Source organism: Rhinoraja longicauda, chromosome 2 (genome assembly GCF_053455715.1).
Source record: "Rhinoraja longicauda isolate Sanriku21f chromosome 2, sRhiLon1.1, whole genome shotgun sequence".
Classification (NCBI taxonomy): Eukaryota; Metazoa; Chordata; class Chondrichthyes; order Rajiformes; family Arhynchobatidae; genus Rhinoraja; species Rhinoraja longicauda.
In genome coordinates this window covers 17,340,017-18,370,016 of record NC_135954.1, presented here as the reverse complement: position 1 = coordinate 18,370,016, position 1,030,000 = coordinate 17,340,017, and the positions used below count along the sequence as shown (strand labels likewise).

The window sequence follows — 1,030,000 nt, the reverse complement described above, 5'->3', positions numbered from 1 at the left end:
GAAGGGAAAACCTGTCAAATGTTCCTATTCCTCATTCTTTTCAAGGGGCTCTGTCATAGCTCAAACAAAACATTGTATAGGTCAGCTACATGGACAGATAGCATTCATTAGACTATAATACAAGTCAGTGCACTCAGGGACTGACTAATGGATTGTACCCTAAAGTCAGTAGTAACATAGTCACATTTCAATTATTTAATTGGTCAGGAGTTAAGATATCAATTGACCAAAGTTTAATCAAATCATGGAACCAGCAGGAGTGAAATGGCCTATTCTTCCTCCTCCTGATTAAATGATGATGCAATAACTACATACTTAAAAATGCTTTGAAAGAATTAGGATTTCACCAAAATGCTTTGGACTTGACTCCACTCCAGTTGAAACTTCAACTCACCAACAGAATCTCAATTGTCCCCAGGATGTACATGGCTCCAGCAAATGTTGTTCCCAGATAAAAGCACAGGCCCACAGCCCCTCCAAACTCCGGACCCAAGGACCTTGAAATCATGTAGTAGGACCCTCCAGCTATGAACAAAGGAACGTAAGTGAGAGGACTGCTGATGAGAAAAATGATTCGATTTTACCACAGATAATATGGTTCAGAGTAAACAAAACACAGCAGCAGGAGCAAAAATCCAAAAGTACTGTCATAAACTTTGAAGCTGCTGCTGATGATTACTAATGGATTGTGACACTGTAACTGTCCTCAATAAAGATCAGCACAGGAGCACTTCAAGTCTGTGTGCTCAGCCCCCTGCTCTGCTCACTGATGACTGCGTAGCCAGTATCACAGTTCTGACTCTATCTTTAAATATGCTGATGACATTATCATTACTAGGATGAATTACAGATAATGATGAGTCCGAATATAGCAGGGGAATCAATCTTCTGATTGAATGGTGCCAGACAACATCATTGCTCTCAATGTCAGTAAAACCAATGAATTAATTGTTAACTTTAGAAGAGGAAGGCCAAGGGTCCACAGACCTGTCTTCATCAATGGATTGGAGGTGGAGAGTCAACAACAAGTTCTTGGGACTGCCTATCTCTGAATATCTATCCTGGACCCAGCACATTTTGGTGCAATCATAAAGAAAGCCTATTAACGTCTCTACTTCCTTAGAAGGTTGAGGAGATTAGGTATGTCGATGAAGACTCTGCTGAACGTCTTCAGGTGTATGGTAGAGAGCATCTTGACTGGTTGCACCACGGCCTGGTTTTGCAACTTGAACGCCCAGGAATGAAGGAGACTACAAAAAGTGGTGAATGCTGCCTGGTCCACCATGGATACTGACCTCCCCACCATTGAAGGGATCTATAATAGGTGCTGTCTCAAAAAAGGCAAACAGCATAATCAAGGACCCATTGGCCACACTCTCATTTTACTCCTGCCATCGGAAAGGTGGTATTGGAGTCTGAAAATGGTAGCATCCAGGATCAGGAACAGCTTCTTCCCAATGACCATCAGGCTATTAAACACTACGAACTGCAAATGAACTCTAAACCAGCTGTCATAGATGGACCCTTCACCCGTGTCTCCTCTTTGTCATCACATAAGATATCCTCATTCTTTAATGAACGCGCTTTCCCCCCTGGCTGTTATAGATGGATCCCTCGCTTACGTCCTCGTTGTCCCACAGTTCTGCTCTTGCTCTCCCTCCCCACAGATGCAACAAGATTAGAGTTCCCCAGGTCGTCACTGTTCACTCCACCAGCCTTTGCATGAAACACATCATCCTCCTGCATTTCTGTCACTTTCACCGCTAGTCACATCATCCAATGTCCATCCTTTTCCACATTCCTCTGAGATTACTCCCTCTGCAACTCCTTGGTTCAATCACCCCTTCCCACTCAAACCACCCCCTCCCCAGATACTTTCCTCCTGTAAACACAGGAATTGAAACATCCCTCTCACCCCCTCCAAGGACCCCATCAGTCCTTCAAGGCGAGACAGAGGTTCATGTGCACCTCCTCTAATCTCATCTACTCCATCTGATGTTGCCATCTGATGTACATCGGTGAGACCAAGCATAGATTTGGCGACTGCTTTGCCAAACACTTGCGCTCGGTCCACCAAGACCTTGTGGATCTCTTGTTTACTAACCATTTTAACTACTTCTCTTCCCATGCCTTACTGATCTTTCTGTCTTGGGCCTCCTCCATTGTAAGAGGGGGGGGGGGGGGGTATACGCAACTGGAGGAACAATTACCCCATATTCCACTTGGGCAGCTTTCAGTCCAATGGTATGAAAACTGAAATCTCTCATTTTAGGTAACCAACACACAAAAAATCCCCTTCCTCCTCTCATTCCACTGGCTTCATAATTGGCACAATTCACTTTTCTATCCCCGAGCCGTACAGTTTGCAGCTCAATGTTTTGGGCTCATCCCTATCTTTTCATCTTTGGCCTTTGTCCAACAATCTGTCTATCAAAAAGAGGCTTCGCCTGTTACCAGCCATGCTCTGCCTTACCCATCCTATTTACCAGGTTTCCTGCTCACATCCACCAGCAAACAGTCTGAACAAAGGGCCCAACCCAAAACGTCACCTATCCAATTCCTCCAGAGATGCTGCCTGACCCACTTAGTCCAGTAGTTTGCATCTTTCTTTGGTAAATCTGCAGTTCCTTGTTATTACATTATACTTTAACTACCAAATTTGAGATGCTTATGAAATATTCTATACCAACTGCATTTTACTCTTCTTCATCCCCTCAATTCCACTTTTGGAAAATTGGCTTTCATCAGTCAGGGTAATGAAGTTGGGATGTTATGTTACAGACGTGCAAGATGTTGGTGTGGCTGCATTTGGAGCATTGCACTCAGTTTTGGTCACACTTCTATAGGAAAGATGTTAAGCTGGAAACAGTGCCGAGAAGATTTATGAGGATGTTGCCAGGGCATAAGGGCCTGAACTACAAGGAGAGGTTGGGCAGGCTCGGACTTTATTCCTTGGAGCGCAGGAGGTTATGGGGTGATTTTATAGGGTGAATGCACAGAGTCTTTTACCCAGCGCAGAGGAAACAAGAGTTAGAGGACATAGGTTTAAGATGAGATTTGATGGGAACATGAGGGTCAACTTCTTCACACAGAGGGTGGTAAATAAATGGAATAAACTGCTGGAGAAGGTAGTTGAGGCAGGTACTATAACAATATTTGGCAGACCTTTGGACAGGTACATGGTTAGGAAAGGTTTAGATGGATATGGGCCAAAGCCAGGCAGATCGGACTAGTGTAGATGAGGTATTTTGATCAGTATGGGCGTTGGGCCGAAGGGCCTGTTTGAATAATCTATGAACATCGTGCAGCTCGCAGTTCCTGGTTAGAGACCGACTTTGGGAGCTCTAACCACAGGAGCTTTGACCGCCCCGACACGGGAGCTTCGATTGCCCTGACACAGGGGCTTCGACCACCGTCTGCGGGAGGTTTGATCGGCCCGAATGCAGATGGTTCAACTGCCCCGATCGCGGGAGAAAAATGAGGGAAGATTAGACTTTATTGCCTTCCATCGTAGTGAGGAATGTGGGGAATCTGCTGTGGTGGGTATTTATGTTAACTTTTATGCAGTTGTGTCTTATTGCTTTTTTTTAGTATGGCTGTATGGTAATACGAATATCACTGTACCTTAAGTATTTATTCACAAAATGCTGGAGTAAACTCAGCAGGTCAGGCAGCATCTCAGGAGAGAAGGAATGGGTGACGTTTCGGGTCGAGACCCTTCTTCAGACTGACTTTAAGTGGTACGCCTGACAATAAAAGACCTTTGAAACTTTTGACTCTATGGAGTAGTCTCTTTCTCCTGCACCAGGCACATTACTGCATCAATGTATCTCTTTGAAATATATTCCTGTCCATGTTTAAACAACTTCATTTATGCTTTACATAACAGCACAACATTTAAAATGCAAGTTCAATTATATTAAAGGATCTTCAGAAAATCTAATTGTTATTATACCCAAATTGAAGGGTCTAAGTCTGGCCACTGAAGTGTCTGAACAATGCTAATGACTGTTTATACACAGGTTAAAAAAAAAATCACTTAGCCAACAGGTGCCATAACAGGAGATACCAGAAATTTGTATTGTGTTAAAATCCTTTCTTGCAAGATATCACTTTATAAACAGCATTTATTTACCTGGCACCACACCATTGGTTGCTATGGCACTCATCGATATTGCAGTTAGCGAAGTCTGTGGATAAAAATCAGGTGAAAATTAACTTGATGACACAGAAAATGCAAGCAATCTTCAAGATTACCAGTAATGCTTTGTTAATGCTTCATCTAATGGTTTGCTCTCCCTTATCTTGGAAAAAAAATAAAATTTCATGGTGCAAACGTGACGGGCAAGAGCAACTTATAATTAGCTTTAACTTGGTTATTTTTTTAAACGCTTGCAGCAATCCTTCTCAAAAATATTGGGATTCTTAATAGCAAATAAAGTATCCCTAAATGGTGTTAAGCGGATGATCCAGAATTTTGTCACAACAAACAATGTCAGAGACGGTGGGAGATTTGCAAGGAATTTACATATATGGTTATTTTCTTACATCTATTTTTGATCATAAAAATTTAAAGAAGTCAGTCATTCAGTCCATTGTGGCTGTTCTGTCATTCAACGAGGCCATGGTTGAAGCCTTTGGGCAGTACCACATCCCTGCTTTAACCACACAGCCTTTGAATCTCCTAACACACAAAAATCTATCCACTATTTTGAATCTACTCGACAACTAACCCTCCACATCCCTCAAGATCAAGAATTACATACAGAAAATACTGCAATAATATTCAGCAGGTCTCCCCAATCTATGGGAAGGGAAACATAGTCAATGTTTCAGGTCAGAGATCCATAATAGAGAACGTTGTTAGTTACTGTTCTGATGAACAATCTCCAATGTGAACTGTTGATGCCGTTTCTCTTCCCACAGATGGGGACCAAATGACAAGTATTTCTAACATATTCTGATTTTCTCAGCTATCCCCTTATTTTGAGACTGCAATCCTGGTTTTTCCCGCCAGGAAAAATGTAATCTCATCGACTCTGGAAATTCTAATTGGAAATATACTTGTATGGTTGAATGTTCTGTCACTTTCTGACACACACTGGTTATTATTTCTATTTGCTACCATTCCCTGTCGCTTTGTTCTTTCTTCCCTCTACTCTGCTATTTACAGGTCCCCCGGGTTACAGCAGGATTACGTTCCTGAGAAGTCTTCATAACCTGAACTGCTCGCAAGTCGAAAATGCAGCCTTGAACCAAGTTCACTCATGGCAGAAAATGGCTACAAAGGTGGATTGTCCCAGAGGAATATATAATTTGGAGATGCATTTCAAATCTTGTTTTGCCATTCTTAACAGTAAAGCTGATACTAACAGAATGCTGCCTGGATTAGAAGATATTAGGTTTAACAAACTTAGATTGTGTGCGCGCGCAGTGGTGGGCGCCTGGATTGCACTGTCAGGAGAGGTGTGGTGGAAGCAGATACAATAAGTGACATTTAAGAGACTTCTAAATAGGCACAGATAAGCAGGTAATGGAGTTACGTGGATCATATGCAGGCAGAGGAGATTAGTTTAACATGGCATCATGCTTGGCATGGACATTGTGTACTGAAGGGCCTGTCCTATGCTGTACTGTTCGATATTACATATTTAACTCAAGCCGATTGCTGGCGAATAATTATATTATTTTAAAAGATTTTACTGAAGATGAAGCTTTAATATTATTGACGATTTTAAAGAGAATTCTGCTGTTGGCCCCGGTCAGAGTGTTTTTAGACAGAATTCATAAAATGGACATCAACATGGATAACTCGAATGCATTCTTCCTTGGTGTAACTTGGCAAAGTTCCAGCAAGTGTTAAAACTAATCGTCTGCAATCCCCTCGCAGCTGGCAAATTCATTCCACTAGTCTCCTAAATGCTCGTTCATTATATGGGCTGTATATAGGTCGGATGTTTATAAACTGAGGATAATCTGTATTTTCAAGCGTTATCCACAACCCTAATTTGCTAGGCATTGATCGCAGCCTTATGCAAGTGAAGCCCATAACAAAATAATGCTCGCGTTTTCCAATACTTATACCAAAATTGAAACCTACTTTCATTGCACTAATCTTTGATCAACACAGTCAGCTCACTAACCTCAATGATCCCATACCAATTGGCATGTGGCTCAGGCAATAGAGTATTACCTCTATGATTTGGGCCTTTGATGCTCAATCCCCATTATGTCAATGGTTCTCACATGGACCACGACAGTTGGATTTATTCCACTCCTGTCCAATTCCTCTCTAATCCTGGCGCTAGCCAGGCATCCAGCCTTTGGACTCACATTTGCAGCTGCAGAGAACAGTATATATTCCCTTTAAAATACTGTTTCTCTCATTTTGACATTCCTTTTTATATACCCAACCAGAAGAGTCCCCTGTGCAACAGTGCTGTGATTCGGTCTTCTTATCCACCCTGTAATCTCTGGTGCAAGAGTATTGTGTCTGTTCGACAAATGCATGGTCTGACGCTCCTGTAATTACATCCTTTGGATTCCCATTATAGTCTCCATCTAATCACACCCTCCTGTCCCTCAACTCAACTGACCATCCATTAATTTTATTATTATAATCTCAAAGCTGAAACCGCTGAATCAAATGTCTTTAAATTGAATTAAATTCTAAAAAATTCTGGACCTAATTTAACGGGGACAACAGTGTGTTTTATTGAGTTATTGCCTGCAGGAAGTTAGGGGTGAGGGTTCTCGGTGCACGTTAAATGGCCTTGAAGTCAATAGCACGTAATGCAACATAATCCATTTGTGATGCTATGTACACTTAACAGCTACAGGGACTTTTGAACAAATTGAGTGCAATGGTGAAAACAGAACAAGAACAAGGCAACAGCACCTGACCACTTTGGATAACGTTGTAGCAGATACCACCAGGACAGCTTTGTGATGTGAATTTGGGGTGTGAAACTTTGCTCAAAGGCAAATTCTGCCCGTTACCCACTTTAAATTATAATGAATTCATGTATATTTTCAGAGAACCCAATAAATAAACTAACGTTGACTGAATCCAGGATGTGTATCAATAAAATTCACAGTGCGAGGACCACATTGCCTCTTGCAAATCACGCCACAGCGTCACTACACTGACAAAATTTAACCAGTTACTATAACTTTACAGTTCATACCAAGTTCTGATCAATAGGCCTCTAATTTCAATAGAGTCAGCACCCAGTCCTGGATGCTGTCATTGAAATTAGAGGCCTATTAAAGCCCGTGTTTGTTTGTTTTTTGTACACAAGTTTTTTTTTGTATCCAGGTATATTCACTGGGACATTTTCTTTATGGAGAACATCTTCTACTCAGAACTATTCAGCCAGAAAATCTATTAGCCACAAACATTCTGTAACTTCATTTTTAATTTGTTTAGATTAGTGATACAGCATGGAAACAGGCCCTTAGACCCACCGAGTCCACGTCGACCAGTGATTCCCGCACACTAACACTATCCCACACACTATGACAATTTATAATTTTACAGAGCCAATCAGCCTGCAAACCCGTACATCTTTGGGGTGTGGGAGGAAACCGGAGCTCCCAGAGAAAAACCTCACAGGTTAAGAGGAGAACTCTGTGGAGACAACACCTGCAGTCAGGATTGAACCCAGGCCACTGGTGCTGTAAGGCAGCAACTCTACCACTGTGCCACCAGTTTCATCAATGCCACATTAATAATGTGCTTATTAAATAGAGAAATATATTTTCATAATTCAGGATTGCCCCTTCACTTATCAAAGTAAATATTCCCTTCAATTCTGATTCCATAAAGCTCGAAATATCTTAGAAGCTGAATTTCAGCAGCTGTCAACTTACACAAGCACAGCACATGAAGACGATCCAGAACGATCCAAAGATTCCTGCAGCACCCACAATCCACGTCAAACGTAGGAACAAGATCACTCCCAGAATGTTCTGTAGACATGGCAGGTAGACCCCTATAAAAGTGCCCATTTGAGGAGCCTGCAAGAGAGCATTAACAGAATTAGGTCTCTTGGGAGAAAAATAAAAAGCGACTAACATCAGCTGCTGAGATGAGGCAGGACTCAATTTCGTAGGTGAAACAAAGCTATGATTGTCACTAAATAGTGTGACTTTCAAATAAAAATTCCCATGTCACAGCAGTACAATTTATTGCACAGGCAAGTGAAACCTATTTGTGAAATTTGCATGCTTTATACATATGCTCACAGTATTGTTGGGATAACTAAGTGGGAGATAAAACAGAGAAATATACACTGCATCTTTCAGGTCAGCTAAGGCACTTTACAGCAATATCGGATTTTTGAACTGCAATCACGGATCATGCTTTAAACACAAAAGCCAATGAGTACTCAAAAAAATAAAATAATAAATACACAAACATCAGCGAACTCAAATGACTAGATCATTCATTTTAGGTGTTGGGTTGGATTAAATCCTGCCCGAGGATCCACAAACCTGTCTCAATCTATGGGTTGTTAAATTGCAGGAGCAGAATTAGGCCCATCAAGTCTACTCCACCCTACCTATGCCTTTCACAATTTTATATACTTCTATTAGGTCTTCCCCCAAACCTCCAGCGTTCCACAGAAAATACTACCTACTTGTTTATCTACTTGTATTGCCTCTTTCAGGGAGTTATAGACTTGGATCCCAAGATCATTCTGTACATAATGCTTTTAAGATTCATTAATTGGATATTTTTCTCTTACATTCAACCTCACCCAGATTAAACGCATCTGCTATTTCTCCACCCATTTCTAAAGCTGATCAACATCTCTCTGTATTCTTTGCCAGCCTTCATCACAGCCCGCAACCTTAACAACCTTGGTGCTATCTTCAAACTAACATACTCCAGAATACTTCACGCAAAGTGCTTGCTATTGAAATTAAACATTACTATACCCTGAGATCTATCAGACGGTCAGCCAGCTCCGAGCATGGAGACATTTTACTGTGCTAAGTGGCACAATGTGTAAACAAGATAACAGTAAACCATTCTGAAACTTGTGGCTTTCATTATGTCCTTTGGCAAGTATTTCTGCCCTTGGACCCTTAACACTCTGTAGATAGCAGAGTTCATCCAAACAGCTCTGCTGTGTGATTCTGATGATTCCAATACAAATAACTTCAACTTCAGCCATTTAACTGGGTCCAGATGAAGGAGCCAGTGGCATTCTGCCCAAATATCTTTCAATATAATCCAATATACATGGTATCATTTTTAGTCTCTTTTGTGTCTAATTCTGCTCTTGCTCCTCTCCCCAGATAGAACAAGTTAGAGTTTCCCTCGTCCTTGCGTTCCACCCCACCACCCTCTGCATCCAACACTTCATTCTCCTAAATTTCAGCCACCTTCATTGAGATCCTGCTACTAGTCACATCTTTCCATCCCCACCACTTTTTGCTTTTTGTGAGGATCATTCCCTACGCAACTCCTTGGTTCACTCATTCCTTCCCACCCAAACATCCCCTCTCCTGCAACACCTCCTCCACATCCAGGGATACCAGAAGCCCTTCCATGTGAGACAGAAGTTCACATGCACCTCCTTCAAGCTCATCTACTACATTAAGTGCTTCCGATGTATGCTCCTTTACTTTGTATGCAAAGCCAAGTGTAGACCAGGTGGCCGCTTCATTAGATACTTGCACTCAGTCTGTTCAAGCTTGTTGGATCGCCCTGTGGCAAATCATTTTAACTCCCCTTCCCATACCGACCTTTTTGTCTTGAGCCTCCTCCAGTGCCACAATAAAACTGGAGGAACCACACCTCATATTTTGCTTGGGAGGTTTACAACTCAAATGGTATGAACATTGAATTCTTCAAATTTGGGTAACAACTCAAACCACTCCCTCCCAACCCTTCCCTGCATCCCACCCAGATGTGCGCCCATTTCTAACCCACACCACATCCCTTTCCACCTATATCCCTTCTTTTGGCTTCACATTTAACTCCTCACCTTTCCAGTCTTTCACCTTCTTTTCACCACTGGCATTTGTCCACCTATTTGATAATTTAACTTCACCTGCATTCACCTATCATTTGCCAGGATTTGTCCTCGCCCTCCATCCCCCCCCCCACCCCCACCCCCACCCAAACTATTTTTAAGTTTTCTCCTCCCCCTACGATAATTGGTCTGAAGAAGGGTCCTGACTTGCAATATCACCAATTCATGTCCTCCAGAGATGCTGCCTTGCCCACTGAGTTACTTCAGTACTTTGTGGACTTTCTTTTGTCACTTTTAGTTACACAAATATCAATTAAATAGAAATAAGTCATGTGATGTTTCCAGTGGCAGTAAACATTTCTCATTGCCGGTATAGCGGTAGAACACATATCTCTGAGTCAGAACCTAAGGTTCGAAATCATTGACACTCCAATCCATTATTGAGTACCTTGTCGGCAAGATGTTATAACTGAGATCATCCATCCTTACAGAAGAATACAAAAATGAAACAACCCAATGCACTATTTAAAGAACAGGGAAGATTGACGATGGATCCAGGACAATATTTATCCCATAAGCAGACATCCAAAAGTTTTTCATCAGTAGCAAAACACTAAAAATTCCTGAGGTGGGAAAGCAGCTAGTTAATCCAATACTTTTCTTCCGCACCACAGTGGTAATAGTTAGGATGCAGAGCAAATAAATGAGAAAACATAGCCCATCATATATTTAGTGCAATCTATTTTTGATAGTTTATTTTGATTACTGCACAATTTGGTCTATTTATGGATCCGAACGAATTTCCTGGCAGCAGTGAACTGAATGAAGTGTTTTGTTATGGACAAACCAAACATAGATCATTTTTCATTCCATTGAGCCAGGACAGTACGTTATGCTCACTGCAACGTTGGTACAGAACAAGATACCAGAGGGTGGAGACATAATTGTCAATGCAGTTATGCAATTCATCAGGCTATTCAGAAATTAACAATATCAGGCATTCACCATTGGCCATGCGGAATGGAAGATAAACAGCAGAACTAATTTAATTTCACAATAAAACACAATATTGTACAACATGGCGGCATGTAACCTTTGAGAGAGGAATGCTGCACCTGCTTTACTCACTCACACTGCTGATGCCACCATAGACAATGTGTGTTCACATGTAATATTACCACAGGAGCTCCTATTTGTTCTGAACAGATTTTAGGTTTAATATCAAATCTGGCACATGGCTATAAAACAAGCATGGCCGAAGAAATTCTAATATAAAAACCCTGAAAATACCCAGCTTTGTGTCTATCTTAGGTTTGTTTTCCAATTCCTCCATGACAAAGTGAAATATAAATTCATTACATTTAGTAATTTGTAGTTAGTTCTAGATAAAGTGATCATAAAAACTGTTAATGTGTTTTGAAAATCAATTGAGAAAGGGAACCTGCGCTGTCTGGCCTGCAGGCAACCATTCCCACTTAACAATGTTGACCCTTATTTCCTTCAAGCAACAGGCCACTCAAGGGATCCCCACTGATCAAAAATACTCTTATCGAAAACACATTATGGGAGTGATATGTGTTTGACTACCTAAGCTGAAGGGGATTCTGTTCTGAAAATTTATGGTGATATGCATAAATTACATGCATAATAATATGCACTTGAATATCTAAGCAATATGGAGGGTTAAATGTGTACTATGGACAATATCAAAAGACAGTCAAAGTAAAATTCAATCACCTAATGTTGCTTCTTGTGAAATCATTCACAACATGCAGCTAAATTAGAACAAAAGTGCACAAATTATTAAATGGAGAATGAAAATATGGTAGTAGCTAATGTAATCAACAATTTAGTCAGAACTACTCTTCAGATGAAATCGAGTCTTTTGGCCTTTATAGTAAGATCAGCCCTTGAGATTCTTAGAAACTGAATAAATCACAAACCATAAAGAAGTGTTTGTGTATTTTATGGGAAAATGCATTCCCCTGAAGGGACAACTGTACAACTTAATTAAGATCCCATTTCAGCACTAGTTGAATGGAGGCTTTTCTCTCTTCTGAGCTCATTTATCTCCTTCTATTTAACATCCTCTCTAGACCGATCAGCTGTGATTAACAAGCCTTCACCACCCTCTCTCACCTAGCACCACTGCGGCTTTGATGTCATTCGGTCTTTCTTGACCTCTGCCTTATTGCAAGCATTCTCTTTATTTTTCCACCCCTCCTGTTTACAATTTAAAAGCATGTTTAATGCTCCATTTTAATAATTCTGATGCAAAGTCATCGACCTGAAATATTAATTCAATTTCTCTTGCCCCAAGATGCTGCCTGACCTGTTGAGTATTTCAAACATTTCCTGTTTTTATTGCCAAATGCATTTTTACCTGACATGATGAATTTGAATCCACCTCTATTTGATCTATCACATAATCTCATGCTCCTCAGACTTGGAATATCTGATTGTGAAATGCCGTCCCTACTATCTAGAGGGAATTCACCTCAGCCATCCCGGCAGCAGTCTCCTTCCCTCCCCACGCAGATGTTGAGCCTGCTCTGAATGAACTGTACTCCGCTATCAACTGCCTTGAAACAAACATCGAAGCCCTGGTCAATCAAGCCGACCTCAGGAGCGAACTACCAAAGTATTACCAGCATGTCGCCTGTCCCACCAGAGGCCAGAACACCCTTGGCCACTGCTCCACAGCAATAAAAAAAACACCTACCACTCTGTCTCTCAGCCCCATTTCGGGAAATCTGATCACCTGGCTGTGCTTCTACTCCCTGCCTACAAATCAAAACTGAAGCAGGAGGATCCAGTACAGAGTTGTTCAATGCTGGTGATGCCGGTGGACACGGATGATATCCTACACGACTGCTTTGAGCCAGCATTCAATATTCAGGGTCCATATTCAGGGATTTTGCAGCAAATTTGAATGAGTATGCCACTACCATGACAGCAAGTGTGTAGAGTGGTGCGCACTGACAAAGACAATCTGAGTGTTACCCAATCGGAAGCCATGGATGAACCGTGAGGTACATTCACAAGTGATGAACAAATCTGCTACACACAATTCAAACAATTCTAAGCAGTACAAGAGAGCTTGCTATGATCTTTGCAAAGGGAAAATATTGGGACAAATTTGGGTCCCAGTATAATAATTCAGACAGACGCAGTATGTGGCAAGGTCGGAATACTATAACTGGCCGCAAAGTGAAGACAGGCAACATGACTGGTGATAGTATGGCCCTACCTGCTTTCTATGCTCGCTTTGAGCAGAAGGCCAACCTTCTATCTCACCAGATTTGAGTGTGCTTCTTCCCAGGGTCACTGTTGCAGAGGTTAGATCGGTATTCCTGAGGATGAACCCATGGAAAGCAACTGGCCCGAATGGAATCCCTGGCCGTGTCCTTAGAAGTTGCGCGGACAAACCAGTGGGAATATTCATGGACATTTTTAATCTCTCCCTACTCCTTTCTGAGGTACCCACCTGCTTCAAGAAGACCACTATCATCCCGGTGCTGAAGAAAAGCAGGATCTCATGCCTTAGCGACTACCGTCCAGTGCCATTGACATCAAACCATCATGAAGTGCTTTGAGAGACTAGTTATGGAACACATTAAATCCAGTCTACCAAGCGGCCTTGACCCACTGCTGTTCGCCTACCGTCACAACAGGTCCACGGCTGATGCCATCTCCCAGGACCTACACATCCCTGGAACACATGGATAAGAGAGACACCTACGTCAGACTCCTATTCATAGACTATAGCTCTGCTTTTAACACCATTATCCCATCCAAGCTCATCAGCAAACTCGTGGAACTTAGAGGCAGCACTCATGTCTGCAACTGGATTCTTGTCTTCCTGACAAATAGACCATAATCAGTGAGCACAGGGGACAATCATCCTCCACAATAATCCTCAACAATGGCACTCCACAAGGATGTATTCTTAGGCTTCTTCTCTAAACCCTATACACCCACGATCTTGCAGCCAGGTAAAAATCCAATTCAATGTCCAAGATCACTTGATGACACCACCGTTGTGGTCTGGATATCAAATAATGATGAGACAAAGGAGATTGAGAATCTCATGACTTGGTGTCAATTCAACTGCTTTTCTCTCAATGTCAACAAGACAGACGAGATAGTGGTAGACTTCAGGAAGCAAAGCATTAACGCTGCCAAAGTAGAGATGGTTGAAAGCATCAAGGTCCGAGGAGTAAATATCACCAGCAATTCATCCTGGAGTACCCATATCAAAGCAATGGCGTGGAAAGCATAACACTGCCTCCATTTCCTTTGAAGGCTTAGGAAGTTCGGCATATCCCAAACACCTCCCACCAACCTCTAGAGATTCTACAGGTGTCAGAGGTTATGGGGAGAAGGCAGGAGAATTGGGTTAGGAGGGAGAGATAGATCAGCCATGATTAAATAGTGGAGGAGACTTGATGGGCTGAATGACCTAATTCTACTCCTATCTGTTATAATCTTGTGCGCATAAAAAGCATTTTGTCAGGATGCATCACAGCATCGTTTGGGAACAGCTCCACCCAAGACCACGAGAAATTGCAGAAAATTGTGGACACAATCCAGACCATTATACAAACCAACCTCCCTTCCATTGACTCCATCTGCATTTCACACCTCCTCTGGTGAGAGCAATACTATGCCTTGGCAAGATCACCATCATAATCAAGGACAAATCTCATTCCAGGTTTTCCCTCTTAAGGGGTACTGATTGTGGATGATCAGCCATGATCACATTGAATGGCGGTGCTGGCTCGAAGGGCAGAATGGCCTACTGCTGCACCTATTATCTTCTCCCCTCTCCCATCAGGCAAGGAGTACAGAAGTGTGAAAACACACACTTCCAGATTCAGGAACAGTTTCTTTCCAGCTGTTGTCAGGTAACTGAACCATCCTATCACCAACTAGAGAGCGATCCTGACCTACCATCTACCTCATTGGAGACCCTCTTTAATCGGACTTTATCTTGCACTAAACACTATTCCCTTTATCATGGATGGCTCGACTGTAATCATTTTTGTGTTTCTGCTGACAGGTTAGCACGCAACAAGTGCTTTTCACCCTACCTCGCTCGGTACATGTGACAATAAACTGAACTAATTTTAAAAACTGTTTGATGGCGGGTAATAAGTGTCCAAACAGGTGAAATGATGAGAAGCACATCTTAAAATCTTCTATCCTCTTCATAGAGTCATAGTCATAGGGTGATACATTGTGGAAACAGGCCCTTCGGCCCAACTTGCCCACACCGGTCAACATGTCCCAGCTACATCAGTCCCATCTGCCTGCATTTGGTCCATATCCTGCCAAACCTGCGCCATCCATGTACATGTCTAACTGTTTCTTAAATGTTGGGATACTCCCAGCGTCAACTACCTCCTCTGGTAACTTGCTCCATATAACCACCACTCTTGATCATGAGCATCATAATACAAGAAACGGTGCTTCAACCCTTCCAGCCAAAAGACCCACAGTACCACCAACAATTGAGAAAATGTCTCTGCAACTGTCAAATAAATATTTTCCTTCTTGGGTCGTTATAATTCTGCATCTGGAAGGAGAAATGCATGGTTCTCAAGAACATTTAACCATCACTGTCACTGATCCATCACTGCTGAAGATGTCAACAGGAAATGGGTAATCATGAATTTATTCATTCAAGATGACTGATCATTAAGTCATGTACACATGTGGCTAAGTAGCTGGCTTATTGTACCACAACTCTTCACCATGAGCACACAAGTAAAATTACTTATTTATTCAACAGAGACTGTAAATGCAGGAAGTCCGAAAATGGTTTTTGGCCCAAAACCTCATCTAACCATTCCCTTCTTCAGATGCTGACAGACTTGCTGAGTTCCTCCAGCAGTTTTTTTTCCCGTTCATTCACTGAAGATAGTGTTCTTGTTCAAGTAATATGCAGAAAATAACAACAAAAAGCCTTAAGATATTTTCAGTTACATATATATATATATATATATATATATATATATTGTGTAGTTCAGGGAAGCCAAGCAAATTTGGAAAGCTAAATTATATGAATAGACCAACTGCTCCTTCTTGTGGACAATGTTGGTCCTTAAATCATCTGTGCCTTTTGCTGGAATGCAGGGAATTTTCAGGATCTGGTGCCATAGCTAATGCAGTCAGTTGATTAAATCAACTGGCGGATAAATGCCAACTCACAGGACTAGATTTTCCGGTTCCACCAACAAATAGAGCAATGTTTTTCACTGTTTGAACTGTATCTAACATTGTCGTTTTGTGATATCTAACCCGCAAGCTTGTGCTTACCCAGGTGATATTGATTTTTGTTAGATTTCCCAAATATAAAGATTCTGTCTAGTCCCTAACTTAAATCTCAGGTATTTGATGTATACAACTCCTAATTATTATCTCTTAATCATATAATTTTATGTTATTCCTAACAAAAGCAAATTATTCCTTAACCAAAAATAGTCTTGAAACTGTCCATCGCGTCCCCTGTCTCTATTCACAACCGGGTTGGTACAGATTGGTCTTCACCTGTCACCGTGCCCAATTCCCTCTTTCTCACATCACTCTCCTATTGAATCTTTATCCTATTCCTTTATCTCTCCCCCTCTCCTTCACAAAATGTTCAACCTCCAGCATTTCTGAAATAATCCAATCTTATCCAACCTCTCATTGTAATTAATACAACCTAATCCTGGCTGCATTCAGGGAAAGCACATAATCCTCCAAAATTTGGCCACCTCCAACAGGATCCCACCACTAGCCACATTTTCCCATCTCTACCCCTTTCCGCCTTCCGCAAAGACCATTCCCTCCGCAACTCCCTGGTTAACTCATTCCTTCCCACCCAAACCACCCTCTCCCCAGGCACCTTCCCCTGCAACTGCAGAAGATGCAACACCTGTCGCTATACCTCCTCCCTCGACTCTGTCCAGGGACCCAGACAGTCCTTTCAGGTTAGGCAGAGGTTCACTTGCACCTCCTCCAACCTCATCTACTGTATCCGCTGTTCAAGATGTGGATTCTTACACAGCAGCGAGACCGAACACAGACTGGGCGATCGTTTCGCAGAACACCTTCCCTCAGGCCACATGTACCAACCTGATCTCCCAGTTGCTGGATACTTTAATTCTCCTTCCCATTCCTACACAGACTTTTTTGTCCTCGGTCTCCTCCATTGTCGGAGTGAGGCTAAACGCAAATTGGAGGAACAGCATCTCATATTTCGCTTGGGCAGCTTACAGCCCAGCCCACCGAACTTATCTCTACCTACCTCGACTCCATCCTATCCCCCCTGGTCAAATCCCTCCCCACCTACGTCCAAGACACCTCACACGCACTCCATCTCCTGGATAACTTCCGGTTCCCAGGCCCCCACTCCCTCATTTTCACCATGGATGTCCAGTCACTCTACACTTCCATCCCCCACAAGGATGGTCTCGAAGCCCTCCGTTTCTTCCTCGACCGTAGAACCAGCCAATCCCCATCGACCAACACTCTCCTCCGCCTAGCAGAGCTGGTTCTTACCCTCAACAACTTCTCCTTTGACTCCTCCCACTTCCTCCAAACCAGAGGCGTAGCTATGGGCACTCGCATGGGCCCTAGCTACGCCTGCCTCTTTGTTGGGTACGTCGAACAATCCCTGTTCCAGACGTACACTGGCCCCATCCCCGAACTCTACCTCCGCTACATCGACGACTGCATTGGTGCTACCTCTTGCACCCATGCAGAACTCACTGACTTTATACACTTCACCTCCAATTTCCATCCTGCCCTTAAATATACCTGGACTATCTCTGACATCTCCCTCCCGTTTCTGGACCTCACCATCTCCATCACAGGAGAAAAACTAGTGACGGACATTTATTACAAGCCCACCGACTCGCACAGCTATCTGGACTACACTTCTTCCCACCCGGTCCCCTGCAAAAAGTCTATCCCCTACTCCCAATTCCTCCGTCTACGCCGCATCTGCGCCCGGGATGAGGTGTTTCACACTAGGGCTTCCGAGATGTCCTCTTTTTTCAGAAAACGGGGCTTCCCCTCCTCCATTATAGATGAGGCTCTCACTAGGGTCTCTTCTACATCCCGCAGCTCCGCTCTTGCTCCCCATCCCCACACTCGCAACAAGGACAGGATCCCCCTCGTTCTCACCTTCCACCCCACCAGCCAGCGGATCCAACATATCATCCACCAACATTTCCGTCACCTATAACAGGACCCCACCACTGGCCATATCTTCCCATCCCCTCCCCTCTCTGCGTTCCGCAGAGACCGTTCCCTCCGCAACTCCCGGTCCACTCGTCCCTTCCTACCCAAACCACCCTAACCCCGGGCACTTTCCCTTGCAACCGCACGAGATGCAACACCTGTCCCTTCACCTCCCCCCTCAACTCCATCAAAGGACCCAAACATTCTTTCCAGGTGAGACAGAGGTTCACCTGCACCTCCTCCAACCTCATCTATTGCATCCGCTGCTCTAGATGTCAACTTATCTATATCGGCGAAACCAAGCGCAGGCTCGGCGATCGCTTCGCTGAACACCTGCGCTCGGTCCGCATTAACGCAACTGATCTCCCGGTGGCCCAGCACTTTAACTCCCCCTCCCATTTCCAGTCTGACCTCTCTGTCATGGGCCTCCTCCAGTGCCATAGTGAGGCCCGCCGGAAATTGGAGGAGCAGCACCTCATATTTCGCCTGGGCAGTTTGCGGCCCGGTGGTATGAACGTCGACTTCTCCAACTTCAGATAGCTCCTCTGTCCCTCCCTTCCCCTCCTCCTTCCCAGATCTCCCTCTATCTTCCTGTCTCCACCTATATCCTTCCTTTGTCCCACCCCCGACATCAGTCTGAAGAAGGGTCTCGACCCGAAACGTCACCCATTCCTTCTCTCCCGAGATGCTGCCTGACCTGCTGAGTTACTCCAGCATTTTGTGAATAAATCGATTTGTACCAGCATCTGCAGTTATTTTCTTATACCAGTGGTATGAATGTTGATTTCTTTCGCTTTGGATAGCCCCGGCATTCTCTCTCTCTAACCCTCCCCCACCCAAGTCGCACTAGCTTCTCATTTTCACCCTGCAAACAGCTTACAATGGCCTGTTTCCTTTATCTTTGTTACTTTTTTGCATATCTTTAATTCATTGTTCTTTATCTCTCCACATTACCGTCTGTATCTTTCGTTTCCCTTATCCCTAACCAGTTTGAAGAAGGGTCTCGACCCGAAATGTCACCCATTCCATCTCTCCAGAGATGCTGCCTGTCAGGTTGAGTTACTCCAGCTTTTTGTGTCCATCTGCATTCAGGTAAAGTTCTTTTACACTCTCTCCAAACACTTCACGTCCTTTCTGTAATGGGGCGCCCAGAATTGTAGCCTAACCAAAGTTGTGACTTCCTTACTCTTGCACCCAATGCCCAACCAATGAAGACAAGAATACCATACACCATTGTTACCACTCTATCTACTTGTGTTGCCATTTGAGGAGCTATGAACCTAACCCCAAAAATCTCTCTGCACATCAATTCAGTTATATTGCCCTCCATAATGTTTGGGACAAAGACCCATCATTTATTTATTTGCCTCTGTACTCCACAATTTGAGATTTGTAATAGAAAAAAAATCAATATCTACTATCTATGTATCACCTTGTCTCTTTCTACCTTTCCACTTGGCATGTGAATGCGAGAAACAAGAAGAGTTTCCACTTGGTATTGAACCACCAATGAACCTTCTATTGTGGAATGCTCAAAAATGAATGCAATTCTAGCCCATATTCTCAATTTACTATTCACAGTACTCACAGAAGATCAAAGGTTTAGCTGACACCCATTTTCTTTCAAATTTTGCTTTAGAGTCCATGATGCATTCCAAACCTTTGACAGGAAATTGCAAACTTATGATGCACTCCCATTTTTATTTAATCAAATTCAGCTTCCCAACCGCTGCTTCAATGTTTTAAAATATAAACATCTTCTTTGTGCCTGAATAAGCACAATGGCAACCTGGATTATTTTCACCTTACCGAGAATGTTCATCCATGTACTCAGATTGAGTCATTTCTGGGCAATGTGCCACACAGCAGCAGTTCTCAAACCCAAGGTTATCAATAGGTGGCATCCCTCACTTGTACAATGCATATTTACCTTAATTTCCTTCTTTTTCTGCTCCTCGTTGTTTTCTGCCTCCTCGTGTTCCCTGACTCCCTGAGTGAGATTGGTATAGTTCGCCAATCTGTTAAGCAGGGAGGAGACCATTGGATTCCTATCCATTTCCTCCTGTTGAGTAAAATCAGGAAAATGTTCATGTTATATTTGTCCTAAATAAACAATATATGAGAAGACGCACATGAGCACTATTACAACGATGTGATTGATTTTTAACTGTTTTCTTGAATGGCTGATAAAACCTCATGCTAGTTTTCAAAAGATCAAGGCTAAAACCTCATGGCCAACATATTAGCATTACAAACGCTAGCCTTGCAATCTGAGAATGAATAATAAAAGGCTTGAATCGCATTATAAAACTACTGTGCACCTGGTTGCCTATTAAGGAAAAGAACAAGGTCAAGCACTTCTGCTTCTCTGCGGCAGGTCAAAGTTCTTTTGCAAACTGCACAATTTAAACAAAGAACAAGGAACCCACTCTCTGTTCTGCGCAGGCTTCTAGTTAAATAATCTCAGGCCTTTTAAAGTCCTTAGTCTCACTTTCAAATCGGTCATCTCCATAACTTTATAACCCTTCAAATTCACTGCAGTCCTCTGAATCTGGCCTCTTATGGACCATTGGTAGCATTTTGGGTCAGACCCTGAAGAAGGGTCCGACCCAAAATGTCACCTATCCATGTTCTTCAGAGATGCTGCTTGACCCCGCTGAGTTACGCCAGCATTTAATGTCTTTCATTAGCACCTCCGGCTGCCTCTGCCACCAACTCTAAATTTCCCCTTTGTTAGCTTTCTGTTGTTCTTCCCTCCTATTCGTGCTGCTTAAACCAACATCTTTCGGTCCTAGTTTGTCCTGACATGGATTGTTTTCACAAACCTATCTGTTCATGCTCCTGCAAAGCGTCTTAAAATGCTCCATTACGCAAAATTTGCAAGTAAAATTCTTGTACATTAAAGATCCATGCAACAAATGAAAGGTTACCTCAAAAAGTGCCAAGTTTTTCCCTTCAAGCAGGATTCCTTTGTCAATGTCTGTGCTGTTGATAAAAGGACTGCTTTCCTTCGGAACTCCATCTCCTATTTAAATAACATAGATTCCATCAGCGTTTGAAGTAATATTATGGTGAACAGAACATTGTCAGTTACTTTTACTGTGATGCACTCATATCCAATTTTTTACTTGATAGGGTATGTGTGGTTAAATGTTACCATCCCACTCTGTGGGTAAAGAGAGAGTAGGTGAGGCATTGATTAGAGGGGGTAGCAAGGGGCAAGCAATGAGAGGGGTGGATGAGAGGAAGAGCATTAAAACATTATTTAACCATCCTGAAAGCTGTCCTTACTATATATTTATCGTTCACACAGCATTCTTTTAGACATTTATCTCATTGCATCTTTTTTGAAATTTGATGCTATGTTTCTCCACTTTAAAACTGTTACTAAAATTCAACAATTCACTGTTGATTCAGAAGTATCCTGACACATCCAGAGGGACATGAAAATGGCTGCATAAATGAATCCAAAACAGGTTCCATAATTGTCAGTCCATGTGACTACAATTTAAAAAGTAATTAACTGATTTACAAATTGGAATGCTGAAGGAAGTAAAACATACTATTATTGCTATCTCTTTTCCTGAACTACAGAATCTGCTTAATAATTTTCTTTAACAGAAGGTCGAAAGTTAAATGTGGTGCCAAAAATCCTTTCCCAACTCCTCTCCCTGGTAATTGGTTGGCCCTTTAAATTGGTATATTATATTACTAAACATTCAAATTTATTCTCATTCTGCAACCAATGAGCCTTCTTTGTCAATTAAGGAAAATGAGATCCCTGAGAAAAAGTCAATGGTTTGTTTCTAAAACTGTACAAGCCATAGCAACAACGCAGAAATTAAAAATCTAAAGCATATAATTTGAGCTAGTTAAAAATAACTCTCAACAGAAGTTACACAGTGAAGTATGCATTAAATAAAAATGCAGTGAAAGGAATTCAATTTAATGCAATGGTTGGTGCTTTGTATTTTCAACTTAAAGCCTTGGTTTATATCGAGGCAGAATTGTTAAAACACAAAAACCACTGTGTAATTTTGATCCAGCCTCTAATGGCCAAGTCGACTATAAATTTGCTGCATTAAATCACTAGGTCCCAGAAACTGCACTCCAATGCCAAAGTATTAATTCCAAGAGAAGTCACTAATTATAATTAAAACAGAAATGTGTGCTGCTGATGTTCAGAGTTTGGGCTTCTATTATGTAAAAAAATGAAAGAAAACCTTATATTTATAATGATGACGTCAAAATCTGTTTGAACTGGAAAAGACATAATAAATCAACGGTCTGATCTGCGAACGGGTCACCAATTCAAAGGTATGTAGGTTAATTGGCCCCAGTGTGTGCAGAATAGTGTTAATGTGTGGGGATCGCTGGTCGATGCGGACTCGGTGGGCCGAAGGGCCGGTTTCCGTGCTGTATATCTAAACTAAACTAAATAATAAATTAGATTAAGACAAAACCTCCCAATCAAGCACCAAGATAAATTCTGGTCATTTATTTTTGCTTATTGGACCTAAATGTTGGAACTAAAATGTTGAGCGTTTGATGGCACTGCGCCTGTACCCACTGGAGTTTAGAGGGATGAGGGGGGACCTCATTGAAATGTACCAAATAGTGAAAGGCTTGGATAATGGATGTGGAGAGGATGTTTCCACTAGTGGGAGAGTCTAGGACTAGAGGTCTTAGCCTCAGAATTAAAGGACGTTCCTTTCGGAAAGAGATGAAGAGGAATTTCTTTAGTCAGAGGATGGTGAATCTGTGGAAATCTTTGCCACAGAAGGATGTGGAGGCCAAGTCAATGGATATGTTTACGGCAGAGGTAGATAAGATTCTTGATTAGTACGGGTGTCAACGGTTATGGAGGAAGGCAGGAGAATGGGGTTAGGCGGGCGAGACAGATCAGCCATGATTGAATGGTGGAGAACTGATGGGCCGAATGGCCTAATTCTGCTCTTCTCACTTATGACGTTCTGTTAAATGTTGTCCACATTTTTTGTTTTGCTACTGTAAATAAACTTCAAAAATATGCAAAAGGACACAAAGTGCTGGAGTAATTCAGCAGGTCAGGCAGCATCTCTGTAGAACATGGATAGGTGATGTTTTGAGTCAAGACCTTTCTTCAGACGTTGGTTGTGAAATAACATGCTGAAATTATCACAGTAACTATACAAATTCAAGCTCTTTTTGTTTTTTGTTTAAACAAATGTATTGAAATTCATTACAAATAAAAATTATTTCTATTTATCAAATAACCCCTCCACATATTATGCACAAAGACATTCCTGGAGCTCAGGAAAGATTTGATGGTTTTGTTGACTCTGCTTATGGGAGATTTCTAGGTCATTAGTCTGCAGTATCAGTCAGAGGCAAGGAATGTTCTCAGTGACCTACAGTTGATTTTGATTCAACAATACCCTGCCTTTAATATTCTTATTTTCAATAGGCTTCAATGGCCCCAGTCTTCGATCTCAAAGTTCTTCCTGTCCTTAAAACCCTCTGACTTTATGACTTTGACACTCTTCCAATTATATGCTATTTTACGTACCCATTAATCACTGCATCATTCGGATCCAAGACACACAGCAGTAAAACAAAAATGGATTAGTATAGATTAAACCACTTCCCTGCTCCGGGTCTGTAGCCTGGTACATTACAGCTTCTCAAGTACCTTTCCAAATATGTTTTAAATTGTGGCGGGTTACCTCCAATACCCTTTCAGGCAGAGTTCCAGACACTCGCTACTCTTTGGATGAATTATTGTTTTGAACCCTAATATAATTTAATGTCCCCTAGTGTTGACTTCTCAACTAAGGGAAATAACCCCAAAGGCCTTTGTAATTTTTTGCACCTCGATTAAGTATCCTTTCAGCACTTTCTTGGTTCCAAAGTACACAATCCTACAATTGCCAACATATCTAAATATTTCCAGGTCTTGTCATCATCGTCTTTGAATCACTTTTGTTGGTGGGGAAAGAATGTCATAATGGTGCAAGGCTTGTTCTGTGGCATTATCAAGAAAGTACAAAAAAGTATCAGCTAAAAAAGAGTTAATAGAATATCAGGTTATTCATATTAGAAAGCCATTGTTACACGAGGAGCAGGCACAAGACGGCATTCAACCTCTCAACCCTGCTCTGCCTTTATTTGCTTAAGATTGATAAGCACCTCAACTCTGTTTAGCAGCCTTTCTTCCATTGTTCCTTGATGCCCTTAAACAACATAATATTTCAGTTTTGAAGATCACAATTTTTGCAACTATAGCCACAAATATTTATGTAGTGCTTCTAATTTGGCTTCAAATAACCTTGCTCTAATTATACTTTGTATTGTTCACGATTCCTCTACCAGATGAAATAAGCAGTTTCTCTACAACTGTCCACAGATCCCTTGATTTTAATGAACATAGTCATTGCCAACATCCTAAATTCAAGCAAATGCTAATCAAGTTGGCTGAATCAAGTTGCTCTGCCTGCAATGTCAATGGCCTGCGCTGCCCTAGCAGCTGCGGCTTGCCTGCCGTCCGTTTGTCTTTTTTGTTGTTTTTTGTCTTAATTGTAGTGTTTAGATATGATGTAGTGTTTTTTGTTGTTGTGTTATGTGGGGGGGGGGGGGGGACTGTAAAATTGTCTCTTCCGAACAGAGACGCGACCTTTGTTTTCAGGGTCGTGTCTCCGTTCCTGCCACAACCTGGAGCTGGCGGCCTCCACCTGGGCCCACCTGGGCTCTGGTTCGCAGAGCCCGCGGACCAGACTCACCCTCTGCGGAGCTGGCTGCCTTCGGAGGCTGTGGTGGCGCTGCGGGAGCAGCTGCGACTCGTCTCTGGAGGCTACTTCGGCCGCGGGCCGCGTGGACGTCGGAAGCTCGCTGGCCCCTGAGTGGGGGCCGACATCGGGAGCTCCGGCAGCGGCAGCGTCTTCGCCCGCCCCGAATCGCGGGGCTTGGGTCGGCCGCTGCGGACCTTTCACCGTCCGGCACGGCCTGGAATAGGCCGCGGGATTTTCTCTGCCCGGCGGGGCTTCAATGTCGGGATCCACGACCGCCCCGACGTGGCAACTTCAACAGCCTGACCGCGGGAGAAGACGGCAGGGGAAGAGAAAAGACATTCTGGCCTTCCATCACAGTGAGGAGGTGACTGGAGGAGACTCACTGTGATGGATGTTTCTTTTTGTTTATGATTGTGTGTGTTATTGCTATTTTTATTGTTTATTTTTATTGGTCTTATTGTTGGACTGTGGGTAATCTTTCATTTCACTGCACATTTATGTGTATGTGACAAATAAATTGACTATTGACTATTGTTTCCTAAAACTTAATCAAACTAACACATGACTTCAATTTGAATCTGAACAAATGGTCTCTCTTTTACATTTTAAACATTCATTAACCATTGTCAAACACATTTTCTTTCAGAGCATTAGCTTTAGTGATTTATTTCACATTAGCCATTTCTCAAGGCGTGCAAGAATAGGACACCTCTGGAAATTATATTACTTTCCCAGGAAAGTTCCTACTCCCACCAGGTATCCCAGTGGTAAATTTGTCAAGATTGAAATGATTCCCTGGATTCAAAATATTTGCAAGCATCCTACAGCTGCAAAACATCATCAGCCAAACACATTGCCTCGTATCTACTAAATTTACAGATTCTAGATTTTGCAGGACATCAACTACAACAATTGTTTCTCAGGCTCCAGCCTTCTGCAGTAAAATAGATTTAACAACACAGAGTCTGCTCATTCAAATCTCTGACATTTGCACAAGTCTCCTTCCATCTTTCTTCATCCAACCCCATTCGCAGAAAAAGGACACAAAGTGCTGGAGTAACTCAAAGGGCAGGTAGCTTCTCTGAAGAGATGTTTCAGGTCAGGACCCTTCTTTGCAAAATCTCCTCTCCTTTCCCTCTTGTATTTACTTGATAACTTTTCTCTTACATCCATTTATGCTGTTTACCTTTACTACTCCAATTACATAAACCTATCACATAAACCTCAATAGCCTAATTGGATTTATTACTGTCCATCTTATACTTATGACTATCAAGTTCAGATGTCTTGGAAAGCAGGAAAATTGACACATATTCATCTGCAGCCTCATGTATAAATTACACATCTGCAGTAATGGCTGCACATTGTGCACTACTACCGAATTAACGTATAAAATTTGATTTTATAAATCTTTAACGAAACCACATTTTGGAAGCACAGATCAAAGTACAATTGTTACCATACATACCAACCTGGACAAAATTTTCCACATCCAACCTATTAAACTAAAGTCAGAACTGCAACTGAACTAGAGCGACTCACATAGCCTGTTGGATCTGCTCTGATATTCAATGAGATCATAACTAATTAAGTCTTAAGTCAACTTTTTCATCTGGCCTCCATGTGCCTCTTTACTATTCCCACGTCTGTCAAGGTCAGCCTAAAAGATGCTTGATGACTGAACATCCACAACCATTTAAATTCAGAGAATTTCCAAGATTAACAAAGCTCTGATTACGGAATTTTTCATTTCTGTGCTAGGACCTTAACAGTAATAGAAATAGAAATAGGAGAAGGCCATTTGGACTTTGCCATTCAATAAGATTGTGGTTAATCTTTTACCTCTGCAACACTTTCCGGAACTAATCTCAAATTCTTTAATTCTCTTAACAACGACAAATCTATCAATCTCAGCCCTGAATACTCAGTGACTGAGCGTCCACTGTCCTCGTTCAAAGGAAATCCCAAAGTTTTACTATTATATGGGTCAAGAAATTTTGTCTCATTTCAGTCCAGAATGGGTAACAATTTATTTAATAATTGTAACCCATGAGTATAGTCAAAGAAAATACCAACTCTATACCTACTCCATCAAGCTCTGTAAGATTTTGACAGATCACTGCTCAGTTTTATGGAAGGGTGACCCATCAGATTCAGTTTTCTTTATTGAATGGTAAGAAATCATTTTGCACCATGTTTGCTCATAAATCAGATTTTCTTTCTGCCTATTTAAGTTATACTCTTAAGTTATTGCAACGGCCACTGTGCATCAGGCCACAAAGGTCACAAAGTTCATCAGGCTGTCATGATTTGGTGGCAAAGTGGTATTAACAAAACAAACACCATTAAATTGGGCTTGGAGAAAGGATGCAATATGGCTGAGCAGAGACTTTTGTTTTAAAAATCAATGGGAAACGCTAGGATATGAATAATTCCTATTTTGAATGTAATCACTATTGGAATGAAAATTAAGATTGGAAACACACTGACATTTGAAAGTAAAATTATTAATTCAAGCCAGCTTATTACCATAACAAATGTAAAATCTAAACAAGTGAAATGGAAAGCAGTCAGTTACTTACAAAATAAATGGATGCACTTAGAGACCAAAGATTTAGTTTAGTTTATTATCATATATACTGAGATACAGTGAGAAGTGTGATCTGTATGCTATCCTGTCAAATTATAATATACATGAGTACAATGAGACGAAGGGATTAAAAGTACCATTAGCAAATTTGCAGATGATACTAAGTTGGGGGGTAGTGTGAATTGTGAGGAAGATGCAATAAGGCTGCAGGGTGACTTGGACAGGTTGTGTGAGTGGGCGGATACATGGCAGATGCAGTTTAATGTAGATAAGTGTGAGGTTATTCACTTTGGAAGTAAGAATAGAAAGGCAGATTATTATCTGAATGGTGTCAAGTTAGGAGGAGGGGGAGTTCAACGAGATCTGGGTGTCCTAGTGCATCAGTCAATGAAAGGAAGCATGCAGGTTCAGCAGGCAGCGAAGAAAGCCAATGGAATGTTGGCCTTCGTAACAAGAGGAGTTGAGTATAGGAGCAAAGAGGTCCTTCTACAGTTGTACCGGGCCCTAGTGAGACCGCACCTGGAGTACTGTGTGCAGTTTTGGTCTCCAAATTTGAGGAAGGATATTCTTGCTATGGAGGGCGTGCAGCGTAGGTTCACTAGGTTAATTCCCAGAATGGCGGGACTGTCGTATGTTGAAAGGCTGGAGCGATTGGGCTTGTATACACTGGAATTTAGAAGGATGAGGGGGGATCTTATTGAAACATACAAGATAATTAGGGGATTGGACACATTAGAGGCAGATAACATGTTCCCAATGTTGGGGGAGTCCAGAACTAGGGGCCACAGTTTGAGAATAAGGGGTAGGCCATTTAGAACGGAGATGAGGAAGAACTTTTTCAGTCAGAGGGTGGTGAAGGTGTGGAATTCTCTGCCTCAGAAGGCAGTGGAGGCCAGTTCGTTGGATGCTTTCAAGAGAGAGCTGGATAGAGCTCTTAAGGATAGCGGAGTGAGGGGGTATGGGGAGAAGGCAGGAACGGGGTACTGATTGAGAGTGATCAGCCATGATCGCATTGAATGGCGGTGCTGGCTCGAAGGGCTGAATGGCCTACTCCTGCACCTATTGTCTATTGTCTAATGTTCTTTTAGAACTGCACCCAGAAAGTCACCGTGTTCTGGCACTGTCCTGCAACTTCCAAATCCCAAATCTCTGAAAAGTCCCATCGCGGCCACAGGAGATGTGCAATTTATTATCTCCTCACATTAAAGCCTGGAGTCCTGGCGGCACTGGATCAATGAGGATGGGGATTGCTTGGCCCAGTGTGGTGCTGACGCTTCCTTCCACTGCGTGCAGCTGCCACAAGTTATGCTTGATTTCCTTGCTCACCCTGCTGCTGTCTGCCCTCCCAAGCTGCCATCACCACTGCAACCATGCCATCTGTTGCCTCCAGCAGCTGCCCGCCCACTTCCGTGCGCTGAAGCCACCATCTCCCACTTCCCAAGCTGATCACTGACGTTTTGGGCACTTACTGAGGGAGGCAATTTGGTGGACCATTCTCTATCACCAACTTTCTCCATCACCTTCCACCGCTGCCATCGTGTTCTAGTGCACTGCATTTATTCAAGACTTGCATTTATGTACCCAGCTTACAATGTCTCAAAGCACTTTACAGCCAGTCAAGAGGCTTAGAAATGTTCTCACTGTTGCAATGCAGAAAATGCACTGGGTATCTTGATCATATAAGCTCTCACAATGTGATAACAAATGGATAATCCATTTAAAGGTGCTGGAGGGATAAATGTCAGCCAGGACAAAAAGGCTGACTCCCCCTGCTCTTCAAAATAATTGTGCATATCCTCTTAAAAAGAGCAGAGATGACCTCTGTTTAAAGACTCATCAGAAAGACAATGGCGTAGTGGTAGAGTTTCTGCCTTGCAACACCAGAGATCCGGGCTCGATCCTCATTACAGGTGCAGACTGTAAGGAGTTTGTACATTCTCCATGTGACTACGCGGGTTTCCGGCAGCTGGTCCCGTTTCATTCCACATTCCAAAGACATACAGGTTTGTAGGTTAATTGGCTTCTGTAAATTGTAAATTGTCCCTAGCGTGTAGGATAGTGCTAGTGTACAGGGTGATCACTGGTCGGCGTTGGCTCGATGGGCCAAAGGGCCTGTTTCCACGCTGTATCTCTAAAGTCAAAAGATAGCACCGCCCAAAAGAACAGCACACCCTTAGGGGTGCACTAATGTGTCAGTGTAATCTTCTGTGCCAAGAATGGTAGTAGCCTTTCGTAACAAGGACAGAGTCCCCCTTGTCCTCACCTTCCACCCCATCAGCCGTCGCATACAGCATATAATCCTCCAGCATTTTCGCCACCTCCAACGGGATCCCACTACTGGCCACATCATCCCATCTCCACCGCTTTCTGCTTTCCGCAGAGACCGTTCCCTCCGAAACTCCCTGGTCAACTTGTCCCTTCCCACCTAAACCAGCCCCTCTCCAGGTACTTTCCCCTGCAACCGTAGGAGATGCAACACCTGTCCCTTTACCTCTCCCCCTCGACTCCATCCAAGGACCCAAACAGTCTTTCCAGGTGAGGCAGAGGTTCACTTGCACCTCCTTCAACTTCATCCACTGTATCCACTGTTCCAGGTGTTAACTTCTCTACATCGGTGAGACCAAGCGCAGGCTCAGCGATCCTTTCGCTGAACACCTCCACTCAGTCCTTCTTAACCTACCTGATCTCCCGATGGCTCAGCACTTCAACTTCCCCTCCCATTCCCAAACTGAGCTTGCTGTCCTGGGCCTCCTCCATTGTCAGAGTGAGGCCAAGCACAAATTGGAGGAACAGCAACTCATATATTGCTTGGGTAGTTTACACCCCAGCGGTATGAACATTAACTTCTCTAACTTCAGATAGCCCTTGCTTTCTCTCTCCATCCCCTCCCCCTTCCCAGTTCTCCCACTAGTCTTACTGTCTCCGACTACATTCTATCTTTGTCCTGCCCCCTCCCCTGACATCAGTCTGAAGAAGGGTCTCGACCCAAAACGTCACCTATTCTTTCTCTCCAGAGATGCTGCCTGTCCCGCTGAGTTACTCCAGCATTTTGTGCCTACCTTCGATTTAAACCAGCATCTGCAGTTTTCTTTCTTACAATTCATTTGAAGAGCCACTTTGAACAAATTTATACAGTCGGAACTGGCAGAAATGCCAGACCAATGTCCTTTAATTGAAAGAAAGTAGTAAAAGGTGGCATTTTATAATAAATGGAAACACTTTTACATTAAAAACGACATGCATTTTGCATAGTTGGCTTATTATACCAAAGGGAAAGATGCTGCTAAAGTGTGACAAATAATGTAACACCCAATTCCTTTGAAACCTAAGAGCAAATGACTCATGACAATAGGTGCAGGAGTAGGGCATTCGGCCCTTCGAGCCAGCACCGCCATTCATCGTGATCATGGTCGATCATCCACAATCAGTACCCCAATCCTGCCTTCTCGCCATAATCCTTGACTCCGCTATCATTAAGAGCTCTATCTAACTTCCTCTTGAAAGCATCCAAGGAATTCGCCTCCACTGCCTTCTGAGGCAGAGTGTTCCACAGCTTCACAACTCTCTGATTGAAATGGTTTTGCCTCATCTCCGTTCTAAATGGCCTACCCTTTATTCTTAAACTGTGGCCCCAGGTTTGGGACACCCCCAACATCGGGAACATGTTTCCTGCCTCTAACGTGTCCAATCCCTTAATAATCTTATATGTTTCAATAAGATCCCCTCTCATCCTAAATTCCAGAGTATACAAGCCCAGTCGCTCCGGTCTTTCAACATACGACAGTCCCGCCATTCTGGGAATTAATCTCGTAAACCTACGCTGCACTCCCTCAATAGTAAGAATGTCCTTCCTCAAATTTGGAGACAAAAACTGCATACAATACTCCAGGTGTGGTCTCACCAGGGACCTGTACAACTGCAGAAGGACCTCTTTGCTCCGATACTCAACTCCTATTGTTATGAAGGCCAACATTCCATTAGCTTTCTTCATTGCCTGCTGTACCTGCATGCTTACTTTCAGTGACTGATGAACTAGGACACCCAGATCTCGTTGTACTTCCCCTTTTCCTAACTTAACACCATTCAGATAATAATCTGCCTTCCTATTCTTACCACCACTGGATAACCTCACACTTATCCACATTAAACTGCATCTGCCATGCATCTGCCCACTCACACAACCTGTCCAAGTCACCCTGCAACCTCATAGCATCTTCCTCACAGTTCACACTGCCACCCAGCTTTGTGTCATCTGCAAATTTGCTAATATTACTTTTAATCCCTTCATCTAAGTCATGAATGTATATTGTAAACAGCTGCAGTCCCAGCACCGAGCCTTGCGGTACCCCACTAGTCACTAACTGCCATTCTGAAAGGGACCCATTTATCCCTACTCTTTGTTTCCTGTCTGCCAAACAATTTTCAATCCATGTCAGTACCCTAACCCCAATACCATGTGCTCTAATTTTGCCCACTAATCTCCTATGTGGGACCTTATCGACGGCTTTCTGAAAGTCCAGGTGCACGACATCCACTCGGCTCTCCCTTGTCCATTTTCCTAGTTACATCCTCAAAATATTCCAGAAGATTAGCCAAGCATGATTTCCCCTTCGTTGCTGACTCAGAATGATCCTGTTACTGCAAGTGGGAGTGGAGGAGCAAGATTTCAGGGGCAGATAAGCAAGGAATGTGGAATGCTTTTGACCTTTTTCATACTGAAGGTGTAAACATACCAAATTTTACATACCAAATTTGTGAATTCCTACCACACCTCATCTAGATTATTCTGGTTGACAGTAATATCTGTTTTACAAAATAGTGGAGACTCCTGACATCTGCAGTGACTCATTTATGTGCAGAGCTCCTCCCAAAATAAAAGATGTTTGAATGTAATCATTGAAGTTTCACAGTCTGGTTTGGGAACAGCTCTGCCCAGGACAGGATGGCCCTGCAGAGAGTAGTGCGTTCGGCAGAACGCACCATGGGAACTACACTCGTCCCCCTGCAGGACCTATACATCAGGAGGTGCAGATCCAGAGCAAGCAAGATCATGAGGGACCCCTGCCACCCCAGTAACGGACTGTTCCAGATGCTACGGTCAGGCAAACGCCTCCGCTGTCACGCTGTGAAAACGGAGAGGATGAGACGGAGCTTCTTCCCACAGGCCATCAGGACTGTCAACTTTGATAACCCCAGAGACTAAATTTTTGTCGACACTTTTTGTGCTATGTTTAGTAACTTATTAACTTTATTTATATGCTGTAACTGTAATTATTTTTGTGCACAACCCGCAGGCATTGCCACTTTCATTTCACTGCACATCGAGTATGTGTATGTGACAAATAAATTTGACTTGACTTGACTTGACTTGAAGCCTGTCCCGCTGAGTTACTCCAGCTTTTTGTGTCTATCTCCACAAGTCTATTTGCAGTCTCAGAAAACCTACAGGCCCTTTGCATACTGGGACATCCCGCCTGTGCATGTGCATCCTTCACTTCAAGCCTTCGCGCTTGCTCTGTTGCAGTTTGTGTTCAGATTGGTTCCAGAACAAGAGATAGCACTAAATCCTAGAAGCTCCCACGATTTATCAATCCATGCTCTCCACAATCCAGACTCAGATTAATGTTCCAAGAGTATACAGCCTGGCATCCATTGTCAGCCATGGCTCGGTCAAAAACACTCTCACTCGAGGAAAATGGTTGAGGTCCTCAAGTCTTCCCTCCTGAGCTTTGAGGAGAAAAAATAACCCAGGCATAAACTTCAAAACAGTTTGTAGCAGATCCTACAGTTACAGATCCCATATCTAATATCCTATATCCTCACACGCTGAGTTACTCCAGCACTTTGTGTCATTTTTTAAAAAACTACAGTTCCTGGTGTCTTCAATGTGTTTAGTTTTACCAGTCGATATCAACATTCCCTGATCAAATTTCTGGAATTTTATATCTACCAGTACTGAGAGCACCTTTAATATAAAAGTCAAGAAAATCTTGAATAATAATTCAAAACGAAGACTCAATATTACCTTAAAGGTAATAAAGATGAGCAACATATGACAGCTTTGCCTGTCACACCAGCATTCTATGAATAAATCTTTTTTTTTTTAAAGACAAATGAGTTGGAACAATCAGAATACACAAGGGGCCTACAATGCATGATAAATCAAAACAACACAGGACTTACAAAAGCATCTTACCCTTTGGGAGTTTGGCCATCCACCTGGTTGCAAATGGCATGCAGTTTGGTGAGGTCTCAGTTTGAAAAGAAAACTAATGCTGATGCCCTTACTAAAACAAAATGAAACACATCTATATATTCGTTCACAAGCATGGAATCCATCCACAAGGACGTTTAAAACAAACAACAGAAAAAAGTATAGAAAACTATAAGGAAAGCCAAGGTTAAGAACCATAGTCCGTGAAAGCACAACTTTGCAACTGCGGGATCATTCTCAAAGTTTCACTCTCTCACCGGTCGTATAAATATTGAAATGTAATTCATAAGCAGTAAAACACTGAATTTCAACATCCAATGTTTGTATAAAATTCTACAAGATTGGAATCAAATAAAAATGTTGACACTGAATCAGTTAGTGATATATTTCAAACTACGAAAAGATTGGTCGAGGAGATAGTGTTAAGAAAATGTCATAGAGAAAGAAATAACGAATGGTGAGCAGACAAGTTTAAGGAAGTAATTCTTGAGCTTATGATCTTTGCAGCCGTGATGAGCCAATGATGAGTAACTAAATTCAAGGAAGATCTGCAGGAGATTACAAAGGGAGGAAGGAATGAGACAATAATAAGATACGAAAACAAGACAGAATTTTGCAATTAAAACATTACTTATTTCAAAGTGGTGATAAGGTAAAACGGTTTATTATCAGTATACTCAACTGAATAATAAAGAAATAGAACTTGAGCCAAAAAGTCTCAGGAGAACTGAGACTGAGATTTGGGATTAAGTATTTTATCTTCCTAGTAAACATTAGTCCTTCTTTTGCAGCAATCTCAGCCTCCACCTCTAATGATAAAAATATCCCACAGGATATCTAGGGTGAGGCAGCTGCTACAGCGTGCACAGGGACAAGCCGATTGCTGATGTCGACACATGAAGCAGGCACAATGCGAAATGCTTTAAGCATCCCCATGATAAAATGGTTCCCGTGGTCTTAATTTTTACACAGCATTACTGACACAGAAACAGGCCACTTGCCCCAATGGATCTACACCAGTGAATATGATGCACAAAACCCTTAACCCAGTGCTCTTTATGAAGTGTGCTTATCAATATTTCCAAAATAAATTCCTCTAATTATATTTGCAAGGAAGCGTTTAGTTACTCCATGACCTTCACTTTTGCTTTTCAAAGAGTATGCCATTAAGAAATGTTCAGAAAGTCAAATGCCCTTTGAGATAGGGATTCAAACCACTTGTATAGATTTAATCCAACATGCAGAATTTCACAGAATGTACTGGGCCATTCTAGTCACGTGTGTGACCAAAAATGTGAAAAATTGTGGAATACATCATCATATCATCATCATATATATACAGCCGGAAACAGGCCTTTTCGGCCCTCCAAGTCCGTGCCGCCCAGTGATCCCCGTACATTAACACTATCCTACACCCACTAGGGACAAATTTTACATTTACATTTACCCAGCCAATTAACCTACATACCTGTACGTCTTTGGAGTGTGGGAGGAAACCGAAGATCTCGGAGAAAACCCACGCAGGTCACGGGGAGAACGTACAAACTCCTTACAGTGCAGCACCCGTAGTCAGGATCGAACCTGAGTCTCCGGCGCTGCATTCGCTGTAAAGCAGCAACTCTACCGCTGCGCTACCGTGCCGCCCTTCTCTTCTAATTCTGAAAGCACTAGTCAAGTCAAGTCAATTTTATTTGTATAGCACATTTAAAAACAACCCACGTTGACCAAAGTGCTGTACATCTGATTAGGTACTAAGGAAAAAAATGAAACATACAGTAGCACGCAAACAGTTCACAGCGCCTCCTCAATGAGCCTCAAACGCTAGGGAGTAGAAATAGGTTTTGAGCCTGGACTTAAAGGATTCGATGGAGGAGGCAGTTCTGATGGGGAGAGGGATGCTGTTCCACAGTCTAGGAGCTGCAACCGCAAAAGCGCGGTCACCCCTGAGCTTAAGCCTAGACCGCGGGATAGTGGGTAGCCCCAAGTCGGCCGACCTGAGGGACCTGGAGTTAGAGAGGGGGGTTAGAAGATTTTTGATGTAGGGGGGGGAATGTCCATTTAGGGCTTTATACGTGAATAAGAGGAGCTTGAAGTTGATTCTGTACCGTACAGGGAGCCAGTGGAGAGAGGCCAGAATCGGGGTGATGTGGTCCCTTTTACGGGTACCCGTCAGGAGTCTCGCTGCGGCGTTTTGGACCAGTTGCAGGCGGGACAGGGAAGATTGGCTGATCCCAGTGTATAGGGAGTTGCAGTAGTCTAGGCGGGAGGAAATGAAAGCATGAATGATTTTTTCTGTGTCGTCGAATTGGAGGAAAGGTTTGATTTTAGCTATGGTTCGAAGTTGGAAGAAGCTGGCTTTTACCACAGCGTTGACTTGCTTATCAAATTTTAATGCAGAGTCAAATATCATGCCGAGGTTTTTGACATGCGGTTTGACTAGGCAGGATAGACTTCCAAGATTGCCTGTTATCGATTTGATGGAGTTGGGGGGGCCGAATAGGATGACCTCAGTCTTGCTCTCATTTAATTGGAGGAAGTTCTGTGCCATCCAACATTTTATGTCCTCAAGGCAGTGTAAGAGGCTGTTTAAATTTGACTGGATGTTGGGTTTCAGGGGGGAGGTAAAGCTGAGTGTCATCGGCATAGCAGTGGAAAGAAATGCCGTGCCTTTGAATGATTTGGCCAAGGGGGAGCATGTATAGAGAGAAGAGAATGGGGCCTAGGATGGAGCCTTGTGGAACTCCGCAGGAGAGGTTAGCTGGAGCAGAGAAATAACTGCCTATGTTGATGGCGAAACTCCTATCTTTGAGGTACGAAGCGAACCAGCTCAGGGCAGTGCCATCAATGCCAACCGCGTACCGGAGACGGTCAATAAGGATGGTGTGGTCCACTGTATCGAACGCTGCGCTGACGTCGAGAAGGAGCAGGATTGCACAGTCGCCGGTGTCGATGGCGAGAAGCAGGTCGTTGTGTACCTTCAACAAGGCAGACTCTGTGCTGTGGTGGGCTCTGAAACCTGACTGGAAACTTTCCAGGATGGTGTATTGGTGCAGGTAGGGCACTAATTGGTTTAGAATTGCCTTTTCAAGGACTTTTGACAGGAATGGCAGTTTGGAAATGGGTCTGTAGTTGCTAGGCAAGGTGGGGTCTAGGTTAGGTTTTTTCAGTAGGGGCTGGACCACCGCGTGCTTGAAACTGGTTGGAACAGTGCCAGTGGCCAGAGAACTGTTGATAATAGAGAGGATGCTGGGACCGGCTATTGCAATTACATCCTTCAGAAGGGCAGTGGGGACAGGATCAAGGGGGCAGGTTGCAGGTTTCATAGCGGAGACAAGCTTTGCAAGGGAGGATAGAGTGACGGGTTGGAAGCAGTCCAATTTAGATGAACAGACTAGTGAGACAGCTAGGTCACGGGTGGGAGGGGAAATGTTCATTCTAATGTTCTCAACTTTGTTGGTGAAAAATTTAGCGAATTCTTCGCACTTAGCAGGGGACCCAACTAAGCTGGTACTGGGGGCGGGACATATGACAGAGGTAATTGTTCTAAATAGGACCTTGGAGTTATGAGAGTTTTTGGAAATAAGGTCGGAGAAGTATTGTGCTCTAGCAGACTTTACTGCTTCCTGGTATTTGAGAAGATTGTTTCTCAGAATTTCGAAGGAAATTTAAAGCTTGTCACATTTCCACCTCCTTTCTGATTTTCTGCACTCCCTTCTTAGGGCTTTGGTGGTGTCATTGAGCCAAGGCCGACCTTTGGGCTTAGGCTTTTTCATTTTAAGGGGAGCGATAGAATCCAGGATGGAAGAGCAAGTGATATTAAATAAAGAGGCGAGATCTTCAGTGCTGAGATGGGGGGGAGAGGCCTCAATAGTGCAGATGTTGGGGGTAGCTGTGAGAGCCTCGGAGAATTTACTGGCAGTCAATGAATTTATGTCGCGGGAGTAGCGAACAGGGAGATGAGATTTTGCGGGAGATAAAGGCAGAGATGCGTCAAAAATGATAGCGCTGTGGTCCGATAGACAGGCTTCAGTAGTTTCAATGTTGTTGATTGGGAATTCGGACGATAACACTAGGTCGAGAGTATGGCCTAACTTGTGAGTGGGTCCCGTGTTGTGAAGAGTCAGATTGAAGGACTCAACCAGGTGCATAAATTCACTGACAAGAGGCTTAGTGGGACAGCAAACATGAATATTAAAGTGACCAAGAATCATGATCCGGTCAAATTTGGGCAAAATGCTAGAAATCAGATCAGCAAATTGGGTGATGAAGTCCTTATGCATTTTTGGTGGGCGATACACAAGAACAATTAAGAGGGGATAGGCTAGGCCTACTTTAATTAGTTGCACCTCGAAACTGGAGAAATGATCAGAGTTCAGGAGGCGGCAGTTGAAATGTTTCTTAAACACAGTGGCCAAGCCCCCACCGCGTCCGGAGAGCCTAGGCGAGGTGAAGAAGTTACAGTCATCAGGACAGAGTTCCACGAGTGGAGCAAGCTCACCAGGGTTAAGCCAGGATTCTGTGAGCAGTAAGAAGTCCAATCCACGGGTGGTGAAGAAGTCATTGAGGATGAAGGTCTTGCTCTGTAGGGATCTTGCGTTGATCAGGGCCACTTTAGCAGGGACAGCAGGTGAGCTTCGGTCTGGTAGCGGCTCCCACGCCAGCGGGCGGAGGTTCAGGGAGACCACGCCGCTGCGCTTCACAGATGGCCTTGCTGGGAGCCCACGGGCCGGCAGTCCAGGGACCAGGATGATCGGTCGAAGAGCGGCATACCCGAGCTCGAGGGAGCGCCGGTGGATGGAGCGGTAAGATCGACCAGGTCCGACTTCGCAGCGCTGGGCGAGGTAGGCCGCTGTTGGATGAGCGCGGGCGAGGTTTTTAAAATTTTTGAATGTTCCCGCGCGTTTACCCCGCCTCCTAGCGCGGTGCGTGCGGCGGTGGATGTAAGGCTGGGCCCGCACATCTACCGGGAGTTGATCGAGGAGCGATCGCTGGAAGAAACTTTGTCCGGGACCTGGACTGAAGAAGTCGACGACGGAGGGTCGGATCAACAGGAGGGTTCGGCGGTCGTAAACCAAAGTGGCTCGAAGAAGACTACGATCTCCAGGTGAGCGACGACAGGCAGCCAAACACACAACGGCGCGGCCATCTTGGAGTGTCTACACTACAGGTATATTGTTTTGTACTTTATATATAGGACTTATATATGTCAAAGTTTATCAAGTTAAATTTTTATATGTTATGCTGACAATGTTTGTTTAGGGTCAGAAGTCAAATATGACTGGTCAGGTGTGTGACCTCACATGGTGACACACCTGACCAGTCATATTTGACCTCTGACCCTAAACAAACATTGTCAGCATAACATATAAAAATTTCACTTGATAAACTTCAACATGTATAAGTCATATGTACATTACAACATAATATACCTGTAATGCTTTCAGAATTATAAGAGATGTATCCCATAATTTTTCACATTTTTAGTCACATACGTGACTAAGAATGGCCTGACTGCTGATCCAGCCAGTGATGTTTTGGACATGTAATATGGACTGTCCTTAAGACATTTCCATGAACTGCCCCAAATTTCCTCGTCTTTGTGTCTTTCTCCGGAGTAAAAAGAAATATTCACTGAGGACTTTCCCCATTTTCTGTCTCTGAACACAAAGATCACTTACCCTCTTTCCCCTAATATGTAAAATCTCTGGAATCTCCTTAATCTTATCTGCCAGAGCCATCTCATGTCTGTTTTTTTGCCCTCCTGATTTCCTTCTCAATCCCCCATACTCTTTCAGGGGTACACTTGATTCCAGTCGCATATGCCTGACCCATGCTGCCTTTTTCCTGACCAGAGCCTCATTTCCTCTCATTATCCAGGGCTCGTTACTCTCACCTGCCTTGCCGTCCACTTTGACAGGAACGTACGCCTTAACTTAAACTCTCATCATCACACTTAAAAGCATCATACTTTCTGTACGTCCTTTTGCCCGCAAACAACCTACTCTAGTCAACTTTAGCAAGTTTCAAAATCGAAACTTTAGAATTGGTTTTGAAGTTTTGATTTTGGAACACTTTTACCCAGACAGCCAAAAGCTACACTGGAACGATAAAAGCAAAAACGCATTTCAACATCAATATTTATCATCTCTCAGAGATGGCACCCAGGAAGTGAATCATCATTCTTGTTTACCAGAATCTCAATGTGGATTGTGTTTGTTGGGGGTTGGATATGTGCTCTGGTGCAGTAGGATAAATTGGTTACAGCCTATGTAAGCAGATATTCAATTAATCATCTATTAGGTGATTGCACGTAAGGTCGTCAGGTCAAAGTGCGTGACGCACGGTCGCTCAAGCCATCTGGAGGACATGGCAGCTTACAGCATACACTACCAATACATGCAACAGGTACATTCTTACCTTTTAAAAAGCTGCCAAAAGGCCAATTTTGGTGCTGTAAAAAATGAGGAAGAAGCTGGAGGATCTGGTGGAGGAAGAGGACCCAGGAGACGGGCTGCCAAGCCCGCAGACGTAAGAAGCAGCTGGGAAGACGTCTGGCCAGCCGGCGGGAGAAAGGGAAACTCGGCCGAGAAGGGAGCCAGGAGAGCAAGGTCGAGAAGCAGAGGGCCGCCTACCGGGGTGAGAAGAAGAGGAGGAGGAGGAGGAGGAGGAGGAGGAGGAGGAGGAGGAGGAGGAGGAGGAGGAGGAGGAGGAGGAAGAGGAGGAGGAGGAGGAGGAGGAGGAGGAGGAGGAGGAGGAGGAGGAGGAGGAGGAGGAGGAGGAGGAGGAGGAGGAGGAGGAGGAGGAGGAGGAGGAGGAGAAGGAGGAGGAGGAGGAGGAGGAGGAGGAGAAGGAGGAGGAAAGGAGGGGGTTGAGCGAGCTGGGAGAGGAGCAGCAGGAAGAACCCGAGCCGAGGGGCCTGGAGGGTCTGCAGGGGCAGAAGCAGTGAGCGCTGGAGGTCAGTGACCAGCCGGGGCCTGAGGGCAAAGGGCCCATGGAGCCGTGCTCGACGGCCTTGGAAGAGAGGGCGGTGGAAGACGAGGAGCAGAGTGTCGAGCCCACAGAGGAGGAGGAAGAGGACCGGGGAGAGGCTGATCAGCAGTGGAGGCCGAGCAGCGGCGAGAGCTGGGCTGGGAGCTGGGAGCCGGGGTGGAGGACCAGGCCACGGCTCTGCTCGGCGGCCCCAGCCTCGAGGTGTTGAGCGCCGACCAAGTAGAAGACCCTGGCTTACGGAGATGGCGAGCGGGGAGAAGGGCTGGAGGGCCAGCAGGAGCAGCGAGGGGCCAAAAAACCGCAGGAAGCGAGGCGCGGAGCAGGGGCGCCGAGCCTGGAGGAATGAGAAGCGTGGGAACGGGGAGAGGTGTCGGGACGCTCGGAGCACCGGGAGGGGGCCGGAGACGTGCTGATGGGAGACGACCACCAGGCGGGTCCATGGAAAGCCGAGCTGCAGCAAAGTGTGGCCGCAACATTGAACTGCAGTGCACGGCGTGCCCTCCAGTAGGCGTTGCTTGGCAACAGTACGGATCAGGGGCCGTGACCTCGCCTGCCATGCAATCACTCAATAATCATTCAATTCAATCATCTATACTGAACTTAAGAAAGCACTGTCCCATAAGGGGAAAAAAGTTCCGTTGTAAATATAATTTTTGACACGGAGCTCAAGCGAATAAGTCGTTCTTGAGGCCTGGATCAATACCTTGCCTTTGCTGCCTTTACGCAAGTCCTTTGATGCATTGTAAACATAGCAAGGCCGTGACGGCATTGGTAAGGGAAAAGTGAAAATATACAAAGCACCAGTTAACAGAAAAAGTACCTACTCACTGGATGTTTAACAAGGGTGCATGTTTAATTAGAGGATTTATAAAAGATTGCGTGTCTGTGTAACCACAGGCATTAGACAAGAGGATGGGTCCTACACTCAATATCCATAAAACAAAAGGGTCTCAATCAACCTGCCTCGCCAAACGACACTGGCAATAAATGTCATTAAAATTCAGGAAAAATCAATTTCCTACATCTACTGCATTCGGTGTTTCCAATGTGGCTACCTTTACATTGGTGAGACCAAGCGTAGACTAAGCGACGGTTTCACCGAACACACGCTCAGACCATCAAGGCCTAATGGATTGTTTGGATGTTGACCATATTAACTCCCTTTCCTATACTGACACCTGTGTCCTGTGCCTACGTCATTGCCAGAGTGAGGCCACACAGAGGAACCGCACCTCACATTCTGCTGGATATATTATAACCCAACGGAATGAACAACTGAATTCTCTAATTTTAGAAAACAAACCTACAAACATCCCCCTCCCCCCCCCCCCCACCTCTTCCCTGTGCCCCACCTGAGGAACACCCATTTTTTTTCCTTTCCCCCATTCCCCCCTTGCTCTGGCTTCACATTTTACTCCTCTTTTATTCCGAGTTCTGTCACAGAGATAACACAAGGTCAGACAGGGGAAAAGATTCAGGGATATTCTCAAAAGCAAAAATACAACATAATCGCTGATTTCTGGGAAATCTGGCTAATGACAAATCAAAGTGGAGGAGCAGCATTCACGATGGCACTTGGAACTCGGATTTCTTGCATCGGTGGCATGCAGGAACCCAGTGTAATTGACAGAAGGAGCACACCTCCCAATTACCTACCCACTGGCCCTGCCAAGCACCTCCTGCTTCACCAATAGTCAAATCTGCTGTTTCCTCAGGATCTAATTAACTGGAGAGAAATCAATCTGTGGGACAGCCTTAGAGAAGGGATTAACACTACACATACACACACGATCTTTTATAATCCTCAGAATACAAGATCAAATCCTACCTGTCATACATAAAGTTTATGTATCAAATCCCAATCCAGTCTGACACACAAGTAGAGTCTTGAGCGTACAAAGTATATTACTGGACAGGGAGTCAATTGGTCCAATTTCTGCTTTCTACTCTTCCTTTAGAATCAGAGTCAAAGAGTTGTATGTCACAAAATTAGGCCCTTCGGTCCAACGTGTCCTTGCCAACCAAGTTGGTACATTGGGCTAGTCCCACATGCCTGCATTTGGCCATAGCCCTCCAAGTCCTTCCGATCCATATATCTGTCCAAATGCCTTTTACAATTTGCAATTGTAGTTTAGTTTAGAGATACAGCACAGAAACATGCCCTTTCGGCCCACCGGGTCCGCGCTGACCAGCGATCCCCGCACATTAACACTATCCTAAACCCACTAGGGACAATTTTTACATTTACCAAGCCAATTAACTTACAAACCTGTACGTCGTTGGAGTGTGGGAGGAAACCGAAGATCTCGGAGAAAACCCATGCAGGTCATGGGGAGAACGTACAAACTGACAGCACACGTAGTCAGAATCGAACCCGGGTCTCCGGCGCTGCATTCGCTGTAAGGCAGCAACTCTACTGCTGCGTTCATTCCAATTCATTTTATTCTTGCTTCAAAGTAAGTAAATAGTCTAAAATTATTTACATCTGCATTTGTTTCAATAGACAATAGACATTAGACAATAGACAACAGGTGCAGGAGTGGGCCATTCGGCCCTTCGAGCCAGCACCGCCATTCACCGTGATCATGGCTGATCATTCAAATCAGTACCTGTCCCTGCCTTCTCCCCATATCCATTGACTCCGCTATCATTAAGAGCTCTATCTAACTCTCTCATGAAAGCATCCAGAGAATTGGCCACCACTGCCTTCTGAGGCAGAGTGTTCCACAGCTTCACAACTATCTGAGTGAAAATGTTTTTCCTCATCTCCGTTCTAAATGGCCTACCCTTTATTCTTAAACTGTGGCCCCTGGTTCGGGACACCCCCAACATCGGGAACATGTTTCTTGCCTCTAGCGTGTCCAATCCCTTTATAGTCTTATATGTTTCAATAAGATCCCCTCTCATACTTCCAAATTCCAGAGTATATAAACCCAGTCGCTCCAGTCTTTCAACATACGACAGTTCCCACCATTCCGGGAATTAATCTCGTGAACCTACGCTGCATTTCCTCAATATGAGGGAATTGAGGAATATCCTTCCTCAAATTTGGAGACCAAAGCTGCACACAATATTCCAGGTGTGGTCTCACTAGGGCCCTGTTCAACTGCAGAAGGACCTCTCTGCTCCTATACTCAACTCCTCTTGTTATGAAGGCCAATATTCCATTAGCTTTCTTCACTGCCTGCTGTACCTGCATGCTTACTTTCAGTGACTGATGAACTAGGACCCCCAGATCTCGTTGTACTTCCCCTTTTCCTAACTTGACACCATTCAGATAATAATCTGCCTTCCTGTTCTTACCACCAAACTGGATAACCTCTCATTTATCCACATTAAACTGCATCTGCCACACATCTGCCCACTCACACAACCTGTCCAAGTCACCCTGCATCCTCATAGCATCCTGCTCACACTTCACACTGCCACCCAGCTTTGTGTCATCTGCAAATTTGCTAATGTTACTTTTAATCCCTTCATCTAAGTCATTAATATATATTGTAAATAGCTGCGGTCCCAGCACCGAGCCTTGTGGTACCCCACTAATCACTGCCTGCCATTCTGAAAGGGACCCATTTATCCCAACTCTTTGTTTCCTGTCTGCCAACCAATTTTCTATCCAGCACCCTACCTCCAATACCATGTGCTCTAATTTTGCCCACTAATCTCCTATGTGGGAGCTTGTCGAAGGCTTTCTGAAAGTCCAGGTACACTACGTTCACTGGCTCTCCCTTGTCAATTTTCCTAGTTACATCCTCAAAAAATTCCAGAAGATTAGTCAAGCATGATTTCCCATTTGTAAATCCATGCTGACTCGGAACGATCCTGTTACTGCTATCCAAATGCTCCGCAATTTTGCTTTTATAATTGACTCCAGCATCTTCCCCACCACTGATGTCAGACTAACTGGTCTATAATTTCCTGTTTTCTCTCTCGCTCCTTTCTTAAAAAGTGGGATAACATTAGCTACCCTCCAATCCACAGGAACTGATCCTGAATCTATAGAAAATGATCACCAATGCGTCCACGATTTCTAGAACCACTTCCTTAAGTACCATGGGATGCAGACCATCAGGCCCTGGGAATTTATCAACCTTCATTGCCATCAGTCTACCCAACACCATTTCCAGCCTAATGTGAATTTCCTTCAGTTCCTCCGTTACCCTAGGATCTTTGTTCACTAGTACATCTGGGAGATTGTTGGTGTCTTCCTTAGTGAAGACAGATCCAAAGTACCTGTTCAACTCGTCTGCCATTTCCTTGTTCCCCCATAATAAATTCACCTGCTTCTGTCTTCAAGGGACCCACATTTGTCTTGACTATTTTTTTTCTCTTCACGTACCTAAAGAAGCTTTTACTATCCTCCTTTATATTCTTGGCTAGCTTACCTTACCTTGAATAGCTTACCTTCGTACCTCATTTTTTCTCCCCATATTGCCTTTTTATTTATCTTCTGATGCTCTTTAAAAGAGTTCCAATCCTCGCTTTCCGCTCATCTTTGCTATGTTATACTTTTATAGTGTCCTTGACTTCCCTTGTCAGCCACGGTTGCCTCTTACTCCCCTTAGAATCTTTCTTCCTCTGGAATGAACTGATCCTGCACCTTTTGTATTATTCGCAGAAATACCTGCCATTGTTGTTCCACCATCTTCCCTGCCAGGGCTCTTTCCAGTCAACTCTGGCCAGCTCCTCCCTCATGCCTCCATAGTCCCCTTTGTTCAACTGTAGTGCTGACATTTCTGATTTTCCTTTCTCTCTCTCAAATTGTAGATTAAAATTTATCATATTATGATCACTACCTCCTAAGGGAACTCAAGGTAAAAGAGCCTTTCATTATCAAATCCGGTTAATTACACAACACTAAATCCAGAATTGCCTTCTCCTTGGTAGACTCCAGTACAAACTGTTCTAAGAATCCATCTCGGAGGCACTCCACAAACTCCCTTTCTTGGAGTCCAGTACCAACCTGATTTACCCAGTCTACCTGCATGTTGAAATCTACCATAACCACCGTAGCATTACCTTTGCGACATGCCAATTTAAACTCTTGATTCAATTTGCACCCTATGTCCAGGCTGTTTGGGGGCCTGTAGATGTCTCCCATTAGGGTCTTTTTACCCTTACAATTCCTCAGTTCTGTCCATACTGACTCTACATCTCCTGATTCTATGTCACCCCTTGCAAGGGACTGAATATCATTCCTTACCAACAGAGCGACCCCACCCCCTCTGCACACCTTTTTTATACTTTGCGCATTCAAATACAACACTTTAACTTTGGTATTCACCTCCCCTCTCATTGGCCATGACCTTACTCTCTTATCTCTTCTCGAACTTTACTTCCCATTAATTCGGGAATCTTTTGCAACTTTTCCTGTATTCACTTCCCCTTTAACTCCATCTTTATATTCCCAATTTGTCAACCCCTCCCCCCCCCCCCCCCACTTTTTAGTTTAAAGCCACACGTGTAGCACTAGCAAACCTGCCTGCCAGAACATTGGTCCCCCTCCAGTTAAGGTGTAACCCATCCTTTTTGTACAGGTCATCCCTACCCCAGAAGAGATCTCAATGGTCTATAAATCCCTACTCCCTGCACCAGCCCCTCAGCCATGCATTCATATCCCCTATCTCTCTGTTCCTGCCCTCACCAGCATGAGGTACAGGAAGCAATCCAGAGATAACCACCCTAGAAGTCCTGCTTTTCAGTCTTCTTCCCAACTCTTTAAACTCACGTTGCAGAACCTCCTTCCGCTTCCTCCCGACATCGTTTGTGCCCACGTGCACAACTACTTCTAGCTGTTCACCTTCCCTCTCGGGGATGTTCTGAAGTCGGTCCGTGACATCTTGAACCCTGGCACCAGGGAGGCAACAGACCATCTTCGAGTCTCGCCTGCCGCCACAGAATCTCCTGTCCGCACCTCGGGCAATGGAGTCACCCACCACTATGCCTCGGCCCGACATCGGTCTCCCCGGTCGAGTCTCAATGCCAGGATTGGAGCCACCGACCTGTCTGCCGCTCGGACTGGAGGCGCCTTCTGCCCCTACAGCTCCCAAGAGGGTGTACCTGTTACCATTAGGTACAGCTACCGAAGTCTCCTGCACTCCATGTTTACTCCCTTTTCTCACGGTCACCCACATTCGCTCTTCCTGAATCCTTGGCGTGACAACCTCACTGTAGGTTCTGTCCAGGAAATCATGTTTTCCCGGATGGCTCTGAGGTCATCCAGTTGCTTCTCCAGTTCCCCAACATGTTTATTCAGGAGCTGCACCTGGACACAATTCCTGCAGGTGTAGTTTCCAGAAGCTCCATCGGTGTCCCTGTCTTCCCACATCCTGCAGGAAACACACTGCACCAACTTGCCTGCCATTTCTTCAGTGACAAAAATCAAAAATCAAAGTTCAAACAAGTGTAGCCTCCTTGCCTCAGCCTCCCAAGGTACCACCTCCAAGGCTGCTCCCAACAAGGCCGCTCCTAATCCTCCTCAGAAAAAGTTTCCGCCTTGTTCACAAGTAAGGCATTAAACAACATTCAGACGAAGATTATAAATACATTTGCAGACAGAGAATCCTTTTATAATGCTACCACATTCTCTTCTTCAAAGCTATGCCTATTTGACATCTATTGATTTGTAATTCAGCCAGTTCAGATGTTCTCAGTATTAGACTGGAATATCAACCCAGATTACATGCTGAAGTATCTAGAAATGGGACTTTAACGCATGACCTTCAAATCTGAAACAAATCTGAGTAATGTTATTATATCTTAAAGTTCACAACAGAGAGGTTTTTATGGATTCATACCTACAGGAAAACATTTTAAAAAATTGAAAAGCCAAAGTTGCAGATGCCCTTTAAATATCAAACCATTGTCAGGAAAGATTGAACAGGCCAAGATACTTCATGCTTAAAAAGGATGAAAGAATCACTTGACAGAGTTTGTAAAAAGGTTCATGGGTTTCATCTTATGATGATCTTCAAAACCACAAGCTGCTCATCATAGTCAGAGTTTTTCAGCACAGAAACAATTCCTTTGGCCCAACTTCTCCATGCTGACCAAGTTGCCTAACCAAGCTAGTCCCAATTAGGTTCAGAATTATATACCATTGAAACAGACTCTTCGGCCCAACTAGTCCATGCCGACCAAGATGGTTCAATTTACCCACGCCTGGCCCACATCCCTCCAACCCTTTCCTATCCATGTACCTGTGCAGGTATCTTTTAAATGTTGTTATTCAACAGGCCTCAAATATATCGGCTGGCAACTCGTTCCATAAACCCATCACCCTCTGGAAAAAATTGGCCCTCAGGTTCCCATAAAATCTTTCCCGTCAACTTAAGCCTAAGGCCCTGAATTCTTGACTCTCCTACCATGGGAAAATGACTCCATCTCTGTGCATTCACCTTATCTATTCCCCTCATGATTTTATATACTTCTATAAGATCACCCCTTATCCTCCTGTGCTCCAAAGAATAAAGAATAAAGTCCTGGCTTGACCAACCTCTCCCAATAGCTCAGGCCCTCAAGACCCGACAACATCTTTGCACTCTTTCCGATTGTATGGTATGCCCGACACATCTCTCCAAACCTTTCTTATCCACATACCTATCTAAGTATTTTTAAATGTCGTAATTGCCAGGCACTTGTTCCATGTATGCACCACCCTCAGTGTGAGAAAATTGCTGGGTGCATTTGCATGATTCACTGAAAATGGCGGTTCAGGTGGACAGGCTGTGAAGAAGTCATTTGGTACACTTGCCTCATTGGGAATGGTACTGACTACAAACCTTGGGACACCATGATGCCCCTATAACAGTCTTTGGTGAAACTTCACTTGGAGTACTATGTGCAGTTCTGGTATCCAGCCCCAGCCTTCACATGCTCGCCACTTCCTTCCATCCAGTCCATTTTCATTGCGTATTGCATTAGCAAGGCTTGAAGGATCATCAATGATGCCTGCCACTTTGCTCATTCTCTATTCTCTCTTTTCCTTCTGGAAGATACCAGGAGCTTGAAAGCTCAAATGTCAATCACCTTTTTTCACACCCTCTTTCCAGAGGTGCAGTCATGTACTCACACACTTAACTCTACATTATTTGGTTATTCTGTTATTGTACTTTAGCTCTTTTTTACTACTTCAGATTACATTACAATCTTTAGACCACTCTGTTGCTTTGCATTCATTGTTGCATTTATTGCTCCATCTATCATTGTCGTGTACACTGTCTGCTCTATATGCTTCTTGCGAACCAGTAATTTCACTGAACTCTGGTGTACATGACAAAAATCGAGTCGAAATCTCAACTACAAGCTTATTATTTAAAAAGCTAACTCAGTATTGCAAACGTCATATCTCACTATCTCAAATCAACGTGCTGTCTAAATTACACATTTTGACAATACAGTTATCATCAAAATACAATGCACATTAATGACAAAGCATCTTGAGAATGCTGGGGCCGCGTGTCCGACTTCTTTTCAATTAGCAAGATGCTGCATCATCACTTTCTTGCTCGACTGTCTATAAACATTGACAAGACACAGCAGATTACTAGCATGCACGTTACAGTAAGCCCCACCTCAAGGTCAACTTGTTCGAGATTTAACGTATCACAATTATAAACACCATAATTCGATTACTCATGGTCAAGAACACAATACGACAACAGGGGATGTAACAAATTGCCGACTGCTATCACCCACCACAAAAGCAGCTAGAGCTTGAAAGCAGCAGCACCTCTAAGTCACGCAGCATCCACATTGCTTCGATAATAACATTCATGGCCCAAAATTCTGGAACTCCCTATCAAGTTGCACTGGAAGGGTTTCATCACTACTACCACCATGGTGGTTCAAGATGGAACTTCCTTAAAAGCAACCACGGTGGCACAGCGATAGAGTTGATGCCTTTCAGCGCCAAAGACCCGGGTTCAAACCTGACTGTGGGTGCTGTCTGTGCAGAGTTTGTACGTTTCTCCCCGAGACCTGCGTGGGTTATCTACGGGATCTCTGGTTTCCTCCCACACTCCAAAGACGTACAGGTCTGTAGGTTAATTGGCTTGCTATGTTTGTAATTTGTCCGTAGTGTTTGTAGGATGGCATTAGTGCGCGGTCGGCACAGACTCGGTGGGCCGAGGGGCCTGTTTTTCGTGCTGTATCTCTAAACTAAACCAAGTAAGCGAAACAGGCATGGTCCTCCAAATGATGCCCATATTACAAGAGGTTTTTCTTTAAAAACTATGCAGCAGCATTGGCAAGAGGAGAGAAGTGCAGTGCCTGTATGCTGGGTAGCAGAAACAAATGTCTCTCTGTCAATAACAGCTCTCAGCCGTATAAGATTTCCCTATAAGACTTTCCAAATAAATGCAGTAAATGTTCATAATGAATTTCTGATGGAGGTTACATTTGCACTGGACATTACACCAGATTGCAATGGTTTCTATGACGAGATCACTGCAATGTTGGATACACATACAAAATATATATTTTTAAACATTTTATAAAATAATAATTAGTAAGAGTTAACAATTCAAAAAAATATATAGTATTTTTGCTGCTATTATGAATATCCCTTTTTTCCTCAAATCAAAAATGTTAAAACTGCCTTGCAAACATTTTTTGCCAAAGTCCTCGTAAAATGTGGATATGCTCCTAAACTCATTTCCCAGCCTTTCCTTATGAATAGGTCAAAAGGAAATATGTACCATCAAGACTGCAAACAATTTTATTGGTCCAGAGAAGCAGAACATACAGGAAAGGTAGCACAGCAAATCTAGCAATTATTGAACTGGTACTGCTAATCCACAGGCCTGGACCAACTACTCCTCATTGGATGCTGAAGATTTCGTTGGACATACAACATGGATACAGGCCCTTCAGCCCACCTTCAGATCATGCCGACCAGCGATCAACCCGTACACTTAACACCATCCAACACACTAGAGACAATTTTACAATTTACCGAAGCTAATTAATCTACAAACCCGCACATCTTTGGAGTGTGGGAGGAAAGTGGAGCACCGGAGAAAACCCACATTGAGTCATAGAGTCATAGGGTGATACAGTGTGGAAATAGGCCCTTCTGCCCAACTTGCTCACACCGGCCAACAATGTCCCAGGTACACTAGTCCCACTTGCCTGCGCTTGGTCCATATTCCTCTAAACCGGTCCTATCCATGTACCTGTCTTATTGTTTCTTAAACGAAGGGACAGTCCCAGCCTCAACTACCTCCTCTGGCAGCTTGCTCCATACATCCACCACCCTTTGTGTGAAAAAGTTACTCCTCAGATTCCTATTAAATCTTTTCCCCTTCACCTTGAACCTATGTCCTCTGGTCCTCGATTCTCCTACTTTGGGCAAACGACTGTGCATCTACCCGATCTATTCCTCTCATGATTTTGTATACTTCTATAAGATCTCCCCTCATCCTCCTGCACTCCATGGAATAGAGGCCCAGCCTACTCAACCTCTCCCTATAGCTCACACCCTCTAGTCCTGGCAACATCCTCGTACATCTTTTCTGAACCCTTTCAAGCTTGACAATATCTTTCCTATAACATGGTGCCCAGACCTGAACACAATATTCTAAATGCAGTCTCACCAACATCTTATACAACTGCAACATAACCTCCCAGCTTCTATACTCAATACAGACTGATGAAGGCCAAAGTGCCAAAAGCCTTTTTGACCACCTTACCTACCTGCGACCCGACCTTCAAGGAACCATGCACCTGTACTCCTAGATCCCTCGGCTCTACAACACTACCAAGAGGCCTACCATTTAGTGTGTAGGTCCTGCCCTTGATCAATGTCCCAAAATGCAACACCTCACACTTCTCTGTATTAAATTCCATCAACCATTGCTCCGCCCACCTGGCCAATCGATCCAGACTCTGTTGCAATCTTTCACAACCATCTTCCCTATCTGCAAAAACCACTAACTTTCGTATCATCAAGCCGAGCACTTCAACTCCCCCTCCCATTCCCAGTCTGACCTTTCTGTCATGGGCCTCCTCCAGTGCCATAGTGAGGCCCACCGGAAATTGGAGGAACAGCACCTCATATTTCGCCTGGGCAGCTTGCAGCCCAGTGGTATGAACATCGACTTCTCCAACTTTAGATAGTTCCTCTGTCCCCCTCTCCCCCTCCCCCTTCCCAGATCTCCCTCTATCTTCCTGTCTCCACCTATATCCTTCCTTTGTCCCGCCCCCCTGACATCAGTCTGAAGAAGGGTCTCGACCCGAAACGTCACCCATTCCTTCCCTCCTGAGATGCTGCATGACCTGCTGAGTTACTCCAGCATTTTGTGAAAAAATCTTGCCCTGTATGTTCTTATCCAAATCATTGATGTAGATGACAAACAGTAACGGGCCCAGCACCGAACCCTGAGGCACACCACTAGTCACAGGCCTCCAGCCTGAGAAGCAACCTTCCACCATCACCCTCTGCTTCCTTCCATGGAGCCAATTTGCTATCCATTCAGCTATCTCTCCTTGGATCCCATGTGGTCAAACCTTCCAGAGCAGCCTACGATGCTGAATCTTGTCGAACGCCTTTCTGAAGTTCATGTACACAACATCTACAGCTCTGCCCTCATCAACCTTTTTGGTCACGTCTTCAGAAAAATCAATCAGATTTGTGAGACACGACCTCCCACGTACAAAACCATGCCGACTCTCCCTAATCAGCCCTTGCCCATCCAAATGCCTGTATAACCTATCCCTCAGAATTCACTATGAACAAAGCCGTGACATCCTCCTTAACCAACAATGCAAACCCCCCCCCCCCCCCTCCTCTTTATCCCTCACCCGTCTCTCCTGAAGTTCCTGCACCCTGCAACATTGAGCTGCCAGTCCTGCCCCTCCCTTAACCAGGTTTCAGTCATGGCTACAATGTTCCAGTCGCTCGTGCCAATCCATGCCCCATGCTCATCTGCCTTACCCGTCAGGCCCCTTGCAATAAGATACATGCAGTTTAAACCCACCCTCCTTCCTCGCTCTCCACCTTTCACCTGCCTATTCTGTCCACTAACCTTTCCCACACCACCCTCCATACTAACTTCTAATCTCGCACGTGCCTCTGTCCTGCATGAGATCCCACCCCCCTGCCAATCTAGTTTAAACCCTCCCGTGTAGCATTAGCAAATCTTCCTGCTCGGATGTTGGTCCCCCTCCAGTTTAGATGCAACCTGTCCCTTTTATACAGGTCACCCCTGCCCCGGAAGAGATCCCAATGATCCAGAAATCTGAATCTCTGCCCCCTGCACCAACTCCTCAGCCACACATTCGTTTCCCCTATTTTCCTATTCTTACCTTCACTAGCACGAGATACTGGAAGCAATCCTGAGATCACTACCCTGCAGGTCCTGCTTTTCAGTCTTCTACCCAATTCTTGTTGCAGAACCTCCTTCCTCTTCCTACCTATATCATTTGTGTCAGAATGCACAACAACCTCCGGCTGCTCCCCTTCACTCTTGAGGATGCCATGTAGCCGCTCCGAGAAGTCCTGGACCTTGGCACCAGGGAGGCAACACACCAATCTGGAGTCTCGCCTGCTGCCGCAGAATCTCCTGTCCACACCTCTGACGTCATTCTTCCCCGTTGAGCCTCGGCACTAGGTTTGGAAGCCGTGGCTACCACTCAATCTTGTCGTGTCATCCACTCCCAAGACGGTGTACCTGTTTTCAATAGGTACAGCCACCAGGGTCTCCTGCACTCTTCGTTTACTCCTCTTTCTCATAGACACCACCTTCGCTCTTGTCGTATCCTTGGTGTGACAACCTCACTGAAGGTCTTATCCAGGAAATTCTCGTTTTCCCGGATGGTCCTGAGGTCATCCACCTGCTGCTCCAGTTTCCCAACACGTTCATTCAGGAGCTGCACCTGGACACAATTTCTGCAGGTCTAGTTGTCAAGTGCACATGGTCACAGGGTGAACATACAAACCTTGTACAGATGGCACCCGTAGTCAGGATTGAACTCAGTCTCTGGCGCTGTAAGGCACCGACTCTATCGCTGCGTCACTGTCCTGCCCCAAATACAAATTCAGTTAGTTAAATAAACGGGATGTTAAGAAAATATAGGATTGTCATAAATAGCCACCAAGTTCATAAGAGCCCGCTGGAGAAATAAATCTGTTACCCCTACACTTAACAGCCCTCTGAACAGCCTCATAAACCAGTCAGCTCATGCCCACTTCTCCAAGTGCCTTTTTAAGCTTCTGTGAAATTGATAGACATGTTTGTTACATATTTCCCAAGGCCCGCTCACTGGTCTCCATGTGCCAAGTACCGTGGTCCAAAAGACTTTGCCAGAGAACAGAACAGAGTCGGTTTCTCAAATTCACAAAAGCTACATCAAGTGTGTAAATAATGAATAAATAAAATTCTGATAAGACTTGAGGGAAATTCCAAATTAAATGCCATCAACTTAAATTCAACCAGTGAATCTTGTATTCAGAGCATCTTGTATTATTTACTTTACTCTGAACAATATCATCAGCTTGAAAGTTCTGCAAGAGATTAATGGGGAGACATATTGACCAAAAACAAAATCTTGCTGATTCACTGCAAGGTTGCATTTCTTAAAGCAGCATCAATATCTATGTTCTATGATCAATAACTATGATCAAAATCTATGTTCATTTCTTCCTCTGAATTTATTTCATCCATTGCCATTTCACAACCCCAGCAAAAGTGTTAAGTGGGATATTGGATTTATTTGGCGAGTTTTTCCCTCAACAAAGTCCTACGAATTTTGTTTTGGATGATTTTATATCAAAAGGTATAAAACCATTTTTTCCCATTCAATGATCAGAAGTGGAAAATTTCATTTTGCACTCATTCAAAAGGAATAGGAAAATTTTCAAACTCAAAATTGTGTTTCATGGGAGTTGATCCCAGATGTTTACAACTCTTCTGTGGAAAATTTCTACAAACCTGTCTCATTAATTAAAGCTTATTAATTTTATGCTTCTGCCCTTCAGATCTCTCATCACCTTGAGCACACCATCACAACACATTTTCGGGATAAGGAAGAAAAAATAAGCATAATCTACAATGATATTTCCTCCTAGTCAGAAAGAACTTGACTAGACCGATGAAGTAGCATAAATGATTTGAGAGAACACAACCTGTACAATAATGAAAACAATCAAAGCTAAAATCACATGTGCTGCTCCATTTACAAGCCAGGAGAATGGAACTTTGCACAGCAGCTTAAAATGGACACGGAAAATCTTAGATAAAAAGTAATTTTTATTTAAAGGTCCAAATAAAGGAGAATCCAAAGAGAGTTAATGACTCTAAATGTAAATAAATGTAACTGGAGAGAATAGGACCCTTCAGAAACCAAAGCAGTCATCCCTGAGTGGGACTGCATGAGATGGGCAAGCTCCTCGATGAATATTCTCCCTCACTGTGGAGAAAAACATGATGGCTAGGGAGCTTGGGGCAGTCAATGGAGATATCTTGAAGACTGTCCATATTGCAGTTAGAGGTACTGGATGTCGTAGGGCATACGAAGGTAAGTAAATCTTCTGGGCCTGATCAGATATATCCAAGAACTCCATGGGTAGCTAGAGAAGAAATTGTGGAAGCCCTTGCTCCGATACATGAATCATCATTAGACATGGGTGAGGTGACAGATGACTGAAGGGTGGCTAATGTTGTGTCTCTATTTAAAAAGGGCTGCAAGAAAACAACTTGGAAACTACTTATCTACCACAGAACCTGACATCTGTGGTAGATAGGATACCAGAGAGGATTCTGAGGGATAAGATATATATGCATTTAGGTAGGCAGGGGGCTCATTACGGATAGTCAGCATGGTTTTGTACATGGGAGATTGTGTCTTACAAATTTGATGGGTTGTTCTTGAAAAAGTAACCAAAAAGCTTGACGAGGACAAGGCCAGAGATGTTGTCTATATCGATTTCAGCAAAGACTTTGATAAGGTTCCGTATGGACGGATGCTCTAGAAGGCTAGATCGCATGGGATCCAGGGAGAGCAAGCTAATCAGATACAAAATTGGCTTCATGGAAGGAAGCAGAGCATGGGGGTTGAAGGACAAATTTCAGACTGGAGGCTTGTGACTGGTGGTGTGCTTCAGGGACCAGTGCTGGGCCCAAGACTGTTTTGTGGTTTATATCAATGATTTGGATGAGAATGTAGAAGGCATAATTGGTAACTTGCAGATGATGGTAAAGTGGATGGCATCATAGACAACGAAGATGGTGATTAGAAATTATAGCAGAATCTTAACCAGATGGGCAAGTGGACTGAGGAATAGCTAAAGTAGTTTAATGCAGTTAAGTGTGAGGCATTGCATTTTGGTAAGTCAAACCAGATTCAACCTTAACAGTGAATGATAGGGCCGCAGGGAGTGTTGTAGAGCAGAAGGATTTAGGATTACAGGTACATAGTTCTCTGAAAGTGACATCACAGGTGTTCAATTTCAGTCACCCTGCTACAGGAAGGATGACACTTAGCTGAAAGAGTGCAGAGAAGACTTAAGGGGATATTACCAAGACTTGAGGGGCTGAACTACAGCTATGAGCTTATTCCTTGGAGCATAGGCGGCTGAGAGGTGATCTTACAGAGGTCTATAAAATCAGGAGGGGAAATGATAGAGTGAATGTGTAGTCTTTTACCGAGGGTTGGGGAATCAAAAATAAGAGGTCGTATGTTTAAGGTGAGAGGAGAAAGATTAAATACAAACCGAGGACCAAGTTTTTGATACAGAAGGTGGTGCGTATATATATATATACATATATATATGTAATAAGCTGCCAGAGGAAGTACTTGAGGAAAGTACTATAACAGCATTTAAAAGACATTTGGAAAGGTACATGGATAGGAAAGGTTCAGAGGGATATTGGCTAAATGCAAGTAAATGGGACTAGCTTAGATGGGGCATCTTGATTGGGTTGATGAGGCTAGAATAGATGGGGCATCTTCAAAGGGCCTGTTTCCATACTGTATGTCTGACTAAGTAGTAAAACAAAAGTTTAATGATTCTGTCAATCAAAACACTTTGCAATTTACTACTTAGTCAGCCTTACAGTATGGAAACAGGCCCTTTGAAGATGCCCCACAAAAACGTTGCCGACACCCTCAGCTTGTTAGGCAGCATCTCTAATTTTTCTGTTTGACCTGCTAAGTTTCAGTATTTTTTGTTTTTGTTCCATGACATTGTCTTGACATTGTCTTATAAAGTGAACAATTCCTTTCTCTTCTTTACACAAGGAAACGTTGTATTTTACACAGTTTAATCTAAATAACTGCCCACGTCCCCAATGTGCTTCTAAGTGCTTCAAAATGCCCCCTAGTTCTAATCAGGGCTGTTATGAACTGCGAATAAATACCAGCCTCCATGCTGATGCCCAAATCCTTTAAATGAACTAAAATAAATTAGCAAAGTGCTGTTCAACATTTTGGACTGTAATTGTGCAAGAATTAAGTAAAACATTTTGAGTGACAAATTAACTTTCAAGCAATATTGGCTTCTTGAACAGAAAAGCCAGTTACTGTAAAACTCCAATAAAATATTTTCCATTTGTTTGAAAATCTTAATGGTTCTGCACCCAGCTCACTTGGTTCTGTTTCCTTTACTCCATTAAACTTGGGTGTTTTTATTTTCTGCAATTCTTTTCATTCAGTAAATTATGTCTCCCACACACCATATAAACAGGTCAGTGAAAAATGTATCATACAAACATGTAAAACACAATGCGGAATAACATTTGGGATATTTCATAGGAGTAACATCCAATAGTCTGACATGTGTGTTCATCGGACAAAGTTCTGAGGGTACTGGATTACTAGTTTTACTGCCAGTAGTACCAACGGCACATTCCTATGCTGTGACGTGATTGTGCATGCATGACCCTCCTCTGATTTGAAGCAGTGGGATCAACCCTGAAGATCACTCCAGGACACAACAATGAAATGCTTTTATTAATTCCAGGCCGTGGCACAACCAAGATTTTTCATTAGGCAGAACATACCCATTCTGAATATAATAGCATCAATTAGAAACGTTACCATTGGTGGGGGAGAATTATCAGTATTATCAGGGCCTCCATGGTCTTGCACAGAAAACCCCGTCTCTTTGCATTGCAGGATTTAACCTTAATTCACCTGCAATGTAACTGGACACAAGGTCCTGCTCAGGGGTACCCCATCTCTTAATTTCCCAATTCTGTGACAGAATAGGCCCACAGCAAAATGGCAACTTGATAGCATGACTTTGATCAACCAACAGAGCATTGGAGATGCTTGAATTTGTATTTGTTCCCCAATGTGTGGTTCAAACTACACAAGGTACAATTTAGCAAACCTGGAAATGGGGGAAAGGGAGCATGAATGGTGAAGAGCAAAAAGCAAATTGGCACTTCTGAAACCCATTAAGTACTTGCCCTATCACCAACAAACTCGTCTGCATTGCCCCCCACCCGCCCTAAAAAAAGAGAATATTTATTCTAATGGTTATTGAATAGGAAGCAGACCTTTTATCATCTTCATCCAAATTTCTGGGAGCAAATGTTTTTAAAATTGTATCAACAAAAAGAAACATCGCTTCAAGTGACGTAATAGAGGTTACATTGGGTACCGATTCCACATTATTTACCTAACAATTTCCTACCTTTAATTGGAGTTACCTAGGAAATACATCTGGCCTAATTAACAATAAATTAATGCAGGTCTCTTTAGCAACTATACATGAAGTCACTTATTGGCTGCTGCAACAGAAGGAGAAAACACAAGTTTTGTTTTCTTTGTTTTTCATTGCCTTTGTTTTTCATTACTCGTTATCAAACGTTATTCACCAATCCATTTTAGATCATGGAGCCGAGAAGGAGTTCAATCAGCCCATCATAAGCATGCCTACTCTTTGACAGAGCTATCTAGTTGAAATCCACCATTCAGCATGCCACAAAGCTAGTGTTTTTAAAAGTTTGTAGTTTTAAAGAAAACCAGACTTTAAACAAAATACTTAGTCTATGTATAGGAAAGAACTGCAGATGCTGGTTTAAATCGAAGGTAGACACAAAATGCTGGAGTATCTCAGCATCTCTGGAGAGAAAGAATGGTTGACATTTCGGTTGAGACCCTTCTTCAGACTGATGTCAGGAGAGTGGGTGGGACAGAGATAAAATTATATCTCTGTGGCTCCATACAGAGGTGACCGCTTTTATTTCTGAGAGGTCCCACTCTCTCTCTAGTTACCCTTTTCCCCCTTATGTATTTATAAAATCTTTTGAGATTGTCTTTTATGCTACCCGCCAGAGCTATCTCCTGGCCCCTTTTTGCCCTTCTGATTTCCTTTTTTAGTTTGCTCCTTAGTTCCCGAAACTTCTCCAGGGATACACGATCTCAGCTGCCTATGCCTGCCTCATGCATCCTTCTTGTATTTGACTAACGCCTCAACTTCCCTCGTCAGCCAAGCTTCCTTATGTTTGCCTGCTCTGCCTTTCACTCTAACGGGGATGTACACAACCTGAGCTCTCTTCAGTACACTTTTAAAAACATCCCACTTGGCCGATGTTCCTTTCCCCTCAAATAACCTGCTCCAATCCACTTGAGTGAGACCTTCTCTCATACCCTCAAAGTTGGCCTTACCCCAGTTGAGCTTTTTAACACATGGACACTCTCCGTCCCTATCCATAACTATCTTAAACCTAATCGACTGTGATCACTTGTCCCGAAAGGCTCCTCCACACACACTTCATTAACTTTCCCGTTCCAATTTCTCAATACTGGATCCAGCGTTGCCCTCTCACGTATGAGGGCCTCCACAGGAAAAAAGAGGGGGAGTTGCATTGTTTGTTAAGGAGGATGTCACGGCTGTGTTCAGAGATGTCATTGCAGAAGGTTCGTCTAGTGAGGCTATATGGGTGGAGCTGGGGAACAAGAAAGGGATGATTACCTTGTTGGGGGTGTACTACCAACCCCTAAGTAGTCAACGGAAATTAGAAGAGCAAATGTGCCGGGAGATTGCAGACAGCTGCAGGTCAAATAAGGTTGTTGTAGTCGGGGATTTCAACTTTCCCAATATCGACTGGGAAAATCATAGTGTGAAGGGTTTAGATGGGGTGCAATTCCTCAAAAGCCCCTTGCATTAAAATACGTGCAGTTTAAACCAACCCTCCTTCCTTGCTCTCTGGTTTTTGCCTATTTTGTCCATTAACCTTTCCCACACCAACCTCCATTACCAACTTCTAGCCTCTCCTGTGCCTGTCCTGCATGAGATCCCACCCTCCTGCCAATATAGATTAAACCCTCCCGTGTAGCATCAGCAGACTGACTCAGTCTGAAGAAGGGTTCTGATGTTACCTAACCAGTGATGGTGCCTGCCCCACTGAGTTACTTCAGCATTTTGTGTCCTTTTGTGTATTAACCATCATCGGCAGCAGATAAACGACTATTGACTTTGTTTCAACTACATACCATGATAATACTGTACTTGGTTATATCAGACAAATCAGCAAAAACGAAACACCATTCCTCCCCCTATGGTCTGTTATAATGAGGTTTACAGCATCTGGTTCTGCACAGAGCATATATGAAAAAGGTCCTGGTTTGCACAGCAAAGCACAGAGACTGGTTTGCAAAGCAAAACGTGCCGTTGAGCCAAAACCAAAGAGGCCGACGTCAGGCAACGCCGTTTTAGTAGGAGACTCCATTGGGAGAGGTACGGACAGGGGTTTCTGCGGCATCAGGCGAGATTCGAGGATGGTGTGGTGCCTCTCTGGTGCCAGGATCCAGGATGTCACGGGAAGAGTGCAGAAAATCCTCAAGGACAAAGGTGAACAGCCGGAAATGGTAGTACATGTTGGCACAAACGACGTCGGAAAGAAGGGGATGAATATTCTGCAGCGTGACTTTAGAGTGCTCGGAAAAATGCTGAAAAACAGGACCTCCAGGGTGGTTATCTCCGGTTTGCTTCCAGTTCTTCGTGCTGGTGAGAGCAGGAACAGGAAGATACGGGACCTGAATGTGTGGCTGAGGAGCTGGTGCAGGGGACAGGGATTTCGATTCTTAGACCACTGGGATCTGTTTTGGGGTAAGGGGGAATTGTGCAAAAGGGACGGGTTGCACCTCAACAGGTGGGGACAAGCATTCTGGCAGGCAGGTTTGCCACTGCTACACAGGTGGTTTTAAACTAAATAGGGAGGGGGTGGTGTGTCAAATGGGATAGTCAAGGATGGAGTTAAAGGGAAAGAGACTATAGGAAAAGTTAAGAAAGACCCCAGCATTAACGGGACAGAAAGCTCACGAAGCAATAAGAGTGAATGGCCAAGTGTAATAGGAATCGATGTGAAAGGTGAGATGAATAAGGAATTAAAAGTATTGTATATGAATGCGCGAAGTATAAGAAGTAAAGTAGATGAGCTTGAGACTCAGTTAGAGATTGGTAGATATGACATTGTGGGGATTACAGAGACGTGGTTGCAGGAGGATCGGGACTGGGAACTTAATATTCAGGGTTATACATCCTATAGAAAGGACAGGCAGGTGGGCAGAGGAGGTGGGGTAGCTCTGTTGGTGAGGGACGAAATTCAGTCCCTTGCGAGGGGTGACATAGGAACTGACGAGGTAGAGTCACTGTGGATAGAGTTGAGGAATTGTAAAGATAAGAAAACACTAATTGGAGTTATCTACAGACCCCCAAATAGTAGCCCGGATGTAGGGTGTAAGTTGCAGCAGGAGTTAAAGCTGGCATGTAACAAAGGTAGTGCCACTGTGGTGATGGGGGATTTCAATATGTAGGTAGACTGGGAAAATCAGGTTGGTTCTGGACCCCAAGAAAGAGAGTTTGTAGAGTGCCTCCGAGATGGATTCTTAGAGCAGCTTGTGCTGGAGCACACCAGAGAAAAGGCAATTCTGGAGTTAGTGTTGTCCAATGAACCAGATTTGATAAAGAGAACTCGAGGTAAAGGAACCACTTGGAGATAGTGATCATAATATGATTAGTTTTAATCTGCAATTTGAGAGGGAGAAGGTTAAATCGGAAGTGTCAGTGTTGCAGTTGAACAAAGGGGGCTATGAAGGCATGAGAGAGGAGCTGGCCAAGGTCAACTGGAAAGGGATCCTAGCAGGAATGATGGTGAAACAGCAATGGCAGGAATTTCTGGGCATAATCCGGAAGATGCAGGATCATTTCATTCCAAAGAGGAAGAAAGATTCTAAGGGGAGTAAGAGGCAACCATGGCTAACAAGGGAAGTTAGGGATGGAATGAAACTAAAACTTCGGATCTGTCTTCACTAAGGAAGACACAATCTACCGGATGTACTAGAGGATCTAGGGGGGTAGAGGAACTGAAAGAAATTTGCATTAGGCGAGAAATAGTATTGGGTAGACTGATGGGACTGAAGGATGATAAATCTGATGGTCTGCATCCCAGGGTACTCGGGCAGGTGGCTCTGGAAATAATGGAAGCATTGGTGATCACTTTCCAATGTTCAATAGATTTAGGAGCAGTTACTGTGGATTGGAGGATAGCTAATGTTATCCCACTTTTCAAGAAAGGAGCGAGAGAGAAAACGGGGAATTAAGGGCCTGTCCCACTTAGGCGATTTTTTAGGCGACTGCCGGCGACTGTCAAAGTCGTAGCAGATCGCCAAAATTTTACCCTGCAACAATGACCACGACAATGCCGAGTCAGGTCGAGATTACACCGTCTTCTGAAACATCGCGAAATTCCCATGCTGTCAATGCTCGGTGTTGGGGCCACAACTGTTTACCATATATATTAATGATTTGGAAGAAGGAATTAAAAGTAACACTAGCAAGTTTGTGGATGACACAAAGCTGGGTGGCAGTGTAAACTGTGAAGAGGATGTTAGGAGGTTGCAGGGCGACCTGGACAGGTTGAGTGAGTGGGCAGATGCGTGGCAGATGCAGTATAATATAGATAAATGTGAGGTTATCCACTTTGGCGGCAAAAACAAGCAGGCAGATTATTATCTCAATGGTGTCAGGTTAGATAAGGGGAAAGTGCAGCGAGACCTGGGTGTCCTTGTACACCAGTCACTGAAAGTTGGCGTGCAGGTACAGCAGGCAGTGAAGAAAGCTAATGCCATGTTGGCATTCATAACGAGAGGATTTCAGTATAGGAGTAAAGAGGTTCTTCTGCAGCTGTAGTGGGCCCTGGTAAGACCACATCTGGAGTTTTGGTCTCCTAATTTGAGGAAGGACATCCTTGTAATTAAGGCAGTGCAGCGTAGGTTCACGAGATTGATCCCTGGGATGGCGGTACTGCAATATGAGGAAAGATTGAAAAGACTAGGCTTGTATTCACTGGAGTTTAGAAGGATGAGAGAGGATCTTATAGAAACATATAAAATTATAAAAGGACTGGACAAGCTAGATCAGGAAAAATGTTCCCAATGTTGGGCGAGTTCAGAACCAGGGGCCACAGTCTTAGAATAAAGGGGAGGCCATTTAAAACTGAGGTGAGAAGGAACTTTTTCACTCAGAGTTGTGAATTTGTGGAACTCTCTGCCACAGGGGGCAGTGGAGGCCATATCACTGGATGGATTTAAGAGAGAGTTAGATAGAGCTCTGGGGGCTAGTGGAACCAAGGGATATGGGGAGACGTTTGGCACAGGTTACTGATTGTGGATGATCAGCCATGATCACAATGAATGGCAGTGCTAGCCCAAAGGGCTGAATGGTCTCCTCCTGCACCTATTTTCTATGTTTCTATGTCCTCCCCCCACCCCCCCCCCCCCCCCCCCATCAGAAACAGTGGGAAGAATATGTCAAGGCCAGCTTGTTTGTAAATAATAGGTAAAGCTCTTTATCCATTTCAAACCGTTGAATTTATTTTTCCGTCGGATTTGTCCCTTCTCCCCTCCAGAAGACACCTATTCTTTCTTACTAGTATAAAAACAGAAAATACTCAGGTCAGGCCATTTCAATTAAACTACTGGCATAATTCTGGTAAACCTCCTCTGGTCCCTCTCCAAAGCTTCCACATCTTTCCTGTAATGGGGTGACCAGAACTGCATGGAATCTTCCAAACTTGGCTGAACCAAAGTCCTATAAGGCTGCATCATGATATCCTGATTCTTATATCAAATGCCCTGACTTATGAAAGGAAGATGCAGTAAATATACAGTATATATACAGTATACCTTCTTTATCACTCAATTGACTTGTATTCCAACTTTCTGGGATTGATGGACTTAGATCCCAAGATCCCTCTTTACATTAATGCTGTTAAGAGTCATGCCATTAATTGTATATTTGCCCTTTACATTTAACCTCCCAAAGTGCAACACCTCTCACTTGCTCGGATTAAACTCCATCTGCCAACCCTTACTAAAATCCTTGTAGATACCATCCACCACCTCACCCTGATTGATCGTCATTACCTCATCTCCGTTCTAAATGGCCGACCCCTTATTCTTAAACTGTGGCCCCTGGTTCTGGACTGCCCCAACATTGGGAACATGTTTCCTGCCTCTCATGTGTCCAATCCCTTAATAATCTTATATGTTTCAAAAAGCTCCCCTCTCATCCTTCTAAATTCCAACTTATACAAGCCTAGTTGCTCCTGTCTTTCAACATACGACAGTCCCGCCATTCCGGGAATCGACCTAGGGAACCTACGCTGCACGCCCTCAATAGCAAGAATATCCTTCCTCAAATTTGGAGACCAAAACTTCACACAGTACTCCAGGTGCGGTCTCACTAGGGCCCTGTACAACTGCCGAAGGACCTCTTTGCTCCTATACTCAACTCCTCTTGTCATAAAGGCCAACATGCCATTAGCTTACTTCACTGCCTGCTGTACCTGCATGCTAACTTTGTGACTGATGAACAAGGCCACCCAGATCTCTTTGTATTTCCGCATTTCCTAACTTGACACCCTTCAGATAATAATCTGCCTTCCTGTTCTTTCCACCAAAGTGGATAACCTCACATTTATCCACATTAAACTGCATCTGCCATGCATCTGCCCACTCACACAACCTGTCCAAGTCACCCTGCATCTTCATAGCATCCTCCTCACAGCTCACACTGCCACCCAGCTTTGTGTCATCTGCAAATTTGCTAATGTTACTTTTAATCCCTTCATCTAAGTCATTAATGTGTACTGTAAATAGCTGCTGTCCGAGCACCGAGCCTTGCAATACCCTACTAGTCACTGCCTGCAAGGCTCGGTGCTGGGAGCCACATTTGTCTTAACTATTTTTTTCCTCTTCACGTACCTAAAGAAGCTTTTACTATCCTCCTTTATATTCTTGGCTAGCTTACCTTCGTACCAATGGAACTTTGAGCATCTGGTCTTTAAACAACTTCCACATGTTAGATGTAAACTTACCAATGAAAATTGATTTGCCTGGATTGCAAGCAGAACAAACATTTTCACTATATTCCAAGACACATGACAATAATAAACTAATAATGTTATGACAGCTATTATGCTTCAAATGGCACTTCATTGGCTGCAAAGCATTTGGTCCCAAACTTGTAAAATGCATCATATATTGCAAAAGGCCTACCACAATGTACAACTTACAAGGAATGTGTTAAAAGGAAGAGTTTAATTAAAAACCCAGGCACCTAGCCTTGTGTGTTACAGAATATTTCAGGAAGATGGCTGCGCACACAAAATATGGATTAACTTCCCACTTATCAGCTTAATGCTTTTCCTGACAGCAAATTCTTATCAACAGTGATGTGAAATAGGTCATTACTTCAGACTTCTATAATGTGTTACTTGTACAGCACTTTATAAACACTGGTGACCTGCAAGGATGCTTTCACAACTTCCTTCTTTACTCCTTACACACCCATGACTATGCAGCCAAATACCAATTCAACGCAATTCGCAGGTGACACCACTGTAGTGGGCCGGATATCAAAGAGACAGAGTACAGGAAGGAGATTGAGAACCTCATAACCTGGTGCCAAGACAAACCTTCCTTAATGTCAGCAAGACAAAGGAGATTGTGATCAACTTCAGGAAGCAAAGCAATACACATACCCCAATACACATACATTGACTGCGCCGAAGTAGAGATGGTTGATAGTTTCAAGTTCATAGGATAAATATCACAAGCAATTTGTCTTGGATCAACCATATCCAAGTTATGTCCTAGAAAGCACACCAACACCTCTACTTCCTTAAAAGTTCAGCACGTCCCTAACAACCCTCACCAACTTCTAGAGATGCGCCATAGAAAGCATTTTATCAGGATGCATCACAGTACTATTTGGAAAGGGCTTCATCCAAAACTGCAAGAAATTGCAGAGAGTTGTGGACGTAGCCCAGACCATCAAACAAACCAACCACCCTTTCATTGATTCCATCTGCACTTCATGCTGCCTCGGCAAGACCACCAGCATAATAAAGGACCTGTCTCATCCCAGTCACTCCCTCTTCTCCCCTCTCCCATCAGGCAAGAGGTACAGAAGTGTGAAAACACATACCTACAGTTTCAGGAACAGTTTCTTCCCAGCAGTTATCAGGCAACGGAACCATCTGATCGCCAACTAAAGAACGGCCCTGACTTACCACCTATCTCATTGGAGACCTTCAAACTATCTTTAATTGCACTTTACATTGCACTAAATGTTATTCCATTTATCCTGTTTCTATAGACTGTGGATGACTAGATTGGAATCATGTATAGACTGATTTCAAGGATTTCACTGACTGGACAGCACACAACAGAAAAGCTTTTCACCGTACCTCTCTACACATGACAATAATAAACTAAACTACATTAATGTCTTGATTCATGTAGCAGCGCAGCTTTTCTGAATATTAAATTTCAAAACCATAGAAATGAAACTCCAGAAAACTCAAATTGAGTGATGTGTTTTGGTTCTTGGTTCTTGGTCCTCCAAAATATTCCAAATGGAATTTAAACTGGAGGTGGCAGAGTAATGACTTAAGCAAGAAGGGCTTCTTGGAGAAGAAGAGCTACCTTAAATTTAGTTGCGTCTGGTTGAGTAACTATAGTAGGGTGAAGACTATTCCATGCTTTAATTGTGCAAGGCAAAAATGAATTGCTATACACATCTGCTTTGGTAGCTGGTATCTCGAATCGAATCGAAAACCCTCGTCTGCTCCTGATAGGTTTGGGTTTGGTGTAGATGTGGTAATCTATGTCGAGCTGACCATTTAACATTTTGTAAAAACAGGTCAAACGGTGGGCTTTACGTCTGTCTTGGAGAGTGTTCCACCCCAATGAATTTAGAAGTTTGGTAACACTCGCTTCTCTCATAGGTATTGTAACAAATCGCCTGTCTTTGGACACGTTCGATGGAAGAAATGTTTCTATTTGTGTATGGATCCCATGCTGCATCTACGTAGTCCACATGCGGTCTAACAAGGATGAAGTATAAATTCTTGATAGAAGTTGAACAATGATAAAAAGTTGCATCTCAGAAAATTTAGGACACCTGTTGCTTTCACTGTTGCATGATGAGTCTGACCATTCCAACGTAGATCGTTCTGTAATTTGATGCCAAGATACTTGGTCTGTTTGGAATCGTCAAGGGTGGCACCAAGGATATTATATGATGTTTCGCCTGGTTTCCTCCTCCTGGTGACACGCATGGTTTCACATTTAGAAGGATTGAACTGCATCCCCCATTTTTGTGACCACGCAACCATAGTATTGAGATATTTTTGAAGAGCATCTTTATCATTAGCTGACTTAATTGGATGGTACAGCAATCATCAGCGAATAGTTTGGTCGTGCTTGTGACTTTTTTCATGGATGTAATTAATGTAAAGCAAAAACAGATGTGGGGCCAATACTGTCCCTGCAGTGTACCACTTAACACTGGACGCCAATCAGAGCTTTTTTCATTCACACACACCCGCTGAAGACGTTTTATCAGAAAACTGGAAATCCATCGTTTCATGTTGGAACAAGCACTGTAGAAGTCAAGCTTAGAGATAACATGAATATAACAATGCCGAACCTTGAACATCCCCAAATCTTTTTGATGAGAAAATTACTTTCCAGATTCTTCAGAAACTATTTCCAATGTCTCTTACCAGTCAAACCAATAGGTGCCATCTCCGAGCTTCAATAGCCTCATTTGTAATCAATTTTTGCTGCGCCCAGTTCGAGAACTTCTTCTTTCCAGAGCTTGATCAAATTTCCCAATCCCTTCCTTTGCTTAAGCCATCTCCAAGAGGATTAATTTCCTATCAAAGTTTGCTTAAATGCTTCCAGTAAAATTGAATTCCACCAAAACCTTGAACGTTGACACCACATATGTGAGGCGTTTATTAAGCAACTCTGAGGAGAAGACAAATACTTAAACCTGATGGTTTAAATTTTGTCCTGTTGGAATTTCACTGGTCTGACATGTTTAAAATAAGTAACCAGTTATGGTCTAGAAATTTATTTCACAGGGCTGAGAGGTGGTAACCAGATGATACATTTTTATAACAATTGGGGAAAATTCCAAATGGGAACTAAAACTTTTTTTTGCTCAATGAATTATTCAGATCTAGAACACTGTATGAAAAAGTGGTATTAGGCAACAAAATGGTAACTTTCAAAAGGGACCTGAATACTGGAAAAAAGAGAAATTCACAGGGTTATTTGGAAATGGCAGTTTAGATGGCCCTTTCAAATAGATGTCACAGGCACAACATGTTCTCTTTTTCAGCATGCTCTCAGGGAGAGGGAGAGGGAGAGGGAGAGGGGGAGAGAGAGGGGGAAAGAGAGGGAGAGGGAGGGAGAGAGAGGGAGAGGGAGGGAGAGGGAGGGAGAGAGAGGGAGAGAGAGGGAGAGAGAGGGAGAGAGGGAGAGAGAGGGAGAGAGAGGGAGAGAGAGGGAGCGAGAGGGAGGGAGAGGGAGGGAGAGGGAGAGAGAGGGAGAGAGAGGGAGAGAGAGGGAGAGAGGGAGAGAGAGGGAGGGAGAGGGAGGGAGAGGGAGAGAGAGGGAGAGAGAGGGAGAGCATGAAAAGAGATTGAAAGGAAATGAAAAAGGAAACGAGAGAGCACAGGCAGTCATAGACTTGCCTTACTGCTACTGAAAAGCTCAAAGGCTTTAATCTGAAATTGATTATTACTAGACAAGTTGATTTTATGCTTGTGGCTTCAAAAATATAATATTGAGTTAACAAATCGGAATAAAAGAGCCATAAAGATCAAGAATAAAGAAAATGCAGTTAGATTCTGCATCGTTCCGTAGTCTCGGACTCACCCAGGGTGGAACAACCTTCCCCATCATTCTGTTCATTCATGTCGGGTGTCTATTGTTCCTCCTCAATGTGCCGTGGAAAAGCGGCGAGAGGTGACAAGTGCCTGCCTGTCTCCAGAGATTGGGGGGGGGGAGCAAAACCTCGTGTCTAATCCAGTGGGTGAGGAGCAGCGAGGCGAGTCATCCAGGGAGTACGCAGTTTAAACCCACAGCATGAGGCAGAGCTGGAGTGCAGCAACGGCTACATTTTCCGATAGAAATAAGATTCAGAATATCAGTGTGTGAAAAGAAGATAACTTACAACCAAGGTAACTTGGGACAAGGGGTGCAGAGAGAATAATTAAGGGATGAAGTATTTTAAAGCAAGAGGATACAATTGTACCTTAACACACGTTTGCCCTGCTGCTCTATAATTACTTTCCATATCCCTTTGGCCTTAGACAACTGACGTATTATAGAATTGCAATACTAGGTTAGAAGATTATACTACATTTAAAGGCTATAAGAGGGTGAAGTGATTTGATTGACTGGTTATACAGTGCCCTCCATAATGTTTGGAACAAAGACCCATTATTTATTTATTTGCCTCTGTACTCCACAATTTGAGATTTGTAATAGAACAAATCACATGTGGACATTGTCAGATTTTAATAAAGGCCATTTTTATACATTTTGGTTTCACCATGTAGAAATTACAGCATATTTATACATAGTCCCCCATTTCAGGGCACCATAATGTTTGGGACACATCAATGTCATGTAAATGAAAGTAGTCATGTTTAGTATTTTGTTGCATATCCTTTGCATGCAATGACTGCTTGAAGTCTGCGATTCATGGACATCACCAGTTGTTGGGAGTCTTCTCTGGTGATGCTCTGCCAGGCCTGTATTGCAGCCATCTTTAGCTTATGCTTGTTTTGTGGGCTAGTCCCCTTCAGTTTTCTCTTCAGCAAATAAAAGGCATGCTTAATTGGGTTTGGATCGGGTGATTGACTTGGCCACTTAGGAATTGACCATATTTTAGCTTTGAAAAATTCCTTTGTTGCTTTAGCAGTATGTTTGGGATCATTGTCTTGCTGTAGAATGAACTGCTGGCCAATGAGTTTTGAGGCATTTATTTGAACTTGAGCAGATAGGATGTGTCTATACACTTCAGAATTCATTATACTACTACCATCAGCAGTTGTATCATCAATTAAGATAAGTGAGCCAGTACCTTCAGCAGCCATACATGCCCAGGCTATGGTAACACCCACATCACCGTGTTTCACAGATGAGGTGGTATGCTTTGGATCTTGGGCAGTTCCTTCTCTCCTCTATACTTTGCTCTTGCCATCACTCTGATATAAGTTAATCTTCGTCTCATCTGTCCACAAGACCTTTTTCCAGAACTGTGGTTGCTTTTTTAAGTACTTCTTGGCAAACTGTAACCTGACCCTTTTTTTGCGGCTAACCAGTGGTTTGCATCTTGCAGTGTAACCTCTGTATTTCTGTTCATGAAGTCTTCTGCGGACAGTGGTCATTGACAAATCCACACCTGACTATAGAGAGAATTCTGTCATCAGCTGTGGAGGTCTTCCTTGGCCTGCCAGTCCCTTTGCGATTAGTAAGCTCACCAATGCTCTCTTTCTTCTTAATGATGTTCCAAGTAGTTGATTTTGGTAAGCCTAAGGTTTGGCTGATGTCTCTAACAGTTTTTTTTTTGGTTCTCAGTCGAATAATGGTTTATTCGACTTTCATTGGCACAACTTTGGTCCTCATGTTGATAAACAGCAATAAAAGTTTCCAAAGGTGATGGAAAGACTGGAGGAAAGACTAGATGCTGAGAGCTCTCCTATACCTGCATTAAGGAGGCAATTAAACATACCTGAGCAATTATAAATGCCTGTGAAGCCATGTATCCCAAACATTATGGTGCCCTGAAATGGTGGGAACTATGTATAAACAAACACAGCTGTAATTTCTACATGGTGGAACCAAAATGTATAAAAATGGTCTTTAATAAAATCTGACAATGTGCACTTTAACCAAGTGATTTTTTTCTACTACAAATCTCAAAGTGTGGAATACAGAGGCAAATAAATAAATGATGGGTCTTTGTCCCAAACATTATGGAGGGTAGTGTATTTTAAGAGCGCCAATGAGGATTTTCCATTTAAAAAAATTGATGTTTATTTTTAAGAAATAAAAGAGAAAAGTACATTAAAACCATGAGCATTCATAACAACTATTATGAAGTATTTTAAAATATACCAACGATTCCTGACTACCATGGCAAAGCAAATGAGCCAAATGAACCATTGCCCTCAAAAATGGACACCTGTTAAAAAAGGATTGTCTTGATAAACAAGGATGACCTTGTCTATCAGTTCTAGTCCCAGAAACTCTCCACTACGTGTACCTGAAGTAAGGTTACTACCTCTCAGTAAGATTGTGATGCATGATTAAATGGTTTAAAAAAAGAATGTATTCCAAAATTAATTTCAGGTTTAAGAATTTGCACCAGTAACTTTCAACAAGTCCTCCTGAAACATTAAAAAATGGCCTTTTCCCTGTTTAACAAAAAGGAATCACCACTAAATAAACAATTATAATTGGATTTTCTGAGCTAAATTGTATCAGACATAAAGTTCAAAATAGCGTACATCTGGAGCCAAGGAACTTTTCAAGAGCAAAAGGTGGATTTGCGCTTTTCACCTGTGGCGAGAATTCTCTTTTCTGAACGATAAATTTTCTTTGTTCAGTCAGGTTATTGTGTACAGAAGTTGGAATGTTACGTTACAATTGCACAAGACATTGGTGAGGCCGCGTTTGGAATATTCTGTCCGTTTTGGTCACTCTGCTGAAGGAGGGATGTTGTTAAACTGGAAAGATTACAAAGAAGATTTACGAGGATGCGGCAGGGCTTTTGGGCCTGATTTATATGGAGAGGTTGGGCAGCCGAGGACTTCATCCCTTGCAGCGCAGGAGGCAGAGGGGTGATCTTATAGAGGTGTATAAAATGTTGACAGGAATAGATAGGATGAATGCATAAAGTCCTTTTTCCCAGAATCAAGAACCAGAGGACATAGGTTTACGGTAAAACAGGCAAGTTTTATTAGGATCCTGAGGGGCATCTTTTTTCACATAGAGGGTGGTGGAATGAGCTGACAGAGGTGGTAGTTGGGGCAGATACTATAACAGCAATTGAACGTCATTTGGCTAGATAGATGGACAGAAATGTTTTAGAGGGATATGGGCCAAACACAGTCATACAAGACTAGCTTAGATGTGGCATCTTAGTCGGCATGGGCGAGTTGAGCTAAGGGGCCTGTTTCTGGGCTGCACGGATCAATGACGATGACTTTAAAATCACGTGCAATTGACTGTATACTTAAAAAATGTAAGCAGAAAATGAAAATAAAACAAAGTGAACTATGCCCTTGGAAAGACCTACTAATAGAATAAAGGAACCAAATTTGGCAGGTAAACCTCAGTCAGATCTATGGCACTAAGAGGTTCTACGTTTTCAAAGCTACCAATCATTATAATGAAATATTAAACCAAAGCTCTGTCTTGTGGATTTAAGTGTGCCTACGTTGCAATGTACGTCAAGATCATTTAGAGCCATGAGACAAGAGTAAGGGAGTTCTAACGGTCTGGTCAAGGTTGAATCCATTACTTTACAGCACCAAAACAAAGTAGCCTGATTAACCAGTTCTTGGTGTTTGTAGAATCCAAATTCAATGCTGCATTTACCACATAACCAATGCAGCAAAACAGATGTGAAAGGCATTGTATTAATGTCAAATCTTAATCGTACCTTGGTGAAACCAAAACGAATGCTAAATCTTAATCAGCTGGTTCACAGAAGGGAAAATCTTGTTTAAAAACTCAACATTATAACTCAACAAACTTAATACAAGATGACAGCACATGCAGTTCCTTCCGCCTTTATCATTTCCACAGTTCCACAGCAATTTGTAAGTTTCAATAATAATCCATATTGCAAAGATGGAAAGTTAATTACATTAGGCTTTTCAGCCAGTGAAATAAGAAAAAAATATCAAGGACATACCCGGCATTCTGTTGTGTCAGGTTAAATATTGTACCAGCTGTCTCAGGAGTTGTACCAAAGGTGCTGTGCCACTGCTGGATTTGAAAGTAGGCAACCAACGCCTTGTTAATAAAATATCAAGTACACAATTTAACTCATGTACTTAAGAGGCTCAGTCGTTACAGCTACGATTTAAATGCCGGATGAAGTGCTTGAACAGGAAAAAGGCATTTCATCTTTCGGAAGCAAATGAAGAAATACACAAGAGAAATTACCAGACACACACCACAATAATGACAACCGAATTGCATCATTTACATGCAAAAACTTTGATTAGTATGGCAAAATAACTTTTTGTTAAAGAGTTTGCTGAATACTTCTGCACAAAAGCTAATCCTTTGACAATTCTTCCCTAACTGTACTATCATTATCTCTATCAAATTTTCTGTTTCCTGTGCATGGTTACTCAATTACATTTTATCCACCCTTGATTTTTAACATATTTCTTAATGCCGTGAAATATTTTAAGTATTCACACAGCTGTAATAGCTTCCCACTGTTCAACTCTTAATAGTGGTCAGTTGGTTTCCTATGCTTCTGAATCACAAGAACAGCCCGGGTGTTAGCATGCAGAAGCAGATGTATTTAATTACCCTTTCTGTTTTACATAACAAGAGAGTTAAGAGTTTTTACAGGAAACAGGGTGGGAAGAAGTGTAGTCAAGATACCCATAGCTATCGTGACTACACTTCTTCCCACCCTGTTTCCTGTAAAAACTCTACCCCTATTCCCAATTCCTCCGTCTATGCCGCATGTGCTTCCAGGATGAGGTGTTCCATACTAGGGCATCGGAGATGTCCTCATTCTTTAGGAAACGGGGGTTCCCCTCTTCCACTATAGATGAGGCTCTCACTAGGGTCTCCTCAATATCCCGCAGCTCCGCTCTTCCCCCCCTCCCCCATTCGTAACATGGATGGAGTCCCCCCCTGTCCTCATCTTCCACCCCATCAGCCGTCGCATACAACAAATTATCCTCCAACATTTCCGCCACCTCCATCGGGATCCCACTACTGTCCACATCTTTCCATCTCCACCCCTTTCTGCTTTCTGCAGAGACCGTTCCCTCCGTAACTCCCTGGTCCACTCGTCCCTTCCCACCCAAGTACTTTCCCTCCCCAGGTACTTTCTCCTGCAACCGTAGGAGATGCAACACCTGTCCCTTTACCTCTCCATCCAAGGACCCAAACAGTCTTTCCAGGTGAGGCAGAGATTCACCTGCACCTCCTCCAATCTCATCCATTGTATCCGCTGTTCCAGATGTCAACCTCTATACATCGGCGAGACCAAGCGCAGGGTCAGTGATCGTTTCGCTCAACACCTCCGTTCAGTCCGCCTTAACCAACCTGATCTCCCGGTGGCTCAGCACTTCAACTCCCCCTCCCGTTCCCAATCTGACCTTTCTGTCCTGGGACTCCTCCATTGTCAGAGTGAGGCCCAGCGCAAATTGGAGGAACAGCCTACCTCATGTTTTGCTTGGGTAGTTTACACCCCAGCGGTATGAACATTGACCTCTCTAACTTCAGATAGTCCCTGCTATAGTGGACCCTAGTGAGAGCCTCATCTCTATCCCTCTCCCTTCCCAGTTCTCCCACTAGTCTTCCTGTCTCCGACTACATCCTAACTTTGTCCCACCCCCCCCCCCCCCCCCCGACATCAGTCTGAAGAAGGGTCTCGACCCGAAACGTCACCCATTCCTTCTCTCCAGAGATGCTGCCTGACCCACTGAGTTACTCCAGCTTTTTGTGTCTACATCAGAGGTGTTAAAGTTATTGGAGTGAATTCTTAGAAACAGGATCTACCAGCATTTGGATAGGCACAGACTGATTAGGGATAGTCAGCATGGTGTTGTGCGTGGAAAATCATGTCTCGCAAATTTGATAGAGTATTTTGAAAAGGTAACCCGAGGAGTGATGAGGGCAGGGCAGGGCAGGGCAGTACGTGTTGTTTATATGGCCTTTAGCAACGCCTTTGACATGGTCAAGCTAGGCTGGAAGATGAGAGCGCATGGAATCCTAGGCAAGCTAGAAAGTTGGATTCAAAATTGGCTAGGAGGAAGGAATCAAAAGATAGTTGTGGAGGTGCAAGGGACTGCAGCTGCTGAAATCTTGAACAAAACAAAGTGCTGGAGTAACTCACTGGGTCAGGCAGCATCTATGGAGGGAATGAATAAGTTGTTGTGGAGGGTTGTTTTTTTATGGGAGCCCTGTGACTAGTGGAGTGTTGCAGGGATCAGTGCTGTTTGTTACTTATATTAACAATTTGCAGATGACATCAGAATTGGTAGTACAATAAGGAAAGATACTTAAATTTACTACAGGATTTATATCAGTTGGATTGGTTGGCCAAGGAATTGCAAATGGAATTTAATTCTGACAAGCATGAGATGTACAAACAGGTATGTAGATTAATTGGCTGGGTAAATGTAAAAATTGTCCCTAGTGGGTGTAGGATAGTGTTAATGTGCGGGGATCGCTGGGCGGCACGGACTTGGAGGGCCGAAAAGGCCTGTTTCCGGCTGTATATATATGATGATATGATATGATATGATATGATATGATGCCACACTTTGGTATGCCAAACCAGGGTAGAACAAACACAGTAAATGGTAGAGCCCTGGAAACTTTAGAACAGGGAGATCTGGGAGTATAAGTACATGGTTCCCTGAAAGTGGCAAGCCAGATCGACAGTATGCTGAAGGCAGCATTGGGCACGTTTGATGTCATCAACAACAATGAGATGAATAGTCAGCCACACTATTCTCAGTAGCATTAATTGAGGAAGGAGAAAATGGACATGGTTACATATCTGTAATGTTGTCGTTTTCAGCTCATTTTAAAATTCAACTAAACAGAGATAATATATTGATGTAACATTTTGCTAGTGCTGTTCTGCAGATTCAAGACCTGCATCATGGCAACATAACAACAATACTTCAGTACTAGCATCACTGGTTCAATGTGAAAGCCTCATCTCACACCGGCTGCCAAAACAATACCGTAGAAATGTCTGAAAATGAAGTATCCCCGAGCATCATCAACAGCAGGAAAAGTGCTAAAGATGCTGAAACAAGTTTGGCGGCATATGGCAGCACGGTGGCACAGCAGTAGAGTTTCTGCCATACAGCGCCAAGAGACCCGGGTTCGATCCGGACTATGGATACTGTCTGTACAGAGTTTGTACATTCTCCCCATGACCTGCATGGGTTTTCTCCCGGATCTCCGGTTTCCTCCCAGCCTCCAGATATGTACTGGTTTATGTTAATTGGCTTGGTATAATTGTAAATTGCCCCTCGTGTGTGTAGGATAGTGCAAGTGTGCGGGGATGACTGGTCAGCACAAACTCGGTGGGCCGAAGTGCCTGTGTCCGCACTGTATCTCTAAACTAAACTATGTTTCACCAAACCCCAAAATGGCAAAAAAAAAGACCATGGTGATCTTCAAAATAGCTTTTGTATTTGTTGCAGCCAAATACTGTGGAAGGCAAATTTATTGTGGTGATTACAAGATTAGTGAAAGGCTCTGTACATGAAACATGTCTGCACTTGTCCACCTCAACTGCTGCAGAATCAGAAAATTCCACAAAGCATCAGTGGCAACCCGGGAGACAAACTGCAGGATACATCAACAACTCTTATCAAAAGCCCTTAGGAGCTAATCGGCTGGAAGTTTATCACTGTTGCATAATTATAGTCAGACTGTACATTGCCTTCATCCTCAGCTTTACTGGTATGCTTCTTTACTTCTTCCACCTTCACCTATTGGGACTAAAAAATAAAAACAAATATTGCTGAACTGTACTTTTCTAAAATCTTTCATTCCAAGAAATTATTCATTATAATTACATCTGTCCGTTTGTTTATGGTTCTGAAAGACCCCTTCATTTGGTTAAATAGCAACATGATGATATTGGTATTGATATTAGTTTATTATTGTTTATGTACTGAGATGGCTGTGGGAAGAAGCTCCTTTCCAATTCCCAAACGGCCAAAACAATGTCCAAGGTCACAAAAATAACCACCGCCAAGTGTGTAATGCATTGCATCACTACTGAATGGGTATCAGTGAATACATGAAAACAAAAGCAATTACAAAATTAAACCTACAGCTTCTTCATATTCTGAAAATTGTTCCTGATATGGATGATGCTTAATGCTGAGACAGCTAAGTATAGGGCGTGTACCAAAAATGCACAAAAATACCTACAGTGAGGCTGTAATTTAAGCCGCAGGGTCAGATTATTATTATGAGTGCCATTTTCGCCTAGAGTGTCATCAAAGGTAATTGGTCCATAATTACTCTGTTATCCATTACGGAGAAAACAGCTATAAAATAGTCACAAATTCCTATAAAATAGATTAGTAGCTTGGTGAAATATACTTTCTTTAAAAACTGTGTAAACTTCAGCAGAAAATAATCTAAAGCATCAGTACAACGTACTGTTTTGCTGCAATTGTTAAGTAAAAGCTTAAATCAAAGAACGACACAAACTCCTGGAGTAACTCAGCGGGTCAGGCAGCATCTCTGGATGGGTGACGTTTCGGGTCGGGACCCTTTTTCAGGCTGAATGTAGGGGTTGCGGTGGATGAAAAGCTGGAGGCAAAAAAAGACGAGGACCAATCAGGGCCGGCCACAAATGACCTGAGGCTGGGCGGTGCCTGGTAAACCCATTGTTGTCTAAAGAAGGTGTGATCCTGAGGAAAACAATATAGAGAACTATGGAACTGAAAAAGTGACGAGGGTGGAGGCCGGGGGGAGGGGAGGGTAGTAAATTGAAGTTACTTAAAATTAGATGAATTCAATGTTCATACCGCAGGGTTGTAAGCTACACAAGCAATCCCTTAGACTGAGGCAGACCTAGCGCAAGTGTTCAGCAAAACGGTCGGCAAGTCTACATTTCAACTCGCCGATGTACAGGAGCCCACATCCGGAACATTGAATACAGTAGACGAAGTAAGAGGAGGTACATGTGAATCTCTAAACTGAAAGAATCTTTGATGTCCAAATATGGAACATAGCATCTTGGAAGCAGACGTAGTGGAGACGGAGGAATTGAGAGCAGGGAATAGCATCTTTGCAAGAGACAGGGTGGGGGAAAGTGTAGTCCAGATAGCTGTGAGAGTCGGTAGGATTGCAATAGATGTCCGTTAATAGTATGTCTTATGTGATGGAGACAGAGAGATCAAGAATGGGGAGGGAGGTGTCTGACATTGTCCAAGTGAATTTGAGGGCAGGGTGAAAGTTAGTGGCGAAGTTAATAAAGTCCATAAGTCCTACATGGGTGGAGGAGGTAGTCCCAATGCAGTCATCGGTGAAGCAGAGAAAGAATTGGGGGATAGGGCGAGTGTACACCAGGAATAAGGACTGTTCAATGTACCCAACATAAAGAGAGCTGGGGCCCATGCAATTGCCCACGGCTAATCCCTTGAGGAGTCAAAGAAGAAATTGTTGAGGGCGAGGATGAGTTCCATTAAGTGGAGGAAAGTGTAAGTAGAGAGAAATTGGTTGGGTCTTTATTCAAAGAGGAAGCAAAGACCTTAAGGCCCTCCTAGTGGCGGGGGTGAACGTGGAGTGGGACTGAACATTCATGCTAAAGATGAGTGAATGGGGACCTGGAAACTAAACGTTGTTAAAGAGTTGAAGGTCATGCAAAGAGTCCAGGATGTAGGTGGGAAGGGATAGGGATAATGGGTAGGTGGGAAAGTTTCTACATATTGTACAGCTTAAATATTGGATGTACCGATGCAAAGGGACCAAAGAGATTATAAACAACAGAAAAGGCTCTGACTAGTGAGCTTAAATTCTCTGGTAGAAGAGTCTGAGGGATAAGATATATAAGCATTTGGATAGACTGGGACTGATTAGGGATAGTTAGCAAGATTATGTACATGGGAGATCATGTCTTACAAATTGGATTGACTTATATGAAGTAACCAAAAAGGTTGATGAGGGCAAAGCCGTAGACATAGTCTCTATGGTCTTCAGCAAAGTATTTGTCAAGGTTTGCATGGTAGCCTGCTCTGGAAGGTTAGATCGTGTCGGATCTCGGGAGAGAGACCTGACAGGATAGAGAATTGGCTTCATGAAAGCCATGAATTGGCTTCATGGAAGGGTGATGGTGGAATATTTTTTTTCAGACTGGAGACCTATGACTCATGGCGTGTTGGGTTACTAAAATGAAAACTAAAAAACCTGACCTTTTCAATCAGCTCCTCCCCTCCTTTCAAACCATTCTCTGCATCTTAAAGCTGGTTTTATCTATAACTGATCTTACAGAGGTGTATAAAATCATGTGAGGAATAGATCAGGTAGATTCACAGAGTCTCTTGCCCAGAGTAGGTGAATCGAGGACCAGAGGACATAGGTTTAAGGTGAAGACAAAATGATTTAATAGGAATCTGAGTCGTCGATTTTTCACACAAAGGGTGAATGGTATATGGAAAAAGATGCCAGAGCCGGTAGTTGAAGCAGCAACTATACCAACGTTTAATAAACAATTAGACAGGTACATAGATAGGTCAGGTTTGGAGGGATATGGGCCAAACGGAGGCAGGTGGGACTCTTGTAGTAGCTAGGACATGTTGGCCGATGTGGACAAGTTAGGCCAAAGGATCTGTTTCCACGCTGTATGAATCCATGACTCTAAGTTGCAATAAAAGCTCATTGGCCCAAATGTTAACTCTGTTTCCAGTATTTTCTATTTTATTTCTGATTACCAGCATCTGGAGTTCTTTTGTTTTGAGCAAATCAGAGGGAAATTACTTTGAGAATGATCTTTTCTAACTCAATTCACTATTGACATGACAGTTCAGATTAGAACTTTACAAGAATAACAATAGCAAGTTAAGCAATTTCCCATCTTTTCTCACAAAAGTGAAAGAGCAGACAAATGCACAAATGTTGCTCTATGCTGGGCTAAATTATGCGTGGAATACTCTCTGGCAAATGGTTCAGTAAACTACTCTCTGGATATTAGCAACAATCCTTTCGCCGATTTCCATTCACTGGGAAACATTTGACCTCTGCAAAACAACGCATTCTCACAACTTAATGGGCAGCATTAATATACTATAATGGACTCTCTCAAAGATAATAGGATTAGTCCTTGTCAGAAACTTTCACAAAACTACATTGTTTTTTGCATATCTTTCATTCATTTGTTCTAGATATCTCTATATCACCGTCTGTATCTCTCATTTTCCTTTCCCTTGACTCTCAGTCTGTAGAAGGGTCTTGACCCAAAACGCCACCTATTCCTTTTCCTCAGAGATGCTGTCTGACCTTTTGAGTTACACCCAGCTTTTTGGGTCCATCTTCGGTTTAAACCAACATCAGCAGTTCCTTCCTATACATTGTTTTGTTATTGTTAGTCATAAATGAAACAATTATGTTAATGTCACCTACAACACTTGACAGCTTTTCCTTTGTAGAAAAAAGGGAGATTTATTGTATTCAAAGTTCTAAATCTTGTTCCACCAGCATTGCCTTTTAAATTGGTGTCTTGTTATTTTAATACTTTCAAAAGTCCACAGACTGACATGGTTAACAGATTATTTATTTCACCCTGCCATGCAAAGGGATAGCCTGCTAACGTGTTGAATGAAATAGACCAGCAGGAGGGCAAATGCCTCACATGAACAAGCAGAGCCGTGATTAATTGTAGACTGCGTACATAACTTTTGGGTTCAAAGTCTTCAGGAAATATGTTCCTGGTTTCAAGTCCAAGTCTTTAAATACAATACAGAAAGCCCTGCATCAGCAGTATTAATGGCATTCAGTACAAACAAACATACACTCTCATATTCTGGTAGGAAATTAAGAGATTTAAGTTCTTTATAGAAGAATAAATACCCAGTTCAAACTAATTAAGCAATTCATTCCAGCTACTTGTCAAAGATCGAATGGGCAGAAAGATTGGCCACCAGATTCAGTTACACATTATATATGTACATAGCTTAAGTAAACTTCTCTGAAATAACTCAGTAGGCAGAATGATCGTCATTTGTTGGATGTTAGTTCACAATGAGCAGAGGATTACCTTGTATAACCTTCACTGCACTACTGAGTTCAGGAGGAACTGTCCCTATAATCGAAGAGTTTAATTGCTGGAAAGAAAGGATTAGATGATTCAATGGTTTTGTACAAGGCAAGATTGCAAATTAGCACATGTATGCGGAATTGCCAGCGATTACAAATAGAAGGTTAAAATCATCTCGAACTGCAAAGATTACTTTTGCTCTAAATATGCAGATGTAACTTTTCAAAGAACAGTATCCATAATTAGATGTGAATAAACTGGGAAAGAGTTGTGTATAGTGGTGATAGAAAGGACCAATGGATACATACATTTGGAAAAGTTAATGCAAAATTCAAGAATAAAAATAGAAAATGCTGGAAGTATTTTATGTCAGGCTATATCTGTTGAAAGATAACCTAAATCGGGCGGCACGGTAGCGCAGTGGTAGAGTTGCTGCTTTACAGCGAATGCAGCGCCGGAGACTCAGGTTCGATCCTGACTACGGGTGCTGCACTGTAAGGAGTTTGTACGTTCTCCCCGTGACCTGCGTGGGTTTTCTCCGAGATCTTCGGTTTCCTCCCACACTCCAAAGACGTACAGGTATGTAGGTTAATTGGCTGGGTAAATGTAAAAATTGTTCCTAGTGGGTGTAGGATAGTGTTAATGTACGGGGATCGCTGGGCGGCACGGACTTGGTGGGCCGAAAAGGCCTGTTTCCGGCTGTATATATATGATATGATATGATATGATAAATCAAATGGTTTCAGGTCAAAGAACATTCATCAGAACTGAAAAGGAGTGAAAAGATACTTGTTAAGCGACGGGCAGGGTGGGGATGTCTGTGATGGGGTAAAACTGGGGTGACAATGGGGATAAACTGTAAATAAGGTTATCTGGTCAATGAGTGAGTTATAGGATGAGAACACAGACAAAACAACAGAATGGAGACAGAAGGAACTGCAGATACTGGAATCTTGAGGGAAAACACAGCACAGAGCAAGACATGCCCAGTTTTACCTTCTCAGAGATATCTATTTCCCCCCACTCGCTCTACAGCTCTTTGTCACTTCCTAGTTTTAGCCTACCCTGCTGTGTAATGCTATTTCCATTTAGATTTCCAGCATTTGCAGATTTTTTTAAATTTTCACTAACTTAAACACAGTTAGATAGAAAGAATCAAATACTTTTTAAAAAGCCCAACGGTCTCCTCTCCGCACCACAAATTGAGGCCGATGGCTAAAGTTCTCAATAAAAGACTCCATTATGGGAGCAGGATTATAAAATATGCCAGTTCAAGGCAACAGTGAATCACCATTTTCACACAGCAATTTAAGTTGGGCAATAAATCCTGACAATGCCATATGCAAGATAGCGATTTTTTTTAAAAAACATGTATGAGACCATTATCGCTGAATTACAAATATTAGGGTTTAAAGCAGGATCATGGTGCAGGGCACGGAAGATCCCTTCGTTCCACAGCAATAATCTCATCTTTTTCACGTTGACAAAATTTTCAATATATATTTTAGATTCTTTACAGCCATTTTTCATTAGGAATAGTGCCCTCAATAAGACCCTGTAGATAGCTCACTTTCCTGAGGTTCTGCAAAATTATAACAAAAGAAATAGACAATAGACAATAGGTGCAGGAGAAGGCCATTCGGCCCTTCGAGCCAGCATCGCCATTCAATGTGATCATGGCTGATCATTCTCAATCAGTACCCCGTTCCTGCCTTCTCCCCAAACCCCCTGACTAGCTCTCTCTTGAATGTATTCAGAGAATTGGCCTCCACTGCCCTCTGAGGCAGAGAATTCCACAGATTCACAACTCTGACTAAAAAAGTTTTTCCTCATCTCTGTTCTAAATGGCCTACCCCTTATTCTTAAACTGTGGCCCCTGGCTCTGGACTCCCCCAACATTGGGAACATGTTTCCTGCCTCTAACGTGTCCAACCCCTTAATAATTTTATACGTTTCGATAAGATCCCCTCTCATCCTTCTAAATTCCAGTGTATACAAACCTAGTCGCTCCAGTCTTTCAACATATGACAGTCCCGCCATTCCGGGAATTAACCTAGTAAACCTACGCTGCACGCCCTCAATAGCAAGAATATCCTTCCTCAAATTTGGAGACCAAAACTGCACACAGTAGTCCAGGTGCGGTCGCACTCGGGCCCTGTACAACTGCAGAAGGACCTATTTGCTCCTATACTCAACAGGCTAGAGGATTTTTGACATTTTCATATGAGCCAGATTCATTCATTCAGATTTAGACACAGATGAGGCTAACAAACCTCCACAATTGCCCTGGACAGTGCAAATCGAAAAACATGTCTTCTGCTGTGAGCAATTTCATAGAGGTGGGAGAAGGAGAAATAAGTTTGGGAATTGGAGGATAATTGACATGTTTTCTTTTTAACTGTACCTCAAAAAATGTCCAAGTTCCAAAAGTCTTTCAAATGTCAGGGTCTTTTTGCAACCTGCTTGGGAAGGAATGTGGAGTGAGAATGGATGCATCTGGAGACCAATCAGGGGAATATTGGGCGGGTTAATCAAGAATACCATCGGAAATGTGGCAATAAGCACTGGGAATCCATGCACAAACTGCAAACAATAAGTCCAGCCACCACCAGTTTGAATCCTCCCTTCTGCAGCTGCTTCGGCTGAGGAGATAGTTTGTGTACTCTGCTCCCCTGCTACCCCTCTGTGTCACAATCTTCTCCTACCCACTTCCTTGAAATCTCAGTCCAGAATAATTGACTATTGAAACTGGTATAGGTTATTATTGTCACATATACCAAGAAACAGTGAAAAACTTTGTGCCCTATACAATCAAATCAAACGTTACACGAGTACAACCAAGCCATAGACAAGGGCACCAAATAGTGTAAAGAGGAAAATGCCCGGGTGTAGAATATTGTGTTACAGTGTTGTAACATTACAGCTACAAAAAAAGTGCAGATAAAAAAATGTAAGGGACGTAATGAGGTAGGTTGGGAGATCGGGACTACATCCGAAGCTTATGAGAGGACCATTCTGTAATCTGCAACAGTGGGGAAGATGCAGTTCCTGAATCGTGTGGTGCGTGCTTTCAAGCTTTTGTATCTTCAGTCTGATCTGAGAGTGGAGAAGAGGGAAATGACGGGTGTAAATGGCCCTTACAACGGCTGCTTTCCCGAGGATGCATGAAGGGTAGATGGGAGGGGTGGTTTGAGTAATGGATTGGGCTACATTCACTATTTTCTGCAGTGCTGAGAAACAGTGAAAAAATGTTTACATGATAGTCAGATCAAACTGTACAGGTCATTAAGCCATACACAAGTACAACAGGTAGAGCAAAGAGAAAAGGAACAAAAGTGCAGAATATAGTGTGACAGTGCAAGAGCATTTCAAATACAAAGAAAGTGCTGATTAATAAAAAGTGCATGGGCTGTAATGAGGTAGGTTGGAAGACTGGGACTCAGTTTATGAGAGTAGCCTGTTAACAGCAGTGAAGCTGTTCCTGAATCTGGCAGTTTTGGCACTGGAGCATGGTTGCTTTTGCGTAAAGGTCCCAATAGTGTATATACTATCAGTATCTGTAATTGTTATAGAACTGATGCACAAAAATGTAGAGAACCATACTCTGCACTCTATATCTTCCACTTTGCTGTATTTATTGGACGAGTTTCACCTGATTGGATTTAGTATCTATTATTTATTGCATTGAATATTTTTATTCAATCATTTATACATAGTATTTGATTTGATTGGATTGCATGCAAAACAAAGCTTCTCACTGTACCTCACTATGCGTGACAAGAAAAAACGTAAACCATACCAACTAAATAGGCGTACTGGGCCAATCTCATTTGCCTGCATTTTGGCTCATCTCCCACTAAATCCTTCCCATCCAGATATCTGTCCAAATGTCTTTAGTAGCTTCCTCTGGCAAAGCACATTTTAAATCAAATTTATTAAGAAGTCACATCAAGGGACTCATGCTAAGCCAAACTCAAGAGCTGAAAATCTGATCTTATGAGGTACACTTTTACATAGAAGAGTCTAAAATGCCTTTGAAAAAAAAAACATACATTAGAGGAGGGGGAAGGGGAACAAAGAGCCTGATTCTATCCTCAAAAGGACCAAAGGTGTAGGAGCAACTCAGCAGGTCAGGCAGCATCTCGGGAGAACATGAATAAGTGATGTTTTGGGTCGAAACCCTTCTGCCGACTGATTGTTGGGGAGGGGGTTGGGGGTGGGGTGGAGAACAAAGCTGGAAGAGAGAATCAGGACAAAGTGTGGCAGGTAATAGGTGAACATAAGCGAGGCAGGGTTTTGATAAGCAGATGATTGGACCAAAGGCTAGAGATAAAAGGAGAAGGCGTGAGACAGGATTGAAGAGCGACATTTTGTGCACTTCGTGTCCTTTAGTTTATTACTCAGCATCTGCAGTTCCTGGTTTCTACATTCTGATTCTATGCTCGTCAGGTTTCCATGATCAATATTCCATCACGTGTCATTGATTCAATGGGAAAAGTAAAAAATGTGATTTCGACTGGTTTCCCTTACTACCAAATGAGCACCAAGTGCTGCAGTGGTGTCTCAAGCATCCAGCTTATATTCCCCAGTGCTGTGTTGGTGACCCTGTAAACTGACTAATTGCCCACTCTCATAATGGTTTGCAGATCCGTCCCAAGAATGGGCAATTAGCAGGCAGTTGCCACCAGACTCAGGAAACATCTATTTGCCTCCAATTAATAGATCTTAAACCAGCCCATTGAATCCTACCTCAACAACAGAACACTTTGAACCACCTCTTGTTTTACCATGGATGCATTGTGTACTAATTCCTTCATTTTTCATACAGTCAGGAAGTCATAAAGCAGTTTCACAGGACTTTGGTTATATTGCATTTGGAGTATTGCGTGCAGTTCCGGTCACCCCGTAACAGGAAGGATGTGAAGGCTTTGAAAAGAGTGCAGAGGTAGTTTACCAGAATAATACCTGGATTAGTGCGTATTAGCTACAGGGAGAAATTGGACAGACTTGGATTGTTTTCTCTGAAATGTCAAGAGTTTGTGGGGAGACCCAAGAGAGGTATATAAAATTATGAGAGGCAGTCAGGACCATTTTCGCAAAGATGGAAAAATCAAATTCACGAGGATGGCGTGTGCCTGGAACATGCAGCCAGGGATAGTGTTTACAGTAGATACAATAGTTTAACAGACTTTTGAATAGGCATATGGATATGGAGGGTATGGAGGAATATGGATTATGTGCAGGATGTTAAGAGTTGGTCTTGGCTTTATGCTGCGCGCAGAGATTGTGGGCTGAAGGCCTGGTCTTATGTTGAACAATTTTACGTCAGATTTCTCTTTTTACTGAACTGCAGAATTTGTGTGCGATTTATGTATAATTTATGTTTTTGTGTGCTTCTCTGAGTCAATGTGCATGTGATGCTGCTGCAAGCAAAACTTTCATTGTACCTGTAACATCACCGTACTCGTGTATCTGATAAAAAACGTGATTCGTCTTAACTTGATGTAGTATTTGCATTTGGGGCAAGGTTGAAAAGAAAACAAAAACCTATTTGGCCAGGGATAAGCGTGCTGAATTTAAGACCTCCCAGGATGACAGTGGTATTTTAGAGTCATAGAGCTGTATTTTTAAAAAAACAACAGATCCTTCTGCTCACCTTGTCCATGCTGAATAAGTTGGCTTATTGGATTAGTCTGATTTGCCTGAATTTGATCCATAGCTCTTAAAACTCTTCTAATGCATCTATCTGCCTTTTAAAAGTTGTAATTGCAGGTCATTCATGCTCAATTTAAGCAAACAGTGAGAAATTATTCACATGCGTCTTTGTTTCAATACAACTAATCCTCCTCATCTTTCGCCTTGGTTTAGTTAGACATTAAGCCATATTTTTTAGATCAAGGTCATTATGGATACATTTGTTTTTCTTTTAGATCTTGTTGCTGAAATTCTATCATTGGCATTTCTTTTCTGGAAAATTCATCAGCAACTAAGCAAAGTCTTTCCAAAATGTGTAAATTTTTGCTCCTTTTTATAATTTCTTATACCACAAATGCTTTGCGTTTTTGTACGTATAAAAGGTTGAAAATATGCAAGCATGATACATTGAATTGAATAAATGTTATTAGCCAAATATGTATGCATACAAGGAATTTGCCTTGGTGTTCTGCTCGCAAGTAACAACACGATATACAGTAGACAATTAAAAATAAAACATTATAATTTAAACATGTGAAGAATGAAATAAAATACCAGAGTACAAAGAGGCTACAGACTTTTGGCCGTTGAGTAGAGCTACTGCTCGTGAAAAAAAGCTGTTTTTATGTCTGGCTGTGGTGGCTTTGACAGTCCGGAGTCGCCTTCCAGGGGGAAGTACTTCAAAGAGTTTGTGGCCAGGCTGAGAGGAATCAAAGATGATCTAACCAGCTCTCTACCTGGCCCTTGCAGTGTACAGTTCGTTGATGGGGGGGGGGAAGGTTGCAGCCAACAACCTTCTCGGCTGATCGAATGATGCGCTGCAGCCTCAGGATGTCATGCTTGGTGGCTGAGCCAAACCAGACCATGATGGAGAAGGCGAGACAGACTCTATGATGGCAGTATAAAACTGGACCATCATTGCATGTGGCAGATTGTGTTTTTTCATCCTCTGTTGGGCCTTTTTGACTGTGGAGTCGATGATGGCCTCCCATTTAAGGTCCCTGGAGATGACGGTTCCAAGGAATTTAAATGACACCACAGATGTGACTGTGGTGTTGTTGATGGTGAGTGGGGGGAGGGGAGGGGGAACTCTCCTAAAGTCTATAATCAATTCCACTGTCTTAAGAGCATTGAGCTCCAGGTTGTTGCGATGGCACCAGGACGCCAACTGTGTCACTTCCTGTCTGTAGGCAGAGTCCTCCCCATCCTGGATCAGTCCAATCAGGGTTGTGTTGTCTGCAAACTTGAGAAGCTTGACAGAGGAGTCTGTGGAGGTGCAGTCGTTGGTGTAGAGAGAGTAAAGGAGAGGGGAGAATATGTAGCCTTGCGTTGCTCCTATGCTGAGGGTCTGCGGGTCTGAGATGCGTTTTCCCAGCCTCACATGCTGCTTCCTGTCTGTCAGGAAGTTGATGATCCACTGATAGAAGGGTTCAGGCACAGTCAACTGGGAGAGTTGAGTGTAGTAGCTCTGGCACAATAGTGTTGATTGCAGAGCTAAAATCCACAGACAAAATCCTTGCATAGGTTCCCTGGCGATCCAGGTGCTGGAAGATGAAGTGCAGGCCTAGGTTGACTGCGTCATCCACTGATCTATGTGCCCAGTATGCAAACTGCAGGGGGTCCAGCAGGGTGTTTGTGATATTTTTCAGGTGGGCCAGCACAAGTTTTTCAAAGGTCTTCATGATTACAGAGGTCAGTCATTAAGATCAGTAATCCTTGGCTTTTTGGGTACGGGAACAATAGTGGAGACTTTGAAGACAGGCAGGAACAGTGCAGGTTTGCAGGGACCGATGGAAAATGTCTGTGTGGACTGGTGCCAGTTGTTCGGCACAGAGCTTGAGGGTAGAGGGGGAAACATTGCCAGTCCTGGAGATTTCCAGCTTTTCTGTCTCCTGAATAGCTTTTCCATCTCCTCAATTGGTATTGTTAGTGATGGAGAAGTGGCCGGACTGATGTTGGGCAGCAAGGAGGGAGTGGGTAGTGGACGAGGGCCAAGCCTTTGCAGACTGGAGTCAGGCTGTAAGTGGATGTGAAGTGGTGATTGGGGAGTAGTGGGTGGGGAAGGGTCCAGTCCTGACAGACTTGAGTCAGGCTGTAAGTGGGTGTGAAGTGGTGATTGGGGAGGAGTGGGTGGGGGAGGGAGGGAGAGGGTACCGACCGGGGTTATGTTTCTGTTTATCGAATCTGCAGTAGAACTCCTTCAGGTGATTCCGTGCAAGCCCTTCCACACCGAGGAAGAGTCATTAGCTGAGAACTTGCTCCTCAAACCATCTCTTCAAACCATCTTACTGCAAAAACTCAATCAGGAACATGAACTACTCTCCTGTCCCTCAGGACCTCTCCTGTGGCTAGATACGTCATGAAGATCTTCTCACAATCTCCTTTCTTGCTTTTCTCAATAACCTTGGTTTAGTTTGTGTACGGAGGTACACAGAAAAGTTTTGTTTTGCATGATATCCAATCAGATCAGATAATATACTATACATAAATACAATCAAGTCAAACAAGTATAATTGACAGAGCAAAGTACAAGAAACAGAGTGAAGAATATATGTAGAAAGGAACTGCAGAAGCTGGTTTAAACCAAAGACAGACACAAAATCTCTGATGTTGTCTGACCCGCTGAATTACTCTAGCTTTTTGTGTATCCTCGAGTGAAGCTAATAGTTCTCAGCATTGTAGCGCATTAGTTTCACAAAGTTCATATCTGCAGTAGGGTTGAGGTGAATCGGATAGTTCCCTAGTTTAAGAAAGGACCATTCAGGAGCCTCATACCGGAGGGGAAGAAGCTGTGATATGCACATTCAAGCTTCTGTACCTTTTGCAGAGTGGAGGAGGAAGGAACAAGGCGATACAAGTCTTTGATTATGCTTACTGCTTTTCTGAGCCAGTTTGTAGTGGTGGGAAGTCTGATCCAAGTGATGAACTGGGCGACATCTGCAACTCAAATTTCTTGCAGTCTTGGGCAAAGCTGTTTCCAACAAAGCTGTGATGCAACCCAACAGTATTCTTTCTACGGTGCACGTATAGAAGCTTATGAGTCATTTGAGACATCCAAATTTCCTCAGTCTCCTAGGGAAGTTGGTGTGCCTTCTTGGCAGTCACATCAATGTGGTTAAACCACGACAGATCATTGGTATAGATCCCATCAGGCCCTGGTGATTTATCCGCATTAATGCTCTTCCAAAGACCCAACACCTCTCCCTTAAACTGAAATTGCATATCAGTATTCTCCACACTGGTCTTACTGTCCTCCATGTCCTCCTCCTTGGTGAAAACAGAGGCAAAGTACATGTTTAGTTCTTGTCTACATTCCCCAATTCCAAGCACAAATTCCCTCCTCTTATTTTCAGTGAGGTATAAAAAGTATTGGGATTTTCTTTAATCTGACTCACCAAAGCCATTTTGTAGCACTTTTTGGCCCTGCTATTCACCCACTCAAGTTCTTTCCAACTTTATATTCCTCAAAGGCCTTGTCTGATTTAATCTTCTTAAATGTTACATATGCTTTTTCATTTTGACCAATTTACAACCTCTTTGGTCATCCAAGGTTCCCTTACTTTGCCAACCTTATCTCTCCTCCTTGCTACAACATGCAGATCCTGAACTTTGATCAACTGGCCATTAAACAGTTTCTACGTCTGATGTAGACTTAACAAAGAACAACTGTTCCCAATGTATCCTCCCGAATATCTGCTTAACAACATTGTGATTTGTCAAATTTAGTACCTTCCCGCAAGGTCTGGACTTATCCCTATTCAAAACTACCTTAAAACCTTTGGAGTTGTGGATACTATCCTCAAAATGGTCTTCCACTAAAACACCAGTCACCTGGCCAGGCTCACTGTCCGACACAAGATCCAGCATGTTTCCTTCTCGGGTTGGACTACTCACATACTGTTTCAAGAAGCCCTCTTAGATACACCTAACAAATTCTGCTCCATTTCCCCTGCAACTGCAGGAGATGCAACACCTGTCCCTTTACCTCCCCCCTCGACTCCATCCAAGGACCCAAGCAGTCTTTCCAGGTGAGGCAGAGGTTCACTTGCACCTCCTCCAAACTCAGCTACTGTATCCTTTGTTCCAGGTGTCAACTTCTTTACATCTGTGAGACCAAGCGCAGGCTCGGCGATCGTTTGGCTGAACACCTAAACTCAATCCGTCTTAACCTACCTGATCTCCCAGTTGCTCAGCACTTCAACTCCCCCTCCCAATCCCAATCTGACCTTTCGGGCCTGGGCCTCCATTGTCAGAATGAGGCCCAGCGCAAATTGGAGGAACAGCACCTCATAATTCGCTTGAGTAGCTTTCACCCCAGCAGTACGAACATTGACTTGTCCTTGCTTTCCCTCTCTATCCCCTCCCCCTTCTCCAAACCAGTCTTACTATCTCCGACTACATTCTATCTTTGTCCCGCCCACTCCTCTGACATCCGTCTGAAGAAGGGTCTTGAACCGAAACATCACCCATTCCTTCTCTCCAGAGATGCTGCCTGTCCTGCTGAGTTACTCCAGTATGTGGCTGTCAAAGCAGCCACAGCCAGACATAAAAACAGCTTTTTTTCCACAAGCAGCAGATCTACTCAATAACCAAAGTCTTTCGTCTCTTTTTTGCTCTGGTTTGTTTTCACCCACATGTTTAGACCGTAATGTTGTATCCTTATTGTTTTGATGTGGTTATGCTTAATTCTTAATTGTTAACTGTATGTTTGTGATGTCATTTATGAGCGGAGCACCAATGCACATTCCTTGTATATGCACAAACTTGGCCAATAAAACTTATTCGTTCATTCATTTTGTGTGCAATTTCGATTTAAACCAGCATCTGCAGTTCTTTCCTACACCAAAGTTCCATACACAAGTAAATGCCCAAAGTGCAGGTATTTACACACTACACTCACAGCTTAGAGATCTTCCTGGGCAGTTGTAAAAAAACTCCTTAAACTGGAGGACCAGAAGGGCTGGACAGACCAAAGGGTGTGGGCTAATCAATGTTCTACAAGCTTAAGTGTAACTTCTTCCCTTTTCAATTCTATTTCTCCAGGAATGACATCCAATGCTTTTTTCTTTGTGCTTGTTAGTTGATGGGATGTTGTAGAACAATGGCAATCATACCAAGATTACCAGTGCATTCTGAAACATATGCATCAGCTATTGATTCTCCAAAAAAATACATAGCAAAATAAATTAATAACACAATTTGAGAAATAATTGCAGGCCAGGCAATTTGCCTGCTCCTCAAAATCACATCATGAGATATTACACATCCATTAAACAGAACAGATAGGTCATGATCTAATGTCTCCTCAGTCCAAAACTGTACAGCATGTGAATCAGTAGACTAAAAGCTTCAATTCTTGGAAGAAAGCTTGATATCACAACTTGAGTCAGACACTTTAAAAGCTTAAATATTTCAATGTGTAAATGTTCTGACTTTGCTCGTCACACCTGAAGCAAACTGGGATTTTATTGTCACCCACCCAATCTGCTCGTCATTTGTCCCTTAATTTCTCAAACTGAAGATCAAAATCAGTTAAGTTTCATCAGTTAACGAATCTCTTTAAAACTAAATACGAGGACCTTAGTTTTGAACTGTTAGCAACATTGTCATTAAGGGTCTTCAGGAACGCAATAAAAATGAATTTACTGCAGCTTCAATAGGAAGAGGAATGCTCTAATAGATTGCAATGACATCACTATATATTGTGAAACTAGAATTAATTTTCTTCAATTTCTCCAACAATACCACTTCCTTTCCATCATCCATTCCTCTGCTGGTACCATCCAAAGCAGAACCCAAGTAAATACAATCTTGCTGTGTATGGGTTATTTTTTGTTTAATAATGCTATGGAAAAGGCTTTGGGGGCTTCTTGTTTTTATTTTAAAGAGTCTATATACATGTATACAATTACAGTACTGATGGTTATTAATTATGGTACATTGGCTGGAAACAAAAGTAGGCGTAGTCAAAAAAATTCAATGGAGGGCAAAAAAAATTGCACACAATTACAAAATGCCACATGTCACTGACAAGGTTATAGTAGCACAAGTTCTGGTAAGCTTATGTCCTGCTGCACTCAGTCTAATTCTCATTGCAGGTCCTGGGTATTTTTGAGCAACATCTTTTATTTTTTTAGTAAATTTGGTCAACTTCTATTATAATATATTATATATTCAATAACCATTATCCCATTCCCTGAGAATGTTAACCCAATAACCACCAACTGTTACCGAAGGTCTTGAAGCCCATTCATTATCTGATGCAACCTTGTTTGATCTACTATGTAACATGTTCATATGCCAGCATAAAATATTAACTTATTCATTACTTTAATAATTACTTTATTATGTAAGCAAATGTAGCCGCTAATTTGCAATGAGCAAGTTCCAAAACCAACAGTGAGAAAAAATGGCTGGTTCATGCACTTTTAAAAAAAAGAACAGTTGGTGGAGGGATCATAGAAACATAGAAAATAGGTGCAGGAGGAGGCCATTCGGCCATTCGAGCCAGCAACGCCATTCATTGTGATCATAGCTGATCGTCCCCAATCAATAACCCGTACCTGCCTTCTCCCCATATCCCTTGATCCCACTAGCCCCTGGAGCCTGGATCAGTGATGAATCAGGATGCTAGAAGCACTTCTCAGCTCAGAATAGATCTGTCTGATCACTTATCAACTGAGGTACCGCAGGGAACTCAATTTAACATCTCATCCGAGAATCAGGACCTGTAACATTAGAGTTTTTCCACGATAGCCTAAGAAACCCAAGATAAAAATGGAAGTCGTTTTGACAGCAAATGTTCGCAATTATAAAAGACACAATATAAACAATTAAAAAGAAAGATTTACTTCCGTTATGCTCTTGCTTATTAGAAAGAAACCAATATATGTTTTCTTCAGAGATAATGTTTAGGCTATTTATTCACAAAATGCTGGAGTAACTCAGCAGGTCAGGCAGCATCTCGGGAGAGAAGGAATGGGTGACGTTTCGGGTCGAGACCCTTCTTCAGACTGATGTCAGGGGGGCGGGACAAAGGAAGGATATAGGTGGAGACAGGAAGATAGAGGGAGAGCTGGGAAGGAGGAGGGGAAGGGAGGGACAGAGGAACTATCTAAAGTTGGAGAAGTCGATGTTCATGCCACTGGGCTGCATACTGCCCAGGCGAAATATGAGGTGCTGTTCCTCCAATTTCCGGTGGGCCTCACTATGGCACTGGAGGAGACCCATGACAGAAAGGTCAGACTGGGAATGGGAGGGGGAGTTGAAGTGCTCGGCCACCGGGCGATCAGTTTGGTTAATGCGGACCGAGTGCAGGTGTTCAGCGAAGCGATCGCCGAGCCTGCGCTTGGTTTCGCCGATGTAAATAAGTTGACATCTAGAGCAGCGGATGCAATAGATGAGGTTGGAGGAGGTGCAGGTGAACCTTTGTTTCACCTGGAAAGACTGTTTGGGTCCTTGGATGGAGTTGAGGGGGGAGGTAAAGGGACAGGTGTTGCATCTCGTTCGGTTGCAGGGGAAAGTGCCCGGGGTTGGGGTGGTTTGGGTAGGAAGAGACGAGTGGACCAGGGAGTTACGGAGGGAACGGTCTCTGCAGAACGCAGAGAGGGGAGGGGATGGGAAGATATGGCCAGTGGTGGGGTCCCATTGTAGGTGACGGAAATGTTGGTGGATGATATGTTGGATCCGCTGGCTGGTGGGGTGGAAGGTGAGAACGAGGGGGATTCTGTCCTTGTTGCGAGTGGGGGGAGGGGGAGCAAGAGCGGAGCTGCGGGATGTAGAAGAGACCCTAGTGAGAGCCTCATCTATAATGGAGGAGGGGAAGCCCCGTTTTCTGAAGAACGAGGACATCTCGGAAGCCCTAGTGTGAAACACCTCATCCCGGGCGCAGACGCGGCGTAGACGGAGGAATTGGGAGTAGGGGATAGCCTTTTGGAGGGGACCGGGTGGGAAGAAGTGTAGTCCAGATAGCTGTGCGAGTCAGTGGGTTTATAATGTTTAGGCTAGTTTAGTAGTTTATTGTCAGGTATATTGAGGTACAGTGAAAACCTTCTTTGCTGCTTGCTATCCAGTCAGCAAAAAGACTATTAGTGATCACAATCGAGCCACCCACACTGTACAGATACAGAATAAAGGGAATAACATTTGGTGCAAGATAAAGTTCAGTATAGTCCGATTAAAGATAGTCCCAGGGTTTAGCACAGGACCAATCTCCAGATGGTGTTAGGATGGTTCAGTTGCCTCATAATAGCCTGACAATGAAATATTTATGTTTGGTCAGGCCATCCTTCAAGCCCACCAAAAACAAAACCATTGCGTGCCCAAAATCTCCACATAGTTTTGCTGCAAATTGAGCCTTAAAGCTATCTTTGTAGCTAAATTGAATACGTAGAGTGTAAGTAGCATTCATTTTTGACAGGGGCTATGTAAAAAATTACAATCATAATCATAATAGTACTTTATTAGCCAAGTATGTTTTGCAACATACGAGGAATTTGATTTGCCATGTGTGTTCTAATTTCCAGTGCAGCAGCAGATTTGGAGAAGATCACACACAGACATTTGTTCAAACTGCAATTTGAGATGGAAAAAACAAAAACAAAATTCCACATCCCTCTGCTGTGTACTGGCAATTCTTGTAACAAAATTGTAATATCACAATATGTTAATACTTCGGATACATTTCTGCATTGAATTTCCACTCATTTTAAAGTTGCAGCCAAAACTTTGGTGCGATTCAGATGGATAGATATTAATTCAAGTTTATTACTAAATGCTACTTATTATAAAAAGATCACACCATTATTTTTTTTTCATTTTTAAGGGAAGTAAGTCATTCAGTTCCTCGAGTCTACTTCATTTAATTCAATTGTGGCTCAATTGCCATCTGTGGAATTCTTTTGAACATTTTCCCCAAAATATCTCAGTCTTAAAAATTTCATTTTTGTAATCTTGTGTACTGAGAATTTTCAGATCTCTAACAGCCTCTGTGAAAATTGGTTATTATTTAACTCCATGGCACAATGACTTTAGGTTTAAAATCAAGTTGTATTCTAGACTACCCACTATAGGAAACAGCTTGTGTAAATTTGAACTTCCATCACATCATTTCGTAATATGCATTTAAATTTCCAAGTTTAAGTTATTGTCAAAAATTTCACTATTTATATTCTATATAATGGCACGACACACAGGAGCCATACTACTGCATGCATGCAATTTCTTCCTTTCATAGGTACCAATTCTTTAAATCCCATTTCATCCTTTGTTCCGTCCGGCAATTTCGAAACATTTTTATTCATTTTATTGTCAAAGACTACAAGCTTCAACCAACCTACAGATGCTATAATTTCTCCGAATCCTCCTTCTCCACTTTCCACTCACCCCATCTTTTCTTCTACAGGAATCCTTAGGAAAAGCATGCACTGATTAAGACTCTGTTCAATGCTCTGAAGCTAGGCCCTCTGTCCATTCATTTGAATTAAGTTTGTAACCTTATACACTCTCAACTAACAAAAGACACAAGAGTGGTGTCTGTTTTTTGAAAACAGAACTGGAATCAAGAAAAAATTCTGCAGATAAACACACAATTGTTATAATGTATAGCTATGTGGTTTCAAACATTAACTTGCAGCTCCATTTTATGACTTTGTTTCTCTCAATCAGACACTATCTTCAAGCTACGAAATGTAGCTCTGGCACTTTCTAGGTATTAGGATACGATTAATTGGACCTCATTTTAAGGGAACAAACTACTTTCAAGCACAGAATAAAGAAGAGTACTCAATAAGCACAGCATCAATAAGTATATTAATCACTGAAGTTATTACTTTACCAACTTACAGCTTCCTCAATACAATGAACAGTAAAACTAAAGCAGATAGCGTAGAAATTTAAGTGATTGTAGATTTAGTTCCAGTAAAACTCACTTCAAAAGGGTAATAAGATTGTAGTTTTTACTGCTCAAAGACTTTTGAAGAATCAGCATTACCAGTGTTAAAAACATTTGCAAAATCAATTATTCTTGCCTACTCTCTGGGAAGAGATAAAATACCTGCTGTTCAAGTTAGCTGAGTGGGAGGATCTCTCCACCTGCTTGTTGCAACCTGCTTCTCCATTGTTTAGTGAGCATTTAGCCACATACTTTTCTCTACAACTTGTTCACACTCACCAGTAGACAATTCTCCAGGGTCGTTCTCCACAGCAACACTTGTTCCCTGTTCTGGGGCTCCTTCATCATCCACTGGTAAAACAGTGAAGTTAGTCGGCATTTTAGACCATGTGTGTACTGCTGTGACTCAGCTCAACTAACCTGTAGTTTTAGTTTTATTGCTTAGGTCTCTGACCATGTGACCAGCTTCCTTATATGGCAATGCTGCACTCCACCCATCCTTGGCTCAACACCATTTTAATTCATGTCTCCAGTTCAAGTGCGTGGTCCATATGTCTAAACTGAAGCTAGAGAAAATAGTTTCTACAAACAGCCCAGCCCTAGTGCAGCTGTTGAAACAAAGAGCCCTGACCCACCAAACAGATAACACAGGAACGTTTGTTATCGTGAATAGCATTGTTACAAAACAGACACACGCTAAGGCTGTCTCATTAAACAGAATCGTACAACGTCTTCACATATAGATATTGTGCATATTTTAATCAAGCAATTGATAAGGAGTGTAAGCTCAATCAAAGGGTCCGAACAGAAGAATCAAAATGGCCCATTTCCACTTAGGTCTCAACAGAGAAGAGTGTGAAATATGAGGAGAAAAGTAAAACTACAGATCCTTAAAGGCAGATTTGATAAATTAGATGAAATACTCTGCAGACCAGCTGAACATGAATTACTAACAGGAAGCTGAAATCAGAACCTCCTATGATTTTGTGCACTAAGCACTATTTGGGAATGCAAACCCACTCAAGTATGAAAAAGGTTATTGCGCTAATCAGCACTCAAGTGTAGTATTTTTTTTAAAAAACTACTGGACACTTCCTTGGACAAAATTGTTCTTTGTTTTACATGTCATAATCTGGATTAAAGCGAGAAAAGATGAGCAAAAATAAAACAGAAATCAAAGGGCGAGATCATAACGAAATACTAAGAAGGAATAAAGGAAAATTGCAACATTTACAAATATTTTTGGATTCTCCAAAAATGAAAAAATTAAATTGCCTAGATTATTGCTGCAAGGAAACCAGGAGAAATTTCATAGTGGCATGGGAAAGTCAAGGAGAAATTAATTGGCGAGAGATTGTTTACTTTCCAGCTGACACAAGAAGTAGGTTTAGCAACAGATCGGAGATCAAGGGACCAATAACCAGTGGCAGATCAGGCACTTAAAATATTGGTCAATTTTCGTCCATTACCCAGGAACACTGAAGCCAAGCTCCTCTCTCTGTCGCAAATAAAACTAATCCAAATACAGAGTACCTATCTACTCCAAAAACATGGTTAAGAGCGCATGTTTAAACAAACAATCCTGATGAGAAAGCTGATCCAGACTATCCAAATCCATTCATCCATCTGAAATGACAAAGATTTGACCATCTTGAACATAACTTCCTAATATATTTGACCATTGTGACTCTGTAAATCAATATTTTTTTGGCTCAGTATCCTCCCTCCAAGAGAAATACTTACATGCGGATCAAACAAAAAATATATAAAGTTGAAGCACTTCTCAAATGTAACCAAGCAACACATATTATTAGGGAGTTGTGAATAATGATGAGTTTTAGTAGCGGGCCTGTCAATGCCTGTTAGAGGGTGGGAGAGCGTTAAATTTTGCGTAGGATCCTCCATGACATACCAAAGCACTTCAACATTATCTTTTTTCTGTCCTCAGATGCTGCCTGACCAACATCATATAGCATTTGTCATGTTTTGATTTTACATTATTCTTTGAGGGCCAATCAATATGATATTAGTGTAATTATGGCCCCTAGTTCCCAAAACATGGCAGCTGGTTAGCAAAGCACCAAGATTACACAAATGTGGCAAAGAACCATTGAGTCATTGCAATGACCAGATAATCTAGTTAAAATTAGCAATAGTGGTCGAGGCAAACACATTAGTCAGTACACAGGAAAGAAACCTCAAAAGATTAATCTTTCATGTTTCCTCTGAAAGACACTCCACTTAACCTTGCTGCCCTGTCAGAATGCAATCCGGAGAATCAGTTTTAACTTTTATGATCATGTGCCATTAATCTCAGCCTTAACAAATGAGTCTTTTTCAATTTAACTGAACTTTCCTGAAAGAAATGAAGTTTAGTTTAGCTTAGTTTAGAGATACAGCGTGGAAACAGGCCCTTCGGCCCACCGAGTCCACGCAGACCAGCGATTCCCACACACTAACACTATCCTACACATACTAGGGACAATTTACAATTTTACCAAATCCAATTAACCAACAAACCTGTGAGTCTTTGGAGTGTGGGAGAAAACCGGAGATTCCAGAGAAAACCCATGCGGGTCGTGGAGAGAACGTACAAACTCCATACGGACAGCACCCATAATCAGGATCAAACCCGGGTCTCTGGCCACCGTGCCAACCAAGTGAGGTGGAATTTTTATAAAGACTTTCATAATGATTCTCTTTTCCTTCCTTGTATGCTCAGTGAACCCAATTGTGTTGACGGAGTACACTTTTCCTTTAAAAACTCAAACCAGTTTTCTTCACAGCTGCTTGCAAGCCTGCTGTGCTTTCTCGGTTTTACTTCATTTTATTTCAAGTGTTTATTCCTAGAAAGATGTCATTAGAAGGAAAAAGTATCCTTACATACTTTGTGTGAACCATTATACTTTACACAGATTCCCTTGTGGATGCCATAATTTAAATGAAAAGCAACAAAGTCATACAAAGACACAGTATTGTACTATTCAATTCTTGCTGAGTAGTTCAGTGAACAGGATTGCATCATTCCCTGAGGAAATGGAAGTAGGCCCTAGGCAAGTCCCATCCCGTTAATAGTTGCAAAGCAGTATCAAGATAGCCAAAAAAGGACATAAAGTGCTAGCGGAACTCAGTGGGTCAAGCAGCGTGTTGAAGAACATGAATTGGTGACATTTTGGGTCGGGATCCATCTTCACGTTGCCATTACTGTTGAAAGTTAGATTACTAAATCAAAAGAGGTATAACAAATCCATTGGTTCGTTAAGATCTTTGTTCTCCACCATTATTTCAAAACTTTTCTGTAAAGGCTCTATGAAACTCCAAATGCTGGTCATTGTGCAACTGTTAAAGTTTGATTCTATAGATAGACAACAATACCATAAAGTGGTAAAACATTAGAGTCTTTATTATGCCAGTGGGAGTGGGAGAGCTACAACTAGTATGCTTGCATACTACAGTCACTCGAGGACCCCACTCACTCAGAGTGTTTCAGCAGCACATTTATACACCAAATACAATAGGTTTTACAAGTGATCACAGAACCAGATACCCTACACGGGTCGTCTTGCAAGAGGATAGGAGTTCAATTAATCATCACCCACTACGGCTGACCATGTCCGAGGTCATTAGTTCAGTCTACTAACATAAACACATCTTCCTGGTGCTCAACGTTATGGTGGTTGTAAAGGGGTTCATTCTACTCTGTGCTCTTCCTTAGTATGCGGTCCCTATCCTTTGTAATTTTACAACACCCCCTTTTTAAATCACAAGCTGGCAGCTACACAGAGATAGCCTTGCAGGCGTCTGAGGTATGCAATCTAATTTAGTGACAGTTCATCGTCATGTAACATTTGGTCACGTACACCTTAACCCTTAAATCCCCTTTCTCCTTTACACAACACCAATTAAAGAGCAGCACTTTAAAGAAATCGAACAGAGAGGATAAACTTGGACCAATTATTGTGCAAACCCCGGCCAAATCTGATAAAAAAGTAATCTACACAGTTTCAGCTGTCTCAGGGGTGAGGTGAGAGAGATGGGCAGAGAGGCATGATAGAGCCACGCGTGTACAAGTGTAACAGGCCAATGAACTAACTTCGTTGCAGTGAGCCATAGAACAGAATACATCTGAAGTCCAATTTTACCAACTGAAAACCAATTACTGAACAATACTTTGTTTGAATGGCTTCAATACATCGTTTTCTGCATCCTGCCCTTAGAAGAAATGTACATTCCAGAGCTTACCTAAATAATGGAATTCCGTGACTTGTGCTCCTTTACTGTTACAGACAAGTTTTAAAGAACTAGGCGAAACATGTTAAGGTTTGCACAATAATTGTCTGGATTTCAAAATAATAGGAAAATTATCAACATGCTCAAGGAAGTTGACAAGCTTATGTTACTGCATGTCACAATGTAAAAATTACAAGGTTAGTTCATTGTTTAGAACTAATAAATGAATAGAGATTAAAAATTGTTCTTTTCCCCTCCTTCACCCAACCCTGTGCACCACCCCACTAGCCCCTTACCAACCCCAAATACTACACACTCCTGGCAAAATCAATTGGATGCTGGCCAGTTGCTATTTGAAACCAAAGAAACAGGATATGTAAGATAGATATGCACTAAGGGAGTGCTGCACCATTTAGCTATTAAATTTCAGACAAGGTGTTACACCAATGTGCCATCTGGTCCTTTAAGTGAGCCTAAACAAAAAGATGCTATGGCACCATTTCAAACGAGAGCAAGGAAAACATTCCTGGAGAAACAAGGAACTACAGATGCTGGTTTACAAAAAAAAGTGTGCTGGAGTAACTCAACAGGTCAGGCAGCATCTCTGGAGAACATGGATAAGTGATGTTTAAGGCCAGGACCCTTCTTCAGATTCAGAAACATTCCCGATGTGCTCTGCCAATAAGTTATTTTACTCAACCAACATTATTTGAACTGTAGTCACTGCTGTAAAGCAGAAAATGCAGCAGTCAATTTGCTAACTAAAAAACTTCGACAATGTAGTACAAGGTAAATCTATTTTCTAAGTAAGGCAGACCCACTTGCTTATAATACCATTATCCCTTTATGGCTGAGCACTTCAACTCCCCCTCCCACTCCCAGTCTGACCTTTCTGTCATGGGCCTCCTCCAGTGCCATAGTGAGTCCCTCCGGAAATTGGAGGAACAGCACCTCATATTTCGCCTGGGCAGCTTGCAGCCCAGTGGTATGAACATTGACTTCTCCAACTTTAGATAGTTCCTCTGTCCCTCTTTCCCTCCCCTTCCCAGATCTCCCACTGTCTTCCTGTCTCCACCTATATCCTTCCTTTGTCCCGCCCCCCTGACATCAGTCTGAAGAAGGGTCTCGACCCGAAACGTCGCCCATTCCTTCTCTCCTGAGATGCTGCCTGACCTGCTGAGTTACTCAAGCATTTTGTGAATAAATACCTTCGATTTGTACCAGCATCTGCAGTTATTTTCTTATATTATCCCATCCGAGCTCATCTACAAACTCATGGAACTTGGAGTCAGCACTCATCTGTGCAACTGAATCCTCTTCTTCCTGACCAACAGACCACAGTTAGTGAGGATAGGTGAGAAATCATCATCTATTATAATCCTGAAAACTGGTGTTTTGAACATCCTTCTTTACTCTTCATACACTCATGATTGTACAAACACCAATCCAACTTAATTCACAGACGACACCACCATATCAAATAATGATGAGACGGGAGTACAGGAAGGAGACTGTGAACGTTGTAACCTGGTGCTAAGACAAAAACTTTTTATTCAATGCCAGCAACATAAAGGAGACTGTGATCGACTTCAGGAAGTGAAGAGGTACACATACCCCGGTATATATAGTGTAGGAAGGAACTGCTGATGCTGGTTTAAACCGAAGGTAGATACAAAATGCTAGAGTAACTCAGCGGGACAGGCAACATCTCTGGAGAGAAGGAATGGGTGATGTTTCAGGTTGACCCGAAACGTCATCGATTCCTTCTCTCCAGTAATGCTGCCTGTCCCGCTGAGTTACTCCAGCATTTTGTGTCTATCCCCAGTATATATTGACAGCACCAAAGTTGAGATGTTTGAAAGCTTCAAGTTCTTAAGAATTATATAACTAGAAATTTCTCCTGGACCAGCCACATCGAAGCAATAGTCAAGAAAGCACTGCAATAACTCTACTTCCTTAGAAGGCTTAGGAAGTTCAGCATGTCCCCAACAACCCTCACCAACTTCTATGGATGTGCCGTACAAAGCATTTTATCAGGATGCATCACAATATGGTTTGGAACAGCTCCATCCAAGACCGCAATGAATTGCAGAGTTGTGGGGGGTAGCCCACACCATCACTCAAACTAGCCTCAATTCCATTGACTCCATCTACACTTCACACTGCCTCGGGAAGGCCACCAGCATAATCAGTCTCAACACAGTCACTCCCGCTTCTCCCTTCGCCCATCAGGCAAGAGGAGCAGACATTTGAAACCACATACCTCCAGATTCGGGGACAGTTTCTTCCAAGACTCAAGGTTCGGTGCTGGGCCCATTGCTGTTTGTCATCTATATCACTGATTTGGATGAGAACATATATGGCACTATCAGCAAGTTTGTAAATGAAAATAAAGTGGCCGGTATTGCAAATAGTGAAGATGGTTGTCAAAAATTGCAGCAGGATCTTGATCAGTTGGGCACATGGGCTGAGGAATGGCTAATGGAATTTAATAGAGAGAAATGTGAGGTGTTGCATTTTGAGACGACTAACATGGGCAGGACCTACTCGGTGAATGGTAGGGCTCTGGGGAGTGTTGTAGAGCAGAGGGATCTAGGAGTGCAGATATATAGTTTGTTGAAAGTGGCACCACAGGTAAATAGGGTGGTCAAAAAGGCTTTTGACACATTGGCCTTCATCAGTCAGAGTATTGGGTATAGAAGGTATACACAAAATGCTGGCGTAACTCAGCAGGACAAGCAGCATCTCTGGAAAGAAGGAATGGGTGATGTTTCCGGTCGAGACCTTCAGTCTGACCCTTCCGAGTTAGACAATAGACAATAGACAATAGGTGCAGGAGTAGGCCATTCAGCCCTTCGAGCCAGCACCGCCATTCAATGCGATCATGGCTGATCACTATCAATCAGTACCCCGTTCCTGCCTTCTCCCCATACCCCCTCACTCCGCTATCCTTAAGAGCTCTATCCAGCTCTCTCTTGAAAGCATCCAACGAACTGGCCTCCACTGCCTTCTGAGGCAGATAATTCCACACCTTCACCACCCTCTGACTGAAAAAGTTCTTCCTCATCTCCGTTCTAAATGGCCTACCCCTTATTCTCAAACTGTGGCCCCTTGTTCTGGACTCCCCCAACATTGGGAACATGTTATCTGCCTCTAATGTGTCCAATCCCCTAATTATCTTATATGTTTCAATAAGATCCCCCCTCATCCTTCTAAATTCCAGTGTATACAAGCCCAATCGCTCCAGCCTTTCAACATACGACAGTCCCGCCATTCCGGGAATTAATCTAGTGAACCTACGCTGCACGCCCTCCATAGCAAGAATATCCTTCCTCAAATTTGGAGACCAAAACTGCACACAGTACTCCAGGTGCGGTCTCACCAGGGCCCGGTACAACTGTAGAAGGACCTCTTTGCTCCTATACTCAACTCCTCTTGTTACGAAGGCCAACATTCCATTGGCTTTCTTCACTGCCTGCTGAACCTGCATGCTTCCTTTCATTGACTGATGCACTAGGACACCCAGATCTCGTTGAACTCCCCCTCCTCCTAACTTGACACCATTCAGATAATAATCTGCCTTTCTATTCTTACTTCCAAAGTGAATAACCTCACACTTATCTACATTAAACTGCATCTGCCATGTATCCGCCCACTCACACAACCTGTCCAGGTCACCCTGCAGCCTTATTGCATCTTCCTCACAATTCACACTACCCCCCAACTTAGTATCATCTGCAAATTTGCTAATGGTACTTTTAATCCCTCCGTCTACTCCAGCATTTTGTGTGTACCTTCGATTTAAACCGGCACCTGCAGTTTTTTCCTCAGACTCTCTTGCCCAGAGTAGGGAAATCGAGAATCAAAGGTCAATAGGTTTAAGGTGAGCAGAGAAAGATTTAATAGGAACCTGAGGGGTAACTTTTTCCACACAAAGGGTGGTGGGTGTATGGAACAAGCTGCCGGAGGATGTTGTTAAGACAGGTACTATCGCAAGGTTAAAGAAAGATTTGGACAGGTACATGGATAGGACAGGTTTAGAGGGATATGGGCCAACGCAGGCAGATGGCACTAGTGTAAATGGGATATGCTGGTCGATGTGGGCAAGTTAGGCCAAGGGGCCTGTTTGGACACTATGATTCTATAATTTACATTATATTTTGCAATTTAGCTCATCCATAAGACAGCATGGCCAACAGTGCAGACACAAGGAACTTGTGTAAAATAAAGTGCCGGAGTACCTTATTAAAAGCTATCCTTATTGTCAGCAGTTAGATATTCCTTTCCTTCCAGTTTAATTACAAAGAATGTATTACAAGACGAAGAACCATGTGGCCTAACGAATGCATGCTGGTGTTCACATACCATTCAAAAGAACATGCTGCCCTATTCCTTGCCCTGCCAATGTAACCTTTTGTTTTGCTGTGTTACTAGGGCTTCTCCTTAAATGTAACCCTATTTACCTGTGGTGCCACTTTCAACAAACTGTATACCTGCACTCCTAGATCTCTCTGCTCTACAACACTCCCCAGAGCCCGACCATTCACTGGGCAGGTCCTGCCCATGTTTAATACGTTTCCAAAAGCTGCGATGGGAGCACATTTCAAAGCCATTATGCAAGCAAGTTACAAAAGATAAACATTTGGCACTTGGATGAGAGGCTTCTATTAGAATATACAGAAACAGTCAGCAAAGATGGAAGTACAACTGAAACATATTTAACAAAAAGGTGCAGCATAATGATGAAGCAATGGGGCTGGATATTTCTAGTGGCATAATACAGTGTATTCAATGTTAGTCTATGGCATAAAGTCACAAGCAGTGGAAAACTACCAGTCGCAGCTGAATGACTTGCTTCCAAAATCAATGTTATCTTTTCTTGATTTGACCCTCCTACTACACACCATGTGAAACCTTAAAAGGAAGTCAAATCTATTTTCCGTATAGCTCCAAAAGGGAAATAGATATATCCATTTAAGGTTCCAGATGGTACAGCGAGATATCATAGATACATGTAGGAAAATAACTGCAGGTGCTGGTACAAATCGAAGGTATCACAAAATGCTGGAGTAACTCAGCAGGTCAGGCAGCATCTTGGAGAGAAGGAATGGATGACGTTTTGGGTCGAGACCCTTCTTCAGACATGTCAGGGGGTGTGGGACAAAGAAAGGATATAGGTGGAGACAGGAAGACAGTGGGAGAACTGGGAAGAGGGAGGGGAAGAGAGGGACAGAGGAAGTATCTAAAGTTAGAGAAGTCAATGTTCTTACCTCTGGGCTGTAAGCTGCCCAAGTGAAATATGAGGTGCTGTTCCTCCAATTTCCGGTGGGCCTCACTATGACACTGGAGGAGGCCCATGACAGAAAGGTCAGACTGGGAGGGGGAATTGAAGTGCTCAGACACCGGAAGGTCAGGTTGGTTAAGGCGGACTGAGCGAAGGTGTTGAGCGAAATGATCAAGATATCATAGATACAAGTCAATTTTGTCTTGTACAAACACTGCATGCAGCAATTAAAAGTTAAACAGATTATGTTGTGGAGTCTAATTCTTAAATGCCACTATCATGCCACCATCACCTCCCTTGACATCACATTCCAGGCACCTACCACACTCAGTATAAAATAATTGTCCCATACTCTCCTTTAAAATTTCCCCTTTTCACCTTAAACCTATTCCTCTCAGTCGCTGTCATTTCCACCTTGGATAAAGATTCTGACTATTTACCCTATCTATGCGTCTCATAATTTTATAAACTTCTGTCAGGTCTTCCCTCAGCCTCTGGCATTCCACAGAAAACAATCAAAATCTCACCAACCTCTCCTTATAGTCAATACCCTCAAATCCAAACAGCATTCTGGTAAACCTGCACCCTCACCAAAGCCTACACATCCTTCCTGCAATGGGATGTCCAGAACAACACAATATTCCAAATGTAATTCAAATCATGACTGCCTGAATCTTGTACTCAATGCCCTGGCCAATTAAGGCATCTACTTGTGTTGTCACTTTCAGGGTGCAATGGACTTGGACCACAAGGTCCTTCTGTACATTAATGGTGTTAAATGTCTTGCTATTAACTGTACACTTTTCCCTTACATTCAACCTCCCAAAGGCCTTCACTGCCTTCTGTGACAACGAATTCCACAGATTCACCACCCTCTGACTAAAGAAATGTCTCCTCATCTCCTTCACAAAAGAACATCCTTTAATTCTGAGGCTATGACCTCTCTTCATAGATTGTTGTGAAAAAATCTGGCCGACTGACATCCTGTAGGGAATAAATCTGCCAGCCTTATCTCATTAGATAGTCAGTCATTTTTCTGATAGAATCCTTTTATCACCCCCCCCTACCCCCTACCCCTCACCCCCTCACCCCTCCCCCTACCCCCCCCCAATTAAAATGTCAAATACCAGAGTGCATAGGTTTAAGGTGAGAAGAGAAAAGTTTAATGAAGATTTTTGCCATACCTCGATACACATGGCAATAATAAACAGACTAGAAATTTGGGAGGCAAACTGCTGCTTTTACAGACATAGAGAAGGTGGGAAATGCCTGTCAGGGAAGGTGGCAGAAGCAGATCCAACAGCAATGTTTGAAAAGAGTTCAGACCAGCAGGCATTGGAAGGATACTGAACATGTGCAGGCAAGTGGGATTAGTTAGATGGGTATCGTGGTAGGTGCAAACTACAATGGGCTGTGGGGCCTGTTCCTGTGCAGTGCTATGTTCTTGGTTTTAATTCATATGCAACTCAAGATCCAATGTAATAAGGATGCGGACATTGTGGACCACCAACGTCCACAATCAAGGAAAAAATGAAAGAGAAAATTGCCCCCATTTACTATTTTTTTAATGAACCATTCAATATTAGCTTATCATCTATTTTCAGTTAGAAATCAACCATTCCCACTCACACCGTATAATCAATATATCTCCCCACTTCTCAATGGGTTACTAGAAATAAATATGGTTCTGACAGTAGTAACTGGGGCTGCTAAATATGCATAGAGTTGAGCTGGAATACAGTTGGTTCCTAAACCGAATTTTTGTGCAGTGAAGCACAAAGGAAAAACCGTGATCACTCAAGGAGTAGAGTGACAGCCCTGGTGACCACTGGTGTCATTATCAGCTGATAAATGATATATCAGCTGGCACTGAGAGAAGGCTGTTCTGCTGGTATTTCACCTGCAGAAGAACTCACAATTAGATGAAGAAGCAGATATCAAATGAAAGTATCACATTCAATGAACTCGTTAAAAAATGGTTAACTTGCAAAACAAAGATTACAGCGAATAGCACATTTGGATATGGAATCAGTGTCAGTCGAAGTTGACTTTTAGGGAAGATAGACACAAAAAGCTGGAGTAACTCAGCGGGACAGGCAGCATCTCTGGAGAGAAGGAATGGGTGACGTTTCAGGTCAAAACCCTTTTTCAGAGTCTTGACCCGAAACCTCACCCATTCCTTCTCTCCAGAGATGCTGCCTGTCCCGCTGAGTTACTCCAGCTTTTTGTGACGATCTTCGGTTTAAGCCAGCATTTGCAGTTCCTTCTTACCCATAACTTTTAGGGAACTGTATTTGTAATATTCAGTCAAAAAAAAATCCATCTTTTCCTTCTATGGAGAAAGCAGTAAGTCAATAAGCTTACTTTGAGGTTTTTTGCAGATTCCAAAAAAGGAACATCCCAGAAATTGATCTGCAGTAGATTACAGTTTACTCAAGTTCCTGCTTCCATTACCCTTCTATGAAATGGATTCCAAACATTCACTAAAACACAACAAATTTCACCAATTTCCCTCTAATCTTTCAAACAATGAACTCAAAATCTATTTTCTTAATTATTGATTTGTCTGCTTAGAAAAAGTAAACATTGGGAATCCATCTCGTGTGCTTCAATTATATTGCCCTTTCGATGTTGCCAAGATCTTCCTACAGTTTGCTTCAGATTCCAGCACCTGCAGTCTCGTGTCTCCAATAATCAGTCCGTCTGACACAAGTGCGCCATGGTTTGCATGTCCTGTCAACAGAATGACAAGGTATACGACAGTCCCTACCAAATGCACATTCTTCACCACCAAGGATGTCAAAATTAGTGGACACATTTTCATGACATCAAACCCTTCAAGGAGACACAATATACATCTCAAATTGGGCAAATGTTATAGTTCTTTCACTGATAGCTATTCAAAAATCAAGTGGAGCCTCAAGAAACTGCAGATACAGGAATCGTGAGCAAAACACAAAATGCTGGAGGAACACGTTGTGTCAGCCAGCACCTGTGGAGGGAATAAGCAAAGAAGGTTTGGGTTGGGACCCTTCTTCAGACAGATGGAGTGGGGGGAGAATGTTGGGTAAAGAGGTGTGGTGGCGTAAATCCTGGCAAGTAATAGGTAGACACAGTTGAGGCAGGGGGAGGGGAATGATTGGTAGATGGGTAGAGATAGTGTTAAAGAGTAGATGTGTGGAAGAGACAAATGGGTGTTAGATAGGGATAGAAGAATGAAATATAAAGCTGGAGGGATAGATATGAGTGGAAAGGGACAGAGAGGTGAAAGGAACAGGGTGGTGGGAGAATTAGGTGCATGCTGAGGTGGGAGAGCACAATGAGGTGGGAAAGCTGTGGGAGTCAGTGGGTTTGCAGTAGATGTCAGTTGATAGGCTGTCACATGATGGAGACAAAGAGAAAGAGTTATCAGAGATAGTCCAAGTAAATTTGAAAGCAGGGTGGAAGTTTTCAGTAAAATTGATGAAATCATCTGTGGAAGGAATGGACAGACATTTTGGTTAATCTGAAGTCCCGACCCAAAATATCATCTGCATATTCCCTCTGCAGTTGCTGCCTGGCCATTGCATTCCTCTCGCACTTTGTTTTTGCTCAAATCCAGCATCTACAGTTTCTTGTGGCCCCATCACACTGTGTGTGGGAACGTTATCACAACATTTGGGACATTGATTTATGAAGACCCACCACACACAGCAAGGAATAAGTGGTGATTCATAGCCATGCTGTTGCTAATAAATGAACAATGAAGAAAAAATCCATACCAATTGCTATAGGGCTCATGTCACCAGAGAGAGTACAGTATTTCAAGGAGAAAATCCACTGCTCCTCTGTAAGGGAAACAAGTTTTGCCAGCATCGCCCATACCCCGAGAGCAAGTCGAGAGCCTTCATTTATGTGAAATGATGAGCATAGCAAGATAACATCTATTGCTGAATCTGTTAGTGATCAATGTAAACCATCAACAAACAAGAAAAAAAATGTCAATTTGTATTTGTCCAGATAAGGTCAATAAGTTCAAAGAACAACTAAAAGGTTTTCTATTGCCTAACATTTATTATGTCCTAAAATAGCCGTTAAACTTTGACAAAGATACCAGTTCACTGCATTATAAAATAAAAGTCTTGCGTCTGATGTTTATGCAAGCCATAAACATCAACAACTACAATTTAGCTTCCCCTTGAATCAACATGCGTATTCATCAGCCCTCCCTCTTTGATAAATGTAGTCACATTTAGGATCTTTTGACATTGCTGCTGGAATATCGCACATATCACCATATGATCAATGTCACTTGGCAGAGATATCACAAAATGCTGGAGTAACTCAGCGGGTCAGGCAGCATCTCTGGAGAGAAGGAATGGGTGACGTTTCGGGTCGAGACCCTTCTTCAGACTGATCAGAGATGCTGCCTGACCCGCTGAGCTACTCCAACATTTTGTGATACCTTCGATTTGTACTACCATCTGCAGTTATTTTCCTACTGTCACTTATCAGGTAACAATCACCTAGGTTAAACAATCAGATGCAAAAGGCAAAGGAACAGTATTCAAGAGACATAATTTTGACATCTAATTAAAAAACATTTACCATTGACTTCAGAAATGTCTAATTCTTGTGGATGTCACCTTCTTCGACTTTCAAAATAAACCATCAGAAGCAAAGTGCAAAAAAAGTAAACTATTATTATAGCTAATGCAACCATAGTAGCGTTCCCCGAAATATTAGGTTCAATACACATGTTCAGAGCAAATAATCTAAATTCAGCTCAGCTATGGGTAAGCTTATAATGTTTTAGCCTGCTCCGTTATCAAAATTAATGAAGTTTTGGAGAGAGCAGGATATAGATCAGCTACAGAAATGGGTGGACCAATGGCAGATGCAGTTTAATCCAAGCAGGTTTGAAGTGCTGCACTTTGGAAGGTTGAATATAAGAGGAAAGTAAACAGTTAATTGCAAGATCCTTCACAGCAATAATGTTCAAAGGGACCTTGTGGTCCAAGTCCGTAGCTCCCTGAAAGTGGTTAGAAACATAGAAAATAGATACAGGAAGAGGCTATTCGGCCCTTCGAGCCAGAACCGCCATTCATTATGATCATGGCTGATCAACCACAATCAATAACCCATGCCTGCCTTCTCCCCATACCCCTTGATTCTGCTAATTCTATCTAACTCTCTTTTAAATCCATCCAGTGAATTGGCCTCCACTGCCTTCTACAGCAGATAATTCCACAAATTCACAACTCTCTGGCTGAAAAAGTTTTTTCTCATCTCAGTTTTCAATGGCCTCCCTTTTATTCTTAGTCCCTGATTCTGGACTCCCCCGACATTGGGAACAATTTTCCTGCATCCAGCTTGCCCAGTCCTTTTATAATGTTATATGTTTCTATAAGATCCCCTCTCATCCATCTAAATTCCAGAGAATACAAGCCCAGTCTTTCCAATCTTTCCTCATATGACAGTCCCGCAATCCTGGGGATTAACCTCATGAACCTACGTTCCACTCTCTCAATAGCAAGGATGTCCTTCCTCAAATTCGGAGAGAAATGGTATATTTGCATATTTGCCCTCATTGTTGGGGACATTGAGTACAAGAGTCAGGAAAGCATGTTACACAGGCTTATAGGATTTTGGTTAGGAGTATTTACTGCAGTTTAGGTCACCCCATTACAAGAAGGATGTGGAGGCTTTGGAGAGGGTGCAGAAGAGTTTTGTCAGAATGCTATTTGGAGTAGGAGGTATCAGCTATAAGGAGAGTTCGGACAAACTTGGATTGTTTTCACTGAAATATCAGAGGCCAAAAGGGAGAGATTAGTTTCACCTGGCATCATGTTCGGTACTTCCATGGCAGGCCGAATACTGCTATACTGTAGTTAAGAGAGTGTCTTATTCAATAGACTTCCTGTGAACCAGTATAGTGCTGAAGTCCTATGGAAATTATTGGTTAAAGATCAGTTGAAGGGAGCGCCCGGCGGGTGTTGTGCAGCCACGCTGGACCAGGCTAGCCGCCGGCACGGAGCCGACTAGGACTGGGCCCGGCCGCCGGCAGAGCAAGGAGAGACATGCCGAGTATCCTGGGAGCGCCATAGTCTTAGACAGAGGACTCACCCAGAAGGTTTGGCTCGCCCACCGACTTGCCTGGTAGGCACGACTCGCCTGCCGCAGCGATGGACCTGCGTCGCAGACCGGAACCTGCCCGGTAGGCCCAGCCTGCCCACTGTAGACAGGGGACTCCCCACAATGGACAGAGGACCGGGTCTGGAACCCGCACAGAAGGTCCAGCTAGCATGCTGCGGATCAAGGACCCCGGGAACCCACCTGGAGGGCCGGTAAATAGACGGGCTATGGGAGGGAGTGCAGTTTCTTGACAGGGGAGTGGCCGCTGGAGGCCCTGCAACATCCTGGGGCTTGGCTGGACCAGGAGCCGCTCCAAGAGGCTGAGCACGTGGACCAGACGCGGCCTGCAGTGGTGGAACAGTGGCGGAGGTCACCAACGGCTACGCTCGGCCAGGCCAACCCTGCAACGCCACCAGGACAACAGACCTTCATGGTCAGATCAAGATCCCTGCACTTGCAACAACTGGGACTTGAAAATGGCGACTCTGTATATTGCCTCAGTGTATTACTGCCATACACTTGTACTGTATCCGAGATGCTTATCTAATGTGTATCTAAGTGCTTATGTGTACTGAACTGTATACAAAAAATAATTTCACTGCACCTCGGTAAATGTGACAAAGTAGCACACCATAAAGTACCATACCATGTTTCAGGTACGTGGGGGTAGAAGTTTGTTCACACAATTAAAAAAGGTCATACCGCATACACTTCAATTGACTCAGAGCCGAGACATTTTATGCATATTTCTATGCGCTATTACACCAATCAGCAGTTCTCTCATTTTGGCAGGATTTTTGTTTCGCAACTTTCTTTCTGACATTACTAATTGGAAATGCAACAAAAAACATTCTGTAATTCTAGTCTCTAACACTGGTGGCACTACAGTAGGTACCTATTACGTAACTTTCATTTTCTCTGTGAAAGGAAGAGCTGAAGGTTTTAACATATTTTGTTTCGCTGAACATCACCTGGAGTGGCTGGCCTAACTGCACCCCTTTTTCTGGAAGGCATCTTTTAGATTGTTGTAGCTACTACATGGAGTCATCACATGGAAATATATCCCTCAGAAGTGAAACTATAACAGAAAATGCTTCAAGGGTTTATCCCATAAACAAGTGTAACACGACTGCAAAGTCTGTGTGTGTCTGACTGCAAAGTCTGCGTGGGTCTAACAATTGCAATGAAGCCAGAATTCTAAAATTCACAGTCATTAATGAAATTCTGCCATGATTCTGGCAATCTAATCTAGGGAGTTTGCTTATAAAATCCAGTAGCCTTGCTCCCCCTTCCTATATAATTTTCATATTCCTCTGTTCTCTAATACCCCAAAATCTTTGATTTGTGAAATGAACCTTTAGATGGAAACTTAGATCATGGCTTAATGCTCCTTTAAAGTTTGTTTATTTTTTAGTTGAGGTTATGCATTCAAATCTCAAAGACCTGACCTGCAACATTCCCTGTTCCCAATGAAATAATGCTACCAGAAAAAGCGCTTCAAGAAAGCACTCATATTTAGGGGGGGGCAATCTCAATAGTACCTTTGCGAATATTATCTATATACTCAAACTCTCGTTTGTTTGTTTGGTTGTGATCGAACTACAGCCAAAACAGTACACGATAGTGTGACAATTTTAGGCCCACCTTACTCACCGTCATCGCTTTAATGGTAATGCAAGTAGCTTTATTGAAATTGGTGTTATATTTTTTAAGTTATTCACATTTTAACGTTTAAATCTATCTCCCAGGGAGGGAAGGGAAGAGGGAGGAGGACGGAGGGAGGGGGGGAGGAGGAGGGAGGGGGGAGGAGGGAGGGGGTAGGAGGGGGAGGGGGGAGGGGGGAGGAGGGAGAGGGGAGGGGGGAGGAGGGAGGGGGAGGAGGGAGGGGGGAGGAGGGAGGGGGAGGGAGGGGGAGGGAGGGGGAGGGGAGGGAGGGGAGGGAGGGGGAGGGGAGGAAGGGGAGGGGGAGGAAGGGGAGGGGGGGAAGGGGAGGGGGAGGAAGGGGAAGGGGAGGGGGAGGAAGGGGAGGGGGAGGAGGAGGGTGGAAGGGGGAGGAAGGGGGGTGGAAGGGGAGGGGGAGGGAGGGAGAGGGGAGTGGGGGAGGAGAGGGTGCTGCACCAATGCAGGAGAGGTTTGGGCCCAACGGGTCCACTTGGTCTAGTTTAGACTAAAGTTCTTCCAAAAAAAAGTGAATGCTACTGAGCCAGTTGAAATAGAAAGAGGGAATAAATAATCTCATGGTAGGTTTCTCATCAGAGCTTTCTTGGACCTAAAGAACATAGAAAAATATAGAACAGGAACAGGTCCTTCGGCCCACAATGTCTATGCCAACATGATGTCAAGACCAACTTATCGGCCATCACATAATCCATTTTCCTCCATTCCCTCAATATCCATTTGCTTATCCCTTACATGCGACAGTTGTACCTGCCCCCACCACCACCCCTGCAGCACATTCCAGGCACTCAGCACCCTCCTTGTAAAAAGCTTGCCCCACACTTCTTTAAATGTTGCCCCTTTCACCTTAAAGCTATGCCTTCTGATATTTGATATTTCCATCCTGAGAAATAGGTTCTGAATTTCTACTTGATCTATGCCTCTCATAACTTTATATACTTCTATCAGGTCTCCTTGCAACTTCCAGCGTTCCAGAGAAAACAATCCCATCTATCCGACCTCTCGCTGTAGTTAATGCCTAATCCAGGCATCATCTGGTAAACCTTTTCTGCACCATTTCTCAAGCCTCCGCATCCTTCCTGTGATGGGGTGATCACAACTGCACGCAATACTCCAAATGCAGCATAACTAAAGTCCTCTTAAGCTAAATGATGACTTTGACTCTTATAACTCAATTCCCCGACCAATGAAGGAAACATACCTTATGCCTACTTTTCCACTCTATTTACTTGTATTGCCACTTTCAGGGAGTTATGGACCTGGACCCCAAGATCCCCCTTGTACATCAGTGGGTTAAGTGTCATGCCATCAATTGTATATTTTCCCCATGCATTCGACTTTGCAAAGTGCAATACCTCACACTTGCTCAGATTAAACTCCGTCTGCCATTTCTCTGCCAATTTCTGTACCTGATCTGTATCCTGCTCTATATGACAACCTTCCCCACAGTCTGTGACCCTGCCAACCTCAGTGACATCTTACTAACCATCTTGCAAACTTCCTAACCAACCAGTCTGCATTTATGACCAAATCATTTATATAAATATCACAAACCGCAGAGGTCCCAGCACAGATCCCTCACAAACTCTAACTTGAATATTGTGCTTCCACCACACTATGCCACTTAATATTTTTAAGTGGAAGCCCATATCAAAGAGGCTGGTTTCAAGAACTGTTTTATAAAAGGGAAGAAAAGTAAATTGGTAGAGAAGTAGATATTTATGAAGGGAGTTTCAAAGCTTAAGTTGTAAGCAGATTAAAACATGGCCACCAGTGGCGAAGTTAAAAATGGAGAGGGCCAAGAGATAGATTTGGAAACATGGTGTAACTTTATTGAGCTGAAAGTGGTTACAGAGATTGGGTAACACCGGCAGGGAATGGATGAGTAGAATACTGTCAATTGAAGGAAGATCAAAGGTTTAATTTATATATCTATATTAATATTAGTAGTCGTGACTATTACATAAAGAGTTTAAAGAGATGAAGCAAAACCTTTAAAGTAAGGGTGCTCTCCACTTTGTTGTGTGACATTTTACAACAGAAGCAAATTAAATAATTTTAAACAAATCTAGCAGATTAATGCTATCCAAGTATGAAATATAATTATTTTTCCAGTAACCTATTATATTTTACCAGGGACTATAACAGATAACCCTCTACGCTGTCATACCATCAAGCTAGGCAATCAAGAGTTTGGTTAAGCAGAAGATCATGCCAAGAAAGATGCCAGATGAACTGCAGCCTTAGGTCAACAACATGATCAAACATGCTCAGCGTTAATGAAGGATGTCACAGGCAGAACCAAGTGATTTCACAACCAACGGGTCCTTCAAATCCAATCATAAATAGCATTCTTCTTGCGTACTTCTTGCGTATGTTGTGCACAGCCTAAAGTTGTAGGTCAATGGTAGACATCCAGGCCAGGGCAGCATCAGTTGCTGGGTGGATGGCCTTGATGCCACCAGGGAAAAGCCTCAGTGAGCAGTCAGTCATTCACGATGTGTGGGATGGTCTGGTCTGGATATCCGCAGTCGCAAGCAGGGCTGTCTGTCATCCCTCACTTGTGCTGTTCTTGCATGTAGGGTGCGGATCCTGTTCAGGGTCAGCCTTTGCTTGCGATGGAGGTCAAGTCCCGGTGGTTTCACTGTGGGGTCTGTATTGACCTCTCCGTTGTGGGTGTTGGCATCTTTCCAGGCTCTGCGCCACTCAGTCTTGGGGTCAATGTCTTCTAAGGATTTGGCTGAAGACCAGAAGGCGTTTGTGGGACTTCAGGCGCATGTTGGGCAGATTGTTCAAATCAGCATGGATGGGAATGTCAGGGTTAGTCTCGATGGTGCACCAATCTTTCAACATCCTCTCCCTTCTGCTTATGCTGGGAGGGGCGATGTGAGAGAGGACAGGGAGCCACTGCAAAGGGGTTGACTTAAGTGTCCCTGTGATGACCCGCATTGCAGAGTTAAGGACTGTGTCAACTTGTTTGGTGTGGCAGCTATTAGCCCAAGCTCTTGAGCAAAACTCGGCTGTTGAGTAGACTAGGGCTAAGCTTGTGGAACGGAGGGTGTGTGCATTGGATCCCCAGCTGTTGCCTGCAAGTTTCCTGATGATGTTGACCCTTACTTTCAGTTTATCAGCCACCCTCTTCAGGTGCTCACGATAGGCGAGTGTGCGGTCCAGGGTGACTCCGAGGAACTTGGGGAATTACTCATTCTTCACCGGCTTACCACAAATGGACACTCGGAGCTTTGCATTGGCGAGCCGATTGCGGAGGTGAAAGGCAGTGACAGTTGGCTTAGATGGGTTGGGGTGAAGTCACCAGAAGGTGAAGTACTCCTCCATTCCAAGTCTTGGGTTAGCACTCTGCTGATATCCTCAAGGGCAGCTCCCAGGTAGGCACGGGCAAGGTCATCTGCATATGCAAACTTCCTGGACAAGGTAGTTGGCATGTCACTCAGATAGATGTTGAAGAGTAGGGGAGGTAGGGCAGAGCCCTGGGGGAGGCTATCATTCAGGGTCCTGACGGAGCTGGTCTTGTCCCCAAGCGAGACCCTTAATCTACGGTTGCTGAGGATGGATGAGAGGGCATGCATGGTGGTTTGGCACTTCAAGATTCTGGAAGTTTTCAGCATATCTCCACATGGTGTCGTAAGCTGATGACAGATCGATGAGAGCAACACCAGTTTTCAGGGCACATTGGAAGCCAGCCTCTATATTGGTAGTGAGGGCCAAGGACTTGATCTGCGCAGCTTCTACCAGGTCTAAAGCCAGCTTGCTCTCTGGGCAGAACAGGTTCTACCAATGGAGAAATCCTGGCAAGCAGAAGATGCTCAAACAGCTTGTAGGATGTTCACAAGAGGGAGATGGGTCAGTAACTAGCTGGATCATCAGCAGATTTCCCAGGCTTGAGGATGGCGATGACCTTAGATTCTCTCCAGGCCTTAGGGATAATTCCTCTACAATGGACGTGGATGAAAAAAGCAGCCAGCCAGTTGCATCCATGGGGGCCAAGGTTCTTCAGAAATTCCAGGTAAATCCCATCAACTCCTGCTGCTTTCCTAGCTTTAGTAGAGGACAGGCCTTTGTCTACATCAACTGGAGCGTATGGATTAGAAAGGCGGCTTGAGGATGGTGAAGAAGAGATGGACTTTGTCAAGCTCAGTCTCACTTCTTGTCGGGCTTCTTTGAAAGTGGCGATCTTCGAGTTTGACAGCAGGCGAGAAGCTACAGTATTTGCTGACAACTTGGGGGGGGGGTTGTACAACTCAGGGGTAGCTGAAATAAAAGATGGCAAAGGAGAGCCCATGCCTTCCTGCTGAACTTCGTGAAGTTCAAATCATCTACAGTCTCTTGCCAGCGCTGTCGTCTTGCTGCATCCAGGGAATTGTGCAGTTCTGTGGCAGTATCTGGGTCACCTGGGGCCTCATACTGCTTCAAGAGGTCTTCTGATAAATAGCATTGGTAAATTTAGAGAAAAAGAATTGTGTGGAAACAGGCCCTTCGGTCTACTAAGTTCACACCGACTATTGATCGCCCATACTCGCTATGCTATCTCACTTTTACATCCTACACACTAGGGGCAATTTACAGATGCCAATTAACCTACAAACCTGCACATCTTTGAAAAGTAAATACCACCATCAACTTGGCCTGGACTAACCATAATCGAAGCATTGGCCACAAAAGTATCAACGCCTCTACTTCCTTAGAAGGCTAATCTGGCATGTCCCCAAAAACTCGCACTAACTCTGCAGCAGAATCTTGATTGGTTGGGCAGGTGGGCTGAGGAATGGTGGATGGTATCTAATATTTAAAAAGTGTGAGATATCACATTTTGGGAAGTCTAACATGGGCAGGACCTACACAGCAACTGGTAGGGTTCTGGGGAGTATTGTAGAGCAGAGGGATCTAGGAGTGCCAGCACATAGGTCCTTGAAAGTGGTGTCACAGGTAGATAGGGTGGTCAAGAAGGCTTTTGGCACATTGTCCTTTATCAGTTAGAGCATTGAGTTGGGAGGTCACCTTGCAGTTATAAGGCATTGGTGAGGCCGCATTTAGAGTATTATGTTTCAATTTTGGTCACCATGGTGTAGGAAAGATGATGTCAAGCTGGAAAGGGTACAGACTATTTCTGACACTCACTGTTTTTGTTATTAAACTATTTACACAAGATAATATGCTGGAAATAAACATGTGGTAGTTGAGGGAAATTATGCAAAAAATTATCATTTGCCTCATTTCAGTACAAAACTGTAAACATGTGGACACAGTTTTGTACGGAAATTAGACAAATTATCAATGTTTGCATAATTGATCATTTGCTTTAATTGCTGCTCTTATAAATGAACAGAAAATGCAACATAGATTGAAATTTTCAGTTTCTGCACTTCCAAAAGAGTTTGTTGTTAGGTATAAGAGTGACGTCATAAGTCATAAGTTTTTGAGGAAAGATTGTGTTTTAACTGCCTCTCTCAGTAGATGCAAGATACTGAAGGGGAATAAGTAACATTTTCAAGCACTGTGGTACAGTCTTGCTGGTATGCAATCAGGTCAAAGTACACAGCAATGAACAACTGTTAGCTTGCTGGTGTATTGTAGTTGGAGTACCCAATTCACTGCAGAGGATTCCCCAAAGCCAAATGCAATAAATTCCTGCACACAAACTCATTGACAGTTCAATTAACAGTAGATTGAAGAACCTCTGAAGCATCTGATTCAAGTGGCAGAATGTCAATCCCACTTGATGCAAACTGAAATGAGAGAGCCTTCATTTATTCTCTTTTAAAAACATGCATGAGATGTCATGACATTTCACCTTTGTTTTTCAGGTCAATGTTTAGGCCAATGTTTCATTCTTTCACAGTGAGTACAGTAAAGTAGTTTATTTTGTCTCCTGCCTGTCAGTTTTAAGTAAATGACAGTGTATGACCAGTCATTTCAGTGACAGCAGGTCTCATCAAGTGAACACTCATGTATTCAGGTGCAGCCTGGGAATGAATTTCAGTATGAATGCAGTAGGAATGAATTTCCCTTCTTTCTCTTACTAGTGGATCCCAAAATTGAGATTTCACCACAACCAACTACCTATTTCACAACAATATTTTGATTTTGTATAGATTGATCAACATTAATATTTATGATGAAAAGCAATAATGATATTTGAGTGGAGATGAGGAGAGCCTATTGACTACAAACTCCTGCGAGTAGCAAGAACAGGTTATATTTTTTTAAAAAGGGTCCTTTCGAGATAGTACTGATTATACTCATCAAAAAATATATGTTGGGATGAGTTTAATTTGTATTGTTTGATGCAGTTCTTAAAATCAGTTTGTTTTACCCCTATTTAGTTATCTTTTACGAATTATTATTCTGTGGGTACTGCCCCCTTGTTTTCCTCTTATCCTGAGATGTTGATATTGGCAAGATTAAATGTTTTGCAAGTGGAGTCTTGGAAACTAAGTTAGAATTACTTATTGTGCTGATTCCCTTCTTACTTTAATCCCTTGCATTGCAAAGTTTTTAGTTATGAACATCATGGTGAGATTTATATACAAATATAGATCGAATTATAACTTTGCGACAGCATTTTGGTTAAATGTGATCTTTCTCCATTTCAGTATTACTTTTATTTTTTTCCAAAACATTTAACAATAGGCGTGAACATTTCCTAGTGACTTAGCCTATTGCCTATTTAGAGTTTTTCCAAAAGGAGCAAAAATATGCACCAACACCACCTAGTGGCAAGTATTAACTCTGCTCTTGAAATGGTTTATAAATACATCTTTGTGCAGATTCATTAAATCACAGGGTGATTTTGCTATTTTTCCATACGAAGAGTTTCTATGGCTACCATTTGTTGTTGTAGTTCAAACCAATATCATTCAAAATAAATTAAATACAAAATAACAACCAGCATTGCGTCAGTACACCAAGTACTCATTTTAACGGACCCCTTTATAACGGATTTAATAGACAATAGACAATAGTTTCAGGAGTAGGCCATTCGACCCTTCGAGCCAGCACCGCCATTCAATAGACAATAGGTGCAGGAGTAGGCCATTCGGCCCTTCAAGCCAGCACCGCCATTCAATATGATCATGGCTGATCATTTACAATCAGTACCCCGTTCCTGCCTTCTCCCCATACCCCCTGACTCCGCTATCTTTAAGAGCTCTATCTAGCAAACACTGCCTTCTGAGGCACAGAATTCCAGATTTACAACTCTCTGACTAAAAAAGTTTTTCCTCATCTCCGTTCTAAGTGGCCTACCCCTTATTCTTAAACTGTGACTCCTGGTTCTGGACTACCCCAACATTGGGAACATGTTTCCTGCCTCTAACGTGCCCAATCCCTTAATAATCTTATGTTTCAATAACAACCCCTCTCATCCTTCTAAATTCCAGTGTATACAAGCCTAGTTGCTCCAGTCTTTCCACATACGACAGTCCCGCCATTCCGGGAATTAACCTAGTGAACCTGCGCTGCACGCCCTCAATAGCAAGAATGTCCTTCCTCAAATTTGGAGACCAAAATTGCACATAGTACTCCAGGTGCGGTCTCACAAGAGCCCTGCATAACTGCAGAAGGACCTCTTTGCTCCTATACTCAACTCCTCTTGTCATAAAGGCCAACATGCCATTAGCTTTCTTCACTGCCTGCTGCACCTGCATGCTAACTTTAAGTGACTGATGAACAAGGACACCCAGATTTCTTTGTACTTCCCCATTTCCTAACTTGACACCATTCAGGATCTGCCTTCCACCAAAGTGGATAACCTCACATTTATCCACATTAAACTGCACCTGCCATGCATCTGCCCACTCACACAACCTGTCCAAGTCACCCTGCATCTTCATAGCATCCTCCTCACATTTCACACTGTCACCCAGCTTTGTGTCATCCGCAAATTTGCTAATGTTACTTTTAATCCCTTCATCCAAGTCATTAATGTATATTGTAAATAGCTGCGGTCCCAGCACCGAGCCTTGCGGTGCCCCACTAGTCACTGCCTGCCATTCTGAAAGAGACCCGTTAAACCCTACTCTTTTTGTTTCCTGTCTGCCAACCAATTTTCTATCCATGTCAGCACCCTACCCCCAATACCATGTGCTGTAATCTTGCCCACTAATCTCCCATGAAATCTCCTATTTCAGTTATAGCAGACGGACCTTTTGAGGCCACCCCAGCACACAAGGTGCACCAGTGAGTCCCTCTTCACTGACTGTATGGTCCTTCTGATGCAGCCCACGCTGCCCCTGGAGACATCGGTTTCTTCAGACTGCTGCCACCGACAGGATACCCTCTGTCACCGTGAGGCTCCCTCCCTCTCCACAGCTGCCACTTTCTCTTTGCAGTCGCTTTGTTGACACGGCCTTTCCCACCGCCAACCCCACATCCACACTGCCACTGGCGACTCATCCTTTCATCGCTCTGGCCATTCGGCCCCTTCACCACCACCTTCTCCTCCCTTGGCCTTGGCCACAAACTCCATCGTGGAGGATGTCGGCAATTACGGGGAGGAGGAGGCGGTGGCAGAGGAGCAGACAAAGCGACAGATGAAAGGGGAGGAAGCCCCACAGTGACCAAGCGCATCCTGTCAGTGGCAGCAGCCTGAAAAAAAGCGCTGTCTCCAGGCAGCACATCCTGTCGTGGGGCTACAATGTGAGACGCAACAACAGCCATGTCAGCCGGTGAAAAAGGACTCGCTGGTACAAATCATCAGCGCCTAGTCTGAAGGTGAAAAGACAAACTTCTGGAGTAACTCAGCAGAATGAATCAGTCTGAAGCAGGGTCCCAGCGTCACACATCCACGTTCTCCAGAGATGCTGCCTGACCCACTGAGTTACTCATTTTGTGTATTAACCATTATCTGCAGTTCTTTGTTTCAACTACATACAATGACAATACTTTACTTGATTATTGTGGACAATCGGCAAAAACAGACAACATTCTTCCCCCCCCCTCCCCCCATTATAGCAAGGGTTTGATGTATTGTGTCATCTGCCCACTGCTTTATCATCACTTGAGAACAACTCTTCAAACAATTCACAAAATGGATATCAATCAGGACCTTTTCATTCCAAAGAGGAAGAAAGATTCTAGAGGGAGAAAGAGGCGACCATGGCTGACAAGAAAAGTCAAGGACAGTATAAAACTAAAAGAGAAATATGTAACATTGCAAAGCTTAGTGAGAAACCAAAGAATTGGGAAACTTATGAAGAACAACAGAAGGTAACTAAAAAGGCAACGCGGGGAGAAAAGATGAAATACAAAGGTAAGCTAGCTGATAATATGAAAGAGGATAGCAAGAGTTTCTTCAGTTATATAAGAGTAAGAAAGAGGCAAGAGTGGAAGATGGACCACTGGGAAATAATGCAGGAGAAGTGGTGGTAATGGAATAAAGAAATGGCAGAGGACTGAATAACTTTTTTGCATCAGTCTTCAGTGGAAGACACCAGCAACGTGCCTGAAATTCAAGAAAGCCAGGGGGCAGAGGTTAGTGGAGTGGCTATTACTAGGGAGAAGGTGCTTGGGAAGCTAAGGGCTAAAGGTGGATAAGTCACATGGACCAGGTGGACTGCACCCTTGTGTTCTGAAAGAGGTGGCTTAGGCCGGTTAATCCGACTTCGGTGGTTGGTAAGATTTTAGAGTCCATTATAAAAGATGAGGTTACGGAATACTTAAAGGTTCACGATAAAATAGGCCAAAGTCAGCATGGCTTTATGAAGAGGTCTTGCCTGACAAATTTGCTGGAATTTGAAGATGTAAATTGCAGGACAGACAAAGGAGCGTAAGTAGATGCTGTATACCTAGATTCTCAGAAAGCCTTTGACAAGGTGCTCCATGGGAGGCTGCTAAGGAAGATGAGAGTCCATGGTATCAAAGGGCAGATACTGGCATGGATATCAGGTTGGCTGGATGGCAGAAGGCAAAGACTGGCAACAAAGGGCGCTTTTTCTAGTTGTCTGCCACTGACTCGAAGTTCCGCAGGGCTCGGTGCTGGGGCTGCTGCTCTTTAGGTTGTATATTAATGATTTGGATGAGGGGATTGAAGGCTTTGTGGACGTTTGCGGATGATACGAAAATAGGTGGAGGGGCAGATGGTGTAGAGAAAACAGGGATACTGCAGAATTGCTTGGATGAGTTGGGAGAGTGGGTAGAGAAGTGGCAGATGGAATATAGTGTAACAAAGTGTGGAGTCATGCATTTTGGTAGTAGGAATAAAGGCGTAAATTATTTTATAAATGGGGAGAAAATCCAGGTGCAAAGGGACTTGTGAGTGCTGGTGCAGGATTCCCAAAAAGTTAATCTGCAAGTCAAATCAGTAGTAAAGAAAGCAAACACAATGCGAGCATTTATTTTGAGACGGCTTGTACATCGGCTTGTACGGATGTTTCGACTGCCGATAGTTCGACTTTGCGATGGTGCAAACGGCAGCGACCCGTAGCGAGCTGCTGGTTGCTTCCGGACACTTGATTGCGCGTTTTCAATGCATTTCGACTTACAATACTTTCGGTTTCCGATGGGTTTCTCGGAACAGAACCACATCAGAAGCTGAGGAGTTCCTGTATACAAAAACAGGGTTGTAATGCTGAGGCACTACGGCACTGGTAAGGCCGTATTTGGAATATTGTGAGCAATTTTGGACACTATATCCAAGGAATGGTGTGCTGGCTCTGGAGAGGGTCCAGAAGAGGTTTACAAGAATTATCCCAGGAATGAGTAGGTTAACATATTATGAGCGTTTGACGGCACTGGGCCTATATTCGCTAGAGTTTGGAAGAATGAGGGGGGATCTCATTGAAACGTACAGAATAGTGAAAGGCTTGAATAGAGTGGATGTAGACAGGAATGTGAACACTAGTGAGAGAGTCTAGGGCTAGAGGTCATAGCCTCAGAATTAAAGGACATTCTTTTAGGAAGATGAGGAGGAATTTCTTTTGTCAGAGGGCGGTAAATCTTTGAAATTCTTTGCCACAGAAGGCTGTGGAGGCAGTCAATGATATATTTAAGGCAGAGAGATAGATGCTTGATTAGTGCGGGTGTCAGAGGTTATGAGGAGAAGGCAGGAGAATGGGGTTAAGAGGGAGAGATAGATCAGCAATGATTAAATGGGGAATGTAGACTGCTGGGCCGAATGGCCCAATTCTGCTTCTCTCACTTATGATCTTATGACCTTATGAATACAAGGGGGCAAACAAAGATCATAACCTTGCATCAACATTGTTCGAAGTCACAGCAAGAAATCGCAAAGTTGGTAAGGGTGAGCCAAGCTTCTGTATCCAGGATTGTGAAGTAAGAGTCCGAAACCAGATCACTATTGCTCGAGAGGCCGGGCAGGTGTGGCCGCAAAAGGAAGACCTCTCCAAGAAGATGTGCCTTGCTGATAGCCAAAAGACTATAGAGAAAATAACCATTCACTGCTTCAATGAAAAAACAGTACCAGTAGGCCCTAAAATATATAGCTTGGACATGTGGGGACTGGAGTGATGAAAGTCATTTCCTGGAACAGGGCCAAGTAGCCAACGTGTTCGGAGATCAGTCAGAGAGCCAGTTAGAAAATGCCACATTGACCAGTTCATTAAACATTCTGAAAAAATAATGTTCTAATACTGTTTTCAGCTACTACCGTTTTGGCCCACTGCACACAATTGATGGAATGATGAGATTGACGGTATATATCGATGTATTGCAGAGAAGAACAGAAGCAAAGACATTTCCAGATGGATCTGGGATGTTCCATCAAGACCTTGCACCACACAGCACAAAGGTGGTGAATCAGTTTTCCCAACAGATGCGATGTGTGTCTTGGCCCAACCTGAATCCTATTGAGAATTTGTGGTCAATTATCAAGAAGAAACTGAAAGGAAAGGACTGGACCACGAGACAAAAGCTCATTGAAGTCATAATTCAGCATAATTCATTTTGTCGATTCCATGCTAAATCTTGTCAATGACGATAAAGAATGGTGCAGGACATATAATGTGCTAAAGACAGGATGATGCGATGACAATGAATAGCTATATTGACTTACTATATCCAAGTGTACGCTTGATACAATTAACACAAGGATGTATATATTCCATTATACAGAATTAAATAATAAAGCTCCTATACATCCCCATAAGTTAGTCAGAGAGGGAAACAAATTATACGTCTACAAAGTCCACACCAACCATCAAGCATCCATTTATCCTACCCTACCCCATTTAATTTGACCGACATTTCATTTACAACAACCAATTGACTTACAATTTTGGGGCATGGGTAAAAAACTGGAGCACTAAGAGGAATCCCGTACATGACAGTGAGAATATACAAACTCCATACAGAGAGTACCTGAGGTCAGGTCAGGATTGAACCCAAAATGCTAGGTCCAAGAGGCAGCAAATTTACTAGTGCACCACTGCGCTGTCCCCAAACTTGTAATAACAGAATAACAAATCAAACTGCAACATTTCTTAACCAAAATATTAAGGATTTAGTTCAGTCTAGAGATACAGCTTTGAAACAGGCTCTTCAGCCCATCAAGTCCACGTCAACTAATGATCACCCATACAACTAGTTTTATCCTACACACTAGGGACAATTTACAGAAGCCAATTAACCTACAAACCTGCACATCTTTGGAACGTGGGAGGAAACCAAAGCACTGAGCAAACTCAGGCGAGAAATCAATTTCTATTGGCAAAACATAAAAAAGGTTGAATCTGCAATACCATATGTCCCACACCATTTTGATCATACTCCCTATAACTAGCATGTCACATAGTTTTATCATGCATACATTTAGTTTCATCCCTCACTTCAACAAATGGAAGTGGCAATTTCGAAATTGACACCATCTGCATATCCTTTACTAGTGGTGAAACAAAAAGGCAGTCCACAAGTCATCAGCATTAGCATGTCCTATAGATAAAGCAAAATATTTTTATAGATCATGTGTACATCAGGGTCGCAGGCAATCAGTTCTCTTTTGGAACTGTGGATTGCCACATAAAACAAGTATGTTTCCTCTTTTGTATTTGTTCATCATTGCAAAATCACAGAAAATGACAATTTTTAATATAGTATTTAATGGAAAGAAAAAGTCATATCATCGATAAAGTTTTCAAGAGTAATTTCAAGTACATCTTCCAAAAAAGCTCACCTTGATATTTAACAATTGAGCTGGCCACAGAACATCTATTATATTTTAACACACCAAATGTGCTCCTTTTATTGACTATCTTTAAGGGAACTAAATTACTTATAGTTATAATAATGCAAGATGAAAAACACAAATTACTTAGGTTTTTTTTCCACACTTATCATTTACCAAAATAATAGGCGAGGATTAAAAAGGGAGGCACAACGAGACCTGGGTGTCATTTGTACATGTGTAGGAAGCAACTGCAGATGCTGGTTTAAACCGAAGATAGCCACAAAAAGCTGGAGTAACTCGGCGGGACAGGCAGCATCTCTGGAGAGAAGGAATGGGTGACGTTTCTGGTCAAGACCCTTCTTCAGACTGATGTCAGGAGGGGGGCGGGACAAAGAAAGGATTTGGTTGGAGACAGGAAGACAGTGGGAGAACTGGGAAGGGGGAGGGGAAGAGAAGGACAGAGGAACTATCTAAAGTTAGAGAAATCAATGTTAATACCGCTGGGGTGTAAGCTGCCCAAGCGAAATACGAGGTGCTGTTCCACCAATTTGCAGTGGGTCTCACTATGACACTGGAGGAGGCCCATGACAGAAAGGTCAGACTGGGAATGGGAGTTCAAGTGCTGAGCCACCGGGAGATCAGGTTGGTTAAGGCGGACTAAGTGAAGCTGTTGAGCGAAACGATCACCGAGCCTGCATTTGATCTCGCCGATGTTGAGAAGTTGCCATCTGGAACAGCGGATACAATAGATGAGGTTGGAGGAGGTGCAGGAGAACCTCTGCCTCACCTGGAAAGACTAGAAAGACTCGCATGCCCTCCATCTCCTCAATACTTCCGGTTTCCAGGCCCCCACTCCCTCATCTTTACCATGGATGTCCAGTCACTCTTCACCTCCATCCCCCACAAAGATGGTCTTGAAGCCCTCCGTTTCTTCCTCGACCGTAGAACCAGCCAATCTCCATCCGCTAACACTCTCCTCCGCCTAGCAGAACTGGTTCTTAATCTCAACAACTTCTCCTTGGACTCCTCCCACTTCCTCCAAACCCAAGGCTCGCAGGGGCCCTAGCTACGCCTGCCTCTTTGTCAGGTACGCTGAACAATCCCTGTTCCAGACGTACACTGGCCCCATCCCCGAACTCTACCTCCGCTAGATTGACGACTGCATTGGTGCTACCTCTTGTACCCATGCAGAACTCACTGACTTCAGACATTTCACCACAAATTTCCATCCTGCTCTTAAATGTACTTGGACCATCTCCGACATCTCCCTACCGTTTCTGGATCTCACCACCTCCATCACAGGAGACAGACTAGTGACCGACATCTACTACAACCCACTGACTCCCACAGCTATCTTGACTACACTTCTTCCCACCCTGCCTCCTGCAAAAACTCTATCCCTTACTCCCAATTCATCCTCTATATCCCGCAGCTCCTCTCTTGCTCCCCTGACATCTGGAACAGCGGATACAATAGGTGATTACAAACCCACCGACTCGCACAGCTATCTGGACTACACTTCTTCCCACCCGGTCCCCTGCAAAAAGTCTATCCCCTACTCCCAATTCCTCCGTCTACGCCGCATCTGCGCCCGGGATGAGGTGTTTCACACTAGGGCTTCCGAGATGTCCTCGTTCTTCAGAAAACGGGGCTTCCCCTCCTCCATTATAGATGAGGCTCTCACTAGGGTCCCTTCTACATCCCGCAGCTCCGCTCTTGCTCCCCCTCCCCCCACTCGCAGCAAGGACAGGATCCCCCTCGTTCTCACCTTCCACCCCACCAGCCAGCCGATCCAACATATCATCCGCCAACATTTCCGTCACCTACAACGGGACCCCACCACTGGCCATATCTTCCCATCCCCTCCCTTCTCTGCGTTCCGCAGAGACCGTTCCCTCCGTAACTCCCTGGTCCACTCGTCCTTCCTACCCAAACCACCCCAAACCCGGGTACTTTCCCCTGCAACCGCACGAGATGCAACACCTGTCCCTTTACCTCCCCCCTCAACTCCATCAAAGGACCCAAACAGTCTTTCCAGGTGAGACAGAGGTTCACCTGCACCTCCTCCAACCTCATCTATTGCATCCGCTGCTCTAGATGTCAACTTATTTATATCGGCGAAACCAAGCGCAGGCTCGGCGATCGCTTCGCTGAACACCTGCGCTCGGTCCGCATTAACAAAACTGATCTCCTGGTGGCCCAGCACTTTAACTCCCCCTCCCATTCCCAGTCTGACCTCTCTGTCATGGGCCTCCTCCAGTGGCATAGTGAGGCCCGCCGGAAATTGGAGGAGCAACACCTCATATTTCGCCTGGGCAGTTTGGAGCCCGGTGGTATGAACGTCGACTTCTCCAACTTCAGATAGTTCCTCTGTCCCTCCCTTCCCCTCCTCCTTCCCATATCTCCCTCTATCTTCCTGTCTCCACCCTTATCCTTCCTTTGTCCCGCCCCCCTGACATCAGTCTGAAGAAGGGTCTCGACCCGAAACGTCACCCATTCCTTCTCTCCCGAGATGCTGCCTGACCTGCTGAGTTACTCCAGCATTTTGTGAATGATACAATAGGTGAGGTTGGAAGAGGTGCAGGTGAACCTCTGCCACACCTGGAAAGAATGTTTGGGTCCTTGGATGGAGTTGATGGGGGAGTTAAAGGGACAGGTGTTGGATCTCCTGCAGTTGCAGGGGAAAGTACCTGGGGAGGGGGTGGTTGGGGTAGGAAGGGACGAGTGGACCAGGGAGTTATAGAGGGAACGGTCTCTGCGGAAAGCAGAAAGGGTAGGAGATGGGAAGATGTGGCCAGTAGTGGGATCCCGTCGGAGGTGACGGAAATGTTGGAGGATAATTTGTTGTATACGCTGGCTGATGGGGTGGAAGGTGAGGACACGGGGGACTCTGTCCTTGTTGCGAATGGGGGGAGGGGGAGCAAGAGCGGAGCTGCGGGATATTGAGGAGGCCCTAGTGAGAGCCTCATCCATTATGGAAGAGGGGAAGCCCCGTTTCCTAAAGAATGAGGACATCTCTGATGCCCTAGTGTGAAACACCTCATCCTGGGCGCAGATGCAGCGTAGACGGAGGAATTGGAGGACGTGGGAGGAGACAAAGGAATTGTTGAGATTAAGAACCAGCTCTGCTAGGCGGAGGAGAGTGTTAGTAGATGGAGATTGGCTGGTTCTACGGTCGAGGAAGAAACGGAGGGCTTCAAGACCATCCTTGTGGGGGATGAAGGTGTAGAGTGACTGGACATCCATGGCAAAGATGAGGGAGTGGGGGTCTGGAAACCGGAAGTTATTGAGGAGACGGAGAGCATGTGAAGTCTTCCCAGGTGAGGCAAAGGTTCACCTGCACCTCCTCCAACCTCATCTATTGTCTACGCTGATCCAGATGTCAACTTCGCTACATCGGCGAGGCCAAACACAGGCTCGGTGATCGTTTTGCTCAACAGCTTCACTCAGTCCGCCTTAACCAACCTGATCTCCCAGTGGCTCAGCACTTCAATTCCCCCTCCCAGTCTGACCTTTCTGTCATGGGCCTCCTCCAGTGTCATAGTCAGGCCCACCGCAAATAGGAGGAACAGCGCCTCATATTTCGCTTGGGCAGCTTACACCCCAGCGGTATGAACATTGACTTCTCTAACTTTAGATAGCTCCTCTGTCCTTCTCTTCCCCTCCCCCGTACCAGTTCTCCCACTTCTTCCTGTCTCCAACTATATTCTTTCTTTGCCCCCCCCCCCCTCCCCTGATATCAGTCTGAAGGGTCTCGACCTGAAACGTCTCTCCTGAGATGCTGCCTGACCCACTGTTACTCCAGCTTTATGTGATACCTATGATGAAAGAATGGATCAATTGGGCTAGTATTCACTGGAATTTAGACGGATGAGAGGAGATATTACAGAAACATAAAATTCTTAAGGGATTGGACAGGCTAGATGCAGGAAACATTTTCCCGATGTTGGGGGGAGTCCAGAACCAGGGGTCACAGTTTAAGAATAAGGGGTAGGCCGTTTAGGACTGAGATGAGGAAAAACATTTTTAGCCAGAGAATTGTGAATCTGTGGAAAAGACAGTGGATGTTTTTAAGAGAGAGTTAGATTTAGCTCTTAGGGCTAAAGGAATGAAAGGATATGGGGAAAAAAGCTGGAACGGGGTACTGATTTTAGGCGATCAGTCATGTCAGTCATCTAAAGTTAGAGAAGTCAATGTTCATACCGCTGGCTCAAAGGGCCGAATGGCCGACTCCTGCACCTATTTTTCTATGTTTCTAAATACAGCAGCTGATTTGCAGTCAGCAAAGTTACACAATGACAATCCATTACGTATCTAAATAAAATTCATGAATGTTGATTGGGGTTAGTGGCCAGGTCAACAAGGAGAAATCCCATGTTCTACTTTTACATCAATTTTAGAAGATACACGATGCTGGAGCAGCCCAACGGGTCAGGCAGCATCTCAGGTGCTGGTTTGCAAAACAAGACACAGAGTGCTGGAGCAGCTCGTCTAAATAATGGATAGGTGACATTTCAGGCTGCCTGACCTGCTGAGCTACTCCAGCACTTGGTGTCTTGTTTTGTAAACCAGCACCTACAGTTTCTTGTTTCTACATCCATTTTAAGGTTGACTGTAAAACATTTTAGAATAGCAAGGCCATGGAAGTCACTTATAAATTCAAAGTTAAGTCTTTCTCTTGGTAATTATTTTTCTTTCAGTGAAGTAATGTGATCAAAAGACAAGAGCGTGACTGGTTTTAATCATGCTGCCCTCTACAGTTAGGAATGTTGCTGTTGCCCTGCTGAAATAATGACGACTCCCAGGGCAAGATGGAATTAAATAATCACCATCATGGAACTGTACCTCACTCAGTCAGGAATCAAAGCTTACAAAAGATGTAATCTGTACAGAAAATGGTTAAAGACATTACAAAAAATTCTACATACAATTTAGATTCTTGTATTAATTCACCGTCCTGTACAATTAAAGAATCCTAAGTAAATTTTCCACCCGCGAGTCATTACAGTCAAATAACTATTCATCCCATACTCCCATATCCTACCGAATTAATTACAGCATTCGAACCAAAAAAATCTTGTCATATCTCAGTTAAAATAGGCTGGGTTCGACTTTGACATGATCCAGCAAGTTGCCACGCAGTTAATCAAGGAACTGCGCCTCTTGTGCCTTTAGAGGATAGGACTTCTGAATAATACATCAAAGAGAGCAAGAGGGAAAAAAAGGTAGACACAAAAGCTGGAGTAACTCAGCATGTTGTGTCTATCTTAAACAAGCATCTGCACTTCCTTCCTACACAAAAAAAAAGGTTTTTATTTATAGTCTATGACTTGGATTTTCAGTTTTTTTCTTTTGCCTTAATTAGGGGGAGTGTTATTTCTTAACTAGGCAAAACTAGCACACAGCAAACAGGGTGAAAAAATTAACTTAGATTGATTAGTAGGACTGGATGTTACAATCCCTAGGGTTTGCACTACAATTGACTGGTGTTGTTCTTGGGGATGACCACTAGGTGCTACCATTCAGACACATCTTCAGTTGTGTACCTCAACGTCACTGGGTGTTTCAGCCGTTTATCACAAGACACCCTCAGTCGAGGCAGGCCCACCGCAGGGTGATCAGACCTGGGTGTGTGTCTTATGGTTAGCCTCTTGATGGTCATGTGGCAGCCCAGACAGCATCTCCTCTTTTGAGCCACAGCCAGTGACTGCTCCGTTCGGCGGCATACAATACAATACAATATATCTTTATTGTCATTGTACAGGGGTACAATGAGATTGGGAATGCACCTCCCATACGATGCAATAAATTAATTAGCTAGTCAGTATTAATTTAAACAACCCAATGAAACAAATTAGAACAGTTTTAACTCAGAATAAAGTGCAAGTAGATCTGTGCCGGTTCACTGTGCGATGTGACCATCCGGCTCAGCAGGACCGGTTCATAGCAGCTATGGCCCTGGGGATGAAGCTGTTCCTGAGTCTGGAGATGCGGGCGTAGAAGGCCATGTATCGTCTGCCCGATGGTAGAAGTTCGAACAAACTGTTGCAAGGATGTGAAGAGTCTTTGTGAATGCTGGTGGCTTTTCTGAGGCATCGTGTGTTGTAGATGCCCTCCAAGGCTGGTAGTTGTGCTCCGATAGTCAAGTCAAGTCAAGTCAAGTCAATTTTATTTGTATAGCACATTCAAAAACAACCCACGTTGACCAAAGTGCTGTACATCTGATTAGGTACTAAGGAAAAAATGAAACATACAGTAGCACGCAAACATAACAGCACATACAAAACAGTTCACAGCGCCTCCTCAATTAGCTTCAAACGCTAGGGAGTAGAAATAGGTTTTGACCCTGGACTTAAAGGAGTCGATGGAGGGGGCAGTTCTGATGGGGAGAGGGATGCTGTTCCACAGTCTAGGAGCTGCAACCGCAAAAGCGCGGTCACCCCTGAGCTTAAGCCTAGATCGCGGGATAGTGAGTAGCCCCAAGTCGGCCGACCTGAGGGACCTGGAGTTAGAGAGGTGGGTTAGAAGATTTTTGATGTAGGGGGGGGGAAATGTCCATTTAGGGCTTTATATGTGAATAGGAGGAGCTTGAAGTTGATTCTGTACCGTACAGGGAGCCAGTGGAGAGAGGCCAGAATCGGCGTGATGTGGTCCCTTTTGCGGGTACCCGTCAGGAGTCTCGCTGCGGCGTTTTGGACCAGTTGCAGGCGGGACAGGGAAGATTGGCTGATCCCAGTGTATAGGGAGTTGCAGTAGTCTAGGCAGGAGGAAATGAAAGCGTGAATGATTTTTTCAGTGTCGTCGAATTGGAGGAAAGGTTTGATTTTAGCTATGGTACGAAGTTGGAAGAAGCTGGCTTTTACCACAGCATTGACTTGCTTGTCAAATTTTAATGCAGAGTCAAATATCACGCTGAGGTTTTTGACATGCGGTTTGACTAGGCAGGATAGACTTCCAAGACTGCCCGTTATCGATTTGATGGAGTCGGGGGGGGCCGAATAGGATGACCTCAGACTTGCTCTCGTTTAATTGGAGGAAGTTCTGTGCCATCCAACGTTTTATGTCCTCAAGGCAGTGTAAGAGGCTGTTTAAATTTGACTGGTTGTTGGGTTTCAGGGGGAGGTAAAGCTGAGTGTCATCGGCATAGCAGTGGAAAGAAATGCCGTGCCTTTGAATGATTTGGCCAAGGGGGAGCATGTATAGAGAGAAGAGAATGGGGCCTAGGATGGAGCCTTGTGGAACTCCGCAGGAGAGGCTAGCTGGAGCAGAGGAATAACTGCCTATGTTGATGGCGAAACTCCTATCTTTGAGGTAGGAAACGAACCAGCTCAGGGCAGTGCCATCAATGCCAACCGCGTACCGGAGACGGTCAATAAGGATGGTGTGGTCCACTGTATCGAACGCTGCGCTGAGGTTGAGAAGGAGCAGGATTGCACAGTCGCCGGTGTCGATGGCGAGAAGCAGGTCGTTGTGTACCTTCAACAAGGCAGACTCTGTGCTGTGGTGGGCTCTGAAACCTGACTGGAAACTTTCCAGGATGGTGTTTTGGTGTAGGTAGGGCACTAATTGGTTTAGAATTGCCTTTTCAAGGACTTTTGACAGGAATGGCAGTTTGGAAATGGGTCTGCAGTTGCTAGGCAAGGTGGGGTCTAGGTTAGGTTTTTTCAGTAGGGGCTGGACCACCGCGTGCTTGAAACAGGTTGGAACAGTGCCAGTGGCCAGAGAACTGTTGATAATAGAGAGGATGCTGGGACCGGCTATTGCAATTACATCCTTCAGAAGGGCAGTGGGGGCAAGATCAAGGGGGCAGGTTGCAGGTTTCATAGCGGAGACTAGCTTTGCAAGGGAGGATAGAGTGACGGGTTGGAAACAGTCCAATTTAGATGAACAGACTAGTGAGACAGCTAGGTCACGGGTGGGAGGGGAAATGTTCATTCTAATGTTCTCAACTTTGCTGGTGAAAAATTTAGCGAATTCTTCGCACTTAGCAGGGGACCCAACTAAGCTGGTACTGGGGGCGGGACATATGACAGAGGTAATTGTGCTAAATAGGACCTTGGAGTTATGAGAGTTTTTGGAGATAAGGTCGGAGAAGTATTGTGCTCTAGCAGACTTTACTGCTTCCTGGTATTTGAGAAGATTGTTTCTCAGAATTTCGAAGGAAATTTGAAGCTTGTCACATTTCCACCTCCATTCTGATTTTCTGCACTCCCTTCTTAGGGTTTTGGTGGTGTCATTGAGCCAAGGCCGACCTTTGGGCTTAGGCTTTTTCATTTTAAGGGGAGCGATAGAATCCAGGATGGAAGAGCAAGTGATATTAAATAAAGAGGTGAGATCCTCAGTGCTGAGATGGGGGGGAGAAGCCTCAATAGTACAGATGTTGGGGGCAGCTGTGAGAGCCTCGGAGAATTTACTGGCAGTCAATGAATTTATGTCACAGGAGTAACGAACAGGGAGATTAGATTTTGCGGGAGATAAAGGCAGAGATGCGTCAAAAATGATAGCACTGTGGTCCGATAGACAGGCTTCACTTCAGTAGTTTCAATGTTGTAGATTGGGAATCCGGATGATAACACTAGGTCGAGAGTATGGCCTAACTTGTGAGTGGGTCCCGTGTTGTGAAGAGTCAGATTGAAGGACTCAACCAGGTGCATAAATTCACTCACAAGAGGCTTAGTGGGACAGCAAACATGAATATTAAAGTCACCAAGAATCATGATCCGGTCAAATTTGGGCAAAATGCTAGAAATCAGATCAGCAAATTGGGTGATGAAGTCCTTATGCATTTTTGGTGGGCGATACACAAGAACAATTAAGAGGGGATAGGCTAGGCCTACTTTAATTAGTTGCACCTCGAAACTGGAGAAATGATCAGCGTTCAGGAGGCGGCAGTTGAAATGTTTCTTAAACACAGTGGCTAAGCCCCCACCGTGTCCGGAGAGCCTAGGCGAGGTGAAAAAGTGACAGTCATCAGGACAGAGTTCCACGAGTGGAGCAAGCTCACCAGGGTTAAGCCAGGATTCTATGAGCAGTAAGAAGTCCAATCCACGGGTGGTGAAGAAGTCGTTGAGGATGAAGGTCTTGTTCTGTAGGGATCTTGCGTTGATCAGGGCCACTTTAGCAGGGACAGCAGGTAAGCTTCGGTCTGGTAGCAGCTCCCACGCCAGCGGGCGGAGGCTCAGGGAGACCACGCCGCTGCGCTTCACAGATGGCCTTGCTGGGAGCCCGCGGGCCGGCAGTCCGGGGACCGGGATGATCGGTCGAAGAGCGGCATACCCGAGCTTGAGGGAGCGCCGGTGGATGGAGCTGTAAGGTCGACCAGGTCCGACTTCGCAGCGCTGGGCGAGGTAGGCCGCTGTTGGATGAGCGCGGGCGAGGTTTTTTAACTTTTCAAATGTTCCCGCGCGTTTACCCCGCCTCCTAGCGCAGTTCGTACGGCGGTGGATGCAAGGCTGGGCCCGCACATCTACCGGGAGTTGATCGAGGAGCGATCGCTGGAAGAAACTTTGTCCGGGACCTGGACTGAAGAAGTCGACGACGGAGGGTCGGATCAACAGGATGGTTCGGCGTTCGTAGACCAAAGTGGCTCGAAGAACACTAGGATCTCTAGGTGAGCGACGACAGGCAGCCAAACACAACGGCGCGGCCATCTTGTACCATCTGAGCTCTATGGACTACCCGCTGAAGAGCTTTCCTCTCTGCCTCCGTGCAGCTGAGATACCACACAGGGATGCCATGTGTTAGGATGCTCTCTATGATGCAGCGGTAGAAGGTCGTCAGAGCTGTTGGGGCAGACCAGACCTTTTCAGTGTTCTTAGGTAGATCAGTCGTTGCTGTGCCTTCTTGACCAGCGCAGCAGTGTTATTGGACCATGTTAGGTCCTCCGAAATGCGAGTGCCCAGAAACATGAAGCTGTACACTCTCTCCACAATGTCCCCGTTGATAAAGATCGAGGCGTATTCCCCGTTGTGTGACCTGCGGAAGTTGATGATCAGCTCCTTGGTCTTGGTGGTATTTAGGGACAGGTTGTTATCAGAGCACTAGTCTGCCAGGTTCTGCACCTCCGCTCTGTAGTTTGTTTCATACCCGTTGGTGATCAGCCCGATCACCGTTGTGTCGTCTGCAAACTTGACAATGGTATTGGTGTCGAATGCAGGAACACAGTTGTGTGAATAGGGAGTAGAGCATGGGGCTCAGAACATAGCCCTGTGGTGTGCCATAGTGGAGGAAAGGTGTGGGCCCATTCTCACTGCCTGCGGTCGCTTCTTTGACAAGTTCTTTGATTGCCCTCCTTTGGGCCTGCCCTCTGACTCCTACTTCCCTCAGGAGCCTTGCGGTGGAACTGGCTACAAAGCCCCTGCACCCCACCTCCACTGGATTGCAACAAGACAAAATAATTTCAGAAATCTGAAGTTCAACAATTACACACACACTCCACAAACTCAAAACAAACACACATAGAATTACTGAAAAACAAAATATTGCAAATGTTGGAAATTTGAAATGAAAGCAGAAAATGCTGGAAATACTCAGGCTGTATGATCCCATTTGATACCTACCCAGCACTCCCCAATAAGGTTACCTCCTTCTCCCAACAAGGATAACAAACTCCCCAATGGGTTTGGCAGGATATTACTCAGTGGACTCTGCACCAGTCATTGATCACCAACACCTGAGGGAGGAAGTCAAATGATCCTTGCATGCACTTCAATTGTTTCACTATTCATTGATGTGGAACCTTGGTTATTTTCTCAGCTTTGCTCTTTTTCTGGGCCAGGGTGCGGCTACATATTCATTCCCCTCCCCCATCTTAAACAAAGACACACTTGAGAAATGACCCCAAAAGGTTTCAATGTCAATCATTAGGAATCACACGGGAAGTAGAAAAAAATATACAAACAATATATAGGGCAGGCTGAGTTTTACTTAACTATTTGCCCAAAATACTTTCAGCTTGTTAGTAGATATTTTGGAAAAGCAATTAATTAGCTTCAAATGTTTTCAAAGATTCGCTGCCATTCCATCAACCTTCCAACTCCAAAATGTGCAAACTGAGCCAGAGACCACAGGATGGCTGCCCCACTGAACTAGAGGCCTTTGGTCACCCAGGCACACAGTTGTGTTAAAGAATCTCTACAAAATCGCATCAATGAATCACGGGGCCTGCCCAGCAATGTAAAAGTCAGGAGTCTTGACCAATAATAAATAATTCCAATAATTGTAATTAGATTTCCAACATTTGTACATTTTTTAATGTATACATGCAAATCCAAACACTCTGCTCATCCGCTTGGCACCCCTGCCTCGCCTCATCTCCCCCCTAGCCTTCCCACCATACCCTCCCATCTCTGCCCTCTCCTTGGCCTTCCAGCATTTGCACAGCACAGGTCACGAGGGTAATGGAATATGTTCTGCTTGCCTAGACGAGTACAGCACCAGGAATGCATGCAAGAAGCTCAAATATAATGCAGATTGACAATTCAAGAAAGGAGAATAGTAGTAAGCAAGAAACCAGAGGCCCCTTACCCTACATGTGTCATTGAGAAATTGTTGAAATCTGGGCGTATCGCATATCTCTGTCATTGCCCTTGATATCTGTGCTATGGGGTGGCCTTCTTGGAGTAGCACTCCTCCCAGAGCATAGCTACTAGCGTCACTCTGTATTACCATGCTCTTTGTCACATCGTAGTACGCTAGTACAGGAGAAGCGGTGCACAGGTCTTTGAGCTTGTCGAAGCTTCGCTGCTGGGCATGATCCCACTGGAAATGTGCATCCCTCAAGGTCAGGGCTCTAAGTGGTTCATCAACCTTGCTGAGGTGTGGAATGAACTTAGACAGGTACTGTACGAAGCCAAGGAATTGTTGCACTTCTTTCTTGTTCGTAGGTGCAGGCATCCGCTTAACAGCTTCAATCTTTGCCGGATCAGGCCCGAGTCCTGCTGCTGTGACAAGATATCCGACATACCGCACCTCAGACTTCCTGATCTGACACTTCTCCATGTTTAGCTTCAGGTTGTACAGCTTTGCCTGTTGCGCCACTTGCCGGAGCACTCCGTCATATGCTGTCTTTTCCCGATACCAGGATGTCGTCCATGATCGCTCTTGCCCCATGGATCCTTTCCAACATTCCATCCATGATCCTCTGGAGCGCTCTTGATCCCAAATGGGAGGCGGAGCCAGCGGTAGCGTCCACGAGGCGTATTGACAACCCGCAGGCATTGCCACTTTCATTTCACTGCACATCGAGTATGTGTATGTGACAAATAAATTTGACTTGACTTGACTTGACTTGACTTGACTTGAAGGTCATCAGCAAAATCGACTCATAATCAAGTTTGAGCTGGAGAAATCCTGATTTTGCATCTGTGACGGAGAAGACTTTGGCATCTGGCGTCGATGCCACTACCTCCTCTGCGGTTGGTATGGGGTAGTGTTTTCGTCTGATCGCTTTGTTGAGGTCTTTCGGGTCTATGCAGATGCGTACCTTTCCGTTCTTCACTACCGTCACCATTGAGTTGACCCAGTCTGTTGGCTCTTGCACTCTGACAATCTGCCCATTTCTCTCCATCTCATGTAGCTTCTCTGAGATTTTCTTGGCCAGGGCTTGCGGTTGTCGCCTTGGTGCATGCACAACCGGTTGGTGAGTTGGGTCGATTTTTAATGTGTACGTCCCAGGGAGTGTGCCAGTAGCGTGCATCAATTCTGGATACTCCTCGATGTTGTGGAGCCTTTGTATCAGGTTCAATCTGGCACTGTCTGCCCCTGACAGCAGCACTGACTTGCCATCAGCCTCGACCACATGATACTCAACGTCAAGGGTGTAGTCTTTATATGTTGTGGTCAATTTCACACACCCAATGTGTTAGAGTGTGTGGTTGGAGTAGGACACAAACCGCCTCTTTGCTTTGTGCAGTTTTGGTTTGTTTTGGTAAGATATGCGCTGGCATTATTGAGTACGAGCATCCTGTGTCTATCTGTACTCTCATAGAGTCATAGAGTCCTACAGCACAGAAAGAGGCCCTTCGGCCCATCGTGTCCATGCCGCCCGTTACCAAACAGTCTAATTTTAATCCCATTTTCCCGCATTTGGACCGTAGCCCTGAATGTTGTAGCATTTCAAGTGCCCATCCAAATGCCTCTTAAACGTTGTGAGTGTTCCCGCCTCCACCACCACCCCAAGCAGTGAGTTCCAGACTCCAACCACCCTCTGGGTGAAAAAGTTCTTTCTCACATCCCCCCGTTGTTGCTCTCATCTCCTGTCCATTGACGTGCAGAGTTTCATACCAGTCATCCCCTGACTGAGTGAGTAACTTGTCATGTACAGCATACATGTGTGCATATTCATAGCCGTCCTCACTATCTTCGTCTGCGGAAGTATCTGGTGGATAGGAAGCTGCTGCTTTCTCCTCAATCATATTTGCTTGCTGCTTTCTCTGTCTGCAGACTGCTGCACAATGGTTGAGTTTTTTGCAGACTGAACACTTCCAACCTTTGGCAGGGCAACTCTCATATTGTGCAGCGTATCCGCATCTCTTACACTTCGAGTCGGACTCCTTGCTTACTCTTTGCCTTTATCTGGGCTCCTGTAGTGACTATTATCCAGTCTAGGTTTGGGCCTTTCCTTTCTGGATCCCATGAAATTGCCTCTGCCAGCACCTGTGTACATAGCATGCACTTTATCCTCTTCTTTGTCGATGGCTTCCATACTCTCTTGGGCTGTTTCATAGTTCTGGCCAATACTGATTGCCGCATCCAGTGTTAGTTCATCTCCTTTCTCAAGGCATTTCTCATGTACTATCGGGTGGTGGGAACGGAGCACAATTGCATCTCTGAGCATTCTCTCCTCCTCCTTATAGTGACAATCCTTGACCAGCAAATTTAGGTCAGTCACAAAGTTGTCAAACTTCTCGGTGTCCCGCTGCCGTCGTCTGTGAAAGTCAACAGTGGCCCTTATCTGATTTTCCTTGGGCTTGACATACATCTCATTGTGCTTGTACACTCCTTGCAGAGTCTCGTTCTCAAGGATTTCATCCCCGTTTTGGAGAGTAATTGTGTTCCATCGGAAGGTTAGGTAAATCTCCCTCCCTTTATCGCCTATGTAGTGTCATCAGATAGTTCACCTTTTCTTTCTCAGACTTACTGGCTAGTGGACTCTCAAACATAAAATGGCAGTGCTGTTTGAAACGTTTCCATTCTAGGTGCAGATCTTTTGCCTACCAGTTCATCGACGGCCTATCACTTGCCGACATCATGCACTTCCACCACAATGTATACACGGGACTGTGGTCTAGCGTACTCAATGTGCCTTGAAAGGCTCGACGTTCCGCGCTCGATTTGTCCCTTTTCAGCTTCAGGATTGCTAATTCCTGTCAGGATCCTCCCTTCACGGACTTTCCTTTTCCCAAATCATATGTGAATTAAGGACACCGGGACTATTTCAGTGTTTAAGGTTCAAAACTTCTGACACCATGTCACATATTCTAGTCGCACACGCTGTGTTCTGCGTTGTACTCCATTAATTCCCGAGGCCTAGCCCGTGACGTCATATCCTCTTACAAGCAGGTACGATGTCATTTCCTCTTACAAGCAGATACAATATCTTACAAGATTTATAAGAGATGCTATCTCAAAAAGACAACCAACATCATCAAGGACACACACCACCCTGGCCACTCCCCCATTTTACTCTTGCCATCGGGAAGAAAGTATAAGAGTCTGAAAACAATAACATCGAGGTTCAGGAACAGCTTCTTTTCAATAACCATCAGGCAATTGAACACTATGAACTCCAACTAAATTTGAATTACGAAATGTCTGGGATGCACTAGAGATTTGGGGTTCTGCTTTGCTTTTGCACCGTTGAGTTTTTTTATGTATTGAACTATTTTTTGTTTATTATATTGTCTGTTGAGTATTGCATTTACAAACCTGTTGCACTGCAGCTGCAAGGAAGAATTTCATTGTTCCGTTTTGGGACATGATGATAAAACACTCTTGACGCCTAAGAAAGTAAATATGCTGCACTTTCTTGATCACTATCTTACATGAAGAGGCCAGTTAAGTTTTTGGTGATATGAATTCCTAGAAACTTGAAGCTGTCAACCATCTCTACAACACCACTGTTGATAATGACAGGGTTGTGTTCACCCCCCTCACTTCATTAGGTCCACAAACAAATCAACTGTCTTGTTGACAGTAAGGTTTACGTTGTTGGCCAGACACCACGACAACAAGCGGTACCCTCTGTTGACCTATTTTCCCTGTACACAAATTGCAAGGACTCTTGATTGTCCAGAAGACTGGCACAGATGTGGGCCTTTACCAGTCTTCCAAATCACTTTATTCTGGTTGCTGCCGGAGCTATTGGATGCAAGTCATTGAGATTTCAGGTTACTTCACCTTTCTTGGTGCCTGGAATGGTGTAGCAGATGGGAAAAGTAAACTAATGAAGTGAGAGGTTGACGAGGTCAGCGAAGACTGTATCCTGTTGCTTCAGAACCTATCTAGGAACCCCATCGAGATCGGCCACTCTCCAAGAGTTTACTCTTGTGAAAGCATACCAGATAACTGCCACCAAGGTGTATGGAAAAATGATGGAGGGACACACCTGGGTGGAATATTGTTTGCCTGTTCAAATCAGGCATAAAAAGGCATTGAACTCATCCAGTAGTGTTAAGGCTCAGCCACAGTTGCCTCGTCGCTACTGGATTGAACTGAGCCCCTAGCTCGTTGGAACACCTAGAATGCAAAAAATGTAGTTGACAGTATGTTTAATGAAATGTTTATTCTGCAGGTACATAAAGGGAGGAGATGGGTGACCACTAAGGAGTGCAGGAATTCCCCATGATTATAACCTTTTCTAATAAGTATATCGAGCTGTATATTGTTGGTGGATGGGGGCATGGCCTCCCACGGGAGAGCAACAGTGGCCAAATTTGTAGCAGCATGTAGGGCATTTCCGTACAGAAGGGGGAAAGAGGGTGTTTCTGTGTCTAGGCCTAGCCAAGCTGGCCATCTGCGAGTCACAGCGCCAGGCGGAAGAGGTCTCTGCCCGAGCCGGCTACCTGCCGCTTTTCCGGGGTTACATCCACGTCCTGGAGAGTGTGAGCTTTCGGGGGAGGTTGAGTAGGCTGGGTCTCTATTCCATGGAACACAGGAGCATGAAGGGAGATCTTATAGAGATGTACAAAATCATGAGAGGAATAAATCAGGTAGATGCACAGTCTTTTGCCCAGAGTAGGGGAATCGAGGACCAGAGGACATAGGTTCAAGGTGAAGGAAAAATGATTTAATGGGAATCCAAGGGGTAACTTTTTCACAAAAAAGGGGGGTGGGTGTATGGAATAAGCTGCTAGAGGAAGTAGTTGAGGCTGGGACCATCCCATCATTTAAGAAACAGGTACATCGATAGGACAGGTTTGGAGGGATGTGGACCAAGCGCAAGCAAGTGGGACTAGTGCAGCTGGGACATTGTTGGCCGGTGTGGGTGAGTTGGGCCGAAGAGCCTGTTTCCACACTGTATCACTCTATGACTCTATAAGTAGTAGAAGGGATGAGGTTAGGAAGCTATGTAGCTATTTAAAGAGCAGGGCATCATAAGGTTATAATCTCTGAGTGCTTGCAATGTCACAAGCTAGTCAGTATAATAATAGGATAGATCAGATGAATGAGTGCCTGAAGGGATGGGACAGGAGGATGAGCTTTAGAATCCTGGGTCACTCAAACCATTTCTGAGTGAGATGAGATTTGTATAAACCAGACAGTTTACTCCTGAACCAGAGTTGGACCAATATCCTTGCTTGGTGATTTACTATCACAGAATGGCAGAGCTAGCTAGCTCTTCCCTATGTTCTTATGTGGGACCAATTAACCTTCTTGATGGCACTATCTATCCTAAACATTCACTCCTCCCTTCGCCTCTGGTGTAATTTGTCTGCAATGTGCCTCCATCATTCTACACGTTAAGTCACACACCATTCTGACTTGAAAAGTTCACCATTCTTTCACTATCATCAAGTCTAAATCTTGGAACTCCCATGCATTTTGGAGAACCTCCAAATTGGTTTAAGATCGCTCATCACCACCTTCTCAGGGCAATTGTAGATGAGCGATAAAATGTTGGCTTTGCCTTCAACACTCAGATCATGAAAAATAAACTTTAAATGCTGGTTTAAATAATGGTACCAACAGGGAATAAATTGAGCCAGGCTCAATCTTGGTGTCCTGCCACACAACACTGGAGGTTTGGTGGGGCAGTTGTTCAGACAGAAAGTTTACGCAGAAGTACTTGACAAAGTGCATGGTGGGATTCCTATTTTGCAGCATCTAGCTTTCCCCGTTGTATTAAGCTTGCCAGTTAATCTGCTCAATGGTCAGAAGTTTTAGGAATTTAAGATTTCTAGTGACCTTGTCTATCCCAAAGAATGCAATATACACCTGTGGAAATGGTGTAATTTCCACTCCATAGTGAAAGCCTAGAAAATGCAGGCATTTAGAAATTCTAGTCAAAATAAGCAAACTAAAGGATCTATAATGTTTATACATCTTACAATATTTATAAAGTGACTAGACCAAGTTGGGCCCAAATCTCGTGCATTGGTGCAGCACCCTCTCCCCCCCTCCTCCCCTCCCCACTACACATCCCCCTCCACCCTTCCCCCTCCTCCCCTACACGTCCCCCTCCACCCTTCTCCCCTCCCCGCCCTCCACCCCACCTCCCCCTCTTCTTCCCCTCCCCCCAATCCATCCCCCTTAACCCCCCTTATCCTCCCTCCTCCCTCCCTCCCCAGGAGATAGATTTAGCCTATTAAAAATATAACATCGATTTCAATGAAACTTCTTCCATTAGCACCAAAAGGACGGCGGTGAGTAAGGTGGGCCTACAATTGTCGTGCTATCGTGTACCGTTTTGGCTGTAGTTCAGGAACAAACAAACAAACGAGAGTTTTAGTATATAGATAGATGTATAATTTACAAGTTTCAGTTCAAGACACAATCTTCCAGTTTACAATATTACTGCTTATAATAGAATCTGAGCATTCTAAATTGCATGTACAACATATCACCGATAGTAATAGTAAGAGGGGCTTCATCATTAGATGTATTCCTTTATAACTGGGTTTGAGTTTACTTTGTGAAATAATTCTGAAGAAAAATTACATGTGAAATCACTGAGTAGTTTTTACCTCATGCACTCCTATACTTTCTCAAGCACCCAAAAATCTATCTAACCAAGGAACAGATGTCAAACCTTCCATGCCTGGACCACTTACACAATTAATAAATGTGACAACCAAATTAAAAATCTTTTGTACAATTTACAATTTAGTTATATTAATGGAAGTCACCATAAACTAATATTCCAAACAAGAAAACAGATGACTTTTTCCTTTCACAGGGACTTGTCCATCACAAAGGACTTTATCACCAAGACATTTCTTCATGGAACAAAGAAGAAACCACAGCAACTGGTTTCTACACTCCAAGATCCCACCTTGAGCAATTTGGCACTTCTCAAATAAATTGAATTTGCTGATGTTAGTCGCGAGATAAATATTAGCTGTGACGGATAACTATCCTGCGATTCTTTGAAATAATATCATGGGACTTTTCTTTATGCAGATGGAGCCTTGATTTAATAACTCATCTGAAAGATAACCCTTGTGAACATGAATAAAGAAAATATTTGCCTTTACGTTGCTAGCTTTGGTACTGGTAATTTTAGAAACTGATGCATATGCAAACAGCAGTGCACTTTGGCACTGAAATTCTAAAATGTTCTATGGTTATTTATTGTATTGATTGGGAATGCAACCAGAGGTCCTTTTCCCTTGTCATACTGCACGAATCTCGCTGTATTTCTATTTTTGCTGCATGCATTTAAATAACTAATATTAAACAAATGAAGTCATGTTTGCAGGTCAGGTTTAATTAAAATTAGAAATAAGATGTGGGGGTTGAAGGGGATGTGGGTGGCTTAAACTATGATAAGAGACTAAAAGAACCAAAGCCAGACTGGAATTTATCCATGATTATAGATTTGTGTTGCGAACCATTGACAAATACAGAACCAGGCACTTGCCCAGTGCATCCGGTACATTTACAGACTGCTCCAACATCAGGAAGTGGGGAGGGATTGCAACTTTGTGAACTAACTTAGCTTCTCTTAGTCACAAATTAAAATTAATTTTACCCTATGAATTATATTCAAATGTAGTTAAGCACACAATTTTAGAATGTACAATGTGGAGTTTAATTGACATCATAAGACAACGTGGGTGTTGCACTGATTGAAACAGCCACACCTACTAATTACAAAAATAGTTTCACAATAAAGACAGATCATTAAAATATATGGTCTGAAATGTAAACCCCAGTGAATCACTGATATAAAAAAACAAATGTTTTAAAATTGAAGATAGTATTTGCTCGCTGAATGTTTTCTTTTCCTTGTTACTTTCATCCTATTATGCAATTACACATTTTGGGATTTAGACAGGAACTACATTTAGTGCCATTACCATACTGAAACTCCCCACAGAATAGCAAATGCAGCATGTTTTAACCAAACAAACATACTTGGGACATTTCTCAAAACAATGCAATGAGCACACTTCAATAATATACTACAAACTCAAAACTGCGACACAAGAAAATGCAGATGCTGGAATCTAGACACTCCCCCAATCACTCGAACCCCTATCCCCACCCTTGCAGGCACATATTTCTCTCATCACCTCACACCAGCCTAGTTACCCTGCACTTTCCCCCTCATCCGTATACTCATCTCCCACCCCCAACTCCCACATTTCCTTTTATTGCACTTCTTTTGCATCTCAGCTGTTCTATTCAACCCAAATACCTCTCTCTGACTTTAAGAGTCATGGAGCCATATAGCAGAGACAAGCACCTTGGCCCAAATTGCCCATGTCAAGCAAGATGCCCCATCTACAGTAGTCCCACCTGCCAGTGTTTGGCCCATAACCATCAAAACCTGTCTAAAAAAAAATGGTGTTGTGGTACCTATTTAGACAGGTACATGCATAGGAAAGGTTTTAATGGATATGGGCCAAACACTGGCAGGTGGGACTACTGTAGATGGGGCATCTTGCTTGACATGGGCAATTTGGGCCAAGGTGCTTGTCTCTGTGCTATATGGCTCCATGACTCCAAAGTCAGAGAGAAGTATTTGGGTTGAATGGTACAGCTTCAATGTCGGGAGCCCCGACGTGGCAATTTCGACTACCTGACCGCAGGAGAAGATGGCAGGGAAGAGAGAAGACATTCCGGCCTTTCATCACAGTGAGGATGTGACTGGAGGAGACTCACTGTGATGGATGTTTTTTGTTTTATGTTGGTTTTTGTGATTGTGTGCTTAATTGCTTTCTTTCTTATTGCCTCTCATTGTTGACTGTGGGTAACATAATTTCGGCCAAAAACATGTTTTTGGATGACAATAAAGGCTATTCTATTCTATCTGAACTACCTCTTAAAGTCAGTCATACAGCGTTGAAACAGGCCCTTTGGCCCAACTTGTCCATGCTTACCGACATGCCCCATCAATACTCGTCCCACCTTTTGGCGTTTAGCCCATATCCCGCCAAACCTACCCTATCCATGTACCTGGTCAAATGTTTTTTAAACATCGTGATAATACCTGCCACAACTACTTCGTCTGGTAGCTACCACCCTTTGTGCAAAAAAGTTGCCCCTCAGGTGGCTATTAAATCTTTCCCCCCTCATCTTAAACTTATGACCACTGGTCTTGATTCCCCTAAACTGGGTAAAGGACTCTGTGCATTTACCCTATTTATTCCCCTCATGACCTATACCTATATCAGATCACTGCTCATCCTCCTGAGCTCATGTGATAGGAGTAGAATTAGGCCATTTGGCCCATCATGTCTACTCCACCATTCAATCATGGCTGATGTATCTCTCCCTCCTAACCCCATTCTCTTGCCGACTCCCCATAACCTCTGACACCTGTACTAATCAAGAATCTATCTATCTCTGCCTTCTCCCAATCTCTTTACTGAAAGAACGTCCTTTAATTCTGAGACTATGACCTCTTGGCCTAGACGCTCCCACGAGAGGAAACATCCTTTCCACATCCACTCTATGCAAGCCTTTCACTATTCTGTATGTTTCAATGAGGTCCCTCTTCTAAAGGGATCTTCTGAAGTTGTTCTTCTAAACTCCAGCGAGTACAGGCCCAGTGCCGACAAACATTCATCATAGGTTAACATACTCATTCCTGGAATCATTCTTATAAACCTCCTCTGGACCCTCTCCAGAGCCAGCACATCATTCCTCAGGTATGCTTTCCAAAATCACTCACAATGTTAGCCTCAGTATTACATCCCTGTTTTTGTATACAAGCACTCTTGAAATAAATGCTAGCATTGTTTGCTTTCTTTACTAGCAATTCGACTTGCAGATTAACTTTGAGAATCCTGCACCAGCACTCCCAAGTCCCTTTGCACCTCCCATTTCTCAATTCTCTCCCCATTTAGAAAATAGTCTATGCCTTTATTCCTGCTACCAAAGTGCATGACACCACACTTTGCTACACTATATTCCATTTGCCACTTCCCTGCCCACTCTCCCAATCTGTCCTTCCACAGAATCCCTGCTTTCTCTACACTACCTGCCCTTCCACCTATGTTCATAGCATCACCCTCTGCTTCCTTCCATGAAGTTAATTTTCTATTCAGTTTGCTAGCTCTCCTCGGATCCCATGAGAACTAACCTTCCAGGGCAGCCTACCATTCAGAACCTTGTCAAATGCCTTGGTGAAATCCATATATGTGTACAGCTCTGCCCTTAACCTTTTACATTCAACACAATCTCTTCTCTCCTTATCTGATGCCATTGTCTCCTTTTCACCTCCAGCTTTCGTCACTGAACCCATCTGCCAATCACCCTCTTCCCACCTGGATCCAACAAGCACTCACCTCTCTCCCTCTCCAATCTGTAGAACCATTCCGGCCTGTAACGTCGCGTTTGCATTTTCTCTATAGATGCTACATGATCCGCTGAGTGCCTCCAGCACTTTATTTCTTTAACTCCAGAAAACATTGCCACATTTGGTGCGAGTTTTAAAAGAACGTACACAACTATTGTAATAACATATCAACTCGTATTAAAAAAAAGTGTGCAAACGAATTAGCAAACCCTTAAAGTACAACCCTGACAATTCAAAATGATGCACTTTCCTTTCTCACTTTTTGCCCAAATTCACAACAAACTCTCGCTAAAACCAGAACATTGATGAAAACACCAAGAATATAAAATTAGGACCAATGCAGTCAGCCAAGGAAGTGGGGAAGGGTTTGGAACAGAGTAGCAGGGAGACAAAAGAGCTCTAATCTATTGGAAAATATCCTCTGGCGACCTAGTGCCCATGTCAATGCACAGACAAACAGAAAATGAACAATGGATTGTAAGTTTATCAGAAAGCGGAAGCGAGATCACAGGGGCGTCAGATAAATGGAATTGCCAATGAATCACAATAAAACACACGAAAAACTAAATATTCTAAGTTTCGCAACGTTAACCAATGTTTTATTGGCGGATTGATCTCCACTCATTACCACGGCTTCCAGTATTTGTTTGCAAGTAGGGTGTATTCAAACAGACTTTCGCAAGCCTAACGTTATCGTACAACCCAGAGTTTAAGCTGCTTTAAAAAAAAAAAACAGCACCCCAAACTTCCCGCTTTCACAATAGCTTTTAGAAGAAAGCACTCCAGAACCGGAATCAGCCTCGCTGCTTGCACAATGGAAAGTGCAGCAGGGTTTTCTTTCCGTTCAGCGGTTCACGTGTTGCCTTCTTACCGTATCTGTTTGGCTCCCTGAGATACTCCAGTATGGGCACTGAGCTCTCCTCCTGTGCAGCATTGGTGCCGTTACTGTCCTTATTTTGCATCTCATCAATTACATGCCCGTCTATCTGGTTGCGAACAGTGGTGACCAAAAACCTCTGTGACTGAGACATGACGGGCCCTTCCTTGTTCCTCCTTGTCCGTAGCCCGTCTGCCTGTGTGCGCGAGTGTTCCTGTTCATCAGCGGACTCTCAGCCCTTGAAGGAGAGCAAAACCAACGACTGACTGACTGACTGACGACTGACCTCCTCTCGGTATAGTCCCCCGACTCCAGCGCTAACTTCAAACCCCGGGTTCGCCAATAAAAACACGTGCAGCGCCTCTCACGCTGGAGCACATGCACTCACTCACTCGCTCGCTGCATCTGACTGTGTAAGCTCATGAGACTCCTTTTATTATTTGTGGCACGCATCAAGCGGTCCCCAAATCGCGAGTCCCAGTGTCACTCCCAGCGTCTGACACTCAGCGAATCTGTTGGCCCCAGATAAAATGTGACCTTTAGGCAGCAGTTCACGCTGCTGACTCTGAAAGCGGCACACAGCCAGCGCAGCCAAGTGGTGCAACCCAGATGGCCAACCTTTTCTATTCGGCTTGGAGTCCACCGTAGTTGAGAACAACTTTTGTCGAAAGAAGAACAAAGATACGTTTTTTTTAAAAAATGTTAGAGTTTTCATTTTCTGTTAATTGATTGCACAAATACTGGAGGCCGTGGAAAACGGCATTTAATTGGCAGTGGAAAAAAAAATCAAAGATTGTCAGGTTATTTGTAAATACACATTAAATGCTGGAGTAACTCAGCGGGACAGGACAGTCTGAAGAAGGGTCTCGACCCGAAACGTCACCCATTCCTTCTCTCCAGAGTCGCTGCCTGTTTCTCCGAGTTACTCCAGCATTTTGTGTCATCTTCGGTGTAAACCAGCATCTGCAGTTCCTTCCTACACATTAATGTACACCAGGGTACAATGGATTTCCATGTTCACATGAAGCCCACAGAATAAACAGTATACACACTGTAATAATAAATACAATAAATACAATGACAAATGCAAGACAGCAGAATGCTGCAAGATTGTTATGCAAAACTGTGTAATGCAAAAAATACTAAAGTACAATAATGGAATGAGGTAGAATAAAGAGTAAGAGTACAAGGGGGCGTGAAAGAGATGATTAGTTCGTGAGTTGGTTAGCAGAGGGGAGAAAGCTATTCTTAAGTCTGGATGTACAAACCTTGAAGCTCCTGTATCTTCTCCCAGAAGGTAGAAGAGAGAAAAAGGAAATAGCCAGAGTGACAGGCATCCTTGACAAATCGTCAAGTCTTCCTCATGCAACCCACCATCAAGATGGATTGGTTGGAATAGAGTCATAGAGTGATAATATGGAAACAGGCCTTTTGGCCCAACTTGCCCACACCGGCTAACATGTCCCAGCTACACTAGTCCCACCTGCCTGCACTTGGTCCATATCCCTCAAAACGTGTCCTATCCATGTACCTGTCTAACAGTTTCTTAAACATTGGGATAGCCCCAGCCTCAACTACCTCCTCTGGCAGTTTGTTCCATACACCCACTACCCTTTGTGTGAAAATGTTTCCCCTCAAATTCCTATTAAATCGTTTCCCCTTCACCTTGAACCTATGTCCTCTGGTCCTCAATACCCCTACTCTGGGCAAGAGATTCTGTGCATCTACCCAATCTATTTCTCTCATGATTTTATACACCTGAATAAGATCACCACTCATCGCCCTGTGCTCTGAGGAATAGAGACCCCGCCTACTCAACCTCTCCCTATAGCTCAGACCCCCTTGTCCTGGCAACATCCTCGTAAATCTTCTTTGAACCCTTTCAAGCTTGACAATATCTTTCCTATAACATGGTGCCCAGAACTGAACACAATACTCTAAATGCGGTCTCACCAATGTCTTATGCAACTGCAACATGACCTCCCAAGTGTATGATGGACTGGGCTATGTTCACCATTTTCTGCAGGTTTAGACAGCGAACAAAGGAGTTCCTATGCCAGGCTGCAATACATGACAGCCGCATCAACAGCCTGTCTTGTCTTTTTCTTCTTTTGCTGTTTTGATCTGTGTTTATTTGTATGGTTTTATACTTTTAGTTTTTATATTATGGGGGGGATTGGGGGGAACCTTTGTATCTCTTTCCTCGACGGAGATGCGACTTTTTCAACGTATCTCTGTCTGCACTGCAGCTTCAACATCGTGGAGCTGGTGGTCTCTTTGTTAGGGATCGACTGCAGGAGCTTCGATTGCCCCGATGCGGGAGCTTCGATCGCCGACTGTGGAAGCTTCGATTGCCCCGACTGCGGAAGTTTCAATTGCCCCGACCACGGACGAAAAGGAGGAAAGAAGGTTCCAGTTATTTGCCTTCCATCACAGTGGGGAATGCGAGGTCGCCGAAAAAACAAGTGACGTGCTGCCTGCACTGGTGAGGACTCGGAGGGAGTGCTGTGAGTGCAATGATCTCAGTGTTTTGCGGGGACATGGCTCCATGAGGACATTGTCTAGTGCGAGTGTACAGTTGTGTATTGTGTATTGTGTACAGTTTTGGTCTCCGAATCTGAGGAAAGACATTCTAGCCTTAGAGGGAGTACAGAGAAGGTTCACCAGATTGATCCCTGGGATGGCAGGACTTTCATATGAAGAAAGACTGGATAGACGAGGCTTATACTCGCTGGAATTTAGAAGACTGAGGGGGGATCTTATTGAAACATATAAAATTCTTAAGGGGTTGGAGAGGCTAGATGTGGGAAGATTGTTCCCGATGTTGGGGAAGTCCTGAACCAGTGGTCACAGCTTAAGGATAAGGAGGAAGTCTTTTAAGACCGAGATGAGAAAACATTTCTTCACACAGAGAGTGGTGAGTCTGTGGAATTCTCTGCCACAGAAGGTAGTTGAGGCCAGTTCATTGGCTATATTTAAGAGGGAGTTAGATGTGGCCCTTGTGGCTAAAGGGATCAGGGGGTATGGAGAGAAGGCAGGTACAGGTTACTGAGCTGGATGATCAGCCATGATCATATTGAATGGCGGTGCAGGCTCGAAGGGCCGAATGGCCTACTCCTGCACCTATTTTTTATGTTTCTATGAGTGTGGACGGCTTTCTGACTGTTCGGGCGGACAGGGACTATAGTGAGAGTGACAGCAATCGTTACAACTCTGGTCACATCATGGTGAAGGAACATGTGTGTGGCACGGACATTGAACTGATGCTGTGTGCCGTTGTGGTGGCTGTTTAAATCTATGTTTAATTTTTATGTTATGTAACTTTTTGCTTTTTTGTATGACTGTTGGCAAATCAAATTCCTTGTATGTTTACATACTTAGCTAATAAATAAATTACAATCCTATCAGAACATTATCTATAACAGATCTGTAAATGTTTGAGAGAATCCTCGTTATCAAAAATCCTCGTCATTGAACTGGACAGTGAAGAATTTTAGCTACAGAAAAAAGTTTCTGTGGGTTAATCATGGAAGAGTTACGGCAGGGCAAGTAATTGAACCGTGAATATGTTCAACCCCTTTTGGCTGTGTCTCCAGTTCACTTTTGTTTTGACTACCTTTTACAATATACATAATTTGCATTTCTAAGCATTTAATGTCAAAATTTTCCATAATAAATTACTTAACCCATAATTCAGATCACGGCTTGACACATCGCCCTTCCTTGAGAGTTACTGCAGTGTCACCATAAGCAGAAAGATATAATTCCAGTCTGATAAACAGATGGAGAAGGACAGGTGAATGGTCTGCCTCCAAAAATAAAAATCTAACCACCAAAGGTGATGAACCAAAGACATAGGAACATAGAAAAATAGGTGTAGGAGCCATTTGGCCTTTCTAGCCAGCACCGCCATTCAATATGATCATGGCTGATCATCTAAAATCAGTACCCTGCTCCTGCTTTATCCCCATATCCCTTGCTTCCTTTAGCCATAAGAGCTAAATCTAACCCCCTCTTGAAAACATCCAGTGAATTGCCTCCACTGCCTTCTGTGGCAGAGAATTCCACAGATTCACAACTCGCTGGGTGAAGACATTTTTCCTCATCTCAGTCCAAAATGGCCTAACCCTTATTCTTAAACTGTGACCCCATTCTGGACTCCCCCAACATCGGGAACATTTTTCCTGCATCCAGCCTATCCAATCCTTTAAGAATTTTATATGTTTCTATAAGATTCCCTCTCATCCTTCTAAATTCCAGCAAATACAAGCCCAGTCGACCCATTCTTTCATCGTATGTCGTCCCGCCATCCTGGGAATTAACCTGGTGAACCTACACTGCACTCCCTCAATAGCAATAATGTCCTTCCTCAAATTAGGAGACCAAAATTGCAACAATACTCAAGGTGCGGTCTCACCAGTGCCCTGTACAACTGCAGTAGGACCTCCTTGTCCCTAAACTCAAATCCGCTAGCAATAAAGACCAACATGCCATTAGCTTTCTTCACTGCCTGCTCTACCTGCATGCTTACTTTTAATGACTGATGTACAAGCACATCCAGGTCTCGTTGCACCTCCCCTTTTCCTAATCTGATACAATTCAGATTATCAATAATCTGCCTTCCTGTTCTTGCCACCAAAGTGGATAACCTCACATTTATCCACATTATACTGCATCTGCCATGCATCTGCCCACTCACCCAACCTATCCAAGTCACCCTGCATCCTCATAGCATCCTCATCGCAGCTCACACTGCCACCCAGCTTTGTGTCATCCGCAAACTTGGAGATGTCACATTTAATTCCCTCATCTAAATCATTGATATATATTGTAAATAACTAGGGTCCCAGCACCGAGCCTTGCAGCATCCCACTAGTCACTGCCTGCCATTCTGAAAAGGACCCGTTAATTCCTACTCTTGGCTTCCTGTCTGCCAACCAGTTTTCTATCCATGTTAATACCCTACCCCCAATATCATGTGCTCTAATTTTGCACACTAATGTCTTGTGTGGGACCTTGTCAAAGGCTTTTTGAAAGTCCAGATACACCACATCCACTGGCTCTCCCTTATCCATTCTACTTGTTACATCCTCAAAAAACTCCAGAAGATTAGTCAAGCATGATAAAGACCAACATGCCATTAACTTGACTTGATTAACATTGATTTCAGCTGCATTATAAAAATGTTGGTATAGGATATACTAGACCAAGTGGACCCGCTGGGCCCAAACCTTTCCAGCATTGGTGCAGCACCCCCTCCTCACTCCCCCTTCTCACTCCCCCTCCTACCTCTCCCTCCTACCTCTCCCTCCTACCTCTCCCTCCTACCTCTCCCTCCTACCTCTCCCTCCTACCTCTCCCTCCTACCTCTCCCTCCTACCTCTCCCTCCCCCTCCCTCCACCCACCTCCACCCCCCTCTCTCCCTCCCCTCACTCCATCCCCCTCAACCCCCCTTATCCTCCCCTCCCTCCCTCCCTAGGAGATAGATTTAAACTTTAAAATGTGAATAAATTAAAAAAGATAACACCGATTTCAATGAAACTTCTTCCATTAGCACCAAAGCGACGACGGTGAGTAAGGTGGGCCTAAAATTGTTGCGCTATCATTACCGTTTTGGCTGTAGTTCAGGAACAAGCAAACAAACAAACGAGAGTTGTAGTATATAGATATAAAACTTTTCTTTAGAAGCTGGACCCTTTACAATGCACAGAATTTGCACTTGTGTGTATTTTATGTCCATTTTTTTCTATCATAAATTATTTTACCCACCACCAAGATGGGAGTTTAACATGAATCCATTGAGATTTGTTGGAATGTCACCATTAGCAGAAAGATATAATTCTATTGTGAAATAGGGGATAGTGGGGAGAGATTGTCCAGCTTCAAGTTTCTGGGCACTCACATTTCAGAACACCTCACATGGTCCACTAACACCGCTGCGCTGGTCAAGAAGGCGCAGCAACGACTGTTCTACCTGAGAACACTGAAACAGTCTGGTCTGCCCCAACAGCTACTGACGACCTTCTACCGCTGCACTATAGAGAGCATCCTAACGCATGGCATCCCCGTGTGGTATCTCAGCTGCACGGAGGCAGAGAGGAGAGCTCTTCAGCGGGTAGTCCAGAGAGCTCAGAAGACTATCGGAACACAGCTACCAGCCTTGGAGGGCATCTACAACACACGATGCCTCAGAAAAGCCACCAGCATCCACAAAGACTCCTCACACCCCTGCAATAGTCTGTTCGAACTTCTACCATCGGGCAGATGCTACAAGGCCTTCTACGCCCACACCTCCAGACTCAGGAACAGCTTCATCCCCAGGGCCATAGCTGCTATGAACCGGTCCTGCTGAGCCGGATGGTCACATCGCACAGCGAACCGGTACAAACCTACTTGCACTTTATTCTGTTTTAAAACTGTTTCTAATTTTGTTTCATTGGGTTGTCTAAATTTATACTGATTAGCTAATTAATTTATTGCATCGTATGGGAGGCGCATTCCCAATCTCGTTGTACCCCTGTACAATGACAATAAAGATATATTGTATTGTATTGTAATTCCCATTGTCAATGTGGGCATAAGAATTTCTAAATGTGCAAAATAAGGAACATTTGAACTTTATATTTATTTAGTTGTGCAAACTATTGCAATTACTCCTACTTTCCCACCCTGCTTTGAATGAAGACTGCAATCATAGAAACAACGGTACATGGGGAAAAGAATATTGAACCATTGAGTTTTGAGTCTCCAAGGTTCTGGAATTATTGGGCACATGAAAGTAATGGACAGTTCAGGACACAAGTTGCTGGAGTAACTCAGAATGAAAGGGCACTCTCTTAGGAAAGAGGTGAGGAATAACTTCTTTAGTCAGAGGGTAGTGGAACTGTCGAACTCTGCCACAGATGGCTGTGGAGGCCAAGTCAGTGGATATTTTTAAGGCACAGATAATCAAATTCTTGATTAGAAAGGGTGTCAATGAGTATGGGGAGAAGGCAGGAAAATGGAATTAGGAGGCAGAGATCAGCCATGATTGACTAGCAGAGAAGACACGATGGGCCGAATGGCCTAATTCTACTCCTATGACTTGTGAACTCAGCGGGTCAGGTAGCATCTCTGCAGAGCATGGATAGGTGATGTTTCGGTTCAAGACCCTTCTTCAGACTTATCGTAGAGTGGGGAGAAGAAAGATGAAAAAGGGGAGAGGCAGGACAAAACGTGGCATCACAGACAAGGGCGGGCAGGGGTTTGATAGGCAGATAGTTGGAACAAAGGTTTTTTTCTCACCCCACCCCTTCCCTCCCCTCCCCTATGCCCCACTTAGACTCCCACCTATTTCTCTGCTCTACACCCCCCCCCCCCCCCCGCCCGACCTGTTACTTTCATCCCTCCGAATTTACATACTGCAATTCTTCAAACTAGTCTCATACCTTCCTTTCTTATCTCTGGCCCTTGTTCCAGCCATCTGCCAATTAAACCCCCCGCTCCCAGCAAGTGTCAAACCTAATACCTGTCAAGCTTTGTCTTGTCTTTCCCCTTTTCCAGCTTTCTTCTCCCCCCTACAATCAGTCTGAAGAAGGGTCGCAACCCCAAACATCACCTATCCATGTTCTCCAGAGATGCTGCCTGACCTGCTGAGTTACTCCAGCAATTTGGGCCCTTTTGTGTATTAACTAGCATCTACAGTCCCTTATTTCTACATCATTGACATTAAGTCTGTTTAAAAAAATAGACTGCAGATGCCAATTATTAACAACAAAAAGAAAATTAGCAATACACCTGGAGTTTGAATGACTTCAGCCAGAATGATGTATGATTTTGTGCTTCTGGACAAAAGCCATGGGACTGGCGGGACTGACATATGATGAGCGAAAGGTCGACTGGGCTTGTATTCACTGGAATTTAGAAGGATGCGAGGAGATCTTATTGAAACATATAACATTCTTAAAAGATTGAACAGGCTAGATGCAGGAAAGATGTTCCCGATGTTGGGGGAGTCCAGAACCAGGGGTCACAGTTTAAGAATAAGATGTTGGCCATTTAGGACTAAGACGAGGAAAAACATTTTCACCCAGTTGTGAATCTGTGGAATGCTCTGCCACAGAAGGCAGTGGAGGCCAATTTACTGGATGTTTTCAAGAGATTTAGCTCTCTGGGCTAAAGGAATCAAGGGATATGGGGAAAAAGCAGGAATGGGGTATTGATTTTAGATAATTAGCCATGATCATATTGAATGGCGATGCTGGCTCGAAGGGCCGAATGGCATACTCCTGTACCTATTTTTCTATGTTTCTATGTTTTCTATGTTTCTCTGTTTCTATGTTTAAGTAATAATATTACCGCTGCAGCTGACAGAATATCAAAATCTATGCAGGTTGTTGGTTTTCTTGTGCATGTAATTACAATAACATCAAAGTAACATTTGTAGTTCTATTTTTCAGAACATGTTGACTATCTTTAGATTGAAATGTCAAAATTATTTAATTGAAAATAGGCACAAAAAAGCTGGAGTAACTCAGTGAGTCAGACAGCATCTCTGGAGAAAAGGAATAGATGATGTTTTGGGTTGAGACCCTTCTTCAGACCCGAAACATCACCTATTACTTTTCTCCAGAGATGCTGACTGACCTGAGTTCCTCCAGCTTTTTGTGTCTATCTTTGGTTAAAACCAGCTTCTGCAGTTCTTTCCTACACAAAATTATTTCATTTATGTAAACATGCCCTTTGGACTATTTCATTAATGTCGACTAAGATGCCCCATCTAAGTTATTCCCATTTGCTTGAGTTTGACCTATATCCCTCTAAGCAGTTCCTATCCATATGCCTGTCCAAATGTCTTTTAAATATTGTTATTTTAGCAACTTCAACTGCTTCCTCTAGCAACTCATTCCATGCACCCACCACACTATATGAACAAGTTGCCCCTCAGGTTCCTATTAAATTTTCCCCTTCTCACCTTAAACCTATGCCGTCTAGTGCTTGATTTTCCTATGCTGGGAAAAAACTGTGCATTCACCCAATTTACCCCCTCATGATTTTATATACCTCTATAAAATGATCCCTCAACCTCCTGTGCATCAAGGAGCAATGTTCTCGTGTGCCCAACCACTTCTTGGAGTTCAGGCCCTAGAGTCATGGTAGACTTTGAATCACTATGTTATAGGAAAGATGTTGTCAAGCTGAAAAGGGAGCAGAAATTTACGAGGATGTTGCCAGGACTCAAGGGTCTGAGCTATAGGGAGAGATGGGGCAGGCTAAGACTTTATTTCTTGGAGCGCAGGAGGAAGAGAGGAAATCTTACAGCGAAGTACAATGATCTCCCACGCACAAAACCAATCAGACTAATACAAGCAAATAGAACTGTGGTTGCTGGGTCAAACAATGTTCTATCAAAATAAAAATTCACAGTTTACAACTAGTTCAAGATTATGTTTAGAAATACAGAATAAAATCAAATTCATGTATAACAAAATATTTTATTCAAGAAATCAGTTTTGTTATATAGTTTGCTATTTTTGAATTTATGGCACAGAAACATCCATTATGCCACTGTTTATGCTCCACCTGCACCTCCTCCTGTCTATCCACTGTCTATCAGCATAACTCTTTATCTTTGTCTCCCTCATATGCTTGCTTGTCCAGCCTCCTTTTAAATTCATCTATACTATTCCCAATTAGTTTTCTTTGTGATTATCTTACAATTTTATTACATGTTCTTCTGACTGTCTCAAATGATGCTCTTCTCCACATATTCCCACTGGAATATTCCCTCTGTTGGAGTTGAAGTCATGACTTGCGCTTGACTTGGATTTAAGTGAGGGGGAGGTGAGCAGATCGTCAGCCTCACTCTCTCGTCCTGGCCTATCGGGTTCCAACAGCAACACATAGTCGGGACGGCTGGGGACAGGTCAGGATGCAGTGGATGGTCAGAAGTGTCCTACGTATCTCACTCTGCCCTGTTTGCGCTCCACGACGCTTTGCTGGGATCATCTTTCTGCCCGTTGAATCTTCTGGTGGTTTCCTCCGCGCAATCAGCCGAACCCAGGCTCCACATGCTAGGTAGACAAGCCCTAAAGCCGCTGGAACCAACGACTTGCCGACTGTACATGTGGCATGCACACAAGGCAGTGATGCTGGCAAGATATTCCCTCTACATCCACTACATCAAAGTCACTTTGCATTGTGCAAAGCCTCATAAAAATGGGATCTGTTAAGTTACCAGGATTGATTCTTAAAGTTCAAAGTGTCATTCCCCATGATGGTCAATATAAGGGGGCATGGCTGCGTTCTGCAGCTGCGGCTCACCGGCAATCTCTGTCTTTTTTTTGTTTTTTGTCTTTGTTATCGTTTAAATGTTTCTTTTGATTTATTTTTAACTCTGTTTATGTGGGGGGTGGTGGGGGGGTGGGAGAAACCTTTTTTTTCCAATCTCCTCCACAATGGAGATGTGACCTTTACTGTGTTGTGTCTCCGTTCGTGCTATGGCCTAACACCGTGGAGTCGGCGGCCTCCAGCTGGGATCGACCTTGAAGACTCCGGTCACAGGTCCTGGACTTACCATCTCGGAGGCTTCGGCCGTGGGCCCTGCAGACCGCAACATCGGGAGCTCGCAGGTCCCTGGCTGGCGACCGGCTTTCGGGAGCTCCAGCCGTAGCAGCTTCGACCACCCCGGAGCGCGAGGTTTGATCGACCCGCTCGCAGGCCCTTCATCGCCCTGCGTGGCCTGGCCGCGGCACTTTCCATCGCCCGGTGGGGGCTCAGGACCTTCATCGGCCTGCTCGGCTCGGCCCTGGGACTTTCCATCGCCCGGTGGGGGCTTCAAAAGTCAGGAGCCTCGATCGCCTCGTGGCACCACGGGAGAAGAATGAGGAGGAGATAAGACTTTTCTTTGCCTTCCATCACAGTGAGGGCGTGCCTGGAGCAATCACTGTGATGGTTGTTTGTGTTAAAAATTGTAATTGTGTGTCTTGTGTTCTTTATTGTCTACTGCCGGACCCTGACGTGAGAGGACGCTGGCGCTATTTGTTCGCCGCTTCTCCGTCAGGATAGTTTGTCTGTTTGTTTTTATGTCTTGACTGTTTTTGTAAAGCGTCTTTGAGCATTTGGAAAAGCGCTATAAAAAATAAATGTTTATTATTATTATTATTATAACAGGTTTTACCCAAATCAATTTCTCTGAATGTTACTTAAATGGCAGTTAAATGTTATCAGAGAATGAAATCAAGACAAGACATACCTAGATAATAACCTAAAGCACATCAATAATGATGACACATGGCAGCTTTTGGCTTATGCATATGCATGAGCTATTGTTACTCCAATTTTGTTGGTTAAGGCCACAGACTGTTTCATCAAAAGGTAGTTGTCCCTTCACAAGAAACAGCAGTTCTGGAGGCCACAAATGTATGGAATTAGAAGTGAAAAAATGTAATTATTTCAAACTACATTATATTTGCAGAATAGGAATTATAGAAACATAGAAAAATAGGTGCAAGAGTAGGCCATTCGAGCAGTAGGCCATTCGGCCCTTCGAGCTAGCACCGCCATTCAATATGATCATGGCTGATCATCTAAAATCAGTACCCTGTTCCTGCTTTTTCCCCATATCCCTTAATTCCTTTAGCCCTAAGAGCTAATTCTAACTCTTTCTTAATAACTAAATGTTTAACAAAGCTTATGACAGATGCAAAGAAAAAAAATAGGGAAATAAAGAGTCCCATTCAGGATATTAGGTTGAACCTTAGTCAATGATGTACTTTCAAACTGTAATTTTTATTGTAATGCAGGAAATGCCGCTACCACAGAGCAATGTCACACAAGCAGCACAAGATCGGGGGGCCCTTTGGCCCACAATATTTGTGCCGAACATAGTCACAGCAGTCAACATAGTCTATTGAACCGTCTATTTGGCCTTGGTGTTGACTGGAACAAGCTAGATTAGTTAGGCAAATGCCTTTTCCGCAGAGTCCCACACATATTTCATCCAAGAATTTATCTAATTTATTAAAAAAATTAATTGTATGTCCTTCCTTTAGTTTCTCAGGTTGGCCATTCCAGTTAATAGCATTTTACTAAATATTTGATTTTTTTTAAACTTAAATTCTTTCTCCTAAAACACCCATTTTCTAAGGTTAATCACAAGAATGCTCCATGCTTTTTAAATGTAAAAATGTATAAAGATACTTACATAATGCCTTTGCATCCTTGTGGCATTCAAAGCATTTCACATATTCTGAATTACTTTATTAAGTGCAGTCTTGTTTAAAAGTAGGAGCATTAGCACCAAAAATACATCAGTGAATGAACAGCCTTCTGAATTTGCTTTGTCACTTTCAGAGTTTTTTGTACTTGTAACCAGGAGTCTTCCTGTTCATGCACTGCCTTTAATGTTAGAAATAGAAATGATACAATATTAATCAATTTGCTTCAAAGATTTCTGCTGTAAATTTTATTTGCTATGTGACTATCCATTTCAATGATTGCATCTGCACCTTAATTTTGTTAATTATGTTTATAAAGGGTAAAAATATAATAATTTTCTTCTGATAAGGTTGCATAAAATAGGTGGGAGGAGGTTTATGTGGAACAGAACCATTGGCATGAATGGGTTGGGCTGCAATGCTTTGAATCCTACCTAAGGTAAGAAATCCTCTCAAAGCAGCAGAACAAAATTTTATACATTTGTTGTCATGACGACAGGGAGCATTTTAATCTGTTTGTCAGGACTCCTGTTCATTTACGGTGGCAGTTTAGTTGCTAGGTGATGTGTGATTTTCTCGAGGATCTGCTTTTAGAAAAAAACAGCTGTTATAAACTGTGTTATAAATGTATGCAATCTCCCTTGTTGCATTGTTCATTAAATACATTATTTTGTGAAAATTGTAATTAATAGGCATTAATATATTGAAACTGTTCTATAACTGATTGAATATCAAAAATGAATTAAACCTCAAAATATTACCACTGATACTTAAAATATTGTCAGTAGGATGTTACATGCAATGGAGGACTGTAATGAGCAATTAGTTATGATGGAGATACTAGGAACTGTTAGAGCCATAGTGTTATACAGTGTGGAAACAGGCCCTTTGGCCCAACATGTCCACACCAGCCAACCTGTCACGGTTACACTGTCACGGTTACACTAGTCCCACCTGCCGACGTTTGGCCCATATCCCTCCAAACCTGTCCGATCCATGTACCTGTCTAACTGTTTCTTAAAAGTTGGGATAGTCCCTGCCTCGACTACCTCCTTTGGCAGCTCGTTCCATACGCCCAACACCCTTTGGGTGAAAAAGTCACCCCTCAGATTCCTATTAAATTTTTTCCCCTTCACCTTAAACCTATATCCTCTGGTCCTCGATTCCCCCACTTTAGCCAAGAGACTCTACGTATTTACCCAATCTATTCCTCCATGATTTTCTACACATTTTCCTCCTGTGCTCCAAGGAATAGAGTCCCAGCCGACTCAACCTCTCCCTATTGATCAGACCCTCGAGTCCTGTCAACATCCTCGTAAATCTTCTCTGTACCCTTTCCAGCTTGACTATATCTTTCCTATAACATGGTGCTCGAGAACTGAACACAATACTCTAAATGCGGCCTCACCAACATCTTATATAACTGCAACATGAGCTCCCAATTTCTAATCTCAATGCTCTGACTGACGAAGAACAACGTGCCAAAAGCCTTTTTGACTCCCCGATCTACCTGCGACTCCACCTTCAAAGAACCATGCACCTGCACTCCTAGATCCCTCTGATCTATAAAGGTCCCCAGAGTACTACCATTCACTGTGTAAGTCCTGCCCATGTTAGACTTCCCAAAATGCAACACCTCAAATATCTCTGTGTTAAATTCCATCAACCAATCCTCAGCCCACCTGACCAACCGATCAAGATCCTGCTGCAATTTTTTACAACCATCTTCACTGTCAGCAAAACCACCAACTATTGTATCATCTGCAAACTTGATTGTTGATGCCAGTTTACGAAAAAAAGACACAAGTGCTGTAGCAACATCTCTGGAGAACAGTTGAGGGGAGGGGGGGAGGGGGCGGCTGCAAGAGAAAATCTGGTAAGTTGCAGGTGGATTCTGGTGAGGGGGAGTTTTGATTGGCAGAATGGTTGGGCAAAGGCCAGAGTTGAAAAGACGAGAAGTGCAAGATAAAGAGACAAGGATAGAAGTGCACATTGTGAAGCCAGAGGAAGGAATATAGGTGGAAGGAAACAGGGAGAGGGGAAAGGGAAAAAGTGGGTATGAATCCATGTGGGGCACAGGGTTAGTTAAAACCTGTAGAGGTTGGTGAGAGTTGTTGAGGCAATGCTGAACTTCCTAAGCCTTCTAAGAAAGTAGAGGCATTGCTGTGCTTTCTTGGCCATTGCTTCGATATGGCTGGTCTAGGACAAGTTGCTGATGATATTAATTCTCCTTCCCATTCCCACATAGATCTTTCTTTCCTAAGTCTCCTCCATTGTCAGAGTGAGGCTAAACACAAATTGGAGGAACAGCATTTCATATTTAACTTGGGCAGCTTACAGCCCAGTGGTATGAATATTGAGTAGGAAAGAACTGCAGATGTTGGTTTAAATCAAAGGTAGATACAAAATGCTGGATTAACTCAGCGGAACAGGCAGCATCTCTGGAGAGAAGGAATGGGTGACGTTTTGGGTCAAGACCCCATAGCCCCTGATGGTATTACATTCTCAGTCGCAGAGGCTGACATCAGAAGATCCTTCAGGAGGTTGAACCCTCCGAAAGCGTCTGGACCAGATGGTATACCTGGCCATGTTCTTAAAAACTGTGCAGACCAACTAGCTGGAGTTTTTGTGGACATCTTCAGCCTCTCACTACCGATATCTGAGGTTTCCATCTGGTTAAACAGGTCATCAATAATACAGGTAAGAAAAGTAAAGTGACATGCCTCAGTGACTACTGAAAATGGCACCAACGTCCATGGTGATGAAGTGCTTTGAGAGGTTGGTTATGGCGCCACACCTACCTCAATAAGAATCTGGACCCACTACAAGTTGCTTACTGCCACAACAGGTCAACGGAGGATATGATCTCACTGGCTCTCCATTCTGCACTGGAACACTTCGACAATAAAAACACATATGTCAGGCTGTTGTTCAGACTGCAGCTCAGTGTTCAACGCAATCATCCCCTCCAAACTGGATACCCAGTTCACAGAGCTGCATCTCTGCGCATTCCTCTGCACTGGATCCTCGACTTCCTCATTTACAGACCACAATCTGTACGAATTGGCAGCAACACTTGCTCCTCAAAAACCATCAGCAAAGGAGCAGCTCAAGGCTGTGTGCTCAGACCCCTGCTCCACTCACTCGATATTCATGACTGTGTAGCTGGACACAATTCCAACTCTATCTTCAAATTCGCCAATGACACCACCATTGGTGAATTACATATGATAATGAATCAAAGTGTAGGAGGAAGATCGATTAACTGACCAAATGGTGCCAGAACAATAACTTTGCTCTTAACGTCTGTAAAACCAAGGAACTGATTGTTGTCTTTGGAAGAAGAAGGTCAAGGATCCACAAACCTGGCTTCATGAACAGGACAGTGGTGGAGAAGGTCAAAAACTACAAATTCCTTGGTGTGCACATCTCTGAAGATCTGTCCTAGACCCAGCACATTGTTGCAATCATAAAGAAAGCTCATTGTGCCCCTACTTCTTCAGAAGATTGAGTTGATGTGGCATGTCAATGAATACTTTCGTGAACTTCGACAGGTGTACATTGGAGAGCATATTGACTGGTTGCATCACGGCGTGGTTTGGCAACTCAAACGCCAAGGAATGAAGACTGCAAAACGTTGTGAACATTTCATCATGGGTACTGACCACCACCATTGAAGGGATCTGCAGCAGTCACTGCCTCAAAAAGGCAGCCAGCTTCATCACAGACACACACCACCCTGGTTGCACTCTCACTTCACTCTTCCCATCAGGAAGAAGGTATAGGAGCCAGAAAACTGTAACGTATAGGTTCAGGAGCAAGTTGTTTCCGACAACCATCAGGCTATTATACACCCTTCTTCCCACCCTGCTTCCTGTAAAGACTATTCCCAATTCCTCCGTCTACGCTGCATCTGCGCCCAGGATGAGGTTTTCCATACCAGGTCATTGGAGATGTCCTCATTCTTTTGGGAACGGGGGTTCCCCTCTTCCATTTTAGATGAAGCTCTTCTCGACACTCCACTCTTGCTCCCCCTCCCCCATTAGCAACAAGGACAGAGTCCCCTTGTCCTCACCTTCCACCCCATCAGCTGTCGCATACAACATATAATCCTCCGACATTTTCGCCACCTCTAACGGGATCCCACTACTGGCCACATTTTCCCATCTCCATCCGTTTCTGCTTTCCATAGAGACCGTTCCCTCCGCAACCCCCTGGTCAACTTGTCCCTTCCCACCCAAACCAACCCCTTCCCAGGTACTTTTCCCAGCAACTATAGCAGATGCAACACCTGTCCCTTTACCTCCCCCCTCGACTCCATCCAAGGACCGCGATGGTCTTTTCAGGTGAGGCAGAGGTTCACTTGCACCTCCTCCAACCACAGCTACTATTCCAGGTGTCAATCCTGTATATCAGCGAGATCAAGTGCAGGCTTGGCGATCGTTTCGCTGAACACCTTCGCCCAGTCTGCCTAAACTTACCTGATCTCCCGGTTACTCAGCACTTCAACTCCCCCTCCCATTCTGACCTTTCTGTGCTGGGCATCCTCCATTGTCAGAGTGAGGCCCAGCGCAAATTAAAGGAACAGCACCTCATATTTCACTTGGGTAGCTTACACCCCATTGGTATGAACATTGACTTCTATAACTTCAAGTAGCCCTTGCTTTCCCTCTCTCTCCATCCCCTCCCCTTCCCAGTTCTCCCACCAGTCTTACTGTCTCAGACTACATTTTATCGCTGTACCATCCACTCCCGACATCAGTCTGAAGAAGGGTCTCGACCCAAAACGTCACCCATTCCTTCTCTCCAGAGATTTTGCTTGTCCCGCTGAGTTACTCCAGCATTTTGTGTCTACCCAGGCTATTAAACATCACAACCTCCAAATAAGCTCAGACTACATAGACTTGGGGGCATTGATTTTGGCTTTGCACCAATATTGTTTTTTTTATATATCACATTTCACAAATATATAGCTGCAAAGAAATATCACCAATAAGAACATAATTTCAAAACCATATGTCCTCTGGGAAGCCTGAACTACAGGCTGAAATACAGTACTTGTTGAACCAAGGGACTGATTTACAAGAAGAAAATGGATGCAACATTTCATAATTTCATAATGTTTCAAGGCAATTTAAGTACCAAATAGTGCCAAAGATGGAAACATGGCTGCCATTTGCACACTAGGTCCAGCAAACATTAATAAATAACCAAATCATTTTCAGATGTAGCAAGGGTGTAAAGAACCTTTATGGAAAAAATTATAATTTTAGCCTGAAATTTCCAATCTGCCTGGTTTTCTGTTTTATAAAGATAGTGTGCATGGAAATAAATCTATGTAATTTGCAGTTCAAATTATTAGCGTAAAAGGGAAATCACTAATTTTCTTGTAATTTCCATTCAGGACATACACAGAAAGGCAGAATCATCGGTGAAGAAAGAATACCATTAGAACTACATCTTGCTGTGAACATGTACAAAGGAGATCAGGTTAAGGTCAAAATTGTAATAGTTCTTAATTTAGAAAGTGACCTACAGTTTGTTTCCCATGATCCTGAACTGGCACAAAAAAGATCCAAGTGACCTGGTATGATTGGAGCATTAGCCATGGCATTTTCCATATCAAAATTAAAATAACTAACATACTGTTCTTTTGATAATGCCTCCTCGAACTGAGGTCATGAAGGGCTCAACGGAGTTATTTATCCAAGGTGAGATACTCACAGCTAGTGAACATACCATGAATCCTGAGAAATCATCTGTATCACTGCTGTATGAGAATATAAAAGTTTAGGATTATGGAAAGTCAATTTAATATTAGTCATTGTGTCATGGAGTCATGCAGTGTGCAAACATGCCCCTCAGTCCAACTTGCTCACACTGACCGACATGTCCCATCTACACCCATCCCGCCTGCCTGCATTTGGGCCCATATCCTTCTAAACCTGTCCTATCCATGTACCTGCAGAAACCTAAATGAAAATTCTTGAAGAATTTCTGAGCTGACGTTAATTCCAACCTGTATACCAGTTCTTAGAAATGTGGTTTTATTATGTGTTGGCTGACAGTGGAAAATTATCCCTGGATGACCAACACTCAAATGATTAAAAAAACAGATGCATAGAAGTGCAATTTGAGCAGCAAAAGCCTACAATCTAAAAAATGATTAATCCTTAAAGATAAGGACCTCAATGGTGACAGGATCTTTCATATCAAAAAGCCATCATAGTTGACCAGAAACAGATGAAAAGGACATTCACAGCCAGCTAAGCCACATCACTTGATTAGCCAGCTCTCTGCACATTATGAATATTTTCAAAAGTTATTTATATTATTCAAAACAAATATAAAAAATATTAAAAATATTGAAGCACTTAAAATTGAACTATTTAAAAAAAATCAAGTAACAAAGACCTTAAAATGTATTTATTGTTCAAGATCTGGGTACATTGGCAAGGCCAACATTTATTGCCCATACCCAATTGCACTTGAACTAAGCAGCCTGCTAAACAATTTCAGAAACCACTTAAGAATAATCACATTGGTGTATCGAGAAGTCACATATTGGCCAAACGGTGGAAGTATGCTAGATTTCTTCTCCTTAAAGACATTTGTAGACTGTTCCAACAATTACCACTAATGTTTTTTAAAAATCCAGATTATTAATTGAATTTAAATTCCACAGCTGCTGGGTGAGATTTTAAGTGGGATCTCTGGACTATTTGTCTAGAACGGCAGACACTAATCTGGTAATTTAATGACTGCCCCTTTGCACCTTATCCCTTGTACTGAAATCAATGAAGGACTTTGTCCCTGTTCTAAGTATTCAGATTGAGAGCTCAGCACAATTTATGAGGAAGTGCTGTGACTTTGTGGTCCCTTGCTTGGTTTCACTTCTTAAGTGCAGTCATGGAAAAGTACCGAGAACAGTAAGTGTTCTACATTCACAGCTACCTCAAGTTATCTGTTATCTCGGAGAAATGTGAGCAGACGTCACATTCCAGCTTTCTGGGGCCATTAGAATTTCATCCCGCTTTTGTAGTTGTTGTCTGTTTAGAAGGTTCAATGTGAAAATGATTCAAGACTCCTTATACTGACAAGGATTATTTATTTTTATTTTACCAGCAGGAATTGTATGTTCTTGTAACATAATCACCAATAATGTTCTACACATCCTAAGACTCTGCACTGACATGTTATTAGTGACAATAAATACTGATTCAAAAAAGGAGGCAGAAGAATCAATGATCAAAAGCTCGGTCAAAGAGGTAAGTTTTGAGCAGCATCTTAAAGAAGCAAGAATAAACAATATAAGGAATATACATCTCGCATCACCTCAATAACTTTCAATTCCGAGGATCCCATCACCTCATTATTGACGTCCAGTCCCGTGACACCTCCATTCGCCACAAGGAAGGCTTTAGGGCCACCTGGTTCTTCTTAAACAAAGACACAATCATTCCCCTTAACAAGGATTTTCCTCTGCCTGACAGAACTTGTTCTCACCCTTAACAACTTCTCCTTTGACTCCTCTCACTTTCTTCAAGGTGTCGTCATGAACATTTGCATAGGCTCCAGCTATGCCTGTCTTTTTGTTGCTTATGTTGAACACGCCATCTCCCAACTCTATCTCCATTACATTGACAACTGCATCGGAGATGTCCCCTGCACCCATGCAGAATTTGTCGATTTCATCAACTTTACTATTAACTTCCACAATGCCCTCACATTCACTTGGACTGTCTCTAACACTTCTCCCCCCTTTCTCGATCTCTTTGGCTCCATCACAGGGGATAGACTACTGTCTGATGTCTACTACAAACCCACTGACCCCCCACAAGTATTTTCACTACATCTCCTCCAACCCTGCCTCTTGCAAGGGTGCCATCTATTATTCTCAATCTCTCTGCTGCACGCCCAAGATGGGGCTTTCACTCTCGGACACCTTGGTTCACTCATCCCTTCCCACTCCCTCCTCAGACACATTCCCCTACCACCAAAGGAGATGTAATACCTGACCTTGCACCTCCTCTTTCACTTGATTCAGGACCACAGCAGCCATTCCAGGTGAGTCGGAGGCTCATGTACACCTCATCCAACCTTGTCTGCTGTATTCAGTGGTCCTGATGTGGCCTTCTTTACTTCAGCAAGACCAAATATAGATTAGACAACCATTTTTCTGAACACTTGAGCTCTATCATCCAAGACCTGCTGGATCTCCTGGTTGGCAATTATTTTACTTCCCCTTACCATTTCTATACCAATCTTTCAGTCCTTGGCCTCCTTCAATGTCAGAGGGCGGCCACATGTAAATGGGAAGAACAGCACCTCATTCTGCTTGGGTAGCTCCAACTGAATGGTGTGAACTTTGAAGTATCCATTTTCAAGTAATATCACTCTACCCTGGTACACACGTATTTCCCTTTCCATCTCTCACCATCACAGTCACATTGCTCATTTTCCCTCCTCTATACATTCATCTCCCATTCCTTTTTATAACCCCTTCTTTCTCCCTCTTCCACCAATATCCCTTCCTTCAGCTTTACATTACAGTCCTCCTATTCTTTCCTTTTCTGACCTCCTTTTGTCTGCTTTCCCCTCTTGTCTTTGTCACTTACTCCACCCATCTGCCAACCATTCCCCCCTCCTGTATCCACCAATTAATTACCAGACTTTGTCGCTCCACCACCTCACTTTTCCAACTTTCCCTCCCCAACTCAATCATTCTGAAGAAAGGTCCCAACCCAAAACATCGTCTGTCCATTCCCTCCCAACATTGCTGCCTGGCCCACTGAGCCTCTCCACCATTTTGTTTTTTTCCTAAGGAATATCATATTATTCTGTTTGATCAGCAGATATATGCATCACAAACTATGAACAAGGTTTACATCACTTTATCATATGGACCAGCACTGACTCCTTCCTATAACGTTGCTATAAAAATCAATTGAAACATATTCCACAAAATATTAATATTTTTAGGTGAAAAGGGTTGCCTATATATCTTTTTTGTACTGAACTTGAATGACATAGAAACATAGAAAATAGGTGCAGGAGGAGGCCATTCGGCCCTTCAAGCCAACACCGCCATTCATTGTGATCATTGGCTGATCATCCACAATCAGTAACCTGTGCCCAACTTCTCCCCATATCCCTTGATTCCACCAGTCCCCAGAGCTCTATCTAACACTCTCTTAAATTCATCCAGTGATTTGGCCTCCACTGCCCTCAGTGGCAGAGAATTCCTCAAATTCACAACTCTCTGGGTGAAAAAGTTCCTTCTCACCTCAGTTTTAAATGGCCTCCCCTTTATTCTAAAACTGTGGCCCGTGGATCTGGACTCCCCAATATTGGGAACATTTTTCCTGCATCTAGCATGTCCAGTTCTTTTATAATTTTATATGTCTCGATAAGATCCCCTCTCATCCTTCTAAACTATAGTGAATACAAGCCTAGTCTTTTCAATCTTTCCTCATGTGACAGTCCCGCCATCCCAGGGAACAATCTCGTGAACCTACGCTGCACTGCCTCAATTACAAGGATGTCCTTCCTCAAATTAGGAGACCAAAACTGTACACAATACTCCAGATGTGGTCTTACCAGGGTCCTATACAACTGCAGAAGAACCTCTTTACTCCTATACTGAAATCCTCTCGTTTTGAAGGCCAACATGCCATTAGCTTTCTTCACTGCCTGCTGTACCTGCACGCCAACTTTCAGTGATTGGTGTACAAGGACACCCAGGTCTCGCTGCACTTCCCCCATACCTAACCTGACACAATTGAGATAATAATCTGCCTCCTTGTTTTTGCCGCCAAAGTGGATAACCTGACATTTATCTACATTATACTGCATCTGCCATGCATCTGCCATGCATCTGCCCACTCACTCAATCTGTCCAGGTCACCATGCAACCTCCTAACATCTTCTTCGCAGTTCACACTGCCACCCAGCTTTGTGTCATCTGCAAACTTGCTAGTGTTACTTCTAATTCCTACATCCAAATCATTAATGTATATGGTAAATAGTTGCTGCCCCAACACCGAGCCTTGCGGCACACCACTCGCCATTGCCTGCTGTTCTGAAAAGGGCCCGTTTACTCCTACTCTTTGCTTGCTGTCTGCCAACCAATTCTCTACCCATGTCAACACTCGACCCCCAATACCATGTGCTCCAATTTTGCTCACCAATCTCCCATGTGGGACCTAATCAAAGGCTTTCTGAAAGTCTAGATACACTACATCCACTGGCTCCCCTTCATCCATTTTACTTGTCACATCCTCAAAAAACTCCAGAAGATTAGTCAAGCATGATTTCCCTTTCATAAATCCATGCTGATTTGGACTTATCGTTTTACTGCTATCCAAATGCACTGTTATTACCTCTTTAATAATTGACTCCAGCATCTTCCCCACCACCGATGTCGGGCTAACTGGTCTGTAATTCCTCGTTTTCTCCCTCGCTCCTTTCTTGAAAAGTGGGATATTAGCTATCCAGAACTGATCCTGAATCTATCGAACATTGGAAAATAATCGCCAATGCGTCCACTATTTCTAGAGCCACCGTCCTGAGTACCCTGGGATGCAGACCATCAGGCCCTGGGGATTTATCAACCTTCAGTCCCATCAGTCTACCCAATACCATTTCTCGCCTAATACAAATTTCTTTCAGTTCCTCTATCCCCCTAGATTTTCTGTACTCTAGTACATCTGCGAGATTGTTTGTGTCTTCCTTAGTGAAGACAGATCCAAAGTACCTGTTCAACTCTTCTGCCATTTCTTTGTTACCTATAATAATTTCACCCCGTATCTGCCTTCAAGGAATCCACATTTGTCTTTGCTAATCTTTTTCTCTTAACGTATCTAAAGAAGCTTTTACTGTCCTTTATATTCTTGGCCAGCTTCCCCTCATACTTATAAGAAGATAACTGCAGATGCTGGTACAAATCAAAGGTTTTTATTCACAAAATGCTGGAGTAAATCAGCAGGTCAGGCAGCATCTCGGGAGAGAAGGAATGGGTGATGTTTCGGGTCGAGACCCTTCTTCAGACTGATCCAATATTCCCCTCATACTTCATCTTTTCAGCCCGTATTGTTACCTTCTCTTGTCCTTTGAAAGTTTCCCAATCTCTGGCTTCCTGCTACTCTTTGCTGTGTTATACATCTTTTCTTTTAGTTTTATTCCATCTCTAACTTCCCTTGTCAGCCACGGTTGCCTCATACTCCCCTTAGAATCTTTTTTCCGCTTTGGAATGAAATGATCCTGTATCTCCCGGATTATGCCCAGAAATTCCTGGCATCGCTGTTCTACCGTCATTCCTACTAGGATCCCTTTCCAGTTGACCTTGACCAGCTCCTCTCTCATGCTTTCATAGTCCCCTTTGTTGTGTAATGAACCTGATCTGATAAGGGAACTCAAGGTAAAAGAGCCATTAGGTGGCAGTGATCATAATATGATAAGTTTTACTCTACAAATTGAGAGGGAGAAGGGAAAATCGGAAGTGTCAGTATTATAGTATAGCAAAAGGGATTACAGAAGCATGAGGCAGGAGCTGGCTAGATTTGATTGGAAGGAGGCCCTAGCAGGGAAGACGGTGGAACAGAAATGGCAGGTATTCCTCGGAATAATGCAGAAGTTGCAGGATCAATTTATCCCAAAGAGGAGGAAAGATTCTAAGGGGAGTAACAGGCACCCGTGGCTGACAAGGGAAGTCAAGGACAGCATAAAAATAAAAGAGAGAAGTATAAAATAGCAAAGAAGAGTGGGAAGCCAGAGGAATGGGACTCTTTTAAAGAGCAACAGAAGATAACTACAAAGGCAATACGGGGAGAAAAGATGAGGTATGAGGGTAACATAGAAAATAGAAACATAGAAAATAGGTGCAGGAGTAGGCCATTCGGCCCTTCGAGCCTGCACCGCCATTCAATATGATCATGGCTGATCATCCAGCTCAGTAACCTGTACCTGCCTTCTCTCCAAACCCCCTGATCCCTTTAGCCATAAGGGCCACATCTAACTCCCTCTTAAATATAGCCAATGAACTGGCCTCAACTACTTCTGCGGCAGAGAATTCCACAGACTCACCACTCTCTGTGTGAAGAAATGTTTTCTCATCTCGGTCCTAAAAGACTTCCCCCATATCCTTAAGCTGTGCCCCCTGGTTCTGGACTTCTCCAACATCGGGAACAATCTTCCCGCATCTAGCCTCTCCAACCCCTTAAGAATTTTATATGTTTCAATAAGATCCCCCCTCAGTCTTCTAAATTCCAGCGAGTATAAGCCCAGTCTATCCAGTCTTTCTTCATATGAAAGTCCTGCCATCCCAGGGATCAATCTGGTGAACCTTCTCTGTACTCCCTCTAAGGCTAGAATGTCTTTCCTCAGATTAGGAGACCAAAACTGTACACAATACTCCAGGTGCGGTCTCACCAAGGCCCTGTACAACTGCAGCAGAACCTCCCTGCTCCTATGCTCAAATCCTTTTGCTATGAATGCTAACATACCATTCGCTTTCTTCACTGCCTGCTGCACCTGCACGCTTGCTTTCAATGACTGGTGCACCATGACACCCAGGTCACGTTGCATCTCCCCTTTTCCTAATTGGCCACCATTCAGGTAATACTCTGCTTTCCTGTTCTTGCCGCCAAAGTGGATAACCTCACATTTATCCACATTATATTGCATCTGCCATGCATTTGCCCACTCTCCTAATCTATCCAAGTCACTCTGCAGCCTCCTAGCATCCTCCTCGCAGCTAACACTGCCACCCAGCTTCGTGTCATCCGCAATCTTAGAGATGTTGCATTCAATTCCCTCGTCCAAATCATTAATATATATTGTAAATAACTGGGGTTCCAGCACTGAGCCTTGCGATACCCCACTAGTCACTTTCATAAATCCATGCTGACTTTGTCCGATGATTTCACCACTTTCCAAATGTGATGCTATCACATCTTTAATAACTGACTCTAGCATTTTCCCCACTACCGATGTTAGGCTAACTGGTCTATAATTCCCCGTTTTCTCTCTCCCTCCCTTTTTAAAAAGTGGGGTTACATTAGCTACCCTCCAAGCCTCAGGAACTACTCCAGAATCTAAAGAGTTTTGAAAAATTATCACTAATGCATCCACTATTTCTGAGGCTACTTCCTTAAGCACTCTGGGATGCAGCCTATCTGGCCCTGGGGATTTATCGGCCTTTAATCCATTTAATTTACCTAACACCACTTCCCGACTAACCTGGATTACCCTCAGTTCCTCCATCTCGTTAGACCCCCGGTCCCCTGCTATTTCCGGCAGATTGTTTATGTCTTCCCTAGTGAAGACAGAACCAAAGTAGTTGTACAATTGGTCTGCCATCTCTTTGTTCCCTCTGATCAATTCACCTGTTTCCGATTGCAACTAGTCTTTTTCTTAACTAGTCTTTTTCTCTTCACATATCTATAAAAGCTTTTGCAGTCAGTTTTTATGTTGTCTGCCAGTTTTCTCTCATAATCTATTTTCCCTTTCCTAATTAAGCCCTTTATCCTCCTCTGCTGGACTCTGAATTTCTCCCAGTCCTCTGGTATGATACTTTTTCTGGCTAATTTATATGCTTCATCTTTTGTTTTAATACTATCCTTGATTTCCCTTGTTAGCCACAGATGCACTACCTTTCCTGGTTTGTTCTTTTGCCAAACTGGGATGAACAATTGTTGTAATTCATCCATGCAATCTTTAAATGCCTTCCATTGCATGTCCACCGTCAACCCTTTAAGTATAAATTGCCAGTCTATCTTGGACAATTCACGTCTCATACCCTCAAAGTTACCTTTCTTTAAGTTCAGAACACTTGTTTCTGAATTGACTTTGTCACTCTCCATCCTAATGAAGAACTCCACCATATTATGGTCACTTTTGCCCAAGGGGCCTCGCACAACAAGACTGCTAACTAACCCTTCCTCATTACTCAATACCCAGTCTAGAATGGCCTGCTCTCTCGTTGGTTCCTCGACATGTTGGTTTAGAAAACCATCTCTCAAACATTCCAAGAAATCCTCTTCCTCAGCACCCCTGCCAATTTGGTTCACCCAATCTATATGTAGATTGAAGTCACCCATTATAACTGCTGCACCTTTAGTGCACGCATTTCTAATTTCCTGTTTGATGCCATCCCCAACCTCACTACTGCTGTTAGGTGGCCTGTACACAACTCCCACTAGCGTTTTCTGCCCCTTAGTGTTTCGCAGCTCTACCCATATCGATTCCACATCCTCCGAGCTAATGTCCTTCCTTTCCACTGCATTAATCTCCTCTCTAACCAGCAACGCTACCCCACCTCCTTTTCCTTTCTGTCTATCCCGCCTGAATATAGAATATCCCTGGATGTTGAGCTCCCAGCCTTGCTCACCCTGGAGCCACGTCTCCGTAATCCCAACTACATCATAATCATTAACAACTATCTCCACATTTAATTCATCCACCTTATTACATATACTCCTTGCATTGAGACACAAAGCCTTCAGGCTTGTTTTTTATAACACTCTTATATAATTATGTTGCCCCTTATATAATTATGTTGCAAAGTGGTCCTTTTTGATTTTTGCCCTGGATTTGTCTGCCTGACACTTTTACTTTTCACCTTGTTACCTATTGTTTCTACCCTCATTTTATACCCCTCTGTCTCTCTGCTCTTGTTCCCATCCCCCTGCCATATTAGTTTAAATCCTCCCCGACAGCGCTAGCAAACACTCCCCCAAGGACATTGGTTCCATTCCAGCTCGGGTGCAGACCGTCCTGCTTGTAACGGTCCCACCTCCCCCAGAACTGGTTCCAATGTCCCAGAAATTCGAATCCCTCCCCCTTGCACCATTTTTCAAGCCACGTATTCATCTGAAATATCCTCCTATTTCTACTCTGACTAGCACGTGGCACTGGTAGTAATCCAGAGATTATTACCTTTGAGGTCCTACTTTTTAGTTTATCTCCTAGCTCCCTAAATTCACCTTGAAGGACCTCATCCCGTTTTTTACCTATATCGTTGGTGCCAATATGCACCACAACAACTGGCTGCTCACCCTCCCCCTCCAGAATGTTCTGCAGCCGCTCTGAGACATCCCTGACCCTTGCACCAAGGAGACCACATATCATCCTGGAGTCTCGTTTGCGACTGCAGAAACGCCTATCTATTCCCCTTACAATCGAATCCCCTATCACTATAGCCCTTCCACTCTTTTTCCTCCCCTCCTGTGCTGCAGAGCCACCCACAGTGCCATGAACTTGGCTGCTGCTGCCTTCCCCTGATGAGCCATCTCCCCCAACAGTATTCAACATGGTATATCTGTTTAGGAGGGAGATGACCGCAGGGGACTCCTGCACTACCTTCTTAATGCTACGCTGGCTAGTGGCCACCCGTTCCCTTTTTGTCTGCTTAACCTTTACCTGTGGTGTGGCCAACTCACTAAACGTGCTATTCACGACATTCTCAGCATCGTGGATGCTCCAGAATGAATCCAACCGCAGCTCCAACCGTTCAATGCGGTCAACCAGGAGCTGCAGCTGGACACATTTCCTGCACACGAAGTCATCAGGGACACCGTCAGTATCCCTGATTTCCCACATGCTACAGGATGAGCAAACCACGGGGCCGATCTCAGCTGACATGGCTTACCCTTTATATTAAATCAATCCCTTAAATTAAATCAAATCAAATCAGCACACTCCCTATTTAAAAATCCTTTTAAGCTGTACCTTTAACTAAAAAACTAAAAAACCCAGAACCCTTAACTCAAAGTGCTATCAGAAAGCAGAAATACAAACCTGGGGTTACTCACCAATCAGCTGCTCCCTTTTTCAAGTTACTTTTTCAAGTGTGACGCGCTAATGGAACGTTGCAGAGTGGTACGCTCCCACCTCTCCAACGGCTCCTGGGCCTCTGTGGAACAAAGCCTCGCGCTCGATTTTAAACTCACCGCACGGACGCTGTCCCAGTCGCTCCCACCTCTCCAACCGCTCCTGGGCCTCTAGCCCAGGTAAGCTAGCCAATAATATAAAGGAGGATATTAAAAGCTTTTTTAGGTATGTGAAGAGGAAAAAAATAGTCAAGGCAAATGTGGGTCCCTTGAAGACAGAAGCAGGGGAATTTATTATGGGGAACAAGGAAATGGCAGACGAGTTGAACCGGTACTTTGGATCTGTCTTCACTAAGGAAGATACAAACAATCTCCCAGATGTTCTAGTGGCCAGAGATCCTAGGGTGACGGAGGAACTGAAGGAAATTCACATTAGGCAGGAAATGGTGTTGGGTAGACTGATGGGACTGAAGGCTGATAAATCCCCAGGGCCTGATGGTCTGCATCCCAGGGTACTTAAGGAGGTTGCTCTAGAAATCGTGGACGCATTAGTGATCATTTTCCAATGTTCTTTAGATTCAGGATCAGTTCATGCGGATTGGAGGGTAGTTAATGTTATCCCACTTTTTAAGAAAGGAAGGAGGGAGAAAACAGGAAATTATAGGCCAGTTAGTCCGACATCAGTGGTGGGGAAGATGCTGGAGTCAATTATAAAAGACGAAATTGCGGAGCATTTGGATAGCAGTAACAGGATCGTTCCGAGTCAGCATGGATTTACGAAGGGGAAATCATGCTTGACTAATCTTCTGGAATTTTTTGAGGATGTAACTAGGAAAATTGACAGGGGAGAACCAGTGAATGTAGTGTACCTTGACTTTCAGAAAGCCTTCGACAAGGTCCCACATAGGAGATTAGTGGGCAAAATTAGAGCACATGATATTGGGGGTAGGGTACGGACATGGATAGAAAATTGGTTGGCAGATAGAAAGCAAAGAGTGGGGATAAATGGGTCCCTTTCAGAATGGCAGGCAGTAACTAGTGGGGTACCGCAAGGCTCGGTGCTGGGACCGCAGCTATTTATAATATACATTAATGACTTGGATGAAAGGATTAAAAGTACCATTAGCAAATTTGCAGATGATACAAAACTGGGTGGCAGTGTGAACTGTGAGGAAGATGCTGAGATTGCAGGGTGACTTGGACAGGTTGTGTGAGTGGGCAGATGCATGGCAGATGCAGTTTAATGTGGATAAGTGTGAGGTTATCCACTTTGGTGGTAAGAATAGGAAGGCAGATTATTATCTGAATGGTGTCATTAGGAAAAGGGGATGTACAACGAGATCTGGGTGTCCTAGTGCATCAGTCACTGAAAGGAAGCATGCAGGTACAGCAGGCAGTGAAGAAAGCCAATGGAATGTTGGCCTTCATAACAAGAGGAGTTGCGTATAGGAGCAAAGAGGTCCTTCTGCAGTTGTATAGGGCCCTAGTGAGACCGCACCTGGAGTACTGTGTGCAGTTTTGGTCTCCAAATTTGAGGAAGGATATTCTTGCTATTGAGGGCATGCAGCGTAGGTTTACTTGGTTATTTCCCGGAATGGCAGGACTGTTATATGTTGAAAGACTGGATCGACAAGGCTTGTATACACTGGAATTTAGAAGGATGAGAGGGGATCTTATCGAAACATATAAGATTATTATGGGGTTGGCCACATTAGAGGCAGGAAACATGTTCCCAATGTTGGGGGAGTCCAGAACCATTTGCCACAGTTTAAGAATAAGGGGTAGGCCATTTAGAACAGAGATGACAAAAAACTCTTTCAGTCTGAGAGTTGTAAATCTGTGTAATTCTCTGCCTCAGAAGGCAGTGGCCAATTCTCTGAATGCATTCAAGAGAGAGCTAGATAGAGCTCTTAAGGATAGCGGAGTCAGGGGGTATGTGGAGAAGGCAGGAACGGGGTACTGATTGAGAATGATCAGCCATGATCATATTGAATGGTGGTGCTGGCTTGAAGGGCCGAATGGCCTACTCCTGCACCTATTGTCTATTGTTCAACTGCAACACTGACACTTCCGATATAACCTTCTCCCTCTTAAATTGCAGATTAAAACTAATCATATTATGATCACTACCTCCAAGCAGCTCCTTTACCTTGAGCTCTCTTATCAAATCTGGTTCATTGGACAACACTGAATCCAGAATTGCCCTTTCTCTGGTAGGCTCCAGCACAAGCTGCTCTAAGAATCTATCTCGGAGGCACTCTACAAACTCTCTTTCTTGGGGTCCAGAACCAACATGATTTTCCAAGTCTACCTGCATATTGAAATCTCCCATCACTACAATGGCATTGCCTTTGTTTCATGCCTGCTTTAACTCCTGCTGCAACTTACACCCTACATCCGGGCTACTATTTGGGGGTCTGTAGACAACTCCAATTAGTGCCTTCTTACCTTTACAATTCCTCAACTCTATCCAGTGACTCTACCTCATCAGTCCCTATGTCACCCCTCGCAAGGGACTGAATTTCATCCCTCACCAACAGAGCTACCCCACCTCCTCTGCCCACCTGCCTGTCCTTTCTATAGGATGTATAACCCTGAATATTAAGTTCCCAGGCCCGATCCTCCTGCAGCCACGTCCCTGTAATCCCCACAATGTCATATCTACCAATCTCTAACTGAGCCTCAAGCTCACTTACTTTACTTCTTATACTTTGCGCATTCATATACAATACTCTTAATTTGTTACTCATCTCACCTTTCACTTCGATTCCTATTACACTTGGCCATACTCTCCTATCCCTTTGTGAGCTTTCTTTCCTGTTAATTCTGGGGTCATTAACTATCCCTTTACTCTCTTTCCCTTTAACTCCATCCTTGACCATCCCATTTGACACCCCCCCCCATGTCAACCTGGTCTCAAATGTATTTCATTGGCATTATTGAATCTGGAGTAAGTTTTTTTTGGATCAAAGTTCTTTTCAGAGATTTAAGTCTACAATGTGTAAGAATGGTATAATGTGCAGATGCTGGTTTAAACCGAAGATAGACACAAAAAGTTGGAGTAACTCAGCAGGACAGGCAGCATCTCTGGAGAGAAGGAATGGGTGATGTTTCGCGTCAAGACGTCTACAATGACATTCGAATTTAAGTCTACAATGATATTCTAATATAGTACTGATGATATACCATACTTTTAGAGGTTCTATTAGTAAATTAAATTTTAAACATTCCAATTGAATGCAAAATGTCTTAAGGAAAAAGGACAAAGTTCTCTAGTATGCTATCAACCAACATCCTTTGTTGGATCCATAGGAACCAAAATCACCTTCTTATTTATAGGGGGTTGCTATTGGCAAAGTGGTTACTTAATTTGCAAAATATAACTACAGACTAGATTTAAAGATTAAATCAACAGTTGTAAAGTTCTTTGAAATGACTTATGGTCATAAAGATTGCCAAATAAATATAGGTTATATTGGAGCATAATAAATAGAAGGATTAGGCCATTTGGTCCCTTGAGCTTGCTCCGCCATTCAGGAACCCATGGCGGATCTTGTAGCTCAACATAATTTTCCGTCCTGTGCCCATATCCCTTGATTATTTTAATATTCAAAAATCTATTATTATCAGTTTTAAATGAAATTATTAACTGTTTATCTACAGCCCTTGGGTCCAGATCATTCCAAATATTCAGCACAGTAAATGCCCTATCCCTCACCGTGAGACTTTCTCTCCTAGTTCTAGACTCCATAACTTGGAGAAACAAACTCCCTGTATCTCCTCTGTTGACTGCTCTTAGGATTTTATACATTTTAATGATGTCAGCATATGTTCTTCCAAGCTCTGAAGAATAGAGGCCTAACCTACTAATTCATTTCTCGATGATGGATGCGCCGACTCACTAAGTTTGATGATTATTTACTGCACTCTCCTGAGAGCAAATATATCCTTTTACAAGTAAAGAGTTTAAATTTGCACACATTACTAATAGGTATGATCATATTAAGGTCCACATAAATTATTTATTTCCCTTTGACAGAAAGATGTATAATTAATTTGATGAATGTCAGAAATTAATATCCACTTACAAATCCTCCCAGTGGCTCAGCACTTCAACTCCCCCTCCCACTCCCAGTCTGACCTTTCTGTCATGGGCCTCCTCTATTGTCATAGTGAGACGCACCGCAAATTGGAGGAACAGCATCTCATATTTCGCTTGGGCAGCTTACACCCCAGCGATGAACATTGATTTCTCTAACTTCAGATAGTTCCTCTGTCCTTCTCTTTCCCCTTCCCCTTCCTCCCACTGTCTTCCTGTCTCCAACTACATCCTATCTTTATCCTGCCCCTCCCACAACATCAGTCTGAAGAAGGGTCTCGACCCGAAACGTCACCCATTCCTTTTCTCCTGACATGCAGCCTGTCCTGCTGAGTTACTCCAGCATTTTGTGATTTGTACTAGCATCTGCAATTATTTTCCTATACAAATCCTATAAAATGTTGTATTTCTCCAGAACAAGAAAATAGTTGTATTGCGCACACTGGAAAGGTTGTTTGTGGTTCGGGTCCACTGTTTCAAAGTAACTTCCTAAAGATCTGAAATACTTAGCATATCTGAAGCACTTACTGTGTGACACCCCACCTGGAGGACATTGCCTTATGGAACAGCTGCTTCGTGTTATTTATACAGTATCTAATGCAAAGGCCAATTTTGGTTTGTTTAAATACCCTAAACAAATAACCACATTAAGGTTTACAGTGTTAATATTAGACAAAAATATTCAACTTCTCTTTTATTTGAATAGTAGCAGACCTAAATATTTGCCTGTATCATTTTCTTGTTTATCGGTTTTGTCTCAATGGTGTAAGGGTGCGAGGGTGGAACCTATCATGGCTATGGCGGAGAATGGAGTGCACCTTCCCGTGGAGTGTAATCTCACTTCAATTCACTCATTTTTAATTTTTATCTTGATTGAAACATTTACCAAACTTGTGAATCCACAATAATTCAGTATTAAATTAATAAATCAGTGAGATTAGTTCATAAATTCTTAAATTATAGGAGAATTAGTCCATTTAGGCGATCAAGTCTGCTCCACCGTTCAATCATGGCTGATCTTCTATTTTTCCCTCTCAATCCTGTTCTCCTGCCTTCTCCCCATAAATCCTGAAACCTGTATTAATGAGATTATTAGTTATCAACCTCTTGTAAAGTTCTGATTACCAATTATTTTGCATGTAATATGCAGCTTGGCAGTTTGATGAAAGATATCTAAATTATTCACATTTACAGTTGAAAAAACTAGGGTATATTTTGTGAAACCAAATACTATCTATTTAGTACAATGCAAATTTTGTGTATGGTTTGCATACTTCAAAACTGCACTCATTTTACTCAAGTCTAAGACACTGACACAGAGCAAGAAAAACAATGAATGAATATTGAGGTGTGAGGGTTGCTTATTTTTCCTCCAGTAGATTAAAATATCCATTCACCTTCACTCTCTGCCTGCTATCATCAATCAATTTTGTACCTAAGTTACAAATATCATTCCAGTAATGTTTTTTCTAACTGAAGAATAAATTAGTTATGACATATTTTGTTACATGCTGTTATAATATGATTTACCACAGTACCTTTTCCAATTGTCTCTTGATAATAAGTCTATTGGGATAGTTAAAAACAATAATTTCTACCTAGCAGCCTACTAATTCATAGTTCCCATTGTGAAAATTTATTTTGTCTTGGACTATCTTTGCCGATAATATAAAGGAGGATAGTAAAAGCTTCTTTAGGTACGTGAAGAGGAAAAAATAGCTAAGGCAAATGTGGGTCCCTTGAAGAACGAAGCAGATGAATTTATTATGGGGAACAAGGAAATGGCAGATGAGTTGAACCGGTACTTTGGATCTGTCTTCACTAAGGAAGATACAAACAATCTCCCAGATGTTCTAGTGGCCAGAGATCCTAGGGTGACGGAGAAACTGAAGGAAATTCACATTAGGCAGGAAATGGTGTTGGGTAGACTGATGAGACTGAAGGCTGATAAATCCCCGGGGCCTGATGGTCTGCATCCCAGGGTACTCAAGGAGGTGGCTCTAGAAATCGGACGTATTGGTGATCAATTTCCAATGTTCTATAGATTCAGGATCAGTTCCTTTGGATTGGAGGGTAGCTAATGTTATCCCACTTTTTAAGAGAGGGAAGAGAGAAAACAGGAAATTATAGACCAGTTAGTCTGACATCAGTGGTGGGGAAGATGCTGGGGTCAATTATATAAAAGACGAAATTGCGGAGCATTTGGATAGCAGTAACAGGATAGTTCCGAGTCAGCATGGATTTACGAATGACTAATCGTCTGGAATTCTTTGAGGATGTAACTAGGAAAATTGACAGGGGAGAGCCGGTGGATGTGGTGTACCTTGACTTTCAGAAAGCCTTTGACGAGGTCCCACATAGGAGATTAGTGGGCAAAGTTAGAGCACATGGTATTGGGGGTAGGGTACTGACATGGATAGAAAATTGGTTGGCAGACAGAAAGCAAAGAGTGGGGATACATGGGTCCCTTTCACAATGGCATTCTGTGACTAATGGGGTACCGCAAGGCTCGGTGCTGGGACAGCAGCTATTTACAATATACATTAATGACTTGGATGAAGGGATTAAAAGTAACATTAGCAAATTTGCAGATGACACAAAGCTGGGTGGCAGTGTGAACTGTCAGGAAGGTGCTATGGGGTTGCAGGGTGACTTGGACAGGTTGTGTGAGTGGGCAGATACATGGCAGATGCAGTTTAATGTGGATAAATGTGAGGTTATCCACTTTAGTGGTAAGAATAGGAAGGTAGATAATTATCTGAATGGTGTCAAGTTAGGAAAAGGGGACATACAACGAGATCTGGGTGGCCTATTGCATTAGTCACTGAAAGGAAGCATGCAGGTACAGCAGGCATTGAAGAAAGCCAATGGAATGTTGGCCTTCATAACAAGAGGAGTTGAGTATAGGAGCAAAGAGGTCCTTCTGCAATTGTACAGGGCCCTAGTAAGACCGCACCTGGAGCACTGTGTGCAGTTTTGGTCTAAAAAATTTGAGGAAGGTTATTCTTGGGATTGAGGGTGTGCAGCATAGGTTCACTAGGTTAATTCCCGGAATGGTGGGACTGTCGTATGTTGAAAGACTGGAGCAACTAGGCTTGTATACACTGGAATTTAGAAGGACGAGAGGGGATCTTATTGAAACATATAAGATTATTAAGGGATTGGAAATAAGGGGTAGGCCATTTAGAACGGAGATGAGGAAAAACTTTTTCAGTCAAGAGTTGTAAATCTGTGGAATTCTCTGCCTCAGAAGGCAGTGGAGGCCAATTCTCTGGATGCTTTCAAGAGAGAGCTAGATAGATCTCTTAAAGATAGTGGAGTCAGGGGGTATGGGGAGAAGGCAGGAACGGGGTACTGATTGAGAATGATCAGCCATGATCACATTGAATAGTGGTGCTGGCTCGAAGGGCCGAATGGCCTACTCCTGCACCTATTGTCTATTGATAGTAAAGCCACCATTGATATTACTTACTGTTTTATGTGATTTGTATTTTTCCCTTTTTTCTCCTTAGAGCAATCAACACCTTCAATTCAGTAGCCCAAGTTCAATATTTAAGGATTGAAAAATTGTGATCAGAGCTTCTGCTATCTTCATCTCTTCTATGTTGATACCAGAGAAAACATTTCATCTGGACTAAGTTCCATACCCATGACTGTGTAGCCAGACACAATTCCAGCACCATCTTTAATTCGCCAACATCACTACTATTGGATGAATAATGGGTTATGATGAATCAAAGTATAGGTGGGTGCTTGAAATCTGATTAAATAGTACCAGAACAAAACCTTGCTCTCAATGTCATCAAGACCAAGGAAGTGATTGTTGACTTTAAAGTGGGAAAGCCGAGGACCCACAAACCTATCTTTATTGGTGCGTTGGCAGTGTGCGAGAGTTAACTACTTTATGTCCTGGGCATACATATCTCTAAAGATCTGTGTTGGGCCCAGCACATTAATGCAATCATAAAGAAAGCTCATTAATGTCTCTACCTCCTTAGAAAATTGAGATTCAGTATGTTGATGAATACTCTCTTGAACTTCTATAGAGAGCATATAGACTGGTTGTATATTGACTGTTTACAAACCTGTTGTTCTGCTGCAAGTAAAAAAAATTGTTCTGGTTTGGTACATATGACAATAAAACACTTTTGGCTGTCCCATCATGGCCTGGTTCGGCAACTTGAAAGCTCCTGAACAAAGGAAATTACAAAAAGTATGGACACCATCCAGTCTATAACAGAAGGGATCCGTAGGAGGTGCTGCCTTATAAAGACTGCCACCATCATCGAAGACCTACCCTGGCCACGCTCTGACTTCACTCCCATTGGGAAGAACATCTGATAACCATGATCACCGGTTTCAAGAATAGCTTCTTCCCAACAACCATCAGGCTCTTGAACACAACACAAACCAATGAACTAGGAACTGTCTTTGGTTACACTAAGACTTTGGGCTTTTTTTGCACATATTGAGGTTATTCATTTATTATTTTTTTGTTTATTATATATTCTCTGTGTATTGAGACCTGTTATGATGCTGCAAATAAGAATTTCATTGTTCCATTGTCAGTACATATGACTCTTAACTGATGACAACCCAATTGTGGTGGCACAGTTAGTAGAATTGTTGCCTCCATTGACTTGACTTCAATCCAGAACTCGAGTACTGTCTGTATGGAATTTGCATGCTCTCCCTTCGACTGCCTGTGTTTCTTCATCTGTACGTTCTATTTTCCTTGCAATCACATTGACATGCAAGCTTGTAATTTAATAGGTCACTGTAAATTTCCCTTAGTATGTAAGTGAGTGGTTGGAATCTGGGAGGAATTACTGATGGGGTGGAGTGCAAAAAATTGTAGTAGTGTAGAATTAATGTAAATGTGTGCATGGTTGTCAGCATGTGTTCAGTCGACCGAAGTGCCCGTTTCCCTGCTTCTGACGCTATGATTATAATTAGTATAACTATTCAACCTAATTTTCCCGTTGAATCCTCAATCTATATCTCACCGTCTAAATTAACGTTGTATTATTGTAAAAAAATATTCAAACTGCTCTTCTTGCTTGACTTTTTCTGGCCCTATTTAGTTCCATCTTCCCTTTCGCAAGATTTTTGTTAATTGAAAAGAATGTATTTTAACTTTAATTTCCTTTTGCATTTAACCTTTTTCCTTTGTCAAACAATTCCTTGTGGGTAATATGATTGGGTTGAGTCTGAACTGTAATCGTACACTGTGGACGACTTGATTTTAATCATGTATAGTCTTTCCGCGGACTAGATAGCAAAAAGCTTTTCACAATAAACTAAACAAAATCCAGATTTTAAGCATTCCACTGCACATAATTTCAGGTTCCTTGTAAATACAAATAAATCCAGTATGCATGGTAATTATCTTCATGAACATTAAATTTATGTTGTTTTGAACGAGTTACAGTGACGAACTTTCATTTCAAAAATGAACACTGCTATGCATTTGAGACATTAACTCATTTTCCTCTCCCCACAAATACCGTCTGACCTGTAAAGTGTTTCTGGTATTTGTTCTATTTTTATCCATATTATCTTGAACTGTTGTGCCGAGCTTGTAACTATTCTGAACTATTGTGCAGTTGAACCTTTGGAAGGTCAAGTCTGCTTTGTCAAGGTCAAGACCCGCTGGGGTTGAGCATTTGGTCGGAGGCCGAGATTCTACATTTCCTTGATAAACATCTGCTTTGATCTGTCGTTTTCACATCTCACCCTTCCACATAGCTCTAGTCTCCTACTCCCGACTCTCAGCCTGAACAAGTGTCTCGACCCCGAAACGTCACACATTCCTTCTCTCCAGAGTTGCTGCCTGTCCCCGCTGAGTTATTCCAGCATTTTGTGTCTATCTTCTGTTGAAAACAGTTGCCGGGCAGCAAAAAGCCCGCTTCCATTGCGTTGCAGTCAATGACGGGATGATCGGGTTGAAGGAGGCTGACCAACATCCTCTCTCGCTACACCCCCTGTGTGCATTCATTTGTTCTGTATCCCTCTGTATCACCGTCTATATCTCTCGTTTCCTTCTCCCCGGACTCTTGTCTGAAGAAGGGTCTCGGCCTGAAACATTCCTTTGCTCCCTGACCTACTGAGTTACTCCAGCTTTTTGTGTCTTCGGTTTAAACCAGCATCTGCAGTTCCTTCCAACACAGACTGAGGGAGGCGGTGAGTTAGGGTACAGACTGATCACGTTGTTTGGTAAAAATCATCACAGTTTCGTGCAGTTTGCCCTCCCCTCCATCGTTGTTGGTGACGCGTTACGGCCCTGGCCTGGGACCCAACAAAACTTCATTAAGTCATACGATCGGTGTGGCAGCCGAAGCAAAGTTTCGGCTGTGAGTATAAGTTCCCTGCAGACGGCGCAAACACAGAGAGAGAAGAAAAGGCCTCTCGACCACCAAGTGATGTCAATGTTTCCCGGCTCGGTAGTGACGGGCGGCCGGGCTGCGGGGAGGAGTTCACTCCTGCTGCCGCCTCGCCGTTAGGAATGGAGAGCGGCATCGCGCCGACCTCCCAGCTGCTGTTCCGCGCTTGCGAAGATGGAAACTTCGAGAACGCCAGGCGGTTGCTGGAGCCCCCCGAGGAGGAGAAGAGAGCGGAGGCGGGCGAGGAGCCGGGTGTCGGGGTGCCGCAGGTGCCGGTCGACTGCACGGACGACGACGGCAACTCGGCCCTGCAGTTCGCGGCCGGCAACGGCCACGAGCAGCTGGTGCGGTTCCTGCTCATGAAGGGGGCCTCGGTGGACAGCCGCAACCACTACGGCTGGACGCCGCTCATGCAGGCGGGCCGCTTCGGCCACCTGAACGTGGCCCAGGTGCTGCTGGAGAACGGCGCGGACGCCAACGCGGCCAACAAGTTGGGCGCCGGAGTGTTAACGGCCGCGGCGCGAGGCGGCCACGCCGGGCTGGCACGCGCCCTGCTCGAGAGCGGCGCCCGCACGGACCTCGGCGGCGACACAGGCCCGCCCGGCTGCGGCGAGGAGGACGAGGAGGGGGACCGGGATCGGTCGGTCGCCGGCCGGACGACGGGTGACCTGACGCCGCTGATGGTGGCGGCGCAGCACGGCCGCGAAGCCGCCGTCAGGGTGCTCTTGGAATGGGGCTCGGTGGCCAGCCAGGCGGGCCACACCAGCGGCTGGAGCGCTCTCATGCTGGCGGCCCTGGGCGGGGAGCTGGGCGTGGCACAGCAGCTGATCGAGAGGGGGGCGGACCCCAATATGACCAACGCGGCGGGCATGACTGCCTTTCAAATCGCCTGCACCGCCAAACAGAGGGAGATGCGGCATTACCTGGACGCCAAGACCAGCAACAGACCCAAGTCGGGTAGGGTGTCGCTGTTTAGAATCGTTGATTAGAAAGAACTCGACCCGAAACGTCACCTATTCCTTTTTTCCAGAGGTGCTGCCTGACCCGCTGAGTTACCCCAGCTTTTTTTTCCCCCCTATCTTGGGTGTTACAATGCTGAGAACTATAATTTCCACTCTGTGTCTTCCCAATTTGCAGTGCCTAATGTACTCCAGTATGCCTTGATTGTATTTATGCACAGTGTTATCTGATTTGATTGGATAGCATGCAAAGCAAAGCTTTTCACTGTACCCTCAGTACGTGACAATAATGCACCTAAAAAGCATGGAAACAAACCTACCCACTGAAGGCAGCATCTCCCTGACCCGCTGTGCTACTCCAGTTTTTTGTGTCTTGTCTTTGGTTTAAACCAGCATCTGCAGTTTCTCCCAACACACCTTCTGTCCACTGAATCCACACTGACCATAGATCATGCTTTCACACTAGTTCTATGTTATTCCACTTTCTCATCCTCCCCCTACACACCAAGGGCAAGATTTACAGTGGTCAATTAACCTACGATCCTGCACCTCTTTAGAAAGTGGGAGGAAATCTGAGCAGCCAAGGGAAACCCACACTGTCATACAGAGAACATGCAAACTCCACACAGACAGAACTGGGGTCTCTAGCATTGCAAGGGAGTAGTTGTGCTGCCCCAGTGGGAGTGCACTAATCATAACTCCAGCCAATGGTCCTCTGTCCTTGACCTTTCTCCAGGGACCTCATGCGAAATAGGGGGTGCGCCTGTCGGAGTCAGCCAGCTGAGCACAGAGGTTCCCATCCCATGAGATGTCATGTAGTTGCAATGGGTCCTCCTATACCAATTTAAAGATAAAGACAATGCTTCCGAAACTTAAGCATTGTTTGTCCAGGAATCACTTAAAATATACAGCTGGTGTTTAATGGATTTATTTTTTGTGAAATTTCAGTTGACTGTATGTGAGGGACTTGCCTTTTTAAATAACAATTAGGAGCAGATATGGGGAAATTGGTTCTTCAAGTCTGTTTTGCAGTTTAATAGTGACCATGGCTTGTTTCCCAGCTTACCTGCAATGTCCTCACATTACATGATTTTAATTAATATCCAGAAATATGTCAATCTTGGTCTGGAATGAACCCTAACAAATACCTGGGGTAGCAAGTAAGTATATAATAATCTGCCAAATGAAGAAATTTTGTAGCTGCAAAAGACTGTGAGAATAGTCAATTCTCAGCAAGTCAGGTAGCAATTCTGGTAGATGTGGATAGGTGACATTTTAGGTCGGGTCCCTCCTTTTGATTCGAGTTGCATACTGTCCTGACTTAGAAATGTATCGTGCAATAGGACTAAATCTTCAAATTTCCTCCTCGGAAGCATTGAGAGTATCCTCATGATGAGGATTGAGGGAAAGCAAGATGGAGGCATGTAACTACCTTCTTATGGGCAATTAGGCATAGTCAATGAATGTTGTGAAATAATGAAGAATTAAAGAAAAATATTTGTTTATTAAACTAGCGTTAAGAGTCTTGAATAGGAGAGGGTGTCAGGTCTGTCTAATGAAGTTGCAAGCTACAGCAGATGCTAGAACTCAGCGGATTAGGCAGCATATATAGATGGAAATCAACAGACCATGCTTCAGGACGGGACCCTTCTTCAGGAAGGGAGTGGAGGAGAGATGACTAGCGATCAAGGCTGGAGGTATGGAAAAGATGAAAGGGTGCAGATGTGATAAGAAAGGGAAGGGGTGGTGATGAGCAGAAGGAGTTGATGGATTTGTCATAGATTTCTGTGGCTAGTCTATTTCCTGAGATGGAGAAATCAAGAAAGGGAAGAGAAGTGTCAGAGATAATCCAAGTGAAGTTGAGTTCAGGTGGAAGATGATAAAGTTGATGAAATTCCCTTTTGCATGGGTGCAGGAGACGGCCCCAATGCAATCATCGATGCAGCAGAGAAAACCTTGGGAAATGGTGCCAGGGTACGTTTGGAGCAAAGAATGTTCTTCATTGCCAAGGATAGCTGGGTAACATGTATGTACCCTTGGCTACATACCTTAGATTTGAAGAAAGTGAGAGGAATCAAAAGAAAAGTTGTTGAGAGTGCGAAAGTGTCCCATCATGAGGAGGAGGGTGTTGGTTGAGGTGAACTGGTTGGCTCACTGTTCAACAAAGAAATGGAGGGCCCTGAGAACTTACTGATGGGCAATGGAGGTATAAATAGACTGGATGTCCATGGTAAAGATGAGGTAGTTGGGGTCCAGAAATCATGAGTCACGAATGTTTTATTGTTATATCTCCCGAAACAGAACAATGAAATTCTTTCTTGCAGCAGCACAACAGATATATAAACATAGTACTATGTAAACATAATAATACATCATGGCCTGATGCGGCATCTTGAATGCCAAATATCTATATTACTCTGACTATATCCAGTAGTAAACATAAGTGTGTTGTATTACTATGACTGCATCCAGTAGTTCAGTAAACCTGCTAGTCCAGCATTGCCACAATTCTGAGGGTGCTAAATCATCTAGGATTTGCTGTACAGTTGTGTACATAAAGGAATAATAATTGATATCTGATGAAGGAAAACTGCATTATTTAACAATAAATTAGTAAAATATTTAAATAATGTTCTTTGCTTTGCTTTCAGATGAAGAGAAAAGGAGACCAGACATATTTTGTGCCTTAAAACTGGGTAAACATCACACTACAATTTATTATATATTGGTTGTGAGGAAACAATGAATTCCACAAGAGGGCACTTATTGATCAGAAAACTACCGCGGCACGGTAGCGCAGCGGTAGAGTTGCTGCTTTACAGCGAATGCAGCGCCGGAGACTCAGGTTCGATCCTGACTACGGGTGCTGCACTGCAAGGAGTTTGTACGTTCTCCCCGTGACCTGCGTGGGTTTTCTCCGAGATCTTCGGTTTCCTCCCACACACCAAAGACGCACAGGTATGTAGGTTAATTGGCTGGGTAAATGTAAAAATTGTCCCTAGTGGGTGTAGGATAGTGTTAATGTACGGGGATCACTGGGCGGCACGGACATGGAGGGCCGAAAAGGCCTGTTTCCGGCTGTATATATATGATATGATATGATATTACCATTAAGTCTTCTGGTTAATTTTGAATTGATATGATATCCTTTCCAGGCTCAATTATTCCAATTGCCTCCTCACTTGGCATTCATTTTTCACCTTGCCATAAACTGAAGCATATTCAAAATTATTCAATTTATACCATTTCATTCTCCCATTAGTCCTATGCTCATGAAAATGTACTGGCTCCTGTGGCACTTTTAGTTTATTTTTTGTTCTTTTTATTATGTCAGATCTCCACAACCTGATATCTCCCCCTTTAATTTTTTGCATTCCTCGCACTAGGTTCTTGAGACCCCCCCCTCTACTTTATTCTTATACCTAACATTGATGTCCTTTTAGTGCCTGATTGAAAAAAGGCATTGAAAGGGGGAGCAGGAGCAAAGATGCGGTGAATAATGATTTTTTGACTGTATCTTGTAAAGTTTGTGAAGTGGATTCAACAGTAATTCCTGAATAGAATTGCACAATGTGGAAGAATATAGCTCTTGATTAACTTTTTCAAATAAGAGGCAAATGGGTTAAATGCTGCTTATTCTTTTCTGGCAGCTGCAGAATTCTAACATAAATCTTTATACTTGTTTGCTTTTTGAGCGTGATATTATTACCGCACCAATATTATTTCTTTATCAGATTTAAAAACTCAAGCTTTTAGCATTTTTGTGAAGTATCTAGGGATGCTTTGCAATGTACATACAATTTATGGAGTTCCGCAGAGGTCGGTGCTGGGGCAGCTACTCTTCACGCTGTATATCAATGATTTGAATGAGGGAATTGAAGGCTTTTTGGCCAAGAGAAAGCAGGGACTCTGCAGAAGGACTTGGACAGATTGGGAGAGTGGGCAGAGAAGTGGCAGATGGAATATAGTGCAGCAAAGTGTGGAGCCATGCATTTTGATAGTAGGTGTAGACTATTTTCTAAATTGGGAGAGAATCCAGAAATTGGAGATGCAAAGGGACTTGGGAGTGCTGGTGCAGGAGTCCCCAAAAGTTAATCTGCAAGTTGAATCGGCGGTAAGGAAAACAAACTCAATGCCAGCATTTATTTCAAGTGGGCTTGTATGCAAAAACACGGATGTAATGCTGAGGCTCAATAAGGCGCTGGTAAGGCTGCATTTGGAATATTGTGAGCAATTTTGGGCACCATATCTGAGGAAGGATGTGCTGGCTCTGGAGAGGATCCAGAGGAAGTTTACAAGAATGATCCCAGAATGTTAACCTAAGATGGGCGTTTGTCCACACTGGGTCTGTACTCGCTGGAATTTAGAAGAATGAGGGGGGGACCTCATTGAAATATACAGAATAGTGAAAGGCTTGGATAGAGTGGATGTGGAGAGGATGTTACCACGAGTGGGAGAGTCTAAGACTAGAGATCATAGCCTCAGAATTAAAGAATGTTCTTTTAGGAAGGAGATGGGGAGAAATTGTTTTTGTCAGAGGGTGGTGAATCTGGAATTTATTGCCACTGAAGGCTGTGGAAGCCAAGTCAATAGACAATAGACAATAGACAATAGGTGCAGGAGTAGGCCATTCAGCCCTTCGAGCCAGCACCGCCATTCAATGCGATCATGGCTGATCACTCTCAATCAGTACCCCGTTCCTGCCTTCTCCCCATACCCACTATAAGGTCATCCCTCAGCTTCCTGCACTCCAAAGAATAAAGTCCGAGACTGCCCAACTTCTTCCGATTGCTCAGTCCCTTGAGTCCATGCAGCATCCTTGTAAATCTTCTCTGCACCTTTCCAGATAAATGCCATCTATGCTGGAGCAGGGTGATTAAAACGGAACACAATACTCCAAATACAGCCTTGCAATGCCTCCTGTAACTGTAACATAATGTCCCCACTTCTATTCTCAATTCCCTGACTGATGAAGACCAATGTGCTGAAATCCCCCTTCGCCACCCTATTTACCTGCGACACTACTTTTAGGGAACTGTGTACTGCTAGATCCCTCTGCTCTACAACATTTCCCAGGGCACTACTGTTAACTGTAAAAGTCCTGTTCTGGTTCGACTTCTGAAAATGCAACAGCTCGCACTTATCTGAGTTAAACTCCATTAGCTATTCCTCGGCCCACTTGCCCATCTGATCAAGATCCCACTGTAATTGTTGATATCCATCTTCACTTTCTCTGATATTACCTTGGCATCAGGTTTGACACAAACATTATGGGCCTAGGGGGGCGTTCCAACAGCTCTCTTATGTTCTCTTAGCGTCATGTGCAAACTTACTACTCATGCTTTGTACATTCTGAGCCAAATCATTAATATAGATGACAAATGGCAATACTGCCAGCACCGAACCCTGTGGCACACCGATCCACAAGGCAACACCACTTGTCACAGGTCTCCAGTCTGAAAAAACAATCTGTCAGCACCACCCTCTGCTTCCTACCATGAAGCAAATCTGTACCCAGTTGACTATCTCTCCTTGGAACCCATTCCATCTAACCTTCCTATTATGTGGAATTTATAAAATGTATTTTTGAAGTTTATGTGGATTATATCCTACCCTCATTAACCTTGGTTAATTTTTCGAAAACAATTAAATTTGTGAGACATGATCTGCCACCCACAAAATCTCATTGACTATCCATAGTCAACCCCTGTCTTTCCAAATATACACCGATGAGCCAAAACGTTATGACCACTGACAGATGAAGTGAATAACATTGATTATCTTGTTACAGTGGCACCTGTCAAGGGGTGGGATATATAAGGCAGCAAGTGAACAATCAGTTCTTGAAGTTGATGTGTTGGATGCAGGGGAAATTGGCAGGAGTAAAGACCAGAGCAACTTTGACAAGGACCAAATTGTTATGGTCAGATGACTGGGTCAGAGCATCTCTGAAACGGCAATGCTTGTGAGGTGCTCCTGGTCAGCAGTGGTGAGTACCTACTGACAGTGGTCCGAGGAGGGACAAACCGGCGACAGGGTGTTGGGCGCCCAAGGCTCATCAATGTATGACGGCAACGAAGGCTATCCCATCTGGTCTGAACCGACAGTAGGTCTACTGTGGCACAAGTCACAGAAAACTTTAATGGTGGTCACGGGAAGAATGTGTCACAATACTCAGTGCATTGTACCCTGCTGCGTATTGGGCTGTGTAGCCGCAGACCGGTCAAAGTGCCCATGATGATCCCGTTCACCGTCGAAAGCACTTAGATTGGGCACGCGAGCATCGGAACTGGACTTTGGAGCAGTGGAAGAAGGTCGCCTGGTCTGATGAGTCCTACTGAGGGGGGATCTTATAGAAACATATAAAATTCTTAAGGGGTTGGAGAGGCTAGATGCGGGAAGATTGTTCCCGATGTTGGGGAAGTCCAGAACCAAGGGTCACAGCTTAAGGATAAGGGGGAAGTCTTTTAGGACCGAGATGAGAAAACATTTCTTCACACAGAGAGTGGTGAATCTGTGGAATTCTCTGCCACAGAAGGTAGTTGAGGCCAGTTCATTGGCTATATTTAAGAGGGAGTTAGATGTGGCCCTTGTGGCTAAAGGGATCAGTGGGTATGGAGAGAAGGCAGGTACAGGTTACTGAGCTGGATGATCAGCCATGATCATATTGAATGGCGGTGCAGGCTCGAAGGGCCGAATGGCCTACTGCTGCACCTATTTTCTATGTTTCTATTTTCTTTTAGATCACGTGGATGGCCATGTACTTGTGCGCCATTTACCTGGGAAAGTGATGGCACCAGGATGCACTGTGGGAAGACGACAAGCCGGTGGAGGGAGGGTGATGGTCTGGGCTGGGAATCCCTGGGTCCGCCCATTCATGTGAATGTCAATTTGACACGTGTTACCTGCCTAAACATCATTGCAAACCAGGTCATGGCAATGGTATTCCCTGATGGCTGTGGTCTTTTTCAGCAGGATAATGTGCCCTGCCACATTGCACACATTGTTCGGGAATGGTTTGAGGAACACGATGAAATGTTCATAGTGTTGCCCTGGCCTCCAAATTCTCCAGATCTCAATCCAATTGAGCATCTGTGGGATGTGCTGGATCGACCAATCCAATCCACAGTGGCTCCACCAGGCAACTTACAGGACTTGAAGGATCTGCTGCTAATGTGTTGGTGCCAGATACCACAGGACACCCTCAGGGGTCTTGTCCAGTCCATGCCTCGGCGGGTCAGCGCTGTTTTAGCGGCACACAGAGAACCAACAGCATATTAGGCAGGTGGTCATAATGTTTTGACTCATCAGTGTATGTGTACCTTTTCCCTCAGAGTGCTCTCCAGTAACTTTTCTACCACAAACGTTAGGCTTATCTGCCTTTGGATCCCAGATTTTTCTTTGCAACCCTTCTTAAATTATGGCACAGCAGTAGCCTCCCTTCAATCTTCTGGAACTCGCCCATGTCTAAAAATGATTCATGGATTCTAGAGTCGAGGTGAGATTTTAGACCTTCATAAAGGACGAGACCAAGTGGACCCGTTGGGCCCAAACCTCTCCTATATTGGTGCAGCACCCTCTCCTCTTCCTCCCCCCCCCCCCCCCCCCCCCATCCTCCCCTAGGAGATAGATTTAAACTTTAAAATGTGAATAACCTTAAAAAAATAACATCGATTTCAATGAAACTTCTTCCATTAGCACCAAAGGGATGACGGTGAGTAAGGTGGGCCTAAAATTGTTGTGCTATCGTGTACCGGTTTGGCTGTAGTTCAGAAACAAACAATAGTTTTAATATATACATGAGGTTACGGAGTGCTTAGAATTTCATGATAAAATAGGCTAAAGTCAGTGTGGTTTTATGAAGGGAAGATCCTGCATGACAAATGTGCTGGCATTCTTTGAAGAAGGAAATAGCAGGACAGACAAAGACAGTCAGTGGATGTTGTTTACCTAGATTTTCAGAAAGCCTTTGATAAACTGCCACATGTGAGGCTCCTAAGGAAGATGAGAGCCCATGGTATCAAATGTTAAGCCTCGAGTGCTGTCTGTGTGGAATTTGCACATTATCCTTGTGACCGTGTGGGTTTCCTCCGAGTGCTCCGGTTTACTGTCACATCCCAAGATGTGCGGGTTTTAGGTTATTGGTCTCTATAAAGTGTCCCTAGTGTGTAAGGAGTGAGAAAGTGGGATAACATTGAACGAATGTGAGCAGGTCATCGGCGTGGACTCAGTGGGCCAAATGGGCTGTTTCCATGCTATATCTCTTGTTAAAGTAAAGGTTCTATAAATATGTTTTTGCCATGAAATATCTGCGATGAGATTTTTGTTTTGATGACTGCATATTTTCAACGTTTTTTGTATCCCTACTAATCTGTATTCTGCATTTGTTTTGTTTGTAAATAGGAAGCTATCCGTTGGTGAAGGAGATTCTTGATGAAGATGCAAATCAGGCCAATATTGTTAATGCAGATGGTGCCTCTCCATTAATGATTGCTGCCATGACAGGTCAGCTAGAGCTTGTACAACTTCTTAGTGAGAGGAACTCTGATATTGACAAGCAAGATGGTGTACATGGGTGGACAGCCTTAATGCAAGCTACTTACCATGGGTACATAAAACAAACTTATTAAATTTAACCTATTATACTAATTTTTATGTTTTTTTTAGGAAGTTATTGGAAATTTTAATTTGAGTTTTGCTTTAATAACACTTCAATACGACGGGAACAAATTTTATATTTAAACTTTGGACAGCGAAGCAAGTATCTTCCTTTTGGGTTAGCATTAATTTATTGAATTAGCATTGCCAATTTTCAAAGAAAAAAAAAGCTTTTCTGTCCTCCAATCCAAAGTTATTAGTATCAATTTTTCAACTCAACACATTATTCAACATTTTAAAATTATACTTTGAGGCAGTGGTTTGTGTTTTAATGCATGGATAAATTGGACATAGAAAATTTGAGCTTGGATATTCGATGGAAAATGTATTATTTTCAAATGTTAAAGCACAAGTTGATAATTTTAAATACTGAGAGACGGAAACAATACTTTATTTCAAAATAACTTTTGAATAACTTGTGGCATCTATAAATGTGGATTATTTGTATTTTCTTTCTTAAGGAGCAAGGATGTTGTGAAGTATTTGTTGAATCAAGGAGCAGATGTCAATCTCTGTGCCAAGGATGGAGTAACCGCATTTGATCTTGTAATGCTACTAAATGATCCAGGTAAATTCAAGAAATACCTGGTTGTTTAGTTTAAATATTGCATCATATTGTGATTATGAACTCCCACAAAGTAAGAAATGTGTGGTGAAGAATTCTAAACATTCACTTTTCTTTTTTATGTTAAAATTCAGAAGCATAGAAAAGTTATTCAGTATTTGTCATCTTGCTGGCAAATATATACATTGTTGTCTTGTAGGTTTTCCTGATTCGGGTATCAGAACACAAAATAATGCAAAGTTTGAAACTGATCTTCCATTGTCATTTTTGCCATTTTGACTTTTAAAAAAAACCTCCCCAATAATTCTTTGTTCCCCAAACCTGGTTGTTCAAGGAGGATAGATGTTAGTTGTGTCTTTAACGACATAAACTGTATCTATTCTCATCCTCTTATTCATCAGGAACTTGAATATCTGGGTTTAAGAAAATAAACAATGCTATAGATGCGGCTTTGCATTCTCCTGATCGCCTCAACTCCATGGAACCTCTTTTAAGGTTTTAATAATATAATAATAATAAACATTTATTTTTTATAGCGCTTTTCCAAATGCTCAAAGACGCTTTACAAAAACAGTCAAGACATAAAAACAAACAGACAAACTATCCTGACGGAGAAGCGGCGAACAAATAGCGCCAGCGTCCTCTCACGTCAGGGTCCGGCAGTAGACAATAAAGAACACAAGACACACAATTACAATTTTAACACAAACGGCCATCACAGTGATTGCTCCAGGCACACCCTCACTGTGATGGAAGGCAAAGAAAAGTCTTATCTCCTCCTCATTCTTCCCCCGTGGTGCCACGAGGCGATCGAGGCTCCCGACTTTTGAAGCCCCCACTGGGCGATGGAAAGTCCCAGGGCCGAGCCAAGCAGGCCGATGAAGGTCCTGAGCCCCCACCGGGCGATGGAAAGTGCCGCGGCCGAGCCACGCAGGGCGATGAGGGGCCTGCGAGCGGGTCGATCAAACCTCGTGCTCCGGGGCGGTCGAAGCTGCTACGGCTGGAGCTCCCGAAAGCCGGTCGCCAGCCAGGGACCTGCGAACTCCAGATGTTGCGGTCTGCAGATGTATCTCTGTTCAACACATAAGTCATAAATGATAGGAGCAAAATTAGGCCTTTCGGCCCATTAAGTACACTCCACCATTCAATCATGGCTGATCTATCTCTCCCTCCTAACCCATTCTCCTGCCTTCTCCCCATAGCCCCTGACACCTGCTGACATTCACATGCTGCTCTTTAAATTCAACTGCACATAGAAAAATAAATGTTGAAATTCTTTGAGAAATGCCCCTTTTTGCCATACGATTTAAATTGGTGGATTATTAATGTCATAAATGGCTGTCGACAATATTAAGCTGATGGGCTGACTTGCATGCTTTGGTGTGCATATTCCAGGTGAAATCTAGATTTGTGTTGTGCATTCATGACGCATGCGGGACTGTCTGAAGCACATGCCAAAAATATTTTAAAGCATCACAAATATAGTGTTCAAGTCCCAAGTGAATATAGTGTCAATTAAAACTTGATAAGACTAATGCAATAAAAGTTTAGGGGAGAATGAGATGTATGCTGTAATTTGTTATTTTTGGTTGTTAAAAATCTGCACAGAAGAATCGACCAAATGTCCAGGCTTGTGCGAAGCCTTAATACATTGATTTGTCATTGGCCCTTCTTTCTTGTATCCAGTCAGCCACTAAAACAGTTTTAATCTTCTCGACACAATATCGCCCATTGCACTTCTGTTTCCAGCTTGATTACATAGCTTGAACATCTTAATTTTATCATTTTTTGGCATGCTTCCATGCCAAAGGTAAAGTTTAACTTTTAACAGTTTCTATTTTCATTGCGGAAAGTAACCGGAAGCTATTCTATTTATTAGATACAGAACTTGTACGACTTCTTGCATCTGTCTGCATGCAAGTTGATAAAGAGAGAAGTAAACCCAAATCCAAGACTGTACCTCGTTCAAGAAGTAAACTGTCCTTAAATATCCCTGCACCTCCGGAGGACAAGGGGGGATTAAAGGTATAAAAATAGTTGATCAGTGCAATTTTATTTACCCTTTTGGAGCAATGTTTTGCCTGCATTCACACTTTCCAGATAGAAATTGCCCTTTTTTATTTGTTTCTGCATGGTCATTATCTTTAACCAGGAATTTATTACTTGTGTATACTAAATTTAACAATGTACTTACCAATGATGCATTGTAACTTTCTGCACACTCTTTTACAAAGTTGAAGCTCTGTTTTTCATTAAATTCCTGGTTTTATTAATCAGACATTAATGATTAATTAACATTTCTAGTTTATAGATTGGTATCTGAGTTTTAAAATTTCCTATTGCTGAAAGGTCAAGTTAGCAAATTTTAAGGAAACAAGTGAGAAATAATTGGCTTTATGGTTAAGATTATTAATTTCCTTGTTTGTCCTTGTTTGTCCACTTAAGCTGTTACGAAAATGGCAAGTCTACTTGGTAAAACGTTATCTTAGAATCATAGCATCATACAGCATGAAACAGGCCCTTCGACCCATCTTGCCCACGCCAACAAAGATGTCCCATCTACACCCATCTTGCTTTTGGCCTATGCTCCTCTAAACCTTTACTATCCATGTATCTGTCCAAATGCCTTTTAAATGGTGTTACAGTACCTGCCTCAACTACCTGCTCGGGCAACTCATTCTATATATCAAAGTGGAAAAAGTTGCCCCTTGGATTCCTATTGAATCTTTCCTCTCTCACCTTAATTGTATATCCTCAGGTTCTTGGTTCCTCTATTCTGGTACAAGACTCTGTACTTTCACCCTATCCTCCTCAAGAACTTAGACACATCTATAAATTCACCCATCAGCCTTCTTCACTCCAAGGAATAAAATCCTGGCCTGCCCAACTTCTCCGTACAGCTCAGGCCCTCGATTCCTGGCAACATCCTTGTAAATCTTGAGCAACTTTGAAAGACAGTTATTAAGTGCCAATTAGAGGCTTATTTCCACAGTTTAAGTTAAAAATAATTTTGTTTACAATTAACTCCTCACACTTTGTTACTTTCGTCATTGTCAAAAGGCTTCTGGATTTTGCATCAAATACATTTGTGAAAAATACCTAAAGTTATTGTGAGAATTTCACTAGGAGAGCCATTGTGAATATTCATCAGATGACTAACCAATAATTCTAGAAACTCATTAGCATATGCAATTTCATATTAGCATAACTATAAGCTATTTTAGAATTTAGAAATACCACTCTTTAGCATCTTAAAGTGTGACATTCCCAGAATTAATGTATTTTTAACTAATTGGTTTGGAGCAGGATGGATCAATTGATATATTTAATGATTTTGACCCCTTTTTAGTTGACTGTTGACCAATTTAAATATTCTTTTTCTTTATTGTGTCTAGTCTTGGTGGAATAGAATGTCCAACAGATTCCGTAAATTGAAATTGACTAGGACACTTAGACAAGGCTTTTCCTCAAATCGGCTTGCCCCTTTCTTAGATGACCCTAAAATTGGATTGGATTCAACAATGAAAGCCACCCCAAAGGATGGGTTCAATGATTCAGCCTTGACATCTGCAGGCAATATAGATTTCTCTATGGCTTGGACATCACAAAGCAAGAATGGTGGTGAGTTAATCTATTTTTAAAATACCTTTTTAACCATTTAAAAAATGTCAATAAAGTCTGCAATTGGTAATTAAGCTTATCTTTCGTCATGCTCCTTTAAGTGTATGTACTGCAGTTAATTTAAACCTAAAAACTTGGTGTTAAAATTGTTAATGGTGTTCCATGAAATGTATAGGTTTCAGGTTCCTGTACTTCCAAATGGTAGTCGCGAGATGAGAGTGTGACCAGGGTGGTGATAGGTCTTTGATATTAGCTCCTTTTTGAGGCAGCACCTCCTATAGATCCCTTTGATGGTGAAAAGATGGGTTGGTGCGATGAATGTAAAATTGGGAATGCGTTGAACTAATGCCTCCTTTCTGTTTGGATGTCTTCCAAGTTACCCTTTCCTATTTGTCTTGGATTTTCTTCGGAATATATTCACCTCTAGACATATTCACCTCTGACTTGGGTCTGAATCTTGGCCATCTGCAGACGTTGTATGCATGCATGTACAGGGACAGATGTATGCCCAAAAACATACTTGTATGCAGGAATAATAAGCAGGCACATTTATGCATATGTACATCATACCAGATTTAAATCATGGATCCTTGGTTTTGTTGAAATTGTGTATCATTTTCATCTATAATAATGATGCAACTAATTTTGAGGATAGTGCTTGAAAAAGATTAGAGATTGAATGCTTTATCTTAATGTAATTTAAATTAAACGAAAATCCCAATTTTACCTGAAGCACAACGTACACAGGTTACATTACAAGAAGGGTTTCAACCCGAAACGTCATCCATTCCTTCCCTCCAGAGATGCTGCCTGACCTGCTGAGTTACTCCACCATTTTGTGTCTACCTTCGATTTAAACCAGCATCTGCAGTTTTCTTTCTTACTTATTTGTTTTGTATCTTTTGGAGTGCTTATTGCAATTGTTCTTCCAGTGTTCTGGCTGATGCTTAGCCCGTTACTATCGTCATCAGAACAAATTAACATGAATTATCTTTGTACAGTTTGTGGAAACTGTGCACAAATTAAATGTTTCATTTCCCAAGTTCAGTGACGATATTTCTAATTTCAGGTCTGGAATAACCTGAGGTTGTGAAAGACATTATCTTAATATAACCAATTCCTTCCTTATCCTTAAAAACAAAATGTGGTGATTTGTTGAAAGACTATACTGCAGCATTTTCATGATTCTGCTTGAAACAATTGTTTGTCAGTGTACTGTAATCTAACCTGCAAAATAACATGCAGAGATAAACCAAAACTTAATGCAATAAACTTTAGGCATTTGTTAACCAAGAGTTGGAGTCTACATCTTTTCAAACACCTTCAACTTTCTCAACCTCCGTATTGTTGATGAAGAACAAACAAACATTACCTGGCCTGTTAAATGCTTTTATTTTCTAATGTGGATTATTTAATTGAGACTATAACACCATTTAAAAAATACTTGGACAGATACATGAGTAAGGAAGGTTTAAAAGGATATGGGCCAAATGCAGGCAAATGGATCTAGCTTAGACGGGGCATCTTGGTTGGCATGGACGAGTTGGGCCAAAGGGCCTATTTCGGTGCTATGTGACTCTATGACTAAAACAGCTTTATGAAGGACTAAGCAATGTAGTTGCATGTAACTGCCCCCCTATGATACTAGGTAAAGACATTCATTGTCAGTACTGGGCATAATTAACTTTCCTGTTTGTTGAATACTGTTATGCTACTTTGAGCTAGAGTTGCACAACATTTAATATCAATACTTATTGTATTAGATTGTGAAGATTACTATTAGCAATTGCATTTTAATATGTTTGCTTTGATTTGCACTAAACTTTGCAGAACAGAATAAGTACTAAAATATTTGGTGTCAAATATGATATTGTTCTTTTTTGTTTAAATTTAATTTAAAGGACATCCCCATACTTGTACAGAAAAAGATGATGTTCTTCTTACAACTATGGTAGGTTATGAATTTATCTTTCAGGGAGTCTTATTTTCCATATATTGGCAAATTAAAATTTGAGATTTTACAATGTTAGAATTGTTGTTAATCTTAGTCCTACAAGTACATTACAAAAGCTAGTGACCACAAATTGTTGACCGCTTTGGTCAATACAGTATTATAGCCAGAAAATAAATGATAATTCAATAACTTCACTTGCATCCTGTTATTTTTGAGGTGAAATGTACTGATCCAGTGAATAAAATAATTTGGCATATTCTCATCAATTGATTTCAATTAACTCCTCGTTAATTGACCATTAAAATGCTTCATAGTGAAAAAATCAAAACATTTTCCACTGGTCATTGTTGTGACTTTGGCAATTTCTGTTTCCCATCTTGGTCATCCTTGTGGGTTTCCTGAGTGATTATAAATTGAATGTAAACTGGATTTTTGACACAGAAACCTTGTTTGAGTCGATCAAGATTCTTACTTTAATTTTGTCAATTGAATTTATACTGTGATATTTTGTTTAATTGAGACAGTAATCTGAAATGTTCAGAAATGTAGTTTATGGCAACGTTACGGTGAAAGAGTGGGAGAGTACAGTTCATGATCTGCGATCCAGTGATCGATGTATTTTGCGCCTGAAATGTTTTAAAAGGATAAAGGAAAGGAATAATGTTCCGCAGTTGTAACTTACAGGAATGGTTCATAACCTAAATCTTTCAGAAGTTAGAAATGAACAAAAACAGTGTGTGGGAGAGGATCACAATAACAACTACGATGGGAGAACAAGCAGAAAGTGTGGCTGCCACCTGGCCTCACTGACTCAGTGAGTGAGTCTTATAAGTTCATGTCATGGGAGCTGAATTAGGCCAGTCAGCCCATGAAGTCCACTCTACTATTCGATCATGACTGATCTATCTTTCCTATCAACTCCATTCTCCTGCCTTCTCCCTATAAACCTTGACACCCCTACTAATGAAGAATCTGTCAATCTCCGCCTTAAAAATGCTCAATGACTTTGCCTCCACAGCTGTCTGTGGCAATGAATTCCACAGATTCACCACCCTCTGACTAAAAACAAATTCCTCCTCATCTTTTTTCTAAAGATACGTCATTTTATTCTGAGGCTATGTCCTCTGGTCCTCGACTCTCCCACTAGTGGAAACATTCTCTCCACAACCACTCTATCCAGTCTGCTTTGCTTGACCCTACCCTTGATTGTTGCAGCTTATTCGTATCCCTAATTCTATGGTTCAGATATTCACTAGAATGTGATGTGAAACTTGAATTTTGGTTTTAATATGCAAGGTTATAAGAAAGTACAAGGATGTGGAGTGGACTAATGAACTGAAAATAAATCTAACATATGAAAGCATGTCTTTCTAAGTTGCTATCATGTTCAAAAGAAATGATGGAGAATATTCTTGCTATACAGCTGTTCTGCATATAATTTTATTTTAATGCAGTATGATTAAAATTAGCCATTCCCGGGTTTCCAGGGCTTCTACTTGGTAGTTTTACTTTTTAGATCGGGTGCAAAGAATTGTAAACCAAGAATGTTGCCTGTTTTGAATGTCTCTAAATGTCACATGATAATTTAAAGTTGCAAAGTATCAGCTCTGCTTGTCGTTATGACATCCCTCTGTTTCAGTTAAGAAATGGTGCACCTTTTACTCGCCTTCCCAGTGACAAGCTGAAAGCAGTTATTCCTCCATTTCTGCCTCCATCAAATTTTGAAGTGTGGAGTTCGGATAGGATACGAATGAGCAAAGATGGCAAAATGGAACATACAGCATTATCTATGCCTCGCAGGTTTGCAAAGGCCAACTTCAACAGCAGTGGAAATTCTGACATAGTAAGTTCCTTTCCATGTTTTACTCCCCTCTAGCACATCTGTTTTCAGGGATGGATTTTGCTGGAATTTTGGGTAGAAACTTTTCAAAATGATTTTTGTGCCATAAGAGTATTTATTGTCAAAGAACCATTTTCGCTGAAAATGCAAGTGAATAAGCTGGTGACCAAACAGAAACATAGAAAATAGGTGCAATAGGAAGCCATTTGGCCCTTCGAGCCACCACCACCATTCATTGTGATCATGGTTGATCATTCATAATCAGTAACCTGTGCCTCCCTTGATTCCACTAGCTCCTAGAGCTCTATCTAACTCTTTTAAATTCATCCAGTGAATTGGCCTCCACTGCCATCTGTGGCAGAGAATTCCACAAATTCACAAAATGCTGGAGTAACTCAGCGGGTCAGGCAGCATCTCAGGAGAGAAGAAATGGGTGACGTTTCGGGTCGAGACCCTTCTTCAGACCCGAAACGTCACCCATTTCTTCTCTCCTGAGATGCTGCCTGACCTGCTGAGTTACTCCAGCATTTTGTGAATAAATACCTTTGATTTGTACCAGCACCTGCTGTTATTTTCCTACACTCCACAAATTCACAACTCTCTGGGTGAAAAAGAACCCCAAGAGAGGGAGTTTGTAGAGTGCCTCCGAGATAAATTCTTCGAGCAGATGGTACTAGAGCCTGCCAGAGAGAAGGCAATTCTGGATTTAGTGTTGTCCATGAACCAGATTTAAAAAGGGAACTCAAGGTAAAGGAACCACTTGGAGGTAGTGACCATAATATGATTAGTTTTAATCTGCAATTTGAGAGGGAGAAGGTTAAACTAGGAATGTCAGTGTTGCAGTTGAACAAAGGGCACTATGAAGGCATGAGAGGAGCCGGCCAAGGTCGAATGGAAAAGGATCCTAGCAGGAATGACGGTGGAACAGCAATGGCAGGAATTTTGGGGCATAATCCAGAAGATGCAGGATCATTTCATTCCAAAGAGGAAGAAAGATTTTAAGGGGAGTCAGAGGCAACTGACTTTTGTGAATCAAGGGAAGTTAGAGATGGAATAAAACTAAAAGAAAAGATGTATAAGATAGCAAAGAGTAGCGTGAAGCCAGAGGAGTAGGCAACTTTCAAAGGACAACAGAAGATAGCAAAAAGGGCAATACGGGCTGAAAATATAAGGTACGAAGCGAAGCTGGCTAAGAATATAGCTTCTTTAGGTATGTTAAGAGAAAAAAAATAGTAAAGACAAATGTGGGTCCTTTGAAGGCAGACACGGGTGAAATTATTATAGGTAACAAGGAAATGGCGGAAGAGTTGACCAGGTACTTCGGATCACTATGGAAGACACAATCTCACCGATGTACTAGTGGACAGAGGATCAAGAGAGACAGAGGAACTGAAAGAAATTTGCATTAGGCGAGAAATGGTATTGGTTAGAGTGATGGGACTGAAGGCTGATAAATCCTGAGGGCCTGATGGTCTGCATCCCAGGGTCCTCAAGGAGGTGGTTCAAGAAATTGTGGACACATTGGTGATCATTTTTCAATGTTCAATACATCAGGATCAGTTCCTGTGGATTGGAGGGTAGCTAATGTTATCCCACTTTTCAAGAAAGGGGCAAGAGAGAAAACGGGAAATTATAGACCAGTTAGCCTGACATCGGTGATGGGGAAGATGCTGGAGTCAATTATTAAAGAGGTAATAACGGCGCATTTGGATAGTGGTAAAAGGATTCGTCCAAGTCAGCATGGATTTATGAAGGGGAAATCCTGCTTGACAAATCTTCTGGAATTTTTTGAGGATGTGACAAGTAAAATGGATGAAGGAGAGCCAGTGGATGTAGTGTATCTGGACTTTCAGAAAGCCTTTGATAAAGTACCACGCGGGAGGTTGGTGAGCAAAATTAGAGCACATGGTATTGGGGGTAGGGTATTGACATGGATAGAGAATTGGTTGGCAGACAGGAAGCAAAGAGTAGGAATAAACGGGTCCTTTTCAGAATGGCAGGCAGTGGATAGTGGAGTGCCACAAGGCTTGGTGCTGGGGCCGCACCTATTTATAGTATATATTAGTGATTTGGATGATGGAATTAGAAGTAACACTAGCAAGTTTTCAGATACACAAAGCTGGGTGGCAGTGTGAACTGCGACGATGATGTTAGGAGGTTGTAGGGTGACTTGGACTGGTTGAGTGAGTGGGCAAATGCATGGCAGATGCAGTCGTGTAGATAAATGTGAGGTTATCCACTTTGGTGGGAGTGATAAGGAGGCAGATTATTATCTCAATGGTGTCAGATTAGGTAAAGGGCAAATCCAATGAGACCTTAGTGTACACCAGCCACTGAAAGTAAACGTGCAGGTACAGCAGGCAGTGAAGAAAGCTAATGGCATGTTGGCCTTCATAACGAGAGGATTTGAGTACAAGAGCAAAGAAGTCCTTCTGCAGTTGTATAGGGCCCTGGTGAGACCACATCTGGAGTATTGTGTGCAGTTTTGGTCTCCTAATTTGAGGAAGGATATCCCTGCTATTGAGGAAGTGCAGCGTAGGCTCACGAGGTTAATCCCTGGGATGGAGGGACTGTCATATGAGGAAAGATTGGTAACATAGTCACCAGTTGCCCCAAATACCGGCCACCGAATGGTGAACGAGGTCTGATTGACCTGGACGATGCACATTGGCCTGGCTCACCTCAACGGAGCTGCAGGTCTAAAAGACATACGACAGAAGAAGAGGTAAGACTAGGCTTGTATTCACTGGAGTTTAGAAGGATGAGAAGGAATCTTATAGAGACGTATAAAATCATAAAAACGACTAGACAAGCTAGATGCAGGAAAAGTGTTTCCAATGTTGGGGGAGTCCAGAACCAGGGGATACAGTCTAAGAATAAAGGGGCAGGCATTTGAAACTGAGGCGAGAAGAAACTTTTCCGCCAGAAAGTTGTGAATTTGTGGAATTCTCTGCCCCAGAAGGCAGTGGAGGCCAATTCACTGGATGAATTTAAAATAGAGTTAGATAGAGCTCTAGGGGCTAGCGGAATCAAAGGATATGGGAGAAGGCAGGCTGATTGGAGATAATCAGCCATGATCACAATGAATGTGTTTGACGATGTATAGTATCATCTGATCTAATTTGATAGCATGCAAAACAAAGTTTTTCACTAAACCTCAGTATACATGACAATCCTAAACCTAAACCTAAATATGTATCAATCTTGGAGATGTTTGTCAATTTGCTTTTTAGAACTTCAGTAATGGTATTGGTAAGACTTAATTATTGAAAAAAATACCGAGATATATTGAAAGAAAACGTACAACAGGTAAAGCAAAAAGAGAGAGGAAATAGTGTAGAATATTGTGTAACAGCACCAGAGAAAGTGCTGATAAGCAAAAGGTGTAAGGCCACAACAAGTAAAATTGGACAATCTGGAATATCACAATTAGATTTAGTTTCTGTTTCCTTATTTATTTCAGACATCTGTGAGCAGAATGGGGAAATCTGTTAAACTCCCTCCTATTCCAAATCTTGCCAGAAGCCCAACATCTCCTCAGAACTCAGGACATTTCAATTATTCTCCACATTCCTCTGGTGGATCAAATGGAGTAGCTGGTGTCAGTAGACATTGCATCGGTGAATCACATAACCGCTCAGGTCAGAAGCCATTCTTGGTCTCGTGTGGTCAGTTCAACCAGTCAATCCACCAAGATAAGATTAATTTAACAATTTGAAATCTGTACTCTTTTATAGAGATATAGGTCATTTCAGTTCTTAGTATCAGACAGGCTATCCAAATTTTAATATCGACCTATAAATTTGAACACTGAGTAAATTACAGGAGGGGGGTGAGGGAAAGATAGATCAGACATGATTGAATGGCGGAGTAGACTTGATGGGCCAAATGGCCTAATTCTGCTCCTGGGGCATGAATTTATGACTATTGGGGGCATCTAATACAGTCTCACCAAAGTGATCATTGCCTTCTTATTTCCAAGTTCTACCCACATAACCTTGCTGGACAATCCCCCCCAAATATCTTCTCTAAGCACTGTAGTTCCGTCCTCTCTCAACAGAAAAGGTAATGCCGCATCCCCTACCCCATTCCCCTTGCAATATTGCAATTATGCCTGTAGCATCTGTACCCTGAAACATTTAGCTGCCTTCCTGTCCTTTCTCAGCCATGTTTCTGTTATGATTATAATATCTCCGTTCCCTGAACTAATCCATGTCTTGAGATTGTCTGAAGAAAGGTCCTGAACTGAAACATCAGCTATTTGTGTTCTCCAGGGATTCTCCCTGACCTGCTGAGTTACTCCAGCTCTTTGTGTCTTTTTGTTCCCTGAGATTGTCTGTTCAGCCTCTATCATTGAAATGAATCAATTTAAACCATTTCTCTTTCCTCACTTTTCTGGTCCTATCTGCTAATTGTGTTCTCTTGGAATACATTAACCTCAACTTCGCATCTGTCTCCTTTCCACTCTGGAACCCTCCTGAATAGTACTTGCACACTTCCTTCCCAGGAAACTGATCCCATCTAGTTTGGGTGCAACCTGTCCCATTTTGTACAAGTCGCCTCTGCCCCAGAAATGATCCCAATAATCCAAAAACCTGAATCCCTGCCCCCTGCACAAGCTCTTCAGCCATGCGTTCAGTTAAATACTAAAATCATACCTTTCAGGCTAACTGTTAAACAATGGTGAAAGATTGCTTTAGAGCAGAACTAATTTAATAGGAATGGCAGTGAAATTCTAACTTTTTTAAACAACATTTCAATAACTACTGAGATGCGCAAACACATTCTGCTCTAATTTGCACATGATATTGAGAATAATCAAGGGATTGCCACCCTCGATCCTGCTTTTTATCATCATTCCATCTCCTATATTCACTCTGCAGGCGCTCTGCAACATCTTGGATTCTGGCACGAGGGAGGCAACACACCATTCTGGAGTCATGTTAGTGGCCACAGAGTCTCCTGTCTGTCTCCCTAACGATTGAGTCGCCCAGCACTCTAACTCTGCCACACTTTATCCTACCCTGTTGTGCCTCGAAGCCAGACTCGGTGCTACAGACCTGGAAGCTGCTACTTTCTCCTGAATAGACATTTACCCCCCTTCCAAAAGGGTATCATGTTTTTGAGGAGAATGGCCACAGGGGATTTCTGTATTCTCTGCTTACACCCTGTCATAGTTAGAGGATTGCGAGATATTTAGAGACCTGCAAAGTTAAATTAAAAATTGGCAAAGGGAGCTTTTTACATAGTCTGAATTTGGGATCTAGAGTAACAAACATCATTTTGGTTACCTAATTCTTGTTAATAATTCAGCATTTAATAATTAAAAGTACATGCAAATGTTTTTCTTTTTAAAAAAAAATTCAGGGGGAAGTTCGGATAGTGTCTTGTCCCAAATTGCTGCCCAAAGACGGAAAGCAGCAGGTTTGCCTGATTTGAAAACAACTAGGTCTGAGATTTTGCCTCAACTTATCTTTGTTGAAACTAACCTCCCTGAACTTCCAGCCTCGCCAACTGCAGAAAACTGCATTGTACAGGTAACATTTTCTAGCCTTTGCTAAAACAAAATCATTTGCTGTCTTGTCATTGGATTAGTTTAGAGTGAACAGATCGTGCAGCTAGCAACTATAACTTGCTGGAAGTGAAGATTGTATGACAACATATTACATTTAATTATTTGCACAATATGCAGTCTTGCCATCTTCACAATATAGACGTACCGATAAAAGGGTACTCAGTTTTGTTGTCAAATCTTATGGATTACTATCATTTGCATTGGAAACCATCAAACATTGATATATATTTATTTTTCGCCACAAAAGATAAGTAATGCAAATTAAGAGGTTAATTATTTCTGTTACAGCAGATTGTTCTTGTCGTTATGTTTATGCCTGTTGCAACAAGGTAGAAAGAATTTCACGAGTGCACTCTTCCCCCCAGCTTTACAGATGTATGTTTGTCCCTTATTTTTTTCTACTTTTCCTCAGGAGTTTGCAGTTGGGGACCAAAAAAAACATTTGTTAATTCATGGTGTACCGGTCTTGATGGATCAGCTGCTTTTACTGTCTTTTGTTTTCCTTCATCTGTATTACAGCATACTCGCAAGAAGAAAATTAGGTTACTTGATCCTGAGAAAAAAATTAAAATATTTGTGTATATATATGTTAAAAATAATAAACTATTGTTACAACAAACTTGCACACTAACAATTATTTACCTTGCTAATACAGAAATGTAGCCAACAACGTCCATCATCTGGTGCCTCATCTAATTCCAAGAGCACCTCTCCTACTCTGACTCCATCACCATCTCCCACACCCAAAAGTCCCCAAGGAGAATCCTCCCTGTCATCATCTTCACATCAACAATCTAAGAACAGTGGTGGATCCAGTAGTGGTACTCTCACTGATGAAGGTAATGTAAGGTCTAAATAGGCTTTATCACACCCCTATTCCTGAGAGGGATTTGGTAGAAATATGGTATTTTGATGTTAAAATTTTATTGCACCGTGTGCCCATTCACTTGAATGACATGCCACTTTGTTTTGTTTAACCTTTCTTCCCTATGCACTGAAAACCACAAGATTTATAATTTGTTAAAATTTTTAGCAAATCACTGTACCTTAATTGGGACATGTGACAATAAAAGACCTTTGAAACCATTGAAACCCAGTTAAGCTCTTAAGCAATTGAATACAGAACCTAGTCACAGTCAATTCAGGTGATTAGACTATTTCTTTCCTGCAGTGTACTTGCATTTTAATGCTAAATTCAAAACTTACAGGCTAGCCATTTAACAATTGTGGAAGATTACTTTCAAAAAGAACTATAGTAGGAAATAGTAGGAATGGTAGTGAAATTTTAACTTAAAAAAAAAATCTGCTGTCGCATAAATAGCATTTTTATAAGTACTGATCTACTCAAACACATTTTACCATAACTCCATAGTTTAGTTTTGTTGAAAGAGGAACATGAGATGGAGTTTAAGGGAATGAATTGCAAAGCCTACAGCTGTCATTTGAAAGGACAATAGCTTAATGAGATTTCATCCGAGTTAGGTTAAGGAAAGCAGAATTTTGGTTGACCCCGAGTCAATAAAGAGTAATTAGTGACGTTTTGGAATCGGAAAGTTTACAAAGGCTGCACCAATTGATCCTGAATTAAATGCATTGCAAACTGAATAAAAGGTTTAGAATTTTATTAAATGGCAATTCTTGGGAAAGTAGCAGGTGAGTAATCTCAAAACTGAAACTTTGTCCAACAGATAGTTTAACTTAAGATAAGTTAGTCAATAATGAACAGAAAATAGCTGTTTTTAGAAGTTAGCAACTAACAGTTCATTTGCTGTAAGTCATAGTCACACAGCCTAGAAACGGGCCATAGAATCCATTGCATCTGCACAGGCCATCAAGCACCCTTTTACATTAAAGCTACTCTAAACCCATATGAACATTCTCATTCCCATCAACTCCGAGAAATTCTACTACTGTAGGGACATAGGGATTGGCCAGGTAATAGAACCCTCGGATTGGGTTACGGTCACGGGGTGAGGAAGCGCGGGGTATTTAAATGCTTGGCGCCAAACGTTAGATTAGAGATCAGATTAGTGAGTGAAGTTAGTGTTTGTCCAGAAAGAAGTCTGTTGCGTTTGTTACGGGTTTTATACGAATAAAGGATTTGGATAATACCACTCGTCTGGACTCACTACATTGGTGACCTCGAACGTAGGAAGAAAGCAGCAGCATGTCGCAGGCGGGAGCGAGCACGTGCGAAATCCATCTACCGCCGTTCTGGGCCCATCAGCCGCATCTGTGGTTTGTGCAGGCAGAATCACAGTTCCATCTTAAAAAGGTGGAGGAAGACCAGGAGAAGTACCACCACGTGGTGAGCTGTCTGCAGGCGGAGGTGGCTGCGCGGGTCAGCCGATACCTGACCAGTCCACCCCAAACGAACCAGTACGTGGGGCTCAAGAAGCTCCCGCTGCGGACCTTCGGCTGGGCCCAGAACCAGCGGGCTCTGAAGCTCCTCCATTTGCCAGACCTGGGGCAGCGGCTGCCGTCGGAGCTGATGTCCGAGATGCTGGCTTTGGCGGGCGACCATCAGCCGTGCATGATATTCGAAGCGGCCTTCCGGGAGAAGCTACCTGGGGACGTCAGGTTGGTGTTGGCAGACGTCCCTTTTGAAGATCCGGTAGCGTTCGCCGAGAAGGCCGACACGCTCGTGAGGGAACGCAACGCCCGAGACGGCTCCGTTAACCGGGTCTCGAGGCCCAGCGGCAGTCGGGGGTGCGGCCGGGAGAGCGACGCATCGGCCGCTATTGCGCAGCCGACCCGCCAAGAGAGGGCGGCGGCGCCTGTTCATTGGCAGCGGGCTCGACCAACAGAGCCGGATAGGCGTGGCTGGTGCTCTTTCCATCGGCGGTGGGGCAGCGAGGCACGAAGCTGTAGATCCCCGTGTTCGTTTCCGGGAAACGCCTGGGCCGATCGACTGTAGAGGCAGTCTCGGTTGGCCGTAACCACCGCCTCTACGCTACGGATCAGAGTACCGGGATCGTTTTCCTAGTGGATACGGGAGCGGTCGTAAGTATTGTGCCCCCCTATGACTGTGAAGTTCGAGTGGGGGAAAAGGGCCCGCCCCTAATTGCAGTGAATGGTAGCACCATCCGTACATACGGTAAAAGGACCATGTCCCTGTCCTTCGAGTCCAGGACTTACCGTTGGGAATTCATCGTTGCGGATGTGGGCCAGGCCATATTGGGGGCAGATTTCCTATGGGCGTTTTCCTTGGTCGCAGACGTCCGAGGGAGGGGCCTACAACCCTCGGCTGATGTACGGCCTCGGGATACTGGGCCAGAGGCTTCTACAAGCGCCGCCCCACCCAGCCTAGTCATCCAGTCCATTACCACGGCTCCCGGTCAGTTCGATGCGGTCCTGGCCGACTTCCCGCAGCTCCTCGTCCAGCGTTTTGATTCACCTTCGGAGAAGCACGGGGTCGTCCATTTCATTCCAACCGAAGGGCCGCCGGTTTTTGCCCGGGCGAGAGGAGTTCCTAAACTTGGAGAGGTTGGGAATTATTCGGCCTTCGAGTAGTCCGTGGGCCTCCCCCTTGCACATGGTTTCCAAAGCATCTGGGGGGTGGAGACCATGTGGTGACTTCCGTCGACTCAACGCGGCAACACGGCCGGACCGCTATCCGATTCCACACATTCAGGACTTTTCAGCTAGCCTGGAGGGGGCGACAATATTTTCAAAAATTGATTTGGTGCGGGGATACCATCAGATCCCGGTCCACCCGCCGGACATTTCGAAAACAGCGACCATCACCCCGTTCGGACTGTTTGAGTGGTTGCGTATGCCTTTCGGCCTTAAAAATGCAGCTCAGGCATTCCAGCGTCTGATGGACCGGGTGGGTCGAGGGTTGCCGTTTGTCTTTATTTATCTAGACGATATTTTGATTGCCAGCCGTTCGGTCCAGGAGCACTTGGTCCACCTCCGCACGGTGTTCCAGAGGCTGCAAGACCATGGCCTGATTCTCCATCCGGACAAGTGCCAATTCGGCCTGTCCGCGGTGGATTTTTTGGGTCACCGGGTTACTCCGGCCGGTGCCACTCCTTTACCAGCTAAGGTGGACGCGGTCCGCTCTTTCCCCCGCCCGACTACCATCAAGGGCTTGCAGGAATTTGTGGGCATGGTCAATTTTTATCATCGGTTCGTGCCTGCAGCAGCTCGGGTTATGCGTCCCCTTTTTCAATGTCTCGCAGGTAACCCCGCGGAGTTGGTATGGTCCGTAGCTGCGGAGACGGCTTTTGTTGCGGTCAAACAGGCCCTCGCCAATGCCACCATGCTGGTGCACCCGCGCTCCTCCGCCCCCACAGCTCTGACGGTGGACGCCTCAGACGTGGCGGTGGGTGGGGTTTTGGAGCAGACAGGTTGACGGTGAATGGCAGCCTCTTGCGTTTTTCAGCAGGCAGCTCTCTCGAGCGGAGCTCAAGTACAGTGCGTTCGATAGGGAGCTCCTGGCCCTTTATTTAGCAGTCCGGCACTTCCGTTACTTTTTAGAAGGCCGTTCTTTCGTGGCCTACACGGATCACAAACCTTTGACATTCGCTTTTGCTAAGGTTTCTGATCCGTGGTCGGCTCGCCAGCAGCGGCACCTAACCCTCATTTCGGAGTTTACGACCGATGTCCGTCATATTGCGGGTAGGCTGAATGCCGTTGCTGATGCCCTGTCCCGGCCGGCCATTCCCTCCGTAGCCGTGGTTGGTAAACATGTGGATTTCCAGGAGCTAGCGGAGGCTCAGCGCCTGGAAGGAACTGCCGCGGTGTACACCTCCACAACCTCGGGACTGCGTTTAGAGCAGGTGGCGTGTGGCCCCACAGGTACCAAGTTGTGGTGCGACGTTACTCTCCCACGCCCTCGCCCGGTGGTGCCTGCCGCTCTGCGGCGTAAGGTTTTTGAGGCCATTCATGGCCTGGCACATCCGTCCATCAGGGCGACTTCAGCCATGGTGGCCGACCGGTTTGTCTGGCATGGCCTGCGAAAGCAGGTGGCAGCCTGGGCACGCGCCTGCATTCCGTGCCAGACCTCCAAAGTCCATCGTCATGTCCAGCCCCCACACCAGAGATTCGAGGTTCCCCCCGGCCCGTTTTTTCCACATCCATGTGGATTTGGTGGGTCCATTGCCCTATTCTAGGGGTTACACTCATCTACTGACGGTGGTTGATCGGTTCACTCGTTGGCCGGAGGCGCTCCCGTTGTCGGACACCTCGGCGGCCTCCTGTGCACGGGCCCTGGCGTTGCATTGGGTGGCTCGTTTCGGGGTCCCGGCTATCATCACTACAGATCGGGGAGCCCAGTTCACCTCGTCTCTCTGGGCCGCGCTGGCGCAGCTGTATGGTGCTCGATTACAGCAGACCACCGCCTATCATCCCCAAGCCAACGGGATGGTTGAGCGTTTCCATTGGCAGCTGAAGGCGTCCCTCTGTGCTCGCCTGACTGGCTACGATTGGGCTGACCAGCTGCCTTGGGTCCTCCTCGGCATCCGTACGGCCCCGCGGGCTGAGCTGGGCACATCTTCGGCCGAGCTCGTCTACGGTTCGCCCCTGCGGGTGCCGGGCGACATTCTCCCTTCCACTCCCGCCTTGCCGCCATCCGTCACGTCAGTCTTGGGCTCCCTCCGGGAACGGGTGGGTTCTCTGGCTCCAGTCCCCACCTCTAGTCACGGAAGCACAGCAGTTCACGTTCCTTCGGAATTGCGGAGCTGTGATTTCGTGTTTCTTCGGAAAGATTGCCACCGTCCCCCTCTTCAGCCGGTTTACCAAGGCCCGTTCCAGGTGCTCAAAAGAGGGACTGTAACCTTCACCTTGCAGGTAGGAAATCGTCAGGAGCTGGTTTCAGTGTCCCGTCTCAAGCCGGCCCATTTAGACCAGGACCTCCCCGTGTCGGTGGCTCAGCCGCCGCGCCGGGGCCGGCCTGTGGCTGCTCGACTGGTCCCGTCAGCGGCGCCCAGTTTACCACCTCTTGGGCCTCCGCCGCCTATGGTTGGTCCCGGGCTGTCGTTGTTCATCAAGTGCCCCACGTCACCTGCACCCTCCGCTCCAGTGGACCCCCCATCGCCTCCAGCGGCGGAGTCCCCCCCGCCTCTTGTCACGCTGGGGGTATCGGTTTCCCCCATCCGTACACGTTCTGGGCGGGAAGTTCGGCCGCCCGTGAGGTATGGTTTCGAGGGTTCTGGGGGGGGTCATGTAGGGACATAGGGATTGGCCAGGTAATAGAACCCTCGGGGGTTCCACAGCTCCGGGACAAGTTAAAGTCGGGGAGAGTTGAGGGGAACTCGCTGCATAAAGCAAAAAAGCCTACAAAATCATCGTAGTTTTTACTAATTAACCATATATACACCAAATTAACAGTTTTGAAAATAGTTTTTTCTTACCTATACGGAAGAAAAATTGAAAAATCAGATGAAACTAAAGTTTTTTTTTGCACGCAGTAGATCAGCTGGTGACAATTCTATGCCCCCGCGTCCTATGACCTGCGCATGCTCAGTCGGAATACCGAACTCGCTTATTCTGTCATCAGAGATTCCACTACTAGCCAATTACCTGATATGTGCTTCTTGAGCAAAACACAAAGTATTGGAGGAACTCAGCAGGTCAGGCAGCATCTGTGGAGGGAATGTATAGATGATGATTTGGACACTTCGGTCTAATATTTACTCTTGTCAAATTTGGGTTATTGCTCCTTTGGACTTGGGATGCTTCGCAGCATTGTGGCTGCTCTTTAAGTTCTAATTATTGCTCTTACAGTAGGGATTTGAAAATTAGACAAGTAGACGTGTGTGAACCATTTGACAGGAAAGAGCTTATTTTGGATGTGCATTTGCCACCACTTTGCAGGTTTCCTATTTTGCACTTGCCTGCTGTACCTCTGTGCCAGAGTGTATTAAAATTGCAATGCATCATGCTTAGCAGGTGCACTCCCTGGGGGGATTATAAATGTGAATTGATTATGTGATGTTTTTGAAGGCTGGAAGCTCTGTAAGGGAGGTTATATTCAGGTACTGTCTTTTATGTGAGTCTAGATAGTACTTCTGATGTAGTTTTCCAATGTTTTACTATGTCACAATTAAACACCATGGTCTAAATAAATATAATTAATTAAATATCATTAAACAGCCAACAGTATTCATCAATGATGGTTGAAGTAATGTAGGTTAACTAATTTCTGTACCATTTATTTTCCCTAGATGAATTATCCAGTATTTTAAAAAAGCTGTCGCTTGAAAAATATCAACCTATATTTGAAGAACAAGAGGTAATACCAATATTGTAGAGCACTCCAAGTGGAGTGTAATCTTTTTATTTCGATAAATCTTCAATTGCAGGTGACTGTTGGTTATTGGGGACGTTGTGTTCCTGGAAAATAATCCGTGGACTAAAGCTGTATTCTCAGTGCATGTTTCTTTTCCCCACATAAATTGAATGAGAGTGTATTTTGTATATTACACTTTTGGGTAATGATTTGTGAATTCTGCAAGGGTGTTTTTTTGTAACCCAATTGTCCAAAACATGGAGTTGCCTGCCTTTTTTATCTTTCCATTCTTCAAAAAAGGAATAAGAAGAATGTATACCCCAACTCAATAACTTTATTTGATACAATCAACGTGGGTGTTTGCTATATAAGTTCCTTATACAAGTTTGCTATATAAGTTTGCTATATTACCAAAATTTGTATATAGCTTGCTTTTCAGGACGCAACGTTTACAGTACGAAAAGGTAAAGTGCTGGATTGATTGAAATGTTGAGGCCATTGTTTTAGTCAGGGTGTTTTTAATTTACCATTTTGTTTATTATATTTCAATTTATTTCTGTTTTTATCATCTTCAGCAGAAATTGTTGTCTTTTATTTCACATATCTCCTTCCTAGCTTAGATGAAACAAGAATGGAGCCAGCTCTCAACTTCTGCTGATTTCGGAGCAAAATGAGGTCTACTGGCTTATACACATGTATCTCTTCAGATCATTCCAAAACCCTTTTCTGGTTGCTTAATTATTGATTTTTTTTCATGATACAGAAACAAACTAGTAAAATGTTAGTAAATAGTAGGAAAGAAAACTGCAGATGCTAGTTTAAATCTAAGGTAGACACAAAATGCTGCAGTAACTCAGCAGTTCAGGTAGCATCTCCGGAGAGAAGGAATGGGTGACGTTTCGGGTCGAGACCCTTCAGTTAGTAAATGTCGGCTTTCAGTTGTTTTACAGTATTTTATGCTGTTTAATTGTTTTTAAGTTTCACTTCCTAATGGAATCTTTTTAGAAAGTATACTAATGTCTGTGTTTGGCTGACTTTTCTGATTCTTGTAGCAGTTTATTTTGTCTATTTCAATGCAAGATGCAATAGATTATACTATTCCATTTCTATATTTTCTTTGTCTTCTCTTCCTGCAGTCTTCCGCTTTAATTCTTTCTAGATGTGAAATTAAGCAGATGGTATATACTCATCTAATACAGAATATCTGCAATCTGATATTGTGATGAATCTGATGGTATGTATTTACAGAATGGGTTTGTTTAAAAAAATAAATCTTTCTGCAGTCTAAAATTAACAGTAGCATTGTAGCTATTTGGTTTAGATGAGGAATAGATATGAGTAATTAGTAAATGAGAAATAGCCATGATTTCACAATATAAATGACCCTAATTTGATTTTTAAGACATCAATTGGGTTCCCATGGCTAATGAAAATGCTATACTCGTACTCCTGTGGCTGTTGTGAAGTTGTGGAATTTTCTGCCTCAGAAGGCAGTGGAGGCCTATTCCCTGGATGCTTTCAAGAGATAGATAGAGCTCTTAATGATAGCGGAGTCAGGGGATATGGGTAGAAGGCAGGAACGGGGTACTGATGGTGCATGATCAGCCATGATCACGGTGAATGGCGGTGCTGGCTCGAAGGGCCAAATGGCCTACTCCTGCACCTATTGTCTATTGTAATTTTGTTGGGACAAATTATTTATTCTACATCTAGGACCAGCTTTGAGAGATCTGTAGAAACCGTAGTACAATTGTATAGAATAAATTTCCTGTTGTTTGCTCATCCAATAACAGGACACTAATAAAGTCTATTCAGAGTTTAAAATTGCTTTTTGGTTTTTGGAAAAGGATCCGAGCAGGAATGAGAGTGGAACAGCAATGGCAGGAATTTCTGGGCATAATCCAGAAGATGCAGGATCATTTCATTCCAAGGAGGAAGAAAGAGTCTAAAGGGAGTAAGGGGCAATCGTGGCTGACAGGGGAAGTTAGGGATGGAATAAAACGAAAAGAAAAGGTGCATAACATAGCAAAGAGTAGTGGGAAGCCAGAGGATTGGGGGACTTTCAAAGGACAACAGAAGGTAACAAAAAGGGCACTACAGGCTGAAAAGATGAAGTACGAGGGTAAGCTGGCCAAGAATATAAAGAAGGATAGTAAAAGCTTCTTTAGATATGTTAAGAGAAAAAGATTAGTAAAGACAAATGTGGGTCTCTTGAAGGCAGAAACAGGTGAAATTATTATGGGGACAAGGAAATGGCAGAAGAGTTGAATGGGTACTTTGGTTCTGACTTCACTATGGAAGGCACAAACAATCTCCCAGATGTACTGGAAGACAAAGGATCTAGGGAGGCAGAGGAACTGAAAGAAATTTGTATTAGGCGAGAAATAGTATTGGGTAGACTGATGGGACTGAAGCCTGATAAATCCCCAGGGCCTCATGGTCTGCATCCCAGGGTACTCAAGGAAGTGGCTCTAGAAATCGTGGACTCATTGGTGATCATTTTCCATTATTCTATGGATCCAGAATCAGTTCCTGTGGATTGGGGGGTAGCTAATGTTATACCACTTTTCAAGAAAGGAGCGAGAGAGGTATTACAGACCAGTTAGCCTGACATCAGTGGTGGGGAAGATGCTGGAGTCAATTATTAAAGAGGTAATAATGGCGCATTTGAATAGCAGTAAAAGGATTGGTAAAAAGTCAGCATGGATTTATGAAGGGGATATCCTGCTTGACTAATCTTCTGGAATTTTTTGAGGATGTGACAAGTAAAATGGATGAAGGAGAGCCAGTATATGTAGTGTATCTGGACTTTCAGAAAGCCTTTGATAAGGTCCCAGACAGGAGATTAATGGGCAATATTAGAGCACATGGTATTGGGGGTAGGGTGTTGACATGGATAGACAGAAGCTAACAAAAAGGGCATTACAGGTTGGCAGACAGGAAACAAAGAGTAGGAATAAATGGTCCCTGTCAGAATGGCAGGCAGTGGCAAGTGGAGTGTCTCAAGGCTCGGTGCTGGGGCCACTACTATTTTCAATATATATTAATGATTTCGTTGATGGAATTAAAAGCAACACTAGCAAACTTGCAGATGACACAAAGCTGGGTGGCAATTTGAACTGCAAAGAGGATGCTAGGAGGTTGCAGGGTGACTTGGACAGGTTGAATGAGTGGGCAGATGCAGTATAATGTAGATATATGTGAGGTTATCCACTTTGGCGGCAAGAACAAGGAGGCAGATTATTATCTCAATAGTGTCAGATTAGGAAAAAGGGAAGTGCAACGAGAACTGGGTGTCCTTGTCCTGAAAGTAAACATGCAGGTATAACAGGCAGTGAAGAAAGCTAATGGCATGTTGGCCTTCATAATGAGAGGATTTGAGTATAGGAGTAAAGAGATCCTTATGCAGTTGTACAAGGCCCTGGTGAGATCACATCTGGAGTATTGTGTGCAGTTTTGGTCTTATTTGAGGAAGGACATCCTTGCTATTCAGGCAGAGCAGCGTAGGTTCACGAGGTTAATCCCCGGGATGGCGGGACTGTCATACGAGGAAAGCTAGGAAAGACTGGGCTTGTATTCACTGGAATTTAGAAGGATGAGAGGGGATCTTATAGAAACGTATAAAAGGACTGGACAAGCTAGATGCAGGAAAAATGTTCCCAATGTTGGGGGAGTCCAGAACCAGGGGCCACAGTCTAAGAATAAAGGGGAGGCCATTTAAAACAGATGTGAAAAAATATTTTCACCCAGAGAGTTGTGAATTTGTGGAATTCTCTGCCACAGAAGGCAGTAGAGGCCAATTCATTGGATGAATTTAAAAGCGAGTTAGATAGAGCTCTAGGGGCTAGCGGAATTACGGGATATGGGGAGAAGGCAGGCACAGTTACTGATTGTCGATGATCAGCCATGGTCACAATGAATGGTGGTGCTGGCTCAAAGGGCCAAATGGCCTCCTCCTATTTTCTATTTTCAATGTTTCTCCGATACATTAAATATGTCACTGTACTTTCAATGCTCAAATGTAATGAATGCACCACAAAAGCATGTAATATGCAAGTATATTTAGTACTCTATACTTGTAAGGGATATACAGGTTCCCTGGTGGTTGACACAAAAAAGCAGAAACTTCTATACTGCAGAAAATTTCACCAAATAGCATGACTTTAATTTTATAACCTACTAAAACACAGGCGATTATAGACACAGACAGGCACACACTTTATTAATATTACCAAGTTATACATCCATTGAAAATCAGGCCTTCTGATCTTATTTCCTGCAGTATTTTACTGCCTTTCTGTAAGATTTGCTCAAAGATTGTTCTTCCATTCTTTTAGTTTTTTAATACAATTTGGCATCAGATTTGGCACGGTGTAGCATTTACTTCAGTAGTGGCTTGTAACCTGTACCTCCTGCAGTAGGTTGCTGATTCACAGATGTGGATTCGATTTCATTCTCCTTTGCTCATTGGGGTTTCTTTTTTGCTAGATTTACTGTCCTGGTATCATTGTGCTTTAACTAACTGCAAGCTACCCCAGCCAACATTGGGTTGCTATGCAGATGGTGACAGCAATGGTCCAATAGCCCCTGTTGCAAAGGGGCTGAGCTGTTCCCAAACCAAGATGTGATGTAATCCGACAGTATATTTCCTATGGTGCAACTGTAGAAATTTGTAAGAGTCACTGGGACATGCCAAATTTCCTCAGAAAGGCATTGGTGTGCCTTCTTGGTTGTTGCATTAATGTAGTCGATTCACGACAGATTGTTGGTGGTAATAATACCAAGGAACTTGGATCATAAGTGATAGAAGCAGAATTAGGCCATTCGGCCCATCAAGTTTACTCTGCTATTCAATCATGGCTGATCTATCTCTCCTTCCCAATCCCATTCTCTTGCCTTCTCTCCATAACCTCTGATACCCGTACTAATCAAGAATCTACCGATCTCTGCCTTAAATATATCCACTGACTTTGCCTCCACACCCTTCTGTGGCAAAGAATTCCATTGATTCACCACCCATTCCAATCTGTCACCATTGATGTTGATTGGGGCATGTACTCCATCATGCTTCCTGAAAACTATAATTTGATCCGTATGGCGGCACGGTGGCACAGCGGTAGAGTTGCTGCCTTACAGCCGCCTTACAGCGAATGCAGCGCCGGAGACTCGGGTTCGATCCTGACTACGGGCGCCGTCTGTACGGAGTTTGTACGTTCTCCCCGTGACCTGCGTGGGTTTTCTCCGAGATCTTCAGTTTCCTCCCCCACTCCAAAGACGTACAGGTATGTAGGTTAATTGGCTGGGCAAATGTAAACATTCCCCCTAGGGTGTGTAGGATAGTGTTAATGTGCGGGGATCGCTGGGCGGCGCGGACCCGGTGGGCCGAAGGGCCTGTTTCCGCGCTGTATCTCTAAATCTAAAAAAAAAAATCTAAATCCTTTGACTTGCTGACAACGAGAGATAGGTTATTGCCCTGACAAGTTACTAACTTCTCAATCTCCTTCCTGTACAGAAGTACAGGATGATTTTTCTGAACGGATAAAGGTAATGATCTCTTCAAATCTTGCCAGATTTGGAGAGAAATTTGCGTTTAGATGCTGGACATCTAGTTACTGAACTAATAAGAAGAGTGTAAAACAAGAAAAAATTTAGAATGAAGTGTTGGATAAGGAGTAAGTTGTGCAATTTACTTATGGTAAGGTTTAAACTTGGGTTTAAGGATCTTTCCCGTTCTCCATCCAGTGTTGTTCAAATAAATGTGCGATTTATTTTTTGAACCTTGTATTATTTTCATTTTGAAATACTGAGTGTACAACAATGTGCTGTTGGTCGATCTTTGAGCAAGTTGGTTTATTGAGCTTCAGCCACTGGATGTTGGTCTGTCTTATCCTATTTGCTAAAATGATCATGCAGTAGTTAGACTTCATAGGGATAACTTGCCAAAGTTTATAACCCTTTGTTTTAATCAAGTAGTCAAGATTCTTTGTTTCTCTTCCTTTCCCTGCCTTCTTAGATCTTAGTTTCTAATGGAAGTAATTAATTTTATGCTGCTGTATGGTTCCGATGTTATTGAAACATAGAAGAAGAAGATAGGTGCAGGAGGAGGCCATTCGGCCCTTCGAGCCAGCACCGTCATTTATTGTGATCATGGCTGATGGTCCCCAATCAATAACCCATGCCTGCCTTCTCCCCATATCCCTTGATACCACTAGCCCCTAGAGCTCTATTAGTTGATGACATTAAATCCTGAATTCAATTGCCTTTTTTTTGCTATGCCTACCACTTATTCTATCATGTAGTTTGAAAGATGTCTGTGTCATCATGCCACATATCTTCCTATAAATATCCTTGAAGGACGGATTTTGACAGCACCCCCAATCCAGTGGTTAATTGCTTAACATAGGGCAATACTTCCTTTTCTTATATATGACATGGCACTATGTGTTTGGTTTATTATCTAGATGTTAAATTTTAGATTTCATGTAAATGATGTGTATCATTTATGAGACCAAGGAAGTTCAGTTATTTATTTATACTTGGATTTGAATCCTTAAAACAAAATATCTTCTCACTTAAAACATGACTATTTGTGGATTTTTAAATATTAAAATAAGCAAAAATGTTTAGCTTTTAAATAAGTACTATTTCAAAATTTAATTTATGGCGAGATAGATATTTGAGAGTATCTGAAGAGGTTAATTGGTAGCAGGAGCAGGTATGTAAAATAAACACAGAATAACAGACCTTTTAGCCCTCCATTAATGTTGGACAAACTTTCTGTATGGATCTGTGACAAATATGTCTGCCTAAATATGTTCTACATCTGGCTTTTGTTTCTCTGCCAGCACTTTGTCTCCTTCTGAATATCCACCTTAGTTTTACACTTTGAAATGTTATGTAAATGCAGAAAACTTTATCTCCATTCTTCCAGTAAGAACTTAAAACATAGAACAGTACAGCACCGAAACAGACTTGTCAGCCCTCAGTGTCTGTGCCAATCATGATGCCAAGACCAGCTCTTATCTGCCTATGCATAATCTATATCTGTCCATTCCCTGCATATCCATCTTGTTATCCAAAAGTCTCTTAAATGCCACTATCATATCTGCCTCCATCACCACTCCCAGCAGTGTATTTTAAGCACACACTAACATCTGTTCACCTAAATCTATGCCATCTAGTATTTGATATTCCCATAGTGGGGAAAAAGGATCTGACTGTTTACCCTATCTATGCCTCTCATAATTTTATAGACCTGTTGGGTCACTCTTCAACCTCTGTTCCAGAGAAAACCATCCAATTCAGGCAGCATTTTGGCAAACTACTTCTGCAGCCTCTGCAAAACCCTCACATGCTTGCTGAAAAGGGTGACCAGAACTTCACCCGATACTTTAAATGCAGCCTAACCCAAGTCTGATAAAGCTACATGACTTCCTCCCTCTTTTATTCAATGCCCTGACCAATGAAGGCAAACATGCCATATGTCTTCTTGATCACTCTATCTACTTGTGATCGCATTTTCAAGGAGTTATGGACTTGGTCCCGAAGATCCCGCTGTACTTATTAAGGGACTTACCATTAATTGCTATTCCCCTTGCATTTGACTTCCCAAAGTGCAACAACTCACACTTTAATTAAACTGCCATTTCTCTTTGTGTAGCTGGTCTATATCCTGCTGTATACTTTGATTATCAGACAATTTGTTTATCTTGTATTAATTTAATTATCAAATTAATTTGAATGACTATCTCATCTTCCTTTCCCTCCCTAAACCCCCATTCATCCTCCTCCACCATTCTCCGCTTTTGCCCAAAACCTTGTTTAAGGCAAACTTGTTATGAACTGTAAATGTATTTGCAATTAATATATAGTTTGTGTTCAAAAATGAACTTGTTTCAAGGTGCAGTAGGTCTTTATAATACTGCTATATAGCAGAGGCCCTGAAGTGAATTTTGGACTAAATTATGTTTCTGAAAAGTTGGTGTCCATTTGGCAACTGGAAAGATGGTGCCCATTTCTCAATAGAACCATGTATGGAAAATGCTCATTAGAAGAATATATATGATCATGTTTCCTAAAGGCACGATCTCTGTTTTATTTCTCTAGGTGGATATGGAAGCATTTCTTACATTAACTGATGGTGATTTGAAAGAGCTGGGTGTAAAGACAGATGGTTCAAGGCGACAAATTTTGGCAGCAATCACAGAGTTAAATGTTGGAAAGGTATCAATTGAAATAACTTCACTATTCACTACAGCAAGTGGGGGAGATAAGAGTCCTCTTTTCTTTTCTAATGGACAAATTGACTTTTTTTTGCACACTAATCTCAACTGAGGTTCATATTGCATTGATTATATTGCAGAGAGGTATGAAGAATGAACATTTTTAAAATCAATGCAACATTATAATAATTCCAGGCACTTTAATTCTCATGCTGCTGTCTACCTATGAATGATGAATGCCTTTTCACTCTCTTGTCAATTCTGTGAAACCAGCCATTTTAGGATATGTACCCTGACATCCTTTGATGAATTCCTCTCAGGGTTCTAGGCCCTTCCAATGCTGAAAATTGACCAAACTCTCCTATTTCGCAAGTGGCTGCACTGAGGACCAACTTTCGGTTAAGAGTGCCATCTAGATTTTGTAGTAGTGATGGTAGTGTTGTACGCCAAGGCCACAAGCTATCACCTGCCGCATCTGCAGAAGAGACTGCATTTCTCTCATCGGCTTCATTAGCTATCTCAGAACCCACAAAACCAGAGTGGAAGTGTCATCCTTGATCCTGAGAGAATGATTGAGAAGGGGGAAGCTTGCAGCCACATGTATGTAATTGCTGAACTTGTTTCCATTTAAAATATCCAGAATTTGAAAGCATAATTTCATTTGAATCTTGTTGTTTGTTGTCGATGACTCAGTTCATGCTCAAGCTTTATGGTGTTGAAATGTGGGCTAATAATAGTTTTGTGATTGGGTAAAAATTAGGTATTTGGTTGAGCAGGGGGAATAACTCCTTTTACTGCGTTCTCCACTCCACGACCTCTGAGCCACTCTAAAATATAGAATGAATGACCTGCAATTATACCATAAATCATAAGAGCAGATTTAGGCTATTCAGCCCATTTAGTGTACTGTGCCTTTCAATCATGGCTGATTTATTTTTCCTTCACTACCTCCTGCCTTCTCCCTGTAATCTTTGATGCCCTTCCTAATCAAGAACTTATCAATCTCGGCCTAAAAATACTATTATTTGCCCCCTTGGCTACCTGCATGTAATCAATGTTGTAATGGATATATTGATGCAGGGATAATATAAATATCAAGATTTCTTTCAAATATAGGGACGGGAGAGGCAGATGCTACAGGAAACTATCCATAATTTTCATTCTTTTGGGAGCAGTGCCAGCAATTCTCGTCAACTTAATTTTCAGCAATGTAAGTTTTGTTTTCTTGAATGGAGGCTAAATCACACTCGACCATAGAAGTAGCTTCTACAAATGTCAGATATGGATTTTTAATATAAAGCTTTTTTAATAAGCCTGCTAATTTTCTGATGAAGATGTTATTCAATTTTCAGCTAATTGGCTAATTCTTAATTGCCTTGGAAACCTACATATTTGCAATAAGATAACCTTCGACATGTACATAATGATCTCCGATTATAAACAGGAATACAATCTACTGTAGGTTTAGTTCAACTTTTAGTCGTAGGAAGAAGGACATGTAAGCTGAGTTAATGGTTTGTGAAGCCACTAAAATGTATTGCCTCCATTTTCATTAGTCTAGTTCCTATTTGAAATTGCAGCATTAATAACAGTGAAACTATAATTGAGTATCAATGCCATAGACATTTCATTATTGTACTGTATTTGGTTTTAATAATGAGATTTTTTATATTCCATAATACATGACTAGAACTGATTTTATAGATGGGCTGAACAGTTGAAAAGCGCCACATGATCTGAACAGAAACATCTTGTGCATAGAATATTTTCCAAGTATAAAACGCGAGTTTAGCTATGCAGAACAGAGACAAATGCAATAGTTATAAAAATGTAGATACAAATGTTCAGATCTGAAACATTAAGTTTCCCTTTCCACAGATGTTGTTTGACCTGTTAAATGTTTTCCAGCATGATCTTTATTTCATATTGTACCATTGGAATCACCTCATTATACTTAGTGTTCAATGATAAAAGGCGCTACGTAGCCAGATTGTAGATCTCCAGATGGGTGTTGAATACTAAATGGTGGACTTGCTTTTCAGTAGCCAAACCTTTTTTGAAGAAGTTTCCCATTTCTACTGTAATTATTTGTTTTGTTATGCCCTATTACCTATGCAAAACACAACTTGCCTTTTTAATTCCAACAGCTCCCATTGCCTGGATTGGTAGACCAACTACAACAGTGGATAAGAGATGACCTTGAATTGGGCAGGTGATTCACTTTCAACAAATCTGACATAACCTGACCTTCAAGATTAGTGTTTTTTGTATGCATCCTCAATCATAACTTCTGGCATTGCAGGTGACTCAGGTCTCAAACAGAAATTGTGCAAGTATCATGAGGAATCATTGAATGTCCAATGCTGTTAAAGAATGGAGATTTGTCATTTGTGCAATAGATGAAATCCTGCCTCATTTTAATAATTCATTTTTTTGATAAACCCAAGCACAGAAGATGCCTTTCAAAATTTCCAGACAATATTTTACAGTGCAATCAGTATCAAGTGGCATAAATGACTGCTAAGTGATAATGGCTCAGATGAAGTTGTATATTTATGCTCATGATTTATCTATACTTGCTCCAAGGTTTATGACTATAAAGGCAAGAAATGCAGTATCATTTAATATTCTTCAGCAACAAAGAATTTAGAACCTGGCTTGGAGACCAGGGATAGGGTGAAGACTATCTTTTGCTTCAGCCGGTGCCAGTATTTTTTTCCTGGACAGCTGGTAGCATCCAGTATTCTGGGAGCTGCTGGGTATCATTGTCCCTATAATAAATCTGCATTTGTAGCCATTTTCAGGAGTTTCTCCTTTGCAGTAATGCAGAAAAACAGGAAACTAAAAGGCAGCTGGTTGGATTATGCCAATGAATTTCTCATTTCCCTCATTATACAAGCTCATCCATGACAAGCCAACTGTAGAATTAATGTAGAGCAAGCATCACTCTTTATTTTGTAAAATTTAAAGCTATTACAAATAAAATTAAATAAATTCTTTGTTTAAGTCTTGTTCTTTTCAGATGGCCAACAAATCAATTTCTACTAATACCAAGAATACAATTGGAAGCCTTGTGTACAGCTGCATCAGAGCATAAATTGAGGAACTATAAAAAAGGGACTAGTTGTGTACACACACAGATGCACCCCTGAAGTTACTTAATCAGGTTAAGAGCAATCTGCCACTGTCAGCAAAATTGATTTTAACACAAGTTATTACATTTTTTTCTTCTCTATGACAGCAGGTAACCCTGAAGGTGGCATGCTGTAGAGGTGTAAACTTAAATTTGTTTTGGAAAGTATCTAAGTTTCTGTTCCTGATTTTTTTTTTAAAGTCACCATCTACAGGCAAATCGACTGGAGATTCAATTATCTTCCATCTTGACTAAGTATTCCATCTGACCATTTTTAGATGATAGGAATTCTCACTTTACATTTTTAAAGCAAGCAGCTTTCTCAAGTGTTATCATGCCATTCCAATGCACTACTTGTAGTAAAAGATGCCTGGGTGAGGAAGGACATCAGCGAGGAGACAGGCTACAGATGCTGGAATCCAGAACTGCTGGAAGAACTATCCCAATGCAGGATCTTGACCAGAAATGTCAACCATTCCCTTTTCAGATTCTGTTTGAGTCAATGGTGGTAGTTTTGTTTTACTCAAGGAATTTGGTTGCTTTAGAAATTTACAAATGCAACACTTCCACACAAATTGAAAATAGAATACCAAGGTAGGATAAAAGGAGTGTTCAAAAGGTTTTATTTCGTGTTGCCCAAAAATGTTCCAAAAGTTTTATTTGATGTATTGCCCAACTCAGCAGGCAAGAGTTTGGGAACCTAAGGTAGTGAAACAACTGGACACAATTTCCCCTATTATCCATTACTTCGAGTCATACAACGTGGAAACTGCCCCTACAACTCGACTTAAGACTCAAGAGTGTGGAACTAGGCCCTTTGGCCCAACTTGCCCACACTGGTCAACATGCCTACGTTGACCAACTACACAGTCCCTCCTGCCTACATTTGGCCCATATTCTTTCAAACCTATTGTATCCAATGTTTTTTTAAACATTGTGATAGTACCTGCCTGTTACCTCCTGCTCATTCCATATACCCACCACCCTTTGTAAAAAAATGTTGATCCTCTGGTTCCTATTAAATCTTTCCCCCTCACCTTAAACCTAAGTCTTCTGATTGTTGAGGATTACTACAATTACCCTATCTATTCCCATGATCCCTCATGCCTCTTGTGTTCCAAGGAATAAAGTCCCAGCCTGCTCAACCTCCATATTTATTGCTCAGGCCACCTAGTCCAGGCAACATCCACAAATCGTCTCTGCACCCTTTCCAGCTTAACAGGGTCACCAAGTTAGGAGGAGGGGGAGTTCAACGAGATCTGGGTGTCTTAGTGCATCAGTCAATGAAAGGAAGCATGCAGGTACAGCAGGCAGTGAAGAAAGCCAATGGAATGTTGGCCTTCGTAACAAGAGGAGTTGAGTATAGGAGCAAAGAGGTCCTTCTACAGTTGTACCGGGCCCTGGTGAGACCGCACCTGGAGCACTGTGTGCAGTTTTGGTCTCCAAATTTGAGGAAGGATATTCTTGCTATGGAGGGCGTGCAGCGTAGGTTCACTAGGTTAATTCGCGGAATGGCAGGACTCGTATGTTGAAAGGCTGGAGCGATTGGGCTTGTATACACTGGAATTTAGAAGGATGAGGGGGGATCTTATTGAAACATATAAGATAATTAGGGGATTGGACACATTAGAGGCAGGAAACATGTTCCCAATGTTGGGGGAGTCCAGAACAAGGGGCTACAGTTTAAGAATAAGGGGTAGGCCATTTAGAACGGAGATGAGGAAGAACTTTTTCAGTCAGAGAGTGGTGAAGGTGTGGAATTCTCTGCCTCAGAAGGCAGTGGAGGCCAGTTCGTTGGATGCTTTCAAGAGAGAGCTGGATAGAGCTCTTAAGGATAGCGGAGTGAGGGGGTATGGGGAGAAGGCAGGAACGGGGTACTGATTGAGAGTGATCAGCCATGATCGCATTGAATGGCGGTGCTGGCTCGAAGGGCTGAATGGCCTACTCCTGCACCTATTGTCTATTGTCTATAGAACACAATACTCCAAATGTGGCCAGACTAATGTTTTGTACAAATGTAACATAACTTCCCAACTTCTACACTCAATACTCTGACTAATGGCCAATGTGCAGAAAGCCTTCTTAACCCCCCCCCTCTATCTGTGACACCACTTAAAGAACTATGTATCTGCACTCCTAGATCCCTCTGCTCTACAACATACCCCAGTGCCCTACCATTCACTGTGCAGGTCTTGCCCTGGTTAGATTTCCCCAAATGCAACACCTCACATTTATCTGTATTAACTTTTCTTCAGCTCACCCAATCAAGGTCCTGCAGCAATTTTGACAACCATCTTCACTATATACAATACCACCCACTTTAGTGTCATCTACAAACTTATTAATTGTGCCTTGTACATTCTCACCCAAATCATTGATATAGATGACAAACAGCAAAGGGGCCCAGCACTAAACCCTGAGACAAACCACTGGTCACAGAACTCTGCACCAAAAAACCATCACCTTCTGCTTCCTTCCATCGATTTTCTATCCACTCAGCTAGCTCTACTTGGATCCCATGCGATCTGACCTTTCAGAGCAGCTTACCGCGTTGAATCTTGTTGAATGCCTTGCCGAAATCCACATACATTTACAGCTCTGCACTCAACCTTTTGTTACAACCCTAAAAAACTCCGATTTGTTAGACAGTATCTCCCACATACAAAACCCTGGTGATTATCCCTGACAATCCTTTCTAGGCCCGAGTAGGCCATTGTTCTGTGGGAGAATTTTATAAGGCTGACAAATTAATCCATAAGTAAAAAAGTGATTTCAACAAAAATGCATTAAGCATGTACTGAAAAGTTTGATTTATTCCCAAATTTGAATTACAATAGGCATACATTGTTATAGTATGAATGTCTGACACATTCTACCTGCTATACATAACATACACAGCGCTTAATGGAATTTGCTCTAAGTGTAGCTTATTGGCTTACATTTGTTACATGATTAAATTGATTTTCATTTAATAAAACATAACATGTTCAAGAACAATGATTCTAAAATTACTATTAAGCAGTTAAAATTAATAAGACAAACTTACCAAGGTTGGTTTGCACCACAAATTTTACTCGGTTTTAATCCGAGAGATTTATAGAATTTTACGTCATTGTACCTGAGAAATAAGGCACCATGCACAATTTAAAAAAAAGCTATTTTATGCTTACAGGTAGCCTCCATTAACAAAACATTATTCTGTTGTAATATAAGACAATATGGCACAGATGCATGCTAATGACATTAAAATCATGAACAGTAATCAATTTATATTCATTTTACAAAGTGCAATTTAGGTTTATGCAGATATGTATGTTTTAAAACTTGCGTGTTTATCAACCAGGTTTAAATTGTCTGATAATTTGTCTATTAGTTTGCTTTAATAGTTGCTACAGACATTATAAAGGGGAAGGATTATAAAGTAGCAAGAACTTATATTACACTTAATATCATTGTGAGATACTGCTCATATGAAACTTGTATCCAGCCATCCTGGTCGGTATCAAATCGTCTGAATACATCGGTTAGCCTCTGGAGAACAGAAAAACAAAACTTTAGCAGAAGTTCAATATTCAAATCAAATATTTGACATCCATTGTTAAAATCCTTTCATACCACTGTTTAGACTTCAGCTACTTTGAATAATTCAGACCCTACCGCAAAATACCTATCCAACTATTTAGGTAATCCCAATATTTGGCACCTCTCCCTCCCCACTCAGCAGGGTTCCCAGTTCTGATAACTTCTCATTCACTGAAAAATGAATCCTATCGTGCAACATTCTTAAATGGTGTTAAGTACGTATCACATCAGAAAGTCCCAAGCATGTCAGATAGCAGTTTTACTCGTAACGATTTACTGAGAAAATATAAAATACTTGGTCATAATTAAGAATAACAAGTTAGATGCCATTTAAGCCAATTATATTGAAAATTCTAATTTCATTTTCTGAAGATGTTTACAATAGGTTTTAATTGATTTCTGACCCTTCATCCCTTATTGCACCAATATATTTCTGCTTAGTCCAACATCTGTGCCTCAATTAGTAACCCAGAAATACACCCTTGGAGCTAGAGTCAGCACCAACTCTCAGGTATCTATCTTAATCTCCTCCTTCCCATCCAAATTCTACCACATTTACATATGAACAAGGGAAAAAACAATAGTAGGATATACCTTTAGGATTAAGAATAAGCGAGTTCGGTATCTCGCTCGCGCATGCGCAGGTCATAGGTCACAAGAACTAAACATTCTCGCCGGCTGATAACAGCGGGGAAGAAACGGCTCTTGAATCTGGTGATAAGTAATTGCAAGCTTTTATATCTTGTGCCCAAATAGGAAAAAAGATGATGAGGAAGGAGTGTGATTGTTGCCCTTGTTTTCCAGGCGTCGCGGCGAGGAAGACGGAGTCCGCTGGAGTTTTAGCCTGGCCTGCCAGCTGTCCCGGGCAATGGGGAAAAAGCCATACAGTTGTGGGCTGTGCAGTTGGACTCGCCCAGCTGCCGGCCCACCTGCACATGCATACGGTCGAGCTGTTGTTCAGATGCGAGGTGTGCGGAAAGGGCTATGGGCACTCCTCGAATTTGGCATGGCATCGACACAGGCACTCCAGCGACCGACCCTTCCAATGAAAGGCATGCAGCCTCGGCGCTGCTGCAACACTGGCAAGCAAAAATTCAGCTGCAGGCTCGGTGGCGAGTTCTTCCCCGTGCGGCCGCTGTTGGCGCAACACCGTCGCATCCACCAGCGGCCGGGTATTTGCAACCCACTCAGGGCTGTTGCGGCACAGGTGCACGACCCGGAGCAGGCGGCTCCCGTTCCGCTCTGACGCCTGCGGGAAGGATTTCTGCAGCGCCGGCTACCTGGCTCTTGCACAGCGGCGAGACCCAGTTCGTCTGCGAGGTCTCACAGCGAGCCTGTTGTAGCTGAGAGCCCACCGCTGGCGCAGCCACGGGCGGGAGCGGCTGTGAGGTTTGCAGCAAAGCTTTCTGCAACCCGTCTTACCTGCGGACGCACCGGCCAATCGGTTGCGAAACGTGCGATAGGGATTGCTGCAGCATCTCGTAACTGCTGATCCTTCAGCGCTTCCACAGTGGCGAGTGGCCCTTCAAGTGCGAGACCTGCAACAAGAGGTTCCTCAGCTCTTCCTCCGATCTGCCGCAGCACTAGCCAACCGACAGGTGCTTTTGGTGTGAGTGGCGCGCACCTGGAGTATTGTGTGTACACAATACTACAGGTGCGGCCTCACTAAGGCCCTGTACCGCTGCAGTAGGACCACCTTGCCTTCTCCCCCTGTGGATCTCCAGAAAGGAGTAGATGAAATGGCGGTGGCAGAAGTCACACCAAAAGCGTCTGTCGGTCGGCTAGTGCTGCGGTAGATCGGAGGAAGATCAAGGAAGAAGAGCCGAGGAAGCTCTTGTTACAGGTCTTGCAACTGAAGGGCCACTTGCTGCTGTGGAAGTGCTGATGCATCAGCAGTTATGAGGCACTGCAGTAATCCCTACTGCACGCTTCGCACCTGAAGGGCCTCTGGGCCAGTGGTTCTGCGGGCCAGTGGTTCCGCAGGCAAGTCGGGTTGCAGAACGCTTTGCCGCAAACCTCACAGCCGAACGGCTGCTCCTGCCCGTGGCTACGCTGGCGGTGGGCTCTCAGCTGCAACGGGCTGCCGAAAGCTCGGCCGTGAGACCTCGCAGGCGAACAGGTCACGCCGCTGTGCAAGAGCCAGGTAGCCGGCGCTGCGGAAATCCTTCCCACAGGCGTCGGAGCAGAACGGGAGCCGCTCGCTCTGGGTCATGCACCTGTGCCGCGACAGCCCTGAGCGGGTTGCAAATACCCGGCCGCCGGTGGATGCGACGGTGTTGCGCCAACAAGGGGAAGAACTTGCTGCAGAGCCTGCAGCAGAATTCGTGCTCGTTGGAGTGCAAGCGCCAGTGTTGCAGCAGCGCCGAGGCTGCACGCCTTAAATTGGAAGGGCCGGTCACCTGTGCCTGGCCAAATTCGAGGAGTGCCTGAAGCTCTTTCCGCACACCTCACATCGGAACAACAGCTTGATTGTGCGCAGGTGGGCCGGCTGCTGGGTGAAAGTCCAACCGCACAGCCCACAACCATGTGGCTTTTCCCCCCATTGCTGACAGACTAGGCTAAAACTCCAGTGGACTCCCTCTTCCCCGCCGCGACGCCTGGAAAACAAGAGCAACAATCACACTCCTTCCTCATCGTCTTTTTTCCTATTTGGGCACAAGATATAAAAGCTTGCAATCACTTATCACCAGATTCAAGAGCTGTTTCTTCCCCAGTTATCAGCCAGCGGGAATGTTTAGCTCTTGTGACCTATGACCTGCACATGCACGGTCGAGATACTGAACTTGCTTATTATATGTGGACCATAAATGTCATCAGCATTAGTCCTTTTCTGTGTTGTTATGTTTCCAACTATTCAAGATATCACTACATCATGAATGTCAGAATTGATTTATTCATACAATCGGTATACATGGAAGCTTCATAGCAGGTCAAAATACTCAAATGAGAACAATCCACCTTGTAATTTACTCAAGATTGTTACTGCTAGTACTTATTTTCTGAGAGCACTTTAATTCCTGCAAACCAGACAGCCAATTTCTCCACATCATGTTTAGTCCACGTGGTATCTACAAACCAGGTGGTTAATCTGTCACTATGTATTCTTCAATTGCCTGCAATCAAAGAATTTAGGCTTGCAACATGGGAAATTTGTAAAAGATCTCTAACTTACCTGTAAGACAATGCAGCACTGAATAAAATCATCGAAGGCTATCTGCCCTCTTCCTTGTCGATCAAATTTAGTAAGAAGAACGTTATAGAATTGTTCTGACAGACGGTACCCTAAAAAAAAAAAAGTCTGTTGGTGATTGAGACAACTTAAAAAAGATTTCATGCAAAGTATTAAGAAGTTGAGGTTTACATTGATACAAAATGAAGTAATTCAAAACACAATCTCAAGTCCCTGAACTCACCATATGATGGAGAGACTGAAGAGCTTAACTCACAAATGAACACCTTAGGTCAATCAATCTATCATACTACTTCAAAGGATTGTTGGTAAGAATCTGTAGCTTACATTTTAAAGGAATAGGGCAGAAATTTATCCTCAGTCTTTTGCGAGAATATGTAACTGATTTGAGTTTGGACATCTCCATCTCTGAAATTTGTTTGCATTTCTACCCTGGTAGAAATGACTAATACTTGAGTACACACAAACCAAAGCAAGAAATTAGACTTTATGCCAATTTTACTTCAGTTTTGCAATCACATAAATATTAGAGCAGTTTTACCTTGTATTGAGTTAAAAGGAAAAAGTTATTGAGTTAAAAGAAACATATTTGGAAAGAAAATACTATTAACTCTAAGAACCAACTATTGATTGCACATTGACTTTTATGTGAATTAGAACAAAACCATCAGGTGAGGTGCTGGACACAGAAAATTCCAGTGTAAGGCTGAAATTGTAGAAAAAACTAGCTCAATGTAGTTTCGGTCAACTTATAACAATAGCCACCACATGTAAGCTTTAAATATGATGCATGGAACTTCCACGTAAATGGAGCAGAAATGTAACTTTCAGCTCATGGACATACCAATTTTTTGTATTTCTGTGTGTATGTATTAAAGTAATTGACATAACATTCAATCTCAGCAACAGTGCAGAATCTCACTAGATGTCAAATCTATTCCAGACTACACCTAGCCTTTTTGATTAGGACATTTGAGGGAGGGCAAGCAACCAACACACGCTTGGTAATTTAGTCAGTCAGCAGAAAATCCAGTCCCTCCATCGAGATTTAGAAAGGACCAAAAACTAATTACAACATTTTGTTATGTTGAAATGTTCTATTTCTCCAACTTGGCCAACAAAACTTGCAGTATAGTTTTAAAAGGCTATCAGTTCTGGCTCTAGTTAGCTACGTAGACTGTTTTATTACCACAATGGAAGAAATAACCATCTACCAGGCTCGTTGCAATTTCCAAAAACATGAATTGATCATTATTATCATCGATGATCGTTCGAACTGCATACATGTACACAACTATTAATACAATATGGCATACCTGGAACAAAATTATTATATAGCTGAAAAATATCAATATTATATGTCAGAAAAAAATCAGACCCATAGGTTTTTGTATAAAAATGCACAGTTCAATTTCTCAGTTCTGTGTAATTTAAAACTTCATTGACTGACAACTTTTGCAAATCATCAAGATCACTAGGCTAGATGTAGGTCTTAATTAACATATGTTCTGCCATTTCAAAAGGCGTGTTGCTGTTCAAGTTATCTTTGAGTAGATTACTTACCAAAATTTGATAAAGCATGCTTCAATTCATTCTTATCAATGTAATTGGACTTATCTCTGTCGTATGTTCGAAAAATGTTTTGCCAGTCATTTATGTACTTCCAAAGACCCATAAATTCATTGAAATCCACTCCTCCTCTATTATTTCGGTCAAACATTCCTGTTTACAATAAAAAGTAGATGTGGTCATTTTGTAATAACATTTAACGGAGCCACAAAAACATATGGAAAAGGTGATGCTGGGTTACGCCAGCATTTTGTGTCTACCTTCGATTTAAACCAGCATCTGCAGTTCTTTCCTGCACATATGGAAAAGGATTATGCCACTCAGCTCCTCTGTCATTTATGGCCAATCGCATCTTGCCCTCAACATTGCTTTCCCGCTCCCTTCAAGTACTCAACTACCCTGCAGTTCAAATGTTTAATTTTTCAGCTTGAAACTATTTAATGATTCTAAACCTGTCCAATCCCCGTATCTGTCTAAATGTTTCTTAAACATTGCGATAGTACCTGGCTCAACTACCTGCTCCAAAAGCTCATTCCATATACCCACCACCCTTTGTGTGAAAATGATACCGCTCCTATTAAATCATTCCCCCCCCATTCACCTGAAACCTATGACAAGTTCTCGATTCCCCTACTCTGGGCAAGAGACCAAGTGTCTACCAGATCTATTCCTCTCATTATTTTGTACACCTTTAAAAGATCACCGCTCATCTTCCAGCCCTTCAAGGAATAGAGTCATAGCTTGCTCCCCCTCTCTATAGCTTAGGCCATCGAGACCTGGCAACGTCCTCGTAAATCATCTCTGCACTCTTTCCAACTTGACATCTTTTCTATAGTATGGTGCCCAAAACTAAACACAATACTCTAAAGGCGGCCTCACCAACGTTTTATACAACTGCAACATGATTTCCCAACTTTAATACTCAATGTTGTATGAAGGAACTGCAGATGCTGGTTTAAACCAAAGATAGACACAAAATGAAGAAACTCAGCGGGACAGGCAGCATCTCTGGATAGAAGGAATGGGTGACGTGTCAGGTCGAGACCCTTCTTCAATACTCTGCTCTGACCGATGATGGCCAATGTGCCAAAAGTCTTTTTGACCAGAGATGCCACGTTTAACTAACTATGTACCTGTACTATACAGCATCTCTGGAGAAAAGGAATAGGTGCTGTTTCGGGCTGAGACCCTTTTTCAGTCCTTTTCTCCAGAGATGCTGTCTGACGGGGATCGCTGGGCGGCACGGACTTGGTGGGCCAAAAGGGCCTGTTTCCGGCTGTATATATATGATATGATATGATATGACCTGCTGAGTTACTCCAGCTTTGTGTCCACACTTTAAACCAGCAACCTGTACATAGAGCCCTATTGTTCACTGCGTAGGTTCTGCCCATGTTATTGCTCCCAAAAAGCAACACCTCACATTTCTCTCAGCCCACCTGCCCAATCGATCAAGATTATTCTGCAATTTTTGACAACCATCTTCACAATCTCCAATACCACCCATTTTTGTGTCCTCTACAAACTTGCTAACCATGCCATGTACGTTCTCATGGAAATCATTGATATAGATGACAAACAGCAATGGGCCCAGCACCGAATCCTGAGGAACACCACTCGTCACAGGCCACCTGTCCGAAAAGCAACTTTCCACCATCACCCTCTGCTTCCTTCCATGAAGCCAATTTTCTATCTATGCAGCTATCTTGCCTTGAATCCCATGAGATCTAGCCTTCCAGAGTAGCCTACAAAGCGGAACCTTGTCAAATGCCTTACTAAAATCCATGTATGCAATGTCCACAGCTCTACCTTCCTCGGCCTTTTTGGTCACATCCTCAAAAAAACATATGATTAGTTCTAAAGAGGACGTTCAAGTTGCAACTTTAATCATTGGTAAACCACAAGTCCTCATAACTATTGACCTCTACGTTTATTGCCCTTCTTTTGCTCATGTAGATCTCTGGATTTTCTTTGCGTAGCAATGAACTGCCGCTGCTGATTTACACCGAAGATAGACAAAATGCTGGAGTAACTCAGCGGGTGAGCCAGCAACTCTGGAGAAAAGGAATAGGTGATGTTTCGGGTTGAGAGCCTGTATTTTCCTTCTTGCATTTAAAACCATCCAGGATAAATCTCAAGTACTTTCATTTAAAAATAATTCTCATTATTGGCAATAAATCAATTGCAATGAACAGACACTTACCTATGATTGACCTAACTGTCTTTGGATTGAAAGGTGTCCATGTCCCTATAAAATACAAATATTGATTTGTTTTGGACAGATATAAATATCTATATTTTTCCTTGGTTATGTAGCAACTGCAACTGAGAAAACAGGCAATACATTGCCACGATGGGCTGGGAAGATGCCTTTGAAATTATGTTTCTCTTCACTCCATTTTGAATTCCTCATGCCGATGCAATAGAGAATGCACATGCTGTGTTTTGCATTGTTCAATCTCATAAAATAGTCAGAGCTGACCATTTTTGTCTGAATGGGCTGAATTAACATGATTACTAGGTAATTAGAGCTAAAGAAATTCTAGTTGAAACCAAATGTCTCTCCATCATTTGTACAGAGGTGAAAAAATTCCTCTGTATACCACATTTTGGAAAATATTATTGTTTTTTTAATTTAAAATTGCATTTTTCACTTAACCCACATACCTCTCGTGTATAACTTTGCGTCAATATCGTCTAATCACTTTCAATTTTTTTCCTCCAGAGAACAATACAAAATGCTATCTGTTTATGAACTGACTTACCATTTGATAAAGCTTGCTGGAGCTCACTTTCAGATATAACCCCGCTTCGATCCCTATCAACTCTGAAAGACACACAAGCAAGGCAAGAATAAAACTCATTGTTCTAAATAACAAACTGCACCCCAATACTACTTATTTTTAAAAAAGGACTTCACATCCCCTCTTTGGCAGGATATTACTATTCCAGACGATATGATCCAAGTGAGATGCAGGCTGAAGACACTGGAATCTGCTGGTGGAACCTGGTGCTTCGAGCAGCATCTGTGGATGTGAAGGAATGGTCGACGTTTCGGGTTAAAAGCCTTGCATCAGTCTATGATAACCATCTTCCCTTTATGATAATCTTCCCTTGCTCAATGTTCCCCTGCCAGCAGGAGAAGACTATCCAAAGCAGACCAAGATCCATTCTGTGGGAAAGCTAGCCCTTGCTTTTCTGTCTATACTGCCAACTCCCACCTGATTGGCACTGTTGGGAAGGGAATGTCAGAGTTCAGGTTCACTGACTGTCACTCTGAGTTAATTATTTTAGCCTTTAAAGCAAAGGTTCTTCACCAGCCATGTTAAAATGTTCCAGATAGAAATGCCAACATTAAAATACTTACCGTGACAATTTGCACTGGTTAATTTCTTGTTCCAGTTGAAATTTTTAAAAGTATCCGATTCTCAGTACGGTATCAGGAACCCAAGTACTGACGACCTCTAGTAACATTATTAAGTAATCGATGGCTCACAATGATGTCTCTATATACCTGCTTTTCAGCATCTCGCTGACGGAACTAAAGTCTCTGTTCCCAGGGCCATTTCCTCCAATCCTACAATTTGAATCTTGATAACTAATGACATTACAGCCTCCACCTGCTCCTTGTTACTGAAGCAGAACTCTTCCATTATTCTGGGTTCGTCGATTCAAATCAGCCCAATGGTAGGTAGTAGATACTAACCACTGTCACAAAAAAGCTGCAAGGTACCACTGGGACATCGTGCTCTCTAGAACAAACGGCAAATGGTGGGCCACACTATGCATTGATAGGGGGTGGATTTGAAAATAGGCCAGGTTGCCCTTCCTCCAATGGGAAAAACATGCACATGCACATACTGGCAGTTGAACCGAGGGAAAATATGCTCCAATGATTGCCCGGTGAGCGAGAGGGAGGATGGTGAGAACAGAGGGACCTGGCTTGGGGGGCTGCGGAGAGACCATAGGGATCCAACGTGAGGAGGCGACGGAACAAAAGGGGGGTGGAAGAGGAACTAAATTGAATACTTATGTAATACTCACAAATATGCTGTATGGCTTTGCTCACAATAGATTAAGAGAAATGGAGATGGTGATCTTTATAAAGTTGCAGAGCTGGTTTGGGATTCCCAAAATTTTCTAATTATAATACCATAACTTTTTTAAAAAAAAATCACACCTCAATAAGTTTCAGTAATTTAATGTTTAGATTTATTCACAAAATGCTGGAGTAACTCAGCAGGTCAGGCAGCATCTCGGGAGAGAAGGAATGGGTGACGTTTCGGGTCGAGACCCTTCTTCAGACTGATGTCGGGGGTGGGCCAGTCTGTGGCAATGAATTCCACAGATTCACCACCCTCTGACTAAAGAAATTCCTCCTCATCTCCTTTCTAAAGGTGCGTCCATTTATTCTGGGACTATGCCCTCTGGTCCTAGAGTCTCCCACTAGTGGAAGCATCCTCTCCACATCCACTCTACTCAGGTCTTTCACTATTCGGTAAGTTTCAATGAGGTTTCCCCTCATCCTTCTAAACTCCAGCAAATACAGGCCCAGTGCCGTCAAATGCTCATCATATGACAATTCAATCATCCCTGAGATCATTCTCTCCAACGTCAGCATATCCTTCCTCAGATATGGGGCCCAAAACTGCTCCCAATACTCCAACTGGGGTTTGACCAGTGCTTTACAAAGCCTCATATTATATCCCTGTTTTTATATTCTAATCCTCTCAAAATAAATGCTAACATTGTATTTGGCTCTCTTACTACCCATTTCAACTCGCGAATTAACCTTTTGGGAATCCTGCACCAGCACTCCCAAGTCCCTTTGCATCTCCGATTTCTGAATCCTCTCCCAATTAGAAAATAGTCTATGCCTTTATTCCCACTACCAAGGTTGGGAGAGTGGTCAAAGAAGTGGCAGATGGAATACAGTGTAGCAAAGCACCAAGGCAAATTCCTTGTATGCATACGTACTTGGCCAATATATTTATTCAATTCAAAATGCATGACTGCACACTTTGCTACACTGTATTCCATCTGCCACTTCTTTGGCCACTCTCCCAACCTGTCCATGGCATTCTGCAGTGTTCCTGCTTCCTCCACACTACATGCCCCTCCACTTACCTTCGCATCATCTGCAGATTTGGCCACAAAACCTTCAATTCTCTCATCCAAATCAGGGTATTGAGTATGGAGGTAGAAACAATGAACTGCAGATGCAGGTTTACCAAGAAAAGACACAAAAGATACTTCATGTCTGAAGAATGGTCCCAAAGTGTCACCTGTCCATGTTCTCCAGGGGTGTTGCCTGAACTGTTGAGTTACTCCAGCATTTAGTGTCTCTTCATATTGAGTATAGAAGTTGGGATGTTACGTTACGGTTGTAGAAGACATTGGTGAAGCCACATTTGGATTATTGTATTCAGTTGTGGTCACCCTGCTGGAGGACAGATGTTGTTAATCTGGAGAATGCAGAGAAAATCTACAAGGGCTTGAGCTACAGGGGAGGTTGGGCAGGCCAGGACGATATTCTTTGGAGTGTAGGAGGATGAGGTGTGATCTTATAGAGGTGCATAAAAACATGAGGGGAATAGATAGTGTAGACGCACAGTCTTTTATCCAGAGTAGGGAAATCAAGAACCAGAGGACATAAGTTTAAGAGGGGAAAGATTTAATAGGAACTGAGGGTATATGGAATGAGCTACCAAAGGAGGTCGTTGAGGCAGGTACTACAACAACATTTAAAAGACATTTGGACAGGTTAATGGATAGGAAAGGTTTAGAGGGATACGGGCAAAATGGGGGCAGGTATATCATGTCATATATATACAGCCGGAAACAGGCCTTTTCGGCCCTCCAAGTCCGTGCCGCCCAGCGATCCCCGTACATTAACACTATCCTACACCCACTAGGGACAATTTTTTTTAAACATTTACCCAGCCAATTAACCTACATACCTGTACGTCTTTGGAGTGTGGGAGGAAACCGAAGATCTCGGAGAAAACCCACGCAGGTCACGGGGAGAACGTACAAACTCCTTACAGTACAGCACCCGTAGTCAGGATCGAACCTGAGTCTCCGGCGCTGCATTCGCTGTAAAGCAGCAACTCTACCGCTGTGCTACCGTGCCGCCCTATTAGAATTAGTGTAGATGGGACATATTGGAAGGCATTGGTATGTTGGTACAAAGAGTGTGTTCCATGCCTTATGACTCTATAACTCTAAGTATTAGTTGAAATAAATAGTCTGGTAAAGCTTGGAGCTTAAGAAAGTTAGGTTGTCTAACTGAAAAACATTTACAGCCTTTATTGATCTCCAAATATTGTGATGTTCTTATCTAAGTGTCTGACAAAGGAAGGATATAGGTGGAGACAGGAAGATAGAGGGAGATCTGGGAAGGAGGAGGGGAAGGGAGGGACAGAGGAGCTATCTGAAGTTGGAGAAGTCGACGTTCATACCGACTCTATGACTTCATGAAGCATTGGATAAATGCAGCAGTTCTTTGTGCTTCCAATCAGACATTGAAAATTTACAACTTCAGATACTAACCGGTAAGGGTTAGTATCTTTCCTAATCAAAAACCCTGGGTGGACAGGTCTATTCGCGCTGCTTTGAATGCTCGCACCGCTGCTGACAACTCCGGCCTGGAATCCGGCAATATGGACGACTACAAGGTAGAGTCCTACCGACTGCGAAGGGTGGTGAAGGACGCAAAAAGGAGGTACAGGGACAGGCTGGAGTCGCAGATGGAGCAGCAGGACACCAGGCGCCTTTGGCAGGGGCCACGGACTATAACTAACTACCGGTGCAGCCCCCCCTCAACCAGAAGTGCTGCCACCTCCATAGCTGATGACCTGAACTCTTTTTATGCACGGTTCGAGACGGGCAACATCACCCCTAGCTCGCCGTCTAAAAACAACACCAACAGTGCACTGGCTAGCGAGGCTGGCGGGGGATCCATCGCCAGGGATGTGCACACATTCTCGGTGTCCGAGCACGACGTGAGGAGTGCTCTGACGCGTGTGAACACGAGGAAAGCTGGAGGCCCAGATGGTATAGCAGGGCGAGTACTAAAGTCTTGTGCTACTCAGCTTGCTCCAGTGCTCACCACAATATTTAACCTCTCCTTGGCCAAGTCCGTGGTCCCTGCATGCTTCAAAAAATCCATTATTGTACCGGTGCCAAAGAATGCCTCACAATAGACAATAGGTGCAGGAGTAGGCCATTCAGCCCTTCGAGCCAGCACCGCCATTCAATGCGATCATGGCTGATCACTCTCAATCAGTACCCCGTTCCTGCCTTCTCCCCATACCCCCTCACTCCGCTATCCTTAAGAGCTCTATCCAGCCCTCTCTTGAAAGCATCCAACGAACTGGCCTCCACTGCCTTCTGAGGCAGAGAATTCCACACCTTCACCACCCTCTGACTGAAAAAGTTCTTCCTCATCTCCGTTCTAAATGGCCTACCCCTTATTCTTAAACTGTGGCCCCTTGTTCTGGACTCCCCCAACATTGGGAACATGTTATCTGCCTCTAATGTGTCCAGTCCCCTAATTATCTTATATGTTTCAATAAGATCCCCCCTCATCCTTCTAAATTCCAGTGTATACAAGCCCAATCGCTCCAGCCTTTCAACATACGACAGTCCCGCCATTCCGGGAATTAACCTAGTGAACCTACGCTGCACGCCCTCCATAGCAAGAATATCCTTCCTCAAATTTGGAGACCAAAACTGCACACAGTACTCCAGGTGCGGTCTCACCAGGGCCCGGTACAACTGTAGAAGGACCTCTTTGCTCCTATACTCAACTCCTCTTGTTACGAAGGCCAACATTCCATTGGCTTTCTTCACTGCCTGCTGTACCTGCATGCTTCCTTTCATTGACTGATGCACTAGGACACCCAGATCTCGTTGAACTCCCCCTCCTCCTAACTTGACACCATTCAGATAATAATCTGCCTTTCTATTCTTACTTCCAAAAATTCTTACCTCACACTTATCTACATTAAACTGCATCTGCCATGTATCCGCCCACTCACACAACCTGTCCAAGTCACCCTGCAGCCTTATTGCATCTTCCTCACAATTCACACTACCCCCCAACTTAGTATCATCTGCAAATTTGCTAATGGTACTTTTAATCCCTTCGTCCAAGTCTCCAGCTTATTTGAATGACTCACCTCGGTTGTCATGAGACTAATCAAGAACCACATCTGTGCCCTCTTTCCTCACAACATGGACCCACTGCAGTTCGCATACCGTCCGAACAGGTCCACGGATGATGCGGTCTCCCAGGTTCTGCACACCGCTCTCTCTCATCTGAACAGCCAGAACGGGGGCTATGTGGGGATGCTGTTCATTGACTTTAATTCAGCTTTCGATACCATAGCCACCACCAGACTTGCTGAGAAGCTGCTGGAACCGGGGCTTAACACTCCTCTGTGTGCCTGTGTCCTGGACTTTCTCACCGCCAGGCCCGAAGTGGTCAGGAGGGGGGAACACACATCTAGCCCCCTCACCCTGAACATAGGATACCCCCAGGGTTGCGTCCTTAGCCCCCTACTGTACTCCCTGTACAAACATGACTGTGGCCAGGTTCAGCTCAAACTCCATCATCAAGTTTGCTGATGACATTGTGGTGGTGGGCCGGATCTCTGACAACGATGAGAAGACCTACCGGGAGGAGGTGGCTGATCTGGCACTCTGGTGTCGGGACAATAGCCTCCTCTTGAATGTCAAAAAGACTAAGGAGCTGATCGTGGACTTTAGAAGGGCTCAACATCCAAGGACGTACACGCCACTGGAAATAAATGGGTCTACTGTGGATAGGGTAAGCAGCTTTAAATACCTGGGAGTCCACATCAAAGAGGATCTGACATGGACAACACATATTGCCGCACTGGTGGGTAAGTCAAGGCAGTGCCTTTACCACCTCAGACACTGAGGAAATTGAGTGTCTCTGAGGATCCTTCACTGCTTCTACTCTGGGGCTGTAGAGAGCATCCTGTCCGGCAACATCACAGTCTGGTTTAGGAACAGCTCTGCCCAGGACAGGAAGGCCCTGCAGTGAGTAGTTCGGCAGAACGCACCATGGGAACTACACTCACCCCCCTGCAGGACCTATACATCAGGAGGTGCAGATCAAGAGCAAGCAAGATTATGGGGGACCCCTACCACCCCAGCAACAGACTGTTCCAGCTGCTACGGTCAGGCAAACGTCTCCGCTGTCATGCTGTGAAAACGGAGAGGATCAGACAGAGTTTCTTCCCACAGGCCATCAGGACTGTTAACTATTATAACTCCAGGGATCCATTTTTTTTTCTGTATTAATTTTAATTTATATACTGTAATCATAATTTTTTTTGCACAATCCGCAGGCGTTGCCACTTTCATTTCACTGCACTGTATGTGCATGTGACAAATAAACTTGACTTGACTTGTTTGGTTGAATCAGATCGCTGCATTCCTGCTTGTAAATAAAAAAATTCCCCAGCACTTCATCCTCAATTGTAAGTAACTTCCTTCAATGCAGCCAAGCAAATCCATCTATGCACCTCTCACAGGCAATGCTCTATCCTAGCAAATAATGACTGCTACATTGAAAATGTGACCGCAAAGAAGTATAAAGGAAATTTATTCCAGTTATCTTCTCTGCTACTTCTGAAATCCTCATCCAAGTCTGCTATTTTAGACTTGACTATTCTCCCTGCGCCCGTCTAGCGAAAGGTGCAGAAGCTTGAAAGTGTGCACCACTAGACGGAGAAACAGGTTCTTCCCCACTGTTCCGCTGGACATTTCCTCCATAAATTAGGGTACTGTCCGATTCACCTCTACCCCATTGCGGACATTGGACTTTGGCTGTGGAACTGAGTCACTACATTGCTGATAACTATATTCTGCACTCTGTATCTTCCCCTTTGCTTTCTTTATTGTACTTGAGTTTGACTTGATTGTATTTATGTATAACATTATCTGATTGAATTGCATGCAAAACAAAGCTTTTCCCTTTACCAAGGTGCACGTGACAATAAAAAAAATTAACATGTTGGAAATGCAACACTAACACAACCGTACATCATGCATGCATCACCTTGCTTTCAAATTCTTCCATATCCTCATTGCCCTAATATAAATGCCCTCTTGCCCTTTAAACCCCATGCATTCAAACAGCATGATAACCTCAGTCTAACGCCACAATTTGCAGGTAGGCGTTCAATACTTTGGCTAACTATACATTTCTCTTGCTAAACATCTTTATATCTTTAAGATGTTCTTTAACATCCGTGGCACGGAAAATGCTGGAATCTATTAAGAAAAGTGGTGGGGGGGGGGGGGGGGGGGGATTTAAGTAATAATACAATTGGGTGGAGTGATCATAGATTTATGAACTGAAATTAGCGTTTGAGAGATGTTTTTTCTTGAGATTGTAAACAGAAGAGATAAGATCAGTCAGAGAGTTGTAAATCTGTGGAATTCTCTGCCTCAGAAGGCAGCGGAGGCCAATTCTCTGAATGCATTCAAGAGAGAGCTAGATAGAGCTCTTAAGGGTAGCGGAGTCAGGGGGTATGGGGAGAAGGCAGGAACAGGGTACTGATTGAGAATGATCAGCCATGATCACATTGAATGGAGGTGCTGGTTCGAAGGGCCGAATGGCCTACAGCTGCACCTGACCCTCTGAAGGGCCTTCCTGTCCTGCCAGCTGCTCAGAAAAGGACAGGAAGGCCCTTCAGAGGGTCCTCACGACGGCCCAGAAAATCATCGGCTGCTCACTGCCCTCCCTGGAGCACCTGTTCAGCCTGCGCTGCCTCAGTAGAGCAGGCAAAATAATAAAAGATCCATCCCACCCCGGCCACCGTCTGTTTGTTCATCTGCCCTCTGGTCGACGTTTCAGGTCAATCAAATCCCGAACAAACAGACTTAAGAACAGTTTTTACCCCAGGGCCATACGAGAACTGAACACTACCTGTGCACTAGGCAACACCGTTAAAAAATCTTGTACTTAATTTAATTGTATTTATGTATTTATTTGTTTTTGCATTTATTGCATATATGTTTGTACGCACCGTCAGGATTGGCTGTTTTTTAATTTCGTTGTACTCGTTGCAATGACAATAAATGAATATTATTATTATTATTATTAAGTGGCAGTGTCCATTGAGAAGAGGATGCAAAAAGCTTTAAAGGGATAAAGGCAAGGCTAAGTGAATGGGGAAGCACATGGCAGAGGGAACCTGCGCACAATATTTAAATGTTGCACACTTTGATGGGAAAAGGTAAAGATTAGGTTATTTGCCAGAAGACTATGCAGTAAAATCCGATAGGTTACAAGGTTTTCCAGAGAGCCGCTGAAGAGATGGTCTCTTGAATAGTTATTTATTTTCATATATCATTGGCTTTTGTGCCAGCTATTCTACCAGTCTCCAGTAAAAGTAAACTTCACTGGGCTGGAGTTAAGATAAATACAGATTTATGCAGATAAATGTGAGCTGTTGCATTTTGGGCAGTCTAACCAGGCAGGATCTTCACAGTAAATGACAGGGTAATGCGGAGTGTTGTAGAGTAGAGGGATGAGGAGTGCAGGTACATAGTTCCTTGAAAGTTACGCCACAGGTATATAAGGTGGTCAAGAAGGCTTCGGCACATTGGCCTTCGTCAGTAAGGGTTTTGAGTACAGAAGTTGGGATGTTCTGTTTCAGGTGTTCAAGACGCTGATGAGACCACAGTTGGAGTACGGTGTTCAGTGTGGTAATCCTGTTATACGAAAGATGTTGGAAGAACTGGAAAGAGTGCAGAGATTTACGAGAATGTTGCCAGGACTTGAGGATCTGTCCCTAAATACCACCAAGACCAAGGAGCTGATCATCAACTTCCGTAGGTCACATAACAGGGAATATGCCCCGATCTCTATCAACGGGGACAGTGTGGAGAGAGTGTCCAGCTTCAAGTTTCTGGGCACCCACATTTCAGAGGACCTAACATGGTCCAATAACACTGCTGCGCTGGTCAAGAAGGCACAACAAAGATTGTTCTACCTAAGAACACTGAAAAAGTCTGGTCTACCCCAACAGCTGCTGACGACCTTCTACCGCTGCACCATAGAGAGCATCCTAACGCATGGCACCTCTGTGTGGTACCTCAGCTGCACGGAGGCAGAAAGGAAAGCTCTACAGCGGGTAGTCCATGGAGCTCAGAGGGCCATCGGAACACAGCTACCAGACTTGGAGGGCATCTACAACACACGATGCCTCAGAAAAGCCACCAGCATCCACAAAGACTCTTCACACCCCTGCAACAGTCTGTTCGAACTCCTTCCATCGGGCAGACGATACAAGGCCTTCTACGCCTGCACCTCCAGACTCAGGAACAGCTTCATCCCCAGGGCCATAGCTGCTAGGAACCGGTCCTGCTGAGCCGGATGGTCACAACGCATAGATCAACTTACACTTTACCCTGTCTAAAACTGTTACCATTGTTTCGTTGGGTTGCTGTTGTCTAAATTACTTAAATTATTGCATCGTATGGGAGGCGCATTCCCAATCTCGTTGTACCCCTGGGTACAATGACAATAAAGATATATTGTATTGTATTGTATTGACCTATTGGGAGAGGTTGGACAGGCTATGACTGTATTCCTTGGAGTGTGGGAGGATGAAAGGTAATCTTATAGAGGTGTATCAGATCATGAGGAGAATAGATAGGGCAGATGCACAAAATCTTTTACCCAGAGTAAGGGAATCAAGAATCAGAGGGCATAAGATTAAGGTGAGAAGGAAAAGATTTAGTAGGAATCTGAGGGACAACTTTTTCCACAGAGAGGGTGGTGGGCATATAGAATGAGCTGGTGGAGCAGAAACTATAACAACATTTAAAAGGCATTTGGACAAGAAGAAGGATAGGAAAGGTTTAAAGGAATACAGGCCAAATGTGGGCAGGTGGGACTAATGTAGATGGGGCATCTTTGTCAGCATGGGCAAGCTGGGCCGAAGGGCCGGTTTCCATGCTGTATGTCACCGAGTTCAAGTCAGGATTTCACAATGAAATGAAATAAAATGACTCTCAGTTCATTTGTCTCCAAGTGAAACTGTTTTAAACATTCACAAATTTAACAACCCATATTATTTCACAAAGTACAACTCCTAATATATTAGTGAAGTGAAAATGTGAAAACTAAAGGTTAATTCTTACAAGGAACATTGCTTAGCAACTGTAAACAATACAGATCATGTATCAAACAAATATCCCACACTCAAATGCTACAAATGCCGACAAAGTCAAGAAAAGCTGAAACTATGGCATTTAATATCAAACATTTCATACATGGGAATTATGCAATTGTCAACGAATCCAATGCTGTTTTTTGGGTCCTACTTAAAGCAAAATGATCAAGCATTCACAAAATTTTATAAAAAAGGTAAAAATGGCAACAAAAAATCTTCAAAGTCAGAAAAGCTCAATTGGCTTCTACACTATACTGAGTAAATGCTAAAAATATTTTTCCAAAGTATTCTCACCCCCCCTCCCCCAAGCTCATACTTTCCATGATATTTGCAACTTTGAATGTAACTACTTGCTGAACTATGTTTTGCAGCCAGTAGTCTACCCAGTGACTCCAACTGTTAACACCTATATCCTGAATCACATACAATGAAACCATTGATAATACTTTCCATTTCTCATTTGAGCCATTAGCACAATTCTGAAAGGGATTGATCCAAAATCCAGCCAGGGCTGCAACTAACCAACTTCTCAGGCTTTACTTCAGTTACAATTTCTGCATCACCACAGGAGGAAGCGCACTTCTCCCTACATCCTCAGAATCTTCTCAGGACATTTCTACTCCACTGCCAAATTTCCCCTGTAGCCACACCATTTCTTGGCACCATCTTCGCTACACTCTTGAAATAAAGAACTGAAGATAGTGATTAATACAGAAAAGGACAAAGTGCTGGAGTAACTCAGCAGACTGACATCTGAGGAAGGGTCTTGACTCAGAAACTTATCTACCATGATCACAATGAATGGCGGTGCGAACTCGAAGGGCCGAATGGCCTCCTCCTGCACTTATTTTCTATGTTTCTACATTCTCCAGGGATGCTGCCTGACACCCTGAGTACTCCAGCACTTTGTGTCATCTTGTTTGAACTTACTGAAGTGCAGGAATAATAAATCTTTAAACTAATTTGCCAAAACACAATGCAATACAATTACCTCAAACACTTCAATATTTTCCTAACAGCTTCTGTAGAGAAATTTTAATTTATAAATACTGCGTGGAAGTAGGCTCTTCAGCCCACCAGCTCCACACCAACCAGTGATCAGTCACACCGTAGTTCTATACTACACATTCAGGACACTTTGCAGAAGCCAATTAACCTACAAACCTGCACATCTTTGCAATGTAGAAGGAAATCAAAGCACCTGGAGGTAACTAGCACTGTAAGGCAGCAATTCTAATGCTATGCCATTGCTCTGCCTTTTTAATATTTTACCCATGTCGCCTGTTTGTGTAATGAATCGCAGTATGTCAGTGAAAATAATCAGTCATCACTTGGGAAGGTAGGGATTGAGCTTTGATGTAGAATTTTAGTTTGAGGGCCAACTTAATACCTGCAAACTAATTTAAACCATGAACGTGGTAACAACTAGGCTAAAGACCATAGTGCAGGCTAAAGGCATAGGAAGCTATGTTTCCTATATAAGAAAAAGTAATATCAAATGTAAGCTAGGAGTGTCCCCTACCCACTCCCTCCCCTCTAGGAGTGTCCCCTACCCACCCCCTCCCCTCTAGGAGTGTCCCCTACTCACCCTTCCCCTCTTGGAGTGTCCCCTACCCACCCCTCCCCTCTAGAAGTGTCCCCTACCCACCCCATCCCCTCTAGAAGTGTCTCCTACCCACCCCCTCCCCGATAGGAGTGTCCCCTACCCATCCCCTCCCCTCTAGGAGTGTCCCCTACCCAACCCTCAACTAGGAGTGTCGCCTACTCACCCCCTCCCCTCTAGGAGTGTCCCCTACTCACCCCCTCCCCTCTCGGAGTGTCCCCCTACCTCTCCCCCACAACTCCCTCCCTTCTAGGAATGTTCCCTACCACCCCTCCCCTCTAGGTGTCCCCTACACCTACCCCCCTCCCCTCTAATTGTGTCCCCCTTCCCCCAAGTGTCCCCACCGTTTCCCCTCTTCCCCATGTGGCCCCTCCATTCCCCACTTCCTCCTTGTAGTCCCTCTCCAGTGGTCTCCACCACCCACTTCCACCCCCGTGTCTCCGCCACACACACCCCCCTTCCTCCTCCTCCTCCTCCCGTGTCTCCGCCACACCCCCCTCCTCCTCCCGTGAGGTCTCCGCCACCTCCCCTATCCGTCTCCACTGCTCAACTTCTCACGGCGCTCAACATCCTCCTCCTCCTCCCTGGCGTTCCCCTTCCCCGGGGTGTAGGTACCTCTGGAAGATAGTCCAGAGGAGGCTCTGGTCGCAGGCGCCGTTGTTCTGCTGCTGTTGCTGTTGCTGCGGCTGCTGCGGCCGGTACTGATAAGCCATCGCTCGGAGCCACCAGCTCTCGCTGCCAACTGCTCACTCGGCTCGCGCTGCTCCACACCAGAACTTCCGCCAGCCGCGTCGCCCCGGCCCGGCCCACGCGCCGTCACGTGGTGCGTCAACCCACCGGCCCGGCCCACGCACCGTCACGTGGTGCGTCAACCCCCCGGCCCGGCCCACGCACCGTCACGTGGTGCGTCAACCCACCGGCCCGGCCCACGCACCGTCACGTGATGCGTCAACCCACCGGCGCGGCCCGGCCCACGCGCCGTCACGTGGTGCGTTAACCCACCGGCCGTTTGTGCGCCTCCCGCCGCCGCGCAGGCTCGAAGGAGAAGGGGAACCGCCAGATCCAGTCGCCCAGCAAATAACGACCGTCACTCGGGCTGACACCGGAGCGTGAGCGTCTCTAACGCGGGAACGTGTTCTTGTATGTGGGCTGCAGGAGATCAACTGATCGATCGGGCGGGCGGCTGCCAGCGCTTCTACTTTCGGGCGAGGGTAATCGTCCTGTCACCTGCAGAGCTCTAAATGGGCCGGATTGCTGCCTGTCCCGTTGAGTTACTCCAACATTTTGTGTTTATCTTCGGTGCCAGCATCTGCAGTTCCTTCCTGCACAGGTTCTCATCCCCCCACCCCCCCGGCCCAGGGACACTCCAAATGATTGTGAATAAACCCCATTGACAACCGACAGTACGCCTTTCAACTCAATCCCTTTGCTGTCAACGTTGCTCAGGGCGATCGTTTTTTATTTGCTGAAATAAAATCGGCCCGTTCAATTTTTTCATGGTTATCGAGGGGCGGTGGTGCCGAACTATCTCTTAAATGGCCATGGGTGGATCCCATGGGGTCACTGGCTCATTCATAGTTGCTCTCTGCATTCGCGTTGCCCTCGTCTTTTATGGGCTGTACCAAGACCGTTCCATGCAGGTTAAGTACACAGATGTGGATTACCAAGTCTTCACAGACGCCGCCAGATTTGTCACTCAGGTAATTCAATTTGGTGCACAACGTTAGTTAGTAGATGCATCCTACTGAGGTTCATTTACCTTAGTTTGTCAGTGTAGATATCCTCTTTTCCTGAAGTGGTTGACAAATTTGACTTGTAGTGTTATATAGTGTCACTTCTTCATTGGAGCTGAATCGAAATCCTAGAACGCTCTAATAGTATCTTCAGAAGGACTGCAATGAATTACCCCCACTTTTTGCAGGAAATTAAGAAATAAATGGTGATCTTGACAATTACAGTCACGGGTCATCTGCCTCCATAAATAGTCGCTCACCGCAAATACAATATGGCTATGAATGCATCATTCAAAAGCTGCATACGACAACACACTAAGGGTTCTTCAGCAAGTCCCAAATATTTGCTCTCCACTGCTAAGACAGCACATGAGATAAAAGAGGCATTGAAACACCATTGCCTCTTAGTTCACCTACAAGGCTCGCATGACCCTAACATGGACTCCTTCATAAATGGAGAGTCAAAAAATCTTGGAACACAATTATCAATATTTCAAAGTAGTGCACACTTCCTTTTTCAGTTGAGTTTTGAATGGACAATAAAAGTGGGTATTGTGAAAGAGATCTTCATAACATGGCAAAGATGAGCGGGAAGCCAGAGGATTGGGATACTTTTAAGGAACAACAGAAGGTAAAAAAAGGCAATAAAGGGAGAAAAGATGAAGTATAAAGGTAAGCTAGCCAAGAATATAAAGGAGGATAGTAAAAGCTTATTTAGGTATATGAGGAGGAAAAGATTAATTAATACAAATATGGGTCCCTTGAAGACAGAAACAGGTAAATTTATTATGAGGACAAGGAAATGGCAGGAACAGGTACTTTGGTTCTATCTTCACTAAGGAAGACACAAACAGTCTCCCAGAAGTACTAGGGGACAGAGGATCTAGGGAGACAGAGGAACTGAAGGAAATTCACATTAGTCAGGAAATGGTGTTGGGTAGACTGATGGGACTAAAGGCTGATTAATCCCCAGGGCCTAATGGTCTGCATCCTAGGGTACTCAAGGAGGTGGCTCTGGAAATCGTGAACGCATTGGTGATCATTTTCCACTGTTCAATAGATTCAGGATCAGTTCCTGTGGATTGGAGGGCAGCGAATGTTATCCCACTTTTCAAGAAAGGAGGGAAAGAGAAAACAGGGAATTATAGACCAGTTAGCCTGACATCGGTGGTGGGGAAGATGATGGAATTAATTATTAAAGAGGTAATAACGGTGCATTTGAATAGCAGTGAAAGGATTGGTCCAAGTCAGCATGGATTTATGACTAATCTGGGATTTTTTGAGGATGTGACAAGTAAAATGGATGAAGGAGAGTTAGTGGATGTAGTGTATCTAGACTTTCAGAAAGCTTTTGATAAGGTCCCACACGGGAGGTTGGTGAGCAAAATTAGAGCACATGGTATTGGGGATAGGGTATTGACGTGGATAGAGAATTGGTTGGCAGACAGGAAGCAAAGAGTAGGAATAAATGGGTCCTTTTCAGAATGGCTGGCAGTGGTGAGTGGAGTGCCGCAAGGCCCGTAACTATTTACAATATATATTCATGATTTGGATGGTGGAATTAGAAGTAACACTAGTAAGTTTGCAGATGACACAAAGCTGGGTGGCAGTGTGAACTGCGAAGAGGATGTTAGGAAGTTACAGGGTGACTTGGACAGGTTGAGTGAGTGGGCAGAAGCAATATATAATATAGATAAATGTGAGGTTATCCACTTTGGCGGCAAAAACAAGGAGGCAGATTATTATCACAATGGTGTCAGATTAGGTAAAGGGGAAGTGCAACAAGACCTTGGTGTCCTTGTACACCAGTCACTGAAAGTAAGCTTGCAGGCAGTAAAGAAAGCTAATGGCATGTTGGCCTTCATAACGAGAGGATTTGAGTATTGGAGCAAAGAGGTCCTTCTGCAGTTGTATACGGCCCTGGTGAGACCACATCTGGAGAGTTGTGTGCAGTTTTGGTCTCCTAATTTGTGGAAGGACATCCTTGCTATTGAGGCAGTGCAGCTTAGGTTCACGAGGTTAATCCCTGGGATGGAGGCTCTGTCATATGAGGAAAGATTGGAAAGACTGGGGTTGTATTCACTGGAGTTTAGAAGGATGAGAGGAGATCTTATAGAGACGTATAAAATTATAAAAGGACTGGACAAGCTAGTTGCAGGAAAAATGTTCCCAATGTTGGTGGAGTCCAGAACCAGGGGCCACAGGATAAAGGGGAGGCCATTTAAAATCTGAGGTGTAAAAAAACTTTCACCCAGAGAGTTGTGAAATTGTGGAATTCTCTGCCACAGAAGGCAGTGGAGGCCACTTCACTGGATGAATTTAAAAGAGAGTTAGATAGAGCTCTAGGGGCTAGTGGAATCAAGGGATATGGCGAGAAGGCAGGCACAGGTTACTGATTGTGGATGATCAGCCATGATCACAATTAATGGCGGTGCTGGCTCGAAGGTCCAAATGGCCTTCCCCTGCACCTATTTTCTATGTTTCTAAAGAAAACTGGTAAAGCAGAAATGTTTTTAACTAACCTTGTGATGTGACTAAAAGTTGTGCAGTAGTAATTTTATAGAAATCCAATACCTCAAGCTGTCGAAATGTTACGGCTACAATACATCTTTATTGTCATTGTACAGGGGCACAACGAGATTGGGAATGCGACTTCCATTCGATGCAATAAATTAATTAGCTAATCAACAGGAATTTAGATAACCCAGAGAAACAAAATTAGAAACAGTTAAAACAGTATAAAGTGCAAATAGGTATGTGCCAGGTCGATGTGCGACGTGACCATCCGAGGGGGGCACTCAGCAGGACCGGTTCAGAGCAGCTATGGCTCTGGGGATGAAGTCTGGAGGTGCGGGCGTAGAAGGCCTTGTAACGTATGCTGGATGGTAGAAGTTCAAACAGACTATTGCAAGGGTGTGTGGTCTTTATGAATGCTGGTGGCTTTCCTGAGGCATCGTGTATTGTAGATGCCCTCCAAGGCTGGAAGCTGCGTCCTGATAATCTGAGCTCTGTAGACTACCCGCTGAAGAGCTCTCCTCTCCGCCTGAGATACCACATAGAGATGCCATGCGTTAGGATGTTCTCTGTGGTGTAGCGGGTGGAGGTCGTCAGCAGCTGTTAGGGCAGACCAGTCTTTTTCAGTGTTCTTAGGAAAAACAGTCGTTGCTGTGCCTTCTTGACCAGCGCAGCGGTGTTAGTGGATCATGTGAGGTCCTCCGAAATGTGTGTGCCCAGAAACCTGAAGCTGGACACTCTCTCCCCACTATCCCCGTTGATAAAGATCGGAACGTATTTCCCATTATGTGACCTTCTGAAGTTGATGATCAGCTCCTTGGTCTTAGAGGTGTTTAGGTCGTCAAGTCAAGTTTATTTGTCACATACACATACACGATGTGCAGTGAAATGAAAGTTGCAATGCCTGCGGATTGTGCACAAAAAAGAATTACGGTTACAGCATATAAATAAAGTTAATATAGAGAAGACAAAATTTAGTCCCTGGAGTTATAAAAGTTGACAGTCCTGATGGCCTGTGGGAAGAAACTCCGTCTCATCCTCTCCGTTTTCACAGCGTGACAGCGGAGGCGCTTGCCTGACCGTAGCATCTGGAACAGTCCGTTGCTGGGGTGGCAGGGGTCCCTCATAATCTTGCTTGCTCTGGATCTGCACCTCCTGATGTATAGGTCCTGCAGGGGGACGAGTGTAGTTCCCATGGGACAGGTTATCTGAGCACCAGTCCGCCAGGTTCTGCACCTCTGCTCTGTAGTGTGTTTCATCACCGTTGGTGATCAGCCCGATCACCGTTGTGTCATCTGCAAACTTAACAATGGTGTTGGTGGCGAATGCAGGAACACAGTCGTGTGCGAAGAGGGAGTCTCTCAACTTCTCAACAAAGCTTTTAGTGGAGGATTATGTCAATTTAATTTTTGACATTTAGGAAGGCAATTTTAAATTGGATTTATATATAAGATAGACAATAGACAATAGGTGCAGGAGTAGGCCATTCAGCCCTTCGAGCCAGCACCGCCATTCAATGCGATCATGGCTGATCACTCTCAATCAGTACCCCGTTCCTGCCTTCTCCCCATACCCCCTTACTCCGCTATCCTTAAGAGCTCTATCCAGCTCTCTCTTGAAAGCATCCAACGAACTGGCCTCCACTGCCTTCTGAGGTAGAGAATTCCACACCTTCACCACCCTATAAAATGTTGGTAATCCTTAACCTGTGCTGGTTATGGGTGAAATGGGAACAAATTGAGTTTCATTCAGGAAAAATGTTAATAATGACGATGCATTAAAAAACCTAGTACAATTAGGCTAAAGACATCTACTCACCAACAATAATCATAACATTAACAATTGGTTTTCTTACTGTAATTTGCTTTTAGGGGAGCTCTCCATACAGAAGAGCAACCTATCGCTACACACCGTTGCTAGCATGGATGCTGATGCCCAACATTTACCTCATGGAAATATATGGGAAACTTGTATTCATTATATGTGATGTCCTTGCAGCTCATCTGATGCATAAGATCTTATGCCTCCAAGGACTGGACAGTCGAAGTGCATGCTGGTACTGCAGCTTATGGCTCTTCAACCCCCTGCCGATGACTGTTTCAAGTAGAGGGAACGCAGAAGCTGTTCTGGCAGTGTTGGTCCTAAGTACTTTGTTCTACCTAAAGCGCAGGCAGATTGTGAAGGCTGCATTGTTTTATGGGCTTTCTGTACATTTGAAGATTTACCCAGTGACCTATGCATTCCCCATAATTCTATCACTTCAGACTGGCCAACAAGCAACAGAGAATGATACCCCAACTATAAGAAATAAACAGCATTTAAAAAAAGGCTTAAGTCTTCTCAATCCTATGTTTATTGTCAGACTGCTAAATAAGGATGTGCTTCTTTTCATCAGTGTTGCTGGCCTCGAATTTCTTATCCTCGGAGCACTCTTCTATTGCAGGTAAAGTGATTAAAACTACTTATTCCTGATAGCTTAATGGGCAAGTGCACTGAGATCTACTGACAAGGAAGATCCAGATTTGACTGCATTTCTGTTGAATTAATTAATATCTTCAAAGAAACAGAAGGGTATTAAAATCTTTGCTTTAATTAAAATTTGTGAATGGGCAGCCAAAAGGCAAATGAAATATACTAATAGATCTGTGAAATTATCTTTTTTTTAAAAAAGTGAGATACAACATAAACTATGTGGAATCATTTTAAAGGAATTGTAGGGATATAGGCACAGATAGGAATGTGCACACTAATCTTTAGCTACAAACTCTTGATACTGTGTAGTTTCTGGATTCCTCTGCAACACTACAGAGCAGATGGCAGGACACGTTTTTTGGGGCTTTTAGTAAAGCATATGATATCCTTAATTTTATAAGTTATAACAATATGAAAGTCATGTTAACTCTTGGTTAAATCCCTGGTGAAGAATCATCTGGAGCATGATGGCCAATTTGAGGCTTCCTACGTTACAATGAATATCAAACCCTTGGATGGCGCAGAGGAGAATTATAGGAATGATTTCAATTTTATAGAGATATTAAAGAAGCTGATATTGATTTTCTTAGTATAAAGAAGCCTAAAGAGCAATTTAGAACGTTCAGAATTCTGAATAGTTTGATAAAGTTAATAAGGGGAAATTGTTTCCACTGGCAGGAGGGTCAATGAATAGATTCAGGATAATTGACAAAATGGCCAGAGTGTGGATGAGAATTGCCTTTGCACTGTAAATTGTAATAATATGGAATGGGTAATGAATACAAAAATAAGAGTGCAGAATAATATTGGAACCAATTTTGGAAAAAAATGGAAAAGCAGAATCTGTGTGGCAGGAATGAAAATGTTAATAACACTGGTCAGGAGGCATCAGAGCTGCTTGTATTCATCGGTGATGCATAGGTTGTACCTGTAGAAAAATATATAAACAGTCACTGTTCAAGCAGAGTTTTTAGTGTGTAAAATTATAAAGGAACATTTTTGTTTGTGTGCAGTAAGAAGGGTACAATGTTTCTCACTCTGCAGATCTTAGAGTCATACAGCACAGAAACAGGCTCTCAATCCAAATTACCCATGCTGATCAAGATGCCCCATCTGCACGTCCCACCTGCCTGTATTTGGTCCATATCCCTCTTAAACTTTTCCTATCTGTCCAAATGCCGATTAAATGTTGTTATTGTACCTTTCTCAGTCAAGAAATGTGTGTGGAGTTTTGTGACCGTGACCTCATTCAACAGGAAGAGTGCAGACTTCTGAGGACTGATTCTTCAATATTTGAAAGTGTACAGCCATTGGATATCAATGGAACTCATTCCCAAGGCTCAGAATTGAATAAAAAAAGGTTACTCTGTGAACAATCACAGTTGTAATTCAAAATATAGCAGAAAATATTGTGGTTCTCAGCAAACATTTCTACAATTCCACGTAATGAATTACATTCAAACATTTTAGCTCAAGATAATGTCTGCTTTTAAAAAAAAATGCTCGTACCTAATTTGCATATATGCACAGTAAAATAAATGAAAAATGCTCCTTTGTTATAACTTATGATATTTAGACATTCTGAAGAAGGGTTTCGACCTGAAACATCACCCATTCCTTCTCTTCAGAGATGCTGCCTGTCCCGCTGAGTTACTCCAGCATCTTGTGTCTATCTATGATATTTAGACTCTTTGGTTAGCCTTGTGCTTTTTTGTTTTCCAGGTATGGTTGGGAATTTCTGGATCACACATATCTCTACCACTTAACACGAAGAGACATTCGCCACAACTTCTCCCCATACTTCTACATGTTATATTTGACTGCAGAGAGTGAGTGGAGCTCAGTTCTGGGACTAGTTGCTTTCTTCCCACAGTTACTGCTACTCGTCATCACATCTTTTGCTTATTACAAGGACCTTACATTTTGCTGCTTCCTTCACACCGCCATTTTTGTCACTTTTAATAAAGTGTGCACTTCACAGGTAAGTCTGAGGAAATTCTCATTTGACACTCTCTGATTCCTATGTCTCTCTTTGCTCCCTGGGAAAATTGGTGAAGTACATTTTTTTTAAATATTGAAAGGCTTAGTGTGTAGGAAAGAACTGCAGATGCTGGTTTAAATCAAAGGTAGAAGGTAGAAGAAGGGTCACGATCTGCAACGTCACCCATTTCTTCTCTCCAGAGATGCTGCCTGTCCCGCTGAGTTACTCCAGCATTTTGTGTCTAGGCTGCTTAATGTAATGTAAATTTTTGAATTGATAGATGATTTCACATTATAATTTCACTTGTCTAAAACAATAAATCCAAAAATAATTCAAAGTGAATGCAGAATAAATTGCCCTAGTATGGGCAATGCTGGCTGCATAGGCAGGAAGGGTGTAGAAAAGAACTGCAGATACAAGATGCTGGTAACTCAGTGGGTTGTCTGAAGAAGGGTCTCGAGCCGAAATGTCACCCATTCCTTCTCTCCAGAGATGCTATCTGTCCCGCTGAATTACTCCAGCATTTTGTGTCTCCCTTAGGTAGGAAGGGCGTTGGGTTTGAATGTAACCGTGGAAGCCTGGTTTTCCCTCATACCTTGGGTTTTTGGCACCATTTCTCTCTCTAATTGTCTTCTCTATATTTCTGAATTTTTTCCTTGTCTTTGTTTCTCTGTTTCACTTTCACTTCTCTGTTTACTGCTTCCCTATAATAGGCAAGTATATAAAATCAAGGAAATAAAAAACATTAAGCAAGTTTTACAAAGACTGCAGGATAAGTGGTATTCCATAAATGCAGCATGTGGATTTTGAAGACCAGTGAATGAATTCCATATACTACATCTGCATTAACTGCCTCCTCGTTGTGGATTTATAGATTCAAGTTGTAGGCGTCAAGATATATTTGTGACAATGAGGATTTCTTTAGATATTAGTTTTGTTTTTAACTGATGGGTAAAGACAGGAGGATTCTGTCTGTGTCCGACTGGGTTTTTAGACCAAAATGCAGTGATGCAGGGCCCTCTGCCCTGTCTAACATAAATGAGGTGCTTAGTGCTCGTATGAATATAAGCAATGCAGGGAGGATGGATGATCTAACCATGTCACCTGATACAGGAGATCTTTTAAGTGGCGGGAATTATAAACAACACAGAGTAAAAGTGTAGTACACAATTATTGCTGTCTGCAGTTGTATCCAGGAATCTAGAAGGCTATGTTGTGGCAACAATCCTGAACTCCAGGATAAGCTGTACCTCGCAATAAGTTGTTCCAGTCCAATTACATTACTAGCTTCTATACAGCGGTAAGGAAAATTGTCCAAGTAAGCTTGTTCACAAAAACAGGTCAAATTCTATCTGGCGAATAACCAACCACTCAATCAATCTACTCAGTATCATCAGCAAAGTGATCAAACCTGTCTGTGACAGCGTTATAAAGCGGCACCACCCACTATCTCACTGATGCTGTTTGGATCTTGCGGAATGATGCCGAACCAGACAGACTTGACCTAAAGATAGGAAAACCAAACTGCAGATGCTGGTTTAAATCGAAGGTAGACACAAAATCCTGGAGTAACTCAGCGGGTCAGGCAGCATCTTGGGAGAGAAGGAATAGGTGACTTTTCGGGTCGAGACCCTTCTTCGGACTGATGTTAGGGGCGGGGGCCAAACAAAGATAGGATGTAGTCGGAGACAGGAAGACTAGTGGGAGAACTGGGAACGGGGAGGGGATACAGAGGGGAAGCAAGGACTACCTGAAGTTAGAGGTCAATGTTCATACCGCTGGGGTGTAAACTGCCCAAGCGAAATATGAGGTGCTGTTCCTCCAATTTGCAATGTGCCTCACTCTGACAATGGAGGCGGCCAGGACAAAGGTCAGATTGGGAATGGGAGGGGGAGTTGAAGTGCTGAGCCACCGGGTGGTCAGGTATGTTAAGACGGACTGAGCGGAGGTGTTCAGCAAAATGATGTAGAGAAGTTGTAGAGAAGTTGACATCTGGAACAGCGGATATAATAGATGAGGTTGGAGGAGGTACAGGTGAACCTGTGCCTCACCTGGAAAGACTGTTTGGGTCCTTGGATGGAGTCGAGGGGGGAGGTAAAGGGACAGGTGTTGCATCTCCTGCGGTTGCAGGGGAAAGTACCTGGGGAGGGGGTAGTTTGGGTGGGAAGGGACGAGTGGACCAGGGAGTTTCGGAGGGAACGGTCTCTACGGAAAGCAGAAAGTGGTGGAGCTGGGAAGATGTGGCCAGTAGTGGGATCCCATTGGAGGTGGCGGAAATGTTGGAAGATCATTTGTTGTATGCGACGGCTGATGGGGTGGAAGGTGAGGACAAGGAGGACTCTATCCTTGTTACGAATGGGGGGGAGGGGGAGCAAGAGTGGAGCTGCGGGATATTGAGGAGATCCTAGTGAGAGCCTCATCTATAATGGAAGAGGGGAACCCCCGTTTCCTAAAGAATGAGGACATCTCCGATGCCCTAGTATGGAACACCTCATCCTGGGCACAGATGTGGCGTAGATGGAAGAATTGGGATAGGGGATAGAGTTTTAAAAAGAAATAGGATGGGAAGAAATGTAGCCAAGATAGCTATGGGAGTCAGTGGGTTTGTAGTAGATGTCGGTCAATAGTCTGTCTCCTGTGACGGAGATGGTGAGATCCAGAAACGGTAGGGAAATGTCGGAGATGGTCCAAGTATATTTAAGATCAGGATGGAAATTAGTGGCGAAATTGATGGTCAGTGAGTTCTGCATGGGTACAAGAGGTAGCACCAATGCAGTCGTCAATGTTAATCAAACTTGATCTAAACGTGGATCAAAGAACTGAATCCCAGAAGTTGAGAATAATAATGGCCTTAACATTAAGACAACATTTTATTGAGTGTGACAAGGTGACTCACCATCACTTTCCCAAAGGCAACTCGGACGGGCATTATTGCTCACCTTGCCAGAAGGTGAAAATTTAATTTACAGAAGGATTGGATTTTGTGGCTGAAGAAAAATATCCCTTGATAGGAAGAGCATCTGGTTATCATGGTCCATATACAAACTAATGACTTAAATAGAACCCAAGTAGATAGGGAGCTTGAGGAGCTAAAGTCAAAACTATAATGCAGGACTTGGCGTTATATTCTGCAGATTGGTGTCTAAGACATATGCAAGTTTGGTATGGTCAAAAGTATTGAATCCAGGTGTTGTATGAGAGGCAGGTTTTAGTTTGTTGGACAGGCGCTGTTACTAGGGAATGGTGGAGCTGTTTGTGGTAGATAGGATCCATTTAAACTGGATTGATGCAATTGTCCAGTTGAATCACATTATAGAATTTATAGATAGGGTTCTTCAAACTCATAAAAAAGAAATCATGTAAGGGACATGTTCTATTTTTTTTTTTAAACAAAGGCTTGAAATGGATAGCTATGTCGGAAATGGTTACCTTTTTAGACAGTCCCTTAGGATTGAGAATGACTTGCTTCAAATCTCGTTCTATGGGCTCTAAGATGGGCGGCACAGTGGTGCAGCAGTAGAGTTGCTCCTTTCAGTGCCTGAGACCCGGGGTCGATCCTGACTATTGTTGCTGTCTGTACGGAGTTTATACGTTCTCCCTGTGACTGCATTTGGTTTTCTCCGGGTGCTCCGGTTAACTCTCATATTCCAAAGACATGCAGGTTTGTAGGTTATTGGGCCTCTGTAAATTGCCCCTAGTGGGTAGCTTAGAACTAAAGTATGGGTAATCGCTGGTTGGTGCGGTCAGGGTGGGTTGAAGGGCCTGTTTCCACGCTGTATCTCTAAAACTAGAGCTAAAGATGGCTGATGAGACTATTGTGGAAACTGCAGACCCTTCAATAATTGGTCATGAGATGTCTGATGAGGCGCTGGGTGATGCACTCATACAAACTATGCAGGGCTTCTAGGTATTCTTGATGCATGGACAGGAGATGCTTAATACTGCCTGGGTAAAGGATTCCTAGGAGTCTGCGTGACAGTTTCATTTTATCAGGAAGGTTTTGAGTACATCCTTGAATCTCATTTACAACTGAGCTTGGATTAGTGTTGGGACCCTGGTATCAGCAAAAAATGATTATAAATGACAGGCAGGAACATTTGAATGTAACAACAATAGTATATCAGTGAACAAGGTCAAATCAAAGAAAGAAAATGTTATAATCATGTAGAATAGATGGCATGACCGCTTGCGTCCCATTAGCTTCCATGTAATGACAGAACTATTAAACATATTCCACATTTCACTGAAATCCTGTGCAGACTTCCATTTGTTTTGTGGAGAAGGGGGAAATAAATCAATTAAAATATTCTGAACGGTAAAAGAACTTACATAATCTTTCTTTATGATTTTAGTACTTCCTGTGGTACTTGTGTCTTTTACCAATGGTACTTCCACATCTGACATTTTCCTGGAGAAGAGGCATTATGCTCCTAGCATTATGGTTCACTGGTCAGGTTGGTACTTTTCCTGTACAGTAAAACTAACTTAATGTTGTAGCACTGAGGGCTGGATAGAATAGCCGGGTAATTGTTACTGGGCTACTTCTCATGCATCTCCTGATTCCCCATGCTGCAACGCAGGCAGTGATTTAGAAGTCCACTGTTATTTGCATTATTATGGATTGCCAACCTTCCCTTTCTATTGCCAAAACCCCACTCCATTGCCTTTACGACCTCAGGATTGCTTTGTCCAACCCCAGAAAAGCGTCCTTCATTCATCAGCATTCTAGAAGCCTCAAACTCTCTTCCCGCCTGCTTTTGCATTCTTCCTCTTTGCATGTATCTTTGTTCCCACATCTTACTTTTGTGTAAACATCATGCTCAGGATTTATGGCTTATCTTTTCACGAAAGTTCTTGTGCATGGGGAGTTGTCTGCATAAAAGGCTTTTTGGCTGGGTGGAGGCAGATAGAACATCTCGACGGACATCACAAGTAGTGATGTCGAACAATGGACAACCCGGTCCTGCCGCCCTCGCGCAACCCGGTCCTGCCGCCCTCGGCCCTGCCGACCTCGAGGCCGTCTCCCTCAAACTCCCGACCCTGTGGACCGAAGAGCCTGAGGTCTGGTTCCAGCAGGCAGAGGCACAGTTTGCTGTGCGAGGGGTAACCGTCGACTTGACGAAGTACTATCACGTCGGGGTCACCAATGTAGTGGCCTGGCGGAGGCCAGAGAAAAGGCAAGACTGTTTTGTTAGATTGCTTTATTAGGCTGTGAGCTGGTGCCCACAGCGTAGTTCTCCAAGGGATGATCCACGCCTTCCCTTGGTCTGGCTTTTAACTCCTTTCACCTGTCCGTCACGTAACGAGGGGGCTGACCCGAGGAGTGGCCTGATCCGCCACAAGTGAAACAAAGATTAATCAATCCTATACACTGGGATCAGCCAATCATCCCTGTCCCGCCTACAATTGGTCCAAAACACCGCAGTGAGACTCCTGATGGGTACCCGTAAAAGGGATCACATCACCCCGATTCTGGCCTCTCTCCACTGGCTCCCAGTATGGTACAGAATCGATTTCAAGCTCCTCCTATTCGCATACAAAGTCCTAAACGGCATAATTTAGTATAGGGGTTTAGTAAAAATAGTTTTAGAAAATCAAGTTACCTTTATCAAATGCTAAATGTTTATTATTTGTATAAAATCATATTTGTTTGGTTCTACAGACTGAATTCTTTGATTATTGTTTTAAATCGATCTAGGGATTATGGCTCGCCCCAGCGTATTACCTGGAGTTTGAAGGACAGAACACTTATCTACTTATTTGGTTAGCTGGGTTGCTATTCCTTGCCATCAACTGCTTCATTCTCTTGGTATTAATCTCAAACTACAAGAAAAGGAATTTGCAATCAAAGACAAACACAGAATAACAGCAAGAAACCTTCTTTGCTCAGAATATTGCTATTTATTTTAATGGATTGCACATAAAATGTATTTAGTTTAGTTTAGAGATGCAGCATTAAAACAGACCCTTCGGCCCACCAAGTGCACGCAAACCATCCATCACCCATTCACACTGGTTCTGTTATCCCACTTTCCCACCACCTACGCAGTGGGACCAATTTAGTGAGGCCAATTAACCCACATGTCTTTGGGATGTGGGAAGAAATCTGAGCACCTGGAGGAAACCCACAGGACAAAAACATTCAAACTCTGCAAAGAGAGCACCTGAGGTCAGGATCAAACCCGGGTCTCTGGCATTGTAAGGCAGCAGCTCTGCCAGTTGTGCCTCCCACTAATTCTAAGTATAAATATGATGAATTACCATTTTATTTCTTTGTGATGACTCTTTTAGAAATAAGTAGTTTGTACAATGCAAGGTATTTTTATGGTACTTCTACTCACAAGATAACCATATCCTTGGTTAGAAATATCACCTTGCCCAGGAGGGTGGTTTTTCACTCAATCTTGATTGGCTTCTTTGATTTCAGAGTGGAAATTGTCACGAGCTGATGAGTTATCACAACCCTCAATATATTCCCTGGGGTTAATATAAAAGCTCTTTTTTTTTCTTTTGTTTACATGGTATGGATATACATGGCAAGACTGGCATTCATTGTCCATCCCTTAAAAGAGATAATTGAATGTTAACCACGTTGGTAAGTCTGATGATACATACAAGCTAGACCAATGAAGAATATTAGTGAAATAGATGTTTTGTTTTCAAAATGTGAAAATTGCAGGTTGGCGCAGGTGGCAGAGTTCCTGCTTCACTGTACAGAACACGGTTCGACTGACCTGGATGCTATGTGTATGGAGTTTGCATGTTTTCCCTGTGACCACATGGGTTTTCTCCCACCTCCCAAAAACTTGCTGTTGGTTGATTGGCCTCTGTAAATTGCCCCTAGTGTGTAGGAAGTGGATGAGAGAATAGAATCATATAGAACTAGTATGAACAGGTTATCGATGGTCGGCATGGACTCAGTGGTTCAAAGGGTCCATTTCCATGTTAAATCTCTAAACTAAATTGGTAGTTTCATCATTACCAGTATTTGAGTTTATTCAATTACTTGAATTTAAATTCACCATTTGCAATCATATGATTCAGATTCTTGACTCTGAATTGGCAGTCTGGGACTGGAGAATCCAACATTGGCAAACCCTTTGTAGATGTCACTAAGTCAAAAAACTACAGTGAAAGTTGCAGCTTATTTCACTGGCCATTAGTTGTATTTTAAGGCACATTCTCGGCCTCCAAAAAAACTTGTAGGCCCCAAATTGGTACTGAAATACTAGTGTGGCAAGCAGAGAAATTTAGACATTGAGGTTGTTAACTGATTGGGATAGAGGAAGGATGGTACAATAAATCCTCTGCTTAATGAAGTACATTTTTCCACACTGATCATGCTGCAGCTTCATTCAAGATCCCCAAAATAAAAACATGATGTATTTTTCCATTATCACGTTGGCTTACAACATTTTAAACAAGTCAAGATAGCAGATTTTTATTCTGGAGCAAACAAATCTTAATGTCAAGGTGATTGTATATTGTAATGATAGTGTAATAAATCAGAGACACATGCTGCAGCTGTTAATTGCTTTCAATGCATATTTTCAAGAATTGCCACAGTGCAACTTCAAATGTTTTTTTTGTTCAATCAAGGATTTTCTTCAGGGATTAAAGTTAATGTAATATTTAAATTATTCTTCGTGAAAATATCTATCTCAAAGCATTACTAAAGACTTCTAGCTTCTGCAGTACGAAAGAACTGCAGATGCTGGTTTAAATCGATGGTAGGCACAAAATGCCGGAGTAACTCAGCAGGACAGGCAGCATCTCTGGAGAGAAGGAATGGGCGACATTTCAGGTCGAGACCCTTCTTCAGACTGATGTCAGGGGAGTGGGCGGGTCATGTCGCCCATTCCTTCTCTCCAGAGATGCTGCCTGCCCCGCAGAGTTACTCCAGCTTTTTGTATCTACCTAGCTTCTGCTGCATTGTTTATGCTCAGTGAAAATGAAGTAAATTGTATATGTCTTTGTACAAGACCTTGCAACAGAGATTTATTATTGCAACTTCAACACAATATAAAATGTCTTCATTGCCTGTTATTAGATGTAAAATCTTCTTACCACACTGCTAATCTTTTAATTGAAACTCTTTCCTTGGGCAAATAACAAAATATTTACGGCAAAGGAAAGCTCTATCTCCTCAATACCACTGCCTGAAATTTTCTCCCTTCCCTTTCAGATATCACAGTATTTCAATCATTTCATTGATTACCACAATACTATCAATATTGTTTAAACTAATGTTTTATTCTAGTGTTTCACCATGTTTTGGGGAATTTTTTGAATGCCGACTTCAAAAATTAAACCAATTTATTTATACAATATTTAAAATGAAGTATAGTTTAGGCATTTCCATGCATAATAAAATTCTATTTGTACTGTTGGATGTCCAGAACAATTCTAAAAGCACATTTTATATTTAATGTTTTTGACAGTTTGTGACCACTTATCAGATGCAATTACGTAGTAGATGCAGAAGAGGTTCTGTCAAAGACAATACTGTCAGCCCTGATTCATTATTTTCGATTAGAAATAAAATGGTTATTTTGCATTGTGATATAATGCACTCAGGTGAAAGGTGTACTGTGTTGATTGACTGTGTTGATTGCCAATAAGGACTTAATCTGTTTATGGTTATATATCACAACAAAGCAAAGGAAAACCATTCAGATGCTGTACATAGACACAAATGGGGAGATTGGTTATCATAAGTCAGGGTATAAAAGAAAAGTCTGCTCATTTGATTATTTTGGCATACAACGGTGGAATGGATGAGTAAGTTGCTCTGTAGTAGACAACCAATCAAGACTTTGTGCATGAATGGATAATGAATGGCAAGTAATCAGAAGTAAATGCATATTTTTACAAATGGAAACTAGACGATGCACAGATCAGAGCACAGAAAGCCAAAACGGTATGTGGGCCTTAAGACAGGATAAGACAGGATGAGAGATGCTGGATGGTAGGACTGCATTAACCTACAACACGAGGGCAAACTGCTGGCTATCGCATCGAATTTGAATACACGCGATTTTTGAGTGTCTGATAGTATTGCTATATATTTGTTTTAAGCAAAAAACGAATGATTTTTTTCCAGTGAGAGGTGTGTACACAGACATAATCTTTAATTTGAAATTTCAATTTGGAATAAAACAAATAATGGAATTTTTAAAAATGTTTGTTTTTCAACTCTGTTCAAATAACAAATCAAAATACAATCCCTTTATATTCGAGAAAAGAAAAGGGAGATGATATAAAAGATGTCTTGTTCTCCCAAATCCACAAATAGTCACAACTAACTTTTCACAGAATAGGATCTCTCTAGCATCTACCCATATATTTTAACACCCATCAGTGTTACAGTTACTTTGTTAAAATTATTAAATTACCCAAAAGATGCACAAAAACAAAAAACGTGGCATATTATGGCAGTGCTTGTGACAGTACCCTTTATACTCGTGCATTGTTCTATACAGATTTGAATTAACTTTTTTAAAGAGCAAGCACCATAAACACTGTTTGAAATGTCCACCATTAAACTATTGTTGAGTTTATTTTGGATGTACACTTGCAAACTCATTTTACTAAAGACCGTTTCAATCAGAATGAAAAACCCTCTGCAAAATTATCCATTTTGCTTGTGGATATGCATCTTAAGTCCAGTACAAACATGCATACATAAAAATACATTCCTCATTCTATCTTCCAAAATGTGGCATTAATTATGTTTTCAAAAATGCTGACAAAGGCAAAAATATGTATAAAGTTGCATGTCAGTTAAACACTTATATTTCTTACTGCATCATTAACAAGTTCACTAAAAGCAGTGGGGCTCAAAGTAGTTTCCAGATGCCTTTAGTTGCCAAAGTAGTAAAGCTACATCTATACTCAATTGAGGTCTACATTGCAGGGTTAAACAATGCTCAGCTGACAAAGCATGGAACTGAATCTCTCTGTTGAACACGCATCGTTTTGGCAAGTAGAGTTCATTTGTTCTACAATTTATAGTCTCAGAAACTTGCACTGATTATTTTAAATAAAAATTATTCCAAGTATATTCATGCCTACAGTACAACTTTCCATAACTTTCCAGATGCTTCCCAAATGCTCTTCTAGCAAGGTCTACTGTACACATTAACTTCCAAAAAAGAATATTTCACTTTACTAGTTTTGACAATGTTAAATTTTGTGCTGAAATATCTTTGAAGATTGGTTTCAAATTGGGACCAGGATGAGCTTGGTTTTGGCACAAAGTTTCGATGACCGTCTGTTTCATTTCCCTGCTGGCATCTCCCCTCATTGCCAGGAGGGCCGTGATGTGTTCTTCCCTGTGGAGTAACAGAAAATGTTCAAAATTATAAAAAGTTCATTAGAAAATATGGTTGTTCTATGTTACATTATTTGAATGGGCATTGCCCAAAATTAGCAAGACGAAAAACAGCCACATTACAAGTATTTAATAAATAATATAATATACTGCATAATCTCCCAGGAAGCCAAGGGGGATCCTCAGGTGAAGTGCAAATAAACCTGTACTCACAGCTATGGCAGTCTCCATTCTATGCCATCAGTCCACTTTGGCACATAAATCCCTATGCTCAAGTTTAATGGAAGTTGCCTGGCTCTCTCTCATTTCACAAGCTGGATAATCCAACTGCAGCATCAAACATACCTGACCTCCTTAAAAAATTGGGGACATGAGAATGTACATGAAAACTATTCATTGAAATTTAGATTAGAAAATGTCAGTATGCCAATTTTATTTTAGTATTATTGCATAAATAGTTTGAATGATGGACATTTTGCTTTTATGCAATCACTCAAGAGCAAGCTTGAAGAGATTACAGCAAGGTAGCTGTTTGAAAGGAAAACTAGGGACTGCTGTGTTTTTTGTTACATTGAAACATGGCTCATCCCCGACTTACCTGACCACACTATGCAACCTAAGGGTTTCTCCATTTGTCGTAACAAGGGTAAAGGAGGCAGCGTCAGCTATTTTGTTCAATGCTTTGTGGTGCACTGACAGTCCCAGCTCAATTCTGCTCTATTGATCTGGAAGGTAGACACTTAGTTGGATGAAGTGCAGTTGGGATCTACCTTTGATTTTAAGCAGCATCTGCAGTTTTTTTTCCTACTGATCTGGAATACCAGTTTATAAAATACTGCCCCTTTTATCTTTGGAGAGAATTCACTTCTACCATCTTGTCGGTGGTCCACATACCACACTAAGCCAATGCCAAGGTGGCAGTGGATAAATTATACACTGTCATCAACTGTCAAGAGAGCAAACCATGATACCCTGTTCATCATTGCCAGTCACTTCAAACAAGACAACTTCAGAAATGTACACCTCAAATACCATCAGCATGGTGTTAACACTCTTGACCACTGCTACATCATCAAATACACCCACATATCTTGGTGGCAGAAGTCAAATCTGCTTTCACAAGGCTAAACTCTTGGACAGTAGCCAGCCTGGATGGAGTCCATAGACTAGTTCGGAAATCATGTGGTAATCCACTGGCCACACTCTTCACCGATATTTTCAATCCCTCACATCAACAGTCTACTGTCCCTATCTGCTTCAAGGAAACCTCCATCATTCTAGTCACCAAGGAAAAAGTGACTGGCTTAATCTAATCAAATGAGTATTCTGGAGTTTCAGCAGGTCACACTCACTGACTTTAACTACTGCTGCACCAATGGACAGTAGGTGGTTCAATTTTAAGTGGAATTTGAAAAAAAAAAAGATTTCTGCCTTTCTACAAAATGAAATTTCACATTACTTTTCAGGCAATCCTACTGATGATTTTATTTAATCGTTCATATAGTTTGACTATGTGATTCTGGAAGTCAAACTGTGGCTCCAAAAGTAAAACATCTTACAAGATTCATCTACACGAGAGCAATAGCCTCCAAGTGTAATACACGGTAGCCCCAAGCTGCTGTTCCCCATGATATGCTTCAGAACTTAGTCCGCAGGACAATTTGACATTTGGAAAAAAGACTCACCTGAAGTCAGGAAATTTATTAACTAATGTAGAGACCTCAAGGCATAATAAAGATGGATCAGTGAGCTTCAAGACTTCAGCTAGAGCAGGTATGGCGTCACACAGCAAATCAGTGTCTTCTGCAAAACCCTGCATGGAAAAGTAAGGGACTATTGAATATCTTCTTACAAACTTAAAATATTGTTAAGTGATTACCTGTAATCATATTTTATGACAATTCTCTTCAAGTCTCCACAGGGACAATGTCAAGTCATAGAGTGATACAGTGTGGAAACAGGCTCTTTGGCCCAACTTGCCCACACCGGCCAACATGTCCCAGCTACACTAGTCCCACATGCCTGCCTTTGGTCCATTTCCCTGCAAACCTGTCCTATCCATGTACCTGTCTAACTGTTTCTGAAACATTGGGATAGTCTCAGCTTCAACTACCTCCTCTGGCAGCTTGTTCCATACACCGACCACCCTTTGTGTGAAAAAGTTACCCCTCAGATTTCTGTTAAATCCTTTCCCCTTCACCTTAAACGTATGTCCTCTGGTCCTCAATTCACCTACTCTGGGCAAGAGACTCTGTGCATCTAAAAGGACTAGATATTTTTTCCATCTGCTATCTTCCATAGGTTTGGCCTATTTAATGCATTCTTCCAAATTAAGAACTACCTTCCCAACCAGTGGTACAACAGTGCTTCATCACCCACTATGCAGCATCAACATGTTGCACAGGATGGTGAGACAACAGAACTCCCTTTTGATATTCAAGAAAGATTTCCAAAAAGTCCTAGAAATCATCGTCGTCTGAACCTCTCCTTTTCCAATGCTGCCTTTGCTACACGTCATTATTTTATGGAAACCTCTGGTGCCTCCTGGCTCTCATGTTATCCAGGTGGTCAGAGAACCAGACATAAAGAATTATCAGACTTCAAATCAGAAAGAAAAAGTATAATTTACAATTTAACTTATACTTCATTACATATGTTAAATAAAGGCTGGAACATATACATTCCAAACCATGCAAAATTTTAATATAAGATTAAGAATATAAAAGTTTAATATTTTAAAATCCTCAGGATTTTGAAACATTTGTGGGAATTACAAAACTAGTAAAGTAACAGAATATGTTGGTGGGATTGAGACAAGGCAAGAGGAGGTTAACATAGAATATTAATACCTGCAAAGACAAATTGGTAAACAAGGCCAGTTAACAGATAACTGTTCAGGAAATCCTGCTATTGAGCAGAGAATATGCAGGTAATTATATTGGCCAATTCTCACAAATATAAAACCAGAAAGAAAAACAAGTTATAAACATTTTACAAAGTACAAAATGAAAACTGAATTATTTCTTGTTTTTCTTTTAAATACAAAAGGACTTAATTTTAAAATTATTAACTGAAGGAGCGATTCTGAGGGGACTTGACCAAAATGAGGTCGCCATATTGCATTTGTGAAGGTCTTTGGTGAAACCACATCCGTCAAGAGTCAAGTTAAGAGTGTTTTATTCTCTTAAGAAAAGACTCTCCAAGGGAATCAGCAATAACATCTTATGAATTTCTATATTTCACTGAATGTGACCATTCCAAAAGTTCCTGTCAGATTTTCTTTATTATGATTATGACTAGTGATCGCTAGACTCTACCAATCTTTTCACCAGGAACAGGGACGGTCCTCTCCATATGATGTATGGCGGGTTAAATCAATAAAAATAATTCATGTGGATATCATCTTAATTCTCAATATGTAGCCCCAATAGGATTGTGAAATAGTCCTTCAACAGTTCATTCTCATTTAATTGGAAACAGGAAAAATACAAGTAATTAAAATTATTAAACTACCATCTGAATAATTAACTCATGGAGCTTATAACATTTAGAAACATCACTGAAATTGTGGGGAAAACAAAACACTTACTGACGAAAGTTTCTTAAACAAGAACCGAAACTGCTCTGCATCTTTTAAGACTCTCTCAGCCCCTTCTCTCCGTTCATCCAAACCTCTGAACGTGATCCTTCTTTGCATCATAGTTCTGATATACTCCACCACAACTCTTCTATGAGCTTCAATTGTTATGTCCTGTTCAAAAAATGTTATTGATGTTATGAATACCTCAAAAGAAAATTTATCAAAAGTGAAATAAAAGTAATTCAATCTACAAATGAAAGTTTTTTTTTCTGTACTTTACCTGCAACATATGGTTAAGATTTAGAAACATTCCCCATTAAAACACATCTTCCAAATACTCTGCCAATAAACAAATTGAATTTTACTTAAGCTAAAATCTATCCCATTAAAATTCTGTCAGAAATTTGTTCCACTTCTAAAACTTATTTTTTGTTTGAAAAACTACTTTTACTGTTCCTCTGACCTGACCTGAGCGACTTTGACAAGGGCCAAATTGTTATGGCCAGATGACTAGGAAACGGCAAGGCTTGTGGGGTGCTCCCGGTCAGCAGTGGTGAGTACCTACCGACAGTGGTCCTAGGAGGGACAAACCACAAACCGGTGACAGAGTGTAGACTCATCGATGCACGAGGGCAACGAAGGCTATCCCGTCAGGTCCAAACCGACAGAAGGTCTGCTGTGGCACAAGTCACAGAAAATTTTAATGGTGGTCACGGGAGAAATGTGTCACAATACACAGTGCATTGCACCTTGCTGCATATGCGGCTGCACACGGAGGACCAACAGCATATTAGGCAGGTGATCATAATGTTTTGGCTGGACACAAAATGTTGGAGTAACTCTGGGTCAGGCAGCATCTCTGGAGAGAAGGAATGGGTGACGTTTTGGGTCGAGACCCCTCAGATCATAATGTTTTGGCTGATCGGTGTAAGTTATCTGGAAAAGTTACATTTTCAGCACAGATGTGAAAAGAAAAGCTATTCTAAGCTATAAAATAACTTTTTACCTTGCTGAGTGGTCTTTTAATTTTAGCAAAGTCATTGAAATAATCCTCTACGGTAACACAAATGATATCCACAGCATTAGATCCGGCCAGCCATTTTCTGGTCATTAGCTCTTGAAGATGAGGCTAAAATAGAAAATTTGCATTTTAACAGTACACGATTTCAGAATGCAATCAATCTCATCCTATTTTGGTAGTTTACTTTTAGTTTAGTTTTGTTTATTGTCAAAATTCACATTACACTTTGTTTCCAACTGAAAAGATACTTTGTGTACACCAACCTCCAAATCAAGAAATACTTCATCTAGCAGATAAGCACATCCATCTTTGGCGATAATATCCAGTGTTCCCTCTATTATTGGCTGATTAGCATAATGATCTTCCTCCATCTCTACCTCAAACTTTGTATATTTCCTCTTCAAACTGTTGAGAGATTGTCTGCAATATACAAAATGAACTTAAGTGATTGCATTAACTAAAGTAGATCTCAAAAATGTTTACGTTCCTTGACAACAGACATTTACATTGTCATTTATTTAGACTCTTTTCCCCTTCCCATCTCCAAACACAGCATCATAAACAATGCTTCATAATCATTCAATTCAAAAGTTGGTCTGGTTCATTCATTCTTGTTAGTAAGATATGATTAATTGTTAAAATGTAAATAAATTCTTTGAAGATCAATAAACCCATCATTAATAGCACTGCAAAAAAAATCCATATTCCATAATACTTTTGTACAGATTCCCAGAAGCATCACATTCTGAGGAAAGGCAGTATTGTTAGTTAAACAACTGAAGACCTCTTTGGTATGGTTTGACTATAAATATTACAGCACCATTGTATTATTCACCAGGTAATACTGAATAAATAATGTTGAACAACAGCTGAACAATTAACAGAAAATATTTATTACCAAATACTGTTAAGCAAAGTAATAAAACTGGATTTACTTGAAAGTTTGGCAGTTGTTAACAACTGCGACCATGTATTGAATGTAGAACTGAGGATGCTGACGATCCTTTAGATGGTCATCTTTATATAGCATAACTTCTTCCTTGTACCTGACAATAAAGGATGTCTATTATTTCAGTATTCAGGCAAATTTGCATTTACATAATTCAGACACATCTCAACTATTGTTTCTATAAAAGATAACAGTCCCCAGAACTGTCACCTCATTTCAAAAGCACTTGTCTTTAGAAGCTACCATAGGAAAATTATCTTAAAATTATTCTTTAAAAGTAATTTTGATCAAATTAAAATGTTCATTTTCCCCCTATCTCCAGTTTGAAAGATGGGTGATTGTCCAGGCAATATTTAAACAATCTGCAATGTATCTCAAAATATCACTCCAAACAGCAGCTACAAAGCTACAACAGAAATCACTTTAAAAAAAAACCCATTATTTTCACATTGCATTAAACTGGAGGGAAGAAGAAAAATGTAAACTGATGGCATGCTACTTGGATGAAAGCCTGAATAGTAATTTTTTTTAACATTTCTGGAAGTGTTTGGAAGCATTAGCCCTCTAATTCTGGTCAGAATTAAGTGCAGGAGGCTATTGGTTATAGACAATAGACAATAGAAAATAGGTGCAGGAGAAGGCCATTCGGCCCTTCGAGCCAGCACCGCCATTCAATGTGATCATGGCTGATCATTCTCAATCAGTACCCCGTTCCTGCCTTCTCCCCATACCCCCTGACTCCGCTATCCTTAAGAGCTCTATCTAGCTCTCTCTTGAATATATTCAGAGAATTGGCCTCCACTGCCCTCTGAGGCAGAGAATTCCACAGATTCACAACTCTCTGACTAAAAAAGTTTTTCCTCGTCTCTGTTCTAAATGGCCTACCCCTTATTCTTAAACTGTGGCCCCTGGTTCTGGACTCCCCCAACATTGGGAACATGTTTCCTGCCTCTAACGTGTCCAACCCCTTAATAATTTTATACGTTTTGATAAGATCCCCTCTCATCCTTCTAAATTCCAGTGTATACAAACCTAGTCGCTCCAGTCTTTCAACATATGACAGTCCCGCCATTCCGGGAATTAACCTATGCTGCACGCCCTCAATAGCAAGAATATCCTTCCTCAAATTTGGAGACCAAAACTGCACACAGTACTCCAGGTGCGGTCTCACTAGGGCCCTGTACAACTGCAGAAGGACCTCTTTGGTTACATTCATTGAGATGCGCATTATGCTATTCTCAAATATATTCTAACTGACACCAGCAATACTGGCACAATTAGGTAACCTTGAAAGTGAGATGGTCAAAAAGAATTGGCTATGCACACAAATTCATGCGCTTTAATAAAATTAAAACGTGATAAAATACTTCGATCAAACTTTGGAAGCACACTGACTTGAGTGACTGAGAACAGAGCTATCAGGCGTCTTTGAAAGATCTTACATCGTAGCAAAATCTGGTAAATCTACATTGTACCGGGCATTAGAAAAGGATTATTTTAACTAGATACCTCTGGGAATTCAAAACATAATAATTGCAGATATATTGGGATCGACCCAAACTGCAAGAAACATTGATAGAACTCCCCAGGACATTGCTTGCCATTCTTTTTCCTGGCTTGAGCAGAGAAATATTTGGGAGCCAAGATTGACAGACACAAACTGATAATCACAGTATATTCTGAATACCAGAAGCAAAACTATAATCTGCTCAGTCATTCTTAAATGGTCTTTATTAGTCCATTTGTGCTCTCCGATTGCAACATACGCACCTACTCAAGAAAGAGTTCATTTGCTGAAGGCACAACGTCAGCACCTTAAGTTTCAGATCATCACTGATCTGAACAGCTACCTGTAGATTTTGTTCAAACATCTGAAACAAAAGATATTAAACATATCAATGCCTATCACATACATTCCCAAAACTCCAGCCAAACAGCCATTTACCAATATGTAGAAATTGCTGGCCAGTGTAACCAGGAGTCTGCCTAACAAGACTATATACATCTATTCATTTATGCTTTGTTGTCCTGGGTATTTTTTTTTTTAAATTGGAAAAGCTGGACCACATGCAGAATTAGATTAGACTGGACAAGCTGCAGATCTCATCCTCCAGAATGTTGCCTGGGATGGAATATTTCAGGAACAAGGAGAGACGAGGCTTGTTTCCTTGGAGCAGAGGATGCTGATTGGAGACCCGATACAGGTGTACAAAATTACGAGGACCATGGATATGAGCCAAACGTGTGCAAAGGGGGTTTAACTTAGATGGGGCATCTTGGATGATTTGGGCCTTTTTCTGTGCTGTATCATTGTGTCTATGACTCTGGTGCATTTGTGAACTGCACAATAGGAAAATGGCAACAATGAAGAATGATATGGTTCAGGCTCATTCTATAAAATGAATTGCAGATATGGAGATGTGCTATTCTGTTTCCAAATGCGAGTGCAGGCTTTGAAAAATAGCCTGAAAAGAATTAGGAACAGCCTAACCCGGATAATAAATGTTACCAGTTAAGTAGACAGCATTAGGAACTAACTACACAAGAAATCGAAGCGGGGGTAGGCCACATGTCCCCTCGTGCACCATTTACTATTCAACAAGATCAGGCTAATTTCATAACCACTTCCTGGCTTCCCATATTCCTCGATTCCAAAATGCAATGATTCCAGCCTTCTATAAATTCAATTAATGAGGATACAAAGCCCCCTGGAGTGGATATACAAGTCTCCAAGCAAATAAATTCATATTTTCCTCAGTTCTAATTATCCGATCCCAATCTTCAGCCATTATTATTTGTTGCAGTTTAAACACTTAAAGTTGTTAAAATTTAAAAAAGGAGCTCCGTATATTTGAAAAAAGCATAAATGAAGAATTCGAATGTACCTGAAAAACAATAGCAGGCAGTGTTGTTTGATAGTATCCGTCCTGATCAGCTTCTGGCTCTTGTTCCTTTTTCCAATCCTTCTTATCAGTTTCAAGTGCTTTGCGTAGCCATCCAATAATATTGGACTATAAAATAATGTCCATTCAAAATGAGAATTTACATTACATTGCTGCATCTCTTGACAAGCCAATAAAACCCTATAGCAAAAGCTTATTAAGAATTAAGATCCAGAGTGGGAGATGACCCTGACCAACAAAAAGTACTCTGCATCTTTCAAGGCTTTAAAATTAAAACAACATTCCTAACTGGGATTGCAAAACCTCAAATGAAGTTACAATCTAAATATTTTTACTGAGCTAAAAATGGATCAATAAAAACAAAAGACTCAACGGCCTGTTTGTTTTTTAGTTCCTAATTTTTGCAAATGGCCGTAATGGCTAATTTTTGTAAATGGCTCATTATCTCAAATTTAGCAAAAACAAAAGAGGAGAAAAAATTCAGTCGGAGAACTTCAGAAAAATTCAGCATGATAATGTGTGCATGTACTTGACAAATTAAACTTGCACCAAAGGCAAATGCTCCTTGTGAAGCATTGCAGAAGAATGTGATCTAAATTGCCCCTGGAACTTTGTCACAACTATATCTTCTCTGATTTGGAATCACTGTAAAATTAAATGTTCTCCTTGCCTTTCATCCCTCTGACACCATCACCACCCTATGCCATTCCTGACTTCCACCCTATCTTGAGCCGCAGCCTCCAATCTGGCTGCAAACCTTGGCACCCCCTCCCCTATCTTTAGCACAATCCTGGTGCTTCCCCCATCCCACTCCCCATCTTTGTCTAATTTTCTTTTATATAACAGTGTTGATTCTGCCTAATTTAATCATGGTGCGATTTTCTAAGTGCCCTATTGATTTTAATCCAAAATTATCTGGGAATTCTCTTGACTATCTTGGCATCAATGTATTATTACATAAAGGATAAAGGAAAATTTAGTGATGACCAGCCTGTTCAAGTAAAAAAAAATGCAGTTCATCAAAACCAAAATCTACCTCAACTGAATTTTATACATGCATCTTCTAGATGCCCAGGCCATAACGCTTTCAATCAATATATCAAAATTAAATTTGTCTCTTATCACAGATATTTAATAACCAATAACAAAACCTTGGGGCACCATATGACACGGTTTTCACCGGTGCTCTGTTTTTCTTCCACATTCCAAAGGCGTACAGGTTTGCAGGTTAATTGGCTTTGGTAAAAGATTGTAAATTGTCCCTAGTGTGTAGGATGCATATGGGGATCACTGGTCGGCGCAGACTCGGTGGGCTGAAGGGCCTGTTTCCAGGGCCGGATTAAGCTAATGCGGGGCCTATAGCTAGGGTTGCCAACTTCCTAACTCCAAAATACAGGACAAGGTAACATCACGGCCCCGCATCCCACGTGACCTCACCCAGCCAGTGGCCACGTGACCCATCCCATCTCACCCAGCAACCGGGCGACAGACCCTCACCACCCCCCCGCAACCCCTTCACACCCTGGCAACACTGACCCTCACCCCCTCACACACACCCAGCAACACTGACCCTCACACCACACACCCAGCAACGCTGACCCTCACCCACAACACACACACCCCCAACACCGACCCTCACCCTCCCCCCCAAGCCCGGCAACACTGACCCTCACTCTCCCCAACCCTGGCAACACTGATCCTCACCCCCCCCACACCCGGCGACATTGACCCTCACCCCCCCCCCACCAAGCCCGGCAACACTGACCCTCACCCCCCACACTGACCCTCACACCCGGCGACACTGACCCCAACACCAGTTTCTGCCCAAAACCAGCCCCAACCCACACTTTGTCAAAGCACCAATTAACCGTGCTCCCCCCACCCCACAGTCTACCCTGATCTCTCACCTCTGTGCCGCTGCCTGTCTGCCTCGCTGCCTGTCTCGGTGCCGGTCTCTGTCCCTCTGTGTCTCGGGGATGGCGTTTGGGCGGTGACGCGCCGGCTGCCTATTGGTCCGTGCCGCCCCGCCAACACGTTCAAACCGCCCCGCCAACACGTTCAAAACTGCCTGTTTACGCACCGTATCTCTAAATTAAACTAAAAACTCATTTGCAATGCTAAAGATGAAGATTTATTTAAAAAATAAAAAGTTCTATGTCATTGGGCTTGATTGGACATTGGTTGTCAGTTAAATTTGGTCCAAACATTTCTCTTTAGTGCCTTTGTTAAATTTACAAAAAGGTTAAATTGTGCATTTGTTCCTGCATCCAGACATTTGATTACACAGCAAAGTACAGAAACTGTTCATTAATATTTTTAGAACAAGCAAAAGTAGATGCTTCATTCTATTTCACTTCTCTCTTCACAAGCCGTATACTTACAGTGAGGGTTGTCATGTATTTGCTGAGAAGCATGTTGGCAACATCATTTGAAAGCAAGGGTACCAGGGTCTTCACGTCCACGTCTGGAGCAAGATCCGGGTGTCCCATCATATCCTCACTAAACAGAAAATTCATCAAAATCTACAACTGGATACTACAGCAACCAAAACCAAGGGTAAAAAAATATCAGTAAAATTCAACGAGCTATGGCCACTAAAATTCAACAGCTTATTAAAGTGATTGTACAAATTTAGATTGAATCTGCAATACTACAATGAGCATCCCACAAATTATTGCAGTACGATTTCAGGAAGGATAAACTGGTCTTTGAAAATAAGTTTAGTGAATGATGCCGAGGACACAGGGTAAATTATGAAGACAAGATGCTTGGACTAAGTATGTAATTGATCAAACATTATGATCTAATTGCAATATCCACATAATTAAAGCATTTACTAGTTTACTGCTATCCCACAGAAGAATCCAGAAACAGAACATATATTTGTACTAGGCTGGTCAGGGAGTACTTTCTCACATGCTACCTGCTAATGGAACCTCTCTCCCCCCCCCTCCACCCCCCAAAGATTTTAAAGCCAAGCCAAATGAAAACTATCAGCACTTTTTCAGCCAGTGATTAGAGAACATGGAACTAAGACAATAAATTAGAATTGAAGTGCATAGAATCAATGATCCAAAGGCTTACGACTTCTCTAGCACCCACAAAAGCCTATATCTACTTGTTCTAGCAGAACAGATTTAAAGGGTTAAATATACTGCACTGGTTCTTCCATCACGATTGTGACTGACCTTTTTATCTAAAAGTTCCAACAAAGAGAAAAGTTTTCTTCCCCCATTGTGTCCATGACAACACTGGGAGAGCTGAAAAAAATTAGCCGAATTTAATAGGAATTAATCAGAATTTGGGAATCCTAATGTGACCCAGCAATCTTTTTTAAACCATGAATTATACCTATGCATATCTGCCATTTATAAGTTTCCACTAATAGATTTCGCCAATTCTTTTGAAAATCTGCTTTATTTAACAAGCACCCCTTCCCTATTAAAGCATTTTATATTTATTCCAATTACTGTTTTATTGGTCTTTATATGTGGTCTTTCCCCCATCTTTGATTTGTTCCATAAACTTTAACATATATATTCTCTACTCAGAAACAATGTGTTTGCATTTTCTGGTTTTATGTCAATATATACCTCATTCAGCAGCTTTAATCAGTGAACAACATTTTTGATACATTATATATTGCTGGTCCAATAAGGATATCTCTAGTTTTTCTCTTTTGCACCTATCCCTTAGCTACCCATTTCTACAACTTGCTGACTCCCTGACAAAGTGAGCCAGAATGGAAACATGCCATATTATCATAAATTATAAGGGAAAAGCTATTCTTATGCAATGTTCAAGAGATTCAGTCGACATGTATAATACTGCAAGGCCTACAGCGAGAGAACTCAATCCCTTTAGTAGAGATCAATAACAGGGAACACAGATTTAAAAGGTAATTGGTAGATCAATAGATGGAAATTGAGGAAGATATCTTATTTAAAAATGCAAAGACTAGTTGTGAGGTGGGCAGGAGAATGAAGTCTGGAATTAATTGCCTGAAGTGTGATGGGGTTGAAACCTACAAGCCATTTAAATGATACCAGAATATGCTTCTGAGGCAGTGTAACCTACAAGACCATGGATTAAGAGATGGTAAAAAGATTAGTCCAAATGGACCATCTCCTTTGGCCAGCATAGACATGATGAGCTGAACGACCTCTTACTGCATTGTAAACATTTATGATTTGGATGTCTCGCACTGATATATCAATTTCTCACCTCTGATAAGTATTTAGAACCCATGTTAGAAGTGAAACAATTTCATTGGCCTCCAGATCCTCAGTGGCAAGTTCTTCCACACGTGCCACTAGTGCCTGATGATACAAATTCTGAAACTTATTGAAGATGTTGTATTGAGGGGGGAAACACTGCGCCATCAAGTTCTTCATGACCAGCAAGTCCTCAAGAACATATTTGCGTGTGAGCTCCAGGTGACGCACAAGCCACATTTTATCGAGCTCCCGTGTATCAGACTGACTGGCTTCAATCCGATTAGCAACAGTCTGTTCTAAAACTGCAAACAATTTGTTTTTCCACTTTTTTGGTCTGCCAGGGGGAATGAACCCAGTCTGCTTCTGGCGATCAAGCATTCGCTTATCAATCTTTTCTTCTCTCTCAATGATTCGAATCATTGAGACAAGCTGAGCTGGATCACTGCGGACTGTTACTGAGGATCTTTGCACCAGCATCCAAATCTGTTTACCCATTTGCTCAGAGAGATTCTGTACCTCCGTAAAATAGGCCTGAATTAGTTTCATATCATGAGTGTTCTTGCTATCCATACGATATTGCTCATACATTAAATCATCACGAGAGCATTCTAGGTCCATTAGCTTTCGGTGGGCTAAGAGTAGTTCTCCTCGTTCAATTAGTTCATAGGCCTCCTGTACAATCTCTGGAACTAAAAACCAGACAAGTAACGTTAGCTGGTTTGTAATCACTAGATTAGCAACAAATTTGTGACCACAAGAGTTAAGAGAGTTCAAAATACATTTTCTCATGCTGAGAATTGAAGTAGAGACATTTAAAACAAAATTCTTAAACTGGCAAGGATGTAAAGGACAAAAATGGACTCCTTATACAGTGAGATTTTGTACGATATTGAAAACAAAAAGATTATTGCAGATAAATGTAGGTTCCTTTAGTCAGAAATAGTTGAATTTATAATGTGAAATGGCAGAAATATTAAACAAGTACTTTGGCTCTGTTTTTTTCAGAAGAAGGCACAAATAACTTCCCAGAAATGCTAGGGAACCAAAGCCTAAAAGAAAGTAGGAAGAAAGTTAGTATTAGTGAAAAATTAGTCATGGAGAAATCAAACACATTGAAGCCACTGACTCCTCAGATCCTAATAATCTGAATATCAGAGGATATGGGCATCATGTCATATTCCAAAATTTTATGGACTAATTAACAATTACTGCAAATTGCAGGGTGACAAAATGTAATGCCATTATTTAAAGAAGAAAGGGGAGAGAAAACAAGGAACTAGAGCTGTTAGCCTCTATCTATAGAGGAAAAGACTAATTTATTATAAATGTTGTGAAACAGTAGAATTAGAAAAAAAAATTCTGGGATTAGATAATCAAGATGGATTTTATGGAAGAAAAATCATATACCCAAGAACTACAGAAGCTGGTTTACAAAAAGTCACAAAGTGCTGGAGTAGCTCAGTAGGTCAGACAATACATCTGGAGAACATGCATAGGTGACGTTTCAGGTCAGGACTCTTCTTCAGACCAGAGAAAGAACTCAACTTGAAACATCACATATCCATTTTTTCCGGAGATGCTGCCTGACCACTTAGTTTCTCCAGCATTGCAATTTTTTGAAAGGAAAATTATCCTTGTCAAATCTACAGGAGTTTTTTTGGACGATGTAACTGATTAAGTAAGAGAGAATAGTGAATGCAGTATATTTAAATTGGGTAAAATCCCTCATTAGAAGTTAGTATTAGAGGTAGTGCAGTAAAGGTTCATCGCTAAATCCTGGGATGGAAGCAATGTTGTATGAGAAGAGAATGACCTGACTCGGCCTATATTCACAACTTTAGAAGAATGAGTAGAGATCTAAATAAAATTTAAAATTTCTTCACATTTCTTGGGTGGTTTTCTACTTTCTACCATAGTGGAGTCCAAGTCACAAAATAGATTAAAGAATTAGATAGTTTCAAGAAGCAAAAGTCATGAGATAGGTAAATGTATAAAAACAGAAAATCAGCCATGATCATATTGAATGGAGGAGCTTTCTTGAAGAACCAAAAGGCCCACTATTTTTTAATGTTTTGATAAGATAGGCAAAGCTCCCACACTCAAGGTGCAGTCACAATGGAAAGGAGAGGATGTGGTATATGTTTATGTACGAAATCAATACAATTCGGAATTAGTTGATTCAATTAAACCAAATGGAAGCAAATTCAATAATAATTGATAGAACGGAACCAAGGATTTACATTGGAGAATATTAAGACCAAGTATTTGGACAGCTCTTTCAAAAAGATGGAACGAATAGCTTTATTTTATGCTAAATAATTATGTAATGTATTACTGCATGCAGAACCAAACCAGTACATATATTATTTTCTTTCCAGTTGGAAGGCATGCTCTAAATTTCAACTCGACCACAAAGGCTTGATGGACTTTAGATATTCGTTCAGTGCAGAATTTATATTGCAAGATTAATACACTTTAAAGCACATCTTTGATTTATCTCAAACACCACAAAACAATACAAAAAAAAACTGTGCGAAAATAATTGCTGCACCTTTAGTTACCAGAGTGTCAAAAAGCTTTTCTTTAAATGATTCAATGATTGCCCGTGTCTTTGCTAACATTTAATCCTTAGCAAATGTCACAAAAATTGATTTTCATTATATTGATTTGTATTGGTGTTTGCAAATTGGCTGCGGGGACTAAATGTGTAGGTACACCCTTCAGCCACCGGCCCCCTACAATGTTATTCTAAACATTTTAACAGCAGAATGTCATAAAATGCAGCCCATGTCAAAATTACAAGCTTAGGTGACTTCTTCTCAAAACTATTTCACACGCACCGCCACCTCAATGACCCATCCCTCAACCCTATCTGCCCTTTTACTTTAAACTGTTATTTAAGAACCAGCATTTAGTAATGATCCAAAAGTCTGAAATTACCTGAAAAAATGTTTTTCAGGTTTTCAACCGCAGCTGCCAACTGGCTATGCTGAACCACAGCATCTTTCACATCCTTAAGGTTCTCTATTGTATTAATGCTCTGTCTCCAGTCCTTACTGACATCTGCCAAGGAATGTTGGATATCCTTAACATCATTCAAAGCATTGTGAAGCTGACTGAGCCCAGTCCGTACTCCATCCAACTGGGATTGAATAGCTGCCTGAAACACAGTTAAATAGATAAATGTACATGAATGCATGGTAGAAACAAAGTAATTCAAGAACCTCTTGGGGAAAAAAAAATCATATCTCGAAATGCAGCAGAGGTGCCGGAAGACTGGAGGGTGGCAAATGTTGTTCCTCTATTCAAGAAGGGAAAATGCTGGGAATTATAGGCTGGTGAGCCTAATATCTGTAGTTGGAAAGTTTCTAGAGTATTCTGAGGGATAGGTTACACAGGCATTTGGATGGACAAAGGCTGATTAGGGATAGTCAGCATGGTTTTGTACATGGGAGGTTGTGTCTCATAAATCTGATTGAGTTTTTTGAAGACGTGACCAAAAAGGTCGATGAGGGCAGAGCTGCAGATGTTGTATGCATGGATTTCAGTGCGGCATTCAACAAGGTTCCGTATGGTAGGCTGTCCCTGGTTGGCGACCGAGTTTCGGGGCTCCAGCGGCAGCATCTTCGTCCGCCCAGAATCGTGGGCCTTGGGTCGGCCTGTTCGCGGGACTTTTCGTCGTCCGGCGCGGCTTGGAATCGGCCGCAGGATCTTCCATCGCCCGGCGGGGACTTCAGGGTCGGGAGCCTCGGTCGCCTCGACGCACCGATCGCAGGACTTTTCATCGTCCGGCGAGGCTTAAAATCGGCCGCCGGATATTCCATCACCCGGCGGGGGCGTCACAGTCGGGAGCCTCGATCGCCTCGACGCTGCAGTTTTGACTGCCCGATCACGGGTGAAGAAGCAAGGATATAAGACTTTCTTTTTTACCTTCCATCACAGTGTGGAGGTGCCTAGAGGATGGTCACTGAGATGGATGTTTGTGTTGAATTATGTAGTTGTGTGTTTTTGGTGCTTTTTTAGTGTTGTGACTGCTTGATAACTAAATTTCGTTCAAACTTGTTTTGAATGGCAAATAAAGAAATTCAATTCAAGGTTAGATCGCATGGGATACGATACGATAAAACTTTATTCATCCCCGGAGGGAAATTCGTGTAGCTGGGACATGTTGGCCGCTGTGAGCAAGTTGGGCAAAAGGGCCTGTTTCCACACTGTATCACTCTATGACTCTAGACCAGTAATTAGTCCAGTTTGTGACAAATGGGATGATTCCACAAATGATGTGGTGGGTACACTAACATATTTTGGAAACTGTAGGTAAACGTATTTCTGTGCAAATTTATTGTTAAAATTTTGAACATATATACTCTGCAGATAAGCAGGTTAGATTTGTCTATGGTTTTAATCTTCAAAGTCAAATTTGATATGTATTAGCAAAAATGATCTGTTACCATGAAAAAAAACTTCTAAATACTACATGCAATTTAGGGATAAGGAGGTTCAGGACCTTGGGTGCATTAAGGCTCAATGAAGCAGCCTAAAGATATAGTTCTCAAATTGAAAAATCATCCTGGTATATTGAAAATTTAAATACATTCAGGATAATGAATCTAGTTTGTATTGGTGATTAGATGGATAAAAATGGCTACTTTCACAACACAATTTTCATTGGAAAGGTTTTTGTGTAAATCTTACAACTCAGTCGTTACTTTGAAGTCTTTGAACTATGTTTTATCCATTGAAGGTAGTTTTTAAATGGAAAAAGGAGCTTGACATAATTTATAATTAAAATTAAGAAATACATTTTGTTCAATTTATAAATGTAAAAGAAAAAACAAACTCAGCTGGAGAAACATAATTTGTAACATTATTGGGATAACTTAAAGAAATATCTGTACTGAAGTCCTAGACTTATTGCATCCCGTCTCAGTGCTTCAGGGATGGAAGATAGAGCCAAAACAACACAGCACAGAATCATGCCGTTAGGTTTGGGTATGCCTGAGCAAGTTAGCATATAGGGCTGGTCCCATTTGCCTGAATTTGGCCAACAGTGCTCTAACCTTTCCTGTCCGTATATCTAGCCAAATGTCTATCCAAATGTATTTTAAATGTCATATCTGTATCTACTGTCTGCTGGCAGCTCATTCCAGATACTGACTATACTTTGAGTGAAAAGGTTGTCCCAGAAGTCTTTCTTAAATATCTCCCTTCCCAGATCTGTTCTGTTCTGCAATATCCTCCAGGGCTCTACTATTTACTGTGCAAGTCTGCCCTGGTTTAACATGCCAAAGTGCAACATTTCATACTTGTCAGAGTTAAATTCCATTGGCCAATCTTCACAATTGATCTTGATCCTGTTGTAGACTTGAATATCATTCCTCACTGTGCACTCTACCACCAATTTTTGTGTCATCTGCAAATTTAAAACAATTTTAACTACATTGGCTTCCAAATCATTTTCACTCCACTAGTCACAGGCCTCCAATTTTAAAGAAACAACCTTCCACAACTACCCTTTGACTCCTTCCTCCAAGCCGATTTTAATTTGATTGGCTAGCTCACTGCAAATGGACAGTGAGAAAGAATATTCAAGTTCAAGAGGGGCAGGACTGGCAGCTCAATGCTCCAGCGTAAAGATGCTTCAGGAGAGACAGGGATGAGGGTAAAAGAGACGGGGATGTTGCGTTATTGGTTAAGGAGGATGTCACGGCAGTGGTGAGAGGTGACACCACGAATCAGTCGTCTAGTGAGGCTGTATGGGTGAAGCTGAGGAACAAGAAAGGGATGATCACCTTGTTGGGGTGTACTACAGACCTCCAAATAGTCAAAGGGAATTAGAAGAACAAATATGCCAGGAGATTGCAGACAGCTGCAAGTCAAATAAGGTTGTTATGGTGGGGAATTTTAACTTTCCCAATATTGACTGGGAAAATCATAGCGTGAAAGGTTTAGATGGGGTGCAATTTCTCAAAGGTGTTCAGGAGAGTTTTCTACGGCAATATGTAGATGGCCCCACACGTGAGAGGGCAACACTTGATCTAGTCTTTGAAATTGGGAAGGGCAAGTGAATGAAGTGTTCATGGAGGAGCCTTTTGGAACTAGTGATCACTATTCGATTAGGTTTAAGATAGTTATGGCTGGGGACAGAGAGGGCCCACATGTTAAAATGCTCAACTGGGGTAATGCCAACTTTGAGGGTATGAAAGAAAATCTTGCTCAAGTTGATTGGAGCAGGTTGGTTGAGGGGAAAGGAACATCAGCCAAGTGGGATGTGTTTTTAAAGTTTGCTGACAAAAGCTCAGGATACGCATGTCCCTATTAGAGTGAAGGGCAAGGCAGGCAAACGTAAGAAGGCTTGGCTGACGAGAGAAATTGAGGCACTGATCAAGAATAAGGATGCGAGGGACAGATAGGCAGTTGGGATCAAGTATATCCCTGGAGAAGTTTCAGGAACTAAAGGGCAAAGTATAAAAGGAAATCAGAAGGGCAAAAAGGAGCCAGGAGATAGCTCTGGCAGATAGCATTAAGGACAATCCCAAGATATTTTACAAACATAAGGGGGGAAAGGGTAACTAGAGTGGGATCCCCAAAGGCACAAAGCAGTCAACCGGTCACCACAGCAGATGAGTAAGGTGCTCAATGAGTAGTTTTTCCTCTCTATTTACTGAGGAGAAAGACAGGAGGACAGAGGAACTTGGGGCAGTCAATGGAAGTGTCTTGAGAGCAGTCAATGTTACGGTCAAAGAGGTGCTGAAGGTACGATCGTGTATGAAGGTAGACCAATCTCCAGGGCCTGATCAGATATATCTGAAGACATTGTGGGAAACCAGAAAGGAAATTGCGGGAGCCCTCGATAAAATTTACGAGTCATCTTTAAATACAGGAGAGGTGTTGGAAGATTGGAGGGTGGCAAAGATTTAAAAATCACATGAATGAATTACAATTGTTCATCCTGTCTGGCATAAAAATAATACAGGAAAGGTGGCTCAACCGTTGCTAACAAGGAAAATTAGGGATAGTGTTAAATCCAAGGAAGAAGCATATAAATTGGCCAGACGAAGCAGCAAATGGGAGGACTGGGAGAGGACAACCATGGAGGACAAACAGGTTAATTAAGAGCGGGATAATAGAGCATGAAAGAAAGCTTGTAGGGAATATAAAAACTGACTGGAAAAGCCTCTTTAGAGATGTGAAGGGGAAAAGATTAGTGAAGACAAATGTAGGTTCCTTACAGTCAGAAACAAGTGAATTTATAATGGGAAACAAGGAAATGGCAGACCAATTAAACAAGTACTTTGGTTCCGTCTTCACTAAGGAAGACACAAACAATCTCCCAGAAATACTCAGGGACCGAGGATCAAGCGTCACGGAGGAACTGAAGGAAATTCGCATTAGTCATGAAACGGTGGTGGGTAAACTGTTGGGACTGAAGGCAGATAAATCCCCAGGGCCTGATGGTCTGCATCCCAGAGTACTCAAGGAGGTGGTCCTAGAAATCGTGGACGCATTGGTGATCATTTTCCAATGTTCTATAGACTCTGGATCAGTTCTTGTGGACTGGAGGGTAGCTAATGTAACCTCACTTTTTAAGAAAGGAGGGAGAGAAAACAGGGAATTATAGACCAGTTAGCCTGACATTGGTAGTAAGGAAGATGCTTGCGTCGATTATTAAAGATGTAATAGCAGTGCATTTGGAAAGCAGCGATAGGATCGGCCAAAGTCAGCATGGATTTATGAAAGGGAAATCATGCTTGACTAATCTTCTGGAATTTTTTGAAGATTTAACAAGTAGAATGGATAAGGCAATGGATGGCTACAATACAGGCCCGGCAGAGCATCACCAGAGAAGACACCCAGCAACTGGTGATGTCCATGAATCGCAGACTTCAAGCAGTCATTGCATGCAAAGGATATGCAAAAAAATACTAAACATGGCTACTTTCATTTACATGACATTGCTGTGTCCCAAACATTATGGTGCCCTGAAATGGGGGGACAATGTATAAACACTGCTGTAATTTCTACATGGTGAAACCAAAATGTATAAAAATGGCCTTTATTAAAATCTGACAATGTGCACTTTAACCACATGTGATTTTTTCTATTATAAATATCAAATAGTGGAGTACAGAGGCAAATAAATAAATGATGGGTCTTTGTCACAAACATTATGGAGGGCCCTGTAGCTCTTCGGGCTAACGGAATCAAGAGACATGAAGAGAAAGCAGGAACAGGATACTGATTCTGGATGATCAGCCATGATCATATGGAATGGTGGTACTGGCTCGAAGGGTCGAATGGCCTACTCCTGCACCTATTTTCTATGATTCTATGAATGCTTCCCCCTCATTTGGTGCACGTACCTTTAGCCTGGCTTCCACAGAGGCCTTCTTCCGAGCTTCTCTTCTGCGATACTGCTCCACTTTGTCCAGTTGATCTGGCCGTTGAAGCATTCCAGCCACACGCTGTGCGGCTGTCGATACAGCTTCCCTATCAGTTTCTTCCATGTTCACGATGTCTACTGCAAAATTGTTTAAGCCCTTTGGAATAACATGCAGGATATTTGTTTATGTCAAATTATATATATATTTTTTATTTTTTTGTATTATTTTTTTTTAAATTTTACACATTTACACAGGACGCCAGTAAACAGTACAGGACAGTACAAGACATATATAACCCCCCCCCCCTCCCCATCCCCAAGGCTATGAAAAAAAAAAGAAAAAGAAAAAACCCACAAAAAAAAACGAGTCTTTGTGTTTAAATGTTACATGTTAGCAACAGCAGCATATAAATATAATAAATGATTATGACTGTGTAGACAATATTTTCAGTTAAAGGAAAAATCTTTAATAAAATCTATAAAAGGGTTCCAGGTCAGAACGAAGTTTCTGCGGGCCTTGCACCGTTTATACCTGATCTTTTCCAGGGGTAAAAAGGAGAGCACCTCCTTTAACCACTGCAAAAAGGATGGAGCTTTTTTTGACTTCCAGTTAAAAAGAATAAGCCTGCGAGCAAGCAATGATGCAATGCTAAAGCTGAAAAAAAAATTGTAATACCGCCCTATTTAAATGCTAACTTATTTTTTTAATTTTCCTTCCCAAACCCAAAGTGTTTAGATAACACAATATATTCCATCAGTCAACTTCCTAACTTTTCCACATCCTTTTGCAAGCTCTGTGCTTTCCTTGTTAATCTATCTATGTTTCTTTCATCAGCCAACATGACCACAGTATATTTAGTCAACGCAGCCCTTTGATTTTGACACTGTACTCAACTTCTTTAATTAGACACCAATGATGGTGCACAAGACTAATCTTCTGGAATTTTTTTAAGATTTAACAAGTAGAATGGATAAGGCAATGGATGGCTACAATACAGGCCCGGCAGAGCATCACCAGAGAAGACACCCAGCAACTGGTGATGTTCATGAATCGCATTGGACAAAATGAATACTTCACACTCACTTCAGATTTCTGCTAAATTCTGGAGACTTCTGATGCTGGGGGTTCAACCTACATTAAAAAACAAAATCTTCAATTACTTAAAGCAAAAGTTAAGCGGCTCTATTACTAGTTTGAAATGCTTGTCGCTGATCCTCTATTTTGCTACGTTCTTGAATGTGCCATGATGTACATGCTTTCTTCTCGCATGCTTATTGGGCCCAAATTAAGAAACCTCACTCCACCTTCTCTTACATTCATTCTTTAATACTTTCGTACAATGTTCTGGCTTTTAAAGCTCAAGTCCAAAAATCAAGAACCAACTTTTATAAATAATATAAAAAATATGAAACTACAATTTTCCTTCCTAATCTGTTAATCTCGATGTGCTGTGCCCATTACTTAGGTTTCTCATCAAGCAATTTTAAAAAACAGTGTATGCTTGATGGATGCATGTTCTACTTATTGTTTAGTGGCTGGAGTGTTTTTATACTTTGTTTCTTTCTTCCCAGTCTGTTCAGAGTTGCAGATGCATATTACAGGTGAACCTTATGTTATTGTGAGGGGAGGGATGGGGGGGGGGGGGCTGGTGGTTGTGTTCCTGTAATATGCACAGTATGGCAATGTTTCACAACATGAAGTCACATCATTTGCAAATACATTAAGAAAATGTGAGATCTATTTATTTTTTCATCCTACATAAATTACACGATAGTGAACTTTATTCCATAAACTCAAACTTTTGAGCTGTTGGGTCAGACAACACCTTTGGAGGAAATTGGGCATTTGACATTTTCAGTCGAGCCCTTTCCACGAGACTGAGGGTTGCTGAATAAAACTAAATATTCTAAGTGAACAATTGATTTTTAAAATAATAGTCAAACAAAAGGCAGAAAGATATAAATTAGTTGAAGTGCAGAAGCAGAGCGAGAAATTGTAACAGCACAGACGCTCAGAGGCTGTGAGGAATGCTCCACTTTTTTAAAAAAATGTACTTCTTTCAGAGAAAGCAGAAATGTACTTCTTTCAGAGAAAGCAGAAATGTTACCAGCTGCAGGAAATCAATATCAAACTGCAAGGTGTGAAATTGTTCCAGTTCCAAATATCAAATACTGTCACTGTTGGACAGATAATTTAAAAATTGCAGATGTATTCATCAACACAACAAAAATGCAGCTGCAATTTTATCACATGAACATAACTAGCACCAAAATTCCACAGAATTTGTCTGAGAAAAGGAAGGCAAAAAGGGAGGCCATAAGGTAGCTCTGACAGATGATGTTAAGAATCAAGAGAGATTTTATCAGTATATAAAGAGGTAAGGAGCAACTAGAGAGAGAATTGGTCCCTCAGAATCCAAAGTGGTCATCTGTCTGTGGAGCAGCAGGTGATGGGCAAGTTCCTCAATGAATATGTTTCCTAGATAAGAAGTTGTTGCAAAACGCATATGGGCCAAGCACAGGCAAATGCAATTAGCTTAGATGGGACATCTTGGTCGGCATGGACGAATTGGGCTGAAGGGCCTCTTTCCTTGCTGTATGACTCTACGAGTCCTGGCTGAGATATATGAATCATCATTAGACACGAGTGAAATGACAGAAGAATGGAAGGTGACTAATGTTATGCCTCTATTTCAGAAGGACTCCAAATAAATAAACAGGGAACTATAGGCCAGTAAGCCTAACATCTAGGTAGGAGAGGTACTGGAAGGGATTCATGCATTGGAAAGATGGATTAATTAGGGATAGTTTTGTGTGAATGAGATCATGTCTCATGATTTGATTTTAGTTTTTTGAAGAAATAACAAGGAAGGTTGACGAGGTAAGGGCCGTAAACATAGTGTATGTGAGCTTCATAAGTGATAGGAGCAGAATTAGGCCAGTCGGCCCATCAAGTCTACTCTGCCATTCAATCATGGCTGATCTATCTTTCCCTCGTAACCCCATTCGCCTGCCTTCTCCCCATAACCCAACACCTGTACTAATCAAGAATCTATCTATTTCTGCCTTAAAAATATCCATAGACTTGGCCTCCACAGCCTTCTGTGGCATTGAATTCCACAGATTCACCACCCTCTGACTAAAGAAAATTCACTTCATCTTTCTAAAGGAACATCTTTTAATGCTGAGGCTATTATCTCTGGTGCTAGACTCTCCCACTAGTGGGATCATCACATCCACTCTACTCAGGCAAGACCTTTAATAGTAGGCTGCTCTGGAAGCTTAGAACACATGGAATCCAGGGGGAGCTACCTCACAGGATGTAGAAGTGGCTTAATGGTAGGATGCAGTGGATGGCAGGTTGTTTATTGGACGGGAGGCTTATAACTACTGGTGTGCCTCAGCAATCAGTGCTGGGCCCATTGATGTTTGCCATCTATTTCAATCATTTGGCTGAGTATGTACAATGCATGATTAGTAAGTTTGTAGCTGACACTAAAGCAGATGGTATCGTTGATAATGAAGGTGGTTATCAAGAATTACAGCAAGATCTTGATCAGCTGGGCAAGTAGGCCAAGGAATAGCTAATGGAGTTTAATTCAGATAAATGTAAGGTATTGCATTTTGGGATGTCAAACCAAAATAGGACCTTTACAGTTAATGGATGGGCCCTGGGGAAGAGTTGAAGAACAGAGGGATCTAGGGGTACAAGTACATAGTTCTCTGAAAGTGGTGTCAGATGTGGATTGGTGGTGAAGAAGGCTTTTGGAATTTAGCCGTCATCAGTCAAGGAATTGCTTATGGACAGTGGGACGTTATGTTACAGTTGTACAAGATGTTGGTGAGGCCACACTTGAAGTATTGTGATCAGTTTTGGCCAGACAGTTATAGGAAAGATGCCATTAAGAGGGTGCAGATGGTGCATCTTGGTCAGCATGGACAAGTTGGGATGAGGGGCCCGTTTCCCTGCTGCATCATTCTAATCAATATGTACAAGTTAAAAACAAAATTTGCTGCCTCCAATTAGTAACTGTAATAATGCAGTGGTTATTCACACAATTAGATCATAGAAATTTATAACAACGAAGCTCAGCTCTGCCAACCAAATACAGACTTTAAAGTTAACCCAGTTCTTAGTCCACAGCCTTACAGATTAAAACAATAACACAGAAAAAAGAAACACGAGTAGGTCACCCGGCCCTTCAAGACTGACGGGCCAATCAATACAATCATGGCTGATTCAGTGCCCTTCTGTGCCAGTTCCTCAAAACCCTTTATTTAACTTCTGCTCCAACTAACTTTTCAGGCAGTGAAATCCATACCTCTATCAAATGAAGACTAGAATTCTCAACCCACTCTGATCCTTCTACCAACATAAAGTTATACTCCTTTTCTGTTCTCTCAATGAAAGAAAAATTTTCACAATTTTCACCATACAGACCTCAAATTATCCAGGTTTCTATTTGATCCAAAGAAAACAAAGTTAACCTTGCCAGTGCCTTCTGCTCACTATAATTATTCAAACTGGCACCATCCCCAAATTTCGATTGCAATCACATATCAACTAGCCGATTTAATAATTCTAACATGACCTCTATGCTCCAATGTTTGATACCTCAGCTATTAAAGAGAACTTGTCCAATACCCTCGGGAAACAGTGGACGTGCATTCTAGGAGCCATCCATTGCTCTATATTTTTTAATGGCTAACCATTGTCAGGCAATTAAAATATTAAAATGTAAATTGAATTCTGTAGTGAAGCATGCAGGTACAGCAGGCAGTGAAGAAAGCCAATGGAATGTTGGCCTTCATAACAAGAGGAGTTGAGTATAGGAGCAAAGAGGTCCTTCTGCAGTTGTACAGGGCTCTAGTGAGACCGCACCTGGAGTACTGTGTGGAGTTTTGGTCTCCAAATTTGAGGAAGGATATTCTTGCTATTGAGGGCGTGCAGCGTAGGTTTACTAGGTTAATTCCCGGAATGGCGGGACTGTCATATGTTGAAAGACTGGAGCGATTAGGTTTGTATACACTGGAATTTAGAAGGATGAGAGGGGATCTTATCGAAACGTATAAGATTATTAAGGGGTTGGACATGTTAGAGGCAGGAAACATGTTCCCAATGTTGGGGGAGTCCAGAACCAGGGGCCACAGTTTACGAATAAGGGGTAGGCCATTTAGAACAGAGATGAGGAAAAACTTTTTTAGTCAGAGAGTTGTGAATCTGTGGAATTCTCTGCCTCAGAGGGCAGTGGAGGCCAATTCTGAATACATTCAAGAGAGAGCTAGATAGAGCTCTTAAGGATAGCAGAGTCAGGGGGTATGGGGAGAAAGCAGGAACGGGGTACTGATTGAGAATGATCAGCCATGATCACATTGAATGGCAGTGCTGGCTCGAAGGGCCGAATGGCCTACTCCTGCACCTATTGTCTATTGTCTATTGTCTATTGAATGCTAAGGGTAGCATAGTTCAGAACATTATCACCAAGGACCAGGTTGGCTCACTGATAATATTCTTATTTCTGAAGATCAGCAAGTTCAATCTCCAATATAGCTTGAATAGATTAACATGAATCTGCCCCTTAGGGAGTGCATTCCTGGTCACGACATTCCTAGGAAGATATTATGCCAAGGCCATGTCTATCTGTTTATGTTGCATTAAAGCTTCCAAATTATCCTTCAAGAATGCCATGTCCATTCTGATGGTACAATATCGCCCACAAAACAGCAATGCACTCATTCCTTGTTATTTGCTGATCCATGCACATATCTACATGTGAGGTTGGGTGTCTGTTGTTAGGAGTGTCAGTAAATTGAGGGCAGGAACCTCTCCTGTGCATACATGTTTAGTGAGACTTTTGCCTGAGGTTTAGTCGGAGAAGGACAATGAACCCATCTCTCACATTTGGACAGAATACAATTTTTATGGAGCTACAGTAAGTATGAGCTCTGAATGATGCCTGGAAATTGTCCCAGTCTCAATAACTTCAGGCAAAGCAAATGGTACACCTCAAATGCTAAAAGAGCAGCAACAAATTGTCACCACTATGATGAGTTGGGTCTATGGAATTTCAGAAGCCTTCAATTTACAGATATTATTAGAATTAAGATTATTTAGAGACAGAAGAATTTTAGCAAGATCCTTTCTGCCCATTGCCATCACACTGTACTGAAAGTTTACAGAGCTATGATTTAGGGATGATAACACCTTATGCTAATGGTTAGACATCGGAGAGATCATTAATGATATCCACGTGTTTTTGTTATCCACTGAAGGTCCGCCTTTACATCCCATGCGAATGACAAAGCAAGAGTACAAAAATACAACACACCACAATAGGGAACTGAACATTCCCAGGCCCAAACAACATGCACGACTGGACTCCGATTCTATCACAATTTTGGACACCATGAAAACATCACAACCAGCCCTGGATTGTAATAACTGGCAAGACGAGCAAACTTCTGACAGCGTGGAGAAGTAATGATAAAACAGTGTCAGACACTAAAACTGTAATGGGAAACGGTTATTATTAGGTCTGTAATAGACCCAGCAGTGCATGTTACTGAATTGCAGCAATACCCAGTTACAAAACAGAAGCCGCAACAACACAGGCTCTCTCAGAGCCTCAAGCCAGAGGAGGCGACATTGAAGCTGATGCCAGAGATCCTCGCACCGTGAACAAACCGTCAAAGCACCGGGCTGCCCCAACACAAACTGCCAGAGCCCGGGATGGCACCTAATTGACACCGAATGACCGTCCCTGGGTCACTCCCTCCGACCTTGTTGTCTTCCTCGCAAGGCGCCGTTAGGCCGCGGGCTGCAGTCTGCGGGTTGCGGTTGACCTGGCTCGAGCTGCGCTGCACGCACCGGGCGCTGCGCGGGAGGGCGGGGCGCGGCGCGAGGCAATAACGGAATGGAGTGGAACTCACAGGGCAGCGCGCCGACCCCCCGCTCCGCCGGACAAACAGCCAGCCAACCAACACCTGCCCGACGGGAAGCCGCGGAGCTCGCTGGGAGATGTAGTTTCTCAAACCAAACTGCATATCCCGCAATGCTCAGTAAGGAGCTGTCGTTTCCCCACCTGACTCTCAGTCTGAAGAAGTCTCGACCCGAAACGTCACCTGCGTCACCTGTCTCTTTTGTTTAAATTTAGAGATACAGCGCAGAAACAGGCCCTTCGGCCCACCGGGTCCGCGCCGCCCAGCGATCCCCGCACAATAGACAATAGGTGCAGGAGGAGGCCATTCAGCCCTTCGAGCCAGCACCGCCATTCAATGTGATCATGGCTGATCATTCTCAATCAGTACCCTGTTCCTGCCTTCTCCCCATACCCCCTGACTCCGCTATCCTTAAGAGCTCTATCCAGCTCTCTCTTGAAAAAAATGCATTCAGAGAATTGGCCTCCACTGCCTTCTGAGGCAGAGAATTCCACAGATTCACAACTCTCTGACTGAAAAAGTTTTTCCTCACTAACACTATCCTACACCCACTTGGGACAATTTTTACATTTGCCCAGCCAATTAACCTACATACCTGTACGTCTTTGGAGTGTGGGAGGAAACCGAAGATCTCGGAGAAAACCCACGCAGCTCACGGGGAGAACGTACAGACGGCGCCCGTAGTCAGGATCGAACCTGAGTCTCCGGCACTGCATTCGCTGTAAGGCAGCAACTCTACTGCTGCGCCACCGTGCCGCCCTCTTTTCTCCAGAGATGCTGTCTGTCCCGCTGAGGTACCCCAGCTTTTTTGTGTCTATGCTCAGCGAGAACACCAACCTCTCGCTGCTATTTCCGACCGTATGGAACAAAATAATTTTGTCTTCTCTGTCTGAGCCGTTTTGAAGAAGGGTATCGACCCAGAATCGCCCCTGTTCCTTTTTTCCAGAGATGCTGCCCGACCCGCTGAGTTACTCCAGCCTTTTGTGTCTTATCTTCATGCACCAATAGTTCACCTTATATGATCTCTTACGTTGTTCATCTTGGCAGACATCGCAGGTGTGGAACCCGTTGAATCTCTGTGGAATTCACAATTTCTTAGGTCATAGAGTCATACAGCATGGAAACAGGTCCCTCGGCCCAACTTGTCAACACCGACCAACATGTCCCATCTACACTAGTCCTATCTTCCTGCATTTGACCCATATCCCTCTAAACCTGTCCTGTCCATGTACCTGTCAAAACGTTTCTTAAACGTTGCGATAGTCCCTGCCTCAACAACCTCCTCCGGCAGCTCGTTCCATATAACCACCACCCTTTGTGTAAAAAAGTTACCCCTCAGATTCCTATTAAATCTTTTCCCCTTCATCTTAAACCTATGTCCTCTGGTCCTTGATTCACTACTCTGGGCAAGAGACTGTGCCTCTACCTGATCTATTCCTCTCATGATTTTATACACCTCTATAAGATCACCCCTCATCCTGTGCTCCAAGGAATAGAGTCCCAGCCTACTCAACCTCTCTCTATAGCTCAGACCCTCGAGGCCTGGCAGGATCCTTGTGAATCTTCGCAAGCCGTCTGAAGAAGGGTCTTGTCACGAAATGTCACCTATTCTTTTTCTCCAGAGATACTGCCTGACCTACTGAGTTACTCCAGCTTTTTGTGTCTATCTTCATTGCACCAATAGTTCATCTTATATGATCTCTGATAGTTGCTCATCTTTGCAGACAATGTAAGATGAGGAACCCAGTGAATCTCTGTGAAATTCATATGTTATGGGAGCAGAATTATGCCTTTCGGCCCATCAAGTCTACTCCCGCCATTCAATCATGGCTGATTTATCTTTCCTTCAAAACTCCATTCTGCTACCTTCTCCCCATAAACCCTGATATCTTTTCTAATCAAGAATCTGCCAATCTCCACCATTAAAATATCCATATTCTGGAGTAGTTCCTGAGGACTGGAGGGTAGCTAATGTAATCCCACTTTTTAAAAAGGGAGGGAGAGAGAAAACGGGGAATTATAGACCAGTTAGCCTAACATCGGTAGTGGGGAAAATGCTAGTCAGTTATTAAAGATGTGATAGCATTACATTTGGAAAGTGGTGAAATCATCGGACAAAGTCAGCATGGATTTACCAAAGGCAAATCATGTCTGACGAATCTTATAGAATTTTTCGAGGGTGTAACTAGTAGAGTGGATAAGGGAGAACCAGTCGATGTGTTATATCTGGACTTTCAGAAGGCCTTCGACAAGGTCCCACATAGGAGATTGGTGTACAAACTTAAAGCACACGGTATTGAGGGTTCAGTGTTGAGGTGGATAGAAAATTGGTTGGCGGACAGGAAGCAAAGAGTAGGAATAAACGGGTCCTTTTCGGAATGGCAGGCAGTGACTAGTGGGGTACCGCAAGGCTCAGTGCTGGGACCCCAGTTATTTACAGTGTATATTAATGATTTGGACGAGGGAATTGAATGCAACATCTCTAAGTTTGCGGATGACACGAAGCTGGGTGGCAGTGTTAGCTGCGAGGAGGATGCTAGGAGGCTGCAGAGTGACTTGGATAGATTAGGCGAGTGGGCAAATGCATGGCAGATGCAATATAATGTGGATAAATGTGAGGTTATCCACTTTGGCAGCAAGAACAGGAAAGCAGAGTATTACCTGAATGGTGACCGATTGGGAGAAGGGGAGATGCAACGTGACCTGGGTGTCATGGTGCACCAGTCATTGAAAGCAAGCATGCAGGTGCAGCAGGCAGTGAAGAAAGCGAATGGTATGTTGGCATTCATAGCAAGAGGATTTGAGTTTAGGAGCAGGGAGGTTCTGCTGCAGTTGTGCAGGGCCTTGGTGAGACCGCACCTGGAGTATTGTGTGCAGTTTTGGTCTCCTAACCTGAGGAAAGACGTTCTTGCCTTAGAGGGAGTACAGAGAAGGTTCACCAGATTAATCCCTGGGATGGCGGGACTTACATATGAGGAAAGACTAGATAGACTGGGCTTGTACTCGCTGGAATTTAGAAGACTGAGGGGGGATCTTATAGAAACATATAAAATTCTTAAGGGGTTGGAGAGGCTAGATGCGGGAAGATTGTTCCCGATGTTGGGGGAGTCCAGAACCAGGGGTCACAGCTTAAGGATAAGGGGGAAGTCTTTTAGGACCGAGATGAGAAAACATTTCTTCACACAGAGAGTGGTGAGTCTGTGGAATTCTCTGCCACAGAAGGTAGTTGAGGCCAGTTCATTGGCTATATTTAAGAGGGAGTTAGATGTGGCCCTTTTTGCTAAAGGGATCAGGGGGTATGGAGAGAAGGCAGGTACAGGCTACTGACCTGAATGATCAGCCATGATCATATTGAATGGCGGTGCAGGCTCGAAGGGCCGAATGGCCTACTCCTGCACCTATTTTCTATGTTTCTATGTTTCATATCACATCCAGTGAATTATTCACTGTAAAGAAGAGGAAATCAATGTCTGCGCCTTCTCCCACGTCCATACTCCCAGCAATCAGCAAGAAGAATGGTCCTGACCTGAAATGTCGTCTATCCATTCCCTCTTCAGATGCTGCCTGACTCACTGAGTTCCTCCAATACTTTGTGTTTAGCTCACATTGAGACTCGTTGGATTCCTGGGCAAGAAATGTTGTTTGCATGTCTAATAACAGATTATAAAAATAACTCTCTGTTTCAAGCTCTATCATGAGAAGTGATCATCAGGAGCACAAATGAAAATATTCAAGGTTTTATCTCAAAGGTTCCTTGAAAAATGTGCATGTATGTTCAGCACGGAGAAGATGCATTTGAGATACAATTGAGCATTGGGAGCACATGAAAGCATTGTGAAAATGGTAGAAGGGGCACACTACCTCATAAACTACTCACCCAACTGTCCCGATAGGTAAATTCAGTTCTTGCATTATCCTCATCAGCCACCTAATTCTTCATCACAAACTGTCTCTCAAGTACCCAAATGAACGTGAATTTGTAGAGGAAAATGTATATGTCAAAGGGGTAAGCACAGTTGGTATATTTCTAGGGAAATGTGAAGCTACTGCACTAGAAATAAGTATATTTTTATTAAGATTTTTGTATTCAAATTTATTTTAAGCATTTCTACACTTACAAGGAATAAAAGCCCAGAACCAAATTGTTGGTCAAACTGGACTATGCCAATGTTTGTTCATCAAATAAAACTCTTCAACTTACCCTCTTCCAACCTTGTCTATTGCATTCGGTACTCCCAATGTGGCCTCCTGCACGTCGGCGAGACCAACTGTACACTAGGCTATCATTTTGCTGAACACTAGCATTCTATCGGTCAAGACCTGCTGGAGCTCCCCTTCCAATTCCAATACTGACCTTTCTGTCCTTGGCCTCCTCCATTTCCACATTGAAGCCACATGCAAACTGGAAGAACAGCACCTCATATTCTGCTTGGGTAGCCTTTAACCCAATGATATGTAAATTATTGTGTCTACCTCCTCTCACCTCTCTATCGTTCATCATTCAAATTTTTATCCAACCTCTTTTCCAAAGCTTTTAACAGTGCTATTTGCTTGAATTACATTCCGTGGAACAGGTTACACATCCTAAATACAAACTGTATAGGGACTGTGTACAATTAATGATTTTTTTAAAAGAATTTCACAGTTATAATATGTGGTTTTTAACAGACATGTCCTAAAAGCACTCAGTGCTTTAGTTCACAAAATATTCAACTCCCATAACTGCCATTTACAAAGATTCAACACTTTATCTAACAACGCACTGTTATTTGCCTGGAAATTTGACTACAAAGTGACTGTTTTGCAGGTGCTGATTGCCCCGATAGATAGGAAGTGTTCAATGTCATCATGATCTTGAGAATATGTTGCTCAGCAGAATAGCACAAATAAGAAAACGGGTTAGATCTTTATGAGGTTTAATATACCAACAGCTTCAACACTGAGTTTCTCTCAAAGGCTGTATGGAGGAAAATGTGATTTATATTCAGCATTATCACTAATGCTAAAAGTAGACCTACAAAGATTTGAATATGGCAGATCAGGATTTCTTTAAATGTCTTCATGGGATGTTAGCATCATTGATAGAGATTACATTTATTAGCCAAGCCTATTTGTCCTTCAACTGAGAGGTTTTATGAGCATTTAATCATAGTTAAGTTCTTCCTGCTTCTATGGGTGAGAGTGGGGCTGCAGGGTGGATGAGCCAACTGATAAAACACAGTGAAAACAGGAAGCCACTCCTAAGGGAGAGGAGCAAACAAGAATATAGTGGTGCTCAGAAACGGTATTGCACGGAGCATTGAATGAGATCTGTAGCAAAGACCAAGTGGCCAGAAAACGATGCTGCCTTCTCATTGCTAAGATTTGGGACTTCTGCCTAAGGCTGGAGAGGAACCCTACTCCAGTGCAAGGTCTAGGACACATCATACTGTGTAATGTGTAGGTACGAACAACATAGGCAGGACATACACAGTTTTTGCATGGTCAGTGTAAAGTGAGTTAGCATTAGTTAGTAATAAGTGAGTTAAAAATAACATTAGGATCAGATCATTTATGCTACGTTATAATGAGCACATAGGGCCAGTTCCACGTTCCATATTTTAGAAACGTATCTAGAGCACTAGTCTAAGTATTACTGTACTTTGTAAGATGCAAGTGGATAGACACACTCCACCATCTGCCAAACAATAGGCAGAAAAGGATGAATTAACTGAATTTAAATTCCTCCACTGATATGGTGGAAATTGCACACATACAGTATCTCAGAATCATCAGCATAGCCTGTGGATCACAATGCCAGTGTCACCGCTCTTAACTCTATACTGAGACCAAGCAGATCATTGCCAGCCACTTCCCACTATCATGACTGCACCCTTCCTGGTCCCTTTCCTGATTTAAGCTAATGTTGGAGAAAACAGTGGGATCCTGCTCCACTACTCATTAAGATCACAACCAATCCAGTCGCCAGCTTCCACATTTTTCGGCCCAATATAATGCTTAACTCATTGCAATCCAATAATTTATCTCACTTGGCCTTGAATGTCCTTCATGATTCACCATTGTCAGCTCTCTTTAGTACAGAATCCTGAAGATTAAACATCTCTGAGCAAGGAATTTTCATAATGCTGCTTATTTCCAGACTCCTCCAGAAGGGGGAGACATTCTCACAGTATTATCTCTCATTTACCAAATGAAAAGTAAAGGCTACTCTGCGGAATCATGGACAATTGCTTCATCCCAATAATTATTCAATTGAATCGTCACTGCACAGCCTCTGTGGAAGAATCTCCTTTGTGAAACTCTGGAGATTCAAGAGTTAGCATCATTGATAGAGATTACATTTATTAGCCTGCAGACTCTGCAGACTAACCTAGGTATAGTCTCATAGTTATGGTTATTACAAAACATTTATATTCTAATACCATCCCCATTTCCATGAAGACCAACATTCCCTTTGCCTTCAAAATACCCACTGTACTTAAGCACTAACATTTGGTATTTTCTTTATGAGGACTTCATCTTTGACCAATATCAGTTTGTCTCATTCCATAAGACTACTTTTTTTATTGTTGGAGATATCTTTTGCCCAAAGACAAATTCATCTATAATCCAGCATCAAACTTCAAGCAATGTCAAGGTTTGCTGACCATTGAGCGGTGGGGATTAAAAACTTTGACAACTGTCTTACCTATTCTTGACTGATGGAGGCAACAATTTTTTAAAGTAATGTAGGTGAGGTTGTGAGCTTGGGAGAAATTATGGGTATCAGCCCCTCCCGATCCTCAGTTATCTGCTAGCTACCCACTGGAGCAATCTAGCAAGGCATTCATTTTGTAGCACCCTCTTTACAGTGAACTGTCAGTAGGAAGTATATATGCCATCTGCGCTAGGAATGTCTTGTAACCCAAGAATGCTGTTAGGAATGTACAGCTAAGTTTGTGGTTTATTCTGTGCATTCCACACATGGTAAGGTTCTAATCTCAGTCTCGCTGTTGAGTTCATGTGCTTGATGGAACCCAGGCCTCGACCTCATTGCTTTGGAAAATGGGCGACCAATACCTTGTTACCAACATATGCCAGCAATCAAACCAAGAACAACATTCATTGAAGCTTGCCAACAATTTGTCAACATTTCATCGTAACTGAGTACCATCGCGTAAGGAGGAGACACATCAGGAAAAAAGTGAAATTAAAAGTCCTATTCTAGAAGCAACCTGGAAAATAGGCTCAGTGAAGCAATGCTAGATATTGAGAAAATGACCACTAAAATCTAATTGGCAGACTGAACTGATCCAGCAGCCAACTGGAAATTTGTGAAACTGTCTGGCCCGTTTCACCAGATGTAAGTTAGATGACAATGGAAGGAGATTCTTCCTATTCCGCACACCCTTGGGGAGAGGTAAATCCCAAGCTATCTTGGAAAGCTTGCCAAGATTTTGTTATGTCTTAGTAGAAGTTTTGGCAGGTGATAAGCCTGAAGTCATGAAAGTAGCTGTAAAAATCAAATTATTTAACTATTTGGCATCAGGTTTGAAACTTTCTCCTTATTTGGCTCCTTTTGCTTCTCTCAGTTGTGTATAATGATTTTGTCACTTTTACAGCTGCCTTTCATCCTCAGGTATTTTTGCACAGGTGACAACCGTTCATGTCTAGGGTTTAGCAAGTGAATAGAGCTCCACGTGGCTTCATGGATTTTGAAGCTATCTATTTAAAAGAACAAACCTTTACAATGAAGCTTTACATTTATCTCATGAAAAGGACTAAATGTCTGCCCCGAGAGAGCTCTATTTTATTTTGCCCTTAAATGAGATGATTCCAATGTTGTAACCAAAATTACACCAAAATAAACAATGTGATCTAATACCATTAATTGGAAGGTAACATACATTAGATCAATGCTATTTTGTGAGTTTATTTTGAACATCTTATGTATTTTAAGACACTTCATCAGTCATAAAGATGCGCACAAATGTTTCTTGGAAACTGGACCGTATGTTACCATTGAAATGTTTCTTTTGATGTGAATTGACAGCGCAGTGGTTTGAATTATGACATATTGTCAAGGATGCAGACTGAGTCAGAAGTGGCAAAACAGGTCAAGTAAAGTCAAGTTCTTTATTAAACCTAGAATAAAAAATTAAAACAGAATAAATCGTTTCACCATCAATGAGTTTACTTAATAAAGTATATCTCTATTATGGGTGAGTCGTAATCATAGAGTCATACAGCAAGACAGGCTCTTCAGCCCAACTTGTCCATGCCGATCAAGATGCCCATCCATGCTAGTCCCACCTACTCGCATTTAGCCAATTGAATATAAAAACAGGGATCTAATGCTGAGGCTTTAGAAGGCACTGGTCAAATCGCATTGGAAATCTTGTGAGCAGGTTTGGGCCCCATATCTGAGGATGGATGTGCTGGCATTGGAGATGATCCAGAGGAGGTTTATGAGAACGATCCCAGGAATGGGTGGGTTAACATATGATGAGCGTTTGACGGCACTGGGCCTGTACTCACTGTAGTTTGCGTAGAAACATAGAAAATAGATGCAGGAGGAGGCTATTGGGCCCTTCAAGCCATTCATTGCGATCATGGCTGATTGTCCACAATCAGTAACCTGTGCCTGCCTTCTCCCCATATCCCTTGATTCCACTAGCCCCAAAAGCTCTATCTAACTCTCTTTTAAATTCATCCAGTGAATGCCCTCCTCTGTGGCAGAGAATTCCGCAAATTCACAACTCTGGGTGAAAAAGTTTCTTCTCACCTCAGTTTTAAATGGCCTCCCCTTTATTCTTAGACTGTGGCCCATGGTTCTAGACTCTCCCAACATTAGGAACATTTTTCCTGCATCTAGCTTGTTCAGTCCTTTTATAATTTTATACGTCTCTACAAGATCCCCTCTTATCCTTCTAAACTCCAGTGAAGACAAGCCCAGTCTTTCCAATCTTTCCTCATATGACAGTCCCATCATCCCAGGGATTAACCTCGTGAACCTATGCTGCCCTGCGTCAATAGTAAGGACGTCCATCCTCAAATTAGGACACCAAAATTGCACACCAAACTCCAGATGTGGTCTCACCAGGGCCCTACACAACTGCAGAAGGACCTCTTTGCTCCTATACTCAAATCCTCTCATTATGAAGGCCATTAGCTTTAGAAGGATGAAGGGGAACCTCATTGAAACTTACTGAATAGTGAAAGGCCCGGATGGAGTGAATGTGGAGAGGATGTTTCCACTCTTGGGAGAGACTAGAACCAGAGGTCATAGCCTCAGAATAAATGGACGTACCTTCAGAAAGGAGACGAGGAGGAATTTCTTTAGTCAGAGGATGGTGAATCTGTGGAATTTATTACCACCGACGGTTGTGGAGGCCAAGTCAATGGATATTTTTTTAAGGCAGAGATTGACAGATTCTTGATTGGTAAGGGTGTCAAGGGTTATGGGAGAAGGCAGGAGAATGGAGTTGAGAATGAAAGATAAATCAGCCATGAATGAATGGTGGAGGAGACTTGATACTCTATCAGTAGACAGTACATTTGCAAACCTGTGATGGTCAATACAACAGCACTGTTTTGAAGAATGGGGGCACATGTTTCATTCTTATGATTTTGTTTTGTTGTATGCGGGCATGTGTTAATTGCATTGACAGTAAGAAGAAATTACAAAGGTTTTGATAAAATATGTACATTATTTTTATTGCAGGTAGTTTTTTAAACTACAATTTTCAATGTTTTATAATTATAAAATAATAATTAATACACTCCAAAATGGCAAAACACGTAGGATCCTTCACTCTAGATTGGAAAGAAATTTGTGGATTGAAAAACTAAAAGTTTAATGCGTTTTTCTTGTTAAGTCCACATTATCAGAAAACAAATTAAGGCAAATGTTCTTTTCTTAATTCTATGTAAGGAAATACTGAAAATAACATTGTAAACTATTTTACATTAATGTTCCAAAATATTATTTTCAGAGGAAATTATCTTCAGGACCTTCTGAAAAAGAATGCTTGTATCATTCTTTAATTTTCATATGTAAAAGTATAAATTTGCAAGTGTTTTGTCATTTTTAATTCTTTAAATCCACATTTATAATGGGAACTGTAGAGTCATGATGGACGGGAGAGTATAAACATGATAAGTTAACATAGGAAATGGAAAAATATATATTTGCACTTCCTTCACTGTCTTTGGGAGTTTCAAAGTGCCAAACAGCAGATAGAATATTTTTGAGCTGTTGTCACTGTTCTATTGTAAGATGTGCAAGCATCTTGACATAGCTCACAGCCCACAACGAAAAAATAATTAGATCAGCCATTTTATCCATAATGTCTGAAGAATATTATTGACCAGGAACAACTTTCCTTGATGTATTTTGAAATAACTTCAAAGGACCTTTTTTTCCATCTGAGTGCACGGAGAAGGGTTTTATTTAATTCAGACCATTTCATTTAAAGATGTAGGTCTCCTATTTCACTATAAAATGTCATATCAACAGAAAGTATGACAATACTTCTTATATTGCCCCTGACACACCCAGAAACTGCCATTCAACTCAACTCATCTCTACTTCAAACTGAGTGGAACTGAACATAAAATATTCTTCGGAAAAACCTGCAAAGGACCTGGTATATCCACTATAATAATCTGTGAAGTAATAACAGCTGGTGCATTTTAGTGCAAAAATACAGCACATTAAAAAAGGGAAGAGGGGAGGTGACATGCCACAGAAGTTGAAATGACGTCTATGATCTAGCAAGCATCTCTTTCCAAACACTAGGTATTTTAATGAAGTGTTCTTTAAGGCACATAATTGAATCAGTGACCATGTAACAGTCTGTACTTGACCTGCAAGTGCTCCTTTCAATGAATTCTCCCCAACACCATTTTCTCTATAGTAAGCAAATAATAGAATAGTACAAGGATATTATATATGTGTTGAAACTAAATGCTGTTACATAAACGTTTTCTATACATTATTGTGTTAACACATAGTTACAAGAAAAGAACAGCAACATTGACAGCATACTCGTCAGTCAGTAAACATTCACAAATCAAAAGTCATTCTTAACATTTAATTTATTTAATACCAGAAGTTGCAGATGTGATAAAAGTGAATCTTTTTTTAAAATTGTAATGAAAATTGGTGAAAGAAGCAATGCCCTTAGAAACGGAGGAAATGTATTGAGAAAATAAATCAGGAAAATTATGGCCCAAATTCTGCAGTTAACAATGAAGTAATAGAATATGCCCCAGACCTCAAAAATACCTCATGATCTCTAGGGCATGGAAATACCATTTACAAACATCAGTTTCTACCAGTAGTCATGATGTCTTAAAACTGGCAGATTCAGAATTCTCGAAATTAACACACCAGGAAGAAAAAAAACAACTAATGTTTTAAATATTCAGCAGAGTGCAAAATAAAGATTGGAATGTACACGTATGTTAAAGTAAAACCTGCAATATAATAAATATTAAAAATTAAAAAGCTCACCACCTCGTCTTTGTTTACATACACCTTGGTTTTCCTAGTGAAACTAGTTTATAAGAATCGGAAGTTCTTGCCAATTCATTTAATTTTCTTTGATTCCAGTCGAGAAAGCTGCTCAAAGCTCCAGCTTTGAAAGGCTAAATTGTGGACATCAACCTCCAGATTTCTATGTGTGAAATCCCATATCTTTAATTTCAAAGTGCAATTACAAATAACACCAGTGGCTTTACAATTATTACAGATGAAAAACCTGGGCCTACATTAATTATTGTGGGGAAGTCGTATTGTAATACCATGGTGGGATCTCCATCATTAATTTTTTTAAATGTACCATTTTACTGTGTGAAATCCAATTGAATTTGCTGTGAATTTGTTGTGATTCAACGGGGAAAATGTTACCTAAAAATAAAATCCCAACCTTAATATTGCCTCGATATTTATTGTTAAAAATAATACTGACATTCTTATATGTGTGTTCTCATTGTTATATATTTAGAAAATGGTACCAGCATACTAATCAGTTGATAGAATGTGGTCTTTATATCTTATGCTGGTGTTCAATGGGCTTATTTTCTCTTGTGAAGTTTTACTTTTGTTGATACAGTATATGTTGCTTAGAAAAAACCCATCATCTTCCTGGGAGAATACAAAGTGCCATTAACATGCAAGTTGTTGCTGCAATTGTTACATAGGAAAAGACTGATGTTGTACATATACATGGGACTTAGATCCCACTGATAAGGGTGCCATTCATAGAAACATAGAAAATATGTGCAGGAGTAGGCCATTCGACCCTTCGAGCCAGTACCGCCATTCAATATGATCGTGGCTGATCATCCAAACTCAGTACCCCGTTCTGGCTTTTTCCCCCATATCCCTTGATTTTCTTAGCCCGAATAGCTAAATCTAACTCTAATTCTCTCTTGAAAATTCATGAACCATCTTAGATGCTTTCAGATGTGATGAACAACCTAATAGTTTGCATTGCGATTCTCAGAATGGTATTAAGAGTAACTGTGAGACCAGAACCACATATGGACCAGAATAGGGAATGACAGTAAGTCTTTTCTCTTAAATTTCATTAAAGAACCAGATTAATTTTTATGACAATGATGACCATTTCCTGATCACAACTGCTAATTTGAATTCGGGCACTCAGATTACTATTTAAATAATAAAGTTACTGTACCTTTGCTCCATGACTATGACAGTTGGACACTGTGGTGCTGAGCACAAGCCCAAAGGCAAAGTAAATCCAATACATGTCTGTACCATATCTGCAAACTGTTGTTCTACGCAATTGGCATGGCAAGAACTATTTGATTAGTAACTTTACTGGAGAAAATTATCCTAAGGCAACATAACTAATTTCTTTCATTCCATTGGAAAGAATGTAAAGCTTTCTGCACACTGTGTAGTCTGAGCCACTTGTAAATTATAACAACGGTAACAATCAAATGTAAATCAGAGGACTAAACAAAACACCGGGTGCGATGCTGAGTCAAGTAGATTCCAGGTACAATTCCTGATCTGTGCAGGACTGGCTGGGTATAGAAAGAGGCCATTCGGCCCAACTTGCTCATGCCGACCAACATGCCCCATCCACACCAGTCCCACCTGCCTGTGTATGGCCCATATCCTTCTAAACCTGTCCTATCCATGTATCTGTCCAAATGTTTTATTAAACGTTGTGATAGTACCAAGCATCATACAAGAATGAAATGTAGCCACCCTCTCCTGTCTGGAAATCTATGTTCTTGGGTAGATTAGATTACGCATGACTGTAAAAACATAACAGTGGTTCAGTTTGTTAACAGCACTGACCACGAAGCGTGGATTTTGGAGCAAGATATCAGCAAGAGAGCGCTGAGCTTCTGCCTCAAGGACAAAAGCAGGAACTCAGTGGAAGAGAATAAAAACAAATTAAATCTCCTCAGTTGCAGGACCACTTGAACATAATGCATCTTTTAACTTGACCAGGTTATATTCTATTTTCATTGGCGGCTGTATCTTCAAAAGTTCTGTTCCACAGCTCTGGAATTTCCTCCCTATTTTTTGTTCTGCCCCACCATCTCTTTCTTAAAACCTTTCTCTTAGCCCATGCATTGATCACCTGCTCAAACATGTGGTTCCATGTCAATTGTTCCTCCAAACATTCCTGTGATTTCTATCAATGTCAAGTGAGTTCTTGTTCTGACAGCATCTTTCTCAAACAAAGCTGACTATAAAAAGTTGAATGTTTTTCATGTGCCCAAGATTGAACTTTCATATGCAATATTGTCTTAAGCAATTTGTAATAAAATTCTCTCATAAAATTTGCAAACTAAACAACGAGGCGACATATCAGAACGTTAGGATTTTGAGCCAAGCATTTTTGAAAAAATGCACGACAGTTTCTTCAGTTTTCAATAAAAAAATCACAAATATGCATTTTGTGTAATCTTGTGAGTCAATTGATTGATCAAACAGTGGGGCATATTTTTCTGCAGGCCTGCCTGTACGTTGTGCAGATTGCCACAAGACCAAGGAGGAGAGGGTGAGGGCTCTCGTTTAATGACAGTATGGATGAGATCATGGTCTTTGAACTGCAGTGGTACTTTGTATTCCTCCTGGCCTGGGCCCTTATCCTGGATACTATGGCGTGGAAAGGCATGTGTTTGCAAATAGTCTGTTTGCTGATCACTGTGAGAACAGTGGGAATGGGTGTTTCTCTGTGAACTGAAGTGAACCATGTCCATTCCTTGCTTGGAAGGTCTGTTGTGATTGCAACCACTGCCCCCCATCCACAGGCCGCTGCCACTGGCTGTGCTGGCTCCACTGAGTGGAGTTGGCAGGTGAGCTTTCAGTTTCTCACAGGGTGATATTTGCTCCAGCATGTTGGGATCGCAATTTAACTGTGGCTGTCCTGGGAAGCTCGCCACCATCCTTTTTCCCATTTCGTTGTCAACCCAGAGGTGACTTGAGGATTCCACAGTCCCACATAGTCCATTGTGCAACTCCACATTATACTCGCTTTTGACTTGCACTCCTTGGAACATTTCCGCATTGTTACAATACTCCGTGGGAAGCTCCTTCAACCTATGACTAATGGGATTGCCCAGTGCTGTGACATCTTCTGATTTGCAGCTTTCGATTGGGTAACTCTCTAGATCAGTGGAGTGCAAGTCAAACAGTTGGCTCTGCTGCACCTTCTCTCCGACAGCCCGGATGTTCTGCATTACGTTTTGAAAGTTGGTTAGTGTGTTATCCCTGAGCTGAGGCTCGGTTAGCGATCTATTTCTACCACAGAAGCGTTTAGCCACTCGAGCAGGATCATTATTTATTCTCCCCACGGGTCTCAGGAGACCGTGCAGGTTTGATGGGCCTCTACTGTATTCTGATACCCATAAATCATCTGCAATGGGAACCTTTGCAGGTCTAGTAAATGATGTGCAAAAATTGAGTGGCTCATTCTGGCTGACACCACCTTCATTTCTAGCATATTTCTCCTCTTTTCCTTCTTTTGCTGGGGGCTGCTCGTAGAGTTGTTTTAGTTGCAAAGATGTATCACTACAGTTGCTGTACACATATCCATTGGTGCTGTCTGTTTGTTCAGTTCCCAAGTGGTTCCTGAGATGCTCTTCCTTAGATCTTTCTGTCTCCCTGTAGGAAATCAAAACCATTAATATAACATGCACACAACATGCTGCTGCACTGTTAACAGCATTTCAAATACAGTCCCCCAACACTTTAAATATTTGCTTTTAGATTTTTTTTTTAGATTTTTAGATTTAGAGATACAGCTCGGAAACAGGCCCTTCAGCCCACCGAGTCCGCGCCACCCAGCGATCCCCGCACATTAACACTATCCTACACACACTAGGGACAATTTTTACATTTACCCAGTCAATTAACCTACATACCTGTACGTCTTTGGAGTGTGGGAGGAAACCGAAGATCTCGGAGAAAACCCACGCAGGTCACGGGGAGAACGTACAAACTCCTTACAGTGCAGCGCCCGTAGTCAAGATCGAACCTGAGTCTCCGGCACTGACATTCGCTGTAAGGCAGCAACTCTACCGCTGCGCCACCGTGCCACCATGCTGGTAACCTGTGCATGTTTTAAAACATGCATTCATCAACACTGGCTAAAAGTGAGATGGTCACACCCAAGAGAGGCAGAAAATAATTGGTTGATAACCAGGAAAGGAAAAGGCAGTAACGAGAAAGACATTTCCCTTGAAGACAAGTATACTCATTTGGATACTGTTAGAGGATGGGGGGTATGACTGTTTAGAAGCAGCTGCAACAGTCAGCTCTGTGACTGGCTCTGCGGCACTAAATGAAGTCAAACAGATCGATTGTGATAAAAGACTCGTATGTTAGAGGGACAGAGAAAAAGTTGTGGTTTCAAACAGGACTCCAGGATGGTGTGTTGCCTAGGAGTCTCCAGGATGTCTTGGAGTGGCTGTAAAACATTCTCGGAGGGGGGGGGGGGGGGGAGGTGAGCAAAAAGGTTAAATAACTGGACCTCAATTGTTGTCATCCCTGGAATACTCCCAGTGCTATGTGCTAGTGAGAGTAGGAATAGGAGGAGAGGACAGATGAATACATGACTAAGTAGATGGTGACAGGACAAAGATTCAGATTTTTGGACCACTGGGATCTCTTCTAGGGCAGAGGTAACCTGCATAAGAACAATGGGTTGCACCTAAACTGGAGTGGAGTCTCTGAAAGAAAGCTTTTTGCATGTTGGCCTTCAGCAGTCAGGGTTTAAGTATAGACATTGGAACATTAATTTACAGCTGTTCAAGACGTTGGTGAAACCGTACTTGGAGTATTGTGTTCAGTTTTGGTCACCTTGCTATAGGAAAGATGTCAGTAGGCTGGAAAAAGTGCAGAGAATATTTAAGATGTTGCCAGGACTTGTGGTCCTGAGCTATAGGGAGAGGTTGTGTAAGCTAGATATTTATAGCTTGGAGCGCAAGAAACTGAGGGGGATCTTATAGAGGTGTATAAAATTATGAGTGGTATAGATAGGGTGAATGCATATAGTCTTTTTCCTATGGCAGCAGAATCAAGAACTAGAGGACATGGGTTTATGGTGAGGGGAAAGATTTAATAGGAGCCTGAGGAGCAACTTTTTCATACAGAGAATGGTGAGTATATGAAATGAGCTGCTAGAGGAAGTAGTTGAGGCAGGTACAATACCAACATTTAAAAGGCATTTGGTTAAGTACATGGATAGGAAAGGTTTGGATGGATGTGGGCCAAACACGGACAAATGGGAGGGTCTCGACCCGAAACGTCACCCATTCCTTCTCTCCTTCTCTTCCTCCTGTCCCACTGAATTACTCCAGCATTTTGTGTATATCTACGGACAAATGGGACTAGCTTAGATGGAACATCTTGGCTGGCATGGATAGGTTGAGCTATATGACACTATGACACAATGACTTTAAATTATCCACATCAATTAACCATTTTTTATTAACAGCAGTTTCAGAGATGCTTGTCAGTGTTAGGATTGGTAATTGTTGGGATTACTATTTCACACATTGTCAATGCAAAAACACACAAGTATAAATAAATCAGTAGAATCTCATTAATGTTGAATTACATGAATACTTAAACACAGCTAAACCCATTATAGGTAGTGTAAGGTTACAACAATAATGACAACACCTTTAATAGAACGAACATGTGTTCCAGGGTAATCGAAGAAGCATTATGAAAATAAAACTGTTACTGAACTGCACAAGGAGATTTAAAGCACATGGCTTGATCAGAAGGGTAGGCTTAAAGGAGAATAAAGACTCAAGTCATACAGCTGAGAAACACCCTTCAGCTCATCAGGCCCAAGACAATCATCAAACACCCATTTACTCTTAATCCTGAATGAATATGATTTTATTCTCCCCACTTTCCCATCCACAAATTCCAACACACAACTGCTCAATGAAGGCAATTTACAGAGGTCAATTAACCTGCCAATCTATGTCTTTGGCATGTGGGAGGAAACTGAAACACCTGGAGGAGAAACACATGGTTATAAAGAGAATGTGCAAACTGCAAACTGGCAGCACCCACAGGTTACGATTGAACCCAGGTCACTGTAAGAGTGAGGTTGTAGTTCTGCTACTGTGCTCGTGTAATTGTGCCAGAAGAGGCCTAACTACAAAGAAAAAGGAAGAGACTATTCAGCCTCTTAGCTATTAGCTGCCTTTTGGGAAACTGACACTGTTCTTCGGATGCGGTTGTTGAAGGCCGGCACAATGAAGAGAAATGGAAGGGAACCAAGAATTGACCCATGGGATAAACATAGAAAATAGGTGCAGGGGGAGGCCATTGGGACCTTCGAGCCAGCACCGCCATTCATTGTGATCATGGCTGATCATCCACAATCAGTAACCTGTGCCTGCCTTCTCCCCATATCCCCCTGATTCCACTAGCCCCTAGAGCCCTATCTAACTCTCTTTTAAATTCATCCAGTGAATTGGCCTCCACTGCCTTCTGTGGCAGAGAATCCCACAAATTCACAACTCTCTGGGTGAAAAAGTTTCTTCTCACCTCAGTTTTAAATGGCCTCCCCTTTATTCTTAGACTGTGGCCCCTTGTTCTGGACCCCCCCAACATTGGGAACATTTTTCCTGCATCTAGCTTGTCCAGTCCTTTTATAATTTTATACGTCTCTATAAGATCCCCTCTTATCCTTCTAAACTCCAGTGAATACAAGCCCAGTCTTTCCAATCTTTCCTCATAACAGTTCCACCATCCCAAGGATTAACCTCGTGAACCTACGCTGCACTGCCTCAATAGCAAGGACGCCCTTCCACAAATTAGGAGACCAAAACTGCACACTATACTCCAGATGTGATCTCGCCAGGGCCCTCTACAACTGCAGAAGGACCTGTTTGCTCCTATACTCACAATGTTCTCATGAAATATCTTTAATTCTTTAATTTATCAGCGTGGTTGTGGGAAGAAAAGCCATTGCTGGTGATTCATTGCCATTGGCTGGATAGATAAGAATGTAGTCCTATCTACAGTACATGTAAAATGGAGCTGAGGTATTAGACGAAGAAGGTGTGGTCAATCACATCAAAGATCTCAAACTGGTTCTCAAGGCTACCTTCCCCACATTGATAACTGCCCTTGATTAGACAATATTGTGACAATGGTTAAAATTTGATTGGAAGGTTCCAAAAATACCCAGGTAAAATACAGGCAAGTTTGAGAAACTGTCACTAGTTGCAGATTGCAGCACATAAGTGCACAATTGTGCAAACACCCAAGAATTAAAGATATATCCTGAGAACATTGTTCCCAGCAATCTAGCCAACAAATCATCAAATTTCTGTTCTTTTACAAATTATTTTAACTGTTTTACTTATTTGTTCAAAGACAACATGCAGTAGAGTTAGTGAGATGTTATAAATGAAGAACAATTCGAATAGAAATACTATTAAAAATAGATAACTTACTTGAGGTTCTCTTGAGGCACTGTGGCATATTCTGTAGACTTGTTTCTATGGGGCAGATGTCCGTTAGCTTGGAACCAAACCCACTGACCTTCTTTAGTGAGCACCCTGAAGACGGTGAGACCATTTTCTCCAGTATTCATCACTGTGGGAATATGAACATTTTTTAAACAAACATGATCTGTTTCATTCCATTCAGCATTCCTGCATTTAATCGCTACGGATCGTCATAAAAATATTTTAATAAGGTGCTTGAAGAGATATTGCTCAAAAACCTGGTCAATGAGGGTTTTAGGAAAGAGAGTCAGGAAGGTTTAGGAACAAACTTACTTCGGATTTGATTCTCTGCACGGTATAGGACATCCGTAAAGTGGAGGTAATTGCCACCCGATCTTGTTCGGTGCTCTGCATCTGACCAACCCGCAATTGCTTTGCTCCTGAGAATATCACAAGGGACAGAATCTAACTTAGACTAATGTAATTTTCTGCATTGTTCAATGTTCAGTTCTCTGCATTGCACTTCAGCACCTTTAGTATGGCTTGACATTTTAAACTTGGTTTTAACAGATAAAAGCCGAGAAAAATATCACTGACAGTACATCTCAAAAGTCAGCTCCATTTTCACCGATTAAACTCTGTGCTAAGAATATCAAACAGAATTCACACTGCCTTTCATTTTGCTTTCAAAATACTGTATGTCTCTTTCAAATTACTCATATAACACTCTGACCAGTCCCAATTGTTTATGGCATGCTATAATTAGAGGCAGGATTATGGGGTTAGAGACAAGAAAAGAATAATAATAATAATAATAATAATACATTTTATTTATATAGCGCTTTTCATATACTCAAAGACGCTTTACAGAGATTTTGAGAGCATAGGGGAAATGAATAAATAGATAAATAAGTAAATAAATAAATGAACAGAGAAAGGAGACAGAAGGTGAGGTGAGGTGAGGTGACCTTCAGTGGTTGAAGGCAGTACTGAACAGGTGAATAGACTGAATGTTGGATCAAATCAGAAAACTATATGTAATTAGATTCAAGATTCAAGATTCAAGATTCAAGATAGCTTTATTTGTCATCCAACACTGGAAGAAAATGAAGATTTAATCTTATTTAGATAAAGCCTGGACTGGCGTCCAATTTAAATTTAGTTGTTCTTTATTAAACTTGTAAGTTGAAGTATTTTAATATCTGCATTTGTTCAATACATGAAAATACTTAATTTTACCATGATAACACTGAAAAACAAAAACCATGTCAGAACCAAAAACAGAACATTGAAATGAAAATAAGAATGGATTATATGCGGTGAAGTAATTGAGACAATGAAGATAATTTGATTGAGTTGACAGAAGGTTCCCATTTTTGATGGGACGCTCGGAATAAGCCAACCTTGAAATCTGTGCTCAGCTGTTCATGACACACTTTTTTGACACACAATAATGAAAATCTGGAGCTTTCTCCCAAAGAAAATGTGGAGCGATGCTATTAAAAGTTGGAAAGGTAAGGTTTAACTAAAGAAGACCATTAAAGCCCACAGTACCACGGCAGGTAGAGAGAGTTAAAGAGTAGCCCAACTGTGATTTAAATGAAAGGTAGAGAAGGCTGGAGGCAGAGGAAATTTGCACTCTGCGGCCTGGGTTCTGGGACCCTTGCTCTATTATATGAAAAATGGGGAATTTGAAGTCCAGACTTCATGGGTGCAGACTTTCCAAGATAAGTGGGGTTTTTTGCATGTGAGGTATTGTGGCTGTTTGGTTTGGCTGATAAAAAGGGTGAATGGGCCCAGCAGTTCCACTGACCAAAAACACCTGCTGTCCTTACCACACCAACAATCACTGTCTCCAAATGATCTTCAGCTCTAGGGGATCCTAGAGCTCCATGTGACAAGTAGTCAATTCCTCCAGTCTTACACCATCTGTGAGATTCAGCCATTTCCATTTCATTTCAGCCATTACATCTTTCCTTGTGCAGTTTCTTCAAACCTGATATGCTAAGCTAGCCCCTAACTTCTTGTGTAAGATACTCTGGGAGGTCAGGCTCACAAAATAAAGAACTAAAAACCATGCCACATTAAACTCCCGCAGACTTACACATCCTGCATTCACAGAGCACACTTAAAATACATGGACCCGAAACGTCACCTATCCATGTTCTCCAGAGATGTTGCCTGAAATGCTGCGTTACTCCAACACTGTGTACAAAATTAAAGTGGTTGCTCCACAGATCGGCAGCCAAACGATGAATCAGGTTTAAGAGGAAATAAAATATGCACAAAAAGGGACAAATTGAGGTGATAGCATTTTACTTAACTTTATGCTGTCTGTAAAAATAAGTGTAAAAATCATCTCGAAAGAGAATAATTGCTGGGTTTTATTGTTTTTCACTTTTGCTACATTCGTGTTATACTGATGTTGTCCCAGCTGTCAACAGCAGATGGTGATGTTGATCCTTGCACATTCACTTGGTGAAAATACTCCTTTGAAATGTTTTGAAATGGGCAAGGGGTGAGAAACTAGGGGAATGAAAAAAAAGTGGAGCAGGCTGGAAACACTGATTTCATCATCATCGGTGAACAGACAAGATGACATTTTGTATTTGGAAAGTATGGCAAAAGATTGAAGATCTTGCTCTTGCCTGCCTACAATTTTAACAGACACAATTTGTGTTATGTTTGGGTTCAGTTTAGAGAAATAGTGTAGAAACAGGCCCTTCAGCCCACTGTCCGCGCCGACCAGCGATCCCCGTACACTAGCATTATCCTACACACTAGGGACAATTTACAATTCTCACTGAAACCAATTAACCTACAAACCTGTACTTTTTTAGAATGTGGGAGGAAACCAGAGTTCCCAGAGAAACCCACTGAGAGAAGGTACAAAGTCTGTACTGGCAGCTCCCATAGTCAGGATCGAACCTGGGTCTCTGGCGCTGTAAGGCAGCGACTCTACCGCTGCGCCACCATGCTGCCCTGTGTCTCTTTAATGAATATTCAAATCACTGGCCAATAAATCATATTTGAGCAGGTAAAACCAGGAAGAAGCAGGAATTCTTCAGAAAATAGGGAATTAATTGTTGAACAGGCAGCCAAATGTCTTGATGCCTTTATACAACATCATTGTGTCTGCTCTTCCCTCCACCCACTCCCCACAACTCAGGTATATAGACTGCCATAACCCATGAGATACAGCACGTTTTGAACCAGGTCATGATTCAGTCCCAATTGTTTTAAGAAAGAGTGAGGTGAATGTGGCATCTCGATCGCTTTGGGAGCCAGCTAGCTGCCCAACACTTGCTAAATCCTTGATGGATGACTTCCAATGATAACTCCTCTGTCTGAGGTTGGATGTCAGGAAGAGGTGGGGGAGATGGATCTCAAGAGGCAGAAAAAATCAATGGCCCAGAAATTGGGCCAATTTGTGCAAGTTTTTTTAATGCACAAATTGTATGCACAAGTGCCCTTTTATTCTTATTAGTTTCCACTACCAATCATTTCCAGCTCAATTAGCTCTCATTGGGAAATTGGCTCTGGCACTGCCATTCATGATTCCCTTGAGGTGTTTACATCTCCCCAGCAGCTGTCATGCAGCTTAAAGATATAGTTTTGAACATCAGCCATTTCTGTATTTACTGAACTAAGATGATGCACAAGCAAGCAACTTACAGCTTTGTTTTTCCGTTACATTAAAGGACCATACTTTGTAGCAGACCATTAAAGAGATGAGAATGAAATGGTTCCTCACTTGATCTTGATGGTTAACTTGCGGTTTTCACACATTCCCTTTCCATTGTGTAGAAGGATCACCATGTCCCTGTGATGACCACAGTGAAGTGTGCTGTGATGTCTGTGTGACTGGTAAGTAACCTCACAGTGATGTGGGGCTACTTGTGGCACAAGACCAAATCAACCGATTGGATTGCGTGATTGCTGTTTCCATCTGCCTGTGCTGTCCTTCATCTCTAAGGCAGCCTATTCCTCAGTTGTAAGGTCTGGCAACCTTCCCACAGTTCACTACTGCCGGGATGTGGTGGCTGTGTGCCGATGAATCAATGTGCACCATTTAAAGTAACTGTGTCCAATGCTTTCAATAGACACTTAAGTGGGCAGTAGCACTATACACAATGTGTGTTAAGCATGTCAAGAGCAAACTACAATCTCTAGGCGCATATATTGGCACCATTTTCACATCAACATTGTTTGCCGAAGGGCCTGTTCATGTACTGTTCTATGTTCTATTTTCACAGTTCTGAAGCAAAGCCTTTGTGACCACGTTGTTTATTCTATTTCTGATGCCTGCATCCAAAGAGACTTTACCAATGTAGAGATAGGGTTGTGTTTATGTTACTGAGTTAGTGGTTCTGTGGTTTGGTTTAATAATCCAAACAGCTGTAGTTCAAACCCAACAAAATAAATTAAAAACACGAGAAGTAAATGCCAGCCTTGCTAGTGATATTTATAAATAATGAATGATTAATAGATGCCATGGTTATGTTTTTAAATAAGGTTTTGTTTTCTATTTGGCTCAAGGGTTGCTGGTCAGGCCAGTATTCATTGTTCAACCTTTTGCTCTTTGAGCTGTAGTTTGATATAATTGAATATAACACAAAACGCTGGAGTAACTCAGCGGGACAGGCAACATCTCTGGAGAGAAGGAATGGGTGACGTTTCGGGTCGAGACCCGTCTTCAGACTGAACGTCAGGGGAGGGGAAGGAGGGGATACAGAGATAAGGAAGTGCAAAGTATGAGAATGAGACATCAAAGGGGGTGGAGATCAAGAAAAATGTGGAATAGATCCTTGTTAGCTGGGAGAACGTAATAACAAAGCAAACAGATAAAATGTAATCAGGGACAGTCAGACTGGTCGGAGAACTGGGAAGGGGGAGCGATGGAGAGAGAGGGAAAGCAAGGGTTACTTGAAGTTAGAGAAGTCAATATTCATACCGCTGGGGTGTAAGCTGCCCAAGCAAAATATGAAGTGTTGTTCCGCCAATTTGCGCTGTGCCTCACTCTGACAATGGAGGAGATCCAGGACAGAAAGGTCCATGTGGGAAAGGGAGGGGAGTTAAAGTTGTTAGCAACTGGGAGATCAGGTAGGTTTAGGCGGACTGAGCAGAGATATTCAACAAAACGATCGGCGAGCCTGCGCTTGGTCTATGATTGAATGATTGGTTTGATCACTTCAGAGGGCAGTTAAAGTAAACCATGACGGTTTGTGACCGGAGTCACGTGTACCTCAGAATTGATGTGGCTGACAGGTACATTCTGTAAAGGACATTAGCAATCTGATTTTTATTGGACAATGAGGATCTGGATTAAAGGCCCCAAGGCAATATCAGGCAAGAAGGAAGCTAAGACTTTTGTACACAAGGCCCAATCTCTCAGATCATCCATCATTGTGGAAAAGTTGCTGCAGCAGAGGTTGGAGAAAGGACTATTTGGGGATTGGGACAGAGGTGTCCATAATGTTCTGCTAGATGACGGTGGGCCGGGGTGTGGGGTGGGGAGGTAGGAAGGGTGTGGGAATGTTAAATAAAAAGAGAAGTTTAAAGACACATCAGAGTCTCTAGCAGCAGGGAGAAAGGGGTAGATCTTTATCTAATACGGAGACAACCTCAACCCTCAGTTTAGGTTCTACCTCATTGTTTAGATGGTCCTAACATGTAGGGACAAGCCTTTTTGATGACCTTGACCCATCAGTATCTCACAGGCAACCATCCAATCATGGTCTTTTGCTCCAATCTGAAATTGGCCTCCAAACCCCAATATCTGGAAAATGCTGAGAAACCGTCCCTCAGCAATCTTTGTAGAATTCCTATGGTCATCTAGATTTCGACACAAAGCATTTTATTTCAAAAGCCCTTTATTTCAAATTTCATCACACTAAATTCAAATTCTCAAATGGTTTTGGTGCAATGTGAATCCATGCACTCTAGATTATAGAAAACATAGAAAATAGGTGCAGGAGAAGCTTTGTGTCATCCGCAAACTTGCTAGTGTTACTTCTAATTCCATCACCCAAATCATTAATATATATTGTAAATAGTTGCGGCACTCCACTCTCCACTGACTGCCATTCTGAAAAGGACCCGTTTATTCCTACTCTTTGCTTCGTGTCTGCCAACCAATTCTCTATCCATGTCAATACCGTACCCCAATACCATGTGCTCTAATTTTGCTCACCAACCTCCCGTGTGGTACCTTATCAAAGGCTTTCTGAAAGTCTAGATACACTACATCCACTGGCTCTCCTTCATCCATTTTACTTGTCACATCCTCAAAAAATTCCAGAACATTAGTCAACCAGGATTTCCCCTTCATAAATCCATGCTGACTTGGACCAATCCTTTTACCGCTATCCAAATGCGCCGTTATTACCTCTTTAATAATTGACTCCAGCATCTTCCCCACCACCGGTGTCAGGCTAACTGGTCTATAATTCCCTTATGTTACTTATATGGTCTCTACAAAGCCGTAAGGACACAAGAAACGGCAGGTGCTAGAATCTTGAGCAAAGCACAAAAGCTCAAAAGAATCCAACGGGCCAGGCAACATCTGTGGAGAGAATGGACAGACGATGTTTCTGCTTGGGTTCCTTGTTCAGACGAATGGAGTATGGAGGAGAAACTTGACAAAAAGAGGTGGGGGTGGGGCAAAGCTGGCAAGCAATAGGTGGATATAGGTGAGAGGGTGATTGGCTAGTGGGTGCAAGTGCCCAAGGCAAGAAGTCAAAAGGAGACAAAAGGGTGTTAGATAAAGAAAAAAGAGGAGGATTGAAATGTAAAACTGGAGGGAGGGATGGGATGGGGGAAGAGGAAAGAGGGAAGATAAATGCGAAATATGAGACCCGGTGATGGGAGATGAGTGTACGGAGGAGGGAAAAGGAGTGAGGTGATTAAGGTGACTAAGGTGGTGGGAGAAATGTATGCGCACTGAAGCGAGGGGGTGGGGGAAAGAGAGTGGAGTAGGGGGCTATTACTTGAAATTGTTCATACCTTTGGGCTGTAAGCTACCCAAGCAGAATAAGAGATGCTGTTCTTCCAGTTTGTGTGTGGCCTCACTCTGGCAATGGAGGAGGTCAGAAGAATCAGTAGGGGAATGGGAAGGGGAGTTAAAAAAGTTGGCAACCGAGAGCTCCAGCAAGCCTTGGCAGGCAGAGCGCAAGTGGTCGTTCTACTCTTGGTCTTGCTGATGTGAAGGAGGCCACATCTGGAGCACCGAATGCAATAGTGGAGATTGGAGGAAGTCCACATGAACCTGGCTCACCTGTATTGTGTGTTTGCCTTCAAGCCAACAATTTCTATGCAACTCACCCAAATGATCTCAAACATTAAACGCAGTTTCTGCTCTGATACTTGCCTCATTAATTAAAACCCACTTCATAGAACCAGTGATTTATAAAGCACTGAACCTGGTTTAGGATAAGGGGGAAGTCTTTTAGGACCGAGATGAGAAAACATTTCTTCACACAGAGAGTGGTGAGTCTGTGGAATTCTTTGCCACAGAAGGTAGTTGAGGCCAGTTCATTGGCTATATTTAAGAGGGAGTTAGATGTGGCCCTTTTTGCTAAAGGGGTCAGGGGGTATGGAGAGAAGGCAGGTACGGGTTACTGAGCTGGATGATCAGCCATGATCATATTGAATGGCGGTGCAGGCTCGAAGGGCCGAATGGCCTACTCCTGCACCTATTTTCTATGTTTCTATGTTTCAATGTTTGTACTAATTATTTGAACAAACTAACCAATTAGTTTCATTTCTGTGGATTTCTCTCAAAAGCCTGAAACTTTTTTCTTTGCCGGTGTATGCCAAATACCCTTTAAAAATTTACTCAGGAATCTCGTTGCATCAACCGTTCACGCAGGCACTTCCAGACGACTGGGACCTTGTCACTTACTTTGCTCCAAGTGTCACTGGGCTGAGATCCAGCCTGTGCTTTGTCTTGAGGAGCAAGCTCTTCAACTTCATTTCACCGATGGAAGGGAGCAGCAGAGGTACAGCGATGCAAAACAACCCCAGCTGTGGCGGAAGGGAGACACCAGACCGGTCTTTCTTTCTCTGTCCCTGGAGATACTTCAGTCTGCCTTGGAACTTCATCGTCTGTCGTGGGAAAGGTGGGTGGGTGTAAAATGAGGGATGGAGTAGGGAGGGAATAAAATCATGGAAAAAGTTAATGAACATGAAATCTAAAAACAGGAATTAGTTTAGAGGAAACTAGGTAACGCGGTCCCTAGAATAAAGAAAATTAAGGGTGATTGAAAAGATATGTTTAAAGAATTCGATAGGGTCGATAGAAAGAAACTACCTCTGGTAATGGTGATCAGAGCATGAAGGTGTACTCTTAAAATTAGAATTGGGCTGGTGAGGAATGATGTCAAGAAGTGCTTCTTCATGGGAAAGTTAATGAGTTTTCTTGAATAAAAAGGTGCTGGGACAAAGGTGCTGGGCGGCACGGTAGCGCAGCGGTAGAGTTGCTGCTTTACAGCGAATGCAGCGCCGGAGACTCAGGTTCGATCCTGACTACGGGTGCTGCACTGTAAGGAGTTTGTACGTTCTCCCCGTGACCTGCGTGGGTTTTCTCCGAGATCTTCGGTTTCCTCCCACACTCCAAAGACGTACAGGTATGTAGGTTAATTGGCTGGGTAAATGTAAAAATTGTCCCTAGTGGGTGTAGGATAGTGTTAATGTGCGGGGATCACTGGGCGGCACGGACTTGGAGGGCCGAAAAGGCCTGTTTCCGGCTGTATATATATGATATGATATGATATGATATGATATGATATGATATGATAAATGTATATCTCTAAACTCTGTTCAATAGATTATTTTTAAGGGAAAGCATTAAGGATAGTGGAATTATGGAAGGAAGAGAGAACTAAGATACAGATCACCCTGATCTAATCAAACAATAGATGACCTACAAGGAGTGAACTGGAGAGAGATTGAAGCGAGAATTCCTGTTGAGGCAGCAAGAAGGACCAGACAGAGTTAGAAGGGCAAGATCCAAAGGGCAAGAAGTACAGAATCACAGAATCGTACAGCACAGAAACAGGTCCTTCTCTCATTGAGAGAGAAAAATGCTGCTCTTTTAAACTAAAGCATATTTCACATAGGTAGACACAAAATGCTGGAGTAACTCAACGGGTCAGACAGCATCCCGGGAGAGAAGGAATGGGTGACGTTTCGGGTCGAGACCCTTCTTCAGACTGAAATGCCAATGAAAATACTATCCTTCCAATATTAATTCTGCTGAGAGATATGGTGGCAGTGGCCAGGCACTGTTTTATTAAGGTGATGAAATCTGATTGCTGTTAAATAATCGCAGGATAATCTGTGGTTGGACTAATTTGGACTAATTTGTTCAAATTTTCAAGTAATAGCTGAATGTAGTTAGAAGGTCCCTTTGTGCAATCATATCTGGTGTGTACAGCTTCAGATGGATCTGAAACACACAAATCAAAAGTTCCCACCACAGCACTAATTGCGGGCTCGCGATTCTAATTCTACTCATTTTTATCTGAAATCAATTGGCGGGCAGACTTTCTTTCTCGTGCGCTTCTCCCTCAACTGTTTACCTACCAGAAATCCCGAAGTGCTGTCCAAGAGGCAACGCACTCGGATGATGAAACAACGGTTCAGAAATGGAGAAAATTCCGGCGGTAAAACGTTGGGGTTGTAAACTTTGAAAGAACTCAGAAACTCCTCACCTGAAATTGGACAATAACACTGTTACACGTCGTGCAGCAAATGATCATCAGTCAGTACAGCATAGAAACGGCCCCTGAAGCCCACCACATCTACATCAACCTTTCAGCCGATTTACACTAATCCTGTTTGCGCACAAGCCTTCAGTGCCTTGCCTAGTTTAGTTTTGTTTATTGTTACGTATACCGAGGTACAGTGAAAAGCATTTTTATTACGTGCTACCCAGTCAGCAGAAAGACTACACATGATTACAATCAAGCTGTACACAGTGTACTGATGCAGGATAAAGTAAATAATGTTTGTTTAGTGCAAGATACAGTTCAGTGAAGTCTGATTAAAGATAGTCCGTGGGGCCTATCTTAGTGTGTGTAAATGCCTCTTAAATGTAGTAATTGTATTTGATTCCACCACCTTCTCTGGTAGTTCATTCCAGATATGAACCATTCTCTGTGTAAAAAATGTATCCTTCAGGTCATCTTTAAAACTCCTATCTCCCACCTTACAACCATGTCTTCATGCTTTTGATACTTTCAGGAGATCAAACAATAAGTAGGAGCCATCAGCTCACTCGGTGTATTTTTATGTTATGTAATGCATTCTCATACATTTCAGAACATCCAAAGTGATTTTTGTCAAGTGAGTTATAATCAGGGCTGATTGGTAACTGAGCAGAATAGCCATTTTCCATGCAATTAATCCAGCCCACCTTAGTGGCATAGTTCGAAAGAGGAACAATTCTCTCTGTTCTGTTTCAAATAGATCTGCAAGATCTTTAACACCCAACTTTATAGACAAGATACAATGCCAATTAATACTCATAAAACACTGCAACGTAGTATCTGTTTAGATTTTGGACTCAAATCCTGAAATGGTGCCTGAATCCATCATCTTCTGATTGAGAAATGTGATTAATTGAGCCAAGCTGACACATATTGATTGTCCCACTAGACCAAGTGGACCCGTTGGGCCCAAACCTCTCCTGCATTGGTGCAGCACCCTGTCCTCCCCCCCTCCCCTCCACCCCCCCCCTCCACTCCACCCCCCCCCCCCACCCCTCCACCCCCCCCACCCCCCCAATCTTCCCCTCCCTCCCACCTTCCCCTCCCTCCCGCTCCATTCCCCTCAACCTCCCTTATCCTCCCTCTTCCCCCTCCCTCCACCTCTCTCCCTCCCCCCCCTCTCTCCCTAGGAGATAGATTTACATTTAAAAATGTGAATAACTTTAAAAATATAACACCAATTTCAATGAAACTTCTTCCATTAGCACCAAAGGGACGACGGTGAGTAAGGTGGGCCTAAAATTGGTGCGCTATCATGTACCATTTTGGCTGTAGTTCAGGAACAAACAAACAAACAAACAAGAGTTTTACTATATAGATTTGGGATTTTCAAAGAAATTGTGAGTTTATACTTCTGTGAATCACCACACCCTATACTTCCCAAAAACAAATCATGGAAATCAATGTTTAAATCTGTTTGTAATTTGTAGGCTAGTTTCTTGTACCTACCTTGATAATCATCAGAATATGATTTAATCCCACCACAGGATGTCATTTTGAATGTGTGAAGGTGCAAAATGGGCATGAGAGAATTGTCAGCTCAGTAGACATCTTTCCATTCAAAGTCAATGCAGACGAATGAGGGGGATAAAAGTCAAAATGACCTTTCACCTTGTGATGTGATGTATACATGCAACAATATGGTAAAGCTGCTATATGATGTATACATGCAACACACCTCATGGGTTCTTTATTGAGGAGCTTCTAGCCTGATCTGAAGTACACTTGACTCCATCCCATTCTTTGTGTGGCCGTTTAATTTCAGGTGAAGGAATCTAGATGTTTATATGTTTGCTAAAAGATGAGTGTCACCATCACCCTTTCATCCAATTACAAACTAGACTTTTACTGTGAATGTAAAATGGAACGGGTTGCTCCTTGTATTTGATTGTACCCTAGGTGGGGAAGAGGGGTCGACATGGTTATGAGAAAGGAGATAGTTTGAATTTACTCACCGTTAGTTTCCTGCCCCAGAGGATCCTGCCCAGACAACTGCTGTGTTGGATTCATAGCCCAGTGTAGCTGCCTCTGGAACTCCTGTCGATCGTCGACATGGATGAAGTCGTACACGCTCTGGTGCAGCATGTCAGTCTACATGTACAAAAATAGACAAGTTACCTTGAAGCTGGCACCAATCAATGGGATTAAGTATTGGGTTTATGGGTATTGCAGATCAAATGATTCATGGGAGTTTAGTTTTTAGTGTAGAGATACAGTGCGGAAACAGGCCCTTCAGCCCACCGACCAGCGATCCCCGCACATTAACACTACCTACACATACTAGGGCCAATTTATACGTAAACCAAGCCAATTAACCTACAAACCTGTACGTCTTTGGAGTGTGGGAGGAAACCGAAGATCTCAGAGAAAACACACGCAGTCACTAGGAGAACGTACAAACTCCGTAAAGACAGCACCTGTAGTCGGGATCGAACTCGGGTCTCCGGCGCTGCAAGCGTTGTAAGTCAGCAACTTTACCGCTGCGCCACTGTGCCACCCCTTTATCCGGGAGGATAAATATATTTCAATTTGAAGAAGATACACCTGGTATAGCGTGGAATATAAAGGATCAGAACGTCGATATTGCTGCTGTTTTTTTTCTGGGATGGTCTTTGCTAATTCAGGCAACATAAAATAAATGTTCTTTCCTTTAGCCAAAAAATAATTTTCCTTTAACGTAAAATAAATTTTCCTTCATTTAGCCGAAGCATCAGTAAATGAGGGGCATAGACTTAAAATAACCGGTAGAAGGATTAAAGGAGTAACGAAGAAAAACACGTTCAACCAGAGACTGATGGGGTTTGAAAATCACTGCATGATGCAGCACGGGCATGTACAGCAAAATGGTCTTCTTTTTGGTCATACATTTTCTATGATTCTATAATTCTATTTCTCTTTGGTCTCATTGGGAAATGATCTCAGTAACAGTGAAGAGACAATGAGGCAGAGGACAATTGTACCAAAACATAATTCTCCCAAAACTACCCAAGATTCCTGGGATCACTCGATTTTTTTGTGGCACAGGGATGGGCTTTGATGGGAATACCAACATTTATCAATGGTGCCTAGTGGCCTTGAGAAGATGGTGAAAAACCTCATTCATGAAGCTCTGCGGAACATGTCGTGATAATGCCTTCACTGTTTCACAATGTTAACAGCTAGACACTACCTTGGTCTTGATCCAGTAACAATGACATGTTTACAAATGAGGAATGCGTGTGACTGAGATGGTATTGACAGGGTGGATGTGTAAAGGATGTTTCCTCTTATGAATGAACCTAGAACTTGACATCACTGCTAAAAAAATACGAGGCTAGGATTTGACAAAATCTTTTCACTGAGGGCCCATATCTTTGGACCTCACTTCCTCAAAGGGCAGTCAAAGCCGAGTCTTTGAATATTTTTAAGGCAGAGGTAGAAAGATTCTTGAGTTAAATGGAAATGTAGAATTAATGTTACATGGTCTCAGAAAAGATGCAGGTCTGATGACCTACTTCTTTTCCTAACTTGTTTGTTCACATGCAGACTGTAGGTGGCAGCATTTCTATGTCTCTGCTTCCCATTTTGTTCTTAAACGCGAATATTGAAGATTTGGAAGGATATTATTAAAGAACTCTTGGAAATGTGCTACAGTACATTTTGTAGATAGTACCCATTGTCATTAACATGCAATGACGGTAAAGAGAGTGAATGTTAGGATTTGGCTTGGCTTGCTTCAAGGCTAATATACCAGCATTGTGATGTGTTCACTCAATGGTGTATTTCTGGTGCTGGCGATTCATATTCTGGTGTGCACTTTGTGATGTTCTCTGTGTGCTTTATATTTTAGTTCTTGCTGTACAGTATACACTGGGTGCTAGTGATTTATATCTGGTGTGTATTGTACGACATATGCTTTATAAAAGTGAATGTATACTTAATTAGTGGTGATGACACTTAATAACTTATAAAATATAAACAGTCCACTTATATACTGATGGCAACTAAATGGTGCAAGCTGGATGGTGGTGAGAAAGATTCTGGTGTATACTGGATGATGGTGATATTGTACTGATGTGCATTGACTTGTACGGACTTGGTGTTGTGATTTATATACTGGTTTATCTGGTATAACTAGATGATGGGAATTCATGAGCTGATATCCCAAAGCACAGTTTTACACTTGGGTCATGCCCATCTTCCGTCCATAGCTGTTGTGACTCCATTAGGTTAACTTCAGCAAGAGAAGGAATAACCATAAGTTAACTCCACCTGTGCCAGAAACACTTGATAACTGGCTACTGATTCCATGACATAAATCTGAGTTGAGTATTAGCATTAAGCATTAGTTATCATTCCCCCTATGATTAAAGAACTTTGTATATTTGGTGAAGCAAAACCCAAGTAATTGTTGCCATTACCATAAGATTCAGAGTATTCAGTAGCCATATGACTGAGAAGGCTAATCTGATTCCAGCTGCAGAGGAATGGAATCCTACACTAGATTGGTTTTGACTGACTTCCCTCACTGTTCATCACATTCATTAAACGTGACTTCTATTAGGTGAAATAAAAAAGCTTGCAGTTAGTTATATAGCGTTTCACAACTTCAGTCCATCTCAACATGCCTTTCAATTAGATCGACTGTTACTTGAAGGATTCTCATTGTGGTAACGTGAGTAAAACTGTGCTCAGTTTAATCTTGATATTAGTTGGTATTTGTTTATCATTGTCATATGCAGCAAGGTACAGTGAAAAGCTTTTGTTCAGAATAATAAAGTAATAAATAGATTGAGCAAATTGATTGAGTGACTATGACACTCGTGAAAACTTCACAAATTTCGATCTCCAAAACGTGGCGCAATCATGGACCTGCTGCCTCACAGCACCAAAGACCCGGGTTCGATCCTGACTATGGGTGTCATCTCTGAGGAGTTTGTACGCTCTTCCTGTGACTGCGTGCGTTTTCTCTGGGTGCTCCAGTATACTCATGCGTTTGTAGGTTAATTGGCTTAGAAACATAGAAACGTAGAAAATAGGTGCAGGAGGCCATTCGGCCCTTTGAGCCAGGACTGCCATTCATAGTGATCATGGCTGATCATCCACAATCAGTAACCCGTGACTGCCTTCTCCCCATACTCCTTGATTCCGCTAGCCCCAAGAGCTCTATCTAACTCTCTTTTAAATTCATCCAGTGAATTGGCCTCCACTTCCTTCTGTGGCAGAGAATTCCACAAATTCCAAACTCTCTGGGTGAAAAAGTTTTTTCTCATCTCAGTTTTAAATGGCCCCCCTTTATTCTTAGACTGTGGCCCCTGGTTCTGGACTCCCCCAGCATTGGGAACATTTTTCCTGCATCTAGCTTGTCTAGTCCTTTTATAATTTTATATGTTTCTATAAGATCACCTCTTATCCTTCTAAATTCCAGTGAATCCAAGCCTAGTCTTTCCAATCTTTCCTCATATGACAGTCCCGCCATCCCGGGGATTAATCTCGTGAACCTACGCTGCACTCCCTCAATAGCAAGGATGTCCTTCCTCAAATTAGGAGACCAAAACTGCACACAAAACTCCCGATATTGTCTCACCAGGGCCCTGTACAACAGCAGAAGGACCTCTTTACTGCTATACTCAAACCCTCGCGTTAAGAAGGCCAACATGCCATTAACTTTCTTCACTGCCTGATGTACCTGCATGTTTACTTTCAGTAAAATTCTGTAAAATTTTGTGTGTAGGATGCGAAAGTGAAATAACATAAAACTAGTGTGCGGGTGATCGATAGTCACCATTGGACTCCGTGGGCCAAAGGACCTGTTTCCATGCTGCATCTCTTAAAAACTAAAGATCCATGAAGAACATTGTGAAGTCTTTTATGTCCACCCAAGGCACCAAAGTTCATTCAAGAATGAATTGAAGAAAATCACAGTTCCAAAAATGCAGTGCCAGCCACATTTATATTCTCAAGTGTCACCTTGACCATATTGAGGCATAATGTATAACCAACTGAACTCAAAACCTTCAAACTATGAGGAAAAAAGTACCATAGAATCACACCTAGCAATACAGCAGCATTATCAATCTCCTGGCTGTGTTCAGACTTTATGCAAACACTGTCTGTAGCTCCCTTTTCTGATTAACTGTACTTTGTAATGAACTCAAAACTTTAAATAATACTTGTTTTCATTTCCCTCCCCCTCCCCATTGGCACGAATGCTTTGGGTGACATGGCTTTCCGAAATATTTATCCTTTCCATATTTTCCAGAGCTGAGGCACGCTATGGGCTGAATAGCAGAAAACAATGACTGAACGCTCGTACACAATTGTCACAAGTAGCCAAGCCTTAAAGCGCATTACAAAACACTGCAGCTGGCGTATCAAATGTCCATTGCATGAGACCAGCCTGTTGAAAAGGAGTCTGCAGTGTTTCTCCTGGCACACGCTCGATCTTATGCAAAAATTGTAATTATAAATAACCTACTACGATTACCTAATGTAACCTTGCCTTCGTCCCTCTCCGTCTTTCACTGAGGTGAACAGAACATTTAACATTATATGCGAGAGTTTTAGTTACTGCACTGAGTACTAATTCGTGCTGGAGTATTCAAATTCCAGTCTTTTGTCCGAAGAAAATGAACACATCCTTTCAGATTCTGCTATGGGATGCCTCTTGTTACACTGTTTCAAGATACACGCAGTTGCAAGTGTAGACTCAAGAAAATGCTCGAAACTTTAGAAAAAAATACAAAATGCTGGATTAATTCAACGGGTCAGGCAGCATCTCTGGAGAACATGTGTTGGCAGCATTTCGGGTTGAGACCCTTCTTCAGACCCTCCTTGTCTTTAATACATTAACCCTCCCTGACTTTTCCAACACACATCTGGGCTGCCTTCATCAATCCTTTCTCAGCAAACTGGAAGTCATCCAAAGATCTGCTGCCTGCACCCCAACTCCTGCCGATTCCCATTCACCCATCACTTACTAACCTACATTGACCACGTGTTCAGTGATATCTTTAAAAAAAATTCTCACTTAAGTTTTCAAATCCTGCTATGACCTTGTCCACCCTCATCACTGTAAATTCCTTTGGATCTACATCCCCCTAAGATTTCAAGTTCCCAAACTCTGGAATTTGGTCCATGCAACCTGGGAATGGCACGGTCGCGCAGCAGTAGAGTTGCTGCCTTAAAGTGCCAGTTTAAGCAGCAATTAAACACATCCTTTCAGATTCTGCTATGGGATGCCTCTTGTTACACTGTCTCAAGGTGCGATCCTGACTACGGTCGCTGTCTGTCAGGAGTTTGTATGTTCTCCCTGTGACCATGTGTCTTTCTCTGGGACCACCGGTTTCCTTCCACACTCCAAACACGTACAGGTTTGTAGATTAATTGGCTTGGTATAATTGTAAATTGTCCCTAGCATATGTAGGTTAGTGTTAGTGAGCGGGGATCGCTGGTCCCCGCAGACTTGGTGGGCCGAAGGACCTGCTTTCGTGCTGTATCTCTAAACTAAACTAATTTGCACCTCCATTTCCGTCTTTAAGATGCTTTTTAAATGGTAGTAGTCATAGGTAATGCTTACCAAGGTTTCGGCTCTCTAGCATGATAGACTCTTTCTGGTTTGCTGTCAAATTTTACATAAGGACACAAATTGCTGGCAAAACTCAGCAGGTCAGGTAGGATCTGTGGAAAACTAAACAGAGTTAACATTTGAGTTCAGACCAAGGGTTTATAACCTGAAACATTATCCCTATTTCCCTCTGCCTGCCCTGATGAGTTTTTCTAGCATTTTCTGTTTTAATTTCAGATTTTAAGCATTTTCGACCTTTTTGATTTTAATTTACTGATGTCAAGTTTTTGGTTGATAAAACCCTTGTGAAGAAGCCCTTGGGATGTTTTGATATGTTAAATATGCTAAAGACAGGGGTGTTCAATCTTCAGAAGGACACCAGATTCTTGTAATTGCTGCATTCCACCAGTACTTAAATGGTTCCAGGCTCTTGCCAGCAGGACTTCAAGGGGAAACCCGTTCCACACACTGATCTTCTTTTAACCCCAACTTTAAAAATGAATGTGTGGGGAATAATCTGACTGGGCCATCCATTATCCCTTTCCTCACTCTCACCCTTGATTATTTATGATAACCCTTCATGAAGGTTTGAGCCATTTTACACACCCTGTCCTAATAGCAGGATGATTATACATGTCCTTTCTCAATGAGATGGCTATAGATTACGCCCTTAGTGTTAAAGACAGACACAAAACGCTGGAGTAACTCAGTGGGTCAGGTAGCATCTCTGGAGAAAATGGATTGGTGATGTTTCGGGGTTGTGACCCGTTCTTCATACGTAGTGCCCATGGTGTTGCTGGGTAATTTTAGGTATCTTCTCTCTGCAGAGCTCAGGTGATTTAAAAATACCTCATTAACAGGATCTGACTGACCAGCTCACTGAGGTCCTGGTGATTTAAAATAAATCTGGATGTTGGTGTTTTTAAAATGCACCTGCAGTATATATATAAATGTGCGTGGTGCCACTTGTGATGTATTTAATTGTATGTGCATTATTGTGCACATCTGTGCCGTCAACAAGCCTGATGCAGCTTTTAGAGCTCTCTGTATTCCCTGTGCCTCACCCAGAACATTACTACATTAAGAACTCAGCACAATATGTATCTTACAATGGTTACAAGGTTAGGGGTCAGTAAAGATAATGATGCTGCACAGTTGTGAAGAGGGTCGCTCGACTCATTACTTGTGAGAGTAAAATCAATCACAGTAACGCCAAAATGTAGATCAAAAGCAAAGGGAGACAAGACTGGACTTCAGTATTGAAGAATTAAAGGCTGGTGCATGGGTTCATTAGAAGAGGGAACAATGCAAGATGGCAGCACATTCCCAATCCAGTTACATCAAGAACTTTGGGGTTCATGATAAAGTGGTAAAGTCTATGATAAAATAAGATATGACACCGATGTGCTACACAGAAAGGGCCAGAGCAGACTTTATCTGCTAAGGAGACTCAGGTCCTTTGGAGCGCAGGGGGCACTCCTAAGGACCTTCTACAACACAGTGGTTTCATCGGCCATTTTCTATGGAGTGGTCTGCTGGAGCAGCAGCATCTCAGCGGCGGAAGGGAAGAGACTCCACAAGCTGGTCAGGAAGGCCAGCTCTGTCCTGGGGTGCCCCCTCGACTCAGTGCAGGTGGTGGGAGAGAGGCAAAGTTAACATCGCTGCTGGACAACGACTCGCACCCCATGCAGGACACTGTCACTGCACTGAGTAGCTCCTTCAGTGACAGACTCCTTCACCCCACGTGTGTGAAGGAGAGACATAGGAGGTCCTTCCTTCCCGCTGCTGTGAGACTGCACAACCAGCACTGTTCCCAGCAGACTAGTCAACAATAACAGCTAAGAACACATGGAAACTGATGACAATTTATGTATCTTTTATTTATAATGAATGATCTCTTGCTCTCTTGCTATCCACTTTGCTGCTGTAACACTGTAAATTTCCCCGGTGTGGGACGAATAAAGGAATATATTATTATTATTATTATAAAAGCTCCTTCATTTCATAAGCAGAAGAAAAGGAAATTTTTCGCAAGGCAACCAATATAGTTGAAGTCAAGGGCATAATTCTGTCCCAAACAAAATGAAGCCATTGAGAGACATAAAAACACAACTTTACAGATAGAAATTGTTGTAGTAAGTGACTTAAATCTGATACCACATTAAAAAAAGATATTTTATTTGGTGAGTTGACGGAGATTACTGGATCACTTTAATGACCCATCACCCTTGGATATTATACACTTGTATACATATTCGGTAGTCGGGAGCCTCGATCGCCTCGAAGCAGCAGTTTGACTGCCTGACCACGGGAGAGGAACGGAAGAGGAGATAAGACTTTTCTTTGCCTTCCATCACAGTGACGGTGTGCCTGGAGGAATCACTGTGATGGTTGTCTGTGTTAAACTTGTGTGGTTGTGTGTCTTGTGCTCTTTATTGTTTGTGACTGCATGGTAACGACAATTTCGTTCAAATTCACTTTGAATGACAATAAAAGCAATTTGATTTGATATGATATTCAGAAGTTAAAAGTTAGGCAAGCTTCTTTGCAATGAAAGGGATTAGACAGGCTAGATGCAGGAAAAATGTTCCCGATGTTGGGGGAGTCCAGAACCAGGCGTCACAGTTTAAGAATAAGGTGGGTAGGCCATTTAGGCCTGAGATGAGGAAAAACTTTGTCACCCAGAGAGTTGTGAATCCGTGGAATTCTCTGCCACAGAAGGCAGTGGAGGCCAATTCACTGGATGTTTTCAAGAGAGACTTAGATATAGCTCTTAGGGCTAACAGAATCAAAGGATATGGGGAGAAACCCGGAACGGGGTACTGATTTTGGATGATCAGCCATGATCATATTGAATGACAGTGCTGGCTCGAAGTGCCGAATGGCCGACTCCTGCACCTATTTTCTCTGTTTCTATGAAACAGTGGCCATGAAGAACTTGTCACAACATTGTAACCTTGTGAACCGAATTTAATGGAACAAAGTTAGGTGAAGAGATGAGCAGATTTGAATGCATGTATAACATAGCACATCAATGGAGATGCCTTCTGAAAGACCAGGGTTATTGTCTAATGCATAAAAACGGGCAGATGGTTGTAGCAGAGGTAAGAGCTCCTATGTTAAACCCAAGTCACAAAAAGCATGACGATGCTGCTGATGGTACACTGGAGATCTACCAACAACACACTTTAATTGTAAAAAAAAGGTACATAGCCTCAATGTACTAGGAAAGACACAGAAGGCAAGGGAAAATAATGCCAGGGGGTTAGAAACATAGAAACATCGAAAATAGGTGCAGGAGGCCATTTGGCCCTTTGTGATCATGGCTGATCATCTACAATCAGTAACCTGTGCCTGCCTTCTCCCCATATCCCTTGATTCCACTAGACCCTAGAATCCTATCTAATTCTCTTTTAAATTCATCCAGTGAATTGGCCTCCATTGCCTTCTGTGACAGAGAATTCCACAAATTCACAACTCTCTGGGTGAAAAAGTTTCTTCTCACCTCAGTTTTAAATGGCCTCCCCTTTGTTCTTAGACTGTGGCCCCTGGTTCTGGACTCGCCCAACATTGAGAACATTTTTCCTGAATCCAGCTTGTCTAATCCTTTTCCTTTCCCTAAGGAAAAGTACTATCGACAATAGGAAGCTACAAAAAAACAGCTCAATAACACTAAGGTTGTTAAAGCAGTCTGAAGAGTGCTAATTTTTTTTTTTTTTTAATCTTAAACAGTATAAATGCCACTATGGTATCAATAAAAAAGGTAGCAATTGCAAAGAAAAATTAAAAATTAATACCTATCTATCACAGTCACAGTTTATCCTTTTTGAACAGTGGATTGGATGGTTTTAAAACTGTGGCAGGCCCAGCAGAATTCCTAATTATTTAATTCAATATTCCTATATTTATTTGATCTCCTCCTGCTAACAACTTAGCAATCAGCCTTCCAGAAACTTAGAGAATTAAGATCAGGGGGGAAAAAAGAGCAGGATTGTAAAAGGGTCTGCACAGCTACCATTTGAACCCCCACCTTCTCCTCCTGTTCCCACTGGGTATTGTTCCTGCTGGGTATTGTAGGCTGGATTTAATCAGTGCTTTTATGTGAAGGAGAATGTTCTACAAACATACCTTTCACTCATTATAATTTGTTTTACTAATACAGTAAACGCTCATTATAACGAACCGTAGGGGATGGGAGGGAATGTTGTCCGTTATTGCCGATTGTCGTTATAAAGAAGTAAAGGATTATCATTCAATAAGTAGTAGAAACAAACAACTACAGGTGCTGGTTAATACACAAACTGACACAAAGTGCTAGAGTTACTCAGCAGATCAGGTAGCATCGCAGAACATGGATAAGTGACGTTTCGGGTTAAGACCCTTCTTCAGACTCGGTCTGGAACAGGACCTGGAATCCAGGTGAGTTGATGTCCCCGGCCTGCTGGTGGCCAGGGGAGAGGTGATGTGGTCACGGTCATTGGTCACGGCATGTGGGTGGCTGAAATGTAGTGGCGGTGGCGATGGCAGGCATGGCCTGGAAGTGGCCGGGGATGCGTTGCGGACCAGGGCTGGTGTTGGCAGCCCGGTCTTGAAGCGGCTGGGGGTGGCCTCGGCAGCCCAGCCTGGAAGTGGCTGGGGAGGTGGTGTGAGCCAGGGGTGGGGTCGGCAGCCCGGCCTGGCAGTGAAGGTCAGCAGAGCTGTCCGCTATAACCCAAATCCGTTATAAAGTGGTCCATATAAACGAGGGATTACTGTATCATAATTCTTTTTCATTCTGATGAACAACGTAAACTTTAAAATCTGTATGAGGCACCATTGACTTCACAGCCACAAAGGAGAAGAAATGTCATTTATGTACAACCTTTCACAACTCTCAGGATGTCCCAATGCATATTACACGCTTGGAAATACTTCTTGAAGTGTCAGAACCACAGTAATGTTTGAAATATTCCAGTCAATTTTCACAGAGAAAGTCTCCTTGAAAACAGTGAAATAATAATCAATCAATTGACTTTTTAGTAAAGACATAAGGAACTACAACTACGGTCTTTTACAAAACAAAACACACAGTGCTGGAGTAACTCAGCGGGTCAGGCAACAGCTCTGGAGAACATGGATAGGTGACGTTTCAGGTCAGGACCCTTCTTCAGACTCATTCTACAAAGTCAAAAATGAGCCGGGGTGCTAATTATTTAATTGAACTTCAATATTCCTATATTTATTAGATCTCCTCCAGCTGTGAAATTACCTATTAGCCTTTCAGAAACTTCTAGAATTCAGTCTGACGAAGGCTCCTGAACCAAATTGTCACTAATCCATGTTCTCCAGAGATGCTGTCTGATCTGCTGAGTTACTCCAACACTTTGTGGTCTTTTCCTGCTTTTTTACTGAAATAGGTTGTACATATTTCAATCTTTCAATAGGTTGGGCATAATATGTGGGGAAGGTCCTCACATTTCTCCAGAGAGTGCTGTAAGGCCCTTTAATCTACCTGAGAGGACAGACAAAGTATTGTTTGCAGCTGTGTGAAATTTCCTTATTGTTCCACAACTCCAATTAACACCAATACAAAGGAGAATCAGCAGACTGGGTCAGCCAAAGTTTGTGGTTTTATATTTAAACCTCCCTTTAAAAAAGGCTGCATCAGCTTTTATTGACAAATAAATAAATACTAAGGTCATATACTGGTGTAATTTTACATTTATGTGAAAGACTTTCAATTATGGAATGGCCCTTACTGATACATAAGGGATTAATGCAATGCGGAATCGATTTAATACTTATGCGACTTGCCAAACATGTTTCTTTCAGTTGGCATTGGATCAGGCAAATGTTTGGACCTGCCTTCTTTGAAACACTAATTTTGTTATAAATTTGTAAGGACGTGATAGCTTTTGTTGTTGGAGGGAATGGGGAGTTGGGTGGATGGTGGTGTGACAAAACTGGAAGAAAGCATTTCAGAGGGAACATACACTCAAACAATGTGTAGGAAAGAACTGCAGATGCTGGTTTAAATCAAAGATAGATACAAAATGCTGGAATAACAGCAGGACAGGCAGCATCTCTGGAGAGAAGGAATGGGTGACATTTCAGGTCTCGACTCGAAATGTCACTAACTCCTTCTCTCCAGAGATGCTGCCTGTCCCACTGAGTTACTCCAACATTTTGTGTCTATATACACTCAAACAAGTTTGCTTCTAAGGCCATTTAGGTCAGGAAGAAACTTTTATCCAATCTTGAGGAGACAAAAATATTGGAGGTGGCCACTGTAGAGTGAAGGGATAACTTGCATTTATAAAGGATCTTTCACAGCTCCACTATGTTCTGAAGCATTTCAAGGCCAATTATGCGCTTTTGAATGCATTCGTTGTGGTTAAAGACAGATTGTGTGTTTTGTGGTGGAAATAATATGCTAGCTCAGTGGTTATAATAGCAGTCTGACATCAGAGGTTGGAAGTTCTTAAACCCAGTTTTGAAAAGTAGTTCATAAATTCTGGTAGTTAGTGAGTAACTGTCTCCAAAAAACTGATGAGGGCCAGAAAAATCCAGATGGTTCCCTTGTGAGTTTTAAATGGTTACCATCACTCCATGCCTCATCTTACATCGATTAATTGAAGCCCATATCATATCATATCATATCATATATACACAGCCGGAAACAGGCCTTTTCGGCCCTCCAAGTCCGTGCCGCCCAGTGATCCCCGTACATTAACACTATCCTACACCCACTAGGGACAATTTTTACATTTACCCGGCCAATTAACCTACATACCTGTACGTCTTTGGAGTGTGGGAGGAAACCGAAGATCTCGGAGAAAACCCACGCAGGTCACGGGGAAAACGTACAAACTCCTTACAGTGCAGCACCCGTAGTCAGGATCGAACCTGAGTCTCCGGCGCTGCATTCGCTGTAAAGCAGCAACTCTACCGCTGCGCTACCGTGCCGCCCATCTTACTCCATTTTCGCAGTACCTGGCTGATCTATATTCTCACATTCTAGGAACAATTAAAATATATATATTTTTTAAATGATATTTAGAAATGATGTTGGAAAATATCGGTCATATCTAATTTAATCTGAATTCCCAGAGGCATTTGTCCTCAGTATTAACCACCTTGCATTGGGTGAGAGACGATGTGGAGGATCAGGCCATGAACTGTAAATGCAACATGGACTCCAATCTGAAACATGATATTATATTATGTGTTGGAGGCATTTCATTAATACATTGAAAATGACAGCCTGGTTTTAAATTTAAATTAAATAACAATCATTTCCAGCCTCTCTGGTGTCATTCTGGAAAATTGGACCAGTCACTTCCTGTGATAGGAGCAGAAATTGGCCATTCGGCCCATCAAATCTTACATCATGGCTGATCTATCTCTCCCTCCTAACCCCATTCTCCTGCCTATTCCCCATAACCCCTGACACCCATGCTAATCAATTGGAGTTCATGGAATAATATCATTCATTTGGCAATGCTTGGTCGAATCATAGAGTGATACAGCGTGGAAACAGGCCCTTCAGCACAACTTGCCCACACTGGCCAACGTGTCCCAGCTACACTAGTTTGGCCTTGTTTTGCCCATATCCCTCCAAACCTGTCCTATCCATGTATCTGTCTAACTGTTTCTTAAATGTTGGGATAGTCCCTGCCTCAACTACTTCCTTTGGCAGCTCATTCCATACACCCACCACCCTTTGTATGAAAACGTTATCCCTCAGATTCGTATTAAATCTTTTCCTTTTCACCTTAACCTATGTCCTCTAGTCCTCGATTCACCTACTCTGGGCAAGAGACTCTGTGCATCTACCCGATCTATTCCTCTCATGATTTTATACACCTCTATAAGATCACCCCTCTTACTCCTGCACTCCAAGGAATAGAGTCCCAGCCTACTCAACTTCTCCCTATAGCTCAGACCCTTGAGTCCTGGCAACATCTCGTAAATCTTCTCTGTACCCTTTCCAGCATGACAACATCTTTCCTATAACATCGTGCCCAGAACTGAATACAATACTCTAAATGCAGCTTCACCAACGTCTTATACAACTGCAACATGACTTCCCAACTTCTATACTCAATACTCTGACTGATGAAGGCCAATGTGCCAAAAGTCTTTTTGACCATCCTATCTACCTGTGACTCCACCTTCAAAGAACCATGCACCTGCACTCCTAGATCCCTCTGACCTACACCACTCCCCAGAGCCCTACCATTCTACCATTTGTTCTGGGGTATTGTGAGGAAACCTGGACCACTTTGCTTGAGAAGGTGTGATCTTTTGTACCAAACCTGCAAATGGGATACCTGTCACGTAAGTCAATTATTCCAACTTGCAATGATCACTGACCAAAATTCTGAGTCCAATTCTATCCCACAACCCCAAACATTCAATCTTTGGTTCCTCCAAATACTTCCTCACACCCCATCACATATCCCTCAGATCTAGGCTCCCTCTGATTGCAAGAACATCCCCACCTCACCCACAAACATGTGTCAGTGCCAGGCTCCCTCAGCCTCTTATCAGTCATCAATCAGTTCTGCACTGAGTGGCCACATTCTCTTTCTCCTTCAGTAACCTCAGCACAGCCCCATGGCTGCAGTCACGGTATCATAAACCTGCTCTCAGAGTACCAAGGAGCACTTATTTTATACTCAAAGATATGCAGCGTGTGAGGAGTTGAACTAAAACATTTCAGTAGGTGGGTCAATTCTTTTGGTCATTGGCATCCGAGGTGCAAACCCAAATGAAATATCAGTTGCATCTCATGTCCACTGATTTCTTAGCATCATTTGACCCTGATATTAATCACTCCTTGACAGGTCATGGTGGCCAAGGACCAAGTTAAGATGATCATTGTGACAAGCCGTCACAATGAAGCAGGCCTCAGCCTGCTATCACTGGTAGCAGATAGGAGCAGGCCTCAGCCTGTGAAGAGCTACTTTGACGTGAGCGACGTGTGGAATTGGTACTCTAGGCATGAGCAAATCAACTGTGTGCAAGTGATCAGCTTGAAACTCAAAGCAAGGAGAATTCTTCCACCTGTGTAAAAGTCACAGGCTGAGATATTCTTTAGCTTGAAAGACACAGTTTATGTTGAACCCTAATTTTTTCCCCTCCTTGTGTAGAGCATGCATGAAGTCATTCCAATATGGACCAGTGAAAGAGCATGCAACACACCGCTTAATGCCACCTTCACAAGAAGAGGACCACTCTGACCAGGCTGTGTGGTCCACTGCATGGAGCAGCCTGCTGTTCCATCCCCCATAAGCATAATACTCACCCCTCTCCTACACTATACTCCCCTCAATGCCACTATGGGCATGCTGCTGATCCTCCACAAATAGACCCTAGTCTGATCCATATTGTGTCCCAATGTTTCAACCTGACTTTTGTAACTCACAGATGAAGCTCTAAAACCTCCTCTGCCATCCATCTCCCCATCAATCACTTTCAAAAGCCACTTTGCCCAATCATCGACAACAACCTACCTGACTCCTCCATCAAGTCCGTAATGATGCACCAGTGGAGGTAAGGCCTCCATGCTTTTGTGCAGGTTTTCTGTGCAGGTCCTGTCCTACTGTGCAACAGTAACCTCACTGACAATTGTATATCAATGCAGCCAGGCTGTTCCACACGCAAAACACGCATGAGTCTTGCAAATGTCATTAATTTAATATAATTTTTAAGCGGCAGAACAATTTCTTGGCTCCTTACCTGATGAAATCCCAGGTAGTCGATGATTGTGGGAGAGACGTAAAATACCATTCCTTCGGCACTCACCATCAGCACAAATCCATTCATAGCCTGAGGAATAGGAAAATGAAGCCAGTTCAGTAGAACGTTGAAATCATTTGCAATGGATGTGCTTTAAGCTGCAGAAATCCTCAGCTCTGGAATATCCAGGCCATGGTGCACTGATGTTTCAACAAGAGTTCTGATGTTCAATAAACTCTCAAGTCAAGTTCCACAATCTATTTCCATTCCTCTGTTCTTTGTATCTTGCAGCACTCTTCCTGTTAAAGTGCAGTTGCCAGTTCGTGAATTAGAGTGTGGATTAGGCTTGTAAGGCTTCCACTTATTGCTCATTTCTAGTTACCCTCAAGGCAACCACAGTGGGTCTTCGGCTTGATGCATCAATACATAATGTATGGTGAAGATGCTCCCACAGTACTTTTCAGTTTGGGATTTTAGGATTTTAACCAAATCACTGGCATATGGTGAAAGATAAGTTTACTAGTGCAAAATGTCAGGACTCTTCTCCTGCCTTAAGTAGTGGCATCAAGACCAGGCCAATGAAGAAGCATCTTATTGGGTGCTGAGGAAATCATGTTAACTTCAGCACAAGGGATGTTTATTCTTTAACACAAATTAAATATTTCCACTGATTACAGTTCACATTAGCAAGGGCTCAAAGAAAGAAGGCTTGTCCCTGAGAGTGAAGCTTGTGAGAACTTTGTGTTTATTCATCTTAGTGAGAATATCAAATAAGTAGGGATAAGTCTAGGATATAACATACACTGCAAATGAATATAAGACATTGTTCAGTGGTAGCACAAATTTTGGAATCATGAAATTGTGTGTTCAAATCCTACTCTGAGGAATTGAGCATAAAAGACACTCACAGACAGAATTTTTGTTTAGTTTAGTGTAGAGATACAGCGCGTAAACAGACCCTTCGGCCCACCGAGTCCGCACCGACCAGCACACAGTGGGGACAATTTACAATTTTACCAAGCCAATTCGCATTCAAATCTGTACATCTTTGGAGTGTGGGAGAAAACCGGAGCTCCCAGGGAAAACCCATCCAGGACAGGGGGTGAATGTACAATCTCCATACAGACAAGCACCCATAGTCAGGATTGAACCCAGCCATGTCTCTCGACCTGTAAGGCAGCAAGTCTACCGTTGCATCACCTTGCCACCATCAAATATTGTATTGTGGCATGATAAACTAGTCTTTAGAACAAGAGCAAAATCAGATTAGTTCAGAGCAGAATCAGATCAGATTAGTTTATTATCATGTAGACCAGTTGCAATGAAATTCCCAGTTCACATGATGCTTGCACAATAAAAAATAAGTGACAGCACCTCCGGGAAGGTGGTAGGAAAGAGGTGGTAGGTTCAGGAATCTGATACCAGTTCTAAGGAAGTTTTCTTAAGTCTGGACATCTGCACTTTCAAGCTCCTGTATCTTCTCCCAGAAGGCAGAAGAGAATGACCAGGGTGGCAGGCATCCTTGACAATACTTTTTGCCTTCCCAATGTAACACAGTGTGAAGGTGGATGAGATGCTGGTCAGGAGGTCCAGAAGGCGGTTGCAAATGGAAGCTCCAAAGGCAAGATCCAGAAGTCTAGGGATCAGCATGTTGGGTGTTATTATGGAGTTGAAACCAGTAGGTCATGAGTACAAGTCAGGAAGACTGCAACTTGGGTGTTTAAAAATGTGAGGCCTCGTCAAATATGTTATGGAAGAGAGTTGGCTTCAGAGTGCCCATTCAAGATGGCCCAATGCTTTAATTGTTGTGGAATTGTCACAGAGGTGTAAGGTCTTGATAAAAGGTCCAACTGAGGAAAAGGTGTATCCAATCCAATTGGAGTTTCATCAATGTGCTGGAATCTAAAAGTGGAGAGTTAAAAATGGATATGTAGAATGGAATTGACTGCACTCCCTGAGATGTAGAAAGCGAGAGGGGAGGGGTGCGAGGGAAAATGGATAATAATGATAGTACATTGATACAATCAGCCCTTCAGTATTGAATGCCATGATCGGTATGCATGTCAACACTACTGCCAGACATGGGTGTTTTAGGCATGGGTGTTTATTGGGAGCAAATCAAGCGCATTCCCTTGGGGCAAATGAAAATGGTGATGAGCATCCTGCAGGAGAAACTTTCCAAGTTATGGAAGGAGTAGAACTGTTGGGTTTCCACTTGACATAGTTGGGTTCAATTACCTATTGTGGTTATGGGCCAGAAGCATTTGGCAGCAAATGATGAGCATTAATTGGATTCAAGCACTCAGACTGATTGACCGTACACTTCAGTGAAAGGCAGCAGTAGGCAGTGAGGAGATCTAAGAGGCACTTAAACTGTGGGGTGAACTGGCTTCCACCCAAACAGACCATGGGGTCATGAAGTCCAAAACACAAAGTTGTGGCCAGATCAAGTTCCCACTTGTGGCTTGAAAAGGGTGATGGTGGAGAGTGACATCCTGCTATCCACAAAGGTAAGCACTGTGATTTAAGATACCTCTCTTCACAGAGTTTGGTATGATGATCAAGATATGGGGAAAATTCCCCAGCACTATCAAATTGATGAATGAGAACCTGGATTGAAAGCCAAAGCTACATGTGAGAGCTTCATGGGAGGAAGTAAGTCGGAGGATGAGTTAATGAATGGCATAGCCGTTTACTGAAAAGTTTGCAAAAAAGATTGACTGATATAGAGCTGAGAATTGTGCTGAAAAGACATAATGGTAAATGGAATGGTGTTATCCTAGAAATGGAATTAGAGTGTTGGTTTGCATTATTTACAAATAATTCATTTTTCAGGATATTAAAACATCGAACATGCTGAAATGGGGATATACTGAAGATGCGGCAAACTGCGAGTGCGGACGGGGCCTCCAGACCATGGAACATCTGAGCTGTGACATGCTGTATGACATGCACTGTGGTGAGCCCTGTCAACTGATCTCAGTCAGGCGAACGACCACAAACAGAGACAGCAGAAGCAGAAGCAGCTTCATAACTTCTGCTGCCTCAAACGCAAGAAGAAGACATGCATTGTAAAGGATCTTGCTGAGGACAACGACATGGCACTAACATTTGCTCGCTATTGGCAAACAGCTGTGTGATGACACGAATAAATAAATAAGGATATTAAAAGTGTTCTTCAGAGACCTGGGATTTGCTGCATTGACTGCTTGGATGTCAGCCAGCAAGAGCTGTGGACACGTTTATTCCACTCGGGACAGCGAGTGAAACAAGTACTGCATACAATGCAACTAATGTTCCTGGACAGCCCCATGAGTTTGAAATGCAAAGTTATGGACCTCAGCATCAAGAAATACTGATCAGGAAAGAGAGCTTCTGAAGTGGCAAACAATCCTGTTCAGCTGTTTGATTTTAGACCATGGTGGAGCCAATAATGATTCCAGGAATGAGTGGGTTAGCATATGATGAGCGCTTGACAGCACTGGGCCTCTACCTGCTGGAGTTTAGAAGGTTGAGGGGGGACCTCATTGAAACTTACAGAATAATGAAAGGCATAGATAAAGTGGATGTGGAAAGGACGTTTCCACTGGTGGGAGAGTCCAGGACCAGAGGTTATAGCCTCAGAATTAAAGGGCACTATTTTAGAAAGGAGGTGAGGAGGAACTTCTTTAGTCAGAGGGTAGTTAATCTGTGGATCTCTGCCACAGAGGGCTGTGGAGGTTAAATCAGATATTTTTAAGGCAGAGATAGACAAATTCTTGATTAGAACGGGTGTCAAGGGTTATGGGGAGAAGGCAGGAAAATGGGATTAGGAGGCAGAAATCAGCCATGATTGAATGGTGGAGTATACTCAATGGGCCAAATGGTCTAATTTTACTCCTATAACTTGTGAACTTGTAATCTTGCTTTTTTTGGGGGGGGGGGGGTATATTCACAGTCCTCTGTAGAAAGCTGCTCAGGAGCCTTGGATTTGTTTGGCCAATATGAGACAGCCAATTCACCATCTGAGCTAACCAGCCAGATGGGAAACCCAGTTTCTTTGGTAAAACTGAAGCAGAGGTGGGCTGGAGAAGTGGTGGGGGGAAAGTGGTGATACCAAAAATTCACTACTTTGGAATCAATCAATCAATCTGACATCAGTGGTGGGGAAGATGCTGGAGTCAATGATAAAAGACGAAATTGCTGAGCATTTGGATAGCAGTAACGGGATCATTCCGAGTCAGCATGGATTTACGAAGGGGAAATCATGCTTGACAAATCTACTGGAATTTTTTGAGGATGTAACTAGGAAAATTGACAGGGGAGAGTCAGTGGATGTGGTGTACCTCGACTTTCAGAAAGCCTTCGACAAGGTCCCACACAGGAGATTAGTGGGCAAAATTAGGGCACATGGTATTGGGGGTAGGGTACTGACATGGATAGAAAATTGGTTGACAGACAGAAAGCAAAGAGTGGGGATAAATGGGTCCCTTTCGGAATGGGAGGCAGTGACCAGTGGGGTACCGCAAGGTTCGGTGCTGGGACCCCAGCTATTTACGATATACATTAATGACTTAGACGAAGGGATTAAAAGTACCATTAGCAAATTTGCAGATGATACTAAGCTGGGGGGTAGTGTGAATTGTGAGGAAGATGCAATAAGGCTGCAGGGTGACTTGGACAGGTTGTGTGAGTGGGCGGATACATGGTAGATGCAGTTTAATGTAGATAAGTGTGAGGTTATTCACTTTGGAAGTAAGAATAGAAAGGCAGATTATTATCTGAATGGTGTCAAGTTAGGAGGAGGGGGAGTTCAACGAGATCTGGGTGTCCTAGTGCATCAGTCAATGAAAGGAAGCATGCAGGTACAGCAGGCAGTGAAGAAAGCCAATGGAATGTTGGCCTTCGTAACAAGAGGAGTTGAGTATAGGAGCAAAGAGGTCCTTCTACAGTTGTACCGGGCCCTGGTGAGACCGCACCTGGAGTACTGTGTGCAGTTTTGGTCTCCAAATTTGAGGAAGGATATTCTTGCTATGGAGGGCGTGCAGCGTAGGTTCCCTAGGTTAATTCCCGGAATGGCGGGACTGTCGTATGTTGAAAGGCTGGAGCGATTGGGCTTGTATACACTGGAATTTAGAAGGATGAGGGGGGGATCTTATTGAAACATATAAGATAATTAGGGGATTGGACACATTAGAGGCAGGAAACATGTTCCCAATGTTGGAGTCCAGAACAAGGGGCCACAGTTTAAGAATAAGGGGTAGGCCATTTAGAACGGAGATGAGGAAGAACTTTTTCAGTCAGAGAGTGGTGAAGGTGTGGAATTCTCTGCCTCAGAAGGCAGTGGAGGCCAGTTCGTTGGATGCTTTCAAGAGAGAGCTGGATAGAGCTCTTAAGGATAGCGGAGTGAGGGGGTATGGGGAGAAGGCAGGAACGGGGTACTGATTGAGAGTGATCAGCCATGATCGCATTGAATGGCGGTGCTGGCTCGAAGGGCTGAATGGCCTACTCCTGCACCTATTGTCTATTGTCTATTGAAACTTGGGGTATTCTCCTTTCGGCTTAATTTTTCTTTGAACCCTGCCCTCCTTTGTGTAAAACCTCTTCACTTACCCACCCTGCTATCCCACGCCCTCACTTGAACTGTGCTGACCGCATCTTTCAATAACAAAGAATCTGTTCCTCAAAGATCTCCTCTTCTCCAATGAGGCAAATGTGGATAGCGTGACTACTTTGACAAATGCTGGACTTCTGCCCACAAATGTTAATCCAAAATTCAATTGGGCCTTAATGTCTCATTTCCTATCTCAAAGCTATTTTAGATGAATAGATTTTAAAGTTTTGGGTTCTTTTGATACTTAATTCATAGAATGTGGGTGTTACTGGCAAGGCTGGACATTGCCTTTGAACTGAGTGGTATGCAGGGCCATTTCAAAGAGTGTTTAAAAGTTAGTCACAATGATATGGGACATGCATCATAAATAGGTCAAAGTGACATTCCACCAGAGAGCTCAATCAAACAACTTCTCATTTCTAATATTTTTATAATTGTTAATCGAATATGTCCAAAGAAACTGATCTTTTAAAAATCTTTTAATTGATCTTATTTGAGTGGCACACTGGTACAACAGTAGAGTTTCTGCCTTACAGCGCAAGAGACCCGGGTTCAATCCTCAGTATAGGTGCTGTCTGTACAGAGTTTATATGTACTCCCTGTGACCACATGGTTTCCTCCGGGTACTCTGGTTTCCTCCCATACTCCAAAGACGTACACGTTTGTACGCTAATCGGCTTTGGTAAGTGGTAAAATTGTCTCTCGTGTGAGTCGATTAGTGTACAGGGTGAACGCTGGTCGGTGTGGACTCGGTGGACCAAAGGGCTTGTTTCCGCAGTGTATCTCTAAAGTCTAAAGTCTAAATTTCTTAAATAAGAACTGACAATGCTGCAAATGTTTAGCTGGTTAAGTGGTGTCCACAGATAAATGGAGTTGGTGTTTCAGATCGATTACCTTTTTGATGAAGCATTTATATTCTTACTCCACAGGTGCTAACTCACCTGCCGAGTATTACTCCCATTTTCTGGGTTTGTTTGACATTCTATGGCTTCATGGGAGGGAGTGGAGAGACATTTGCACATTGAATGGCAGGGCCCCAGGGAATAATCAGGAACAGAGGGACCTTGGATAAGAGATGTTTCGGGACGGACCTTTCTTCAGACGCTTTCAAAAAGGTAATTGATCTGAAGAGGCTTAAGGGGACTGGACAAATAATTTATTTCACTCAGAAGGGGGTTGCAGCCTGCATTACACTGTTAAATGGGTGCTGGAGGCAGGTCATCTCATAACATTTAAGAAGTATCTAGCCAACCACTAGAATAGGCTCGGCATAGAAGACTATTGACCAAGTGCTGGTAAATGGGATGTGGAGATGGGTAATTGATGGTTGGCATAAGCATGGTGGTGTGAAGGGCCTGATTCTCTGCTCTACGGCACCATCACTCTGTTACACCAGGATGCAATGTTTCTTCCAATCTCACTGAATTGTTACCTTTGACTATTTAGAGATCTACTTTCTACTACACATATCTGCCATTTTGTCAGTATCGTCTACCTGAATTTCAACCAGGCTTTTTGTTTTCCATCCCACTCTTTCCTCCAGTCTTAGTAAATTACACGTCCTTTATCTCTTTTCAGAGTTAGTTGTGGATCAGTGCTGACAGCCTCACCTTAAAGTAAACGTTCAAGTCACAGTACAAAATGTGAACGCATACATAGGGTTGACATTTCGGATACTGAGAGGATATTACATTGTTCAAGGTGTCAGTTCGCAGCTGAGTTGTTGAACCAAGGACCCAACTGTCCGCTCTGGTTTATTTTCACCCACATGTTTAGACCGTAATGGTGTATCCTTATTGTTTTGATGTGTTTATGCTTTATTCTTAATTATCATATCATATCATATCATATATATACAGCGCGGAAACAGGCCCTTTCGGCCCACCAAGTCCGCGCCGCCCAGCGATCCCCGCACATTAACACTATCCTACACGCACTAGGGACAATTTTTTACATTTACCCAGTCAAATTAATCAAATTGTTAACTGTATGTTTGTGTTGTCATTTGTGAGCGGAACACCAAGGCACATTCCTTGTATATGCATACTTGGCCAATAAACCTATTCATTCATTCATTCGTTCATTTAAATGATTCCATGTTAATATTAGTTTTGTTTAGTTTAGTTTATTGTCACATATACCGAGATACAGTGAAAAGCTGTTGTTGCGTGCTAACCAGTCAGCGGAAAGACAATACATGATAACAATTGATTACTGGTGTGCAGATACATGATAAGAGAATAACGTCTATAGACAATAGACAATCGACAATAGGTGCAGGAGTAGGCCATTCGGCCCTTCGAGCCAGCACCACCATTCAATGTGATCATGGCTGTTCATTCTCAATCAGTACCCCGTTCCTGCTTTCTCCCCATACCCCCTGACTCCGCTATCCTTAAGAGCTCTATCTAGCTCTCTCTTGAATGTATTCAGAGAATTGGCCTCCACTGCCCTCTGAGGCAGAGAATTCCACAGATTCACAACTCTCTGACTAAAAAAGTTTTTCCTCATCTCTGTTCTAAATGGCCTACCCCTTATTCTTAAACTGTGGCCCCTGGTTCTGGACTCCCCCAACATTGGGAACATGTTTCCTGCCTCTAACGTGTCCAACCCCTTAATAATCCTATACGTTTCGATAAGATCCCCTCTCATCCTTCTAAATTCCAGCGTATACAAACCTAGTCGCTCCAGTCTTTCAACATATGACAGTCCCGCCATTCCGGGAATTAACCTAGTAAACCTACGCTGCACGATAAAGCCAGTAAAGTCTGATCAAAGATAGTTTGTGGGTCACCAATGAAGTAGATAGTAGTTTAGGACTGCTCTCTCATTGTGCTAGGATGATTCAGTTGTCTGATACCACCTGGGAAGAAACAGTCCCTGAATCTGGAAGTGTGTACTACAGACCCCCGATAGTCAACGGGGATTAGAAGAATATGCCAGGAGATTGTAGACAGCTGCAGGTCAAATAAGGAGAGATAGCTGAATGGATAGCAAATTGACTCCATGGAAGGAAGCAGAGGGTGATGGTGGAAGGTTGCTTATTGGACTGGAGGCCTGTGACTACTGGTGTGCCTCAGGGTTCGGTGCTGGGCCTGTTACTGTTTGTCATCTACTGTACAACAATCATTTGGATGAGAACATACAGGGCCAGATTAGCAAGTTTGCTAATGTTACAAAAGTGAGTGGTTTTACAGATAGTGAAGATGGTTGTGAAAGATTGCAGCAGGATCTGGATCGATTGGGCAGGTGGGCTGAGGAATGGTTGATGGAATTTAAGACAGAGAAGTGTGAGGTGTTACATTTTGGGACGTCTAACGAGGGCACGACCGACACAGTGAATGGTAGGCCTCTGGGGAGTGTTGTACAGCAGAGGGATACACGAATGCAGGTGCATGGTTCCTTGAAGGTCCGGTTGCAGGTCAATAAGGTGGTCAAAAAGGTTAATGACACATTGGCCTTCAGCAGTCAGTATTGAGTATAGAAGTTGGGAGGTCATATTGCAGTTGTAAAGAGATGTTGGTGAGACCGCATTTAGAATATTGTGTTCCGTTCTGGCACCATGTAATGGGAACGATTTTTTCAAGCTTGAAAGGGTTCAGAAAAGATTCACGAGGATGTTGCTAGGACTAGAGGGTGTGACCTAAAGGGAGAGTTTGAGTAGGCTGGAACTCTATTCCATGGAGTGCAGGAGGATGAGGGGTGATCTTATAGAGGTGTACAAAATCATGCGAAGAATAGATTGGGTCAATGCACAGTCTCTTGCCCAGAGTAGGGGAATCAAGGACCAGAGGACATAGGTTCAAGGTGAAGCGGAAAAGATTTAATAGGAATCCGAGGGGTAACCTTTTCACACAGAGGGTGGTGGGTGTATGGAACAAGCTGCCAGAGGATGTAATTGAGGTTGGGACTAACCCATCGTTTAAGAAACAGACAGGTACATGGATAGGACAGGTTTGGAGGGATATGGACCAATCGCAGGCAAGTCAGACCAGTGTAGCTGGGACATTGTTGGCCAGTGTGGGCAAGTTGGGCTGAATGCCTGTTTCCACACTGTATCACACTGAATGCCTGTTTTCACACTGACTCTCTCTATGACAATGAGGTATAAAAGGTATAAATGGAGTCAATGGAAGGGAGGTTAGATTGTGTGGTAGTCTGTGCTGCATCCACGATACACTGCAATTGTTGTGGTCTTAGATGGAGCTGTTCCCAAACCAAGCTGTGATGCATCCTGATAAAATGCTTTCTACAGTGCATTGAGAGAAATTGATGAGAGTTGTTGGGAAAAGCCAAACTTCCTCAGCCTTCTGAGGAAGTAGAGCCATTGGTTTGCTTTCTTAGACAATAGACAATAGGTGCAGGAGGAGGCCATTCGGCCCTTCGAGCCAGCACTGCCATTCAATGTGATCATGGCTGATCATTCTCAATCAGTACCCCGTTCCTGCCTTCTCCCCATACCCCCTGACTCTACTATCCTTAAGAGCTCTATCTAGCTCTCTCGAATGCATTCAGAGAATTGGCCTCCACTGCCTTCTGAGGCAGAGAATTCCACAGATTCACAACTCTCTGACTGAAAAGGTTTTTCCTCATCTCAGTTCTAAATGGCCTACCCCTTATTCTTAAACTGTGGCCTCTTGTTCTGGACTCCCCCAACATTGGGAACATGTTTCCTGCCTCTAACTTGTCCAACCCCTTAATAACCTTATACGTTTCGATAAGATCTTAGTCGATGCTTCAATATGGATGGTCCAGGAGAAGTTGTTGGTGATATCGACTCCTAGGAATATGAAGTTTTCAACAATCTCTACTTTGGCACCATCAATGCAAACAGGGGTATGTATTGACGATGGGACCGTCCCAGCCTCAACCACCTCCTCTGGCAGCTTGTTCCATACACCCACCACTCTCTGTGTGAAAAAGATAGTGATCGACATCGCTTCCTGAAGTCAATCCCTATCTCCTTTGTCTTAAAAGGGTACATTTTCTCCAATATAGAGGCCTGAAATTATCTCTTATTCACGTTGCTATTTCTCACAATGTAATATGAGATCTTACCATGCCTATATTTTGACATTGCAACAATTGTAATTCAAGAATGCTTCATTGGCGAAAGAACAATTCTGATCTTGCTAAGATGGTATAAGCTACTATATAAATTTCCTCTTGCAGGGAAATACTAGCTTGCCAACAGAAAATATTTTGTGTATGAAGGAACTGCAGATGCTGTTAGACACAAAACACTGGAGTAACAACGGGACAGGCAGCATTCCTGGAGAGAAGGAATGGGTGACATTTCGATTCTGGACCCTTCTTCACACTGCGAGTCGGGGGAGACAATAGACAATAGGTGCAGGAGGAGGCCATTCGGCCCTTCGAGCCAGCACTGCTATTCAATGTGATCATGGCTGATCATTCTCAATCAGTACCCCGTTCCTGCCTTCTCCCCATACCCCCCTGACTCTGCTATCCTTAAGAGCTCTATCCAGCTCTCTCTTGAATGCATTCGGAGAATTGGCCTCCACTGCCTTCTGAGGCAGAGAATTCCACAGATTCACAACTCTCTGACTGAAAAAGGTGTTCCTCATCTCAGTTCTAAATGGCCTACCCCTTATTCTTAAACTGTGGCCCCTTGTTCTGGACTCCCCCAACATTGGGAACATGTTCCCTGCCTCTAACGTGTCCAACCCCTTAATAATCTTATACGTTTCGATAAGATCTCCCCTCATCCTTCTAAATTCCAGTGCAGACAAGCCCAGTCGTTCCAGTCTTTCATCATACGACAGTCCCGCCAACCCGGGAATTAACCTCGTGAACCTATGCTGCACTCCCTCAATAGCAAGAATATCCTTCCTCAAATTAGGAGACCAAAACTGTACACAATACTCAAGGTGTGGTCTCACCGGGGCCCTGTACAACTGCAGAAGGACCTCTTTGCATCTATACTCAACTCCTCTCTTTATGAAGGCCAACATGCCATTAGCTTTCTTCACTGCCTTTGTATCTGTATGCTTACATTCAGTGACTGATGTACTAGGACACCCAGGTCTAGTTGTACTTCCCCTTTTCGTAACCGGACACCATTCAGATAATAATCTGTCTTCCCGTTCTTGCCTCCAAAGTGGATAACCTCACATTTATCCACATTATACTGCATCTGCCATGCATCTGCCCACTCACCCAACCTGTCCAAGTCACTCTGCATCCTCATAGCATCCTCTTCATAGTTCACACTGCCACCCAGCTTTGTGTTATCTGCAAATTTGCTAATGTTACTTTTAATTCCTTCGTCTGAATCATTAATGCATATTGTAAATAGCTACGGTCCCAGCACCGAGCCTTGCGGTACCCCACTAGTCACTGCCTGCCATTCTGAAAGGGACCCGTTAATCCCTACTCTTTGTTTCCTGCTTGCCAACCAATTTTCTATCCATGTCAGTACCCTACCCCCAATACCACATGTTCTAATTTTGCCAACTAATCTCCTGTGTGGGATCTTATCAAAGGCTTTCTGAAAGTCCAGGTACACTACATCCACTGGCTCTCCCTTGTCCATTTTACTTGTTACATCCTCAAAAAATTCCAGAAAATTTGTCAAGCATGATTTCCCCTTCATAATTCAATGCTGACTTGGAACGATCCTGTTACTGCTATCCAAATGCGCTGCTGTTACATCTTTGATAATCGACTCCAGCATCTTCCTCACCACCGATGTCAGGCTAACTGGCCCATAATTCCCTGCTTTCTCTCTCCCTCCTTTCTTGAAAAGGGGGATAACATTAGCTACCCTCCAATCCACAGGAACTGATCCAGAATCTATAGAACATTGGAAAATGATCACCAATGCGTCCACGATTTGTAGAGCCACCTCCTTGAGTACCCTGGGATGCAGACCATAAGGCCCTGGGGATTTATCAGCCTTCAGTCCCATCAGTCTACCCAACACCATTTCCTGCCTGATGTGAAGAGAGATATGGAAGGGTAAGGTGTGAAAACCACAGATCAAAGCTGACAATGCTCTAAGAATGCTCTTATAGAATGACTCATTATTAGCTATGGGCAAGGTGAAAACGAGGCATACAATCAGTAAAATTAATCAGGAGGACAGCGAAACTAGTCGGAGAACTAGGGTGAGGGAGGGATGGCGAGAGAAGGAAAAGCAAGGGTTACTTGAAGTTTGAGAAATCAATATTCATACCGCTGGGTTGTAAGCTGCACAAGCTTAAAATCATTTATTTACTGCATCTTTAAGATTAAAGGAGCTAGTATCTGCCTGAGTTCAATGGTGTCAAAAAATAATACAAGCATCTGATATATAAAGGAAATAATATCCGTTTGACAGGGATGTAGATGGGATTTCCTGTAACAGCTTGCTTATAATATTTTTCTCTCTCTGTTTAAGCAGGACTTGAGCCAGCTAGCCAGGACTTCAAAGTTATTCTGCTGGGGTCAGGACATATTAAATAAGAACCATTCCAAAGAACATTTCTCATATTAGGCTTCCCTTTGAATAAAAGGAGAGGAAAAAAATCACTGGCTTAGCAGCCTCTGAAGTAATAATTTCCATGGTAACTCCAGCCCAATTATAAAAGCTTCCAGTCATTCCCTGCTGTGAACTGCTTTTAAGTCACGCAATTTGGGTATTACATTCCCAGGGTCAATTGACTTCTGATTTGCTTGGAACTCTTTCACTTAAAAGATACTGAACTGTCGTTCCAGCTTACTCATCGATTGAATAACTCATTCAGTGGAGTTGCACAGATAGTTTCAGATTTTTTAGATTTTTTTTTAGATTTAGAGATACAGCGCAGAAACAGGCCCTTCGGCCCACCGGGTCCGCGCCGCCCAGCGATCCCCGCACGCTAACACTATCCTACACCCACTAGGGACAATTTTTACATTTGCCCAGCCAATTAACCTACAAACCTGTACGTCTTTGGAGTGTGGGAGGAAACCGAAGATCTCGGAGAAAACCCACGCAGGTCACGGGGCGAACGTACAAACTCCGTACAGTACAGCACCCGTAGTCAGGATCGAACCTGAGTCTCCGGCGCTGCATTCGCTGTAAAGCAGCAACTCTACCGCTGCGCCACCGTGCCGCCCAGTAACTTGGTTACTGACAAGTTCTGCCTAACTAAGACTCAGAGAAGATGCAATCAGTCACATGCGTGATTATCCATGAAACGAGTCTTTCAGTAACTGAACTGGGAGCAAGGAGCTGAAATAAACGCAAGATCAATTTTTCTCTTAGCCACCAGATATCAGCTGACAGTAACCAAGATTTTATTGCTGTATCCACCAGAAACCCAAACTTCCTCTATCCTTCCCTCCCAAAGATGTCACTTCACACAGTACGGTTAGCACGCATCAAAAGCTTTGCACTGTACCTCGGTACATGTGACAATAAACTCAACTAAGCTAAAAACTAAAATATATAGATACAAGGAATTGCAGATACTGATTTACAAAACAAAAACACAATATTGCTGGAGTAACCCAACAAGTCAGGCAGCGACTCTGGGGAACATGGATACGTGACGTTTCAGGTTGGGACTGACCCAAAATGTCACTTGTCCATGTTCTCCTGAGATGCTGCTTGAAACGCTGAGTTACTCCAGCACTTTGTGTCACTTCACACAGTGTTTAGTTTCTGGGCGAATGCCCAGGTTCCTAAACTATGGGGTGATTTTCATGCTTACATCTTGAGCTGGTTAGTGAATGCTAGTAGCTTACTTATGTACATACTCTTTCCAGCAAACACCACTGGATCAGTACAGGGGAATCAAAGAAACTGCAGGTGCTGCAAATGAAATAAAAACAAAAAATGCTGCAAGTCTCCAGTTCTTATGAAGGTTCACAGACCTGTTTCCCTTTCCACAGATGTTGCAAAAGATACTGAGTTTGTTTTCCAGCATTTTAGTTCAGTTTAGTTTAGATATACAGCGTGGAAACAAGCTGTTCTGCCCACCAAATCCGTGCCGCCCAGCGATCCCCGCACACTAACACCATCCTACACACACTGGGGACAATTTACAATTATACCAAGCCAATTAACCTATAAACCTGTAGGTCTTTGAAGTGTGGGAAGAAACCAGAGCTCCCGGAGAAAACCCATGCACGTCACGGGGAGAACTTACAAACTCCGCACAGACAGTACGTGTAGTCAGAACCGAACCTGGGTCTCTGGCGCTGTAAGGCAGCAACTCTACCGCTGCGCCACCGTTATATTTATCCAGTCTCTCATTTTCTGTTTAATCAGTTATGTTGCTAATTCTCTTGGAATCTTCAGTCCAACCCAAATTGTTATTCCAAGCTATGTTTACACATCAACTCAAGACTAAAACACAAAATTATTCACAAGCAATCCTTGTGTATTCCATTAATGTCAACCTTAGCAGTATTCGTATTTGTCAATAGTTCTTGAGTTGTTGGAGGTGGCCTGAACCAATACAGTGGGTGTGAGGTGAAGTGTGGGGAAGGTCTGTCGTTGGCACTCAATAGTAGGTGACAAGGATCAAGTTTGCAGGATGTGCGTAATCAATTTCAATTAAAAATGACATAATTCTAGTTACTACTAACTTCCTCATTGCACCATTGTTCACGGTAGGCAGATCATCATATCAATGCGTGTTCAATACTGATTTAATACCAGCATTACCATACTGAAGATCAATGTTCAAACCAATGCTCTCTCATAAGCTGCCATAGTTAGATTTGTCAGAGAGTTGTGAATCTGTGGAATTCTCTGCCTCAGAGGGCAGTGGAGGCCAATTCTTTGAATACATTCAAGAGAGAGCTAGATAGAGCTCTTAAGGATAGCGGAGTCAGAGGGTATGGGGAGAAGGCAGGAACGGGGTACTGATTGAGAATGATCAGCCATGATCACATTGAATGGCGGTGCTGGCTCGAAGGGCCGAATGGCCTTCTCCTGCACCTATTTCCTATTGTCTATTGTCTATTAGATACACCTAAAGCAGGGTAACAACAAATAATGCTTTCACTAAACGATATTGTGAGATATTTGGCCAGTGTTAAGGTGAAGCTTAAAGGAAGATCGGGTGGTGGAGAAGTAGAGACTTAAGAAGACAATTTCAGCTGCAGGCAGTTTAAGAACTGGCTGTAAATGGTGCAGCAGTTAAAATCAGAAATATTTGGCATAACAGAATTGGAAGAGAACAGCTATTATGGAGAATGCTGAGGTTGGAGAAGGTTATAAGAAATTCAGAGAAATCAATAACTGAAAAATTGAGACCTGATTCAACTGGGACATGATGTACAGCTGATACATAACTGGAACTTGTATCACTTCGTAACTGGATAACAGTTTTCAATAGCCTCAAAGTCAAAGGTAGAAAAGGCATAGATCAGGGTTCGAGCAGCAAATGTTGTGAATCAGGCAATATGACATTGGTGGATGTGAGTAAAGTTAGAAATAGCAACTTGATGCCAAGTAGTGTGTTTCAGTTTAGCATGTTTGCCAGGCAGAACAAGGTTACGAAGGAGATTTTGTGAAGAGATCTGAAGGCAATGTGTTTTGGTTTTCCCAATATTTAATGGAGGAAATTTTTGCTCAACCAGTTATTAAACAAAATTGAGATTATTGGAGTGTAAATTTATGTAAATTTATCAGCAATACAAAACTATTTAAATGGTATGTTCCTGAGCAGGAATTTCATTATATGGGTCAAACAAAAATATTATTTTAAGAGTCAAGAGGTGTTTTGCCTCTAAACGGAACAATGAAATTCTTACTTGCGGCAGCACAACAGATATGTTAATATAGAACTCTATAAAACCCTTAATAAACAACAAAAAAGTTCTGTATGTATAAAACAAACAAATAAATAAATAGACAATAATAGTGCATAGTCAAAAATAAACTCCCCTGATAGTTCAGAGTCTATTTGGAGTTTGTTGTTTGAAACATATTTATTCCATTAATCACTGAAATAATTCAAAATAATAATTTAGCTGAACATTAGAAATGAAGCACATAATCTCAACACAGTTGTGTTTAACTGACAACTTTTCTCCAATGTCCGACCATACCCCAATACTTAATAATGAGGGTTGATTGGCAAAGATATGGAAGTGTTTGGCTCTGTATTTTGAGCACGTGATCTGAGGTATTTTCTTACTTTCTCTCAATGGAAGAAATTGGTCAATTAAAAAAGATATGGAAATATCAACTATTTATAAAAACCTTTTCCCCCCTTCATTTATCACAATATATTTTTCACAATCAAGGTTTTCAGTAGGTGCAGAACTCAAGCTGCAAAGACGGGTAATACATAGAAACATAGAAAATAGGTGCAGGAGTAGGCCATTCGGCCCTTCGAGACTGCACCGCCATTCAATATGATCATGGCTGATTATCCAGCTCAGTAACCTGTACCTGCCTTCTCTCCATACCCCCTGATCCCTTTAGCCACAAGGGCCACATCTAACTCCCTCTTAAATATAGCCAATGAACTGGCTTCTGTGGCAGAGAATTCCACAGACTCACCACTCTCTGTGTGAAGAAATGTTTCCTCATCTCGGTCCTAAAAGACTTCCCCCTTATCCTTAAGCACTGTGGCACTGTGGTAGAGTTGCTGCCTCACAGTGCCAGAGATTTCGGGGTCGATCCTGATTGTCTGTGCAGAGTTTGTATGTTCTCCCTGTGACTGCGTGGGTTTTCTCCAAGTGCTTCGGTTTCCTCCCACAACCCAAATATTTACAGGTCTGTAGATGAATTGGCTTTTGTAAATTGTCCCTAATGCGTGGGATAGAACTAGTGTATAGGTGATACCATCTTCAGTCTGAAGAAGGGTCTCAACATGAAACGTCACCCATTCCTTCCCTCCAGAGATGCTGTCTGTCCCGCTGAGTTACTCTAGCATTTTGTGTCTACCTTCGATTTAAACCAGCATCTGCAATTTTTTCCTACACATTGTGCATGGGTGATTGTTGGTCGGCATGGACTTGGTGAGCTGAAGGGCCTGTTTCCACACTGTATCTCTAAACTAAGCTAAACTTAAACCCATTAATAATCGGCACTTTCAATGGAAGCTTGGTGCTCAGGTACTGCTTTTGATCTGTATGCTGAACCCATTTTTCATCTACATTAATAAGGTGTAATAAGTAAAATAAACTAGTTTTGTTTTCCTTTGCCAATGTTAACTAATTGTTATTTGGTAGATCCTCAGCTCAGCAATAACCAGATTTAATTCCCATCTTTGGCACACCTTACTATAACAATAGACTTTGGCCTGTGACATCTCTTAGTCACAATGTGTGGATTCAGGACTTGAGAGCATAACCTCAGCTGACACCTTTTACAACATTGTAAACCTCAAGTAGACTATTTTGAAGGAGAGTACATTTGTTTGTTCATGTATTTTGGGCAATAATTAATCCTCAATAAGCAACACTAAAAAAAAGATTATCTGGCATTTCGCATAGAGTATATAAAAGCAAATGGAGTTTATCAATTCTTTCTTGTCATATAATGACAACGCTTTGGACACCCGGATGGAAAATGCTTTCGCACATTCTTAAGTCTTGAAATGTCCTTTATAAATGCGAATCTTTATTAAATTCTTTCTTTCCATTCACGAATCTACTTTTATTTAAAAATATCACTGATCCACAATGATTCACTTTCCGAAGAGGATAGGAAATACTGGGCTTGATGCATGCTGCCAATCTTGACACTCTTTTTTAAGGGTATATTGAGGAAACTTCCCATCAAAATTGAGATAAGAAATGAATATTAATAAATGTTTTGAACCTTCCATCTCTTTGAAATGAACTGTGTGGTGTAAGTAAAGGAAGAATGCTTTATTTTTATTGTTCTGGGGAAAGTGGAGTCCAACATCAGACAGATGTTTCCTCACTTTGTTGGTCACAGGTTGGTATCGGGCATTGGTGTTTCACAGGAAGCGACTCAGCTCAGCACATTTTGTTCTAGCTTTGTTCTCTGAATTCTGGTTGGGTGCAAAAAGATCTTCAAAGACGAATGTTATTCCCTGCTGGTTCAGAACAAGGATAAATCTGATTTCCTTGATGGTCCAACAAGCCCAAGTTAGAAATGTTGACATTTGTTTTGGATGTGCAGGCTAATCTAAAATAACACGAATGATCAACACATTCATCAGAAATAAAAGTTTAAATGGATTTGATAGGACAGATACACAAACATTAGTTAATCTGTTGGTAGAATTCATCGACGTTAAAAAATAGGATCAGGAGCAAGCTAGTCAGCCCCTCAAGTCTGCATTGCCATTCAGTGTCATTATGGATGATCCTCCAGCTCCACACTATATTCTTGCTCTCTCCCCATATTTCTCGATGCATTTTGTAAATAGAAATCGATTCACCACCCTATTAAATACATTCAGTGACTTGGCCTTGGGGCCTGTACTGGAAAACTCCATAGGTTCAGAGTGGAGTTAATAAACTGAATGAAAAAAATGTTCACAAATTGTCTGAAGAAGGGTCTCGACCCGAAACGTCACCCATTCCTTCTCTCCTGCGATGCTGCCTGACCTGCTGAGTTACTCCAGCATTTTGTGAATAAATACCTTCACAAATTGTTACTCCTAAATGTTTTGCCCCATATCCTAAAGTTGTGACCCCCTTGTTCTAGGTCTTCCCCCTGATCCAAGCCAAGGGAAATATTGTCCCTGCCACCTGACCCGCTGAGTTATGCCAGCACTTTGTGTCCTTTTTTGCAGCAAATAAACATGCAGGCATAGTGTGCAGTTTGGAAGACAAATGGAATGTTGGCCTTTATTACAAAGGGAGTGGAGGACAAGGGGGAGGAGGTCATGCTGAGATTGTTCAAGGCTTTGGTGAAATCTAAAGTACTGCATGTAATTTTGTAGTTCAGGCACTATTTCTTTGTCTTGGAACTGTTGCCGCATAGATTCAAGAGACTGAACTATGCAGAGATATTGAGGAAGATTGGCGTACACTTACTGAAGATCTAATGAATAAGGGGCAATTTCAATAAAACAGTCGTGATTCTGAGTGGGACCGACAGGGGTAAATACCAAAAGGTTGTTTCGTCTGCAAAGAAAGTCGAGAACTAAGGGATATTGATTTAGGGTAAGGTATCAGCCGTTAAGGACAATAATGAGCAGAAATTTCTTCACACAATGAGTTGTGAGTCTTTTGATTTGCCTACTCCAAAGGCAGGAGTAGATAATCAACTACTAGGTAGATTTTCTTGAACAGTGCGATATAGGAATAATCAGAAACGTGAACACGGCCTACGAACAACATGAACAGTTAATGGTGGTGTAGATTTTCGGGCATGTGATCTATTCCTAACTCCTGCTTCTGTTTCTTATACTCCTATGGTCCACTTTTAATAAATATATACCCTTTTTTTGTTCTCTACAACAGGTAGAATCCGAGCTGAATGAGATGACGCAAGAGCATAATTCTAGCAGCTCAGCAGAGGTCAATGTTTGGGATACTGGAGTAATACCTTATGCAAGGTAAAAGAAGACATGTATTTGCCCTTTTCCGCCATTTACAATGTCCTACAAAGCATCTTGCGGTGCAATACTTTATAACATTGGAGAAAGCCTAAATTAGTGATTGAATGGTGCCAAGCAACTTGATTAGTACGGGTGTCAGGGGTTATGGGGAGAAGGCAGGAGAATGGGGTTAGGTGGGAGAGATAAATCAGCCATGTTTGAATAGTGGAGTAAATGGGCCGAATGGCCTAATTCTGCTCCTATAATTTATGAATTTATAAGCAACAATCTTGCTCTCAATGTTAGCAAGGCCATGGAGCTGATTGTTTACTTCGGGAAGAGAAAGCGCGTTAACGTGCCTTCATCAATGGCATGGCCGTGAAGAGAGTCAAAGACTTAAAGTTGTTCGATGTGCATATTTCTGAAGATCTGTCCTGGGCCCAGCACGAAGATGTAACCACAAAGAAAGCTCACTCACGCCTCTACTTCCAGAGAAGACTGAGGAGGTTAGGTATTTCACCAAATCCATGTTCCTGACTAGATAAATAAAGGTGACTAAAATTGATGTTTTGGGCAAACAATTTATTCAGCAACTTGCAACCACCATCTTAATTCCTTGAACAAATGGAGCTTTGTGACACGCCAGTATTTAGTCAAATACAGTGGCTGGGTCGTGGCAGAATGATCAGAGACAGACACGGTTTATGGTAGCTTGAGCAGATCCATCTCTGGGGCCAGAGGTGTCTGCACCACAGAACAAAGTCAAATAATCTGTACCAATGTTTTGCAAAAGTGAAGCAAGAACTAATACTCTCCACTGCACCCTTTTTCAACAGACCTATATCTATAACCAGACCTATAACAGACCACCAAGTCAATCTCCCCCACCACACACTCTACACTGACAAACTGCATCACTGAAATAAAATCTTGGCTTCAATCAAACTTCCTCAAACTCAATTGCAACAAATCTGAAATCATCATCATTGGTCCAAAAACGCTCACCAAATCCACCCAAAACTTCATCCTCAACATTGGTGGTTTCCCAGTATCCACCTCACCTCACATCCGGAATCTTGGAATCATCCTTGATCAAACCCTCTCCTTCGACAAACACATCAAACACATCACAAAGACAGCCTTCTTCCACCTCAAAAACATTGCCCGTCTCCATCCATCCCTCTCCTCCACAGCTGCAGAAACCCTCATCCACGCCTTCATCACCTCCCGTCTGGACTACTGCAACAGCCTCCTCTATGGCGCACCCTCAAAAATCATCAATAAACTTCAATACATTCAAAACTCTGCTGCCCGTCTACTCACACACACCTCGATCCGTGACCATATCACCCCCGTCCTTTATAAACTCCACTGGCTCCCCATCCCCCAGAGAATCCAGTACAAAATCCTCCTCATAACATACAAAGCCCTCCATAACCTGGCCCCATTCTACCTGACCGACCTCCTCCACAGGCACACTCCCACCTGCACCCTCCGCTCTGCCGCTGCCAATCTCCTATCCCCCCACATCCGGACCAAACTCAGATCCTGGGGGGACAGGGCTTTCTCCATCGCTGCTCCCACCCTATGGAACTCACTACCCCAAACCGTTAGAGACTCCTCCACACTCACCACATTCAAAACATCACTGAAGTCTCACCTGTTCAGTACTGCCTTCAACCACTGAAGGTCACCTCACCTTCTGTCTCCTTTCTCTGTTCATTTATTTATTTACTTATTTATCTATTTATTCATTTCCCTATGTTCTCAAAATCTCTGTAAAGCGTCTTTGAGTATATGAAAAGCGCTATATAAATAAAATGCATTATTATTATTATTATTATTCTCCTTCAAACATGAACTCAAATCTTGCTTAAATTATGCAATGATCTCTGGCACGACCACTCTGTGGGAAAACATTCCAATCAGTAACTCACTGCAGAAGTTTTTCCAAACCTTACTTCTCACATTCTTGGTTAACTCTTGTCACTGGTTCCCTAACCACAGGAAGAAGTCTTTCCCCAACTACAGGGCAAATCTCTTCCTAATTTCAAAGAGCTTTATGAAGCAGAGATTTTTTGAAAAGCATTAGAATCTTAATCACTCCTTCACTGTAGTCTTCATCCAGGCATCAACACCACTCAATACAGTGAATCTCTTCTTTTTTTTGTCCATTCAAGTATCAAGCAACTTTCTACTTCAAATTGATCTGCTTGACCTAGTTTCAAAACTTCATTCATAATTCTTTGTGGTTTTGACTAATTTGTCAAAAGAAAAATGTCCAATTAACAACCAGTGGATTTTGAATAACTAAATGTTCCCCTTCATTGAATTTATGGCTTTCAACTTCATTAAGACATTAAAGCATCTTTACACATACTGAGTATCATGGGAACGTCTGATTATTGGACACTTGTTCTTTCTAAGCCATACAAAGGACTGCTGATAATTAAGCTAAAAAATGACCGTTTTTCTCCCTATGCAACTTATCTTTCTATGGTCATGTTATAACATTTTCATACGCTGTGCCCAAGTAACATAAAAGTGCCAGTAATGCAATTGTGAAGAAGCGTGTGTTCATGATTACTGGTTTTAGAGTATTTCTTATGTTATGTGTCTCAATGCAAGTATTTCATGCCAACAGAAATTTAATAAATCCATCACTTTTATTGTTCTGACGTCCTTTATTCAAGCTCCCCTGACACATTCAACTTCTTTTTCACAGATTTCAGCTTTACTTCCATTTTCCTTAACTTCCCTCTTCATTTTCCCATTCCCTCTGGATATGCAAGCTGGGCAAAACAAGATGTTGAAAAAATGTTTCCCGATGTCCCCTGCAGCTTCCCGAGTTCTGGTTCCCCTGACATTGCCTACAATTGTCTCTCAGATGATTCTATGCCAGTAATGACAAACTGCATCCAATCTCAAACTGGTAGATGTGGCTCTACGTGTAAACCCTGGATTACAACTGAACTGCTGGATCCTATTACAGACTTCTCTTTCAAAAAGGCAAACAAATCAAAGAGCTTCTTAGATCCGGATAAATATACAATGATTAATCAAAAAGTCATTAATCTTCATAAATGCACCAGAAGAAACCTTTACAAGAAAATCCTCACTGAAAACACATGTTACAAAAAAGATTTAAGTAACACATTCCATTTTGAAAAATCTTCCGACTGAGTTTGCAACCTGGAATATGGCAGCGAATCTTTCACATGCTGAAGGAATGCTGCATTGCCAACAGTGATGTCTTTGGATGAGATACTAAACCTTGGTACCAACTATTCCCTCCGGTGAGGATAACGATCCCATGGTAGACACAAAAAGCTGCATCTGCAGCTCTTCCGAATCCAACTCCTATGGTAAATCGAGTTTCACTGTACCTTAATTGGTACATGTGACAATAAAATACCTTTCAACCTTTGAACCTTACTACACACAAAGATCCCATGGTAGACACAAAAAGCTGCATCTGCAGCTCCTTCCTACACATAATGATCCCATGGTATGCTTTAACTGGCTCCATACGGTTTTTATTGGACATTGGACACTGTGGCGCAGCGGTACAGTTGCTGCCTTGCAGCGAATGCAGCGCCGGAGACTCAGGTTCGATCCTGACTACGGGCGCCATCTGTACGGAGTTTGTACGTTCTTCCCGTGACCTGCGTGGGTTTTCTCCGAGATCTTCGGTTTCCTCCCACACTCCAAAGACGTACTGGTATGTAGGTTAATTGGCTGGGCAAATGTAATAATTGTCCCTAGTGGGTGTAGGATAGTGTTAGTGTGCGGGGATCGCTGGGCGGCACGGACCCGGTGGGCCGAAGGGCCTGTTTCTGCGCTGTATCTCTAAATCTAAATCTAAATCCAAGGCAGCATTGTGGATCACTCTGTTTGTGAAAGTTGCACAAACAGTGAGAACCTCGGCTGAAGAATTAGTGAACAGTAGAGTTGGGATTCCCTTTGTAATACCATGCCGAAAAAGACATTGTTAGTTTCAGCATGACATTTCCTATTAACATGCAGCAGGTTCTTGCAGAATCCATCATGGGGAGCACCAGGTGTGATCTTTGCAGCAGGGTCATGCCACAACATGAATAATGATTTTCTCGCTGCAGGTGAATGTTGCCACAAAATAAATGGGTGCAGTAATGATGGAAGTTGATCGGTGGAAGTGTGCTCCCAAGGGGTTAGAACTACATGAAATGTCTGGAGAAGGGCAATGTATACAGGAAATATGTTCATAAGTTCATGTGATAGGAGCAGAATTAGGCCATTCGGCCCATCAAGTCTACCCTGTCATTCAATCATGGCTGATCTATCTCTCCCTCACAACCCCATTCTACTGCCTTCTCCCCATGATTCCTGACACACTACTAATCATGAATCTTTCAATCTCTGCCTTAAAAATATCCATTGACGGCCTCCACAGCCTTCTGTGGCATTGAATTCCACTGATTCACCACCCCCTGACTAAAGAAATTCCTCCTCATCTCCTTCCTAAAGGTATATCCTTTTAGTCTAAGGCTATGGCCTCAGGTCCAAGACTCTTCCACTAGTGGAAACATCCTCTCCACATCCACTCTATCTGGGCCTTCCACTTCGTATGTTCTTCATACAAGTGAGCCATGGAGAAACTCCAAGCAACAACCAGGCACTTCTCATAGGAGGAGGGAGGGAGATGTCTCTGCGTAGCAGGAGTGCAACCATTCAATGCATAAAATTAGGGGAATCCTGCAATGCACGCACATGGCCATGACTGCTCTATGGGCTGAAGAAAAGGTGCACAAACTCTCTACGCACTGTTAATTTGTCCTGCCGAACGCAGCCATCAGCACAAACTGTGATGTGGCAGAGATCGACAGCAGAATTCTGGAATAACTGAGGCAAGGACTATTTGGAGAACTGTGCTCAGTTCTGGTCGCTCTGCTCAAGGAGAGATGCCATTAAACTGGAAAGAGTACGGAGGAGAGGGCCGATAAGCAGAGATTGGACAGGACTTTATTCCTTGATGTGCTGGAGGCTGAGGTACGATCTTACAGTGGTTTTAAATCATGAGGGGACCAGATTGGGTGAAAGCATCTAATCTTTTTTCCTAGTATAAGGGGATTAAGAACAAGAAAGCATAGGTTTAAGATAAGAGGAGAAAGATTTAATGGTAACCCGAGGCGCAAATATTTCACACAAAGGGTGGTAGGCATATTGAGCTGCCAGAGGAAGTAGTAGTCAAGGCGGGTGCAATAACAACATTTAAAATACACTTGGAATGGTACATGGGTAGAAAAGGTTTAGAGGGATATGAGTCTCATGTGGACCATATCCCTCGTAACCTTTCCCATCCATGTACTTGTTTAGTGTCATCTGTAAGTTTACTAATCATGCCTTGTACATTTTTCCCCAAATCATTGATGTAGATGATAAACAGCAATGGGCCCAGCACCAATCTCTGAAGCACACCATTAGGCACAGTCCTCCAGTCCGAAAAACCAACCTACCACCCCACCACCTTCGACTTCCTACCATGAAGCCAATTCCATATCCAGTTAGCTATCTCAGTTTCAGTTTAAGTTAATTGTCACAGGTACCGAGGTACAGTGAAAAACTTTTGTTGCGTGCTAACCAGCCAGCGAAAAAACAATACATGATTACAATCAAGCCATTCACAGTGTACAAATACATGATAAGGGAATAACGTTTAGTGCAAGATAATGCCAGTAAAGTCTGATCAAAGATAGTCCCAGGGTTCCTGATGATGTAGATAGTAGTTCAGGATTGCCCTCTAGTTGCGGTAAGATGGTTCAGTTGCCTTATAACATCTCTCCCTGGATTCCATGCGATCCAACATTGCAGAGCGGCCTGCCATGTGGAACCATATCAAAGGTCTTGCTGAGGTCCATACAGACTATGTCTACAACCCCTCCTTCAACAACTTTCTTGGTTACCTTAAAAACATGATCAAATTTGTGAGACCATATCTCCCATGCACAAAATCAAGCTGGCTAAACCTAATCAACTCCTCTCTTTCCAAATGCATGTATACTATATGTTATCCCTCAGAATCCTCTCCAGTAATTTTCCTACCACAGATGTTAGGCTTACTAGGCTATAGTTCTCAAGTTTTTGTTAGCAGTCCTTGGTAAATAGAGGCACAACTTAGGCCACCGTCCAGTCTTCTGACACCTCACCCGTATCTAATGAAGATGCATGTATCTCAGCCAGGGCACCTACAATTTCTCTTTAGCTTCCCATAGAGTCCTTGGATATATCTGACCAGGTTCAGGAAATTTATTGGCCTTGATATGTCATAGGACATCCAGCACCTCCTCAAATATAATACGACTGCCCTCAAATCATCTCAATTAACTTTCCCAAGTCCCCTAGTCTTCCTATCTTTCTATGCGGTAAAAACACAGGAGATATTTTCATCGAGGACCTTGCTCATCTCCTGTGGCTCCATCCGCAGTTGACCACTGAGGTTTCTTAGCGGCTCACATCCCCTATTTAATTAATCTTTTCCCTTAACATACTTATAAAATTATAGACAATAGACAATAGGTGCAGGAGGAGGCCATTCGGCCCCTCGAGCCAGCATCGCCATTCAATGTGATCATAGCTGATCATTCTCAATCAGTACCCCGTTCCTGCCTTCTCCCCATACCCCCTAACTCCGCTATCATTAAGAGCTCTATCTAGCTCTCTCTTGAATGCATTCAGAGAATTGGCCTCCACTGCCTTCTGAGGCAGAGAATTCCACAGATTCACAACTCTCTGACTGAAAAAGCTTTTCCTCATAGAAACATAGAAAATAGGTGCAGGAGTAGGCCATTCGGCCCTTCGAGCCCGCACCGCCATTCAATATGATCATGGCTGATCATCCAGCTCAGTAACCTGTACCTGCCTTCTCTCCATACCCCCTGATCCCTTTAGCAAAAAGGGCCACATCTAACTCCCTCTTAAATATAGCCAATGAACTGGCCTCAACTACCTTCTGTGGCAGAGAATTCCACAGACTCACCACTCTCTGTGTGAAGAAATGTTTTCTCATCTCGGTCCTAAAAGACTTCCCCCTTATCCTTAAGCTGTGACCCCTGGTTCTGGACTCCCCCAACATCGGGAACAATCTTCCCGCATCTAGCCTCTCCAACCCCTTAAGAATTTTATATGTTTCTATAAGATCCTCCCTCAGTCTTCTAAATTCCAGCGAGTACAAGCCTAGTCTATCCAGTCTTTCTTCATATGAAAGTCCCGCCATCCCAGGGATCAATCTAGTGAACCTTCTCTGTACTCCCTCTAAGGCAAGAACGTCTTTCCTCAGATTAGGAGACCAAAACTGCACACAATACTCCAGGTGCGGTCTCACCAAGGCCCTGTACAACTGCAGTAGAACCTCCCTACTCCTAAACTCAAATCCTCTTGCTATGAATGCCAACATACCATTCGCTTTCTTCACTGCCTGCTGCACCTGCACGCTTGCTTTCAATGACTGGTGCACAATGACACCCAGGTCACGTTGCATCTCCCCTTCTCCTAATCGTTCACCATTCAGGTAATACTCTGCTTTCCTGTTCTTGCCGCCAAAGTGGATAACCTCACATTTATCCACATTATATTGCATCTGCCATGCATTTGCCCACTCGCCTAATCTATCCAAGTTATTCTGTAGCCTCCTAGCATCCTCCTCGCAGCTAACACTGCCACCCAGCTTCGTGTCATCCGCAAACTTAGAGATGTTGCATTCAATTCATCTCAGTTCTAAATGGCCTACCCCTTATTCTGATTAAGTAATTAATTTGGAGCCTGCCTAATCTTATCTAATAGAGTAATTTCATTACCTCTTTTGTTCCCACAATTTCCTTCTTAAGCAAGCTCCACAATCACTTATACTCCTCCCTGGAAACACTTGATTCGAGCTACGTATACCTGACGCATGCCTTTATTTTTCCTGACAAGAGCCTTGATTTCTCTCATCATGCATGTGTGTGCATGCACATGTATCTATATGTATCTGTGCATGCATATGTGTGTGTTAGCACATGATTGTAAAGTTTCAACAGATGAAGAACAGGCAGATTATGTAGTTGGGTCTATCTGCAGCTTCAGGACAGAAAATCAGCAGCAGGAAGTTGAGAGGAAGATGAATGTTTTATTTTCACTCTATTGCAACTCCATGGTATTCAGAGGCAGCATGGTGAATGTGTTCACAAATGTTCACACAGCCTAAGGACCACAGCATTTAACCCTTAACTTTCTCAACACTGCTATTTTGAAACAGAATTCTTGATTAGTACGGGTGTCAGAGGTTATGGGGAGAAGGCAGGAGAATGGGGTTAGGAGGGAGAGATAAATCAGCCATTATTGAATGGCGGCATAGACTTGATGGGCCGAATGGGCTAACTCTACTCCTGTCACTTACGATCTTATGAAGTTCCAATGCAAAACATAAGAGTATCATGGGAGCACAGAACATTCGTAACTTAAATCTGCCACTGATTCTTCCCACAGAAATGCCAAGGATCTGCTTATTATTTCCATTTCATGATCATATTCTAAGCATTGCCAAATTACTTTACATCATGTTTTATGATTTGCAAACCATCAATCCATCATTTGTTTGTGTCTGCAGAGTTTGTTCCTCAACTTTCTGCAAGAATGTTTAAGATTGACAACATTGTCCTTGAACAAAGTTTATTGTGTAGCTTCTTAAATCCAAAAATTCATCAGGTTCATCTTGTTGCTGAAGGACTCAAAGCAAAAATGACTTCTTAATAAGAACAGGCATTGAGAGAGAGGCCCAGTATTTGCTTTTGTTAAAAAAAAAGGCTTTGAGCAATTTACAATAATTATACACAAAAGACTGAAAGACCACACACGCGCGCATACAAAAACGCAAAGGAAGAAAAGGTTCCAATTTCCCTGAGAATTACATCATTTCAAAAATGTTTCATAACTCCACTGCCAATGCATCTGTATGGCAATAGAAATAAAATCCAAAATATATATGCATTAAACGAATCAACTAAAGTATAATATCTTTTTGTGCTTAATTTTTTTACACACTTTTTAAAATGTTAAATTCCTAGTAATGTTCTTAATATTAGGAATCTTGCCTTTCTTATCCGAGCTATATGTGACTACTTCAACCTGATTTCGTCTCAACTGCTCTCTGAAAACCATTTTTGTATGTGACTGCTGCACAACAATAATAAGATTGTTACTGGGCAGCAGCTAACCACCATCTCAAGAGAACAAAGGTGACCAGCAAATTCCATTGTTTCCCATATCTCAAGAACTATTTTTTAGATGTTGAGCATTTTCACAATAAGCATCTACTATGCAGATAATATTTTACAAAATGCAACAGCATCAATCCAATATCAAGAACAAAGCAGTGAAAACATCCGCTTGGAAAAGTCTATGATCCTTGCATCATTCATGAGCAGGTCAAAACTACAGGGAGGTCAGATAATACTGAATATCAGGATCAATTCTTGATTAATGTTCAATGCTCTTTAGACAATAGACAATAGACAATAGGTGCAGGAGGAGGCCATTCGCCATTCAATGTGATCATGGCTGATCATTCTCAATCAGTACCCCGTTCCTGCCTTCTCCCCATACCCCCTGACTCCGCTATCCTTAAGAGCTCTATCCAGCTCTCTCTTGAATGTATTCAGAGAATTGGCCTCCACTGCCTTCTGAGGCAGAGAATTCCACAGATTCACAACTCTCTGACTGAAAATGTTTTTCCTCATCTCCGTTCTAAATGGCCTACCCCTTATTCTTAAACTGTGGCCCCTTGTTCTGGGCTCCCAGAACATTGGGAACAGGTTTCCTGCCTCTCACATTCAGTCAATAGTCTGGCGATGACCATCTTTTTAATTAATTTATTGTATTGCTACTGTCTATGGCAGAGTCATGCCACTTTATATTATGTAACCCTCATGAATGCAAAATAAGTCATTTTTGCATTCACTGCAACTTCTTATGAGCTAATACCTATCACTGAAGGACTCTGATGTTCTTGTTCTCAAGTTCAGAAAGATTTTATTTTTTCTTTGAAGTGCCTATGTTTTAGCATCGTCAAAAGTGGTAGTGAGCAGAAAAACATATTGAGTTGGTAAAGGTGGGAATAGAATCATTATTATTCAGCAAGAAGAATTATTTTGTTCATAGTGAGAGCCTTTCCGTTTAGCTTATGAACTTTTGCAATGTCATTGTTGCAGACACATGAACTACATAGAAACGATGGAAACAAGGAATTGCAGATGCTGGTTCAAGACAGAGTTCTGGACTTGGCTCTTCGGGTCAAGCAGCAACTCAGAAAACATTGGTGGGTGACGTTTCAGGTCGGTGTGAAGAAGGGAAATGTCACCTATCCATGTTCTCCTGAGATGCTGCCTGACCTGCTGAACTGCTCCAGCACTCTGTGTCCTCTTTCATAAATAAAACTATCTTTGAGGGTGGTGAATCTATGGAATTATTTGCCACAGAAGGCTGTGGAGGCCAAGTCAATGGATATTTTTAAGGCAGAGATAGATTCTTGATTAGTACAGGTGTCAGAGGTTATGGGGAGAAGGCAGAAGAATGGGTTTAGGAGGGAGAGATAGATCAGCCATGATTGAATGGCAGAGTAGACTTGATGGGCTGAATGGCCTAATTCTACATCTATCGCTTATGACCTTATGATACCAATGGTTGTTAAAGGATCTAAGCCTAAAATAAACATGGCATGGCTTAGTCGCACTGTCTGTCTTTATTGGGTGCAACCCGTCAACAGTTGCTAATAAACAAAGATCCCCAAACCAAACAATAAGCCAGATTTTGTTCTGGAGAAGCAGTCCCTAACATGCTATCTTAGAATAATTCTCCTACCCTTTAACTCAAAAGACTTTTTCTCTGTAGGGTGAAGGGTCTCGCACTGAAACGGAGTCTGAAGAAGGGTTAGCTTCCCCCTTATTAATGAGATTCAAAGATCGAGACAAGAAAGACGAAGAGGAGGAAATAGGGTGAATTTGATCTGAATTAGATGCAGAAGGAAAAAACAAAGAAGGAAAGAAAGATTAAGAGCTAGAAGGGAAAAGTAAGAAAGAAATGACTTGAAAACCCCTTTTAAGGTTGAAAGTTTAAGAACGAGTGTAGGGACGTAAAGCTCCTCATTAAACATGTCATTTTAAATACCAAGCTGGTGTTTTCTGAAGTGTAATTGGCAAATAATGTTTAAACTTATGGATGATTGAGGACGTTTTTATTTTCTCTGAGGCTAGTGGCAGGGGAGTGCAAAATGTATTCTATTGCTAACCTAAAATGTTGACTGGCTCCTCTTTCCACAGATGCTTCTTGACTGGATGTATTTTTCCATTATTTTAGGTTTTTGTTTCAAATTCCAACAACTACACTTTTATTGGTTTTCCAGTGCAAAGTGTATGATGCACAAGTCACCTGTAATCTATTTCACTGCATTAATTGCTGAATAATTTTCTCCTTAACAGCAGCTTGTGGTATTAAACAAGATCGTTAGAACAAAAGATTAAGGCCAATAGTTTTTGGGGCATGTAAACTGGACCTGCAGAACTGTTCTATTGATGAAAAGGGGTGTTTCTGAAATATGAGCTCAGCTTTTAAGAATCTGGACATAAAGAATCTATCATCAGCGAAAGGGATCTAGAAGTTGTTTTGTATAAAATCCCAAAAGGCTCACTCTTGTCCTATGGTGAAAAAAAACTGCCATATTTACCCAGTTTGGTACATATACAACTCCACTCCTACTCCAAAGGTCTGACACTAGCCTTCCTTAGTAGTGTAACAAGCAACCAAAATATTATCAAAAAGAAACAATCCTACTGCCAACATTACTGGGCATCAAGAGATGGGAAAACCTCAGAAGGAACTTTACACTTAATGCCAGATTTTACTTGTTACAGGTACTACTCACATCAAGCAGAAGCTCTCCTTCCAGTGATGAATTCCTGTTTAAAGACGTGAGCTGATTATCCCGAGTGTTGTGGCTGAGAAGATGCTGAGACTCCTTTCTCAACTCTGTGTCTTCCAAGGCTGCATTACAATCAAAAAACAATTATTAAAGTCAGTTAAGTCTGATATAGTGTGAGTTCTAAAATATCAATTAGATAAAAACATCAAACCATTGCAACCCTTTACAGTTGATATAGTTTGATATAGTGTGAGTTCTAAAATATCAATCGAAAGAGGCCTTCTTTGCCACCTGTTGTGTTGGTTTGCTGCACCAGAGGAGAAATTGGGATATTTCACAAGGGAGAAGTCAGTTCTGAAGATGGAAGAATGCTCTCCTTCGCCCCCCTCCCCCTGCCCCACTACAAAGTGGTCAACTAGAAGAAACAGAATGATAAAAGGCGATCTGTCCCATTTTATGCTCCCACACGGGAAATCCTCAGGAATTCTGATCGGATTTGATGCAAAAAATATGAGAGGGACTAAAGGGTTGCAATGGTTTGATGTTTTTATCTGAGCATGAGTTTGCAGACTGAGAATCTCTGCTTCAAGATTGCCTAGTTTGTCGAGGTCAAGGGTGTATGGCAGAGAAGAGAAAGGAGGTGTAGAGGTATTCCTCATTTCGATGTTAAGGGTCCAATGGCACTGGACGTAGACTTCTGTTAGGGCACTTTATACCATGGACATTCAGAAGGCAATGCGACTTCATCTAATGCACAGTAGCGAAATGATCATGAAACCAGAGAAGTTTTCCAACCACAGCTCCTCATCTCACGCTAATGCATGTGAAATTTATGTCATTTTCATTCAACACAGATGTGAAATTAAAGATCCTACTTAGAAATCTGGTCAACTGCTTGTGTTTTTTTGCCAATTTAAATAGGCAATCTAACAACGCAGTGCAATGCAAAGGCAGGAAGGAGGTTCTGTAAATCCCAGTTCAGTTCAGTTTCAGTTCAGTTTTCAGTTCAGTTTTCCTTTCATGTCACAGATACTGAGGTTCAGTGAAAAGCTTTTGTTGCGTGCTAACCATTCAGCAGAAAGACAATACATGATTACAATCAAACAATTCACAGTGTACAGAGATACATGGCATATCTCATTCATGTGTTTCTAGTGCAACAATACCTCAATTAAAAAATTGTTGTAAAAAACTTGATGCAAAAAATATGAGAGGGAGAAAGGGTTTGGAATGGTTTGATGTCACTCCTTTTAAACTCCATTTATGGCTGTGTGACTCCCATTTTCTGTAACCTGGGCGTACACCATTCCTCTATTCAAGCTTCTTTAGTTTAGTTTAGTTTAGTTTAGAGATTCAGCTTGGAAACAGACCCTTCAATCCACCGAGTCCACGTCGACCCGCGATCCCTGCGCACTAACACTAACTACACACTCTAGGGACAATTTACAATTTTACCAAGCCAATTAATTGACCCAACCTTTTGTCTTTGGAGTGTGGGAGGAAACTGGAGATCCCAGTGAAAACCCACACAGGTCTCTGGGAAAAACATACAAGCTCTGTACAGACATGCACCTGTAGTCAGGATCGAACCCGGAGCTCTGGCGCTGTAAGGCAGCAACTCTACAGCTGCGCCACCGTGCCACCATTTCATGTACGTCCCTCATTTTCCTTGCTCTGCAATAGGTGAGTTTGTTTTCAGCAATCTCTGCCCTCAGCCTTTGTAATTTTCTCCTTAAACTCCTATATTTATCTTTCCTTAAGAATGAAAAATGATCCTTAAAATCAAACTATTGGTCTTATGTTCAAACATGTCTTTATGTTACAGTATCAGATGATGCTTATGTGCACAGAAGTTCAGGTACTGGAAATTCACAAATCACAACCAAAATATCGGAGAAGCAGAATAAATATTCACTCTCACGGAATTTTTGTTGAGGTTTTTTTTAAAACTTGCATTTCTTGAAGCATGCGCAGAATGTGTGCCTTCACATTACAGAAAATCATAACACAGATAGTTTATTAGGAAGGCAACAACCCCTCCCCTCCACCCCCCACTAACGAGGGAGTCACCCGTCACCTTTTCAGATATTTTACTAAGCTGACGATTATGTATTCTGGTGTTCTTATCATTATAGTATATTAGCTTATAACTGCTGAGTTTTAATTTGGAGAGTGTTGTCAGAGCAGACCCATTGAAAAGGATGTGTAAAATAAATCGGCTGGCATCAGAGGGTGTGTTACTGTCCACCGGACTTTGCATGGTGCCATACACTATGTTCATCGAAGAATTGCAAGATTATGGGCAGAGGAGACTGATGCACACGCAGTAGCTTCACTGGTAGTGCTAAATGTCGGAAACGGTCTTCAAAGATAGAGAGAGATTTTTCCTAAATCTTGCAACTAAATATGGCTTGCACTGCTGAAACAAAACGGATCTCCAAAGTGCCTTTGAATCAAACATATGCAACAGGAGCAGGCCATGCCACTTCTTGAGGCTGTTTTATCATTCTACAACTCTACCCTGCAACCGCAGGAGATGCAACACCTGTCCCTTTACCTCCCCCCTCAACTCCATCCAAGGACCCAAACAGTCTTTCCAGGTGAGACAGAGGTTCACCTGCACCTCCTCCAACCTCATCTATTGTATCCGCTGCTCTGGATGTCAACTTCTCTACATCGGCGAGACCAAACGCAGGCTCGGCGAACGTTTCGCTCAACACCTTCGCTCAGTCCGCCTTAACCAACCTGATCTCCCGGTGGCTGAGCACTTCAACTCCCCCTCCCACTCCCAGTCTGACCTTTCTGTCATGGGCCTCCTCCAGTGCCATAGTGAGGCCCACCGGAAATTGGAGGAACAGCACCTCATATTTCGCTTGGGCAGCTTGCAGCCCAACGGTATAAATATTGACTTCTCCAACTTTAGATAGTTCCTCTGTCTCTCTCCTTCCCCCCCCCCCCCCCCCCCTCCCCCCCTTCCCTTCCCAGTTCTCCCACTGTCTTCCTGTCTCCACCTATATCCTTTCTTTGTCCCGCCCCCTGACATCAGTCTGAAGAAGGGTCCCGACCCGAAACGTAGCCCATTCCCTCTCTCCTAGATGCTGCCTGACCTGCTGAGTTACTCCAGCATTTTGTGATACCACATCACTCTACAAGATCATAGTTGAGCTTCAACCTCAAACAACATAGAAACATAGAAAATATGTGCAGGATTTGGCCACTCGGCCCTTCGAGCCAGCACCATCATTCAATAAGATCATGGCTAATCATCCAAAATCAGTACCCCGTTCCTGCTTTCTCCCTATATCCTTTGATTCCGTTGGCCCCAAGAGTGATATCTAACTCTCTCTTGAATACAACATTTTCTGCTCTTTCACCATATGCCTAGATTCTTTTAAAATCCAAAAGCCAATTAACCTGCCATCATTGACTAACCCTCCACGGAGATTCCCAAAGATTCTCTTTAAGTTAACTTGTTTTTTTCTCATTTCAGTCCAAGTAGCTTCCCCTTTATTTTAAGGTTGTGAGCCCTGCTTCTAGGCTCCTCTGCCATCAAAACATCCTTTCCACTACATTGTGAAGCCCACAAATAATTGTATGCATTTCAATGTTTTCACCATTCATTCTTCTAAACTCAAGAAGGTGTTGGCCTCACCTCCCCATCCCCCCCAAACCCACCTCAATTACTCCTCATACAACAGACCAGATTGCCATTCCAGGATTAATCTGCCAAATCATCGCTGCACTCCTTCTATGATAAGTATATTTTTCCATGTAAGAAGATCAAAAATTCCTCCTAGGTTCTGCCATTCACCTCGAGACGGAGGGTATTTTTATGGTGGCCTATTAACCTAAGACCATGCACCATCTTTGAGATGTGGAAGGAAACCAGAGGATCCGGAGCAAACCCATGCAACCACATAGAGAATGTGCAAGCTCCATATAGAAAGACCAAACCCGTCACTGGTGGTGTGACGCAATGCATCTTCCAAATCTTTGCTGCACACTTTCTACGGCAAGTATATTTTTCATGTAGGAAAAATAAAAATCCTGTACAACATCCCAGATGTGTTCTCACAAAGACCATATGTCAATGTAGTGAGATTTTTTTACTCTCGTATTCAAATCCTCATACAATAAAGACCACACATATGAGATGCACCAGGATGTTACCTGGATTGGAGAATGGGACGAGATTGAATCAGTTGGGTGTGTTTTCCCTGGAGCAAAGAAGGCTGAGGTGATGACAGGATTCCAGGAATGAGTGGGTTAGCATATGATGAGCGTTTGACAGCACTGGGCCTTTACTCGCTGGAGTTTAGAAGGTTGAGGGGGGACCTCATTGAAACTTACAGAATAATGAAAGGCATAGATAGGGTGGATGTGGAAAGGATGTTCCCACTGGCGGGAGTGTCTAGGACCAGAGGTCAACCTCAGAATTAAAGGGCTATCTTTTAGAAAGGAGGTGATGAGGAACTTTTTTAGTGAGACAGTGGTTAAAATGTGGATATTGCCACAGAGGGCTGTGGAGGTCGGCCGTGGATATTCTTAAGGCAGAGATAGACGAATTCTTGATTAGAACGGGTGTCAAGGGTTATGGGGAGAAAGCAGGAAAATGGGATTAGGAGGCAGAGATCAGCCATGATTGAATAGCCGAGTAGGCTCGATGGGCCGAATGGCTTAATTTTACTCCTATAACTTATGAACTTGTGATGACCTTGAGAGAGTATATATGTGAATATGAGAGGCAAAGATATAAGTAAATAATCAAAATATTTTGTCCATCGTCAGGTTAGGTAAAAAAGGATCATAAGTTTCAGGTGAGAGGAACATTTTTTGAAAGGGAATTTGAAGGGATAAGTTTTTTTAAACAGTGGGTGGTTAGCATCTGGAAAGCGCTGTAAAAAGGAAGTGGTGGAATCAGATACAATTATTATTTGGACAGATTATTGGCATTTGGACAGATATTTTAAAAGGCAAGACAGATAAGTATGTGGTCGTAATGCAAAAATGTGCAAAAAAGATCAGCATGGATGTGATGGGCCAAAGGACCTGTTTCAGTGCTCTACAACTCGATGGATCTATGATGGCTCTCTTCAAAATCCACGCTGCAAGATCTCTGTAGCTAGCACAATTAGCAATTATTAATGTTTATTAATGAATAATTAACGTTTTAATTTATTTTCACTTCAGCGGCAATGGACTTCAGGAATGTAGGGATACCAGAGGCTGAGATTGTCACAAAATACTGGAGTAACTCAGCTGAACAGGCAGCGTCTCTGGATAGAAAGAATGGGTGACATTTCGGGTCGAGCCTTCTTCAGATTGTTCTCCTCAGAGTAGAGAAGTTTAAGGAGAAGTTCAAATGATCAGTCTTGAACTTTGGTTTGATAGAATAGATATGAAGAAATTGTTTCACTGGTAGGAGGCTCAGTAAGAGAGGCCATGAATTTAACATAGTTGGCCAAAGAACTGAGAGTTGGGAGCAAAGAAAGGGTGGAAGCAAGTTCAATAATGCATTTCAAAAGGGAATTGTTTAAATGCTTCAAAAGCAAAGAATTTACAAGCTGTGGAAATGAATGGGGATGTGGGACTACTTTTATAGCTCTTTCACTGAAATGAAACAAGCTGGATAGACCAGTTGACCTCCTCCTCGGCTGCAAGATTCTATGATTTTAAACATCTTCTCCATCTGGTATTTATTTTGGGAGATGATTTTTCCCTGGATTCCATTAAATTCTATTCAGTGTAAAATAAATTAGTGTGAACTGGACTTGCAGTTTGATGAGATTTGTTGCATGTTTGGGATTAACAGTATGATAGAGTTTGACAAAGTAACCAGAACTACCTAAACAAGAGAGTTTAGCAAATTGACTAGAACTAGTGGTGTAGATGGGTTTATCATTGTCAGTACAGTTAAATGTGTGGATGGGGTTAATGTGTGACTAAAAGTAACAGTGTGAATGACCTTAACAGTGTGATTAGAACTAGCAGTGTGAATGTGTTTATCAGTGTGACTACAGCTAGTGGCACAGATGGGTTTATCACTATGACTGGACTGTAAATGGTTTTATAAGCGTGACTACAGTTCACGGAGTAGATGGGTTTAGCAGTGGGATTAAAACTAGCAGTGTGAATGTGTTTGATTGTGTGACTGCAACAGGGTGAATGGATTTAACAATTTAGCTAAGACTAACAGTGAGTAGATTTAAGAATGTGATCACCGTTAACAGGGATAATTGTTTTTACGAGAATTTATTTGACAATAGACAATAGGTGCAGGAGTAGGCCATTCGGCCTTCGAGCCAGCACCGCCATTCATTGTGATCATGGCTGCTCATTCACCATCAGTACCACGTTCCCGCCTTCTCCCCATACCCCCTGACACCGCTGTCTTTAAGAGCTCTCTCTTGAAAGCATCCGGAGAATTGGCCTCCACTGCCTTCTGAGGCAGAGAATTCCACAGATTTACAACTCTCTAACTGAAAAAAGTTGTATTGACATTTGCATATGAAGTAATAAATGTTAGTGATACTGTATTCAGCAAAATCAGACAGCATCTGTAGAGACAGAACAGAGTTAATGTTTCAGGTCCATGACCATTCATCAGAATTTTTATGATGGGTTATTGATCTGAAACATTAACTCCATATCTCTGTCCACATATGCTGCTTGCCTGTTGAGTAATTTGAGCATTTTCTGTTAAATTTGGGGGGGGGGGGGTGCATGTGAATAAACATCTAGTTGATTTGTGTTCAATAATTTTATTTTCCTAAATTTACACTGACAATTTGCTGTTTGGAATAATTATTTCCTTTGCTGAAGTTTTACTGGGTTAAAACATAAGAAATTAAGATTAAGAATTAGGGGGTGATGGAAACGTTTGAGTTTTTAGTTTCAATTTACTGGATGGATTTAAAAGAGAGTTAAATAGAGCACTGGGGGCTAGTGGAATCAGGGGATATGGGGAGAAGGCAGGCACGGGTTGCTGATTGTGAATGATCAGCCATGATCACAGTGAATGGCGGTGCTGGCTCGAAGGGCCGAATGGCCTCCTCCTGCACCTACTGTCTATGTTTCTATGTTTCTATGTTTCTAATTCTATTATTGAAAATTGACTGTCCACTTAACTGTGAAAAACATCACAGTGAAGCTCACTGTAGCTCTCAGCCCCGTAACTGGGAATTCTTTGAGATTTGTTCCTCTCTTTCCCCAACCTTGGTGGAACTGAGGAAATTACACAACAACCAGAGAAATATGGATAACTGTGGCTTACCCAGAGGTCCTGAGCTTTAGGATGTCTAGTTTTACTCTCATTCGTGCTGAACACTGACATCTAGTGATGGATAAGTAAGGACTGCAGCTCACAACCCAACTGGCAACGCACAATTGTAGAACCCATGAAATACTGTCGCTTCTATTCCCAGCTCTAACTTTCTCGGGTAAGAGATGCATGGCCCCCAAACTCTATAATATTTTCTACCACTAGAGTCCTAGGAACTTCAAATGCTTTGAATGGAAATTTGTCTTGTCTGCCTAATTAGCAAGAGGTCTATTCGTTGTAATGTTAGAATTTCTATAAAGGGATATTTGCGGAGAGTTGGTGGAGAAATTAAAAACCGCCTCAGTAGCTCGGTTTCCAAAATGATTCAGTGGATTTCAAAATCACTTGGAGGTCTTTATAAGGCAGAATCTTGGGGCTAAACCTGTGCTGCATTAGTAGATCCAAGACAGGTAGACAGGAAGAAAAAAAGAACAACTTACATTTATACAGCATCTTTAGCACAATAAGTCATTTCAAGTCATCGTACAGTGCTAGTAGGGGAAATCTAACAATTAAGTACAAGGAGATGTTAGGACTGATGACCAAATGCTTGGTCAAATAAATAAGATTTTCAGAGCATCTTTAAGGAAGAAGCAGGAAGACTGAAATATAGAAAGAAATGAAAAATTTACGACCTGGTGAGAACCCAGTTGCCAGTGGTGAAGTGAAGGGAGGGAGCACAGAGCTCAGAAATTGAGGATTGCAGAGATGGTGCAAAGTTATGAGGCTTGGTGAATGTCTGCAGAGATAGTGAGATCCCAGGGAAATTTGATATGGTGGGTACTTCAAAATCACAGAATTGGGTGCCTATTTAAATCAGTAATGGTTGAATGGGACCTCATGCAATTCAAGCCATGGGGGGTTTGGAAGATCTGTTCTAAAGAGAGGGCAAAGAGAAGGACTGGCAAAGGATACATTTTGAATCTCACCGCTGGCAAAATAATGGATGAGGGCCTCAGCAGCAGATGAAATGGGGTGGAAAATGGCAATATTGTTGAGTGCAGAGACAGCGATGGATCAAGCAATGTCCAGTAGTGAGGAGGGCAGGGTTAAGCATAGGCACTTCCACCTCAAGGCTATCTACAGCCCACAGGCACCAGCTGTTATCAGGCAACTGAACCATCATCTCTCACCAACTAGAGAGTGGTCCTGACCTAAAATCTACCGCATTGGAGACCTTCAAACTATCTTTAGTCAGATTTTACTGGACTTTAACTTGCGCTAAACCATATCCCCTTTATCATGTGTCTTTTACACTGTGGACGGCTTGATCTTCATCAACAAAAAGCTTTTCACTGTACCTCGGTACACAAGACAATAATAAACTAAATTAAACTGTGAGAGCACACGTGCAATCCTGGCTTTTTGGATAAAAGTGTTCCTGAGCAAAAGGTACTTGCAGGGGTGCTCAAACTTCCCCACATTTGAGCTAGCACACGCGTGCTGCGGTTTATTCAAGTAGCGTGCCAATATGCTGGTGACAACCATTTGTCCTCAGATGGCCTCCTGCTACCCAGCCAACAACTCTCCCGCTCATTGGAAAGGACGAGGTGCCGGGTGATTAACAGTGGGAGGGTACAAAGCTTGCTTAAAGATCTTGCAGTTCATTAAGGCTAGAATTAGTGGATTTCCTAGAATGCCATTCTTTTTGTTTACACAATCCCACTCTTGGCATTGCCTCATGCCACCTGAACACACGTGTATTTTTGCCGAGTACGTTCCCCCCGCATCCAAGCATGCAGTTTTAAAATAAAATGCTGTTATTTTTATCTGTATTGTTGCACTAGATTCTAAAGAGGCAGATTATGTTTTCCCCTTCTGTCTGTAATCTGGATCACTGTTGCCCAGTCTCAGGTTTAGTAACCGCTCATGCGTGTCTGAATACATTCATCTCTGACAGCTTTGCGTGCAGTCGACAGAAGAAGCTCTCTGCACTGCAGACACATGGGGCGGGGGGTTTGGCACGGAGCCATCTCATCAGTTTAGCTCCACCCTCTCCTCCTCTCACTTCAACTAGCACCCCTCCCCCCACCCCCCCCCCCCCTCCCCCTCCCTCCTTCCCCTCTCGCCACCCAACCCCAACCCATCCTCTTAAAACAAAACAGTGGAATTCCATGCAACTGAAACACTGAACACACTGCCAGCTGAGCAAAGCCCGCTGTCACGCAACATAGCAGACTGTCAATCTTCTCCCTGTGTCTGACATGCTGCTGGCTCGTGTTCAAAGCCATTGCGTGCAAGCGGGCAAGCCACATAACTCTATAAAGAATTTCATAATAACAACAGCTGTTAAATATTGATGACCGCTGCCAAACATTCATTGCTGTTCTTAAAGGTTAAACCGGAATGTAATGGAACCTAATTCATTACTGTTTGTTGTATCAGATACCCTGAAAGTTCTCTTTATTTATGGCACCTAAATTTTTTAGCCATTTTAAAGAAACAAGTATGCTAATTATATACACACTCATATATATATTTATCTATATATCTGCACGTACACACACATAAGTATTCACGCGCACACACACACACACACACACACACACACACACACATATATATATATAATATGTGTCTGAAGAAGGGTCTCGACCCAAAACGTCACCATACCTTCTCTCCAGACATGCTGCCTGTCCCGCTAAGTTACTCCAGCAGTTTGTCTACCTTCGATTTAAACCAGGATCTGCAGTTCTTTCCCCCCCCCCTCCCCCCCCCACACACACAGACATATATATATATATTCACACACATGCATGCATGCATATAATGTATAAAGTAAGGAGAGCAATAGACACAGTTAAAAAGTATTAATAAGGCACAGAAGGGTATGGAAAGTGGAATGAAAAGAAAGCTAAAGAGAGAAATGTAAAGAAGAAAAAGAGTAAAAAGGAAAAGACAAGGAAAGAGAGAATGAATGAGGGAAATAAAATGAGAGGGAAGAAAATGATTGAAAGAATCAAAGAGAACCATAAAGGATGCAAGTGAGTGAAGGAAAGAGGAGATGAGGGTGGGTGATTGCAGATCTACTTCAGTCCAGGAGCTTTGCCGATCCAGATTTCATATCGGAGATTCTGGGTCAACTGCCACATACAGCTGACACGACATTTCTAATCTGTGGATTTATCGAGGAATGAGAAGAAAATATGAAAATTATCCCTTAAGAATTAAAAGGGAATAGAATGGACTCACTGTCTAATCCTTTTAAGGCAAATGGTTCATTTTCCAAGGCTATTTTACATGACCATTGACCCGATGTGTCCACACATGACATAGAATCACCACAGGTGATTTCCCTGATAAATGTTTAAACTTCTATGATAAGTAACCCATTTCCACTTCCTGAATCCCTCTTCTTTTCCCTCCCATTCGGAATTATGTATGGAAAAAATGCACTGCATGCATCTGCCCTTGTAATGTTGTTCACCAATTTTCCACTTTCTGGGACATTACTTTGACACGACTTCCTTCCATGTGGATAGGAAGTCTATTATCCCTCTTGGAATAATTGTCATGTAACATAAAAAAGCACGCTTGACGGTACAATGTGTGATCTATTGAAGTTAAGAGCGGGCTGCTTAATCCCTTGAGTCTACTCCATTGAATAATGGCTAATTTGTAATTTTATTTAATTTATCTGCTTTTGTTTCATACAACTTGATATATTTACTCCACACAAATAGATCTGAGTCCTGAAGCCTCCGATTATTTCAAGATTCAGCGATTTTTAAGGAATGGACTTCCTGACTACAAAGGTCGCTTATAAAATAAGGTGCTGTCTTATTTCACCCTTGAATGGGCCAGCCCCAGATTTAAGATTATATCTCCTTGTTTTTGATTCTACCATCAGTGGAAATAGTTACAGGTTTGTTTCCAAACTACTGAATCTCTACCATTTTAAATGCTTCACGAGGTGACTCCTCAGTCCCCATACACAATGAAATGCATGGCATGTTCGTGCAAGCTTTGCACTGCAAATATGTTAAATATGTGCGTGTTTAACATCCCCCTCAATACAATCAAATTTTCCTTTAAATTCCTATGTAAACTCCTGCTGATCCAAACTGTTCAATGTGCACATGGCTCAGCAGAAAGGACAACCATAGGGAACACTCTCTCCTGAGTGTGTGTCACTTTTAAAACATCTTCTTTTTATTAGTCCATGCAACTTGCTCACGATAAGTCCTCCAGTTCAAGAAATTAAATTTAAAAAGGGGCAGGGGGAGGGGGTTGGTGGAGAATCAACTGGTAACACCGTGAGATGCGAAAGTTCCGTATGGTGCAAAATTCTCCTTAATTATTTGTGTGCCATGAACTATTTCAACTCAACTCAATTTTTTTCCTCCTGCTTTCCATGAAGATCATTGACATATTCTGAATGTGTAATGATGTGAGAGAAATGTCATGAGTTTAAAGTATTCTTGGAGCAGAAAATTGGCCTAATGTCAATCAGTGGCTGACCATAGTTGTGGAGGCAAATTTCTTCTGAATCACCTAACATTCTCGGAAGTATTTCTAGAGACTAAGGGGAGAATGAATATCTAGCTCAATGCCATGAGTCATGATGTGGGCTGACAATGCGCAGCAAGGCAAATTTAACTTTGAACAAAATACTCTGTTCTCACAAAATTAATGAGAGATGTTACTTGGGAATTTTAAAGCTTTTCAGAATGTTCTTCATAAGGGATAGGAGTAGAATTGGACCATTCAGCCCATCAAGTCCAGTCCGCCATTCAATCATGGCTGATCTATCTCTCCTTCCTTACCCCATTCTCCTGCCTTCTCCTCATAACCTCTGACACCTGAACTAATCAAGAATCTATCTATCTCTGCCTTAAAAATATCCACTAACATGACCCCACAGCCTTCTGTGCCAAAGAATTCCACAGATTCACCACCTTTTGACTAAATAAATTTCTCCTCATCTCTTTCCTAAGTCCTTTAACTCTGAGGCTTTGACCTCTAGTCCTAGACTCTCCCACGAGTGGAAACATCCACTCTATCCAAGCCTTTCACTATTCTCTATTCACTATTGTTTTTCCACCATGTCTGGTAATCTGGATCCTAAATTCTCAAATGTTCTGCTTTCTGATTGAAAAGATCCTATGGGAAAGGAAGACATTGGGAAAGGGAAACTATCACAGGTTTGTGAGAAGTAACAAAGAATCTAAAATTAATTTCCTGAATGACTGGCGGCTGGCTGTCTATGCATTGTTAACAATGACTTGCTTATGTCAGTACTTTGATTTAATGAATAATATAGAGGGAATCATGCAAAACAAAACACCAGAATATTGTCTGGCCAAACATTGCAAGCCATTGAATCAGTTGGGCAATAGTGAATGAGCACTATTTTGGATTCTGAAATCATGGAAGAGAATATTGGGCTGAGTCTAAAATTGGGTTGTTGATATGTTATTGTTAATATGTTAATATTGGCCAGGATTAAATTATTTTAATAAAAGGTTAAATCAAGTCCATGCCAGGAACTAACAGGGATCTGAAAAGCATTTCCTCACTTTACCAATTTAGTTGAATAAAAGACCCCCTCAATGACTAACTGTTTTGAGGGTAAAAAGTCAACCTATTGAAGAGGGGTCTCGGGCATTGGCCTAGGTTGTAAGATGTCATTTGGAGAGATTCTACAGGGATACTTTATTGCCTCTTCAGAGGTCTAGCAACATGCGCACATTATTTGAAATAATTGAGAAGGTGAGATAGACAATAGACAATAGACAATAGGTGCAGGAGTAGGCCATTCAGCCCTTCGAGCCAGCACCGCCATTCAATGCGATCATGGCTGATCACTCTCAATCAGTACCCCGTTCCTGCCTTCTCCCCATACCCCCTCACTCCGCTATCCTTAAGAGCTCTATCCAGCTCTCTCTTGAAAGCATCCAACGAACTGGCCTCCACTGCCTTCTGAGGCAGAGAATTCCACACCTTCACCACTCTCTGACTGAAAAAGTTCTTCCTCATCTCCGTTCTAAATGGCCTACCCCTTATTCTTAAACTGTGGCCCCTTGTTCTGGACTCCCCCAACATTGGGAACATGTTTCCTGCCTCTAATGTGTCCAATCCCCTAATTATCTTATATGTTTCAATAAGATCCCCCCTCATCCTTCTAAATTCCAGTGTATACAAGCCTAATTGCTCCAGCCTTTCAACATACGACAGTCCCGCCATTCCGGGAATTAACCTAGTGAACCTACGCTGCACGCCCTCAATAGCAAGAATATCCGTCCTCAAATTTGGAGACCAAAACTGCACACAGTACTCCAGGTGCGGTCTCACCAGGGCCCTGTACAACTGTAGAAGGACCTCTTTGCTCCTATACTCAACTCCTCTTGTTATGAAGGCCAACATTCCATTGGCTTTCTTCACTGCCTGCTGTACCTGCATGCTTCCTTTCAGTGACTGATGCACTAGGACACCCAGATCTCGTTGAACATCCCCTCTTCCTAACTTGACACCATTCAGATAATAATCTGCCTTTCTATTCTTACTTCCAAAGTGAATAACCTCACACTTATCTACATTAAATGACACATATGTCCACGGAGGGAAATCAAACCAAATTTTCACGCATACATTATCTGAATTTATCAATCAAATGGTTTAAATAATGAAGGGAGAACCCTGCTCTCACTGGACAAATAGGACCTAGGGAGATCTTTGAAACACTGCAAGACACTGATCATGGCAATAAAGTAAGTTAATGTTGAACATAACTATTGAACACCAGACCATTTGAGATCAGCTTGAAATGAACAAACCTAAATCTAGAAATGAGAAGAAATATACCCTGTTTTACCAGACAGTATTCATGACTGTAACAATTATCTCCCTTAAATAGGATGGGTGTCACAGTGGTGAAGCCGGGTTTGATCCTGACCTTGGGTGCTGTCTGTGTGGAGTTTGCATGTTTGCCATGTGACTGCATGGATTTCCTGTGGGTGCTCTGGTTTCCTCTTACATCCCAAAGACGTACGAGTCAGTAGATTAGTTGGCCTCTGTAAGTTACCCTGAGTGTGTAAAGACTGGATGAGAAAGTGTGATGACATTGAACTAATAGGAAAGAGTGATTAATGGTTGGTGTGGAATCAGTGGGCCAAAGGACATGTTTCCATGCTGTGTGTTTAAAATTAAAACTCTAAAAATTAGACGGAAAATTACAGACACATATGAAGCACATTAAATGCTGTAAGTTGACCCCTATTGTATCTATTTGAAATCATTTTCAATACATATCTAGTGAGCACTGTTAGCCTGTTTTTAATTCACAAAGTGTAACTGCCAACAAACTCGGTGTTATGTTTAATACTCAGTATTGTTGTAGGATGCACTGGGGGCTTATATAATGCACTTGCACAGAGAGAAGTAACCACTGGATAGTCATTGTAATTTCCTCTTTTACGATTCCAATTGTATAATTCAGTTTATTACGGACAACACCTGTAAATTCTAAATCCAGTCACCACTTACACGCATTTTTTTGTGGTTTAAGTAGACCTTTCACATAAAATAACCATTGCACTACTCAAATCAGATGCTTCTACACTGACGTTGGGTTCTATGGAATGTTGCATAGCTATCTCAGAGCGCAAATCATATATGGTATGAAATTGCCACGCTTCATAAGTGATAGGAGCAGAATTAGGCCATTCAGCCCATCAAGTCTACTCCGCCAATCAATCATGGCTGATCTATCTCTCCCTCCTAGCCCCATTTTCCTGCCTTCTCCCCATAACCCCTTGACACCCGTGCTAATCAAGAATCTCTATTTCTACCTTAAAAATATCCATTGACTTGGCCTCCACAGCCTTCTGTGACAAAGAATTCCAAAGATTCACCACCCTCTTGGGCCTGCAGTAGCTGCATGAACATGAACATAGGCACAATTAAATAAATGTTGATTAATCTTGTGGAATAAACTAAAACAACAACTTTGGCATACTTTCAAAGGGAATTTGAGAATAGATTTAACAAAAATGTAACAGCACTTTCAACAGTCTACAGCGACATGGGGAATAAATTTTGACGGCAGGAGGGGCGGGACAAAGCCTAGCGAGTAATAGGTGGATACAGGTGAGGATTATTTTTGATAAGCCCATGGTTGGACTAAAGCTAGAGATAAAAAGATAGAAGGTGTGAGACAAAAGGAGTGAAGAGTTGCATATTGTGAAGGTAGAAGAAGGTATGTCGGTGGCAGGGGAGGGAGGGAAGTCCAGTTGGGGCACAGGGGAGGGTGGGTGGGAAGAAAAAGGGGGGGGGGAAGGGGGGTTGTAGTTACCTAAAATTGGAGAATTCAATGCTCATACTGTTGGGTTGGAAGCTACCCAAGTGGAAATGAGGTGCTGTTCCTCCAGTTAGTGTGTGGCCTCACTCTAGCAATGGAGGAAGCCCAGGACTGAAGGGTCAGTACAGAAATGGGAAGAGGAATTAATATGGTCAGCAACCGGGAGATCCAGTAGGCTTGGTGGACCAAGCACAAGTGGTTGGCAAAAATGGTTCCCGAGTCTACGCTGGGTCTTGCCGACATACAGGAAGCCACATCGGGTACACCGGATTCAGTAGAAGAGGTGAGAGAAAGGTGCATGTGAACTTGGAACGTGTTGTAGTCCCTGGATAGAGTTGAGGAAGGAGGTATATGGAAAGTGTCACATCTCCTGCTGTGGCAGAGGAAAGTACGTGGTGGATTCGGTGGGAAGGGATGAGTGAACCAAGTGGACGGAATGGTTTCTGTGAAAGGAAGAAAGGAGTAGGGATGGGAAGATGTGACTGGTAGTGGGATCACATTGGAGGTGACGGAAATGTCGGAAAACAATGTGTTTGATACGGAGACTGGTGAGGTGAAAGTTGAGGACCAGGGGAACTCTATCCTTGTTGCGCCTGGGGAGAGGGGGAGCGAGAGCAGAATTACAGGACGCAAAGAAGACGTCCTTGACCCACACGAACCTATGTTTCATCACTTCCAACAGCATGTTTTCCCTTGGCTATGAAGAGCAGTATGGAGCACCTAGACTTATTTATATTTGAATCTAGACTTATTTATATTGAATCTAGACTTATTTGCTCCCAGTAGTATAAGAAAATAACTGCAGATGCTGGTACAAATCGATTTATTCACAAAATGCTGGAGTAACTCAGCAGGTCAGGCAGCATCTCGGGAGAGAAGGAATGGGTGACGTTTCGGGTCGAGACCCTTCTTCAGACTGATGTCGGGGGTGGGACAAAGGAAGGATATAGGTGGAGACAGGAAGATAGAGGGAGATCTGGGAAGGAGGAGGGGAAGGGAGGGACAGAGGAGCTATCTGAAGTTGGAGAAGTCGACGTTCATACCACCGGGCCGCAAACTGCCCAGGCGAAATATGAGGTGCTGCTCCTCCAATTTCCGGCGGGCCTCACTATGGCACTGGAGGAGGCCCATGACAGAGAGGTCAGACTGGGAATGGGAGGGGGAGTTGAAGTGCTGGGCCACCGGGAGATCAGTGGCGTTAATGCGGACCGAGCGCAGGTGTTCAGCGAAGCGATCGCCGAGCCTGCGCTTGGTTTCGCCGATATAGATGAGTTGACATCTAGAGCAGCGGATGCAATAGATGAGGTTGGAGGAGGTGCAGGTGAACCTCTGTCTCACCTGGAAAGAATGTTTGGGTCCTTTGATGGAGTTGAGGGGGGAGGTAAAGGGACAGGTGTTGCATCTCGTGCGGTTGCAAGGGAAAGTGCCCGGGGTTAGGGTGGTTTGGGTAGGAAGGGACGAGTGGACCAGGGAGTTGCGGAGGGAACGGTCTCTGCTGAGTTCATCCAGCAGATTGTTTGTTGCTGCAGATTCCAGCATCAGCAATCTCTTTGTGTCTCAAAAAATATAGCAGCTGGGTGTGTATTTCACGGAAAGACACTTGAACAGATGAAATAACCTGTGTAGGAAAGAAGTGCAGATGCTGGTTTAAATCGAAGATAGACACAAAATGCTGCAGTAACTCAGGCAGCATCTCTGGAGAGAAGGAATGGGTCTTCGTAGGGTCTTGACCCGAAACATCACCCATTCCTTCTCTCCAATGATGCTCCTGCCCCCTGAGTTACTCAAGCATTTCGTGTCTATCTTAGATTAAATAACCTCCCCAGTCTGCAATAGTGGTTGTCAGGAATAGACAATGTGACACATAATTGAGTCATAGAGTGATACAGTGTGGAAACAGGCCCTTCGGCCCAACTTGCCCACACCGGCCAACATGTCCCAGCTACACTAGTCCCACCTGCCTGCACCTGGTCCATATCTCTCCAAACTTGTCCTATTCATGTACCTGTCTACTGTTTCTTAAACGATGGGATAATCCCAGTCTCAACTACCTCCTCTAGCAGCTTGTTCCATACACCCACCACCCTTTGTGTAAAATGATGAAATAATGAATGATTCTCCAAGCAACAAACATGAAAGAAGCACCATGATGATACACTCTGCTGACCCTGGCTCAGTTATCAGGCTCATACATCTAACTGCAAGATTAAAGTTTGGTTTTATTTCTCTGCCCGCCCCCAGCGCACAATCGCTCCTCCTATTCCATTTTAGTCTTCACAGCAAATGGAATTGATTTGTGCTGCCTTCTCAGAAACCTCACTTACAATGTCCACGGTATTACTGGTTTTCATGCACATGATTTCCTCAAAAAAAATGAATGAATTGCTGCCCTAAATATCTTCTTACAGATAAAAATCTGCCATTAATTTCATTTGCTGAAGTGTTTTATGTGTAAACTTCATCCCAAATTGAGAATCTTAAAACCTAATAAATAAGGTAAGTTGGGTCTTTTGACTTGCAATTTCCTGGTTTCTTCTGAAGATACATGTAGCATGTTTCATTCTGTAATCCCACTCACACATTTAGAATCATAGAGTTGTACAGCACACAATATCCATGCCGACCTCTTTACCTATATGCACTATTCCATTTGTCCACGTTAGATCCAAGTCCTTGTGTGCTTTGCCTATTCAAGTGCCTTCTAAAGTCTCCTTAAACATAGTGTTTGTTTTTAATTCCAACACCTCCTCTGGCAATGCATTCCAGATAAGGCAAGGACTGATACAGCTCAATCGACCATATGCTTTGTATTGGCTGTGGATACTCGTTCCTCATATTCTCTTTCCCTCAGGCAGCTGAAAGCTGCGCTGGTGCATTGGAAGCACTGGTGGACTTTACCCATATCTGTTCTTGCTGACAGATGGTTCCCATGATATGCAAAATGATCTTGGTTGACTAGCATCTCATTGGAGATTAGGAGCACAGTGGTGCAGCGGTAGAGGTGATGCCTTACAGCGCCAGAGATCTGGTTTGATCCTGACTACGGGTGCTGTCTGTATGGGGTTTGGACATTCTCCCCTTGGTTTGGACATTCTCCCCCAGTGTTGGTTTTCTCCGGGTGCTCCGATTTCCTCCCACTCTCCAAAGACATACAGGTTTGTAAGTTAATTGGCTTAAGTAAAATAGTAAATTATCCCTAGTGTATGTAGGATAGTGTTAGTGTGCGGGGATCGCTGGTCGGCGCGGACTCGGTGGGGCAAAGGGCCTGTTTTTGTGCTGTATCTCTAAATTAAAATAAAATAATCTTGATTCCCAGAGTTGGAGCTGTGCAGGAGGGGGGGATTGGTTGGAGTTCTGCCTTTGAGCTCATGCATACATTAATAAAGAGTGTGTACTGTAACTTGATAATTGAGGTTAGAAAATCTTGGTTCTCTACTTCATCAGCGAACTCATTGAAAGTGATAGAAATGGAGTAATGCAGCATAGAGAAATGGATAGATAACACAAGATTCATGATACTGATTCCTGGGACAGTACGTCTACTTACAACCCAATGGTGTCAACATTGATACCCATACTAATCAAGAATCTATCTCTGCCTTAAAAATATCCACTGACTTGGCCTCCACAACCTTCTGCGGCAAAGAATTCCACAGATTCACAACCCTCTGACTAAACAAATTCCACCTCATCTCCTTCCTAAAGGAATGCCCTTTTATTCTGAGGCTATGACTTCTAGTCCTCGACTCTCCCACTAGTGGAAACATCCTCTCCACATCCACTCTATCCAAGCAGGAATAAGGCAGGCAAATAATGAGAAAGAAGATCACCCATAATCTTGTTGAATGGGGGAGTAAGATAGAATGCCTTCCTCTTGCCCCCGCGTCTTCAGTTCTTGGCTTGCTATTTTACAATATGTGGCATAGAACAACTTGTAATCATTTTTTACTATTAACAGACAAAACATTCAGTGTAAGATGTGCATTGCCAAAAGGAAGGATTTTGCCAGCATTATAATATCCACATGAAAATATAATTAGTTTGCCAAGAATGGTTCTGGTTCAGATCAGATTTGCTATAAATGTAGACAATTAAGTAAAAGCTTCTAGTTGTGGACAAGTTCATTATTTATTGTGACAAACCATGCATTAAAGTTAAGGTGCCTGAGAAAAACAAACGTTTCAGGGCAAGCCAAGTGCTAAATTGGTGGGACTACAGTTTGACAGGGCTTGATTTGACTGAGGACCATGACATTAACAGTCTGAGCCTTATCCATCCCACCCAATGTTTCTACAGCCAAAACCTCGGGCATGACCAGTTCTCAACCCAACTTTTATCATGCAGTGCGGTAGCATTGGGCTCAGTTCAGGAGATCCTCTTGAGAAAAGAGTGGCATATATTCTTCTTGAATCCATGCCATCTGTACGATGGTGTGATGCTAGATATGATGATCCAGAAGTTTAGTTTAGCTTATAAAATAAACTAGGCCCTTCGTCCCACCGAGTCCGCACCGACCTGTACTCCCTGCACATTAACACTATCCCACACACACTAGGGACAATTTCCATTTACACCAGGCCAATTAACCTACAAACCTGCATGACTTTGGAGTGTGGGAGGAAATCAAAGATCTTGGAGAAAACACACGCAGGTCATAGCGAGAATGCAAAAACTTTGTTTTCGGTACCAAGACAAGCACCCGTAGTCAGGATCGAACCCCGGTATCTGGCAGTGTAAGGCAGCAACTCTACCGCTGCCCCACCGTTCCACCCTTAACTAAGTGACGATGGATGAACTGATGATATAAGCCCAACTGAGGTTGGAGTATGAAGTGCAAGGTTTTACCGGCACATGGTTTACGATAAAAAAGTTTCAAGGCAAACTTTTTTAAAAAGCATATTCAAAAATTGCTGAAACTCCCAGGTTAAGTACATAACAAAGTTCCAAAAAACACTCCCTTTAGTTGATGCAACTGAATGGAACTTATTGGGTCTGAGATTTTCTTAATTCCTTTCAGATGATCCTAACTTTAATAGAGAAAGTATTTTTTTGACTCTTGCCAGTTCCTATTTGTATTTATTCGTGTCAAGGATACTTTGGGATTTTAATGCCATAAAGCTGTGGGAAAAGAAAAACTACAATAAATGCATGTTACCAAAGACGAAGGGGCTGAATAAATCAAACTTAATGCTTGGACTTTCAAGTTATCCAAGGACTAACCTAAAAGGCAGATAACACAACATTCTGTACGTTTGCTGGCTATGCCCTGTTTTGTTCCGTTACATTAAGCGGGAAGATGACAAACTTAAACATTTATAGTGACAGATAAAATTGAAACAGAATTCTGACTGTTTATACGATACTTTTAAAAGAACAAAGATGAAAATTTTCAGCTACAATGTCAGTTTTATGATGTTAGAATCAGTTATTTGGTCTTTGCATTTTTAGAGCCTATTAGTTCATTCATCCACTGCAGATACCGAGAACCAACATTTTCAGATTCGCCCATTTTCCACTTGCTGCTACCTCCTCTCTCTGCAAATCACACCCCCAAAAGAAACCTCTAATATATTTGTGGCTACTGGCTAATTGATTGATGCTTGGCCAGTTTGTGTTAAATATCAGAAAAGACAGCATGCCATTATTTGAAGAGCAAGAGGGGGTCGGGTCTCCTTTTGTCCTTTCCCCTCAATCAGGAAAGAGTGGATGTGGAGAGGATGTTTCCACTAGTGGGAGAGTCTAGGACTAGAGGTCATAGCCTCAGAATTAAAGGGCGTTCTTTTAGGAAGGAGATTAGGAGAAATTTATTTAGCCAACGGTTGGTGATTCTGTGGAATTCCTTGCCAAAGAAGGCTGTAGAGGCCAAGTCAGTGGATATTTTTCAAGCAGAGATAGATAGATTTTTAATTAGTACATGTGTCAGAGGTTATGGGGAGAAGGCAGGAGAATGGGGTTAGGAGGGACAGATAGATCAGCCATGATTGAATGGCGGAGTAGACTTGATGGGCTGAATGGCCTAATTCTACTCCTATCACATGACCATATGACCTTATGAGCACCAACAAGAATCAGGTGATCTGGTCATTTCATTTAGTTGATTGAGGGTCCACATTGTGAACCGATTCCTGCTGTGCATCCTATATAAGTGATTATATTCCAGTAATAATTTGCTCCCTGTAAGCTCTTTAAAACATCCTAAGGATATTGATGGTGCGAAACGGGAATTCCTTTATTCATTTTGTTTCTCACTTAATTTATCTCATGAACATTTTAAACAGTATTTATAGTGCACCGTCAGATCAAATTTCATGGCTTGCACCCACGAAGGATATTTCATGCCTAAGTGCCAGAGTACATTTAGCAATTTAAGATCATCGTGTCATGTGAATCAGGCCACTCATTTTCCTGTGAAGTAATCCAATCCCCCCTCCGCCATCACTTTCCCCTTAACTTCATTAGCTGATGTGTATTTTTGCGATCAAGGGGAAAGAGGCGTTAAGAAAACAGTGGTCAAAAGATGCCAGGGTTGATCTTGATTCTACGCATCTCTTTGGAGAATGGGATAATTCAGTGGCCTATTAACAGTGGAGGTTTCTGACCATTTTTATCTCAGCAAATAGAATGATTAGTCTCACCGCCTACACAATAGAGATGGGGTTGGGATAGATCCACGGTTTGGCCATCTCTTGGTAAAATGATGCCGGAGAAATCCCAGGTCATTTTGGCCCATTTTTATGGACTGTCTTTTGCAGACGCAGAATATTAGGCATGACTTAAACCACAGTTATCTCTCTAAGATAATTGTAGGCATGTCTCTAAATGAGTTTGTTTTAACAGGGAACCCATTTGGACACAAACCTACAATTACTTTTCCTTTCAGAACAGACCATGTCGGAGTTGGGGTAAGGTCAGAATCTAATTTTTCATTTAGGATCTGCTACAACTCTAAGGAGAGATTGTATGTTCTGACGGTGCAGCGTAGGTTCACTAGGTTAATTCCCGGAACGGCGGGACTGTCGTATTTTGAAAGACTGGCGCGACTAGGCTTTTATACGCTGGAATTTAGAAGGATGAGAGGGGATCTTATTGGAACATATAAGATTATTAAGGGATTGGACACATTAGAGGCAGGAAACATGTTCCCGACGTTGGGGGAGTCCAGAACCAGGGGCCACAGTTTAAGAATAAGAATTGTAGCTTAGGCTACAACTAGAGAGTTGTAAATCTGTGGAATTCTCTGCCTCAGAAGGCAGTGGAGGCAAATTCTCTGGATGCTTTCAAGAGAGAGCTAGATAGAGCTCTTAAAGATAGTGGAGTCAGGGTGTATGGGGAGAAGGCAGGAACGGGGTACTGATTGAGAATGATCAGCCATGATCACATTGAATGGCGGTGCTGGCTCGAAGGGCTGAATGGCCTACGCCTGCATCTATTGTCTATTGACACCTGGACATGGGCATTAAAGTCCCACAGTGTAGGATGTCCATGGCAGATTTGTGCAAGTCCACCCCTATCTTCAATCCTCGTCCCACCCCACATAGCCCAAGATATTGTACACAACAAAATCACCCCTTTTCACCATGTTTGGCAATGAGGACTGCAAAATCTTGTCACAGAAGAAATCATTTGGTGAGGGTTGGATGGAGACAGAAAAAAGGGGTGTAGATTAACGAGGTTAAAGATCTTCATTGGAGGTGAGTCGAGGGTGGCAAAGAATTGGGCGGCACAGTGGCATTGCGGTAGATTTGCTGCCTTCCAGCGCTAGCAACGACAGAGACCCGGGTTCGATCCCGACTACGGGTGCTGTCTGTACAGAGTTTGTACGTTCTCCCTGTGACCGTGTGGGTTTTCTCCGAGATCTTCGGTTTCCTCCCACACTTCAAAGACGTACCGGTTTGTAGGTTAATTGGCTTGGTATAAAATGTAAAATTGTCCCGAGTGTGTGTAAGATAGTGTTAATGTGCATTGATCGCTGATTGGTGCGGACTCGATGAGCCGAAGGGCGTGTTTCCACGCTGTATCTCTGAACTAAACTAAACTAATTGGACTAGGTTTGGCATTGGCTGGGAGAATAATGGGCCAGAGTCAGAGTTATGGGATGGCCTGGGATGGCCGTGGGGAGATGGTGGTTGGTTGGGGCCAGGATACTGATACTGGGGTTCAGGACTCTGTGCATTGGAGAGGTGATCAGGGCAGGGGATAGTGAGGGGAAAATGAGAAAGGGTCCTGAGAATATTATTGGGGGAGGGGCGAATGGAGGAGAGGGAAAGAGATCGCACAGATAGCCACTTGAAGCAGAGCAGGTGATACCTTTAAGCATCTGACAGTATTGGGCCCCCTTTAACTGATGACAAAACAAGCTTCAACTTGCACTTAAGTGTTCTTCACTCAATGAGGCCTCTGCTGTTTCTGAGCCTCCAGTGTGCAGAAATCTTTAATTACATACTTTGACGCAGAAGGATACCATTTGCATTAGGGGTTTCATACCGATTCCCAACAGAGCAATCCCAACAGTCCCAAAATCCTTCTTCTGAATTGCCTGTAGCCTGCAATTTATTTTATTTCAAATGCTCCATATTGATTCCCTTGATACTTACCAGTCTAAAGGTTAATTTACAGTAGCACTACTTTGAGACTGGCAGGAAAAAAGAGTTGGGCAGGATTTCCCTCTCCCATGTTGTCAAAACCACTGCTAGCATCCTTCTTATCTATCATAGACAAATTTCAGTGAAGTTAGGGTAGTGTGGAGTGCTGGATTTTTTTTCCTTTCTTCTTTCCTTATAGTGTATGTAAATGAACTATTGATTCAGAAATTATTTTGGAGTTGATGAGATAGATATGAAAAAGGAGCTAAAGTCCTGTACTCCAGAACGTCTATCCCAAAGAGGAGATTTCTCCTCCAAGTCTCTGTACCTCAAGCACTGTACAGGAGTATTGCCTTCGACAATTACAGTCCACCTCTGAGGAATGGAACCAAACGTACCACGTTTACCACATGATTGTTATACACTTCAGCCTAGTAGGCAGACTATATGATATTGCTGAGTCACTTGGTTGAGTTTAGTTTAGTTTAGAGATACAGCGAGGAAACAGGCATTTCGGACCACTGCGTTCGCACTGACCAGCGATCCCTGCTCATTAACCCTATCTATCCTACACTAGGGACAATTTTTACATTTCTACCAAGCCAAGCCAATAAGGCTTTGGAGTATGGGAGGAAACTGAAGTTCTCGGAGAAAACCCACGCAGTAAATGGGGGAGAACGGACAAACTCCGTACAGACATTCACCCAAAGTCAGGATCGAACCTAGGTCTCAAGCGCTGTAAGCGCTGTAAGGCAGCAATTCTATTGCTGCGCCATCGTGCCGCCCTGATAAACTTTAATATCGATAGAATTGTAAACCTTGGGATTCTGTAAGATTTTTTTACAAACGTGAGATGATAATTTTTTGAAGATGGTACTATTCACTCACATGTATTATACAGACCATCCCAGTGTTATGAACCTTGCTAATACTGAGCCGCTTGTATGCAGAAATCTTTACATATTTTAGCACAGAAGGATGCCATTTGTGCTACGGGGTTCATGCCAATGCCCAATACAATAACCCCAACCCTCTCCTGATTTGCCTCAAGCCACAATATTTTCTTTCAAATGCTCTCCTTTGATTCTCTTGATACTTACCAATCTAAAGGGGTAATTTACAGTTGGACTATTTTAGGACTAGCAGGAAAAAAGAGCTCCCAGGGGAAACTCACAGAACACGTAAACTTGACACAGATAGGACCTGAGGTCAGGATTTAACCAGGGTCACTGGAGTTCACTATCTGGAGGAGCCATTTTGCAGTTATTAGTTATTTTTGCTTATTAATATTATTACCTTGTATTCTGCTGTAGTCTGGACACTATAGAGTTAATGCAATGCTTACGTAGGGGCTGGGCGGAGCCAGAGTACGGGCAGTAGGGTACGTGTGGGCAGAGTGTGTGAGCTGGGAGGTGCTGATAGAAGGTCAGCTAGAAGCTCCACCAAAAGATTTATCAGCCATGATGTAATCGCCTGTAAGTTTTATTAACAAGAAGATTAATACAAACTGTGTCGAAGTAATATCTGGCAACCAGTATCGATCGCATAGACTGTGGTAAGATATGGAATTTTACCTAGCAATTTATAACCAGTCGGTGACAAGAGATATGCCAACATGTTTATTGCACCTTCAAATAAAGAAGAATAACTATTAAACGTCAAGGAGGATCTCTGTTATTATTTGTTTGAGTCATTACGCTTATCGCTGACCCAGTCTATGCAAGTAGCAGCTTGGGAGTGAATTGATATAGACGAGAAGCTGGCCGCTACACTATCAATATCACTAACTGGTGTAACACCCTTATATTTTGAGGCTGATAAGCTTAGCCCAAGTTGATGATCCACCATAGTAAATAGGCATGACGTGTCACAGTAAGCACTTAACATAATTGCGGATGTGTCCCAAGCACGCTCCAAATAAAATTCCACTGAGTAGCACATTGATAATATTGTGTTATGCAATAGAATTTCCAGGCCATTATGATTCACTCAACAAATAAATATGTTGAAAGGAGGATAGATTAATTGGTCACGTCCTGTCATTTTTGTTTGCTTTCGCTACAAAGTGAGCATTTATGATGCAGCCGCAAGAATTTCCATCCTAAATGATTTCAGTGCGTGAGTTAATGGACTTTCCAATTCCTGGTTAATGCAGTCATGGACATTTGCTCATGGCGAAGGCAAAGCCAACTAGGTTTCCACAAAATGACCCCTACCTCATCAAGCGTGTGTCCAGTGAACAGATCCAAACTCCAAAGAGTGTAAATCCATTAAATAGATCTCCATCCCACCCAGTGTGTGTCCATAAAACATTCTCAACCAGTGCGTGCCTATTAAACAGATCCCCACTCTCACCCAGTGTGTGTCCATTAAATCGATCCCCACCCCAAACAGCATGGATCCAGTCAACAGATCCCCACCCCAAAGAGTGTGAATCCATTAAATAGATCTCCATCCCACGCAGTGTGTGTTTATTAAACACCCCCATTCTCACCGCCTCCATTAAATCGATCCCCACCCTAAATAGCATAGAACCAGTAAACAGTTCCCCATCCCACACAGTTCAATGGTTCAATTGTGCTTTTATTGACACATATGCTAAATGCACAGTGAAATTATTTTCTTACAAACAGTCCAGTAGAGTATTGTGTTACCTAAGCACATCCCATTTAGCAGATTGTCCAGAAATAGTCCGCCGATCCAGTATTCAAATTGTGTTCGACCGAGCGAGGGCCACAGTCCTTCAGGTCTTGCATTCAGTTGACTAAAAGCCACGGCCCTCTTGGAGCTTCAGCCCCACAGCATAGGTGCACTAAACAGATCCCCACCTTACAAAGTGTGGGTCCAATAATCAGATCCCCACCCCACAGTTTAGATCCAGCAAACAGATACCAGGGTCATGGAGTGTGCATTCTGTGAGTCAACTCTATTATTCCGATTCTGCCCAGATTGGACTCAAATAGACTGTTGGTGGATGCTTTAGGTTTAGGTTTATTATTGCCATGTGTACCAAGGTACAGTGAAAAGCAATGTTTTGCATGCTATCCAATCAGATCAGATCAGATAATAGACAATAGACAATAGGTGCAGGAGTAGGCCATTCGGCCCTTCGAGCCAGCACCGCCATTCAATGTGATCATGGCTGATCATTCTCAATCAGTACCCCGTTCCTGCCTTCTCCCCATACCCCATGACTCCGCTATCCTTAAGAGCTCTCTCTTGAATGCATTTAGAGAATTGGCCTCCACTGCCTTCTGAGGCAGAGAATTCCACAGATTCACAACTCTCTGATTGAAAATGTTTTTCCTCATCTCCGTTCTAAATGGCCTACCCCTTATTCTTAAACTGTGGCCCCTTGTTCTGGACTCCCCCAACATTGGGAACATGTTTCCTGTCTCTAACGTGTCCAACCCCTTAATAATCTTAACAATTTAGATAAGATCCCCTCTCATCCTTCTAAATTCCAGTGTATACAAGCCTAGTCGCTCCAGTCTTTCAACATATGACAGTCCCGCCATTCCGGGAATTAACCTAGTAAACCTATGCTGCACGCCCTCAATAGCAAGAATATCCTTCCTCAAATTTGGAGACCAAAACTGCACACAGTACTCCAGGTACGGTCTCACTAGGGGTCTGTACAACTGCAGAAGGACCTCTTTGCTCTTATACTCAACTCCTCTTGTTATGAAGGCCAACATTCCATTGGCTTTCTTCACTGCCTGCTGTACCTGCATGCTTCCTTTCAGTGACTGATGCACTAGGACACCCAGATCTCATTGTACGTCCCCTTTTCCTAACTTGACACCATTCAGATAATACTCTGCCTTCCTATTCTTACCACCAAAGTGGATAACCTCACACTTATCCACATTAATCTTCACCTGCCATGCATCCGCCCACTCACACAACCTGTCCAAGTCACCCTGCAACCTCATAGCATCTTCCTCACAGTTCACACTACCACCCAGCTTTGTATCATCTGCAAATTTGCTAATGGTACTTTTAATCCCTTCATCCAAGTCATTAATGTATATTGTAAATAGCTGCAGTCCCAGCACCGAGCCTTACGGTACCACACTAGTTACTGCCTGCCATTCTGAAAGGGACCCATTTATCCCCACTCTTTGCTTTCTGTCTGTCAACCAATTTTCTATCCATGTCAGCACCCTACCTCCAATACCATGTGCTCTAATTTTGCCCACTAATCTCCTATGTGGAACCTTTTCGAAGGCGTTCTGAAAATCGAGTTACACCACATCCACCGGCTCTCCCCTGTCAATTTTCCTAGTTACATCCTCAAAGAATTCCAGAAGATTAGTCAAGCATGATTTCCCCTTCGTAAATCCATGCTGACTCGGAACGATCCTGTTACTACTATCCAAATGCTCCGCAATTTTGTCTTTTATAATTGACTCCAGCATCTTCCCCACCACTGATGTAAGTCTAACTGGTCTATAATTTTCCGTTTTCTCTCTCCCTCCCTTCTTAAAAAGTGGGACAACATTAGCTACCCTCCAATCCATATTAACTGATCCTGAATCTATAGAACATTGGAAAATGATCACCAATGCGTCCACAATTTCGAGCGCCACCTCCTTTAGTACCCTGGGATGCATACCATCAGGCCCTGGGGATTTATCAACCTTCAGTCCCATCAGTCTACCCAACACCATTTCCTGCCTAATGTGGATTTCCTTCAGTTCCTCCGTCACCCTAGGATGTCTTGCCACTAGAACATCTGGGAGATTGCTTGTATCTTGCTTAGTGAAGACAGATCCAAAGTACTGGTTCAACTCGTCTGCCATTTCCTTGTTCCCCATAATAAATTCCCCCGCTTCTGTCTTCAAGGGACATACCTAAAAAAGCTTTTACTATCCTCCTTTATATTATTGGCTAGTTTACCCTCGTACCTCATCTTTTCTCCCCATATTGCCTTCTTAGTCATCTTCTGTTGCTCTTTAAAAGAGTCCCAATCCTCTGGCTTCCCCCTCTTCTTTGTTATGTTATACTTCTTCTCTTTTATTTTTATGCTGTTCTTGACTTCCCTTGTCAGCCACAGGTGCCTCTTACTCCCCTTAGAATCTTTCCTCCTCTTTGGGATAAATTGATCCTGCAACTTCTGCATTATTCCCAGGAATACCTGCCATTGCTGTTCCACCATCTTCCCTGCTAGGGCCTCCTTCCAGTCAATTCTGGCCAGCTCCTGCCTCATGCCTCAGTAATCCCCTTTGCTATACTGTAATACTGACACCTCCGATTTTCCCTTCTCCCTCTCAATTTGTAGAGTAAAACTTATCATATTGTGATCACTGCCTCCTAATGGCTCTTTTACCTCGAGTCCCCTTATCAGATCAGGTTCATTACACAACACTAAATCCAGAATTGTCTTCTCCCTTGTAGGCTCCAGTACAAGCTGTTCTAAGAATCCATCTCTGAGACACTCCACAAACTCTCTTTCCTGGGGTCCATTACCAACCTGATTTTCCCAGTCTACCTGCATGTTGAAATCTCCCATAACCACCGTAGCATTACATTTGCGACATGCCAATTTTAGCTCCTGATTCAACTTGCACCCTATGTCGAGGCTACCATTTGGGGGCCTGTAGATAACTCCCATTACGATAATACGAAATAAAAATACAATCAAGTCAAACTCAAGTATAATAGGTAGAGGAAAGGGGAAGATACAGAGTGCAGAATATGGTTTTCAGCTTTGTAACGCAACAATTCCATGGACAAAACTCAATATCTGCATAGGGATAGCGATGAATCGGACTGTAACTAACTTATGGAAGGACCAGCCAGAAACCTAACAGCAGAGGGAAAGAAGCTGTTCTTGAGTCTGGTGGTCACACTTTTGAACGTCTGTATTTTTTACCTGACGGGAGGAGCGAGAAGGAATGATCAAGACTAAATCCTTGTGGGGCTCTGATAGAAACATAGAAACTAGGTGCAGGAGTAGGCCATTCGACCCTTCGAGCCTGCTCCGCCATTCAATATGATCATGGCTGATCATCCAGCTCAGTAACCTGTACCTGCCTTCTCTCCATACCCCCTGGTCCCTTTAGCCACAAGGGCCACATCTAACTCCCTCTTAAATATAGCCAATGAACTGGCCTCAACTACCTTCTGTGGCAGAGAATTCTACAGACTCACCACTCTCTGTGTGAAGAAATGTTTTCTCACCTCGGTCCTAAAAGACTTCCCCCTTATCCTTAAGCTGTGACCCCTGGTTCTGGACTTCCCCAACATCGGGAACAATCTTCCCGCATCTAGCCTCTCCAACCCCTTATGGATTTTATATGTTTCAATAAGATCCCCCCTCGGTCTTCTAAATTCCAGCGAGTACAAGCCTAGTCTATCCAGTCTTTCTTCATATGAAAGTCCTGCCGTCCCAGGGATGTTGAGAACTATTGCGGAGAAGGTGTCACCTATCTACACTCTGTGTGGTCTGTGGGTCAGAAAGTCAATGTAAGATCCAGTGACATAGGGACGAGCAGATTCCAAGGTCCAGGAGTTTGGAGATGTGTTTGCATACGTTTATGTTGTTGAAGGCTGGCCTGTAGTCGATAAATAATTAGGCGCCTGAGATCTGCACAGAAGTCAATAGACAATAGACAATAGGTGCAGGAGTAGGCCATTCAGCCCTTCGAGCCAGCACCGCCATTCAATGCGATCATGGCTGATCACTCTCAATCAGTACCCCGTTCCTGCCTTCTCCCCATACCCCTTCACTCCGCTATCCTTAAGAGCTCTATCCAGCTCTCTCTTGAAAGCATCCAACGAACTGGCCTCCACTGCCTTCTGAGGCAGAGAATTCCACACCTTCACCACTCTCTGACTGAAAAGGTTCTTCCTCATCTCCGTTCTAAATGGCCTACCCCTTATTCTTAAACTGTGGCCCCTTGTTCTGGACTCCCCCAACATTGGGAACATGTTTCCTGCCTCTAATGTGTCCAATCCCCTAATTATCTTATATGTTTCAATAAGATCCCCCCTCATCCTTCTATATTCCAGTGTATACAAGCCTAATTGCTCCAGCCTTTCAACATCAGCTGGCAAATTGCCAGTACCACAGTTAGCCCCCTTAGAAACATAGAAAATCGGTGCACGAGGAGGCCATTTGGCCCTTCGAGCCAGCACCGCCATTCATTGTGATCATGGCTGAACTGGGATATTTTTGAGGATCAGGACTTGGAGGAGTACACATCAACTGTACTTTGCTACATCCAAAACTGTGTTGACAATGTCACCGTCGACAAACGCATCCGGTTGTATCCCAATCAAAAACCCTGGATGACAAAGGATGTCAGGTCTCTCCTCAAGGACCGTAACACCGCCTTCAGGTCTAGTGATAGAGCTCTATACAGTGCTGCTAGAACCAACCTGAAGAGAGGCATCAAGGATGCCAAAGCGTCCTACAAGAGGAAGATTGAGGACCACTTTTCCAACAATGACCCACGGCGGGTATGGCAAGGCATCCAGCACATCACCAACTACAAGACCAGCAACCGCACGACTGCCGACGGCGACGCCTCGCTGGCAGAGGAACTTAACTGTTTCTTTGCTCGTTTCGAGGTGAAAGCTACAGTGGCAGACATAACACCCTCTCCAGCACCTGACAGCAACACCTTCACTGTGCAGGAGTATGATGTTAAGCGCGTGCTCAGAGCAGTGAATCCCAGGAAAGCTGCAGGCCCCGATGGTGTGACGGGCAGAGTGCTGAGGGAATGTGCAGACCAATTATCTGAGGTCTTCACAAAAATCTTCAACCTGTCCCTTTTAAAATCCACCATCCCTCCCTGCCTGAAGTCCGCCACAATCATCCCACTGCCGAAAAAGTCTGTCATCAGCGGTCTTAACGACTACCGTCCGGTAGCACTCACACCGGTCATCACAAAGTGCTTCGAGAGACTGGTCCTGCAGCACATCAAAGCCAGCCTCCCACCCACCTTCGACCCACACCAGTTTGCCTACAGAGCAAATAGGTCTACAGGGGATGCCATCGACACTGCTCTTCACACTGCACTGACCCACCTTGAACACCAGGGGAGTTATGTGAGGATGCTCTTCCTCGACTTCAGCTCTGCCTTTAACACGGTCATCCCGAGCAGACTGGTCACCAAACTTTCCGACCTTGGATTTTCACAAACCATCTGCCAATGGATCAAGGACTTCCTGACCAACCGCCCCCAGACCGTCAAAATAGGCCCTCACCTCTCCTCCACCATTACACTGAGCACCGGCTCACCACAGGGCTGTGTGTTGAGCCCCATCCTTTACTCCCTCTACACTCACGACTGCGCCCCCACCCATCCCACCAACACCATCATCAAGTTCGCGGATGACACGACTGTGGTTGGACTCATCTCAGAAGGAGATGAGACAGCCTATAGGGATGAAATCCAAAGGCTGGCAGCATGGTGTTCAGTGAACAATCTGGTCCTGAACTCCTCCAAAACAAAGGAACTTATAATTGACTTTAGAAAAACCAGTGTAGACTACGACCCACTCTACATCAATGGGGTCTGTGTGGAAAGGGTACCAGCTTTCAGGTTCCTGGGTACGCACATCGCAGAGGATCTTACCTGGTCTACCAACACCATCACCACAGTAAAGAAGGCACAGCAGAGACTCCACTTCCTGAGGATCCTCAGGAAAACCAACCTGCAGGAGAAGCTCATGTTGTCCTTCTATCGCTGCTCCATCGAGAGTGTGCTGGCATACTGTATAACCACATGGTATGCCAGCTGCTCAGAAAAGGACAGGAAGGCCCTTCAGAGGGTCATCACGACGGCCCAGAAGATCATCGGCTGCTCACTGCCCTCCCTGGATCACCTGTTCAGCCTACGCTGCCTCAGTAGAGCAGGCAAAATAATAAAAGATCCATCCCACCCCGGCCACCGTCTGTTTGTTCATCTGCCCTCTGGTCGACGTTTCAGGTCGATCAAATCCCGAACAAACAGACTTAAGAACAGTTTTTACCCCAGGGCCATACGAGAACTGAACACTACCTTTGCACTAGGCAACACCGTTAAAAAATCTTGTACTTAATATAATTGTATTTAATTGTATTTATGTATTTATTTGTTTTTGCATTTATTGCATATATGTTTGTACGCACCGTCAGGATTGGCTATTTTTTAATTTCGTTGTACTCGTTGCAATGACAATAAATGAATATTATTATTATTATTATTATTATTATCCACAATCAGTAACCGGTGCCTTCTCCCCATATCCCTTGATTCCACTAGCCCCTAATCATGGTCTATCAATGTTCATGGCCTCCTATACAAATATTAACTTTACATTTTCACATGTTAATAAACCGTATTTAAATTTCATATTCTCCACATTACTAGTCCAATAAAAGAGTAATTGCTTTGCTGGATCCATGATTTAATACATTGTTTTATTTCCAAAAGCCAACTTAAGCCTGGAAAAAAACAATGATACAATCATAGCCTGTGTCTTCCAATGATAAGATTTTAGTTTAGATTGATTTTCACTGCCACTTATTCTGCTCATTTTAGCATGAAAACTTTAAACTTAAGGAATGCTACTGGTGGACACAGTGCTAATATTTCAGTATTGATGGCATGGATACTATTGGTGGATGAAAGGAACAGGAGTGATGGATGACTTAGTGAGATTTGGGTAATGAACAATACAATTTCAGATTCATTTAAGTTTATACCAAAACAGAAGCCTTTGCAGAAAGTTAAATTGGTGCAAGAGCTGCACAACAAAAATATTTTACAATTCGCGCTGTGAAATAGATCAGCAACATTCTTGTACTAGCAGCTGGAAAAAAAAAACCCAAATATCAGTAAAACTGGGGTGACTGAAAAACACTGGAAAACTCAAGCCTTTCATACCATCAGGAGAAGACAAAAGAAAAATGGTGAGTTAGCGGGAATTGTTCACGAATGGCATCAAAAGTCTGCAAAAGGATCTAATGTAATAAATTGCACGAATCTTGCTTCAAATAAGAACCGCTGCTCAGGAAATTAGCTTTGCAAGTGTAGTGTAAAAAATATTGGACTACATCCCAAAGGCAGAAAGGAGATTAGAGAGTAAATTTAGAGCCAAGATGGGGCTGCTGAAGAGACTTCATGCCAAAGAAACGTATCGTTTATGTTTCTGGACATACCCCATTTGATGTGTGATAGCTTTATGCCTTCATTTCTTCTTGAATGCATATGGGTGTTGCCAGCAAGGGCTGTATTTATTAACCATGCGTAATAGCCTTTGATACATTGTCATTTTGATGTTTTTGGAAAACATTTCAATATGTTCGCAAGTGCACAGTGGTTAACATAACAACCTACTGATTTATAGGAATCTTATTGGTTGAATGATCACGTTGGACTCCAGCAGAAAACAGCATAATGGAGGAAATGATTCTAATTAGGCTTCCAGAGCATGATAGTCCTAAAGGTATCAATGGGTCACCATGCTTTGTGTTAAGTTCAGTTCAGTCTGAAGAAGGGTCACATCCTGAAACATCACCCATTCCTTCCCTCCAGAGATGCTACCTGTCCCACTCCAGCATTTTGTGTCTATCTTCGATTTAAACCAGCATCTGCAGTTCTTTCCTACACATGCTTTGTGTTATATATTTTATGTTGGAGACATTAAAATAGGATGGAATATGTAAGGATTGAAATTTGTCTTCTGAATCCAGGATATTCTGCAGAAAATGATACCACTAATATAAGAAAAATGACTATCTGCTAATGGATGAATGGGATTACAGAGAGTTATAGGGCTGGATTACTCTGATTAAAGTTATTGTTTCTGGAGAACCGCCAGCTAACTGGTATCATCACCTTCTGTGCCTGTGTAACGCAGTTTGGATGCTCTGAATATGCTGGAGATCAAATGCCAGTATGCCCAATCTCCCACTGCACCACTGAACTGGTAACGAGTCCAGGGCAATTTTTAATCTTACTGACAGTGGGGCTGAATGTATCTCAGATAAGGTGTCGCATCTTTACACCATCCATTGTTGGCACGTCGAACTGCCCAGTTCATTTGAATGGGGATACTGTCCATCATCACAAAAGGCCACAGTTTAAGAATAAGGGGTAGACCATTTAGAACGGAGATGAGGAAAACCTTTTTCAGTCAGAGAGTTGTGAACCTGTGGAATTCTCTGCCTCAGAAGGCAGTGGAGGCCAATTCTCTGAACGCATTCAAGAGAGAGCTAGATAGAGCTCTTAAGGATAGCGGAGTCATGGGATATGGGGAGAAGGCAGGAACGGGGTACTGATTGAGAATGATCAGCCATGATCACATTGAATGGCGGTGCTGGCTCGAAGGGCCGAATGGCCTACTCCTGCACCTATTGTCTATTGAGTCCAGGGCAATTTTTAACCTTACTGACAGTGGGGCTGAATGTATATCAGATAAGGTGTCTCATCTTTACACCATCCATTGTTGGCACGTTGAACTGCCCAGTTCATTTGAATGGGGATACTGTCCATCATCACAAAAGGTAAGTGAGGTTAATTCAGGTGTTCAGATAAAATCAGGTGTTTTAGCTTCACCTAACTTTAGTTCAGTATTAGTATTCCTGAATAGTTTACAAAAGTTGAGTCTATTAGTGTTAATATTAAGAAACGTTATTAATATTTTTTAATATGTTTTAAAGATATAAAAGTATTTCAACTGTTACCAAGTATCCATTTGGAAACCGTAGAAAAGGCTTTCTGACACCACAAGCTTTAATCAGAGTGATCCAGGCCTATACTTCTCTGCAATCCCATCAATCCAGGAACATACTACCTTGATTTTCTGTGGCTCCAGGGTGAGTGTTCTTCTTAAAGCATGTGCGAAACTCAGAATGGACTAGGAAAGGTTAAAGACGCTGGCTAATACTCCTGCCAGCTGGTTCACACAGGTACTGAGGACACGGCCAGGAGCTCGATCTGAGCCAGTTGCTTTCCATGGGTTTACTCTCAGGAATGCCGACCTGACGTCTGTGATGGTGACCATGGGTGTAGGTGCTACCAAAGCTGTTGGGGTGGGTGACATTATTCCACTGCCCTTCTGTTCAAAATGTGCATAGAATGCATTGAGCTTGTCGGGACAGACGATTTGTGGCCTCTGACATTCCCCGACTTCACTTTGTGGCCCATTATAGCTTGCAAGCCTTGCCAGAAACAATGAGTGCCAAGCAGTTATTCCGGAACTCTGGTTTGGTCTGTAATTTTCTACTGGCACCTTTAATCGCTTTGTAGATGTCATATCTAGATTTCTTGTACAGGTTGGGATCACCCTATGTGAATGCCATAGACATAGACTTCACCAGGGCGTGGATCTCATGGTTCATCCATGGTTTCCGGTTGGGGAACACTTGTATTGTCTTCTTTGGCATGCACTCCTTTACACACTTAATGATGAAGTCTGTGTTGGCAGTGGTGTACTCATTTAGCTTTGCCACAGTGTCCTGGAATATGGATCAGTCTACCGACTCAGAGCAGTCATGTCCAACTCTACTAACCTTGCCCGACGACTGAAAGTCCAGGTTCCAGTTGCATTGGTGCTAAGCTCTTGAATTCCTTCCCTCCACATTCTTCTCACATCAACATTCTCTATCTTCCTATTAAAAATAAAAAACCTACCTCTTTGGCCAAGCTTCTACCCACGGTCCTGGCATGTTCTTAAGCAGCTCAAAGCCAATTTTTATCTCATTACATTCCTGTGAAACACTACTAGGGCAGTAGAGAATTCAGTAAGCATACTATCAGTAGAAAGACTGATGCATGTACTTTTAATAGGGGTCCAACTTAAGACTACAAGCAGAAAGAAAGGTACGGCTAGGAAATGGCAGGAGTACTTCAGACTTTACTTTAGACTTTAGAGGTACAGCGCGGAAACAGGCCCTTCGGCCCACTGAGTCCACACTGACCAGCGATCACCTCGTAAATTAGCACTATAGTACACTCTAGGGACAATTTACAATTTTTAATGAAGCCAAATTAACATACAAACCTTTACGTCTTTGGATTGTGGAAGGAAACTGGAGCACCCGGAGAAAACCCACGCAGTTACAGGGATAACATACAACCTCCATACAGATAAGCACCCACAGTCAGGATCAAACCCGGGTCTCTGGCGCTGTAAGGGCAGCAACTTTACCGCTGTGATACTGTACCGCTCCTAAAGGTTTTACCAAAGGTAGGGAGGGACTTTGCCATCGTTGAAGTTGTTGTAATGCTATGTTACATATCAATAGTAAGAAGCACAAAGAAGACAACCAGCAGATGAAGTAGATGAGTCACCTGGTCTGGATGGAATGCATCCCTTGAGTGCAGTGGAAATTAAGGGTAACAATTGCTGATGTACAGGCTGCAGGCTTCTCATGTTCCTTTCAGAAAGGAGTGGGCTGAAAGAACTGAAGGCTTGCAAAAGTTACATCTTTGTTAAAAAAAAGGGAGGAAAATGGCAAACTTGGCAAGTGAAGTCAGTCAGTTTTTTCATTATCAGGGTTCAGAATCTGCTCTAGAAATAATAATCGCAGAGAAAAATAAGAAACAGATGAACAATCAGAACTGAAGGATATCAGGTTTGACTAACCTGATTGCATTTTCTGATGAGATAATGAAAAGATCAATAAAGGTCAATAGACAATAGGTGCAGGAGGAGGCCATTCGGCACTTCGAGCCAGCATCGCCATTCAATGTGATCATGGCTGATCATTCTCAATCAGTACCCCGTTCCTGCCTTCTCCCCATACCCCCTGACTCCGCTATCCTTAAGAGCTCTATCTAGCTCTCTCTTGAATGCATTCAGAGAATTGGCCTCCACTGCCTTCTGAGGCAGAGAATTCCACAGATTCACAACTCTCTGACTGAAAAAGTTTTTCCTCATCTCAGTTCTAAATGGCCTACCCCTTATTCTTAAACTGTGGCCCCTTGTTCTGGACTCCCCCAACATTGGGAACATGTTTCCTGCCTCTAATGTGCCCAACCCCTTAATAATCATATACGTTTCGATAAGATCTCCTCTCATCCTTCTAAATTCCAGTGTATACAAGCCTAGTCGCTCCAGTCTTTCAACATATGACAGTCCCGCCATTCCGGGAATTAACCTAGTAAACCTACGCTGCACGCCCTCAAAAGCACTCCAGGTGCAGTCTCGCTAGGGCCCTGTACAACTGCCGAAGGACATCTTTGCTCCTATACTCAACTCCTCTTGTTATGAAGGCCGACATTTCCATCAGCATGATTGTTGGTGTATATTTGGACATTCAAAAGATGGATGATAAAATGCCACATTACACTCATTAGGAATGTGGCAGGAAATTTCACGACGGCATGTGGTTCAAGGCCCTGGAGCACAGGCGCCAACGCCGCAATGTGGTCAAAGGCAGCAGCCACGGACTCTCCTGAACAACTACCAGAGACGACCTCACCTGTGGAAACTGTGGAAGGATCTGCCTGTCATGGACTAGTGTGACTAGTCAGTCACACAAGGAAATGTAACCACAGTTGAAAAAATCCCCCTCTCCAAGCAGGACAACGCCGAGCCGCACCATCATCTCCCGCAGATGGACGGATGCCAGAGAGAGAGAGACACTCATTAGCAAAATTGAGAACCCATGGAATAAATTGGCAGTGGCTGCATGGGTACAAAACTTCACTCAATGATAGAAAATAGCAATGCACTGTATAAGAAAGGCCAGAATATACCTGCTGAGGAGACTCAGGTCCTTTGGAGTGCAGGGGGCACTCCTGAAGACCTTCTTCGACACTGTGGTGGCATCAGCCATTTTCTATGGGGCGGTCTGCTGGAGCAGCAGCATCTCAACTGCTGACAGGATGAGACTGGATAAACTGCCCCCTCGACAGTGCAGGTGGTGGGAGAGAGGAGGATGATGACAAAGCTATTATCACTGCTGGACAACGACTCCCACCCCATGCAGGACACTGTCACTCCACTGAGCAGCTCCTTCAATGACAGACTTCTTCACCCCAAGTGTGTGAAGGAGAGATATCGAAGGTCCTTCCTTCCTGCTGCCGTCAGACTGCACAACCAGCACTGCTCCCAGCAGACCAGTAAATAAAGATAATTACCGCTATTTTATTTTTAAATTAATGCTTATTTATTTTTGCTATCCACTATGCTGCTATAACCCTGCAAATTTCCCCGTTGTGGGCCGAATAAAGGATTATTATTATTATTATAAAATGTGCTCTAGAGAATGGCTATTTCATCACATTGGCTGAGGGCATCTGATGGAGCTCCATAAGATCATTATTTGGACCACTGATATTTTTTATAGACATTACTGACAGTGTGAGTATCCAAGGTATTTATTCACAAAATGCTGGAGTAACTCAGCAAGTCAGGCAGCATCTCAGGAGAGAAAGAATGGGTGACGTTCCGGGTCGAGACCCTTCTTCACACTGAGTGTGAGTATCCAAAGCTGACTTGGGCAGCACAGCGGCACAGTTGATAGAGCTGCTGCCTCACTGCGCCAGAGACCCTGGTTCGATCCTGACCTCAAGTGCTGTCTGGAGTTTGGACGTTCTTCCTGCGACTGCGTGGGTTTCCTCTGGGTGCTCCGGTTCCCTCCCACATCCCAAAGATGTGCATGTTTGTAGGTTAATTGGCCTCTGTAAATTGTCCCTGGTGTGTAGGGAGTGGATCTATACGTGGGATAACGTAGAATTACTGTGAACAGATGAACAATGGTCAGCGTGGACGTGGTAGGCCAATGGACTTGTTTCCATGCGGTATCCTTCAATCAATAGAATTTCGAAACTAAGAAGTGAGGAAGGAGTGAAGAGATTTATAGGACTTGGCTGCAAAGAATGTGGACCCAAATTTTCTATAGGTCTATTAATTTTACATATATGTTCAGCAAGATGCAAAGTTAAAAATGGATGAAGCAATAACTAATTGTTGAGGAAAGCTTAATCTAATCAAACCTATTGGCAAATGTTTTATGCAGAAGAAGATGATACGGTGTGATGGAAAATGAAGAAAAGTCAACATAGATAAGAAAACTAAGTAAAGTCAACTAAGTATAAGACGTTGGTGAGACCGCATTTAGAATATTGTGTTCAGTTCTGGGCACCATATTTTCGGAAAGATATTGTCAAGCTGGAAAGGGTTCAGAAAAGATTAACGAGGATGTTGCCAGGACTAGAGGGTGTGACCTATCGGGAGAGGTTGAGTAGGCTAGGTCTCTATTCCACGGAGCGCAGGAGGATGCGAGGGGATCTTATAGAGGTGTACAAAATCATGAGAGGAATAGATCGGGTAGATGCACAGAGTGTCTTGCCCAGAGTAGGGGAATCGAGGACCAGAGGACATAGGTTCAAGGTGAAGGGGAAAAGATTTAATAGGAATCCGAGGGTTTTTCACACAAACAGTGGTGGGTGTATGGAACAAGCTACTAGAGGAGGTAGTTGCGGCTGGGACTATACCATCGTTTAAGAAACAGTTAGACAGGTACATGGATAGGACAGGTTTGGAGGGATTTGGACCAAGTGCATGCAAGTGGAACTAGTGTAGCTGGGACATTGTTGGCCAGTGTTGGCAAGGTGGGCGAAGGGCCTGTTTCCACTGTATCACTCTATGACTCTTTCAGAAGTTGTGAGAAGAGAGGCCTAAAGCTACCTATGTATAAATCTGCAGAGGTGACAGCCCAGGTTTACAACAATAATTATGTCCAGAAACATCAAGAAAAGAAACTTCTAGTCTGAAAACCAATAAATCAAGATAATTGTATATATGAACTTCTAATTAAGACCCAACAGGAGCACCATGTCCAATTATGGGCATCATGCTTTTAAAAAGATGGAGATGGTACAAAAGAGATTTATAGAATTGAACAATTAGCAATTGCAGTTCTACTGTTGCAGTTGTTCCTGGAATAAAGAAGACAAAAAGCAATCTGAAGGAGCTATTTAAAATCATGAAAGCTTCAGATAAGGTAAATAAAAGGAATCTGCTTCCAATAGCTTTAGGCCACTAACCAGACAACTTACATCTAGTGTTCCGTAATGAAATGCAGCAGCTTTGGGGACAAAGTCTATTGTCAAATAAAATGTTGCAACAAATGTGGTCAAAGTCTAGGTGTGTATAAATACAGCAAACCCTCGCTATAACACTGAATTGGATTGAAGGCTTTGTGGCCAAGTTTGCGGAAGATATGAAAATAGGTGGAGGAGCAGGTAGTGCAGACAAAGCAGGGGCTCTGCAGAAGGACGTGGACAGGTTGGGAGAGTGGGCAGAGAAGTGGCAGATGGAATATAGTGCAGCAAAGTGTGGAGCCATGCATTTTGGTAGCTGGAATAAAGGCGTAGACTTGGGTGCAGGATTCCCAAAAAGTTAATCTGCAAGTCGAATCGGTAGTAAGGAGGGCAAATGCAATGCTAGCATATATTTCAAAATGTATAAATAGGGATTTAATTCTGTGACTCTATAAGGTGCTGGTCAGGCCGCATTTGGAATAGTGTGAACAATTTTGGGCACCATATCTGAGGAAGGATATCTGAGGAAGCCCTGGAGAGGGTCCAGAGAAGGTTTACAAGAATGATCTCAGGATTAAGTGAGTTAACCTATGATAAGCGTTTGTCAGCACTGTGCTTGTTCTCGCTGGAGTTTAGAGGAATGAGTGGGAACCTCATTGAAATGTACCGAATAGTGAAAGGTTTGGATAGAGTGGATGTGGAGAGGCTGTTTCCATTCGTGGGAGAGTCTAGGACTAGAGGTCATAGCCTCAGAATTAAAAGATGTTCTTTTAGGAAGATGAAGAGGAATTTCTTTATTCAGAGGGTGGTGAATCTGTGGAATTCTTTGCCACAGAAAGCTCGGGAATAATGTTTAGTGCAAGATAAAGTCCAATAAACTCTGATTAAAGGTAATCCGAAGGTCTCCCATGAGGTAGATGGTAGGTCAGGTCCGCTCTCTAGTTGGTGACAGGATGGTTCAGTTGCCTGATAACAGCTGTGAAGTAACGGTCCCTGAACCTGGAGATGTCCTTTTTCAAACTTCTGTACCTCGGCTCATGGAAGAGGGGAGAAGAGGGAGTGACCAGGGTGAGGCTCGTCCTTGATTATGCCGGTGGCCTTGCCGAGGCAACATGAAGCCACGCTTTGCCAAGCCACAGCCATCTGTGACAATGAATACCACAGATTCTCATCACCCCCTGGATAGAGAAATTCCTCCTCGTCTCCATTCTGATGTTATGTTCTATTCTGAGGCTGTGCCCTCTGGTTCTGCACTCTCCCATTACTGGAAACAATTTCTTTCTCTGAAACCTCATGCTCTGGCTGTTGACTGGACTTAAACTCCACAGAGAAGAAACACCAGTAGCCCCACCAGATCTGGATTCATCAACTAAAGTCTTTGGGAGATGCTAATGCTTATATTGCTGCTGGACTGAAATTCATTCATCAGCTTTTCAAAATCCTGATAAACCCGAGACACCTTGGCATGACAAAGGCCAAAATATCAAACCTTTCCCCGAGATGAAGATAGACTAATTAATTGTCCTGCAGCACAAAAAAAACAGGGTTGGTTGCCTGGGGAGGTGGTGGCATTTAAGAGGCTTTTAGATAGGCGCATGGATATGCAAGGAATGGAGGGATATGGATCACGTGCATGCTGAGGCGATTAGTTTAATTTGGCAATTTGTTTGGCACAGATAATGTGGCTCAAAGGCCTGTTCCTGTGCAAGAACCAATTCCTATATGACTCACTCACAAACCTTTCCAGAGCTACCAATACTCACTTTCATTATCACCTTCCCATTAACCTCAAGAGAGGTAACTCCTGATCTGCTAACTATTCACCCCACCCTCTACCTTCGCTTCAGGCCAAACAACTAAAGATTTTCTCCATGTTGAAGCAAAGATTCACTTGCACTTTTTACCAATCTAGCATACCACACCTGGTGCTCACGACGTGCTGTCATCGACTCATAGAGTGATACAGTGTGGCCACACCGGCCAACACGTCCCAGCTACACTAGTCCCACCTGCCTGCGTTTGGTCCATATCCCTCCAAACCCGTCCCATCCATGTATCTGTCTAACTGCTTCTTAAACGTTTGGATAGTCCCAGCCTCAATTATTTAAAAAAAACAAATGTAGATTGGATGGCTGCCTTGCAGAATACCTCCATTCAGTCCACAAGGATGACTGTGAGATTCCAGTTCCTGTCACTTTAATTCTCTGTCCCAGTCCCACTTAAACTGTTCCAGTGATGCCCGATATCACGAGAGAGCTTGATAGAGCTCTTAAAGATAGCGGAGTCAGGGGGTATGGGGAGAAGGCAGGAACGGGGTACTGATTGTGAATGATCAGCCATTGATTGGCGGTGCTGGCTCGAAGGGCTGAATGGCCTACTCCTGCACCTATTGTTTATTGTCTATATGCTTTAGGAATAGCATATCTTCTGACTTGACACATTACGGCGTTTAGGAATCTACAGTTTCAGGGAACCAGTCTTTTCTATTTGTGTCACAACTGGCCAAATCTGACAAAAGGTTATCAAGCTGTGATCTTACTTCAGTTTTTCACTCTCTAGCATTTACTTTCATTTCATTTTCCCAGCAACTCACTAATCCGTAATTCGCAGTTCCAGCACTGTTGTTTTCCTCACTCTCTTCTCTGTTCTCGTTCATCTCATTCGGTACCTTCTCCTGATAGATCTCCGAGAGTTAAAACAATCAGATATCCCCTTTCTTCTGACCATTCCTCCCCCTTCTCTGCATTCCAAATCAAGCCTGGTTTTCTAACTTTGCCTCTCTCTCTCCACAGATACGTGACCAGCGATATATTTCGAGCATTTTCTCTTTTTATTACATAACAATACTAATCAGAGTCATTCCTCCCACTAATCACAACAAAAGTAATTGGTGAAGGAAAGACATGCTGGAGTAACTCAGCGAGCCAGGCAAAATCCCTGGAGAACGTGGACAGGTGATGTTTTGTGTTCAGGTCCACCAGTCAATATTCTCCAGGAATGCTACCTGGCCCGCTGAATAACTTCAGCATTTTGTCTTTCCTTGGTAAACCAACATCTGCAGTTCCTTTTTTCTACAAATAATAATTGGTGCTTCCTACCAGATTTTCAGCCCTGTGTGCATGTATGAGTACCATCATACAGTTGACAGTAGTCTTTGAGGACACAATATTAAATGGAGGTTCATGTTACATTCAGGGTAGCTCTGATGTATTTAAGGTTAATATCCCATCACAAGGATGTGATAATGCTTTTGAGCCTGAGTCTGAATCAATCTGAGGCAGGTCTTGCTTTCACCCATAGGCCAGGTGTCACCCATGTGGTTAGACACAAAATGCTCTAGGACCTCAGCGGGTTAGGCAGCATCTCTGGAGAAAAGGAATAGGTGACATTTGGGGTTGAGACCCTTCTTCAGACTGAGAGTCAGCAGAGAGGGAAATTGGAGGTTCAAAACAAATCAGAGCTGGCACCGAAGGCCAAGGAAAGGTAGAGCCCACAATAGCTCACCATTGTCTTTAGTCCGGTGGCAGCTCAGACTTGTTACTCCAGGAACTGCAGATGCTGGTTTACGCCGAAGATAGACACAAATTGCTGGAGTAACAAATCAGAGCTGGCACCGATGACCAAAAGAAAGTAGCTCTATAAAGACAATATAGAGCATTGTTAATGTAAATGCATTCAAAACTGAATCAAATTTAAATATCAAATACATTTCTGAATAAATGAATAATAGATAGTGTTTATTATCTTAAACCATTCAATAACCTCATTTCACAGCAACTGTGCAATGGATTACCTCTGACATCGTCTCACTGATTAAAATTTTATTGCAATTTATACGATATTACTTGCAAATTCCAACAATTTTGTTACTGATCAGAATTGAGCAAAGGACATTTTCAGTTCAAATGGGAACGAAGGAAGGAAAACAGTTTCAACATTAGTTTAAAATGGGATTGACTTCCTAGATTGATTGTTGAGTTGCATTCCAACCCACTGAAAGGTAATCCCATATCTTTTGTGAAAACACACAAAAGTCATAATTACAGCACTGTTATAATGAGGGCTTAACGTGTAAATCCAATGAAGTCTGGCACCAGTATTATAAACACCTATGTAATTTTTTCTGAGGTTTTAAAATTTTGTTTTAGAGATACAATGTGGAAACAGACCCCTTGGCCCACTGAGTATTCCACAGACCATCGATCAGTCATTCATCCACTCCCTACATATTAGGAGCAATTTATAGGGGCCAATTAACCTACAAACCCACACATTTATAAAATGTGGGAGAAAAACGGGTGTTAGAGGTTATGGGGAGAAGGCAGATGAGGTTGGGACGGAGAGATAGATCAGCCATGATTGAATGACGGAGTAGACTTGATGGGCCGAATGGCCTAATTCTACTCTTATCGCTTATGATCTTATGATCTTATGAAAAGCAAGCATCCAGAGGAAATCCACATGGTCAATGGGAGAATATACAAACTCCATACTGATAGCACCCAAAGTGAGGATCAAACCAGGTCCTCTAGTACTCTGAGGTAGCAGCTCTATGAACTCTGCTACTGTGCCGCCCTAATAATAAGATCTATTTAATAACAAGCATTGATCACCCTTTTAATTTCCTTTGGTCAGCATCCATCTTTGTCCAATGGTGCTTCCATGAAGCTAGTAAGGATGTTTTGCCATGTTACAGGCCCCATAGCAGAACCGTCCACGTTGCGGGGCTGGAGACTGGAAGTGTCCTGAGCTAATTCTGCTACTACCATCGTCTACTGTACAAGTGATGGCTCCCACTGATTGTCGCCGGAAACTTGCGCCCTTTTCAGGACGGATGATGATAGTGATGTAACATTTGAACGACGGACACCAAAGAAGAAGAAGCCATGTTACAGTGGTGGAATCAATACAAGAGTTTGTTGATATGGTCTTCAAGCACAAATTATTATCACAACCAGGCAATCAATTAAGATAATGTCAGGATCTTGAGAAAATGTTGCAATTGTTCCATTATTAACAGGTGGCAATTTTAGTCCATAACTTCTCATGTTGTCCCTTGATGGACCATTCAGGAAAACAGCCAGAACAGGGAAGCAATTTCCTAACAGTTTGAGAATGGGTCACATATATCCTACTGGCAGTAGATGAATCATTCTCAGGCTCATCGCTTCACTCTCGAGTGCAAGACTGTCTGAGCTTCCTGTCTTTGTGCTATAATTTAATGTTTCCACAGATTTGCATATATCTCAGACTGCACTGAGCAATAGTGAGATATATCTAATTTGGAAGATATTGACAACTGTAGCTGGAGATAATAATGAAACAAAGATTTACGTTTATGCAGCACCCTTCACGACAAATGACTGAATGTACTTTATAATAAAGTGTTTTTGAACTATAGTCAGAGTTGGGGGTAGGAAGCACAATAATGTGCACACATCATTCTATGAGGGTGGCACAATGGCACAGCTGATAGAGCAAGAGAACCGGGTTCGATCCTGACCTCAGTTGCTGTCAGTGTGGAATTTACACGTTCTCCCTGTGACGATGTGGGTTTCCTCTGGGAGCTCCGGTTTCCTCCCACATCCCAAAGATGTGCAAGGTTTGTAGGTTAATTGCCCCTAATGTGTAGGGAGAGGATGAGGAAATAGGATAACATACAACTATTGTGATCGGGTGATCGATGGCCGATAGCCAGCGAGGGCTTGGTGGGCCGAAGGGCCTGTTTCCATGCTGAATCTCTAAATTAAAAACTCAATGATAATCAAGAAACATTTAGATCATGATGCCATGAGGAAACCCCCTGTCCTTTTTTTAATTACCATATAATATTTACATCCTTCGAGAGGGCAGCTGGGACTTTATGTCTCACCATAAAACTAACATCGCTAATAATACCATATTTCCTTGTATTGCACTGAACTCTTGGTCTGGATTCTCTGCTCAAATGACATTAGAATTTATGATCATTCGGCTGGGAGGGAAGAGTGCTATGTTTGGAGCCACAGCTGGCAATAACATTTCTGTTCGAGACAAGTTTCAAAGGGAATTCCTACTCAGATATGACAATTGGGTGAAAATGTTGTACTCAGAAATTAATCACCGCTTCATAACTTCAATAATTAAGACATCATCTTATTAAAAATTATTTATATGCAAGTCACAGCGTCATAGAATCATACAGCATGAGAACAGACCCTTCACTTTCTACAATACCACCCATTTTAGTGTCATCTACAAACTTACTAATCATGCCATGTATGTTCTCATCCAAATCATTGATATAGATGGCAAACAGCAATGGGCCCAGCACCGAATCCTGAGGCACAGGCCTCCAGCCATAGGCCTCCAATCTGAAAAACAACCTTCCACCATCGCTCTTTGCTTCCTTCCATAAAGCCAATTTTCTATCGAGTCAGCTAGCTCTCCCTGGTTCCCATGCGATGGGGTAGGAGGGAGAGATAGATCAGCCATGATTGAATGGTGGAGTAGACTTGATGGGCCAAATGGCCTAATTCTGCTCCTATCACTTATGAACTTATGATCTAGGTAAATACAACAAAACCATTTTTTTGACATTACAAATTCTAGCGGTTTATTTTATTCTTACCAGGGGTCCTGTCCTCAGCCTTTTGCTGAGATACCAGTGTGGTGTTACATTTAGCGGCGTAGAGCATATCAGGCAGGAACTTGGAGGTTAGCAGTCAACTGTGCAGATGCACAGTCTAAAATCTGCTGTGCAATTTATTCCATCATAATAGCTTTGCTGCTATTTGTAGTGCAAAATTCCACTATTAGTCCTTTCCCTTCCATTTTACACATGTAATACATTGCTGCAGCAGCAGTTGTGGCCCTGGGGAGACAGTGAAGGTCGGCAACGGCGGGAACTTCGATGGTCCGGGCCTGAGATCGGCCAGGGAGGCGGTGAGTCTGGTCGCTGCTCCTCGTGGCAGCAATGGCGTTGCGTGACTCGGCCTCGTGGTGTTCGGGCAGGCGGCGCGGACCAGCGGTGGAGCCCCGGGCCTGCCGGCGGTCGAGCCGCTGTCGAGGAGTGTCTCTCCTAATACATTGCTGTCAGTGTGTGTTAAATTAATGATGAATCTAAAATATTAGCAGAAAATGAAGTGCCGGAATCAATGATTTATGAACTGAACAGAAGAGTCACAGGTACTTTCATGAGGAAGATGCCAGGTTCATAGCCCCCCCCCCAACTGGGTACAAAAATAGAATAATAGCATTAAATACAACCCAGCATGGTTGAAAACGGAGCCCTGGCTCACAGCAGGAGATGAAACTGTCATAAATTCTGCACAATTCTGCTGAAAGGCAGTGTTTCCCCGACTGGTGGAGAAGAGACTCATTTCTGCATTGCTGGTCACTTCTGCGGTGCAGACCTGTTCCTCTGATCGACATATCTTTTTCATAACCACTTTTCTGAGGTCACAGCTGAGCCTGCTCTAGTCACGCAATCTCCAGCCTATTGGGGTTTACTATTACATTACAGAGGATGTTGTTGCAGCAGTTTGCCAGAGCTCCATTCAAAAAGTGTTCGTTTTCAGTGCAGCTCTGTTAACCCTTCCCTCTCAGCATAAACTTCCTTTCCCTTTATATACAGAAGCGAAGTTTTATTTCCATATTGCGGAAGTTAGTTACTCGACAAAATAGAAGTTTTTGCATTATTTTCCAGCCAGCGGGTTCATGCTCGTTACTCTCTGTTTACAGGAAGCAGAAGTAATTGAGTTTGTGTAAAATTGAGAACTAAACAAAAATTCAGCAAGAAATAATATTTCAGGGTAAAGATTCTTGCACTTATGACATGCCTTTCACAAAATGTCCCAGTGCGTTTCATAGCTAATTGAGTACCATTGAAGTGTTATAATGGAGGAAGCATATAGCCAATTTGTTCATGCCAAAATCTCAAATGAGCAATGTGAGCCAATCAGTTCATCTGTTTCACCCATACTGGTTGAAGGATAAATGCTGATCCTTAATAATGGGGAGAAGACATCAACTTTTTTCTGCTTTCACATACCTTGAACCCCAGTTTCTTCATCACTGTATTCGACTTAATCTGGAATGTTGTTTTTCAATCATTTGCTCTGGAAGTATATTTCAGACCCTTTCTCTGAAGAGCTTTCTCCTGCAATCCGTGCTAAATCTTTTGTTTCATCGTCTGCCAACAGTCCCTCATTCTTGAGCTCTCTACCACTAGAATCAGCCTGCTTCTTTCTCCCCTTCCATAATTTTAGCCTATCATTCACAATAGAAGGTTGGGCAAACTAGGACTTTATTCGTGGAGCACAGGAGGCTGAGGGGTTATTTTATAGTGGTAAATAAAATCATGAAGGGAATATACAGGCTGAATGCACAGAGTCTTCTACATGGAGTAGGGGAATCAATGATCAGAGTACACAGGTGCAAGGTGGAAAAGAAAAGACAGGAACCTGAGGAGCAACTTTTTTTCACACAGAGGGTGGTGGGAAAATGGAATGAGTTGCCAGAGGAAGTAGTTAAGTAGGGTACTATCACAATATTTAAAAGACATTTGTATAGTAGCGTGGATAGGAAAGGTTTAGAGGGATATGGGCTGAACATGGGCAGGTGGGACTAGCGTAGATGGGGCATCTTGGTTAGTTGGTAGCGACTAACCAAGATGCTCCATTTACGCTAGTCCCGCCTGCCCATGTTTGGTCCATATCCCTCTAAACCTTTCCTATCCATGCAACTATCCAAATGTCTTTTAAATATTGTGGTAGTACCTGACTTAACTATTAACCTGACTTAAAATTTGCTCGCTATTGGCACACAGCTGTGTGATGACACGAATAAATAAATAAAATCTTGGTTAGTATAGGCAAGTTGGGTCGAAGGGCCGCATGTGTGTTCATGAATAGACAATAGACAATAGACAATAGGTGCAGGAGTAGGCCATTTGGCCCTTCGAGCCAGCACCGCCATTCAATGTGATCATGGCTGATCATTCTCAATCAGTACCCCGTTCCTGCTTTCTCCCCATACCCCCTGACTCCGCTATCCTTAAGTTAGGATAGGTTGAGATGGATGTGGGCCAAACGCAGGCAGGCGGGACTGGTGTAGATGGGGCAGATAGTGTAGGTAGTGTAGTTGGTCGGAATGGTCAAGGTGAGCCGAAGGCCCTATTTCCATGCTGCATGAGTAAATGACTCTATGACATGGGTAGACCACAACAGGCCCTGCCTGCAAAATGCCCAAAGACTGTATGACTCAAAGCCTCTATCAATATCTCCTCAATCTCCAATGATTAAAAATGTTATTGCTCTTCTTACATGCATTTTCACACAGAAGCCAGAAACCCAATGTGTTGAACTGCTGGCATTTACTTGCTGTAAGTAAACGTCATGCTCAAGACACAAATGCTGGAGTAACTCAGCGGGACAGGCTGGCCTCTGCAGTTCTTTCCTGCACATCATGCTCAAGACTTCCGTGCGAACACTTAAGTGCTGAATATACAGGCCATGCCCCACTGGCCTTTTCCTGACTTTTCCCCAATACTTCACTGCACTTGGAGTCCAAAAACAGAATCCAAACCTGTGGATCGTACACTGTGGAATTTGAACCACTGAACCTGTGGCAGCTTAGACTGGTAGAGCAATAGTGAGCCCATTCATTTTTTTTAATGAAAAAGAGTAATGATGAGGAAGATGGGTCATTTACACACTTTTGTGTTTGCAATAATGTTTTTAATTCATTATGAACTTTAGGTTTTTAAGAGATTTAACTATCCTTTTTAAAAAGTTAACAAAAGATTCCTACTTGCTTTAGTCATAGACATTCAGAAACTTTCTTGTTCTTGACAGCTTTGCTGAGAACAAACCATGGGACATAAGGGGTGTAAGAAAATAACTGCAGATGCTGGTACAAATCGAAGGTATTTATTTCACAAAATGCTGGAGTAACCATGGGACATAGCTGTACTCTGTCCAAGCTTTCTTTGGGCATTTTGCAGGCAGGGCCTGTTGTGGTCTACCCATGTCATAGAGTCATGAAGTCATGCAGCATGGAAGTAGGCCCTTCGGCTCACCTTGACCATGCCAACCAACTACACTATCTACACTATCTGCCCCATCTACACTAGTCCTGTCTGCCTGCATTTGGCCCACATCCATCTAAACCTATCCTATTCATGTACCTGTGCAATTGTTTTTAAACGTTGTGATAGTACCTGCCTCAACTACCTCCTCCGGCCGCTCGTTCCATATATTTGTGTAAAACAAGTTGCCCCTCGGGTTCCAAATAAATCTTTTCCCTGTCACTTTAAACCTACATCCTCTGGTTCTTGATTCCCCTACTCTGGGTTCAAGGCTTTGTGCATTTACCTCATCTATTCCTCTTGTGATCTTATACACCTCTATAAGATCACCTCTCATCCTCTTGTGCTCCAAGGAATAAAGCCCCAGCCTGCCCAACCTCTCCCTGTAGCTCAGGCTCTCGAGTCCTGGCAACATCCTGGTAAATCTTCTCTGCACCCTTCCGGCAAAATGCGATGGCATTACGCTGCTGAACGCCTGCGGGTGGGAGAAAGTAGTCAGTAGTTTAGATCTGAAACATACTCTGAACCAGGTTGATATTTTGATATCTGCACAAAGTAAATATGAACATGTTCCCCTTGTCTCTGGTGGGAAGAGCAATTCACTAGTTCTTGCCCAGTAAGTCAGTGTTGTGCCCTCATTAATATCTGTCACCTCCACTGATGCCAGTAACATAGCATGTCGCCTGTTTGTGGCCAAAGGCTTTTGGAAGAGCTTTACTAAAATGGAAACCGCCCCCACTAAGGTAACCAGAATAGTTTACTCATCCTACAAATTACCAGAATCATACTTCTTCATGGTATCAGCCCTGAAATGTTTATTGGAAATGAGATTCTGGGAGGAGAGGAAACGTGCAGTTCCTAGAAGACAAAAACAAGTGGCTGCTCAAACAACAATGAGGCAACGCTCTTGGATCAGCTAAATGCGTTCTACGCACGCTTCGCAGGGAGAACACTGATGTGCCTTCTCAGGCCCTCATAACCCATGATGGTCCAGCAATCTCAGTTACTAAGTCTGATGTCAGAAGATCCTTCGGGGGGGGAAGCAACCTCGGAAAGCGTCTGGACCTGATGGTGGACCTGGTCGCCTTCTCAAAACCTGCGCGGACCAATTGGCTGGAGTTTTTGCGGACATCTTCGACCTCTCATTACTGAAGTCTGAAGTTCCCACCTGCTTTAAAAAGGCATCAATAATACTAATGCCCGATAAGGGTAAGATAAAATGCCTCAATGATTACTGATCATGGCACTAATGTCCATAATGATGAAGGGCTTTGGTTATCTGGCACATATTAGCTCCTACCTCAGCAAGAACCTGGACCCCCTACAATTTACCGATTGCCACAATAGATCAACACGGGATGCAATCTCACTGGCTCTCCACTCTACACCGGATCACTTGGACAATAAATACACATAGGTCAGGCTATTGTTCTTCGACTGCAGCTCAGTGTTTAACACCATTTTCCCCCTCCAAACTTGTTATCAAGCTCAGGGAACTGCTTCTCTGCACAGCCCTTTGCAACTGGATCCTTGACTTCCTCATTAACAGACCACAATAAGTATGAATAGGCAACAACACTTCCTCCATAATCATCAGCACAGGAGCACTTCTATGCCGTGTGCTCAGCCCCCTGCTCCACATACTCTCTCCATGCTGTGTGCTCAGTCCCCTGCTCCACTCACTCTATGCACATGACTGTGTGGCCAGACAAACTTCCAACCCCATCTTTAACTTTGCCGACAAAACCACGGTTGTTGGATAAATTGCAGGTAATGATGCGTCAGAGTATAGGAGGGAGATCGATCGTCTGATTGAATGGTGCCAGAACACCAACCTTACTCTCAACTTCAGTAAATGCAAAGAGCTGATTGTTGACTTTGTTACTAGCATCAATGGAAGAGACAAATATCAGTGACGGCACAACACCAACTCATTGGGCCGGAACTAGCTGCCAGAAGTTGTCTTCATCAACGGGTCGGTGGTGGAGAGAATCAACAACTTCAAGTTCCTCGACGTGCATATCTCTGAAGATTTGTACTGGATCCAGCACATTGAAGCAATCATAAAGAAAGCCCATCAACACCTCAGATGATTGAGGAGATTCGGTCTGTCGATGAATATTCTCTTGACCTAATGGTGTATGGTAGAAAGCAAATTGACTGGTTGCATCATGGCTTGGTTTGGCAACTCGAACACCCAGGAACAAAGGAGATTACAAAAAGTGGGTCCATCACAGATACTGACCTCCCCACCATCGAAGGGATTTACAGGAGTCGTTGCCTCAAAAAGGCAGCTAGCATCATCAAAGACCCACATCTCCCTGGCCATGTTTTCATTTCACTCGTGCCATCAGTAAGAAGGTACAGGAGTCCGAAAACTGTGATGTAAAGGTTCAAGAAGAGCTTCTTCACAGCAGCCATCAGGCTACTGAACGCAACAAACACCAACTAAACTTTGAACTACGAACTGTCTTGGTTGCACTAGGGACTTTGGGCTTTTGTTTTGTTTTGCACTAATAATATATTTTTATTATTATTGAACTTTTTAAATTTATTACGTTATCTAGTGAGTACTATGTTTACAAATATATTGTGCTGCTCCACGAAAGAATTTCATTGTTCCACTTGGTACACATGACAATTAAACACTCTTGACTCTCGACCATAAAATCACATTCTCATTATTCATCAAATGCAACCCTGAGCCTGAATATTTTCAGTTATATAATTTCTTCAAACTAAGATAGAATTTAATTCATGGTCAGAATACCTGCAAGTTGTGGACAGAACTTGATAGTATGTCTTTTTTCATTTCCCTGCAAATGCATTGGATTACTTCGATGCTCCTTATCTCTTTAAACTAGTAGCCTGCCAGCCATTGTGAAGGATTGAAGTGAGCATGGGGTAGGATGATGATGGTGAAACTTACAGTGCCCTCCATAATGTTTGGGGCAAAGACCCATCATTTATTTATTTGCCTCTCCACTCCACAATTTGACATTAGTAATAGAAAAAATCACACGTGGTTAAAGTGCACATTGTCAGTCTTCAATAAAGGCCATTTTTATACATTTTGGTTTCAACATGTAGAAATTACAGCTGTGTTTATACATAGTCCCCCCCATTTCAGGGCACCATAATGTTTGAGACACATGGCTTCACAGGTGTTTGTAATTGCTCAGGTGTGTTTAAATGCCTCCTAAATGCAGGTATAAGAGAGCTCTCAGCACCCAGTCCTTCCTCCAGTCTTTCCATCAACTTTGGAAATGTTTATTGCTGTTTATCAACATGAGGTCCAAAGTTGTACCAATGAAAGTCAAACAAGCGATTATGAGACTGAGAAACAAGAATAAAACTGTTAGGGAAATCAGCCAAACCTTAGGCTTACCAAAATTAACTGTTTGGAACATCATTAAGAAAAAAGAGAGCGCTGGTGAGCTTACTAATCGCAAAGGGACTGGCAGGCCAAGGAAGACCTCCACAGTTAATGGCAGAAGATTTCTCTCTATAATAAAAATCCCCAAACACCTGTCGACAGATCAAAAACACTCTTCAGGAGTCAGATGGATTTGTCAATGACCACTGTCCACAGAAAACTTCATGAACAGAAATACAGAGGCTACACTCCAAGATGCAAACCACTGGTTAGCTACCAAAATAGGATGGCCAGGTTACAGTTTGACAACAAGTACTTAAAAGAGCAACCACAGTTGCCCAAGATCCAAAGCATACCAACTCATCTGTGAAATACAGTGGTGGAGGTGTTATGGCCTGGGCATGCTTAGCTGCTGAAGGCACTGGCTCACTTATCTTCTTTGATGATCCAACTGCAGATGGTAGTAACATAATGAATTCTGAAGTGTATAGACACATCCTATCTGCTCAAGTTCTAACAAATGCCTCAAAACTCATTGGCCGGCGGTTCATTCTGCAGCAAGACAATGATCCCTAACATACTGCTAATGCAACAAAGGAGTTTTTCCAAAGCCAAAAAATGGTCAATTCCTGAATGGCCAAGTCAATCACCTGATCTGAGCCCAATTGAGCATGCCTTTTATATGCTGAAGAGAAAACTGAAGGGGACTAGCCCCCAAAAGAAGCATAAGCTAAAGATGACTGCAATACAGGTCTGGCAGAGCATCACCAGAGAAGACACCCAGCAACTGGTGATGTCCATGAATCGCAGACTTCAAGCAGTCATTGCATGCAAAGGATATGCAACAAAATACTAAACATGACTACTTTCATTTACATGACAATGCTGTGTCCCAAACATTATGGTGCCCTGAAATGGGGGGACTATGTATAAATACTGCTGTAATTTCTACATGGTGAAACCAAAATGTATAAAAATGGCCTTTATTAAAATCTGACAATGTGCACTTTAATCACATGTAATTTTTTCTATTACAAGTGGAGTGCCACAAGGCTCAGTGTTGGGGCCGCAACTATTTACAATATATATTAATGATTTGGATGATGAAATTAGAAGTAACACTAGCAAGTTTGCGGGTGACACAAAGCTGAGTGGCAGTGTGAACTGTGAAGACGATGTTATGAGGTTGCAGGGTGACTTGCACAGTTTCAGTGAGTGGGCAGATGCGTGGCAGATGCAGTATAATGTAGATAAATGTGAGGTTATCCACCTTGGCGGCAAAAATAAGGAGACAGATTATTATCTCAATGGAAGGTATTTATTCACAAAATGCTGGAGTAACTCAGCAGGTCAGGCAGCATCTCGGGAGAGAAGGAATGGGTGACGTTTCGGGTCGAGACCCTTCTTCAGACTGATGTCAGGGGGGTGGGACAAAGGAAGGATATAGGTGGAGACAGGAAGATAGAGGGAGATCTGGGAAGGAGGAGGGGAATAGAGGGACAGAGGAACTATCTAAAGTTGGAGAAGTTGATGTTCATACCACTGGGCTGCAAGCTGCCCAGGCGAAATATGAGGTGCTGTTCCTCCAATTTCCGGTGGGCCTCACTATAGCACTGGTGGAGGCCCATGACAGAAAGGTCAGACTGGGAGTGGGAGGGGGAGTTGAAGTGCTCGGCCACAGGGAGATCAGTTTGGTCAATGCAGACCGAGCACAGGTGTTGAGCGAAGCGATCGCCGATGTAAATAAGTTGACATCTAGAGCAGCGGATGCAATAGATGAGGTTGGAGGAGGTGCAGGTGAACCTTTGTCTCACCTGGAAAGACTGTTTGGGTCCTTGGATGGAGTTGAGGGGGGAGGTAAAGGGACAGGTGTTGCATCTCGTGCGGTTGCAGGGGAAAGTGCCCGGGGATGGGGTGGTTTGGGTAGGAAGGGACGAGTGGACCAGGGAGTTACGGAGGGAACGGTCTCTGCGGAACGCAGAGAGGGGAGGGGATGGGAAGATATGGCCAGTGGTGGGGTCCCGTTGTAGGTGACGGAAATGTTGGCGGATGATATGTTGGATCCGCTGGCTGGTGGGGTGGAAGGTGAGAACGAGGGGTATTCTGTCCTTGTTGCGAGTGGGGGGAGGGGGAACAAGAGCGGAGCTGCGGGATGTAGAAGAGACATGAGTGGGAGCCTCATCTATAATGGAGGAGGGGAAGCCCCGTTTCCTGAAGAATGAGGACATCTCTGACGCCCTAGTGTGAAACACCTCATCCCAGGCGCAGATGCAGCGTAGACGGAGGAATTGGGAGTAGGAGATAGACTTTTTGCAGGGGACCGGGTGGGAAGAAGTGTAGTCCAGATAGCTGTGCGAGTCAGTGGGTTTATAGTAAATGTCCGTCACTAGTCTGTCTAACAGAAAACGCTAGTGGGAGTTGTGTACAGGCCACCTAACAGCAGTAGGGAGGTTGGGGATGGCATCAAGCAGGAAATTAGAAATGCATGCACTAAAGGTGCAGCAGTTATAATGGGTGACTTCAATCTACATATAGATTGGGTGAACCAAACTGGCAGGGGTGCTGAGGAAGAGGATTTCTTGGAATGTTTGAGAGATGGTTTTCTAAACCAACATGTCGAGGAACCAACGAGAGAACAGGCCATTCTAGACTGGGTATTGAGTAATGAGGAAGGTTTAGTTAGCAGTCTTGTTGTGCGAGGCCCCTTGGGCAAGAGTGATCATAATATGGTAGAGTTCTTCATTAGGATGGAGAGTGACAAAGTCGATACAGAAACAAGTGTTCTGAACTTAAAGAAAGGTAACTTTGAGGGTATGAGGCGTGAATTGTCCAAGATAGACTGGCGATTGATGCTGAAAGGGTTGACGGTGGACATGCAATGGAAGGCATTTAAAGGTCGCATGGATGAACTACAACAAGTGTTCATCCCAGTTTGGCAAAAGAACAAACCAGGAAAGGTAGTGCATCCGTGGCTAACAAGGGAAATCAAGGATAGTATTAAAACAAAAGATGAAGCATACAGATTAGCCCGAAAAAGTAGCATACCAGAGGACTGGGAGAAATTCAGAGTCCAGCAGAGGAGGACAAAGGGCTTAATTAGGAAAGGGAAAATAGATTATGAGGGGAAAACTGGCAAGGAACATAAAGACAGACTGCAAAAGCTTTTATAGATATGTCAAGAAAAAAAGATTAGTTAAGGCAAATGTAGGTCCCTTGCAGTCGGAAACAGGTGAATTGATCATAGGGAACAAGGAGATGGCAGACCAATTGAACAAATACTTTGGTTCTGTCTTCACTAAGGAAGACATAAACCGTCTGCCGGAAATAGCGGGGGACCGGGGGTCTAATGAGATGGAGGAACTGAGGGTAATCCAGGTTAGTCGGGAAGTGGTGTCAGGTAAATTAAATGGATTAAAGGCAGATAAATCCCCAGGGCCAGATAGGCTGCATCCCAGAGTGCTTAAGGAAGTAGCCTCAGAAATAGTGGATGCATTAGTGATAATTTTTCAAAACTCTTTAGATTCTGGAGTAGTTCCTGAGGACTGGAGGGTAGCTAATGTAACCCCACTTTTTAAAAAGGGAGGGAGAGAGAAAACGGGGAATTATAGACCAGTTAGCCTAACATCGGTAGTGGGGAAAATGCTAGAGTCAGTTATTAAAGATGTGATAGCATCACATTTGGAAAGTGGTGAAATCATCGGACAAAGTCAGCATGGATTTACCAAAGGCAAATCATGTCTGACGAATCTTATAGAATTTTTCGAGGATGTAACTAGTAGAGTGGATAAGGGAGAACCAGTCGATGTGTTATATCTGGACTTTCAGAAGGCCTTCGACAAGGTCCCACATAGGAGATTGGTGTACAAACTTAAAGCACACGGTATTGAGGGTTCAGTGTTGAGGTGGATAGAAAATTGGTTGGCGGACAGGAAGCAAAGAGTAGGAATAAACGGGTCCTTTTCGGAATGGTGGGCAGTGACTAGTGGGGTACCGCAAGGCTCAGTGCTGGGACCCCAGTTATTTACAGTGTATATTAATGATTTGGACGAGGGAATTGAATGCAACATCTCTAAGTTTGCGGATGACACGAAGCTGGGTGGCAGTGTTAGCTGCGAGGAGGATGCTAGGAGGCTGCAGAGTGACTTGGATAGATTAGGCGAGTGGGCAAATGCATGGCAGATGCAATATAATGTGGATAAATGTGAGGTTATCCACTTTGGCGGCAAGAACAGGAAAGCAGAGTATTACCTGAATGGTGACCGATTGGGAGAAGGGGAGATGCAACGTGACCTGGGTGTCATGGTGCACCAGTCATTGAAAGCAAGCATGCAGGTGCAGCAGGCAGTGAAGAAAGCGAATGGTATGTTGGCATTCATAGCAAGAGGATTTGAGTTTAGGAGCAGGGAGGTTCTGTTGCAGTTGTACAGGGCCTTGGTGAGACCGCACCTGGAGTATTGTGTGCAGTTTTGGTCTCCTAACCTGAGGAAAGACGTTCTTGCCTTAGAGGGAGTACAGAGGTTCACCAGATTGATCCCTGGGATGGCAGGACATACATATGAGGAAAGACTGGATAGACTGGGCTTGTACTCGCTGGAATTTAGAAGACTGAGGGGGGATCTTATAGAAACATATAAAATTCTTAAGGGGTTGGAGAGGCTAGATGCGGGAAGATTGTTCCCGATGTTGGGGGAGTCCAGAACCAGGGGTCACAGCTTAAGGATAAAGGGGAAGTCTTTTAGGACCGAGATGAGAAAACATTTCTTCACACAGAGAGTGGTGAGTCTGTGGAATTCTCTGCCACAGAAGGTAGTTGAGGCCAGTTCATTGGCTATATTTAAGAGGGAGTTAGATGTGGCCCTTTTTACTAAAGGGATCAGGTGGTATGGAGAGAAGGCAGGTACAGGCTACTGAGCTGGATGATCAGCCATGATCATATTGAATGGCGGTGCAGGCTCGAAGGGCCGAATGGCCTACTCCTGCACCTATTTTCTATGTTTCTATGTTTCTATGTCTCCTGTGATGGAGATGGTGAGGTCCAGAAACGGGAGGGAGATGTCAGAGATAGTCCAGGTATATTTAAGGGCAGGATGGAAATTGGAAGTGAAGTGTATGAAGTCAGTGAGTTCTGCATGGGTACAAGAGGGAGCACCAATGCAGTCGTCGATGTAGCGGAGGTAGAGGGGGGAGGTGGGGCCAGTGTACGCCCGGAACAGGGATTGTTTGACGTACCCGACAAAGAGGCAGGCGTAGCTACGGCCCATGCGAGTGCCCATAGCTACGCCTCTGGTTTAGAGGAAGTGGGAGGAGTCAAATGAGAAGTTGTTGAGGGTAAGAACCAGCTCTGCTAGGCGGAGGAGAGTGTTGGTAGATGGGGATTGGCTGGTTCTACGGTCGAGGAAGAAACGGAGGGCTTCGAGACCATCCTTGTGGGGGATGGAAGTGTAGAGTGACTGGACATAACGGTCTCAATGGTGTCAGATTAGGTAATGGGGAAGTGCAATGAGACCTTGGTGTCCTTGTACACCAGTCACAGAAAGTAACCCAGCAGGCAGTGAAGAAAGCTAATGGCATGTTGGCCTTCATAACAAGAGGATTTAAGTACCGGAGCAAAGAAGTCCTTCTGCAACTGTATAGGGCCCTGGTCAGACCACATCTGGAGTATTGTGTGCAGTTTTGGTCTCCTAATTTGAGGAAGGACGTCCTTGCTATTGAGGCAGTGCAACGTAGGTTCACGAGGTTAATCCCTGGGATGGAGGGACTGTCATACGAGGAAAGATTGGAAAGACTAGACTTGTAATCACTGGAGTTTAGCAGGATGAGAGGGGATCTTATAGAGACGTATAAAATCAGAAAAGGACTAGACAAGCTAGATGCAGGAAAAATGTTCTCAATGTTGGGAGAGTCCAGAACCAGGGGACACAGTCTAAGAATAAAGGGGAGGCGATTTAAAACTGAGGTGAGAAGAAACTTTTTCACCCAGAGTTGTGAATTTGTGGAATCCTCTGCCACAGAAGGCAGTGGAGGACAATTCACTGGATGAATTTAAAAGAGAGTGAGATAGAGCTCTAGGGGCTAGTGGAACAAAGGGATATGGGGAGAAGGCAGGCACAGGTTACTGATTGTAGATGATCAGTCATGAACACAATGAATGGTGGTGCTGGCTCTAAGGGCCAAATGGCCTCCTCCTGCACCTATTTTCTATGTTATGTAAATCTCAAATTGTGGAGTACAGAGGCAAATAAATAAATGATGGTTCTTTGTCCCAAACAATATTGAAGGCCCTGTATGTTGGCCTTGCGTTTCGATAGCTTTTCCACCAGCAGTTGCAGCTACTTCTATCAGAATAAGAAATAGAAAAGGCAACGGTCCAATTGGCTGAAAAAGAACCTTATGACTTCCTTCTTCTGAATATTTTAACAAGGGGTGTGTGAAACATTCTATGAAGTCATGAGATATTAAGCTGTGCCGGTAATTTCCCACACTAAATATTTTGCATTTATTTTATGTGCAATTGATCACAACCGTACGAACTACCAAAGCATCCTGAAGCCAACATGGTAATTTTAAGGTGTATTCACTCTTATATCATGTGAGATTTGACACAGCCAATAACAAGAAATCATCTATTTTAATGTGTCCTTTGTGAAAATAATATTGGTATACAAGAGAAGCCCTTTATTCTTCTTTTAAATAATCTGTAGAATTGCTTATGCCCATCTGAGACTTGACAGGATGATTTGTTGATTTTAGGTTGATTTGAATGACTGTGCCTTTGAACTTGTGGCAATCTAGTTATGCTGAATGGGATTGCAATTCCTGGTCATGAGCTCAGATCTTTGGAGTGCAAGGAAGTGCCAGGGAAGGCAGCTGAACAAAAAAAGGGCCGCACATTTTATTACAGAGAGTGCAGTAACAAAACAAGGACATGCAAATTATTGCCATAGAGACGGAAAACTGGAATAAAAGTCAACCTGAGACAATTGCAGTAAAAGACTGCACAGGAAGAGTCATAAGGTCATAAGTGATAGGAGCAGAAATAGGCCATTCGGCCCATCAAATCTACTCCGCCATTCAATCATGGCTGATCTAACCACATTCTCCTGCTTTCTCCCCATAACTCATTCAGTCTATCTTTCTTTTGTAGTCTCCTTGAAAAAGGGGAGCAGCTAGTCTCATTGCCTTATTTTTTTCAACTTAATTTACTGCCACGTTTATTTTTAGAAGGATGAGAGGGGATCTTATTGAAACGTATACGATTATTAAGGGGTTGGACACGTTAGAGACAGGAAACCTGTTCCCAATGTTGGGGGAGTCCAGAACAAGGGGCCACAGTTTAAGAATAAGGGGTAGGCCATTTAGAACGGAGATGAGGAAAAACTTTTTCAGTCAGAGAGTTGGGAATCTGTGGAATTCTCTGCCTCAGAAGGCAGTGGAGGCCAATTCTCTGAATGCATTCAAGAGAGAGCTAGATAGAGCTCTTAAGGATAGCGGAGTCAGGGGGTATGGGGAGAAGGCAGGAACGGGGTACTGATTGAGAATGATCAGCCATGATCACATTGAATGGCGGTGCTGGCTCGAAGGGCCGAATGGCCTACTCCTGCACCTATTGTCTATTGTCTAATATTAAAGTATCTTTGGTGAAGAACACCAGACAGGTCAGCTGCTTGTCTTCTTTGCCATTGTTGATGTAATTGAACCAAGAAATAAGATCATCTCCGGAAAATTCGGAAAGATGTAAGGCTACTGAAAGAGCGAAGAAATTCTGAGAGGTGAAAAAATACAATTTTGATTTCTTAGAAAAACTAGTACAATGTGCAAAGCCAGTGTTTATTTATTAAAATGACTTTATCATTATTGGGCGGCACGGTGGCACAGCATTAGAGTTGCTGCCTTATAGCGTCAGAGACCCAGGTTTGATCCTGACTATGGGTGCTGTCTGTACGGAGTTTGTACGTTCTCCCTGTGACAAGCTTTGCTACCACAAAGAGTGGCCAATACTATTGGAAGTAGAGTGTTACACACCCGGAGAAACACTTAACAATTATCATCCTCAGGGAACACACCACATTCTAGTGAAAGAGGGCAAAGAAAAGGAAATTTAGTTTTCTATTGACTAACTGGGGTGTAAAACAATTTCATGTACTTATAGCCTTAGCAAAACTATTGCGCAATTAGCGTCCTTGATTTTCCAGTTGGAAGTGGAGTGGAGGAGCAGGATGCAAATACCAACGCAAGACCCATCAAAAGATTCATTTACAAATTTTGAGATTGCTGCTGTGATAAAGTGATATCTTTGACTACGTTCAAGCAAAGTGAGTCATAACTGTGTGAACACGGTTTTTCGTTTTCTCACTGGTTTGAAAGACTCCACTGTAGATGTTAGTTGAATGTTACTCTCATTTTTTTGTTGGTAGTACTTCTTCCTTCCAATGTTCCTACTCGCTGGAATTTAGAAGTTTGAGGGGGGATCTTATAGAAACTTACAAAATTCTTAAGGGGTTGGACAGGCTAGATGCAGGAAGATTGTTCCCGATGTTGGGGAAGTCCAGAACAAGGGGTCACAGTTTAAGGATAAGGGGGAAGTCTTTTAGGACTGAGATGAGAAAGTTTTTTTTCACACAGCGAGTGGTGAATCTGTGGAATTCTCTGCCACAGAAGGTAGTTGAGGCCAGTTCATTGGCTATATTTAAGAGGGAGTTAGATGTGGCCCTTGTGGCTAAAGGGATCCGGGGGTATGGAGAGAAGGCAGGTACGGGATACTGAGTTGGATGATCAGCCATGATCATATTGAATGGCGGTGCAGGCTCGAAGGGCCGAATGGCCTACTCCTGCACCTATTTTCTATGTTTCTATGTTACCAAACCTGGTGTTCACCTGCAAAGGGCCCCCATAGACCTTTGCAAATCGATACTTATCCCCATAAAGGATGAATGCAGTATTGGCTCTACTGCCACAGGTGGTTCACTCACAGCCTACTTTTGGTATACACGTATTTAATTTATTTGCATGAGTCTCCTCCAATACTTAAGTATTGATTAGCTAACCTGCTTTTTGCATTTGGATCAATAAGGACAAGTCTAACACCAATTCTGTTGAGGATGGGTCAACTATGCAGCTGAATAAACAGGCGACTGTACTGGAATGTGGCAGCAAACTTGTTTACAGCAAGGTGCCACGAGCAGCAATGTTATGCCGGCCACAATCTTTTCGTGATGTTGACGACTGAGGGAAAACACTCCTGCTGTATTCCAAATAACTTCACGTGATTTTCTAATAATTGCAGAGCTTACATACAGTCTCAGTTTAATATTTCGTCCACAGGCTGGCACCTTTGACAGTATGGGACTCGCTGAGTACTGAAGACAAGTTCACCGGGCCGGAATATGTGCACGTCCCCAGAAAGGGGCTTGAATCCACGACCTTCAGACTCAAAGGTGAAAGCCCCAAAACTGAGACAAGGCTGCAACTCATCTATGGAATGAATGAACTGCAACATCTTGATTCCTTCCACTATCATCGTATCTAAAGAAGAGCACCGACCCAAAACATCAATCCATGTTCTCCAGAGATGCTGTCTGAGCCGCTAAGTAATGGGTTGAATCCAGATGCTGCAGCTGTAACCCAAACCAATTACCTGCCTACGTGAATTTAACAAATGTACTTCAGGCCCGTAATTAAAATCAGCCAGGCTTCTAGAACATGGGCCATCCTGAGATCCTGAGATGTTCCATATGAATATAAGCCTTTGTTCAATGAGCTTGAAGTAGATGTTCCTGTGTTTCCTATGGAAACAAGACTTCATTTATCTTCCCCAAATGCATGGACATGGACCTTCATTCCAGAAGTAATGATAGTCACGTTATTTCCTGGAAAATGCATGTGTTTTGCAAACCTCTCTGTTTACACATTATTGGTGCAAATCATCCACCTGACATTGTCATCAAATACTTATTTTCAGTTTCTTCGTAATGTGCACATCTCCATTACTAACATAGTAAATATATCTAATCTATGATTAATGTAATGGTCGGTTTGTCATAATGCGTTACAGTGCTTCCTTTTAACAATGTTGCTCAATCTACTAAATTGCTGGTTTACTGTTACTTGCCCTGTAATTTTTTATACCTTTTTTTACAATACAATACAATACAATATATCTTTATTGTCATTGTACAGGGGTACAACGAGATTGGAAATGCGCCTCCCATACGATGCAATAATTTAGTTAGTTTAAACAACAGCAACCCAACTAAACAAATTGTAACAGTTTTAAGACAGAATAAAGTGCAAGTAGATCTGTGCCGGATCACTGTGCGATGTGACCATCCGGCTCAGCAGGACCGGTTCATAGCAGCTATGGCCCTGGGGATGAAGCTGTTCCTGAGTCTGGAGGTGCGGGCGTAGAAGGCCTTGTATCGTCTGCCCGATGGAAGGAGTTCGAACAGACTGTTGCAGGGGTGTGAAGAGTCTTTGTGGATGCTGGTGGCTTTTCTGAGGCATCGTGTGTTGTAGATGCCCTCCAAGTCTGGTAGCTGTGTTCCGATGGTCCTCTGAGCTCTATGGACTACCCGCTGAAGAGCTTTCCTTTCTTTTATTACCAGATCTCCTGCCATTAAAACATATTGGCAGCAGCTCTCATATGATATCCAGGCGTGAACTGCTAAATGGCAGCCTGCGAATACATAGACATCTTCCCACTCTAGATGGTCCCCAAATTAATCTCCTGGATCTTACAATTAACTTTAACAGTTTTGTTAACCAATATTCTATTCGTAAGATTGAAATAGATTTAGATGTCCTCCTGCTCCCATAGCAACACCAATAGCAGTTTGAGCTTGCAGATTAGTTAGATGCATTTGACATATAGCTAACTGTTTTCTGGATGGGTCTCTACATGCACTGTCTCTACATGCACTTGGGAGATTGCCAATATCAACTGTTCTGCACTTCATTCCTGCCAAAGAATTTGTCAGCAGGGGGATTCCCTGTGACAATAACAGATTACTATCCAGTTCACCTGCTTTATAGGCAGAGGAATTTGTTTGATTTTCCCACTCTTGCTGCACCCAGATGACCCACTGCAGCTGGAGCACATTAGGAAAAGTTTTGTTTAGTTTAGTTTAGAGATACAGCGCGGAAACAGGCCTTTCAGCCCACCGAGTCCGCACCGACCAGCGATCCCCGCACATTAACACTATCCTACACTAGGGACAAATTTTACATTTATACCAACCCAATTAATCTTACAAACCTGTACGTCTTTCGAGAGTGGGAGGAAACCAAAGTTCTCGGGGAAAACCCACGCAGGTCACGGGGAGAACGTACAAACTCCGTACAGGGAATACCTGTAGTCAGGATCGAACCCGGGTCTCTGGCGCTGTAAGGCAGCACGCCTATCTCTGCACCACCGTGCCACCCGTGTTAGTTTCATGCTTTCTGTAAATCCATTTCTCACAATGACATCGAGAAAATATATATTTCTGCAAAAGAAGGTCTTGTTTTCTTCGATTGGGACAGTGTGTCCTGAACAGTTAGCGAATGACATGATCCTTTCCTTAATGGTATCCATTCTTGCTTCAGTTTCCCTCCCTCCACCTCCTCCGAATACCTGCACATCCAAATCTCTGCTGCATTTAGCTTAATTCAAACTAGGTTCCCCTCATCTTTCACTCACCATCCTAACTTGACTACCGGTACAACTCAACAATGCCTCAAACTTAAATTCTCGCCCTTACACAATATATTTTTTACCATGGCTTTCTCCATCTCCATATTTCCCTCCAGTCTGTAGACCTTTGCATTCCTTCAATTCAAAATTATTCTCATTTTATTTATGCTCTGGAATTTCCCCTTTTAACACATCTAACTCTCAATCTTCACTCCTTCAAAACACTACTTTAAAACCACTTCTATGAATAAGATTTTGGTAATATCTCTTTCCGTGACTTGGTGTGAAGTCTTTATTCTGATATTTCTCCTGGAAAGCACTTTGGGTTATTTTGCTATCTTGAAGATGCTAGTTAATTGGAATCTGTTATTTTTTGTTCCACCCGGGATCAGAACCCTTGCATTCTGATGTCTAACTCTGTGCTATCTCCTTATGATATTTATTCATTGAACTTTTCAGGAGTAGCGCACACCTCCAGATTCAGGGACAGCTTCTTCCCAGCTTTTAACAGGCAACTGAATCATCCTACCACAACTAGAGAGCAGTGCTGAACTACTATCTACCTCATTGATCGGATTTTGTTGGCTTAACCTTGCGCTAAACATTATTCCCTTATTGTCTATCTATACACTGTATTGGCTTGATTGTAATCATGTATTGTCTTTCTGCTGACTGGATAGCTCACAACAAAAGCTGTTCACTGTACCTCGGTACACGTGAAAATAATTAAACTGAAACTGAGTATATTGAGAGGGAAGCTGGTCAAAGGGCCTAGTCCTGTTGCTTTGAGCTATCATTTGTTTTGACCCATGAGATATGCTATTATTGAATTTTAAGAGTCACAAGATAAAAAAGATGACCTGCTGATATCACGCAAGGTCAACATTTCTTTTTCAGGGATAGCCATGCCTGGAGAAACTGTGCATCTCAGCAAATAGTCAGTGATGTTGGCTGAACATTTGTTATCGAAACAATTTGGCAACCTCTAGGTGCAGCAAACACGTTGAGCTCCTGAATCCACTGGGATTCTCCTGCCTAGGTCACTCTACTGCTAAAGGAGCTTTGGCATAAATATAGGCCATAAGATGGGACCAATGTGCCAGCGGCACGGTGGCGCAGCGGTAGAGTTGCTGCCTTACAGCGCTTACAGCGCCAGAGACCTGGGTTCGATCCTGGCTATAGCTGCTTGTCTGTACGGTGTTTGTACGCTCTCCCCGTGACCTACGTGGGTTTTCTCCGAGAACTTTGTTTCCTTCCACACTGGAAAGATGTGCAAGTTTGTAGGTTAATTGGCTTAGTATAAATGTAAAAATTGGTCCTAGTGTGTGTAGGTTAGTGTTAATGTGCGGGGATCGCTGGTCGCTGCAGACTTGGTAGGCCGAAGGGCCTGTTTCCATGCTGTATCTCTAAAGTAAACTAAAGCTAATCTAAACAATCCAAGATTGGTTGACCACAATCTGCTGGCCTCTGTTACTCATGAAATTACATTATTTCCACAGGATTCTGCTCCAAATCTCTACTTGGGGTTGGAAATGCATAGAACAGTTAATCATGCTGCCCTGAACACTATTAATATTATTATGGTATTGATTTTCCTTCACATTGCTGTACTTTCAGCCTTTGTATGATACATTGCGAACTTTAAGTCAGTTAAGTCGTGTTCACTTGAAGCAATGAACAACAAATAACCTGAAACCAATGGGCAATTTAATCACTTCAAAACTTTTGTTAAAGATACTCTATTGCATACTTGTTCATGAGTTTAAATAAAAACATTAATCAGTCCACAACGCAGGAGAAACTGTTAATTATAAAAACATCTGGGCATACATTGTGCTTTCTAATTGGGGTTCTGTAGAAACTGGAGACTGGTTGGCATGGAACGGTTCTCAATCAAAGACAGATTTATAATTTAAGGCTTTGCTTGCTGGAATAATAAAAGAATGGAACATGAATAAAAGTGCCAAAGAAAGGGGTCTTGTTTACAACGAAAGAATAATATGCAAGAAAAATTAAAATTACTGGTCAGGGTCAAGTCAATTAATATCCAGCTTCGTTATGGGTAGAGGTTAATTATCGAATAATTGTACAATAATACAGATGATTACATGCGGGAGGATGAAAAAATTGTGAAAGGTTGGTGCACCTATTTATACCGACCATTCAATATAATACAATCAACCTGCACACCCAAGCAGCCAAGAGTACCTTACCAACAATTGCATTTATTTGGCACCTCTTGTATCCCTTTCAGATTGTCCTGATGTGGTTCACAGTTAATAAAGTGTAGTCATTGTAAGGCAGGGGCCCTGTAGCGACCATGTTGTCAGAGTTTACGTTTCCAGATAAACATACTTGCCATTTTTAAATACTTAATACCAAATACTTGACACCAATCCTCAAGAATCTAATTGACTTAGATTTTCAATACTCCTGAAGACTCCTAATATTCAGAACCATGCATAGGTTAAATAAACAAATAACACACAAAGATATTTAAATAAATTACCTGAAAACATGGTTAAAAGTTATCATTATTGCTGCAACACAGTGCGAGAGCTTTTATCCTTCCCTTTCTTCTTTATAGCCTAAGTTAGCTGTTGACATCATTTTCTTAAAAGTTACCCCTCAGATTCCTATTAAATCTTTTCCCTTCACCTTAAACCTATGTCCTCTGGTTCTTGATTAGACAATAGACAATAGGTGCAGGAGGAGGCCATTCGGCCCTTCGAGCCAGCACCACCATTCAATGTGATCATGGCTGATCATTCTCAATCTGTACCCCGTTCCTGCCTTCTCCCCATACCCCCTGACTCCGCTATCCATAAGAGCTCTATCTACCTACTCTGCAAGAGACTGTGCATCTACCCAATCTATTCCTCTCATGATTTTATACACCTCAATAAGATCACCCCTCATCCTCCTGCACTCCAAGGATTAGAGTCCCAGCCTACTCAACCTCTCCCTATAGCTCAGTCCCTCTCGCCCTGGCAACATCCTTGTAAATCTTTTCTGTACCCTTTCCAGCTTGACAACATCTTTCCTATAACATGGTGCCCAGAACTGAACACAATACTCTAAATGCGGCCTCACCAACGTCTTATACAACTGCAACATGACCTCCCAGTAGAGCCAGGAAATTGAGCAAAACACAAAGCAATTCAATGAGTCAGGCAGCAACAGTGGAGGAAATGAATAAACAATGTTTTAGGTTGGGACCATTCATCAGACTGATTGCTAGCACCTCCGACAGCCAGGAAATTGATGGCCTGAGTATTGGCAGCAATTTAGAGATGTCTGCATTCATGTTTAAACAAAACCACTGACATTATTAAACAGGTAAATAAAAACCCCTCCTCTAAAAAAGCAATTGGTTGTTTCTTACTGAATCCACTGCACTCAGCCATTACATAACGGGAAGGAAAACTAGAGGGTTCAGTATAATTAAGGCCATTTTGTCAGATGCAAGCATCTCTGTAAAGGATCAAAAGACCTGGGGTGCCCGAGACATCCAAAGATGTCTTGTCCTTGGTAAAAAGGTTTGTCTTAAGACTAGAAAATTTGGAATAAGGCTGAATGTTCACTATTTCAAATGGATATCATGACCAAAACATGGTCTGCCCTGCCTTTATAATGACTTGATGGGGCGGTGGGAAGTCATCAATCGTATTTCTGATTGTATGCAATATTCATGCTTCAAGAGAGAGAACAACGGTTATAACTTTTTTTTAAATTGTATGCTCAACTGAGAATAAAAACTAAGAGACACAAGGAACTGCACATGCAGCAATCTTGAGCAAAACACAAAATACTGGAGGAATAAGGGTCCAACACAAAACGTCATCTGTACATTAACTCCACAGATGCTGTCTGACCTACTGAGTTACTCCAGCACTTTGTGTTTTGTTTGAGAATAAAAATACCTAATTGTTCCCCTTGCCATTATAAATGCAATACTTTTTTTTGTAGCGGGTACATTATTTGATTGAAAATTTGCATACACAAAATCTTGGAAATTATTCCATGGTCTCAGTGGGTCCAGATGCAGGTATCCAGTCACAGTTCACTGCCTTTCTAAAATTACACAAAGGGACATCATTTTTGGTGGTGATTTTAGTTCAAAGCCAATATTTAGGAAGTTTAATGTCCTCATCGTTCTGAGTTACAATTAATGTTTAAATTTGCAATGAAAATAAACACCTGGACTAAGTAAGCATGAGGTTATTTCATGATTCAAAATATATCCAAAAGACCCAAGAACATCAGTCAAACAAGAATAGCCTGGCGATATTTACATGACCAGTATGATTTGCAATAATGTTTGAATATTAAAAAATTTTGCCCCACTATTCCCCTGCTTACTTCTTTCCCACTGCTAATTAGCGTACACTTTGAAGATAGGAGTCAAAGTGAGTCACAGCTAATTTCACAGGAGGCGAGTCTCACCACTCAACCAGCCTCTGACCTGCTATTGAAGTCACAATAATTATGTGGCTACTACAGTTAAACTCCTGATCAAAGGTGAGCCCCAAGATATCAATGGTGTGTTACTCAGAGATGGGAACGCCATTGAGTGTCAAGCAAGAGTTGTTTGAAGAAAGGTTCTCTCAGGATGCCAGGCAACATTTACTAGCCACCATCACAGACCAAACATATAATTATTATCAAAAGGACACAAAGTAACTCAGCAGGACAGGCAACATCTCTGGAGAAAGGTGACATTTCGGGTTGGGTTCTTTCTTCAGACATCTTCATCTAGTTACTATTGCAATGTTAGAATTAAAAATATTGATGCGTGTAAATTTACTACTGTGCTTTCTGCACTTTAAAAGTTTTTCATTGACTGTGAAGTTTATGGAATGTCTTGAACACCATAAAAATGCAAGTTCTTTTTTTACAACCAAGTTTGCTGCTGCCTTTAACTCCGTCTAGTAAGTAGCAGGGCATTCCTTGCATCCTGCAGTTCCTCGTTGTTTATCTTCAATATCCACAATACCGGTTGCTGTTTAATACCTGCCACAGACTATCTCTAATTATAACTGCAGAGAGTTTTGTCAACTTTATTGGCTTTTGCTGTAATTCGTTGGGAAACAAACTAAAAAGATAAAATGGAAGTTTGTTATTTTCAGGTACTGACTTTAAACAAATGGCAATAGTAATCTCCCGACAAACACCAAGATTATAAACAAGCTCTAATGTGTTCCCTCAGGCAAGAAAACTTGGCAGATAACTGTAAATATCAGGGCTATAAATACTGATCACACAACTGGCACTGGCTTTGTTGGACTTTGCCTTCCTCTACTCCAACAGTCATTTGAGATAATGAATTGTTGGCTAATCATATTAATCTTTCTCCATCCATCTCTGCAAGACTCATGGAAACCCCACATGATGGAACACTTTGGGAACCACAGGCCAATGTCACCTATTCTTCCTGAGGAAGAAACATGGCAGGTCTCCAATTATCCATATATAATAGAATTCTATTTCTGGAGGGAATCTAATATTGCTTTCCCTAGGAGCTTTAGACTTTGGACTTTAAAGATACTGATTAACTGATTGTATAAGTTGACGTTCATTGGAATCCCAAGACTCCCTCTCTTCAACGCCAAGATGACATGCGGTATTGGTTTTCCCTGACTCAATCATGGTCAAGGCTGCATTAATTATGCAGCCCAAGCAGTGTTCAGACAATGTAGACAGGCTTTTTTAAAAATGTGAACCATTGAGTGATTGCCGCGGTTGAATATTATTATATTAGCATGCACTTGCAGGAATTTATGACTGCTTCAGTTTGTGATTGGATATATCATTCCCTTCTGAGTTAATAGAAATGAAGCACATAATTTAGGGTGCTAGTTTAGTGCTGACGGAGTTGGATGTGGCATTAAACCATGATGATGTTTACTCCTTCCTGAGGAAGTTGTAATGCCCTCACAAATGTTCTGAGATACAGCATCTATCTATCTATCTATCTATCTATCTATCTATCTATCTATCTATCTATCTATCTATCTATCTATCTATCTATCTATCTATCTATCTATCTATCTATCTATCTATCTATCTATCTATCTATCTATCTATCTATCTATATACTAAAACTCTCGTTTGTTTGTTTGTTTGTTCCTGAACTACAGCCAAAACGGTACACGATAGCGTGACAATTTTAGGCCCACCTTACTCACCGTCGTCCCTTTGGTGCTAATGGAAGAAGTTTCATTGAAATCAGTGTTATATTTTTTAAGTTATTCACATTTTAAAGTTTAAATCTGTCTCCGAGGGAGGGAGGGAGGGGGGGAGGGAGGGGGGATGAGGGAGGATAAGAGGGGTTGAGGGGGATGGAGTGGGGGAGTGAGGGGAAGGGGAGGGGGGTGGAGGGGAGTGTGTGGGAGGTGTGGAGGGAGTGGGGGGGGGAGTGGGTGGAGGGATGGGGAAAGGGAGGGGGAGGGGCATAGGGGGGAGAGGCGGGTGTGGGGGGAGTGGGAATGGGGGGAATGTTACGGAGAGTAGCCCGGACCGCAGGAGAGGCCCTCAGGAGAAACAGTGCCGAGGTCAGTGGCTTTTCCCTGTCCCCCCTCACCCGCCCAAGGCCCTGGGGCACACTCCCCGCCCGGCAACGGGTCCACGGTTCGGTAGGGTTGCTGAGCCCGCAGGAGAGGTTTCCACCCAATGGGGGTCGCCTCGCCCACAGGACCGTCCGCAGCAGATTTGCACCCAACGGATGCACACCCATCTAGTAATATATAAACTGGAAGTGATTTATTTTGCTCGCTGAACTACGCTGCAATTTCTTTCTGTGTTGAGACTTTAAGATGGCAGAAAGAATATTTCAGACTGTGTGAGACTCTTTTGTCCATATACACAGACAGAATGGCATGTCCCAGCTTAAAAATATGCTACACTTCTTTTTTTTAAGCAACAATGAGATAGAGATCAATATGCATATTTACTGACAAACAACTATAAATCTGGTGTAGTTGAGTCTTCCTGATTTTGATATTGATTTCACATTTGAACTGGTAGTCCTGGATTTGAACAAGATTTTAGATCTTAACGACCAGGAAAGCACACCAACAGCTCCACTTCCTTGGAAGGCTTAGGACATGCAGCATACAACTCTCACCAACTTCTACAGATGCACCAGAGAAAGCATTTTATCAGGTTGCATCACAGCTTGGATTGGGAACAGCTCCGTCAAAGACCGCAAGAAATTGCAGCGAATTGTGGACGCAGCCCAGACCATCACACAAACCAACCTCCCTTCTATTGACTCTATTTAAACCTCACGCTGCCTCGGCAAAGCCAGCAGTATAATCAAGGACGAGTCGCACCCTGGCCACTCCCTCTTCTCCCCTCTCCCATCAACCAAAAGGTATAGAAGTGTGAAAACGCACACCTCCAGATTCAGGGACAGTTTCCTCCCAGCTGTTATCAGGCAAATAAATCATCCTACCACAACCAGAGAGCAGTGCTGAACTACTGTCTACCTCTGGTGACCCTCAGACTATCGTGGATTGGACTTTACTGGTTTAACTTTGTACTAAACCTTATTCCCTTATCATGTACCTATACACCGTAATAGCTCAATTGTACTCATTTATTGTCTTTCTACTGACTGGATAGCACGCAACAAAAGCTTGTCACTGTACGTCGGTACACTTGACAATAAACTAAACTGAACTGAAACACTGCCAGCCAGGTGAGGCCTTGGTGCTTGTTGGTGAATTCTGTTGCTGCTTAAGTGGTTATTGTAGTAACAGCATATTATAGCCTTCCCTTCAATAGTCAATAGTCAATAGTCGTTTATTTGTCACATACACATAAATGTGTAGTGAAATGAAACATTACCCGCAGTTGAAACACTAAGACCAATAAGAATAATTCAATAAAAATGCAATAACACATACAATCATACACTAACACCAAACAAAAGAAACATCCATCCCAGTGAGTCCCCTCCAGTCCCTTCTCACTGTGATGGAAGGCCAAAATGTCTTTTCTCTTCCCCTGCCGTCTTCTCCCGCGGTCAGGCTGTTGAACTTGCCACGTCGGGGCTCCCGACATTGGAGCGCTCGCTGGGCGGTGAAAGGTCCACGGCGGGCCGACCCAAGCCCCGCGATTCAGGGCGGGCGAACACGCTGCCTCTGCCGCTGCCGGAGCTCCCGATGTCGGCCCCCACCCAGGGGCCTGCGGGCTTCCCACGTCCACGCGGCCCGCGACGGAGCCTCCGGAGACGAGTCGCAGCCGCACCCGCAGCATCGGCAGGCGGCCAGCGCCGCAGGTGGTGAGTCTGGGCCGCGGGCTCTGTGAACCAGAGCCCCAGGTGGTCCCAGGTGCATGGCCGGTGGTAGGCCGCAGCGGGAACGGAGACACGACACAGAAACAAAGTTCGTGTCTCCGTTCGGGAGAGAGAATTTTTTACAGTTCCCCCCCCCCCCTCAACATACAAACACTACACCATATTAAAACTACAATTCATACAAATTCATACAAAAACAACAAAAAACACAAAAGACAGACGGACTGCAGGCAAGCCGCAGCTAGTGTTTCCATTAGCGTTACTTACATTTTTATTTCTGTACATGTGACAATAAACTATACTAAATTAAATTTTGGAACTTCATAATCATGTTGTTCAACATCTGGATTTGATTCATTTCCAACAGAGATTACTTGATCTACATGGGTACTTCTGAATGTCACCAGATACTGTAAACCTCCAATCTGTGCGCTTGACTTGCTACAGAGCGGGCGGTAAGAACACACACCTTTGTTTCAGCTGAAACTATGTTCTTCGGATTTTGTGTTCGAGATTTTTAATTTTCCGTTCAACTCTAAATCCCAATTTAGTTGAACAGGGCATAAACATGTTCTCAATTTTCTCTCCATCAGAATCCTTGTGGTGTTGGGCAGAGATGCTGTGTATTTCAGCAAGGAATTGGCCAAGAAATGTTTCGTGCTGGGTTGGAAATGTCCCTGTAACAATCCCGCTTCCGAATTTCTTTCACTACTTTGATTGATCTCTCAGCGGCGCCGTTAGATGAGAGGGAAGGAGGAGATTCCCCATTCCCTCTTTCACAAAAGTCTACATGTACACAGTCATACTGAAACAGGAGGATTACTCACCTTTTCATCTATGATGCAACTGTTATAATTATCACTGATTTGAGATTTAATATAACTAACTGGAATAATGATCCGTTTCCATGGTAAAGAAGCTGCCTCAAATCTATCTATTCTAAACACTATTCTCCGTGCTTCCTTCTTGATTTGTACACGTTCGGACAGAGCCGGCTGTACTTTTTGAGAAGGCTCCGCTCCTTCAACGTCTGCAGAAAGATGCTGCAGATGTTCTACCAATCGGTGGTAGCCAGTGCCATCTTCTTTGCTGCCATGTGCTGGGGCAGCAGGGCGAAGGCCGCGGATGCCAATAGAATTGACAAACTCATCAGGAAAGCTGGCTCCGTCTTGGGGGCGGAGTTGGATTCATGGGGGGGTAGTCGTGGAGGGGAGGATGCTCCTCAAACTGTGGAGCATCCTGGACAATACAGCTCACCCCTGCGATGACACACTGGTCAACCTGAGGAGTACCTTCAGCAACAAACCGGTTCCACTAAGATGGACAGAATACCACAGGAGATCCTTCTTCCCTGTGCCGATCAAACTGTACAACCCCTTCCCCTTCTGCCATGGGGTAGACTGAGACTGGGACTGACTCCCTCCCTCCCCCCCCCCCCCCAATCTTTGCACATCCCCAATCCTTTCCACTCGTCATTTTAATTTCATGTTTCATTTATTTTGTGGGTTTTGGGTTTTTATGAATGTTGGCAAATCAATTTCCCTCCTGGGATAAATAAAGTTCTATCACATCGTACCTAATTGTGTTCACTGTTTTGAAGGATGTGAAAAGTGAACTTACTGACTTGTTGCAACACACATTGAGACTATTCAGCCCACTGGAGTGGATAGAGTGAATGTGGAGAGGATGTTTCAATTAGTGGAAGAGTCTAGGACCAAAGGTCATAGGCTCAGAATAAAAGGACATTCCTTTGGAAAGGAGATGAGAAGGAATTTCTTTAGTCAGATAGTGGTGAATCTGTGAAATTCATTGCCACAGACGGCTGTGGAGGCCATGTCAATGGATATTTTTAAAGTGGAGATTTGTGATTAGTAAAGGTGGCAGGGGTAATGGGCAAAGGCAGCAGAATGGGGTTAAGAGGGAAAAATAGATCAGCCATGATTGAATGGCAGAGTAGACTTGATGAGCTGAATAGCCTAATTCTGCTCTTAGAACCCATGAACTTTCTCTCACATGACCATCAGCACCACTTTGCTTATTTTTCCCCACTTAACTACGCTTAAGGATAATTTACAGCCATCAATTAATCTACCAACACCTCTCTTGGATGTTGGAGGGAAATTGAGTACTTGTGGAAACCCGTGCAGTAAAAGGGAGATTGTACATCTTCAACACAAGCAGCATCTGAGTTCGGGATTGAATATGATTCCTGGAGCTGTGAGGCAGCGGTGCCAACTGCTGCACCACAGTGCAACCCATGATACCTTTCTCTTTCCCCATATCCATTAAGCGACTTGCCACTGCACCTATGCTTAACTTTAAGAAGTGCGTGCCAACTTCAATTCGCATGTGAAATCACAATGAGCAAGCAGAGTTTCACTTGCCTATTTTTCTAGTATTACTCATCTGCACCATGTTCCTCCTGGCTCCACACTCATTTCATATCCTTTACCAAAAAGTGATACAATAGCACAGCAAGGAAAAGACATCAAATAATAATGCAGCAAAAGCTATATTTTCAAGCTTAGGTGGTGCACTGCTTATGGCCTCTACTTTCTTCTTCACTGTTTGTAGGCATTGGCATCAAACCAAGATATACTAGCATGCATTTATGTTGTTTCTGTTTCACATGTGAACTTCCTTCAAAATCATGTATTTTCTCCTTTGTGCTCTTAATTAACAGGTCATCTTGCTTGCACAAACAATGATGTTCTCCTTGCAAGATTCAATCCATCATAGCCTGGAACATTTTACAAAAAGAACTACAGTCCCCAGGGTAACCCTGGTACTCCATTGGTATTTGTGCTCTTTGATGATCAGGTTTTGCTGACCTATTGTATGCAGGTATGGAAGAGATCCAATTTTATGAATACTTTTGATGCTGCTAAATCTGTTCTTTCAAAGGAAGCAGCAGATATTCTCCACTGTTTTCAGCTTGATTTGGTTTGACTTTGTAGTTTCCACACAGTCTGATATTTTTTTCAGCTTTGGGTAAAACTACCACTGCTCCGTGTTTCTGGATGGTTTTCACAAACTCACTAATTTATTCTACCCTGACTTGCTCCTTTTCGAATAGTCACCATATATCATTCTGCTCTGAATTGGCAAAAAAACAGCTTTATATCTCATCTGGTTTAATCGACAAGTGAAGTTATCTGCAAGTCTGAGTATCAGTTTTGTGTGCTTAACAGTTCAACTGAATTTATTCATCCATGGGTGCATATGTAAACCAGGCAAGTAACGTACAATCTTAAAAAAGCAAAAGCAAAAGCCTGTAAAGAAACAATGCACACCAAATTGTCTCACCCTGCTTCTGCCATTTCCTGAACTCCTGGGAACTGGTACCGGCACGGTAGCGCAGCGGTAGAGTTGCTGCTTTACAGCGAATGCAGCGCCGGAGACTCAGGTTCGATCCTGACTACGGGTGCTGCACTGTAAGGAGTTTGTACGTTCTCCCCGTGACCTGTGTGGGTTTTCTCCGAGATCTTCGGTTTCCTCCCACACTCCAAAGACGTACAGGTATGTAGGTTAATTGGCTGGGTAAATGTAAAAATTGTCCCTAGTGGGTGTAGGATAGTGTTAATGTACGGGGATCGCTGGGCGGCACAGACTTGGAGGGCCGAAAAGGCCTGTTTCCGGCTGTATATATATGATATGATATGATATGATAAACTATTAATTATAAAGTATCCTTGCAACTGCATTCAGAAATTTGATATGAAATATATATATGATATATATATATTTATATGATTTAAATATGTGATCTACCTCTCCTGGGGGGTTATCCAGAAGCCCAAAAATCGATGTGTGCACACAAAGTTTGTTTACATCACATTTTGCAAATCTATCTTCAAGCCTGACTGTCTTCAGCCAATTGTGTGGTTTGAACATTGATTCCCAAACCTTCACATGGCCCGCTACAGCAAGGCTAACCTTAGTTTGTGTTAACCTTACTCTGCCAGAAGAATTAATCAGGTCAATTACGCTCCAGATGAATGGTCCCAATTGAAAATGTTGACCATCCATTTCAATTCACCAATGTTGCTTGTCCCACTAAGTTACTTCGGCAGATTGTTTGTTGCTCCAGTCTCTTGTGACTCAGCTAGTATCGTTCACCTTGTGGTGAAGAGGCTTGCGTGCCCCCATGATTCCGAGAGCTATGCCGTCGGAAGCACCAGCTTCTGGTAGGGCCACCCATAACGGTAAGGTTGAGGATGAGGGTCCAGACTAAGAACGATCCGACCTACAAGACCTCAACGGCAAACCAGGCGGACAAAGTTATCTTGAACTCAATGGCTGTGAAGGCGGATGAAGGCTGCAACAGTTCTATCAGCTCCAATCGTCTTGGTTCCCTTGCCATTAGAATTAGTTGATTGATTTGTGAAAGACCTTGTGCTTCTTGGAGTGCAACATCAAGTACACGTTAAACAAACACACGCACGCACAGGTGTCTTCGTTCTGTTAGTAGCACAAACCTTCACTCAAAACTTTCAGCGATCAGGGAAGGGTGACAGGAACAGGCTACGTGATGGCTGGAAGCTCCTAGTCAAGAACCGGCATGGAAGCGGTGAATACTTGATGCAATCGATTCCAACGTCAGCATGCTGAATGAAGCAAAAACATCAAGCATCGAAGCCATCGTCATCCAGAACCAACTAAGATGGAGCAGTCATGTTGTTTGGATGGAAGACGAGCCTCTACCAAAACAAGACTTCTACTCCCAGCTTAGAGAAGGCAAACGTAAAAGAGGCGGACAAAAGAAGAGATTCAAAGACGCCTTAAAAGCCAGCATGAAGAAATGTGAAATCGACATCGAAAATTGGGAAACCAATGCCAAGGACAGGAAACTCTGGCGAACCATCATCCAAAAAGGAACAGCAACCTTCAAAGCCAACAGATGTGCAGAACTAGAAGAAAAGAAAAGTAAACGGAAAGAGAGGCAGCAACAACCAAAGCCCGATCTGACATCTGGAATTACCTGCCCTGAATGCCGAAGAACTTTCAAAGCCAGGATAGGACTCATAAGCCACTTGACAGTTCATAAAAACAAGGGAACATAGGCCACCATCCTCGACCTCGAGGGATAGCCACGAAGATTCATGTATATGGAAGAACTTGTGTTTGCAAACCTTTGTCTTATCATGCATAGAACCTCTTTAGTCTGTTTTTGGTATCATTTCAATCCATGCTCAAAGTTCACCGCATGTTACCACATCAAGGCAAGATTGAGTGACAATAAAACACTGTTGGAAATCCCAAACTGTTAGATGTTTTGTCCAGTCACATTATTTTTTCATTGCCTATTCAACTTGATCTGTTGCATTCTCCAACTATAAATCCATCCTTTCTGCATTTGCTTATCGCTTTATATTTCTCCTTTTTCGCTTATTCAGATCCTGTTTATTCGTCTCTTATTTTGCACTCCATGAGACGGTCCAGACTAAAGTTACACCATCTGCCTCCTCCAGAGACTCGTGTTGGCATGCTCTTTGCTCTCAACTTGCTTTGCGATTCACTTCAAATAGAAAAGCTAGCATATTTTATGCAAAATCTAGGTTTGATGCAGAAACCATATTAATGAAATATGCTGGCTGTAGCCGGCTGTGCCTATGTCATTGAACCCCAGACTAATATGAACCTATAAGTCGGGGACATACTTCTTTAGTCTGAAGAAGGGTCCCCACCCACAATGAGATACAAGGAAATGCAGATGCTGGTTTAGAAAAAAAGGGCACAAAGTGCAGGAGTAACTCAGCATTCAGGCAGCAAAAGGTGAAGATAGACGCAAAATGCCGGAGTCACTCAGCCGGACAGGCAGTATCCCTGGAGGGAAGGAATGGTGGTGTTTTGGATCGAGACCCTTCTTCAGACTGCTTGAAGTCTGAAGAGGGGTCTTGACCTGAAACGTCACCCATTCCTTCTCTCCAGAGATGCTGCCTGTCCCGGTGAGTTACTCCAGCATTTTGTGTCTATCTTTGGTGTAAACCAGCATCTGCAATTCCTCCCTACACATTTAGTCAGCAAATGCTGCTTGTCCATTTCCTTCCACAGATATTACCTGACCCGCTGAATTCCTCTAGCAGTTTCTGTTTTGCTCTCCCAACTGAAGGACAGATGTTATCACCTCCCTCTCATTTCAAGAGGGATTCCAGGGTTGGAGAAGTGGAAAGATGTTTAGTTTAATGTTTAGTTTAATTGATTTATTACATGTTTTAATTTGTTTTAGTTTCATTAAAAAAATATTCACATCTATTTTAATAATTTTAAATGAATGCAAATATCAGAGACTTTATCTTAACTGTAATAAATAAGGAACCTGATGGAGTTTGCAGGGAGACAAAGCTTAATCCCAACTTGGCCTCCAGTCAAAGGCTCTCAGCAGGTACTGGAGCAGAGCCTCAGTGGTGCACCAGCTGAAGCTCGCTTTCAACTGAGTCTCACTCCATCTCCCAGAGTGGAGTCTGCTCAATCGTGAGTCCAGGTTAAATCTGGGCATACAGCCAGATCTAAATTGATTCAACCTAGGAAGTTTCCACTCACTAAAGCTCCACAAGTAATTGTGAATAGTTGCACCTGCATCATTATCAATTTCAGGTAATCAGTCAGATAATTAAATAATTGTTGAGATAATTGCTAGGTAATCATACTTCTGTGAGGTGCATGGAACCGTGAAAATGCAAGGCTTTACCTGAACCGGCAATGTTCAAAAAAACAAAAAAATATGGGGGTTAACAAAGTACAAAGAATTTACTGAACTTTTTAAATTAGTGCACAACAACATTGTAAGCAGTACTTTCACTAGTAATTCCCACACGAACCACCATTTGTCCAATATGTGTCCAGTACTACCTGGGATAATTAGTTTACAGACACAGGGCGGAAACAGACCCATTGGCCCACCGAGTCCTTGCACGTTAACACTATCCTGCACACACTAGGGACAATTTACAATTATACCAAGCCAATTAACCTACAAATCTGTATGTCTTTGAAGTGTGGGAAGAAACCGGAGCTCCTGGGGAAAACCCACAGAGGTCACAAACTCCACACAGTACAGCGCCTGTAGTCAGGATTGAACCCGGGTCTCTGGCACTGTAAGGCTGCAACTATACTGTTGTGCCACTATGCCACCCATCATGGTGAACTGTGTTTACAAAATAAGATTAAAAACATTAGCAGGGTTCAATAAGGCAGGGTGAGAGAAGCTTTATATAGAACATAGTACACTGGCCCAATCAGTTGTTCCATGCTTTAAAATTTAGGTCAGGCAGTTCGATGAGGGGTGGAAAATGGTGTTTGGGTTGGGTTGGAAGCAGATGAGCAAGGAAAGAGGGAGAGGTAGAGAAAGCCAGAAAGACTGCAGCTACGGGGAAGCGTAAATAGCGGATAGTTTTGCAAGACTTCCAGTTTGCAGCAGCAAACATTCCTCACCTGTTAGATCAGGCTTCTTCTGGCTTCCAACAAGCTGGATGTTTCTCAGCCAGAGTTCAAAGCCAGAATCTCAAACACGACAGGTCAGCAAATTATTGTCATTTTTGTAAAAGTAAATACTGTTTCATTACCTCAAATGTCATTTAAATATGTGGGTGCACTACCACCTGGTTGTGCACAGGTAAAAAATGTTGGCAAACGGTGATTTTCTCAAATCTCAGCTTGGTTGCTCATGTAGTCAGTAACCGTAGATCCAATCACGCACGGTATATATTAGATCAGTAACGACATATGTTATATGCTAAATGGTTTTTATTATGTTTGATTGGCAGATCAAGTGGAACTTCACCATTCCTAAAATTCCACCAGGTACTCCCAATTAAGAATTATGTTTATTTTGATGACATAATTTTTGCATCCATGCGCAACCTAATGATGTTATTCCTCAAGTAACATAGCTGTAGAAATTAGATTTTTATTGTTCCAAAGTGCATCTATCATTTGGTAGTCACAAACCTTTATGTTTTCAGAATGCCATTTGCTCTGTAGTCTTGCTACTCACGTTGAATGTTCTGACTCTGGGTGTCAGAGGTTATGGGGAGTCAGGAGAGTCAAGAGTGTTTTAATGTCCTATGTCCCAAATAGAACAATGAAATTCTTACTTGCTGCAGCACAACAGAATATGTAAACATAGTACACTGTAAGCAATATGATAAACGAGAGAAAAAAGTTCAGTGTGTATATATACACATACCCACAAGCACACATATATATATATATATACACACACACACACACATATATATATATACATACACATACATTCAAAAAACAAACAATAGTAGTGTAATAATAATAGTAATAATAATAGTCTATTGAAGTTCAGAGTTCATTTGAGGTTGTAGTGTTTAATAGCCAGGTGGCTATAGGGAACAAAACTGTTCCTGAACCTGGACGTTACAGTTTTCAGGCTCCTGTACCTTCTTCCCGATGGCAGGGGTGAAATGAGTGTGTGGTCAGGATGGTGTAGGTCTCTGATGATGCTGGCTGCCTTTTTGAGGCAGCGACTCCGATAAATCCCTTCGATGGTGGGGAGGTCAGAGCCGATGGACTGGGCAGTGTTCACAACTTGAAGGCAGGAGAATTAGGTTAGAAGGGAGAGATAGATTAGCCATGATTGAATGGCGGAGTAGACTTAGAAACATAGAAAATAGGTGCAGGAGGAAGCCATTCGAGCCAGCACTACCATTCATTGTGATCATGGCTAATCATCCACAATCAGTAACCCGTGCCTGCCTTCCCCCCATATCCCTTGATTCCCCTAGCCCCTAGAGCTCTATCTAACTCTCTCTTAAATTCATCCAGTGATTTGGCCTCCACTGTCCTCTGTGGCAGAAGATTCCACAATTCACAACTCTCTGGGTGAAAAAGTTCCTTCTCGCCTCAGTTTTAAATGGCCTCCCCTTTATTCTAAGACTGTGGCCCCTGGTTCTGGACTTCCCCCAACATTGGGAACATTTTTCCTGCATCTAGCTTGTCCAGTCCTTTTATAATTTTGTATGTCTCTATAAGATGATAGGCTGTTTGGCCTAATTCTGCTCCTATCATTTATGACCTTATGACTTCTGCGGTATGTTGCAAAACATTCTGGAAACCACGCTTATTGACCACAGTGACTTCCACTTCTATTTTAGAATCATTGCATGGAAACAGGCCCTTTGACTGTCTGAAGAAGGGTCTTGACCCAAAATGTCACGGCCATTCCTTCTCTCCAGAGATGCTGCCTGTCCTGCTGAGTTACTCCAGCTTTTTGTGTCTACCTTTGACTTAACTCATCCATGCCGGCCAAGATTCCCATCTAAGCCGGTCCCATTTACCCATATATCTCTAAGCCTTTTCCATCCATGTACCTGCCTTTTAAATGTTGTTATTGTACCTGCCACAACTGCCTCCCCTGACAGCTCATTCCATATACCCACCACCCTGTGTGAAAAAAATTGCCCTCAAGTTCCTATTAAATCTTTCCCCATTCACTTTAACTTTATGTCCTCTCATTCTTGATTCCCTTACCCTGGGTAAAAGATTATGTGTCTTCATCCTATCTATTCCTCTCAGGTTTTTATTTATCTCTATAAAATAACCCTTCGACCTCCTGTGCTTCAAGGAATAAAGTCCTAGCCTGCTCAACCTTTCCCTATTGCTCAAGCCATCGACTCCTGGCCACATCTTTGTGAATTTTCTTTACACTCTTTCCAACTTAATATCCTTCATATATCAGGGTGACTAACACTAAAGACAATACTCCAAATGCCACCTCACCAACATCTTGAAAAACTGTGGCATAACGTCCAATACTCTGACTGATGAAAGCACCAAAAGTCTTACCACCCTATCTATCTGTGATGCCACTTTCAGGGAACTATGTATCTGTACTCTTAGTTCCACTTCAGACAGAAATTAAGAATCAATGTGTATGAAGTCAGAAACAGACTACATAGGGATTGGATGACGGATTTCCTTCCCTAAAACACATTATTGAACTAGGTGAGTTCTTATAAAGCAGTTACTTTGCACTATTCAAATAAACAGATATTGGTAGCAGAAAATACATAAGAAAATCTGTTTCTTAAATCCATGAAGAAACCATGGTCCTCTTCTTCTTTAAAGGAAGTTCTCTTACATCAGCATCTTTTAACACCACAAATGCGATGAGTAAGCATTTGTTTCTTCTTCAATTTCAAAATAAACCGGAATGACTAATGGAATTTAATGCAGATAAGTGTGAGATGTTATGCTCAGGAAGTCAAATCAGGGCAGGACCTATATGGTGAAAACAAGCCCCTGGGAGAGTTGTAGAGCAGAGGGATCTAGGAGTACAGTGACATAGTTCCCTGAAAGTGGCGTCATACGTAGATAGGATAGTCATAAAGGCTTTTGTTACATTTGCCTTCATCAGTTAGGGTATTGGGTATAGATGTCGGGATATTATGTTACAGTTGTACAACGCACAAAATGTTGGCAAGGTCGCCTTTAGAGTATTGTGTTCAGTTCTGGTCACCCTATTTTAGAAAGGATGTCACTAAGCCAAGAAGAGTGCAGAGTAGATTTACAAGGATGTTGCCAGGACTCAGGGGCCTGAGCTGTAGGGAGCATATGGGCACTCTCATTTTATTCCTTGGAGTGCAGGAGGCTCAGGGATGATCTTATAAAGGTGTATAAAGTAATGAGGAGAATAGATAGGGTGAATGTGCAGAATCTTTCAATCAGATTTAATAACTCAAATCAAGAACCATAGGACATTGGATTAAGGTGAGTGAGGAAAGATTTAATAGAAACCTGAGGGGATTTTCACTGAGAGGATGATGGGTATATGGAATGAGCTGCCAGAGGAAGTAGTTGAGGCAGGTACTGTAACAACACTTAAAAGACATTTAGACAGTCACGTGGATAGGAAAGATTTCGAGCGATATGGGCCAAACACAGACAAATGGGATGAGCATAGATAGGGCATCTTGATCGGCAAGGACAAGTCGGGTCGAAGGGCTTGTTTCTGTACTGTACGACTCTATGAATCTATGATATGGTAAGTAGCACTCACTTTCCATACAGAGTTACACAGAAGCAGCATACAGAGGAGAAAGGAGTTTGTGGAAGCAAGGTTAGATCCTTGGGGAAATGCCAAGGTGTAACTCCAAAGATTAGTGAAGGCTATAAGTTAAAAAATAAAGCATACACCCCCTGCTTCAATTGAGGCTTTATCCTGCTTGCCCTAATCTCTGGCCTCAAACTCCATGATTATTTTATCTATTGACATGGGCAATAATTTTCCCTTTGCTTCTGAAATCAAGAGTTAATCTTACTTCATCAATTGTTCAATATTACAGATATATTATAACCAGAACCAAGAAAACCATATTCTGGTAATGCTCCTGATATAGTCCTATACCTCAAAACTGAAAATGAATTGTTCTAAACATGAATTCAAAAATGCTGGTTAAATTCAGCTAGTGAGGAGTTCAATTTGAATGTCACAAAGTATTTGCAATGTTTCATGCAATTAAGGAAAATCAATTATTTCCCCCCAAAATTATGCATTCAATATCAACCTAAAATAATAATAAAATCAGTGAACTTATATCTTTATTGAAACTAGAGTGTATGTAGTGTAGCCTGTAGTGACTCCTCAGTTTGAGGGATAAATGCTGTTGCCTCTCTGTTAGGGGACATTAAGGCAGCCCAATGCCGTCCCTGTTAGTTTTAATTACTCAAGCTTAACAATGATTGTTGTACCACTATTTTAATCAGTCTATGACCACAGAAACCTTCTTGTCACTGTGAAATTGATTTATTAACACTGTTTCAATTGTCTCTGTATGAACATTTAGTTCAGCAAGAACTGGATATATTTCCCTTTGAGACTTGAAGTTTTATCTGCATATCTGAGAAATAATTTTCATTTAGTTGCATTCATTGTACAACTACTAAAATGACCTGAGAAGACAACTCAATTCACCAACCTAGGTTTTCAGAACAGAACAAAGTCTCTTTCACTTCACCACAAGGATGTGTTTCGGCAAGGTGTTTTAGGCCCATTGAGTACGTTCAACAGTATAGGTACATTCAATTTGCAGAATGATTCAGTAAATACTGCTAGTCTTTGGTATTTCTCATTAACTGTTAATTGCAATAGCAAGTAAAATTATATCTGTTATATATCAATCTCCACTATGAAGGACTGATTCTATAACCTGAAGAATAGAGCGTAAAGATGATGGTCTTCAGAAAAGGAAAAGCAGTAACCTTCCCCTGTCTGGCCTGCATATGACTGATATCCCACATTACAGAGTCTTGAGATGGCATATCTTGAATAAACAATCAAGAGGGTAGCACACCACCAACTTTTTTTAAAAATTCAGGGTGCGGGTGTTTGATAAAATATAAGTTGAATGACTGTTATTCCTTGAGGCATGCAATTTTTTTGACAGAGCTCTTTAATTAGATCCAAATACCATCTGCTTCCCCTGGCTTGTGCAGATCTTTCCTTTTCAATGAAAATCCAATTCTCTTTTGAAAAATATTGAATCTATCTCCACCACTTTCACATGGTGCATTCCAGATTAAAAAATGTTATGCAAGAAAATTTCTCCACCTCTTTCCCGGTTCTTTTGCAATTTTCTTCGATTTGTAACCTCTGTTTGATGGCTCTTCTGTCCATATCCCATTAACTTCCTCTCCTCTGAGGGGAACAACGCCAGCTTCTCGGGACTCACCACAAGTCACACATCCAAGGTATATTTCGGGGTATCCCTGCACCTGTTGAATTCACCCACTGACTACTATTTGAAGCATGTGATGGAGCAGGAAATTCAATCTAGAATCACAGGAGCTAAATATTCCAATGTGTGATCTACATTAACATTTGACTGTGGTGCCAGAGTGGAAAAAAAAGAACTATAAGTAAAAGGCATATAAAAATGGTGAAAGGTAAAAAAATGGAATATGTGTAGGAACGAATTGCAGATGCTGGTTTACACCAAAGGCAGACACAAAATGCTGGAATAACTCAGCGGGACAGGCAGCTTCTCTGGATGGAAGGAATGGGTGACGTTTTGAGTCAAGACCCTTCTTCAGACTGAGGGTCAGGGGAGAGGGAGATGAGAGAAATAAGTTAATTAAGGACTGACAGGGAGTAAAAGTAATATAAAGTTAAAATTTAGATTACTAAAGAGCAGTAGGAAAAAAATAATTTTAGTTATTATCACAGATTGTGACCTCCAACCTTTCTTTGTGGACATGAGTGTATTGACCAAGCTAAAACTCCTTTGCTCAACATCGGAAGAACCCTGTTCTTAGAGTTGCTGTCTTTCAGATGGACATGAAAGCAAGACCTCATTGCCCTCCTAACCAGATGTAATGGATCACAATGCATAAATGGAAAACACTTGGAGGGTTCGACCCTCATTCAGGCCAATATCTCTTAACCAACATATGAAACAGCTAATCTGGTCATTCATTCAGGGGCTGCTTGTGGGAGACTGCTCTGTATAACCTGCTTGCCACATTAAAAACAGAAACCACATTTCAGAAAATATTAATTTTGTTGTAAAGTACTTCAGCAAATTCTACAGTTGTAAAATATATCAATAATTTCAACCTTTTTATTATATTGCCATTTATTTTCAAGATACAGCATTATGTATCATCTAACATAGGAGGCATATAAAATGTGGCACTGATCACCATTAACAAATAGAACTATATAATGGATCGCTGGATAATCAGGGAGATAAATGTGCAGATGGATTTGGTGAAAAGCATTGGAAAGAGTTTCATATGGAACTTAAACTACTTTAAGTGCTAGCAGTGCTGAACTACTATCTACCTCTTTGATGTCCCTCACATTACCCTTGAACGGACTTTTGCTGGCTTTAGCTTGCACTAAATGTTATTCCCTTGTCATGTATCTATACACTGTAAATGGATTGATTGTAAAAATGTGTTGGCTTTTTGCTGACTGGTTGGCACGCGACAAAACGCTTTTTGCTGTACCTCGGTACACGTGACAATAAACTAAACTGAACTTAACATGTTAGAGATCTATTGGAGTAAATGCCCACCTTCGGAGTTAAAACATTCGAATGTAAGAATTAAACATTAATCGAGATCTGAGTTATTTCCTTCCTTAACTGCAATGTGAAATCAACTCAAGGGGTAAACAGGACAAAATGTGTAGGAAAGAACTGCAGATGTTGGTTTAAATCGAAGGTAGACATAAAATGCTGGAGTAACTCAGCGGGACAGGCAGCATCTCTGGAGAGAAGGAATGGGTGAAGTTTTGGGTCGAGACCCTTCTTCAGACTGATGTCAGTGGAGGGGGCGGGACAAAGATAGAATGTAGTGGGAGAACTGGGAAGGGGGAGAGGATAGAGAGGGAAAGCAAGGCTATCTGAAGTTAGAGAAGTCAATATTCATACCGCTGGCGTGTGTCAACTACCCAAGCGAAATATGAGGTGCTGTTCCTCTAATTTGCGCTGGGCCTCACTCTGACAATGGAGGAGGCCCAGGACAGAATGGTCAGATTGGCAATGGGAGGGGGAGTTGAAGTGCTGAGCCACTGGGAGATCAGGTAGGCTAAGACGGACTGAGCGGAGGTGTTCAGCGAAATGATCACCGATCAAGGGGATAAAGTTGTTTGGCAAAAACATAAAGCAGGCATGGGCAACTGGAACAATCAACAGAAACAAGTGGCAGGTATAGTGGAAAACCAAATTTGACCAGCTTGTGGTGCTTTTTCAGCGAAGGCCAATTTCTTCCCCGTCCTAGCAGCAATTACCCTTGGCTACCAAATCTCATTATTGATGCAGCAGTTCGATAAAAAAGGGTAATGGTGGGCTACTTAACTCTCTCTGCCAAGTTTGCCTTTATCTACATCATTATATCATGACCTTGGAAAATATGAACATTAAATCATTCCCTAGATTATTTTATAAATCTTTTATGATACCTCTGTTGCAAGTCAGTCAACAACTGAATAACATTAACATCCCTTTAGGAAGAATGACCTGGCAAACACGCTGCCATGTGTAATTGGGTTCAGAACCCTGATTATCTTTGTTTTATTGACATTGACTTAGACACTCAAAACTGACCCAATTTGGACTCAGGATTTTGAACAAGCTATGTGGTGTCTCAATGCACCATATTCCTTCTTCAGCCTTTGAATCACAGCAACTAATGATTTGTGGTTTGCCTTGTATATTTAAAACTTGTTCAGTTTTCTTATTTCATTCCCGATGGATTAAGAAAATGAAACATCCCAAACTTCTGCGTGGATCCGGTTTCTTTTCCAAAACATGTTTCTGAGTTATAATCACAAACTGCTATTTCAAAAATGTGTTGTTGGATTATGAAAAGTTGGAAGAATTTTGATGACAAAATTTGTTAAAATTAGAAACTGCAACAGACACAGAAGTCGGCTGAGATCATTGCCGTTTTTGGCTGGGTTTCTTGTGGTCGGTAAGTTGGAGAATACTAGTACTGATTAGATGGACGTATTTTGGGAATACAAAAATAAAAACATGGTAAGTAAGTGCAGATTAAAATGACTCCAGTGATTATTGTTAACTTGCAGAAGGTTTTGTCAGTGTATGCATATGCCATTCCAATAAAGATGTTTAATGCTATTTTAGGATGAAACTCACAGTGGCTTTATGTGCTTGCAAACCTCACTAAATGTAGTAGAACATCCCAGGGTGCAAGGACTGCTTAGACAAGGGAATAACTGATTGGTAAGAGAGAGGGGTTTAGGGATGTGTAAAGAGAGAAGTAGGTGAATACAGAAGCAATTGCAGTGAGAGTCCAGGCACACAAAGGGTGGTAGGTGTATGGAACAAGCTGCCAGAGGAGGTAGTTGAGGCAGGGATTATCCCATCGTTTAAGAAGCAGTTAGACAGGTGCATGGATAGGACAGGTTTGGAGGGATACAGACCAAATGCTGGCAGATGGGACTAATGTAGCTGGGACATGTTGGCCGGTGTGGGCAAGTTGGGCCGAAGGGCCTGGTTCCACAAATGTATCACTCTATGACTCTATAACTGTGGAATTAATGAAAATTGGTGATGCACAAGAAGCCAGAACTAAATGGATTTCAGAAACTGAAAGGATAGAATGGAGTGTCAAAGTTAGGGACAGGTGAACCCATTGTACAAGAGAAAACAACGGTGGGAATTTTAAATCAGAGCTGTTGCTGAGGCTGAGGCTGTCAGTAGCTGTTAATGAGCACGTGGGTGTTGGGTAGATGTGAGCTCGGTGAAGTGCAGGCAGAATTTGAGATACACCCGCAAATAGGCCTGTTGCACAAATGTGCTCCAATCGCAACATCCAGTAGGACAAGACTGGCTCCTAAATCAAACAAGAACCCCTGATCTACAACAAAATTTTCCAGTGATATACATTAACCGTAAGATGCTGGGACATTAAATATGTTGTATTCCTCATTCCTGACAAACAAGGATACCCATTAATTACATTCACTTTGGAATGCTGAGAGCCATTCTAACGACTGGAAACGAGGTCATGAAAAAGGAGAAGATTGGAGACAGATGGAATTGTGCACAGCAGGGAGTTGAGTTTGATTTGCTGAATGATTTACCAAGGCTTTAAAAGTACTTAACTGAAATGGCATTCATAGGTGTAATTCATTACATACAAAATGAATGCATTTTAAAAAGAAATCAAGTTGCCTTGATTTAGAGAACACTTTTCTGAATGAAAACCCTTATCATGATATTCAGTAATATTTGTAATAAATGATTGCCCAGCTCAACAAAAAAACATCCATGCAGCTGAATTTCCATCAGCTGTTTGATAAAATTCTATGCAACGGCTGGCATTTATTTTAACTTGCAATTAATTTCATCAATTGGCTTTCAACTGACCATGGTTCACTATGCACGATATACAATGAAGATTGTCTCGTAATAAACTGAAACATATATTCTCCTTAAATTTAAAAACGAGAATGATTGGGAAATATTTATGGCTGGATCTCTGTTCGAAACATAGAAAATAGGTGCAGGAGAAGGCCATTCAGCCCCTCAAGCCAGCTCCGCCATTCAATATGATCATGGCTGATCACCCAAAATCAGTACCCCGTTCCTGCTTTTTCCCCATATCCCTTATTCCGTTAGCCCTAAGAATTAAATTTAATTCTCTCTTGAAAACATCCAGTGAAGGCCTCCACTGCCTTCTGTGGCAGAGAATTCCACAGATTCACAACTCTGAGTGAAAAAGTTAGTTTCAACATAGCTTCACTTGGGCCTTTCTTTACAGTCCTTCTTAAATAGTGGCACAACCTTAGCTACCCTCCAGTCTTCCGGCACCTCAACCGTATCTAAATGAGGCAATTATAAAGGTTGAGGTCGGTAAAGGTATGGAGGGGATCAAAAGCAAAGATGATCATTTTAACCTTGGAAATTCAAGCCAAATTCCAATGTGAAAATATAAGAAGCGTGCAAAGGAATTGGGATGAAAGCTTAGCCTAAAATATAAAGGTAAGAAAAATGAACATTGTATTAATATAAAACAAGGATGCACTTTGCAGGATTAGATTAAAATGTGTGAACATCAGAGATCAAAATCAGATGAAAGCCTAAATTAAAGTAAGAAAAACAAACACAAGCAGAAACTAGGAATACCGCGTATGGTACAATTGTGCATGATTTGAGTGTCTTATTCTGTGTGTGTTAAACATGCCTACCTTGGAAGAAGCTTTTTACTCGAAAGTAGCTGACACTCAGGCGAAGAACTGAAAGTTTATCCAATTTGGAAATAATATCCGGTGAAAACGGCAGGAGACTGGCCAGGTGGTCTAACTCAGCATTCAGGCGATCTCGATGTCTCTTAGATGGATTGGACTTCACACTGGTCGTTGTTGAATTGCTGTTTGAAACATTCCAGAAAGAGCAATGATTATTTGGAGTATGTAACTGCAGAATATCATCTTGATGGTCATAAACAAATTATTACTTTGCTGAAATTAGGAATTGTCAGTGTTGTCTATACAGTATGATTATGGAGATATTGTATTTGGGGAAAGTATGGCTCAATTTTAGAATGGGAGATAAATCACAAATCTCCACCATGCTTCCATATCTTTCAAAATCCTCTTCTGTTACCCATCCCCTCCTTTTTCTCCTGAGATGCTGCCTGACCCACTGAGTTACTCCAGGACTTTGTGTCCCTCTTCTGTTAAATTTGCTGGAATCACATACACTCATAAGGTCATACAGTCATAAGAGAGAGGAGCAGAATTTAATTTAATTTAATTAATTTAATTTATTTGACAAGACAACGGGTCATCTCAGCAGTAATATTCCAAGGATAAATAAGATAAAAAAAGACATTAGTAAGATAAAAAGACAATATTAAAAGAATCAACATATATGATGTGAAATGTGTTTATGAGTTCAGAAGCCTGATGGCCTGATGGTAGAAACTGTTCTTAAGTCTGGTGGTACATGCTGTTGTGGTCGCCATTCAATAAATGAAGAAAAATTGTAATTTTACCGCAAGGTACTTAGCTATATTGTCATAAAAAGGAACTGCAGATGCTGGTTTATACCAAAGATAAACACAAAATGCTGCGGGTCAGGCAGCATCTCTGGAGGAAATGGATAGGCGATATTTCTGGTTGGGACCTTGTTTCAGACTGATAGTAATAGGGGGGAGAAAGCATGAAAAGAGCTGAGAGCCTCACAAATGGTAGGTGGATACTGATGTGGTGATTTGATTGCCAGATGTGTAGACAAAGACGAGAAAATTGTCTGATAAGGAGAGAAGAAATGTGAAATGCAAGGAGATGTGAAATGGAAAACATGTAAAATGAGGAGGGGTGAGGTAGTGGGCAAAATGGTGCTCTTGACAACTGAGAGGGGGGGAAAGGGGGGAAAATCATGGTGGGACAGTGGGATAAATGGGTGCTCTCTGGGGTGTGGCAACATAGTAAAGAGAGGGGGAGGTGGTGTTACTTAAAATTGGAGAATTCAATGTTCATTCAGATTTCAAGAGGTAGATACCGTGTAATTAAGATGTCTCCCTGTTATAGAAGTCTGGAAGTTGAAGGTAAGGGGTTTAGTGTAAACTAAATGATGCATATTGTGAGCAGTTTTGGGCCCCATATCTGAGGAAGGATGTACTGGCGCTGGAAAGGTTTTCGAGAATGATCCCAGAAATGATTGGGTTAACATATGGTGAGCATTTGATGGCACTGGGCCTGTACTCCCTGGAGTTTAGAAGGATGAGTGGGGACCTCATTGAAATTTACCGAATAGTGAAAGGCCTGGATAGAGTAGGTGTGGAAAGGATGTTCCCACTGGTGAGAGAGTCTAGGACCAGAGGGCATAGCCTCGGAATAAAAGGATGTACCTTCAAAATGGTGATGAGGAGGAATTTCCTTTGCCAGAGGGTAGTGAATCTGTGGAATTCATTGCACAGAATTCATGGCTGTGGAGGCCAAGTCAATGGATATTTTTAAAGCAGAGATTAACAAATTCTTGATTAGTAGCTGTGTCAGGGATTATGGGGAGAAGGCAGGAGAATGGTGTTGAGAGGGAAAGATAGATCAACCATGATTGGATGGCGGAGTAGACTTGATGGGCCAAATGGCCTAATTCTCCTCCTACAACTTATCAACTTATGAACTAATTCCCACACAGCACAATCCCAATTATTTACAAGATTGCTGAACTAGGAGTTAAGAGTCATGGAGTCGTGGAGTTATGCACATAAATAGGCCTTCCAGCCCACCACATACATGCCAACCTTTATGCCCATCTACACTAATCCCATTTGCCAGCATTAGGTCCGTGTCTGATGCCTTGCCTATTCAAGTGCCTGTATAAATGTCTCTACAGAAGGAACGTAGAAAATGCTTTTTCTCCCTGTCACGATAAGATAGAATATCCACAAGATAGCGATGATAAAAATCAATTTTATTGGCTGCATCACAATAAACAAACTCATTAAGTACTCACAAAGGTAGGACAGTAGAAGTTTCAAGAAATAATGCTTCCTCAGGTGAGGGGAAAGAACACTGGTTAATCAAACCAGAGACATGATATTTCACTACACTGTATAGTGTCTAAAAGATTTAAATAGTATCTATATTCTGCAGATTCCATTTCTGGATGATAGCAAACAGACAAGGGAGACTTCAACATCACGAGGCAGATGCTAGCCTTTAGCTACTTCCACAGTTGCTACATCAGGAGTACTTCACAATGTACCCAAGTCACTATGTGGTCTGCATCAGACAATTTGCATATGGTCAAATAGCTGAGCTTGAAATAGATGGTAGAGGAAGTTGGCTTACCATAGTGGCATAGAAGGACAAACTTCTATATAAAAGAACTTGCATTAACTTAGCAGCCTCCACAGCTGCAGGACCTGCCAAAAGGTTGCTACAATCCTGGAACTACTTTTGAAGTGCAGTCACTTTTACGACATTTGTTTAAGGGTTAGCTGCACAGCTCAATGGCTCCTCTGGAGGTTGATGTGCAGAAGATTGGAGGCCAGCAACCAGCTCTCCTGAATGTGCACCCGAGGATCATCCTTTGTCGGGTCTTGTTTGAAAGAAGATCACAAAGGCATAAACGGGAAAATGAGACTGTTGTGCATATCACATTTTTTGAGCATGCACTGTTATAAAAATAAAAGAACAAGCAAGCAATAGCTCACTCTTGTGGGTCGACTTAACTCAGCATAAAAATTCTCTTTGCAGTCCTGCCACACAGAAGAGTGGTAACCCCTTGGACAGCTTATGTGTTCCTCTTGGTGTATGTGATCAGATTTTTAAGAGCCTCTTTAATTCTCATCCCACGTAGCTCAAAGTAATTTTTTTAATGTTTTCCAAAAGACATTAAACATCTTCCTGATCAACATTGTAACAGTCTGCTCGCCCATAGTGTAGGTGATGAGGGAAAGAAAGCGTGTGTCTTGTATTGAGGTATTGGTCCAAACACACTGGTAGCACAGCCCTATTGGAATAAAGGTCCAGTGTGTGAGCCTCAATACAGAAACATGAGCGTATATTCCTGCTGAAACTCAGTGTAGTTTTAGTTTAGTTTAGTTTAGTAATCCAGCGCGGAAACAGGCCCTTCGGCACACCGAGTCTGTGCTGACCAGCGATCCCTGCACATAAACACTATCCTACACACCAGGGACAATTTACTATTACACCAAGCTAATTAACCTACAAACCTGTACGTCTTTGGAGTGTGGGAGGAAATCAGAGCACCCGGAGAAAACCCACGCAAGTCATGGGGAGAACGTAAAAACTCCGTACAGATAGCACCCATAGTCAGGATCGAACCCGGGTTTCTGGCGCTGTAAGACAGCAACTCCACTGCAGCTATTAATTCTAAAGTGCTGGGTGCTGTAGGCATATGTAAAACATCCCCAATGAACAAGGTTTACATATATATCTCAACCAAAATCACTAAAAAAGATTTGTCGAGAAATTGGATTGCAGAATGCAATTCAGATTTAATGAAAATAAAATAGCAAAATATGGGGATTTACTAAAGTTGCACAAAGCGTATGATTTTCCTCTCAGCTCCTTTGCCCATTGGATGTGGCCAATACTATCTTAAGGCTTGCAAAGTAGACTGGGTGATGTTTATAGGATTTTCCTTCATGTCGGCCTGGCCTGTGGATGTGTAGGCTGTTCTTTCATGTCGGCCTGGCTTGTGGTGCTTGCCTTCACAATACTGGTGAAGCCTCAGCCACTGCAAGTGAGCTGATCCTAGGCTATAGAGTCCAGCGCAGAAAACCCATCTCATTAGAAACCCTCTTTAAGTAATATGCTCAATCCGCCTACCCCACGCCTGACAGTGACACTCCTCCCAGCTATTGATCTGTTGATCCCATCCACCCCTCTCCCCACTGATCAAAATCTAACTCTTCTCCCCTCTCACATCGGGCAAAGGGTATAGAAGTATGAAAACGCACACTTTCAGATTCAGGGACAGATTCTTTCCAGCTGTTATCAGGCAATTGAACCATCCTACCAACAACTAGAGTAAGAAAATAACTGCAGATGCTGGTACAAATCGAAGGTATTTATTCACAAAATGCTGGAGTAACTCAGCAGGTCAGGCAGCATCTCAGGAGAGAAGGAATGGGCAACGTTTCGGGTCTGAAGAAGGGTCTCGACCCGAAACGTCACCCATTCCTTCTCTCCTGAGATGCTGCCTGACCTGCTGAGTTACTCCAGCATTTTGTGAATAAATACCAACAACTAGAGATCAGTCCTGAACTAGTATCTACCTCTTTGTAGACCCTCGAACTACCTTTAGTCGGACTTTGCTTGACTTTATCTTTATTCCGTTTATCATGTATCTGTACACTGTGGATGGCTCCACTGTAATCACGTATTGTCTATCTGCTGACTGGTTAGCACGCAACAAAATCTTTTCACTGTACCTCGGTACACGTGACAATAAACAAAACAAACTCAAACTCGCCTCTACCATAAAGCCCTAGCAGCCACCCTTCACCATGACTACGCAACATCCCTCTGGCCCTCCCAGCCCAGCCCTCAGCTGACTCAGCCACCTAAAAACCTTGCAACCCAAACCCATTTCTGATCCCATCTGTAAAATACAAGGTGGAGAATGGTCTTTCTGCAAGTTACTGGGTGATATTCCTCTCGGGTCCTTGTGCAACCGCTGTGCTAACACACGGAGGAGACTGATCGTGTACAGTGATATCTAACAGTATTTGACTGTCAGACCCTGGGTGCTATGTCCACACATGTGGTCAGTGTAAGCCACCCATGTGAAATACAGCATACACAGCTCATACACAAGACCACAAAAATAAGATCAGGAGTAGGTTACCTTTACCCTCAAGACTATCGTACAATTCACCATGATCATGGCCTTTCTATCTGGCCTCAACTCCTCCTCTGTGCCAGATCAAAATGGCCCGGAATTCTTCAACCATTCAAAAATGTATTGTACTTTTAGTTTCATTTTTTTAGTTTAGAGATACAGCACAGAAATAGGCCCTTCAGCCCACCGAGTACATGCCGACCTGTGATCCCAAATATTAACACTATCCTAGCCACACACTAAGGACAATTTTACAATTATACCAAGCCAATTAACCTTCAGAGTGGATGGAAACCGGAGATCCCAGAGAAAACGCATGTAGGTCACGGGGAGAATGTACAAACTCTGTACAGACAGCATCCGTAGTCAGGAATGAACCAGTCTGTAGCACTGCAAGGCAGCAACTCTACCACTGCGCCACCGTGCCACCCAACTTACTTTAAATACTTGTAATGATATAAACTGCTCAACTCTCTGGGGTGTTGAATGACAGAGATTCACTACCCTCTCTGAGAAGAAATTTCCACATACATCCATTTTATGAGACTGATCCTGTAACTTGAAGCTATTGATTCCTCATTCGAGACTCTCCCATTCGTGAAGACATCTCAACAATCTGCCCTGTCAAGCCCCTTTGGGCTTTTATATGTTTCAGGAGTATCCAAAGTACTCGAAAGGATACAAACACATCCTGTTTACCCCTCTTGATAGGACAGTCCTCTTATCTCAGAACTTAGCCTGATGAATCTCCTTTGGACTGACTCCAATGTCAGCGTATCCTTCCTTAGGTAAACTGCAAATTATATATACCTCCACCAAAAGCTCTCAACACATCAAAACCAAAAGATCACTTGATATTTCTTATGTAGGATGTAACTGCAGATGCTGGTTTGCACTGAAGATAGACACAAAATGCTGGAGTACTCAATTGGTCAGGCAGCATCCCTGGGGCAAAGGAATAGATGACATTTCGGGTCGACACCCTTCTTCAGACTCAATTTCATGTTATTTCATGTTGTTAATGATAAAGCACGTGGCCATTAGGAATACTGATGTGCACAAATTGGTAGGTTATGTTATCCCGGAATGGCGGGACTGTCATATGTTGAAAGACTGGAGCGACTAGGCTTGTATACACTGGAATTTAGAAGGGTGAGAGGGGATCTTATCGAAACGTATAAGATTATTAAGGGGCTGGACACGTTAGAGGCAGGAAACATGTTCCCAATGTTGGGGGAGTCCAGAACAAGGGGCCACAGTTTAAGAATAAGGGGTAGGCCATTTAGAACGGAGATGAGGAAAAACCTTTTCAGTCAGAGAGTTGTGAATCTGTGGAATTCTCTGCCTCAGAAGGCAGTGGAGGCCAATTCTCTGAATGCATTCAAGAGAGAGCTAGATAGAGCTCTTAAGGATAGCGGAGTCAGGGGGTATGGGGAGAAGGCAGGAATAGGGTACTGATTGAGAATGATCAGCCATGATCACATTGAATGGCGGTGCTGGCTCGAAGGGCCGAATGGCCTACTCCTGCACCTATTGTCTATTGTCTATTGTTTCCTACAGAACAAGCATGAAAACACTTGGAAATTACTTGATTATCTCTAAAGTACTTCAGAATATCTTAAAACTGTGAAAAACAATATATAAATTCAAGTTCTTTCTTTTGACTAAGCTTGCAAGTCCAATAGAGCATTAATTGCCAATGCAGAGCTGACAAAGTGAGACAAAGAAGAACAAGAGAATAATAAATAGAAAATTCAAGCTAGCTAAAGGACAAATGAAAAAATGCAAAGGAAATGGTGGAAGGCAGTGAAAATAATGTCAGGACACAAAGAAATAAGAATTGCAAACCACAAAAGAATAGCAGTAAAATGTAGAGCATTTTACACTTGACATATTCCTACGAACACTATACGTAAATTATAACCATATGTCAATATTTAATGAATTACAAATTAATCCAATGACCTACTTCAGAGTTTTTTTGGCCAGTTAAAATTCTGATTTGTACACATTAAATGAGATAGTAGAAAGGATCAGAAAGTAAAATATTTTGTTTGTGCTTTAATAAGAAATAAATAGTAAAGGATAAATAGAATATAAATAAATACAGAAAAAAGGGCACTTAACTCTTGATCATGAAACCCTATTCAGTTAGGTTCCAGTTGATCTATCTTATAGCCTTATCTACCCATCCTAGTTCACTTACTCTCAATATCCATATCCAACAAAAATCTATTAATCTTTGGTTAGGAGGCAAGAAAAAGTCCCCATCATTTTAAATTGAAAGCACATTGGAAAAGAATGATTCAAAAGAGATGACATGGACTACATGGAAGAGAAGTAAAGTGGGCATTTGGTATGCTTGCCTTCATATCACCCATTAACTTGCAGAAGGACCATACTTTCCAAAGCTGAGGCACTGACTATAAGAGTCAGGAAATCATGAAGCAGCTTTATAGGACTTTGGTTAGACCGCATCTGGAGTATTGCGTGCAGTTCTGGTCACCCCAACACAGGAAGGATATGGAGGTTTTGGAAAAGGTGACGCGGAGGTTTACCAGAATGATGAAACAAGGAACTGATCCCTTGTAATCAGACGGTGGGAACTCATCCCATCCCACCCAAACCACCCCCTCCCCAGTTACCATCCCCTGCAACTGCAGGAGATGCAACACTTATCCCTATACCTCCTCCCTCGACACTGTCCAGGAACCCCGACAGTCCTTTCAGGTTAGGCAGATATTCACTTGCACCTCCTCCAACCTCATCTAATGTATCCATTGTTCAAGTTGTGGCCTCTTATACATCGACGAGACCAAACGTAGACTGGGCAATCGTTTTGCTGAACGTCTTTGCTCAGTCCACCTAGACCTACCTGATCTCCCAGTTGCCAAACACTTTAATTTCCCTTCCCATTCCCACACTGACCTTTTTGTCCAAGGCTTCCTCCATTGTCAGAGTGAGGCTAAACACAAATTGCAGGAACAGCATCTCATATTTTGCTTGGGCAACTTACAACCCAATGGTATGAATATTGAAGAGACACAAAATGCTGGGGTAACTCAGCGGGACAGGCAGCATCACTGGAGAGAAGGAATGGGTGACGTTTTGGGTTGAGACCCTTCTTCAGACCAAATCAATGAATGTAGATTTCACTAACTTCAAATAACCCCTGCATTCCCTCTCTCTCCAACCCTCCCCCACCCTAATCGTACCAGCTTCTCGTTTACACCCAACAAACAGCTAATGGCCTTTGTGTTTCCTTTATCATCGTTAATTTTATACATATCTTTCATTTATTGTACTACTGTCTACCTCTCTACATCATTGTCTTTGTCTCCCATTTCTCTTTCCTGGGACTTTCAGTCTGAAGAAGGGTCTCGACCCGAAACGTCATCCATTCCTTCTCTCCAGAGACGCTGCCTGTCCTGCTGAGTTACTCCAGTATTTTGTGTCTATCTTCGGTTTAAACCAGCACCTGCAGTTCCTTCCTACACAGTTAGAATGTGGAACTTGTTACCTCATAGTGTGATTGAGATGAATAGCACAGATGACAATAGACAATTGGTGCAGGAGTAGGCCATTCGGCCCTTCGAGCCAGCACCGCCATTCAATGTGATCATGGCTGATGCATTTAAAGGGAAGCAATTTACTGAGAAGAATGTAGTCAAAAGATATTGTGTGATAGCTAAACAGGTGCTCCCCGGCTTACGATCTTTCGACTTGCGATTGTTCGACTTTGCGATGGTGCAAACGGTAGCGACCCGTAGCGAGCCGCTGCTCACTTCCGGCCACGTGATTGCGCGTATTACAATGCATTTTGACTTACAATACTTTTGGTTTCCGATGGGTTTCTCGGAACAGAACCCCTTCAGAAGCTGAGGCGCCCCTAATATGTATAGCTAAAGGAGTACCTATATCAGAATTTAATTCCATTTGCCATTCCTTGGCCCACCTTCCCAAATGATCCAGATCCTGCTGTAATTTTAGATATCTTTCCTCACTGTCCACTATACCACCAATTTTGGTGTTATCTGCAAACATTTACTCACAAGGTTAACTAGATTGTCATTCAAGTCATAAATGTAGATATCAAACAGCAATGGACACAGCTGTGGCCTCTGTGGCACTTCACTGCTCACAGGTCTGCAAGCAGAAAAACGAACCCTCCACAACTACTCTTTGATCACCATTGTCTTAAATGATTACTCGGCCTCTAATTAAAAATTCTCAAAACTGCAGGCAATGTTGTGAGTTTATTCATTCGAACAGTATTTTGCACTTGGAACCTTTGGGCTCAATATGCTTTACTGAGAGTGGTTTGTTTTAAAAGCAATACATGTCATGGGCAAGGAGAAAATAACACACAGATGGACATCTTACTAGATCAAAACAGTTGGGTTTGTGGTCACCATATTAGGGATGGGTACACTGTAATTTTACAAATATTTAGCCCAGAAGGAGCTTGTCTTCATAAGTTAACTCAGATGGAAAAGTCAGTTTAACAAATCAGGAAAACTTAACAGTTAAAACCCACATTTAATGGGAAAACTGCCTCCCGCCTCCCCCTCCGCATTTTTAACTTTTATCTCCGGAGACACGATAAACTGCAGACGCTGGAATCTGGAGTAAAAATGCAAACTGCTAGAAGAACTCAGCGGGTCAATCAGCATATGTGAAGGCAAAGGAATCGTCAATGTTTCATGATAACATTCTGCCTCTTATTGATTGATTGGCAGAGCTGATTAGTTGAACTGAATGAAGATCATCTTCAAAGAGCTCACCCAATTTGAATTTGGTTTCGCCGAACAAGAGGAGACTACATTGCGGTCACTGAATACAATACACCAGATTGCAATGCAGTCAATCAAGTGAACGGCTGCTTCACTTGGCCCCTAGATAGTGGAAAGGGAAAAGGTGAAAAGACACTTGTTGCATCTCCTCCAGTTGCATGAAGAATTGCTGTAAGACATTACGCGTTGTGACGCTCATAGCTCAAGATCATAGAAGTGGCTATGGAAAGATAGGCCTGTCTTTTTGTAGGATGCATGGAAGAGTTTTTGTTTATTCTTTAATGGATCAACACCCTGAACTCTTTTTCTGGTTTATTAATGATTTCATTGGTTCTGCTTTCTACACTCATATAGAACTTAAAAATGTCATTATTGTAGCTGCCAATTTTCACCCTGCGCTCACCTTCAAGTGATCAGAGACCCTTCCTTTTTTCTCTCTGAATATCTCCATCACCATCCCAGGAGATAGGCCAACAACAAAAATGGATACCAACCCACAAACTCCCTTGGCTACCAAGATTCTACTTCCTCCCAACCTGCCTCATGTGAAGGACTATTCCAATATTCCAATTGTCCCGCCTCTGCCATGTTAGCTTTGATTATGAGACTTTCTACACGGGTGCTTCTGTATAGTCTTCGATCTTTCTGAAGCAGCAGTTCCACTCTACCATAGTGGTCAGAGCACTTGATCATATCTCATCTATTTCCTGCACTTCAGCTCTCACCCCCCTCTCCTCCCGAACAAGGATAGAGTTCCCCTAATCCTCACCTTCTATCCCAGGTGACTACATTCATTGATCATCCTTCTCAATTTCTGCAATGTACAACAAGGTTCCCACCTCAACTTCAATAGACAATAGACAATAGGTGCAGGAGGAGGCCATTTGGCCCTTCGAGCCAGCACCACCATTCAATGTGATCATGGCTGATCATTCTCAATCAGTACCCCGTTCCTGCCTTCTCCCCATATCCCCTGACTCCGCTATCCTTAAGAGCTCTATCTAGCTCTCTCTTGAATGCATTCAGAGAATTGGCCCCCACTGCCTTCTGAGGCAGAGAATTCCACAGATTCACAACTCTCTGACTGAAAAAGTTTTTCCTCATCTCAGTTCTAAATGGCCTACCCCTTATTCTTAAACTGTGGCCCCTTGTTCTGGACTCCCCCAACATTGGGAATATGTTTCCTGCCTCTAACGTGTCCAACCCCTTAATAATCTTATACGTTTCGATAAGATCTCCCCTCATCCTTCCAAACTTAAAAACTGTTTCGGATTTATTCCAGAACTACTTTTCCTTTTTAGCATTAATAATAATAATAATAATAATACATTTAATTTATATAGCACTTTTCAGGAAACTCAAAGACGCTTTACAGAGCAAACAAGACATAAAAACAAACAAACAAAAGATTTGTCCTGACGGAGAAGCAGCGAACAAACAGCGCCAGCGTCCTCTCACGTCAGGGTCCGGCAGTAGACAATAAAGAACACAAGACACACAATTACAATTTTACACAAACAACCATCACAGTGATTGCTCCAGGCACACCCTCACTGTGATGGAAGGCAAAGAAAAGTCTTATCTCCTCCTCATACTTCTCCCGTGGTCAGGCAGTCAAACGGCTGCCTCGAGGCGATCGAGGCTCTCGACTTTTGAAGCCCCCGCCGGGCGATGGAAGGCCCCAGGGCCGAGCCGAGCAGGCCGATGAAGGTCCTAAGCCCCCACCGGGCGATGGAAAGTGCCGCGGCCGAGCCACGCAGGGTGATGAAGGTCCTGCGAGCGGGTCGATCGAGCCTCGCGATTCGGGGCGATCGAAGCTGCTACGGCTGGAGCTCCCGAAAACCGGTCGCCAGCCAGCGACCTGCGAGCTCCCGATGTTGCGGTCTACAGGGCCCGCGGCCGAAGCCTCCGAGATGGTAAGTCCAGGCCCTGCGAACGGAGTCTTCAAGGTCGATCCCAGCTGGAGGCCGCCAACTCCACGGTGTTAGACAATAGACAATAGACAATAGGTGCAGGAGTAGGCCATTCAGCCCTTCGAGCCAGCACCGCCATTCAATGCGATCATGGCTGATCACTCTCAATCAGTACCCCGTTCCTGCCTTCTCCCCATACCCCCTCACTCCGCTATCCTTAAGAGCTCTATCCAGCTCTCTCTCTTGAAAGCATCCAACGAACTGGCCTCCACTGCCTTCTGAGGCAGAGAATTCCACACCTGCACCACTCTCTGACTGAAAAAGTTCTTCCTCATCTCCGTTCTAAATGGCCTACCCCTTATCCTTAAACTGTGGCCCCTGTAGACCGTAGCGCGAACGGACATACGACATGGAAAAAGGTCGCATCTCCGTTGAGGAGGAGATTAGAAAAAAAGTTTTCCCCCACCACCCCCCACATATACAGAGCTAAAAATAAATCAACACATACATTTAAACGGTAACAATAGACAAAGACAGAAAAAAGACAGAGAGACTGCCGGTGAGCCGCAGCCACAAGGCGCAGCCACGCCCCTCGAACATATTTCCCCTGTGATAAATTGATTATTTTTAAAGTGATGGTTAGGAGAAAGCATTTTATTAAGCCCCTTTTCATAACTTTCAAAATTCCTTCAATGCGTGCAAAGGGCTGAAAACCCTGATTTCGACCCAAAATTGATCATTCCTTTCCACCCACTAACGCTGCTCGATCCACTGAGTTCCTCCAGAAGTTGGATTTTTGCTATTAAAATGTGGTTGCTCTGAGAGTGTCTGGCAACATAATTTTGACATAATTTCCCAGCACAAGCCCAAAGAGCCCATTACTTGCACATGTACAACAGGCAAGCCGCAGGGACTTGTTGAACTTGTGATGTGGTGCAATTTGACCAGGAGATCGCCACAATTGCATTCCCCTCCAAAAGTGGCCAATTTCCACATGCTTTATATTGGAGCAAAAGGGCTGTTCATAAACATTTCTACCCTACCAATGCCTGGATTGATTTTAAAATGCCTTAATTAGATCAACCTCAATATTTAAAATGCAAGGGAATACTAGCCTAATAAATGCAATCCTTAAAGTCTGTTCACTAAAAGTAATGAAAAGTGTGACTGTGCTCAGGACTGGAGGCTCCTTGAGGTCTAGAGCTCAAATCATGTCACACGTATGAATACTGAGCAAAACTAGGAGAGTTGAATCTGGATTTTATCCTGCCAACTTCCCTAGTGAAATAATCATATAAGCAGCCACTTCCCCATGGAACAGTCAATTTCCCCAGTGATATGAGACTGTGCCTGTGGCACGCATTGAAGACATTTCGAAAGTTGTGACAAGGTGCTTAATAAACTGCTTTCTCACTGTCTAAACAGTCAGTGTTAGAAGGGAAAAGAAGTACTCGGATACTGCATTTAAAAGACACTTGGACAGGTATGTGGTTAGCAACGGTTTAGAGAGACCGTGATAATAAACTAAACTAAATTAAACTAAGATACGAGTCAAATGCAAGCAAACGGGACTAGCTCAGATTGGGCGTCTTGGTCAATAGACAATAGGTGCAGGAGGAGGGCATTCGGCCCTTCGAGCCAGCACCGCCATTCAATGTGATCATGGCTGATCATTCTCAATCAGTACCCCGTTCCTGCCTTCTCCCCATAACTCTGCTATCCTTAAGAGCTCTATCTAGCTCTCGAATGCATTCAGAGAATTGGCCCCACTGCCTTCTGAGGCAGAGAATTCCACAGATTCACAACTCTCTGACTGAAAAAGTTTTTCCTCATCTCAGTTCTAAATGGCCTACCCCTTATTCTTAAATTGTGGCCCCTGGTTCTGGACTCCCCCAACATTGGGAACATGTTTCCTGCCTCTAACGTGTCCAACCCCTTAATAATCTTATACGTTTCGATAAGATCTCCTCTCATCCTTCTAAATTCCAGTGTATACAAGCCTAGTCGCTCCAGTCTTTCAACATATGACAGTCCCGCCATTCCGGGAATTAACCTAGTAAACCTACGCTGCAGGCTGAAGAAAGGTCTCGACCCGAAACGTCACCCATTCCTTCTCTCCAGAGATGCTGCCGGACCTGCTGAGTTACTCCAGCATGTTGTGAATAAGTGCCCAGGTCAAGGGCAGCAAGAGCATGGTCACTGAAAGGAAGCATGCAGGTACAGCAGGCAGTGAAGAAAGCCAATGCAATGTTGGCCTTCATAACAAGAGGAGTTGAGTATAGGAGCAAAGAGGTCCTTCTGCAGTTGTACAGGGCCCTAGTGAGACCGCACCTGGAGTACTGTGTGCAGTTTTGGTCTCCAAATTTGAGGAAGGATATTCTTGCTATTGAGGGCGTGCAGCGTGGGTTTATTAAGTTAATTCCCGGAATGGCGGGACTGTCATATGTTGAAAGACTGGAGCGACTAGGCTTGTATACACTGGAATTTAGAAGAATGAGAGGAGATCTTATCGAAACGTATAAGATTATTAAGGGGTTGGACAAGTTAGAGGCAGGAAACATGTTCCCAATGTTGGGGGAGTCCAGAACACAGTTTAAGAGTAAGGGGTAGGCCATTTAGAACTGAGATGAGGAAAAACTTTTTCAGTCAGAGAGTTGTGAATCTGTGGAATTCTCTGCCTCAGAAGGCAGTGGAGGCCAATTCTCTGAATGCATTCAAGAGAGAGCTAGATAGAGCTCTTAAGGATAGCGGAGTCAGGGGGTATGGGGAGAAGGCAGGAACGGGGTACTGATTGAGAATGATCAGCCATGATCACATTGAATGGCGGTGCTGGCTCGAAGGGCCGAATGGCCTCCTCCTGCACCTATTGCCTATTATCTATTGTCTAACACCACCACATTCATACTCCATCCGGATTTGAGAATATATCACTGGTTCTTTGTTGCCACTGGGTCTAAATCCTGGAACATTCTGCTCAACAGCATTATGGAAGTGTTTTCAACTAAATGACTGTAGCAGGTCAGGAAAGGAGCCAACCAGCATTTACTGAAGGGCAAGCAGAGATGCGCAATAATGGCAGGTCTTCCTTTCAACAACTTTATACTGAAAATTTAATAAATTAAAGTACAAAGAACTAAAGGTAAGTTTATTACTGCCTTGTAACTAGTGTTGCTTCTGCAGTATTCATGACTCCGTGCTAGAAACCTGAACATAAGGTGCTGCTGATAAAAGCAACTCTTTTTCAAAGGGAGAAACTCTGTTTCTCTTCAAAATCAAAGAACAACTGATGAAATTGGGGAAAGTGTGACTTTCATTTGAGCAATGTTGTTAGCTGGTTACTTATAGAGCAAAATTGGTTCTGACACATAAGTTATTAAAAAAAGACTTGCACACATGAAGCGCTCTGTAAAATTCAGGATTACCAAAGCACTTCACTACCATTGCAGTATTATTGAAGTATAGTCACTGCCCAAATAGAGGAAATAGAAAAGAAAATTTGCACACAGCAAGGATCCACAAAGAATAATGACATAATGGCCAAATCATCTGGTTATTGGTGATGTCTGAGAGGTAAATAATATTGAGGATGCCTGAAGGAATATTCCCCATCATCTTTGATGGACAAGCACAACATCTTTTCCATCCAACTGCATGAGCAGACACGGCCTCACTTGATCCTTACCCAGCCTCCAACGATACAACAAGGTAATGCACTTCGACACAAAATGCTGAAGTAAGCGGGTCAGGCAGCATTCCCAGAGAACATGGATAGGTGACATTTCAGATCAGGACCCTTCTTCAAACTGAAATGTCACCTAACCATGGTCGCCAGGAATGCCGCCTGATCTGCTGAGCTACTCTAGCACTTTGTGTCTTGTTTTGTAAACCGACATCTGCATTTCGTTGTTCCTGCAGCTGGGAATTTGCTTTCAAGTGAATCGGTTGGGAATTGAACGCCCACAATCAAACTCAAAAAGAGTGAGTGCTATCAGGAACTTCTCTATTTTTACCGTGGAGAAAGACATGAAAAACTAGGAAACTTGAGACAGGTAATGGAGTTGTCTTGAGGACAATCCATATTATGGTTGAGGATGTGCTGGACGTCAAAAGGCATAGGTCTGAAGAAGGGTCTCTACCCGAAACGTCACCTGTTCCTTTTGTCCAGAGAAGCTGTCTGACCTGCTGAGTTACTCCAGCATTTTTGTGTCCATCTTTGAAGGTAGATAACTCTCCTGATCAGATATATCCAAGGACATTGTGAGAAGCTGGGGAAGAAATTGTAGGAGTCCTGGCTGAGATATATGATTCACCATTAGACACAGATGATGTGCCGGATGGCTGGGGGGAGGCTAAAGTTGTATTTCTATTCTGGATGGGCTGCAGGAAAAGCCTCATAACCACAGGCCAGCGAGCCCAACCTCTGTGGTTGGAAAGTTATTAGAGAATTGGTACAAGGTACAACAATGGAACACGGTGATGCACTTCAAGACAACAAAATGCCCGCCCAGTACAATCAGACTGAAGAAGAGTCCCGATCTAAAACGTCACCTATCCATGTCCTACAGAGACGCTGTGTGAGCTACCGAATTACTCGAGCACTTTGTATCTTCTTTTCGATTTCTTTTCCACTGAAGGTTCTTGACCTGCTGAGTATTTCCAGCATTTCTTGTTTTTAATCATAACTATGTCCGTCGGTGAATGTATTATCTTCAAAAGTGCTGTATTATTGGGTGACTTCTTCCGGTGAATCTCAGCTGGGAGTTGTCGAACGGACAGGACTTTGTGATCAAATTACTGAGGTAGAACTTGAATCCATTTATTCACTCGCAGGATTTAGGGATTGACGTTTATTGCCCTTCACAAGCTGGATATTTCACAGGGCAATTGGGTCAACCACATTGCTGCGAGTCTGGAATCACATTCGGAGAAAGAGAGGCAGGAATGACAGATTTCTATCTGAAAAGAATGTTTGTGAACCAGTCTGTTCTTTAATGATAATCTCGTGGTTTCACGAACAACGTTACAGACATGAGCCATTTTATGTCCAGATTTTTTTAATTAACTAAATTTAAATCATACAGCTGCTAAAGTAAGACTTGGATTCTGGATCATTAGTCCAGACTCCTAACTTAACCACCAAGCAACAGTACCCAAATCCAGAACCTGTTGACTTTGAGGACAGAGCACAGAGGACTGAGCAATTTTGGGTAAGTAATGAAAGTATCCAGACAATTTGGATATTGCTGGTGCAACAGACAGATGATACAAAGGCAATCATATTTTGCAAGTCTGTCCGTAGGATACCCAACAGACACTGAAGTGCGTACCTCCCAGGCCGATGAGTCCCATTCTAGTAATGGATCTTCCGATACACATGCACAGATGAAGATTTTCAGTTCATTTCAGTGAATCTAAGGTTCTTTTTTCCTTGTGATAAAAACTCCACACTTGGCACACCCAACTGGAAAATGTAGGCATCATAAATCATTTTCTGATAAATTGATGAGTTGCCAAAATAAAGATTATAATTTTGTTTTAAAATAAACTGAAGAAAATATAAGGACAAAGAAACCAAAACCAGGTGTAGGCCATACAGTCCCTTGAGTGTACTGCACCATTCAATGAGGTCATTGTTGATCCAATTCTTAGTGCATTTTCCCTCGGATTTAGTTTAGACTTGAGATTTCAGAGATTAAGCGCGGAAACAGGACCTTTGGCCCACCTATTCCGTGCCGACAAGCGACCACCTCGAACGCCATCCTACACACTAGGAACGTTTTTTTAAAAACATTTTTTACCAAAGACAATTAGCCTACAAACGTGTATGCCTTTGAACTGTGGGAGGAAACCAGAGCACCCAGTGAAAACCCACGCGGTCACAGGGAGAATGTGCAAACTCCGTACGGTGTCAGAATCTAACCCAAGTCTCTGGCGCTGCAAGGCAGCAACTCTACCACTGCCAACCTCACAGTCTTCAATGTAAATATTAGTTGAGTTATATTTTGTTATAACTAATAATTACCAAATATAAAATGCTGCTGTTGACTTAGTGGCCTGTGCTCTGTCCTCTAAGTCAACAGGTCCTGGATTTGGGTACAATTGCTTAGTGGTTAAGTTAGGAATCTGGACTAATGATCCGGAATTCAAGTCTTACTTTAGGCTTGCACAAAATTTTGATTTTGATTTTCTGTACAAAAATAAAATGGTGTGTTGGCAATATATTTTACAAAGTTGATGGTAGATTTTACTTTAAGGATGTGCCTTCATAGTGCAGATAATGTACAGAGACTAATATCCAATCATGCTTGTAAGGGGCTTTTCAGTGATATGACCAGGCCACACATAGGGGAGAATCGCCAGAATAGTAAGAATTCAATGGGACCACTGAAGTGACTTTCAGTGCACAATATCATTGGTTTTACAAATATAGTTGCAATATATTGCCGAAAATAAAAGTTGAACATTTGCTTAACTCTGTTTTAATATTCAGAAGTGACCTTTTTTCCCAAACAATTAAAGCCTAAAAACACCCCTGAACTTAATCATGACTAACAACTGTAAATTTCAAAATACACTCATCAACTGACCATTAACAGCCTTCTTTAGTAGTTTTTATTTCAAATATTTGCAATTTCATGCATAAATGTTCACCTGATCAACCCCAAATAGTTAACCATATTTGTTGAGATTGTGCCCTCTGCTCTAGTCGTTTCCGCCTGCCATCTATCTTCTCAATCGTTTATAATCTTGTATATCTCAATGGGATCTCTCTCATCTAAACTCCACCAGGCATAGGCCTCAATCTTTATCACAGAGCAAACCCCTTATCCCAAGATTCAGTCTCATGAATTTCAGTTCAGTTTTGTAATTCTCTCTGCTTGGCTTCTGCAGTAGGCAATGTAACTGTATACAATTCAAAATGCACAGTAAGTCAATTAACAATCTCTTTATCATTGAAAAAATTTAAATGGAAGTGATTAATACTTTAAATTACAACAGACATCTTTAGAAGTTGCACAACTTAGACCCAGACACATTGAACAAAACACCAAAGATAGACACAAAATGCTGGAGTAACTCAGCAGGATCTCTGGAGAGAAGGAATGGGGATGTTTCTGGTCAAGAACCTTCTTCAGACTGATGAAAACAAAACAAAACACCAAGTTGTGGAGGAACTCAGCGGGTAGATTGAACATTGAAAATTAACCACCTCCCCTCCCCTTCCCTTCAATTCATTTCTATTTATAAATTTAATTCTTCTCAGTATTTTAAACAGATTTAGATCAAATGGTTTACCTGATAAAAGCACACAAATCATATATTTATGTCAAGCTTCTGAGTGCATAACAGAATAGGAACTATGGAGTGGCTCGCTAAGTGAAATGGCCTCATTTTAACCTGCCCAGAATATATAGAGAGAGAGAGGCAGAATGAGGTGATGCTGAAAGCTACTTATTCTGTAGGTTTCAAGCATTTTGAAGATGAGATAAAGGAGACCTAGAAAATGTGCGGACCTTGAACATGTCAAGATAAAGGGGGTTTGAGCACACACAGACCCTGAGCAGTTCTGATAAGGGGGTCAAGGAATCTGAATACCAAATTCAAAAAAGAGGGTTTTCATGAGAAGCAACAAATAAAGTAAACCAGTTTTGCACTTGAATTTAGGGACAGGCTGCAGGGCTAAAGGAAAAAACAGAAGACCCATTCCAAGAGTTACAACCTCCAACTAAAACAAGGAACACATAATATTCTGAAAACATCGTTTGAGGATTATAGCCCAGTCATTGAAAAGGTTGAAATTTGGTTGAGTTGAATAAAGGATTATTGGCAACCGATTGGTGCTAGTTTAAACTGATCTCAACACTCCTTTCCTTCCACTCTCTCACTGCCTTGTTTACTCAAGGGCACGCATGAAAAACATTGGGACCTTTCCACTCCAGAGATGTGGGACAGGAGAATGATGAAAATTGCAGACAGTGTCTTAAAGCAATTTCACCCTCAGCTGCTCCAGAGGGGAATAATGGGGAAAGCAGGAGATGGAGTCGGGCAGCCATTAAACATCTCACCGTGTTTAAACCTACTTGAGGTGAAATGATTCTATGAAAATCCCAATGCTAAATTTACACCCAGGCTTAAAAGAATTAAGGTGGAAATTTGTTGGAAAATGGAAGCGAGCTCATTTCACACAGACGCACCTCACCAATTTATTCCACAGGGAATTGTAACCTAAACTTGTGCAAAGAACAGGATGTGAGACCACCATCGGTGTGTAACCTTACCCAACATCATGCTCCATGGTTGATTCTGAGTTTTGATTAATTGTATGTACTTCATTTACATAGAGCTTATAAATTTGGTGTTAAATAATTGTTTCATACAGCTCACAGCACAGAGGTCTCCTAACATCAACAATAGCATATATTTATATATGCTTTTAAGGTCTGACCCCAATCTCAAAATGAGTAATTTGGACAAGTGAATAGTGTTGGAGTATTGAGAGCTGGGGGGAAATAGAAACTTTAAAAGGTTGCACTAATATTGTTTGGTGTTTGTTTTATATAATCTGAACATTTTTGTTGTTGTTTATTATGGTTTTTACAGAGTACTATGCTTACATATCTGTTGTGCTGCTACAAGTGAGAATTTCATTGTTCCGTTTTGGAACGTGTGACAATAAAGCACTCTTAACTCTTCTCTTGAGGTTGCAAGGGGTGAGACCATGAGGAGTTCCTGAAACAACTTTGTGAATGTATAAGAAATGTCTGAAGAAGGGTCTCGACCCGAAACGTCACCCATTCCTTCTCTCCGGAGATGCTGCCTGACCCGCTGAGTTACTCCAACATTTTGTGTCTACTCGTGAATGTATAAAATCAACAGGGTGTCAATACTTGTCAATGAGGAGGAGGGTGCTGGATGTACGGGCTTCAGGGATCAGCTGATGTATAAAGTATGTGTGGACTTGTAGGAGAGGGTACTATCAAAGTGACACAAGGTGTTGTCCTGTGGAGTGGATCAGAGTGAGCATGGCACAGGCTATTGAATAACTATCCCACGGTAGGAATCAGCAGGCAGGAGACCTACTTTGCATGTTAAAGTGGCCACTTCTTAGCAGAGGTATTCTGGGAAAACATCCCCAGATCTCTTTCAAAATATTCCCAACTTCTACCGATGTTATAGGCAGTATGTCAGTGGCGATCCTCCTAGTTTGCGGGTGTTAACTGTCTTGCCACTGTGAGGCTCTTGTCTTGTGCTCAGCAGAGAGCACGATCAGGCAAGGTATGAAATGGGCAGAAGACATGAGTTAGCTGTGTTCTGGATTGGGTTCAATGGGGTCTCATTGATCAATAAAATGAACTTCTCCTGCAGCAGTGAGGTCCAATTGACGCTAGTCTTTCCAAAGCTTATATCTGAACTGCAGCTGGGTCAATTTGTCTTATTGGTTTGATTTTATTTTTGACTCAAGTTCAAATCAGCAGATCCTGGCACTAGTTTGACAAGTTGCTCATATTGTGAAAGAAAACAGACAGCTGGTCAATCAAAATTTAACTAAAAACCTCTCAGCACCCTGAGAATGTAAGTGTAACTGGAAAAAGTTTGAGTAAAATCAAGTAAGGTAACTTCAGCTAAGAAATTAATGCAATGTCCATGTCTACAAGCAGGCAAGAAGTCGATAAGATATTGAAGAGATGTTTCTGAACGACTTTGTTAGAATTATGCTTGTGAAGATATATTTTATGATTTAATTGCATGATCTCCTGACATTGCATGACTCTAATTACTGCAAAGAGAAAGGAAAATTATAATTCCATGATAATGGAATCACAAGAGTGTTCGTATCACATAATATGAAACATTGACATTTCATTAACTGTTTATGAATGTTTAAAATCTTTTAATCTTAAAAATTTACCTTAAAGATTTTATCCTGAAACTTCATGAATTTATTTTTACAAGCAATTATCTCAGTGAATAGAAATCAATAAGTGAATTCATAAATTGTGAATACCCACATAGAGTAGAATTAATAGTGAAATATACATCTATCTGCACAGTGGTGAAACATAAATTAAAATATTTTAGAATTTGAATTAGCATATACATATTTAAAGTTTGGTAGATGGATATATTCCTAAATTGATATTAGAAACTCTTACAATTGATGCCGTTTATCCACATATTGGTCAATTTGACAAGTTAAAATCGCTTTAAGTTTCGTTTCTCTTTACAAGTCAATGATCTCAAATCTACTTTGAAAAGTCTCGGGTCTTTCAACGCTCATCGTCCTTGTTTGACATGGTTCAATTCTCAGCCAGGTTTGCCAGTGTCTTTTTATAGATATTTTACAGTGAAAAACAAAACAAAAAACAGCGAATTTGAGCGATCGCTACCCGGGTCCCTGACATCAACCGTTTGACTTCGGACATTAAAAAAAAAGGATAGTTTCACGGACTCTGCGTTTTGTCCGACCGGCGACTTTTGCAATACTCACTGTTTCTGGATCGGCTTCCTCCGTTTTCTGCCCGCGTACATACACTCTCCGAGGGGGATCATGGCTTCGGCCCCTGCCAAACAGTTACAGGTGCTCCATTAGTCAACTGTAGCCCGGTCCACTCCACTCATTGCCCGTCCTGCCCTCCGCTTCCCTGTCCCCTGCCACGGTGCAGTCACAACCCATTACTTGAATCTCTCCCAAACAGGTTAGTTACTACCCACACGTCAAAATAGCTGCTGCCGCTTCAAACTTTCATAGTTGTGTCTACCCCGAGCCAGCTCTCATTTCACTAAACGTTTATGTGTATGTGACAAATAAATGACTATTGACTATTGATTGATATTGAGCTTGTCCGAGGAAGCAACCCAGCCTCTGTTAAATCGGGAAATAGATAATGGACTGACTATATAAAACGTAAATAAATGTTGCGGAGGTCACATTGCATCTGGAATAACGCGTTGAGCTCCCAATAGACTGACTACCTGCTTGCTCCTGCATGGAGTCCACTGTCCTAACCTCTGCAATGAACCATCTCCAGGGTGCAATCGACTTACCTGACCCCAGGCAAGTTTTGGCGGAGCTTCGAGTGGCCGATATTCAGCACAGTTCGCGTAGCTGTCACAACTAGTTCACACTAAACACACACACACGCGTATCTGCACATCTACTCGATGTTGATGCTAATCATCGTGAGGTTTACATGTGTTAGTGGTGGTTTTGCCGCACTAAATAGCCCAACGATGCGAGCCTCACTTCCTTATATTTCAGGTACCGGATCCTATTCAATGTCATCAGAAGCTTTGCACGCAATGTCATCCACAACTCTAGCCAGAGTGGTGAGTGGTGAGTAGAGAGAGAAAGAGAGAGAGAGAGAGTCGGAGAGAGAGAGAGATCAGCGCGCACACGGCACTGAAACTAAAACTCACCAGACATTGAGAGAACTAGCAACAGCAGCCCGGTTTATCTTTTTTTTTTTAAAGACTTTCTTGATTTGCAAATTGTATTAGAACAAATAATATGTTCAATGTTACTGGATGACTCCGAGTTTGGATCGATGCCAACTTCCCACACATCTTTCCAACAACGGCATTTTAAATTGTTTTATCCGATGGATTGGTGGAGCAAGTTTTGGACATGTAACAAAAAAAACTTAATGCTCACCATACTGTATAAATCTACTTGGAGTGCATTCGCCAAAATAATCCCCCACCCGGTATATAGGAGGACTGGGGAGACATGATAGAAGTAAATGTAGGGAGAGATAGATCTGCCATGATTGAATGGGGAGTAGACTTGATGGGCCGAATGGCCTAATTCTGCTCCTAACACTTCTGAACTGATAACGTGTGAGAAGCACAGATAAGGCAGGCAGTCAGAATCTTTTTGCCAGTGTGGAAATATCAAGGATTAGAGGGCATTGCTTCGTGAGTGGGGCAAAGTTTAAAGATTATAAGATTATTATAATAATATAGGATCATTAAGGGGTTGGACACGTTAGAGGCAGGAAACATGTTCCCAATGTTGGGAGACTCCAGAACAAGGGGCCGAAGTTTAAGAATAAGGGGTAGGCCATTTAGAACGGAGATGAGGAAAAAGTTTTTCAGTCAGAGAGTTGTAAATCTGTGGAATTCACTGCCTCAGAAGGCAGTGGAGGCCAAGTCTCTGAATGCATTCAAGAGAGAACTAAATAGAGCTCTTAAGGATAGCGGAGTCAGGGGGTATGGGGAGAAGGCAGGAACGGGGTACTGATTGAGAATGATCAGCCATGATCACATTGAATGGTGGTGCTGGCTCAAGGGGCCGAATGGCCTACTCCTGCACCTATTGTCTAATGTCTAAAGGAAATGTGCAGGGCAAGTTATTTTACCCAGAGAGTGGTGGGTGCCTGGAACGCACTCCCAGGGGTATTGGTGGAGGCAGAAACGATGGTGGCATTTAAGAGGATTTTGGATAAGCTTATGGATATGCAGTGAATAGCAGGATTTGAATCACGTGCAAACAGAGGATTTTTTTAGATTTAGATTTAGAGATACAGCGCGGAAATAGGCCCTTCGACCCACCGTGACAGCGCCGCCCAGCGATCCCCGCACACTAACACTATCCTACACCCACTAGGGACAATTTTTACTTTTACCCAGTCAATTAACCTACAAACCTGTACATCTTTGGAGTGTGGGAGGAAACCGAAGATCTCGGAGAAAACCCACGCAGGTCATGGGGAGAACGTACAAACTCCGTACAGACGGCGCCCGTAGTCAGGATCGAACCTGAGTCTCCGGCGCTGCATTCGCTGTAAGGCGGCAACTCTACCGCTGCGCCACCGGTATCTTGGAATCATGTTGTTCAGGGGCATTGGGGGCCGAAAGGCCTGTTCCTGTGCTGTATTATTCTACGGTCTATGTTCGAAAATCCTTTAAAATTCTACAATCACAAATCACCCTAAAGGACAATGATTGCCAGTATGTGCATGATTTTATTTTATTCTTGCATTAACAATTGTACCAAAGTTGAATTGTAAAGTTTGTAATTACCTTTGGAAGGAGATTTTGGATTTTATTTTCTGGAGCAAGGTTTTTTTTGTATGCATGCTACCATCTCCCTTAATATCTCCTTTTGATTTGTAATACAGTTTGACTCCAGCATTGGATGTGAGAAATGTGAGCCATGTTCCCCACTTAAATACATACAGTACTGTGTATTCGGAGTTCTGTTCTGGTCACCCAGTTATATGATCAATGTCATTAAGTTGGAAAGGGTGCAGAAGAGATTCACTGGGCTTGCAGGTTTGAGTTATAGGGAGAGGTTGGATAGGCTGGGACCTTTTATTTGGAGCGTAGGAGGCTAAGGGGTCACCTTATTGAGGTGTAGAAGATCATGAGGGGTGGGGATAAAGTGAACACTCACAGTCTTTTCCGATGGGTGGATGGTTCTAAAACCAGAGGGCTTAGGGTTATGGTGAGAGGGGAGAGATTCAAGAGGGACTGTAGGGGGCAACATTTACACTCAGAAGACAGTCCATTTCTTGAGCAAACTGCCAAAAGAAACCATAGAAGCGGAGACAATTATGACTTTTAAAAGATATTTGGACAGATATGTAGATTGGAAGGGTTTAGAGAGCTGTGGACTAAATATAGGCAAATAGAACTAGCCCAATGGAACTAGTCCAGTAGGCCAACTTAGTCGGCATGGACAAGGTGTGCCAAGGGGTTTGTTTCCGTGCTGTCTAGGTCTAGAGTCATAGAGTCATGCAGCACAGAAACAGGCCCTTCAGCCCAATTCTTCGATGCCAACCAAAATGCTCCATCTCAGCTAGTCCCATTTGCCTGCATTTGGCCCATAGCCCTCTAATCATTTCCTAACCATGTGCCTATCTAAGTGTATTTTAAATGTTGTTATCGTATCTGCCTCAACCACCTCCTCTGGCATTCCATATAACTCCATCTTCTGAGTGAAAAATGTCTATATGACTCTAAAAATCAGTTGTATTTAAGCCCCGTCATAAGGTCCATTCTGATTTGCTGCTGGTCAATGACTCCATCCATTTCCCCTCTCAATTTCTGAGACTGAATTAGGCTGATCCACGAGTTAACCTGAACTAGGTCTCCAACTACAAACGTTGTCCGATCATTCTTTGTTTTGCAGACCATTCACAAGGTATGCAAAGATTTGCCTCTTATAGGGGTTGACAAAGTTACAAAGTATTCATTGCAGGCCACAATGGTCCCTCTTTGTTCTCGGCAGCCCCCACGCTAGGTCCCCCTTCGTTCTTGGCGCCCCCCTCCATGCTGGGTCCATCTTTGTTCTCAACGCCCTCCCACTCTCACCTCCACGTCAGGTCCCTCTTTGCTCTCAGCAGTCCTTCCCCCCCATGCCAGGGGAAATATATGAAGAACATTTTACACTTGTCAAATTAAAACCACTTTGGAAATACATAAGCAGTATTAAAACATCTTTTCATGGCTTCTTAACCTATGTTTGCAGAGCGACATTCTTCTTTGATATATCTAATTTGTAAACCTCATTTTTATACAAGTTTCTGGACAACAGTGCCCTCTGCTGGATAGATATCTTCCTGCAATTGGATGAATTCAAATTCGAGTTAATTAGAGTTATTAAATGTTGTTTGATTATAATGCCTTGGCAAACATGTCTTTCCTCTCCTCTCAAATAGTTGATGAGGTAATTGTAGCATACATCTATCTAATTTGTGGTTGAACAGGTTATCCTTTTGCTTTGTAACTATCATGTAAATATCGGTGAGGAGGCGTCTTTTACTGGTTCCAAAAGAAAATATCTCACCGTTACAACAGTAGACTGTTTTTTAATTACTTCAGAGTGTTTGGCACCACCTCTTTAACTGAAAGTTACTTCAGGTATCAATTACTGTTTGTGTTTGTGGTTAGCACGCAACAAAAGCTTCTCACTGTACCTCGGTACACGTGACAATAAACTAAATAAATAAATAAAAAGCTAACTTGCTTTTATCTTTTCATAAAATAAATTGTGACCAAATCTTGAGCGAAACAAAAATTGCCGGTGGAACTTGGGGAGTTCTGGAGGAAGTGGACAAATGATGTTTCAGTTTGGGACGTTTCTTCTGAATGTTGAAGAAGGAGCCAGACCTGAATCATTGTCTGTAGATTCCTCCACAGATGCTGCCAGACATGATGAGTTCCTCCAGAACTTTGTGTTTTGCTCAAGATTCAAGCATCTACGCAGTTTCGGGCGTCTCCATTGCAAACAAATATCATTGTTCTGCAATTGCAGTTTAATTTTACATTGATGCGAAAACAATATTGATATTTGAAGTAAAGGTGAATATTAGCCATGCAAATATTGATTTTGATGAAACAGGTTTGGGGGGACTTGAACAGTGAGCTTTATTATATGGCAATGGAACAAGTTTGCATTTCTCTGGTCCATTTATGTTTGATTATAAAATTAAGAATTTAGGTTTAAATTATGTAATAGCTCCGTATCCTGGGGTTAAACACTGCAAAATAGAGATACAGCGCGGAAACAGGCCTTACGGCCCACTGAGTCCGCACCGACCAGCGATGCTCCCACATTAACACTACCCTACACACAGTAGGGACAATTTACACATTCACCAAGCCACTTAACCTACATACGTCTTCGGAGTGTGGGAGGAAACCAAGGATCTCGGAGAAAACCCAATGGGTCGTAGGGAGAACGAACAAACCCCGTACAGACAGCACCCTTGGTCGTGATCGAACCCGGGTCTCCAGCGCTGCAAGCACTGTAAAGCAGCAACTCTACCGCTGAGCCACCGTGCCTCCCCCTCCAGGGGCCTATACTACAGGGACTATACTCCACCTATACTCCAGGGACTACAAGCCTGGTTTACATATCGAGATCCTGACAATAACCTAGTGACTTGTGCTGCACTCCTTCCAGTTCCAATGCATCCTACACAAGGTGCGATATCTATAACAGTACACAGTGCTCCACATGCGGTCTGTCCAGGATTTCCTGCAGCTGTTGGAAGAATTTAGAATTTGTATTATAAAACCAATCATTCTTTCAAAATGTTGCCTTAATTTTTGTTGAATCCAGGCTGCACATTGTAGCGATGTCTGCACATTAATCCTTAAACCTATTTAGGTCTTCATTAATCTAGTTTGTTCACCGTCTGTTTTACACTTGGATCTGATATTCTTTTTGCTAAGATAGATGACTTCACATTTATGGATGCTGAAAGGTTTCTGGCTCAGTTTTGCCCATTTATATAATCGTTCAACAACTCTTTGTCCTGAATATATGTCTTATCATTTTTTTCTGCCATGGTAAATGTGAATATTTTGATGTCTGATGTATAACTTAAGACATTAATGAACACACTGAATAATTGATGAACTGCCCATCAAGACAGATCCTGATCACTTCCTTCCAATTAGAACACATCACCATTTTCCTTAGTCTCAGTATCTCCTGAACCAGATCCACAACTTATAGGACTGCCAAGTAGTTAGTTACTGAAAAGAACATGATCTTTGATGAGAGACTGCAACAGTCAAGGAAGGCAGTTGAATGCCATCACTTGCACAACTGAGAATAACCTTGGTACATGCCAGTGAAATATATTAATATCTGTGAAAAATGGATTGGGAGAAATTAATGGAACTGAGAAGCAATAAGTTCCCAAGACTTCATGATCTGCATGCCCAGGTCCTGGATGAGGTGGCTATGGAGTTAGTTGATGGACAACCTGTCATATTGCAAAATTTCATCAGGTTTAGTTTAATTCCCATAGTCTGGAAGGTAAATGTAACCACCGCATGTAGCTCATAAAGGCAATAATGTACTGTGCCAGTGACCCAGGTTCAATCCTGACCTAATTTGCCATCTCATAGGTTTCCACTGAGTGCTCTGGTGTTCCTCCACATCCCAAGCCTATAAATATTGGCCGGTTAATTATTTTTAAGAGGTTGGTTATAACGCACATCAACTCCTACCTCAGCCAGAACCTGGACCCACTACAATTTGCCATAATGGGAGTTACGATCTCGCTGGCTCTCCACTGCACCACTTGGTCAATAAAAGCACATACGTCCGTCCAGCTGGTGTTCATAGACCACAGCTCAGCATTGAACACCATCATCCCCATCCAAATTTGTTACCAAGCTCAGAATACTGGATCTCTGTGCATCTCTTGGCAACTGTATCATCGACTTCCTCATCAACAGAACATAATGAGTACGAATTAGCAACAATATTTCCTCCTTGATAACTATCAGCACAGGCGCACCTCAAGGCTGTGTGCTCCATCCCCTGCTCTACTCACTATATACCCATAACCATGCAACTAGACACATTTCCAACCCCATCTTTAAATTCGCTGACAACACCAGTTGTTCAACAAATTACAGATAATGATGAGTCATGGTATAGAAGGGAGATCGATCGTCTGATTGAATAGTGCCAGAACAACAGCCTTGCTCTCAATATCAGTAAAACCAAGGAACTGATTGTTGACTTTAGGCCAAAGATCCATAAACATGTCTTTATCAAAATGTCAATAGCGGAGAGAGTCAACGCTTCAAGTACATATCGTCAAAGATCTGTCCTGGACCAAGCAATCATAAAGAAAGCCCATCAATGCATCTACTTCCTTAGAAGATTGAGGAGATTTTGTATGTTGTCTGTTGAACGTCTAGAGGTGTACAGTAGAAAGCATATTGCCCGGTTGCATTATTGACAGGGGCACCCCGAATGCACAAAAACAAAAGGGATTACTCAATCCATCATGGGTTTTGACCTCCCCACCATCGAAGGGATCTATAAGTGGCACTGTCTCAAAAAGGCAGCTAGCATGAACAAGGACCCATGCCACCCTGGCAACGCTCTCATTTCACTCATGCAATTGGGAATGAAACTCCATAGATGTCTGAAATCTGAAATGTTCAGGTTCAGGAACAGCTTCTTTCCAACAACGATCAGGCTATATTGAACAAGACAAACTCCAACTAAACTCTGAACTATGAACTGCCTGGATTGCACTAGGGACTGCGTTGTTTTTGCACTCTTTTGGGCTTTTTATTTATTGAACATTTTTTGTTTAGTTATCCATTGAGCACTGCTTTTACAAACCTGTTAGGTTGCCGCTGCAAGTAAATATTTTGTTTGTTCCTTTTCAGGACATGTGACAATAAAACACTCTTGACTCTCTTCAGTGGCCATTGTAAATTGCTCTTGGTGTGTAAGCCAGTGGTACAATCTGGGGTGAGTTAATAGGAATACTGGAAGAATAAAATGGGTTTAACAGAGGATTCAGCCAGAACAGAGGATTCAGCAAGAAAAGAGGCCCAACAATTCCAGCCACTCATTTACTTTAATCCTTAATTACACATATGTTTTGTCATTACAGCCTGTCAGTTGGGCCACAGCTTACATCATCCATAAAGATTACAAAACCATAAAGAAATGTAGAAGTTGGTAAGCAAATCTTTTTGCAGGGCAGGGAATGCAAAAATTGCTTACAGGAGGCAAATGCCAATGATGATGTTAATCAGAATCTCTAAATTTTAAAAAAATTAAAAAATTAAGAACTGGAAAAGCTCCATGTTGAACGATGACTTCTAGCTTGAAGGTCCCAGAACAATAAGACTTCCCATTTACTGCTGGGATGTTTCCCCCCCCCGAATTTACTGCTGGTTGTGGGATTTTTTTAAACACAATTTAGTACTTTGTTTGAATGTTTCTTTTTTTTTTTTTTAAACTTGTGACATGCATGACCCCAGTCAAAATGTGCCAGCTGATGGTTCACTTAAAATTGGCGTTACCTGGACTAGAGGACCATCCCCGGCTGCACCTGGAGGTGCTGGTCGCTGTGATTAACTCGTATCTGGCCCCACCCCACCTGTCCGGGTCCCACCTCGGCGGCTGTCCGTGCACAGGGCGGGGGGAAGAGTCGCAGCGGCTGTTCCACGATGGTGAGTGGAGGGGTCCCGCGGTTCACACCCACGTGTGGACGCATTTCGCGGGCAGTGAGAGAGAGCGCAGCCCCGGAAAAATGCTTGTGGTGGGCGGACTGAGAGTGGGCGGTTGACAAGATGTTGGAGTATCTAGTTGGCACGGTGGATATTGCTGATTTAGGGCCATTCTCTAGTTGGGATAACGCATGGGACTCCCATTCATCTCCTGTTCCAAACTCATTGCCAACCGGTAGCTCGACACTTTGAGATTTAGTTTAGAGATACAGTGAGGTGGAAACAGGCCCTTCGGCCCATAGTGTCCACACTGTCCAACGATTACCCGTACTCACCAGTTCTATGTTATTCCGCTTTCGCATCCACTCCCCACACACTGGGGAGGGAGGAGAGAGGAGGGAGGGGTGAGTGAGGGGGGCACTAAGAGCATGTAATTTATTAAATGAGCTTGGTATTGAATGCTGCAGTACCTCACTGTTGACCCACAAAGAACTATCCAGTTAGTACTTTTTAAATTTATTTTAAGAACACTGCGATATGTAACACAAAAAGAGGTGCCTTGGGTTAAATCTATTATGAAATCTACGGGTCTTTCCTATGGAATGATACTATTCTGCACAAATGCAATGGAACATTTTTAAGGATTTGGAATGAGGGTTAGTCCACAAGGATTTGGAGCACACTTAATAATGAATGGCTTAGAGGGATGGTTAGAGGGAACCATCCTTGTTTGGATGATTCCTTGGAGGGGAGGGAATCCTAAAGAGGGGATGGTTTGGCTAGGATTTTTGTTTTGAAGCATCGAAGACTGAGATGTATAAAACTGGCAGAGGCATAGGCAGGTGAGTAGCCACTTTATTTTACCCATGATAGGGGAGGCAATAGACAATAGACAATAGGTGCAGGAGTAGGCCATTCAGCCCTTCGAGCCAGCACCGCCATTCAATGCGATCATGGCTGATCACTCTCAATCAGTACCCCGTTCCTGCCTTATATCATATATATACAGCCGGAACCCCCTCACTCCGCTATCCTTAAGAGCTCTATCCAGCTCTCTCTTGAAAACATCCAACGAACTGGCCTCCACTGCCTTCTGAGGCAGAGAATTCCACACCTTCACCACTCTCTGACTGAAAAAGTTCTTCCTCATCTCCGTTCTAAATGGCCTACCCCTTATTCTTAAACTGTGGCCCCTTGTTCTGGACTCCCCCAACATTGGGAACATGTCTCCTGCCTCTAATGTGTCCAATCCCCTAATTATCTTGTATGTTTCAATAAGATCCCCCCTCATCCTTCTAAATTCCAGTGTATACAAGCCCAATCGCTCCAGCCTTTCAACATACGACAGTCCCGCCATTCCGGGAATTAACCTAGTGAACCTACGCTGCATGCCCTCCATAGCAAGAATATCCTTCCTCAAATTTGGAGACCAAAACTGCACACAGTACTCCAGGTGCGGTCTCACCAGGGCCCGGTACAACTGTAGAAGGACCTCTTTGCTCCTATACTCAACTCCTCTTGTTATGAAGGCCAACATTCCATTGGCTTTCTTCACTGCCTGCTGTACCTGCATGCTTCCTTTCATTGACTGATGCACTAGGACACCCAGATCTCGTTGAACTCCCCCTCCTCCTAACTTGACACCATTCAGATAATAATCTGCCTTTCTATTCTTACTTCCAAAGTGAATAACCTCACACTTATCTACATTAAACTGCATCTGCCATGTATCCGCCCACTCACACAACCTGTCCAAGTCACCCTGCAGCCTTATTGCATCTTCCTCACAATTCACACTACCCCCCAGCTTAGTATCATCTGCAAATTTGCTAATGGTACTTTTAATCCCTTCGTCTAAGTCATTAATGTATATTGTAAATAGCTGGGGTCCCAGCACCGAACCTTGCGGTACCCCACTGGTCACTGCCTGCCATTCCGAAAGGGCCCCATTTATCCCCACTCTTTGCTTTCTGTCTGTCAACCAATTTTCTATCCATGTCAGTACCCTACCCCCAATACCATGTGCCCTAATTTTGCCCACTAATCTCCTATGTGGGACCTTGTCGAAGGCTTTCTGAAAGTCGAGGTACACCACATCCACTGACTCTCCCCTGTCAATTTTCCTAGTTACATCCTCAAACAATTCCAGTAGATTTGTCATGCATGATTTCCCCTTCGTAAATCCATGCTGACTCGGAATGATCCCGTTACTGCTATACTAGTGGGCAATATATTTTAGGTGAGAGGGAAAAGATTTGAAAGGTATCTGTGGGTACCTTCTTCACACAGAGGGTGGTTGCATTATTTATTTTCACCCACATTTATTTTCACCCACATGTTTAGACTGTAATGTTGTATCCTTATTGTTTTCATGTGTTTATGCTTTATTCTTAATTGTTCACTGTATGTTTGTGATGTCATTTGTGAGTGGAGCACCAAGGCACATTCCTTGTATATGCACATACTTGGCGAATGAACGTTCATTCATTCACATATGGAAAGAGCTGTCAGAGGAAATGGTAGCAGTGGGAACAACTACAATATTTAAAGTACTCTTGGAAAATACATGGATAGTAAAGATTTGGAGGGATAAGGGCCCAACATAGGCAAATGGGAACAGTTTGATTAAGCAGCTTGGTCAGCATGGATAGGTTAGGCCGAAGGGTTTGTTACTGTGCTGTATCACTATAGTTAGCACGGTGGCGCAGTGGTAGAGTTGCTGCCTTACAGCGAATGCAGCGCCGGAAACTCGGGTTCGATCCCGACTATGGGCGCCGTCTGTACGGAGTTTGTACGTTCTCCCCGTGACCTGCGTGGGTTTTTCCGAGATCTTCGGTTTCCTCCCACACTCCCAAGACGTACAGGTATGTAGGTTAATTGGCTGGGTAATATGTTAAAAATGTCCCTAGTGGGTGTAGAACAGCGTTAGTGTGCGGGGATCGCTGGGCGGCGCGGACTCGGTGGGCCGAAGGGCCTGTTTCCACGCTGTATCTCTAAATCTAAAAATAATAGTTTCCTCTTCTTTTCAGCCTATTGGGAGAAGTGCTAAGATGGTGCGATTTGTGGACTACAGGATGCGCTGTGTTCTTCAGGACAGCCGTGTTTTCATTGGAACTTTAAAAGCTTATGACCGGCATATGAACTTAATTCTTTGTGACTGTGATGAATTCAGAACATTGAAGTATGTATGCTTACAATTTTTAAAAAAAGATTTATGTTTTATGTAAGGACAATCATTCCATTGTCCTTACCTCACACTTCCAGTGACTGCTCCAATTTCCTCCCATCCTACTGTCTTTCTCCTCGGTAAATACAGAGGAAAAATACTCATTTAGGACATTGCCCATCTCCTGAGGCTCCACACGGAGTTGACCGCTTTGATTCCTGAGAGGTCCCACTCTCTAGCTACCCTTTTCCCACATGTACTTATAAAATCTTTTGGAATTGTTCCTTAATGCTACCCGCCAGAATTATCTCCTGGCCCCTTTTTGCCCTTCTGATTTCCTTTTTTAGTTTACTCCTTAGTTCCCGAAACTCCTGCAGGGATGTACTTGATCCCAGCTGCTTATACCTATCCCATGCATTCTTCTTGTTTTTGACTAATGTCTCAATTTCACTCGTCAGCCTGCGTTTGCCTTTCACTCTAATGGGGATGTACACATCCTGAACTTTCTTCAGTACTTTTTAAAACATCTCACTTGGCTGATGTTTATCTCTTCTCTAACCTGCTCCGGTCAACTTGAGCAATATCTTCTCTCACACCCTCAAAGTTGGCCTTGCCCCAGTTGAGCATTTTAACACGTGGACCCTCTCCATCCCTATCCATAACTATCTTAAACCTAATCAAACTGTGGTCACTGGTCCCAAAAGGCTCCTCCACACCACACTTCATTAACTTGCCCTTCCCAATTTCCCAATACTAGATCCAGCATTGCCCTCTCACGTGTGGGGGCCGCCACATACTGCTTAAGAAAACTCTCCTGAACACTTTTGAGGAATTGCACCCCATCTGAACTCTTCACGCTATGATTTTCCTAGTCTATATTGGGATAGTTAAAATCTACTCCAACAACCACATTTGACCTGCAGCTGTCTGCAATCTCCCGGCACATTTGTTCTTCTAATTCCTGTTGATTATTCGGGGGTCTGTAGTTCACCCCCAAAAAAGGTGATCATCCCTTTCTTGTTCCTCAGCTCCACACATCCTCACTAGACGAACTATCCGTAATGTTACCTCTGAACACAGCTGTGGCATCCTCCTTAACCAACAATGCAACCCCTCCCCCTCTGCTTTTTCCCTCACCCCTATCTCTCCTGAAGCTCCTGTACCCCGGAACATTGAGCTTCCAGTCCTGCCCCTCCCTTAACAAGGTTTCAGTCATGGCTATTCACACATTTATTTCCTTATCTATGTACCCTGTTAAGCCAAGACCCAAAAAGTCGCGATCCAGTGTCAAATTATTAACATACTAAGCATGCTTACCTTTGTTAGACACAAAAAGCTGAGTAACTCAGCGGAACAGGCAGCATCTCTGGAGAGAAAGAATGGGTGACATTTTGGGTCGAGACCCTTCTTCAATCTGAATCTGAGTTACTCCAGCTTTTTATGTCTATCTTCGGTTTAAACCAGCATCTGCAGTTCCTTCTTACACATGCTTACCTTTGTACCTTGTTGCAAGTGGAACCAAAAAGTCGTGACTTTTGTACAATGTAAAAGTAAAGCACAATTCCTATAACATATCAATCTACCTCACTTAGGAAAATAACTGCAGATGCTGGTACAAATCGAAGGTATCACAAAAAGCTGGAGTAACTCAGCGGGTCAGGCAGCATCTCAGAGAAGGAATGGGTGACATTTCGGGTCGAGACCCTTCAGACTGATGTCAGGGGAGGGGTGGGACAAAGAAAGGATGTATGACCATTGACTTCTCTAACTTTAGATAACTCTTCTGTCCCTCCCTTCCCCTCCCCATCCCAGTTCTCCCACTGTCTTCCTGTCTCCAACTATGTCCTTTCTTTGTCCTGCCCCCCCTCCCCTGAAATCAGTCTGAAGAAGGGTCTCGACCCGAAACGTCACCCATTCCTCTCCTGAGATTCTGCCTGACCCACTGAGTCACTCCAGCTTTTTGTGATCACATCTGTACTTCCTCAGTTGTTATCTTTGTTGGTGTATAAATGGTGTATAAATACCGACTTAACTTTAGAGTTGTGATCACAGCCTTTGACTGTGACACTCTCTCCTTGTGCAAGTAAAGTAAACCCAGTGCTGATGGTTAATCAAGTCACCCACGAAGAAGGGTCTTGACCCGAAACATCACCCATTCCTTCTCTTCAGAGATGCTGCCTGTCCCACTGAGTTACTCCAGCTTTTTTGTGTCTACCTTCAGTCTTTTTGAAGGGTTTTACTTCGACAGATTAAAAGTAAAGGAGTGTGAGAAGAATATATTCTCCGTGTAATTCCTTTTCAGCTACTTGGTATCAAAGATTTGATATTTTGGGTGCGTGTACAATTAAATGCTACTTAATTTAAAAGCTGGTGTGAATTAAATTTTGGTATTGTCTTTTTCTGCCTGTCTGATGACTGGATTGGTGTAGATCAAAGAATTCCAAGCAGGGAGAAAGGGAAGAGAGAAGGGCGCTTGGATTTGTGCTGCTTCGGGGAGAGACACTTGTAACAATGACTGTGGAAGGGCCCCCTGTGAGAGAGGTAAGTGTAGGTTATAGTTTTTTTTCAATCCCTTTAATTAGATCTTTCGCAAGAAAAAACCTGGCAGCTCCATGATGTTTTTTCTTTAAATGGCCTGAATGATATAATTTGCAAAGAAATAGATGTCAGTGAGTTTCCGTGTGAAGCAAGACCTTGGTTGACACCTTGATAGCGTAATAGATGTTTTGGACGATGCAAGCCTTTGGTCCTCAGCATGAAGTTCAATCCTTATCCACTTGCAACATTCCAATCTTTTGCATCCAACTGAAATTATACTGGTCTTTTCATATTAATGATGTCATATTTAATCCAGTGACAACCATCAATCAGGCCTAATTTCTGCTGGGGAAGTGCTGGAGTAACTCAGTGGGTCAGGCAGCATCTCTGCAGAACATGAACAAGTGATGTTTTGAGTTGGGACTCTCTCATTCATTCACTTACTTGTTACGTCTTTCAATTCCCATGATTCTAATCTCTCCAAATTCCTTTCCAAACGTTATCTGTAATTCTACCTCTTTCTTTCTTAATTTATCTCTTTGGCCATATTCTTGATAATTTCCCTTGATAACTCATAGAAACAAATAACTGCAGATGCTGGTTTATACCAAAGATAGACAAAATGCCCTCAAGAGGGCAGCATCTCTTGAGAAAAAGGATAGCTTTCCGTTTTCTCCAGAGATGCTGCCTGACCTGATGATAGGAAAAGGGGACATACAATGAGATCTGGGTGTCCTCGTGCATCAGTCACTGAAAGGAAGCATGCAGGTACAGCAGGCAGTGAAGAAAGCCAATGGAATGTTGGCCTTCATAACAAGAGGAGTTGAGTATAGGAGCAAAGAGGTCCTTCTGCAGTTGTACAGGACCCTAGTGAGACAGCACTTGGAGTACTGTGTGCAGTTTTGGTCTCCAAATTTGAGAAAGGATATTCTTGCTATTGAGGGCATGCAGCGTAAGTTTACTAGGTTAATTCCCGGAATGGCGGGACTGTCATATGTTGAAAGACTGGAGCGACTAGGCTTAATACACTGGAATTTGGAAGGATGAGAGGGGATCTTATCAAAACATAGAAGATTATTAAGGGGTTGAACATGTTAGAGGCAGGAAACATGTTCCCAATGTTGGGGGAGTTCAGAACCAGGGGCCACAGTTTAAGAATAAGAGGTAGGCCATTTAGAACGGAGATGAGGAAAAATCTTTTCAGTCAGAGTTGTAAATCTGTGGAATTCTCTGCCTCAGAAGGCAGTGGAGGCCAATTCTCTGAATGGATTCAAGATAGAGCTCTTAAGGATAGCGGAGTCAGGGAGTATGGGAGAAGGCAGGAACGGGGTACTGATTGAGAATGATCAGCCATGATCACATTGAATGGCGGTGCTGGCTTGAAGGGCCGAATGGCCTACTCCTGCATCTATTTTCTATTATGAGTTACTCCAGCACTTTGTGTCTATTCCCATTATGTGGCTCACTGTGAAATTTTGGTTCGTATTACTCTGCTGAAATGCTTGGAAATTTTGCTAATTCACAAGTCTGTATTCGTATGTGATCTTTCTTTTCAATGCTTACTCGCAGGTTGGCATTTCCAGAGTTGCAGTTCATGGTCCTGGTGTTGGCACAGCAGCAGGGAGAGGAATACCAGCCAGTATATCAATAATTCAGATACCCACAGGTCTAGCTGGACCAGTCAGGGGGGTCGGCGGTCCTTCACAAGAGGTAAGGGTAAATCGTAACAATAACCGTATTACATATTCGTCCGAAGATCGACACACAAAGCAGGAGTAACTCAGCGGGACAGGCAGCATCCCTGGACAGAAGGAATGGGTGATGTTTTGGGTCAAGACCCTTCTTCAGACTGGTTAGGGTTAAGGGAAACGAGAGAGATATAGACAGTGATGTGGAGAAATAAAGAACAATGAGTGAAAGATATGCACAAAAGTAACGATGATAAAGGAAACAGGCCATTGTAAGCTGTTTATAGGGTGAAAATGAGAAGCTAGTGCAACTTGGGTGGGGGAGGGATAGAGAGAAAGGGAATGGCGGGGCTACCTGAAGTGAGTGAAATCAATATTCATACCACTGGGCTGTAAGCTGCCCAAGATTCGATGCTGTTCCTCCAATTTGCTCAGCTAGTTAAGATGGCGACTAAGTTCATGGATCTGTTGCAAGTTCTAACCTGCCACTGAGTTCACAAACAAAAAGTTTCTGGAATTATATCCTCCACTACAGGATTGCATGGAGAACAGAGTGACCGATTCATTGCCAATCTGTCAGCAAGTTGGAGACTTCTCTGCATGTGTCCAAGTCCTGAACTTGCTGGTGTTCACGTAGATAGGTGCAGGTTGCTTAGAGAGTCATAGGGTGTGGAAACAAATCCCTCAGCCCAGCTTGCCCACACCGACCAACATGTTCCAGCCACACTAGTCCAACCTGTCTGTTTGGCCCATATCCCTCTAAACCAGTCTCACCCATGTATCTGTCTAAGTGTTCCTTAATAGTCCCTGCCTCAATTACATCCTCTGGCAGCTCATTCCATACACCCACTGCCTTTTGTGTGAAACAGAGGATTGCACCATGAGAATTTGTAACCGACAAGTTCTGGAGCCAATGTTTCAGTTCGGTAATCAATCTAATCTGAAGAAGGGTCCCGACCCGAAACGTCATTCATTCCTTCTCTCCTGAGATGCTGCCTGACCTGCTGAGTTACTCCAGCATTTTGTGAATAAATACCTTCGATTTGTACCAGCATCTGCAGTTATTTTCTTACACTAATCAAAGCAAAAGTATCTTATCAGTTGCAGTATTTTGCATTGGCATGTGATATATTGTTCTTTTGAATATAATGTTACCAATTTTGCTCTACATATTACATGTCAGATGGGGTGTTTCCAAAAATCCCATTCCAAAAATTTAGTTTTGTCAGATCCCCAAAAGAAGCAGTCATAAAATCATTTGCAATTGTAAACATACACGCCTTTCTGTCTACTGCAATCATACCTCTTTTGCATGCACTGAAACTGAATTACACTTCATCTTAATTAATCCTATACTCGACATATAATTCACACCTTGGCAATACACTCCAATATCATTCATAAATATCCAGCATTCACACTATTGATTTGCTAAAGATAGATACAAAAAACTGGAGTAACTCAGCAGGTCAGGCAGCATCTCTGGAGAGAAGGAATGGGTGACGTTTTGGGTCGAGACCCTTCTTCAGATTTGCTAATCTGTTTTTAAATGAAAATTCGGTTTGTGAGCAGGAAGGTACACAAAACGCTGGAGTAGCTCAGCGGGTCAGGCAGCATCTCTGGAGAAAATGAATAGGTAATGTTTTGGGTCAGAATCCTTGTTGAGACTGAAGAAGTGAGCAGCAAGTTGTATTTATATATTTGTAGAAGGAATGAGCTAGAAATGCTTTGTAATATTAGGCACAATTTTCAAAATAAGAAGAAATGTATAATACAGCTGTGGCTTCCAAAACCAAATTACGAGGATAAATCAGACAATGAACTTGTGTAAGAAGGAACTGCAGATGCTGGTTTAAACGGAAGATAGACACAAAAAGCTGGAGTAACTCAGTGGGGCAGGCAGCACTTCTCTCTCTGGAGAGAAGGAATGGGTGATGTTTCAGGTCAAGACCGTTCTTCAATGCCTGGTCTGCACCAACTGTGTCAAATGGTCAAGGGTTTGAGCCTTGCTCCAGCAGAGCCTAGGACAATTGTGTACACTGCAGCAAATATCAGGATGAATTATGCCATATGTAAAATGATAATACAGGTGATATGATTCAGTGATTTGTTAATTTGAAGCACACATCGTGATCAAATGGCAGATGTGTACAGATTTGGATTTCATCTCTGGTGACTATTTGGAAAATGTTTAGTTTAGTATATTTATGGTCAAGTGTCCTGAGGTACAGTGAAAAGCCTTTGTCATGTGTTAACCAGCCAGCGGAAAGACAATACATGATTACATCGAGCCATTTGCTGTGTATGGACGCATGATAAGGTAATAACATTTGGTGCAAGATAAAGCCAGTAAGGTCCAATCAAAGATAGTCCAAGGATCCCCAAAGGTAGATTGTAGTTCAGGACTGATCTCTGTTTATGTTAGGATGGTTCAGTTGCCTGATAACCTCTGGGCTAATTCCCAGGATTCACCAGGTTAATTCCCAGGATGGCGGGACTGACATAAGATGAAAGAATGGGTCGACTGGGCTTATATTCACTGGAATTTAGAAGGTTGAGAAGGGATCTTATAGAAACATATAAAATTCTTAAAGTGTGTTAGAAGGAACTGCAGATGCTGCTTTAAACTGAAGATAGTCACAAAAGACAGACATAAAAGGCTGGAGTAACTCAGCGGGACACGCAGCATCACTGGAGAGAAGGAATGGGTGACATTTCGGGTCAAGACCCTCAGACTAGTTAGGGATACGGGGAAACGAGAGATATAGACGGTGATGTGGAAAGATAAAGAACAATGAATGAAAGATGTGCAAAAAAGTAACGATGTTAAAGAAACTGGCAATTGTGAGCTGTTTATTGGGTGAAAATGAGAAGCTAGTGCGACTTGGGTGGGGGAGGGAGGGAGAGAGGGAATGCCAGGGCTTCCTGAAGTGAGTAAAATCAATATTCATATCATACCACTGGGCTGTAAGCTGCCCAAGCAAAATATGAGATATGTTCAAGGATTGGACAGGCTAAATGCAGGAAAAATGTTCCCAATGTTGGGGGAGTTCAGAACCAGGGCTCACAGTTTAAGAATAAGGGGTAGGCCATTTAGGACTAAAATGAGGAAAATCTTTTTCACCCAGAGAGTTGTGAATCTGTGGAAATCTCTGCCACAGAGGGCAGTGGAGGACAATTCACTGGAAGTTTTCAAGAGAGAGATTTAGCTCTTGGGGCTAAAGGAATCAAGGGATATGGGGAAAAAGCAGGAACGGGGTACTGATTTTAGATGATCAGCCATGATCATATTGAATGGCGGTGCTGGCTCAAAGGGCCGAATGGCCTACACCTGCACCTATTTTTCTATGTTTCAAAGGAAGAAACTGTCCCTGGGAGTGGGGAGAAGAGGGAATGGCCAGGGTGTGACTTATCCTCGATTATGCTGCTGGCCTTGCCGAGGCAGTGTGGGGTGTAAATGGAAGAGAGGTTGGTTTGTGTGATGGTCTGGGCTGCATCCACAATTCTCCACAATTTCTTGCGGTCTTGGATGGAGCATTTTCCCCAAACAAAGCTGTGATGTATCCTGATGTATCCAGATATGTACGGCATCTGTAGAAGTTGGTGAGGGTTGTTGTGGACATGCCGAACTTCCTTAGCCTTCTTAGGAAGTAGAGGTTTTGGTGTGCTATGTAACCTGTGGTTCAAGTCCTTGTCTCGAAGTCAGAAGTCTATTGGATTGTGTTACCGAAAACTAAGGGTGGATTTGGTAATTGCTTGAGGACATAATGTTTTCGGGTTAAATGCTAAATTAAGGCCCCAATCTGGCAACTATTTCAGACCTCCCAACCCTTCCGAATTTGGCAGAAAGTTTCCGCTTTCTTATTTCATTTCCGCCATTCTGATTTTGCCTCACATTTTTCCGCAAAACACATGCCTCGCCATTGGCCCGGCCTCGCCGCTGTACTCGCCTCGCCGCTAGCCCGGCCTTGCGCCCGGCCCCTGGCCAGGCCTCGCGCCCCCGCCGCTGGCCCGGCCTCGCCCTCCCGCCGCTGCCCCGGCCTCGCGCCCCCCCCCGCCGCTGGCCCGGCCTTGCCCCCCCCCCTGCCGCTGGCCCGGCCTCGCCCCCCACCCCCCGATGCTGGCCCAGCCTCGCCCCCCCCCCCACCGCTGGCCCAGCCTCGCCCCCCCCCCCCCGCCACTGGCCCGGCCTCGCCCCCCCCCCGCCGCTGGCCCGGCCTCGCCCCCCCCGCTGCTGGCCTCGCCCCCCCACCCGCCGGTGGCCCGGCCTCGTCCCCCCCCGCCGCTGGCCCGGCCTCGCCCTCCCCCGCCGCTGGCCCGGCCTCGCACCCCCCCCCCCCCCGCTGGCCCGGCCTCGCCCCCCCCCGCTGGCCCGGCCTCGCCCCCCCCCCGCTGGCCCGGCCTCGCCCCCCGCCGCTGGCCCGGCCTCGCCCCCCCCCCCTGCTGGCCCGGCCTCGCCCCCCCCGCCGCTGGCCTCGCCCCCCCACCCGCCGGTGGCCCGGCTTCGCCCTCCCCCGCCGCTGGCCCGGCCTCGCACCCCCCCCCCCGGCTGGCCCGGCCACGCCCCCCCCCCGCCGGTGACCCGGCCTCGCCCCCCCGCCGCTGGCCCGGCCTCGCCCTCACCCGCCGCTGGCCCGGCCTCGCCCCCCCCGCCGCTGGCCCGGCCTCGCCCCCCCCGCCGCTGGCCCGGCCTCGCCCCCCCCCCCCGTCGCTGGCCCGGCCTCGCCCCCCCCCCCCGCCACTGGCCCGGCCTCGCCCCCCCCCGCCGCTGGCCCGGCCTCGCCCCCCCCGCTGCTGGCCTCGCCCCCCCACCCGCCGGTGGCCCGGCCTCGTCCCCCCCCCGCCGCTGGCCCGGCCTCGCCCTCCCCCGCCGCTGGCCCGGCCTCGCACCCCCCCCCCCCCCGCTGGCCCGGCCTCGCCCCCCCCCGCTGGCCCGGCCTCGCCCCCCCCCGCTGGCCCGGCCTCGCCCCCCGCCGCTGGCCCGGCCTCGCCCCCCCCCCTGCTGGCCCGGCCTCGCCCCCCCCGCCGCTGGCCTCGCCCCCCCACCCGCCGGTGGCCCGGCTTCGCCCTCCCCCGCCGCTGGCCCGGCCTCGCACCCCCCCCCCCGGCTGGCCCGGCCTCGCCCCCCCCCGCCGGTGACCCGGCCTCGCCCCCCCGCCGCTGGCCCGGCCTCGCCCTCACCCGCCGCTGGCCCGGCCTCGCCCCCCCCCGCCGCTGGCCCGGCCTCGCCCCCCCCCGCCGCTGGCCCGGCCTCGCCCCCCCCGCCGCTGGCCCGGCCTCGCCCCCCCCCCGCCGCTGGCCCGGCCTCGCCCCCCCCCGCCGCTGGCCCGGCCTCGCCCCCCCCGCCGCTGGCCCGGCCTCGCCCCCCCCGCCGGTGGCCCGGCCTCGCCCCCCCCGCCGCTGGCCCGGCCTCGCCCCCCCCCCCCGCCGCTGGCCCGGCCTCGCCCCCCCCCGCCGCTGGCCCGGCCTCGCCCCCCCCCGCCGCTGGCCCGGCCTCGCCCCCCCCCCGCCGCTGGCCCGGCCTCGCCCCCCCCCGCTGCTGGCCCGGCCTCGCCCCCCCCCCGCTGCTGGCCTCGCCCCCCCACCCGCCGGTGGCCCGGCCTCGCCCTCCCCCGCCGCTGGCCCGGCCTCGCCCTCCCCCGCCGCTGGCCCGGCCTCGCACCCCCCCCCCCCCGCTGGCCCGGCCTCGCCCCCCCCCCCCGCCCCCCCCGGTGGCCCGGCCTCCCCCCCTGCCCCCGCCGCTGGCCCGGCCTCGCCCCCCCCCCCCCCCCACCCGCCGCTGGCCCGGCCTCGCCCCCCCCCCCTGCTGGCCCGGCCTCGTCCCCCCCGCTGCTGGCCTCGCCCCCCCACCCGCCGGTGGCCCGGCCTCGCCCTCCCCCGCCGCTGGCCCGGCCTCGCACCCCCCCCCGCTGGCCCGGCCTCGCCCCCCCCCCCCCGCCGGTGGCCCGGCCTCGCCCCCCCCCGCCAGTGGCCCGGCCTCGCCCCCCCCGCCGCTGGCCCGGCCTCGCCCCCCCCCGCCGCTGGCCCGGCCTCGCCCCCCCCGCTGCTGGCCCGGCCTCGCCCCCCCCGCCGCTGGCCCGGCCTCGCCCCCCCCCGCCGCTGGCCCGGCCTCGCACCCCCCCGCCGCTGGCCCGGCCTCGCCCCCCCCCGCCGCTGGCCCGGCCTCGCCCCCCCCCCCCCGGCGCTGGCCCGGCCTCGCCCCCCCCCCCGGCGCTGGCCCGGCCTCGCCCCCCCCCCGGCGCTGGCCCGGCCTCGCCCCCCCCCCCCGCCGCTGGCCGGGCCTCGCCCCGCCGCTGGCCCGGCCCGGCCTTGCCCCCCCCCCCGCCGCTGGCCCGGCCTCGCCCCCCCCCGCCGCTGGCCCGGCCTCGCCCCTCTGGCCGCTGGCCCGGCCTCGCCCCCCCCCCGCTGCTGGCCCGGCCTCGCCCCCCCCCCCCCCCGCCGCTGGCCCGGCCTCGCGGGGGAAGGAGTGGATTAGGGCGGGAGGGAGGGGTGGGGGGGGGAGAAGGGGGAGGGGTGAGGAGGGGGGGGTGGAGTTGGGTTGGGGGGGGACACGGACCATTGTGATTTGCTGTTGAAGACCACTGGAGCAAATATGTATGTAATTAAGTTAGGTATGTGTTGTTTTTTAACTGAAACTCTTTATTCATAACTTAGTCATACATTTTATGACCATTGTTCTTTTATTCAATACCAAGGGAATTGGGATGTGTAAGGAAAAAGCAAAATAGAAAAAACAAAAGAAAACAATTTTTTCTTTGTTGTAAAAAGTATTTCTGTTCAATAACCTTTCTATAAAAGTAGAATATACTCATGATAGGCCTGACATTGTACATGTCGTCCAAGAATTACAGACTGTTGGAAATAATGGTCATTTTGCACAACGTGTGTGCGCATTTGGCGTGCATACTTTTTTTGCTGAAAAGTTGCATTACGTGCCATATTATGCATTTTTATGTAAAATTCTGAATTTTGGACATCAAAATTCTGAATTTGTAAAATTGAATGTTGGGAGGTCTGCTATTTAGATGGTAAGGTTTCATGCTATTATTTTGAAGAGTGGGGAAGTTCTCACTAGTATCACTGTTGCTCATCCAACAATGCCTTTATCTTATTGCTGTTTGTGTATCAATCCTATGTATAAATCGCACACATTGTAACAATGACTTTGAAAGGAACCCATTGATGAAGTTCTTTAATTATTTAAGATTGTGAATGGCGGTGCACTGTCTCTGTCAAAAAGCCTGTCTTCTTGGAATAATTTAATATTTGTGCCGACATTGATACGTTGTTCTCTGTGTTTGGTCATTCCTCTTGAAGTAAGTTCTTGGTTGATTCTGTAGCTTTATTTCCTTGTGTTTGTTTTATTGTTTTAGGTAATGACACCTCGGGCTCGAGAATCTGGAGGTTTATCTGCTCCTAGTTTTTCTGCTGCCCCTCAGCCCCACATACCAATGAGAGGGATCCCACCTCTTGTGAATCTTGGGGAAGCAAGACCAGGTAGGCACATGAGTATTTACCTGTCACATATAAGATGCACGAGACACCAATATCAGTTTCTGGGCTTGATTGCAGGTGCATTGTGAATAGCTATTTTTTTCAACTCATCATATTTACAGATTCAAAGGTGGAACACATCATTTCCTTATTGCAGAACCTGCCTGATCTCCATGTTGACACAAGGAAATGTTGATGCTGGAGTCTTGCACAGAACACAAAGTGATGGCATAACCCTGTGGTTCAGGCAATATCTCTGGGTATTATCAGGAAATATCTATGGGTACATGACCCTTTTCCAGACTGAAGAAGGATCCTGACCTGAACGGTCACCGATCCAAGTCCTCCTGAGAGTCATCAACAAGTTCAGAACAGTGTTACCAAATTTATTTGATCACCTATAACTTGTTTAAAAATGCCCAGTTTGAGTTTCACCAGGACTATTTGATTTCAGACCCTCGTCCAAACATGGATCAAACAGATGTATTCCAGCGATGAATTGGGAATGATTACCCTTCAGGTCAAATTAGTATTTGACCCAGTGTGACATCCAGCTGCCCTGGTAAAGCTGAACTTAATGAGAAATGAGGCAAAATCACTCCAGTGATTAAAATTGTATCTTGAAGAACTACAACATGGTTGGGGCAGGATTGAATGTAGAAAAGGGAATATCTCTGATGGGATGCTGGGGATAAGCTGTTGAAATAATTGGTTGATGGGTTAAAGAGTGGTTTAAATAGAGAGAGAACATTAATAAAGTCATGTAAAATCTGTAATGAGGATGGTTAGAGAGAGTAGGAAAATAACTGCAGATGCTGGTTCAAATCGAAGGTAGACACAATGGTGGAGTAATTCAATGGGTCAGGCAGCATCTTCACAGAGTTGTGAAGCTGTGGAATTCTCTGCCTCAGAAGGCAGTGGAGGCCAATTCTCCGGATGCTTTCAAGAGACAGTTAGATAGAGCTCTTAATGATAGCGGAGTCAAGGGATATGGGGAGAAGGCAGGAACGGGGTACTGATTGTGCATGATCAACCACGATCACAGTGAATGGCGGTGCTGGCTCGAAGGGCTGAATGGCCTATTGTCTATCTCGGGAGAGAAGGAATGGGTGACTTTTCAGGTCTGAAGAAGGGTCTCGACACGAAATGTCACCCATTCCTTTTTTCCTGAAATGCTGCCTGTCCCGCTGAGTTACTCCAGCATGGTTAGAGAGAGGGTGGAATCTGCATGGGATGAATTGGAGCTGGGGACATCTGCCATGGAATGAGATTTATAAATTCATAAGTGATAGGAGCACAATTGGGCCATTCAGCCCATCGTCTACTAAGTCATTCAATCATGGCTGATCTATCCCTCCTAACCCCATTCTCCTGTCTTCTCCCCAACCCCTGACACCCATACTAATTAAGAATCTATCTACCTATCTCTGCCTTAAAAATATCCATTGAATTGGTTTCCACAGCCTTTCGTGGCAATGAATACATAGAAACATAGAAAATAGGTGCAGGAGGAGGCCATTCGGCCCAGCACCGCCATTCATTGTGATCATGGCTGATCCCACCTTTTCTATAGCTTTACAATATGTTTCTCTTTCTCATTTCTGGCGAAGGGTCTTCAATCCAGAACGTTAACTGTTTCTCATAATGCTGCCTGACATGCTGAGTATTTTCAACATTTTCCATTTTTATTTTGATCATCAGCTTTATTTTTTAATTACTAACCATCCTCAACCACTTTTCCAACCATCCACAACAGTTTCATCAATGATCTTCCTTTCCTCAAAAGCTCTGGTGAAACATTTACTGATGTGTGTACAATATTCAACTCCATTCACAAATGAATCAGTCCATTCAGTTTAGTTTATTGTCCCGTGTACTGAGGTACAGTGAAAAGCTTTTGTTACGTGCTATCCAGTCAGCAGAAAGAGAATACATGATTACAATCAAGCCATTTACAGTGTGTAGATACATGATAAGGGAATAATATTTAGTGCAAGGTTAAGCCAGCAAAGACCGATCAAGAATAGTCCAAGGGTCACCAATGAGGTAGATAGTAGTTCAGCACTGGTCTCTGGTTGTGGTCGGATGATTCACTTGCCTGATAACAGCTGGGATGAAACTGTCCCTGAATCTGGAGGTGTGCGCATTCACACTTCTATTCCCATGCAGCAAGACTAAGACAGTATTCAAGATTCAAGATTCAAGATAGCTTTATTTGTCATCCAATATTGGACGAAATTCCCACAGTCCAACAATAAAAGCATTAAATAGGCATTAAAATTACACAACCCCAAAAACACACAAAAAAAGAAACATCCATCAAAGAAACATCCATCACAGTGAGTCTCCTCCAGTCCTCTCCTCACTGTGATGGAAGGCCACAATGTCTTTCCCTTCTCCTGTCGTCTTCTCCCACGGTCAGGTTGTTGTGGTTGCAGGCCGCGCCGGACGGTCCGCAGCGGTCCGGCCCAAGGCGAGTCCCAGCCGCTCCCGCAGCCTCCGAAGACGGCCGGCTCCGCCGATGATAAGTCCGATCCGGGGCGGGCGAACATGCTGCTGGTGTTGCTGTTGCTGCACGTCGGGGCGGTCGTGGCTCCCGACATTGAAGCCCCCGCCCAGCAGAGAAAAATCCCGCGGCATATTTTAGGCCGCGCCGGACGGTGAAATGTCCGCGACCCAAGCCCCAGCGGGCGAACACGCTGCCGCTGCCGGAGCTCCCGATATCGGCATCCACGCGGCCCGAGCCTAAGGCGAGTCGCAGCCGCTCCCGCAGCCTCCGAGGACGGCCGGCTCCGGTGATGGTAAGTCCGGTCCGCGGGCTCAGCGAACGAGAGCCCTGGAGGCCGCCAGCTCCAGGAGTTGGGCCGATGGTAGGCCGCAGCAGGAACGGAGACAACACCCAGAAAACAAAGGTCGGGTCTCCGTTCGGAAGGGACACCTATTTACAATTTTACAGTTCCCCCTCCCCCCCACATACACACATAGTACACAAACACAAAAACACGACATCACAACTACAATTAAGACAAAAAAACAACAAAAACACAAAGACAAATGGACCGCAGGTAAGCTGCAGCTGCTATGGCAGCGCCGCCATTTTGGATCAGGCATGGGTTAATGTGGTCAATACATTTGTGCCATTGTGAAAGAGGAGTAGCATTAGGCCAACTGGACCCTCGCCTTCTCTTCAATAAACTCGTGGCTGATCCATTCTTGGCCTCGTACAGTACCAAGCAATGACCATCTCCAATTTTGACTTCTGCATTGGAACATCAACTACTTTCTCCATAGAGGCAATGGTTCTATAAAAGGTAAACAAACCTATAAATAAAAGGTTTGAGAGTAACATAGATCATGCTGTTTGCCTGGCAGCACATGTACCTACTTGTCAGTTTGGGAACTTTTTGTGACATTGTGTAAAACCAAAACATAAAATATATACTATTAATGATCAATGTCCAATCCTTCATGCTGCAGGCTTTCTGGGTCCAACACCTTTTGGCTTGAGACTGCCATTTGGAGTCTCAATGAGGATGCCTTCAGCCAGAGGAATTCCTGTAGGAATTCTGCCAGGAATTAGACCACCAATGTTGCCAAGGATGAGAGGTAAGTATAGAAATAGCATTGCACCTTGGGATGTGTGGCTCTCTCCTGAATATCTTGTTTGTTCTGAAGAGTTTGAAGGAGCTTTTTGATCCACTGGTATGGCGTGCTGTGTGTTAACATCCCTTTCTTCAGTAAATTGTGCCCATTTTCTCTACTCGTTTCACTATTTGTCCCAGACTTAGTTTAGTTTAGAGATACAGTGAGGAAACAGGCTCTTCGGACCACCAAAGCCGTGCCAACCAGCGATCCCCATACACTAGCACTATTCTACATGCAATCTTTATCGGCCAATTAACCTACAAACCTAGATGCCTTTGGAGTGTGGGAGGAAACCAGAACACTTAGGGAAAACCCATGCGGCCACAGGGGGAATGTACAAACTGTACAGACAGTACCCGTAGTCAGGATTGACTTGGGTCTCTGGCGCTTGAAGGCAGCAACTCTACCACTGGGCCTTCTTGTTGGTGAGCAAGGAAAGCACATTCAATGTAAGTAATTACCCTTCCTTGTGTGTGACCCCTTTCCTATCAAAACTAACTTTGCCAGGTGAAAGAAGAGACATAATTCTTTGGTTTGATATTCTACTGTTCCAGTTCCTTTCTCCAGTCTTTGAATGTGTTTTTATCTTTGAAATTAGCACCCCCTTGCCTGCATTTCTCCAAATATAACCCTTCAGGATTGCATTTCTGAAATGATTCCAAGTAAAGTTACAAATGTTTTTCTGAATAATTCTCTGGATATTCTTTCTGGCTTTCTTGCGTTTTCTTTCACATTAAGTTCAGCTATTTTTTGGCTTTGGGCTTGGTTTTCTTGGTTGAGCGCTTATCCTGGTGTTATAGCACAAGTACTTTGTGTTTTAATTGTAATTTAACTTCCATGTTCCAGATCAATTGTGGTTCTTGTTTTGTTTCACTCTTGATGAACTATTTATGCCACATCACTTAATAGGGTAGATGAAATGCATGAAATATTTTCTTTAGCTGTTCTACTTATCCAAACTTCTAAATTGTTCTGTAGAAAGCAGAAAATATATAGATGCTGCTACTCGTATTGTTACTGTGTTTTATATTGCATGGTTGTATTCACATAGGTCTATTGGTTTCTCCCCCAAGGTCTTCCTGGATCACAAACAAATCCTCCAAGGCCTTAGAAGGGTCGAGGGACTTTTTGAACATTTACTCTACTGTGAGCGGAACAGTTTATGGAATTAAGTTATTTTCATTTACCCTTTACTTGTGTGAGCTAGAGCTTTTCCAAGTCACCTGTCGACAAAGATGTTTCCCATCAAGGAGAGACTGATGACCTTCCCTTTTTGTCCTCTGGTTCAATCAGACGTTAATTTTAAATCACAGTCTAGTTTTTCATTGCTCAACAGCAGATTTCTGACAATTATGGGCAAAACGTAATTGTTATATTTTTGTTTCATGGACTATGAACTCATAACATTCTCTGCTTTACATGAGTGATCATTCTTGCTAATATAAAAATTATCCAATTTAGATTTTTTTTTAAAACATGGCGTAGATTGATGGTAAAAGAAACAAGAGTAATAGTGTTAATTTTTAGCATTAAATACATAAGTTTAGTTTTGACTCAGCAGGGTTGGGATAGTGCTCAACTCTGAAGGAAATTAGCCTGAGTTACTGAAAAGCCAGGGTATAATCACCTAATTTTTTGTTGTTGTAAAATATCAAGTATTTGGATGAATGGGCCCCGGAGTTTCCTTAGTTTGGTTGGACCATTTTCCCTGCGTGAGCCCAAATATTTGCCTTACAAAGCCTCAAAGACAAAAGGGGCCATTAAAAAGCCAAAATGAAGAGGTTGTTGCTAAAGTTATAAGGCTGTGTCAAAAAATAAAATGCCTTTGTTTTTGCTTATTGAGTCCAAATCCTTTCCAAGTACATTATCATGACTTATTCATAAGAACTCTGGTTGCAACATTCTTGAATAAACGCATCTTGGTTCCTTAAGAATCTGAAATATTCACCTATCCTTGTACCTTTACAATTTCCGCTAAATGTTATTTTTAGTTTAGGGTTGCAGCGCGGAAACAGGCCCTTTCGGCCCACCGGGTCCGCGCCGACCAGCGATCCCCGAATATTAACACTATTCTATACCCACTAGGGATAATTTTTACATTTACCAAGCCGATTAACCTTCAAACCTGTACGTCTTTGGAGGAAACCGACGTTCTCGAAGAAAACCTATGCAGTCACGGGGAGAACGTACAAACTCTGTACAGACAGCACCCCTAGTCGGGATCGAACCCAGGTCTCTAACGCTGCATTCGCTGTAAGGCAGCAACTCTACTGCTGTGCCACCGTGCCGCCCTATCTTGCATTGACTGAGTATATAATTGCTGCACAATGACCGATACTTCAAATGGTTAATATTGCCATGTAACTTCCAAGCAGTAGTCCAAATTACCTATCTCCAATCTTTTTCATTCCTTTTTTCCCACTCCAGTATCAAATATTGATATAGTTTCTGCCTTTACTATTGGAAGTAAATTCAACTGCATAAATTTCTAAAAAACAATTGGCCTCTTCTAGCCTCTTGTTGCTGTAGTTATATAGCAGTTATATACTGGTCCCTCTCCCGAATCCCGCACAAGTTCAATAAACATTCACACCGACCTTGTATATTATACCTCAGAATGAGGTGAAGGTCCTATCCTCGTGGGAGGGTAATTGGAGGTGTTTGTGTAAAAAACAAAGTGCTGGAGGAACTCGATGCGTCAAGCAACATCTGTAGAGGAAAATGAACAGATGACATTTGGGCACAAAAAGCTGGAGTAAGTCAGTGGGTCAGATAGTGTCTCTGGAGAAAAGGAATAGGTGACATTTCAGGTTGAGACCCTTCTTCAGACTCGGTCTTCTTAAGACTGACATCATGAAGAAGGCTCCTGACCTGAAATGTTGTCTACACACGTTCTTCCAGGAATGCTGATCCACTGAGTTTCTCCAGCACATTGTATTTTGCTCAAGATTTCAACCTCTGCAGTCCCTTTTGGCACTGGGAGATGTTTATTGTTGGGTGTTTCTTAAGGTATTTGAGGTGGCCCATTTCTGCTTTAATGTCGGTGATTGAAATTGAATGTCTTGGTGGAGGATTGTTGTGAATGGTGGTTCAATCATTCATGGATTCTCAACTGTAAACTCTTTCAGTGCATTGAGCTGATAGCTGGCCATGAGGCTGTAGTGAAATTCACGAAGCCCAATTATCAGATTAGTTTATAGTGGCAACAGCTAAATGGGGATCATTTGGGGCTCAAAATATTTGGTTATGCTATGGCTGAATGAAACTACCGACCACCAAGCTTGTCACTGCGGTTCAGTTACAGGGCTTATAATCCAAGTTTTTGAGTTTGAACTTGTGCAGCATGTAGTCAGATGTGTGCTGGCAGCACTTGTCTCTGACTTTGATGAAAGTTGCCATGGTGATTATTGATGTCTGTGTTGTTGGCCTTCCCACTTCTAAAAATAGATAGACGTTGGTCAACTCACCCAGTATAGGAAGCAGTGTGGCCTTTGAGATAACTGATCAGCCAATTGCAATGAAGAGTTCTCAGCAAACCAAGAAGGAAATGTGCAATTTTCGACAACTTATTATCATTTTATAGAGGATAAAATTAACAGTGGAGTGTACATGTGGTCAAGGTAGAAACTGAAAACTAGCTGTAGATCGATCTGGTCAGTCTTTTAACGCAATTATAATTTCCATGCATAAAATTATGTGATGATGCATTTTAGGGCCACAGTCAAGCATTGATTAATACATAAAAGAGATTCACTTTTATGCTACAGGGCATATTCTGGTTCGGATATTTCACAAGATTGGTTCATTGAGTTCTCTTTGTAGCAGTGCAAAAACCTGTGCAAGAGCACTGAATCAATGTCAGTATTTTATGCCTTCTGATCAAACTCTGGAGAAATTCCGTAGCCATGGTCAGTTTCATGATACAATGATGACCGCTTGTTCTATTACAACCTTCCGATTTGGGGCATTAACATCATTCACATTTGGGAAACCCTCCAAAGTGGCTCGCAACTAATTTCTTTTCGAGATACAGCGTGGAAACAGGCCCTGTGGTCCACTGAGTCTGCAGCGACCAACGATCCCTGAACATTAACACTATCCTGCACACAAGGCCCAAATTACACTTATACCAAGCCAATTTACCTACAAAATTAGACGTCTTTGGAATGTGGGAGGAAAACAAAGATATTGGAGAAAACCCACATGGTCATGGAGAACGTACAAACTCTGTACAAACAGCACCCGTAGTCAGGATCGAACTCTGGTCTCCGGTGCTGCATGCACTGTAAGGCAGCAACTCTACCACCGTGCCACTCAAATGAATTATGTTTTTTTTTGTTTTTTTTAATAAATTTTCTTTTTTTAATTTTACACAAATTTACACAGGACACGAACAAACAGTACAGGATATATATACTCCCCATCCCCAAGGCTAAAAAAAAAACACCCCCCCAAAAAAGTTTTTGTGTTCAAATGTTACATGGGCAGCATACAAATATAAATAAATGATCATGATTGTGTGGACAATATTTTCAGTTAAAGGAAAAATCTTTAATAAAATCTATAAAAGGGTTCCAGGTCAGAACAAAGTTTCCGCGGGCCTTGCACCGTTTATACCTGATCTTTTCCAGGGGTAAAAAGTAGAGCACCTCCTTTAACCACTGCAAAAAGGATGGAGCTTTTTTTGACTTGCAGTTAAAAAGAATAAGCCTGCGAGCAATCAATGATGCAATGCTAAAGCATTTGCTTGTAAATTTGTAAACTTACAGTCTGGGGGTGGTATTCCAAAGATAGCTGTTTGCAAATCAGGATTGAGTCTGTCTGCAGATATGGGAGAATACCTCAAATATATTTCCCCAGTAGCTGTTGAGAGAGGGACATGTCCAGATATTAAGAAGGGGTTCAGGTCAGCACCACTACCACACCTGGGGCAGTCAGATCACCTGTCCATATTCCTAACCCCAGCATACACCCCACTCAGGAGGAAAGCTCCAGTCACCATAAAGACTGTGAAGACATGGCCTGAAGGAGCTTCCTCGCAGCTGCAGGATTGCTTCGAAAGGACCAACTGGGATATTTTTGAGGATCAGGACTTGGAGGAGTACACATCAACTGTACTTTGCTACATCAAAAACTGCGTTGACAATGTCACCGTCGACAAACGCATCCGGTTGTACCCCAATCAAAAACCCTGGATGACAAAGGATGTCAGGTCTCTCCTCAAGGACCGTAACACCGCCTTCAGGTCTAGTGACAGAGCTCTATACAGTGCTGCTAGAACCAACCTGAAGAGAGGCATCAAGGATGCCAAAGCGTCCTACAAGAGGAAGATTGAGGACCACTTTTCCAACAATGACCCACGGCGGGTATGGCAAGGCATCCAGCACATCACCAATTACAAGACCAGCAACCGCACGACTGCCGACGGCGACGCCTCGTTGGCTGAGGAACTTAACTGTTTCTTTGCTCGTTTCGAGGTGAAAGCTACAGTGGCAGACATTACACCCTCTCCAGCACCTGAGAGCAACACCTTCACTGTGCAGGAGTATGACGTTAAGCGAGTGCTCAGAGCAGTGAATCCCAGGAAAGCTGCAGGCCCCGATGGTGTGACGGGCAGAGTGCTGAGGGAATGTGCAGACCAATTATCTGAGGTCTTCACAAAAATCTTCAACCTGTCCCTTTTAAAATCCACCATCCCTCCCTGCCTGAAGTCCGCCATAATCATCCCACTGCCGAAAAAGCCTGTCATCAGCGGTCTTAACGACTACCGTCCGGTAGCACTCACACCGGTCATCACAAAGTGCTTCGAGAGACTGGTCCTGCAGCACATCAAAGCCAGCCTCCCACCCACCTTCGACCCATACCAGTTTGCCTACAGAGCAAATAGGTCTACAGGGGATGCCATCGACACTGCTCTTCACACTGCACTGACCCACCTTGAACACCAGGGGAGCTATGTGAGGATGCTCTTTCTCGACTTCAGCTCTGCCTTTAACACGGTCATCCCGAGCAGACTGGTCACCAAACTTTCCGACCTTGGATTTTCCCTAACCATCTGCAAATGGATCAAGGACTTCCTGACCAACCGCCCCCAGACAGTCAAAATAGGCCCTCACCTCTCCTCCACCATTACACTGAGCACCGGCTCACCACAGGGCTGTGTGTTGAGCCCCATCCTTTACTCCCTCTACACTCACGACTGCGCCCCCACCCATCCCACCAACACCATCATCAAGTTCGCGGATGACACGACTGTGGTTGGACTTATCTCAGAAGGAGATGAGACAGCCTATAGGGATGAAATCCAAAGGCTGGCAGCATGGTGTTCAGTGAACAATCTGGTCCTGAACTCCTCCAAAACAAAGGAACTTATAATTGACTTTAGAAAAACCAGTGGAGATTACGACCCACTCTACATCAATGGGGTCTGCGTGGAAAGGGTACCAGCTTTCAGGTTCCTGGGTACGCACATCGCAGAGGATCTCACCTGGTCTACCAACACCATCACCACAGTAAAGAAGGCACAGCAGAGACTCCACTTCCTGAGGATCCTCAGGAAAACCAACCTGCAGGAGAAGCTCATGTTGTCCTTCTATCGCTGCTCCATCGAGAGTGTGCTGGCATACTGTATAACCACATGGTATGCCAGCTGCTCAGAAAAGGACAGGAAGGCCCTTCAGAGGGTCATCACGACGGCCCAGAAAATCATCGGCTGCTCACTGCCCTCCCTGGAGCACCTGTTCAGCCTGCGCTGCCTCAGTAGAGCAGGCAAAATAATAAAAGATCCATCCCACCCCAGCCACCGTCTGTTTGTTCATCTGCCCTCTGGTCGACGTTTCAGGTCAATCAAATCCCGAACAAACAGACTTAAGAACAGTTTTTACCCCAGGGCCATACGAGAACTGAACACTACCTGTGCACTAGGCAACACCGTTAAAAAATCTTGTACTTAATTTAATTGTATTTATGTATTTATTTGTTTTTGCATTTATTGCATATATGTTTGTACGCACCGTCAGGATTGGCTGTTTTTTAATTTCGTTGTACTCGTTGCAATGACAATAAATGAATATTATTATATTATTATATATGTGTCCTACAGAGGCTGGGCTATGGCCACATCTAGGGCAGCCAGGATCTGTGATAGAAAAGATTCTGGCAAGTTTGTCTCTTGAATAATGAAGACAGTGAAGTACTTTAAATTGGATCAACCCATGGCGTATACACAGCGACGAAGTGTGTGTACGAATTAAGCTCTCTCGCCACGCCTCAGCAGAAAGCTCTACACCCAGGTCCCTCTCCCATGCCGTTTTTGTTTTATCCCAGGTTATCTGTTTTAATTCCTGTATTAATGTGTAAATTGTTGAAACACGTTTCCTGTCAAAGGGGTCCAGCTCCAGAATAATGTCTAATTGGCTCTTGGTGGACAGATGAGGAAATGAGGGAAACACTGTTTTAGCAAAGCTACGTATTTGAAGATACCTAAAGAAATGAGATCTGGGTATATTATAGTTTTCAGCAAGCGTTTCAAAGGAAATGAACGTTCCGTCAGTAAACAAGTTACAAAAATATACCAGTCCATTCCTATGCCAATATGAAAATGCAGTGTCTAGCATGGAGGGTGTAAAACATTGATTATTTGCCACTGGAAAAAGCCTGCTGATACCTTTTAATCCAAAATATTTCCTGAACTGTAGCCATATTTTAAGCAAGGTTTTAACCGCCGGGTTTGTCATTTGTATTTTACGATTATAAGGTAGCGAGCAGGTAATTGTCGGTAGAGGATCAGATAAGAGTTCCATCTGTGCCCTGTTTACTCTTATATAAATATGTCCAATGTCAAGTCGTCAAGTTTATTTGTCACATACACATACACGATGTGCAATGAAATGAAAGTGGCAATGCCTGCGGATTGTGCACAAAAAAGTTTTACAATATTTGCAGCCCAGTAGTAATAAATAAAGTTAGGCAACCCTCGACCACCCGCCTTCTTAGGAACTTCAAAGTATATTTTCTTCATCCTGGGATTTGAATTGTTCCAAATAAATGATGAGATTAGTCTATCTAATTGCTGAAAAGTTGTCCTAGGTGTAAATATGGGGATCATTTGAAAAAGATAAAGAAATCTAGGTAAAACCGTCATTTTAACGATATTGATGCGGCCTACTAATGAGAGTGGTAGTGTTGACCACTTTTTGAAGTCCTGTGTTGTTCGTTCTAATAATGATTTAAAGTTATGGCTGTATAAACCTCCCATAGTATGGGTAACTTTAATTCCCAGATAAGTAAATACATTTTTCTCAAGTTTAAATGGGAAGCTGGAGTAGTCACCGTCAGTGTGGTTGATTGGGAACAGCGAGCTCTTTGAGAAATTTATCTTATAACCTGACAGGCGGCCAAAAATCTCTAATATATGCAATAGCTTTGGTATGGAGTCAGTTGGATTGGATATATATACCAGTAGATCGTCCGCGTACAGCGATACTTTATGAGATTTACCACTTCGAAAGACACCTGATACCATCTTCTGTCCTAAAAGCTATAGCAAATGGTTCTATTGCCAAATCAAATAAGTAGGGAGAGAGGCTTCAGCCTTGTCTGCAGCCCCTGTGGAGCTGGACGTAGTCAGAGATTATATTGTTGGTCCGCACAGCTGCCATTGGCGCAAAATATCATATTTTAATCCGTAACAAGAATGATGGGTCGAAGCCAAATCTTTTGAGAACAGCAAACAAATGTTGCCATTCGACACGGTCAAATGCCTTCTCGGCGTCTAAAGAAATAATTACTTCCGATTGTTCTATGGTGTGAGGTGTATACATTACATAACATAACATAACAACACTTTATTGTCATTCGGTATAAATACCGAACAAAATTTCAGCAGTCACAAGACACAGCAAAAAAGAAAAGAACACAGGACACCCGACCCCAACACAAACATCGATCACAGTGACTCCAAACACCCCCTCACTGTGATGGAGGCAACAAAACTTCCCCTCTCTTCCCCCCGCACCCACGGACAGGCAGCTCGACCCCTACCGAGGCAACCGACACACACAGCCCCCGCAAGAGGATGGAAGACCCCGCGGCCGAGCCGCCCCGGGCACCGAAACGTCCCGCGGCCGCACCGGGCGATGTTAAGTCCAGCGGCCGAGCCGCACCGGGCACTGAAACGTCCTGCGGCCGAGCCGCCCCGGGCACTGAAACGTCCCGCGGCCGCACCGGGCGATGTTAAGTCCAGCGGCCGAGCCGCACCGGGCACTGAAACGTCCCGCGTCCGAGCCGCGCTGGCGATGTTAAGTCCAGCGGCCAAGCCGCGCCGGGCACTGAAACGTCCCGCGGCCGAGCCGCACCGGGCACTGAAACGTCCCGCGGCCGAGCTGCGCTGGCGATGTTAAGTCCAGCGGCCAAGCCGCGCCGGGCACTGAAACGTCCCGCGGCCACACCGGGCGATGTTAATTCCAGCGGCCGAGCCGCACCGGGCACTGAAACGTCCCGCGGCTTTAAGTAGGAGCCGCATGTTGTAGAACGACTGCCTGCCCGGTATAAATCCAGTTTGGTCAGGTTTAATAACTTTGAAAACTACTGTTTGAAGACGGGTGGCTAAAATTTTTGTGAGGATTTTATAATCACAATTCAACAAGCTTATACGGCAGTATGAACCACACAATAGTGGGTCTTTATCTTTTTTAAGTAGGACTGATATGGTTGCCTACGACATTGTTTGAGGTAGTTTCTGTTGGCTAAAAATTTCCTGATACAACAATTTAAGTGTTGGAGCCAGTTTGATTGCAAATTCTTTGTATATTTCAATTGGGAAACCGTCTGGTCCTGGGGCTTTGTTGCTTTGCATCGATTTAATTGCTTGTAATTTCTTTGATTTAATTTCTTCAGTTGATATTTCCCTGTCAATTTGTGTCTGGTCCTCTAGTAATTTCTGGGATGTGTAAGCTGTCTAAGAAGGCAGGAATGCCTGGTAGATCACTGGGTGCTTCTGAAGCATAAAAGGAAAAATAAAATCACAATCACAATCACAGTTTATTAGCCAAGTATGTTTTGCAACATACGAGGAACTTCATTTGCCATACAGTCATGACAGTAAAAAGCAACAGGACACACTAAATACATTTTAACATGAACATCCACCACAGTGACTCCTCCACATTCCTCACTGTGATAGAAGGTTAAAAAACACTTCAATCTCTCCCTTCTTTGTCCTCCAGCGGTCGGGGGCTCTAACTGGTCACTGATGGCGTCTGGATCAGTAGTCTTTAACCCCGGCGATGATAACATTTCAGGAATAGTACTGGCGGCTGTGGATGGTCTGACCTGGTAAGCTAAAAGTTTTCCTGCCTTTTCTCCATGTTCATAGAAAATCTGCTTTGATTTGAAGATTAGTTGCTCTGTTTGTCTGGTGGGTAAGTTGTCAAATTCCGTCTTAAGTAATAATTTCTCGTCGTAGAGTTCAGGTGTTGGCAAATTGGCATACCAACGGTCTATTTCCGCTATACTGTGGGACAATTCTGTCAGACGTTGTTTATATTTCTTCCTCTCATATGCTGTATATGAGATTATCTGACCTCGAAGGTAGGCTTTAAGACCCTCCCAGATCGTCGCTAAGTACATGTCTGGAGTATTATTAATTTCCATAAATTTCCATAAAGATGTCTATCTTTTGAAAGACTCCCTAGATAGCAACGGGGGATCAAACCGCCAAGTGCATCGAGGTCTAGGGCAGTCTAGGAAGCCTATATTTAGTTGCACAGGGCTGTGGTCAAAAATAGCAATACTGTTATACTGACCATTGAAAGGGTCCTACTATCAACAAGAAAAAAATCAATTCATGAATAAGAATGGTGTACTGGAGAAAAAAAAGAATATTATTTTGTTTTTGGGTTATTTTTTCTCCAGGGGTCAAAAAGAGTATAGGATTCTATAAATGAATTGATAACAGCGCCAGAATTTGAGATTTTACTATTAGGTCTCGGGTTGGATAGGAATGTCCAGATAGGAATGTAATCTATATACTAAAACTCTCGTTTGTTATCTTGTTTGTGACTGAACTTCAGCCAAAACGGTACACGATAGCGTGACAATTTTAGGCCCACCTTACTCGCCATTCTCACTTTAGAGATAATGCAAGTAGTTTTATTGAAATCGGTGTTATATTTTTAAAGTTATTCACATTTTAAAGTTTAAAAGGAGGGGAGGTGGGAGGGGGGAGAAGGGAGGGGTTGAAGAGAGAGGGGAGGGGGGGGAGGACAGGGTGCTGCACCAATGCAGGAGAAGTTTGGGCCCAACGGGTCCACTTTGTCTAGAACACAGTTAAATCCCCTCCTAATATCAGTTGGTGGTCATTGACATTTGGGAGGGATGTTATGAAGCTAGAGAAGAATGATGGGTCATCCCAATTTGGTCCATATACATTGGCTAATGCCACCTGTGTGCCATAAAGATTGCCTGTTACAACTACATACCTTCCTCTGGGGTCAGTGATGGTCGACAAATAGAAGGGTGAATGGAATCCCCTTCCTGATTAAAATAGCTGTACCTCGTGATCTAAACTCATTTTTGGAGCAGAATATTTGACCTATCCAGGCTTTTTTCAGTTTCACATGTTCATTTGATCGGAGGTGAGTTTCCTGAAGGAAAATAATATCAGATTTCAGAGATTTTAAGTGTGCAAAGACCCTGCTCCGCTTTACTGGATTATTAATTCCCTTTATATTCCAACTCAAGAAACGAATAGTCCTTATTTATTAAATGAATTATGTCTGACATGCAGTGATAGTTATCTGTGCATAATACAAAGAAAGAGATTCCATTAATGACAATGAAATGAATTGCAGGTTAACCTGAGTGAAAATATTGGCAGCTACGGGAGAGTTTGCATGCTTTTCAAGTGATGCTGTAGGATCTTTTATATAGACTTGATAATAAAAATAAAGAGTACCCCTTTGAGATCATCCATAAGTCAGCACAAAAGAAAACAAAACCCATTTGTGAATGAATTCACTACATCTCCACAAGCCTCGATGAATGTAGACGCAGTGATGTCACAGCCTCCTTTTGCTCTGGTATTTTATTTCATTCTTCACATGTTTATAATGTTTTATTCTTAATTGTTTACTGTATATTGTGTTGTTACTTGCGAGAAAAGCACCAAGTCAAATTCCTTGTATGTATACATACTTGGCTAATAAAATTTATTCAATTTCAATTCAATTCAATATGTCAGCTTTTGTGAGGCCAGTTGCATTTCCACTGGGACCCAGAACTGGTTCAATAACGACAAGCCTTGGTTTACAGTAAAAAAAGTATCACAAACCCCCTGCAATTTGCATACCGGGCCAATAGATCAGTGGATGATGCAGTCAACCTAGGCCTGCACTTCATCCTTTAGCATCTAGACCAGGGGCCCCCAACCTTTTCAGCATGAGGGCCACATTATATATTTGGCACATTTTTGCAGGCCGTAGGAAGAAATAAAGAAATGTCAGTTTTATAAATTTAATGAGGTTTATATGGCAAAAAAATAAATAATATTTTTAAAAGAGCTTGAAATATTGGAATGTATATATACCATAGGTATACAATTACTTATAAAAACAGATAAAAATACAGTGGCCACCAGTGAGCATGCAGACAGTATAGAAAGATCATATATAATCAGCGGAGTGACTGCATGTGTGTCACCATCGCAGTTACACGCGGGTGGGCACTCTGCTAAGAAATCATTAAAATTTAAAATTATTAAGTCAGCAGCTGTATACAAGCCCTCAACTTGTTAACCTACCTGACGTGTAAGTTCGTAAACTGCCGACATCGGCCCTGAAGACCGGGGAACTGAGGAACTGAGACCGGGGAGCCGCTGGCGATGACGGACACGATGAGTGGGCCAGTAGGAGAGGGGTAACGCCTCCAGCGCCTGCAAGGTCGGCTGCAGAAGGGTTTTTCCCCGGGGCACACAGGCAGTCGGTCGGGCGAGGAGGGGGGCGTCGATTGACGGGCCGAGCCAGTCGAGGGCGACGGAGGAGGCCCTGCAGCAGCCTGGGGCTGGCCTGGATCGGGAGCCGCTCCAGTACATCCAGCGACCCGACTTCGGACTTTTGTAAACGCCGCGAAAATATGGTGGTGACTCGTGCACGTGTGATCTACGCTAAAATAATTCAACTGTGCAGTGCACACGTGACACTAAACCACCACTCATATAAGCCGCTAAAAAAAAAAGTTACCACAGAACTTGCAGCACGGAACGTGCTTGCTGCGGGCCAGATAAAATCTCGTGGCATGTTGGATGTGGCCCGCGGGCACAGTTTGGAGACCGCTGATCCACACCACCAGGGGACCTTTGCTAAGATTCTGTTTGTGGATTTTAGCTCTGCATTCAGCCCCATTGTGCCAGAGATACTACACTCCAAACTCTCCCAGTTGACTGTGCCTGAACCCCTCTGTCAGTGGATCACCAACTTTCTGTCAGACAGGAAGCAGCATGTGAGGCTGGGAAAGCACATCTCGGACCCGCAGTCCCTCAGCATAAGAGCACCGCAAGGCTGCGTACTCTCCCCTCTCCTTTACTCTCTCTACACCAACACTGCACCTCCACAGACTCCTCTGTCAAACTTCTCAAGTTTGTAGATGACACAACCCTGATTGGACTGATCCAGGATGGGGAGGAATCTGCCTACAGACAGGAAGTGACACAGTTGGCGTCCTGGTGCCATCGCAACAACCTGGAGCTCAATGCTCTTAAAACAGTGGAATTGATTGTAGACTTTAGGAGAGCTCCCCTTCCCTTCTCCCACTCACCATCAACAACACCACAGTCACATCTGTGGAGTCATTTAAGTTCCTTGGAACCATCATTTCCAGGGACATTAAATGGGAGGCCACCATCGACTCCACAGTCAAAAAGGCCCAACAGAGGATGTACTTCCTGCAGCAGCTGACGAAACACAACCTACCATGGGCAATGATGGCCCAGTTTTACACCACCATCATAGAGTCTGTCCTCACCTTCTCCATCATGGTCTGGTTTGGCTCAGCCACCAAGCACGACATCCAGAGGCTGCAGCGCATCGTTCGATCAGCCGAGAAAGTTATTGCCTGCAACCTTCCTCCCATCGATGAACTGTACACTGCAAGGGCCAGGATGTGAGCGGTTAAGGTAATCTCTGACCCCTCTCAGCCTGGCCGCAAACTCTTTGAAGTACTTCCTTCTGGGAGGCGACTCCGGACTGTCAAAGCCGCCACAGCCAGACATAAAAACAGCTTTTTTCCACGAGCAGTAGCTCTACTCAACAGCCAAAAGTCTGTAGCCTCTTTTTACTCTGGTACTTTATTTTTCCATGTTTAAATTATAATGTTTTATTTTTATTTGTTTGTCTGCTGTATATTGTGTTTTTAACCATGTGTGAGCAAAGCACCTGTTCAATCACCGGATTCAGACAACAGAGTTTGATTCAATAGGTAATTTATTACACTGCTAAATAAGGCACATACACTCACCAATCCCCCAAATATCCTCGAACGCACTCGCAAACCTCGAGTACACAGCTGAGCATGTCACAGGATGTTTCTACACATACTGACGTTTCCCCATACACACTCACCAGCACATCAGAGAAGATGTGCCACAGGATGTTTCTACACGTACTCACGTTTCCCCAGACACACTCTCCAACACATCAGAGCATGCCACAGGATGTTTCTGTTCTCGATCACCCGGCACCCTTTGTGACATGGTCCAAGGCTGGGGCTCTGTCCCCGAAAGGGCGCCCAACTCCATCCTTTATGGCATTGCTTATCAGAGAAGATCGCGCCACTGCCTCGTCCCCGAGCCAATCATTAGCCCCCCTCCCCCACGTCTGCAACGTTTCTGCGCTACTAGCGGCAGGGGGCGTGGGTGGTTTACAGTGTGTTTGAATCTTGTTTTCAAAGGGCTGTGATAACACCATTTCACATTTTGGCTGAAATGATCTGTTTAACCCTTACGCTACACTCCAGCCCTTGGAGTCATCAGCCTACATTAGCAGCACTCCATCTAACTACATGTTACTGAGCAAACAAACAATAATAATCAAAAGTTCAATATAATAGGTCTACCTCTATGAATGTGAGGTGAATATGTGTCAAACTAACTATCCATGCCATAATGGCGTGAGTTACGTGTTCGATCAGACACCGAGCTAGTCTCGGATGTTTCTGTGAAGGCAAAGCTTATCTCAATGGCCTTGTAAGTATCCCCGTGATTTACTGGCCCCTTTCAATCAGACCAAGCACGCAAAGTGGTGTTTTAAACACCATTTCACCTCACATTAACCCCAGACACCCTAAATCCTGTTACATTCATCCCTCAGGCTGACTACCACCCCTCCACCCTCTTGGCACTCCTCAGACGGCAGTAGGGAAGCACACAATTGCAGAATATTATGCCAACTACTACTAAAACAAGCCCATTAACTAGCCATTGCATAATAATATGCCCCCAAGACCCAAACCCCCAAGACCACCTATTCTACCATGCGCTGTCCATGGCCTCATTGTGCAACTATTTACCAACTTTATTCAAGGTCCCAACCGGTTGTCGCATGTGGGCCACCAAGTTTGTAATTTTTTCACTGGCATCCGGTATGTAAGTGCAGCATTCTCTCCCTATGATGGCACAAGTCCACCCCATTAGTCACTGTCTGCCATTCTGAAAAGGACCTGTTCATTCCTACTCTTTGCTTCCTGTCTGCCAACCAGTTTTCTATCCATGTCAATACCCTACCCCCAATACCATGTGCTCTGATTTTGCACACTAATCTCTTGTGTGGGACCTTGTCAAAGGCTTTTTGAAAGTCCAGATACACCACATCCACTTATCCATTCTACTTGTTACATCCTCAAAAAATTCCAGAAGATTAGTCAAGCATGATTTTCCCTTCATAAATTCATGCTGACTTTGACCGATCCTGTCACTGCTTTCCAAATGTGCTGCTATAACATCTTTAATAATCGACTCGCATCTTCCCCACTAGCGATGTAAGGCTAACTGGTCTATAATTCCCTCTTTTCGCTCTCCCTCCTTTCTTAAGAACTGGAGTTACATTGGCAACCCTCCAGTCCACAGGAACTGATCCAGAGTCGAAAGATCATTGGAAAATGATCACCAATGCATCCACAATTTCTAGGGCAAAGAGTAGCGGGAAGCCAGAGGATTGGGCAACTTTCAAAGGACTACAGAAGATAGCAAAATGGGCAATACGGGCTGAAAAGATGAAGTACGAAGCAAAGCTGGCCAAGAATATAAAGAAGGACAGCAAAAGCTTCTTTAGGTATGTTAAGAGAAAAAGATTAGTAAAGACAAATGTGGGTCCCTTGAAGGCAGAAACGGGTGAAATTATTATGGGAAATGGCGGAAGAGTTGAACAGGTACTTCGGATCTGTCTTCACTAAAGAAGACACAAACAATCTCCCGGATGTGCTCGTAGACAGGGATCAAGGGAGACAGGAACTGAAAGAAATTTGCATTAGGCGAGAAATAGTATTGGGTAGACTGATGGGACAAGGCTGATAAATCCACAGGGCCGATGGTCTGCATCCCACGGTACTCAAGGAGGTGGCTCAAGAAACCGTGGACGCATTGGTGATTATTTTCCAATGTTCAATAGATTCAAGATCAGTTCCTGTGGAGGGTAGCCAATGATATCCCACTTTTCAAGAAAGGGGCGAGAGAGAAAATGGGGAATTGTAGACCAGTTAGCCTGACATCGGTGGTGGGGAAGATGCTGGAGTCAATTATTAAAGCGGTAATAATGGCACATTTGGATAGCGGTAACACGAATGGTCCAAGTCAGCATGGATTTATGAAGGGGAAATCCTGCTTGACTTATCTTCTGGAATTTTTTGAGGATGTGACAGGGAAAATGGATGAAGGAGAGGCAGTGGATGTAGTGTATCTAGACTTTCAGAAAGCCTTTGATAAGGTACCACACGGGAGGTTGATGAGCAAAATTAGAGTACATGGTATTGGGGGTACGGTATTGACATGGATAGAGAATTGGTTGGCAGACAGGAAGCAAAGAGTAGGAATAAATGGGTCCTTTTCAGAATGGCAGGCAGTGGAGAGTGGAATGCCGCAAGGCTCGGTGCTGGGGCCGCAACTATTTACAATATATATTAATGATTTGGATGATGGAATTAGAAGTAACTAGCAAGTTTGGGGATGACACAAAGCTGGGTGGCAGTGTGAACTGCAAAGAGGATGTTAGGAGGTTGCAGGGTGACTTGGACAGGTTGAGTGAGTGGGCAGATGCATTTCTGTAGGGGTTTCGTTCCCTTTGCTCCACTTCGGGCCCAACTGCCCGAGTGATTCTCTCCCTTGTCAGTGGGTCAAACGGCCACCCCGGCCACCACTCCACTCGAGCGGTTCCCAAGAGAGAATACAAAAGGGAGAGTGGGCGTTTCGAGGTGCCCAGATTCCCCTCGGAATTATGGTGGGATATGATAAAAGGTTGACTTGACCAGAGCGTGCTGATGAGAGAAAACAGAAACCCAGATGGACTCAAAGCGAGTCTAAAATTTACAGGCTTTATTAAACAAATGGAAAATCAAATCTCACCAATACTACATAACACGTGACAAAACTTATGCTTTAAACTAAGACTATGGAAAGAAAATTATCGGGCATGTTGCAAAAAAAAACTTACTTTACACAATTTAATTACAAATACACCCTCCCCCCTCCCCTCTCCTTCTTCTCTCAACCTCTATCCTATTTCGGGAACTTCACCAGGTCGTCTGGGGTACTTACAGCTAGATCGATGCAGGGTCAGGAGACGTCCAACAGAGCAGCCAAAAACCAAGAAGGGGCCTCTTCTCTTGCTTGCCTGCACCCTTTTTCTACCCGAGAGCTTCTCCCTTGAAAACTCCCAGGTGATCCTCTGGACAAAAGGGTCTTTCGATGATTGCCAGTTTCGATCTGGCATGAACAATAGGCTTCCGATTATAATGGGTTTGCTGATGTCATGATGCATCGGCCTAATCGTTATCCCATCACCTGGATGGGCTCCCATTGTCCCGATGGATGGGCCATTTACGATGGTGATTGTCTTGCTGCTGGGCTATTCACCCCCGTCTGCTGGGCTCCGTTCCTTCCTTTGTCTTTCCAAGGTAATCTCGTTATCTCTGTCCCAGCCTTTCCTGTTCTCACCACTTGCATAGTCATGTGGCTGCCCAGGCCCACAGACAGGCTTTGAACTTGTTCTTCCTTTGTGATCCCTTGGGGGGGGGGAGGGGGTTTGTGTTTTTGCAGCCAGCATGTCTGTTTTAAAAAATGCCCAGGTCCTTATCCCCGAGTTCTTCCATAATTTTGGAGGATTTGCCACAACAACAAAAAAACTTGCAGGCGGATGCAGTATAATATAGATAAATATGATGTTATCCACTTTGGTGGTAAAAATAAGGAGGCAGGTTATTATCTCAATTGTGTCAGATTAGGTAAAGGGGAAGTGCAACGAGACCTTGGTGTCCTTGTACACCAGTCACTGAAAGTAAGCGTGCAGGTTTAGCAGGCAGTGAAGAAAGCTAATGGCATGTTGGCCTTCATAATGAGAGGATTTGAGTACAAGATCAAAGAGGTCCTTCCGCAGTTGTATAGGGCCCTGGTGAGACCACATTTGGAGTATTGTGTGCAGTTTTGGTCTCCTAATTTGAGGACGGACGTCCTTGCTATTGAGGCAGTGCAGCGTAGGTTCACGAGATTAATCCCTGGGATGGAGGGACTGTCATATGATGAAAGATTGGAAAGACTGGGCTTGTATTCACTGGAATTTAGAAGGATGAGAGGGGATCTTACAGAGATGTGTAAAATTATAAAAGGACTAGACTAGCTAGATGCAGGAAAAATGTTCCCAATGTTGGGGGAGTCCAGAACCAGGAGACACAGTCAAAGAATAAAGGGGAGGCCATTTAAAACTGAGGTGAAAATAAACTTTTTCACCCAGAGTTGTGAATTTGTGGGATTCTCTGCCACAGAAGGCAGTGGGAGCCAATTGATAGAGCTCTAGGGGTAGTGGAATCAAGGGATATGGGGAGAAGGCAGGCACAGGTTACAATGTAGATGATCACAATGAATGGCGGTGCTAGCTCGAAGGACCAAATGGCCTCCTCCTGCACCTATTGTCTATGTTTCACAGCACCAATTTTCTAGACGGTTCTAGCTGAATGCCTTAACTACCAAAGTGTGAGATAAGGTTTCAGGCCAATGAAATTGATGCGCAAAACAAAAGACACGAAGTGCTGGAGTCATTCAGCGGGTCTCTGTAAAACATTGATCAGTCTGAAGAAGGGTCTCGACCCGAAACGTCACCCATTCCTTCTCTCCCGAGAAGCTGGCTGACCTGCTGAGTTTGTGAATAAATACCTTCGATTTGTACCAGCATCTGCAGTTATTTTCTTATACATATTGATAGGAGACGTTTCGGGTCGGGACTCTTCAGAATGTCTTACGTTATTTTAAGTTTTTAAAGATTGCACACGTTCTCCTTAATGTTCATCTGGTCGTTAGTTAATTTCAACGTATCATCAGTTACGCCCCGCAGTCGCGATTACGGGAAAAGTTAGGTTTCGTTTCCTAAATTGGTAAACACGCCTCGTCTCCATGTGTATTATTGGCCGCTGGTATAAAGGACGTCAGCACAGTTTGCCGGGGCATACGGTAGAATCGAAACTGTTCAGAGGAGGATAAAAGGCGAGTGAGCAGATGGTAGCTCAGTTTGTTGGTGCTGTTGCTACTACTACCGTCTACAGGAACGGCTGCTTGACCAGGTGAGGATTAACCGCTCGGCCTGCGTTTGCCCCAGTTCTGTTATAGAAAATAGGTGCAGGAGTAGGTCATTCTGCCCTTCGAGCCAGCACCGCCATTCGATATGATCATGGCTGATCATTCAAAGTCAGTACCCCGTCCCAGCTTTCCCCCCCCCCCCCCCCCCCTATCCCTCGAACGCCCTGATGCTACTCCTATAATTTATCATCTAAAACCGTTTCATTGCCTCCCTGCATTGTATGCGTCGCGGAGTGCTCTCCTTGCACCTAGATATTGCTTCTAAATGAAGGAGCTTCGGCCGGGGGGATTGTGTGTGTGTGTGTGTGTGTGTGTGTGGTGGGGGGGGGGGGGGGTGCTGCTTGTCTTTGAAGTTGAATATACAGAAGCAAAACAACAGAATCAACGCGACGACGGTAAAAGTCTGCTTAGAGAGTCGAATAACCGTGGTTTGTTAATCTGAACTGAATATGTGAATTATATATGATGGCCATAAAAAAAAATGCTGGCTTGGATTTGGTGGCTAGCGGCGTAGATAGAGATAGATGCATGTTCACTGCCGATGGCATCCAAGTTGGACACTCACAAAAAAATACAATCTGTGGCATCAACCTGTACCGTCCAATACCCGCACATCAGCGAGCAAACTCCACAGCCCCGATTGCTTATTGCGAGAGTATAACCCAGGAAGGGTATAAGGCCGCAAATTGTCTACTCTTTGAAAGCGAAATAAAAATATTTTTTCAAAATATATTAATCATAAAAATTATAAAGAATTTATATAATTAAAAGCTATATTTAAAAAGGATGTAGCTTTAAAAAAATAAAAAAATAAAAAAAATATATATATATATATAACTGACCTGGGGAGTGTCACTTCGCACTTTAATTAAAAGCAATTTTAAAGACTGAGGAAGATGAGAAATTATTCCATGAAAATAAACCCAGTTGCACCTTCTGCCGAGATCCCCTTGGGGTTGTGTCAGGAGCTGGGGGCGAATTGAACCTCGCATCAAAACACTGGCTTGCACTAGACGCAACAACACGTCCCTGTGCTGATTTGATGCAATGTGGTATAGCTGACAAGAAAGAGGTCGGTCGACACATGAATTGCTCGTTAGCGGATGCGTGTGCACCATCAAAATCGACAGGAGCACCAACTTTCAGGCCAGCGACCCACTTGATCCACTCAACTGCTTCTTTTTGTGCCATTTAAATCTCAAACTTTACGCCAGGTGAAAGAGCATTTTTTTTAAAAAATGGTGATGATATTTTATTGTCACTTGTACAGTGAAATTCTTTGGGGTGTTTTTTTTTTGCATACGAAGTGAAGTGCACAAAAGAGTCGCCACAAATGCCCTGACAAAGTTGCAAAAAGTACTCATCCCCCACCACCCTTGACCATCATCCCCACTCGGTCCCCCTTGGTTCTCAGTGCCCCCCACACCGGGTCCTCTTCAGTTCTCAGTGCCCCACGCCTGGTCCCCCTTTGTTCTCGTCCAATACAGCCCGTCCACCTCGGCCTGACCTCATCAAGACCCTATCCTCGGCCTGTCTCCGCCCTCGAGTTCATCACAATTCAACAGCAAGTCTGAAAAGAGAATGCCAACCACTCCATGCTGACTGGGGTGAAAATCAACTCGTTATTTTGATTGCTTAATAGTGTTTACTGTTCTGTGGACCTGTGAAATTCTCCACGGCTTACTGCTGGAAACATGACTAATAAAGTAGCATTAGTCACAATGTTATATAAATAGGAACAACCAACACAACAAATAATTTTGATTGGTGCAGAGGCAAGAACTGAGGAGGTTCTAGGCTTGATCTCCATTTTGAAACATCACAACAGAAAGAGGCCGTTCAGCTCCTGATTTAATTCCTTTTTTAGTTTGGGTTTCCAGCAGGAAAAGGGCCCCTTTGGGCCACGAAGCCCATGCAGGCCATCAATCACCCATTCACACGAGTTATCTATGTCTTTTCATTTTTTTCATCCATTCCCTACACATTAAGAGCAATTTCACAGAGGCCAATTAACATACAAATGTACATGTATTTGGCATGTGGAAGGAAACCCATGCAATCACAGGCAGTATGTTCAATTTAGTTTATGGCCAGTATGTAGTATCTGTCATGATGATGATATGCAAATATCGTGACCTGTGTATCAGGTGACTGGAGAGTGGGGAGGTGTGTGTGCTGTGCACGGTGGCGCAGCGGTAGAGTTGCTGCCTTACAGTGAATGCAGCACCGAAGACTCAGGTTCGATCCTGATTACGGGTGCTGTCTGTACGGAGTTTGTACGTTCTTCCCCGTGACCTGCGTGGGTTTTCTCCGAGATCTTCGGTTTCCAAAGACGTACAAGTTTGTAGGTTAATTAACTGGGTAAAATGTAAAAATTGTCCCTAGTGTGTGTAGGATAGTGTTAATGTGTGGGGTTTGCTGGTCGGCGCGGACTCGGTGAGCCGAAGGGCCTGTTTCCGCGCTGTATCTCTAAATCTAAATCTAAAAAAAAGGCCGGAGATTGCAGTCAGGAGAGATAATAAACATAGAAACTAAGTAATGTAACTTATACAGATTGTGTCTGCATCATTATTCCACATCTGAGGCGGAGATGTGATATTGGCGACGAGGATATTTTGGATTTGGATATTTTGGATTCTGAATCTGTGACTACCTGCTGGAAAAAGGTTAGAAAAAGGTCATAATCACTGTCGCTGGAGCTGATTTCTTAGCACTTCACAGCGTTCCACACTTCGATCTGACGGGTGATGCGAGTACTGTCAGCGTGAAGTGGAAAGCGTGGCTGGAGGAATTTGAGGCCTACGCCGACAGTCGCAGGTTTCTTTGTTGATGAGAGTACGCCGGCGCAGAAGGTGCAGTGGAGAGCGTTGCTTCTCTTCACCGCGGGGCCAGCAGTTCGAGAAATGTTTAAAACAGGAATGAAGGATAATAATAATAATAATAATATTCATTTATTGTCATTGCAACGAGTACAACGAAATTAAAAAATAGCCAATCCTGACGGTGCGTACAAACATATATGCAATAAATGCAAAAACAAATAAATACATAAATACAATTAAATACAATTATATTAAGTACAAGATTTTTTAACGGTGTTGCCTAGTGCAAAGGTAATGTTCAGTTCTCGTATGGCCCTGGGGTAAAAACTGTTCTTAAGTCTGTTTGTTCGGGATTTGATCGACCTGAAACGTCGACCAGAGGGCAGATGAACAAACAGACGGTGGCCGGGGTGCGATGGATCTTTTATTATTTTGCCTGCTCTACTGAGGCAGCGTAGGCTGAACAGGTGCTCCAGGGAGGGCAGTGAGCAGCCGATGATCTTCTGGGCCGTCGTGATGACCCTCTGAAGGGCCTTCCTGTCCTTTTCTGAGCAGCTGGCATACCATGTGGTTATACAGTATGCCAGCACACTCTCGATGGAGCAGCGATAGAATGACAACATGAGCTTCTCCTGCAGGTTGGTTTTCCTGAGGATCCTCAGGAAGTGGAGTCTCTGCTGTGCCTTCTTTACTGTGGTGATGGTGTTGGTAGACCAGGTAAGATCCTCTGCGATGTGCGTACCCAGGAACCTGAAAGCTGGTACCCTTTCCACACAGACCCCATTGATGTAGAGTGGGTCGTAATCTCCACTGGTTTTTCTAAAGTCAATTATAAGTTCCTTTGTTTTGGAGGAGTTCAGGACCAGATTGTTCACTGAACACCATGCTGCCAGCCTTTGGATTTCATCCCTATAGGCTGTCTCATCTCCTTCTGAGATGAGTCCAACCACAGTCGTGTCATCCGCGAACTTGATGATGGTGTTGGTGGGATGGGTGGGGGCGCAGTCGTGAGTGTAGAGGGAGTAAAGGATGGGGCTCAACACACAGCCCTGTGGTGAGCCGGTGCTCAGTGTAATGGTGGAGGAGAGGTGAGGGCCTATTTTGACGGTCTGGGGGCGGTTGGTCAGGAAGTCCTTGATCCATTGGCAGATGGTTTGGGAAAATCCAAGGTCGGAAAGTTTGGTGACCAGTCTGCTCGGGATGACCGTGTTAAAGGCAGAGCTGAAGTCGAGGAAGAGCATCCTCACATAGCTCCCCTGGTGTTCAAGGTGGGTCAGTGCAGTGTGAAGAGCAGTGTCGATGGCATCCCCTGTAGACCTATTTGCTCTGTAGGCAAACTGGTGTGGGTCGAAGGTGGGTGGGAGGCTGGCTTTGATGTGCTGCAGGACCAGTCTCTCGAAGCACTTTGTGATGACCGGTGTGAGTGCTACCGGACGGTAGTCATTAAGACCGCTGATGACAGACTTTTTCGGCAGTGGGATGATTATGGCGGACTTCAGGCAGGGAGGGATGGTGGATTTTAAAAGGGACAGGTTGAAGATTTTTGTGAAGACCTCAGATAATTGGTCTGCACATTCCCTCAGCACTCTGCCCGTCACACCATCGGGGCCTGCAGCTTTCCTGGGATTCACTGCTCTGAGCACGCGCTTAACATCATACTCCTGCACAGTGAAGGTGTTGCTGTCAGGTGCTGGAGAGGGTGTTATGTCTGCCACTGTAGCTTTCACCTCGAAACGAGCAAAGAAACAGTTAAGTTCCTCTGCCAGCGAGGCGTCGCCGTCGGCAGTCGTGCGGTTGCTGGTCTTGTAGTTGGTGATGTGCTGGATGCCTTGCCATACCCGCCGTGGGTCATTGTTGAAAAAGTGGTCCTCAATCTTCCTCTTGTAGGACGCTTTGGCATCCTTGATGCCTCTCTTCAGGTTGGTTCTAGCAGCACTGTATAGAGCTCTATCACTAGACCTGAAGGCGGTGTTACGGTCCTTGAGGAGAGACCTGACATCCTTTGTCATCCAGGGTTTTTGATTGGGATACAACCGGATGCGTTTGTCGACGGTGACATTGTCAACACAGTTTTTGATGTAGCAAAGTACAGTTGATGTGTACTCCTCCAAGTCCTGATCCTCAAAAATATCCCAGTTGGTCCTTTCGAAGCAATCCTGCAGCTGCGAGGAAGCTCCTTCAGGCCATGTCTTAACAGTCTTTATGGTGACTGGAGCTTTCCTCCTGAGTGGGGTGTATGCTGGAGTTAGGAATATGGACAGGTGATCTGACTGCCCCAGGTGTGGTAGTGGTGCTGACCTGAAACCCTTCTTAATATTTGAGTAAACCTTGTCTAGTGTGTTTTTCCCCCTGGTAGCACATCTTATGTGTTGTTCAAGTTTCGGGAGAACTGACTTTAGGTCTGCATGGTTGAAGTCCCCGGCTATGATGTGGGCTGCTTCTGGATATGTGCTCTGTTGTGAGTTTATTGCACCGAGCAGGTAGCCTAAAGCTGTGCTAGCGTTAGCATTCGGTGGGATGTAGACTGCTGTTACTATAACCCCTGTAAATTCGCGAGGAAGGTAAAAAGGCCTGCATTTAACTGTTAGGGACTCCAGATCAGGAGAACAGTGGCTATCTATGATTTGGATGTTAGTGCACCAGCTGTTGTGCACGTAAATGCATAACCCCCCCCCCCTTGCTCTTACCGGAGTCGATGTTTCTGTCCCAACGAAACGCTGTACGCCCGGCTAGCTCAATGGCTCCGTCTGGGATACGTGGATGAAGCCATGTCTCTGTTACTAAGAGAATGCAACAGTCCTCCACGAGTTTGTTTGCTGATATCTGTAGTTTTAGTTCGTCCATTTTGTTGATGATGGATCTGGCGTTGGTGAGGAACATGCTGGGTAGCGGTGGTTTGTGTGGCTGTCTCTTTAGCTTGGCACGTATACCGGACCGGCATCCTCGCTTTTGCTTCCTGTTTCTCCTCCGCCTGCGACGCCTGTTCGCGCCGACAACTATCCACGGAGCGCCCGGTGTCCTGGCTATCTCTTCCGGTATATTTCGCGGGTGTGGAAATTCGCGCACAAGGTCCCGATTGCACTGGAATCCTATGATCAGAAGATCCTTTCGGTTGTAGGTAGGATTTGCCTGATTTTCATGACTAAAATTGACTAACAGACATAACACAGATAACACACATAAAACGCACCGAAAGGGAGAGCTGTGAGCCGCTGCGTCCGTGCGCGCCGCCATTTTCTTCCTATAAGAAAGCCATTGATCCATTAAACAGTCATTATGTGGTGGTACCAAATGCTACATTTCAACGCCATTTATTCCGCAAAACAAAACAGGAAGAGGGCGAAACTGTTGCGCAATTTGTGACGAGACTCAGACAGGTGTCTGTAGGATGCAAATATGTGGCTGCTGATGTGGAATACTAGATATTGGATCAGGTTGTACAGCATTGCAGGTCAGACAAGCTCAGGAGAAGGCTGCTAGAAAAAGGCGGTGAGTTAAACCTTAATGATGCTTTGTCGATTGCAGCAGCACTGGAAGCTGTTGAGGGACAATTTCACAGCATGAAATTGAAAGATTACAAGTCTGGGCAAGCTAATTAGCTGTCTCACGGTAGACCAAGAAGTAAGCCTGAACGTGAGATTGAATGTTACAGGTGTGGCAACAAGGGTCACGTAGGGAAAGATGCATGTTGTCCGGCAAAAGGTAGAACATGTAGGAAGTGTGGAGACAAAGATCATTTTGCAAAGAAATGTAAAAGTAAATCCAGGGAAAATACAAGTGATTACAACAAGAGTGAATCTTCCAAGGCAAGGGAGAAAGGGAAGTCCAGTGACAAGATAGACAGACCGTGGCAGAAAAGGAAGGGTCATGTCCGTCTCGTGGAAGATGATTTCGGATGTGATGAGGACAGTGATGAACCTGGTGAGCATGCTGTTAAAAGGAATTATAAGTTTGCATTGAATAATAGCCATCTGGAGAAAGTTGCAGTGACCATTGGAGGTGTTCCAGTGCCTGTGAGTGTAGACTCTGATAGCGACTGCAGCGTAATTGACAGATCAATGCTTGAAACAGCAGAAAATCAAGTGCACGTCAAGGAGGTGTAATAGGAAGTTATATCCATACACCGGAACTGAACCGTTGCAGACCATTGGATGTTTCACGGCTAAAGTAGAAGTCGTAGATAGGAAAACTAATGCAGAATTTGTGGTGAGAAAGGAGAACCCCTGCTCAGTAGAAGTACAGCTCGAGAGCTGGGAGTGCTTCACATCGGAGTGCATGTCAATTCAGTGCAGTCATATGATGACATGGGGCAGGAATTTTAATCAGTATTCCAAGGGGTTGGAAAATTGAAAGGCTGGTAAGTGAAGTTGTTAAGCTGAGAGCACAACCGGTGCGGAGAACGCCATTTGGACTTTGTGGGAAAGTAGAAGCTAAAATCAAGGAGTTGATTGATCAGGACATTATTGAGCCAGTTGAACATTCGACACCATGGGTGAGTCCAGTAGTGATAGTGCCGAAACCCAATGATGACATCAGACTGTGCGTGGACATGAAGAGAGCCAATGAAGCAATAATCAGAGAAAGACAATCAATGAGGTTCTACAAGAGGTATCAACCAGTAAAGTGTTCTCCAAAATTGATCTCGAGTGGGGATATCACCAATTGGAATTACATCCAGAGTCAAGAGAGGTGACAACATTTGTCACTCACTGCGGATTGTACCAGTGCAAAAGACTGATGTTTGGAATCAATGCTGCCCCTGCGATCTATCAGTATGAAATCCACAGAGTGATTCAGGGTGTACAAGGAGCAGCAAACATATCAGATGATATCATTGTCCATGCATCAATTTGTGAAGAGCATGACAGGAAATTGAAGCTAGTGTTGACTGAACTTCGGCACGGTAGCGCAGCGGTAGAGTTGCTGCTTTACAACGAATGCAGCGCCGGAGACTCAGGTTCGATCCTGACTACGGGTGCTGCACTGTAAGGAGTTTGTACGTTCTCCCCGTGACCTGCGTGGGTTTTCTCCGAGATCTTCGGTTTCCTCCCACACTACAAAGACGTACAGGTATGTAGGTTAATTGGCTGGGTAAATGTAAAAATTGTCCCTAGTGGGTGTAGGATAGTGTTAATGTACGGGGATCGCTGGGCGGCACGGACTTGGAGGGCCGAAAAAGGCCTGTTTCCGGCTGTATATATATATGATATGATAAGCAGGTCTCACTGTGAATGAAATGAGTTTGGAGTCTCTGAGATGGATTTCATGGGACACAGACTCACAAGTGAAGGGCTGAACCCGGCAACGGCTAAAGTGAAAGCTGTTACAGATGCACGTGAACCTCGGAATGCAACCGAGATGAAGAGCAACCCACCAGAACCAATTAGAAGTACAAAGTTACCAACAGGACCATGGGTTGACGTAGCTGTTGACTTTCTTGGACCACTTTCAACAGGTGAATCAATTATGGTAGTGGTAGACTACTACTGCAGGTACTATGAGTATGCGGTATGAAGTCAACTACGGCAGAAAAGACAGTACAGGCATTCGCAGAGATTTTTGGTAGACACGGGTTGCCTGTTACATTGTACTCCGCAATGGGCCACAGTTTGTTTCCGAGACGTTTGCTGAGTACATGAGAACCACAGGTATTCATCATCACAAGGTGACTCCTAAATGGCCACAAGCTAATGGAGAAGTAGAGAGACAAAACCAGTCCATAGAGAAGAGGATACGAATCGTCCATGCCGAAGGGAAAAACTGGAAGGCGGTGCTCCCTCCAACAAGCACTCGTCTTTGATAAATGCAGCAGAAAAAAGGAGCAATTGGCTTTGGATTAAAAAGAAGGCAACAACTGAGCTGCAAGATGAAGACAGGAGGGTATGGAACTGAGGAGGGGGGGGGTGTACCTGGGACACCAAGTATCACAGTTGAGTCCTCTGGAGACGTCGTGGACTTATCAATGAAATGTCAAAGGAGGAGGGTGCCCACCTGATGACCCGGACGACGTACCTACCCTCCCTTTCACCATCCCAATCCCGCTGCCAACATCAAGAGTGCTGACTTACCACAGGGATTGAAACATCAAGTCCTATTAGCTCTACTGAGGCTTTATAAGACACTAGTCAGACTGCATTTAGAGTATTGTGAGCATTTTTAAAGAATAGTGAATGGCCTGAATAGTGAATGTGGAGAGGATGTTTCCTCAGTGGGGAGTTTAGGACCAGAGGCCACAGCTTCAGAATAAAAGGATGTACCTTTAGAAGGAGGTGCAAAGGATTTTCTTTAGTCAGAGTGGTGAATCTGTGGAATTCATTGCCACAAACGGCTGTGGAGGCTAAATCAATGGATATTTTGAAGGACAAAATAGGACAAAATTAATCAACAATAATAAATGGACAATATTCTAGATTGCTATTTTTTCTAAAATATATCCAGGGATTAAATTTGGCCTCTTATTTCTCTAAAGATATTTGCAACAAACAAAAAAAAAATAGTGGATGGGATAATGTGTGCAATAATCCCACTGCCTCAAGCTCACTTTATGATCTTTTCATCACCCCTCTAAGATCATATTAATTCTGAGCTAAACGGTCCATTTGGCTTTACTATACTATGCTATTGGTGGCCAAGTGTAACAAAGTCTAGAGGACATCGCTTTAAAGTAAGAGGGGCAGAATTTAAAGGAGATGTGCTGGGTAAGTATTTTATACAAAGGGTGTGCATGCATGGAACACACTACCAGGATTGTTGGTGGTGGAGGCAGATACAATAGGGGCGTTTAATAGTCCCTTAGATAGGCACGTCGAAATGAAGGGACTGGAGGATTATGAATCATGTAGATGAGATTAGATTATCATGAGACCTGCTCATGTTATCATGGTCATTATAGATCTGTACTTGTGGACTGTACTTTTTCATGCTATATGTTCAGACAGGTTCGTAGACTTTCCCTCCTGAAGTCAACAATCAGCTCCTTGGACTTGCTGACGTTGGAAGGAAGATTGTTGTTCTGGCACCATTCAATCTGATTACCAATCTCCCTCCTGTACTCCGACTCATCGTTACCTGCAACTCGTCCAAAAATAGTGGTATCATTTAAAAATGGTGTTGGAGCTATACAGTCATAGGTTTGGAGAGAGTAGAGTAGGGGAGTGAATACACAACCTTGAAGTGCTCCTGATTTGACGGTGATCGAGGAGGAAAGGCTGTTACCAATTTGTCTGAGGTCTGCTGATGAGGAAGCTGAAGATCCAGTTCTACAAAGGCGAGCGGAAACCCAGTTCTCTGAGTTTTATAAGTTTAAAGGGGATGTTGAACTCTGAGCTACATTCGACGAACAGCAGCAATTTTTGTCCAAATGGTCAGTGTAGAATGGAGAGTTAGCGAGATTACATCCCCTATTCATCTGTTGTGGTGGTAAGTGAATTGTAATGGGTCCAGGTCCTTTCTCGTGGCTCTGGCCGAAGCAAAATTGTGATGTGACTAAATTTATAACTAATAAGTTCTTGCTAAGCATAAGATGAAAGGAAAAACAATAATAAAAAATGTCACGTGTTCTCAACAGGTCAGGCAGAATCGGTGGAGACGGAAAGTGACTCAACATTTCCGATCTAGAGAAGTGTGAATGTAAGTATATTCTTAGTTGTGAATGAAGAGAATGTTTGTGATAAGGCAGAGACCAAGGTTGTCAAGGTAACAATTACCAGCAGTTAGAGACTGGAAAAAAAAATCAAAGGAACAAAATGATATCCAGCAACATTATGATGCGAGGAGAAACAAAGACGTTGGTTACTTGAAATTGGTAATGAACCACCAGAGCTACATTGTGCCTAGATGAAGATGGTGACATTGTTGGAGCAGTGTAAGAGGCCAAACATACAGTGGTCAAAGTGGGAATAGAATGGAAAACTAATGTGACAAGCAACTGGACTCTCAGTTACCCCTCAGTCACCTGAGGTTCAGTTACACCATTTAATTCCACCATTCCGCATTTACGAGTCTAATATGCTTACCCTTGTTACTATTTACATTTAGGCAATAATAAGTCAATGGAAATGAACATTTGTTTATTAAACAGACAGCTTTGTATTGGCCCAAAGACCAAAAAGAATATCGATTATGTTTTAAATCATTGATTCTGAGTCCAGGCAGCACAGGAATTGGACCTTTGGCTCACCATATCTAGGCCAATCATCAAATATTCATTTTGCTTCTGTTTATTAGGATGTGGTCTATCGCCTTCTATGTCATGGCGATTCAAGTGGTCATCCAGATACTTTTTAAATGCCGTGATGGTACCTGCCTTCGCCACCTTTCAGATAGTGCATTTCAGATTGCAACCATACTCTGCATGAAAAGACTTTTTTGCAGATCTCCTCTAACCCTGTTACTCCTCATTTCAACCTGCCCCCTCTGATTTTAGACATCTCTGTTTTGAGGGATTGATTCTCACAATCTGCCCTACGTCTGACTCTCAGAATTTAGTTCACAAGTATTAGATCTTTTCCCAACTTCCTCCACTCTGAAGAAAGCAAACAGTGTATCCAGTCTCTCCTCATAACTAATTTGCATTGTCTCAGAGGACTTTCTCAGTTTCTGCTTTGTTGAGCATGACACAGATCAGCTGCTTGTTTTCCTGACTCTTTCGTTTTTGCAATCGGTATCATATCATATCATATCATATATATACAGCCGGAAACAGGCCTTTTCGGCCCACCAAGTCCGTGCCGCCCAGCGATCCCCGTACATTAACACTATCCTACACCCACTAGGGACAATTTTTACATTTTACCCAGCCAATTAACCTACATACCTGTACGTCTTTGGAGTGTGGGAGGAAACCGAAGATCTCGGAGAAAACCCACGCAGGTCACGGGGAGAACGTACAAACTCCTTACAGTGCAGCACCCGTAGTCAGGATCGAACCCGAGTCTCCGGCGCTGCATTCGCTGTAAAGCAGCAACTCTACCGCTGCGATTCTCAGAAAATAACATTGCAAGATGGAAAGTTTATATTGCAGAATTGCATCTATTTCTGTAATATAAAACAACAGCAAAATCGAATAAATTATGAAAAATCGTGGAAGAGTCCAGCAGGTCAGCAACATTTGTGGGAACACAAAGTTAATATCTCTAGACAATAATCTTTAATTTGAACTGAAAGAAGTTTAAAAAACGCCTGTATGCAAGCAAGTAAAAGACTTGGGGTGCCTTACAGTGTTAAAAGCATTAGATGAATTGTGATTTTTAAGCTATTGTTGAAAAATTGTCTTTATCCTTTACAGAATCAGGCAATGGACCGTGACAAACACCTACCATCTTTGATGTCCAAGCTGCAACTGCAGGAGGCATGCAAAAGCCCAAGGAGGACAGGTAAAATGTTCTGTCAGAATACTCATGTCAACTTCAGACCATGTTTTGCAATGAGGTGGAGATATTTTCAATCGATAGTGAAGGTAGACTATAGAATATTTTAGGAAAGCTTAAAATATCTCCAAGTATGTTTTGAGTTTCTCAAAGGCACCCACAGAATGCAAGTTAAACCTCTTGTTACAATGGTGGAGAAGGTGACTCAAGGCTGCAAGATGATGGTTAGTAAGGTGTGGTCAGGGATTGTGAGGTATCAATAGTCAATAGTCGTTTATTTGTTACATACACATAAATGTGTAGTAAAATGAAACATTACCCGCAGTTGAACAATAAGACCAATAAGATTAATCAATAAAAATGCAATAACACATACAATCACAACTAACACCAAACAAAAAGAAACATCCATCACAGTGAGTCTCCTCCAGTCCCTCCTCACTGTGATGTAAGGCCAAAATGTCTTTTTCTCTTCCCTGCCGTCTTGTCCCGCGGTCAGGCTGTTGGAGTTGCCACGTCGGGGCGGTCGGGGCTCCCGATATTGAAGCCCCCGCTGGGCGGTGAAAGGTCAACGGCCTATTTCAGGCCGCGCCGGACGGTGAAAGGTCCGCGCCGGGCCGACCCAAGCCCCGCGATTCTGGGCGGGCGAACACGCTCCCGATGTCGGCCCCCACCCAGGGGTCTGCGGGCTTCCGACGTCCACGCGGCCCGCGCCGGAGCCTCCGGAGACGAGTCGCAGCCGCGCCCGCAGCATCCGCAGGCAGCCAGCGCCGCAGGTGGTGAGTCCGCGCCGCGGGCTCTGCGAACCAGAGCCCCAGGTGTTCCCAGGTGAATGGCCGGTGGTAGGCCGCAACGGGAACGGAGACACGACACAGAACAAAGGTCACGTCTCCGTTCTGGAGAGAGAATGTTACAGTTCCCGTTCCCTCCCACCCCCCCCCCCCCCCAAAACATAACATACAACACTACATCATATTAAACTACAATTCAGACAAAAACAACAAAAAACACAAAAGACAGACGGACTGCAGGCAAGCCGCAGCTGCGACGGCAGCGCTGGCTCCTCCCCTTAATTACTGGTATATGGGTGTTCCCGTAAATAAAGCTACCAACCTGTGACATGCTTGGCTAAATTTCAAAGTTATTAGATCATAATGATACATTTGTTTTTTAGAAGCTTAATATGTATATTTCGTGAAATCAATAAGGAATTTTAAGTTTCAATTCATGCTTTTCATTTTTTGAGTATCTTGTGCAATGTGGGCAACCATGGTTATCGTGTAGGTGGAGAACCAAACTGAATCACTGTTGATAGGATAACTTTTCAACAGAAGAGTTATGACTTAATGCAAGGACTTTTCACAATGCTACAAGATGTCAATCAGAATCTAAATCAAATCAAAATCTAAAAAAAAAACCTGCTTTAGACTCTTGTGGATATTTAATTCCTTGCGTGAGTCATTTTGTGGTCGTTTAGTGCAAAATCACACGAATCATAATCATACTTTATTAGCCAAGTATGTTTTGCAACATACGAGGGATTTGATTTGCCACACAGTCATACCAATAAAAAGCAACAAGATACACAAAATACATTTGCTGCTCTTTTACACTTTTTATGTTTTGGAAGCAATCACAAATGAAGGAGGCAGAAATCTCTGCTAGAAGCAACAACAGAAGTCATGTTTATTATGCATGACGGTTAAATTGATTCCATCCATGAAAATGCACACAATGTGATGAATCTCTGACAGAGTCCTCTTTGACAGACTTTTCTTTGAACGAGCATTGTTTGAAGAAGGCATTTGAGCTGATTAATGTACAATAACAGAAATCAAATAAACTTTAAAAAATAAGTAGGGTCCCTGAGCGGTTTTGTTATAATTATATATTTTTTAAATATTATGAATGCTGGTCATTTTGGAAAAATAAAAGGAAAGGAATTAAATGTGCAACTTCTTCCTTTTTCGGGGAAAAATTAAAAAAATCATCTTTTTAAAAATTTGGCCTTGATGGTTTGCAATATTAAAACCAAAAGGAACAATTAAAATGAAAAGTACAGAATTGTAGCAAAAAATACCACAGCATTAAAAATGGGCCTGCCTATGATCCTTTTGAGCTAAATTGGGACCAAAACCAATCAAAATTTGACCAGAATTTTATACAAATTTTGCTTTTAAAATATGGGAAAAAAAGAAAATTTTAAAAAAAATCTTTTTTTATACATAAGAGAAAAATATAGAAACCTTTCATGTTTTGATGTTAATTTACTAGAAATTTGCTTGGAACCAAAAGCATCCGTGTAGACAGGAGCATACTTTCATCAATATCTAGAACCCGATCTAGAATATCTAGAACCCGTTATCTAGAACCCGATCCCTTTCAATACCCTTCCCTACAGTGGAATTTAAACATTTCTATAGTAAACTAGAAGCAACATTTACGAGAAAAGAATGAAAAAGTGCAAAATGATTTTTACTAACCAATGATTCCATGCAAAAAAAAGTGAACACAATGTTCTTCAGAGCTCAGAGTGCACACAACGTGAACACTTGGATACTGTCTCTTATACTGATTTCTAAGCTCCCTTGTAAAATGTCGGCATGTAACCCACCACGAGGCCCGTGGTTCAGGTCAGGGTCATTACCATCGCATTGTTTGAATTTTTTTTTAAATTCGCGACGAGTGCAAATAAAACATTATAGCATTGATGAGGTCAGAAAACGGGAAGGACAACAGAATTAGACATCAATAAAATAGGTAAGCAAACTAGATTTTTATTTCATGATTTTAAGTTCTATTCATTATTAAGTATTTCAATGGAAAGCTTAAACACAAAATTTCAACAATTAAAAAGAAGCAATAAAGATAAAAACGGTTAGACTGCTTTTAAATCACACATTTCACACGTGACCAAAGGGGCACTGCTACTCACGTTTTGCTGCAAACACTTTAAGCATCAGAAAACCATCAAATCAGGTGATAAATGATAAAAATCATAAACATCAGAATTTGGCTTATATAGAGTTATTTAATTGCAAAATTAATGTGATCTTTCTGGTACAAATTAGCCGAAGGATTTGATGAAATCCTGCGTGAAAAATGTCAAAAAAAGGCAAGTAAAAAACACAGGGACGTATCTAATATTTTTCTTTGTAAAAACAGATTTATTTATTTTTGCTTCATCTCATTATTTTGGCTATACACCATGATCTATACTAAAAATATAGGATATGAAACAATGGGATTATTAAATAAAAAACAGGAAAATAGCCTGGAAGTGTGGAGACCTTTAGTTTCACTACTGAGTGCTGTATTTACGGAAACACCCATATCTAAAGAAGATTTTTTGTGTGTGTTGTGCACTGCAGGTGTTCTGTGTTATTGAATCCAGATTAAGTTGAACAATACTCTTTGTATCACGACTGTGCACACGTGTGTTTAACCACATATGTGTATGTTACTCTCCATCTGGAGGATCAGTGGATTTGATCTTCATCACGTGACAATACCAAGAGAAATATTGGGAACAGCACCAAATGTTGTACTCTACAGCCTTTTCCGATCACACTGGATCCTTATGATCCAGGTGTTCTCTGCATAATCAAGAACGAGTCGCACCCTGGCCACTTCCTCTTCTCCCCTCTCCCATCGGGCAAAAGGTATAGATGTGTGAAAACGCACACCTCCAGGTTCAGGGACAGTTTCTTCCCAGCTGTTATCAGGCAACTGAACGGTCCTACCACAACTCGAGAGCAGTCCTGAACTGCTATCTACCATATTGGAGACCCTCGGACTACCTTTGATTGGACTTTGCTGGCTTTATTTTGCACTAAACATTATTCATGTTATTCCCTTCATCATGCATCTGTCCAACGTGAATGGCTCGATTGTAATCATGTATTGTTTTCCCGCTGACTGCTTAGCACGCAACAAAAGCTTTTCACTGTACCTTGGTACACGTGACACTAAACTTAACTAAATGTGGACCAGTAGCTGCCAGTCCCCTACAATGATACACACTCACTGTACCACCCTGGTTGCACTTCTGAGCGCCACATCACAGTGCCCCACTGCCCAACCCTCAATACCTGCCTTCACAGGCAGCCTATCTGCACTGAGCCATGAGCAATACGTTGTTGAGGCAGTGTCGGTTGAGGGAAGGGGATTTGTGTCAGATTTCACAGCACAGCAGGGCTGCACACTAGTGAGGAGAGTCGGAATTTGAGCCGGGATGCTGGTGCAGCAGCATTAAGGCTGCAGCCCGAGTAGATGTACTTTTTGTTGTACCAGTAAGTCTTCAGGCGAAAGAGCACTGTTGCAAATAAGCACCTTGCAGGGTAGACCGAAGGTAGACCTTAAGCACCAGGGTACCAAATGAATTAGTTCAGTTGACCCTCAAATAACTGATAAAAACCATGTCATTCTTCTTTAGCTGTAACTAAGATTCTGATAATGAATGAATTATTTAATGAAAAGAGTTCATGTATCATGTTGAAGACCCTTTGTCAGAATCATGAAAGTGAGAAAACAAGTTTGTTTTAATTTGTAGTGAAAATAGCGGGAGGGATGGAGAGGACAAAGAGAATATTTCTGATAAGTGAGGACAGAGTTGTCATGGGGAAGTGCAGTTTATGAACCTGATAACTCCAAAATCACACATTACAGTAATCCTGCCCCTGTGGCGGCTCCGATATACTGTTTGTCCAATCTATCCATTTTACAACTTGCAACTGACAACTGACTAATTTCTCTTTTCATTTTTCTAATGTGGATGAAAGGGATTTAACCTGAAACGATATTTCAGCTTCTCTTTCCACAGATACTGCATGAAATGCTGTGGTTTCCAGCGTTTTCTGTTTAATTTCCAATTAATTTAATAATTTGTTTCTTCGTGGTCAAAATGTAGCATGCTTCAGCCCATTAACATGTGTAGATATTATTTTCAGCTTGATAGGTCTCATCTTTTGTTTAATGTCACTTTGAAGAAGTTCTCATCTTTTGTTTACATGTAAATCGATAAAAGTATTTCAGATGGCAATTAAAAAACAAAGTCACATTGTCAATCTTTTAAACTGTTTTTTTTCCCTCTAATGTCAGGGTCTTCTTCCCAGGGCACTGAAGAGCACTAGTTTAAGGAATGAGAAGTAAGATAATGTTTGCCACAGAGAGGATAGTGAATGTATAGAAAGAGTTGCCAGGGAAGGTGATAGAGTTGGGAACAAAGAGCATTTGGACAGGTACTTGGATAGGGAGTTATGGGCTGATTGGTGGCGATTAACATGAATTGGCATATGGTTGACATGGATGAAGTGAGCCAAAATAGCCCGTTCTGTGCTATGATTGTATTTCAAATTGCACCTCCTCAAGAGACATAGAAGCGGAAACCTCTCATTGCATCAGCAGAGAGGAAAGATATGTTTAAAATCAAGAACAATTTAATTAATTTTCTAATTTAAAAAAATCGATTTGGAAAAGTAACTTTGCACCTTTGATACAATCTACTTGCATACACAGCAATACTTTTTTGTTTATCAGATTTTTAACAATCAAACTTAAGCATTTGATGAGCAAAGATTGATCTTGAGTTTGTATGATTGTGTAAAGTGAGTTGGCAACCCATTTTCCATCTCTCCTGATTTTGTGTTTCAATTGATTTCAATGTGAAGAATGTACTTCTAATAATTCTAATAAGAAGCTACTTCTAATAATTGCATTCCACTATCACACAAAAGCAAGATCTACGTCTTATCCCGGTCCTTTTCAAACACAGGAAAGTTTGAATTAGGAAATAAATAGTCGTTGCTTACCATGCCACTGTCGGACAGAACAAGTCAAACCTCGTATTGTTCTAGGTTCCCAAGTCCAAAAGGTGCAGCAGCCTGGAAGCCAAATGAGAAGACATAATGATTCAACCAGCAAACAGGCAAGTCAGCAGCTTTCAAAAGACCAGAAGTCTGGGAATAAACAGGCTCCTTCGGCATTTAAAGCAGCTGAAAGCCACTCCAAACCCGCAAACAAGTCTCATGGTCATCCTACAGTCCAGCATGCGTATCAAGCTCCTGGAGGTGCCAGGAACCGAAGAAAAAGCCCCCATTCAAAAAGTGGTTTAAAAGAAGCACAGGAAGCAAGCGTTCGGCCAAAATCAACAGGTAAGACTCAAGCCTGTTGTTGCCTGTGGGAAAAATTAATGATTCAGAGTGACAAATCTGTAATTTATTGCATGAAAGATGAGATCACAATTCCCTTCATCCCGATAATGCATCAGTCAACAACATTTAAGGACGGCACTGTGGTGCAGTGATCGAGTTGCTGCCTTACAGTTCGATCTTGACCACGGGTGCTATCTGTACGGAGTTTGTCCCTTCTCCCCGTGACCTGCGTGGATTTTCTCCGGGATCTCCGGTTTCCTCCCACACTCCAAAAACGTACAGGTTTGTAGGCTAATTGGCTTAGTATAGTTGTAAATTGTCCCTAGTGTATATAGATTGCTGGTGTACGGGGATTGCTGGAGAACGCAGAATCACTCAGTGGACCAATGAGCCTATTTCCGTGCCATGTCTCTTAACTAAACTAAACCAAAAAATACACATTGTATGCCAAGATCACAATGTAAACATTGGACAAAAGGGTTCAGCACACTTCAGATCCTGTGGATCTCTTCAGCAAGTTGACCTCACTCTAAACCCTTCTATGCCTGAAGACTGGAAATGTTTTGGCTATTTTCCTGAATGCTTTGCCTTTCTGCACATTCAGGAACATTCCCCACTTCCTTTAATTTGTTATCAATCCTTGTTTTCCCACCGCTCCTGCTGCTGACTTGCTTTATTTTGATTTATTTATTTGGCACTTTTTATCCATGACACCCTGAGTTGTGGCTGAGCTCCACAAACATCCAAAGATGTGGGAGAGGAACAAATGTCAATATGGTAGTATCAGCTGGACAGTTGTTCCATCTCTACTTTGGAGGTTTTATCTTCAATTCAATTCCTTGTTTTAACTCTTTCCTTTGGCATATGTTAAGTCTTACAAATGTATTTACATGTTTTGATTAAGTATTCCATTTAATAGAGTCAATGTGAATTACTGAAAAAATTGAACGAGAGTTTGATAGAGAGGTTGGTGTTTATGCTCATAAACCATTTATGTACACCTGTCATCACCAACATCCTTAAACAAATATTATTTGTTTCATTGGGCATTGACCATATCATATCATATATATACAGCTGGAAACAGGCCTTTTCGGCCCACCCAGTCCGCGCCGCCCAGCGATCCCCGTACATTAACACTATCCTACACCCACTAGGGACAATTTTTACATTTACCCAGCCAATTAACCTACATACCTGTACGTCTTTGGAGTGTGGGAGGAAACCGAAGATCTCGGAGAAAACCCACGCAGGTCACGGGGAGAACGTACAAACTCCTTACAGTGCAGCACCTGTAGTCAGGATCGAACCTGAGTCTCCGGCGCTGCATTTGCTGTAAAGCAGCAACTCTACCGCTGCGCTACCGTGCCGCCCTAATCTGTGGCATGTTATAACAGGAGAAAATGGAGAGAAAGATCAAAATGTTCAAACAACCAATCTGGAAACTCAGAAGTAATGAGATGATCTAAAGCCTAAAATGCAAAATGTCTTCAAACTAGGGCGGCACAGTGGTGCAGCCTTCTAGCGCCAGAGACCTGGGTTCGATCCTGACTACGGGTGCTGTCTGTATGGAGTTCATATATTCTCTCTGTGACGGCGTGGGTTTCCTCCCACACTCCAAATACATACTGGTTTTTAGGTTAATTGGCTCTGCTTAAAAAGAAATTGTAAATTACCACTAGCATATCTGTAGTTGGAAAGTTACTAGAGAGGGATAGATTATACAGGCATTTGGACGGGCAAGGGGTGATTAAGAATAGTCAGCATTGTTTTGTACGTGGGAGGTCGTATCTCACAAAATTTGAGTTTTTTGAAGACGTGACCAAAATGGTCAATGAGGGCAGAGCTGTAGATGTTGTATAAATGGAGTTCAGTAAGGCATTTGACAAAGTTCTGCATGGTAGGCTGCTCTGGAAGGTTAGATCGCGTGGGATCAAAGGAGAGATAGCTGAATGGATAGCAAATTGGCTCCATGGAAGGAAGCAGAGGGTGATGGTGGAAGTTTGCTTCTCGGACTGGAGGCCTGTGACCAGTGGTGTGCCTCTGGGTTCGGTGCTGAGCCCATTGCAGTTTGTCATTTACATCAATGATTTGGATGAGAACATACAGGGCAAGATTAGCAAGTTTGCTGATGATACAAAAGTGGGTAGTTTTGCAGATAGTGAAGATGGTTGTGAAAGATTGCAGCAGGATCTGGATCAATTGGCCAGATGGGCTGAGGAATGGTTGATGGAATTTAACATAGAGAAATGTGAGGTGTTGCATTTTGGGACATCTAACAAGGGCAGGACCTACACATTAAATATGCTTGCATTAGGACCTACACTCTGGGGAGTGTTGTGGAGCAGGGGGATCTAGGAGTGCAGGTGCATGGTTCCTTGAAGGTTGAGTCACAGGCAGATAAGGTGGTCAAAAAGGCTTTTGGCACATTGGCCTTCATCAATCAGAGTATAGAAGTTGGGAGGTCATGTTGCAGTTGTATAAGATGCTGCAAACGCTGTTCTAAATGCATTTAGAATATTGTGTTCAGTTCTGGGCACCATATTATAGGAAAGATATTGTCAAGTTTGAAAAGGTTCAGAGAAGATTTACGAGGATGTTGCCAGGACTAGAGGGTGTGAGCTATAGGGAGATGTTGAGTAGGCTGGGTCTCTATTCTTTGGAGCGCAAGAGGATGAGGGGTGATCTTAGAGAGGTATACAAAATCATGAGAGGAATAGATCGGGTAGATGCACAGAATCCTTTGGCCAGAGAAGGGGAATCGAGGACATAGGTTCAAGGTGAAGAGGAAAAGATTTAATAGGAATCTGAGGGATAACTTTTACACACAAGGTTGGTGGATGTATGGAACAAGCTGCCAGAGGAGGAAGTTGAGGCAGGGACTATCCCAACATTTAAGAAACAGTTGGACAGGTACATGGATAGACAATAGACAATAGGTGCAGGAGTAGGCCATTCAGCCCTTCGAGCCAGCACCGCCATTCAATGCGATCATGGCTGATCACTCTCAATCAGTACCCCGTTCCTGCCTAGGACAGGTTTGGAGGGATATGTATGGGCCAAACACGGGCAGGTGGGACAAATGTTATTATTATTATTTCATATTTTCATATTTCAGATACAGCACGGAAACAGGCCTTTTCGGCCCACCAAGTCCACGCCGCCCAGCGATCCCCGCACATTAACACTATCCTACACACACTAGGGACAATTTTTACATTTACCCAGTCAATTAACCTACATACCTGTACGTCTTTGGAGACGTCTGGGACATTGGCCTGTGTGGGCAAGTTGGGCTGAAGGGCCTGTTTCCATGCTGAATCACTCTATGACTATGATAGTGCTAGTGTACGGGGTGATTGCTGGTTGGCAGGGCCTGAGTATACGGTGGGCTGAAGGGCCTGTTTCTGCATTGTATCTCTGAAGTCTAAACAATTATGTCTGTTTCCCATATTGCTTATCTAAGTAATACAGAGAATATGAGAACACAAGAGTATTAACATGATTTTAGAACCAGCAGGTTATTGCGATCTTGCAGAAGATCTCCCTACATGCAGTAATGTGCTTTAGAGAACCCCTTCTCTCTGTATTGTTGCCAGTGTCTTACTGAAGGGAACAGCCTGACATTTTCTTTGCAAAATGTGGGGCTTTTCTTTCCTGTCTTTTTATTCCGGCCAATATGGGAGAAGATGAATAAGCCATTCAAGCCCTCAAGCCTTTATTTGCCATATAGAATTTGGTTGATCTGTGCTTTAACTCTGTTTACCCCTTTCCCCCATTCCAGTTGGTGTAAAACCTAAAATAAGTCTTAACAATCATGTGCCTGAAATTTTCATTTACTAACAATATTCAGGGTTGAGTGGGAGGGTTCTCCAGATTCCAATGCTCTTTTGTCACCACCAATGTCTTCTTTTTCGGATAGTGTTTCTAAAGGGAGGAGAAAGTGAAATAATCCTCCTGTTGGCCCTTCTTTCCCATGTAATAAACCTGCGAGACTTAAATTCCATCTGTTATTTTTCTGTTCCTCTGAACTAAACCATCTCTTTCTCTTATTTTGAAACTTCAGGACCAAAAGGCAGGCAGCCACACTGGCAGTCCGAACATGTGCAAAAAAGGTCTGAGAGTGTCTGTGTGAAGGACAGAATCAAGCACCGTGATCAGTCTGAACCTCGCAGGAGAAATCCCATGTTCCATGGAAGTCAACCTAACCTGTTGGATATTGCCAGAGAAAATAATACCATGAATGGAACACAAAAGCCGCAGAGACCTCGAGGTTAGAGAAGCCATGCAATATATCTTGGAAGTCTGAGCATGGGGAATATCTGTGGAATAATTTTAAATGATGATCATTTTTGACATAAATTATAAAGTACTAATTCGTCATGGGAGGATATAATTGGGAATGCTAGAAGTTATTGAGCATCAACAATTGGTCCTGAAGTGAGAAGCAATTAAGAGTAATTATGTGTGGATCTTGGGCTTGCAAATAGGCCAGACTGGGTAAGGATGGCAGATAACGTTTACAACAATCTAATAGTTTCATGGTTACCATTCATGTGACTGTCTTCTTTTTATTACAACTCCTGTACCTGGATCAATGGCATATAACTCTGGATGCCAACCAGTTTAAAACTAGGAACTGGCATAGCACCTTATGACCTTGGGACATGGTTACGATGGTACACCTCAAAATCTCACAAAATTATAGGTAGTTCTTCTATAAGGCGTGGTTCCATCGTGCTAATTGAATGTAGAATGATTGATAAATACTACTTGCATTAAGCAGACCAAATTGGTTATAACTTGATTTCTATCAGATTCCTGAGAACCACTTAAAAGTTACTTCGCAAATTGGCAGAGAACCACTTAAAAGTTACTTCGCAAATTGGCAGAGAACCACTTAAAAGTTACTTCGCAAAATACAGTGCAGAGGTTTCACTGTTGATGGCTGTCAAAAATGACAATTGACACTTGTGCAATGATACTCCATTAAACAATATAACAATATATTAAATATACCTGGACTATCTCTGACATCTCCCTCCCATTTCTGGACCTCACCATCTCCATCACAGGAGAAAAATTAGTGACGGACATTTATTACAAGCCCACCGACTCGCACAGCTATCTGGACTACACTTCTTCCCACCCGGTCCCCTGCAAAAAGTCTATCCCCTACTCCCAATTCCTCCGTCTACGCCGCATCTGTGCCCGGGATGAGGTGTTTCACACTAGGGCTTCCGAGACAATAGACAATAGACAATAGGTGCAGGAGTAGGCCATTCAGCCCTTCGAGCCAGCACCGCCATTCAATGCGATCATGGCTGATCACTATCAATCAGTACCCCGTTCCTGCCTTCTCCCCATACCCCCTCACTCCGCTATCCTTAAGAGCTCTATCCAGCTCTCTCTTGAAAGCATCCAACGAACTGGCCTCCACTGCCTTCTGAGGCAGAGAATTCCACACCTTCACCACCCTCGGACTGAAAAAGTTCTTCCTCATCTCCGTTCTAAATGGCCTACCCCTTATTCTCAAACTGTGGCCCCTTGTTCTGGACTCTTGGGAACATGTTATCTGCCTCTAATGTGTCCAATCCCCTAATTATCTTATATGTTTCAATAAGATCCCCCCTCATCCTTCTAAATTCCAGTGTATACAAGCCCAATCGCTCCAGCCTTTCAACATACGACAGTCCCGCCATTCCGGGAATTAATCTAGTGAACCTACGCTGCACGCCCTCCATAGCAAGAATATCCTTCCTCAAATTTGGAGACCAAAACTGCACACAGTACTCCAGGTGCGGTCTCACCAGGGCCCGGTACAACTGTAGAAGGACCTCTTTGCTCCTATACTCAACTCCTCTTGTTACGAAGGCCAACATTCCATTGGCTTTCTTCACTGCCTGCTGAACCTGCATGCTTCCTTTCATTGACTGATGCACTAGGACACCCAGATCTCGTTGAACTCCCCCTCCTCCTAACTTGACACCATTCAGATAATAATCTGCCTTTCTATTCTTACTTCCAAAGTGAATAACCTCACACTTATCTACATTAAACTGCATCTGCCATGTATCCGCCCACTCACACAACCTGTCCAGGTCACCCTGCAGCCTTATTGCATCTTCCTCACAATTCACACTACCCCCCAACTTAGTATCATCTGCAAATTTGCTAATGGTACTTTTAATCCCTTCGTCTAAGTCATTAATGTATATCGTAAATAGCTGGGGTCCCAGCACCGAACCTTGCGGTACCCCACTGGTCACTGCCTGCCATTCCGAAAGGGACCCATTTATCCCCACTCTTTGCTTTCTGTCTGTTAACCAATTTTCTATCCATGTCAGTACCCTACCCCCAATACCATGTGCCCTAATTTTGCCCACTAATCTCCTATGTGGGACCTTGTCGAAGGCTTTCTGAAAGTCGAGGTACACCACATCCACTGACTCTCCCTTGTCAATTTTCCTAGTTACATCCTCAAAAAATTCCAGTAGATTTGTCAAGCATGATTTCCCCTTCGTAAATCCATGCTGACTCGGAACGATCCCGTTACTGCTATCCAAATGCTCAGCAATTTCGTCTTTTATAATTGACTCCAGCATTTTCCCCACCACTGATGTCAGACTAACTGGTCTATAATTACCCGTTTTCTCTCTCCCTCCTTTCTTAAAAAGTGGGATAACATTTGCTATTCTCCAATCCACAGGAACTGATCCTGAATCTATAGAACATTGAAAAATGATCTCCAATGCTTCCACTATTTCTAGAGCCACCTCCTTAAGTACTCTGGGATGCAGACCATCAGGCCCTGGGGATTTATCAGCCTTCAGTCCCATCAGTCTACCCAAAACCATTTCCTGCCTAATGTGGATTTCCTTCAGTTCCTCCATCACCCTAGGTTCTCCAGCCCCAAGAACATTTGGGAGATTGTGTGTCCTCGTTTTTCAGAAAACGGGGCTTCCCCTCCTCCATTATAGATGAGGCTCTCACTAGGGTCTCTTCTACATCCCGCAGCTCCGCTCTTGCTCCCCATCCCCCCACTCGCAACAAGGACAGGATCCCCCTCGTTCTCACCTTCCACCCCACCAGCCAGCGGATCCAACATATCATCCACCAACATTTCCGTCACCTACAACAGGACCCCACCACCGGCCATATCTTCCCATCCCCTCCCCTCTCTGCATTCCGCAGAGACCGTTCCCTCCGCAACTCCCTGGTCCACTCGTCCCGTCCTACCCAAACCACCCTAACCCCGGGCACTTTCCCTTGCAACCGCACGAGATGCAACACCTGTCCCTTTACCTCCCCCCTCAACTCCATCAAAGGACCCAAACATTCTTTCCAGGTGAGACAGAGGTTCACCTGCACCTCCTCCAACCTCATCTATTGCATCCGCTGCTCTAGATGTCAACTCATCTATATCGGCGAAACCAAGCGCAGGCTCGGCGATCGCTTCGCTGAACACCTGCGCTCGGTCCGCATTAACGCAACTGATCTCCCGGTGGCCCAGCACTTTAACTCCCCCTCCCATTCCCAGTCTGACCTCTCTGTCATGGGCCTCCTCCAGTGCCATAGTGAGGCCCGCCGGAAATTGGAGGAGCAGCACCTCATATTTCGCCTGGGCAGTTTGCGGCCCGGTGGTATGAACGTCGACTTCTCCAACTTCAGATAGCTCCTCTGTCCCTCCCTTCCCCTCCTCCTTCCCAGATCTCCCTCTATCTTCCTGTCTTCACCTATATCCTTCCTTTGTCCCACCCCCGACATCAGTCTGAAGAAGGGTCTCGACCCGAAACGTCACCCATTCCTTCTCTCCCGAGATGCTGCCTGACCTGCTGAGTTACTCCAGCATTTTGTGAATAAATCGATTTGTACCAGCATCTGCAGTTATTTTCTTATATAACAATATATAATAATGCAGCAACAAAAATAAACTGAAAACTAATAAAAATACCTTTTTAGTCAATAATTCATTAACTATTTATGTTTTTAAGTAGAAAAATGTCTAATTATCAAGCAAAGACTACCCCATGCTTTGTTTTTTTACTTAAGTGGCTATGTCATGAATTTTAAGTTCCATTTATGCTCTGACCTGAACAGACAATCAGTGTAAAAGATGGATTTGGTCACATCATCTTTTATTTCTGCTGTTTCACTGAAATGTGATGGCCTTATGGTACAGATAGTGCTATTACTTGGGAAAGTCAACATTAAATTGGGAGAGTCGCCATTAAGTCGAAAGTCAACATTAAATTGATTTGGACGAGGGGATTGAAGGCTTTGTGGACATGTTTGCGGTTAATACGAAAATAGGTGGAGGGGCAGGCAGTGCAGAGAGAGCAAGGACTCTGCAGAAGGACTTAGGGAGGTTGGGAGAGTGGGCAGAGAAGTGGCAGATGGAATATAGTGGAGCAAGGTGTGGAGTCATGCATTTTGGTAGTAGGAATAAAGGCGTAGACTATTTTCTAAATGGGGAGAGAATCTAGAAATCGGAGGTGCAAAGGGACTTGGGAGTGCTGGTACAGGATTTCCAAAAAGTTAATCTGCAAGTCGAATCAGTAGTAAAGAAAGCAAATTCAATTGTAGCATTTATTTCAAGAGGGTTTGTATACAAAAAAAGGGATGTCACGTTGAGGCTCTGTAAGGCGCTGGTAAGGCCACATTAGAATATTGTGAACAATTTTGGGCACCATATCTGAGGATGGATGTGCTGGCTCTAGAGAGGGTCCAGAGGAGGTTTACAAGAATGATCGTAGGAATAAGTAGGTTAACCCTATGATGAGCGTTTGTCACCGCTGGACCTGGACTTGCTGGAGTTTAGAAGAATGAGGGGGGACATCATTGAAACATACAAAAGGCTTGGATAGAGTGGATGTGGAGAGGAATATAAGACAATAACTGCAGATGCTGGTACAAATCGAAGGTATTTATTCGCAAAATGCTGGAGTAACTCACCAGGTCAGGCAGCATCTCAGGAGAGAAGGAATGGGTGACGTTTCGGGTCGAGACCCTTCTTCAGACTGATGTCAGGGGGGGCGGGACAAAGGAAGGATATAGGTGGAGACAGGAAGATGAGGGAGATCTGGGAAAGGGGGAGGGGAAGAGAGGGACAGAGGAACTATCTAAAGTGGGAGAAGTCGATGTTCATACCACTGGGCTGCAAGCTGCCCAGGCGAAATATGAGTGCTGTTCCTCCAATTTCCGGTGGGCCTCACTATGGCACTGGAGGAGGCCCATGACAGAAAGGTCAGACTGGGAATGGGAGGGGGAGTTGAAGTGCTCGGCCACCGGGAGACCAGTTTGGCCAACGCGGACCGAGCGCAGGTGTTTCCACTAGTGGGAGAATTAAAGGACGTTCTTTTAGGAAGGAGATGAGGAGAAATTTCTTTAGTCAGAGGGTGGTGAATCTGTGGAATTCTTTGCCGCAGAAGGCTGTGCAAGCCGTCAGTGGATATTTTTAAGGCAGGGATAGATAGATTCTTGATTAGTACAGGTGTCAAAAGGTTATGGAGAGTAGGCAGGAGAATGGGGTTAGGAGGGAGAGATAGATCAGCCATAATTGGATGGCGGAGTAGACTTGATGGTCTGAATTGCCTAATTCTACTATCACTTATGACCTTATGAGAGATACATTCTGTTGCAATAGACAATAGGTGCAGGAGTAGGCCATTCAGCCCTTCGAGCCAGCACCGCCATTCAATGCGATCATGGCTGATCACTCTCAATCAGTACCCCGTTCCTGCCTTCTCCCCATACCCCCTCACTCCGCTATCCTTAAGAGCTCTATCCAGCTCTCTCTTGAAAGCATCCAACGAACTGGCCTCCACTGCCTTCTGAGGCAGAGAATTCCACACCTTCACCACTCTCTGACTGAAAAAGGTCTTCCTCATCTCCGTTCTAAATGGCCTACCCCTTATTCTTAAACTGTGGCCCCTTGTTCTGGACTCCCCCAACATTGGGAACATATTTCCTGCCTCTAATGTGTCCAATCCCCTAATTATCTTATATGTTTCAATAAGATCCCCCCTCATCCTTCTAAATTCCAGTGTATACAAGCCCAATTGCTCCAGCCTTTCAACATACGACAGTCCCGCCATTCCGGGAATTAACCTAGTGAACCTACGCTGCACGCCCTCAATAGCAAGAATATCCTTCCTCAAATTTGGAGACCAAAACTGCACACAGTACTCCAGGTGTGGTCTCACCAGGGCCCGGTACAACTGTAGAAGGACCTCTTTGCTCCTATACTCAACTCCTCTTGTTATGAAGGCCAACATTCCATTGGCTTTCTTCACTGCCTGCTGTACCTGCATGCTTCCTTTCAGTGACTGATGCACTAGGACACCCAGATCTCGTTGAACATCCCCAACTCCTAACTTGACACCATTCAGATAATAATCTGACTTTCTATTCTTACTTCCAAAGTGAATAACCTCACACTTATCTACATTAAACTGCATCTGCCATGTATCCGCCCACTCACACAACCTGTCCAAGTCACCCTGCAGCCTTATTGCATCTTCCTCACAATTCACACCACCCCCCAGCTTAGTATCATCTGCAAATTTGCTAATGGTACTTTTAATCCCTTCATCTAAGTCATTAATGTATATCGTAAATAGCTGGGGTCCCAGCACCGAACCTTGCGGTACCCCACTGGTCACTGCCTGCCATTCCGAAAGGGACCCATTTATCCCCACTCTTTGCTTTCTGTCTGTCAACCAATTTTCTATCCATGTCAGTACCCTACCACCAATACCATGTGCTCTAATTTTGCCCACTAATCTCCTATGTGGGACCTTGTCGAAGGCTTTCTGAAAGAAGTAACGCATTGACGTAAATCTTATGGTGACATCCATATGTTGCATGCTAACCAATCAACGGAAAGTCAATACATAATTACAAGCGAGCCATTTACAGTGTACAAATGCATGATATGGTAACAACGTTTAGTGCAAGATAATGCCAGTAAAGTCCGATCAAATATGGTCGAGAGTCTCCAATGAGGTAGATAATAGTTCAGGACTGTCCTCTAGTTGTGGGAGGATGGTTCAGTCCTGTTTCCCTGAATGATAGAATTCACAGATTTAACCTAATAATCCTCGGTGAATTGCTGCATTGCATCATGTAGATTTTACACTTGCTTCACCAATAGGAGAGAAAGTGAATTTTTTAAATGGTGAATGTGCTGTCACTTGAGCGGATTGCTTCTCTCCAAATAGACATGTTGAGCATTGTGGCTTACTAAAGACTACAAATGTTGGTAAATGCAAAATATTTTGATTTTCTCTTTAATTATAGGGAGACAGCCTTTCTCTCAGAGAAAGGGGATGAATTACGTTCAGATTACCTCTGAAAATAATTCACAGCAACATTACCAACGCTCACGAACCCCATGGAAATGTGGAAACACACGCCAGCGTCAAGACACTAAACCTGCTGCTGAGGAATCCAGTAAACCTAATCATCTTGAGCCGGGAACTCTGGACAATGAAGAACTCATGCAGCTGGAAGCAATGCCTCCAGTGGACATTGTAATAAAGTTGACCTCTCCAATAAGTGGACTCAAAGAATTCTTAAGCCAGGAAAATACTGGAAAAAACTTGATCGCATCCTTTCTGAAAATTCTTAGTGTGACATTCAATTGCAAATCCAACCGGCACAGTTTGCATTATCTGTTGGAGCTGATCAAGAAGTCCATATTTCTGACAAACACCCTGCCAACATTCATCATGAGTGCTCAGACGGAAGTCTTGCCAGAGGCACACTTGGAGAATTCTAGATATCTTGGTTATACATTGAAGTTGCTCTGTCAGTTGATCACTGTCTATCCTGCAAGCGCTTTTTTGGATGTGTCTCTTCTAGCTACGTTGGTGCAATCCACGTCTAACTACCTGCAATCTATTGGCTTCCCTGTCTCAGAGGAAACTGGGAAGAGCTTGGAGAACCTGCACCAGATGCTTGCTTTTTTGCAGAAGAGACAGCAAGAGGGGAACTTGAAGTCGGATACCTATACCTACTTTGTGAAACCTGAGGGGAATGAATTTAGACACATTTCAATATATCCGACCTATGATGACATCCATTTAATCGACAAGCCTTTTGTGAGACCAAATATAATCAATGAAGAATACCCAGACACTGCCACATACCTGGACATACAATTTCGTCTGCTCCGTGAAGACTTTGTTCGGCCTCTTAGGGAGGGTATTTCCAAGTTGTTGAGCTGTAACAAAAAGGATTTGCAGAAACAAAAAATAGATGACATCAGAATTTATTTCAATGCCCGAGTCCTGGATCCACTGTGTACACGTACCGGTGTCTTCTATCGGATTAAATTCGATAAGAAATTGTTGAAGCATGTTCAGTGGGAGAGCTCCAAGCGGCTGTTGTATGGGTCTTTTCTTTGCCTCTCCAAAGATAACTTTGAAACAATGCTGTTTGCAACAGTGGCACATAGAAATGTTCGGGAACTGACGGGTGGTATTGTCACACTCTGCTTCACGGAAGGCAGTCGGCTGGACTTGATGGACGTAAAATCGACTGATTCTTTTCTAATGGTTGAAACGACTGCATACTTTGAAGCCTATCGCCATGTTCTAGAAGGTTTTAAACAGATCAGAGACGATGAGATACCCTTTCAGAAGTACATAGTTCAGTGCCAGACTAATATTGCAGAACCAAAATATCTAAAACACAGTTATCAAAACTACACCCTGGAACCATTGTTGATAGGCAAAAGGCAGGGTATGAAATCGAGGTCTCAATCTCACAAAGACTTGTCCCAGAGTAGTAATTTCAATGTATTTGACTTTGCAACATGGCCTTCTAAGGAGAGATTAAAATTTGATGAATCTCAAATCCTCGCCGTGCAGACAGCTTTAACCAAAGAGCTTGCTATCATCCAGGGTCCCCAGGAACAGGTAAAGTAGATTTGAACTCTTCGATTTGAATGTAGTCAAAGAATTTTCATTTTTTAAAAAGCTCCTCACTTTCTCTGGAGGTATTAAAGTGTTTCATTATTGTGTCATTATTGCTGCGTGAGCAACAGCAAGCTCCAATTAGTGAGCACTGAGGTAAAACAGTTTCCATTAGTTTATTCCCTCACATTTGTGCGCCCTTGTATTATTTACTCCCTGCTTGACAATAGACAATAGACAATAGGTGCAGGAGTAGGCCATTCAGCCCTTCGAGCCAGCACCGCCATTCAATGCGATCATGGCTGATCACTCTCAATCAGTACCCCGTTCCTGCCTTCTCCCCATAACCCCTCACTCCGCTATCCTTGAGCTCTATCCAGCTCTCTCTTGAAAGCATCCAACGAACTGGCCTCCACTGCCTTCTGAGGCAGAGAATTCCACACCTTCACCACTCTCTGACTGAAAAAGTTCTTCCTCATCTCCGTTCTAAATGGCCTACCCCTTATTCTTAAACTGTGGCCCCTTGTTCTGGACTCCCCCAACATTGGGAACATATTTCCTGCCTCTAATGTGTCCAATCCCCTAATTATCTTATGTTTCAATAAGATCCCCCCTCATCCTTCTAAATTCCAGTGTATACAAGCCTAATTGCTCCAGCCTTTCAACATACGACAGTCCCGCCATTCCGGGAATTAACCTAGTGAACCTACGCTGCACGCCCTCAATAGCAAGAATATCCTTCCTCAAATTTGGAGACCAAAACTGCACACAGTACTCCAGGTGCGGTCTCACCAGGGCCCGGTACAACTGTAGAAGGACCTCTTTGCTCCTATACTCAACTCCTCTTGTTACGAAGGCCAACATTCCATTGGCTTTCTTCACTGCCTGCTGTACCTGCATGCTTCCTTTCAGTGACTGATGCACTAGGACACCCAGATCTCGTTGAACATCCCCTCTTCCTAACTTGACACCATTCAGATAATAATCTGCCTTTCTATTCTTACTTCCAAAGTGAATAACCTCACACTTATCTACATTAAACTGCATCTGCCATGTATCCGCCCACTCACACAACCTGTCCAAGTCACCCTGCAGCCTTATTGCATCTTCCTCACAATTCACACTACCCCCCAGCTTAGTATCATCTGCAAATTTGCTAATGGTACTTTTAATCCCTTCATCTAAGTCATTAATGTATATCGTACATTGCGGTACCCCACTGGTCACTGCCTGCCATTCCGAAAGGGACCCATTTATCCCCACTCTTTGCTTTCTGTCTGTCAACCAATTTTCTATCCATGTCAGTACCCTACCCCCAATACCATGTGCTCTAATTTTGCCCACTAATCTCCTATGTGGGACCTTGTCGAAGGCTTTCTGAAAGTCGAGGTACACCACATCCACCGACTCTCCCCTGTCAATTTTCCTAGTTACATCCTCAAAAAATTCCAGTAGATTTGTCAAGCATGATTCCCCCTTCGTAAATCCATGCTGACTCGGAATGATCCTGTTACTGCTATCCAAATGCTCAGCAATTTCGTCTTTTATAATTGACTCCAGCATCTTTCCCACCACTGATGTCAGACTAACTTGTCTATAATTACCCGTTTTCTCTCTCCCTCCTTTCTTAAAAAGTGGGATAACATTTGCTATCCTCCAATCCACAGGAACTGATCCTGAATCTATAGAACATTGAAAAATGATCTCCAATGCTTCCACTATTTCTAGAGCCACCTCCTTAAGTACCCTGGGATGCAGACCATCAGGCCCTGGGGATTTATCAGCCTTCAGTCCCATCAGTCTACCCAAAACCATTTCCTGCCTAATGTGGATTTCCTTCAGTTCCTCCATCACCCTAGGTTCTCCGGCCCCTAGAACATTTGGGAGATTGTGTGTATCTTCCTCAGTGAAGACAGATCCAAAGTAACGGTTTAACTCGTCTGCCATTTCTTTGTTCCCCATAATAAATTCCCCTGCTTCTGTCTTCAAGGGACCCACATTTGCCTTGACTATTTTTTTCCTCTTCACGTACCTAAAAAAACTTTTGCTATCCTCCTTTATATTATTGGCTAGTTTACCCTCGTACCTCATCTTTTCTCCCCGTATTGCCTTTTTAGTTAACTTTTGTTGCTCTTTAAAAGAGTCCCAATCCTCTGTCTTCCCACTCTTCTTTGCTATGTTATACTTCCTCTCCTTAATTTTTATGTTGTCCTTGACTTCCCTTGTCAGCCACAGGTGTCTCTTACTCCCCTTAGAGTCTTTCCGCCTCTTTGGGATAAATTGATCCTGCAACCTCTGCATTATTCCCAGGAATACCTGCCATTGCTGGTCTACCGTCTTCCCTGCTAGGGCCTTCTTCCAGTCAATTTTGGCCAGCTCCTGCCTCATGCCTCTGTAATCCCCTTTGCTATACTGTAATACTGACACTTCCGATTTTCCCTTCTCCCTCTCAATTTGTAGAGTAAAACTTATCATGTTGTGATCACTGCCTCCTAATGGCTCTTTTACCTCTAGTCCCCTTATCAGATCAGGATCATTACACAACACTAAATCCAGAATTGCCTTCTCCCTGGTAGGCTCCAGTACAAGCTGTTCTAAGAATCCATCTCGAAGGCACTCTACAAAGTCTCTTTCCTGGGGTCCATTTCCAACCTGATTTTCCCAGTCTACCTGCATGTTGAAATCTCCCATAACCACCGTAGCATTACATTTGTGACACGCCAATTTTATCTCCTGATTCAACTTGCACCCTATGTCGAGGCTACTGTTTGGGGGCCTATAGATAACTCCCATTAGGGTCTTTTTACCCTTACAATTCCTAATTTCTATCCATACTGATTCAACATCTCCTGATTCTATGTCACCCCTTGCAAGGGAATGAATATCATTCCTTACCAGCAGAGCAACCCCACCCCCTCTGCCCACCTGTCTGTCTTTTCTATACGTTGTGTACCCCTGAATATTCAGTTCCCAGCTCTGGTCCTCTTGTAGCCATGTCTCAGTGATCCCTACAACATCATACTTGCCCATGACTAATTGAGCCAAGCTCATCCACTTTATTTTTTATACTACGCGCATTTAAGTACAACACTTTAACTTCTGTATTTACCTCCCCTCTCACATCGGTCACAAATGGCCCTGCCCTTAATCTCTTTTCCCCTCTAGAACTTCTGTTCCCATTCTTCCGAGAGTCTTCTGCAATATCTCCTGTATTCCCTTTAACCTCATCTTCATATTCACAATTTGTTAACCCCTCCCCCCTACTACTTAGTTTAAAGCCACAGGTGTCGCACTAGCAAACCTGCGTGCCAGAATGTTTGTCCCCCTGCTGTTAAGATGTAACCCGTCCCTTTTGTACAAGTCACCCCTAGCCCAGAAGAGATCCCAGTGGTCCAGAAATCTAAATCCCTGCTCTCTGCACCAGCCCCTCAGCCATAAATTCATACCCTCTATCTCTCTGTTCCTGGCCTCACCAGCACGAGGTACCGGTAGCAGTCCAGAGATAACCACCTTCGACGTCCTACTTCTCAGTCTTTTTCCTAACTCTCTAAACTCCCGCTGTAGCACCTCCTTCCTCTTCCGCCCGACGTCATTCGTGCCCACGTGCACAACGACTTCAGGTTGATCGCCTTCCCTCACTAGGATGTTCTGAAGCCGATCCGTGATGTGCTGAACCCTGGCACCAGGGAGGCAACAGACCATCCTCAAGTCCCTCCTGCTGCCACAGAATCTTCTGTCCGTCCCTCGGACGATGGAGTCACCCACCACTACGGCTCTTCCTGACTTCGGTCTCCCCTGTCGAGTAACCTTGCCAACAGGTCCTCCACTCGGACTGGAAACGTCTTCTGCCCCGACAGTTCCCAAGAGGGTATACCTATTTGCAATAGGCACAGCCACTGGGGTCTCCTGTAGTCCACGTCCACTCCCCCCTGAAACAGTCTCCCACTTTCGCTCGACCTGGACCCTTGGCGTGACAGCCTCACAATAGGTCCTGTCGAGGAAACTCTCGCATTCCCGGATGGCCCTGAGGTCATCCAACTGCCTCTCCAACTCCACCACACGTCCATTCAGCCATTAGCATATCCTAATGCAAGCATATGCTAAACAAAGAGCAAGATTAACAACTAGACATACAGCGTGGAAACAGATGCTTTGTCCCAACTTGTCCACACCGACCAACATGCCCCATCTACACTTGGTCCGAAAGCCTACTCGACCATTATACCTGTACAAATGTCTCTTAAATGTTATGATAGCACCTGTTCCCATCAGATAGCCACCCTTCACATTTTTTATACCCGACCCTCCTGCTGATAACATCAGGCTTGAGGCAGGAAAACTACTGTAGCCTTTGTTTTAACTACCTAATCATTTTTTTTAAATTCATTTATTGTTGACATGACTCTCACCTTGCAGGAAAGACATTTTTGGGACTGAAAGTTGTCAGCGTTCTCCTGTCCAACAGAGATATTTGGCAGTCCCATACTGGTTCTCCTATACTGGTGGTCTGCTACACAAATCATGCATTGGACCAGTTTTTGGAAGGTTAGTGGTTTCAATATATTCCATCATCACCTTTTCGATGTTGTATGGATGCAACAATTTAATTAAGCGTGTATTTATCATCGTCATAGTGCTGCAAAATGTGTAGATGATCAATTCCACAAACCTGCCATCGACCAGCTCAAAAGAAAGTGCTAATGAAACGATATTGTTATTTTAGGAATCCACGCCTTTCTGGAAACTGGGCTGGTCAGAGTTGGAGGAAGGAGCAGCAGTACAATTCTGGCCAAATTTTGTATGCATGAGCTAAGAAAGCAGGAGGCCTTCAGGAGAAATCTGCCCAATTACATAAAAAACATGTATACTACGGTAGGTTTGATAAGGACATGTTTACACTTGTACTTAGTGAAGAAATTAAATAGTTAAAATGGAACTGAATTTCAGAAGAGGAATAGTGTGTGGAGAGATTTTGACCTTGTAGAATCTTGCAGCACAGGTTGAAACCATTCAGCCATTGTGCTTGTGGTGGCTTTTGGAAAGTGATATTCAATTAGTCCTAATCTTTTACTTCCTACTCCTCCAAGTTTGTTTCATTATTTGAGTGTTTATCCAATGTTCTTGCCATTGTTGCTTTCAAATCTTTTTACAGCTTTTTAAAAAGTATCCAGTTGTGAGTTAAAGCTTTTCACTGTACCTCGGTACGCTTGACAATAAACGATATTATCCTCGATTCTTTGGTCAGTTATAAATTAATATCTCCTGGTTTCAGACTTGCATTATTTCTGCTTGTATATGCTTGTATATGCTTTTACGGTGGACAAATTATTGGGCAGGATTAATGTCCATTTAGAAAAGCACAGATTAATCGGGGATTGTAAGAAAATAACTGCAGATGCTGGTACAAATCGAAGGTATTTATTCACAAAATGCTCGAGTAACTCAGCAGGTCAGGCAGCATCTCGGGAGAGAAGGAATGGGTGACGTTTCGGGTCGAGACCCTTCTTCAGACTCATGGGTGATGTTTCGGGTCGAGAAGGGTCTTTAGAAGGGTCCTTCTCGACCCGAAACGTCACCCATTCCTACTCTCCTGAGATGCTGCCTGACCTGCTGAGTTACTCCAGCATTTTGTGAATACCTTCGATTAATCGGGGATGGTCAGCTATTTGTTGAGGGAACACATGAACCTGACTAACTTGTTTGAAATTTTTTCTTTAGAGCAGAGTAAGCTATGGAGTGATGTAACTGAGGTGCATAAAATGATAAAGAGTCTTGAAAGGATAACTGGGAAGAACAAATTCCCTCAGCAGTAGAAACAAAAACCAGAAGGCATAGATTTAACATCATTGTTAGAAATACAAGAAAACAATGCTTTCAAATGTGGGCGAACAGTTAAGGGCATTTTAAATATGGAAAGGATTTCTGCCTCTTTATTACTCTTCCAAACAGTCAATTCTTCACCATCATCACTGCTTGAAAGAGTAATAGAAGCAGAAATACTTCCCATATTTAAAGTGCACTTAAATTGTATTTGACTTTAAAGATGGGATTAAGGTTGAGTTAATTTGTTTACATTTGGCATAGGCATGATGGGCCAAATGGCCTCTCAAACATTCCATGCTTCTGTTATTTACCTCCTTTCTTGATGGCTGGTGGAACTGCATGGGTATTAAAGTCATTGGCATTTAGGAAAGAGTGGGAATAGCACATTGCACATTGTGATCCAAATGTCTTCACTTCAGAAATCCTTATTCTTGCAGCTGATTAACGAAAGAGAAGCGATCCAGCAGAATATTGAATCATTAGCTGTGGCTTTGGAAGCAAGTGCAAAGGGAGTTCTTAAATTATGTGTTTTATCGAAATACATTCAACCGTATCACTTGAACAGTCTACAGGTAAGAATGCTCTTTCCTGATTTAGATCTACATATATGAGCAGGAATATCATTTGAGTTCCCAGGAGACAATTATTACTGCCTATCCCCTACTACATATTTTCCATTATCATTCCCCTTCCCCCTTCATACTTTGCACCATCTTTCTTCACTGTCACTCTGCAGTCATGTCAGATTTCACTCCGCCCTTCTTGTTAATCCACACCAAATTCCATTCTCTGCTTTTCCAGATTCTCCACTATCTGTTTTTCCAACAGACCAGCCAAGATAACTCAAAATAGCTCAAAACTATGAGTCCAGCTATTCATTGATCAAGTTATTGACTGCTTGTAAAGTCACAGAGTTAGAAATTCAAACCTCAAGAAATGTTACCTAAATCACAATTGGGGATTGTTTAGCTTCTAAACTCAGAAGCTGCTGGACATCTCGGAAGTGTATGTCCAAAGTGTACAATTCACATCCTGATGTTGCTTGGGTAAAGTTCATTTATACATCCAAGATCAGCAGATGTAACAAGGTATTTAACGAAAGCATGCTGAAGCAGGAATGTTGAGGTTTGGTTCTGTCTAATTTAAAAGGGACACAATTTCACTTTAGTTTAATTTAGAGATATAGCACGGAAACAGGCCCTTCTGCCCACCGAGTCCACGCCGACCAGCGATCACCCCATATACTAACACTATCCAACACACTAGGGACAATTTACAATTCTTACCAAAGCCAATTAACCGACAAACCTATTTGTCTTTGGCGTGTGGGAGGAAACTGGAGCACCCGGAAAAACCCCATGTGGTCAGGGGGGGATCGTACAAACTCCGTACAGGCAGCAACCATGGTCTGGATCGAACCAAGGTCTCTGGTGCTGCGCCACCGTGCCTTCGCTTGTTCTATGGCTGAGGATCCAAGGTTCTGATCATCTGTCAAACGAGTCATCTTTCAAGCCTCTGTCTTAGTTTGCTTCCATAGCTTGCGCTAAGAATATTCTTCAATCCTGATTGAACCTATGACTATTACTGTCTTCTTGTATCCTAGCTCAGACTTCCACCACCACATAATCATGTGTTCTACTCCTCTAATATGTCCTTTCTCCTGACGGTGCCCATTTCCTTAATCTCCTCCTAGTCTAATCCTCCATTATCATGCTGCTCTCAACCTCTCTCAACCCAACATCACTGCTTCTGGGATTGAGGCCACCCCTTGGCCTACCTGATATCTTCTGCTAGCCCTGCAATGCTAAAGAAAGATCTTTTGCAACTTTTATTATGGGCAATTCCTGTCCATTGCAGGTAATGCCATGATAGAACATTGTGACCAGGATGCCTGACACAATAAAGTGGGTGTAGCACCCCCACCGGAGTGGCATAAGAAAATTCTGGGACACTCACTCTCTTTGGAAGTTGTGTTAATTTTCATTTGTATCTTCTTGCAAACAGACTTTTATGTGTATTTTTCCTCCTGTTCAAATCTTTGGCCATTCAGAGCCAACGAAGGCCATTGAGCACTGAGATTTGAATTTGACTCTTCCCAAGTTGTCATTTTTATTCAAAATATACATTACTAAAAACATCTCAGACACGTTATTGTTCATCCGTAGTGTAAACTGATGTTGCTCACTTGTTTGATGGGGATTAGCTCTCTCAGGGCCATCTATCTAGCTCTGTTGCTATTTGGATGTTAATCTAAGGCTATGTGATTACGTAAGATGCTTCTAAGATGGCATCCAACCCAGGTGACTATTTGTGTGCTGGTCACAGAAGTGGATCTACAATCACACATTACAATCGCTTCACTCTTTTTAAATCTCTACTCCTACAACAACATTTCTTACTTTAACTCTGATCTTCTCAATCTCCTCTTGGATACCTCAGACTATCTTTGATCGGACTTTACCGGATTTATCTTGCACTAAATGTTATTCCCTTACGATGCATCTGTACACTGTGGATGGATCAATTGTAATCATGTATTGTCATTCTGCTGATTGAGTAGCATGCACCAAAAGCTTTTCACTGTACCTCGGTACACGTGACAATAAACTGAACTGAACCCTTTGGAGAAATAAAAGATCAAAAGCCAATTTCACTAAATGACATTTTTAGTGAAAATGTTTGCTAATGAATTGCCCACTGGCTCAGCAGGTAGTGCTGTGGCTTACAGCTCCAGCCACCAGAGTTTGATCCTCAGGAGCTGCTTGTGTGGAGTTTGTATGTTTTCTCTGTGACCGTGTGGGGCTCAGGGGCTCGTGATTTGTTCCATATATCAAAGCTGTGGTGATTGGTAGAATAACTATTCATTATTAATCATGAATTAATAATCAATTAACCATTATTCTATTGGCAGGAAAGTTGTGTTGTGTTACACATAATGCGACAACGTAATGGTGTTGGATACTATTTCTGATGTTTGAGTTCTGTGTTAATCAGCCCCAATTACAAAGAGCTACCGTGCGGCACAACTGGTAGTGTTGCTGCCTCAGTGCCAGAGACCCGGGTTCGATCCTAACCTCGGGTGCTGTCTGTGTGGAGTATGCACATTCTCCTGGTGACCGCGTAGGTTTCCTCCCATATCCCAAAGATGTGCGGGTTTGAAGGTTAATTGGCCCAATGCAGAAAGGAAAATGGAATAACATGGAAATAGTGTGAACGTGTGGTCGGCAGGGACTCAGTGGGCTGAAGGGCGTATTTCACACTGTATTTTTAAACTAAACTAAAACTAATTGACTGCAGTAAATTGTACCTGGTGTACGAGTGTGGTAGGAAAGTCAAAGTGGAGTTGATGGGCATGTGAGAGAGAATAGGTTAGAGGATAATAAGTGTGGAGTGGGATGATCTGAGAGCCAGCATGGACCCAATGGCCTCCCGAATCAGGGGGGGGAATGAAAGGAAAATCAAGTGAAGATATGCGTTAATAAAAGGAGATGATTTATGTTTTAAGGTGGGCTCTCAATACAATCCATCGAAGCGATATGATATTCTGGAATGGTTAAAGTTGACTTCAGCACCCGAATTTTATTTCGCAACCAAAGAAGAGGACTGTGATGAGACTGCCTCAAGTGTTACTGAGGGAGACGTGGGTAAATAGAACATCCAAATTTTAACAAGATTATAATTCTGATCAAAATACAACTAAAAACAATACAGTGTTTCTAGAATTTTAAGTAGAAAAATGTTAATCATAGAAGTTATTGAAACTCTTCAAAATGCATTTAATATAAACATGTCTCTGAGTACATTTTTATCTCTGTTCACCTTCTCCCAGCTAACAATGATCTGTTCTATATTTTCCTTGATCTCATCCCCTTTGTCCTGTTTTCACGCCTTACGCATCCTTTTCTATGTACCTCTCTCTCCCCTGACATCAGTCTGAAGGGTGTTGACCCGAAACGTCGCCCATTCCTTCTCTCCAGAGATGAGTTACTCCAGCATTTTGTGTCTATCTTTGGTTTAAACCAGCATTTGCAGTTCCTGCTGTTAAAGTTCGATTCTAATAGACAGACAACAATACCATAAAGTGGTAAAACATTAGAGTCTTTATTACGCCAGCGGGAGTGGGAGAGCTGCAACTAGTATGCTCGCATACTAGCAGTCACTCGAAGACCCCACTCACCTACAGAGTGTTTCAGCAACCTTTTTATGCACCAAGTACAATGGGTTTTTAGAAGTGATAACAGAACCAGACACCCCACACAGGTGGTCTTGCAAAAGGATGGGAGTTCAATGAATCATCACCCACTATCACTGGCCATTGTCCGAGGTTAACAAATTGAGTATATTAACATAAACACATCTTCCTGGTGCTCAACTTTAGAGTGATTGTTAAGAGGTTCAAGTCAACTCGGTGCTCTTCCTTTGTATCCGTATCCTGTCCTTTGTAAGATTACAACACCCCTTCTGCAATCTCAAGCCAGCATCTACACAGAGGTAGACTTGCCGGCATCTGAGGTATGCATATTAATTTAGTGACAGTTCATCTTCATGTAGTATTTGGTCACATGCACCTTAACCCTTAAATCCCCTTTTCTCCTTTACACTGCCTGCACATAAACATCTTTCAATGTTGTTTTCTCCTCAGTTAGTGAACCTTTTTTCAGTTTTATCAAATAATTTGTTTTCCCAATTAAAAGTTTAATCCTGCAAATCTTTGCTAATTGCAGGAAATCTCGGTGATCTGATTGAAGAGGATGATGATGATGATGAGCTGATTAAGGTGCACATAGAGGCAGAAATGATACAAGCGGAGAGAATGATTGATGAGGATGACCTGCAGAAACAACTTCAAAAAGCACGTGCACGCCGGGCTGCGATGGAAAACGAATTTCTAGCAGTCAATCCCAAAGAGGATGCACCCCCTTTTAAATCCCAGTCTGAGGAACAAGATGGTGGTGAATGGCAGGTATGATTTGTGGGTTCATTTGTAGGTCGTGGGCATTGCCAAACAGCTGACACTTCTTGGCCATACAATATTGCACTTTAAGGAAAGTCATGTGGAAGGAGTGGGGAGGAGAGGGTGCTGCATCAATGCAGGAGAGGTTTGGGCCCACTTGGTCTAGTAGAATATAATTATATAGTTATAATCAACTATAGTTTGCTACATTAGCGACTATAGTTGTTAATTAGCAGCCAATTAGTATAATTACTAATTATAGTTAGCGATTATACAATGTTGTTAGTGTTATACTCTGGTAAAAGAGGCAGGCCAGTTCAGCATAGCGAGTTCAAACACAAGGACAAAAAATGCTGGAGTAACTCAACAGGTCAGGCAGTATCTCTGGGGAACATGGATAGGTGACGTTTCGGATCGAGGTCCTTCTTCAAACACGCATTGCTGTGAGAATAATATGAGAATCAGTTTTAGTACTGCAGGGCAGGCAAATAAATATTTCCCAGGATAATGAAATGGCTGAGGGAGCTGTATGAGCCAGCTTTTGTGGCCATAGTCTGGCCTCGTAGGAGGCGGTGAAGGCCGGCATCAGCAGCCCAGCCTGGCGGTGAAGGTCGGTAGGTCTGGCTGAGAAGCGACTGGAAAGGCGGTGCGGGCTGAGAGCGGCATTGGCAGCCTGGCCTGGAAGGGATCAGGGAGGTAGTCTTGCCTGGCAGTGAAGCTTTGCAGATCCATCCTCTATTATTAAAATCTGCTATAAAGGGGTCCGTAATAACAAAGGTTTAATGCACAGTCTTTTGTTTGACTGGATAGCATACAAGCATAAGCTTTTCATCATATCTCCGTACACGTGATAATATTAAGACAAACTAAACATATGGCCATTGTTTGACAAAATGATCACCTCACAAGACACTTTTTTTCTCTTTTGTAAAGGTCAAAGAAAGCAAGGCGAAAATGAAAAGAATGGTAAAGCACCAGTTGCAACTCACCGACATCATGTTAGAATATGAAGCCATAAGAAAAGTCAATATCTGGGATCTTAACTTGCTTGATCGCTGGCGACTGTACAGGTTTGATCATTTCGTTTAATTTAGAGATACAGCGCAGAAACGGCCCCTTTGTTCCACAAAGTTTGCACTGAACAGCGATCCCCATACACTATAGACCATAGACAATAGGTGCAGGAGTAGGCCATTCGGCCCTTCAAGCCAGCACCGCCATTCAATGTGATCATGGCTGATCATTCTCAATAAGTACCCCGTTCCTGCCTTCTCCCCATACCCCCTGACTCCGCTATCCTTAAGAGCTCTATCTAGCTCTCTCTTGAATGCATTCAGAGAATTGGCCTCCACTGCCTTCTGAGGCAGTGAATTCCACAGATTCACAACTCTCTGACTGAAAAGGTTTTCCTCATCTCCGTTCTAAATGGCCTACCCCTTATTCTTAAACTGTGGCCCCTGGTTCTGGACTCCCCCAACATTGGGAACATGTTTCCTGCCTCTAACGTGTCCAACCCCTTAATCTTTTACGTTTCGATAAGATCCCCTCTCATCCTAAATTCCAGTGTATACAAGCCTAGTCGCTCCAACCTTTCAACATATGACAGTCCCGCCATTCCGGGAATTAACCAAGTAAACCTACGCTGCACGCCCTCAATAGCAAGAATCCAACGCACTAGGGACTGTTTACAATCTTTACCGAAGCCAATTAACCTACAAACCTGAAAGTCTGTGGAGTGTGGAAGGATACTGGAACATCCCAGGGAAAATCCACGTGGTCATGGGGAGAACGTACAAATTCTGTACAGACAGTATCCGTAGTCAGGATTGAACCCATGTTTCTGGTGCTAAAAGGTAGCAACTCTACCACTCTGTCAGTAGGGTAGAGGTAAGGTAGCAACTCTACCACTGTGGCTCTAAACTAAAAAATTATGTTTCTGCCAGAGATGATTAGTAAATATTTTGAGGCAAAATATTTTTAAGAGTTTAATTTGTTCTCTTTGACCAAAGAATGAATGTTCCATGAAGACTTGATCAAAAACTTTTTTAAATGCATATAATTATAAATCTGAAATAAAAACAGGGAATACTGGAAATAGTATTAGTATCAAAGATTCTGTGCATCAACCCTATCTATTCCCCTCATGAACTTATACTCCTCTATATTGATTGCCCATCAGCCTCTTGTGCACCAAGGAATAAAGTCCTACCCTATTTCTGTACTGGTGATTAAGTTTGACGGTTGTTACCTAAATGGCTTTCCTCTGCGTGTTACTTGTTTTTTAAATTTAAACGCCAAGCAAAGATGAGAGGGAAGCAGAGTTGATGTTTCACATCAATGTTTTGATAGCAACAAAGATATAACGGCTTGGAATAAGAGTTTTTATTCATTCATGGAATGCAGATGCAGCTGGCAATGTCAGCATTTCTGACTCGTCCCCCAGTGTCCCTGAGCAGATGGTTGTGATAGACAGAGTGTGATACAGTGTGGAAACAGGCCCTTCAGCCCAACTTGCCCACACTGGCCAGAATGTCCCAGCTACACTTGTCCCAGCTGCCTGTGTTTGGCCCATACCCCTCCAAACCTGTCCTATCCATGTACCAGTCTAACTGTTTCTTAAATGTTGGGACAGTCCCTGCCTCAGCTCCTCCTCTGGCAGCTTGTTCCATACACCCACCACCCTTTGTGAGGAAAGTTACCCATCCCATTAAATCTCTTCCCCTTCACCTTGAACACAAGTCCTCTGATCCTCGAGGTGTGATGGCACATATTTCAAATTAATGCCTGTGAACTAGGGCAGTGCTCATCAATTATATCAGTCTGGATATTGGTGTGATGGAGTGATCTTGTTGTAGGTTGTGGTTGTCAGAGTACCAAGTTGAAACCAAATGTGAAATATTGAAGTATGAGCAGGAATACCAGGAAATCGTCCATCGTCTTGCAGAGCTGAGAAACCAAGAAGAAATAATAATACTCCGACGGTCAAAAGTTGTTGGAATGACCACCACAGGTACACAAAGCTAGTTTTGAGAATTGGCCTATACTGGATTACTTGTACTTGGATATTAGAAAATGGAATTCTAAAAATTTGTTTCCTTTATTATTGCATTGCAATGCAGAAAGATGCATCTGTCATATAAGGTTATTTTGATGTGATATTTTGTTTTCTCTCTCAAAGGACATCATAGGCTATGCTATAGACAATAGGTGCAGGAGTAGGCCATTCAGCCCATCGAGCCAGCACCGCCATTCAATGTGATCATGGCTAATCATTCTCAATCAGTACCCCGTTCCTGCCTTCTCCCCATAACTCCCGACTCCTCTATCCTGAAGAGCTCTATCTAGCTCTCTCTTGAATGCATTCAGAGACTTGGCCTCCACTGCCTTCTGAGGCAGTGTATTCCACAGATTTACAACTCTCTGACTGAAAAGGTTTTTCCTCATCTCCGTTCTAAATGGCCTACCCCTTATTTTTAAACTGTGGCCCCTGGTTCTGGACTCCCCCAACATTGGGAACATGTTTCCTGCCTCTAACGTGTCCAACCCCTTAATAATCTTATATGTTTCGATAAGATCCCCTCTCATCCTTCTAATTTCCAGTGTATACAGCCTAGCAGCTCCAGTCTTTCAACTTACGACTGTCCCGCCATTCTGGGAATTAACCTAGTAAACCTACGCTGCACGCCTTCAATAGCAAGAATATCCTTCCTCAAATTTGGAGACATAAACTGCACACAGTACTCCAGGTGCGGTCTCGCTAGGGCCCTATACAACTGCAGAAGGACCTCTTTGCTCCTATACTCAACTCCTCTTGTTATGAAGGCCAACATTTCATTGGCTTTCTTCACAATGCCTGCTGTAGCTGCATGCTTCTTCAGTGACTGATGCACTAGGACACCAAGATCTCGTTGTACATCCCCTTTTCCTAACTTGACACCTTTCAGATAATAATCTGCCTTCTTATTCTTGCCACCAAAGTGGATAACCTCACACTTATCCACATTAAACTGCATCTGCTATGCATCCGCCCACTCACACAACCTGTCCAAGTCACCCTACAACCTCATAGCATCTTCCTCACAGCTCACACTACCACCCAGCTTTGTGTCATCTGCAAATTTACAAATGTTACTTTTCATCCCTTCATCCAAGTCATTAATGTATATTGTAAATAGCTGGGGTCCCAGCACCGAGCCTTGCGGTACCCCACTAGTCACTGCCTGCCATTCTGAAAGGGACCCATTTATCCCCACTCTTTGCTTTCTGTCTGTCAACCAATTTTCTATCCATGTCAGTACCCGACCCCCAATACCATGTGCTCTAATTTTGCCCACTAATCTCCTATGTGGGACCTTGTCGAAGGCTTTCTGAAAGTCGAGGTACACCACATCCACCGGCTCTCCCCTATCAATTTTTCTAGTTACATCCTCAACAAATTCCAGAATATTAGTCAAGCACGATTTCCCCTTTGTAAATCCATGCTGGCTCGGAACGATCCTGTTACTGCTATCCAAATGCTCCGCGATTTTGTCTTTTATAATTGACTCCAGCATCTTCCCCACCATTGATGTCAGACTAACTGGTCTATAATTTCCTGTTTTCTCTCTTCCTCCTTTCTTAAAAAGTGGGATAACATTAGCTACCCTCCAATCCACAGGAACTGATCCTGAATCTACAGAACATTGGAAAATGATCACCAATGCGTCCACAATTTCTAGAGCCACCTCCTTAAGTACCATGGGATGCAGACCATCAAGCCCTGGGGATTCATCAGCCTTCAGTCCCATCAGTCTACCCAACACTATTTCCTGCCTAATGTGAATTTCCTTCAGTTCCTCCGTCACCCTAGGATCTCTGGCCACTTGAACATCTTTGAGATTGTTTGTATCTTCCTTAGTGAAGTCAGATCCAAAGTACCGGTTCAACTCGTCTGCCATTTCCTTGTTCCCCATAATAAATTCCCCTGCTTCTGACTTCAATGGACCCACATTTGTCTTGACTATTTTTTTCCTCTTTACATACCTAAAAAAGCTTTTATTATCCTCCAAAAACAACTGCAACCTCCTCGCCAAAGGCTCGCAACCAAAGCCTCACTCTTTTCTCACAGGGCACAAGACTTGCACTTTTCTCACAGGGCACAAGACTCGGAGCCAAAGACTCGCACTTTTCTCACAGGGCTGCACCCCTTGTGCAAGCCTTGTTAATATCGGTCTCTAAATTGCCTAATTGGCCAATTTACCAAACTTCTAATTTAATTGATCAGCCGATCCATGTACCTACTTCTATCTTGCCTTCTTGACAAGCTTGGAGGTATGCGCTTTACTGACTAACTGCTAGCGTCCCTTTGGCGCTCTTTTTAAACTGCCTTTTTACCTGCAATTAACACTCACTTACCTGCTTGCTTTCAGCCAACGGTCATCCTTGCTCCTTCTCTCCCGACCTTTCCTGACTGACTTTTAACAGCCTTCACTTTCCATTATTTAAATGTAATGAGGAGTAGGTCAGAGTTTTTTTCAATTGAGTTGATCTTTGGCTGCCATTTGTGTGCTGGAAATATTTCTGGCTAATTGTCTCTTCAAGTGTTACTGAAGGTTTTTTTTACTACTTTATTAGGCGCATTCCCAATCTCGTTGTACCCCTGGGTACAATGACAATAAAGATATATTGTATTGTACTGTATTATCTGTAGATTTGTAAATGGAACTTAACACTCTGCAGTCATTCATAGAGTTATAGTGTCATACAGCATGGAAACAGGCCCTTCAGACCAACTTGTCCATCCCATCCAAGTTGCCCCATCTCAGCCAGTCGCACTTGCCTGTGTTTGCCACACATTCCTCTAAACATTTCCAATCCATCTACCTGTCCAGGTGTCTTTTACATACTGTTATGATACTTGTCTCAACTACCTCATCTGGCAGCTTCTTCCATCTACCCACCACCATACGAGTTAAAAATGATGTCCTTCAGGTTCCTGTTAAATCTTGCCTCTCTCGCCTTAAACCTATGTCCTCTCATTCTTGGTTTCCCCTACCCTGGGTAAAAGATTCTGTGCATCAACCTTATCTATTCCCCTCATGATCTTATACACCTCTATATCGATTCCCATCAGCCCCCTGTGCACCAAGGAATAAAGTCCTAACCTATTTCTGTACTGGTGATTAAGTTTGACGTTTGTTGCCTTAAAGGCTTTCCTCGACGTATTACTTTTTTAAAGTTTTAGGTGACTTTGGGCAGAACTCTCCCTGATGATCAGTTTCATAATCCCTTATTTGACAATTGAAAATCGCACCTGTGATAATTTGATATAACTATTGAACTATCCTCAACTTGCTCATCCTGCTGTATGCCCATGATTAGTCAGCCTATGCTTAGTATGGTACAAGATCTATTTTCAATATGCAGCAATTTTAAAGTTCATCATGTGATTGAGTGCCCCACAGCATCTTGGGATATGAGATTTGGTCACGTTTTAATAATTTCAGCTTATTCGTTCTGAAGAACTATACCCACACAAAGGAATTTATTTCCACCACTCCTCTGAATGGACAGAGATTATAGGTGAAGGTGCTGGAGTAAATGCTGGAGTAACTCAACGGGACAGGCATCATCTCTGGAGAGAAGGAATGGGTGATGTTTCGGGTCGAGACCCTTCTTCAGACTGTTGTATTAAAGGAATGTCCACTGCTTTCTTTTGAAGGGGCTGCAAAGTACCGAAATCTGCTGCAAGATATTCAACCAAAGATTATTATTGTAGAGGAGGCAGCTGAAGTCCTGGAAGCCCACATAATCACCACTCTCAGCTCTGCCTGTGAACATCTCATTTTAATTGGTGACCATCAGCAGGTAGGAATTATTGTGGTTAAGGCCCACCTGTCCAACCGATCAATATCCTGCTGCAATTGTTCACAACCATCTTCACTATCGACCATATCTATACTGTCACTATAGATTGAGACTTACAGCATGGAAACAGGCGCTTCGGCCCAACTTGCCCACACCGGCCAACATGTCCCATCTACACTTGTCCTACCTGCCTGCATTTGGCCCATATCCCTCTAAACCTGTCCTATCCCTGTACCTGTCTATAACTGTTTCTCTCCGACAGCTCGTTCCATACACCTACCACCCTTTGTGTGGAAAAAGTTAACCCTCAGATTCCTATTAAATCTTTCCCCCCTCACCTTAAACCCATGTCCTCAGGTTCTCAATTCCCCAACTCAGGCCCTCGAGTTCTGGCAACATCCTCATAAATCTTCTCTGCGCCCTTTCTAGCTTGACAACATCTTCCCTCTAACATGGTACCCAAAGCTACTACAAGTCCTTTACCCAGAGTTGGGGAATCAAGAACCAGAGGACATAGGTGTAAGGTGAGGGGTGGAAGATGTAATAGGAACTCGAGGGGCAATTTTTTTAAACAAAGGGTGCTAGGTATATAGAACAAACCGCCAAAGGAGATGGTTGAGCAAGTACCATCACAGTATTGGTGACTTTTGACGATGCTGGTGTTCACTTTAGAATTGTACTGAAGATTATCCCTAGATTTGTGCTCAAGGTTCTGGAGTGCATCCAGAATAACCACCGGGTGGCACCTCAGTGGGTGCCTCGCTAACAGTCTGTCTCGTCCTTTTCTTCTTTGTTTTTTAGTATGTGTTAAATGTATGTTTTAGTGTTCTTTAGCTTAATTTTATATGGGGGGGGGGGGTTGGGGGAAACTTTTCTTAATCTCTCACGTCGACGGAGATGCAATCTTTTTCCGTATCATATCTTTGCGGCTAACATCACGGAGCTGGCGTTCTCTTGCTGGGGATCGACTTTGGGAGCTCCAACCGCGGGAGCCTGCAGGACCTAATATCGTGGAGCTGGCAGTCCCTGGTTAGGGGCCGACTTCGGGAGTTCCAACCGCAGGAGCTTCGACTGCAGATGGTTTGACTCCCCCATCCGCGGGAGAATAAAGAGTAAAAAAGATTAGACTTGATTGCCTTCCATCACAGTGAGGAACGTAGGGAATCCGCTGTGGTGGATGTTTATGTTAACTTTTATGTAGTTGTGTGTCTTGTTGCTTTTTTTGGTATGACTGTATGGTAAATCGAGTTTCACTGTACTTTGATTGGTACACATGACAATAAAATACCTTTGAACATGCAACCTGCTGACTCGGGGACTACAGCACTATGACAGCTGGCACTCTGCTGGTGTTCAGTTTAGTTTATTGTTACATGTACTGAGGGTACAGTGAAAAGCTTTTGCTGCGTGCTAGCCAGCCAGCGGAAAAATAATACATGATTACAATCAAGCCATACACAGTAAAGGGAATATCGTTTAGTGCAAGGTAAAGTGAATAAGGTCCGATCAAGGATATTCCGAGGATCCACGATGAGGTAGATAGTCAGAAATGTTGCTGTAGGAGTAGACATTTAAAAGTGTGGAGCGATTGTCCGGGGGTTATGGGGAGAAGATAGGAGAATGGGTTTCGGAGGGAGAGATAGGTCAGCCATGATTGAATGGCGTTATAGACTGAATGGCCTAGTTCTGCTCCTATCACAAGACCTAATGATTGTAATATGTGATTATAGATCTGCTTCTGTGGCCAGCACACAACCAGTCGCCTTTTTGCAAGCACACACCCTTCCTTCCTTGGAGTTCATGCCACTTCACTCATCCTTCAATTCTCCCCTGACCTGCCCTGCAAATTGAAACTCTACTACATATTGAACATTGGGTGACTCACTGCTTTGCCATTTGTTTGTTTTAGCTTCGTCCAAGCGCAACAGTGTATGAACTGGCAAGAAGGTTCAATTTGGAAATCTCCTTATTTGAGCGGCTGATACGAATGGATGTGCCTTTTGTCCGACTTGATTACCAAGTGAGTTTCCCCATGATGGCAGTTTCTGATGTATGGCAATTAAGCCAATATATTTGAATTCAGCCTTGTGCTAAATGTTTGCTTCCCCCTCAGCTATTAAACTATTCTGTTGATAGATGTCTTTCTTCCTTTAACTATCCTTGCCGTGTTTTCTATTTAAAAGGGGGTCTGGGAGGGATTGTAGCAGGGAATTGATATAGTGCTATGTGTCCAATCAAAATGTCAAATCAAAGTTGTGCTGGCCTGTTATAAAACATCAGGGTTATTTCTTACTCGAGTCAAAGGATGCTTTTGGTATACAATTAAAGCAGAAAATGCAGGTCAAGAAATGTCTGTGGAAGAGAAACTGGTTTAATGTGTCGGGTCAATTGTTCTTTATCTGAGCTGAAAAAGTGATAAAACAAGTTAGTTTTAAGTTGTTTTCTCACTTCTCCAGAGTTTCTTCCTACACAAGTTAGTTTAAGTTGCAGAGTAGAGAGGGGTGGATAGAGCTGACGGAATATTTCTGAAATGTTCAATAAACAAGCTTTTGATCTTTAAATATCAACAGCTTTGTGTTTTAGTTTCCCCTTATCCTTCTTTATTGATTTATGCATGTCAGCATTTAAAAAAAATATTCTTGCTATATCTTCTTGTTTAGCATCGAATGCGCCCTGAAATCGCAACACTGATAACACCACACATCTATGCCAAACTGGAAAACACTGAGTCTGTGAAGAAGTATGAAAATATTAAGGTATTTTAATTTTATTCTAATATGGTAAAAGTTAGGATTTGAGTTAACCTCCTCGAGCATATTTTAAAAATGAATTTGCTTCATTTTCTACATCATAATGCAAGTCCCCGCCATGCTCCCCTCATCTGCATCTACCTATCACTTGCCAGGTTTGTCCTGACCCTACTTATTTTTCATTTTTCTCCCTCCCCCCCCCCCCCCCAACTACAATAAGTCCGAAAAAGGGTCCTGAAATGTCACTTAGCCATAATCTCCAGAGATGCTGCATGGCCTGCTGAGTTACTCCAACAATTAGCATCTTTTTTTTGTTAAACCAGCATCTGCAGTTCCTTGTGCCCCAACTTTATTTTGTGTATTCTGATTCTGAGAGGTCGGGTCCAGAGAATTGAGCATCAAATAAATCCCCATTAAGACTGCAGACAGGGTTCTGTAATGACATCTTCCGGATGAGAAGTTATAGTCCTATTACACGAGTTGAAAACGTTTTTTCTTGCCTCTGATCAGTATGTAACTATTGCCAATCCCTATTTATTACATTTGTTTAGAGATGCAGCATAGAAGCAGACCCATGCAGTCACAGGGAGAACATGCAAACTCCACACAGACAGCATCAGAGGTCAGGATCGTGTCTGGGTCTCTGGTGCTGAGACAGCAGCTCTGCCTGCTATGCCACTGTGTCAACTGGTAGATACAGAATTTGTAATATGCTTAAAGACTAAGCTCTACCTGGGATGGTTTCATTAAACTGAATAGGAAATGAAAGGATTTACTTGTCTGGGTAATGAGCTCCTTACGGTGAGCTTCGCCTGAGAACTTGCATCAGGGTTTATGGCACACTGATTACATAATGTTGTGTTGAAGGCTAACGTTGAATTTTGCAGCTAAGGTAGATAATATGGCCTATTTTACCTAAGCCATCTCTTTGAAAGAGCTTTCCCAAAGTCCTCAGTTCTTTGAATTTTCCTGGAACCCTGAACATGTTCCCTTTAAGTCTGCATTTGATACTTTTGTAAATGTTATTATTGCATCTACTTTTGTCATTTCAATAGACAATAGGTGCAGGAGGAGGCCATTCGGCCCTTCGAGTCAGCACCGCCATTCAATATGATCATGGCTGATCATTCTCAATCAGTACCCCGTTCCTGCCTTCTCCCCATACCTGGTTACATCTTCAAAGAATTCCAGAAGATTAGTCAAGCATGATTTCCCCTTCGTAAATCCATGCTGACTCGGAACAATCCTGTTACTACTAACCAAATGCTCCGCAATTTCGTCTTTTATAATTGACTCCAGCATCTTCCCCACCACTGATGTCAGACTAACTGGTCTATAATTTCCCGTTTTCTCTCTCCCTCCTTTCTTAAAAAGTGGGACAACATTAGCTACCCTCCAATCCACAGGAACTGATCCTGAATCTATAGAACATTGGAAAATGATCACCAATGCGTCCACAATTTCTAGCGCCACCTCCTTAAGTACTCTGGCATGCAGACCATCAGGCCCTGGGGATTTATCAGCCTTCAGTCCCATCAGTCTACCCAACACCATTTCCTGCCTAATGTGGATTTCCTTCAGTTCCTCCGTCACCCTAGGATCTCTGCCCACTAGAACATCTGGGAGATTGCTTGTATCTTCCTTACTGAAGACAGATCCAAAGTACCAGTTTAACTCGTCTGCCATTTCCTTGTTTCCCATAATAAATTCCCCCGCTTCTGTCTTCAAGGGACATACCTAAAAAAGCTTTTACTATCCTCCTTTATATTATTGGCTAGTTTACCCTCGTACCTCATCTTTTCTCCCCGTATTGCCTTCTTAGTCATCTTCTGTTGCTCTTTAAAAGAGTCCCAATCCTCTGGCTTCCCCCTCTTCTTTGCTATGTTATACTTCTTCTCTTTTATTTTAATGCTGTCCTTGACTTCCCTTGTCAGCCACAGGTGTCTCTTACTCCCCTTGGAATCTTTCCTCCTCTTTGGGATAAATTGATCCTGCAACTTCTGCATTATTCCCAGGAATATCTGCCATTGCTGTTCCACCATCTTCCCTGCGAGGGCCTCCTTCCAGTCAATTCTGGCCAGCTCCTGCCTCAGTAATCCCCTTTGCTATACTGTAATACTGACACTTCCGATTTTCCCTTCTCCCTCTCAATTTGTAGAGTAAAACTTATCATATTGTGATCACTGCATCCTCATGGCTCTTTTACCTCGAGTCCCCTTATTAGGTCAGGTTTATTACACAACACTAAATCCAGAATTGCCTTCTCCATAGTAGGCTCCAGTACAAGCTGTTTTAAGAATCCATCTCGGAGACACTCCACAAACTCTCTTTCCTGGGGTCCATTACCAACCTGATTTTCCCAGTCTACCTGCATGTTGAAATCTCCCATAACCACCGTAGCATTACATTTGCGACATGCCAATTTTAGCTCCTCATTCAACTTGCACCCTATGTCGAGGCTACTGTTTGGGGGCCTGTAGATAACTCCCATTAGGGTCTTTTTACCGTTACAATTCCTCATTTCTACCCATACTGATTCTACATCTCCTGATTCTATGTCACCCCTTGCAAGGGATAGAATATCATTCCTCACCAACAGAGTGACCCCACCCCCTCTGCCCACCTGTGTCTTTTCTATATGTTGTGTACCCCTGAATATTCAGTTCCCAGCCCTGGTCCTCTTGTAGCCATGTCTCAGTGATTCCCACAACATCATACTTGCCAATGTCTAACTGAGCCTCAAGCTCATCCACTTTATTTCTTATACTTCGCGCATTTAAATACAACACTTTAATTTCCGTATTCACCTCCCCTCTCGCACCAGTCACAATTGGCCCTGACCTTACTCTCTTATCCCTTCTAGAACTTCTCTCCCCATTCATTCGAGAGTCCTTTGCAATTTCTCCTGTATTTGCTTCCCCTTTAACTCCATATTCCCAGTTTGTCAACCCCTCCCCCCCACTACTTAGTTTAAAGCCACACTTGTAGCACTAGCAAACCTGCCTGCCAGAATGTTGGTTCCCCCCTGCTGTTAAGGTGTAACCCGTCCCTTTTGTACAGGTCACCCCTACCCCAGAAGAGATCCCAGTTGTCTAGAAATCTAAATCCCTGCTCCCTGCACCAGCCCCTCAGCCATACATTCATATCCCCGATCTCTCTATTCCTGCCCTCACCAGCACGAGGTACAGGTAGCAGTCCAGAGACAACCACCTTCGACGTCCTACTTCTCAGTCTTCTTCCTAACTCTCTAAACTCACATTGCAGTATCTCCTTCCTCTTCCTCCCGACAGTGTTCGTGCCCACGTGCACAACTACTTCCGGTTGATCGCCTTCCCTCGCTAGGATGTTCTGAAGCCGCCCCGTGATGTCTTGAACCCTGGCACCAGGGAGGCAACAGACCATCCTCGAGTCCCGCCTGTCGCCACAGAATCTACTGTCCGTACCTCGGACAATGGAGTCACCCACTACTATGGCTCTTCCAGACTTCGGTCTCCCCGGTCGAGTTTCCTTGCATGGGTTAGATCTGCCAACACGTCCGCCGCTCGGACTGGAAGCATCTTCTGCCCCAACAGCTCCCAAGAGGGTGTACCTGTTTGCAATAGGCACTGCCACCGGGGACTCCTGTTGTCCACATTCGCTCCCCCCTGAAACGGTCTCCCACCTTCTCTCGACCTGGACCCTTGGCGTGACAGCCTCACAGTAGGTCCTGTCCAGGAAACTCTCGCATTCCCGGATGGCCCTGATGTCTTCCAGCTGCCTTTCCAACTCCGCCACAAGTCCATTCAGGAGCCGCACCTGGACACAGTTCTTGCTGGTATAGCTCCCAGAAGCTCCAGCGGTGTCCCTACCTTCCCACATCCTGCAGGAAACACACTGCACCAACTTGTCCGCCATTACTTCAGTGAAGTCAAAAACAATTCAGGCGCAGAAAAACAAGCATAACCTCCTCACCTCAGCCTCCTCGCTGAAGACTCGCAGCCAAAGACTCGCACTTTTCTCACTCGCAATTTTCCCCACAGGGCGCTTCCCTCGACTGGGCTGCACCCCTTGTGCAAGTCTGGCTTATATCAGTCACTAAATTACTTAATTGGCCAATTTACCAAACCTCTACTTTAATTGATCAACCAATCCAGGTACTCACTTCTATACTGCCTTCCTGACAAACTTGGAGTTATGCACTTTTCTGACTGACTACAAACAGACTCTTGGCGCTCTTTTTAAACTGCCTTTACACACAGCAATTAACACTTACTTTTCTCTCACCCACGGTCTTCCTTGCTCTGTTCCCGACCTTTTCAAACAATGTCCCGAATCCTAACATCGTGTACCATAAAATATTTAAGAAAATTATCTGCACTTGTTCATGCGATAGGAGCAGAATAAGGCCATTCTAGCCCAACAAGTCTACACCGCCATTCAGTCATGGCTGATCTATCTCTCCCTCCTAACCCCATTCCCCTGCCTTCTCCCTCCTAACTCCATTCTCCTGCCTTCTGTGGTTTTAGTGAAAACAGTTCCTGCATGATTATTGTATCATCACTTCAAATTTTTAACCCCTCCATTAAATTTTCCCTTATCATTCTCATTTCAAAGAACAACCCAAACTTATTTTGTGGCTCTTCCTGTTGAGTGACGAACTATTTTACTAACATAGAAAATAGGTGCAGGAGGAGGCCATTTGGCCCTTCGAACTACCCATTCCCATTTGACCTGAGATGTTTCATCATTTGTTCATTGTAGGCCATAATCCCGGAAATCCCTGACTAATAGCACCTTTGGATTATCTTCAATACCTGGCCAGCAAGTGTCCAGTAAAATTGATGGATTAAAAATCTTTTTAATCCATCATCCATGTTACCATTCTTGTAAATCTCCTTTGGATCCTCCCCGCAGTCTTTGTGTTATTAATGGGTTCTAGCTAAAAATGCAGACTGATGAATCTATCCACATAACCAAATCCAAAATGGTAATCAGTCTGAAGAAGGGTACTGACCCAAGCTGTCATCTGCCCATCCCCTCTCCAGATGCTACTTGACTCCCTGAGTTCCTCCAGCACATTGTGCTTTGCACAAAATTTTAATCCCTCATTATTATCAAGATTCCTTAACTCTCTGTGTATTGTTTTAAATCAGGGAATCTCCACAAACCTCTACTTCATTGAACACCAGGAGCCAGAGGATAAAATCACAGAAGGAAAAAGCTTCCAAAATTCACATGAAGCGCACTTTGTCAAGTTTCTTTGCGAATATTTCATCCAACAGGAGTATAAGCCATCACAGATAACCATCCTTACCACCTACTCTGGTCAGCTGTTCTGCTTGAGGAAGATAATGCCCAAGAGGATATTTGATGGTGTCCAGGTTTGCGTGGTAGACAAGTATCAAGGGGAAGAAAATGACATTGTGATTCTGTCTCTCGTTCGAAGCAACAAGCAGGGCATGGTAGGGTTCCTGCGGATACCGAATCGAGTCTGCGTGGCTCTGTCGCGGGCAAAGAAGGGCTTCTACTGCATAGGCAACATGGGCATGCTGGCGAAGCAGGTTCCTCTGTGGGCAAACATTGTGGGGACGCTGCGTGAAAACAACAAAATCGGCACCTCGCTGCGGCTGTGCTGCCAGAACCACCCAGGAACCGACGCGCTGGTGTCCTCCGCTGAGGATTTTAGCCAGGTTCCCAAAGGCGGGTGCATGGTGCCCTGTGAATTCCTCTTGAAGTGCGGCCATAAATGCACTTTTCCCTGCCACCCTTTTGACCCCAAGCATGAGGAGTACCGGTGCCAGGCGGCTTGCCAGACCAAGTGCACGGTGGGTCACCCCTGCCCCAAACCTTGCTGGCAGCACTGTGACGATTGCAAGGTGATGGTGGAGAAGGTCATCCCTCGGTGTGATCACCAACAGCAGGTCCCCTGCTTCGTGGATCCAGAGAAGTTCTGCTGTCAGGAGCCCTGCGAGCAGACCCTGGACTGCAGTCACCCATGCCTGCGCCACTGCGGGGAGGTCTGCACCAAGAAGTGCCCCAGCAGGGTGGAGCTTGCACAGCCGTGCGGCCACAAGAGAATGGTGCAGTGTTACCAGCAGGAGGAGGCTGAGCCCGAGCCCTGCCACGTGATCTGTGGCGTGCCACTGTCCTGCAATCACCCCTGCGCAGCCTACTGCTTCGAATGCAGCGGCCGGCCGTTCCACGTCTGCCACATTTCCTGCACCCGCCCACTGCCCTGCTCCCACCCGTGCACCGGAATCTGCAGCGACCCTTGCCCGCCCTGCGCCCAGCCCTGCGGCAACCGCTGCCCGCACGGCAGGTGTCCGGGCAGCTGCGGCGCGCCTTGCCAACCCTGCCGGGAGCCCTGCATCTGGGCCTGCCCCCATGCCCAGTGCACCCGGCTGTGCCACGAGCCCTGTGACCGGGCGCCTTGCGACCTGCCCTGCGACCTGACGCTTGACTGCGGCCACCCATGCATCGGCCTGTGCGGCGAGCCCTGTCCCGATAAATGTCGCGTGTGCCACGTGGAGGAGGTGACCGAGATATTCTTTGGTGGGGAAGACGACCCCGAAACCAGGTTCCTGCAGCTGCAAGACTGCCAGCACATTTTTGCAGTGAAAGAGTTTGACACGTTGATGCAACAGTCAGAAGCCGACCACTCCCCAGCATCGAAGCTCCATCTTTGCCCCAAATGCTTGACCCCAATCCATAACAATGTCCGCTATGGGACCATCATTAAGAAAGTTCTGGCTGAGATTGAGCGTCGCAAAGTCAAGATCATGGGAGATGAGGAGGAGCTCAGAAGCCGCAGGGCATGCTTTAAACAGTTTCTGGAAGAAAAGAAAGAATTAAATGAATATTATATTCAGGAAACCCTGGATCTACATTTTCAGCTACAAGAACCCAATATAAGTCTGCACAAGTTATCCACCCTTGGGCATAAGATTAGCCTCCTGTCCAAAGTTGCCAATCTGAAATCCAAAGGGAAAGAGCTGGATGGTTATCATAGAATTACGATGCAACGCAAAAGTGAGCTGGTAGTAGAGAAGATTACCAAAACCAGGTCTCATTTCACCAGTCAAGAGCTTAAAGACATCGAAAATGAGATCTCCAAACTGCTTAATTCAAAATTCAATTCCAAAGCAATGGACGCCAATGGTTCACCACCGCAGTTGCTCTCCCCCTACCCCGCCCCCCCCCAAATCATTCTTGTGTTTACAAAAAAAACGTGCACAGCACATCTCCATTAAACCTCCGGCCATTTAAAGGAGATGCAAAGTACAATAAAGCATGGGGGCCAGCAATTTGAAGAGTAAATCTGATGTTGCAGCAGGATACATGTGATACCTCCCACCTTGAGTCCGACTCAGTCACTTGGACGAATTAAACATTTTATAACATATGGAGACTGCTGGTTCAGCAAATGGTCAATTGTAATTCTGGGATTCATGGGGAGAAGTTGCAGCTTTGTAGATGGAAACTTCCAGAACAGTCTCGGAGAATAATGTTTCAGGCAGGCAATGGAGGTGGAGGGAGCAAAGATCTGTTGACTCTGCTTAACCTCTCAAGTGGGTTGAGCAAATCTTTGTGCTTGTCTGCGATGTTGCAAAATAATTAAAGGGCAGCCAATCGAGGGTTAATTGGCACCCATTTTGCATTAAACATAGAATAGTACAACACAGGAACCGACAATGATTTCATCTGCCTGTACATGTTCCACATCCCTCTATTCCTTGCACTTCCATGTGCATATCTCAAAGCCTCTTATCTACTTCCACCACCATCCCTGGCAATACATTGCACTTCCCCTCCCCCCCCCCCCCCCCACCATTCTGTGTTTACAAAAAAAACGTGCACAACGCATCTCCATTAAACTTCCCCCTTCTCACCTTATAGCTATATTCTTTACTCTTTGATCACTCTGGAACAAAGGTTATGACCTGTCTACCCTATCTCATAATTTTATATTCTTCTATCAAGTTCCCCTTCAAACTCGGACGTTCCAGAGAAATTCATCCAAGTTTCTCCCTGTAGCTGAAACCCTCTAATCCAGGCAGCAACTGGTAAAAATAGTGCAAGGTTGAAGGAATAACATACTACTTATTATTTATTAATGTTCAGTGCAAAATGTTAACAGAATTAGAGCACTTTGCTGACATGATATAAAAATTGTTCTTTAGTTTAATTGGTGGATTGGCTGCCTGTTTTTCTTTCTTTTCTAAAATTCAGCATCACTGACTTTGAGAATGTAATGAAATAAAATGTCTCCTAATTTTCAGAAGATATTTTGAGCTTTGTGCAGATATAACAAATATTTCTTAATGTTCCAATTTTGTAATCTTGCAAAAATTTTAGTTTTCTGTTTGAAAGATCCATGTGTCGTGCCTCAGTTTGAAGTTAAAATATAATTGATGTATAATTCAGGTTTTTCAGGCGCTGTAATAAAGCATTAATATAATACTCGAGTGAAACTTTGCATTTTCAATGTAGAATAGGCTTCTTCAGCCTGGGCCAACATAGCACGGCGGCACAGTGGTAGAGTTGCTGCCTTATAGTGCCAGATATTCGGGTTCAATCCTGACTACCGGCGCTTGTCTATATGGAGTTTGTAAATTCTCCCCATGACCTGTGTGGCTTTTCTCTGGGATCTCCGGTTTCCTCCCATACTCCAAAGACATACAGGTTTGTAGGTTCATTGGCTTGTTATAATTGTAAATTGTCCCTCGTGTGTCGTCCCTCGATAGCAATAGTGTGCAGGGGTCACTGGTCGGCGCGGACATGGTGGGTTGAAGGGCCTGTTTCTGCGCTGTATCTCTAAACTATACTAAATATTTTATTCAATCCAAAAGAAATAAATGGGTGGTGCTGCTGATAGATCTGCTGCTTTACCGTGCCTTACCTCGGGTTCCATCCAGATTTGGGGTGCTGTCAGTGTGGAACTTGTGCATTCTTCCTGCGACCACGTGGGTTTCCTCTGAGTGCTCAGGTTTCGTTTCACATCCAAAAGAATTGGAGGTTTGAAAGGTTAATTGGCCTTTGTTTAAAACAGAAATCCCCCAGTATGTTAGGTGTGGATACAAAGGTGAGATAATGTAGTAATAGGGAAAGAATGCTGGAGTAAGCCAGCGGGTCAGGCAGCATCCCGGGAGATCATAGATCCCCAGCTAGTCCCTAGCTATTTCTCGCCGGCAGACACCGCCAACCTCTGCACAAGAATGCAGATTGCTGCGGGCACCCCTTTTCTGCAACTCCCGAATCGCCCTGTTGTTTGGGAGCACCTAGCACCTGTGTTCACCTTTCCTGGCTTCATTCATTCAGTAAAGTATCATTCATTCGTACAACCCAATGCTGAATCCTGCAGTAATTCAGCACTTTCAGTATTACTGTGGGCTTCACCATCCTGTCACCAGGATAGATGTCCTTATGGATCCTCACTGCAGCCAGCACAGCACGTCAGACAAGAAGACATCAGTGAGTATTGAGGTGGGGATGGAGTGGTGAACCGTCTTTGGCCCATCTCATATCTCCCAATGAAAATGCTAGTTAGAAACATAGAAAATAGGTGCAGGAGTAGGCCATTCGGCCCTTCGAGCCTGCACCGCCAGCTGCAAGGACGGTCATAAAATCTCCTAGTACATTGAAGCCCTTCTAGTCAAGTCAAGTTTATTTGTCACCTACACATACAAGATTGTCACATCTCCGTCTCAGATGTGTAATAATGAAGCAGACACAATCCGTGGTAATTACATTACTTCGTTTGACTGTTTATTGTTTCCAGGCCTTGCAGCCTTCAGCACACACAGCAAGCACACTCTCCCGCTCTCCGGTCACCTGATACACACATCACGATATTTGCATATCATCATCATGATTCGTCATCATGACATCCCTCCTTTACCAGAATTAAACTTTAAATTACTGTGTTCTTTTCCCCCAATTAAACAATTCTTTACTTATTATGTTATTTTTCCTAATACAAATAATAACTTGTAAGTTTCTTTTGCCTCTAAACAAATATCATATAATTACTAAACAAAACTATATTGTCTATAACACAAAATCGTCGTATCTTTTGGGAACTCTCTTTTCATGTTGTGGTCTACCAGCTGGCACAAGAACATCAAAGTCTGTTGAATCTGCTAAGGTGTTGTCATCCAGATACTGTCTCTGCTCAACACCTGCATCGCAGTCTGCTGCCTCTGGAACTCTGGTCACCACCTCAGGAATGTCTTCTGGTCCCTCTGAATCGGTAACTCTCGGTGGACTTTGGCCCTTGATTCGACTGTCTCTCGACATGTACTTTTTTACATTCGATACATTCCTCTTGTACATAACACCTTCTGGAGACTTGACTGTCACCCTGCTACCGCTCCTCGATACAACATTGTATGGCTCGCAATGGTAAGGAGTGTCCATCTTACCACCATCATCTCGCCTCACAAGTACGTCATCACCAGGCATTATTTCTGAGTGCCTGGCTCCTCGTTTCAAGTCGGCATACCATTTCGCCACACCTTTCTTTTCGGCATCACGGTCTCTCAGCTCCTGGTCTTCCGTGATCTCTCGTACTTCTGGCATTTTAGTGCGAATTTTCCTTCCAAACAAGGCTTCTGCCGGGCTTTTCCCTGTTGTTGAGTGAGTGATCGCCCGATATACAGCTACGTATGCTAGCAGCGCCTCCTTCCAATTTTTCCCTTCAGCATGGGCGATTCGTATCCTCTTTATGGACTGATTTTGTCTCTCGACTTCTCCATTAGCCTGTGGCCATTTAGGAGTCACTCTATGATGATGAATACCGGTGGTTCTCATGTACTCAGCAAACGTCTCTGACACAAACTGGTCCATTGTCGGAGTACAATGTAACAGGCAACCCATGTCTGGCGAAAATCTCTGCCAATGCCTGTACAGTCTTTTCTGCCGTAGTTGACTTCATCACCGCATATTCATAGTATCTGCTGTAGTAGTCTACCACTACCATAATTGATTCACCTGTTGGAAGTGGTCCTAGAAAGTCAACAGCTACGTCGACCCATGGTCCTGTTGGCAACTTCGTACTTCTAATTGGTTCTGGTGGGTTGCTCCTGCTTGTGGTTTGGCATCCGTGGCAAGTCCTGACAAATTTTTCGGCATCTCTGTCATAACCTGGCCACCACACTTTGCTCCGCAAATTTTGTTTGGTACCAACGATGCCTAAATGTCCCTCATGAGCTAATGACACGATCCTTGCTCGTAGTGCCTGCGGGATCACCAATCTGTTACCTCTAAGCACACACTGACCAATCACACAAAATTCATCTTTTATGGGAACATATGCTTTGTAAGGGCATTGGTCCCATTGCCCACTATAAATATGCTTTCTGATATCATTAAGTTCAGGATCATTTTTCTGATTCCCTTTCGACTTCCCTTGTTGCCACGGCTCTTGGCGTTGACTGAATTGCAACAAAGCGCACAAAGTTTTCTGCTTCCATCCCTAGAGTGGATGTTACTCTCAGCTGTTCACCCTTCAACAGTCTCGACAGCGGGTCCGCAATATTTGCTTTTCCAGCAATGTGGACTACTTTGTACTTGTACTGTTGGAGTCTCAGCACCCAGCGTTCTATTCTGGCACAGGGCTTGGACCTTGTTGAATAGATCACTTCCAGCGGCTTGTGATCAGTAACAAGTTCAAATTCAATACCGTACAAGTAAGCATGGAACCTTTCACAGGCCCACAATAGTCCCAGTGCTTCTTTCTCCGTTTGAGAATACCTTCTTTCCACGCTGGTTAAAGATCGACTGGCATATGCTATGATTCTGGGTCCATCAGCATGTGTCTGTACCAGCACTGCTCCCAAATCAACTGGACTAGCATCTGCTATGACTTTTGTTGGTGCAGCCAGATCATAATATCCAAGGGTTTCTGCACTCATCGGGCACTGTTTCAAGGTATTGAATGCCTGTCTCTGTTCATTTCCAAAATGGAACGGTATGTCTTTCCTGGTCAACTTTCTCAGCGGATCTGCCAGTGTAGCAAAATTTGGGATAAACTTTGCACAGTAATTGACCAGTCCTAGAAAGCTCCTCATCTCGGTTGCATTCTGAGGTTCACGTGTATCTGCAACATCTTTCACTTTAGCCGTTGCCGGGTTCAGCCCTTCACTTGTGAGTCTGTGTCCCATGAAATCCATCTCAGAGACACCAAACTTGCACTTGTCCTCATTCACAGTGAGACCTGCTTTTTGAAGTCTAGTCAACACTAGCTTCAATCTCCTGTCATGCTCTTCACGAATTGATGCATGGACGATGATGTCATCTGATATGTTTGCTGCTCCAGGTACCCCTTGAATCACTCTGTGGATTTCATACTGATAGATCTCAGGGGCAGCATTGATTCCAAACATCAGTCTTTTGTACCGGTACAATCCGCAGTGAGTGACAAATGTTGTCATCTCTCTTGACTCTGGATGTAATTCCAATTGATGATATCCCCACTTGAGATTAATTTTGGAGAACACTTTACTAGTTGATAACTCTTGTAGGACTTCCTCGATCGTCGGAATTGGGTGTCTTTCTCTGATTATTGCTTCATTGGCTCTCCTCATGTCCACGCACAGTCTGATGTCATCATTGGGTTTTGGCACTATCACTACTGGACTCACCCATGGTGTTGAATGTTCAACTGGCTCGATAATGCCCTGATCAATCAACTCCTTGATTTTAGCTTCTACTTTTCCACAAAGTCCAAATGGCGTTCTCCGCACTGGTTGTGCTATTGGCTTAACAGTTCCATCAACAGCTAACTTCACTTGCCGGCCTTTCAATTTTCCAACTCCTTGGAATACTGAGTGAAATTCCTGCTTCATGTCCTCATATGACTGCACTGAATTGACATGCATTCCGATGTGAAGCACTCCCAGCTCTCGAGCTGTATTTCTGCTGAGCAGGGGTTCTCCTTTCTCCTCTATCACCACGAATTCTGCAACAGCTTTTCTATCTCCGACTTCTACGTCAGCCGTGAAACATCCAATTGTCTGCAACGGTTCAGTTGCGGTGTATGGATATAACTTCCTACTACACCTCCTTGACATGCACTTGATTTTCTGCTGTTTCAAGCATTCCCACAGTGATCTGTCAATTACGTTGCAGTCGCTACCAGAATCTACAATCACTGGCACTGTAATACCTCCGATGGTCACTGCCACTTTTTCCAGATGGCTATCATTCAATGCAAACTGATAATCCCTTTTAATAGCATGCTCATCGTCCTCATCACTTCCGAACTCATCTTCTACGTGACGGACGTGACTCTTCTTTTTCTGCCACGGTCTGTCTAATTTGTCACTGGACTTCACTTTCTCCCTTGCCTTGGAAGATTCACTTTTGTAATCCCTTGTATTGTCCCTGGCCTTACTTTTACATTTCTTTGCAAAATGATCTTTGCCTCCACATTTCCTACACGTTCTACCTTTTGCTGGACAACATGCATCTTTCCCTACGTGACCCATGTTGCCACACCTGCAACACCCAATCTCACGTTCAGGCTTACTTCTTTGTCTCCCGTGGGACAACCAATTAACTAGCCCAGTCTTGGAATCTTTTAATTTCATGCTGTGAAATTGTCCCTCAACAGCTTCCAGTGCTGCCGCAATCGACAAAGCATCATTTAAGTTTAACTCACCGCCTTTTTCTAGCAGCCTTCTCCTGAGCTTGTCTGACCTGCAATGCTGGACAACCTGATCCAATATCTAGTATTCCACATCAGCAGCCACATATTTGCATCCTACAGACACCTGTCTGAGTCTCGTCACAAATTGAGCAACAGTTTCGCCCTCTTCCTGGGTTGTTTTGCGGAATAAATGGCGTTGAAATGTAGCATTCAGTACCACCACATAATGACTGTTTAATGCATCAACAGCTTTCTTATAGTCATCCTTCATACCGGTGTCAGGGAGTGTTTTAAACATTTCTCGAACTGCAGGCCCCGCGGTGAAGAGAAGCAACGCTCTCCGCTGCACCTTCTGCGCCGGCGTACTCTCATCAAGAAAGAGCCCACGACTGTCGGCGTAGGCCTCGAATTCCTCCAGCCAAGCTTTCCATTTCAAGCTGACAGTACTCGCATCACCCGTCGGATCAAAGTGTGGAACTCCGCGAAGTGCTAAGAAATCAGCTCCAGCGACTGCCATAACAACCTTTTTCTAACCTTTTTTTTTTCCAGCAGGTAGTCTCGGATTCAGAATCCAAAATATCCAGAATATCCAGAATATCCTCGTCGCCAATGTCACATCTGTGTCTCAGATGTGTAATAATGAAGCTGACACAATCCGTGGTGATTACATTGCTTCGTTTGACTGTTTATTGTTTCCAGGCCTTGCAGCCTTTAGCACACACAGCAAGCACACTCTCCCGCTCTCCGGTCACCTGATACACACATCACAATATTTGCATATCATCATCATGATTCGTCATCATGACAAAGATGTGCAGTGAAATGAAAGGTCACCCACAGTCTAGCAATAGGGCAATAAAAATAAACAATCTCACACACAATCACAACCAACACAAACAAAAAAAAGGAAACATCCATCACAGTCAGTCACCTCCTCACTGTGATGGAAGGCCAGAATGTCTGTTCTCTGCCCCTGCCGTCTTCTCCCGCGGTCAGGCTGTTGTTGTTGCCACGGTCCAGGCCACGCCGGACGGTGAAAGGTCCGCTGCGGGCCGACCCAAGCCCCGCGGTTCGGGGCGGGCGAAGACGCTGCCGCTGCCGGAGCTCCCGATGTCGGCCCCCACCCAGGGGGGGGTGCGCGAGCTTCCGACGTCCACGCGGCCCGCGCCGAAGCCTCCAGAACTTCCAAAGGCGAGTCGCAGCGCCACCACGGCCTCCGAAGGCAGCCAGCTCCGCAGATGGTAAGTCCGGTCCGCGTGCTCTGCGAACCAGAGCCCCAGGTGGTCCCAGGTGGAGGCCGCCAGCTCCAGGTGTTTGGCCCGTTGGTAGGCCGCCAGCTCCAGGTGTTTGGCCCGCTGGTAGGCCGCAGCGTAAACGGAGACACCACCCCAGAAAAAGGTCGCGTCTCCCTTTGGAAGAGACAATTTTACAGCCACCACCACATAGTACACAACCACAATAAACACTACATCGCATCTAAACACTGCAATCAAGACAAAAAAAACCCCATAAAACACAAAGACAGACGGACACATTCTGGCCTTCCATCACAGTGAGGAGGAGAGGAGGACTGACTGTGATGGATGTTTTATTTTTTTTGTGTTGGTTGGGGTTGTGTAATTTGCTTATTTTACTGCTTTTATTGTTGGACTGTGGGTGACTAAATTTCGTCCAAAAAACTTGTTTTTTAGGATGACAAATAAAGATATCCTGAATCCTGACTGCAGGTGAGCCGCAGCTGCTAGGGCAGCGCAGGCACACAAAACACGAGGAACTGCAGATGCTGATTTACCCAACAAAACACACACAATGCAGGAGTAACTCCATGGGTTAGGCAGCATCAATGGAGGACATAGATTGGCGAAGTTTCCCGGTCGGGAAACCTAGACAAGCTGTAATTAACACATATGAAGAAGGGTCTGAAGAAGGGTCTCGACCCGAAACGTCGCCCATTCCTTCTCTCCTGAGATGCTGCCTGACCTGCTGAGTTACTCCAGCATTTTGTGAATAAATACCTTCGATTTGTACCAGCATCTGCAGTTATTTTCTTATAACACATACATTTATGTCACTCCCGCTCTTAATTGGTCGAGAACTCAAAACATATAGGGCTTAACGAAGCAGATGAGTTAAAACGGCTTAACCAGGCCTCCCTGCAGAAGATGTTTCACCTGTAGGTGAGCGCCAACACCAAGAAGGTAAACATAGAAAATAGGTGCAGGAGTAGGCCATTCGGCCCTTCGAGCCTGCACCGCCATTCAATATGATCATGGCTGATCATCCAACTCAGTATCCCGTACCTGCCATCTCTCCATACCCCCTGATCCCTTTAGCCACAAGGGCCACATCTAACTCCCTCTAAAATATAGCCAATGAACTGGCCTCAACTACCTTCTGTGGCAGAGAATTCCACAGATTCACCACTCTGTGTGAAAAAAAAAAATTCTCATCTCGGTCCTAAAAGACTTCCCCCTTATCCTTAAACTGTGACCCCTTGTTCTGGACTTCCCCAACATCGGGAACAATCTTCCTGCATCTAGCCTGTCCAACCCCTTAAGAATTTTGTAAGTTTCTGTAAGATCCCCCCTCAATCTTCTAAATTCCAGCGAGTACAAACCGAGTCTATCCAGTCTTTCTTCATATGAAAGTCCTGCCATCCCAGGAATCAATCTGGTGAACCTTCTCTGTATTCCCTCTATGGCAAGAATGTCTTTCCTCAGATTAGGAGACCAAAACTGTACGCAATACTCCAGGTGTGGTCTCACCAATGCCCTGTACAACTGTAAGAAGTTTTTTAAAAAACCCACAAAAGTGCTGCAGTAACTCAGTGGTTCAGGCAGCATCTCTGGAGAACATGGATAGGCACCGTTTGGGGTCTTGATGCCTTCTTCAGACTGTTCTGAAGAACGGTTTGTTCTACTGCTTTAATGTTCAAACGCGAGACCCTTCATTACCTTCTGCTGTGTGAATGTATCAACAATACTGTAACTTCCCAACACTAGGTTTCCCTTAAAAGGAACTTTTAAGCGTTCATATAATTTTCTGAACAAATCCATCGAAAGAATACAGTAATATTTAAAGAGTTTCCGGAGAGAGATGCTTCAGAGGCTACAAAAAAATGTTGTGGTAACGTATCGCTCCACAAGGAGTCACGATTTTACTTAAAGTAAACTCTGTATTCGCAATGAGCTATTTCCCCATAGCAGCAGCAGTTAAATGGAATGCGAATAAGAGAAAAGGAAAAATCTTCAGTTAAATTCAGTCAGTATCCTTTGCGTGCCCAGAGCAACACTCGAGTAAGAAAGGTAAGCAGCAGGAATTGTCAGAGCAACTGATTGTGATTAAGGGCTCCTTGTGAGAATCTATGCTATCAGCTGATATAGTAAATTAGAGATATTGTATTTTGTTGTAGTAGAGATGGTTTCTTTTGTTGTTTTAGCTAATATAAAATGAATGCTTATTTTCAGTGGAAAGCAGTAAGATGGATGCTTGTGGCAGAAATGTTCTCCTTTGGAACAGAATGTGTTTGTCCCTTTACGAATGATAAGGAGTGTACAGAAGTGATGGGGCTATTGTCCTTAAATTACTCTCCCACTACTCTGTCTGACTGTGTGAGTGCTGTGTATTGAAACGGCAAAGCAAGGTCATGCAGCTGCGAGATTGCTCGTGTATAGAGATAAAGAAAGTTTATTTCTTAATAACAACTCCTTATATGGGTGCGTGTGAAAGTAGGAAAAGTTTTGAATCCACTCTAGGTAAATTGATGCGTTTCTCTAAAAGCATGTGACTTATATTAATGGTTTGGTTTCTGAGCATGTGACCTGTATCAATGATTTTGTTTTCTCTGTAACCATGGGAATTGTATTAGATTTGTAATTGGTCCTTGATTTCTTTTTGTCACACCTCTCTTTTTCTGTATAAAAAAAGTAAACAATCGCGGAGAAGTTGTTCTTCCCCTCCCCTGAGTTGAGATCTCTTCAGACACTAGTATTGTGTCTGGAGATCCTCACGGGAAGAACCCCATGGTGGAATAAATCTGATGTGCTCATCCAGTATTACGTGTGATTATTCAGAATGAAGGTAAAGAACTTGATTTAACACTTGGACCATAGGTTCTCGTGTCTCTTGTCTCTTCCTCAGTCGTGTTTCAAAGAACATCGAGGGGTGGACAAAAATTATTTCCAAAGGGTAGAGAAGTAAAACATGTAACAAGGAAGAACCTGAGTTAAGTGTGTCTGTATTTTTTATCAAGTTCAGTGGCGACAGAAGGATACTTGCTGAATCAAATATAGGTTTCGCTATTTTCAGCATGTTGGGGAATGCCAGCTGTCACATCTTGACGAGAATTTCTCAAACCAATGAGAAGAATATTAAGATACGTGGGCTTCCAAATTATGCAAAAACATCCAAATAAACAGTGTTTGTCTTGCTAGGCTTCAGAGTGAAACAGAATGTACAGATTAGTTTGTTGGGTGTAATTAAATTACCTGAAGCTCACAGTGTAAGGAGTATGAATAGAGTCAGTCATACAGTGTGGAAATAGGCCCTTCAGCCCAACTTGCCCATGTTGACCAGCATGCCCCATCTACACTAGTCCTGCCCACCTGTGTTAGGCCAATTCATTCTAAACCCATCATATCCATACTGTAATAATAAAAACAACACGAAGTCCAAAAAAGCAGAATTGTGAAAGGTTGTAATGCAAACATCAAGAAGTGCAAAAGAATATTAAAATACAATAACAGAATAAACAATAAGGTAGCGTAAAGAGGAAGAATATATGGTAACAATTCTGGGAATGGATGGAAGTCAGACAGGACTTCAAGATCCAGTATCTTTTCTCAGAAGGTAGATAAGATAAAAGGGGTGACAGGCTTCCTTTATGAAACTTCCAGCTTCTCTAATAGAAACATACCTTGAAGATGGACTAGATGGAAGGAATTTATGAACTTGTGAAGGACTGTATCATGTTCACCGTTCCCTGCAGGTTGAGATGTTCAAGAGATGAGCTAGCTGAGATGCATCCCATTAGAATACTTCCTATAATGCATTTGTAGATGTTTGAGAGAATCCTCGCAGGCATGCTGAATCTTAACAGATAGCTAAGAAGGTAAATGCACTGTGCTTTTCTGATCACTGCAACAGTGTGAAGAGACCAAGTTGGTTTGCTGGTGATATAGATGCCTGGGAACCAGGAGCTGTTGACCATCTGCACAGCAGCTCTAATGATGAGAAAAGAGTTGTTTTCACCACTTAGCAGGCCACTGGGAGAACGTACAAACTCCGTACCGACAGCATCCATAGTCAGGATCAAACCCGGGTCTCTGGCACTGTAAGACACCAACTCTACCGCTGCGCCACTCTACCACCCACTATTTAATCTTGCTGATGTTAAAATCCTGTTTGTTATCCTGAAACCATGAAAACATCTCTGTCCAGTGGTATAATCAGCAAACTATATCCAGCCAGTCAGTCATGGCTGTACTGGGAGTAGATCAAGAAATTGAGCTAAGAAACTGATGGTCAGGATGAAGGAAGTGTTGTGCCCAATTTTAACTGACTGAGGTCTGCCAGTCGAGAAATCCAGAAGCAATTGCAGAGGGTGACCCCTGGGTCAAGGCGTAGAGGTTTGGGGATGAGTTTATTTGTTATGATGGTGTTGAAGACTGAGCTATAGTCAGATGAATGGCACCTTCACTTGCCTCAGTCTGATGAAGGGTCTCGACCAGAGGCATCATCTATTCCTTTTCTCCAGAGATGCTGCCTGACCCGCTGAGTTACTCCAGCGTTTTGTGTCTATCTTCAGCCAAGGTGATCCAGGGCTGAATGTGGCGCAAGAGAAATGGTGCCCTCTGTAGATTGAATTTCCCTATATGCAAATTGCAGGAGATGTAGATTGTTAAGAAAACAGGAGCAAATGAGAGCCATTAATGATCTTTTAAAACACTGCACTTTGGTCAACATTTTGGTCAACTGAGAGGTAGTAATTGAGACAGTTCTCATTATATTTCCTGGGACAATACAATATACATTAATGACTTGGATGAAGGGGTTAAAAGTACCATTAGCAAATTTGCAGATGATACAAAGCTGGGTGGTAGTGTGAACTGTGAGGAAGATGCTATGAGGTTGCAGGGTGACTTGGACAGGTTGTGTGAGTGGGCGGATGCATGGCAGATGCAGTTTAATGTGGATAAGTGTGAGGTTATCCACTTTGGTGGTAAGAATAGGAAGGCAGAGTATTATCTGAATGGTGTCAAGTTAGGAACAGGGGACGTACAACGAGATCTGGGTGTCCTAGTGCATCAGTCACTGAAAGGAAGCATGCAGGTACAGCAGGCAGTGAAGAAAGCCAATGAAACGTTGGCCTTCATAACAAGAGGAGTTGAGTATAGGAGCAAAGAGGTCCTTCTGCAGTTGTACAGGGCCCTAGTGAGACCGCACCTGGAGTACTGTGTGCAGTTTTGGTCTCCAAATTTGAGGAAGGATATTCTTGCTATTGAGGGCGTGCAGCGTAGGTTTACTAGGTTAATTCCCGGAATGGCGGGACTATCATATGTTGAAAGAATGGAGCGACTAGGCTTGTATACACAGGAATTTAGAAGGATGAGAGGGGATCTTATTGAAACGTATAAGATTATTAAGGGGATTGGACACATTAGAGGCAGGAAACATGTTCCCAATGTTGGGGGAGTCCAGAACAAGGGGCCACAGTTTAAGAATAAGGGGTAGGCCATTTAGAACTGAGATGAGGAAGAACTTTTTCAGTCAGAGAGTTGTGAATCTGTGGAATTCTCTGCCTCAGAAGGCAGTGGAGGCCAATTCTCTGAATGCATTCAAGAGAGAGCTGGATAGAGCTCTTAAGGATAGCGGAGTCAGGGGGTATGGGGAGAAGGCAGGAACGGGGTACTGATTGAGAATGATCAGCCATGATCGCATTGAATGGCGGTGCTGGCTCGAAGGGCTGAATGGCCTACTCCTGCACCTATTGTCTAGTGTCAATTGCCATGATCACATTGAATGGCGGTGCTGGCTCGAATGGCGGAATGGCCTCCTCCTGCACCTATTGTCTATTGACTAGAATGATGGAGGTTTCCTTGGAGCAAATGGGGACAGAAGACTGCTGAAGTGAGAGGATGAAGATGTCAGCGACGACTGTGGCCAATTGATTGGAGCACTATTTCAGAACCCATCCAGGGACTGCATCTAGGCCTACAACATTCTAAAAAAATTCCCCTTGTGAAAGCAGGTTTGACTCACATATTTTGCCAACTTGCACTGGATTCCATGGGCATCATGAATACAGTACCATAAGACATAGGAGAATTTGGCCATTCAGCCCATCGAGTCTACTCTGCCATTCAATCATGGCCGATCTATTTTTCTCTCTCGGGCCCATTCTCCTGCATTCTCCCTGTAACTTTTGTCACCCTTGCTAATCAAGAATCTAGTAAGGGCCTTAGCCTTTTGAACCAGTATCTTGTGTGCAACCTTATCGACGGTCTTGCTTGAATGTGCAGTTTTTTTGTTCACAGTTCCTCATAAACCAGATTTGCATCTTTTCCCACATCTCTCAAGCCAAAATATTATTGATGAGATTTCATTTCATATTTTGGATCCAGTCCACTTTTCCTACATTCAGGCACACACACTAGTAAACATAAAATGTATGGAAGATATACACAAAATGCTGGAGTAACTCAATGGGTCAGGCAACATCTCTGGAGAAAAGAAAAAGGTGACGTTTCAAGTCTGAAACCTTCAGACTCAAAACACCACCTGTTTCTTTTCTTCAGAGCCCTGGTTATTCAAGCATTTTGTCTCCTTCTTCAGTATAAACCAGCATCTGCAGTTCCTTCATTGGCATTATATGTATTCTAAAGTCTCTGCAAACAAATACAAAGTTCATAAGTCTCAATGAAAAACTGTAGATGCACAAAATCCAAAAAAAACAGAAAATCCAGGAAATGCCCAAAGGGTCGGGCAGCATCTGTGAAAAGGGAAACTGAATTAAAATCAGAATAGTGAAAGAGAGAAGAACAAGTTAGTTTTATGTTGCAGACAAGGTGGGGAATGGGTGGAAAGGAGAAAGGGAGCATTTGTGACAGGTGAAACCAGCGTTGCCTTGGGGATACATTGCAGAGGCATTTTGTTCAAGGGGATATAAGGGTAGTTAGTATGGTTAGAAGTGATATTATAGAAAAAACAATAAAATGTTCCAACATGCAGTCGCCTGTAACATGTTCAGCAGGACAGGCCAGAGAGAGGAACACTGAGCCGATATCACAGATGGACGACTTGTAGCAGAAGTGATCAGTTCCCTTTAAAGATTAAGATAATGAGTTACCTGATCTTAGAGAATTTAATATTGAGTGCAAATGGCTACAGCATGCCCGGGTGGAAAACAATGCGTTGTTCTTCGAGCTACCATTAGCGTCACTAGAACATTATAGGAGGCAAGATATATTTAAGTAAAAGTGGAAGTGGGAGTGAGTTGGGGAATGAAAGTTAAAGGCAACAGGAAGCTGTATGCCACTCTTGCAAACTGAATGCCCAGGTTTTGCAGAGCACTCACCCAATCTGTGTTTCATTTCTCCAGCATAGAGGAGACCTCATTGTGAATACTGAAATGGGAAACATTTTCTTTTGCTAATTTGCCAGCTCTTCTGGCCATTGGTCTGCCAATATCAAACTTTTCCTGATCGTTAAGCCAGGGAATGTGGCAACGTATTATTTACTACTACCATTTGCCTGAGCCTCCTGAATCTCTGAGTGTCCTTCACAGATAACCGACGTGAGTGTCCACGAATAAGGCTGACCTTAAATGCAAATCCAGTTATTTTTGATCGGGGAAAGCCTGCTCAAATTCGAGTTGAATGCAAAGTTTGCTCCCTGGGATTATGGTATTTTTTCCTTCCATCCACATCTCGAAAATAACAATCCCAAAAGATTTTATAAATACATAAGGGGGAAAAAGGTAACTAGAGAGAGAGTGGGACCTCTCAGGAATAAAAGCGGTCTCCTCTGTGTGGAGCCACAGGAGATGGGCAAGGTCCTCAAAGAGTATTTCTCCTCTGTATTTACCGAGGAGAAAGACAGTAGGACGGAGGAAATTGGAGCAGTCACTGGAAGTGTCATGTGAGCAGTCAGTGTTACCGTCGAGGAAGTACTGAAGGTACTGTCATGTAGACAAATCTCCGGGACCTGATCAGATATATCCGAGGACATTGTGGGAAACTAGAAAGGAAATTGCGGGAGTCCTGGTTGAAATTTATGAGTCGTCCTTGAATACAGGAGAGGTGCCAGAGGATTGGAGGGTGGCAAATGTTGTGCCTCTTTTCAAGAAGGGCTGCAGGGAAAATGCTGGGAATTATAGGCCGGTGAGCTTAACATCTGTAGTTGGTAAGTTACTGGAGAGTATTCTGAGGGATAGGATATACAGGCATTTGGATGGGCAAGGGCTGATTAGGGACAGTCAGCATGGTTTTGTACGTGGGAGGTCGTGTCTCACAAATCTGATTTTTTTAAAATTGTGAGCAAAAAGGTTGATGAGGGCAGAGCTGAGGATGTTGCGTGCATTGACTTTAGTAAGGCATTCGACAAGGTGCTGCATGGTAGGCTGCTCTGGAAGGTTTGATCTCATGGGATCCAAGGAGAGATAGCTGAATGGATAGCAAATTGGCTCCATGGAAGGAAGCAGTGGGTGATGGTGGAAGGTTGCTTCTCATAATGGAGGCCTGTGACGAGTGGTGTGCCATAGAGTTACTGTTTGTCATCCACATCAATGATTTGGATGAGAACATACAGGGCACGATTAGCAAGTTTGCAGATGATACAAACGTTTGTGGTTTTGCAGATAGTGAAGATGGTTGTGAACGATTGCAGCAGGATCTGGATTGATTGGCCAGGTGGGCGGAGGAATGGTTGATGGAATTTAATACAGAGAAGTGTGAGGTGTTGCATTTTGGGACATCGAACAAGGGCAGTAAATGGTAGGCCTCTGGGTTGTAGAGCAGGTGCATGGTTCCTTGAAGTTCCGGTTGCAAGTAGATAAGGTAGTCAAAAAGGCTTTTGGCACTTTGGCCTTCATCAGCCAGAGTATTGAGTATAGAAGTTGGGAGGTCATGTTGCAGTCGTATAAGACGTTGGTGAGACCGCATTTAGAATATTGTGTTCAGTTCTGGGCACCATGTTATAGGAAAGATATTGTCAAGCTTGAAAGGGTTCAGAAAAGATTTACGAGATGTTGCCAGGACTAGAGGGTGTGAGCGATAGGGAGAGGTTAAGTAGGCTGGGTCTCTATTCCATGGAGCGTAGGAGGATGAGGGGAGATCTTATAGAGGTATACAAAATCATGAGAGGAATAGATCAGGTAGATGCACAGTCTTTTACCCAGAGTAGGGGAATCAAGGACCTGAGGACATAGGTTCAAGGTGAAGGGGAAAAGATTTAATAGGAATCTGAGGGGTAACTTTTTCACATGGACGATGTTGGGTGTATGGAACAAGCTGCCAAAGAAGGTAGTTGAGGCTGGAACTATCCCATTGTTTAAGAAACAGTTGGACAGGTACATGGATAGGACAGGGTTGGAGGGTTATGGACCAAGCGCAAGCAAGTGGGACTAGGGTAGCTGGGACATTGTTGGCCGGTATGGGTGAGTTGGGCCGAAGGGCCTGTTTCCACACTGTATCAATTTATGACTCTAATACAATATCTAGCTATTATTGTCGAGACATAAGAGACTGCATATGCTGCGTAATGTTGAGCAAGACTCAAGTGCAAAAGTTATTCAGCGGCAGCATCCGTAGAGGGAATGGACAGAGAATGGACCAACAGTCTGAAGAAGGGTCTTGACCTGAAACATCACCCATTCCTTCTCTCCAGAGATGCTGCCTGTCCCGCTGAGTTACTCCAGCATTTTGTGTGTACTGACAGAGAATGGATGCAGACTGGGCGATTGTTTCGCTGAATATCTATGCTCAGTCAGCCTTGGCCTACTTGATCTACTAGTTGCCAAATATTTTAACTCCCCTTCTCATTCCCATACTGATCTTTCTGTCCTGGGAGTCCTCCATTGTCAGAGTGAGGTCATACACAAAATTGGAGGGACAGCACCTCGTATTTCGCTTGGGAGTTTACAACTCAGCGGTATGAATATTGATTTCTCCAATTTGAAATAACCCTTACATTCCCTCCCTCTCTGCCCCTCCCCCACCCTAGTCCTGCCTGTACCACTGTTTGAATGCATATATCTCCTTCATCATCTCTTCCACAGCCAACAATGGACCATTGTGGGCTCCACCTTTCCTTGGTCATCGGTGCTGACTCTGGTTTGTTCTTATCCTTTTCTTACATCTAGTATCCCTCTCCCCTGACTCTCAGTCTGAAGAAGGGTTTCGACCGGAAACATCACCTATTCCTATTCTCCAGAGATGATGCCTAACCCGCTGAGTTACTATTGGTTTGGGTCTTCTTCTGACTGATGGAAAAAGGTCCTGAGACGATTTGCCACCTGTCCATTCCCTCTACAGTCGCTGCCTTGATTAGTGCGGGTGTGGGGGTTATGGGAGAAGGCAGGAGAATGGGGTTAGGAGAGATAGATCAGCCATAATTGAATGTCGAGTACACTTAATGGGCCGAATGGCCTCATTCTGCTCCTATCACTTATGAACTATGAATTTGACCCGCTGAGCCATCCAGCTCTCCATTATTGCCAAAGTTTGTTGGGTACAAGAATGAACTGCAGATGCTGGTTTAAACCGAAGAGGTTTCTTCAGTCTGAAGAAGGGTCTCGACCCGAAACGTCACCCATTCCCAGAGATGCTGCCTGACCCGCTGAGTTACTCCAGTATTCTGTGTCTATTTGTTGGATACAAATCGGCTTCCCCTCTTCTTCCATTATAACCACAAATGCCTCATTATATGCGGTATCCTAAGAATCTTTTTTTTTAATGTGCCAGTTAGTCTTTAGTTTTGGTGCTGTTTACTGTTAATGTAATTCAGTTGCAGCAAGGATGAATCTTTTGTTTCATTCAAGTTATCCTGGGTGTTGTTGTGTCAGTAAGAACAGTGGATTTAATTAAGGGGTTGGACACGTTAGAGGCAGGAAACATGTTCCCAATGTTGGGGGAGTCCAGAACAAGGGGCCACAGTTTAAGAATAAGGGGTAGGCCATTTAGAACTGAGATGAGGAAAACCCTTTTCAGTCAGAGAGTTGTGAATCTGTGGAATTCTCTGCCTCAGAAGGCAGTGGAGGCCAAGTCTCTGAATGCATTCAAGAGAGAGCTAGATAGAGCTCTTAAGGATAGCGGAGTCAGGGGGTATGGGGAGAAGGCAGGAACGGGGTACTGATTGAGAATGATCAGCCATGATCACATTGAATGGCGGTGCTGGCTCGAAGGGCCGAATGGCCTCCTCCTGCACCTATTGTCTATTGATTTTACACTCGAGAGGTGCACGCGGAGTGATAAACACAAGACCATGATATCCAAGAGGGAGGGAAGGGAGGGAGGGAAGGGAGGGGAGGGAGGGAGGGAGGGAGGGAAAGAAAGAAAGAAAGAGGGAGGGAGGGAAAGAAAGAGGGAGGGAAAGAAAGAGGGAGGGAGGGAAAGAAAGAGGGAGGGAAAGAAAGAGGGAGGGAAAGAAAGAAAGGAAAGGAAAGGAATTCTCCACGAAAGACAGAGTGGATAAAACACCGTGGGGCGCTGTTGGTTGCATTTTCTGTTGGCGTCTCTCGCCGCAGTTACCAGAGGCAGCCTCAGTCGCTCCGGACCCGAGTTTGACCGCGGCCCGGTGTAGCTGCAAGACCCAGACTCCGGCCTCCGTCACCCACCCACCCACGGCCCCGGGACCATTGCAGTGAGGGGGACCTCGCCTCGCCTCGCCTTGCCAGCTGAGAAAGCTACTTGAGGTGCGAGAGCAGCCCGCTGTGGGCTGCACAAAGTCAACGCCACGGTAAGGGACAGAGCGAGCGAGCGAGCGAAGCGCGTATGGTTGAGTTGCCTTTATTGACACATCACAGCATGGAAACAAGTCACTCCGGCCCACCCCAGTCCACCCCAGCTCCATGTCATCCCACTTTCCCATCCACTCCCTACACACTAGGTAGGGGCTATTTTACAGGAGGGAGGGAGGGGGGCAATTAAACCGAAAAGCCTGCAGGTCTTTGGGAATGTGGAAGAAAACCCACACAGCAGCAAGGAGAGCGTACAAACTTCACACGGACAGCACCCGTGGTCAGGATCGAACCTGGATCTCGGGCGCTGTGAAGTTGCACCACTGTGCTGCCCTTCCTGAGAGATATGGGGGGGGGGGGGGGGGGGAGAGAAGAGAGAGAGAGAGTGAATGAATGATTGAATGAATGCTGGCTGTGTGTGTGTGTGCCCAGAGACGGGGATGTGGGTGACCCTGCCGGGGTGAGTGACAATGGAGGAGGCCATTCGGCCCTTCGAGCCAGCACCGCCATTCAATGTGATCATGGCTGATCATTCTCAATCAGTACCCCGTTCCTGCCTTCTCCCCATACCCCCTGACTCCGCTATCCTTAAGAGCTCTATCCAGCTCTCTCTTGAATACATTCAGAGAATTGGCCTCCACTGCCTTCTGAGGCAGAGAATTCCACAGATTCACAACTCTCTGACTGAAAAAGTTTTTCCTCATCTCCGTTCTAAATGGCCTATCCCTTATTCTTAAACTGTGGCCTCTGGTTCTGGACTCCCCTAACATTGGGAACATGTTTCCTGCCTCTAACGTGTCCATCCCCTTAATAATCTTACACGTTTCGATAAGATCCCCTGTCATCCTTCTAAATTCCAGTGTATACAAGCCTAGTCGCTCCAGTCTTTCAACATATGACAGTCCCGCCATTCCAGGAATTAACCTAGTAAACCTACGATGCACACCCTCAATAGCAAGAATATCCTTCCTCAAATTTGGAGACCAAAACTGCACACAGTACTCCAGGTGCGGTCTCACCAGGGCCCTGTACAACTACAGAAGGACCTCTTTGCTCCTATATTCAACTCCTCTTGTTATGAAGGCCAACATAGTTCATCCATTTGATACAATTTTTTTGCTGAACAGTTTGATTAAGCCAATTTGTTAACAGAGATTCATTGAAAATTACTGTCACTGAACATTATCAATGTGATTACTGTAAAATAATGGCACACACACAACTGAAAACCATACATATCTATATCTTGTAGATGAGGCTTGCTTACATGTGTCTATTGCATGAACAAATTATAGAGGAAATACACTCGCTGTAAAGGAAGTATTGTATTGCCTTATCGTGTGGGTGGAACAGGCTTTGCTGATTCAAATAGTTTGCCAATAGAGTCACAGAGAGATACATAGACATGGAAATAGTTAATTATTTTGCAAGCATACCTTCAAGGTCGGTAGAGGAGTGGCAGGTAAAGGAGTGAGTGGGGATTGGCTGAGAAGGTAATCTTTTGGAGTTTTATCAGCTAATATAAGCAAGGTTTGCTCGAGGGGAGCGGCCTGTCGGGGAGCGGCCTTGTCGAGGGAAGTGCCTTGTGAGAAAAGTTTAGTGCCTTGTGAGAAAAGTGCGAGTCTTTGACTCGAGAGTCTTCGGCAAGGAGGCTGAGGGAGGAGACTACGCCAAAAGTTGGAGAGGGTGAGACGCAGAGAAGAAATGACAGGTAAGCTGATTCCGTGTGATGCTTGCAGGATGTGGGAGTTCGAGGACACTGCTGGTTCCTCTGGCTGCTACAAATGTGGAAAGTGTGTCCAGGTTCAGCTCCTGAAGGATACTGGAGAGGCAACTGGATGACCTCAGGATCATCCGGGAAAATTAGAGTTTCCTGGACAGGACCTACAGCGAGATCCTTACACCAAAGATACCGGAAGAGAGAAGGTGGGTGACGATGAGGCAGGGAAGGAAGCTTGGAGTACAGGAGATGTACCCCTTGAAAACAGGTTCACCCTCTTCGAAGCTGTCAGTACAGGAGACACTGCCAGTGTGAGAGGCGGACAGGTCTGCAAGTCAAAACGTGGCACTGAAGCAAAGCCGAAGAGACCGATGTCAGGCAGAGCTGTGGTAGTAGGGGACTCCATCGTGAGAGGTACAGACGGGTTTCTGCGGCAACAGGCGGGATTCAATGATGGTGTGTTGCCTCCCAGGTGCCAAGATCCAGGACGTCACGGACTGATTGCAGGGCATCCTCAAGGGTGAAGGTGAGCAGCCAGAAGTGGTAGTGCATGTCGACACAAACGACATCGGGAAGAAGAAAGAGATTCTGCAGCGTGACTTTAGAGAGCTCGGAAGAAGGCTGAAAAGCAGGACCTCCAGGGTGGTTATCTCCGGTCTGCTTACAGTTCCTCGTGCTGGTGAGGGCAGGAACAGGGAGATAATGGATCTTAATGTGTAGCTGAGGAGCTGGTGCAGGGGGCAGGGATTTAGATTCTTAGACCACTGGGATCTGTTTTGGGGTAAGGGTGAATTGTACAAAAGGGATGGGTTGCACCTTAACAGGAGGGGACCAGCATTCTGGCAGGCAGGTTTGCCACTGCTACAAGGGGGGGGGTTGAACTAAAAAGTGGGTGGTGGGAGACAAATTGGAAAGACAAGGATGGAGTTAAAGAGAAAGAGGGTATAGGAAAAGCTAGGAAAGACACCAGAATTAACGGGACAGAAGCTCATGAAAGGATAGGAGACTATGGCCAAGTGAAATAGGAATCAATGTGAAAGGTGGGCGAAGTATGAGAAGTAAAGTGGATGAGCTTGAGGCTCAGTTAGAGATTGGATGCTGGAGCCAATTATTAAAGAGGTAATAACGGTGCATTTGGATAGCAGTAAAAGGATAAGTCCGGGTTCAATCCTGACCTCGGGTGCTATCTGTACGGAGTTTGTACGTTCTCCCTGTGACCGTGTGGGTTTTCTCTGGGTGCTCCGGTTTCCTCCCACACTCCAAAGACGTAGAGGTTTGTAGGCTAATTGGCTTGGTATAATTGTAAATTATCCCTCATGTGTGTAGGTATAGTGCTAGTGCACAGGGATCACTGGACAGCGTGGAATCAGTTGGCCAAAGGGCATGTTTCCGCGCTGTATCTCTAAATTAAACTAAACTATTTTAGTTTAGCACGGCTATCACTCTGTTCCTCAGCCACATTTCGGAAAATCTGATCACCTAGCTATGGTTCTACTCCCTGCCTACAAACAAAAACTGAAGCAGGAGAATCCGGTACAGAGAGTTGATCAATGCTGGTCAGAGGACACAGATGACATCCTATGCGACTGCTTTGAGTCAGTGGACTGGTCCATCCATTGGGAGAGTCTTGGACTAGAGGTCATAGCCTCAGAATTAAGAAAGAGATGAGGAGGAATTTCTTTGGAGGGTGGTGAATCTGTGGAATTCTTTGCCACAGGAGGCTGTGGAAGGAATGGTTATTTTTAAGGCAGAGATAGATAGATTCGTGATTAGTATGGGTGTCAAGGGCTATGGGGAGAAGGCAGGACCATGGGGTTAGGAGGGAGAGATAGATCAGCCATGATTGAATGGTGGAGTAGACTTGATGGGCCGAATGATCCTCAGGGATTCTGCAGTCAACTTGAATGAGTGACTGACTTCATCCCTTATCCTGTATCTGCACATTGTGGGTGCCTCAATTGTAATCATTTAGAGTCTTTCCACTGTCATCAAGGGCTCATCGCATGTCAATGTTATGACTACGATTGGTTGTCAGGAAGATACTTTCTCTTTGCCCTGCCTATTGTACTTGTGTATGGCTTGATTGTACTCGTACATAATCCCCTGGGCCTGATGGTCTGCATCCCAGGGTCCTCAGGGATGTGACACTAGAAATAGTGGGCGCATTGGTGATCATTTTCCAATGGTTTATAGATTCAGCATCAGTTCCTGTGGATTGGAGGGTGGCTAATGTTATCCCACTTTTCAAGAAAGGAGCGAGAGAAAACGGGGAATTAATTATAGACCAGTTAGCTTGACATCGGTGGTGGGGAAGATGCTGGAGTCAATGACTACAGAAGTAATAATGGTGCATTTGGATAGCAGTAAAAGGATTGGTCCGAGTAAAGAATAAGGGGTAGGCCATTTAGAACGGAGATGAAGAAAAACTTTTTCAGTCAGAGAGTTGTAAATCTGTGGAATTCACTGCCTCAGAAGGCAGTGGAGGCCAAGTCTCTGAATGCATTCACGAGAGAGCTAGATAGATCTCTTAAGGATAACGGAGTCAGGGGGTATGGGGAAAAGGCAGGAACGGGGTACTGATTGAGAATGATCAGCCATGATCACATTGAATGACGGTGCTGGCTCGAAGGGCCGAATGGCCTACTCCTGCACCTATTGTCTATTGTCTATTGATAGGTATATGGAACGAGTTTCCGGAGGAGGTGGTTGAGGCAGGTTCTATCACAACGTTTAAAAAACATTTGGATAGGTACATGATTTAGAGAGATGAGGGGAAACACAGAGTGGTGGGACTAGTGTAGATGAGGCATATTTGTCAGTGAGGGCAACTTGGGCTGAAGGGCCTGTTTCCACACTGTATGACACTATGACTCTAAGTCATGAAGATTAATTGTTATCTAAATTAGTTGTGTATTTTTTTTAATACTTTTTTTGTTAAAAAATTAAAAAAAGTTAAACTTTATGCATAATTGCACATTTGATATCAGAGTTCTATTTTTATAAGGTATTATGCTGTATGTTTAATTTGAAATTATAAAGGATTGTGTTGTAGTATTAGTTTGTGAGTGGGTGAAGAGCGGAGAAAGTTTACAATGAGGCTGGCTTGTTGCCAGATAGGCAGATATATTTTCACTTGGTAACAACATTGTCAGAGCTGCAGAGTAATGTACAGTAAGCTTTGCCAGCAGTTTTTTTGGATGGCATCCATGTTTTTCTGGGCACTGTTACAAGTCAGTCATCATTTCCCGTAAATGGCTGCAACAGAAGCATGGTGTTGTCGGTAAGGAAAAAAACAAGGCAAGTAAGTGTATGCTGCTGGAAACTTTGTGTGCGTGTGTGTGTGTGTTGAAACTGCAGTGTAAGTAGAGGATTATTATAAACAATGCCAATTTATAAATTTAATATCTTGGAGTCAGAGAATTGGCTGCTCGAAGTAAGAACGTTTCAGTATTTAGTGCTGACCCCGGGAGAAAGTTTTAGACACGGAGCTCTGAAGGCCTACTTGCTAGGCTTAATGTCTTCAGTGGGACAGATTCAGAACACAACGAGATGTAATGTCCTGTGTAATCAAGAGAGAGGTTGTGAGGGAAATCAGATAGTGAGTTAATGAACAACTGTGTCGGTCGCAAGAGGTAGTACGCCTATATCCATACCAGCCTATGGCCCTCCTAACCTCTGCATTCCTCCAATTCTGTTTTTGCCTGTATTTCTCCCTAATGGTCACTTTTACTGAAACCCAGTTTTAACCCAGCGTTGATCACTGTCTTCTGCTACATAGACCATAAAGCTCTGCAATTATCATGAACCTAGCTTTCATTCTTTTTCTCCTTTGCAATAATCTTTATAAACTAGAAACAAGGAATTGCAGATGGTGATTTACACAAAAGGACACAAAGTGCTGGAGTAACTCAGCGGGTCAGGCAGCATCTCTGGTGAACATGGACAGGTGAAGTTTCGGGTCCGGACTGTTCGGGTTCACAACTGACCCATCGTTTCTGCATGCTCTTACCCCACTGAACTCATCTCCACAAACCTTGATTCCATCCTATCCAGTCCCTTTCTACCTACATTCTCTCCTCTCTTCCAGATTTCTTCCCCCCCCCCTTCCCCTCCCCCACCATAATCAGTCTGAAGAAAGGTCCCAACCCAAAACGTCAACTCTCCATATTCTCCACAGATGCTGCCTGACCTACTGAGTTCCTCCAGGACTTTGTATAATTATAAACTACTTTTGATTATGCGGCACGATGGTGCAGTGGTAGAGTTGCTGCTTTACAGCGCCGGAGACCCGGATTCGATCCCGATTTACGGGTGCTGTCTGTACGGAGTTTGTATGTTCTCCCCGTGACCTGTGTGGGCTTTCTCTGAGATCTTCGGTTTCCTCCCACATTCCAAAGACGTACAGGTTTGTCGGTTAATTGGCTTGGTAAATGTTAAAATTGGGTCGAGACCCTTCAGACTGATAGTTTCGGTTTAGTTTATTGTCACATGTACCGAAGTAACAGTGAAAAGCTTTTGTTGCGGGCTAACCAGTCAAATAATATGAGTACGCGTAATGTAGTATGAGTATCATCAAAGAACTCTAGATAAAAGTAATTAGTTGTGAAAACCATTGGACAGAGTTGCATAGACTGTCATCCACAACTGAGTATAACTGAATGGAAAAGATCTGGCGGTAAGAACAACTGTTTCGACAGTCACAACTTCTCCATGTTTTGGTCTGTTCACATCAGTCAAAGTGATGACTGTGTGTATCTGTGGGTCTGTGGGTGGCTTCATTCTTTAAAAAGCTTTGAAATTAAAAAACATCAGAAGCTAAGATCGGTGCATTTCCGATAACGCATGTAGTTTCACCACAGGAACAGCAGTGGATTCCTTTGTGGGTTTCAATACTGAAATAAATGGTTACAATTTTGTGTATGCTCTTCAGTGTCATGAGGTAATAGGATATTCTTAGCATTTATTCAGGATCTAATATTGGTTTGGTGTGAGTTCTAAATATAGAGAGTACAAGCTATGTTTTATAGTTAGCGTGCTTTTGCATTTAATATTAACCAACAGAGTACACTATTGAAAGATTACTGCTGTAGTTTCCCTACCAAATACAACACTGGCTCAAGATTATGTTCTTGTTAAATATTACTGGTTGTATGCCTCATTGTCATCTTCCCCACAGCTAACATTGAACCATTCTATATTTCCTTAGCAGCATCTGCCTTGATCTGTCATTTTCACACCTTACCCTTTCCTATCTCTAGACTCCCTCTCCCCTGACTTTCAGTCTGACGAAGGGTCTCAACCCATTCCTTCTCTCCAGAGATGTGCCTGTCCCGCAGAACTACTCCAGCATTTTGCGTCTATCTTCTGTGTAAACCAGCATCTGCAGTTCCTTCCTACACTACTTATGGTCGTCTTGGTTCTTATTTGATACAGGCTCAGTTGGACAGATACTGTAGAACGTGCGCCCCAGCCATTAGGGCCTGAGGCACTCGTTAACATTATTTAGAAGAGTTACTGGTGCATAATGCATCTTGATTGATTGTCCAGGCTATCTTACATAGTGGAATTTTGCACACAATGAACAACTGATTCTCCAGACATTATAAGCAAGTTCGGTATTCCGACTGAGCACGCACAGGTCATAGGTCGCGGGGGCATAGAATTGTCGCCAGCTGATCTACTGCGTGTAAACAAACCTTCGTTTCATCCGTTTTTTCCAGTTTTTCTCCGTATAGGTAAGAAAATACTGTTTTCAAAACTGTTAATTTGGTGTATATATGGTTAATTAGTAAAAACTACGATGATTGTCGGGTTTTTTTTTGCTTTATGCGGTGAGTTCCCCTCAACTCTCCCCGACTCTTTAACTTGTCCCGGAGCCGTGGAACCCCCGCGGCGGTGGCGGTGGCGGCGGGGACTGGAGGCAGAAGCTGCCGGCAAAGGTTCACCGGAGAGCGGATCGCCACCGACCCAGAGCCGGGACAAGGGGGCGAGAGATCACAGCGCTCCCTCGCAAACAACAAACTCAAGGACACTTCCTTCCTCACCGCTGCCGCCGCCGCTCACCCCGGAGATGCGGGGCTTCTGACCAACAACTACAACACTTGTGTTTGTTCTTATTTTGCTGCGTAAGAGGGTGATGGGGCCGGGGAAGAGAGTGGAGGAGTGGCGCAGATCTCGCTGACGCTGGGAGAGAGAGAGAGAGAGGGGGGAGAGAGAGAGGGTAGAGAGGGAGGAGAGAGAGAGAGAGGGGGGGGAAGATAGTCGGGGTAGAGGGAGCAGCGGGTGAGAGTGGAAGCGCAGGGAGGGGGAGGGTATCAGAGGGTCCGGTGAAGGAGCGCCGCCACTTGCGGGAGCTGCTCCCTCTCCCTCTCCCTCTCTCTCTCTGCGCCAGCGGGATCTGCTCCGCTCCTCCACTCTCTTCCCCGGCCCCGTCTCCCTCTAACACTGCGAAATAAGAACAAACACAAGTGTTGTAGTTGTTGGTCAGAAGCCCCGCATCTCCGGGGTGAGCGGCAGCGGCAGCGGTGAGGAAGGAAGTGTCCTTGAGTTTGTTGTTTGCGAGGGGGTGCTGCGATCTCTCGCCTTGTCCCGGCTCTGGGTCGGTGGCGATCCGCTCTCCGGTGAACCTTTGCCGGCAGCTTCTGCCGCCACAGCCGCAGGGGTTCCACGGCTCCGGGACAAGTTAAAGAGTCGGGGAGAGTTGAGGGGAACTCGCCGCATAAAGCAAAAAAAAAAACGACAAATTCATCGTAGTTTTTACTAATTAACCATATATACACCAAATTAACAGTTTTGAAAACAGTATTTTTTAACCTATACGGAGAAAAACTGGGAAAAACGGATGAAATGACGGTTTGTTTACACGCAGTAGATCAGCTGGCGACAATTCTATGCCCCCGCGACCTATGACCTGTGCATGCTCAGTCGGAATACCGAACTCACTTATAGTGTTAGCATTATTATATTAAGACATTAGGTGTGGCTCAGGTGACAACCTTTGCAGTTTTGAATTAGAAATGTATTGGTTTAGTCTATTCCAGAGACTTTATCATGGACATTTAAGTAAATGTGTGGTGTTTGTTGGTTAGTCATCTAAAATTGGTGAATTCAATGTTCACACTCTGTGGTTGTAAGCTACCCAAGTGGAGTATGAGGTGCTGTTCCGCCCAGTTTGCATGTGGCCTCACTCTGGCAACGGAAGAGGCCCGGGCCATAAAGATCAGTATGGGAAGGGGAGTTAAAATGGCTCACAACCAGAAGATCCAGCAGGCCTTGGTGGACCAAATGCCAACATTTGATCCTCTGCCTCACCTGGAAGGGATGGATGTGAGGGAGGAGGTATAGGGACAAGTGTTACATCTGCTGCAGCTGTAGGAGAAAGTACCTGTCGAGGGGGTGATTTGCGTTGGAAGGGATGAGTGAACCAAGGAGTTGCGGAGGGAGCAGAATGAGCAGAAACCAGTGGGAAGTTGTTGGTAAAGTTGATTAAATCAATGAGTTCTGCACTGGTACTGGAGGCAGAACTGATACAGTTGTCGATGTAAAGGAACAGTGGTGTGATGAGGAAAATAAGTTTCATCCAGAGGATGGAAAAGCTTTGAAACTCGTGGTGAAGGCATGCCCTTTTAGATGTGAACAGCAAGAGATAGCAAATGCTGGAAGCAGTATTTGGAAGGGTACTTGAAGACTTATCTGTTGCTGGAAGGTGGGATAAAAAGATAGGACCTTTGTCCCTCCCCTGACATCAGTCTGAAGAAGGGTCTCTACCCGAAAGGTCACCCATTCCTTCTCTTCAGAGATGCTGCCTGACCCACTGAGTTACTCCAGCATTTTGTGTCTACCTTAGAGGTTGAAGTTCATCATAGAAACTGGAAATGTGACATTTGTAGAAAGCGAATGTTCGTTTAAGTTACCAGCCTGGCTGTGGTCTGCCTGTGGGGGATTGCCCTGGTTTGAATTGTGAACGGTTCAAAACAGGATATTGGATAATGCAGAAGTTCCGTTGCCAGTGAGCCTTTGAAAGGCAATTAAGAGCTGTGTATTTGTCCTGGCAGGGGCAGAAGTAAATTTAAAAGTCGTTCCAGTATAATATGTAAATATGATGGTGCATTCCCTCAAATGATCAGTTTGCTTGAGGCCACAGACAGTACTCTAAGGAATTGGTTTATTCAATGTAATCAATGTGGGTGGCACGGTGGCGCAGTGGCAGAGTTGCTGCCTTACAGCGAATGCAGCGCCGGAGACTCAGGTTTGATCCTGACTACGGGCGCCGTCTGTATGGAGTTTGTACGTTCTCCCCGTGACCTGCGTGGGTTTTCTCCGAGATCTTCGGTTTCCTCCCACACTCCAAAGACGTACAGGTATGTAGGTTAATTGGCTGGGCAAATATAAAAATTGTCCCTAGTGGGGTGTAGGATAGTATTAATGTGCGGGGATCGCTGGGCGGCGCGAACCTGCTGTTCCTCATTCCTCAGCTACAACTGCTCTGCAGCAAGTAAAGGAGAGATAATTCTGCCAGCGCACTTTGCTTCCTGTGCTGTCAAACCCACTTCTGCGTTTTAATTAACTGTTGCGGTCGGCAATCTACCACATTTGAGGAAGGGAGTGAAGGGGGGTTGGCGATTGATGACCATCAGTTGAAGGTGGGCGATGGGAGGTTTTGGCTGTGGAATTAAATGGCCTCTAGTGCACTCTTGCAGGGGGTCCTTTATTGGGCAGAGGAAAAGTATTGTATAATTTCATGAAGTTTAACTTATTTTAAGTCCAAGAATCTTTTTGCTTCCCAGTCCCCAATGGAAAGGGTTTTGGAAATTGGCATAATTGAAGGTTCTAAGGACACATATAAATGACTTGCCGTAAATATAGACGGAATGATTGGTAAGTTTGCAGAAGGCACCATGATTCTTGGGGTTGCGGACTGTGAGGAAGGCTGTCAAATTACACAGCGGGACTTGATCAGCTATAGAGATGGGCGGGCAAATGCCAGGTGGATGTTAAGTAGAGCAAGTGCGCGGTGTTGCATTTTGGGAGGTCGAATGTATCCAATTAATGGCATGACACTTAGCATGGCAGAAGTAAAATGAAATGATGAGAGGCATAGACAGGATAGACAGTCTGAACTTTTTTCCCATGATGGAAATATCAAAGAAGGTGAGAGAGGCAAAGTTTAAAGGAGATGGGCGGGACAAGTTTATTTTAAACAGAGCGTGGTGAGTGCTGGAACACACTGCCAGGGGTGGTGGGGGAGGCAGACATGATAATGGCTTTTAGAAACATAGAAAATAGGTGCAGGAGTAGGCCATTCGGCCCTTCGAGCCTGCACCGTCATTCAATATGATCATGGCTGATCATCCAACTCAGTATCCCATACCTGCCTTCTCTCCATACCCCCTGATCCCTTTAGCCACAAGGGCCACATCTAACTCCCTCTTAAATATAGCCAATGAACTGGCCTCAACTACCTTCTGTGGCAAAGAATTCCACAGATTCACCACTGATAAGAGACTTTTGGATAAGCACATGAATATGCAGCGAATATACGCAGGCAGATAATGTTTCGTCTTGGAATCATGTTTGGTGCAGACATTGTGGGCCGAAGGGCCTGTTCCTGTGCTGTATTGTTCTATGTAATTGTGCATAACTGACCAGCCTAGATTTGGATTATCTAACCTTTTGATTTCACTTACAGCTGTCGTGTGAACTGTGAAAATGGACTTGAACTCTTTCTTTGCTTTATGCACACTAAACTAACGTGGTTTTGTGTGTCTTTGTGTGATGCCACAAAGGAATGATCTTTGCAGTGCAAAACATCATGGGTGACGTTTTGGGTCGAGACCCTTCTGCAGACTGAGAGTCAGGGGAGAGGGAAATATGGAGATATGGATGAGGTGTGAAAATGAGTGATCAAAGGGGACAAAGGTCAAGGAAAATGTGGAATGGACCATTGTTAGCTGAGGGGAAGGTGACAACAAGGAATGGACCATTGTTAGCTGAGGGGAAGGTGACAACAAGGCATACAATCGATAAAATTTAATCAGGAGGACAGTGAGAAAAGGCACAGTAGAGAAGCTTAGTAACGTGGTGTCAAGAAAACAACCTCTTCCTCAATATCAGTAGGAGCTTGTCATCGACCCAAGGAAGCCGGATGGAATACACGTTCTATGTACCAACAGCCACGAGCTTCAAATTCCTAGGTGTAAATATCACCAAGAATTCAGCATTTTATATCCTCTGACTTTTATCATGACTGCATTCCAGTTAATTTCAGGGTCATTGATATTCCCCACCATAAAGGTCTTAGTTTGTCCAAACAGTTGTTCTTCTATCGCCTTCAGCTGGGGGTCTGTAGTCCCAACAGTGGTCAAACATTGTGCCTGCCCCTTTTTCTCTGTTGTTTAGCTTATCTGTGCAACTTTACTAGATAATTTTACAGTTAAACCCTCCTTACTACGGACCACCTAACTGATTTTTGTTGTTGTGGAAGCAGAGTCCCCACAGTAATCAGACACCACTGTCTCTCTAAGAACACGGGCTGCTAGTCACACTGCGGGGGTCATTGAATTTGACAGGTCATTGAAATTGACCAGCAATTGCTTCGATCGACACTTAACTCGATTAAACAATGCAACAGATAGCCTTTAGTATTTTTAGCTTGAAGTAACAAAAATATATTTTTAGCTGTTAATAAGAATCGGCAAGTTAGTGTATTTGGAAGGAGAAACAGAGAGTTAGCGTTTGACATTGATGTCCTTTCACCCTGAACTCCGGGCGGGCAGTAGGTTATGGGAGTCTCACTTGGAGCAGGACAGGGTGCCCCAGACCACCCATTTTGCTCTCGATCTCTGAATGGGGGAATCAGCAGTTATTGCCGTTCCCCAGCTGTGCTGGAAAAGGTGGTGCGATCTGTGTGGTGAGGGCGGTCCCACTGGGCTTTCAGTGAGGGGGCTCCAGGGTTCTGACATGGCGGCCCGTGTAGTGACACAGAAGGGGAGGGGAGGGGGGGGGGAGGGGGGGAACCGTTACTCTTTTATGGCGGATAATCGACAATAACGGACACCATCCCCCCACCCCCCTGGTCTGTTATAACAAGGGTTTATTATACAGCATATCTGACCATTCTTAATTTATTTCTTTAATCAATGTTGCCACCCTGGTCCCCTCTTCAGCAATTCATTTCTTCCTTACCTGCATAGCCTAGCCATCGCTGGGTCAATAGCCTTGGCTAGGTTGTGCTGCTCTGGGAAACCCTCTCCACTATCAGTATTTACAACCAAATATTGAGTTTAGAGCAATGTGCTTCCAGGGGGCTTTCCCTCTAATTTTGTCTGTCTGGTAATCATCCACTCACTTTCTATCTGCGTTTGAGCTGCTCACTAATTCCTGAAACATGTAAAAATGCACTCTGCCTCTGTGGTCACCTGTGCCTCAAGCTCCAAACCCTCACGTTTCAGGCTCCACTGATTAATGTTATGTTCTGAGTTCCTAAATGAGACAGGTAAGGTGTGCCATCATACCTCTCTTTAAAATCTCATTGCTAGCTTTTTACAAGCAGCAACAAGTGCCAGAAAAGCACTTTCTCTCCCCGCATCACCGAATTGTCCTACTCACCAAAATCCTGAGCTCTGTCCTCTGTGCTGGATTATCTAAACCTGTCTTTATCTATAACAGACCCAATTCCAAAGGCACATGTCCATGCTGCTGGGAGTAATTTCCATATTAGCAAGAACGAGCCAGCTACATAATTAACCTAATGTAATAAAAAGGAACTGCAGATGCTGGTTTATACTAAAGATAGGCACAACATGCTGAAGTATCACAAAATGCTGGAGTAACTCAGCAGGTCAGGCAGCATCTCGGGAGAGAAGGAATGGGTGACGTTTCGGGTCGAGACCCTTCTTCAGACACTCTGGGGGTCAGGCAGCAAATGGATAGGTGACGTTTCGGTTTGGGTCCTTTCTTTGGACTGATTGGAGACCCTCATTGGGGATCCTCGGACTATCGTTGATTGGACTTTACTGGCTTTATCTTGCACTAAAAGTTATTCACTTTATTTCCTTTATCATGTATCTGTACACTGGATGGCTCGATTGTAATCATGTATTGTTTTTCCACTGACTGGTTAGCATTCAACAAAAGCTTTTCACTGTACCTCGACACGTGTGACAATAAACTAAACTCAACTCAACTTAATAATGTAGTAGGGAGAGCGGGGTAAAAAACTGGAAGTGAAAAAAGGCAGGACAAATCAGGGCCGGCATCAGATGAGCTCAGTGAGGAGGTTCCCTGATAGGCAGATTGCTAGATAGAGACAGGTGTGTACCCAAGAGGGATATATAGTTGTGAACTGGAGAATTCATACAGTCTGGTTGTAAGCTACCCAAGGGAAATATGTGGTGCTGTTCCTCACATTTGTTAGTGGCCTCACTAACCTGTTTTGTGCAAATTTCTGGGGTTCTATTACTCTCTGAACTTCTATTGTCATATATTATAGAATTGGTAGTTGTAAACAGTATTGGCTACTTGACATTTACACTTTGGTATATTATGTTTTAGGTAGATGTGCGATCTGGAATCTGATAATGAACCCCTGTATTTCAGTGAAGAGCATGGCCAAGGAAGATGGTAGAAGCCTATGATTCCAGTTTCCAGGATGTTTATGCAAGAATGGCTGGAGCATGTCAACTTGGGTCCAAGCAGCAAATGCCATCCATTTCCGTTCACTCATTTATGAAGTTGTTGAAGTTTCACCGAGAAGTCTTGGTGGATCGTATCACAAACACTGATTGCCTGCTGAGCAACCTGCTGAAACACAAGTACATTTCCCGCGAGGAAGCCGAGCTATCACAGCAGCAGCCAACACAAGCAGCTAAGGTAATGATTCGATCTTCCCCTTGGATTTGCTCTGTGGATTAGAAACTTGTTTAATGTGAATGGATTTATTTTAATCACTCGTGCCTTTGGAAGAGTTATGTCAGGATGTATTATCAAGGGGGCATTGCTTCGCATTGGGATTCTCCTGTGATTTACAAACCCCTAGGAAAGAACTGGGGTCTGGCAGTCCTGAGATGAGTTGTGTGAAAGCCTTGCAAAGCTTTGAGAGGCTCGGCAAGGCCAGCAGCATAATCGAGGACGAGTCGCACCCCGGCCACTCCCTCTTCTCCCCTCTTTCTTCGGGCAAAAGGTAGAGAAGTGTGAAAATGCACACTTCCAGATTCAGGGACAGTTGCTTCCCAGTTGTTATCAGGCAACTGAACCATCCTACCACAACCAGAGAGCAGTCCTGAACTACTATCTCTCTCATTGGAGACCTTGGACTATCTTTGATCGGACTTTACTGGCTTTATCTTACACTAAACATTATTCCCGTTATCCTGTATCTGTACACGGTGGATGGCTCGATTGTAATCATGGAAAGTCTTTCCGCTGACTGGTTAGCACGCAACAAAAGTTCTTCACTGTATCTCGGACAATAAATTAAACTAAACTAAACTAAATGTTGGCGTTTGGGAGAGAACTCTATCCAAGCCAAGCTGCGATGGTAAAGGAGATTCTTGACCCAGTTTCTCAGAGAAGGATAATGGGTATTTACGATCACAAGATGCAGTGGTCAGGATAGAGATATTTATTAGCATTGGATATTATGGCAAATATCTGGGCTATTGGACATCGTGCAGAGATCATTTACAGGACAATGAATTTGTAAGGTCTCAAGTGGGTGGATAATCTAATAGTACTTAAAACTGGCATGCAAAACCAACCTCCATTTTCTCTGGGTAGTAATGTGGGACATAAACCAAAAATGAAAGTTGAAGTTTCATTCAGCAGGTTCCTGCAGAACAAAGGACCTCTTGCACAAGTAGTTAGATAACATTTTGCAAAGAATTCACTCCAAAAATTAAAGGTAGAAACACCCCTAATTGCACATGCATAATGAGATTGGTAGTCATTCAAAATTGTCAAACATCTTGACATATTCTTTTTAATGGAATCATAACATAGTAAAGTTAAGGTTAGTAGAGAAACTTTGTCATGAAAAATATAACTTAATATCTCTTTCAACAAATTTTCAAAACTCTACTCGATTTTGAAATTTAAAATTTTGGTAATTAGGAAGTTCAAAGAAAAATTATTATTATTTTTTGTTTAGAGTTAAATTTACATTCAATCCCGAATTTCTTGCATTCCAAAGCAGTGATATCCAACCTTTCCAAACTGTCTGAATGAACACCATCTGTAGAGTAAGTGTCCTCTCACGAACCCCTGGTGTTCTCACTGGATCCTGTTTGCAAGGAGTCAATGATGTCTTGCAACATCCCAAACATGGTCAGCAGACCGGTTGCTGGAACAGGTAGTATAGGATCTTAGAGTCATACAGAATGGAAACAGGCCCTTCGGCCCAACTTGCCCACGCCGATCAATAGGTCCCATCTACACTAGTCCACCTGCCTGCATTTGGCCCATATCCCTCTAAACCTGTCCTATCCATGTACCTGTCTAATTGTTTCTTAAACATTGCAATTGTCCCTGCCTGAAATCCCTCCTCGGGCAGCTTGTTCCATATACCCACCACCCTTTGTGTGTAAAAGTTACCCGTCAGATTTATATTAAATCTTTCCCCCTTCACCTTAAACTTATGTCCTCTGGTTCTCGATTCCCATACTCTGGGCAAGAGATTCTGCGTGTCTTGAGTAGAGTTATTTATTTTTCTTTGTGGACTTTCTAACTAAATGACCTCCATATTACTAAACCATCGCAGACTCTATGGAATGTTTGTTCTGCACTGGCCATCCATCCTCTCCTCTCCTCTCCCCTCTCCCCATGTTTAGAGCTAATGTTCTGGATACCTTTGTTCTACTGTTGCTTGCTTGTAAGTATTCGCACGAGGGTGTGAACTAAGCGTCAATATAACATGAGAAATTGGTAGGAAGGAACTGCAGATGCTGGTTTATACCGCAGATAGACACAAAGTGCTGGAGTAACTCAGCGGGACAGGCAGCATCTCTGGAGTGAAGGATTGGGTGACGTTTCAGGTCGAAGAAGGATCTTGATAAGAAATTGGAGCAGGGGTAGATTATGTGGCCCTTTGATTTTGCTCTGCCATTGAAAATAAGACCATTGCTATTCGGTTTTGGGCCTTGTCCCCACTTTCCTGCCTTTTCCTGATAACCCATCTCTACCATGCAGATCAAATATTGGTCTCTCTTCAGCTTTAGTTAATTCAGTAATCAGCTCTGAGTTGGAGAATTCCAAAGACCTGTAATACTCCGAGAGAAGGAATCTACCTCATCTCAATCATAAATGGGAATGACCAATTTTTCTTTCCTTTTAACGTACAGCTCACAGATGTCTCCCGGATAAAGGGAATAAGGCACTAAATGATATTCCATGTTGGGTTGAATTGGATAGAATACAACTCCAACTAAGGTCCAACACGCAGCAATGGTTTTCATTCCCCAACTTGAGAAGAACACACCTCCTGTGATTCGTGTGACATCTTCCATTTCCCAAACCAACCAAGGTGCCTAATTCAGGGTTTTTTGAACCGTCAGTGCCTTTTTAGGATTTGTTTGGATTCTGTCCATTTTCACCACATAGGAGTTGGATTCCTGGCAAACTGCAGTCTGAAGAAGGGTCTCGACCCGAAACATCACCCATTCCTTCTCTCCAGAGATGCTGCCTGTCCCGTTGAATTACTCTAGCTTTTTGTGTCCATCTTTGGTTTAAGCTAGCATCTGAAGTTCCTTCCTACACAAAATGTAACCTGCATTTTGTTTATTTATAGGTTCGACAAATATTGGATCTAGTTCAGAGCAAAGGAGAAGAAACGGCAGAATATTTCTTACACATTTTGTACCAAGCCAATGAGATTTACACAGACCTAGGCCCATGGCTAAAAGAAATACAGTATCAGCCATCAGAACACATACAGGCTAAATCAGTCATTATTACAGACAATGGTAAGTTTTTTTTCCACCACATATCTGATAAATTAAAAAAATTGTGCGCTGTTACATTTAGCCTTTTTCATTGTACACCCCATGTCTATGTTATGATGTAAACAGGTCATGTTATTTTTGGTTTATTGTTGTCATACAGTAAAAAGATGTGTTTGCTTGATATCCTGTCAAATCATATTATATATGAGTACAAAGCCGTACACAAGTACAATAGGCAGGGCAAAGAGAAAATATCTTCCTGCCCACCAATCGTAGTCATAACATTGACATGCGATGAGCCCTTGGTGACAGTGGAAAGACCATAAATGATTACAATTGAGGCACCCACAGTGTACTGATACAGGATAAGGGATGAAGTCAGTCACTCATTCAAGTTGACTGCAGAATCCCTGAGGATCATTCGGCCCATCAAGTCTACTCCGCCATTCAATCATGGCTGATCTATCTCTCCCTCCTAACCCCATTGTCCTGCCTTCTCCCCATAGCCCTTGACACCCATGCTAATCACGAATCTATCTATCTCTGCCTTAAAAATATCCATTCCTTCCACAACCTCCTGTGGCAAATAATTCCACAGATTCACCACCCTCCAAAGAAATTCCTCCTCATCTCTTTCTTAATTCTGAGGCTATGACCTCTAGTCCAAGACTCTCCCAATGGATGGACCAGTCCACTGACTCAAAACAGTCGCATAGGATGTCATCTGTGTCCTCTGACCAGCATTAATCAACTCTCTGTACCGGATTCTCCTGCTTCAGTTTTTGTTTGTAGGCAGGGAGTAGAACCATAGCTAGGTGATCAGATTTTCCGAAATGTGGCTGAGGAACAGAGTGATAGTCGTGGTAAACTAAAATAGTTTAGTTTAATTTAGAGATACAGCGCGGAAACATGCCCTTTGGCCAACTGATTCCACGCTGACCAGTGATCCCTGTGCACTAGCACTATACCTACACACATGAGGGATAATTTACAATTATACCAAGCCAATTAGCCTACAAACCTCGACGTCTTTGGAGTGTGGGAGGAAACCGGAGCACCCAGAGAAAACCCACAGGGTCACAGGGAGAACGCACAAACTCCGTACAGATAGCACCCGACGTCAGGATTGAACCCTTGTCTCCAGCTTGTACGGCAGCAGTTCTACTGTTGCGTCACCGTGGCACCCAATGGCAACCAATGGTCTGTATTGATCTGTAGCAGTGGTCACAGGGGCCCCTGTTGCGACAAGAGACATGCTGATAGTACTTTGGTAGTGCACCTCTGAGGTTGGCTTGTTTGAAGTCTTCGGCTGCAATGAGCAGGGCTTCAAGGTGTTTTGCCTCAAGGCTATTGATAGTGGAGTACAGTTCATTCAGAGCAAGTTTGACGTCAACATGGGGAAGGATGTAGACTGCTGGCTGTATAGCTGAGGTGAATTCCATCGGCAAGTAGTAGGGATTTCACATCACTATCAGATATTCCATGTCCAGAATAGTCATGTCTGTGTTACAAGCAAACTATTCATTTCATCCTATTGTACTGCTATTAATTTCCACATAAGCCATTTGCATCCCTTCTTTTAATCTTCACAGATATATCCTTCACTAGTGCAAGAGTGTTATTCACTCCAACCTCAACATATAGTTGAGTTTTACCATTCCCAGCTCTATCAGTAACATTCTTGTCTGTACGGAGTTTGTACGTTCTCCCCGTGACCTGCGTGGGCTTTCTCAGAGGTCTTCGGTTTCCTCCAGCACTCCAAAGACATACAGGTTTGTAGGTTAATTGGCTTGGTATAAATGTAAGATTGTTCCTAATGTGTGTAGGATAGTGTCAATGTGCGGGGATCGCAGTTTGGTGTGGACTCGGTGGGCCGATGGGCCTGTTTCCACGCTATATCTCTAAAACTAAAACTAAAAAAATGAAATTCTTGTATCAATGATCTCCATCTTTGCTCTTGCCCACAAATTGAAATATTCTCTGCATTTAGACTATTGTCATTTATATCTCATGTTCCAATGGTGGATTTAAAATCTGTTATATTAACTATGCATTTTTCTTTCTAGTCTTGCAGTACATTCAGAAAATCAGACAGGATCTACGGCAGGACACAAGGTTTGTCACCTCGTATGTCAGAAAGGAAGATATCTTATTGGAGGATACGTACACTGAGACTGTTATGGAGGTAATCAACGCAGTCAATGAAATCAAGGGGACCATCACCAACTTGGAGGATTTGTTCAGTAACACTGAAATCATTAATGAAGATGCCGAAACTGTGTTTGTAACGGGTGACGCTGGAGTGGGAAAGACCATTCTCCTCCAGAGACTTCAGAACCTGTGGTCAAAGGGAGAGCTCTGTGCTGATATCAAGTTCTTCTTCAAGTTTAGATGCAGATTATTCAGCAGCTTCAAGGAGGACAAAATCTCTCTGCGAGATCTTGTGTTCAAGTACAACTGTTACCCTGATAAAGACGCTGATGAGATATTCAGTTACATCCGACAACATCCAGCCACCGTTCTCTTCACACTGGACGGGTTTGATGAACTTCACATGGATGGTGACCTTAACGATATTCCTGACATCTCATCGCCCTTTGAGCCCACACACCCGGTAGCCCTGTTGTTGAACCTTCTCCGTGGAAAATTGTTAAAAGGCTCCATAAAATTATTGACAGCAAGAACAGGCACAGACTTACCATTGAGGATGGTGAGAAAGAGAGTGGCACTGAAGGGCTTTTCCAAGGAACATTTGCGGGGCTATTTGAAGAAATGTTTCAAAAACAAGGCTGATCAAAGTCTAGTCCTGACCCAGCTGGAGGCCAACCCTCACCTGCACAGTCTATGTTCAGTGCCTTTATTTTGTTGGATTATATTTAAATGCTACGAACATTTTCAGTCCACAAGTAGCCCTCAGCGACTCTTGGATCACGTTACGTTAACTGACATTTACCTGTTGATGTTGGAGGTATTTTTGAATCATTCTATCAAGGTGGGATTAAACAAGCAAAGCCATAGTCAAAAGGAGACCTTCAAAGCAAAGAAATGTGTGCTGATGCGTTTAGGAAAATTAGCAAGGAGAGGAATTGAAAATAACAACTTCATCTTCAGTCAGGAGCAAATGACCGAGGCCAACATCTCTGAAGAAGATTTAAAATTGGGTTTCATCAAAACTGCGTGCCATTACGACGGATGTGGGAACCAGTCAACATACGAGTTTCTTCATTTAACCCTCCAGTCATTTTTCACCGCTTTTGCCTTGGTTGTAGATGAGGAAACCAGTGCCAGAGAAACCATTAATTTTTTTGCCAAATGTGACCGCCATGTGAAAGTCAATACTCTTTTGTTACGTTGCATGGGATATAATATGAATCACAGAAAGGAACTATGTGAAACGAATGAGCACTTGCAGTTCACCACTCTTTTTCTGTGTGGCCTCTTGTCGAAAGCTAAAAGGGAGTTGTTCAAACATTTGTCCTCCACGGGCGGTGTCCGAAGGAAGCGCTCGGCACTTAAGACCTACCTTGCCGATCGCGTAAAGACGCACTTGAAAAATCTCCCTACATCGCCATACCAAGGCTTTTCCAAAGTGCAAGTTTTGCCCTATTTCATCTGGCTGTTGCGCTACATTTTTGAAACCCAGAGCGAAGAGGTAGCCAACCTTGCAGCAAGAGGGATTTGTGCTAATTATATCAAACTCACTTTCTGCAACGCCTTCTCTGCTGACTGCAGTGCAATCGCAAACATCTTGCGCCATCGTAAAACCTCGATTGCACTTGAACTGGACAACAACAATATCAATGACTACGGAGTGAAAGAACTGATCCCTTGCTTCGATAAACTCACAGTGGTCAGGTACGTTTTCATTTATTCCATCGATTTTTCATGAATTTCCCTCTTTTAAAGTATTTGTTGCGTGATTAAGATGGAAATTAGGGCCATTCAAAGACCTCGGGATGTTCCAAAGCATTTCAGTTCCAATGCAGTGCTTCATGTGAGGTGACAAAGGAGATTGAGGAGATTGATGATGGTAGGGCGGTGGATGTTGCATGCATGGATTTTTGTACGGCTTTTGCTAAGGTCCCTCATGGCTGGCTGATCCAGAAGATTCAGATGTATGAGATTCATGATAACTTGGTTGTCTGGCGTCATCAGGGAAGACAGAGGGTTGTAGTGGAAGAAAGACATTCAGCTTACCATGAGGGACCTTATCAAAAGCCTTACTAAAATCCATATATACAGCTTCCACCACCCTACCTTCACCAGTCTCTTTTGTCACTGGCTGCACAGTGGCATAGTGGTAGAGCTACTGCCTTGCAGCGCCAGAGACCCGGTTTCGATCCTGACCACGGGTGCTTGTCTGTACGGAGTTCGTACGTTCTCCCCGTGACCTGTGAAGGTTTTCTCTGAGATTTTCGGTTTCCTCCCAAAATATACATCCTCCAAAGGTGTACAGATTTGTAGGTTAATTGGCTTGAATTGTAAATTTTCCCAAGTGTGTTGTGGATAGTGTTATTGTGCGGGGTTCGCTGGTCAGTGCGGACTTTGCGGATCAAAGGGCCTGTTTCTGCGCTGTATCTCTAAACTAAACTAAACCTCCTCAAAAATTTCAATTGTTAGTGAGACATGATCTGCCACTTACAAATCTATGCTGCCTATACATATTAAGCCCATTCTGTTCCACATGGGAGTAAATCTTTGATACTTTGGGATATTTTGCTATTATTTACAAAAGTCTGTTTACATTCAGATCTGATACGCCATCAGACTTTCTTTGCAACGTGGACTGATTGCGCACAATGTAATTACCTTAAAGTTTAATAATTGATTCTTAGGTCTATAATCTAACTATTCCAGTAGTATAAGTAAGCTAATGGAAAGCATTTCAACCTGAAATAAACATATGTAGGTTAATTGGCTGGGTAAATGTAAAAATTGTCCCTAGTGGGTGTAGGATAGTGTTAATGTGCGGGGATCGCTGGGCGGCACGGACTTGGAGGGCCGAAAAGGCCTGTTTCCGGCTGTATATATATGATATGATGATATGATGATATGTTAACGTTCACCATATTATGTAGACTTATTTTAAGCTGGAAAAAGTGCAGTGAACATTTACTGGGATGTTGCCAGGACTTGAGAACCTGAGCTACAGAAAAAAGTTGAGCAGGCTAGGAATTTATTCCTACGAGTGCAGGAGACTGAGGGGTGATCTTATAGAGGTGTATAGGGGAATAGATAGGATGAATGCAGAGAGTCTTTTACCCAGGGTAGGAGCATCAACAACCAGAGGACATAGGTTTAAAGTCAGAAGAGGGAGATTTACTAGGAACTTTTTCGCTCGTGATGGAAGGTATATGGAACGAGCTGCCAGAGGAGGTTGTTGAGGCAAGTTAAACCAGCATTTAAAAGACACTAGGACATGTACATGGATAGGTACGTTTCAGAGGGATATGGGTTAAATGCGGGCAAATGGGACTATCTTGAATGGGGCATCTTCATTGGCATGTACGAGTTGGGCTGAAGAGCCTATTTCCATTCTGTATGACTCTATGGGACTATCTTGAATGGGGCATCTTCATTGGCATGTACGAGTTGGGCTGAAGAGCCTATTTCCATTCTGTATGACTCTATGACTCCATCACATATGCTTTTGCTTTGGTTCAGTTATGCCCTTATTCTCCTAACCCACTTCGAAACCTCGTGTAAGGACACAGGTAATTGATTAGGTATTGATTAATAATACTTTGTGTGTGATATGCATTTGTAGTATGTCTAATATATCCTTTGTCGTTAAATGCAGGTTGAGTGTAAACCAAGTCACGGACGATGGAGTTAAAGTGCTGGCTGATGAACTCACAAAATACAAAATTATAAAATTTCTTGGGTAAGTCACTAATAAAAGTATTGTGCACAATGAATGCACTGTGCAATGTATGATTATGTGAATCATAGGAAATTCATGCAAAGTTGGTTAGATGACCTGATACAAGGCTGAAGTTAACTTACTGTAGAAAACTGTGGTTGCCATTGTGGTTGTCTAGATAGTCGCACATTCCCTCCCCCTTCTGCCCACTGATTCTGACAATCAGTGATGCACAGTGTTAGATCCTCTATCTTATCCAAGCTGTTCTATACAACAGTGATAACTCATGATTTGTAATTTTTCACATTTAAACATCATCTCACTACCCAAACCCATTTGATCTCCGAGTAGATTCAAGATTCAAGATATCTTTATTTGTCATCCAAAAAACAAGTTTTTTTGGACGAAATTCAGTCACCCACAGTCCAACAATAAAAGCATTAAAATAGGCAAATTACACAATAAAAGCATTAAAATAGGCAAATTACACAACCCCAACCAACACACAAAAAAAGAAACATCCATCACAGTGAGTCTCCTCCAGTCCTCTCCTCACTGTGATGGAAGGCCACAATGTCTTTTCCTTTCCCCTGCCGTCTTCGCCCGCGGTCAGGCTGTTGTGGTTGCAGGCCGCACCGGACGGTGGAAGGTCTGCAGCGGGCCGACCCAAGCCCCGCGATCCGGGGCGGGCGAACATGCTGTAGTGACAAATGCAATTTAAAAGTTCGGGGCAATTTAAAGGAGATGGCAGGGAGGGAGAAACTCCTCGGAGCAATCCTTTTCACCCTGAGGTGACTGAAACTAGATCATTCTGGCCCTACTAATTATTTCAGAATATACATCCTTCAGTCCATCGTGATCACTGCCCCAGGCATAAACAAGTCCAAGTTTTGTTTGAAGGAATGTGGTGAAGCAGCATTCACCTTTATCAGTGTAAGAAACTAACTGCAGATGCTGGTGCATATTTGAGACATAGTCATACAGCACAAAAACAGGCTCTTTGGCACAATCGTCCATGCTGACCCAATCTAAGCTAGTCCCATTTGCTTGCATTTGGCCCTTATCCCTCTAAACCTTCCCTATCCATGTATCTGTTCAAGTGTCTTTTAAATGCTGTTATAGTACCTGCCTCAACTACGTCCTCTGACACCTCGTTCCATATACCCACCGCCCTTTGAGTGAAAAGGTTGCCCCTTGGGTTCCATTTATATCTTTCTCCTCTTACCTTAAAACTATATCCTCTGGTTCCTAATTCCTGTAGCCTGGGTATAAGACTCTGTGCATTCACCCCATGTATCCAGCATCTACAGTTCCTTCCTACACACTATCTATTCCCCTCATGATTTTATGCATTAATAGAGATCCCATTCCATGAGTTTTATACATTCACGCTTTCCCTGCATTATTTATTCTCTTTGATTGCTGGACATGAATCGTCTGTGATTGTTTAGATCTTTCAACTTGAATGCTCTGTCTGTGCAATAGTTTGCAGACACGCAGCAGTCAGATGAATCAATAGTCAATAGTCAATAGTCGTTTATTTGTTACATACACATAAATGTGTAGTAAAATGAAACATTACCCGCAGTTGAACAATAAGACCAATAAGATTAATCAATAAAAATGCAATAACACATACAATCACAACTAACACCAAACAAAAAGAAACATCCATCACAGTGAGTCTCCTCCAGTCCCTCCTCACTGTGATGGAAGGCCAGAATGTCTTTTTCTCTTCCCTGCCGTCTTGTCCCGCGGTCAGGCTGTTGGATTTGCCACGTCGGGGCGGTCGGGGCTCCCGATATTGAAGCCCCCGCTGGGCGGTGAAAAAAAATCCCGCGGCCTATTTCAGGCCGCGCCGGATGGTGAAAGGTCCGTGGCGGGCCGACCCAAGCCCCGTGATTCGGGGCGGGCGGACACGTTGCCTCTGCCGCTGCCGGAGCTCCCGATGTCGGCCCCCATCCAGGGGCCTGCGGGCTTCCGACGTCCACGCGGCCCGCGCCGGAGCCTCCGGAGACGAGTCGCAGCCGTTCCCGCAGCATTCGCAGGCAGCCAGCGCCGCAGGTGGTGAGTCCGGACCGCGGGCTCTGCGAACCAGAGACCCAGGTAGTCCCAGGTGCATGGCCGGTGGTAGGCCGCAACGGGAACGGAGACACGATACAGAACAAAGGTCGCGTCTCCGTTCTGGAGAGAGAATGTTACAGTTACAGTTCCCGTTCCCTCCCACCCCCCCCCCCCCCCCAAAACATAACATACAACACTACATCATATTAACACTACAATTGAGACAAAAACAACAAAAAACACAAAAGACAGACGGACTGCAGGCATTTAATGCTATTGCTGCTTTGGCTACTTTGGCTGTAATGTCATCTAGAGTTTCCTGAAAGGCGGCATATAAATAAACGAGAGGCACAAGAAGCAGTAGATGCTGGAATCTGGAGCAGTAGACAACCAGCTGGAGGGTCTCAGTGAGTCGAACAACATCTGTTGTGGGGGTGGAGAGTGAGGAATTGTTGGCGTCGACAATTTATTTTCCTTCCCACAGATGCCACACAATCCACTGAGTCCCTCCTGCAGACTGTTGGAAGGCACAAGTAAATGGAATACTTTGTGTTAAAATTGAATACTTTGTAACTTTGTCGGCGCCCTTTATGTGGTGACGCTTTGCATACCTTGGGTGTGCAAAACAAAGAATCTCACTGTGTCCTGTCATATGTTTAATATAAAGTATTCATTCATTCATACCCAGCTGATGTGGGCAAGTTTTAAGATCATGTACATTGGATTCAGGAAATAATACCAGAATATATATTTTTTAAATTTTGGGGGACTAGAATTGTGGAGTTACAGAAATTTTTGCGACTTTGCACAAATCATTAAAAATTTGTAGCTAGCAATGAAAATGACTAATAGAACACTGGCGCGAAGGGCTGAATGGCCTACTGCTGCACCTATTTTTTCTATGTTTCTACCACTGACCTTTATTTCAATGGGAGACGCAAGGAACGGAGATGCTGGGATCCTGAGCAAAAAAACACTAGGTGCTGGCATAACTCAGCGAGTCAGAAGGTTCCTGACCCCCAGAGATGTCTCCTGACCCGCTGAGTTACTCAAGCACTTTTGTGTTTTTATTGCAAGGGGGTTGGAATAGAATAGATATAAGTTGTGCTTCAATTGTTTACGAACCCTTTTGGGTAATTGGGTAATGCATGTCAGGCAGGACATATTGGTCTTGGAGAAGGTACAGCTCAGATCCACCATAGTGATACATGGGTTGAAAAGAGTAAAGTTACTGAGCTGATGATGTAGATTTGATTTGTACTCCCTTCAGTGCTGAATGCTGATGGATAATCCTATCAAGATGTTTAATCCAAGTGATAGATGCAGTGGCCTTATAAATCTGTGTACATGAAATGCCAGAGGACTCGGGATCATTATCCATGATTTCTTTACTGCTTGCCCTTCAAAGTTTGCCTCTGGCCAGACATGATTATACACTGTGGGTTGCTCCTGCTGCTGTCAAAGACTGATGAATGTGCTAATCAATTCAAAATACACCTTTCAGAAATGTGGCCTGAATAAAGAGATTGGTAAGTTACGCAGATGGACACAAAAAGCTGGAGTAACTCAGTGGGTCAGACAGCATCTCGGGAGAAAAGGATTAGGTGGCGTTTGGGGTTGAGACCCTTCTTCAGACTGAGTCCTCTCTGAGTTACTCCAGGTTTTTGTGTCTATGTTCGGTTCAAACCAGCATCTGCAGTTCTTTCCTACGCAGTAAGTTACGTGGTACACTTAACTGAGTGAAAAGTATCTCGCATAAAACAGCATCGTTTTCATTTAAACTACAAGTATTATCACTGAATACTTTTTACTAAATTTTATTGAATGGCACAAGGAAATATAAAGTTGTGCAGAACTGTAAAGAACTCCCAAGATATCCAAAGAACTGAAGACTAAAGTAGCAAAGGAAAGGAAATATCTAGTTAGACAATAGACAATAGACAATAGGTGCAGGAGGAGGCCATTCGGCCCTTCGAGCCAGCACCGCCATTCAATGTGATCATGGCTGATCATTCTCAATCAGTACCCCGTTCCTGCCTTCTCCCCATACCCCCTGACTCCACTATCCTTAAGAGCTCTATCCAGTTCTCTCTTGAATGCATTCAGAGAATTGGCCTCCACTGCCTTCTGAGGCAGAGAATTCCACAGATTCACAACTCTCTGACTGAAAATGTTTTTCCTCATCTCAGTTCTAAATGGCCTACCCCTTATTCTTAAACTGTGGCCCCTTGTTCTGGACTCCCCCAACATTGGGAACATGTTTCCTGCCTCTATTGTGTCCAACCCCTTAATAATCTTATTATTTATTTATTCACAAAATGCTGGAGTAACTCAGCAGGTCAGGCAGCATCTCGGGAGAGAAGGAATGGGTGACGTTTCGGGTCGAGACCCTTCTTCAGACTGGGGTCTCGACCCGAAACGTCACCCATTCCTTCTCTCCCGAGATGCTGCCTGACCTGCTGAGTTACTCCAGCATTTTGTGAATAAATCGATTTGTACCAGCATCTGCAGTTATTTTCTTATACCCTTAATAATCTTATACGTTTCGATAAGATCTCCTCTCATTCTTCTAAATTCCAGTGTATACAAGCCTATATGATTATCTGTCAAAGTAAACATTCTAAGTGTGACACATTCACCCATGTCTACCAAATTAACTGTAAAATATGTAAATAAATATCCACTCAGTTGCGTGTACGAGATGTTGCAGGACTTGATTTGAAAATTTCTCTTCTGGGAGACCATTTATAAGATCAGTGATTTGGGGAGAGGTTGGGTGTGTCGTCAGTGTGTGTAAGCGACAGATATTGAAACTAATATGACATGGGATTTGACATTGGTGGCTTTGCTGAAAGATCAACGAGATCAAATACGTACAGGTATGTAGGTTAATTGGCTGGGCACATGTAAAAATTGTCCCTAGTGTGTGTTGGATGGTGTTAGTGTGCGGGGATCGCTGGGCGGCGCGGACTTGGTGGGCCGAAGGGCCTGTTTCCGCACTGTATCTCTAAATCTAAAAAAAAAAAATCTAAAATCCACCAGACATTGCCGAGCAGTGCAGACTGCAGCCATTACACTGGGGCAGAAGGCCAGTCAACATTCCAGTAAACAACTGCTGGTATTTCAGGATGGGTCCCTGAGAAGTGGCAGATTTCTGAGTGAGTGAGGGACTCTGTGGGAAGGAACAGAGTCTCCACATCAGACTGGGTCTTGGTGAGGTGGGGGTATCAAAAGCTTTTGATAGAAGAAGTTAATGTTCCAGCTTAATTTAGTGCAAAACGGGAATTGTGTGAACTAAGCAATACGCAATGAAAATCAGAAAATCTGCAAATGTTGAAATAAGAGAAACAAAATGCTGGAAATATTTCGGAGGTCAGACGTTGCTTTGAAAAGAGAAAACATGTTCCATTTCGTAAATTATTGCCGTAGCATTTTGGGTTACTTGCAAATTTAAAAAAAATGTTATAGAAACAAACAGAAGATTATATAAAACACTAACTGAAGATTTCATTTCATAATCATAATCATACTTTATTAGCCAAGTATGTTTTGCAACGTACGATGAATTTGAGCCTTTGAGCAGCAGTAGAAAATCACTTCCTGAGATGCTGCTGATTAAATGTCTGACAGATTGAAATGCTAGAATCTGGAACACTGACACAATGACTAGTGTTTGTGTAGATGAAAGGGCATGAAGCAATGAGGATTCTTGAACTATGCAGTTCCACTTTGGCGGCAAAAATAAGGAGGAAGTTTATTATCCCAATGGTGTTAGGTTAGGTAAGGGGGAGGTGCAGCGAGACCTGGATGTCCTTGTACACCAGTCACTGAAAGTTGGCGTGCAGGTACAGCAGGCCGTGAAGAAAGCTAATGGCATGTTGGCCTTCATAACGAGAGTATTTCAGTATAGGAGTAAAGAGGTTCTTCTGCAGTTGTATGGGGCCCTGGTAAGACCACATCTGGAGTATTGTGTACAGTTTTGGCCTCCTAATTTGAGGAAGGACATCCTTGTAATTGAGGCAGTGCAGCGTAGGTTCACGAGATTGATCCCTGGGATGGCGGGACTGTCATATGAGGAAAGATTGAAAAGACTAGGCTTGTATTCACTGGAGTTTAGAAGGATGAGAGGGGATCTTATCAAAACATATAAAATTATAAAAGGACTGGACAAGCTAGATGCAGGAAAAATGTTCCCAATGTTGGGCGAGTCCAGAACCAGGGGCCACAGTCTTAGAATACTCCAAAGACGTACAGGTATGTAGGTTAATTGGCTGGGTAAATGTAAAAATTGTCCCTAGTGGGTGTAGGATAGTGTTAATGTACGGGGATCGTTGGGCGGCACGGACTTGGTGGGCCGAAGAGGCCTGTTTCCGGCTGTATATATATGATATGATATGATAATACAGGGGAGGCCATTTAAAACTGAGGTGAGAAGGAACTTTTTCACCCAGAGAGTTGTGAATTTGTGAATTTGTGGAATTGAGCTCTAGGGGCTCTAGGGGCTAGTGGAATCAAGGGATATGGGGAGAAGGCAGGCACGGGTTATTGATTGTGGACGATCAGCCATGATCACAATGAATGGAAGTGCTGGTTCGAAGGGCCGAAAGGCCTCCCCCTGCACCTATTTTCTATGTTTCTATGCAGGATATTAATAGATTGAGTGAGCTGGACATTCAGTGAATTGGGTGAAGACTTGGCAAATAAATCGAATGTCACAAAGTGTGAAGTCATGCAGTTCAGTTGGAGGAATCGAAAGGCAGCTTATTACATAAATGACAGAAAAACTGCAGATGAATGAATCTAGATGTTCTTGTGCATGAGTTGCAAAATGTTAGTCGGCAGGTGCAATGAGTCGCTAGGAAGACAAATGGCCTATTGACTTTCATGCAAGGGTGATGGAGTTTAGACATTTGAATGGGTTGTTATGAATGTGCAAGGCAATGGTGCGGCCATCATGCCTGGTGTAATGTGCCCTGTTTTGGTCCCTTAAAAAAGGATATACAGTCAAACGTCTGATATTCTGGCAGACTTCAGATGTTGGTGATGGACAGCAGATTTTCCAAGCGATTGGATGTTCTTAATATTAACACACATACATTTCTTTCATTTGTTTTTTTTAAAATGTTACACTATGTTATAATAAATTTCTCAAGGAACCCAGCAGTTTTAAAAGGAGACACAAGAGACTGCAGATGCTGGAATCTTGAGCAAAAATTAAACTGCTGGAGGAATTTAGTGGGTCAGGCAGCATCTGTGGAGGGAGATGAACAAGTGGCATTTCGAGTCAGGACCCATCTTCAGATTAATAAGTTTGTATGTCACAGGAAAAGATTTAGGCCATTCGGCCATCGAGTCTACTCCGCCATTCCATCGTGGCTGATCTATCTTTCTCTCTCAACACGATTCCTCTGCCTTCTCCTCATAACCCCTGACATCTTTACTAATCAAGAACCCGATGCTTTAAAAATGGAAGATAGACACAAAAACCTGGAGTAACTCAGTGGGTCAGATAGCATCTCTGGTGAAAAGGATTAGAGGATGTTTCAGGTCGAGACCCTTTTGCAGACTGAGAGTCGGGGAGAGGGAAACGAGGGAAATAGACGGTGATATAGAACATATTAATGAAAGACATGCAAAAAAGTAACACTGATAAAGGAAACGGACCATTGTTAGCCGTGGGCTAGGTGAAAACGAGTTAGACAATGAGACTTAAAAATACCGAATAGCTTGGCGTCCACAGCCATCTGTGGCAATGAATTTCACAGAATCGCCACCCTCAGGCTAAAGAAATTCCTCTTTGTCCCCTTATTAAGGCACGTCCTTTTATTCTGAGGCTGAGTCCTGTGGTCCTGGACTCTCCCATTAGTGGAAACATCCTCTCCACATCCACTCTATCCAGCCCATTCATTATTTATGGAGCCTGCAATTTTAAAAGGAGCCCTTAATAATCTTATACGTTTCGATAAGATCCCCTCTCATCCGTCTAAATTTCAGTGTATACAAGCCTAGTCGCTCCAGTCTTTCAACATATGACAGTCCCGCCATTCTGGGAATTAACCTAGTAAACATACGCTGCATGCCCTCAATAGCAAGAATATTACAGAGAAATGTGAGGTGAGGCATTTGGGGTGCACGAACATGGGCAGAACATAGATAGTGAATGGTTGGGCTCTGGGGAGTGTTGTAGAGCAGAGGGATCTTGGAGTACAGGTATATTGTTTGTTGAAAGTGGCATCACAGATAGATAGGGTGGTCAAAAAGGCTTTTTGTACATTGGCTTTCATAAGTCAGAGCAATGAGTATAAAAGTGGGGAGATCATGTTGCAGTTGTATAAGACGTTGGCGAGGCTGGATTTAGAGCATTGTGTTCAGTGTTGAGCACCATGTTATTGGAAAGAATATTGTCAAGCTGAAAAAGGTGCAGAGAAGATTTACGAGGATGTTGCCAGCACAAGTGCCTGAGCTATAGGGAGAGGTTGAGCAGGCTAGGACCCTATTCTTTGGGAGCGCAGGAGGATGGGGGGTGATCTTATAGAGGTGTATAAAATCATGAGAGGAATGGATAGGATAGACACACAGAGTCTCTTGCCCTGAGTAGTGGAATTGAGAACCAGAGGACATAGGTTTAAGGTGAGTGGGAAAGATGTAATAGGTACCTGAGGGGTAACGTTTCACACAAAGGGTGTATATGGATGGAACGAGCTGCCAGAGGAGCTAGTTGTGGCAGGGACTTTCGCAATCTCTAAGAAATATTCAGACAGGTACATGGAAAAGACAGGTTTAGGGTCGGGAGCCTCGATCGCCTTGACGCACCGTTCGCGAGACTTTTCATCGTCTGGCGTGGCTTAAAAAAATCGGCTGCGGGATCTTCCATCGCCCGGCGGGGGCTTCAGAGTCGGGAGCCTTGATCGCCTCGACGCAGCGGTTTTGACTGCCCGACCGCGGGTGAAGAAGCAGGAAGGAGATAAGACTTTCTTTTACCTTCCGTCACAGTGTGGTCGTGCCTGGAGGAGAGTCACTGTGATGGATGTTTGTGTTGAATTATGTGGTTATGTGGTTTGTGCTTTTTTAGTGTTGTGACTGCATGGTAACTAAATTTCGTTCAAACTTGTTTTGAATGACAAATAAAGTTATTCTATTCTAGAGGGATATGGGCCAAACGCAGGCAGGTGTGACTAGTAAAGTCTATTGTAAAGATGAGACGTGTTGGCCGGTGTTGGCAGGTGGGGCCGAAGGGGCTGTTTACATGCTGTAAGACGCTATGACTCGATGTGAAGGGTAGTTGCTGGTCAGCATGGTCTCTGTGTGCTGATGGGCTTGGTTCTGCACTTCCTCAGTCTATGTCTCCAGATGATATTGGAAGCAGATCTCAGCTCCTACGCTATCGGCATTTCATTCCCAGACATGTCTCTGCAGCTCCCTATTCAGTTTACGATTGTGAGCCTCATGAATCGCACAGGAAAATGACATTGCTCGGCGTACTTGGCTAAAGTATTGGCTAGATTAGATTGTTCCCTTTGCCGGTGGAAATCATTTGAGATTTAGAGCAGTCAAGTCAACCAATTATGAAGGCATTTGGCAAACCACAACAGCACAATTACACCTATTCAGCGGAAAAATTGGTCGTTTTTCTATGAACAGCCTATCATGTTTATCATGTTTCAGGTGTTGCCCTTGATGAAGTTGAAGTAACAGGTTATGGAAGCGGAGTAACAGGTTTTTCTCCATCGCACACTCACTTGACTGGCCTCCTGCGTCACGCTAATTGGGCTGTCTTTCACTTGGGCAACTGGAACAATTTCCCAATTTCAGATAACTGGCTTTTTCTATTTCTATTTCTATCTGAACTGGCAGTGCTGCTCCAAGGTTTTCCATCTTCAATACCAGCTCGTTTTATTCTCTCTCCACCGACACTCTTTGCTTGGGCAGCTTACACCCCAGCGGTATGAACATTGACTTCTCTAACTTTAGATAGTTCCTCTGCCATTCTCTTCCCCTCCCCCTTTCCAGTTCTCCCACTGCCTTCCTGTCTCCAACTACATCCTTTCTTTGCCCTGCCTCCTCCCCTGACATCAGTCTGAAGAAGGGTCTCGGCCTGAAACGTCACCCATTCCTTCTCTCCTGAGATGCTGCCTGACCTGCTGAGTTACTCCAGCTTTTTGTGATACCTGCTGATCTGTTAGGTATTTCCAGCATTCTGAAGAAGGCATTGAGTGGTGGAGTAGCTCAGCGGGTCAGGCAACATCTCAGGAGGACGTGGTTAGGCAACATTTCAGATCGGGACCCTTCTTCTGAATAATTGTACGAGTGGGGAGGGGGAAGAAAGCTGGAAGAGAGGAGGGCAGGACAAAGCCTGGCAGATAATAGGCTGACGCAGGTGAGGTGTGGAGGGTGGGGTATATTTGGTAGGCAGATGGTTGGATAGAGGCCGGAGATGGAAAGATTGAAGGAATGTATGTAGAAGGGGAAGAGTAGGGGAGAAATAGGTGTGAGTCCAGGTGGGGCATGGGAAGGGAGGGAAGAAAGGGAGTGGGGTTACATGGGTGAAGAAGGGAAAGGGAAAGGTCATGAAATTACCTAAAATTGGCAAATTTTCAGGAATCATTTCTGGAGTATATGGACAGGTGATGTTTCGGTGAAGAGCCTGGACCTAAAATGTCAGCTATCCATGTTCTCCAGAGATGCTGGAGTTACTCCAGTTCTTTGTGTCCTTTTATGCATTAACCAGCGTCTGCGGTTCATTGTTTTTACATTTTCAGCATTCTTTTGATTTCTGGCTTCAGCAGTGATTCCAACTTGTGTTTCACAGTTCTAATGTCCCTTTGTTTTCTCTCTCTCCAAATGCCCCATTATCAACTAGATAGCTCCTTAAACAGCAGAATCACCTCAACAACCCAGCCAATTTTCTTTCTGGAAGTTGCAACAATTTTACCTGAGAGTTTAGACACTATTTTCTCCATTATATTACATGCAACAGGGTGTCATTGATCAATCTACAATTTGTCCCTGAAAGTGATCATTTCAAGAGCAATATTTAGTTTTTTTCAATTTGCTCTATTATAAACAATGTATATATCTTCTATCTATCTATATCTATCTATCTATATAATACTAAAACTCTGCGGTCCAACATTCCGTATGTATGTATGTATATGTGTATGTACGGAAGATTACTTACAAACCCTACTCCTCCTAGACGGTACACCAAAGCGCTACGATTTTTGTACCGCCGTATTCACCATTAACCTGGGCAACTATTGTAAGTACTTTCGTTCAAATTGAAGCTACCTTTTTAAAGCTAGAGAGATATTAAAGTTTAAATTTTTCATTTCTAACCCTTTTCTTCAAGGGGCTACATTTGTTTCCAAAAGTTTCCAGAAAAGGATTTAGTTTTCAGCAAGGATTTAGTTTTCAGCTTGTGACGGCTACATTGTTTCGAAAAGCTTCCAAGAAGTCTTTTTTGTTATTGCAAGTCAAGTCAAGTCAAGTCAGTTTTATTTGTATAGCACATTTAAAAACAACCCACGTTGACCAAAGTACTGCACATCTGATTAGGAAAAAACAAACAAACATCTGATTAGGGAAAAAAAAAAAGAATGAAGGCTATAGTGGTCACTTGACATACACAGATCAGGAGGACGGGCCCAACGGGCACACTTGGAGAGTAAGAGTGGGGCTGGGGGAGGAGAGAATGGGGGGTGTGGGGACGGGCCCAACGGGCCCTCTTTTCCGGGCCCAACGGGCACACTTGGAGAGTAAGAGTGGGGCTGGGGGAGTGAGAATGGGGGGTGTGGGGACGGGCCCAACGGGCCCTCTTTTCTAGTATAATACTAAAACTCTGCGGTCCAACATTCCGTATGTATGTATGTATATGTGTATGTACGGAAGATTACTTACAAACCCTACTCCTCCTAGACGGTACACCAAAGCGCTACGATTTTTGTACCGCCGTATTCACCATTAACCTGGGCAACTATTGTAAGTACTTTCGTTCAAATTGAAGCTACCTTTTTAAAGCTAGAGAGATATTAAAGTTTAAATTTTTCATTTCTAACCCTTTTCTTCAAGGGGCTACATTTGTTTCCAAAAGTTTCCAGAAAAGGATTTAGTTTTCAGCAAGGATTTAGTTTTCAGCTTGTGACGGCTACATTGTTTCGAAAAGCTTCCAAGAAGTCTTTTTTGTTATTGCAAGTCAAGTCAAGTCAAGTCAGTTTTATTTGTATAGCACATTTAAAAACAACCCACGTTGACCAAAGTACTGCACATCTGATTAGGAAAAAACAAACAAACATCTGATTAGGGAAAAAAAAAAAGAATGAAGGCTATAGTGGTCACTTGACATACACAGATCAGGAGGACGGGCCCAACGGGCACACTTGGAGAGTAAGAGTGGGGCTGGGGGAGGAGAGAATGGGGGGTGTGGGGACGGGCCCAACGGGCCCTCTTTTCCGGGCCCAACGGGCACACTTGGAGAGTAAGAGTGGGGCTGGGGGAGTGAGAATGGGGGGTGTGGGGACGGGCCCAACGGGCCCTCTTTTCTAGTATATATTAAAACGCATTGAGACTGGTCCTTCCTTAATCTCAGGAGTTTGCAAAGCACTTTAAACACTACCTAAAGTGTAGTCAAACAATTAATAATAAATAAGCACCTTAAAATAATGGTATAATAATATCTTCAAAGTAAATGCATGCAACCTTGACAACAATGATGAGTGAGGGATATGGGTGGAAGGGAACAAGAAAGGGGAAAGAGGGGTGGGGGAATTTTTAAAAAGTGGGATTTGGGGATGGGAGGTGAGCGTATAAAGGTGGAGAAGGGAGACTGGGGAGCTGGGAAGATCTTGGGAAAATGTGTGCACACCGGGAGGAAGGGGAAAGAGAGGTTATCTAGTGGAATATTACTTATAATTGGAGAATTCAATGTTCATATTGTAGGGTTAAAAACTTTCCTCATCAGACTGAGGAAGGGTCTGAACCCCAAACGTCACCTATTCCTTTTCCTCCAGAGATGCTGCCTAACCCGTTGAGTTACCCCAGCATTTTGTGTCTCTCTTCGGTGAAAACCAGCATCAGCAGTTCCTTGTTACACAATGGTATTATAGTGTTTGTCCCACTGCTGAGTTGCTGTCATTAAACGTGGTTGTTATTTTTCCAGCCTGTATTGGAATCAGATCACTGATGTTGGTGCCCAGGATGTTGCCCGTATCATTGAAGAATGTCCAAGTCTTCATACACTGAAGTAAGAAATATGTTAACAATTTCTGTAAATTATTGCCACTGTACGCAATGTTAATAGTATCAGTGATATCAATTAATAGCAAAAAAAGATTGAAACGTGGGTATTTTTTCTTCTGTGAGAACATAAAACAACATAGAAGAAAGATTAAAAATATCAGTTATCCAAGTTCTCTGGAAAGTTGAAGACCAATAAATTGAGAACTTAAGTGGCAGAATTTGAAAGAGGAACGACTAAACTGAAAGAAAATATCACTTGAACTGGTTAAAGTAGCAGAACCCAACAATTGTGAATGCCCAAAAGAGAAATAGTCAGGGTGGGGGCAAGGATAAATGGAATTAATGTCAGTAACATACTGCCTAACCTGTTGAATGCTTAAGCCATTTTTTGTTGGTTTTTTTCAGACATTTTTAATATTTTGCTTCCATTTTATTATTAGAATGAATCATGGGGACATAAAAATATGTGCTACATTTTGCCCTTGGGTATTCTGTCAATCAGTGAGATTGCTATTGGTCCATGATTACACTCCAAATGCCTGCCTTGGCCTTTAATTTAATTTTTAGTTTAATTTAGAGATACAGTGCGGAAACAGGCCCTTCGGCCCACTGAGTCCGCACCGACCAGAGATCCCCGCACACTTATACACAGGACAATTTATAATGATACCAAGCCAATTAACTTACAAACCTGTAGGCCTTTGGAGTGTGGGAGAAAACCGGGGATCCCGGAGAAAACCCACACAGTCACGGGAGAATGTACAAACTCCATACAGACAGCATCCGTAGTCAGGATCGAACTCGGGTCTCTGGCGCTGTAAGGCAGCAACTCTACCCTCGTGCCATCGTGCCATCCGAGCCTTTAATACTTTCCATTAACAGGTTTATTAGCCTTGCATTTGAAATTAAAAATTTATCTCAAATCATTTGTAAAGAGACTTGCAAATTTTCATCAGACTAAACATAGGCTCACTTCTAATTCACTGGTGTTGGGATCCTCACTGTGTGCATTGCAGAGGGGAGGTTAATGTGGAAGTCTAATGTTTGTTCCTGAGGTACAGTATATAATGTGAAATATATAATGTGAGAATTTCTATCAATGTTCCTTGTAGAATTGGGCTCAACAAACTAACAAGTGAAGGAGGGAAATTATTAGCACAAGCAATTAAGAAAAACAAGGGATTCAGAGACATTGGGTGAGTATAGAATATAATCTTAATCCTGACTCTAATGTTCACAAAATAGTTATGCATGAGGAAAACCACTTGACTTGTTTCCACGCAGAACAAACCTAAATTCTCCCCATTGCAGTAACAGAGTGATTATTTTTCTCTCCTCTCTAATTTTGTTTGGAAATATAATCCACATCTTCATATGTTCTACAAATGTATTCCACTAGTTGTGCAAAGAAGATTTCTTAAAGTAGAACAGAAGTGCAAATCTTTGGACTAATCTTACACAATGGTTGACAACAATTTTCCAGATCTATCTTTTCTATTTTGTTAATAGCTTAATCAGGCTACTCCTTACTCAGCTTCTTCTGAGACAGAACCATCACATTTTTGCAAACCTTTCGCCCCATATCACACATGTTTATCTTCACAAATGACCCTTGTACCTTTTTTCTCTGACTTCACCATTATGAAGCCTTCTTTAGAACTGGAAACGGTAAGTTTACATGACCATAACTTTACATAGGTTACATAGAAACATAGAAACATAGAAAATAGGTGCAGGAGTAGGCCATTCGGCCCTTCGAGCCTGCACCGCCATTCAATATGATCATGGCTGATCATCCAGCTCAGTAACCTGTACCTGCCTTCTCTCCATACCCCCTGATCCCTTTAGCCACAAGGGCCACATCTAACTCCCTCTTAAATATAGCCAATGAACTGGCCTCAACTACCTTCTGTGGCAGAGAATTCCACAGACTCACCACTCCCTGTGTGAAGAGATGTTTTCTCATCTCGGTCCTAAAAGACTTCCCCCTAATCCTTAAACTGTGACCCCTGGTTCTGGACTTCCCCAACATCGGGAACAATCTTCCCGCATCTAGCCTCTCCAACCCCTTAAGAATTTTATATGTTTCAATAAGATCCCCCCTCAGTCTTCTAAATTCCAGCGAGTATAAGCCTAGTCGATCCAGTCTTTCTTCATATGAAAGTCCTGCCATCCTAGGGATCAATCTTGTTGACTGTGATTGCCTAGAAATTGACCCACAGTTCCTCTTCTTTTTATGTGATAATTACACATAAAGCTGCTTTTAGATCACATTAGATCACACCAGTCATCACTTTTGAGTCAAGTAGCAATGGTCAGAAAATTGGTCTACTTGGCCGATTGTAGGTTCTGTTACTTTCAGGATTTGCAATTTGATTTGGCTGAAAGGACTCGACCAACCACTAATTACAGGTATATTGGTTATTGCACAACAGATTTATTAAGTAATTTATATCCAGTACAAATAAGTAAAGTATAGGAAGGAACTGCAGATGCTGGTTTATGAAGATTGACACAAAATACTGGAGTAACTCAGCAGGGCAGGCAGGATCTCTGGAGAGAAGGAAACGGTCATGTTTGTTAAGATGATTGTCATATTCTGTTTTTTTTAAACATCAGAGGATATCAATAAAACATTGAATATGATTTGTAACCAATCCTATTACACCTTTTGTAGATTGACCTATTTCTATTCATCCCTGTTTGCTTTCCACAGACCAAGCTACTCTTTGAATGGGAGCCTCACTAATTGTGAAATATTTTCTTGCAAATATTGTTTACCTCAGTGACATGGTGTTTTAGTTAATTCAACCCTTCCTTTAATCTCTGCCCTTTAATCAATATTCTTTATCTAATTGATTGTTTCAAGTATTCATTTGTATGTTCCTTGTACAGGTTCCGTGCATGGTTATCGCTCTGCTTACATAATGCCATCTAAATTCGTGCAAAGGTCTTCACTGTCTGCAAATATTCAACATATTTCTGTTTCAACACATTCCTTATAGTTAGTGTGGGAAGGAACTACTGATAGATGCTGGTTTAAACTGAAGATAGACACAAAAAGCTGGAGTAAGTCAGAGGGTCAGGCAGCATCTCTGGAGGGAAGGAATGGGTGACGTTTCGGGACGAGGCATTTCTTCCTTAGAGTTAGCATTTTGAACCAAACTAATCACCATGCTATTCCTCTGCCTTGTATTTGATTAAACAATCTTTATAACACTGTTGAAGCACTGACATGAGTACACGAAGCATGTCAGCAGCGCTTAAATATTTTAAAAGATCTTGCTCTTTGTTTCTTCTTGCATATGCACAATCCTCTTAGCATGTCTCTACCTGTGCTCTGTCACGTCAGCATCCTGTACAACGCAGCCGCTCCAATTTACTAGGAGCAAAACTGACTTACAATGCTTGCGTGTCTAAACCTAGCACTCCTCACCATGGATGACATAGACTTGCAAAAACGCCTTCCACACACCACAGGAGCCAAACCAGGGCCATCGTCAAGGCTAATTTCTAATCCGGGTTTACTGGGAGTCACACTGTTAACTGGATTTCTAAGTGGAGAAGCTGCTGGAGGAGGTAGTTGAGGCAGGGACTATCGCAACATTTAAGAAGCATTTGGACAGGTACATGGATATGAAATTTCGAGGGGTACGAGACCAAGTGGACTCGTTGGGCCCAAACCTCTCCTGCATTGGTGTAGCATTCTTTCCTCCCCCCCCTCCTCCCACCCATCCCCTCTCTCCCTCCTCCTCCTCCTCCCCCCTCCTCCTCCTCCTCCCCCCTTCCCCCCCCCCTCCCCCTCCCCCTCCCTCTCCTCCCTAGGAGGTAGATTTAAACTGTGTACTTGCATCAGTATTATAGACAACCACGCAGTGGATCCCTCTGCACTGATCACACCCCTTTTCCTTTCTCAAATGAAGCAGAATGCAAAAATTACAATCTCGTAGAACAGTTTGCAAAGCATTGGGGCCACTAAAAACGTGGGAGTCAATCAAACCAGTTCATTGCAAAGGATTGGGTAAGGCCTAGACACAAAGGCAAGTGCTGTTCTCCCTCATCTCCATTGTAACCTTTCCTACAACTGTAGAAGGGCTGCCCTGGTTTACAGTTTAGTTTATTGTCACGTGTACAGAGCGAGCGAGGTACAGTGAAAAGCTTTAGGTGCGTGCTATCCAGTCAGCGGAAAGACATTAAATGATTACATGGTGAAGGGTTCTTCACGTGCTAACCTTATCGACACTAGTCCCACCTGCCAGCATTTTGTCCATCTATATACTAAAACTCTTGTTTGTTTGTTCCTGAACTACAATAGCGCGACAATTTTAGGCCCACCTTACTCACCTCTGTCCCTTTGGTGCTATTGGAAGAAGTTTCATTGAAATCGGTGTTATATTTTTAAAGTTATTCACATTTAAAAGTTTAAATCTACCTCCTAGGGAGGGAGGGGGGAGGGGGGAGGAGGGAGGGGGAGAGGGGGGATGGGGAGAGGGGGGATGGGGAGAGGGGGGAGAGAGGGGAGGGGGGAAGGAGGGGGGAAGGAGAGAGTGCTACACCAATGCAGGAGAAGTTTGGGCCCAATGGGTCCGCTTGGTCTAGTATCCCTCGAAATCTGTCATATCCATGTACCTGTCCAAATGCTTCTTAAATGTTGCGATAGTCCCTGCCTCAACTACCTCCTCCGGCAGCTTCTCCACTTAGAAATCCAGTTAACAGTGTGGCTCCCAGTAAACCCGGATTAGAAATTAGCCTTGACGATGGCCCTGGTTTGGCTCCTGTGGTGCGTGGAAGGCGTTTTTGCAAGTCTATGTCATCCATGGTGAGGAGTGCTAGGTTTAGACACGCAAGCATTGTAAGTCAGTTTTGCTCCTAGTAAATTGGTTCAAAATACATGGGAAGCTCAGTTTTCAGTGTGAGCAATGTACAGAATGAGCTCCCAGCCTGCAGGGTACTGTACAGTTTGTCAGTGTTTGTTCACCATTGGTAAAAGTTGATTTTGTGAGTCAGCAGCAAGTGAGGTTTTTCAGATCACTTTTTTTGAAAATCTCACATACATTTTGGGCATTATAATATTGTTGACATTGTTTGGGTGAATTTGATGCTGGATACACAGTGCTAACCAACTTAAATCTTTCTAAAAATTAACCACAACTTGCACAACTGGTGAAACAATATCCAGAAACATGATTTTTGTGTTTACCACGTCTAATGAGATTGAACAGGCAAATTACCAGGCCTGAGTATTTTAATTATACAAATGTAGCTCAATTAACCACCTTGAAACCATCCATTTTTAAAAAGAAATGTGGAAGTATTTTCTGCTTATTTTCCATTATTCAATGTGGTTTTTGTTGTACCAGCTTGCAACTTGTGACTGACTTTAACACTTCCCTATTAAACCACCTCTCTTTGTGGAGTACCAAGCCTTGAACATGTAATCTCACTATGTTTTTAAATTCAAGTTATTGAAGGCAATTTTATACTTAATAAATCTTTCAATGATTGGGATAGGGACTTTCTTGTACTTGCCCATTATCAGAAATTCCTGAGGTAGATATAGAAAAGCCTGGTGTAAATGAATTTGCCGTTGGTCATTTATTGAAACAGAGGGCAAACTCGCATTTATTTAGAGCCTTCCAAGATTATCCAACATGTTTCCAGATACAAAATAAAAGCATTTAGAGTATAGTCTCTGAGAAAGCATTACAGCCATTTTGTGTATTGTAAGATGCCGAAAATCCTAATGAAATGAATCTATTTTTGCTGTTTTTGACCGTGTTTTATTGGGTTGTGCAGTAAAATAGTGCTGTGGGATTTTTCATTCCCATCTGGAATTCCCATTTCATTCCTTCATTATTGCAGCATTCCTTTATTGCGTGCTCAAATCTATAAATAGACGTTTTGCCTTAAAACCACCCAAATTGGTTGGGAGAGTGAATCATATGAGCTATAAGACATGACCACAAGACATAGAAGCAGAATTAGGCCCTTCAGCCCATCAAGTCTGCTTTGCCATTTGATCTATTTTTCCAACTCAACCCCATTCTCCTGCATTCTACCTGTAACCTTTGATAACATAACATAACAAAACTTTATTGTCACTCGGCACAACACCGAACGAAATTTCAGCAGTCACAGCAAAAAAAGAAAAGAACACAGGACACACGACCCCAACACAAACATCTATCACAGTGACTCCAAACACCCCCTCACTGTGATGGAGGCAACAAAACTTCCCCTCTCCTCCCCCCGCACCCACGGACAGACAACTCGACCCCTACCGAGGCAACCGACACGCACAGCCCCCGCAAGGGGATGGAAGGCCCCCCGGCCTAGCCGCCCCGGGCACCGAAACGTCCCGCGGCTGCACCGGGCGATGTTAAGTCCAGCGGCCGAGCCGCACCGGGCACCGAAACGTCCCGCGGCCGAGCCACACCGGGCACTGAAACGTGCCGCAGCCGAGCCGCGCTGGCGATGTTAAGTCCAGCGGCCGAGCCGCACCGGGCACCGAAACGTCCCGCAGCCGAGCCGCGCCGGCGATGTTAAGTCCCGCGGCCGAGCCGCACCGGACACTGAAACGTCCTGCGGCCGAGCCGCGCCGGCGATGTTGAGTCCCGCAGCCGAGCCGCGCCGGGCACTGAAACGTCCTGCGGCCGAGCTGCGCCGGCGATGTTAAGTCCCGCAGCCGAGCCGCGCCGGGCACTGAAACGTCCCGCAGCCGAGCCGCACCGGGCACTGAAACGTCCCGCAGCCGAGCCGCGCCGGCGATGTTAAGTCCCGCAGCCGAGCCGAGCCTGGCACTGAAACGTCCCGCGGCCGAGCCGCACCGGGCACTGAAACGTCCCGCGGCCGAGCCGCGCCGGCGATGTTAAGTCCAGCGGCCGAGCCGCGCCGGGCGATGGAAGGCCCCGCGGGCGAGCTGCGCCCCGGGGAAGAGACCTAATAAAAGAAAGGTTTCCCCCGCCCCACCCCCCCCCCCCCCACACATACACAGCCAAAAACAGAAACAAAAACCATCCCAACACCGACACAAAAAAAAAAAAAAAAAAGACAAACAGACTGCCAGAGAGCCGCAGCCGTTAGGCGCAGCCAACTCCTCCCAAGCGCTTTCTAATCAAGAACCTATCAATCTCCACTTTAAAACTACCCAATGATTTGGCCTCCACAGCTATCTGCGGCAATGAATTCCACAGATTTATCACCCGCTGGCTAAAGAAATCCTCCATTTGCATTCTAAAGGCACGTCCTTTTATTTAAGGATATGCCCTCTGGTCCTACATTTTCCCATTACAGGAAACATCCTCTCCACATTCTCTCTACCGAGGCCTTTCATTATTCAGTAGGTTTCAATGAGCAACTCCATTGATAATTTTGACAGCTATCTTGAATCTTTCTTTTCTAAGCTTCTTGTCACTGGAAACACTTTCTCCTGTTTATTCCAGCAGAACATTTTGTAACTTTGAATATTAACCTGCTTTAGCATCTCTGTTCCATGGAAAACAAGCCCAGCTTTCCGACAGTCTTCACATAACATCTGCACCTCACCCCTCGCACCACTGCAGCAAATCACCTCTGCATCCTTACCAGATGTGGTGGGTGATTTGGACAGAATTTTCCATCTGAAGCCTAAGCAGCAATTTGCAATGAAATACAATCCTCTAGCATAAAAAAGCCAGTTTAAGACGTTGTACGTGTAGGTAAAGCACCTTTGTGACCACAGTTTCTGGCTTCTTCTTGTATCTCCAAGTGGTTTGTACTCACAATGATTTTCTGATTCTGTGTTCCCAGTCGAACAAGGCATAAAGTAGAAGCCAGATACTTGAGTAAAAGTGCTGGAGTAACTCAGCAAGTCAGGCAGCACTCTGGGGAAGGGTCCCAGCCTGAAACATCACCTATCCACATTCTCAAGATGTTGCCTGACCTGCAGCAATTGTCATTTGAAATTAACAAGCAAGTACTCCTCTTCATTAGACGGCATTCAACACTTTATATCAATAGAAGTGATAGCTTGTCAATTTCGATGGCCACTGACAGTTAAAGTAGCAACTGTGTTCTTTAAGAGACAATGGGGTTACATGGAAATAGTATCCCCTCCCCCTCCCACACACACCTTATCTTATGTTTAAGATAAGATTATAGGCAAATCATTTGTTTTAATGTGAGGATTGAGTAAACATTGGCCAAAATAACGGGGAGAGTTCATTTAATTCGTTCTCTGGATCCTAATCAAAACTACATTATAACAAATTTGTCCACTTAATGTTGTTAGTGTTCTCTTACTCAACACTTGCGTTAGATCCAATTCGTGTTATGGAAATACGTGTTATGACAGAACTACCTGCATGTCACGAGAAATATTTGAAACCTGCTTGGAAGGTGATTTTTTCAATTACCTAAAAGTATGTTCACAAGATTGATCCCTGGGATGGCAGGACTGTCATATGAGGAAAGATTGAAAAGACTCGGCTTGTATTCACTGGAGTTTAGAAGGATGAGAGGGGCTCTTATAGAAACATGTAAAATTATAAAAGGACTGGACTTGCTAGATGCAGGGAAAAAATGTTCCCAATGTTGGGCGAGTCCAGACCAGAGGCCACAGTCTTAGAATAAAGGGGAGGCCATTTAAAACTGAGGTGAGAAGGAACTTTTTCACCCAGAGAGTTGTGAATTTGTGGAATTCTCTGCCACAGAGGGCAGTGGAGGCCGAATCACTGGATGGATTTAAGAGAGAGTTGGATAGAGTTCTAGGGGGTAGTGAAATCAAGGGATACGGGGAGAAGGCAGGCACGGGTTATTGATTGTGGACGATCAGCCATGATCACAATGAATGGTGGTGCTGGCTCGAAGGGCCAAATGGTCTCCTCCTGCACCTATTTTCTATGTTTCTATGTATACTATTGTTTAGAAATGAAATGGTTTGTTTGCACACCTTGTTTACCTGTGTTGGTTTGAACCTGCAATGATTGTCATTTATGAATTGATTTACAGAATGTGGGGAAACCAGATTGGAGATTTGGGTGCTGTAGCTTTTGCTGAAGCTTTAAGGAATCATCCTTCAATACAGGAAATCAGGTAATTACATTCCTTGTGACGTTTTCCTGACTTCAACCGGTTACATAGATTGCAAGCCAATACCTTATTGTAAAGATGATCAGATGTCACTGAGTCGCCCGTTCCATCCAGATTTATTGCTCAAAAATGTGTGCTGAGAATCCAAACCTTCTTTCAGGCTCACTGAGATTGAGAGGTGATGAAACAGCACACCACTAGTCATCCTTGGAAGCTTAAGCATCATTTAGTTGAGAAAGGGTCTCCCCTGCTTTTCTATGGTACACTTGTCATTTATAAACACTAATGGAACTAATCAAAGCATCCATCATCGTTCCTGTTCCAAAAAAACCAGTAACCTCCTGTTTAAATGACTACCGTCCTGTCACACTGACATCAGTCATCATGAAGTGCTTCGAGCGACTAGTCAAAACTCACATCTGCTCCTCTCTCCCTGACACCTTGGACCCTCTTCAGTTTGCATATAGACCAAACAGGGCCACGGATGATGCCATTGCCATGGTAATATGCTCACCCACCTGGACAAAGGAAATACATATGTGAGAATGCTCTTTATTGACTACAGCTCGGCATTCAACACTATTATTCCCTCAAAACTCGTCCCCAACCTCCTTGATCTTGGACTGGAGACCTCCATCTGCGGATGGATATTCGATTTCCTGACGGGCAGGCCCCAGGTGGTGAGAATCGGCAGCCACTCCTTGCCAGAACACAGGCAAGATGGCGGCGCGCACGGACGCAGCGGCTCACAGCTCTCCCTTTCGGTGCGTTTGATGTGTGTTATCTGTGTTATGTCTGTTAGTCAATTTTAGTCATGCAAACCAGGCAAATCAGGCAAATCCTACTTACAACCGAAAGGATCTTCTGATCATAGGATTCCAGTGCAATCGGGACCTTATGCGCGAATTTCCACACCCGCAAAATATACCGGAAGAGATAGCCAGGACACCGGGCGCTCCGTGGATAGTTGTCGGCGCGAACAGGCGTCGCAGGCGGAGGAGAAACAGGAAGCAAAAGCGAGGATGCCGGTCCGGTATACTTGCCAAGCTAAAGAGACAGCCACACAAACCACCGCTACCCAGCATGTTTCTCACCAACGCCAGATCCATCATCAACAAAATGGACGAACTAAAACTACAGATATCAGCAAACAAACTCGTGGAGGACTGTTGCATTCTCTTAGTAACAGAGACATGGCTTCATCCACTTATCCCAGACGGAGCCATTGAGCTAGCCGGGCGTACAGCGTTTCGTTGGGACAGAAACATCGACTCCGGCAAGAGCAAGGGGGGGGGGGGGGGGTTATGAATTTACGTGCACAACAACTGGTGCACTAACATCCAAATCATAGATAGCCATTGTTCTCCTGATCTGGAGTTCCTAACAGTTAAATGCAGGCCTTTTTACCTTCCTCGTGAATTTACAGGGGTTATAGTAACAGCAGTCTACATCCCACCGAATGCTAATGCTAGCACAGCTTTAGGCTACCTGCTCGGTGCAATAAACTCACAACAGAGCACATATCCAGAAGCAGCCCACATCATAGCCGGGGACTTCAATCATGCAGACCTAAAGTCAGTTCTCCCGAAACTTGAACAACACATAAGATGTGCTACCAGGGGGAAAAACACACTAGACAAGGTTTATTCAAATATTAAGAAGGGTTTCAGGTCAGCACCACTACCACACCTGGGGCAGTCAGATCGCCTGTCCATATTCTTAACTCCAGCATACACCCCACTCAGGAGGAAAGCTCCAGTCACCATAAAGACTGTTAAGACATGGCCTGAAGGAGCTTCCTCGCAGCTGCAGGATTGCTTCGAAAGGACCAACTGGGATATTTTTGAGGATCAGGACTTGGAGGAGTACACATCAACTGTACTTTGCTACATCCAAAACTGTGTTGACAATGTCACCGTCGACAAACGCATCCGGTTGTATCCCAATCAGAAACCCTGGATGTCAAAGGATGTCAGGTCTCTCCTCAAGGACCGTAACACCGCCTTCAGGTCTAGTGATAGAGCTCTATACAGTGCTGCTAGAACCAACCTGAAGAGAGGCATCAAGGATGCCAAAGCGTCCTACAAGAGGAAGATTGAGGACCACTTTACCAACAATGACCCACGGCGGGTATGGCAAGGCATCCAGCACATCACCAACTACAAGACCAGCAACCGCACGACTGCCGACGGCGACGCCTCGCTGGCAGAGGAACTTAACTGTTTCTTTGCTCGTTTCGAGGTGAAAGCTACAGTGGCAGACATAACACCCTCTCCAGCACCTGACAGCAACACCTTCACTGTGCAGGAGTATGATGTTAAGCGCGTGCTCAGAGCAGTGAATCACAGGAAAGCTGCAGGCCCCGATGGTGTGACGGGCAGAGTGCTGAGGGAATGTGCAGACCAATTATCTGAGGTCTTCACAAAAATCTTCAACCTGTCCCTTTTAAAATCCACCATCCCTCCCTGCCTGAAGTCCGCCACAATCATCCCACTGCCGAAAAAGTCTGTCATCAGCGGCCTTAACGACTACCGTCCGGTAGCACTCACACCGGTCATCACAAAGTGCTTCGAGAGACTGGTCCTGCAGCACATCAAAGCCAGCCTCCCACCCACCTTCGACCCATACCAGTTTGCCTACAGAGCAAATAGGTCTACAGGGGATGCCATCGACACTGCTCTTCACACTGCACTGACCCACCTTGAACACCAGGGGAGCTATGTGAGGATGCTCTTCCTCGACTTCAGCTCTGCCTTTAACACGGTCATCCTGAGCAGACTGGTCACCAAACTTTCTGACCTTGGATTTTCCCAAACCATCTGCCAATGGATCAAGGACTTCCTGACCAACCGCCCCCAGACCGTCAAAATAGGCCCTCACCTCTCCTCCACCATTACACTGAGCACCGGCTCACCACAGGGCTGTGTGTTGAGCCCCATCCTTTACTCCCTCTACACTCACGACTGCGCCCCCACCCATCCCACCAACACCATCATCAAGTTCGCGGATGACACGACTGTGGTTGGACTCATCTCAGGAGGAGATGAGACAGCCTATAGGGATGAAATCCAAAGGCTGGGGGCAGCATGGTGTTCAGTGAACAATCTTGTCCTGAACTCCTCCAAAACAAAGGAACTTATAATTGACTTCAGGAAAACCAGTGTAGAATACGACCCACTCTACATCAATGGGGTCTGTGTGGAAAGGGTACCCGCTTTCAGGTTCCTGGGTACGCACATCGCAGAGGATCTTACCTGGTCTACCAACACCATCACCACAGTAAAGAAGGCACAGCAGAGACTCCACTTCCTGAGGATCCTCAGGAAAACCAACCTGCAGGAGAAGCTCATGATGTCCTTCTATCGCTGCTCCATCGAGAGTGTGCTGGCATACTGTATAACCACATGGTATGCCAGCTGCTCAGAAAAGGACAGGAAGGCCCTTCAGAGGGTCATCACAACGGCCCAGAAGATCATCGGCTGCTCACTGCCCTCCCTGGAGCACCTGTTCAGCCTACGCTGCCTCAGTAGAGCAGGCAAAATAATAAAAGATCCATCCCACCCCGGCCACCGTCTGTTTGTTCATCTGCCCTCTGGTCGACGTTTCAGGTCGATCAAATCCCGAACAAACAGACTTAAGAACAGTTTTTACCCCAGGGCCATACGAGAACTGAACACTACCTTCTGCACTAGGCAACACCGTTAAAAAATCTTGTACTTAATATAATTGTATTTATTTGTTTTTGCATTTATTGCATATATGTTTGTACGCACCGTCAGGATTGGCTATTTTTTAATTTTGTTGTACTCGTTGCAATGACAATAAATGAATATTATTATTATTATTATTCCTCACTGATCCTCAACACAGGCACACCACAGGGCTGTGTGCTCAGTCCTCTCCTGTACTCCCTGTTCACAAATGACTACTGCTAAGCACAGCTCAAACATCATCCTAAAGTTTGCTGACGACACGACCATCTTGGGCCTCATCACAGACAACAATGAGACGGCCTACAGAGAGGAGGTAAAGGCACTAAACAGCTGGTGCCAGGAAAATAACCTCTCTCTCAATGTCAGCAAAACTAAAGAGATGATCGTGTACTACAGGAGACAGCGGGGGAGTGGACACCTCCCCATCCACATCGGTGATGCTGAGGTTGAAAGGGTCAGCAGCTTTAAGTTCCTCGGTGTGCACATCACTGAGAACCTTTCCTGGACACTGCACACGGACACAATAACAAAGAAGGCCCGCCAGCGGTTCTCTTTCTTGAGAAGACTGAGGAAGTTTGGCATGAACGCCAGCATCCTCACAAACTTCTACAGATGCACCATCGAGAGCCTGCTGATGGGCTGCATTACAGTCTGGTACGGGAACTGTTCTGCCCACAGCCACAAATCACTACAGAGAGTGGTGAAGACGGCACAGCACATCACTGGCAACTGTCTCCCGGCCATTCTGGACATTTTCTACCGGCGGTGTCTGTGGAAGGCACGCAGCATCATCAAGGACCACAGCCATCCAGCACGCAGGCTGTTCTCCTTGTTACCGTCAGGCAGACGATACAGGAGTATGGCTGTGCGTACCACCAGGCTTAAGAACAGTTTCTACCATCAGGCTATCAGGCTTCTGAACTCATAAACACATTTCACATCATATATGTTGATTATTTTAATATTGTCTTTTTACCTTACTAATGTCATTTCTATCTTATTTATCCTTGGAATATTACTGCTGAGGTGACCCGTTGTCTTGTTAAATACATTTCATTGTACCGTTGACCCTGTGCCAACCTACATATGACAAATAAATCTTTAATTTAATTTAATTTAGGTCTCAATGGTTGTGCATCCTGTGAGTCAGAAGGCATGAATACAAGGCTTTCTCTACGGACTTGAGCACAGTGCATGGTGACACGGAGTCCAAGGCCCTTTCTCTACACAAGCATGAGTGTAAATGATCCAATTAAGCTATTTTAAGCACTCTCCCTGTTATTTTGACCAATGTTTACTCAATCCTCACCTTAAAACAAATGATTTGCCTATAATCTTATTTCTGTTAAGAGGCATTGAGGTAAAATCATGAGAGAATAGTTTGGGTAGATGAACAGAGTCTCGCCCAGAATTGGTGAATCGAGGACCAGAGGACATAGGTTTAAGATGAAGGGAAAAAAGATTTCATAGGATTCTGAGGGGTAATTTTTTCACACAAAGGGTGGTGGGTGTCTGGAACAAGCTGCCAGAGGAGGTAGTTGCGGCTGGGACTATCCCAACGTTTAAGAAAAAGTTAGGCAGGTACATGGATAGGACAAGTTTGGAGGGATATGTATGGGCCAAATGCGGGCAGGTGGGGTTAGTGTAGCTGGGACATGTTAGCCACTGTGGCAAGTCAGACCGAAGGGCCTGTTTATCCACACTGGATCACTCGATGACTCCCTAAAGAGCATGTAAGTATAGGTGAGGAAATTAATGAACGTTTTAACGTAAGTTTGTGATGGGGAGGTTTATGAAAATATTTCCAGAACCCGGTGCTTGGCAACTGAAAGCATGGTCAATATTGAGGATTCAGGGGAGCACGGGTTTATTGCGTATGTATAGCACTGAAGGAGGTTAGAGAGATAGTAAGGATAGACATTTAGAATAGAATTTTGAAATTGGCTATTAGTTCTCAAATGTCTCAATGTAGCCCAACAAACATAAATTTGATCGGTGAATAACAGCTTTTTTTCCCCCTCGAAACAGATTTTAAGAAGCATTCTGAGTGGGGAGTGTAGAAGAAAGATTTAGGAAGAGAATTATGGGCCAAAGTGCCGGTTCGTGCTATTTTTGTCTAGGATCTCATTTCAGAGCTTCTGTTCTAAGCAGCTGAAGGCAAGGTTTGGAAGTCTATGATGAGGCAAATTGGAATGTTTCTTCATTACTCCATGCAAGTTAAGATTCTCAACCTGTCACATTCTTTGGTATGTCCTAACAATGTCTATTGTCCTTTTATCTAGTTTGGCAGCCAATGGCATTTCCACAGTGGGTGGTAAAAGCTTGGCAGCAGCGCTGAAAGACAACAGTTCTCTGGAGATATTTTGGTAAGAATGGTCTTTGCATCAGAACATTCAGGTTCATCTGTTGAAGAGCAACATTTAGAGTCCTAGAGTCATACTCTACGTCCTTTGGCCCAATCCGATCATGCCTACCAATATGCCCCATCTAAGCTAGTCCCATTTGACCGTGCTTAGCCCATATACCACTAAACCTATCCTATCCGTGAACCTATCCACATGTCTTTTAAATGCTGTTACAATATTTGTCTCAACTATCTCCTCTGGCAGCTCATTCCGTATACCCACTCCCTCTCGTTGCCCCGCAGATTCTTATTAAATCTTGGCTCTCTCACCGTAAACGTATGTCTTTTGTTTTTAATTCCCATGGGTAAAAGACAGTACATTCACCCTATCTATTCCTCTCATGATTTTATACACCTCTATAAGATCATGCCTCGGCCTCCTGCGCTCCAAGCAATAAAATCCTAGCCTGCCCTATCTTTACTTGTAGCTTAGTCCCACAAATCCTGGCAACATTCTTGTAAATCTACTCTGCGCTCTTTCAAGCTTCTCCTTCACTCTTTCCTTCCTATAGCAATTTCAACAATGCTTCATTGCAGTATCACAATACTACGTTGGGCTTCTTAGCAGCACATCAATATAGATTTGTAATTATGAAGCACATATTAACCTCCAGAATGTCCCAAAACACTTCAAAGCTAGCTAAGTACTTTCATAAAGTGCAGCCTCTAATATAAAGTGGGAAATGCAGTAGCTAATTTGCAGACAATAACAATGATGAATATATGACTGGATGATCAGATAAGAACGTGGACTATAAATAGTTGCAGTTGCCCATTCGGCACCTTGAACCATCTTTGCCGTTTATTATTTTTCTTGGTAAGATTATTAAGATTGTCGCAAATCTTATGCCTCAAGTCAACTTTCCGACCCAATCCTCACAGCCATAGATTATTATACATAGATTATACATTAAAATCCATATAATCTATGTCTTAGCATTGAGTATGCTCAACACCTTCTGACATAGATATTTTCAACCCACTTTGTGGAAAGTTCAACTCTTATCAGTCCTAGGTGCATGACTCATGTCCTAAGAAAATATGTCCAATTTGAACACTTGCCAGCGGAAATGTCTCTCGTTTTACCTTGTCAGTTCCTCTCAGAATCTTAAGCAATTCAATGAGATTACTTGTTTGGTTAAGTTTAGAGATACAGCATGGAAACAGGCCCTTTGGCCCACCAAGTCTGTGTCGCCCAATGATCACCCGTACACTAGTTCTATCCTACAAACTAGGAACAATTAACCTGCACGTCTTTGGAATGTAGGAGGAGACCGGAGCTCCAGGGAGAATGTACAAACTCTGTACTGACAGCACTCGTAGTCAGTATTGAACTCTGGTCTCTGGCACTGTAAGGTGGTAGCTCTACTGCTCCACTGTCACCCTATTATTCTTCAAAACTTTGATGAGTGTACGACAATCTCTCTCTCCTCACAGGGCAGCACTTTCCATTCCAGAATTGTGCAAGAAATAGGCTCCCCGGGAGAGCTCCTCTGCTCTGCTTTTGAATATTGCCATGAGCTATTTTGTATTTATCTGAGAGGCAGATAGTGCCTGGTATATCGTCTGATCTGAACTCTACCTCAAGTCAAGTTGCATTTATTTGTCACATCCATAGGTGCAAGGGGGCGGGGGGGGGGGGGGAGAAAGTAAGGGGGATTTTGGAAGAAAGGGGGTGAATGGATTTTAATTACTTAATTATTTAATTACTTAAATAAATCACTCTTCATGTCATTTGGCTATAAGCTGCCCAAGCAGAATATGAAGTGCTATTCCTCCAGTCTGTGTGTGGCCTCACACTGGCAATGGAGGAGGCCCAGGACAGAGGGATCCAAATGGGAATGGGAGTTAAAATGGTTAGCGACCGGATGATCCGGCATTGGAATGTAAGGAGAGGCAGAAATGTCAGTATAGGAATGGGAAGGAGAGACAGAAAGATCAGTATGGAACTCACGTGCACCATCTCTAATCTTATGCACAAACTGGAGGAACAGAGCCTCGTATTAGGCATGGGTATCTTACAAGCAGAAAACTCGAAGATTTGTCAAAGAAAAAACCTCACCTCTATACGCCTATTACTCGCCAGGCTTTGTCCTGCCCCTCCTCTTTTCCAGCTGCCTGACCCCCTGAGTTAGTACAGTACTTAGTCTTTTTTCGTAAACCAGCATCTGCACTTCCTCGTTTCTCCATAATCTATAGTAGCCAATTACAGGTACATGGGTAGAACGGGTTTGGAAGGATATGGACTAACGCAGGCAGGTTGGACTAGTGTAGCTGGAACATGTTGGCTGGTGTGGGCAAGTTGGGACGAAAGGCCTGTTTCCACGCTGTATCACTCTATGACTCTAATTACCCGATCAACCCTCATTTCTGGAAAATGGGAGGAAACCAGAGCATCTGGAGGAAACCCATGCAGTCATGGGGAGAATGTGCAAAGTCTACACATAAGAGAACAAGTAGTAAGCATGGGAAGATATATAGAGCAATCGTAGACAGTTCCCCCTACTGGTTCTGGCTAACCATTACTATATATAGTCTTTTTTTCTATAGTATTTCTAGAATTTATCTTCCAACTCTCGTTTACTGTGCAAGAATAACACTCAACTTCAGAAACATTTTGATCTTTTCTTTTGTAAATTAGGCTGACAGAAAATCAGTTGACAGATGAAGCAGCATTGTTGTTTGCCGAAGCAGTCAGGGTAAACAAAAAACTGCTTCACTTATGGTAAGTGTCAGGATGGATTACATGTGTTGGTGTCTGTGTGGGAGTCAGGGGTCATGGCTGGCCTTTGCACCCATGGTAGAGCTGCCAACATACCTGTGCTTTCTCTGCAGTTTACTTCACATGACCGCCAGCTGTTCATACTGTATGTTCATACGTTATAGGAGCAGAATTAGGCCATTCGCCCCATCAAGTCTATTCTGCCATTGAATCATGTTTGATCTATCTTTCCCCCTCAACGCCATTTTCCTGCCTTCTCCCCATAACCCTTGACACCCCTGACTAATCAAGAATCTTGATTAGGCCTTTCACTATTCGGTAAGTTTCAATGAGGTCTCCCCTCATCCTTTTAAGCTCCAGTGAGTACAGGCCCAATGTCAAATGCTCACCATATGTTTACACAATCATTCCTGGGATCATTCTCGTAAACCTCCAGTCAAATGGCCTTTTTGAAGTTTCCAAAATTTTACATATAATTTTTTTTTAAAGGAAATTTTTTAAATGACACATTCTTCCATATTCCTCATTGCTTGACTTTGGCAGATTATGTTTTGATTCCAGAGTCTCCGGGACTATCTGAGTTCAGGCTGCCATTGGTGGTGAAGATAGAAACATAGAAAATCGGTGCAGGAGGAGGCCATTCGGCCCTTCAAGCCACCACCCCCATTCATTGTGATCATCCACAATCAGTGACCTGTGCCCAACCTCTCCCCATAACCCTTGATTCCACTAGCCCCCAGAGCTCGATCTAACTCTCTCTTAAATTCATCCAGTGATTTTGCCTCCACTGCCCTCTGTGGCAGAGAATTCCACAAATTCTGTCCAGTGAGTTGCAGGGCTGGGTAGGTTACAGTGATGGAGAGGGGAGGGAGTGCTTGGGTGAAAGTGAGCAACGGGTCGGAGGTTCTAAGATGAACGTCAATGGACTTTTCTTGGCCACAGATTCAGTGGCTAAGCCTTAGGCTAATTTTCTAGCATTCCTGATGCCTTATCCTACTAGGTCAATGCCAGCTTCCAGAACACTCCTACTCTCCCACTTACCTCCCCAAGACCTGTTCTCTCAAATGCCCATTGGCACTCCCTGCATCTCCTATCACCCACCTCCACTGGGGACAATTTACAGCGGCTAGTTAAACATAAAAATATAGAAAATAGGTGCAGGAGTAGGCTATTCGGTCCTTCGAGGCAGCACCGTCATTCATAGAAACATAGAAAATAGGTGCAGGAGGAGGCCATTCGGCCCTTCGACGTTCATTGTGATCATGGCTGATCGTCCCCAATCAATAACCCGTGCCTGCCTTCTCCCCATATCCCTCGATTCCGCTAGCCCCGAGAGCTCTACCTAACTCTCTTAAATCCATCCAGCGATTTGGCTTCCACAACTCTCTGGGTGAAAAAGTTTTTTCTCACCTCAGTTTTAAATATGATCATGGCTGATCATCCAAAATCAGTACCCCTTTCCTGTTTTCTCCCCATATCCCTTGATTCTGTTAGCCCTAAGAGCTCTATCTAGCTCTCTGTTATTGTTATTTTAACTTTATTGTTAAAGTAAAATTCAGCATTTCCATCAGATTTAGGTTTGACCTTTTAGGTGTGAACCTTCTCTCTTGAATCTCTCCACCAGCACATCTTTGGGGCATGGGAGGAAACATAGGACATGGGAGGAAAAAAACATAGGGATAAATGAGCAAAAGCTACAACGCAGCAGAGATCAGGAATGAGCCGGGTGACTGGTGCTGAGAGGAGGCAGCACAATCTGCTGCACCACTCTGCTGCCCTGCAGATGACGTTATGAGCCTTATCGATGCAACTGCAAGATCAGCCAATCTGCCACGTACACTGCCTGTCATAACTAGCACTCAAATGTGAAGTGCACAGTTCATTGAGAAAATGAAATATATTGTATTTCAACAGGCTGATAAACAACAAAATCACAGCTGTTGGAGCAAACTATTTCCTGGAGGCACTCAATGAAAATACAACAATTCAAGAGATCTGGTAAGCAAAATCTCACTGTCTGGAAACAGGCACAAAGACGTGTGGGTTTGCAGGTTAATTGGTCTCTGTCAATTGCACCTAGTGTGTAGGGAGATGGAAAGTGGGATGTCATGGAGTTGGGAGGGAAGGGTGATCAAAAGTCAGCGTGGACTCTGAGCCAAAAGGCCCATTTCCATGCTGTATCTCTAAACTCAACTACAAAGCTGCACAATTACACCCACACCTCCTGCCTTTCACTTTAACCTTACAACATATTTCTAATTCAAGCATAAATCTAATTCCCAGATTATCCATATTGTCATCCCTTTGAAGCTGTGATGACTGAGAATGAAGTGCCTTTGCTCCTGTGTAAAGCTGTTTTCGAAACATATTGTCAGAAACATATTTGAAAACCAGCACATTAATTGACAAGAATCAAGCACTAAAGCACATGACTAGATCCATGGTAGACATGCTTCACTGTGGCATTGACCTTAAGCAATCTTCCTTGCAACACTAAAATGATCTTTTGGAAATAATAATCTATAATAAACGGTTTTGCAACTGGAATCTCATAATATCTTACATGAAACATTTGTCCGTCTGAGTTAGAAGGTGCTGGGATCTAAAGGTTGATTCAGAGTATCTTTGTAATTGGAAATGAGTGCTCTGGTTTGACCACCGGGTGGCGCAATAGCTGCCTTCCCAACAGTCTGTCCCTTCTTTTGTTGTTTGTTTGTATGTGCTAAATGTATGTTCTAGTGGTCTTCAGCTCGTTTTATGTGGGGGGGTTGGGTTGGGGGAAACTTTTTCTAATCTCTTACCTCGACGGAGATGCAATTTTTTTCCGTATCGTATCTCTGTCTGCACTGTGGCCTAACATTGAGGAATTGGCGGCCTTTGCTGGAGGCCGACTTCGGGAGCTCCACCGCAGGTGCCTGCGGACTTACCATCGTGGAGTCCGCAATCCCTTTGCCAGCGATTGACCACTTAGCTCTACCGCGGGAGCCTGCGGACTTTAACATCGCGGAGCTTGTGGTCTCTGGTCAGAGACCGACTTCAGGAACTCCAAGCTGCAGGAGCTTTGACTGCCCTGACACGGGGGCTTCAATTGCCGGCAGCGGAAGCTTCGATCGCCCCGACTGCGGATGGTTCGACTGCCCCGACTGCGGGAGAATAAATTATTGCCTTCCATCACAGTGAGGAATGTGGTGGATGTTTATGTTAACTTTTATGAAGTTGTGTGTCTTGTTGCTTTTTTCAGTATGGCTGGATGGTGATTTGAATTTCACTGTACCTTAATTGGTACATGTGACAATAAACTGACCTTGAGACCTTGAAACCTTGAACTGTGATGTAATGCTGAGGCTCTATAAGACGCTGGAAAGGCCGTATTTGGAATATTGTGAGCAATTTTGGGCACCATATCTGAGGAAGGATGTGCTAGCTCTGGAGAAGGTCCAGAGGAGGTTTACAAGAATGATCTCAGGAATTAGTAGGTTAAACTATGATGAGCGTTTGTCGGCACTGGGACTGTATTCGGTAGAGTTTAGAAGAATGAGGGGGGACCTCATTGAAGCATACAGAATAGTGAAAGGCATAGATAGAGTGGAAGTGGAGAGGGGATGTTTCCATTCGTGGGAGAATCTAGGACTAGAGGTCATAACAGAATTAAATAACTTTTTTTAGGAAGGAGGTGAGGAGAAATTTCTTAAGTCAGAGGCTGGTGAATCTGTGGAATTCTTTGCCACAGAAGGCTGTGGAGGCTGTCAGTGGATATTTTTAAGGCAGGGATAGATAGATTCTTGTTTAGAGGTTAAGGGAAGAAGGCAGGAGAATGGGGTTAGGAGGGAGAGATAGATCAGCAATGATTGAATGGCGGAGTAAACTTGATGGGCCGAATGGCCTAATTCTACTTCTAACACTTATGACCTTATGAACTTTGCATTGCCTTGCCTGGTCTTCCCTATGAAGCCCATAAAAATTGGCTTTTTGAAGGACTAACCAGCCTTTCAACTGTGGTAGAGATGGATATTTCTAGCAGACTGTTTGTAAAATCACATGTCCTTCACATTCACCTCTGGAGAAAAGGCATGAAGATATAATTGATTCAATTCCTCAATCCTCTCATCTATGTTGAAGTTTGAGCATCCTTTAGAACTTAATACAGAGAAGTTTGAAGTGTTGCATTTTGGGACGTCTAACAAGGGCAGGACCTACACAGTAAATGGTAGGCCTCTGGGAAGTGTTGTAGAGCAGAGGGATCTAGGAGTGTAGGTGCATGGTTCCTTGAAGGTCGAGTCGCAGGTAGATAAGGTGGTCAAAAAGGCTTTTGGCACATTGGCCTTCATCAGTCAGAGTATTGAGTATATAAATTGGGAGGTCATGTTGCAGTCGTATAAGGCATCGGTGAGACTGCGTTTAGAATATTGTGTTCAGTTCTGGGCACCATATTATAGGAAAGATATTTTCAAGCTTGAAAGGGTTCAGAAAAGATTTACGAGGATGTTGCCAGGACTAGAGGGTGTGAGCTATCGGGAGAGGTTGAGTAGACTGGGTCTCGATTCCTTGGAGCGCAGGAGGATGAGGGGTGATCTTATAGAGGTGTACAAAATCATGAGAGGAATAGATCAGGTAGATGCACAGAGTCTCTTGCCCAGAGTAGGGAAATCGAGGACCAGAGGACAGGTTCAAGGTGAAGGGGAAAAGATTTAATTGGAATCCGAGGGGTAACTTTTTCACACAAAGTGTAGTGCATGTATGGAACAAGCTGCCAGAGGAGGTAGTTGAGGCTGGGACTATCCCATCGTTTAAGAAACAGTTAGACAGGTGCATGGATAGGATAGGTTTGGAGGGATATGGACCAAGCACAGGCAGGTGGGACTAGTGTAGCTGGGACATGTTGGCCGGTGTGGGCAAGTTGGGTCGAAGGGCCTGTTTCCACACTGCGTCACTCTGTGATTTTATGACTCCATAACTGTGTACAAAAATGAATTTCACTGTAATCGGTACATGTGACAAATAAAGTACCATACCATACTATAAGCAATGTAAATCTTTGTCCTTTTATAAAGAAATGGGACTCTAAGCATGTCTGGAGTAGGCTAGAACTTGTCCTAATTTTTTCCTAACCATTTTGCCTGTCTGTCCCTTTCTTCTTCGTCGTTTTTTTTAGTGTGTGTTAAATGTATGCTTTTAGTGTTCTTTAGCTTGTTTTATGTGGGGGGTGGGGGAGGGGGTTGGGGAAACTTTTTCTAATCCCTTACCTCGACGGAGATGCGATTTTTTTTCCGTATCGTATCTCCGTCCGCACTGTGGCCTAACATCGAGGAGTTGGCGGCCTTTGCTGGAGACCGAATTCGAGAGCTCCACCGCGCGGAGCCTACGGGACTTTAACATCGCGGAGCCCGCGATCCCTTTGCCAGGGATCGACCTCTGAGCTCTACTGTGGGAGCCTGCGGACTTTAACATTGTGGAGCATGCGGTCTCTGGTCAGAGACCGACTTCGGGAACTCCAAGCCGCAGGAGCTTCGACCGCCTCCACGCGGGAGTCTCAACCGCCCTGATGCGGGAGCTTTGATCGCCCTGACGTGGGTGCTTTGATCGCTCCGACACGGGAGCTTTGATCGCCGGCTGCGGGAGCTTCGATCGCCCCAACGGATGGTTCAACTGCCCCGACTGCGGGAGAAAAATGAGGGAAAAAGATTAGACTTTATTGCCTTCCATCACAGTGAGGAATGTGGGTAATCCACTGTGGTGGATGTTTATGTTAAGTTTAATATAGTTGTGTGTCTTGTTGCTTTTTTAGTATGGCTCTAAGGTATTTGGCATACCACTGCACCTTAATTGGTACACGTGACAATAAAAGACCTTTGAAACCTTTTTGAAACCTCTGAATGACTTAGTTCCTCAATCCCTCATCTATGTTGAAATTTGAGCATCATTTTAGTAATATAAGCAGTGTAAATCCTTTTATCAAGGAATGTTACTTAGTCCATATCTCTGGAGTAGGTTTTAACTTGTCCTAATTGTTTTCCTAAACAGCTTGAATGGCAATACCATATCTGCTGAAGAAGCCAAAACATTTGGAAATGAAAAACGGTTGATAATGGGAATGCCTTTTCACATGTGATCAATGTGCTGGTTTCAAGCAAAATGATACAGGAAAATCTTCAAGTCTTTGGCAATTTTTTTTGGAACTTTTGAAGTTTGTGGATGTGTTAATAACTCTAAGGAGACAGACTGTGCTGCAAAATGGCAGTATTTTCTACTTTTCCCATGGCTTCATTGCAGAGGCATGAACAGACATATGAAGCTGCCTATGGGTGTTATTCTTCCATCACTGATTCATATGATGTACACGCACCTCTCATTTTATACATGCTGGAAAAGCAATGTGTAATTCAAAAATGCACAAATTCAACATATATGCGACTCTGCTGTCAGCAGTAAATTTGAGTGCGTTATTACAAAAATAAGCTAGTGTAAATCAAACTCTGGTATTAAAGGAACAAGCGCGTTATTTCAAAAACACATAAATCAAACGGAAGTAAAACTCAAGGTGCCTGTATTCTGAAGTAGCATGGATTGAAATTTCCATTACTGAGACACATGCAGTCAACCAAACGATTGTAGTAATTTATGTTGGTTTATGTTACAATATTATGGTATTTTATAAAATAAATTTCAAGGAACGTATTTAAGCTTGTAGTTTTTTTCAAATAACTGCACTTTATTCTTGATCTCCCTTATTAATTCCAGCCTTAAAAGATTAATTTACAAGAAAAGTGTTCTGATCCAAAGCTTGAGTCAATTGTGAACACAATCCACTAGTCATCAGTAATCAGTTGATTCCACTTTCCAAATCATCCTTTCTTGCTTAGATATTTTGAAGTTGAAGCAATTTTTTGGACAGTGGTTTTGCCAAATATTCCAAGATTTTGTCTGTCTATGACATTTCTAAAGGAACATATCAGCTTCCAGAGAGGATCAGATAATGGAGCTTTGGTGACTGAGAAGAGGAAATATCAGTGTATGTTTCACTTTCACCACCAGCCTAGGCACTCACACTCCATGTCTTGGAACTCACACCACACGTCTAAGGCACTCAAATGAAAATAAAAATTATGTTGTTTTAATCTAAAACATTATCTGGCCTGAATCCAAATGACCCGTACTTGCATGCCACATAATCCAGCCCGTTATTGTTTGGAAGTTATAATATAAAAGCTTGAGGCAAGGATGTACTGTATGTTTCTTGCGAGATGTATAGTCAAACAATTTGCACCCAAGTGTTTCATATCTTGAAGTGCTTTAACTAGACACCCTTCCAATTTTCCTCTTTTGGTAATGATCTGATAATCTTATGAGCCAGGAAAGAAGGCAGACGAACAGTGTAGGAGAAAGATCCATAAAATTGAATGAAAAACCTCAGTTTGGGATCCATGCTACAGAATATTACAGTTATCCTGCAATACAGGTTTATGGAAATGTAGCTGGATGAGGAAGAGATTTAGAGGGATCCCGAGGAGGAACCGATTTTCTATTTTTCTATGACTCCGTTTTGAAGTGCCGAATGATAGGACACTTCACAAAACAGCTTCAGAACACAGGAGATTTCTTAATTGGAATATCGTTTTGGTTGAAACTGCACATCTGATATCTTCTGCTGGAACATCACTCCAACTGCAGATCAAAACTAATGAGCGCACAGTGGTATGTTTCATTCACAACACAGTCCATCAGTGCATGCCGACAAGGAAGGAGGCCTGGACAATATGTGCGATACAGCTGAAAACTGACAAGTAACATTCAAGCCACATGTTTAGTTTAGAGACACAGCGTGGTATCTGGCCATTCGGACCACCAAGCCTGCACCGCCGAGCAATCCCTGTACACTAGTACTATCCTACACATGAAGAACAATTTATAATCTTTACCAAAGCCAATTAACCTACAACCCTGTGTGCCTTCGGAGTGTGGGAGGAAACCGGAGCACCCGGGGAAAACCCACATGGTCACGGGGAGAACGTACAAGTTCCATTGAGACTGCACCTGCAGTCAGGATCGAACCTGGGTCTCTGGTGCTGTGAGGCAGCAACTCTACTGCTACGCCACCGTGCCACCCCAAAGTGTCAACACAGACCACCTCCACCAAGGAACTATTGCTGCTCAGGGTCAAGCCTGGCTTTGGTGAAATGGAAGAGACAGAGGCATAATGGCCATCTGATCAGTGTCCGCATGGTGGTCAATGAGAAATGGAAGTAGCTGGTTGAATTGGAGATTGAAGTAGCTGAGCAGAGCAGATAGAAGGATCTGATAGAAAGGTCATGGCATGTAGGGGAATGCAGGAAGGAGGTCCATAGAAACATAGAATCTTAGAAAATAGGTGCAGGAGGAGGGCATTTGGCCCTTCGAGCCAGCACCGCCATTCATTGTGATCATGGCTGATCATCTACAATCAGTAACCTGTGCCTGCCTTCTCCCCATATCCCTTGATTCTGCTATCCCCTAGAGCTTTATCTAACTCGCTTTTAAATTCATCCTGTGAATTGGCCTCCACTGCCTTCTGTGGCAGAAAATTCCACAAATTCACAACCCTCTGGGTGAAAAATGTTTTTTCTCATCTCAGTTTTAAATGGCCTCCCCTTTATTCTTAGACCGTGGCCCCTAGTTCTGGACTCCCACAACATTGGGACCATTTTTCCTGCATCTAGCTTGTCCAGTCCTTTTATAATTTTATGTGTTTTCTATAAGATTCCCTCTGATACTTCTAAATTCCAGTGAATACAAGCCCAGTCTTTCCACTCCTTCCTCATATGACAGTCCCGCCATCCCGGGGATTAACCTCATGAACCCACACTGCACTGCCTCACTAGCAAGGACCCTCACTGAAATACTTGTGCCAGGAGTGATGAGACATTGAGAGATCAGGTAAGTGGCCGAGGACTGGGGCCTATGGTCTGAGGGGAAGATAAGGTGAATGATGGAGAATCCAGGCCCCTGTCGGGGTGGAAGGAGGTTGAACATAGGGATCAATGAGTGAAGCTGGACATGGGGGTTGGGAAGAGAAGTCACCTGTGGAGATCAGGAATGGAACTGGTCAGTAAAGGACTGTTGAGGGAAATGACTGCTCAGGTGCCAATCCCTAGTGACCATTCATATTGTGATATTGCATCAACAAGGTCTTCTCCCCTTGTCAACAATTGTAAGAATGAATAAAAATTCACAAATTATAGAAATATAGAAAATAGGTGCAGGAGGAGGCCATTCGGCCTTTCGAGCCAGCACCGCCATTCATTGTGATCATGGCTGATCGTCCACAATCAATAACCCGTGCCTGCCTTCTCCCCATATCCCTTGATTCCTCCAGCCCCTAGAGCTCTATCTAACTCTCTCTTAAATCCATCCAGTGATTTGGCTTCCACTGCCCTCTGTGGCAGAGAATTCCACAAATTCACAATTCTCTGGGTGAAAAATTGTCTTTCTATGGTTCTTTATTTCTTGTCATTGTCCCAAATTAGTAATGAGAGCTTCAAAATATTATTGAAGGTGCAGGTCGTTAAAGCTGAGCAACATGCTGTGTTTCAGACAGCATCTGTGCCACTGATAAACTTCACTAACTATCAGCCTCATCTGCAATACTATTTCGCGTGTTCGGATAACATGACTCTGGTATGATCAGGTAGAAGCCTAAATCTTTTCGGTGTATGCAAAGCTCACACAAGAAATGAAATGAATACTAAACAGTTTGTAAATAACATAAAGCGATATTTCATATAGTTTTATATATCATCATATGATATTTTATCTACAGTACTTGCATGCTTCCTGCCAACAGATCTTTACTGTCTGTTGTTACTGTTTTATGTTTTTGTAGCAGTGCCTTCTATTATAAAGTCTGTTATAATTCCTGAGTCCATGTTTACAGTGGAAATTTCCAGTATAAAGTCATCAATCTGCATATCACAGCCCAGCCAGTAGGAGTCAGTGCTACTTAATTCAACAATCACTCTCAGTAATGGGAAAAAAAGGAATTCAAAATCACAACCATAAAGAGGATGAAGGGTTGTTGGATTTTTGATGAACTGGTTGTTCTTGGTTAGAACATCACGTGCAAAAGCAATAGCAAAAATTTGTAAAAAGTTACATTTACACCGTCAGTAATCTCATGTAGCTCTCCTGGTGTTTTCTGTAATGGAAATACGAATTTATGCCTAGGTTCACCATTGTCTTTTGAAGGATTTTATTATTACTTTTTTATCACACATTTACTGGAACCAGAGTTGCCCTTTTCTTGCGTTGGAGTCTTACAATGGTGATTATTTATTATCATAGATTATAGAGTTGTACAGCAAAGAAACAGGCCCTTTGGCCCATCATGTTCAACAATCAGGTACCGATCTAGACTAAACCCATATACCAGTACTTGGTCAGCAGTTTACTATGCCTTCACAATTTAAGGGCTTATACAAATATTTTTTATATGTGAGAGAACCTATCTCCACCACCAATTCAAGTAAATTCCAACCATACTCTGGATGAGAAAGTTCCTCCTCGGGATCCCTCTAAATCTCTTCCTCATCCTAAATCTTTGTACTCTAATTTTAGATTCCACTGCCATGGGAAAAGGTATCCTTCTACCTATCTTGTGCCCCTCCTAATTTTATGTACCTCTGTTAGTTCCCCTGGACAGATAAATCCCCAGGGCCTGATGGTCTGCATCCCAGAGTACTCAAGGAGGTGGCTCAAGAAATCGTGGATGCATTGGTGATCATTTTCCAATGTTCTCTCGACTCTGGATCAGTTCCTGTGAACTGGAGGGTAGCCAATGTAACCCTTCTTTTTAAGAAAGGAGGGAGAGAGAAAACAGTGAATTATAGACCAGTTAGCCTGACATCAGTAGTGGGGAAGATGCTTGAGTCAATTATTAAAGATGTTACAGCAGCACATTTGGAAAGCAGTGACAGGATCAGTCAAAGTCAGTATAGATTTATGAAGGGGAAATCATGCTTGACTAATCTTCTGGAATTCTTTGAGGATGTAACAAGTAGAATAGATAAGGGAGAGCCAGTGGATGTGGTGTATCTGGACTTTCAAAAAGCCTTTGACAAGGTGATTAGTGCAAAATTAGAGCACTTGGTATTGGGGGTAGGGTATTGACATGGATAGAGAACTGGTTGGCAGACTGGAAGCAAAGAGTAGGAATTAACGGGTCCTTTTCAGAATGGCAGGCAGTGACCAGTGGAGTGCCGCAAGGCTCTGTGCTGGGACCCCAGTTATTTACAATATATATTAACGATTTAGACGAGGGAATTAAATGTGACTTCTCCATGTTTGCGGATGACACAAAGCTGGGTCACAGTGTGAGCTGCGAGGAGGATGCTATGAAGCTGCAGGGTGACTTGTATAGGTTGGGTGAGTGGGCAGTCTAATGTGGATAAATGTGAGGTTATCCACTTTGGTGGCAAGAACAGGAAGACAGATTATTATCTGAATGGTGTCAGATTAGGAAAAGGGGAGGTGCAACGAGACCTGGGTGTGCTGGTCATCAGTCGCATTCTATCTCTGTCCCGCCCACTCCCCTGACATCAGTCTGAAAAAGGGTCTCGACCCGAAACGCCATCCATTCCTTCTCTCCAGAGATGCTGCCTGTCCCGCTGAGTTACTCCAGCATTTTGTGTCTACCTTCGATTTAAACCAGCATCTGCAGTTCTTCCATACACTGAAAGTAAGCATGCAGGTACAGCAGGCAGTGAAGAAAGCTAATGGCATGTTGGCCTTCATTGCGAGAGGATTTGAGTTTAGGAGCAAGGTGGTCCTACTGCAGTTGTACAGGGCCCTGAGACCACACCTGGAGTATTGTGTGTAATTTTGGTCTCCTAATTTGAGGAAGGACATTATTGCTATGGCGGAAGTTCAGCGTAGGTTCACCAGGTTAATTCCCGGGATGGTGGGACTGACATATGATGAAAGAATGGGTTGACTGGGCTTGGATTCACTGGAATTTAGAAGGATGAGAGGGGATCTTATACAAACATAAAAAAACTCTTAGAGAATTGGACAGGGTAGATGCAGGAAAAATGAGGGGTAGTTAGGACTTATTTAAGAATAAGGGGTTGTTAGGACTGAGACGAGGAAAAACGTTTTCACCCAGAGAGTTGTGAATCTGTGGAATTCTCTGCCACAGAAGGCAGTGGAGTCCAATTCACTGAATGTTTTCAAGAGAGAGTTAGATTTAGCTCTTAGGGCTAAAGAAATCAAGGGACATGGGGAAAAAGCAGGAACGGGGTACTGATTTTAGAAGATCAGCCATGATCATATTGAATGACAGTGCTGGCTCGAAGGGCTGAATGGCCTATTCCTGCACCTATATTTCTATGTTTCTATGTTTCAGCCTCCTCTGCACCTAGGAAAGGTGTCGTAGCAGTAGAGTTGCTGACTTACAGTGCCAGAGACCCGGGTTTGATCCTGACTATGGGGTTTGTACATTCTCCCTGCGACCGCCTTGGTTTTCTCCGGGTGCACCACATTCCTCCCACATTCGAAAGACGTACAGGTTTGAAGGTTATCTTTTTCAGTTGAAAAAAAAATGAACATTGCTCCCAGTGTGTAGGATAGTGCTATTGTATGGGCTGATCGCTGGTTGGCGTGAACTCAGTGGGCTGAAGGGCCTGTTTCCTCGCTGTCTTTCTAAAAAAAACTAAAGCAAAACCTGCCTATTCAGTCACTCCTAGTAAATGTCCAGGCCATGCACCGTCCTGGTGATTCTCCTGTGCACATTCTCCAATGCAGTCACATTCTTCCTGTCGCGAGGCAACCAAAACTGTACACAGTATTCCAGCAGCGATTTATACAGTTGTACAATAAGAAAATAACTGCAGATGCTGGTACAAATCGAAGGTATTTATTCACAAAATGCTGGAGTAACTCAGCAGGTCAGGCAGCATCTCGGGAGAGAAGGAATGGGTGACGTTTCGGGTCGAGACCCTTCTTCAGACTGATGTCAGGGGGGCGGGACAAAGGAAGGATATAGGTGGAGACAGGAAGATAGAGGGAGATCTGGGAAGGAGGAGGGGAAGAGAGGGACAGAGGAACTATCTAAAGTTGGAGAAGTCGATATTCCATCACCTTCCTGTATTTATATTCATTCGTAGCTCCAGCTAATAAACACAAGTCTCCCATTTACCTTCTGTACTACTTTTTCCACCTGTCCTGCCAGCTTCTGGGATCTTTCGATTTGCACAGCAAGTCCCATCTCTTCCTTAATATTCCTTTTGGTCTTACCATTCATCATGTATAACTCCTATTGGTTCATCACCTTGCACTTAACTGGATTAATTCCCGTCTGCCATTGATCTCCCATTTTTTACCAATTGTTCAATATAATCCTGTGGCCCATGACAAATCTCCACTTTGTTCTTTGTGCATTCTCAAGAGACCCTTTAAATCAATTGCAGAAAGATTAAGGATCCTAACCACTTAGTCAATATTTGTCAGTTTGTGAAAATGCAAAGCTTTTAATCAAATAGGCTCATCAAATTTAAAGTATTTACATGAGTTAGACACAAAGTGCTGGAGTAACTCAGGGGGTCAGGCAGCATCTCTGGAGAAAAAGGATAGGTGAAGTCGGGAGACTTCTTCAGACTGCTAAGGAGTCAGGACCCGAAAAGTCACCCATCCTTTTTCTTCTGAGATGCTGCCTGTCCCCTGAGTTACTCCAACACTTTGTGTCTATCTTTGGTATAAACCAGCATGTGCAGTTCTTTATTTCTATTTAAAGTATTGCATTCTCTGTTCATGCTCTGTACAGTCATGGGAATTGGAGGATAAAACACACTATTCCTCAGGCTGTTGTATTCAGCTGCTATTTGTTTATATTTGACTATATCACCTCCTTACTTCTCTGGTTTGTTCAGTGTTTGATCATCATTTTCTTCTCCTTTCATGCTGGTTTTGCTGTGTTCTCTGTATTCCTTTCTTCACGTTCTCTGTGGATGGGGATGTGATCAGCTTGACCTCTGAGTGGTGCAGCGGTAGAGCTGTGGCTTTACAGCGCCAGAGACCCGGGTTCCATCCTGAATTAGGCCATTCAGCCCATCAAGCCTGCTTCACCATTTGATCATGGCTGATCTATTTTTTCCCTCTCAACTCCATTCTCTCCCCTTTGACGCCATTACTAATCAAGAACCACCTAGTAAATATGCATGGGAAAGGAGGGAGGGACCATGGGCAGAGATGCAATGCTGAGGCTCTATAAGGCACTGGACAGGCCGCATTTGGAGTAATGTGAGCAAATTTGGGCCCCATATCTGAGGAAGGATGTGGTAGCTCTGGAGAGGGTCCGGAGGAGGTTTACAAGAATGATTCCAGGAAAGAGTGGGTTCGCATACAATAAGCACTTTCGAAGAGCTCCCCCTCCCCTCTCCCCACTCACCATCAACAACACCACAGTCACATCTGTGGAGTCATTTAAGTCAGCCATGATCACATTGAATGGCCGTGCTGGCTCGAAGGGCCGAATGGCCTCCTCCTGCACCTAACGTAAAAAATAAAATAAATAAAAAAAGTTTTTAAAAGCATTTGACATCATTGGACCTCAACTTGCTGGAGTTTAGAAGGTTGAGGGGGGACCTCATTGAAACCTACAGAATAATGAATGAATGAATGAATGAATGAATAAATGAATGAATAAGTTTATTGGCCAAGTATATGCATATACAAGGAATGTGCCTTGGTACTCCGCTCACAAATGACAACACAAACATACAGTTAACAATTAAGAATAAAGCATAACCACATCAAAACAATTAGGATACAACATTATGGTCTAAACATGTGGGTGAAAATAAACCAGAGCAAAAAAGAGACTACAGATTGTGATTATTGAGTAGAACTACTACTCGTGGATAAAGGCTGTTTTTATGTCTGGCTGTGGCTGCTTTGACAGTCCAGAGTCGCCTTCCAGAGGGAAGTGCTTCGAAGAGTTTGTGGCCAGGGTGAGAGGGGTCAGAGATGATCTTGCCCGCTCGCTTCCTGGTCCTTGCAGTGTACAGTTCGTCAATGGGGAGAAGGTTGCAGCCAACAACCTTCTCAGTTGCAGCCTCCGGATGTCGTGCTTGGTGGCTGAGCCAAACCAGACCATGATGGGAAGGTGAGGACGGACTCAATGATAGCAGTATAGAATTGGACAATCATTGCCTGTGGCAGATTGTGTTTCCTCAGTTGCCACAGGAAGCACATCCTCTGATGGACCTTTTTTATTGTGGAGTCGATGGTGGCCCCCCATTTAAGGTCCCTGGAGACGATGGTTCCAAGGAACTTAAATGACTCCACAGATGTGACTGTGGTGTTGTTGATGGTGAGTGGGAGGAGGGGAGGGGGTTCTCTTCGAAAGTCTACAATTAGTTCCACTGTCTTGAGCATTGAGCTCCAGGTTGTTGCGATGGCGCCAGGATGCCAGCTGTGTCACTTCCCGTCTGTAGGCAGATTCCTCCCCATCCTGGATCAGTCCAATCAGGGTTGTGTCATCCGCAAACTCGAGGAGCTTGACAGAGGAGTCTGTGGAGGTGCCCGCCATTGCTGCAGAGAGAGTGAAAGGCATAGATACAGTGGATGTGGAAACGATGTTTCCACTGATAGGAGAGTCTCGGACCAGAGGTCATAGCCTCATAATTAAAGGAGAATTGAAATTTTAGAAATGAGATGAGGAGGAACTTCTTTCGTCAGAGGGCGGTGAATCTGAGGAACTCATTACCACAGAAGGCTGTGGAGGCCAGGTCAGTGGTTATTTATAAGGCAGCAATAGACAAATTCTGATTAGAACGGGTGTCAAGGGTTATGGGGAGAAGGCAGAAAAATAGGATTAGGTGGCAGCGATCAGCCATGATTGAATGGTGGAGTATACTCGATGGGCCGAATGGCCTAATTCTACTCCTATAACTTGTGAACTTGTGTGAACTTGTGTAGGTTTGCTTTAAGTAGATTAAGTGGGGTTGGACATCTCTTGGTTTAGAATCAGTCACGGGTTACAGCCTAGCTTTTGGCCAGAATTGCAGAGGTATGCAGGGTCACCGAAGAGAACAATGCAGGTTTTCTTATTATATTTTTTTATCACTTTGTATCCCAAGCTATAACTGATAACCTAAGCAAAAAAGTCAACAGTCAGAAACTGAGCTTTGTTCTTCGAAGAAAATGGTTGTTAGGAAATGTAAAATGTAAATAAACTTTTGTTAACTTACAACCTGCTTTTCAAAGAGGCAAAACTGTTTCAAGTTGCACAACCTCGTGCAGTTGCAGTTAATGATTTGGTGTTAATTTAGTTTGTATAACTATAGCATCTGAACTTGATTGGTTAGTGACCCTGGTGCAGATTCACACATCCTGTCTAACTGCAGTCAGTGACGTTAATTTAAGGAACAGGATCCCCTCTTGGCGAGCTCAGTGTTTTTCCCTTTAGAAATTGTTCTGCTTTATTCAATGTTGGATTTAAAGTATGAAGAACCTTGGGATTTATCGAATGCCACATAACTGACAAAAGGCTAAAGTCAACGGTAAGACATTTCTGATGCTTTGCTAGATCTACAACTTTTACTAGAACTTGAGCTAGAGCCATTAGTTTTAAGATAGTATTGGATAAGATGGGGCAGGTCCAAGAGTTAAAATTGTGAATCTGAGCAAGGCCAACTTTGATGGTATTAAACACAAACTTGCTCGAGTTAATTGGAATAGATTGCAGGGAAAAGAGCACCCAGAAAGTGGGGTGCTTTTAAAAGTGCTCAGGGAATGCATGTTCCTGTTAGAGTGAAGGGCAATGCAGATGGGATGTAAGGAAACATGGATGACGAGAGAGGTTCTGGTCAGGAAATAGAAGGAGGCATGGGACGGGGACAGGCAACTGGAATGAAGTGGACCCTCGGCGGAGGAGATTTAGGAACTGAGGAGCATATTTAAGAAGGAAATCAGAAGGGCAAAATGAGGGAGGAGAAAGCTCTGGCAGATAATATTAAGGGGAATCCAAAGAGAATTTATGTACAATAAGGGAAAGAGGGTGACTAGAGAGAGAATAGGGTCCCTGAGAAACCAAAGTGGTATTCTCTGCGTGGAACTGCAGGAGATGGTCAAGAGTCCTCAGTGTGTATTTTTCTTCTGTTTTTACTGTGGAGAAAGAGGTCCAAACTGGGGAATTTGGCACAGTTAATGAAAGTGTCTTGAGGACAGTCAGTATTGCTGTCTGTCGAAGAGGTGCTAAATGTGTATTATGGCATATGTAAGTAGACAAATCTCCCTTTCCTGGTTCAGATATATCCAAGGACACCCCATTCTCCTGTCTTCTCCTCATAATATTTACACCCTTACTAATCAAGAATCTGTCAATTTCCACTTTAGAAATACTCAATGACTTGGCCTCCACAGCAGTCTGTGGCAATGAATTCCACAGATTCACCACCCTCTGACTAAAGAAATTCCTCCTCATCTCCTTTCTAAAGGTGCGTCCATTTATTCTGGGACTATGCCCTCTGGTCCTAGAGTCTCCCACTAGTGGAAGCATCCTCTCCACATCCACTCTACTCAGGTCTTTCACTATTCGGTAAGTTTCAATGAGGTTTCCCCTCATCCTTCTAAACTCCAGCGAACACAGGCCCAGTGCCGTCAAATGCTCATCATATGACAATTCAATCATCCCTGAGATCATTCTCTCCAATGTCGGCATATCCTTCCTCAGATATGGGGCCCAAAACTGCTCACAATACTCCAACTGCGGTTTGACCAGTGCTTTACAAAGCCTCATATTATATCCCTGCTTTTATATTCTAATCCTCTCAAAATAAATGCTAACATTGTATTTGGCTCTCTTACTACCCGTTTCAACTCGCGAATGAACCTTTTGGGAATCCTGCACCAGCACTCTCAAGTCCCTTTGCATCTCCGATTTCTGAATCCTCTCCCAATTAGAAAATAGTCTATGCCTTTATTCCCACTACCAAGGTTGGGAGAGTGGTCAAAGAAGTGGCAGATGGAATACAGTGTAGCAAAGCACCAAGGCAAATTCCTTGTATGCATACGTACTTGGTCAATATATTTATTCAATTCAAAATGCATGACTGCACACTTTGCTACACTGTATTCCATCTGCCACTCTCCCAACCTGTCCATGGCATTCTGCAGTGTTCCTGCTTCCTCCACACTACATGCCCCTCCACTTACCTTCGCATCATCTGCAGATTTGGCCACAAAACCTTCAATTCTCTCATCCAAATCAGGGTATTGAGTATGGAGGTAGAAACAATGAACTGCAGATGCAGGTTTACCAAGAAAAGACACAAAAGATACTTCATGTCTGAAGAATGGTCCCAAAGTGTCACCTGTCCATGTTCTCCAGGGGTGTTGCCTGAACTGTTGAGTTACTCCAGCATTTAGTGTCTCTTCATATTGAGCATAGAAGTTGGGATGTTACGTTACGGTTGTAGAAGACATTGGTGAAGCCACATTTGGATTATTGTATTCAGTTTTGGTCACCCTGCTGGAGGACAGATGTTGTTAATCTGGAGAATGCAGAGAAAATCTACAAGGGCTTGAGCTACAGAGGAGGTTGGGCAGGCCAGGACGATATTCTTTGGAGTGTAGGAGGATGAGGTGTGATCTTATAGAGGTGCATAAAAACATGAGGGGAATAGATAGTGTAGACGCACAGAGTCTTTTATCCAGAGTAGGGAAATCAAGAACCAGAGGACATAAGTTTAAGAGGGGAAAGATTTAATAGGAACTGAGGGTATATGGAATGAGCTACCAAAGGAGGTAGTTGAGGCAGGTACTATAACAACATTTAAAAGACATTTGGACAGGTTAATGGATAGGAAAGGTTTAGAGGGATATGGGCAAAATGGGGGCAGGTAGAATTAGTGTAGATGGGACATATTGGACGGCATTGGTATGTTGGTACAAAGAGTGTGTTTCCATGCCTTATGACTCTATAACTCTAAGTATTAGTTGAAATAAATAGTCTGGTAAAGCTTGGAGCTTAAGAAAGTTAGGTTGTGTAACTGAAAAACATCTACAGCCTTTTTTGAACTCCAAATATTGTGATGTTCTTATCTAAGTGTCTGTAAATTTTCAATGTCTGATTGGAAGCACAAAGAACTGCTGCATTTATCCAATGCTACATGGAGTCATGAAGTCATGGAGTCTTACACGGCGGAAAAAGGCCGTTCGGCCCAACTTGCCCACATCGGCCAACATGTCCCATCTAAACTAGTCCCACCTACCTGCATTTTGCCCATTATCCCACCAAACCTGTCCTATCCATGTACCTGTCTAAATGTTTCTTAAACGTTGCAATAGTACCCACCTCAACTACCTCCTCTGGCAGCTCGTTCCATACATCTACCACCCTTTGCATGAACAAGTTACGCCTCAGATGCTTATTAAATCTTTCCCCCCTCACCTTAAACCTATGTCCTCTTGTTCTCGATTTCCCCTACTCTGGGCAAGACACTCTGTGCACCTACCCAAGTATGATGTTGCAGGGATCACTGAGACATGGCTACAAGAGGACCAGGGCTGGGAACTGAATATTCAGGGGTACACAACGTATAGAAAAGACAGACAGGTGGGAAGAGGAGGTGGGGTTGCTCTGCTGGTAAGGAATGATATTCATTCCCTTGCAAGGGGTGACATAGAATCAGGAGATGTTGAATCAGTATGGATAGAAATGAGGAATTGTAAGGGTAAAAAGACCCTAATGGGAGTTATCTATAGGCCCCCAAACAGTAGCCTCGACATAGGGTGCAAGTTGAATCAGGAGATAAAATTGGCGTGTCACAAATGTAATGCTACGGTGGTTATGGGAGATTTCAACATGCAGGTAGACTGGGAAAATCAGGTTGGAAATGAACCCCAGGAAAGAGAGTTTGTAGAGTGCCTTCGAGATGGATTCTTAGAACAGCTTGTACTGGAGCCTACCAGGGAGAAGGCAATTCTGGATTTAGTGTTGTGTAATGATCCTGATCTGATAAGGGGACTAGAGGTAAAAGAGCCATTAGGAGGCAGTGATCACAACATGATAAGTTTTACTCTGCAAATGGAAAGGCAGAAGGGAAAATCAGAAGTGTCGGTATTACAGTATAGCAAAGGGGATTACAGAGGCATGAGGCAGGAGCTGGCCAAAATTGACTGGAAGGAGGCCCTAGCAGGGAAGACGGTAGAACAGCAATGGCAGGTATTCCTGGGAATAATGCAGAGGTTGCAGGATCAATTTATCCCAAAGAGGCGGAAAGACTCTAAGGGGAGTAAGAGACACCTGTGGCTGACGAGGGAAGTCAAGGACAGCATAAAAATTAAGGAGACAGAGGATTGGGACTCTTTTAAAGAGCAACAAAAGTTAACTAAAAAGGCAATACGGTGAGAAAAGATGAGGTACGAGGGTAAACTAACCAATAATATAAAGGAGGATAGCAAAATTTTTTTTAGGTACGTGAAGAGGAAAAAAATAGTCAAGGCAAATGTGGGTCCCTTGAAGACAGAAGCAGGGGAATTTATTATGGGGAACAAAGAAATGGCAGACGAGTTAAACCGTTACTTTGGATCTGTCTTCACTGAGGAAGATACACACAATCTCCCAAATGTTCTAGGGGCCGGAGAACCTAGGGTGATGGAGGAACTGAAGGAAATCCACATTAGGCAGGAAATGGTTTTGGGTAGACTGATGGGACTGAAGGCTGATAAATCCCCAGGACCTGATGGTCTGCATCCCAGGGTACTTAAGGAGGTGGCTCTAGAAATAGTGGAAGCATTGGAGATCATTTTTCAATGTTCTATAGATTCAGGATCAGTTCCTGTGGATTGGAGGATAGCAAATGTTATCCCACCTTTTAAGAAAGGAGGGAGAGAGAAAACGGGTAATTATGGACCAGTTAGTCTGACATCAGTGGTGGGGAAGATGCTGGAGTCAATTATAAAAGACGAAATTGCTGAGCATTTGGATAGCAGTAACAGGATCATTCCGAGTCAGCATGGATTTACGAAGGGGAAATCATGCTTGACAAATCTACTGGAATTTTTTGAGGATGTAACTAGGAAAATTGACAGGGGAGAGTCAGTGGATGTGGTGTACCTCGACTTTCAGAAAGCCTTCAACAAGGTCCCACATAGGAGATTAGTGGGCAAAATTAGAGCACATGGTATTGGGGGTAGGGTACTGACATGGATAGAAAATTGGTTGACAGACAGAAAGCAAAGAGTGGGGATAAATGGGTCTCTTTCGGAATGGCAGGCAGTGACCAGTGGGGTACCGCAAGGTTCGGTGCTGGGACCCCAGCTATTTACGATATACATTAATGACTTAGATGAAGGGATTAAAAGTACCATTAGCAAATTTGCAGATGATACTAAGCTGGGGGGTAGTGTGAATTGTGAGGAAGATGCAATAAAGCTGCAGGGTGACTTGGACAGGTTGTGTGGGTGGGCGGATACATGGCAGATGCAGTTTAATGTAGATAAGTGTGAGGTTATTCACTTTGGAAGTAAGAATAGAAAGGCAGATTATTATCTGAATGGTGTCAAGTTATGAAGAGGGGATGTTCAACGAGATCTGGGTGTCCTAGTGCATCAGTCACTGAAAGGAAGCATGCAGGTACAGCAGGCAGTGAAGAAAGCCAATGGAATGTTGGCCTTCGTAACAAGAGGAGTTGAGTATAGGAGCAAAGAGGTCCTTCTACAGTTGTACCGGGCCCTGGTGAGACCGCACCTGGAGTACTGTGTGCAGTTTTGGTCTCCAAATTTGAGGAAGGATATTCTTGCTATTGAGGGCGTGCAGCGTAGGTTCACTAGGTTGATTCCCGGAATGGCGGGACTGTCGTATGTTGAAAGGCTGGAGCAATTAGGCTTGTATACACTGGAATTTAGAAGGATGAGGGGGGATCTTATTGAAACATATAAGATAATTAGGGGATTGGACACATTAGAGGCAGGAAACATGTTCCCAATGTTGGGGGAGTCCAGAACAAGGGGCCACAGTTTAAGAATAAGGGGTAGGCCATTTAGAACGGAGATGAGGAAGAACTTTTTCAGTCAGAGAGTGGTGAAGGTGTGGAATTCTCTGCCTCAGAAGGCAGTGGAGGCCAGTTCGTTGGATGCTTTCAAGAGAGAGCTGGATAGAGCTCTTAAGGATAGCGGAGTGAGGGGGTATGGGGAGAAGGCAGGAACGGGGTACTGATTGAGAGTGATCAGCCATGATCGCATTGAATGGCGGTGCTGGCTCGAACGGCTGAATGGCCTACTCCTGCACCTATTGTCTATTGTCTATTGTCTATTACCCGAGCTATTCCTCATAATTTTATACACCTCTATAAGATCACCCCTCATCCTCCTGTGCGCCAAGGAATAGAGCTCTAGCTTGCTCAACCTCTCCCCATCGCTCAGGCCCTCGAGTCCTGACAACATCCTTGTAAATCTTTTCTGCACCTTAATTGACATAAGGCCAAAATTCAAATTTCGAGAGATTTCTAACGAAAGCCATTGTGTTCAATATTGAAAAACTGTGTAGAATTTGTGCAGCATTGCTGGAGAAATTGAGCAATCTCTGACGGTAAGACTTTTTCAGAGTTTTACTGGAACTGCAACTCATTAAGCATTCGTTGAAGTGTGGAGCTTAGGAAGGTTAAGTCGTGGAACTGTATAAAAAACCCACAGCTTTTTTGTTCCCCAAATATTGTGATTCTGTTATCCGAAAGTCTACAGCCAAAACATTATGACCTGATGAGCCAAAACATTATGACCACCTGCCTAATATGCTGTTGGGGGAGTCCAGAACAAGGGGCCACAGTTTAAGAATAAGGGGTAGGCCATTTGGAACGGAGATGAGGAAGAACTTTTTCAGTCAGAGAGTGGTGAAGGTGTGGAATTCTCTGCCTCAGAAGGCAGTGGAGGCCAGTTCGTTGGTTGCTTTCAAGAGAGAGCTGGATAGAGCTCTTAAGGATAGCGGAGTGAGGGGGTATGGGGAGAAGGCAGGAACGGGGTACTGATTGAGAGTGATCAGCCATGATCGCATTGAATGGCGGTGCTGGCTCGAAGGGCTGAATGGCCTACTCCTGCACCTATTGTCTATTGTCTATTGTCTATTGTCTATTACCCGAGCTATTCCTCATAATTTTATACACCTCTATAAGATCACCCCTCATCCTCCTGTGCTCCAAGGAATAGAGCCCCTAGCTTGCTCAACCTCTCCCCATAGCTCAGGCCCTCGAGTCCTGACAACATCCTTGTAAATCTTCTCTGCACCTTAACTGACATAAGGCCAAAATTCAAATTTCGAGAGATTTCTAACGAAAACCATTGTGTTCAATATTGAAAAACTGTATAGAATTTGTGCAGCATTGCTGGAGAAATTGAGCAATCTCTGACGGTAAGACTTTTTCAGAGTTTTACTGGAACTGCAACTCATTAAGCATTCGTTGAAGTGTGGAGCTTAGGAAGGTTAAGTCGTGGAACTGTATAAAAAACCCACAGCTTTTTTGTTCCCCAAATATTGTGATTCTGTTATCCGAAAGTCTACAGCCAAAACATTATGACCTGATGAGCCAAAACATTATGACCACCTGCCTAATATGCTGTTGGTCCTCCGTGTGCAGCCCCATATGCAGCAGGGTGCGATGCACTGTGTATTGTGACACATTCCACCCATAACCACCATTAAAATCTCCTGTGATTTGTGCCACAGTAGACCTTCTGTCGGTTCGGACCAGACGGGATAGCCTTCATTGCCCTCGCGCATCGATGAGCCTTGGGCACCCAACACCCTGTCGCCGGTTTGTGGTTTGTCCCTCCTCGGACCACTGGTCAGTAGGTACTCACCACTGCCTACCGGAAGCACCCCACAAGCCTTGCCATTTCAGAGTTGCTCGGTTCAGCGCTCGGTGCGGCTCGGCCGCGGGGCCTTCCATCGCCCGGTGCGGATCAGAGCCCGGCGCGGCTCGGCTGCGGGACTTAACATCGCCGGCGCGGCTCGGCCGCGGGACGTTTCAGTGCCCGGTGCGGCTCGGCCGCGGGACGTTTCAGTGCCCGGTGCGGCTCGGCCGCGGGACGTTTCAGTGCCCGGTGCGGCTCGGCCGCGGGACGTTTCAGTGCCTGGTGCGGCTCGGCCGCGGGACGTTTCAGTGCCCGGCGCGGCTTGGCCGCTGGACTTAACATCGCCAGCGCGGCTCGGCCGTGGGACGTTTCGGTGCCCGGTGCGGCTCGGCCGCTGGACTTAACATCGCCCGGTGCGGCCGCGGGACGTTTTGGTGCCCGGGGCGGCTCGGCCGGGGGGCCTTCCATCCTCTTGCGGGGGCTGTGCGTGTCGGTTGCCTCGGTAGGGGTCGAGCTGCCTGTCCGTGGGTGCGGGGGGAAGAGAGGGGAAGTTTTGTTGCCTCCATCACAGTGAGGGGGTGTTTGGCGTCACTGTGATGGATGTTTGTGTTGGGGTCGTGTGTCCTGTGTTCTTTTCTTTTTTGCTGTGTTTTGTGACTGCTGAAATTTCGTTCGGTATTTATACCGAATGACAATAAAGTTTTGTTATACTGTTATATGTTATAACAGCGATTGTTATTCTGTGGACTCGTGAAGTGATACCACTGACCATTCTAACTTTTGCTTCCGATAGAAAAGCTTAGGTTTGAACCCAAGTACGTTACTATGGAGCCGTGTGCGGCTCTTACAAACCGAGCCTCCTCATACCTTGATCTTCTAATAGTGCGTCGGGTGGAGCTGGTCAATGGAATTAAAAACACTGATTGCATCTTGGATAACTTGCTGCATGCTGGATACTTCACGTCTGAAGATATGGAGTTTGTGCAGCAGAGTGTTACTCAGCATGAGAAGGTAGGACCAGCCGAAAATCTTACTTTTTACTAAACGTCCTTATTTTGGAAAGTTATTGGGCCACCATGCGCATTGTAGGAAAAGCAATGCTGAAGCCAACAATTGTGTGGTGCATTTCTTGAGCAATATCATCTCAGAAGTGACACCCCAGCATCCAAAACCACTAGCAATCCAACCTGTATGCTGTACAGTACAATCATAGAGTTAAAATTGTAGACCATTGCTGACCAAAATGCCTATCGACACTAATCCCATTTTTCTGAATTTAGCCATATCCCTTGATTATTTTGTTTCTTCTATACCTACCCAAATGTTTTTTTTAAATAATTTAGTGAATAAACCTGCCTCCTCTGGTAGGTTGTTCCAGATAACCATAACCTTACCACCGAGATCTTTAAGTATTTCCCCTCACGTTAAACCACATATTCTAATTTTAGATGACCCTACCCTTTGAACAAGCCCATGACGAGCAATCATCTCGATGGCTCTCATAATTTCATAACAACTCTTGGTACATCGATGCTGAAGGTCCCAGTCATTAACTGCAGATGTCTCACCACTATTAGTCGAACCAAAATGCATAATCTCACACTTGACTGCATTAAATTCCATGTGCCACTGCTCTGCCCAATTTTCCTGCTAATCCGTGTCTTTCTGTATCCTTAGGCCCCAGCATCAATATCTACAACTCCATCAATGTTCACATCACCAATAAAATTAAACCATAGACATTACAACCAAGCCATTGGTTACAGACTTCCAATCGGAAAAATACCCCTTCACCACTACATTCTACCTCTGACCACTGTCAATTTTGGATTCAGTTTGCCAAAATACCTTGGATCCCTTGTTCCCTAAATTTATGGATCAGCCTGATGTGTGGGACCTTGTCAAAAACATTGCTAAAGTCCACATCTGCCATCTGCCTTCATCAATTTTCCCAGTAATTTCCTCAAAAAACTCAGATTTGTGAGGCAGAGTTTTTCATGCACAAAACCATGCTAACTTCCCTAATCAGTCCCTGCCTTTCCAAGTGATTGTAAATCCTATCCCTGGGAATATTTATTTCAGTATTTGCGCTACTTCTGCTGTAAGGCTTACCGGCCTGCACTTATTCATATACATTAATGATTTAGATGAAGGGATTAAAAGTAACATTAGCAAATTTGCGGATGACACAAAGCTGGGTGGCAGTGTAAACTGTGAGGAGGATGCTATGTGGGTGACTTGGACAGGTTGTGTGAGTGGGCAGATGCATGGCAGATGCAGTTTAATGTGGATAAATGTGAGGTTATTCACTTTGGTGGAAAGAACAGGAAGGCAGATTATTATCTGAATGGTGTCAAGTTAGGAAATGGGGAAGTACAAAGAGATCTGGGTGTTCGTGTTCATCAGTCACTTAAAGTTAGCATGCAGGTACAGCAGGCAGTGAAGAAAGCTAATGGCATGTTGACCTTTATGACAAGAGGAGTTGAGTATAGGAGCAGAGGTCTTTCTGCAGTTGTACAGGGCCCTAGTGAGCCGCACCTGGAGTACTGTGTGCAGTTTTGGTCTCCAAATTTGAGGAAGGATATTCTTGCTATTGAGGGCATACAGCATAGGTTCACTAGGTTAATTCCTAGAATGGTGGGACTGTCGTATGTTGAAAGACTGGAGCGACTAGACTTGTATACGCTGGAATTTAGAAAGATGAGAGGGGATCTTATTGAAACATATAAGATTATTAAGGGATTGGACACATTAGAGGCAGGAAACATGTTCCCAATGTTGGGGGAGTCCAGAACCAGGGGCCACAGTTTAAGAATAAGGGGTAGGCCATTTAGAACGGAGATGAGGATAATTTTTTTCAGTCAGAGAATTGTAAATCTGTGGAATTCTCTGCCTCACAAGGCAGTGGAGGCCAATTCTCTGGATGCTTTCAAGAGAGAGCTAGATACTCTTAAAGATAGCGGAGTCAGGGGGTATGGGGAGAAGGCAGGAACGGGGTACTGATTGTGAATGATCAGCCATGATCACATTGAATGGTGGTGCTGCCTCGAAGGGCCGAATGGCCTACTCCTGCACCTATTGTCTATTTCTACTGCCCTTCTTGAATATGGGAACAGCATTAGCTCCCCTCCAGTCTTCTAGTAACTCTGCTGAGGTAAAAGCTGATGTAAAAATCTCCATCAGAGCCCCAGCAATCTTATCCTTTGCTTCCTATGATATCCCAAGATAGATCGTTGTCAGATTCTGGAGCTATGTCTACCTTAACGCGCATCAATAACTCTACGTTTCCTCTTTCCTAATAAACAATGTTCCAACTATCGAGTGCATGTTCTCCAACTTTCCATCCTCCCCATAGTGAAAGCTGATGCAAAGTATTCATTCAGGACACCACATGTATTCCCTAGGCTGCGCAAGAAGACATCCCTATTTCATCTCTGAAGGGACCTACTATTTCCCTACCATATCTTGCTTCTAACATATTTATAAAATGTTATAGATTTCCCCTTGCCAGGGCCATTTCATGTCCTCTCAAGGGACAATATGTGTGGGGAAGCACAAAATCTATAATGTTCAGTTCAGGCAGATTTCACCCCCTGTAATGAACTGACTTATACCCTCAAGCAAACCGTTCTTGTTGGGGCTAAAATTTCCATTTGCTGGATGCTGCTTAGACATGGAAAAGAAATTAAATGTGGGTGCGTTTGTTTTTTGTTTCATGTGTACTTTAGGTGCGTAAAATATTGGATATCACAATGGCGAAAGGAGAAGATTGTGCAGAGTACTTTGTATTTATTCTTTACTCTGCCAAAGGAATTTACTCAGATGTTCACCCTTGGTTGGAAGAAATTGATTACAGCCCACCAGAACACTTGCTGAGAGAACCAGTACTGATTACAGATACAGGTAAGTGAGTTCTTAACGCATTTGGCTGCGATGTTAATCAAATGTTCCTGGGCTGCTAATTAATGCAGCAGTTACTGCATACCTTAGTTGCCTTAAGCCATTCCAATATGTGAATGTTCAGATTGTTACCAGAGCTGAAATGTCATTAGTCCATCATGTTATAGCATGAGGTGGATATCAACACTGCATTGTGAAAACCCTAAAATCCTCACGGTAAACAGTAAAATTAAAGGGGTAATTGTCTTCTGTACAGAAGCATTTCCTTCCAGGCCATTCCAGTGTTACGCTATAGCTACACATTTCATTTTTGTTACAAGTTAAAATTAATTATAATTAAAGACAGCTATTTTGGAAAGATCTGTACATTTAGTTTAGTTTCAGGATACAGCACGGAAACAGGCCCTTCAGCCCATTGACTCTGCGCCAACCAGCAATCCTCGCACATTAACACTATCCTACACACACTAGGGACAATTTACATATATACCAAGCCAATTAACCTACAAACCTGTGCTACTTTGGAGTGTGGGAAGAAAGCGAAGATCTTGGAGAAAACCTACACAGGTCAGGGGGAGAACGTACAAACTCCGTACAGACAGCACCCATGGTCAGGATCGAACCCGGGTCTCTGACGCTGTCAGGCAGCAACTCTACTGCTGCACAGCCGTGCCATGATTGGTGTCTTTACATATTGAGTTGGTAGTAAGGAAGTAGTAAGGAAGGCAAGAGCAATGTTAACATTAATTTCGAGAGGACTGAAATGTAAAAGTCAAGATGAAAAGCTAAGGCTTTATAAGGCACTGGTCAGGCCACGTTTGGAATATTGTGAAGATAGACACCCTAAAATGCTGGAGTAACTCAGCGGGTCAGGCAGCATCTCTGAAGAACAGGAATAGGTGCCGTTTCGGGTTGAGACCTGTCTTCAGACTGAGTATCAGGGGAGAGGGAAACTAGAGGTAGAGATACTTCTAGTCTCCCTTTCCCTCTCATCGTTGCCTTGTTTCAAATTTCTCCACTGGATGAATCCAGTGCTGTCAAATACTTTGATTATCTTGGGCACTTAAGTTAAATTGCCTTTTGTTCAATCTGGTGCATTCATAAGATTATAGATCAAGTCTAGGCTATGTGGTGCCGTTATTTATACTCTGTTTAATCCAGTGAAATAGAATAGCATTTCCACCAATATTGTCCCGGGGGGCATTGTGAGAGGCGGCACAGTGGCACATTGCCTCAGAGCACCAGAAACTCAAGTTCGATCCTGACTACGGGTGCAGTCTGTACGGAGTTTGTGCGTTCTTCCAGTGACCGTGTGGGCTTCCTCCAGGTGCTCCGTTTTCCTCCCACACTCAAGTCAAGTCAAGTCAAGTCAAATTTATTTGTCACATACACATACTCGATGTGCAGTGAAATGAAAGTGGCAATGCCTGCGGGTTGTGCACAAAAATAATTACAGTTACAGCATATAAATAAAGTTAATAAGTTACTAAACATAGCACAAAAAGTGTCGACAAAAATTTAGTCTCTGGGGTTATCAAAGTTGACAGTCCTGATGGCCTGTGGGAAGAAGCTCCGTCTCATCCTCTCCGTTTTCACAGCGTGACAGCGGAGGCGTTTGCCTGACCGTAGCATCTGGAACAGTCCGTTACTGGGGTGGCAGGGGTCCCTCATGATCTTGCTTGCTCTGGATCTGCACCTCCTGATGTATAGGTCCTGCAGGGGGACGAGTGTAGTTCCCATGGTGCGTTCTGCCGAACGCACTACTCTCTGCAGGGCCATCCTGTCCTGGGCAGAGCTGATCCCAAACCAGACTGTAATGTTGCCGGACAGGATGCTCTCTACAGCCCCAGAGTAGAAGCAATGAAGGATCCTCAGCGACACTCTGAATTTCCTCAGTTGTCTAAGGTGGTAAAGGCGCTGCTTAGCCTTACCCACCAGTGCGGCAATGTGCGTTGCCCACGTCAGATCCTCTGCGATGCGGACTCCCAAGTATTTGAAACTGCTCCAAAGGTGTACAGATTTGTAGGTTAATTGGCTTTGGTAAAATTGTCCCTAGTGTGCTAGTGTACGAGGGGGATCGCTGGTCGGCGAAGACTCAGTGAGCCCAAGGGCCTGTTTCCAACTTGTATCTCTAAAGTCTAAATTCTAAAGTCTCTAGAGGTGCAGTGGCCAAGTACCAATTAATTGGTACTTGAAAAGTTTATTTCATTACACCATATTTATCCTTTAATTATTAGAAAACAGAACATATTGATAATTATTTGCCAATCATCTTTCCCAACAATGAATGTATATGTATGGTTGCTTATATCACTGTTTGATGTTCAGTATTTCATTATAGACTCGTGGAACAGCACGGAAACAGGACCTTTGGCCGAAATTGACCTAGCCGACAAAGTCGTCATACTGGGCTCACATTTAGCTCATTGCCCTCTAAATCCTCCCGATCCATACATTTGTCCAAACATCTTTTAAAAGTTGTAATTATATCCACTTTTGTAACTTCTTCGGGTAGCTTATTTCAGACAGGGACCACCCTTTATGTATCCATTTATCTATTTATTTATTTATTTATTTATCTATCTATTTATTTATCTATTTATTTATTTATCTATTTATTTATTTATTATTTAGTTATTTATTTATCTATCTATTTATTTATTTATCTATCTATTTATTTATTTATTTATCTGTCCATCTATCTGTTTATTTATTTATTTATTTATCTATTTGTTTATTTATTTATCTATCTATCTATCTATCTATCTATCTATCTATCTATCTATCTATCTATCTATCTATCTATCTATCTATCTATCTATCTATCTATCTATCTATCTATCTATCTATCTATCTATCTATCTATCTGTCTATCTGTCTGTCTGTCTGTCTGTCTGTCTGTCTGTCTGTCTGTCTGTCTGTCTGTCTGTCTGTCTGTCTGTCTGTCTGTCTGTGTTTGTTTATTCATTTATTAATTTATTTATGTATTCAATTTATTTATTTATTTATTTATTTCATAATTAAATCACCATTACATTTGCATCTAAGTGCAACGGGATTCAAGAGGCTCCAGGCACCTGAGTTATTGGATAACCCTATAACCTGCTCTACTTTAGATGGTCATATTACCATTAGTAGCCAGATGATACTTGGAACAATTAACGTTTGAAATCTATGCCAAAACATTATTTTACTGCACTAAAATAATGATTATACAGTACTTTGGATTACAATGAGTATACAGATATGTAAGCTCAAGACAATTGAAATTAATGACAAAAATAAACCTTTCTGCATGTGCATGTCATTCAATGTATGTCTTTCAGTCTGTCAGTACATTGAGAAGCTCCGAAGTGCAGTGCAACAAGATACCAGGTTCACTTCATCCTACACCCGGAAGGAGGATATTCTGTTTGATGACATTTACACTGAGACTATTATGGAGTTAATCAACGCGGTCAATGAAACCAAAGGGACCATCACCCACTTGGAGGATTTGTTCAGTGACATTGAAATCATAAACAAAGATGTTGAAACTGTGTTTGTAACGGGTGATGCTGGAATGGGAAAGACCATTCTCCTCCAGAGACTTCAGAACCTGTGGGCAAAGGGAGAGCTCTGTGCTGATATCAAGTTCTTCTTCAAGTTTAGATGCAGATTATTCAGCAGCTTCAAGGAAGACAAAATCTCTCTGCGAGATCTTCTGTTCAAGTACAACTGTCACCCTGATAAAGACGCTGATGAGATATTCAGTTACATCCGACAACATCCAGCCACCGTTCTCTTCACACTGGACGGGTTTGATGAAATGAACGTGGACCTTAATGATATCCCCGACATCTCATCGCCCTTCGAGCCCACACACCCTGTAGCCCTGTTGTTGAACCTTCTCAGAGGAAAGTTGTTAAAGGGATCCATCAAACTATTGACAGCGAGAACAGGCACAGACTTACCATTAAGGATGGTGAGAAAGAGAGTGATATTGAAGGGTTTTTCGAAGGAACATTGGCAGGGTTATTTGAAAAAGTCTTTCAAAAACAAGGCTGATCAAACTTTAATTCTGACCCATCTGGAGGCCAACCCTCACCTGTGCAGTCTATGTTCAGTGCCATTGTTGTGCTGGATTATATTTAAATGCTACGAGCACCTTCAGTTCACAAGCAGCTCCCACTCTTTGTCAAATTCAATTACACTGACTGATATCTACCTGGTTATGGTTGAGGTTTTCCTTAACCATAATTCCCAGGACAATCTGCACAGGAGCAATGACAGAAGCCAGCTAAACGTGTTCAGGAGAAGGAAAGAAGCTCTCTTGCGGATCGGTAAATTAGCCTTAAAGGGCACTGAAAATAATGACTTGGTGCTCAGCCAGGAGAAAATTGAAGCAGCTAACATATGTGAAGAGGACTTACAGTTCGGTTTCATTAAAACCATAGGTCAATATAATGGACGTGGGAACCAAACAACGTATGAATATATTCACGTAACTATTCAATGTTTTTTTGCCGCATTTTCACTACTCCTGGATGACGAAATCAGTCCGCAGGAGTTCCTGGAGTCATTTAACGATGGTAATGCACCAAGATCCTCATCTAGTATAATTAATAAATTGGTTGTGGTCTTCTTGAGCCTGAAGAGGGGATCCTCCACAAATGTCATCAAGTCATTCCGCGAATCTCTGCAGTTTATCTTGCTCTTCCTTTGTGGCTTGTTGTCCGACAGTAATATCAATCTGATGCAAAGCCTTGCATCCCCGTTAGTCATTAAGAAAAAGCAGGCAGTGCTAACATCCTACCTGTTCAGCAGCATGAAAACGCATTTGAAAGGTCTTCCTCGACTGAAGCTGGAAGATGGTTGGCAGCGAGTGCACGTGCTACCACGTTTCATATGGTTGATTCGTTACATATTCGAAATGCAGAATCAAGCGGCAGCCAAAGTGGCAGCCAAATATATCAGTGCTGACTACATAAAGCTCAATTTTTGCAATGTTTCTTCTGTGGACTGTAGTGCTCTTGTATTCATCTTGAGGCACATCCTGAAACCACTGGCCCTGGAGCTGGACAATAACAACATCAATGATTATGGTGTGGAGCAACTGACCTCCTGTTTCAGTCAGCTGACAGTCCTCAGGTAAGTACTGCTGCCAGATATTGCCCTTATCTGCCCTTATAAAATCGAATCACGGTTCTCCTAATTGGACTGAGAAGGCAGAAACGGAGTACTGATTGAGAATGATCAGCCATGATCACATTGAATGGCGGTGCCGGCTTGAAGGGCTTGAAGGGCCGAATGGCCTCCTCCTGCACCTATTGTCTATTGTCTATTGACTGCAGTATTAGAAACATAGAAAATAAGTGCAGAAGTAGGCCATTCAGCCCTTCGAGTCAGCACCGCCATTCAATGTGATCATGGCCGATCATCTAAAATCAGTACCCTGTTCCTGCTTTCACCCCATATCCCTTGATTCTGTTAGCCCTAAGAGCTATTCAGTGTGAAGAAGGGTCTCGACCCGAAACGTCACCCATTCCTTCTCTCCCGAGATGCTGCCTGAGCTGCTGAGTTACTCCAGCATTTTGTGAATAAATCGATTTGTACCAGCATCTGCAGTTATTTTCTTATAGCCCTAAGAGCTATATCTAACTCTGTTATTGTTACACAGGAAAGTAAAATTCAGCATTTCCATCAGATTTAGGTTTGACCTTTTAGGTGTGAACCTTGATGTACTTGTTAGAACTCTGGTCCATGAATACAAAGTCCATTGATCCAATCCCACGGGACAACTTTGATCAGTAAAATTATCCCACTGTATTGACTGTGTAAGAAAATAACTGCAGATGCTGGTACAAATCGAAGGTATTTATTCACAAAATGCTGGAGTAACTCAGCAGGTCAGGCAGCACCTCAGGAGAGAAGGAATGGGTGACGTTTCGGGTCGAGACCCTTCTTCAGACTGATGTCAGGGGGGCGGGACAAAGGAAGGATATAGGTGGAGACAGGAAGATAGAGGGAGAACTGGGAAGGGGGAGGGGAAGAGAGGGACAGAGGAACTATCTAAAGTTAGAGAAGTCAATGTTCATACCGCTGGGGTGTAAGGGGTTATGGGGGGAAGGCAGGACAATGGGGTTTAGAGGGAAAGATAGATCAGCCATGATTGAATGGCAGAGTAGACTTTTGGGCTGAATGGCCTAATTTTGCTCCTATAACTTATGAACCAATTATTTACTCATGAATGACACCACTCAGAGGTAAGCTATTCAGTGCAACATGTCAGTGCCAGCTCTGTGGTAGAATTATCCCTAAACACTCGAACAAGGACAGAATCCCCCTCGTTCTCACCTTCCACCCCACCAGCCAGCGGATCCAACAAATCATCCGCCAACATTTCCGTCACCTACAACGGGACCCCACCTCTGGCCATATTTTCCCAGAGAAGTTTGATTTTTCCATATGCTTTATATTTTTATTATTGTACCTTTTTAAAAATTATACCATTAGATTCTTATCTCCCCTTTTCCTTCCAACAACACATTGTTTCACACTTTTCCGCATGAAATGTTATTTGGAATGTTATCTGCCTGCTTCCCCAACCTGGTCTAACCTCCTGAAGTGGTTTTCTGTCAAATTAGATTGGATGGAGTCTTCTATTGACTCCATTTAAACCTCACGCTGCCTTGCTAAGGCCGGCAGCATAATCAAGGGCGAGTTGCACCCTGATCACTCCCTCTTCTCCGCTCTCCCATCAGACAAAACGTATAGAAGTGTGAAAACACACACCTCCAGATTCAGGGACAGTTTATGCCCAGCTGTTATCAGGCAACTGAATCATCCTACCATAATCAGAGAGCAGTGCTGAACTACTGTCTATCTCTTTGGTGACCTTCGGAATATCCTTGATCTGACTTTGCTGGCTTTACCTTGCACCAAACGTTATTGCATTATCATGTATCTGTTCACTGTAAATGGCTTGACTGTAATCTTGTATGTCTTGATAAAAGGTTTTCACTGTACCTCCATAAGCGTGACAATAAACTAAACTGAACTGAGAATTATCTCAGATCGTTTGCAGCCATATTGCCCCAAATGACCTTAAGGTTTTCTCACTTCAACCATTCCATAAAATAACTAGGTCTTAGGCATGCAATTGAAAGCCTTGCTCCTGTGTGGCTGACAGCCTTGTGAAAGCTCGTGCAGTCTGACAGTTTTTCCATTGCGCTGGAGTAACTCAACGGGTTAGGCAACATCTCTGGAGAACTTGGGTTGGGACTCTTCCCAAGACTGGAGATCTGACGAAGGATCCCAACCCAAAACATCATCAATCCTTGTTCTCCAGAGATTCGATCTGATCCGCTGTTACTCCAGCACTTTGTCTTTTTTGTTGTTGTAAACCAGCATCTGCAATTCTTTGTTTCTAGCTTTCCCAGAGTGTTCATATCTCTCTGGTGGTCCTTTGGAAAGAGTTAAAAAGAATTAGTAATGATTAAACAGAATGTCAAAGCAATTAAAAAATGCATTAGACTACCGTTAACTAAGAAACACATAAGAATTCAGTTTTTTAAATGCATATTAGTGGCCTCTTCCAAGTGAATGGGAATATATTGGACGCATCACCATTGACTGGTATAAAGCTGAGGGGCCAGATTTGGAGTAAGCCAGGACCCTCTGCTCAGTTTATGGAACCTTCCAGAACCCTACAGTGAAACCTATGAAAGAGTGAGAATGTACATCTGACTTCCAACATGTTCCCACCTTATCCAAGGTCAGGATATATGAAACCAAATGGGTACTACCCAGCATGACCCTGCCCAATGCATCAAAATGCTCTTCTTTAATCTATTGACCAAATCTATATTTCTATATCTGAAATAAAATTTCACCATTTAATGTTTCTTACATCTTTTTTTAAAACAATATAGGTTGAGTGTGAACCAAATCACAGATCATGGTGTACATATCTTGGTGGAAGAACTCAAAAAGTATCAGAAAATCAGAACACTTGGGTGAGTGTACCTGTTTCTATTTGGTCTAATGCGGTACTTTTCATACTTTTTTAAAGCTTGATTGCATTTCTTCTGTGTTTTGATTTTACCGATTATGGGTAGTCAATGCGACTTTGTGCTTGGAAAATAATGTCTTAGAATTTGATTGAGTTTTATTGTTAAGTTAAGTTATTGGTGATTTGATTGTTTATTGTAGAGTTAAGAAACAGTTAGACAGGTACATAGATAGGACAGGTTTGGAGGGATGTGGACCAAACGCAGGCAGTTGGGACTAGTGTAGCTGGGACATGTTGGCCGGTGTGGGCAAGTTGGGCCGAAGGATCTGTTTCCACACTGTATCGCTCTATCACTCTGACAATGACTATTGAAGAAATTACCAAGAAGATTGACATCAGGGCAGTAGACTTTGCCTGTGTGGACTTTAGTAAAGGCTTTTGACAAGGTCCTGCTCAGTAAGTTGGTCCCGAAGGTCAGAACACATGGGATCTAGGGTGAACTGGTCAATTGGATACAAAACTGACTGTGTGGTAGTGAAAGGATGCTTTTCACAATGGAGGCTTATGGCCAATAATTGGTGCTGCATCCCCTGTTGTTTGTCATATATATGAATAACATCGATAAGAATGAAGGTGGCATGATTCGTATGTTTGCGGATAACACAAGAATTGGTGGTGGAGTAGACAATGAAGAAGGTTGTCAAAGGTACAACAGATTACTGCTCAACTGGATTAGTCAAGGAAATAGCAGCTAGAATTTAACTCAGACTAGGGCAAATTGATATACTTTGGGATGTTATATCTGGACCAGGGCAAACATAATGAATGGCAGAGGAGTGTTGTTGAGCAGAGAGACCTAGGATACAAGAACATAGGAGTCTGAAAAGTGGTGATCTAAGCAGTCAGGGTGGTGAAAGAGTCAAATGACATGCTTGTCTTCAACGGCTGCGGCTTTCAGTATAAATCATGTTACAATTGTCCAAGATATTGGTTTGACCACATGGAGTTCGGTTCATCACACAATAGGAAGGATGTGATTAAATTATAGGCATAGGCACAGAAGGGGTAGATAGTCATAGTGTTTATTTGTAGGGTAGAGGATTCTAAAACTAGAGGGCATAGGTTTAAGGTAAGATGGGTACAATTTAAGAGGGGTCTGAGCAGTAATTTTTTCACACTGAGGGTGGTGGAATAAGCTGCCAGTGGAACTGATAGATGTAGGTACAATTACATTCAAAATGCATTTAGACAAGTGCAAAATTGTATGGCTTTAGGGTTTTATGGGACAAGCTCAGATTGTTTTTGTCTTTGACAGGGAGAGGTTGGGCTGCAGGGCATGTTTATGTCCTGCATGATTCTATGACTATCTCCTGTGCTGATGTTGTGAAGTTATATAATTGCAAGCTCTTTCTTACAGGAGACGCAAGAGATGCTGGAATCTTGAGCAAAAGAGTTGGAGGAGCTCAGTGTGTTAGGCAGCATGACCTGCTGGGTTCCTCCAGCACTATTTTTTGCTGCTTCTTGTAGGGCCAGGATGATTCATTGTCAGGATATAAATCTCACATTTGCCCATTTTATGGAGAAATGCAAATCAAATGGAAAGATAATGTTAACAGTACTTTTGGTATTTGATTAATAGTTATTAACTTTGATCAGTGCTGGAATGTGTTAGTTAGTTAAGCCCCCCCTCGGTCATGGCTGACCATGGATGATGCATCCTGGTTGTTGGTTGCTTGCTCCAAACCACGGCTAGAACAGCGTCGATGTGTGGTCGGATGCAAGCTTGGGCGATGTGATATGAAGGGCAGGCTGTTGCCCATGCAGCACATCCCCCCACTCCACGTCGCTGATCGATCCAAAGGAACAGCAGAGCCGTTACAGTTTGACACCAGTGCCATCGCAGGAGATGCCAGAACGTGGTTGGAGACAACGACGAACTCCCTTAGGGACTCCGACTCCGGATTTTTCTTGTGGTTTACTCCTGGAGCCTTTTCCAAGACTGGATATGGCCACAAGGCAGTGGAGGTTTTACATCAGAGCTTTCACTCTCCTAAATGGACTGCTTTCCCAGGCTGATGAGCCTCATATGCCAAAGACTCGTGGGGGCGGGAGCGTTTACCTTCCCATCTATAGCACCTGCCCACTGCAGCCTTCATCCACCTTCCCAGCCATTGTGACGCTCCACTAAAGTCAGCCATCATCCTCTGCCTGTTTCACCGTTGAGGTCTTGATTGGATTGCTCTTTGTCAGGGACCTCCCCCTCGACCTTACTGCCATGGGTAATCCTACCATGAGCATAGCTCCGGACAGCATCGCTCTCAGGATCTCAGGGCCACACAGGCTTCTCCACCACGACAAGGTGACAAAACACGGAATGTGTACGTACTAATGCACAGTATTCAGGAGAAGGAACTTTTTCACCCAGAGAGTTGTGAATTTGTGGAATTCTCTGCCACAGAGGGCAGTGGAGGCCAAATCACTGGGTGAATTTAAAAGAGAGTTAGATAGAGCTCTGGGGGCTTGTGGAATCGGCATATGGGGAGAATTGGGCACAGGTTACTGATTGTGGACGATCAGCCATGATCACAATGAATGACGGTGCTGGCTCGAAGGGCCGAATGGCCTCCTCCTGCACCTATTTTCTATGTTCTACGTTTCTAAATGAATGGAAGATATGCAAGAAACAATGATAATCAAGGAAATGTAGAGCACACAATGGGCCATTGTTGCCTGTGAGATGACAATGAGTAGTCAGACAGAGGAACTCAACAGGACGACAGTAAAACTAGTACGACGACTAGGGTAGGGGAGGGACAGAGACGGGGGATGCAAGGATTACTTGAAGTTAGAGAAATCAATATTCATAACGCTGGGTTGTACGTTGTCCAAGCGAAATAGTAACAGACAATCGACAATAGGTGCAGGAGTAGGCCATTCGGCCCTTTGAGCCAGCACCGCCATTCAATGTGATCATGGCTGATCATTCTCAATCAGTACCCTGTTCCTGCCTTCTCCCCATACCCCCTGACTCCGCTATCCTTAACTGCTCTAGCTAGCTTTCTCTTGAATGCATTCAGAGAATTGGCCTCCACTGCCTTCTGAGGCAGAGAATTCCACAGATTCACAACTCTCTGACTGAAAAGGTTTTTCCTCATCTCCGTTCTAAATGGCCTGGACTCCCCCAACATTGGGAACATGTTTCCTGCCTCTAACGTGTCCAACCCCTTAATAATCTTATACGTTTCGATAAGATCCCCACTCATCCTTCTAAATTCCAGTGTATACAAGCCTAGTCGCTCCAGTCTTTCAACATATGACAGTCCCGCCATTCCGGGAATTAACCCGGTAAACCTACGCTGCACGCCCTCAATAGCAAGAATATCCTTCCTCAAATTTGGAGACCAAAACTGCACACAGTATTCCAGGTGCGGTCTCACCAGGGCCCTGTACAACTGCCGAAGGACCTCTTTGCTCCTATACTCAACTCCTCTTGTTATGAAGGCCAATATTCCATTATAGAATAATTGGGTGTAGTATTTGGAGGAAAGTATTCACCTGTCAAGTTGTTCAATAATTGTCTTAACACAAACCAAATCCTATTTGTCCTTCACCCCAGTGCTTGCTGACCAAGGTTCGTAATCAGAGAATCAATTCCATGATTTAAAACATCTCACACTTATTCTCAAATCATGCTGTGGTCCGATGCTTCTCTGGCTGTGTTCTCCTTCGATCCTACAGCTTTCTGAGATACCTGTGTCTCCTTATGTTCTGGACTTTTGTGTGCCCCCACTGATGGCCATGACTTCAAAAGCACGGCCCCTAACTTCTTGAATAACCTCCTTAAATCTTTCCACCTTTCTTTTGCCCTTCATAATGCTCCTTAACCCCAATTTCTCAAACCAAGAATTTGAACATCCACCCTGATTTCTCCTCATATGGTTCAAAAGGAATGTATTTGATAATGCTTGTTTGAAGCAACCGGGGACAATTTACTATATTAAAGTATGGCAGTGCAGCGTAGGTTCACAAGATTGATCCCTGGGATGGCGGGACTGTCATATGAGGAAAGATTGAAAAGACTAGGCTTGTATTCACTGGAGTTTAGAAGGATGAGAGGGGATCTTATAGAAACATATAAAATTATAAAAGGACTGGACAAGGTAGATGCAGGAAAAATGTCCCCAATTTTGGGCGAGTCCAGAACCAGGGGCCACAGTCTTAGAATAAAGGGGAGGCCATTTAAAACTGAGGTGAGAAGGAACTTTTTCACCCAGAGAGTTGTGAATTTGTGGAATTCTCTGACACAGAGGGCAGTGGAAGCCAAATCACCGGATGGATTTAAGAGAGAGTTAGATAGAGCTCTAGGGGCTAGTGGAGTCAAGGGATATGGGGGGAAGGCAGGCACGGGTTATTGATTGTGGACGATCAGCCATGATCACAATGAATGGCGGTGCTGGCTCGGGGCCGAATGGCCTCCTCCCGCACCTATTTTTCTATGTTTCTATGTTAAAGGCACTACATAAATAGAGGTTGCTTTTGTTGTTATATCTTGAGTTGTTATGATCTCAAACACACTACATGATAAGGTGATAGAACAAATTGAATTATAAATTTCAAGAGGGTATTCTGGTTAGGATCACTATTGAATTCCCTTTTAAAAACACATTATGTAATTGGAGGGTATGTGCAGTGTTTTAAAACAATATGCTAGACTGTGTTTTGCTGTGCTGCATTGTGCGTATTTACACACTAATGTGAACAGAAGAGTTGGAATTTGCGGTGAACTACTTAAACAATTGCACTATAGGGGGTAAGATGAATCAGATGGTTCTTTGAAAGCACTGGTTCATAAGTTCATAAGCTCATATGATAGGAGCAGAATTAGGCCATTCAGCCCATCTAGTCTACTCCACCTTTCAGTCATGGCTGATCCATCTTTCCCTCTTAACCCCATTCTCCTGCCTTCTCCCCATAACCCCTGACATCCGTACTAAGATGTCCAATCAAAGAAGTCCACTAATTCACTGGTACAAGAATACTGAAACTAGTGGTAGACTCTAGGGCCACCAGATTCTGAAAGCCTTTGAATCAGTTAAGAAACAATGGATGTTGCAAAAACTGGAGGTAAGAATAGAACTATAGAGGCTTCTAGACGGCTTCAACTTGGATTGGCTAAATGGTTTACCTCACCTAAAACTGCCTCTTAGTGTTAATATGACACAGATTTCCATGGTCAAGTTTAATTATGCCAAATCCATTTCAGACTTTACCAAAATTACATCAGTGACATTGGTGCGAGGGATGTTGCCAATCTGGTCGAAGTTTGTCCGAGTCTCGTTAATTTGAGGTGAGTCGGAGCTGAATGTTCTCCTTCAGAAAACACTTTCAAACAACTATAAAACTAATCAAACCTATTTCGTTTAAACAGAATCGGAAAAAATATGATTACCCATAAAGGAGGAACATATCTGGCTAAAGCGATTAAAAAAAGCGAAACTATGCAGGAAGTTGGGTGAGTTGAACGTAGGAATGCGGGAGGTGTAATTTACGCTAACTAAAGGCTCCTCGAACAATACCAAGGCACTTCAAACCTATTGAATCCTACAGGTTGGAGGAGCTTTATATTTTGTTCTGAGGTGGTTGCTATTATGGCAGTGAATGTCTAACATCATTTTCCTGTGGTTTTAAGCTATTGACATTATCATGTTTTACCCATCAGAAGTCTGTGAAAGGCAAACAATTAAAGCTTTGAATATAAAAGATCTCAGTTGGTCACTGTCCAGGCTTATTAAACTTAAGAGCAGGAGCTTGAATGTTTACGATTTATAAACAAATCAACTGGTGTTTCTTTTTGGTATGCCTTGACACTCCCCATTCAGTTGTGGAGTACACAAAAGGAACATTTTCTTCTCCTTTTCCTGGTGATGGTACTGGTTCCTTCAGGGTTGGCACTGAGAGATAATCAGGTTAATGTTACGTGACGGTAGATATTGACATGATATAGGGAGAAGTGACTTACCCAAGAGGACTATGGAGATCTAACTGCTGGGCTTGCAAGCAACATCAAGGATTTTCAACATCCCTCTCAAAGGGAACATAGAAGTTGTCCAGTAAGTGCTTTTTCTATCTGAGCAAAAGCACCCGTGATTGTGCTGTATTTGTCAGTCTGCAATGGAATATCAGCCGAGATTGCCAGAGGTGTATTGTTTCTATGTGGTGTAGTAAACTTCGGAGGCTGTTAATAACTACTCCCGAAAGGAGATGGGGGTTCCCACTAGGAAGGCGAGTGTTAAACTTTCAACCTGCAGCTCATAATTGTACTCTGGGCAAAGGAAGATACCAGTCCAGAGCATTTTTATTTACTTACTAGAAGTGAACATTAATGACAGAACCAGTACGATATTAAACTTGAGACACTTTCGGGACCTCTGGATCTACATGATCTCTTAACACTATTGGAAAAATGTACAAATTAAGAGCAGGAGTAGGTGCCTTGACAACTAGAGCCTGTACTGCCATTCAATGAGGTTATTCCTGTTTTAGAAATACTTATAAACTCTTCCATTGCACTTTGAGAACGAAATTTCCAAATGCTCATGATCCTCAGAGAAAAGAATATTGTCTGATCAACGTCTTAAATAGCCAATGGCATATTTTCTAGATTGACCCACGAGAGGAATCATCCTCTCCGCATCCATTCAGTCAAGATCCTTGACATGTTTGAATCAAATCAATGGGCGGCACGGTGGCGCAGCGTTAGAGCTACTGCCTTACAGCGCCTGAGACCCAGTTTCAATCCTGACTACGGCTGCTAGGCTGTATGGAGTTTGCACGTTCTCCCCGTGACCTGCTTGGGTTTTCTCCGAGATCTTGAGTTTCCTCCCACACTCCGAAGACGTGCATGTTTGTACGTTAAATGGCTTGGTATAAATGTAGAAATGTCCCTAGTGGGTTTAGGGTAGTGTTAATGTGCGAGGATCCTGGAGGTGCGGACTCGGTGAACCGAAGGGCCTGTTTCTGCGCTGTATTTCTAAAGTGAAATAAATCCCCTCTCACTCAACTATATCCCTGAGAAACTCCAGCCTGCCCAACCTCCCTCATAAACCAATCTTCCCATTTTTGGTATTAATCTCATCCAATTTGCTTCCAAAATATTAATATCTCTTAAATACGGAGCAATAAGAGCAATGTGAATGTCCACGGAAACCTTTATCCTCAGCACCACGAGTTTGATTGTTTTGATCATTGCCGGTAGGTGTATTTGACTGCTCTTTATTCAGTTTAGTTTATTCTTGTCACGTATACCGAGGTACAGTGAAAACCTTTTGTTTGTGCGCTATCAGGTCAAAGAAACGATGATACATGAATACAATCAAGCCGTCCATAGTACACAGATAAGGGTCATTCTTAATAGACAATAGACAATAGGTGCAGGAGTAGGCCATTCGGCTCTTCGAGCCAGCACCGCCATTCAATGTGATCATGGATGATCATTCTCAATCGGTACCCCGTTCCTGCCTTCTCCCCATACCCCCTGACTCCGCTATCCTTAAGAGCTCTATCTAGCTCTCTCTTGAATGCATTCAGAGAATTGGCCTCCACTGCCTTCTGAGGCAGAGAATTCCACAGATTCACAACTGTCTGACTGAAAAGGCTTTTCATCATCTCTGTTCCAAATGGCCTACCCCTTATTCTTAAACTGTGGCCCCTGGTTCTGGACCCCCCCCCCCCAACATTGGGAACATGTTTCCTGCCTCTAACGTATCCAACCCCTTAATAATCTTATACGTTTCGATAAGATCTCCTCTCATCCTTCTAAATTCCAATGTATACAAGCCTAGTCGCTCCAGTCTTTCAACATATGACAGTCCCGCCATTCTGTGAATTAACCTAGTAAACCTACGCTGCACGCCCTCAATAGCAAGAATATCCAGGTGAACTGGGACCCCCGGTCGGTGGTAATGACGGACGGAACACCAAAACGGGCCACCCAATGGAGGGCCAGGGCCTGGGCACAAGAGGCGGCGGAGGTGTTGGACAACGGGAAGGCCTCCGGCCAACGGGTAAATCGGTCATTTGAGGAAATTTAAGATATGAAAGATGTTTTAGAAATATAACCATGAATACCAATGGTATTGCAAAGCTTAATTACATTATTCAAAAGAAAATCACTTACTTTCAATTTTACTTGCTGTTTCTAAATCTCAAGCAATTGACCAAAATAACTTGTGTTTAATGATCAACAGGTTCTGGGGAAATCAAATAGGAGACAAAGGGGCTGAAGAATTTGCAGAAGCGTTAATAGATCACCACAGTCTGAAGGAGATGAGGTGATTAAATTTATTATTATACTGGACCAAATGGACCCGTGGGGCCCAAACCTCTCCTGCATTGGTGCAGCACCCTCTCCTACCCCCCTCCTTCCCCACCCCTCCCCCTCCCCTCTCCCCCCACCCTTCCCCCCACTTCCCTTTCCTCCTCAACCCCCCCTTGTCCACCCACCTCTCTCCTTCTCCACCCCACCTCCCTCCCTCCTCCCTCCCTCCCTAGGAGATAGATTTAAATCTTAAAATGTGAATCGTTTAAAAAATATAACACCGATTTCAATAAAACGACTTGCTTTATCATTAAAATGACAACGGTGAGTAAGGTGGGCCTAAAATTGTCAAGCTATCGTGTACCGTTTTGGCTGTAGTTCAATCACAAATAAACAAACAAACGAATGTTTTAGTATATAGATGGCATTTGATAGGAGAGGGCCTATAATGAAGGGTTAACCAGTCTATGCTGGCGCTCTCTGAAGTTCAGAAGAGTGAGAAATCTCATGAAGCGTCCGAACTGCAGGAATTGATTCATTCAATCGATCGATGAGTTGATTCTTTTCTTACCAGGGGTGTGGGGGTGGAGGGGGGGGGGGGGGTCAGGGGTCATGTTCTCAAAATAAGGCTCTTCAGGACTGAGTCGAGATGAAATCTCTTTAGCCAGAAGGTGGGGACCAAAGATACTAGAGGAACGAGACGGACAACTATGTTGAAATCGCCTATACTGAAGTGTAGTACGCAAAGGAGCCATTTTTCGTAGTCAAAACTGCCATCCGTTATGCCTCTCGCAGTGTAATCAGTGTTTTGGGGGAACAGTATGTGTGATGATACCATTAAAATGCAGAATATATCTTATCTATCCATTCACAGATTTTTGTCATTTTTCTTTTTAAATGTTTCTGCAACTTTCTGCCTACTAAAATGGCGTCATGACGTACTATGGTTTTTAGGGTTGAGTGGTCTATCTTGTTCTTCTAGTATCTTTGGTGGGAACCCTTTGGAATTTTCTGCCCTGGATGACAATGAAGATACAGCTGCTGCACATGTCCAAGCTAAGATCAATCAATCGATTTTGTGATATTAAGTAGCTATTAGCCATGATCTTAATTAAATGGGGAAATGGTCTTGAGGGGTCAAATGGGTTATTCGTGCTTCTATTTCTTGTGTGCGGTAAAGTTGCATAGAGGTTACATTGGGAAGGCATCATGGGTTTCCTTTCTCAATGCTATTTTAAATAATGTTTAGATTTCACAATCCACAGGTTCCTCATTTTGCATGTGATGTCTTATGTTGGTTTAAAGCTGAATTTAAATTCTCCTTTAAAAGAGAACATTTAAAATCTTATCTCCTGGATAATGCTTTGATAATGAGTACACTACCATACTACATCTAAATTAATATCTTCATAGGTTAAAATGGTAGGAGTTTGTCGCAAAAAGATTAATTTATCCATGAAAGGATGGCCTCTTATTCACCCTAATTCCACTGAATTCTCAGCAGCTATATTACGTAATATCCTTAAGTACGCAACACCGAAAGAGTGCAGAGAAGATTTATGAGGAAGTTGCCATGAATCAAGGGCCTGACCTTGGGCAAGGAGAGGTTGGGCAAGCTAGAACTTTATTCCTTGGTGTGCATGAGATCAAGGAGTGATCTTATTGAGATGTATAAAATCACAAGGAGAATAGATAAGGTGAATGGAATCTTTTACACAGAGTAGGGGAATCATGAACATAGGGTTAAGGTGAGAGGGGAAAGATTTAATAGGAACTTGGGAAACCTTTTAACTCATGATGGTGGGTATTTAGAACGAGCTGCCAGAGTTGAGCTTATCGGACTTGATATTGCAATCCCTACTATAATTGGCACCTTCGAGATAATTGAAGTAGGTATAATAATAATATTTACTAGACGGGCGTGGACCCATTGGGTCCAAATCTCTCCTGCGGGCCCATCAACCCTCCGTGCAAACCTCTCCTGCGGGCTCGGCAACCCTCCCCCAACTGACGACACTCACCCACTCCATCCCCCCTCCAACCCCCCTTAAAACTTCCGGGGCCGGGCAAGGTGGGAGAGGAAAGGGGAGAGAGAGCCACTCACCCTGGCCACTGTGCTGCCATCATGGCAGCCAGCAGCAGGAGAGCTCTCCTCACCCCCCCCCCCCCCCCACATTGGCCACCACTCCCATCACCTCGGCGGGTCCCGCCACCCTCCGAGCGGTTCCCATTGTGACGTCGAACACAGAGGTAGCCAATCAGGATGCGCTAGGCCCCACGTGGGGGGAGGTAGTAGAGCCAATCAAATGTATTTAAGTTTAAAAAGTGATTTTTTAATGTTAAAGAAATTAATAACTTTTAAAATATAACAACCATTTTAACCGCAGGCCAATGGTGAGTAAGGTGGGCCAAAAATTATTGCGCTATCTTGTACCGTTTTGGCTGTATATCGGGTACTCGTAAACATACAAGATGAGAGTTTTAGTAATATACTAGACAAAGGGCCCATTCCTCGTAGGGGGGGGGGGCAGGGAAGGGGAGAGGGTGTGACTGAGGAGCCCACGCTCTCCTTCCCCACCCCCACTCTCACTCTCCCCCACCTCCCCTTTCCCCACGACCCCCCCTTTTCCCCACTCTCTCCTCCCCCCACCCCCCCATTCTCTCCTCCCCCACCGCCACTCACTCTCCCCCACCCACCTTTCCCCACCACCCCCTTTACCCCCACTCTCTCCTCCCCCCACCCCCCATTCTCTCCCCTCCAGACCCACTCTTACTCTCCCCCACCCCCCCTTTCCCCACCACCCCCCTTTCCCCCACTCTCTCTTCCCCCACCACCAACCCCTCTCCCTCCCACCCCCACCCCCACTCTCTCCTCCTCCCACCCTCCTCCTCCCCCACACTCTTACTCTCCCCCAACCCCCCCTCCACACCAGCCCCCCTCTCTCCTCCCCCACCCGCCGCCTCCCCACTCTCTCCTCCCCCCACCCTCACCCCTCTCGTACCCCTATCCTCCCCTCCACCCCCTCGCCCCCCACGCCCACTCTCCGTGGAGCCGTTGGCGGCGAAAGGTACTTACCGAGCGTACAGGGAGGAGGAGGGCGCGCTGGACTACTGGAGACGGGCAGCGTGGTGGCGGCTGTGGCCTAGCCAAGCTGGGATTACTCGCGGCGGTTGTGGGGGAGAGGGGAGAGAGGAGAGGGGAGAGAGGAGAGAGGAGAGAGGAGAGGGTAGAGGGGAGAGAAGAGAGAAGCGAGGGGAGAGAAGAGAGAAGCGAGGGGAGAGAGGAGCGGGGAGCCCCTGATTGCGGGCGGGCGGCTCCGCTAACAGCGTCCATCTTGTTTGTGCGAGTGAAGAGAGAGTCCGTGTGTGCCCTATGGTGACGTCATATGCACAGTAGCCCTTGGAAAAATGTGTTTAGAAATGAGATTTTTGAACTTTAAAATGTCTGTAACTTAAAAAATATGAGACCAATTTAAATGAAACTTGTTATAAACAGTCGCCGCGAGGGTGGTGATTAAAGGAAAGGCTTAAAGGGATATGGATCAAATGTAGACAAATTGGACTATCTTTGATGGGGCATCTTGGTCGTCATGGACGAATTGGGCTGAAGGAAACATTTCCGTGCTGAATGTCATTCCATGATGCCATTCCAATGCTCTGCTTCCCGACTTCCCATCTTCACCTTCCAGAAACTTGAATGCTTTAAAAATTCTACCATCTAGAATTCTGACCATCTGGACTGTTCACACATTCGGAATCTGCTCACTGAGTGCATTCACTCTGGTTCAAGCAAAGCTTGTGTCTTAATCTCCATCTGCTTTCAAGTCCTCTGAGGCTGAATCCCTCAAGTCCCTCCCCATCCATTTAACCCAATTTTGGTTCCTTGCACATCACCATCTTTGATTCCTCCAACAATCTAGGTTGTGCCTTCATCTACATTGATCCTTTTTCTGGAATCCCCTTCCTAAACCTCTCCACTTAATTTTCCTTCCTTAAAACCTATCCCATTGATTAACTATTTAGTCACCTGTAATAATAATCTTTTTTTTTTAAATGGTGTCAAATCGTACTTGTTCATGCTCTTTTAAAACACATTGGGATATTTTACTGTGATGAAGGTGCTATGTGGATGCAGTTTATTGTTTATCTTGGCTATTTTCACTGAATTCTAAGATCTGTTTACATCGTAGTTATGCCTTGAGAACAGTGCAAATGAAAATCTGCCATTTGTTTCCATATTTTCCTAGCCTTGCTGCAAATCTGATCTCATCAAAGGGTGGCCAACTCTTGGCCAAGGCACTCTGCAAGAACAACTCACTGAAGATACTCTGGTAAAAACTGGAATTCACAGGGACGGTTGAAAACCGAGAACATTTTTAGACGCTACTAAAGGAAAAAATTAGCTATCCAGTCATTCACTCTGAAATTAATCAAATCAAATGCTCATAAAGTAAATGACCAGAATTTATCATTTATATGAATTTAGTTTTGGGGAGTTTATTTGACTTTTTTTCCCCAAAAATTTAGAAGAGTTAAATTAAGGTATATATACATTTACAGTATTCTTTTTACTAAATACTCACGCTCACTTTGTCAAAGGTGATGCATAATGAAGTTGAATCAATTTAATGGCATATTTGACTTGATGAAAACTCTGAATTGCCTCAGAGATGGTAATACCAATACAGGGCATTCCTGGGATTGGTGGCTGTCCTGTGCAGAAAGTTCAAAATTAAAGGGATTATATTCTCTAGAGGATAAAACTTGAAATGCAAAGACGGCTTCGCAGGGTGGATATTGGAAAGTTGTTTCCCATGGCTGGAGTGTCGATCAAAAGATCATAAGTGATAGAAGTAGAATTAGGCCATTCAGCCCATCAAGTCGACTCCGCCATTCAATTATGGCTGATCTATCTCATCCTCCTAACCCCATTCTCCCGCCTTCTCCCCATAACCCCTGACACCCGTACTAATCAAGAATCAATCTATGTCTGCCTTAAATATAACTTTGGGGCATAGTCTCAGGGTCTCATAGTCTCAGTCTTGGGCGCATAGTCTCAGGATAAGAGTTGAGACTCGTAGGACTGAGTTTACAAGGAGGTCATTCATTTGGAAAACCATGTATCATTTGAGCCCTTTATAATAGAGGGTTTTGGATGCTCAGTCACGTAGTATTTTCAATGTCAAGATTAATAGATTTTTGGAATGCAGAAGAATCACCTTGGAATGCGGAGATAAGGAAGAGAGTCAGACATTAATTGGAAAGCAGGCTTAAAGGCATGAAAGGACTGCCACTCTGTTTAATGTTATGTATATTATAACCAGACATGATTAATTTTACAAAATCCCTTGTATGTAAAATACATCTGCAGTTCCTCCCTGCACATCCCTTGTATTAATTTTGCATCTACATCATGCAATATATAATATATCATTGTATATAATAAATCTTCATTGTATATCACTTCCAAAGCAGTTTAGCTATGGGCGTCTTTAAACCCAACAAAGCGGCACGGTGGCGCACCGGTAGAGTTGCTGCCTTTCAGCGAATGCAGCAGGTTGAATGACTCAGCAGATCGAATGATTCAGGTTCGATCCTGACCATGGGTGCTGTCTGTATGGAGTTTGTTCGTTCTCCCCGTGACCTGCGTGGGTCTTCTCCGAGATTTTCGGTTTCCTCCCACACTCCAAAGACGTACAGGTTTGTAGGTTAATTGGCTGGGAAAATGTAAAAATTGTCCCTAGTGGGTGTAGGATAGTGTTAATGTGCGGGGATCGCTGGGCGGCGCGGAACCGGTGGGCCGAAGGGACTGTTTCTGCGCTGTATCTCTAAATCTAAAAAAAAAAAAATTTAAACCCAGACATCAGGAAGTGATGTTTTGGATTTTACAGTCTTGTGACTTTCTTCTTGCAGGTTGACAATTAATGATTTGGATGATGAAGCAGCCGAATCCTTTGGCGAAATGCTGAAAGTGAACTGCTCTTTGGAAAAGTTATGGTAATATTTTATTCGCGCCCCCACTGTGAATGGCCACTTGCAATCTTTCCATGTCACTGCAATGATACCAAAAAGTGATATTCTAACATAAATCAATTTATGTGGACCACCATAAAGAAACATAGGAAGAATTTGGTTTTTTTTTCGCTAGGCTATAGACAATAGACAATAGACAATAGGTGCAGGAGGAGGCCATTTGGCCCTTCGAGCCAGCACCGCCATTCAATGTGATCATGGCTGATCATTCTCAATCAGTACCCCTTTCCTGCCTTCTCCCCGTACCCCCTGACTCCGCTATCCTTAAGAGCTCTATCTAGCTCTCTCTTGAATGCATTCAGAGAATTGGCCTCCACAGCCTTCTGAGGCAGAGAATTCCACAGATTCACAACTCTCTGACTGAAAAAGTTTTTCCTCATCTCAGTTCTAAATGGCCTACCACTTATTCTTAAACTGTGGTCCCTTGATCTGGAGTCCCCCAACATTGGGAACATGTTTCCTGCCTCTAACGTGTCCAACCCCTTAATAATCTTATACGTTTCGATAAGATCCCCTCTCCTCCTTCTAAATTCCAGTGTATACAAGCCTAGTCGCTCCAGTCTTTCAACATATGACAGTCCCGCCATTCCGGGAATTAACCTAGTAAACCTACGCTGCACGCCCTCAATAGCAAGAATATCCTTCCTCAAATTTGGAGACCAAAACTGCACACAGTACTCCAGGTGCGGTCTCACTAGGGCCCTGTACAACTGCAGAAGGACCTTTTTGCTCCTATACTCAACTCCTCTTGTTATGAAGGCCAACATTCCATTGGCTTTCTTCACTGCCTGCTGTACCTGCATGCTTCCTTTCAGTGACTGATGCACTAGGACACCCAGATCTCGTTGCACGTACCCTGTTCCTAACTTGACACCATTCACATAATACTCTGCCTTCCTATTCTTACCACCAAAGTGGATAACCTCACACTTATCCACATTAAACTGCATTTCCATGCATCCGCCCACTCACACAACCTGTCCAAGTCACCCTGCAACCTCATAGCATCTTCCTCACAGGCTAATGAGTTATCGGGTTCATTTGTTCCTAACCTGTCTTCAAGTGCAAATGTAACTCAAATAGAACAGTAAAGGTGTTTTCTTGTTTGATGGTCTCAGACCCGACACAAAATAGTGCTTCCAAGATGGTGCCCATCCAGGGCGCCCATCCAGGACGCCATCTTGGAAGCACTATGTTGTGTAGGGTCTGAGACCATCAAACAAGAAAACACCTTTACTGTTCTATTTGCGTGCTAGCCACAGAAGCAGATCTACAAACTCATATGACAATCATGCCACACTCTTATACTGTGAATGGATCCATTGTAATCATGTATTGCCTTTCTGCTGATTGGTAAGCACGCAACAAAAGTTTTTCACTGTACCAGCTATAGAAAGGGTACAGGTAAGCTAGAACTTTATTCCTTGGAGGGCAGGAGAGTGATCTATAGAGGTGTATAAGATTGTCAGGGGAATAGATAGGATGAATGCACAAAGTTATTTACCCAGAGTTGGGGAACCTACCAGAAGATGTAGGTTTAAAGTGTGAGGGAAAAGACTTAATATGAACCGAATGGCAACTTTTTCCACTCAGAGGGTGGTGGGTATATGGAATGAGTTGCCAGAGAGGTAGTTGAGAGGTAAATTACTAATTAATTGGTGAATTCTTCATAGGTTGAATAAAAACAAGATAACGTCCAAGGGAACTGCATATCTCCTCCAGGCACTCAAGGGAAATACAACAATTGATGAGATTTGGTAAGGCAAAAATCACAGTCAAATGAACATTTGAATGATGTAAATGTTAATGAATATTGTGCGAACTAAGACAATTCTCTGTTATTTGACCAATTTTCACACAGTTGTTTGTGAGACAACATTCAACCCAACATTCAGCAAGGTTTTTGTATGTTTATTTAGGAGATGTTGATAGGCAAAGGCTATGGTAACCCTAATATCCTGGATTCATTCATAGCCCAGGTTATTGAATCATAATTTGGATAGGAATACCTTCACCCAGTTTAGTGTCCTGAGGCCAATTGTGCTATCCTTTCTGCATTCAGAATATTGAACGCAGACTGTTTAAGACAGTCTGACAGATCCTACCGAGTTACATGCAGGAGTCATATATCTACTTCACACTGTTCTCCCAGGGAAGTACGAAGTGTAATTGGTTTTCTTTCAGATACACTGATCCACATTGTCTGTTTGCAACCAACAGGCAACTTTTTAACCTGCATTGCTCAAAACAACAAACTCACTGATTTTAATCTTTCTTAGATCTATTGCGTATGCTTATGACATTCAAAATTCTATCAACAGCTCTATTATTAGCTGATCATATGACTAAATGTTAAGAGATAAAGGTTATGGACCATAATCATTTTTTATTAAACTATTCTTGTGTTGCTGTGAAAGTAAAAGCATAGTCAAGGAATTGAATCTGATATCTTACAATCATGGATCACGATGGACACCTTAACAACTGATCCACTAGATAAGTTTCTATATACAGCCTATTTCCTCCTTCTCCATTGTCACGTTTCACAAGTAAATGAAGAGACAGCTTTTAAAAAGAAAGAATAAAATCACTTTGAAATTTGAAATTGAGTGGAACCAATGCAATTATTTTGCTTCAGAAAACAAAACTCTGTTCCAAGGTCTGCTCCATCAATAAGCATTTGGGGAACTGTTAAGGGCCGGTCCCACTTAGGCGATTTTGTAGGGGACTGCCAGCGACTGTCATAGTCGTAGCAGGTCGCCGCAAAACCGGCGAATGGACCCCCCTACGACAATGTCTACGACAAGCTACAACAACCTACCACCTAGTCGATGTCAAGCTACGGCAAGCTACCGACAACCGGCGATCCAATCGTCGCGAGTAGGACTTCCACCTACGACCGCGCCTACGACAACTTACGACCACACAGGCGACAACCTTCGACAACCAAAGTCAACCTGCGTCCACCCGCGACAAGCTGAGACAAGCTACGACCCTGTCGGCGACAACTGAGGACAACTGAAGACAATTCACGTCATTTTGGCCTCCGGTTTTGACGGCGGTACCTGTCGCCGGTTGACATAGGTTGACGTAGGTAGTCGCCAATGGAATACACTGAAGTCAGCACCGGCGACAACCTACATCACCCGGCGACAACCTACGACCTCACCTACGTCAGGAGACGTCAAGCTCCGCTCATTGGCTTAAATATGTGGTGCTGGCTCGAAGGGCCGAATGGCCTACTCCTGCACCTATTGTCTATTGTCTAACCCCACTGTCGCTGAAAATGTTTCAACATTCTGAAAATCCAACGGCAACCAGCAAGACGCTAGGACTCTTTGGAGACTACTCACGACCATACAGGTGACACCCCGGTAACCATTTGGTGACAGCCTAGTCGCCTGTAGCCGCCTAAAAAATCGCCTAAGTGGGACAGGGGTTTTACACTTCCGGAGAGGACCTAAAGAGATGGGATATCTATTGCCCTTCTAATAACATTACAAAGTCCTTGCTAAAGTTCATAGAGGCAACATCTACTGCCCTGCTTTTCTCAGTTCTCTTGGTCATCTCTTTAAACAACACAATTTACTCTGCACAAAGCCTTTTATTCACAAAATGCTGGAGTAACTCAGCAGGTCAGGCAGCATCCCGGGAGAGAAGGAATGGGTGACGTTTCGGGTCGAGATCCTTCTTCAGACTGATGTCAGGTGGGCGGGACAAAGGAAGGATATCGGTGGAGCCAGGAAGATAGAGGGAGAACTGGGAAGGGGGACCCCAGTTGAAGAAGGGTCTCGACCCGAAACGTCACCCATTCCTTCTCTCCCGAGATGCTGCCTGACCTGCTGAGTTACTCCAGCATTTTGTGAATAAATACCTTCAATTTGTACCAGCATCTGCAGTTATTTTCTTACACTACACAAAACCATGCTCACTATCCCTTTCAGTCCTTACCTTTCCAAATTAAGACAGATTTTATCTCACAGAGACCCCCTCCAGTAACTTTCCTACCACTAATGTAAGGCTCACAAGCTTGGCATTCCCTGGTTTATCCTTTCAGCCTTTCTTAAATGAAAGCACCCTCCAATCTTCAGGTATCTCATCATCCATGGCTAATGAAGATACAAAAGGTTCTGTCAGGGCCCCAGCGATTTCCTCCATGGTATTCCCACAGAATACATTTGGTCAGGACGGGGCGATTTATTCACCTTGAATATAGACACAAAAAGCTGGAGGAACTCAGCGGGACAGGCAGCGTCTCTGGAGGGAAGGAATGGGTGACCTTTCAGGTCGAGACCCTTCTTCAGACCCTTATTCACCTTCATGTTTCAAGACTGCCAGGATCTCTTTCGTAATGTCAGTAATGTTTCAGAACATCACTGTTGTTTTTCCTGAATGCACTAGTTTCCATGTCCTTTCATTGCTGAAGCTAGCACAGGATGATCAAGATGACTAAAACTGTACCCCTCAAGATCAGCAAAGATGAAACTTGATGCTTACAGGAAGGTTTGTAAATAATCAGTGCAAGACTGTCATTGCCAATGCATGCTGCCAGTGAACTGGATTCAATTAGACACGACAGTCAACAATGATCTCCTGAATGAGCTGTCATTGGACCTGGGGGAGATGAAAACTTGAGAGGACGTAAATAGACCATCAATCACTAAATTGTATTGCACATTGGATATTATAGGTATATGATTTCATTTTCGCCACTCAAAAAGATGAAAAAATGTTCCAAATTCTCATAACATGCACCTAAATGGGGAGGTGTGAGGACAGATTGAAAGATAGAGTCCATTTGGGTGTAATAATGCTTGGCATTTTCATGTGACTAATGTTGGGATCCTCGGAGTGGCTGTCTCGGAATTGTGCACCCACAGTTGAATAGGTTTATTGAATGAATAAGTTTATTGGCCAAGTATGTGCATATACAAGGAATGTGCCTTGGTGCTCCGCTCACAAATGACAACACAAACATACAGTTAACAATTAAGAATAAAGCATAACACATCAAAATAATAAGGATACACCATTACGGTCTGAACATGTGGGTGAAAATAAACCAGAGCAAAAAAGAGACTGAAGACTTTGGTTATTGAATAGAACTATCACTCGTGGAAAAAAAGCTGTTTTTGTGTCTGGCTGTGGCTGCTTTGACAGTCTGGAGTCGCCTTCCAGAGGGAAGTGCTTCAAAGAGTTTGTGGCCTGGGTGAGAGGGGTTAGAGATGATCATGCCCGCTCGCTTCCTGGCCCTTGCAGTCTACATTATATTATGTAGAAATAGTTTTATGACGCAAGTAGTAATATTTGAGATAACCAAATCAAATGGAGTTATACAATAGCACAGTGGCGCAGCTGGTAGAACTGCTGCCTCACAGCTCACGGGTTCTATCCTAACCTTGGGTGCTGTCTGCCTGGAGTTTATATGTTCTCCCTGTGACTGTGTGGGTTTCCTCTACCTCCTCCGATTCCCTCCCACATCCCAAAGACTTGAGGGTTTGCGGGTTAATTGGCTGCGGTAAATTGCCCTTGTGCGCAAGGAATGGATGAGAAAGTGGGATAATATAGAACGAGGGTGATCATTGGCTGGCATGGACTCTGTGGGCCGAAGGGCCAGTTTCCATGCTGTGTGTCTAAACAATAGACAAATTTCATATTTTTAAAATCTACTTCTTTCTAGTCTAACAGATAATCAAATTCTGCCAGATGATATCCAGCACTTTGTGAAAGATAAACGCATCATCATCTAGACCATATTCAAAACACCATGGAGACTAATTGACTCAGTTGGCAATATTCTCACCTCTGCATCAGAAACTCAATGATTCAAACCCGATTCCAGAAATCTCAGCATATAATTGAAATGGTCAGGAAGGAAGGCATATTATCCTTTATTTGACTGTGTAACGAATGCCCCCTTCTGCCTTCTCAGTTATTTCGGAGATGAGGTGGAAAATATTTAACAGTAACATGATTTTGTCATCCTCACTGTGCAAATTGACTGCTGCATTTTGTCCATTGCGGCAGGCAGTATACAATGCTTATGAAATGTAAAATGTTCTTATTGTAGTAACGCAAGTTGGACTTTCTTCAGTGTTTTCAAGCATTATCCGATGTCAGCTGTATTCTGGTTTTACATCCATGCCCCATTTTGAGATGAGCACCTGTTTGTGATCAAAGATGTACCACAGCAAAAATGCCAGAGAGAGCTCTGTGGTTGAGTCATTACATTGGAAAGGTACTAACAACATTTCTCCAGCCAGCAGGATGTTGACAGAAGAAATACTTCCTTATTTAGGAAGGCTAAGGGCCCAACATTTTATAAAATTTCTCATCGTACTTTGGAGTAGCTGATAACTGCCATTTTCATATTTACTCGGCTACTGATATCCTGAAGCTTTTTGTTAGGTCGGCACAGAGGCACTGCGGTGGAATTGCTTGTCTTACAGCACCAGAGACCCGGGTTTGATCCTGACTATATAGGTTTGGTACATTCTCCGTGTCCATGTGGGTTTTCTCTGGGAGCTATGGTTTCCTCCCACAGTGCGAAGACATGCAGGTTTGTAGGTTAGACATAGAAACCTAGAAAATAGGTGCAGGAGTAGGCCATTCGGCCCTTCGAACCGGCACTGCAATTCAATATGATCATGGCTGATCATCCAAAATCAGTACCCCCATTCAGGCTTTTTCCTCATATTCCTTGATTCCCTTAGCCCAAAGAGCTAAATCTAACACTGTCTTGAAAACATCCAGTGAATTGGCCTCCACTGTCTTCTGTGGCAGAGAAAATCCACAGATTCACAACTCCCTGGGTGAAAAAGTTTTTCCTCACCTCTGTCCTAAATGGCCTCCCCCTTATTCATAAACTGTGACCCCCTGGTTCTGGATTCCCCCAATATCGGGAACATTTTTCCTGCATCTACCCTGTCCAATCCTCTAAGAACTTTATATGTTTCTATAAGATTCCCTCTCATCCTTCTAAATTCCAGCAAATACAAGCCCAGTCGACCCATTCTTTCATCGTATGTCAGTCCCGCCATCCTGGGAATTAACCTGGTGAACCTACGCTGCATTCCCTCAATAGTAAGAATGTCCTTCCTCAATTTAGGAGACCAAAATTGCACACAATACTCCAGGTGTGGTCTCACCAGGGCCCTGTACAACTGCAGTAGGACTTCCTTTCTCCTAAACTCAAATCCTCTTGCAATGAAGGCCAATATGCCATTGGCTTTCTTCACTGCCTGCAGTACCTGTACGCTTACTTTCAGCGACTGATGTACAAGCACTCCCAGGTTTTGTTGCACCACCCCTTCTCCTAATCTGACACCATTCAGAAAATAAACTGCCTTCCTGTTCTTGCCACCATTTATCCACATTTTACTGCTTCTGCGCCCACTCACACAACCTATCCAAGTCACCCTGCAGCCTCACAGCATCCGCCTCGCAGCTCACACTGCCACCCAGCTTTGTGTCATCCGCAAACTTGGAGATGTCACATTTAATTCTCTCGTCTATTGTTAATATATATTGTAAATAACTGGGTCCCAGCACCGAGCCTTGCGGCACCCCACTAGTCACTGCCTGCCATTCTGAAAAGGACCCGTTATTCCTACTCTTTGCCCCGTTTGCCAATCAGTTCTCGATCCATGTCAATACCCTACCCCCAATCCCACGTGATCTAATTTTGCACACTGATCTCTTGTGTGGGACCCTGTCAAAGGCTTGTTGGAAGTCCAGATACACCACATCCACTGGCTCTCCCTTATCCATTCTACTTGTTATATCCTCAAAAAAACATAAAAAGTTAATTGACTTCTGTAAATTGTCCCTAGTGTATAGGATAGAACTTCTGTATGGGAGATCGCTGGTCAGCGTGGACTCAGTGGGTCGAAGGGCCTGTTTATAAGTTGTCTCTCTCAAGCTAAAACCTCCTCCCCCTCCTCCCTCCTCCCTTGGCTCCTCTAAGGAGCATAGGCCATTGACAAATGTCCTCCACCTCACTCGGTTGTTGGCGGTTCTTTCGAGATCTCCCCAGTTGAGCCCACTCCCAGACATTTCTACCTGGACTCCTCTTCTCCAGCTGTTCCTCAAGCTAAAACTAACACAAGTAACTTCAATTCAATGTAACTCCAGAGTTACAGTTCCTTTCCATCAAATACCAGGACATTATTGTACTCTACAATATTGCCAGATGTAATCTTTGGCTTTTTACTCTGTAACTATGTGTTGGTTTTATGTCAATTATTTTATAAAATAATAATTAAAAAATCAATTTCATTACCATTGTACATATTTTGAACATTTAAAATATTTCAATTATTTTAGATCAAGGGTGCTAAATAGTGAATACCGTGATAATACTTTACTATGCTAATCTCTAGAATATGTACATACTTGTAAGTTCTCAGTACAGGATTTAAGTAGATGTAAAAGCAACGATTAAGTCCAAGAAATCATAGTGAATATCTATTCAGGCTGGTCACCTACAGCAATTTAACTGACTATAATTTCATTACCAATTCATCATGTAATAAAACTTTTGAATGAGACGGCATAATAAGAGGCCATTTCATTCATCATGCCAAAAGATAATTCTTTGAAAGTTCAGGTCATCTACTGTATCCACTGTATTACAGTAACTCAGCAGCTCAGGCAGCAGCTCAGGAGAGAAGGAATGGGTGACATTTCTTGTCGAGACCCTTCTTCAGACTGATGTCAGGGGGGCAGGACAAAGGAAGGATATAGGTGGAGACAGGAAGATAGAGGGAGAACTGGGAAGGGGGAGGGGAAGAGAGGGACAGAGGAACTATCTAAAGTTGGAGAAGTCAATGTTCATACCGCTGGGCTACAAGCTGCCCAGGCGAAATATGAGGTGCTGTTCCTCCAATTTCCGATGGGTCTTACTATGGCACTGGAGGAGGCCCATGACAGAAAGGTCAGACTGGGAGTGGGAGGGGGAGTTGAAGTGCTCAGCCACCGGGAGAGTTAAGTTAAGGCGGACTGAGCGAAGGTGTTGAGCAAAACGATCGCCGAGCCTGCGTTTGGTTTCGCCGATGTAAAGAAGTTGACATCTAGAGCAGCAGATACAATAGATGAGGTAAATACCTTCGATTTGTACCAGCATCTGCAGTTATTTTCCTACACTCAGCCTGATCAGGTCATAGCAGGATATTTCTTTCCCTATAAGACTTTGGTGAACCAAATGGGTTATTATGACAATCCAATATTTCACAGTTACCATTCGTGAGGCCAGATTATCTTTCTTGATGCCATGGTGAGATTCAAACTTATGTTCCCAGATCCTAACTGTACGATATTGGTCCGTAAACTTAACCATTCTCCAATACTCAGTAATCATCTCATTTAACAAAGCCTACTAGCCTGATCATTATCACATTGCTGTGCTAACTGTGCATCACTACATTTTCCTTCATTACAACAATAAGATTAGTACCACAATGAAGAAATACCACATTGCCTGTAAAGCGAAGTCGGTGAAATGCACCATATAAATACAAACTCCTTGTCTAATTACACAATTCATTTAGAAACCCTCTGCTTGGAATTTAAGTTCATTTTATGGGCCAGTTGGCTTTTAGATTTCAAACTTTTTTTCTATAAACACACTGCTGAGCACTAAAAAAAACACAAAAAAACTTCAGAACATTCTGTATTTTGTATTAACCATCTTTGGAAAACAGGCACAGAGTAAATAGATTTTGTTTTTACATATTGACAATTTATTGATTTTTTAAAAATGTTGATTTATTTGTAATTTTGTAATAACATCTCGTCTTCCTCCCAGAGGTGAGCTATGGTCACTCCTAACAGTGGAGCAAAGTTTACAAGGTTTCTGTAACATTAGCTGCTACCAATTAAAACACAGTTCAATTTTTTTTCGTTACTACAAGACTTGATGGTAACGAGGAGAGTTGCTGGTACACATGTTAGCATCCATTTTTTCTTTTGTGACAAGTAGACAGAAAGCATTGGAACGCCTTCCTACTTTCTGCACTCAAAAGTTTCTATTGAGCGTGAAACAGCCTCCCCAACAGTCTGCCTTAACCCCGGCCATGGGAGCACAGTCTTTTGCTATCCTGTCGTAACATCAGCGTTTTCTCTTAGATCCATCTCCAAGAAAGAGTGCCCAAAAAAGCAGTCAATGTTCCGTCGTGAGCCCTCGTTCATCAGGTGCCAAGTCGAGTATTCCTCACGCTGATGCATTGGCATTACAATACCAGTAGAGAGAAGATCTGATCTGTTCATTCTAAGTTGCATCAGAAACCTAGGGTCCAGTGGATATAGGTTATCCCGTCACACAACTCTATATTCGGAAGGCCATCCATTATGAAAGAGGTCCAGAGCTCCTCCAGGAATATATTGGCATTTTCATTGGGTTATGGTAAACCATCACTTCTGGTCGGGAAAACACGATTCATTCTGACACTATTCCCATTTCTGAGCGCAAGGACAAAGTGCCATTAAACTGTACCCTCACATTTTCAGCTTAAAACATCCTGGATATTTTTAGCTTTTTCAAGTGCCTTCTAATAACTGGATAGGAACACCATTGCTCGTTGGCACCTTCAGTGAAGTTGCTTTGCGTGTACATGTGTGATGGGTGGGAAGTCCAGGTGCATCCTATGGCTCACCCTACTCAGTGTTCTTATTTAAAAGATCCTTCACACATCGCTTACAAATGACAATGGCAGCACAGTTAGTGCAAAAAACGTCCGTTAAACAATTAATGATAAACAAATTAATTGATTTTAAAAATGTCAAAGGCACAAACTATTTACCAAACAATTAAACATCGACTGCGCACGAAAAGAAAATTTGTTTAACTGTTGTGTGTCCTTTACATAATTATGGCACACGTTGTCCAAATGGCAAGAGAGCCCACCAACTGAGTTTGTCGAAACGTATTCCAAAAAAAGAGATGAGAGACGTGGCATCACTGAATCTGTAGCCGCCGTGTTTAAAGGACAGAAGGTAAGTTTTTCTCGTTCAGCCATCCAGGGAAGCAGCAATGATCATCGTACTCTGAAGCATTTCCTCACCATTTAGGAATTCAGTTGCAGCCTCTGTGTATTGGAGCAGTTTGTTCCATTTACAGAGGTGGCCGAAGAAACCTGGTGACAGAGCAACAGCAGTGAATTGAACAGCCATTGAACGCTTCAAACATTCAACATAGAGAAAGGAGGGGCAGCGGTAGAGCTACAGAGCCAGAGACCCGTGTTCGATACTGACTATAGGTGCTTGTCTGAGTTTGTACTCCCCGTGACCTGCGTGGGTTACCTCCCGGATTTTCAATTTTCTCCCACACTCCAATGACATACAGGTTTGTAGGTCAATTGGCTTGGTATCAATATAAAATCGTCCTTAGTGTGTTTAGGATAGTATTAATGCGCGGGGAACATTACGCAGCAGCAAATTTGCTCTGAACTTGTAGATATATTTCGGATTTCCACAAGGCATTTGACAAGGTGTCTCTTTGGAGGCTGTTCCATTAATTAAATGTCTATGGCTGAAATGGGCTGAAAACTGGCTTTCTTACAGAAAACAGAGTTGGAATAAATCGCGTCCTTTATAAGACATAGGAGTAGAATTGGGCCATTCAGCCAGGAAAAATGTTCCCAATGTTGGGCGAATCCAGAACCAAGGGCCACAGTCTTAGAATAAAGGGGAGGCCATTTAAAACTGAGGTGAAAAAAAACTTTTTCATCCAGAGAGTTGTGAATTTGTGGAATTCTCTGCCACAGAGGGCAGTGGAAGCCAAATCACTGGATGGATTTAAGAGAGAGTTAGATAGAGCTCTAGTGGCTAGTGGAATCAAGGGATATGGGGAGAAGGCAGGGACGGGGTATTGATTGGCGACGATCAGCCATGATCACAATGAATGGAGGTGCTGGCTCGAAGGGCCGAATGGCCTCCTCCTGCACCTATTTTCTATGTTTCTATGTTCTATGTTTCTGTTTCAAATGCTTCATCCAAAAAATGTGGGAATCAAGTAATCTCTTCCTTGATAACTGGCAACTGCTAAAGCAATTGTACTCAAGCAATCATATTGAAAACATTTAATAACCCTTGACAGCAATTATAGATGGACTATAAATGCTGGTATTGTTTGCAATGTGCAGATCCTGAAAAATAAATGAAAAGGTACATTGTCTGCATACCCTCTCCGAAAGGATTTGCACTAACCATATGTTAATTACACCATATGTAAACCCATTTCCAGTGTGAAACATTTACATTTATAGATAAATTCACTTAGTAAATTGAGTGAATGAGAGCTATTAGTTAAAGCAGCATCCTATTGAACCCACGGACAAAATAGACAGATGAATGTATAATTAAAAATGTTCATGATTCCCTTAAAAAAGCCCTCTAATAACTCCAAGTGAAATGTCCCAATAGAGCATTAATCAGGCATTCAAAAGTCAATGTAGACACTAGAGGCCATCTGGAGATATGGAACATCTTGTATGGAGAGCAGATAGACAAATGCTTTACCTTAAAGCAACAGCTCATTTGGTTCAGTTCAGTTTTTAATCTGATGGATGCTCAGGGCATGACCTATGGATTTCAAACCAAGCGTCTATACATCTGGTGAGAGAAAAACAGCAGACACAACATTTTATCAAGTTTACATGCACAATATTATATTAATGAGAAAGAAAGCAGAAATAAGAAAGGGGACTTCCAGAATCCACGCATTTACAGAATGGTAGGTAACCCAGTAGAATCATCGCACAACAGGGGCCAGCAGTGAACATTAATTCAGCAAAGAAACGCATGCATCTTATTCTTATTATACACATTTTTGCACTGTATTAACAGACTTATCATCTTTTGTTGAGGTGTATAAAATCATGAGAGGATTAGATCGGGTAGATGCACAGAGTCTCTTGCCCAGAGTAGGTGAATTGAGGACCAGAGGACATAGGTTTAAGGTGAAGGGGAAAAGATTTAATAGGAATCTAAGGGGTAACTTTTTCACACATGGGATGGTGGGTGTATGGGACAAGCTGCCAGAGGAGGTAGTTGAGGCAGGGACTATCCCAACATTTAAGAAACAGTTAGACAGGTACATGGATAGGGCAGGTTTGGAGGGTTAAGAACCAAATGCCGGTAGGTGGGACTACTGTAGCTGGGACATGCTGGCCAGTGTCAGCAAGTTGGGCCGAAGAGCCTGTTTCCACACTGTATCGCCCTATGACTTTATGTGAGGGAACTTATGAATAATTTTGCCACATTGCATCGATTGCACATGGTCTTTGAAAAGACCAGGGAGTTGCGGTCGGTGTAGAAAGGGTAGATACATCCATTATTGGCAAGATGCTACAGGCAATAATCAAAGAGGAGATGGCTGGTGAAAGCTATAATTAAACCTAGTCAACATGCTTTTATGAAAGGTAAATCACGTTTGAAAACTTTGCTTGAATTCAGTGAAAATATATCAGGGAAAGTAAGGAGAAGGGAACTTGTAGATATATTTCTGATTTCCACAAGGCATTTGACAAGGTGTCTCATTGGAGGCTGTTCCATTAATTAAATGTCTATGGCTGAAATTAATTAATTAAATGTCTATGGCTGAAATGGATTGAAAACTGGCTTTCTTACAGAAAACAGAGTTGGAATAAATCGAGTCCTTTATAAGACATAGGAGCAGAATTAGGCCATTCAGCCCATCAAGTCATCTCTGGCATTCGATCATGGCTGATCTATTTTGCCCTCTCAACGCCATTGTCTTGCCTCCCCCCCCCCCCCCCCCCCCCCAATAACCTTTGATGCCCTTACTAAACAAGAAAAGACCAATCTCCCCTTTAAAAACACACAATGACTTGGTGTCTACAGCCAACTGTCGCAATGAATTCCATAGATTCACCATCCTCTGGCCAAAGAAATTCCTCCTCATCTCCATTCTAAAGGCATGTCCTTTTATTCTGAGGCTGTGCCCTCTGATTACAGGGAAAAGGCAGGAGAATGGGTTTGAGATGGAACGATAGTTCAGCCATGATTGAATGGTGGAGTTCACACGATGGGCCTAATGGCTCAATTCTTCTCCTTTGACTTGTGAACTTATGATCTTAGACTCTCCCACCACTGGAAATTTCCTCTCCACATACACTCTATTAAGGCCTTCATTATCCGGTAGGTTTCATTGAGATCCCCCCTCATCCTTGAAGGGGCGGTGGGGGAAGGCACGCAATGAAGCCCAAAGAATTACATGCAACAAGGGGTAATAATCCTTGTTCAACATGATTTATCTGCGAAACTGCCCTCAATAAGCGCCGATGCTCTTTTACTGCACTGTGAGGTAGAAATAGCCTTCGAGTTACAGTTCTTCAAAATGAGCATCAAAAAGTCTATAAACAGTTTAACAAATGTAATCACTTTATAGACAATAGACAATAGGTGCAGGAGGAGGCCATTCGGCCCTTCGAGCCAGCACCGCCACTCAATGTGATCATGGCTGATCATTCTCAATCAGTACCCTGTTCTTGCCTTCTCCCCATACCCCCTGACTCTGCTATCCTTAAGAGCTCTATCCAGCTCTCTCTTGAATGCATTCAGAGAATTGGCCTCCACTGCCTTCTGAGGCAGAGAATTCCGCAGATTCACAACTCTCTGACTGAAAAAGTTTTTCCTCATCTCAGTTCTAAATGGCCTACCCCTTATTCTTAATTGGTGATCACATGAAACAAGGTTCAAAGTGTCCCCAAGTTCACTGATGATAACAATCACTACTGCAGATCATGGCTTTGAAACAGTATTGAAAGGGTTCCCTGGATTCCTTTAAAACATGTACTTCTTGGGTGCAAGGACTCTTAATATTCAAAGGAAGGATTTTGGAAAAGATTTCCGATCTTTGATTTGCTTACCCTTTGTGGTAGATACATAGACAGGGGAGGCGTGCAATGGTGTCTCCCTGCTGTAGGTCTTCAAGGCATATTGCACATTCTCCAGTATCCTTACTCAGGACATCCTCTGCAGAGAGTAAAAAGACATCAAAGACATCAACTGCCTATTGTCTCAATATTATTCTGTCCCAGCATGACCAAAGGCCTCATCCTCTGTTTGAATAGCAAGCACTGAAAGGAAGGATTTGCTCAACACCACGAGGAGAATGTATTCATAGACTAGATATCCTGAGTCAAATCCTCAATACTTACCAAGTGCAAGTAACAGGTTCTGGTAATACACACTGCACTCATAAGGTTTAAGGTAGTTGATGCAAGAAATGCCATCATTGGGAACTGTAGCTTCCAAGCTAATGAGCAGGAACCAGGAAGTTTAGCTCCTGGATACTTGGAGCCTCCTGATGTAAATGGCTGCAGTGTATGCCAGCACTTTGTTAGGTCAGGTAGGTTGTTCATATAATTCTGTGTTCATATGAATGCACAGCTGCATGTCGCCATTTATGGAGGTCTGTATGAATGAGAGAGAATACAGGCAAAGAGTGAGAGTGAGAGTGAGAGCGAGAGTGAGAGCGAGAGTGAGAAAAAAGAGGGAGAAAGAAAGAAATAAGAGATAGATTTAGATGTCATGCTTTACCATATGCACTTTGTGAAATAGTAATTTTATTTGTGAGCAGACTCAATTGTGTCATGTTTCCATGGGCTGAATAAATGTCAAACTCACTCTTAAGCAGTGGTGCACAAAAGACAGCATGGAGACCAACAGAACTCTCTGAACAACACCCCACCAAGAGTCCCGACCCAAAATTCTGTCCGGACCTCTCTCCCCTGGGGTGCTGCTTGACCTGCCAAGTTCCCCCAGCACTTTGTGTTTCTCCCCAACAAGATGTTGTGAAAAAAGCCAATAATTCAAGTATAATTGTCACTTTTCTGGCTGGTGTCACTGACACGGCAAAGTGTCAAACGTGCAAGAAACCGAGAAGGGAGATCAGACGCACACCTCCAGATTCAGTGACCGTTTCTTCCCAGCTGTTATCAGGCAACTGAACCATCCTCTCACCAGCTAGAGTGCGGTCCTGACCTCCCAACTACCTCATTGGAGACCTTTGAACTATCTTTAATCGGATTTTATCTACACTAAATGTTGTACCCTTGATCCTTTATCTGTACATTGTGGATAGCTGAATGCTGACGATCTTCTACCGCTGCACCATAGAGAGCATCCTCACGCATGGCATCCCTGTGTGGTATCTCAGCTGCACGGAGGCAGAGAGGAAAGCTCTTCAGCGGGTAGTCCATAGAGCTCAGAAGACTATCGGAACACAGCTACCAGCCTTGGAGGGCATCTACAACACACGATGCCTCAGAAAAGCCACCAGCATCCACAAAGACTCCTCACACCCCTGCAACAGTCTGTTCGAAATTCTAACATCGGGCAGGCGCTACAAGGCCTTCTATGCCCGCACCTCCAGACTCAGGAACAGCTTCATCCCCAGGGTCATAGCTGCCATGAACCGGTCCTGCTGGGCCAGATGGTCACATCGCACAGTGAACCGGCACAGATCTACTTGCACTTTATTCTGTTTTAAAACTGTTTCTAATTTGTTTCATTTGGTTGTTTAAATGAATACTGATTAGCTAATTAATTTATTGCATCGTATGGGAGGTGCATTCCCAATCTCGTTGTACCCCTGTACAATGACAATAGAGATTGTATTGTATTGTATTGTATTGTATTGTTTGGATTGTATTGTAAGTATAGTCTATCAGTCTTGTCTTTTCTTTGACTGGATAGCATGCAACAAAAGCTTTTCAATGTACCTCGGGACACATGACAATAATAATAAACTAAATTAAAGGAAATGCCCACTGTGGCAATTAAATAGGTTTGGAGCAAAGCTCAAGTATTTACCAAATGACCTCCTGGAAAAGGACCAGTAGAGGGGGCTACTGCTCTGTTTTTTTCACTCCTAAGCTATGATCACATTCAACACGCTTCAGAGCCACAAGGGAGACCAAAGGAAACAAGACCAATACATTCAGAGAGTCACTGGTGACTCATAAACCTATTAGCTACCTGCAACAGGACGTGACCACTGAGTCACTACAAAATCAAGCCATCAGGCTTAGAACCAATGAACATAATGGAAGATAACAGCACGGTTGAGGCATTTTTAAAATTAATTTTCCACTGAATGGAATACCGTCATAAGGCTTGAATCGCTTGCTTTAATGTGGGATGTTGTGGCAATAGACAATAGACAATAGGTGCAGGAGGAGGCCATTCGGCCCTTCGAGTCAGCACCGCCATTCAATGTGATCATGGCTGATCATTCTCAATCAGTACCCCGTTCCTGCCTTCTCCCCATACCCCCTGACTCCGCTATCCTTAAGAGCTCTATCCAGCTCTCTCTTGAATGCATTCAGAGAATTGGCCTCCACTGCCTTCTGAGGCAGAGAATTCCACAGATTCACAACTCTCTGACTGAAAAGGTTTTTCCTCATCTCCGTTCTAAATGGCTTACCCCTTATTCTTAAACTGTGGCCTCTTGTTCTGGACTCCCCCAACATTGGGAACATGTTTCCTGCCTCTAACGTGTCCAACCCCTTAATAATCTTATACGTTTCGATAAGATCTCCTCTCATCCTTCTGGCAACTCTGTCAGTCTGGTGCCCGGTTTAAGAATATCGCAGCCCAAGCAGGATTGAGCTGGGTTTCATCTGTTTTGTTGGTTAAACTGCTGGGCCGATTCAGAAGATGTTCAATGCTATGCAGTGATTAAGGGCATCATAAACTAAAACAACTGCTTCAGTCTTTGCACATCACAGTCGATCACTCATCTCTCCATCTCTCTCACTGCACACACATAACCATACCCTCAGTCACAAAGTAACACTGAACTCTAACACTAAACACTAACGCGATGACTCTATGACTCTAGATCAGAAATCTTGTAAAAAATCCTGTCACCAAAGGATTGTAGATCAAGCAGTGACTACAGACAATGGTTGCACACTTTTCAGCTGGATCATCCCCACTGGCAGCTTAGTGACCCAAGGTCTAGGAGGCTTTTGTTTGCCATCATTTTTTATTTCTTTTTTTTTCCAAATCTACTTACTCTGATTTAAGTGGGTTTGAACGAATGAATAGATTCAAGGTTAGAGTTTGAATAACGGTCACATTTATATCTTGAAGATCAAGACGACGGAATCGGCCCTCAGCTTCCCAGTTACAGCTCATCTCTGTGAGAAGTGGAGAGTTATTCCGTCAGCTCCTTTATAGCCTGCTTCTCTTATTTTACGTGCCAGTCAGTATGTGTGGGCGTGTGCCCACTCTCTCTTGAATACATCTGGTGAATTGGACTCCACTGCCTTCTGTGGCAGGGAATTCCACAGAATCACAACTCTCTGGTTGAAAACGTTTTTCCTCATCTCAGTCCTAAATGGCCTACCCCTTATTCTTAAACTTTGACTCCCCCAACATGGGGACCATTTTTCCTGCACACCCTTGACATCCGTTCTAATCAAGAATTTGTCAGTCACTGCCTTAAAAATATCCACTGACTTGGCTTCTCTGAGGCAATGAGATCCACAGATTAACTATCCTCCTCCTCCTCCTCCTCACCTCCTTTCTAAAAGGGTGCCCTTTAATTCTGAGGCAATGACCTCTGGTCCTAGAGTGGAAATGTCCTTTCCACATCCACTTTATCTATGCCTTTCATTATTCCGTAAGTTTCAATGAGGTCTCCCCTCAACCTTCTAAACTCCAGCGAGTAGAGGCCCAGTGCTGTCAAATGCTCATCGTATGCTAACCCACTCATTCCTGGAATCATTCTTGTAAACCACCTCTGGACCCTCTCCAGAGCCAGCACATCCTTCCTCAAATACGGGCCCCAAATTTGCTCACAGTACCCCCAAATGCAGCCTGACTAGCGCCTCAGCATTACATCTCTGTTTGTGTATTCCAGTCCTCCTATTTGAGTATAGGAGCAGGGAGGTTCTGCTGCAGTTGTACAGGGCCTTGGTGAGACCGCACATGGAGTATTGCGTACAGTTTTGGTCTCCTAATCTGAGGAAAGACATTCTAGCCTTAGAGGGAGTACAGAGAAGGTTCACCAGATTGATCCCTGGGATGGCAGGACTTTCATATGAAGAAAGACTGGATAGACTAGGCTTATACTCGCTGGAATTTAGAAGACTGAGGGGGGATCTTATAGAAACATATAAAATTCTTAAGGGGTTGGAGAGGCTAGATGCGGGAAGATTGTTCCCGATGTTGGGGAAGTCCAGAACCAGAGGTCACAGCTTAAGGATAAGGGGGAAGTCTTTTAGGACCGAGATGAGAAAACATTTCTTCACACAGAGAGTGGTGAGTCTGTGGAATTCTCTGCCACAGAAAGTAGTTGAGGCCAGTTCATTGGCTATATTTAAGAGGGAGTTAGATGTGGCCCTTGTGGCTAAAGGGATCAGGGGGTATGGAGAGAAGGCAGGTATGGGATACTGAGCTGGATGATTAGCCGTGATCATATTGAATGGCGGTGCAGGCTCGAAGGGCCGAATGGCCTACTCCTGCACCTATTTTCTATGTTTCTATGTTTCTAAATGCTAGCATTGAATTTGCCTTTCTTAATACCAATTCGACTTGCAAATTAACTTTTAGGGAGTTCTGCACCACCACTCCCAAGTCCCTTTGCACCTCCGATTTCTGGATTCTCTCTCCATTTAGAAAATAATCTACGTCTTTATTCTTATTACCAAAATGCATGACTCTGCACTTTGTTACACTGAATTTCATCTGCCACTTCTCTGCCCACTCTCCTAAGCTGTGCAAGTCCTTCTGCAGAGTCTTTGCTTCCTCTACACTGCCTGCCCCTCCACCTATCTTAGCATCATCTACACACTTTTCAACAAAGCCTTCAATCCCCTCGTCCAAATCATTAATATACAACGTGAAGAAAAGCGGCCCCAGCATCGACCCTTGCGGAACTCCACTAGTCACTGGCAGCCAACCTGAAAAGCACCTTTTAGTGCCACTCTTTGCCTTCTGCCTTCCAGCCAACCCGCTATCCATGCCAGTATCTTCCCTTTAATACCATGGGCTCTCATCTTCCCTAGCAGCCTGACGTGCAGCAACTTATCGAAGGCCTTCTGAAAATCTAGGTAAACAACATCTGCAGCCTCCCCTCTGCCTATCCTGTTAATAACTTCCTCAAAGAACTCCAGCAGATTCGTCAGGCATGAGCTTCCCTTCACAAAACCATGCTGACTTTGGCCTATTTTATCGTCAACATCCAAGTATTGCGTAACCTCATCCTTTATCATTGACTCTAAAATCCAACCAACCACCGAAGTCAGGCTAACCGGCTTATCGCTTCCACTCTTCTGCTTTGCTCACTTCTTGTACAGCGGGGTGTTATTCGCAATTTTCCAATCTTCAGGAACCACTCCTAACTTTAGTGATTCTTGAAATATCACAACTAATCCCTCCACAATCTCTGAGGCCACCTCCTTCAAAACCCTGGGGTGCAGTCCATCCGATCCGGTCCAGGTGTCTTATCCTCCCTCAGGCCTTTCAGTTTTCTTAGCACCTTCTCCTTAGCAATCGCCACTCCACTGACTTCCACCCTCTGACTCTCTGGGATTGCAGGCACACTGCTGGTGCCTTCCACTGTGAAGGCTGATGCAAAAAGTAATTCAATTCCTCTGCCATTTCTTGATTTCCCGGTATCACTTCTCCTGCATCAGTCTCCAGTGGCCCAACGTCCACTCTTGCCTCTTTTTTACTCTTTATATATCCCTAGAAACTCTTGCTATCCTCTTTTATATTATTGGCTAGCAAACATTCGGTACTTCATCTTTTCTCTCCGCATTGTCCTCTTAGTTACCTTTTGTTGTTCTTTAAAAACATTGCAATCCTCTGGCTTCCCACTAATCTTTGCAATGTTATGTGCTTTCTCTTTTGCTTTTATGTTGTCCTTGACCTGCCTTGTCAGCCATGGTCGTCTTATTCTCCCCCTGGAATCTTTCTTCCTCCTTGGAATGAAATGATCCTGCACCTTCTGAATTATCCGCAGAAATTCCTGCCACTGCTGTTCTACCGTCATTCCTACTAAAGCCCCTTTCCAGTCAATCGTTGCCAGCTCCTCCCTTGTGCCTCGGTAGTCCCCTTTGCTCAGCTAATAATACCGACACATCCGATTTCACCCTCTCCCTTTCAAATTGTAGGCTAAATCTACGTTCTGTGAACTCCGCAAGAAAAAACAGGAACAACAGCCTGATGGAAACCCTCACCAACATTGAAAATAGTCAAATGAGACTTCAAAACAGGAAGCCCAGAGATCAGGATTCAAACAAAAAATGAGCAGTTAAAATACATTGGCATTAAAAACTAAAATGAGAAATGGTCAATAGAACAGCAAGCCTACTCCTCCCACAATCGAAGTATGAACTTTAACAGTCCTAGATCATTCCATCGCATCTAACTTTAATCTCTATATCACTAACCATTTATATAAGGCAAATCAATTTTCTCATGGCGCCATTACCTTCAATATCCTGCTTTTTTATGTTAGAATACTTCTTTAGAATTTATTTTGCACTTCTTCAGATGGCACTACAATATTTGCACCATTCTGTTATTTTACATTTGTCATTGTATTTAATGGTGCATCTTTCATTATCATATATGCTGTTTATTCCGTGAGCTTCATGCAAGAAAATAATTTTTATTGCACCCTAACGTATATGAATCCCCAGTGAATCTGACCAGAGAGTTTCTTTTTAGATTTTCAGCATCTGCATTTTCTTAAATTTCATTTTGCATTAACCTGGTTCCTGACATATAAACAATTTGCATCAAGCTTGGCACCTTCTTCCACATCAGAAGGTTGTGGATTCAAACTCTCTTTCAGAGGTGTGAACACTTGATCGAGAATTGCGTCCTTCAGCTTAAATCAATGCACCTCCGATTAAAAAAGTAAAGATCTAATGATGCTATTTTAAAAAGCAATGAGATTTTCCCCATTGCCTTCCCCAACATGTTCAAGAAAATCTGCTGAATATAACTGTTGATCAGGCAGCATTTCATTGCTGTTTGTGGGACCATGCAACTCCCCAATTAGCTGCCTCATATCTAGTCAAGTCAAGTCAAGTCAAGTTTATTTGTCACATACACATAAATGTGCAGTGAAATGAAAGATTACCCACAGTCCAACAACAAGAGCAATAAAAAATAAGCAATAACACACACAATCAAACATAAAGAAACATCCATCACAGTGAGTCTCCTCCAGTCACCTCCTCACTGTGATGGAAGGCCAGAATGTCTTTTCTCTTCCCTGCCGTCTTCTCCCGTGGTCAGGCTGTTGTAGTTGCCATGTTTCAGGCCGCGCCGGACGGTGAAAGGTCCGCTGCGGGCCGACCCAACCCGTGGGTGAAGACGCTACCGCTGCCGCTGCCCCGTCGGGGCGGTCGGGGCTCCCGACATTGAAGCCCCCACCAGGCAGAGAATATCCCGCGGCCTATTTCACATGTTTAGTTTAGTTTGGTTTAGTTTAGTTTAGTTAAGAGATCAATTTAGTTTATTGTCACGTGTACCGAGGTACAGTGAAAAACTTTTGTTGCGTGCTAACCAGTCAGCACAATACATGAATACAATAGAACCATTACAGTATATAGATACATGATAAGGGAATAACGTTTAGTGCAAGGTAAAGCCAGCAAAGTCTGATCAAAGATCGTCCGAGGGTCACCAAAGAGGTCGATAGTAGTTCATCACTGCTTTCTGGCTTAGGATACAGCAAGGAAACAGGCCCATCTTACCATGCCGACCAGCGATCCCAGTACACTCGCACTACCCTACACACTTGAAATAAGGTGCAATGTTTTTTTACCAAAAACAATTAACCTACAAATCTGTATGTCTCTGGAATGTGGGAAGAAACCAGAGCTCCCGGAGAAAACCCATATGGTTACGGGGAGAACGTACAAACTCCACAGGTAGCACCCGTAGTCAGGATTGAACCATGTCTCTTGCTCTGTAACTATACACCAACTATACACCATTTCAACAATATAACAACATTTCAAAAGTTTTTCAATGGTTACGGAGGATTTCAGGCTATCTTGAGTTTGTTAAAGGTACTTTATGAATAAATAAATGAAATTGATTTAATTCCCCAGTAGTTCTCCAGACTAACACCAGCACCAGCCGACCCCTTTTCATCAACTTAACTTCAGGCCTACAAAAAATATCAGGAAAATTTCAAAAGCAACGAGTATCCTTATCCACATGGAGCAAACACGGACAACTTTCATTCTGATCCTCTTTTCTTTCTCGAAAGCACATCAGAGTTACGAGATGAAATTTTCTTTCAAAGAAAGTGAACTTGTCAGAAACAATACAATGCATTTCTCCAGATCACAAATGGGAATAGCATGTGTAGGAAAATAACTGCAGATGCTGGTACAAATCGAAGGTATTTATTTCACAAAATGCTGGAGTAACTCAGCAGGTCAGGCAGCATCTCAGGAGAGAAGGAATGGGTGACGTTTCGGTTCGAGACCCTTCCAGTCTGAAGAAGGGACTCTACCCGAAACGTCACCCATTCCTTCTCTCCTGAGATGCTGCCTGACCTGCTGAGTTACTCCAGCGTTTTGTGAAATAAATGGGAATAGCATGACTGAAGGGGGAATTATATTGCATATTGATTTCAGAAATTCCATTACGTTAATGGTGCGGGACTGTTGCCTAGCTGATTCAAGTCTAAGCAATTACATCATTGATTTCAATACGTTGATTCCTGTTTGGGTTACAACCACTTGAAAAGTCATTTGATTCCCCCAGCATGTGGCCTAGATAGAGGTAGATGCAAGATGGCACCAAAGCGTGGCGACTCTTAGTGCACCGGTCCCAGAAGAGGATCTACCACCACCGACTACAATCATTCCACTCTTTTAGTCTCTACTCCAATTTTACCTGTTGTACTTGTGTATGGCTTAATTCTGTTCATGCATCGGATTATTTGATTTGACTGGATAGCACGCAGACAAAAGCTGTATCTTGGTACATGTAACCGTAATAAACCAATACAAATACAGCATGGCTTGGGAACAGCTCCATCCAAGGCCGCTAGAAATCGCAGAGAATTGTGGACGCAGTCAGACCATCACATTGACTCCATTGACACTTCACGCTGCCTTGGCAAGGACACCAGCATCATCAAGGACAGGTTGCACCTTGGCCACTCCCCTCTTCTCCCCTCTTGCAAAAGGTATACATGTGTGCCAATGCACACCTCCAGGATCAGGGACAGTTTCTTCCCAGCTGTTATCAGGCAACTTAACCATCCTACCAACAACTAGATAGCAGTCCTGAACTACCAACTACCTCATTGGAGACCTTCGGACTAGTTTTGATCGAACTTTACTGGACTTTATCTTGCACTGAACGTTATTCACATTATTTCCTTTATCATGTATCTGTACACTGTGGATGGCTTGATTGTAATCATGTACTGTCTTTCCGCTGACTGGATAGCACACAACAAAAGCTTTCCACTGTACCTCGTTGCGCGTGACAATAAACTAAAGTCAAATTCAAACTCAGGTGAAATCTTCACAAATGTTTGGTTTTCTATCAGAATTGTTTCGTTTATGCTAATTTTGGAAAATTCTTGCACTGCAATGACCCTCAAAATGTTTTACAGTGGTATGGATCAAAAGCATAGAGATGGAATTAGAGGACAGAGTGAAATTTTTAATATCATTTTAATATCATGGATTAAGAAGCTGTGACAGATTAATCTGCTTGACCGGCATCCTTCCAATCTTAGATTTCCAATTATTCCCCACTGTGACTGCAGCAACGTCTAGAGGATGCATTGCAGCAATTTCCCCAGTACTCAACATCTTGTTTATAACCTGTGACCTCTCCCACCTAAAAGGACAAGGATAACTAAAAGGCTATAACCACCATCATCTGTGGTTCTACACCAAGTCTCACACCATCCAAACTTGGAAATAATGAAGGGTCCCAATCCAAACTGCTGCCTACGCATGTTCTCAACAGTTGCTACATGACTGCCTGAGTTCCTCCAGCACTTTGTGTCCATATTTGCCGCACTTTCACCGATCCTGAGACAATATTCTTTGGCTTCCTACCTGAAGCACTGTGGGAATACTTTCAAAATACACCGGCAGCAGTTCACAAACAAGACACCTTACCAAGGGAAACTCAGAATGAAAAAATAAGTTGCATTGACTTTTGCTGTAGTCTCTCATCCAGAAAACAACAGAAAGCTTAATTGTAGCATCAGTGAGTTAATGGCCACTTAATTGATGGGAAGCATTTACAATGTCTCTGCAATATGCAATGTTTCAGCCATGTCAATAAGCTTCAAAATCCTCTGGGAATCACCATTAAATTCCTGCAAAACTTCATTCAAAATCATTCTACCATATCCAAGCACCATATAAAAGCTAGCAGCTATTCAAATATAATAGAAAAGAAATGAGACTTTCAATCCCTCTTTTACATGTTAACCTATCAATGGCATGCTCACCACTTTCAGTGTAAATGGAAAATGCCCTTCATATTTCATAGTGCCCTGTGGCTGTACATGCGATCCAGCAGAATGGTTGGAGCGGCACAGTGGCGCAGCGATAAAGTTGCTGCCTTACAGCGCTTTCAGCGCCAGAGACCCGGGTTCAATCCCGACTACGGGTGCTGTCTGTACGGAGTTTGTACGTTCTCCCCGTGACTGCGTGGGTTTTCTCCGAGGTCTTCAGTTTCCTCCCACACTCCAAAGATGTACAGGTTTGTCGGTTAATTGACTTGGTACAAAAATATAAATGTAAATGATCCCTAATGCGTGTGGGATAAGGTTAATATGCGGGTTTCGTTGGTCGGTGGGCCGAAGGGCCTGTTTCCATGATGTATTTCTAGACTAAACTAAAAATGATCTGGGTGGACCAGTGGTCCAAGGGTGGAGCGACGGTGTTTGCGTGGGGATTTCCACAGAGGTCCTGCAGGCTCCTGGGCCATTGATCCTCCTGCTGCGTGCAGAGGTTTTACATTTCTCTTCCCTAATTGTCAAATCTGCTTTAACTTCTCACGAGAGTTTCACGTTCATACCGATTCTCTTACTGTTTTCAATTGTCTCATCGTGTGCAACTCTTTAAAAAGTGCCATTGTTAAAAGTCTATACATTGCTGATTTCCAGTGGACTGGTGAGTTGATAGGGCGCATGGTTTTGCTATATCACATGCAGAGGACATAATGCTGTGTCAGTAGAAAGGGAAAGTTCCTGTTGTGAAAAAAGGGAATAGAATGCTGCGCGGAATGGTTAGAGGTTGAAACATGACATCAATCTTATGTCTGTTCCCATCAGTCTTGCCTTTTTCTTTTCATTCAAAGAACATTTGAAGAGAAATGGTAGCAAAGATTAAAACTAGAGATATTTTGATTTGGTAACCGGATTAGGATTGCATGGGCAACAAATGATCAATCTTAGATTTTAGATTTTTTTTAGATTTAGAGATACAGCGCGGAAACAGGCCCTTCGGCCCACCGAGTCCGCGCCGCCCAGCGATCCCCGCACATTAACACTATCCTACACCCACTAGGGACAATTTTTTTTTACATTTACCCAGTCAATTAACCTACATACCCGTACGTCTTTGGAGTGTGGGAGGAAACCGAAGATCTCGGAGAAAACCCACACAGGTCACGGGGTGAACGTACAAACTCCGTACAGACAGCACCCCAAGTCAGGATCGAACCTGAGTCTCCGGCGCTGCATTCGCTGTAAGGCAGCAACTCTACCACTGTGCCACCATCTTCAAGGTGTAGGGAGGAACGGCAGATGCTGGTTTCAACCAAAGACATACACTGAAAGCTAAAATAACTCAACGGGTCATGCAGTATCTCCGAAGAAAAGGAACAGGTGACGTTTCAAGTCGAGACACTTCTTCAGAGACAACTTCAGGCTGAAGAAGGGGACTCGACACAAAACACCACATATTTGGATTTTCTCCAGATGCTGCATGACCCGCTGAGTTACTCCAGCTTTCTGGATCGATCTTCAATGATCATTTTGCTCTCTGGATTTCAATCGCAGAATATATGTCAAATGGGTGCAATCTCCTCACAGTAATTTATTGATGTCCAACTCCCTTGGCTAGTCAGACGGTGATGAATCTGTAGAATTATTTGCCACAGAAGGCTGTGGGGACAATGTCTGGATATTTTTAACGCAGATATTGATAGATTCTTGATAAGTACAGGAGAATGGGGTTAGGAGGGAGAGATAGATTAGCTATGATTGAATGGCGGAGTAGACTTGACCGGCCGAATGGCCTCATTCTACTCATAGAGTCATAGAGTGTAAAAACAGACACCAGCCCAACTTGCCCACACCGGCCAACATGTCCTAGCTACACTAGTCCCAGCTGCCTGCGTTTGGTCCATATCTCTCCAAACTTGTCCTATCCTTGTACCTGTCTAACTGTTTCTTAAACGTTGGGATAGTCCCAGCCTCAACTACCTCCTCTGGCAGCTTGTTCCATACACCCACCACACTGTGTGAAAAAGTTACCCCTCAGATTCCAATTAAATCTTTTCCTCTTCACCTTGAACCTCTGTCCTCGGTTCACTTATTCTGGGCAAGAGATTCTGTGCATCCACCCGATTTATTCAGCTTGTGATTTTATACACCTCTATAAGATCACCCCACATCTTCCTGCGCTCCAAGGAATACAGACCCAGCCGACTTAACCTCTCCCTATAGCTCACACCCTCTAGTCCTGGAAACACCCAGAGAGTTGGGAATCTGTGGAATTCTCTGAAACAGAAGGCAGTGGAGGCCAATTCACTGGATGATTTCAAGAGAGAGTTATATTTAGCTCTTAGGGCTAAAGAAATCAAGGGATATGGGGGAAAAAGCTGGAATGGGGTACTGATTTTAGATGATCAGCCATGATCACATTGAATGGTGGTGCTGGCTCGAAGGGCCGAATGGCCTACTCCTGCACCTATTTTTCTATGTTTCTATAGTTAGAAGGTGAGAAGGGAAAGATTTAATAGGAGCCTGAGGGGCAACCTTTTCATACAGGGTTGTGGTTACATGCAAGGAGCTGCCAGAGGAAGTAGTTGAGGCAAGTATAATTACAACTTTTAAATGGTATTTGGACAGGTATGTGGCTAGGAAAGATTTAGCGGAATATGTGTCAAATGTAAGCAAATGAATGAATGAATAAGTTTATTGGCCAAGTATGCTTATACAAGGAATGTGCCTTGGTGCTCCACTCACAAATGATAACACAAACATACAGTTAACAATTAAGAATAAAGCATAAACACATCAAAACAATAATGATACACCATTACGATCTAAACATGTGGGGGAAAATAAACCAGAGCAAAAAAGAGACTACAGACTTTGGTTATTGAGTAGAACTACTACTCGTGGAAAAAAGCTGTTTTTATATCTGACTGTGGCTGCTTTGACGGTCCAGAGTCGCCTTCCAGAGGGAAGTGCTTCGAAGAGTTTGTGGCCAGGGTGAGAGGGGTCAGAGATGATCTTGCCCGCTCGCTTCTTGGCCCTTGCAGTGTACAGTTCCTCAATGGGGTGAAGGTTGCAGCCAATAACCTTCTCAGCTGTGCGAACGATCCGTTGCAGCCTCCGGATGTCGTGCTTGGTGGCTGAGCCAAACCAGACCATGATGGAGAAGGTGAGGACGGACTCAATGATAGCAGTATAGAATTGGACCATCATTACCTGTGGTAGATTGTGTTTCCACAGTTGCCGCAGGAAGTACATCCTCTGTTGGGCCCTTTTGACTGTGGAGTCGATGGTGGCCCCCCATTTAAGGGGCCTAACTTAGACAAGGCATCTTTGACGGCATGAACGAGTTGGGCCGAACGGCCTGTTTACATGCTCTATGTCTCAGCCTCACCAACTGGGACAGCCTCACCAACGTTTTGTGCAACCCCAACTTCCATACTCAGATTTAGGGTAGGAAGGAACTGCAGATAAACACAAAATGCTGGAGTAACTCAGTGGTACAGGCAGCATCTCTGGAGAGAAGGAATGGGTGACATTTCGGGTCAAGACCCTTCTTCAGACTGAGAGTCGGGGGAGAGGGAGACTAGAAGGTGTGAAAACAACAGATCAAAGCAGATGCTGGTAGGAAATGTAGAATGATTCATTGTTAGCTATGGGGAAGGTGACAACGAGGCATACAATCATTAACATTTAATCAGGAGGACAGCGAAACTAGTCAGAGAACTAGGGTGGGGGAGAGACGGAGAGAGAGAGAAAGCAAGGGTTATCTGAACTTAAGACAAATCAATATTCATACACAATGCTCTTACTGAAGTGTAGCGTGCAAAAGGCACCTAGAGTACTGTGTGCAGTTTTGGTCTCCAAATTTGAGGAAGGATATTCTTGCTATTGAGGGCATGCAGCGTAGTTTTACTAGGTTAATTCCCGGAATGGCGGGACTGTCATATGTTGAAAGACTGGAGCGACTAGGCTTGTATACACTGGAATTTAGAAGGATGAGAGGAGATCTTACTGAAACATATAAGATTATTAAGGGGTTGGACACGTTAGAGGCAGGAAACACGTTCCCAATGTTGGGGAGTCCAGAACCAGAGGCCACAGTTTGAGAATAAGGGGTAGGCCATTTAGAACAGAGATGAGGAAAAACTTTTTCAGTCAGAGAGTTGTGAATCTGTGGAATTCTCTGCCTCAGAAGGTAATGGAGGCCAATTCTCTGAATGCATTCAAGAGCGAGCTAGATAGAGCTCTTAAGGATAGCGGAGTCAGGGGGTATGGGGAGAAGGCAGGAACGGGGTACTGATTGAGAATGATCAGCCATGATCACATTGAATGGTGGTGCTGGCTCAAAGGGCCAAATGGCCTACTCCTGCACCTATTGTCTGTTGTCTAAAAGCCTTCTTCACCACCCTGTCTACATATGACACCGCTCAAGGAATTAAGTTCTTGGCTCCTCACATTCGTTTCAGGGAAGAGTACCATCCAATTGCTCAGAAATGATTTGAATACGATCAGCACAAAAGTGCCTCCTCCCTGAAAGGGCTCTATCTGGGCTGATTCTGTGAACTTGGAATTTAGCCCAGCAGACTTGGTTGTGGATTTAAACCTGGCACTGCAGCAATTTGTTTTTTTTACAAACACACCTGCCTCAAGGTCAATTTAAATAAAAATAAGCCTGTAAGTGCGATAATCACGGCTGTGACTCTCTCTCTGTCTGTGTGTGGTTGTGAAAAGTACACAATCTTCCGCATGATCCCAACCTTCTCCTTTGAGGGCATGGTCCACAAGGGCTGTAAATCTTACTGTACAATTCTTTCAGAACTGCATAACAAAGTAATCCTTTAACATAGCCTATCTTCGATCTAAAGGTTCTGTTCAAAACCGCGGTGACTCACAATATTACAGCAAAATAAATCTACATAGAATTTATCGCGCTGGACTGGGTCATTAACAGGCTAATGTTCCGCATGAACCCTTTCCTTTCATCCCACTCCCTATAACCTGATTTTTTTTAACTAGAAACAAAGAACTGCTGGTTGACACACAAAAGGACACAAAGTGCTGGGGTTTAGTTCAGTTTAGTTTATTGCCATGTGCACCGAGGTACAGTGAAAAGCTTTTGCAATGTGCTAACTAGTCAGCGGAAAGACAATGCATGATTACAATCGAGCCATTCACAGTGTACGGATACACGTGGGTAACTCAGCAGGTCAGACAGCATCTCTGGAGAATGTGGATAGGTGAAATTTTAGGTCGAGACTCTGTCTGGAGGAGGGTGACATCTGAAATGTCTCTTGTCCACGTTCTCCAGAGATGCTGCCTGACCTGCTGCGTTACTCCAGCACTTTGTGCCCTTTTACACATCGTCTGTTAAATGCTTCATATTGTAAACTGAGTCCCCAAAATACTTTACTGGTTTTCTAGTGATTTTCATGTTATTCCCTTCCCCCAGTAGTTGTTTCAGGACTAGTAACATCATAGACACATCTTCTCAATCAAACTATTCATAACCCATTCTAAAAGAGAAGAAAAACAGCCCAGTCAGGTTTCCCTAATAGCCCTGATATTATCCACTTGCTTTGTATTGTTTCCCCACCCTTCACTTGAAAGATGTGATCGTTGCGGCCCCATCTCTCCCTTGAGCGAAACTGTCTGTCACAAAATTACTTCTCTGAACATATTTAGACTGCACAGAATCAAAACAGAAAGGGGTGTTGACAGCCTGACTGAGACTAGAGGCAAGATAATCCCACCAACATTTACAAACATTTCTGTGGCCTCGACATATAGCAGCATAGGCCATGCATCATAACCTGAATACAAACCCGTGCCATAACAAACACTAGGAATACCCTTGGGATTATGAATGCGCGGTGCACTCGTGCACTATCACATGGGTTTTCCTTCTTCGGTTGGACCTTTACATCAGCAAGGAACCTGAGAGACAGCCACACTTAGTGTACGGGGCCAAGTCAGATTGCTAGGATTACATATGCACTCCATTACATGATGCGGTATATGTAAACAAATGTAATCGAATAACATTCTCACTACACACAGCCACACAGTCTCTGAAATGGTCCCAAAAAAATGTTCATTTGTTAAATCGAACTACATTATCGGCATCACACACACTATGAAATGCATAAATCAATATTCTCCATATGCTGAGATGGGGTTTTAGCCCAAGGGCCTTTTCACCATTCAATCCAATCAACAACACATTAGGAAGTACCATTAAGCCGCCAACTGTTATAAAATACAACATCGATTCAATAATGTCCTTCAAGCAGAGAATTTTGGAATCACTACCAGGTCGGTCCTGCACGTGACACCCTGATAGATTCTGGGCAACTATTCTGAGATTCCAAGATCCTGATGACCAGTACACAGAAATTAAAGCCTGCCGTTTAGAGTGGCGTGCCGTTTAGTTTACTCCTTTGACGACTTCTTTGGCCATCGATGCATGGTAGATACACACAAAATGCTGGAGAGAAACTCAGCAAGACAGGCAGCATCTCTGGAGGGAAGGAATGTTTCAGGTCACAACCCTTCATTGGACAGTCTACCTGAATCACCTCACTACCCAGTTCCTAAACACCTTTCCCGCAAAAGTATTTGGTAATATTTGCATTAATTGGAACATCTTTCTGTATAGAGATTCCCAGTTGCTTAGTGATTACGTTCTGACAGCCTGAACAAGAAGATTAATTTAGGCCTCTTGTCATGGGGTGCATGAGGAAAGCCACACTTAAGAATACGGGGTAGGCCATTTAGAACTGAGATGAGGAAAAAAAAACTCTGTCAGAGAGTTGTGAATCTGTGGAATTCTCTGCCTCAGAAGGCAGTGGAGGCCAATTCTCTGAATGCATTCAAGAGAGAGCTAGATAGAGCTCTTAAGGATAGCGGAGTCAGGGGGTATGGGGAGAAGGCAGGAACGGGGTACTGATTGAGAATGATCAGCCATGATCACATTGAATGGTGGTGCTGGCTCGGAGGGCCGAATGGCCTACTCCTGCACCTATTGTCTATTGTCTATTGTCTATTGACCGTGCACTGGGGAGGGGCATTGAACTGACCATTTCATCCTTGGCAGTGTTCAAACAAACCACCAGGAATGACAGTGACCTCCAGTAATGTCAAAGTTTTGGCTGCGTTCTCCCAGTTCATCATCAGGTAATTGATGGCAGCAAGGAGAATGACATTGGTTTGTACTCTGTGGCGAGCTGGAACTGATTAATGAACGAAGAGTTCTTTATTCACCAGCTGTCCCCGGTACCCTAGCAGTTCTAACATAAGGTTATTCGAGGACTTTGTTCAATCTACAAAGCATTCAGATGCACTACCTTTTTTCCAAAAATATCCTTTCATTTACATTGTGCAGTCCTTGAACAGCACAAAGCATTGTGCTAATTTCGGACCCCAAGCCTCCCCAGTGGCATTAGTATTTAGAATCAGGTAGTTTATAGCACAGAATTGTAAGCTGTTCAGTAAATAAAATGAATAAGTCGCCTTTTTCTCTTCAGTCAGTGCACACTAAAGGCCCTGTCCCAGTTAGGCGTTTTTTAAGGCGACTGCTGGCAACTGTCAATGTCGTAGCAGGTCGCCGAAAAACTGGCGACTGGACCCCCCTACGACAATGTCTACGACAAGTTACAACAACCTACCACCTAGTCGACGTCAAGCTGCGGCAAACTACCGACAACCGGCAACCGGCAACCCAATCGTCGCAAGTAGAACGTCCACCTACGACCGCACCTACGACAACCTACGACGACACCTACGACAACCTCCAGGGAGGAGCCAGCGCTGCCGTCGCAGCTGCGGCTTGCCTGCAGTCCGTCTGTCTTTTGTGTTTTTTGTTGTTTTTGTCTCAATTGTAGTGTTAATATGATGTAGTGTTGTATGTTATGTTTTGGGGGGGGGGGGTGGGAGGGAACGGGAACTGTAACTGTAACTGTAACATTCTCTCTCCAGAACGGAGACGCGACCTTTGTTCTGTGCCGTGTCTCCGTTCCCGCTGCGGCCTACCACCGGCCATGCACCTGGGACCACCTGGGTCTCTGGTTCGCAGAGCCCGCGGTCCGGACTCACCACCTGCGGCGCTGGCTGCCTGCGAATGCTGCGGGAACGGCTGCGACTCGTCTCCGGAGGCTCCGGCGCGGGCCGCGTGGACGTCGGAAGCCCGCAGGCCCCTGGATGGGGGCCGACATCGGGAGCTCTGGCAGCGGCAGAGGCAACGTGTCCGCCCACCCCGAATCGCGGGGCTTGGGTCGGCCCGCTGCGGACCTTTCACCATCCGGCGCGGCCTGGAATAGGCCGCGGGATTTTTTTTCACCGCCCAGCGGGGGCTTCAATATCGGGAGCCCCGACCGCCCCGACGTGGCAACTCCAACAGCCTGACCGCGGGACAAGACGGCAGGGAAGAGAAAAAGACATTCTGGCCTTCCATCACAGTGAGGAGGGACTGGAGGAGACTCACTGTGATGGATGTTTCTTTTTGTTTGGTGTTAGTTGTGATTGTATGTGTTATTGCATTTTTATTGATTAATCTTATTGGTCTTATTGTTCAACTGCGGGTAATGTTTCATTTTACTACACATTTATGTGTATGTAACAAATAAACGACTATTGACTATTGATTGATATTGACAGAGGTGATAACCTACGACAACCGAAGTCAACCTACGTCCACCCGCGACAAGCTACGACCCTGAAGACAACTGAAGACAATTCACGTTTCACCCACTTTCCTTATAAAAGGGGGTGTATGGTAGGGTTTCCAATCATTCTGCATCACTATTTGAAAGTGATGCCTTGAGAAACTACTCTGAAATACAATAACTTTATATATCAATTTTCCGTCAAAATGTCAAGAATTTCCTTTATTGATATTGAAACAAAAAGGTTGATAATAACATACAACAGTGCATGCAAAAATATTGTAAAAAACTTCAATAAATTTCAATAAACTTCAAACTTCAAAATTCAAACTTTAAACAGAATCCAGAAGTCCAAAAACATACAAAACCTAACATCATTTATGGACACATTACACTGATGGATGATCAGATCAAGTCCACACTTGGAATTCGCCGAGGTCAGCACCGACGACTTACTTCACCTGGCGACAACCGGGCGACAACCTACGACACCTGGCGACAACGTACGACAGCGCCTACGTCAGGAGACGTCATTGGCGTCAAAATAAGAGTCGCCAATTTTTAAAAAACATTTTCAAAATCCAGTGGCAACCAGAAAAACGCTACGACTCTTTGGAGACTACTCACGACCATACACGCGACACCCCGGCGACAGCCTAGTCGCCGATAGTCGGCTACAAAATCGCCGAAGTGGGACAGGGGCTTAAATCACTCTACATTTTAGTTTAGTTTAGTTTAGAGGTACGGTGTGGAAATAGGTCCTTCGGCTCACCGACCAGCGATCCCCGCAACTTAACACTATCCAACACATAATGGGGACAACTTGCACCTATACCAAGCCAATTAACCGACAAACCTCTACATCTTTGCAATGTGGGAAGAAACCCAAGATCTCGGAGAAAACCCACGCAGGTCACGGGGATAACGTACAAACTCCGTACAGATAGCACCCATAGTCAGGATCGAACCCGGGTCTTGAGAATGATCAGCCATGATCATATTGAATGGTGGTGCTGGCTCAAAGGGCTGAATGGCCTACTCCTGCACCTATTGTCTATTGTACTGGCGCTATAAGGCAGCAACTGTACCGCTGTGCCACTCTACATGTCTCACCTACTTCTTTCAATTTAGGTTACAAAACCATCATTCTTCAACTAACTGAGATTTGAATGGATTTGTTGGGGGAGGAGGGGAGGAGGGGGGGGGGGGGGAGGGGGGGAGGGGGGGGAGGGGGGGAGGGAGAGATTCAAAACAGATTGTAAAAACAGCGATGCAGGTGCAACAAAAGGTGACAAAAAGACAACACAAATAGGAGGCCATCATGCCCTTCAATCCTGTCCCATCAATTAATATCATAATGGCTAATCGACGCTAGCCTCAACTTCTCTTCTGTGCCATTTCTCTATATTCCATTATTCCTTGACCAATCAAATGTTTATCCATCTTAAATTTAAATACTTCCAACAATCCAGCTTTCACCACCCACAGGCAGCAGAGAATTCCAGAGGTGGATCACCCTTTGCGAGAAGAAATCTTGACCTACGTCAGGTTTAAGTGTAATTAAGTCTCCTTGTCCAAAACTCTCCTTCTGGTGAAACCATCTCAAAATCTACCTTGTCAAGTCCCCTTATGATTTTGTGTGCTTGAATAAGTACTTCTGGAAACAGACTGGAGGTAGAAGTTGTATTGTAAAATGGCATTGTCTAAGTCGCAGAGTTCAGCAAATTATCTCAATGATGCAGAGATAGTTGGCTGGAGCAAATCCATGATGAGGCAAATTTTGCTGGCTTCAGTGAGATGGCTCAGCATGGTATAACCTTCAGACTAAGAACAGAAGGCATGCAGAATGCTGCATTGCTGCCTAAGATTGAGTAGGCTGGGACTTTATTCCTTGGAGCACAAGATGAGGGGTGATCTGATAGAGGTGTACAAAATCATGAGAGTAATCGATCGAATAGACGCATCGAGTCTCTTGCCCAGAGTAGGAGAATCGAGAACCAGAGGACATAGGTTTAAGGTGAGGGGGGAAAGATTTAATAGGAACCTGAGGGGTAACTTTTTCACACAAAGGGGGTGGATGTATGGAATGAGCTACCAGAGGAGATTGTTGAGGCAGGTTCTATCACAACGTTTAAGAAACATTTAGATAGGTACATGGATAGGACAGGTTTAGAGGGATATAGCCAAACACAGGCCGGTGGGATTATTGCAGATGGGACGGTGTGGGCAAGTTGGGCCAAAGGGCCTGTTTCCACACTGTAAGACTCTATAAGATTATCACAGTTTAGGACCCTGTTCCTCATGCTTTCCACTTTTCATATCATTCCCAATTCTTCTTTTTGTTTAAATTGCCAGTGTATTGTATTTGCAGATGTTAAATTATTGCAACTCACTTTGGCATGAAGCCGATTGGTTAACAAAGCACTAGTTGTTGCAATTTTTGTGCTACAATCTGGAAATTTTGAGTTCTTTACCTAACCACTCCTTTATTTTGAGGCAATTAAATAAAGAATGGAATATAGGCAAGGCCTTGTTTTAATAAATTGAGACAACCTAAAGTAATGAAAACCAAAGCTTTTTATAATCACTAAAGCACTTCTGAAGAAGGCATAAATATGGTAGACAATCAGAACCTTTTTTCCCAGGGTGAAAATGTCTAACACGAGGGGGCATAGCTATAAGGCAAGAGGGGGAATGTTTAATGGAGATGTGCGGGACACATTTTTTTAGACAGAGTGGTGGGGGTATTGGTGGAACGCATTGCCAGGGTGGTGGTGAAGGCAGTTAAAGGGCCTGTCCCACTTAGGCGATTTTTTAGGCGACTGTCAAAGTCGTAGCAGATCGCCGAAATTTTCTTTTACCCGACGACAATGTCCACGACAATGCCGAGTCAGGTCGAGATTACACCGTCTTCGGAAACATCGCAAAATTCCCACGCTGTCAATGCTTCTCCGGCATCCTAATTCACAAAAATCACTGACAAGTCAGTAAGTACTTGAGAGTTTTGAAATATAACATCTTGCCCGGGTTATTTGAAAACCAAGCTTCATAGTAACAAGGCATAAACTGGATTGACTTCCAGTTTACTAATAGCAGTATGAAGAAATTTAATTTTAAAAGTGGTTAAATGGATTTTTGTGCGGAGTGTGGCCATTCTTTGAAAATGTACGGGAGATGCATATCTGGTTTCTGGGTTGCGTATCTGGGTTGGGAGCCTACTTTAAATGTAATCGCTGATGGCCATAAACATCGTGAAAATTCCCACGCTTACCTGACGTTCAAACTGTCGCCTCCAATCTACCTGTCAAATGTCCTGACGGTAAATAAATTGGTTAAACACAAGTATTTTATGGTATCTTCAAATGACTTTACTTAATTTAATATTATGTGCTTCTAAATGCATCTAAGAGAACCTAGCAAACCTGGGGACAGCAGGCGACAGCGCCCGCAATAAGCAACAATACCTGGCGACAAGCCAGCTGTCACCGAGAAATTTCATACCGGTTGATTTCTCAACGACGCGCCGAGATCCACTACGATTCTTTGAAGACTCCTCACGATCATGCCCGCGACACACCGGCGAACTGTTGGCGACAGCCTAGTCGCCGGCAGTCGCCTTAAAATCGCCTAAGTGGGACAGGCGCTTAAGATAGTGGCATTTAAGAGGCTTTTAGATGGGCACATGGAAGTGCAGGGAAGGGAGGGATATGGATCATGTACAGGTAGATGAGATCAATTTGACTTGGCATCATGTTGGGCATGAACATTCAGGTGCTGCACTGTTCTATGTTCTATGGCAGCCAACTTGCACAGACACAGTGACATGATGACGACTAAATATGCTGTTTGAGATGCCAGTTGAGGTATTAATGTTCATCACAACACTGGTGAGAATTCCCAGGCCCTTTTTTTGGAATGGTGTAATGGGATCTTTGTCATCTGCTCCAAGAATGGGCTCAGGATTTAGCATGTCATCCAAAAGAGGGCATGGCTGACTGTGCAGTAGTTTAGTTTAATTTAATTTAGATTAGTTTAGTTTAGAGATACAGCGTGGAAACAGGCCTTTCGGCCCACCGAGTCCACACTGACCAGCGATCCCCGCACATTAACACTATCCTACACACAAAAAAAAATTAAGCCAATTAACCTGCAAAGCTGTACGTCTTTGGAGTGTGGAAGGAAACCGAAGATCTCAGAGAAAACCCACGTGGTCACGGGGAGAACATACAAACTCCGCACAGACAGCACCCGTAGTCAGTACTTCTGTGGAGTTTAAGTATTCAAGGCAGTTTCACGCAGAAATTCCTCTCTTCTGTCCATCCCCTGGACTGCAGTGCATCGTCCAGAAGGCTCAAACTCTGGGAAGAGAGACTAGAAAAATCTCCGGAAGACATTCACAGGGCAATCGATCCCTCTGAGAAACTCCCACCAGGTTCCGACCAACGGTGGATAACCTGGCGCAGTCTCAACAGACTGCGGACAGGCATGGGGAGGAGCAAATCGAACATGCTGAAGTGGGGATGTACTGAAGATGCGGCAGACTGCGAACGGGGCCTCCAGACGATGGAACATCCCCTGAGCTGTGACATGCTGCATGACACGTGCACTGTAAAGGATCTCGCAGAGGGCAACGACGTGGCACTAAACTTTGCTCGCTATTGGCAAACAGTTGCGTGATGACACGAATAAATAAGTTTCATCTTACATTCTGGTCCAGAGCTCGGTTAAGTCTTGACATAACAACTCTCTGAATGCACAGACAGTATTGAATTATGCCCACTTCCTGAAACACACCGAGGCTGTAATGTAAAACACTATTGCACCAGTTGCACTGGCAGTAAAGCTAATGCTGCAGCTCTTGCTTGAACATTGTGATTTATGGAGCAGGTGAACAAATCACAGCTCCAAGGTGACGGAAAACTGCAGGAGAGCAATTTACGAAACAGGTTATTTCAAGCTGTTGTGGATTTTATATGTCTGAAAATAGTTAAAGGAGCAGATTGTAAATGGTGGAAAAATGACTCCAAATCAAATTGCAAAAAAATACATTTAAAAAACACCCCAAAACAAAACATGATGTGAATACTTCGTGGTTATTAAAGTAGAGAGTATGCAAAGATTTACATAGATGTTGCTATGATTGGAAATCCTGAGAGATGGCATCAGAGGCGTACAGCACGGAAACAGGCCTTTCGGCCCAACCTGCTCATGCTGACCAAGATGACCCATCTACACCACCCCACCTGCCCGCGTTTGGCCTATATCTCGCTCACCTTTCTTATTCATGTATCTGTCCAAATGTCTTTTAAAACTTGTTATATTACATGCCTCAACTACCTCTTCGGTCAGCTCGTTCCATATATCCACCACCCTGCATGGAAAACGTTGCCCCTCAGGTTCCTATTAAATCTTTTCCCTCTCTCCTTAAACCTTTGTTCTTGGTTTCTTGATTCTCCTACTCTTGGTAAAAGAATCTGTGCATTCACACTATCTATTCCTCTCATGATCTTGATTCTTTAAGATCACCCTTCAGTAGGGTTGCCAACTATCTCACTCCCAAATAAGGGACAAGGTGACATCATCGTGCCGCGCCCCACGTGACCTCAACCAGCCAGCTCCACCAATGGCGGCCGCCCGGGCTAGAAGGCGGATTGCTAAGCAATCTCCATTAGGCAAACACATTCAGCTCCGCTCCCCAAACACACTCTGTTAACCTACACTGTCCCAGCCTACAGCGGCCCGCGGGCCTAATACGGGACAAGGGCGGTCCGGTACGGGACAAACCAATTTAGCCCAAAATACGGGAGGTCCCGGCTAATACGGGACAGTTAACAACCCTACCCTTCAGCCTCCTGTGCTCCAAGGAACACAGTGCTAGCCTGCTCAACCTCTTCCTGTAGCTCAGGCCCTCAGGTCCTAGCAACATCTTCGTAAATCTTCTCTGCACTCTTTCCAACTTAATGAGATTCTTCTTATAGCAGAATAACCAAAACTGAACACAATGCTCACCAACATCTTGTACAACTGAGATAGAGCATCCCAACTTCTTTATTCAGTACCCTGATTGTTGAAAGCCAATGTGCCAAAAGCCTTCTTGACTACCCTACCTACCTGTGACCCCACTTTCAAGGAACTATGCACCTGCACTTCTCGATCCCTCTGTTGTAAAACACTTCCCAGAACTCTGCCATTCACTGTGAAGGTCCAGCCTCGGTTTGACTTTCCAGTGCAACACGATGCACTTATCTGCATTGGACTCCATTAACCTTTCCTCAGCCTACTTGCGCAACTGATCAAGTTACTGCTGTCATTTACTGCTGTAATGTACTGATAAACATCTTTACTATCTGCAATACCACCCACTTTAATGTGATTTGCAAACTTACTAATCATGCCTTCACCATTCTCATGCAAATTGTTGATGTAAACCACAAACAGCAATGGGCCTAGCACCAATCCCTGAGGCACACCTCTTGTCAGAGGCCTCCAGTCCATGAAACATCCATCCACAATCGCCCTCTGCTACCTTCCATTAAGCCAATTCTCTCTTCGGACGGCTAGCATTCATTTATTTAGTTTAGAGAAACAGCGTGGAAACAGGCTCCAGCCCACTGAATCTGCCACCAACAGTGATCCGCACACATTAACACCATCCTACACACACTAGGGACAATTTACACATACACCAAGCCAATTAACCTACATGCCTGTACGTCTTTGGAGTGTGGGAGGAAACCGAAGATCTCGGAGCAAACCCACACGGTCACGGGGAGAACGTACAAACTTCGTACCTACAGCGCCTGTAGTCGGGATTGAACCCGGGTCTCTGGCACTGCAAGTGCTGTAAGGCAGCAATTCTACCGCTGCATCACTGTGCAGCCCTGCATCTCCCTAACTCTCCCTAGATCCCATGCAACCAAACCTTCCAGAACAGCCTACCATGCAGAACCTTTTCAAATGCCTTGCTGAAGTCTATGTCGATATTTTGCCCTCAATTACTATTTTGGTTACTTCAAAAAATTCAATCAGATTTGTATGACACCATCTCCTACATAGAAAACCATGCTGATTATCCGTAATCAGCCCGTCTATTCAAATATATAATAATAATAATAATGCATTACATTTATATAGCGCTCAAAGACGCTTTGCATGTATCTTTTCTCTCAGAATCCTCTGCAATAACTTGCCTACCAAAGATATTAGGCTCACTGGTCTATTGTTCCTAGGCTTTTACTTGCAGCCCTTTTTAAATAAAGGCACAGCATTAACCACGCTCCTGTCTTCGGGCATCTCACCCATTCTAACGATGATTTATACAGTGTAGCTCAGCCAGGGAGCCTGTAATGCCTTCCTGAGCTTCCCACAGTGTCATCTGATATATCTGTTCAGGCCCTGGTAGTTTATCTACCTTCATACCCCATGGGATGTTCAGCATCTCCTCGGTCGTGACCTAGACTATCTCCAAGACATCTTCATTAACTGTCCCAAGTTCCCCAGTCTTCATGCCTTTCTCCACCGTACAAAAAAAGAAATACTCACTGAAGACCTTGCCCGTCTCCTGCAGCTCCACATAGAGATGGCCGCTTTGATTTCTGAGGGCCCCAATTCTCTCTCTAGTTGCTCTCTTTCCCTGACTGTACTTTAAATTTTCTTTGATATTGATGATTAAGTGTAATTCATGTGTACATTTTGCTGAATTGGATTTATCCAGCTTTTTGCAAGCAGATCATATGTTGGTAATCATCCACATTGTCAGATGGATGCCAGTGCTGAAAATGTGCGTCAACAGCTTGGCTGTAAGTGCCTACCAACGTCCTCAGTCTTAGTGCACATGATCTATTGCTTGTGATTAATATCAAAGTACATCATCTGAGTTGACTTGGCCCTGCTTCCAAGTCGTGGTTATCAAGGAGAAATATGAATTCATCAGCTGAGGGAGGGTGTAGATGGTCATCAGAGGGAGATATTTTGCCCACTGTGCCGCCTGGTACCCCTGAAACTTCAGAGGGCATGGGGTCCATGCAGAAGACCATCGGGTTGGTCTCTCCTGACTGTTCACAGCTGTACTGCCACTTAGTTATAGTCATACAGCGTGGAAATAGGCCCATCGGCGCAACCTGCCCGCACCGAACAACATGTCCCATCCACAGTAGTCGTACCTGCCTGGGTTTGGCCCATATCCCTCTAAACCTGTCCTATCCATGTTCGAGGATCACCACTTCTTGGTGGTCCACCACATCAAAGCTGCAGCACAACTGAGAGAAGGTGATGGAGGCGTCTGGTACTTTGGTAGAAGATTGTGTTTTTGTAAGTATAACTACATCAGGCTGTTAACTGACACAAGGTCACAAATGTTAATTAGAAGAGGACTGCAAGGTTGATTTGACTTGTCAATATGTCAGTGTCATGTGGAGAATCAAGTGTCATGCATTGATGCCAGATGATCTGTCAAATCGTATACTGGTTTGACATTTTGTATTTCAGCAATTAGTTAAGAGACTATGTTACTGTGAGAATTTGAGGCCAGGTAAAGGCCAGATCAAATGAGGATGATATATTCAAATAGCCGAAGCATATTTCCGTATACGATGGATTTCTTTTCACAGCAATCCTACAGTTTCATAGACAGCACTGTTGGCATTAACTTCTCATTCCAGAATGATTCAACTCACTGAATTTCAATTCCCTGGCCATCATCGCGGGATTTGAATATCAGACCATTCATTCAAACCTCGGGATGACTATGTGGACGCACTGAACTGCAGATGCTGGTTTACAAAAAACCCCACAAGGTGCTAGAGTAACTCAGCAGGTCAAGCAGCATCTCTGGAGGATGTTTCTATTCTAGCAGCAGAATCATCAACTGGTAATCCAAGGCTCACTTCCCTACTCTTTGAAGTTCATTCCAAAGAGGAAGAAAGATTCCAAGGGGAGTACGAGGCAACCGTGGCTGACAAGGGAAGTCAAGGACAGTATAAAAATAAAGAAGTATAACATAGCAAAGATGAGCGGGAAGCCAGAGGATTGGGTAACTTTTAAAGAGCAACAGAAGATAACTAAAAAGGCAATACGGGGAGAAAAGATGAGGTATGAAGGTAAGCTAGCCAAGAATATAAAGGAGAATAGTAAAAGCTTCTTTAGGTATGGGAAGAGGAAAAAGATAGTTAAGACAAATGTGGGTCCCTTGAAAACAGAAACAGGTGAAATTATTATGGGGAACAAGGAAATGGCAAACGGGTTGAACAGGTACTTTGGATCTGGCTTCACTAAGGAAGATACAAACAATCTCCCAGATGTACTAGGGGACAGAGGACCTAGGGTAACAGAGGAACTGAAGGAAATTCACATTAGGCAGGAAATGGTGTTGGGTAGACTGATGGGACTGAAGGCTGATAAATCCCCAGGGCCTAATGGTCTGCATCCCAGGGTACTTAAGGAAGTGGCTCTAGAAATCATGGACCCATTCATTGGTGATCATTTTCCAATGTTCTATAGATTCAGGATCAGTTCCTGTGGATTGGAGGATAGCTAATGTTATTCCACTTTTTAAGAAAGGAGGGAGAGAGAAAACAGGGAATTATAGACCAGTTAGTCTGACATCAGTGGTGGGGAAGATGCTGGAGTCAATTATAAAAGATGAAATAGCGGCACATTTGGATAGCAGTAACAGGATTGTTCCGAGTCAGCATAGATTTACGAAGGGGAAAACATGCTTGACTAATCTTCTGGAATTTTTTGAGGATGTAACTAGGAAAATGGACAAGGGAGAGCCAGTGGATGTAGTGTACCTGGACTTTCAGAAAGCCTTTGATAAGGTCCCACTTGGGAGATTAGTGGGCAAAATTAGAACACATGGTATTGGGGGTAGGGTACTGACATGGATAGAAAATTGATTCGCAGACAGGAAACAAAGAGTAGGGATTAACGGGTCCCTTTCAGAATGGCAGGTAGTGACTAGTGGGGTACCGCAAGGCTCAGTGTTGGCATCGCAGCTATTTACAATATACATTAATGGCTTAGATGAAGATATTAAAAGTAACATTAGCAAATTTGCAGATGACACAAGGCTGGGTGGCAATGTGAACTGTGAGGAGGATGCTATGTGGATGCAGGGTGACTTGGACAAGTTGGGTGAGTGGGCAGATGCCTGGCAGATGCAGTTTAATGTGGATAAAATGTAAGGTTATCCACTTTGGTCGCAAGAACAGGAAGGCAGATTATTATCTGACTGGTGTCAAGTTAGAAAAATGGGAAGTACAACGAGGTCTGGGTGTCCTTATTCATCAGTCACTGAAAGTAAGCTTGCAGGTACAGCAAGCAGTGAAGAAAGCTAAAGGCATGTTGGCCTTCATAACAAGAGGAGTTGAGTATAGGAGCAAAGAGGTCCTTCTGCAGTTGTACAGGGCCCTAGTGAGACCACACCTAGAGTATTGTGTGCAGTTTTGTTCTCCAAATTTGAGGAAGGACATTCTTGCTATTGAGGGAGTGCAGCGTAGTTTCACGAGGTTAATTTACGGGATGGCGGGACTGTCGTATGTTGAAAGAATGGAGCGACTGGGCTTGTAAACTGGAATTTAGAAGGATGAGAGGGGATCTTATTGAAACATATAAGATTATTAATGGATTGGACACACTAGAGGCAGGAAACATGTTCCCGATGTTGGGGGAGTCTAGAACCAGGGGCCACAGTTTAAGAATAAGGGGTAGGCCATTTAGATCAGAGATGAGGAAAAACTTTTTCACCTAGACAGTTGTGAATCTGTGGAATTCCCTGCCTCAGAAGGCAGAGGAGGCCAATTCTCTGGATGCTTTCAAGAGAGAGTTAGATAGAGCTCTTAAAGATAGCAGAGTCAAGGGATATGGGGAGAAGGCAGGAACAGGGTACTGATTGTAGATGATCAGCCATGATCACAGTGAATGGCGGTGCTGGCACGAAGGGCCGAATGGCCTACTCCTGCACCTATTGTCTATTGCCTATTGTAAGTTTTAATTTAATTTAGTTTAGAGATGCAGCGCAGAAACAGGCCCTTCGGCCCACCGAGTCCACGCCGACCAGCAAATCCCTCACACTAACACAATCCTACACACACACTTGGGACAATTTACACTTACACCAAGCCAATTAACCTACAAACTGCATGTCTTTGGAGTGTGGGAGGAAACTGGAGCACCCGGAGAAAACCTACGCAGGTCATGGGGAGAACGTACAAACTCCGTGCAGACAGCACCCATAGCAGGATTGAACCTGGGTCTCTTGTGCTGTAAGGCAGCAACACTGCGCAACATATCTACCGGATTAATTGATTTCTGCCATTTATTGCCATGTTTTATTGAGTCATTTTGGGACTGAGTGCCTGCTCCGGGCTTCACCTTCACACTGGCAGCTGAAAATGAGCACATCATCATTTACAGTGTTGTTTGGGGACACATTTCAGAACATTGCACCATACATTGCACTCATACTTGGTGCGATTGATGTTAAAATTGGCTTGCACCTCCGCAAAGCAGTTTGACAAAATACCAGCTAGCAAACTTAATAGAAAAATTGGAACTGGTAAATCATACGGACACATTACTGATACTAATGAGTTATTCCAGGTTTGTTTAATAACAGAATTCAAATTCTCCATTTGCTTTGGTGAGATTGCATCTCGTGCCTTTGAGTAGAGCTAGAGTTATGGAGTTATACAGCGTGGAAATAAACCTTTCGGACCAACTCATCCATGTCAACTAAGATGTCCCATCTAACCTAGTTCCATTGCCCATGTTTGTCCCATGTTCCCCTAAACCTTTCCTATCCATGTACCTGTCCTTGAGTCTTTTAAATGTTGTTATTTTACCTGCCTCAACTACCTCATCTTGTCCAGCACTCTGGATCACTGTTTCTAGAACCTCAATGGTGTCAGGCTAGGTAAGGGGGAGGTGCAGCGAGATCTGGGTGTCCTTGTACACCAGTCACTGAAAGTTGGAGTGCAGGTACAGCAGGCAGTGAAGAAAGCTAATGGAATGTTGGCCTTCATAACAAAAGGATATCAGTATAGGAGTAAAGAGGTTCTTCGGCAGTTGTATAGGGCCCTGGTAAGACCACATCTGGAATATTGTGTACAGTTTTGGTCTCCTAATTTGAGGAAGGACATCCTTTTAATTGAGGCAGTGCAGCGTAGGTTCACGAGATTGATCCCTGGGATGGCAGGACTGTCATATGAGGAAAGATTGAAAAGACTAGGCTTGTATTCACTGGAGTTTAGAAGGATGAGAGGGGATCTTATAGAAACATATAAAATTATAAAAGGACTGGACAAGCTAGATGCAGGAAAAATGTTCCCAATGTTGGGCGAGTCCAGAACCAGGGTCCACAGTCTCAGAATAAAGGGGAGGCCATTTAACATAACATAACATAACAACACTTTATTGTCACTCGGCTTTTTACACCGAACGAAATTTCAGCAGTCACACAAAACACAGCAAAAAAGAAAAGAACACAGGACACCCGACCCCAACACAAACATCCATCACAGTGACTCCAAACACCCCCTCACTGTGATGGAGGCAACAAAACTTCACCTCTCTTCCCCCCGCACCCACGGACAGGCAGCTCGACCCCTACTGAGGCAAACGACACGCACAGCCCCCGCAAGGGGATGGAAGGCCCCGCGGCCGAGCCGCCCTGGGCACCGAAACGTCCCGCGGCCGCACCGGGCGATGTTAAGTCCAGCGGCCGAGCCGCACCGGGCACCGAAACGTCCCGCGGCCGAGCCGCACCGGGCAATGAAACGTCCCGCGGCCGAGCCGCACCGGGCACTGAAACGTCCCGCGGCCGAGCCGCACCGGGCGATGTTAAGTCCAGCGGCCGAGCCGCACCGGGCACTGAAACGTCCCTCACTAAAACTGAGGTGAGAAAAAACTTTTTCATCCAGAGAGTTGTGAATTTGTGGAATTCTCTGCCACAGAGGGCAGTGGAAGCCAAATCACTGGATGGATTTAAGAGAGAGATAGATAGATAGAGCTCTAGGGGGCTAGTGGAATCAAGGGATATGGGAAGAAGACAGGCACGGGTTATTGATTGGGGACGATCACCCATGATCACAATGAATGGTGGTGCTGGCTCGAAGGGCCAAATGGCCTCCTCCTGCACCTATTTTTTATGTTTCTATGTATATTTATGTATAGTACAATTTGATCTATTTGGATAGCATGCAAAACAAAGTTTTTCACTGTACGTCGGTACATGCAACATCAGAATGTACCCAAACATAAAACTAAAGTGGTCATAGGAAATAAAATTTAGTTCTTTTCTTTCAAATTCCCAGTATTTCTCTGATGATTTGAGAAAGTAACTAATCTTCAATGTCTGAAGACTCTTCAAAGGCCAGTGACTCATGGTCTGAGGCAGTACGGATGGCAAAGAGAGAAATGGTGTGTATAAAAGAATGTGAATCAAAAGTATGAAACTTTGTTAACAAGATTCAAGTATGGGGAAGCATAGGACCTTTGGGTAGTCCGATTTTAGGGTCAGGCAATCTCTAGTCCAGGATGTCTAGGACCACTGATGAGATATCTCTAACCAACCAATTTAGTTTAGAGATACAGCCCACGCGGTCAAGGGGAGAACGTACAAACTCCGTACAGACAGCACCCGTAGTCGGTATCGAACCCGGGTCTCCGGTGCTGCAAGCGTTGTAAGGCAGCAACTTTACCACTGCGCCACTGTGCCAAATCTTATCTTGAGATCTGTAGCAACACAGGTTCATGGTGCCATCAACTCATTCGAGTGGCATTCTGCATATGATTAAGAGTTGGATGGGATGGGTGACCATTGACTTACTTCACAGTGTTAGGTCAGATGGACAACCTCCAAGAATGGAGACCTCCTTGTTTGGATGTTGCGTCGATGCAACCAGTGGAACTGCCCTGACAGGTTGAGACATACAAAAACTGTGAAAGTAGATAAACAAATGCATTAAATTAAGTAAATTAGAAACGTGTAAAACACTAGGGATAACATTAAAGTTAAGTAGTTGGGAAAATAACATTCCACCTTGGTTTCAAATCCAAATTCCTAGAGTCCCTATTGAAATCAATAGCAACTCCGACCCAGCATTCAATTACACATGATGTAGGATTCAAAGGCACATGTGCAGAAATCTGAGTCTTGCCGAGGAATAAATGAGCAAATATTGCCATTTCCAGACCAAGCAATCAACTCCAGCTGACAAGAATTGCCCCATCACAAAGCACGTTTGGAACAATGCTCTTCCCCAATGTGCAGATACTACATTTAAGACAGATATACATATATATTTTGGAACAAATGCAAAGAACATTGAGGAAGAACATTGGGTTGTTCCTTCTTGCTACAATCTGCTTCTGTCTAATGGACAATATTGCATGTTCCGCCATGTGATAGTATCGAGTAACAACCTGAAATGTGCAACACAATAAATAACAATCCACATTCATTTTCAGTTTACAAGGCTCAGTTGAATCCTGCAGCAGACACACTCAACGAATGACTAAATAAAACAGATGGCAATAAATGGCACAAATAAATTAAGTTGATAGACAACAAATGAAACGTGGATTTTTTTTGCAGAGCTGCGATGAAGAACTAAATTAAATAAAGCCAGAAGAAAAGCTGAGTATTAGTAATGGCACCATATGGATCGCTGCTGTCCTTGGCAGAAGGAAAATCTGCTGCTTTAACCAAGTCTGTCTTATTTGTTGCCAAATGTACAAAAGGAGATGGAACCTCAAAATCCAGCACACCATTTCTTGGAGTCATAGAATCATCGAGTCATACAGCATGGAAACAGGCCATCAACTCAACCTGTCCTTGCTGTGGAATTCTCTGCCTCAGAGGGCAGTGGAGGCCAATTCTCTGAATACATTCAAGAGAGAGCTAGATGGAGCTCTTAAGGATAGCGGAGTCAGGGGGTATGGGGAGAAGGCAGGAATGGGGTACTGATTGAGAATGATCAGCCATGATCATATTGAATGGTGGTGCTGGCTCGAAGGGCCGAATGGCCTACTCCTGCACCTATTGTCTATTGTCTATCTACACTCATTGTATTTGCCTGTGTTTGGCCCATATCCCTCTAAACCGTTCCTATTCATGTACCTATTCAAATGTCTTTTAAATGTTGTTATATTACCCACCTCAACTACCTCCTCATTCCCATATACCCACCACCATCTGTGTGAAAAAGTTGCCCTCCAGGTTCATTTTAAATCTCTCCCCGCTCACTAAAGTTAACTAAAAAGGCAATACGGGGAGAAAAGATGAGGTACGAGGGTAAACTAGCGAATAATATAAAGGAGGATAGCAAAAGTTTTTTTAGGTACGTGAAGAGGAAAAAAATAGTCAAGGCAAATGTGGGTCCCTTGAAGACAGAAGCAGGGGAATTTATTATGGGGAACAAAGAAATGGCAGACGAGTTAAACCGTTACTTTGGATCTGTCTTCACTGAGGAAGATACACACAATCTCCCAAATGTTCTAGGGGCCGGAGAACCTAGGGTGATGGAGGAACTGAAGGAAATCCACATTAGGCAGGAAATGGTGTTGGGTAGACTGATGGGACTGAAGGCTGATAAATCCCCAGGGCCTGATGGTCTGCATCCCAGGGTACTTAAGGAGGTGGCTCTAGAAATAGTGGAAGCATTGGAGATCATTTTTCAATGTTCTATAGATTCAGGATCAGTTCCTGTGGATTGGAGGATAGCAAATGTTATCCCACTTTTTAAGAAAGGAGGGAGAGAGAAAACGGGTAATTATAGACCAGTTAGTCTGACATCAGTGGTGGGGAAGATGCTGGAGTCAATTATAAAAGACGAAATTGCTGAGCATTTGGATAGCAGTAACGGGATCATTCCGAGTCAGCATGGATTTACGAAGGGGAAATCATGCTTGACAAATCTACTGGAATTTTTTGAGGATGTAACTAGGAAAATTGACAAGGGAGAGTCAGTGGATGTGGTGTACCTCGACTTTCAGAAAGCCTTCGACAAGGTCCCACATAGGAGATTAGTGGGCAAAATTAGGGCACATGGTATTGGGGGTAGGGTACTGACATGGATAGAAAATTGGTTGACAGACAGAAAGCAAAGAGTGGGGATAAATGGGTCCCTTTCGGAATGGCAGGCAGTGACCAGTGGGGTACCGCAAGGTTCGGTGCTGGGACCCCAGCTATTCACGATATACATTAATGACTTAGACGAAGGGATTAAAAGTACCATTAGCAAATTTGCAGATGATACTAAGTTGGGGGGTAGTGTGAATTGTGAGGAAGATGCAATAAGGCTGCAGGGTGACTTGGACAGGTTGTGTGAGTGGGCGGATACATGGCAGATGCAGTTTAATGTAGATAAGTGTGAGGTTATTCACTTTGGAAGTAAGAATAGAAAGGCAGATTATTATCTGAATGGTGTCAAGTTAGGAGGAGGGGGAGTTCAACGAGATCTGGGTGTCCTAGTGCATCAGTCAATGAAAGGAAGCATGCAGGTTCAGCAGGCAGTGAAGAAAGCCAATGGAATGTTGGCCTTCGTAACAAGAGGAGTTGAGTATAGGAGCAAAGAGGTCCTTCTACAGTTGTACCGGGCCCTGGTGAGACCGCACCTGGAGTACTGTGTGCAGTTTTGGTCTCCAAATTTGAGGAAGGATATTCTTGCTATGGAGGGCGTGCAGCGTAGGTTCACTAGGTTAATTCCCGGAATGGCGGGACTGTCGTATGTTGAAAGGCTGGAGCGATTGGGCTTGTATACACTGGAATTTAGAAGGATGAGGGGGGATCTTATTGAAACATATAAGATAATTAGGGGATTGGACACATTAGAGGCAGATAACATGTTCCCAATGTTGGGGGAGTCCAGAACAAGGGGCCACAGTTTGAGAATAAGGGGTAGGCCATTTAGAACGGAGATGAGGAAGAACTTTTTCAGTCAGAGGGTGGTGAAGGTGTGGAATTCTCTGCCTCAGAAGGCAGTGGAGGCCAGTTCGTTGGATGCTTTCAAGAGAGAGCTGGATAGAGCTCTTAAGGATAGCGGAGTGAGGGGGTATGGGGAGAAGGCAGGAACGGGGTACTGATTGAGAGTGATCAGCCATGATCGCATTGAATGGCGGTGCTGGCTCGAAGGGCTGAATGGCCTACTCCTGCACCTATTGTCTATTGTCTATTGTCTATTGTCACCGTAAACCTATGTCCTCTGGTTCTTGACTCCCCTACTCTGGGTAAAATACTCTGTGCATTTAACTATCCATTCCCTTCATGACCTCGGACACCTCTATTCAATCACCTCTCAGCCTCCTGCACTCCAAGGAATAAAGTCCTAGCCGGCCCAACCTCTCCCTATAGCTCAGGCCGTCGACTGCAGTCCTGCTTTGACTGCACTGATTGGAATGTGTTCAGGGAAACAACCACAAGCCTCGATGAGCACACAGACACTGTGACATCCTATGTCAACTTTTGCGAGGACAGTTGCATTCCCACGAAGACCCGGATCTGGTTCAACAACAACAAGCCCTGGTTCACAGCAGAACTCAGACAGCTCCGCCAGTCAAAAGATGAGGCCTACAGGAGCGGGGATACAGACCTCTACAGGCAGGCCAAGTACAGGCTGCGGAGATGAATCAGAGCCGCCAAGGAAAGGTACTCTGGGAAGCTGAGGAGCAAGTTCTCAGCTAATGACGCTTCTTCAAGAAATCACCAGGTACAAGAGGAAAGCCCCATGCTCCTTGGACAATTGTCAGCTGACCAACGACCTGAACGAGTTTTACTGCAGGTTCGAGTAACAGAAACATAACCCTGGGACCCCCTCCCCCCACCCCCAATCACCACTTCACACGTACTCAAAGACTGACTCCAGTTTGCAAAGACTGGATCCACCCCCACCCACTCCTCCCCAGCAGCAATTCACACCTACTCAGAGACTGGCTGGAGTCAGGGCCGTTTTTACAGCATTATGGACCCCCGGGCAAAGCAGTGTACTGGGTCCCCCACCGTTACTCTCCCCCACCCCCCTTTCCCTACCAGCCCCCCCCCCCTGTCGTGCCGGCGAAAAGCACTTTCCGAAAAGCACTTAGCGATGGACTTAGGGTGCTACATTGTTGCGAAAAGCACTTACAGATCGCTGTGAGAAGCACTGAAAATGGTGCGAAAAAAGCACTTATTGAACCTACATTTTTTAAGTAGTATTTATTTATTGCAAGTCACTTAACATACACAGATCAGCATGGGGCCCCCGGGCAAGTGCTCATCAGGCCCATGCGTTAAGACGGCCCTGGCTGGAGTTTGCAAAGACTGGCCCTCCCCCCCCCCCCCCCCCCCCCCCCCCAGAGTGGTGCAGTGGTAGAGTTGCTGTCTTACAGCGCCAGAGATCCTGACTACGGGTGTTGTGCGTACGGAGTTTGTACGTTCTCCCTCTGGCCGCGTGGGTTTCCTCCGGGTGCTCCTTTTTCCTCCCACATTTCAAAGACTTGCAGGTTTGTAGGTTAATTGACTTCTGTAAATTGTCCCTAGTGTGTAGGATAGAACCAGTGTGCGGGTGATTGCCGGTCAGTGTGGACTCGATGGGCCAAAGGGCCTGCTTCCACACAGTATCTCTAAACTAATTGTAGGACATGGGTGTTATTGTCAAAAGTGCAGGTTTTAATTTTTTTAATTTTTACATTACACATTTTTTAGAGCATTACCTGGCCTCTGGTTACCTGTAGCTGGGAAAGAGCTCCCCCCTCCCCCCTCCCCCCTCGCCCCTCACCAACCCAGTCTGGTCAAACAACAACCTGGTAGTCATACCCACAGAATCAAACGATCAGCTCATATCGAAGATAGACACAAAATGCTGGAGTAACTCAGCAGGACAGGCAGCATCGCTGGAGAGAAGGACTGGGTGACATTTCGGGTTGAGATCTTTCTTCAGACTAATATCTCTGTCTTCCATTAGAGATGGCAGCTTTCCATTAACTCAGGCAGTGTCGAGTTAGAGGAACTAACGCTGGACCTCCTGATGTCTCATGGAGATATCTGACAAACACCGCAGCTAATAAATCAGAACTCCATGTTGACCAGCATTTGAATACAGAAGGGCAGAAAAGGTTTCAAATCCACTCTGGTTGGGGGGAACCATAAAGATAATCTTCAGGTCACCAGGGCATACCATTGCTAACTGGGTTGGTCCAGATTTGATGCAAGTGGAGAAGATGCCTCTGGAAGTGGCACATGAAGAAACGTCTTGTCTTTGCCAATATTCCTGTTGCAAATACTCTTAGCAGTGCTAAGAGTGACCATTGTATAAACCTTTTTGATATTAAATTCTTTCTTTACATTGAAGACATCCTCCATACAATAGCTTGTAGTGCACTAAATAGAAAAGTCAAAATAAAAGAGGATCCGTGCATCGAGTTATCAATCTAGCCAATCTTCTGACCTCCTTCTAATACATTAACCTCCTTCCATAAATAGGGAGGTCAATATGTTACACGGTATTCCAGATGTGGTCTCACCAAAGCCTACATAACTAAAAGATAACCTTGTGTAGAAAAGAACTGCAGATGCTGGTCTAAATCGAAAGTAGACACAAAATGCTGGAGTAAAACATAACCTTTTTACCTCTGCATTTAATTCCCCGAGCAATAAACAATAACAATAGACAATAGACAATAGGTGCAGGAGGAGGCCATTCGGCCCTTCGAGCCAGCACCACCATTCAATGTGATCATGGCTGATCATTCTCAATCAGTACCCCGTTCCTGCCTTCTCCCCATACCCCCTGACTCCGCTATCCTTAAGAGCTCTATCTAGCTCTCTCTTGAATGCATTCAGAGAATTGGCCTCCACTGCCTTCTGAGGCAGAGAATTCCACAGATTTACAACTCTCTGACTGAAAAAGTTTTTCCTCATCTCAGTTGTAAATGGCCTACCCCTTATTCTTAAACTGTGGCCCCTTGTTCTGGACTCCCCCAACGTTATGTTAGCGTTCCTAAATACCTTCAGGATTGTGCTCTTGGTCATATACACATTGCAGACCTCTGCAAACTCCCCACATGCAAAGTATTTTCACTGTAACTCAATATACATGACCATAACAAACCAAATATGCTCTTTTTTTTTGTCAAAATGGAACATTTCACATTTTACCATTTGTGAGATCTTCACACGCTCATTTGACCTATCTGCACTACGTTGGAGTTTCTTTACTTCCTCATTGATCCATTTTCTTATGTTTCCAGCTCTGGTAAAGTAATTGATCTGAAATTTCAACACTGTTGCTCTCTCTCTGCAAATGACCTTCGGAGCATTGTTTTTATGTCAGATTTTCAATATCCTCCATGTTATGGATTATCATTTCATGTATTTAATAATTCTCTTGACTCGTGGATGGTGGATAGACTTTTACGGTATCTGGAGATGATTTACTTGCATTAGTCAATATTTAAGTGCAGTTAAGCCCAGTTAATTTTCTGTTCAGTGATGATCTCCAGAATATTGATGCTGGCAGTTCCAGTGATGGAAATGTCTTTGAATGTCAATGTACTCTCTCTTATGGGAGATAAAGGATCTCCTTGGGCATAGAAGGGGTAGACAGTCCAAAACTTTTTCCCAGCATGGAAATATCAAATACTAGAGTGAGAAGATCAAAGAGCCAAAGTTTATAGGAATTGTGCAGGGCAAGTTTTTCTTAACCACAAAAGGTGATGAATGCCTGACACATGCTGCCAGGGAGAACGGTGGTGGAGGCAGGTATGATAGTGGCATTTAAGCGAATTTTACATAGATATGGGCGGTGAATCTGTAGAATTCTTTGCCACAAAAGGCTGTAGAGGCCAAGTCAGTGGATATTTTTTAAGGCAGAGATAGATAGAGTCTTGATTAGTATGGGTATCAGGGGTTATGGGGAGAAGGCAGAGGAATGGGTTTAGGAGGGAGAGTTAGATTAGCCATGATAGAATGGCAGAGTAGACTTGATAGGCCAAATGGCCTAATTCTGCTCCTATCACATGACCTTATACGCAGGGAATGGAGGGATGGACTATTGACTATTGATGGATTAAATGTTGGCAGATAAAAGTTGATCTTGGTAACTCATTCGGTACCGACATTTTGGGCCGAAGGGCCTGTTCTTGAGCTGTACTGTTCTTTCTATCTTGTATATGACCATTGCCTCTCACCGCGCATCGCAATTATTCCTTGCCCCTTGCCAGCCCTCTTTGTTAAATGGATCGTAGGTCTTAGTTCATGAGAATAGAATGAACCATCAACGGCAGCAGGGAAGTATGGATAGATCTGGCTGGTTTGGCGGGACTGAGCAACAAACACAATGGGACATAAATAGAGCGAAGTTATCCACCTGTTGAGCAGGTGGTGCGTACCTCAAGGCTCCTGGCCTTTTGAAGGGACAAGATGGCACATTATGAGATTTGCTACTTATTAGCAGATGAAACAAGCATTAAAGCACACAACAAAAGCTTTTCATTGCACCTCGGTACGCGATACAATAAACGGAACTAAATATACAATGAAAATAACTCCCGTGAACCGACTATCTTTGTTCACATGATCCCTTTTGATTATTCAGCATTGCTGTGTCAGATGTCTGTGGATATAAGCCTCGTTCCAGCACTGGAACACCTTACCCAAGATGACATTTCAATATCATTGCTGGTGTCCTGGATGGAATATCTAATCGCTCTGACAGCTATAAAACTAAAAGTCCAGTCAAGGATTCAAAGGCATTTTCTCACCTGCCTTTATGAAGAATGACTTTATAAACGACTCCTGAAAGAGATTTCACCATTCATATCGCATTTTAAAGGAGTTGCCATTTGAGAAATAAATATTAGTAAAACAACACCCGAGCACTATTAATTTTATTTTTGGGAGAAGGTTGGGAAAAGATTAGCCAAAGGCATTTGCTCATATTTTTCATTAGATGAGGGAACTAACCACAGAAATATACTATTAGGTTTTCATCATTTCACATGAAACTGATCATTCAGATTTTTTTTAGAGATACAGCGCGGAAACAGGCCCACCGAGTCCGCGCCGCCCAGCGATCCCCGTACATTAACACTATCCTACACCCACTAGGGACAATTTTTACATTTACCCAGTCAATTAACCTACATACCTCTACGTCTTTGGAGTGTGGGAGGAAACCGAAGATCTCGGAGAAAACCCACGCTGGTCACGGGGAGAACGTACAAACTCCATATAGACGGCGCCCATTGTCAGGATCGAACATGAGTCTCCAGCGCTGCATTCGCTGTAAGGCAGCAACTCTACCGCTGCTCCACTGTGCCGCCCCGAGAGGGAGCTGAGAGCTGAGATTATTTATGTCTACCACTTGTCCCTGTACTGAAAATGATGAGCTTAATCTGCTTCTCGTTAAACACAGCAATTAATACAATAAATGGTCACTGGATTGAATCATACTGAATGCAGGAAACCCCAATTGAAAAGACAACTACCTACTTGGTGAGTCATGCCTCACCATGTTCCTTAATCTACCGCTGTGCACAGCAAGCAAAGGGAAATCATTTCATTGTAGAGAAATCAGAGACCTAAAAATAGAAATCCATATGTTTAAAAGGAATCTGATTTAAATGAGATCTGTCTGAAAAATTTGGAGGGCATTAGATGCTTCATACCTGACTTCATATTACGCTGCAGATAGACACAAAAAGCTGGAGGAACTCAGCAGGACAGGCAGCATCTCTGGAGAAAAGGAATAGGTGACGTTTCGGGTCGAGACCCTTCTTCATACTGGGACTCAGGGGACGGGGAACCGAGAGATATGAAAAGGTTCATAGAACAAATTCATGAAAGATATGCACAAAGGCAGTTCAAAGCCAGTAACGATGACCAAGGAAAGGTGGAGCCCGCCCACAATGGTCCATTGTTGGCTGTGGAGAAGGTGATTAAGAGTAATAGAAACAGTGAAACTCAGCACGACGACAGGAGAGAGAGGGAGAGAGGGAGAGAGGGAGAGAGGGAGAGAGGGAGGGAGGGGGAGGGGGAGGGGGAAGGGGAGGGGGAGGGGGAGACGGAGACGGAGACGGAGAGGGAGAGGGAGAGGGAGAGGGAGAGGGAGAGGGAGAGGGAGAGGGAGAGGGAGAGGGAGAGGGAGAGGGAGAGGGAGAGGGAGAGGGAGAGGGAGAGGGAGAGGGAGAGGGAGAGGGAGAGGGAGAGGGAGAGGGAGAGGGAGAGGGAGAGGGAGAGGGAGAGGGAGAGGGAGAGGGAGAGGGAGAGGGAGAGGGAGAGGAGAGAGGGAGAGGGAGAGGATGCAAGGGTTACTTGAAGTTAGAGAAATCAATATTCCTCTCTCGCTACTCATATTAAACTACATCAGGTTTATGTCTGGCAGGGAAATTTTACTACCTGCCACTGTTCTATCGGGTGTTATATTTGATGTCTGAGAAGGGAGATTAGAAAGAAGCATGACTTGCAGTTAAAACATGATTTTTTTTATGGAGACTGCATTTCATGGTTCATGAAATTGTTCTGATGTGCATTCACCGCTGTTCTGTGGGAAATATGGAAAGCAAAATGCCCTCAGCAAGGTCCCATAACCCGCAATCCGCAGTGTGATAATAAAGAGGTGGTTCAGCATTATTGATGGAAGGATAGAAATTGGCCAGAACTCTGGAGAGAACCACCTTGTCCCTCGTTTAAAATGGTGCTCAGCGTCGGTTTACATTGATTTGAATATAAATATCAAGGACCATATATGGCAGTGAAATGATAATGTAATAGCCAGAATTAATCACGAAGAAATAATAATGCCCAGGAGATTGAGCAAACAATAGAGAAATAGATTAAAATGTGACCGGGCAAATTAATATCAGATAGATGAAGCATTATATCTGTTATAGACAATAGACAATAGGTGCAGGAGGAGGCCATTCGGCCCTTCGAGCCATGGCTGATCATGGCTGATCATTCTCAATCAGTACCCCGTTCCTGCCCTCTCCCCATACCCCCTGACTCCGCTATCCTTAAGAGCTCTATCTAGCTCCCTCTTGAAAGCATTCAGAGAACTGGCTTCCATTGCCTTCTGAGGCAGAGAATTCCACAGAGTTACAACTCTCTGACTGAAAAAGTTTTTCCTCATCTCTGTTCTAAATGGCCTACCCCTTATTCTTAAACTGTGGCCCCTGGTTCTGGACTCCCCTAACATTGGGAACATGTTTCCTGCCTCTAACGTGTCCAACCCCTTAATAATCTTATACGTTTTGATAAGATCTCCTCTCATCCTTCTAAATTCCAGTGTATACAAGCCTAGTCGCTCCAGTCTTTCAACATACGATAGCCCCGCCATTCCGGGAATTAACCTAGTAAACCTACGCTGCACGCCCTCAATAGCAAGAATATCCTTCCTCAAATTTGGGGACCAAAACTGCACACAGTACTCCAGGTGCGGTCTCACTAGGGCCCTGTACAACTGCAGAAGGACCTCCTTGCTCCTATACTCACTGTTAAAGTGAGGCAGAGGCATCACTGCAGAAACAGCTTTGAAAATCATAATAATAAGCATGGAAAATGACTTGTGATACAAGTAGTATGTATGACGATACTGCCGGGTCCACGCTGACCATCGATCACCCGTGCGTTGGTTCTGTGTTATCCTACTCTTGCCTCCTGCACGCTGGGGACAATTTGCAAATTGGCTTGCGGGGCCTGCACGTCTTTAGAGTATGAGGAGACTGGAATACCCAGGGCAGGTTCAGGCGGTCACAAGGGTCCGCACTGACAGCACCCAAGGTCAGGATCGAACCTGGGTCTCTGGGGCTGCCAGGCAGTAGCTCTGCCGATGCACCACTGTCTCGCCCGCTAACAAACATATAAATAATTATACACTTGGACCCTTCATCTACGTTAGGTAATTTGTAAATAGCTGAGGCTTTAGCACTCCAGGAATTGTAGTCAGTCAACCTGAAAATGGCCCATGCATCACTCTACGTCAGTGAAGTCATCCTCTATCCTGGATAGGAAAGGTTCAGAGGGGTATATGTCAAACACGAGCAGGTAGGACTAGTGTCGATGGGGCACAAAAAATACAAGGTGCAGGAGTACCTCAATGGGTAAGACAGTATCTGGAAAACATGGATATGGTTTGGGTAGGAACCCTTCTTCAGACTGATTATGGAGGGGGGTGGAGGGGAAGAATGGGTGAAAGAAAGCTGGAAGAGAGGAGTGACAGGTAGATAGAGTTGCCAGGGGGTTGATAGACAGTGAGGCAATTGAAGAGTTGCAAATTGTGAAGCTAGAGGAAGGAATGTAGTGGAGGGTGGGGGGGGGAGAACTAGGTACGAGTCCAAGTGGGGCGCAAGGGTGGGGGATGGGTCACTATGCGGGGGGGGGGGGAAGAAGGGGGGGGGTGGGGGTAAGAAGTTCCCTTCTATGTTTTCTTTTGTTTTTCACAATAAATGGTTATCCCCATCTGTTGCTGGCCAACATTTGAATGGTTATAAATTATGGGGTTGCACTCTGGGTTGCTTGGGTAGCATCAGAACACCAAAGATACCGGACCTTCATAAATGAACCTCACACAAAGTCAACTGAACTAAATTTGTAGATAAAAGATTATTCCATTCAGGAGACAGAATTAGAAGAGCGAGAATCAGATTTGCACAAAGTACATTGAATTAAAAAATATTCTTTCAAATCTCAAATGCTTGACATTGTGAGCAAAGGATTATAATGCATTGCTAGTTCAGTTGGTTCTGATGAAAAGTTTGGGCTCTATTTCTCCTTCCACAAGTTCAGCTGACCTGCTGAATGTTTCCAGCAGTTCTTGCTTCATTTCAGATTTCCAGAATCTGGAGTTTAAAAATTATAATTTCTTTGGCTTTATAAAGCTGGTTCAGACTGCACTGAGTCACATATCAACATTATCATGCTGCACTTCATAATCATTCTTCCCTGATCACAGCTCCTCCAAAATGTTGCCAATGAAAAACTATTGTTACATCTCAGTCTTTTCACCTTTGGTAGTTATAGGAGTTTACGCCAAGTATTTTCATTTTTTGCTCCTGACAGTGATCTTAATCATCATTTTATTCTGCATTTTATTATCTGCATTCGATGCCAGGCTTAAAGTTTATCTCAATCTCCAGTTAAGGTCTCTTGTTTTATACTAGTACTCTGCTGTGTGAGCATTTTTTTAAGCAATCAATGCTGATGTAGACATATATCGACATTCCTATGTAATTGTCAGGTCAAGTTCCTGGAACATCTTAGATAACAGCGTCATGTACACATTTTCCACCTTCAGTAGGGAGCTCAACATCATGTTCTCAAGGGCAATGGAGACTGGCAATAAATACTGGTGTTACAATCAATGCACAACCCATGGATAACAACAAACAAAGCCTGCTTAGATATATTCTGAAAGAAGCTTTTGGATATAATTTCAAGATTTCCAGAAGCCATATGTTGGTCTTCAGCTGAAATATTTTAAAGCAATGACATAATGGGTTCAAATCTTAATGAAATGCTAGATACAGATTCAAGGCTACATTGTTCCAGCCCCTCTGAAGAGCATCATTCTGCAGAGTTCTGTCCTTACTCCATTCAAAGGTACAATGGTACTTTATTGTCGCATACACCAGGATACAGTGAAATTCTTTGTTTTGCATACAATTCAGAAAATATCCTAAGCACTATCATAACTAAGTCCAAAAATGCATTGGCTGTAGTCATAAGGTCATAAGTGATAAGAGTAAAATTAGACCATTCAGCCCATCTAGTCTACTCCGCCATTCAATCATGGCTGATCTATCTCGCCCTCCTAACCCCATTCTGCCTTCTCCCCATAACCTCTGACACCTGTACTAATCAAGAATCTATCTATCTCTGCCTTAAAAATATCCACTGACATGCCCTCCACCACCTTCTGTGGCAAAGAATTCCACAGATTCACCACCCTCTGACTAAAGAAATTTCTCATCTCCTTCTTAAGAGAATGTCCTTTAATTCTGAGGCTGTGACCTTTAGTCCTAGATTCTCCCACTAGTGAAAACATCCTCTCCACATCCACTCTATCCAAGCCTTTCACTGTTCTGTATGTTTCAATGAGCCCCCCCCCCCCCCCTCATTCTTCTAAACTCCAGCGAGTACAGGCCCAGTGCCGACAAATGCTCATCATAGGTTAACCTACTCATTCCTGGGATCATTCTTGTAAACCTCCCCTGGACCCTCCAGAGCCAGCACACCCTTCCTCAGATATGGTGCCCAAAATGGCTCACAACATTCCAAATGCAGCCTTACCAGCGCCTTACAGAGCCTCAACATTACATTTGTGCTTTTGTATACAAGCCCTCTTGAAATACACACTAGCATTGTGTTTGCTTTCTTTACTACTGATTCGACTTGCAGAGTAACTTTTTGGGAATCCTGCACCAGCACTCCCAAGTCCCTTTGCACCTCCGTTTTCTGGATTCTGGATTCTCTCCCCATTTAGAAAATAGTCTACGCCTTTATTTCTACAACCAAAATGCATGACTCCACAAGTCTAAGAATAGTCGACGTCACCGAGGCAGAGCACCAAGTGTCGCCATGCTTCCGGCGCCATTTGTGCTCCTTGTTCAGTCTATTTCAGATTCACTCCCATCAACATTGTCTGGCAAAGATCCCCTTAATAATTAATTTTGAATTGCCTGCATTACTTAAGAGATGTTGGCTCCCCGCTGTTATTAGAAATCTCTAAACAATCATTGAATGTTGGACTCTCGGGTAGGCGTTGTATAATTTGGTGAACTGAGTTGATTATGCTCACAGCTTTATTTTCCCCATAAATGAATGAATGAATGAACAAGTTTATTGGCCAAGTATGTGCATATACAAGGAATGTGCCTTGGTGCTCCGCTCACAAATGACAACACAACCATACAGTTAACAATTAAGAGTAAAGCATAACCACATCAAAACAATAAGGATAAAACATTAGGGTCTAAACATGTGGGTGAATATAAACCAGTGCAAAAAAGAGACTACAGACTTTGGTTATTGAGTAGAACTATCACTCGTGGGGAAAAAAAGCTGTTTTTATGTCTGGCTGTGGCTGCTTTGACAGTCCGGAGCTGCCGGGATAAAGGTATCCGACTTAACGGATAAAGGTTAAAGATTTTGGCTAAAACTAAAACAAAGGGGAAAGTTTTTAAAAAGTATGGGTGCATTAGTAAACTAAGTAATTATTTATAATTACATAAAAACAATAATTAAATCCATGTTACCTTACAAAACAAGGACAATGTGATCAAATTGACTCAACAGGCCACACATTTTTTTTTAAACACCAGAAAGAGCAAAACAGCAAAAAGATTTTAGATTGCACGGCTGAAGTTGTTTTATGGGGTCATTTTGATTGTCACTACCTCAAGTCTGCCATGAAGAGAGTTTGAAAAGCAGTCAAGAATTTGTAAAGCTGTGTAGAATGCACCATCAGGCCAGTGCTGGACCTGCAGTATAGTCACTGCACCATAGTAAAAGGTCATTCAATCAATATTCAGCAAAGCTCAGTAGTAATGAGACAAACATAAGCCAAAATGGATGTACTTTAATGCACATTTCAATAACACTGCAACATTTTATTAATGGATAATGCCATTAAGAATAAAGTCCACTTATTCATCTTCCATGTCATCTAGCCTTGGCTCATAGTAAAAAAAGAGTCAATCAAAATGGACAGTTGAAGCATTAGACGCAGCCTAATGCACGACTCATTTGGTGGCATATTGATGCAGCAGTTAGTCCTGCAGCTCTAGCAACCCAGTTTCAATCCTGATCTCGGGTGCTACCTGCATGAGATTTGTACATTCTCCTTGTGAATGCATGAGCTTCCCTAAGGTGCTTTGGTTTCCTTTCACGTCCCAAAGATGAAAGAGAGAGACTAGGTTATAGGAAAGAAGATGGTAAATTGGACTTCAAGAAATGCTCTGAAAGCCAGCATAGGTTCATAAGTGATGGGAGCAGAATTAGGCCATTTGGCCCATCAAGTCTACTCTGCCATTCAATCATGGCCGATCCATCTTCCCCTCTTAGCCCCATTCTCCTCCCTTCTCCCCATAACCCCCGACACCCGTACTAATCAAGTATCTATGTATGCCTTAAAAATATCCGTTGACTTGGCCTCCACAACATTCTGTGGCAATGAATTCCACAGATTCACCACCCTCTGACTAAAGAAATTCCTCATCATCTCCTTCCTAAAGGAACGTGCTTTTATTGTGAGGCAATGACCCCTGGTCCTAGACTCTCCCACAGCACCCGGAGAAAACCCACACGCTGACTGGGAGAACGTACAGACTCCATACAGAGAGCACCTGTAGTCAGGATCGAACCCGGGTCTCTGGCGCTGTAATGCAGCAACTCTACCCTTGCGCCACGGTGCTGCCCCTTCTACATCAAATCAGACAAGGTTCTACGTCAAATCTACAAGGCACATGGAAACGTCTCAATTAGCTCAACACCAACCAGGACCAACCAGCCTGCATGATCAGAACCCCATTCAACATGAGGAACATTCAATTCCACACATCACTCGTGCACCAGGCTAGAGGTGCAGACCATTTATAAATTAATTTCCATTACCTGCTTAGAAGCTACCAATCTTGTAGCCTCCATGAGAGAAACATAGCCCCAAGAGCTATAATCTAACTCGCTCTTGAATATAACCAGTGAATTGGCCTCCACTGCCTTCTGAGGCAGAGAATTCCACAGATTCACAACACTCTGGGTGAAGATGTTTTTCCTCATCTCAGTCCTAAATGGCCTACCCCTTATTCTTAAACTGTGACACCTGCTTCCGGACTCCCCCCAACATCGGGAACATTTTTCCTGCATCTAGCCTGTCCAATCCCTTAAGAATTTTGTATGTTTCTATAAGATCCCCTCTCATCCTTCTAAATTCCAGTGAATATAAGCCGTCGATCCATTCTTTCATCATTTGTCAGTCCCGCCATCCTGGGAATTAACCTGGTGAATCCACGCCGCACTCCCTCAATAGCAAGAATGTCCGTCCTCAAATTAGGAGTCCAAAACTGCACACAATATCCAGGTGTGGTCTCACCAGGGCCTTGTACAACTGCAGTAGAACTTCCTTGCTCCTATACTCAAATCCTCTCGCAATGAAGGCCAACATGCCATTAACTTTCTTCACTGCCTGCTGTATCTGCATGCTTACTTTCAGTGACTGATGTACAAGCACACCCAGGTCTCGTTGCACCTCCACTTTTCCGAATCTGACACCATTCAGATAATAATCTGCCTTCCTGTTCTTGCCACCAAAGAGGATAACCTCACATATATCCACATTAAACTGCATCTGCACACTCACCCAACCCATCCAAGTCACCTTGCAGCTTCACAGCATCATCCTCCATCAAGGGCAAAGCAATGAGGGAACACCACCCTCTGTAGGTCCCCTTCTAAGTCACACGGCAACTTAACTATATCGCTGTTCCCCCATTGCTGCCATACCTAAATCCTGGAATTCCTACATGATTGCACTGTGGGGATATCTTCACAAGTTGCATTGTAGCATTTCAAGGTGGCAGCTCAAGGGCAATTATGGATGGCAATAAACACAATGCTCCCATAAAAAAAGAACCAAGTTCAAATTACAAAAATCCAAAATTGGTCTGCTCAAAAGTACAGCTTTCAGCAGGGGTCTTATATCAGAGACCATCCATTTTGAGTCCACTCCGCCAAAATAACCACCTTGTGTAGGAAAGAACTGCAGGTGCTGGTTTAGATCAAAAGTAGACACAAAATGCTGGAGTAACTCAGCGGGACAGGCAGTATCTCTGGAGAGAAGGAATGGGTGACGTTTCGGGTTGAAGTCTGAAGAAGGGTCTCGACCCGAATCGTCACCCATTCCTTCTCTCCAGAGATGCTGCCTGTCCCGCTGAGTTACTCCAGCATTTTGTGTCTTACCTTCAAAATAACCACCTTGGTCTGTTATCCTTTGGGAAGAATTTGAAATGTTACAAGACACAACATCCTTTTAATTGCACAATAGCATGGCAAAGTTGCATTCTGGTCATTTTGCCTTTGGCTGAAGAGATGTATTGATATTCAGTCTGATAGTAATCCAAGCTAATGCCCGTCAATACTACAGAGTCCCAAAAGGTCCCTAAGGTATTGATGAAACACCAATGGATTTTTCTTTTTTTATGGCTGGTTCTGTATCTTTCCTCTGGGAATTGGGCACAGGATAATGTGTAGCATTAGGCAATAACAGTTGCTGAATATTCACCAGCCATTTGGCGGGAACTGGCCTGGACATTAGAAAATAGGTGCAGGAGGAGGCCATTTGGCCCTTTAAATCATTAAATCACAACACTGAAAAGCATTGAACATTGGGTGATAATTGGTGCTGGGGTTGGGCGTTTAATCTTGTTACACTTCACAAAGTACTAAACTGTCTGCAAAACACTTTAGGATGTGAGGGATTCTATATAATCACAGCCTCTGTCTTTAAATGCTTTTTCCAAACAATTACAAAATTGGAAAGAATCTGAAATAATTATCACATACAGACAAAAGTATATTCCATTGCAAACTGTTGGATTATCGTTTTGCTAATTGCAAACAATACCCCTGCTCTTCAGTTCCCAGGTTAATCATTCCCTTGCTCCAAAGATATTTTTTTGGTTATGGCAATGTTTATGGGCGGCATGGTGGCACAACATTAAAGTGGTTGCCTTACAGCGCCAGAGACCCGGGTTCAATCCTGACTTTGGGTGCTTGTCTGTACGGAGTTTGTACGTTCTCCCCGTGACCTGCATGGGCTTTCTCCGGGAGCTCCGGTTTCCTCCCACACTCCAAAGATGTACAGGTTTGTAGATTAATTGGCTTGGTATCATTGTAAAAAAAATGTCCCTCGTGTGTGTCGGACAGTGTTAGCGCACAGAGATCGATGGTCGGTCTGTGGGCCGAAGGGCCTGTTTCCACGCTGAATCTCTAAACTAAACTAAAAAATATTCCTCTGGTGTCATCCCTTATTGATAGCAATCTGAATAGTAACAGAGTAAACACCATTCGATTGGCAATACCAAGCAACTGGTAATCAGGCGACACAAATACTCGTGACATAAACACACGTGCACAGACACACACACACACACACACACACACACACACACACACACACACACACACACACACACACACACACACACACACAATAACCTTAGAAAATGAGTTCAGTACGCTTGCGAACTGAATAATGAATAACAGTACGCTTAACAGAAAGGAAGTTATATCAGTTGGACGCGTAGTAGGAAATTAATACCACAGTTTCTTTTTTTAGGGTTGGCAGGCATTGCTTTATACGAACAAAGATTTATGTAAAGTTGTTTGCTAAGGCCGAGCATGTATAGGAAACAAAATTTCACTAATTTAAATTCATAACCAAGGCCCTCAGAATTCTATGGTACGCTGCAACATTTGTGTGCACTTTGATCAGAAAATTGATCATACTTTCTGCACGTTTCCTGAACAAAATCATTACTTACCAATACACTGGGCACATGGTGGAACTATGCATAACAGGCCATCAAAGAGCACACTAACACACAGAGGCATACAAAATGCTGGAGTAACTCAGCGGGGCAGGCACCATCTCAAGAGTGAAGGATTGGGTTCCTTCACTCGTTCCTTCTCTCCAGAGATGCTGTCTGACCCGCTGAGTTACTCCTGCATTTTGTGCCTATCTTCGGTTTAAACCAGCATCTGCTGTTCCTACTTACACATACAGAGACACACCACATTTATAGTCAGACCTCCCAACATTTGATTTTACAAATTCAGAATTTTGATGTCCAAAATTCAGAATTTTACATCAGAATTCATAATATGGCGCGTAATGCAACTTTTCAGCAAAAAGAAAGTATGCACGCCTAATGCGCATAAGCGTTGCGCTACATTCATGTGTGAAAAACGACTATTATTTCCAACAGTCTGTGGTTCTTGGACTACATGTAGAATGTCAAGCCTATTATGAGTATATTCTGCTATTTATAGAAAGGTTATTGAACAGAAATACTTTTTACAACACAAAGAAAAAATTGTTTAGTTTTGTTTTCTCTATTTTGCTTTTTCCTTACACATCCCAATTTTCTTGATATTGAATAAAAGAACAATGGTCATAAAACGTATGACTAAGTTATGAAGAAAGAGTTTCATTTAAAACTGCAGATACCTAATTTAATTGAAGACATACTTGCTCCAGTGGTCTTCAACAGCAAATTACAACGGCCCAAGTCCCCCCCAACCCCCCCGTACTCCCCACCCCCAACCCCCCCACTACCCTCCCCCCCATCCCACTCTACCCCCACTCCCCCCCAGCTCCCCTCCCCTCCTTTCCCTTTCCCCCACCTCCCCTCCCCCCATTTCCCCCCCACTTCCACTCCCTCTCCCCCCCACCCCCCTCTACTCCCACCCCCATCCCACTCCCCCCCACACCCCCACTCCCCCCTCCCCCTCCCTTCCTCCGCGCTCCCAACCCCCCGACCCCCACTCCTCCTCCTCCTCCTCTCAACATCAACGGGCCTCACGCTACACAGCGAGGCGAGGCCAGCGGTGAGGCAAAGCCAGCGGCCAGGCCAAGCCAGCGGCGAGGCGAGGCCTGGCGAGCGGCGAGGCCCGGCCAGCGGTGTGAGGCGAGCGGCGGGGCGGGGCGAGGGGCAGGGCGAGCAGTGAGACTTGTGTCTTGCGGAAAAATGTGAGGTGAAATCGGATTGGCAGAAATGAAATAAGAAAGCGGAAACTTTCCGCTAAATTCGGAAGAGTTGGGAGGTCTGTTTAATGTCTTGACCTATCCATGTTCTCCAGAGATGCTGCCTGACCCGCTGACTTATTCTAGCATTTTAAGTCTTTTTTTTAGTAAATTAGCATCTGCAGTTCCTTGTGTCCACACCGCATGTATTTAGATGACATTTTCACAAATTTCAGATGAGCCTGTCTGGCCCTAACATAGCATTGCCCATCATTGCAGAAAGAAGTCTTTACATAGAACATACAGCACAAGAATAGGCCCTTCAGCCCACCAAGTCCATGCCGACTTTGATACTACGACCACCTCTTATCTACTTGCGCATAATTCATATCTCTCCATACCTTGCATATCCATACGCCTATCCAAAAACCTCTTAAATGCCACTATCGTATCTGCCTCAACCACTCACCTTGGAAGCGCATTCCAGGCAATCGCCACCCTCTGCGTATAAACATTGCTCGGCAAATGTTAGATCTACTTCTGCAAGATTTAAAGTGTATAGTCCAAGCAGGCGATCTTTGGATTGACCAACTTCAAGGTCCCTTCACTTTATCCTCCCCAGTAGCAGGAGAGAAAACAGTTGGGGGTGGGGGTGGGGGTTGGGGTGGGGGGTGAGAGGGATATCCTATTTAAGTAACAGTCAACATTGTTATGGGGTCAAATGAGTTACAGTTGAAGTCATTCTAAAAGTGACTTATCCATCAGGAATTTCTGCATCTTTTTACAAATCTTTATGTACATTCATGAATGCTCCAAGGCAAGCTATACCTCGTGACTTCCATCTGACATATATCCCACTTCAGATCATGTTGATCTCATTTCCATGTGTGCCCCAGATTTCTTTGTCATTACAGCTGGCTGCCTTTAGTTAACCTGTCAGGTGCAGCTTCTCTGAATTGGTAAAAAAAAACATTTATATTTGTTCTTTTAAGAGTAACCTCAACCACAATCGTAAGGTCATAAGGTCATAAGTGATATGAGCAGAATTAGGCCATTCAGCCCATCAAGATCTATCTCTCACTCCTAAACCCATTCTCCTGCCTTCTCCCCATAACCCCCGACATCTGTAGTATTCAAGAATACTCTTTAAAAATATCCTTTGACTTGGCCTCCACAGCCTCATTGTGGCAATGAATTCCACAGATTCGCCGGCCTCTTGACAAAATAAATTTCTCTCAATTTTCTTCCTAAAGGAACGTCCTTTAATTCTGAGGCTATGACCTCTGGTCCTAGACTCTCCCACTAGTGGAAACATCATCTCCACATCCACTCTATCCAAGCCTTTCACTATTCGGTAAGTTTCATTGAGGTCCCCTCTCATTCTTCTAAACTCCAGCGAGTCCAGGTCCAGCACCGTCAAGTGCCCATCATAGGTTATTCCTGAGATCATTCTTGTCACCCTCCTCTGGACTCTCTCCAGAGCCACCAGATCTTTCCTCAGATATGGGGCCCAAAATTGCTCACAATATTCCAAATGCAGAGACCAGCCCCTCGTGGAGCCTCAGCATTACATCCCTGTTTTTTTGTATTCTAATCCTCTCGCATTTTCAGGCACTTAGAATGTGTTGGAACCAAAGTGTGCAAATTACCTTGTCAGTTATTTTATGTTTGGTGCAGATTGTGTTCAATTAATCCTACTGTCGATCCATTTAATAATTGATTTTTAACAAAGATGTCGTACAATTGATTATATTTGAGAGTGTTTGGGTCAAATTAAGGTTACTTTTAGGTAAGATTGGGAATTGGTTTTGAAATTACACCACCCTCAAATTTTCTCCTAACCTTCGTCTTGTGCCTGATGCAAGAGTCCTAAGCTTTTCTTCTAACCAACTAAATCTTTACTTTCCCAGCAATGTTTAATGTTCAACAACAAGGAAATAAAGATGCAAGAACATTGAGGCACTGGAGTGCAAACAAATGATCATAAGGTCAAAAGGAATAGGAGTAGAATTAGGCCATTCGGCCATCAAGTCTACTCCGTCATTCAATCATGGCTGATCTGTCTCTCCCTCCTAACCCCATTCTCCTGCCTTTTCCCCATAACCTCTGACACCTGTACTAATCAAGAATCTATCTCTGCCTTAAAAATATCCACTAACTTGGCCTCTACAGCCTTCTGTGGCAAAGAATTCCACTGATTCACCACTCTCTGACTAAGGAAATTTCTCTTCGTCCCCTTCCTAAAAGGACGTCCTTTAGTTCTGAGGCTATGACCTCTAGTTCTCGACTCTCCCACTAATGGAAACATCATATCTTAACTCCGAGATTATATGCACCAGGAAAGAAAGGACAGAATGGGTCTACTTTTCATTCAAAACAGGAGGCTGAGAGCAAATCGGGGTCTTTAAAATAATGAGAGATTTTAATAGGCACGGTGTTTCTAGTGATGGCAAAGTCCAAGGCTAGAGGCCATGAATACAAAATAGTCGCCGAGGCATCAAAGAGCAAATTTAGAAAATAAGTTATTTACCTATAATGGTGAGAACGTAAAATTCACCATCAGAGGAAATAAATGAAACAACTTATTTTAAAAGAGACACGTCCTTAGGAAGGCAGAACTAAGTTCTGTTCATTAAAGGCACTTTTATACAGGAGGCTCAGATGGAACTTAAATGGACTGTTGGAACTAATGCTTGTTTCTCTGTTAAACATACTATGCATTTCTTCATGCCAATTTATTGTGGCACTTAACTAATTAAAAGTCACACACCAACATTCATATGGATTAATTACTCCTGTAATAGATTAGAATTAAATATACACCCTTCTTTCACTATACTGACAGATGAAACATTCCTAAAAGCTTTTGAACATGTACCTCTATGTTGTAAGGTCAAATGATCTCAATTCTCCATAGTAAAGCATTTCATAGTCCAGGAAAATACTGTATAAAGATATTTCTCAGAATCTTTCTCCTCCCTCTTCGGGAAAATGTTATATTGATCGCTTACCAGTAACACCCTACCCTGAAGACATAGGCTTTATTTATTCTTTACTTCATTAAACTGAACACTAAAAACCTCAAATGAACATTCTCTTGGCTTTTGGCTTTCTAATATCTATCTCTCTCTCTTCCCATGACTAGAGTTTCCCATTCCAGTTATGATCCTGGTTAATCTAGACAATCATCTCTATGATGTCTTTTAAAAATATGGAATACCAAACAGAGAATGTCTTTAAATAATAACTTTGTCATATCATTGTTATTTCAGATTATTCTTTTCCGCTGTTTATATAATCTTTCCCATGTTCGGCTTCTCTGCACTTTGTGGCTTTGGATGTCCATTTGGAGAAATTGGAAAGACCTGTTCAGAGTGAAATCAGACGTAGAACATTTAACGGCAACCAATGAAAATTACATATGCTGTCCTGTCTGTGCGGAGTTTGTACACGTTCATCCCGTGACCTCGTGGGTTTTCAACGAGATCTTCGGTTTCCTCCCACACTCCAAAGACGTACAGGTTTGTAGGTAGGATTGGCTTTGTATAAATGTAAATTGTCCCTTGTGTATGTAGGATAGCGTTAATATGCGGGGACCACTGGTCAGAGCAGACCCGATGGGCCGGAGGGTCTTTTTCTGCGCTGATTCTCCAAACTAAACTTAGCTAAACTACATAGAACAATACAACAGTCAATGCTTATGATTCAAGGGTGAAAAGAATCTTTTAGAGAAGTGAAGCATAAACATCAGTTTCAACCCTATTACAGACATTCCCTTTGTTCTCTTCACCCCATCCCCTCTCTACAACTTAAAACACACATGACCTATTCTGAAGAAAGGACATGGCCTGAAATGGTAACTTTATTTGGACTCAAGATGCTGGAGTAACTCAGCAGGACAGGCACCATCTCTGGAGAGAAGGCATGGGTGACGTTTCGGGTCGAGACCCTTCTTCAGAGATGCTTCTGCAATTCCTTCCTACACATGGTAACTTTGTTTCTCTCTCCACAGGTGCTACACATCCTTCTGAGTATTGCCAGCACTCTTTTCCATTTCTGAGAAGAATCTGCCTTTACCATCAGTGCAGATGTCAGACAAAATAAACTGGTATTCTGTGGTGTGACCAATTTCAGTGAAGTATGCACATACAGTTTGGAAGCTGTTGAATTCCCTGGCATGCGCGTCCAACACAGTTGCGTGAGGTCATGCAGGGTAAACATGTACAGCACCCAAAAAGCTTCACAATGCCCACAGGGCTTCCATGTTAAAGGGTTAGCTCTTGAGAACAGGATGCATAAAATTATCTTGCTCCTCTTGGTTTTAGAAAACATCTCCTGAGTGAGAAAAATCATAAATCGTAAAGGCAGGTTATTATCTCAATGGCACCAGATTAGGTAAAAGGGAAGTGCAATGAGACCTGGGTCTCCTTGTACAACAGTCAATGAAAGTAAACATGCAGGTGCAGCATGGCAGTGACGAAAGCTAATGGCATGTTGGCCTTCATAACAAGAGGATTTGAGTATAGGAGTAAAGAGGTCCTTCTGCAGTTGTACAGGGCCCTGGTGAGAACACATATGGAGTATTGGGTGCAGTTTTGGTCTCCTAATTGGAGGAAGGACATCCTTACTATTGAGGCCGTGCAGCGTAGGTTCACGAGCTTAATCCCCGGGATGGCGGGATTGTCATATGAGGAAAGATTGGAAAGACTAAGCTTGTATTCACTGGAATTTAGAAGGATGAGAGGGAATATTAAAGAATTGTATAAAATTATAAAAGGACTAGACAAGCTAGATGCAGGGAAAATGTTCCCAATGTTGGGTGTCCAGAACCAGGGGCCACAGTCTAAGAATAAAGGGGAGGCCATTTAAAGCTGAAGTGAGATAAAACTTTCTCACCCAGCGAGTTGTGAATTTGTGGAATTCTCTGCCACAGAAGGCAGTGGAAGCCAATCCACAGGATGAATTTAAAAGAGAATTAGATAGAGCTCTCGGGGCTAACGGAATCAAGGGATATGGGGAGAAGGCAGGCACAGGTTACTGATTGTGGATGATCAGCCATGATCACAATGAATGACGGTGCTGGCTCGATGGGCCAAATGACCTCCTTCTGCACCTATTTTCGATGTTTCTATGTTTCTATTTTTTTTCTGTGTAAAGATAGGACATTTATGGGTTGGAATCCAGAAATGTTTTTTTCACATGATGGTGGTTAATTTCTGAGGCTCTTTGTCTAATAAGAATGTGGATACTGGCTATCAAGAGCAATGGAGATGCAGGAAATTGCAGATGCTGGAATCTTGAGCAAAACTCAAAGTGCTGGAGGAACTCAGCAAGTCAGGCAGCATTTGTGCAAGGAATGGATAGACAATGTTTTGGGTCAGGACCCTTCTTTAGACTGATGGAAGAGCAATGTTTAAGACAGAGTTTAATGGGTGGCACAGTGGCGCAGCGGTAGAGTTGCTGCCTTACGGACTCGGTGAACAGAAGGGTCTGTTTCCACCCTGTATCTCTAAAATAAAATAAACTAAACTAAAAGACGGGGATTTGATGGGAAAGAAGTCTAAGAATATAGAGTAAATTTTGTTGATGTATAAAGTGCAATATAAACATAAAATACATGGCCAGTCAGGTAGCAACTGTGGGAAGAAAAAGAATGTTATCTTTCCAGGACAAAGGTACTTCACCAAACCTAGAACGTTAGGGATTAATCTTTGAACAGATGCTGTCCGACTTAGTGAGTATTTCCCCATTTTCATTTCAGGTTTCCTGCCTCTGCAGTATTTTGATTTTCATGGAGGTATAAGGAGATCCATCATGGCAAAATGGTGGATGGTCAGACATACACATTCACAAATAATTGCACCAAAATACCACCAATATCATATGAAAGCCATTTATGTTTAAGAGGTGCGTAGGAAAGAACTGCAGATGCTGGTTTAAACCAAAGATAGACACAGGAGAGGAATGGGTGATGTTAGGGTCGAGACCCTTCTTCAGACTCTTCTTCATTCCTTCCCTCCAGAGATGTTGCCTGTCCCGCTGAGTTACTCCAGCATTTTGTGTCTATCTTACGTTTAAGAGGTCATGGATCAAGATGGAAGTAAAGTACTATATCAGAAAAAGTCTCTATTTTTATTTGCTGGAACCAGGAAAACATGTTAAATATGTGCTTCTAAACTTCACGATTCTGCAGAGACTGATTTAGAGAACGTAACCCTGATAACCTGTGTAACCCTGGTGAGAAAAATGTTAAGTTAAGGACTGAGAGTTGTGCTCAAAATGTACGAGGTCAAATCGATCTTACAGCTGTTTGAAGCTAACATATTTTTAAAAAGCCCTCATGCCAATGGATTTGACAAATGATTTCTCTACTGGGTGTATATCTTCTGAGAACTGCCTATATTGAGACTTTCATTGCAAAGTGAATTCACAAAGGGGAACAAAATGCTTGTTTTATTTTAATATATCAGATTTGAAAGCAGCATCCAATTCTGAGTCTGGCAAAATCTTTCTTTGTCAACATTGTAAAATGAGAAAACCTGGTTCCAAAGCATTTTTTTTTTTAAATTGGCAGGTGATACATTTCCTATTCAGATGCATAAAGAGAAATGGCTGTCAAACCTAGTCTGTTGAAGATTGACACAAAATGCTGGAGTAACTCAGCGGATCTGGCAGCATCTCTGGAGAGAAGGAATAGGTCAAGAGACCCTTGTTCAGACCGAGAGTTTGTTTAGGCCTTGGGTTTGATTAGTTTTCATGGTTTACCTTATGTATGCATTTCAAAGTGGACCTTTCCTGCCTGGTGTAATTAGCTGTCTCAGCATTCATGTAATGTAGTTTGAACATAAAGGGGGGATTTCAGGGTGGAAAAGGAAAAGGTGAGCCTCCCATCCACTCGCTCTGTTCCTACGAAACCCAGATAAGGGGATTTAAACTGAAAGCATATTTCTAACAAAGAAGGGTACAAAGGGTTTCGTTGTTGGTAAGCAGCATTAACGTTTCCTGGATTGAGACCTGCTCATGGAACAATGTTGTATTTCCTGTTTGACATCAGTACATGTCGAGATCTGAATGTATCATAGGATCGCAGTGTTCCAGAGAGGTGCAACACAGACATGGGCCCTTCGGCCCATTATGTTCATTCCAACCCCACCGAAGGGATCTATAAGTTCATAAATTATAGGAACAGAATTAGGCCATTTGTCCAAGCAAGTCTACTCCGCCATTCAATCATAGCTGATCTATCTCTCCCTCTCAACCCCATTCTCCTGCCTACTGCCCCATAACCCCTGACACCTGTACTAATCAAGAAGCTACCTCCACCACAAAATGTCCATTGCCTTGGCCTCCACAACCTTCAGATTCACCACCCTCTGACTAATGAAATTCTTCCTCATCCCCTTTCTAAGGTATAAAATCACGTCATCATATCATGATAAAATCTTGATAAAATCAAGGCGTATAAAGTCATGTGAAGAATAGATTGGTGCACAGAGTCTCTTGCCCAGAGTAGGGGAATTGGGGACCAGAGGACATAGGTTCAAGGTGAAGGGGCAAAGTTTTAATAGGAATCTGAGGGGTAACCTTTTCACACAAAGGGTGGTGGGTGTATGGAACAAGCTGCCAGATGAGGTAGTTGAAGCTAGGACTATCCCATCATTTAAGAACCAGTTAGACATGTACATGGATAGGCCAGGTTTGAAGGGAAAAGGACCAAGTGCAGGCAAGGTGGGACTAGTGTAGCTTGGGCATGTTGGCCGGTGTGGGCAAGTTGGGCCGAAGGGCCTGTTGACTCTATAAGGTACAAGAGGCTCTGTCTCAAAAACCCCGCCAGCATCATCAAGAAGGTATCGGAGTCTGAAAATGTAATGTCCAGATATAGGAACAGCTTCTTCGAACAACCATCAGGCTATTAAATGCTACGAACTCCAACTAAACTCTGCACTCCATATTGTCTGGATTGCAGTAGGGAATTAGGGCTTTATTTGTTTATTTTTCCACTACGTTCGGATTTTATTCATTGAACTTTTGTTTATTATTCATTATATTATCTATCGAGTATTGTGTCTACAAACCTGTTGGGCTGCTATTGCAAATAAGAATTTCATTGTTCCCTATCGGTGCATAGGACAATAAAACACTCTTGACTCTTATGCACCCATTTATGTTAATCCTACACTGCTGTTTAACGACAACTAATCCTACATTTGATCCTCCCACATATTCCCAACAGCTTCCCCCGAGATTTCACCATCAGCTACACAATCAAATCATGAGAGGAATAATTTGGGTAGATGCACAGACTCTCTTGCCCAGAGTAGGGGAATCGAGGACCAGAGGACATAGGTCCAAGTGAAGGGGAAAAGATTTAATAGGAATCTGAGGGGTAACTTTTTCACACAAAGGGTGGTAGGTGTATGGAACAAGCTGCCAGAGGAAGTAGTTGAGGCTGGGACTATCCCATCGTTTAAGAAACAGTTAGACAGGTACATGGATAGGACAGGTTTGGAGGGATATGGACCATGCGCAGGCAGATGGGACTAGTGTAGCTGGGACATGTTGGCCAGTGTGGGCAAGTTGGGCCGAATGGCCTATTTCCACACTGTATCACTCTATGACTAAAGACATTTACAGTGGACAATTAAACTAGCAACTCGCGGGGATTTGGGATTTAAAGAGAAATCAAAGCACCTGGAGGAAGCCCACACAATCATAGGCAGAACATGCAAACTCTATGCAGTCAACACCAGAGCTTGGGATTGAACTCTGGTCGCTGGAGCAGTGAGGCAGCAGCTCTATTGCTACACTGCACCACGGTGCACCCATGTGGTATTCTGGATGTGGAATCAATTTATGAGGGAATTTTTCAGGAGCTGACCATCTTTTAAAATGTTAAGTATTAATCAACATAAATATAAAAAATAGAACATAGAAAATAGGTGCAAGAGTAGGCCATTCAACCCTTCGAGCCAGCACTGCCATTCAATATGATCATGGCTGATCATCCAAAATCCCATATCCTTTGGTTCTGTTAGCCCTAAGAGCTATATCTAACTCTCTCTTGAAAACATCCACTTCCTTCTGTGGCCAAGAATTCCACAAATTCACAACTCTCTGGGTAAAAAGTTTTTCCTCATCTCCGTCCTAAATGGCCTACCCCTTATTCTTAAACTGTGACCCCTGGTTCTGGACTCCTCCAACATCTGGAAAAAAAAAGTCTGCATCTAGCCTGTCCAATCCCTTAAGAATTTTATATGTTTCTATAAGAAATGACTTAGGGAGCACAGCAATGGAAAAGAAAATCAATCTATTGGCTTAATTTAGATGTTTCCTCTCCAAGCATAAAACATGAGGCACCATAATGGTCAAATCAACTCGTGTTTTCAGTGCCTTCAAATGTGTGTGCGAAAGTAAAGAGAGCAAGATTCAATGATTAGCTTGAGCGGGAAAATTTTCCAGAAGTAAATATTCTGTGTATCTTTCTCAAAAACATTGTCACAGGCCAATTCTCTGAATGCATTCAAGAGAGAGCTGGATAGAGCTCTTAAGGATAGCGGAGTTAGGGGGTATGGGGAGAAGGCAGGAACGGGGTACTGATTGAGAATGATCAGCCATGATCACATTGAATGGCGGTGCTGGCTCGAAGGGCCAAATGGCCTCCTCCTGCACCTATTGTCTATTGTCTATTGTTGCCTGACTCTAACCAATTACAACACAATTCAGGGAGAGAAAAGTGAGTCTGGGAGAAGAGATAAAGATGTCAACAAAATCAGAAAAAGGCAGTTGGAGTGGAAAGAAACAATTAGATAGACTGGAAAGCAAGCAAATAAACACTTAGAGCAAAGATATTTCTTTGCAAGCAGTGCTTGGGAATATCAATGTTGAAAGGGTGTTTAATATTTAAGCCACAGTAAGCATTGTTATTACCACCACTAAGTGGACGCAGCCAAATCAAACTGAAAAGTCTCTGGAATCAATTATTTCTTTGTTGCTCCTAAAGGAAACTTGACGTGGACCTAGCTGCAGAGAAATGGCAGATGGTGTTTAATGCGAGCAAGTGTGAGGTGTTGCACTTTGGGAGGTTGCATGGCAAGACTCTTAACAGTATTGATGTACAGAGGGGTCCAAGTCCATGCCTCTGAAAGTGGCAACGCAAGTAGATAGATTGGTGAAGAAGGCATATGGTATGCTTGCCTTCATTGCTCGGCCATTGGGTCAGGATGTCATGATGCAGCTTTCTGGGCCTTTACTTAGCCCACATATGGAGTATGTCATGCAGTTCTGTTTGCCCAATTACAGGGAGGACATGGAGGCTTGGGAGCAAAAGATGTTTACCAGAATGATGCCTGGAATAGAGGGCATTATCTAGAAGGATAGGTTGTACAGATTTGGACGGTTTTCTCTGGAATGTTGAAGGTTGAAGGGAGGCATAATAGAAATAAATAACATTATGAGGGGCATAGATAGAGTGGACAATCGGAACCTTTTTCCAGAGTGCAAATATCAAAGACAGGAGGGTATAGCTTTACGGTAAGAGGGGAAAAGTTTAAAGGAGATGTGAGGGGCAAATTATATTTTATATACACAGGGGTGGTGGGTGTTTGGAATGTGCTGCAAGGGCCAGTGGTGAGGCAGATACAATTGTGGTGTATCAGATGCTTTTATAATGGGCACATGGATATGCAGGGAATGCAGATCATGTACAGACGGATGAGATTAGTTTATCTTGGCATCATGTTTGGCACAGACCAAAGGGGCTGTTTTTGTGCTGTATTGTACTATGTAATCATGCAATAAACTTCATGGAAAATACTCGACTGTCATAAACATTCAATCTTGCACAAGAGGAAAGGTAATTTTGATTACTAGGTATTAGCCGATCTCTCAGTGTCTACAGACGATATACATATCCTCTGAGACAACTCTGAGGCACAACGTCAACATATCCCGAGCCTGAACAATGGGGGGCATGGTGGCACAGCAGTAGAGTTGCTGCCTGACAGCGCCAGAGACCTGGGTTTGTTCGTGACTACAGGTGCTTGTCTGTACTGTTTGTACGTTCTCCCTGTGACCTGCGTGGGTATTCTCCGGGATCTCCGATTTCCTCCCGCACTCCAAAAACGTACCGGTTTGTAGGTTAATTGGCGTGGTGTGATTGTAAATCGTCCCCAGTGTGTAGGATAGTGTAAGTGTGCGTGGACTCGGTGGGCCGAAGGGCCTGTTTCCGCGCTGTATCTCCAAACTAAACTAAACGAAAATGTGATAGCAACCCAAGAGATATCTGTGGACCCGATTTGGCCAGGCTGCCACAGCACGAGGCAATATCTAAAAACTGAAGGAAGAAACCTTGTCCAGTGTCCTTATTCATCAGTCACTTAAAGTTAGCATGCAGGTACAGCAGGCAGTGAAGAAGATTAATGGCATGTTGGCATTTATGACAAGAGGAGTTGAGTATAGGAGCAAAGAGGTCCTTCTGCAGTGTACAGGACCCTAGTGAGACCACACCTGGAGTACTGTGTGCAGGTTTGGTCTCCAAATTTGAGGAAGAATATTCTTGCTATTGAGGGCGTGTAGCGTAGGTTCACTAGGTTAATTCCCGGAATGGTGGGACTGTCGTATGTTGAAAGACTGGAGCGACCAGGCTTGTATACGCTGGAATTTAGAAGGATGAGAGGGGATCTTATTGAAACATATAAGATTATGAAGGGATTGGAGACATTAGAGGCAGGAAACATGTTCCCAATATTGGGGGAGTCCCGAACCAGGGGCCACAGTTTAAGAATAAGGGGTAGGCCATTTGGAACGGAGATGAGGAAAAACTTTTTCAGTCAGAGAGTTGTAAATCTGTGGAATTCTCTGCCTCAGAAGGCAGTGGAGGCCAATTCTCTGAATGCTTTCAAGAGAGAGCTAGATAGAGCTCTTAATGATAGTGGAATCAGGGGGTATGGGGAGAAGGCAGGAACGGGGTACTGATTGTGAATGATCAGCCACGATCACATTGAATGGCAGTGCTGGCTCGAAGGGCCAAATGGCCTCCTCCTGCACCTATTGTCTATTGTCTATTGAAACAGTTATGAAAATGGAATGAAACCCCCACACAGCAAGATCAATCCCAATTCACAAACGTTCAAATGATGTAAAAAGCCAGTTTACATGAAGACAAGAATGAAGAGACAGAAATAGCAAACAAATAAACTATTCAAACAAATTGCAGCCTCCCACGGTAGAGGATTACATTTTCCATCAGTGCAAGCCTCTATTTAGATTTGAACCCTGAGTAGTATTGACCCATATTTCTGCAGCTTTAACTGCTTTCCATGATCAGCTGAACCACAGTGGCAGATGGTGTGTACATGCACACGGAAACACAGAGTCATAGAGCAATGCAGCATGGAAACTGGCCCCTCGGCCCAACCCCTTGCACACGCACCACCTTACTTCACTGAGTTTGACCCACTTGCGAGCACCTGGCCACATCCCTCCAAACCTTTCCTATCCATGTACCTGATCGTGTATCTTTACAATGTTGTAATTGTATCCACTTCTACCACTTCCTCTGGTAATATGGTGTCCATGTGCACACCACCCTCCGTGCCAAAACGTTGCCTCTCAGGTCCCTATTAAATCTTTCCCCTCTTACCTTAAACCTATGTCCTCAAGTTTTTGACTCCCTTACCCTGGACTAAAGACTGTGGCTGGTCTCCCTATTGTCTTAAATACCTCCATGTCATCTCACAACCTCTTACATTCCAGGGATAAAAGACCTATCCTATCCAGGCTCTCCTTATAGCTCTAACCCTCCAGACCCAGTAACATTCTCATAAATGCTTTTTGCACCCTTTCAAATTTTATGACATCCTTCCTCTCGCAGGGCGGCCAGAAATGTGCACAGTACTCTTGTTCTTATCAATGTCTTGTGCAGCTGTAACATGATGCCCCAACTCCTGCACTCAATACCTTGAACGATGAAGGCAAGCATGTCGAATGCCCTGACAACCTATGTTGTCACCTTCGTGGAACTATGAATCTGCACCCTTAGGTCTATCTATTCCACGACACTCTCCTGGCCTCTACCATATATTGTGCAAGTAATGCCCTGGTGTGTCCTACCAAACTGCAACACTTCACAGTCTGAATTAAACTGTTATGAACAAATTCATGACAAAATCATGGATATAAATAACAAACAATGGTGGATCCCTGTGGAACACAACTTGTTAAAAGCCTTCAGTCTGAAAAACAACCAGCACCCACTGTCTCCAACCTTCAAGCTAATTTTGTATACAATTGGCTAGCTCGCCCTGGATTCCATGTGATGTTACCTTCCAGACAAGTCTACCAAGCGTTACCTTGTCAAAGGTCCTGCTAAAGTCCTTATATACAATGTCTATCATGGTCCCGTGATCTCTCTTCTTGCTCACCTCTTCAAAAAACACACTAGATTTTCCCTAGCTTCCCATAATGTCATAGGATACACTTGATCAGGTCCTGGGGATGGATCTTCTTTTAAGACAGCCGGCATCTCCTCTGCTATCCCTCAGATATACTCATTCACACCTTGTATTCCTTAAGGGATTCAGTTGTCTGTACCTAACATGCCTCCTTTTTCTTAACCTGCACCTCAGTTATCTCTTGACTTCCAGGATTCCCTACTGCTGCCACACTTGCCCTTCACTGTAGCAGGAACATGTTACCCTTGAACTCTCGTTGGATCATGTTTAAAAGCCTCCCATTTACCAGATATCCCTTTACCCGCAAAGAGCCTTCTTTAATCAACTTCTAAAAGTCTCCATCTAATAGTATCCAGATTAGCCTTGCCCTAATTTAGAACTTTTTTGGACCACTCCTCCCCTTATTGATAATTATTTAGGACTAATAGAACTATGTCCACTGGTCCCAGAATGTTTCCAGACCTACACTTTAGTGATCTCCCTTGCCCTTTCCCATGTGGGGGTCAGGTTTTGCCCTTGTAGAGCTATCTGCACATTGATTGAAAATAAAATCTTGAACACACTTAACAAATTCTACCCAGTTTAAGCCCTTAGCACTTTGGCAGTCGTAGTCAATATTTGGAGAGTTAAAATCCCCCACTGTAACAACACTATTATTCTTGCAGCTATCTTTGATCACCCCATATTTTCTCCTCTCGCTCCTGCTGACTATCCTGTTGGATTCCAACAAAGTGATCATCCTGTCTGATTTTTCAGTTTCACCCATTGAGCCTTACTGGATAATCACCCAGTAATATCTTCTCCACATATCGCCATGATGTTCTCCCTCATTAAAAATACAACCCCTCCTCACTTGCCTCCACCTTTATCCCTCCTGTAGCATTTGTACCCCGGGACATTGGCCTTCCAGCCCTGTCCTTCCCTCAGTCAATTTCTGTAATAGCCCTGTCTCATGTTCCCATCCATCCCGAGTTTATCTGCCTTATCTTATATTAAAATAAATACAGTTTAAACCATCAGATTTCCTTCGCTCCCTGCCGTTATCCTGCTTGTCCTGTCTGTGGAACTTTCTCTCATTACTGCCCTCAGGTTCCACCCCCTGCCAGACAAGCTTAAACCCTCCCGAGAAGCTCTAGCAAATCACCCCGCCAAGATATTGGTACCACTCAAGTTCAGGTGCAACCTGTCCTTCTCGTCCAGGTCACCTCTGCTCCAGAGGAGATGTCAATGGTCCTGCACCAGCTTCTGAGCCGCACATTCATCTTACCCCGACTTTTATTCTTACTCTCACTGGCATGTAGCACTGGAAGTTATCCAGAGATTACTATCCTTGAGGTCCCGCTTTATAATTTCCTTCCTTACACCTTTACAGTCACTCTGCAGAACCCAATAAATAAGATAACAGTCATTCTGGGCCATTTCACCATCACTTTCTGAAACCAGTGCCTTACCTCACTAATATGTGATGTTTCCGGAATAATTTGTTCATAAACAGCAGCAGCGGTAATACCTGAATACTCTTAGGATTAATGTTTTTGCAAAGCACGGTGTATATCTGCACCATGTGTCCATGACAGGAGCAATTCCATATAGCTGACAGCCCCAATCTACAAAACCAGCAATCCTGAAGATTTCCATGCAAAATTATTGTCCAGGGTCAAAAATCAGCTACACACTTGATGATTGTAAGAATATATATATATATATACATACACACACATATATATATATATATAATCATAATCACACACATATATATATATATATACACACACACACACACACATATATATATATATATGTGTGTGTGTGTATATATATATATATGTATGGTTTGCCATATATTTATACCAAGAAAGCAACAAGACACACAACTACGTAAAAATTTGACATAAACATCCACCACTGCGGCTCCTCCACATTCCCCACTATGATGGAAGGCAATAAAGTCTTATCTTCTTTCCTCCTGCGATTGAGGGGAGTCGAACCATCTGCAGCCGGCGACCAAGCTCCCATGTCGGGGTGGCCTAAGCTCCCGCATCGAGGCGGTCGAACTCCTGCGGCTTGGACTTCCCGAAGTCGGACTCTAACCAGGGACCGTGAGCTCCGTGATGCTGAAGTCCGCAGCTCCCGCAGGTTGGAGCACCAAAGGCCGACCCCTGGCAAAGGGATCGCCCGCTCCGAGATGTTAAAGTCCACAGGCTCCACGGTTTTGGAGCTCTAGAAGTCCCAGCAAGAGGCCACCATGTTAGGCCGCAGTGTGGACGGAGATACGAAAAAGTCGCATCTCCGTCGAGGAAAGAGATAAGAAAAGTTACCCCCAACCCCCCCCCCCCCCCCCCCCATATAATACAAAACTAAAGATAAACTAATACATACATTTTACAACAAACTAAAAACACAAAGAAGGAAAAAGACGAAGACAGACCGTTGGCGAGGCAGTGACTGTTCTATATTGGTGTTATAAGATCACAATGAGTATGCTCAACAAAATGAACTCCTTACCATTATAGGTCACCCTTGGTTTGGTCAGGCATATTACAAGGTGTAAGTCCATTTCTTCCGTGGAAACAAACTTTAAGCACACTGGACACTTGAAACCTGTTTTTAAAAAGCAAGAAAAACAAAGAATTAATTAAATGCAATAAAAATTTAGATCAATGCAGAAAGTCTATACTCTTTGCAAAAACTCTTTCATACATTGGGTCAGACATTGTGGGCAGGTTAGGTATATTGATCCTGGTGGCAGGGCAGCTTCCGTAATTTAGAGATAAGATATTGAGATAAGTGGTAGGAGGATTTTGTCGTGTTACCTTCTAAACAATTACATTCATGACAATGCAGGCCAATGGCACTTACAGTCATAGTGTGTAAACAGGCCCTTTTGCCCAACTTGCCCAAGCCGACTAAACACTTGTCCCATCTGCCTGCATTTGGCCCATATCCTTATAACATGTGCTATCCATTAGAAATCTTTCTGTGGCACGTACCAAGTTGGAATTGGCGCAGATTCCAATATAAACTTTATTAATCTAACTTTTTGGCCAATGTGCCAAAAGCCTTTTTGACCACCCTATATCCACCTGTGACTCCACCTTCAAGGAACCATGCACACGCACTCCTAGATTTGTAATATAAATGCTGTGTTTGAAATTTAGAATATAAAAATAAGGGAGAATCTATGGTTTTAATATAAAGATTGATTTTTTTGCACACCTTAACCAAATATCCCCTTTGTCCTGAACTTTACTTTGGCCTTGATTCCCTATGTGCACTGCCTATGGGCAGCTTGTAATTTATGTTACACGAGTCTCGGCAAAACAAAAGATTAGTCATTTTCTCAAGGCCACGGAAGAAAAAACAGCAGAGCAGTGTTAGTTTACACACATAACAAAAAGGTCATTTTAAAGGAGAGATGTCAGCTGAAAGTTCAACTCAGTTAATGATTGATAAACATTTTTTTACATTTTACCAAGCACAAAACTATCTGAACTTGGAAAACATGAATGTGTTTAAAAGAAGTAACTACTTAATCTTTATCTGGATATTAGTACTCTTTAAGCACATATATATTGACAGACGACTCAATAACATCTATACCCAAGTAAAAGTTGCAAATCGATCTTGGAACACTCACAAAAAACTCCTCTCCCATAAACTTTCAGCTCAGTGGCACAGCTTTAGTTTTCCCATATCCCTGCCGCTTCCTGTCTGCCACACATTCTAACATACCTCGCTTGACTCACTGTCTGCCAGGGTTTCATCTTGAACTTTTTTAACAACTTATTAGAGGGTCATCGTCAGAAACATAGAGAGTTACAGCATAGAAACCGATCCTTTGGTCAATCGAATCCATATTGACCGTCAAACAACTCATACACACACACATATGACAGTTTATAGAGGACAATTAATCTTGAAGAAGGGTCTCGACCCAAAACGTCACCCATTCCTTCTCTCCTGAGATGCTGCCTGACCTGCTGAGTTACTCCAGCATTTTGTGAATAAATACCTTCGATTTGTACCAGCATCTGCAGTTATTTTCTTATACTACATATTGTATCCCACACAGATCAGTAGTGGAAGTCAGGATCAAACCCATGTTACACTCTATTAGCTGCGCTAAATAATTATCTATTGCATTTCTCCTGAATGTTAACATTAAGAAATGCTTCTTATTGAATGGATTCAAATTCCACTTTAGAGACTTGAGCATGTTATCCAAGTTTAAACTAGTAAGAGATCGCTTCAATGTTCGAGATATTGTCTTTAGATGAGGCCATTAAACCTAGATCCTCTAAGGCAGATGTTAAAAAGCCAGTGGTGCTCTCTCTATATCCCGGGCTAGTTGTTAACACTCAGCAGACATTGGCAAAATCATGCGTAGGAAGGAACTGCAGATGCTGGTTTGAACCAAAGATAGACACAAAATGCTGGGGTAACTCAGCGGGGCAGACAGCATCTCTGGAGAGAAGGAATGGGTGACGTTTCGCGTCGAGACCCTTCTTCAGACTAGTCAGGGGAAAGGGAAACAAGAGGTATAGACTGTGATGTAGAGAGACATAGAACAAGTGAATGGAAGATATGCAAAAAAAGTAACAATGATAAAGGAAATAGGCCATTATTAGCAGTTTGCTTGGTGAGAATAGGAACTTGGGTGGAGGGAGAGATGGCAAAATCAAGTTGCTTCTCATTTAGCTCACTCCCACGTAGCTGACATGCCCCTCTATTTTATGACAGTACCACGTAGGAACTTGGTGGGCAAGGGATCGCTTTGAGACATCCTGAGGGCATGCAAAGCATTGCTTAATTGCTTAATTGCTTAATTGCAAGTACGTTTGGTTATTTATGACCCACAACAGTCATTGCTGTGAATGAGTTATACAGCTCTTTCAAAGAAACACAATAAAATGTTTCTGCTTTTCCATCACCCTCTGCTACCACAAATACAAAAGTCCTTCACATAATGCAACACATAAATAACAACTTAGCGAGCATCTTTAGTACACTAAAATGTCCTCGAGCACCTCTCAAGACACAAGAACAGATACAGATAAATTGTTTGGGAGCGTACATTAAACTTTCAGAAGTCCTTCAATAAAAATTGCCACTCAAAATTAGATTGCATGGCATTAGGTTCAAAATACCAATATGGATTTAGGAGTTAACAAACAGTAAACAGACTACATTCTCACAATGTGGCTTCCTTTACATCGGTGAGACCAAGCATACGAGGCGACCATTTCGCCGAACAGTTGAGCTCTGTCTGCCAAGACCTGCTGGATCTCTCAGTCACTAAACATTTTAAGGGTCCTCCTCCCATTCAAATACTGACCTTGCTGTCCTGGGCCCTATTGCCAGAGGGAGGCTATGCACAAACTGGGAGAACAGCACCTCATATTCTGTACGAGTAGCTTCCAACCCAATGATATGAACAGTAAATTCTCCAATTTTAGATAAACAACCTACAAATACCCTCCTCCCATTTCCCCCTATTCCACGCATTTGTTCCCCCCTCTCTTCCCTGGATGTGAACCCATTTCTCTCTTTCTCCTTTTCCCTCATCCCCTTGCACTTTTGGGTTGAGAAAGCCAGTCCCAGTGGGATGACCCAGGGTGTAGTGCTGGGGCCTAATCTATACAACACCTTCTGAAGGGTCTCGACTCGAAAAGTCACCCATTCCTTCTCTCCTGAGATGTTGCCTGACCTGCTGAGTTACTCCAGCATTTTGTGAATAAATACCTTTGATTTGTACCAGCATCTGCCGTTATTTTCCTATACAATACCTTCGATCTTTTATGATGATAGGTGGCAGAGAGAATTGAGAGATGCACACAAAGAGGCTCTAGGGGGATAGAGGCAGTCTGAGTGAAAGGACATGGGCTTTAAAGGGAATATAATTTGGAAAAAATGTGAGATCATTCATTTTACCAAGAAAAAAAGAGCAAACATATTTTGTTGGTGTTCAAAAGAGACCTGGTTCCAAGTGATTCACTGAAAATGAACATGCAGGTTTAGCTTGCAAATAGAAAGACATGAGAAATTGAAGATGACCATGCTATTAGTGCATGGATCGCAAAAAAATCATGGTTTTTGGAGTGTGAATTAGTTTCCCTTAACTTTTGTTATCTGACTCCACTGTTTTCTGACCTGTGGTTACCAAGTTATCTCTTCCTTTTTTGAATTTTATTTGTTTGCAGAATTTGAGTGTGACTGAATGGGTCAGTATTGAATTGGTATCCTTAATTGCTCCATGTGTGAATAATTTCCCCAAGACAGAAGGTATTTAAATGAGCCACATTGCTTTTGGTCTCATGTTGATGATAGGCTAGACAACCCAAGGGAATTTGTTAGCCATCTGGTGGGTTCGGTCATCACTGACTCGTTATTTCTTTAAACTCGAGTTTAAATTCATCCCCCACCCCCTGATATTGGATTTTAATTGATATCTCCACATAAGTTGTCCAGGCTTTGGATTTCTTGTCCAATCATTTAGCCACTGGACTTTTATTGCCAAAGCTACATTTTAATGTCAATGATGTTTGCAGGGGAGCTGCACCTTGCATTTGAGAGTATTTACATAAAATGGAAGTAGCAATGCTTAAGAACCTGCTAAGACAATTGCCATTTTACAAATACAGAATGTACATACATTTCCAAGAGAGTTGGAGCAATGTTTTAGCTTGAAGCTAGCAGGGCGGCACGGTTGCGCAACGGTAGAGTTGCTGCTTTACAGCGAATGCAGCGCCGGAGACTCGGGTTCGATCCTGACTACGGGTGCTGCACTGTAAGGAGTTTGTACGTTCTCCCCGTGACCTGCGTGGGTTTTCTCCGAGATCTTCGGTTTCCTCCCACACTCCAAAGACGTACAGGTATGTAGGTTAATTGGCTGGGTAAATGTTTTTAAAAAATTGTCCCTAGTGGGTGTAGGATAGTGTTAATGTACGGGGATCGCTGGGCGGCACGGACTTGGTGGGCCGAAAAGGCCTGTTTCCGGCTGTATATATATGATATGATATGATATGATATGTTGGCCTTTAATATAGGAAAATTTGAGGACAAAAATAGAGATCTCATGATTAAATAAAGTAGACTGAAGCCTTGATGAGACTGCATTTGAAATATTGTGCATGGGACCCTACCGAAGAAAGGATACATTTGTGATGAAGGGGGTGCAAGAAAGATTCACCATATTGATTCCTGAGAACTACATTCTGACCTCAGTATCTCCCGATTCTACTTATTTTACCTATTGTAATCGAGTTTGACTTGATTGCATTTATGTATGGTATGTCTGATCTGTTTGGATAGCATGCAAATCAGAGCTTTTCATTGTGGGTACATGGGAAAATAATAAACCTAAACCTAAAGTCTGGGATGAAGGGTGTATCATACGAGTCTGGTCTAATCTAGTCTAGTCTAGGGATACAGCATGGAAACTGGCCCTTTGGCCCACCAAATTTAAAGCACCCTGTACACTAGTTCTATCCTACAATAGACACAAAAAGCTGGAGTAACTCAGCGGGACAGGCAGCATCTCTGGAGAGAAGGAATGGGTAACGTTTTGGGTTGAGACCCTTCTTCAGACTATCCTACACACTCAGGACAATTTCCAGAAGCCAATTCACCTACAAACCTGCAAGTCTTTGGAATGCGGGAGGAGACCGAAGCACCCTGAGAAAACCCACGCGGTCACAGAGAGAACGTACGAATTCCAAACAGACAGCACCCGTAGTCAGGATTGGACCCAATATCCAGCAACTCTACCGCTGCGCAACTGTGCCGCCCACAAAAGGAAGCACAAAGAGTATTGAGTCTTGAAAAATTATTTCGCTTGGGCAGCTTACAGCCCAGCGGTATGAACATTGACTTCTCTAACTTTAGATAGCTCCTCTGTCCCTCTTCCCCTCCCCCTTCCCAGTTCTCCCACTGTCTTCCTGTCTCCACCTATATCCTTTCTTTGTCCCGTCCCCCCGACATCAGTCTGAAGAAGGGTCTCAACCCGAAACGTCACCCATTCCTTCTCTCCAGAGATGCTGCCTGACCCGCTGAGTTACTCCAGCATTTTATGATACCGTGAAACGTTGGAGCATATTGAAATGTAGAGTCCTTATCTCCTAGATGCAGAGAAATTTCCCTGAGTTTTTAGAAGTAGGGTTCATAATTTCAAAGTGAAGGGCCAGCCATACACAACAGAGATGAGAGGAAATCCTTCAATGCCTGTCGAGCTTCCTTAAACATTACACCTCCCGACTGTAAATCCCACCATCCTACCCAGCAGATAAGTAGTGACAGCAAAAACTGGCGCAGCCAATTCAAGCACGCCCACGTGCTACTCTCATATTCTTCGTCTTGTGATGACAAAACACACTCGGCATGTCTAGAAATTTAGATAGATGTCACCACGCAAGAACAAAACATCAGTCAAAAAATACACCCGACAATGTTTGACAGGGTGGAAGGGGTGAGAAGAGAATCAAAAATAATGATGTCATTCATGGTGTCATTCTTTCTCGGATAGACCTCACCACTTTGTGTAGCCTTTTTTTCACCAAAGCTTTTTAAGTTTCTGCACAATCTGAGTTCCCTAAATATCCAGCATTCATTTTCTTCAGGGAGAATTCTGCTGGATAGAAATGGTGATCGTTTTCAGAAACTTGGGTGAATGCCCATTATATTCACAATATTATGCTTATAATTGCTCTTCCCGCAAACCCTATCAATCTTCCAGTTCTGGGCCAGAAGACCACACATGGTCTTGGCTTGGATCCGCATTTCCACAGCCTCCTCTGGCTTTTCATTGATGCTTTATAGCTCATCGTCGCCAGTTGACAACAGCTGATAACTGTGGGTAAACGTTCACAATTTTAACTATTAAGTTGACCAAATACTTAACGGTAACTGGCACTTATAGATACAATGTTGATGAGAATTAGCCACTGTATGTTGACAGTGGGCCAAATCGAGCTGGCTAAGGGTGGCAGTCCCAAAGAGAACCACCAGTATACAGCTACATCTGGGTAAATGCACTCTGGTCTTACACATCTTTGCCTAAGTCAGGACAAACAGAATTCAAAGTTTTCGTCTTGAGTTTTAGAGATACAGCGCGGAAATAGGCCCTTCGGCCCACCGAGTACGCACCGACCCCCACACACACTAGCTCTATCCTAAGCACACGAGGGACAATTTTACATTTACACCAAGCCAATTAACCTACAAACATGTACGTCTTGGGAGTGCGGGAGGAAACAGAAGATCTCGGAGAAAACCCACGCAGGCCACGGGGAGAACGTACAAACTCCGTACAGACAAGCGCCCGTAGTCAGGATCGAACCCGGGTCTCTGGCGCCGTAAAAGGCAGTGGTTCTACCGGTACACCACCGTACCGCCCTAAAACGTCCCGACAGATGCAGCCACATTTGTCAGTCCCCTTCCTTGTTGGACTCTCGCACAGAGCAGCAAAGAGCATGATCGTGGATAGATACCCAGGCATTATGCTGGTCAATTGACATTTGTGATTCTACTTCCACCAGTGCCGGCACAGGTTTAGTATTCCCATTCCAATAAGGAATCCCATTGGAAGGTTAACTAGTTCAGCACTGAAGCAATTGAGTCCGGAATTCTGTGAGGGGTTCAGAGACAGATGGGTTTGTGCCAGAAATGGATGTAAGGGAAGTTATGAAGGCGATATTAAAGAGTTTTCTAATGGAGAAGGATTTAGGGTCAAGTACGACCCAAAGGCAGTGCAGCCGCTACACTTAGCGAGATTTGACAGGATATAGTATAGAAGGGCCAGACGATAATAATCCCAATCTTTAAGCAGGTATTCATGGAACATATGATGACCTCTTGGCCAGTTAAACATGTGCCACAGCTTTGAAAGCTGTGCAATTTCTTTGAGTTTGCCTATTCTTTCTCCCCAGACATATGCAGCTGATTCTGCAACAAACTGCCAAAGGCTGCAGAGAGGTTGAAAAGTGACAATAAACAATAACCATAGTTACAGAGAATACTGCATGTCCCTCGTGAGGTGATAGAAATTAAAAAAAAGTGGGGGGGATGGTTAGAGAGATTAGAGATGTTCACAAATGAAGACATTGAAGAGAAAAGGAAAGTTGAAGTCAGGGCTATGGGCAATAAAGACAGATTTAGCCTGATGCCAGTTCTAAAGATGGCGGCACAGCGGTAGAGTTGCTGCTTTACAACAGCAGGCACCCGGGTTCGATCCTGACTACAGGTGCTGTCTTTATGGAGTTTATACGTTCTCCCTGTGACCATGTGGGTTTTCTCTGGGTGCTCCGGACTTCACACATACAGGTTTGTAAGTTATTTGGCCGTTAAAATAGTAAATTATCCCTAGTGTGTAGGATAGTGTTGGTGTACGGGAATCGCTGGTCGGCGCTGGCTCGGTGGGCGAAGAGCACTGGGAGGGATGTCAGACCAAATATTTTGTTGGGTTTCAGCTTCAGTAACTAATCCTAAGGGTGGAACGTAAAACTCTGAGTTCAGAAGTTTGGCTTTACTGCCCATAAGTTACTTTCTAGAGGGAAGACTAATAAATATTTCAGAGGGCAAGGATGATTTTTAAGCATTAACACTTTTGTGGAATATTGAATGCGCAAAATTGAATATATTACAATAGGTTTCAATCTATTTCATAACATTGTGTAATATATCTAAAAGTTCCTGGTAATATCGCTTCAAAACCAACCGTCCATGAAACTATGCTCTATTAACAGCTCATACGAGATCCTATAACTTTCTGATTCCAACTTAATCCCCGGTGCCTTGTCCTCCAGTGGGAGAGTAAGTCTCTGATGGCGGTCTGAGCGTCTCTGTATCGAGGATCAACGAGGGAAAAGTAAAATTCTACCAAAGATCCAAAAGATCCTTCCCCGTGGTATCAAAACAGCAGAGAGCAAAGTTCATTTCTTCTCAACAACTTTCCATCATAAACTGACATTACCAGCAAGAAATTAAAATCTGTTAACAAAATCAACTGGTCCTGGCTACTGAATCAACTGTGCGTTTCCTGACATCTGGTTCACCATGTGCATTGCTTTCTTTTTGTGTGGAATTTAACCCTACGGCAATGGTGGAATACATGGCCCACAAACAGAAAGGTGTGGGTCAAAGACTGACACGTGGATTCAGGTAATGAAGGGTTAATCTGCAGATGAGTCAGGTGGGGAAGAAAAAGAGTTGAGATGGAAACCAAGGCTGGAGACGATGGGTGGAAAAGAAAAAAGGAACGGAGGGAGTGTAACGCAGCATGAGATGGAGTAGAAGGGAATGGGGCGGGGGAGAGAAGGGGGGTGTGAGTGCATGGAGAAGGGTAAAGGAACTGGGTGACAGGATCGGGGGGAATTGAAAGAAAGGTGTGTGCACGGTAGGGAGCAGCTAGGTAGATGAGATCGAGAGGGGATAGATTTAGCGTGGAAACAGGCCCTTCGGCCCAACTTGCCCAAGCCAACCAAAATGCCCCCTCTACACTAGGCGTGTACAAACTGGAAGGACTGTTTGGGTAACCTACAACCCATAGCATGAACACTGAATTCTCCATTTCAGGCAAACTCAATTCCCAAGCACCCTGCTCCACCATGCTCCTCCACCTCCTTCCACACCTCGTTCCTTCCCTGAACCCACCTCTCACTTTGCAGCTCTTGCCTCATCTCTTCCTCTCACCTACTAGCTTTCTCCCCTCTACTCCACTGGAGCCTGAGAAAAATCCCAACCTGAAACGTCATCCATCCATCCCATCACAGATGCTGCCTGACCTGCTGAGAGCCTCCGGTACTTTGGGTTTTTTTTGTTCGGTGTAGGCAGCTGATTCGAATGGTCCCAATTTTGGTGATCAATTAATCCATAAAGTACTCATGATGTGGACATGAGGGTGACAGAAAATAAAAACCAATTGGGTTATGAGGAATAATTGACGTATGAGGAATAAACATTGGCCATTGTTTCTCAATATGATCTCTTGGGTTCAACCAAATAATTTCCTGCCAGCAGCAAGTTGTGCAACCTTTTCCCTGGATATTTTGTGCAAGAGCATTATTAATAATACAATGCAGAGTTACCAGTGCACTTTGTATTTACTATCAACTAAAATAACCTGTACAGAAAAACCTCAAGGTGCCTTAGAGGCGCAGGAGAACATGAACAAACAAGATCAAGACATGGATTGTGAGCAAAGGATAAGCCAGGTGATTAAGAGTTTAGTTTATTTTTCCACATATCAAAGGAAGGAAAGATGAAAAGGTGGTAGAAAAAACAACAGTGTTTTGTGGACTCCGAAAATGATTGGGGCAAATGATTAGGGCGGCACAGTGGCATAGAGGTAGAGTTGCTGCTTTACAGCGCTTCAGGTTCGATCCTGACTACGGGTGCTGTCTGTACGGAGTTTGTACGTTCTCACCGTGACTTGCGTGGGTTTTCTCTGAGATCTTCGGTTTCCTCCCACACTCCAAAAGATGTACAGCTTTGTAGGTTAATTGGCTTGGTAAATGTAAAAATTGCCCCTAGTGTGTGTAGGATAGTGTTAATGTGCGGGGATCGCTGGTCGGCGTGGACCCGACGGGCCGAAGGGCCTGTTTCCATGCTGTACAGGTGCTCCTCGACTTACGATGGGGTTACGATGGGGTTACTGATAAATTAACAATGTTATATGTCAAATCACGGAGCAATAGACAATAGACAATAGGTGCAGGAGGAGGCCATTCGGCCCTTCATCCCATTCAATGTGATCATGGCTGATCATTCTCAATCAGTACCCCGTTCCTGCCTTCTCCCCATACCCCCTAACTCCGCTATCCTTAAGAGCTCTATCCAGCTCTCTCTTGAATGCATTCAGAGAATTGGCCTCCACTGCCTTCTGAGGCAGAGAATTCCACAGATTCACAACTCTCTGACTGAAAAAGTTTTTCCTCATTGGAGCAATTGGAAGGCAATAATAATTGTATTAATGTTGGGAATAGGGGACAACATAGATCAGTAGGTAGATGCAGAGAAAGTTATAGATGAGGTTAGATTTGGCATAAAGCAGGGCATGGTCACCTTTCTGTGGAGTAATCTATATACTAAAACACTTGTTTGTTTGTTTGTTCCTGAACTGCAGAATAAACGGTACCCAATAGTGCGACAATTTTAGGCCCACCTTACTCACCGTCATCCCTTTGGTGCCAATGGAAGAAATGTCATTGAAATCGGTGTTATATTTTTAAAGTTATTCACATTTTAAAGTTTAAATCTATCTCCTAGGGAAGGAGGGGGGAGGAGGGAGGGGAGGAGGGAGGATAAGGGGGGTTGAGGGGATGGAGTGGGGGGAGGGGGAAGGGGGAGAGGGGGAGAGGGGAAAGGGGGGTTGAGGGGATGGAATGGGGGAGGGGAAGAGGGAGGGAGGGAGGGAGGGAGGGAGGGATGGAGGGAGGGAGGGAGGGAGGGAGGGAGGGAGGGAGGGAGGGAGGGAGGGAGGGAGGGAGGGAGGGAGGGAGGGAGGGAGGGAGGGAGGGAGGAAGGGAGGGAGGGAGGGAGGGAGAGAGGGAGGGAGGGAGGGAGGGAGGGAGGGAGGGAGGGAGGGAGGGAGGGAGGGAGGGAGGGAGGGAGGGAGGGAGGGAGGGAGGGAGGGAGGGAGGGAGGGAGGGAGGGAGGGAGGGAGGGAGGGAGGGAGGGAGGGAGAGGAGGGAGGGAGAGGAGGGAGGGAGGGAGGGAGGGAGGGAGGGAGGGAGGGAGGGAGGGAGAGGAGGGGAGGGGATGGAGTGGGATGGGGAGAGGAGACGGTGCTGCACCAATGCAAGAGAGGTTTGGGCCCAACGGGTCCACTTGGTCTAGTTGTAAGGTAAAGGCAATGATTGACGTGCTTGTGGATGCAGCTATTAATGGGGTAGACCTGCCATCAAAATGGAAAACCTATTATGGTAGAACTGATTCCTTTCACCAATCATTCCAAAGTTCGCCCCTTTGCATTGGCTCCAGTCCATGCCACACTTTAAAATTGACAGACTTCTTAAATCACCCCCTATGATCATCACTCTCATCTCTTTTACTTTCATTACAAAATCTCTCTAAGATTTGAACAATCCTCCAATATTAGCTCCTTCTGCACCCCTATCGTCATCACTCGGTCACTAGCCTCACTTATGCCTTCAACTGCATAAGACATAAACTCTCAAACCTCTTACTAGGCTCCTTAACAATTAGCTTGTGACTATTCCTTTGTCAACACTTCTATCATTTCTTAATGTGACCCAGATCCAAGTTTGATTTCTTAACACTACGGCAAAGTGTATGCACCCGGTCACATTAACAGTTGTAAATGCATGTTAACTCTACTGTTTGACTGAACTAGCTAATATATAAACCTATAGGATGCTTCATCTACATTTGATTAGAAATTGTCATTCAGTAGACAATAGCACAACAAGATGGGAAAGGGGAAGAAAATTGATTTAAAAGGAGATGAATAGCTATGAAGTTGAACTGCCTCTGTTTTTCAACGAAGTTGTGTGATCCTTTATTTCCAGTCTCATGATGAAGCAACCCACAAGGGGTTGCATTGTAAGATCTTTAAATACAATGATGTGAGTAGGAGAATATTTAAAGGATTCAAAACTGATTTATTTCACTGGTCTGCTCAATACAATCAAGGTGCTGTTCTTGGGCTACAAGTGAAGCAATTTGCTGAGTTAGTGTGGAGATAATGTTAAGCAGGATATCTTGATGCTTAAAAGAACCAAATTTCCTCATAGTTATAACTTGAATACATTTTACTTCAAGATGCTTATCAAATCAGAGTTGTCCAATATCCATAAAACTTAAATTTGTAAAAAAGTGTTGCTCTATCTGAAGAGAACCTATCCACGTGTATCCTCCAACATCACAAACGTACGAGTACCTATCCATTTTTCAATACCAGTTGCATTGTTCCTTGTCATAAAGAATGAATAACTTGGGGCGGCACGGTGGCACAGCGGTAGAGTTGCTGCCTTACATCTCCAGAGATTTGGATTCGACCCTGACTACGGGTGCTTGTGTGTATGGAGTATGTACGTTCTTTCCTTGACCTGCTTGGGTTTTCTCCGGGATCTCCGGTTTCCGCCCACACTCCAAAGACATACAGGTCTGTGGGTTAATTGGCTTAGCATAATTGTTGCTCTATCTGTAAATTGTCCCTAGTGTGTGAAGCATAGTGTTAGCGTGCGGGGATCGCTCGTTGGCGTGGACTCGGTGGGTATAAGAGGCCTGTTTCCACCCTGTATCTCTCAACTAAACTAAACATAAATATATTTAGAAGAGCACACAAGGTTTTTCAGTGGGGCTGAACCAGTGCTTGAACTATCAAAGTACTATCTTTCAATTTAGGGTATTTATTCACAAAATGCTGGAGTAACTCAGCAGGTCAGGCAGCATCTCTGGAGAGAAGGAATGGAAACGTCACCCATTCCTTCTCTCCAGAGATGCTGCCTGACCTGCTGAGTTACTCCAGCATTTTGTGAATAAATACCTTCGATTTGTACCAGCATCTGCAGTTATTTTCTTATATCTTTCAATTTAGACTCAATTTCAAGAGTGTTTATTTGAAATATGCACGATATGTATTGGATATCAATGTGAATTATGAAATTCTTACTTGCTGCAGTTTGACATGCACATTGTACAATAAATACACGATAAATTATAAGTTATTCAAAGTAAACAAGACCATGAAAATGGTGCAAAATCTTTCTGAATCAACTTTGCTGCCTTGATACTACATAGACATTTGCTTCATATTGTGAGAGATACTTCTTACATTAATCTAGACTATCAACTATCTCCCACCACCAGTGCTACCAATTAACTACAGTCTTTAAGATAATAATACCAATATGCTTTCTCCAAGTTGTTCTAAAAATAATACATTATATGAAATTAATAGGACTTCAATAATGTAAGATATCCTTTAGGTTGATAATTGCAAGAATAATTTAATAACTAAGCAAAGATATTTTTAGAGAGAGGATTCATCTTTATAGATCAACTTCAGTCAGTACAAATGCAGTAATTCTACGGGTTTAAATTGTCAACACCTCTTCACGTTTACCACCCCACACGACATTCAAATTCTATGGTTCATAGCCAATGAATCTTGGCTTCGGATACCATCATGATGTGTTGCAATAATATGCCACACACGTTGAGGGAACAAAGTTTAATTTAATTTAGTCTAGTTTAGAGATACAGCATGGATACAGACCCTTCGGCCCACCAAGTCCACACCGACTAGTGATCCCTGTACATTAACACTATCCCACACACTCGAGGGACAATTTACTTATACAAGGCCAATTAACCTACAAACCTGTACATCTCAGAGAAAACCTACGCAGTCACGGGGAGAATGTACCAACGCCGTACAGACCACACCCGCAATCGGGATGGAACCCGAGTCTCCGGCACTGCAAGCGCCGTAAGGCAGCAACTCTATCGCTGTGCCACCATGCCGTCCCATTTGCACCATAGTTAGTAGATTGTGGTTCAAGGTCATTGATTGAGATGGATGGGTAGCCTCAGTAGAGAGATAGTTGAAGGTGTATGTTCAACAATGCAGTCAGGCAGCATGCTTGGACATCATAGCTCAGGGATGGATAGCAGGGCTCTCCGGACTTCAAATGGAATGGAGATTGTGGTCAGTACTTAACTTTTATTTCCCCCCTAAATGATGGCTTGTGTTTATTGATTCAGTGCTGGCACTGATTGCCTCAAGACAAATAATGTTATTCACACGTGGTCCAATATGGGTAAAGGATGTTATTTTCAACCATTTTGGTTGGCCGTGCTCTTGTGCAGTGTGCAGGAATGAACTGCAGATGCTGGTTTAAACCGAAGATAGACGCATAAAGCTGGAGTAACTCAGCGGGACAGACAGTGTCTCTGGAGAAAAGGAACAGGTGATGTTTCTGGTCTCGACCCGAAACATCACTTATTCCTTTCCCTGTCTGTCCCTCTGAGTTACTCCAGCTTTTTGTGCCTATCTTCTCTCGTGCAGTGTGCTTGCCTAAATTGCCTATTGCTTTGGGGTCTTATGAAGCCTCATGAATAAACAGGCACGACACAACCCTATCTGCCCCCCAAAATGTTCAGAAGATTGATGCTCCCTACGAAGATGGTAATGAAATGAGCAGCTACATATTGAACAAAAAAAATTAGATGATTAAAAATAAAGTCAAGCACATTCAAGATATTGATCATCTGAACCAAAACCTAGGCTGGTGGAAATGTGCGTGCATCATTTATCATATCATATCATATCATATACAGCCGGAAACAGGCCTTTTCGGCCCACAAAGTCCGTGCCGCCCAGCGATCCCCGCACATTAACACTATCCTACACCCACTAGGGACAATTTTTACATTTACCCAGCCAATTAACCTACATACCTGTACGTCTTTGGAGTGTGTCAATGCCATCTCCCTTGAGATGACGAGGGGTACTGTCCTACCAACTAAAGCTCTGATGACTGACCAATCATTCAAAACCTCAATAAAGTAATCACCCTTCAGGCAATAGCCATTGTGATTTGGCTCTTCATTTGGCTATGAATGACTGCCTGACACACATCGCTGCCACTGTTCTTATACTCATCTCATGTGCATTGAAGGCTGTTTTTCAGATCTAATTCTCAAGCATTAATGCAAATCTAAAACGTAAACACTACGTTGCAAAGCTTCTGCTTGCCAGGACTTCAGTGCTGATTGGTGTACCCGAACGGATCTGCAGGAGAGGGGTCCCACGATAGTGGACTAATGATTAACTAGGTCAAATAGCACACAAAATCAGCACAAGGACAGATGCAATGATTCAATGGTGCTTCAGCAGTAATTTAATTTTGAAGGACAAAGGGAGCAAATGCATGGAAGTGCACGCCATGCTACTCCCTCTCTGACAACATCTGGGGAGTATTATCACCTGAGGACTGCTGCAGCCAAGTCAGCGGATCGTCACAACCTTCTCAGGGCAACAAGGAAAAAATAAGCAAGAAATGTTACCCTTTCCAGTCAGTGACATAAACTAAAAAAATGAATGAAAGGACTTCTCTCCTGTATATATATAAGAAAATAACTGCAGATGCTGGTACAAATCGATTTATTCACAAAATGCTGGAGTAACTCAGCAGGTCAGGCAGCATCTCGGGAGAGAAGGAATGGGTGACGTTTCGGGTCGAGACCCTTCTTCAGACTGATGTCGGGGGCGGGACAAAGGAAGGATATAGGTGGAGACAGGAAGATAGAGGGAGATCTGGGAAGGAGGAGAGGAAGGGAGGGACAGAGGAGCTATCTGAAGTTGGAGAAGTCGACGTTCATACCACCGGGCCGCAAACTGCCCAGGCGAAATATGAGGTGCTGCTCCTCCAATTTCCGGCGGGCCTCACTATGGCACTGGAGGAGGCCCATGACAGAGAGGTCAGACTGGGAATGGGAGGGGGAGTTAAAGAGCTGGGCCACCGGGAGATCAGTTGCGTTAATGCGGACCGAGCGCAGGTGTTCAGCGAAGCGATCGCCGAGCCTGCGCTTGGTTTCGCCGATATAGATAAGTTGACATCTAGAGCAGCGGATGCAATAGATGAGGTTGGAGGAGGTGCAGGTGAACCTCTGTCTCACCTGGAACGAATGTTTGGGTCCTTTGATGGAGTTGAGGGGGGAGGTAAAGGGACAGGTGTTGCATCTCGTGCGGTTGCAGGGGAAAGTGCCCGGGGTTAGGGTGGTTTGGGTAGGAAGGGACGAGTGGACCAGGGAGTTGCGGAGGGAACGGTCTCTGCGGAAAGCAGAGAGGGGAGGGGATGGGAAGATATGGCCAGTGGTGGGGTCCTGTTGTAGGTGACGGAAATGTTGGTGGATGATATGTTGGATCCGCTGGCTGGTGGGGTGGAAGGTGAGAACGAGGGGGATCCTGTCCTTGTTGCGAGTGTGGGGATGGGGAGCAAGAGCGGAGCTGCGGGATGTAGAAGAGACCCTAGTGAGAGCCTCATCTATAATGGAGGAGGGGAAGCCCCGTTTTCTGAAAAACGAGGACATCTCGGAAGCCCTAGTGTGAAACACCTCATCCCGGGCGCAGATGCGGCGTAGACGGAGGAATTGGGAGTAGGGGATAGACTTTTTGCAGGGGACCGGGTGGGAAGAAGTGTAGTCCTGTATATATTTGTGCCATGATTGAAGAGTGGAGTAGACTCAATGGGCCGAATGGGTTAATTCTGCTCCTACGAAATTATGAACTGTTCCCAAACCAAGTGGTGATGCAACCCAACAGTATCCACTCTGTGATACATCTGTGGAAGATTCCAGTAATTCGGTAACTTAAAGTTGCAAAATATCCACATGGTTCAAAGAGCTAGCAGATCGAGTGTATACTTTAGGATAATATCAAATCAAGTCCAAGGTTCCTCAGACCACCATCAGCAGGTTACATCAGCAGTGATTACCAAGGATACGCAATGTCAGAACATTCTTTATACAAATAACAGGAGAACAAATATACTCTGGCAAAGGATTTTTAACATGAACCACAAACTCTATTTTGGATTCCATCGATCTTACTCTACCTGGTGATGGTTTCTGTCATTTTCTGTTTTCAGATTTCCAGCACATACAATTCATTTTTAATTTCCATACTCAGAGTCTACATTCACTATTTAGTTTAGTCTAATTTGGAGATAAAGCACGGAAACAGGCCCTTCGGCCCTCCGAGTCCATGCTGACCAGCGATCCTCGCACACCACTACCCGACACACCAGGGACAATTTACAATTTTACCTAGCCAATTAACCTGACAAACCTGTACGTGTTTGAAATGTGGGAGGAAACCGGAGATCCCGGAGAAAACCCACGCAGGTCACGGGGAGAACGTACAAGCTCTGTACAGACGGCACCCAGAGTCAGGATCGAACCTGGGTCTCTGGCGCTGTAAGGCAGCAACTCTACTGCTGCGCCACTGTGCTGCCCACTGTAAGTTGTACTTTAAAGGTCATCAGGTAAGTCCTTGTTTTCAGTTATTATGCAATATAGGGAAGAGATGGATACAGACTCAATGAGTTGGTGGAATGACAGAAAGCCCTGCTTGCGATTGCGGATATCCAGACCAGACCATCCCACACATCGTGAATGACTGACTGCTCACTGAGGCTTTTCCCAGGGGGTATCAAGGCCATCTTCCCAGCAACTGATGCTGCCCTGGCCTGAATGTCTACCCTTGACCTACAACTTTAGGCTGTGCACGCCATACGCAAGAAGAAGGTTACCCAAACCGACTCTCGTGATCTTTGGTTCCTGTTATGTAGATTACAGCAAGGTTGCATTATTGATCAATCACTACTTGACCTGACTGCACCACAAGAGTGAAGCCACATTTAGACCCAGAGTAGCTAAGGGAGACAGACACCCTTAACCAAAGAAAGATGAGTACATCTTTGAAGCAGCACCATTCAGAAACATTTTAATTTACCCTAGCCTGGAAAAAAATTGTATTTACAATCACTGGGCCAACATATTAGGACTAAACAACAAAATTTATTCACTAGTTTCCATACTAAATATAATTTATCTTTATAGACAATAGGCAATAGGTGCAGGAGGAGGCCATTCAGCCCTTTGAGCCAGCACCACCATTCAATGTGATCAAGGCTGATCATTCACAATCAGTACCCCGTTCCTGCCTTCTCCCCATACCCCCTAACTCCACTATCTCTAAGTCTATCTAGCTCTCTCTTGAAAGCATCCAGAGAATTGGCCTCCACTGCCTTCTGAGGCAGAAAATTCCACAGATTTACAACTCTCTGACAGAAAAAGTTTTTCCTCATCTCCATTCTAAATGGCCTACCCCTTATTCTTAAACTGTGGCCCTTGGTTCTGGACTCCCCCAACATTGGGAACATGTTTCCTGCTTCTAACGTGTCCAATCCCTTAATAATCTTATATGTTTCAATAAGATCCCCTCTCATCCTTCTAAATGCCGGTGTATACAAGCCTAGTCACTCCAGTCTTTCAACATACGACAGTCCCGCCATTCCGGGAATTAACCCAGTGAACCTGGGTTACTGAATAGTAAGAATATCCTTCCTCAAATTTGGAGACCAAAACTGCACACAGTACTCCAGGTGCGGTCTACAACTGCAGAAGGACCTCTTTGCTCCTCTTTGCTCTTTGATCCCTACCACTTAGAAATTTTAATGGGGTTTACAGAAAGCCAGATGGCTCATATTTCATTTTTTCAATTGAAATTAGTTTCACATCTATTGTTATCTGCATACTCAATCAATAGTCTTTGCTTAAAGTTCTCTCCTATGTAAAAGTCTAAATAAAACATCCCATTTCCATTTCTTGCATTATTCATCACACCATTCCATTCTCTCTTCTTAATAACTTTTTATTGGTGAGCTTAATTTAACATTAGCAAATCAGACACTGCAGCAAGGACAATGTTATTAGTAACTCCAATAAAATAAACTCCAATAAAAGTTCAATGAAATATCGGAATATCTGGAATGTCGGAGGTCGAGGGGGAGACTTGACAGAAGTGTATGAAGGTATGAGTGGCATAGATAGGGCAGACAGTCAGAACCTCCCCCCCCCCCCCCCCCCCCCCTCCCCCAGGTGGAAATGTTCAGCACTTGAGGGCGTAGCTCTAAGGTGAGTTTAATGGAGAAATACGGGGCAAGTTTCTTTTCCCACAGAGAATGGTGGGAGCCTGGAAAGCCACGGGTGGTAGTGTTTGCAGATATGATAGTGGCATTTAGGAGGCCTTAGGGCAGGCACATGGAAGTGCAGGGAATAGACGGATATGGATCAGGCACAGGGAGATGAGATCAGTTCAGCTCGGCATCAGTTTCGACACAAGCATTGTGGGCTGAAGGGCCCGTTCCTGCTGTACTCTTCTATGTTTTAAAAGACACCAAAAGAAATCCAGATCCTTCCAATAAACTTTTAGTTTACTGGATATCAGTCCCTAACCAAGCTATCAAATGTAATCTAATGAAATAAGGAGTGCTCTGTAAAAATGATGGGGACAAAAATGGTGGGTTGGGAGAAGTGGTGAGAACTGAGCACAGTGTGGGCAGGTTTGGCAAAAGGGCCTGTTTTCCACACTGTTTGACTGTATTATAACTATTAGGCTTTCTCAAACAAAACAAAAGGGTTAATTCCATAACCGAGGTTGACAACTCCAATGCTGGACTGAAAGAGCTTTGCATGACTTCTGCAGTTGTACAGGGCCCTAGTGAGACCGCACCTGGAGTACTGTGTGCAGTTTTGGTCTCCAAATTTGAGGAAGGATATTCTTGCTATTGAAGGCGTGCAGCGTAGGTTTACTAGGTTAATTCCCGGAATGGCGGGACTGTCATATGTTGAAAGACTGGAGCGACTAGGCTTGTATACACTGGAATTTAGAAGGATGAGAGGGGATCTTATCGAAACGTATAAGATTATTAAGGGGTTGGACACGTTAGAGGCAGGAAACATGTTCCCAATGTTGGGGGAGTCCAGAACAAGGGGCCACAGTTTAAGAATAAGGGGTAGGCCATTTAGAACTGAGATGAGGAAAAACTTTTTCCGTCAGAGAGTTGTGAATCTGTGGAATTCTCTGCCTCAGAAGGCAGTGGAGGCCAATTCTCTGAATGCATTCAAGAGAGAGCTAGATAGAGCTCTTAAGGATAGCGGAGTCAGGGGGTATGGGGAGAAGGCAGGAACGGGGTACTGATTGAGAATGATCAGCCATGATCACATTGAATGGCGGTGCTGGCTCGAAGGGCCGAATGGCCTCCTCCTGCACCTATTGTCTATTGTCTGTGGATTTCATCTTTAAGATAAGATATTTAACCAAGCCCGTCTTAAAGTGACATAAAACATCTTATGGAAATATCCGAAGAGTGTTAGTGTCCTGGCCACCATCAATCCTTCTACCAACCTCACTACAACAAAATTCCCTCATAACACTGTATCGAGAACCACACTTGTCACCTCCCTTCATCCGGACAAAATTACAAGAGTGCATTTGACGATCGGTGGGTCAAATTTGCCCCGTGGCTGGGTCTCTGGATGGCAGATCCATTCCCATAGCTGACCTCCGAGGCCAACCTTGTGGGCCAGCATCTCGGTCCATCGGCGGCCTAGGCGGACGGCTCTTGTACCATTGGATTCTTGGAGGCCGTGACCTCTGATGGTCCGGCTAAACCGATAATCCAGAAAGGCTCTGGAACCAGATGTGCCGGAAAATCGGTGGTGGACCTGTAGTGCCAGACCACACTCGTTCCCGACTAATGGATGTTATTTCTATCAACACTCAAAGGCATTTATCTTTCACTTATAAGACCAAACTCCAACCCCAACCATATTCCATTGCTCTGACCACGCACTCCACTAACACTCAGGGCCCCGACTCATATTTCAGACTAATGAGCGAGCCAAATGTCGGACCTTCGTGATTTCCGATTGCCTTTGGGACAAGCTGAAGTGATGAAAGATAGATACATTTCTTTCTGAGAAGTTAATTTGAGGTGCAGGCTGCCGTTAACGATGGGAGTACAGCAACTTGCTTCATGGGTTACATTCAGCTACTGCTTTCACCATCAGTAAAGGTGAAGAGTTCATGAGAACAGGGTCACACGCAACACAAATATTTACATGAAGCTTGCTCGATCGGGCAGGCATACCCAAAGAAAATGACCATCTATGCATGAGAAGAAAGCAAAAGAGGAGGAAAATATGGAACATTATGTAATCATTTGGCTTAAAACAAACACGCAAACCAGCAGAGAGATTTTGTTTTAAAATGTTACCCGTGGGGATGTCCTGTGCTGGTTGATACATGGCAATGCAACTGCTAAAGAGAATAACAAAAATCATATGGTTTTAATCTGAATTAATTGAGATGCTCTATTCTCCGCCAGTCACAACAACAATAAATTTGTTCCTGGTTCTGTACATCTTTCAGTTATCATGCATTTCCCACATACAAAGATTTTAGCCTTTAACCTAGTTTTAATGAGGCAAGTGCAGGCTCTGTGCTCAACTGATAGCTGGGAAAATTCCTTACCCAAGCTATAGTCGTGGGTTCTCCATCACGCCCCCAAATTTACACATAAGCAAATGGCACTGAAGTGCAGCCACTGATATTCCAACTGGGCTCCTTCGACCATCTGAGCAGGCACTGTCTAAAGGCCCACTTACACTGCATTTTTCCCCATCTTATCCATTGGATCTTCAAGGAACACAAGCTGTTAGCTTAGAGATAGAGCATGGAAACAAACCCTTCAGCCCACCATGTCCATGCCGACCATCACACTAATTTTGATGCAAACACTAAAATGCCGACCTGTTCACACTAATTTTGTATTTTCCCCACTTTCTTATCCACTCCCTACACACTTGGGGCAATTTACGTACCAACAAACCTACGTGCCAATTAACCTCCAAAGCTTCACATCTTTGGGACTTTATGGAGGAAACTGGAGCACCTGGAGGAAACCCATGCAGTCATAGGGAGAATGTGCAAACTCCACACAGACAGCACCCAAGGTCAGGAGTGAACCCAGGTCTCTGGCACTGTGATGCACCAGTTGTCGTTCGGTATCGAATGACAATAAAGGGATTCTGTATTCTGTATTCTGTGCCACAGTGGTGCCACCCTTTTATGTATTTGCACGTATTTTCAAATGCTAATCTTCTTTCTGAAAACCATGCTGGATGCTCCTAATTATTTTATGCTCATCAAAATATTTAGTATTAAATTAAAGACTGCAGAAATGTCCCTAAGCAATCTCTAAACAGGTTTAGAGTCTCACCTTCATCATACAATTATCATCCAGTTACGTAGCACACATCAACTCTCAAAATAAACCCCAACAATAAGAACCCAATATTTATTGAGAGACAGAGAGACGGAGACAAATGCTGGAGTAACTCACCGAGTCAGGCGGCATCTCTGGAGAAAAGGAATAGGTTTCGGGTCAGGACCGTTCCTCAAACTGAAAGTCTCAGTCACCTATTCCTTTTCTCCAGAGATGCTGCCTGAGTTACTGTGTAGCGACCATGGAGAATGGTCTAGGTCGTCGAACCCTCGGATTGGCCAGCGAGGTCACGTGGGAACGCGACCATGGGGATTGGTCCAGGGAAGGACATCGCTGATTGGTCAGCGATGTCATGGGTGCGTTTGGCGCCCGATTTAGTTAGTTCGTCTGAGTCTTCAAGGAAGACAGTAAGTTTATATTGGTTGCCCTGAAAGACTGTGATTTTGTTTTTCTGCGTAAGGATGCCCATCGCGCCCCGTTGCAGAGGGTCTATCAAGGGCCGTTCCGGGTGTTACGTAAGGGGACGGCTACTTTCACCTTAGACATGGGCGGCAAGAGCGAACTCGTCTCGGTGTCCCGGCTCAAACCTGCCCATTTGGACCCGGATCAACCAGTTTTGGTCGGTCAAACCCCTCGGAGAGGCCGACCTCCGTTAGTTCCGCCCAGTCCAGAAACCCCCGTTCTAACAGTTCCTTCAGGACCTCCCGTTTCGGCAGTTCCTCCAGAGCCCCCCGTGCCGGTAGTTCCTCCAGAACCTCTCGTTCCGGCTGTTCCACCAAGTCCGGAACCTCCGGCTCCTGTGGTTCAGGCTGTCCCTCTCCGTACTCGTTGTGGTCGCGAAATCAGGCTCCCAGCTAGGTTCCGCACCTCGGGTTCTGGGGGGGGTCATGTAGCGACCATGGAGAATGGTCTAGGTCGTCGAACCCTCGGATTGGCCAGCGAGGTCACGTGGGAACGCGACCATGGGGATTGGTCCAGGGAAGGACATCGCTGATTGGTCAGCGATGTCATGGGTGCGTTTGGCGCCCGATTTAGTTAGTTCGTCTGAGTCTTCAAGGAAGACAGTAAGTTTATATTGGTTGTCCTGCGACTTGTTGTTTTGATTCTGTATTCGTGTATTGCGGTTCCAATAAACTTCATCTACAACTACAAGTCTCGGACTCGCCATAACTGCAGCATTTTGTGTCTATCTTCGTTCAAACCAGCGTCTGCAGTTCCTACATACACAGTCAGGGATAGAGACACAGAGACAGACAGGAAACAGACAGGGACAGACACAGACAGATAGAAAGACACGATAACAAGTAAAGCAGAGGTGTAAATATACGAGTGAGCATAAGAGAAAGAAGTGATGAACAAAAGAACTACAGCACATGACACAAAGCTGGGTGGCAGTGTGAGCTGTGAGGAGGATGCTATGAGGCTGCCGGGTGACTTGAATAGTTTGGGCGAGTGGGCAGAAGCATGGCAGATGCAGTGTAATGTGTAAAAATGTGAGGTTATCCACTTTGGTGGCAAGAACAAGAAGGCAGGTTATTATCTGAATGGTGCCAGATTAGGAAAAGGGGAGGTGCAACGAGACCTGGGTGTGCTTGTACATCAGTCGCTGAAAGTAAGCATGCAGGTACAGCAGGCAGTGAAGAAAGTAAATGCCATGTTGGCCTTCATAGCGAGAGGATTTGAGTATAGGAGCAAGGAGGTCCGACTGCGGTTGTACAGGGCCCTGGTGAGACCGCACCTGGAGTATTGTGTGCAGTTTTGGTCTCCTAATTTGAGGAAGGACATTTGTGCTATTGAGGAAGTGCAGTGTAGGTTCGCCAGGTTAATTCCCGGAATGGCGGGACTGACGTATGATGAAAGAATGGGTCCTGAATTCTGGTTTTTTTTTTAAAGCATGCAGTCCTCCATGTGTGGCATTCCATTCAACAATGAATTTTAAAGGCGTTAATCCAGGCGATTTGGAGAAAAAAAAGAACACATGATATCTTATTCATCTTATGTATTCTTCCTCTTTTTTAAAGAGCAAACATTTGCTGGTCCCCAAAGTGAGGAAGCTGGGTACATTTCCTCCTTGCACAATAATCACTGTTCTCTGCAGCATCAACCGTATAAACAGGAATCGGCCACTCGTTCACACATCCGTCACAACCGACATGTAAATGAGCCGCGTGGGGAGGGAGTTTGCCTCAGGGATGGTAATTCACAAAATCTTATAACCTGAATCAGTCCATCACAGCAAAACTTTCAAACTGCATTTGATATTGATTTCTCCAACTTCAAGTAAACCCTTGCACCCCCTCCTTCTCCATCCTCCCCCACATCCACCCTAGTCGTTCACTGTCATTCTGTTGAGTTTCACTGTCTGCGTAACTCGTTATCACCCACCCCCACATCCAACAATGAACCATTTTGGGATCCACCTTTCCTTCATCATTCTTGCTTTTTGCATATCTTTCTTTCATTTGTTCTATTTATCTTCTACATCTCTCATTTCCCTTTCCCCAGACTCTCAGTCTGAAGAAAGGTCTCGACCCGAAAGATCACCTGTTCCTTTACTCCAGAGATGTTGCCCGAGTTACACCAGTTTTTTTGTGTCTTTCTTTGGTGTAAACCAGCATCTGCAGTTCCTTCTTACACAAACTGCATTTACATAGAAACATAGAAAATAGGTGCAGGAGGAGGCCATTCGGCCCTTCGAGCCAGCACCGCCATTCATTGTGATCATGGCTGATCGTCCCCAATCAATAACCCGTGTCTGCCTTCTCCCCATATCCCCTGATTCCACTAGCCCCTGGAGCTCTATCTAACTCTCTCTTAATTTAGTGTCAGGATAAATCTTTTCTTGGCCAGCACCCATCTTACAGTTACAGACCTGTGCCAACCAGATCTGTACCTCGTGGAAGCAGGGTACTGCAGATGCTGGTTTACACAAGAGGACACAAAGTGCTGAAATAACTCAGCGGGTCAGACTGCAGCCCTGGAGTACATGGATAGGTGACGTTTCTGGTCAGAAGTCAAACGCCACCTATCCATGTTCCTCTGAGATGCTGCCTGGCCTGCTGAGTGACTCCAGCACTTTGTGTGCTTTCCTGTACCTAAGTATCTGACTGTGACAGACCATTGTCCATGAATGGATGAATGGATGAATGAATGAATGAATGAATGAATGAATAGGTTTATTGGCCAAGTATGCAGATACAGGGAATGTGCCTTGGTGCTCTGCTCACAAATGACAACACAAACATACAGTTAACAGTCAAGAATAAAGCATAAACACATCAAAACAATAAGGATACACCTTTACGGTCTAAACATGTGGGTGAAAATAATCCAAAGCAAAAAAGGGACTACAGACTTTGCGTTATTGTGTAGAACTGTCACTCGTGGAAAAAAGCTGTTTTTATGTCTGGCTGTGGCTGCTTTGACAGTCCGGAGTCGCCTTCCTGAGCGAAGTGCTTCGAAGAGTTTGTGGCCAGAGTGAGTGGGGTCAGAGATGATCTTGTCCGCTCGCTTCCTGGCCCTTGCAGTGTACAGTTCGTCAATGGGGGGAAGGTTACAGCCAACAACCTTCTCAGCTGTGTGAACGATCCGTTGCAGCCTCTGGATGTCGTGCTTGTGTGGCTGAGCCAAACCAGACCATGATGGAGTAGGTGAGGACGGACTCAATGATAGCAGTATAGAATTGGACCATCATTGCCTGTGGCAGATTGTGTTTCTTCAGTTGTCCATTCGTACTGTCCCACATTTGCACGATGACAGGTCTATGCTAATGTTCTGTAACTCAGCATCTTATTGTCACAGACCACTGTCCACTGTTTTAGTTTAGTTTAGAGATACAGCGCAGAAACAGGACCTTCGGCCCACTGAGTCCACACCAGCCAGCGATCCTCGTACATTAACACTACCCTACACACACTGGGGACAATTCACATCCATACCATGCCCATTAACCTACAAACCCGTATGTCTTTGGAGTGTGGGAAGAAACCGAAGATCTTAGAGAAAACCCATGCGGTCATGGGGAGAACATACAAACTCCGTACAGACAGCACCCTTAATCAGGATCGAACCTGGGTCTCTGGCGCTGTAAGTGCTGAAAGGCAGCAACTCCACCACTAATGACCTCCATACTAATGAATAATCTATCTATCTCTGTCTTACAAATATCCATTGACGTCCTCCTCAGCCTTCTGTGGCAATGAATTCCACAGATTCACCACCTTCTGACTAAAGAAATTCCTCCTCATCTCCTTCCTCAAGGAACGTCCTTTTATTCTGCGGCTATGACCTCTGTCCTAGACTCTCCCACTAGCGGAAACATCCTCTCCATATCCATTCTATCCAAGCCTTTCACTATTCGATAATTGACCATTGATCTGGACACACCTCACCAGTACGGCACCTGTACAGTGACAGCCCACTGCTCACAGATCTGTAACCCAAATTTCTGTTTATTGCCATGCACACAAGCTGCCGATTTGTCCTCAATACATAAGTAACTATACTTAAATTACGAGCTATATTAACAACACCTTCTGGAAAAACTCCGAAATCAAAGAATATGTCACAGAATTATGAGCTTTCTGTTTATCTGATCGCACGTTATCCAAAAGATACCTAGGCAGCCACAACAGAATTCCTCCCCACCCCTCAAGTTTGTTGGATTTAGTCCATTCAAGGTAGATTGAACTGCAGATGACACTGAAACAGGAGGTTCTGCAGACAGCGAAGGCTGCCAAAAATTACAGCAGGGTCTTGATCAGCTGGGTAAGTGGGCCAAGGAGTGGTAAATTGGCACAAGTTGTTGCATTTAGGTAAGTTAAAACCAGGGTAGAGCTTTCACAGCGTATGGTAGGGCCCTGGGGAGTGTTGTAGAACAGAGGGAGCTTGGAGTACAAGTATGTACTTTGGAGTACAACAATGTAGGGGGAGTCTAGAACCAGGGGCCACAGTTTAAGAATAAGGGGTAGGCCATTTAGAAAGGAAATGAGGAAAAACTTTTTCAGTCAGAGAGTTGTGAATCTGTGGAATTCTCTGCCTCAGAAGGCATGGAGGCCAATTCTCCGAATGCATTCAAGAGAGCGCTAGATAGAGCTCTTAAGGATAGCAGAGTCAGGGGTTATGGGGAGAAGGCAGGAACGGGGTATTGATTGAGAATGATCAGCCATGATCACATTATGCTGGCCCGAAGGGCTGAATGGCCTACTCCTGCACCTATTGTCTATTGTCTACATACGTCTCTGAAAATAGCGACACATGTAGACAGGGTGGTAACAATGGCGTTTGGCATGATGACCTTCATCAGTTGGGCATTGAGCACAGAAATTGGGCAATATGTTGCAGTTGTACAAGACCTTGTGTGAGGTAGCACTTGCAGTATTCTGTATAGATTTGGTTACCTTGCTACAGCTGAAAAGAATACAAAGAAGGTTTACAGGAATGTTGCTAGGAATCAAAGGCCTGAGTTATAAAAAGAGTTTGGGCAGGCGTGGGCCTTGAAGCCTAGGCGACTGAGGAGTTACTTTATAGAAATGTATAAAAACATGAGTGTCGTAGATAAGATAAATGCAGAGTCCTTTCCCCCGGAAATCAAGAAGGTTTCAAAGGTCTTTTATTGTCACGTGTACCAATTAAGATACAGTGATATGCAAATTAACATACAGCCACACAAAAAAAAGCAACAAGACACACAACTACATAAAAGTTAACATAAACATCCACCACAGTGAATTCCCCACATTCCTCACTGTGACGGAAGGCAAAAAAGTCCAATCTTTTTTCCTCTTGAACTAGGCGATCATACGTATACAGTGAGAGGGGAAAGAATTAAGAGAACCGAGGGGCAGGTTTTTCGCACAGAGGGTGATGCATATTTGGAACGAGCTGCCAGAAGTAGTAGTTGATGCAGGTTTAATAACAACATTTAAAAGACATTTGGACATGTGCACGAATAGGAAAGGTTGAGCGGGAAGGGCAAATGGAACTGTCTTCAATGGGCAACTTGGTTAGCATGGGCGAGTTGGTCCAAACAACCTGTTTTCATGCAGTATGATGCTGTGATTATGGCTCAAAGAGCCACAACTCATTTATTTTTATTAGAGCTTTGATCAAGTGAACAACTTAGATTAGGTTCAGCGACAAAGTCATATGCTTGTTCTGCATCAAAGAAATAAAAAATAGAGCAAAAACTGGGAATTAATATGTGATATATTGCAGCTGTCTACTTCAAGCAAGAAACACAACTACAAACACTGATCAAGAGTCAAGAGTGATATATTGCCATATGACTCAGATAGAACAATGAAATTCTTACTTGCAGTAAGGTATACATAACATATATACACACATACACACACATATATATATATATATAGTGTAAGAAAATAACTGCAGATGCTGGTACAAATCGAAGGTATTTATTCACAAAATGCTGGAGTAACTCAGCAGGTCAGGCAGCATCTCGGGAGAGAAGGAATGGGTGACGTTTCGGGTCGAGACCCTTCTTCAGACTACATATATATATATATAGATATGAGTTGCAGTTCAAATTTGTTAGGTGCCGGAGCTGTCACTGGTGCCAGAGTGGCTAGCGGCTGTTAAATTCCCCGCTAGTTAAAATTCACCGGTTTATTTGGTTTTTTTTTTAACAGAGGTGCCGGAGCGGCGTGTCGGTGAGCTCCATCTGGCAGCACTGCAACCCCTGTATATATATTCCACTGGGTGGTACCTGCAATGGCTGTCTCGCCAACAGTCCGCCTTGTCCTTTCCTTCATTGTTGTTTTATAGAATGTGTTAAATGTATGTTTTAGTGCTCTTTAGCTTACTTTATGTGGGGGGGAGGGTGGTTCGGGGAAACCTTTTAATCTCCTACCTCGACGGATATGTGATTTTTTTCCGTATCGTATCTCCGTCCGCACTGCGGCCTAGCATCATGGAGCTGGTGGCCTCTTGCTGTAGATCGACTTTGGGAGCCTGCAGGACTTAACATTGTGGAGCTGGCGGTCCCTGTCGGGGATCGATCTCGGAGCTCCAACCGCGGGAGCCTGCCGACTTTAACATCGTGGAGCTCGCAGTCCCTGGTAAGAGACCGTCTTCGGGAGCTCGAACTGCAGGAGCTTCGACCGCCCCGACGCAGAGCTTTGACCACCCCTACGCAGAGCTTCGATCACCCCGAATGCATATGGTTCGACTGCCCCGACCGCGGGAGAATAAAGAGGAAGAAGTTTAGACTTTATTGCCTTCCATCACAGTGAGGAATGTGGGGAATCCACTGTGGTGGGTGTTTATGTTGACTTTTATGTAGTTGTGTGTCTTGTTGCTTTTTTAAAATATGGCTGTATGGTAATTCGAGTTTCACTGTATCTTAATTGGTACATGTGACAATAAACAGATTTTTAACCTTTCAACATACATATATATATATATATATATAGTCTGTGCAGTTCAGAGCTTATTTGAGGGTGTATCAGTAATAGCATAGGAACATAGGCCTGGTCTTTCTTGTGGCAAGAATATCTCTTGGTTCAATATAGCTTCTGCAACACACACGCGCGCGCACAGAGACGCGCGCGCGCGCGCACACTTCTCCAAGCAAACCTTTGATCACATTAAACAGCTCTGTCGTCTTAGACTTCTCCTTTCAAGGGAATAGAAACAAAAGCTACTTGGCTTGCCCTCATATTTTATATGTTTTATCCCTGCAGTTCAAAGAAAAATCAAACACAAAGACAATCTGCACATTTTCCACAATGGGAAACCGTGCATAACTTTGAATATCGGTGTGCAGCACATTCATTCATTCATTCTTGCATTGAGCTACTTCTCCTTCAATTCACTTGTTTCTTCGAGATCCAAGGTGTCTCACTGGGCATTTGTGAAGGCATAAGCTAAGCCTGACTTCTAAGAACATAGAACATGTAACAGTACAGCCGGGAACAGTCGCTTTGGCCCACAATGTCCGTGTCAAAGATGATGCCAAAACCAGCCCTCATCTGCCTGCACATAATCCATATCCCTCCATATCCATGTGCTAATCCAAAAGTCTCTTTAAATGTCACTATTGCATCTGCCTCCTCCATCAAAAGGATCCCCCTTGCCTGGCAAGCCACTTTACCTATTTGGTAAATAAAGGGCATCATTCCTGCATCATCTCCAAAAGGTCTCAATTCCTTCACTTCATGCTTTACGTTTTCAAAGGTAAGAAACAGAAGTACTGAAAAACATTTCTGTCCCATTTCAGGCAGTACTTATTTCAGAGTTCAGATGCTGATTAACAAATACCTACTTCCCGCTTGCAACGTGCCCCAGCTCCCACTTCATCAGCAGTTAAATCTCGCACAATTTATTTCTAATCGATACGCCATTAGCAACAGTTCAATTTGGTGTGAAGTGAATGAAGATGGCCCATAAATGGCTGTTAACAGCACTCTTCAATCAAAGCCAGAAGGCCACGAGTTCAAAACCCACTTCCCACTTGCAGATTAAGCCTTCGGAGAGGAAAGACGGAGATGAATAATGAAACTGGTGTCAATGAGAGGTCTCCGAATTTGAGGAAGGATATTCTTGCTATTGAGGGCGTGCAGCGTAGGTTTATTAGGTTAATTCCCGGAATGGTGGGACTGTCATATGTTGAAAGACTGGAGCGGCTAGGCTTGTATACACTTGAATTTAGAAGGATGAGAGGGGATCTTATCGAAACATATAAGATTATGAAGGGGTTGGACACGTTAGAGGCAGGAAACATGTTCCCAATGTTGGGGGAGTCCAGAACCAGGGGCCACAGTTTAAGAATAAGGGGTAGGCCATTAAGAACAGAGATGAGGAAAAACCTTTTCAGTCAGAGAGTTGTGAATCTGTGGAATTCACTGCCTCAGAAGGCAGTGGAGGCCAATTCTCTGAAATGCATTCAAGAGAGAGCAAGATAGAGCTGTTAAGGATAGCGGAGTCAGGGGGTATGGGGAGAAGGCAGGAACGGGGTACTGATTGAGAATGATTAGCCATGATCACATTGAATGGTGGTGCTGGTCCGAAGGGCCGAACGTCCTATAGTCTATTGTCTATTGACTCACAGGAACAGAGTGGCAAAAGAAGATGCAAAATCATTTGAGAAAATCTCTTTCAGCCTGTTTGCAACGAAGGAGCAGCAGTGTGGGACACTCTTCGGTGATTAACAGTTGCGGTACTTAAACTGAGCTTTTGGCACAAGTGATCAAATGAACAACAACCTGTGAGGAGCTTTCTGATCCGGCACTTGGTCTGCGCCAACACGCCAGCCCACAGCCTTGCAGCTTTTCCTGAGGTAGTAAAAGGCAGTGACCGCCACTGCATGGAAAACAAGTTTGACGTGGGGAGGTTAACAGGGATGTCACGGAGCCAACTGGCTAACAGCTGGGATCAGGATTAGAGTTTACACAGGAATGTGAAATGCTGAAGAAGCATTTGCCGGAAATTTTAAAAAAAAGCAAAGATGTCATCAACGGTCTCATCGCCAATCAATTCCACATAAATAATACTCACAGAAATTACATGAGAGCTGAACTTCAGGAGAAACTTATTTTTACATCAGAAACACACAATGTATTCAGTACTTATGTCTAGCAAGAGCACAGGTGGTGAATCTGTGGAATTCTTTGCTACAGAGGGCTGTGGAGGCCGTCAATGGAATTTTTAAGGCAGAGATAGATAAATTCTTGATTAGTATGGGTGTCAGGGATTATGGGGAGCATGTAGGAGAATGAAGTTAGGAGGGAGAGATAGATCAGCCATGATTGAATGGCAGAGTAGACTTAATAATAATAATAATAATACATTTTATTTTTATAGCGCTTTTCATATACTCAAAGACGCTTTACAGAGATTTTGAGAACATAGGGAAATGAATAAATAGATAAATAAGTAAATAAATAAATGAACAGAGAAAGGAGACAGAAGGTGAGGTGACCTTCAGTGGTTGAAGGCAGTATGGGCCAAATGGCCCAATTCTGTTCCTACCACTTATGACCAGATAGAAAGGTCATATTAACTTGATGTATCAAACAAGGAGCTAGCAACAGCTCTCCATATCTTTTATTCCACTGTCAGCTTGCTAGGATCATGCTTGACCCCCCTGTCCTGCGTTGGACTGTCAGCTCTGCACACACAAGGAGTCAAGCACGATCCTAATGACAACTAAGTGATGCTGGGAGAAAAGTCACAGTTGGTTATCCGCGCTAATCCTCCAGATTTGGAAACAATCCAAAACTCAGGAATATTGACAAAGCCCAACTGGAACTAGAAGGTGTCGTATTTGAATTGCACAAGGGGTGATTGTATACAGCAGTTGCCTGGTACGTTCAGTGTAACGCGGCAGAGTGCTATTCATTATAATGCTGCTAGACCTGGAGCCTGAATACTCACAGTGATGAACCCACTATACCTTAAATAGACATTTGTGCAGGCTGTGTACTGCTGTGCTGGAAACCTGGCACAAACACAGTGGCACAACGGTAGAGTTGCTGCCTTACAGTGCCAGAGACCAGTGCCAGTGCCAGTGGATTCGATCCTGGCTATGGGTGCTGTCTGCACTGAGTTTGCACATTCTCCCTGTGACCGCTCCGGTTTTCCCCCCACATACCAAAGACGTGCAGGTTTGTAGGTTGATCGATTTCTGTAAATTGTCCCGAGTGTGCAGGATAGCATTTAAACCATTCTAAATAGGCAAAGAGGTGACACAAGTAACTGCAGGTGCGGGGATCTTGAGTAGAACACAAAGTACAGGTGATTGTGGCCGGTGTGGACACGGTGGGCCGAAGCGCTCTTTTCCACGCTGCGTCTCTAAACTAAACTAACCATTCTCCCCTGGCAATCCCACACCAATGAAATGGTTAAGGCTCAGTGTGGCTTGAGCCACCAAGGGAACATGAAACGGCCGACTGCCTGGGCTGGGGTGAAGCAATCGAAGCTGCTGCTTTTGCTTCTCTTTGAAGGTATCACAACATGCTGGAGTAACCCAGCAGGTCAGGCAGCATCTAGGAGAGAGGGAATGGGTGACGTTTCGGGTCGAGACCCTTCTTCAGACTTTGTTTCTCTTTGGTTCGCTGTGCAGCTCTCTCCAGGCCCAACATTACTCTACAATACCCGACTTAGCAAGGAGCTGCTGCATTGCTTAGAATAGAGAACTTAGAACACAGAACAGAGAACACAGAAACAAGTCCTTCGCCCAAGTTGGCTGCACATAATTCATATCAGGTTCAATTTAGTTTATTGTCATGTGGACCAAGGTACAGTGAAAAGCTTTGGTTGCGTGCTAACCAGTCAGCGGAAAGACAATACATGATTACAATCGAGCCATTTACAGCGTACAGATGCATGATAAGGGAATAACAACTGAAATGGTGGTGGTGAGCTGCTATTTAGTTTAGTTTAGTTGAGTTTATTGTCACGTGGACCAAGGTACAGTGAAAAGCTTTTGTTGTTTCATTAACCAGTCAGTGGAAACACAATACCTGATTAGAATCGGGCCATCCACAATGTACAGATACATGATAAAGGGAATAACGTGAATAACGTTTAGTGCAAGATAAAGCTAGTAAAGTCCAATCAAAGATTGTCCGAGGGTCACCAATGAGGTAGATAGTAGTTCAGGACTGCTCTCTAGGTGTGGTACGATGATTCACTTGGCTGATAACAGCTGGGAAGAAAATGTAAGCCCTGCATATCCATGTGCCTATCCAAAGGTCTCTTAAACGTCACCATCATGTCTGCCCCCAACCCCACTAAGGCTATGTGTTCCAGGTGCTCACCACCCTCAATGTTAAAAAACTCAACTTAAAGCTATGCACTCCAGTATTTGATGTATCCATCCTAGGAAAGAGGTTCTGACTGTTTACCCTATCTATGCCTCAGCAGAACCAACAACAGCTAGTCCACAGAGGCACCCATGGCACATTGCCTTGCACATACCCCACACCAAACCATTTAAATGCTGCAAGAGTACCACATTGAAAGGGTGAGGCTTCAAATCAGATTTCTGGCCATAGCAGTGCTGTCAGTTAAACATCTCCCTCTACAATATAAATTGTTATGATGACCCCTTTTAACACTGATTCCATTAGTATTCTCCTGCCAGGAAACACCCCGACTGCTCGGAATCAGCACGTTGCAAACACAGATTAATCTGTATCATGTGTGGAACCTTTATTAGTAACCATGATTGGTTTTATTTGTGTAAGAAGGAACTGCAGATGCTGGTTTAAACCGAAGATAGACACAAAAAGCTGTAGTAAGTCATCGGGACAGGCAGCATCTTTGGAGAGAAGGAATGGGGTGACGTTTCAGGTCGAGACCCTTCTTCAGACTGGTTTTATTTGAAGCCTTATTAAAGCCATTTTATAATCTATCTATATATATATCACTAAAACTCTCTGTCCGTGTGTATGTGTGTACCATAACCTTTTGTGGTCCGCATAGGCAAAACGGCACACCATAGCGCCACAATTTCTGGCCCACGTTACTCACCATTATCCTGGGCATATTATGTAACAACTCTCATTCAAATTGAAGCTACATTTTTAAAGCTAGAGAGATTTCAAACTTTAAAAATTCCCTTTCTAACCCATTTCCTGAAAGTCCTCAGCGTATGACGTCACAATGGGCCACGTTCAACTTCATTTGCTCCTCAATCGCCAAAACAAGATGGCTGCCGCCAGCAGGCCGCCCGCCCGGCCTCAGTCGTTCCCTCGCTCCCTCTCCCCTCACGCCTGGCCCCGGCCCCGGGGGAGACTCACACGTCGGCAGTCAGCGTTGAATGCTCGGCCAGTGGTAAATTGCTTTCGCCGCCAACGGCTCCATGGAAGGGAGTGGGCGTGGCGGCCAAGTGGGTGGAGATAGGGGGGAAGTGGGGGAGGGGAGTGGGAGAGTGGGGTAGGGGGTAGGGGAGAATGGGGGTGGGGAGGAGGTTAGGAGGGGGTGGGGGGAAGGGGGAGGAGGGGTTGGGGAAGGGGCACAGTGGGGGTGGAGGGAAGAGAGAGTGGGGGTGGGGAGAAGGTGGACAGTGAGGCAGGAGAGAGTGGGGGTGGAGAGGAGGGTTGAGTGGGGGCGGGGAGGAGAGAGTGCGGGTGGGGGGAAGGGGGGGTCGGGGAGAGTGGGGGTGGGGAGGAGGGGAGAGTGGGGGTGGGGGGAGGGGGGAATAGGCGTGGGGAGGGGGAATGGGGGTGGAGGCAGGGCTGGGGGAGTGGGGGTGGGGCAGGGGAGGGGCAAGTGGGGGTGGGGTAGGGGGAGGGGGGATAAGGGGGATTGAGTGGCGGGGGTGATTGAGGGTGATACACCAATACAGAAGAGGCTTTTGGTCAAGGGCTCACTCAGTCATACCCTCTCCCCTTCCCTGTTCCCCCTCTACGAGGAATGGACCGAATGGGTGCACTTAGTCTAGTATCAACTATAAGGGGGTAATTATAATGTCATAAAGCCACATGGATCATGTCCATTTTGAAAAGACTTCTCGCCCGTCTTTCCCACGCCTCTCACCACCTTGCCCTTGTCGGTCTCTCAGCAGAACAAGATGTCCCGGTGTACCTTCCACACTGCACTGAGCCAGCATGCCGTAGTATCACAATGACCCCAGCAATGATACACACTCGACAGTTGGGTTCCTTTGAAGCAGCGATGTCATCTGGGTACAAATGGGAGGACTATTTTATTGACAGGAGGGTGACTAGTTTTAGTTTTTTCGTTTTAGAGATACAGCGCGAAAAAGGCCCTTCGGCCCACCGAGTCCGCGCTAACCAGCGATCCACGCACATTAACACTATCCTGAACACACTAAGGACAATTTTACACTTATATCAAGTATATAAACCCAAGCCAAACCTGTACGTCTTTGGAGTGTGGGAGGAAACTGAAGATCTTGGAGAAAACCCACGCAGTCACGACAACGTACAAACCCCGTACAGACAGCACCCATGGTCGGGATCGAACCCACGTCTCCGGCGAAGCAAGGCAACAACTCTACTGCTGCGCCACTGTGCAGCAGTGGAGAAGTCTATTTCATCCTTTGTGCATGTGTCGACTCTTTGAAAATGTTGTCTAATTAATCCCACAGCCGTATATTCTCACAGTGTTCCTCTGTGATATATGAGCCTTTCGTGCAACAGATAATAAGGATTGTGCGATTAACTATGTAATTCTCCCAATCCTAGCGTTCCCACCACCAAGCCAGATCTTGTTGGAATGGCCAGTTTGAAGTTTCTGTGCCCCAAAACAAAAATGGATATTATTTTATGCTCAGCTTTTGACCAACATCAACAGTCAGATTCTACGATAAAATACTCATGAGATGGATTTGATTAACCATTGAGAATTTTCAAAGGATAACCAGTCAGGTGATGATTATTAACCATGTTGCCTATTAGACAACATCAGCTTTTTGTTTTGAAGATTGACTTCAGAACAAGGGAATTTATCAGGTGCTCCATTTCGCATATTGGTTTTGATTTTTTTCTGGTGTATGGTGAGAAAAAAATAAGTTTATTTCAAGTAGCAGGAGATGGGAAAAGGACCTAGACCTCTCAAGCTTTTATGATTAGTGCAATTTGTTGGATTTCTCTGAGATATGGAAGCGCGTCGCAGAAACCTTCAGTGTACAACATTCAGTCAATAAGACCAGGAACATGGGTAGAAGAAGCCGGCCATTCAGCCCCTTGAGACTGTTCCCTTGTTCTATCAGATCATTGATGGTCCATTCTTCAACTCTAATTATCTGTGACATTATTCTCACACCCAAACCAAAGAGAAGGTACCGATTTCGGAAACAATCAAATGTTCTGTGCCCTTTCAAAACAGTCACCAACTGTTATCTTATTGACCTTAAATATGTTATCAATTCTTGATTAGTACGGGTGTTATGGGGGGAAGGCAGGAGAATGGGGTTAGGAGGGAGAGATAGATCAGCCATGATTGAATGGCGGAGTAGACTTGATGGGCCAAATGGCCTAATTCTGCTCCTATCACTTATGATCTGATGAATATAGCGAAGTAATGGATTTCCAATGCTCAACTGAGTTTAAATATTTAAATCCCAAGAGGCAAAATAACTTGTTCTTTGTCAAGAACTAAGAATGAGTTGGCAGAGATCAAGAGGTCTTAGTGTTATAAGTTTTGATTGTACAATAGGTCAATAAATGTGTAGTTGAACATAAAGGGCCTTTGACCGTGATCTTTGATGGAGGAGCAGAGAAAAGCCCAAAGTTGGCGTTAGATTTAGTGTTGTGGAAAGTGCCAGCGGTCCAGGGTATTCCAGCTGTCAATCACCACAATCATTTGTCTTTTACATGCACATCCCCCAACCAAACCAAGGTCTGTGAATGAGTCTCGATCCGAAGCGCCACCCGTTCCTTCTCTCCAGACATGCTGAATTACTACAGCTTTTCGTGGTCTACCCCCAACCAAACCAATCCGATTCAAAAATGAATTTGCCTCTCAAACACGTCCATTATGTATTTGCAACACACTAACTCTGGTTGCTGCATCATAATTCTTGTCCATCCCAAATATGCAAAAGGATGTATTCAAGGAGCCAGTAATCACATTACAGTAATTAATCCTCCGGACATAAAGAGCATGTCTTTGGAACCCATGAAATTATCAAGCTGCAAAGTAATAGAGAAAAACAATGAAGCTTCCTAATATATTCCAATATCTGAAAAATATAAACAATGAATTTAAAGCAAGTTGAAATGTGTAACCTTGTAACACAAAACTACACCTATGAGAATATATTCAGATAAGATCTAGAACAACGTTTATTTGTATTCTAACTTGCAACAAATACCATTCCTCCATCATCCATGCGCAGGATACCTTTAATTGGCTCCCAGTGTGGCAATAATACCATTTTAAATTCAAATTCCCATGTGCAAATAACTCATTTGCTTTGCAAACCTCTGGATAAGTCATACTGTGCTGCACAGGGAACACGCTATAGGAAGATTATTTTGTCCTTGGAGGGAGCATTGCCAGTGTTTACCAGGATAAACATTGAATTTCACTGGGCAAGTTGCAAGGAGAGATTTCACAATCTGGGGTTTCTTTAGAGTCATGGAGTCACACAGCACAAAAAAGGGCCCCTTGGGCCATCTTGCTGAAGCCGACCAAGATGCCCCATCTACGCTGGTCTCTCCTGCCCACGTTTGGTCCATAACCCTCCAAACTTCAAATGGGGAAGAGTTGATTTTCAAAACATTAAGAAGAACTAATAAAGTATTTATATGCCGTGCCCATCAGTTAGGGAAACTGAGATCTTTTGGGAATTAGATCCAAACTTGACTAGTATGGGTGTCAGAGGTTATGGGGAGAAGGCGGGAGAATGGGGTTAGGGAGGATAGATCAGCCATGATTGAGCGGCGGAGTAGACTTGATGGTTCAAAAGGCCTTATTCTACTCCTGTCTCTTATGATCTTATAAACTCTTCAAGTAACATCAGGAAATTTCTCTACCTATAAAAATATCTCTACCTGTAGAAATATGGACGTCTCTTCTACAAATTACTGCCAAGTTGACAAAGATAATGTCAAATACATGATTGCCATTTTTTTTTGTTCAATCCCATTATTACATTGTGTCCACTAGCCGAGATTCTAGGATTCTAGAAAGGCTTGGATAGAGTGGATGTGGAGAGGATGTTTCCACTAGTGGGAGAGTCTAGGACAAGTCATAGCCTCAGAATTAAAGAATGTTCCTTCAGGAAGGACACGAGGAAGAATTCCTTTAGTCAGAGGGTGGTGAATCTGTGGAATTATTTGCCATAGAAGGCTGTGGAGGCCGTCATTGGACATTCTTAGGGTAGAGATAGATCGATTCTTGATTAGTACGAGAGTCCGGGGTTATGGGGAGAAGGCAGGAAAATGGGGTTAGGAGGGAGAGATAGATCAGCTAGGATTGAATGGTGGAGCAGACTCGATGGGGGAGAATAAAAGAGACCTGGCGCAGGAAACTTTGGCGGCATCCTTTCTGTGGCGACTATTTGCACACCTTGGGTATCCAAGCAAAGAATTTCACCATGACTTGTCACGTGTGACAATAAAGTATTCATTCATTCACATATTGCCAGAAATTATATCTATTGTCAGCTGCCTCTAACGGCAGCTTCCACTGGAACCACACTCCCCTCTCACTGAAGAAGGGTCTCTGCATGACTGTAACAGGGTCTTGACCTGAAATGTCACCTATTCCTTTTCTCCAGAGATGCTGCCTGACCCACTGAGTTACTCCAGCACTTTGAGTAAACCAACATCGACAGTTACTTCCTACACACAATGATTGGAGATTTGAAGAGGAACACTAAGCCAAGGGTAAAAATACCAGATGCTCAAAAGCAAATGTGCAAAATGGATGTTGTCTTACAACAATCATCATTCCACCAAAGCCATTCCGCTCAAAATTAGACAGAAAGCATTTCGTGGAGTAACTCGGCAGGTCAGGCAGCATCCGTGAAGAACATGGATAGGCTCCGTCACCTAGCCGCATGTCTCCTCTGCTCTCGCTCCCTCTCCCCTGTCAGAACAATGATAATGTTGCCCTGGTCCTTTTGCCCTACCAGCCTCCGTGTCCAACACCTCATTCTCCGACATTTCCGTTACCTACAACGTGATAACAACGTTATCGAAATGTATAAGATTATTAAGGGGTTGGACATGTTAGAGGCAGGAAACATGTTCCCAATGTTGGGGGAGTCCAGAACCAGGGGCCACAGTTTAAGAATAAGGGGTAGGCCATTTAGAACAGAGATGAGGAAAAACTTTTTTAGTCAGAGAGTTGTGAATCTGTGGAATTCTCTGCCTCAGAGGGCAGTGGAGGCCAATTCTCTGAATACATTCAAGAGAGAGCTAGATAGAGCTCTTAAGGATAGCAGAGTCAGGGGGTATGGGGAAAAAGCAGGAACGGGGTACTGATTGAGAATGATCAGCCATGATCACATTGAATGGCGGTGCTGGCTCGAAGGGCCGAATGGCCTCCTTCTGCACCTATTGTCTATTGTGATCCCACCACCAGTCACATCTCCCCATCCAACCCCTTTCAGCTTTCCGCAGAGACCGCGCTCTCTGCACCTCCTTGGTTCCCTCTCCCTTCCCACCCAAACTACCACCTCCCCAGGTAATTTCCCATCTGCCCATCAACCCCCCTCCCACTCACTTGTATCCACCTATCACACACCAGACTTTGTCCTGCCCCTCTCTCTTCCAGCTTTCTTCCCCATCACCACAATCAGTCCGAAATAGGGTCCTGATCCAAAACGTCATTATCCATAGCCAGACCTACTAAGTTACTCCATCGCTTTGAGTCTATCTGCAGTTTCTTGTATCTACAAAAAAATCAAAGTACCTACTCTGATCCATGCATAGGTGCAGTTAATAAAGATCTAAACAATCTCAGAGAAAATAGCATAGAATCCATGTGTGGGTTAGAACACTTTTTCCAACATAATTTCACAGCATAATTCTTGCTGCTCCATCGAATAGCCTTGAAATATGATATTTGGAAAATCACCAATAGTTACTTCCTACCCTGTCGTACGTTGTCGCTATCAAATCTACTCACTGCAAGAGCCACAGGAAAACCTACAGCTTAGAAAGGGAAGAAAACAAATTCTGAAACATTCCTCGCACACCCCCATTACAACAGAAAGCAGTGCAAGAGGTCAGTGAGTGTCCACTGTTTAAAATTATCAATGAACTAAACCATCACAGAATTGTTCTCAAACTTGGCTACTGTGAGCATTTCCATAAATCTTTCAGTACAGAAATAAAGATCTCTTTTTGGAACAGCATGTCCAGCTCTGTCTGAGAATTCCATCTCCTCCATCATAAGTGGATGTAAAAGGAATTTCTCATTTTTTTCAGTTACAAGTAAGAATTTCCTCCCTCAACCAAAATCGAAATCAAATTACTGGTCGGTTTGTAGAAGGAAGGAACTGCAGATGTTGGTTAATACATAAAAGGACCGGAGTAACTCAGCGGGTCAGGTAGCATCTCTGGAGAACATGGATAGGTGATGTTTTAGGTTGAGACCCTTCCCAACATGTGTCCTTTACTGATTGGTTTGCTGATTCAGAGAATAGTGGTGTGGCTACGTTAGTGTCATAGAGTCACAGAGTTATAGAGTGATACAGTATGGAAACAGGCCCTTCGACCCAACTTGCCCACCATGTCCCAACTACACATATCACGCAAATAGGCCCTTCGGTCCAACTCAACCCATCTAAGCTAGTATCTTTGCTTGCATTTGGCCAATATCTCTCTAAACCTTTCCTGTCCATGTACCTCTAAACCAGAGGGATGAATGATCTAGACTGAGGGTTAAAATTCCACCAATTTTACAATTTAACCATCTTAATGAATGTGCAAACCAGTGGCCTTGTGATCAATGCCCACATCCCAAGAGCAAACAATAGTTTTAGTTAGTAAATTCAATAGCTTGCAACCCATCTTTGTGGCAAACAATTCACCACAAGATACATGTGGACATTTTACTGCCACAAAGTATTATGTAGGTGCAAGTGTTTATGAAAAATGTCTCTGTAATGGAACTAGTGACAGGTGACAAACATGTGATTTAACATGTTTGCTCCAACACGTCAGCTGTAAGAGGGAAGAATTTCCCAGGGGAACTTTATCCAGCATCAGCTTCCAGTTGGGAGACACAAATGAAACGCTGCAGGTTATTACTCAGCAGAACCAGTTGTCTTCTTAAGTTACTTTAAAGAAAACAACAGTATTGCATTGAAAATGTTTGGATATTCATGGCATTCAAAACACACTTTCACCAGAGTAAAGCAATTCTATTTACTCGACATATCGAAGGTTAAAATCAGTTTGTTTATACAGAGATTGGAATTATTTGCTGTAAAAGTATTGTTGAAGCAAATCAAATTTAAAATGGATTTTTTTTTTAATGGAATTTGTGGCTTGAAAAGTATTGAATGTTCCAGAGAGGGAGCAGAAGAATGGGAGACCTTTGCAGCGCGGGGAGTTTCTGGAGTGAGCTGCCAGAAGCTCATTCAACAACAGGCGCTACAAACAACATTTAAATGTCAGAGGTTATGGGGCAAAGGCAGGAGAATGGGGTTAGGAGGGAGAGATAGATCGGCCATGATTGAATGCCGGAGTAGACTTGATGGGCCGAATGGCCCAATTCTACTCCTATCACTTATGATCTTATGATCTTATGACACGAACTCGTAAATGGGTGGGAAAAGTTTAGAGGGATATGGACCAATCGTGGACAAAAGGGTTTAGTTTAGATGGGGCATCATGGACAAGTTGGGCCACAGGGCCTGTTTATATACGATATGACTATGACTCTAAAATCATGACGCAGACCGATGGGACAAAAGGAGCTAATGTTTCAGTTCAATGACTTCCAATCTTGAAACATTACTGAGATGATGTCACTCCACATTCGCAGAGAGAGAAAATCTATTTCCATATCTATTTGCACCTGCAGTATTTTACTTCAGTGTTCATGGGCCATATTTCCTACTGTGCTGAAATGCTGCCATCACAAGCATTGTGGCATCACCAGTATCACAATACAATGCCCAGTGTAATAAGCCATATTGCCCTTGTTCTTTTCCTTCTGTTATAACATTTAAAAAAAACAATATTCTGCTATATTCAAATAGCTGAAACTGTAAATTGAACTTCAGTGAGCATTTTGTGTCTTTCTTCAGTGATACTACATATGACCTAACTGGGATATTATGCATTCACTTTTGTTGGATGCTCCGAAATCGATAACAAGCAGCTTAGACGTACAGGTCAATATTCCTACTTCAGCTGCAGAAAGACTCTGCCAGTTTCTCTCATTCCCTTAAGTACTCTGATGGATACCATCTGGTCCTGATTGTGCAACACAAATGTGGACATGCTATATTTATGCAGAGCAAGATCCGTCTAATGTCTTCCTTCTGTGATGGAGGCAAAAAGGTTTTGCTGGACCCACAAAAGACTTCAGATGCTGGAATCTGGAATAAAACTAAACAAACTGCTTGAGGAACAGTCTGACAAAGGGTCCCGACCCAAAATGTCACCCATCCTTTTCCTCCGGAGATGCTGCCTGACCCACTGAGTTACTCCAGCACTTTGTGTCTATCTTTGGTATAAACCAGCCTCTGCAGTTCTTTGCTTCTGCTGCTTGAGGAACTCTGCAGCTGAAGTAGTATCCGTGGAGGCAAAGGAAAGTTTTAGTTTTAGAGATAACTTTCGGCCCACCGAGTCCGCGTCAACCAGCGATCCCCACATGCTAACACTATCCTACACACACTGTGGACCATTTACAATTAAACCAATATATTTGCACAACACTATACCAAGCCAATTAACCTTTCAAACCTGTATGCCTTTGGAGTGTGGGAGGAAACCAGAGCGCCTGGAGAAAACTCACGCAGGTCACAAGGAAAACTTACAAACTCCGTACATACGGCACCCGTAGTCAGAATCAAACCAGTCTCTGGTGCTGTAAGGCAGCAACTCTACCGCTGCACCACAGTGCGGCCCTGATCTTGAATGGTTGATAGTTCAGATCGAGACCAAGCATCAGGATTGATTGTGCAGAAAGAACACAGTCAGTAGATCTGGCTAGCATATGGATCCTGAGTGCCAAATATTCAAGTGATCCCTCTTCCTGCAAGAGCACTGTCCACTCCAACACACGTGACCTCACAGATCAGACAAATTCTCCCTCGACAAACATTTGCAAGAACCATTCTGAAGAAGGGTCTCGACTCAAAACGTCACCCATTCCTTCTCTCCAGAGATGCTGCCTGTCCCGCAGAATTATTCCAGCATTTTAGTGTCTATCCTCGATTTGCAAGAACTTCACAGCTGGACAATGATTAAGAATGAAGAACTACACCAAGTTCCTTCACCCTCTATCCAAAACTCCGCCACCAACCACCTTGATTAAGGGTGTCAGGGTTTATGGGGAGACGGCAGAAGAATGGGGTTGAGAGGGAACGATAGATCAGCCACGATTGAATGGCAATGACTTGATGGGTTGAATGGCCTATTTCTGCTCCTATGACTTATGAACTTACGAACTCACCGCCACCACTCTATTTAGACAAATATTTGTAACACATTTAGTTCTGTCTGCTTCAAACAGAACAACGGGACTGAGTGTTCGCTGTTCCTCATTTTATACCGTGCAGCCATTTGCTGTTATCGGATTTCACGACTGAGAGAATTTAAACATTCACACCGGTCCATCCAAGAGTGCAATGCAGTCAATTAAGTATTTTATGTGTAGTCTCTGTGGGAATGGGGAATTAATGAATGATCTTTTCGCTATTAGAGTTCAAGTTCCTCAATTATTCAACAAATGCAGCGCCAACTTTGTGCACAGAGTTCATCACCGTTACACATTTTAGAAGCATTCGACAGCTGCTGTTTGATTTTGAATCTTCAGCTGCAGCCAGCCAGTAGAGTTTGGTGCAATAACAATCCTCCTTGCCTCCTTTGCTCCAAAATGGCAGCACTTGAAATATGAAAAGATCGCCTGAAGGACAACTGTAGCGAAGCGGCCACTCGTTTCAGAGCTGGCTTTCAAAATTGTGGAACCACAGGTTCATTATCACAAAACAAAATCCAGGAGGAGACTTCCACATCCTGCCTCCCACCACCAGTCACAGCCAGCTCCATGTTATGTTCAGAAACAAGCGTCAAGGACAAAAACTCCACCATTACTGCAATCAAACTGGCTTTGTCCTGTACTAGCAGCACACCATTCCCAAATCATTCAAACAACATTTCGTCTTTACAGCACAACGGGTCCACACCCCGCTGTATATTAAAGACAGTACTTGTATTTTATACTGCCTAACAAAATCTCAGGATGTTCCAGGGATAAAGAGTGAAGAAGGTTAGACTTTATTGCCTTCCGTCATCGTGAGGAATGTGGGGAGTCCGCTGTGGTGGATGTTTATGTTAACTTTTATGTAGTTGTGTGTTTTGTTGCTTTTTATAGTATGACAAAGTAGTATTGAACAACTACTTTGGTTCTGTCTTCACTAGGGAAGACATAAACAATCTGCCGGAAATAGCAAGGGACCGGGGGTCAAATGAGATGGAGGAACTGAGTGAAATCCAGGTTAGTCGGGAAGTGGTGTTAGGTAAATTGAATGGATTAAAGGCCGATAAATCTCCAGGGCCAGATAGGCTGCATCCCAGAGTGCTTATGGAGGTAGCCCCAGAAATAGTGGATGGTGGCCAATTAGGAAAAGGGGAGACGCAACGTGACCTGGGTGTCATGGTGCACCAGTCATTGAAAGCAAGTGTGCAGGTGCAGCAGGCTGTGAAGAAAGCGAATGGTATGTTAACATTCATAGCAAGAGGATTTGAGTATAGGAGCAGGGAGGTTCTGCTGCAGTTGTACAGGGCCTTGGTGAGACCGCACCTGGAGTATTGTGTACAGTTTTGGTCTCCTAATCTGAGGAAAGACATTCTAGCCTTAGAGGGAGTACAGAGAAGGTTCACCAGATTGATCCCTGGGATGGCAGGACTTTCGTATGAAGAAAGACTGGATAGACAGGCTTATACTCGCTGGAATTTAGAAGACTGAGGGGGGATCTTATTGAAACATATAAAATTCTTAAGGGGTTGGAGAGGCTAGATGCGGGAAGCTTGTTCCCGATGTTCGGGGAGTCCAGAACCAGGGGTCACAGCTTAAGGATAAGGGGGAAGTCTTTTAGGACCGAGATGAGAAAACATTTCTTCACACAGAGAGTGGTGAGTCTGTGGAATTCTCTGCCACAGAAGGTAGTTGAGGCCAGTTCATTGGCTATATTTAAGAGGGAGTTAGATGTGGCCCTTGTGGCTAAAGGGATCAGGGGGTATGGAGAGAAGGTTACTGAGCTGGATGATCAGCCATGATCATATTGAATGGCGGTGCAGGCTCGAAGGGCCGAATGGTCTACTCCTGCACCTATTTTCTTTGTTTCTATGATTGTATGGTAAATCAAGTCTCACTGTACCTTAATTGGTACACATGACAATAAAACACCCTTTGAACCCTTTGGCACACTTTTGGATATGGTCATTGCTGTGATACAGCAACAAGGTCCCAAGTACAGCAATTAGATAAATGAGATGTGTAGGAAGGAACTGCAGATGCTGAATTAAACCGAAGATAGACACAAACAGCTGGAGTATCTCAGTAAGGCATTCAACAAGGTTCTGTATTGTAGGCTGCTCTGGAAAGTTAGATCACATGGGATCCAAAGAAGAGATAGTTGAAGGGATAGCAAATTGGCTTCATGGAAGGAAAAAGAGGGTGATAGTGGAAGGTTGCTTCTCGGACTGGAGGCCTGTGACTAGTGTTGTGCCTCAGGGTTCGATGCTGGGCCCGTTACTGTTTATCATCTGCATCAATGATTTGGATGAGAACATAAAGAGCAAGATTAGCAAGTTTGCTGATGATACAAAAGTGGGTGGTTTTGAAGATAGTGAAGATGGTTGTGAAAGATTGCAGCAGGATCTGGATCGATTGGCCAGATGGGCTGAGGAATGGTTGATGGAATTTAACACAGAGAAATGTGAGGTGTTGCATTTTGGGACGTCGAACAAGGGCAGGGCCTACGCAGTGAACGGTAGGCCTCTGGGGAATGTTGTAGAGCAGAGGGATCTAGGAGTGCAGGTGCATGGTTCCTTGAAGGTCAAGTCGCAGGTAGATAAGGTGGTCAAAAAGGCTTTTGGCACATAGGCCTTCATCATTCAGAGTATTGAGTATAGAAGTTGGGAGGTCATGTTACAGTTGTATAAGATATTGGTGAGATTGCATTTAGAATATTATGTTCAGTTCTGGGCAACATTACAGGAAAGATTTTGTCAAGCTTGAAAGGGTTCAGAGAAAATTTATGAGGATGTTGCCAGAACTAGAGGGTGTTAGCTATAGGGAGAGGTTGAGTAGGCTGGGTCTCTATTCTTTGGAACGCAGGAGGATGAGGGGTGATCTTATAGAGGTGTATAAAATCATGAGAGGAATAGATCGGGTAGGTGCACAGAATCTCTTGCCCAGAGTAGGGGAATCGAGGACCAGAGAACATGGGATCAAGGTGAAGGGGAAAAGATCTAATAGGAATCTGAGGGGTAACTTTTTCACACAAAGGGTGGTGGGTGTATGGAACAAGCTGCCAGAGGAGGTAGTTGAGGCTGGAACTATCCCGACGTTTAAGAAACAATAAGACAGGTACATAGAAAGGACAGACATGGAGGGATATGAACCAAGCGTAGGCAGGTGAGATGAGTGTAGCTGGGGCATGTTGCCCGGTGTGGGCAAGTTGGGCCGAAGGGCCCGTTTCCACACTGAATCACTCTATGACTCTAACTCAACGGGTCAGACAGCATCTCGGGAAAAAAGGAATAGGTAACATTTCAGACTGAAGAAGGATCTCGACCCAAAACATTACCGATTCCTTTTCTCCAGAGATGCTGTCTGACCCGCTGAGTGACTACAGCTTTTTGTGTCTATCTGTGGTTTAATTAGACAAATGACCTAGATAATCTGTTTCAGTTATTTTGGTTAAATATTAGCCTGAACTTCAGGGAAAAAAAACTCCATCCATTGGATTTTCTTCTCCATGTATTCATTTTCTAAGAGCTGGGTATCAGTGACAAGGCCAGCATTTACACTTCATCTCCGGTTACTGGTGGTGAACTGCTATTTAGTTTAGTTTAGTTTATTGTCACACGTGCCAAGGTGCAGTGAAAAGCTTTGTTGTGCGTTAACCAGTCAGTGGAAACACAATACTTTGATTACAATCGGGCCTTCCACAGTGTACAGATAAACGATGAAGGGAATAACGTGAAAAACGTTTAGTCCAAGATAAAGCCAGTAAAGTCCAAAAATAGTCCGAGGGTCTCCATTGAGAGGATCCAGAGGTCACCCAGAGAGTTGTGAATCTGTGGAATTCTCTGCCACAGGAGGCAGCGGAGGCCAATTCACTGGATGTTTCCAAGAGAGAGTTGGATATAACTCTTAGGGCTAACGGAATCAAAGGATATGGGGAGAAAGCAGGAATGGGGTACCGATTCTGGATGATCAGCCATGATCTGTAAAGGTCGGGAAGTTGGAGAGAGAACGACCATTGGCTGAAAGTAAGTACCTGTTAATAGTGGTAGAAACGGCAGTTTAAAAAGAGCGCCAATAGGGCACTGTTAATCAGTCTGTAAAGGTCGGGAAGTTGGAGAGAGGACGACCATTGGCTGTAAGTGAGTGGGAATTACAGTGCAATAAGTCAGTCAGAAGAGAATACGTGGATTGGTTTATCATTTAAGTGAGAAGTCTGGTAAATTGGACAATCAGGCAATTTAAATTGGTGATATAAGCAAGACTTGCAAAAGGGTGCAGCCCTGTGAGGGAAGTGCCCTGTGAGAAAAGTGCGAGTCTTTGTCTGCGAGTCTTTGTCTGCGAGTCTTCGGCGAGGAGGCTGAGGTGAGGAGGTTGAGGTGAGGAGTTTACAATTGTTTTAAGCCTGAACTGTTTATAGACACAAGGTAATGGCGGAAAAGTTGGTGCAGTGTGTTTCCTGCAGGATGTGGGAAGATAGGGACGTCGCTGGAGCTTCTGGGAGCTACACCTGCAAGAACTGTGTCCAGGTGCAGCTCCTGAAGGAACGTGTGGTGAAGTTGGAGAGGCAGTTGGATGACCTCAGGGCCATCCGGGAATGCGAGAGTTTCCTCGACAGGACCTATTGTGAGGCTGTCACGCCAAGGGTCCAGGTCGAGCGAAGGTGGGAGACTGTTTCAGGGGGGAGTGGACGTGGACGTGGACTACAGGAGACCCCAGTGGCTGTGCCTATTGCAAATAGGTATACCCTCTTGGGAACTGTCGGGGCAGAAGACGTTTCCAGTCTGAGTGGCGGACCTGTTGGCAAGGATACTCGACAGGGGAGACCGAAGTCAGGAAGAGCCGTAGTGGTGGGTGAATCCATCGTCCGAGGGACGGACAGAAGATTCTGTGGCAGCAGGAGGGACTTGAGGATGGTCTGTTGCCTCCCTAGTGCCAGGGTTCAGCACATCACGGACCGGCTTCAGAAAATCCTAGTGAGGGAAAGCGATCAACCTGAAGTCGTTGTGCACGTGGGCACGAATGACGTCGGGCGGAAGAGGAAGGAGGTGCTACAGCGGGAGTTTAGAGAGTTGGGAAAAAGACTGAGAAGTAGGACGTCGAAGGTGGTTATCTCTGGACTGCTACCGGTACCTCGTGATGGTGAGGCCAGGAACAGAGAGATAGACGGTATGAATTTATGGCTGAGGGGCTGGTGCAGAGAGCAGGGATTTAGATTTCTGGACCACTGGGATCTCTTCTGGGCTAGGGGTGACATGTACAAAAGGGACGGGTTACATCTTAACAGCAGGGGGACAAACATTCTGGCAGGCAGGTTTGCTAGTGCGACACCTGTGGCTTTAAACTAAGTAGTGGGGGGGAGGGGTTAACAAATTGTGAATATGAAGATGAGGTTAAAGGGAATACAGGAGATATTGCAGAAGACTCTCGGAAGAATGGGAACAGAAGTTCTAGATGGGAAAAGAGATTAAGGGCAGGGCCATTTGTGACCGATGTGAGAGGGGAGGTAAATACAGAAGTTAAAGTGTTGTACTTAAATGCGCGTAGTATAAAAAATAAAGTGGATGAGCTTGAGGCTCAGTTAGTCATGGGCAAGTATGATGTTGTAGGGATCACTGAGACATGGCTACAAGAGGACCAGGGCTGGGAACTGAATATTCAGGGGTACACAACGTATAGAAAAGACAGACAGGTGGGCAGAGGGGGTGGGGTTGCTCTGCTGGTAAGGAATGATATTCATTCCCTTGCAAGGGGTGACATAGAATCAGGAGATGTTGAATCAGTATGGATAGAAATGAGGAATTGTAAGGGTAAAAAGACCCTAATGGGAGTTATCTATAGGCCCCCAAACAGTAGCCTCGACATAGGGTGCAAGTTGAATCAGGAGATAAAATTGGAGTGTCACAAATGTAATGCTACGGTGGTTATGGGAGATTTCAACATGCAGGTAGACTGGGAAAATCAGGTTGGAAATGGACCCCAGGAAAGAGAGTTTGTAGAGTGCCTTTGAGATGGATTCTTAGAACAGCTTGTACTGGAGCCTACCAGGGAGAAGGCAATTCTGGATTTAGTGTTGTGTAATGATCCTGATCTGATAAGGGGACTAGAGGTAAAAGAGCCATTAGGAGGCAGTGATCACAACATGATAAGTTTTACTCTGCAAATGGAAAGGCAGAAGGGAAAATCGGAAGTGTCGTTATTACAGTATAGCAAAGGGGATTACAGAGGCATGAGGCAGGAGCTGGCCAAAATTGACTGGAAGGAGGCCCTAGCAGGGAAGACGGTAGAACAGCAATGGCAGGTATTCCTGGGAATAATGCAGAGGTTGCAGGATCAATTTATTCCAAAGAGGCGGAAAGACTCTAAGGGGAGTAAAAGACACCTGTGGCTGACGAGGGAAGTCAAGGACAGCATAAAAATTAAGGAGAAGAAGTATAACATAGCAAAGAAGAGTGGGAAGACAGAGGATTGGGACTCTTTTAAAGAGCAACAAAAGTTAACTAAAAAGGCAATACGGGGAGAAAAGATGAGGTACGAGGGTAAACTAGCCAATAATATAAAGGAGGATTGCAAAAGTTTTTTTAGGTACGTGAAGAGGAAAAAAATAGTCAAGGCAAATAGTCAAGACAGAAGCAGGGGAATTTATTATGGGGAACAAAGAAATGGCAGACGAGTTAAACCGTTACTTTGGATTTGTGTTTACTGAGGAGGATACACACAATCTCCCAAATGTTCTAGGGGCCGGAGAACCTAGGGTGATGGAGGAACTGAAGGAAATCCACATTAGGCAGGAAATGGTTTTGGGTAGACTGATGGGACTGAAGGCTGATAAATCCCCAGGGCCTGATGGTCTGCATCCCAGGGTACTTAAGGAGGTGGCTCTAGAAATAGTGGAAGCATTGGAGATCATTTTTCAATGTTCTATAGATTCAGGATCAGTTCCTGTGGATTGGAGGATAGCAAATGTTATCCCACTTTTTAAGAAAGGAGGGAGAGAGAAAACGGGTAATTATAGACCAGTTAGTCTGACATCAGTGGTGGGGAGGATGCTGGAGTCAATTATAAAAGACGAAATTGCTGAGCATTTGGATAGCAGTAACAGGATCATTCCGAGTCAGCATGGATTTACGAAGGGGAAATCATGCTTGACAAATCTACTGGAATTTTTTGAGGATGTAACTAGGAAAATTGACAGGGGAGAGTCAGTGGATGTGGTGTACCTCGGCTTTCAGAAAGCCTTCGACAAGGTCCCACATAGGAGATTAGTGGGCAAAATTAGAGCACATGGTATTGGGGGTAGGGTACTGACATGGATAGAAAATTGGTTGACAGACAGAAAGCAAAGAGTGGGGATAAATGGGTCCCTTTCGGAATGGCAGGCAGTGACCAGTGGGGTACCGCAAGGTTCGGTGCTGGGACTCCAGCTATTTACGATATACATTAATGACTTAGATGAAGGGATTAAAAGTACCATTAGCAAATTTGCAGATGATACTAAGCTGGGGGGTAGTGTGAATTGTGAGGAAGATGCAATAAGGCTGCAGGGTGACTTGGACAGGTTGTGTGAGTGGGCGGATACATGGCAGATGCAGTTTAATGTAGATAAGTGTGAGGTTATTCACTTTGGAAGTAAGAATAGAAAGGCAGATTATTATCTGAATGGTGTCAAGTTAGGAAGAGGGGATGTTCAACGAGATCTGGGTGTCCTAGTGCATCAGTCACTGAAAGGAAGCATGCAGGTACAGCAGGCAGTGAAGAAAGCCAATGGAATGTTGGTCTTCGTAACAAGAGGAGTTGAGTATAGGAGCAAAGAGGTCCTTCTACAGTTGTACCGGGCCCTGGTGAGACCGCACCTGGAGTACTGTGTGCAGTTTTGGTCTCCAAATTTGAGGAAGGATATTCTTGCTATTGAGGGCGTGCAGCGTAGGTTCACTAGGTTGATTCCCGGAATGGCGGGACTGTCGTATGTTGAAAGGCTGGAGCAATTAGGCTTGTATACACTGGAATTTAGAAGGATGAGGGGGGATCTTATTGAAACGTATAAGATAATTAGGGGATTAGACACATTAGAGGCAGGAAACATGTTCCCAATGTTGGGGGAGTCCAGAACAAGGGGCCACAGTTTAAGAATAAGGGGTAGGCCATTTAGAACGGAGATGACGAAGAACTTTTTCAGTCAGAGAGTGGTGAAGGTGTGGAATTCTCTGCCTCAGAAGGCAGTGGAGGCCAGTTCGTTGGATGCTTTCAAGAGAGAGCTGGATAGAGCTCTTAAGGATAGCGGAGTGAGGGGGTATAGTTCAGTTCAGTGCCTAGTCAATGGTGACTCCGGAACATTGATTTAATTTAATCCTCTCATCCAAATCATTGATTTATATAGTGAATAGCTGAGCCACTGATCCTTGTAACACACCGTCACCACGGCCACCATATGAAATGACACATTTATCCCTAATCTGTTTTCGCTCCGTGAACCACTCCAGTAAATATCCACCATACCTTATTCCTTAATTATGCACATTAAGCACTTGAGGAAGACTTTCTCAAAGGCCTTCTGATAATCCAAATACACCATGTCCACTGGAATGGCGGGACTGTCATATGTTGAAAGACTGGAGCGACTAGGCTTGTATACACTGGAATTTAGAAGGGTGAGAGGGGATCTTATCGAAACGTATAAGATTATTAAGGGGTTGGACACGTTAGAGGCAGGAAACATGTTCCCAATGTTGGGGGAGCCCAGAACCAGGGGCCACGGTTTAAGAATAAGGGGTAGGCCATTTAGAACTGAGATGAGGAAAAACTTTTTCAGTCAGAGAGTTGTGAATCTGTGGAATTCTCTGCCTCAGAAGGCAGTGGAGGCCAATTCTCTGAATGCATTCAAGAGAGAGCTAGATAGAGCTCTTAAGGATAGCGGAGTCAGGGGGTATGGGGAGAAGGCAGGAACGGGGTACTGATTGAGAATGATCAGCCATGATCACATTAAATGGCGGTGATGGCTCGAAGGGCCGAATGGCCTCCTCCTGCACCTTTTGTCCATTGTCTATTGTTTTCTCATATCAGTCACATCCTTAAAAAAACACCTCAATCAGTTGTCAAAGACTATTTCTCTTTCAGTTAATATCTTCTAATCCAGTTGATATATATCTGCAAACTATCCTGTTGTTGTTATAAAAGGCACTGGCTTTCTCCCTAATATTGATATCATTCAATCTACAGTTCATTTTTTAAATCTTCTTCTTTAAATAGTGATGTTACATCTGCCACAGTTTAGTTTTAGAGATAGAACGCGGAAGCTGGCCCTTCGGCCCACCGAGTCCACGCCGACCAGTGATCCCCGCACATTAACACCCATTTAGTTTAGATAACATTATCCTACACACACTAGGGACAATTTACAATTTTACGAAGCCAATAAACTACAAACCTGTACGTCTTTGGAGTGTGGTAGGAAACCGCAGCTCCTGGGGAAAATCCACGCAGGTCGCGGGGAGAACATACAAACTCCGTACAGACAGCACCTGTGGTCAGGATCAAACATGGATCTCCGGCCCTGTAAGGCAGCAACTCTACCACTGCGACACCCTACCACCCTATTTTTATTTTCATCATTTATATTATTTTGGAAGATGACAATCAACATGGACCCAGCAGTTAAGGCAGCAGTGGTACTAATAAGCCACCCTTGGTGGTGGACATTTAAGTCCACCACCCAGGGTATATTCTGTGCCCTTGCTAATTTCTGTGCTTCTTTCAAGATCATAAGATCATAAGTGATACGAGCAGAATCAGGCCATTCGGCCCATCAAGTTTACTCCACCATTCAACCACGGCTGATCTATCTCTCCCGCCTAACCCCATTCTCCTGCCTTCTCCCCATAACCCGTACTAATCACGAATCTATCTATCTCCTCCTTAAATATATCCACTGACTTTGCCTCCACAGCCTTCTGTGGCAAAGAATTCCACAGATCCACCACCCTCTGACTAAAGAAATCCCTCCTCTCCTACCTAAAAGAACATCCTTTAATTCTGAGGGTATGACCTCTAGTCCTAGACTCTCCCACTAGTGGAAACATCCTCTCTACATCCACTCTATCCTATCCTAACCAAACTCTGATTCACCTATTGAAAAAGGACAGTGAGGTAGTAATCACAAGGACGTGTTCTTGCCCATGTATTACCCAACTCTACGAGACTTCCTGGGGACTGGAGTCAAACCTGGGGACTCCATGGGGTCCTTCTTGCTGCCCATACACCACTGTGCCTCCCTTTTTAGTGGATCTGTCCTGCTGGTGGTGCAGGGACTTATGAATGTTGCGTTACTAATCTGTGGGACAGCTCTTCCAAAATGGTCGCTGAGCACCAACCAGCGCTCAGATGTTTGTGAGGAGGACTGTGGAAGGTTGTCTGGACTTAGAATGATTTCGCTGTGTCCAAATTCACTGCCGAGTACCATGAGATTTTTTTCAGTGTACTTGACAGAAGTCAAGCCACAGCTTATCTGAAAGCTAATTTCCCAACAATGTAATATTGCCTCAACATGCACTGGATTTCCTCTTTTAGGGTTATTTATAGAAATCTGGCAGTTTCATGAAGACCACTACTGATTGTTCAGATTAACTTCATTAACTGAATTCAAATTTCTCAGACGCCATGGCAGGATTTGAACTTGCATCTTTAGGCCATTAGGTTTGCTAATCTTGGGAAAATAACCATTGGACCAACATGCTCCTGAAGCCACCAGCTGGATAAGCCCCTGATGTTTCTGCAAGAAAGACCAGATGACACTGAGTAGCAATTCAAAACTCGGACTTCGGAATTGTTAGGAAACACATACAAAGTTTGATGAAAGTTTAGAAAACTACCACCATGGCTATAGATACAAGAAAACTACCACTATGGCTATAGATACAAGAAAACTACCACCATGGCATTAGATACTAAGTAAATACTACGGTGGTGTGTGGCAGCACAGTGGCGTAGCGGTAGAGCTACTGCTTTGCAGCACCAGAGACCTGGGTTCGATCCTGACTACGGTTGCTTATCTGGACAGAGGTTGCACATTCTCCCTGTGACCTGCGTGGGTTTTCTCCAAGATCTTCGGTTTCCTCCCACACTCCAAAGATGTACAGGTTTGTAATTTGATTGGCTTGGTATAAATGTAAATTGTCCCTAGTGTGCGTAGGATAGCGTTAGTGTGCGAGGATTGCTGGTCGGTGTGAACTCGGTGGGCCGAAGGGCCTGTTTCCGCACTGTATCTCTAAACAAAACCTAAACTGAACACGGTTGATTATTAAATTTTATTTTTGGATTAGTAAGAGAATGTTTTAAGGGATATGGGACAAATGCAGCCATCTGGGGTCAGGTCACAGATCAGCCATGTTATCTTTGAATGGGCAATAAGGCTAAAGGGCCAGCTCTTTCCCAACAAACCCACAACCTTCCAATTCAAATATGACAGGCACTTCTCAGCAAGTGGTAGTTGCCAGTTACAATTATTGGAATCTTTCAGATGCTGTAGAATTTAAAGGAGCTGTGACTTTGAGTTGAACTTCTTTCCAAACTTCCAATTCGCAGGAAAGGAAATGTGAAAATCGTAACTTTTGAATCAAACCAATTTACATAATTGAGGCGTCCGTCATTATTCCAAGACCTATTTTCTACACACTGTATTTTGATCCGTTAGAATTCTTTGGTCTGCTCTGATGTCAAGAGTCTATCCATCATGGCTAGGCACTGAGAGTTAAATAGAGTTTCCTTTGGAGCAGATTTTCTTCCTAAATTACATGAAAAATGGCAGGTCTTATTGGAGGTTGACCTTCCTCCCATTATCATCACCTCCCATCAACAGTATTTTTAACTCGGGTCGTTGACTGACAGAGGTCTTGCACTGCCAAGTCAGGCAAAAACAAACCACAGTCAGCATTTTATCTCCGCTTAGTACATAACCCGATGTAATAACCTCAATGCACCTTGGTAAATGCTTGTGTTAGCATATCAAAAACATGCCATTTCAATGCACAACAACAGGGATAGGTTCCGTAACTGGTTTCCTCTCAGTCCATTTCTCCAGCTCAAAGACACTGAAGCAAACTGAAAAATCTCCCTAGACAGACACAAAATACAGTTTTGTCTGGAGGACAGTGTTTCATTAACAGAATACAGAATACAGAATACCTTTATTGTCATTCGATACCGAACGAAATTCATTTGCCAGCAGTCACAGAGCAAAAAAAAAAAGAACACAAGACACACAACCCCAACACAAACATCCATCAGTGACTCCAAACACCCCCTCACTGTAAGTTGGAAACAACTCATACATGCTTCTTTAGATAGTGTTGGAGGGGAGCAGTGTACGATTTATTTATTGCCAATACTCACACACTCAACCGAACCATTCTACCAACAACTAGAGAGCAGTCCTGAGCTACTATCTACCTTATTGGAGCCCCTCGGACTATCTTTGATCAGACTTTACTGGACTTTACCTTGCACTAAACGTTATTCACTTTACCATGTATCTATCTGTACACTGTGGATGGCTTGATTGTAATCACATATTGTCTTTCTGCTGATTGTCTATTTGGCAAACACCAAATATTTTTCATTGCACCTTGGGACGTGACAATAAACTAAACACAAAGGCTCGTTCACATATAACTGACTACGCTTCAGAATTTTGCCTCTTTTGCCTGCAATTTTTTCAGACAACCGTGGAGTAGTTGCTGCAAGACATCTCCAGGATTGTTGCAAATTTGGATGATTTCCTGCTGATGGGAGGCAAACACTTGATAAGTCCAAAAGTGCGGAGCAGATAGGCAAAGACAGGCCCAAGTTTAAAGGTAAGTGAAGAGTCCCTGTATGCTAAACAATGCACAGTACCTGGAACATTATGATCACATTGAATGGCGGTGCTGGCTCGAAGGGCCGAATGGCCTCCTCCTGCACCTATTGTCTATTGTCTATTGTAGACACTTAAGGACTCTCCCAGTTCAAAAGGCAAAAAACATTATCAATACTCCTGCAGGAACTAAAGTAAGTGGGCATGCAGCATGGCTGAAAGTGTTGCCAAATCCAGCAGCACTTTCAGCACAGTTATACCACAACAATTGCTGCAAAAGGATGTGGCAGAGGTGGACTGAAAGCAAAAGCTTTTTTGATGTGCTCCTCTTCAATGGGCTTAGGAGGGAGAGCGAGATCAGCCATGATTGAATGGTGGAGTAGACTTGATGGGCCGAATGGCCTAATTCTGCTCCTATCACTTATGATCTTATGAACTCGACAAGAGAGTTGATTTAAACTTGTGATGGCTCACTATATAGTTCCGGTGCTCTCTTGTCCCAAATAGATGGAAGCTGGTTCCAAATATTGACAGGATTTAAGTCCAGAATGTCAGGGGGATGGATATCGCCTCCCAATTTACACAACATCACAAACCCTTGATCTCCCTGTTCCATGAAATTGCTTTCCTCACGAGTTCAAAAATGGGCTTTGACCTTGAAGGCATATGAATGTACTATTATTTTCAAAACCAAGGAAACACAAATGATGGTTGTTCTTCCCCAAGCCTACAGGGAACAAGGAGCCTTTGGGGGTGCATATGGTGTCCCCGTTTTGATCATTAGCAGATGCCATTTTGGTTGATCTGTGTAAGAGCTTAGTCTGCAAACACAAGCGCTCAAAAGGTGCAAAGAAAATAAATAAACTTTCCAGCAGACAAAGCTCAGCTTTCTTTTTTTTTGTCTGTTCACCACACAATTTTAAATTCAGAATGATTGGACAACAGTTGTTTTCAAATTTCTGAAAAGGGTTTTAATGGATACTGGAATGTTGCAGCCAGTTTCCTAAACTGATCAGCCAAAATCCTCAGGATGACCCAGATATGGTTTAAGCTGGCTTGATTAAACCTACTGAAGCACGATACTGAAAAGCTTGATATCAGGAACTACAGCTCCACTAGTCTCCAGATGGCAAAAGCCAACAAGCTTCTGGAAGAGCAGTAACAAGCTCAAACCCCTTGTTTGAATCTTACTATCAAATTGCATGTTTGTGCCTGTGTGGGAAGGAACTGCAGATGCTGGTTTACATGGAAGATAGACACAAAATGCTGAGTTACTCGACCAGTTTGTGTCTTCTCTTGCATGTTTGTACATGTTCTCTTTCCCATCAAACAAAGCCTCTTTTAAATTTCCAGAGCTATTTTGTTTTGCACTTCCATCTAATGCAGTTTTGGGAAAAAAACTCATGTATAATTACTTCAAGGCATAGCACCTCAGGAAGGTTTGCGTGACAATGGAAGAAGTCCATTTGAACTCGTGAGGAAAGCAATTTCATGGAATAGGGAGATCAAGGGTTTGTGATGTTGTGATGTTGTGTAAATTGGGAGGCAATATCACCGAGTCACTGACCTGACATCAAGAGTTCAATGGGTTAACCTCTAAAGACAGGTTGCTTATTTACCTGGTATTCCCTGCAGTTGTAAGGTTGAATATTAATCTAAATGGGGTGTTCAAAGATACAAAACATTTCAGGGGGTGGATACAGGGGATTTATTTCCTCTGGTTTGGAACCTAGGATATAAAATGAGAAGATTATTCAGAAGTGTAGAAAGGAATTGTGTTGGAAGGAACTTCAGATGCTGGTTTGAACCAAAGATAGACGCAAAAAGCTGAAGTAACTCAGTGGGTCAGGCAGCATCTCTGGAGAAAAGGAATAGATGACATTTCGGGTCTGAAGAAGGGTCTCGACACGAAACATCACCTATTCCTTTTTTCCAGAGATGCTGCCTGCCCCGCTGAGTTATCCAGCTTTTTGTGTCTATCACCTGTAGAAAGGAATTATTGGTCTACCTGACAAGATAGAACGAGTCTGAAACTCTGCTCAAAGAAAGTAGCAGATGCAGGCAGAGTCAAATGACATTTTCACGACCGAGATCCTTTTTCCTTGTATGACTATCAATGATATAGAATAAACATAGAAAATCAAACAGTGCAGCACAGGAACAGATCCTTTGGCCCACCATGTCTATGCCAAACATGCTCCGCGCATCTCCTTTAAACTTTGCCCCCTTGCCTTAAAGCTAAAGCACTAGATGGAGGAACAAAGTGGGTCAAGCTACACCTGTGAAGGCAAACAGATTCTTCAAGTTTCACGTTACAATTCTGCATCAGGACTGAGAGTGCAGAAGGGAGGTAGCTAGTATATAGAAGTGAGAGGGAGAAAGAAGGCAGAGGCTAGTGGGTATTAGGTGGAATCAGATGAGGGGGGAAGATGTTGGCAGATGGAGCCGGGTGGGGCAGGGGAGGGGGAATCTTAAATCTGGCACAAAGCTTATGGTCCAGAGGGCAGCAGAGACCCTACCTCCTCTGAATGCTTGTAAGACATGGAAATAGGGACTACTTAAGTTAAGCTGCTCAAGAGATACCATTACAACGTCCCCACAAAATATTCCAAATCTACTGACAGGGCAAATGAACTAACATCTTTGTCCTCTCCTGGACCAAAATCCCCAACACTGAGGTTCTAATTGTATTCAGTTCACTATGCTAAGCAGACCATATAGTTTTCATTACCAAAACCCCTGAACAGGCACGCTAATCCGAGATCCGTAACAGCAAGAGATAACCAGAGAGACAATTCAAGGACATTTCCAAAGCCCCCCCTTGAAAGTGTGGAATATCCATTAACATTAACTGTTCCACAGATCGCACCTGACCAAATTTCCAGCAATTTATTTCAGATTTCCAACGACTGCTGTTTTTGTCATTTTTTTCCTCGTACTTTCGACAATCGGTCCTTAGATCTAACATGGGTTTTTTCTGACAGGCACTAGCTGATCACAAGACATGAAGAGATGGTGGGGGTTAGGATTACAAGCCACTTACTGTCACAAGCTTCATAGTATTATACACATAATGAATCTGTTGCAATGGTGCCAGTTGCTATGCTGTTGTGGTTGTCAGCGGTCTTTGTTGGCAAATGAGAGACACATGCTTTTGGCAGTCCAAACAAGAAAGGAAACAAGAACCCTAAGGAGGTGTGGCGGGGAATCTTCCATGTCACAGTGAGCAATGAGCTTCTCAATGAGCTTCAATGAGGGGGAGGGGGAGGGAGGAGGGAGGGAGGGGGAGGGGAGGGGTGGTGGAGGGAGGCGAAGGAGGGAGGAAGGGGTGCTGCACCAATGCAGGAGAGTTTTGGGCCCAACGGGTCCACTTGGTCGAGTATATCCCTCTAAGTCTGTCAATAAACAATAGACAATAGGTGCAGGAGGAGGCCATTCGGCCCTTCGAGCCAGTACCGCCATTCAATGTGATCATGGCTGATCATTCTCAATCAGTACCCCGTTTCTGCCTTCTCCCCATACCCCCTGACTCCGCAATCCTTAAGAGCTCTATCCATGTCCTATCCATATGGGTCTAATTGTTTCTTAAACATTGGAATAGTCCTTGCCTCAACTACCTCCTCTGGCAGCTCATTCCATACACCCATCGCCCTTTGTTTGAAAAGGTTACTTCTCAGATTCCAATTAAATTGTTCCCCCCTCACCTCAAACCTATGTCCTCTAGTTCTGGGCAAGACACTCTGTGCGTTTACCCAATCTATTCCTCTCATGATTTTACACACCTCTACAAGATCACCCCTCATCCTCCCACGCTCCTGGGAATAGAGTCCCAGCCTGCTCTGCCTCTCCCTAGAGCTCAGACCCTCAAGTTAATATAACACTTGAATTAAATCTGTTATCCCCTGCATTCAGGGTGCACTCCAGCCTCCACCAATCTATTAAAGTTTCCACTGAGACAGTGATCACCACACCCTCCCTCTGCATAAAGTATACACAGAAGAGAAAAAGATAAGGACACAAAGTGCTGCAGTAACCTAGTGAGTCAGGCTGCCTCTTTGCAGAACATGGAGAGGTGACATTGCGGGTTGGGACCCTTCTTCAGACTGATTGTAGTGATTGACCTATTATTTGCCAGACTTTGACCTGCTCCCTACTATCTTCCGACTTTCTCGTCCTATCACAATCAGTATGAAGAAGGGTCCCGACCCAAAATGTCACCTATCCACGTTCTCCAGAGATGCTGCATGACCCGCACGAGTTACTTCAGCACTCTGCGTCCTTTTGTGTAAACCAGCATCTGCAGTTCCTTGTTTCGACAAAGAGAAACAATTAGTCAGCATGGATGTAACCACTGAATGTATGAATAGCAGCCCTTGTAAAACCTTGAGCAGACCAACAAGGAGCAGGACTAATGTGCCCCTCTCCCTAGTGACAAAATAAACCAATAGCAATACCAAGGCAGCAGTTCTTTCAAATGTACTTCGGATCTGTCTTCACTAAGGAAGACACAAACAATCTCCCAGATGAACTGGAGGACAGAGGATCTAGGGGGGTAGAGGAACTGAAAGAAATTTTCATTAGGCGAGAAATAGTATTGGGTAGACTAATGGGACTGAAGGATGATAAATCCCCAGGGCCTGATGGTCTGCATCCCAGGGTCCTCAGGGAGGTGGCTCTAGAAATAGTGGACGCATTGGTGATCATTTTCCAAAGTTCAATAGATTCAGGATCAGTTCCTGTGGATTGGAGGATAGCTAATGTTATCCCACTTTTCAAGAAAGGAGCGAGAGAGAAAACGGCGAATTACAGACCAGTTAGCCTGACTTCGGTGGTGGGAAAGATGCTGGAGTCAATTATTAAAGGGGTAATAACGGTGCATTTGGATAGCAGTATAAGGATAAGTCCAAGTCAGCATGGATTTATGAAAGGGAAAGCAAGCTTGACTAATCTTCTGGAATTTTTTGAGGATGTGACAAGTAAAATGGACGAAGGGGAGCCAGTGGATGTAGTGTATCTAGATTTTCAGAAAACCTTTGATAAGGTCCCGCACGGAAGATTGGTGACTAAAATTAGAGCACATGGTATTGGGGGTAGGGTGTTGACATGGATAGAAAATTGGTTGGCAGACAGGAAGCAAAGAGTAGGAGTAAACGGGTACTTTTCAGAATGGCAGGCAGTGCCGCAAGGCTCGGTGTTGGGGCCGCAACTGTTTACCATATATATTAATGATATGGAAGAGGTAATTAGAAGCAACACTAGCAAGTTTGCAGATGACACAAAGCTGGGTGGCAGTGTAAACTGTGAAGAGGATGTTAGGAGGTTGCAGGGTGACCTGGACAGGTTGAGTGAGTGGGCAGATGCATGGCAGATGCAGTGTAATATAGATAAATGTGAGGTTATCCACTTTGGTGGCAAAAACAAGGAGGCAGATTATTATCTCAATGGAGTTAGGTTAGGTAAGGGGGAGGTGCAGCAAGACCTGGGTGTCCTTGTACACCAGTCACTGAAAGTTGGCGTGCAGGTACAGCAGGCAGTGAAGAAAGCTAATGGAATGTTGGCCTTCATAACAAGAGGATATCAGTATAGGAGTAAAGAGGTTATTCTGCAGTTGTATAGGGCCCTGGTAAGACCACATCTGGAATATTGTGTAGTTTTGGTCTCCTAATTAGAGGAAGGACATCCTTGTAATTGAGGCAGTGCAGCGTAAGTTCACGAGATTGATCCCTGGGATGGCAGGACTGTCATAGGAGGAAAGATTGAAAAGACTAGGCTTGTATTCACTGGAGTTTAGAAGGATGAGAGGGGATCTTATAGAAACATATAAAATTATAAAAGGACTGGACAAGCTAGATGCTGGAAAAATGTTCCCAATGTTGGGTGAGTCCAGAACCAGGGTCCGCAGTCTTAGAATAAAGGGGTGGCCATTTAAAACTGAGGTGAGAAAAAACGTTTTCACCCAGAGAGTTGTGAATTTGTGGAATTCTCTGCCACAGAGGGCAGTGGAAGCCAAATCACTGGATGGATTTAAGAGAGTTAGATAGAGCTCTAGGGGCTAGTGGAATCAAGGGATATGGGGAGAAGGCAGGCAGGGGCTATTGATTGGGGACGATCAGCCATGATCACAATGAATGGCGGTGCTGGCTCGAAGGGCCGAATGGCCTCCTCCTGCACCTATTTTCTATGTTTATATGTTTCTAAATGCTCCAAGTGAAGCTATGGTCACCCAAATTCCGGAAATGTGTGGAACGCAGACTCCTCCAGGCCACAGAAATGACGAGTCGCTTTGGAGTTTAGAAATTGGTTTAAGAGCTGTTGCACAGGACTACTCCATGTAACGCTCTTTCCTTCCAAATCCAGTATGTAACATGAGAGTACCACTGCAGAGAGACCTCCTCTCATTCTCGCAATGCAGTTTCAGAGGAAAATCTGTCATTTTTGGAAAGAAACTGCAGAACTTGCAAATATGCAGCAGCAGCTTGCACAACTGCAGTGGGAAGATTCCCAATCATGTTTTCTGGGATCTTGTTTGGATGGCCAGAAAGATGAGCTCTGAAATGAAAAAGTATCAACACAACTGCATAGTAAATTACACCCTTGGCATCGATTTTCGTGTGTACGATACTTTAACCATCGAAGTGCTTCTGAAGAATAACTGCTGCCGTAATGTGAGAAATGCAAACCTCTGCAAATAGATTCATGGATGTCATTTCAGTTCTTTGCTCAACTTCAGTTGCCACAAGGAGGTGTCAGAGGTTATGGGGAGAAGGCAGGAGAATGGGGTTAGGAGGGCGGGACAGATCAGCCGTGATTGAATGGTGGAGTAGACTTGATGGGCCGAATTGCCTAATTCTGCTGCTATCACTTATGATCTTATGATGCAAACCTTCTCAGAAAAATAACATCTATGAGGTAAAGAGACCAATACAATGGTCTCTCCCCTCTAAGATGTGTGCGTTAAACCTTACTAATTTTATCGGACTCTATGGGATTGGTTTTTAAATTTCCTTTCAGCCTCTTTACTTTGTGCACATTGGTCATTCAGTATTTTTTTTAATTTTGTGTCTTTCTGTTGCATTCAAGTGAAGGTCCAGTGAATGGCCAAAAAAGAACGCCAACATCTCTACTTCCTCGTTTAGGAAGGAACGGCAGATGCTGGTTTACACCGAAGGCAGCCACAAAATGCTGGAGTGACGACTCAGCGGGTCAGTGCAATCAGCATCTCTGGAGAAAAGGAATAGGTGATGTTTCGGGTCGAGACCCTTCTTCATACTCAAGTTACTTTCAACAACGGCATTTGTAACGTATTTTTCAACAAAGAGAAACTTCCCAAAGCAATTTTAAAAAACCCAAAAGAAACAAAGATACGGGCTTTGAACAGGGATTACAGAGATGAATAGGATGGCCAGTGGAGGGAGAAGTGCCAGCTATGGGATTGGATAACAGGTCTATCAATAGTGCAGTGTAACAGAGACAATGCAACCAGTGTCAGAGAGATAGGACGTGGATTAGGGGAAGACTAGAGCTCAGTTCTGTTTCGTTTTTTTTATCACTTTTCACCAAGGTACCATGAAAAGATTTTGTTGCATGCAAACCAGTCAGCAGAAAGCCAAAGCATGATTACAATCGTGCCATTTACAGTGTATAGACAGCGTACAGTGTATAAGGGAATAAAGTTTAGTGCAAGGTAAAGCCAGCAAAGTCCGATCAATGATACTCCGATGGTCATCAATGAGGTAGATAGTAGTTCAGGACTGCTCTCTGGTTGTGGTAGGATGATTCAGTTGCCTGATAACAGCTGGGAAGAAACTGTCCCTGAATCTGGAGGTGTGCGTTTTCACACATCTATACCGTTGTGCCTGATGGGAGAGGGGAGAAGAGGGAGTGGCCAGGGTGCAAATCGTCCTCGATTATGCTGCTGGCCTTGCCGAGGCACCGCGAGGTATCAATGGAGTCAATAGAAGGGAGGTTGGTTTATGCGATGGTCTGGGCTGCGTCCAGAATTGGCTGCAATTTCTTGGGGTCTTGGATCTCGAACCAAGCGGTGGTGATGCATCCCGATAAAATGCTTTCTACGCTGCATCTGTAGAAGGATAAAACAGGTTGCAAAAAAGCACAGCCCTATGAAATTCGAATTGGAGATGGTGGAGAATTGAAGTGCCTTCGTTGATCAGTGAGGACTGGAGTAATGGGTGAAGCAGGGCTTGGGACAGGACACGATATATCAAGCACAGGACACTACGCGCTGAAGCTGTGAGCCCGGCAGGAGGGCAATGAGTTGGCAGAGTCTGGGAATGACATGGAAATAGATAGGTGTTTCCACAAGAGTCACTCCATGACAGGAACAGTGACCTTTACTTTAATTACTGCATAATCTCCAAGCAACAATAGACAATAGGTGCTGGAGTAGGCCATTTGGCCCTTCGAGCCAGCACCGCCATTCAATGTGATCATTGCTGATCATTCACAATCAGTACCCCGTTCCTGCCTTCTCCCCATACCCCCTGACTCCGCTATCCTTAAGAGCTCTATCTAGCTCTCACTTGAATGCATCCAGAGAATTGGCCTCCACTGCCTTCTGAGGCAGAGAATTCCACAGATTTAAAACTCTCTGACTGAAAAAGTTTTTCCTCATTCCCCACCGTTCTAAATGGCCTACCCCTTATTCTTAAACTGTGGCCCCTGGTTCTGGACTCCCCAACATTGGGAACATGTTTCCTGCCTCTAACGTGTCCAATCCCCTAATAATCTTATATGTTTCAATAAGACCCCCTCTCGCCCTTCCTTGTGGTGGAGGGTCCCATACTTCTATGGTTATGTTGGGAATGGAAAAGTGTGGATCATACGCAGGCAGATAAGGTTAGTTTATCTTGCCATTATGTTCTGCACAGACATTGTGGTCTGAGGGGCCTTTTTCAGTGCTGTACCTTTCCATATTCTATGAGGGGTGAGAGGCGAGATATACAAAATTATGAGGTTCACTGACAGGAGATACGGTAAGAATCTTTGCCTACAGCAGAGGTGCCTAAAAATAGAGTGCATCAGTTTACGATAAAGGGCAGGAGGTTCAGAGGGGATCAGAGGAAGAATTTTTCACCCAGACGAAGGTTGGAATCTGGAATGCACCGCCTCAGTAGGTGGTGAAAGTGGATATAATGACAATATTTAATGTGTAGGAAGGAACTGCAGATGCTGGTTTACATTGAAGATCGACACAAAAAGCTGCAATCACTCGGCGGGACAGGTAATATCACTGGGTGACGTTTCCGGTTGAGACTTCTGTCTGAAGAAGGGTCTCAATCTAAAACGTGACCCATTCCTTCTATCCAGAGAAGTTGCCTGTCCCGCTGAGTTACTCCAGCTTTTTGTGTTGAGCTGACAATATTCAAGTTGCATCAAGAGCAACATTTGAATCTCCAAGGCATGGAAGGTTTCAGGGCAAGGTGCTAGGAAATGGGATTAGTACAGACGGGTGCTTGATGGTTAGCATGTACACGGTGGGCTGAAGGTCCTGTTTACCTGCTTCCACGGCTCTATGACTCTAACTTTATTTTCTGATCAATTTGTCTGACCACATGAAAATCCAATATGCCCGAGTGTCTTTGAACCAAAGTGAGAAACCCAGAGATGTGGAGTTTTCCCTTGTCTGACGTGGAGGGCACATCCACAAACAAACTCAGAGAACTTGGGTCTTCTCTACTTTGATGAATAGTCTGGAAAACTTTCAAGTTTGGCTTGAACCCGTTCCTGCACTGCCAACTATGTGCAAAAGTTTGGCTGAGTTTAACGCAGATAAAAACATCGCAGAGTGCAGAATAACTTGGATGTTGAACAAGGGGAACTCAACCAGACACCTCAAGATGGGTGGGGAGAATATCAAATTCCCCGCTCTAATTATTGGTCTATTCCTACACCTAGTAAGGTATGATAAAGAATGAATCATAAGCTTTTCAGTTTGAAGTTCCTTCGTCAGACTGGCTTCTGAAGGATGAAAGGAGATCTTATCGAAACGTATACGATTATTAAGGGGTTGGACACGTTAGAGGCAGGAAACATGTTCCCAATGTTGGGGGAGTCCAGACAAGGGGCCACAGTTTAAGAATAAGTCAAGTCAAGTCAAGCCAATTTTATTTGTATAGCACATTTAAAAACAACCCACGTTGACCAAAGTGCTGTACATCTGATTAGGTTCCAATGGAAAAAAAATGAAACATACAGTAGCACGCAAACAGTTCACAGCGCCTCCTCAATGAGCCTCAAACGCTAGGGAGTAGAAATAGGTTTTGAGCCTGGACTTAAAGGAGTCGATGGAGGGGGCAGTTCTGATGGGGAGAGGGATGCTGTTCCACAGTCTAGGAGCTGCAACCGCAAAAGCGCGGTCACCCCTGAGCTTAAGCCTAGATCGCGGGATAGTGAGTAGCCCCAAGTCGGCCGACCTGAGGGACCTGGAGTTAGAGGGGGGTTAGAAGATTTTTGATGTGGGGGGGGGAGTGTCCATTTAGGGCTTTATACGTGAAAAGGGGTAGGCCATTTAGAACTGAGATGAGGAAAAACCTTTTCAGTCAGAGAGTTGTGAATCTGTGGAATTCTCTGCCTCAGAAGGCAGTGGAGGCCAATTCTCTGAATGCTTTCAAGAGAAAGCTAGATAGAGCTCTCAAGGATAGTGGAGTCAGGGGGTATGGGGAGAAGGCAGGAACGGGGTACTGATTGAGAATGATCAGCCATGATCACATTGAATGGCGGTGCTGGCTCGAAGGCCGAATGGCCTCCTCCTGCACCTATTGTCTATTGTCTATTGTCTATTGTCTATTGATAAAAAGAAATGTTGGTCCTGAAATGTTAACTCTGTTTTTCTCTCCACTGAGGCTCTTGACCGGCTGAGCATTTCCATCAACCATAAATCAACAATTTAATGGTTTTAAATAAGTATAAGATTGCAGAACCATCCAAAATTAGCAAGTGTTTCCCCAATCATTTTAAGGATACTTAAATAATTAACAATTACCCGTCACCATAATCTCACACTGGGTCAACTTTGGCGATGAAGCGTGTGACAGCGATGAGATCTATGAGATGCATCTATGGATGAATAATGGGCAGCAAGAACGACACAAGGTGCTGTAGTAACTCGGCAGGTCAGGCAGCATAGAAACATTGAAAATAGGTGCAGGAGTAGGCCATTCGGCCCTTCGAGCCTGTACCGCCATTCAATATGATCGTGGCTGATCATCCAACTCAGTATCCTGTACCTGCCTTCTCTCCATACCCCCTGACCCCTTTAGCCACAAGTGCCATATCTAACTCCCTCTTAAATATAGCCAATGAACTGGCCTCAACTACCCTCTGTGGCAGAGAATTCACCACTCTCTGTGTGAAAAAAAAAATTCTCATCTCGGTCCTAAAAGACTTCCCCCTTATCCTTAAACTGTGACCCCTTGTTCTGGACTTCCCCAACATCGGGAACAATCTTCCTGCATGTAGCCTGTGCAACCCCTTAAGAATTTTATGTTCAGGCAGCATCTCTGGAGAACATGGATAGTTGACGTTTTGGGTCAGGACCCTTGGCAGATCTGACCTGAAACGTTGCCTATCCATGTTCTCCAGAGATGCTGCCTGACACACTGAGTTACTCTGCCACTTTGTGGCTTTTTTTGTTGTAAATCTGCATCTGCAGTTCCTTGTGGCTACAATAAAGGACAGCGGTTGCTTTTGTGGCTTTAATATGCAGGGAATTAATCTGTATTTAATTAAACTACACCACGTCAGCAGCATATTTGGCACCATACCCACCATCCACCCACCCCACCCAATTTACATACACACATTTACTGTCAGTTTCATTTTTAGTTATTACCCCAGTCTTCACTCTGACTACGCTGAATTCTTCATACAGACATCAAATTGGTTTTGTTTAAGCTAAAAATATAACATATGGGAGCTGGAATAGGCCTTTAATTTAGTTTCAGTTATGCAGAATATTTGGGCCAGTCTGGCTCTCCCATAGCAATTGTCACCCAGTGTCAGAAAGCTGAGGCTGCCAAATCCCACTCCACAAATAAGTTCATAAGTGATAGGAGCAGAATTAGGCCAATCGGCCCATCAGGTCCACTCCGCCATTCAATCATGGGTGATTTTTCTTTCCCTCTCAACTCCATTCTCCTGCCTTCTCCTCATAACTCTCGACACCTGTCCTAATCAAGAATCTATCATTCTCTACCTTAAAAATTCCATTGACGGCCTCCACAGCCTTCTGTGGCAATGGATTTCACAGATTCACCACCCTCTGACTAAAGAAATTTCTCTTCATCTTCCTGAAGGATGGTCCTTTTATTCTGAGGCTATGACTTCCAGTGACTGCGCCCTCAACGCCAGCACAGAGCAGAAGATGCAGCATGAAATGGACTGCTTCTCACAGGCCTGTGACAACTTTGGGAACAATCTTCCTGCATGTAGCCTGTGCAACCCCTTAAGAATTTTATGTTCAGGCAGCATCTCTGGAGAACATGGATAGTTGACGTTTTGGGTCAGGACCCTTGGCAGATCTGACCTGAAACGTTGCCTATCCATGTTCTCCAGAGATGCTGCCTGACACACTGAGTTACTCTGCCACTTTGTGGCTTTTTTTGTTGTAAATCTGCATCTGCAGTTCCTTGTGGCTACAATAAAGGACAGCGGTTGCTTTTGTGGCTTTAATATGCAGGGAATTAATCTGTATTTAATTAAACTACACCACGTCAGCAGCATATTTGGCACCATACCCACCATCCACCCACCCCACCCAATTTACATACACACATTTACTGTCAGTTTCATTTTTAGTTATTACCCCAGTCTTCACTCTGACTACACTGAATTCTTCATACAGACATCAAATTGGTTTTGTTTAAGCTAAAAATATAACATATGGGAGCTGGAATAGGCCTTTAATTTAGTTTCAGTTATGCAGAATATTTGGGCCAGTCTGGCTCTCCCATAGCAATTGTCACCCAGTGTCAGAAAGCTGAGGCTGCCAAATCCCACTCCACAAATAAGTTCATAAGTGATAGGAGCAGAATTAGGCCAATCGGCCCATCAAGTCCACTCCGCCATTCAATCATGGGTGATTTTTCTTTCCCTCTCAACTCCATTCTCCTGCCTTCTCCTCATAACTCTCGACACCTGTCCTAATCAAGAATCTATCATTCTCTACCTTAAAAATTCCATTGACGGCCTCCACAGCCTTCTGTGGCAATGGATTTCACAGATTCACCACCCTCTGACTAAAGAAATTTCTCTTCATCTTCCTGAAGGATGGTCCTTTTATTCTGAGGCTATGACTTCCAGTGACTGCGCCCTCAACGCCAGCACAGAGCAGAAGATGCAGCATGAAATGGACTGCTTCTCACAGGCCTGTGACAACTTTGGTCTCTCCATTAGCACCAAAAAGTCTGAAGTTATGTACCAGCCCTCGCCTGGAAAGCCCTACCAGGAACCACACATCACGGTGAAGGGGCAGAATCTACAGGCAGTCGACAGCTTTACCTATCTGGGTAGTACACTCTCGCGAGTGGTGAACATTGACGCTGAGGTCAACAACAGGATTGCCAAGGCCAGCGCTGCCTTTGGGCGACTCCGTGAGAATGTTTGGGAGCGGAGAGGACACAGCCTCACCACCAAGCTGAAGGTCTACCGTGCAGTGGTACTCACCACTCTTCTCTATGCCAGTGAGACCTGGAGTGTCTGTAGCAGACATGCCAAACAGCACAACCACTTTCACTTGAGCTGCCTATGCAGACTCCTTCACATCAGGCGGCAGGACAAAATTCCCGACACAGAGGTCTTGGAAGGGGCCGGAATCCCCAGCGTCCACACCCTCCTACGGAAAGCCCAAGCCAGATGGGCAGGCCATGTCGTCAGAATGCCCGAGAGTCAACTGCCAAAACAGCTTCTGTATGGAGAACTGTGTCAGGGCAAACGCTCAGTAGGAGGACAGAAGAAACGGTTTAAGGACTGCCTCATAGTGTCTCTCAAGTGGACATCAACCTCAGCACTTGGGAGTCTCTTGTTCTGGACCGTCCAACCTGGCGTAGCAAGCTCACCACAGGAGCCCGTGCAGCAGAGAACAGACGCACTGCAGAGGCCCAGAGGAAACGTACCGCACGCAAGGCCCGGGCTACCACCACTTCCACTGCAGCACCCATCCACTTGTGTCCTACGTGTGGGCGTGCCTTCTGGGCCCAGATTGGCCTCACCAGTCACTTCCGGACCCACAGTCACCAATCCTCCAACTGAAAGTGAAGTCATGGTCATCTTCGAACCCGAAGGACGAACAACAACAACATGACCTCCAGTCCTAGACTCTCCCACTAGTGGAAACATCCTCTCCACATCCATTCTATCCAGGCCTTTCACTATTTGAGCAAAAGATTCCAACATTTAAGAAACAGACAAGTACATGGAAAGGACAGGTTTGGAGGGATATGGACCAAATGCAGGCAGGTGGGACTAGTGTAGATGGGACATGTTGGCTAGGGTGGGAACGTTGGGCCTGTTTCCACATTGTATCACTCTATGACTGTATGTCTCTAAAAGATGCTCAAAAGAAATCTACGGTGAAATTAATGCAGTTTTGATAGATTGCTGCATTCTCAGACATTCTAAAATAAACCACACCTACCACCTTGAATAACATCACTAAAAAGGACTGTTGATGGGGATTTTCTGTGGGCTCTTTGCCTGCCAAATTTCCTATATTACAACAGCAAATAGTGAATTAACCTTAAACCAAGAGTCAAGTCAACGGTGTTTAATTGTCAGAGATGTCGACATAGAAGTGAAATCATTACTTCACAAATTCATAAGTGATAAGAGCAGAATTAGTCCATTCGGTCCTTCTAGTTTACTCCGCCATTCAATCATGGCTGATCTATCTCTCCCTCATGACCCCATTCTCCTGCCTTCACCCCATAACCCATGACACCTGTACTAATCAAGAATCTATCCATTCCTTCGTTTAAAATATCCATTTATTTGGCCTCCACAGCCACCTGTGGCAAATAATTCCACAGATTCACCACCCTCTGACTAAAGAAATTCATCCTCATCTCCTTCCTAAAGGAACATCCTTTAATTCTGAGGCTATGATCTCTAATCCTAGACTCTCCCACTAGTGGAAACATCCTCTCCATATCCATTCTATCCAAGCCTTTCGCTATTTGATAATTGATCATTGATCTGGACACACCTCACCAGTACGGTACCTGTACAGTGACATGCCACTGCTCACAGATCAAGTTTCAATGAGGTCCCCCCTCATCCTTCTAAACTCCAGCGAGTACAGGCCCAGAACACATTCATCATATGTTAATCAAATCATTCCTAGGATCACTTTTGTAAACCTCCTCTAGACCCTCTGCAGAGCCAGCACAACCTTCCTCAGATATGGTTCTTGATGCAGCTTAACAGGCCCGTAAACACAATAACGCACTGGTACAGTAATCAAAAATACAATAAATTAATAACAACCAAGTTAATTGACTGTGAAACATTTGAGATACCCTGATATAACAAAAGGTGTTCAATGTGTTGCAGAAGATTACATCATTACTTTCTTCTGGTGCCAAAATTCAGGATTTAAAAAATACTGTCCTCTTCTGAAATTAAGGTAGAAAATTGTGGTGAGACAGTTTCTTGGAACGTGATATGTGTTCTTGGATGATTTACCACAGCTTATTGCAAATAGTTATGTTACTGACCAACCTGATTAACTACATTTTTAAAATGCCAGATGGTAAAGTATTCCTAACCGAGAACAATAATACACGAATCTGCACAATGTGGTTTTTTTAAATGCCGTACTCTTATCCATATCACTTGGAACTAAAGTTTGTTACAGGAACTATTTAAAAAAAAATTTTGCTGCTCTGAATGTTGTTTAGTTTAGTTTTCAGAACTGTTCTTTCTCATTCTCGTCACACCCTCCCTCGTTTCATTCTCCGTCTCACACACACCCATGTACATCTCCCGGCAACCAACTTTCAATCCCAGACTGCTGCATAGAAAAACGCTGCAGGTGTTTTCCGTGAACAGGACCTGGAGCTGTAATCATAGGTCAGCCTAATGTGCAAGAGTGAGATAGCTGAGAGACTGGCACGATTGCACTGATAACCTGGTTCCATCCCGCTTAAACCTAACACATCCACCCACACACCACTATAAAAATAGATGCAGGTGCATCCCCACGCCAATACACAAAACAGATACAGGTGCGCGCAAATACACACACACACACTCACACACCAACTGTCACCACAACTCGCATAAAGATAGCATAGCATATAGTCAATTTGTACAGTTACAGATCGACATATATGAATGCATGCTGATACAGATCAATACAAGACTTGCGTAGCAAGGAACTGCAGATGCTGGTTTTCACCGAAGACAAACACAAAATGCTGAAGTACCTCACTCAGCGGGACAGGCAGCATCTCTGGATAGAAGGAATGGGTGCCGTGTCGGTTTGAGTCCCTTCTTCCTGGCTGAGAACACCTGTGCTGACTGAAAGACACAGCGTGCTCTAAATGGTCATATGTTATAGACTAAACATGCCAGCATTTATTGAATCACAGAGTGGTACAACACAGACACGGGCCCTTTATCGCACCAAGCCCATGCTGCTCACTGTACCCATCTACATTAATCCCATTTACCCACGTTTAGTCCTTGGCTTGAAAGGCATGTGCCTCCCTCACCACCTTGCGCACCTGTGCGGCCACTTTCAGGAATTAACGGTCTTTACCCCAAGATGTCTCCATTCATCAATATTCCCCAGGGCCCTACAATTTACCATGTACATGCTGCCCTTTAATGCCCTCCAAAAAAACACCAACTCACACTAGTCAGGATTAAATTTGATTTGCCATTGCTCTGCCCAGTTTTACAATTGAATCTATATATCATACTGTGGTCTTAGTCAACCGTACTCACACAGCACTATAAACTTACTATCCACAGCAACTATCCACAGCACTATAAACTTACATCTCATCGGCAAACTTACTTTTCATATCTCCTTTAGTTCAGTTTAGAGATACAGCGTGGAAACGGGCTCTTCGGCCCACCGACTGCGCTGGGCAGCTATCCCCAAACATTATAGACAATAGACAATAGGTGCAGGAGGAGGCCATTCGGCCCTTCGAGCCAGCACCGCCATTCAATGTGATGATGGCTGATCATTCTCAATCAGTACCCCGTTCCTGCCTTCTCCCCATACCCCCTGACTCCGCTACCCTTAAGAGCTCTATCTAGCTCTCTCTTGAATACATTCAGAGAATTGGCCTCCACTGCCTGCCTTCTGAGGCAGACATTAACATTATCCGACACACACAGGGACAATTTACAATTATACCAAGCCAATTAACCTACAAACCTGTACGTCCTTGGCATGTGGGAGGAAACCGAAAATCTCGGAGAAAACCCACGCAGTCACTGGGAGAACATACAAACTCCGTACAGACAGCACCCGTAGTTGGGATCGAACCCGGTTCTCTGGCGCTGTAAGGCAGCAAATCTACAGCTGCGCCACCGTGCCGCACCTTTATTCACTTCCAAGTCATTCATGTCTGTGATGTAAGTAAAGTAAAGGGGGAGATGTGATGTATATGTAATGTAAATGCCAGTGCCCCCTTGAGGCCAAGAGCAGACGCTGGCCAATGGGCTTGTGCCTTGTGACTGAGGTCAGGTGACCTTCTAGGGCCAATGGGCTTGTGCCTTGTGACTGAGGTCAGGTGACCTTCTAGAAGTTTCCTGGTGAAGGATCAGTAATAAAATCTTCTTACAAGATGTCGGGCGTATATTCATTGTGCTAGCCACAACAGGGTCTTACAGAGGACATTACAATGTCCCTCACAAACAAAGGTTGGAGCCCCTCCTCCAGTGGCACACCACTGGTCACAGACAATAAGAAATGCAGCACATCGCCCCCTGCCTCCTATTGCAAAGCCAACTTTGCGATACATACGCCAAGCTTCTCTAACTTTCTGGACCATCCTACCATGTGGAATCTTATCAAAAGCCTTACAAAAGGCCAGATAGACGACAGCGACCATACTCCCCTCTGCGACAGACTTAGGAGTTAAGTCTTCCAGAGATTCAATTACATTCGTGAGACAAGGTTTCCCGTGAAGAAAGGCACGCAGACTTTCCACAATCAATCCACAGCTTTCCAAGTGAAAATAAATCTCGTCACTTAAGTTTCATTCTGATAGATTACCTGCCACTGATGCAAGACTCACTGGCCTGAAGTTACCAAGCTTATGCCCGCTGCCATTCTTGAATAATACGTGCTCATCTCTGGTCATCCAGTACTTCGACCTCGGCCAAGAAAGATGCAAAAATCTCCATCAGGACCCCAGCGATCTCCTCCCTCGGACAAATCCATAACCTGAGCCTTTCATTCGAAGAATATTTCCAAATCATTTTTTGTAATGCCAAAGAATGCATCTTACCTCGCGGTTAGGTATCAGGACCCTGAAGTTACCTATTGCCTGAAATGGCACATTGAACAAGTTGCGAGGAGTTTACTGCTCCACCTGAGATCTCCTCTTCTAGCTTCCATTTGATGCATCCAATCTACTTATCCTTCCCACTGAGACACACGCTGGTCTCAATTCTTGAGACCATGAACTGTTTCATCCAGGCCTTTATGCATCCCTCCCTGTGATATGCCACTGCTGAATACAGTAACAGTTTCACAGGTCGGAATGGGAGTGCCAGGGGGGAGAAGGGACTGGGAAAGTCGAGCTTTGTTGTGATTCTGGATCTTAAGGGTCAAGTTATTATTGGGTTGAGGAAGGGCAGGCTAGATAGGCCTCATAATCAGAAGGTGGTGGGGAGAAAGGAAAAGGAGTGTCCAGAGTCCCAAGGGCCACTTGTCACTCTGAGTAGCAAGATTTTAACTTGTCTTTTTCATTGTGAGGGCTTGATTCTACATGAATATTGGGTTGTACATGAGGTTGAGAGGGAAAAAAAAAATCTGCCATGATCGAATGGCGGAGCAGACTCGATGGGCCGAATGGCCTAGTTCTGTTCCTATGTCTTATGATTACGATCTTATGAGTGGTCGACATGTGCTGCAGGCTATGCTATTGGATGTCCCCTGCATCAACTAACTTCATGCATCAGTGCATCAAATGCATCGCTGGTGTGGCACTGTGGCGCAGCAGTAGAGTTGCTGCCTTATAGCGCAAGAGGCCTAGGTTTGATCCTGACTACAGGTACTATCTGTGCGTTCTCCACATGGCCTGCACCTGCTTTCTCCAGGTGCTCCGGTTTGCTCACACACTCCAAAGACATACTGTTTTTTTTTTACGTCAATTGGCTTAGGTAAAATTGTAAACTGTCCTTAGAGTGTGGGATAGCGTTAGTGTGCGGGGATTGCTGGTTGGCCCGGACGGTGGGCAGAAGGGCCCGTTTCCATGCTGTATCTCTAAAATAAACGAAAATGCACAAGGAGGACCTGGGAGGAAAACTAGACTTCAGTGACCACAAACTCACTTTCAAACACATTCAAGAAGGATTTTATATCACAACTCTGTCATGCAACATACATAAACAGTGCACAACATGAAAGAACTTCAAGGTCCAAGCCATTATCTTTGTTCACACAATTATTGTACTTTAGACAAAAGAAAATATCCTTCTTGAGCATTGTCTTAAAACAAATACAAAGCAGATTGATGAATTAGCACAGCCTTATCTTTTGAAGTTCACCACTCTGCAGGCCTTGTTTTCACAGCTGAGTGCCGAAATCATCTACAAATTTAAGCTAATTTACAAACTTAATTTGCTCTTCCAGAATTGTGAAAAGTGGATAACTTAAGTCAGAATGCAAATTCAGCAGTAGGTTACACCAAATATTATTGAACCCGAGAGGGGAAGTGGAGACATTTCCACTGATTTGCAACATTGCAGCAGGGACATTAAATTAAGCAAGAATATTCATCTTCAAGAGCTAATAGGGGAAAAAATCAATCACTTAACATTTCAACTCAGGTCTTGAGTTGTGCAATCTCAGCAACCATGCCAAAACAAACTGAACTTTAAATCCTTGCTGCAAGGCCCAGCGTGTAATGGTACTTTAGATTTTTTTTCGCAAAGTGGCAGACCATTTTGGATAGAGTGAGGAGTAATGACCCGAACATGATAAACAGCCTAGCATTGTATTAATGTTTTCCCAAAACATATGACCACAGTCCAATGTTAACTAAAAGCAAAAACGGGAGAAATGTGACAAAGCTCCTAATATTCCCGATTTGTATAAATTCAATGGGGCAGAGGGGTTCACAACTCTGTTGTGATTGTGAAGCGGGTGCTTCAAGAAAAAAGTAATTGCCGCTGTGCCGAATAAATTTTATTCCTAGGAAGCAGCAACTTCACTTGTAAAATCAATATTCCACTAAAAAGGCAGGGCACATCATAAATTTTAAAAGAGTCTTAAACCTGGGCGGCACGGTGGCGCAGCGGTAGAGTTGCTGCCTTCCAGCGCCAGAGACCCGGGTTCGATCCTGACTACAGGTGGTTGTCTGCACGTTCTCCCCATGACCTGCGTGGGTTTTCTCCGGGTGCTCCAGTTTCCTCCCCACACTCCAAAGACGTACCGGTTAGTAGATTAATTGGCTTGGTAAAATAGTAAATTGCCCCTAGTGTGTGTAGAATGGTGTTAATGTGCGGGGATCGCTGGTCGGCGCAGACTCGGTGGGCTAAAGGACCAGTTTCCGCACTGTATGTCTAAACTAAACTAAATAAAATCTACGGCAGAGGGGGAGACTTGCAAAGACCTACAGTAGGTAACAAAACATGCTAAGAAGTTCGAGAAAAAGAGTACAGAAAAGAACTTGCAATAGATCAAGAGCAACACAAAATATTTCACAACTATAAGAGGATACAGGAGCCAGGTAAAAGGAAAGTGAGCACCCTGAAAGCTGGGAACAATAATATTGAAAATTAAAGTAAGGACTGACAATCAATAATTGCCTGCATCAGCCCTAAAAGTGGAGGAAGTATCAAGCATCCAGGCAGCCCAGGTAATCAAGTGATGGGTTAGAGAGTGAGCTGCACTAAAACTAATGTTAGCTGCATAATAGCAATGAGAAGATAATGTAAGTAAGGAAGGTAAGAATAGGAAGGCAGAGGTAAGAATAGGAAGGCAGATTATTATCTGAATGGTATCAAGTTAGGAAAAGGGGACGTACAACGAGATCTGGGTGTCCTAGTGCATCAGTCACTGAAAGGAAGCACGCAGGTACAGCAGGCAGTGAAGAAAGCCAATGGAATGTTGGCCTTCATAACAAGAGGAGTTGAGTTAAGGAGCAAAGAGGTCCTTCTACAGTTGTACAGGGCCCTAGTGAGACCGCACCTGGAGTATTGTGTGCAGTTTTGGTCTCCAAATTTGAGGAAGGATATTCTTGCTATTGAGGGCGTGCAGCGTAGGTTTACTAGGTTAATTCCCGGAATGGCGGGACTGTCGTATGTTGAAAGACTGGAGCGACTAGGCTTGTATACACTGGCATTTAGAAGGATCAGAGGGGATCTTATTGAAACATATAAAATTATTAAGGAGTTGGACACGTTAGAGGCAGGAAACATGTTCCCAATGTTGGGGGAGTCCAGAACCAGGGGCCACAGTTTAAGAATAAGGGGTAGGCCATTTAGAACGGAGATGAGGAAAACCTTTTTCAGTCAAAGAGTTGTAAATCTGTGGAATTCTCTGCCTCAGAAGGCAGTGGAGGCCAATTCTCTGAATGCGTTCAAGAGAGAGCTAGATAATGCTCTTAAGGATAGCGGAGTCAGGGGGTATGGGGAGAAGGCAGGAACGGGGTACTGATTGAGAATGATCAGCCATGATCACATTGAATGGTGGTGCTGGCTCGAAGGGCTAAATGGCCTACACCTGCACCTATTGTCTATTGAAAGATTGTTTAACCCTCGGGTGCTCTCCCACTTCCTGCAGTGTTATTTCAGGCTAGCCTGCGAGGTTTTGTTTCTCTGCTGTGCTTCCCCTCTCCCCTTTCATCGGCCACATGCTGTGTTTAAAAGTTTCACCTAACTTGAGGGGATTTCTTGGTTTATGGACATCAGGCTATGATGTCTCGGAGTTGGAAGGTCACGCATTTTACCAGTACTCCCGAGATGAGAGCACACAATTCAGACTGTTCAGATAAATGTTTTTTTTCGATGATGTTGAATTTGGAGCAAATATTGGCCAGGTCAATGATAATCACTTCTGGACACAAAATGCTGTAGTAACAGCAGGACAGGCAGCATCTCTGGATAGAAGGAATCGGTAACGTCTTGGGTCGAGACCCTTCTTCAGACTGAAAAGGGTCACGACCGAAACGTCACCCATTCCTTCTCTCCAGAGATGCTGCCTGTCACATTCACAAGTTATAGGAGTAGAAACCACCATTCAATCATGGCTGATCTCTGCATCCTAATCCCATTTTCCTTTCATTCTGATCCAAGACCTCTGGTCCTAGACTCTCCCACCAGTGGAAACATTCTTTCCACATCCACTCTATCTATGCCTATTCTGTAAGATTTCATTGAGGTCCCCCCTCAACCTTCTAAACTCCAGCGAGTAGAGGCCCAGTGCTGTAAAACGCTCATCATATGCTAACCCACCGAGCTTTACGGTACCCCACTAGTCACTGCCTGCCATTCTGAAGTGGACCCATTTATCCCCACTCTTTGCTTTCTGTCTGCCAACCAATTTTCTATCCATGTCAGTACCCGACCCCCAATACCCCATGTGCTCTAATTTTGCACACTATCTCCTATGTGGGACCTTGTCGAAGGCTTTCTGAAAGTCAAGGTACACTACATCCACCGGCTCTCCCCTGTCCATTTTCCTAGTTACATCCTCAAAAAATTCCAATAGATTAGTCAAGCATGATTTCCCCTTCATAAATCCATGCTGACTTGGAACGATCCTATTACTGCTATCCAAATGCTCCGCAATTTTGTTGTTTATAATTGACTCCAGCATCTTCCCCACCACTGATGTCAGACTAACGGGTCTATAATTTCCTGTTTTCTCTCTCCCTCCTTTCTTAAAAAGTGGGATAACATTAGCTACCCTCCAATCCACAGGAACTGAACCTGAATCTATAGAACATTGGAAAATGATCACCAATGCGTCTGTAATTTCTAGAGCCACCTCCTTAAGTACCCTGGGATGCAGACCATCAGGCCCTGGGGATTTATCAGCATTCAGTCTCATCAGTCTACCCATTTCCTGCCTAATGTGAATTTCCTTCAATTCCTCCGTCACCCTAGGATCTCTGGCCACTAGAACATCTGGGAGATTGTTTGTATCTTCCTTAGTGAAGACAGATCCAAAGTACCAGTTCAACTCGTCTGCCATTTCCTTGTTCCCCATAATAAATTCCCCTGCTTCTGTCTTCAAGGGACCCACATTTGCCTTAACTATTTTTTTCATCTTCACATACCTAAAGAAGCTTTTACTATCCTCCTTTATATTATTGGCCAGCTTACCTTCGTACCTCATCTTTTCTCCCCGTATTGCCTTTTTAGTTATCTTCTGTTGCTCTTTAAGAGTCCCAATCCTCTGGCTTCTCGCTCTTCTTTGCTATTTTATACTTCTCTTTTATTTTTATGCTGTCCTTGCCTTCCCAGAGATCCCAGTGGTCTAGAAATCTAAATCCCTGCTCCCTGCACCAATCCCACAGCCATAGATTCATATCCCCGATCTCTCTGTTCCTGCCCTCACCAGCACGAGGTACAGGTAGCAGTCCAGAGACAACCACCCTCGACGTCCTACTTCTCAGTCTTCTTCCTAACTCTCTAAACTCACGTTGCAGTATCTCCTTCCTCTTCCTCCCGACATCGTTCGTGCCCACGTGCACAACTACTTCCGGTTGATCGCCTTCCCTCGCTAGGATGTTCTGAAGCCACTCCGTGATGTCTTGAACCCTGGCACCAGGGAGGCAACAGACCATCCTCAAGTCCCGCCTGCGGCCGCAGAATCTGCTGTCCGTACCTCGGACAATGGAGTCACCCACTACTATGGCTCTCCCCGGTCTGGATCCTTGCCTGGATTGGAGCCACCGACCTGTCCGCCGCTCGGACTGGAAGCGTCTTCTGCCCCGACAGCTCCCAAGAGGGTGTACCTGTTTGCAATAGGCACAGCCACCGGGGTCTCCTGTCGTCCACGTTTACTCCCCTTTGAAACGGTCTCCCACCTTCGCTCGACCTGGACCCGTGGCGTGACAGCCTCCAGGCAAGGATCCAGACCGGGGAGACCGATGTCGGGAAGAGCCATAGTAGTGGGTGACTCCATTGTCCGAGGTATGGACAGTAGATTCTGTGGCCGCAGGTGGGACTTGAGGATGGTCTGTTGCCTCCCTGGTGCCACAGTAGGTCCCTGGTGTCACAGTAGGCCCTGTCCAGGAAACTCTCGTATTCCTGGATGGCTCTGAGGTCATCGAGCTGCTTCTCCAACTCCACCACACGTCCATTCAGGAGCTGCACCTGGACACAGTTCTTGCAGGTGTAGCTCCCAGAAGCTCCAGTGGTGTCCCTACCTTTCCACATCCTGCAGGAAACACACTGCACCAGCTTGTCTGCCATTAGTTTAGTGTCAAAAAACAAATCAGGCTCAAAAACAACTGCAACCTCCTCACATCAGCTTCCTCGTCGAAGACTCGCAGCCAAAGACTCGCACTTTTCCTCACGGGGCACTTCCCTCGACAGACCCATACCCCTTGTGCACGCCTTGTTTATATCAGTCACTAAGTTGACTAATTGACCAATTTACCAGACTTCTAATTTAATTGATCAGCCAATTCCCGCACTCACTCCTATCCTGCCTTCCTCTGACTAGCTGGGAGGTACGCGCTTCACTGAATGCCTGCTAACGTCCCTTTGGCGCTCTTTTTTAAATGGACTTTTACCTGTAATTCACACTTACTTTCTTTTAGCCAACGGTCGTCCTTGCTCCTGCTGCTGCTCTCCCGACAATAGACAATAGGTGCAGGAGGAGGCCATTCGGCCCTTCGAGCCAGCACCGCTATTCAATGTGATCATGGCTGATCACACTCAATCAGTACCCCGTTCCTGCCTTCTCCCCACACCCCCTGACTCCACTATCCTTAAGAGCTCTATCCAGCTCTCTCTTGAATGCATTCAGAGAATTGGCCTCCACTGCCTTCTGAGGCAGAGAATTCCGACCTTTACTGACTGACTGCAAGCGTCCCTTTGGCGCTCTTTTTTAAACCGATTGACATTTGGAATCGTTGAGCAAACCACATTAAAATACCAAAGAGGAAAGAGGGAGAGAGGGAGATCGTTGACAGCTTCTGGGATCATAACCAGAACACGAGAGCCAATTGTCTCACTGACAATTGTACAGGCCAGTTACTAATGAAACCTAACTTTCGCTGCCTTAGTACACCTCATCCTCTCTCAGGCTTCAATAATTGCCAATTCCATAAAGAACAATCAGCTCTAATTTAAGAAAGGAGCAGGGACCAGAAAAGTAGACTTTTGACTGCTTTGTCTTCAAAGATGTGTGGCGTATGCCAACAACAACTTATTGTCTATTAACCAGCATCTTCAGCTCTTTGGTTCTACAGTCTGACATTAAACCCGAGGAAGACGTCTGAGATGCAACAGAGACATTTTGCAGGGCTCCTGCAAGAGGAAGTGGAACAAATGATATGAGGGGATTTCCAAAACTGACAGCCGAGGCAGCTGAAGGCACAGGCACCAGTAGCATAAAATGAGAATGGGAATTGCACAAGAGAGAAAAGTTCAGGGGAAATACATGATTCAACTGTATAAGATTACAGCTACACATGATTAAAGAGAGAGGGTAGGGCATCCTCAGGGTACGATCTGAATGGAAATTTCAAAATTTATGGACTTTGAGCATTGGGCTACAGAGTAAACAGGGCTTGACACAAGGCTGATTCACTGGATGCGTTCAAAAGAGAGTTAGATAGAGCTCTTAGGGCTCGCGGAATCAAGGAATATGGGGAGAAGGCAGGGACGGGGTACTGATTGTGGATGATCAGCCATGATCACATTGAATGGCGGTGCTGGCTTGAAGTGTCGAATGGCTTCCTCCTGCACCTATTGTCTATGTATCTATGTATCACTCTATCGAAACATTTCACTATTCAATGAGGTCCCCCCTCATTCTTCTAAACTCCGGCGAATACAGTCCCAGTGCCGACAAATGCTCATCATATGTTAACCTACTCATTCCTGGAATCATTCTTGTAAACCTCCTCTGGACACTCTCCAGAGCCAGCACATCCTTCACTGCAAGAGTCCCCACTTTCTCTACACTACCTGCCCCTAGTCAAATTATACTACAATCAAGCCGTGCACAAGTACAACAGGGGTACAGAATATAGTGCTATTGTGCTACAATGTTACAGCAAAAGAGAAAGTGCAGATAAACAAAATGCAAGGGCCACAAAGAGGCAGAAGTGGGAGAATGGGACTACGCCCTTCGTTTATAATAGATCTGTTCAGTAGTCTGATAACAGCAGGGAAGAAGCTGTTCCTGAATCTCGTGGTATGTGCTTTCAAACTTTTGTATCTTCAGCCCAACAGGAGGGTGAGAAGAGTGAATGGCCAGGGTGTGTGGCCCTTGATTATATTGGCTGCTTTCCTGAGGAAACATAAAGTGTCGATGGGGGAAGAGGCTGGGTTTGTGTATCAACTAGGGAGCATCTACAATTCTCTGCAATTTCTTGCGGTCATGGGTAGAGCTATTGCCAAACCAAGTCGTGATGTATCCCCCCGATAGGATGGTTCATCTGGTAAAATTGGCAAGATCTGTCGGAAACATGCCAAATTCCGTTAGTCCGATGAGACAGTAAAGGTATTGTGGTGCTTTCTTGGCCGCAGCGTCAATGTAGTTAGCCCAGGACTAACTGTTGGTGATATTTATGTCCAGTAACATCAAGCACTCAACTCAAGCAATCTCCATTTTAGCACTATTGATGCCGACTGGGGCGTAAACACCACCTAGATTCCTGAAGTCAATGACTAGCTCCTTTATCTGGCCGGTGTCTTGGCATCAGATTAGTAAGCAGCTAATGGCATGTTGGCCTTTATGACAAGAGGAGTTGAGTATAGGAGCAAAGAGGCCCTTCTGCAGTTGTACAGGGCCCTAGTGAGACCACACCTGTAGTACTTCCAGAACCAGGGGCCACAGTTTAAGAATAAGGGATAGGCCATTTAGAACGGAGATGAGGAAAAACTTTTTCAGTCAGAGAGTTGTAAATCTGTGGAATTCTCTGCCTCAGAAGGCAGTGGAGGCCAATTCTCTGGATGCTTTCAAGAGAGAGCTAGATAGAGCTCTTAAAGATAGCGGAGTCAAGGGATATGGGGAGAAGACAGGAAGGGGGTACTGATTGTGAATGATCAGCCATGAACACATTGAATGGCGGTGCTGGCTCGAAGGGCCAAATGGCCTCCTCCTGCACCTATTGTCTAATGTCTCTCTTTCTCCTTTCCAAATTCTGTCTCATCATTGTTTGTGATCCGGCCTTTACACTGGTGTCATACGTAAACTTGTAATTGGCGTTAGAGCAGAATTTGGCCGCAATGTTGCGAGTTTATAGGGAGTATTGGAAGGAGGTGAGGACCCATCTTTGCAGGGCATTGGGAGACTTATAACCTATGGAAGATGCAAGACAATGCAACACAGCATCTGTATAATTGTATCTCAAAGTGCCACATTAGCTGTTTTTTCAGTGTCTAATCATAATATTCTCAACTGTTTAAGTTAACAATTCACTTTACACTTAAGAGATGCAGGGTGGAAATAGGCCCTTTGGCCCACTGAGTCCACGCCTACCAGCGATCACCCCGTATACTGGCACTATCCTACACACTAGGGATAGACAATAGACAATAGGTGCAGGAGGAGGCCATTCGGCCCTTCGAGCCAGCACCGCCATTCTATGTGATCATGGCTGATCATTCTCAATCAGTACCCCGTTCCTGCCTTCTCCCCATACCCCCTGACTCAGCTATCCTTAAGAGCTCTATCTAGCTCTCTCTTGAATGCATTCAGATAATTGGCCTCTACTGCCTTCTGAGGCAGAGAATTCCACAGAGTCACAACTCTCTGACTGAAAAAGTTTTTCCTCATCTCCGTTCTAAATGGCCTACCCCTTATTCTTAAACTGTGGATAATTTACAATTTTACAAAAGCCAATTAACCTACAAACCTGTATGTCTTTGGAGTGTGGAAGCACCTGGAGAAAGCCCACGTGGTCACAGGGAGAATGTACTAACTCCTTATAGACAGTACCCTTTGTCAGGATTGGGTCTCTGCTATCAGGCAGCAACTCTACTGCTGCACCATTTGTCAGACAGAATGAGAAAAACAAAAATAAAAGCTAAATATCAAGAAATCTGGAAATCAGAAATAAAAACTGAAATGCTGCAAAATATACAGCGTCAGTTAATATGCGTAAAGTGAGAAAGACCGCATTAACATTAAAACGGGGCAAATTCTGCTTCAGTTGCGTGGCCTGCTGGCTATGACTGGTGATTATCTATTTTCCTTTCAAAGAAATAAACACTCAGTTTTGTAAAACCACTTGGGGAAGCACAGTGGGCCAGCTGGTAGAGCCGCTACCTCACAGCGCCAGCTGGTAGAGCCGCTACCTCACAGCGCCAGCTGGTAGAGCCGCTACCTCACAGCGCCAGAGTCCCGGGTTTGACCCCGACCTCGGGTGCCTTCTGAGCGGAGTTTTCACCTTCGCCCTGTGACCCTTAGGGTTTCCTCCGGGTGCTCTGGTTTCCTCCCATATCCTAAAGACGTGTGGCTTTGCAGGTTAATGAGTCCTCTGTAAATCGCCCCGAGTGTGCAGGGAGCAGATGGGAAAGTGAGATAACATAGAACGAGAATGAACAAATGATCAATTGTCAGTGTGGACTCAGTGGGCCGAAGGGGCTGTTTCCATGCTGGATCTCTAAACTAAACACTTTCGCCAGGCAGCAGTGAAATTCCATTTTTGTACAGTACATGCAATATATATATACACACATATATATATATATATATATATACATATATATACATATATATACATATATATACATATATATATATATATACATATATATATAGCATTGTGATGGACATATAATGGATCAGATGTTGACCAGCCAATTCCTCCATTTGTAAATTGGAGCAGTAAGCAGGCATCCCTGTCTGTCCATTCTCTCCACTGCCTGCCCTGCTGAGATCCTCCAGCAGTTTTTTTTCTCTCTCTCAATGTCTAAACATTGTAATCAATTTTAGAACTTCAGGGAGATTGCATGGCAGAGTTCTCCGAAAATTGATTATCCTAATGTCAAACTCAATCTTGAGTCTCAGTCTCTCAGTCAACACAAATTAGTAGCAGAAACGAACGGTGGGGAGAATCATGATCAAAGCTACTGTTGATGGTCTTTTCAAAGATGGGTTTATCCTGGGGTTATTTATACGGGGTGATAATGTTTTTGAGGTTGTTTCCTTACTCAAAAGAGGTTTCATTAATTTGACATCCCTCACACAAGTTATTTCAGATAACTTTTCAGATTTCAGTCACAGGGTGTCAGGGGTTACGGGGTGAAGGCGGGTGAATGGGGTTAGGAGGGAGAGATGTGTGTGTGTGTGTGTGTGTGTGTGTGTGTGTGTGTGTGTGTGTGTGTGTGTGTGTGTGTGTGTGTGTGTGTGTGTGTGTGTGTGTGTGTGTGTGTGTGTGTGTGTGTGTGTGTGTGTGTGTGTGTGTGTGTGTGTGTGTGTTTGTGTGTGTGTGTGTGTGTGTGTGTGTGTGTGTGTGTGTGTGTGTGTGTGTGTGTCATGACTTGCGCTTGACTTGGATTTAAGTGAGGGGGAGTTGCGCAGATCGTCGGCCTCACTTTCTCGTCCTGGCCTATCGGGTTCCAGCAGCAAGACATAGTCGGGACGGCTGGGGACAGGTCAGGATGCAGTGGATGGTCAGAAGTGTCCTACGTATCCCACTCTGCCCTGTTTGCGCTCCACGATGCTTTGCTGGGATCGTCTTTCTGCCCGTTGAACCTTCTGGTGGTTCCTCCGTGCAATCTGCCAAACCCAGGCTTCACATGCTAGGCAGACAAGCCCTAAAGCCGCTGGGACCAACGACTTGCCGACTGTACACGTGGCATGCACACACGACAGTGGAGACATCGTGGGGGCGGGTTCGTCCAACTCCCGTACAAGTCCCATTCAGGACTTGCCCACTGCCCAGGGAGAGGTAGATCAGCCATGATTGAATGGCGGAGTAGACTAGATGGGTCGAATGGCCGAATTCTGCTCCCGTCACTTATTTAACCGGTTCACGCTTTTAGTTTTAAAACTTTCAAAACAGCTGTGAAGTTTATTCCTATCTACTCTACATTTTTCACCTATTTTCAGCCTCATCTAATCATTTTCTACACAAAATCCTACAACTGGCAACAGTGACCCAGCTTCACATTCTCTTCGGCGACAGCCTCCACATTGACAACCCTTTAAGTTTTGCAGCAAGTGCATCAGCAGGTGTGCAGGCTGCCATCTGGTTCAAGCGGAAAAACTGCTGAATTTTCACTGGAACTAGCATTGATCTTCCACCAGTGCTATCTCCAAAATATAGAAAACAAAAACCCCCTCAAAATCCAGCAGACACTGACAACCTGAAGTATAAGAAAATAACTGCAGATGCTGGTACAAATCGAAGGCGTTTATTCACAAAATGCTGGAGTAACTCAGCAGGTCAGGCAGCATCTCAGGAGAGAAGGAATGGGTGACGTTTCGGGTCGAGACCTTTCTTCAGAAGAAGGGTCTCGACCCGAAAAGTCACCCATTCCTTCTCTCCTGAGATGCTTCCTGACCTGCTGAGTTACTCCAGCATTTTGTGAACTGACAACCTGAAGGGTCTTCAGTACGCAAAGTTAACTATCTTTCTCTCCACAGGCACTACATGTCCTGCTGAATGTTTCCAGCATTTTCTGTTTTCATACCACAAAACAAAAAGGTTATTCAGTCAAAATGTGAGCATAATTTGCACGGGATTAAGGTTTTTCTGCCTATAATGTATGCCCTGGTCATGCTGGCATTAACAGCCCCATCTCTTGTTGCTCCTAAGGAGGAAGTGGGTTTTCCTTCTGACCTCTGAAGTCCATGCAGTACAATGATCCAATGGCACTTTATTGTCACATCTACCCAAGTACAGCAAAAAAATATTTTTTGACATATAAGTTCAGTGACAATCTTACATTACATTAGGCACAATCATACCAAGTACAAGAGTGTACTAGACCACACTGAGTCAGTACAAAAGAGTCACCACGTTTCAGCCGCCATCTTGTACCCTTCAAACCGTAATTTTTTTAACAATGTTAGTCTTAACTTGGGCATAAAGTTTTGTTTTCCGGCAGTTGATGACGTCGATAGTGGTCCGCTAATCAAGAGTCAGACAATTTACATCGTTCAGGAGATACATATTACATGGATCGGGAATCACAGAGTGAAGGTGCAAGTGGGGAAAAGGGGGGGCAGTGTATCATATCATATATATACAACCGGAAACAGGCCTTTTCGGCCCACCAAGTCCGTGCCGCCCAGCGATCCCCGTACATTAACACTATCCTACACCCACTAGGGACAATTTTTACATTTACCCAGCCAATTAACCTACATACCTGTACGTCTTTGGAGTGTGGGAGGAAACCGAAGATCTCGGAGAAAACCCACGCAGGTCACGGGGAGAACGTACAAACTCCTTACAGTGCAGCACCCGTAGTCAGGATCGAACCTGAGTCTCCGGCGCTGCATTCGCTGTAAAGCAGCAACTCTACCACTGCGCTACCGTGCCGTAGAAACATAGAAAATGCAGGAGTAGGCCATTCGGCCCTTCGAGCCAGTACCTCCATTCAATATGACTGGCTGATCATCCAGAATCAGTACCCCATTCCTGCTTTCTCCCCATATCCCTTGATTCTGTTAGCCCTAAGAGCTATATCTAACTCTCTCCTGAATACATCCAGTGAATTGGTCTCCACTTCCTTCTGTGGCAGAGAATTCCACAGATTCACAACTCTCTGGGTGAAAACGCTTTTCCTCATCTCAGTCCCAAATGGGCTACCCCTTATTCTTAAACTGTGACTCTTGGTTCTGGACTCCCCCAACATGGGGAACATTTTTCATGCATCTAGCCTGTCCAATCCCTTAAGAGTTCTATATGTTTACTAGACCAAGTGGACCCATTGGGCCCAAACCTCTCCTGCATTGGTGCAGCACCCCCTCCTCCCCCTCCTCCCCCCTCCCTTGGAAATAGATTTAAACTTTAAAATGTGAATAACTTTAAAAATATAACACTGATTTCAATGAAACTTCTTCCATTAGCACCAAAGGGACGACGGTGAGTAAGGTGGGCCTAAAATTGTCATGCTATCGTGTACCGTTTTGGCTGTAGTTCAGGAACAAACAAACAAACAAACGAGAGTTTTAGTATATAGATATATAAATTCCAGTGAATATTAGCCCAGTCAATTCATTTTTTCATCATATGTCAGTCCCGCCATCCTGGGAATTAACCCGGTGAACCTACGCTACGCTACACTCCCTCACTAGCAAGAATGTCCTTCCTCAAATTAGGAGACCAAAACTGCACACAATAATTAGGAGACCAAAACTGCACACAATGGGGCAGAGTAAGACTCTGGGCAGTAAAACAAATCCATGACATCTGAGGTTGAAAGTTTGGCAATTTCTACAGTACAACAGGAGCTTCACTGGTTTTTAATGTTATGTTAGCAGCTGCTATATCAATACATGTCCTTTGAAGATAGATACAAAATGCTGAAGTAACTCAGCGGGTCAAGTGGCATCTGTGGAGAAAAGGAATAGGTGACGTTTTGGGTTGAGACCCTTCGTCAGACTGAGCTTTCTTCTTTTTGTTTTATTAAATGTTAATTGAAAGCAATTATTTCCCTTTCTAAACAACATAATTGAACTAGTCACACTGCAAACAGTTGTTCACTTTTCCATTTTACTTCTCCTAAAACTAATAAATTAAAATCTAAAGCTGATTTAGAACGATTTGTATGTAATCAGTGGCAATTATACAATGTGTCCATTTCGTTGGTAAGCACAAATGTTATGCATCAAATCCTAATTATTAAACAATAAAAGGACACAAAGTGCTGGAATGACTCAGTGGGTCAGGCAGCATCTTTGGAGCACAATGGATAGGCAACCTTTTGGATCGGGACCCATCTTCAGACTGATGCACAATATTATACAATAAGGTGTATAGCACATATCCACCTTAAAAGCCTGAGCAATCTCTAACCTGCAGTATCCCAAATGTACCTGCTGTATCCCAAAGGTATCACAAAATGCTGGAGTAACTCAGCGGGTCAAGCAGCATCTCAGGAGAGAAGGAATGGGTGACGTTTCGGGTCGAGACCCTTCTTCAGACTGATCCCAATGGCCATTTGGCTGTATCCCAAATGTGTTTACAAAGAACTCACCAACATTTCACAGAAAACATTGGAAATCTTCAGCAGCTCAGAGAGCAGGCAAGGAAAGAATTAACATTTCAAATTGAAAACTAGATGAAGAACCTTTGACCTGAAAAATTACCTCCATCTCTCTTTCCATTAATATTGTAGGGTCTGCTCTGGGTTTCCAGCATTTTCAATCCAGTTGAGTTTAAAAATGAATAAATATATTACAGGTAGGCTTTGCAATATATTTCAGATCTTTGAATTTAATTCTGACCCCAGCCACTTTAATTTCAGAAGAAAGGATGGCCAAGAGATTTGTCAGAGTAAGCAATCTGCTCTCTTCCTTAACCAGCTGAATTTGACATCAAGCCGTCCTTCACACTACCTATTTAAAATGAGAGATGCAATGCTGCATTATATCACGAGTGATAGGAAAGGTCAAATGCATGAGGTTGAGTTGTACATTTTTACCGTGACACCACAATAATCTAACGTGCACAGTTCAGCAGGGTGAAGCCAATCTATTCATCCTATAACAAAGCATCACCAGTAAGCATCACCGAAACATCACCCATTCCTCCCATCCAGATACCGCCTGTCCGGCTGAGTTACTCCAGCATTGTGTCTAACAATCCTTCCTTTAGCAGGGTGACCAAAATCGAACACAATACTCCAAATACTAGTTGTTAAGGGTCTCAACCCGAAACGTCACCCATTCCTTCTCTCCAGAGATGCTGCCTGACCCGCTGAGTTACTCCTGCATTTTGTGTCTACCTTCGATTTAAACCAGCATCTGCAGTTTTCTTTCCTACACATCCCAACTTCTACACTTCGTACCCCAACAGATGAAGGCCAATGTTCCAAAAGACTTCTTGACCACCTTATATTACCACTTTCAAGGAAAAATGTACCTGCATTCTTAGATCCCTTTGCTCGACACACTTGGCAGAGCCCTGCCATTCATTGTGAAGGTCCTACCCTGTTTTGACTTTCCAAAATGTAATATCTCAAACTTATCTGCATTAAAATCCATTAACCATTCCTCAGCCCACTTGCTCATCTGCCCCAGGGTCTCATCTAACTCTCCCCCCCATTGCACTCAGTCTGAAGAAGGGTCCCGAAATGTTGCCTATCCATAACTCCAGAGATATTAGCTGACCCATCGAGTTACTCCAGCACTGTGTCTTTTTTAAAAAAAACTAGCACCTGCAGTTCCTTGTGACTACATTGCTAACTAAAACTGTGCTGCAGCAGAATGCTTGCCTGAGCAGCACAGTCAAGGTGGGATTAAACTGCTTGTGACACCCACTTGAAATACAAGGTTGAAAATGTCTCCAGCACTTGGCAGTATTTAGGACTAAGACGGAATAAAGCTCAAGTTGAAGAAATAGAATAAAGAGAAAACTCCAAGTTGTTATCCTGAAGAGACTGCTATGGATTAGTTTTGTTCAGTCTGAGCTGCCTTGCAATGTTCAATTTACAGAAGAGTCTTGACTTATCCACCACCCACATAGGGGGAAAGGAAAATCACAGAAAGAAAAATCACTTTTGGCACATTTTCATAATCAAATCCATACAATTGTTGTTTTAGTAATAACAATAGAAAATGCTGAAAATACTCAGCCAGTCAGATGGCATAAGTGGGAAAGGTAACAGAATTCATATTTCAGAAGAATGACCATTCATCAAAGGAAATAGAGATAGCCACAAAAAGCTGGAGTAACTCAGCGGGACAGGCAGCATCCCTGGAGAAAAGGAATGGGTGACGTTTCGGGTCGAGACCCTTCACTGAAGAAGAGTCTCCACCTGAAACGTCACCCATTCCTTCTCTCCAGAGATGCTGCCTGTCCCGCTGAGTTACTCCAGCTGTCACGCTGCGAAAACGGAGAGGATGAGACGGAGCTTCTTCCCACAGGCCATCAGGACTGTCAACTTTTATAACCCCAGAGACTAAATTTTTGTCGACACTAATAGTAACTTATTAACTTTATTTATATGCTGTAACTGTAATTCTTTTTTGTGCACAACCCGCAGGCATTGCCACTTTCATTTCACTGCACATCGTGTATGTGTATGTGACAAATAAATTTGACTTGACTTGACTTGACTTGACTTTTTGTGCCTATCTTCGGTTTAAACCAGCATCTGCAGTTCCTTCCTACATCAAAAAAAAACAGAACCTGCTTTAAAAGTTAAAGGGTTGTTGGAAAAGTCTGCCTTGTGTAACTTTGAGCTCAACAACCACAAGAATCTCAACTGGGCAGTTCCCATGCATACTCATCATAATTTCAGGTCAATCGCACCTCTGCTGGCTGTATCCCTTCCTTTAGAAAGGTCTTCAGCCCCTTTTTGGATATTGATTGCCGAGTCTCAAACTTATTTGCACCAATCATCCTCATGCTAGGTGTTTATTCACAAAACGCTGGAGTAACTCAGCAGGTCAGGCAGCATCTCAGCGCAGGCCTTCCTCATGCTATATCTTTCCACAATCTTTCAGCCTCCCCGTCTCTGTAATATCCAGCCCAATAAATCTTTACCCGTCTCCCACAGTTCCTTCCTCTCTCTTCGTTCATCACTCCTCTGATTCTGATCTCTCATCCATCCAGCAAATCCTAAACTTCCAGCCAAGACAGAGAGCATTTTTAAAGAGGTATTGCTCTGCACAATATCATCGTAAAATGGTCACCAAATGATGGAAGAACTGGGATTTTGGGCAAGGTGCAGCAGAGTGTTAGTTGGGTCCATGTCGGTGTAATGAGAGGTGCTCAGTAAACTGGAATTTAAAAGTAGCAAAGGTATGGAGGAGAATTTTAATGGCAGTTCAGCTGAGACAGGATGATCAACCATGATCATATTGAATAGCGGTGCTGGCTCGAAGAGTCGAAAGGCCTACTCCCGCACCTATTTTCTGTTGCTATGTTTCTAACACCGGGCGGCACGGTGGCGCAGCGGTAGAGTTGCTGCCTTACAGCGAATGCAGCGCCGGAGACTCAGGTTCGATCCTCACTACGGGCGCCGTCTGTACGGAGTTTGTACGTTCTCCCCCTGACCTGCATGGGTTTTCTCCAAGATCTTCGGTTTCCTCCGAGATCTTCGGTTTCCTCCCACACTCCAAAGACGTACAGGTATGTAGGTTAATTGGCTGGGCAAATGTAAAAATTGTCCCTAGTGTGTAGGATAGTGTTAATGTGCGGGGATCGCTGGGCGGCGCGGACTCGGTGGGCCGAAGGGCCTGTTTCCGTGCTGTATCTCTAAATCTAAAAAATAAAAAATCTAACCCAGAAATGAAAGGGAAAATCTACCCTCAGTAAATTGAAGCAATGTGAGAGACTAAGAGAGAAGTTATTACATATGCACATCATCCACAAAGATTGCATGGTCCGCAACAGAGTTTACTTGATTTCCATCAGTTGAAGGTGATATCAATACATAAATTTCAGGCCAGACATCCTGAGGATTACTGCAGGGTGTTTGTTCTAGGTCTTGTATATCCACGCTGAATGCACTGGAACTAAAAGTGTAAATGAAGTAGATCTTCCTCTGTTTCTCCTGTGAAATTTCCATCAGGGTGTTGTTGATACTCTGGCTACTCTCGCGACTACAACCTTAGTGACTGTAAGATCCAAGTTGACTTGATCCGGCCCATGACTGAGGCATGCAGGGTACAAGGTATTTGTTGCATTGTTTGTGACTATCGCTTCATATCATGAAACACTTTTGTATCAAAATCAGAAGATATAAAAGTTTTCACTACCACCGATGTCCCAGTGCAGCTCGCAATTAATAGAAGTACGTGTGAAATGGTGTCACAAATGGTGTGACGGAAATCTGGCAGGTTGATCTTCAGCCTTATGTCTTGCTGCTCAAGCTGCTCCTATGTTGTCCGTGTGCCGTTATTTAGCTGCTTCACTGCTCCTTGTCACGCCATAAATCTCTGGCACAATAAATAAAACCGTGGACAGAACTTACCTACATTTATTTAGCACTGCAAGTTTCAAATAATTGCACATCCATGCAGTTCATGCAACAATAGGAAGTAACATTGCAGGAACCAGCCACTTAACCTATTATGCTCATGCCAGCTCAATAACAGAGCATTCCAACCGGCCACTTCTACCCTCTCTGGACTTTTTTATTTCCAACAGCCAAAAGAACATCTGACGCCTTGATTTCTCCATTCCTGAACCCACTTCAATCTCACCCCCTTTGAATGCACAGCCCCACTCTCTCAGTAACAATCCCAATATTTTTTGTTTTTTTGTTTAGTTAATCCAACATGTGTTTTGCTCAAGATTCCAGTATCTGCAGTTCGTTGTGTCTCCACCCTCCTCTTGCACTTGTTCATTCCCCACAGCTCTGTAAATGTTTCCCTTGCAAGTAATTACATCATCTTCTTTTCAGCTATCACAGAACTCCCAGTCAGTAGATTCCAAAACATAAATCTACATACAAAATAAGTTTCTCCTCATTTCACCCCAGACTGTTTATTTTCATTCATTTAAAACCGGTGATCTCTAGCTACTAGAGAAAAGAAAAACTTTTCTCACTTGCTATGTCAAAACCCTGTTAATTTCTAGTCTGTTGTGCTCAACAGAAAACGACTCCCCTTTCTACCATCCCTCCGTACAACTTTTGAACCTCTAAAAAGTGTGACCTTGTCCTCAAGCCTTGTGGGCGAGATTGTAAAAGTTCTGCAGCTGAGGAATGATCAAAAAGCTTCGCATCAGATCCTTGCTTGTGCACACTGTGCCATGATTTAAACACCCTTGGATTGATAATCAGCCTGCCTTAAAGCCTTCTCAATTAGTCCAGCCACTTCAGAATACGGAGTAAGCAAATCTCTGCTGCTGCAACTCCACAAACTCTTCACTTCACTTTACCTCATTCTTCACATCAAAATGTATTAATTCACGAGGATGTTGGCAGGACTCGAGGTCCTGAGCAAAAGGTAGAGGTTGAGCAGGCTAGGACTCTATTCCTTGGTGTGCAGGAGGATGAGGGGCGATCTTACAGAGGTGCACAAAATCATGAGAGGAATAGATCGTGTAGGCGCACTGAGTCTCTTGTCCAGAGTAGGAGAAATCAAGAACCAGAGAATATAGGTTTACGGCGAGGGAGGAAAAGATTTGAAGAGAGAGCTAGATAGAGCTCTTAAAGATAGCGGAGTCAGGGGGTATGGGGAGAAGGCAGGAACGGGGTACTGATTGTGAATGATCAGCCATGATCACATTGAATGGCGGTGCTAGCTCAAAGGGCCGAATGGCCTACTCCTGCACCTATTGTCTATTGTAACATGAATCCAGTCACTTATATTAATCCCTTCCCTTCATCAATTAATTCAATCAAGTTATCCAGGTACGATTTGCCTTTAATAAATCCAAGCTGTTCATTTTATTCATCTTTGTTTTTGCAAGTGCCACTTACATTTGTCTTGGTCACAGTCCAAAAGTTTCCCCTCGATGACAATAGACGGAGAGGAATGCAATTGATGGATTTCTCACTTCCTTGTTATTTGAACAGGGCTCTGACATCTGCAATCCTCTGTTCCACAGCTCCACACCCAAGGTTAATCAGGGTGAAAAATATTACAGCTGGAACCTTCCTGCATCCCCTCATACTTCTCTCAGACTGCTCACACAAATGACCACGATTTTCTACTTCAGTTTTATTCGTTTCCTCTGAATTTCTTTCCTCCATAATTTCCTTATTACAATTTCCTTTACTGAAATATTAACACCACTTTCTCTCCTATTGAAGTCAAATGCAATGTGCAAAAACAAACATCCATGCTGACTCCTAGGAAATCCTGACCCTTAATCAAGGACCATTTGGGATCAGAGTGATATTGACTCTACTTAGACTTTAGAGATACAGCGTGGAAACAGGCCCTTCAGTCTACTAGCGATCGCCATGTACTCCAGCACTATCCTACAAACTAGGGACAATTATTTATAATTTTTACCGTAGCCAGTTAACCTACGGACATGCATGTCCTTGGAATGTGGAGGGAAAGCATAGCACCTGGACAAAACCCACGCAGTCAAAAGGAGAACATACAAACTCGGTAGAGATTGCACCCGTAGTCAGGATCAAACCCGGGTCTCTAGCGCTGCAGGGTAGTAGCAACTTTATTGCTGCTCCACTGTGCCGCACGTGTCATAGAGTACAGCACAGAGCTGGCCCTTCAGCCCAACTTACCCATGCCGACCAAGATGCCCCATCTGCACTAGTCCCACCTGCCCGTGTTCGGTTCATATCCCTCAAAACCTTTCTTTAGTTCAGTTTAGAAATACAACAGGGTGGCACGGTGGCGCAGCAGTAGAGTTGCTGCCTTACAGCGAATGCAGCGCTGGAGACTCAGGTTCGATCCTGACTACGGGCGCCGTCTGTATGGAGTTTGTACGTTCTCCCCGTGACCTGCGTGGGTTTTCTCCGAGATCCTCGGTTTCCTCCCACACTCCAAAGACGTACAGGTATGTAGGTTAATTGACTGGGTAAATGTAAAAATTGTCCGTAGTGGGTGGATAGTGTTAATGTGCGGGGATCGCTGGGTGGCGCGGACTTGGTGGGCCGAAGGGCTTGTTTCCGCGCTGTATCTATAAATCTCAAACAACGCGGAAACAGGCCCTTCGGCCGAACATGTCCGCACCGACCATTTAGAACGGAGATGAGGACAAACCTTTTCACCCAGAGATTTGTGAATCTGTGGAATTCTCTACCTCAGGAGACAGTGGAGGCCGATTCTCTAGATGCTTTCAAGAGAGAGTTAGATAGAGCTCTTAAAAATAGCGGAGTCAAGGGATATGGGGAGAAGGCAGAAACGGAGTACTGATTGTGGATGATCAGCCATAATCATAGTGAATGGCGGTGCTGGCTCGAAGGGCAGAATGGCCTACTCCTGCACCTGTTGTCTATTGTAGAGTTCCCAAATAAAACTTTCTCGTGTCATTGTCAGTCTTGTATGTTGTGTACTGCACTGTGACTGCCAGGGTTGTAATTCTTTGCAATTATGATAATGGTTCAGAAAGGAATCAGAAAACATATATATTGTATGAATAAAGCTCAACAAAACTGTAGTTGTCAGGTGTTAAATACAGCCCACTGAAAGAAAATCAGGCCAACCAAAAACTCTACAAATCAATTCGCTTCATAAGTTCATAAGTTGAGAGGAACAGAATTAGGCCATCCAGCCCATCCAGCCTAATCTGTCATTGAATCATGGCTGATCCATCTTTCCCTCTCAACCCCGTTCTCCTGCCTTCTCCCCATAACCCTCGACACCCTTACTAATCAAGCATCTATCAATCTCTGCCTTAAAAATATCCATTGACTTGACCTCCACGGTCTTTGTGGCAATGAATTCCACACATTAAAAAATTCATCCTCATCTCCTTCCTAAAGTGATGTTGGTTGTGATGATGGTTGAAATGATTGGTAGAGCACTACTGTAATTACCTCCCATCAGCCTGCTATGTGCTAATCCCAGTTTGAGAAGCAAAAGTAAGCCACTGGAACCCCACGAGCAATTCTGAGCACACATGACCATCTCTTGAAGGCAGCACAGAATTTTTACTGCAATAACTCCAAAGTTAAATGATCTGGCACTTATTATCAGCATAAACAGGGGTAATATGAATAAGTCATATTCAGCCCAGGGGGATTTTTATTATCAAGTTGAATTCAGTAAATAAAGAGCTCAATGCAAAAATAAATACAAGTTATCTGGTTAAAAACCACTTTAACACAGTGACCAGGCATTCCTTGTGTATTATGCAACTTAAAACAGTGAAATTCCTGAATACATTCTGGGTATTCATACAAACAATGCTTGCTTGCTTTCATTCTTTCACTCTGAAACAGCTCGGGTTAGCTGGCGGGAGACACACAATTGGAGGTTGATAGCAGGTTTGATTGTCAGCTCAACAGTCAATCCCCTGACACAGAGAGCAGTGGAGCATTACAGGCCAAGCCTTTGCTTTCCAACAGAGTTGAATAAAGGTCAGCCTACAAAATCTTGGCAGGGGAATAGCTGCAAGGGCAAAGTCCCCCTTCGTAAGATCGTTGCGTCAAATTAATTTGCATAATTTGCTGTTTTATATCTGAGGAAAAAGACATCAAATATTCTTTTGCAGAAAGGTGTATTCTGCTTTTCATTCAATAAACAATTAGCCAAATCTCCAGGACTTAGAGTATGTTAGAGGTTTGCGCGATCTCCCAGTCGCTAAACAGTAACTCCCCCTCCCATACTGACCTTTCTGTCCTGGGCCTCCTCCACTGTCAGAGTGAGGCCAAACGCAAATTGGAGGAACAGTACCTCATATTTCGCTTGGGCAGCTTACAACCCAGCTTATGATTATTGATTTCTCTAACTTGCCTTCCCTCTCTCTTTGTTCCTCCCCCTCCATTGTTCTCCGACTAGTTTCAATGTCCTCCTGATTAATTTTGCTGTTTGTGTGCCTCTTGGTCACCTTCCGCTCAGCCAACAATGAATCATTCTACATTCCCTTGATTGTCGTTTACTTTGATCTGTTCCTTTTCACACCTAAAATCCACTTTGTACCCTTCCATACTTCTAGGGCGTGCAGCGTAGGTTTACTAGGTTAATTCCCGGAATGGCGGGACTGTCATAGGTTGAAAGACTGGAGCGACTAGGCTTGTATACACTGGAATTTAGAAGGATGAGAGGAGATCTTATCGAAACGTATAAGATTATTAAGGGGTTGGACACGTTAGAGGCAGGAAACATGTTCCCAATGTTGGGGGAGTCCAGAACAAGGGGCCACAGTTTAAGAATAAAGGGTAGGCCATTTAGAACTGAGATGAGGAAAAACTTTTTCAGTTAGAGAGTTGTAACTCTGTGGAATTCTCTGCCTCAGAAGGCAGTGGAGGCCAATTCTCTGAATACATTCAAGAGGGAGCTAGATAGAGCTCTTAAGGTTAGCGGAGTCAGGGGGTATGGGGAGAAGGCAGGAACGGGGTACTGATTGAGAATGATCAGCCATGATCACATTGAATGGTGGTGCTGGCTCGAAGGGCCGAATGGCCTCCTCCTGCACCTATTGTCTAGTTTCCCTCTCCCGTGACTCTCAGACCCGAAACACCAGCCATTCCTTCTCTCCAGAGATGCTGCCTGTCCGGCTGAGGTACTCCAGCATTTTGTGTCCATCTTCGGTATAAACCAGCATCTGCAGCTCTTTCCTACACATTATGTTAGAGGTTTACCCAATTAAGAAGAAAACGCTGATCAGATGGGGAAGGCCTTTCTGTTGTCATTAGTTTACCATAATTTTATGGCATTTGTGTAAAGAAATTGCTGATGGTGCTATTACCCACGACAGACCCATAATATGTAATAACAAATATCCATATCACTAGACACAAAATGCTGGAGTAACTCAGCGGGACAAGCAGCATCTCTGGAGAGAAGGAATGGGTGACATTTCGGGTCGAGACCCTTCTTCAGATAGGTCCGAAGAAAGGTTTTGTCCCAGAACGTCACCCATTCCTTCTCTCCAGAGATGCTGCCTGTCCCACCGAGTTACTCCAGCCTATCTTCAATTTAAACCAGCATCTGCAGTTCTTTCCTATCACGTCTGGTTTTCAGGAGGTAGCGTCGTAACTTAGTGTTGGTGGGAGGCAGAAGTTGAAATTAGAAACAGTCAGAAATCTTTGATATTCTGCCCTTTGCTTTCAACTGAACCTCTTGAGTTACTGTTTATAGACTACCTCTCTCTGGCCTTACTCCACACATGAGCAAGATTAAAGAGACCTTGGAAAAATAATATATTTTCAGCCAACAGCTACTGATACTTGCCCAACCACTAATATAACAATATAACAATATAACAATATAACAACTACAGCATGGAAACAGGCCTGTCCGGCCCTACCAGTCCACAACGACCATTCTCCCTGACCTAGTCTCATCTACCTGCACTCAGACCATAACCCTCCAATCCCCTCCTATCCATATACCTATCCAATTTACTCTTAAATAATAAAATCGAGCCAGCCTCCACCACTTCCACCGGAAGCCCATTCCATACAGCCACAACCCTCTGAGTAAAGAAGTTCCCCCTCATGTTACCCCTAAACCTTTGTCCCTCAATTCTGAAGCTATGTCCCCTTGTTGGAATCTTCCCCACTCTCAAAGGGAAAAGCCTACCCACGTCAACTCTGTCCGTCCCTCTCAAAATTTTAAAAACCTCTATCAAGTCCCCCCTCAACCTTCTACGCTCCAAAGAATAAAGACCCAACCTGTTCAACCTCTCTCTGTAGCCTAAGTGCTGAAACCCAGGCAACATTCTAGTAAATCTCCTCTGTACCCTCTCCATTTTGTCGACATCCTTCCTATAATTTGGCGACCAGAACTGCACACCATACTCCAGATTCGGCCTCACCAATGCCCTGTACAATTTCAACATTACATCCCAACTTCTATACTCGATGCTCTGATTTATAAAGGCAAGCATACCAAACGCCTTCTTCACCACCCTATCCACATGAGATTCCACCTTCAGGGAACAATGCACAGTTATTCCCAGATCCCTCTGTTCCACTGCATTCCTCAATTCCCTACCATTTACCCTGTACGTCCTATTTTGATTTGTCCTACCAAAATGCAGCACCTCACACTTATCAGCATTAAACTCCATCTGCCATCTTTCAGCCCACCCTTCCAAAAGGCCCAAGTCTCTCTGTAGACTTTGAAAATCTACCTCACTATCAACTACTCCACCTATCTTAGTATCATCTGCATATTTACTAATCCAATTTGCCACACCATCATCCAGATCATTAATGTAAATGACAAACAACAGTGGACCCAACACAGATCCTTGGGGCACTCCACTAGACACTGGCCTCCAACCTGACATACAATTGTCAACCGTTACCCTCTGGTATCTCCCATTCAGCCATTGTTGAATCCATCTTGCAACCTCACTATTAATACCCAACGATTTAACCTTCTTAATCAACCTTCCATGTGGAACCTTGTCAAATGCCTTACTGAAGTCCATATAGACAACATCCACAGCCTTGCCCTTATCAATTTCCCTGGTAACCTCTTCAAAAAATTCAAGAAGATTAGTCAAACATGACCTTCCAGGCACAAATCCATGTTGACTGTTTCTAATCAGGCCTTGATTATCCAAATAATTATATATATTGTCCCTAAGTATCTTTTCCATTAATTTTCCCACCACAGACGTCAAACTAATAGGTCTATAATTGCTAGGTTTACTTTTAGAACCTTTTTTAAACAACGGCACAACATGCGCAATGCGCCAATCTTCCGGCACCATCCCTGTTTCTAATGACGTTTGAAATATTTCCGTCATAGCCCCTGCTATTTCTGCACTAACTTCCCTCAATGTCCTAGGGAATATCCTATCAGGACCTGGAGACTTATCCACTTTTATATTCTTCAAAAGTGTCCGTACCTCCTCTTCTTTAATCCTCCTAATTTCCATCACTACTCTACTTGTTTCGCTTACCTCACATAATTCAATATCCTTCTCCTCGGTAAATACCGAAGAAAAGAAATTGTTTAATATCTCCCCCATTTCTTCCGGCTCAGCACATAGCTGTCCACTCTGACTCTCTAATGGACCAATTTTATCCCTCACTATCCTTTTGCTATTGACATATCTGTAGAACCCCTTATACTGTGTGTAGTAAAGAACTGCAGATGCTGGCTTAAATCGAAGATAGATGCAAAATGCTCGAGTAACTCAGCGGGACAGGCAGCATCTCCAGAGACGCTATATTATAATATTCTACCTATCATTTGTCAAATTTGCCATCCACAACAAATATACATCTTTCATAAAAATACAATTTAAGAAGTAATTCTAACAAATTTTGAAGTCTGATATAGACAGAAATGAACAGCGTTTATAGAGAAACAGATTTTAGATTTAAATAATAATGGAGATCACAGATATGATATATATGATATCACAGATTAATACCACTTCTGTGTTCGCTGACAAGATGCATTGGCTATATTAAACTGCACAGCAAACCACCATACAAAGCAGTCCAGGTTCATGCATTTGCTGAATGCTTCACGCCCATAAACAAAGAAGTGCATCAACACACGCACACGCAAAACACCTGCCAACGACTGCACCCAGGCAAATGATCAGGCGTGTATAATCCCAACCAAGTCCAAGACCAGTTGCAACCAAAAATGCAAAGGGAGCGTATCTTTGATCGCGCTTTCATCGCTGCGAGAAGGCAGACGTTTGTTCTTGTCTGCAGTGTAATCAGTCTCGCTGCTGCTCGCCCAGTCATTCAATGTCACAAAGGAAATTACTCAGGGCCGTCACATATTTATGCAGGAGCAAATCCAAACCACAACACGATATTCCTTTGCTGCTTGCCAAACAGGTTAGTTAGACATTGTGTAGGAGAGGAACTGCAGATAGACACAAAATGCTGGAGTAACTCAGCGGGTCAGACAGCACCTCTGGAGGAAAGGAATAAGTGACATTTCGGGTCGACGCTGGGTCACTCCAGCTTTTTGTGTCTATCTTCAGCTCCACATCGTGCGGTCCACTCAGCTCACCAGTGTACAGCACAAATGAAAAAACAATTATCTCCCACTTTCATTGGGGCATAAACCGATTGATTAGAAAAGTTTTGCCAATAAAATGCCTTTATTCAATTTATTTTATTTCCATAAAACTCCAATGGTGGTGTCGCAGTCAATTCCAGCCACTGTACATCAGGGAACCTACATTACATTACCCTTGGAAACCGTACAGCAAAGATTCAGCTGATTGAAACCAGGCCTGCAAGATCTAAATCATGAGGACAAGCTGCACAGATTAGGCGGAGACACGAGCAACTACAGATGCTGGAATCTTGAGCAACAAAGTGCTGGAGGAACTCGGCAATTAAGATAGTATCTGAAGCGGGGGGGGGGGTGGGGGGAAGTGGACAGACAACATTTGGGGTTTGGACGCTTCTTCAAACCGGGTGAGGCTTGCCATAAGGTCATAAGTGACAGGAGTCGAATTAGGCCACTCGGCCCATCAAGTCTACTCTGCCATTCAATCATTGCTGGTCTCTCTCTCCCTCCTAACCCCATACCCTTGAGAATGGAAGATAAAAGCCTGATCCAATCGGGGCAATTCAGATGATTTACAGGCGTTACGTAGAACTTAGACCAGTACATTCCACCCAGCATTTCCACCCAAACCGCCCCCTCCCTGGCTACTTGAGCCTGTAACTGCAGGAGATGCAACACCTGTCCTTGTACCTCCTCCCTTGCTTCCATCCAAGGACCCCAAATGACGTTCCAGGTGAGGCAGAGGTTCACGTGCACCTCCTCCAACCTCATCTACTGTATCCAGAGTTCCTAACGTGGCTTCCTTCATGTCGGCAAGACCAAGCCAAGTCTCAACAACCACTTTGCCGAACATTTGCACTTGATTCTCCAAGACTTGCAGGAACTCCCAGTCGCGAACCATTTTAACTTCCCTTCCCATTCCCATGGTGACCTTCCTCTCCAGCTACATTCCTAAGCAATTTGCTTCTCGTCGATCCTCTAACTACACAATTCGCATTTCTCTAATCCTCTTGAGCCATACCTTGGGTGTGTGCTCATCTCTGGCCTTTGTCTAACCGTCTGCCTATCCAAATCTCCCCTTCATCTATGGGTGGCCATGATTTGTCCTGCCCCTCCACACTTCTAGCTTTCTCTTTCTTTGGTAATCCAGCGTCCACAGTTCCTTGTTTCCATATAGAACAGCACAGCACAGGAACAGGCCCTTCGGCCCACTGTATCTGTGCCAAGCACGATGCAAGATAAACGAATTTCATCTGCCTGCACGTGATCCAGATCCATCCATTCCCTGCATGTCCATGTGCTCATCTAAAAGTCGCTTAAACTTCACTGTTGTGTCATATAGAAAAACAAATTCAAAATCATCATTTAGCATCTTAATTATACATTATGTTTTTATCAAATAATTATTTTGATTGCCAAGACTGAAGAAGGGCCTTGACCCAAAACATCACCTTTTCCTTTTCTCCAGAGATGCTGCCTGACCCGCTGAGTTACCCCAGCACTTTGTGTCTATCTACTTTTGATTGCGAAGCTCAACTTTCCTTTAATTACCCTCTCAATTTTTATGTTTACAATGGTCACATGGATTCCTCTCTTTTCTAATAAAAAGATCTATTATTGCACTAAATGCTCTCTTCTGGTATCCTCCGTTCATCAATATTTTTTACATTGTTTGCTTCGTTACTGTAAACGCTGCCTCAAAATTGTCATGAGCTGCATTGCCCAATCTCTTCCAGGGAGCTCCTACTTTGAATGCCCTTCAATTCCTTTTCTGAGGTACATTGGTTTGCCTACCAACTTCTGATTCCAATCTAATCATGTCAGATCATTTTTCAACTCACTTCCACGGGACCGCCTTCATATTTTAAATTTTGCCAGATGTCATCCTTTTGCATGGCTATTCTAACAAAAGCTTTTCACTGTACCTCAGTACATGTGACAATAAATTTACACTAAACTAAACTCGGAAGACTTACTTGCTTGCTTAATACAGTTACAGCTGCCCGCTGGTTTTCACCCTGATCCCTTCCGTTTATGAACAGCATGCAGGTAGAAATATCCTGGTCCTTACCTTCTTTTTCTTTGAGCCAATTCATCAAATTTGTCCCCAGGTCACACTCACAATAGTCTCCCTTTCACTTCTCACTACTCTTTAACTGTGCCATTATCAATGACATTTTACAAAACGCCACTACTTTGCTGAGGGCAGCTGGGAATGGACAAAAAATAATGGCCCTGCTAGTCTGAAATGTAATGCCATTTTTTTAAAGACAGAAACAAGCTGCAAGAATAAATGTGTGACAAAAACCTAATCGATTCCTCTGTATGTCATGGGCCTGTGTTCTCTGTTTCCAAAAGTCTGAAAGCTGGTGACAACTTGTGATTGACCCCCACAACCCTTTGCCACAGGGTCTGCATTACTATGCAGGAAGCTTACTATCATTTTCTTTGCCCATGAAACATTCCTTACAGAATATATGCAGAACCACAATAGATTCTTCTACTGAGAATTCATCACCAACTATATTGAAAGACATCATCGTGTCACATGGCAATTACAAATCTGAACATCATCTTAACCATTGTAATGCCTGGTCAAAATATAAAGCTTAAATGGGAACTCATTAAGGTAAATGGCAATTAAACTTTCTTTAGGGAATCATTGTTAAATATTTATATTAGGAACTTGGGTTTTGATTGGATAGCATGCAACACAAGCTTTTCATTGTACTTGGTACATGGGACAATAAACTGAACTAAACAAAACAAAAAAGAGTATTGTTTTTGATTTACAAGCAATAAGCAAAGCTGACAATGATTGACAAATTTATTGAAATATATCTACATTGATATATCCATGAAAGTTGCCTTCAACCAGTCCCAAAGTGTGTGATAAGGTTTGGGATTCCTAGAGCCTAGTTTACGCTTTGAATACTTACATCTGTGTGCCTGGTTGTGCCATTTATTTGATTGTATGGAATGAGTCACATAGACAAACAGCATGCAAACAGGCCCTATGGTCTAACTTGCCCATGCCAACCAAGATGCCTCAAAACCTTTCCGATCTCTGTACTTGTCTTATAAATGTTGTTCTAGTACCTGCCTCAACTACTTCCTCTGGCAGCACATTCCATGTGAAAAAGCTGCCCTCAGGTTCCTAATAAATCTTACCCTTCTCACCTTAAACCTGTGTCCTCTTGTTCTGGATTCCCCTACTCTGAAAAATAGATTTTGTTCATTCACCCTATCTACTCCCCTCATGATTATATACATGTCTATAAGATCACTGCTCAGCTTCCTGTACTCCAAGGAATAAAGCCCTAGCCTGCCCAACCTCTCTCCATAGCTCAGGCCCTCGAGTCCTACCAACATCATCAAAAGTTTTTTTTAAAGTTTAGTTTAGAGATACAGCACAGAAACAGGCCCTTCAGCCCACCGAGTCCGCAATGGCCAGTGATCCCCGCACTTTAACAATATCCTACACACACTAGGCACAATTTACACATACACCAAGCCAATTAACATACAAACCTGTACGTCTTGGAGTGTGGGAGGAAACTGAAGATCTCGGAGAAAACCCACGCGGTTGGGGGAGAATGTACAAACTTCGTACAGACAACACCCATAGTTGGGATTGAACCCGGGTCTCCAGCACTGCAAGCGCTGTGAGGCAGCAACTCTACCCCTGGGCCACTGTGCCAACCTAATCTCTGCACTCTTTCCAGCTTCTAAACATCATTTCCTATAGCAAAGCGACCAACACTGAACACAATACCACAAATGCAGACTCACCAATGTCTTGTACAACTGTAACATCTCAACTTTTATACTGAATTCTCTGACTAATGAAGGTCAAATGTACTGAAAGCCGTATTGACCACGCTATCTACCAGTGATGAGTAGGATGGAACTTCAGATGCTGGTGTAAACCAAAGATAGACACAAAAAGCTGGAGTAACTCAACGGGACAGGCAGCATCTCTGGAGGGAAGGAATGGTGATGTTTCAGGTCGACACCCTTCTTCTTCAGACTGAAGAAGGGTCTCAATCTGAAAAGAAAGATTATCTTCTCCCAAAAAAAGGTTGTCTTTGGAATTTCTTCATCAAGAAAGATGCAGGAACTGAATCCTTGAATGTTTAAAGCTGATAGATTTTTTTAAATCAGCGCAGGAATCAAGAGTCATGAAAGATGCATGTCGTTCCACCCTTCGCCCTCACTTCCTACGTAGAGGCAGCGACTGAAGGGTGCAGCTTCTGCAGTGATGGGTGTACAGAGCTGGTCAAGAGAGTTAGAGGAGAAACTTTGCGACAGCTTTGCACCAGTAGAATGGGCAAAGTTCCGGGACTCAGTAACGGACCTGTGCAAATACACCATCGTTGTGGACGACTTTAGGAGTGGAGAAATTGTGGCCTCCAGTTTCAAGATCTGGCTTCTTCCCACCACAACCATCGAAGTGTTACCTAATTGGAAGGCTTGGATGAATCAGGAGGTCTCCAATATACTGGGGACCAGTATTGAGTGATCAATAGTCTTGAGTATTCAAGTCTGGTGATTCAGGGCCACGTAACATATAAGAAGTCCAGGTACGCCCGCGATAAAGCCGTCAGGAAAGCAAAGCGTCACTTTCCAACAAAACAGACGCTCAGCAGATGTGGCAGCGCCTGCACACCATTACTTCCTGCAAGGGGAAACTAAGTAGCAGTTCAAGTGACAGCGATGCATCGCTCCTGGATGAGCTCGATGCTTAGAGTTAAGGAAGGGAAAGCTGAGGATCCATCAACCCGCCTTCGTCGATGAGATGGCGGTGGAGAGAGTCAACGGATTCAAGTTCCTGGGCATGCATATCGCTGATGATCTGATTTGGGTCCAGCGCACTGATACAATGATAAAGAAAGCTCATCGACACCTCTACTTCCGTAGATGATTGAAGAGATTTTTTGATATGCCGCCAATTATTCTTTCAAACTTCGACAGGTAGGCGGTAGAGAACAGACTGACAGTTTGCAGCACGGCCTCATTCAGTAACTTTAACTCACAGGTACGAAGGAGCCTGCAGAAAGTGGTAGACATTGCCTGGTCCATCACGGGTATGGACCTCCGCACCACCCTTCAGTGGCAGCCAGTATCAAAGATCCACAACCCCATCACATTCTCATCTCACTGCTACTACTGGGAAGGTGGGACAGAGGTCCGAGACCTGACCTCCAGATTCAAGACAGCTCTGTCCCTGAAACCATTAGGCTCATGAACCACACTGCACAGCCCAAACTACAAGCCTATCTCAGCAACAATTTGCAATGGCCTTTGTTCTTGTGTTTACACATCGTACTTTGATTTTGCATTATGATCTCGTTACCTGCTATGACAAATTATTACTTTATTATATTATTGGTTATTGTATATTCATTTGTTGTGTATCGTGTTAATGAGCTGGTTAAGCTGCAGCAATTAGAACTTTATTGTTCCATTCAATCACGGCTGATCTATCTTTCCCTCTCATCCCCATTCTCTTGCCTTCTCCCCATAACCCTTGACACCCTTACTAATCAAGAACCTATCAATTTCCACCTTAAAAATATCCATTGACATGGCCTCCACAGCCTTCTGTCACAGCTCTGGCTTCAACACTATACTCTCATCAAAACCCTTCTCCAAATTCCTTGACCACCGATTCTGCATCCAGTCTGCCACACAATCCTCAACCTTCTGACCCACAGAGCACAGGCAGTGATCATAGGTGACAACACATCCTCCACAATATTTCCCAACACCAGTGCCCTGCAAGTCTCTTACTGTACTCCCCTATACATTCACAATCATGTGGACAATTTCGGCTCAAACTACATCTACAAGTTTGCAGATGACACCACTGAGGTGGGCTGAATCACAAACAATGATGAGATGAAGCACAGAAAGGAGACATTGAGCATAGTTACATGGTATCAGGACACCAACCTCTCCCTCAATGTCTGCAAGATGAAGCAGCTAGTTATCGACTTGAGGAGGTGTGGCGGAGTACATGCCCGAATCAATATCAATGGCACAGAAGTGGAAGCAGTTGAGAGCTTCAAGTTCTATTAACAACGATCTGTCGTGGACTGACCACACTGAAGTGACAGCCTAGAAGGCACACCAACGACTCTACTTCCTCTGGAGACTATAATCGCCTCCAACGACATTTCAAACTTTTACAGATGCACCAGATGAAGCACTCTGTCAGGTTACATCACAGCCTGGGTTCGGAAACAGCTCTGGCCAAAACTGCAAGAAATCACAAGTGTTTTGGATGAAGCCCAATGCATCAAACAGATCAGACTCCCTACCATTGACTCCATCTACCTTGCTTCATGCTGCCTTGGAAAAGCAGCCAACATAATCAATGACCTTATCCACCAGTCATTCCTTTTTCTCCCTGCTCCCGTCAGACAGAAGATATGGAAGTTTGAAAATGTGCACCACTAGACTCAGGAACAGCTTATTCCCCTTCTGTTCTCAGGCTTCTGAACAGTCCTTCCATAAGCAAGGGTGCAGTCCAATTCCCCTCTATCATACTGCGGACATTGGACTTTGTCTCTGGATCTATTGTGATTTAATGCTGAAAACTATATTCTGCATTCTGTATCTTTTCTTTTGCTCTAGCCATTGGCTTTGGTTGTATTTATTATGTACAGTTTTATCTGAGTTGATTGGATAACATGCAGAACAAAGCTTTTCACTGAACCTCGTTTCATATGACAATGATAAATCTAAACCTAGAAAGCATTCTATCAGGATCCATCACAACTAGGTTTGGAAACAGCTTTGCCAAGACTGCAAGAAATTGCTCAGAGTTGTGGATGTAGCCCAACCCATCACAGACCAAAATCCCCCCCCTCCCCTCCATCCCTCCCCCCCCCCCCCCCCCCCCCCCCCATCTCCATCCACATGTCACATTAGCTCAGGAAAGCTGCCAACATATTCAAGGGCCGTTTATACCCCAGTCATTCCTTCTCATATTTGACAGAAGGTACGAGAATCTTAAAACCCCATAAAACCAGATTCAGAAACAGCTTCTTCCCTGCTGTTTTCAGACTATGAAACGGTCCACTCATAAACTAAGGGTCTGGTCCCGATCTCCCAAGCTATTTCATTGCGCCCCTTGCACTTTATATTTATCTGCGTTTTCTCTGTAGCTGTAACATGAGATTCTGTACTCTGGTCTTTTTTTCCTTGCTTGATCGCACTTGTGAGGTATCATTTGAGTGGATAGCGCACAGTACTACGTGACACAAGTGACAGTAATAAACCAACGCTACACTAACTTTATAACTATTTTTTAAAACAGAAAGTGCTTCACAAAACACTCTCTTAATCACGAGGTTGCTTCTCCAATAGCAGTTTTATCTTCTTAAGTTTGGTTCCCCTATCACTCAAAGCTACAACTTCCTTTCGGAACACCACAGTGGAATTCCCCTGCCCTTAGACTACAGCTAATAGTGTTAGTATTATACTTCTTTTTTGTGAATCCATAACACCCCTCTGCAGAACAGATTGAAATATGGAATTCTCTAGATAATCCTTCCTCTGGGAAATGCACCCATTCCCACCTTTTTCAGCAATCGGCCTTCATATTAGCAAACATTGTGTGAAAAGGATTATTTGCCATAATTTATGAACAGATGGGTCCATGGACAAACAGCTGTAGTGGTGTAATATAAAATACCAAACAAATAAATAGAACTTGCAAGATAATCACTGGCCAGGTGTGTTTGCGCCATTTTCAATGTGAAAAAGTAAAAGCTAAACACTTTCTGTTGTTCAAGGTGGAAACCTGAATTGAAGTTTATATTCATTCTTAGTGTGTGAGCATTGCTCACGGGCAGTTGGTTATGGTCCAATAACACAGGGGTGGTTCATAAATTCAGACTGGAGCTGAATTAGGCCATTCGGCCCATCGAGTCTACTCCACCATTCAATCATGGCTGATCTATTTTTTCCCTCTCAACTCCATTCGTCAGCCTTCATTTGTCATCCTTTGACACCTTTACTAATCAAGAAGCTACCAATCTCCGCTTTATAAATACCTAAACAGCCTCACAGCCATCTGTGGCAATGAAATCCATAGATTTGCCACCCTTTGGCTAAAAAAGTTCCTCCTCATCTCCTTTCTAAAGGTACGTCCTATTATTCTGAGCAGACTGGACACCATATACATCCTGGCAGAGAAACCAGGAGGGGGGAAGGTCTGTCAGGAAAGACTTTCCAATCCCCCCACTCTTCATTTGGCCAATAATTTCCTGACAAGGCCTTCCTGGCTACTCTGGTTGGGCAACCCAAAGCTCAATGTCAATGGGAGAGAGGGAAGTCAGGGCCAACATATTCTGAGAGGAAAACAAAAGGACTGTCTAGTGCTATTTCTCATTCTTCCTATATACCCAATTATATATTATAAATTAACCACAGGAAATTATACCTGCCAGCTATTCAAACTGAAGCCGATGACTAAACCTTTACAGGGAATGGTTTGCGTAATTACCCCCTGCTGCAAAAATATAAAGTCATAGTCAGAGAGTGATAGAGTGATACAGTGTGGAAACAGGCCCTTCAGCCCAACTTGCCCACACCGGCCAACATGTCCCAGCTACACTAGTCCCACCTGCCTGCGCTTGGTCCATATCCCTCCAAACTTGACCTGTCCATGTACCTGTCTAACTGTTTCATAATCGTTGGGATAATCCCAGCCTCAACTATCTACTCTGGCAGCTTGTTCCATACACCCACCACCCTTTGTGTGAAAACATTACCCCTCAGATTCCTATTAAATCTTTTCCCCTTCACCTTGAACCTATGTCCTCTGGTCCTCAATTCCCCTACTCTGGGCAAGAGACTCTGTGCATCTACCCGATCTATTCCTCTCATGAGTCAGATAGACCATAGCAACGAGAGATTCACTAATTATATTGAACATCTTGGTAAAATCGGGGCGTATTGACAGCAGCCATGGAGCAAGATAACAATATAACCTGTCAATTAAAATCAGCGCCAAAACAAATCACAGACGTTTGACTGTGGGCGAGTTCACTGATCACATCAGGCCACGTTAATGCGGTGGGTTCATTACTTCAAGAAACCCTTGCATTCCTTCTCCGTCCCTCCCCTACCCAAGTGGTTATACGAGCTTCATAGTCATCTCATTGTCTGCAACTCATTTTCACCCACGGCTAACAATGGCCTGTTTCCTTTATCATCGTTACTTTTTTTGCATATCTTTCATTCATTTGTTCAATATCTCTTGTAATTTTGGTCTCCTAATTTGAGGACGGACATTATTGGTATTGAGGGAGTGCACTGTTGGTTCACCAGGTTAATTCCCGGGATGGCGGGACTGACATATGATGAAAGAATAGATCGTCAACTGATGAAGATCACCTCTCATCCTTCCGGAATTTAGACGGATGAGAGGTGATCTTACAGAAACATATAACATTCTTAAAGGATTGGACAGACTAGATGCAGGAAAAATGTTCCCGATGTTGGGGGAGTCCAGAACCAAGGTTCACAATTTAGGAATAGGCGGCAGGCCATTTAGGACTGAGATGAGGAAAAAACTTCACCCAGAGAGGTGTGAATCTGTGGAATCCTCTGCCACAGAAGGCAGTGGAGGCCAATTCACTGGATGTTTTCAAGGGAGAGTTAGATTTAGCTCTTAGGGCTAAAGGAATCAAGGGATATGGGGAAAAAGCAGGAACGGGGTGCTGATTTTAGATGATCAGCCATGACGGTACTGGCTCGAAGGGCCGAATGGCCGACTCCTGCATCTACTTTTCTATGTTTCTCTCTGTCTGAAGAGGGGTCTCAACATGAATCGTCACCAATTCCTTCTCTCCAGAGATGCTGTCTGTCCCGCTGAGTTACTCCAGATTTCTGTGTCTATCTTCGTGTTGAACCAGAATCTGCAGTCCTATCCTGCCTACATTAAATATGTTTTTGGAAAAGTTTTATTGCACAAACAAGAGAACCGCCGCGGCGTCGCTTTGTAATCTAATCGCGACGACCAGCTAGCTACCTGCAGGTGCCAGTACTGGACGTTTCTCGTTTGTTGCCTCCAGTTCATGATTAAACATAGTTTCTACTTATAACCCCCAGCGGGGCAAAGGTGCGTTCTGGAAACACGAAGGCATCCAACAGGACGATTAAAAAAAACAAAAGTATTTGCAAACAGCTCACTCTTCAGACTTTGAGATCGATTAGCACGATAAATGTTTGGGAGCGATGTCGCATTTTAAAACAGCCACCGTCTTCCGGGTCAAATAAATACCGCCTCCCCCCCAACATGGTTTAAGTAGAAACAAAAGCATGAAAGACCCCGAATGAAGTCAAAGTGTTGCCCTAGTGCCCGAACAGTCCCTGCTTAGTGAACAGGTCACTAACTGGCAGCGTTGTTGAAAAGAGGGACTGTAATCTACTCCAGATCTGCCGCCGAACCCGAAAGTGCATTTCAAAACAAACAACAAGAAGCCAGAGGGGGAATAATTAATGCGAGGTTGGATACAGAGACGGTAGATCATTGGGGGGTGGGGGGAGGATTTGACTGTGTGGATTGCACTTGCGTGACATTGACCGGAGCTGCTTATTGAACAAGCCTCAGATATGGTAGGCTTGTTGCCCCTCTCCCCCCACCACCACTATTACCCTCCGCGTTTAAGCGTGTCAAAGCCCCGGGGAGGGAGGGAGGTTGAGGGGGAGGGGTTGGGGAGAAGGGAGTGGGGAGGAGAAGGGAGTGGGGTGGGGGAGGGAGTGGGGTGAGGGAGGGAGTGGGGTGAGGGGTTGGGGAGGGATTGCGGTGGGGGAAGGGAGGGAGTGGGGTTGGGGGGAGGGAGTGGGGTTGTGGGGAGGGAGGGAGGGAGGGAGTGGGGTTGGGGGGAGAAGGGAGTGGGGTTGGGGGGGAGGGAATGGGGTTGGGGGAGGGAGTGGGGTTGGGGGGGAGGGAGTGGGGTTGGGGGGGAGGGAGTGGGGTTGGGGGGGAGGGAGTGGGGTTAGGGGGGAGAGGGAGTGGGGTGGGGGGGAGGGAGTGGGGTGGGGGGGAGGGAATGGGGTTGGGGGGAGGGAGTGGGGTTGGGGGGGAGGGAGTGGGGTTGGGGGGAGGGAGTGAGGTTGGGGGGGAGGGAGTGGGAGGGAGAGGGATTGTGGGGATGGGGAGGGAGGAAGTGGGGTTGGGGAGGGAGGGAGTGGGGCTGGTGGGGGGGGAGAGGGATAGTGGGGTTGGGGAGGACTAAATTTCGTCAAAAAAACTTGTTTTTTTGGATGACAAATAAAGATATCCTGAATCATGAATCCTGAGGGAGGGAGGGAGTGGGGTTGGGGGGGAGAGTGGGGTTGGGAGTGGGTGGGGTTGGGGATAGTGGGGTTGTGGGGGGAGGGAGTGGGGTTGGGGAGGGGAGGGGTCTTACCTCCGAACAGGTGAGGCGACAGGTGAGCGGGCAGGGATCCGATCAGCAGGCGGGGAGCCCCGTGCCCTCCAGGGCGCTCCCCTGTGCTCTCCTCGGGAGTGCTGCTCTCTGATTCCTCCTGTGAGCTGTAGGTGCCTCCACTGTTGGGGATGTTGAGCGACTGGTTGCGGCGGCTGCCCCCCACCGTTGCCGTCGCCGCTGCCGTCGCCGCTGCCGCCCCCCTGCCTCCAGCAGCAGCAGCCGAGGGGGTCACGTAGTGGTAGCGGCCGCCGGCCAAGGCTGTGGTCACCCCGGCCCCGGCACCTGAGCCGCTGCTGGACCCGGCCACTGAGCTGCTGCTGGCCGTGGCCGAGGGTAGATCAGAGCCCGAGTAAGCCCGGGTCCGCCCGTTTGTAGCCGGGCTGCTCTGCTTTGGCCCCATGAGTCAATTCACAGCCGCTCCTGGATCCTCTCTCAGTAAAAAACTTCGGATTCACTTTCCGCGGCTGGTTCCCTTTTCCCCCCCAAAAAACTGTTCCCACTTCACTTGTTCTGCCGGATCAACCCCCCTCCCCTCCCCTCCCCTCCCCTCCCCTCGCCCGCAGCCCAGTCAGTGCCGCCGACCCTCCTCAGTTGATACCCATTTGCAGGCAGTGGTAGACGTGTTTGTAAGATCACACACACTGTGTGTGAGTTTGTGCGTATGTGAGGGGGAGCAAGATCTCAACAAAGAAACACCCCCCTCTCTCCTCTCTCTCCCCGAATCACCTCCCCCCCTCTCTCTCCCCGAATCACCTCCACCACTCCCCCCCTCTCTCTCCCCGAATCACTTCCACCACTCCCCCCCTCTCTCTCCTCTCCCCGAATCACCTCCACCACTCCCCCCTTCTCCCTCCCCTCTCTCCTTTCCTCTCCTCTCCCTCCCACCGGTCTGTGTCCTGGAGGGCCAGCCAGCGGGCAGGCAGGCGGGCAGGGTTCAGTAAGTACCTGCCGCAAGGCTCCTCTGTGAGCGTTGAGCGGGTCCGGCCCTTAATCCACCTCCTGTCGCTGATGTTTGGGGCTCCTGCTGCTGCTGTTGCTGCCCCATGGCGGTGCTAAACCAGGAGCATGGTCCGGCATCAAAGCAAGAGTGAGCTGTTGCTGTTTGTTAACCGTCCCATTCCCCTCCCTCCCTCCCTTTCCCTCACGCCTGGGAAACTCCGTGTTCAGCCCTGAACGACGGGCAGACGGGGAAACGCCGAGCAGCTCGCATTGTTGGAATCAGTCTGACACCCAGAGACATTCACAACAGACAGCGACACTCAGACTCAATGACTGGCTGCCTGCCTGACTGACTGACTGCCCTCCTTCTCACGTCTGGGCGCGTCACAAAAACAGCAGGAAGAGATCACACAGCCACAAGGAGACGGCGAGAGAGGTGGGGATGTACACAGGGCACAGTGACAGTGCGAGAGAGGGAGAGACAGACAGACAGACAGACAGAGAGAGAGAGAAGCAACGACGCACAGAGCACAGTGACAGTGCGAGACAGAGAGAGAGAGACAGAGAGAGAGAGAGAGAGAGAAGCAACAACGCACAGTGACAGTGCGAGAGATAGACAGACAGACAGAGATAGAGAGAGAAGCAACAACACACATAGCCCAGTGACAATGCGAGAGAGAGAGAGAGAGAGAGAGACAGAGAGAGACAGAGAGAGAAGCAACAACGCACAGAGCACACAACGAGGACAAAGAGAAGGAACAATATACCGAGCTACAGAGAGGACGATACAATGTGTGAGTGAGTGAGAGGGAGAGAAGGGACGATACACCGAGTTAAATAGAGATAGATAGAGAGAGAGGGAGAGAGAGAAGGAGAGAGAGAGATAAGGAAAGATACACCGAGTGTCACGTCCCCAGGAACAATGAGAGCGAGAAGACGTACAGGTATGTAGGTTAATTGGCTGGGTAAATGTAAAAATTGTCCCTAGTGGGTGTAGGATAGTGTTAATGTGCGGGGATCGCTGGGCGGCACGGACTTGGAGGGCCGAAAAGGCCTGTTTCCGGCTGTAGATATATGATATGATATGAAGAAGGAGCAATACAGAGTGTGGTCACAGTAATAGAGAGAGGAGGTGATGGAAGCAGACACGGAGAAAGCACACATCAACAAAAGAGAGAGAGTGAGCAAGAAACAACTACTGCGAGGCCAGCGTAAAGAGAGAGATGCAGGAAGACAAAGAGATCACAACGGACAGAGAGAACAACACACTGATAAAAATGACAAGAGACAGCGAGCGGGACAACAGGAGGGAAGACCAAAGGGTACAAAGCGAGGGGGGAGAAATGGATGAAACAAAACGGTATCAGAGTAACAACGAAAGAGACGTGGCAAAATGTACAGGAAAATCAGATAGTTACAAGGAGAGTAAAGGGAATACACAACGGTGATCGGATATAACAAGGGGAGGGAACTATACACAGGGAGATCACTGTAATAATGATGGAACAATGGGAAGAAAGATACGCAGTGTTGGGGAGAGATGTGAAGACGGACCAATACACCAGGAGGTCACAGTAGATAGAGCCGTATACAGACCAGAGAGACTATACTATTGCAATGAGAGGTGGACAAAGCGGTTGAATAATATAGGATCAGTCTGAAGAAGGGTCTCGACCCGATACGTCGCCCATTCCTTCTCTCCTGAGATGCTGCCTGTCCCGCTGAGTTACTCCAGCATTTTGTAAATAATATAGGAAGGTTCATAGTGACATGGGGATAAATATTGTAGAGAAGTAGACAGTAACAGTGAGAGAGATGGAACAATATACACAGATATATTGGTGTGTACAGGTCAATGACAACGAGAAAGGGAGAGAGAAAAATACACAGAAATGGTTGCGATCAGAGAGGGATGGAACAACATAGAAATAAATCACACAGTGAGAAGCCATGATCACATTGAATGGCGGTGCTGGCTCGAAGGGCCGAATGGCCTCCTCCTGCACCTATTGTCTATTGAGAACCAGAAAGAAATAGCTGGAAAACAGCGAGTGCTGTTGAAAGTCATGGTGAAAGATGGAAAGATGGAAATAGATACAGAGATTACAGAGAAACAATGTAAAAGAGAAAGCTAGTGAAGATGGAAGCAGATGCAGTGAAATCACACTGCCCCAGTGAGAGGAGAAGGTGGGGGGGGGGGGGGGTAGAGAATGTATGAAATAAAGAGATCACACAGTAACAATGAGTCAAGGAGAGAAATGGGAGAGGACACAGACTAAATGGAAATAACGAGAGCCTGGATACCATAGAGCGATCGGAGTAACATAAGGCTGCAAGAGAGAAATGGAACAATATCCAGTGGTCATAGCAATAATGAGGAAAATAAACGACACCCCAATACCGAGATGGACCACACAATAAAAATGGTGCGTGTGTATCTCTGTGTGTGGAAACATAGAAACATAGAAAATAGGTGCAGGAGTAGGCCATTCGGCCCTTCGAGCCTGCACCGTCATTCAATATGATCATGGCTGATCATCCAGCTCAGTAACCTGTACCTACCTTCTCTCCATACCCCCTGATCCCTTTAGCCACAAGGGCCACATCTAACTCCCTCTTAAATATAGCCAATGAACTGGCCTCAACTACCTTCTGTGGCAGAGAATTCCACAGACTCACCACTCTCTGTGTGAAAAATGTGTTCTCATCTCGGTCCTAAAAGACCCCCCTTATCCTTAAGCTGTGACCCCTGGTTCTGGACTTCCCCAACATCGGGAACAATCTTCCCGCATCTAGCCTCTCCAACCCCTTAAGAATTTTATATGTTTCTATAAGATCCTCCCTCAGTCTTCTAAATTCCAGCGAGGGCGAGGACGGGGGTGGGGGGGGGGGGTGGGGTGCAGTAATGGGAGACACGTAGAGATTACTGACCTACTTCAAGAGAGGGGAGAGAGAGAGAGCAAACACGTGGAGCAGTCCCAATGTAACAATATGACGGAGAGTGAGACACAGTGAATGATGAAGTAGAACAATGCACAAAGACATCACACAACAACAGAAAGAGAGAGTAATACAGCAATACAAGATCACAGAGTACCAATGTGAATGGGAAATGGAACAATACATATAGGGAAGGGTACAAGAGTAACAACGTGAGAGAGACGGAAAGAGAGATTGAAAATATACAGAGATCACATAGTAATAATGGGACACAACATGAGGATGGAACAATGTAAAGAGAGATTACGCAGTAGAAATGTATATATGCAATATATATATATATATTATATATATATATATATATATATAGTGGGGATATATATATATATCCATATCCATATCCCCACTATATCCCCAATATATATATATATATATATATATATATTGGGAATATAGTGAGGATATATATATATATATATATATTGGGAATATAGTGGGGATATATATATATATATATATATTCTCCATAGGACTTTGGTTAGGCCGCATTTGGAGTATTGCGTGCAGTTCTGGTATCCCCACTATAGGAAAATGTTGAGGCTTTGGAGATGGTGCAGAGGAAGTTTACCAGAATGCTGCCTGGATGAGAGGGTTTCAGCTGCAGGGAGAGGTTGGACAATAGACAATAGGTGCAGGAGGAGGCCATTCGGCCCTTCGAGCCAGCACTGCCATTCAATGTGATCATGGTTGATCATTCTCAATCAGTACCCCGTTCCTGCCTTCTCCCCATACCCCCTGACTCCGCTATCCTTAAGAGCTCTATCTAGTTCTCTCTTGAATGCATTCAGAGACTTGGCCTCCACTGCCTTCTGAGGCAGAGAATTCCACAGATTTACAACTCTCTGACTGAAAATGCTTTTCCTCATCTCAGTTCTAAATGGCCTACCCCTTATTCTTAAACTGTGGCCCCTGGTTCTGGACTCCCCCAACATTGGGAACATGTTTCCTGCCTCTAACGTGTCCAACCCCTTAATAATACTGGATACACTTGAATTGTTTTCTTTGGAATGTCGGAGGTTGAGACACTTCATAGAAGTATATGAAAATTAGGAGAGGCATAGATAGGATAGACTGTCAGAACCCCCCCCCAGGTGAAAATGTCTAACACTAGAGGGCACAGCTAAAAGGTGATAGGGGGAAAGTTTAATGGAGATGTGCTGGGCAAGTTTTTTACACAGAGAGTGGGAGGGTGGGAGGGTGGGGGGGGGGGGGGGGGGGGGGGGCTGGAACGCATGGCCGGGGATGTTGGTGGAGGCAGATTATGATATTGGCATTTAAGAGGCTTTTGGATAAGCACATGCAAGTACAGGGAATAGCCAAATATGGATCATGTACAGGCAGATTAATACTACCGGATATAATTAATAATCAAGGAGAGAGAGAGAACAATAGAGTGCATGGTCACACATTTACAAGAAAGAAAGAGACAGAGTAAGACAAATGGAAAAAATACATGTTCTGCAGTAACAATGAAATGGATAGATAGAAAACTACATGGAGTGATCTCAAAGTAACTAAGATGGAGGTGGGGAAGGAAAGGGACAATAAATTGCAAAAGGCATGGAATGATGTTGAGAAATTACAAAGAAGGGTAATTGATGTGTAATAATATAGGCCAAGATCACTCAGTAACCAAAAGGACCATTGAAATATACCTGATCAGACATTTCTGAGGACACTGTGGGAAGCTGGCGAAGAGATTGCAGGTGCTCTGGGTGAGTTATATAAATTGATGCCTGAGCACTCATCACAGGTCTCCAGTCCAAAAAACACCCTTCCACAATCACCCTCTGCTTTCTTCCATGAAACCAATTCTTTATCCATTTAGCTGCTCACCCTGGATCCTATGCGATCTAACCTTCCAGAGCAACCGACCATGCAGATCCTTGTCAAATGCCTTCCTGTTGTCCATCTCCAGACTCCTATCTACAGAAGTTCTCTGACGACTCTGCCATCGTCGGCCTCATCACGGGCGACGAGGACAGGGCGTACAGAGAACTGATCAAGGAGTTTGTGGACTGGTGCCAGCGGAACTGCCTCCGGATCAAAGCGGGGAAAACCAGGGAGATGGTGGTAGATTTCCACAGGCGCAGCCAGGTCCCCCCGACACCGGTGAACATCCAGGGAATGGACATCGAGAGGGTGGATTCTTTTTGTACCTGGGTGTCTACCTCAACAATAAACTGGACTGGACTGAAAACACCGATGCGCTATACAGAAAGGGCCAGAGCAGATTTTATCTGCTAAGGAGACTCAGGTCCTTTGGAGTGCAGGGGGCACTCCTAAGGACCTTCTACAACACGGTGGTTGCATCGGCCATTTTCTATGGAGTGGTCTGCTGGAGCAGCAGCATCTCAGCAGCGGAAGGGAAGAGACTCGACAAGCTGGTCAGGAAGGCCAACTCTGTCCTGGGTTGCCCCCTCGACTCAGTGCAGGCGGTGGGAGAGAGGAGGATGATGGCAAAGCTAACATCGCTGCTGGACAACGAAGGTGTGGAATTCTCTGCCTCAGAAGGCAGTGGAGGCCAGTTCGTTGGATGCTTTCAAGAGAGAGCTGGATAGAGCTCTTAAGGATAGCGGAGTGAGGGGGTATGGGGAGAAGGCAGGAACGGGGTACTGATTGAGAGTGATCAGCCATGATCGCATTGAATGGCGGTGCTGGCTCGAAGGGCTGAATGGCCTACTCCTGCACCTATTGTCTATTGTCTATTGTCCCACCCCATGCAGGACACTGTCACTGTACTGAGTAGCTCCTTCAGTGACAGACTCCTTCACCCCAAGTGTGTGAAGGAGAGATATAGGAAGTCCTTCCTTCCCGCTGCTGTGAGACTGCACAACCAGCACTGCTCCCAGCAGACGAGTCAACAATAACAGCTAAGAACACACAGAAAACTGATGACAATTTATGTATCCTTTATTTATAATGAATGATCTCTTGCTCTCTTGCAATCCACTTTGCTGCTTTAACACTGTAAATTTCCCCGGTGTGGAACGAATAAAGGAATATATTATTATTATTATTATTATTATTATTATTATTATTATTATTATTATTATTATTTAGACAATGTCTATGGCTTTGCCTTCATCAAACATTTTGGTTACTTCTTAAAAAACCTCAGATTTGTAAGACAAGATCCCCCATGTACAAAACCATGCTGACTATTGCTAACCAGGCCCTATCTATCCAAATGCATATATAATCTTATCCCATAGACACAAAATGCTGGAGTAACTCTGCGGGACAGGCAGCATCTCTGGATAGAAGGAGCTCATTCCACAGATGCACGGCTATAAGGTGACACTGAGTTACTCCAGCATTTTGTGTCTATTTTCGATGTAACCCGGCATCTGCTGTTCCTACATAAAATCTTATCCCACTCCAGTAACTTGCCGACCACAGATGTTAGACTCACTGGTCTTTCGCCTGGTCACTGGTCTAAGAATAAGGGGTAGGCCATTTCGGACTGAGATGAGGAAAATCTTTTTCACCCAGAGAGTTGTGAATCTGTGGAATTCTCTGCCTGCAGTGGAGGCCACTTCACTGTATGTTTTCAAGAGGGAGTTAGATTTAGCTTTTAGGGCTAAATGAATCAAGGGATTTGGGGGAAAAGCAGGAATGGGACACTGATTTTAGATGATCAGCCATGATCATATTGAATGGGGGTGCTGGCTCCAAGGGCCGAATGGCCTACGCCTGCACCTATTTTTCTATGTTCCCAAGCTTTTCCTTGCAGCCCTTCTTAAAAAAGTCACATTAGTCACCCTCCAGTCTTCTAGCAACTCACCTATATTTAATGATGAGTTATATATCTCAGCCAGGGCATCTGCAATTTCTTCTGTATTAAAATACAGAGATCCTATGGTAACCGTTATGAAAGTGATGGACAAAGAGGTGACACAAGAATGATAAAGGATATAGTACAGAGGAAGGCTCCATAGCAATTCATGCGAAAAGTTGAACCATCCTGAAATATATTGAGAGATAGATGTATGTAGATAAAGATCTGCACCAAAAAGGAGAAAAATGTAAAGCTTTAGAGGAAAAGAACCCAAGTAAATTATGCATTTATTAATATGGCATTTCATGAGTAATTGAGATAGCAAGTTAAATGAGAAGCTTGAGTTCTGACAGTTTATTCAATGGGATTGAGAGATGTTCTGCATACAGGTACCAGGATATAGTGAGCAGTTGCCTTTGAAAAGGTTATTCATAATAGGGCAATTATTTAATTTTCCATTAGTGAAGAAGATAATTTTAAGATAAGTTATTCAAAATAGATTAAGTATAACTCATAACCTTCTGAATAAGATGAAGTCAAGTACTTGCACCTTGTAGGTCTACAAAGGAGGTGCAAGTCATTCAGCTGTCTTAACATCAATGACTGAAATACCTCTGCCCTGTTAGAAGTCCCTCAACATAATTCCAGAAACACTTGTGGAATTTCAGCATAAGTGTTGGAGCCATTTGTGTTGGTGCTGGCTGCTTTAGCATATAATATTATTTTGTCTAGATATATCTTGCCGTATTATTTTGAACACTTGGGGGCTGTCATTAGATGGATACATATACGGGCATAACAAACTGGGAGGAGCCAGAACTAAGTGGTATATCTTGGAGACACAAGGACTGGGAGGAATTAGACACTGGGAGTTTGGTGAGATACAGTTCTTACCAGACCTGCGACGAGAGCTGAAAGCAGACGGGGGGAATGGAGCAACCAGCTATGACTTGAATGTGAAATAAGTACAGCCTGGTATGTTCATCTTCTTGTTTATACAACTACTTCAATAAACAACTAATTAAACTGAAAATACGACTCAAAAATCTCTCTGTTGGTTGGCGTCAAGATCACTCCCTGTGAAGTAATGGCAATCAGAAAGGACTTTATTGGAAAAGACTGAAGTTGCCATTACAATAAGAAAGAAAGTGCTGGAGGAACTCAGCAGGCCAGGCCACATCTGCCACAGAAGCCAAAGACTTCCAACAATATGTGTCCCATAAATGAGGAAGGGAGAGATGTAGCAGAATCGTGAGAGATTATTCTGCAATATTAAGAAGAGTGAATCAGAAAACACCTGGAACTGCAATAAATGTGGTCTGTGTGTTTGAGAAAGATGTAATAATATAGGGGAAAGGTCAAAATGAAGATAGACACAATATAGGAATAGAATGAGAAAAATGAATATATGCAATAAGCAGGGAAATAATATAGAAATAACATGAGAGAGACTAGCAACAAATCAGAAAGACATCACAGCATGGGAATGAAGGGGAAATGCAGAGGGATACATAACATACACAGTATTAGTAGTAACAAAATGAGAATAACATCAATAAAGTCCATGTGACAAAACTGCATGAAATCACACTTGAGTTACTCGACCTTTCCTGCTGAGTTACTCCAGCACTCTGTGTTGATCTTTGGTAACTGAGTTCTCTAAAATACGGCACTTCTGACACATTGCCGCACTGGTGAGTAAGGCAAAGCAGCACCTTTACCACCTTAGACAGCTGAGGAAATTCAGAGTGTCTCTGAGGATCCTTCAATGCTTCTACTCTGGGGCTGTAGAGAGAATCCTGTCCGGCAACATCACAGTCTGGTTTGGGAACAGCTCTGCCCAGGACAGGAAGGCCCTGCAGAGAGTAGTGCGTTCGGCAGAACGCACCATGGGAACTACACTCGCCCCCCTGCAGGACCTATACATCAGGAGGTGTAGATCGAGAGCAAGCAAGATTATGAGGGACCCCTACCACCCCAGCAACGGACTGTTCCAGATGCTACGGTCAGGCAAACGCCTCCGCTGTCATGCTGTGAGAACGGAGAGGATGAGACGGAGTTTCTTCCCACAGGCCATCAGGACTGTTAACTTTTATAACTCCAGGGACTAAATTTTGTCTTCTCTGTATTAGCTTTAATTTATATGCTGTAACTGTAATTCTTTTTTGTGCACAATCCGCAGGCATTGCCACTTTCATTCCACTGCACATCGTGTATGTGTATGTGACAAATAAACTTGACTTGACTTGATCTGCACTGACTCAGACTTGTACTGCTGTGTCAGCCTTTTTGAGGTCAGGCAAATAGCAGCCCCTTGTGGTTTTGTCTGCCACACAGTGTGTGGACAGTACAGTGATGTTCATTCTGTATTCATATCATGGCTCAGATTATTTAGCAGGAACTCAGGGCGGCAAAACTAATCTTCTTCTTTTGTGTCCATCATCCATGTTTCAAATATTGATATCGCTGTCATCGTCCGTCCTGAAAAGGACACAAGCTTCCGGTGACAATCAGTGGGAGCCATCACTTGTTGCAATGGATGATGGTGGTAGTGGAATTAGCTCAGGATACTTCCAGTTTCCAGCCCCGCGACGTGGACGCTTCTGCTATGGGGCCAGCAAAACTAATAAATAGCACTGTTTATTTCAGCATTAAATATTTACCAAAGAGAAAAACACAATAACCACCATTTCAGAATTATTCAGCCCAAAAACAGGCCCTTCAGCTCACCTCATCCAAACCAATCGTTCTCCCCGTCTTTATGAATCCCATTTCTCTCATTAAATCCATACCTTTCTATGCCTTGCAATTTTTAAGTGCCTGTCAAAATGAGTCTAAAATGTACTAATTGCATCTGATTCCATTACCTGCTCTGGCGGTTAATTCCATTTAATTCAAGAGATTCAATAATATTTATTTGTTGTGTGCACTGGATCTGAATCGGAACATTGAAATTCTTACTTGTTGCAACTGCATAGTGCAAAAACCAAAGTGTGCAGAGAAATCATATATCAACCACTTTGAACCACTCTGAAGAAGGGTTTCGACCTGAAACATCACCCATTCCTTCTCTCCAGAGATGCTCCTGTCCTGCTGAGTTACTCCAGTTTTTGTGTCTATCTTCGGTTTCAACCAGCATCTGCAGTTCCTTCTTACATATATCAACCACTCTCTGTGTGAAAAACCTTCTTATCAAAACCCTTTGTGTGAAAAACCTTCTTATCAAATCCCCTTCCTCTCACTCTAAAGTCCTCTTGTTTTTGATACCGCTACCATGGGAAGTAGATTCTATCTACCTTCCTGTGCCTCTTACAATTTTATATACCACTATCAGGTCATCCCACAGCCTCCTTTATTCCAAGGGAAACAAGTCAATCCCATGTAATCTCTTCCCATAACTAAATCCCTTCAACATTCAGATGAATCTCCTCTGCACTCTCTCCAACACCAGCATTTCATTTCTATAGTGTGGTGACCAGACTTGCACACAATATTCCAAATGCAGTCTACCTGTGTTTTGTAAAGTTGAAAAATAACATCCCAACTTTTATATTCTGAATCCCAACATGTTTCGGCAAGCATGCCATGTGTCTTCTTCACAACCCTATCTACCTGTGTTCTCACTTTCAAGGAAATATACACCGATGAGCCAAAACATTATGACCACTGACAGGTGAAGTGAATAACATTGATTATCTTGGCACCTTACAATGGCACCTGTCAAGGGGTGGGATTTATTAGGCAGCAAGTGAACAGTCAGTTCTTGAAGTTGATGTGTTGGAAGCAGGAGAAATGGGCAGGAGTAAAGACCTGAGTGACTTTGACAAATTGTTATGGTCAGACGACTGAATCAGAGCATCTCTGAAACGGCAAGGCTTGTGGGGTACTCCCGGTCAACAGTGGTGAGAACAGTGGTCCAAGGAGGGACAAACCACAAACCGGCGACAGGGTGTTGTGCGCCCAAGGCTCATCGATGCGTGAGGGCAACGAAGGCCATCCCGTCTGGTCCGAACCGACAGAAGGTCTACTGTGGCACAAGTCACAGAAAATTTTAATGCTGGTCACGGGAGAAATGTGTAAAAATTCACAGTGCATCGCACCCTGCTGCGTATGGGGTTGCGTGACCGCAGACTGGTCAGAGTGCCCACGATGACTCCTGTCCACCGTCGAAACCGCCTACTTTCCTACTGCTCCTATCCACATGAATTTCAGAACTGGACGTTGGAGCAGTGAAAGAAGGTCGTCTGGTCCGATGAGTCCCGTTTTCTTTTAGATCATGTGGATGGCCATGTACGTGTGCACCGTTTACCTGGGGAAGTGATGGCACCAGGATGCACTGTGGGAAGACGACAAGCCATGGAGGGAATGTGATGCTCTGGGCAATGTTCTACTGGGAAACCCTGGGTCCGGCCATTCATGTGGACGTCAATTTGACACGTGTCACTAACCTAAACATCATTGCAGACCAGGTACACACCTTCATGGCAATGGTATTCCCTGATGGCAGTGGCCTCTTTCAGCACGATAATGCGCCCTGCCACACTGCACACATTGTTCGGGAATGGTTTGAGGAACATGATGAAGTGTTCACAGTGTTGCCCTGGCCTCCAAATTCTCCAGACCTCAATCCGATTGAGCATCTGTGGGATGTTCTGGATCGACAAGTCCGATCCACGACGGCCCCACCTCGCGACTTACAGGACTTGAAGGATCTGCTGCTAATGTGTTGGTGCCAGATACCACAGGACAATTTCAGGGGTGTTGTAGAGTCCATGCCTCGGCGGGTCGGCGCTGTTTTGGCGGTACACGGAGGACCAACAGCATAATAGGCAGGTGGTCATAATGTTTTGGCTCATCAGTGTAGACTTAACTCCAAGGTCTCCTTGTTTAACATTCCTTAGCAATCCACCTGTTACTAAATACGTTGTACCTCTATTTGATTTCCCAAAATATATCACCTCACACTTGTCAAGATTAAATTCCATCTGCCAATGCTCCACTCAACTTTCCAACTGATCGACACCCTGCTGTAACCTCATATAACCATACTCTCTATACATAACACCACCAACTTTAAAGTCATCCGCAAACATGTTAATCATACCTCCTTCATTCATTTAGTTTAGTTTGGAGATACAGTGCAGAAACAGTCCCTTCAGCTCACCGAGTCTGCGCCGACCAGTGATCCCCATACACTGGCACCATCGTACTCACACTAGGGACAACTTACAATTTCTACTTAAACCAATTAACCTACAAACCTATACGTCTTCCAGAACCAGGGGCCACAGTTTAAGAATAAGGGGTAGGCCATTTAGAACGGAGATGAGGAAAAACTTTTTCACTCAGAGAGTTGTAAATCTGTGGAATTCTCTGCCTCAGAAGATCAATTCTCTGGATACTTTCAAGAGAGTTAGATAGAGCTCTTAATGATAGCAGAGTCAGGGGTATGGGGAGAGGGCAGGAAAGGGGTACTGATTGTGGATGATCAGCCATGATCACATTGACTGGCAGTGCTGGCTTGAATGGCCTACTCCTGCACCTATTGTCTATTGTCTTTGGAGTGTCTGAGGAAACCGGAGCAGCCGGAGAAAATCCACATGGTCTTGGGGAGAATGTGTCCGAGATATTAATATATATCACAAACAATAAGGTCCCATTGTGGATCACTGCAGCACACCAGTAGTCATGAATTTCCAGCCAGGAAAACATTTTTACATCTGCCTCCTATTCCCAAACCAATTTTGGAGTTAATTAGCCACCTCGGCTAGTATTCCAGTGTCGATGGACTGCTTCTTTGCAAGCATTGAGAGACCAATTGGTTCCACTATCTCAAGATAAGATTTGGCACGGTGGCGCAGTGGTAAAGTTGCTGCCTTACAACGCTTGCAGCACCGGAGACCCGGGTTCGATCCCGATTATGGGTGCTGTCTGTACGGAGTTTGTACGTTCTCCCCTTGACAGCGTGGGTTTTCTCAGAGATCTTCAGTTTCCTCCCACACTCCAGATGTACAAGTTTGTAGGTTAATTGGCTTGGTATAAGTGTAAATTGTCCCTAGTTTGTGTAGGATAGCGTTAACATGCCGGTGTGGACTCGGTGGGCCGAAGGGCTTGTTTCTGCGCTGTATCTCTAAACTAAATTGGTTGGTTAGACATACCTCATCAGTTGTCCTAGACATCCTGGACTAGAGATTGACTGACCCTAAAATCGGACATCACAAAGGTCCTATGACCTGCTTCCTCATACTTGAATCTTGTTAACAAAGGTTTGTACTTTTGATTCACATTATTTTGTAGATACCATTTCTCTCTTGACCACCCATACTGCCTCAGACCATGAGTTACTGGCCTTTGAAGAGTCTTCAGACATTGAAGATTAGTTACTTTTTCAAATCATCTGATAAATACTGGAAGAGAATTTGAAAGAAGAGTACTAAATTTTATTTCCAATGACCGCTTTAGTTTTATGTTTGGGTATATATTCTGATGTTGCATGTACTGACATACAGTGAAAAACTTTGTTTTGCATGTTATCCAAATAGATCAAATTGTAATATACATAAATATAGTCAGATTAAACTTGAGTGCAATAAATAGAGCAAAGGGGAAGCTGCAGAGTGCAGAGTAAAGTTCTCAGCATTGTAGTGTGTCAGTTCCAGAGACACACTCCAATGTCTGCAATGGGGTTGAGGTGAATCGGGCAGTCATTGTGCAGGTGCAGCAGGCAGTGAAGAAAGCGAATGGTATGTTGGCATTCATAGCGAGGGGATTTGAGTATAGGAGCAGGGAGGTTCTGCTGCAGTTGTACAGGGCATTGGTGAGACCACACCTGGGGTATTGCGTACAATTTTGGTCTCCTAATCTGAGGAAATACATTCTTGCCATAGAGGGAGTATAGAGAAGGTTCACCAGATTGATTCCTGGGATGGCAGGACTTTCATATGAAGAAAGACTGGATAGACTCGGCTTGTACTCGCTGGAATTTAGAAGATTGAGGGGGGATCTTATAGAAACTTACAAAATTCTTAAGGGGTTGGGCAGGCTAGGTGCAGGAAGATTGTTCCCGATGTTGGGGAAGTCCAGAACAAGGGGTCACAGTTTAAGGATAAGGGGGAAGTATTTTAGGACCGAGATGAGAAAGTTTTTTTTCACACAGAGAGTGGTGAATCTGTGGAATTCTCTGCCACAGAAGGTAGTTGAGGCCAGTTCATTGGCTATATTTAAGAGGGAGTTAGATGTGGCCCTTGTGGCTAAAAGGATCAGGGGGTATGGAGAGAAGGCAGGTACGGGATACTGAGTTGGATGATCAGCCATGATCATATTGAATGGCGGTGCAGGCTCGAAGTGCCGAATGGCCTACTCCCGCACTTATTTTCTATGTTTCTATGTATCCTAGTTTATGGAAGAGAAGTTTAGAAGCCTGATAAGAGGGTAAGAAACTGTTCCTGAGTCTGGTGGTGCATGCTTTCAAGCTTCTGTATCTTCTGCCAGACAGGAGCAGGGGGAAGAAGGAATGGCCAGTGTAGGTCAAGTCTTTGATTGTGTTGGCTGCTTTTCTGAGGCAGCGTGGTGTGGATGGAGTCAATAGTGGGGAGCCTGGACTGTGTGATCAACTGGGCTACATCCACAACTCTGCAATTTCATGTAGTCTTAGTACTATCTCTCGACCCAATCATGTTCTTGCTGATTGATCCCACACCCAGATGTGTTGACTGGAGTAGAATTGCATTTAAGCCCCTTAAATACTTGTATTTAAAGGTGGTGAATCTATGGAATTCATTGCCACAGAAGGCTGTGGAGGCCAAGTCACTGGATTTCTAAAGGCCGTGATAGATAGATTCTTGATCTGTACGGGTGTCAGAGGTTATGGGGAGAAGGCAGGAGAATGGGGTTCAGAGGGAAAGATAGATCAGCCATGACTGAATGGCGAAGTAAACTTGATGGGCCAAATGGCCTAATTCTGCTCCTATCCACATGAATTTGTGAACTAGCCTTTGGGCCAGGTGATCATTGTTGGGCACTCTAGGGATATCCATGTCTTCCCAGTGACCTGCCGGACGGAGACTCTACCAAGTCTAAACCAATTCTTTTTCTGAGGGATCATCCCCAGCTAGTGAACAATCCCCAACCCCTGACCCACTGGGCCGAGACTTCATCCTTCTTATTTCCCTGCTGGGTCTTTAGTCAGCCCATCATTAGCACCATGACCCACCAATCTCTTCCTCGCACGAATCCCCAGTGAACTTCCACCCACAACCAACTGTACCACTGCCTCCACCCCCTCCTCCTGCCCACTCCAATCTGCTGAGATGGTCATGACTCAGCACTGGACCAACCACCACTTTCCCCTTGAACCTCTAGTCAGCCGAGGACTCAGATCCAGTGACAAGTAGCCCTAAATAATATTATTGAGGAAGCCTGATTTCCAACATGCCAGCCTCCCATGCTCCCCAATGGATCTAATCCTGACTGCTCCCACTGCACCCCCCCCCCCCCTCCCTCTCAATCGATCACCTAATCACTGACATGACACATGCTTCCAACCAGCCTCACATATCAATTGACAAAAACTCAACACTAAATCACGATGGGGTTTATAGCTACCATCCCTCTTTGAGACTATGAATCTGTCCTAGGCATCACTGACGTTCATTTTGCAGGTCCAGGACCAAAATTGCCATTCACCGTTTATTTCTATGACCATATCGAACTTGCATGCCAGACCTTTTTAACTATCAGCAATACATTATTAACATGAATGAGATATGTTTCTATTTTCTGAAGACCATCGCTTTTCTTTAGATAATCCTGTGAACACACACAGATTAAATTATCATGAGATAATTTTTTGAATTCAAATGCTGGCAGTTGCCTACAGGTGGAGAGGAAAATACGTCTGATCCCGTACAGCAGTCAAATAATTCCTATAGTTCTGTATTGCTTTATTCATCAGATCACCAAGATTGCAAGGCAGAGGGCATTTTAAGGTTTCATAAATAATGCTGTTGCAATCCACTAACATATGCCAAGTGATCTTTAGCTTACCAACTATGTAAACAGCAGGTTAGCTAACATATTGCATAGTTAATCAGCTGTCAGCTCTGCAATGTTAATTTAATGACAACCTTGCTGTTTCCCCCCCCCCCCCCCCCCCGCACTGTGCTATCATTTGCAGAAGTCTGACCCGTCCAGCTCTGCAGCCTGAGCTTAATGTCCTTGGAAAACCACAGGAGGCAACAATCCCACAGGCTAAAGCAGAAACGAGAAAACTGCTTTGTGAATTCTGCATAAAGGCTGCAGACAGGGAAATACTCACAAGAAAATCAAAAGGTGAAAGATGAGAATCTCCCCCATTTACCCCGTGCAGAGGCTTGGCACAAGCTATCAAATTTGTTCACCCAGACTCCATCGGAAATCAATACATTTCATGACCATGTTCATGAATGCCACGTCACTAAACCTTGAATATCCCAAAAACTTGTGGGTTCGTGGGTTAAATGGGCACTGTAAATTTCCCCTGCTGTGGAGAAACGGGTTTAATGGTTGATGAACAGTGTGGAACCGGAGGGCATCGTGCCTGTTTCTGTGTAGGAAAGAACTGCAGATGCTGCTTTATACCGAAGATAGATGGAAAATGCTAGAGTAACTCAGCGGGCCAGGCAGCATCTCCAGAGATGGGGAATAGGTGACGTTTCGGGTCGAGACCCTTCTTCAGACTGTTTCTGGATCTCTCTGAGTCTGTGACCACAGCATTGTCCACCATTTCTCACAAAGGGAACTGAGCCAGCATAGAATGTAAATATCCTTCTGCATCATTGGTGTAAATTGAATAATGACTTCCCAATTTTTGTGCTAATTGAACTTGATGAAAGGATATTTATGCAGAGAAAAGGAACGTTTGTTCCTTTCAGATGATACTGAGGCAGCATCATTCACTTTCACGTGAAACTTAGCAGAATAGTACTATGTCAAGCACAGAGCTCCGCTTCTCTGTTCTTTGGTCCAAACCTCAAGAGTTCACACGTTACCAGTCTGAATGCATTGTGATTCCTCCCGGTGAAATCCCCATTGGTTCAGCTACTTGGCAGCTGACAAATATTATGTAAAGATGAAGGTGCTGATACTAAAATAACTAAACTTGCTATGCCAGAAAGTAGAAAAATAAGTTGTGAACAAAAACTGGGGAAGTTACAAATAAATCTTTCCTAAGAGTGTAGGCAAATATCTGGCAAATGGGATATAATATGGGAAAGTATGAGATTATCCATTTTGGCAGAGAAAAAAAATCAACAAATTCTCTAAATGGTGTACGATTCCAGACCTCAGTTTATGAGACTGATACCTAGAATGCTGGGGTTGTCTTATGAGCAAAAGATGGACATCCTACACATGCGTGATGGTAGGGTAGCACTGGTCTAGAGTGGAAACACCCTGCAAGCAGGAGACATATTGATGGTATGTGGGAGGTATATTTCTAAAGTTTGCTTGATTGAATTTGCCAGTGACGATTAATAGGGTAGCAGGGTTTGCTACCTCAAGAGAGTTGAAGACTGAATATAATTTGTCCAGTACCATCTTGGCATTGGCCTGGGGTGGTATGTCGACCATTGATAACATTTAAATTTTAGGTATAAGTTTAGGTTTAGGCTTACATCATTGTCACATGTACCAAAGTACAGTGAAGATCCTTGTTTGCATGCGATCCAGTCAAATCAGATACTATGCATAAATATAATCAAGTACAAAAGGTAGCACAAAGGGAAAGATACAGAATGCAGAATATAGTTCTGACCCTTGTGGTGTACCATTTCCAGAGTCAATGTTCAATACCTGCAATGGGGTAGAAGTGAATCAAACAGTACTCTAGTTTATGGACTGTTCGGAAACTTGATAACAATGAGGATGAAGCTATTCCCGAGTCCGGTGGTGTGCACTTTCAATCTTCTGCCTGATGTAAGTGGGGAGGAGGAGGAATAACTGGAGTGGAACGTCTTTGATTGTGTTGGCTTCTTTTCCAAGACAGCGTGAATTGTGGATGGAGTCAATAGTGGGGCTGTGTGATCATCTAGGCTACATCCATAACCTTCTGCAATTTCTTGCATTCTTGGGCAGAATTATTCCCAAACCAACCTGTGATGCAACTCAACAGTGTGATTTCTATAGTGCATCCAGAGACGTTTGTAAGGCATACCGAATTTCCAGTCTCCCAAGGAAGTAAAGGCATTGGGTAGTACGTTAAGTCAATTCTAAATAATGCATATTGGCTTTTAAGACCAAAATTATGCAATACATGCAACCATTCACGTCTTATCATTTTCATCCTTTTGCCAAAATAATCCTTGATGTATTTAAAAAGATGTTTTGACGCCCTCTAGTGGTGAAATGTGGAATCCTCATTAAATTTGTACCTTTGCTGTTAGAGTGAGGCATTGCACAAAAGAAAAAACTGTAGTAGAACAAAACTGTGGCTGATTTGCATTTTGGAGCAATTAATGTCTAGATGAATGAATGATTATTGGCCAAGTATGTACACATACAAGGAATGTGCCTTGGTGCTCCGCTCGCAAGTAACAACACGAACATACAGTAAACAATTAAGAATAAAGCATAAACATTAAAACATTCAGAATACATTACAGTTTAAACATGTGAGTGAAATAAACCAGAGCAAAATGAGAATACACACTTTTGGTTATTGAGTAGGGCTACTACTCGCGGAACAAAAACTGTTTTTATGTCTGGCCGTGGCTGCTTTGACAATCTGGAGTCGCCTTCCAGAGGGAAGTGCTTCAGAGAGTGTGTGGCCAGGGTGAGAGGGCTCAGAGATGATCTTGCCCGCTCGCTTCCTGGCCCTTGCAGTGTACAGTTCGTCAATGGGAGGAAGATTGCAGCCAACACCTTCTCAGCTGATCGAATGATTCGTTGCAGCCTTCGGGTGTCGTGCTTGGTGGCTGAGCCAAATCAGACCATGATGGAGGTGAGGACACACTCTACGATGGCAGTATAGAATTGGACCATCATTGCCTGTGGCAGATTGTTTCCTCAGCTGCCGCAGGAAGTACATCCTCTGTTGAGCATTTTATGTTGCTATTGGATTTTCAATAAATATTTTTTGAAACATATCTGTGCAATAGCTTAAACATGGAGTTTAGGGGATTTAAATGCATTAGTAATCTTATGTTAGACTAATTGATATGACGTCCCTAGACAATCTGATCCACTAGGACATAAGCGCAGGACCTGAAAGCATCAGGGAGGTCTCCATTATTGCAGAAAAGATGGTTGTCAGAGAGGACCTCAGGTCCTGTCAGGTTCCAGTCACTCAAATCTTGCCCCATCTCCACCCTCCCAAGCATCTTTCTGGCTAATGTACAATCATCAGACAAGACTGAAGACCAAAGAGCAAGATTGTTGCATCAGAGGGACATGAGCGATTGTGGAGTACTCTTTTTCACCGAAACATGGCTAACACCCAACTCTCCAGCCCCGGTGCTCCAGTCCAAGGGATTTTCCATCCCACATGGACCAGGTGGTGCCGTCTGCTTTATGGTGAACTCATTATGGTGCTTGAACGTGGTGGTCTTGCCCATTATTGCTCTCCTGACCTGGAACATCTGATTTTTAAATGTCGGCGGAATATTCTATTAACTGAGTGTGTTATCTGCTGCAAACCTATCTACATCTTCCAACCTACATCATTGCAATTATTGAACTTTTTCTGGAACTGATAAGCTATAACGCTGAAAAACTAGATTCTGCACTCTTATTTCTCTCTTCAGTTGTACCTGTTGTACTTGTGCATGGCTTGAATATATCCATGTATAGTATTGTCAGATTTGATTGGATATGTCAACAAAAGCTTTTCACTGTAACAATATGTGACAATAATGAACCAACATCAACATTGCGACCACCAAATTGGAGTGGAAGAAATGCAAATGAATTGTTCCTTTACCATGGGTCCATAAGACATAGGAGTGCAATTAGGCCATTCAGTCCCTCAAGTGTGCTTCTGCCATTTGATCATGGCTGATCTATTTTTCCCTCTCAAACCATTCTCCCTGTAACCTTCGACACAGGTAGGTGGAAAAGTGTGAATAGACAGATGTTCAATCTCCTCTGGTTGCAGAGTGGAGCAGATGAGAGAGTCACAAAGTGAACGATCCCTGCAGAAAGAGGTTAAGATGCCACCAGTGGAGGGATCACGTTAGAGCTGGCAACATTTGTTTTTATTTCAGATTGTGCACTTTTATTTGTTTTCCATGCTTGGTAAATGGGAGAGTAATTGGTAAATTAGCAATTGATGGTTGGCATACACACAATGTGTTGTAAGACTCTATGTTATCTTCAGGATTAAAAACGTTGCTGTTTGTTGTTTGAAAGCTGATACAAATGGGATAATAGAAAACTCGAACGTTATCCCCCCAAAAAAGCAGTTTATAGAAGACCAATGTTAAATTTGATAACTTTGATAAATTTATGTCCAAATCTTTTCCCGAAGATTAGTAAAGGGAGTTGAAATATCTAATTGAATAATACAAGAGGTTTCAATGGGTGGAAGGTATATGAGACCAATAAAAAGGGTTAATTTGTTTCAAGAGGGCTATTAATCACACTTTGTCTTTGTCAGTCATTTGGATAACTTTCTTATCACAATTGCAGAATGCATACAATGTTCATCAATTGAAACTGGTAGTGTTTAGTTTTGAACATTTTATTTCATGAAAAAAAGAATGGTTCTGAAATATTTCTTAATTTTATTTGTAGATGCGAGGAAGAATATTTTTGATAGTGTACTTTCTTTGGATATGGACACTGCCCAGCAATATACTGGTTCAGGGCAGAACTCTTACAAGTTGTGGATTCAAGCCCCATTCTTGAGGTTTAAGTGATTAATCTGGCAGAACAGTGCACAGTAGGGCATACTATCTTTCAGGAGAAATTTTCCATCTTCGGTGACTGAAAAATCCCAGGGCAGCATTTGCAAAGCGGGGGAGTGCTCCTACAGATATTTAAGACCACTCCTCTGCTAATCACTGATTTTTATTTCCAAAATAATTGTTGTTGAGATGTGCATAATTCTACTAAACCAGCAAATTAATGACCATCTGCAATTGTCTCATGAGCAATAAGAGTAAACCAGTGTCGGAGCAGTTGTTTAGTTTAGTTTAGAGATACAGGCCCTTCAGCCCACCGGGTCCGCGCTGAACAGCTATCCCCGGACATTAACACTATCCTACACCCACTGGGGACAATTTTTACATTTACCAGGCTAATTAACCTACAATCCTCTACGTCTTTGGAGTGTGGGAGGAAACCAGCGATCTTGGAGAAAACCCACGTAGATCACGGGGAGAACGTACAAACTCCGTACAGACAGGACCCGTAGTCGGGATCGAACCTGGGTCTCCAGCGCTGCATTCGTTGTAAGGCAGCAACTCTACCGCTGCGCCACCGTGGCTGCCCACAGTAGAAGTGAGTTTCCCTAATTTGAAAGGGAGCATCAAATATGTTGGTTCCCATACTTCATTATTTTTAAGAGTTTATAATTCTTGTTTCCAACTTTCAATTTACCAAGTTGATTGAATTTCATTTCATAAATTTGTGGGGATTTTATAATCTCTGGATTAAATTGTTCAGTGGCACATTACCAAATCATTTTCACCTTTTTAGGCTGGGTAACGAGATAGAAACAGTATGGCTTGAGAAAATAATGACAAATGGAGCAGTCTGTACTGCATGTGTTTTTTGCACTGATGGTTCATTCAAATATATTTTTCATTTTTAATATACAGCAAATTGCTAAATCTGGCCACACTGAACAAAGATAATACCATCTTTCCTGTCAGTTCTTTATAGGGCGATGTAGCTTTTCTGGATAATATTTTTCATACTTACTATGTTAATTCAGGTGGCATTGGTTGATTCTTGTGCTCATGGGGCAATGGCCAATGGACTATACATTTGGACAGGTACAGGAAAGGTTCAGAGGGAAATGGGCCAAACACAGGCTAAACAGATGGGGCATCTTGGTCAACATGGATGATTTGGGGGAAAGGGCCTGTTCTGAGCTGTGTGACTAAGTTACTGTTTTATCTGCTTAGATCTCTTAGATTGCCTCTTTTAAATATGCTATCTATAGATTACATCTTTGTAAAAAGAAACCTGTTGAGACAATTTCTATGAATTGCTGACATCAAGATAAAATTAATAAGACCATAGGGAATTTTCCTGAACAGTCAGCAGTAAGAATATTATAAAACAGCATAAAAGTAATATAGTAGCAGCCTTGCCTATAAAATAATTAACATTTTCAAAATTACTTAATTGCAATATTTTTTGTGATATTCCTAATACCACCCTTTAGATGGGACCAACCTTATATAGGAAAGGAATTGATTGGCAATTTGCAATTAATAGGAACCCAAATATCAATATATTCTAGAGGGAACAGATAGTTTGGATTCATTCACGTGAAGAGAAAATACTTAGAATAAGGCTAGAAAAGCCCAGAAATACTAGAGGGGACGTGACCCTAAGGTTTGGGATTACATAACTAATTCTTAACCAGACTGACTAAAAACATTCAGGATGACTTCTGTCTTTAGAATTAATGTCAAATTTCCCTTTTATCTATAAAGACTTTGAGATTTTTATGAAGCATCAAAGGTGTGTTTGAAAAAACCCCGAAAGTATGACACATATGATTGAAATAACAAAACAATAGGCAAGAATAAAGTTCTTAATATCTGAATCTTTGCCAATGTTGCTGTGACCTGCCATTGTTTTACCAAGGTGAAGGAGATTATTGTTACATTTTGTTTTGACTGCATGACCCATTCTGCTGCCAAGATGTATATTATTGTCAACATAATACAGGAAAAAAGAATTCTTCTTCCCCCCATTAAATTCAGAAAATATCCATGAGTGTTGTAATAGTAAGAGGACCAAATAATTTAGAGAACCAAAGTTCAAATCCAGATAAAAGTTTTAACATTAAAAAATCAGTTTAGTAAATTCAGTCAGTTCAAAGTCTAAGGAAGGTCAATATGTCTGAGGACTCTTCCTAACTTCTAGACACACCATAGAAAGCATCTTATCCGAATACATCACAGCTTGGTGTGGCAACTGCTCTGCCCAAGACCACAATAAACTGCAGAGTTGTTAAAGCAACCAACGTAATCAAGGACAAATCACACCCCAGTCATTCTCTCACCCCCCACCCTTCCCATTGGGCAGAAGATACAAAAAGCTTAAAAGCATGTATCACCAAATTCAAGAAGAGCTTCTTCACATCAGACTCCTAAATCGATCTCCCGTTTCCTAGAATGAAGTCCCAATCTTCCAATTTACCTCACTGCAGCCTATGCACTTAAAAAAAATCTGTACATTCTCTGCATCTCTAACATTATATTCTGCAGTTCGTTCTCACTTTTGCATTACATGATGTACTCATGTATATGATTTACCTGGGTAGCACGTTTTATTTTCACATCTCAGTACATATGACAATAATAAAACCATAAATCTATAAATACTACTTAGTCTTTACTAGATTGATACAAAAATATTTTTTTTAAGTACTAATGGTTGAGAAATGGCCTTCATGAAAAGAAATCATTTAATCTGGCCTGTATGCAATTTCACACCAATAGCGGCCGATTCAGGTGGCTGAGTAAACTGCTTGGATGCTTCTTCCCAAGGATGATGAGCGAAGGGTGGTTTAGTTTGGTGATACAGCACGGAAAGACCCTTCGGCCCACCGTCCTCGCCAACCAGCAATCCCCGCATATTAACACTATCCTACATCCACGAGGGACAATTTTTACATTTACCAAGCCAATTAACCTACAAACCTGTATGTCTTTGGAGGTGGTAAATGCTGATCAAACCATTGGTGGCTATACCATGACTGAATTACACCAAAAAAAAATCATACTTACCTGTGTGATACTTTAGAAACTTTCCAAGTTCTCAATTTTCAGCCGTCACCATTTAACTGATTCATCAATATCCAGCTTCCATATCCATTTTCTTGCTGTCAGCAGTAATTTCTGCTTTTCTGGTAGCTATCAACTCAGTGACCATTATTGGAAGATTCATAACAACTAGACCTTCACAACATTCTCTGGCAATCAGGAAAAAGTAATTGAAAAATATACAAGATTAAGCAGCAGATGGAATGTGTCTTGTTTTCGCACCATTAGATCATCTCCCAGAAAAGGAGTCAACCAATAAAAATGTTGTTTAGATCATATTTAATCAATAAAAAATAAAACCTAGAAATTCAATTGCAACCACAGGGGCGGGTTAATCCCATGATTGTTTTGTCGTGGATCCAAAAGCTCAAAAATAAAATCAGTAATGCCCAAGGCATATTGCTTTAAGAAGTATTGAACAAGCTTTTCAAACTTTCCTTTGCATGCTTTGCCACTAGAGAACATGAAGGAAAATAGCAGGCAGTTCTCAGGAGGAAAATGAGGGAAGGGAAAGAGGTACACGGTCAGCTTGAGGCAGGATTGTCATAAAAGAGAGCAGGTTAAAGTAAGCTGAAGATTCTGCTGGGATAAGGCCTGCTTCTTTTATATGGTCCTTCTGAATGCAAGCAGCACTTTTAAATGTGGCTGTCGCAAGAGAATGCACAACAGATGGGCTTTGGAACAACATGACCTGATTTTCCCTGCATTATTCCAAATGAGCATAACACAAGTGATAGGGTCATTAAGTGCATGTCTAATGTTATAAACATCAGCACAAATACAATTTACAGCCAGAAATATCTAGTTGAAATTCTAGTGGTGGAATTTGACATAACTGTCATTATGGTCCACTTTTGAAAGCTTTAAAAGATAAATCAACTTAGTCCACACAGCACTCTTAAGAAACAGTGCTCCAAATCTATTCATATATGTTTAGCTAGCAATGGAATAGAATTAGTAATCCAAGGGTTAATTAGATTAAACAACAACAGAAAAATCCAGTAATGCCAGATGAATATAATTAAGATGCAAAGTAAGAATATACTACAAAAGATAGACACAAAAAGCTGGAGTAACTCAGCGGGACAGGCAGCATCTCTGGAGAGAGGGAATGGGTGGCATTTCGGCTCGAGACCCTTCTCCAGAGACGCTGCCTGTCCCACTGAGTTACTCCAGCTTTTTGTGTCTATCTTCGGTTTAAACCAGCAGATGCAGTTCCTTCTTACACAAGAATATACTACAATTTTACCAGGTGGGAAGAGATACAGAGCAGAATTTCTCCACAGATGGTTTGGACAAATCTTGATCCTATTGCACATGCAGCTAGTTAAATTGACTCTGGACTGATTTCTTTTCCCTAACTATTCATTATTGTAGACAGGTCATTGAAAGTCAGAACAGATGTCTCATTAAGTTTTGTCAGTTTTACAGCTGTTCACCAAACAATAACAATGATTTTTTTTTAAAATTGATGACTTGAGTGAACATTTTACATATTAAGAGTTCAGAGAAAGCAATGTTTGAATAATTTATTTTCAGCATATTTAGTGTTGAGCATGTTATACAGTAGCCTTTTGTTAACCATCATAACTATTAAAACAAATAAACATGTGCTTTACAAATTGAGTCTAAATACATTAAAGTAATGCTTTAATGTGAAAGAAAAGATAATACTATTTTATTAAATCTGATATAATTTTAAAGGTTTAAGAGGCTAATTTATATTAGAGAAATTGATTGATCCAATTTGTTTTTAAACTGTTTTTAAACCTAGACTGATAGGTCAACAAAAGTATTGAGGTATCTATAATGAAGTGCTGCAGATTGCAAAAGACCAGGACACATCAACTATAAAGTATTTTTATAAACTACAGAAATTAAAATACCTCCTATATCAAGCAGCCATGCATTTAAGAGAGGTGCAAATCAACAGCTATCAACAGTACACTCCCTCCTTTGCAATGCAAAATATCAGATACTTAACTGTCATAACATTAAAACACTGGGTACTGTTCACAAAGTACAGACCAAGCTTTTACTTTGATTATCTGTACAGTACATATACTGTAGAACAGAATATTTACATTAAACACTGCTACAGTCTTTTGCCTGCCTTACCCAAGTCAATAACTAACTGCAGGCAAAGGAATACACTGACTTGCTTTAAACCATCAGCTCATTAGAAGGAATCTTAAAACATCAAGTTTTTGTTTTGCAATCTCAAATGTTCTAGGATTACACAAGCCATTCTGTTTTATAATATTGACATACAGCACAAAACATCCACAGGCCACATACAATACAATTTACCACTTACAACATACCAAATAAAACACTCATTATTCAATGAGTGTCACTTTTTTAATTCTTTCACACACGGTACTGTCCTCCTCCAACTAAAAGCAAGTTTACAGCTCCTTCTATTAACACACATTCACAAAGAGCTAAAGACGGTGCAATTTTTGATCTACAACTGAGAATGTCATAGCTGTAAATGTTTTGTCTAAGATGCTCAGGAAGTAAATCAGTAAAGTACCCAACAAACTGCAGTGCATTAAAAGCAAGCAATAATTAATGCAGTACAGCACACAGTATCTGCAATAAATGCAGCCATAGCAGAAAACAGTAATGTCCTCAAGCTTCTACTTAACAGCACATTCTTTTGATTTTGCTATGTAACGGGTTTATGCAAGCAGATGTCAGTTCTAAGTCAATGTTGCAGTTTAATTAAAGTGTCCTCAAGGACATTTTAATTTAAATAATCACTATAAAACTACCTGATGGAAACTTAGAGAAATCTATATCAAACAGTTACTCTCTGGACATCACAACTAATTGCTTAGTTTCAAATTTATTGTTGGGCAACTACACTCAAATAAGCACAATGAATGTCCTTTAAAAATGTTATCAAGGGGGTATTTGAAATACAATTTATGATCACAATAAATGGAATGATATGCAGACTGGTTTTCATAAAGTAGGGCATGTATGGAACATAATACCAGCACAGACTATTTGGGTCTATTTCAGTGCTGTATAATATAAGCAATTCATGTATTAATCTAATAATACTTTTTTCCAGTAAAAAACCCTAACGGCGTTGGGAGTATTTTGGCTGGGAATTGTCCAGTGCTGCTTAAAAGTCACATAAATTGAAATTAATGGATAAATCAATCCACAAAAAAACCCCCATCTAAATAAAAGCCCAACTTAAAATACTGACCGCAAATCTCCTCAATGTAAGTATGACCATACAATGAATTTTATTTTCCTCAAAAGGCAGTTTAGTACATTTACCACCATGCCATGTCTCACATTTCTTTAGTTTTCAATGAGAAAATTATGAATATTAAGCAATGTACAGAACAAATTCAATGTAATTTAGGTATGTTATTTGAACTTGATCCAAATAAAAGCTGTATCAGGAACGAAAAGATGAATGAGGGTCACCCATCAATAAAATAATTGAACTTCATGCAAGCTGACTTTGCTCTGCACACATTTATTGTTGGCTAACGCTCATGTGCTGGCTGTCTGCTTCAGGCTCCTCCTCTTCAACATCAGCATTGTAATCTTCAAATGCGTCATCATCTACATCTGGAAGGCCCAGCAACTGTGCACATGAAGTACAGGGTTAGTCAATAACCAAACACAAATTTAAATCAGTGAGGAAATTGTACGTTTCTCAATAAGGAGAAAAAATCTAATAAATAGCATTTATCTATTTATTTATCTTAATTACTATGTAACAGAATTATCAGGAATGCCAGTCACAAATGTAAAGATTGTATAGATTCCCAATAGACAACTGTATACACTTACTCTTGTTTGAGACCATTTATTCAGTGGGAGATTCCACGTAGACAAGTGGCATGTATTGATTTGTTTCATGTACTCAAAATAACCCACAGTACATTTCTCCTCACAAGCAAGAGGATATTAGTGGGAAGGAAAAACTGTAAATAGCTTCCTTATCTGAGCACTAGCGAGAGTCAGCGGTAACTAAAGTTGTTCATAACAAAACTGCTGACCTTTTTAACATATCAGCAGCACAAACAAAACATAATGGTTAAAAACTGAAACCAAAAGGTAAACTCAGAGAGGATCAGTATGACATTCATCACCTGGCAACTATCTACATTTTCCCATTCAAAATCTTTTCTGCAAATGTTACTGCAATGTTCAATAAGGGAGCAAAGCAAAAGAGGAGAAACTATAGGCCGATTTGCCTGACTTCAGAGGTTGGTAACATTTTAGAATCCACTAGACCAAGTGGACCCGATGGGCCCAAACCTCTCCTGCATTGGTGCAGCACCCTCTCCTCCCCCACTCCCCCCTCCCTCTCCCCACTCCCCCCTCCCTCTCCCACCTCCCCCTCCCTCAATCCTCCTTATCCTACCTCCTCCCCCCCCTCCTCCCCATCCTCCCTAGGAGATAGATTTAAACTTTAAAATGTGAATAACTAAAAATATAATACCGATTTCAATGAAACATCTTCCATTAGCACCAAAGGGACGACGGGGAGTAAGGTGGGCCTAAAACTGTCACGCTATCGTGTACCGTTTTGGCTGTAGTTCAGGAACAACCAAACAAACAAACAAACGAGAGTTTTAGTATATAGATTATTAAGGATGAAGTTTCCGAGTACTTCATAGCACATGGTTTTTTAAAGGGAAGACCTTGGCTGACAAATCTGTTGAAATTATTTCAGGAACTAAATAGCAGGATAGACAAAGGGAATCAGTGGATGGTGTTTATTTAGATTTTCAGAAGGCCTTTGATAAAGTGCCGCACATGAGGCTGCTAAACAAGATGGGACCCCATGACAATCATGGATAGATAGGCAAAATGACAGAAGGAAAAAAGGAGGAATAAAGGGGCTCTGGTTGCTGGTGACTAGTGATGTTCTGCAGGAGTCGGTGTTGGGTCTGCTACTTTTCACGTTGTATATTAATTGTATTGGATGATGGAATTGATGGCTTTGTGGCCAAGTTTGCAAATGATACGAAGATAGGTATAGGGGCACATAGTGTAGTGGAAGCAGTGAGTCTGCAGGACTTGGACACACTGGGAGAATGGACAAGGAAGTGGCAGATGGAATACAGCATAGTAAAGTATACAGTCATGCAATTTGGTAGTAGGAATAAAGCTGTAGACTATTTTCTAAATGGGGAGAGGATTCAGAAATCAGAGGTGCAAAGAGATTGGGGTGTGCTGGGGCAGCATGCCTAAAAGGTCAATTTGTAGGTTGAATTAGTAGTATTTTTGAATTAGGTATTTTTAAAGTGGAAATCAACAGGTACTTGATTAGTAAGCGTGTTAAAAGTTATGGGGAGAAGGCAGGCGAATGGGATTGAGGGGCAAATATAGATCATCCATGATTGAAAGGCAGAGTAGACCCGATGGGCCGAATGGCGTAATTCTGCTACTATGACTTATGAACGAATGAGCATTTAAGCATCTAAACAAGCAACTGAATACCCAAGGCAAAGACAGCTATAGACCAAGTGCTGGAAAATAGGATTATTAATAGGTGGGTACTTGATGATTGGCATGGCCATGGTGAGCAAGGGCTATTTCTATAACGTATGAATCTATGAACAAACTTTGTTTTCACCCACCGCCACTCTAAGTCTATTTCATTTAAAGGATTTCTAATAATATTTTGCATCATTTACCAAGCACACTTGTTTTGAGTATTTTTTTTGATTTTTGCAAGACTCATATTTTCCATGAGAAAATTAAAGGTCAATACTACGAAGCAATTTCTTTCAATAATTAAACATTTCATGGCATCCCATTTAAGTCCTTCTATGGAACCCAAGAACCAGGTTAAAGTTCTTAGTATTAGGGTACACCTGTTCCTCACACAGCATCACATACCATTAATCTGTTCAAAACAGGCTTAAAATCCAATTCCATTCAGATCTATTCCTCATGAGAAATAATGCAAACCAACTCTCCCAACCGCGTTGGGAGAGATGCTGCGTTGAAGTGAAATGCTTTATTGAGGGCAAGTGCTGAGGCTTTGGCTCAGGGAGCTTTGTTGAGGGGAAGTGCTGAGGTACTATCTTAGATGGGCCTCTTGGTCAGGGCATTGAGTACAAGAATCAGGAAGTCATGTTGCAGCTTTATAGGACTTTGTTTAGGTGGCATTTGGAGTATTGTGTGCAATTCTGGTCATCCCTTTACTCGAAGCATTTGGAGGCTTTGGCGAAACTTTGCAGACGGGATTTACCAGAATGCTGCCTCAATTAGAAGGTATTAGCTATAAAGAGAGGTTGGGCAAACAACATTGTTTTCTCTAGAACGTCTGTTGGTTGTTTCCCCGGTGTGGGACGAATAAAGGAATATATTATTATTATTCAAACCTGCTAGAATTACGAGAGGAAAAGGCACAAAGTGCCTTTGTGGCACAAGTAACAGTGGGTCAGGTAGCATCTTTGGAGAGCATGGATAGGTGACGTTTTGACACATATAAGATTATTAAGGGATTGAACATGCTAGAGGCAGGAAACATGTTCCCGATGTTGGGGTAGTCCAGAACCAGGGGTCACAGTTTAAGAATAAGGGGTAAGCCATTTAGAACTGAGATGAGGAAAAACTTTTTCACTCAGAGCGTTGTAAATCTGTGGAATTAATTCTCTGCCTGGAACATCCATGGATGTTGGGGGAGACAGACGCATATTTAAGAGTCTTTTAGACAGGCACATGTAATGCAGGGAATGGAGGGATATGAATAATATACAGGCAGAGGAGATTAGTTTAACTTGGCATCATGTTTGGCATGGACATTGTGGGCTGAACGGTCTGTTCCTGTGTTGTACTGTTCTATGTTCTAATAACTCAATCTTATCCCTGGACAAAATAAAGTTTAAAGTCGCATTTATTTCATCCAAGATAGCAAAAATCAACGTCCAGACCAAAAGCTACACTTTACTTGACATGTCATGATCAAAAATAGATTTTTTGGATCAATTGTAATCCCATTCTGACATATCTGACCAAGATGCCATATCTCACAATGAGCACATTATTGAATTTTAAAATTTATTTTACTGAAGGACAGATAATGGAGGGAGCATGAAGGGAAATTAAGAGGGAGATTGTTGGGGGTGTTAATAAATTTAATGCAGAATTTAGGACAGAAATAAACAAATTGTGCAAATATTTATAAAACTACATCTATGAATCAAAAGGAGAAGCTACAAAGTTTGATAAGTTTAGAAACAGAACCGGATGATCTACGGAGAAGTACATTTTGACAAGGCGCAACATCATTCAAAATAAAGATAATTCATAGGAGTCAACAGTTACAATCAAATCTCAACCAATGGGCATTGTACCATACCACAACATACGACCATTATTAGCAGCTGACAATATCAGGGGTTGAATGCGAAGATAGAGAGAACAAGGATAATAGAAAATGCAAGCAATTTTCTAAATCATAGAGTCCTTGGACTACACATGAAAGGTTAATGTGTAATCTACTGCAGCATCTAGACTCTTCCTCCAAACAACCACTGCCTATCAATGATCATAATCAAAATTCCTTTGATTTCACATAAAATAGCTTAAAAAAAAGGGGAAAAAAGGAAAATTAACCAACTGCACTGTATACTTATTTATCTTAAGAATACTACAATTTAATACTTACAGGCTTGAATGATTTGAAGACTTTTTCCAGTACTTCAGAGAGAGTCTTCTTTCCACAGGATAAAATGTACTCTTGCACCAATTGTAGGAATGGTAGACAGTCTTCACTTTCACTCCACACATGCTGAAGAGATGAGACAGGGATAAAGATGTTATGATAAAAGGAAGAGTTTATTATTACCACCATCTCCCACAATTGCAATATTAATTACAATGTTACAAAGTGTGAAAAAAATGTCTTCTGTAATAACTATCCTATTTTATTCTATGAATTTCAATAAATCATACTAAATTGCTAATTGATATACTTACATGACATATTAATTTGTTGAAGTTTATTCAGTTCTTCTATGCAGTCTTTTATGCAATAATTTAAGGTTGCTTATAATTTAGAACTTTAGTTATTTTCATTGTATAATTATTATAAGTTAGGTATCCTGTCTCACAGAATCCTTTAATTAACAAATGGGTTATTTCATGCCATTGCTCATGCATTGTCAGAAAAGACACTTAGTGACTAAACTTGCCCATCAATTTCCAGAATTGAACTGGGAAATATAGTACACACACAAGAGCCTGTTAGAATATTGGTCCCTCAGGTCTATCAAGTTTATAAAATTGAAAATCATCCATTCAATGCAGACTGGTTAACCAGCAAAATAACATGATTCGAGGAATTAATGAACTTTGATAGCAACTAGCTTAGTTTAGTTTATTGTCATGTGTACCGACTTTTGTTGCATGCTAACCAGTCAGCAGAAAGACTATACAAGATTATAATCAAGCCATCCACAGTGTACAAATACATGATAAAGGGAATACTGTTTCGTACAAGATAAAGTCTAATAAAGTCTGATTAAAGATAGCTTGAGGACCGAGGTAGATGGTATCTCAGGACTGCTGTCTTGCTGTTGGTAGAATGGTTCAGTATTCAATTATTATACCTGGTAGTGGTAGGCAAAAACTGAAGGTTTGAGCCATGAAGAGCAATCTTTGGTCAATTTCTAATCTTATCGCTATTCTCCACTCACTGCCCCCTCAAGCCACCACACCAATGCAGTCAATCCCAATCCTATTTAGCATATGCTATGCTTTGCTAACAGTCATAGACAAAGTTAACATAGTATTGAAATTTGAGAATTTGGTGACTGAACATTTTAATGTTATTTTGAGTTAAAATTTGTATTAATATTGAGTTTTTAAAAAGTAAAACAATTCCCATGAGGGATCCGCTGCCTAAATTCATTACTCAAATCATCTAATGTGTCAAAACAACTAAAACCAGGTCCATAAGGCCTACCTTGCTCAACGAGATATTCTAAAGCTAGGCAGGAAAGTTATCAAATTATATTATCAAATGATATAAAAAGTTCAAGTAACCCAGCGGGACTGGCAGTCTCTCTGAAGAGAAGAAATGGGTGACGTTTCGGGTTCAGACCCTTCTTCTCGACCCGAAACGTCATCCATTCCTTCTCTCCAGAGATGCTGCCCGTCCCGCTGAGTTATTCCAGTTTTTTGTGTCTATCTTCAGTTTAAACCAGCATCTGCAGTTCCCTCTTAAATTTATCTATTGCAAAATCAGATAGGCCAGCCACAGCAATCACATTCAAGAAATGATTGAAAACGTTTGAAAGACAGCTGACACTCACAGGTTTGCTGTGTGCCAGACCGTTTCAAGATCTTTGAATGTCCTTGATTTATCATCATGGTATAACATTGGAATCAATTTGGTTTGAAAAAACAGTAGAGTGAAGAAAACCTTGATGGGGATTACATATAGAACAAATAGTAGCTGTAATATTGGCACAATACAAATCAGGAAATTAGCTTTAGTTGGTGTAACTGGGGCAATAGTGTAATTACAGGAGCCATCAACCTACATAACAGATTGACAAGTCAAATTTGCGGTAATAAAAGGTGGAATTCATGGAATGCATTTGAGATTCTTTTCTCGATGAACCTTCTGTGGAACCAACTAAGGGTATTTGGATTTTGTTTAATGGAATGAGAAGGGTTGATTGATATGGGGCTTTGGGGGACAGAATGACCAAAGCATGACTGAACTTTACATTGAACTATATTACTTTAAACCCAATGTGTAAACAAGGTGATAAATCTAATGTATGAAAAACCATGGCGGTGTGAGAAGAGTGTAATGAAATGTATGTTAGAAAACAATTATCATGATAGGGAGAACCATGTGCTGAGGGGGAGGGAAAGAGGGGAGAGGGGGAGATTGAAAGAAAAAGGTGGCTAAACAAATAATTAGAGGAAATCACAAGAAACTAGAGATATATATGTGTGTATGTGTGTATATATATATATATATATATATACACACACACACACACATATATATATATATATATACACACAGACACACGCATACACATAAACCATAAAGGTCGAATTGCCTTTATGATTTATGTACATCATGTGAAAAATAAGATGGAGAAATAGAGCATTGCTTTAAATCAAAGTGGCTTCTGATCCATGAGAAGGAACTTTGAGATCTATTTATCTCTATCTTCCCTCTCACACACAAACATTCATTCATATATATATATATATATATATATATATACTAGCACAAGTGTGCCCGTTGGGCCCGTCCTCGTAGGGTTTCCATTGTAACCGGGAGAGGAGTGGGGGGGGGGGGGGGGGGGAAGGGGGAGGGTGGGGGGGAGGGAAAGGGGAGGGAGGGAGGAGGGGAAGGGGGGGGAGGGAGGGGGGACCTCCCCTTTTCCCAGTACCCCTCTTTCCCCGTTGGGCCCGCCCTCGTAGGGTTTCCATTGTAACTGGGAGGAGGGGAGGGAGGGAAGGGGGAGGGAGGGAGGAGGGAGGTGTGGAGGGAGGAGGGGAGACGGGTAGGGGGGGGGGGAGGGGAGGGGGGAAGGGGGGAGGGAGGGGGACCTCCCCTTTTCCCAGTACCCCTCTTTCCCCGTTGGGCCCGTCCTCGTAGGGTTTCCATTGTAACCGGGAGGAGGGGAGGGAGGGAAGGGGGAAGGAGGGAGGTGTGGAGGGGAGGGGGGGGGGGAGGGAGAAGGGTAGGGGTGGAGGGGAGGGGGAAGGAGGGGGACCTCCCCTTTTCCCAGTACCCCTCTTTCCCCGTTGGGCCCGTCCTCGTAGGGTTCGTAGGATTGAAGAGTTCAGAACTGTGAAACTAGAGAACGGAATCGGTGGAGAGGGAGGGGAGAATGGGTGCTCATCCAGGTGGGGCACAGGAGAGGGAGTGTGGGGGAGAAGAAGGGGGAGGTGAGTGTGGGGGAGAAAGGGAAGGGGAGAAAATTGTTTAGACTGACTTCAGGACACGTCCACGTGTTTTGTATTCAAACTCTGCACTTGATAAATCAAATGCCACAGCATATGGAATATATAAAACTACCCTCTTGATGTTTTTAAAAAATCCTTGACATCACGCCACAACAAATAGTGGTCACCTAACAAAATGGTCAAATCCAGTCAACTCTTAATTTGCAGCCATGATGATAGCTTGTTCCATGGTGATATATATTAACTGTCACGGCAGACCCATTGTCTCCGCCTGCTCATGTCCCACCAAACTTATTTCCACCTACCTCGACTCCATCCTATCCCCCCCATGTCAAATCCCTCCCCATCCACGTCCAAGACACCTCACATGCTCGCCATCTCCTCGATAACTTCCGGTTTCCAGGCCCCCACTCCCTCACCTTTACACTTCCATCCCCCACAAAGATGGTCTCGAAGCCCTCCGTTTCTTCCTCGACCGTAGAACCAGCCAGTCCCCATCTACTAACACCCTCCTCCGCCTAGCAGAGCTGGTTCTTACCCTTAACAACTTCTCCTTTGACTCCTCCCACTTCCTCCAAACCAGTGGCGTAGCTATGGGCACTCGCATGGGCCCGAGCTATGCCTGCCTCTTTGTCGGGTACATCGAACAATCCTGGTTCCGGACGTACACTGGCCCCATCCCCGAACTCTATCTCCGCTACATCGACGACTGCATTGGTGCTATCTCTTGTACCCATGCAGAAATCAGCTAAACCAAACGGAGGCTCGGCGATCGTTTCGCTCAACACCTTCGCTCAGTCCGCCTTAACCAACCTGATCTCCCGGTGGCTGAGCACTTCAACTCCCCCTCCCACTCCCAGTCTGACCTTTCTGTCATGGGCCTCCTCCAGTGCCATTGTGAGGCCCACCGGAAATTGGAGGAACAGCACCTCATATTTCGCTTGGGCAGCTTGCAGCCTAGCGGTATGAACATTGACTTCTCCAACTTTAGATAGTTCCTCTGTCCCTCTCTTCCCCTCCCCCTTCCCAGTTCTCCCTCTATCTTCCTGTCTCCACCTATATCCCGCCCCCCTGACATCAGTCTGAAGAAGGGTCTCGACCCGAAACGTCACCCATTCCTTCTCTCCTGAGATGCTGCCTGACCTGCTGAGTTACTCCAGCATTTTGTGAATATATTAACTAATTGATCACTTAACTGTGTTTGTTGTCAAAAGCCATGAGGCAAAAAATTGGCTAAAATTAGAACATTTTGTTATTGAAGTAAAAGAGTGCAATTCAGCTTCTTTCAGAGGGTAGTGAATCTGCTCCTCAGGGTGATGGATGCTAGATTATTAGTTATATTCAAGATGGAGGCAGATAAAGATTTGAAAGATCAAAGACTTTTGTATAAATTCTTTGATCTTTCAAAGGATGAGGCCAGAATAGATCAGCCTTAATCATATTGAATACCATGGGTAGCTTGAGGGACCTGGCGGTCTATTTCTGCTGCATTTTTTCTGTGTTCTTGGATTTAGACACAGTGAAATGAAAGACTAGCAATGTACAGTGCCCTCCATAATGTTTGGGACAAAGACCCATCATTTATTTATTTGCATCTGTACTCCATAATTTGAGATTTGTAATAGAAAAAAATCATATGTGGTTAACTCACATGAGTTAGATGTAGCTCTTAGGGGTAAAGGAATCAAGGGATATGGGGAGAAAGCAGGAACAGGGTACTGATTATGGATGATCAGCCATGATCATTTTGAATGTATAGCAATGCCATGTAAATGAAAGTAGTCATGTTTAGTATTTTCTTGCATATCTTTTGCATGCAATGACTGCTTGAAGTCTGCGATTCATGGACATCACCAGTTGCTGGGTATCTTATCTGGTGATGCTCTGCCAGGCCTGTATTACAGCCACCTTAGCTTATGCTTGTTTTAGGAGCTAGTCCCCTTCAGTTTTAACATAGTAGCAAAAGTAGCATTTGCTACAGGCCCCGCACTTTCGAGGGTCCTTCGCTAAATATTGTCTATTGTCTAAGTGGAGTGGGTAATGAGGAAAGCATAAGGCAAGCTTGCCTTCACCTGTGGGGGCATTGAGTACAGAAAGTTTCAATTCATTTGTATATAACTTTGTCTTGGCCACATTTAGATTATTGTGTGCATTTCTGGTCACCACATTTAGACATTGGAATGGTTTTTTATCATTCTAATAGAATGATTTTCCAACTCCAGTAATTAAACATCTTTTCCTTCACTCCTAGTTTTCTTTATGTATTTTTAGGATGTTCAAAAAGTTGAATCAAATAAACACATAAGAAATTAGTTGATTTATGTTTTTGCTCATGTGACAAAATAAATTATATATAAAATTATACACAAGGGAGAATAAGACGAAAATGACAAAAAAAAACATACGAAAATTTAGTCGAGGGTGAATGAAATTTTGTGATAAAGACTCAAGGGTGAATGACACTGAAATAGTTTAAGAAGCACTGGTGTATATGACAAGAGTTGTAACCATCGAGTAAACGGCGAAAAGTGTTTGTCAGAATGCAGCATGCATCAACTGACCAGGCAGCTAAACTATAGATCAATGAGAAAACTAACCACAATTTAACAATAGAATGTTCATAAGTTATCGGAGCAAATTTCACCCATTCGGCCCATTGAACTACTCCGCTATTCAATCATGACTGATCTGTATTTCCCTCACAGCCCCATTCATCTGCCTCTTCCCCAAAACCCCTGACACCCGTACTAATCAAGAATCTGCCATTCTCCACCTTAAAAATACCCATTCAGATTAGATAAATCAATATTAATAGAGTGTGGCACGGTGGCGCAGCAGTACAGTTGCAGCCTTACAGTGCCAGAGACCCGGGTTTGATACTGACTACGGGTTCTGTCTGAGTGGTTCGTACGTTCTCCCTGTGACTGCATGGGATTTCTCCAGGTGCTCCGGTTTCCTCCTACATTGCAAAGATGTACAGTTTGTAAGTTAATTGGCTTCGGTAAAAATTGTCAATTGTCCCTGGTGTGAAGTAGTGTTAATGTGCAGGGATCGCTGGTCGGAGCGGACTCAGTGGGCCGAAGGATCTGTTTCCGCACTGTATCTCTAAACTAAACTAAAATACTCATACAGCTGGGTTTGTAAACTGCCCATTGTGTTGTCTGCAAACTTACTAATCACTTACTTATAAACTCAAATCGTTTATATATCCAAATCATTTATATATTCACAAAAAGCAAATGTCCCAGCACTGATCCCTGTGGAACAACACTGGTCACAGTACCCCAGTCAAAACAAAAACTCTTCCACCACTACTCTCTACTGCCAAACTACTTTTGAATGTAATGCCCATAAAATCTCTGGATTGTTAGAAAATCGATCTGGTTCATCAATATTTTTAATGAAATGTAAAAATCGATTCATCAGTTTGTATTCCTGGAAATCTAGGGTAACAGTCAGGAAGTTAAACTTTGTGTTGACTCCGAGCCAACTGAATTTGTCCTTGCCAACAAAAAAATATTACCAACAAAATATATTATGCAGAACGGAATGAAAAATAAACACATCAAAGCAAACATTACACAACCAAAGCCCTTGTTTTTCAGTCTCATAATGGTTCTTTTACTTTTTGGTCCTCATGTTGATAAACAGCAATAAATTTTCCAAAGGCGATGGAAAGACTGGAGAAAAGACAAGCTGCTTAGAGCTCTCTTATACCTACATTAAGGAGGCAATTAAACACACCTGAGCAATTACAAACTCCCGTGAAGCCCATGTGCCCAGAAATGGGGGGACTATGTATAAACACAGCTGTAATTTCTACATGGTGAAACCAAAATGTATAAAAATGGCCTTTAATAAAATCTGACAATGTGCACTTTAACCACATGTGATTTTTTTCTATTACAAATTTCAAATTGTGGAGTACAGAGGTAAATAAAAAAATGATGGGTCTTTGTCCCAAACATTATATAGGGCACTGTATTTTCAACAGAATGGATGGAGTGTGAATTGATGGATGCACTTCCATATGCTTGTCCTTTGTTGTTCTTACTGGTAGAAATCACAGGTGTGGGAGGTGCCATTGCTGCAGTCCAGGTGAGTAACTGCAGCACATGTTGTAGTTGGTACAGACTGTGTCTGCTGCTTAGGGTAATGATGCTAATCGAACGGGCTGTTTTGTCAAGGATGATGACTACCTTCTAGATTTGCAAGCACTGAGCTCCAGTGGAAAGTATTCCGTCTCATTCCTGACTTGCACCGTAGAAAATTAATATTTAGCTTTTGAATATCAGGAGGCAAGTCACTCTCTGCAGGACACATAACCTTTGGCCTGCTCTTGTATTCATGGCATTTGTAGCTGGTCTAGTTGAGTTTTCAAATAATGGTGTCTCTATATTATATCTCTCGCTTTGCCCATTGCAAACAACCCCACATTCAAGCTATCTATTTTAGATAAGACTTTCTATACATGGAGTGAATTAGGAATCCAGTGTCAGAGACCTATATATCGATGGTACGTTTGCACCTTTACACAATTACGAAGGAAATTTGAACTCTTCAGATACTTGCAAGTAACTTCTTCAGATACTTGCAAATCAGGGATTATATACGAAAACATCTGCCAGGATTTGAAGTTGAGAGGCAATCTCAAATAGATGACTGCCTTAAAACATCACCATATAAAGACAAGTTCATCTCCTATATGTATGATGTCCATCTATCAATAACCTCTCCATCCTCTAGCAAGTACCTCAAATAGATGACTGCCTTAAAACATCACCATATAAAGACAAGTTCATCTCCTATATGTATGATGTCCATCTATCAATAACCTCTCCATCCTCTAGCAAGTACAAGATCAATTAGGAAAAAGACATAAATGTGCAAATGCCAGATGAAATATGGGAGGAAAGCCTCGAACCTATACACAGATGCTCAAACAATGCTAGACACTGCCTCATACAGTTCGAAATTATACATAGACTTCACAACTCCAAAGCAAAAATACACAGTATATATCCAAATGTTTCTCCTACTTGTGATAAATGTCACTCCTCAGATGCTACTCTTTTTCATAACTTTGTATCGTGCCCTAAACTCACCTCTTTCTGGTCTGATATATTTAAGAATACCTCAGACATTCTTAACATCCCATTAAACCCAGAGCCTTTATTAATCATCTTTGGGGTATCTGAAACATCAAGACAATTCACAGCCGCTCAATGACAATTCCTCTCCTACTGTCTCATTATGGCAAAGAAACTACTGCTCATGTCATGGGAAAAAACAACATCTCCCAATTCCAGAATGTGGCTCCATGACTTGGCCAGTACATTACATTTAGAAAGAATAATCTACGTTCTAAAGGATAGAGTTAACCAATTTAATAAAATCTGGCAACCATGTGTGTCAATTCTTGCACAGAAGAATACTGACACATAACACAAACCTATCTACACTCTAACCCATCCATTTTTAATGAAATTATGAGTAAGGGATAGCAGACAAGAGTTAGGTTTAGAAACAAGAGTCTTCACAAAATAATTATTTCACTGAACTGCTCCCTATGTACTGTAGTCGCCTTCTGCACTTTACTTATGTATTTATGTATTTATTTTTATTTTTATTATTTACTTTCCCCCCCTTTTTTTTCATTGTTTATTTTTCAGATGTTTTTATAAACATGCCCGTCCATATTGTTTGTATAATAATCAAATGTTGTTTTGATATGTACATTTGGAAAAAAATGAGTGGATATGGCAACATAATCTGTACCCATTTTTTGATGGCTCAATAAAGATATTATTTAAAAAAAAGAAAATTAATATTTCGTTTTTGAATATCAGGAGGCAAGTCACTCTCTGCAGGACACACAACCTTTGGCCTGCTCTTGTATTCATGGCATTTGTAGCTGGTCTAGTTGAGTTTTCAATTAATGGTGTCTCTATATTAACGTTGTGACACTCAGTGATAATAATGCCATTGAATGTCAAGGGTAGGTGGTTAGATTTCATTTGTTTGGATATATTAATTGCCTGATATATTTGTGGCATAGAGATTAGCCGTCATTTATCAGGACATGATTGAATGGTGCATATATCTTGCCACATGAGACATGAACGACTTCATTTGTTGAATTGCAAATACAATTGAACATTGTACAATCAGCAAACATCTCTAATTCTGACTTCATAATGGAAAGAATATAATTGAAACAGCATTCAAAGACAGCTGAATCTAGAATACTGCTCAAAGGAACTCTCTCAATGATGTGCTTGCCACATCTCAAACCATCTTCCCTTTTGCAAAATACAAGTCTAACTACTGGACTTGTATTCTCCCGTTTGGTGCTCAAGGATCAAATTTACCAGATCTCCTTGATGCCATACTTTTAAACAGTAGCAATCAATTGGATAACTGACTTGATCAGAGAAAGCCAGAACAGATCTGTTAAAATAAATCTCTTGTTACAAGTCTTTTTGGTAAGGTAAGGAGAGTTGGCACGAGAACAACACATGTATAGAATTTCAAAGGCAACTGATAATGCAACTTAATAGGTGTTGGATCTACAACATGGATGAAAAAATAGACAAAACAGAAAAGACAGAGTTCAGCGACTGGAAGGAAATATACAGCAGAGTTCCTCAGGGTAGGTCCCAAGATCTGGTTATACTGGGTAGAATCGTAAAATTCCCAGATTACAAAAAATGTACACAAATGAACAGCAGGCATGACACAAAGCCTGGATGCAAGTCCAATTGTGTGAATGATGGTAATAAGGAAATATTGTGATAAGGGTATCACAATCTCACATCAGCAATTCAAAAAGAGATTTTTTTTTCACACAGAAGCTAAAGAATCTTTGAAATTCTATGCCCTGGCTGCAGGCTCAGTAGCAGAGTACAGTCAAGACAGAGACATGGGATTTAAATATTGAAAGAATCAAGGAATATAGGATTAGTGTTCGAAAGTTGTACTTTAATTAAAGATTTGCCAAGATTTACAAAATGCCAAGGCAGGGGGGGAAGCTGAATGATCTACTGATGCTTCTATTTCTCACATTCTTGTTTTTATAGACAGGTTTATGGAATGGGGATTTGGTGATGTGAAATTCAATGCTGAGAAATGCTAGCAATACATTTAGGTAGGAAGAATGAGAGAAGGCAATATAATCAAGAGGACATAATTCTAAAAAGGATTTAAGAGCACATAAAGTATTGAACATGGTACGGCGAGCCAAGAGACTGATTAAAAAGGTACACATATTCCTGAGTTTCATAGAGTATTCACAAGAGCAAGGAATTCATGATGAACTTTATAAAACACCAGTAAACCACTGAAGTACTCTGTTCAGTTCATAACATTTGAGGGGAAAAAAACGCTTCAGAGAGAATGTGCAAAGAATTTACTAACATTATTGCAGGGCCCCAAAGTAATGTGTCAAGTCAGAAGATGAGGTCCATATTCTGTTAGCTTACACTGAGTTTCATTTGAACAACATAGAAGGGTAAACAGACAAAATTTAGAGTAGGACTGGGAATGGACTTGCGTTCTGAAACCAGAGGCAACAAGAGAATCAGGGTCACACTTGCAGACCAAACAAAGGTTCTGCAAAATTATCACACAATATGGGTTTGGTTTCCCAAGTTAGAAATTACCACATTAAATGCAACAGATGCAGTGTATTGAAATCAAAGCAGCCAGTAAATTGTTGCTGTATAGGGACAGAGTACGAGGTCTCTTGATTAGACATAGAAAAGGCAGTAAATAAAAAAGCAAAATGTTACACCTCCAGCAGTTATATGGTAAGCAGTTATATGGTAAGCACCCCCCATAATGTTTGGGACAAAGACCCATCATCTATTTATTTGCCTCTGTACTCCACAATTTGAGATTTGTAATGGAAATAAAATCACATGTTGTTAATGTGCACATTGTCAGATTTTATTAAAGGGTATTTTTATACATTTTGGTTTCACCATGTAGAAATTACAGCTGTGTTTATACATAGACCTCCCCATTTCAGGACACCATAATGTTTAGGACACATGGCTTCACAGGTGTTTGGAATTGCTCAGGTGTGTTTAAATGTCTCCTTCATGTAGGTATGAGAGAGCTCTAAGCACCTAGTCTTTCCTCCAGTCTTTCCATCACCTTTGGAAACTTTTATTGCTATTTATCAACATGAGGACCAAAGTTGTGCCAATGAAAGTCAAAGAAGCCATTATGAGACTGAAAAACAAGAATAAAACTGTTAGAGACATCAGCCAAACCTTAGGCTTACCAAAATTAACTGTCTGGAACATCATTAAGAAGAAAGAGAGTACTGGTGAGCTTACTAATTGCAAAGGGACTGGCAGGCCAAGAAAGACCTCCACACTGATGACAGAATTCTTTCTATAATAAAGAAAAATCCCCAAACCTGTCCGACAGATCAGAAACATTCTTTTCAGGAGTCAGGTGTGGATTTGTCAATGACCACTATCCGCAGAAGACTTCATGAACATAAATACAGAGGCTACACTGCAAGATGCAAACCACTGGTGAGCCACAAAAATAGGATGGCCAGGTTACAGTTTGCCAGGAAGCACTTAAAAGAGCAACTACAGTTCTGGAAAAAGGTCTTATCGACAGATGAGACGAAGATTAACTTATATCAGAGTGATGGCAAGAGCAGAGTAGGGAGGAGAGAAGGAACTGCCCAAGATCCAAAGCATACCACCTCATCTGTGAAACACAGTGGTGGGGGTGTTGCGGCCTGGGCATGTATGGCTGCTGAAGGTACTGGCTCACTTATCTTCATTGATGATACAACTGCTGATGGTAGTGGTATAATGAATTCTGAAGTGAAAGACACATCCTATCTGCTCAAGTTCAAACAAATGCCTCAAAACTCATTGGCCAGCAAGCAAGACAATGATCCCAAACATACTGCTAAAGCAACAAGGGAATTTTTCAAGGTTTAAAATGGTCAATTCTTGTGTAGCCAAGTCAATCACCCGATCTGAACCCAATTGAGCATGCCTTCTATATGCTGAAGAGAAAACTGAAGGGGACTAGCCCCCAAAACAAGCATAAGCTAAAGATGGCTGCAATACAGGCCTGGCAGAGCATCACCAGAGAAGACACCCAGCAACTGGTGATGTCCATGAATTGCAGACTTCAAGCAGTCATTGCATGCAAATTATATTCAACAAATACTAAACATGACTACTTTCATTTACATGACATTGCTGTGTCCCAAACATTATGGTGCCCTGAAATGGGGGGAGACTACGTATAAACTGCAATTTTTACATGGTGAAACCAAAATTTTTAAAAATGGCCTTTATTAAAATCTGACAATGTGCACTTGAACCACATGTGATATTTTTCTATTACAAATCTCAAATTGTGGAGTACAGAGGCAAATAAATAAATGATGGGTCTTTGTCTCAAACATTATGGAGGGCACTGTATTTAGAGTATGTGATAAGTTTAGAAAGGGACAGGACAATTAAATCAACTTTGGAGTTGGCACCAACATACAAACAAAATTGTTCAATATTTACAATTCCACAAAATGAACTCTTTACTGAGTTACTAATAACACTTATTATTTTATTCCCATTGTCCATTTTGCGACATTGTCTACTTCATGGATAAAATATTTCACTTTTTCTTTAAAAAACAAGTTTGAAAAATGATAAGTATTCTATTTCAGTTCGGATGACAATGCATAATCTGACACTGCCCCTAATTAGGTTAAGTGAATTAACTTTACAGCAACATGCCCTTTTGTAATTCTATATGATTCTCTCAGGAAAATCAATAACTAGGGGAAAAATATTTCCCCAACAGATCTCTAAATATCCAACTAGGAAAACATTTCCACAGACAATAAGGTACTATAATGTTATAGAACTGTAGAAATATTACGACAGAAGAAGCTATCCTTCGCTCTTAGTCTGTGTCCAAGCACTTTTAAATTTAAAAAGGGTGATAGACGTTTCTGTCTCTATCACCTGTTCAAACAGAATTGCTGACCTATACTAACTTCAAGTGACTTGTTTTCTTCAATTCCCCGCAAATTACTTTACTAATTAACTAATTACTAATTACTTTAAATCTATGACTGGTCTCTGAATGGTGCTTAAGGAAATGCCATTTTTATTTATTCTGTCTATGCCCTCAGTTTAATTCACCCGAAGTCTCCTCTTAAACTACTCCAATTCCAAATCAACCAAATTTATCTATTATTCCCCTAGAGTTGCAATATTTCGATCCAAGAAAGCTTTGTAACTCTCTTCTGCATCCTTGACTGCAGTATCACCTTTTCTATTACGTGCTCAGAAATGCAAGCAGTACTCAAGCTACTGCCTAACTAACAATGTACAGTTGAGGAATTTGCATGCTGCAATACATACTTTTCTTGTTAACCACCTGCTACCTTCAAGGTGCTGTGTACTCCACAGCATTTAATTTATTGTGTATTTTATTCCCATGTTGCAACTCCCTAAACACTTTCCCATTTCCCTAGATCATAATTTTTCCATCCAACTGTGCAATCTACAAACTCCTACACTCCAAGACATTTCTATGTTTCCAATGTTTCTCCCATCGAACATGGCTGATTTAAAATAATCTGCAATCTTCTTTATTATGCCCCCAACATTAAGTTATACAAAAAGGTGCTAAGTACTGAACCCAACTTGCCACATGGTTTAACTAGAGAACAAAAAAAAGCAGGCAGTTAAGAAAGCTAATGGCATACTGACCTTCATGAGAGGAGTGAGTATAGGCGCAAAGAGGTCCTTCTGCAATTGTACAGGGCCCTGGTGAGACTACACCCTGGAGTATTGTGTGCAGTTTTGGTCTCCTAATTTGAGGAAGGACATTCTTGCTATTGAGGGAGCGGCAGCATAGGTTCACGAGGTTAATTCCCGGGATGGCGGGACTGTCATATGATGAAAGAATAGAGCAACTGGGCTTGTATTCACTGCAATTTAGGATGAGAGGGGATCTTATAGAAACATATAACATTATTAAGGGATTGGACACGCTCGATGCAGGAAACATGTTCCTGATGTTGGGGGAGTCCAGAACTAGGGACCACAGTTTAAGGATAAGGGGTAGGTCATTTAGAACTGAGATGAGGAAAAACCTTTTTACCCAGTGAGTTGTAAATTTGTGGAATTCTCTGCCTCAGATGCATTCAAGAGTTAGATGGAGCTCTTAGGGCTAGCGGGATCAAGGGAGATGGGGAGAAGGCAGGAACGGGATACTGATTGTGGATGATCATTGAATGGAGGTGCTGGCTCGAGGGGCCGAATGGCCTACTCCTGCACCCATTGTCTATGTATCTATGTAAATATCCACCAATGTCCTTTGCTTCCTGTCACAGCCAATTTTGGATACCATTTGCCAATCTCATTGAGGTCTGTCTCACATCTTCATAGCTGCTTCAACCCACTTTTTTTTTAAAATGACTCCTTGCTGTGGTAAATAAGCCTTAATTCACTTTAGAACATCACTGTTTCATTTTTGCCTTTTTTGATGTGCAGGCTCAAACAGAATTATGATTACTACTACAGAAATCATGTTCCACTGATACTCTTTCGAATTGGCACTTGTGTTTCTAAAAAATAAATCCACAATTCCTCGTTTCTCTGTTTGGGCTTGCAACATACTGGTCAACTAAATGAAATGCAGGAAACTCTGTGCCTTTTTTGTCTATATATTAATTATATCCCAGGTACAATTCGGATAACTAGCACTTTAACATTTTAAAGAATTTTTACTACAAATATGCTCTTCTATTGCCCTTGGACCGTTTGTAGGTGGCATCCTTTTTTGTTCTTTAATTCAATGCAGCGAAACTTTTTCTTGTGCGCATTTATATTCCGTTTGTGCTTGGCTTTCACCCACACACACAAGAAACGCAACACGGGACAAACATGAGAGTTTTAGTAATATATATATATATATATATATATATATAGATAGATGTGGTGGTGGAAATACTCTTTTAAGACATAATCAAAGTTAGGCATGAAAAGGAAAGTTAGGCGTAAGTCCAGCAAAAAAGTTTTGCTGCATTGAACATTGAGCAGCCCGCCCGCAATCAGTGGCTCCCCTCGCTTCTCTCCTCTCTCCCCTCGCCCCCACAACCGCCGAGAGCAATCCCAGCTCGGCTAGGCCACAGCCGTGTTGCCCGTCTCCAGTAGTCTGCCGCTCCGGGAGAGTAAGAGTGGGGGGGACGGGGAGGGTGGGAGGGGGAGAGTGGGGGTGGGAGGGAGAGTGGGACTGGGGAGGGGGGGGGGTTGGTGGTGGGGGAAGAGATAGTGGGGGAAAAGGGGGTAGTGGGGAAAGGGGGTGGGGGAGAGTAAGATTGGGGTGGGGGAGGAGAGAATGGGGGAAGAGAGAGTGGGAGAAAAAGGGGGTGGTGGGGAAAAGGGAGGTGGGGAGAGTGAGAGTGGCGATGGGGAGGAGAGAATGAGGGGTGAGGGAGGAGAGAGTGGGGAAAGGGGAGGGGGGGAGAGTTAGAGTGATGGAGGAGAGAGTAGCCTCCTCAGTAACACCCTCTCTCCTTCCCTATCCCCCCCCTACGAGGAATGGGCCCACTTTGTCTAGTATATATAATACATATTATATTACTAAAACTCTCGGTTTGTTTATGTGTATGTGTGTACCATCCCCTTGCCCTTTACACAGCCAAAACGGTACACAGCCAAAACGGTACCCTACTCACCATTCCCCTATAGTGTGAATAAACCCACTTTCGTTACTTTTTAAAAACAATTTACCTTATATACTTTAATAAAGCGGGTGGACTGGCGCCCGTCCCGGTTTGCCCCGGCCTGACCTTCCTCCCATACTGCAGCGCGCCACAGAGGCCGTGGCAGAGGGTCAAACAAGATGGCCGTTGCCCGTTGCTCGCAGGAGAAATGCCGCCGAGGTCAGTGCCTTCTCCCTGTCTACTCTCGCCCACCCATGGCCCCGGGAGATGCTCCCCGCCCGGCAACGGGTCCATGCCAACCCCCCGTTCCCCGCCGCAGATTGCAGCCGAGCTGCAGGAGACACCAGCTCGGCAGGAGAAACGGGGCCGAAGTCACGGCTTTTTCCCTCTCCCCCCTTGTTGGTGCACGGCCACGGGGGCACTCCCCGCCCGGCAACAGCTCCACTGTTGGGCCGAGGGTGGCGGGAGGGGTGGAGCGGGAGGAAGGGGCTGGGGAGGGAGGGATGGGTGAAAGGGGGCTGGGGGGGAAGGGGTGCTGCACCAATGCAGGAGAGGTTTGGACCCAACGGGTCCACTTGGTCTAGTATATATATTGCTAAAACTCTCATCTAGTTTGTTTGGCCGTACATACTCGAAATACAGCCAAAACGGTACATGATAGCGCAACAATTTTAGGCCCACCTTACTCACTATTGGCCTGCGGTTCAAATGGTTGTGATATTTTTTTAAATTTCACTTTAAAAAAAAAACTGTTTTTAAACTTTAATAAATTTGAATGGCTCTACCACCTCCCCCTCCCCCCTCGTGGGGTCCGGCACGCCCTGATTGGCTACCTCCGTGTTTGATGTCACAATGAGAACCTAACGGGTCCGCGCATGCGCAGTTGGGGCCCGTTGGTCTAATACTTAGATGGCTGCCGGATTCGCAAGTGCGCCGTTGGGGGAGGGTCGCCGCTCGGCGTCCTCGTTCCTCGGCAATTACCATTGTTTCCCCTGCGAAAACATTGAGGCCCAGCACTAACCAGATACACATTTTGACCGACCCAATTAATTGGTGGGTGAGAAGAGGCTGAAGAAGGGTCTCGACCCGAAACATCACCCAATCCTTCTCTCCAGAGATGCTGCCTGTCCAGCTGAGTTACTCCAGCATTTTGCGTCTACCTTTAATTAGTTGGTGATGTGGATAAGTTAAAGGCGAGTTATCTACAGAGATACAACTTGCCCCTTAATTTCAATGGCCATTTGCCATTTAGATGCACAAATCAGGGGTGTGGCTGAATAAATTTAATTAATTCCATCACTTAAATCACTTTTGGCTCTCCTAGTCGACCCTTAAACTTTCACTCCTTCAGTCCCAGCACATCATGTCTGCAGAAGGTAGAAATTGCAAGATACACTGCAGCAACCTGTCAAATGTTTATTTTGATAGTATCTGTGACCTCAGCTTCCTGGAAAGATCAACAGGTATTAAGTAATGCCACAAGCTCCCAAGTTTCATAACGTCCCAATTTGAACCCATCATTTTTTTCTTGTTGCTGAGATAAAATCCTATAAATTCTGGACTAACACTTGTGCGTAGTTACATCACAACACTGCAACAGTTCGAGAAGGCACCATTTTCTCATATGGTTAATTCTGGATGGACTATAGATTCTGGTTTTGCCAGCAATTACATCATATATGAATTATTAATGTCATGCAAAAGAACTTCAGTGCTGCATGTTGGGGATCAAAATACTCTTCAATCATCAGTAGAAGCGACCACCTAAATAGTAAACGTCTCCTTCTGATGAGCATACTTGTGGAGACAATGTACCGAGTGAGGCATAGGGGTATAATATGACAACCCAGGGCGATAATTAAAATATTTGATGTGAACAATGATTGTATTAATCCATTATATCGAAAAGGAAGCATGCTCACTTTTGCACAGAAAATAAAGTCAGCTCATTCGACATGGGGGGGGGGGGGGGGGGCGAAAAGCAGGAATCCTACATGAATTGAAAGAGTCTGCTCATTTAACATGCAAAATGGGCTCTCCGCCTGCTGCTCGGCAATAACGCATTCGAAGCATAACAATATAACCATACAGGTCGTAATAAATATATTTAATTTAAGACATGCAAGTGTGTAACTTTTCAAAGAGGATTTAGCAGGCAACAGCAATAAACACTAAAGGCATCTGAGGGAAGGACACCAGCCGCAGCTTTATTCAACTGCGTTTATACCGGAGGTGGGGGGGCGTCGACTCGCTGTCCACTAGACAAGCACTGCAAAACCTCACCTCATAATTCCATAAGTATGTTACAAGACTGTATTTGATAACCACAGATAACGAAAGGCAAGGACCGTGCAGCAAGGTCTGCCGCTTGGTCTTTGTGTTGCAGCATTGCCGAGGAACGAGGACACCGAGCGCCTCCCGTAGAAGCGTATGTTGGGGCCTCGGGAGGGGCGGAGACAACTGTCTTTAAACCCGAGAGATTTTGATGAGCTTTGAGCATGGATCCCTTACACGGATGTGTTTCCCCCCACTGTCATGGCCAGGACAGCGGCAGAGGGCCAAGGATCGGACGGAGATGGCAGTAAGGGCCGGTAAACAAGGGTGCCGTGACGCAGCAAGTGGCTGCAGCAAGGCCAAGACTGACCCGCGGCAGCCGGAGAGCGAGTATCACCCCCCACCTCTTCCCCTCACCAACTCACAAAATTATCCCTGAAGTCACTGTCTGGGCACAGGACGTAGAAAGAAACGCCAGGATCCGCATAGAAATCCAGGCGGCTCTCGGCCTCCTCGGTGGCGATGAGCTCGAACGGGGTGTTGTAACACCATTTGTCCGCGATGTCGACGAACTGCTGGAATTCCATGGCGACCGGCTCTCCGGTGCGGGCGGGCGCGCGTCGTCCGTTACCTCAGCCGCGACCTCACCCGCCGCATCAGCCTGGGGGAGGGAGGGACGGACGGGGAGAGAGAGCGGCCCAGCGAGCACACCGCGCTTTGTTTTACTTCTCCCTCGCGGCTCGTCGCTCGCTTTGTGGCGCACTTCCGCCGCTCAGACGGGCTGCTGCGGACTGCCCCCCCCTCGCCCCGCCACGCCAGCCCCCTCCTCTCCTCGCTTCCAGGCGCTCACACCAACCGACAGCTGCCAATCCCCGCCACCGCAGCACGAGGCACAAGAGGGCGGGTATCAGCGGCGCGTGCTGCGACGAGTAAAAGCTGCAAGGATGAGAGAGAGCGGCGCAGCGCGCTTTCCTTCATCCTTCAAGGACACTGAAGCACCCTGTTACATTGCTGCTCGGATTTAGATCTTGTCGGCGGTCTAAAGGCACCATATGTAACATTTATAAAATAGTGTACACAATGAATTGTCGTTATGACCTCGCATAATCATAAAACTTGACCTGGAGCCTACCAAGAAAAAGGCAATTCTGGATTTAGTGTTGTGTAATGAACCTGATCTGATAATGGGGACTCAAGGTAAAAGAGCCATTAGGAGGCAGTGATCATACGTTTTACTCTACAAATTGAGAGGGAGAAGGGAAAATCGGAAGTGTCAGTATTACAGGATAGCAAAGGGGATTACAGAGGCATGAGCTGGCCAGATTTGACTGGAAGGAGGCCCGAGCAGGGAAGACGGTGGAACAGCAATGAACAATGCAGAAGTTGCAGGATCAATTTATCCCAAAGTGGAGGAAAGATTCTAAGGGGAGTAAGAGGCGCCCGTGGCTGACAAGGGAAGTCAAGGACAGCATAAAAATAAAAGAGAAGTATAAAATAGCAAAGAAGAGTGGGAAGCCAGAGGATTGGGACTCTTTTAAAGAGCAACAGAAGATGACTAAGTAGGCAATACGGGGAGAAAAGATAAGGTACGAGGGTAAACTAGCCAATAATATAAAGGAGGATAGTAAAAGCTTTTTTAGGTATGTGAAGAGGAAAAAATAGTCAAGGCAAATGTGGGTCCCTTGAAGACAGAAGCAGGGGAATTTATTATGGGGAACAAGGAAATGGCAGACGAGTTGAACCGGTAGTTTGGATCTGCCTTCACTAAGGAAGATACAAACAATCTCCCAGATGTTCTAGTGGCCAGAGATCCTAGGGTGACGGAGGAACTGAAGGAAATTCACATTAGGCAGGAAATGGTGTGGGTAGACTGATGGGACTGAAGGCTGATAAATCCCCAGGGCCTGATGGTCTGCATCCCAGGGTACTTAAGGAGGTGGCTCTAGAAATGTGGATGCATTGGTGATCATTTTCCAATGTTCTATAGATTCAGGACCAGTTCCTGTGGATTGGAGGGTAGCTAATGTTATCCCACTTTTTAAGAAAGTAGGGAGAGAGAAAATGGGAAATTATAGACCAGTTAGTCTGACATCAGTGGTGGGGAAGATGCTGAGGTCAATTATAAAAGACGAAATTGCGGAGCATTTGGATAGCAGTAACAGGATTGTTCCGAGTCAGCATGGATTTACGATGGGGAAATCATGCTTGACTAATCTTCTGGAATTTTTTGAGGATGTAACTAGGAAAATTGACAGGGGAGAGCCGGTGGATGTGGTGTACCTCGACTTTCAGAAAGCGTTCGACAAGGTCCCATAGGAGATTAGTGGGCAAAATAAGAGCACATGATATTGGGGGTCGGGTACTGACACGGATAGAAAATTGGTTGGCAGACAGAAAGCAAAGAGTGGGGATAAATGGGTCCCTTTCAGAATGGCAGGCAGTGACTAGTGGGGTACCGCAAGGCTCAGTGCTGGGACCGCAGCTATTTACAATATACATTAATGACTTGGATGAAGGGATTAATGACTGCTGAGCCGGATGGCCACAACGCATAGATCAACTTGCACTTTACCCTGTCCAAAACTGTTACAACTGTTTCGTTTCGTTGGGTTGCTGCTGTCTAAATTACCTAAATTATTGCATCGTATGGGAGGCGCATTCCCAATCTCGTTGTACCCCTGGGTACAATGACAATAAAGATATATTGTATTGTATTGTATTGTATTAAAAGTATCATTAGCAAATTTGCAGATGATACAAAGCTGGGTGGTAGTGTGAACTGTGAGGAAGATGCTATGAGGTTGCAGGGTGACTTGGACAGGTTGTGTGAGTGGACGGTTGCATGGCAGATGCAGTTTAATGTGAATAAGTGTGAGGTTATCCACTTTGGTAGTAAGAATAGGAAGGCAGATTATTATCTGAATGGTGTCAAGTTAGGAAAAGGGGACGTACAATAAGATCTGGGTGTCCTAGTGCATCAGCCACTGAAAGGAAGCATGCAGGTACAGCAGGCAGTGAAGAAAGCCAATGGAATGTTGGCCTTCATAACAAGAGGAGTTGAGTATAGGAGCAAAGAGGTCCTTCTGCAGTTGTACAGGGCCCTAGTGAGACCACACCTGGAGTACTGTGTGCAGTTTTGGTCTCCAAATTTGAGGAAGGATATTCTTGCTATTGAGGGCGTGCAGCGTAGGTTTACTAGGTTAATTCCCCGAATGGCGGGACTGTCGTATGTTGAAAGACTGGAGCGACTAGGCTTGTATACACTGGAATTTAGAAGGATGAGAGGGGATCTTATCGAAACATATAAGATTATTAAGGGGTTGGACACGTTAGAGGCAGGAAACATGTTCCCAATGTTGGGGGAGTCCAGAACCAGGGGCCACAGTTTAAGAGTAAGGGGTAGGCCATTTAGAACGGAGATGAGGAAAAACTTTTTCAGTCAGAGAGTTGTAAATCTGTGGAATTCTCTGCCACAAAAGGCAGTGGAGGCCAATTCTCTGAATGCATTCAAGAGAGAGCTTGATAGAGCTCTTAAGGATAGCAGAGTCAGGGGGTATGGGGAGAAGGCAGGAACGGGGTACTGATTGAGAATGATCAGCCATGATCACATTGAATGGTGGTGCGGGCTCAAGGGGCCGAATGGCCTACTCCTGCACCTATTGTCTATTGTCTAAAACAATCCTCGGGCAATTATCTACTTTCCAAGTACAGTCAGTATAACGTAACAAAATTACTTGTATGGACCTGGAATTGCATCAAAATAGTTATAGTACAGGCTTAATAACCTAAATTAAGGTAAATTCCTACTGCGGATCTGTGAATTTGAATTGCTGATTAGTTAATATCAAAACTAGCATATTGGGTTTTTTTTAACAAATATGTCGTCGTTATCCAATGTAGCCTATTTGACATGACGGTGAATCTGTTACGGTGACGGTGAATCAGTGATACATTCAATTGACAACAAAATGCTGAGAGCGATAATATCAGATGGTCTGGATAAATTTTATGTAATTACTGTGCTGTAATCCTTTATCATTTAGGTTGGAGGGGAAAAAGCAGAGGCCACGCCGAGAAGCAGTGTAAAATAACACACCAGACATCGACAACTGTGTATATTTTGCATTTGTAAACAGTCTTACTTTAGAGGCAAATCAAGTACATACATTCAAATTGGGGCCAAGGAATAGATCACCTGTCCTTGCTTCAGACTGGGCAATGTAATTTCGTAAAACAATGAAGTTTAATATTGTTCCTCAAATCTGTATTTAAACCATGAATTTGCTATGAATAAACAAAAACTTGGGTGAACAACAGATTTTACCTCACCAAACAGGATCCTATACTCAATAGGATTGAGTAACCCTAGATTAGTATTGCAGTGTTATAAATTAATTAAAATTACAAACCTACAAAATACAATTTTAATCTTTTCAATTAACTCTCAATCTGATAAACAAAGCAAAATCAATATAACAAGATAGCTCTGGATTAAGAATAGACACAAAGTACTGGAGTAACTCAGCAGGTTAGGCAGCTTCTCTGGACAACATGGATTGATGACATTTCACTTTGGAACCCTTTTAACCCCTGCAAATTTGGATTAAGAATGTTCATCTTGTGAGAATACATTACTCTACATGCTGGACGTAAGTAACAAAGTAGAAATATTGAGCTGCTGTATTAAACTCGCGTATGAAAAAAGCAGAAAATGAGTAAGGGTGCAAGGGTTGAATTGGAATAGCCCTACAGTGTGCCAGTTATAAAAAAATCAGGTGTAACTGGTTAAATGTTTAACTCTATTAGGTTACAGCAACAGTGGTACAAGGTCACATTAATCAGGACTACAAACTGATCAGATTCATCAGCTAATCTCCTCTACATCTGTGGTCCTCTAATTATTGGAAGAGTAACTCTATCCGTGTGAAGTTAGACATTAATGCTCTCAGATTTTTTTTTCAAAATAGGAAGCTGAATCAATTTTCTATAGAAAAGAAAATTGTAAATGTGGAGACACACAGAGATAAAATAAAAGGAGTAAGAGAACTTTAGTGGAATGGGATATAACAAAAGCAGCCATAAAATGACCTCCGGAGCTTGGTTTAAGGAATAATTAAGAGTGGAGAGGAAAAAAGGTGATTGAAGATAAACTAAGAAAGCTTCTTCCAACCTCTATAATGTCGGAGAAATTAGGCATTTCTAATCGATCACTATTTCTCAATTCATTATTTAGCAGAATATAACAAATTCTCATTGCATCTACTGTCATTTCTTTCATTTTAAATTCAGCCTCATGGCAAACTGAAGCATTCAGTATCTGTTTACAGTCTTACACATCAATTTTGTTGGAACACGTTAAATATTATCTGAATTTGCTAAAATCTTGTTGGATGTTTCATTTTATTGTAGAAATCTTTTTTCATTCATAGGATTTAATTATCAGAGTTCGAAAACCAATGAAGATCAATACAATGGCGAATTGATACCAAATTTATGCTTCAATTGGAATTTTTTGAATGATCTTTCACAGGCACGTGCAGATACAAATCATTAGCCACAGATGAAGATGTCTTTAACCTGTGTTGCTTGAAAATAGACTGACCAATCTTGCAAGAACAGAAAGATACATCAATCAAACTGTTGAGATAATAATTGAGGTCTGGGAGAAGATCATCAGCCCACTCAGGCCAGTAGTGACATGTAAATTTTGTGAATCAGATCATGACAAAGTAGCCACAGAGCAGCAATGTTTTTTTTCTATTTCATAGATACAAGATTGAAGAGCATCATGAATTAAAGAATAAAAATAAATCAGATTAAAACATTTTTCAACTGAAACATTGAATAGTAACAAATGTCGGCTTTGTGTAGAAATTCTAAAACTATAGGAGAACAGTCAGAATATCTAGTTTCAAATAAGGTCCTCCATAAATAATGGTGTTCTTATACTACTCAAGAAGTAGTACAAGCATATCGGGTTTTTTTACATTGAAATGCTTTGTTTTTGGAAATTAAGCCTAGTCTCGAAACTTGTTTCACCCACAAAATTCTAAAATTTCAGAAACATTGTTGCTGTTAATTTCTAGAGTTGCACATCTGTGGTTCTTAAGTTCAGGTTTGTATCCACAACTGTTTTCCACCATTAACCACATAGCTCAATATCTGTCACCTCACATAATCTTGGTATTTGTGGGCATTGACACTGCCAAAGGATTTCTAGACTGTGTGACATCTGTTTATACAAACTTATTGTATAATTACACTTTAATATGCAAGATAAACATTGCCCATGTGCATGATCGAGCATCAAAGTCATTCCTGTTTGGTAGTTTTGAAAATGCAGGTTTACTTAAAAGATCATCAAGCCTTAAGAAAATGAATTAGAATACCTGACAAAATATACAAGTAAAAATTAATGTTTCTAATTTAACTTTTAAAAAGTAATTAAATATATTTCTAAATCATACTGCATTAATCACCCCATATTTGATACTAAATCTTCAATAAGGACACACAATAAATGTTTTCTTTTACACAAAATCTCTAATCTAACCAATGTAACAGCACACTTTTCCTTTTGGATGATTGTGGAGGTAGATGGTCCATTTTCCTCAGACTTTAATCATCACTGTCACTCCCAGATTCACTTAATTGTAAATCATTTCCTGAAAACAAAGATTTTGTATTATTAACAAGAGGTTATCTGTCATTATGCAGTTTTTAATATCTATTTTCACTTTGTCGCTGATTTCCTTTTGTAGGAAAAATATTAAGTCCTGCACGGGCCACATGCCTAAGAACTGCATTATGAATCCAATTCAATTTCTGTTAAAAGGTCTGCCAATTGTCAGCCTGAAATGAGTTACATTAAATTTGGCTATGCAAAGATCAGGCAGCCCAAAAGCCACAAGTAAATCATGGGTGGGACAAGGAAAGAGTTACTTTTTTTGTGGGATTCAAAGAATTACAGTCATTGTAGACTATAAGGAAGAAGAGCTTAAAGCCAATTCAGATATTATTATTCATTTTGCCCATTAGCTGGAAATTAATCTAGCCACGCTAAATAATGGTGCAGATGTTAAAAAACGTGATTTTACTGATGATTATTTTAAATAGGAGAGAAAATATGGTCTTTAGGTAGCAATCAAGGACAGCTGAAGCCTTTCATAGTTGAAATATCTTCCGTTAAATTGTACAGGCTATTGGTGAAGCTGCGCCTGCTATACTGTGTGCAGTGCGGTCTTCTTACTTACAAATATACTAGCATTTGAAGCAGTCTAGAAGAGATTCAGTAGACTAGTTCCTAAGATGAGATGGTTGGCCTTCCACAGATGATCTTATTGGAACATTCCTAAGAGGGCACAACATAGATGTTGAGATATTTCCACTGAAGGGCGAGGAGAGAAATCAATTAGGACTGGGTTGCCTGGGAATTTCTTCTCACAGTGATGAATCTCTAGAATTCTCTGTCCCAAAGAGTTGTGCAGGCTCCATCACTGCAAGTACTCTATCACAGGGTGTTGTGAAGGCCATATCACTGCTGATACTTAAAAGGGGAGAGACACATTTAAAAAAGGGGGAGAATTGAGAAACAAGTTAGACTGTCACAGAAATTGTGTGGGGGAGATCAGCTATGGTCATACTGAGTGATGGGGCAGGCTTGAGAAGCCAAATCCTTTGATGGTTTTTGAAATCCTTCAATTGATATTGCATAATTCAGCTCTTTGTATCAAATACAAACAATATCAGAAGAGGGAATTGTAAAATAAAATTTGTATTTTACACAATTATGATTTTTTTAAAAAGCAATTAGATATTGTATACTTACTCAGCGTGGTCATGAGCTGATTGCTTCCAGGTCTACTGGTGCCATTTGTAGCTGCACTTCTGTTACTATAATTCTGTGGCTGCTGTTGCTGATGGGATTGGGAATGGGATTGCTGCTGTGTTTGCAGCTGTGGCAGTGTGGATGGACAAGCTTCATTTTCCACATCACTACTGGAGCTGTCATCACTTCCAGATGTACTTCCAGATTCTGAAGAACTACTGCTGCTACTCATCTGTTCAATAATATCAACTTCAGCTCTCAGTTCTGGAAAGATTGTAAGAGAGAATTGTAAGATACGGGCTTTCTTTCAACAACAACAAAAAATATTAGTTTAAGTATCAGAAAGCTAAAATTCTCAACAATCTTACACCATCTTGCACCCAAATTTTTTTTTGTAGGCATAGCTGGAAAGATGGAATACTGTTCAAGTAACTAAATGGTTACATTTCAAACCTACATTACTGATTCAGTTAATCTAAAAATCTTTTTTTCCCCCTTTTGATACTTCAATCTAGGGACTTTAATTATGTCATTGTTTTATAATCCTCATCTTTAACAGCACCTATAGAACATGCTTATATTTTGAAAGGAAAAGTGCCTGCGATAGTCACAGATATTTTAATTAATCACAGTTGAAATATATTAGCAGCAAAAGTGTAGCTAGGGAGACAATATCAAATGAGAGAATTTATGTGTGGAGCCAGAAGTGGGCAATATGCATTTGCGAAGGCAAGGAATGTTTTGGGATAGCCAACATGGCTTTGTGCGTGGGAAATTTGAATGTTTTGAATATTAATGAGGCCAATGCAATAGACATTGTCTACATGAACTTTAAGAAGGTGGCTGGTTTGGAAGATTAGATCGCATGGGATCCAGGCTGAACTAGCCAATTGGATACAAAAGTGGCTTAAAGGTAGGAAACAGAGGGTGGTGATGGAGTTATTTTTCAGACTGGAGGACCACTGGTATACCAAGTGGTCTACCACATCGATTTGTGTTGGATCCACTGTTGTTCATTACGTGTATTGTCGATTTGGAGGCATTGTGGCCTTCCATCACATTGAGGAGAGGACTGGAGGAGACTCACTGTGATGGATGTTTCTTTGATGGACGTTTCTTTTTTTGTGTGTTTTTGGGGTTGTGTAATTTTAATGCCTATTTAATGTTTTTATTGTTGGACTGTGTTTTTGGGGTTTTTGGGGTTGTGTAATTTTAGTGCCTATTTAATGCTTTTATTGTTGGACTGTGGGTGACTGAATTTCGTCCAATATTGGATGACAAATAAAGCTATCTTGAATCTCTTGAAATACAGATGACACAATTAGTAAGGGTGCAGTGACATTAATATTGGTGGTACAGTGCAGAGTGAAGAATGTTAACCAAGATTACAGCAGCATCTGATCCTGATCCATTGGGCTAATGGATCAAGGAGTGGCACAGGGGAGTTTAACTCAAATTAAGACAAAGTATTGCATTTTGGTAAGACAAACCAGCGAAGGACTTGCACAGTAAACGGTAGGGCCCTGGGGAGAGTTCTAGAACAGGGAGATCTAATGTTGTAAAAGGATTGTTCCAAGAAAGTGATCACACAGGTCGGGTGGTAAAGAAGGTGTTTGGCAGACTCAACTTCATCAACACAGAATTGAGTACAGGAGCTAGGATGTCATGTTACAAACCATTGTTAGTAAGGCTGCATTTGAAGTTCGGTATGGAGTTCTGGTCAGTTGTAGGAAGGATTTCATTAAACTGAAAAGGATGCAAATAAGATTTAGAGGCTGTTGTTGGATCTGGAGGGTTTGAGCTAGGAGAGGTTCGACAGGCTGGGTCTTTTTCGCTAAGAGTCTGACCTTATAGATGTATATAAAATCTTGAGAGGCATTAATAAGATAAATAGCCACTGTCTTTTCCCCAGGCTAAGGGAATCAAAAGCGAGAGAGTATAGGTTTAAGGAGAAAAATGAAAGATTTAGCAAGCAGCAGCAGCAAGCAGCAGCAAGCTGTGTTGCTTGGGAAGTAGTGTGTGGGGATTGTGTGGGGATAGTAAGGAGTAAGACCTGTGTGATCTCCCGGACTAGTTTCGATCGCCTAGCTTGGGGTCGGAGAGGAATTTCCCGGATTTTTTCCCAAATTGGCCTGGGTTTTTTATCCGGTTTTTCGCCTCTCCCAGGAGATCACTCAGTTCTTTTGGGTGGGCGGTTGGAGCAGTTGGAGTAGCGGCCGGGCGGTAGGTTTAGTAACTGAGCGCGGGGCTTTGTTTGGAGAGTATGACTGCCAGGGCAGTTTTTTGTTCTGGGTGTCAGATGTGGGGAATCTGGGAGTCTGATAGTCTTCCAGACATCCACATCTGCGCCAGGTGTGACGAGATGGGGCTCCTAAGGGACCGTATTAGGAACCTGGAGCGGCAGATTGATGACCTCCGTCTGATCAGGGAGAGTGAGGAGGTTATAGATAGGAGTTACAGGGAGGTGGTCACTCCTAGACCACGGGAGGTAGACAAGTGGGTCACTGTTAGGGGGGGCAAGGAACAGAGGCAGGGACTAGGGAGTACCCCGGTGGCTGTACCCCTTGGAAATAAGTACTCCTGTTTAAGTACTGTTGGGGGGGACAGCCTACCTGGGGGCAACGACGGTGCCCGGGCCTCTGGCAAGGAGTCCGGCCCTGTTGCTCAGAAGGGTAGGGAAAGGAAGAGGAGAGCAGTAGTAATAGGGGACTCTATAGTGAGGGGGTCAGATAGGCGTTTCTGTGGACGCAGTCGGGAGACCCGGATGGTGGTTTGCCTCCCTGGTGCCGGTGTCCGGGATGTGTCTGAGCGTGTCCAGGATATCCTGAAAGGGGAGGGAGAGGAGCCAGAGGTCGTGGTACATATAGGTACCAACAATATAGGTAGGATAAGGGAAGAGGTCCTGAAAAGAGAATTCAGGGGGCTAGGAAGAGAGTTAAAAAAAAGGACTTCCAAAGTAATAATCTCAGGCTTACTGCCTGTGCCACGCGATAGTGAGAATAGGAATGGAGTGAGGTGGAGGATAAATACGTGGCTGAGGAACTGGTGCAGGGAGCAGGGTTTCAAGTTTCTGGATCATTGGGACCTCTTCTGGGGGAAGTATGACCTGTACAAAAAGGACGGGTTGCATCTGAACCCGAGGGGAACCAATATCCTGGCGGGGAGATTTGCTAAAATAACTGCGGAGACTTTAAACTAGTACGGTTGGGGGGAGGGACTCAAACACAGATAGCTAATAGGCAGTGTGTGAGGCAGGAGGCAGAAAAGGGAAACACTCAGACCCAATATGTAGGAGAGAAAGAAGGGAAAAGAAATAAACTGAGAATAAGAAATGATGGGTCCCTTAAATGTGTATATTTTAATGCTAGGAGCATTGTAAGAAAGGTGGATGAGCTTAGAGCCTGGATTGACATCTGGAAGTATGATGTTGTGGCGATCAGTGAAACATGGTTGCAGGAGGGTTGCGATTGGCAATTAAATATTCCAGGATTTCATTGTTTCAGATGTGATAGAATCGGAGGGGCAAGAGGTGGGGGTGTTGCATTGCTTGTCAGGGAGGATATCACAGCAGTGCTTTGGCAGGACAGACTAGAAGGCTCGATTAAGGAGGCTGTTTGGGTGGAACTCAGAAATGAGAAAGGTTTAGCAACACTTATAGGGGTGTATTATAGACCGCCAAATAGGGAACGAGAATTGGAAGAGCAAATATGTAAGGAGATAGCAGATATTAGTAGTAAGCACAGAGTGGTGATTGTGGGTGATTTCAATTTTCCGTATATAGACTGGGAATCACATTCTGTTAAAGGGCTGGATGGTTTGGAGTTTGTAAAATGTGTGCAGGATAGTTTTTTGCAGCAATACGTAGAGGTGCCTACCAGAGAAGGGGCAGTGTTGGACCTCCTGTTAGGAAATGAGATAGGTCAGGTGACGGAGGTATGTGTTGAGGAGCACTTTGGGTCTAGTGATCATAATGCCATTAGTTTCAATATAATTATGGAGAAGGTCAAATCTGGACCAAGGGTTGAGATTTTGGATTGGAGAAAGGCTAATTTTGAGGAGATGAGAAAGGATTTAAAAGGAGTGAAATGGAAATTGTTGTTTTATGAAAAGGATATAATAGAGAAATGGAGGATATTTAAAGGTGAAATTTTGAGAGTACAGAGTCTTTATGTCCCTGTTCGGTGGAAAGGAAAGAATAATAATTTGAAAGAGCCGTGGTTTTCCAGGGAAATTGGACACGGTTCGGAAAAAGAGGGAGATATACAATAAATATAAGCGGCAGGGAGTAAATGAGGTTCTTGAGGAATATAAAGAATGTAAAAGGAATCTTAAAAAGGAAATTAGAAAAGCGAAAAAAAGATATGAGGCTGCTTTGGCAAGTAATGTAAAAGTAAACCCCAAGGGGTTCTACAGATATGTCAATAGCAAAAGGATAGTGAGGGATAAAATTGGTCCATTAGAGAGTCAGAGTGGACAGCTATGTGCTGAGCCGGAAGAAATGGGGGAGATATTAAACAATTTCTTTTCTTCGGTATTTACCGAGGAGAAGGATATTGAATTATGTGAGGTAAGCGAAACAAGTAGAGTAGTGATGGAAATTAGGATGATTAAAGAAGAGGAGGTACGGACACTTTTGAAGAATATAAAAGTGGATAAGTCTCCAGGTCCTGATAGGATATTCCCTAGGACATTGAGGGAAGTTAGTGCAGAAATAGCAGGGGCTATGACGGAAATATTTCAAACGTCATTAGAAACAGGGATGGTGCCGGAAGATTGGCGCATTGCGCATGTTGTGCCTTTGTTTAAAAAAGGTTCTAAAAGTAAACCTAGCAATTATAGACCTATTAGTTTGACGTCTGTGGTGGGAAAATTAATGGAAAAGATACTTAGGGACAATATATATAATTATTTGGATAATCAAGGCCTGATTAGAAACAGTCAACATGGATTTGTGCCTGGAAGGTCATGTTTGACTAATCTTCTTGAATTTTTTGAAGAGGTTACCAGGGAAATTGATAAGGGCAAGGCTGTGGATGTTGTCTATATGGACTTCAGTAAGGCATTTGACAAGGTTCCACATGGAAGGTTGATTAAGAAGGTTAAATCGTTGGGTATTAATAGTGAGGTTGCAAGATGGATTCAACAATGGCTGAATGGGAGATACCAGAGGGTAACGGTTGACAATTGTATGTCAGGTTGGAGGCCAGTGTCTAGTGGAGTGCCCCAAGGATCTGTGTTGGGTCCACTGTTGTTTGTCATTTACATTAATGATCTGGATGATGGTGTGGCAAATTGGATTAGTAAATATGCAGATGATACTAAGATAGGTGGAGTAGTTGATAGTGAGGTAGATTTTCAAAGTCTACAGAGAGACTTGGGCCTTTTGGAAGGGTGGGCTGAAAGATGGCAGATGGAGTTTAATGCTGATAAGTGTGAGGTGCTGCATTTTGGTAGGACAAATCAAAATAGGACGTACAGGGTAAATGGTAGGGAATTGAGGAATGCAGTGGAACAGAGGGATCTGGGAATAACTGTGCATTGTTCCCTGAAGGTGGAATCTCATGTGGATAGGGTGGTGAAGAAGGCGTTTGGTATGCTTGCCTTTATAAATCAGAGCATCGAGTATAGAAGTTGGGATGTAATGTTGAAATTGTACAGGGCATTGGTGAGGCCGAATCTGGAATATGGTGTGCAGTTCTGGTCGCCAAATTATAGGAAGGATGTCGTCAAAATGGAGAGGGTACAGAGGAGATTTACTAGAATGTTGCCTGGGTTTCAGCACTTAGGCTACAGAGAGAGGTTGAACAGGTTGGGTCTTTATTCTTTGGAGCGTAGAAGGTTGAGGGGGGACTTGATAGAGGTTTTTAAAATTATGAGAGGGACGGACAGAGTTGACGTGGGTAGGCTTTTCCCTTTGAGAGTGGGGAAGATTCCAACAAGGGGACATAGCTTCAGAATTGAGGGACAAAGGTTTAGGGGTAACATGAGGGGGAACTTCTTTACTCAGAGGGTTGTGGCTGTATGGAATTGGCTTCCGGTGGAAGTGGTGGAGGCTGGCTCGATTTTATTATTTAAGAGTAAATTGGATAGGTATATGGATAGGAGGGGATTGGAGGGTTATGGTCTGAGTGCAGGTAGATGAGACTAGGTCAGAGAGAATGGTCGGCGTGGACTGGTAGGGCCGGACAGGCCTGTTTCCATGCTGTAGTTGTTATATGTTATATAAAAGAGACCCATGGTCCAACCATTCCACAGAGGCTGGTGCGTACATGGACCGAGCTGGCAAAGGTAATGGTAGAGATGGATACAATTATAGCATTTAAAGGCATTTGGATTACTGCCCTACATCTATTACCTCTTTAAATCCTATAGCCTGATGTCCTGACCTCCCACATATTCATAATTTTGATTATTATCCAGTAACACAAAATTTTGCCCGGGTAGCAGGACAAATCAAATCCATCGAATCATGAATTAAATAGTTTGCTCCTAATCATCAGCAAAGCGCTAATTTATTCACTTATAACCTAGTCATCGATATTCTATTTTAGTTTTGTGAGAACCACTCAGCTCCAGAACTCATCACAATCTTGGATCAAATATGATCCAAACATCTGAACACTAGACATAAGGAAAACACCATGATGGTTGAACTCATATTTTGCAAAGAAGTAGGTGGTTGATATTATTAGAGTTCAATCATTCAGCCCCGCAAATCAGTATAGGAGATCCTCATGGCAATATCCTACACCCCACCATCTAATGATGCTTACCTCCATTGTCAAAGTCAGACATTAGGTTTTCCAAAAATGATATAATATTCAATTCCACACAATTAGACGTAGTCATAGAGTATGGAAACAGGCTCTTCAGCTCAACTTGTCCACCCCTTTCAGCTTTCCGCAGACCGTTCCCTCCGCAACTCCCTGGTCAACTCGTCCCTTCCCACCCAAACCACCCCCAGGTACTTTTCCCAGTAATCGCAGGAGTTCAACACCTGTCCCTTTACCTCCCCCCTTGACTCCATTCAAGGACCCCAACAGTATTTCCAGGTGAGGCAGAGGTTCATTTGCACCTCCTCCAACCTCATCTACTGTATCCGCTGTTCCAGGTGTCAACTCCTGTACATTGGCGAGACCAAGCACAGGCTCGTTTCGCTGAACACCTCCGCTCAGTCTAGATAGAGCTAGATAGAGCTCTTAAGGATAGCGGAGTCAAGGGGTATGGGAAGGTAGGAACGGGATACTGATTCAGAATGATCATCCATGATCACATTGAATGGTGGTGCTGGCTCGAAGGGCCGAATGGCCTACTCCTGCACCTATTGTCTATTGTCAGTCCGCCTTAACCTACCTGATCTCCTGGTTGCTCAGCACTTTAACTCCCCCTCCCATTCTGACCTTTCTATCCTGGGGCTCCTCCAGTGGCAGAGTGAGGCCCAGTGCAAATTGGAGGAACAGCACCTCATATTTCTCTTGAGTAGTTGACACCCCAGCATGAATATTGATTCCTCTAACTTCAAGTAGCCCTTGCTTGCCCTCTCTCTCCATCCCCAGTTCTTCCACTAAGCTTACTGTCTCCGATTACATTCCATCTCTGTTCCGCCCACTCCCCTGACATCAGTCTGAAGAAGGGCCTCGACCCGAAACGTCACCCATTCCTTCTCTCCGAGATGCTGCCTGTCCACACTGAGTTACTCCAGCATTTTGTGTCTACCTTTGATTTAAACCAGGGATCTTCAAACTATGGCCCGCGGGCCACATCCAGCCCGCCACGAGATTTTATCCGGCCCCCAACAAGCTCTTCAGCGGCGGGGACTGGAGGCAGAAGCTGCCAGCGAAGGTTCATCGGAGAGCGGATCGCCACTGACCCAGAGCCGGGACAAGACAAGAGATCGCAGCGCCCCCTCGCAAACAACAAATCCAAGGGTACTTCCCTCCTCGCCGCCGCCGCTCACCCCGGGGGGAGAGAGAGTCGGGGTAGAGGGAGCAGCAGCTGAGAGCGGGGAGGGTGTCAGAGGGTCCAGTGAAGGAGCGCCGCCACTTGCGGGGGCTGCTCCCTCCCCTCTCTCCCTCTCTCTCCCAGCGCCAGCGTGATCTGCGCCGCTCCTCCACTCCCTTCCCCGGCCCCATCTCCCTCTAACGCAGCAAAATAAGAACAAACACAAGTGAAACTTCCCTGCTCACTCTCCCCTCCACTCTCTCTCCCCCACCACTTTCTCTCCCCCCCCCCCTCACTCTCCCCAAGTGGTGGTCACTGTATTTTCTGTTTTATAAATAATTGTATACCTACGGTATATATATGTTCCAATATTTCAAGCTCTTTTTAAAAATGAAATATTATTTATTTGTTGCCATATAAACCTAATGTAAACTAACCTAATCTAAAGTAACCTAGTTTAACCTTTCCTAATCTAATTTAACGTAACCTAGTCTAAACTTTTTTTGAGTTCATTAAATTTATAAAACTCACACTTCTTTATTTTTTCCTACGGCCCGCAAAAATGTGCCAAATATTTCATGTGGCACTCATGCTGAAAAGTTTGGAGGCCCCTGATTTAAACCAGCATCTGTAGTTATTTCCGACAGGTACATGGATAGCACAGGGCTGGACATGTTGGCTGGTATGGGCAAGTTGGGCCGATGGGCCTGTTTCCACGCTGTATCACTTTTTGATTCCTACCTTAAAAATACCTCCTCTTGTTTTTGATTCCCCTACGCCGGGTAAAAAAACGTTGTGCTTTCACCCTATTATTCCCCTCATGATTTTATAGACCTCCATAAGATCACCCCTCAGCCACCTGCACTCCACGGATTGAAGTCACAACCTGCCCAACCCCTCAATTCTTCAACAAATGAAGCATGCCTGTGTGCAGCAAGACCTAAACATTTAGGCATAAGCTGATAAGTGGCAAGAAACATTTATACAACAAAATAGCAATAGTGTGTGTGTGCACGCGAGTGAGAGGATGAGGAGGTAGCTGTGACAAGAACAAAGAGTGCAGAAGAAAATCCTATTTCAGCCTCACATTGATCCATATTCTCCACATTATCCTGAAACTCATTCCATTCTTCTTGGGATGGGTGGCATGGCACAGCTGGTAGAGCTGCTACCTGACAGTGCAAGAGACACAGGTTTGATCCTGACCTCGAGTGCTATCTGTGTGGAGTTTGCATGTGATTGTATGGGTTTCCTCCAGGTGCTACAGTTTCATCCCACTTCCCAAAGATGTGCTGGTTTGTAGGTTAATTGGCATCTGTAAATTCCCCTAATGTGAAAAGAGTAGATGCGAAAGTGGAATAACAGAAGTAGTGTGCCCAAAAGGCGTGTTTCTATGTTGCATCTTTCAATCTTGAAACAGTCACCTATTCACCTACATTGGTTCCTTGCTCTTCTCCTCATAATGTTACATCTAAAAATACTTGGTAACACAGAGGTAGGGCAGAACTCCACAAAGACTTGAATATGATGCAAATTTTAAATTATCTCACTCGAGATTATAAAGACAAAGTGTTTTATGCTAGGCTGTCTACGAACAAGAAAAATACTTGGTAGTAAGTGCAACCAAGCCATTTGATGACAAACAACATAACTGACAAAAATATGAAGGAAACTAGGAATATAAAAGTCCAGGACAGTGGGCTATGTGATTTATAGAATAAATAGAGGTAGGGCACAACCCCACAGGGAGAAACAAATGTGATGAAAATTTTAAATGATCTCACTAGAGGTTATCAAAGCAAAGTGTTTTCACCAGACTGTCCAAAAACACCTGTACTCTATTATTGTTTAACAGTCTGATTAAACAAGAGCAGCACAGTGGTGTAGCTGGTTGAGCTACTGCTTCACAACACCAGAAACAGGGGTTTGATCCTGAGCTTGGGTGCTGTCTTTGTGGAGTTTATACGTCCTCCCTTTGACTGTGTGGGTGTCCTCTGGGTGCTCCGGTTTCCTTGCACATCCCAAAGACATGTGGGTTTGTAGCTTAATTGGTCTCTGTAAAAGTGCCCCTAATGTCAAGGGAGTGGATCAAAATTGGGATAACACAGAACGAGTGTGAATGGGGAATGTGTGTTCGATGGTCAGTGTGAACTCGGTAGGTCAAACGGCTTGTTTCCATGCTGTATTTCTAAACTAAACAACAAATAACAAATCTAAAAAAAAAATTAAAATTTGTTTGGCAGTCCTAAAATAACCTTTGAAGAAAAATCAAAACCTAAAAATATTACTCCAAAAATGACACAGTGCTGGAGTAACTCAGTGGTTCCAGCAGCATCCCTGGAGGACATAGATATGTTTCGGGACAGGACCCTCTTCGAAAAAGCCAGTATCTCTATGCTGTCTGTATCTTTAAACTAAACTAAGGGTGCTGCTTGATCTGCTGTGTTAACCCAGCACTTTGTGTCCTTTTTGTATGAACTAGCATCTGCAGTTCTTTGTTTCTACCTCCAAAAATGATTCTGATGCTAGATCAAATAAAAAGATGAAAAGCAGCTTCCATTTATATAACACTAGACCAAGTGGACCCGTTGGGCCCAAACTTCTCCTGCATTGGTGCAGCACCCTCTCCAACCCCCCTCCCTCCCACCCCCTCAACCCCCCTAATCCTCCCTCCTCCCCCCTCAACCCCCCTAATCCTCCCTCCTCCCTCCCTAGAGGATAGATTTAAACTTTGAAATGTGAATAACTTTTAAAATATAACACCGATTTCAATGAAACTTCTTCCATTAGCACCAAAGGAACAACGGTGAGTAAGGTGGGCCTAATATTGTCGCGCTATCGTGTACCGTTTTGGCTGTAGTTTAGGAACAAACAAACAAACGCGAGTTTTAGTTATACAGATTCTTAACCTGGCAAGCGCCAGAATACTTCAGAGAGTTGTTAATAAATGTGTTTTGGTTCATTGTTGCTGAGCCACATAAGCAGATTTCAGAACATATGACAAAAAGCTTGTCAGATATGAGTTTTTTAAGAAGTGTCAAAGGAGAAAAGGGACAGAAAAGCATGGATATTTCTGTAGGGAATAAAGAACTAAGGGATTTTGCAGCTAAGGAAACGATTGACAAATGTACACCTCTTACAATAGGGAAATAGGGAAGCCTCAGAACACCAGAAATAGAGCTAGGGGAACACAAATTTCTTCAGAAAGTTGTACAGCTCAAACTATGGGTAAAGGCAACACCAGAGAGAAGTTTGAAAATATTTTAAAGCAGAGATGTTGGTTCATTGGGAGCAAGTGTGGTGCTTGTTGCATACACAGGGATGATGGATGAAGAAGTGAGTTAGAACATAAGCATTGGAGCTTTGGATGGCATTATCATGTACATATGTTCTTGGAGCAGACTAAGGCCATTCGGCCCATCAAGTCTACTCCACCATTCAATCATGGCTCTATTTACAGTATTTTCTGTTTTTATTTTAACCAGAATATCCTGTCCTCTCCTCATTGTGTGGCATCTTGGTCAGTTTTGGTCAGCTTTATTTTAGAAGTAACAAGTCTCTATTTCAACTATTCCAAGCCCCAACACCTCCGCATTATTTTGTTTAGCAATTCTTAAAACATCTTGATCATATATTGAATATATGATCCAATAATTTAATATGACCCAATAATTTAAGAGAGAGTTAGCTCTGGGGGCTAGTGGAATCAAGGGATATGGGGAGAAGTTGGGCACAGGTTACTGATTGTGGATGATCAGCCATGATCACAATGAATGGCGGTGCTGGCTCGAAGGGACGAATGGCCTCCTCCTGCACCTATTTTCTAGGTTTCATTCTAAATTGAAAACCTCCAGCTGGAGGAGAAAGACAACTCCAAGATTGAAAAAATAGCTAAAATCTCCAGTCCACACCCTATATTCTAGTGATTGCTGACCCAATAATTTGAATATCTCATCTTCATTCTAATCCCCCATTCTTGGTATCTATCTGGATATTGACAATAGACAATAGGTGCAGGAGTAGGCCATTCGGCCCTTCGAGCCAGCACCGCCATTCAATGTGATCATGGCTGATCATTCACAATCAGTACCCCGTTCCTGCATTCTTCCCATACCCCCTGACTCCGCTATCTTTAAGAGCTCTATCTAGCTCTCTCTTGAAAGTATCCAGAGAATTGGCCTCCACTGTCTTCTGAGGCAGAGAATTCCACAGATTTACAACTCTTTGACTGAAAATTGTTTTCCTCATCCCCGTTCTAAATGGCCTACCCCTTATTCTTAAACTGTGGCCCCTGGTTCTGGACTCCCCCAACATTGGGAACATGTTTCCTGCCTCCAATGTGTCCAATCCCTTAATAATCTTATATGTTTCAATAAGATCCCCTCTCATCCTAAATTCCAGCGTATACAAGCCTAGTTGCTCCAGTCTTTGAACATACGACAGTCCCGTCATTCCGGGAACTAACCTGGATGCCCTCAATAGCAAGAATATCCTTCCTCAAATTTGGAGACCAAAACTGCACACATTACTCCAGGTGCGGTCTCACTCGGGCCCTGGACAATTGCAAAAGGACCTCTTTGCTCCAATACTCAACTCCTCTTGTCATAAAGGCCAACATGCCATTAGCTTTCTTCACTGCCTGCTGTACCTGCATGCTATCTTTAAGTGACTGATGAACAAGGACTCCCAGATCTTTTTGTACTTCCCCTTTTCCTAACTTGACACCATTCAGATAATAAGCTGCCTTCCTATTCTTTCCGCCAGTGGATAAACTCACATTTATCCACATTAAACTGCATCTGCCATGCATCTGGACACTCACACAACCTGTCCAAGTCACCCTGCATCTTCATAGCATCCTCCTCACAGTTCACACTGCCACCCAGCTTTGTGTCATCTGCAAATTTGCTAATGTTACTTCTAATCCCTTCATCGAAGTCATTAATGTATATTGCAAATAGCTGCGGTCCCAGCACCAAGCCTTGCAGTACCCCACTAGTCACTACCTGCCATTCTGAAAGGGACCCATTAATCCCTACTCTTTGTTTCCTGTCTGCCAACCAATTTCCTATTCATGTCAGCACCCAATACCATGTGCTCTAATCTTGCCCACTAATCCTCTACGTGGGACCTTATTAAAGGCTTTCTGAATGTCCAGGTACACCACATCCACTGGTTCTCCCTTGTCCATTTTCCTAGTTACATCCTCAAAAAATTCCAGAAGATTAGTCAAGCATGATTTCCCCTTCGTAAATCTATGCTGACTCGGAACGATCCTGTTATTGCTATCCAAATGCTCCGCAATTTTGTCTTTTATAATTGACTCCAGCATCTTCCCCACCACTGATGTCAGACTAACTGGTCTATAATTTCCAGTTTTCTCTCTCTCTCCTTTTTAAAAAATGGGATAACATTAGCTACGCTCCAATCCACAGGAACTGATCCTGAATCTATAGAACATTGGAAAATCATCACCAATGCATCCACAATTTCCAGAGCCACTTCCTTAAGTACCCAGGGATGCAGACCATCAGGCCCTGGGGATTTATCAGCCTTCAGTCCCATCAGTCTACCCAACACCATTTCCTGCCTAATGTGAATTTCCTTCAGTTCCTCCATCACCCTAGGACCTCTGTCCACTAGTGCATCTGGGAGATTGTTGGTGTCTTCCTTAGTGAAGACAGATCCAAAGTACCTGTTCAACTCGTCTGCCATTTCCTTGTTCCCTATAATAAATTCACCTGCTTCTGTCTTCAAGGGGCCCACATTTGTCTTAACTATTTTTTTCCTCTTCACGTAGCTAAAGAAGCTTTTACTATCCTTTATATTCTTGGCTAGCTTACCTTCGTACCTCATCTTTTCTCCCGGTATTGCCTTTTTAGCTATCTTCTGTTGCTCTTTAAGAGTCCCAATCCTCTGGCTTCCTGCTCATCTTTGCTATGTTATACTTCTTCTCCTTTATTTTTATACTGTCCTTGACTTCCCTTGTCAGCCACGGTTGCCTCTTACTCCCCTTAGAATCTTTCTTCCTCTTTGGAATGAACTGATCCTGCAACTTCTGTATTATTCCCAGAAACACCTGCCATTGTTGTTCCACCGTCTTCCCTGCTAGGGTCCCTTTCCAGTCAACTCTGACCAGCTCTCTCATGCCTCCATAGTCCCCCTTGCTCAACTGCAATATTGACACTTCCGATTTTCCCTTCTCCCTCTCAAATTGTAATTAAAACTTATCATAGAAACATAGAAAAACCGGTGCAGGAGTAGGCTATTCGGCCCTTCGAGCCAGCACTGCCATGCCATATAATCATGCCTGATCATCTAAAATCAGTACCCCATTCCTGCTTTCTCCCCATATCCCTTGACTACCTTAGGCCTAAGGGCTAAATCTAACTCTCTCTTGAAAACATCCAGTGAATTGGCCTCCACTGCCTTCAGTGGCAGAGAATTCCACAGATTCATAACTCTCTGATTGAAAACGTCTTTCCTCATTTTAGTCCTAAATGGCTAACCCCTTATTCTTAAACTGTGACGCTTGGTTCTGGACTCCCCCAACATCAGGAACATTTTTCCTGCATCTAGCCTGTCTAAAGAATTTTATATGTTTCTATAAGATCCCCTCTCATCCTTCTAAATTCCAGTGAATACAAGCCCATTCTGTCATCATATGTCAGTTCCGCCATCCCGGGAATTAACCTGGTGAACCTACGCTGCACTCCCTCAATAGCAATAATGCCCTTCCTCAAATTAGGAGACCAAAATTACACACAATACTCCAGTATTATGATCTCTACCTCCTAATGGCTCTTTTACCTCGAGTTCCCTTATCAAATCCGGTTCATTACACACTAAATCCAGAATTGCCTTCTCCCTGGTAGGCTTCACTACAAGCTGCTCTAAGAATCCATCTCTGAGGCATTCCACAAACTCCCTTTCTTGGGGACTATTGAATGTTTGACTTTAATGCCTTTTAATGTAAAAGAGACAAATTTGATACATTAAAATCATATTGTAATGCATATTTGTGTCTGCACTGACTGATCATCATGGACTCCCATCAAGAAGTTTTTTGTAAACCAAGAAACACCTATTTAATCTAACCTTCAGTTTCTAATTCACCGTCCTTCTATCTGTGCATCTACAATTATGTAGCAAGCCTCTTATGAAATATATTTGTCTCCTGAAATTTCATCAATACAGTTAAAAGAATGTTTTAAACATTTTAAACATTCAAATTAGTCATTTAATAATTTATGTGCATGAAAGAAATGTATCCAGATCTATCAAAACTTGCATAAGAAACAGGATTCGAGCTTGGTTGACTTTGCCCTTCTGAAGATGTTTATAAAGTCAATCACATTAATACATAGCAATAGAGATGAATAGAGAAAACAACCGGGCTTTTTTAAAAAAAGAGAAGTAATATATGGAAATATATACAAAACCATAAAAGATGTTTTGGGGCTTGTTGCAACAATTATTCCTAAAATGCCTCGCGTTCCTTTCCACACAGACCATATATATTTGTTTACCTCTTTTAATGTCATCTAGTTGTGGTTCAGGTGATGGGTTGTCCTTCGTGGGAGATGCTTTTGGCCCAGTGCATGGCTTATTTGGGGCTCTATATTGCGAAGTAGGCTGAGATCGTCTCACTGCCTGTGATTCCAATTGAGCTTGGATTTTACTGCTTCCTTCAGCTCTAAAAATTAATAAGAAAATAGTAAGGTTTGGCCACCAATCACTTTATACGAGTAAGAAATCCTTTTAGATTACTGTATCAAAAGTTTACCTCTGCACATGTACATATCTGTATTAAACCCATATCATTAATATCATCAACATCCAAAAATCTATAAATCCGTGGCCCTGAAAGTACTATTGACTGAGCCTCCAAAGCCCTCTTAAACCGAATTCCAAAGATTCACATACCTCCGAGTGAAGAAATGTTTTGACTATGGCCCAAGTTCTAAACAAAAGTGGCGCAACTGATAGAGCTGCTGCCTCACAGCAACAGAGACCAGGGTTCGATCCTGATCTTGGGAGAGTTGGCTGTATGAAGTTTGCACTTTCTTCCTGTGATCACGTGGGTTTCCTCCAGGTGCTCCATTTTCCTCCAACATTCCAAAGACACGCAAGTTAATTGTCCCTAATGTGTAGGGAGTAGATGAGAAAGTGGGATAACGTAGAACTAGTGTGATCGATGCTCGGTGTAGACTCGGTGTGCCAAAGAGCCTTTTTCCATGCTGTATCTCTAAATTAAACTGAAATCCCAACTGGGGAAACATCATCCTGCATTTACCTTTGTCCTTTAAATTTTTTCTGTTTCAATGAGATTCCATCTCTTTCTTCTGAAGAGTTTAGATCCAGTCTGCTTAACTAATACCCCTTGCAACACTGTCTAGAAATTAACCCGTAAACCTTCATTGTACTTCCTTCTTGATAAGTATATATTTCTTTAGAAAAGGAAATCAAACCCTTAGTATTTGAAATAGGGATCTCACCAGCATCCTGTATCATTTCACTCCATGGTAAGTATATCCTTTTTCACACAAGGAATTCAAACTTATAAACAATACTCCAGATGCTGTTTCAGCAAGAATTATATACATTGGTAGGACACCTTGCACTCAGATCTCTTAATGAAGGCTGTTGTACCTTCTGTGGTAATTTACAGTACTCTGCCTATTCAATAGGTATCTTTTTTTCTATTAAAATTGGTATCTATGAATGTTTGTATATCCTTCTGTCATATTCTGCCAGATTTACAAGGGTGTTGCCAGGACGAGAGGGTCTGAGCTATAGGGAGAAGTTGAGTAGGCTGGGACTTTATTCCTTGGAGCGCAGGAGGATCTTATTGAGGTGTATAAAATCATGAGTGGAATAGATTGGGTAGATGCACAGTCTCTTGCCCAGAGTAGGTAAATCGAGGACTAGAGGACATAAGTTTAAGGTGAAGGGGAAATGTTTTAATAGGAATCTGAGGGGTAACTTTTTTCACACAAAGCAAGGTGGGTGTATGGAACAAGCTGCCTGAGGAAGTAGTTGAGGCAGGGACTATCCCAACATTTAGGAAACAGTTAGACAGGTACATGGATCGGTTTGGAGGGATATGGACTAAACGTGGGCAGGTGGGACAATAGACAATAGGTGCAGGAGGAGGCCATTCGGCCCTTCGAGCCAGCACCGCCATTCAATGTGATCATGGCTGATCATTCTCAATTAGTGCCCCGTTCCTGCCTTCTCCCCATACCCCCTGACTCTGCTATCCTTAAGAACTCTATCTAGCTCTTTCTTGAATGCATTCAGAGAATTGGCCTCCACTGCCTTCTGAGGCAGAGAATTCCACAGATTCACAACTCTCTGACTGAAAAAGTTTTTCCTCATCTCCGTTCTAAATGGCCTACCCCTTATTCTTAAATTATGGCCCCTTGTTCTGGACTCCCCCAACATTGGGAACATGTTTCCTGCCTCTAACGTGTCCAACCCCTTAATAATCTTATACGTTTCGATAAGATCTCCTCTCATCCTTCTAAATTCCAGTGTATACAAGGGACTAGTGTAGCTGAGACATGTTGGCCGGTGTGAGCAAGTTGGGCCAAAGGGCCTGTTTCCACACTGTATCATTCCATGACTCTATTCTAGTCCATTTACTTAACCGGTTGATATCTCCTTGAAGCCTCTTTGCATGCTCCTCACAACTCTCATTTACAACCATCTTTGTCTTAACAAATTTGGATATATTCGACTTGACTCTCTCATCAAATCACTGATATAATTAATTAATAAAAATAAAAGGCATTAATCCACACAGCACCACACTTGATACATCCTTCAACCCTGTTATCTTCTTGTTAAAAACTTAAAGGGTTTAGAGGAAGAACAATGATTTCATCTGTTAATAACTCATATATGTGATGGATTAGATAAACTCCGTCTCGGCATAACAAAACCTAAGATACAATTAACACCAAGATTTTAAATGCATTCATTACAGTCTGATTATCAAAAATGTAAAATCGAAAATAAACACAGAATAATCAACACTATGTATGACATTGTTGAGAAGCTGTGTAACAATTCATCGCATGCAAAACTGCTATTGCACAGATTCAATTGAAGAAATGGCTTTGTGTTCTCACCTAGTTTTCTTCACCTGTATACTGCTACTGAGCTTCTCAAGCACAAACTCTCCAGTGTCATGGTTAATGATAAGTACACAGTCCTTCTGATATGGCCTTTTGTTACCTTTGAACACAGTCATTGGTGGGGTGGAACCCTGGTGACCAAAAAACATTTAATTGTACTTTAATTTTTCTTTGCCTACGTTTGAGAATTCTTTGGGAAAATAATACCTATAACTTCTCCAAGTATTCTACACAATCATAATATAGCATCTGATAACATCGCCTTTATTATATAGATGTTATATGGAAACAAAGACATAGTAAAGTACAAACTTTGTGTAATAAAAATTTAATTAAGCCCATATTTAACGTTGATGCAAAGTTACTTTTTATGGACGCGTTAAATATTCAACAAGTTGAATGGACCAGCACCCATTACAAAGGCGCGTGGGAATTTAATTTTAAAGAAACTAAAAAAAACATCCACATTATTTCAAAAGCATCTGCATTGATGCACCTTGTATGGATATTTGGACGCAGCAGTGTGATTAAATATCAATCAAGTAGTGGTTGAAAGAAGTCTTTTTATTATGTCATTAATACAAAGTAGCAGTTTAGGCAGGTGAATTCAAAAAGCAAATTAAATATTATCCGAAGTAGACAATCCAAAAGTAACAATTGATGAGATTATTATCCAAAGTAAACTGAATACCAAAAATAAAATTTGATTATTAAACAGCTTTTATTTCTTAATTTTTTTGCAGTTCTAATGAAATGTTATTAACCCACAAATGTTATTAACCCACACGTGAAATGTTATTAACCCATCCCTACAGATGCCATCAGACCTGTTGAATTACTGCTAGCATTTTCTACAAAATAATTAGTTATAACTAGCCAGACTGGGTATGTGTGGAACTGACAAACATTGAATCAAAAACTCCTAAAACGGTCGTTCATTAATATTTCCTTTCTCCCAACTCTATCAATTAGTTTCTCTTTATGGATTCACTGAACATCCAGTGTGACCAATTCAGGCTCAAGAGACACTATCACTGTTACTTGAGTTTAGTTTATTATTATTTTCTCATGTACTGAAGAACAGTGAAATTCTTTTTGTTGCATGCTATCCACTCAACGAAAAGACTATACATTATTGGGAGGTACAAACCTAATATAAAACTACTTTTCTCTATGAATTAACACCCATGACAAATGCCTGTTCGGCCTAGAGGCTAGATACTTACAAAATTAAGTAATAGATTTGGTGGTTTCCAAATAAAACTCATGCAGCCTCACAAAGCCCTAAACATCGCCACATCGTAACTAAATATTGAGTTCATAGTCATACAGCATGGAAACACACTGTTCAGCCCAACTTGCCCATGCCAACAAAGATGCCCCAACTACACTAGTCAGTCCTATCTGCCCATGTTCGACCCATTGTTCTCTAAACCTTTCCTATCCATGTACTTAGGTAGTTATAATATCTCCAAATGTCTTTCAAATGCTGTTATGATGATAATCTTTGTGCCTTTCGATATAAAAAGACTCTGAATGCTACTTGTTATTATACCCATAGCAGAGTAAAAAAAATCTACCATTGATGACGAGGCAAGGCAGTCCGTGAACTTATTTCCCCAAGATAGACACAAGAAGCTGGAGTAACTCAGTGGGACAGGCAGCATCTCTGGAGAGAAGGAATGGGTGACGTTTCAGGCCAAGACCCTTCCTCAGACTGGTTAGGGATAAGGGAAATGAGAGATATAGACAGTGATGTGGATAGAGATGTGATGGAGATAGAGTTTGGGGATAGGGCCAGTGTACGCCTGGAACAGGGATTGTTCAATGTACCCTACAAAGAGGCAGGCATAGCTGGGGCCCATGCGGGTGCCCATAGCTGCACCTTGGACTTGGAGGAAGTGGGAGAAATCAAAGGAGAAGTTGTTGAGGGTGAGGACCAACCAAGGCAGAGTAGAGTGTTAGTAGAGGGAAATTGGATGGTTCTGCAGTCGAGAAAGAAACAGAGGGCTTTAAGGCCTTCCTGGTGGAGGATGGAGGTGTAGAGTGACTGAACATCCACAGTAAAGATGAGGGAGTGGGGGCTCGGAAAGCAGAAGTTATTAAAGGGACGAAGGGCATGTGAGTTATCTTGGAAATAGGTCGGGAAAGATTAGACATGGGGGGATAGGATGGAGTCGAGGTACGTAGAAATAATTTCCGTGAGACAGGAGCGGGCAGAAACAATGGGTCTCCCAGGGCAGTTGTGTTTATGGATTTTGAGGAGAAGGTTAAACCGGGCTGCGCAGGGCTGGAAACGACAAGGTTGGAGGCTGTGGAAGGCAGACAACCTTCCCCTTATTTCCCCACATGGAACAGGTAGCACAGCCATAGCTCATTCCACTCATTATATATGATATTTATTCCAACATAATACACATCTTTAATGATGTAATCTTTAGCAAAGTTTAAAGCAAAAGTCTAATACAGGACATTTAAGGTGCATCTTTTGAATGAAACATTTAACCTTGAAAATGATATTATTCCAGAGCAGTGCAGTCTCCCAGTGTTCTAACCAATAACGTTTAATGATAAAGAAAAGCACCATATTAATGCAATTATTTTCTTTCTTACAACCACTTCTGCAGATCATTTTCATTATACATGTTTGATATCCCTTGATAATAATAATAATAATAATGCATTACATGTATATAGCGCTTTTCAAACACTCAAAGACGCTTTACAGGGATCTATCTCATAGCTACCATGCTGACTCTATGCCCCTCTCAGTGCTGTCAGATTGCTTTCCCATTGTCAGAAATTCAACAATTGAATATCATACAAATTGAGGGAGTTTATTTGACTACCAGTTTTAGTGGTTACTAGACCAAGTGGACCCGTTGGGCCCAAACCTCTCCTGCATTGGTGCAGCACCCTCCCCTCCCCCTGCCCTCCCATCCCCCCCTCAACCCCTTTATCCTCCCACCTTTCCTCCCCGCCTTCCCCTCACCCCCACTCCATCCCCCTCAACCCCCCTTATCCTCCCCCCTTCCTCCTCCTCCCCCCTCCCTCCCTAGGAGATAGATTTAAACTTTAAAACGTGAATAACTTAAAAAATATAACAACGATTTCAATTAAACTTCTTCCATTAGCACCAGAGGGATGACGGTAAGGTGGGCCTAAAATTGTCGCGCTATTGTGTACCGTTTTGGCTGTAGTTCAGGAACAATCAAACAAACGAGAGTTTTAGTATATAGATTCCATTTTACTGCATGCCTTTGTGGGGGTGGCCTATTGCATTCTGAGTTGTACAGGTTGGGAGAGGAAGCAGCTGGAAATGGAATTGTGTGGATATGGTGACCGATTATGCATCTTATCTATCTGAACTGAGTTTCAAACCATTCAATCATTCACCATATTCTCGTGGGTGGCAAGGTGACACAGCGGTAGAGTTGCTGCCAGAGACCCGGGTTCGATCCCGACTACGGGTGGTTGTCTGTTCAGTTTGTACATTCTCCCCGTGACCACGAGATCCTCGGTTTCCTCCCATACTCCAAAGACTTGCAGGTTTGTAGGTCAATTGGCTTGGTATAAATATAAATTGTCCCTAATGTGTGTAGGGTGGTATTAATGTGCAGGGATCGCTGGTCGATACAGACTCGGTGGGCTGAAGGAACTATTTCCACACTGTATCTCTAAACTAAAAAACTAAACTAAACTTCTTCCAATTCTATCGATATTGGCTGCTCCATCATTTGCTTCTTCTCCCAACCTACCTGTTTATTCATCACAGCTCCAAATTACATCTGCACTGTTTCCCAATAAAAAAAAGACATAGAGTGCAGGAGTCACTCAGCAGGTCAGATAACGCCCCTTGAGAAAATGGCCAGCTGACGATTCGGGTCAGGACCCTTTTTCAGACTGATTGTGTGTGTGTGGGAGGTCTTCCCTCCCCCCACTTATAATCAGAAAAGAATGGAAACTTACTGGAATGTGTGGTAACGTTATGGTGACTTGGTCACCTTTTCCAACTTGTAGCTCACCCTCACAAGATGTGTCGATGGATGCTGGTTTAAAATCATCTGAAAGAAAACAGATGCACAGATTAATTGCCAAAGGATAAACCCCTTTTTATTAAAATAATTTTGTATGTTTTTGTGAACGAGTTATAGGGAAATGTGCCCCCAGCTAATTTGATTGCATTTCTGTTTCACCTCCTACATTTAGTTTAGTTTAGTTTATTGTCATAAGGTCGTAAGTAGAATTAGGCAATTCGGCCTATTAAGTCTATTCCGTCATTCAATCATGGCTGGCCTATCTCTCCCTCCTAACCCCATTCTCCTGCCTTCTCCCCATAACCTCTGACACCTATACTAATCAAAAATATATTTATCTCTGCCTTAAAAATATCCACTGACTTGGCCTCTACAGCCTTCCATGGAAAAGAATTCCACAGATTCACCACCCTCTGATTAAAGAAATTTCCTGTCATCTCCTTCCTAAAAGAACACCCTTTAATTCTAACGCTATGACCTTCCCTACAGCCATCAGGCTATTAAACACTAAAAGCTTGAGGTTGTAGAGTTTACTAGCCTGATGGCTGTTGGGAAGTTGTTCCTGAACCTGGACATTACAATTTTTAAGCTCCTGTACATTCTTCCCGATGGCAGTGGTGAAATGAGTGTGTGGCCAGGATGGTGTCGGTCTCCAATGATGCTGGCTGCCTTTTTGAGGCAACGACTCCAATAAATCCTTTCGATGGTGGGGAGGTCAGAGCCGGTGATGGACTGGGCAGTGTTCACAACTTTTTGCAGTCTTTTCCGCTCCTGGATGTTCAAGTTGCCAAACCAGGCCACGATGCAACCAGTCAATATGCTCTCTAATGTACACCTGCAGAAGTTCAAGAGAATCCTCTTTGACATACAGAATCTCCTTAATCTTCTCAGGAAGTAGAGGCGTTGATGTGCTTTATTTATAATTGCATCAGTGTGCTGGGTCCAGGAAAGATTTTAGAAATATGCATGCCCAGGAATTTGAAAATTTTGACCCTCTCCACCATCGTCCATACAAATAGGATTGTGGGTCCTCATCCTTCCTCTTCCAAAGTCACAATCAGCTCATTGGTTTTACTGATATTGAGAGCCAGGTTGTTGTGCTGGCACTGTTTGGTCAATCGGTCAATCTCACTTCTATACTCTGACTCATCACCATCTGTAATTCGGCCAACAACTGTGGTGTCGTCGGCGAACTTGAAGATAGAGTTCGTACTATGTCCGGCTACACAGTCATGAGTATAGAGTGAGTAGAGCAGGGGGCTGAGCACACAGCCTTGAGGTTCTCCCATACTGATTGTCAATGAGGAAGAGGTATTTCTGCCAATTCGAACAGACTGTTGTCTGTGGATAAGGAAGTTGAGGTTCCAATTGCAGAGGGATGCACAGAGACCCAGTTCCGTGAGCTTGGTAACCAGCCTGGATGGGATGATGGTATTGAACACCGAATTGTAGCCTATAAACAACAGCCTGATGCATGTGTTTTTATTGTCCAAGTGGTCCAAAGCGGAGTGGAGAGCAAGTGAGATCGCATCCTCCGTTGACCTGTTGTGATGGTAGGCAAACTATAGTGGGTCGAGGTTCTTGTTGAGGTAGGAGTTGATATCCACCATAACCAACCTCTCAAAGCACTTCATCACCACAGACGTTAGTGCCACTGGTCGATAGTCGTTGAGGCACATCACCTTACTCTTCTTGGGCACCGGTATTATTTAAAGCAGGTGGGAATCTCAGACCTCAGTAGTGAGAGGTTGAAAATATCCGCAAAAACCCCAGCCATTTGGTCTGCACAGGTTTTGAGAACTCGACCGGGAACGCCATCAGGTCCAGGCGTTTTCCGAGGGTTCATCCCTCTGAAGGATCTTCTGACATCGGACTCTGTGACTGTGACTGTAATACCATAGGGGGCTCAGGAAGGCACATCAGCGATAGGCATCCTTGATGGTCATATAGCAGTGGTCAATGGTGTTTAATCCTCTGGTACTGCAGGCGACATGTAGGTGGTAGTTTGGGAGTGATTATTTCAGATTGGCTTTGTTGAAGTCTCCGGCTATGGTGGTAAATGCTTTGGGGTATGCTGAATGGTGCTTGTTGACCACGGCATGCAGCTCCTCCAATGCTAGACGGACGTCTGCCTGGGGTGGGATGTAGACCGGGGTCAGGATGATGAAGGTGAATTCTCTCGGGAGGTAGAAGGGGCAGCACTTTACCGCTAGATGTTCCAGGTGCGGAGAGAAGGAGTTAGACGAAAATGCCATGTCTGAGCACCACAAAGAGTTGACCATGACCCACGCCTCTCCCTTTCCCAGATGCCTGCGTACAGTCCATACGATGGATGGAGAAACCTTCAGGCTGGATGGCTGAGTCTGGGGAGCTGGGGGTGAGCCATGTCTCTGTGAAACAGAACACAGAGCATTCCCTCAGCTCCCTTTGGTACAGCAGCCTTGACCATAAGTCCTCCACTTTATTTTCCAGTGATTATACATTGGCTAATAGGATGGTAGGGAGAGGGGCTCGTAGTCCCCTGTGCTTCAGTCTGACTTGTAGTCCTGCCCGCCGGCCACGTTTCCGGACACCATGGAGGCCTCTCCGGTGTTTCCAGGTACAGTACTTACTGTTCCTGCGATCCTCCGCCAGGTCAAGGATTCCCGTGATCGGGAATTCCTTTACAGTCGGCAGCTCCATTGCTGCCGGTAGATTGCAATAGCGCTAATCCATTTAAATGCATGAGCTTGTCAGTTGCATTGCTGGTTTCTGCTGTTTCTTTTATGCAAGTAAGCTGAGAACTGCTATATTTGATGATTTTCTGCTGGCAACATGTAGCCACAGACAGGCGCCATCTTGCTAGCATTGAGTTTGCTTTCTTTACTACCGATTCGATTTGCAGATTAACTTTTTGGGAATCCTGCACCAGCACTCTCAAGTCCCTTTGCACCTCCCATTTCTGGATTCTCTCCCCATTTAGAAAATAGTCTACGCCTTTATTCCTACTACTAAAATACATGACTCCACATTTTGCTGCACTATATTCCATCTGCCACTTCTCTGCCCACTCTCCCAACCTGTCCAAGTCCTTCGGCAGAGTCCCTGCTTTCCCCACACTACATGCCCTTCCACCTATTTTCGTATCATCTACAAACTTGGCCACAAAGCCTTCAATCCCCTTGTTCAAATCATTAATATACAATGTGAAGAGTAGTGGCCCCAGCACTGACCCCTGTGGGTAACTCAGCTAGTCACTGACAGCCAACCTGAAAAAGCCCCCTTTATTGCCACTCTTTGTCTTCTGCCATCCATCCAACCTGCTATCCATGTCCTTTGACACCGTGGGTTCTCATCTTCTTTAGCAGCCTCACGTGGGGCACCTTATCAAAATCTTTCTGAAAATCTAAGTAGACAAGATAGACACAAAATGCTGGAGTAACTGACTGACTGATCAGTCTGAAGAAGGATCTCGACCCGAAACGTCACCCATTCCTTTTCTCCAGAGATGCTGCCTGTCCCGCTGAGTTACTCCAGCATTTAGAGTCTATCTTCGATTTAAACCAGCATCTGCTGTTCCTTCCTACACATCTGAGTAAACAACATCTACTGATTCTCCTTGGTCTGTCCTATTTACTTCTTGAAAGAATTCCAGCAAATTTGTCAAGCAAGACCTCCCCTTCAAAAAGCCATGCTGACTTTGGCCTATTTTATCGTGAACTTCTTAGTACTCCGTGACCTCATCCTTTATAATGGACTCTAAAATCTTACCAACCACCGAAGTTCCCACTATTCTGTTTTGCTCCCTTCTTGTGCAGCGGAGTAATATTGTCACGTGTACCAAAGTGCAGTGCGAAAATCTTTGTTGATGTTTGCTATCCAGTCAGCAGAAAGAATAAACAGGATTACAACCATAATAATACAGGATAAAGTGAATAACATTTAGTGCAAGATAAAGTCCAGTAAAGTCCGATTCAAGATAATCACAGGGTCTCCATTCAAGGTAGATGGTCAGTCAGTGCTGGGAGGAGGATGAGGAAGCTTCACCGTGGCAACACGATAGGCTGATCAGTGTTTGCCACCCGGGGTCGCAGAGCAACCGGGAGCCTCACCGCGGCCTTCCAGCCATCGACTCGCTTTAACACTAACAGGGGAATTCTCCTGACCCACATCGCCTGAAAGGCCAAGATAGAGAGGACGTGAAAGGATGTTTCCACTAATGGGAGAGTCTAGGGCCACAGGTCATAGCCTCAGAATAAAAGAATGTTCCTTTAGGAAGAAAATGGAGAGGAATCTCTCTGGTCAGATTGTAGTAAATCTGTGGAATTCATTGCCATAGGAGGCTGTGGAGGTCAAGTCAACCGATATTTTTAAGGCAGGGATAGATAGATAGATTAATACGCGTGTCAGGGGTTTGGGGTGAATGGGGTTAGGCGGGGAAGCCATGATTGAATGGTGGAGTAGACTTGATGGTCCGAATGGCCTAATTCTGCTCCTATCACCAATGAACACCGCTGTCAGCCGTGAGGTCTAAGCCTGCTGACTCGCCCATTCAATCGCGATCGAATGTGCTGCAGACGGCCAGCGTGTGCGGGACGGACTGACTGGCCGCGGTCAGCCGGCCTCCTCGCCACTCACAGCGGATGGTGTGGAACGAGCTCTTGGGCCGTTTCTCGAAGCTCTCGCCCAGTTTCAGCACATGCTCCTCCTTGTCCAGCGCCGGCTGTGCGGTGCCGTTCATCGCCGTACTCCTCAACCGTCAACCACTGGCGGGAGAGAGGGGAAAAAAACACACCTCGGCGCCAATTTAAAAATAAAAACAAAGGCCGAGCTCGCGACGGCGGCGGCCGTTAAACCCGGAGTGTAAACATGTCCAACCCGCGCGCATGCGCGCGCTCCGTTTCTGCAGAGAGAGAGCGCATGCGCGCACTCCCGCCTCGTTCCTTTGCAGCGGGCTGGGAGTGCGCGCATGCGCACGTTCCGGTATCTCCGAGGGCAGGGAGCTCACGCATGCGCACAGACCACCCCCTCGGCAGAGGGCTCGGAGAGCGCGCATGCGCACGTTCCGGTTTCTCGGCCAGCAGAGAGCTTACGCATGCGCACAGACCACCCTCTCCGCAGAGGGCTTGGCGAGCGCGCATGCGCACGTTCCGGATCTGCCCTGCGGCGGTGGCGGGCCGCGACGGTTGAGTGGGGAAAGGATGTGAAGTGGTTCACCCACGAGTGGTAAAGGACGTGACGGCGTTTTGTTTTTTTATCCTTATGCTGATATTCCCTACTAAAATGGTAAGTTTCGGTATCTGTCCAGCTTCAAGGCTTTTTCGTTATTGCCGAATGCTTAAAGACCACATCCACCACTGAGTATTGGTGTATTCTCCGTCTAGTGGTGTGGTCTGGGCCTGCTTTAAAAGTGTTTAGAAGGGGCAACCGGTATGTTCTTTTTGGTTTTTATTCATTTACTTGCCTGAGAGTTTATTTTTCCGTATTTCTTGTTTTTCTGTAACGCCTTCAACTTGATAAAACAATTATTCCAATCGGCCTGAAGAAGGGTCTTGACCCGAAACATTGTCTGCCCATTCTCTGCAGATGATGCCTGACCCGCTGAGTTTCTGCAGCTATTTTTGTATCTATAACCTTAAAGGCTTTGCAGGATTATCTTTTGAAATCTAACCAGAGCCACTGCAATTGGTCTCCTGTGTACCAAAGCAAGAAAAAGGAACTGTAAAATATAAGTAAACTCTTTTTCATTAAGCGCTAAGGAAAGACACAACGTGCTGGAGTAACTCAGCAGGTCACGCAGCAACCCGAGAGAACATGGACAGGTGATATTTTGAGCCGGGACCTTTCTTCAGATCAGCCTGAAGAAGGGTTCTAACGTGAAACGTCGCCTATCCACGATCTTCAGGGATGCTATCTGACCTGCTGAATTATTCTGGCAAACGTGTATTTCTCTAGTATAAACCAGCATCTGTAGTTCCTTGTTATTGCAAGCCCCAAGGAACAATGATTTGTGATTTCTGCAGCTTATCAACTGACATTAAAAGAGCATCTTAAACTTAAATATCATCTTCACCCCAGAAAGAGGTCCCAAAGAACACATGGCACAAAATAACACAAGGACAAATTAGTCCACCCAATCAATGAGTAAGGGTAGGGAGAATATAACCATCCGGCTCAACATAACCGGTTCATAGCAGCTATGGCCCTGGGGATGAAGCTGTTCCTGAGTCTGGAGGTGCGGGCGTAGAAGGCCTTGTAGCGTCTGCCCGATGGTAGAATTTCGAACAGACTATTGCAGGGGTGTGAGGAGTCTTTGTGAATGCTGGTGGCTTTTCTGAGGCATCGTGTGTTGTAGATGTCCTCCAAGGCTGGTAGCTGTGTTCCGATAGTCTTCTGAGCTCTATGGACTACCCGCTGAAGAGCTCTCCTCTGCCTCCATGCAGCTGAGGTACCACACAGGGATGGTACCAACTACAAAACAATGAATGTCAGCAAGACACAGACGATAGTGATCGATTTCAGGAAGCAAAGCAGTACACATACACACATCCCAGTCTGCATTGACGGTGCCGAAGTACACATGGTTGAAAACATCAAATTTCTAAGAGTCAATAACACCAACAACTTCTCCTGGACTACCCATATTGAAGCAACGACCAAGAAAGAGCACCTCTACTTGCTTAGAAGGCTTAAGAAGTTCGGCATGTCCCCTACAACTCTCATCAACTTCGACTGATGCACCATAGAAAGCATTTTATCAGGATGCATCACAGCTTGGTTTGGAAACAGCTCCATCCAACACTGCAAGAAATTGCACCGAATTGAGGACGCAGCCCAGACCATCGCGCAAACCAATCTACCATATATTGACTCCATTTATACCTCACCCTGCCTATGCAAGGCCAGCAACACAATCAAAGAGTCGCACCCCCTCTTTTCCCCTCTCCCACCACTCCCTCTTCTCTCCTCTCAGGCAAAATGTATAGAAATGTGGAAACGCACAGCTCCAGATGTGGGGATAGTTTCTTCCCAGCTGTTATCAGGCAACTGGATTATCCTACCACAACCAGAGAGCAGAGCTACTATCTACCTCTTTGGTAGCCTCAGACTATCTCTGATTGGACTTTGCTGGCTTTACCTTGCACTAAACGTTATTCCCTTATCATGTACCGAAATGCTGTAAATGGCTCGATTGTAATCATGTATTGTCTTTCTGCTGACTGGATAGCATGCAACAAAAGCTTTTCACTGTACATCAGTACACGTGACAATAAACTAAACTGAAATTCTTACGTGCAGCAGCATAACAGGCCGATAACACAATACACATTGATAATGTATAGTAAACAGACAAATTTGTGAGGAAAAAAGTTTAAAGTCCTTAGTGCAGCCAAAGACAGTCCAAAGTGTATAGTTTTGTGTTAAGTAGTGTTCAAGAGCCTGATTGTTGTTGGGAAGAAACTACTCTTGAACGTTTTTCCAGTTTTCCATAACTGTAACCCTTGAGATGGTTGAACTGATAACTTGTTAATCATGGGACATATTCTGTAAATACGTGGAAAAAACTGCACCAATAAGATATATATAGTTTTTTATACATATATAAAGTAATACATTTTAAATTTAATTTTAAATAATCTAGAATTCAAATACGCTAGGATCTAAAGTTTGTTTTTCCTCTTGAAGCTTGACTGGAATTTTGAAAAAACGATGAATTATGATGTGGAGGCAAATGATCCAAGTACTAGTCAAATGCATGCAACAGAAGAAATGGACAGTTGCTCACAAAGGAACAACGCAATAACTGCAACATCTTCCAAATCAGAAATCCCGTTACGTGTAACAAGAGATGGGGGAAGGATCCTTACCCCTGCAGAAGCAGAAAAGCTCATGAAAGACCAAAGCTTTGTGTCAGATTACAAACAACAAAAACTTGAAAGAGAGGCACAGAGAAACTGGGATTTGTTTTACAAGAGGAACAGCATCAACTTCTTCAAAGATAGACATTGGACAACCAGAGAGTTTGAAGAGCTGAAAACATGTAGAGAAGTAAGTAATGTTGAATAAATTAATCCAGAGCAGTGAAAATATATCGAGCTGTGTTTCAACAATTTGGTTCACTTTTATATGCAATCTGAAATGGCTGTGCAAGCAACTCAATTAGAGGTTAATTGGGGATGGACAAAATTGCTGGCCTTGCCAATGATGTACCGATCGAGGATTTGATCTAATTCTACCATTCCTAATGGTCCTATTACAGCCAAAAAAATCTCCGGCAGAGGCATATCCTGCTGCCTGCATCAATTTTCCCAGTCCCTTGTTATGACCAGCATAATATGAAATCCCATGCTTCCTCCTTTTTCATTGCCTTTTTCAACATGGTTCTGCCTACCCTTGTTTACATACCGTTTCCAACAAAGTCAGCACAGGCTGGATGTCCTTTTCTCCGTCTGTTGACATCGGGACTTTATCTCACTAGCACTGTTAAATTGATCATGATAATTTATGTGAGTGCTTCCTAAATAATTAATAAATGAACATGGATTTTGCCTATTGAAAACTGAATGCATGTTGTGATGAATGGCATACCCTCACTTGTAAGTTCCAATTGTTCATTCAGGTCAAATCAGGTGCTACTCAAACATAGGGCGGCACGGTAGCGCAGCGGTAGAGTAGCTGCTTTACAGCGAATGCAGCGCCGGAGACTCAGGTTCGATCCTGACTACGGGTGCTGTACTGTAAGGAGTTTGTACGTTCTCCCCGTGACCTGCGTGGGTTTTCTCCGAGATCTTCGGTTTCCTCCCACACTCCAAAGACGTACAGGTATGTAGGTTAATTGACTGGGTATATGTAAAAAATTGTCCCTAGTGTGTGTAGGATAGTGTTAGTGTGCGGGGATCACTGGGCGGTGCGGACTTGGTGGGCCGAAAAGGCCTGTTTCCGCGCTGTATCTGAAATATGAAAAAAAAATGAAAATAATATGTTTTTTTAAATATAAACTTTGTATTCTGTTCTCTCTCCACCACCAATATTACTTTCCTCTGCCTCAAAGGTAATGGATGCTCCAACTCTTTTGATTGGAGCTTCAATTTGCCTCCCCTTGCTGCTCATCTATTAATGACATGCCTTCACACCTTTCTAGTTTTCAGTCTGTTCCTGAAGCTCATCACCATTCCACCCATTTTCTTAATCTCTTTTTTTTTAACCGTGAGCCTAGTTATCACTTCTGTCTTTGGTTTGATGTCCATTCTTTATTATGTGAAGCTCAGTGTACCATTGTATTATGGTAATGTTGCTGTAAATTCTTTCTTGCAGGTTGACCATCAACAACTGATTGTCTTGGAAGCAGGCTGTGGAGTTGGAAACTCTTTATTCCCTCTATTAGAGTGTGATCTGAATGTTTTCATTTATGCTTGCGACTTCTCTCCCCGAGCTGTAGAATTTGTGAAGGTACAGTACAAAGCATTTAAATGTTAATATAAATATTTCTGACATGTTATTGACACTTTTGTTATTTATATTGTTTCTGCTGAAAATCTTCAAGATGAAACATATGTTAAACATAGTATGGTGGAGGTATCCTGAGCAATAAGGTGGCACAGTGGGGCGGCATAATGGCGCAGCAATAGAGTTGCAGCCTAACAGTGCCAGAGTCCTGGGTTCAATCCTGACTACTGGTGCCACAAAATGCTGGAGTAACTCAGTAGGTCAGGCAGCATCTCTGGAGAGAAGGAATGGGTGACTTTTCGGGTCGATACCCTTCTTCAGACCTGACCCAAAAGGTCACCCATTCCTTCTCTCCAGAGATGCTGCCTGACCCGCTGAGTTACTCCAGCATTTTGTGATACCTTCGGTTTGTACCAGCATCTGCAGTTATTTTCCTACACAACTGACTACTGGTGCTGTCTGTACGGAGTTTGTACGTTTTCCCAGGGTACACCCGCACATCAAAGACAATACGATACGATAGAACTCTGTCCTCGGAGGGAAATTGATCGAACCAGTCTATTGCTGAAGGTACTCCTCGGGTTGACCAGTTTGTCATGGAGGGGGTGAGCTATATTGTCCAGGATGCTCTGCAGTTTGAGGATCATCCTCCTCTCCACGACCACCTCCCATGAATCTAACTCCGCCCCCCGGCCAGAGCAGGTTTGCTTCGGTACTGGTTTGTAAGTTAATTGGATCTGGTAAAGATTGTAAATGGTCCCTCGTGTGTAGGATAGTGCTAGTGTGCGGGGATTGCTGGTCAGTGCAAACTCAGTGGGCTGATGGGCCTGGTCCAACACTGTATCTCGAAACTAAACTGAAGAAACGTAATTTGTACAGACTATAAATTAGAGCTATGTTAGTGCAGAAGTAAATGCAATCACTGTGAAACAAGAAGGGTAAACAAAATAATCTACATTATTATACCATTTAAGAATGAAAAACATGTCAAAGTGTTTCTGAAGTGGGTCTGAAGAAGGTTCCCGATCCAAAATCTCACTTATCCGTCTTCTCCAGGAAGGCTGCCTAACCCACTGAGTTACTCCAGCACTTTGTGTCTTTTTATATCAAAGTACTTTACAGGCAACTGAAGTACTTTTGAATGTTGACAATATTGTAATGAAAAACACCATGGTCTCTATGTGTCCACTGGGATTCCTCAGAAAATGATGTTAGAAACTAGCTATCAACTGAATAAGTATCTACTTTGTTAAGACAAGCAATTTACTCAAATTCCTAGAAAAATACATCAACTACTTTTGGCACCAAATGAAGTATTTAATATCAGCAGCATGTTAACACTGATATGATTACATTTTGTGTTACAGGGGACTATTGATGTGAACATTTTTCACTGAACTTTTTTCATTTATTGCAATGTTTTGTTTTTTTAAAGCAAAATCGCTTGTATAACACTGAACGATGCAAAGCCTTTCAGTGTGATCTGACAAAAGATAATTTACTGGAGAATGTGCCTGCTGACTCAGTAGATGTTGTTATGCTGATTTTCGTGCTCTCCTCCATTCATCCTGAGAAGATGCAGCTGGCCCTAGAAAATATTTACAAAGTAAGTATTTAACAAGCTGTCTTTTAGTGGACAATCCAATCCAAACTTAGAATGTTTTCTATGGAGCATTGGAGGTTGAGGGGAGACCTGAAAGAAGTGTGTAAAATTACATGAGGCATAGATTACATTAGGGTAGACAATTGGAAACTCTTTCCTATGGTGGAAATGTCAAATACTAAAGGGCATAGCTAAAAGGGGGAGATAGCTTAAAGGAGATGTGCATGGGAGGTTCTTTTACACAGAGAATGGTGGGTGACTAGAACCAGCTGGTGGTAGAAGTAGATAGATAAGATAGTGGAATTTAAGAAGCTTCTCAATATGCATATGGAATTCTGGGAATGGAGGGATAAGGGCAGGCAGAGGAAGTAGATCAACTCAGCATCAAGTTTGTTACAGAGATGATTGATCAAAAGGCCCGTTCATGTGCTGTACTGATCTATTTTCTATTCTGCTGTGGCACAGAACAGAGTTTTAAAAATCAACTAGACCAAGTGGACCCGTTGGGCCCAAACCTCGCCTGCATTGGTGCAGCACCCTCTCCTCCCCTCTTCCCCCCTTTCCTCCCCCCCACTCCAACCCCTCAACCCCCTTATCCTCCTTCCCTCCAGCCCACCCTCCCTCCCTAGGAGATAGATTTAAATTTTAAAATGTAAATAACAAAAAGTATAACACTGATTTCAATGAAACTTCCATTAGCACAAAGGGGCGACGGTGAGTAAGGTGGGTCTAAAATTGTCGCGCTATCATGTACCGTTTGGCTGTAGTTCAGGAACAAACAAACAAACGAGAGTTTTAGTATATAGATTAGAATAGAATGTGCCTCAGTGTTTTAATGCAGGTGAATTGCTCAAGTAGTCAACACTTTTTATTTGGGAGGGTGTTATGATAAAAAACATACCAACAGTGAGTTTGATTGCTATGTTTGTCGAGCAGGTACTAAAACCAGGTGGCTGCATCTTATTTAGAGATTATGGACTGAATGACCACGCCATGTTCAGATTCAAATCTGGCCATAAGCTTGGCCCAAACTTTTATGTTCGACAAGATGGAACCAGGTCCTTCTTTTTTTCTGATGGTAAGAGTTTATTATTTAGATTTTAGGAGAGAGTTTGATTTAGCTCTTAGGGCTAAGGGAATCAAGGGATATGGGGAAAAAGCCAGAACGGGGTACTGATTTTCGATAATCTGCCATGATCATATTGAATGACGGTGCTGGCTCGAATGGTCTACTCCTGCACCTATTTTCCGTTTTTCTATTTAGGATATTTCTTTTAAGAATCTATCAACTACTATATATTTGCATACAAAATTCATACCGGTCCACCACCGATTTTCCGGCAACTCCCTTTAATCCAAACAAAATCCCCCGCCCCTCCCCAGAAGTTCTTCCCCCCCCCCCCCGGTAAATGGGGCGCCTAGGCCGGCCGAGGCAGCCAGACGTGACCTCATTGGGACTTCTGTGCCGATCGGCGGGTCGGATTTGCCCCCTACGACCAGGGAGAGTCCAGAACCAGGGTCCACAGTTTAAGAGTAAGGGGTAGGCCATTTAGAACGGAGATGAGGAAAAACTTTTTCAGTCAGAGAGTTGTAAATCTGTGGAATTCTCTGCCTCAGATGGCAGTGGAGGCCAATTCTCTGATAGAGCTCTTAAGGATAGCGGAGTCAGGGGGTATGGGGAGAAGGCAGGAAAGGGGTACTGATTGAGAATGATCAGCCATGATCACATTGAATGGTGGTGCTGGCTCGAAGTGCCGAATAGCCTACTCCTGCACCTATTGTCTATTGGTTCTGGAACTCCGGCCTGGCTGGATCCAACATTTCCGTTCCCATAGTGGACCTCCGCGGCTAATCGACAAGTCAAATTTGCCGCCTTTGGCCGGGGCACTGGGGCTCTCTGTTTATTTTTGCTTGATTAGTAGATTAGCAACCAATCCTTCGGTGCCTTCATGTCATTTATACGAATTGTCAAAAGTTGAAGCCCCAGCTCTGATCCCTGTGGCACAACATTGATTATATTGTGCCAACCAGAAAAGACCATTTAGCTTATTCCGTTTCTTAACTAGCCACTCTTCTATCCATTCCAATTTATTCCCACAGCATGAGCTTCCTCACAATTCCATGCTAGCTCAATTCCAGTGACTGGGATTCAATCCTGACTGCTGGTGTTGTCTGCATGAGTTTGCACATTCTCCCTGTGATCGCCAATGTTCCCTTCGAGTTATCTGGCACAAAGCACATGCATTTAGCCCATTCCCCCACTCATTTTGCCTTCACACGCTCAAACTCCCTCTAATTTCCTTGTTACTCATGCACACTAGGTATAATTTACAATAGCCAATTAACCTAGCCTCCATAACCAATTCTTTATGTATCATATCCTACCTGTTGTAGTGGCACAGTGGTGTATAGTCGACAGGCAGAGGTGTTGAGAGACGTGCATAACTCCATGATATTTCAAAATATCATTTTGTATGTGGACATTGCACTCTCCTGTGGTTTCCCAACTACTACTCTCCTTAGCTAATGAATGACTACCCCTTCACATTAAACATCAGTTGGGAGATGCAGTAAACACAACAAAGAAACTGTTTAACAAAAAGTATTTATTTCATGGAACTTATTTCTGTCTATATTCATTTTTATAATTTTGTACATTTTTACCAGACTATGTGGCACAACTCTTGACATCTTCCGGTTACGAGGTGTTAGTGAACGAATATGTTTACCGAGTGACCGTTAATAAGAAGGAAGGTCTGTGTGTTCCAAGAGTTTTTCTTCAGTGCAAATTTAAGAAGTCAAGGAAATCGCTGAGCTCAGAAGTGGTTTCAACTGCTGATTTTTGAAAGGTTTCAATGTTTCACTTAGACAAACTTTGTAGAGAGACAAATATTGCTGAGCCAGTAGCTGAAATGGTGTCTTGCTGAATTCCGTTCAGTTCAGAGATACACCACGGAAACAAGCCATTCAGCCCACCAAGTCTATGCTGACCAAGATGCCCCATCTCTGCTAGTCCCACCTGCCTGTGTTTGGCCCACATCCCTCTAAACCTTTTCGTATACATGTATAAATGTATTTTGGAGGAATAGTAAAGGGAAGTTGGAAGAGTGAGAAGATCGTTTGTTGCTTTTATGCTCATTCCAATGGCTGACTCATGGTGAAAATTATTGAATTTATTGGAAAGTGTAATCATTGCAACAAAAAAAAAGTTAAAACAAATTATGCATGTTCTGAGATTGGAATTTTAGGAAATGTTCTATCACTTGTTTAATTCACTTTTGTGAAGTGTAAATGTTGAAGTTTTACAAACTTTCCTAGTGCTTTGTTCTAATAAACTATATATTTTTAAAGTACATTTCATTCTTCTTTGAAACAATTTTCAGCGTTTATTAATTGCAAAATAAATATTGAATTTAGACTTGCTGATTTATGTTTCCCAATTTTTCAAAACATTCTTTGTATTGCATCTAGATTTTAATTCACTTCAAATGCTATAATCCTTTTGCTGACATAGCACATTCCATCGAATGTGTAAAAGTGGGGAAACTGAATTAGACTTGCCATGTAAATGCCATTGTAAATAGAACACATTAGAGCCCAATATTCTTTTACAAATGGCTTTCTTTCCTAAGTCTATCTACCACGTGCAAATACTCATTTCAGAGGTCTGATACGACATGATATGATAGAACTTTATTTATCCCAGGAGAGAAATTGATTTTTTAGATTTAGAGATACAGCGCAGAAACAGGCCCTTCGGCCCACCGAGTCCGCGCCGCCCAGCGATCCCCGCACACTAACACTATCCTACACCCACTAGGGACAATTTTTACATTTGACCGGCCAATTAACCTACATACCTGTACGTCTTTGGAGTGTGGGAGGAAACCGAAGATCTCGGAGAAAACCCACGCAGGTCAAGGGAAGAAAGTACAAACTCCATACAGATGGCGCCCGTAGTCAGGATCGAACCTGAGTCTCCGGCGCTGCATTCGCTGTAAGGCAGCAACTCTACCGCTGCGCCACCGTGCCGTCCTTAATCTACCAACAGTCATAAAAACACAAAATACATGAAACATGAAATTAAAGTGACGAGTGGAAAGGCTTGAGGGATGTGCAAAGATTGGGGAGGGGGGGGGGGGGGAGGTCTACCCCACGACAGAAGAGGGAGTTGTAAAGTTTGATAGCCACAGGGAAGAAGGATCTGTGGCATTCTGTCCTGTATCTTGGTGGAACCAGTGTGTTGCTGAAGGTACTCCTCAGGTTGACCAGTGTGTCACGGAGGGCGTGAACTGCATGCAATGCTTTCCACTTCTCTCCAATAATGCTCAGTAAGCTCAATGCTGTCTAGGAAAAAGCATTGGTGTTCATCCACCCTCTTTCATCAGCATACTGCAGTCGCAAAATGTACCATATGTCGAATAGCTACAGCTACTTGTTAAGACATCAAAAGGATACAAAGTGCTGGAGTAACTCAGCAGGTCAGGCAGCATCTCTAGAGAACATGGATAGGTGACATTTCGGGTTGAGACCCTTAATCAGATTGAATATTGTGTTATGGCAGAACTACCTGTGTCCTCATCGTGGTGCAAAGTCATTGTAACTGATGATGTGAGATCACAAGGTCATTAGTGATAGGAGCAAAATTAGGCCATTCGGCCCATCAAGTCTACTCCGCCATTCAATCATGGCTGACCTATCTCTCCCTCCTAACCCCATTCTCCTACCTGCTCACCCGTACTAATCAAGAATCTGTCTATCTCTGCCTTAAAAATATCCACTGACGGTCTCCACAGCCTTCTGTGGCAAATAATTGCTCATAATATTCCAAATGCGGCCTTACCAGTGCCTAATGGAGCCTCAATATTGCATCCCTGTTTTTGTATACAAGCCCTCTTGAAATAAATGCATTTATGTCATGAGTTTTGCTTTCTGTCTTGAGTTTGCATTGAAATGGTAGTGTTCATGCCCTGGTGCTCTAGGTGTTTAGAAGTCTTGGTCTGATCAGGTTAGCTGGCATCTCTGTTAATTACATTATTGAATGGGTAGGGAAAAAGCAAAGTGAAGATAAATCAGCTGCAATTGCAGTAATGGTAATGTATTGCATTAAAATACAGTAGAACTCTGATAACCCAGTATATATTTTGTTTGGAAATCCTGATGGTTTGGCATTTGGCCCTCACATTAATCTGCAATGTGAGGCAGGGGCCCAAAGGGCAAGCAGCCTGTGCGGCCAGAGCCGGGGGAAGAATTTGATCAAATCCGACTGAGCTGAGACACAATCAAAATCAGAATTGACAATAGACAATAAGTGCAGGAGTAGGCCATTCGGCCCTTCATGCCAGCACCGGCATTCACTGTGATTATGGCTGATCATCCACAATCAGAACCCGGTTCCTGCCTTCTCCCCATATCCATTGACTCCACTATCTTTAAGAGCTCTATCTAACTTTTGAAAGCATCCAGAGAATTGGCCTCCACTGCCTTCTGAGGCAGAGAATTCCACAGATTCACAACTCTGGATGAAAAAGTTTTTCCTCATCTCCGTTCTAAATGGCCTACCCCTTATTCTTAAACTGTGGCCACTGGTTCTGGATTTCCCCAACATTGGGAACATGTTTCCTGCCTCTAGCGTGTCCAACCCCTTAATAATCTTATATGTTTCAATAAGATCCCCTGTCATCCTTCTAAATTCCAGTGTATACAAGCCCAGTCGCTCCATTCTTTCAACATATGACAGTTCCCGCCATCCTGGGAATTAACCTCGTGAACCTACGCTGCACTCCCTCAATGGCAAGAATGTCTTTCCTTAAAGTTGGAGACCAAAACTGCACACAATACTCCAGGTGCGGTCTCACTAGGGCCCTGGACAACTGCAGAAGGACCTCTTTGCTCCTATTCTCAACTCCTCTTGTTATGAAGGCCAACATGCCATTGGCTTTCTTCACTGCCTGCTGTACCTGCATGCTTGCTTTCAGTGACTGATGAAAAAGGACAACCAGATCTCGTTGTACTTCCCCTTTTCCTAACTTGACACCATTCAGATAACAATCTGCCTTCCAGTTCTTGCCACCAAAGTGGATAACCTCACATTTATCCATATTAAACTGCATCTGCCCACTCACCCAACTTGTCCAAGTCACCCTGCATCCTCATAGCATCCTCCTCACAGTTCACACTGCCACCCAGCTTTGTGTCATCTGCAAATTTGCTAATGTTACTTTTAATCCCTTCATCTAAGTCATTAATGTATATTGTAAATAGCTCCAGTCCCAGCACTGAGCCTTGCGGTACCCCACTAGTCACTGCCTGCCATTCTGAAAGGGACCCGTTAATCCCTACTCTTTGTTTCCTGTCGGCCAACCAATTTTCTATCCATGTCAGTACCCTACCCCCAATACTATGTGCACTAATTTTGCCAGAAGACCAGGGGCAGGAACATTAGTAGCTTTGGGATTGGAGCTATTATCTGGAATATTGGCATACATTCATCTTCCTTTAAACTCATTGGGTCGACTGGAAAAATGTATTGTACCACTGTGTAACATATTAGTAAAGCTAAAATTAAAATGTGTTTACCTATTAAAAGGAATAGTATCCAACAGTCTGGATCTATCGTTGATCCTTGTATCACACCTTTTGTCTTTTCATCTCTGCCCTTTGTCCAACCATCTGCCTATCAAACTGCCCACTCACCTATATCCACCTATCACTCACCAGGCTTTGTCCTGCTCTTCCTTTCCTCCAGTTTTATCCCTCCCCCACCATAATCAGTCTGAAGAAGGGTCCTGATCCAAAATGTCACCTTTCAACCCCCTCACAGATGCTGCCTGACCCACTGAATTTCACCAGTACTTTATTTTTTGATGAAAAGGTCTGAAATGCAAAGACCAACAATGCTGGATGTAAGTGTGTAGAAAGGAACTGCAGATGCTGTTTTATACCGAAGATATGCACAAAGTGCTGGAGTAAGTCAGCGGGTCAGGCAGCAGAAAAAGGACGGTTGATGTTTTGGGTCGGGGCTCTTCAGACCAGAGTCTGAAGAAGGGTCCCAACCTGAAACGTCACCCATCCTTTTTCTCCAGAGAGGTTATCTGACCCGCTGACTTACACCAGTAATTTGTTTCTATCTTCAGTACTGGATGTAAATTTGCGAAATGGCACCTAATTGATTCATGCACATTGCAGCTTTCTGGACTCAATATTGAATTCTATAACTTCAGGTAACTTTCTTTCCATGTCTGCATCGGGACTGGGCACTCTGCTGTAACTCATTTGTCCACATTATTAACTCAGTTTCTCTCTTTCCATTTGCACTGCTTGGCATGCCATACAACCCTGCGTCTTGCACCTTTTCATGTTCCTTTTTCAGTATTCTCACTCTAACTCTTCCATTTTTATTCCTTAGAAGGCAGGAGAGTGGGGTTGAGAGGAAAAGACAGTTCAGCCATGATGGAATGTCAAAGTAGACTTGGTGGGCCGCATGGTCTAATTTTGCTCCTTGAACTTTTGAACTTTCTTGCTAGCCTGAACTTTCTTGTTACCTGAAGTTATAGAATTCAATATTGAAACTGACATCAGCCTCTGTAACCAATCCCAGGGCAATCCCTGGCCTTAACTCATCAGAGGTGTTCCCTTTGTTCTATCCATCTCTCCTCCACCTTCTTTGCAACTTAAACGTATTTTTATCTCTATCCCAGTTCTGCTGAAAGTTCTAAAACCTGAGACGTTAATTATCTCAATTCTTTTCCTTTACCAATGACCTATGAATTGGAATCAGGCAACGTTGACAATTCAAGCAGATTGTGCAACACACACATTTAGAATAAGAGAAGGTCAGCAGAAAACCCGTGAGGTTCTTATGGCTGCACGAAAGAGCTCAACCTTAAGAAAGAATGCTGGCATTGATGGAGCAGCCATTACAGTCTTCAGCCACTGCCAATATTAGCAGTCACTTCAAGATTAGCATTAAAATTAACATTGAAGCTAATCTTATGGATTTAGCTTTAAAATTAGCTAATCTTATGATTGCATCCAATTCCACTTTCTCCTCATACCATACCACAAACTTCTGTTGACAAGCTGCAAACAATTTAATTGTGCCTCTTTCCCTCCTCTCTTAATAGCTTCACCTTTTGGTCCTCCTTTCATCAACCAAAAAGCTATTTCTAACTGGGCTGCAGTGGCTGATTAACAAGGGAGTGAGTGATTCAATATGGCACGATCGAGGGGTGCAAATTAACCAGATATTCAGGAATAGAACTTTGGAGATGATAAGAACAACAGCAGAGGTGATGCTGTGCCCAAAGGCAAATAAATTGTTGCATCAAGAGTAACAGTAGCACAGCTTGCACGAGCGTTTCACGGCTTCATATCAAGTGCTGGCATGAACTTTGGTAAGTAAGTATAATATGAACAAATTTTGGTCTTTATATTCCCTGTTAGAAATGTATTAAGTAATGCAGCATGAAACAAGCCCTTCAGCCCAACTTGCCCACAACCGACCAACATGTCCCATCTACATGTCCCACCTGCCTGTGTTTGGCCTGAATCCCTCTAACCCTATCCTATCATAAGGGTCAACCTAAAGACTTCTGAGCACCACAATATATATGTGTGTAAAGGAACTGCAGATGCTGATTTACATCGAAGATAGACACAAAATGCTGGAGTAACTTAGTGGGACAGGCAGCATCTCTAGAGAGAAAGAATGGGTGACGTTTTGGGTCGGGCCTGAAGTCGGGTCTTGACCCAAAATGTCACCTATTCCTTCTCTCCAGAGATGCTGCCTGTCACACTGAGTTATTCCAGCATTTTTTCTCTAACCACTGTATATGTGCAGTCCACAAGGTGGCCCTAGAGATTAGATGGAACATTCATTTTGCATTGAATCTCAGTATTGACTTTAATTTTATACTGATCTCATGTACCTTATTTAAAGCAACGATCGTAATATGATAGTCTATTCCACCAATATGTTGATGCCATATTAATAAACTTGCAAGATTGTGATTGAACTTGCCTCCAAATTTAAACTTAAGCCTAGATAGATAGACAGTGAGTAGAATTTTTCTTTACAATTAAGGAAATCTATTATTATTGGTTTTGAAATTGCACAAAATAGGCACTTACAAATTAGGAGCCCGTTTAACCCTGGCTATTGACTATTGCCGACTTAAATGCAGTGCCATTTAAGAGTAATTTCAATCCCTAATGCGTTTGTACTCCTCATTTCACCATTAAAAATTTCAGTAACACCAATCACTGACTAGTAAACACACCAATATTATTCACCAGCCATGAAGAAAAGTGTAACTATTCTGCGATTGTCTGTCACATGCCAGCATTTTCACATTTTCAAATCATTGCATAAAATTTTGCTGGACATCTGCTTTCAACACAATTCTCATTGGCAACCTTGTAAAAAGCAAACGTGTTAACATCTGCGTCTTGAGTCTCCTGCTGAGTCGCTCAGTGTTTTTTACTTGTAAACCGAGCACCATCAGCAATTCCATCAAGGAACATTAATATTATTCAGCAGATTGGAAATAATGACCTATTTAAATGCAAATTTCCCTATCAAAATAAGAACAAATTACCATTTGGGAACGATTGCTAATATGTTAATCAATGCCTGTAGCAAAATTGATAATAAATAAGCAAATCAGCTGGAATTATTTATCAAAGAGACAAAGGAGAGATTTTGTACCCACGTCAATAGGTCCACCTGAAAGTTTTATAATAGTCACATTCAGTTCTGGTATCATGACTGCTGATAAGATATGCTGCTTTTGGTTTTGTCCTTCTGCCTTTGTCCTTCCAAAGTAAGCAACTGTGTCAACAATTATAGCATTTATTAAATTAATGTCGTGCATTGGCCTTTAACACCTTCCATTTGAGCTGTTAATCTCAATTAAATAATTCCATATATCAGTTTTAAATTTCCCTTTTTCAATCAATTGTTTAATCCTTCTTTATATTTTTCTTTCCTCACAATCTATTCACCAATGCTCCTAAAATCCCAACCTTTTGTTGGGTCCTTGAAAACATTATTCAGCTTTCACTACCAATTATTTTCATCTTGCATCAATGTCATAACTAGGTATTCATGTCATAATGACACCTCAACTTCCTTAGAAGATTGAGTAGATTCAGTATGTCAACGTATACTTTATTGAACTTCTACAGGTGTCTGGTAGAGTGCATATGGACCAGTTGCATCACAGCCTAGCTCAGCATCTTGAATGCCCAGGAATGAAAGAGATTACAAAAAGTGGTGGACACCGTTCAGTCATCACGGGTAGGGACCTCCCCACCTTCGAAGGGATCTTTTGGAGACGCAATCTGAAAAAGACAGCCAATATCATCAAGGACCCACACCACTCTGGCCACACTCTCATTTCATTCCTGCCATCGGGAAGAAGGTACAGGAGTCTGAAAACTGTGACCTCTAGGTTCAAAAACAGCTTCATCCAAAATATCCATCTGGCTCATAAACACTATAAACATAAAATAACCTATGAATTATGAACTGTTTTGGTTGCAATAAGAACATAGGGCTTTTGTCAATAATAGTTTTTATAATTCATTGAAATTTTCATTTAAGTTATCTGGAAGTAGTGTTTACACGCCTGTAATGATGCTGCAAGTTGATTGTTCTGTTTCTGGTACATATGAAAATTAAATACTCATGACTCTCTTGATTTATATTACATATAATTTATATTAGATAAGATTAATAATTTGTATTACAATGATGGCTCTCCCCAGTCTATGCAAGGTCTTCTGTACTTGATTCATCTGATTCTTGTTTATAGTCCATTTACATCTGCAATACCTACAAACATTTTACTCCACTACCAAGTTGTTTCTATAGCCTTACATTGAATTTACCTGAAATGTTTGTGATAATCCAGTACAACCTACAATATTACAAACAGTTTCAGCATGACAGCTGTGCTAAAAGTGCCCAAGTAACATAACACAGTTATAACACAGTCACATGTGTAGGAAGGAACTACAGATGCTGGTTTAAACCGAAGATAGACACAAAAAGCTGTAATAATGCAGTGGGACAGGCAGCATCTCTGGAGAGAAGGAATGGATGACGTTTCAGGTCTGGTCCCTTCTTCAGAATGAATAAGCTTTTTGTGTTTATAACACAGTCATAGTTTTTTACATTTATTACCAATTCACGTTGTTTTTGAATTTTGAATGATGAATTAATTTGTATACTAATCTTTTTCTTTATCTCACTTTCTGTCCTTTCCATGGTGTACAGAGGCTTCTTTTTCTTACTTCCAATGTACAAATAGCTTCTTTAAAAGTAATGCTGTTTGTTACTGCTGTGAGTAACTGTAAACAAGAGAATCAAAAGTATTTCCAGTGACGGTTAAGCATTTGGACAACTTGGTGTGAAAAGATAATATTAAGGTTTTTGTTTTTAAACTCCTGCCTTTACATTGGTAATCTGCATTTGCTTTAACAAACTATGATCTGTGATAGAGAGAATTTGCATTCAGAGTGTCCCAAACATCTTAGCTGTAGTCATTGGAGTAAAAAGAAAAATTAGGTCTAGAATTTGCACACAGCAAACTCTCACAAGCAATAATGAAATAAATGGATTTGATCAAGGGATAAAAACATTCAGGTCTTCATAAACGTTATATTCTAAAAAAGGTTAAGGAATAAAAGTCTTGAGATCTTGCACTCACGTTAATTTTATTTAATTGGCATAACCCTGGACCACTCTATAGTGCAAAAATCTACTTATGTATATTCTATGGCTCAGGCACCCTAACGTTCCAAAGATTTATATGAGGAATTCTTTGCCACAGAAGGCTGTGGAGGCCAAGTCAGTGGATATTTTTAAGACAGAGATAGATTGTTTCTTGATTAGTACAGGGGTCAGAAGTTATGGGGAGAAGGCAGGAGAATGGGGTTAGGAGGGAGAGATAGATCCGCCATGATTGAATGGCGTAGTAGACTTAATGGGCCGAATGGCCTAATTCCACTCCTATCACTTATGACCATATGACCTTATAACACCATGACATGAAATAGGAAATGTCACTCATTCATTTGTAAAAAAAGTATAATACTTCTTAGATATTTGCTCTCAATTTTATTTCCACCATATTTAGTCAGAGGTACTTGAAGTTTACAGGTATGATAACTACACTATAACAGAGAATTGATTTTTACTACTTTTCTTTATTTATTTAGATCTTTAAATATGTCTCCCCTGCTCTGTCCTCTTTTCGAGGTCAATGATTTACAGTTCGGCTTGTGACTGAGTTACATCAATACGAAAGCATGGGCTAAAATACTGAAATCAATCCAGATATCGCTGGAAATCCTTTTCGGGTCAGCCAGCATCTCTAGAGTCAGAAACAGAGTTCAAATTTTAGATGAGTGACCTTTCATCCTTTCCATTAAGTCACCAACCCCAATTATTTACTCTGTCTTGCTCTCCATGCTGCACCTAACCTTCAGGTGACTTCCAGCAGTTTTCTTTTAAGACCTGCTTTGGATAGACAATAGACAATAGGTGCAGGAGGAGGCCATTCGGCCCTTCGAGCCAGCACCGCCATTCAATGTGATCATGGCTGATCATTCTCAATCAGTATCCCGTTCCTGCCTTCTCCCCATACCCCCTGACTCCGCTATCCTTAAGAGCTCTATCTAACTCTCTCGTGAATGCATTCAGAGAATTGGCCTCCACTGCCTTCTGAGGCAGAGAATTCCACAGATTCACAACTCTCTGACTGAAAAAGTTTTTCTTCATCTCAGTTCTAAATGGCCTACCCCTTATTCTTAAACTGTGGCCCCTTGTTCTGGACTCCCCCAACATTGGGAACATGTTTCCTGCCTCTAACGTGTCCAACCCCTTAATAATCTTATACGTTTCAATAAGATCTCCTCTCATCCTTCTAAATTCCAGTGTATACAAGCCTAGTCGCTCCAGTCTTTCAACATATGATAGTCCCGCCATTCCGGGAATTAACCTAGTAAACCTACGCTGCATGCCCTCAATAGCAAGAATATCCTTCCTCAGTACAAACAGAACTGGCTGAAGACAGAGGATACGAGATTGCCACCAGATAGTACAAGTGCAGAAAGCGAAGACTATGTTGACATTGAGTGAGAAAACATTCGAAATATTTTCAAAAAGATTTGATAGATCCCAGCTCAAAAGGCCGGTCATGTTGACATTGCTTGTATGCAGGAAGCATTGTTCAAATTCCAAAATGACATTGTGCACAAATACACATAGAATATGTTGGAATATCTGTTCCAGTTTACAATTCTTTGAAGGCTATCTTTTGAAAATTGCAATAAAATATGATCAATGTTTGTTTTAAGATAAGTAAGAAATAACAAGCTGTGAGAACAATAGCAACATTTTTATTGGCTTCTGAGAAATTAATTTTTAGTGACAGAATGTTGCTATTTTCAAAAATTTATGCTGCGTATTATAAAATCTGAGACAAAAATAAAATGGGCACCGATTGACAGTACAATTCTTTCCTGAACATTGCAACTTTGGGAATGCATTCATTTTTTTAAACGAAAAACAAATGGTATTAATGGCCATTTTTAATGTTTTAATTCTGTTTAAAAATGTTATTCTTTGATGCAATTCCATGTAACTTGCTTTCAAGGGGCAAGACCTTCACAGTGAATGGTAGGGTCCTGCAGGTGTGTTGAAGTGCTGAGGGATCTAGCAGTGCAGGTACATAGTTCCATGAATGTGATGACACAGGTAGATAGGATGGTTAAAGGGCCTGTCCCAGTTACACGATTTTTAAGGCGACTGCCGGCAACTGTCAAAGTCGTAGCAGATCGCCGAAAAACGTAATTTTTTTTTTACCCTACGACAATGTCTACGACAATGACCAGGCCAATGCCCACGACAAGCTACGACAACCTACCACCTAGGCGACGGCAAGCTGCCGACAACCGGCGACCCTGTCTTCGCGACCTAGGACGTCCACTACGACAGGGAATACGACAAGCTACGACAACCTGCACTTACTACAACTCCGAACTAGGCAGCGTCCCATGACAGAATGACATTATCTGAAGACCAGCAGCAAATAGCCCACTCCACAAGCAGAGGTCCACCACTCCAGGAAGAGAGCCCCCAAAAGACCACAACCCAAGCCCCTTCTCAGTGCCCCCCACACCCTCCCAAAGGAGTTTATTTTTCGATGCAGTGCATTGGTTGTGTTGGTTTTGTTTCAATGATCGAAATAAATGAAAAGAGTTCGCCTTTCAATGCAGTGAATTGCTTGTCTTTGTGTTTGCTTCATTGATCTAAATAAATGAAAAGAGTTCTCTTTTAAATGCAGAGCAATGTCTGTGTCAGTGTTTATTTCATTGGTCAAAATAAATGAAACTAGAATATTTGAAAGAGATGCCATGAGAAAGTACTTAGAAATGCAGTAACTTCAGACTCCAATTTTTTTTTAAATGTCCAAAATCTACTTTATTCAAACAAACTATATTCCTATGAAAGGTGGAAAATTACATGCAAAATCTTAAAAATCAAAAAAACTTCAAACAATTTCAAAATATACCTAAAAAGTGGTCTGGCCGGACCTTGCTGTCGGTATGGTCAGGTGTCCGCCCCCCTTTGAGAGCATCGCAGTCTCTGCCCCCATCCCACAGCTGGCTGTTGCAGCTGAACGTCTGTGGATGGGTTTTGACTTTTCCTGTCGCAACTTGTCTCCTGATCCCGGTACCTGTCGCCGGTTGACGTTGGTAGTCGCCAATGAAATTCATCCATCCTCAGTACCGGCGACAACCTACCACACCTGGCGACAACCTGCGACAGCGCCCACGACAAGCTACGATCATTGGCGTCAAGCCAGCTGTCGCCGAAAAATTTCGAACAGAATCAATTTTCCACGACAACCCGAGATCTGCTACGACTCATTGGAGATACTCACGATCATGCCCGCGGTACCCCGGCGAACGTGCGGCGGCAGCCTAGTTGCCGGCAGTCGCCTTAAAATCGCCTAACTGGGACAGGCCCTTTAGAAGGCTTTTGGTCCTTTGGCCTTCATCATGGTGATCTTTGCACTCAATGTTGTATGATTTTATGACTTGTATGTGAATGGAATGCTATGCTCTGTGACTGTGACATACAAATGCCACATCATCATATCATCATATCATATATATACAGCCGGACACAGGCCTTTTCGGCCCACCAAGTCCGTGCCGCCCAGCGATCCCCGCACATTAACACTATCCTACACCCACTAGGGACAATTTAAAAAAAAAACATTTTACCCAGCCAATTAACCTACATCCCTTGATTCCATTAGCCCTAAGAGCTAAATCTAACTCTCTCTTGAAAACATCCAGTGAATTGGCCTCCACTGCCTTCTGAGGCAGAGAATTCCACAGATTCACAACTTCTGGGTGAAAATAAATGTCCTCATCTCAGTCCTAAATGGCCCACCCCTTATTCTTAAACTGTGACCCCTGGTTCTGGACTCCCCCAACATCAGGACTTTTTTTTCCTGCATCTAATCCCTTAAGAATTTTATATGTTTCTATAAGGTCCCCTCTCATCCTTCTAAATTCCAGTGAATACAAGCCCAGTTGACCCATTCTTTCATCATTTAACCTCCTAACCACTCGTATGCTATCCCAGAAAGGTTCCGTTTAAAAAAATATAAATAATTATCTGACTTTTTTTGAAGGGATGAGCCAGTTCAAGTTATTTTTCCTGTCAGCCAGGCATAGTTGAAATACGATAATGCAATGGCAAGCATGGGGACTGATTTAAACCAGATTTAAACCAGACCAATTTGTTATGCACTGCTGCAAAATCTCTTTTTTTATGACTTCAGCACTTTGCACTGCTCATTCCTGCTAAAAGTGTGCAAAAGTTCATGTAGTTATTGCCAAACTCCTGTGAAGATATGCCTGAAAATTCAATGCCAAATGGGGTACAGGGGCTGCCTTGTAACTCTGCCATAGCAGTTAAAATGTCCTACGGGATACTGTTCTGGATCTCAGTAATTCCAGTTTTAAACAATGTTTCCAGATGTGTGAGCAAGCTAATGTAAGAAAATTGGCAGGGTCTCAAAATATCACGCTGCTGAGGATGACTGATGTAATTGGAGCCCTGCTACAAGTTTAACTTTGGCCCGAGCTATTGGGCGAGGACTGGGTAAGGAGAAGAGAAACGCTCTGGAAAGAACAGAGTCAATATTTCTGGTTGAAAATCCTTTCTCAGGGTAAGGAGAATCAAATCATTGAAGAACACCTCTGAAAGTTCCTCAGCTGAGCCAAGAGGAATGGGAATTCACCTTCGGACCCCACAAGGAAAGTTTAGCCTTTCTCTCCTCACCTGGTTTTCACCCCTGTGATCAAAGATGACTTGCTTCCGTTCTGGTTCTGGTTGATTACTGCACAAACACCTCATAAGTAGTTATCTCGCGCAGGTCGGAGTGAGTAGAGTAGTGATTAAATTTTGAAGTGGGCCTTTTTGACCAACTCTTCCAGTCCAGTCTTGTGCAATGTGAAGTAGTTAATGAGGCCAACGTGGGAGATCCACCAGCCTCCAATTAGTTTAACTGATCACTGCACTTAGAGGGCAGTTTAATTCAATACCAGCTCTATGGCAAGGTGGACTTGGTCTTGGCCTAGAGTGTGTTCCCTGTTGGTGGCAATAATCAGTGATTAGATAATCTTGCTGTTCATACCCACATTCATCAGGGTCGCACAATATTCAGAGCTGGTTAGTAAGTGATTGCCAATGGTTCCTTCCCTTAGAATTAAAAATTACTAGACCAAGTGGACTCGTTGGGCCCAAACCTCTCCTGCATTGGTGCAGCACTCTCTCTCTCTCTCTCTCTCTCTCTCTCTCTCTCTCTCTCTCTCTCTCTCTCTCTCTC

At 43.4% G+C, this 1,030,000-nt stretch overlaps 14 protein-coding genes across 28 annotated transcripts in view; 7 read left to right on the top strand and 7 right to left on the bottom strand.

Moving 5' to 3' along the window:
* The window catches only part of LOC144602536 (solute carrier family 12 member 7-like), a 218,610-nt gene extending 68,255 nt beyond the window's left edge, over positions 1-150,355 (bottom strand). For 2 of the 3 annotated variants that reach the window (XM_078415667.1, XM_078415673.1), the window contains exons 1-6: positions 149,962-150,355; positions 21,149-21,243; positions 20,149-20,280; positions 7,873-8,019; positions 4,136-4,190; positions 395-525 (exon numbers count right to left, since the gene is read on the bottom strand). In XM_078415667.1, coding sequence (XP_078271793.1) covers positions 395-525; positions 4,136-4,190; positions 7,873-8,019; positions 20,149-20,280; positions 21,149-21,243; positions 149,962-150,121 — 720 coding nt within the window. In that variant the 5' untranslated portion in view covers positions 150,122-150,355. Of the gene's footprint in view, positions 1-394; positions 526-4,135; positions 4,191-7,872; positions 8,020-20,148; positions 20,281-21,148; positions 21,244-68,967; positions 69,084-149,961 lie in introns of those variants that run through there. The other variant, XM_078415681.1, reaches the window with a different exon arrangement.
* A 37,939-nt stretch (positions 150,356-188,294) lies between these two features.
* On the top strand, positions 188,295-241,742 carry anks6 (ankyrin repeat and sterile alpha motif domain containing 6). Of its 3 annotated transcripts, XM_078415632.1 has the most exons (16): positions 188,295-189,434; positions 192,088-192,132; positions 197,840-198,044; positions 198,556-198,662; positions 200,539-200,684; positions 202,055-202,280; positions 204,182-204,231; positions 205,874-206,077; positions 209,538-209,715; positions 211,442-211,611; positions 212,305-212,488; positions 218,819-218,886; positions 226,990-227,106; positions 228,222-228,315; positions 229,253-229,317; positions 241,305-241,742. In XM_078415632.1, the coding sequence occupies exons 1-15, from the start codon at positions 188,600-188,602 to the stop codon at positions 229,300-229,302; spliced, it is 2,679 nt and encodes an 892-aa protein (XP_078271758.1). In that variant the 5' UTR covers positions 188,295-188,599; the 3' UTR covers positions 229,303-229,317; positions 241,305-241,742. The 3 variants fall into 3 exon arrangements, 2 of the variants coding, with proteins under 2 accessions (XP_078271758.1, XP_078271750.1); XR_013548461.1 differs by lacking the exons at positions 229,253-229,317; positions 241,305-241,742 and adding an exon at positions 220,020-220,117 and having other exon boundaries at positions 228,222-228,237; XM_078415624.1 differs by lacking the exon at positions 241,305-241,742 and having other exon boundaries at positions 229,253-230,176.
* On the bottom strand, positions 233,034-254,289 carry pdcd6 (programmed cell death 6). Of its 2 annotated transcripts, XM_078415651.1 has the most exons (6): positions 254,018-254,284; positions 241,345-241,406; positions 240,783-240,827; positions 238,574-238,732; positions 236,993-237,102; positions 233,034-233,769 (listed from the first exon to the last, which is right to left on the bottom strand). In XM_078415651.1, the coding sequence occupies exons 1-6, from the start codon at positions 254,113-254,115 to the stop codon at positions 233,671-233,673; spliced, it is 573 nt and encodes a 190-aa protein (XP_078271777.1). In that variant the 5' UTR covers positions 254,116-254,284; the 3' UTR covers positions 233,034-233,670. The 2 variants fall into 2 exon arrangements, with proteins under 2 accessions (XP_078271777.1, XP_078271783.1); XM_078415657.1 differs by lacking the exon at positions 240,783-240,827 and having other exon boundaries at positions 254,018-254,289.
* On the top strand, positions 254,283-269,920 carry pigm (phosphatidylinositol glycan anchor biosynthesis, class M). The gene is made up of 5 exons (XM_078415642.1): positions 254,283-255,102; positions 259,521-260,092; positions 261,844-262,102; positions 266,455-266,556; positions 267,801-269,920. The coding sequence occupies exons 1-5, from the start codon at positions 254,938-254,940 to the stop codon at positions 267,966-267,968; spliced, it is 1,266 nt and encodes a 421-aa protein (XP_078271768.1). The 5' UTR covers positions 254,283-254,937; the 3' UTR covers positions 267,969-269,920.
* A 1,286-nt stretch (positions 269,921-271,206) lies between these two features.
* On the bottom strand, positions 271,207-300,510 carry exoc3 (exocyst complex component 3). 6 transcript variants are annotated; one of them, XM_078415611.1, is made up of 14 exons: positions 300,269-300,367; positions 294,573-294,620; positions 293,469-293,645; positions 288,046-288,265; positions 285,113-285,794; positions 283,270-283,387; positions 280,871-280,996; positions 279,756-279,856; positions 277,972-278,082; positions 277,300-277,456; positions 277,022-277,144; positions 276,025-276,186; positions 274,121-274,248; positions 271,207-272,436 (listed from the first exon to the last, which is right to left on the bottom strand). In XM_078415611.1, the coding sequence occupies exons 3-14, from the start codon at positions 293,610-293,612 to the stop codon at positions 272,265-272,267; spliced, it is 2,244 nt and encodes a 747-aa protein (XP_078271737.1). In that variant the 5' UTR covers positions 293,613-293,645; positions 294,573-294,620; positions 300,269-300,367; the 3' UTR covers positions 271,207-272,264. The 6 variants fall into 6 exon arrangements, with proteins under 6 accessions (XP_078271737.1, XP_078271723.1, XP_078271741.1 ...); XM_078415597.1 differs by having other exon boundaries at positions 300,174-300,283; XM_078415615.1 differs by lacking the exon at positions 300,269-300,367 and adding an exon at positions 300,226-300,244.
* Positions 300,511-314,338: 13,828 nt separating this feature from the next.
* ahrra (aryl-hydrocarbon receptor repressor a) lies at positions 314,339-493,148 on the bottom strand. The gene is made up of 10 exons (XM_078415540.1): positions 493,040-493,148; positions 470,711-470,892; positions 378,411-378,529; positions 346,418-346,507; positions 331,104-331,239; positions 328,964-329,091; positions 327,282-327,484; positions 319,712-319,818; positions 319,385-319,526; positions 314,339-315,563 (listed from the first exon to the last, which is right to left on the bottom strand). The coding sequence occupies exons 1-10, from the start codon at positions 493,099-493,101 to the stop codon at positions 314,339-314,341; spliced, it is 2,394 nt and encodes a 797-aa protein (XP_078271666.1). The 5' UTR covers positions 493,102-493,148.
* LOC144602431 (E3 ubiquitin-protein ligase znrf2-like) lies at positions 458,010-922,184 on the bottom strand. Of its 2 annotated transcripts, none has more exons than XM_078415562.1 (5): positions 921,461-922,184; positions 806,681-806,776; positions 737,748-737,853; positions 735,374-735,468; positions 458,010-458,019 (listed from the first exon to the last, which is right to left on the bottom strand). In XM_078415562.1, the coding sequence occupies exons 1-4, from the start codon at positions 921,879-921,881 to the stop codon at positions 735,411-735,413; spliced, it is 681 nt and encodes a 226-aa protein (XP_078271688.1). In that variant the 5' UTR covers positions 921,882-922,184; the 3' UTR covers positions 458,010-458,019; positions 735,374-735,410. The 2 variants fall into 2 exon arrangements, with proteins under 2 accessions (XP_078271688.1, XP_078271679.1); XM_078415553.1 differs by lacking the exon at positions 458,010-458,019 and adding an exon at positions 732,602-733,991 and having other exon boundaries at positions 735,376-735,468.
* Positions 504,543-520,073, top strand: LOC144601446 (small nuclear ribonucleoprotein-associated protein B-like). The gene is made up of 5 exons (XM_078413583.1): positions 504,543-504,673; positions 507,088-507,199; positions 508,766-508,906; positions 516,258-516,381; positions 519,856-520,073. Exons 1-5 carry the CDS (start codon positions 504,543-504,545, stop codon positions 520,071-520,073), a joined length of 726 nt encoding a protein of 241 aa, XP_078269709.1.
* LOC144602438 (NFX1-type zinc finger-containing protein 1-like) lies at positions 539,733-599,909 on the top strand. Its single transcript, XM_078415576.1, has 18 exons — positions 539,733-539,838; positions 550,244-550,305; positions 551,963-552,050; positions 557,900-558,196; positions 562,263-562,469; positions 569,498-571,119; position 573,913; positions 575,533-575,661; positions 575,840-575,988; positions 577,377-577,511; positions 580,445-580,583; positions 581,664-581,902; positions 582,827-582,963; positions 584,749-584,903; positions 588,594-588,739; positions 590,649-590,759; positions 591,400-591,495; positions 596,622-599,909. Exons 3-18 carry the CDS (start codon positions 551,972-551,974, stop codon positions 598,716-598,718), a joined length of 5,739 nt encoding a protein of 1,912 aa, XP_078271702.1. The 5' UTR covers positions 539,733-539,838; positions 550,244-550,305; positions 551,963-551,971; the 3' UTR covers positions 598,719-599,909.
* On the top strand, positions 617,939-679,462 carry nod1 (nucleotide-binding oligomerization domain containing 1). The gene is made up of 12 exons (XM_078415526.1): positions 617,939-618,070; positions 632,344-632,661; positions 635,573-635,747; positions 637,793-639,581; positions 641,527-641,610; positions 654,809-654,892; positions 656,001-656,084; positions 663,877-663,960; positions 669,953-670,036; positions 672,716-672,799; positions 674,711-674,794; positions 678,818-679,462. The coding sequence occupies exons 2-12, from the start codon at positions 632,410-632,412 to the stop codon at positions 678,903-678,905; spliced, it is 2,892 nt and encodes a 963-aa protein (XP_078271652.1). The 5' UTR covers positions 617,939-618,070; positions 632,344-632,409; the 3' UTR covers positions 678,906-679,462.
* LOC144602403 (nucleotide-binding oligomerization domain-containing protein 1-like) lies at positions 689,184-731,076 on the top strand. Of its 4 annotated transcripts, XM_078415488.1 has the most exons (12): positions 689,184-689,325; positions 697,410-697,627; positions 700,345-700,519; positions 703,843-705,646; positions 708,430-708,513; positions 713,773-713,856; positions 713,938-714,021; positions 716,756-716,839; positions 721,074-721,157; positions 722,740-722,823; positions 724,533-724,616; positions 728,540-731,076. In XM_078415488.1, exons 2-12 carry the CDS (start codon positions 697,442-697,444, stop codon positions 728,607-728,609), a joined length of 2,823 nt encoding a protein of 940 aa, XP_078271614.1. In that variant the 5' UTR covers positions 689,184-689,325; positions 697,410-697,441; the 3' UTR covers positions 728,610-731,076. The 4 variants fall into 4 exon arrangements, 3 of the variants coding, with proteins under 3 accessions (XP_078271614.1, XP_078271633.1, XP_078271624.1); XR_013548443.1 differs by lacking the exons at positions 724,533-724,616; positions 728,540-731,076 and having other exon boundaries at positions 721,074-721,276; positions 722,740-722,775; XM_078415507.1 differs by lacking the exons at positions 722,740-722,823; positions 724,533-724,616; positions 728,540-731,076 and adding an exon at positions 716,431-716,572 and having other exon boundaries at positions 721,074-721,158.
* A 25,191-nt stretch (positions 922,185-947,375) lies between the features above and the next one.
* Positions 947,376-972,916, bottom strand: mturn (maturin, neural progenitor differentiation regulator homolog (Xenopus)). The gene is made up of 3 exons (XM_078415477.1): positions 972,533-972,916; positions 953,841-953,963; positions 947,376-949,793 (listed from the first exon to the last, which is right to left on the bottom strand). The coding sequence occupies exons 1-3, from the start codon at positions 972,692-972,694 to the stop codon at positions 949,683-949,685; spliced, it is 396 nt and encodes a 131-aa protein (XP_078271603.1). The 5' UTR covers positions 972,695-972,916; the 3' UTR covers positions 947,376-949,682.
* A 3,230-nt stretch (positions 972,917-976,146) lies between these two features.
* Positions 976,147-1,006,926, bottom strand: eaf1 (ELL associated factor 1). Its single transcript, XM_078415464.1, has 6 exons — positions 1,006,673-1,006,926; positions 1,001,988-1,002,082; positions 998,013-998,149; positions 995,406-995,572; positions 979,936-980,199; positions 976,147-978,772 (listed from the first exon to the last, which is right to left on the bottom strand). Exons 1-6 carry the CDS (start codon positions 1,006,773-1,006,775, stop codon positions 978,726-978,728), a joined length of 813 nt encoding a protein of 270 aa, XP_078271590.1. The 5' UTR covers positions 1,006,776-1,006,926; the 3' UTR covers positions 976,147-978,725.
* Positions 1,006,927-1,007,182: 256 nt separating this feature from the next.
* mettl6 (methyltransferase 6, methylcytidine) lies at positions 1,007,183-1,016,395 on the top strand. The gene is made up of 6 exons (XM_078427304.1): positions 1,007,183-1,007,320; positions 1,009,721-1,010,083; positions 1,011,350-1,011,484; positions 1,012,917-1,013,087; positions 1,014,021-1,014,162; positions 1,015,752-1,016,395. The coding sequence occupies exons 1-6, from the start codon at positions 1,007,297-1,007,299 to the stop codon at positions 1,015,928-1,015,930; spliced, it is 1,014 nt and encodes a 337-aa protein (XP_078283430.1). The 5' UTR covers positions 1,007,183-1,007,296; the 3' UTR covers positions 1,015,931-1,016,395.
* Positions 1,016,396-1,030,000: the final 13,605 nt, after the last annotated feature.

Bases quoted from the DNA above. Each gene is read 5' to 3' on its own strand.
- eaf1 (XM_078415464.1), bottom strand. From the start codon at position 1,006,775: ATGAACGGCACCGCACAGCCGGCGCTGGACAAGGAGGAGCATGTGCTG. The intron at 1,002,083-1,006,672 runs GTGAGTGGCGAG...GTTTTCTTTCAG, and splicing joins CTCGTTCCACACCATCCGCT to ATGATTTTAAACCAGCATCC. The intron at 995,573-998,012 runs GTGAGAACACAA...ATTAATTTTTAG, and splicing joins ATACAGGTGAAGAAAACTAG to AGCTGAAGGAAGCAGTAAAA.
- pdcd6 (XM_078415651.1), bottom strand. From the start codon at position 254,115: ATGGCTTATCAGTACCGGCCGCAGCAGCCGCAGCAACAGCAACAGCAG. The intron at 238,733-240,782 runs GTAAGTGTCTGT...TATTGTAAACAG, and splicing joins GACAGTTAGGTCAATCATAG to GAATGTTTGACCGAAATAAT. The intron at 233,770-236,992 runs GTAAGTTAGAGA...TCTGTTCTCCAG, and splicing joins AGTGCTGCATTGTCTTACAG to AGGCTAACCGATGTATTCAG.
- pigm (XM_078415642.1), top strand. From the start codon at position 254,938: ATGGCCATGGGTGGATCCCATGGGGTCACTGGCTCATTCATAGTTGCT. The intron at 255,103-259,520 runs GTAATTCAATTT...ATTTGCTTTTAG, and splicing joins CCGCCAGATTTGTCACTCAG to GGGAGCTCTCCATACAGAAG. The intron at 266,557-267,800 runs GTTGGTACTTTT...AAATCGATCTAG, and splicing joins CATTATGGTTCACTGGTCAG to GGATTATGGCTCGCCCCAGC.
- LOC144601446 (XM_078413583.1), top strand. From the start codon at position 504,543: ATGGTGCGATTTGTGGACTACAGGATGCGCTGTGTTCTTCAGGACAGC. The intron at 504,674-507,087 runs GTATGTATGCTT...GGATTGGTGTAG, and splicing joins GATGAATTCAGAACATTGAA to ATCAAAGAATTCCAAGCAGG. The intron at 508,907-516,257 runs GTAAGGGTAAAT...TTATTGTTTTAG, and splicing joins TCGGCGGTCCTTCACAAGAG to GTAATGACACCTCGGGCTCG.
- ahrra (XM_078415540.1), bottom strand. From the start codon at position 493,101: ATGATCCCCCTCGGAGAGTGTATGTACGCGGGCAGAAAACGGAGGAAG. The intron at 327,485-328,963 runs GTAGGTAAACAG...TTCCCACGACAG, and splicing joins ACAGCACTTCGGGATTTCTG to ACGATGAAGTTCCAAGGCAG. The intron at 319,819-327,281 runs GTAAGTGACAAG...TGATATTCTCAG, and splicing joins CCAGTGACACTTGGAGCAAA to GAGCAAAGCAATTGCGGGTT.
- mturn (XM_078415477.1), bottom strand. From the start codon at position 972,694: ATGGAATTCCAGCAGTTCGTCGACATCGCGGACAAATGGTGTTACAAC. The intron at 953,964-972,532 runs GTGAGTTGGTGA...TCATCTCTTCAG, and splicing joins GTGACTTCAGGGATAATTTT to CATGTGTGGAGTGAAAGTGA. The intron at 949,794-953,840 runs GTAAGTATTAAA...TCATGTGCACAG, and splicing joins TCTTCAAATCATTCAAGCCT to TTGCTGGGCCTTCCAGATGT.
- nod1 (XM_078415526.1), top strand. From the start codon at position 632,410: ATGGTAGAAGCCTATGATTCCAGTTTCCAGGATGTTTATGCAAGAATG. The intron at 670,037-672,715 runs GTAAGAATGGTC...TTTGTAAATTAG, and splicing joins AGTTCTCTGGAGATATTTTG to GCTGACAGAAAATCAGTTGA. The intron at 672,800-674,710 runs GTAAGTGTCAGG...GTATTTCAACAG, and splicing joins AAAAAACTGCTTCACTTATG to GCTGATAAACAACAAAATCA.
- exoc3 (XM_078415590.1), bottom strand. From the start codon at position 293,612: ATGGAAGAAACTGATAGGGAAGCTGTATCGACAGCCGCACAGCGTGTG. The intron at 277,457-277,971 runs GTAAATCCAGTT...TGTATATTGCAG, and splicing joins AACAACTGCCAAACTTTCAA to ACAATCTCTCAACAGTTTGA. The intron at 274,249-276,024 runs GTAAGTGTTTTG...TTTTCCATGCAG, and splicing joins TGTTTAAGAAACTTTCGTCA to GGTTTTGCAGAAGACACTGA.
- LOC144602431 (XM_078415562.1), bottom strand. From the start codon at position 921,881: ATGGGGCCAAAGCAGAGCAGCCCGGCTACAAACGGGCGGACCCGGGCT. The intron at 737,854-806,680 runs GTAAGGAGTTCA...TACTCTCTGCAG, and splicing joins ACCAAGGGTGACCTATAATG to AGGATGTCCTGAGTAAGGAT. The intron at 735,469-737,747 runs GTAAGCAAATCA...TTCTCTCACCAG, and splicing joins CTATGTATCTACCACAAAGG to ATGTATAGACGCTTGGTTTG.
- anks6 (XM_078415632.1), top strand. From the start codon at position 188,600: ATGGAGAGCGGCATCGCGCCGACCTCCCAGCTGCTGTTCCGCGCTTGC. The intron at 218,887-226,989 runs GTAATACCAATA...TTATTTCTCTAG, and splicing joins CTATATTTGAAGAACAAGAG to GTGGATATGGAAGCATTTCT. The intron at 228,316-229,252 runs GTAAGTTTTGTT...TAATTCCAACAG, and splicing joins TCAACTTAATTTTCAGCAAT to CTCCCATTGCCTGGATTGGT.
- LOC144602438 (XM_078415576.1), top strand. From the start codon at position 551,972: ATGGACCGTGACAAACACCTACCATCTTTGATGTCCAAGCTGCAACTG. The intron at 552,051-557,899 runs GTAAAATGTTCT...GTATTGTTCTAG, and splicing joins CAAAAGCCCAAGGAGGACAG to GTTCCCAAGTCCAAAAGGTG. The intron at 581,903-582,826 runs GTATGATTTGTG...TCTTTTGTAAAG, and splicing joins AAGATGGTGGTGAATGGCAG to GTCAAAGAAAGCAAGGCGAA.
- mettl6 (XM_078427304.1), top strand. From the start codon at position 1,007,297: ATGCTGATATTCCCTACTAAAATG. The intron at 1,013,088-1,014,020 runs GTAAGTATTTAA...TTTGTCGAGCAG, and splicing joins CCCTAGAAAATATTTACAAA to GTACTAAAACCAGGTGGCTG. The intron at 1,014,163-1,015,751 runs GTAAGAGTTTAT...CATTTTTACCAG, and splicing joins GTCCTTCTTTTTTTCTGATG to ACTATGTGGCACAACTCTTG.
- LOC144602403 (XM_078415488.1), top strand. From the start codon at position 697,442: ATGGAGCCGTGTGCGGCTCTTACAAACCGAGCCTCCTCATACCTTGAT. The intron at 721,158-722,739 runs GTAAAAACTGGA...TTCTTCTTGCAG, and splicing joins AACTCACTGAAGATACTCTG to GTTGACAATTAATGATTTGG. The intron at 724,617-728,539 runs GTAAGGCAAAAA...ACTTCTTTCTAG, and splicing joins ACAACAATTGATGAGATTTG to TCTAACAGATAATCAAATTC.